Genomic DNA, 1,153,433 nt, shown 5'->3' on the forward strand with positions numbered 1-1,153,433 from the left:
CAAGGGTTCCAGTGAATGGAAACTACATCCCTCAGTCTTTCAAGCACTGCAGAATCACTGGGGTCAGTGTCATTACAGATCTATTTGCATCCCGTCTGTCAACTCAATTGGAGAGGCTTTTCTCTTGGAGGCAGGATCCGAAGGCCTTAGCCCCCAACAAATTTCTCCAAGCATGAAAGGGCCCTCTTCATTGGTCATTCCCTTCTTTCCTGTTGATCCAGAGAGTGTCAGCATACACCCTATGCCAAAAAAGCAGAACTGATCTTGGGCATTCCTCATTGAGGACCTAGCCTTGGTTTCCGGTCTTGCTGGAGATGTCTTGTGATCTTCCCCTTCAACTTCCCTCATTCCAAAATATTCTTTTGGATCCCTTGGGATTACAACACCCTCTTCTTCTTTTGGGTCTTCTCCATCTCCTGGCATGGTGCCTTTCAGGAAGCATTGGTTCCTGCCAACCCTTTTGCCACAGACTGTCACTTTCATTTCCAGTTCCTGGTCAGAATACGCTCAGAAACCGACATGCCTCCACATGGAGATGGTTGAGTTGGTGTGGTGAATGACATCTGGATCCCTTTGGGGCCCCCATTACCTCTGTGATATTTTTTTAGCAGAAATTGCTTCCTTTGGTCTCACCTATAACTCTGTGAATAATTTTCATTCTGCGATCTCGGCAGGCCACTCCCTCATTGAAGGGAAACCAGTTGGTGAACATCCTTTGGTGGGTAGAGTTATGAAAGGTATTCATCTAGTCAATCCTCCTCATCTAAAGTACTCAGCACTAAGGAATGTCAATGTTGTTCTAAAATTCCTACAAAGATGGCCAGCCAATCCTGATCTGTTCAGGAAACAACTTTCGGCCAAACTAGCTATCCTACTATGTCTGGTTTCCTGCAGGAGAGTGTCGGACGTTAAGGCCCTGGACTTAACAGGTAGAATTATTTTTCCCAGATGGAGTTTTCTTTTACCATTACTCTGAGAACAAAAACTCTTTCCATGCAATTTTCTTATCCCAGTATCCCTGAAGATCCCAAATTGTGTATTGTCCAGTGTTTGAAGGAATACGAGGATCGTACTAGGGAGTTCAGGCAATCCACTGGAGACCAGCTTCTAATTGCCCTTTAGAAACCCTTTCACCCGGTGTCCTCAGCGACCATAGCACGTTGGGTGAAATGGATTCTCTCTGAAGCAGGCAATGTCAAAATGTGGTGCTAATTCCACCAGAGGAGCCCTGCATTGAAATTTAATGACTTGGGTTCTCACCTCCAGGATATAGTGAGGGCAGCAGACTGCTCCTCAGATTCAACTTTCAAATCTTTTTACTATAAGCCAATTCTGGATGTTGCCTCTGTTGTGTTGCAGTAGCTTTGAACAAGCTTAATATGAAGCCTCCGGTCCTGACATAGAATAAAAATGTTTCTAGCTTACATGTCAATAGTTTTCAATTCTAATAAGGACACAGAGGTGAGGTTTATCCAACCCTTTTCTGTTAATATCATAATTATAATAATTGTATCATGTTTTGATTCAGTCATTTTCCCATCCTAATTGTTCAATGCATGATTGTATATTTTTTAATTTTCAGACAATAGGTGTTACAATAGTATTTACTCCTGTTTTCCATAGATGGAGATCAGTTCTAGTTATAGCACAGCATGTGTTTCAGTTGAAGATGACCAGTTTATGCAGTTATTTGGCCAATGAGGCAAAGAATGAGGACGTTGAGATGGCACCAACACCCCTTATAAGGCAATGTTTATGAATGGTGCATTTGTTGTGATGTAATTTAAGGGGATGATGGGAAAAGTAGTTTATGTTAGAAGTTTATTTTAAATGGCTGCTGGTGAATTCCTGATATTAAACAGCAAACAAGGAGAAGCATATTCCTCACTTCCATGTCCTTAATAGAATTGAAAATTCTTGACGCATAAGCTAGAATTTTGTTATCCTCAGTAGAAAATGCTTTCAGTTTTCCACTTCAGTTCCATCAGCATATAGGTCAGATGTGCCACACTTTTAGCATAAATTCATAATGATAGCACTCTAGTTGCTCATTCAAATCCTGTAGTAAACTGCTGATGACCAGAGCGTTAACTGTCAGTCTACTGCCGGTGTTGAAAGTGCATGTTTCAGTCTACTTGTCAGAATATTTTAATGAAATAAAAGAGGAAGATATTTGAGAACTCACTTAGAATGTGTCCTAATTTTTCTTTCTACAACACTAACCATAATTTCTATGACAAAATGAAACCACTAATTTTATTCCTTTCTAAATTAGATGTTTTAAGTTTTACCAGTTTGATTCAATCAAGATGGCTTCAGCTATGCTGCACCCTTACCATAAATAAGACTGTTAGCACTCTAGTTGTTCTTTAGAACACTCTGGGAGGCTGAAGTAGAATGAAAAGGAGTCTACTGACAGGCTGCTCCTGTTGAAAGTATATGTTATACTGACAATGTCAGACTTCATTCTCATATGGTTGCAAAGATAGTGTGAATTTATAAAAAATCTGCTATCATTTTAGCTTCCAGAAGACGTTTCATAACCTCTGTGGGAAAATCATAAAAAAACTGTTTTCTCTCCAACATTCACAAAATCCCAGCAGAAGTCTTTTTCACTGAGTAAAATCACCTTAACAACAAATGATTTATATTGTAACTAAAATATTTTATCCCCCTTTATATGTTCTCCTTTTTGGGACCCTGAAAACCTGCTATTCACTACAATGCATTTCAATCGGGTGCTATCAATCATATTGATCCCAAGATGGCTGTCATCACTTTCTGGTTGAAGTGCTGACAACCAGTCAGATCTCACCATGACATCTGTGCTTAGACTCCACCCAGATAGACACATTTCTTTTTGCTTTAATATCTCAAAAACTACTGAACAAATTTACACCAAATCACAAAAAGCACTTTTTCTGGACCAAGAACTAGTTTGCCATCAAATTTGATGTAATTTTGTCCTGTGGTTCAGAGTGTAGTGAAAACACTATGGAAAAATGCATGGGGAAAACATCTTTTGGGACCCCCCCTTTAAATCAGCCCCCCACTTGATGGATCACCCTGAAACTTTCCAGACAGCAGTTGGATCAACGATCATATTAGTTCTGATAATTTCATGAAGATTCTTCAAACTGCACCAAAGTTATTGGCAAAACAAAAACACTTTTTCTATGGAAACCAAGTCCTAAGTAGAACTACCTATACATATATATATATGTATATATATATATATATATATATATATATATATATATATATATATATATATAGAATAGTATGTTACTTTACAACTAAAAAAACCTTAGAAATTCACTTATAAAGCAAAGGTTATAGGGATGTTGACATTTACTGTTTTAAATTAACAAAACCACTGAAATTCAACAGGTAAAGTTAACTCACCACTCTATCATGCACTGCAATGACACAAATGATGCAAAACTTATAGTAATTTGAAGGTGGTGCAATAATTTAAGTCACAACAATAACTGTAGAATTTCCAGTGTTTGTCTAGTTTAAGTTTGGTTTGTATAGAAAGAATAAATAAAGGGTTCCTAACTGTAACTTAGACCTTACCTTTGTTGTTTTATTCAATTTCAAAGGTTATTTTTAAATAAAAATGTGTTTCAAATCCAGTGTCATTTACTACTATGTCGTTAATTGGAGTGGCATACAGTAGAATGGAGGAAAGTGTTATAGAGTGCAGTCTGGTAGAGTCAAGTATTGTAGAGTAGAATACAGTGCAGAGTAGTAGACTGAAGTGGGGTACTGTACAGTGGTGTAAAATCTTTTACAGAGGAGTGGAAGGTGTTTCATATAGTAGAGTTGAGTGTTGTATTGTGGAGTGACATGTTCTAAAGTGGAGTGGCATTTCAGTGGAGCACCATCAAGAGGATTGTCAGAGCACACTGGAGGAGAGTGTTGTACATTTGAGTGGCATATTATATAGTGGAGTGGGATAGAGAGAAGGGGAGTGGCATCTTGTCACTTGTCATACAGTGTACTACAATGGTGTACAGTTGATTGGCATAGATGGGAGTATAGAGTTATAGGCTGGGTTAGACCTGACAGCCCTTGGCACGTTTTCCCCTGTCTTGTTGCTTTTGACCTCCTGGCTTTGATCATATGCTGAATTTAGTTTTTGCTGGCTTTAGGACTCTGGGCACTCTACCACTGCTGACCAGTGCTAGAGTGCAAGTGCCCCTTGTGTAAATGGTATTGTTGATTGTTTACTCCAGGATTGACATATCTGATTTATTAGTAAGTCCCTAGTAAAGTGTACTTTGTGTGCCCCGGGCCGGTAAACTAAGTGCTACGTGTGGGCCTGCAGAACTGATTGTGCCACCCACATGAGTAGCCCTGCAAACATGTCTCAGGCCTGCCATGGCAGTGCCTGTGTCTTCAGTTTTAAACTACCATTCCTACCTGGCAAGTGCACCCACTTGCCAGGCCCAAACCTTCTCTTTTACTACATACACGTAACATCTAAAGTAGACTCAAGGCAGCCACATGGGCAGGGTGCTGTGTACTTAAAAATGTACTGGTGTGTTTTACATGTCCTAATAGGGAAATACCGCTAAATTTGGTTTCCACTATTGCAAGGTCTATCTCTCCCATTGAGTATCATGGGTATTGCCTTGAATTATCTTTTAAGTGTAATTTACCATTAGATATGGAGTTAAGTGTCCCAGAACTCACAAGTTAAAAATAAATATTTTGGTTAAGTTGGTTTTTGAGTTGTAGTTTTGAAAATGCCACTTTTAGAAAGTGGGCATTTGCGTGCTGAACCATTTTGTGCCTCTGCCTGCCTGTGGAATAAACATCTTGGTCAGGAGACAATTGGGCTATTTGTGCATTCACTCTAGACAGTCACACAAAGGAAGGTGAGGTATGCCCTGCACATCCTGAGGGCTCATTACCAGGCCGATGGGTCTTGCTGAGCTGAAGTGGTGGGAGGAGCTTACAATTGAACCTGAATAGGGCTGTTCCTGTCCTTACACAAAGTAGTCTCCAAACCCCTTGAGTGTGTCTGGGGCTAGGGCAGGGAAGGAAGGGTCTTGTGCACTACAAAGACTTCTCTATCAGGTTTGCCTACTTCAAGGACAGAAATGGGTATAAGTACTGGACCTCTGACACCACACAGTTAGAACTCTTTTGGATTGAGGACATTCTGCCAGGAAGAAGAGCTGGATGCTAAAGGAGGGACTGCCACTCTGTGTGTTGCTTTGTTGTGTTGGCCTGCTGCTTGCTGCTTTTGTCCTGGGAGTGAAAGGACTGGACTTGGCTTTCTACATCCTGCTTCCATAGGTTCTGCAAGGGCTTGGACTAGGCTTGCCCCCTGTTAAGAAGTCTCAGGGACATCAAACTATTCATCTGCCAATGTCTGGGCTCTTCTGCTGACCGTCCTAACTTGCCAAGTGGTCCCTGGGCCATTGGAAGTGCAAGCTGGTGATCTGAAGGAGAAAGAATCGATGCAGCACCTGTCCCGTGGCTGATGCAGCATCTGTATCACCGTAATTCTATCATCACATTCCATTTTCCATGCATTGTCCCTGGGCATCAATTTGTCATCAACCCTTGCGAGGAAAGAATCAACACATCATCTCCCCTACCAGTAAGGAACTGATGCATTGTCTCACTTGTGAGGAAAGAATTGATGCATCACTTCCCTACGCAGTAAGGAACAGATGCCTTGCTTTGCTTTTCCGGTGCCTCACCTCTCCTGTTGCCTGCATTGTCTTTGTTTTCGACGCATCCCAGGTTCTTTGTGCTAAAGAGATAGAACCATTAATTCCTATGGCTTAAGACTTGCTTAAACATTTAAAAATAGATATTTTGACTTGTGTATGTTGGAGTTTTGTCATTTTCATTTTGTTTTCCTCAGATAAATATTGGCTATTTTTTCTAAACTGATGTGTAGTTTTTTTGTAGTGTTTTTCTGCGTTACTGTGTGTGTGGGTACAAATACTTTACACATTGCCTCTGAGGTAAGCCAGTCTGCTTGTACCAACCTACCAAGGGGTTAGCAGGGGTTATCTTAGCTGTGTTACTCTCTTACCTTGACTAGAATGAGGGCCCCTACTTGGACAGGGAGCAAACCACGGCCAGCTAGAGACCCCATTTCTTACAGGGTGGCATAGAGTATAGTATAGACTTGTAGACTGGAGTTTCATACTGTCAGTGTAGTGTCGGACAGCGCAGCAGCGTAGAGTGCAGCATGGCACAGTGGCATACAATGGGATGACATGTAGTAGAGTGAAGTATAGTGGAGTGGAGATCACTGCAGTGGAGTAGTGTAGAGCAAACTGTCAGAGTGAAGTGGTGTGCCGTAGAGCATATTGGCATGGATGGCAGTATACAGGAGTAACGTAGCATACAATTGAGTAAAAATGAATTTAATGTGATTATAAATTGGAGTACCATATTGTACAATACAGTGGTGTGTCGTACAGTAATGGAAAGTGTTGTAGACTACTACAGGAGAGTAAAGTTGCATACAGTGTAGTACAGTTTTCTAAAGTGGAGTGCCATCGAGTACACTACAGTGTTGTAGAGTGTGCTAGAGTGGATTGGTATACAGCATTATAGAGTAGAATGGGCATAGAGTGGATTGGCGTACAGTAGAGTAATGGAGTAGAGTAGACTAGAGTGGAGTAATGTGTCATAGAGTTCAATGGAGTAAAGTATGGTGCAGTGGGATAGAAAGAGTTGCATACAGTGTTGTATCATGGACTAGAGTACTGTAAAGCAGTACAGAGTAGAGTAGAGTGTTGTACAGTTACATACCGTGATGTACAATGAAGTGTAGGGGTATAGAGTGTAGTAAAGTGTTGGAGAATGGCAAACACTGTAGTACAGTGTTGTAGAGTGGAGTTGCAAACAGGACAGTCGAGTGTCATACAGTGTATCTGTGTAGAGCAGATTGTTGTACAGCGGCCTACAGTTTAGGTAAACTTTCATACAGTAAAGTAGAGTGTAGTACAGTCAATTGGAGTGGCCATCATAGCGTGGAGTAAATTATAATAGAGTGCACAGGTGTGTCATAGAATAGAGTCAAGCACACTCTTAAAAACTGGAGTGGTGTCTCGTACAGTAGAATGGATTGCTGTGTCATAAAGTTTTCAAAAGTGTGGTAGAGTGGAATAGAGTGTTGTACAATTGAGTGTACAGGCAAAGAGTAGAGTCTAGAGTCGGACAGTGGATTGTATAGGAATAGACTGGAGTAGAATGTCGTAGAGTGCCATAAAGTGTAATAGAGTTTTATAAAGTATAGATATAAGGAATGGAGCATAGTGTTACACAGTAAAGTGGTGTACAGTGGAGTGGTGTGCAGTGGAGTACAGTACACTTGAGTAATATACAATGGAACAGCATACAGTGTAAAAGTGTTCAGTGCACTAGCATCAAGTGAAGTTTAAATGGGTGGAGTGGCATAGAGTGGAATAGCGTACACTGCAGTGTCGTACAGTTGAGAATACAGTGGAATAGTGCAGATTGGAGTGGCATACAGTGCAGTGGCATACAGTGAAATAGCAGACTGTGGAATACCATACAATGGAGTGAATGACTGAATAAAAACTTTAATTGCAAAACATGATTACCATAAGAACATAAAACACCTCTAAAACTTATACAGCTATTAAATCACTGTTTGCCCTACAATACATATTATGAGACACTGTAAAATATATGCCATTAAAACTAACGTATATATAATTTTGAACAAATAATTGTATATTATATATAATTCAAAGCTTCCACTAAACTTAGAAAAAAGCCTTAGTGATCATTTGTATGAGAAAAAACTATGCAAATATATTCCATTAAACTAACGTAAACCAAAATTTGTCTATTAAGAACTTAAGGCAATTGTACATTATAAATAGCTAGAGACTTTCCCCTAACTTAGAGTCTTACCACTCTAATGTTGAAGTGGGTTTTCACAGTAGTCGCAGTTCCTCTTTATCATTACATTAAATAAAGTGGAGTGGAATACATTGGAGCTATGTCCAATGGAATGGCATAGAATAGAGTGGCATAGTGAGGAGTGGTATACAGTGGAGTAGCATCAAGTGTAGTGGCATAGACTGCAGTGGCATACAGCAAAGTGGGGTAGAATGGTATAGCATACAGCGGAGTGACGTCCAGTGGCATGGCATACAATGGAATACCATATAATGCAGTGGTGTAGAGGAGAGTGGCGTACAGCATATTGGTGAACAGTAGAGTAGCATACAGTGGAGTGACATACTGTAGAACAGCATACAGTTGACTGTTCTAGCACGCATGGGCATGCAGTCCAATAGTATAGAATAGAGTATCGTACAGTGGAATGGCATATAGTGCCGTAGTGTATGGTGAATTGCTTACACCGGAGTGAGGTAGAGTGGAATACAAAACAGTGAAGTGGCATAGAGTGGAGTGTTGTCCAATGGAATGGTGTTCAGTACAGTGGTGTGTAGTGGAGTGGGGTGTAGAGTATAATACTTTACAGTGGACTGGAGTTGCATACCGTGTAATGGCGTAGAGTGGAGTGGTGTAGAGAGGAGCTAGGTACAGTGTAAAATCATACACTAGAGTGGCATAGACTACATTGATGTACAGTACAGTGGGGTAGAGCGGAGTACCATAAAGTTGAGGGATGTTGGACCTGGCCCTTTTTGCGGAGTTATCCCTAAACCTTTTGCCTCCTTCCTCCTAATTTTTCTGACCAGTTTGTGTTGGCTTTAGGACTCTGGGCACTTTACTACTGCTAACCAGTGCTAAAGTACATATGCTCTCTCTGTAAATTGTGTTGGTGATTAGTTTATCCCTGATTGGCATATTTGATTTACTAGTAAGTCCCTAGTAGAGTGCACGAGAGGTGCCCAGGAGCTGTAAATCAAATGCTACTAGTGGGCCTGCAGCACTGGTTGTGCCATCCACATGAATAGCTCTGTAACACGTCTCAGACCTGTCACTGCAGTGTCTGTTTGCAGTCTTGCACTTCCAATTCAACCTAGCAAGTGTACCCACTTGCCAGACCCAAACCGTCCCTTTTTATACATGTAAGGCACCTCTAAGATAGGCCCTAGGTAGTCCCATGGGCAGGGTGCAGTGTATGTTAAAAATGGGATATGTACTGGTGTGTTTTACAGGTCCTAACAGCGAAATCCTGCCAAATTCAGATTTCACTGTTGCAAGGCCTATCTTTCTCATAGGTTGACACGAGGGCTGCCTTTAAAAATCGTTTAAGTGCAGTTTCCCTTTTGGGAGCAGAGAGATATTGAAGTTTGGTGTCTCTGAACTAACAATTTAATTAGATATTTTTTAGTGAGGTTGGTTTTTAGATTGCTAGTTTGAAAATGCCACTTTCAGAAAGTGGGCATTTTCTTCCTTAAATCGTTCTGTGACTCTGCTGGTTGTGGATTCCCTGTCTGGGTCAGACTGACACTTGGGCTGTTTGTGAATCCCCTCTAGACAGTGACACAAATGGAGCTGGGGTGTAGCCTGCATATCCTGGTGAACCATCTGGTCTAGAGTGGGGGGAGGAGTGGTCACTTACACCTGAATGGGCTGTGCCTAACCTCAAACAATGCAGCCTCCAACCCTCTGGTGTGTGTCTAGGGCCTGGCCTGGGGAAGGCAGGATCCTGTAAACAACATAGACTTTCCTTTGAAATTTGCCTACTTCAAAGGCAGAAAGGGGTATAAGTAGTGGACCCAAAACCCCAAACCTCACATTTTTTCAAGACCAGTTCTGGAACCAAGAGGAATCTCTGCCAAGGAGAAAAGCTGAAGAGCTGAGGCCTGTGACTGTGCTTTGTTGGGCTATCCTGAAGTTACTGCTTCTGCCTGTGAAAGGGGACACAGATTGGACTTTGTTGTGCATTCCTGCTTGAGAAGAATCTCCAAGGGCTTGAACTGAGCTTGCCTCCTGTTTTGAAGTCTCAGGGCCATCAAAGGCTTCCTCTGCCAGCAGCTGGACTCTCTGCTGAGACTCCTGCCTTTCCGTGTAAGAGACAAGGGTAGAAAGTTGACTATATCAGACAGACAGGAGGGACAGTTGCAGCATAAAAGAACATGAGGGGCAGAACAGAGGGGGCAAGGACATGACAGTGGACCAGACAAGGCAGGAGGAAGGGGATAGGTGTCTGTACATGGAAAAAGGAGGGCAGGGGGACAAGGGGGCAGGACTGGAGAAGCAAGCTGACCTTGGAGGGCAGACAGGATGGGCACTGGCCACACTACACACCATGGAGGACAACATTGAGACTATATTGGCATTCACACAGACAGCAGAGGGAAGGTGGGAGGGGGTCAGAGGGAGCAAACTGACCACACATGACAGGTGGAGGGGGGATGTGGCAGCACAAAAGGCCAGGCATGGCAAGCAGGAGTGTTAATGGCAGCAGAACAGCCATGATGGGGGCTGGGGCATGCACAAAGGACCCTGGAGGACAGAAGGGCTGGGTATGGGCTGGACACACACAAGGGAGGGCAGGGGAGGGGGTTCACAATAGACCATGGGGTGTAGGCAGGAGGAGCAGTTGCAAAACAACAGAACATGGAGGACAGAAAGGAGTGATAGCAAAATGAACCATGAATGACAGGGGGGAGCGGATAGGGGCATGGAACTCAGGTAGGGAGGGTGGAGGTGACAGGAACAGGCAGCAGTCATCTGGCCATGCTGTGCAGGTGGAAGGGGCAGTGGCAGCTCAACAGAACACTCAGAGTAGATAGGAGGGGCAGTGGCAGGTCCATGGAACATGGTGAGCAAAAAGGAGGGAGCGGGGGCAAGGACATAGAAATTGAAGGACAGGGGAAGAAAGGGTAGGTGAAGTAAGCTAAGCAGAATCTAAGCAGGAGGGGAATGATGGGGCATAGAATTGGGCAACTAATGGCAAGAGGAGTGGGCAGGGACGGCAAACTAAATTGAGGGCAGTGGCAGCAGATCAGACCATGCAGGGGAGGAAGAAGCAATACCCTGTTGCATGATACTTTGCAGACACCCTTTTCAGCAATACATATTACTGAGCTTCTTTGTGATTGACGGTATCTTACCCCACAGTAGGGGTGGTGACAGAGAGAAAGTATTAATTAAATTAGAGTCCAGATACATTTTGGATTTTGACACCTGAGCTCCCCAGGATTTGAATCATGATGAAGAGCTGTCCATACTTTTTTATTGATGTGGGGCTAAATATTTTGATGTCCTTCTGTAATCCACATGTGTGTTCAGCTACTACAACCCATTTTTAAATATTTGTTTTGTGTTTTTGTGTATTTACTTAGGTTTCTGCACTGGATATGGATGTATGATGTGGTTGTGGGAATGGATATCTTTGATGATTCATCACACTTATAGAGTGTCAGATACACCCACTTGGGTGAGATGTACGCAATTATGCCATTACTGCTTTGTTTAAAAAATGCCTGCTTGACTATTTGTTTTATTTGTAATTCATTGGACAATGGGAACTGCATCATTTATACAATTAATTTTTTAGGACTCTAGTTTACTTGGTGTAAAGGTTTGTTCTTGTTGACAAGTCCATTTGTGGTACTCTTTTGCAGCCCACATGGGCGAGACACATGCAATTAAGCCACTACTATTCTTAAGATGTGCCTGCTTGCATAACCCAGAACTGAAATGATTTACACTGAGGGGATTGTATAATTTATATATTAATCCTTCTAGGGAATTTTATTTTAACTTGTTGATAAGGTATGCCTTTGTATAAGCTCTGACCTGATATTCTCATACAGCAGCACAGCTATATGTTAGCATTGTGCTTTTATAAGAGTGTTGGTGGTACAGATGACATTTGCTTTCCCTTGCAACACATATGTATCACTTAGAACGTTATGGTGCATGAAGCTATTTCTAAACTGGTTTCTGTATTGTACATGAGTTTATGAGTTGGGTGCGGCATATCTCGATGTGAGAATCAATGGTACTGTAATAGAAGTCGCATGTGGCATGCTAAAGAGGCACTCCATTATATGATATTGATTCACAAGATACACTGTTGTTCTTTTCACTTTTATGTTTTGTTGCTGTACTTGATTATGGCATAGCTATGTTGTAAACAATGCTCTAATATAGCTCCTACTGATTCCATCATTTTCTGATATGTGACATCATTAACCCTTTGTTTACGTCTAACACTTAGCTATTTCACACTGGGTGAGCTGAACTCCCTAACCCATGAGAAAGGCCCATCCAGGGCTGAAACACGTCAGGAGAAGTCAGCCATAATAAACAGTCATCTGCAAACCTACAGCACTGTCTGAGCATATTCTTGATTGGTGTAATACTGCATGTTGGCTTATAAGGGTTGCCGTAACCCAGGTTAGACTGCCACGCACAGCCTTAGAACACCGAAATCCTGATGGTGTGTTGGATTATGAACTTGAAGTTCTGAAGCCAGTTGTTTAATTCAGAGCATAGTTGTTTGGGAATCACATCATTTGTATCCTGTTTGGCAACACAGAGGTGAAGAGTGTGAGGAAGGATGAACTATATTCACGCCCACTTTGTCAAGCCCCACCAGAATCCAGTTCGAGCCATGACGAATCGATGGTGACCGTGCCGAGTAGAAGGACCCGCACTATGGCCACACAGAGCATGTAGTAAGTTCTGGCTGGGAACTCAGGCCATGGTGGTTTTGCATTGTAATAATTACCTGGAAATTAGTTTTGTGGGGGAACTACGTGCATAAAACATTTGTGTTGATTTGAGAGCAGAGGCTCTAGGTTTGCTAAACTTTTGCAATTCTGTGCCCATTTGGGCTGGGTTTAAGTTTATGAGCTTGGCTTCTAGTATTGATGCTAAAAGGAAGGAAACATCAAGTAAACTGTTTTTTCCCACTTCCCCAAAGACTGGAAACAGTAGGTGTAAGGGTGATGGGGGCATGTCACCACAAATGAAACTTGATAGATTGGAGAAGCTGTGTAGAAGGAACTGGCCAAGTGGTGGGAGATGGAATCACTTGAAAAATACATAGAAGTGGAGCGGGTTCCTATAAGCCTGTGTATATTTACGATTTCAATTTACGATAACCCTGACCCGGGTACTCTGAAAGAGTGGGAAGACAATTAAAAAAACTGTTCCTTGAATATGATGCATATTCTGGTTAAGTATGCGGCTCAGGAGAGGGTTAAATTACTTGATGAAATTCAGAGACTTAAGAATGAATTGTTCAGTGAGGTGTCTAAAGAACGTTTAGAGGACTTTCTGAAGAAGCTACAAACTAAACTAGATCAATTGTAGACAGAGATTGTTAAGAAAATACAACACATATTTACTAAGGATTCTAGATATTGTCAAGCTAGACACATCTTAGCTTTTCAAAAGTATATATAACCATCTTTACAATGATTAACATTACCGAGAGGTCTCAGCATCATACACAATAACAATTATTTCAGATTGGGATGTGAGCCACTTCACAGTTTTTCAGTGGACGAGTTTTGATCATCCTTCATCTGATGTATGGGAAGGAATGGGTTAGGATGGAAAAGTCCTCTACATGGTTGAAAATGTCTATCCCTGCCCTGAGTGCTCAACTGAACTGTTGTCTGGATCCCTAATGCAGATTTTTTTGTCATAGGTAAACACAGATCATGCATGTGCACTATGACATAGTCCTGTCTCACATATTGTGGTCTTGTTGGACCCGGGTGCAGCATGTATCAGGCGAGTGTGCTAGCTGTGTATGTTTTCGCAATTAGCACACACTGCTACAATATAGATATGCTTCAGTCCTGAACAATGCACACAGACTTAATGAGAGTGTTGAATGTATGTGTACATGTATTGCTACAATATTTGGAGGGAACAGTGCTGGATAATGAGTGTGCTGCAAATGTACACTGAGTGAAACAAGTGTGCCTGCAATGGTACATTACATGGAGGACCTTGGGATCCATTATGGGAAGCCAAGTCCTCTTTGGTGAAGACATGAGGAGTGGAGGAATCAACAGACAGATTTGTCTTTTGCTGCATTCCTGTGAGCAGGGTGGGACACACTGGATGAAAGGAGAGGCTGTTACTTCCCCTTAAAGTTCAAAAAGTTGCTCTTTGGTTCAGTGATAGATCATAAAGAAGGGGCCTGGACATATCTCTGGAAGGAGGTGTGTCTGATAAGGAAATCATAAGCAGTAGAGACGAGAACCCTGGATTAAACATTTGATGCATATCTCACTATGGCTGACATCCAGGTGTGAACGTTGGTCACTCCCATGAATTGTGTTGTGGGTCAATCAGCTTCGGAGTCTTGCCTGCTGTGACAGACATTCTTCAACGGGAAAGAAGAAAAAGAGACATGTACACTTCAAAAGAAGCAGAACCTCAACATAAAACTTCAAAGACTCAGGCGGTCATTATGAACCTGGCGGTTCGGCCCGCCATGCCGGCAGTGGCGGCTGAAGCCACCAGCCGGCATGGCGGCCCACCCACCGCCATGCTCCCACCACCAGGCAGCCTGGCGGTGGGATGAAACACCATCCGCCAGGGTAGCTGCGCTACCCTGCGGATAATGTTTCATATGCCGCCAGCCTGGTGGAGGGGGTGCCCTGGGGCACCCTTGGGGGCCCCTGCACTGCCCATGCACTTTGCATGGGCAGCGCAGGTGCCCCCGTGCAGGCCCCCATCGCGCATGTCACTGCCCAATTTACGGGCAGTGACATGCGCGATGGGTGCTGCTGCACCCGCCGCACACCAACCTTGGCGCTGTTGGAGCCACCCTCAACGTTACGCCGTGTTCCCCGCCAGGCCAGCGGGCGGAAACACTGTCTCCGCCCGCCGGCCTGGCGGGGAAAACATAATACTGCCGGCGGGTTTTCCAGGGGGCTGGCAGTCGATGAAAAGACCGCCAACCTGAACACTGCGGGATTTAAGGAGGGCCTCAGTCCCTAAATGATATTTTGGTGGCTGGAAATGGACTAGAAGAAGTTCAAACCCCTAACTCTGTGATCTGTCAAGCAGCCAGACAGGCTGCGTGAGGAGGGAAAGCTCTGCAAGACTTCTGCCTGGGGTCAGAACTGGGGGGAAATACCTGCTAGTATCACTGCTCTAGAGCCTGTAGTGCCAATGCTCGCCTGCTTTTCAAGGCCAGTGTTCCCTATGAGGAAGAAGAAAGCATAGGAGGGAGCAAGGTTCAGGTCGGATTCCTGCTGAGAGACCTCCCTGAGCAAGGTGTGAAGGAATGGCTGTATACCAATCGTGTCATTGCCTGTGTGCAATGTTAGTTCAGCAACCCTCTTGTGCCAGGAGAGGGTGTGTGTGAGTTGAGCCATATGTTACGTGCTGTACAGGCCTTGCCAAGCCCATATTGGTACTTTGTGGTGACCTTGTATGCCAGGGGGGTCCTCCTGTAAAGTTGTTGCTGAAGGAGTGCTGAAACTTGTAACTGCAGTGGTGGAGGCAATTATAGCGGCGCAGCTTCCCCATAGACCATAGGGGGGATGCCAGTACCTATGTTAGTGAGAAGTTTGGGTTGTCACCCAAGAAAAAGACTGAGGTTGCATTTGGTGAGTCTAGCCCATACAGCAAAATAACTGCCCCTGATTGACCCCCGAAGATGCTAAAGGATGCACCAGATGATCCTGTGCAATTGTTGTTCTCCAGTGAGGAGCTGAAGAAAGGATTCTCCCTTCTCCAGGGGAGAAGGCTGACTTACTGCATCTTGGCAAGTCAGGGAATGCTCCGATAACTGGAGAAACCAGCAGTGCCACTCTGGAAGGAGAAACTGTGCCACTGGGCGCTGCCTCATGGGCCACATGCAGCCCGATTTCTCTGAGAAGGATCATAACTTAGTTGGTGTCCGCACTGACAAGACCTGCTGCAAAGCTGAATGTTCCCGCGCTGCAGGAGTGGGTAAGACCAAGGGCCAGATGTATCAAAAAACCCTTTTGCGATTCGGTAATAGCGATTTTTAAGAAATCGCTATTTCTGAGTTGCAAAATGGTATGTATCATATTTGCGATTCGGTAATAGCGGTTTCTTAAAAATCGCAAATGCTATTACTGAATTGCAAATTGCGATACCGGCCCCATTCGCACCTATGGGCAGTAGACCCATATTTGCGAATTTTTTGTATTTCCCAATTTGTGACTTCCTAAATGGAATTCGCAATTTTGGGAAATGCAAACCCCAGAGTGCTGGGGGCCTAAGGCCCCCTCTGCTGCACCCCAAGAATTTTTTAAAAGACATGTAAGGCACACACATGCCAAAGGGGCATGTGTGCGTTACATGTAAATTTTAAAAATGCATTTTTAATGCATTTTTTTAATTTGCACATGGTTACCACCAAGTTCAACTTGGTGGTAATAGCGATTCCTTAATGCCCAATTCGCATTAAGGAATTGCTTGTTACATGTGGTTTAGAAAACGCAAATAAGGATTCCTTATTTGCAATTTCTTATTTAGAGAATCGCAATTTGTGATTCTCTAAATGGGGTCGCAATTTTAAGGAATAGCTATTTTAGCGATTCCTTAAAATTGCATTGCGAATGCCTTTCATACATACTGAACGGCATTTTTGCATTCGCAAATGGCCATTCGCACCGTTTGCAAATGCAAAAATAGTTGATACATCTGGCCCCAAGTTTTGCATGTTTTGCATTTCCTCTTGGTAGGTTTGACATGCCAAATGTGTCTGGAAAAACAGCAGGGTTGTAATAATTACCACCAATCTCAGAATACCAATCCCTAGCAAAACAATTGTTTGCACAGGACTTTGACTTTAACCCCCAGGACGTAATCAGGGATCAAGTATTTTATGGCCTTCACTACAAGTGCCCAGATGAGATAATTATGACAACTGTTGAAATCTGGGGGTATATTTACAAGGAACTAGTGCATCAGCTCCAATGCACCAGTTTCCTTGTGCTGCCCTGTGCCCCCCTTACGACATCATGGCAGCACTGTATTTACAATACAGTGCACCATGGGGCTCATTAGCACAACTGCGCCAACATTTTTGGTGCAGTTGTGGCACTTTGCTGGACTAGTGCCAAAGATTTTTGCACTAGTCCAGCAAAGCGTAGGGAGGCTCATAGGATACAGCACTAGTGTCAGTTTAATAACACAAGGCCATTTTTTGGGCCTCCCTATGGGGGAACACGTCCCTTGCATACATTATACCTTGCGCAAATATAATGTGGCACAAGGGTTTACAGAGTAGTACAATGATACCATTGTGCCACTTTGCACATATGGCGCAAGGCGAGGGCACCGTCGCAGCATAAAAAAAAAAGACGCTACAGCGGCGCTAAGGGTTGCAAAGTGCTTGTACATATGCCCCCTGGTATTCTAGGGTTTGTTATTTAACAAGTGCAATTTTCTCATCTATTGTAAGTTAAGCCCGTCAAAAAGGTGCATAGCATGCATAACAAGCAGATGCTGGTGCTTTCCACACCAGTATCCTCATGACTAAATATTTCTCAGTCAGTTGACCAAGAAAATGTTGCTTGGTTTGCCCTCTTAATATCAATATCTACCTGGGGAAAATAGTGGGTGTGTGGGCTTTTGGCACATAGTAGTTACTGTTTGAGGTAAACGTTGCACTAGTCATAATTCTAACCCCAGAACAAAAGTATGGTTGTGCAGTGTTAGACCTGACAGCCTTAGGGTGGTTACCCCTAACTTTTTGCCTGCCTCCCTCCACTTTTGAGATACTGTTTTTGCTGGTTTTTCGACTCTGCACACTTTACCACTGCTAACCAGTGCTAAAGTGCATATGCTCTCTCACTTTAAACATGGTAACATTGGATCACACCCAATTGGGCTGTTTAATTTACTTATAAGTCCCTAGTAGAGTGCACTATATGTGCCCATGGCCTGTAGATTAAAAGCTACTAGTGGGCCTGCAGTACTGATTGTGCCACCCACTTGAGTAGCCCCTTAACCTTGTCTCAGGCCTGCCACTGCAAGGCCTGTGTGTGCAGTTTCACTGCCAATCCAACTTGGCATTTAAAAGTACTTGCCAAGCCTAAAACTCCCCTTTTTCTACATATAAGTCATCCCTAAGGTGTGCCCTAGGTAACCCCTTAAGTAGGATGCTGTGTAGGTAAAAGGCAGGACATGTACCTGTGTAGTTTACATGTCCTGGTAGTGTAAAACTCCTAAATTAGTTTTTGCACTACTGTGAGGCCTGCTCCCTTCATAGGCTAACATTGGGGCTGCCCTCATACATGGTTTGAGTGGTAGCTGCTGATCTGAAAGGAGTAGGAAGGTCATGTTTAGTGTGACCAGAATGGTAATAGAAAATCCTGCTGACTGGTGAAGTTAGATTTAGTATTACTATTTTAGAAATGCCTCTTTTAGAAAGTGAGCATTTCTCTGCACTTAAATCTTTCTGTGTCTTACAATCCACGTCTGGCTGGGTTTAGTTGACAGCTCCTTTTGCATTCACTAAGACACACCCCAACCACAGGATACTCAGCCTTATTGGCATACATCTGCATTTTGAATGGGTCTTCCTGGGCTGGGAGGGTGGAGGGCCTGATCTCACACAAAGGACTGGCACACCCCCTATTGGGACCCTGGCAGACAGGATTGAACTGAAAGGGGGCCTGGTGCACTTCTAAGCCACTCTTTGAAGTCTCCCCCACTTCAAAAGCACATTTGGGTATAAAAACAGGGCCTCTGCCCTACCACCTCAGACGCTTCCTGGAGAAGAAACCTGAACCGGAACCTGCACCCTGACAAGAAGAACTGCCTGGCTGCCTAAATGACTCACCTGACTGCTTTCTGAAGAGGACTGCTTCCTTGCTGTTGCCCTGCTGTCTTGCTGCTCTCTTGCTTTGTTGCAGAAGTGCTCTCCAAGGGCTTGCATAGAGCTTGCCTCCTGTTCCCTGAAGTCTCAGGACCAAAAATACTTCTCTCCTGCAGCTGAAATCCCCGTGCAGTGAAAATTCGATGCACCGCCTGCCAAGAACGACACACAGCCTGTTCGCGGTGAAAAATTCACTGCACGCCAAATCCGGAACGACGCAGCCCGACTTCGCGACAGAAGATCGACGCAGCACCAACGACGCGACTGGAACTTCAATGCACAGCCCTACTGGATCGACACACGCCGACTTAGAGCGGTGACGCCCAAATTCCTGAGAAGAATCGACGCCGCGCTGTGACTTCGCTCCGCAAGCCCAGGATTCCACACATCGCCCCCGGGGCGTATGAAAACCCCGCAACCTGAAGAGGATCCAAGTCCGCGCACCAGAAATCGATGCAACATTTTCTCCGTGTGAAAAATATTGACGAAGTCCGGGTGTGAAGGGGCAAAACCAACGCACATTCACCATTTTCTATGCGTCTCCTCCTCTGCGGTCCCTTGCAAGGATTTTTCAATGCAAACCAGGTACTTTGCACTGCAAGAGACACTTTTCATTTCTAGGAGAACTAAACACTTTTTATTGCTTTTACAGTAATATTTTAACTCTAATACACTTGATATCACTTTCAGTGTTGTCCCTACATTTTCTTATTTCCTCTTTAATCGTTTTGACCTGCATTTATCCAGATAAATATTATATATTTTTCTAAGCACTGTGTGATGTATTTTTGTGGTGTTATATTGTGGCATTGTATGGTTTGTTGCACAAATACTTTACACATTGCCTTCTAAGTTAAGCCTGACTGCTCAGTGCCAAGGTACCAGGGGGTGAGCACAGGATAATTTGGATTGTGTGTGACTTACCCTGACTAGAGTGAGGGTCCATGATTGGACAGGTGGTAACCTGACTGCCAACCAATGCCCCCATTTCTAACATGCAGGGAACACTTAGGGCCTGAGTTAGAGTTTGGCGGATGGGTTACTACATTGCAAATGTGATAGATATCCCGTCCACCCTGTTATGATCTCCGGAGGCTATAATCGGATTATAATACGGTGGGCAGGATATCCGTCAAACTCTAAATCATGCCCTTAATAATTTCTCCTGATATCCTTTCATTTTAGGAAATACTACGGAATAAACTTGTTTTACAGCTTTGAGACTTAGGGGGTGATTCCAAGCTTGGCGGGCGGTGGGAGCCGCCCGCCAAGCGGGAACCGCCAGAAGACCGTACCGCGGTCAAAAGACCGCGGCGGTCATTCTGGGTTTCCCACTGGGCTGGCGGGCGACCGCCAAAAGGCCGCCCGCCAGCCCAGCGGGAAACACCCTTCCACGAGGAAGCCGGCTCCGAATGGAGCCGGCGGAGTGGAAGGGGTGCGACGGGTGCAGTAGCACCCGTCGCGAATTTCAGTGTCTGCTAAGCAGACACTGAAATTCTAAGTGGGGCCCTCTTATGGGGGCCCCTGCAGTGCCCGTGCCATTGCCATTGAGGATTCCCCTGGGCAGCGGAAAGCTGGCGGTACACCGCCGACTTTCCGTTTCTGGCCGCGGCTGTACCGCCGCGGTCAGAATGCCCAAAGGAGCACCGCCAGCCTGTTGGCGGTGCTCCTGCGGACCACGGCCCTGGCGGTTTTTACCGCCAGAGTCAGAATGACCGCCTTAATCCCTACTAATATATTGCTCATTTTAATCTCTTTGAATATTAATGTTAAGAACTTCTAATTCATTTTAAAAATCCTTATTCATCTTTAAGCTAGTATGAATTGCCACCTTCCCCTTCTGCAATCTTTTAACTTAGTCACCATACCAAAGCAGTGGAAAAACAGCACCTTTTACCTCTGTCACTGAAAACCAGTGTGTGTATCACTACCTAGCGACAGTGTTAGAAATGGGGTCTTTGGTTGACAGTCAGGTTACCCCCTGTTCAAGCAAGGACCCTCACTCTAGTCAGGGTAAAAGAGAATCACCCTCAGCTAACCCCTGCTTACCCCCTTGGTAGCTTGGGGTCAGAGAACTCACACTCCACCGGGTGTCGGCGTAGCTCTGGAAAAAAAGGACTAGACTTATGCTCTCCAGCAATTACATCACTCAGCCCCTCACATGAATTAACCAAAGTACCCTTCACCCAACCATCCAGTGACTCAGCCTTGAAAAAGCACCCCACATCACCCTCCTGAGACTGGTGAGACAGTACCTGACTGTCCCTGACACTCAACCCATACTCTTCTGGGATGTATTCACACTCCATAACCAGGACATCTACCTGGGGGGAACCCTTCTCCATGTCACTCTCACCTAGAGTCAGTAGAGTGTCCCTCCCACCAATAGGAATATGACTCCCCATGCCAGTTCCCCAATCCACCTCAGGGACCCTGTGCATAACTGGAGCTACCTCATACCACTGAGCCTCCTGGTGTGTGTCAACTCCCTCCTTCAAGTAGGACACCACATCTCTGGGCATGTGCACTTCTTCAGCAGCACTGGATATAAAATTGTTGCTGCCACCATTCCAGATGGACTCAGCCCTCTTGACTGCCAGCTCTTCCAGTTTTAGCTCATAAGCCCAAATCTTAGTTTCTATCTCTAAGTCCCTTTTCCACTCGTGGAACTCCCTTTGCATCCTCAACTTTTCTGCCTCCAACCGTCAAGCCCTTTCTGCCTGTCTGTGCTGCACATCTTTAGAAGTCAGACCCGTAGAGGACCTACTGCTACCACTCCTGGAGACCCTCCCCCCAGGTGTAATAGGCACCTATACTACACCACGGTGTAGACTCTTCACTTTCCCATCAATATCTTCTGTGTGCCCCCAAGCTTCCTTGGCTTTCACCCAGGCCCTCAATGCCTCTTGCAGCTCCCCTTTCCTGGCGGAGCTCTTAACGGGACAGGCAAGATCTTCACAGAACAGTTTCAATTGAGCAACTGAGTACCTCTTCAGTTTCCCTAATTCAAACACAGCTCCAGCTGTTGTATCTCCAGATTGAGACATGATGGCAACAAGTGCAAAGTTCCAATGGCAGAAAACAAGTTCCCAATGAAGTAAAAAGAATCAGTCAAGGGATCAGCAAAATCATGTAAGTAGAACAAAAAGGAGTCCTTAAGAGAAAAATAGAAGATCACCAAACAAGTATTATGTGGTCACGTAGTGGTCTGAGATCAAAACAGTAGTGTACACTTAATCACTGTATGTCAAGTACAAATACAAGTCCAAATCCCTTCCGCTGATCACCAATGTTAGAAATGGGGTCTTTGGTTGACAGTCAGGTTACCCCCTGTTCAAGCAAGGACCCTCACTCTAGTCAGGGTAATAGAGAATCACCCTCAGCTAACCCCTGCTTATCCCCCTGGTAGCTTGGCTGAGCAGTAGGCTTAACTTCAGAGTGCTAGGTGTAAAGTATTTGTACCAACACACACAGTAACTTAATGAAAACATTACAAAATGACACAACACCAGTTTAGAAAAATAGGAAATATTTATCTAAACAAAACAAGACCAAAACGACAAAAATCCGACATACACAAGTCAGGTTATGAATTTTTAAAGATTAAACTCAAAAATAGTGCTTAGAAACACAAAATGCTTCGATGAGGTGTTAACATGGCGTGGTGACGGAGTCGTTCCCAAAAATCCGACTCCAGCGGCTCCGGACACAGAGTCGCGTAGACTCCCAAGTACAGTACCTTTGGTGACAAGTGAAAACAAGTCGATGCGCAAACTCGGGGTTCGCGGCGTCTGTGTGAAACGTTGAATCCTTGCACTTCGAGCGGTGTCGGTCACGACATGGTCTGGCGACTTTCACTGAGTCGCGGACTTCAGCGGGGCTGCAGCGGCGTCAGGCCTACAAAGGTTGTCGAGTTCCATCGAAGATCACGGAGTCGGTTGCAGTCACCGGATTCAGCAGCGGCGTTGGCCCGAAGTCGTCCAAAGTCGATTTCCTTGGATTTCCACCAGCTTTCCTTTCAAGGGTCCAGGGACTGGATAGGGCACCACTTGTCAGAGCAAGAGTCTCTACAGAGACTCCAGGTGCTGGCAGAGAGAAGTCTTTGCTGTTCCTGAGACGTCAAACAACAGGAGGCAAGATCTTAATCAAGCCCTTGGAGATTTCTTCACAAGATGGAAGGCACACAAAGTCCAGTCTTTGCCCTCTTACTCTGGCAGAAGCAGCAACTGCAGGATAGCTCCACAAAGCACAGTCACAGGCAGGGCAGCACTTCTCCTCAGCTCTTCAGCTCTTCTCCAGAAGTGTTCTAAAGTCTGTGGTTTTGGGTGCCCTTCTTATATCCAATTTCCCCTTTGAAGTAGGCCTACTTCAAAGTAAAGTCTCTTTTGAATGTGGAATCCTGCCTTGCCCAGGCCAGGCCCAGACACCCACCAGGGGGTCGGAGACTGCATTGTGTGAGGACAGGCACAGCCCTTTCAGGTGTAAGTGACCACTCCTCCCCTCCCTCCTAGCACAGATGGCTCATCAGGAAATGCAGACTACACCCAGCTCCTTTTGTGTCAATGTCTAGTGTGAGGTGCAACCAGCCCAACTATCAAACTGACCCAGACAGGGAATCCACAAACAGGCAGAGTCACAGAAATGGTATAAGCAAGAAAATGCTCACTTTCTAAAAGTGGAATTTTCAAACACACAATCTTAAAATCAACTTTACTAAAAGATGTATTTTTAAATTGTGAGCTCAGAGACCACAAACTCCACATGTGCATCCACTCCCAAATGGAATCTACACTTTAATCAGATTTAAAGGTAGCCCCCATGTTAACCTATGAGAGGGACAGGCCTTGCAACAGTGAAAAACGAATTTAGCAATATTTCACTGTCAGGACATACAAAACACATTACTATATGTCCGACCTTAGCCATAAACTGCACCCTGCCTTTGGGGATACCTAGGGCCTACCTTAGGGGTGCCTTACATGTAATAAAAGGGAAGGTTTAGGCCTGGCAAGTGGGTACACTTGCCAAGTCGAATTTACAGTTAAAACTGTACACACAGACACTGCAGTGGCAGGTCTGAGACATGAATACAGAGCTACTCATGTGAGTGGCACAACCAGTGCTGCAGGCCCACTAGTAGCATTTGATTCACAGGTCCTGGCACCTTTAGTGCACTTTACTAGGGACTTACTAGTAAATCAAATATGCCAATCATGGATAAACCAATCAACAATACAATTTACACAGAAAGCATATGCACTTTAGCACTGGTTAGCAGTGGTAAAGTGCTCAGAGTTCAAAAGCCAACAGCAACAGGTCAGAAAAAATAGGAGGCAGGAGGCACAAAGATTGGAGATGACCCTGCATAAGCAAAAAAGTCCAACAGAGAGCAAGATTTTTAAAGAGGCTACTCTCCAGTGCCACCCCCCAATGATGCATCAATCAAGAAAACAAGACTGGAGGGCTCTCTGTTAAGTAAGCTGGTAGAATTATCCCCAGCTTGCACAAGTCTCTAAACATATGTGGCCAGTTTTTTCAGCTATGTGGTATAATTAGAATTCCTAACTATAATGTCACTTTACCCTTTGTTTTTTTAGTGAAGTGCTAGTTTGTTTAACATAAAGTAATATTTTAGTACCATCCATAATGCCAACCCCATGCTGTGCATGGCCATCCCACCCATCATGGGCAGGCACCCACTAAAGGCCATTCGAGGCGTGGGGTTGGCTGAAGGGCTGATAAGTGCTGATTCAGATAAATAACCTCTTGTACAGAGATAGACCAGAAAGCCAGAACATGGAAAGGCAGGTTATACCATGTTGCCTCCATTGCCAGCCCAGCAAAGCACTTAATATGTCATGGACAATCACACACTGGTCACATCACAAGAGAGAGCTAACTGCCAGGGAAAGTAGACAGCAGGGAAAGAGTAAAAGCAGCCATGCAGGGAAAGGACGAAATGGTGCCTTGCAGATTAAAGGTATGAGCAGCATGTGTACCGTGCGGATGAGTGTATAATGCAGTAGAGAGTCAGTTACATAGCCAAAGCAGACAAGTGTCAGAATTTGGAAAAAAACATCAGTGTTATGAAGCACTATATAATGGTACAATAAGGGCTTCGAACATCCAGCCGACCTTCATATATCAACTCTGCAGAACCGTAGGTGGGAGACAGTTTACAGAGGCCAATATTCACCTCTTTGTGGCGGTATTTTGTTTTTAAGCAGGTAATGGTATTCCTTTTGACCTTACCTTGTCAAATCCTATCTGGTATACTCCACGTTCCTAATCGATATTAACAAAAGGATGCTTACTAATTCAGTTAATTTGCCTTATTCATCAAGTCTTTGAATTAATGAAAGCACCTCAGCTTTGCGAATAAGCTGTCCTGAGTTCACTTGTTGGGTGTTTTGAGGTGTTTTTACAAATACTCACCTAGATTAAAGCAGAAACACAACACCATTCCCGCAAAGAATGCTTGTACAAATGTTGTGCTTAGAACTCACACTTACCCATGTAATGGTTATTATTTTAAAATATTTCTGCTCTTTTAGCAAATAATACACGAGATCATCGGAAATGTCATTTGTTTTCTTCAAAGATGTAATCTGAAGGCAGGTCGATAAGAGACAAAACAGGATTTTTGGTTTTGGACTGAACTCCTCAATAAATTAAAATATTTCCATGTGTTTGCTCGATCCCCTAGAGAGAGGTAACTGTATAAATGCTTCCATAACTGACTAGATCTGAGACAAAAAAAATTTTCTTGACAGCCAACATTTCCTCAGACAGAGCTAAGAATGTGAGCAGAGATTGACAACTGCTGTTTTCTTTCACTGTTCTTTTTTTAATTTTTGGGCACCATGTGGAAATATTTGAAATATGAAAATCCAGGAAGAGCAACATTAGTTCATTCTAAAAATCAGCCAGTTGTGAAAAACATTGTTAAGCAAAGTACTTTACCACAGCTTGCCAAGACTATAAATTTCACTAGTGGGCAGGACCGAAACACTGAAAGAAAATGAAATTGAGGCCCATATTTATACTTTTTGACGCTAAACTGCGCTAACGCAGTTTAGCGTCAAAAAGTTTTGCGCCGTCTAACGCCATTCTGAAGCGCCATGCGGGCGCCGTATTTATGGAATGGCGTTAGACGGCGCAATCAGACCGGCGCTGCCTGGTTTGCGTGGGAAAAAACCACGTAGACCAGACAGCGCCGGCGTAGGGGGAAAATGGCGCATGGGCGTCTTAAAATGGGGCAAGTCAGGTTACGTCGAAAAAATCGTCTTAACCCGACTTGCGCCATTTTTTAACGACGCCCATCCCCCATCAACATGACTCCTATCATTGTAAAGATAGGAGTCATGCCCCCTTGCCCAATGGCCATGCCCAGGGGACTTATGTCCCCTGGGCATGGTCATTGGGCATAGTGGCATGTAGGGGGGCACAAATAAGGCCCCCCTATGCCACCAAAACAAAATATAAAAAAATAAAAACTTATACTTACCTGAACTTACCTGAATGTCCCTCGGGTGGGTCCCTCCATCCTTGGGGGTCCTCCTGGGGTGGGCAAGGGTGGCAGGGGGGGTCCCTGGGGGCATGGGAGGGCACCTGTGGGCTCATTTTGAGCCCACAGGCCCCTTAACGCCTGCCCTGAGCAGGCGTTAAAAAGTGGCGCAAATGCGCCGTTTTTAGCCACGCCAACTCCCGGGCGTCTCTTTTGCCCGGGAGTATAAATACCACGTAAAGGCCTGGGAGTCATTTTTTAGACGGGAACGCCTCCCTTGCATATCATTAACGCAAGGAAGGGGTTCACGCTAAAAAATGACGCACATTCCGGGAACTTTGGCGCTATTCGCCTCTAACGCCATAGTATAAATATGGCGTTAGTTGGCGTTAGTTTTGCGTCGAAATTGCGTCAAAAAAAACGACGCAATTTCGGCGCAAACGGAGTATAAATATGGCCCTGAATGCCGATTAAATAATAGCGCAGCTTTCCAACACTTAAACGCGTTGTCACTCAAAAATAGCTCACTCGAATTTGAAATGTTCCATTTTCGAATAGATATTTGAGTAGAAGTGAGATCAAGTGGTCAGACTTTTCCGACTCCTTCTCATTTACTGTCGTGCACCCATGTGTAACCGAGGTGTGCAAAAAAAGGTTTCTGGATAAACATGACACGCGATAAGTGAAATTTGAGAACCATACGTTACATTTGTGATAGTTGAGTATCTGCACGCATGGCAGATTTTCCACTGCCAGGGGTTTACAGGTAGTGGTGATAATATGCTTGTTTCCATGAGAGGGATAGGAGCTTGACACAAAAAAATGTTGTAAGCATTCAGAAAGTCATCTCTTTGTGGGCACTGTCATTTTTTCCATGGCGTTTCCGCCGCATTCCCACATTGTAAAACTACTCCAGCACAAGGGTGTTGAAGTCTGAAACAGCACAGGTTTTTGTAGAGTATGGGAGAATAATACATATGTATATATATATTATACCTTCTGGAGGAAATAAAATAGATTTATTTGCATATGAGGGATTTACCTTCCTCCCATATTTCACCCCACTGAGTATTGCCAATTTCTTGTTGGCGTGCATTTACAGTTACTTGCAAAGTCGGAAACAACATAAAAACTGGTGTGGTAATTTGCTTCCCAAATAATTTAGCGTGGTCCACTTTCTGCCCCACCTCTCCCCTATCCTGCATATACTCTAACAAAAACGTTTTCCAGGTGCGTTGTATATTTCCACGCGAGTTACGTTTTTATAAACCCAGAAGTTCAGAGTTCATATACTGGTATTTTCATGTTAGGTGTGGCTATCCCCTTTTTGCAGGTCGAAATACGTTATTTGCTTAATAAAACCATAATAGCATGCACGACAAATACTGTTAATAAAATCACATATTAAGATACAACAAGAAATAATTTAAAATAGTACATTCCATATCAAATAAGTTTTCATCGAGCTGATAGCTCACGGCATTTAAATGTGAAAAAAAACACAATACAAGATGCATACCATTGTTTGCGAGTACAGGGGGAAAGTATTATTGCCACAGTAGGGTTAAACACTGCCACAGAATTTATCATAAGCACAAGGATAGCAAATCTGGTCCGTCAGAGTACATAGATAATTTTGTCAGAGCACCACGTGTTACAGTAGCATCTCCTCGTAGGCATCTGTTTCAATAATTCCTAATAAAGCAACAAAAAGGACTAGGCATAACATATTTTAAAAGTTAAGTCTTGATTTCGAGAAACGTCTAGGGCAAAACACTGCATGGATGGTATTGGTAGAGCCCTACAAAGTTGGAAAATAGTTCTTTCAGAGGCATTCAGTATTTGGCAATTAAAAGGGCGAGTCTCAATGAATAAAACACTGTGCAAACAAGCAAATGTACAACGGAGCGAAAATGGCTCTATCAAAGCCCAATACGAATAGCACTAACCCAATACCTTAGCCCTAATAATCCAGCTCCGTTGGAGAAATTTAGTTTTGCAGCAGATAATGAAATCTTTCGTGTCTGCTCGCAGTAGCCTCAATGCCTGGAGGCATTATCTGCAGCCTGTCTACAAATGGGCACGACTGCTGAAGCAAACGTCTTAATTAGAAATTATTAATGAGTGTTTATGTATTTTGAATAATGACTTATATATAGAAAATGAATAACGTAGAGAAAATAATGTACACGTTTGAAATTGTGACCTCAAAGAATGGCCACCAGTGTTCACGAATTGTACTAATTTATGATTAATACTTATGAAATATTGAAAATGTATTAGATTTATGTAGGAATATGTCATATTTAGGTTTGAGAAGTATGTTCCTGCTTATTAATTGTAGGTCTTAACTTAGCGAGTGCCTTGGCCTAGTTTTGCCAGGCCTCATGCAGAAGCTGTATTTCTTAGTGTTTAATAGAAAATGCTGACAGAGTGAACTAACTGTGATGTGTTCATTGTTTTAATAAAATGCTTAGCATAAGCTTTTCCATGAGAAACAACTAACAGGAGACAGTGTCCTAAATTTGTAACGAATTGTGTGTAATGTGTGTGAAAAGTACTTTCCTAGGACGCAAACAATGAAGACATTGACTGGAGAGGAAGATGCAACAATTTCAATACCTGACGAGCCGGATGATGAGAACATCGCAAAGCAGACCAATCAACTTCGTGTGTAGGGCGAAATACTAGAATTCATAGATTTGGTATAGAAATATTATTGGGTAGAGTAATAATGTACGATTAATTGACCAATTGGGAAGTAGGGGATAGTTTGGGTGACTTTGATATAACAACTTGACAGAGGAAAAAGACTTCAGACCGTATCCTGATTTTGTGATGCAATATTTAGAGAAGAAGGGACTCGAGATTCTGTCATTGGGCACATACTCTCTGACTGAGAGCCTGATGTTTGCTGATTGATTGATGACCTGAGGACGAAGACTGATTCTGCTTGCTGACCCATACCGTGGATAGGTAGATATGACATAATGACTGACAGTTATGGTAGCAGACTGATGGTTTGTCTCTTTAAGAGCTTGCCATAAGTGTCCGGTATAGGATGTTAATAGTTTGAATGATAGATGTTGACAGTCTTTGAAATTTCAGTATTTTTGAGTGTTGGATTTTGTTTTTTCAAAATGAGACATGTAGAGAAAATGATGTTCCCTTAAGCCCAGAAATGAGTTTCCCAGATCCCAGATCCTGGATCCTGATAGTAGTGTTGGGTATGTTCTTGGCGTTCTAGTGATAGAGTGAGAGAGATAGGTTGCGCTTGCAGAGCATTTGCAAATTGCAGGTGAATTGTGACGTAAATAAGGATTTAGGGAGTTTGCGTGCTCCAAATTAAGTTTTAGTTGGAGTGTGCGTACTCCGCAGTATAAGAGTAGGGAAGTCGTCGAACTTCACATGTGTGTGGCGCTTTGTGCTCCAAAATTGTCCACGTGGTTGTTGATGTACGGACCCTGCGTGGTCTAAGGCTCCAGAGACAATCTGTTTGGTTTAGTAGGTTGATCGGGTGTGGAAAAACAAGGCAGTGAGTGAGTAAAGTGGGTGAGAGAAAATTTAGACTGAGATTTGGCAAGTCCTATGTGCACCAGGACAGACCCATTGATCAGTTGAGAGGAAAATTTGCGGGTCGGATTTTGCTTGCAAATCTGGGAGACCGAGAAAGAGGAATAGTTGCATGAGCGAAAGGACAATCAGTGAAAATCCATAAGGTTTCTGAAGCGATTGTGTTACCCTCCTGTAGTAAACCAGCAGATTTGTTTTTAGATTTTGTTTTTTGATTAGTGCTCGCAATATTTTGCATTAGTTTTGTGAGAATTTGACTTTAGGAGGACGAGCCGCAAGACTTTGTCAGCCGCAGTACATGTGTGTGACGTCATTGGAGCTGCGCTGGGATAGGTTCGTTAGTTAGAACGGTCGTGCATGGATTGGCAGCCATCCACGAGATGCTATAGGTTGAGAACATGAGTGAAAGGAGTAAAAGTAATTTCCTGATTTGATTTTGAATAACCAAAAAGTAGAAAAGATGAAGTTTTTCAAGGCATTGAAGAGTCTCCTAAGGGAAGATACATACATTAGAGTGAGTGTAGGAGAGCCTTTCCCGCCAGAGAATACAACAGCTTACATTGTAATGGAGTAGAGAGGTGTCGCGCCATGTCTTTGGTTAAACCAATGGTGCAAGTTGACAGAGAAAAATGGGAGCTTAGCGTTTCCCGAGAATGGGGCGTTCAATTTGAGGATTTTGGAGCAATTGCAGATGGCCCTAAATGAATTGAAGCCCCTTCCAAGACCAGCACAGTTTGAGGCATTAGCAGTTTGGGAGCTCGTAGCTAGGCAGCAACAGCAAATAAAATTCGAGAGGAGAATGAAAAAGGTCGAAAATACTTTAGCGGAGGCTAAATGGGATTGGAAGCAGAAAAGGTGGCGATCAGAGACTTTGCAGGGAGTTAAGTTGTTTCCTGCTATTACAAAGGAGGATGGGACAGAAGGAAAGAAAGCGATTAGAAAAACTAAAAGGAGTCTGTCCGAGAGTAAAAAAGTTAAAAGGTCTTCCATAGTAGAGGAGGAATCAGATGCTAAGGATCTTTTTACGCAGATATTGAGAGACAGACCACCACCTTATGCAGTGCATTAAAGTGGTCCGAGTACTAGTGCTGATCCAACAGCCCCAGCACAGGCAGGGGGTCGGTGAGCCCATTGCAGGTTAATGCTAACCTGACACAGGGTGTGGTGCAATGTAGTCCTAATGTGCTGATACTCCACTAGTTCAGGTACCGATGCAGCCGTCACAGATACAGAGAATTTATCCTGATGTGCCTATTTTGGAGACGACTTTGAACTTAGTGGTACCTACGGAGCAAGTGGTTCCAAGACCTATGCTGATACAGACTGAGCCGACTCTGATCTTGTTGCCCCAAGTGTAGCCGCAGGTAATGCCGAGATTTACGCCAATGACAGGGACGCAGTCAGACCTGACTCCAGTTGTGAATCAGAGTATGGGAGTTACTCTCCCACAGAGTACAGGTGCCAGGGCTGCCCCAGATGCAATATTGCTGCCGATTACTGTTGGTCTAGAGGTACCATTATTTGCGCAGAAGAACCAAATTATGAGTGAACAGGGAGCGATGTCTCAGGGTCTAATGAGGAGGGGACCAACTGAACAAGTTCAGGTAGTCTCTTATGTGGGTCAGACTTTTGATGGCTCGAGATCATTGTTAGATCTCAGTCCACTCGTTACACTTCCCGATGCTGTGAATGGACCTAGTGCAGGTCAGATCGTGAAGCTATTGACACCACAGACACCGAATGCAGTGGTACAACAGGTGCCACCGGTGCATGGGAGTAACATTTCGCTACAGGGACTGGCAGCTCAGCATTTGACTGAATGGTTACACAAGTTGAATACCCCACAGAATGCTTCTAAGGGTGAGGAGCAGATAAATTGTGTCAGACTAAGCATGGAAGCAGGTGAATTAGTTGAGGGAACAATGGAGGTGAATAAATTAGAATCCTACACAGAAGCAGAGCTGAGATACAAATGCCCAAGGATTACAAGAGAAGTGGACAAGGTGCATCAGAGATTGACAGATTTGGCAGAGAAGCATGTCATTGAAATCGAGAAAATGAAGCATTTGAAGAGAAGTTACAGATTAGACCCAGGAATGAAGGCACACCTTAAAGAGTTATTGCAGAGTACTCAGGTTTGGGGAGAAGTGGGAAGGCAGATGGGTGAAGAAAAGAGACAAGAAAACATTAAGGCCCTCATTATGACCCTGGCGGTGTTGCACCGCCAGGGCCAACGGGGGCGGGAGCACCGCCGACAGGCCGGCGGTGCTCCCTTGGGCATTCTGACCGCGGCGCTTTGGCCGCTGTCAGAAATGGAAAACCGGCGGTCTCCCGCCGGTTTTCCGTTGCCCATTTGAATCCCCCATGGCGGCGCAGCTCGCTGCGCTGCCATGGGGGATTCTGACACCCCCTACCGCCATCCTGTTCCTGGCGGTTCGCCCGCCAGGAACAGGATGGCGGTAGGGGGTGTCGCGGGGCCCCCGTAAGAGGGCCCCGCTAGTATTTCACTGTCTGCATAGCAGACAGTGAAATACGCGACGGGTGCAGTAGCACCCGTCGCACCTTCCCACTCCGCCGGCTCGATTACGAGCCGGCTTCATGGTGGGAAGGTCGTTTTCCCCTGGGCTGGCGGGCGGCCTTTCGGCGGCCGCCCGCCAGCCCAGGGGAAAAGTCAAAATACCCGCCGCGGTCTTGCGACCGCGTTACGGTATTTTGACGGCGGGACTTTGGCGGGCGGCCTCCGCCGCCCGCCAAGGTCCGAATGAGGGCCTAAATTCTCTAGAAGTGACCGAGAATGTGCAACAGGACAAGGATCCTGTGAAGATTTTACCAATGACGGAAATCCCAGGGGGACATCTTGTTCATGTCCCTTGGAGTAGGAGTGATATTCTATCACTTATAAATGATTATCCGAAATTGAGAGAAAAGCCAGTAGAGTGGTATCAGCAGACAGACAGGTTTGTGAAGCTCGCAAAATGTTTGTGGGAAGACTTGGACACCTTATTGGAGATAGTGATTCCAGCTGATTTGTGGGTTGAGTGTAAAAGAGATGCAGATTGGCCAACAAGTGAACCATACAGAAATAAGAGTACAGGTGCACCATCTCCTGAGGTAATTAAATATTACTGTAAGGTGATCGAGTTTCTGATGACAAGGATTTCGCCCAAAATATCTATTGGCAGTGGATTGATAGGATAGTGCAGGAAGTAAAGGAGTCAATACATGTGTATTATGAGAGATTATTGAAGGCGTTCAAGGAGTACAGTGGCAAAGAGGCCATTGAGCCAAAGGACATGCTGCACTTTGTGTTTAGATTTGTGGAAGGATTGAGACCTGAGATAGGTCAGATGATTAAGAGTCATTTGATTTGCTGGCAAGCAAAGCAGATTGATGAGGTGTTGCAGTATGTGAAATATTGTAGTGACTAGATTGAGTTAAAGCAGAAAAAGTTGAAAGAGAAGGTGATGGTGATGCAGATTAAGGCAGCTCAAACAGGAGTGCAGGGATGTTTTGTGCAGCAGATGCCGCAGCAGCAGGGAAATGTCAGATGAGAGGTAGAGGTAGTGGAGGCAATATGAATCGTGGTCCGGATTTGAATACTGTAGTGGTTCAAAATGATGTGCAGGGGATGAAGAAGCTATTACTGTGTCACTTTTGTGGATCCGAGGGATACGGGAAGCGGGAGTGTCCGATGATGGTGCAAGAGGGTGTTCAGCAAGGTAACGATGTCAATACATTTCAGAATGTGAGAGGACCGAGATTAAGGGGTCCTAATCCAAATTTTCAGAATAATGTGAATCAGAGGCAAAATGTCCAGCCCATGCCACAGGTGCAAATGCCCTGTGCACAAGTGTCACAGTTGCAGCCAATGCAGCAGCAAGTTCCCATGGTACCTAAACAGCAAATGCTGATACCTCAGGCCCTGATGGAGCAGCAACAGATGATGCTTTCTCAACAGGTCACAGATAAGAGACAAGACAGAAGTAGCAACACAGTATACCAATTCCTGTTACACAGTGAGAATGAAATAAATGGTGGGTGGACGAGTGACAGTTCAGATGAGGAGCCATGTGTGCTTGCAACTTCCTTGGAGTTAGATCAGAGGGGACCCTATGTGAGGGAAAAGGTAGTGGGTCACAGAGTCTCATTTCTGGTGGACACAGGAGCTACATGCTCTACTGTAAGAAGTGCAGAGGTCCTGAATCTGCCCTTTTTAGGAAGAACGGTTCAGGTTGTAGGGGTAGCGAATCAGTATTTGACAAACCCGATTACAGATCCAGTGCAAGTAGAGATTGTCTATTTTCATGGACTGCATAAGTTTGTAGTCTGTGATTCCGGTATCCCCACTGAGAGTGGGACTTGTTGTGTAAGACAAAGGGGGTAATTCCGACCCTGGTGGGCGGCGGGCGCCGCCCGCCGGGCGGAGACCGCCAAAAGACCGCACAGCGGTCAAATGACCGCGGCGGTCATTCTGACTTTCCCGCTGGGCCGGCGGGCGATCTCCAAAAGATCGCCCGCCGGCCCAGCGGGAAAGCCCCTGCAAAGAGGAAGCCGGCTCTGAATGGAGCCGGCGGATTTGCAGGGGTGCGACGGGTGCAGTGGCACCCGTCGCGATTTTCAGTGTCTGCAAAGCAGACACTGAAAATCTTTGTGGGGCCCTGTTAGGGGGCCCCTGCACTGCCCATGCCAGTGGCATGGGCAGTGCAGGGGCCCCCAGGGGCCCCACGACACCCGTTCCCGCCATCCTGTTCCTGGCGGTAAATACCGCCAGGAACAGGATGGCGGGAAGGGTGTCGGAATCCCCATGGCGGCGCTGCAAGCAGCTCCGCCATGGAGGATTCCCTGGGCCAGGGGTAAACCAGCAGGAAACCGCCGGTTCCCCTTTTCTGACCGCGGCTTTACCGCCGCGGTCAGAATAGCCCAGGAAGCACCGCCAGCCTGTTGGCAGTGCTTCCGCGGTCGTTGGCCCTGGCGGTCGGTGACCGCCAGGGTCAGAATGACCCCCAAAGTGTTTGATTACTTACTCAAATGATGGAATTGAGATTCAGACCAATAGTGATGATGAGGAAGACCCTGCCCCAGAAACTGAGTGTGAAGCTACAAATGAGGTGTACCCCTTGATTGATTTTTTTCCGATGTTCACAGTAAGAGAGCTTCATTCTGATTTGCAGGGAAACAGTGCAAGAGAACATGTGGGATTTGACAGGAAAAGAAGTGGGTTTGATTAAGGGAGTGGAGCCGATTAAGGTTACCTTGAAGTCAAATGTAGTTTTCACGCAGCTTCCACAGTGCAACATAACACAAGATGTCGTGATGAAAGTGGCTCAGATATTTGCAGACTTTGTGAAGCAAGGAGTCCTAAAAGAGGTGTTGATCAGCCCATTTAATTCACCAATTATGGGTTTGAAGAAGCCATGTGGGAAAGTTTGAATATTTCAGGATTTGAGAAAAATAAATGACATTGTGGACAAATGTTGTCCTGTAGTGCCCAATCCAGCTGTAATTATATTCCAGATTCCATGTGATGCAAAATGGTTCACAGTGGTTGATTTGTTACAAGCATTCTTTTCTGTGCTCCTTCATGAGGGTAGTCAATTTCTCTTTAGTTTCAAATTCCTGGATCAAGTCTACTGCTGGTGTCGACTTCCTCAGGGGTACACAGAGTCACATTTCTTGTTCAACCAGATCTTGAAAAATAATTTAGAGTCATTAGAGTTACCTTTTCAAATGATTTTGGTACATTGATGACTTATTGATTGCTTCCAAGACAAGGGACGAGTGTAAGTATGACTTGATTGCCCTGTTGAACCATTTGGGAAAGTATGGTCATAAAGTATCACCACTGAAATTGCAGTACTGTTAGAAGGTAGTGAAGTATTTGGGTCAGGTCGAGGAAAATATCCAGAGAAAGGGCTACGATGATACTGCAGATAAGTCCTCTGATCACAGTGATGTCAGGATGTTTCTGGGTATCGTGGGCTATTGTCGCCAATGGATCCCAAACTTTTCAGAGATTTTGAAACCTTTGCAGAAGCTGACTCAAAAGGATGTGACGAATCCCATAGTGTTAGACCAAGATGAGATGAAAGCGTTCACTGAGTTGAGAGAGAGTTTGTGCAGAGCTCCAGTGCTGGGTATGCCTGACAAGACTAAACCTTTCCCATTGTTTTGCCATGAGCGTGATGCATGTTCATTGTCTGTCCTGACGCAGGTCCACGGAGGTGCTCATTGCTCAGTAGCATATTTTTCATCTACCTTGGACCCAGTTGCAGCAGCCTTACCAGGTTGTTTGCGTGCAGATGCTGCAGTTGGTCAGAGCCTTTCAAAGTGTGAAGGCGTGGTGATGGGATATCCCATGACTGTAATGGTCCCTCCTCAATTGAGATTTTATAGACAAGAATGAAAACTTAATACTTGACTGGTGCTAGGTTCACTACATATTAGACGAGTATTTTGGGTGCACCAAACGTGACACTGAAAAGATGTATAGTCTTGAACCCGGCAACTTTACTTCCAAGTGATACTACTGAAATTGAAAAAGATGATGTCGCACATGATTGTCTCGAAGTAACTGAGTTGGGCACAAAACCGAGACCTGACATTAGAGATACTCGATTGGAAGAAAATTACCAAATTGTTTTTGTTGATGGTTCTTGTCTGAGAGACAGCACAGGGACACTGAGAGCAGGACAAGCTGTGTGCACACTTACAGGTACCTTGGAAACTTCCTGGCTTCGAGGAGTGTATTCTGCCCAAGTAGTGGAGTTGCAGCCAGATGTAGCAAAGGTTTTTACCCATTCTGTGTCTATGGGAAAAGGTGATCGTACATATGGCCCTTGGACACTCTTACTGGAGCATGCCATGTTTCTGCTCAATTGAGAGTCACTATCTATACAGATAGACAATATGGATTTGGAATAGTTCATGATTTTGGTCAATTGTGGTCACGGAGAGGTTTTCTGACTTCTACTGGATCACCAGTGAGAAATGGTGAAAGAATAAAGGAGTTGTTATATGCAATTCAACTGCCTGAAGAATTTGCCGTGTTGAAATGCAGTGCACATTTAAAGTTGCAGGACTACGTGTCACTGGGGAATGGATATGCGGATCAAGTCGCAAGATTTTGTGCATTGACCTGTATATCGTTCAAGGGCAAGTGGGAATTGGTACCTGAAGAAGACACAACATGTACGAGTTTTGCATTAAAAGTAATTGACACCCTAGAAGAGTTAAAATCGTTGTAGAGTAGCATTGACAAAGAGGTGAAACATTCATGGAGTAAAATGAAATGTGTTCAAAGACAAGATGAATTGTGGGTATCTGAGGAAGGTCAACTGGTTTTGTCAAATAGCCTATTGTCTCAGATGGCGAGGTAATATCATGGTCAGGTACACATTGGGAGGGATACTATGGTTTGTCTGTTCAAAATTGATTGGTTGAACCCCAAGTTTAGACAAGCAGCTGAATAAGTTTGCCATCGCTGTGTCATTTGTCAGCAGTTAAATGGGGGGGAAGGGACAGTGGTTAATTTGAGCCACATTGGAAGAGCAGGACATCCATTCAGCAGAATGCAATTAGATTTCATTGAGATGACTGTGTGTGGAGGTTTGAGATATGTGTTGGTGATTGTGTGCATCTTTCGTCACTGGATTGAAGCGTACTCTACACGAAAAAATTATAACCTCACTGTAGCAAAATTGCTGCTTAGGGAACTGATACCCTGCTTCAGATTTCCAATCTCTTTAGAAACAGGTAGTGGAACACACTTTAATAATGAGGTCATTAAACTTTTGTGTGCAGCATTGAACATTGAGCAGAAGTTGCATTATAGTTACCGCCCTAAAGCATCAGGACTAATGGAGCAGATGAATGATACTTTGAAGTCAAGGATTGCAAAAATGTGTGCAGTTACAAATCTGAAATGGCCTGATGCATTGCCTTTGGTGTTGATGTCAATGAGGAATACACCTGACAGGAAGACAGGATTGTCGCCCCATGAGATCCTCATGGGCAGAGCAATGAGGTTGCCAACAGTTCCAGCCAGTGCATTTGTCAACATTACAGATGATATGGTGTTGGATTACAGCAAAGGTCTGGCTGATGTAGTCCACTCTTTCTCTCAGCAGGTGAAGGCCACCACACTGCCACCAATCCACGATCCAGGGCACAACCTGAGAGCTGGTGACTGGGTTGTTGTCCGAAAGCATGAGCGCAAGATGTGTATGGAGCCTCGTTGGAAGAGACCGTACCAGGTGGACCTAATGACTACGACAGCTGTGAAGTGTGCTGGGATCCCAAATTGGATTCATGAGAGTCACACGAAGAAAGTGGCATGTCCACTGGATCATGAAAAAGCATTGTTGAGAGTACCAACAACTGTGAAACAAATTACAGCACCAGAAAGGGAGCCAGGGAGATCTGAGGCTGAACCCAAGATCGTTGAAGATGGTTCCATCACTCCTGTGAGAGACGCTGGAAAAGTGCTGGAGAACCTATCTCAACTGAACCAGCAGGAGGGCTTAATGTAGAGGGGGCTCTCCCAGAAGCAGACGATTCCGAGAGGCAAACAGAGCAAGTGTCAGACACAGAAGGGGAAGGAGTTGAGCTGGATCAAAGTCAAGGTGGTCCGACTCCCCCTGAGCCAGTTGCAGGTCCGTCAAGAGAAAACACCACAGAGAAAGAAAAGGATTCAAGTTCAGTCCTGAAGAGAATATTGACAGAAGGTTCACAAAAAGGAAATAAATGGCCGCAGTCACAAGTGGGAAAAAAGAAAGAGGTGGTAGTTGAACCCACGATAGAGGAAGAAGTAGATGCTATGAGAAAAGAAGAACTAAGTGAAGGAAAGCTGACTGTTGATCAAAAGTTGAAAAGAAAGAGAATATTAAGTCGAAGATACAAAGGTCCTGAATGGGCATATGCAACCACAAACAAATTACAGCAAGAGTGTATGTCTTTTTGTTTTGATAGGGTTGTTCCAAGTCAATATTTTGAAGTAAAGTGAAAAAGATAGATGAACTGAACTGTTGAACCAATCTGAGAAATATTTTTGGGAAAGAGACTGTTAAAAGTAACTGGGAAGGACATTGATAACCTGATTTGACTTCTGAAACCTGATTTTGACAAGCTGCTAACTGATTTTGACAAGGAAGAAGAGTTCCTGGAAGTGAAACTGAACTGCTGAAAGAAGAATTGTCTATTTTTGATTTTTGATTTTTGCTGCAAGTTTTTGAAGTTACTTCTGCCTCCTGATTCTTTACAGATCATTGCTGACTTAGATAAGCAGGTTAGAGATGCTAGGCACTGTAAATATATGAGCATTGGTTTGGCAATTATGTGTGGGATTTTGTTTGTAGTATTGATTGTGGGAATGTCTGTTCTTGATGCGAAAGGAACCAACCATAGTTCTGCTTTTGAGACTACCACACTAACGGCCTTAGAGAGATGTAAGTTGGAAGAGACGCATTTGCATGATTATACTAATATGCAAGGAGAACTTTCTTCTAACGTTTTCTATTGATTGTTGAGTGAGTATGTTGAGATAATGAATGTAAAGGATTGTCTTGTGTGTCTGCAGATTCCTTCATCCGTCGAGGAAGGAGTCACCTATCATAGTCTTCCAGTAACGCACAGGATAAGTTGTAGTCTGTTACTAACAAGGTTCTATAACCAGGAGTATATTCAGTATTTTTACTCTAATCATGATGTAGTGTTTTCATTTATTCCTATAATTAGGTATTTGAGTAGAGTAGCTATAGATAATGACATAGTATTAATTAGAGGATTCTTTTAACCTATGCTAACGTTTGGCACAGCTTATACGCACAAAAATAACTTGACATTCTTTCTTACACCTTTAGAGAAGAGCTTCTTAGATCATACTGATGACAGGAGAAAGGCGCTGAAAGAGAAATTAGAAAAAAGCTTAGAGAAAAGGACTTACAAGAATGATTATGGTTATAGTGCAATTAAAACGCAAGGGAAATTAGCTTTAGATGCCTTACATGTAGGGAAGCTTTGTATATATAGGCCAAAGTCATACACTGACACTTTATTTGTGAGTACGAGTGAATGTAGGCATGTGTTTTTGTTTCAGAGTAAATGGACATTAATGTTGAATGGGAAAGACCCTGTGATTCCAGGGATCTATTACATTTGTGGACTTAATGCATAGTATCGTTTTCCAAGAGGATGGTATGGGACATGTTATTTGGGGATAATTTTCCCAAAGATTTACCAGATGGAGGATTTGAAAAAGTTTCCAAAAGTGACTGAATTACATCATAAGAGACAGAGGAGTGAGTCTTCTTGTGTGATCGTGGGATATATATATTTGGTGCAGTGATTCCTTCAGTGGGAGTCATCCTGAATTCGATCAAGATTCGAAAGTTGTTTACTATTGTGGATAACATGCTGACAAATTTTTCAGGGGCTATACTCCTGATAGATACTGAATTGGCTGCTGATAGAGCTATGACTCTTCAAAATCGTCTTGCTTTAGACATTATTTCAGTGAAGGATGGCAGAGTCTGTAAAAATGATTAACTCTAGGCATTGTTGCTCGTACATTCATAACAATAGTAAAGAGATAAGAGACTTAGGGGGTGATTCCTACTTTGGCTGGCGGCGGAAGCCGCCAGCCAAACGGGAACCGCCAGAATACCGCTGCGCGGTCAGAAGACCGCCGCGGTTATTCTGAGTTTCCCGCTGGGCGGGCGGGTGACCGCCAGAAGGCCGCCCGCCCGCCCAGCGGGAAACCCCTTCCCACGAGGATGCCGGCTCCGAATGGAGCCGGCGGAGTGGGAAGGGTGCGACGGGTGCAGCTGCACCCGTCGCGATTTTTAGTGTCTGCTATGCAGACACTGAAAATCTTTGTGGGGCCCTGTTAGGGGGCCCCTGCAGTGCTCATGCCATTGGCATGGGCACTGCAGGGGCCCCCAGGGGCCCCACGACACCCGTTACCGTCAGCCAGGTTCTGGCGGTCAAAACCGCCAGAACCAGGCTGGCGGTAAGGGGGTCGGAATCCCCATGGCGGCGCTGCCTGCAGCGCCGCCATGGAGGATTCCGCAGGGCAGCGGGAAACCGGCGGGACACCGCTGGTTTTCCGTTTCTGACCGCGGCTGGACCGCCGCGGTCAGAATGCCCATGGATGCACCGCCAGCCTGTTGGCGGGGCATCCGCGGTCCCCAACCCTGGCGGTCTCGGACCGCCAGGGTTGGAATCACCCCCTTACTTACTAATCTGACTAACACACGTAGTGATTTGAAGGAGTTTCAAGAACCAGGTGTTTGGGAAAAGGTTGGTAAGAGGTTTGCTTCAGTGGGAAATTGGCTTAGTAGTATTTGGAATGGGGTGCTGTTGAAATTTATACAGGGAATATTAATCATTGTCGGTTGTCTATTAGGAATATGGGGATTATGCAAATTATGCAAAATAATTAAATTGAAAAGGTATAAGAAGAATCATAGGAAGGAATAAAAGAAGAGGAAAAACATCTATAGGGAAAATTCAAACAAGAGACAACATTTTGAAGAAATAGAGCTATAAAATTTGGGTGGTAAATTTGGTGTGATTACACATTGAGTCATTAGAGGAAGGATTGCTGAAGCAGATGTCTTAATTAGAAATTATTAATGAGTGTTTATGTATTTTGAATAATGACTTATGTAGAAAATGAATAACGTAGAGAAAATAATGTACACGTTTGAAATTGTGACCTCGAAGAATGGCTACCAGTGTTCACGAATTGTACTAATTAATGATTAATAGTTATGAAATATTGAAAATTTATTAGATTAATGTAGTAATGTGTCATATTTAGGGTTGTTAAGTATGTTCCTGCTTATTAATTGTAGGCCTTAACTTAGCGAGTGTCTTGGCCTAGTTTTGCCAGGCCTCATGCAGAAGTTGTATTTCTTAGTGTTTAATAGAAAATGCTGACGGAGTGAACTAACTGTGAAATGTTAATTGTTTCAATAAAATGCTTAGCACAAGCTTTTCCATGAGAACCAAATAACAGTAAACAGTATCCTTAGTTTGTAACAAAATGTGTGTAATGTGTGTGAAAAATACTTTCCTAGGATGCGAACAATGAAGACACTGACTGGAGAGGAAGATGCAACAATTTCGATACCTGACGATCCAGATGATGAGAACATCATAAAGCGGACCAATCAACGACCTGTGAAGGACGAAATACTAGAATTCATAGATTTGGTATAGAAATATTATTGGGTAGAGTAATAACGTACGATTAATTGACCAATTTGGAATTAGGGGATAGTTTGCGTTACTTTGATATAACAAAATGACAGAGGAAAAAGACTTCAGACCTTATCCTGATTTTGTGATGCGATATTTAGAGAAGAAGAGACTTGAGATTCTTTCATTAGGCTCATACTCTCTGACTGAGAGCCTGCTGTTTGCTGATCGATTGATGACATGAGGACGAAGACTGATTCTGTTTGCTGATCCATACAATGGATAGGTAGATATGATAATATGACTGAAGTGTATTTTTATGCCTTTTCTTTCTAGGTACCAACTGCATTGTCTTGATAGTTTGTCTAGCTAGACGTTTTCTAAATTTGGGTTCTAAATTGTTTTGCATGAAGCCCCACATGCTGATGGTAATCTGGGTTAGTTGTGGCTATCTACATGACGACTGACAGTTTGCAGGGAAAGATGTTTATTGAGCTATCTTCCTGAATTCTATATATCAAATAACACTATTGAACTGACTTTGCTATTGATTTGCACATTTGCCTTAGAATGTATTGTGATTCAAGCTTTGGTTAGATTGTGTTTCTTTCATCACTTTGGTCAACCATTACTGTTCTCATATGCTCAATAATCTTTATTGTTTAGTTAATAAAAACCATAACAATCATCTCATAATACAACATATTTAAAGCTAAAAAAAATCTCTAAAATTCTATAAAATTCTGTAAATTCCTTGGCCATGAAACCATGCGAGGATCTAAAATCAGTTTCTTAACTCTAAGGTGCAAAACGTGCGTGATTAAGCATGCATCCCAGATAGCAGGTTTACGTCTTTGGTGTGTGCAGTCAAGAATTTGGTAAATTTGCATATTGATTGTGCATCATTAGGATCAAACATTGACATCACCGCTGAACGACAGGAACGAGTTCCATTTCTCACAAAAAGCGGTTTTAATAGTTGTCTGCGGACTTCCTTTAAGGCTGGACAAATACAAATCAGGTGAACCATATCTTCTTTCGGGCCTTTACATAGCCTGCAGGATGTCTCTCCTCTATTCTTCCACGATGGTTGATCTGCTCTAGCAGGAGATGCTTCCAAACGCCGAGTCAAAAAGCGATGCTTGATGTGAAGTGCGAAGGTTACGGCCAGGTATTGTGATGGGGCCATGGTGGTATAAGTATGCATTACCAGCCAGGCGTGTGAGCGTTGCGCAAGTTTAGCTTTATCATCTAGAAAAGATTGGATACTTATTTCCTTTTTTTTATCGCTCGACACAAAAGGGAATACGACATGTTGGAATCCCATAGGTACTTTGTTTTCGTCTCTTGCAAGGAGTTGTTCAGGTACCTGTTGTATACTGAATTAGGATTGCCGTTTACTGAATTCCATAGTGCCACTACTAGCGGGCTGACAGTGTTTTTACTTATTTTGTACCAGATCTTTATTGTGTGGGCCTTCCTGTCGAGCTGCTGTTGTATTAGACCAAATTCCAGCCTTATCTGTGCAGGTGAAGCAGAGCGAGGAAGATTGAAGCCTTTCTTATAGATTTTTATTTGTTGCCTTTCCAGAAGGCTAGCATCTTTCCCGTATTGGGCTGCGCTTCCGTATGTAATTGCTGGAAGGAATTTAGCCGACATAACCGACATTAGTGGTTTATATGATAGGCCCTTTAATCTTTTAGCAATATTGCAGAAAGCGAACGCCAAGGCTTTGCACTTCTGTAGAATATACTGGTTTTGCGGCACAAAATTTATCTTATTGTCTACAGTAATTCCAAGATATTTGTAGCTGCAGATCGTATCAAGAGTGATACCGTTCAATTTTATTTTTATTTGCAGGATTCAAAGAGCAGCCTATTGACATTGTTTTTGTCTTTGAAGTGTTAACCTCTAGTTTGTTTGTCTTTACAAATTCGCCCAAGGCACTAACCAGCCATTGCAACCCTATTTTTGTGTGGCTTAACAGAACAATGTCATCAGCATATGATAGATGTGTTATAGCCAGACTTCCCATCCTTGGAGAATGCGAGTTGGTTGCGTCTAGTTTTGCAGAGAGATCTGCCATGAAGAGGTTAAAGAGGTGCGGGGCCAACACGCAGCCTTGCTTTAATCCTATATTTTTCTCCTGGAAACTTTTGAGCCGTCTGCTACCTTGATTCGTACCCAAGTTTTATCATACAGCAATTCTATGCACCTCAAAATTCGTTATTGCAAACCCCAACTCCGTAGTTTGTTCCAGAGAATTGCTCTGTCCACACAATCAAAAGCACTTTTGAAATCCACAAAACATATGTGTAAAGTTTTCTTTAAGCACTTTGCTCGGTTGGCTATATCTCCTAGAGCAAGAATGTTAGTCACTTTGCCGTAGCCCTTCCGGAAATCAGTTTGATTCATAGGAACCAGGTTATTTAGATTAGACCAGGTGAGCAGGTCTGCTAGGATTAAAGAGGCAAAGTATTTGGCCTTACTGTCAATTAGAGCTATCACCCTCTAACTAGCTGGGTTTGCCCTGCTGCCTCCTTTGTATATAGGATTAATGATGGATCCTTTCCAACTATCAGGAATGGTACTGTTACGTTCGACTTCAGCATATAATATTGACAGAGTGGCTGACCAATAATTGAGATCCGCCTTAAATATGGCTTGGGGGAGACCGTTAGGGCCGGGAGCCCCATCCCTACGGCTCTTTCTGATCACCTGGGCTACTTTATTGGCACTGAATCTCATATCACTCTGACGAATGTCTGTAGGTTTTAGTGAAGCCTTCAGTTGCTGATTTTCTACAGGAGGGGTTGGCTTGAAAAATATGTCTAACAGGTAATCCACCCATTTTTCTTCTGAAATTGAAGTTTATTATTCTTGCCTTTTGGTCTATTTCATTCAATGACATCCAGAATTCTCTAGTATTAGCCTTTCTTAAGTTGAAAAGTAATTTGGTCCAGAAATCATCCTTCTTTTGGGTTCGTATTTGCCATACCGGTTTCTTATAATTTTTCCGAACGGTTTTTATTTGGGCACATAAAGATTCTGTAGGAGGTCTATCTTTTGTGTTTCTGAGTTCGCATCTCAGATCCTTTCTTAATTCTAAGATATTTGGTGGCATAGTTAGTGGCCTCCGGTTATGATTTGGAGCTTGACGCCTGGCCGAGCCAAGCAATGGTACTAACTGTAGAAAGCTGGCCCACACCTCCCCAGCTGAGAGATCTTGGCGTGCTGTTGATTGAAGCAGGGTTTTTATATTTTTGCACAGCTGTGGTAGAGAGGACTCCGTCCAAAACAAGCGGTTTGGATTGACAGAGGTTACTCTTCCTAATTCATTTATGGCTGGAAGAAAACACGGAACGTTCCAAGCCAATTCTATATGCTGGAGCGAATGGTCACTGTGGAGAGTAGGTATGATTTTGAATTTTTTAACATGTGCCAGCAGGGGAAGAGAGACGGCAGTATAGTCAATTGTAGTTGCAGATTTTGCACTATGATGAGTAAAGCTGGGCGGGTCATCACCTTCCACCCTGCCGTTTAGCACCCTCATATTCAGATGTTCTAAGGCCTCTACCAATTGCTTGCCCCTTATATCTAGTTTCGTCTGTATTGATGGTAACTGTGGTAACACTGACCAAATTGCGTTTTCTGCTGCCAATTGCTCGTCCGGTTCTGGAGTATATATCAGGTTGCTGTTAAAGTCGCCTGTTACTAAAATGTCCCATGCTGGATTAGCACACTGTGGCCCTCATTATGACCCTGGCGGTGTTGCACCGCCAGGGCCAACGGGGGCGGGAGCACCGCTGACAGGCCGGCGGTGCTCCCTTGGGCATTCTGACCGCGGCGCTTTGGCCGCGGTCAGAAATGGAAAACCGGCGGTCTCCCGCCGGTTTTCCGTTGCCCATTTGAATCCCCCATGGCGGCGCAGCTCGCTGCACCGCCATGGGGGATTCTGACACCCCCTACCGCCATCCTGTTCCTGGCGGTTCGCCTGCCAGGAACAGGATGGCGGTAGGGGGTGTCGCGGGGCCCCTGGGGGCCCCTGCAGTGCCCATGCCAATGGCATGGGCACTGCAGGGGCCCCCGTAAGAGGGCCCGCTAGTATTTCACTGTCTGCATAGCAGACAGTGAAATACGCGACGGGTGCAGTAGCACCCGTCGCACCTTCCCACTCCGCCGGCTCGATTACGAGCCGGCTTCATGGTGGGAAGGTCGTTTTCCCCTGGGCTGGCGGGCGGCCTTTCGGCGGCCGCCCGTCAGCCCAGGGGAAAAGTCAAAATACCCGCCGCGGTCTTGCGACCGCGGTACGGTATTTTGACGGAGGGACTTTGGCGGGCGGCCTCCGCCGCCCGCCAAGGTCCGAATGAGGGCTTGTATCTCTTCTACCTTTTGCAGTAACTTCTCGAAGAGAAGTACTTAGACATTAAAGATAATTAGTGGAGCGTGACAATTGAAACTAAAATAGATTTTTATTGCCTGTAAGTCCGTCGATGAGAAGGCCAGCTGTTCTGTTGTGACCTGAAGTGCCGTAGAGATGAATGTGGCTAGACCCCCGCTTGCCCTGCCTGATTTGTTTGATTTTTCAGCTCCAATGTGGTGTAGAGAATAGCCTCCTAGTTCTATCGGGTCTACCAGCCATGTTTCTTGCAGCACAATTATCGAGTAGTTGCAACTTGACATTACTGTAAAACCTTCTGTAATAATTGCTTTTGCTCTCGCGATGTTCCAGGACATAATAGTAACGGTCAGCCTTTGATCTGAATCTAGTGCATTGCGTATGGTGGGTCAATTACTTCTCCTTGTATTTAGGATACGTGCCATCCATCTCCATTCATCTTGTACTCCATTCCCTACAATTAGGGGATCAATAGAGGTATTTGAATCTTTTTCCCCCATTTGGATTGACGCTGTTCTGCTTCCCCGACGTCCGGGCCCCATCCGCGCTTGCGGGCCTGGGACTCTGTTTTTTTAATTAGTTCACTTTTCAGATTTAACAATAGGGGAAAAGGATAACGTGGGCTGGTTGGTTATAATAGCCGTATACCCCAGTTTTCAAACTGTTGCTTAACTGCCATGATTAATGGAGCAATTTCTCTTGTTCTCCACATAGTCAGAGTTTGTTGCCGGTCATTCTGAGTGCTGTTGGAGAGGAATTTCAGTGATATTAAATCTGGGGACATCATTTTCGTAGTTGAAGGAAGCTCTGCCAAAAGCCTCAGAATGTTGCCCCTGTTCAGGCTATCTTGTTGGCCGCGTGAGTCATAATCTGGGGTTAGAATGACCTGCCTTGATTCCCTACCATTTTCAATAACATGACTAGATTGTGATTGATGGGAATGCTCTATAATTCTGTGTGGCATAAGCCTGTTCCATTGACCATCCTCCAACTTGTTTCTGTTTGGGGCCCTTTTGAGCGTGGATGATTGTTTGCTTAAAAGGGCTTTATTTTCAAGGTCTGTTGCAGCTATTTGAGTATTTTGAATCGTTACTTTTGTCTTTATTCGTCCATCACGATGAGTAGTTGAGACCTCCCTAGAAGGATATTTGAGATTTAGGGTCGGTGACAAGTGTGTTTCTTTGGTGAGAGGATTGAGTCCGGACTGCGAGTCGTCTGCTAAAGGAGTAAATTTATTGTTCTTTGTGCCTGCGGGGATTACTATAACCTGCCCCGCATTGACCTGGGTGGACGATCTTTGCCTGGAAGATGTTTTGAGACTCGGCAAGATGCCCTGGGTATTGTCCGGAAGGGTTATTGTAGATAGAGAGGAAGTGGCTTGTGCGACAGCTGCATAGGAGGGTGGCACTGGTGGAATCTTCACTGGTAATTGGGCATCTAAATGGATCTCAGATTTTTCCTTGTTGATGCAATTTCCTGCCCTTAGGTCTCCCTGACGGGGAGCCGCCAACCTCATGACCGATGTGTGCCCATTCAATTGGTCTTGAGATGTTGGGTGTGGCATGTTATATTTGACTGAGTCAGTAGGTAGATGTTCTCCAGTGAATTGTTGTTCTGGACTGGTGACTACCCCCTCCCTTATGGCTTTGGAGCTATTTGAAATTTGCATACTTCTTGCGGTTCCTGAAACCCGATTTTGCGGTTGCCAAAGCATTGAAAATATGGAATACAGATTGTCATTAATAGCTTTGGCACGTGTTTGTTTCCTTGCCCTTCTTGCTCGCTTTTTTTTTCTCTTTGTTAGGGGTTTCAGTGCTGGAGCTGGCTGCTCAATTATACTCTCCAAATTGGTAGGTGCTGTTTGTTTCCGACTGTGAAGATCCATCTGATCCGTCTGTGACCACTGAATGTTTGCATCTTTTTTTGCTGGGCTGCTTACCCCAAAGGCTGGAGTCTTTTGAAATGTATTGTGGTTCCTGGGGATGCCCTCATTGGTTTTTCTTGTTTTAATTTCCTGCAGAATCTCTACTAAGACTTGTGATAACATACACAATGTATCTATTATTGGGCCACAATTACAAGGAATTTGCTGGTGGTTGCAATTTTGTTCGATTGGGCGGATGGCCAGCGAGTCCAATTTGTGACTGATGTCAGCTGTGTATGTGGCCATTACCTTCATTAGAGCCATTTGCAAGTCTAATTTATCTGATTGCATGTTAAGAACCGCCGTTGAAGTATGTAGAGCATTCAGCAATGAGGTGTGTAGTTGCGTTAGATCTCCCATCTCACAAGTAAGGTGGCCTGCGTGAGCGGGGTTTTTGAATATAATTTTTTGTCCCCTGTTAATGGACTCTGAGGGGGTATCATTGTAAGGCAAAGCAGTCGAGTTGCTTTTTACCTTTAATTCCTCAAGTGATTGTATTTTGGACATCTCACTAGAAATTTCAATAATCGAGTTAAAAGTTCTTTCTTGTTGGTGCGTAGTGATGCTGTTTTTAATGCTTCCTACCACCAGAGGATAGCTTGACTGCTGATCCTTAGGATTCACTAGATCAAAAGTTTTTAAGTCCAGCGCTTCTCCCAGGTCTTTGTTATTTGTTATCGAGAGCGACTGTAACCATGAATCTTCCAACCCTGTAGTTACTTCGGAACCAATGTCCAGTCTCTCATTGTTCCCCTGGGTGTTGAAATTTGACCATGGGATTGGGGTTGATTGTTGGTGGGTTTTCACATACCCAGTGTCATTATGTACCTCTGTCGCATTACCCATAGAGATTGGAAGCTTGGAGTTACTTGGGTTGCCCGTTAAAACCTGTTGATGAGCACCTGGAGAAGTCTCCCACTCCTGAGCATGTACCTGAGCCATAGTCACGATTCTACCTGCTTGCAAATTTTTGTGCGCTATTGGGCTACTTAAGTAACTGAAGTTGATTTGTTGCCCTTGGACCAGGGGATCACTAAGCTCTTCAGGAGCTTGGTCCTTTGATGTTTCCTGACAGGGGGAGGGCCACCCCTAATTGTTGTGTCGGGTTTGTTAACAGCCTGAGCCCCAGCTGCCCCTTGACCAGAGGTTGTGGAATCAGTGGGGTTGGAAGGCCCACGTCGGTATCGGGATTTGAGAAGAAAGCCGCAGCTGGGTCTTTCAAAAAGTCAGCCTTGTTAGTGAGTCCTGTTTGATTGAAGTAGAGCTGAAAAGGAGTGAGGGGCGCTAACAGCTGATCCGGTCACCTACTTTGCGAACTTTGCGCTGAGTGCTTCGCTGAACACTTTCCCTTCCCTTGCGGCCTCCTTTGGGATTTTAAAGGTTTGACTTTGCCCACTGCTAGAATCCTGAGTCGCCCCGATCTCATGGTGGCTATCTCTTAACCCGGATTGGTGAAAAGAGAAGCACAATTAGCTTTTTCCTGATGTTCAGGATTGCAGAATTACAGTGGCTTACAGTGGCTGGTGAGCGGGGCACCCGGGGGATTCACAAGCCGCGCCCAACCTAGCGGGCCGCCTTTGTGTAATCCCGGTGCACTCTCTCTGCAGCATTTTACTAAAACTGCTGCGCTCACTGCGACCTGTGGAGAATGGTGGGCCCTGGTAGGCCCTGAGCACTACACCTTCTGCTGAGGTAATAGTAGGTAAAGTTGTACACGCGTCGATGTACAGCAATGGACTGGGAGTTCGTAGGTTTCGTAAGTGAGGAGGTAGGTGAGGAGCGAGGTGCAGTTGCGAGGTGCGGTGGGTAAGCAGTGGGTAAGCGGGGCACACAGGGCCCACAAGCTGCACCCAGACCTGGCTGGGCCACTTCCGTGTGGCCCTGGTTTACTCACTCCGCTGCTGTGAGTAACACAGCTGCGCTCACCCTGCCTGGGGGAACTCACAGGAGGGCTTGCTAGAATACGTTCTAGATTTGGCGGGGCTTCAACAAAGGCAGACTAGCTTCCAATAACATTAGGCTCTTTGCACACGTACTAGGAAAAAAGCTCCTCCTGGTTGAGGTGGGGGGTGCAGGTCGTCATGGCTTCCTGCAATATCGTCACTTGTTCATCGCATCAGCACTGCAGTGTTTCCACCAGGGAGGTTAGTTTGGTTTGCGTTTGTGCCAGGGGGATACTTAGGGGCAGGGATAAGGAAAGGGAGCAGGATAGGGATGAAGGGAATAAAGAGTAGGAGAAGCTTTCAAGTGCGCTCTGGTTTTCCCATCAACAGTTTAGTGGTCTTTTCATCTGAATTTTAAATCCGCAGCTGGCAGGACGCTCTGTCCCAGCTGACAGCTCTGGTTATGGCTGCACCACCCTTCCTACCCCCTTCCTGCACCCAACACAAAAAGAGAGGAGAGGGGGGCCTGCCTCCTGTCTCTGATAGGAGGGGACACATTCCTCTTATGTGCTCAACCAGCCCCACCACCACCACACTTCCTCCAGCAGACGTCCTGATATCCTGGCGTCCTGTGTGGTCTGATGTTGAATCCCAGGGGGCCTTCAGACTGCCGTTGACCGCTCCTCTTCTGCCTGCCAGAGAGCTGCGGTAACGCGACTGCTGGAGCGGAGCGTTTGTTCTCCGTTAGGCCTCTCCCCCATGCTCGCCTCTCTCAGTAGCCTTCACAGCAACGGCAGCGGCTGCGGCGATGCCCTCGCTTGCGTCGGCAGCGGCACCCTCGTCAGTGAGTCAGCTCCGTCTCACTCAGCGCGTCTAGTCAGTGTGTCAGCTCCGTCATGGGAAATCTTTGCAAGATAATTCTTCAGAATTGCTTCTGTGTGTCAGCAGAAAGCAATATTCCTGCTTCTCCCCCGGGATCGCTTCCAGCATCCGGTGCTAAGCAGCTCGTGACCACGGACAAAGGAAGGGAGTCTTGCGCTGTTCACGGAACACATGAACTGATCGTCATTCAGCTTTTCAAATGGATTCATGCAGCAGTATTGATTATTGCAAGTTCCACAACAGAAAGATAAGGTACAGTACTTCTTGGTGTGTCAATGACCGTTAGAATCCACGTACGCGTCACAGTCATCGCCAGCAACACACAAGTTCACTGCAGAAACACGGCTGCCTGTGTGCCTCTGGCCAGCTTCTCTCGTATGTGTTTCATTTGATTTTGAGATTAATCTACAGACTTTAGCATTGTTAATATAAGGGAAATAAAATTACTAAACTTTACCAAAGGTGTAGTTATTCATGGCTGAAAAGTCATGGTGTATGATAATTACTGATTCCATTGATTATTGATTTGATTGATGATTATTGATCATTGTGTATTGATTAATATTTCTGTTCTGGAGCTATGGTAAGAACATCTTAAACAAGTCAAAAGGTTCATCGACCTATACGTGTCCCCTTATAAGTTTACTTATTAAGGACTGACGCGCTCACACAACTAAGCACCTCCTCAGACGTTCATAGCCTAGGCAGAAGAATAAAAGATGTAATATAGTTTCTTCTGCCGATAGCCAGACAGGGCAAGAATTACTCTGAGTTCCGGGTTTCTCTCATTTTAAATGAAAAGAGTTAACTGGGAGCGTTCCATACCGGAACTTCAAGTATAGTTGCACAGCACTCTGGATCTGGATACAACCAAGGCAATCTTCAAGCTTGCTGTAATTTTTAACATTCGAAAACTGGAAGTAAGAGATTCTTACCATTTATTGGAGACTTCCAATCCCTGTTTATGTGCCCAGAAAACCTCCTGGACAGATTCCTTGGTGACAGTTGTCTGGAGCCCCAGAGATTCCTGTATATCAGCCAATCCTATTTGGGCTAAGGTGTCTTTGATACAGTGAATTAACTTTCTTTTCTTGATTTTATCAAGGGCAACTAGGTCAAGAAAGATGTCATAGTAATTTTCAAGGGCTGGGGTGAACTTCAACCTCTGCCAATAAAGTATTGTCCTTAAATTGGCCTTAAGATCATTGATTTAATACCCACGTCCAATCACAATGAAAGCAAGGGGTACTTTTGGGCAAACCTATGTGTTGGACCTGGCCCTTTCTGCAGGGTCATCACAAGACGTTTTGCCTTTTCCTTCCACTTTTTGCTGAATGAGTTTTTGTTGGTTTTAGGTAGGACTCTGGGCACTTTACCACTGCTGACCAGTGCTAAAGTGCAGGTGCTCTGTATCCAAACGTGGAAAAGTTGGATTATTCACAATTGGCATATTTAATTTACTTGTAAGCACCTAGTAAGGTGCACTTTATGAGCCCAGGGCCTGTAAGGTAAATGTTGCTAGTGGGCCTGCAGCACTGATTGTACCATCCACTGCATTAGCCTTTCAAACATGCTTCAGTCCTCCCACGCAGAGACTGTCCCCCATATTTATAGTTGCTTTGAGCCGAATTTGCATCATTTTTTTAATGCAAATTCAACGCAAACCTAACTCCAAATGTATACTTTGAAGATAGACCCGTCTAGCGCCAAAGTTTTGGAGTGAAAGTCATTTTTTGCTAGCGGGAAACTACCTTGTGTGAATGAGATGCACGGTAGACGTTCCTGGGCAGGAAATGGAGATATGGCTTTAGCGCCATATTTATTCCCCCGTGCTAAAATCAAGCACAGGGGGAAGAGGGCCTTAAATAATGGCACTAAGCTTCCTTAGTGCCATTATTTAAAGCCTGGGTCAGGGCAGGTGTTAGGGGACCTGTGGGCCTATTTCCATGGTCAGAGACCATGGAATGGGCCCACAGGTGCTGTAGTATTGGTTTCCAAAGTAGTTATGTGTTTCTATTTATTTTATTATTGCAGTTGTAATCGTATGTTCCATTCTCCCCTGTCCTGACACAATGTGATCTCTTGGAATGCTTGATGATTCTAAAGAGATCAGTTGGAGGAGAGAGATTGCTGTGCCAGGTGTGGGTGGAGTTTCTTAGTGTGATACTTATAAATAACTCTACAGAAATATTTCAACTAGATTTCAGATCTTCTTCATTTCATCGTGCAGCGTTTACTACAATTTTGGCGACGAGCTGTGGAACTTTGGACCTTTCTGAAACTTCAACACATTGTTTCTGTTTTATTGCTACATCATTTTAATATGGAGGTACTGTAACTTTCTCTCTCTTAACCCTTTTCAACTTTAACACGGATTTAAAGACTTTGAATTTAATTATATTCATCCGTGAAACATCATTCCTGACACGGACTTCGATCAGCTGTTTAGTTGCCAAGCAACGCGCTTTTGATTTCCTCGCGCTTCCTGCTTGGAAACCAAAGCGCATTTCAAGTTCTTCACACTTTGCTCAGCTGTTCCGTTGCCAAGCAACAGAACTTGTGTTTCAAACACCGCGCTGTTGATTTCACACGTTTCCTGCTCGGAAACCATAGCGTACTCCATAAATCTCGCTCCAGGGACTTTAAAGGACCAATATCTAGCAATCATTAAGATTTCAGTTCAAAACATCGCACTTTTTATTTCCTTGCGCATATTGCTAGGAAACTCGAGCGCATTTCAAGAATCTCACACAATGGACTTTCTCGCTTGTGTTGTGCAGTTCAGTAACACACACAGCTGCTTCAAAATTTTGATGTTTGGCAATTAGAAATACCTTCTTTAATCTATACGAAGGATTTTATATATATTGCTTGAGAGTTTTTAATGGGAAAAAATGGACAATACGGAAAGTTAAAATTTAAAATGGAATTTAAAAAAAAATAACATATTTTTTTTTTTACATGATTAAACAAAATAATTTTTAAATAAATATTTGAGGACAAGTTTTTTTCGTCGTTATGCAAAATATTTCACCACCTCCATTTTTTCTATCAGTTCCCGGAGAACCACCTATTCCATGGAACAAATGGAAAAAAGTGTTTTTCACTTACCTCCGTGTATGCAGCAGCAATTTATCGGCGGATAGGAAAGCATCTCTTCTTCAACACTGTCTTGGAGCTGAAGGGCAAGAGATTTTAGAGACTTTACCATCAATCACCTCATCAGATGGTGCAGAAGTAGATTCTTCTGTTAATGAATTGGAGATTTGTTTGCTCAAATTGGATAAACACTATTTACCAAAAATTTCTATCGTTTTACAGAGATATCATTTTGGAAAATGTAAACAGAATGATGATGAAACCGTGGAAGAATTTGTGACAAATTTACGAAAATTAGCAGCTCAGTGCACTTTTGGTGGAACTCTTGAGGAACGTATTTGAGACCAACTCATGCTTGAATGTAGGAGTGACAAGATTAGGGAAGCATTATGGTAAAAAAATTATCCAACTTTAGAGGAAGTATTAGCAATTGCAAAACAGGTTGAACACTCAGAAATGTGCATGGATAATCTAAAGAAATCTAAGGAGAAACTAACTACTGTTTAATCTCTGAATTTTAAGACTAAGGACAAGACTTTTGCTGATAAAAAGTTCAAGTTCAATTGTTTTAGATGTGGATCTGTTTCTCATTTAGCTAACAGTAAAGAATGTCCAGCTGTGGGTGTCATTTGCAACAAGTGCAAGAAGAAAGGACATTTTGCTAAATATTGTAGGTCTGGAACTAAACTAAAAATGCAAGTTAATGAAGTTGAGTGTGATGATGATAACCATGACTTTATTCTACAGGTGATCAATGATGTCAAGTGTGTTTCTAAGGTGGGGTGTTGCGATTATCCATCCGATTTTGTGCAAGTGAATGGTGTGAGAGTAGGAATGATGATGGATTCGGGTGCAAAACTAACCTTGGTATCTGTTACAGATTTTGAAAAATTATTTCAAGGAAATGTGGCTCTGGAAAAACCTGATGTCAAGCCTTATGGTTAATGTGGCAAACCTATAGATCTAAAGGGATATTTTAATGCTTCGATAATGTTTAAAGGCAACAAAATTTATGGGAAAGTTTATGTTCCATTTGTAGGAGACACCATCTTAAGTTGGCCGCATCAGAAATTATTAGGTATTATTCTTAATCCAAATTCTGTACCTCAAGTTCAAGTACAAAATATATGTGACTTTGGTGAAGAGTTGTTGAGTGAATTTCCCAATGTTTTTAGTTCTAAAGTGGGATGTATTAAAGGTTACAAGCATCGCATAGTGTTAAAAAATGGTCCTTTACCTGTTGCATGTAAGGCAAGAAACATTCCCTTTAGTTTGAGGGAAAAAGTTAAGCTTGAAATTCAGAATCTGAAATCTCAAGAAATAATTGAGAATGTAGAAGCTGCTCAATGGATTGCGCCCATAGTTGTAGCTTTAAAAAAAAATGGGGATATCAGGTAGTGTGTAGACTTGCGCAACCTGAACAAAGACGTTATTGAGAACAGATTTCCATTACCCAATATCACTGAAATGGTGGGGTCATTAGGCAAAGCTAAATACTTCACTACTTTACATTTGAGTTCTGCCTATCATCAGGTGCAATTCTGTGAGCAATCTAAATTTTTAACATCTTTCATAACGCCGTTTGGGGTTTACAAGTTTAACCGGATGCCTTTTGGTCTTTGTTCGGCAGCATCTGTTTTTCAAAGGCTCATGTCATATATATTGGGAAATACAGCTAATGTGAAGTTTTTTCAAGATGATGTGCTCATATATACAGATACGTTGGAGCAACACAAAGAGAGAGTGAGAACAGTTTTGAAATTTTTTTAAACAAAAGGAATAACACTTAAAAGTGATAAATGCAAGTTTTTTAGATCTGATATTACATATCTGGGTCATGTAATTTCTGGTAGTGGTGTCAAACCCAAGGATTATTTGGTCAAGACCATAATCAATTTGTCTACACCTCAGAAGAGAGAAGATGTTCAAGTTTTTCTTGGAATGGCTGAGTATTATGCGAGATTTATTCCTAACTTTGCTAGGAGATCTGACTCCATTAGAAAGTTACTTAGGAAAAGTGTGATGTTTGATTGGTCTGAGGATTGTCAAAAGGAATTTATAGATCTCAAACAAGATTTATCATCTGCTCAATCTTTAAGTAGCTTTCTTCCAGGTTTGCCCTGTAGTATTATAACGGATGCAACGGATAAAGGCTTAGGTTCTGTTCTTAAACAAGTAATTGATGGAAAAGAAAGTATAATTGCTTTTGCTTCTCGTGGATTGCGGGATACTGAACGTAGGTACTCTACTATAGAGAAGGAAGCATTGGCCATATAGTGGGCCATTAAGAAATGTAAACTGTTTCTTTGGGGAAGAAAGTTTTCATGTCAGACTGATCACAAACCTCTGCGTGAGATTTTTGAAAAAAAAGGATTAGACAATGTTTCATCTAGGATTTGTAAGTGGGTTGTGGGACTACAAGACTTTCATTTCTCTATTAATTATGTTCCAGGATGTGAAAACAAAACTGCGGATTGTTTTTCCAGGTTGGGAGTTGAGAATTTGGAGGTGAGAGAAAAAGATGATTCTTGGTGGGTTGATGACGAAGTCAAAGTATGCAGTGTGACGGATGGGTGCATATCTGAAGATGAATGGTTGCATGAATTGGGTGAGGATAAGGAATTGTTAGAGATCAGAGATTTATTGTTGTCCGGGAAAAGTTGGAATGATTCTGAAAGTAAACATTTGTCTTTTAAAAAAGTATGGGACGAACTCTCTGTTCAGAATGGAGTAGTTTTGAGAGGTTGCAAGTTGATACCTCCACTTAAACTTCGTGAACGTCTAGTTGATCTGGCTCATTCTGGCCATCATGGAATATGTAAGACAAAAGAAAGAATGCGAGGTGTATATTGGTGGCCCGGTATGGATTTAGTGTTGGAGAGAAAAGTCAGAGACTGTGTTGAGTGCAAACTTACTGACAAGTCCTTGAAGGTCAGGACACAACCCATGGAGTTAAAAGAGATTCCCAAGGAAGTTTGGGAAGAATTATTTTTTTTTTTTTTTTAAATGTGTTTTTATTATTTATTATCACACAACAAAGTTACACAAATGAAAACTGTCAATGAGGATAACATTTGCAACAGGTGCGTTCATCACGTCGCCCTAGACGGCTATTGTACCGTGCCTGGGCTAAGGTGCACTCCGCCCGCTACCCCCCGCCACTGCCAGGGGGTCCGTGTAGCCACGAGCCGGGGTAGGGGGGGATAGTCCGGGCTAAACATCATATTAAAGCATCCTGTTGCACTAAAAAAAAAAAAGAAAAGGGGTTTCTGTGAGGGGGGATGAGGGCGGGCGGGGGCCTGCGGGGCGGGGGAAGCGGGGGCAGAAAAGGAGGGGAAGAAAGGCACGCGGGCAATTGGTCGTGAGCCCCTTTGTGTGCTGGTGTTATTACTGGTTGGTAACCATCTGTTAGGTTATACCAGCTTCATGCAGTCGCCCCCTGCTCCTGTCCGCTTTTATATACATATTTTTGTTCCTTATCGTTTTTATTTATTTGTTTATACTTCTACGCCGTTTTGTCGCACTAGGTCTCCTGCCTGTTTACTTTTTTGTTATTTATACTTGGGTTAGCTTTGCGGTTAGGTTCAGCTATGTGATATTTTGCTTCGAGCCTGATGTGGGGTGGTTGCGCGCTATCCCTGGGGGGTTGCAGCTATTTGGGACTGTAAGGTGCGGATTTTAATGTTTGTTGGGGGAGTGTTCAGGGCGGGCGTTCGTCATCTTTTCTTTCTATTATTGCAACAAAACAGTTCCAGGTGTCAAGACCTTTGACCCGAACGCCCCTTGTTGATAGGAGCTGCAGCGTGCCGGCCTCGTCCCTGGCCCAGCGCTGCAGCTCCGATCGCCATTGTTCGATGCCCGGCGCAACTGGGGCCTTCCAGTGCATGGCTATAAGGCGTCTGTACATCACCAGCGCCAGCGCTATGCATCTTAGAGTTTGTTTCCGTTTTTTGAGGCTTGGACCTATACCCAGCAAACACAGCTCCGGGGTGGGGGACAGTTCAACAGCTGTCCAATCGACAAGCAGTTCTATTATGTCTCCCCATACTTTCCGGATTGGGGGGCATTCCCAGGTCATGTGGTAAAAGGTGGCTTCGGGAGTGGCACATCTGGGGCATGTTTCCTTTGATTGGGGGAACATACGGGTTATTCGGTGAGGTGATAAGTATGTTTGATGTAAATAATTAAACTGGGTATAGCGAAAACGCGGGTTGCGTGATACTTCTTTTGTCATTGTCAGCGCCTGATTCCAAGCGGGTTGTGACAGGGGTTCTGCTAGCACTGCATCCCATTTGTTCTTTGATTGTACTTGTTTATTTTCAACGCAGGAAGTTAAGATTATGTATGCTCTTGATACATTTATTGGGTCTTCTATGCTACCTAGCAACTCATGCAGTCTGGGGGAGACATTTGGTTCTGAGTTTTCATTGTTCCAGCAAGACCGTAGTGTCTGGCGTACTGCTCCGTATGCTATAAAGCTTCCGCGCCCCAGTTCATATTTATCAGTTAGTGTATTGAAAGTTAGGAGGCGTCCTTCATTATAGATGTCCCCAATGGTGCGTATTCCCTTTTCTGGCCATCTGCTCAGGCCAACTCTAGCTGCTATGTTGGCAAGTTTCGGGATGGCCAAAAATGGTAGCCTGGGGGAATATTGTGGTGTTTTATTGTTCATGAGCACATGGTGGCCCCATATCCAGTGCGCAGTTTTCAGTAGTATGTTGCGTGGGTGTTTGGGGGATTCACGATTCATCAGGTATTGTATTAAGCCCATGTTCCCTAGAGACGAGATGATCATCTGTGATTCAGCTCCGTCTGGACGGCCTAGCCAGGATGAAGTCCATTGCAACTGGGAAGCTGCATAGTACATTTCGAATCTAGGCGCTCCTAGTCCACCCATTGTTAGTGGTTGGTGTATTTTTGATAATGCCACTCGTCGTCTTCCGTTGCCCCATACGAGATTTATTAATAGGCTATTCAGAGGTTTAAAGAAGGAGGCTGGGAGAGCCAGTGGAAGGGCCATGAAGAAGTACAACAATCGGGGCAGGATCACCATCTTCGCTATGGCTACTCTGCCCATCGGTGACAGTGGGAGTGAGCACCAGAAGGGCAGGGAGCCTCTGATGGATCGGACCGCCTGCCCCAAGATGCCATCCCTGAGGTCTTGTGCGTCGTGGTATATGTTTACACCCAAGTATTTGAAGGTGGTGTAACACCATTTCAGTTCGCCAGGGTTGGAGGGTAATCTGTGTGCTTCAGGGACAGGGCACATAGGGAAAATGCACGACTTAGACCAATTTACCTTGAGCCCGGCTAATGTGCCAAACCTGCGCAGTAACTTCAGCACTTCAGGTAGGGATTCTTGGTAATCTCGTAAGAAAATAAGTGCATCGTCTGCGTATAGTTCCACTATGCGGTATGTGTGGTCGTCTCGGATGCCCCATGCAGGGGCTACCACACGTAGGTGAGCTGCTAAGGGTTCAATTGCGAGGGCGAATAAAAGCGGAGATAATGGACAGCCCTGTCTGGTTCCTCTCTCTATTTTAAACGGTTGCGAAATCGTGTCGCCCGTTTTAACTCTTGCAGATGGGTTAGTGTAGAGTACCCCTATCCATCTGATGAATGTTTGGCCGAAACCCATACGGCGCAATGTTTCCATCAGAAAGGGCCAACCCAGCGTATCGAATGCTTTTTCTATGTCCAGTGAGACTGCCACTTGAGCATAGTCGTCCGTTTGTGATTTCGCCATTAGGCGCAATAAGTTTTGGATATTACTAAATGTGCTCCGGCCAGGTATGAATCCAGCCTGATCACGATGTATCAGGTCCGGCATACATGGGAGCAAGCGGTTGGCTAGCAGTTTGCCGAGTAGCTTGCAGTCTGTGTTCAGTAGTGATAGGGGTCTGTATGAACGTACATCTAGAGGGTCTCTCCCCGGTTTAGGTAGCACTGCTATCAGTGCTTCACGGCATGTGTCCCGTAGTTGTCCACACTCTAGCGCCTCAGTCAGCATCTCTAGGTATGGGGTTAGTGTTTGAGTCGGGAACATGCTATAGTATTCAATAGGCAGTCCATTGTTGCCTGGTGCTTTGCCATGTGGCAGTTGTTTTAGGGCCTGCTGTATCTCACTAATATCGATCGGTCTTTCCAGGTCTGCAACCTGATCGACCGTTAGATGATTCAGCTCGATATCAGTAAAAAACTCATTCAGTGGTGTTTCGGGTGGGGGAAGGGGAGCTTTGTATAGTGTGCTGTAATACTCCTTGAAGGCTAGGTTGATATCGGCCTGGGCATTTACTATTAGTCCTGTTTCTAAACGGATGGCTCCTATGGGGGATTTCCGGCCTCCGTTGTATATGAGCCATGACAGTAATTTACCCGATCTGTCACCTTCAGCGTGGTTGCGAGCTATGTAGTGGCGATAATCGAACAGACCTAGGGGTCATTCTGACCCCGGCGGGCGGCGGGAGCCGCCCGTCTGGAGGGAACCGCCAGAATACCGCTGCGCGGTCAAAAGACCGCGGCGGGTATTCTGGGTTTCCCACTGGACTGGCGGGCGACCGCCAACAGGCCGCCCGCCAGCCCAGTGGGAAACACCCCTCCATGAGGATGCCGGCTCCGAATGGAGCCGGCGGAGTGGAGGATGTGCGACGGGTGCAGTGGCACCCGTCGCGAATTTCAGTGTCTGCTAAGCAGACACTGAAATTCAGGGTGGGGCCCTCTTACGGGGGCCCCTGCAGTGCCCATGCCAATGGCATGGGCACTGCAGGGGCCCCCAGGGGCCCCACGACTCCCCATACCGCCATCCTGTTCCTGGCGGCCGAAGCCGCCAGGAACAGGATGGCGGTATGGGGGTCAGAATCCCCATGGCGGCGCAGCAAGCTGCGCCGCCATGGAGGATTCAACAGGGCAGCGGAAAACCGGCAGGAGACCGCCGGTTTTTCCTTTCTGGCCGCGGCTGAACCGCTGCGGTCAGAATACCCTGTGGAACACCGCCAGCCTGTTGGCGGTGCTCCCGCCGACCCCGGCGGTCCTTGAACGCCGGGGTCGGAATGACCCCCCTAGTCTTCTGTCAGCATCGTGCCATTGTGAGCGCTTTCCAGCTAGTTCTGTTTGTGTAATCTCGCCCCTGGCGAAGTCATTCTCGAAAGAATGTACTTCCTTTTCTAAGTTACTAAGCTCGCGTACTAGTGTTTGACGTGCACCGACTGTTGCTGAGATGCATGTTCCTCGAATGACTGCCTTGTGTGCGTCCCATTCTGTTGATCTAGAGCACGTTGTCCCCTTGTTTTGGGTGAAGTAAGAGGATATGTGTGTGGCTAATTCTTCTCGAAATGGGGGGTCTTGTAGCAATCGGGCCTGGAGGCGCCAAGTTGGGATGCATGCGCGCGGACTGCCCCATCTGATATGAGCGATGAGAGGGGAGTGATCTGAGATTACCCTGGCGGTGTAATCGGCGCTTGTGATCCTGTTGGTAATGTCTTGGGAAGTGAGGATAAGGTCTATGCGGGTGTGGAGGAGGTGTACTGGGGAGTAGTATGAGTATTCGTGATCGTGGGGGTGTATGTGCCTCCAGGTGTCTGTGAGACGGCGATCTGCCATCCATTGACGCAGCATCTGCGAATTTTTAATTGTTGGGGAGGCTGCTATGGGGGGTGTGATCTATCCGTGTCTATATGTGGAACGCAGTTCATATCCCCGCCCCAGATGCATGTAGAGGGGAGGTCGTTTGAGAAGTGTGAGATCGTTTTGTGTAGGAATTCACTTTGTCCAACGTTCGGGACGTAAAGTCCGTTCAGTGTTACTGGTTCCCCGTCTAAGCGGCCTGTTAAATGTATGTACCTGCCCTCTATGTCAGTGACGCTGCGCTGTATGGTGTACGGGACCCCCGGGGCTATCCATATCAAAACCCCTCTTGCAAATGTTGAATTTCCTGATCCGTAGACCTGTCCGCCCCACTTCCTTTCCAACCAGGGGATATCAACGGGGGTAATGTGCGTTTCTTGGAGAATGGCTATATGGATATGGTGACGTTTTAGGTGTGCGTGTATCCTATTGCGCTTTCTTATGCCCGCCATTCCCTTAATATTCCACGTCATTATGTTATACGTTGGTTCCTTATTTGTCATGTTGAGTTAGGTTGTTGCACACCTATTTTTGTGTACAGTGGGGCCAATCCCGCGACGCATCCAGAGCCTGCCGCTAGTCTAGTATGCGCATCCCGCCCACAAATTCCCCCTGCCACCCGCCCCCGCCCATTAGCCCCCCCGGGCCTACAAAATAACATTATCAAAAGAGAATAATAAAAGTGAGAGAGAAAGAAATAACAGGCAAAAGGATATTTTGGGTAAAGCCCGGAGATAAACATAGTGGCACAACTGGTGCCTAAACTGCAAACTGCAAAATTAAGTTCCATTCGGGAGTGACTGGGGTGTCGGAGAGCGTGGTTTTGGTATAGCCGGGCGGGTAACGACCCGTCTCCAGGATAGTTTTGTCCCTGCGCGGTCCAAGTTGTAAGTTCGTCCGCTTTGATTACCCTGTTAGTCCCGGTCAAGGAAGCAGGCGGCCAGGTCCCATCCCAAGGAAACCACCAAGCCCCGCACTAGGCCGCAGGAGGGCGGGAGGTCGCGTGTCCCACTGCCAGACTCGCGTTGATAGCACAGTTCGTGTTCACTCCTTAGGCCTAGAAATCATCCGCAACGCGCGGAGTAAGGTCAGGGCCGGCCAGAAGGAAGGAGGAGGATGCACTGGATTCCCCACCTTGGGATCCGCTGTCTGTAGCATCTGTGTCGCTTCGGGTTTTGGATTGTGGTCGGGTGAAGGAGCTAGTCTCCCTTAATATTTGAGCTTGCTTTGATTCCATTTGCGATTTCGTTGGGCGCAATGTGGTCTTGTTTTGTTTTTTTTTCCTCCTGGAGCTGGGAGTTATCCAGTCCTCGGTTGTTGTCTTTTCCGTTGGTGGGCTGATCAAACCTTTAGCGTGAATCCATGTCCATGCATCCTCTGGGGTAGGGAACATGAGCGTTTTCTCGCATATGGTGATACGCAGGCGGGCTGGAAACATAAGAGAATAAGTAATGTTATTTTGTCGCAAGATTTGTTTGATCTTTACAAAAGTTGCTCTTCTACGTTGTACTTCCAGTGTGTAGTCCGGGTATGCAGATATGTTATTATTTTCCAAGCTGATTTGACTGGAAGATCTAAAGTGTTGAAGAACAGAATCTCTATCTCTGTGGTTAAGAAATCTGGCTATCATGGGTCGGGGTGGTGCTCCAGGCCGCGGAGGTCTGCCCGGCATTCTGTGGGCTCTCTCTATCATTGGTAATTTTGTGGCATCCTGTATTTTCAATATTTCTTTCAGCCAGTTTTCTAGGAAATCCTCGGCTTTGGGTAGTTCCAATCGTTCTGGGATGCCAGTGAATCTGATATTGTTGCGTCTTGAGCGCCCCTCTGCCTCTTCAGCTCGGCGTTGTAGATGCGCCAGCTCAGTTTCCATTTGTTTGAATTTGCTTTTCATGTCTGTCATCTCTGGTTGAACAGTTTTTAGCGACAGTTCAGCATTATGCACTCTGTCATATAGTTTACGGTGGTCAGCTCGGAGTAGGGAGACCTCCAGCACTGCGGCATCAATTTTCCCTTCTAGCGAGGTTTTGGTTTCCATGATTGCCTGCATAATTTTATCAAATTGCTGAGAGTGTGTGCATAGCGTCTCGTTCAGTTGAAGCAGCGTTGCATTTTGCATGTCCGGATGGCCCACGGAGGAGGGGATTTCTCCCTCCGCAGAGGTCCCTGTTTTGGAGTGCTTAGGTTTAACCATTGTGCCCACTATGCATCCAGGAGGAGTTAGGCCGTAAGAAATCAGCTATGTGTCCTGGAGGGGCGAAGCGGGGGCCCCACACGCCAAAGTGGGTGATTTTAGCGTATCCAGTAGTCCAGGCGTGGATGTGTATTTTTAGGGATATTAGGAGTTAGTATGTGTACTTGTTGTCTGAAGCCCGCTTGTTGCTATATCTTCATCCCACTCCACGTTGCCAGGTAGAGAGCTGACTGCCTCTTGCCTGGATCAGGTGCGATGGGTTTTTCACTTGTATGCTTGTGGCTTGATATTTTGGTGGCCCAGCGTGGTTGTTTTATGTGCTTTTAATTTATTATGTACCTGCGCTCACAAACTACTTGCTTCGATTTCTTTATTTTCTTCCTATTTTTTTTCCCTTTTTATTGTTTTATTGGCTCCCTTTTTTTTTTTTTTCCTTCTTTTCCACTCCTCCGCCTCTTCTTTTTTATCCTTTGTGTTGGATCAGGGCTGGTGCTTGAAAGCCGTTGTCGCTGGCCCAGCGCGCTGTTACTTCTTTTTCCTGTGCGGGAGGGGAGGCGGCCGCCCGCTGGCCGCGAGTCCTCTCCGCCGGTCCGGTCCACACCACCGGAGGGGGGCCCAGAAGGCACGCCGGGGCCCTGTGTCCACCCGGGCACGCGCTCGCCGGCCGCTACCCCAGATCAAGGGCGGAGCATCACAGCAAGCCAAACGCCCGGTCCTGGCGCCGGCACGTCCGAGGCACGGCCCCGCGGGGAGACATGGCCCAAAGCGCCCACCGCAGCATCACCGCGCGATGCGGTTACCAGTCCTTGGCAGGGGGGTCACGGAGAATTGTCCGGGGTGCTAGACTATAGCAGGGGGGACTCGCTCAAAGCCGCGCGCCCCCGAGCTTCTTGTTGCTCCAGCAGAATGCGGCCAAGCCGGAAGCCGCGGCGTCCCCGGGGCCGTGCCCCAGCCGACAGGCCCACCTCCAGGGCCCACCGCAGTCCGGGCCCACTAGCCCCCGACCCCCCCGGCGATCCCACGGGGAAGCCGAGCGGGGCAACCTCGCCGTCGCGCACACGCCTCGCCGACCGCGAGCTGGCACCTCCCGATCCAAAGCTCCAGGCGCGCCTCGCTCCTTCGGATCCTGCAGTCGATTACGGGGCCATCGGCAGCTATTTCTGTTTTCTTGGGGGCTGCCCCCGGCACGAGGGGGGAAGCCTCACCATTTTAGTGCCGACCGGGGAACAGGATACTCGGCAAGAAGGAGGGCCGCGAGCGGAGCTCTTTGCTCAAGCGTCTGCTCCGGCCGCCATCTTGGCCACCCCCCGGGAAGAATTTGTATTGATATAATGGGGCCCATTTGTTGCGGAGGTGTTGCCAAATATGTTGTTGTACTGATGGATGGTTTATCACGGTGGCCAGAAGTGTTAATAACTTCAGAAATAACGTCTATGGTTATTATTAAATTTCTTGCTAGTGTGTTCGCAAAAGAAGGAAATCCAAAATTTATTTTGTCAGACAATGGGGTCCAGTTCACCTCTAAAGTGATGAAAGAATTTTTAAGATCAAGAGGGATTGTTCATAAAAAAACAGCGTTGTGTCATCCAGAGTCGAATGGAATGGTTGAACGCTTCAACAGAACTCTAAAGGAAACTATTCAGTTAGCAAAACACTTGGGTGTAAATTGGGAGAAATCAGTATTGTCTAAAGTAGAAGATTATAGGTTTACACCTCATTCTAGTATGGGTTTATCACCGTTTGTACTGTTCAAAAAACGTATACCCCACACCATGTTTACCCTCCTTGGGTGAAGGAGTATGTTTCAGAACAGTTCAATTATGATGAGCAGAAAGATTTTGCGCTGAAGAAAAATGCGTTTCTTCAAAAGAGAAATAAAAGTGTGTATGATGCTCGTAAGTCTGTCAAATATATTGATGTGAAGGTGGGGGATTCTGTCAAATTAAAATTGCCTGGTAAATTTCATAGTGGACAATCTCATTACAGTGATGTATTCAATGTGATAAAGGTTTTTAAAAAAGCTGTAAAGCTTGACGATGGTCGTATTTGGAATGTAAACAGAATTGTAAAGGTATCATAAATGTATTTTTTGTTGTTGTTGTTGTTTTTCCTTGTTTTCCTATTTCTTCTCAACATAAAATATATATTTTTTTTATTTGTATTGGTTAAAGGGAAACAGAGTGTAATATTTACTTTTGTTTGTTAGAAGGGAGATAGTGTAGTATTGGTTTCCAAAGTAGTTATGTGTTTCTATTTATTTTATTATTGCAGTTGTAATGGTATGTTCCATTCTCCCCTGTACTGGCACAATGTGATCTCTTGGAATGCTTGATGATTCTAAAGAGATCAGTTGGAGGAGAAAGATTGCTGTGCCAGGTGTGGGTGGAGTTTCTTAGTGTGATACTTATAAATAAATCTACAGAAATATTTCAACTAGATTTCAGATCTTCTTCATTTCATCGCGCAGCGTTTACTACAGGTGCCCTTCCCAAGCCCCAGGGACAACCCCACCCACACCAGAGGGACGCTGGAGGATGGGGGGACTGTATTCCAGGTAAGTACAGGTGAGTATATATTTTTTTATTTTAAAGTGCCATGGGTGACCTAACTTGAGCCCGCCTACATGGGCTACTCCTTGCTTTGTGACGTACTTTAGGAGGGAACCCCACTTTGTTACATGCTATGCTGTGTTGGTCTGCTGCCTGCTGCTTCTTTCCTGCAGTGAGAAGGATTGGACTTGTTCTCTATATTCTTGAACCCAAGATTCTCCAAGGGCTTGTTGGCTTGCCCCCTGTTATCCTGAAGTCTCAGGGACATCAAAGAATGCCTCCTGGCATGCAACTCTCCTGGTGTTGCTGGACTCTGCCATCTCTGAGTCATACCCTTGTCTGAGATGTCCCTCTCCAATCCTGGGCCTCAGAAGTGGGATCTGAAGCTGATTCCTGCAAAAACCGATGCATCGCTTCAAGTGCATGAGAAATTGTGCTGCATCGCTTCTTCATCACCGATATAGAGGCTGTTCAACTACAGTAGATTCACAGCCTGCGGGGCCTGACAACTTCACTCCAGGTGGCTCAGCAACAATGCATCACAATCACTTCAGTGGAGCCCGATGAGGAAGCAGTGACCAAGCTGCATGGGAAATCCTGACACATTGTGCCCTCAACGTCGAGCTTTGATCCATCAAATGTACTGTTTCAGTGGACCTTGTGTGGTTTCTGCAGCCAGACTACCCTCCATCATGGTCAGTCTGGATTTTAGATTTACACCAGTCCTCGCGACCTCAAGTAACCTTTTGACCCCCAATGACTTTTAAACACTGTTTTCACATTTAATCTTTAGAACTTCATATCTCGACTTCTACTTATTGGATTTTTGTTGTGTTGTTCTTGCTTCCCTTGGATAAATATTCTCTGTTTTTCTAAACTGGTGTGGAGTATATTTGTAGTGTCTTTTGCTGTGTTACTGTACTGTGCCTACTTGGACAGGGTGCATACCTCTACCAACTAGAAACCCAATTTCTAACAGTAGTAAAGATCTTAATAAATTATTCCCATCAGTTGTCAAGTTGGACGATCCTATGTGACCCCATATCGCAGACCCATACAGAGCACATCATACAGCCTTTACATTATAAATGTTGATGGCTAAGGAGACTTGCCTTGCGGAATTATAGAGCTTAAGTATCCCTGCCATGTGCTGACAGACTACTTTTTTTTAGCCAGGTCAGTCCAAGTCATGTTTGATGTTAGTCTAATTCCCAAGTAGTCAAAGCTGGAGATCCTATCCCAGAGGGGTGCCACCTTACTTTGCGCCATTGATTTGGCCCCACCTAACGGGCGAACGCCCCCTTTGCATACATCATACCTGCGACTTCTGATTACTCTGTGTCAAATGTTCTTCATTTCAGTTCTCTAACTGCCCCCATCCTTCTCTTCTCCTCAGGGCACATTTTTGTCTTGAAGGGTTTTTTTGTATTTTTGTATCCAGTGTCTATCGAGCTGAGGGAATAAAGATAGGGAGGGAGGAGCAAACAGAACTAAGGGCCATATGTACGAACACATTTTCCCATAGACACAGAATGGGTAAAACCCTTTGCTACATCTGGCTTGGTTCTGTTTGCAATTACGTAATTGAAAGGGAAGAAAAAAGATATTATGTGAGAGAAGACATTTTTCCAGATATTTGTATTACGGTAAGGTGGTGTCTCTGGGGGCTGAACACTTCAAGTAAGGGCTGGGATGAGATGTGATGCCACTTGTATCTGCATGACAGCAGCTTACTCAGCCAGCACTCAGTATGAACATATGTCCTTGTGCTACTAAGAACAAGAGTCACACTAAATCGCAGCCAGCACACAAGGTTGTGCTGTGACTCTCATAGCAAGTAAATCTGCCCCCACATCTCAACCAGATCTCTTCTCCATTCCTTAACCGTATACATCTGTTTCCTCCTTTTCCACCCACAAGAAAACTGTCTGGATGACCCCGCTGTGGAAAGCAACACAGACCATCCCCATAAAATGGAAACACAACGAGACAGCTCCCAAAGGTACTCACAGCCCATCCTGCCAGAAATATGGACTTGGATAATTTGAAGAGGGAAAGAAGACGCGATTAAGAGGACACAAGTTACCTTGACTCGCATCAGAAGTACAAAGTCCTCTTGGAACTTCACTCAAGAACGCTTGCATTTTAGTTAAGGACAAGACTCTTCGTCCCCAATCCCTGTTGTTCATTGGACCGTCCCAGGTAGTAATGAGTCAAACAAGTTCTTAATTTGAAAGCGACACTCTTCATCCTCGTGGTTCCAGAAAACTTAAGGCAATTACATTGACTACTTCATGAGACATAATATATGTCATGACAGTGATTCATTATTCTTATGCAACAAAAAATGCATTAAAAAAAAGAAAAGTCGTGGAAACACTAAATCAATTAAGGTGGTTAATTGTTCCTTTAACTCCAGAAATAAAAGTTGCATCACATTTGAAACTCGGGGTGAGAGGTCAAACATAAAATAAAAATCTAAATCAGGACAGATAGATCCATGCCACATTGTCAAGGGACACTATTCGTTGCCATTCAAACATTTTTCCCACTTGCAAAGTGTGATTACATCCTTGGTTCATCCATCAGACTTCGCATGCAGATTTAAATATGAGGTTGTACTTCTTGAGGGCAAAGGAACAAGGAATTCATCCACGTTCCTGACCTAAATATGAGGTTGTACTTCTTGTGGGCAAAGGAACAAGGAATTCATCCAAGTTCCTGGCCTAAATTCTTGTCTGCAGCTGATTGTACTTGACCTGTCCCTAAATATGTCCTCACTCTCGTTATTTTTATTAGATTCATTATAGAAATGTTGGCACACGTGCTACAATATTTGCACATCACTTTCAAGCTCAGTGCGGATCTCTATGTCAATTGAAGGGTACCCACATAACCTTAAGGGTCCATTGCAAAGCTTGCATGTAATTGCTTGATTGACTGTGACGTTCATTATGCCTTTTATTTAAATATTGTTGCTCGGTAAATGGATAGTCTAGTCTCTCGTTGCGTTTTGGCAGTGACGTTTATTGAAGCAAATGTTTGCATCTCTCAAAATCAGAGGTAGGTCACAAATATTTAGTGCACAATTAGCGACTGCTGTTTATCTCTTTTCACATCTGGCCTTTTAATCCTCTAACAATAAAGGCTATTTGTAGAGTTATCCTGTGGTTGCGAGATAAGCGTTTTTCGCTTATGTGCCTCCCACATCGGGGTCACTAGTGGAAAACTTTATATGATAGCTATAGCTGGATGGGGAATCTATCTGAAAAGCCCCTCAGCATTTCCATATTATATCATATTTCGATTCACTCTAAGGAATTGGGGCACCGGGATTCCATTTGCTGTGGGCAATAGTTGGGAGCTGCTGATGGCCCAGTCCTTAAGTCACTGTCTTCTGTCAATAGAGCTAGGACAACTAGAATCAGTAGAGAAGCAGTGATAGAACCGTGGCATAAACCATCTGATTCACCAGAGGTGTTCATTGGGCCACAGTCCAGCTAGACCCTCCCAACTACTCAGGACTGCAACTCACATTCCTGTAAAAGCACCACAAGAGATAAAGGATGTGCTAACGCTTCCCTTTAGAATAAATTATTACACATTGGGACTGGTTTTAGGCCAATTAATCTTTTGACCCAGTTGAGAGACACCTTAGGACGAGATAACTAATCAACATGCCAATCAATACGTCAATAATATCATCAATATTTATTACTACAATGCATTTCACTTTAGTCAAAGACATTAGTCAACTCAAGACACCACCATGACCTTGCAGTCATGAATAGCCACACCAGTTTAGTATGAATTTTAGGGATAGTTATTCCCTTTTTGGTACAATGCTACTAGCAAGTTTATTAATCTCAAAACCAATAAGCACAGTAACATATTTACAATATGGCAACTCTGGTAAGATTTCATCAGAGCAAGAATCACAAACATCAGGATATAACAAGGCGTGAACATAGGTCATCCTTGGCAAAGTATCATTAGTGCATTATTCAACAAAGCATAGATTCAGTCATTTGTCTTATTTGCGTCAGTTTGTAAACCCCTCTCAACTAACCTCTAATTAGCATTAGCATGTTGGGCTTCATGCAAAACAATTTAGTAACACAAATTTGGAACACAATCTAGCTATGGTCTCTGTCAAAAGAAAAGCAGTTGGTACATAGAAAGGAAAAGCAAACAGACAATCACAATTCATTGTCATATAGTTTCCCTCCAAGTTTGGGTCAGCACTCAGGTTCAGTCTTCGTCTTCAGGACATCAGTTGATTCGCCATCAGTCAGGAACTCAGCCCAGGCAGGAAGGGCAAAGGGGTACTTCCCTCATAAGGAGGTAAAATATAAACGGGTAATCTAAGGGCAAGGTTGGTTCTAAATAAATCAGCAAGTCACTAATAAAAGTGACAAAGTCTCTGGATCATAATAAATCGCATCAGCATCTCCCCCTCTCCTAGTCTCCTACTCCCTAATTCTTCTGTTCTACTTCCTGGTGACAGGCGTTTTTATCCCCTTTTCTTTGTACATTCCCCTAAAATCTGGTTGGACAAGGGGTTGCACCCTACTATCTTTAACCAATTAAATTTACATTATGTCATTGAATTTTTCACCCTGCATCAGTTCTCAGGCATTTTATTGGTCCATGTGATTGACGTCTTTAGAGGTAAAATGTCCGGTATGATTTCATTCTTTTGTAATTCTTTGCACATCTTCGGTCAGTAGCTCCATTGTCTTTACCGGTTTGGGCGACCTTGTATTTAACATTAATCTACACTGTTGCATTTAGTTGATACATTTCTACAAGTGCGATGAACTTCATGAGAACGGATCTACTATAGTTACATTCAGCTTCTAGTTTGAAGAGTTCATGTCCTTGAGCAAGTCAGCACACTACACGTTTAGAAAAAAACGCATTTAATATGAAAGGCAGGCAGCTACGCCTCGACTCATGCTAACTAAGGCCTAAAAATGTATTTAAAAAACTTTAATAACACAACCAGTAATAATTAGTATAAAACTTCTAATATAATATTCCATCAACATTAGTCATTTTCATTAGTCCCCGTATACATTGGCGGCCACTCCCTGTGGGCACATTTCAAACACACGTTTTAGCAAAACATTTTAATACAGTTTCTATGCACCATTGTTGTACATTAGTTCATAAATATTTCATGTTAATATAGATTATAAAAGCTAAGCTCTCTCAGTCCCTCCTCTGATGACCTTTGTCATCATACAAACCTTTCCTTTTCAACCCTTCACTTTCAATTTTTCACCTTGCGCATGATGCGCATTTCAACATCTTGCCCCTTGTGTGAACTTGCCCAAATTTCATTAAACATTTTCTCCCTTTCATTTTCTTCATTTCTTTTACCTCGTTTTGTCAAATTTCTCTTAATTCTTTCATTAATTTTGCATGCTCCCCATAAACCTAAAAAGAAAATAAGAACAATTAATAGACCTCCTAATATTTTTGCAAGGACCCCATTCCAAATATTACTAAACCAATTCCCTACTCTGGCAATTCCTTTCCCAACTTTCTCCCAAACTCCTGGGTCCTTCAAATCCTTCAGATCTGCACTATCTCTTGTCAGGTTAGTAAGCATACTTCTAATCTCTTTGCTATTATCAGGAATGAACGAGCAGCAATGGCGCTCATTAAGCATCTTACAGACTCTGCCGCTCTTCGCTAAAAGAATGTCTAAATCAAGCCGGTTTTGAAGAGTCATAGCTCTCTCCGCAGCAAGTTCAGTATCCATCAGGAGTATAGCCCCTGTGAAGTTTGACAACATGTTATCCACAATAGTAGACAACTTTCGAATCTTTATGGAGTTTAAAATAACTCCTACTGAAGGAATTATGGCTCCAAATATGTCACCAACGACAGCAGCCGCTGCCTCTCTCTTTTGTCTAGCATGTTGCAATTCAGCCATTTTAGGTATTTGCTTTAAGTCATCAATCTGGTAGATCTTTGGGAAAACTATTCCCAAATAACATGTCCCATACCATCCCTTAGGGAGACGGTAATAAGCATTAAGCCCACAAATATAATAGATCCCAGGGATCGCTGGATCCTGTCCATTTAACATGAATGTCCATTTACTCTGAAACAAAAACACATGCCTGCATCCACTTGTTCCCACAAATAAAGTGTCATGCTCAGATTTTGGCCTATATATACAAAGCCTACCTACATGTTTTGCGTCCATAGCTAATTTGCTTGTGTCTTTATTGCGGTGTAAGCATAATCATTTGCAATTGTGCGGTTTTCTAACCCTTTTTCTAGCCTTTCTTTCAATGCTTTGCGTCTATCATCAGTGTGATCTAAGAAGCTCTTTTCAACAGGTGTTAGTAAGCACGTTAGATTGTTGCGGTGCGCATAAGCTGTCCCAAATGTCAGTGGTGGCTCAAAGAAACCCCTAGCTAATTTTATACTATGCTCCTTAGCTAACTTGTTCAGAAACTCAATCACAGGCACAAAGGAAAACACTACATCTAAATTAGAGTAAAAATATTGCACATGTTCCTGGTCATAGAATATTTTTAGCAGCAAGCTACAGCTTATCCCGTATGTTAGTGGCAGACTATGGTAGGTGACCCCTTCTTGTACTGATGAAGGAATCTTTGTGCACACATAACAGTTTATTGCATCCATGGTATCAACATACTCATAAAGCAAGCGATAGAAGACATTAGTAGAGAGTTCCCCCTTTGGATTAGTTCCCTCATGCAAATATTTTGTATCCTGCTCAAACTTTTCCCATGGTGTTAGTGTAGCAGTCTCAGGTTTTGAAACATTGTTAGTCACCTTCTTATCCAACCATGGCATTCCCACAATCACACCTACGATTATTATTGCACACACAATACCTAAGATAACACTTAACCAACCACACACTCTACCCTTTTTGCTACTACCTCTAGTGTAAGCCATGATCTGTAAAAAATAAGATAGCAGAATAACTCAAAACAAACAATCAACTTGAGGATGATTTAAAAAGCTCTCTTTTTTTATTTTTCTCTCTCTAAAGCAAAGTCTCTCTTTCTCTCTGCGTGTATTTACAGAGTTTCACTCACCCCAGGACCCCTTTGGTCAAATGAGGTTAGCAGCTTGTGATAATCGTTTTTTCAAAGTCAAAATAGGTTTTAAGTGTCACATCGGGTAATTTGTCTCTTTTCTCAGCTTTTCAGCTTTCAATTTCAATTTCACTATCTAACACAGTCTCTTTCTCTGTTTGAATTCAGGTGCCATAGTGTTGGCCTGGTACCTCTCGATCAAAACAGAAGGCTAAGAATTCTTGTTGCCATTCAGATGTTGTTGCATGTGCCCATTCAGGACCTGCGTACCTTTTGTTTGCAACTCTTTTTCTTTTCAATCTGCGTTCACTCTGCAACTCTCCTTCACTAAGATCCTCCCTTCTAGTTGTATCAACTTCTTCCTCTATTGTGTCACAAGGGACAACTTTCTCTCTTCCAGCTTCTTTCTTTGGCCAGTTATCACCTTTATGCGTTTTCTCCCTGCTTGGCCTTTCAGTACTGAACAGCACCCTCCTCCTGGGCTATGGTGTTTTCTCTTGACGGACCTGCAAGTGGCTCAGGAGGAGTCAGTGTGCTTTGAATTCCCTGTGCTCCTTCCCCCTGGTCCTCAGGGTCTGTAACAGGCTCAACTTCAAGCCTGTATCCATCTATTTCTGGGAGAACCTCTCCTTGTCTTGGTTCTCCTGCTGCCGCCACTGAGATAGGCTCACTGTCACCTCTCTCAAACTCGTTTACTGATTGAGGAACTAAGCCGTCCTCAGTAGGCTCTCCTTCAGTCTCAGTTCCCCTTTGAATATTCTCCGGCCCTGAGACTTCCTTCTCTGGAGTTGTTGTTTCGGAAACTTCAAATTCTTCATCAGTCGGACAAGTCACCTTCTTTGTGTGACTGGCATGTATCCAGTTTGGAACTCCTGCACACTTCACAGCAGTGGTTGTTGTCAGTATTACTTGATATGGCCCTGTGAACGGGCGGCCCCGAACACATCCCCGGCGCTAGCTGATATCGACGTGTCGGATACTTCCGACACGTCACTTCCGCGTTCCCACGTTGCCGTGGGAACGCTCCCAGACAGAGGCTGGCGTCCCAGTGTTACCGGGGAAACCCAGGAGGGTTTCCGGGCCGCGGCAATGAAGAGGCAGGGAGATTCCGGTGTCGGGGAGAGAGAAGACGGAAGAGCACACAGAGAGGCGGAGAACGGAGGAGCCAATACGGGAGACCAAGGAAGGACCGTGCAAACGCGGAGTAACGACGAGGTGCTGGAGCAGGAGAGCGTTGCCAGTGAGCATCCACTGACGGAAAACCCCAGCGCCAGCCACGACCCAGGAGGGTCGTGGCTTGCTAAGGTACGGTCTTTGTGGGATACCAGAGGGAATACCACGGTTAAGAGGGCACTGGGGAAGGGGGCTGAGAAGGAGTGAGGGGAGGACTGGGAGGGAACTTGGAGGACACAGATGTAGACACGAGTAAGCCACATAATAGCGCACTGTAAGGAGTTTATTCACTTTTGCCCTAAAGTCACCACCGGCACAACCCCACCCTTTTTACCTCTTCCCCTTTAGGTAAAACAATCATAAGACATACGTAATACCCCACTTACCGTAGCGTTTTCCTTTTTCCCGGTACCGCACCGCTGGAACCCACTGAGAGACAGACGGAACACCAACCTAACGAGAGAACGAAGAAAAGAAGAAGAAAAACCCTATGAGAGGAAGAGAAGACAACGACTTGAGACCTTAAAACCCAGTAAAAACCTAAGGATAAAATATAAACAATCCCTTAACTCTGAAATAAACCACTTACCTGAGCACTGCAATTTCTCTCCGTTGTCTTTATACTGTTCGATCTGCCACAGGCCCCTTCCAACGCGGCTCCAAACACGACTTCCTCACGTGTTTCTTGACAACCACCCAGTCACCGGCTTTCATGGTGTGACCTGGATCACTGATCGGTAGCAACGTGTTAGCCTCCACCTGGTGGGAAAAAGAGCAGACCACATCAGCCAGACCCTTGCAGTAGTCCAACACCATATCATCTGTGATATTCACAAGAGCATTTGCAGGTACTGCGGGCAACCTCATAGTTCTACCCATGAAAATCTCATGGGGGGATAGTCCTGTCTTCTTATCAGGGGTGTTCCTCATTGACATCAGCACTAAGGGCAATGCATCTGGCCACTTCATATTGGTAGCTGCGCACATTTTTGCCATTCTCAACTTCAAGGTCCCATTCTTCTGTTCCACTAATCCTGGTGCTTCAGGGCGGTAGCTACAATGCAGCTTCTGCTCAATGTCCAAAGCAGCACACAAGAGCTTAATCACCTCATTGTCGAAGTGTCTGCCCCTATCTGATTCTAAAGAGACCGGGAATCCAAACCATGGTATTAACTCTCTAAGCAACAGCTTTGCTACTGTGAGACTATCATTCCTACGCATAGGGTATGCTTCAATCCAGTGACTGAAAACACACACAATCACCAACACGTACCGCAAGCCTCCACATACGGGCATCTCAATTAAATCCATTTGCATCTTGCTAAATGGACCTCCAGCTCTCCCTATGTGGCTCAAAGTCACCACAGTCCCTTTTCCTGCATTCATCTGTTGGCAGATGATGCACCTGTGACAGGTAACCTCTGTGGCTTGTCTGAATTTCGGATTGAACCAATCAATTTTGAATAATCTGATCATTGCGTCTCTCCCAAGATATGCCTGACCATGGTAAAGCCTTGCAAACTGGGACAAAAGACTGTTGGGCAAAACCAATTTCCCCTCCTCTGAGACCCACAAATCGTCAGCTCCTAGTACACATTGCATTCTCTGCCAGGAGTGTTTTTCCTCTCTGCTGGCACGACCCTGCAGTGACTTTAGCTCATCTAATGTATCAACCACTCTTAATGCAAAGTTCAAGCATGTTTCATTTTCAGTTTCCGGTAACAATTCCCACTGATCCTTGAACGTAATACAGTTCAATGCGCAAAACCTTGCGACTTGAACTGCATAGCCGTTTCCCATTGACACAAAGTCTTGCGACTTAACATGAGCATTGCATTTCACCATGGCAATTTCAAGAGGTAACTGAATCGCATGCAACAAATCCTTAATCTGTTCACCATTTTTCACTGGTGAACCAGAAGAGGTCATGAAACCCCTCTGTGACCACAATTGGCCAAAATCATGCACAATTCCAAATCCGTATCTACTGTCAGTATAGATAGTGGTTTCAGATTTCCAGCTGCGTGGCATGCCTTAGTAAGGGCAATTAATTCAGCCACTTGTGCAGAGTGCACTCTTTCGAGCCAGGAAGCTTCTAGAATACCGGTGATTGTACACACAGCATAACCAGCTCTTAGTATTCCGACTGAGTCTCTCAAGCATGATCCATTAACGAACATAATGTAGTCATTTTCTTCCAACTGTGTATCTTTGATGTCAGGTCTGGGTTTGGTGCATAGTTCTGTTACCTCAAGACAATCATGTTCCACTTACTCTGTATTACTAATCTCAGCATTTTCAACAGGAAGTAGAGTTGCCAGGTTCAATACAGTACACCTCTTCAAAGAAACATTCGGAGACCCCAGTATAATGGTCTCATATCTCGTTAGCCTAGCATTTGTCATTTGCTGAGTCTTAGTTCGAGTTAACAGAATTTCAACTGAATGTGGAACCATTACTGTTGGGGGGTATCCCATCACTCTGCCTTCACACTGTGTGAGGCTCTGACCAACTGCTGCAACTGCACGCAAACAACCCGGTAAGGCTGCTGCGACTGGGTCCAAAGTAGCTGAAAAATATGCTACTTGGCAGTTTGCACCTCCATGGACCTGTGTTTAGACAGACAAAGAACAAGTATCACGTTCATGACAAAACAGTAGAAAAGGCTTTGTGTAGTCAGGCATACCTAAAACTGGCATCCTGCACATGCACTCTCTCAATTCCATGAATGCCTCAAGCTCTTCCTCAGACAGGATTATGGTATTCCGGTCATCCTTAACTTCCTTGCCTGTCAGTTTTATCAATGGTTTAGAGATAATCGAAAAGTTGGGAATCCACTGACGACAGTAGCCCACCATTCCTAGAAACATCCTGATGCCTCTCTTTGTTGTCGGGGATTCATCTGCAGTATGGCTGTCAACCTTTCTTTTGATATTCTCCTGGACCCTTTCACAATCAAGTGCCCTAAGTACTTCACCTCTTTCTGACAGTACTGCAGTTTCTTTGGGGACACTTTGGCGGTCATTCTAACCGCGGCGGGCGGCGGTCGCCGCCCGCCATGCGGTTACCGCCGAATGACCGCTCCGCGGTCAAAAGACCGCAGCGGCCATTCCGGCTTTCCCGCTGGGCCGGCGGGCGACCGCCAAAAGGCCGCCAGCCGGCCCAGCGGGAAAATCCCTGCAACAATGAAGCCGGCTCCGAATGGAGCCGGCGGAGTTGTAGGGGTGCGACGGGTGCAGTGGCACCCGTCGCGATTTTCACTGTCTGCATAGCAGACAGTGAAAATCTTTGTGGGGCCCTGTTAGGGGGCCCCTGCACTGCCCATGCCAGCGGCATGGGCAGTGCAGGGGCCCCCAGGGGCCCCACGACAACCATTCCCGCCATCCTGTTCCTGGCGGTACAAACCGCCAGAAACAGGGTGGCGGGAAGGGGGTCGGAATCCCCATGGCGGCGCTGCAAGCAGCGCCGCCATGGAGGATTCCCTGGGCCAGGGGAAAACCGGCGGGAAACCGCCGGTTCCCCTTTTCTGACCGCGGCTTTACCGCCGCGGTCAGAATCGCCCAGGAAGCACCGCCAGCCTGTTGGCGGTGCTTCCGCTGCTCTCCGCCCTGGCGGTCATGGACCGCCAGGGTCGGAATGACCCCCTTTGTGTCTGTTTTTTCCCAAATGGTTCAGTAAGGCAATTGTGTCATACCTACAGTCGTCTTTCGTTCTGGATGCAATCAACAAATCATCAATGTACTGCACCAGAGTCGAACTGAAAGGCAGTTCTAACGACTCTAACTCCTTCTTCAATATCTGATTGAAGATGGAAGGTGACTCAGAAAACCCTTGAGTTATTCTGCACCAACTGTACACCTTATCCAGGAATTTGAAACTGAAGAGAAATTGGTTGTCCTCGTGAAGACGCACCAAAAAGAACGCTTGTGACAGGTCCACAACTGTGAACCGCTCTGCATCACAGGGAACCTGAAACATGATTACTGCTGAAATTGGCACTATGGGGCAACATTTGACCACAATCTTGTTTATTTTCCTCAAGTCTTTCACAATTCGAACCTTCCCACAAGGCTTTTTCAGACCCATTATTGGTGAATTACACGGGCTGCTTAATACCTCTTTCAGAACCCCTTGCTTCACAAAGTCCGCAATTATCTGTGATACCCGAATAAGGACATCTTGTGCCATGTGGTACAGTGGTATTTGGGGAAACACTGCATTCGGTTGTACCTGTACTTTAACTGATTCTACTCATTTTATCAGTCCCACTTCCTTTCCTGTCAGGTCCCACACTTTCTCTGTCACTGTTCCTGCAACTCAGCTGGTAAGTCTGACACTGTAAGCATTGGGAATAGGGTTATTAGAGGGTATTCTTAATTTACAGTCTCCGTCTCTAACTCTGAAAACTGCCCATCATCCCCCTCATCATCACTGTTTTTCTGCACCTCAATCCCTTCATTAGAACAGGTGTTGGAAAATGGGTTATTGGTAGGGCAGGTAGGTACCTACACCTAGCAACAAGCCACAAACCTCCACATAAGTACAGTTAGGTCTCAGTAAATTAATCCCAGCTCTACCCTTGGTAGCTTGGCATCGAGCGTCAAGGCTTAACTTAGGAGACAAAGTGTAAAGCATTCAAATATCACAAAACAGTAATTAAATAAAACACAGGAAACAGTTTAAAAATCCAAAACCAATTTATAAAAATAGCTTATATTTTTATCTTTAAAATGACACAAAAACGATTAAAATCGGTTCAGGGGAACCGGAGATATGAATTTTTAAAGTATTATTATTTTCTAGCGCTTAGAAACAAAAAGCGCCAATCGGGTCATCTGGTTGCACCAGGACCGGGGCAAAGTCAAACTTTCAGGCCGACCGCGATGGATCCCTGCTCGGCTACAAGTCACGGGAGGCCTCGGTTAAAAAGTTACCTTCTGACTTAGTCTCTTTTTTTATGTTTTTCTTCCCCGGGACGAACCTGCCAGTTGGATCCGACCTCCTGGAGCCCTTGTCCGGATACGCGAAGTCGGTTTCCTCGGTGGTGATTTTTACCTTCGGACTTAGTCGTTTTTTCGAGATGAAAATCCTTCGACCGGGGTAAACCTGGATCTTGATCCGACGTCCATGGAACCCTTCTCGGATACGATGGCTGGAAGGTCCCGGTCAACTTTTTACGTTCGGACTTAGTCTCTTTTTTGGATGTTTTTCTTTACCGGGACGAACCACGAAGTCAGGCCGGGTCGCGGTTGAGGCAAGCCGGCTAGAATTTCTGCGTCGGGTCGGTCACTTTATGGAGCTTTTTTTCAAAAATTCTCCAATCTTTTCCAAACTTCTGGGGCTTCACCCAGATGTTCTTTTAAGGTTCTTTTGGGGTCCACAGCTCACCCCAAGGGTCCAGAAGTTCTGTGATGGTCCTTGGGAAGTGCGGACTTCAACTCCCAGAATACACCTGGCGCAAACTCCTTTTTGGCCACTGGACAGTGGTCAGCTGGTCACTTTTTCAGGAGTTGGTGCAGGGGACTCTGGATAGCAATTTTTCACCTGTAGCAAACAGGGAGTCCCTCCTTGAACCAGTGGAAGCCAGGCAAAGTCCTTCTTGTGGTGAAGCCCAAGTGTGCAGCTGGTGCAGTCTTTCTGAGTGCAGGGTCCAGGTGCAGGCCAGGGGTCCAGCAGGGCAGTCCTTCTTCTCCTTGTAGTTCCTTCTTCTTGAAATTTGGTGGGGATCTGAGGCGTGGGTGCAGGTCTGCCAGTTTTATCCTTGCTCCTGGGTGAAAAGCAGGGGGGCCCTGGTTCTCCAATCAGGGACAGGGTCGTCCCCCTGTGATGACCACTTCCTGGGAAGTGTGGCAAAAATCCATCCCAGAAGGCAACAGTCTCTAAAAATCCAAAATGGATGAATCTGATTTTTGGAGGAGAGATCTGGCTGAGCCCACCCACTGGTGTGGCTAAAAATCATAAACACACCCCTCTCCTGCCCTCTCCTAATCTAATCAAGGGGGCACCTAGCTGTCTGGGGTTGCAGGATGTGGGGGTGTTGCTGGGTGCTCCAGATGTCCTTCTCTGCCTTTGAAGACCAGTTTGGCAGCCCTCCCCCTTCCTGCCTCACCATCTGCTGAGGGGAGATTCTCTCCCCCAAGCACATTCCTTTGTGTGAAGCCAGGCCACTTCACACCTCATTAAAGTAGCCTGGCAGAAGCTGCTGCAGGCTGGCCAATCAGAGCACAGCAGCAAAAACAATGCAGAGCTGAAATTGGCAACTTTTTAGGTAAAGTCTAAACTTTTTACCTGCACTAGTTATATTAAATCCAACAACTGGAAGTTGTGGGATTTATTATAACAATCAATTTGATACCAAATTCTTGGTATGTAACATTTAAGGAGACTTTAAAATTTAAAATAAAGTCTGCCCATTCTAGCCTATGAAGGCCATTTACTTCAATGAGGGAAAAACGAATTTGGCTGTTTTTACCTCACCAGGGCTTATAAATCTATTTTTATAAAGTCCCTGCTTATAGTTACATGGCACCCAGCCCTAGGGGCACATAGGGCACACCTTAGGGGTGACTTATATGTAAAAATAAGGTAGTTTAAGACTTTGGAAGTACCTTTAATTCCAAAGTCGAATTTGCATATAACTTTAATTTAAAAGCAGCCAGCAAGGCAGGCTTGCTTTTAAAATGACACTGGGCACCTCAGCAATGCACCTAGGTGTGCACCACCTATGCTGTGGTCCCTAAACCTACATGCCCTACCATATACTAGGGACTTATAGGTAGGTTAACTTAGCCAATTATAATTAGCCTAATTTGCATATCCATTTTACACAGAGCACTGGCCCTGGGACTGGTAAGCAGTACCCAGGGCACAGCCAAGAGTCAGTAACCACCAGTACCTATCCAGAAAGAGTGGGGGTGATCAGGCAAAAAAAAAGGACTTTCCTACAACAGGTAACTGAACATTTCGTCTTCCACAGTAAGGGCCTGATTACAACTTTGAAGGAGGGTGTTAATCCGTCCCAAATGTGTCGGATATCCTGCCCACCGTATTACGAGTTCCATAGGATATAATGGACTCGGGTGGGTGGTATATCCGTCACATTTGGGACGGATTAACACCCTCCTCCAAAGTTCTAATCAGGCCCTAAGTCTCTTCCCAGTAGGGACACAGGATTAGAATTGCAGACTACAAATTTATGCAGTCCCTGAAAGTTTCCAATCTCAACCTGGACCGGGTTTGTCAAATACTGATTTGCTACTCCTACCACTCTTATGGTACGCCCTGAAAGTGGCAATTTCGGGACTTCTGCACTTCTGACTGTAGAGCGTGTAGCTCCTGTGTCAACCAAGAATGAAACCTTATGTCCCATCACCTTCCCCTCTACATAGGGTCCCCTCTGATCTACTTCTAGGGACGCTGCAAGCCTGCACTCCTCACTGTCTGAACTATCATCCGACCATTCATTGTTTATTCTATCCTCACCACGCAATGGGAACTGCTGCACTGTGTTATTTTGACTCATCATTTGGCCTGTGACCTGCTGAGGAAGCATCACCTGTTGCTGTCCCATTGGAGCTAATGTTAATTGCATTTGCTGTCTAGGTACCATGGGAAACTGCTGTTGTACCTGCTGCATTTGTGCTTGTTGAACACGCGGCATTTGTATTTGTTGCATGGGTTGTAACCCCTGCATCTGTACCATGTTATTCTGAAAGTTTTGATTTTGGCCCCTCATCTTTGGACCCCTCACATTTTGGAATGTACTGACATCATTGCTTCTTTGATGGACACCATCATGCACAACATTTGGGCATTCCCGCTTCTAATGCCCCACGCCCCCGCACGTGTCAAATGGTGATATCTTTTTCATCCCCTGTGCATCATTTTGAATCACAACAGTATTCAAATCTGGACCGCGATTCACAAAACACCAACCTCAGGCCTCTCGGCTGTGCCTGAAACATGCCGTTCCCTTGCGGTTGTTGCTGTACCATCTGCTGGATTCCATTCCCCTGAATACCTGCCTGCTCTGCCTTTATCTGCATCACCATCACGTTCTCCTTCAACTTTCTCTGCTTCAACTCAATCTCATCACTGCAGTATTTCGCATACTGCAACAACTCATCAATCGGCTTTGCCTGCCAACAGATCAAATGATTCTTAATCATCTGGCTAACTTCTAGTCTCAGTCCTTCAACAAATCTGAACACAAGATGGTTCATGTCTTTCGGCTCAATAGTCTCAGTGCCACTGTAATGCTTGAACGCTTTCAACAGCCTCTCATAATAAGCATGGATTGACTCTTTGACCTCCTGTGAGGTCCGGTCGATTTTCTGCCAATCAGTCACTTTCGCCGACACTTTCTGCTTCAAAAACTCAATCAGTTTATGATAGTACTTCATCACCTCCTCAGATGGTGCTCCAGTTACCTTATCCCTTGCTGGTTCCTGCGTCGGCCAGTCCACACCTCTCTTGCACTCAAGCCATAAGTCAGGTGGAACAATGATCTCAAACAAGGTATTCAAGTCCTCCCAGAGACACTTCGAAAGCTTCACAAACCTATCTGTCTGCTGGTACCACTCTATTGGTTTCTCCCTCAACCTGGGATAAGCATTTGTGAATGACAGAATGTCTCCTCTAGACCACGGCACATGGACTAAGACCCCTCCAGCTGTTTTTCTCATTGGTAACATCTTTACTGTTCCCATGTCTGGTGAAGCCTTGGCCTGATTTGATTCTGGACTGTCACTTTTCTCCTTGTCTCTTTTTTTTGCCCATCTGCCTTCCCACTTTTCTAGGGCTCCCCAGATTTGCGCGCTTTGCAGTATCTCTTTAAGATGCGCCCTCATTCCGGTATACCTCATGTGCTCAAAATCTTTAGAATCAAAGTCTAATCTGTAGCTTCTTTTCAAATGTTTAGTATTCTCAATGTCTATATTGTATTTATCTGCCCGGTTTGCGAACCTCTGATGCACCTGGCCCACTTCTTTAGTGATTTTGGGGCACAGATACCTTAACTCTGCTTCTGTGTAAGACTCTAATCGGTTTACCCCCATTGTCCCTTCCACTAGTTCCGCAGCTTCTACTCCCAGTCTCACAAAATTAAGGTATTCTTCCCTATCTGGCTTATCTGCGGTTACCGCAGTATTTTGTGAAGCATAAGTCTTTTCTAACCACTCATTAAACTGTTGCACAGAAAAACCTTGGAGTGAAATATTCCCTATATGTATCATTGGCGACTGTGAGGTATTTGTACTTATTGTCTGTGGGGTTAGCACACCTAACCCTGCTTGCCTCGTTGCCTCCAAAGGTGCTTCAATCGGACTAAGGTCTATCAAGGACCTGGGTCCTTCAGCTGATTGCTCTCTTGGTGCCATTAATTGGGAAGTTCCTATGGACCCTCCTCTTATTGCCTTTTGGGTCATCACTCCCTGATCACACACACCAGGCTTACCCTGCACATACAGTGGTACTGGGGGACCAACCGTAATTGGTAATGATATGGCAGCTGGTGTCTGACCTGGTCCCAAACCCCGTGGAGCAGTAACTCCCAAAGCTTGACTCACTGTGGCTGGTGCAGGTACTAACGGAGGTCCTGCCGCTGGACTATAACCTGGAATCAGCTATTGCTGCAGCTGGGGCAGCAATTGCGGAGTTGGCTCAATCTGCACTAACCTCAAATTTGTATATATCGGATCGGGTGGCACCATCAGACTCGTAGTAGTCTCTAGTACTGGATAAATCCTCTGTATCTGCGGTGGAGGTTGCAACTGTATCTGCATGTCTGGCGCAGTGGGTACACTGACACCATTCTGTATAAAAACCGTATCACTAGTCTGCACTGTATTTGTAACTTCCTTATCCTGCGTCGGGTTCCCAGGACCTGCACTAGTGCTGGGGGCATTGTCATTTATTGCATAAGGTGGTGGGCGATCATGCAACAACTGGTTAAGAAACTCTGCATCGTCTCAGTCACCTTTATCTATCCAAGACCTATTAGTCTCCTTTGGCTTGCTAGAGCCCTTATCTGTCTTACAAGTGGCTTTCTTTCCCTGTGCCTCGTCTTCTTGTGTTATTGCTGGAAACAATTTGAGTCCGTCACCTATTCCCCTTCTCCACATTTTGCTCTGGTTGTCCCATCTAGCCTCGGCTAAAGTCTTCTCTGCCCTTTTCATTCTCCTCTCAAGTTTTTGCTGTCTTTGTCGTATGGCCATTAAATCCCAGACTGCTAATGCCTCATGCTGAGCTGGCCTCGGAGGCGGCTTTTGTACACTTAACCTCAAGTTCTCTAAAATTCTTGTATTGAACGTTCCGTGCTCCGGAAATGCCAAACATCCCTCCTTCTCTGTTAATTTGCGCCACTGCTTCATCCATAGGCAAGGCGCGACTCCCTTTTCCTCCATTACTATATAAGCCGGAGTACCTTCAGGCGGTGTAGGCTCCCCCTCACTCGCCATAATATATATGTCTCCTTTCAGAAAGCTCTTTAAAGCTTTGAAAAAATTCATCTTTGCTTCTTTTATTTTGTTTTAAACTAATCAGGAAGTGACTCTAATTCCCAGGACACTCTTCACCCACCTTTCTCAACCTATTGCCTCTCACGGACAGCTGCCAATCCGTGCACGACCTCTCTCGGTAACTGACCTATCCCAGCGTGGCACCACTGACGTCACACTCACACTGCAGCTGACAAAGTCTTGCGGCTTGTCCTCCTCACACTAGATTCACACCAGACTAATGCAATATATTGCGAGCATCTTTAACAATGACAACAACTCAAATTTTCCGGTTTACTACAGGAAGGATACACAATTGCTTCAGAACTTTACAGAGATTTCACTTGAAGCCTCGGCCGCTACTCTCTCCTTCTCAGCTCCCGCATATGCAAGCAGAATTTGACCCGCAAATCCTACTCTCGACTCGTCAATGGTTTATTCTAGTGCACTTTAGAACTTGCCAAATCTCCATTGAAGGTTTCACTCATACACTTTGACTCAAACTCGAATTGTCAACCACGCCCTATTGACCTATTAAACCGCACAAATTACAACACAATCCCAAGTGTCTCCTACACTTGTCAATATACACAGGAGTCTTAGACAGCAACGGGTCCGTACATTACCAACCAACCACATGGATACTTTTTTAGCATAAAGCGCCACACTCACATGAAGTACGCCGACTTCCCTACTCTCATACTGCGGAGTACGCCTACTCCTACTAAAAGAACATTACCTGACCTAAAACCACACGAACTTCACAAATCACCTGCAATATGCATAAGCTGAGCAAGTGCAAATTCTAAACCATACATACTAAAACGCCAAGAACATTCCCAACTCACTTAGGCAGGCTCCGAGATCCCAGGAAAGTCATGGGGAATTTAGAAACACACCATATCTCCAATTTGCATTATCTCAGAAAAACAATCTAAATAGTAATTCTCCGTCCTGGGGCTCCAAAGGGCCAAACCGTCGCTCTGCTACCAGAACTGCTAACACGTCCCTTTATAATAAATTATTACACATTGGGACTCGTTTTAGGCCAATGAATCTTTTGACCCAGTTGAGAGACACCTTAGGATGAGATAACTAATCAACATGTCAATCAATATCTCAATAATATCATCAATATTTATTACTACAATGCATTTCACTTCAGTCAAAGAAATTGATCAACTCAAGACACCACCATGACCTTGCAGTCATGAATAACCACACCAGTTTAGTATGAATTTTTGTGATATTTATTCCCTATCTATTACAATGCTACTAGCAAGTTTATTAATCTCAAAACCAATAAGCACAATAACATATTTACAGTATGGCAACTCTGGTAAGATTTCATCAAAGCAAGAATCACAAACATCAGGATATAACAAAGCGTGAACATAGGTCATCCTTGGCAGAGTATCATTAGTGCATTATTCAACAAAGCATAGATTCAGTCATTTGTCTTATTTGCATCAGTTTGTGAACCCCTCTCAACTAACCTCTAATTAGCATTAGCATGTTGGGCTTCATGCAAAACAATTTAGTAACACAAAATTGGAAAACAATCTAGCTATGGTCTCTGTGAAAAGAAAAGCAGTTGGTACCTAGAAAGGAAAAGCAAACAGACAGTCACAATTCATTGTCATATAGTTACCCTCTAAGTTTGGGTCTGCACTCAGGTTCGGTCTTCGTCTTCAGGACATCAGTTGATTCGCCATCAGTCAGGAACTCAGCCCAGGCAGGAAGGGCAAAGGGGTACTTCCCTCATAAGGAGGTAAAGTATAAACGGGTAATCTAATGGCAAGGTTGGTTCTAAATAAATCAGCAAGTCACTAATAAAAGTGACAAAGTCTCTGGATCATAATAAATCGCATCAGCATCTCCCCCTCTCCTAGTCTCCTCCTCCCTAATTCTTCTGTTCTACTTCCTGGTGACAGGGGTTTTTATCTCCTTTTCGTTGTACATTCCCCTAAAATCTGGTTGGACAAGGGGTTGCACCCTACTATCTTTAACCAATTAAATTTACATTATGTCATTGAATTTTTCACCCTGCATCAGTTCTCAGGCATTTTATTGGTCCATGTGATTGATGTCTTTAGAGTTAGAATGTCCGGTATGATTTCATCCTTTCTTTGCACATCTTCGGTCAGTAGCTCCATTGTCTGTACCGGTTTGGGCGACCTTGTATTTAACATTAATCTACACTGTTGCATTTAGTTAATACATTTCCACAAGTGCGATGAACTTTATGAGAACTGATCTACTATAGTTACATTGAGCTTCTAGTTTGAAGAAAAAACAAGAGTGCAGGTCTTTTAGCAAGTCAGCACACTGCACGTTTAGAAAAAACACATTTAATATGAAAGACAGGCAGCTAGGCCTTGACTCATGCTAACTAAGGCCTAAAAATTTATTACCAAATCTTTAATAACATAACCAGTAATAATTAGTATAAAACTATCTTCTAATATAATATTCCATCAACATTAGTCATTTTCATTAGTCCCCGTATACATTAGCGGACACTCCCGGTGGGCACATTTCAAACACACGTTTTAGTAAAACATTTTAATACAGTTTCTATGCAGCATTGTTGTACATTAGTTCATAAACATTTCATGTTAATATAGATTATATAAGATACGCTCTCTCAGATGTACAATACCCACTAAAACAGAACACAGAGTTAGAGGCTTCAATCTTTCAGGCTGGTCCTTTCAACTCCCCAAAAGCAGCCAGCTAGGTTCTCACGAACTCTCTAAGCAATCCACTGCTAGATTGGCTACCAAGGCCTTTGGAATGAGGTTCCTGGAGCCTCTCTACACCCACGAGATGCAAGTAAGTTGTTTCAACACTGGAAATTTCATTCTGTCTAATGTTTTCTCAGTCAGGGTCATTCCTTGATGGAGCTCATACTGCTATTATTGTACAGAAGAGAATAGGGAATCTGTCTTGCCATACCCTTGTAATGCATCAAACGTAAATCCTCATTCTTCCCCTTCCCCACTTTCCTTGGAAATGGCAGTAGCTAGAAAAATATTTTCAGGGCTTTGCTGTCCTCCCTAAGCCTTAAAACTAATATCCACCATGTACCTAGCAGAGTGCCGAACTGACTTTACAGTGAGACAAAAAAAACATATTTTTCCGAGTGTCCTTTGAACAGTACAAACTTCATGGAATGCCTTTTCTCTCCACTGATGGATAAAAAGGAAGTTCCTCTATCCAAGGGTCAAGGGGCAAGGCTCTAAGTACAGCTAGAAAATCGATTTTTTCCACCCAGGGCACCTGTCGAGGATGAATTCTATCCCAAGGTTGACAACCTCTGGGGGCTCCTGAGATTCTATAGCTGTCTAAGCGGTCTCCTGTGCTGGCCCTGCACAGTATGCTCCAGACATCTAAAATTCCCCAATACCATTCATAGTTCTCCCCAAAATAACCGACCATTGTCTAGAACCATCAATTGTAGATCAACCTTTGAAGGCCTCCATAATGAATGCTTCAACATTTTCAGATTTCTTTTCATCCTTTGAAGGGCACGGTCTTTCGTTCACAATCCTTTAAGGAGTGCACGTTAGCATTCCTTGGCTGACACTTCCAGGACTGAGTTCTCGACCCAAGGGGCTTCTGTACTGAGGAGGAAAGCCATCGACCTTTCTCACTTATGTCCTCATCATGTCTCCTTATAGGACTCTATCCATGCTACATAGGGACTCCCACACACAGAAGGCGTCATGTGAGGGAACCCAGGTTATGTGGCACTGCACAGACTTTATCCGCCCGATAGGAACAGCTACCAAAGGTATTTATCAAATTACTATATACGAGCTGCCTGCAACTGCTACTAGTAAGCAACAGCCTCCTCACAACCTGATGAAGCGGCAGTACTCACCGCCCGCCATGGGTGCGGATGCATTTTGAGTGCTCCTGGAATCAAGCACAATGTAATATTCCGCCAGGTGAGAACACGCACAGCACCACTGGTAGACCCTAGATTTGAGGGACACGTAGGAAAAATAGACAGTTTAAGATGGAAAAAATATGAAAGCAAGCATGCTAGCCCGGCTTGCTGTTGAGGCCTACATTGCGCCAAAACTACAGTATTATTTGTTGATGATAAACAGAGGATAACAACGTCTGTCCAAGTGGCCCGATAAATCATACCAGACAGCACACCGCCTGACTTTTTCCGCACTTTCAAAACCATCGCAGAGAATCATAGGGCTACAGGAACACTGCTTGATAACTCTCTTGAGAACACACAAACATTGTGTGCCCCCTATGGAACGATTTCTGCATGCTCCTTTCGTACAGGAAGTACTTCAAAGAGTGAGATAGCTCATCAACTAAAGGGAAGGCGTACTCTTCTCAGTAGCACAGTCCTGTAAAATGTGCACCCAAGTCTGAGGTGAGCTGAGCTGTAAACAAAAAAAACCTCCTCAGGTGGTAGAGATTGCAGAAAAGAAGGGATTGCATGCCCGGGGCACAACGAGGAAACGTTTATTTGCACAGTAATTGTGTAAATGTTCCACAAAGGATGCCTTGCATATTTTCTGCTCCATTTTGAAGTGACCAAACCACTGATCTGCGGGGACTTAATCACTGCAGCATTCTTAATGAAAACACGAAGACATCGAGCCATTGGAAGATCTGCAATAAGTGCAAGCGCAAACCCTGTTTATAGCTTACATTATCTTAAAATAATAAGTCGAGGTCAGTACTACGAGGACACTGCGTTATTGCTAAGTTCTACCACTTACCTGCACATTTGACCTTGTGCGCGGTAGCCTTGTGTTTTCATTTAACTTGGACAGACGCCTGGCGTTAAATGGAAACAGCAGGTGAACGCTTTCAGGCGCCCTGAGTCTCGATCCTGCTACCCCCACATTTCACTGTGTGCTTTTCAGAGCTGCCTTAACCAAGAAATGCGCCTTACTCAACGTGCAGCCTCATGCGCCCTGATATTAAATGTGCTTGCCAGGATGGGTGGTTTACGGCATGTTTCACAATCCTGCGCTTGATTCTGGGGAGAGGCCAGAAAAAGCAAGAAGTATTCTAAACTAACATAAGGCTAAATATCTGTTGTCGTTGGATTCGTTCTGTCTTGTTTGACATTAAGGTTGGTGGGAAATCATATGAATATGCTCTTATAATGTATCTCCAAGACTCATTGCAAGGGACAGGTAAAGAGGGGTAGATCTTTTAATACTGAAATATTAAATAGCAGAGACAGGCCTTCCATAAGTGATAACCTAATGTTGTGCTGTAATGTGTGAGAGAGGGGCCAAAGTGCGAAGTGAGCTGCTCTGGTGTGTAAAGTGATGCTGTGGGACGAAGGTGAAGTGTTTTCATACCCAGCTTTGATAGTAAGAAATACCCACTAATTAGGGTGCAGAGAGGCCCTTATTCCCCTGGGCCAGGGGCCAATGCACCTGCTGCACTGTTCACAGCCGAGCCATTTGCGAATACAGCAAATGCATGAGTAAAGTAGGGATTCATTTTATGGAACAAATGCCAACTAGTCTCATGCCTCTATTTTAGACAAGGGTTGCGTAATTACCCAGCACATCGTTGAACATAAAGTTGTACTACACCTCCTGCTACTAACGTTTTACGCAATTTAATTTAAAGATGCTGATAATGACCCGTAGATCAGCTTCAGTCAAGCCAGCATGGTGGAAAGCATCAGAATATATATTTTTAGCAAATGGCATATTATTAGCAAAACTGAAGTCTAAAGGCAATTATATGCATTAATAATTGCCTGAGTAGATTGTTGGTAAAAGGACTCAGAGATATGTCTGTAAAAATACAACAGGGCAGGACACTTGGGAAGACTGGAAGGAATTCAAGTAGAGAAATGGATTCGCAAAAATGAAAATAAGCTGTTCCCTGATCTGCTAACCTTTTGGAACAGGTTGGACCCGCTAATCGAATAAAATAGAATAGCTGATGTTCTAAATTACTGATAACAAATTCCATAGATTCAGCTCATCCACATCTCTAAAATCGGCCATTTGACCCAAGCCACAGCCTTTGTTACAATTATTATTTCACTGTCTCTGTTTGGTCAATACACAGTTTTATTAGGAGCCTGCATTAGGCAGGAATTTATGAAATATGGGATCTGTACCAACTAATTTTAAATAGTGTGTTACCATACATTGGAAACTGGACGGAAATCCAACCGATATGTTAAAACAAAGGAGGGTTGTAAATTGGGTTTACTATGGCATGCTAAGCTTGTGTAGAACTGGCCTGATTCAATGAACGCTCTAATCACGGTTTAGACTAACGACCCACCACTTTATTTGTGCATCCTTTAGGAATTTACATAGAAAAAAGCCAATGACAGAACAAAAACATTAACTGAATTGTTGATAACAAACTTTGTCTTTGTGTGGAGGGGAGGAAAGTCAATATAAAAACGGTTGCAAGGTTGGTTCCATCCACATAATCCTCCTGGATTTTCAGTTTTTGACTACCTCCCTTGTTGATGATCTTCTACCATGAGTTTCACTACCCAAGTCTCACTCACAGTAAATTCATAGTGAATGGACTGAGTGTGCTAACCGTCAATGTCTGCTTAAGATAAAGGAACTGCTGCACAGCTGGGTAAGAGGCTGTGTGCTGGTTACATATGAAGTGTGCAGGTTGCACATGTGAAACTAACAGTATTGGTATAAGCCTTTTATATGCCTTATAACGTGAGTAGGTATCCATAGTGTAGGTCTGTAGTGCTTACCATAGGTCTGTGGTGCTTAAACTGTACTGCACATTATAGCCAAAATATGCACTAAAGTAGTTTTGCTCAATTTAGGCATACAGTGTCCATGGAGGAATTATTGTAGGGGTACAAATGCACCCTGACTGTGATTTGCCGTCCCTGATGTCACACCTATACTCCTATAACACCTTAGGAATTGTTATATTTCCCTGGCTCAGCCACTAAGTAAATTCCAAGCTTTTGCCCCACCCTTAATGGACCAAGTTAATTACTCTGCTCACTGGCAAGAGTGTCAAAGGCCTCCCAACACACAGAAATAGTGCCACCAACAGTGCTTGACTCAGTTCCTGGGAAAGGAAGGGGTGGGGACAAAATCTGTAACTGTTAATTAGCTTATTACACTGCATCTGGGCAAAGATCTGGGCTGGGATAACCCAGGACAAAAGAAACAAAGGAGAGGGACCAGACCTCTGGAGCCCAACATAAGAGGGGCTCACCTTTGAAGTTTTGCTGGGAAGGGCTCCGGCAACTCTGTCAAATCGCGGTGCAGCTGTGGCTCTTAGTGAAGCTCTTTCAAATGACAACTTGAAGTCTATTGGAGTACTTAAACTCCCCTGAACAAGGGAGAGGCAGATCAAAAGACACTGGACCAGGGAGCAACAATGGCAAAAGAATGCCCAGCCTGAAGGAGAAGCAACCTTATGCTTCATCCAAGGATGGATTTTGAGACCTTGACTCCACTTGAACCACAGGACTAGGATGGGTCTCCCTGGGGTCAGTGATGCTGGTCCCCATATACCCACTGAGAAACAGTTGGGGGAATGGACCTGCTGAGGGACCCCCAAATGGATCCCTGGGACCTCAGTGGACTGGCATTCAGCTTCAATTGCTCACAGGCCATGCAAGAACACAGGAAGCTGAGGGACCTAGGAAGAACAGAAGGGAGAGTGGTTTGTCAAAGGCTACAGAGGGGCTGTTGAAAATGCCCCTCAAGCAGGAGAGTGCCCAAGGACCCCAGGCTGAGATCAGGTCTGGCGCAAGGAGCCTGAAAACCCAGCTCGCATTGAAAAGCACTCTTCAGAGGCTAGCGGGCCTGAAGAAACTGTGCCTGGTGGGTGGCTAGGGGTGGCCACCACAAGAAAAATAAGGCCAAGGACGACAAAATCAGCCCTATGGGGCCGAAGACACTGCCTGGGTCCCCCTAGAGCACCAGAAAGAGCCTTACGTGAGTAGTGCTCTGCTCCTAGAAAACCAAGAATTCTCCCAGAGATGTCCAAATCCCGGAAAGATGACACAATACTCCATTCTTTCTTAACTATTTCTTCTTTTAGGGGAGAGGACATGCACAGGTCCCCCCTCGATTCACTGCGCATCCAAGGACTCCCACCTTCCCCGAGGCTTGCACATGCATTTAAGGACCTGGGGACCCCATCCCCCGGGACCAGAAAAGTTACAAGTAGGGCACATTGCCTTGTCATATGCCCATGACTGGGAGCGCAGAGTGCCCTGGCCTTTTATCTCCCTAGCCTATCTCCTCGTGGACAGGGGAAATCACTGCTCCTGCTGATTCGCAACCAGGACGAACGTCTTGAATTATTTTAGACACGCCTATCCTTTTCTTTAGACTTCCTGCCACTTTTTGGACACGCCATGTGCTGCTACAGTCTGAACAGATGCGCTCTATCCCACCAATTGAAGCTTTGGCAGCTGCTCATAATGGAGTTTTTAATCATGAAAAGAAGACCCTTGTGCCAAGCCCTCGCAAAATGAAGCATTCTTTCTGGGGGCAGCAAAAATGCATAAGAAACCAGGGAAACTCTTATTCTTTTCATTTAAAGCATCAGTCTCCTTTAAAATGGAATTTTATGGCGGTGCTGACGGGGGATCTGAGGGAACGACCATAATGGTATGAAAACAAGTGGGAGGAGACGCGACAAAGTGAAGTAGCGGAAGCTTTATTTGAGCTCCAGACAGCGAGAATGTTAAGCATGAAAAACAGATGTTTTATTTACCTTTATTACGAACAAAACAGACTAAGAACCCGCTAGTATAATGTAAAAGTTCACCATAGTCTGTGGCCTTCCACACGCGTGTCCTGAACCCTTGGTGTTCCTAAATTGATGGAATCGCTGGCTGATATTTTACAGCCTTATCGTACACAATTAGAAATATGTAATTGTACATGTGACAAAATGTGAAGTACTTGGATGTCAGTCGCAAATATTTCATAAATTCATAATCTTGCAGCAGGTATAAATTAAAACAAAACAGCAGGTGATGAGGCCTGGTAGGTCTCTACACCATAAAGTGGGACAGTGGAAATAGCTCAACAATTCTTCCAAACGTGTTTAAGAATCACTCCTTTACGGTTACCTCTTTGGGGCCCGATTCTCAAAAGTGTTTGTGTGCCTGCACTTCGCTTAGTATCTCCGAGTGTTGAGTCAATTTATGCATTCATAAACCGCAAATATACACCTGTAAAACAATCTGCCAATCAATATTACTCCTGTGTGGAGCAACATTTCGTGTTATCGTATTTTCTCTAAGGGATGGTATTCTAAGGGGTGACTGTTCCAAGGAAGAAATGATTGCGTGTGCGGATGAGAAAACTTGCAAACTACCAAGTTTCGGGCAGCGCATTTGCAGCCTACATATGGTTTGAGATCTAGGGGGCATATTTATACTCCGTTTGCGCCGAATTTGCGTCGTTTTTTTCGACGCAAATTCAACGCAAAACTAACTCCATATTTATACTTTGGCGTTAGACGCGTCTAGCGCCAAAGTTCATGGAGTTAGCGTCATTTTTTTGCGTGAACACCTTCCTTGCGTTAATGATATGCAAGGTAGGCGTTCCTGTCTTAAAAAATGACTCCGATGCATATGCGTCGTATTTATACTCCCGGGCAAAAATGATGCCCGGGAGTGGGCGGGTCTAAAAAACCTGCATTAGCGCCAGATTTTAGCTCCTGGGTCAGGGCAGGCGTTAAGGGACCTGTGGGCTCAGAATGAGCCCAGAGGTGCCCTCCCCTGCCCCCAGGGACACCCCCTGCCACCCTTGCCCACCCCAGGAGGACACCCAAAGATGGAGGGACCCACCCCAGGGACATTAAGGTAAGTTCAGGTAAGTATTTTAAAAAAAAAAATTTGTGGCATAGGGGGGCCTGATTTGTGCCCCCCTACATGCCACTATGCCCAATGACCATGCCCAGGGGACAGAAGTCCCCTGGGCATGGCCATTGGGCAAGGGGGCATGACTCCTGTCTTTGCTAAGACAGGAGTCATTTCAATGGGGGTTGGGCGTCGTAAAAAAATGGCGCAAATCGGGTTGAGGCGATTTTTTTTCCCTCAGCCTGACTTGCACCATTTGTGGACGCCCATACGCCATTTTCCCCCTACACCGGCGCTGCCTGGTGTACGTCGTTTTTTTTAACGCACACCAGACAGCGCCGGCGGCTAACGCCGGCTAACGTCATTGAATAAATACGGCGCCCGCATGGCGCTTCAGAATGGCGTTAGCCGGCGCTAATTTTTTTGGCGCAAAACTGCGTGAGCGCAGTTTTGCATCAAAAAGTATAAATATGGCCCTAGATTTTTTAGGATGGCAGTAACCCTACAACTACGAAGAAAACGTGGAAGGATTGCACCAAAATTGGTGAGGACATATTTGAAGTGGGTTCTCCTCTGGGAATATATATTCCTTATAGATGAAGGAATTACATTTTTTTCTAGTACAAATGATATTGGATGGCACATTTTTGTATGGTAAAATGTACACCTCTTAAATGTAGGCTTGCAAACATATTTTCATTGAATTCCTAAATTAATTTTAGAAACACTCCTGAGACGCTTCAATTTTAAGGCCTTCTTAGGGCGAGTCCTCGAATTATCTGAAAATTCTGAATGCGCCAAATTCATCCTCAAGGGTGTCAAGTCCTTTATGTATATACAGAACTGGCCAGCAGTGTTTCACCTTAATATAGTCTCTGGAATCTCGACTCTGAACTCCATTTACGGGACTTGGCTGTTTCTAGATTTGACTCCGGATTACAAAGCATTTCCTGCTGACTGCATGTGTCAGGCAGAAAGGAGTGAGAACGAGTATACCAGTCTCATGTACTCATTGTAGGAGTCTTTCAAAACATGGTTAAGCAGTGTCCTAAAGAAATGCTCTGCTTAATTTTCCCCTCAAAAAGTATCGTATAATTCCGTAAATAAAATGCTGCATAGGAAATTAAATAGAGATGGCAGGAGAGGTAGAGTGTGTTACACCAACCTACATTTACTTATCTTCTTACCTTCTAACCTCCATATCGTCCCTTGAGAATCGATCGCTTTTCATGGAGTTTGTACGGCTGGACTGATGATTCAGGTATTAAAATGGGAAAACCTTCTGGTCGGGGGCGTGTGTTTTTTTAATCGGAACCTAGCTCCTAGAAGCAGACTATGGTGCTTTCATAAGATTTAGAAGACGTGATTCATAACAATTTGCCCATGAGTCAGAGATACTTAATGAAAAAGTTGTAACTTTCACCACCAGCAGATTGGCCATTGACCTAAGTGGACTAACTCCCAATTATGCATCGAATTAAACGCTTCATGATCGGTCACTGCTGGTGTTCACATTCCTCCATGTTGCCATCACTAAAAGGTAAAATAGTTTCACAAACATATGAACAAAATGCTGTGTGTTCGCTGGCCATTTAAGCATCTCATTTTGAAAGAGTGCTGGGAGGCTGTCCCTCCCCGGCCAGGAGCTACATGTTCGTCCTCTGCTGGCTTCTGGCGGTGTAAATTAAGTGCAATTAGCAACCAAAAACATGTAAGTTGTTTATTTAGGTATGTCCTCTAAATGTATGGAAGTTACAGAAACGGTGGGAAGGTGATGACCCCCTATGTTTTGAACAGGCGCAGCCCCGAGGCTGGGATTCTGGAGAGACGGTTACATGTACACTCAAAACCTTTTTGAGGAGAATGGCACCAGTGTGTCTGTTTAGAGCACTGTCATTTAGACTGTGGGTAGGCGTCTCCAATAATAATGACCTACTAGGTAATGTCTACTACACAATACATGAAATAAACACACACTGCAGAAGTTTCTATTGTGGCACCTAAGCCTCATTTTAATGTATTTCCCAAATAAATATCCGTGCTTCATTTTTGATCATAGTTGCACTGATTTACGTCTACAGTCCTCATGAGGGTTTTTCTCTTCACATCTTATCAGGAGGTCCTCTAAGGCAATACTGCCAAATTGTGGAACACAGCCCTGAAGAGCGTTTGTAAATGTGTTTCTATGAGGAAGTGTGTGAAAGATGTTCTCAGCTGTGCAGGTATTAACCGCACCAAAAGAAAAGGCAGTGCTTACATATTTTGTGTGTTTGGGATGGACAAGTGGAGGTCAAAAGAAGTATATGCAAAAAGGGAGAGTGTGAACAGACAGTCCTAAAACAGGGAAGAGATGACATGAGAGATACAGATGGAGTATATTCAGAAAGAAGGAAGACAACAAGGGCATGTGTGTCTAGCAGAGTTATAGACTGCAAAGCAAGTCGGTGTAAATGGGAGAACAGAAATGATTGAGACACTCCAAGGACCACTACCCATTCCACAGACTTTAGCAATGTTTATTTCATACTCATAATAATCTCAGAACTAAAACATGAACCGTTTTAATTATCACAACAAAATAATCGTTATTTAGTTGATACTGCTAGTTTACATGTTTCAAGGCAAGCTCCTAACTACATAGACTAAGCCTCTTGGAAAGGATTTCTAATTACACACCTCCTCGATCCTTTTCAACCCACCTAAGCACTAGTGAACATCCACACAATCGTAGCTTTGTTGGCATTCACAAACACTTTGCAAATAAATTCCCGCGCCTAACTTATAGAGCACTGATTGAACTGAAGGACAATATTATCTGGTGCCTTCAGAGGTGACCGGCAGCTTTAGGAGGGAGGGGGGCGGGCGGGAAGCACACACACACACACTCATTCTTTCACACTCACACGCACGCACGCACCCATGCACGCACATCCATTAATACTTATAACATTCAAACATGCACGCACGCACCAAACATTCATTTTAAAAGATCACACACACTCGTTCTTTCACACACACACACACATCCATTACCAACACTCATAACATTCAAACATGCACGCACGCACGCACAAAACATTCATTTTAAAAGATCACAAACACACACTCATTCTTTCACACACACGCACGCACGCACATACATTAAGAACACTCATAACATTCAAACATGCACGCACGCACCAAATATTCATTTTAAAAGATCACACACACACACTTAACTTCAGCCTCGGAGATCCAAGGAGGGTTGGGCAATGAGGGAAGGCAGCAGTACCAGCCTCGTCACAGAGTGGGATGGGGTCAGTGAGAGTCCTGACCCTACCCAACTCTGTGACGAAGTGTCACTGATTGACACTCGCCCTGGGCACTTCAGGGCTTAAGCCTGAAGTGCCCAGGTCGAAGTCATTGGGTGACACTTTCCTCATCACCCAGGGGAGGGCCTTGAGGCACCTTTGCTGAGCCGAGGAGGTCACGCCCATAGGAGCTGTGACCTCCTCAGCCCAGCAAAGTTCAGCTCAGGCAGCCAGGAATCTGCACAATTCGCGCATGTCTACTCCTGGCTGCCTGACCTGAACATGAAGAGCGTCTGTCAGGCTGACCTTTCTTCAGCCTGCCAGACACTCTTCCTGAGGGGCAAAAGGTGGGGGGCGTGGCCCCTCCGTCCTAAAGGACGGGCGTGCCTGGTATCGTTATTCTCCAGGTGCGATAAATAGCACCTAAACTAGTAATGAGGGCCTAAGTGTCTTCAGGGTCATGGTTCTTGCCTGTATGATGCTGCCCCTTCGAGGGATCATGGCCCCCGCATGACCCAAGGAAGAGCCATCAGGGGTCACAGTGCAAGCATGTGCTAAGGTTGAGCTCATGAGAGTGACAATCCTAAGCAGGGCCAACAGGTGTGATAATCCACTAAATACACACATGTACTGAAGGCTGTCAGGTTTCACAGTTCGTACATGCAGGCTTGACCTTAGTGGGGTCACAGTCAGGGGTGTATTTTAGTCAGTGAGAATGGATAGTGCAAGCAGTGGCGGCTGGCAGCTTTAGGAGGGAGGGAGGGCGGGCGGGAAGCTCACACAGACACACACACACTCATTCTTTCACACACACACGAACGCACATCCATTAAAACCCATAACATTCAAACAAGCATGCACGCACCAAATATTCATTTGAAAAGATCACACACACTCATTCTTTTACACACATGCACATCCATTAACAACGCTCATAACATTCAAACATGCACGCACGCACCAAACATTCATTTTAAAAGATCACACACACACACTTACCTTCAGCCTCGGAGGTCCAAGGAAGGTTGGGATAGCTGCCTTCCCTCATTGGCTGACCCTAGGTCAGCCATAGAGGGAAGGCAGCAGTCCCAGCCTCATCACAGAGTGAGATGGAGTCAGTGAGAGTCCTGACCCTACCCAACTCTGTGACGAAGTGTCACTGATTGCCACTCGCCCTGGGCGCTTCAGGGCTTAAACCTAAAGTGCCCAGGTCGAAGTCAATGGGTGACGATATCCTCATCACCAAGGGGAGGGCCTCGAGGCACCTTTGCTGAGCCCAGGAGGTCACGCCCAAAGGAGCTGTGACCTCCTCAGCCCAGCAAAGTTCAGCTCAGGCAGCCAGGAGTCTGCGCAAATCACGCATGTCTGCTCCTGGCTGCCTGACCTGAACATGAAGAGTGTCTTTCAGGCTGGCCTTTGTTCAGCTTGTCAGACACTCTTCATAAGGGGCAATAAGTTGGGGGGCGTGGCCCCTCCGCCCTGAAGGACGGGCCACGCCTGCGTGCCTTACACCAGGTGTAAATGGCACAAAAAGTGCTTTAAGTGTAGGAAAAGTCATCATTTTCCTATACAATTGTTAAGGAAAGGAATTGCATCGTAAAATATTTAAATTAAGAAATACGAAATATGTACATTTGCAAATGTATGGCAGGCAGACGCTACACTGTAAATACATTTCAGACAACATTAAAGACTTATGTTTGGGTTGTAAATTTTTAAATCCGACAAACAGTCATATACTCCCACTCTGCGTAAGTGTGGCTACCGATTGTAAATTGATGACTATCTATACGATATGTATCTACAACAGTAAGTCTTGCTCAAGCTCAATAAAATACTGTCTCTGGGGTGTAGGTGTAAGTAGCACAGCAGGTGCAGAGGCACCAGGGCCTATGAGTGTGAGGAGGCAATTTCAACCCAAATATTGACCTATTTTTTACTATAAAACAAGGAGAATGGTAGCCCAATTTTCGTTCTCCCATCAGGGCTTTTGGTGTCTTGTCTACACTGCTGTGTGGATTGCCCCTTATTAACTGCATATGGTTCTCCCTATGCCTAGCCTTGTTTTGAGAGACCATAAGAGAGGACAGTGCCTGGGTAGGGCTGGACGCAACTGCTCAATTGACCTCTTCAACTTAAAGAAAGCAGTCAAATTCAAATGGTTGCACTCACTTATGAGAAAATGGGTTGTCTTCATAGCATCATAAATATGTATGAAATCTATGCTGCTGGACTGTGTGCTTCTGTGGTCGAATGGTGATTTGGACTATTGCTTCTCCTGCATATGGCTTCTTGACTTTGACAATTCAAACCAGAAAAAAATACCTATAATTTGATAGATTGGCAAGCTCGGCGAAACACATTCTGCAAATGTCATTAGCACAAACTTTATATTTTGAAATATTTCTCCCAAAAACGTCACTTGCAAATAGCTCAATTGGCTTAGATATAGCAATTTCAACATCCTCAATTTATAATATCTGTTATACACTGGGATCACAATTACTGCTGCTGCAATGGGTAAAAACAGCACAGCAGCACCCTGGGTATATAAAATACCTGAAGGTAGGCTAGTTGCATGTTAAACACACAAAGAGGCAATCAGTGCTAGACATACCCAGACACTGTTGCACCATCCCATCTTTTGCAAGGCTAACATGCCTGTGTGTTGCAATTCAGCACTGAGGGGCACATGTACTAATACCGTGGTCGCAATGTGCAGCCAGTATTTCCGAGACCATTGTAGAATTTTGAAAAGCAACCTGTGTACCAATAGCCTGGTCCCTACAAGTCCATATCAGAGTTCTTTGTAATCTGATTTATCTCATTGATTTTCACCAGGAAGGTCTCAAATCGCAGTTCGCTCCAGCTGTGGCTATGACAGGGATGATGGCCTGCAAGATTCAGAAGACCAACATGTCCATGGTTGCCTTGTAATAGAGATTGTTTTTAAAGCAGCCACATTTCTTTACCCTTCCAAAAGTATATGTGAGGCTTTGACCACTGCCTAATATCCATGAAACGTTTTTCAAAACTCAGGAAGGGATGCCAAGAAGACTTCCACTCTTTTCCTAATGGTTTATCACTGGAAGACATTGATACATTGCATACCGATTTGGTATTTGGAAGGGACACCCACAACAAGCCCCTTCCAAGTAGCAAATCGATGTGCAGGTAAAATCCCAGTTTAAGAGTCGATAAAACTTTCCAACTCCTTAAATGGGATTCATGTAGTGCAAAAACCAATGTTTCTAATCGCACACCTGTAAGCACCTTGTTATTCCCCATTGTCCACACAGTCCTGTACTGCACTGTTTGAGCTGAAACAATAGCAACAATACATTCCGTTCCAAAACCTCTACAGTGCAGATAGAGAACTCTCCCCAGCCTCCTACCACCATGGCAAGCTCCATACCAGAACGGAAGCCCAGATAATTGTAAACAAGTTTGTCTCACGAAGACTGTTTTCTAAAATGTGGTTGTAACTTTGTTCTCCACCGAGATTAAAAAAAGATTCACATTGTAATACAAACCAATGATGAACAATTTTGTCACCTACTCTTTCAACAAGTTTCCTCACTTTATCGTTAAATACCTCTCTTAATAATGTATTAATGTATCTTGGACAGTGTGCACTAGGGCGACAAGTAGCTACTTTGTGAAGCATGCGAACAGCAAGTATTTTTAACTCGGGTAGACTTGTTTTTGCTCAATCTTTTATAATATGTGCAACAAAACTTCATTCCTGTTTACACGTTGGAGTGTGGGAAAAGATTCATGCAGAATCATCGAGGTAAATCCATAGAAACATTCCCTTGGCACCTCTGTTTGCCCTACAGGCATTCTATCCTACAAGGCAGTTCTCATAATGAATCATGGAATTCGTCTAGAAATGTGCTTTCTGCTATATAAGATTGGAGTCATTTCCTGAATGCTGTGTCAGCCTCTGTGTGGGAAAAGACAAATGAGGCAGAGATCAGAGGCATAGATCTTAGATAATACTAACTAGCCTCTAGACCAGTTACCCTGACTATACCATGAACTGGGAAAGCATCGTTAAAATAGCATTCAGGCCCGTCACATATTCTCCTGCCTCAGTTTAACAGACAGTGTGATAGTTTGCAGCAATGCACGTTCCTATGGTCATTAAGCATGCACTTTGTAATAAAACGAGTGTTAACAGTTAGAACCGGTGTAAAGCATCCTATACGAATAACAATACCTGCTAGGAGGCGGTTAGAATGACAGCATGCATTTAGGTACAACATATATTCCTATAGCCATGATACATGCTTGATATACCATGCTATTTTTAAATAATACACATTTCTATCCCCTTATAGGATGCACTTTGTAATACGATGGTTGTAAAGTGGTGTAAAACATCCTATAAGCATTACAATAACTGTCTGAACGCAGTAGCAAGTGGCAGACTCTACAAAATGACAGAAAGAGTCCAAATCACTTTCATCATGTCCTCAACAGCAATATGACTGCAACTGTTGATGTACATATCTTATGTGGATTAGCAAAACTTTCTGCGATGTTGCACACTCATGCACTGTGCTCTTTTTGTAATAATATTGTATGTCATCATCACCACTTGGAGAGCTTGGATTGGTGCAGATAATGGTTCAGATAATGAGGAGGAGCTGTGGTATTAAAGCAAATGATATCCTTCACTCCACACAAATAGGTTTTAGACCCCAGCAAAGTACAGAAACAGCCTTGTTGGCAGCAATTTCAAGAACTCAGATATTTGTTGGATACAGGAGGATCAGTGGCTGTTATCCTCCTAGATCTTAGTGCGGCCTTTGGCACTGTAGACCATGCCATGCTTATTTGTAGAATTTCAAAAGCAGGCAACATAGGCCTTGTCCAGAAATCGATTTCTTCCTTTCTTGAGAATAGAACATTTCGGGTCCTAGACTGTTTGTGTAATTCTGATAGTGGATCTTAGGGTTCCGAGTCCCACTCTTGTCATTCTATATATGTACCCCCTGGCCAAAATTATACACTCCTTCGGGTTCTCTTTGGTCTCCCATGACGATGAAACCCAGTTAGTGATGCCCATTTCTCCAGGTCTCAACTTTAGAGATTTTAATGTGTCCCTCTGTCTTCAGGAAGTAGTCAGATGGATGGCTAATGTCAAACTTAAACTTAATGAGAAAAAGAAGGAGGTCATGCTATTGAACAATAGTTTTGCTCAGTAAGTTCATTCACCTGTGCCTGACTGACTTCAGAAGCTTCCTATTCCCACACAAGTGATAAAGAGTCTTGGAATGTGGATTGATTAGAGTCTCACCATGGAGTACCAAGCCAAAACACTTGCTACCTCCTGTTTCAGTGTCTTGTCACTACTAAGAAAGGCTCTTAAGCGTCTTCCCTTCTTAGCCAGGAAACAAATTGTCCAGGCTCTTGTCATCTCTCAAATTGATTATGGTATACCCTCTATCTTGGTTCACTTCAATACGTGATCAACAGCTTCAGGTGACACAAAATACAGCAGTACGGCTTCTTATGGACCTTCCAAGATATCAGTCGGAGAAAAAAGCCCTGAAAGATCTTCACTGGCTTCCAGAGGAGCAGCAAATTCATATCAAGGCATTATGTATACTGCACAGATCCCTTCATAGTAGAGGTCCTATTCCTTTGAGGTCACTAGGTACCCCGTACATCTCGTACATCTCCAGCAGGCCCCTAAGATCCTCTTCTGTGCATTTATTAAAGGTCCCCAAAATCCACAGAATGCGCTGCGGCAGCCACTCCTTCTCGTATTGAGCTGCCAAACTCTGGAATACCCTTCCTTGGGACCTGTGGCAGCTGTCTAACTCGCTCTTGTTTTGTAAAGCCTTGAAAACCTGGCTTTTCAGTAATCAATCTTCCGGTTAATGGATGACTATGATGACTGTTTCAGTGCTGGGAAAGGGAAGCTCCTGGTAGCTATGCTCTCTACAAGACTCAAAATAGAACAGATTGGAATTATTGTCTTTTTTACTGTCATACTATTAAGGCATAGATGTGCACTACAGATCTGACAGGACTGATATATTAGTATATATATCAGCTGAGGTTTTAGCTACTCCACTTTAGCAGATTTATCACAGCCACAGGATAATGCATAAATACAGTAATAGTAGCACACTCCCTGAATGTGGTAATGGTAGTATCTATCAGGCTGTGAGTCATGCTCTTAGCATTATGGCTGAAATAATGATTGTACATTAATTGGTCAACCGGAGGTTTCAGGTGGTTCCAGGACTTGGAATGCAGGTGAAACATCTGCGGGCAACACATCCGGCAGTGTTTGACGAGGCGGCGTCATCATCAGGGAGCTACTGGAATAAGTCACTATGAAGATTTCAACATTCAGAGTGTCATTTTTTTGGAAGTTGAAAATCTAAAGCAGGAAAAAGTTGCAGACTATAGCAGGTGAGGGTTCCACTAGACCAGGTACCCCGTCTGTGAGGAGCCACTGAACAGAAATTTCTGCTGCAGAGAAGAATGTAGTGGGAGCTTCAACAAAGTCAGACTAACTGGTTTTGCTCCTTGGATGGATCAGCACATAGGTAATTCTTGGTCTTCTGTTAGTTCTCAGACCACATTTTGGCTGAAAATGTTCTGAGCCCAAGTTTTTGGTTTTGGACATTTAGCACCACTTCCAAAGGTTCAGAACTGGGGGAGCACCACTTGGAAGGCAGGACTTACTTCAGGCAGGGTCCAGGTACAGGTTTCAAGTTGTTGGAGCTTTTTATGTCCATGTAGCTCAGAACAGGAGGCCAGAAAACTAGTCCTTTGAGTCACTTTGGCATTCCTCTGTTGAAGCAGCATGTTGGTCCTCCAGCAGCAGGGCAGTTCTCTGAGGGATCAATACAGACTTTAACCCGCAGGGCAGTCCTCTGGGAGCTGCAGGCAGTCCTCTAAAGTACAAGTCATGCTTTCTGAGTGTCCTCTGCAGGTCAAGGAGTAAACTGAAGAGTGAGTCTGAAGGTCTATTTTTATACCTCATGACAGCTTTGAAGCAGATGAAACGCCTGGAGTTTCTCCTACCCACACACAGTTGTTTCAGGAACTTCATTCCTCCCTGCCCAAGCACAAAGGCCTCTGGGGTGACAAAAGACTGGTGTGACGTTATTTGTGAGTGTGCTGAACTCCTTTGCAATGTGAGTGGGTCAGGGAACAGCTCTGCCCATCCCACACTGGATGACCTATCCTGCCAACACCTACCCCCCTCTGTCTTATTGTCTTGGAGGAATACCCAAAGTAAAATTGCAACTGTTGACAGTCATGTGACACAGGACACATGCTGAAGGCACCAACTGGTTAGGACAAGAACATGGTAACTTTCTAAAAGTTGCATTTTGAGACTTGTGACTTAAGATCTGACTTTACTAATAAAGATAAATTTAAACTACAATTATTTTGAATCCAAACATGACATTCCCACACAAATGTTATCACTCAATAAAGATGATAAGTTAACCCCCTGTTGCCACATGGGCGGGATAAGCCTTGCAAAAGGGAAAAAAAAAATTAAGAGGTTTTCTCTACAAACTCATGTAAAACTTAAAAGTGCATGTTCAACTTTTAAATACACTGCACCCTTGTCCTAGGGGATGACTACCTTAGCAGAGACATATCTTTCAAAAAGGAAGTTTTAGTTATGGCGAAGGAGATATATTGCCAAGTTGAGCTGGCAGTTTAAAACAGAACAGAGGCTGCAGTGGAAGGCCAGATACATGCATACATACATGGACTACTTAAGTAGGCAGCACAATAAGTGCTACAGGACTGTTAATAGCATTTAATTTACAGACCCTAAGTACGTGTAGTAACGCTTTACTAGGAACGTATAAGTCAAATGAAATGTGCCAATTAGGTGCAAGCCAATTTTACAATTTTTAAGGGAAGGAGCACAAGCAGGGTATCACTAGTTAGCTGTTCTAAAGTGCACGGAGTCCAAAGGCCAACTAACTTATTTCAGAAAACAGGGGGAGTTGGAAAATAGTTTGTGTCACTCCTTCGTAAATAGATTATTGGGCATGGATCCCAAACATGAAGTCACTTTATCCGTGTATCTGGTTTATCCATTAATCTTCAGAACCACCTGACTGAATAAGTTAAATTTCAGAACTGACAGCTTTGCAATAATTTAAATTGTACGGATAAGCATGAGGCAATGGAAAGGGGTTGGGGGTTTGGGTGCCAGACAGTCATAACTACCCTATTCCTTACAGGACCCTACCCTCAAAACAAAGTCCTCTGGGCTTCCCTTTTCCTAGGCTACTGTAAATGCCTAAATGGACTATTTTCTGCAGCACATAGGCTCCATGTAGGAGCTGAAATCCTACTGTATGCAATACATTCCATCTCACCGTAGGTTCCCCATGTGATAGTCATTCTTTACCAGGTGGTTGGGCGACGGGCGCTGCTACCATGTGACACACGGCAGCACTGTGATAGTTGGGGGACTGTGATTAGTCTGCCACACAAGTTGGCAGAGCAAAGGACACAGAAGACAATAGGCCCATTCCAAAATGATTAGGCATCTCCTGCAGGCAGAAATGGGCAAGGTTAGAATCTCCATGACCAACATCCTGCAACTGCTTCCTAATGAAGCAGAGTGATGACACCATGGGTTCCTAATAACGGAACCCAAATGCATGTCTCTGGGTCTCAGCAGAAGATTACTTTAAAGTGGCTTGAAGGGAACAAGCAGGCCTAGATGGGCAGAGAAAGGCTCAAAGGGAGATGGGCCTCAAATTTGGTGGACGTATCATTTGCAATTCTACCTAGAATGCATCGCTGTTGTCACACATGTAAGAAGATGGTGCCAGTTAGTGACAGTAAGGCATGAGGGGATGGTGTGGCATAAGTAGGTTGAGTGGGTGACTCACCAACCACAACAAACACTGACAAAACCTTGTGTCGGAGCCCTGTAGAACAGTGGCACGACCATTATTGCTGATCACCCTATGTATGAATCTTGTGATGTGCACCCACTTCAGATTTGTGCTCTGGAAGTTGGGGGACTCTCTCCAGGGCTTGTTGTAGGAACATGGTTTAATAAGAGCTAGTAATAATACCACAATCACTAATAAGGTCCAGTCAAGTTTCAAGAAACTAATCCATGCTCAACCCTTGGTAGATTGGCAATGAGCAGTCCAACTTAACTTAGGAGACAGGTAGTGTTAAGCATTTGATACCATTAAAACAGCAAATAAGTAAAAGACAACACAATAAAAATCCAATTAAAATTTAGCAACACGGAGAATATTTTTGTCTTTAAAATGACATCAAAATGACAGAATTCCAATGTAGGGAACCAGAGATGTGAATTTTTAAAGAATGTAGAGTGGTATATCACTTAAGAGCATAAAGTGTCAACTGAGCGATCTGGTTGCGCTGGACCGGATCAAATCTAAAAGTTCAAGGCGACTGCAATGGAACTCGGGCTGGATACAGTCCCAGGTAAGCCCCACTGAAATGTTACCTTCTCAGAGTTGTGCCAAGAGTCCCATTTGCAGGGAAGACAGTCACTGGGAGCAAGGAGAGTGTTGCTGGCAGTGGACCACGGGGTGCAAAGAGCCACTGGGCATTGTAGATGGATGGGCTGGAGCCTCGGGGTCATGAGCGGAAATACTTGCTGTGCGAAGAAACAGCCTTGTGCTGGCTTGTGCTGATCCTTTGTGCGAGTGACGCTGTTCTGAAGTGAACAGGAGTGTTTGGAAAGAGCCCAAACCTTGACTTTGAGAGCCCTGAAAGCACTTTGAGGGCCCATAACCTAAAAGAGCCTCTTGGAGGTCAGGACCTCATTGCAGGCGGGTTTAGGATCTATAGTCAGTTGTTTCTTGATTCTTTTGTGGAGATAGGTGTCTTCAAGTGCTGGCCAAGGGTTCAGAAGCTCTTGATTGCCATTTGGGATCTAGGACTCCATCTCCCACAGTGCGCCAGCACAGTCCAGGAAAATCGAGGGGTAACTTGCCAGCTTGAGTGATCTTTTCTTTAGGCCTGCAGGTGAATTCTTCCAGCACTATCCTTCCTGTTGCTGATCAGGTATCCCACTTCTTTTCATTTTGCAAATCTCCCATATTTATTCCACATTCTGACAAGGAGGGGGGCACCTCAACCATTGGGATGCAAGTTGCCACCCTCTGGTATGACCCCTTCCTGGGAAGTGTGGCATATTGTTGACCCAGAATGCACAGTTCCATCAAAAATCAACATGGAGAAATTATCTCCTTGGAGTGCATGTCTGCCTAACCCAACCTGCAAGTGTGGCTAACTTTTCTCTACACTTCCCCTGCAGCCCCTCTCCTAATCTAATTAGGGTGGTTGTCCCATCTGGCTGGTGAGTAAAGTAAAGGGGGCTGGCCTGGGTGCTGTGGCATCAGTGCTTCTACCTTTGAAGTCCAACCCTGCCAGCCCAGCCCCTTCCTATCCTGGCTTCTCCAAGAAACAGATCAACTCCCACCTAATGGCTGTTTTGTTTCAGCTTGAGGCATCTTCACACCTACTCAGAGAGAAAGCCTGGGACAGACTGTAAAAGGATGAATAGTTGGAAGAGGCTGCAACAGGGCTGCTTTAGGTAACTTCAGGATAGGAAGTTTTAAAATTGCTTTCATTAAATAGTAATAATAAATCCAGCCTTAAGGGTGACTTATATGTAATAAGAAAGTAGTTTTGCACATTGGAAGTACTTTTAATTCCAAAGTCGAATTTGGACATAGTTTATTTTAAAACCAGCCTGCAGGGCTGACTTAAAAATTACACTAGACAGCAGTGCACACGTAAGTGCGTTAAGTCAACTGGAGTCCCTAAACTAACCTGTCCAATTATACACTAGGGACTTACAGTATGGTGTCTTGGCCAGTCATAATTATTCCAAACACCATATACGTTTAAGGACAGAGCACTGACCCTGAGCTTGGTTTACAGAGCACAGGGTACCTTCTGAGTCAGTAACCACCCATTTTAGCCCAAAGAAATGGGGTTGACCAGGGCAAAAAGGATGACTTTACTACACTCGTCACAGCAGTGCCTTGAATTTCTCAGAGGCCAAGTGGTGGGTGGACTTGCTGAGCAACACGAAGAAGGGATCTCCTGGAAGTTTTGTTTGGCTTATCCTCTTGAAGCGCCCCAGACTGCTGCAGGCAACTGGACTTGCAGAAAATCTCAGTTTGAAAACTGTATTAAATTCTACCCTACAAGCTTATCGTTCAACACCTCACTTCACTACAGGTGAAAGTCCTGAGACTCTGATGTTAGGGAGAGCGATGACAACAAACTTACTTCAATGGACCTACAAGAGAGAAAGAAGTGAAAAAACAATTCGTACAAAGGACTTGGTTAACAAACAGAAAATGAAAGCCTATGCAGACAAAATGTGACATGCACAGAATAACAATGTTTGAGGGAGGAGATTTAGTGATTGCCCGACAGATGCAGAGAAGGAAATCTGATGCTCCATATGGTGCTGAGCCTTTCCACATGGTGTCTACTAAATGACACATGGTGGCTGCCCAGAGCCTTAGGAAGTCCGTTCCCAGGGACTCTTCTCTGTGATTCATCGGTCTTCAAATCAAGGTGGTAAAGGAAAAACTGTACCTGAGAACTCAGTGACTGCTGTTATCTTTTAATCATCTTCAGAAATCTCTGAAACAGAAGATAATAGCTCCCAGCTTCCAGATACCAGATCAGGTCGACTGATCAAAGAAGGTTAATTGAAGAGATGTAGTTATACATGCATATATATATGTGTATAGAGATTTTGTAAAAAACTGAAATTTTCATTTAACAGAGGGGGAGATGTAGTGCCTTGTGAGCTTTCTGATGGAAACCTTTTGGCTCAGATCAGACTCTGTAGAAGTGTAACATAGTTGTTAGAGCAGGAATGCGATGAAATCTTGGCCTAGAATGTTGGGTTTGCAGTTACACGCAGAAGAATAAAGACGTGTAATATTCAGCTCCTTGTGTGGCATAGCCATTGGCAGGTACCCAGGCTGGGGAGGAAGCTCAACTGTAGTCCAGCTTGACTTCTACCAATGATGGAGTCACCTCTGCCCATAATACTCCCTTCCCTACAAGGGCAACATTTTCTGCCATCCCATCAACAAGAGCTTGGTGCTTTCCTGCATGGATGTGGCTCAATATTCTGCATACATGAGGACTGCTCCAGGTAGTGTGCTAACAAAAAATATTAGATTTTTATTAGAAGGTAGCACAGATGTGTGGCAGTACATCTTCTACCTCCTCCGTCTTCTTCCCCCGAGCCTGCCCTCCTGCTCCTTCCTCATCCCCCTCCCTCACTCGCCTCCCCCTCTCTCACCCCTAGCTAACCCGTTCGCTATCTACCTCCCTCACTCCTCCTATCTTCCTATCTCTCTAGCTCCCTATCTCACTATCTAACTCCCCCACTCTCCACCTCCTCCTACCTACCTATCTGTCTATCTATCTATTTCCCTATCTATCGACTTCTCTATCTATTTTCTCTATCTATTTCTCTATCTCTCCCCCCCTCCCGCCACCCCCTCTACTACCTATCTCCCTATCCTCTCACTCTACCTCTCTCCCTCACCCACCTCTACAACCCCCCCTCCCCTATCTTCACAACCCTACTCCTATCTCTCTCCCTAATCTCCAAACCTCCTAACACTCACCCTCCTCCACCCTAAACCCCCTCCCCCAGCTCCTCTCACTCTACCTGTCCCCCCCCCCCCTCGCGCTTTCCCGCCGCGACCTCCTGCACGCCCCCGCCCCCCAGCTCCCATTCGCCCCCAGCTGACCCCTCCCCCCCTCCTACCTCTTATGGCGGCCGCTGCGCGACAGTGGTAGCGACCCTTGACCCAAGGGTAGGTCGCTCCCCCTGCCGCTGCAGCTCCTCCAAGTTCCCGAGTTCCTGTGTTCCTGAGACCCACCTAACTGTAAGTACCCCCCTCCTCCCAGCCCCTCGCCCTGCCCCGCGCCACTCACCTTCTCTCCTGCTCCTGCTTCTTTTCCTCCTCTCTGTCTCTTCCTCCTCGCCCCCCCTCTGCAATCTTCTTCTGTGTTCTTCTGTTCTTCTCTTCTGTTCTTCTGTTCTTCCCTTCTGTTCTTCTGTGTTCTTCCGGTCTTCTGTGTTCTTCTTCTCTGTTCTTCTCGGTGCTTCTGTGTTCTTCTTCTCGGTTCTTCTCTGTTCTTCTCTGTTCTTCTCTGTTCTTCTGTTCTTCTGTTCTTCTGTCTTCTGCTCTTCCGGTCTTCTGTTCTTCTGTTCTTCTGTCTTCTGTTCTCCTGTCTTCGGCTCTTCTACCTCCTCCGTCTTCTTCCCCCGAGCCTGCCCTCCTGCTCCTTCCTCATCCCCCTCCCTCACTCGCCTCCCCCTCTCTCACCCCTAGCTAACCCGTTCGCTATCTACCTCCCTCACTCCTCCTATCTTCCTATCTCTCTAGCTCCCTATCTCACTATCTAACTCCCCCACTCTCCACCTCCTCCTACCTACCTATCTGTCTATCTATCTATTTCCCTATCTATCTATTTTCTCTATCTATTTCTCTATCTCTCCCCCCCTCCCGCCACCCCCTCTACTACCTATCTCCCTATCCTCTCACTCTACCTCTCTCCCTCACCCACCTCTACAACCCCCCCTCCCCTATCTTCACAACCCTACTCCTATCTCTCTCCCTAATCTCCAAACCTCCTAACACTCACCCTCCTCCACCCTAAACCCCCTCCCCCAGCTCCTCTCACTCTACCTGTCCCCCCCCCTCCCTCGCGCTTTCCCGCCGCGACCTCCTGCACGCCCCCGCCCCCCAGCTCCCATTCGCCCCCAGCTGACCCCTCCCCCCCCTCCTACCTCTTATGGCGGCCGCTGCGCGACAGTGGTAGCGACCCTTGACCCAAGGGTAGGTCGCTCCCCCTGCCGCTGCAGCTCCTCCAAGTTCCCGAGTTCCTGTGTTCCTGAGACCCACCTAACTGTAAGTACCCCCCTCCTCCCAGCCCCTCGCCCTGCCCCGCGCCACTCACCTTCTCTCCTGCTCCTGCTTCTTTTCCTCCTCTCTGTCTCTTCCTCCTCGCCCCCCCTCTGCAATCTTCTTCTGTGTTCTTCTGTTCTTCTCTTCTGTTCTTCTGTTCTTCCCTTCTGTTCTTCTGTGTTCTTCCGGTCTTCTGTGTTCTTCTTCTCTGTTCTTCTCGGTGCTTCTGTGTTCTTCTTCTCGGTTCTTCTCGGTTCTTCTCTGTTCTTCTCTCTTCTTCTGTTCTTCTGTTCTTCTGTCTTCTGCTCTTCCGGTCTTCTGTTCTTCTGTCTTCTGTTCTTCTGTCTTCTGTTCTCCTGTCTTCGGCTCTTCTACCTCCTCCGTCTTCTTCCCCCGAGCCTGCCCTCCTGCTCCTTCCTCATCCCCCTCCCTCACTCGCCTCCCCCTCTCTCACCCCTAGCTAACCCGTTCGCTATCTACCTCCCTCACTCCTCCTATCTTCCTATCTCTCTAGCTCCCTATCTCACTATCTAACTCCCCCACTCTCCACCTCCTCCTACCTACCTATCTGTCTATCTATCTATTTCCCTATCTATCGACTTCTCTATCTATTTTCTCTATCTATTTCTCTATCTCTCCCCCCCTCCCGCCACCCCCTCTACTACCTATCTCCCTATCCTCTCACTCTACCTCTCTCCCTCACCCACCTCTACAACCCCCCCTCCCCTATCTTCACAACCCTACTCCTATCTCTCTCCCTAATCTCCAAACCTCCTAACACTCACCCTCCTCCACCCTAAACCCCCTCCCCCAGCTCCTCTCACTCTACCTGTCCCCCCCCTCCCTCGCGCTTTCCCGCCGCGACCTCCTGCACGCCCCCGCCCCCCAGCTCCCATTCGCCCCCAGCTGACCCCTCCCCCCCCTCCTACCTCTTATGGCGGCCGCTGCGCGACTGCGCAGCGGGCGCGCGCAGCCGGCACGCCGCTGGCGCGCCGGAGGCGCGCCAGAGGCAAGCCCGTCTGCGCCCGTCCGCGCCTGGCCCGCGCCCAGCGCCACGACCCCTGGTCCCCAGCTCCCCCAAGCCCCGCTGATCCGCTACGACCCCACCACCCTCCACGCCCTCAACCCAGGGCGCTCCAAAACCTGCTTCCTAGCTCACCCCAAACGCACCCATGGACCCTTCGCCTGCAACTCCTGCAAACGCATCTTCCACCACGCAACTACCACGACCACAAGCCCACGCGCCATCAACCACCTCAAGTGCATCCTGATCAACGCTCGTTCCGTCCACAAGCACGCCGTTGAACTTTGGGACCTCCTGGACTCCACAGCCCCGGACGTCGCCTTCATCACGGAGACATGGATGAACGCCTCCTCTGCTCCAGACATCGCTACCGCCATCCCCGAAGGCTACAAGATCTCCAGAAAAGACCGCACCAACCAAGTAGGAGGAGGTGTCGCCATCATCTTCAAAGACTCCATCAGCGTCACCACCTCCACCGAAGACCCCCCCCTCGCCGCTGAACACCTGCATTTTCAGATTCGCACCGACCCAAGGACCACCCTCAGAGGATCCCTCGTCTACCGTCCTCCCGGACCTCGCGCCTCTTTCAGCGACGCCATCGCCGACTTCATCTCCCCGCACGCCCTCGCCTCACCTGACTACATCCTCCTAGGCGACCTCAACTTCCATCTGGAACAAAACAACGACCCCAACACCACCACCCTGCTCGACAACCTCGCCAACCTCGGCCTCAAACAACTGGTGAACACCGCCACCCACATCGCCGGACACACGCTCGACCCTATCTTCTCCGCCAGCAAACACGTCTTCTTCAGCCACACCTCTGCCCTACACTGGACCGACCACAGCTGCGTCCACTTCACATTCTGACGCGAGACCTCCCACCTCCGCACTCAACCCATCCCTCATCGACAGTGGAACAAGATCCCTGAAGAGCAACTCTTCTCCGCTCTCGCCGCCAACCAACCCACCCTCACCACCGACCCCAACGACGCAGCTCTCAACCTCACAAACTGGATCTCCAACTGCGCTGACAACCTTGCTCCCCTCAAACGCACGCATCGACAGACCAACACCAAAAAACCTCTCTGGTTCTCTGACACCCTCAAAGAATCAAAGAAAACTTGTCGTGCCCTTGAGAAGGCCTGGCGCAAGGACCACACCGCTGACAACATGACCGCCCTCAAGAACGCTACACGCGAACACCACCACCTGATCCGCACTGCCAAAAGGAACTTTTTCACCGACAGACTAGACAAAAACAGCCACAACAGCAGAGAACTCTTCAGCATCGTCAAAGAGTTCTCCAACCCCAGCGCCAACGCCAACGCCGTCACGCCCTCACAGGATTTGTGCGAATCCCTCGCCACTTTCTTCCATCGCAAGATCAGCGACCTCCACGACAGCTTCGGACACCAGACCCAACCATACACCACTGAACCCGCTTCCCCGGACATCACCCTCAACAACTGGACCCACATCAACACGGAAGAAACCAAATCCATCATGAACTCTATCCACTCCGGCGCCCCTTCGGACCCCTGCCCGCACTTCATCTTTAACAAAGCCGACGACATCATCGCCCCGCACCTCCAGACCGTCATCAACTCTTCTTTTTCTTCTGCTACCTTCCCCGAATGCTGGAAGCACGCTGAAGTCAACGCCCTACTAAAGAAACCTACGGCTGACCCAAGCGACCTGAAAAACTTCCGCCCCATCTCTCTTCTACCTTTCCCAGCCAAGGTAATAGAAAAGACCGTCAACAAACAGCTGACCACCTTCCTGGAAGACAACAACCTGCTCGACCCTTCACAAACCGGATTCCGAACCAACCACAGCACGGAAACCGCCCTCATCTCAGTCACAGACGACATCAGAACCCTGATGGACAACGGTGAAACAGTCGCCCTCATTCTCCTCGACCTCTCGGCTGCCTTTGACACCGTCTGTCACCGCACCCTAATCACCCGCCTACGCTCCACCGGGATCCAAGGCCAGGCCCTGGACTGGATCGCCTCCTTCCTCGCTAACCGCTCCCAAAGAGTTTACCTCCCTCCGTTTCACTCAGAACCCACCAAGATCATCTGCGGCGTACCTCAAGGCTCATCGCTCAGCCCGACACTCTTCAATGTCTACATGAGCCCCCTCGCCGACATCGTACGCAAGCACGACATCATCATCACCTCCTACGCCGACGACACCCAACTTGTACTCTCCCTCACCAAGGACCCCGCCAGCGCCAAGACCAACCTACAAGAGGGTATGAAGGACGTCGCAGATTGGATGAGGCTCAGCCGCCTAAAGCTGAACTCTGAAAAAACGGAAGTCCTCATCCTCGGCAACACCCCGTCCGCCTGGGACGACTCCTGGTGGCCCACGGCCCTCGGCACCGCACCGACCCCCGCAGACCACGCCCGCAACCTCGGCTTCATCTTGGACCCTCTTCTCACCATGACCAAGCAAGTCAACGCCGTGTCCTCCGCCTGCTTCCTCACTCTCCGCATGCTCCGTAAGATCTTCCGCTGGATCCCCGCCGACACCAGAAAAACCGTGACCCACGCCCTCGTCACGAGCCGCCTGGACTACGGCAACACCCTCTACGCCGGGACCACAGCCAAACTCCAAAACCGCCTGCAACGCATCCAAAACGCCTCGGCCCGCCTCATCCTCGACGTACCCCGCAACAGCCACATCTCCGCACACCTGAGACACCTGCATTGGCTCCCAGTCAGCAAAAGGATCACCTTCCGTCTTCTCACCCACGCACACAAAGCCCTCCACAACAAGGGACCGGAATACCTCAACAGACGCCTCAGCTTCTACGTCCCCACCCGCCCCCTCCGCTCCGCTGGCCTCGCACTTGCTGCCGTCCCTCGCACCCGCCGCTCCACGGCGGGTGGGAGATCTTTCTCCTTCCTGGCGGCCAAGACCTGGAACTCCCTCCCCACCAGCCTCAGGACCACCCAGGACCACTCCGCTTTCCGGAGACTCCTAAAGACTTGGCTGTTCGAGCAGCGATAACCCCCCCTTTCCCCCCTAGCGCCTTGAGACCCGCACGGGTGAGTAGCGCGCTTTATAAATGTTAATGATTTGATTTGATTTGATTCGAAGGCAGCAATATTACTAGCTCATTGGAACACCTTTAGCTCACAAAGGAGGAATGGTGTTTTGGGAATTGAACCTGTGACTTACCAGTCCCAACACCAACTTAACATGCAGTATCCAACTAAGCAGCCTTTAGTTTATAAAATAAAAAAATGCCAAGGCCCAAAGGTTTGCTCATGAGCTCATGCCCAGCAATTTTAAATGTTGGGAGAGCTGACTACAACGATTGTCTACACATAATTCTGCAGAGCGCAACTTTCATCCACCACCAGGCAGTCCCTGTCCCGTTATCTCACTCTTGCAGGATTTTTCACCTTTCCTGTCTCCCTTTATCACAATGTTTTCATCTTTATCCTTTCCCCCTTTGTGTTTCCCTCTCTCTCATTCTGGGCTGATGAGGAAAAATAAGTGCTGGACCCCAACATTGAGTGCAAATGAGCTCCACTACAAACCACCAGCTTAGATTATGCACTGCCACTGAGTCTAATATTTTGAGACGTACATAAGGGCAGCCTCACCCATGAATATTTTGTCAGATCCCATTGGGTAACCTAAAATTGTACCTTCAGTCAACAATTCATCAGGGCCATTTTTCTACATGTGCAATTATAAGAATTTCACAAGTAAATATCCTGCCACAGAAGGAATCAGAGAATTGGCAAAAGGGGTGTTGTCTTGAAATACGTTTTCAAAGACGTGTCTTATATGCTTTGGATTAAAATATGTAAGAGCTGTTATTTAGACAGCAGTGCACTCCATCTGCTTTTCAAAGATCACTGTAAGCAGCCTTGAACAGTGCCACTTCTTTTTTTCCTGTTGGTTATGAGGATAGCTCTGACCCCATTTCTGGAAAAGCTTGTGCCCAATTGCTAGTAGTGTTAACACAAACCCCTTGGGTCTGGTTACACGCCTGGCATGACATTTTGCAATACCAACAAATATGTCAAGGCCACAGTTCTCAGACAGTGTTGTTTATAATATAATGTGAAAATAATGTGAATATAATGTTTTGTGAAGTGACATCTACTGTAACTTTTAATGTTTACTATTGGGCCCACTGTATGCTACCATTAAAGAGGCAAGTTTTGCTGTATGATAGTCAGCTTACATGGGCCAGCAGCCAGGTATCTCTATGTTTTGTTGCCTGTTTTGACATTGCTATTTTTATGGAGTGCCAGTTTGTTGAAGCTTCTGAAAGTACACTGAAGTGTTCACATTAGACAAAGCAGAAGATGATTTAGTGGAACATGGTTCATCAGTAGAATAGGAGGCATGTCTCACCAAAGATTTAACAGGAGATTGAGATGGAAGGGTGGGAGCACCAGTCATGGCACATCAAGTAACTACTATAAGAAGTTCTCTCAGCACTAAATTAGGGAGGAGATATGAAGAACTTAATGAGCTTGTGTTTTTATGTTATGCTTATTGTTTGCCATTCTTTAGCGCTATAAGTAACAACTGTTACTGCATTTATTGTGACTCATTTTATTAACTCCAGATTTATGGAAGGTTGATTTATCCTTGCCTAGATCACAATAAATGACTCGCAGATCACTCAAACGTCAGCAGCGAGCATGTAAGTTGCTTGAACATCTTCCCAACATTAAGGGAGGGAAATTGGAGCCTTGGTGAAATTAACGGCTGGTTCTCTGGTGTAATAATACCAGTGACTCATTCATCAAACCCATCCAGCATATTTAAAGTTCTGTCAGAAAGAGAGAGTTGCATGCCAGGCATCTAATCCTTGGCATCATCCAAAGTTTACATTCCCTCCTCTGTTCATTTTTAGGTTGACCTTAAGCATATGGCCTCTTGTATGCTTTTAGTATACTTGCTTCTGTGAGCTTAAAGCCATTTCATTTGTTTGTTTCAGTGTCATTTAAAAATCCTTGCTTGCTAGTGGTCAGTCATGTCTCTTTGTCCCTCCTTTTTTTCTTTGGAAGCAGGGACTAACTACTGTGTAATTACACTTTGTCGTGTTTATCTGTTCTTTGTGGGACATTCTGTTTCTTGGTTTCCTGCTACTGTGAGTCAGTGTGCGTAAAAAATGCTGAGCTCAGGGGCACTGCACATGTACCCTACTGCTTCATACATAATGCTTAAATTGCACTCCCCCATGCTGTATTCTTGTTTGTTCCACCACACAATTGCCCTCCTCTCGCTGTCACTTGTTAACTCCTGTGCCACCAAGGCCACTTACCCCGTAGCCCCTTTTTTTCTTTTGTCACGCCCCTTTGTGCTCATGGAAACCAGGAAACAAAAAGTCCCACAAAGAAGAGATAAACATGACAAAGTGTAAATACACAGTAGTTAGTCCCTGCTTCCAAAGAGAAAAAGGAGGGACAAAGAGACATGACTGACCACTAGCTGTTTCTTCCTCCTCCTTGTTTTTGGGCATCTTGCTTCTTCTTTGCGATGTTTGCGGGTTCTTTTTTATTTATTTATTTTTGCATTTTTGCATTTTTTTGTAGTGTGATCTTGATAACCTCTGGTGGGTCACCAACCAAGCACATAGGTTAGTTCTAGGCAAGAAGATGGCAAAAGCTGTTGTCTCTAAAATGGTGGAAAAGGAGGCATGACCCAAGCGCTTCATGGCCTCAAGCTTGATAGCAAAAAACATCTAGTCTTCGTATGTAAATTGGGCCTCTTCAAACAGAATTCAGTTAGTAACAGCAGCCATTTACCTAGCCCTGTAGTGCAAAGAAGCTAACACAAGGTAGCCACAGTGAGAGGAGCAGTGTATCATAAGGCATAAAGGTAGAGCAAAGTCCATCACTTCCTCCTTTCAGAATTCACTGGTGTCATGGCTTTGATGACAGTCCTTTCACAACTATTGCAACCTTGCAGATGTCACTTCTGGAAGCGCTGCCTAAAACAGTGCTAGAATAGCACTGCCTCCTGTTTGAAGAGGCACCACCTCGAATACCCCCCACAGTCGCTGTTACAGGTGCAGAGTGTTTCCTCATCACCCTCTGGAATTCTGTGTATAATGATCCATGCATCGTCTGTCACAGTTCAGTAATGTTTAACCTGCTTTCCTCTCTTCCAACCCCAGGCTTCATGTAACCACTCTACTAAGTTCCTCATGTATCATTTGATGTCAATCCTATGCATTAATTCTGATTGCCGTGGTTACCAAGTTCATGGAAAATCAATGTCAAGAAAATATCTTTCTAACCCTATCAAGTGGCCCTTTTGTCACTCCTGTTTCTACTAGTGCTCCTCTCAGTGCTTCACCACGCCTCCCTGTGTCTACAGGAATATACTTGTGTTTCTTTATATGGGTACACAACCCAAGAACTATATCTCAAAGTCAATCCTGGACAGTAACAGTGAAGACTCCATGGGCAGGAGATGTTTTAAACAGGAGAACTGTTGTTTCACGAACTGTGGCCACCAAGACTAGCCACTGCTTGTACTTATGTAACCCAAATGTGTTGTTGCGACTGAATTTTTTTTTGTATAAGACAACAAACAGTCAGGATCCATGCCAGGCTTGCAGGGTAACTGCTGTGTAAATAAGTTCCATGTCAATTATTTTCAGATAATTTATCTTATGTGGGTATCAAAAAACTCTGTCATGGTTCTGCCTTGGATTCCAAAACAAAATATACATTTGAATCCCTTTCATAGCCTGAAAAAATGTCAATAACCAGCCTTGTAGAAGTCTCACTGTGCACTACTGGTCTAGGGGAAAAAGCAATCTATTGTCCAAACCCAAGCTTGCCGGTCTACTCTACTTTGAGTGGTCCAGATGGCAAGGTCAAGACTTCAAATTATGAGTAGCCACCCCAACAGAGATAATTCTGACTTCAAAACCATCAGCCAGTGCACAAGGGTATGCACCAAAAAGGCACCGGCAAGGCCCAGGAGATTCAGGTACACATATCTGTTCTACAGAGTCCTGTCCTGAGCCGAGGACTGTCATAAGACTGTTAACCCACAGCAGTGCTTTAAATAAATACAGAGTTCCAGCCCTTCTGTATTTCCAGTAAAAAAAATGACCCAAGGTCACAGTTGTTGCACCCATGAAACCTATCTTGTTCACCCATCTATCACTGAAGCTCTGTTTCACCAGTCTGCACCCATTTGAAGTCAATCGGTTCAGTTAAGCAGCGTCTCAAGCTATTCTCTTGTATACACTCAATAATTTTAAAAGTTAGGCTGGTATTGCCAATGTAGAGAAATAATTCTTTCAAATGTTTAACACCAAGAAATATATAGGCCTGCCCATTTTTCTTTGCTTCTAACTCTGTTGACCTCCTCATTCTCTGGCTTAAATGCCACCAAGGTGCCTCTTTGTGGCTTGTTTGATGCTATAAAAGTTTAGGTAAACACACTAGAAAGGGTTGCATCTCCAGGGTATCACAGCCAGTCTGTAGGAATGAGGCAAAATCACTCTCAAGGTGGCGGCCTTGTTGTGTCCTCTCTACTGCAGCAACAAGCCTGGTAGGGTTGCTGTGGCATACATCCACTACACTCCAAACCAAAATACACAGGTAGAGGACATTGTCATTTGCAAAGCAATAACTATAACTCTCACAAATGCAAGACCTATTGCATTGCAAATGCTTTTTGTCATTACAGTCACTGTGATACCATATGGTGAGATCTTCACTCCACATGGATTCACCATTCACCATTCATGTTACTTTTGCACTTTGGTCTTTGGAAGCAGGGTCACAGGCCCTTCCCCCAAATAGCAATCCTAATAGGATCATCTCTTACCACTACTTTACATAGCTTGGTCCAGGCAGCATCCCAGACAACAACAGCATCTATGAAGCTCCTCCCCTCTATATACCCATCTATGGGACACCATCATGATAGGAGTGCAATCTTTTGTCCTGACACTCATTCTGATTACCTCTACCACTTTATTCAAATGCCCAGATCTTCCCATTCCCTTGTCCTCTGTGAACATACAGAGCAATGCCTGGGAACACCTTCCTTATTTAACACTGAATTTAACTCAGTCCCGCAATACTATTCTGACCAAGTGCTGTGCCTGGGCACACAATATTGCTAAGTGCAAATCTGAGCATAAAAGGTAAATGAGTAATAGTACAAAACCTAAACATGCAGTTTTGTCCGAGTGAACTGTATACTTAAACGTGAAGTAAATGTAACTAGAGACTACTGGGTAATTGGGCAACTAGGTACATGATTAATGAGGATCATTCATGACAGATTGTGTGGAAACTTGGGACAATAATGCCTAGTCACATGTGATGCATATTCTGGCATCATATTGGAAATAACCCACAAACTGTAGACTCCTGTGACCCCTTGTGTTGCAGGCTTCACTTTCGATCTATGTTTTATGAACTGTTTCACTTGTTCTTCAGCAGGTTATTTTCGCCAGTCATGCCATTGTTTGTTTATTCAGTGAAAGCTTGTGGTTCAAGATGTGTTTTATAAAATGATATATAATTTAAACAAAATATTGACCTAGTGATTTTAAAATAGGTAATTTGGGGCCTCCTACCCAGTGAGTTCTGAAATTTTCACCCCAAATATGTGTCCCAGATCAATGAAATTGATTAATTTGAATGATAAATGGCTCATTTAATTAACCTCTTTTAGTCCTACTGTCGTTCACGGGTTTATCTCCAAAGTGTTCTTTGTCATTGCAGGCACAAATATCAATCACGGATAGTTCTTCCTCTCAGGAATAATTCTCATACGGACCATCACTTGCCACCAAACCTATCAATAAAAGAATAACACATTTATGTGTGAGTAATTCGGCTTGGGAAGGTTAATGAGGTAGAGATGCCCAGGGCTGGTGCAGAGAGGTGCTGCAAATTTACAACCATTCACAACACACAATACCATTAAGGAAACCATTGGACAGTCACTTGATTCTTTAGGAAAAATTCTTCAGTCCACACATAACTAAACACCACACATCGTATTACAAATACTTACAAATTCTCACAGAGAATTCCAAACTGGTTCTTTCCTAAAAGGGGCATTACAGAATAATCAGGGATTAAATTATGTATCTTAAAGAAATGTCATAGTGGGAAACTATGCCATAATTCTAGTTATTTCTTTATTAATTGTGAGATACCGAATGGCAATTTGTGCACCAGTAGGCACTACTCATAAAAACAGAAATTCCAGTTCACCTCCTAATTGCAAAAGCATATATGGCTTTCATTATTTAAAGGTCATGCCTACTGAGTTTGTAAAGATAGAAAGCGTTAAGAAATCCCTCTTCCATAGGTCTTTTGATGCTTTATATTCAGATGCGCCAGTAGTTCTTTTAATACTCAACTGTAAAAAGGCAAGCCATTATCGGGTTTCAAAATGGTTAGAATGCCCCATGTCAAAAAGATGCTATCTAGTATCTCAATGACTCTCTCGAAAGTTGTGGATGTGAGATCTTCAATTGATGGAAAATTTGAGTATTTGTCAACAATCACCATCAGGTGATGTCAATTCTATATTTTTGATATTCCCCATCATTGCTGAGGGGTCAAGTGTGTCAGTTCCATGACTGATGTGTAACTATGTCTTTTAAATTCAGCAGGTAACTATCATGGCTCATGGCACTGATAATCTGGGCTTATGAGGTAGCAGCTAGCATATTTGATTTTACAATGAAATAAATGTAGGCTTCAGCCGTCTTGGATGGAGTACCATAACCTTCTATAGTCACCCTATAAAATTTGTCAGCAGGGTTTTGCACCTTCCCTGGACAATGCACAATGGTATAATTGCACTTATAGACTCCATCATTTAATTGGAGTAGGCATCTTGGCTTTTAGATTCCCAAAAATGGTCAGGAAGGCTTGATGATCAGTTACCAGCATAAAAGGATTTCCCTACAGAAATGCATGGAAATGTTCACAAGCCCAAACAATGGCTAAAGCATTTTTCTCAGGTTGTGAGTAAGCACTTCTACTATCATATGCCACAATATGCCTTTGAGCATTTGGTTGTCCACCGTGCTGTGCAAGGTTAGTGCCTAACCTGACTGGGCTAACATCAACATCAACTTCAGTATGAAGTATGTCATTTCATCAGCATTTTCAAAGGTTTGTTTAATTCTCTTTAAACTTTTCTCACATCCTTGTGACCAATACAATGAAACGTTTTTCTTCGTCATCTCTCATATTGGAGTATTTATGGTGGAAAAGTCTTGTATGTATCTTGAACATGCCAAGAAACGAGCGTACCATAGAAACGTCTTGTAGAGATCAGCAATTGACAGTGCTTGTACTTTCAAAGGATAGGGTGTCCTACCCCCATCGGAAAAGATATGGTTAAAGAATTTGAGCTTTGTCTTGTGGAACTCACACTTGTCTGCATTCAAGGTCCATCCTGCATCAGTAAGTAAACAACATATTTTTGTGAGAGCTCTATTGTGCTCCTTCTGTGTAGCTCCAAAAATGAATATGTCATTGCTATAATTGAATGCATTCACAACAGTTGGTAGGATACGTGGAATAACATCTTGGAAAAGTTCTGCAGCAGATGACACACCAAAACTACGTCAAAACAGACCAACATGTACAGTAAAGATTGTAATGAAACTGCAACTTTCTTCGAGTTCCAACTTGTGACAGAAGACCTGTGCACCCTTTAATTGAGTTATCATGTCAGCAATATGTGAACCTGGAGATCGTTCCAATTCAATTCCTTTTTTTGCCTACGCATGTCACAGCTTCTTTACCGTCCTTTTTGGACACTACCACTATGAAAGAAACCCACGGAGAAGGACCAGTAGAATGCTCAATAATGTCATGCTTGAATAACAATTCAAGTTCTTTTTCATACAGCTTCTTGTAAATGAAAAGTAATTCATCTATGTCTCAGAGCAGGACAGACATCCTCATTAATATGCAACTTTACTTTCATAGCCTTAAGTTTTCCTAAACCATGAAACAATGAAGGGAATTGACTTACTATGTCATCCTGAGTATTAATGTTGTAATTCACAGAAATCAGTCCCATATCATTGACTGTGCTGAAACTGAGTAGATAGACATTTGACACTGTACCTTGAAGCAAATTGATGGGTGCTTGCATTTTTGTTTTCTTGTGTTTTATTGTCGCTACAAATGAACCTTGACTTTATATGGTTGCAAATTGCAGTCAATGTGTACACATTGGTTTTCAATGGTGAAAGCCGCAGTCGTGGAGATTTCATTGTGTTTTACTTCAGACATGTTTATCAATGATGTTGAAAATGAAAGGTATTGAACAACAATTTAGTATTAATGTCATCTTGGACATGCTTTTATGATTTCAATGCTCTGTCATGTTCACATGTCTTTGACTGACATTTTTCTTTGCTTGCAGCGAGTCTAACATGCGCATGTTTCTCTCAGGTAAACATCGAAATGGCACAACCATCTTCCTTACTTTCACTTGATATTGAGGTGGAAGAACTGTTTGATGATGATTTAGATGACAATCAACTTCATTCAGTGTTAATTTGCCTTAACTGATGTTGTCGCATAGCCTCGTGGTCGTGTGTTGAGGGTTACTTCAGGAACGTTCTTGCAGCCATTTTTGTCTTCACATCCTGATGCACTTACTTTTTCCTTCACTTTACAAACTCTCACAAAATGGGTCTCTTTCTCACATACTTTATATATCTGTTCAATTGTGGGACACTTACCTTCATGTGGAAACAAAAATCTACAACTGAAACATAACTTCTTTTTACATGCAGACATCACTTTGTGTCCTTCAGTCTTTTACTTTGCCTTACTTTTCACTTTGATGACTGATTCACTCTAGGACCTCTGGTCTCCATGTCAGCAGCTTGTCTTAGGCACACTCTTCAGCTCTGACAGCCACTAACACTTGCTCCAGACTAAGAGATTATCTACACATTTGTCATCTGAACGAATCTGACAAGCATCTATCAATAACTCTAAGACGCATAGCTTCTTCATCATTAAATTCATTGAACTTACAGTGTTTGATGAGTGTATCGAGTCTCTCCACAAATTCATTGATGGTTTCACCAACTTTTTGGCATTCTTGATTAAAAATGTATATTTCATTATCAACTTTTGGTACTGGACTGAATTTGAGATTCAACACTACTTTAATCTGAGGGTATGTGACTAGTTCTGATAATCTTTCTGTTATCAGTATCCTCAAGTGCATCAATGACACCATCAACTGTCTCTATCCAAACAATCAATCTATTAACAATATTTTACTTTCTGGCAGTATCAAAAGGTGGTGGTGGGTTGAGGAAGGCAGTAGAACTAACTGATGTTGAGGGTAGCTTGCTCTCTGACACAGTTTGGTTATCATGTTTATGCAAACCTTCTCTGAGGTCCTTTGATGTGCTGGCCTCAGGATTGTTGTTAACATTACTTGCATCTGTGTCTTCTTTCATAATTACCATCTGAAAATGTTACTATTCTGGATGTTTCTTTCGGCTCTTTATTCTTTGAAGACCTTTGAAGTTATTGTGATCCCCACTCTGCAACTATGTGGGCAAACTGCTTCAGGTATGGACCGCACTGTAAGCACAACCCTGGGTGCTTCTCTTGAACCACTTCAATGAGTGCTGTGGTATGATGACTCTCTTTAGTGGATTTGGTAAGTCATTTATTTCTATCTATTTTCTAAATTTTATTTTACACTTCCTGACACCTGATTGATCTCTGCCTTGCAGCTCTTCTGTTCCCAGTGTTATTTGGCAAGTTACGATTATCTTTGGCTGTTCTTTGTAAACCTGGTTGTGTCCGTCTTCAGCATTAATGCTTCACATAACATACAATTTTACTCTGCTTGGCAGCATGGTACCTTTATGTATGGCCTGACCTGCAGGTTATCTGCCAACAATGTGTAGATTCATTACAATGCTTTAGTTGTCTTCAACAGCTTCACAGAATCTGAAGATGTGCTTTGACTCCACATGTACAAATCATTGATTCCATACTTTGACAGCAACACACATGACATGTACAAGCAGTTTGCTTGGATCATGGCAAAATCTTTGGAAGATCATGATCATTACTTATCCCCTATCTTGTGGCCAGTTGTAGTGGCCTCTCCAGGCTGGATACCTACCAATGACTACGCCACACATGGAACTGAATATTACCCTACTTTATTCTTCTGCATGTAACTGTGAACCCAACATTCTAAACCGAACTTTCATTGCATTCCACTCTAACAACTACGCCACACTTCTACAGAGTCCATTTGGAACCAAAGAGTTCTGTCATAAAACTTGCAAGACACTACATACAGATCCAAAGTTATTGTTTTTTAGGAAGACTATGCTAATTGCAAGTCACCGTGGAGGTAAACAGAATCAAAGGCAAAGGAAAGGCCAGGCAATAGGCATGCTGGTACACCATGTGAATCCATGGCAATATTTAAATCATCCAATGTGGAAATCAGTGCTGCCTATGTGCCACAGTCATACCAGGTGAAAAACAGATGTCAGGGCACTCATGAATCAAAGCTCAATCTTTCATATATGTATATAGTCCAAGCTTATCGTTTAGTGCAAATAGTATCAAATTTTCAGTCGGACCGGGATTTGTGAGAAAAATCACTCAATTTAAACTTGAGATAAGTAGTCCATCAGAGCTAAAATAGCCGTCCTTGGAACCAAAATCTTTATTACAACAATCAGCCAACACCTGTTTGTCCTAAGAGATAATCACTCTCAAAGACTTCATCAGGGCTTTCATAGAGTTTCCAAAAAAGCTAGTAGATCCAACTCATCAAAATTAATCGGGGTATCCTTATTACTCCATAACAGAAGTATGTTGAATACTGAAACACCGTAGCGTGTAAAGCAATTATCAATGAATAAATCACATAATCAGAGGGCCGCGTTCATATCATCACGCAGCGCCTCTGTATCCCTTTAATTAAATCGAAAACGGCAGCCCGGGGCGAACTCTATAGTTCCCCCCAGGCTGCCATTTTCGATTTAATTAACGGGATACAGAGGCGCCGCGTGATGATATGAATGCGGCCCTCTGATCGAAAATTTAGTGATTTTTCTCACAAATCTCAGTCCGACTGAAAATTTGATACTATTTGCACTAAACGATAAGCTTGGACTTTAAACATATATGAAAGATTGAGTTTTGATTCATGAGTGCCCTGACATCTGTTTTTCACTATTTGGTTTCCGTTTGGAAACACTAGAGGAGAGAGGAAGATCCTCTTGCCAGGAGCACCGTGCTAGAATTTTGTGTTCACTTTTGATGTGATGACTAACTGTGAGCGCTGTTTCCTATGATTGTCTTCCCAATTGCTTTTGCTTTGTCTTTCCACAGTCATACCAAGATCTGTTTTGATAATCTGAAGAAAAGTTACTTTTCTCAATAAATGTAGATATTCGTTGTGAAGCTGATCTTTCAATCTTTTTTCCTAGAAACAGATGGTTATTAGACGGAAGTTAAATGCAGCCCTTGTTTGAAGGTTTCTTTTTTTCAGGGAATTCTTTTGGAAAGAAACCTTTATTCAAGGAGTTAATGATAGTTCTGACTGGATTAGCTGCAGAGCTATTAATGGGGATATTCTTGTGTATATGAGCAGAATATGGGTGTTCCAGTGATCATGCTGGCCAACAGGTTTTGCAGCTTTGATGAAGGCCTGTGCGGTCAGGCAGTTAAAAGTGTTGTTGTTTTCATGATTTATTTTGTAGTGAACTGAACAGCACTGCTGGATTTGTGAGAGAAATGAGTGAGCACTGGAGAGGGAAGCAGGGGTCAAAAATCGTTTGGAGGGTTGGAATGAATGCAGGTGTTCCAGGCACACAGTGAGGGCAAGTGGTGAGGCCTTCAACTGTGTTGTAAGGTACATGGGCCCATATTTAGACTTTTTGATGCAAACCAGCGCCAGTGCTGGTTTGCGTCAAAACTTTTACCGCCGGCTAATACCATTCCTACGCGCCATGTGGGCACTTTATTTCAAGAATGATGTTAGCCAGTGCTGTGGACTGGTCAGAGTAAAAACAAATTACTCAAACCAGGCAGCGCCGGTGTAGGGCAAAATGGGGGTTGTGCGTCAAAAAATGGTGCAAGTCAGGCTTGAGGCAAAAATCATGCCTCAAACCGGACTTGCGCCATTTTTTGACGCACAACCCCCATTGAAATGACTCCTGTCTTAGCAAAGACAGGAGTCATGTCCCCATGCCCAATGACCATGCCCAGGGGACTTCTGTCCCCTGGGCATGGTCATTGGGCACAGTGGCATGTAGGGGGGCCCAAATTAGGCCCCCCTATGCCTCTTTAAAAAAATTAAAAAAATACTTACCTCAACTTACCTGTACTTACCTGAGATGGGTCCCCCCATCCATGGGTGTCCTCCAGGGTTGGGTGAGGGTGGCAGGGGGTGTCCCTGGGGGCAGGGAAGGGCACCTCTGGACTCCTTCCATGGTCAGAGACCATGGAAGTGAGCCCAGAGGTCCCTTAACGCCTGCCCTGACCCAGGCGTTAAAAAGCAGCGCACATCAGGCTGTGCGCAATTTTTTTAAGGCCCGCCCCCTCCTATGCGTCAAAATGACGCTGGAGTATAAATAAGGCGCACAGGTCTTAAAGTCATTTTTTTGGGCAGGAACGCCTACCTTGCATGTCATTAATGCAAGGCAGTTTCCTGCATCCAAAAAATGACGCACACAGAGGAATTTTGACGTCCGCAGGCTCGGGCATCAAAGTTTAAATATGGTGCATGGTTTGCGCCGAATGTGCGTCAAAATTTTTGACGCACATTCAGCGTAAACAGAGTATAAATATGCTCCATGGTGTGCAAGGAAAACCTGAGCTTTCTTGGGTGTTACAAGTAGATCTCATTTTTTCAAATCCCATAAGTCAGTAATTACTTTTTCTATGCCAAGGTCTGCATTTTATTAGTGGGTGAGCCCCCTATGCAAGGATATACTTGTGCCAGATTTTTACCATGGATGTGCGATACATACCTCCACAACTTACCTCTGGTATACAAGGGTCAGCATTTTGCTATTGGCAACACCCTATAAAAATTACCTAAAAACAAAACTATTCTAATTAAATGTCAGTTCTAGCATTTTGCCATTGATTCACCTCTCAAGTTAAGAATTATTCGCAGCATGCCATGACCTGCATTTTGCCATGGGTAACACCTCCCATCTATATGCCATTAAGAACTTGTCATTAGACAAGAATAACCTCCTGTATGCCAGACCAGCAGCACACATGCAAGCATAACACACATATACTCACACACAAACATACACTTATACATATACAGATTCTCTCAGACACTCATTCTTTCACACTCAGTTTGACACTTTCACACTCATTCTCAGTATATTTCTTGCATCCTTTCATACATTTGTGCTCTGTAATACTCACTCACTCTGCCACCCACACTTTCATTAGCCAAATCTGCTTGTATTGTGTTACTAAAGCTTGCAGTACTGCTACCCTTGCCATACCTGGTGTTGCTTTTTAGTGAAGCTTAGTAAAACATTTTTGTTATACGCTATTCAAAAATCAAAGTAAATCGCAATGCCAATGACTGCTATAACTATAGTGTGAATGAAAAAGGGGACTTCCTTAAAATAGCTGTATGGGTCTTATATTTGGTTACACATGTGGACAGAACAGTTATGGTACTGGAAATGAATTAATATACTTTCTAAAATGTAATATCACACCATCCAATTGATCTTATGAAATGTTTTACTTCTTTTGAGATTATTGCTTTTTTACGAAGGAATACTTTGGATATTGGGAAGTTCAGGCACAATTTACAATGTAAGAAAACCTACATGACCCAGAACGAAGCATTGTGATGTATGGAAAGCCAGACATAGCTGAAGGCATCACAAAGGACAATGGGCAACTAGGTAAAACATTTAAAAACAAGTTCGCTTTTGATTTTCAGGATATATTTCTGGAAACAATCAAGATTAATCAGTAAAGAGGTGAAAGGGCGAATATTGCATTTTGGCGGCAGATGTTACAGTTCAGGAGATAACTGGCAAACATTTACACCCTTTTAAAACATTGGAGATTGCTAAAAATGTGACTGTCTACAGTAGCACCACCTGCAACCACCACCCCTCCTTTAGTCATGCTGTGTAACATAAGCAAATAAAAGTGTGTTAATTGAGGAGATGAAACGAAAGCCTCAATGCTGGTGCCAGTGTCCTCATGCAGAGCCCGGGCTTTGTGTGCTTTTAAGAGCCACAGCATCTGAGTTGAAATATTGTTAGAGCTTGGGCCTCAGTGTTCTAAAGAAGCTGGTGCCCGTGCCCACAACCTCACACAGCGCCCCGCTGTTGTACCTACCTCTGCAGAGCCAACCGGGCCTAAATGCTGATCACGTTATGGTTTCAGCAGGACCAAAAACAGCAGGACACTATGCAGGCCAATGTGGCCTAGGTGTGGGATTAAATGGTATCTCCAGAGCCAGAGATTTTGACCCCAATCACAATGCATCATTGGCCAGAAGTCCTTACTTGATTCCATCACCAGCCCACAATCTGTCACATTGTTTCATTGTTAGCCTCTTGAGCCTGCTTCCCCCTTCTGCAGCTTTTGCCTGCTTTCTCCTCCTGTTACACATTACCTCTCACTCCTAGCTCTTCCCCACAAGCTCAAACCAATCCTCAAAATGCCACCATCCCCCCAACCTCAGACCTGATCTCCCTACTTGCGCCATCCCAAATCCTCAGTCCTCTCTTCCCTCTTGCACTGGCCCCGTAGTTACAGATGAGACTATCTAAGCACCCAGTACTCTGGAAAGGGCAGATATTTCTGTGGTTGCCTTTGTAGAAACGTGTATATTTATGACAGTTCGGTAATTGTTATGAATGCAGCAAAAGAGGTGTGCTGATGTAAGTACTGGGAGATGATGAATAGTGTCAGTGCAGGGTGAGTGGTGCAATTATAGGGTGAAAGGTTTGTTGATGTGAGTGCAGGGTGAGCTTCATGGGTGCAATGTGAGCAGTGAGCCCATGTGAGTCCCGGATATTCAACAAAAACGTCTCAAGGGCCTCATCTGACACAAGAACTAGTGCAGCCCCTGCTCATGGTGACAACATCTCACTGACTCCTGTTAGCTAGCGGCTATCACATACTATCATGATTGTTCCAAGCATTTCCTGCTCAAACAGATTCCCTCCCTTGGCAGGTGAGGAAAGTGCAGCAGCAGAATGTTCTGTAGCTAACGAAGTCCTTCCCTTGGCTCTACTTGTACTGGAGCCTGCAGTTTCCTCCCCTGATGCACTCTCTATGAATAATCTTTGCTATTTTCCAGCTGCCAATGATACTAATGATATTTTGTCTGTTTTTCACTCCAAACTGGATAGCAACTGTCTTTGATTACTGTCTTAGTGGAGAGGAGCACCAGGAACCTCAATAGTCCTGCAAACATAAGGTGCTGCAGCCAGCCTAAAAGCAAATCTAAGTGATACCTCGAGCAGAAACCACCATAGGAGGGGCTGAGAAGGACTGCTGTCCACTGCTAAAAATGTTCTGGATTACAGACTGTCATCACTACTACCAGTGGTAGGACCATTAAGGATCGCAGCGATGGGAACAGAGGAACTAAACCCTAGTACTCGTCCACTGGCAATCTTAAGACCGCAGCAATGATTAGCTATCGCAAATGGTCAAGAAACCACAAAATGGGACCTATTCATCAGTTTAGGTATGACATCAATATATTTTCCTCAGTATGTCCACCCTAACATCAAAACAACCAATCTGGCCACCTTCCCACTTAGAAAAAAAGCATCTCTTGGAATTCAGCTAATTTAACATCAGTTCTAAAGTTGGGTAGGAATGCTTTTGAGGACGTTGAGTTTTTAACCAAAAAAGTCATTCATTGGCTCAGGGTCACGCATGGGTGTACATCTGTGTGGTGTTCTGATATTGTATATGTTAAGAGGTGAAACAATGGATCAACTAACTCCATTTATATAATGGTGTCTCTAAACAATTCATCGATGATTGATGGCCTATTTCACTTTTAGCTTCACACAAGTCACCTGGGTGCCCCTTCTCCCTCTACAATTCAGATTAAACTTTTCTCCCATTACCATCCCCTGACCACTCTGTCCACCAGTGGTCCAGGAATGAGATTGCTCATCAACATAGACCTAACTTACAACCCCTGCGACAGTACCATGCCATCTGGAGTCTGATTTGAACCTGGTTAACTGACTATCCCATGAGCAAAGAGTATGGACCATCACCACTTCCTATACTTTAGAACTTACCCTCTTTCCCTCGGTGCACTGGGAGAGGCTTTGCACTTGGAACCTGAGCTGAGAATGGATACTCCCAATGTAGGGGATACTTGCCAGACAGAGGTTGGGTCTGTAGGGCATACACATGAGGTGGGTGCTGATGTGAGAGAGGGGTTAATTGTGATCCTATGGAATGTGGCAGTAATTCACTTTAAATTATCCGACCCAGGTTGGTTTGCATTTGTTGGCGAATATGATGTCTCTATTTTCCAGGTGACATGGGCTGTGGATGAAGTGTATCTAAGTGGCCATTGCACTTATAGTGTTGAAGCTACTGCCCTGAAGTAAGCAGGATGAGTGATTTGGAGCCTAGCCATTTTTGTAAAAAAAAATACCATTGCCTGTACCCACAAGTAGTTAAACACTGACTTCCTTGATTTAATGGGGATTCAGCTTAATTTTCCTTCATTATTAACGTTGACAGTCCTCAATGTTTATGCTAGGTCTATATCTTCAAGTACTGACTCTTCGTTATTCTGTCTATGTTAGATAAATTGACTGGTGTTCACCATCAACAGACAAAAATTGTGGTAGCCGGGGACTTCAATGTCTCATTTGAGTCATCCCCTCTAATTAACGCTTTTATAGAGGAGGGGGATGAGCTCTGTTATGTGAGACCCAGCACTATTTTCCTAATGCAGCCTTTCAGCTCGTTTCCCTGGTGGTTGAGAGGAGCCTAAGGGCATGCAATGGTTGGACTTATTCTCATCCACACAGACAACCCACATTTAACAGGGGTGTTAGCAGAAATTATATTGATTATATTCTGATTTATGTTAGAATCTGGCCACTACTTAAAGATGTGGAAATTGTTCCTCAGTCAGATAATTATCTCAACCCCATGCTTCCCTATCTGGAAGGCGACTCTCTCATAAGAGGCTCGCCTAAAGTCCGAACCATACCGAAGAACCCCCTCTTAACACTTAATTTTAGAAGAATCACCTGGTCTAGGGTATTAGGTGACAATTAGCCGTACTCAAAGATCTACGAACTATTTGTTCACTTTCTTACTGATTTTGAAAATGTCCTTCCATCTTCAGAATCTGTGCTAGCTGTCCACAGAGAGGTTTGTAGCTCTGAAGGACGTATTTGCAAAGAAAACAGCCCAATGGAAATTTATTGTGGGGATGGGTCCTAAATGGTATGCCGGTGAGTGTAAATTGGCAAAACGCAAGTTGAGGAAGGCTATAAGACAGAGCAGTTGTTTGGATGTGAAAGTAGTGCAAGATAGATATAATGCAGTGCTTTTTAAAGCTAAAACTGAATGGGCCTTCAAGAATTGGCAGGATCTGCTGGAAGTTGCTAGGAGTAATGACACCCGTTCTTTCAGCCACATTGTTGCACATAGAAGATTGGACATTACTACTCCTTGTTGCCATATACAGCCAGAGAAATGGGTCCACCACTTTTCTATGCTATACGGCTAAAAGTGCAAACACCCCTGCTTTTTTTTTGTGTCAAGCTATCAAGATCTAACGCTTGACACACTCCCAGAAGACAATAATATTTAATTACATTTTAGCTCAGATGATACTTACAAGGCTAAAAAATAAGTTAAAAGCAGCAAAGGCTCCTGGCCCAGACTGAGTGCCTAGTGACTTGTATAAGTCAGAGCCCACAATTTGGGCCCCATACATCAATCTTTCATCCAATGCCATCGCTGCTGGGGGTGAAATTCCTGAAACTTGAGGGTGCAGAGATAGTTGTAGTATATAAGAAACATTTCTCCTATCCATGAACTTATAGGCCGATTAGTTTAATCTACAATCTTCGGAAAATCTTTACCAGTTAAGTCCTGGATAAACTGCAAACTTACAAGGATAGCAGTGATATCCTGTCATCTTATCAAGTGGGTTTCTGCGCCAAAAATAGTAAATGTGACCAAGTTTTTAGATTTATGCTACTCAGTTTGAAATATGTGCTGCTGAAACATCTGAAATTGTATGCAGCATTTGTAAATCTAAGATCAGCATTCGATCTAGTGCCCTGTGGGGAAAGCAGGGAGAATTACCAATAAAATTCCCATTCAATGTGGGGTAACCCAGAGGTGCGTTTTAGCACCCACCCTGTTTACTTTGTATATTAATGAGGTGGTTAATTAAATTTTGGTTTGTAATGGTGATATCCCTGTTTTGAATGGTAAGAAAGTATCCATTCTGCTGTTTGCAGATGACTCATTAATCATTTCCATATCCCCTACATGCCTTCAAAATCTCTCAGATACATTTTTAGCTTTCTCTGTCTCCAGGGGCCTGGAACTTAAGGTGGATAAAATAAACTTTCTGAAATGTGGGAAAGGCAAGTTTAGAACACATGCAATTAAAATTGCTCATAAACCACTTGGGAGGGTGAAATGTTTTGATTACCTTAGGGTTAGGCTTACCAATAAGTCAAGCTCGGTGTCACAACTCAATAAAAGCTAACTAATTTTATGTCAAAGGTTTAAAATCATATTGTGATTCCATCAGCAGATAAAGTCACACTTAATAACACCTGCAGTTGAAGTCTATCGTGCAAAAGCTCAAAGCGCCACACTTTTTGGAGTTGAGATTTGGGGCTACGCTGACACTAATAAATTGCCACTGAGCAAGAATACTTACTTTAGATCGTTCATCTCAGTCCAAAGCAGAAGACCCCTTACGCACTTTTTTTGACTTGGGAACCAAAAGAATTAGTGATGTGGCTGCATTAAAAGCTTTAATGTACTGGCTAAGATTATGGCCCACTCCAGAGCTTAGTGATTATCGGTGGGGGGGGAGTGTTGAGGGGATTGTTAATGTTGTGTGGAGCAAAAAACATTCCCTGGCTGCAGCATGTTGCATCCTGGTGTAGGCTGCTGGGATTAGCTACAATCTGGGAAAGCCCAGAAGGGCTAAACAATGAAGTAACACCCAGCATTAAAGCTAAGTACTTGGCATTTGTGTTTGACCGGTACTCTAGTAGTAGTTCAACCTCTGAACGTTTAAGTAGCAAGTTTTAATGCATTGAACCTATCCCCAAGTTTGATCCTTATCTAGACATGATCTTGCCACCATTAGCAAAAACTTTGTATGTGAGATTTCGTCTCAACTGTTTGTTTGCCTTGCAGGTCTTCTAGCTGCTTTATGAGAAATCAGGATACAGACAATTGCCCTGCATGTGGCCTTGTCCCGGAGACCGGGTAACATGTTTTGTTTTTCTGTACCAAATATCATTATCTTCGTAGGAAGTGGATCTGACTAGCATTACTGAATTTAGGAGTCAGCAGTGCTTAATGTGAGCCGGTGGTTCCCGGTGTGGGGCGCCAGCACTTATTTTTGAGGGCTGACACGTATTCTTCTGCCTCAAGCATTTCCTGCAAGCAAAAGACACATATGAGAAAGATGGAGGAAGAGAGAAACGAAAAGGTGTCACAAAGGGAGGAAGCTGAAAGCTGAATGAGTGAGCTGAAGGGGCAGGAAGTGGCTGTAAATGGATTAAAGAGACCCGAGGTGGCTTCAGGATAACGCAGCCTCAGTATTCCATGCTCGCACATTTAATTGCAGCACCCCGAGTTTCAGAGGTGGGCTTTGGGCACCGCCCAATATTAGTTACAAATTAAGCACTGGGAGTCAGAGATATCTGGTCGCTCATAGGATTTTAAAAAACAATACATCTAGCCCAATCGTCTTTTCTGTAAGTAATTTTTTATTAAGCGTCTGGTATAACTGTTCTAAGTTTATAACTCAGCTTGACAGAGGCACCAGTGTCATTGCTTTACCAGGATGCAATTGATGACTTGGTTTGTCACTCCACAGTTACTTAGAAAAAGATATGCAATCTGAACAAGTGATTAGAACTTTTAAAGCATGATTCACTTTGTTAGACCTGACAGCCTTAGGGTGGTCGCCCCTATCTTTGCCTGCCTCCCTCCACTTTTTAGACACTGTTTTTGCTGGTTTTAAGACTCTGCGCACTTTACCACGGCTAACCAGTGCTAAAGGGCATATGCTCTCTCCCTTTAAACATGGTAACATTGGGTCATGCCCAATTGGACTATTTAATTTACTTGTAAGCCCCTAGTAGAGTGTACTATATGTGCCCAGGGCCTGTAGATTAAATGCTACCAGTGGGCCTGCAGCACTGATTGTGCCACCCACTTAAGTAGCCCCTTAAACTTGTCTCAGAACTGCCTTTGCAAGGCTGTGTGTGCAGTTTCACTTTCAACTCGACTTGGCATTTAAAATACTTGCCAAGTCTAAAACACCTTTTTTCCTACATATAAGACACCCCTAAGGTCTGCCCTAGGTAACCCATAGGGCAGGGTGCTGTGTAGGCAAAAGGCAAGACATGTACAGATACTTGCGGCATTATACGAATATAAATTGTATCCCGACAACATTGGTCAGGTTCGCCTATTCTTGATTTACATCGGATCACTTCTATCTCTATATTTATTAGAGATGACAAGCTTGAACACCTTATATATATGAGCCCTGAAGAAGTCCTATGTTTAGGACGAAACGCGTTGGCTGTTGCTTTTATGATCTATTCCTTGTGTGAAGTTGAATAAAATGAAGACAACAAAATGAACAAAAGTGACGCTACATGATGTCTGGACGTTTTTGATATATTAATACTATTGGTGCACTATCAAAATATTTGACATGTACATGTGTAGTTTACATGTCCTGGTAGTGTAAAACTCCTAAATTCGTTTTTACACTGCTGTGAGGCCTGCTCCCTTCATAGGCTAACATTGGGGTTGCCCTCATACATTGTTTGAGTGGTAGCTGCTGATCTGAAAGGAGTAGGAAGGTCATATTTAGTATGGCCAGAATGGTGATACAAAATCTTCTAGAAATGCCACTTTTAGAAAGTGAGCATTTCTCTGCACTTAAATCTTTCTGTGCCTTACAATCCACGTCTGGCTGGGTTTAGTTGACAGCTCCTTGTGCATTTACTCAGACACACCCTGCACACAGGATACTCAGCCTCACTTGCATACATCTGCATTTTGAATGGGTCTTCCTGGGCTGGGAGGGTGGAGGGCCTGACTTCACACAAAGGACTGCCACACCCCCTACTGTAACCCTGGCAGACAGGATTGAACTGAAAGGGGACCTGGTTCACTTCTAAGCCACTCTTTGAAGTTTCCCCCACTTCAAAGGCACATATGGGTATATAAACAGGGCCTCTGCCCCTACTAACTCAGACACTTCCTGGGGAAGAAACTTGAACCAGAACCTGCATCCTGCAAAGAAGAACTGCCTGGCTGCCCAAAGGACTCACCTGTTTGCTTTCTGTGAAGGACTGCTACCTTGCTGTTACCCTGCTGCCTTGCTGCTCTCTGGCTGTGGTGAAGAAGTGCTCTCCAAGGGCTTGGATAGAGCTTGCCTCCTGTTCCCTGAAGTCTCAGGACCAAAAAGACTTAGGGGGTCATTACGACCCTGGTGGCCGGCGGTATGTTGGCGGTAACACCGCCAACAGGCTGGCGGTGTTCCGCCAGCAATTATGACCGTGGCGGAATTGCACGGCCATCCCACCGGCCTCTCCATTTTCCTGCCAGGATTCCGCCTGGCGGTCCTAATATGAGTCCCGGACCGCCGGCCTGTCCATGGTGGTACACACCGCCATGGAAAGGCCGGCGGTAAGGGGACTTGGGGTGCCCCTGGGGGCCCCTGCACTGCCCATGCACTTGGCATGTGCAGTGCAGGGGCCCCCATGCCTAGCCCCGTCGCGCATTTCACTGCCCGAATTTCGGGCAGTGAAATGCGCGACGGGTGCTACTGCACCCACTGCACATCAGCATTGCCGCCTGATCTATTACGAGCCGGCTGCAATGTTGATGTGACATTTCCGCTGGGCCAGCGGACGGTAACTCTGTTACTGTCCGCTGGCCCAGCGGAAATGTCATAATAGGGAGACAGAAATACCTCCGGCAATGGCGGTATTCTGTCTCCCGCGGCGGTCTCTTGAAAAGACCGCCGAGGTCGTAATGACCCCCTTAATCTCTACAAGAAGGACTCCTTGTGCGGCAAAATTTGACACACAGCTGAGCCAGAAACGATGTACAGCATGCACTGCAGTGAAAATTTCACGGTACGCTGAACCGGAACGATGTAGCCCGACTTTGCATTGAGAAGATCCACGCAGTGCCAGCTCAGCAACCGGAAATTCTATGCACAGCCCACTGGATCGACGCACAGCTGAGCCGGAACGACGTAGCCCGACTTCCAGAGAGGAATCGACGCAGTGCCTGCCATGCGGTAGAAAATTTGACGCAACGCCCACCGGCTCGACGCAGCTCCTGTGACTTCGTCCTGCCAGGGCAGGAAATCCACACATTGTCCCTGGGGTGTCTGAAAACCCCACAACCCAAAGAGGATCCATGACTGAGCACCAGAAATCAACGCACAGACGTCCAGCGTGAAAACTAAATGATGCATCGCTGTGTGTGGCCCGAGAAATCGATGCACACCCCTATGTTTAAACGCATCTCCTCCTCTGCGGTTCTTTGCAGAGATTTTTCATGCGAAACAAGTACTTTGTGACAGAGGATAACCTGACTGCCAACCAAAGACCCAGTTTCTATCACACTATAATTTGTGTGACTGGGTAATTGTCCCTGTGAGCCATTTGAATCCAATTTCATGTTTTGTTTTTTTTATAAAAAAAAATTCACTGGCCACAATTGTAAATTTGTCTTTTGGATTTTATAATTTTACACCCTTGAATGTAACTGGATTTAGCAATAGTTTGCTTTAATTCTAATGTGCTGTTTGCTTTCTGTAAACTTTGATAGTTTTAAAAAACGAAGGTGAATAAAGTTATTTGAGTTGAACTGAACTGAGAGAAGTGCATGAAGAGTGAGAGGAGCGAGTACAGGGTGAGTGGTGAAAGTGGTGTAAATGCAGGGTCAGTAATATGCTGGTGTGAGTGATGGGTGACCAGTGTGCCTATGTGACTACAGTTTGAGCAGTGAGATTGAAGGGTCAATTGCAAGAGTGATTGGTGAGTGTATGGTAAGAGGACTTAGGGCAGTGTCAGAGGTGTGTCCCTCTGAGTTCTGACAGACTATTGTGCCTGTGTGCAGACATGGTTAGCTGCATGAGTGTTGAGTGAACAAAGAACCTGCATGTAGGTTGAGTGGTGTGTCCGATCGAGTGCAGGGTGAGAGGAGGGAATGCAGGATAACTTGTGTGAATCCAAGGTGAGTGATGTGCCAATGTGAGTGCAAGGTGAGCTGTGTGGGTCATGGAAGTGCCTATGCGAGTGCATGGTGAGCAATGCTGTACAAGTGTATGCGGAGAGGAGTGAATGTAGGGTGAGTGATTTGAGAGCAGGGTGAGTGATGGGCCTATCTGAGTTTAGATGTAGGTGAATGTGAACAGTGTAAGGAATGAATGGATGGTGAGGGTTGTGCTTGTTTGAGACTGAGTGTGAGTGAGGGTAAGTCATGAGAGTGGCAGGTGTGAGAAGTGTCATGTGGGTGCACAGTGAGCAGTGTACTCGCCTGAGTGCAGGGTAAGAGGAGGGTGAATGGCATGAGTGTATGGTTGGGGAGCAGGTTGAGATTGAAAGTAAATGGTGAGCGGTGATAATAAGGGGTGAGTTGTCTAATTGCAGAATGTACTCCCAAACAATCCAATTAACTCAGCATGTTATTTAAAATGTTGCTATTATGGTATCTCTCAAGAATGGAGGGGGGCAAAATACATGATTTCTTGCTCCTGCAGCAAATTTCAGCCTCTGGACATGTCTAACGATATTCTCCACAAAATGCATTCATGCATCCCCCCTCTGTGGCAGCAAATTTAAATATGTAAGAGATATGCAGAGTGGGGACTCATGGGGCATGGGAACAGGTGGAAAAAAACCTGAGTCATGGTAATGGCAAATAAGCAGACTGCAGATATAAGGTTGGCCCAAGGAGAGGTGTCTACCACCCGAACTACAATCATATTGGAAAGTATATGATGAGCTGTCTATTGAAGGGGATAAATTGGTCAGAGGCAAAAGGTTGGTTCCACCAGAAAGTGTAAGGAGAAGGCTGATTGCGGCTTCCCATGTGGGATTTGGGGTCTACAATCACCAAAAGAAAATTAAGATCCGAATTTTGGTGGCCCAAAATGGATACTGAAATTGAAGACTATGTAAAGAGTTGCACAAGATGTTGTACCAGTGACAAGGTGTTGATCACGGAAGGATCTTCTGAGACTTTCGTTCCTTCTCCTGCAAGGGCCTGGCAAAAACTCGGTCTTGACTTTTTGGGTCCCTTTTATATTGTGCCCTCAGACATGAGGTACTTTGTTGTTATTATCGATCATTTATCCAGGTGGGTGGAAGTTGAGCCTGTTAGATTTCCCACTACTCGTCTAGTAATAGAATGTCTTAAAAGATATTTAGTCGTGAGGGCTTTCCTGAACAAATTCTAACGGACAATGGTGTTCAATTTGTCTCAGCCGAGATGCTTCAGTTTCTGAAAAAGTGTGGTGTGAAACATATCAGGACACCTCTTTACCATCCACAAAGTAACGGCATGGTCGAACGATTCAATCGAGTGTTAGTAGACTGTATTCAAGCCGCATATAGAAATCATCTGTCCATTGTTCAAGCTATTAAGGATTTGGTTTGGTCTTATCGCACCACACCTCACTCTGCCACGGGGAAAACTCCTTTTGAACTCATGAGAGGGAGGGTGGCATCTACGGAGTTGTGCCCTTTTTGGATGGTAAAGTTATTCCATGCAGGTTGTGATCTTAAGGAACTTTGGCAGGTTGCTGAGTGTAATTCCAATGTCAGTGATTTAAAAAGGGGAAGTGGTGAAGGCATCAAGGGAAGTAAACTAAAGGTTGGTGATTTGGTGAGGGTGAAAAATCCGGTGCTAGTTAAGAAGGGATTTTCTAAGTTTAAGGATGCTCAGCAAATACGTGAAGTGCGAAAGAATGCCGTCAGGCTGGCTGATGGAAGCTGGTGGAACAATTCTCGCATAGCTTTGGATCTTGTTGCACAAGATTATTCTGATGTCTCTATCAGTGGCAGTGAATTTACACCAGGCATCAATGGAGAACACAAATGTAGGAAAAGCACCAGAACTTATCAAACACCAAAGAAGTTTCGAGACTTTGTTATGTCATAATTTATTTTTTGTTGTGTAATTTATCTCTTGCGTGGTCTCATAATTTATGTCATTTGAATTAATTTAAAAAAAAGGGAAGATAGATGTGGTGACTGCTTTGTATTATGTCCTCGCGGAGGCATAGAACAGTGTGGCATCATTGATATGTCATGCTGTTCTGTGTTCCTCGGTGCGGCAGTTGCTTCTCTCTGTGCCCCTTTTCGGAGACGTTTCCTCTCTGCCTTTCCGATGCCATTAAATTAAGAAGAAAGAGTACGTGTCTTCGTGAATTCATTTCCCCTTCACTTCACAATGTTACCATGTTTCAGAGAGTGAGCACAAGTTCATTAGCACTGGTTAGCAGTGGTAAAGTGCACAACACCCTAATGCCAACGAAAACAATTTCAGCAAAACAGAAGTCAAAAGGTTTTGGGGAAGACCACTCTAAGGCTGACGGGTTCTAACTTCAGAAGTGTTGCTACTACACACCAGAGCATGTACAAAAGGGCACCAACAGCTGCAAAATGGGTTCGGAAGTACCATTATCATAAACCAGAAGTTTTGTCTTAGCATAATTATCTGACGATGAGCTTGGCAAATATTGCAATCAAGCCCCTTTTATGATTAACAAAAAAAAATCCAACAAACGGATTCATCGAAAGACCCAACATCTGGAAATGTCAACAAGACTCTGCAGAGGCAGCTCTTCAAAGACATCAGCAACCATTCAGTAAGGGAAAGCAGAGGGAAGAAAGGGCTTCAACATGTCTTCTCAGGAGCCCGGGTTTGCAGTCAATTTTATGCACATCATCATTTGTTATCTATTATTTTGGAGAAATTAGGAGTGAATTAGTCTAATAATGTCTCTACCGTACTATTCAGCTAATTTTGATTTACATGGAACTTTTTACAGCCCCGTGAACGAGACTAATTTTGATAAACACATGTTGGCTCTTGATGTTAGGAACACCACAAAAGTCAAATAAAATAAGATTGGTGGGTTAGTTGAAGATATATGAATTACTGGATGTAAATATAGAAAATAAAAATGGCTGTACATTATTCGTAAATAATAGACACTGAAACCCCAAGAGTGCCTCCCTAACCTTTTGAAGGGAGTATGCTGTGCACGTTGTTTTCCTGTATGAGTTATTTTAGGATTTCACCAGCACTGTCCTTAACCTCTACAACAACTTAGACATCAACGTGATAGGTGGTTGTTCATACTAATCACACCTCTGGAAAACGAGTGGAAGATGATTTTTGTTATCAATAACAGAGCCTTCCCCAAATTTCTTATCATGACATTTTGCCATAAAGACAATGTTTGTGTATTTGCATATAATTGTTAACTTCAAAGTTGTGCAGGTCTTGAATGGAAAACCATGGGCGACAGGCGACTCCAAACGTTTTGTAATACAAAGAGGCTTGTATTCTCCAAGAGAAATCTGACACACAGCACGTCCCGAAAAAACTACAGATTGGTTGATTTGTGTCACAAAATAACCAGATCTCCAAATGCACTAAGAAGAATAGCCATTTGCTAGCCAGGGGCAATTGAACCCCACAGAAAATAGTTTGGCCCCATAATTAAGTCCTTTCTGAGAACGACGATCTATTACAACCATGCAAAAAAACAAATACTTTCAAACTCTTTGCCAGTAGTGGTTGTCTACGCTGGTCACAGAGTTTTATAATTGTGAAAGATAAGAAATTTGAACTTTTGCATAGGACACCAGAACTTTTAAACAGCATAACACACTGAAGCATCAGTCTTACTGTGGCACTAGTTTCCGAATTTAGCATACTTCGTATCCATCCGAGATGGGATAGATAGATCTAACAACTCAGAAGGCAAGGGACAGAAAAAATTAATGGAAAAGCCACAATAAATCTGAACCTCAAATGTTCTCCTTTCTGGACATTATTTAGAAAACGGACACACCAAATCCGAATACTGCGGAATGTTTGTTTACGCTATCCAGTTCATCACATGGCCATTGATGGGATATTCTAAAAAGCCTTTAATTTATTTAAGTGAATCCAGTGCCTCAATTCCACAGCAGAAGGCCTAAACCCGTCAAAGGAATGGAACTCTACTGTACCAGTTTAAGTATAACTTAGTTGGGGATGCATCTATGTAGCCTTATGTTCTTTGCATTTTCATAATATTTGCCCTCTTCATTTTATGTAACATTAAATGTTCGTGTAAGTCTACCTTTTAATTTAAAACAAATTAGACTACTTATTGTTAAAACAAACTTTGATTCCTATCAATATTATTTTATGTGACAGTAGTTTATTTAAATTTGTCCTCTAATTTTCCCAAATGTACTAGTCTATGTTTTATGTCTACACTGGAAAGAAAGTTTCCATGAGGAACATTTTTATGCTTCTTTCAATAATTAATCGAATCCACCTGATGAGACTGGAATCTTACCCCAGCTAGAACCATCCATGCAGCTCCAAAGTAGCTGCCCATTTAATACCCTTTCCCGAGGGTCGTGCCTGCTGCATCCAGCATTACCCTTAAAATAGTAATAGCTGGTTCTTTTCTTGTGCACATCCATTGTGCTCAGCAGCAATACTTCTGTGCAGTTATTTGCCCCGTTACTAGCTAAATCCTATGAAAGAATACCTTTTTTATTATTAGAAAACTTTTGGAGAATCCAAAGGTACTTTTTTCTGCACAAGTGTTGTTGCTGATTTGTTGTTTTTGTACATACTGCTCATTTTCTTTATCTTTAGGTTCCCTGCACTTTTTCATCATCCATCATCTTTTTTCTTGATTAGGCGAGAAGTGCAATATCTTTAATCTCACTCCTCAAATCTACTACAACATAGGAGCTGGTATGAATGAATTGTCGATTTTCTCAGCATGTACACGCATGCAACGAACTGCAATTTTTGATGCACATTTTAATACACATTCTCACCATTGTTTTTGCATGCCCTTTGTTAGATAACCGCATAGGTGGTGAGTGTTTCTGTCCCATGTTGTTTCTATTGTCTGGTTCTCATGACTGAATAGGCCCGATGGCTATCTGACCACTGATTGCGGGTTCTGATAATATTCTTTGACAGTCACTGTGACTCATTTGGTTGTGTCCTTGTTTATGTTTGTCACTCAGATATTTTTGTTGCTAAGTCGTAAAAGTAAAAGTAAATGCACAGTGGAATCAGAGAAACATTTCTCTCTCACCACGTTATTGGCTGTTTATTATGTCATTCTGGCCCCAACCACTTAGTTACATCTGAAAAATGCTGTCAATCATCTCAAATTGAATTATGTATCTCATACATGCACAGAATTAAGAAAGCAGTGTTTTGTACTTTATTTTACTGCAGTAGGTTCATTATATTATTTTTGTCACATCTCGGGTCTGAGTCTCACTATAAGAAGGCTGCCTCATTAGTTCTTATTCTTTACATATTAGAACAACCTGACCCTAAAATCGCCAACCCAGGTAATGATATGCCAGCTCTCAGTGAACAACAAGCTCCTTGCTACTGTGGCTTTTATACTGCTATGCACATATTAAGTGTTTCTCCCACCTTCTCTGATGCTGCTGAATTGCGCCTGCAGAAGGTTGTGCATACATCACAGTTGCCAGCACCTCTTCTCCCTCTCACACCTCTGAGCTACTGCCAGGCCAATGCATACGATTTCTTATGTCCAGCAGCTCTTCTGATGCTGCTGCATCGTGCTCCTACCTGGCACTTGTCCGCAAATCAAAGTTCCTGGCACAGTGGTTGTTCTCCACAGTCATCCATATTTCCCTGCCAACTCTCACTTATGGGTCTTTTGTCACCGACTAGACTCCCTCTCTTTAGTCACCGCTACCACCACCACTACAGTTACCATCACCACTTTTACCATTACCGTTGTCACCACTACCACCATCAGAAACGCCGCTTCCACCATAATCGTTGCCACATCTGTACTCCTTTATTGCCGTCACCATTACCACAGCATCCTTTATTCATGCCTGTGCTTACCTCTGCTGTTCTCTCTGCCAGGGCTTATTCAAGTGTATAAGTGCATTTAGAACAAGGCTGCCCTTGCGTTCAAATCATATTGTTAACATGTCGATGCCTACAATCCAGTGCCTTTCAATGGAGAGGTCAAGAAAGCCAACATTTTAATGATGGAGTGGAAAGCGTTCATTACTTGAAAGGTTTACAGACTGCGGACCGGATAACTTATGAGGATGGAGCTTATTTGTTCTCCCAGTGCAGATGGGGTTTCCGAATATGAGCTAGAGGTGTTTGTTCTCCTGTTTCTTGTACACATCAAACTATTCAGTGAGGGGCATTGTTTTGAACCATAGTACTTAACATTGCTGTTATTTTTTCTGGCACAATGGTTAGAGCAGCAGACCCTGATGCAGGCATCTGGCCTGGGACCAGAGTTCAGTTCCTGCTTCGGTGGGTCTTGGGCTCAATTCCCTTGGACCAAACAATTCTTACCTTGGTGCCTAATCTAATTAATGGGCCCCACTCTGGGCAATAGCTTGCTTAATCTCCACAAGGGCCCAGACAGCACTTGGATGCCTGGCTTCACTCTAGGGGTTGCACAGGAGTGGGTGCACACAGGGAAAAGCCAGGAGGGATTCCACAGCAGTATGAGTACAGCACCTTGCGACCCTAACAGGTGATTAGTATGCTGTACAAGTGTGAAGTTTATTGACAGTCCTTCCAGTGTGACACAGTGTATTGTATGTGCATTGCTGCAATATATCCAGATTTATGTATCTGATGCACATCTTTTTCATAGTAACTTGTATGATTTGCTTTGATGGAGAAATATGCAATATGGGGCTGGTATGAGCAATTTCTTCAGGACTACTTGTGGTTTCCAGTCTGCCCTGATGTCGTAGGGATATACTTTCCGGGCTTTCACTCATATCCTCAGTTTTTATGTTTGTTTTCATTTAGAGGCACCAAGAAATGTTATGTCCATACTCATAGACCAGTGTATCGACTTTTAAAATTAAGTTCATGCATTTGCCAGTTCAAATCCACAGTCATACGCTTCTGTCAAACGATTCTTCTCTTAGTGTTCAAAAAGAGCTCACAGGAATGGAGGACGTTAGACAGCTGGATGAAATAAAGCATAAAGCACTAAAATTAAACATTTGATTAAGTATTCGTATTCCAGGCATGAATTGCTGTACTGCCACTTTCATGTTTATCATAAAATTACAGCAAAACCATATTTGGAATAAATATTACAAATTTTTAATCCAACATGTATCTGGAATTCATATGTTGTTATATTTTGAATAAATATCCAGGAGATTGAATATTTCAGACCTTATCATATTACTGCCTTTGGTTTCTGACAACAAAGGCTTTTGGAAATGAAGATTGCGTATTTTTGTCTTTTTCCTGTGGTATAGAAATTTAGACTTGAACAGTTGCTATCAACAAGGCCTAAATAAAGCAGGTTATCTAAATAATGGTTCATATGCTCCAAGGGCGCTCACTGTCATCCAAGAGGGTTAAATCCAAAGCATAATTTAGATGTAATCCTTTACTAGGTAAATAGTTTCCTTTCATATTAAATGCATTTTATACCTTATCTTCTGTGTAGGTCCTAAAATGCTGGCATTGGCCCCTCCTGCATGTAGACTGAACACCAAAGCAATTATTCTCCTGTTATACTGCACCTTTCACTCAATACAGTAATTATCTCTCCCCACTGACTTCACCTTGTAGACACGGTTGCTTCGTTCCTCTAGCACATTACATTTCCCGTCCTCTTTTCTTTTTGTCTCTCAGACTCGTCAAGCGTCCTTCTCCAGATTTCTCCCCTACTGGGATATTTTCATGTGCTTGGACAAACCAGTTTCCGTGTACGAGGGTGCCATTAAATTTAGTCAAACTGGTCTCAGCCATCGAAATGTAGCATCCATGTCATTGTGGCTCTATGGATGGACCCGAAAAACACTGGTGAGCAAGCTACAGGTCATTAAGTGTGACGGGCTCTTTTGAAATTCGTACATTCATATGTGGCAAATTGTAGAGAACATTGTGGACGAAGGACACTTTGCAGCCGCCAGAGATTAGTTGAAGTGACTGATCACATCCAAAGTGCATGTGCAGTCACTTGAATGCCAGTGCTCTGATTGGTTGTCTGAGAGTGATAGCAGAGTAGAATGTTGAGGGTGAGTGAAAGAATATGTGGTTGGTGAACTCTAATTGAAGAGACAGTTGCTTAGAGAGGCTTGGTCAAATTGCCTGAGCACCATTTTTCCAGGACGGAGCTCATTCAATTTAGGATTGCCATACAGTCCTCACCTTGCTACACAAGGGCAAAAGTTGCAAGATTATGAAACTGGAAGCTAATAGGTTGATGCCGAAAAATAGGATTTAAAGAGGACTTCAAGAGTAAATATCAGTAAAGCAAAATCTCTGGATGTAACATTTCAAGTATCTGCATATCAGAACAATGGATTTAATGCTGGAGTGCCATGGCTCTAATGTATGTTCATACTTTTAAATATATTGCACTGAGTGCTCACATTCACTTTGTATACGCGAAACTTTACATCCACGGATTTTGCTTTACTGTTTTTTTAATTTAAATTTTTGGTAGTAGAACACACTATTTGGTGCCAATAACCGTGATCTAATAGAGTAGCACCTGCTTGCCCTTTATTTTGGGACTTAGATAACAGGTCCAGCGATCCAGCCATGCTCGCTATAACAGCATTACGTTCCAGTCTGTTTTCTATGTCTCGGATTTGAGAGAAGAGTGTTCATGACAATAAACTATGATGTTTTAGTTCATATTCTATGATTTTGTTTGGAGATTCGGGACATTTTACGATTTTTTTATGATGTATTCTATTATTTGAAAAAATGTAATAATTGAAAACCGATTGTTAAAAATGAGTTCTCTAGTCAGCAGTGGTTTGCACCCTGTCGAAGTAGGGATACCCATTCTAGTCAGGGAAAAGGAACCACATAGATAAGATAACCCCTACTCAACCCCTTGGTAGCTTGGCACGAGAGGCAATGTGTAAAGTATTTGTACGCACACACAGTAACACAGTGAAAACACTTCAAAAGGAGTCCACACCAGTTTAGAAAGATAGCCAATATTTATCTGAGTAAAACAAGACCAAAATGACAAAATTCAACATGCACAAGTCAAGATATCACTTTGTAAAGTTCAAGCAAGTTTAGTCCATAGAAATCAATGCATGTGTTTGTTTTAGGGCAAAGTACCTTAGATGCATCAAAACTCAAAGACTACAGCAGGTGCAGCGGAGACGAGGCACCAGAAAAGCAAGCAATACATCCGTTCCTTAGTGCCAGGGGAGGTAATGCGTTGTTTGCTTACTGTCGCAAGGAGATGATGCATTGGTTCCTTACTGTCAGGGTAGGTGATGTGTCAGTTTCTGGACCTGCAGCCTCGGTTCCTTACTTCTGTGCGAAGTCAATGCAGAAATTGGCTTTCTGTTTAGGATCACCAGAACTCACTTACAAGGGCCCAGGGACTAGATTTGGCAAGTCAGAACTCTCAGCAAAAGAGCCCAGGTGCTGGCAAGTGAATCCTTTGATGGCCCTGACAATTCCGAACGAGAGGCTAGTTCAGTTAAAGCCCTTGGAGAACCTTGGAGTGTAGGATGTAAAAGCAAAGTCCACTCCTTTCACTACCAGGACAGATAAAACAGGCCAGCACATCAAAGCAAAAGGCAGAGTGGCAGTCCCTTCTACAGCATCCAGCTCTTCCTCCTGGCTGAATGTCCTGTGTCCAGAAGTGTTCTAACTATGTGGTGACAGACATCCAGTACTTATACTCATTTCTGTCTTTGAAGTAGGCAAACTTCAAAGAGAAGTATTTGCATTGCATAAGACCCTGCCTTTCCGTGCCCTGGCCCCAGACACACTGCAGGGGATTGCAGACTGCTTTGTCTGAGGACCGGCACAGCCCTATTCAGGTGCAAATGTCAGCTCCTCCCTCCACTCTAGCTCTGGAAGACCCATCAGCCTAGTGATGGGCCATAAGGACATGAAGGGCACACCTCAGCTCCCTCTGTGTGACTGTCTATAGTGAATGCACAAACAGCCCAACTGTCAGCCTGAGCCAGATGTGTATTTAGCAGACAGGCAGGTGCACAGAATGGTTAACCAAGAAAATTGCCACTTTCTAAATGGGAAACTACACTTAAAATACATTTCAAGGCAATCTCCATCTTACCCTATGGTAGAGATAGGCCTTGCAATAGTGAAAAACGAAATTAGCAGTATTTCAGTATCATGACATGTAAATCACACCAGTTCATGTCCTACCTTTGAAATACACTGCACCCTGCCCACGGGCTGCCTTAGGGCTACCTTAGGGATAACTAACAGGTATTAAAAGGGAAGGTTCGGGCCTGAAAAGTGAATGCAATTGCCGGGTCGAAATGGCAGTTTAACACTGCACTCACAGATGCTGCAATGGCAGTCCTGAGCCATATTTACAGAGCTACTCGTGTATGGCACAACCATTGCTGCAGACCCACTAGTAGCAATTGATTTACAGGCCCTGGACACACACTGTGCACTGTACTAGGGACTTACTAGTAAATCAGATATGCCAAGCAAGAAGAAACCAATCACCAATACATTTTAAACAGAGAGTGTGTGCGCTATAGCACTGGCTAGCAGTGATAAGTGCCCAGAGCCCTAAGGTCAACAAAGTGAGGCCAGACAAAATAGGAGGAAGAAGGCAACAATTGAGGGAGATAACCCTGCAAAAATGGCCAGTCTAACACCGATATAGTGATTAATTAGGATGTTACAAGATATTGTGTTCACCATATACCATTATACACAATTATGTCTATTTTGTAGTATTACAGTGTGTTTATTATGTCTATGAATGATATCTCTTATATGGATGGTTGGTGGATGCCTCATTTCAACTTGACAAAGGCTACTTGTTAGCTGCAATGCGTAGTTGTTTAAAATGGATTTTGGTGTGCCCCCTCATTGTTTTAGGGCGGATCCGAATTTTCTCGCACAAAACCATAGAAATCCAGCAGTTATAGATATGCTTCGCTCAAGTAACTATAACTCGTGCACTAAGGTAACTATAGCTCATGCCCCCACCATGCACAGTTGTCTCCTAAATAATTTGACTGCAAATGTCACATTGATATTATCAATAAAGTTATCAAAGATGTCATGAGTGTTGTAACATGCAGGGTAATTAGTGCATGGCGAATGTGTGAGTTATATATCTTAGGGCACAAGTTATCGTTACTTGAGCTAACCATAACTATAGCTGCTTTGGTTTTGAGTGAGTAAATTCAGATTGTAACTATAACGCCCCTGTAACCTTTGGTTTTTTAAGTGAATTTCAATGTTTTTTTAATTCTATTTCCTAACTATAACATCCCTGTAACCTTTGTTTTTTTCAGTGAATTTCCATGTTTTTTTTAATGTGAAGTAATTTTAATTACTATACGTTAATCCAACCACCGCCGTGTGCGTTGGAGGTTGACCAGGCCTGCACTGGGTTTCTCTTTCTTTTTACAGACAATAATTCATCGCTATTTTTCAACTGTACCTCCTGCTTGGAGTATCTCAATACCCTAACTGTCGGGCTCTGAACCTCTGACACATACTAGTCCTTTCCTGCTGATGAAGGGAAAGGGTGCTGTACTGCTTTATCTTCAAAGCAAGAAGTTCCCCATAGGGGATACTATATTTCAATTTCATGGGAAGGTGACTCTTTGTGTGCAATGTACTATTGCCTGTATTGCCTTTACAAAATAGGCTAGTACCTAAATTGCTGCCTGCAACCTGTAATTTTATATTCAGAAAATCTATGTTTTTCCACTGATGCTGGATGCGAATGACATATTCAAATAATTTTTTGGTAAGGAATCAATTAACGTCTACGCCATTCTTATGTTCCCATTCCATATATTAAACACATCATTGATCCATCATGTCAAAAACCTATTGCCAGTCATTATGAAACTGGCATTCCTCAGACCGCCAGGGCTGCGGTGGCGGCTGAACTGTGGCAATGCTGGCTGTCCCAATTCGCCAAGGCAGCACTGCAAGCAACACTGCCTGGGGATTACGACAACCCTCTCAGCCTCCGTTTACCTGGCGGTTGCCCCGCCATATAAAGGCTGGCGGAGACGGGAGCACTTGGCATGGGCAGTGCAGGGGCCCCATGGCAAGCCCTGTCACGCTTTCCAGACAGTGAAAAGCACAACGGGTGTTGGTGTACCCTACGCACTGCAACAGTGCTGCCAGCTCACTTAAGAGCCGCTGTCAATGCTGTGGGCTGTTTCCCACTGGGCCAGTGAGCGTAAACTCCATTTATGCCCAATGACCCAGCTGGAAACTTGTAATGGGGCCCGCAGAAAGCGGACCGCACTGGCAGTGACCTGACAGCACAAGTTTGGCGGATGGCCTTTTCCGTCTGCCAAACTCTTAATGACCCCCATTGTGATTTGTCCCATCTCCATTTTCTATCGTCCATAAAACATACCCCTTCTACCATACTGTTGGACTTTTGGCCATACGCATGGTCATCCCTAGTCTTTTTGCCTCCTGGTTTTTCTGACCTCTCGCTGTTGGCTCTAGGACTCTGAGCACTTTTTCACTGCTGACCAGTGCTAAAGTGCAGGTGCTCTCCCATCTAAAGTTGGTATGATTGGCTTATACCTAATTGGCATATTTAATTTACCTATAAGTCCCTTGTACAGTGGTATCTCTATACCCAGGGCCTGTAAATTAAATACTACTAGTGGGCCTGCAGCGCTGCTTGCACCACCCACTGAAGTAGACTTTCAAACCTGCCTCAGGCCTGCTAGCGCAGGGCTTGTGTGCGCAGTTTTCTGCCACAGGGACCTGGCATCTAAATTTACTTGCCAGGCCCAGAACTCCCCTTTTACTACATGTAAGTCACCCCTAAAGTACGCCCTAGCTAGCCCTATGGGCAGGGTGCCATGTATGTAGAAAGGCAGGACATGTGCCATATTGCATGGCCTGTCCTGGTAGTGACAAACAGCCTAACTTGGTGTCTCACTGCTGTGAGTGCTGCCTTCTCATAGGATTGCATTAGAAATGCCCTGCCTTATGTGTAAGGGGTATTGTCTGATTTATGAGGGGTAGCGTAGGCGTGTTTGGTATGGTTGTGATGGTGATAATAAATACTGCTTACTGGTGTGGGTGTATTTTTTATTACTGTCACAGAAATGGCACTTCTAGAAAGTGCGCATTTATCTGTGCTTATGACTCTGGTGTTTTGCAGCTTGACTCCAATCCACGTCTGGGCAGAGTGACAGTTGGGGCTTTGTGCATACTTTTCAGACAGCCTGTACACAGGGAGGGTGGAGGTGTCACCGAGGTGCATCTGCATACTGAATAGTCTTCCTGGGCTGAGAGAAGGGAGAGGCGGGGCACACCTGCATTTGTAAAGACTGTGCCCTGGCCTCACACAATAGGGTCGTTAACCCCCCACTGATGTTTGGAGCCTGTGCTGAAAGGAGAGAGGGGGCACTCCCAGAACCAGTTGTAACTGGCTGGAACCTCCTCTCCCTACCATTGTAAAACACTGTAAGAACTGACTATAAGTACAGGGGAATTTTCCCCACAATTTGAACATTCTTGGAACTGGAAACTGGACACAGAACGCTGATGAATGGACTCACCAGGAAACCGCCATGGACTGCTGCTGCTGTGCTGACCTGTGACCTGCCTGGTCACTAGGAGGAACTGCCACCAACTGCACCCCTTGTGCTGGCCTGTAGCTGGACCCACCAGCCCTGTACCATCCCCTTGATTATTGTTCCCAGGGGCAGGGTGCTGTGGCCCCTGACCCCAGCAACTAACTTTTCTTTTGCCCAAAGAAATCACCGCCGCAGCCCGGGCTTTAGATGGTTCCTAGCGCTTTGAAAAGCGCTTTTCTTTTGCCAAAGGAAAAATCACCGCCGCAGCCCAGGCTGCAGGTTTTACTTTAGCGCTGTGAAAAGCGCTGTGTTTTGGGTCCCCGGATCACCGCCGCAGCCGGGTTAATTGTTTGGTTCCAAGCGCGAGGATCGCGCTCAACTCGGTGCCTCCAGGGCACGAAAAAAACCCCACCTTTAACGAATCCGGAGCAAGCCTGCTCCTAGCGGTGCCCCCGGGGTAGGGATCGCTCCGAGGAGCACCCAGGGGCACCGGGAGGCCCTGCCTGGGGCCGGAGAGCCATAGAGACGGCGAGGGGAGAGGAGGACGCCTCTCCCTTGCCTGGAGGAGCCTCGGGCGGCTTCGGTAGCCGTCCGTGGGGCGGGAGGAGAGGAGGACGCCTCTCTCCCGCCGGGAGAAGCCTCAGAAGGCTTCTGTTGTCAGGGAGAACGGGCGGCAGCCTCATCGGAGGCTCGCTGCCCCCCCCAGACCCCTCAGGGCCCCTGCGTGGGCCAGCCTGGTACTAAAGGGGTCTCCCCCTCGGAAAGGGCCGACGGGGGCCCCGGGAGACCCCAGGAGGTTGCGGGCCCCCAGAGGGGCCCGCTCGCAGATCGGAGGGGGTGCGTGGCGCCCCCCTCCTTAACCCGAGGATTTCCCTGACTTGGGCCCCCCTTGGAGAGGGCCGGTGGAGGCCCGGGGGGCCCTCCAATGAGCACGGGTCCCAGAAGGGGCCCGCCAAGGAAACAGAGAGGGTGCGTGCCGCCCCTCTATATTTGCCAAGTTTAGGGAGGCCCCCGTTTTGCGCAGAAGAGGGCCGGGGGCCCCATGATTCGTTTTAGGCACTGGAAGTGCCTCTTCATCATTCCCAGGTACTTTTAAATGGACAAATATAATTATGATTTAAAGTTCTTTCTACAGACTTTATTAATTGTGTTATGTTACCTACCTGTACTATGATGCTTTTACATATGTGTGCACATGTTCCTTTTATGGGCATGACTTGCTAATATGTTTGCTTAACTTGCCATAGATTTTCTAATGTTCCTACTATGGGCGTTTTATGATATTCTTATGACAAGTGTTTTGATGTGATAACGTGTTTCCTGACTACTGCTTATGTTGCAGAATACTGAGTAACCTGTGTGTTATGTGTGACTACTGCTAGTTTTCAGAGTAACTAATGTGTAACGTTCTGACAACTGCTAAGGTAGCAGGATAGTACTATTATGTGATGTTGGTCTGATAATTACGTTGTGTACAATACAGTATATTTTCATATAATCTGGTGTTGTGTTTCTTTTGTGGTGGGGATATTGCATCACATGTATGTGTGTGTTGTGCAAACGCTTTACACATTGCCTCCGGGTTAAGCCTGACTGCTCGTGCCAAGCTACCAAGGGGGTGAGCAGGGGTTATCTTGGACGTGTAACTCCCTTGCCCTGACTAGAGTGGGTAAGTTCTGCCTGGCTGAGGTGCATACCCTAGCCAACCAGAAACCCCATTTCTAACATTGGTGGCAACGGTGGGATAGGATTTGCACTTGCACAATACCATTGTGACTCATTATTTCACTACAAGGATTGCATTTAGACCATCACATGTTTGGCTTCTCTTAACTTTCTCTCTTTGGTCATTTTTCCTGTTTTCAGTTCTCACGCTTGGGTATTGTGATTGTCACAGTTGAGTTATTTGTACCTTTTCAAGATGGGGCTTACCTTTGATTTAGAGGACCTGCCGTTTTACACGCAGGGGGAATTAGAGGGGTTCTGTAGAGAGAGAGGGCTGCCTGTAGAAGGGGACCTCAGGAGATCTCTGAATTTCTTTGAAAGGTTTGTGACATTTACCCAGGGAGGGAGTGTGCGTAGGGGGTACCCAGAGGATCCTGAGTGTAGCGAGTGTTCCCAATGGGAGGGCTCCCAGACCTCATCCCTAGAGAGTGGTAGAGAGACTGATCAGGAGGGTGAGAATGACCGGTTGGGGACGCCAGTTGACAGGGAAGGCCCCAGTGATAGGGAGTCCCTTGCTGGGTCCAGTGTAAGAAGCAGGGCTGCCTCTCATTCCTTGACGCCTGATGAGCTAAGAGATAGGCGGGAAGAGAGGGACCTGAAGTTGCAGTTAGCGCGCCTAGCTGTTGAGGAGAGAAGGGCTGAGGTAGAGAAGGCCTTAGTACAGGAGAGAATGGCAGAGGCAGAGAGGGCCTTCGCCAGAGAAAGACTCGCTCTAGAGCGCAGTCTGAAGGTTCGGGACTCACCAGCGCTGCAGGTGGAGTCCAGTGGTGGCAGCAATGTACAGTGCTGTAGCAAAGATGTTCCTCACATACCCATAGATCTGGTACCTAGGTTTCAAGAGGGGGGTGACATACGTCAGTGGTTAAAGGAATATGAGAGGGCTCTGGTAGAGCGCAGGATCCCTGAGAAGGATTGGGGAACTGGCCTAGGGAGTTTTATTCCTGAGGAGGGGAGGGATGCCCTACTGACTCTAGAAGAGAGTGACAGGGAGGGGTACTCCGCTGTGAAGAACGCACTGATTGTGAAGTATGGTTTTTCCCCTGAGGAATACAGAAAAAGGTTTAGGGGTGGTAAGAAACTGTCCCACCAGTCTTGGGAGGAGTTTGTGGAGGATTACTGCATTGCACTAGATGGATGGGTGAAGGGTAGCACAGTAAACAATTTTGAAGGGCTGTTTAATCTGATTCTCAGAGAGCACCTGTTTCGTTGTTGTTCTTTAGAGTTACGCCAACACTTGTCAGTGTGTGAGCTCTCTGACCCCAGGGAGCTCGCAAAGGAGGCAGACTTCTGGTTGCGTACCAGAGGGTCTGGTGTGGCATTAGGGGGTGTTCCTAATGAAAGTGGTCTAGGTGTTTCCCAACAAGGTGTGGTGGGAAAGGAATGGAGTGTCCCAGGTAGGTCCCAGTGGACTGGGATGGGTGAGGGACCCCATGTCCCGTCTCCGAGGAGAGGGAATGGGGCTGGGCTGAGGCCCAAGGTGCCCAAGATACCGCCCCAGGCCCCTGAAGGTTCCATGAGTGAACGCCAGGAGGTGAGCCTAACCTGTGCCGTAAGGCCAGCTGTTCAGAAGGATCCCATTTTGTCATTAGGACTTAGGCGGGTGGCTGGTGATAGCGTTCCGCCGGTCCTGGTGTCTGGTAGTCTCTCTCTACAGTGGAGGAGGCGGAAATCCAGGCATAGGGTTGAGAGGGGGCTGCGGGCCCCAGTGGAGAACCTGGAGGGTCAGGGGTCAGCTCTGAGTGCAGAGCCCCCCAGGAATGACCTTGGTGAGACCATTTCTGGGCTGGGAGGAATCCAGACTCTGTCAGAAGGGCAGAGGTCAGGAGACCTGCGCCAGCCAGACTCTTGTGTGGCCCTTGGGGAAGGTGTTTCCCTGGTGGGGGGTAGGTGTGCCCCCCAGGAAGTCCTGGTGCGCCAGGCAATGATCCAACCGCAGGGTGGTGACTCTGGGTTGGATGATCAGGTTCAGGGGGTAAACTCTGACCTGATGGGGAGTACGTGTGCTCCCAAGGAAGTCCTGGTACGCCAGGCAGTGGTTCAACCGCAGGGTAGTGACTCTGGGTTGGATTGCCAGATTCAGGGGGTAAGCTCTGATCTGGTAGGGGGTAGGTGTGCTCCCAAGGAAGTCCTGGTTCGCTGGGCAATGGTCCAGTCTAAGGGTGTCGTCCCTGGACTAGATAGACAGGTTCAGGGGGTAAACTCTGATCTGGTTGTGGGGGCGGTTAGTGTGCTCACCCCCCGTGTGAAACTTCTGGTGGCTTCTCCCGAGGTGGGGAGACGCAGGACTCTGGAAGTGGGGTTCAGAGAGGGGGAAGCCCGCCCCGGACCCCGGTGCAATCCAAGGGTGTCGTCCCTAGGTTGGGTGGTCAGTCGCCAGGTAGTGATCCTGGGCTGGCGAGAAAGTTGTGCAGGGCTGCTGTAGCCAGCACCCTGGCAAGTGTGGATTCTGGTGATACCCCTCCTAGGAGAGGAGGGCGGGATCCTAGAAGGAGGGGTAGAGGGAGGAGAGCCTCGCCTCTAGCCCCTGTAGAACCTATGGGTGCGGACCCTAGGTTGGTGGATCAGTGGCAGGGTAGAGCCCCTGAACTGATCGGAAATGGAGTGGAGACAGGTTGCTTTGCACCTGGGGCTACCGCCCCCCACTCATTATGGTTTCAGAGTTCAGAGGCTCCTAGATGGCCTGGGGCCTGGTTCTGGCCATTGGCAGCTAGAGAATCCCCGTGGGTTGGTCTAGGCTGCCTGGGACGCATTGACAGAGAGATCCCAATGGAGTCAGGAAGGCGTAGAACTGGAACATGCCCCTGTTGTTGTGGGCCTGGGTCCTTGTTCTATCGCCCCAATCAGGAAAGTACATCAAGGTATTGATTGTTCTCCCCTGGATTTTGGCTGATAGGGGGTTGTGTTGGACTTTTGGCCATACGCATGGTCATCCCTAGTCTTTTTGCCTCCTTCCTCCTGGTTTTTCTGACCTCTCGCTGTTGGCTCTAGGACTCTGAGCACTTTTTCACTGCTGACCAGTGCTAAAGTGCAGGTGCTCTCCCATCTAAAGTTGGTATGATTGGCTTATACCTAATTGGCATATTTAATTTACCTATAAGTCCCTTGTACAGTGGTATCTCTATACCCAGGGCCTGTAAATTAAATACTACTAGTGGGCCTGCAGCGCTGCTTGCGCCACCCACTGAAGTAGACTTTCAAACCTGCCTCAGGCCTGCTAGCGCAGGGCCTGTGTGCGCAGTTTTCTGCCACAGGGACCTGGCATCTAAATTTACTTGCCAGGCCCAGAACTCCCCTTTTACTACATGTAAGTCACCCCTAAAGTACGCCCTAGCTAGCCCTATGGGCAGGGTGCCATGTATGTAGAAAGACAGGACATGTGCCATATTGCATGGCCTGTCCTGGTAGTGACAAACAGCCTAACTTGGTGTCTCACTGCTGTGAGTGCTGCCTTCTCATAGGATTGCATTAGAAATGCCCTGCCTTATGTGTAAGGGGTATTGTCTGATTTATGAGGGGTAGCGTAGGCGTGTTTGGTATGGTTGTGATGGTGATAATAAATACTGCTTACTGGTGTGGGTGTAATTTTTATTACTGTCACAGAAATGGCACTTCTAGAAAGTGCGCATTTATCTGTGCTTATGACTCTGGTGTTTTGCAGCTTGACTCCAATCCACGTCTGGGCAGAGTGACAGTTGGGGCTTTGTGCATACTTTTCAGACAGCCTGTACACAGGGAGGGTGGAGGTGTCACCGAGGTGCATCTGCATACTGAATAGTCTTCCTGGGCTGAGAGAAGGGAGAGGCGGGGCACACCTGCATTTGTAAAGACTGTGCCCTGGCCTCACACAATAGGGTCGTTAACCCCCCACTGATGTTTGGAGCCTGTGCTGAAAGGAGAGAGGGGGCACTCCCAGAACCAGTTGTAACTGGCTGGAACCTCCTCTCCCTACCATTGTAAAACACTGTAAGAACTGACTATAAGTACAGGGGAATTTTCCCCACAATTTGAACATTCTTGGAACTGGAAACTGGACACAGAACGCTGATGAATGGACTCACCAGGAAACCACCATGGACTGCTGCTGCTGTGCTGACCTGTGACCTGCCTGGTCACTAGGAGGAACTGCCACCAACTGCACCCCTTGTGCTGGCCTGTAGCTGGACCCACCAGCCCTGTACCATCCCCTTGATTATTGTTCCCAGGGGCAGGGTGCTGTGGCCCCTGACCCCTGCAACTAACTTTTCTTTTGCCCAAAGAAATCACCGCCGCAGCCCGGGCTTTAGATGGTTCCTAGCGCTTTGAAAAGCGCTTTTTTTTTGCCAAAGGAAAAATCACCGCCGCAGCCCAGGCTGCAGGTTTTACTTTAGCGCTGTGAAAAGCGCTGTGTTTTGGGTCCCCGGATCACCGCCGCAGCTGGGTTAATTGTTTGGTTCCAAGCGCGAGGATCGCGCTCAACTCGGTGCCTCCAGGGCACGAAAAAAAACCCACCTTTAACGAATCCGGAGCAAGCCTGCTCCTAGCGGTGCCCCCGGGGTAGGGATCGCTCCGAGGAGCGCCCCAGGGGCACCGGGAGGCCCTGCCTTGGGCCGGAGAGCCATAGAGACGGCGAGGGGAGAGGAGGACGCCTCTCCCTCACCTGGGGGAGCCTCGGGCGGCTTCGGTAGCCGTCCGTGGGGCGGGAGGAGAGGAGGACGCCTCTCTCCCGCCGGGAGAAGCCTCGGAAGGCTTCTGTTGTCAGGGAGAACGGGCGGCAGCCTCATCGGAGGCTCGCTGCCCCCCCAGGCCACTCAGGGCCCCTGCGTGGGCCAGCCTGGTACTAAAGGGGTCTCCCCCTCGGAAAGGGCCGACGGAGGCCCCGGGAGACCCCAGGAGGTTGCGAGCCCCCAGAGGGGCCCGCTCGCGGATCGGAGGGGGTGCGTGGCGCCCCCCTCCTTAACCCGAGGATTTCCCTGACTTGGGCCCCCCTTGGAGAGGGCCGGTGGAGGCCCGGGGGGCCCTCCAATGAGCACGGGTCCCAGAAGGGGCCCGCCAAGGAAATAGAGAGGGTGTGTGCCGCCCCTCTCTATTTGCCAAGTTTAGGGAGGCCCCCGTTTTGCGCAGAAGAGGGCCGGGGGCCCCATGATTCGTTTTAGGCACTGGAAGTGCCTCTTCATCATTCCCAGGTACTTTTAAATGGACAAATATAATTATGATTTAAAGTTCTTTCTACAGACTTTATTAATTGTGTTATGTTACCTACCTGTACTATGATGCTTTTACATATGTGTGCACATGTTCCTTTTATGGGCATGACTTGCTAATATGTTTGCTTAACTTGCCATAGATTTTCTAATGTTCCTACTATGGGCGTTTTATGATATTCTTATGACAAGTGTTTTAATGTGATAATGTGTTTCCTGACTACTGCTTATGTTGCAGAATACTGAGTAACCTGTGTGTTATGTGTGACTACTGCTAGTTTGCAGAGTAACTAATGTGTAACGTTCTGACAACTGCTAAGGTAGCAGGATAGTACTATTATGTGATGTTGGTCTGATAATTACATTGTGTACAATACAGTATATTTTCATATAATCTGGTGTTGTGTTTCCTTTGTGGTGGGGATATTGCGTCACATGTATGTGTGTGTTGTGCAAACGCTTTACACATTGCCTCTGGGTTAAGCCTGACTGCTCGTGCCAAGCTACCAAGGGGGTGAGCAGGGGTTATCTTGGACGTGTAACTCCCTTGCCCTGACTAGAGTGGGTAAGTTCTGCCTGGCTGAGGTGCATACCCTAGCCAACCAGAAACCCCATTTCTAACACATACCATAAAGATGCCAGTATAACTCGAGAAGAAACAAGTATCTTGTGCTGGAAGTATGTCTAAAACATTCATCCTCAATCAGAAATATCTTGTTTCTTTAGCAGCATTTCTATATCTTCAAAATGATTAATGTGTTTTTTTTTCTCAGAGAAAATGCCTGCAGGCTCACAGACCTGCATCATTGTCTAGCCATATGTGAAGAGATTACACCCATTTTATTTAGTAAAGAAAGTATGGTCCCAATTAATGTGACTTATTCTCAACAGGAAATCTGCGCAGCATGACAGAAGGCTCAGTGAAAAAGGAAACACAAAGCTGTCAGAATATATTGCAGTATTGAATTATTGTGGATCTTGGGAAGTAGATAACTAAAATGAAGATAGGAGTATCTGCTTATCTTTCCTAAAAAAGTTATTCTCGTCCGTACTGAGCAATCCCTGGTCTTTTGAATCTCACGTGAGATGAAGATGAAAGTTCCTTCTTTCTGTGTTTTGCTGGGAACATAACTTCAAAGCAATTGCATGTGACTAGCCAGGCTGGATATGGACCCACAAATGCTGAGTTTGAAACTGGCAAGGCTGGGCTGCTGGCAGCAAGTGCAAAAGAATCCTAACGTACTCTACTGATGTAATGTGTTCTTCCTTGGGCAAACGATAGGTATGAAGTGATCTTGTGTTTTGTAAGCAGCTTGTCCAGCATGTGCCACAAACCTATCATTTTCACTTAATGCACCAATAGAGCAGACAAATTCTTGAGCTGTGCAAGAATGTTGTTATGGTCTCAAGAGCATTTAATAATTTCTTATAAAACTACAGTGTATCAATAGAAACTGAAAAATAAAGATATTTGCAAGTTTAATTGCCAAATGCATGTATCTTGCAATCTATATGCAAATCAGTACCGCCATCTAAAAGGTATGTAAAAGTTCACAGTAGATTTGTTGGTCCGAAGACATCCATTACTTAATGGTGTTTTCCTAAAGTCGAAAGAGGAGCAGAAAGATGGCAGCTCGAGTGAAATCACATCTATTTCACATGGACTAATAAAGTAACACATTAATGTAGAGAAGTGGGTAGCTCGTGTACGAGACATGCTACTTCTTTTATTTTGAAAAAACAATAGTGTGCAGATTCGGGCCTGAACTACAGTGAGTCTTATTTATTTTTACAAGTAAGCTGTTAATTGGATTGAAAATGTAAAAGATTTGAGGATTTACAGTAGATCTGGCTCTCTTCTGGCAGGTTTAATAATTACTGTGTGTCCATCTTGAACTAGGTCATTAGGTTGTCAAGTAGCTACCTTGGCAAGCGAAAGCACAAACATATAACAAGCAAATATGGTAGATTACAAGCTGTCTCAGATCAACATCTCTGCAATCGATTTATAGATTTCCTTCAGAAAATATATACCAATGAATGCACAGCACCACAATAGTTTTCATCATTGTAAACCATGCTAAGTGAGAAGAATCAAACGCACATATATGTTAAGAGGCTATTTTCAGTCTCAAAGTAAATTAAGTTATTTATATATGAAGAATACCAGGGCACAGCCTTATCCCGGCCCCAATATCCTGCAATAGACTTTATACATTTTCAGAAATTAACCAATAGCCAATATCTGTCTGCAAGATAGAGGAAATCTCTAATGACTGAAGATGGAAAAAATAATCTTTCTGCTAAGGAGTAAGAAAATACAATAACAGTACAATCAAATCACACAAGGAAATAACGTTCCTTGTGTGGCCAATTTGGCACCACAAGGATAACCCAAGTTGGGAACAAAGTTGAAGGGTTTTATTCAAAACTCAGAATCAGGTTAATGTAAACAATTTGCAAGACAAGACTCTAAAGTACAGAATAACCATTGTGTCTCCAATACGTTGGAGCTGACGAAGCTTGATAGAACATAAGCACCAGAATCTGATGTTCTGAAATTAATGTGGACCAGTTCTTCTAAACATGAATACAATCTAAAGCAGTCCAATTTGATTAAGCAAAGAATTCCATAAAAGTGGCAAGTCACTAGCTTTCATGTGCTATAAAAAGTGGGGACAAAAAGTAAAAAGGAAATAAAGGACAAAAAGAATTTGCAAAATTGACATCTTGGTCAAGAGTCTTTTCATAGGTCATGGAAAATTCTAAGTCTCCTCTCAGCATGCATTAGGAAGGTCAAGGTCAAGGGGAAAGGGCAAAGAGGTCTGTAGAGCTTGAAGCCCAAGGAAAGAGTTCTCTCAAAGTCCACTCATGTCTGACTAAAATTCAACTAGGGAATGGTAAATTAAAGACCAAAGTGAGAGATGATTTGTCCATCAATCACACCATATGAATCAGAAGGTTTAATTGTCGATTCATAGCCCATTATATGACAGGCAACTGCAACATCAGGAAAGATTCCCATTACTATCACGGGAAGGCATCCGTTTTTGCTCTCCTGTATAACTTTGAAACAATTTTGAAATATTCCTGTTCTCAGTTTCTTAGTGTTCCAATTTCAAGGTTACTTTCTCAGGCTCTCTATGAATAAAACAATAGGACATCTATTTGTGAACAATGACACATTAGAAAGAACAATAAATAGTTTCTCACACAATTCATGAAACAGGGCCTAGCAGGCCCCACATAGGCTAACTAAAGCAAAGTCAAAACAACACATTTATTCAGACTAAATAAAGCACATATAACATTTTAATTACAGAGTTGTCATTAATAAATCTTTGTTTAGCTTCATGTTACAGTAAATATAAAATGAGATAACTTTGTTAATACATGTCATTAAGTATAATGGGGAAGTCCAATTCTCAACATTAGCCTATTACATTTTAGTCATATTAATTAAGACATTCATTTTCGTTTCAATGAAAACTATTTCTTAACAGCATTAGGAACAGCATTAGGAAACACACAAAAATAAAACAAATAATTACACTTAGATTAAAATAGCTATACCACTTCTCATAAGATCACTAGTCTACAGTGAATGCACTTCAACATGGGTTTTCAGTGTGCCACTTTACAGTTAGCTTGTTAGAACTTCACAAATTGTAATGCAAAACGTGTCAAGTATAAATCATCATTGTGACGCTAAAGCTAGCAATAACACTTCATCTACATCAATGGTAAAAACTTAATAACAGTTGGACATTTATGCTCTGTATCCCAAATGCAGGCTTCAACTTGTTCATTAAGTACAAGCTTAATTATGGCTGTCAATATTGTGACAAATGAACAGCTGAGATTCATCACACTATTCAATGCTTTCATAAATTTGAGTCGTTGTGACAGTTGGTTGACCAAACATTTTGAGATAAGGTATCACTTGTTGCTGCTAGATTTGATGTTAAGAATGGGTTTGACAAAGTCAAGTGGGCCTTCCTCTAGGAAGTAATGAGGAAGATGTGTATGAAGCAAATTTGAATTTCATGAGTAAAAAATATTTTACATGTACCTAGAAGCTTTGTTTGGAGCAAACCAGACCATTTCAGAAACACTGGCAATCTCTAGGGGAGCAAGGCTTGACTGCTACCTTTCCCAACCTTAAATATTTATAGAGCTTTTGATCTACAACATAGCCTAAGGAATTCCAATAATTTTAATGCATTGGCTTTCCTGTCAATGTGATTTTATGTAGGGACGACATGATGATATACTTTTACAACAACCCTTTTGAATTGCCCATGGCACACAGGATTATCAACGTACTGCCAGAAGATCTGCAAGTCCTGGATTGCTTCAAATACAAAAACATGTTGAAGAATTACAGCAGTAAAGGTTATTCCTTAATCCTATGCAGAAATCGTGTAATGGTTTGGCAATAGTTTAGCGCCGTATAGTGATTACATGCAGAGTCTACATATTTGGAGATTTTCCCATTCTTTTTTTTTTTTTTTTTTTTTTTTAATATATATTTTTAGAAAGATTGTATAGGTTTATACTTCTCAAGACTTCAATTGGATATTTACAATGTTATGCTCCTATTTCAGTTTCATAAATATATTCCAGGTTGGGATAGTCCAAATCTCTGTGCTAACTTTATAAAGGTAAGCTCCAATTGTTAAATTATGGTATATGTATTTGCAGAGAGTACTAACACCTGTAAGAGTATAACACAGCCAAGCAGGTGTGTGTGTATCAAGCTAAGACTAGGACCAGGGGGCTAATCAAAAAGCCAGGTTTTCCATTTTTTGCAGAATTTAGGAAGAGAGGAGGAGGTTCCGATGTATAGTATGAGATCTTCGTATCCCAATTAAACACATAAGGAAAACTAATGCCTTTCAGCAACTCATGAATATTTAAAACTTTGAAAGTGGTACTGTTAGCGCGTCTAACCTTAATAAGTTAACTTATAAGGGGACCCGAATAGGTCGATGAACCTATTGACTCGCAATTAAGATGATCCCACCATAATTCCACAACCTGCAGATCAATAATCAATAACCAATACACAATATCAATAATCAACAATAATCAATGACATTAATAATCAATAGTCAGTAATTGTCACACACCATGACCTTTCAGTCATGAATAACCACACCTTTAGTAAAATTTTGAATATTTATTTCCCTATATTAACAATGCTTAAGTCATGTAAATTAACCTCAAAATCAAATGTTACACACATAGAAACAACACTGGCTGTCCAAAGTGACGGAAAAACGTAATCTAATCAAAGCTTGAACTATTACACATTCTAGGCTTACAGTGGAAATTAATTACAAGAACAATTTCATTATGAGATCAGATACAGATAGCTTCAGCAAAGAAACGTATCAAGCATCATTCTTTATTAGCAGATTTTCATTAGTGAGGACCCTTAAACCACCAGATTAGCATCAGCATGTTGGGCTTCATGCAAAACAATTTAGTAACACAAATTTGGAAAAACATCTAACTATGGCTCTCACAAAACAGTGCGGTTGGTACCTAGAAAGAAAAAGCAAATGTGCATAACAGACACATAGGAACAATTAATACCGCTCCTCAATTGGATCGGCAAGACAAGATAGTCTTCGTCATCAGGACATCAGTCGATCAGCAAGGCATCAGGATTCAGCATCAAAGTTCAAACAACGCAAAGTCTTTAGGCAACTTGAAAGAATAGAGGTAAACGCTCAAGAAGAATAGAAAGAATGGTGTCCCATCTCTTGGTGCAGTCCTGTTAAATTAAATTCCTTAAAACTACTTTCCAAATCCCTATTGGTCAAGGGATCACATGTTCACACTTTGTCCAATAAAACTAAAACTCAAAATCTACAAATTCTACCATTACTCTGTTCACATGTCGCTGATTGTTTTTTCCTGCAATGTCCTCATCATCCGGCTCATCAGGTAACAATATTGTTGCAGATTCTACTCCAGTCAGCGTCTCCACTGTTCTCCTCCTGAGAAAGTCAGTCTTACACACATTAAATACATATTGTTACATTTAGCAAGAACAGTATCTTCTAGCAGTCGGTTCTCATGAGGAAAGATTCTCAGCTGTGAGCACATTTACACAATACAGTGGAAAATCACAGTTTAACTCTCTAGGACAGCCATTTATTAAACATTAAGAAATACATCTTGATATGAGGCCTGGCAAGTAGGCAAAGACCTTTGCTAAGTTAATGCCTAGAACTAATAAAGCTAATACCTAATGCATAACTCTTAATATGACATATTACTACATTAGTCAAACATATGGTCAACATTTCATAGTATTAGACTATTAATAAGTACACTTTGTGAGCATTGACTGCCACTCATCATAATCCCATTTTCAAATGTGTGCATTATTTTTCTATGTTATTATATTTTCTACATAAATCCATTACTCAGACTACATGAACACTCATTAATCATTTTTATTTAAAAAAACACCTGCGCTAGCAGTACTATCTTTACACAAACCTGCCACAAATATGTTGGATCTTTTCTGATGTAGGAAACTCATTAACCAATCATCACTAGCAGGTACTTATCTTATTTTTATCAGGTACTAAGCAAGCCCTGATTTCAAACATAGCTACCTCCTACAATCTGATCAAACAGAACCTTGTCAAGCAAAGCGAGTGTAGTCTCCTATACGATTGTTTTTTTCTTTTTATCTGACGTTTCGTATTATACTGGAAGATGGTCCATTGTGTGGGCTGGCTTGTTTCTGTGAGCTTGTCTGTAAAACATTTTGCTCAAAGTTTCAGGGAGACCATAAGGGACATTGGCCCTCATTACAACCCATGCTGTAAATGTCGCTTACTGCCGTTTAGAAGACCGCCAACATACAGCTGTGGCTGCGGAATTCCGCTACAGCTATTACGACCCACAGCTCGGAATCCGCCATAATACAGACACCCACACAAGTCCGCCACACCAAAGGTCAGTGATAAACTGGCGATAACAAAACCTCCACTGTCACCCCAACAGGAATACGCCCACACTATCACGACCCACAAATCAACGCAGCGGTCTTTCAACCGCGGTAATCCATTGTCAGTACACACCGCCGCGCTCCAAATACACACACATATACAAAACACAACCACATTGGACAATTCAAAATACACACACCTGATACACATACACACACCACACCCACACACTCACAACACTATAAAACACACACCCACATTACCCACAAACCCTTACTACCAGACATTTGAAAGCAGGGCAGAAAGAGACACTACCTAAAACAACACCAGCATTCACAGACACACAACACCATCACTTACACAACATCCACGCACCTCAAACAACACACACCAACACATCCCCTCACACATCACAACACACACCACCTCACATATCACCCACACCACATCATGGCACCTCAACAACACCCCAGGTTCTCTGAGGAGGAGCTCAGGGTCATGGTGGAGGAAATCGTCCGGGTAGAGCCACAGCTATTGGGATCACAGGTGCTGCAGACCTCCATTGCAAGGAAGATGGAGCTATGGCGCAGAATTGTCGACAGGGTCAGCGCAGTGGGACAGCATCCAAGAAGATGGGATGACATCAGGAAGAGGTGGAACGACCTACGGGGGAAGGTGCATTCCGTGGTCTCCAGACACCAGATTGTTGTACTGAGGACTGGCGGTGGACCCCCACCTCCTCCCACACGACTAACAACATGGGAGGAGCAAGTCTTGGCAATACTGCATCCTGAGGGCCTTGCAGGAGTAGCAGGAGGACTGGACTCTGGTAAGGCAAATCTTCATTACCATATCGCCCACCCCACCTGCATGCCATCACATACCCACACCCTTACCCTCACCCCCATCACTCCAACACCTCACATATGCCCCACTATCACAACCCAGCCATCCCAATACCAAGCCCTGCATGCAAAATCAAAGCATGGACACCCATCACCAAAGCATGTCCACTACAGATACACACACAGACCCCAAAGCAACTATCACACAAGGACCAAGCCAAGAATGCAAGCACTGGAGTACAGGGTCACTCACCCATTGCTCACGATGGCACACACAGATGCAATAATCATGCCTTTACACCCATAGAGGACCCCCACCCAACGTCACCGGACAGGAGGTGCCAGACATATCCAGTCCCCCCACAGAAGAGACCCACAGTGATGACAGCAGCTCTGCACAACTGGATCAAGATGACTAGCCAGGCCCATCAGGGACCCTGGAACAGTCGGTTCCCCTGACACTGGCACAAGCCACCACAGAGCCTCCCCCCGCAGGAAACACCAGCACAGCACCCACCCAGCGGGCCCATCCCTCTGTCCCCAGGACACGTCAATCAGCAGTGTGTCCACCACTACAGGGAACCCAGGCAACCCCACTAACACAGGACGATCATGGACCCAGGGGCAGTGGCAGTGGGCACACGGGTCAGGGGACAGAGGCACAGGAAAACAGGGAAGCTGGGAGGACTGCTGTGTGACAGGGGGAGGACAGTCCCAGGGAAACAACTCTCCACGAGGCACTCTCCAACATCATGGGAGCTTACTATCATTCCCAGGAGACGATGGCAACTGTACTGGCCAAGTTTCAGGAGACCCAGCGACTGCAGGAGGAACACTACCTTGGGATCAGGGAGGACTTGAAGTCCATTAACAACACCCTGGTCCCCATTGCAGGGGTGCTGAAAGACCTTGTCAACACCAGGAGGGACACAGTGGCACAACAAGGGGCCCCTGACACTAGCCTGGATGATGAACAGCCCTCCGCCTCCGTCGTCGCTAGTGGACAGGAGGCACCGTCACAGGAACACGACACCAGCACCCCACCCCCTGCAGATGGAGAACCACCCCGCAAACGTCCCTGAGATCCAGGAACAAGATAGAGAACATTGCCAAGACCCCCGCCAGGAAATAATACTCTCCTTAATGTCACCCTTCTGTCCCACAATATCACCCTGTCCATCCTTCAACTGCCATTGCTCCACTTCCTATGTCCCTTTGGACAATGCACCTGTGAAACAAATAGACTGGACTATGCCATGGACATTCCTTCACCATCCCCCAGACCATTTTACAACCCCCTCCACTTATTAGCACAGAAATAAACACACTTCACAAAACAATCTGGAGTCAGTCTGTGCTTTCATAAACGTGAAATTGCAATAACCATGGAATATAGCAATGTCAATTTACTTGTGCACATACCAATGTAACACAGCTGTAGGCCTGGAGGAACTATAGCAGAGGGCACAAAGTGGGACCCACATATTTGAAATGGAAAGGCAAAGTGACAAGTCAGGGTCCATACACTGAGTGAAAATGACAGACTTCTGCTAGCTCCAGAAATTGTATGAGATGTGGGAGGCAGTGACATCTTCTTACCTGTGTCTCAGTGGAAGTATTTCATGATGATGTTGTTTCGGTTGTCGATATCCTCTTCTTCTGCCTTCTCTTCTTCAGTGTCCACAGGCTCCACAGCTGCCACAAGACCACCAGCTGGCCCATCCTCCTGCAGAAAAGGCCCCTGCCGTCGCAAAGCCAGTTTGTGCAGCATACAGCAGGCCACGATTATCTGGCGCACCTTCTTTGGTGAGTAGAAGAGAGAACCACCTGTCATATGGAGGCACGTGAATCTGGCCTTCAGGAGGCCGAAGGTTCGTTCGATCACCCTCCTAGTTCGCCCATGTGCCTCATAGTAGCGTTCCTCTGCCCTTGTCCTGGGATTCCTCACTGGGGTCAGTAGCCATGACAGGTTGGGGTAACCAGAGTCACCTGCAAATATCGAGGGACAACTGTTAGACACACAATAACCCTTAGGGACAACCCCATACCCGTACATCTATTCACACTGTATTGGGTCCTTGCCTCACCTATTAGCCACACACAGTGCCTCCGGAGTTGCCCCATCACATAAGGGATGCTGCTAATCCTCAGAATGTAAGCATCATGCACTGAGCCAGGAAACTTGGCATTCACATGGGAGATCTACTGGTCTGCAAAACACACCATCTGCACATTCATAGAATGGTAGCTCTTCCGGTTTCTGTACACCTGTTCACTCCTGCGGGGGGTACCAATGCCACATGTGTCCTATCAATGGCACCAATGATGATGGGGATATGTCCCAGGGCATAGAAGTCACCTTTGACTTTAGGCAAATCCTCCATGTGAGAGAACAAGATGTATCTGCGCATGTGTTTCAGCAGGGCAGACAACACTCTGGACAACAAGTTGGAGAACATTGGCTGGGACATCCCTTATTCAATGGCCACTGTTATTTGAAAGGAACCACTTGCCAGGAAATGGAGTACTGACAGGAACTGCACTAGAGAGGGTATCCCTGTGGGATGGCCGATAGCTGACATCAGGCCTGGCTCCAACTGGGCACACAGTTCCTGGATTGTTGCCCGATCAAGTCTGTATGTGACTATTATCTGTCTCTCTTCCATTGTTGACAGGTCCACCAGTGGTCTGTACACCGGAGGATGCCGCCATCTCATCACCTGCCCCAGCAGACGTGCCCTATGGAGGAGAACAGCGAGCAGAGATTGAGCCAACACTGAGGTATCCCAAAATGTGACTTGCACAAATTTATTAATCCGCAATGTGCCTGTAATTGTGAGTATTCCAGGCCTACATAGGTGTGGCACAGCTATTACTAATGCCTTGTGGCCCCCTGAAATGACGGCTGCCTGACCTGTAAGGTGGGACAAGGGAATGTGAGGTAACTTCGCTGGCGTTGTACATCGTCACACAATTCTGCTATGGTTAACATTGGGCCCTATGGGTCCGAGGAGCCAATGACGATGTACGCCGGCGGTGACGATACGCACCGCCGCGGACGTGACCGCCATTTTCTGTCTGTTCACTCAATTGATACCTGACCTTCAACAGGAGAGGACCTACACTGCAAGTGCTGCTGTGACCTCAGTCTGGATCGACGATGGCTCATGTGTCTGGGGAAAGGGCCTCTGCCTTCACTTCGGAGGAGTTGGAGAAACTAGTGGATGTGGTCCTCCCCCAGTACACGCAACTGTACAGTCCTCCAGACAAACAGGTGAGTACACTGTGAGCATGCTGCATGGGTAATGCCTGTTTTGAGTGGTGTGGATGGAAAATACATGGGGGGGGCTGAGGCCTGCATGTGCGGATGGTGAGTGTATGTGCGTCACGGCAAGTGTGGGAATGGTGGGCAATGAGTATGACGGTCCGAACGGGTAAGTAATGTCCTTTCCCCCTGTACCATTCCTCTAGGTCAGCACCCACCAGAAGAAGGGTAATTCGCGTGCCATCGCCAAGGACGTCCGGACCCTTGGGGTCCACCACAGACGGAGCACCCACTGCCGTAAAAGATGGGAGGACCTGCGCTGCTGGTGCAAGAAGACGGCAGAGGCCCAGCTGGGGATGGCCTCCCAATGTGGGAGGGGTGCCCGTCGCACCACGACCCCCCTGATGTTCCGGATCCTGGCGGTGGGGTATCTGGAGTTGGATGGGCACTTGAGGGCATCACCGCAGCCACAAGGGGGTGAGTACACTCTAATTCAGCTGACTTTGCACGCATTACGAGGTGTCTGGGCGGGGAGGTGGGCAGTGGGTTCCCCTAGGCCAGGGCGATCTTGGTAGGCAAGGTCCCTTGTGAGGCAGGCTATGTGGCACCCTAACCCTACTAGTGGTTAGAGCCATCTACACCTAGTCAGACTCCTGTGACTTCCAGGTGTGCAGCAATTGGGCTTAGGCCTCGTACCCCATGGGCATGTGATTAATCTAGCAACTATAAGTGCATGGCGTAGTGCAGAGGGATGCTCACTGTCTGTTGTGTCCGCTAACGGTAGTGGTGTTGCATGCACTAAACATGTCTTTCTTCTGTCCCCCCCCCTTTTTGTGGTCTCCCTGTTCTTGTGTGCAATAACATCATCAGGCAGAGGGGCACTGGCACCGGAGTAGGAGGGAGCTGCATCCCACTTGGCCCTGGAGGGTGAAGCAATGGAGTCTGAAGCCACCAGTGGGACGGAGGGCAAGGGGAGCTCCACGGCGGGGACAGGAGCAGAGACCAGCAACAGCGACTCCACCTCTGATGGGAGCTCCCTTGCGGTGGCGGGCCCCACTGCATCAACAGGTACAGCCGCCACCCCCCTACCAGCACCGCCCTCCCAGCAGCCCCTCAGCGTGTGTCCCGTGCCCGCCCCAGGAGGGTGGGTATCTCCTTCACCCCAGGCACTTCAGGCCCTGCCCCAGTCAGCCCTGCTGCCCTCATTGAGGAGGCTATTGACCTCACTGATATCCCTCACTGTTGGGCAGTCTACCATTCCGAATGCCATCCAGGGTGTTGAGAGGCATTTGCAACAAACAAATGCATACCTGGTGGGCATTCATTCTGGCCAGGCAGCCCAACTGAGAGCATTCCAGGCTCTGGCCTCAGCACTGATGGCAGCCATTGTCCCTGTGTCCAGCCTCCCCCCTCCAATCTCCTCCACCCACACCCAATCCCCTGTACCTCAGCCTTTCCCAAGCACACCATAAGACCAGCATGCATACACATCAACACACAAGAGTGGCTCAGGCCTACATAAGCACCTCACATCACCTACACAAGCATCACACCCATGCACACATACCAACATCCACTTCCTCCACTGTGTCCCCCTCCTCCACGTCTCCCTCCTCCCTCCCAGTCTCGTCTCCACTCACACCTGCATGCACTGCATCCTCAGCTACTACCTCCATCACCAACACGCCCATCGCCACACACCGCTCACGTGCACTCACCACCCCCACTACCATTCACACATCCCCAGTGTCCTCTCCCAGTGTGTTAGTGAGCCCTCCTCCCAAAGTACACAAACGCAGGCACACACACACCCAACAGCCATCCACCTCACAACAGCCTCCAGCCCATGCACCTTCACCCAAATTCAGCAGACGTACACCTCCTACAACCACTACCTCTTCCTCCACTCCCAAACCCCCTCCCTCTTCCCATCCCAGTGTGTTTAAAACACTTTTCCTGGCTAACATTGACCACTCCCTACACCTCCCCCCTACGTCCTTCCCCTAGGGCCAGGCTTTCCAGGTCCCAGCCCAGCACCTCAGCCACCACATCCCCAGGCACAGTGGTGGCAGCAACTGCGGGGTCATGGAGTGTGCCAACCATCAGGGCTGCCAGTGTGCCACGGAGCGAGGGCAAGGACATTCCGCTACCTGCCAAGGTTAAAAAGGTGCCCACATCCCAGAGGGAGAAGCCGAAAACACCTGCCATCAAGGGTTCAGCGAAAACGAAAGGGGATACTGGCAACACATTTTACCACCATCAAAGGTTAGGAAGGGCCAAAAACTGAAGTTCAGGTCAGGAGAGGGGTGGCACTGACTGAGGGACCAGTGTCACACCTTTTCTCCACGTCCACCCCAACCTGTATGGCAGCGAACACCGCCACCTGCACCGCCTCCGGCAGCTCTACAACTGCTGCAACAGCCCCCAGCCTTTTCCCCGGTGGGCAGCCGTCCGAGGCTGCAGGAGACATCCAGCTTTCTCCCTCAGCAGGTGCTGACACATGCCTGCCACCACAGACCCCGCCGTCAGCACCGCCGCCACAGACCCCGCAGCCAGCACTACCGCCACCAACCCCGCAGCCAGCACCTCCGCCACAGACCCCACAGCCAGCACCGCCACGACGGACCCCGCAGCCAGCGCCACCACGACTGACACTGCCGCAAGCACCACCACGACTGACACCGCCGCAAGCACCACCAGCGGCCCCGCAACGTCCTCGGACAGTGACACCACTGCAGACATGCCTACCATCCCCAGTGGTCAGTCGTCCGAGGCTGGTGGTGAGTTCCAGGACCATGGGCAGCTTCCATGAAACATTACTGTCATCACAGTTGTCACCTGCAGGTGGAATGCGAAGCCGCAGCAGTGTGGGGTATGTCGCAGCCTCCATGGCGTATCATTCTACCTGTACCTCGGCAATCTCGTGGCACACACACCCAGGTGAGGGAATTGTACCGGCCACACTGCACGTGGAGCACTCTGGGCACCAAGCCCCCTCCAGAACCAGTAGAGAAATACATACACTACCTCAGTCCTTGGCAGGGTGAAGCACTCTGGGCACAAAGCCCCCTCCAGAACCAGTGGAGTATCACATCCACTACCACAGTCCATGGCAGGATGAAGCACTCTGGGCATAAAGCCCCCTCCAGAACCAGTCGAGAAAGGCATCCACTTGAGAGACTGTGGCATTGCACTCCCCAGGATACAGCGGTGGTCAAACCACCCACTGGAGAGACTTGAGAGACTATGGCTTTGCACTCCCCAGGATAAAGCAGTGGGCAAACCACCCACTGGGGAGACTTGAGAGACTGTGGCTTTGCATTCCCCAGGATAAAGCAGTGGGCAAACCACCCACTGGAGTGACTTGAGAGACTGTGGCTTTGCACTCCCCAGGATACATCAATGGGCATGGAGCCCCCTCGTGCAGCAGTGGCGTCGTGCGTTCATCTGGCTGAGGTGCTCCCCCTCCCCCTGAGGTGCCTGTTTCATTTCGATCTGATGCCCCTGCAGTGTTCTCTCCGTTTCCAGTCAGGTATCATGTGTGGGCTTCACCCATGCATTTTGGGCCCAGTGGTCCACGGACAATGATTGGTGCACTATTCGGACTTGTGTAGTTGGTGTACATAATTGCATTTAGTGGATTTTGAACTTTGATAATGAGATTTCACATGATTACATTCGTTCAAATCAATTCCTTTTGTCCTTGCATTCTTCAAGGGGGTGGGGGGCGTATGCGTACTGTTGCTGCATGTATTTGTGTGAATGGTATTGTGGTTGAGGGTGGGGGTGTTGTGTTGCGTGTGTGTGTCACTCTCTTTTCCCTCTCCCCTCCCCTGTGTTGTAGGTGCAGTACTCATCGTGGTCGTCGCCGCCGTCATTGGTGCTCCTGATAGAAGAGAAGAAAGACCAGCATCGGCAGTATCTGCAATTCGGGCTCCATGGCGTCCTGGTTCCTCGTGGGGTGTGGAGAGGCGAGTGTTTTCACTTCTGTGTACTGTTACCGCCGTGTTTTTGTCCGCATTGGTTCCGCCCCGGAAAAGGTGGCAGATAGGCATCTTGTGATAGGGTGGGCGGTACATTGTCTTCGGACTGTCTGTTGGCGGTGTCTGCCGCGCTGTTTGTTTGTACCGCCGTGGCAGTTGGAGTGTTAAAGTGGCTGTCTATGTTGGCGGTTTCTGCCACAGTCGTAATCCCATTTTTTTTCCGCCGGCCTGTTTGCGGTATTACCTCCGCTTTAACACCGACCGCCAGGGTTGTAATGAGGGCCATTATGTCCCTCTTACACAGTTCATTGTTGCCTATTTAGCACTTGTCCCTTTTACCAGGTGTTCTTTCCTATTGTAATTCATTAAAGTCATACTTATAATATTGATTGATTTATACAGTTACCATCTCATTACATATAAATCCTTTCACAAACTATTGATGCTCCGTGAAAGGTGAGACCAACTGGCACTTGAATATTTTCAGCTAGCAGTCATTATCAATTTACCTTGAAGACCAACCTTCTCTTCTGCTTTACATGTGACTCGATTTTTAAAGTTATTTTCAGTTTAGATTTGGGTTTACTCTTGCTAGGAATTCACTAAAGAATACCCAGTGCAACTGTAGACCACGAATGCATGCAGGGGTGGTTAGTCTTTTGAGTTTGTGAACTCCAACAAGAACCTCGGTTTGCAGTCATTTCCCAAACGTCTCTCCCCTAAATAACTGATAATGGGCGCACTTCTTTAGCTCACTTCATCTTAAATATTGTTTACCTGTCAAAATCGTGAGTTCTTGAAAATATGCCGACCACTCTGCAATCCATCATATAAGAGAGAGCATTTTAAGTTCTGTTATGATAGGAGGTGAGCGCAGCTGGCTTACCTGATTGCTATATAAATTTAAAGGAGTTCAGAATCAGAAAGGCAGACAGATTAAGAAAAGTTAACAAAGGAATACATACTTCCAATCTATGGATCCCTTTTTTGGTTACCACTCAAATAAATGACGTGAAGGTGCTGTGGACAGTCCTTAGTGGCTACAGAAAACATAACCCAAGCTACAGAATCATGAGGTGCAAGCATTGTTAAATGGCTAACATGCTCTCACCATACTTATAGTTCCTCATTGTGCTGGCCTGGCAGAGCTATTAGCCCTTTTCCCATAAGACCAACCCAACACTAAGCAGCCTCAATTCATGAAAAACATGAATGTTTCTAATGCACTACAACTTTGTCCTAGTATATGAAGAAATCCATAAATCGTATCAAGTTTAGACTACCATAATGGTCGTCATAGCATCAAACTGGAAAAGTGTGTGAGAATAGTGTAAAGGGGTCTACCTAACTAGAGCTCTACCGCTGATGCCATTTCTACCAACAGCTATCTGAAGTGATAGTTTTATTGACTGCAGAATGTCTTCGGGAAAACCACCATCCTCTTCAGTCATCTTGTCACAAGGACTGCAAGGACAGAAGGGCTAGTATTTGATGAGTATCAGACTTTACAATGCAGAGCTTTACCCCATAGGCATTACAACGCATTGCTGCTTATGGCATGTAATACCATGTGGCTTAATAATGCATGGCTTTACCAAGCAATGCGGTCATATTGTCTGATACACGGAGAGGCAGAAGAGTATTAGGGAGCCATACATAACATAGGCTCTCCTCCCTGATGCAAATGTGAAAAAATACCTTAGCTGCCATATTTCAGCCCCCACCACCTTCCCTGCCTTCCATACCCCTCCTGAAATTATGCTTTCTGCTTTCAGTCAAAGCAGACAAGTAGCACTGTGATAACAGGCTCTCAGAGAACCCTGTCAGCCTGGCTTGGAAGACCTTTACGAGGTAGCAACAGTGGGCAACACATTTTATTGTCAACTGTTGCTAAGTACGCCATAGTAGGGAATAACCAGGTTTAGAATATAGTATATAAGCTAGAAGTTCCCTATGGATCAGGCATAGTTGCTGAGAATTTCTAGTTTATTTTGGAATTCATTCCATCAACTCAGCAAGAAACTCAGGCCCTTGACTTCTATCTTTTAGGATTAAATTGTTGGATGTGCATCAACCATGTAATTATAGACCCTACCAAGACTAAAATTGGACTGGCTGGAGCCATCCCCGCCACCTGCCAAAGGAGATCTGATTTCTTCCTTCTGCATCTTTCCACATCCATAGAGAAATATAGAAAGTCTGTGAGTAATACTTTATCTGTAGATTCTCTTAAATGAATTTTATTAATAGCGTGTACCTGTGAATCTGTGATTATTTAGTACATAAAATGTTGGTGGCAAAATGCAGAGATGGAATCCCTCTGCAGTTTCCACTGGCATGACCGTGTGACACCCTCCTTTAAAAGCTTCCTTGCCTCCAGGAAAGGCTGTATTAAGTTTAAATCATTATGCCTGGTACACAACGCTTTGTGGTCTAGGGCTCCTGCTTTACTTCCCCTAGGTGGGGCGGCCATGCATTTTCCATAAGTATGTCTAAGCTGTGGAATACCAGCGCACACTAGAGAAGAAACAGACAGTCCGAGTTTGTTCAAATGCAGCTTTAAGACATTTGTTTTGCATTTCTGTAACTCTGAAACTCTTGCTTGTCAGCTTGGGAAGAATGAACTTTACGAGTCTCTCTAAATCAACACCAAGAGAGTGATCCGTGGTATTATTTTGCTCAATGAATCTCATTAAACACACCACGGCGCTACTATTGCCCGATGAGGTTGTTCCCTTCTGGTTTAATACCGCCCTATGCTGAAATTTGTAGGCTAAAACGGGAGATAGCATGGGATTACCTTACGCCATCCCTCGATTGCCACATGCAAAACTCAGTTTATTGACGTTTCTCCAAAGCACAATTTCATGAGCTTTTAGTGTGGCCATGGCTATTGCAACACTTGCGTATAAGTTCCAACTTTGATTTGGGTGCAAATTTCCCTTTGCACCTTACATTGAATGACTGAGGCCTTACGAATGACCTCCACAGTTGCAATACTTTAGGAAATCTTTCTAGACAAAAATAAAAGCTGCAAGTGAACTCTGTGGGTTATCACTCCTCTGTGCCAGCAGTTAAAGTGAACCATTAGCAATCAGTTGCTGGTTAAATTATTTATTTGACTAGCAATTGATTTTGTGTTAGTCATTTAAGATAAAGATTTTTTTAAAGTATTGCTAAGCCGTCTGATAGCTTAATTTAAGTACAAATATTTTCTCTTTTGGCAAACGAGATGGAAGTTGCAAGCCTACTATATTTCATATTGTCTCCTTCGATACCCCAAAACGATATATCTTGTTAAACTTGTTTTCAACATGCAGCGATGGTTCCACTTTTCTGTGAAATGCTGGATCTGCTGATGTACCTGTGTTTTGTTAGATTTCAAAAGTGTTATCCAAAATAATTTTCTGGAATTTAGTTTTTGACACAACATTGATCTTCCAATGCAACTTCTATTAAAAGACAAGGCTCTGCATATTTGCAGAAATCATCTGCAAGCTGTATGTCCCTATTAAGTAGTTCGATTTGTACTATGCACTCATGCTATAACAAAAAGTGCTAACCCTCAGCTTTAAATGTATTCACTCCATAGGTTGTTCTACAATAACAGACATATAATAAATTGTGTGGTAGAACTGCACTGGTAATCCTGCACAAATAATTACTGATAGCATGTGGTACTGTAATCACAAGATACAAAAGTACTAACTGTTTTTCGAGTTCCACACTGGATTTTGGGAAGTTTTTGCCCAACTTAAGGCCCTTTTCCCACCAAGGGGAAAATCTCACCTGTATTTTCCTAATAAAATTGTACAACACAATAAATTGAGAATGTGTTTCCGCGCACAACTTGAAACCCGTTTTGGACACAAACACATGGTCAGGGCAGAATCAGGAGTCCAGAAAATTGGTGCTTAATTTGTGCTTGTGAGAGACAGTTGCAGTTAGTACCCTAAGTGTGAAGAGTATGCCCAGATGAGGGTCCCATGATCACTGTACCTCATGACTCAATTTACATCTTACTGATGAGCCCCAAGCAGCGCAAAACCTGTGTGGAGTTGTGGTCCCTTCCATATGGGGCCTTGCCTGGCAGTTTGAAACACAATGTTCTCAAGAAGAGCAGGGTTGGTACTGAATTACATAAGTGGGGCAGTTGTCAAGAAAGGAACATTGAATGAAAAATGATGAACTGGAATGTGGCCCTGTACGTTTCTCAGAAACTGAGATTCATTTAAGCATTCATCCATCACCTTCTTTTTGTTGCAGCTGATGCCCAGACATAAATGCCATGCTCACTGTTCCATAGGACACAAGCTACATCCTACTGATGTGCCCCAACTATGGTGAAAATGGTGTAAGGAGTTTTTCCTGGCCCTTCTGGAGGGGTCCTTGCTTGGCATTTTGAGATGAACCATTTCCAGAAGGAGCAGGGTTGGCACTGACTCCCTTAAGGCAGGCTTTTGTTTATAGTAACATGGTAAGCAAAAATTGGCAGACTGGAATGCGGCCCAATCGATTACCGGCAACTGAGATTAATTAAAGCATTCCACCAAACAACTTATTGTTGTAATTTGTGCTTGTGGCTGTAGGTGGTGGGTGCCAGCACTTATTTTTGGGGACAAGCATTGGCAACACTAATAGGTCTCACCTTTGAAACCTACAGGCTTTGCCAATTGTGTTACCTTTGTGGCACACCATTATTGATGTATGTGGCATGACTAAATAATAAAAAATGCTTTTGATGCAGCTAGTCATGTCATTTTGTAGGTGCATGCCTACAAAAGAGCTCTTTTTTAGGGTTGAGCCTGGGATAGCATGTGCCTGTCAACGTCACGTCAGTGTTTTTTTTTTGGTTTGTGGGCTTGCCTAATAAAATCTGCTTGCTTTCATTAGTCGAAGGCATGCATACGTCATGCCTTTTCCGGTGGCTAGCCCTCCTCGAGCGCATTGACCAAGTACAAAAAACATGCGAGGCTCGCTGTTTTCTGTCCGGCTTGTGGAATACTTTTTCTCTAATTTACTAGCGCGATTTCGCTTGGCAGAAGTCGAGCGCTTTGCATAGTTAATTGCACTTTTTCGGGTTACGTACATAAATGCACCTTTGCTGATAGGTGAAAAGTCGGGTAATGAGTTTACAACGCTATCAGCTCTAACATGAGCAAACGCGAGACCCGTTGCATTGCAAATGCTTGTTTAATGTTCTAGTCACTTTATATTCCCAAAGTCGTGGAGCATCGTGCAGGAGGATGGGGAGTGGTCGTGAAGACTTGCCAGATATATTCCCGATAACCCTTTGGCCTCTTTCACAGCACATCTGGCACAGAGGGCATTCTAAAGGCGATAGAGGGCAGAACGAAGACGTACGCCAGGGTGACATGGGCTCCAGTGGAGGCGATTACATTGGCTCAGCCCTTGAAAGTAAAACAGTGTATGGATGTATTTGAAAGAATACTTTCTTGCCTTTCGACATGTATCACGGTGTGGTCTGATGGTGATAAATTCTAATAAGAAAGGAAAGACGGTGTATCCAAATCCTGGCTATTGAGTGATGAAATGTGTGGTCTTTGGCAAATGTCGACCTACGAAGTCTGAGCAGGAAATGTGCGTACAGTCATCATCGGACAAGCTGAACACAATCATGTTATTTTAAGTACTTCCCTCCAGTGAATACGTTTCTCTCTGTGAAGACCCAAACAAACAACGAAATTAAGGAATACACGTGCAGTTCTGGTGACACAATGGCAAAACTGAAAATTATTTCTTAAAGGATCAGCAGTGCTGAGTCAAGTAGAAGCATGAATTACTCAAGAGCAGGCTTCCCTGCCCTTGCTAGGCACCAACCTGCCATGAAATCTCACAGTTTCTCCTTAGATAGGTCTGCCTCAAGCCAGGAGTAGATAGCTCTCTGACCACCATGTTATCAAACAGTCAAGCAAATATGTCTATAGAGCCTGTCGCTGACATTTGTTTTATGATCACAGGGTCAGGCTACCTTCGAACAAACAAAGCTCGCCCTGAGACCTCTAGACACTACCTTCATAAGGTCATGCCCTGTTAAACGAACCTTTACAAATCGATACTGTCAGCATCTCTCCCGCTAGTGTGGAATAAAAGAAAAGGAGTAGAAAGGGGTAGTAAGGAAAGAAAAAAAAACCAATTGGATACGCTGAATTTCATTCATCGTCTGTGTGGCCCCTGTATTCTCCCTTTACCACTTTTTAAGTCAAGAGTATCAATGCAGCACATAAAGGCAGCCCACTGGTTTTCTTGACATCTTGCCATAATGCTACAAGAGAACCTCATTTGCAGGTTGGGGCGTAGACATATGGCACAGTATCCTGAAACATTGCTAGAAACTCGGAATCGCTCACACCTTTTGTTCCAGTAGCTTAAAACAAGCCTTCACTTTACATGTGATGAGACTCACCACGCCGGATCGCACTATATGCTTTGACTCCAGTAGAGCTTGAAAAGGGCATGGAAGTTTGCTTTCTATAATCGCAGACTGCAAGTACATAATAATACTCTGCGTTCAACAAAATATCCGGCGAGAGCAGCTCTGTGCTGCACAGGGGACCTCTCTAGGGGTTTACACCAGTTTCTGATGTGACATCTTCTGACAGATTATTCAGACAGCCAGAGGACAGTCATAGGTGGAGTTTTAGAGGTCAGGATTGCAAGAAAGGTTCCCCTCGCCCCTGCACATGGCATGCATTCCTTTGTGACATGGAAAACAGACTATGTGATGTTGTGTGACGTGAGAGGGTAAAGAGGCAGTTTTTTTTAAGAAGGACCCAATGTACTAAACATGTTTGTTTTCACAAACCCTGCAATTTACACAATCACAGGGTGTGCAAATGCAAAAGTGGTATGTGCAATGTACTAAACCAGCTTTGCGAGTACGACTTGCAAAAAAAGGGTAAGGAACTAGGGCTGCTTAAAAGCAGGTGTCCTTTTTGAGATTGTAAACAAAAGTTACATTCCTTTTTCTGATCAACAAATGACTGTTTACTTTTCATGCCAGTGATGTGGCTACAAAGAAAGCATACACAGGGCAGATACATGGTTTAACAGTAGGCCCAAGGCACGTTTTTTAGGTCGAGCGCGCAAGCACTTTGACCTGTTGCAATCTATCTATGGGCTTTTAACCATGCACACCCATCATTGTTGTTCCGTTTGTAGGCTTACCTTTCAAAAATCCTTTGTAATCATTGGTAAGTGCTTTAAGTTTGTTTCTCCTTGGGGCGGTTTTGTTACCTCCTTGGCCATCAACCCTGTTACATGGATAATTTCACTTTTGCCATACGTTTGACTGCGAGCAAACTTCTTTTTTCCTTGTGTGTCTCTCCTCCGTGCTTATGCTCATGGCGGCTGTGGCGCTTTGAATCGACTTGCTTATCTCAACTGTTTTAAATTTCATTTTCAATTTATGTGGCAAGAAAAGTCGAGTTAGGAATTTACAAAGTTAATAGCTCTAATGCGTGTAAAACGCGAGACCCATTGCATTACAAATGCTTGTTCTTTTTAGCTACCGATCAGAGTTGAATAAGGTAACTAAAAACTAAGAACAGCCTGAATGCATTTTTAAAGCGGGTGGAGGAGAAGCAAAAGCGGGGCAGAAGCAACTTGAGTTGGGATTTTAAAGCCCCTATAGGAAGCAACATGCAGGACGAGGGGCAGAAGTAACACAGAGGCGTGGGTGGGGGAAGCAACACAGGAGCATGGGTAGGGGGGAGCAACAGGTGAAAGACAACAATGTGGCACTAGCAGGGACAAAGCACAGAAATTAAAAGACAGCACTGGTGCAGTGGGGGAAAGCAAATGGAAGAGAGAAAGTAATACAGATCGCAACACGGAAGGGAGAGAAGCACAGGTGGGAGATAGTGGGAAAATGCATGCACTCTTGTGACTAAGAAGCAAACAAACAAGAGTGACTATAAAGCCAACCAATAGTAACTAATGAGCGGGATTTAATCTCACTGTATGAAAACAATATGTCTTGCACACGATATCGCAAGCACTGTCTTAGAAAATACCTAAAAAGACATTTTGGTGGAAAGGAGGAAGAGAAAGGTAGGAAAACAGCAACAAGGGTGAAACCAAGGATAAAAATAAACCTGCATGAGAAAGATGCAAGTAGTGTAGGGTGGTGGAAGAAAGAGGAGTGTGGTGGAATCAGTAGTTGCTAGATTTTGCAACAGCAACACTGGCATTCGGTAGCAAAGGTGGAGATCTCCTGAGGCTTGTTTTCGGCACCTACATTTGTTTTTTGTATTTTGTGTTTTTTGGTCACTAATCTAAATAGGTCAGGTCTGCCGGTTTAGTAGATTGTATTTCACCTGAAGGTTGCAGATTGTAATCCAGGCAGCTCAAGTATCATTGAGGTGGGTAACAGTAAAGTAACATCTGTAATTCGGCACCAGCATAGCCTTCAGCTTAAACATGTGCCTTAGAAATACAAGTTATGTTATGTTACTTTGAATCACAAAATGAGGACTTAGATGTTCTTCTAAAATCGTAACGAATATGAACTTTACCAAATGTTTATCAAATTAATGGACTGTGAAAATAGACTTTAAAGTTCTTGCTCGCAATGTCACCTTAAGGACTTTGGGGGGCCCCGGTAAGGCATATTTATGGCCCCTGTATGAAATGTATTCTGGTTTCATTACCCTTTTCCTGCTAATTCAAACCTACACTATGCTAAAAATACTAAATGATGCACTAAACTATACAGGGTCACACAAAACAGTTGAAATACGTCCTGCCTTGAATACTGGGTAAGAAAACAGAGTGAGAGGTGGAGGTAGGTAATGATGGAGAGATCTTTAGATAGAGAAATAGACTAGACAGAGGTCGAATAGAGAGAAAGTTCAGTTTCCCAGGTTGGCCCTTGGAAGGTCGGGGGTCCTAGATAATTTTTCACTTTGCTCATGCTTTTAATCGTCTCTACTTGCACATATATGAAAATAAATGAACATGGGTTCAGTTGAGACAGTGCATCAGCACAACCACAAACTCAATGGCAATTTAAATTCATTAGAATACATTGCAAAATAATATGCCCACACACTGCTGCCTACATATATACTTACACACCTTATGAGCCTGGATCAAAGAAACTACAGTGAACAAACTCCTATAATAAAGACATTAAATGGACACACATAAAAATCTGAGTGCTACAACATCCAAAAGAAATATAAAAATTGAAGCCAGCAAAACCATGATGACGTGTACATGTTAGTTCTCATTGTGCCAATGAGACTGCTGGATTTGGACGGCAGCACCACCATGCTGTGGGGAACCTAGTCCAATTCCACACCTTATGACAACTGCAGGCTAACTCTTTCAGCCAGCTAGCCGTACCTTACCAGCACCTAAAGAGGTTGTGATTTGCAGCAGTATGCATGACATTCTAACTTCTCAGGGAAATCATGGTGCAACAGATCTCATCCTCTTTTCTTAGTTATATTTGCCTCACGCAAAGACAAAAAGAAGCAAAAATTGCCTGAATAGAATTTATTGAATCAATTGTGTTCTAGATAAAATGCCATGTACTGCAATGATTAGGATGATAAAACACAATAATAATAATAATGCGACAAAGAGAGTGAAACATAAGAAAAGTCCCACCAAAGTGTCAGAATGCTAGGTGCTGGAATTCCAACCTATGTCACTAAAGTACTATGTTAGGGCACAGCAGTGTTAGCCCTAATCCACCCTTCAGAATCCCTAGGTAGACATAATTCCCCATACCTGGATTTGATAGTAGCAAAGATGACTGTTAGTCTACCAAGAGTCTTTCTCATGTAGGTAGAGAAAGACATCAAGTCTCAGCAGACAGCTGCAATGAAGCGACAGCATGTGGTGGCAAACGCGTGGCTGGAACTCTCCCTATAACATATAGGGGGCACAGAGATGTTTAATAATAAAACAGCTAATGTTCTAGGGAAACTGTCCTAACATAAAACATGCGTGTTTCGGTGAAGTGGCAGAGATTGTGGTGTTTCCCTTTGTGCCAACAATATCAATAAATGCTTTATTTCGGCATCCAGTGCCATAAAATTCACACAACACGACAATAGATAATAAACTTCATAAAAATATTTCCATAAAATAGATAAAAACATATTGAAGGCATCAGTACAGGGCAGTAGACAGTTCATGAGTTACAGAGTCAAATTTAGTAAGAGAAAGTGCAACTGCAGGGGAAAATTGATGGGCTATGGATTCTTGACCAGCTTCCTTCTAATGAGCCAAATGCCTCCAAGGAACTTAGCAATGGCAATAGCAATAGGGAAGCTAGAATCCGATTTTAGAATCCTCATAGCTATGGCATGATCTCGAGTTCCCAACCATTTGCGAGTTGGAGCAAGCCATTTCCTATGTGGGGAAACATAGGAAGGGCATGCAAAAAAAACGTGAGAAGTGCACTCCTGACATAAATTACAGCTGAGGCAATGCGAGTTGGAGAAAGCTCTGTTCTGCCATCTGGTTGTGAATGTATTAAGGGGAAGACAGCCCAATCAAAATTACATGAAGAGCTTCCTATCACTCGGGTGTAGGATACCATCAAGATGGGACTCCAACAGCCAGGTGGATTTGAAATCCCAAAACTCACTCGTTAGTCACCCTACAGCGGAGGGGAGAGACATGGACTGTGCTACCCATTTCCAATAACAGGACTTTACCCTTTCTTTATTGGGTAGAGGCCCCGAAGGGGGGTGGTAGTTCCATAAATCTCCCAACCCAATGGGGATCAAGGATTATTTGACTGAATTGGTCTATTTGATCTATTTGGAGGTGTCCAACAAACAGACATACCTAAAGGCCGTGGCATAGGAGGAGTAGCCATAATTCTCCTCCAAAACAGCAATGGTCTAAGTCTAGCTGTTGCTGCTAGTGGTTGGCGAGGCATATACAAATGCAGGAGAAGGAGCGGGGTACTTGGGGGCAGAAAAACAAGCTTTCTCAAGAACATATGTTCTGTACAAGTGAGGTCATTTACGTCCTCAGAACCCGAAAGTTCCACCACATAGAGTGCTGCACTGACAGACTTCATTTCATAGATCTGGAGGGCTGCAGCTATAGGTCTAGTAATGAACGAGTGGTGCTCCCTTAAAAGAGCCCCTACCAGTTGGCTAAACTTCAGGGATGTGGAATTAATATGGCCCTCATTACAACCTTGGCAGTCGGATGAGGCCGACCGCCAAGGTTGTACCGCCAGACGGCCGCCCATCCGGCCCGAAATCTGCCAGCTGCATTTGGACATCCCCTCTGGGCCGGCGGGAATGTCGGCCATAACATTGCAGCTGGCTCCTAATGGAGCCGGCAGCAATGTGGCGGTTCGGCGGGTGCAGCAGCACCCACCGCGCTCTTCATTGTCTGCCAGGCAGACAGTGAAAATTGCAACAGGGCTGTGCCTTGGGGCCCCTGCACTGCCCATGCTAAGTGCATGGGCAGTGCACGGCCCCCCAGGGGCCCACGACTCCCCTTCCCACCAGCCTTTCCATGGCAGTCTCTACCGCCATGGACAGGCTGGTGGGAAGGGGAGTCATGATCCCAAGGCTGCGCTACAAGCAGCGCTGCCCTGGCCGATTATAACCGCCGGGACAATCATGGCGGAAAACCGCTGGGCCCGGCGGTGTGACCACAGTGCTACCGCTGCGGTAAAAAAATGGAGAATTGTACCGCCAGCCTGTTGACGGTTCGATCGCCACTTCAACCCTGGCGGTCTTTGACCGCCAGGGTTGTAATGAGGGCCTATGTGCTTTCCAGGACATTTTGCCTGATAGATTAATCCCCGGGTATTCAAAGGTACTAACTTGTTCTAGGTTCGAACAAACCAGAGAGGAGCTCCCCCTATAAGATCTATACGGGTTGATCACCATAAACTTGGCTTTGGATGTGTTTATTTCTAACCCTCTCAGGGCGCACAGATTTTCAAATCAGTTGAACAGCAGTTGAAGTCCCCTCGGAGTGTTGGACACTATCAAGGTGTCATCAGCCAACAATTTTATCCATACCTACGGCTGGTGCATTTGAGGGCTGGGAAATGAGGTGCTGAACATCCTGATTCAGAAAGAAGGAAAAAAGGAAAAAAGGGTTGGAGCCACTACACATCCCTGCCGTACGCCCTTAACTACCCTTATTGGATCGGTGAGCTCGCCTTGCTTTCCCCAACATACTCATGCAAAATTGGCTTCATGGAGATGAACAATTATGGCTAGATTCACAAGTGGCATTCCCATGTCACTAAGCACCTCACAGAGTTTGCCTCTAGGAATCAAGTTGAATGCAGATTTCAGGTCTATGACAGTTACATGAAGACTCCCCCTCCCTATCACTACAACTTTCCAGTACAGAAGTATGAAACAAAACACCTGATTGATGGTTCTCATTTTGAACCTGAAGCCAGCCTGGAATGGTGACAAGATGTTATTATCAGTAATCCAGTCGTGGATTTTTAATAATAGAGCACAACAAAATACCTTTTGTATTGTATCTATTAGACTTATGGGCCCTTCAGTCTCCAGGTGAGGACCTATCACCTTTCTCATAGATAAGTACTACCTCGTGCCCGTACACGACTCGGGAATCGGTGCTCCCCTAGCAATTGCATTGAATAGCAATAACATGTACTCAGCCCAGTTATCTTTGTTATGCAGGGAAAGATCACCAGGAATGCCATCAGGGCCGGCGGCTTTAAAACATACTGGGGGTCATTACGACCTCGGCGCTCTTTTCAAAAGACCGCCAAGGCCGCAGGAGACAGAATACCGCCATTGCCGGCGGTATTTCTGGCTCCCTATTATGACATTTCCGCTGGGCCAGTGGACGGTAACAGTGTTACCGTCCGCTGGCCCAGCGGAAATGTCACATCAACATTGCAGCCGGCTCGTAATAGAGCCGGCGGCAATGCTGATGTGCAGCGGGTGCAGTAGCACCCGTCGCGCATTTCACTGCCCGAAATTCGGGCAGTGAAATGCGCGACGGGGCCATGCCTGGGGGCCCCTGCACTGCCCATGCCAATTGCATGGGCAGTGCAGGGGCCCCCAGGGGCACCCCAAGTCCCGTTACCGCCAGCCTTTCCATGGCGGTGTGTACCGCCATGGACAGGCCGGCGGTCGGGGACTCATAATCCCCAGGGCAGCGGTGCTGGCACCGCTGCCCTGGGGATTATGACCGCCAGGCGGAATCCTGGCGGGAAAGTGGAGGGGCCGGCGGTATGGCCGTGGCAATTCCGCCACGGTCATAATTGCTGGCGGAACACCGCCAGCCTGTTGGCGGTGTTACCACCAACATACCGCAGGCCGCCAGGGTCGTAATGACCCCCACTATGTTGTTAATGGCATAACATATATCACCCAGATTGAACAGACCATCACAGTGGCTAGCGCCCAACTGTATAGGGATTGAAGGGGCGGGGCTGGTCATGAATTGACTCTCTACATCACTAAGAGAATTTAAATGTTGGAACCAGTCTGTGGGCTGGATACTATTGCCAGAGGGGGGATCTCCCCTATAGTTGCCATCGCTTACCAAAGACAAGAAAGATTTGGAGTCCCTGTGTTCACAGGCATCCTTAATACACCTCCATTTCTCCTCATCCCAATCCCACCTGGCCTTGCTCTGTGGCAGCTTGTACTTTTTCCGCAGGGTCCTAACTCGGTAAACATCTTTATGCTTGATTGCACTGATTAAGATTTCCCAGGCCAGCCAACAATCTTGATTTAACCTCTGGTCTCTGTCACAAGGTGATGATCTAAGGGAGAATTGGAGGGTTGACATGGTAAATAACTGTTTCAATCTTTTACAAAACCCAGTGTGAATATCTAGAAGGGAAGAACAATTCCCCACTTCCTCATCCAGCTTGGTTATCAATGCCACACAGTATATCAGGACTTGGCCAATGGTAGTGAGGATATCATCAAGAAGGGCAACCTTATACCATTTTACACGGCGTCTATTGCTCGAAGACTGTACCTCCCTAGTTACTTGGCTGGGAGTGGGCGCAATTTCACCCTTTCCCATGGGGACTGCAGGCTGAGACAGAGAGGGTTATGATCGCTATCTGTTAGATTCCAGACAACCATATCATCCACTAAGTGCCAATGTCTAAGATCAATCAGAATATAATAAATACGGCTCTTCCCCTGTGGACCATTAAACGTATAGGCAGCATGCATGTCAGATTTTCTCCTTCCAGTGACTGCCCTAAGACCTCAGCCAAGAGTAAAAGCCTTCAGCTACAAAGTGGCCTGGTGCCACTTCTTCACAGGGGGGAGGTCAAGCCTAGGTATATGCAAGATATCGTCTTCTTCCAGGTAATCACCTATATCACTCAAACCAAGGGGTTTGACCATCACACTGAAGTCCCCCGCTACGAAAAGGGCATGGTTGGAGGGTCTCTCACCCAACAAGTTCTCAAGAGACTGTAAGGTGGTGGAATAATTGGGCCCCCTTGATCCTCTGGCATAGATGTTGAATATGTCAGTGACAGTTATCCCGGGTCCCTCAAGGCTGATGCCTAGGATATCAGGGCAGTCTGTAGGCAACCATTTCACTAAACACTGTAGTGCAATTTTTACCCACATTAAAAGGCCCCCTGATGGACGGCCCGCTTTACTAAGAATAGCGGGAAGATGATAAATTGCAAAGCCCGATTTATAGGCTGATTCGACGAGCCAGGTTTCCTGCAAGATGCATACGTCAAAAGAGTCCATAAGGGTGTTCCAGTGGCACAGCAAAAGTTTGGATTTAAGCTCTTCCACATTCCAGGAGACAATGTTTACTTTCAGACAAGTACTCGTGGCATTAAGCAGAGAGAAATAATTAGCCAGGGAGTCTAAATGGACTGCAGATGGGCCGCAAGCATTATTAGCAGCAGATATGGCTTCCTGGGATGGAATGATAGAAACCTTCTTGCCTCTAAAATGGCCCAGACCCACTGAATGGCCTATGTCGCAGCGACAGCTGTTAGAACTCGCAGGGCCATTGGAGCTACCCAAGGAGGCCTGCGCCTCAGCGCCGGGGCTCAATCTAACTTGGAACAGACAGAACCGTCATCGAGAGCACCTCGAGGGGGTGGCACATGGAATGGAATCAAATTTAAACAATATAGTGGACCCATCTGAGGGATTGGTACTTTGGTCAAGGGGCACTAAATCTTAGACTATCTGCCCATTCGCTAGAAGAAGTTCGATGCAATCAAATGGGGAGCTCAGAAGACTATACTGTCTGGTCCTCAGAATGAAATTTCTGACATCCTCTGCTATGACGGTTCCAGAGAATAACCTTATTTATCAATGAGACTTCCCCTTCCACCACACCCGAATTGAGTTTGGGTACATTTGTCATAAAGATTTTACGAGGAGGAGTGGTAATTCTAGCATCATATGTTCTACAAGGCTGTTGGCCATCCCATGGTACAGAAGGTAGAATGCTAAGGCCTTTGGTCCGCGAGTAGCTAGAGGCAGTTCCAGCTAGCACACCAGCGGATGTATGACAACCTTTGGGACAAGCTCGGACGGGGATCCTGAGAATTGTGTTCTTATGTAGCAAACCTGGGTAACTCACAGGATGCCTTGCAGGAGGGGACAAAGAAGGATCAATAGATGTAGGAGCCAGAGTGTTAGTCATAACAAGGTGAGCTGCACCCTCCCAGCATTTTCTCCCCCTCTCTTCCACAGTAACCACAAGATCCCCAATCATAGACTTTAGGGCTGCTATTTCTCACCTAGGTGCTTGGATGCAGCCCGATAGACCATCAGTTAAAGGAGAGGGATGTGCCTGGTGATTGAATGAGCAGCCTACCCCAACTAGTGCAGGAGCAACTGCGGGATATTGAGATGTGGATAAATCTATAGGGCTTGTAAGTGGTGAAAAGTGATTGGTGCAAAGGATGGGAGAAGCAGGGGGGTCACTGGTGCCAAGCCATATGGGGGTTGGGCTGGGGGATGAATCTGTGGGATTTTGAGATATTGCATTGATTTTACTCTGCGTCTGATCCCTAGCTTTGTTAAACATGTTAGATATGTTTTCCCGTTTATTAGGCACCACTTGAGGTGCTAGGCACTGTGTGGGAACCTTAGGTTGCGCTCTAACAGACGATGGGACTAGTATTTCTTCGCATTCTGCCAAGAGATTATCAATGCGATCAAGCACATTGTTGCCACCCGGCTTTATAATATTTTCCCTGTACTTCTTCCCGCTGGCCCCCAGGCCTCCCTCAGTTGCCTTTCAGTATATTAGATACAGCCTTGAGCACAGCACAGAATGAGAATATCAGAGTACAAAGTATGAAAACAGTTTCGGTGCACGGAGTATACAAGATAAGGAAAATAAAACATCACCGCAGAAGAGAGCTTCTGCTCAGAAAATAAAAATTAATAAAATGAATTACAACTAGGCTAAAGGGCACAGGCTGCAGGCCTCTGGCTAAAGTAACATGCCCATAAAAAGCTGTTAAGGTACCCTCATGACACCCGCCCCTTGTCGGTTGAAAGTGTAGCGGTAAACCCAATCAACTGCATTAAAATGAATTAAAAATGTTGTTTAAATGTCCAACTTGACAAGCAAGCATAAAGGAATCAGGCCAAATTAAAATTGTCAATTAACATTTTTGGAGATAAAAAGCCAAATGTCAAATTTAAAAGTCAGTGTGATTTTGAAAACTGCCAATTATATCCAGGACAATTGAATCGAGGATAGGTCCCACCTCGGCAGGTGTTAAAGTAACCACATAGGTGCCAAGCAAAACCAAAGAGCACTGGTGTTCCAAAGACCTCAGCTCCAGCCGAGGCAGCAGTATTCTATGTAGTGCCCAGAGCCACTTGATCCACAAAGAGCAGCTCATAGGAGGCTTTCTGTAGCAAACGCACCCTCAACAGATCAGTGTCCAGTAAAAGTAAGTGCTGCATAGAAAGACAAAGTTGCAGTGCACATTCAAATAGATACCATAGGCAACAAAACAAACCCTGCACACAGTTCAGTGCCGCTCTGAATGATAGAGACCAGTTACACTCCAGTTCCTTAAGGAGTTGTGCTCCAAATACTGCATCATGCATTCACAACACAGTTGCACTAGTGGAAGCCCCATCAGTCCTTCTTTTTGAGATGGGGCAGCCATTGCGAATGAAAAATAGCAACAGCAGAATGCCACCAATTAAGGCCAAAGTAATTGGGAATCTCCCTAATACACCCAAAAGTATTGAATGTATGGCTGACGGTATTATACCAAATATAGATGAAAAAGTGATGACAAATCCAGGACCAACAGCCTTAAAGAAGTGTACAATCCCGGCAGTATTAGACACATTAAATATTTGTCCAACGAGTTCACCAAAGTGTCTCAGAAAGTTTGTGTTTAAATCGGACTGTTTTTCTGCAGATGACCTTGCTACTTGAAGTGCGTAGGTCTCTTGTACAGATCTCACCACTATGTTTTTCCTGAAGCAATAAAGCCTTTAGTCTGTTCAGCTTGTCAAAATTTACATTAGAAGTAGCAACCTGAGATCAGATATCTGCTACTTTCGACTGTTATGCGGGGGGTAGGGCATTACCACAACAAGTTACAATTTTGGAAAACAAAACTATGTAGGCAATTCCGGCTCACATTCCACATCAGCTCTCACTGTTTAAAAGTACATAGCTTCCATTTGAGAGCACTTGGAACGCTGGTTGAATTAAGGGGACAGGAACTCCCTTCAGAAAACAGGCTAAATTTGCAGATGAAGCATTACTTGCTCTGTCCAATGAAAGCTGTTTGCAAACCATCGAATGGCTCATAGAAGTCTCGCATTTGCTGCCGTTAAGAAAGACCTCTTTCATACCATTGAAACATTTGTACGAAAAGATTACCATCCACACCTCATGGATGTAACTATTTCCCAGCCTTTCATATTTGGCCAGCCCATGGGAATGTGCTTCAAACCGGATGTAAATTGAAGCGTTGAAATAGGCAAATTAATAACCCCATGGATTAGCCAGACAGCTGATGGCATTTCTGCAACAGCAAAACACAATGGGGGTCATTCCAACCCTGGCGGTCGGTGTTAAAGCGGCGGCCAACCCGCCAACAGGCTGGCGGTAAAAAAAATGGAATTCTGACCCTGGCGGGAACCGCCAACACAGCCCGCCACTTTAACACTCCGACCGCCAAGGCGGGACAAACAAACAGCGCGGCGGTCACCACCAACAAACAGGCGGCAGACAATGTACCGCCCACACTATCACGACCCACCAATCCGCCACCTTTTCCGGGGCGGGAGCCCCGCCGATAAAAACACGGCAGAAACAGACTACAAACGGGAAAACGCTCACCTCTATACACTCCACGAGGAATCTGGACAGCATGGAACCCGAATTAAACATCCTACCAGCCATTGTCTACCTGCTCCTCTACCAGGAGAACGAACGCCGGCGCAGACGACAACGGTGAGTACTGCACCTACGACACAGGGGAGGGGGGAGGAGAAAAGGTTACGTGCACAACCATACGCGACACACCCACCCCCCCACCCACCACCAAATCCCTACACACCAATGCAGAGCAACAAGTCAGAGTGACACCCCCCAAACCCCCCAGAATAATGCAAAGACAAAATAAATTGATCATTAAAATTTAAGTATATTATAGCATATTTGAAGTTAAGTGAAATATGAAATATCTAAATAAAATATATTACCACATGAACAATATATACATAGCCCAAAAGTCCGGCACATATTGGCTACCTTCCATTGTTCGTGGGCCAATGTGCATAAACACATGGGCAAAGCCCACACACGAGACCCGATTCCATTGGAGAGAACACTGCTGGGGCATCAGATAATAAAACTACAGGCACCTCAGGGGGAAGGGGAGGGAGGGCACCTCAGCCACATGAGTCTACGACGCCAGATCCACAAGGGGCCTCCATGCCCACTGTACCATCCTGGGGAGTGCAAAGCCACAGTCTCTCAAGTCTCTACAGTGGGTGGATTGCACACTGTACCATCCTGGGGAGTGCAAAGCCACAGTCTCTCAAGTCTCTACAGTGGGTGGATTGCCCACTGTACCATCCTGGGGAGTGCAAAGCCACAGTCTCTCAAGTCTCTACAGTGGGTGGGTTGACCACTGTCACATCCTGGGAAGTGCAAAGCCACAGTCCATCAGGTGGATTACAGACTCCACTGGTTATGGAGGAGGCATGTTGGCCAGAGTGCTTCGTGAAGCCCTGCCCGCCACAGATCCGGCCCTGCCAATGGGCCAGCAGTGCTTGAGATGAAGGGCCCAGCGGAGCGGTGCTTGACAGGAAGGGCCCAGCGGAGCGGTGCTTGACAGGAAGGGCCCAGCGGAGCGGTGCTTGAGATGAAGGGCCCAGCGGAGCGGTGCTTGACAGGAAGGGCCCAGCGGAGCGGTGCTTGACAGGAAGGGCCCAGCGGAGCAGTTCAGAGACGGCGGCGCCCAGCGGAGCGGTGCTTGAGATGAAGGGCCCAGCGGAGCGGTGCTTGAGAGGAAGGGCCCAGCGGAGCGGTGCTTGACAGGAAGGGCCCAGCGGAGCGGTGCTTGAGATAAAGGGCCCAGCGGAGCAGTTCAGAGACGGCGGTGCCCAGCGGAGCGGTGCTTGACAGGAAGGGCCCAGCGGAGCGGTGCTTGACAGGAAGGGCCCAGTGGAGCAGTTCAGAGACGGCGGTGCCCAGCGGAGCGGTGCTTGAGATGAAGGGCCCAGCGGAGCGGTGCTTGAGAGGAAGGGCCCAGCGGAGCGGTGCTTGACAGGAAGGGCCCAGCGGAGCGGTGCTTGACAGGAAGGGCCCAGCGGAGCAGTTCAGAGACGGCGGTGCCCAGCGGAGCGGTGCTTGAGATGAAGGGCCCAGTGGAGCGGTGCTTGAGAGGAAGGGCCCAGCGGAGCGGTGCTTGACAGGAAGGGCCCAGCGGAGCGGTGCTTGAGATGAAGGGCCCAGCGGAGCAGTTCAGAGATGGCGGTGCCCAGCGGAGCAGTGCTTGAGATGAAGGGCCCAGCGGAGCGGTGCTTGAGAGGAAGGGCCCAGCGGAGCGGTGCTTGACAGGAAGGGCCCAGCGGAGCGGTGCTTGAGAGGAAGGGCCCAGCGGAGCAGTTCAGAGACGGCGGTGCCCAGCGGAGCGGTGCTTGAGATGAAGGGCCCAGCGGAGCGGTGCTTGAGAGGAAGGGCCCAGCGGAGCGGTGCTTGACAGGAAGGGCCCAGCGGAGCAGTGCTTGAGAGGAAGGGCCCAGCGGAGCGGTGCTTGACAGGAAGGGCCCAGCGGAGCTGTGCTTGACAGGAAGGGCCCAGCGGAGCGGTGTTTGAAATGAAGGGCCCTGTTCAGCGGTGCTTGTCACGGCGGGGCCCTGTTCAGCGGTGCTTGTCTTGGCGGGGCCCTGTTCAGCGGTGCTTGTCTTGTGTTCCTAGGGAACCAGATCTGGCCAATAATTCCCGCTCAGTCGCCATCCGACCTTTCGCTAGCGGGGCCCTCCTGTGCTGGAGTCCTGGGCCCGTGGGTGTCCTCCGTCACACCCAAAATGGGGCTGGTGGGGCCCTCCTGGGCAGCTCGCCTGCTGCCGGACTTGTCCGCCCTGCTGCCCTTGCCCTCCTTCGCCGAATCTCTGGGGCCCTTGCCTCCCTTTGTGGATGTGCCAGGTGACGGTGCAAGGGTAGTGTCCTTGGGGGCAGCCGTCTCAGGCCTGTCGCGCCGGCCCTTCCTTTTTTTGGTTCTTTTCCCAGGGGGTGGGCTGGCTGTCCCCTTGCTGCTGGCCGATGTTCCGGCCCTAGGAGCTGGTGGACTCCAATAGCCCTGAACTATGGTCCTAGTAGGTGCAGGGCTTGTGGAGGCTGAGGTGCTGTTTGGACTCTTACGAGATGGAGGGGGTGGGTCAGGTGATGCAAAGAGGTTATTTTTGGAGAGGAAAAACTTTTTAGGAGCAATGCGAAGGGTAGGTGCAGTGGGTATGGGAGTGGAGGAAGAGGATGTGGTTGTAGGAGAGTCAAGTGTGCTGTCTTTGGGTGCAGGTGCTTGTGACGGAGGCTGTCGTGAGGTGGATGGCTGTTGGGTGGGTGGCTGCCTGCGTTTGTGTGGTTTGGAAGAGGAGGTGACAGACACACTGGGAGAGGACACAGGGGACGTGTAAATGGCAGTGGGGGTGGTGACTGCACGTGTGCGGAGTGCTCTGGTGGGTGTGCTGGTGATGGACGTACTGGCTGATGGTGGTGTGCATGCAGGTGTGAGTGGAGATGTCACAGGGAGGGAGGAGGGAGACGAGGAGGAGGGGGACACAGAGGAGGCAGTGGCTGCTGCCTCTCTACTGTCTGAGTTCCCCCCAGTTACTGTTAACTGAGTTGTGACTTTCCCTTCCGTTTTCAGAGCTGTGGGCCCCACTGCGTGACCTCTGCTTTGTTTGCCCATGGACTACAGCTGTGTGACAGTGGTATGTTGTCATCACAATGTAACTGAACATTTTTGCACCGTTATGTCTAATACATTTGTTCAAAATACAAGCAGACTCCAGATTTTTTAAGTGCAATAAGTGATTTTATTAAAGTGCTACATTTAGGAATATGATTGTAAAACGGTGATGGGTGATGGTGGAGTAATGTCCATGGCAGAGTCCAGTTTTCAGTCTCACAGGTGCATTGTCCATATGCCTGTGGAAGGATGGAGCAGGGGCAGTTCAAGGTTGGACAGGATGACAATGTGGGACAGTGGGATGACATTAGGGGGTATCCTTTGCTGGCGGGGGTCTTGGCATCCTACTCTGTCTTCTTGTGAGATCTCAGGGACCGCTTGCGGGGTGGTTCTTCTTCTGCAGGAGGTGGGGTTCTGGTGGCCTGTCGTTGTGTGGGGGCCTCCTGTCCACTAGCGCCGGCGGAGGTGGTAGGCTGTTCCTGGTCCATGCTAGTGACAGGGGCACTTTGTGGTGCCACATGGTCCCGCAATGTGGTGACTATCTGGTTAAGGGCCACGACGATGGTCCCCATTTTGGAACTAATGTTTCTCAGTTCCTCTCTGAACCCCATGTACTGTTCCTCCTGCAGTACCTGGATCTCCTAGAACCTGGCCAGTACCGTAGCCATCGTCTCCAGGGAGCGGTGGTATGCTCCCATGATGGAGGAGAGGGCCTCTTGGAGAGTCGGTTCCCTGGGCCTGTTGCCCACCTGTCGCACAGCAGCCCTCCCAGTTCCCCTGTTTCCCTGGGCCTCTGTCCCCTGGACCGTGTGCCCACTACCACTGCCCCCAGGTCCCTGGTGTTGTTGGGGTGGTGGGTCAACCTGGATGCCCTGTAGTGGTGGACACACCGCTGATTGACGTGTCCTGGAGACAGAGGCATGGGCCCGCTGGGTGGGAGCTGTGCTGCTGTTCCCAGAGGGGGTTAGGTCTGGTGTAGCCTGTGGCTGTCTGTGGGGAACTGACTGTCCTGAGGTCCCCGATGGGCCGGGCTGGTCATCTGGGTCCAGGGAGACAGAGCTGCTGTCATCACTGGGGGCCTCTTCTGGGGGTGGGATTGACATCTCTGGACCCTCCGTGGCGGGGTGGTGGCGTTCGGGTCCTGCAGGGGTATAAGAGTATGGTTATTGCTTCTGTGTGTGGCATTTCGTGTAATGGGTGGGTGGCCGTGTACCCCAGTGCTGGCATTCCCTTGTGGGGGCTTTTGTGACGGTGGCTTGTGGGGGTGATGGGTGTGTGCAGTGGGCATGCTTTGGTGGTGGGTGTCCATGCTTTGGGGACGCATGCAGGGCTAGGTTTTGGGATGGGTGGGTTGTGATGGTGAGCCATTTGCAAGGAGTTGGTGTGATGGGGGTGAGGGTGGGGGTATGATTTGGCATGCAGGTGGGGTGGGGGGAATGAAGTAGTGGAGATTTGACTTACCAGAGTCCATTCCTCCGCCTACTCCTGCGAGGCCCTCAGGATGCAGGATGTGAAAGACTTCCTCCTCCCATGCTGTGAATTCTGGGGGAGTAGGTGGGGGTCCGCCGCCAGTCCGCTGTACCGCGATATTGTGCCTTGATACCATGGAATGCACCTGCCCCCGTAGGTCGTTCCACCGCTTCCTGATGTCGTCCCGATTGCGTGGATGCTGTCCCACAGCGTTGACCCTGTCCACTATTCTTTGCCATTGCTCCATCTTCCTGGCAATGGTGGTGTGCTGCTCCTGTGCCCCGAAGAGCTGGGGCTCTACACGAACTGTTTCCTCCACCATGACCCTGAGTTCTGCGTCAGAGAACCTGGGGTGTCTTTGGGGTGCCATGGGGTGGTGTGGATGAGGTGAGGGGTGGTGTATGTGTTGTAGAGTGTGGTGAGTGTGGTGGTGTATGGTGTTTTGTGCGTGGAAATTGTGTGGGTGATGTTGTGATTTGCTTCTGTGTGATGGTCTACTCTATGCTGTGCTGTCTCTTTCTGTCCTTCAGTCACAATTGTGGTCGTAAGGGTTTGTGGGTGATGTGGGTGTGTGTTTTATATTTAATTGGGTGTGTGGGAGTGGTGTGTGTATGTGTCTCAGGTGTGTGTATTTTGATTTGTCCAATGCAGCTGTGTTTTGTAAAGGTGTGTGTATTTTGACCGCGGCGGTGTGTACCGCCAAGGGAATACCGCGGTTGAAAGACCGCTGCGGAGATTTGTGGGTCGGAATGGCATGGGCGTATTTCTGTTGGCGTGACGGTGGAGGTTTGGTCATCGCCAGTTTTGCGCTGGCCGTTGCTGTGGCGGACTTTTGTTGATGTCGGGTTTTTGGCGGTTTGCCAGTTGCGGGTCAGAATTACCGTGGCGGTTTACCGCGACCACGGCGGTGTTATGGCGGTTTTACCACCGAGGTCAGAATGACCCCCAATGTTTCTAATTTTTCAATGTCCACCATAATATAAGTAACTTCTTTCTTAGACATTATTTTTTGTTCCCCCGTCAAATAAAATCCACTAGATAGGTCTCTGGCCTTCACATAATGCCAAAATGAGACCAACCGCATAATGAACCTAAGTTGACTCTGTCCATAGTGTAAAGATGACATGTCAGTTTACATAATGTCAATTGCAGAGGAAATTATGTTGTTAATAGTGTAAATGTGGTCAAACAAGGTGTTAATCCTATTATCTACAAAGGTTAAAGTTTTCTGTAAGTTTTCCTGATCTATTTGCCTGAACCGGGATTTAGCTCTTGTTATCAATTGCATATAAGAAGCGGTTTTTATGTTGTCTTCTGGGGCCTAACAGCAAATCTTGCAAGTCTGTGGTATTAGACAGGAGATTGAGGTGTTCTTTTACAGCATCTAGTGAGGAACTTTTAACCATTGCTGGCATAATTTTCCTACACTGTATGCTGTCACAATATCCAAATGTTCTGATGACACATAGCGAGGGTCGGGTCTGTTCGCTTTAAAACCCCGTGGAGTTTACAAAACATGCATGACGACCATTTGTGTTCACTGGCCACCCACCAGGACTTGAAAGTGATGTGTTAAATGTTCCATTTTGGACCCATCCATCGAGCTGATATTAATAATATTAATATATTTTTGCCATTTGTAAGATTTTGCAGGAGTAGTGATACTGGGTGCATTTAATTCTTTAACTTTTGCCAAGCCTAAACAACTTGTCTGCTACACTGTGTCATTTAGAAATATTACTTGTAAAGGTATCAGGCATGCTCTAAACAAAGCTTTCATTCCCTGTATTTACAAATGTTTAGTGCCCTAAACACTCTTTAAGTCAATCAACTTCATCCAATATTCATAGCCTTCTATAGCCTTCATAGCCTTCTATAACCAACTGGAAAACAAAAGAATCAGCATAAATCACTTTTGTATCAGTAAACAATACATTGTGCATTTCCATGATGGGAAATCTAAAATAGTAACACAGCATCTTTAACATTGTGCCCAGAAAAATTAGCAAACGTATCCATATGTGGGGTAGGACAATGTTCCCATTGTGTGTGGCTGAAAATAGTCTTTTGGGTACTTGCTCTATGAATGAAGTGATTTCCATAATATTTATAACAGAACATATCATTTCAAATACAGTAAAGTACTCTCCTTCAGATAGCATAGAATCAACTGTTTTTACATCCCAGTCATCAGAAACAACCACAGGTATTATTACATAATTTAAAGATAGTTTGAAAACATGGAATTTGAAGAACCTTTGTCGGACCAAATATATCAAAGGAAACATTATCTCAAACAATCCCATCAGGAACTGGTATGGCTGCAATGTTCAATGGGGACAAGTCTTGATGGACTTTGTGTGAAGAAAAATGTGGTTTTAGGACCTCATCTACGACTTCAACTGCAGAGCATTCAGGAAGTTACAACCATGTATCAGTAAGAACAAAACAATGACAAAACCAATCTAAAGAAGAAAGGTAAGTACAGTTAGGAAAAACCACATGGATAAATGAAATAGTTATCTTTAAGCCAACCCATCAGCTAACGTGCTCTTGACGGTGGTGTTGAAGAAGAAGTGGATGAGTCAAAAGAGGATCTTAATCAACAAGGTATCCAGAAGCAGTTAGTGCAAAATTTGGAGCCATGTTAGAAGTAGGAGAACTGACAGAAGTCTCCCTTGGTGGTTCATTGTAGACAATTACATCCATTTGAGTTGTGTTTGTGTAATAGTCTTCATTATTTCTCTTGCTTGTTGTTTTAGATGAAGATAATGGTATTAATGAAAGATCATTTTCCACCCTCCCCAAGCTTGAGGAAGTGTCAGCATTGCTGCTAAAAACCTGTAGAGGAACATCCTGATCTGTAGTTAGAGGGCTTCAGAGACCACCCAGGGATTCAATAGGTCTGCTGTGGAGGATCAGTCATATGGTGTAGCTTGACATTATCAATTGAGATAAAGCAATTTTCTTTTTTATCCTACCAGCAGTGGTAGAATAACAGTTGTGGTACCATGTATTCCCAGGACTGGAAACGGTGCACAATATGATGGCCAAAACTCATTTTTCACAGCAATCTTTTCTTCTTCTAGATCACCAATCTTCAAAATCCAGTCAGTTGATATTATTGGTGCATCCCTGAGCCCCAGCAAGGTGGCAATGACAGACGAGTTTTTGTCTCTGAACTCTTGTCATTCCTGAAAAACAGTGACACATTCATTTATGTCAAAGGTTCTGTCTTCAGCCTCTGCGCCAGAGCCATCAAGCTCTGGAAAATACATTTGTGTCACAAACAGCACCTCATATGGGATTCACCTTCGCAAGGGCCTTCTGGGCAGATTATTAACTGCTATCTGGACGCCATACAGGTTACTAAGCCAGCGACGACCCATGCCTAATACTCTCTGTTAAGCTATTGCTTTAAGTCTCAATTCTTCCACTCCACTTTACTGTTACCCTCTGGATGGTAGAGAGATGAGAAATGTAGTTAAACTCCTAAGGAAGCCATGGTGTCCTCAAATGCCCTCGAGGCAAATGCAGGGCCCTCATCCGAGTGGAAAGTCGCAACTGCATATGTACCGATAAAGACATGCAAATCTTTAATAACAGTTTGAGTGTCAGGTGATCATTGGGGCCATACCCACAGAAATCTGGAGCATGAGTCATGAGCGACTAAGATGTATGTGAATGCACCATCAGGTGTCAGGGGACCACAATGGCCCAGGTACACATACTGTAGTGGTTTGTTTGAAATTAAAAGGAGTGTCTGCAGTGGGCGTTTAACGGTGGACCCTTTTATTTGCTGACAGATGTCCCAGCAAAGGACATATTGTTTTGTCTGGTTGTATAGACATGGCCACCAATAGCTTTCCTGGAGTAAGGAAATAGTAGCCGCCGCACCGGCATGGGCAGCAGCAACTCCCTCATGTGCTGCTTTTATCAACTCAGATCTTTGGTCTTGGTTGGGGATCACACGATCACCCATCCCTGGTATTGTTGCTAATGGAGTACTTCGGCTAGTTATGCAGTAGGAATATTTGGCAGGATATGCCTCTGGTATTGGATTGCCGTCAGCCAAAGGTTTCACAGCAGCAAATGTTTCATCATTCAACATTGTTTGTGAACAAGTTGTTGCAGCAACAGAAGCAGTAGCTACTGCTGACTTGGCTGCTTCACCAGCCAAGGTATTGCGCACAATGTATACTCCTACAGATTGATGTCCCCATGTTTGCACTACATGGGCATTGCGCATCATTTCCTTAAGGTCTGCTACTTTCCCCCACAGTAACTCATGCTTGATGGTGTTGCCTTTTGAATCTCTGAAACCATTTTGACGTCAGTAATGCAGATATTCATTGAAGGACTGGACACAGTAGTATGAATCACAGACTTTCAACATTAGTTATTCTGAATCCGTGTGTTCCAGCGCCATCACCAGAGCCTTGAGCTCTGCTCGTTGCACAGTGCAGTTCCTAAGGTATGCTTGTAAGTATTTTGTAGCTGGAATTCACCATATTTCATATAGCCACTCCCAGCTGCGTGATCGGCAGAGTATTGATGTTTTGGACCTATGGCTGGTTGAGATGAACCATCAGTGTAAATGAATGTTTGATATTGATCAATTGGCAAAGTATTTGATGGAATTGGATATTCTATTTCATATTGAAGGAATTCTTGAGTTTGTAATTTTGGATCGAAAATGTAGTCTACATCAGTGGCTGTCAGAGATGTTGCCCATTGAATCCAACATGGATGTAATGCTTTGGTGCTGGGAACGTTGGCCTTTGTGACAGCCTCGAGAGCTGGGATCAGAGAGACAACCATAATGTGTTTCCCCTGAGCCAGGGGTCTCTGTTTAATTTCTTCTGTGGGAGCAATGCATTGTTCAGCAATGGAATACAAATGTGATTTGTATGCAATAGGAATGGATTCACCCTCATTAAATGTTATATTTGGTGAAACCAATGGCACCAGCAATTACTCTGGTGACCAAATGTGTTTTGTTGTCCCTTATGTGTAAATGCTTTGCTGCAAGCGTGACTTGTTGTAATGCTCTGTGAATGTGTTTATGTTTGTTTGACTGTCCAATATATACTTGCCTATTAAATCACATAAGGGTTTAAGGTGTTCTGCATAATCTGGAATGTAAGTTCTGCCAAAGTTTTAAAAGCCCAATAAAGGCCGGAGCTTTTTTATGGTATTTGGTGATTGCAATTGTGCGCACTTTTCTAGAAAGTGGGGTGGTAGAATTTTGCCGTCATCTGATAACTCATGTCCTAAAAATAGGACACTGAGAAAGGCAATTGTTTTCTGCTTAAAACTGAGTTTGCAGCTGAATTCGGCAAATCCCACAGTAATGCAGACCAGCGATTTCAGGTGGTGAATGAGATCATCATCCGTTAGCTAGATGTCACCAACATAGGACAACGCTTTAGGGTCAACGTTGTGTAAAGTGGATGTTACACGTGCTGAAAACAGTCCAGGACTGTTCTTATACCCCTGTGGAAGCCTTGATTTTTTTTCAGTGAGTCTGAAGTGCTAAATGCTGTTAGATCCCTGCTTTCAGGCACTATACTTTTGCAGAAGAAGCCATTGGAAATATCCAACATTGTTTTGTACTTTTTTGCGCACTGTATTGTTAATGAGTGCAGTGCATTGAGAGTTTTGAATAGAAAATGTGCATGTATGACTGCTTAAATGTCTATGATCTAAGACTATTCTAGATGAATGGTCTGGTTTGGCAACAGAAAATAGGCGATTGTTCATTGGTGAGAGACAGGGCTCAAGTATACCCTGGTACTGTAGCTGTGCGAGAATCTCTCTCACAGGAGCTGTAGCCTCATGCTTTTAATAAGATATTGAGGTTGAGGCTGTGGCTGTGGTTGAGACCTAATTGGTATCATATGGTAGGGAGAATCCTTATCCCACCCAACATGGTTGAGATACAGCGCAGAAGCCTGTGCTAATGTCTAGTGAAATGAGTATGACTCAAATAATTCTGTAGGAACTAGGGACAAGAAGGAAGGTTTAATGAGCTGGTCACCCCCCCAGGACTTCACAGACAAATTCTGGCAGCCAATCCTTTTCGGCCAACAAAATGTCATAAATGCCAGTTAATTGTTTCTAAAATGTTATGTCAATTATGCGCTCAATGTCTCCCTCTAATTGTATTTTCATCTTATACACCCTATTGGAGAGGGAGACATTCATGTCCACAGTCTCGACTTCTATGAAGTCATCAGTTGCTTTCATCTCCAGATGCATTTGAAGATTTCAGTGAATTATTGTGACCTCTACTGCGCTGTCTAGCAGGGCCAGTGCCCAGTTTCTATTCTTCAATAAAATTGTCATTTTGGGTGGTATTTCGTGCAGTAATAGCTGCCACCTTTTACTTTTTGAATTAGGGTTTTTGTTGTGAAAGTTTCTCTTCTTTTGTAATTGAAACTTCAGCTGACCGTTGTGAATCTTTTTTTTGTTTCACGTACTCTCTGCGTTGCTCTGATCACCCACATCTCTCACTTTGTTAATATAGTGAGTCCTGAAAGGAACAAGATTGGCACATATCAGTATATTGCTATTTATCAGGAGTTTTATATCATTCCTATTTCCTAAATTGTAACATTTGTCAGAGATCTCCGATTGAGGAGATTCTCCTGTGTCCTTTTTAAATGTTTGCTTATGTTTATACCAGGATTTCTTAGAACCTTTAGTCGCCTGTATGCTGGAATCCTTATTGGATTTACCGGGTTACTGTGGTTTACTTGGTCTGGCTCCCAAACTATCCTGACCTACACTTGAACAGGTTTTGGTAATAATTTTTTGCAGCTCACATTCTTGATCCTGTACTGGAACATCCCAGAGCTCCATGCGTACTGCTAGTGCTACTGCTTCCCCTTTAAGGTTACTTAATATTTTTGAGGATACTGTGGCAAAGTTGGCCATTAATTGTACCCCCAAATCCAGAGCCGAGGCAGCCCTGTATTCATCTTGAATTTGTTTTAACACCTCCAGAAGATTGGCAAGTGTTGGTGTACCATAGGCGGTGGTGTAGAGCGTGGCAAATACTGTTCCCCAAGTGTCGCAGTTACCCACTGCGGGAACCATCCCAAAAGGCAAGCACATAAATTATGTGTTTTTCTTGAGGACCCGGATGGGAAAACTCAGAATGCAGGCTGTTTATCTTTTGAGCTAACCAAAACAGAATTTCATAATGTTTCGAGGGTACTTTACATGATCGAATGCACTGTCGCAGGGTTAACTCCTGGTGTGACTGAGTGAGGTTGTGCTGGAAGAGCGCGTACTGGGTTAGTATTTATGGTCAGGTTTATACTTTTTGACGCAGTTTTGCATCAAAAAGGTTAGCGTTGACTAGCGCCATTTTTTAATGTCACCCAGGCATTATATCTATGCTATGAGGCTGGGTGGGACTAAAAATATGTTAGAGTCATTTTTTATGGCGTTACCCATTGCGCCTTGTCATAAGGCAAAATGACGTTAACAGAGGAAAAATTACTCTAATTTGGTTTACGACATGTAAACATGTTGCAAATCAGAAATGCACCATTTTTGCACGCAATAGCGTAAAAAAAAAGAGGCAAATGGAGAAAACAGTTCAAAGGAGGGGCAAAATGGAGCCAGGAAGCCAGAAGAGAACCCAGGGACACCCCATTCAACCAGGAACCAGCCAGGAGGACACAGATAAGACCCAGGGGTGGGAGAAGAAAAAGAGAAAGTGTTGTTTCAGTGCAGAGGAGTATGAAATACTGGTGAGAGAGGTGACGGAGCATCAAAATCAACTCTTCGTCATCTCAACATAGCTAATTAGAAGTAGAGAGGCAATCTGACAGCAGGTAGTGGATAAGATTAACAGTGTGGCAGAGGTCAGGAGAACCGTAACAGAGTGCAAGAAATGCTGGCATGACTACAAGTGGAGGACAAAGGAAAAAATGGCAATGGACAGGAAAGCAGCACTGCAAACTAGAGGTGTGAGTCCAGCACCACAAGAGGACTTGGCCGAGATGGAGGAGATGGTTGCAGTGGTCATCCTGGAGAAAATCATCACAGGAATCACAGGACAGGACAGCGCAGACTACCAGGAAACACCACAAATGCAGGGTAAGTTGCACGGGGAAATTTATGCTAAAATGTGAAGTACAAGAAGGGAGAGGCACATAGCACTCACACAATGCATGTCAAAGGAGCGCAGAGGGACACACTACAAATTAAGCAAGTTGCACCATGCCTACATAAGCTACACATGTACCTATGCCTTGGTAGTGCCATGCACCATGACACATACACAACCTGGACATACAATGAACACCAGGCATAAATACCTACATGTACATATGCAGCACATGGGATGGAAGACATGTATAATCACTGTGCCACTGGTTATGTCATCACAATATCCCTTGCATGTAGTCATATCAACACCTCCAACACAACCAAGACCTCAGAGACCAGGTAGTCAGTCAATACCATTCCTGGGGTTACATCATAGTGGTGTCCCTTGCAGTAACACCTTGCAACTGCCTTGCCTCATAGCCCAAACGCATGTGTGCTGCATCACACAGCACACAAGTCATTGCAACTATCCCAACAGTACCCAGGCATGTGCCGGTAGCACCACCACACCGCACATAGAAAACACATCCACATCAGGCATCCATCCCTCCATCATGCAGTCAGGGTGTTCCCTGGGTGTGTGGAACAATGAACTGAACAGGTGCTGAAGGAAAAGCAGGCTGGACCTGTATCATTGGTAACATGCCACTACCCAGACCAACCAAACTGAAGTAGTGTTGAACCACACATCTTGATGCTGAACTGAAATGTTTCACTACAGAAAATATGTACCACCGATAGCAATCAGTAGGTCACAACAGTCACAGGCTGAGCCAACAACTACTCTGACACAACCATGTCAGACACATGGGAATCGGGAAATAAACGCACACATACAACACATGCGGAAACAGACCTGGAGGGTAGTGTTGAACGTAATACTGGCCTGGTGTCACAGGAGAGATGGCATAGCCAGTCCGTAAGCTGCGGGAAACCTGCCAAGCCAAGCTATTGGCCCATGAGGAATAATACATTGAGAACAGTTGCCACTACCACCTGTGATGTTGCGGGCGGTCAAATACACAACGGCAGTCAGGTGCCCCTAAGAATGATGCACTTGAATTGTCCCCCCCTTCCAAGAACTGACGCACTTCAAATGAGGGACCAGTATGACTACCTGCATAATCACTTCTAACTTGCTTCAGGGCCTGACCTAAGTACAACTCCTGTTAAGTGGCTATGTCCATAGACTCATTTACCATCAGGCACTGTCACATAATGATGTACACAGAGAAATGTCATACCCATGCTGCCCATCCCTGCGTCTAACCTTGTGCTTGTGTCAAATGAGCTGTACTGTCACCATGCTGCACTCATGTATCACAGTGCAAGGAGGGCTGCATTGAGGGAGAGGACATAGATGTTTAGTAAGGCTAACACACACACACAGACAGAAGATGACACTGAACTCTGCCAGGTCCAGAAGTGCCGTGCAATGTAGCACACAAACACAAACAACAACATGGGGAGCCAACAATGGTAACAAAAGCACAGTGTCCTGGCAGTGCCATTCCTGGGGTGGTGCAAGGTCTTAGCACAGCATGTGTGTATGTGAAACATGTAAGCCTGTGACAGGTGAAAATTGCCATGTGTGGTGCTGTGGCATGAGCACAGCAACACCCATTGCAAGGCCTCACCATGCAAATGGATGCATAGAGAAGGTAGATAATGAAAAGATGGTGTCAAGCCACAAAAAGAATAGACATCACACTTAGAAGATATAACACAGCCAATTGTGCCAACTGGGCTTCCCTTCATGTGACATGCAGGTGGGACATAGGGCTGAAGACTGCAGCCATGATGTACAGGAGCAATCCTTTGGAACTAAGGGGCACATCATAGGACCCTAGCGCCAGAGGAGCATCACTTTTAGTGATGCTATTGTGGCGTTAGGCACTGCGCCATATTGACAAGGTGGCGTTAAGCCATTTTTTGTGGCTTAACGTCACCTTGTAAATACGCCCCTTCCCATGCATCACTGTGCATGGAAGGGGTGTGCATTGGGTGTTGCTGTGGGCATGCCACAGCAACACCCATTGCATTTTTATGCTGGCATCACCTGTAGGAAAGTAGCCTTTCTAGCATGGTTACCCCCACTTTTGGCCTGTTTGTGAGTGTGTGTCAGTGTGTTTGTACTGTGTCACTGGGATCCTGCTAGCCAGGAAACCAGTGTTCATAGATAAAAACCTACATGTCAGTGTGTATTGCCTGTCTCACTGGGATCCTGCTAACCAGAACCCCAAAGCTCATAGTCTGTGGCCTGATGTGTATGCCTGTGTAGTGCCTAACTGTGTCACTGAGGCTCTGCTAATCACAACCTAAGTGCTCATGCTCTCTCTGCTTTTACATTTTCCACTGTAGGCCAGTGACTTCATTTACCAATTTCGATTGGTATACTGGACCCCCCTTCTAAGTCCCTAGTATACGGTACCTAGGTACCCAGGGCACTGGGGTTCCAGGAGATCCATTGGGCTGCAGCATTTCTTTTGCCACCCATAGGGAGCTCAGACATACCCTTACACAGGACTGCTCTTTCAGCCTGGGTAAAATAGTGCACACACTATTTCACAGCCATTTTCACTGCACTTAAGTAACTTATAAGTCACCAATATGTCTAACCTTCCCTTGCTGAAAGTTAGGTGCAAAGTTACTCAGTGTGAGGGCACCCTTGCACTAGCAAAGGTGCCCCCACATAGTCCAGGGACATTTCCCCAGACTTTGTGAGTGCTGGGACGTCATTACCCGCGTGCACTACATATAGGTCAATACCTCTATGTAGCTTCATAATGGTAACTCCGAATATGGCCATGTAACCTGCCTAAGATAATGGAATTGTCCCCCCATTCCAAAGCTGGTATTGGGGAGCCAATTCCATGCATCCTGGGGGCTCCACCATGGACCCCCAGTACTGCAAACCAGCTCTCTGAAGCTTGCACTGCAGCTACAGCTGCTGCCACCTCACAGACTGGGTTCTTCCCCGCCTGGGGTCTGGGCAGCCCAGTCCCAGGAAGGCAGAACAAAGCATTTCCTCTGAGAGCTGGGTGTTACACCCTCTTCCTTTGGAAATAGGTGTTACAGGCTGGGGAGGGGTAGCCTCCCCCAGCCTCTGGAAATGCTTTGAAGGGTACAGATGGTGCCCTCCTTGCATAAACTAGTCTACACTGGTTCAGGGACCCGCTCTCCCCTGCTCTGGTGCAAAACTGGACAAAGGAAAGGGGAGTGACCACTCCCCTGTCCATCACCACCCCAGCAGGGGTGCCCAGAGCTCGAGAACAACGGTACCCCTGTGTATTGTGTCTTCTTCACCTCCTGAGGCCTCTGTGCACTCTTTGCAAAATTCCTTCATGCACAGCCTGGCCCAGGTCCTCAGCACTCCATCCTGCGATGCTCAACTCACTGAGTTGTTCTCCGGAGGTGTGGGACCTTCTTTTGTTGCACTTGCACCTCCTTTAAACCTGATCCTGTGGCTGCTGAGGGTGCTGTCTGGCATCCGGAGGGCTCTCTAAAGTGCTGCGCCCCCTCTTCCTCCTCACACAGAGTTGAGGCCCCCAGGTCCCTCCTGGGTCCATCCAGTGCCATTTTTATACAAAAAGCACTTTTGTCGTAGCAAAGGCTTGTTGGTGCCTTCTAACACGAAATCTTATCTGCAACGATCTTCACGCCGTGGAACATCTTTTGCATCATGCAGGAACCTGCTGGTATCTTCCTAGGGTGCATTTCTGAGGTCTTCGACTAACCTGGGACTCTTCTTTTGCACCCTCTTCTGCGTTGGCAGGGGCTCCTGTCCTTCCTGGAACTTATTTCGACTTCTGGACTTGGTCCCCTACCTTTACAGATCTTCAGGTCCAATAATCCAGCACTTGTTCTTTGCAGGCTTGGTTGGCTGCTGAAATATCCCAAAAACGAGGTGTAGTGTTGCCTAAGGAAACTTGCAGTACTTTACTCCTGCTTTTCTGGGCTCTGGGGTGGGGTAATTTACTTCCCTTTACCGTATTCTTACTCTCCCAGCAATTCTGCACACACTACACTTGTCTAGGGTGGAATTTGTGATTCATATTCCACTTTCTTAATATATGGTTTTTGTTGCCCCTAGACCTATTTTCTCCCTTTGCATTCTATAGGATGTCCTACTGTTTGCATTGTTCTATGACTATTTTCTTGTCTAATTTTGGTGTCTAGTGTATATATTGTGTATAATACTTACCTCCAGAAGGAGTATTGTGTCTAAGATATTTTTGGTAATGTATCACCCAAATAAATATCTTTATTTTTGGTAACACTGAGTATTGTCTTTAATTGTGTATAAGTACTGTGTAACTATAAGTGGTATTGCATGAGCTTTGCATGCCTTCTAGTTCAGCCTAAGCTGCTCTGCTATAGCTACCCCTATCAGCTTAAGCTGCTAGAACACTGTTACTTCACTAAAAAGGGATAACAGGACCTGGTATAAGGTGTAAGTACCGAATGTACCCACTACAAACCAGGCCAGCCTCCTACATTGGTGGTGCAGCGGTGTGATAAGTACTTGCAATTGCTTTACTACGTTAATACCTGTGCTTTTCACAAGAAAAACTTACTAAAATACTTAGAGCATATATAATATATACCTAGAAACAATTTTCTAACTTTCTTAAAAGTTCTTTAAACTTTGCAAATGTTTTTACAAAGTTCTGAAAAGTTTTCTTCTTTTTTCTAAAACGTTAGCTCTGTTATTCTACAAATTTTTTACTCACTTTCCTAAACTTTTTTCTTTCAATATGTCTTCTGTAGAAGCCCCCCCCTAGAGCTGTCCAGACTACCTTAGGCAATTTAAACTATAAAAGCTTAAAGGGGCTCTGCATTGAAAGAAATTTAGGAATTGGGAAGAACCCCAATAAAGAATACCTCTTAAATCTCCTCCTACAGGATGATCAGGGAATCAGCAGGTATTGGATAACTCCAACCAGGACAGCTCAGAGAAGCAGAATGACAATCCTGTCGAGGGTCTTTCCACAGACGTAGCTATCAACAAGCCCCCTAGTATAACAGGTAGTGGGAAGGGTTCACACACAAGTAGGGCTCCCTTCACCCCTAGAGGCCAGGTAACTAGAGTGGCCCCTGTTAGAGATAGGTCTGCCTCTGCAAACTCTCATGTTACCTCTGTTTCAGAGACTTCACATAATTCTAAACCTGAGGACCAGTCCCTAGATAGGGAACTGAGGAAGCTGAGGTTAGAGGAGGCCAGACTGAAGCTAATGCAGCAGCAGTTGGCCTTAGACAGGGAATCCTTGGCTGTGGAGAAAGAGAGGCAGGGTTTGGGGTTAGTTCCGCATGGTGGCAGCAGCAGTTGTAGAAATACAAATGGTAGGGAACCTTCATTTGATTCTAGAAATCTGCACAAAGTTGTCCCTCCTTATAAGGATAGAGATGACATCAACAAGTGGTTTGCTGCAAACGAGGTGTAGTGTGTCCTAAGGAAACTTGCATTACTTTAATCCTGCTTTTCTGGGCTTTGGGGTGGGGTAATTTACTTAACTTTACTGTATTCTTACTGTCCCAGCGATTTTGCACACACTACACTTGTCTAGGGGGGAATTTGTGATTCACATTCCACTTTCTTAGTATACGGTTTGTGTTGCCCCTAGACCTATTTTCTCCCATTGCATTCTATAGGATGTCCTACTGTTTGCATTGTTATATGACTATTTACTTGTCTAATTTTGGTGTCTAGTGTATATATTGTGTATAATACGTACCTCCAGAAGGAGTATTGTCTCTAAGATATTTTTGTTACCTTGTCACCCAAATAAATACCTTTCATTTTTGGTATAAGTGGTATTGCATGAGCTTTGCATGTCTCCTAGTTCAGCCTAAGCTCCTCTGCTATAGCTACCTCTATCAGCCTAAGCTGCTAGAACACTAATACTTCACCAATAAGGGATAACTGGACCTGGTATAAGGTGTAATTACCCAAGGTACCCACAACAAACCAGGCCAACCTCCTTCAACCCCCAGGGGTGGCGTTGGCAGGGTCCAACGAGTAGAATACATTTATACCTCCTCGTTTTTTGCTTTTCCAATGTGCGCTGCATTCTGCAGCATGCATATGAAGAGCAAGGTGTCCCTTCCTGCACATAAACAATCATTTGAAAATGGCACTTCAGCACTTCTGTGTGTGCTGCACTCTACAGCTCACACAGAAGTGCCAAAGCGCCATTAGTGATTGTTAATGTGTCGAGGAAGGTGCACCTTCACGCACATAAACAATCACACCCCTCAATGCATACATCCTTGCATGATGGTGCAAGGATGCCTGCGTTGGCGCTGGCAGCTGGATTTTGCACCAGCGCAGGAGACAACACAGGGGTGCGCCGTATTTACTTCCATATGGCGCATCCTTGTGTTACCAAAGTGACGCAGCGAGGTGCTGCCAATTTTAGAGTAGCACCATGCTGCACCACTTTTCCATAAATCTGGCCCTAAGCTGACAATGAGCCTCAAATATCAAGCCAGTGACGTGGCATATCAACTGCCACAACACAGATAGAGTGATTTTACACCATCTCATTGCAGAGGATGTGGATCTGCCTGTCCTGGAGTGCCCTGATAACCTGGATGACCAGCCGGCAACCATCAGCCAAGAGACCCTCCAAGAAGTCTTTGTAAACCTCCAGACACCACCTCCAGTGTGAAGGAGGATTATTGATGTAGCAGACATCCCACAGGCCCCATTTAGCACCCCAATAGTATGACCTGTCAGCACCGACACAGCTGAGGACTGCAAGGACCAGCTTTGAGAGGACAGTGGTAGGAGTCCAGAGGGAGCTGGCCAAGGAGGTGCACTGGGGATGCAAACTGTGGCAGCCAGCCTGGAGAGGATGCAGACATGCATGGTTACGGCTACTGAACAGACTGTAGTCAACCGACACACACACTACCCAATACGTTGAGTCCAGGAGTGTCTGAGGGACATAGCTGCTGCCATGAGGGAGAGGCCACAACAACTGCCCTCCCAAACTGGCATCAGCGTGCTTGAGGACAAGATGGACTCTATGCATCTGGAAATGGTTTCCCTTAGGACAGACATGGCTGCCTACCACAGGGATGTTGCTACTATACTAAAAAATCAGCAGCTCTTTCTTGCTGCAATGACGGCATATGTAGTACCACAGATGGCAGCTGCCTGGAATTGGGAGTCCACATCTCCACTCACTGAAGCATGTGTGGCCCCCTCTACCTCCCCACTACTACCATCAAGGGTAGAGGAGACACCACATACATCAGAGGATGAAGATGTGGAACAGATCATCTTTACCGGTAGGAGTTCCCTGTAGCCCATGCCACATGGGCAGTGTTTTACTTAGTCCTGCGCTTTACATCCTGCCAGTGTTAGCACGGTTGCAGATATACACTCTTCACCAACACACTGTTGGCCTTTCTGCTATGGACTGCAATTGTCTGTAACTTTTCAATTGGCAATTTATGTTCCCCTGCACTGAAAGACACTTTACCCAAGCTTGTCCCATGACATGTCCCTCAAACCTCTACTTGGTGTTGTGTCACAATTGGATGGATTCCACTAATGGAGTCACAGACCTGGACATTGTAAATACTGCACTAAGACACTTGTTATTAAACACCACATACACAACCAGCATGTCTTTGAGTGTTGTGACACATCTACTACACTTAGGAATTGTGATGTGTGGAGCATGTCTTTAGTCACAGAGTGTCAGTACAAGAGTGCATGACTATGCAGGCAAACATTTACGCACATGGGGCCAGATGTAGCAAGCAGTTTTGCCCATTCTGTGCCTATGGGAAAATGTGTTCGTACATATGGCCCATGGTACCTACATGATGATGTCAATGCTGGTCTCATCCCTTACAAGCAATTCACTGAGAATGTAAAAAATGTTGAACACATGCACGCTACACCCACTACATATGGCAGGAATGGCTGTTAAACAGTTCTCGGGCAATATCATCAGCTGGGAGTACCAGTAGAACACATTGGTGTGAAACAGAGGGACTCAACCTCGTCTGTAATTGCCACTGGTCAGTTCAGCAGGATAGAAATGAAATGTAGGCTGTTGTCAGATGTCCCATGTGACAGTGCACAACATTCCGACACAGGACCCATACAATGACAGCTGAATTACCACACCTACCTGTCTTATACATGGTCAACATAGTCACCTTGAGTGGTGGGTAAGCTGGATGGAAGATGCACAGACAAGTAGATGTTTTGTAGCTGCCAATGTGACAGCTCAGTTGTAAGAAGGTGATGAACATGTCAAGAGAGGGATCCGGAGGCAGGAAGGAATCCCTAGGACAACACACAATTTTCACTGTACACCCACGGGAAGATCCTTAGACCCAAGCTTAAGACTCATGAAGTAAGGGGGTACCAAAACAATTTTAATTAGAATTTCAATAAACTGAAAAGAATGAAGAACACCTATCCTAACCTAACCTATCCTAACTATACAAAACCAACAACAGACCCTAACTACTATGTGCTATACTTACCTAACACATTAAACAACACACTCTAAACATTGCCACCCTCACCCTCTGTATCACAAGACACATGCAGGACAACATATACTAAAATACACATATACTACCTGTTAGACTTTTCATCCTTGGCGTGGTCTCCCTTAACTTTTTGCCTCTGTTCCCCAGGTTGTTGATGTGTGCTGGACTCTGATTTTGCTGTTTTTGTTACTCTGGTTACACTGCTAACCAGTGCTAAAGTGCAAGTGCTCCTTTACAAAATGTGTATGTGATTGGTTTATCCATGATTGGCATATTTGATTTACTAGTAAGTCCCTAGTAAAGTGCACTAGAGGTGCCAGGGCCTGTAAATCAAATGCTACTAGTGGGCCTGCAGCACTGGTTGTGCCACCCACATAAGTAGCTCTGTAATCATGACTCAGACCTGCCATTGCAGTGTCTGTGTATGCAGTTTTACCTGTAAATTCGACTTGGCAAGTGCACCCACTTGCCAGGCCTAAACCTTCCCTTTTCTTACATGTCAGACACCCCTAAGGTAGGCCCTATGTAGCCCCAATGGCAGGGTGCAGTGTACGGTTAAGGTAGGACATATAGGGCCTGATTCTGACCCTGGCGGCCGGTGACCGCCAGGGTCACCGGCCACGGGACACCGCCGACAGACCGGCGGTGCTCCGAAGGGCATTCTGACCGTGGCGGTTCAGCCGCGGTCAGAAAGGGTAAACCGGCGGTCACCCGCCGGTTTACCGCTGCCCTTCTGAATCCTCCATGGCGGCGGAGCGCGCTCCGCCGCCATGGGGATTCAGACACCCCCTACTGCCATCCTGTTCATGGCGGGAAACCCGCCATGAACAGGATGGCGGTAGGGGGTGCCGCGGGGCCCCTGGGGGCCCCTGCAGTGCCCATGCCAATGGCATGGGCACTGCAGGGGCCCCCGTAAGAGGGCCCCGCAAAGTATCTCAGTGTCTGCTATGCAGACACTGAAATACGCGACGGGTGCCACTGCACCCGTCGCACCTTCCCACTACGCCGGCTCAATTCTGAGCCGGCGTCCTCGTGGGAAGGTTGATTTGCCCTGGGCTGGCGGGCGGCCTTTTGGCGGCCGCCTGCCAGCCCAGGGCAAATCTCAGAATCACGGCAGCGGTCTTTCGACCGCAGTGCGGTGTTCTGACGGGGTTACTTTGGCGGGCGGCCTCCGCCGCCCGCCAAAGTAAGAATGACCCCCATAGTAATGTGTTTTATATGTCCTGACACTGAAATATTGCCAAATTAGTTTTCTCTGTTGCAAGGCCTGTCCCTCTCATAGGTTAACATGGGGGCTACCTTTAAATCTGATTAAAGTGTAGATTCCCTTTGGGAGCGGATGGACATGTGGAGTTTGGGGTCTCTGAGCTCACAATTTAAAAATACATCTTTTAGTAAAGTTGATTTTAAGATTGTGCGCTTGAAAATGACACTTTTAGAAAGTGAGCATTTTCTTGCTTATACCATTTCTGTGACTCTGCCTGTTTGTGGATTCCCTGTCTGGGTCAGTTTGACAGCTGGGCTGGTTGCACCTCACACTAGACAGTGACACAAAGGGAGCTGGGATGTAGCCTGCATATCCTGATGAGCCATCTGTGCTAGGAGGGAGGGGAAGAGTGGTCACTCACACCTGAAAGGGCTGTGCCTGCCCTCACACAATGCAGTCTCCAACTCCCTGGTTAGTGTCTGGGGCCTGGCCTGGGAAAGGGAGGATTTCACATTCACTAGAGACTTTGCTTTGAAGTAGGCCTACTTCAAAGGAGAAATTGGGTATAAGAAGGGCACCCAAAACCACAGACTTTAGAAACACTTCTGGAACCAAGAGGAACCTCTGCCTGGAGAAGAGCTGAATAGCTGAGGAAGAAGTGCTGCCCTGCCTGTGACTGTGCTTTGTGGAGCTATCTTGCAGTTGCTGCTTCTGCCAGAGTAAGAGGGCAAAGACTGGACTTTGTGTGCCTTCCACCTTGTGAAGAAATCTCCAAGGGCTTGATTTAGAGCTTGCCTCCTGTTGCTTGAAGTCTCAGGGACAGCAAAGACGTCTCACTGCCAGTATCTGGAATCTCTGGAGAGACTCCTGCTCTGACAAGTCGTGCCCTATCCAGTCCCTGGGCCCTTGAAAGGAAAGCTGGTAGAAATCCAAGGAAATCGACTTCGGACGACTCCGGACGACGCGCTACTGAATCCGGGACACCGCCTGCACCCGACACCGTGACTTTCGCTGGAACGCGGCGCTCTTCGCAGGCCTGATGCCGCTGTAGCCCCGCTGAAGTCCGCGACTCCGTGGAAGTCGCCGCACCACGTCGTGACCGACGCCGCTCGAAGTGCACGGATTCAATGTTTCGCACAGACGCCGCGATCCCCCGCGCATCGGCTTGTTTTCACTCTTCACCAAAGGTACTGTACTTGGGGGTCTACGCGACTCTGTGTATGTTGCTTTTTTATCGTTTTGGTCTTGTTTTGTTTAGATAAATATTTCCTATTTTTCTACACTGGTGTTGTGTCATTTTGTAGTGTTTTCATTAAGTTACTGTGTGTGTTGGTACAAATACTTTACACCTAGCACTCTGAAGTTAGGCCTACTGCTCTGCCAAGCTACCAAGGGGGTAAGCAGGGGTTAGCTGAGGGTGATTCTCTTTTACCCTGACTAGAGTGAGGGTCCTTGCTTGAACAGGGGGTAACCTGACTGTCAACGAAAGACCCCATTTCTAACACTACCTATTACTGAACAAATATATACTTTTTTGTTATATTTTGTTATTTTAGTGTTTTTAATATAACACATAAAAGCCCTAACATCACCCAATATAGTAAAAAGTAAAAAGTAGAAAACCCACCTCCCAAACCTACTTATCCTAACTAAACTACTAACCTAATCTAACCTGACATTAACCCCCTAAAACCCACTAAAAAACATTAAAACAAATGAGGAGCAAGGGGACTGAACTGGGGAATGAGACTTATTATGCCATTCACAGATTAGCCCTCTTCAGTTTACTCTTGATGAACTTGAGTCTTTTTGTGTTTTCTCCACCTCCCTCTCAAGAGTGTCCAACATTTGGAGAACCAGTGTGACATCCCTTTGTCAAACCCTAACAGCACTCATGCCCATGGCAGCAGGTGTGGTCGGCTGTGGCACAGATGTTGAGGGTGCAGCAGCTTGGGGCTTTTGTGATGGTAGCAGCTATGGCCCCCTGCACAGCTGTGGTGCTTGGTCCTCCCTGTGTGGGTCGCCCTTGGGTGAATGCCCGCCCCTCACTGGTGAATCGTTCCGTGCGATACCGGCGTGCCATCCTCCGGAACCCAGATTCCACTGCCAGTATGTGCCAGTAGTGGACTGCCCTCTTTTTAAGAGCACGCAGTTCCTCGTTGTTCATGTTAGCAGCTATTAAAATGAGACAGGCAACTATCAGTGTCAGCAATGTGTGGAGTATGTACAGATTATTAGCTTACACTCTACACTGAATTGCACATGCACACCAACTCACATCCCGGATAATACAATGGCCCTAATGAAACAACAATGCTGCCTTAGCATCATTTCATCGACACCATAGCCACTCACAACAAGATTAGGAAACAAACAAAATTAGATGTGCATTGATCTTGTGCCATGTGTAACAATGCAAAGGCAGTGTCAACTTCACATAGATCAGGGCCACTATTCCTTATCATCTGGATAAATTTTTGACCATACACCACTAGTAACTTGAATCTGTTATTGGGAGTATGGGACGCAGTTGGTAACCGTAAGGGGTCAGTGTTGATATATACACATTCAAGCCTGATCAAAATGACTGTCACCTACACTGTGAGAATCACATCTACCTACGAATCTGTTGTTCCTCACCCCCTGTGCCTCAGGGGGGGTGGCCATGCAATTCATCATCTCAACTGTACAGGTCATCCACCAAGGCATGCCTACTCACACATGGAGTCAGGGAGTGGACCAAATGTTAGGAGGGCTGACAACTAGGAAGCTGCTATCCATAGGTCTTTCACATCTACATTCAAGTGTCCAGGTATAGACACCTATCAATACCTGATCAGCCAATACCATTCCTTACACACCCATATCCATGCCAGCACACATCTGGACTTGACCTCCATGCATGCCTATTACATTCCATATAAGTGTCACGAAAGTGGAGTACAATATATGTGGCACCGTGCTGGGGGACAATTGCCCAACCAGTCCTACATATACATTACAATACAAGGATGCACTAATTTGTGTACAAATGGTTCATCACTGCTTTGTGAGAATGATGGTGTGTCCCAATGCCAATATTTTCACAACGGTGCACATCTCAGTCACATATGGGACTACATGTGGCTTGTCATCACCTGGTTTACACGATGCTGCCCAATGAGCGCCACAAGCCTCACAAGATATGACTCTCTGTACGAGCATGGGGAACCCTTAAATGAGACACAGTATCACCATTCAGCCTACTTTGATATGTGATCATTTGATAGGTGAGTGAGAGCCACACATCTGCACACTTACACTGGGCCTGAGACTCACGTAGTGCTACACCGCCCAACAACCATATGTGGGCGATCGATAGAAGATGGAACTCCATGGTATGAGGGGGAGTTGGGTGACAGATACATGACACTACCCTGGTGCTCTGCAAGACAACTGACTCAGTTATTCTGACTTGTCCTGCAAGGCACACAGAGTTACTTTGTGAAGGACAAGGGGCTCATTTTTTTAGTCTGCAATGTTCATGCATTAAGTAATCCATGACTGATGAGTCAAAGTTGTCTGATGGTATCAAATCCCCCATTGCCAGTGCCCCCTAAGGTGGGTATGCCTCCTTTGCTAACATAATGGCAGGGGTGATGTATGTGAAATTATGACAATGTAGTACCATACATGGATTGCCCTACTTTGTTATCACAATCCAGTTACAAATGGTATGCTGGCTTATCATACATGACACAATGCTGGGGCACAGATGTTGACATGGCCACTGAAATGTGTGACTTAGTGATGGTTGTGCATGACTCTCCGAACATTTGACTTACATTGGTAAAATAGTAGGATATGTGAACTCCATGTCTATACTGGTCCTTTTACACTTCATTCTGGTTGCATGCAACCTGTCCACAAACATTGCATGCAGAATGCCAACACATCTGCTACTGTAATTCAAGTGCGGTGAACAGTAAATAGTTTACCAATGGAAGACTCACCAACAGATCCACCAATCACCACATCAAGATGATGTAGCAGATCCTGCTCCCTGGCTATCAGATATGCCCAGCAATGCTTCAGCTGGTGCTCGTTGCGGCTGCTGGGGTACACCTTCTTCAGGTGGTGGAGCTCCTTGCCCCACCGCAGCTGCCTCACCTCCATCCGGTAGCTCTGTGTCACATGGCCCCCTATCTCCAACATTAATGGGATGTAGTGGGCTACGAACCGCACAAAGCCTCCCAGCTCCTCCTCCCCCATCCCAGTTAGCCTCCCCCTACCAGACATATCTCTGGGGAACAGGTTGACAAAAAATATGATTGTAAACAAAAATTAAGTAAAGGAAACATAATGCCCAAAAATAGCAATCCCAACTACCTGAACAACTATCCCAACAGACACCTCACAGTACAACTACAATGAAAAATACAAAAACACACAAATTCACTAACACTGGCACAAAGTAAGTCAAATACTACAGAAAACACAACAGGAGGGACACCACAAGATACAATACAGAGCAATAACACACCACCAACTCCATGACACCACCACACAGTCAACAGAGGCACAGACTATAAAGAGAAAATGAAAGTATACCTACTGTACCATGCCTCTAAACAGGATTTCCTATTCTATCACTTCCTGTCCCTGTGTGTCACATTTTCTGTAATGCGTATATTTATTTGACGCAGCTGATATTTGCATGAGTATTTCTGTTGCATGACATTCATGCATCTTTTTTTATTGACCCATTACCTTTATGCGTTGATTTAACAATAAATCAGCATTGAGATGAGTGTGAAGGTGGAAAGCACGTTAATGGTCCATGGGCCATATACTTTGCGTATGCTGATGTTTTTGAGTCATTTGCGTCATTTTTTTACTCTATTCCTGATTGCGTGATTTTGTCTATTGTCAATGGATGCACCCTGTATCAACATACAAATTGAATGGCTGGGCTGCAATGTGACATTTTGTGTATGGCCACATGTGGTAGTCCATACAACAATGTGATTTGGGTGTGATTGGTCGGTTACACCAATGTGTGTGTTACAGAATCGACAGCATGCAAATTTATTCATGTCATGCATATGTGTGCATGTGTGACAACAGTGTATGCAACATGAATGGAATGTGATTGTGAATTGTGTTTACTTATGTGATGTGTGTAGTTGTCTTACAGAGTATTATTTTTCAAATGACATACACAGCTCAGGCATTGTTGATGATGGCTGATAAATGCTATCTCGAAAATATTACCAGACAACTGTCTCCATATGTTGATCTTGAGTATATGGTGACTTGTGTGTGGACTACACATATGTCTGACATGTGTTCATATTTGGTACATACTGTGATTGACACACTTTGCCTACATTCGAAACATTTCATGTTTTGAACATAATAGTCAGATCAAAGTCATTACATTTAGCTGTGTTATATTATTTTTTGTGTGGTGGACCTGCATCCCTAGCTTCATATGTTCTCATCCATTCTGATCTGCATTCCACAGACGTGTCAGTCCAAAGTGTGAAGTCATGTGTATCCTATGACAGGATTGGGCCCCATGGCACTGGCAGGTCTGATTTCCATTGATGTACTGCATAGGCTCAATTTCTCCCATTGCTTGTCATACATTGGCTAATCATGATGACCATTGTCACCAGTGATGGCCGCCTGGTCACACATGCTCCATGCAGCATTGCGACTCTTACAATGAGATGTGTCAGTGGTCTGTTCAAGTATTACAGTCTCACCATGATTTGACATCCACTGTCTCATGTGTGGGCCCCTTGTTTACCTTCTATTTGGACATGTTGTGTGTGATGAGCATTTGTTGTACACATTGTCAACATGGATGTAAATAATATGTTGTGGTCCATAAATTGTGACCTTCAGTTGTCACATTCAAGTGATGAGGCTATTTGTGAAATGTGTGATGGCAGCAGTTCAAACTTATGCATCACATGTGATGTTGCTACTGTACCCATCAGATTTATGTTTGTGACATGCTCTCTGAGGTTAGACTCACAATCATGTGGTATATGTTGTGTAGATTGACGTGACCAAAGCCGGAGTTTTTAAATAAGTGAGGTGTCTATTGACAAAATGTACAAGGTGAATTACGTGAATATTAAGTAGAGGTTTTCAACGATGTGCAGTTTGCGGTGTATCCGAGCAGCTGTATTGTGCTGTTCCCCCCTCATTTTCTTCTCCACCATCCTCCTCCTCTTCCATAGGCAGGTCATCAACCTGCTCATATAAGGGGATGTTCATCCGCGCACACAAGTTGTGCAGGATGGCACATGTCATGATTATCTTGCAGACCATGTGCGGGGCGTATAGGAGGCTGCTCCTGTGATGTGCAGGCACCTAAATCTAGACTTCAGGATGCCAAATGTCCTCTCCACAATAGTCCATGTCCTCCAATGTCCCTCATTATATGCATGCTCTGCTGTTGTTCTTAGGTTGGGAAATGGGGTCATTATCCATGGCTGTATGTCATAACCCTGATCTGCTGCAAAAGATTAAAGGAGTATGTTGTTGTTAGGGCTTGCAACAATTGTGTCATGTTGCAGAGCAGTTGATATTTTGAGCTGGTTGTGACTCATATGTATTTGTGGTATGGTGTGAGTTGCTATCCTTGAGTAATGTCTCCTCAGCACTAGGTTGTTGGACATGACAATGTGTTTGGCTCAAGGACCTGGGACATATGGATTCCAAACTGATGGTCATTGTGTATGTACCATGCGTTCTGTAGTGCACCTGTGTTTCAGTGTGCTATCACTAGTAGGGACATGACACATCCTCACAGCACAATGGGGTCAGATGTGGTGACAACATGGCAACACTGCAGAGCCTGGACATCCTATCCCTTTTCACATGTGTCATTGCAGATTATGTGTGACACTTAGGGCCTTTGAAATTGGTAAGTGAAAATGCACAACACGTCTCCAAAATTGGCTGCACTGTCCTGAAACATTTTGACAATGCAAGAATACCCCATCTGTGACATGTTACTTGGGAACCCTTTGTTGTCCCCTATGCCAGTTGCTCATTTTCAGCCGTTCACTGATCCTACCTACCCTGCACCAGGGTACTTGGCTAGCTGCCTTGTGGAGGTTGATGTATCTGTGCAGGAAGGTACACCACCCTATATATATGCTGTTTGATGGCCAATTGGCTCTTTCTGTGTGTGCAGCAGTATGCAGCATGCACTGGTGGCACAATCATCTGAGTTCAAAGCACAGTCTACTTCCTTGTTGCAACCTGCAACCTGCATACAGCACCCCTGGGGTGTCACTTCCTTAGGTTTTAGGTGACAGCTACATGTGAGTCAGCATCATCATGCTATGTATCTTGTGGTGACAGACCTGCAGCGACACACATTGCATACCCCTTCAACACTACATACAGCATGGGAGGGTGGCTGATTTACAATGTGTAATGTCATTATGAAATGGTCATCTGCCAAGTTGCACATATTGTGCAGGACATGACAGTGGAACTGTGGGCTATTATATATGTCCTTTGGTGATCCAGAGTGGCAGCTAATGTTTGTGACAGCCATGAGGTATCCAAGGGTGTGTATCCCATTGTCACTGGATGATCAACATAACTACCAGTGTCTCACCTATCTTCCAAAATATTAAAGTGCTTTTTTACAGTCAACACATGCACAGTGCATACAATGTAATGGAGCTCAGCTACTTAGCAAATGTGTCCCTTGGCACAGTGCATGTGAGGTCAGTGATGTCCTGTTTTCTCCTACTGGGTCCCACTATGACATCCATGATCTGCACTGTCTGACAGTAACTCGGCCCCATGTTTGGCCATTTCATGTATCTCTTACAGACATGATGGTGTTTTGAGTCAGTGAGTGTTGCATGTAAGGTGGCACTACAGTAGGTGTGGTACCACTTGTCACACATCTGACACATGGTATGTGATGTGATGGTATGTGATCTTGTATTCCTATGTGTGTGAGCCAATGCGTCGGGCAGAAGTCTCTGCACCTTACAGGTAAGTCAGGTATGTGTTGATGAGATGCAGTTGATATAGGTGCAAGTTGTCTGGTATTTGATATTTTTTTTCTGGTAGTGATTTGCACGGCATAACTTGAGCGATCTGTGCCTATATGGAACTTTCATGACATGGGCATGATGTATGCCATTGACATGTCTGTGCTATTCTTTGTTTGGTGTACTGTGTCTGAAGTGTACGTAGTAGGCAACCTGTGGACACTTGTAGGGGTCTGTTTAGTTCTACTGTTAGCAAAGGGTACATGTCTGCACCTGTCTTTCACATGGTGTGCTTGTCTAGTTGTGGGTGTGTTACATACATGTGGGTGTACTTATTTGTGCTGTGCACTGATTGTTCTGTACTGCAGCATGGTGCATATGTGTTGTTACCTGCACATGTGTGTTACACTGGCCATTTGTTACTATAGTGGTGTATGTCTTGTGTGTCTGACAGGGTTGGTGTGTTATGTGTGTGTTGCTAGATTTGTTGACTTACCCACAAGTAGGCCATTTCCAAATTGTCCATCCTGGAATCGTTTATTGATCCTGCTGTGCTGGAATTTGTTGACATCATGGACACTCCCAGGATACTTGGTCAAAATGTTTATGAATGATCCCCGGTGGTCCACTATGCCCTGCACATTAATGGAATGCGTGTGCTTGCAGGTGGTACGAGCCAGACATGGGTGCAGTCAGATGCACCGAGCACATGCTGGAAACCATGAATTTGATAGAACCCCTGTTTGTTCTGCTGCTGCTTTTGCTGGGTGTTGGGGAAACTGATGTGGTGGGGTGTCAGGGAGATGATAGCATCTAAAGCAGAGAACAAAGGCTTTGAGACACCAGCAACCAGTGCACCCATTGTTTGGAAGGAACCACTTGCCAGCATGTGCAGGACAGCTAGCAACTTTGTCACAGGTGGTATGTTGTGTGGGGTCTGCAGGCTGACTGTAATTTATGGCTCAATGTGGTACAGCAGGTGTACTAAGGCTTGGCAGTTTAGTCTGTAGGTCCTAATAATGTCCAGGTCCCTCGGGGCAAAGATGTTGTTCTGGTTCTGAAGACCCTCTCCTGCCTTTTGCGTTGCCTTTGTGGGCCACGTTGTCGTGCTGGTGATTGCTGGAGTTGTTGCTGTTCTCTGCGCCGTATTGCAAGCTGGATCATTATCACTTCCATCTTCTCCTGTGGGTTGGTAATGTTGCTTCTGTGTGCTCTCCTTAAGTAGTGGTGTGTTTGTCTCATTTTAATACCTGCCCTGACCCAGGCATTACATTTTTACTAAAATCGGTGTTAACGTCATTTTTTGGGTCCACCTCCCACCCATGTGTCTTTTTTGCCTGGGTAAATAAATACGGTGATAGGGTGTTTGAGTCATTTTTTGGACTGAAACGCCTACCTTGCATCTCATTGATGCAAGGAGGTTTCATGCATCCGAAAATTGATGTTAACACCAATATTTTGACGCTAGACTGGCCTAAAGTCAAAATATAAATGTGGCATTGAGTTTGTGCTAAATTTGCGTAAAAGATGACGCTAATTCAGCGCAAACAGAGTATAAACCTGGACCTTAATGTTTGTATTACAAGCTGTACTAAGAGTCTATATAGTGCTACAAGCTAAGTGTATAAGCAGCGAACCCCAGCTACTGCCAAGGTGCCTGCATCAGGATGTGTTGTATATGTGGCTAATAAAGGCCAGGTAGGGCCATCATTGCTCAGAGGACCTAGTCTAACAAGAAGTATTGTGTGGGGTAGTGTGCCTTCAAGCCAGTTTTGGGGGTCTTGGAAAGATAGGGGGTATCTCTCTGTATGCATGTGCTCTGTATTCTGAAGGTACATTAGCATTAGTATTGCGATGAGATGTATTAGTGTTCCCATCAACTGATGGAAAATTGACCAAAGAGTAGAATTTTTCTGTTCTATATGCTGGATTAGCCTCAACCACAAATGTTACAATATCACCCAGGGCTGTAAGGCCATTAGCTAATGAATGATTAGTCAGGGAAGGTTGCATGTTTACTGCAATTAACACCCATTGTGGGTTTGCCATAGTAAATGTGCTTGTTCAGAAATAAGGACACCAATTGGGGATTAAACCTTTTAAACTGAAGCTTGAACAACCTTCAGTTTAAAATAGGTACTACCTATCTAGCTGAAGAGGAAATCCTCAATACCACGGATGTCTCCATGTATAGCATTGGGGTGCCTTTAGCTCGCAGTGAGACAGAGGTACTCAGAGAGATCCGTAAATCATGCCTGACCAAACATTGGTGGTGCCATGACGTGTTGGCTCTCATTGTATCAATAAGACTGCTGGATTTGGGCAGCAGCACAACCAGGCTGTGGGAAACTTAGTCCAATTCCACACCTTGTGACAACTGTTAGTCTAACCCTTTTGGCCATCTAGCAGTACCTCACCAGCACCCAAAGTGGTGGTGATTTGTGACAGCCATGCGCATGACATTCAGGGGGTTATTCTAACTTTGGAGGAGTGGTAATCCGTCCCAAAAGTGACGGTAAAGTGACGGATATACCACCAGCCGTATTACGAGTTCCATAGGATATAATGGACTCGTAATACGGCTGGTGGTAAATCCGTCACTTTTCCGTCACTTTTGGGACGGATTAACACCTCCTCCAAAGTTAGAATAACCCCCTCAGTCTTCTCAGGGAAATCGTGGTGTAACAGATCTCATCCTTTTCTCTCAGTTACATTCATCTCACAAGTGCAAAGACAAATCGGAGCAAAGATTGGTCCAATATACTTTATTGAATCAATTGCAGTCTAGATAAAATAACATGTTCTGCAATGATTAGGATGATAAAACGCAATAATAATAATGTTGTGACAAAGAGAGTGAAACATAAGAAATGTCCTTCCATAGTGTCAGAATACTGGTTGTTGGAATTCCTACCTATGTCACTAAAGTACTATATCAGAGCATAGCAGTGTTAGCCCTGCAGAATCCCTAGGAAGACACCATCCCCCATACTTGGATTTGATAGAAGCGAAGAGGGCTGTTAGTCTACTAAGAGTCCTCTCTCATGTAGGCAGATAAAGACATCAAGGGCCTGATTTATACTTTTTTAGCGCTGCATTTGCACCATTTTTTTATGCAAAAGCGGCGCAAACTTACAAAATTAAATTATATTTTGTAAGTTTGTGTCGCTTTTGCGTAAAAAAATTATGCAAATGCAGCACTAAAAAAGTATAAATCAGGCCCCAAATCTCAGCAGACAGCTGCAATGAAGCAACCATATGCGGTGGCAAACTTCTGTCTGGAACTCTCCCTCTAAGTTATAGGGGGCACAGATATGTTTTATAATAAAACAGCTAATTTTCTAGGAAAACTGCCCTAACGTAAAACACACGTTTCCATGAAGTGGCAGAGATTGCAGTGTTTCACTTTGTGCTGTTAACATATCGGACACAACCTTAAGCAGAGCACAGAACGAGAATGCAGAGTAGAAAGAATGAAAACAGTTTCTGTGCGAGGAGTATACATGATAAAGTAAAATAAAATATCACCACCGAAGAGAGCTTCTGCTCAGAAAATAAAAATTCATGAAATGAATTGCAACTAGGCTAAAGGGCACGCGCTGCAGGCCTATATCTAAAATAACGTGCCCATAAAATGCTGCTGTGGTACCCTCATGGCAATGACACAGTGTCTTTTCAAAATCAAAAGTAATGTACACGCCATATATTTACAATTGTATGTGGGTATGCAGATATAACCACACACCCAAAAAATCATTTAACAGCTGCAGGATAAAGCCCAAACATGTAGTGTCACTGAAGGACAATGTGCAATGTGTATATGAAACTTACTGAAATACCAAGTTCCGGGCAGGCTCAGGACTCGCATAGACTGCATAGACACTAAGCATGGCTGAATTGGGATCATTCTTCGCTTCCATTCCTGCAGCTGCCCTCAACTAGAGTAATATATGAGAGTGACCATGGCCTCCAAGGTCAGGACTGGATCATTTTTGACTGGTAGTATTTTATATATTTGGTAGAGGTGGGTAAAATATTCCTTTCTGCTAGTGGACTTAGGGAAGTTTTGGCAATTATGATTTTTTCGTGTAACACAGAGTTCAAGCCAAATACCACCAATCGATGTGTGGAGGAATTTTTTCTTGCATGTGGCTCTAGAACGGTAAGATGGCAAGCATGTGCAAGGTTTGATGCCCCTTACACAATTCCTGGTCACTAGGAGGACATCTCGTGAGATTTTTTTAATGCAGGCAGTTGGGGGCGGTCATGACAGTTCGCATCAGAAGGCTGGCACTACAGTAGAAAATCTATTTGAGTTGCAGCAAAATTAACCCGATTAGCTGTGCCCTCTTGCCTTCTGTGTGGTGCTGTTCACACTGATTTTTCAGCATGAACACTCTTCCTTTGCTAAATCACAGTGTGAGCAATGCCACATGCCTATTTCTGCCTGTTGGCAGAACTCCGCTGAATCTCACAGAATTTTTATGTAACTCTGCCAAATTTCACAGAGTCAAATTCCACGAGTTTTGCCCACCCCTCCCATTAGGTTGTTATTTAGTGTAGGCTTGCTTCAAACACCTTTGACCACCATGCTATAAAAAATAGATTCCAGAAGTGGTGATGTATGAGAAGAACGTTTGTGCATACTTGTTATGTGGCATTTTGTTCTGGCTTTGATGTGTTCTGTCATGTTTGTGCTACTATGATTTTTTAAACATATTGCTGCAATATGTTTTTGCTGCGTTGTACTGCTGGTATGTTGCATTCTGTTTAGACTGTTTTGTTGTGATATGCCCTTTTATGTCTGCACTGTTTTTTGTTAGTTTGAATATGTTAATATTTTAAGTTGTTTTGTTTCATTTAGATATGTCAACAAATGCTGCTACATTTTCAGACAACAGTGGCACATGCCTTGAAAGTTCTTCAGAGAAGCAACCATTTACCACTGTTTAAGGTAATAAAATAGCATTGCTCTACCTCTTCAACTACTTAAGTTACCAGCAAGCCCAAAACTGTGGCAGTGACTGTCTTAACTTAGTGCTCTTTGTGCTTACATTATGTAATATGGCTGAGGATGTACTCAGGAGCTTTAATCTGCCGTGAGCTGATATTTGGAGGGCTGGTTTGAATAGGCTGTATGGCATGCTAAGAATATCCTCTACTGGGTGTTGATTTTCAATGATGAACTCCAAATGGGATATATTGTTGTGAATGATATTCAGGAAATAACATTAATGTCAAAATATAGTCTGACAATGATATTCTGGTATACACCTGTGAAGAATAGTAGTTGGTCTGTGGAGTTTGCAGTTAGTGAATTTCTACTTTAAAAAAATACCCATTTCCTAAACCCAACAACACTCAGTCTTCAGCCATGCACAGTAGGGGCTGGTACCAGAGTTTGACCAATGGCAGGCTTCATATTCTGCCAGCAGCCTGTGGCCAATCCTCTTCACAAACATCCTTTGTCAATGTGCAGTGAAGGAATTGCAGCAGGTCCTGGTCTTTAGCCAAGCTCTCTGCCAAAAGCATTGTGTCAGTCAACCCCAATGCACACGGCTGTAGGCCATGGACAGCAGTTGTTGGCCAGTGGTTGTCCACGTGACTTTGCTCAACCATCTAAAGGCAACCTTTCATCACTGTGAATGCCCTTTGGCTCTGCACAATGGACTTTCAACCAGGTTTTTCTCTTTGTAGACAGACTTTTTTAAAGGAGTGTACTGATTATGGTGGGGGCATAATTCATGTTATGCATTGTGCACTGCACATCATAACTAATACATTTCTGGGCTTATTTGGTTTTGTATTATCTAAGTCATGAGTGGCTTTTAGCTTTTTTTCAGTAAACATAGGGCCTCATTACAACCCTGGCGGTCAAAGACCGCCAGGGCTGTTTTGGAGGTTGTACCACCAACAGGCTGGCGGTACAAACTCATGGATTACGAGCGCGGCGGAAGCGCCGCGGTCGCACCGTCGGGACAGGCGGTTTCCCGCCATGGTTGTCCCGGCGGTTTTAATCTGCCAGGGCAGCGGTGCTTGCAGCGCTGCCCAGGGGATTACGAGTCCCCTTCCCCCCAGCCTGTCCATGGCGGTAGGAACCGCCATGTAAGGTTGGCGGGAAGGGGAGTCCCGGGGCCCCCTGGCACAGCCCCACACTGCTTTGAAAACCGTAACGGGTGCAGCTGCACCCGTCGCACAGCCGCAACACCGCCGGCTCCATTTGGAGCTGGCTCCCATGTTGCGGCCCACATCCCCGCTGGGCTGGCGGGTGGAAACTGTGTTTCCGCCCTCCAGCCCAGCGGGGATGTCAGAATGGGCACACCAGTTACAACTTGGTGGGCGGTGGTTGCTGCCCGCCAATGTTGTAATGCGGCCAATAATGTTTTCATGAAGTACTACATTCACGTGCCATGCCCCCATTCTACTTTGTGATTGGCCTTTGACCAGGCTCTGTTTCCTACAATGCTTTGGATTTGCACAGCCAGGATTGGTTGTAGGGCCTGCTGTACCTTTCACTGTTCTAATTTGCTAACTGCAAAATGTCATGCCGATACTTCGAATGTGCCAAAGTTATTCATGTATGGACTGATTAATGCTCACATTTATCTTTGACAGATGTTTAGAAGGTTGAATAAGTCCATTAAGGGCAAGGTTGGTGCAGATTCAACAAACTGAGCTATACTTATTAGCAAATGACCACTTCTTTGACCTCTTTCTCTAAAAATCTGCACCTCCCTTGAAGGATTTTCATGAAATTGAGCAAACTATGAGTTGGCTGAACATGCTAAGCCTCTGCCAGATTTCATGCAGATCCAACAAGCTGTGCCAAAGTTATCAGTAGATCAAAAATGTTTTGAACTCAACTTTTTCTCCACATTCCCATTGGATCTGCACAAAACCTGATATACCTGCACTGGATATAACTTGCTAATTGCTTGCCACATGGCATGGAGATTCATCAAGCAGCATCTGAAAAAGTTACTGCCCTCTTGATGGACTGGCACAAAACAAGACGTAACAAAGGAAAACCAGTCCTTGACAGTTTCTGCTAGAATTTGTGCAGGCTCATACCACAATGCCAATGTTATCAGCAAAGAGCACTTTCAAGACCTCTTCTCCTTTTTAACTATGGCCAGTTAATGGAATTCCATGATCCCACCGCTGCCACCAATGTAGGAGGCTGGCCTGGCATGTAGTGTAGTGCCAGGTCCAGTTATTCCTTATTAGTGTAGAAGAGGTGTTTCTAGCAGCTTAGGCTGATAGAAGGTAGCTATGGCAAAGTAGCTTAGGCTGAACTAGGAGACATGTAAAGCTCCTACTATACCACTGGTGTCATATGCACAATATCATAAGAAAACACAATACACAGAATTACTAAAAATTAAGGTACTTTATTTTTATGACAATATGCCAAAAGTATCTCAGTGAGTACCCTCAGTATGAGGATAAGATAAATACACAAGATACATGTACACAAACCAAAATTATGCAGGTAATAGCAAGAAAAGTAATGCAAGCAATGTAAAGTTACAGTAGATTGAAATAGGAGCACATAGGTATAGGGGCAACACAAACCATATACTCCAAAAGTGGAATGCGAACCACAAATGGACCCCAAACCTATGTGAGCTTGTAGAGGGTCGCTGGGACTGTAAGAAACCAGTGAGGGTTAGAAAAATAGCCCACCCCAAGACCCTGAAATTTAGGCGTAAAGCGCACCTAGTACCCCCAGAGAGCACAGAAGGCGTGATAGGGGGATTCTGCAGGAAGAACAAACACCAGCAATGCAACAACAGTGGATTTCCCGACCTGAGTACCTGTAAGACGAGGGGACCAAGTCCAATAGTCACGACAGTGTCGAGAGTGGGCAGGAGCCCAGGAAATGCCAGCTGAGGGTGCAAGGAAGCTGCCACCTGTTGGAAGAAGCTTGGAGTTCTGCAAGAAAGAAGAGGACTAGTAACTTCTCCTTTGGATGATGAATGTCCCATGTCGCGATGAAGCTTGCAGAGGTGTTCCCACGCAGAAAGATTGCAAACAAGCCTTGCTAGCTCAAGGGTCGCATTAGAGGTTTTTGGGCGCTGCTGTGGCCCAGGAGGGGCCAGGATGTCGCCACTTGGAAGAGGAGACAGAGGGGGCGCCCAGCAAGTCAGCGAGCCCTCACAGAAGCAGGCAGCACCTGCAGAAGTACCTGAACAGGCACTTGGAAGAAGAGTGAACCGGAGTCCACGTGAAGTCACAAAAGGGAGTGCCACGATGCCGGAGGACAACTCAGAAGGTTGTGCACTGCAGGTTAGAGTGTCGGGGACCTAGGCTTGGCTGTGCATGAAGGAAATCCTGGAAGAGTGCACAGGAGCCGGAGCAGCTGCAAATCACGTGGTACCCAGCAATGCAGTCTAGCGTGGGGAGGCAAGGACTTACCTCCACCAAATTTGGACTGAAGAGTCAATGGACTATGGGAGTCACTTGGACAGAGTTGCTGAGTTCCAGGGACCATGCTCGTCGTCCTGAGAGGGGACCCAGAGGACCAGTGATGCAGTCTTTTGGTGCCTGCGGTTGCAGGGGGAAGATTCCGTTGACCCACTGGAGATTTCTTCAGAGCTCCTGGTGCAGAGAGGAGGCAGGCTACCCCCAGAGCATGCACCACCTGGAAACAGTTGTTAAAGCCGGCAGGATGAAGCGATACAAGGTTGCTAGTAGTCGTCTTGCTACTTTGTTGTGGTTTTGCAGGCGTCCTGAGCAGTCAGCGGTCGATCCTTTGGCAGAAGCTGAAGAGGGAGATGCAGAGGAACTCTAATGAGCTCTTGCATTCGTTATCTGGTGAGATCCCCAAAGCAGAGACCCTAAATAGCCAGAAAAGGAGGTTTGGCTACCTAGGAAGGAGGATTGGCTACCAAGAGAGGTAAGAGCCTATCAGAAGGAGCCTCTGATGTCACCTGCTGGCACTGGCCACTCAGAGCAGTCCAGTGTGCCACAAACACCTATGTTTCCAAGATGGCAGAGGTCTGGGACACACTGGCGGAGCTCTGGGCAACTCCCCTGGGAGTTGCAGGTCAGGGGAGTGGTCACTCCCCTTTCCTTTGTCCTGTTTCGCGCCAGAGCAGGGCTGGGAGATCCCTGAACCGGTGTAGACTGGCTTATGCAGAGATGGGCACCATCTGTGCCCATCAAAGCATTTCCAGAGGCTGGGGGAGGCTACTCCTCCCCAGCCCTCCCACCTATTTCCAAAGGGAGAGGGTGTTACACCCTCTCTCAGAGGAAGTCCTTTGTTCTGCCTTCCTGGGCCAGGGCTGTCTGGACCCCAGGGGGGCAGAAACCTGTCTGAGGGGTTGGCAGCAGCAACAGCTGCAGTGCAAATCCTGAAAAGGCTGTTTGGCAGTACCCTGGTTCTGTGCTAGAGACCCGGGGGACCATGGAATTGTCCCCCCAATGCCAGAATGGCATTGGGGTGACAATTCCATGATCTTAGACGTGTTACATGGCCATGTTCGGAGTTACCATTGTGACGCTGTACATAGGTAGTGACCTATGTACAGTACACGCGTGTAATGGTGTCCCCGCACTCACAAAGTCCGGGGAATTTGCCCTGAACGATGTGGGGGCACCTTGGCTAGTGCCAGGGTGCCCACACACTAAGTAAGTTTGCACCCAACCTTCACCAGGTGAAGGTTAGACATATAGGTGACTTATAAGTTACTTAAGTGCAGTGGTAAATGGCTGTGAAATAACGTGGATGTTATTTCACTCAGGCTGCACTGGCAGGCCTGTGTAAGAATTGTCAGAGCTCCCTATGGGTGGCAAAATAAATGCTGCAGCCCATAGGGATCTCCTGAAACCCCAATACCCTGGGTACCTCAGTACCATATACTAGGGAATTATATGGGTGTACCAGTATGCCAATGTGAATTGGTAAATTTAGTTACTAGCCTGTTAGTGACAACTTTTGAAAGCAGAGAGAGCATAACCACTGTGGTTCTGGTTAGCAGAGCCTCAGTGAGACAGTTAGGCATCACACAGGGAACACATACATCTAGGCCACAAACTTATGAGCACTGTGGTCCTGGCTAGCAGGGTCCCAGTGACACATAACAAACATACTGACAACATAGGGTTTTCACTATGAGCACTGGGCCCTGGCTAGCAGGATCCCAGTGAGACAGTGAAAACACCCTGACATATACTCACAAACAGGCCAAAAGTGGGGGTAACAAGGCTAGAAAGAGGCTACTTTCTCACATCTAGCCAACCTTAAAAATGTCAAGAGAAAGCTAAATGGGCCAAGTTCTGACAAATAGCATACATATCCATCAAACAGTACAATTTTATTAGAAAATTATAAACATTTTCAAACCCACCACCCCACATTAACTTTGTCTCTCCATTTGATCGTCACAACATCTGAAATACCACCACTGGATGTAACTTCCTAACTGCCTGCCGCATGTGATGCAGATATATCAAACACCATCACTGTTAAATACAAATGAACATTTTATTGAATCTCTTCTTAACTATTACCGCCCCCCAATAGATTGCCATAAAATATGACAAATCCATCCAAGCTTATTTAAATTTGTAGGCAGATTCATCACCTGGGGCCTCATTACGAGTCTGTCAGTCCTGGGACTGCCAAACTCACAATGGTGGTTGGACCTCCACCAAAGCAGCGGTCCAGGCTCCATATTATGACCCTGGCGGAGCTGCCATGGTCCAACCACTGACACCACCAGGTTGCCGCCAGTGGACAACCTGGTGCTGCCGGCTGGCTTAAACTCCCAGAGCAGCACTGCTTGCAGATTAAGAGTCCCCTCTACGCTGGCTTTTGGATAGAGGTTCTATTACGGGCAGTGAAAAGCGTGACAGGTACTATCACATCCAACGCACCATAACATTGGCCTGTTTCCCATTTTCCCAGGGGAAAACTCATAATAGGGCCAATGGGCAGAAAAACGGAGTGGCGGTTTTCCGTCCGCAAGAGCCAATCTCAAAATGAAGCCCTGAGTTCCAAACTTACTATCAACTGAACACTTGTTCACTCCCCTTTTTAACTGGATGTCCCTTTCATTGAGCTGCACAGATTTGAAAATACCAATAGTAATCTTATCATACTAAGGCCCTCATTACAACCCTGGCGATCGGTGTTAAAGCAGTCGTAATGCCGCCAACAGGCCGGCAGTAAAAAAAATGGAATCACGACAATGGCAGAAACTGCCAACATAGACAGCCACTTTAACCCTCCGACAGCCACGGCGGTAGAAACAAACACCGCGGCGGTAACCGCCAACAGACAGGCAGAGGACAAAGTACCACCTACCGTATAACAACAGGCCTATCCGCCACCTTTTCTGGGGCGGAACCAACGCTATCAAAAGCACGGGGGAAACAGCACACAGAAGGGAAACCACTCACCTCTTGACACTCAAGGAAGAACCAGGATGCCATGGAGCCCGAGCTGCACAACCTGCGCATGCTGGTGTATCTTCTCATATATCAGGAGCACCAAAGGCCATGACGATGACCACGGTGAGTACTGCACCTACAACACAGGGGAGGGGGGAGGAAAAAGAGAGTGACACACACACATGCAACTCGCAATACCCCCACCCACACCCACAACACCATTCACACAAATACATGCAGCAACATTACATATACACCCCCTCACCCCCTGGAAGAACGCAAGGACAATATCAAATGACTGTAACGATTGTAATCATGAAAAATCAGATAGTGAAAGTTCAAAAATCAGTATATATGTACACCAACTACACAAGTCCGGATAGTACACCAATCATTGTCCATGGAACAGTGGTCCCAAAATGCATGGGCAAAGCCCACACAAGATACCTGACTCGAAACGGAGAGAACACTGCTGGGGCATCAGATCGAAATTAAACAAGCACCTCAGGGGGAAGGGGAGGGGGGCACCTCAGCCAGATGAACGCATGACACCACTGCTCCACGAGGGGGCTCCATGCCCATTGCTGTATCCTGGGGCGTGCAAAGCCACAGTCTCTCAAGTCTTTCCAGTGGGTGGTTTGCCCACTGCTCTATCCTGGAAAGTGCAAAGCCACAGTCTCTCAAGTCTTTCCAGTGGGTGGTTTGCCCACTGCTCTATCCTGGGGAGTGCAAAGCCACAGTCTCTCAAGTGGATAACATTCTCCACTGGTTCTGGAGGGGGCATTGTGCCCAGAGTGTTTCATCCTGCCAAGGACTGAAGTAGTAGATGTCATTCTCCACTGGTTCTGGAGGGAGCATTGTGCCCCGAGTACTTCATCCTGCCAAGGACTGAGGTAGTGGATGTGATTCTCCACTGGTTCAGGAGGGGGCATGGTGCCCAGAGTGCTCCACATGCAGTGTGGTCGGTCCCATTCCCTCACCTGGGTCTGTGTGCCAAGAGATTGCCTAGGAACAGGTAGCATGATATGCCATGGAGGCAGAGACATACCCCACCCTGCTGCAGCTTCGCCTTGCAGCTGCAGGTGCAAACAGTGATGAGAGTCATGCCTCATGGAAGCTGGGCAGGGTCCAGGAAGTCTCCTCCAGCCACGGACGGCTGACCACTGGGGATGGTAGCCATGTCAGCAGTGGTGCCACTGTCCGAGCACGTCACGGGGCTGGTGGCAGTGCTTTCGGCGGTGTCTGTGGCGGCGGTGCTGGCAGTGGTACATGTGTCAGCACCTGTTGAGGAACACAGCAGGACGTCTGCTGCAGCCTCCGATGGCAGCCCACTGGGGAAGATGCTGGGGACTGTTGCTAAGGCTGCAGACGTGCAGGTAGCGGTGCAGGTGGCGGTGCAGGTGGCGGTGCTGGTGGCGGAGCTGGTGGCAGTGCTGGTGGCGGTGCAGGTGGCGGTGCTAGTGGCGGGGCAGGTTGCGGTGTTCGCCTCCGTACAGGTTGGTGTAGTCGTTGACAGAAGGGGTGCCACTAGTCCCGCAGTCGGTGCCACTGTGCCCTGTCCTCACCTGCTCTTCTGCTTTTGTCCCTTCCCTACCTTTGATGGTGCCGCACGTGTCTTGCCACTGTCCCCTTTTGTTTTGGTGGAGCCCTTGGTGGCTGGTAGGTGCAGCTTCTCCCTCAGGGATGTGGGCACCTTCTTCACCTTGGCAGGTGGCAGAATGTCTTTGGCCTCGCAAAGTGGCACACTGGCAGCCCTGATGGGTGGCGCACTCGATGACCCTGCAGTTGCTGGCACCAGTGTGCTAGGGGATTTGGTGGCTGAGGTGCTGGGCTGGGTCCTGGAAAGCCTGGCCCTAGGGGAAGGATGGGGGGGAGGTGAAGGGAAGAGGTCAAAGTTTGCCAGGAAAAGTTTTTTAGACACACTGGGATGGGAAGATGGAGGGGGTTTGGGAGTGGAGGAAGAGGTAGTGGTTGTAGGAGGTGTACGTTTGCTGAATTTGGTTGAAGGTGCATGGGCCAGAGGCTGTTGTGAGGTGGTTGGCTGTTGGGTGGGTGTTGGCCTGCGTTTGTGTACTTTGGGAGGAGGGCTCACAGACACACTGGGAGAGGACACTGGGGATGTGTGCATGGTAGTGGGGGTGGTGATTGCTCATGATCGGTGTGTGGTGATGGGCGTGTTGGTGATGGAGGTAGTGGCTGAGGATGTAGTGCATGCAGGTGTGAGCGGAGACGAGACATGGAGGGAGGAGGATGACGTGGAGGAGGAGGGGACACAGTGGAGGCTGTGGATGTTTCTGTGTCTGCATGGGGATGGTGCTTGTGTGAGTGCTTGTGGGATGTGTGGTGCTTATGTTTGCCATGTCCACTCTTGTGTGTTGATGAGTGTGCATGCTGGTCTGATGGTGTGCTTGGGATAGGCTGAGGTACAGGGGACTGGGTCTGGGTGGAGGAAGTTGGAGGGGGGAGGCTGGACACAGGGACAGTGGCTACCATCAGTGCTGAGGCCAGGGCCTGAAATGCTCCCTTTTGGGCCGCCTGCCCAGAATGAATGCCCTCCAGGTATGCATTTGTTTGTTGCAAATGTCTCTCAACACACTGGATGGCATTCAAAATGGTAGATTGCCCAACAGTGAGGAATCTCAGGAGGTCAATAGCCTCCTCACTGAGGGCTGCAGGGCTGAGTGGGGCAGGGCCTGAGGTGCCTGGGGCGAAGGACATGCCCACCCTCCTGGGTGAGCGGGCACGGGACACATGCTGAGGGGTTGCTGGGAGGGCAGTGCTGGTAGGGGGGTGGCTGCTGTACCTGTTGATGCGGTGGGCACAGAGGTGCTCGCCACAGCAAGGGAGCTCCCATCACAGGAGGAATCGCTGTCGCTGGTGTATGCTCCTGTCCCCGTTGTGGAGCTCCCCTCGCCCTCCGTCCCATTGGTTACTTCAGACTCCGTTGCTTCACCCTCCAGGGCCAAGTGGGTTGCAGCTCCCTCATGCTCCGGTGCCACTGCTCCTCCTCCAGATGATGCTATTGCACGCAAGAACATGTGACAAAACAAAAAGGGGGGGAAGACAGAAGAAACACATGTTCCGTGCATGCAACACCACTACCGTTGGCGGACACAACACACAGGGAGCAGCCTTCTGCACTAAGCCATGCACTAACAGTTCCTAGCAAATTCACATGGCCATGGGGGACGAGGCCTAAGCCCAATTGCTGCACACCTGGAAGTCACAGGAGCCTGACTAGGTGTGGATGGCTATTACCAGTAGTGGGGTTGGGGTGCCACAGAGCCTGCCTAACAAGGGACTTTGCCTACCAAGCTCGCCCTGGCCTAGGGGAACCCACAGCCCACCTCCCCCACCCAGACACCTCGTAATGTGTGCAGAGTCAGCTGAATTAGTGTGTACTCACCCCCTTGTGGCTGCTGTGATGCCCTCAAGGGCCCATCCAACTCCAGATAGGCCACCGCCAGGATCCGGTACATCAGGGGGGTCATGGTGCGATTGGCACCCCTTCCACATTGGGAGTCCATCCCCAGCTGGGCCTCCCCGTCTTCTTGCTCCAGCAGCGCAGGTCCTCCCATCTTTTACTGCAGTGGGTGCTCCATCTATGGTAGACCCCCAGGGTCCGGACGTCCTTGGCGATGGCACACCAAATACCCGTCTTCTGGTGGACGCTGACCTAGAGGACAAGTGAAGTAAAAATTGATGTCTGTATCCCGTACATTTCATCTCACGCATTGCTAAACACCTCCCACCGTGGCACTGCACACACACACAATCCTGACATGCTGGCCTGTCCCCATCCCCACCCTCTTCCATCCACGACACTCCATACGCTCATGTGCCATTCACCATGCTCACAGTGTACTCACCTGTTTGTCTGGAGGATTGAACAGTAGCATGTACTGGGCGAGGACCCCATCCACCAGTTTCTCCAACTCCTTCGAAGTGAAGGCAGGGGCCATTTCCCCACAGACTGTAGCCATCGTCGCTTCCAGACACAGGTCACAGCAGCAGCTTGCAGTGTAGGTCCTCTACTGTTGAAGGTCAGGTTTTGTCAACACCAGGGCAGTGCGTGCTCTATAGAATGCAAAAACCCAGCACTCTCAAAACAATGTAATTTATGCATTGTGCTGATATGTTGTTGTTTAACCTTTTGCATTGCAGAGTTTAATCCTGTAGACTTATTTTTTATGTGTTTACAAATACTGTTCATTTGCAATGTATTGCTGAAGGCTTTCAGAGTGTGTTAGGGTGTGGTCCCTTTCCAGGGCCTTCCAGGACTTTCCCTGCAGCATGCCTGGGTGTGGTTGTGGGCTGGGCTAAGACTCTATAAAAGGGAGCCAGCCCAGCTCCAAGTGCTCACTATTTAGAGGACCCGGTGCAGAGCAGCAGCTACTTCCTGAGCTCCTGTCCCGGTGGCCTATTTGATCTTCAAGGCCTCTGCCCTTCATTCTTCTTTGGTGATACTTGTTCTGGGCAGTAAGACGGTGGTTGGGCTGACCTCCCGACGCTGTTATCGAGAACTTTCATATTCTTGGCCTAATTCTTTAAAGATTAACAGATTACTTTGCGCGCTACCATTTCTTGACATTTGCATGGTGGCTTGCGAATCGGCAAGACACGCGATTCGTTTCATGCTGATTTGATCCTGTTATTCATTGCGCGCTACCATTTCTTGACATTTGCATGGTGGCTTGCGAATCGGCAAGACGCGCGATTCGTTTCATGCTGATTTGATCTTGTTATTCATTGCGCGCTACCATTTCTTGACATTTGTATGGTGGCTTGCGAATCGGCAAGACGCGCAATTCGTTTCATGATGATTTGACTTTGTTATTCATTGCGCGCTACCATTTCTTGACATTTACATGATGGCTTAAGAATCGGCAAAAGACGAGCGATTCGTTTCATGGTGCTTTAATCTTGTTATTCATTGCGCGCTGTTATTTTTTGGCATTTACATCGTGGCTTACGAATCGACAAGACAAGACTCGCGATTCGTTTAATGGTGATTTAACCTTGATATTCATTGTGTGCTACCATTTGTTGACATTTTACATGGTGGCACTCGAATCGGCAAGACGCACGAGTCTCTGTACGAGCTTAATTCATGTTGTTCATTGTATGCCATTTATTCTAAAACATTTATTAGGTAATATTCGAGTTAACAAGTTGTGTGATTTGTTTACTGAATCCATATTTTGTTATTCATGATGCACAATCCTTTTAAGTGTTTACTATATATATGAAAATCTGCAATGTGTGCAATTCGTGTTGAAACATTTCAAGAGAACACAAAAGACCAGAGTTTCTAGATGCAATATTGCATGGTCCTAGTAAGCATTCTCAAAAAAGGATTCATATGACTGGTTTAGAACTTATTCAGAATGTTTTTTTCCTGATTCTCATGTAAAGGAAAGTACTTGAATTTGAAAGTTTCATTTAATCCATCTTGATTCCCTTACAGGTATCCGGCCATCTTGAAACTTTGTTATTTTAAGCCTAATTCTTAGGTTGTTCATGTTTTCAGAATGACTAGGCTTAGAGTCATAGTCTAGTATTGATGTCATGAGATGTAATTTTCATATTGTGTGTTTTAACCTTTTTCTTACTACAGGTCTCCTTCCCAGCTGTTCCCTTCCTAATCCCCTCTTCCCCTCTTGAACTCTCAACCTCTGTGATTTATCTATCAGAGTCTTGGAGCTGTTCAGTGGTGGACTGGTTGGGAACGTGCGCAGACGCCGAGGATCTGGTGACTCTGACAGGTATCAAGTCAGTGAACAGTAAGAAAATGGCGGTCACGTCCGTGGCGGTGAGTACCGTCACCGGCGGCGTACATCATCATTGGCTCCTGGGACAAATAGGGCCCAATGTTAACCAATGCTGAATTGCCCCGCGGTCTTCGACCACTCACCGCAACGGTGTACAACGCCAGTGCAGTTACCTCATTTCCCCTTGTCCACCTTACAGGTCAGGCAGCCGCCATTTCAGGGGGCCATATGGGATGGGAAAAACTGTGTCACACTTATCTAGGCCTGGAAGACAGACAGATACCGGCACATTGTGATTTACCTACGTTTTAGCAAATAACACATTGTGATACCTAAGTGTTGGTTAACCCTCTGCTCGCTGTTCTCCTCCCTAGGGCATGTCTGCTGGGGCAGGTGATGAGATAGCGGCATCCTCCGGTGTACAGACCCCTGGTGGACCTGTCGACCATGGAAGAGAGACACATCATTATTACATACAGACTTGATCGTGCAACAATCATGGAACTGTGTGCCCAGTTGGAGGCAGACCTGATTTCAGCTATCCACCATCCCACAGGAATCCCCCCTCTAGTGCAGGTTCTGTCTGTACTCCATTTCCTGGCCAGTGGGTCTTTCAAACAACAGTGGCCATGGCATCAGGGATGTACTAGCCAATGTTTTCTAACATGTTGTCCAGAGTGTTATCTGCCCTGCTGAAACACATGCGCAGCTACATAGTTTTCCCTCAAGTGGAGGATTTGCCCACAGTGAACGGTGACTTCTGTGCTCTGGGACATATCCCCAACATCATTGGTGCCACTGATGGTACATATGTGGCATTTGTCCCCCTGCAGGAATGAACAGGTGCACAGAAACCGGAAAAGCTACCATTCGATGAATGTGCAGATGGTGTGTTTGGCAGACCAGTACATCTCCCATATGAATGCCAATTATCCTGGCTCTGTGCATGACACTTACATTTTGAGGAATAGCAGCATCCCTTATGTGATGGAGCAACTCCAGAGGCACTGTGTGTGGCTAATTGTTGAGCCTAAAGTCCTGACACAGTTTCTTTTGGGGTCTGGGTATGGGAGATTCCCTAATGTTTGGAGGATGTCTAACAGGTGTCCCTCGATATTTGCAGGTGACTATGGTTACCCCAACCTGTCATGGCTACTGACCCCAGTGAGGAATCCCAGGACAAGGGCAGAGGAACGCTACAATGAGGCACATGGGCGAACTAGGAGGATTATAGAACGCACCTTCGGCCTCCTGAAGGCCAGATTCCGGTGCCTGCATCTGACAGGTGGCTCCTTATACTACTCACCGAAGAAGGTGGGCCAGATAATCGTGGCCTGCTGTATGCTGCACAAACTGGCTTTGCGATGCCAGGTTCCTTTTCAGCAGGAGGGTGGCCCAGATGGTGGTGTTGTGGCAGCTGTGGAGCCTGTGGACAGTGAAGAAGAGGAGGCAGAAAAAGAAGATTTCGACAACTGAAACAACATCATCATGCAATACTTCCAGTGAGACACAGGTAAGAAGATGTAACTGCTTCCCACATCTCATACTATTGTTGGTGCTAGCATACGTCTGTCAGTTTCACTCAGTGTAACGACCCTGACTTGTTACTTTGCCTTTCCATTTCACAGATCTGGGTCTCACTTTGTGCCCTCTGCTATGTTTACTGCTGGCCTACAGCTGTGTTATATTGGTATGTGAACAAGTACATTGACATTGCTATATTCCAGAGGTTTTGCAATTACACATTAGTGAAAGCACAGACAGACTCCAGATTGTTTTGTGATTCAAGTGTGTTTATTTCTGTGCAAATAAGTGGAGGAGTGTGTGAAATGGGCTGGGGAGATGGTGGAGGAATGTCCATAGCAGGGCAGTCTATTTGTTTCACAGGTGCATTGTCCAATGGGGCATTGGAAGTGGAGCAATGGCAGTTTAAGGTGGACAGGGTGACAAAATGGGGCAGAAGGGTGACATTCAGGAGGGTCTTATTTCCTGGCGGGGGTGTTGGCAATGTTCTCTGTCTTGTTCCTGGATCTCAGGGACCGTTGCGGGGTGGTTCTCCATCTGCAGGGGGTGGGGTGCTGGTGGCCTGCTGTTCCTGTGGCGGTGCCTCCTGTCCACTAGCACCGGTGGAGTTGGAGGGCTGGTCATCCTCCAGGCTAGTGTCAGGGGCCCGTTGGTGTGCCACTGTGTCCCTCCTGGTGTTGAGAAGGTCTGCCAGCACCCCTGCAATGGTGACCTGGGTAGTGTCAATGGACTTCAAGTCCTCCCTGATCCCCAGGTAGTGTTCCTCCTGCAGCCACTGGGTCTCCTGAAACTTGGCCAGTACCGTGCCGATGGTCTCCTGTGAATGGTGGTACGCTCCCATGATGATGGAGAGTACCTCATGGAGAGTTGGTTCCCTGGGCCTGTCCACCCCCTGTCGCACAGCAGTCCTCCCAGCTTCCCTGTTATCCTGTGCCTCTGTCCCCTGAACCGTGTGCCCAATGTCACTGACCCCAGGTTCCTGATTGTCTTGGGTTGGTGGGCTTGCCTGGGTTCCCTGTAGTGGTGGACACACTGCTGATTGACGTGTCCTGGGGTCAGAGGGATGGGCCCGCTGGGTGGGCGCTGTGGTGGTGTTTCCTGAGGGGGGAGGTTCAGTGGCGGTTTGTGACTGTGTCAGGGGAACCGACTGTCCAGAGGTCCCTGATGGGCCGGGCTGGTCATCTTGATCCAAGCATGCAGAGATGCTGTCGTCACTGTGGGCCTCTTCTGTGGGGGGGACTGGATATGTATGGCACCTCCTGTCTGGTGACGTTGGGTATGGGTCCTGTTGGGGCGTAAATGCATAGTTATTGTATCTGTGTGTGCCATCTAGTGCAATGGAAAGTTACCCTCTACTCCTGTGCTTGCATTATTGCTGTGGCCTTTGTGTGATTGGTGATTTTGGGGCATGAGTGTCTCTCTACTGGACATGCTTTGGTGATGGGTGTCCATGCATTGGTGTTACATGCAGGGCTTGATTTTGAGATGTGTGGGTTGTGTTAGTGGGGTATCTGTGGGTTGTTGGGGTGATGAGTGTGAGGGTGGGAGTATGTGATGGCATGCAGGTGGGGTGGGTGGGATGAAGTAGTAAAGATTTGCCTTACCAGAGTCCAGTCCTCCTGCTACTCCTGTGAGGCCCTCAGGATGCATGATCGCCAAGACTTGCTCCTCCCATGTTGTTAGTTGTGGTAGAGGAGGTGGGGGTCCATCGCCAGTCCTCTGTACAGCAATCTGGTGTCTGGATACCACGGAACGTACCTTCCCCCGTAGGTCATTCCACCTCTTCCTGATGTCATCCCGTGTTCTTGGATGCTGTCCCACTGCGTTGACCCTGTCGACAATTCTTTGCCATAGCTCCATCTTCCTTGCAATGGAGGTCTGCTGCACCTGTGATCCGAATAGCCGTGGCTCTACCCGGACAATATACTCCACCATGACCCTGAGCTCCTTCTCAGAGAACCTGGGGTGTCTTTGAGGTGCCATGATGTGGTACGGGTGATGTGTGAGGTGGTGTCTGTTGTGAAGTGTGAGGGGATGTGGTGGGTGGATGTTGTATGAGTGATGGTTTTGTGTGTCTGTGGATGCTGGTGTTATGTTAGGTAGTCTCTCTCTCTGGCCTTCTTTCAGAATTTTGGTTGTAAGGGTTTGTGGGTGATGTGGGTGTGCGCTTTATATTGGATTGAGTGTGTGGGTGTGGTGCGTGTATGTGTGTCAAATGTGTGTATTTTGAATTGTCCAATGTGATTGTGTTTTGTAAATGCGTGTGTATTTTGAGCGCGGCGGTGTGTACCGCCAATGGAATACCCCAGTTGAAAGACCGCCCCTTGATTCGTGGGTCATGATAGTGTGGGCATATTCCTGTTGGAGGTTTTGGTATCACCAGTTTATCACCAGTTTATCACTGACCTTTGGTGTGGCAGACTTGTGTGGGTGACTGTATTGTGGCGGATTCCAAGCTGTGAGTCGTAATACCTATAGCGGCAGCCGTTGCCACAACAGTATGTTGGCGGTCTTCTGCAAGGCGGAAAGCAGTATTTACCCCCAGGGTTGTAATGAGGGCCAAAGTGGCAAACGTATAAGCAAATCACCTGACAAGATACATAAAAGGGTTGACTTGTTCTCGCCCAAAGTGTTAACGTTTTCTTTCTCAAATGTTAATATTCCAAAAACTAATGAGAGAATTTAGACAAAATCAACCAACAAAAACAAACTTTTTTGAATAATGTTACACTTTCATGCCGAGTTTGGTGTAAATTGTTTAGAGGCTCAGGACGCAGGTCTGAGCAAAGTTTCCAGTGGGCAGGGTGCATTGTATTTAAAAGGTAATGCATTACTGGTGTGTTTTACATGTCCTGCTGGTGAAATACTGCTTATTTTTTTATTTTATTTTACCATTGCAAGGACTATCTCTCCCGTAGGATAACATGGGGATTGCCATGAAATATCTTTTAAGTGGAATTTCCCTGTGGGGGAAGATAGAGAGGTAGAGTTTGGGGTCTCTGAACTCACAAGTTGGCTTTTAAATTGTAAGTTTGATAATGCAATTTTAGAAAGTGGGCATTTTCTTGCTTAACCATTCTTTGCCTCTGCCTCTGCCTGTTTGTGGAACACACATCAAGGTCAGGATGACAGTTGAGCTGTTTGTGAATTCACGCTGCACAATCACAGAAAGGGAGCTGAGGTGTGCCCTTTATATCTTGAAAGTCTTTCTAAGCAAGAGGAGGATAGGGCTGTGCCTATTTTTACACAAAGCCAACCCCCTGGCATGTGTCTGGGGCCAGAGCAGGAATGGCCGGTCTTGTGCACTACAAAGAATTTTCTTTGAAGTTTGCCTACTTCAAAGGCAGGAATGGGTATAAGTACTGAACCTCTGATGACAAAAAGTTAGAATCCTTCTTGACTGAGGACATTGGAAGAGGAGCTGGATGCTGTAGAAGGGCCTGCTGCTTTCTGCTTCTGTCCTGGGAGTAAAATAATGGACTTTGCTTTTTGCATCCTGCTTCCAAAGGTTCTCCAACGGCTTGGACTGAGCTTGTGTCCTGTTCAGAAGTCTCAGGGACATCAAAGACTTCATCTGCAACCACCTGGGTTCTCTTGCTGAGGGTCTTGACTTGCCAGGTGGTGCCAAATCCAGTTCCAGAGTGCTTGGGAGTGAGTTCTGGTGTAACCAAGAAAAAAGAAGCACATGGACTCCAGAGCGACTTCGGAACCTGTGTCGCTGTCTGACTCCATGCCATTTCTGCACCAGAGCTGCGGTCCCCGCTGAGTGCAACAACTGTGACCAACGCCACTGGCCTGAGGCCATCACCTCACCGCAGAAGTCCTGCCACAGTGTGTGTCCAGAGTGCCCTGTCACCAACACCTGACTCAGACTCCACCGCAGCACCTGTGGCCCCCTGATGTGAACGCAACACCGCACCTGCTGGATTAATCAACCCTGCCTTGTCGAAGGAATGGCAATTCTCCACGAATGTCATATCACCTCTCCTGCAACCGTAAGGAACCAACTGCTCATCTCTTCTGCCTAGCAGTAAGAAACTGACACTTTACCTCCCCAGTAGCAGTAAGAAACCAATGCCCCACTGGCTCCAGTGATGCCTCACCTCCCTGACCCTGTGCAACATCTTTGTTTCCTTATTTTTCAAGGTACTGTACCTGAGATCTGTGCAACTCCATGACTGACCTGCACTCCCTTGTGAGTGGCTACAGCCCGTTGGGAACAACTCCGTGAAGATGTAGTGATAGCCCCAGTTGGAGCTATTATGTTTCTGAGTGCTATACTAAGATTTAATCTTTGAAAAATTGTATCTTGGCTTGTGCATTTTAGATTTTTGTCATTTTGGTCTTGATTTACTCAGTTAAGTATTGGCTATTTTTCTAAACTAGTGTGGACTACTTTTGTGGTGTTTTCACTGTGTTACTGTGTATGTGTGTGTACAATTACCTTACACATTGCCCTTGAGATATGCCTAACAGCTTGAGCCAAGCTACCAAGGGGATGAGCAGGGGTCATCTTAGCTGTGTGACTCCCTTACTCTGACTAGAGTGAGGGTTCCTACTTATAAAGGGTGCCTACCACTGCCAATTAGAGACACCATTTGTAACATACCTTTTGAAAGGAGATTGCACTCCAGGCAGTAATATAGTAAATAAAAGTGCTAGAAATCTTCATTAGTTTATGGTGGTGAAGGAAATAACCAATGTGTTTTGGCAAGGAATGCCTTACACACATTCAGAAATATACCTGTGGTTCAAAGAGAGCGCTGCCACATTTATTACATTGCCTAGTTAATACTACTAACATGGTGAGTCTATGCATTTGAGCCCTGAGGCAAGCCTTTCTCAAGTCCACAAAGTTAGTAAGAAGTACATCATTAATTCTTCCTGCTTACATCGTATGTTATTTCATAATAACAGAATAAGCACTAAATACATATAAATCATTATTTCATAATTAAATAATTATATAAATATGTATATGCCTAGTATGAAAAGTACAAATAAATTGGCTTATTAATGAACCAAATTTTACCATAAGCAATATTTCTGTTTTTGATTCCTGCTACATCATACAAAGTGGGTCTTCATTGTGCATTCTTTTTCATTTCATGGAAATGCATAGATACTTATCATTAGTCACAAATTTGTATATATAATTACAAATTATAAAAACCCTATGCACAACCATAGCAACTCGATTCAATAAAATCATGCTCATAAATCAAACTATAGAAATAATTAATCAGCTTATACCCAGTATCGTACAATGGGTGATTTAAAAGCAGAAGGAAAAACAAATTTTTACGTCTACTATGAAGAAAATTGCACTGCATTATCAGGCTGGATATCTCCCTATATAGGTATATATAGAAGATGTAAAGTTTATTAAACTTGAAAAAAATGAGTAATGATATTTTTATGTTCAATATTGTAAATGAATGTTATATATTTATCTTTTTATATTTACCCACATCTACACTTCTACTGCCGTCCACACCCTCAACCTTTCACCTGCACCCTCTGACATTTCATCTGGCACAACATGCATGCCCCCACCCCTTTCAGCAGCACACTCGACGCACAGCACCAGTTACTCACCACTAGATCAAATGCACCCTCCTCAACACTCGCTCACTCAACAAACACGCTACCCAAGTCTGGGACCTTATCAACACTCTGGTGTTTGACATTGTCTTCCTCACTGAGACATGGCTCAACCCTGCGTAAGCCCCCGGCATCGCCTCCGCCATACCAGAAGGATACAGAATCAACCACCATGACCGCATCAACAAGCCATGTGGATTAATTGCCATCATCCACAGAGACTCCATAAAATGCTCCACCGCCAAGAACGACACCATCCCAGCAATGGAACACCTCAGCTTCACTATCCAAATGGGTGTGAAATCCACCAGTAGGGGAACCCTTGCATACCATCCAATGGACCTTGAGCCATCTTTTTTTAACCTTGTCAATGACTTAGGGGCTGATTCCTAGTTTGGCGGGTGGCGGTCACCGCCCTCCAAGCGGGAACCACCAGAAGACCGTACCGCGGTCAAAAGACCGCGGCGGTCATTCTGGCTTTCCCGCTGGGCGGGCGGGCGACCGCCAAAAGGCCACCCGCCCGCCCAGCGGGAAAGCCACAGCAACGATGAAGCTGGCTCCGAATGGAGCCGGCGGAGTTGCTTTTGTGCGACGGGTGCAGTTGCACCCGTCGCGATTTCCAGTGTCTGCTATGCAGACACTGGAAATCAATGTGGGGCCCTGTTAGGGGGCCCCTGCAGTGCCCATGCCATTGGCATGGGCACTGCAGGGGCCCCCAGGGGCCCCACAACACCCGTTCCCGACAGCCTGGTTCTGCAGCGCCGCCATGGAGGATTCTGCAGCCCAGGGGAAAACCGGCGGGAAACCGCCAGTTTCCCTTTTCTGACCGCGGCTTTACCGCCACGGTCAGAATGGGCCTGGATGCACCGCCAGCCTGTTGCCGGTGCATCCGCGGTCCCCTAACCTGGCGGTCTCGGACCACCAGGGTAGGAATGACCCCCTTAATCACCCCTCCTCACAATCATCTCAAAGTACTACATGTTCCTTGGCAACCTTGTCTTCCACTTCGATGACATAAGTGGCCCTAACTCCACCAACCTCTTTAACAGCCTCAAAAACATCAGCCTCACCCAACACATACATTACCCCACACATTGCAGGACACAAGCTCAACCCCATATTCACCTCCATAGGTTGCATCAAATGCAGCCACACGACTGAATTCACATTGACCGGCTACTCAATCATCCCCTTCATCACCACAACCCCCATACCCTTCGTCTCAATGCAGCCCAACGCCACCTGTCACAAATGCCTCAGAAATCTAATCAACACCCTTGCCCTCAACCCAGACAACCACCACAACAACATGAACCAGGTTGTCAGAAGCCTCAGCAACTGGATCACTGACTGCGCTGACATTGATGTCCCCATCAAGAACAAGAAACACAGAAGATCCACCAAGCAAGCCAGCTGGTACACTGAGGACACTTGAGAGAAAGTAGTGCACCAACAAAGACCTAGCTGACAGAACCACTTACAAATCAGCACTCAATGTATACCACCACCGACTATGTGAGCTGAAATAATCCCTGGCATCGTGCATCAAAACTAACCCAAGCAACAGTAAGGAACTCTTCTGCATTCTCAAGAAAATTCACCAACCCTGCAATAGCGACAAGCAACATCTCTCCCTCTCAGGACCTATGTGACAGCCTCACAGATGTCTTCCATAACAAACTAGTGAAAATCTACAGAAACTTCAGTGCCCAACTCAAATCAGAAAACATTTTCAATGGCCATTCCTCCACACTCACGGCCATCCCAATGCTAACCATGTGGAACCACCTAAACACTCAGGGCACCATCATGGTCATAAGATTATTCACTCTGGGGCCCCATCTGACCAATGCCCTCACCACATTTTCAACCAAGGAGCATCCAGGATCTTCCTCGAACTTTCCACCCTAGTCAGCACCTCACTGGATTCTGTCACCTTCCCAGAAGACTGGAAGTACACAGAAATCAAAGCCCTGCTGAAGAACATTTCAGTGGACCCCAACAAACTCAGAAAATACAGACCCATCTCCCTGCTCCCTTTCTCAGCAAAAGTCAGCAAAAAAGCCATTAGTCAACAACTCACCATCTACCTGGAACATAGACTCCTCCTGGATGACTCCCAATCCAGATTCCACCGCGCCCACAGCACCAAAACAGCAGCTGAGACAGCAGCCACAGGCGACATCTCGGCCCTCCTTGACAAAGGAGAGACAGCCGCCCTTATCCTCCTATATCTCTTAGTGGCCTTCAACATTGTCTCCCATCAGATGCTTACTGCCAGACTTGGACATCCAGGGAGCCTCCTTCCTCACTGACAGAACACAATTCTGTCCTCCACTCTACATCTCTGAACCCATACTAATCATCTGCAGAGTCCCTCAAGGCTCATCACTCAACCCCATCCTCTTCAACATCTACATGTCCCGCCTTGCCAACATAGTCAGAGCCCATAGACTGAACATTGTATCCTATGCTGATGACACACAACTCGTCCTCTCCCTCTCCGTAAACTTCACCGTCACCAGAATCATCTTCCACAAATGCATCATCGGACTCGCCAATTGGATGCCTCAACATCAACACAGACAAAACTGAAGCCTTGATCTTCATCAGTGACAACTCCCACTGGGATGCCTCCTGGAGGCCCTCAGAACTGAGGCCCATTCCGAACCCATCTGAGCACGCCAGGGATCTTGGTAACATCCAGGACATTAAACAGGCTGGTATCAAGTCAAAGCAGTGTCATCCACCTCCTTCTTCATCCTGTGCATGCTACATGAGATTTTCAAGTTGCTTTCACAAAACATGAGATGCACCATCACCCAACCCCTCATCACACATTGACTGGACTAAGGCAACACCCTCTACGTGGGAATCGAGGCCCACCTAATTCAAAGGCTACAGACCATTCAGAACGGCGCAGCAAGACTCATCCTGCATCTCCCTCATCACACTCACATTACCCCCCACCTCAAATAACTCTACTGGCTCCCAGTCAGAAGTTATGCCAGTTCTAGATCGGCCCTGCATGACTCTGGAACCGCCTACGTCAACTACCACCTGAGATTCCACAAACCCTCCAGACACTTTTGTTCTGCCTTCCTCGTGCTGGCCCGTTCTCCAGCATACAGCGCAGCAAAGCAGAAGGGCTCTTCTCCTATCTCATAGCCAAAGCCTGGAACAACCTCCCCCTGCACCTCACCTGCCCTTTTCTGCAGGAGTTCCATAGAATGTTGAAAACCTTCGTCTTCGATTGAGACCCTGCAAGGTCCTGGATACCCTCATGTGTACAAGTCATGCTCTACAAGTAAACTGTTTGATTGATCTTAAATATAGACCAAAATAAAAACAAATGTTTCAGTAACATAACATTAAGGTGAATTAAACATTTGATTAATGTATTAAATGAAATTAACATTTTTAAAAGAATTATGAACAGAAACTCCCATCTAAAGTAACATTTTATATTTTTTACTTAAAATGTAGAACTATTTTAAATCAATTGAACTATTTTTAACAAATTAACATATATATATTTTTTTTAAATAAGACATGTTAGTTACATATTTTATAATAAAATAATATTTATTCTTCAATATATTTAAATGTTTTAACATTTAACATTAAATTTATTTTAAATATATGTTTAAAAAGTCAAAATAATTTTATATAACATTATTTCCTGCAGGTACCTGCTACCATTACTTTCTACAAAAGGCAATATCACTGTGTTAGAAATGGAGTCTTTGGTTGGCAGTCAGGATACCCCCTGTCCAAGCAACGACCCTCATTCTAGTCAGGGCTAAATTGCAAGGTCGATGCAAACGCGCACACATCCAACAAAGCAAGCAAATATCTAACAACCTCAAATAGCGCACCACACACAAGACTCCTCCCTGGGCTTCCGGGCGTAGTTCTTGGGCAAAATTCCTGTGCAAAGTTGGTTTATGCCTCCCCCGGAGCAGAAGCTGACACTGAGCGTAACAACGACGATACTTCAATCATCAACATTAAGGGGGTTATTACAACTTTGGAGGAGGTGTTAATCCATCCCAAAAGTGACGGTAAAGTGACAGATATACCACCAGCCGTATTACGAGTCGATTATATCCTATGGAACTCGTAATACGGCTGGTGGTATATCCGTCACTTTACCGTCACTTTTGGGACGGATTAACACCTCCTCCAAAGTTGTAATAACCTCCAATGTCCACTTTGAGTCTTGAATTCCCTGAGGCTGGTATCTGAGACACAAAGGGCACAGAAATAAACAAAAAAATTGGAAAGAACAAAGGGCTCTCAAAATATTCGGGGCAACTGGAAACCGGCTCATAGAATTTTCTCTATACGTAGGGTTCGCAGTAAGTTGAAGCGACAACTTGCAGCAAAACAACAGCCTCAGCTTGGGGACCGAGGCCATTTGACTGGTCTAACGTGCTCAGTATGGGACCTGGAAAGGAAGACGAAGGTGGCCCCCAAGATAGTAGATGCCCCAAAAGCCCCAAAAGCGCCACGAGGGCCTCGGCTCATGCCACAGAACTCACAGAACTTAATAGTCACAGCGGGGATATGGGATCAAGGTCCAGAGGGATCACAAGTCGGGTCCTAAGTGAAAGGCTCCAAATACTAGCAAAGTATATATACATAGCTACTTTACAAGAGTAAGGAGTGGGGAAGGGGAATCCACCAAACTCTGGGGCAATCAAGTCACATGGACAGCTCCTACCACTTCGATCTTGGAACTCGATCCATTAACTATGCCAAGACAAACTGAGCAAGCACAAGGTGTTGGTAAATGAGCTATAGGCTCCAGCCTGCATGCTTCAACAATTGGGGAATTGATGGAGCTAGCAGATACTGCATTAGGAGAAAGCAGGAGCAGTCACCACAACAATTCTAACAGATCTAGTATCAACACCCGCCCAACAGAAATAGATGGTGGAACCAATGCAACCAGAATTGCTCCCATGGTGGTGACATCTCAGCAGTTGAATGGGGGGCAGGCTACATCCTCAAGTAACAAATAGTGACAGAGATCCATCAGACAGCTCAATACCAACCAGTGGAATCCTTTGCACAAGATACCTTTGGCAACAGTCAGTCTTGCTCTACCCCCTACAAGGTGTAAAGGAAGGTCCCCAGGCCCTGCTCACTGCATTAGAACATGGAGGCTGGACATTGCAGGAAACAAGCTTGGTAGAGCAAGGCCGAGAAGTAGAGTCTAGGGGGGCCTCCAGGGGGGATATAGGAGAGGAAAATTCACCCAGTGAGGTGTTGGGGGAAGTGGACCGTCCAGACTGCATTATAAATACCAATAATGCCACTCTCCTAGCTGCAGTTAAACACTTACTTTGCAATCACACAAAATGGGGATGTCACAAAACACCTGGGCTAACCTTTCTCATGTTAGTCTTCTTGCTTTAAAAGTAAAACCAAGGAGATACTGGGATTCCCTATGGAGAGGCATGGAAAATAAAGCATTGCTGAGGCCTAAGACAGTGAAATGGGTGGCTGTTGGAAAGGATGGTGGTTGGATTTGGAACCACTGGGAATGATGGTATAGCTGACTTATTGAGTTCTCGCATATCTTGAACAAATAGGTACACTGGTGCCCCATCGGGCCCCTTGATGGCCTTCTTTACCGGGAGAATCGGAGTATTGCAGGGTCTGCTTCGTATCTCATTCAATGTCCCTTTCTTCAGGAGGTCCTCTATTATCAGGGCTATGCCCTCCTTCCACTCTTTAGCTATTTTGTAGTGAGGTACCTGTGGCGTGATGCTCCGGGATGCAGTGTCATCTGCATTGGGGGGTAGTCCAACATCTTCCCCACATCATTCGGTCCCTGTGCCCAGACCTTGCTAGGGACCGAGTCCTATAACTCTTGTGGGAGGCCCTGCACTTGCACTTTTTTCTTTGTGACTGCATCTCATAAATGCCTGTAACATTATCCCGGTCTCTTTGCTTTCTAGAAATACTCCTTCAGGATAGCAACTGATAGCGCACTGTAACTTCCACAGGCGGTCCCTTCCCAGCAAGTTGAATGGACAAATCCTGTCAGCCCTGCTGCTTGCCATATACCTCCACAACCGAGACCGCCGACAAAAATGATGATGGTAAGTACCGCAACCTAGAAAACAAGGGAGGAAAGGGCACAGTTACATACCCATCCACTCCACCCACCCTGAAACTCTCCCACAACCCCTCAAAACAGCACAACCCATAAATCCTACAGCAAGAGGTACTTTACCGACACAAGGTAAATCCAACCTGACCATAGTACCTACAAATGCCCCACAGACAATGAAACGAGAGACTAGGGATCAAGATTGTGCCACCAAAACACAGGCCACACATAAACGTGTAATGCAGCTCTCTGAGCAAACGATTCACATTAAGGCCAATGGCCAGTCCATAGTGCTAGACTTTTTTTGGCTACAATGGCCCCAACCTGACTCCCAAAAGTGCTACGGTACTCCACCTTATAGGGGCAATAATGGGTCATCTAGGCATCCCAGGGAACAGGGGCAGGGGGTGGTGGGGTGGGAATTTACGACAACGGTGGTCCTTGGATTTGCGTTCGGAAGGTGGAGGGGATTTGGGTTTGGCCTTGGAAGGTGGGAGAGTGTGCTTTGACCGGGTGGAGCCAGATGGCATTGGCTCTGCACGGGTCTTCTTTCTCTCTGGGGAAGGGGCATGAGAATGTGAAGGGCGAACAACGGCGGGCAAGAAGAAGTGGAAAGGGCAAGGAGGTGCGCACGTTTAGGGACAAGACGGGGTAGGCCAGTGGGTTGGAAGAGGTCATCATGGGAGAGGAAAAGTTTTTTAGGAGCAATTGGTTTGGACCTGGAGGAGGGCGTGGAAGTGAAGACAGAGAGTGTGGACGTAAGTGGTATAGGGGCGCGTGTTGTGGGTGCAGGTGACTGGACAGTATGCTGGTGTGGTGGATGGGTGATGGGTGGGTGTTCTGGTGCATTGGTGTGTTTTTGGAGGAGGGGGGTGGACACAGTGGGAGAAGACAGGCTGCCAGTGTTAATGTATGTTGTGTGGGTGTCTGCAGGTCTGGTGAGTGTGCTGCATGTGTCAACTACAGTAGTTGTCGTGAGTGCAGGTGTGGTGTTTGGGGGGCATGTATGGATGTGTGCTATTTTGGTGAGTGCAGGAATAGGCTCAGCAACAGTGATTGAAGGTGCAGTGCCTGGGGGTGTGCATGTAGAGGGGACAGACAGGGAGGCGGAAGAGGTGGTCACACTAGGGGAAGTGGATGTGGTGCTTGTGTTTAGAAGTGTGCTTCTTGTGTGTTGAGATACTTGACTGCGTGTCAGATTATGCGCTTTGGACGGGTGAAGGGAGTGGGGTGCTGCAAGGGGTACAGGATGTTGGAGGGGGGACAGAATGACCAGGGAAACTGGCTGCCGTCAAAGAGGAGGCCAGAGCCTGAAAAGATTCTGTAGGCCAGACACTGCACCATGAATGCCATCCAGATAGGCATTGGTCTGCTGCATCTCTGATGCTAGCCCCTGGATGGCATTGATGATGGTTGTCCGGCCTACAGAGATGGTTCTCAGGAGGTCCATAGCCTCCTCCGTGAGGGCAGCAGGGCTGACTGGGGCAGGGGAAGAGGTGCCTGGGGCAAAGGAGACACCCACCCTTCTGGGTGAGCAGGCACAGGCAACTCGTTGGGGAGCAAATGGGAGAGCGGTGATGGCATGGGGGGTGGTGGAAGATGATATAGTAGGGGTGTGCCCACTAGGGTCCGCCACCGCCAGGGATCCCCCATCGGAGGAGGTATCGGATTCACTACCTCCAGTGGTGGTTGCCTCCCCCGTGGTATTCCCCTCACCCTCCAACCCACTGGCACCTTGGCGTCAGATGACTCTGCCTCGAGGATCCATGGGCCGCTGCATCCCCACTCGCTGGTGCCTCAGCTCCCTCACCAGATGATGCTGATGTACACAAACAACACAAGAGAACAGGGATGGGGAAACAAAACAGGAGAGACACGTGTAAATAGCTGAAAGGAGTGAACATAGTGGTCATACATACACCCACCCAGAAGACCATCCAACAGGCAGCACCTTCAACTATACCCATGGCCATGCCCCTGACAAGTGACCAGGACCCTGCTCCACACCCATTCCCTAAACACCCTAAGGACCTGACGTGTAAGAAACCTGACCTAAACAACCCTACTCCCTATGGGGGCCATCATGTAGATGGACATCAGTCAGAGTCCCTGCAACTAAGCAGCATAAACCCGAATGCACACACACACACACATCCATCAGAGGTTAAAAATGTGGTATGTGTACTTACCCCCTTGTGACTGCTGTGCAGCCTTCAAGCACCCATCCAGGTCTGGGTAAGCCACTGCCAGGATGCACAGTATGAGGGGGGTCAGTGCTCTACGGGCACCTCTTCCCCATTGGGAGGACTTCCCCAGCTGGGCCTCACAGATTTTTCATGCCCAGCGCTGCATGTCCTCCCACCTCTTCCTGCAGTGGGTGCTCTGCCGGTTGTAGACCCCAAGGTCCGCACCTTATTGGCGATGGCATGCCAAAGTGCCCTCTTCTGGTGGGCGCTTACCTAAAAGGGAGACACAGAAATGTGACAAGGAGGTCAGGCACTTGGTAAATATATACACCGGCTAGACGTCGACTATGGTACAGACAGTACAAACAGAATAACTGGATATACGCACGCAGCATGTCATGAACCATGGCCCATTGAGGGTCAGAAGTGCACACATATGTACTGCAGTACCATCCATTACACACAACAATTGCCCCCAATCCCACAACTCACCTGTACCTCTGGCCGTCCGTAGAGAATGCTGTACAGGAGCAAGACCCCGTCCACTAGCCTCTCCAATTCCTCCTGGGAGAAGGCCGGGGCCCTTTCCCCTGCAACACAAGCCACTTCCATGACCAGAGGCAGGACACAGCAGTACACTCAGTGGAGTACCTGCTTGCACAAGATCAGGGAGTCAAGTGAAGTTGGGGTGACGAAATCGCGTATGTACCGCAGCGATGTGCACCGTCACCCCCGGCGGCAATCACGATACCCCAGGATTCCCCATTGGCATCCATGTTAACCAATGACTGTGCCCATGGTGGTAAACACCGCCTTATGCTGTTACGTCAACCGCTAGCGGTATGAGGTCACTTCCACCACTTCCATAACTAGGCATTTATAATACTGCTATCTGCACAATGCAGGCCCTAATGTTCAGCTAACACACCTATACATGTGACCATTAACAATACCACACATTACAAACCCTGATCAATAATTATGGTCTAGTTGATGTTATGTCAAAAACATTTAGCATTTGAGTCCCTACAATCAAGTCAGCAGTGCTCAATGACTGACAATGTGTGCCAATGTATGTGTGCTCCTCACACGTGTTTCAATATCCTCCTCGGTACAGACCCTTGTAACAAGGAAGGGCCCATCGGTGTACAGACCACTTGTGGATATGTGGACCATGGTGGAGCATCACATCATAATCAATTACAGACTCACCCGTGCAACTATTCTCGAACTTTGTGCATTACTGGATTCTGCACTGACTCTGGCAAATAGTAATCAGCATGCCATCCCTACTGAAGTGCAGGTGCTCTCTGCACTCCATTTCCTGGCCACGGGCTCTTTTCAAGTGACAGTGGGCATAGGTGCTGGATTTTCACAGCAAATGTTCAGCATGATACTAACAAGATTTCTGAATGCATTTGTACGACACCTGCAGTCCTGTGTGAGGTTTCCCCAAAGTGTTGACCTCCCTGCCATCAAGTCTGACTTCTATACCTTTGCTAACATACCCCATGTGATAGGTGCCATCAATAGCACCCACATACCTATAATACCCCCCAGAGTCAGTGAACAGGTGTATAGAAACAGGAAGAACTTTCACTTCATGAACATTCAATTAGTATGTACTGCAGACCAGTACATCTAACATGGGAATGCCATGTTCCCCGGTTCAGTCCATGATTTCTTTGTGCTGAGGAACAGTAATGTGCCACACACGATGGAACAACTACAAGAGGGTGGATCATAGGTAGGTGTTTCTGTCACTAACTGCCACCTAGTAGACAGCCAGGCTGTCTGACTCTAAGGTTTGACAATGACTCCTCTGTTTTGCACCTTTTTCTAGGTGATTCTGGCTATCCCAACTTGTGTTGGCTCCTCACAACAGTGAGGAATCCGGGGACAGGTGAAGAGAGGAATTACAATGAGTCCCATGGACGTACTAGGAGGGTGATAGAGCACACAATAGGTCTACTGAAGGTTAGATTTTGTTGTCTACATATCTCTGGGGGTTCCCTGGCCTATGGGCCTGAAAAGGTGTGTAGAAAAGTGGTGGCCTGCTGCATGCTGCACAAGGTGGCAGTGAGAAATTCTATCCCCCTCTTGGAGGTGGATGGTGCTGTATATCCAAACCAGCTACCTCAGAGGGGGACGAGAGTGATGGTGATGATGAGGAAGGGGAAGATGTTCCAGTAACTATGTGGGACTAAGGGCTGACATTTGTGTTTGTGAAACATACTGTCAATGTGCCTTGTCATCATGGGGGGATTTGAATGTACGACATGCAACTGTGTCCAGGTCTGCATAGGACATAATGAAATGTTGTGGTTCTTTTTGTTAACATATTTAGGCACAACAATATGTAAGGTGAGTGTGTACTTTCATGCTACACAGGTACAAATAAAGTAGTTATCAGCCAGTTGAATCCATACTTCACTTTATTCACACATTATGACAGGGGACAGTGTTACAGGTGTGATATGTGTTTTATTTGGTGCAAGGATTGAATAGTGCAAATTACAGTGATGACAGTTGGTCATGGGTGGTTATCCTAAACGCCAACATGGTGGCAGCCTTGTTGTAAGTATTGGTAGGTCCATCAATGCTTACATGAGTTCTTATTGATTGTTAGCAATGTTTGGTCATTGATTGTGTGGGATAGTTTGTGGACAGATTGCTGCAGAGTCACTTCTTTGAGGGGGCCTTGTTTTTGGCAGGGGTTCCAGTCCCATATCTTGGCCTGAGGGTCAGTTTGTGCACCGGCTGTTGACCTATTGGGGATGACATGGTTATTCCTTGTGTTTCCTCTGAGGGTAGTTTGTGGAATGTTGCTGCGGATGCTGTCATTGTCCGGTCTGTCTCCTGTGCTGTAGTGGGGGCCTCCTGTACTGTGTAGGTCTCAGACTGGGTTTGTACAAGCTGAGGCAGCTCTGGCCATTGTTGCGTTGTGCATTTTCTACTCCTGCATGGCCTCTTGGTGGTGTTCTTGCTGATTCCTCTGACTATGCTCCAGGGTGGATACTATCTGGGCCAATCTGTCATGTGTATGGTGGTAGGCCCCCAGGACCTCAGAGATCCCATCCTGGGCTGCAGCATCCATCCTGTGGCCTCCCCCCTGGGCCACTGATGCCCTCCCACTGGGCTTAGCCCCCTGTGCCTGTGTCCCCTGCACAAGCACAAGTGGCACAAGTGCCACTTGTACTGTGGCCATCATCTTCCTGCCTGTTGGTACGGGGTGAATGTGGCCTCTGTACTTAGGGTTCCACCAGCCTGTGGCCTGGATACACAGGTGTGTAGACGGTTGCCCTGGGCTGATGTTCTTGCCTGGGTGGTAGGGGTGTCCGTGATATCCAGGGTGGGGAAGCTGGATGGGGACAGTCCAGGACTGTGTGAGGGGCCACCCTGCTCATCAGTGTCCAGGGTTCCATCCCCAGTGTCCTGTGAGGTGCCTCTGTCTCCCTGGGGGGCATGGGCACTCCTTATCCTGTCCGTCAGGGTGGCATGGGTGGTGGTGCCTGTTGGGGGAAATGGACATGTCTGTTACAAATGCATTATCGGATGGGGTGCACAGGGCTGGGCTGTTTTGTGCAGGTTTTACACTTTGGGGCCAAGTAGGGTGCCTTTGTGAGATTTGCACTGCATTTTGCTTAGGATGTGCAGGCGCATTGTGGGTGGTGTAGTGCCTTTGTGATTCCTTGCAGAGGTAGGTGGCTGTGCACAGGGGGAGGGATGTGGGCCTATTAGTGGGTTTGTGGTCATGCAGGGTGAATGGATGTTGTCAATGTGGGCTGGGTGGGGTAGTGGTACTGGTGGATGCTGGAGGGGTGGGGTGGTGCATGCATTACAAGTGTGATGGATATGGAGTAATTGTAGATGACTTACCCAAGTCCATTCCTCCAGTGAGTCCAGTGAGGCCCTCAGGGTGCAGGATGGCCAGTACCTTCTCCTCCCAGTCGGTGTAGTTGGGTGGTGTTGGTGGAGGTCCACCCCCAGACTTCTGGACTGCAATGTGGTGCCTGGATGCCATGGCCCTGACCTTCCCCCTCAGGTCGTTCCATCTCTTGCTGATTTCATGCTGATTTCATCCCTGGTGTGTTGATGGCGTCCCACTGCATTGACCCTGCTGACAACGGTCTGCCATAGCTCCATCTTCCTGGCGATGGGTGTGTGCTGCACCTGAGTCCCGAATAGTTGTGGCTCCACCTTCAGGATCTCCTCCACCATGGTCCTTAGCTCCCTTTCTGTGAAGCGTGGATGTTTGGGGGTGACATGGTGAGTGTGGTGAATGGTGTCGGGAGTGGAATGGCAGTGAGGGTGCTCCTCTGTGGTTCGGTGTGAGTCTTGTATATTGTGGCGAGCGGTGTCTGCTCATGGTGTTCTCTGTCTTCGTTGGCCTACTTTCGTTGCAAAGGATTGTGGGGTGTGTCTGTGAGTGTTTTATGGTGTTGCGTATGTGTGTAAGGTGTATGGGCTTCTAACTTATCCAATGTGTGCACTTCTTACTGTTGGGTCCACTTGCCGCCCGTGGCGGTCTGCACCGCCAATGGTCGTTCAGCTTCCACTGACCACCATGGTAATTTGTGCATCATTATTTGGAGGGCAGGATGCGGGTGTGCTCCGCGGTGGCGGGGAGGGAGGTCCAGCATTTCCTCTGACAGGGTCCTGGCGGTGCCTGGTGTATTGGTGATTTTGGTGGATTCTGGTTTTCAGTTCATTATATGGTGGTGCCTGGTGTATTGGTGATTTTTGGCGGACTCTGGTTTTCAGTTCATTATATGGTGGGTTTCTGTTCACCGCCAATGGCGGTCTTCTGTTCACCGTCGCCACGGACGTCAGCGTTGTTTACCGACATGTTCATAATGACCGCCAAAGTAACTTTATTACTTGTACACGGAGACTAAACAGCCTGGGAGATCAAGCCAGAACAGTCTCCATAAGGAAGTAATACATGATCTTTTATGCAATCAAACCACAAAGAAGTTTGTACATTTCAATTGCTCTTGACATTGACGTATGATCTTTTTTTGGGGGATTGCAAAAGGTGTTACCATTAATTCTTCCTAACGCACCATATACAGCGTGCGCCTGACGTTGGGAATAATCAACAGTTCCAATTAACAGGACGACAGAAAAAAAAGTTGAAAAAAATCACTGAAAGCTACAAAAAAAAGCAATAGACTGAGTAGCAATGGGAAAGTCGCAAATGCATCTGGTAATATGCCAGTACAGTTTGAGACCTCCCCAGTTTTCCACCAGAGATCGTCTTCTGTTTTTGTACCCACTATCTGCTCAAATGCACACATTGCCCGTCAATCTGGGAAGATCTGGCAGGCAAAGGAGATTACAAATCTCCAACTGTCAATAATGTGGAAAGTGGCCATAAAAATCAGTTGGCAGGGCCTACAGCAAGCATCGGCCAGGTGCCTTTGTTCACGTCAACGACCCGAACCAAGGTCAAGGGCTACGATAATGAAATTGATGATTTAATTCTAATGACAAAACAAACACCCTCACAGACCTGTGAGACAGAGTCTATGCATGGCCAAGAACCACCCCCTGAGGCCGAGGGGGGTGATGAGTTTATGGGAGGTGCTACCCTCAAGAGGAAATCCTCAATACACCAGCTCGGTCTGGAGGGAATGAGGAGCTCCATAGGAGGCAACTCAGTAGGGGCACCCCAAAACAACATCCATACAAACAACGGAGGTCTAAAATTAAATTAAAAAAATGCAATGGAGAGAGTATGACGATCCCCCCTAATCAGCGACCAACCCAGGAAGAAACCATACTCAGATCCAATAAGCACTCACTGGGGCCACAATTTAAACAGAGGCAACTACTGCAGGTCCCGCTATATCAAGACAGCCCAAGCAAAAATGTGACTATCAGGAACATAAACCCATGCAAGAAGTAATTCCACCCATAGAGGTAACATCGATAAGCCAGGAGCATGCCCTGAGTAGAGAACAAAGCTACCATTCGCCTGTTAATATAACTACTCAAGAATATCCTGTCACACACGGATCAGAGCATGAGCAGGAGTACAATGGGAAACTAAACATAAGTATTGTAAACCTTCAAGAAAACACTGAACAGCAGGCAATCATATTCACCCCCCTATATGCACCACAGAGGCCCTGGGATATACTTAACAGGTTAAATATTCTGCGGTTGCTGCACCATATACCATCACTTGCAAATCTCACAATAGGGGACCTCTCAACAGTAAATTTCAACACTTATGCATGGATCATCCAGAGAGAATCTGCATTGACAACATGGACTGATCAATGCACTTTCAATAGAATATCCGAATATGACGGGCTGCTGGAAAGTTGGGGCATAAGATCAGCAAACCAGAGATAGAACAATATCCTTGAGTTCTGTCTGTGGGAAATCAATTACTATGCCTAGTCAAGAAACCATTCAGTGCCTTGCGAGGAGCCCCAGTGATAAAACCGTTGATGGTAGAGAAAACAATTACTATTCAGTTGACAAGGAACACAGGAACCATTCATCTGGCTGACACAAGAAACTATTACAGCGAGTCGAGCGGGTGGGACTGGGATTGGCTTCCCACAGCTTTGACCACCAAAGGGAAAATGCATTTTTAACCGCAAAGGTCTTTCACCTAACAATCAAAAAAATGTGACCAAGATAATCAGTTGGAATGTGGCTGGCCTGGCTTCCCTCATCACTAGTTTCAGCATTGAGGGCTTTGTAAATAATGCAAATATTATGTGCTTTCGGGAAACCTGGTCAGTGGAGCCATTAACCATACTGGGCTTAATAATCACTCAGTCCCCTGCACAGAAGAAAAACCTGTTTATAAGAAACACGGGAGGACTTGCAGCCTATGTCAAATTAGATTTAGTTGTCAAAGTGGTGCATTGGGAGAAATCAACAAGTGATATTCATGTGATAACCATATACGGCCTAACTATTACCAAGAAAACAATGCCGGTATCAGTTATAAACTTGTACATAAATCCCACTTGAAAAAAACAGGCGAAGGTTAAATCAATCTTGTCCCTATTGAAGGAATTTTTATGCAATCACCTCGATCACGATTATATGATTGCAGGAGATTTTAACATTTGTTACCTCGGCCAGGAGGATGGGGGGGTCCAAGGAGACTCAGTAAGATTAGTCCTAGAAACTTTTTTTAAGAAATTAGACCTGAGAATGACCAATTGTAGTGACACAGTAGTGGGCACACTCATTCCAACGTTCAGAAATATCTTTACATCAGATTACATCTTTCTAAGTTCAGTATTGATGAGTAGATGTTTAAGTCACAAGGTGATCAACAGATCTGAAAGTGATCATAATCCCATAGCAATACAAATCGATCTTGGTGCAGTGAGACATCATTCCTGCAAGGCTAGCAGACAGCAATTATCATCTAGCTTATGCCCCTTAACAAAACGGATCAAATGGAGCAAGGCTTGCACTGAAAAACATGCTCTATGGATGCAGGCCAATGGCCCATTCCATTTAAAATCTGGGGCAAGTTGGATTACTGACCAGTGGGAAAACATGATCAAGAACCTACACATCTCTCTTTGCAGTCCAGTACAGCATGGGTATAAAGGGAGCAAAAGGTGAAAAGTTGACAAGATTTTAGCATCCAGGGAATATTTATAGAGCAAAAGGAAATGCAGGCAAGTAAAATTGCGATACATGAGGAATACAACCCCTGCAGGGGAAGCTGTTAGAAGGCAGGTAAGGAAAGAGTATAAGGGAATAATACAGAAATTGAAACTAAAGGACACCAAAGAATGCTGAAACCAATTAAATGCATTGTTGCCACCAAGCAAAAGCAGATAATTTTAGGACTATGTCAACTCTTTGCTACATGCATCTGTAAATATCTGTAGATAAGGTCAGCCTGATTTCTGTCTGTGATTGGAAAAGCCAAGTGGGAAATCTTTATATGGATCCAGAGTACATTGATACCCACAGCACCACTGGGTTGCAACATGATTTGGACGGCCTAGATAATACGGCGCAGACGACAACGGTGAGTACTGCACCTACGACACAGGGGAGGGGGGAGGAGAAAAGGTCACGGGCACACACATACGCGATACACCCACCCCCCACCCCAAATACCTACACACCAATGCAGAGCAACAAGTCAGAGTGACGCCCCCAAAACCCCCGGAATAATGCAAAGACAAAATAAAATGATCAGTCAAATAGAAGTATATTATAGCTCAAATGAAGTAATGTGAATGATGAAAGATGAAATATACATATGAAATAAAGTACATAGTCAAAACTATATACATAGGCTATAAGTCCTGCACATTTTGCCAAAGTTCCATCTTTCGTGGGCCAATGTGCACAAACACATGGGCAAAGCCCACACACCAGACCAGATACCATTGGAGAGAACACTGCTGGGGCATCAGATGATAAAACTACAAGCACCTCAGGGGGAAGGGAAGGGGGGGGCACCTCAGCCACATGAGTCCACGACGCCAGATCCACGAGGGGCCTCCATGCCCACTGTACCATCCTGGGGAGTGCCAAGCCACAGTCTCTCAAGTCTCTACAGTGGGTGGGTTGCCCACTGTTCAATCCTGGGGAGTGCAAATCCACAGTCTCTCAAGTCTCTACAGTGGGTGGGTTGCCCACTGTTCAATCCTGGGGAGTGCAAAGCCACTGTCTCTCAAATCTCTACAGTGGGTGGGTTGCCCACTGTTCAATCCTGGGGAGTGCAAAGCCACAGTCTCTCAAGTCTCACAAGTGGGTGGGTTGCCCACTGTTCAATCCTGGGGAGTGCAAAGCCACAGTCTCTCAAGTCATTACAGTGGGTGGCCTGCCCACTGCTGTATCTTGGGAAGTGCAAAGCCACAGTCCATCAGGTGGATTACAGACTCCACTGGTCATGGAGGAGGCATGGTGGCCCGAGTGCTTCGTGAAGCCCTGCTCGACACAGAACCGGCACTGCCAATGGGCCAGCGGTGCCTGACAGGAAGGGCCCAGCGGAGCGGTGCTTGAGATGAAGGGCCCAGCGGAGCGGTGCTTGAGATGAAGGGCCCAGCGGAGCGGTGCTTGAGATGAAGGGCCCAGCGGAGCGATGCTTGAGATGAAGGGCCCAGCGGAGCGGTGCTTGACAGGAAGTGCCCAGCGGAGCGGTGCTTGAGATGAAGGGCCCAGTGGAGCGGTGCTTGAGATGAAAGGCCCAGCGGAGCGGTGCTTGACAGGAAGGGCCCCGCGGAGCGGTGCTTGACAGGAAGGGCCCAGCGGAGCGGTGCTTGAGATGAAGGGCCCAGCGGAGCGGTGCTTGACATGAAGGGCCCAGCGGAGCGGTGCTTGACAGGAAGGGCCCAGCGGAGCGGTGCTTGACAGGAAGGGCCCAGCAGAGCAGTTCAGAGACGGCGGTGCCCAGCGGAGCGGTGCTTGAGATGAAGGGCCCAGCGGAGCGGTGCTTGAGATGAAGGGCCCAGCGGAGCGGTGCTTGAGATGAAGGGCCCAGCGGAGAGGTGCTTGACAGGAAGGGCCCAGCGGAGCGGTGCTTGAGATGAACGGCCCAGCGGAGCGGTGCTTGACAGGAAGGGCCCAGCGGAGCGGGGCTTGACAGGAAGGGCCCACAGGAGCGGTGCTTGAGATGAAGGGCCCAGCGGAGCGGGGCTTGAGATGAAGGGCCCAGCGGAGCGGTGCTTGAGATGAAGGGCCCAGCGGAGCGGTGCTTGAGATGAAGGGCCCAGCGGAGCGGTGCTTGACAGGAAGGGCCCAGCGGAGCGGTGCTTGAGATGAAGGGCCCAGTGGAGCTGTGCTTGAGATGAAGGGCCCAGCGGAGCGGTGCTTGACAGGAAGGGCCCAGCGGAGCGGTGCTTGAGATGAAGGGCCCAGCGGAGCGGGCTTGACAGGAAGGGCCCTGTTCAGCGGTGCTTATCACGGCGGCCCCTGTTCAGCGGTGCTTGTCTTGGCGGGGCCCTGTTCAGCGGTGCTTATCACGGCGGCCCCTATTCAGCGGTGCTTCTCACGGCGGCCCCTGTTCAGCGGTGCTTGTCTTGTGTTTCGAGGGAACCAGACCTGGCCAATACTTCCCGCTCAGTCGCCATCCGACCTTTCGGTTGCGGGGCCCTCCTGTGATGGAGTCCTGGGCCCGTGGATGTCCTCCGTCACACCCGGAATGGGGCTGGTGGGGCCCTCCTGGCCAGCTTGCCTGCTGCCTGACTTGTCCGCCCCGCTGCCCTTGCCCTCCTTCACTGAATCTCTGGGGCCCTTGCCTCCCTTTGTTGATGTGCCAGGTGACGGGGTAAGGCTACTGTCCTTGGTGGCAGCCGTCTCTGGCTTGTCGCGCCGGCCCTTTGCTTTTTTGGTCCTCTTCCCAGGGGGTGGGCTGGCTGTCCCCTTGCTGCTGCCCGATGTTCCTGCCCTAGGAGCTGGTGGACTCCAATAGCCCTGAACTATGGTCCTAGTAGGTGCAGGTCTTGTGGTGGCTGAGGTGCTGTTTGGACTCTTACGAGATGGTGGGGGTGGGTCAGGTGATGCAATAGGTTAATTTTGGAGAGGAACAACTTTTTAGGAGCAAAGGGAAGGGTAGGTGCAGTGGGTATGGGAGTGGAGGAAGAGGATGTGGTTGTAGGAGAGTCAAGTGTGCTGTCTTTGGGTGCAGGTGCTTGTGACGGAGGCTGTCATGAGGTGGATGGCTGTTGGGTGGGTGGCTGCCTGCGTTTGTGTGTTTTGGAAGAGGGGGTGACAGACACACTGGGAGAGGACACAGGGGACGTGTAAATGGCAGTGGGGGTGGTGACTGCACGTGTGCGGACTGGTGTGGAGGGTGTGCTGGTGATGGACGTACTGGCTGATGGGGGTGTGCATGCAGGTGTGAGTGGAGACGTCACAGGGAGGGAGGAGGGAGACGAGGAGGTGGGGGATACAGAGGAGGTAGTGACTGTTGGCATGTCTGCATCTGGATGTTGCTTGGGTGAATGCTTGTGTGATCTGTGGTGCTTATGTCTGGATGAGCTGCCCTTGGGTGTTGAGGTGTGTGCAGGCTGGTCTGATGGTGTGGATGGGATAGGCAGAGGAACAGGGGACTGGGACTGGGTGGAGGGAGTTTGAAGAGGGAGGCTGGAGACAGGGACAATGGCTGCCGTCAGTGCTGAGGCCAGAGCGTTGAATGATCGCTGATGGGCAGCCTGACCCGAATGAATGCCCTCCAGGTATGCATTGCTCCGATGCACCTCCTTTCTACACCCTGGATGGCATTCAAAAGGGTAGACTGCCCAACAATGATGGTCCTCAGGAGGTCAATGACCTCCTCACTGAGGGCAGCAGGGGTGACAGGGGCAGGGCCTGAGGTGCCTGGGGCGAAGGAGATGGCCGGCTTCCTGGCCGAGCGGGCACGGGGCGAACGCTGAGGGGCTGCTGGGAGGGCGGGGCTGGTGCGCTGGGTGGCGGCTTTACCTGTTGTAGCGGTGGGCACGGATGTTGCCGCCACCGCAAGGGAGCTCCCTTCCGAGGATGTGTCGGTGTCGCTGACGTCTCCACGGGTCCCCGTTGTGGAGCCCCCCTCGCCCTCCGTCTCACTGGTGTACTCGGAGTCGGTTGTATGGCCCTCCGGGCCCATGTGAGATGCAGCTCCCTCGTGCGCCGATGCCACTTCTCCTCCGCCTGATGATGCTAATGCACACATGAACAGGAAAACCAAGAACAAGGGGTGGGAGAAGAAAGAAAGACATGTTGAGTGCATGCATTGGCGGCACCGTTGGCGGAGAGGACAGACACAGAAGCCCCCTGCACTACGCCACGCACTCGGGGTACATTACTCAATTATTGTGACTTGGCGTACAAGTCTATGGACGACAAATGCACACATAGGTGAGGCCGGACCATGGATAGCTGTACATAGCACCCTACAGAGGTGGGGGGCAGGGGCACAGGGCCATGCCTAACGGAGGGGCCTAGCCTACAGAAAGCGCCCTGGCCTAGAGATAGCCACAGCCCTCCTCCCCCACCCAGACACCTCCACTGCGCGCAAAGATAGCAGAATGTGCTGATACTCACCCCCTTGTGTCTGCTGTGATGTCCTCACGCGCCCATCCAAATCGGGGTAGGACACCGCCAGGATCCGGGACATCAGGGGGGTCAATTGGCGGCTGGCACCCCTCCTACGTTGGGAGGCCATCCCCAGCAGAGCCTCGGCGGTCTTTCTGCTCCCGCGGCGGATGTCCTCCCACCTCTTGCGGCAGTGGGTGCCCCGTCTGTTGTGGACCCCCAGGGCCCGGACGTCGTTGGCGATGGCACTCCAAATGTCCATCTTCTGATGGGCGCTGACCTATGTGACATGGACAGGGTGGGAAAGGAAATATCATCACTTTTCTGCATGGTCGATGTGAGTGGCCCTCCCTCCCCAACCTTGCCATGTGGCACATGCTCTCATCTGTCGTGCGTTGCACTCCTCATTCGCTCCCCTCCCCACCATCTTACTTCCACCCCACTCAACACAGGCATAGCCCATACTACGTGCTCCCTGTGTACTTACCTGTTGGTCTGGTGGACCGTAGAGTAGCGCATACTGGGGGAGGACCCCATCAACAAGTTTCTCCAATTCCTCAGATCTGAAGGCAGGGGCCCTTTCCCCAGTCGCAGCAGCCATTGTCTCTCCCAGACCGAGGTCACAGCAGCACTTGCAGTATAGGTCCTCTCCTGTGGATGATCAGGTCTCGAGTGATTAAGCAGTTAGAAAATGCCGGTCACGCCCGCGGCGGTAGGTACCGCGACCGCCGGCGCACATCGTCATTGGCTCCTGAAACCCATAGGATTCAATGTTAACCAATGCGGCTTTGCACCGCGGTCTTCGACCGCCTACCGCCACGGTGTGCCATGCCAGCGCATTGACCTCACATCCCATTGTCACACTTCACAGGTCAGGCAGCCGCCATTTCAAGGGCCCACATGGCTTAATTTCTACTGCATCACACAGGCCTAGGCCTTGCATTGCCACTCATACAAGCCATTCAATGCATAGCGAATCGTGTACTGTGCAAGCTGTGGGAACGTACCTGTGGGTTGCTTGACTCTGTGCTCCATGTTGTCCTTCCTAGGCACCGTCCGCTGGGACTTGCGAGGAGAAGGACGAATCCTCCCGTGTACAGACCGCTGGTGGACCTGTCGACAATGGAAGAACGACATATCATGCTGACATACAGGCTTGACAGAGCCACTATACATGAACTGTGTGCCCAGCTGGAGCCACACCTGATGTCCCCCATCCGCCAACCCACAGGGATTCCCCCTCTGGTGCAGGTTCTGTCAGTACTCCATTTTTTGGCAAGTGGATCATTCCAAACAACAGTGGCCATATCATCAGGGATGTCTCAGCCTATGTTTTCTAAGGTTTTGTCCAGAGTGTTGTCTGCCCAGATGAAATACATGCGGAGCTACATTGTTTTCCCTGAGGTGGGGGATTTGGCTACAGTGAAGGGTGATTTCTATGCCCTTGCACATATCCCCAACATCATTGGTGCCATTGATGGGACCCATGTGGCTTTGGTTCCCCCCAGAGAAAGTGAACAGGTGTACAGGAACAGAAAAAGTTATCATTCGATGAATGTCCAGGTGGTCTGTTTGGCAGACCAGTACATCTCCCATGTAAATGCCAAGTTCCCTGGGTCAGTGCATGAAGCGTATCCCGTATGTGATGGAACAGCTACAGAGACATCGTGTGTGGCTATTGGGGGACTCTGGTTACCCCAACCTCTCCTGGCTATTGACCCCAGTGAGGAATCCCCGGACCAGGGCAGAGGAACGGTACAATGAGGCCCATGGGCGTACTAGGAGGATCATAGAAAGAACCTTCGGCCTCCTGAAGGCCAGGTTCAGGTGCCTGCATATGACAGGTGGATCCCTAATGTACTCACCAAAGAAGGTGTGCCAGATCATCGTGGCCTGCTGTATGCTTCACAATCTGGCTTTGCGACGCCAGGTGCCTTTTCTGCAGGAGGATGGTCCAGATGGTGGTGTTGTAGCAGCTGTGGAGCCTGTGGAGAGTGAAGAGGAGGAAGACGACGGGGACGACACAGACAACAGGGACACAGTGATAGAACAGTATTTTCAGTAGCACACAGGTAAGAATCAACCACCCCATTTTACATTTACCTACAGCCTCCTGCCTCTCTACTGTCGGTGTTTCCACCCAGTTCCTGTTCACTGATTTGTGACTTTACCTTCCCTTTTCAGAGCTGTATGCGCCACTGCGTGACTTCTGCTTTGTTTGCCCATGGACTACAGCTGTGTGACAGTGGTATGTTGTCATCACAATGTAACAGAACATTTTTGCACCGTTATGTGTAATACATTTGTTAAGAATACAAGCAGACTCCAGATTCTTTGAGTGAAATAAGTGATTTAATTAAAGTGCTACATTTAGGTACATGATTGTAGAACGGTGATGGGTGGGGGTGGAGTAATGTCCATGGCAGAGTCCAGTTCTCAGTGTCACAGGTGCATTGTCCATATGCCTGTGGAAGGATGGAGCAGGGGCAGTTTGAGGTTGGACAGGGTGACAATGTGGGACAGTGGGATGACATCAGGGGGTATCTTATGCTGGCGGGGGTCTTGGCATCCTACTCTGTCTTCTTGTGAGATCTCAGATTCCGCTTGCGGGGTGGTTCTTCTTCTGCAGGAGGTGGGGTTCTGGTGGCCTGTCGTTGTGTGGGGGCCTCCTGTCCACTAGCGCCGGCGGAGGTGGTAGGCTGTTCCTGGTCCAGGCTAGTGACAGGGGCCCTTTGTGGTGCCACATGGTCCCGCAATGTGGTGACTATCTGGTTTAGGGCCACGACGATGGTCCCCATTGCAGAACTAATGCTCCTCAGTTCCTCTCTGAACCCCATGTACTGTTGCTCCTGCATGACCTGGATCTCCTGGAACCTGCCCAGTACCGTAGCCATCGTCTCCTATGAGTGGTGGTATGCTCCCATGATGGAGGAGAGGGCCTCTTGGAGAGTCGGTTCCCTGGGCCTGTCCCCCCCCTGGTCGCACAGCAGCCCTCCCAGTTCCCCTGTTTCCCTGGGCCTCTGTCCCCTGGACGGTGTGCCCACTACCACTGCCCCCAGGTCCCTGTTGTTGTTGGGGTGGTGGGTCAACCTGGGTGCCCTGTAGTGGTGGACACACCGCTGATTGACGTGTCCTGGGGACAGCGGCATGGGCCCGCTGGGTGGGAGCTGTGCTGGTGTTCCCAGAGGGGGTTAGGTCTGGTGTAGCCTGTGGCTGTCTGTGGGGAACCGACTGTCCCGAGGTCCCCGATGGGCCGGGCTGGTCATCAGGGTCCAGGGAGACAGAGCTGCTGTCATCACTGGGGGCCTCTTCTGGGGGTGGGATGGACATCTCTGGACCCTCTGTGGCGGTGTGGTGGCGTTCGGGTCCTGCAGAGGTATAAGAGTATGGTTATTGCTTCTGTGTGTGGCATTTCGTGTAATGGGTGGGTGGCCGTGTCCCCCAGTGCTGGCATTCCCTTGTGGGGGCTTTTGTGATGGTGGCTTGTGGGGGTGATGGGTTTGTGCAGTGGGCATGCTTTGGGGATGGGTGTCCATGCTTTGGGGACGCACGCAGGGCTAGGTTTTGGGATGGGTGGGATGTGATGGTGAGCCATTTGCAAGGAGTTGGTGGGATGGGGGTGGGGGTATGATTTGGCATGCGGGGGGGGGGAGAAGTAGTTAAGATTAGACTTACCATTATCCATTCCTCCAGATACTCCTGCGAGGCCCTCAGGATGTGCAAGACTTCCTCCTCCCATGCTGTAAATTCTGGGGGAGTAGGTTGGGGTCCGCCGCCAGTCTTCTGCACCGCTATGTTGAGCCTTGATACCATGGAACGCACCTTCCCCCGTAGGTCGTTCCAGCGCTTCCTTATGTCATCCCCATTGCGTGGATGCTGTCCCACAGCGTTGACCCTGTCGACTATCCTTTGCCATAGCTCCATCTTGCTAGCAATTGTGGTGTGCTGCACCTGTGCACCGAAGAGCTGGGGCTCTACACAAACTATTTCCTCCACCATGACCCTGAGTTCTGCGTCAGAGAACCTGGGGTGTCTTTGGGGTGTCATGGGGTGGTGTGGATGAGGTGAGGGATGTTGTATGTGTTATAGAGTGTGGTGTGTGTGGTGGTGTATGGTGGTTTGTGCGTGGGAATTGTGTGGGTGATGTTTTGATTTGCCTCTGTGTGTTGGTCTACTCTAAGCAGTGCTGTCTCTCTCTGTCCTTCAGTCGCTATTGTGTTCGTAAGGGTTTGTGGGTGATGTGGGTGTGTGTTTTATATTGTATTGGGTGTGTGGGAGTGGTGTGTGTATGTGTATCAGGTGTGTGTATTTCAAATTGTCCAATGTGGTTGTGTTTTGTAAGGGTGTGTGTATTTTGACCGCAGCGGTGTGTACCGCCAATGGAATACCGCGGTTGAAAGACCGCCGCGTGGATTCGTGGGTCGTAATGGCATGGGCGTATTTCTGTTGGCGTGACGGTGGAGGTTTGGTCATCGCCAGTTTATCACTGACCTTTGGTGTGGCGGACTTTTGTGGATGTCGGGATTTTGGCGGTTTGCCAGTTGCGGGTCAGAATGACCGTGGCGGGTTACCGCGGCCGCAGCGGTGTTATGGCGGTCTTCTGTCTGGCGGTAAGCGCCTTTTACCGCTGAGGTGAGAATGACCCCCACAGTGTTTAGTAAAATATATAATATTTATCTGGTTAAATGCAAGTCAAAACGATCAAGGTTCAATAAGTACACGTTAAAAAATCACTTAGAAAATAATAAAAATAATTTTTAGTTCTTAAAAAGAAACAAGTGCCTCTTGCAAGCACAAAGTACCTGGTTTGCGTTCGAATTGTCTGCAAGGGACCGTAGGGGAGGAGATGTGTGGAAAACGGGAAGGTGTGCGTCGGTTTCTCCGGGCGCACACAGACGATGCAGCAATAATATTCCACACAGGGAAGGCTTTAAGTTGATTTCTAGACTTGGATCCTCTTTGGGTTGTGGGGTTTTCCGATGCTCCGGGGACGATGTGGAGAAATCCTGGGTGTGCAGGACGAAGTCACAGGACCTACGTTGATCCGGTTGGCGATGCATAGAAGTTTCTGTTGCATGGCTGGCGCTGCGTCGATTCTTCTCGCAGGAAGTCAGGCTGCGTCATTCGGCTCAGCTTTGCGTCGAGCCAGTGGGCTGTGCATCGAAGTTCCGGTCGCAATGCTGGTGCTGCGTCGATCTCCTCTCGGGGAGCTGGGCTGCGTCATTCTGGTTCGGCATGCTTTGATTTTCTCACCGCAATGCAGGCTGTGTGTTTTTTTTGGAAGGCTGTGCGTGGAATTTTCACTGCACAAGGAGTTCTTTGCAGGAGGAAGTCTTTTTGGTCCTGAGACTTCAAGATACAGAAGGCAAGCTCTAACCAAGCCCTTGGAGAGCATTTCTCAGCAGAGCCAGAGGGCAACAAGGCAGCAGGGCAACAGCATGGCAGCAGTCCTTTGCAGAAAAGCAGTCAGGTGAGTCCTTTGGGCAACCGTGCAGTTCCTCTTGGCAGGTTGCAGGGTCTGGTTCAGAGTTTCTTCACCAGTGGTATCTTAACCAGAAGTGTCTGATTTGGGAGGGTCAGAGGCCCTGTTTAAATACCCAAATGTACCTTTGAAGTGGGGAGACTTCAAAGAGTGGCTTAGAAGTGCACCAGGTCCCCTTTCAGATCCATCTTGTCTGCCAGGGTCCCAGTAGGGGGTGTGGCAGTCCATTGTGTGAGGGCAGGCCACAGTCCTTTCAAATGTAAGTGTCAGGCCCTCCACCCTCCCACCTCAGGAAGACCCATTCAGTATGCAGATGTGTGCAGGTAGGACTGAGCATCCTGTGTTTGGGGCTGTGAAGGATAGTACCATCTTGCCTGGCATTTTACCCCCATTTTTTACTTGTATGTCTGTTTGTTTTTGCTTGTGTCACTTGGCTCATGCTAGCCAGGACCCCAGTGCTCATAAAGTGTGCCCTGTATGTGTTCCCTGTGTGGTGCCTAACTGTATCATTGAGGCTCTGCTAACCAGAACCTCAGTGTGTATGCTCTCTCTGCTTTTAAAATTGCCACTGCAGGCTAGTGGCTAATTTTACCAATTCTGATTTGCACACTGGAACACCCTTATAATTCCCTAGTATATGGTACCTAGGTACCCAGGGTATTGGGGTTCCAGGAGATCCCTATGGGCTGCAGCATTTCTTTTGCTACCCATAGGGAGCTCAGAAAATCCTTGCACAGGACTTGCACAGGACTGCCACTGCAGCCTGAGTGAAATAACGTCCACGTTATTTCACAGCCATTTTACACTGCACTTAAGTAACTTATAAGTCACCTATATGTCTAACCCTCACTTAGTGAAGGTTAGGTGCAAAGTTACTTAGTGTGAGGGCACCCTGGCACTAGCCAAGGTGCCCCCACATTGTTCAGGGCAATTTCCCCAGACTTTGTGAGTACGGGGACACCATTACACGCGTCAATACCTATATGTAGCGTCACAATGGTAACTCCGAACATGGCCATGTAACATGTCTAGGATTGTGGAATTGTCACCCCAATACCATTCTGGTATTGGGTGGACAAATCCATGCATCCCCGGGGCTCCAGCATAGAGCCTGGGTACTGCCAAACTAACTCTCTGGGGTTTTCTCTGCAGCTACAGCTGCTGCCAACCCTCAAACAGGTTTCTGGCCCCCTGGGGCCTGGGCAGCCCAGTCCCAGGAAGGCAGAACAAAGGATTTCCTCTGAGAGAGGGTGTTACACCCAATCCCTTTGGAAATAGGTGTGAAGGGCCTGGGAGGAGTAGCCTCTCCTGGCCTCTGGAAATTCTTTGAAGGGCACAGATGGTGCCCTCCTTGCATACGCCAGTCTACACCAGTTCAGGGATCCCCCCAGCCCTGCTCTGGCATGAAACAGGACAAAGGAAAGTGGAGTGACCACTCCCCTGACCAGCACCTCCCAAGGGGAGGTGCCCGAAGACCTCCAGTGTGTCCCAGACCTCTGCCATCTTGGATGCAGAGGTGTGAGGGCACAATGGAGACCTCTGAGTGGCAACTGCCAGCAGGTGATGTCAGAGACCCCTCCTGATACGTGCTTACCTCTCCCTGTAGCCAATCCTCCTCTAAGGGCAATTTAGGGTCTCTCCTGTGGGTTTCTCACCAGATAATGAACGCAAGAGCTCACCAGAGTTCCTCTGCACTTCTCTCTTCAACTTCTGCCAAGGATCGACCGCTGACTGGTCCAGGACGCCTGCAAAACTGCAACAAAGTAGCAAGAAGACAACCAGCAACAATGTAGCGCCTCATCCTGCCGGCTTTCTCGACTGTTTCCTTGTGGTGCATGCTCTGAGAGCTGTCTGCCTTCACCCTGGGCTGGAAGCCACGAAGAAATATCCCATGGGTTGACGGAATCTTCCCCCTGCCAAAGCAGGCACCAAACTTCTGCATCACCGGTCCTCTGGATCTCCTCTCATTTTGACGAGCATGGTCCCTGAAACACAGGAGCTGGATCCAAGTGTCCCCGAAGGTCCAGTGGCCCTTCTGTCCAAATATGGTGGAGGTAAGTCCTTGCCTCCCCATGCCAGACAGTAATCCTGTGTACTGCGTGAACTGCAGCAACTAGGTCTTCTGTGCACTTTTGCAAGACTTCCTTCATGCACAGCATAGCCCAGGTCCCCAGCACTCCGTCCTGCATTGCCCAACTCGCTGAGTTGGCCTCCGAGTTCGTGGGACTCCCTTTTGTTGTGCTGAGATGACCGCCATGCTCAGATCTTCTGAACACCCATTCAGGTGCTTCTGCGGATGCTGCCTGCTTCTGCAAGGGCTCTCTGTGTTGCTGAGCGCTCCCTCTGTCTCCTCCTCCAAGGGGCGACCTCCTGGTCTTTCCTGGGCCCTGGCAGCACCCAAAACCTTCAACCGCAACTCTTGCAGCTAGCAAGGCTTGTTTGTAGTCTTTCTGCATGGAAACAACTTTGCATCCTCCAGCACACTGTGGGACATCTTCTGGCAAAGTTCCTGGCACCTTTAGTTGTTGCAGAATCTTTGGTTTCTTTCACCCAAAGGCAGCCCTTTTGCACCTTCCTGTGGGGTTTAGTGGGCTCCTGCCAATCCAGACACTTGCATGACTCTTGGACTTGGTCCCCTTCCAACCAGGAGACAACACACATGCAGGGTAAGTTGCATGGGGAATTATAATGAAATAATGTCAACTGTGAGCGGGGGGGATTCCGACCACAAAATGCATGGAAGTCATCTAATACATGGAGTGGCATGGGTAAAGGGGCACGGCATGGGGCCATGGCCCGTTCTGAGAAGACCTGGGGCACACCATTACCCAACACCAACAACAGTCCCATGGGGGCATGCTGTCATGCCAACGATGGAGCAAAGGGAAAGCCACACCAGGAGGGAATGCCACAACGTCAAACTGACATCCCGGCAACGTCAGCCACCATACCCCCTACATTAACTAGGGCTCTCTTAACAACCTCTAGCCATACCGACAACTGGAATGTAACTGCGACAACAGTTGCCACTACCACCTCCGCTCTGTGTGCAGCTCAAGTAGCCAATGGCAGTAACCTCCCCATGGATCATACACACCTAAATTAGGTGGTGAGGATGACAACTACAACAATCCCCAGAAACCAGACAGAGGCCCCAGTACTCTCAAATGTCAATGCCTATAATTGTCGCAAACATCAGCCAATGTAAACAACAATAGGAGCTACACAGCACTAAGCACACACCCATGCTGCATATGTCTGGGTCCATCCTGTGCCTGGGTAACAATGCAACATTCCAAATGTCATACTGCTCAGACAACAGCATTGAGGGGGGGACACATGTAACTGGTCACTGAAATACACCTGCACAGTCAGAGGAGGAAATAGGACACTGATACGATTTTCAGGGCAATCCAATGTAACACACATTCCCCAACATCAGCAGGACACATTACCAATGTCAACATCCATATCAGATCATAACATTGCCATGCATGTCAATTACATTTAAGTGGTTGTGAAAGATCAGAGATTGGGGCAGGTCCAGATTGTTAAGTGTGCTGCCAGGGCCATCAGTACACCCACAGCCAGTGAAAGGTCTCACCAGGAGAATGGATGTAGACAGAGGGTTGAGTAGGAAAAGAAGGTGGCAATTCTCTATTTGGCATAAACCAACATCTAGAGGCGATGAGACTGACAAGTCTGATAACTCAATCACATACATGTGACATACAGGTGGGCCATAGGCCTGGAAGAATGTCCATCTGAAGGACTGGAGAAATTAACACAAAACAAGATCACAAAGTGAATTCATCAAAAGGTAGACACGTCACATCAAAATTGCCACAACACAGACACACTAATTGTACCCTGTTTCATTGCAGAGGAAGATGGATCTCCTGCGGATATGCCTGTCCCAGATTTCCCTGGTGACATGGATGACGAGCCGATAAACATTCCACAGGAAACTATCCAAAAGGTCCTTGACACCCTCCAGACCCCACCTTCAGTCACAAGGAGGAGCACAGAACAAGCAGCCATCGCAGAGGATCCACCCACCACCCCAATTGTAAAACCTGCCAGCTCCAATATAGCTGAGGACTCAGACAACATTGGCACCAGCTTTGAGAGAACTGTAGTTGGAGTACAGCGGGAGCTGGCCAAGGAGGTGCGGGTTGGGATGCAAACTATGGCAGCCAGCCTTGAGGGGGTGCGTTCGTGCATGATGTCATCTGCAGATCAGGCAGCAGCTATGCAAGCCCTAACATCCATCCTGCAAGGACACAAGAAACTGTCAAGGAATTCACCACTGCAGTAAGGGAGTTGCCACAACACCTCGCACCCCAAACCTTCCACTGCATGCACAAATGCAATCATGACCCCCTCAGGTCCGACCTGGCTGCCTACCATCGTGATGTGGCTGCTATTCTCAAGAAGCAGCAGACCCTCCTTGCTGCAGTACTGCCCTTAAGACCTTCACAGGGAGCAGCGACCGGGATGTCTGACTCCACGTCTTCTAACACTGAGGTGTGTGTTGCCCCTTCACAACCAACAACAACAAGGACAGAGGAGGCAACACACACATCAGAAGAAGAAGACATGGAACAGATCACATTCACAAGGAAAATGACCCGGAAGCACTAGTCCCTGCCACAGGGCCCACATTTACCAAGGTCCTGCGCTTTGTAACATGCCAGTCTTTCAACAACTTTACTCAAGCACTGTTCTGCAAACCACTGTATATCTTGTCACCCAGCCCAGTGATTGTCTCTCTCCTACTCATTGGCAAATCCTGTCCCTCTGCACTGTCTGAAACATCAACCCCAGCATGTCAAAAGAATTTCCGTAACCCCTTGTGTAGGATCACAATGTAAGATGTCACTATAATGGACTCACAATCATGGACAATGTACAGATAGCACTTTCAATAAATAGCACTTACACAACAAATATGTCTCTGGGTAATGTGACATATCAACTGTGCAGTAGATAACTGAAATGTGCCTACTGTCAAATTACGTAGCTTGTCAATACAACTGTCCTGATAATATGTAGTCAGAGAAATCTGCACAGTGCCCATGATTGCATCATACTCTGCCCATCCTGAGGGACAAATCTGATGAAGTGAGAAACCATACACCATCATGCTGTGTTGGACAGAAGAATGCTTCCTCAGGGGATAACTAAGTCATCAAATAGTGGCCGCAAAATGTTGTCAACATGCAAAAATAACACAAATAACATTGCACACTAATCTAAGTAAACACTACAAAAACTGCATATATGAAGGTGTCTGAGTTAACATACAAATAGGTAATCATGCTGAACTGTGTCACAAATGATGTATGAGGGTCATGAAGACAAGAATACAAGATTGGCAATGAGAACTCATCTTATAAGGGTGTCCATGATCATCACACTGCAGTCAGACCTAAAACTGTTTCCCCAATACCAAGTCTGGAAGCACTGTTTGTGACTTTGAAAACACTCTTATCAACAAAAACACATTGTCATCCATATTAACTGTGATTGGTGGTTGCAACGAAGGGTCGACACTTTGCAAGGTAGCTCTGGGCTAGCTGCCAATCGTACAGCTCAGTTGGGATTTGTTTGTAGCATAGGACACAGTTTTATAGTACAAAATTGATGTACACTGAATCCAAACCCACGATCAAGTACCATTCAACACATACTATTAAGGGTTAACCAAATATTTATTAAATGCTAATCACAGATGACGAAAATGAGGGAAAAATCTTACCTACCCTAATCTACCCTGACTACTCATTACCCACAACTGTCCCTAACTAACCTAAGCTACACTTACTTATCACATGTAACGAAACGTTCTAGATATCTACCCCTCACCCCCCTTATGAGACGGGACACATGGAGGACAACACATACTAACATAAACACATACTATACTACCCTATACAAATATATATATATATTTTTTTTTTTGTTTTTTTTTATTATTTTTTTTAAAACACAAGAACCCCAACATAGCCCCCCACCCACCCACACACACGTAAGAAGTAAATATATCAAGACTGTGGACCCCCCACCCACTAACAGTAACTAAACTAACAGCCTATACTAACCTAACCCTAAGCCCCCTAAGGCCACGAACTATAAGAACAAGGAAAGAGGAGGGAGGGGAGGGAATCATGGCCAACTATAAATGTCTGGAGGTTGGCCCTCCGGAGGGTCCTCTTAATAGACTTAACACACTGGTTAATGTGGCGCACATCCCGGCTCAGGTGGCTCAACTTGCGCAGCACTTTGTCCATCTTACGTTCCATTTGGTTGAAGGCTGCAGGGTCAACAGATGGAGCTGTGGCAGTCTGGGTACCGGTGGAGGAGGTCTGTGTGGGTGTGGTGCCAGGCCTAGTGGGCTGTCCTGCACCGGTGGCAATGTTGGGGCCTGGAAGTCCAGCAGATGTAGGACCAACAGTGCTAGCTGTGGGTGGGGCCACCTGGCTCGGATTGGTGGTTGTGCTGGTGGTGGCTGTGGTGGGAAAAGTAGGCCCACCCTGTGGGAAGGCTCTTCATGCCCCAGAGGCCCGTTCATGGCGATATCGCCGGGCCATCCTCCGGAACCCCTACTCCACCTGCAGGATGTGCTGATATCGCATGGCCCGGCGCTGAAATTCACGGACCTAGTCTGGAGTCATGTTGGCAGCTGTGAAGACAAATGCAGATATTCTACATTAGTAACTGCATTGTGTGAAATGGCCCAAGAAGTTAATCAGACAATGCATCTACTGTACTTGTAACAGCTCATATCACAATACAGATCATTGAATGTCCCTGAGGAAGTACATGCCAGGCCAGACTACAAAGGTCACATCACATAGCACATCCATAACCTACAAGATGGGTAACAACTGGCTTTGACTTGCAATCTGAGTTCTGCCAGTTATCAGCTAAGAATCATGCTGCATATCCTCCGCCAAGACCTGGGCTACAAATGTCAATGTACGGAAAGCAAAACTAAAGCCACATGGTCTGCAAGTTGTAACTGGACTTGCCAGTATAGTACCAAGTGCCAAACCTGAGTGTGTATACTAGTTTGCAACCAAACCGTCACTTATTCACATGTATGTGTAACATAATGGTAGCATCAATACAAGGTACCCCATTCACAAACCCATGCCCATGTTTGAGGGTGGGGGGTGGATAAACAACTATAATTTGCCAAAAACATGTACACCGAGGAGTGTATAGAAAACTGGTCTATCAACAATTATATGTCAGCAAACCCCAGAGCACTCATAGGGCCACACATGTCAGGAAATGCAGAACTTGGTACACAACATATACTTCCAGTGAGGCCTGACTTACATCACACATATAGTTGCTAGAACACCCATGATCATGAATTGCATGCACATCTAGGCCATTGCACTCAAGTTCCACATACTTGTAGCACTACATGTGGAAGTACATGCTGCTAGGAGGATCTACCTTCTGTTTCATGATTAAGTAGGTAAATAGGGAAGCAGATGTCTATTGGAAAGCAATTTGCTGTACCAATCTTGGAGAATGTGGGTCTGACAGGCTGACTAAATCGGTGCTGACTTCCAGTGCGACTCTTGGTGACACAAGTGTCATCCACATGACTAACCCCTGTACTCACAGTGGGGCCTACAAGAATGGCCTACTATCCCTACATGATACCATTGGATACGCATTGGCCAACTCAAAACATGTGAGAAACTGAATTCCCACTCATGGAACAAGAGAAAAGCTTGCCCAACGCATCACCCCTTGCTATGCGTCCAACTCACACGAGTCCATAACCAGCAAACACAACACATAACAGACATATCAACACTTACTGGAGTGGTCGGGGTCCTCAAATGTCACCACCACTCCCACAGTGTAGGGTGCCTGTCCACCTGTAAGCTATGGAAGGAAGAAATGTGCTCAAAATCTGTGCACAGCGCAACAATTTCATAAACATATACAATGTGTAGGCTGAATAAGGAAATGGCAGCCATTCAGACATGATGGTACTGCATCTGATATATCACGGCCAACTTGTACATAGCATGGGTCTCCTGTGACAGTTACACACATATTTGCACACATACATTGGCCCTAACTATCATGTGGTTGCAAACATGCCCCGTAATTGGTGACCAGAAAAAAATTATGAAGTGTAATCGTCTCATCATGTGCATCCAAGAGAGACATCCATAGCATGGTTACTTGAGGACTGCATTACCAGTCAAACATGTCTTGTGGCCATAACACATTAATGACACATAGGTACAATGTACAGAGGGAGGGGCAGGGACTTTTGTAAGACATCCTGTTGTTACAGTTTATTCAATTGATGTGGCCCAGCTATGGGGATTTGCACCAACCATGGAGATGTGAAGCCATGTGCATACACTTGGACTGCCATCCATATTTGGAATGTGGCACAACTAACTCCAACAAACAATCTAAGATGTTAGCTGAGGGCACCTTACACCTTTTCACAATGTTTTCAAATCCAGATCTGACATGTATCCAAAATGATCAAGGAACACAATAATCCCACACATTCATAGTACTTCCGTGAACGCTTTCCTTCCACACTCACCAGACTCACATGAGACATATGTCTGAGCCACTTTGCTATTATCAATTGACGTGAAGGCAGCACTCATTTTCTGCATCATGTAGTGATTCTAAAGTCAGTCTAGCAATTGCATCAACAAGTTTGGCCTAAATGTTGGTACATCTGTACTTCTCTGTCAATAGTACCCTATATAGACATGATTGGCTCCTATTTTGTTTGCTTTTCTGACAAAAAGGCAGCACCAATTTCTTTCATGGAAAAGTAACCTGTAAGTTTGCTGAGCACGTGCTACCTGACAGCTAGCAATTGTGATCCTTGCCACAGTGCATCAATTATCCCTTTATGTTTCCCCAGCATTACACACAGTCAGCAAGTTAGCTGGCAGACATTGTACTAATCCCCATATGTCACTACAGAGCATTTAATCGTGCACATTAACATGATTCGTACTCACAACAGTGCCAGCAATCATGATTCCCAGGTGGTCCAAGAAATCCTGCTCCCTGGTGATGAGGTCAGCCCACCGGTGCTTCAGCTGGTGGTCACTCCTCTGTCTGGCATACACACGCTGCAGGTGATGCAGCACCTTTCCCCACCGGATTCTGCGCGCCTCTGTTGGATACCCCTGTATCACCCTGCCTGGATCATGAGCGGCAAGAAATGGCACAGAAGCCAGATGAACCCCCCAACTCCTCTTACCCCATCCTGCCAAGACGTGGCCTACCAGACATACTTGTGAAGTGAAAGGGAATAGGGATAAAAGAAATAGAAAGGGCAAAAGGGGGAAAGTAGGGGTGCAAATACAGATAAAAAGTAAACTTAACCACTAAAAGAGCCCAACTATCCCCAAACTAACACTACCCACAACAGACTCCCACAAACAACAAAAACACAAGATAAATGGACAAATGTAGACAAAACACAGTAGTACAGTATACAGCAACAATATTTATTTCACAAATGGACTTTACAGCTAGCACACAGGACAAAAAAGCACAAAATCTCAGGACAACACTCTCTACACAGCCACACAGTCTAGAAGGATCATAGACTGCAAAGTGAAAGTGAAAGTACACCCACTGTACATGATCTGTAAACAGGATATCCTATTACATCACTTCCTGTATGAAAAGTCCCGCCTTTTTCGCGTTATGCGTCATTTTTTGTTTACCAAAACTGTATTTGCGTCATTTTTTTTGACGCACAGAAGTGAAAATTAGCCCGCATCCACATAATAGTAAATGGCCTGTACAAATATCTGGATGCAGGATAAATTTCACTCCTGTGCGTCCAAAAAAATGACGCAAATACAGTTGTGGTAGACAAAAAATGACGCATAACGCTAGGAACGTAAAAATTACAGTGCATTAACTGGTTTTGGGCAATTTTTCTTGTTTTTTGGTTATGTTACATTTGGGACACATCAGCGATAGGCTGATTGAAGACACTATGGTGTTGATGGTGTATGTTCACATGTGTGACATCATACTGCAGCGGACCATGATCCACTACTCCCTTCACAGTATTTTTACGGTTGGTTGACGCAATAGTTGGTCATAAGTGTGGCCTACATATATGTGTTGCAAAAATTGTGCATGTTTGGCATAAGGAGAGGATAGCAATGTGACGCACATATGTACAATACCTAAATGCCTTGGGCTCAAAGTGTGTGCTTTAGAAACTAATGTATTTGTTGACCAAGTGTGTGTGTGTCAAATGAAGCATTTTTGTACATATGCTTGTATGAATGTGACGCCCATGTGTCCAATCCTTAGATGTGTGGAAGTGAGAGAGGGCGTGTGTTAGTCATACATGTAACAACACCCGTAAAGTGGACTTCCAAGATTTAGGGTCACGTAGACACCACATGTGACATAGCATGCACCAGATGGATGGCAGACGCTTGTTTATGTCAATGGTCCACATTTTCAACATCCTATGTCCTAGAGTATTGGTAACAGCTTCCTAGACACTAGTTGGTGAATCCCACAGTGAGTCATACACATGCATTGAGGAAGTGGGTACCATGTTGTTTGCACAGACAAACAAGGGTGAATCTCAAATGTATGATGACACCACAGTTGAGGCCATAGAAGTGAGCCCCAACTATCAAGTGGCTGTGGTGGACCAGCATACGAGGCAGCACGTGTCCACATATTTCCAGTGATCAATTGCACATAGGTGTCTTGTTCATGTGTGTGGTCCAATGATGATCCTGTATATTGTTTGGGGTGTAATTTGTCACAGTTCGGTCCAGGACTCATCATGAGTCATTGGCAGCTATTCCTGTATCTACTGAGTATCCTTGGTTGATCAATGTGAGTAAAGTGGATGTGGACATGTGAACCAAAATGTGGATGGTCCCACCCTGTCACTAAAGACGTGTAAAGAGACAGTCAACTGGGCAACCTTGTTGTGCTGAGTGAGATAATGTCTCAGGCGTCATGTTCCGGCAGGTGTCATTACAACATTTGTACACAGGTTAGCCTCTGCAATTCCCACTGCATCTGGGAACATCATAGCCTCTGTGCTGATTATTCTCGCAGCTATTAACCACACACAGCCCTTCACTATGTTGTGAGCACTGTGATTCTGTGTGTGAACTGTTATGGTCCTGACATTTGTGTATTATTCATGGACATTATCAGAGGTTGCTGGTTGTGCTGAAAGCCCCGTACCCAATCCCTGCCTACGGCCCTGGGACATTGTCACACTTTGTCATTCATGCATAAATGCAACCCAGACAAGGGATGGGCCATGAATTTTGCTTTTCCAAGAGGATGTAACTCAAATGGTACAGTTAAAAGGCAGATGATGCTATACAGTGTATTTGTGTATGCATTGAAGAAGCCCATGCCCAATACCCCCTGATGAATGAGAGGTTTGCTAACGCAAGTGTGGTACATATGTAGACACAAGGATACTTTAGTGTGACGCATAGACAGTTGCAGGCAGGCTGACAGAATGCAAGGTGATTCAGGATCCAGCAATTTCACAAGTTAGATAATCAGTGGTCTGACTAAGACTGTTTGGAGGACAAACTAGAGAGCTGACATGTCAAACTGTGTATGTCCTGTGTTTTTGAAGGTGAAAAATGAACCCAGTGGCTGTGTTACACGGCTTAATTAGTATCAATGCTTAATGGTGTATTTGACATAATGGCAACTCCTATGCTGTTCCAGGCATCAGCAGGGGCAGTGCTTTTTGAAATGGGTGGTGTGCATGGAGGTGATCACAGGTGTGGGCTGCATCTGTTTCTCACCAGTCCTGTAGGTGGGACTTGCATTCTAAGGGCCAACAGGCATTTTCACACGGGAAGCAATCTACATGTGCTAACAGGGCTTTCAAACTAGAAGACAGTGTATAAATTAACCTGACGTCCATGCAGTCAGATGTTCTATGACAATGGCATACCATAGGAAAGGGTGTAGCACACTGGTTTGCTAATGTTGGTCTGTGTGTGTAGAAGAGGGAATATCAGGGTACACATCTTAGTATTCCAGGGACCTCTTCAGACAGGTGAGTTGTGACCAGGTGCATGGGTGTGTCAGGAGTTAGGAAATGGGCTGAGATGTACATGGAATGTCATGTGTGCAATGCTGCTCATATGTGTGGCACTTGTGCTGTCTATGTTCTGCTTCTATGGGACTCTGGTCACAGATAGTCCTTGCAAATATTGGATGAAGTTGGACTTACTGCTGTCAAGGGTCTGGGCAGGCATTCCTGTTACTGATGCCAAAGCACATTGACTGCCTCATGTATGAGGCTTGTTTTCCCCTTATTGAGTGACGGTGTCTTAGTTGTGTGCCATATGCTGCGTTGGACCTTGATTTCAACATGTATGTGTGAAATAGTTGTGGTCCTCTGCTATTGGCCTTCAAAGGAGAAATGTACGTGATATATGTCATTAAGAGTGTGTGTGTATGTGACCATTGTATGTTAGGCATCACATTAGCTCTGGGGTGTTCAGTGTCCTACTCAGTATATCAGCAATGCTCCATGAGGCAACACTCTTATTCTGATAAGTAGAGATGAAGGTGTGCAAAAATGAATAGCCAGACCATTATATGGTGATTATAATAGGTGTTTATTTAAATTAGTTAACTAAAGTGGTGAAGGTGATCATATTCAAAAGAAATTGTTGACGATCTGTTGCTGCCTGCGTATACCAGCGGGCGTGTTCTATAGTTCCCCCTCATGTTGCAGGCCAGCATCCTCCTCTTCCTCCACTTCAGGCATGTGTGGCTCTGGTTTAAGGAGGGGAATGTTCCTTTTGATGCAAATGTTATGCAATATTGCACATGTTAGGATGATCCTACAGACCATCTCCGGGGAATATAGGAGGCTACCACCAGTGTTGTCGAGGCACCGGAACCTTGACTTGAGGATGCCAAAGGTCCTCTCGACAATGCTGCGTGTCCTCCTATGTGCGTCGTTGTAGGCCTGCTCTGCACCAGTACTTGGGTTGCCAAATGGTGTCATAATCCATGGCTGGATGCCACACCCCGATCAGCTGCAAGAGAAAATGATTGGGATCATATTGATATATCTGGCACTATTGAAATGACCTTTCATGGCAGTAGTTGTCTTGTGTTGTCTGTGACTCTTTTGTGTAATAATGTAGCACCCTAGGCTTGTAGGATGTACCATCTGCATTGTGTTGTTTCCTTGGTTGAACAAGTGTTTGTCTGCTAACCGTTTGTCAGCAGTATGTTTTGGGATTTGCAGTACAGTGTGCCCTCCCTAGCATTGTGACTTGTGATACAGGTGTCCGTGTGTCTTCACTGGGGGTGAGATGATGGTTCCATACACAGTTAAAATTGACAGTGTTGTTAACACGTTCATATCAATGTACCCTGGACATCCCATACCTTTAGACTTAGACAAAGGATTAATGTAAAGGTCATTGGGACACTTACATTTTGCGAGGTGACATTTGGGCAACCCACTCCACACGTTGTGATCTTTGACGTCTTAACATTAGACTGTATACTCATTTCCGATGTGTGACAGGTTCAATGGTGACCTAAGAAACATGGCTAGCGATGTCACGACCTCAGTATGTTCCTGTTCACATGTTGCTGTTGTGGTGTATGTGTGGTGTGTCCTAGAGGGTTGCTGTGCAGTGTGTATATAAGTAGGTTTTTGTACTTACTAACAAGTAGTCCAATGCCATACCGTCCATCCTGGAAGTGTTCATTGATGGTGCAGTGACGGAAGATGTATGAGTCATGGACACTCCCAGGATATTTAGCCACGATGTTGGTGATCAATCCCTGGTGATCGACTATGGCCTGCACGTTGATGGAATGTGTGTGCTTCCTGTTGCGGTAGAGGTGTTCAGTTGCAGCAGGTGGCACAAGGTGTACATGTGTGCAGTCGATTGCACCAAGGACGTGTGGGAAGCCACTGATGAGGTAGAACCCCTGTTTTGTTTCCTGCTGCTTCTGCAGTGTGTTAGGGAAGCAGATGTGGCGGGGTGTCAGTCCAATGATGGCATCCAGTACTTTGGGCAAAAAGGTGGAGAATGATGGTTGGGATATTCCGCCAACCAGGGCACCAGTTGTTTGGAAAGAGCCACTTGCCAGCATATGAAGTACGGCAAGCAGCTTGGTTTCTGTTGGGATGGTGCGGGGTGTCACCAAAGTGGGGGCCAACTGCGGTTCAATGTTGCGCAGCAGCTGCTGAATGGCCTGCCAGTTCAACCGGTACCTCTGGATGATGTTGTGTTCCCTGAGGCCCTGAAGGGTGGTTCTGGGGCAGAATATCCTCTCCTGCCTTCTGCGCTGCCTTTGGTGTCCCTGCTGGTGTTGTTGTAGCTGCTGTTGTTGCTGCTGGGCTCTGCGTCTGCGAGCTCCCTTCCGAGGATGTGTTGGTGTCGCTGACGTCTCCACGGGTCCCCGTTGTGGAGCCCCCCTCGCCCCCGTCTCACTGGTGTACTCGGAGTCGGTTGTATGGCCCTCCGGGCCCATGTGAGATGCAGCTCCCTCGTGCGCCGATGCCACTTCTCCTCTGCCTGATGATGCTAATGCACACATGAACAGGAAAACCAAGAACAAGGGGTGGGAGAAGAAAGAAAGACATGTTGAGTGCATGCATTGGCGACACTGTTGGCGGAGAGGACAGACACAGAAGCCCCCTGCACTACGCCACGCACTCGGGGTACACTACTCAATTATTGTGACTTGGCCTACAAGTCTATGGACGACAAATGCACACATAGGTGAGGCCGGACCATGGATAGCTGTACATAGCACCCTACAGAGGTGGGGGGCAGGGGCACAGGGCCATGCCTAACGGAGGTGCCTAGCCTACAGAAAGCGCCCTGGCCTAGAGATAGCCACAGCCCTCCTCCCCCACCCAGACACCTCCACTGCGCGCAAAGATAGCAGAATGTGCTGATACTCACCCCCTTGTGTCTGCTGTGATGTCCTCACGCGCCCATCCAAATCGGGGTAGGCCACCGCCAGGATCCGGGACATCAGGGGGGTCAATTGGCGGCTGGCACCCCCCTTACGTTGGGAGGCCATCCCCAGCAGAGCCTCGGCAGTCTTTCTGCTCCCGCGGCGGATGTCCTCCCACCTCTTGCGGCAGTGGGTGCCCCGTCTGTTGTGGACCCCCAGGGCCCGGACGTCGTTGGCGATGGCACTCTAAATGTCGATCTTCTGATGGGCGCTGACCTATGTGACATGGACAGGGTGGGAAAGGAAATATCATCACTTTTCTGCATGGTCGATGTGAGTGGCCCTCCCTCCCCAACCTTGCCATGTGGCACATGCTCTCATCTGTCGTGCGTTGCACTCCTCATTCGCTCCCCTCCCCACCATCTTACTTCCACCCCACTCAACACAGGCATAGCCCATACTACGTGCTCCCTGTGTACTTACCTGTTGGTCTGGTGGACCGTAGAGTAGCGCATACTGGGGGAGGACCCCATCAACAAGTTTCTCCAATTCCTCAGATCTGAAGGCAGGGGCCCTTTCCCCAGTCGCAGCAGCCATTGTCTCTCCCAGACCGAGGTCACAGCAGCACTTGCAGTATAGGTCCTCTCCTGTGGATGATCAAGTCTCGAGTGATTAAGCAGTTAGAAAATGCCGGTCACGCCCGCGGCGGTGCGTACCGCGACCGCCGGCGCACATCGTCATTGGCTCCTGAAACCCATAGGATTCAATGTTAACCAATGCGGCTTTGCACCGCGGTCTTCGACCGCCTACCGCCACGGTGTGCCACGCCAGCGCATTGACCTCACATCCCATTGTCACACTTCACAGGTCAGGCAGCCGCCATTTCAAGGGCCCACATGGCTTAATTTCTACTGCGTCACACAGGCCTAGGCCTTGCATTGCCACTCATACAAGCCATTCAATGCATAGCGAATCGTGTACTGTGCAAGCTGTGGGAACGTACCTGTGGGTTGCTTGACTCTGTGCTCCATGTTGTCCTTCCTAGGCACCGTCCGCTGGGACTTGCGAGGAGAAGGACGAATCCTCCCGTGTACAGACCGCTGGTGGACCTGTCGACAATGGAAGAACGACATATCATACTGACATACAGGCTTGACAGAGCCACTATACATGAACTGTGTGCCCAGCTGGAGCCACACCTGATGTCCCCCATCCGCCAACCCACAGGGATTCCCCCTCTGGTGCAGGTTCTGTCAGTACTCCATTTTTTGGCAAGTGGATCATTCCAAACAACAGTGGCCATATCATCAGGGATGTCTCAGCCTATGTTTTCTAAGGTTTTGTCCAGAGTGTTGTCTGCCCTGATGAAATACATGCGGAGATACATTGTTTTCCCTGAGGGGGAGGATTTGGCTACAGTGAAGGGTGATTTCTATGCCCTTGCACATATCCCCAACATCATTGGTGCCATTGATGGGACCCATGTGGCTTTGGTTCCCCCCAGAGAAAGTGAACAGGTGTACAGGAACAGAAAAAGTTATCATTCGATGAATGTCCAGGTGGTCTGTTTGGCAGACCAGTACATCTCCCATGTAAATGCCAAGTTCACTGGGTCAGTGCATGAAGCGTATCCCGTATGTGATGGAACAGCTACAGAGACATCGTGTGTGGCTATTGGGGGACTCTGGTTACCCCAACCTCTCCTGGCTATTGACCCCAGTGAGGAATCCCCGGACCAGGGCAGAGGAACGGTACAATGAGGCCCATGGGCGTACTAGGAGGATCATAGAAAGAACCTTCGGCCTCCTGAAGGCCAGGTTCAGGTGCCTGCATATAACAGGTGGATCCCTAATGTACTCACCAAAGAAGGTGTGCCAGATCATCGTGGCCTGCTGTATGCTTCACAATCTGGCTTTGCAACGCCAGGTGCCTTTTCTGCAGGAGGATGGTCCAGATGGTGGTGTTGTAGCAGCTGTGGATCCTGTGGAGAGTGAAGAGGAGGAAGACGACGGGGACGACACAGACAACAGGGACACAGTGATAGAACAGTATTTTCAGTAGCACACAGGTAAGAATCAACCACCCCATTTTACATTTACCTACAGCCTCCTGCCTCTCTACTGTCGGTGTTTCCACCCAGTTCCTGTTCACTGATTTGTGACTTTACCTTCCCCTGTATGCGCCACTGCGTGACTTCTGCTTTGTTTGCCCATGGACTACAGCTGTGTGACAGTGGTATGTTGTCATCACAATGTAACAGAACATTTTTGCACCGTTATGTGTAATACATTTGTTAAGAATACAAGCAGACTCCAGATTCTTTGAGTGAAATAAGTGATTTAATTAAAGTGCTAAATTTAGGTACATGATTGTAGAACGGTGATGGGTGGGGGTGGAGTAATGTCCATGGCAGAGTCCAGTTCTCAGTGTCACAGGTGCATTGTCCATATGCCTGTGGAAGGATGGAGCAGGGGCAGTTTGAGGTTGGACAGGGTGACAATGTGGGACAGTGGGATGACATCAGGGGGTATCTTATGCTGGCGGGGGTCTTGGCATCCTACTCTGTCTTCTTGTGAGATCTCAGATTCCGCTTGCGGGGTGGTTCTTCTTCTGCAGGAGGTGGGGTTCTGGTGGCCTGTTGTTGTTTCGGGGCCTCCTGTCCACTAGCGCCGGCGGAGGTGGTAGGCTGTTCCTGGTCCAGGCTAGTGACAGGGGCCCTTTGTGGTGCCACATGGTCCCGCAATGTGGTGACTATCTGGTTTAGGGCCACGACGATGGTCCCCATTGCAGAACTAATGCTCCTCAGTTCCTCTCTGAACCCCATGTACTGTTGCTCCTGCATGACCTGGATCTCCTGGAACCTGCCCAGTACCGTAGCCATCATCTCCTATGAGTGGTGGTATGCTCCCATGATGGAGGAGAGGGCCTCTTGGAGAGTCGGTTCCCTGGGCCTGTCCCCCCCCTGGTCGCACAGCAGCCCTCCCAGTTCCCCTGTTTCCCTGGGCCTCTGTCCCCTGGACGGTGTGCCCACTACCACTGCCCCCAGGTCCCTGTTATTGTTGGGGTAGTGGGTCAACCTGGGTGCCCTGTAGTGGTGGACACACCGCTGATTGACGTGTCCTGGGGACAGCGGCATGGGCCCGCTGGGTGGGAGCTGTGCTGGTGTTCCCAGAGGGGGTTAGGTCTGGTGTAGCCTGTGGCTGTCTGTGGGGAACCGACTGTCCCGAGGTCCCCGATGGGCCGGGCTGGTCATCAGGGTCCAGGGAGACAGAGCTGCTGTCATCACTGGGGGCCTCTTCTGGGGGTGGGATGGACATCTCTGGACCCTCCGTGGCGGTGTGGTGGCGTTCAGGTCCTGCAGAGGTATAAGAGTATGGTTATTGCTTCTGTGTGTGGCATTTCGTGTAATGGGTGGGTGGCCGTGTCCCCCAGTGCTGGCATTCCCTTGTGGGGGCTTTTGTGACGGTGGCTTGTGGGGGTGATGGGTGTGTGCAGTGGGCATGCTTTGGGGATGGGTGTCCATGCTTTGGGGACGCACGCAGGGCTAGGTTTTGGGATGGGTGGGATGTGATGGTGAGCCATTTGCAAGGAGTTGGTGTGATGGGGGTGGGGGTATGATTTGGCATGCAGGGGGGGAGGGGGGGGCAAAGTAGTTAAGATTAGACTTACCATTGTCCATTCCTCCAGATACTCCTGCGAGGCCCTCAGGATGCAGGATGTGCAAGACTTCCTCCTCCCATGCTGTGAATTCTGGGGGAGTAGGTGGGGGTCCGCCGCCAGTCTTCTGCACCGCTATGTTGTGCCTTGATACCATGGAACGCACCTTCCCCCGTAGGTCGTTCCAGCGCTTCCTTATGTCATCCCCATTGCGTGGATGCTGTCCCACAGCGTTGACCCTGTCGACTATCCTTTGCCATAGCTCCATCTTCCTAGCAATTGTGGTGTGCTGCACCTGTGCACCGAAGAGCTGGGGCTCTACACAAACTATTTCCTCCACCATGACCCTGAGTTCTGCGTCAGAGAACCTGGGGTGTCTTTGGGGTGTCATGGGGTGGTGTGGATGAGGTGAGGGATGTTGTATGTGTTATAGAGTGTGGTGTGTGTGGTGGTGTATGGTGTTTTGTGCGTGGGAATTGTGTGGGTGATGTTTTGATTTGCCTCTGTGTGTTGGTCTACTCTAAGCAGTGCTGTCTCTCTCTGTCCTTCAGTCGCTATTGTGTTCGTAAGGGTTTGTGGGTGATGTGGGTGTGTGTTTTATATTGTATTGGGTGTGTGGGAGTGGTGTGTGTATATGTATCAGGTGTGTGTATTTCAAATTGTCCAATGTGGTTGTGTTTTGTAAGGGTGTGTGTATTTTGACGGCAGCGGTGTGTACCGCAAATGGAATACCGCGGTTGAAAGACCGCCGCGTGGATTCGTGGTTCGTAATGGCATGGGCGTATTTCTGTTGGCGTGATGGTGGAGGTTTGGTCATCGCCAGTTTATCGCTGACCTTTGGTGTGGCGGACTTTTGTGGATGTCGGGATTTTGGCGGTTTGCCAGTTGCGGGTCAGAATGAACGTGGCGGGTTACTGCTGCCGCGGCGGTGTTATGGCGGTCTTCTGTCTGGCGGTAAGCGCCTTTTACCGCCGAGGTCAGAATGACCCCCACAGTGTTTAGTAAAATATATAATATTTATCTGGTTAAATGCAAGTCAAAACGATCAAGGTTCAATAAGTACACGTTAAAAAATCACTTAGAAAATAATAAAAATAATTTTTAGTTCTTAAAAAGAAACAAGTGCCTCTTGCAAGCACAAAGTACCTGGTTTGCGTTCGAATTGTCTGCAAGGGACCGTAGGGGAGGAGATGTGTGGAAAACGGGAAGGTGTGCGTCGGTTTCTCTGGGCGCACACAGACGATGCAGCAATAATATTCCACACAGGGAAGGCTTTAAGTTGATTTCTAGACTTGGATCCTCTTTGGGTTGTGGGGTTTTCCGATGCTCCGGGGACGATGTGGAGAAATCCTGGGTGTGCAGGACGAAGTCACAGGACCTACGTTGATCCGGTTGGCGATGCATAGAAGTTTCTGTTGCATGGCTGGCGCTGCGTCGATTCTTCTCGCAGGAAGTCAGGCTGCGTCATTCGGCTCAGCTTTGCGTCGAGCCAGTGGGCTGTGCATCGAAGTTCCGGTCGCAATGCTGGTGCTGCGTCGATCTCCTCTCGGGGAGCTGGGCTGCGTCATTCTGGTTCGGCATGCTTTGATTTTCTCACCGCAATGCAGGCTGTGTGTTTTTTTTGGAAGGCTGTGCGTGGAATTTTCACTGCACAAGGAGTTCTTTGCAGGAGGAAGTCTTTTTGGTCCTGAGACTTCAAGATACAGAAGGCAAGCTCTAACCAAGCCCTTGGAGAGCATTTCTCAGCAGAGCCAGAGGGCAACAAGGCAGCAGGGCAACAGCATGGCAGCAGTCCTTGGCAGAAAAGCAGTCAGGTGAGTCCTTTGGGCAACCGTGCAGTTCCTCTTGGCAGGTTGCAGGGTCTGGTTCAGAGTTTCTTCACCAGTGGTATCTTAACCAGAAGTGTCTGATTTGGGAGGGTCAGAGGCCCTGTTTAAATACCCAAATGTACCTTTGAAGTGGGGAGACTTCAAAGAGTGGCTTAGAAGTGCACCAGGTCCCCTTTCAGTTCCATCTTGTCTGCCAGGGTCCCAGTAGGGGGTGTGGCAGTCCATTGTGTGAGGGCAGGCCACAGTCCTTTCAAATGTAAGTGTCAGGCCCTCCACCCTCCCACCTCAGGAAGACCCATTCAGTATGCAGATGTGTGCAGGTAGGACTGAGCATCCTGTGTTTGGGGCTGTGAAGGATAGTACCATCTTGCCTGGCATTTTACCCCCATTTTTTACTTGTATGTCTGTTTGTTTTTGCTTGTGTCACTGGGATCATGCTAGCCAGGACCCCAGTGCTCATAAAGTGTGCCCTGTATGTGTTCCCTGTGTGGTGCCTAACTGTATCATTGAGGCTCTGCTAACCAGAACCTCAGTGTGTATGCTCTCTCTGCTTTTAAAATTGCCACTGCAGGCTAGTGGCTAATTTTACCAATTCTGATTGGCACACTGGAACACCCTTATAATTCCCTAGTATATGGTACCTAGGTACCCAGGGTATTGGGGTTCCAGGAGATCCATATGGGCTGCAGCATTTCTTTTGCTACCCATAGGGAGCTCAGAAAATCCTTGCACAGGACTGCCACTGCAGCCTGAGTGAAATAATGTCCACGTTATTTCACAGCCATTTTACACTGCACTTAAGTAACTTATAAGTCACCTATATGTCTAACCCTCACTTAGTGAAGGTTAGGTGCAAAGTTACTTAGTGTAAGGGCACCCTGGCACTAGCCAAGGTGCCCCCACATTGTTCAGGGCAATTTCCCCAGACTTTGTGAGTACGGGGACACCATTACACGCGTGCACTACATATAGGTCAATACCTATATGTAGCGTCACAATGGTAACTCCGAACATGGCCATGTAACATGTCTAGGATTGTGGAATTGTTACCCCAATACTGGTATTGGGGGGACAAATCCATGCATCCCCGGGGCTCCAGCATAGAGCCTGGGTACTGCCAAACTAACTCTCTGGGGTTTTCTCTGCAGCTACAGCTGCTGCCAACCCTCAAACAGGTTTCTGGCCCCCTGGGGCCTGAGCAGCCCAGTCCCAGGAAGGCAGAACAAAGGATTTCCTCTGAGAGAGGGTGTTACACCCAATCCCTTTGGAAATAGGTGTGAAGGGCCTGGGAGGAGTAGCCTCTCCTGGCCTCTGGAAATTCTTTGAAGGGCACAGATGGTGCCCTCCTTGCATACGCCAGTCTACACCAGTTCAGGGATCCCCCCAGCCCTGCTCTGGCATGAAACAGGACAAAGGAAAGTGGAGTGACCACTCCCCTGACCAGCACCTCCCAAGGGGAGTCGCCCGAAGACCTCCAGTGTGTCCCAGACCTCTGCAATCTTGGATGCAGAGGTGTGAGGGCACAATGGAGACCTCTGAGTGGCAACTGCCAGCAGGTGATGTCAGAGACCCCTCCTGATACGTGCTTACCTCTCCCTGTAGCCAATCCTCCTCTAAGGGCAATTTAGGGTCTCTCCTGTGGGTTTCTCACCAGATAATGAACGCAAGAGCTCACCAGAGTTCCTCTGCACTTCTCTCTTCAACTTCTGCCAAGGATCGACCGCTGACTGGTCCAGGACGCCTGCAAAACTGCAACAAAGTAGCAAGAAGACAACCAGCAACAATGTAGCGCCTCATACTGCCGGCTTTCTCGACTGTTTCCTTGTGGTGCATGCTCTGAGAGCTGTCTGCCTTCACCCTGGGCTGGAAGCCAAGAAGAAATATCCCATGGGTTGACGGAATCTTCCCCCTGCCAAAGCAGGCACCAAACTTCTGCATCACCGGTCCTCTGGGTCTCCTCTCATTTTGACGAGCATGGTCCCTGGAACACAGGAGCTGGATCCAAGTGTCCCCGAAGGTCCAGTGGCCCTTCTGTCCAAATATGGTGGAGGTAAGTCCTTGCCTCCCCACGCCAGACAGTAATCCTGTGTACTGCGTGAACTGCAGTAACTAGGTCTTCTGTGCACTTTTTCAAGACTTCCTTCATGCACAGCATAGCCCAGGTCCCCAGCACTCCGTCCTGCGTTGCCCAACTCGCTGAGTTGGCCTCCGAGTTCGTGGGACTCCCTTTTGTTGTGCTGAGATGACCGCCATGCTCAGATCTTCTGAACACCCATTCAGGTGCTTCTGCGGATGCTGCCTGCTTCTGCAAGGGCTCTCTGTTTTGCTGAGCGCTCCCTCTGTCTCCTCCTCCAAGGGGCGACCTCCTGGTCTTTCCTGGGCCCTGGCAGCACCCAAAACCTGCAACCGCAACTCTTGCAGCTAGCAAGGCTTGTTTGTAGTCTTTCTGCATGGAAACAACTTTGCATCCTCCAGCACACTGTGGGACATCTTCTGACCAATGGCAAAGTTCCTGGCACCTTTAGTTGTTGCAGAATCTTTGGTTTCTTTCACCCAAAGGCAGCCCTTTTGCACCTTCCTGTGGGGTTTAGTGGGCTCCTGCCAATCCAGACACTTGCATGACTCTTGGACTTGGTCCCCTTCCAACCAGGAGACAACACACATGCAGGGTAAGTTGCATGGGGAATTATAATGAAATAATGTCGACTGTGAGCGGGGGGGATTCCGACCACAAAATGCATGGAAGTCATCTAATACATGGAGTGGCATGGGTAAAGGGGCACGACATGGGGGCATGGCCCGTTCTGAGAAGACCTGGGGCACACCATTACCCAACAACAACAACAGTCCCATGGGGGCATGCTGTCATGCCAACGATGGAGCAAAGGGAAAGCCACACCAGGAGGGAATGCCACAACGTCAAACTGACATCCCGGCAACGTCAGCCACCATACCCCCTACATTAACTAGGGCCCTCTTAACAACCTCTAGCCATACCGACAACTGGAATGTAACTGCGACAACAGTTGCCACTACCACCTCCGCTCTGTGTGCAGCTCAAGTAGCCAATGGCAGTAACCTCCCCATGGATCATACACACCTAAATTAGGTGGTGAGGATGACAACTACAACAATCCCCAGAAACCAGACAGAGGCCCCAGTACTCTCAAATGTCAATGCCTATAATTGTCGCAAACATCAGCCAATGTAAACAACAATAGGAGCTACACAGCACTAAGCACACACCCATGCTGCATATGTCTGGGTCCATCCTGTGCCTGGGTAACAATGCAACATTCCAAATGTCATACTGCTCAGACAACAGCATTGAGGGGGGGACACATGTAACTGGTCACTGAAATACACCTGCACAGTCAGAGGAGGAAATAGGACACTGATACGATTTTCAGGGCAATCCAATGTAACACACATTCCCCAACATCAGCAGGACACATTACCAATGTCAACATCCATATCAGATCATAACATTGCCATGCATGTCAATTACATTTAAGTGGATGTGAAAGATCAGAGATTGGGGCAGGTCCAGATTGTTAAGTGTGCTGCCAGGGCCATCAGTACACCCACAGCCAGTGAAAGGTCTCACCAGGAGAATGGATGTAGACAGAGGGTTGAGTAGGAAAAGAAGGTGGCAATTCTCTATTTGGCATAAACCAACACCTAGAGGCGATGAGGCTGACAAGTCTGATAACTCAATCACATACATGTGACATACAGGTGGGCCATAGGCCTGGAAGAATGTCCATCTGAAGGACTGGAGAAATTAACACAAAACAAGATCACAAAGTGAATTCATCAAAAGGCAGACACGTCACATCAAAATTGCCACAACACAGACACACTAATTGTACCCTGTTTCATTGCAGAGGAAGATGGATCTCCTGCGGATATGCCTGTCCCAGATTTCCCTGGTGACATGGATGACGAGCCGATAAACATTCCCCTAGAAACTATCCAAAAGGTCCTTGACACCCTCCAGACCCCACCTTCAGTCACAAAGAGGAGCACAGAACAAGCAGTCATCGCAGAGGATCCACCCACCACCCCAATTGTAAAACCTGCCAGCTCCAATATAGCTGAGGACTCAGACAACATTGGCACCAGCTTTGAGAGAACTGTAGTTGGAGTACAGCGGGAGCTGGCCAAGGAGGTGCGGGTTGGGATGCAAACTATGGCAGCCAGCCTTGAGGGGGTGCGTTCGTGCATGATGTCATCTGCAGATCAGGCAGCAGCTATGCAAGCCCTAACGTCCATCCTGCAAGGACTACAAGAAACTGTCAAGGAATTCACCACTGCAGTAAGGGAGTTGCCACAACACCTCGCACCCCAAACCTTCCACTGCATGCACAAATGCAATCATGACCCCCTCAGGTCCGACCTGGCTGCCTACCATCGTGATGTGGCTGCTATTCTCAAGAAGCAGCAGACCCTCCTTGCTGCAGTACTGCCCTTAAGACCTTCACAGGGAGCAGCGACCGGGATGTCTGACTCCACGTCTTCTAACACTGAGGTGTGTGTTGCCCCTTCACAACCAACAACAACAAGGACAGAGGAGGCAACACACACATCAGAAGAAGAAGACATGGAACAGATCACATTCACAAGGAAAATGACCCGGAAGCACTAGTCCCTGCCACAGGGCCCACATTTACCAAGGTCCTGCGCTTTGTAACTTGCCAGTCTTTCAACAACTTTACTCAAGCACTGTTCTGCAAACCACTGTATATCTTGTCACCCAGCCCAGTGATTGTCTCTCTCCTACTCATTGGCAAATCCTGTCCCTCTGCACTGTCTGAAACATCAACCCCAGCATGTCAAAAGAATTTCCGTAACCCCTTGTGTAGGATCACAATGTAAGATGTCACTATAATGGACTCACAATCATGGACAATGTACAGATAGCACTTTCAATAAATAGCACTTACACAACAAATATGTCTCTGGGTAATGTGACATATCAACTGTGCAGTAGATAACTGAAATGTGCCTACTGTCAAATTACGTAGCTTGTCAATACAACTGTCCTGATAATATGTAGTCAGAGAAATCTGCACAGTGCCCATGATTGCATCATACTCTGCCCATCCTGAGGGACAAATCTGATGAAGTGAGAAACCATACACCATCATGCTGTGTTGGACAGAAGAATGCTTCCTCAGGGGATAACTAAGTCATCAAATAGTGGCCGCAAAATGTTGTCAACATGCAAAAATAACACAAATAACATTGCACACTAATCTAAGTAAACACTACAAAAACTGCATATATGAAGGTGTCTGAGTTAACATACAAATAGGTAATCATGCTGAACTGTGTCACAAATGATGTATGAGGGTCATGAAGACAAGAATACAAGATTGGCAATGAGAACTCATCTTATAAGGGTGTCCATGATCATCACACTGCAGTCAGACCTAAAACTGTTTCCCCAATACCAAGTCTGGAAGCACTGTTTGTGACTTTGAAAACACTCTTATCAACAAAAACACATTGTCATCCATATTAACTGTGATTGGTGGTTGCAACGAAGGGTCGACACTTTGCAAGGTAGCTCTGGGCTAGCTGCCAATCGTACAGCTCAGTTGGGATTTGTTTGTAGCATAGGACACAGTTGTTATAGTACAAAATTGATGTACACTGAATCCAAACCCACGATCAAGTACCATTCAACAAATACTATTAAGGGTTAACCAAATATTTATTAAATGCTAATCACAGATGACGAAACTGAGGGAAAAATCTTACCTACCCTAATCTACCCTGACTACTCATTACCCACAACTGTCCCTAACTAACCTAAGCTACACTTACTTATCACATGTAACGAAACGTTCTAGATATCTACCCCTCACCCCCCTTATGAGACGGGACACATGGAGGACAACACATACTAACATAAACACATACTATACTACCCTATACAAATATATATTTTTTTGTTTATTTTTGTTTTTTTTTATTTGTTTTTTTAAAACACAAGAACCCCAACATAGCCCCCCACCCACCCACACACACGTAAGAAGTAAATATATCAAGACTGTGGACCCCCCACCCACTAACAGTAACTAAACTAACAGCCTATACTAACCTAACCCTAAGCCCCCTAAGGCCACGAACTATAAGAACAAGGAAAGAGGAGGGAGGGGAGGGAATCATGTCCAACTATAAATGTCTGGAGGTGGGCCCTCCGGAGGGTCCTCTTAATAGACTTAACACACCGGTTAATGTGGCGCACATCCCGGCTCAGGTGGCTCAACTTGCGCAGCACTTTGTCCATCTTACGTTCCATTTGGTTGAAGGCTGCAGGGTCAACAGATGGAGCTGTGGCAGTCTGGGTACCGGTGGAGGAGGTCTGTGTGGGTGTGGTGCCAGGCCTAGTGGGCTGTCCTGCACCGGTGGCAATGTTGGGGCCTGGAAGTCCAGCAGATGTCGGACCAACAGTGCTAGCTGTGGGTGGGGCCACCTGGCTCGGATTGTTGGTTGTGCTGGTGGTGGCTGTGGTGGGCAAAGTAGGCCCACCCTGTGGGAAGGCTCTTCATGCCCCAGAGGCCCGTTCATGGCGATATCGCCGGGCCATCCTCCGGAACCCCTACTCCACCTGCAGGATGTGCTGATATCGCATGGCCCGGCGCTGAAATTCACGGACCTAGTCTGGAGTCATGTTGGCAGCTGTGAAGACAAATGCAGATATTCTACATTAGTAACTGCATTGTGTGAAATGGCCCAAGAAGTTAATCAGACAATGCATCTACTGTACTTGTAACAGCTCATATCACAATACAGATCATTGAATGTCCCTGAGGAAGTACATGCCAGGCCAGACTACAAAGGTCACATCACATAGCACATCCATAACCTACAAGATGGGTAACAACTGGCTTTGACTTGCAATCTGAGTTCTGCCAGTTATCAGCTAAGAATCATGCTGCATATCCTCCGCCAAGACCTGGGCTACAAATGTCAATGTACGGAAAGCAAAACTAAAGCCACATGGTCTGCAAGTTGTAACTGGACTTGCCAGTATAGTACCAAGTGCCAAACCTGAGTGTGTATACTAGTTTGCAACCAAACCGTCACTTATTCACATGTATGTGTAACATACTGGTAGCATCAATACAAGGTACCCCATTCACAAACCCATGCCCATGTTTGAGGGTGGGGGGTGGATAAACAACTATAATTTGCCAACAACATGTACACCGAGGAGTGTATAGAAAACTCCACACGTGTTTGTCTCTACAGACACACCACAGGTAAGGTCTATCAACAATTATATGTCAGCAAACCCCAGAGCACTCATAGGGCCACACATGTCAGGAAATGCAGAACTTGGTACACAACATATACTTCCAGTGAGGCCTGACTTACATCACACATATAGTTGCTAGAACACCCATGATCATGAATTGCATGCACATCTAGGCCATTGCACTCAAGTTCCACATACTTGTAGCACTACATGTGGAAGTACATGCTGCTAGGAGGATCTACCTTCTGTTTCATGATTAAGTAGGTAAATAGGGAAGCAGATGTCTATTGGAAAGCAATTTGCTGTACCAATCTTGGAGAATGTGGGTCTGACAGGCTGACTAAATCGGTGCTGACTTCCAGTGCGACTCTTGGTGACACAAGTGTCATCCACATGACTAACCCCTGTACTCACAGTGGGGCCTACAAGAATGGCCTACTATCCCTACATGATACCATTGGATACGCATTGGCCAACTCAAAACATGTGAGAAACTGAATTCCCACTCATGGAACAAGAGAAAAGCTTGCCCAACGCATCACCCCTTGCTATGCGTCCAACTCACACGAGTCCATAACCAGCAAACACAACACATAACAGACATATCAACACTTACTGGAGTGGTCGGGGTCCTCAAATGTCACCACCTCTCCCACAGTGTAGGGTGCCGGTCCACCTGTAAGCTATGGAAGGAAGAAATGTGCTCAAAATCTGTGCACAGCGCAACAATTTCATAAACATATACAATGTGTGGGCTGAATAAGGAAATGGCAGCCATTCAGACATGATGGTACTGCATCTGATATATCACGGCCAACTTGTACATAGCATGGGTCTCCTGTGACAGTTACACACATATTTGCACACATACATTGGCCCTATCATGTGGTTGCAAACATGCCCCGTAATTGGTGACCAGAAAAAAATTATGAAGTGTAATCGTCTCATCATGTGCATCCAAGAGAGACATCCATAGCCTGGTTACTTGAGGACTGCATTACCAGTCAAACATGTCTTGTGGCCATAACACATTAATGACACATAGGTACAATGTACAGAGGGAGGGGCTGGGACTTTTGTAAGACATCCTGTTGTTACAGTTTATTCAATTGATGTGGCCCAGCTATGGGGATTTGCACCAACCATGGAGATGTGAAGCCATGTGCATACACTTGGACTGCCATCCATATTTGGAATGTGGCACAACTAACTCCAACAAACAATCTAAGATGTTAGCTGAGGACACCTTACACCTTTTCACAATGTTTTCAAATCCAGATCTGACATGTATCCAAAATGATCAAGGAACACAATAATCTCACACATTCATAGTACTTCCGTGAACGCTTTCCTTCCACACTCACCAGACTCACATGAGACATATGTCTGAGCCACTTTGCTATTATCAATTGACGTGAAGGCAGCACTCATTTTCTGCATCATGTAGTGATTCTTAAGTCAGTCTAGCAATTGCATCAACAAGTTTGGCCTAAATGTTGGTACATCTGTACTTCTCTGTCAACAGTACCCTATATAGACATGATTGGCTCCTATTTTGTTTGCTTTTCTGACAAAAAGGCAGCACCAATTTCCTTCATGGAAAAGTAACCTGTAAGTTTGCTGAGCACGTGCTACCTGACAGCTAGCAATTGTGATCCTTGCCACAGTGCATCAATTATCCCTTTATGTTTCCCCAGCATTACACACAGTCAGCAAGTTAGCTGGCAGACATTGTACTAATCCCCATATGTCACTACAGAGCATTTAATCGTGCACATTAACATGATTCGTACTCACCAACAGTGCCAGCAATCATGATTCCCAGGTGGTCCAAGAAATCCTGCTCCCTGGTGATGAGGTCAGCCCACCGGTGCTTCAGCTGGTGGTCACTCCTCTGTCTGGCATACACACGCTGCAGGTGATGCAGCACCTTTCCCCACCGGATTCTGCGTGCCTCTGTTGGATACCCCTGTATCACCCTGCCTGGATCGTGAGCGGCAAGAAATGGCACATAAGCCAGATGAACCCCCCAACTCCTCTTACCCCATCCTGCCAAGACGTGGCCTACCAGACATACTTGTGAAGTGAAAGGGAATAGGGATAAAAGAAATAGAAAGGGGAAAAGGGGGAAAGTAGGGGTGCAAATACAGATGAAAAGTAAACTTAACCACTAAAAGAGCCCAACTATCCCCAAACTAACACTACCCACAACAGACTCCCACAAACAACAAAAACACAAGATAAATGGACAAATGTAGACAAAACACAGTAGTACAGTATACAGCAACAATATTTATTTCACAAATGGACTTTACAGCTAGCACACAGGACAAAAAAGCACAAAATCTCAGGACAACACTCTCTACACAGCCACACAGTCTAGAAGGATCATAGACTGCAAAGTGAAAGTGAAAGTACACCCACTGTACATGATCTGTAAACAGGATATCCTATTACATCACTTCCTGTATGAAAAGTCCCGCCTTTTTCGCGTTATGCGTCATTTTTTGTTTACCAAAACTGTATTTGCGTCATTTTTTTTGACGCACAGAAGTGAAAATTAGCCCGCATCCACATAATAGTAAATGGCCTGTACAAATATCTGGATGCAGGATAAATTTCACTCCTGTGCGTCCAAAAAAATGACGCAAATACAGTTGTGGTAGACAAAAAATGACGCATAACGCTAGGAACGTCAAAATTACAGTCCATTAACTGGTTTTGGGCAATTTTTCTTGTTTTTTGGTTATGTTACATTTGGGACACATCAGCGATAGGCTGATTGAAGACACTATGGTGTTGATGGTGTATGTTCACATGTGTGACATAATACTGCAGCGGACCATGATCCACTACTCCCTTCACAGTATTTTTACGGTTGGTTGACGCAATAGTTGGTCATAAGTGTGGCCTACATATATGTGTTGCAAAAATTGTGCATGTTTGGCATAAGGAGAGGATAGCAATGTGACGCACATATGTACAATACCTAAATGCCTTGGGCTCAAAGTGTGTGCTTTAGAAACTAATGTATTTGTTGACCAAGTGTGTGTGTGTCAAATGAAGCATTTTTGTACATATGCTTGTATGAATGTGACGCCCATGTGTCCAATCCTTAGATGTGTGGAAATGAGAGAGGGCGTGTGTTAGTCATACATGTAACAACACCCGTAAAGTGGACTTCCAAGATTTAGGGTCACGTAGACACCACATGTGACATAGCATGCACCAGATGGATGGCAGACGCTTGTTTATGTCAATGGTCCACATTTTCTACATCCTATGTCCTAGAGTATTGGTAACAGCTTCCTAGACACTAGTTGGTGAATCCCACAGTGAGTCATACACATGCATTGAGGAAGTGGGTACCATGTTGTTTGCACAGACAAACAAGGGTGAATCTCAAATGTATGATGACACCACAGTTGAGGCCATAGAAGTGAGCCCCAACTATCAAGTGGCTGTGGTGGACCAGCCTACGAGGCAGCACGTGTCCACATATTTCCAGTGATCAATTGCACATAGGTGTCTTGTTCATGTGTGTGGTCCAATGATGATCCTGTATATTGTTTGGGGTGTAATTTGTCACAGTTCGGTCCAGGACTCATCATGAGTCATTGGCAGCTATTCCTGTATCTACTGAGTATCCTTGGTTGATCAATGTGAGTAAAGTGGATGTGGACATGTGAACCAAAATGTGGATGGTCCCACCCTGTCACTAAAGACGTGTAAAGAGACAGTCAACTGGGCAACCTTGTTGTGCTGAGTGAGATAATGTCTCAGGCGTCATGTTCCGGCAGGTGTCATTACAACATTTGTACACAGGTTAGCCTCTGCAATTCCCACTGCATCTGTGAACATCATAGCCTCTGTGCTGATTATTCTCGCAGCTATTAACCACACACAGCCCTTCACTATGTTGTGAGCACTGTGATTCTGTGTGTGAACTGTCATGGTCCTGACATTTGTGTATTATTCATGGACATTATCAGAGGTTGCTGGTTGTGCTGAAAGCCCCGTACCCAACCCCTGCCTACGGCCCTGGGACATTGTCACACTTTGTCATTCATGCATAAATGCAACCCAGACAAGGGATGGGCCATGAATTTTGCTTTTCCAAGAGGATGTAACTCAAATGGTACAGTTAAAAGGCAGATGATGCTATACAGTGTATTTGTGTATGCATTGAAGAAGCCCATGCCCAATACCCCCTGATGAATGAGAGGTTTGCTAACGCAAGTGTGGTACATATGTAGACACAAGGATACTTTAGTGTGACGCATAGACAGTTGCAGGCAGGCTGACAGAATGCAAGGTGATTCAGGATCCAGCAATTTCACAAGTTAGATAATCAGTGGTCTGACTAAGACTGTTTGGAGGACAAACTAGAGAGCTGACATGTCAAACTGTGTATGTCCTGTGTTTTTGAAGGTGAAAAATGAACCCAGTGGCTGTGTTACACGGCTTAATTAGTATCAATGCTTAATGGTGTATTTGACATAATGGCAACTCCTATGCTGTTCCAGGCATCAGCAGGGGCAGTGCTTTTTGAAATGGGTGGTGTGCATGGAGGTGATCACAGGTGTGGGCTGCATCTGTTTCTCACCAGTCCTGTAGGTGAGACTTGCATTCTAAGGGCCAACAGGCATTTTCACATGGGAAGCAATCTACGGTGGTCATTCTGACCTCGGCGGTAAAAGGCGCCTTCCGCCGGTCAGAAATCCTCCATAATTCCGCCGCGGTCGCGGTAACCCGCCACGGTCATTCTGACCAGCAGCAGCCAAACCTCCGAAAATCCGACAGCCACAACAGACCACCAGACCAGCGGTCGGCGGAAAAGTGGAGGTGACCAAACCTCCACCGTCACGCCAACAGAAATACGCCCATGCCATTACGACCCACGAATCCACGCGGCGGTCTTTCAAACGCGGTTTTCCATTGGCGGTACACACCGCCGCGGTCAGAATACACACAAACGAACAAAACTCAGCCACATTGGCCGATTTGAATTCCACACACCTGATACACATACACACACCACTCCCACACACACAATACAATATAAAACACACACCCACATCACCCACAAACCCCTACGACCAAAAATTCAGAAAGAAGCACTGAGAGACACATCAGCGATCACAGAATACCATCACACAGAGGCACACTACACCATCACCCACACAATATCCACACACAAAACAACACACACCACCACACTCAACACACTTAACTACACATACTCCACCCCACACATCATACACACCACTCCATGGCACCCCAAAGACACCCCCGCTTCTCAGACGAAGAACTCAGGGTCATGGTGGAGGAAATCGTTCGGGTAGAGCCCCAGCTCTTCGGCACACAGGTCCAATACACCAGCATTGCCCGGAGGACGGAGCTATGGCAGAGGATTGTCGACAGGGTCAACGCTGTGGGACAGCACCCCAGAAATCGGGAAGACATCAGGAAGCGATGGAACGACCTACGGGGGAAGGTGCGTTCCATGGTATCCAGGCACAACATCGCCGTGCAGAAGACTGGCGGAGGACCCCCACCTCAACCCCCACAATTTACAACATGGGAGGAGGAAGTCTTGAACATCCTGCATCCTGACGGCCTCGCAGGAGTCGGCGGAGGAATGGATACTGGTAAGTTGAAGCTTCACTACTGCTTCCCCCCCACCTGCATGCCAAATCATACCCCAACCCTCACCCCCATCCTCGAACCCCACCCTCACCCCCACCCCCATCCTCACCCCCACCCTCACCCCCACCACCATCCTCACCCCCACCACCATCCTCACCCCCACCCCCAGCACACCTATTCCCTGCCAATGTCTCACCATCACAACCCACACATCCCAAAACCTAGGCCTGCATGCGTCCACTAAGCATGGACACCCATCACCAAAGCATGCCCAATGCATATACACATCCCCCCCACAAGCCACCCTCACCAAAGCCCCCACACACGAATGCCAGCACTTGGGGACACGGGAATCCACAGATACACCCATATGCCACACATTGAAACTATAACCATACCTCTATACCCCTGCAGGACCCGACCGTCAACACACCGCCACGGAGGGCCCAGAATTCTCCACACCCCCCACCCAAGAGGCCATCAGCGATGACAGCAGCTCTGTCGACCTGGACACTGATGACCAGCCCGGACCATCGGGGACCTCTGGACAGTCGGTTCCCCTCACACAGGCACAGGCCACTACAGACCCAAACCCCTCTGGGAACACCAGCACAGCTCCCACCCAGCGGGCCCATGCCTCTGTCTCCAGGGCGCGTCAATCTGCGGTGTGTCTACCACTACAGGGCACCCAGGATAACCCACCACCCCAACAACAACAGGGACCTGGGGGCAGTGGTAGTGGGCACACCGGCCAGGGGGCAGAGGCCCAGGGAAATAGGGCAACTCGGAGGGCAGCTGTGCAACAGGGGGGGGACGGGCCCAGGGAACCCACTCTCCACGAGGCCCTCACCACCATCATGGGAGCATACAACTGCTCCCAGGAGACGATGGCGAGGAGATCCAGGTACTGCAGGAGGAACACTATCGGGGGTACAGGGAGGACATCAGAGCCCTCACCTCCACCCTGGTTACCATGGTAGGGCTGCTGTAGGACCTCATCAACACCAGGACGGACACTCAACAACAACAAAGGGCCCCTGCCACTAGCCTGGACCAAGAACAGCCAACCACCTCCGCCGGCGCTAGTGGACAGGAGGCCCCCGCACAACAGCAGCCCACCAGACCCCCACATCCTGCAGGAGAAGAACCACCCCGCAAGAGGGCCCTGAGATCTCGCAAGAAGACAGAGTAGGATGTCAAGACCCCCGCCAGCAAAGGATACCACCTGATGTCATCCCACTGTCCCACATTGTCACCCTGTCCATCCTTGAACTGCCCATGCTCCATCTCTCCACAGGCCTATGGACAATGCACCTGTGTGACTGTTACTCTGGACTCTGCCATGGACATTCCTTCACCATAGCCCCCACCCACTTGAAACCACCCATCCCATTTTGAGCACTGAAATAAACACCTATTTTGCACAAAACTATCTGGAGTCTGGCTGTGATTTCAAAATATTGTAATTGACAGTGCAAATATGTCCTTGTACATAGTGAAGTCAACAAACAGCTGCCACAAAGCTGTAGTCCATGGGGAAACGAAGCACAGGACTCGTAGTGGGGACCCCAGATCTGAAATAGGGAGGGAAAAGCCACAACTCAGTCATCATACACTGGGGCAAATAGACAGGCAGCAGAGATGCAGGAGAGTAGTTCACATTTACTAAATTATGTTTGAATTGTTACCTGTGTCCTATTGGAAGTACTGTTCAATGATTCTGTCCCTGTTGTCTGTTTCAGCCCCGTCGTCTTCCTCCTCGTCACTCTCCACAGGTTCCACAGCTGCCACAACACCACCGTCTCGACCATCCTCCTGCAGGAAAGGCACCTGGCGGCGCAAAGCCAGGTTGTGAAGCATGCAGCAGGCCACGATGATGTGACACACCTTCTTAGGTGAGTACATTAGGGATCCACCTGTCATATGCAGGCACCTAAACCTGGCCTTTAGGAGGCCAAAGGTGCGTTCGATCACCCTCCTAGTACGCCCATGGGCCTCATTGTACCGTTCCTCTGCCCTGGTCCGGGGATTCCTTACTGGGGTCAGTAGCCACGACAGGTTGGGGTACCCAGAGTCCCCCAATAGCCATACAGGGTGTCTCTCTAGCTGTTCCATCATGTAAGGGATGCTGCTATTCCTCAGGATGTAGGCGTCATGCACTGACCCTGGGAATTTGGCATTTACATGCGAGATGTACTGGTCAGCCAAACACACCACCTGGATGTTCATGGAATGGTAACTTTTTCTGTTCCTGTACACCTGCTCCCTGTCTCTTGGGGGAACCAAAGCCACATGGGTCCCATCAATGGCACCAATGACGTTGGGAATATGTCCAAGGGCGTAGAAATCACCCTTCACTGTAGCCAATTCGCCCACCTCAGGGAAAATGATGTAGCTCCTCACGTATTTCATCAGGGCAGACAACACTCTGGATAACACCTTCGAAAACATGGGCTGAGACATCCCAGAAGCAATTCCCACTGTTGTCTGAAATGACCCACTTGCCAAGAAATGGAGTACTGACAGGACCTGCACCAGAGGGGGAATCCCTGTGGGTTGGCGGATGGGGGACATCAGGTCGGGCAGCAGCTGGGCACACAGTTCATGTATAGTGGCACGGTCAAGCCGGTAGGTCAGGATAATGTGGCGTTCTTCCATTGTCGACAGGTCCACCAGCGGTAGGTACACGCGTGGATTCATCCGTCTCCTCGCCAAACCCAGCGGACGGTGCCTAGGAAGGACAACATGGAGCACACAGTCAAGCAACCCACAGGTACGTACTCACAGCTTGCACAGTAAACGATTCTCTATGCAGTGAATGGCGTGTCTGAGTGGCTATGCAAGGCCTAGGCCTGTGTGACGCAGTTGAAATTGAGCCATGTGGACCCTCGAAATGGCGGCTGCCTGACCTGTGAAGTGTGACAATGGGATGTGAGGTCAATGCGCTGGCGTGGCACACCGCGGTGGTCGGCGGTCGAAGACCGCGGCGCGAAGCCGCATTGGTTAACATTGAAGCCTATGGGTTTCAGGAGCCAATGGCGAAGGGCGCCGGCGGTAGCGGTACGCACCGCCGCGGTACGCACCGCCGCGGACGTGACCGCCATTTTCTATCTACTTATCCACTTGCGACTTGAACTTTCACAGGAGAGGACCTATACTGCAAGTGTTGCTGTGACCTCGGTCTGGAAGGGACAATGGCTGCTGCGACTGGGGAAAGGGCCCCTGCCTTCACTGGAGAGGAGTTGGAGAAACTTGTGGATGGGGTCCTCCCCCAGTATGCGCTACTCTACGGTCCTCCAGACCAACAAGTGAGTTTAATTCAATATGGATTTGGGGCCACTGGCTGGCTTGGGGGCCTGGCGGGGGGCCTGGCGGGGATGGGGGGCATGTTGGGGCTGGCGGGGGGCCTGGAGGGGGGCCTGGCGGAGATGGGGGGCATGTTGGGGCTGGCGTGGGGCCTCGAGGGGGGCCTGGCGGGGATGGGGGGCATGTTGGGGCTGGCGGGGGGCCTGGTGGGGGGCCTGGCGGGGATGGGGGGCATGTTGGGGCTGGCGGGGGGCCTGGCGGGGATGGGGGGCATGTTGGGCCTGGCGGGGGGCCTGGAGGGGGGCCTGGCGGGGATGGGGGGCATGTTGGGGCTGGCGGGGGGCCTGGCGGGGGGGCTGGCAGGGATGGGGGGCGTTGGGCCACTGGCAACGAAAATGCAGACAAACTTGAACGTGGTATTTCTCCCTCCCTGTACGTGTCACATAGGTCCGCGCCCATGAGAAGATCGGGATTTGGCGTGCCATCGCCAAGGAAGTCCGGACCCTGGGGGTCCACCATCGACGGGGCACCCACTGCCGCAAGAGGTGGGAGGACATCCGCCGCGGGACCAAGAAGACCGCTGAGTCTCTGCTGGGGATGGCCTCCCAACGTAGGCGGGGTGCCTGCCGTCAACTGACCCCCCTGATGTTCCGGATCCTGGCGGTGGCCTACCCTGATTTGGATGGGCGCGTGAGGGCAGCACAGCAGACACAAGGGGGTGAGTACAAGCATTATCTACTCTGTTGTCGCGCAGTGGAGGTGTCTGGGTGGGGGAGGAGGGCTGGGGGTCCCCCTAGGCCAGGGCGACATCTGTAGGCTGGGCACCCCCGTAAGCCCCTGTGTCCCCAGCCACCACCCTCAGTAGTGTGTCAGTACAGCCATCCCTGGGCCGTGTCATCCATGGGTGCAGTTGTCAACTCTAGGCGTGTAGGGCATGTTCCACGGAATGCGTAGCGGACCCCAAGTGCGCAACTTAGTGCAGGGGGCATCTGTGTCTGTCATGTCCGCTAACTGTACCGGTGATCCATGTACTCAAAATCTCTTTATTTCTCTCTCCCCCCCCCTTTTTGTTTGTCTTTCTGTGCTTGTGTGCATCAGCATCATCAGGCGGAGGAGAAGTGGCATCGGGGCAGGAGGGAGCTGCATCTCACATGGCCCAGGAGGGCCATGCCACAGAGTCTGACTGGACCAGTGAGACGGAGGGCGAGGGGAGCTCCACAACGGGGACGACTGGACCCTGCAGCGACACGGACACGTCCTCGGAAGGGAGCTCCCTTGCGGGGGTGGCACCATTTGTGCCCCCCGCCATTACAGGTACAGCCGCCACCCAGCGCACCATCTCCGCCCTCCCAGCAGCCCCTCAGCGTTCGCCCCGTGCCCGCTCTGCCAGGAAGCCGGGCATCTCCTTCGCCCCAGGCACCTCAGGCCCTGCCCCTGTTACCCCCGCTGCCCTCAGTGAGGAGGTCATTGACCTCCTCCGAATGCTCATTGTTGGGCAGACTACCCTTTTGAATGCCATCCAGGGGGTGGAGAGGGAGGTTCATCGCAGCAATGCGTACCTGGAGGGCATTCATTCGGGTCAGGCTGCCCATCAGCGATCGTTCCAGGCTCTGGCCTCAGCACTGACGGCAGCCATTGTCCCTGTCTCCTGCCTCCCTCTACTAACTCCCTCCTCCCAGTCTCCTGTTCCTCTGCCTGTCCCACCCACACCATCAGACCAGCCTGCACACACCTCAACACCCAAGAGCAGCTCATCCAAACATAAGCACCACAGATCACGCAGACATTCACACAAGCAACATTCCGATGCAGACATGCCAACAGTCACTACCACCTCTGTGACCCCCACCTCCTCGTCTCCCTCCTCCCTCCCTGTAACGTCTACACTCACACCTTCATTCACCTCACCATCAGCCAGTGTTTCCATCACCAGCACACCCTCCAGTACAGTCCGCACACGTGCAGTCACCACCCCCACTGCCATTTACACGTCCCCTGTGTCCTCTCCCACTGTGTCTGTCACCCCCTCTTCCACACCACACAAACGCAGCCACCCACCCACCCAACAGCCATCCACCTCTCGACAGCCTCCCGCTCCTGCACCTGCACCCAAAGACAGCAAACTTGTCTCGCCTACAACCACATCCTCTCCCTCCACTCCCATACCCACTGTACCTACCACTATCCATTGTCCCAAGAAAATCTATCTCTCTACTGCTACCTTCTTTCCTGACCCTGAGCCCCCCCCTCCTTCTCGTCGGGGTAAAAAGAGCACCTCAGCCACCACCAGCCCTGCAGCCCCCTTGACAAGGGTGCAGGGGTATTGGAGTCCACCAGCCCGCAGGTCTGGATCTTCGCCCAGCAGCAAGGGGACAGCCAGCCCACCCCCTGGGAAAAGGAGCAGAAGGCGGAAGGGCCGCCGCCGGAGCCCGGATTCGATATCCCCCCAGGACACTAGCCAGCCACCGTCAACAGCCACAGCTCCAAAGGGAGGAAAGGGCCACAGACTCCCGACTAAGGAGGGCAAGGGCAGCAAGGCGGAGAAGTCAGGCAGCAGGCCTGCTGCCCATGGAGGACCCGTCACAGCTGCCCAGGAGGAGCCCGCAACCCCCATAGCCGCTGCCCCGGGAGGAACCGGCACAGCTGCCCCAGGAGAGCCCACCACCCCCATAGCCGCTGCCCAGGGAGGACCCAGCCCAGCTGGCCAGGAGGGCCCCACCACCCACAGCCCAGGTGGGCATTGAAGGAGCACCATCCCCGCTGCCCAGGAGGGCACCACCAGGCAATGAGCAGTTGGCCATAGAATGTCCGCCGTCTCCAGCACCGCTCCGCTGGGGACCGCCGTCTCAAGAACCGTTGAACTGGGCCCTTCAAGGCAAGAACCGCTGAACTGGGCCCCGCCGTCTCCAGCACCGCTCCGCTGGGGACCGCCGTCTCAAGAACCGCTGAACTGGGCCCTTCAAGGCAAGAACCGCTGAACTGGGCCCTTCAAGGCAAGAAACACTGAACTGGGCCCCGCCGTCTCCAGCACCGCTCCGCTGGGGACCGCCGTCTCAAGAACCGCTGAACTGGGCCCTTCAAGGCAAGAACCGCTGAGCTGGGCCCTTCAAGGCAAGAACCGCTGAACTGGGCCCTTCAAGGCAAGAACCGCTGAACTGGGCCCCGCCGTCTCCAGCACCGCTCCGCTGGGGACCGCCGTCTCAAGAACCGCTGAACTGGGCCCTTCAAGGCAAGAACCGCTGAACTGGGCCCTTCAAGGCAAGAACCGCTGAACTGGGCCCCGCCGTCTCCTGCACCGCTCCGCTGGGGACCGCCGTCTCAAGAAGCGCTGAACTGGGCCCTTCAAGGCAAGAACCGCTGAACTGGGCCCTTCAAGGCAAGAACCTCTGAACTGGGCCCTTCAAGGCAAGAACCGCTGAACTGGGCCCTTCCAGGCAGGAACCGCTGGCCCTTTGGCAGACGTGGCAGGGCAGGATCTGCCTCCTCCAGTGGCAGTGGAGTCTGTTATGGACTGTTTGGACTGTGGCTTTGCACTCCCCAGGATGGCCCAGTGGGCAGGCCACCCACTGTATGGACTGGCAGGCCACCCACTGTATGGACTGTATGGACTGTGGCTTTGCTCTCCCCAGGATGGCCCAGTGGGCAGGCCACCCACTGTATGGACTGTATGGACTGTGGCTTTGCACTCCCCAGGATGGCCCAGTGGGCAGGCCACCCGCTGTATGGACTGTTTGGACTGTGGCTTTGCTCTCCCCAGGATGGCCCAGTGGGCAGGCCACCCGCTGTATGGACTGTTTGGACTGTGGCTTTGCTCTCCCCAGGATGGCCCAGTGGGCAGGCCACCCGCTGTATGGACTGTATGGACTGTGGCTTTGCTCTCCCCAGGATGGCCCAGTGGGCAGGCCACCCACTGTATGGACTGTATGGACTGTGGCTTTGCACTCCCCAGGATGGCCCAGTGGGCAGGCCATCCACTGTATGGACTGTTTGGACTGTGGCTTTGCTCTCCCCAGGATGGCCCAGTGGGCAGGCCACCCACTGTATGGACTGTTTGGACTGTGGCTTTGCTCTCCCCAGGATGGCCCAGTGGCCAGGCCACCCACTGTATGGACTGTATGGACTGTGGCTTTGCTCTCCCCAGGATGGGCCAGTGGTCATGGAGTCCCCTCGTGGATCTGGCGTCGTGTACTCAAGTGGCTGAGGTGCCCCCCCTTCCCTTCCCCCTGAGGTGCCTGTCCTTTTTTCTTTCTGATGCCCCTGCAGTGTTCTCTCCGTGGAGTTCTTGTCGTGGGACTGGGCCTTGCCCCTTTGCTCAGGACCCCTGTGGTCCACGGACAGTGGTTGGACTACATTTAGTAGCTGTATATATTTTGTACATAGTTTATTTATTTATTGGGATTACTGCTGTCCATTTTTCAATATATCTGCCCGTTTAAGATCTCTTCTTTTGGTCTTTGCATTATTTCGGAGGGGGGGGGTTGTGGGTTGTGACAGTGATCTGTGGGAATGCATTGATGTGTGTGTTGTAGTGGGTGTGGGTGGGATGGTGTGTGCCGGTAATCTTTTCCCTCCCCTGTGTCTGTCGTAGGTGCAGTACTCACCGATGTCTTCCGCGCCGCCGGGCGTGCTCCTGGTACAGGAGCAGGTATAGGAGTGCGGGGATGACCTGCAACTCGGGTTCCATACTGCCGGAATCTCGCGTGGAGTATGTGGAGGTGAGCGTTTTCCCGTTTGTAGTCTGTTTCTGCCGTGTTTTTATCGGCGGTGCTCCCGCCCCGGAAAAGGTGGCGGATTGGTGGGTCGTGATAGGGTGGGCGGTACATTGTCTGCCGCCTGGCTGTTGGCGGGGACCGCCGCGCTGTTTGTTTGTTCCGCCGTGGCGGGCGGAGTGTTAATGCGGCGGGCTGTGTTGGCGGTTCACGCCAGGGTCAGAATTGCATATTTTGGACCGCCGGCCTGTTGGCGGGTTGGCCGCCGCTTTATCACCGACCGCCAGGGTCAGAATGAGGGCCTACATGTGCTAACAGGGCTTTCAAACTAGAAGACAGTGTATAAATTAACCTGACGTCCATGCAGTCAGATGTTCTATGACAATGGCATACCATAGGAAAGGGTGTAGCACACTGGTTTGCTAATGTTGGTCTGTGTGTGTAGAAGAGGGAATATCAGGGTACACATCTTAGTATTCCAGGGACCTCTTCAGACAGGTGAGTTGGGACCAGGTGCATGGGTGTGTCAGGAGTTAGGAAATGGGCTGAGATGTACATGGAATGTCATGTGTGCAATGCTGCTCATATGTGTGGCACTTGTGCTGTCTATGTTCTGCTTCTATGGGACTCTGGTCACAGATAGTCCTTGCAAATATTGGATGAAGTTGGACTTACTGCTGTCAAGGGTCTGGGCAGGCATTCCTGTTACTGATGCCAAAGCACATTGACTGCCTCATGTATGAGGCTTGTTTTCCCCTTATTGAGTGATGGTGTCTTAGTTGTGTGCCATATGCTGCGTTGGACCTTGATTTCAACATGTATGTGTGAAATAGTTGTGGTCCTCTGCTATTGGCCTTCAAAGGAGAAATGTACGTGATATATGTCATTAAGAGTGTGTGTGTATATGACCATTGTATGTTAGGCATCACATTAGCTCTGGGGTGTTCAGTGTCCTAATCAGTATATCAGCAATGCTCCATGAGGCAACACTCTTATTCTGATAAGTAGAGATGAAGGTGCGCAAAAATGAATAGCCTGACCATTATATGGTGATAATAATAGGTGTTTATTTAAATTAGTTAACTAAAGTGGTGAAGGTGATCATATTCAAAAGAAATTGTTGACGATCTGTTGCTGCCTGCGTATACCAGCGGGCGTGTTCTATAGTTCCCCCTCATGTTGCAGGCCAGCATCCTCCTCTTCCTCCACTTCAGGCATGTGTGGCTCTGGTTCCAGGAGGGGAATGTTCCTTTTGATGCAAATGTTATGCAATATTGCACATGTTAGGATGATCCTACAGACCATCTCCGGGGAATATAGGAGGCTACCACCAGTGATGTCGAGGCACCGAAACCTTGACTTGAGGATGCCAAAGGTCCTCTCGACAATGCTGCGTGTCCTCCTATGTGCGTCATTGTAGGCCTGCTCTGCACCAGTACTTGGGTTGCCAAATGGTGTCATAATCCATGGCTGGATGCCACACCCCGATCAGCTGCAAGAGAAAATGATTGGGATCATATTGATGTATCTGGCACTATTGAAATGACCTTTCATGGCAGTAGTTGTCTTGTGTTGTCTGTGACTCTTTTGTGTAATAATGTAGCACCCTAGGCTTGTAGGATGTACCATCTGCATTGTGTTGTTTCCTTGGTTGAACAAGTGTTTGTCTGCTAACCGTTTGTCAGCAGTATGTTTTGGGATTTGCAGTACAGTGTGCCCTCCCTAGCATTGTGACTTGTGATACAGGTGTCCGTGTGTCTTCACTGGGGGTGAGATGATGGTTCCATACACAGTTAAAATTGACAGTGTTGTTAACACGTTCATATCAATGTACCCTGGACATCCCATACCTTTAGACTTAGACAAAGGATTAATGTAAAGGTCATTGGGACACTTACATTTTGCGAGGTGACATTTGGGCAACCCACTCCACACGTTGTGATCTTTGACGTCTTAACATTAGACTGTACACTAATTTCCGATGTGTGACAGGTTCAATGGTGACCTAAGAAACATGGCTAGCGATGTCACGACCTCAGTATGTTCCTGTTCACATGTTGCTGTTGTGGTGTATGTGTGGTGTGTCCTAGAGGGTTGCTGTGCAGTGTGTATATAAGTAGGTTTTTGTACTTACTAACAAGTAGTCCATTGCCATACCGTCCATCCTGGAAGTGTTCATTGATGGTGCAGTGACGGAAGATGTATGAGTCATGGACACTCCCAGGATATTTAGCCACGATGTTGGTGATCAATCCCTGGTGATCGACTATGGCCTGCACGTTGATGGAATGTGTGTGCTTCCTGTTGCGGTAGAGGTGTTCAGTTGCAGCAGGTGGCACAAGGTGTACATGTGTGCAGTCGATTGCACCAAGGACGTGTGGGAAGCCACTGATGAGGTAGAACCCCTGTTTTGTTTCCTGCTGCTTCTGCAGTGTGTTAGGGAAGCAGATGTGGCGGGGTGTCAGTCCAATGATGGCATCCAGTACTTTGGGCAAAAAGGTGGAGAATGATGGTTGTGATATTCCGCCAACCAGGGCACCAGTTGTTTGGAAAGAGCCACTTGCCAGCATATGAAGTACGGCAAGCAGCTTGGTTTCTGTTGGGATGGTGCGGGGTGTCACCAAAGTGGGGGCCAACTGCGGTTCAATGTTGCGCAGCAGCTGCTGAATGGCCTGCCAGCTCAACCGGTACCTCTGGATGATGTTGTGTTCCCTGAGGCCCTGAAGGGTGGTTCTGGGGCAGAATATCCTCTCCTGCCTTCTGCGCTGCCTTTGGGGTCCCTGCTGGTGTTGATGTAGCTGCTGTTGTTGCTGCTGGGCTCTGCGTCTGCATGCACGCTGGATTAGAATCACCTCCATGTCTCCCTGTTGCTGCTCTGCTGCTCTGCTGTTTGTTCTGTGTGTTCTGATTAAATACAAGTGTGTTTTCCCCATTTTAACGCCTGCCCTGACCCAGGCGTTACATTTTGACACAAATCGGGTTGAGCATAATTTTCTGGCTCCGCCTCCCGGCCTGTGAGTCATTTTTGCCCGAAAGCATAAATACGACGCACGGCTGTTTAAGCCATTTTTTGGACGGGAACGCCTACCTTGCATATGATTAACGCAAGGCGGGTTGCCGCATCCAAAAAATGATGCACACAGCGGAATTCTGTCAGCCGCGGGCGTCAAAGATTAAATACGGGGCAACGTTTACGCTGAATGTGCGTCAAAATGTTTGACGCACAATCGGCACAGACGGAGTATAAATATGCCCCTTAGTGTCAGGGGATTTGGTCTTTATAGAGATATTGTTGCTGAAAACAGGCGTCTGCATTCAACACTTGTGTTTGAATCAGGTGAGAGAGTTATGTGGGATTCTTGCTCGTTGAAGTTATTTAGGGTTGAAGTGATGATAGGAAGAAAGGGAGTTGAGGAGATTGGGGGTAGCTGGGTGCTATAGCTTGCACCTTTGTTGCAAAGCAATGTTAGCTTGGGAGGGAGTGGGTATGAATCTTATAGGATGAGATGACTTCTCCCAGGTATTGAGTGCTGAGGATAGTGTGTCTTCAATTGATGGGAATCCTCTAAGAGAGATGAGAGTCTGAAGTTAAGCCGGAATGCAGTCTGAAGAACCAGAACCTTTTGGGCCTGGCGGCGCAGGGTACGCCTAAAATCTCCTTGGATTCACCTGCCTCAACTAACAGAGACACGGGACACTCTGTCAGGCGTAAAAGATCGGATTTTATTAGCTGCAGCTAGTACAGTTGTCCAAGAAGTACACAAGGTATGTTCTCAGGAGACTGCCACTTTACTTTGTGGCGCACAATCTTATATACCGTATAAAAACATTTATTAACTATATACACTCCCAGAACACATAGAAAGGAGCCAGTAAGAATGATGTAAAGATAGAACAGAGTCAATAGAAATGTCGGAAAACAAGACAGAACAAAGTATCAAGTGACTTAAGGTTGCCTCCCCTCCAGCTGTGTTTGTCACCCCTCCCTTGAACTAATTCATTAACTGATCCACAACGAAGTTGCATGTGGTGCGATAAGTTTGTGTGCGTTTGGAGGACAGTTGTGAAATGAGAGAATACTAGCAAAGGACAGCGAAGGCCAGACGATAAGATAAGATCGGCGGAGAATAGTGTGAGCCTACAGATAGTTGAAACAAGGATTAGAAAACCAGACAGGGATTAGTGTACTCGGTCAGACCTTAATACCAGTCTTGTAAAGATAGAGGCAGAAGACTGTTTTGAACACCATGTTGCAGAATAAGCAGAAAAGGCAGAATGGACTTCGTTCGCTGTGCTGCCTGAGTGAAGGCAACATCAAATGGCGGCGGGCCACAAAATGGCGGGTCGATACGATCGTATTAAAAATCGAATATCCTCAGACCCTCCTTTTGCCAGAACTCAGGCAAGATACACAAACTCATGTTAATCTGAGTCGATGTCTATGGCCATGAGGTCATCAAGCTGTTGCTGTACCATCATTTTGATATTCTCTGCTCTTTGTGACTTGGGTTTGGGAATACATGCAGTAGCACATAGGTTGCAGACGGCAGGACCGCAGTGCATACAAAGACAACAAGAGAATATAAAAGCTAAAATTACTCCAAAGAATGTCAATACCTTCCAACCCCATTTGGACACCAATCCCCAAAACCACTCTGAAAAGGACCAATCTCCTTCGTCCTGATGAATCGACTCGGAGATTATGTGTAACTTAGAGATAGCTTGGTATACTGTTGGAGCGTCATTAGGTATGAAAATACAGCAACTTGATCCGATCAATTTGCATACTCCACCACGGTCCGCAAGAACAAAGTCTAAGGCAACACGGTTCTGCAAGGTCATAAGACGATCAGCCTGTAGTTCAGCTGTAATGTTACTTAAAGCTCCTACAGTGATGTCTATGGTGGTTTCTACGACACAAACCAATTGCCTTATATTTCTGCTGTTGGCCATTGGACCCCAGAAGGGAAGAAATCCTTTGAGGAAATCTCCTCCCTCTTGTCCTGCTGTGTCTTTCGAATCCACAATCCCTCTGCCATATCTATTTTTATGATGGTTCGCAGGAGCGGTGTATGTAGGGGGAAGAAGAAAGGCTATATAACAAGTACCAGAAAAATCAGCTGGCAACCATGTATAAGCCCTATCGTGGCAAACGAAGTATGTACCTTGAGATGGTACTAACGGCGGTGAATTCAGGGCTGAATAAACATATGTATGGGAACATAAACTTTCTCTTTGTTCGGTGTTTGGAGTTCTATCATTTATTTGCAGACAGAAATTTCCTTGTTGGGGTATGACCCGTATCGGAGGAGATTTTCCTTGCTCAACCTTATCATTGAGGCTGGAAATGTAATTAGCTATGTTCCAATTGGTATATGCTTTTCTTTCATCTATGGAAGCTTCACTTTTTTCCATGATTTTAGCCATAGCTACCATTCCCTTTATCAATAAACTATGACTGAAATCTGAACCAACACTATGTGAACTGACAGGTTGTTTAATTTTACTTTGATATGCATTATTGAAAATGACAAAATAAGCCCAAGCGGAACCTTCATAGGAAAATGGAAGAACTAAATATGGCATTCCTTTTTCTACCGTATGTGGTATGAGTCCACACACCCAACAGTCAGTTGTATTGATCACTAACTGATGTTGATGTAACAACTGGACGAAGGAATTGTTAAAGTATTCAGTTCTTCTGATGAGTTCATGCTGGGGAAGAGTGTGAAATAGGTGCGGAGAGATAGTAGAAGAAGATGTAGAGGTAGGAGAAGAGACAACTTTTTGCTGCAGAGTAATAATGATCCAGTTTACAGATGCCAAAAGAATACACGACAATATAATGACGCATAGAGCAATACTACAACGACTACATATTTTTTTACAATTATTCTTTACATTTTTACTTTCTCTTTTATCTAATGTAGCCTCCATCTTTCTAAGTGGATGCTCACGGCAATCTTCCTCAATCACTGTAGTCACGATTATCTACCGTCCTATGACACTGTGAGGTCCTGCAGGCCTATTGCCACTTACTCAGGTCGTAACTAAGACTCCTACCGTGACCCTGCAACCGGGATAGAGTACTACATAGGAGAGAAATTTACAAGTTCTTTGGACTTGGTCTCAAATTATAGCGTTCCTGTCCAGAGGCAGTCTGGTTTTGAAACAATGTTCCTGGATTTGTCGTGTTCAAGCGACGATGCGATGGTATTGCTTCTTGAAGGATGTCGTCGTCCTCTTTCTCAGAAAGTGTTCCAATTAGACGCGCATCACTGAATGGTACAAATTGCGGAACTTTCTCACTTTCAGAGTCACTGATGCCTCTACGGACCCACTGATCGAAAGGCAAGGGCAAAGGCACTTTCTTGCAGTGCACGGCATGCACCCAGTTTTTCTTTCCTTCGACTTTAACTGCTGTTCTTGTGGTCAAAAGAACCAGGCGTGGCTCTCTCCATCTGGGCTCCAAATTTCTCTGTCGTTGGAAATTTTTCGTGCAGACCCAGTCACCTGGTCGGATGGAATGACCTGGGTCTGTGGAAGCCTCTGGTAGAGCACTCTGAACCTGTTGATGAAGAACACGCAATTTAGTTGTAAGGTCATGCAAGTAGTCAATCAACATCGGGTATGGCAAGTCTGAGTATTTCTTAGGGCGAGGAACTCCCCATACATTAGCTGGGCGACCAAATATCACTTCGTAAGGGCTAAGCCCCAAACGAGAGTGTACTGCTGTTCTGGTGGACAGAAGAGCCAATGGTAAAGCATCAGGCCAATTAAGTCCTGTGCTAGCATGCACCTTAGCAATTTTAAGCTTCAAGGTTCCATTGTAGCATTCTACTAAACCAGCCGACTGTGGGTGATTCGCCGCGTGGAACTTCTGTTTTATGCCAAGACCTGCACAAACTTTTTGCATGACTTGACCCACAAATTCGCTCCCATTGTCACTCCAGACAATGCGCGGCAAACCAAACCTAGGGAAGAATTCTTTCAAAAGTATTTTGGCAGTTGATAAAGCAGTATTGTCCTTCAGAGGGTAGGCTTCTACCCATCTAGAAAAAGCACATACTACCACCAGAACATATTTGAGGTTGTTGCATCGTTCCATGTGAATATAATCGATCTGCAACACCTCAAATGGATATGTTGGAGGAGCAAAATGACCTGCTGGAGTTGGGGTTCCCTTTCCCGGATTGTACATCAAGCAAACAATACAATGTTTTACTACATTATTTGCACACTTTGGGATCCCCTCATTTTGCCACACTGGAGCCAGAAGTTTACATATTCCTTTTGCACTTAGGTGAGCTGGACCATGTGCCATAGTAACTACAGGTAGTACATAAGCATCTGGTAACAGCCAACGTTGATGTTCTGATAATTCAACCCAACATCCCATCTCATCTAACATTCCTGTACTTTCCTTCCACTTTTTCAACTCATTCTCCGTAGCCTCTCCTTGAATTGATTTCACACTCTCTACTGTATCTTCACACATTCCCTTTTCTCTTACGCAGTTTGCGGGACCTGCAACATACATTCGACTTGTGTTGTCTCTGGCTGTCTTTTTCGCTACCTCATCTGCAAATGCATTTCCTCGACCAACATCGTCCACAATCTTTTTGTGTGCACTACACTTCACGATCGCTATCTGAGTAGGCATTGTAAGTGACTCAAGAAGTTCAGTCACTAATTGACCATGTTGTATCTTAGTACCATGGGAAGTAAAGAATCCTCTTTCCTTCCATAAGCGCCCAAAGTTAAACGCTACACCAAAAGCGTATTGGCTATCAGTGTACACGTTTACTCTTTTTCCTTCGGATAACACACACGCTCTAGTTAAGGCTATCAATTCAGCTGCCTGAGCTGAATTATGTCTAATGCGTGCTGTCTCCACAATCGTATGCAAAGTAGTAATAGCGTAGGCTGAAACTGTATCTCCATTCGGGAGCTTGAAACAAGAACCATCTACCCATAGTGTTCCATCTGGATTCACTAATGGCGTGTCTTTTAGGTCAATTCTACCCTTAGTCTCTTCTTCAGTACGGAGAAAACAATCATGCTGTTCAGAGACATCTCTCTCTTCTGGAAGAGGCAACAAAGTAGCTGGATTCAGGGTATTACATCGTTTGATGTGTATGTGACTAGCCAAAAGCGTCAGCTCATATCCGGACAACCGAGCACTCGTAAGATGCTGCGTTTTTGTCCTATTTAGTAAAATATCCACTGCATGTGGCACCATAACAATGAGAGTATTATCTAGCACTACTCCAGCAGACTGTCGAATAGAAATTGCTGCTGCCGCTGTCGCCTTAAGACAACTAGGCAATGCTTTAGCTACTGGATCTAACGTAGCTGAGAAATATGCGCATGGTCGCTGTTGATCTCCAAAACGCTGCGTTAAGACTGACAATGCACAACCCTCTCTTTCGTGGACATAGAGCGTAAAGGGCTTACTGTAATCAGGAGTACCCAATACAGGAGCAGAACACAAAGCAATAAGCAAATCAGTAAAACTCTTCTGACATTCGTCAGTCCACGGAAGAGGCTGAGGCGTATCTTTTAAAGTTAGCGCCAACAGCGGTTTAGCCAATAAAGAGAAACTCGGAATCCACTGTCTACAATAAGAAGTAATGCCCAAAAAGGCACGTACCTCTCTTTGTGTGGATGGCACTGACATTTGTGCAATTGCCTGAATTCGTTCGGGGGTCAATCGTCGTCCCTCCTTTGACAAGAGATGACCCAAATAAGTCACCTCGCGACAGACATATTGTAATTTAGAAGGAGAAACCTTGTGATTTAGATCAAACAAATGACGCAACAGTGCAACGGTCACGTTTTTGCAAATCTCCTCTGAATCAGCGGCAACTAATAAGTCATCCATGTACTGAATGAGAGCGGCACCGGACGGTAAGGAAAAGGCATCAAGATGACATTTTAGAGCTTGACTGTAAACAGAGGGACTTTCACAATAACCTTGAGGTGCGCGTTTAAACCGGAAGCTTCGGCCTCCGAGGGAAAAACCAAAAATATCTCTACTCTCTTCGGCGATGGGAATACTAAAGAAAGCATTCTTTAAATCGATAACTGAAAACCAAGTCGCTGTAGAAGGTATCATCGTCAACAGAGCAGTGATATCTGGGACTACAGGAAACTGCGGTACGACAATCTTGTTTACCTCCCGAAGGTCAATTACAAAACGATAAACAGGAGGCTGAGAAGGATCAGTGCGTTTAAGAACCGGAAGAACAGGACTGTTACATATATTTCCTCTCGTTTCCTCAACCACACCCTTCTGAATCAAATCATGGACAATTTCCAGAAGTGCTTTCTCACCTTCAGTAGAGATTCTGTATTGCGGAATACGTGGCATTTCAGCATTGGGCTTAAGAGTAACAACATAAGGTGGGATCTCAAGACAACCAACGTCATTCGGACCCGTAGCCCAAAGCGTTTCGGGAAGAGAAAGCAATTCAGGTGGGAATTGATCTTTTGATAAGTACATTGGACTAGTCATTTTCTGTCCTAGAGTGAGGTATACACCAGAAGGTGAACAATATATCGTAGCATGCATTCTTTTTAATAGATCTAAACCCAACAGATTTTCACCACAACCATTCGTCAGAAGAAGCGGAGCTTCTAAATCATAAGGGCCTATTGAAACAGGCAAAGGGCAAGAAACTGGATTGCGAACAGGGGCGCCAGAAAATCCTACAGATACATTCGTTAAGCCAGACAAAGGTGCGCCAGGGAGTTTAGAATGAATGATAGAGCTTCTCATGGCACCAGTATCTAAAAGAAATGGCTCTGAAACACCCATTGTAGTGACATTAACATAAGGTCCATTCTCATCCACTGGAATTGACGTAACCCCCTTACTTTGTCCATGGCTGTCCTATTCAAAATGAAGACTTTCATTCCCTCCTTCAATATACTGATCCTCACTGTAATACTGTGTAGACCTAACATTTTGCTGGTCAAAGTAATTTCCGGAATTTGGAGGAACAAAAGAACGCTGCCCTTGGGTTAACACACCTCGACCTCTACCTCTATTTGCTGACTGAAGACCACCACGACCTCGTGAAGCAGATGTTGCTCCATTACGCTGCAACAATGCCGGACAACTGTTCTTAAAATGTCCTTCCTCCCTACAATAAGCACATTGATTGGGACCTAGCAAAGGTCTTGGAATGAATGGTTCAGGCTTTTGATACAACCTCTGAAACTGCGGAGGCTGTTGAAACTGAGGCTGAACATAACGAGGAGGATAAGCCTGTTGCAAGAGAACTTTAGTTTTTAATTCTTTCGTCTTTTTCTCTTGTTTTTCCCTTTCTTCTTTGTCTCTATTTTCATAATATTGTGCAGTAGCCAATATCTGGGCGGAAGAAGAAACTGCCCATGAACTCTCGGAGTCTTTTAGCTTGTGTGATAGTTCAGGAAGCAAGTTATATACGAACTTATCCACAAATAATCGCTGTCCCCCTTCTGTAGCCATATCTTGACCACTGTGATCAATGAATGTCTCCTCGAATCGGGTAAAGAAATCGGAAACACTTTCATCTTTCTTTTGTTTACATGCTGCTAGCTTATCCCAATTAACTCTCAAAGCAGGCATCATTGTTTTCATTAGTGTAATAATCCTACCAGGGAGTTCTGAGATCAAAGCATCGGGCTTTGCACCACCTACTTGACCTCTATCTGCGGCAATAATAGCGTTCCAATCGCCGCCTAATTCTTGAGCGTGATCCTCTCTACGAATTTTAGCCCATATTGTCTGTGGAACTACATTTCCCATCAACATGTCAATATCTGCTAGATTCATAGTACATGCATCAACTGTTTGCGACAACTCTTTATAGTAACCAGCAGGATTTTTGCGTGGATCTGGTAGTGACTGTTTAAGTGCTAAAACTTCAGACCTTTTCCAGGGGACATGTATCCATATGCGCTGAAAATGCGCAGGAATAGCTGGATTAGCACCTGCTGCTGCAACTTCTTCCTTCCATATTGGAGAAACCTCTCTCATGGGATAGTTTTTCAGTGCTGTCCTAACTGAAGGATCAGAATCAGGAAAAGTCTGTGAGAACAATAGGGATCTGAAAGAAATAAGTGTTCTGACAGCGTTTTCAACCTTAGGACCCACAATAAGTCCTTTGTCAAAGTCAGCCTGAACATCTAACAGATCCTGTGGGACCGAACCCAAATTCATATCCTCCCATTCTTTAGCGAGAGTATCGCACATAACTTTAAAAACATATCTCTGCGTAGGTGCATTCCATTGCAGAAAGGTGGACATAATATCAGACGTACTATATTGGGGACCCTTCTTGATCCATCTACAAGCAAGTGAGTCCAATTTTTCTCGCTCTTCGGAGTCTGGGAATTGACTACGAGACTGTCTTCGAGAAAAAGCTGGAGACACGTTTAAAGCTTCAAAGAAAGGTGATAAGAGACCAGAGACAGTATCGGTAAATCGCTTACGCGTAGATGGAGAATTTGACATAAGGATAGGGGACAAGGTATTAGGTGAATTAACTAAAGGAGCATTAGGAATTGCCAAAGGAGCAGAAGGCAAAGGAGTTAAAGGCAAAGCTGGCATAGGCAATACTTGAGGAGGCAAATGTGGAAAAGCTGGAGCAGGCGGAAGCACAACTGGCGGCTGAACAGGCTGTAACATCGGGGGTGCATTAGCACCTTGTACATAGGGCGGAGGCAATTTCAATAAGTGGGACATTAAGGAATCTTCCTCAAAATCTTTTCTCTTATCAAGGGAAGAGATAGGCAACGTCGGATAGCATTTATCTATTGCCATTCGATGCTGTCTGTCTGAAATTTCCATTGCATTATCTATTTCATCATCTTTGAATTGCTGAGCAGCCTGTATAATCGTCATTCCCTGTGTTTTCCTATCTCGTTTCGCTTGTTTAATTTCTCTCTGTTTGGCTTCCTTACGCCAAAGGCGAAAAGAGTCAAACATTGCCGGCCGGGCTTTTCTTTTAAATAACGTTGCTTCTAAATTATCTAGCACATCAGTTTCGAAACTACCATTTTCTGGCCATTTTAAAACACCATCTTTCTTTGTATATCGGGTCCATGTCTTATTAAAGGCAATAGGACCAACACCATGTTTAGAATAGAGCTCATATGTGGGAGTTCCAACCGAAGGAATCGGACAGGAGTCCTCAAGCTGGGAGTCCCTATTACAACCAAAGCAACAAAGTTTTCCAAACTTAGTCAGACCAGACATCTCACGATTTTTACTGGCTGTTCACAAACATCAAGGGGGTAAAACTTTCAGTTTACACAGCACAAATGCACTTACCCCTCGGCTTTGGCCACTGCAATGGCCAAATCTAAGAACCTAAGGACAAAACAAAGACCAAAATTTGTGGGCGCGACCCACCAAATACTTAACTAAGGATGTCTTCTTACACCAACAGAGGCCCGTCTATCGTCTCGCTTTACCATACATCATCAAAGAAAGGGCCAAGGCAGGGCGGCAGTCAGGGCAGCAGTCGTCAGTAGCCGTCAGGAAAGAGTAACCGCGCTGAAAAAGACCTTCGGACCACTTCGACATACAGGGGTCGCTTGACGTGGCTCGCGATTCCTCCAGAATTTTCTTGCGGGGTTCCTCACGACCTTCAGGCAGAACCGGTACCGCTGAAGCCGCCCCACGTTGGGCGCCAGTTGAAGAACCAGAACCTTTTGGGCCTGGCGGCGCAGGGTACGCCTAAAATCTCCTTGGATTCACCTGCCTCAACTAACAGAGACACGGGACACTCTGTCAGGCGTAAAAGATCGGATTTTATTAGCTGCAGCTAGTACAGTTGTCCAAGAAGTACACAAGGTATGTTCTCAGGAGACTGCCACTTTACTTTGTGGCGCACAATCTTATATACCGTATAAAAACATTTATTAACTATACACTCCCAGAACACATAGAAAGGAGCCAGTAAGAATGATGTAAAGATAGAACAGAGTCAATAGAAATGTCGGAAAACAAGACAGAACAAAGTATCAAGTGACTTAAGGTTGCCTCCCCTCCAGCTGTGTTTGTCACCCCTCCCTTGAACTAATTCATTAACTGATCCACAACGAAGTTGCATGTGGTGCGATAAGTTTGTGTGCGTTTGGAGGACAGTTGTGAAATGAGAGAATACTAGCAAAGGACAGCGAAGGCCAGACGATAAGATAAGATCGGCGGAGAATAGTGTGAGCCTACAGATAGTTGAAACAAGGATTAGAAAACCAGACAGGGATTAGTGTACTCGGTCAGACCTTAATACCAGTCTTGTAAAGATAGAGGCAGAAGACTGTTTTGAACACCATGTTGCAGAATAAGCAGAAAAGGCAGAATGGACTTCGTTCGCTGTGCTGCCTGAGTGAAGGCAACATCAAATGGCGGCGGGCCACAAAATGGCGGGTCGATACGATCGTATTAAAAATCGAATTTCCTCAAGTCTCATCGAGCTGAGGAGATCTAGCTAGTGCTTTAGGTGGTGGACTTCAGGAGAAATGTGATGGAGCAAGAGGAGTTTGACTGGAGGGTGGGATGGAGTGTGGTGTGTTGTGGTGGTGTGTGAGAGGAGAATACATTGTGTGGGTGAGCAAGGCTGAGAAAAATGTAAGGTACAAAGAGGTGGAGGACCATTTTGTGAGTATGTCATATATTCTGAGCAGGGTTGTGAAAGGTGGTCTTAGTGAGGAGGGGCTGGTTGACAGTTACTGTATGCTGGTGCCATGTTAGAGGAAGGAGTAAAGTGAGTGATTAGTACAGATGTGTAGCCAAAGTGAATGAAGGAAACATACATATTCGAACATGAGGGTGGGGCAGGTAAGGTGTTAATATCAGGGGTCATCAGATTAGGTGACACAAAAGAGGGATTGTAGCTATTGTGAATGAGAGGTGAGATTATGTTGATGTGGGGAGGACTAGACTGTGGTGGGTCAGTGATGAATGTGGGAGGTGAGCAGGGTGTAGCTTAAGGGTTGTTCTTGTGGACGAGGGGTGTTCTGTGTGTTTGAACGCAAGGTGAGGAAGACAGTGGATTGGCATGAGAGGGTGAGGTATGGTAGGATGGGCTAGTGTGTGATCTGGCAGGATGGGTTATGCCAGTTTAGTCTGATTGGGGGGGATTGCTAGTTGTGACAAGCTAAGGGGAAATAAATGATTGGGGAAAGAGGAGGGAGTAGGGGATGGGGGAAATTTTGGGAGGTATGATGAATGTTTTGAGGTGTGATTGGGCAGGTAAGGGTATCCTGTAGGAGGTAGGTGTCAAGACCACTGGTGGTGGATTGGTGGAGAGTTGGGGTAGGGGTTGGGTTGGTTGTGTTAGGTAAGATGACATGTTGAATGGTGTGCTGGAGGAGGCTTAGAGTAGAGCATTGGGGAGGACTGGGAAGATGTGATCAAATAGTGAAACGTGCAAATCTGTGGACTGAATCAGGATCTTAACATTATTGTCGATGGAGATAGTTGTGATTCCATTCAATAATGTTGAGGAGGAAATGTGCAGCTTGCAGTCATGAGGAATGGTAGTAGATGGTATAACATTGAGTTTGTCGTGGAAGATGTTGGATTATGATGTAGTGCTACATGTGAAGAAGATGAGGTCTGTTTTAAGTTTTTCCGTATGAGCCGCTGTGATACTGATCAGAAAATAGTGTGTCTGGAAAATATTCCAGGATTGCCTGTTTAAACCATTTTGCTGAGGATTTGGATAGTTTAGTATGGTATATTATCTTTGAAGGGTTAGTTCAAGCTTTTTCCATCTTGATAGACATTGTGAGGCCAGGGAGTTCCATCATATTTTACACCTTATGGAACCAGATTTTTTAATGTGATGCTGTGGGGCAGTAGTACTGAAGGTGCACGTTCTTACAAGTACACAAACATACCAGTTCGACAGTGAGCAAAGGGTTCTGAGCCTTTTAGGAGTTTATCAGCTTTACCAGAGAAATGTCAGTAGAGAGAGAATTCTTCCCTTTGGTTTCATTTCTGTGAGTACAAAATTGTTTATTTGGCCTATGGATGCTCAACCTGTCCTTTTTTGTTTTAGAGAGTTGTTGCATCAGCTAAAGGGGACTGATGGTTGAAACATTATGATATGAGGGATGATTGAGCTATATTTGCATTTATTTGATGTCCCTCTTAGTGTTGTCATATGCACAAAGCTCATTATGAAACATGTGGCATTAAACACTAATAGTTTGCTGAATGTAATTTTTGGGACTTGAAGGAATCATGTATATTACACATGATCATGCTTTGGGTAACGTTTGAAGCAATTGAAGGTGACATCAGAATGCCTTTGGATTTTTATATATTTTATTGTGATAAGCTGAACACTACATTGTTGTTCTGCCGGCCAATTTGATGCAAATCGATATGGTGTAAATTAGTAGTGGAGTGTTGGAGCCTGATACTATGCGATTTGATTATATTATCGGAAATTCTCTAGCTTGTACTCCCCATTTTTCTTTGCCTGCCAAGTTTATTGAGATCAATGGAGTATTTATGATTAGTGGGAGAGTGTTGGAATCTGTCATAATGGGAGGATTATTTTATCTAACAACCACTTAGAACACCTTGTGGTCTTGGATTAGTTGCATTTTTTTACAATTTCCATATATGATTCCCCTCAGCTACTGATATTTCTGGAACAGATTGGATCCTTTTCTGTAAGGTTAGCAATTGTGTTCAATAGGGCCCTATACATAGCTTTCCAGAAAACATGTAACATACAGAGACGTTACCCCCCTTTTGTGTAGTATTAGTCTCCAGTGTCGCCCTCCCTCTCAGCCATGCTGTTCGTGTCATTCCATCAGGGATCGAGTTTTGCACTTTCCTTGGGCCCCATATTTTCTCAAAAGTCCGTGGGCAGCCACATGCCTCATATGTAATTTTCTAGGCCCTCATGCACCAGTTTAAATTAGACTCCCAAGCTGGTAGCGTTGAGATCTTATCTTTCCCCCATAGTCTAATAACGTTGAGTTGTGCCGTCAATAGGGCCATGATGAAGAGGAGAGTACAGCAGTCCAGGGCTTGTTCTCCCCATATGCTGAGGTTGAGAAACTGCGGTGTGAGTTCCAGAGTGAGCCCTGAGACTCCCAACATTCAGCAGCTTACCTTCCCCCAGAATGTCTGGATCCTGGGGAACCTCCAAATTGTGTTTAACAGTCTGCTTTTTTTACTTCAATCCCTTGATCAGAGATCCATTTCCATCCACCCATATGAAACATCCTCATCCTCATAAAGTAGGCCCTGTGAAGCAGCTTCCACTGAATCAGCTGAAACCCGGCCCCCATGGCCACCTCTTGGGAAAACTTTCGGCACGCTGCCCTCCAGTCTATCCAAGCCATTTTCCCCAGGCTGTCTAACGGGTGTAGGCTATGGTGTAGGAGGATGGAAAGTATGAGGGACACTGTGTGCCTAGCCGGGGGAGTTCCCACAATTCTATACTTGAGAGAAACTCCTCCAGGACATTCTGTGTTGTCTCCATGTGTTCTCTCAGGAAGTGGTAAAACTGCTGGTATCAGAGGCACTGGCCCTCAGATATTTCATACTCCCCCTGCAAATCCACAAATGGTATCATCGCGTCTCCTTTGCGTCTCCATTCTCCACCTTGGAGATTCCAACCAAATCCCATTTTCTTTGACCTTTTATCCTCCACAGTCTCCTTTGGACTTCAGAGTCCCAGAGCAAACATTTCTGAGTCAGCTTGCCCTTTCAGCCAACGGCTTTGGTTGCCTTATGCCAGGCCTTTATGGCTACTGCTGTGGGGGCTGAAAGGGATGTCAACCTCTTTTCCCCATTTAAGCAGCTGCCTGCCTTTTTGCCATCATGGAGGGCTTCATTTGAGAAGCGAAGGCCCAATCACTAATCACTTGTAGTTAAGTTGCCCATTAGTATAGGTATAAATCAGGGAGGGCAATTTGCCTTTCAAGAGGTTCCTAGTGACAGTCTTCCATGCAATCCTCAGCCCCCCCCACAACAGACCCTGTGTGACATCAGTGATCGCTCAAAATAATTTGTCCGGGACCTGGAACGGGGAGTTCTGCAGGATGTAAAGGAATTCCGTCATGTATATCATTTTGTACAGAGTCGCCTTACCAATCATGGATCATGCAGTTACTTCTGGTGCTCTGCAGCAGTTTTATAGGCATCAAGGGTCTTGCCCAGATATTTTTTGATGAAGAATAATCAGGCCTTCATGACGAAGATCCCTAGATACTTAAAACCTTGGGGAGGGGTAGCATAGGTAGTTGTCTTCTCTTTGACAATAGGAATGTAATCCATTTATGCCAATTAATCTGGAGCCATGAATAGGAGCCAAACATCAACCAGATTTTGGCCACCCTGGGAATCTACCATTGTGGGGCTGCAACGTATAGCGGTATATCACTAGCATACAGGGAGACCACATCCTCCCAATCAGGATCCCACCTCACTCCCTTATCAACGCATCTCTCCACAGCCAGGAGCCTAGAGGTTCAATTGCTAGTGTTAAAAGCAAAGGAGACAGTTGATACCACTGGTGAGTGCCCTTCCTTAGGCTAAACTCCTTGGAGAAAACCCCATTTGCTCTAACCATGGGGAATGGATCTTGTATAACAGTGCTACCTAGAAGGAGAAGCTTGAGCCCATTTCCATTTTCCACAGTGCGGCCATTAAGTTGAGCCTTTCCAGTGAGTCAAATAAATGCCTTTTCGGCATCCAGGGCGACGAGGATGACTGGTCACATTGTGCCTGACAACCAGCAGTCTGTGTCTCTGTGTCCCTATAGGGCATAAAGCAGGATTGATTGGGGACAACCAGCTTGTCCATCACCTGGAGTCAGCAGGTGGCCACTGTTAGACTTTTCATCCTTTGCGTGGTCTCCCATAACTTTTTGCCTCTGTTTCCAAGGTTGTTGATCTGTGCAGGACTCTGTTTTTGCAGTTTTTGTTACTCTGGGCACTTTACCACTGCTAACTAGTGCTAAAGTGAAAGTGCTGCTATACAAAATGTGTATGTAATTGGTTCATCCATGACTGGCATATTTGATTCACTGGTAAGTCCCCAGTGCAGTGCACTAGAGGTGCCAGGTCCTGTAAATAAAATGCTACTAGTGGGCCTGCAGCACTGGTTGTGCCACCCACATCAGTAGCTCTGTAAACATGGCTCAGACCTGCCACTGCAGTGCCTGTATGTGCAGTTTTAAACTGTAAATTCGACTTGGCAAGTGTACCCACTTGCCATGCCTAAACTTTCCTTTTTATTACTTGTAAGGCACACATGAGGCAGGCCCTAGGTAGCCCCAAGGGCAGGGTGAAGTGTATGGTTAAGGTAGGACATATAGGCCCTCATTTCGACCTCCCGAGGTACTGCTGTGCTGAAGACCGCAAGTGCAGCCGGTTTTCCATGCAGCGTATTATGACTGCTAGCAGCCCTCTGTCCTTTTTCGGATGGAGAGCCGCCAGCAGCCATGCATGCGGTCGGCGGGGAAGTGGAGGCTGCTCCACCTCCACCGCCCGTCATCAGAACACCGTCCACCGAATCACGTCCCATGATTTGGTGTGGGGGTGTTCTGGTGACGGCAAGCTTGCGGCAGAGCAGCCCCCATGGATCCCGTCCCCTCCCGGAGGATAAACGGACAAGGTAAGTTGATCCTCCGTTAGGGGAGGGGGGTAGAGGAGTGTTGTGTTTTGTGTGCGTGCATGGGGGTGTGCGTGTGAGTATGTAGAGGAGGTGTGTGAGTGCTTGTATGCATACAGGTGTGTTATGTGTATGGGAAATGTGTGCGGGTCGGTTTGTGTGCATATCTGTTTGTATGTGTGCGGGTATGTGTTGTTATAGTGAATGTGTGTGTCTAGGGGTGTGTGTATGTGCATGTTAGGGGTAGGGGTGGGGATGGGGTGTGTGTATGTGAATGTTGGGGATGGGGGTTGGGAGGGGGGGTCCTGCCACCTTTGGGGAGTGGCGGGGTGTCTGGGGGAAGGACTCAGGGGTGGGGTGTGGGGGAGACCCCTATCAGTGCCAGGGAAGGAATTCCCTGGCACTGACAGTGCCTACCGCTATGGATTTCGTGGCTGTTCCAAACCACCGAAATCCATAGCGGTGTGCAGGGTCCTGATACCGCCGGCAGTCTGGTGACGGCCGCCGGGCTGAAGACCAAAGTCTCCAGCGGTTGTCACCGCCCTGGCGGTCGGAGTGGAGAAGTGGCTGATGACCATGGCGATAACCGCCATGGTCATAATTCCATTTTTTCCCCACCGGCCTGTTGCCGTTCTTACCTCCGCTTCTCCCCCGTCCGCCAAGGTTGTAATGAGGGCCACAGTAATGTGTTTTACATGTCCTGACCGTGAAATACTGCTAAATTTGTTTGTCACTGTTGCAAGGCCTGTCTCTCTCATAGGTTAACATGGGGGCTACCTTTAAATATGCTTAAAGTTTAGATTCTGTTTGGGAGCGGATAGACATTTGGAGTTTGGGGTCTCTGAGCTCACAATTTAAAAATACATTTTTTAGTAAAGTTGATTTTAAGATTGTGTGTTTGAAAATGACACTTTTAGAAAGTGAACATTTTCTTGCTTTAACCACATTTGTGACTCTGCCTGTGTGTGGAATCCCTGTCTGGTTCAGTTTGACAGTTGGGCTGGTTGCACCTCTCACTAGACAGTGACACAAAGGGAGCTGTGGTGTAGTCTGCATTTCCTGATGGGCCATCTGTGCTAAGAGGGAGGGGAGGAGTGGTCACTCACACCTGAAAGGGCTGTGCCTGCTCTCACACAATGCAGTCTCCAACCCTCTGGTGTGTGTCTGGGGCCTGGCCTGGGCAAGGCAGGATTTCACAAACAAGAGAGACCTTGCTCTGAAGTAACCCTACTTCAAAGGACAAAATGGGTAGAAGAACGGCACCCAAAACCACAGACTTTAGAACACTTCTGGAAACCAAGAGGAACCTCTGTCTGGAGAAGAGCTGAAGAGCTGAGGGAGAAGAGCTGCCCTGCCTGTAACTGTGCTTTGTGGAGCTCTCCTGCATTTGTTGCTTCTGTCTGTGCTAAAGGACAAATACTGGACTTGCCTTCCAGTATATTCTTGTGAAGAAGTCTCCAAGGGCTTGATTTAGAGCTTGCCTCCTGTTGTTTGAAGTCTCAGGGACAGCAAAGACTTCTCTCTGCCAGAACCTGGAGCCTCTGCTGAGACTCCTACTCTGCCAAGTGGTGCCCATCAAGTTCCTGGGACCCTGAAAGGAGAAGCTGGCAGGCCAAGAGTGAGAAATCCACCCACCGACCGCCAGGCGGGGAAAAGATCGAAGGGACTCTGATCTGCAGCTGAAAATCGACGCACCGCCAGCTTTGCGGCTGAATATCGACGCTTGTCTGCAATGCGACTGGAAGAACGACGTCCGCAGCTGGAGAAACGAAGCACAGCACCACTGATGGAGGCTGGTGAGATCCCAACTCACGCTGCGTGGTTTTCGGATCATTGTGCGGCTGAATTTCTGACGCAACCATCACTGGGCATGCAAAAACTACATAAGGCCTGCCAGGACCCGAGAGTGCAGACCAAATTGATGCATCGCTCTCCTGCGGAGAGAAGAAACGACGCACGCTAACTTGACTGAAGGAGAAATAACACAAGGTCTCACTCGTGAGTAAAATCGACGCATCGCAAGCCCTTTTTGATCCACAGTCGCCCGCGCGGGGTTATTTTTGATGCACCCAGGTACTCTTTCACACTAACAGCGTTAGCATTTTGTTTAGACTACATGAAGACTCTTTGCTTTTTAATTGATAACTTGACTTGTGTATTGTGGATTTTTGTCATTTTGGTCTTGTTTTGTTTATTTTCAAATTTTCTAAACCTCTGTTGCGTAATTTTGTAGTGTTTTCAATGAATTACTGTCTGTGTTGGTACAAATACTTTACACCTAGCACTCTGAAGTTAAGCCTGCTGCTCATGCCAAGCTACCAAGGGGGTGAGCGAGGGTTAGCTGAGGGTGATTCTCTTTTACCCTGACTAGAGTGTGGGTCCTCGCTTGGACAGGGGGTAACCTGACTGCCAACCAAAGACCTCATTTCTAACAGCCACTACCCTAGGCAGAATTTTAATTTAAAAATTGAAAAGGGATATTGGGTAGTATGAGGCACACTCCTTTCACAGCCTTTGGGGGTTCCGCAACCTCACCATCACCCATTGAGATAGCGAGAATCCATCTTTGCCCTTCATCTTTCTTGGCATACCACACCAGAAGTTTACCCACTTTATTACCAACTTTGTAGAGTTATGCCTCTTTTGCCCTGTATTCCGCACTTGTTTTCCTAGTGTACCAGGGCTTCCAGCTCATCCCTTTCCCCCTGTATCTTATTTGGCAGGAGACGGGTAGAGTTATTCACGTATTCATCCTCCCAAGTCTCTAATATTGTTCTGAGAGCTTTCACCTCTTTGTCTTGTTCCTTCAATTTACCAGAAATATGCACGATGAGTCACTTCCCCAGGACCATCTTATACACCTCCCACAGGTGAATCTAGGAGTCTACTGAACCTGGGTTTTCTGCAAAGTAGAGCTCTGCGGTCTCAACAACCAGTTTTCTGGTATCCCAATCAGTCAGGTCCCAAGGATCTAGCTTCTATTCCCCCTGGTCCCCTGGTTATTGGGTATCTGTGTGCAGGTGTGCAAATAAGGGAGAGTGGTTGGAGATGCCTTGCAATCGAGTCCTGACATAAAGTTCATTTTATTTTAGTTGTACGTGTATTGTCCTATCTCTGGGTGCTCCTCCCTCCATATGTCAGCAAGCCCCATTGTGTCCTGAAAGGAGACCAGGTGGGGTACAGCCTGGGCACAGCCCCTATCCTCATCAGCCTGTCAAAGTCACTCTGGTGGGTTAAGTTGATGTTGCGCCTCTCCCACGAGTAGTAGGGCACCTGGTTTTGCTGCCATCCATGTCCACATTTTTTCCAGTCCTTCTGATTGCAAAACAGGGGAGGGAGGGGAATACCAGGATGCAAGTACAAGGTTTACTCCATTGCACCACTCACCTACTGCTGCCTGACAACCTCACAACCTATGTTGTCTATATATATATATGTGAGACACCAAGAGAGTGATGGGATCATAATTTTTTGAATGAATGAGATACCTTTCTATGAAGAACAAAAACAGATATTATTATGTGATCCTTGAGAAAAGTAATCTGAGTAACGGGTAATCTGTCCTGAGTAAGATATAATAATATGTCTTTTAGAAATTGGTGTTGGTCATTTCAAGTGTATATTAAGGGCACCTTAATACACTGGTTAACTGTGCTCTGCTAATATCATGGAGTAGGTATGGTATCAAAATTGGGTGCCAAAATTGAAATTGGTTGTTAACATTGAAATGGATGATTTACATTGAAATTAAAAGTCTGTATCATGAGATATCCAACATAGATGTCATAGATTGGTGGATGATATAGATTGTTTGCTTTATCTGTAGAAATATCTTGTTAGAATAGGTATATGGCTTGTGTTCCTTAATGGTTGATTGGCATTGCCTGTAAGATTAAGCATATGGAATTATTCATTTATTTTCTATGGTATTCATCTGAAATTACAGATTGTTTTGACATTCACCTATCCCAAACACACAGGCAGACGAGCATGCACACAGGATAACACACAAGAGTATACATGGCAAACACAAGCACCACACTTCATTCCACAGGCACTCATACAAACACCATCCAGATGCAGACATACCAACATCCACTGCCTCTACTGTGACCCCCTCCTCCTCGTCCTCCACCTCCCACCCAGTTGTGTCTCTACTAACACCTGCATGCAATACATCCTCAACCACTACCACCAGCACACCTATCACACCACACACCTCACTGGCAGTCACCCCTCCCACATCCATGCACATGTCCCCTGTGTCCTCTTCCACTGTGTCTGTGCACAGACACAACACTACACCACTCAGACACCCAAAAGCCATCCACCTCACAACAGCATCCAGCCCATTCACCTGCACCAAAACACAGCAGACTGACACCTCCTACAACCACTCCCTCTTCCTCCACTCCCAGACCTTCTCCCTCTTCATAAGAAGCTTTTCCTCTCCACATTTGACCTCTTCCCTACCCCTCCTCCCCCGTCTTTCACGTCAGGCCATGGTGGTCATAACCCAGGCAAGCACGTCAGCCACTCGGTCCACGGGCACAGTAGTGTCCCCAGTAACTCCAGGTGGGAAAGGATCCCGGCCACCAGCCAGACAGACAGAAACTGCTTCAAGGAAGGGCAAGGAGCCACACCAGCTGGAGGTCAGAGGGTAAAGAAGCCAGTTCCAGCTTCTGGCAGGAAAGGCAAGGGACCAGCACCACCAGGCAGTCAGGACAAGGGGCCTGCTGCTCAGACTCTGTCCGAGCCCACACCACCAACGATGGTGGCCACCAGCACCACCACCAGCAGCAGCACCACCAGTGAGCAGCCGTCTGAGGCTGCAGGGGATGGGCTGGAGCCTCCCCCCACCACCACCACCAGCTCCGCCAGCAGCACTGCCACCAGCACCACCACCAGCAGCAGCAGCACCAGTGGGCAGCTGTCTGAGGCTGCAGGGGATGGGTTGGAGCCTCCCCCCACAACCACCACCAGCCACACCAGTGGGCAGCCATCCGAGGCTGCAGGGGATGGGCTGGAGCCTCCCCCACCACCAGCTCCGCCAGCAGCACTATCACCACCACCAGCAGCACCAGTGGGCAGCCGTCCGAGGCTGCACGGGATAAACTGGAGCCTCCCCCCACTACTACCAGCAGCAGCACCACTGCCACCACTGAACAGCCGTCACCGCTGACGGACATTCTGTAAACCTGCCTCCATGGGCTGCTGTGCAGCCTGCTCCTTTCAAATCCTGTGGGTATGACACCCAGCTGAGAGACTGTGACCTTGCACTCCCAAGATCTGCATCACAGGGCACAATGCCCCCTCCAGAACCAGTGGAGGTGCCATCCACTCACCCCATCCTCCCCAGGATGAAGCTCACTGGGCACAATGCCCCCTCCAGAACAAGTGGAGATGCCATCCACTCACCCCATCCTCCCCAGGATGAACCTCATTGGGCACAATGACCTCTCCAGAACCAGAAGAGAAGCCATCCACTTGAGAGACTGTGGCCTTGCACTCCTCAGGACAAAGCACAGGGCATGTTGTCCCCTTCAGAGCCAGTGGGCAAGTCACCCACTTGAGAGACTGTGGCCTTGCTCTCCCCAGGACAAAGCACAGGGCATGTTGCCCTCTCCAGGACCAATGGTGTTGTACCATCTGCTGGCTGAGGTGTTCACTCGTTTCCCATCCCCCTGTGGTGCCTGCCTATTTTCGACCTGATGCCCCTGCAGTGTTCTCTCCGTGTTGTTGCAGGAGTGAAGTGGGGCCTTGGACTTTGTAATGTGGCCCTGTGGCCCACGAACATTGAGGACTGGGCAGTGCCCCTTCATTTGTAAATATGTATATACCTTTTGATTTAGATGCACGTATTGCTACTATTTTATCTTATTACACTCACTTTTCTCTATTATAGTTGTCCTTGCATTATTCCTGAGGGGTTTGGGGCAAATATGTTATGTTACTGCATCTGCTTGTGTGTATTTTGTTGGGAGGGGTGTTGTGTGTTGCTTGTGTGTGTCACTCTCTTTTTCCTCCCCCCTCCGCTGTGTGCTAGGCAGCTGTACTCACCGTGGTCATCTTTGCCAACGTTGGTGTTCATAGTGGAGCAGGACGTAAATCAACATTTGGAATATGCGCAGCTCAGACTCCACGGTGTTGTGGTTCTTCCTTGAGTCTCCACAGGTGAGTACTTTGACTTCTAAGATCTGTTTTCGCCAGGCTTTTGGTGTCCTTGCTACTGCCCAGGAAAAGGTGGTGGTTTCCTGTGTCTTAATACAGTGGGCGAAACTTTGGCTTCCGCCTGGCTGTAGGCGGTTAGCACCGTGGTGCCTGTTGATTACGCCCTGGCGGTCGGTGTGTTAAATTTGCTGTCTTTCTGAGCTGTTTCTGCCATGGTCATAATTTGGCAGTATTTACCTCCAGCCTGTTGGCGGTATTACAGCCACTATATCACCAACCACCAGGGTTGTAATGAGGGCCATAATGTGCATAGAACACACAACACACCAATCAGTAGTTACAGTTGTTCGTGGTTGACTATGATGGATTGGAGGTTGTGTAGGCCAAGCAAGTTGCACTGGTTCAATTTTTAGGGTTGAGCCTGCGTTGCATGCGCTCGCGCATGCCTATTGCAGCGAGACACTTTAGTATTTAGAAAAGGGCTCAGAGCCCTGTCAACCTCACGTCAGTGTTTTTTATTGGTTTGTGGGCTTGCCTAATAAAATCTGCTTGCTTTCATTAGTCGAAGGCAAACATACATCATGCCTTTTCCGGTAGCTAGCCCTCCTCCAGCGCAGTGACCAAGTACAGAAAACATGCGAGGCTCGCTGTTTTCCATCGGGCTCGTGGACTTCTTTTTCTCTCATTTACAAGCCGGATCTCGCTTGGCAGAAGTCGAGCGATTTACATAGTTCATTTAACTTTTTCGTGTTTCGTACATAAATGCACTTTTGCCCGATACGTGAAAAGTCGGGTTAGGAGTTTACAACGCGATCAGCTCTAACATGAGCAAACGCGACACCCGTTGCATTGCAAATGCTTGTAATAAACGCCCGCTGCCTTAATGGAGGATCAAACAGAGCTGTGGAGGTGATATAATCTATTGTCTTTTGGGCCCTTTTATGGCGGCCACTTTATATATGCAGCGGCAGCAGAATGTATCACAGTGGTTGACATTTTAGAACAGCAGTTTATAAATTTTACTAGCAAGTATTGCCTGAAAATCACCGGGCTCATTCCACCGCTGCTTTTATTACTCTAAATCTGACCACCGATAAACTGCGCGGCCGCTTTACTCGAAATGCATTTAAAAAAATGTGATTCTGCAGAGTTGGGCAGAGCAAATACAAGGTAAAGGTTTGCGCCCTTATTTGCTTCTCAGGTTTTTCATAAACAGAATTGGACGTGTTAATGTGAAACTGACTGGTGGCTGCTCTTCCTGCTAAATGGTTTACCACGGACATGCCCCGTAAATTGTGCAGTTGTCTTCCTATTTCCGTAACTCAGTGCACATTCTGTTGCCTATAACAACTTAGTTTTGGCGGGTCGTTGTTTTTGCTTCTCTGTGTTGACAGGTAAAGGCAGGGCTCTCACAGCGCCATCCTACAATACATTCAAATGGATTCTCGGGGCTGCTCAACATTTAGCACCTACATTTATGCATGAGTCTGTGATTAAAACAGGGACTGCAGTGTAACTGCAAAACAATAAATCACATTGTGGTGGATTTACCAACCTCTCCCCCAAACCTCACAGTCGTGTTTCCTTTTCTTAACACAAAACAGTCTTTTTAAAATCGTTCAAGAGCCCAGTAGAATCTCTATAAATTGTATTAAAGAAAAAAGTGAAGCCATATGCGAGTAGATGCATTGCCACGTCACTTATAACGAGAGAGGTGTTTTTATTTGCGATATTTGTTATCGGACCTGCAATCAAAGGCAATTCTTTATTTATTGAAGCCAGTGGCAACGCAAAATGATGACGCACCCTTGACCCGGTAGATGTGAAAATATTCATTGGTCTCTGGCTGAATGAGGGGCCGTAGAAAAATTAGGGGACCCTGAAGGGTTGGGGGGCTTCGTGCACTGAGGAGCTGCACGTGTCTGAGTTACGCCCCTAACTGAAACTCGGAAAGCACTACATGAGTTAACATCAGGGTTGGATTGGGGCCACAAATATGCCCGGGTAGTCAAAAAAAAAGTGGCCCACATTTGCAGATCCCAACCTTTCGCAAAACACTGTTTAGTTAGGGGCATGGACCTAATGTTCGTAAACATTTGCAGCACTAAAAGTATTTTAAACCTTATAGGGCCTGTAACGTTTGTCAAGACTGGAAACAAAATTATTCCACATTATTCTCTTGGGTGTTCTTGGAATATTTCTCACCCTGAGATTCCCTGAGAGTCCTCTTCATCCTCAGGCCTTTTACACTCATGGCTTTTTAGATATGTGCAGTACTTTTATACTACTAAGAGCGGTCCTGTAGTGTAGTGTAGTGTGCAGAAACAGGCAAAAGGCGCATCGTTCCTTTTTTAGGGTCGAGCCTGCGTCGCATGCGCTTGCGCATGTGTTTCGCTGAGCGAGACGCTTTAGTAATTATAAAGGGCTCGGAGCCCTGTCCACATCACGTCAGTGTCTGTCATTGGCTTGTGGACTTGCCTGTTAGAATCTGCTTGATTTCATTAGTGGAAGGCATGCACATGTCATGCCTTTTCCGGTGGATAGCCCTCCTCAAGCGCATCGACCAAGTACAGAAAACATGCGAGGCTCGCTGTTTTCTGTCTGGCTCGTGAACTACTTTTTCTCTATTTTCCCAGTGCGATCTCGCTTGGCAGAAGTTGATCGCTTTACAAAATTCGGCCCTTTAACACAGTTAATTGCACTTTTTCGGGTTAGGTACATAAATGCACTTTTGCCGATAGGTTTCATTACCAGTGAAAAGTCGGGTTAGGAGTTTACAACGCTCTCAGCTCTTAACACGAGCAAACGCGAGACCCGTTGCATTGCAAATGCTTGTTTACCTTCTGACTTAGTCTACTTTTTGGAGCCCCAGCTCCGCCACTTGGATTAAAGCAAGAAACTAAAAACAGCAAGGGTGCCTCAAAGACAAATATATTGTCATTGATCGTCCAATGAAGCCTTCAATTTGGCACCAAATTCTCTGAGTTAGACAAAGCAGAATTCCGTGGATGGTGAGATCACTTTGCTGCTGCAATATATCTGCTGCCTCACACTGTTGAACAAAATACAGTTCTATACAATTGTGAACATAATATGGTTTTGCTAAATCATGATAATATTCTCTTTTAAACTCTACAACTTCTTTTTGCACATCCATACATTCCTTGTGAATTCTTAGTCACTTTGCAAATTGTTGAGAATACAGTATATTGGAGATACAGCAGAGTGAGTAAAAGGAATTTGGCTCAACATTTCACAATCTCTCAAAACAGAATAGTTAGGAACACAACTCAGAACTGATACCCATAGAAAAGATGCTAGCTACTAGATGATTTCAAGTACACCTTAATTGGTTAGTTTGATATACACTCTGTTGGCCCCGTACAAAGATTCGTCACAATCCATGATTTCTTATTTGTAATGTACTAAAATGGATTGGATAAAAGTGATTGCAATTTATGCATGAACTTCTATCAAATGCATTGGACATTTTGCTAACCAACCATTGTACTAATCGGTAATTTCTCAAAATAACGAATCATACTTAGGGCCATATTTATACTTTTCGACGCACAACTGCGTCGTAGGGGAATATGGAGCTTGGGCGTCAAAAAATGGGGCAAGTCAGGCTGAGGCAAAATTTTCGCCTCAACCCGATTTGCGCCATTTTTTTTACTCCCAACCCCCATTGAAATGACTCCTGTCTTAGCAAAGACAGGAGTCATGCCCCCTTGCCCAATGGCCATGCCCAGGGGACTTATGTCCCCTGGGCATGGTCATTGGGCATAGTGGCATGTAGGGGGGCACAAATCAGGCCCCCCTATGCCACCAAAAAAAAAAAAAAAATTACTTACCTGAACTTACCTTAAGTTCCCTGGGATGAGTCCCTCCATCCTTGGTCATCCTCCTGGGGTGGGCAAGGGTGACAGGGGGTGTCCCTGGGGGCATGGGAGGGCACCTCTGGGCTCCTTCCGAGCCCACAGGTCCCTTAACGCCTGCCCTGACCAGGCGCTAAAAAACGACGCAAAAGCGGCTGGACGTCATTTTTTTGGGCCCGGGAGTGTAAATACGGCGCACATGCCTCGGAGTCATTTTTTAGGCGGGAACGCCTACCTTGCATATCATTAACGCAAAGTAGGTGTCCACGCTAAAAAATGACGCAAACTCCATGAACTTTGGCGCTAGACGCGTCTAACGCCAGAGTATAAATATGGAGTTCGTTTTGCGTCGAATTTGCGTAAAAAAAAACGACGCAAATCCGGCGCAAACGGAGTATAAATGTGGCCCTTAGTCTCAATTCAACTTACCTCATCAATATGCATAAGCTAGGTTCCAAATTGAGACCCAACATCATTGGCCACAATCACAGATATGATGCCATGCTGGGATTAGCAGACCACCATGTCTGATTGCTTTTAAACAAAGCATTTTTTTAAACGCATCCAGTTTTCCTTAGTGTAAAACTGGATATGTTGAAAAAAATTATGAAAAGACACACTAACTTTTTGTAGGAGTAGACAGTGGTCCTATGAACCACTAACTACTCCTCAAAAACGTTTTTTGTCAACATTCACAAATGAGAAAGTGGCCCTAAGGTATACCTTCCCGTTTGCCAGTAGCTTACCATCTTTTTTGAGTTGTTGGTAAAATATTAATGTTTTGTGACAAGATTTCAGAAGCAAAATATTAATACATACCACATGGAAGGATTATTTGAAGGGCACGCACTTAAAATGCTCCTTCCAACTTCCGATTTCATATGCCTTACTAAACCTATTTAAAGATTTGGAAAACCTTTACCAAATAGTTAAATGGGTTTCGGACATTCCAGAATGTGTTTTAGCTGTCACAAACCCTCTGATTAATGGAATATGAGGGTTTGCGACCTTCAAAGTACTCTGTACATGAGATCCTATATTCTGTAATCGGTAAAACGACAGGCTACTATTCCAGCTGCGTAGGTCTGTGTGGAGTTGTTCCATTCTTGATTATCAGTTCCACTGTGTCCACAAGCATTTACATAGCTACATCTCTCATTGCCAAATCAGGCACGTGCCTCCTTTGTTTACAGTCCAGTTAGAGTATAGTTTGCCTCAAAAGGGCCCATTAAAATTGTAAAACCCAATAAAGATGCAGATGATCAAAACACTGAAGCAAATTCTCTCAGTTATTTATTTGCACTTGTTTTTCCAGCTTTATTTGTATTACCGGCAACACTCAAATTCAGATCAATGACAACAGTAACACTCTTGCAGAGCAAATTCTAGGATTAAGAGCAGGGTTTATGGATATTTAGTTCTATTTTACACGCTCTTACATTTATCTTTTAGAGATATGGCACCCATGGATTATAAACCTGATGTACAGTTAAATACCAATAGTTATAAATGCCAATAATTATGTAGCTTCTACTTGCTATTTATTCTAGAAAATATATACTATTTAACAGAATGCATATACATGTAGCACACAAATCCCCTGAGCCTTTGGCCTCCAGTTTCTGGGAAGTGCATTTTATGTTCTTCATTCAAACTAAGAGGAGGAGTTTACATGTAGTGTGAAGACAGTTTAGGGTATTAAATGCCACAGTTTAGATGACAGATGAGATGAATCTCCCTCTGTCTAATATTAGAGATGCCTCTGTGTTGTTGTGGGCTGAATTTTTCCAATAGGTTCCCTGTAGTGCTCTCTCTCTTGCTTTGCTTTTCAGTATTAATATAGATTGTGTTAGATAACAACAGCACAGTTCACTGTGCATTAACCCCCTTCACTGCCAGGCCTTTTCCCCCTCCTGTGCCAAGCTTTTTTTTGGCTATTTGGGGAAGTTCTCGCTTAGGGCCAGATGTAGGAAAAAACAAAATTGCGACTTGCCATTTGCGAGTCCGTGCGACTCGCAAATTGCAACTCTCAATTTGCTATGCAGAAAGGTGTCTCAGACACCTTCTGCAACTCGCAATGGGGTCGCAATGACCCACCTCATTAATATTAATGAGGTGGGTCGCATTTTGCGACCCCATTGCGAGTATGGGCACTCACGGGGATGGTGGCCTGCTGGAGTCAGCACATACATGAGTGCATGTATGTGCGCGTGTATGCGTGTGAGTGGTGTGAGCCTAAGTGTAGGGGGTGTGAGGAGTATTTGTGATGGTTTCAACGGGGGTGGGGGGTTCTACTACCTTTTGGGTGTGGTGGGGGGTCGTGGGTGTTGGGGAGGACTCAGGGGAGGGGGGGGAAGACCCCAATCAGTGCCAGGGAACGAATTCCCTGGCACTGATGGTGCATACCACCATGGATTCCGTGACGGTTGAAAACCCCATGAAATCCATGGCGGCATGCGGGGTCCTAATACCGTTGTCTCCAGCCTGGCGGTTGTAACCACCATGGCAGACGGTGCGGGACATTGGCAGTTTGGCATATGCCAAACCGCCAATGTCATAATGGGGCGGTAATGACCGTCGGCCTGTTTGTGGTCTTACCGCCCTTTTTGCACCGTCCGCCATGGTTGTAATGAGGGCCTATATCTTCAATTGACCTTTGTTCTCAGGGGAAGGGGGGAAGTTACGTTGCTCCAATAATATCTTTACTTTTGAGATGAAACATGCATCCAACATTTGTAAAGACATTTCATTAACATTTCTGGGTTGCCCATCTCCCTTGCCTAGAGACATCTCTGGCAGGTCCTCACTTAACCGATGCACTTCAACACGAATACAAGAGAAAACTGATGGTGATACTCAAAAGTTCGCACATCCCAACACTCATAAAAGTTAGGAGTAAAAGCAATCCAATCGTGTAGTTAATAAGTCCAATAAGCAGCCTAATAGTGGTGCTCACACAGTCACAGCACCCAACCACCTAGGGTACGAGATTCCATTCTGTGAGAACAGACCAGACAGCTTGTGAGGACAGTACTGAAGCAGACACTGCAACAGGTTTTGGTAAATTCCTTGATAAGTGAGCACATGTCAGTCACAGGATCAAGTTGTTAATTTTAATCTGTTCATTCATCAAAATCTTCAGAGCTTGAAATATAAAACTTTCTCTTAGAAGCAGCTGACACATGTTTTGTCCACAGGACTTTTTCAAGGCTAATGATGTTGAAAGTAAAAAATGAAAGTATTGGAAAATAAGACACATCCTGGCACCGCTCACAAGTCTACCAAATCATGGACCGGGGAACGCCAAGGATGAGGCAAGTAAATCATAAACTTGGTGACTTATCACTCACTGAAGTGTCCCCAGACCTCAAATTGCATCACTTTATAGCACCGATCATTGTTTTACCCTCTGTGACCTGCCTTTAACATTGACCACTGTCAGCAGGCATTATAACATCACAACCCAACATTAATAACTTATTACAGTTGAGCAGCTACATCATTTTAGAGTCCCACAACTTGACTGTAATAAGGAATTTAGTGATAGGCATTTATACAGGGACTTACAGAACACATGGATCCAAGGTCCGTTGGCGCAAGGGCATAGATCACATTGAGGCCTTATTGACACAATATTATACAGTTTAATCCCTTCTGCGCCAAGGACATAGCCATTACGTCCTGTTTTTTTTTTTTTTTTTTTTTTTTTTTTTTTACAGATGGAGAGCTACCCCTTAGGCAAGGGTCTCTCCCCTGGGGGGGCAATTTTATTTTAGTCCATTTCTGCCCCCTTGGGGGCAGATCGGCCTATTTCTATTAGGCCAGTCTGCCCCCAATGGGCGAAGAAACCACTTAGGCACCATGGATTGGTGTTTGTGTGTGTGTCTTGTTTGGGAGGGCAGCCCCTTGGGCAAGGGTCGCACTCTATGGGGGGCACATTACTGTTGGCCATTTCTGCCTCCTTTGGAGGCAGATTAGAAGTGTTTTGGCAAGGCTCATCTGCCCCCAAGGGGGGCAGAAAGCCCACTAGACACCAGGGAAGTATTTGTTTTTAAAAAAGAGGATGGGGACATGGCCATACCCCCACCCCAAATGAATGGGGACAAAGTTGTTCTGCCCACCAGTGGGCAGATGGGGCAATTACCCCGATCCACTCCCCGGTGGGGCAGAAAGCCTACTGGATGCCGGGGTATTAAGATAAAAAAGTATTGGGGTAGTGGCTACCAACCTGTATGCGCATGGTTATACCCCAACCCCAACTGAAAGGGGTAACAGCCTTTCAGCTCTCCCCAGCACACTAAAAGATCGTATTCCAATGGAAAGCAAGAGGACATTTGATTATTTTGGGTTTTGGATTTACATTTGGGCCATGAGAGCTTGGCTAACTCTCAAAATCATCCCACTTGGAATGGCAAGGGCTGCACTTTTTGGACTTTGGTACGCTGCTGTCTAGAAAAAAACTACGAGACCTAGACACATCTGAAAACTAAACATCTGGGTAAGTCCAGGGTGGTGTGCTTCACATGCACCTGCACCATTTTCTTACCCACAATGCCCAGCAAACCTTCAACTTTGCTTGAAATCACACATTTTCCCCACATTTTTGTAATGGAACTTTCTGGAATCTGCAGGAATCCACAAAATTCCTACCACCCAGCGTTGTTGCATTTATACCGATAAATATTCTTCCCCACTTGTCAGCCTAAAAATGTTTTTTTCTTCAAACTGCCCTTTTGGACCTGCTTTGGTTCCCCCTCAATTTCAACATGTTTTTTGCTCTTTCCTATTACAGGCTTGTTGCTCACCTACACAAGTATGGTATCATTGTTATCAGGAGTCTGAGGGGAACATTGGGTGGTAGGAAATTCGTGCCGGTGATCCCACACAGAAATGTTGGGTAAATTTGATTTTTTTAACTAAATTTGAGGTTTGCTGAGGATTCTGGGTAAGAAAACACTGTGGGATCTACACAAGTCACACCTCCTTGGACTCCCTCGGGTGTCTAGTTTTAAAAAATGTCTGGGTTTGGTAGGTTCCCTAGATGACTGCTGAGCAGAGGACCAAAAACGCGGGTGCCCCCCTGCAAAAATAGGCTGTTTTGTTATTGATAATTTTGATGTGTCCATGTAGTGTTTTGGGGCGTTTCCTGTTGCAGGCACTAGGCCTACCCACACAAATGAGGTACCATTTGTATTGGGACATGTGGATAAATGCTGGGTAGGTGGAAATTTGTGGCTCCCTTCAGACTCCAGAACTTTGCAGCACAAAAATATAAGGAAAAAGTTTTTTTTTTCTCCAAATTTTGAGGTTTGCTAAGGATTCTGGATAACAGAACTTGGTGAGAGCGCCACAAGTTACCTCATCCTGGGTTCCCCTAGGTGACTAGTTTTCACAAATGTCCAGGTTTGCTAGGTTTTCCTGGGTGTTGGATGAGCTAGAGGCCAAAATCCACAGCTAGCCACTTCGCAAAAAATAGGTAATCTTTCTTTGGGACAATGTGATGTGTCCACTTTGTGTTTTGGGGCACTTCCTGCCATGGGTACTAGGCCTACCCACACAAGTGAGGTACCATTTTTATCAGGAGAGTTGGGGAAATGCTGGTTGGAAGGAAGTTTGTGGCTCCTCTCAGATTCCAGAACTTTGCAGCACTGAAATGTGAGAGAAAAGTGTTTCTTTTGCCAAATTTTGAGGTTTGCAACGGATTCTGGGTAACAAAACCTGGTGAGATCCCCACAAGTCACCCCATCCAGGATTCCCTTAGGTGTCTAGTTTTCAAAAATGCACAGGTTTGGTAGGTTTTCCTAGGTGCCGGCTGAGCTAGAGGCCAAAATTCACAGCCTGACACTTTCCAAAATACAAGCCAGATTTCAATGTACAAATGTGATGTGTCCATGTTGCGTTTCCTGTTGAGGGCACAAAAAGTTATAGAGGAAAACGAGGGCAGAAATGGCACTTTTGCCATCTCAATTTCAATATTGTTTTTTTTATTTTAGCTGTTTCTTTCTGTAGGAAAACCTTGAGGGATCTATACAAATGACCCCTTGCTGAAATCAGAGTTTTGTCTACTTTTCTGAAACGTTTAGCTGTCTGGGATCCACCATTGGTTTCACACCCATTTCTGTCACTTACCGAAAGGAGGCTGAAAGCAATTTAAAAAAAAAAAATTAGGTATAACCCAGTAAAATGCCAACATTGTGTTGAAAAATGTGTTTTTCTGATTCAAGTCTGCCTGTTCCTGAAAGTTGAGAAGGTGGTGATTTTATCACTGCAAACCTTTTGTTGATGCCATTTTCAGGGAATAAAACCACCTGCTTTCTTCTGCAGCCCTTTGTTTCCAATTTATCTGAAAAAAATGAAAATGTAGCTGTATTTTGGCTAATTTCTCAGTCTCCTCTAGGGGAACCCATAAACACTGGATACCTTTAGAATACCAAGGATTTTGGAATAAAAGGATGCAGATTTGGCATGGATAGCTTATGTGAACAAAAAGTTCTGAGGGTCTAAGGGCCAGATGTAGCAAAGTGTTTGCGCCTCGCAAACAGCAAAAAACGCAGTTTGCTGACTCATACATACACGTTACATCTCCCCTACACAATTTACACCACCTGCATCCATACACGTACTCACACAACTCCTCTACACACTCACACGCACACCCCCATGCATGCACACACCACACAACACCTCCCTCCCCTAATGGACGATCACCTTACCTGTTCCGGTGATCCTCCGGGAGGGAACGGGATCCATGGGGGCTGCTCTGCCGCCAGCACCTCGTCACTAGAACACCGCCACGCCGATACTGAGTCGTATTATGGTGGGCTGTGTTCTGATGACGTGGCGGTGACAGTGGTTCAGCCTCCACTACACCGCCGACCACCAGTGTGGCTTTTGGTGGCTCTCCATCCAAAAAAGGGCGAAGGATTGCCAGCAGTCATAATATGGTTGGCGGAAGAGCGCAAACACTGGTGGTCTTTGGCCCGGCGGATCCTCAGCGGTCTCTGCAGGAGACCGCCGAGGTTGAAATGAGGGACATAATCTTATGTGGAAGCATTAAGGGGTTTGTCTTTAATGTGCCAGTTTGAAAACTTGAGGGATTCTCTTATAATGCTCCAAATTGTGAGGTGCACAAATAATAAAAGGGTGAAAGAGAAGTTGCTGATTAAAGATCCTATGCTTGAGGAAGCTATACAAATTCCCAAAGGATTAGAATAGACCCAAATTTGGATAAAGGAAATGGACAAAAACAGTGCTAGCAAGTTGGTAAAAGAATATCAAGCCACAGTATCAGAAGTGAGTATGCCGGAAGATGAGATTAAGAAAATTAAACCTAGTGAAAAGCTCAACACCAAGGCAAGTCTAATGAAGGGGTTCAAAATCCATCAACATTTCCAGGACCAAATTCCAGAGCAGTGAAGAGCTGCTGCTATGGTGCACCAGGACATATTGGATCTAGCACCATTTGTGTGGTGAAGAATGCCATATGGTGTAATTGTGGATAAAGGGGAAACTTCACCAAAGTCTGTAGAACAAAGAGCTGAATAGTGAAGGTGAAGGAAACTGGTGCTCACTGTAGAAGAACTAGTTGAACATGAGCAAACTGTGAACAAGATCTCTCAAGGTAAGAAAATAGAAAAAAAGCAAGGACAAATTAGAGAAACCATTTTGTAACTTGAATCTTGATAACCAAGCGGTGAGAATGTTAGCAGATTTGGGAAGTGTGTACACATAGTTGTCTAAAGACACTTTTTGCAAAAATTGGAAGGATGTTGATACTGAGTGAAAGAAATCTGGCATCAAAGTTGTGGGGTATGGAGGAACACCCAAGGAGATATTGGAACAAAATGGATGGCAACTGAATTTGGAGGGAAATCAGTTTTAGACCACATATATACAACCAAGCAAGGTACAGACGTATTAGGTTGGCACCATCAAAAGGATTGCAATATAGTTCTAAACCACAATGTCGAAAAATCTGCCATGACTGTTGACGTGCAGTGTGTTGTGGCAGATATGGAGGAACATGCGTTGTGTAGTGAAGGTTTGATGGAAAAATATTCTGAAATATTTACAGAGAAATTGGGTAAACTGAAAGGCTTCTCACACAGAATTATACTGAATTAAAATGCTATTTCAGTTTTCCACAGAGTAAGGAATTTCCTGCACTTGATGAGAGAGCCTTTACCGAAAGAACTGAACAAGTTACTGGAACAAGAAATAATGGAGCAAATGTAATCCTCAGAGTGGTTATTGCCCATAGTGTGGTGCCAAAGGAGGGCGGAAAGATTCAGCTGTACATTGACTTGCGCAACCTTAATAGGAGCATATGGGTGGACAGGCAAACTCTGCCGCATATCTCTGAAATGTTCACAGCAATGTGAGGAGGAGAGGTTTTTTGTGTAATTGACATGTCTGCCACATACCATCAGATCAATCTTCACTAGGATTCAAAACACATTACGTCATTTGTTACACCACTGGGACCTACTGCTGTCACCGGATGCCTTTTGGTCTTGCTTCAACATCAGCTGTGTTCCAAAGGATGATGCAACAAACATTTGATGGCTTGAAAGACATCCTATGCTTCCAGGATGATGATTTGATTGTGGGGAAAAGTGAAATGGAATACAATCAATCAATGGACAATGTAATGGAACAATTGATAAAGTATGGATTGACAATCAAAAAGGAGAAATTCCAATTGAAAAAGACTAAAGTTACATACTTAGGGCACAAGATTTCCAAGGATGATATCAGACCAAAAAATAGTATAGTATAGGCTATGAGAGAAATGCCAAAGCCAAGCAGCAAAGATCAACTGAAGTCCTTTCTAGGGCTGGCAGAAAACTGCTCCAAGTTCATAGCCACTTTCACTGAGATAGTTGAACCCCTGAGACTGCAGATGAAAAATGTAACTTTTGAGTGAGACAGAGACTGCAACAAAGTCTTCAACAATATAAGATGGAATATTAAAAGCTCCAACATTGGGGCATTTTGACGACAGTGCCAAAACGTATATGACAACTGCTGCAAGCAAAGTGGGGCTAGGAGCTGTGTTGACACAGGTCAAAGATTGACAAAATCGTAGGATTTGAATCACGTTGACTGCAAAAGGCGAATACCTCATACTCTGTAATTGAAATAGAAGCCATAGACATGCTGCAGGGGGATCAAACATTTCAAGTGCTTTGTGTGGGGGCTACCATTTAAAGTCAAGACAGATCACAATTTAGAAGATGTGATGGAGAGGAGAGAAGAAGAAGCTCATGATAAGGAAGAATGGAATGAAGCAATGAAGGAGGAGGATTTATTGTGAGAACTGCAAAGATGTGTGACTGCAGGTTAGGAATATGAAGGAACTTCTAGAAAAGTGAGAAATGCTTACCACAATGTGAGAAATGAATTGAGTGTGCATGAAGCAAAACTGAATTGAAGAAATCAAATCATCCCACCAGGAAACTCAGAAAGAAGATAATCCAGATTGCACATGAAGGGCATCCGGGCTGCAACCTGACTAAGAGACACTTTTGTCAATATTTTGGGTGATCCAGGATGGATGAGGCCATTGAAAGTGTAGTCAAAGAATGCTATGTATGCACGAAGATTATGAGGCAGCCTCTTTGGGTTGTGTGGATTTTCCCAATATACCTGGGAAATGAGTGGCCATTGACTTTTTGGGTCCCGTAGCCCAACTGGGTATGTGAGATAAGTACATGATTGTCCTAATTGATTATCACACCAAATGGTTTGTCACAAAGGACACTTTTCGTATTAATACAGAGAATGAGACTAGGTTTTTGGAAATTGTGCTCATGGATCAGGGAATACCCCAAGACCTTGGTTTCAGTCAATGGGTGCATAGTTTTCACCAAAACTCTGACTGAATTCATGAGAAAAATGGGAGTCAAGCAGGAAAGATTAGGATTGTTCAGGCCTCAGGTCAATGAATTACTTGAACAGGTTAACCGTCTAATTATGGAGAAGATTTAACTATCCTTGGCCAATGGTTTACCATGGAGAGATGAACTGGGGAAATTAACCTGGGCATACAGGATAACACTGCACTCAGATCTCTCATATCCCTTATGGGAAGGAACCAGGAAGGAAGGAAATTCCAGCAAAGTTAAAGAGTAGAGAATGTGCGTGGGTGGATCATAATCCTGTCAAATACAGTGATGAAGAAAGACAACAGAAAGTTAAGGAATATTATGATGCCAAGAAAGGTTCCAAGAGAATGGATTTGAGAAAGTGTGATTGGGTGGCAGTAAAAAAAAGACAGGACAGTCAGGAAAGGGGACAGCAAGTTTTCTCAACCTGTCAAGGTGAAAGAAGTAAAATTGAGTGTAGTGATCCTGGAGGATAGATCTGTGTGGAGTTGCGGAATATGTGCAAATGTCCAACTGAAGATGTGGATAACTTTTAATACATGAAAAGATGTCTTTTTGACAAGTGTTCTGTGCATATCTCTTAGGAATCTTTATGCAACTATTTAAGCTATTGAGTTGTTTGTGTTGATGTATGCAATTATATGTGTTCCTTTATTTTCTTCTAAATTATATTGTAATATGTAAAGTGGGGAGATGTGTAGGGTTGGTAGAATAGTTCCCAAGTAAGAGAGAACTTGGAATGCATTCTTATGAAAGAAAAAGGGGTTACAGGAGCACTGGAGGAGAGAAACTGGAGGTGACATATTGGACAGAATAAACATGGATGTTTAAACTACTATATTCCTTTGTATCTTTACAGTCTGGTGCGGGACTTCATGATGGGAGATGACATCAATGGATGGTTTGAGGAGTATGAGATTGCCCCAGGGAGATGGGAAGCTAGTCTATGGAAACATAACCCGACTGTGGGAGAGACATCCTACTGGCCCTAGATGAAAGTGACAGGATGAAGTATACCCCCATGAAGGAAGCCCTGACTGGAAAATTTGCTTTAGCCCCAGAGAAGTATAGGCAGAAGTTCAGGTCAGTCAGCCGCTATCCTGAAAGACCTGGGTGGGTTGTGTGGACTCCTTTTGCAAGGCACTAGATGGTTGGATGAAGGGCAGTGAAATTAAAGATTATCTAGGGCTGTATAGCTTGATTTAAAGGGAGCGTGCTAATGAGGCAGCCACTGGGTCAGCACCAGGGTCCACAAAAACGTATCTGGGAGGGATCACCACAGGGGTTGGCAGGGTCCTCACCAGGACAGGGTTTGAGGGAGGCAACAAAAAAAAACAAGGAGTTCTCTAAAGGGCCCTAACATAGTTTTTCAGGTGAGGACTCCTATCCCTCTGCTGAGAAAAAGAAAAAATGGTTCCCCGAAAGTACATCTTCAGGAGAGGCACCCCCTAAGTGCTATTAGTATCAACAGGAAGGACAGGGTGCCAGCCTCCCAAGCAGGCAGAGCCCCTCCACCAGTGGGCAGTCACTGGGGCTGGCTAGTGTAGTGCTTGAGGAGAAGTTTGTCCCAGCTAGTGGTAGGGAGAGTTGAGGTTACCCTAGTGTCCCTGGGTCACAGAGAGATGGTACAGAGAACGCACAAGCCTAGGAAGTACAGGTAATGAGTCACCATTAACGGCCAGAGGGTGGAGGCTCTGAGAGACACTGGAGCCAGTATGACAACCATCCGGTTCTATCTGGTTACCTTAGAGCAGGTTGTCCCTAATGTGTTCCTAAGGTTGCTGCTGCTGACAACTGTCCAGGGGCTCTGGTTCAATTTGAATGGGGGTAGTCTCAGGCTCCTTGAAGGTAGCTGTGTCTGCCGATCCCTGTGGATTGTCTGCTTGGCAATGACCTGGAGCATACTGCTTGGAATGAGGTGGAGTTCAGGTCACACTTGGAAATGTTTGTGCTTGCGGTTGACTGAGAGAGTGTGCCTGGCCACCGAGTCCATGACAGTCAGAGAGGGTGATCAGAAGAACCTACAGCATGAAAGAATGACCCAGTGTCCTACCACAAAGAGAAAGGACAAGGGAAGTGCAAAATCAGTTCCTGAAACTCCCACTGTCCAGCAGGATGCTGACCCTGAGTGGGATGCCCAGGAACCTACAGAGAAGGGTGTGGCCAAACTAGGAGACCAGCCTGAGCTGTCCAACAGGCAGCAGGAAGTGTGTCCCACCAGGGAAGAGTTCTACAAGGAACAGAGGGAATGCTCTATTCTGGTGCAGGCTTCAGCAACAGGCCAAGATCCAGACAGCTGGTGGCTTCTCTGGCAAACACCTGATATAATGGGAGAATGGTTTCCTGGATAGTGACCCTAAGACTCCTGAGCCTGGTGCAACACGTTTGTTAGTGATCCCTCAGTGCTACAGGGCCTTCCTACTGGGGCTGGCTCATGATCTTCCCTGGATAAGTCACTTGGTTCAGGACAAGAACTTTGATAGGCTTGTCACCCACTTTTTCTGGCCTCAAATGAGGAGGGCTTCAGATGCGTTCTATAGGTCCTGTACTACCTGCCAGGTGAGTGCAAGACAGGGGAGAAGTGCAAGGTACCCCTACAACCTTTTCTCATTGCTGGCACCTCATTTTAGAGGGTGGGAATCAACATCATTGGGCCCTTGGACCTAAGACAGCCATGGGCAATAGATATGTTCTGGTCTTGGTGGACCATGCCACTCGGTACCCGGAGGCTATCCCTTTAAGGACTGTGACGGCTCCCACAGTGGCAAGGGCACTGATGGGGATCTTCACCCATGTGGGTTTCCCCAAGGTGGTGATATTTGACCGGGGTACCAACTTCATGTCAGTGCACATGATGGCCATGTGGAAAGAGTTTGGTGTAACCTACAAGTTCTCCATTTATTACCACCCCCAAACCAATGGGCTTTTTGAAAGGTTTAACAGTACTCTTAAAGGCATGATTATGGGTTTGTCAGAACCCATGAGGCGTATGTGGGACATCCTCCTGCCATATCTTTTGTTTGCATACAGGGAGGTACCACAGAATCGGGTAGGCTACAGCCTCTTTGAACGTCTGTATAGGCACCCTGTGACCTCTTAATCTGTTGGAGGGCTGGGAGCAAGTTCCGCCGAAGGCACCTCAAGACGTGGTCAGCAAAATGCTGGCACTCTGTAGCCATACAGCACACTTCCAGAAGCTCGCCTAGGAGAATCTGGAAGCCAGTCAGAAGGACATGAAATGCTGGCATGACCAGAGTGCCACTCTGGTTGGGTTTCAGCCTGGCCACAAAATGAGGGTGACAGAGCCAGCCCATGGTTTCTAGGCCCTGCAATAACACTGGTCTGGGCATTATGAGGTTAAGGAGCACAAGAGTGATGTCACCTCCCTGGTGGACTCCCAGGAACCCTTTGAGGGTCCTGCATGTCAATTGCCTCAAGCCCCACTTTAAGAGGTCTGAGCTTACCATGCTCTCGGTTGCTGATGATGGGGTGGAAGAGGAGAGTGAACCTCTGCCCAACCTCCTATCTCCATGAAGCAGGATGAGTCAAAGAAGGGTGACAGTCTCTCACCCACACTGACCTAAGACCAACAGATAGACAGCTGTCAGTTGCTGGAGCAGTTTGCCTCTTTAGTCTCACTTACCCCAGGATTCACACTATGGCGTACCCATGATATTAATACTGGGGACAGCACACCTATGAATAACAACATTTAGAGGTTGTCTCACAAAGACAGGACCACTATTAAGGAGTAGCTCTCAGTGATGCTGGTGTTAGGGGTTATAGAGCCCACAAACATTCCCTGGTTCAGCCCAGTGGTATTGGTCCCCAAGGATGCCTCTCCAGATGTCACACCTCAGCTTAGGCTCTGTGTGACTGATGCGGCCCTCGCTCACCCCCTGGAGGATGATCTCATAGACCAGCTTGGAGCTGCCAAGTTCTCTGCATGTTTGACTTAACATCTTATTACTGGCAGATTGCCTTGACCGTGGAGGCAAAAGAGAGGTCTGCATTCTCTACCTCCAAAGGGCACTTCCAGTTCTGGGTGATGCCCTTTGGGTAAAAGAACACCCCTGCCACCTTCCAGAGGTTGGTCAACCAGGGCCTGGCTGGATTGGATACCGTCGATGCCACCTGCTAGACAAAATTTCAGCTTTCAGTTCAAGATGGAAGGTCCACCTGTGCCATCTCAAGGATGTGCTTCAGGCTCTGCAGAGTGCAAACCTGAATATCAAGGCCAGCAAGTGCCAGGGAGGGCAGGTTTAAGTGGGCTACTTGGGTCATCAAGTGGGAGGTGGAAAGATACAGCCCCTTCATGCCGAAATTGAAACTATTCTGGCTTGGGTACCCCCCTCAAGACACAGACAGAGGTAAAAGCCTTACTAGGCCTCACTGGTTAATACATGAGATGTATCAAGCTGTATGCACCAGTGTGTTACCTTAACACACCTGTCTTCCAGGAAGCAGCAACATCAGGTGATCGAGACAGAGGCATATCAGAAGCATTTGGCACCCTGAAGGTGGTCATGTGCACAGCACCTGTGCTCAAAGCCCCTGATTTCTCCCAATAATTCATTGTGTAGACAGAGGCCTCAAAGCATGCCATAGGGGCCGTGCTCTTATTGATAAACCAAGAGGGCCTGGGTCAGCCTGTACCCTTCATCAGTAGGAGGCTACTTCCCAGGGAACAGAGGTGGAGTACAAAAGAAAGGGAAGCCTTTGTTGTCGTCTGGACCCTGGAGAAGCTGAGGCCATACCTGTTTGGTACTCCCTTCTGGGTTCAGAGAGACTACAGGCCCCTCAGATGGTTAATGCAGATGAGGGGTGAGAATCCCAAACTGTTGAGGTGGTTCATCTCCTTACAGGGAATGGACTTTGTGGTGTTACACCATCCTGGAACAGACCAAGCCAATGCTGATGGTCCCTGCAGGTTCTTCTTCCTTAGGAGTTGGGTAGCTGTCTCAACATGTGTTAGACGTGGCATCCTTGGTGTGATTGTCCCTGACATTTTGCCTTCAGACCTCCTGTCACTTTACCACTGCTAACCACTGCTAAAGTGCATATGCTCTATGCTTAAAACATGCTAATATTGGCTTATCCACAGTTGGCATATTTAGTTTACATATAATTCCATAGTAAATTGCACTACATGTGCCTAGGGCCTGTAAATAAAATGCTAGTAGTGGACCTGCAGTACTGATTGTGCCACCCACTTAAGTAGCCCTTTACACATGTCATGTCGGCCTGGAAAGTTAACCTACTTGCCAGGTGCAAACCTTCCTTTTCATTACATATAGGTCACCCCTAAGCTAGGCCCTGGACAACCTAAGGGTTGGGTGCAGTGTATTTAAAAAGTAGTCCTTGTACTTTTGAGTTTTACATGGCCTGGTAGTGAAATACTCTGAAATGTGTTTTCCACTACTGCAAGGCCTTTCTCTCCCATAGGATAACATTGGGAGTGCCTTATTACGTTTTAGAAGTGTAATTTCCAAGTTGGCAAGGATGGGACCCCCAAGTTTGGTGTCTCTGGAATCACAATTTAAAATCACAACTGATGGTAAAGTTGAACTTTAAATTGTAATTATTTTAGAAAGATGACATTTTCTTACTTTAACTATCTAGTGCCTTCTGCCTGTCTCCAATACACATCTTGGGTGGGTGACAGCTGGCTTTCTGCATTCCCTCTAGACAGCCCCACACAAAGGAAGAGTAGGTGTGACTGAGGGGCTATCTTTATGGTGATGGGTCATTCTGAGTAGGATGGGAGGGAGACGCTGACACTTGCACCTGAATAGGATATGTCCTGTTCCCACACAAAGGGATGTATATCCCCCTGTAGTGAGTCTTAAGCCATGGCAGGAAAAAAAAAATTGTGCACTTTAAAGGCATCTCTTTGAAGTATTCCACACTTCAAAGGCCTGAAAGGGGTATAAGTACTGGACCTCAAACACACAGAAATCAGAGCACTTGTGGAACCAAGGACACTCAGCGAGCCTGGCATGAGTCCTGTAGCCAGGTTGTGCTCTATCGCAAGTTACCGGAACTCTTGACTTGCCCCGGTCCAGCACGACCAGATGTGATAATAGGCGCTTACTGCTTCTGATCTCTATTTTCACATTTATTCTTTAAAATTTACTTATTGGATTTTTGTTGTTTTGATCTTGTATTTATGAAAAATGTTATCTATTTTTATAACGGTGTGGAGTCATTTTGTGGTGTTTTCACTGCATTACTGTTTGAAGTATTGCACAAATACGTTGGCCCTCATTATGACATTGGCGGTAAATCCCACTCACCACCATGCCGACTGCTGCCAACATAATGCTGCTGTGGCGGATAAGCGCCAAGTATATCATGACACATACATACCAATCCGTCACTATACAGCCACACACACAAGTCCGCCAGGCCAAAGGTCAGTGATAAACTGGCGGTAGCAAACCTACACCGTTACGCCAACAGAACTACGCCCACAGCATTATGACCCACGAATCACTGCGGCAGACATTGAATGGTGGTAAACCATTGGCGGTACATATCACCACGCTCAAAATAAACACGCTCAAACAAAACTACACCACATTGGACAATTCAAAATAAACACACCTGACACACATACACACACCACACCCAAACACTATAAAACCCACAACCCTTTACGACTAGAAAGAATTGCCACCAGAGAGAGACAGCAAGAGCACCCACACAACCAGAGCCACATAACATAATCACCTATACACCATCCACACACCTTACATCACACACCCCAACACATCACCCCACACACCCTCACCCACACCACTCATACTACACCCATGGCACCACAACGCCACCCAAGATTCTCTGAGGAGGAGCTAAGGCTCATGGTGGAGGAAATCATCTGGGTAGAGCCACAGCTATTTGGAGCACATGTGCAGCAGACATCCATTGCTAGAAAGATGGAGCTGTGGCGGAGAATTGTGGACAGGGTCAACGCTGTGGAACAGCACCCCAGAACAAGGGACAACATCAGGAAGAGGTGGAACGACCTTTGGGGGAAGGTACGTTCCACAGCAGCAAGACACCAACTAGCTGTAAAGAGGACTGGTGGTGGACCCTAACTTGCTCCCCCACAACTAACAACATGGGAGGAGCAAGTCTTGGCATTTGTGCATCCTGAGGGCCTGGCAGGAGTAGGAGGAGGACTGGACTCTGGTAAGTCAAATCTCTATTACTATCAACCCACCTACCTGCATGCCATCACAAACCCCCACCGGTACCCTCACTCCCATCTCTTCACCACCTCCCACATACCTACCATCACAATCCAGCCATCCCAATACCAAGCCCTGCATGTAACACTAATCCATGGACACCCCTCACAGACCTGCATGGACACCTATCACCACGCATGCACACTGGAGAGAATCACCTAGCCCACCAAATAGCTACTCACTCAAAGGCAAATCTGCCGGGGCAACACACCCATGCACATGATGTCAAAAGGAGAAACAATAACCCTGCATTTACATCCCCACAGGTCCCCCAGCCATTGTTACAGGAGAAGAGGTGCCAGCAATATCTAGTCCCCCCCCCAGAAGAGGCCCACAGTGATGACAACAGCTCTGCTCGCCTGGATCTGGATGACCAAACTGGCCCATTAGGCATCTCCAGACAGTCGGTTACCCAGGCACACACTCACACGACCACAGAGCTTATCCCTTCAGGAAACACCACCACAGCACCCATCCAGCAGGCCCATACCTCTGTCTCCAGGACAAGTCAATCAGCAGTGTGGCCACCACTACAGGGACCCCAGGTCACCCCACAAACACAGGATGATCAGGGACCTGGGGTCAGTGGCAGTGGGCACACGGTTCAGGGGACAGAGGCACAGGACAACAGGGAAGCTGGGAGGACTGCTCTTCGACAGGGGGAGGACAGGCCCAAGGGAACCGACTCTCCAGGAGGCACTCACCCCGATCCTGGGAGCATACCAACATTCCCAGGATATGCTGGGACAGATTCTGGACAAGTTGCAGGAGAACATGCGGCTGCAGGAGGGACAGTACCTGGGGATCAGGCATGACATGAAGGACATCAACACCACCCTGGTCTCCATTGCAGGGGTGCTGGCAGACATGGCCAACACGATGAGGAATCAGTGGCACCTGACAGGGCCTCTGCCACTAGCTAAACCGATGAACAGCCCTCCACTTCTGCTGCCGCTAGTGGACAGGAGGCCCTGAAACAGGAACAACAGAACCCCTCCCCCTGCAGAAGGTGAACTGCCCCGCAAATGTTCCCTGCAATCCAGGCAGAAGCCAGAGACTATTGCCAAGACCCCCACCAGGAAATAAGGCTCTCCTGGTTGTCACCCTTGTGTCCCACTCTGTCACCCTGTCCACCTTAAACTGCCATTGCTCCCCTTCCTATGCCCCCTTGGACAATGCACCTGTGATACAAATAGACTGGACTCTAACCTCGACTTTCCTCCATCATCCCCCAGCCTATTGCACACACCCCCTACCTCTTAGCACTTAAATAAACACCCTTTGAAAAAATACAAATATGGATTATGTCAAATGATTTAAGTATCTATTAGTTTAACAAGGTTTAAATATTGAAAATCAACTGTACAGAAATGTATACATAGGAATCACCTGTAGTCGGCTGTAGTCAACAGACCAGGAGCGATAGTGGGGCACAAATATCTGCAAATAGAGATGCCAAGAGCTAAAGTGAGCGGCCATTGAAGTGGGAAAATCAGCCTGCCAGTGACAATGTCAAACACAAAACTGTCAATTAAATGTGAAGTTACACTGTCTTACCTGTGTGTCATTGGAAGTACTGATGAATTATTGCATCCTCTGCCTCCTCATCTTCACTGTCCACAGTGTCCACTGCTTCCACATGCCCATCTCCAGCCTCATCCTCCTGCAGAAAAGGCACCTGGTGGCATAAGGCAAGGTTGTGCAACATACAGCATGCCACGATGATCTGGCAGACCTTCTTGGGTGAGTAGCACAGGGATCCAACTGCTAGATGGAGGCAACAAAACCTGGTCTTCAGGAGACTAAAGGCCCTCTCTATAATTCTTCTTGTTCGCCCATGTGCCTCATTGTAACATTCCTCTGACCTTGCCCTGGGATTCCTCACAGGGGTCTGTAGCCATGAGAGGTTAGGGTAACCAGAGTCACATGCAAATATCGAGGGACAACTGTTAGCCACACACCAACCCTTAGGGCCCACACCATACCCATACACCAACATATACTAGGTGGGAACCAGGGCTCACCTATTAGCCACACCCTGTGCCTCTGGAGTTGAGCCATCACATATGGGATGCTACTATTCCTCAGGATAAAGGCATCATCCACAGACCCAGGATATTTTGCATTGACGTGGGAGATGTACTGGTCCGCCAGGCACACCATCTGCACATTCATGGAGTGAAATCTCTTTCCATTTCTGAACACCTGTTCATTTCGCTGGGGTGAGGGGACAAATGCAATATGTGTACCATCAATTGCCCCAATAATGTTGGGGATATGTCCCATTTCATACAATTCAGCTTTCACTGTGGCCAAATCCTCCACCTGGGGGAAAACGATGTATCTGTGCATGTGTTTAATCAGGGCAGACAACATTCTGGTCAGCACTATTGAGTTGCTAGGAAATGGAGCACTGATAGCACTTGCACAAGAGGGGGGATCCCGGTGAGGTGACGGATAGCAGAGATTAGGTCAGGCTCCAATTCGGCACACAGCTCTGTGATTGTGGCCCTGTCCAGTCTATAGGTGAGGATAATGTGCCTGTCCTCCATTGTTGCCAAGTCAACCAGGGTCTGTACACGGGGTATGTCTCCATCTCCTATTCATCCGTAGCGGTTGCAATCCATGGGGTAAAATGGTGAACAGCTGGTTAGTATCTCTTATTTCCAACCACTACACTTCAATACCTGTCATGATTGAAACAGTATTCTGTTGGAGAGGTCCAAATGGTGCATATGTGTATTGTGACACAGTTAGGAGCCATGGCCTGCCCCCCCCTGAAATGGTGTCCGCCTGTCCTGTTTGAAGGGACAGGTGGAAATGAGGTAATTCCACTGACATTGTGCGCCGTTGCAGGATGCGGTCGAAAACCGCCATGCAACTCCTCATTGGTTAACATTGGGCCCTATGGGGTACAGTGGCCAATGGTGAAGTACACCGGCGGTGATGGTATGCACTGCCGTGGACGTCACTGTCATTTTCTATCTGTTCACTCACTTGCTACCTGACCTTCAACAGGAGAAGGCCTACACTGCAAGTGCTGCTGTGACCTGTGTCTGGAACTGACCATGGCTCATGTCACTGGAGAAAGGGCCCCTGCCTTCTCCTCAGCAGAGTTGGAGTGACTGGTGGATGGGGTCCTACCCCAGTACTGAATGCTGTATGGGCCCCCAGACCAATAGGTGAGTACACCGTGAGTACGATGCATGGGGCGTGAATGCATTGAGTGCTATGTGTGAAGGTCTCATGTAGGGGGGGTGTGGTGGATGGGCCATGGGCAGTGTTCTGCATGTATGGTGGGCCATGCCTGTGCTAATGGGGATGGGAAGCGGCATGGTGGGCCATGAGGGTAACAGGCAGGACAGTCTGGCTAATATCTTTCCCTGTGTCCATTTCCCTGCAGGTCAGCGCACATCAGAAAAAGGGAATATGGCGTGCCATTGCCAAGGAGGTGCGGACACTGGGGTCTACGGCAGGTGAAGCACCCACTGTCACAAAGGATGGGAGGACCTGAGACGCTGGGTACGGAAGACAGCAGAAACCCAGCTGGGGATGCCCTCCCAATGGGGAAGGGGTGCCCGTCGAACCTTGACCCCCCCTGATGGCCCGCATACTGGCAGTGGCCTATCCGGAGCTGGATAGGCACTTGGGGCATCACAGCAGCCACAAGCGGGTGAGTACAGTGCCCCAATATACAACTTGCACCTGGTGGGGTGGTATCCGGTTGGGGGATGTGGGCCTGTGGGTGCCCCTATGCCAGGCCTGACATTGCAGAGTAGGTCCTGTGTTGGGCAGGGTTCTGATGTAAAATACCTCCAACCAAGCTAGTAGGCATCCACTACTGGGCAGGGGTCTGTGGGTCTCAGATATGCTGCAATTGGCGTTTGGTGTCCCTATCCATGGGCTGGTCACAAGCATTGTGACTGGTAGTGCATTGCCTAATGTGTAGGGCTGTTCCCTGTGTGTGTTTGTCGTGTACGCCAACGGTGGTGATGTTGCAGCCATTGACCAAGTGTATCCTGTGTCTCTTCCCCCCAATTTTTGTTTTGTCACCCTGTCCTTATGTGCATTAGCATCATTTGGTGGAGAAGCTGAGGCACCGGCGACGGAGGAAGCTGCATCCCACAGGGCCCAGGAGGCCGAATCCACAGACGATGAAGGCACCAGTGGGACGGAGGGTGAGGGGAGCACCACGGTGGAGACAGGAGGGGACAGTTCGGACATGGATTCCTCCTACGATGGAAGCTCCCTGGTGGTGGCGGACACCTCTGTGCCCACCCCAGCTACAGGTACAGCCACCACCCCCTTACCCGCACTGTCCTCCCAGCAGCCCCTCAGCGAGTTTCCCGTGCCCGCTCACCCAGGAGGGTGGTCATATCCTTCGCCCCTGGCACCTTAGGCTCTGCCCCAGTTAGCCCTGCTGCCCTGAGTGAGGAGGCTATTGACCTCCTACGATCCATCTCTGTTGGGCAGTCAACCATTGTGAATGTCATCCAGGGGCTGGAAGCCCAAATGCAACAGACAAATGCATTCCTGGAGGGTATTCACACTGGCATGGTGGCCCAAAAGAGATCAATCATGGCTCTGGCCTCCTCTCTGATGTCAGTCATTGTCCTTGTTTCTAGCCTCCCCCCTCTAACTTCCTCTACCCAATCCCATTCCCCTCAACCACAACCTATCCCAAGTACACAGGCAGACGAGCATGCACCCAGGACAACACACAAGAGTGGACATGGCAAACACAAGCACCACACTTCATCCCACAGGCACTTACACAAATACCATTGAGATGCAAATACCCCAACATCCACTGCCTCCACTGTGGCCCACTCCTCCCCGTCCTCCACCTCTCTACCAGTTGCATCTACACTTCCACCTGCATGCACTACATCCTCATCCACTACCCCCATCACCAGCACACCTATCAGCACACGCCCCTCACTGGCAGTCACCACCCCCACTTCCATGCACACGTCCCCTGTGTCCCCTCCCACTGTGTCTGTGCCTCCTCTTCCCAAAGTACACAAACGCAACCACTCAGACACCCAACAGCCATCCACCTCACAACAGAATCCAGCACATGCACCTGCACCCAAACACAGCAAACAGACACCTCCTACAATCATTCCCTCTTCCTCCACTCCCAAATCATCTCTCTCTTCCCGCCCTTTTATCCCTAAGAAGCTATTCCTCACCAACATTGACCTCTTCCCTAACCCTCCCCCCGTCCCTCACGTCAGGCCAGGGTGGTCAAAACCCAGCCAAGCACCTCAGCCACCCAGTCCAGGGGCACAGTAGTGTCCACAGCTACACCAGGTGGGAGACGATCCTGGGCACCAGGCAGCCACACTGACAGGATGCCTGCACCAAGTGCTGCAAGGAAGGGCAATGAGGCATCCCCAGCTGCTGCAAGGAAGGGCAAGGAGCAATCCCCAGCTGCTGAGATGAAGGGCAAGGAGCAGTCCCCAGCTGCTGCCAAAAGGAGCAAGGAGCCATAGCCAGCTGCTGGCAGTAAGGGTAAAGGGCCTGCACCAGCAGGCAAAAAGGACAAGAGGCCTGGTGCTGGGACTCAGTCGGGGCCCCCACCACCAACCATGGTGGTTCAGCCGTCTGAGGCTGCAGGGGATGGGCTGGTGCCTCCCCCCCCACTGCCAGCACCGCCACCAGCACCAATGCCAGCAGCAGCAGCCCCAGTGGGCAGCCGTTTGAGGCTGCAGGGGAAGGGCTGGAGCCTCCCCCCACCACTGCCAGCACAGCCACCAGCACCACTGCCAGCAGCACTGCCGGCAGAAGCAGCCCGGGGGCAGTCATCCGAGGCTGCAGGAGAAGGGCTGGAGCCTCCCCCCACCACTGCCAGCATTGCCACCATCACCACTGCCAGCAGCAGCAGCCCCAGTGGGCAGCCATCTGGGGCTGCAGGGGAAGGGCTGGAGCCTCCCCCACCACTGCCAGCACCGACACCTGCACCGCCACTGCCACCACTGAGCAGCCGTCACCGCCGGTGGACAGTGTGTAGTCCTGCGCCCATGGGCTATTGTGTGGCCTGGCCCCAGCAAGTCCTGTGTGTCTGACATCCAGGTAAGAGAATGTGACCTTGCATTCCCCAAGATCTGCATCACAGGGCATGTTGCCCCCTCCAGAACCAGTGGAGAAGCCATCCACTCACCCCATCCTTCCCAGGATGAAGCTCAGTGGGCACAATCTCCCCTCCAGAACCAGTGGAAGTAGTCACCCACTTGAGAGACTGTGGCCTTGCACTCCCCAGGGCCAGGCAGTGGCCAGGCAGTGGGCAAATCACCCACTTGAGAGACTGTGGCCTTGGACTCCCCAGGACCAACCAGTGGGCAAATCACCCACTTGAGAGACTGTGGCCTTGCACTCCCCAGGACCAGGCATTGGGTCAATCACCCACTTGAGAGACTGTGGCCTTGCACTCCCCAGGACCAAGCAGTGGGCAAATCAACCACTTGAGAGACTGCGGCCTTGCACTCCCCAGGACCAGGCAGTGGGCAATTCACCCACTTGAAAGACTGTGGCCTTGCACTCCCCAGGAACAAGCACAGGGCATCTTGCCACCTCCAGATCATGAGGACTAGTCACCCACTTGAGAGACTGTGGCCTTGCACTCGCCAGGACCACGCACAGGGCATGTTGCCCCCTCCAGAGCATGTGGGCAAGTCACCCACTTGAGAGACTGTGGCCTTGAATTCCCCAGGACAGAATAATGGTGTCCCCCAGGACCAGTGGCGTTGTACCATCTTCCGGCTGAGGTGCCCCATATTCCCCGTCCCCCTGAGGGCCCTGTCTATTTGTGACCTGATGCCCCTGCAGTGTTCTCTCCGTGTTGTTGCAGGAGTGAGGATGGGCCTTTGACTCTGTGATTTGGCCCTGTGGCCCACGGACATTGAGGACTGGGCAGTGTCCCTTGCATTGTAAATATGTATATACATTTTGATTTGGATGCACACATTTCACCTATATTTATCTGATTACAGCATTTTTACACTATAGTAGTTGTTGCATTATTCCTGAGGGGTACGGGGTGTATATGTTATGCTACTGCACCTGGTTGTGTGTGTGTGATGTTGGGGGTGGGGGTGTTGCGTGTGTGTGTTTCACTCCCTTTTTCCTCCCCCCTCCCTTGTGTGCTAGGCGGCTGTACTCAACGTGGTTGCCTTCGCCAGCATTGGTGTTCGTAATGGAGCAGAAGGTAGAAGAGCATGGGGAAGACATGCAACTCGAGTCTCCAGAGGTGACAGTGTAGTGTTTCCGTCAAGCTTTTGATGTCGTTGGTACCGCCCCAGAAAAGAGGGCGGATAGGTGTGCCATATTACTGTGGGTGGTACATTGTCATCCGCCTGGCTATTGGTGGTTACCGCGTGGTGCCTGTGGGTTTCGCTCTGGCGGTCGGTGTGTTAAAGTGGCTGTCTGTCTGAGCGGTTTCCGCTGTGTTTATAATTTTCGTATTTATTACCGCCGGCCTGTTGGCGGTATTACCGCCACTTTAACACCGACTGCCAGGGTTGTAATGAAGGCCTTTGTCTCTTAAATTTAGCCTGTCAACTCTGTGCTAAACTACCAGAGGGTGAGTACAGGTCAATTTATGGTGTGTATCTGATTTCTGCTGACTAGGATTGTAGTTCCCCCTTGACAGGGAGCATATCTCTGCCAACCAGAAACCCAATTTTTAGCACCCCTAAACTGTAATAAGGTATTACATTTAAGTTTTGATGTCACAATACCTGCTACCAGAGCAACCAGTCAAGGTGAAAGGCAAGAAATGGAGGATCCTTACATCTGTAATTTAAACAACGAAAACGGGAACTAGTTTTTCATTTTTATTGACTGTTTTACTAAGGAGGAAACGTGATCAGTGAAAAAAAGGTATTTACGGCAACATGTTTATTTTTTATCAGTCATTACCTGAAAAAGACAGCTGCATGTTTTACATATTCTGTGCCACACCATTTTTTTAAATTTGATTGGAATTAAAGGGATTCTGATATCTTTTGCAAAAATTACTAACTGCTTTTTGGTGTGTTTCATTTTACAGTAGTGTTAGCAATGGGGTCTTTGGTTGGCAGTCAGGTTACCCCCTGTCCAAGCAAGGACCCTCACTCTAGTCAGGGTAAGTCACACACAATCCAAATTATCCTGTGCCCACCCTCTGGTAGCTTGGCACTGACCAGTCAGGCTTAACTGAGAAGGCAATGTGTAAAGTATTTGTGCAATAAATCATACAATAACACCATCTAGCACCACAAAAATACACCACACATTGTTCCCGGGGTCTATGCGTGGAATCCTGGGCTTGTTATATGGCTACGCGTCGTTCTGGTGGGTTGTGCGTGGAATTTTCTCCCTCACGGCAGGCGTCGCGTTGATTTCCTCTCTGGAAGTCCGGCGGCGTTGTCCAGGCAGGTGGTGCGTCAAAGTTCCAGTCAGACCGCGGGCGTCGCGTCGATCTTTTCCTTGAGGGGTTGAGCGGCGTCTTTCCAGAGCGGCGTGCGGTGAATTTTTCACCGCGGAGCAAGCTGTGCGTCGAATTTTTCAGCGCACAAGGCATCCAGTTGAAAGAAATAAGTCTTTTTGGTCCTGCGACTTCAGGAAACAGGAGGCAACCTCTATCCAAGCCCTTGGAGAGCACTTCTGCAGCAAGACAAGAGTTCAGCAAGGCAGCAGGCCAACAGCAAGGCAGCGGTCCTTTGTAGAAAGCAGTCAGGTGAGTCCTTTGAGCAGCCAGGCAGTTCTTGGCAGGATGCAGGTTCTGGTTCAGGTTTCTTCTCCAGCAAGTGTCTGAGGTGGTAGGGCAGAGGCCCTGTTTTATACCCAAATGTGCCTTTGAAGTGGGGGGAGACTTCAAAGAGTGGCTTAGAAGCGCCCCAGGACCCCTCTCAGTTCAATCCTGTCTGCCAGGGTCCCAGTAGGGGGTGTGGCAGTCCTTTGTGTCAGAGTAGGCCCTCCACCCTCCCAACTCAGGAAGACCCATTCAAAATGCAGATATATGCAAGTGAGGCTGAGTACTCTGTGTTTGGGGTGTGTCTGAGTGAATGCGCAAGGAGCTGTCAACTAAACCCAGCCAGACGTGGATTGTAAGGAACAGAAAGATTTAAGTGCAAAGAAATGCTTACTTTCTAAAAGTGGCATTTCTAGAATAGTAATATTAAATCCAACTTCACCAGTCAGCAGGATTTTGTATTACCATTCTGGCCATACTAAATATGACTGTCCTGCTCCTTTCAGATCAGCAGCTACCACTTCAATAATGTATGAGGGCAGCCCCAATGTTAGCCTATGAAAGGAGCAGGACTCACAGTAGTGTAAAAACGAATTTAGGAGTTTTACACTACCAGGACATGTAAACTACACAGGTACATGTACTGCCTTTTACCCACACAGCACCCTGCTCTAGGGGATACCTAGGGCACACATTAGAGGTGACTTATGTGAAGAAAAAGGGGAGTTTTAGGCTTGGCAAGTACTTTTAAATGGCAAGTCGAATTGGCAGTGAAACTGCACACACAGGCCTTGCAATGGCAGGCCTGGGACAAGGAAAAGGGGCTGCTTGAGTGGGTGGCACAACCCGTGCTGCAGGCCCACTAGTAGCATTTAATCTACAGGCCCTAGGCACATACAGTGCACATTACTAGGGACTTATAAGTAGATTAAATAGTCCAATTGGGTATGATCCAAAGTTACCATGTTTAAAGGGAGAGAGCATACGCACTTTAACACTGGTTAGCAGTGGTAAAGTGCGCAGAGTCTAAAAGCCATCAAAAACAAAAGAGTGGAGGGAGGCTGGCAAAAAGTTAGGGGTGACCATCCTAAGGCATGTCAGGTCTAACATGTGTCCCCCCCAGCTGAAAGTGGGGAGAGCTACCCGACCTCCTGGGAGTTCTCATCGCTAAGGCGGAAGTATATGGAGAGACCATCAGCATTGGCGTGGTCATCCCCTGGGCGATGCTCCACCATAAAGTCCATCCCCCGTAGGGAAATGGACCACCTCAAGAGTTTTGGATTCTCACCCCTCATCTGCATGAGCCATCTGAGGGGCCTGTGGTCTGTCTGAACTCAGAAGTAAGTCCCAAATAGGTAGGGTCTTAGCTTCTTCAGTGCCCAGACCACAGCAAATGCTTCTCTCTCAATAGCACTCCAACTCTGTTCCCGTGGTAATAGTCTTCTGCTAATAAAGACTACTGGTTGGTCTGAGCCCTCCTCATTTAGCTGTGCTAGAACAGCCCCTATGCCATGCTCTGAAGCGTCTGTCTACACAATAAATTCCTGGGAGTAGTCAGAGGCCTTGAGCACGGGGGCCCTGCACATGGCTTCCTTCGGAGAATCAAAGGGTTTCTGACAAGCCTCGGTCCAATTCACCAACCTAGGTTGTTTCTTGGAAGTGAGTTCTGTCAAGGGTGACACAATGGTACCATAGCCCTTGACGAATCTGCTGTAGTATCCAGTGAGGCCTAAAAAGGCTCTCACCTCAGTCTGTGTTCTAGGTGGTTGCCAGGCCTTGATAGTTTCAATCTTGGCCTGGAGTGGCTGCACCTTGCCACTACCTACAAGGTGTCCCAAGTACACCACGGAACCCTGCCCAATCTGGCACTTACTAGCCTTGATAGTCAGGCCTGCCTGTTACAGAGCCTTAAGTACCTCATTGAGGTGGAGCAGGTGTTCCTCCCAGCTGGAACTGTAGACAACTATGTCGTCCAGGTAAGCTGCACAGTAGGCATCTTTATCAGCTAGGACCCCGTTAACCAACTGTTGGAAGGTAGCGGGGGCATTTTTCAATCCAAATGGCATCACCCGGAATTGGTAATGGCCGTCAGGGGTGGAAAATGCTGATCTTTCTTTAGCCTCCTCAGTCAGGCCGATCTGCCAGTACCCTGAAGTAAGATGAAACGTGCTCAGGAACTTGGCAGAGCCTAGTCTGTCAATGAGCTCATCAGCTCGGGGGATGGGGTGAGCATCAGTCCGGGTGACCCGAGTTGAGACCCCGGTAGTCCACACAGAACCTGAGTTCTGGCTTCGCACCTGGAGCAGTAGCCTTAGGAACCAATACCACAGGGCTGGCCCAGGGCCTACCGGATTTCTCAATAACCCCTAAAGTCAACATCTTGGAGACCTCCTCTTTGATGCTGGCCTTCACCTTATCCGATAACCTGTAAATTTTGTTCTTCACAGGGGGACTGTCACCTGTGTCAATGTCATGAACACAGAGGTGGGTCAGTCCAGGAGTAAGGTAGAACAGGGGGTAGAACTGCTCTAACAGCTCATAGCAGTCTCCTCCCTGGGTTAGGCAGTCAGAGAGAATGACGCCCTCCACTGACCCATCCCCTTCTTTGACAGAGAGGAGGTCGGGGAGAGGTTCACTCTCCTCTTCCATGCCCTCATCTGTGACCAGGCGTATACTGACCTCAGACCTCCCAAATCTGAGGTTTGAGCCGGTTGTGATGGAGGACCCTTAGGGGGTGCCTAGGAGTCTTGAGGTCCACTAGGTAAATGGCCTCCCCTTTATGCTCCTTGATCTCAAAGGGGCCAGTCCAGCGGTCCTGGAGAGCCCTGGGCTCTACTGGCTCCATCACCCAAACTTTGTCTCCAGGTGAGAACTCAACCAGAGTGGTCTTCCGGTCATACCACTCCTACATCACCTCTTGACTGGCCTCAAGGTTACTCTTGGCCCCCTTCCAGAAGTGTTGGGTTTGGTTGCAGAGGGCCAGCATGTAGCTGACCACATCCTGGGGAGGTGACTTGGGAGCTTTGCCCCAGCCCTCCTTAACAATGCTTAGGGGTCCCCTGACAGGGTGACCATAGAGAAGCTCAAAGGGGCTGAACCCCACACCTTTCTGGGGCACCTCTCTGTAAGCAAACAACAGGCAGGTAAGAGGACGTCTCACTTACGCCTCATGGCATCAGTCAGGCCACTAATCATGCCCTTCAGGGTCTTGTTGAATCTCTCAACAAGTCCATTGGATTGAGGATGATAAGGGGTGGTAAACCGGTAGGTCAACCCACACTCATCCCACATGGACTTCATGTATGCAAACATGAAGTTTGTGCCCCTGTCAGACACAACCTCCTTAGGGAATCCCACACGGGTAAATATTCCCAACAGGGCTCTGGTCACCACCGGTGCAGTCACTGTTCTCAGAGGGATTGCCTCTGGATAGCGGGTGGCATGGTCCACCAAAACCAGGATAAATCTGTTGCCCAAGGCAGTTTTGGGGTCCAAGGGACCAACAATGTCGATGCCCACCCTTTCAAAGGGGGTGCCAATGACTGGGAGTGGGAGCAGGGAAGCCTTAAGCTGTTTCCCTGTTTTCCCACTAGCCTGGCAGGTGGGGCAAGCTCTGCAGAAGTTATCTGAGGCTGTCCTTATTCTGGGCCAATGGAAGTTGGTGACAAGACTGTTAAAGGTCTTGTCTTGGCCCAGGTGTCCTGCCAGGGGGATGTCGTGAGCCAGACCCAGTAGGAAGGTCCGGTAACACTGGAGGACTACCAGCACACAGGCTGCCCCAGGACCTGGAACCTTAGGCTCACTGTAAAGGAGATCATTCTCCCAGTAAATATGGTGATTGCCAGAGGCGTCACCTGCTGCTTGGGCTGTGGCCTGTTGCCTCAGACCCTCAAGGGCGGGGCATTCCTTCTGCGCCTCGCATAATTCTGCCCTGGTTGCCCCCCCCTCTACTTGCCAGCAAGTTCAGGTAGGTTACCCAGGTCAGCTATGTCCTCCCCAGTTGCCTCAGGGGCCTCCTCCTCCTCAGGGGCCCGTCCACCACCGTGGGAACATTTGAGGCGGGTTTCCAGCGCCTCTTGCCCTTCCTCTTTGCAGCTGTCTGGGCCATTTTTCCAGGCTCCAGACGCCCTTGACTCCCTTCCCGGGCAGCCATGGACTGTGTGGTCATGCAGACCCACTCAGGCAACCCTAACATCTCCAGGTGGGATCTGAGCTCTACCTCTTTCCAAGCAGTATGCTCAAGATCAATGCCTAATAGACAATCTACAGGCATGGCAGGACTCACAGCTACTTTCAGAGTACCAGAGACCCCCCCCACTCAAAGGAAACCAGAGCCACCGGTAGGTGACTCTCACGATTGTCAGCGACTATGACCTGGTGGAATGTATTAGGGACTATCTGCTCTGTTGACACCAGCTGACTCTTGACAGTAGTCATACTGGCTCCTGTGCCATACAGACCCTCCACCTTTTGCCCATCAATGGTGACCCACTGCCCATACTTGGAAGTATTTTGGGGCATGTGGGCTTTGGGCACCATTTCTCTTTCTCCCAGGGACACTAGGGAAACCTCTGCCTGCTCCCCAAAGCTATATGGGTCTATCTCCCCCTATCTCCTACACTAGTCAACCCAGGTGTCTGTCCGGTAGTGGATGGTGCTCTCTTGGAACATTGGGAGTCGCCCTTATAGTGACCATACTGGTAGCACTCTAAGCATTTGGGGGTGAATTTCCATGATTTATCATAAGTCCCTGGCTTTTTCCCAAACCTGGAAGAGGAATGGTTGCCACCCCCTCCCTGGGAATTCTTTTGGGGGTCTTTTCAGAGTTCCTTATCTGTAAGTTTATCTCCCCCCTCTTTCTTCTGTTGGGAACCCTGACCACCTTTTTGGGTGTCCCCCCAGATACCTTTTTGGACACTCTGGTGCTAACCCAGAGGTCCGCCTCCTCAGCAAGCTTCCTGGGATCAGTCAGCTTACTATCTACTAAGTGCTGGCGCAACTCTGTAAAAGTAGTACTGAGCATATGCTCTCTCAGAATCAAGTCATATAACCCTTTGTAATCATCTAATTTGTTGCCCCGCACTCATCCATTCAGTGCCTTACTGGAAAAGTCAAAGAAATCTACCCATGTTTGTGTGGTTTGTTTGGTGCTGTCTCTGAACCTCTGATGGTATCCCTCAGGGGTCAGCCTAAACTTGGCAAGTAAAATGGCTTTCTGAAGTGGGTATGTGTTTCTATCCTTAGGATACAGTGTGAGAAGTGTGTCCCTCCCCAGTACTGGTACATAACTCCACATAGCTGTACCCCATTGCCCTTCAGGAACCTCATAGGCCTCTAGTGCAACTTCATAAGCAGCTAGCCACTTATCTATGTCATCTCCCACCACAAAACTGGGCACCACATTTTTGGGTATACGAACCTTCTTCTCTCCAGCAGGTCCTGCTTGTATGCTGCCACCATTACTGCTGGATTCAGACTGTCTTGCCTTGATCTCCAGCTCCTTGAGACTCAGTTCATGAGCCAACAATAGTTTATTTTCAGCCAAAGCTCTCTCAGCTGCAGCTTCAGCTCTTTCAGCTTCCATCTGTTTGGCTGCTCTTCCAGACTCCTTGGCTTCTCTCTCTGCCCTTCTTTCCTCCTGTTGAGCCTCAACTTTCAGTTTTGCCATTTGCAATGGAACTCCCTTTCTTCTCTCCTTTCCTCTGCGGTCAGGCTTTGCTCAGAGACACTGCTCCCTGGTCTGGAAGGGGACACAATTGCAGTGGTAACATCACCCACTGAAGGCAACAAATCCTCTGAGGGGCCATTTTCTGGCTCCTCTTCCTCATCATCTTCTTCTAAATAGGCTTCTGCCCAGGTCCTCAGCGCCACTTGAAAGTCCTCCTTTCTGGAGGACCCTTGGGTGGGTACTCTCATCACCTTGCAGAACCCTTTTAGCTGTTTGACAGTATACGTCTCCAACAGGGCTAGGTCCAGCCAGAGGCATGTTGAGTGAGGATTTAGTTTTTGAAAATTGTCAAGAAGAACAAATTTGCAAAAAGAGATAAAAATCAAGTTGACCTTCAACTGTGTGTAGGTAGTGAAATACTTAGCTACTGTACGTCACTGCACAAATATAAGTCCTATCCTCACCGCTGATCAACAATGTTAGAAATGGGGTCTTTGGTTGGCAGTCAGGTTACCCCATGTCCAAGCAAGGACCCTCACTCTAGTCAGGGTAAGTCACACGCAATCCAAATTATCCTGTGCCCACCCTCTGGTAGCTTGGCACTGAGCAGTCAGGCTTAACTTAGAAGACAATGTGTAAAGTATTTGTGCAATAAATCATACAATAACACTATATAGCACCACAAAAATACACCACACAGTGTTTAGAAAAATAGATCAAAATGATAAAAGATGCAATAAGAAATTGTAAAGATATCACTGAAAAGTGATATGAAGTGTCTTAAGTTTTAAAAAAGCAAACAAAGTCTCTTTCAAGCACAAAGTACCTGGTTTGGAGTGGAAAATCTCCGCAAAGGGCAGCAGAGGAGGAGATGCGTGGAAAAATGGTGTGTGCGTCGGTTTTGCCCCTTCACACATGGGGAAGACGTGCGTCGTTTTCCGGCGCGGGGACAGTCTCCTTCTGTGGTTCGCTGGATTACCAGATGTCCCGGGGTCTGTGTGTGGAATCCTGGGCTTGTTATCCGGCTGCACGTTGTTCCGGAGGGCTGTGCGTGGAATTTTCTCCCTCACAGCAGGCGTCGTGTCGATTTCCTCTCTGGAAGTCGGGCGGTGTTGTCCAGGCGGGCCGTGCGTCAAAGTTCCGGTCACACCGCAGGCGTTGTGTCAATCTTTTCCTTGCGGGGTCGAGCGGCGTCTTTCCAGAGCGGCGTGCGGTGAATTTTTCACTGCAGAGCAAGCTGTACGTCAAATTTTTCAGCGCACAAGGCATCCAGTTGAAAGAAAGAAGTCTTTTTGGTCCTGATACTTCAGGAAACAGGAGGCAAGCTCTATCCGAGCCCTTGGAGAGCACTTCTGCAGCAAGACAAGAGTTCAGCAAGGCAGCAGGACAACAGCAAGGCAGCAGTCCTTTGTAGAAAGCAGTCAGGTGAGTCCTTTGAGCAGCCAGGCAGTTCTTCTTGGCAGGATTCAGGTTCTGGTTCAGGTTTCTTCTCCAGCAAGTGTCTGAGGTGGTAGGGCAGAGGCCCTGTTTTATACCGAAATGTGCCTTTGAAGTGGGGGAGACTTCAAAGAGTGGCTTAGAAGTGCACCAGGTCCCCTTTCAGTTCAATCCTGTCTGCCAGGGTCCCAGTAGGGGGTGTGGCAGTCCTTTGTGTCAGAGCAGGCCCTCCACCCTCCCAGCCCAAGAAGACTCATTCAAAATGCATATGTATGCAAGTGAGGCGGAGTACCCTGTGTTTGGGGTGTGTCTGAGTGAATGCACAAGGAGCTGTCAACTAAACCCAGCCAGACGTGGATTGTAAGGAACAGAAAGATTTAAGTGCAAAGAAATGCTCACTTTCTAAAAGTGGCATTTCTAGAATAGTAATATTAATCCATCTTCACCAGTCAGCAGGATTTTGTATTACCATTCTGGCCATACTAAATATTACCTTCCTGCTCCTTTCAGATCAGCAGCTACCACTTCAATAATGTATGAGGGCAGCCCCAATGTTAGCCTATGAAGGGAGCAGGCCTCACAGTAGTGTAAAAACGAATTTAGGAGTTTTACACTACCAGGACATGTAAACTACACAGGTACATGTACTGCCTTTTACCCACACAGCACCCTGCTCTAGGGGTTACCTAGGGCACACATTAGAGGTGCCATTTGTAGAAAAAGGGGAGTTTTAGGCTTGGCAAGTACTTTTAAATGCCAAGTCGAATTGGCAGTGAAACTGCACACACAGGCCTTGCAATAGCAGGCCTGGGACAAGGTAAAGAGGCTACTTGAGTGGGTGGCACAACCAGTGCTGCAGGCCCACTAGTAGCATTTAATCTACAGGCCCTAGGCACATACAGTGCACATTAGTAGGGACTTATAAGTAGATTAAATAGTCCAATTGGGTATGATCCAAAGTTACCATGTTTAAAGGGAGAGAGCATATGCACTTTAACACTGGTTAGCAGTGGTAAAGTGTGCAGAGTTTAAAAGCCAGCAAAAACAGAGTCCAAAAAGTGGTGGGAGGCAGGCAAAAAGTTATGGGTGACCACCGTAAGGCATGTCAGGTCTAACAAGTAGAGATACTGATTTTATTCTTCATGTCTTGAACGAATGTGAAAGAGTAAGACAACAAGGAACTATATGGCTTGTGGACGGAGTAATAGCGTGATTATGTATTACAATGAATAAAATACCCTGTGTCAAACATTAAAAGGAGATTGCAAATCACCTTGAAGTGTCATGACCTTATAAAGGAATTGCTCTGTGATTTGCAATATCCTGATAATGTATGACAGGAGAAACTTTACCCCATATATAATAAAGCTGATGTCACTCCGGAGAGGTGAAAACATGGAAGAGGTCCATCAGCTTGTGTTCTCTTAAAGACACAAGCATGTTTTGAAAAATCGAAAATTCACAGTCCCTGAATGTAGGGGTGGATGTTGGTTGGCCTTGTCACACAAATTTAGGCTGGTGACTAGGTTCGATATTTAAGTCAATCTACCACCTAGAGGCTCACTCAGTGCTGGATAGCATCAGACAAACACCAACCTATCCTCCCTTCTTTACATTTGAGTTAGAGAAGGTTACCACTGCGACCCTAAAGAGCCCCTCAGACAAGGACCTTTACATGCTTAGGTCGGACTTGCCTGTGACCCGAAAATTCAGTCCTCATCGCACACAGATGTATTTATGCCAGTGTTTAAGAAAGGTAATAAGCAAGAGGCACTTTTTTACAGACCTGTCTCTGTCGGATTTGATGGTTAAAGTGCTCACCACACCATCTCCCAAATGATTTATTGCTGGTAGAGGACAACAATTTCATATCTGGGGCTCAGTACGGATTCAGAACCGGCCTGTGCCTATTTGTACAGTGCCTCAAACGTTATCTAGTTGTAAGCAAATACATGGCTGTAATGTGTGGACAGTTTATGTTTTGTCTGATTGAGTTAATTGCTCAAAGATCTTTTATTCATTTTACACAATGAAACAGTTTCAGTGAGATACGGTCCAGAGAGTGAATGTTCAGATTCATTTCCATTGGGGGTGGGGTCAAAGGGGTGTGTTCTCTCCCCAAAACTATTCTTATTGTATATTAATGAGTTGAATGCTTGTTTAATTACACATTTCAAGGATACACCTTTAGTAAAATCTAGACTAGTATGCCAACAGAGGATGTTTTAATGCACGGAATACTGAAAGGCCTTAAGGCATTGATTGCCTTTTTTGTGCCTTTATGGATGATTTTGACTCGGAAATTAACTTTGGGAAAACTTACTATATGATCTGTAGCAGAACCAACAGCAGGGTTAGAACTATATGCATCAAGGGCAAGATCATGTGCAAGGTGGAGCATTTTGCGAATCTGAGTATTTCCTTTGACCCTTCAAACTCCTGGGCATGAAGCCTTCGTCAGGAGTGTGAAAAGCAATCGGGTTGTATGTGCTCTATTTAGCCTTTCGCAGATCCTGGGGCTTCCACCCAACAGCCTAAGTATCTTCCTGCATGAAGAATTAGGTTTGGGTTACACCGAGGACATTCTTAAATTAGCATCTTATGTATTAAGTCTACCTGTTTGGACTAATCCTCATGCTTCACTGGACCCCTCTGTCATTGAAGATTGCTTAGCCTCTGACTATGGGCTTTCATTTCATTACCTACAGCACATTAAAGAATGATGCATCTTACTTGGAAAGCCAACATTATTTACTAGCCCACAAAGCAATACACCTGCATTGCATAACACGAGGAGATAATCCATTGGCTAGAGAGAGCTTGATAGCCCATTCCAAACTATCCAGGGGGGCAGGGGGAGCTGGTTCAGTCATCTACACCGGTGTAAGCAATAATTCAAACAACTCATGGCCGGCAGTCGTATTCCATTGGAAAGATCTCTGCTTACCATATTTCGTTTAGGCCACATCCTAAGTCTTTTATGCTTTCCTTTAGACCAATTGAACCTGCCAACGATTTTATCTTGTCCATGTGACGAATCCTTGCCCCAAATACTTTCAGCACTGTCTTCCTTTGCATATATTATAATAATTTTAGCAGACTATAATTGATACATGTAATTAAAGGCAATGGCTTTTTTTGGAAGTAAACCTGCTTTGCAATTTAGGTTCGTGAAACATATGTAAAGCTGTGGGGAGTTTCTTAATGCCAACTATAAGACATCGTAGATCCTTGCTTTTTCAATCTGTCTTTGTCGCTTTTTAAAACACCTTTAGATCATGTTTTATCGACCCATTCTTATGTATTTTTATTTATCTGTTTTTTTACATTTCAGAAGTGTTGCCGTTTTTTAACTTTTATGATTATTTTTTAAATAATTGAATAAGACTTGTCTCTTTGTCTGTTTCACCGGAGGGTCAAATCTACGAATGTTTCTTTCCTTCAATGGGATCTATCAGAATTTATCCTCTGGAAATATAGCAAATTGTCCCCGTATGTGCCCAACCTAATTTTCTTGATGGTTTTTCCTGTATGTAAAATGCTCATAAAGTACCATTCTGACCATTTTTCTTGCAACTTTTGCAAGTCTTGCACACCCTTTCGTGCTTGAGTTAAGCCAGTTCAATTGTAGCTTATATTTTAATGTTCTTTTGTTTTTTTGTTTTTTAGTTAATGTCAGGCTACTTAGAATTCAAATACTTTCTAAGGTATTGTTTTAACATGTCCATATTTTTGGTAATTTCAATTGAACCGACACATTATTGTAGTTGTGTACCCTGTACTGCAGGCATTTTTCGTCCTGCCCTAGTCCAGTATTGCACATTGTTGGCAGCATTAAATGGAAGTAATGCAGTGTTTAAAATGAGCTAATTCAAAATATGCCTCTTCGAGCTTGTGTTTTGAACAGTAATAAGCGTGTTATATTTCTGAGCTTTAACTTTCAGTTCTAGATGATTTTCTAAATTCAACCTCAGCTACTAGGGACAATCTTTGCATATTTTAGCTCAATGTAGTGGATACACAAGGACCCTGTAATTCCTCCATATGTCGCAATAAATCCCTCACCAATATGAAACTGGGTAATTATTGGGAGTGGTTGGATGCTTTTGAGAGTATCTAATCCGTCTCCGCATCTAAAGAGACATTTATCTATTGGTATTCTTCATTACTCACCTGCCACAAGTCGGTGGACATTTCCAGGTTATTCATAGGAGTCCCGCCAGAGACAAAAACTGACTCGCAGAGATGAACGCTAATTACCTCCTATAGCATGTTCACTAGGAGATAGAATCATTATAGCTGTCACACGGGTAACCTTAGTCTGCAAATCACGCATTTTCCAGGCACGTGACTGCCTTCTCTATTGCTGAAATAAATAAGTCTTATGGAAGTCCTTTCTTATGTTATTCCTTCATTTCACCTCCATGAAAACCTATATAGAGTGATCTACCTGCATTATGAGAATATCATGTAAAATTTCAATGGGGATCCCTATAAGTTATGTCAAAATTTAACTTAGCTACATGATTGAGATCAGTTGTAAACCGGATTCCCAAGTATTTGATCTCTTGTTTAACTAAGGGAGAAACATAAGCCAAGTTCCAACACATAATTTCCGTCTTTTCTGTATTTTGCTATAACCTGAAAATCTGCCGAATTGCTCCATCAATGTATTGACCATAGGTAAAGTAGTCATCACATCACTAGTATATAGCATAAGATCATCCGCGTATAACGCTACTTTCTTTTCCCAGCCTCCATTCCGAAATGGGGGAATGTCCTTACAAGCCCGTAATAAAATTGCCAAAGGTTCAATATATAAATTAAAAAGCAAGGGAGATAAAGGACACCCCTGTCGCGTGCCCCGACAAATCCTGAATTCCTGTGATAGTTGACCATTAACCAAGACTCTCGCAGAAGGGCATCTATACAGTTCCCTAACTGCCCTAATAAAAGGAATTCCCAAGCCCCCTATTTCCAACACAACCCCTAAGAAAGACCAATTAACACGATCAAAAGCTTTTGCTGCATCAAAAGTCAGAATCGCTAATGGAGCCTTTTCTTGTTCCGCCAGGTCTACTGCAGCGAATAACTCATGAGTTACCTCATGGAGTTGTCTTCCCTTCATAAATCCCTTTTGATCCACATGAATCAAGTTGCCTATAGCTTTCCCCAGTCTCCTAGATAATATCCATGTATACAATTTGTAATCTGAATTCAACAAGGAAATGGGTCTATACGATGAACAAGACATTGAGTCCTTACCTGGCTTTAACAATAAACAAATGATAGCCTCTCTCCAGGAATTAGGTACCTGTGCCCCTTCTACCAGCATAGAATTGAATAATTCCAATAAAATTGGAATAAGTTCTTCCCCCAAAACCTTATATAACTCATTAGGAAAATTGTCTGGGCCAACTGCCTTCCCTTTTTTCAAAGCTTTTATACCTTCATCAAGCTCAGCCCCACTTATTTTACAATTCAATGACAGCTTTGCTGATTCATCCAAGACTGGAAGATGCGCTTTTTCCAAGAATGCTCTGATCGACTCCTCTGAATTTACCAAGCTTTCTGAATATATTTCTTGAAAAAAAGATACAAATGCCCCTTCAATCTCATCTTGCTCCACACAAATCTGATTCGTAAGATCTGATTTAACCGATAAAATTGTTAAAACTGTTAAAAGCGTGGGCTGCTCTTCCACTTTCTATAATCGGAAGATCTAATATCTTGAAGATGTGTATTCTTCCAAAATGTACCTTCTTATTTAACACAATCCCATTAGAGTTTAAGGGGAGCTGGTTTAAAAAATTACAGGGAGATTTATCCTCGTTTGTTTGGGCTTCCAAGGGAGTAAGGATTTCTTGGAAAAAGATGAGTAGAAAGAAAGAGTGGGGGGTCTTGCATCTCCAGATTTTTTTAGGTACTATCTGGCTTTTCAACTAAAAAATATCAGAATGTTATTGAATGATAAGTCAGAGTCTGAATTGGCCTGGAGAGCTCTGACGGCACATCTTGAGGAAGGAGCTGATCATTTCTTATATAAATTTGGATACCCAAAGTACTTCAAGAAAGTGCGATTGAAGCTCCCCAGACAGGCATGTAATGTTTGGATTTATTTTCGGAAGGTGTTAGGGATACCTTACTATTGTAGTTCCGCTCCTATCTGGGATTCACCCGGTACTCCCGAATGTCTTATCGACAAACTATCAATTCCTTTGAGAACAAGTGGGATGGTAAGATGGGGTCAGATTATAGAAGGTTCTGAATTGTTAAGCTGGTCTGCATTTCAGGAGCGTACTAGAGGGACAGTTTCTAAATTCAAGTATCTTCAGTTATCTAGTTGGGTGAAATCTAGACGAGCAGGAGAAATAGGGAGGAGCTCATGGGAAGGGAAATTAAACCAGATAGCCATTAAAAAAGAAGTTGCTTTGTGGTATCACGCCCTGTTGGAAACAGTAGATGATGGTGCATCCCTCCCCTTGTTGAAGTGGGGGAGGATCTTTCCAACCCTAGAAGTTACAGCATTGTGACAAAAGTCTTGTTCAGAACTGTGGTTTACTACTAAACCTGCAGGGTTGAAGAAAAACCATTTGTTTACACTACATAGGGTTTACTGGACACCTGCTAGATTAACAGCTATTGGGAAATTTAAGAAAAACTGTCCGCGGTGTGGGGAAGACAATGCAGATGATGTTCACATGTTTTGGCAATGTTCAATGTTGATTAATTATTGGAAGGAGATAGGAAGTATCCTGAAGGTAATTCTTAATGTAAACCTAAGAATAAACCTTCTTATGGTGGTGTTTGGGGTTTGTGAGCCGGGTATAAATTATCAGAAAATGTCAGTACAACAGGAGCACTTGTTGTTTGTATTGATGCTTTTGGCCAGACGGGAAATATGTCGTAAATGGGTGGATCCTCTGCCCCCCCTTGTTCAGGATTGGCAAACATCTGTAAATCGACTGTGCAAAATGGAACAACGAGGTCCTCTTACTAGAAGAGGCAATTTTTGGGTGGATTGGGAAAATGTTTATCAGTAGCTTATAAGTGTGGAGTAGTGTTAGTTATATAATTTGTGTTTTGTAGTTCTGTGTTTGGTCTCCTCCTCCTGAAATTTAAATCCAATGATTAGATCTCCCCTCACCTTATAGGGTGCTGCTTTGGTTATGATCAGGTCTTGACGAAAACAGTAAGACTTGGTCGATGGCAGGCGATTGGGAAAAGTGCAATCAGTAGAACAGGTGGGGCGGGCCAACAATGTGGCGGACCACACACCTGGAGCCATACCATTATTTGCCTCGGCCATTGCCTTTTTCCTCTTAACCAAAGCGTGGGTGGCGAAATGAGGACCAAAACAAATAAAAAATTTCAATGGGGATCGGTAAAAAAAAGACAACTTTATTGTTGTGCTCCTCCTACTTTTTTGTATTTTTGGGGGTTTTAAGACTCCGAGTACTATAACAGTGCCAACCAGTGTCACAACACTCTTTCCTCTAAAAAGAAACGTGTTGTACATTGGTTTCCTCCAAAAGGATCTTTTAACTTTCCAGTTGGGCCATGGTAGTTGGCACAGAAAACCATTGGTGTGGAAGTCAATTGTCATATGAGGTTTTGCAGTATGTACTTACACCACCCAAATATATGAAAAAATATATGTCTCACAAAGCAACATACAGTGCTCGTGTTGGGCTGCAGAAAAATACACAGTTATTTATTAACTGAATCACCCCCAAAGTACGCATTGGAAGCTTTGATTTCCACTGCATAGTTAAAGCCATAGTTCCTTGAACAGACATAGTTATGAATAAAATTACTTTTCCTGTCTTGGCTTAGGAAAATCATATGGAGGGAAAAGTTATTTTCCACTTTGTTTTAAAAATCAAATTCAGTGCTGAAAGTGAATTTTTGATAACTCTAGTGGAAAATAATGTACGTTAAGTTGCCTGAGAATCAACTTATTTTCCTCAAAGCCCGGCTTCAACATTTGAAACCACATCTCTGACTGACTGTTAGCAACCCTCCTTCTGAAAGAGAATGGCTTGACCTTTGCCAGAAGGAAAGCAGGCGTGGTGCTAGCAGAAGTCACTTAGCAGAAATTAGACAGTTGGGAGAAGAACATGAATGAGCATCTGGAATGTCAAATGCTAGCTTTCAAAGACCTTCATTTAAAGTGGTTTGGAAATCCTTGAGCCACCCTAGACTGTCTGTCTGTGTCCCAAGTATGGGCAAACAGTTCTATAATCCCTATAGCAGAGTGACTAGAGGGAGGGACAAGGCTCCTACAGTTAGGAGAAGGGTGGGGCATTTTGTTTGGAGGTTTGTGTGAAGTGGTGCAGGAAACAGGGAAAATAAATGCGAAGAAACACACAAGAAATGCCCCATTTTCTTTCTAGTGTACCAGAAGAAAACGCCAGCACACCACCATCTCCTCAGAACACTCATGGACCTCAGTATGAAATATCTTGAACGTAGAAGGCACTGTATGAAAGCTGGAATGAAAAATACCCTAGTGCTCCTGAATCCTGCTAACACTCAAGGACCGGAAATAGTCTCTGTTAGTGGGATGATAAATTTGTATAGTTTGTTTTCATGTAATTATTGAAAATAATGGTAAATTTACGTGAAATTATAAACATTTTCAAGAAATGAAAACTAGTCATTTTGCTGTATTTTGTAGCATGAACTGAGCCCTCATATCAGCTTTTGGTGTGGGGATACATCTAAACAAAGGCAATCCATAGATCCTGTCACTTTCCAGTAAATGTGTACCACAAATTGCATGCTCATTGTACATTTTTACTGTGAATGGTGCATAATTACACAAGGTAGCATAATTCCATCATTTTAGAATTTCATGTAACAATCATTAAGCGAAATTCCGCAAATTACAGAAATTATGTAGCAGAATTAAATTTTCACCTAGGCCTAATTTCCAAGTGAATTCAAGTAGATGACCTCCTTTTACCTGATACAGGGAGACAAAAAGCAGAAGCACTCCACGTTCCAAGAAAGTCCATATGTCTACAGTAGACCAGATCCTCTAGAAGCTCTAGGTGAAGAGATACCTGTTGCCTAGAAGCTTGTCCTAAATAGATGGATTTTTCAAGAGTGACCAAAAGGAACCTTCCCAGCAACTGGTGAAAAGTAGGACCTAATCATTGTTGGTACCCTCGGAGCATGGGTCAAGATGCTGAGATTTCCCATTGGAGGATGCCCTTTTAGCAGGCAAAATATCCAAGATTGTATTGGTAAAGTTTTCCACCTCAAAGAAAAAGGTTTCCTGTGCATCCTCCTACTGAAGCTTTCCATCCTTGTGGGGCCCTACCTGCTACATGTTCCAGCCTTGTCCCATTGGATGTTTTTCAAGAACTAACAAAAGTGATGAGGTCCAAAAGACAACATTATTTTGATATTCGTTAGTTAGGCTAAAACCCTGAAGTCTGCTCAGATCCATAACTTAGAAGTCCTATGTTAAAGAAAGGCATATCTAGAGAAGGTTTCAGGGCCATTTAGTATTTGACCAGCTTTATCTTGAGATTGGAAAACATTTACGTCAAATAAAGTTTTAACTAGGCAGTGAGGAAGCAGGAGCTTAAATAATTTACATAATTTACCCTGATTACTATCTACTAACAAAGAAAATCATCAAATACGGGTTATTCTCTGTATGATTATAATTTCTCTTATAAATGTTCTCAGGATAATTGGTGTGATGCCTCCATCCCATCCATTCATGTCATATTAACAGGGCACCTCAGTTCTAGGGATCCACAGAAATGACTATTCGTCCACTTCAACGCAGTTTTTCACAACTCCTTATGCCCGTCCCTCAGGATGCCAAAAATATCTTTATGATGGTTTAAACAGATAACCGTTTGGAATGAAAGACTACCTCTAACACAATGCCACATATTCTCATTGAATCAGCTGATCACAGACTAGGATGATATCATTGTGCAACCACATTGAGAATTTAGGAGAATCAATCGCTTTGGCACATAAATCTGAGTATTTGCAGGATCATTTAGATATACAGATTTACTAAGGAGGCGCAAATTTACTAAAGTTTTGTGCAGGTGCTCACATGACACAGAGAAGGAAGCAGCTGGGCCAAGGGCAGGTGAAAATCATGAAACCAGCCAGAAACACCAACCAAGCTTTTAAAGGCCAGTAAGCTCTGACACAACACTACTGGTTATGGAGCATGCCACCAGGAGTAATAATTTCTTTCTGATTCATCATTGCTGGAGATGTTTAAATACAATCAGCTGCCCATGAGCTGGATTCTTGTGTCCCTGAGCAGTAGGACACTGGGGTTTGGGAGCACCACTGTGCATCATCCCATCCTACGTGGTATCTTCTTATCATTCCCTAGGAGCCAGTATTCAAGTGGATCCCCCCGGCCAACCAGCACACACAGAGCACTTTTACCTTACGCTTTACTCTTCCCTTTGAGAGTGGGAGTCTATATGTTCTACCCAGGGAGACCCTAGGTATATGGATGCATTCCTTGAGCTGAGCATTCATCCCCATGCTACTTTCGCTCAAGGGTACAGATTGTGGGGTATAAGAGAGATGGTTCCTGCTGCGCTTGGATGTAGATGGACAGATACCAGAAAGCTAGAAGCCCACTCCTCTGTTATTATGAAAAGGAGTATTCCCACCAGGAAAGGAGCTAGTCAGAGAGCGCAGACTTTGGACTGCTTGTGTTTCAGCCATAATAAGACAACATTACAAGCAGCACCACAATATTTTTCTATTAATGGAGGTAGAATTCTTTGACATCAGTTTACATTCACAGTCCCTGGAACAGTTTTTTAGCTGAAGAATTGATAGAGAAGTGGTCTCCTTGGGCACCTTGCTTTTAGACAGGGTTCTCCTATGAGTAGCACAGGAGCTACTGATAACTCTCCAGGTACCTGTGAGTAGCTTTGCTATGTGTAGCCAAACCTACTAAATGAAAAGCCTTTTTTTGATTTAATTAGGTACATTTCCAAATTTGAAAAGAATATATTTGATAGTATAATGTGTGTATTTTCAGAACTGATGAGTTGATGTTTTCAGAAAAATATAATTAAGTCTTCTATTTAAATAATTCATGCTGCATTGGGGAGTCTTATTACGGATGTTTTCCCATTGGTGCCAGGGGGAATTGTGTATTTGACTACTATGACTTATAAAGGCAATCACAATTACAAATGATAAAACGTTTAAATAATATTCCTGGTGTTTTTGCCTGGTGTGCTGAGGTGGTCATTGTTAGCAATTCTGCAAGCGATGATCACTTATGGAATCTTGTTTGAAGTGGTCACTATTGTAACATATAACATTTGTTAGTAGCCCAGGATCATTTTATTGAACATAAGTAGCCCTTATTATACAAAAGACTGGCAACCCCTGATTTAATATTTGGCCTATATAATGAGATAAACCTGTTTGTCCAGCTGTTCAAATATCTTAGGCTGAAGCAGTCATGCATGCTGCTAATAACACCATACTGGTCTACCAAAGTGTGCTGTCCTCCTCTTTTGTCATCAAGTACAGACATCAACCGATCATTCAACATGTATCTTCTGAGTAAGATATCTATCCAGGAAGGAGAACTGTCTCATGGGCTTATGACACACTCATTGCTGCTGCTGGGGAGTGCCGGGACAGCAGTGGAGAGACACCACTGGTGGAACCACAATCCCCGTCATCCCTTACTTCCTGATTAGTGTTGCCTCATGCATAAAAGCATGCTGTAGTCCCGCAGTGTGGGACACACCTAGGCAAAGCCTGGGCCAAGGGCAGGCCATTCTGTGCCCGTCAATGGGTGGAAGAGGCCGTGCCGGGCCCCTCCTTTTGGCCCCTAAGTTAACTGAGTTTGTCATTTTTCATATAACATAATTCAATGGGGAAAAGAAAGTTGGGGCTGGCCTCCCCTGGTGGAGATACTTTTACTTCCATTGATTCCTTCCTGGTGTGGATGGCTGGGGGAATTTCCAAGGGGGAAAGAACTGACTCAAAGGAGATTTTCAATGCAAACTGCTAGGAGTGATCGTGGCTTGACCCCCACCCCAAGATGACATTGCAGAGAAAGAAACTCATCTGAGAAGGTCAATACATTTGTCAGCCGCTCCACAGGCCACTGCAACTAAGGATCTTTTAGACATGAATAACTCCCCCCCCCCCAAAGCCGCCAGTTAAAAAAGAGAGGTGGGGGAGAAGGCAATGTCAAGATGAAAAGGGGTGGTTGTGAAGTTGGATATGGGTGATGTCCCCAAAGTTAAACTAGTCCTGTATATACTCTTACCAAAGTTTGAAGCTTTGCTTAAAGGTCTGTGGACACTGTTATTATTGTGCCTTGATGGGGCTCAGGCAAAGTTATCTAGTAATCTAAGCCATTGTGTTTCAACAGGGGCCAATCTCATTGAGGTTTCGTCCAATGAGTCTGCAGGGCTTGGCAGATCTGAATAGAGTGCATGTCATGTGTGTATGAGTGCAAGGAGGTATCTGTCTACAGGCCCTCAGGTGGTGATGGAAGGGTCTAGCGACACTATGTCGGTGGTGCAGAGTGCACTGCTATCTGTGCAGGGGAGTCGGGAAGGGGCACATTGTGTACCTAATGATAAAATAGCTAATAGCCATTGGTTGCTCAGCAGAGTAGGGCCAAGGAGCAGGATATAACTGACCATAATAGGCTGCCATCAACCCCAGGGATGCCACTCTATTACATCTTCCCCCGGAATCTGCACTGCTAATAAAGGTTCTATTTGGGGTACCCCTTACTAAAATGGGAGCAAAGGAAACTACAGACGATCTCATACGCAGGGTGAAACATTGGTGTGATCATACTCTAATGAATGGGCCTTTTTTATCACCACACTTTATTATGGCAAGAAAAGCTGGAAATACTGAATGGGACTGAATTGTAGTTAATCTAAGCCACCCCAGATTTGAAAGCGATTTTATTCAGGGCAGATTTATTACCCATGATAAGGCCACAGCGATTAGGTTCCAACCCTTGGAGTACTTTTACCTTTCTTTCTGTTCCCATTCAGATGGTAAACGACGGCCCCTATCTAATTCACATGAAATCTCAGGGGGCACAGAACTATGTAGGGGAATATCACTTGAGAACAGATTTGCGCCTCTGTGTTGGCTGGATGAAATTGACTGACTGAGGCTGCCATCAGTAAGCGTCACCCTCTCCTGTGTGTATTATCCCAACTGAAGCCCGAAGCCCCTGATAAATGTTATGATTTAGAATACTGCTGGGTTGAAAGCCAAAAGGGATGATGCAAGGTGGTTGGAAGCTCTTTGTGGGAACCATACTGTGCCATGCAGAAAATGTCGGATGTAGACAATTTTTTTGAATTTAGGATTTAGATTTTTTTTCGCCTTTTTTAAAACTGCACCTCCGTCTGGGAGTGGAAAGGGCTGTCTTCTTACCGTAGTCTCCCTTAAAATCCCCTGTATCTCCTCCCTGGTGGAAACAGGCTCTTTTAACCTGCTGGCAGTTGGGTTAGTATTCAAGAACAGTCCATCATTGTCATTGGTAAATTTGTATAAGTCCTTTGTCAGGGGTGTACCGTTAAAACACATCCTCCATCTAAAAACGTTTCTGGAAGGCTATCAGAAGAAAAGTACCTCTCTGTACCATGTTTAATCTTAAGTGACTTTAATGTTCACTTGTGCCATTGAGGATGTATTTTAGATAAAGGGTTGTTCAATGTTAGCCCCCATGTAATACACTTTGAATACACAGGCCAGGGTGATTTGCTGGAGGATATCATGGTGAACAGAGGTTTGTACTGTTTTCAGCAGACAGGGAAGGATGAAGCTACACCTTCATTCACAGTTAGGGGGTGTTATTCCATCATTGATTATATTATTGTGTCAGCACCCTTGGCATCTCTAGTTAAGTCCCTGAGGGTAAAATGGGGCAATTTCAGTGATCATAACCTGGTAGTGTTGGAATAGGCTTGGGGGCTAGATTTGGAAGGAAGGTCAAGGGAAGGACTTCCTAACAGTGTTATCAGCACCAAGGATCAGGCACAGAGACTTTAGTGGGATAGACGTATTTTTAGAGAATCTTCACCTGCTGAATGCCATGGATATTGCCCTGTGTTTGGAGAATAATTTGCAGGAAGATGAGGTTTTCAATGCCTTTAATAGGTTATGTGGGCAAATCTCTTACAATCTTACGATCCAATGAAGCTATGATAACAAGAAGTAGGATAGATGGTTTGATAGTAACTGCTTCACGGCATATAGAAACCTCCTATCTGCCCTGAAGCAAATACCAAGCGATGAGGACATGATGACATGATACGAGTCTGCAGGTAAGTATATGAATCAGTGACCTTTTCACACAAAAAATAAATTATGGCTCAAGCTTGGCAGGAGTTAATGTCTTATGTAACAGTGCCACATTTTGGGACATTTTAAATAGACAGTTTTTTCCAGCTCAGGGAATTCCAAGGTGGATTGTAACATCACCCCTGATAGATGGGTCTTACACTTTCGGGGGATGTACAACAGGGGCCGTGATAAGGGGTGTGATAGTTCCTGGGAGCCTGGTAGTGATATTCCCCCTTTGAACTTAAGTGAAGAAGAGGTGTGTAAGGTCATTCTTGCTACAGCTGGGGGGAAAGTGCCGGGCTTGGATGGGGTTCCCCAAGACCTTTAAAAGGCTGGTCCCCAAATTTGATCAAGGATTTTGGCCCATGTATTTAATGCAGCGCGTAGGAAGAGTCTTCCCTTATCTTGGTCTAAATTAATTATTGTACCCATATTCAAAAAAGGATCCAGGTATGACCCACAATGCTACCCTCCCATCTCTCTTATAGATTCTGCTGCAAAAATCATGGGGAATGTAGTGCTGGATAGAGGAATACCCTTGCTTGACAACTATCATGTAATTTCAGATCTCCAACATGGCTTTAGGCAGGGAAGAGGGACTTTGGACCATTGCATCAATTTGCAGATCATTGATGGTAAATATATTATTGCCAAGGGGGGTGTCTATATATGGCAATTGTGGATCTCACCTCAGCCTTCAACTGCGTCAACAGATCCATGGGGTAGAGGTTGAGCTAGTGGTCTTTTTACACAGTCTTCATACCAACCTCTCGACTTTGGTGAGGTGAAATGAGGATGATAGCCTGTCCACCTCTTGGGTAGTCCAAAGGGGGGTAAGGCAGGAGTGCATTCTGGCACCTCTGTTATTTACCCATTACATAAATCATTTTGGTGATGTATTATCTGCTGCCTGTAGGGATGGTCCAAGGGCTGGATCTAAGTTAATTCCCACATTATTGTATGCTGATGATGCAGTTTTGATTGCAAGGACCCCGGTGGATCTTCAACGTCTTTTGGATGCTTTTATTGATTTTATGGACTCACTGGTCCTTTCAACAATACACTAACTCACATACAATGATGATTGGCTGTCTGAAAAGTGGCAGGAAAAACATTTTTGGCAATGGGGTAGAACTAACCAAAGTAGCTTCCTTTCCATATTTGGGTGTACTTTTCGATGACCGGGGGACCTGGATTCCAAAAAAGACCTTACACAAGAACATTTTATTGAGAGCAGTGGCTACAACAGCAGACTTTGTTAAGAGACTAGGTGCCAAACCAGTGTAGGGCCTGGTTTAGATTTACCTAGAGAAATGTATCTCAATGGCAACTTATGGGTGTGATGTGTGGGGGTATATAGATGCCACAGAGCTCCAAGTAATAAAAAATTACTTTCTCCGTAGACTCCTGGCAGTTCCAGCAAGTACACCTTCTTCATTGGTGCATGAGGAATTAGGACTAGGTTACCTTTAAGATCTGATTGCACTTGCTCTTGTTATGCGCTGGCTCAGAATGTGGACCAATCGTGACTTTCACTTAATCAGCTAGTGATTGATGACTGCAGATCATTAAATAGAGTACTACGTATCCCTTGCCTCAGATATGTTAAAAATATGTTGGAGAGAATGGGTTTAGTTATTAACCCTAAAACTCTGAGGAAAAAGGATTTGCCAGAACTAAAACAAATATGCTGCTCTCACGCAGGAGGGTGGATAGAGAGGAGGGGGAGCATTCTAAAACTATGGTGAAACAATTTAGTTTATCAACAACAAACTCCCCAGAGGAACCATATTTGGAGACTGTTAATAACCTATAAACCAGTGAAAGAGGGAGAAAGAAGCTGTCTCTGAGGTTCACTCAACTTCCTTTGTCCAAACACTAATAACCAAAAGATGTGAACCCTCATACCATATCATTCCCGGCCCACTGAGATCTTTCGCAACAGACCCTCAACCACGTATTCCACCCTCAATGGTGAATGTTATCAACGTGGGGTGATTAAGCAGGTAGCTTCATCACTGAGTCTCAATTGACCTCAGTATCAAAATGAACTGAAGTATATCTCAGTGAGAAGGTGAGTGAAAGAATGTGAGTTAAAATTACCTCATGCCCTACATTTCTATTTATTAGTGTACATAAAAAAAGGACAAGGGTAAGATTAAAAACAGGTGATGATGTGAGGATCAGCAGTGATTCCTATACAAATAAAATCAAGGTCGACATGTTTCAGCCTGACACGGTCACTCAGGGTCCATAGCTGGTTACAGACACATCATTGTGTGGAAGCCTTAGAAAATAATGAGCCTTAGTGTGTATCAGGATGCCTTAACCTGCTGGAAGTGCTTTTGAGAACCATGTGTAGGTGTAGCAAATATTCCAATTGTATGATTTAAGCTAAAGCAGAGTAAAAAATAGTTTAGACACATTGCAGAAATGTTTTTGTTTATGTTGAAACCACTTAGAGCAGAATACTGTGCACTCTCTATGGGAGAACTGAGTAATTAAATATTTCCTTTTCAGACAACTCTATATTAATTTGCTTGCGTGCACTGTGGTGGACCGGCGCAGAGAGTGGAGCTGAGTCGTGGCTGGGATGTGGCAAGCTGCGTTGCGGTGGCCCCAGGCCGAAGTAGAGAGTGGCCAGGAAAAACAGCCACTTCTATCCTGCCATTTCTAATTTTGCCAAGCCTATTTTCAGCCAAGTTTTCTCAGCCAAGTAGACCCCAAGCCCGCTATCAAGGAGGCAGCCCAGCTGTAGTCCAGCAGCAGCTGCGGCGAGAGGTGAAAAAAGGGTGCCCCAGTCTAGCTAGAGTGAAGTTGGGGTGCTGATAAGGATGACTGCCAAACACCTCCGAAGGCCGCATAATGAACATTCAGCTTGGTCGGCGGGCGGAAACAGTGTTTCCGCCAGCCGGCCCAGCTGAATGCAGAGCCTGAACATTGACGCTGGCTCCAAATGGAGCCGGCGGCAATGTAGCAGCAGCACCTGTTGCGCATTTCACTGCTCGTAAATCGGGCATTGAAATGCGTGATGGGCTGTGCATGGGGCTCCTGCACTGCCTATGCCAAGTGCATGGGCAGCGCAGGGGCCTCCAGGGGGACCCCAAGGCACCCATTCCTCCAGCCTTTCCCTGGCAGGGTAAATTTCCAGGGAATGGCTTGTGGAACCTGAAACATTATCCGGTGGGCAGGGCTGCTTGCAGCGCTGCCCTGTCAGATATGTAACTCTGCCATCACCAGGCTGCCTGGTGGCAGAAGCCTGGCGGTGGCGGAGTTACAAAAGTGGTGTTTGTGCCACATATATTATACGGCAGTCTGGACCGCCATGCCGGTGGCGGTAATTACCGCCAACACCAGCATTGCAGTCCAGACCGCCATGTTCGTAATGAGGGCCTAAGTCTAATCTAATAAAAAACACGGGCATCCCTCACCTGAACATAAAAAGTATAAATTCCATTCTTCCTTTCGTTCAAAAGCAGCCACCTGAAGAACTAGTTCCCAATGACACCAGTGATGTAGTAGCTTGCTTTGTTATTGAGGGGGTGAGTAAGGCTGATTTAACCCCAGCGAGGGGGGACCTGGTGAACCAAATGCCTCCCCTGGTGAATGAAGAAGGTATCTTGGGAACTAGGGTTGGAGTAGAGGATTTTACTCTTCCCGATATTGACTTAAACTGCGCATGTGGATCAGGGAATTTTTCTGAAAGTCATCCAATGACCCCTTTGGACAGCATTCTTAAACTTAGCACCCCCCCTTCCGGTCTAAGGTTGTTTAGTAGTATACCTTCAGACCACTCTCTTTCCCCCTCAATATCCTCCTTGACGCCAGAATTTATGTGCTCTCTGAATCTTCTGAGTGGCCCTCCAGATCAAAATCTAGTATTCTTTGAGTCTTTTAAATGTCTTGAGAAAATGTTATCTTCGATCCTGGTTCTTCTAGAAAAATCAATTAACAATTCTGATCATACTCAAGACTTATTATCCATATTGAACCTTTTAGATCAAAAAGACGTTAAACTAGACTGTGATGGGAAAACTTCTAGGGCCACAAAAGTAGCTTCCTTAAAGTTGGGGTGTCAAGATTCCTGCCAGTTCTTGCTCTCATCAGACACCTGTGTGCCGATTATCCCATCTTCTCTGCCTCCTCATTCTGATCAGGGTTCTCAGGTGGGAAAGCCACAGGTCTATTGGATTCCATCAAATACACAGAATTCTTTTATGCAAGAGAGTGCTCCCTATTCCTTGGAAAATCTTTTCTCCAGCCCACCCTCTACGAGTAATGTGGCCCCTATTGTACTTGAACCTGTTCCGCCAAAAAATGAGTTAAACCATCCAGTGGCTCCCTTTCACATTTTTCCTGCCCAAAGTACACCCTGACTCATCAATACCAGAGCATAAGAGGATTTTGGCTGGAAAAAAAAAAAAGAGCAGAAAATAGGGAAAAGAAGGAAAAAAAGGGATTAACAGAGAAAACTGAGAATCTCTAAAAAGAACCCAAGAAGGGTCAAGTTCAAGGTGCCAGTGGAACCCCCTCTCAGCAGGAAGAACATGAACTGGTGCCGAGGAAGAAGAGACCCAGGGTTGTGAGATCAGTCGGATCTCCTATCCCAAGGGGAGAACAGGACTCGATACCTCCTTGAGTTGTGCAACAGACTTTTTCGCCAGTCTCTCTGAGCATGCTAACTATTTCAAATCCTCATGCTATTTATACTTGTAATGTGAATGCTAATGCAGTGGCATCGAACTATACTTCAGCTCTTTATAAAGGTGGGGAAGTACATAGGAAGGAGGAAGTCTCTCAAGGTTATCTAGAGACTCCTGAATCTTTAGAGTTTTCTGCTTTATTTGACTTGAATTTAATTTTAAACCATTCTCTATTAATCTCTTGCTTTTCAGGTATTGATGATTTAAAATTTATTGACAGTTACAATATTTCTCAGGTTTATCTCAGACAGAGTAAAGACAAAAGTTTGGTTCTCTTCTAAAACTGTTTTAAACCTGATTCTAGTCAATAGTGAGCAGTTACAGTGTAGAGGCATAGATGTGGTCCCTTAAAGGGATAAGAAAGTTCCTTTTAATTGGCAGCAGCCCCCCCGCTCTAGGTGTAAATGGGATCAACTCTTATCATATGCACAAATATATTGCTTCCCCCTTGGAAAAGGTAAAAGTTTCACTTTCCCATGGTGAAAGATTGGTGAAGCTCATGGAGGTTGTCCCCACATATCTCTCAGATCCCAATGAGGAGAATTGGGGCTAGTTGGCGGGGGCCCTAAACAGCACTCGGGTGAATGGAACGTCCTCACAACCCAGCCACTAACCTGAGTCTCCAGGAATGCTGCAGGAATGGGGAACCATTCTGAAAAATTAGATCTTATTTGTTCTCTACAGGCAGATATAATTTGCATCCAGAAGACCTGGAGCGTATTGGATTTCACCTGTCCTGGGTATTTGGTCTTAAGTACAAAGGCACAGCCCTCCAAGAAAGGGCATGCAAAAGGAAATATTACTACGCTATTAAGCAACAAATATGAATGGGAATATGTTAGTCTGCCTGTCTCCTCAAATCTTTTTCAAATAGTGAGAGTGTACCCAATATTGGCGATTGGCAGAAAACCCCCCATGCTAATAGTAAATGTGTATATTCCTCCAGATAAGGAATATGATAGAGTTCTATTGCATATGTTTAATCAAATGTCTACTATCTGCTTTAATCCACATGAAAATGTAGACGAGTTACTGATAATGGAGATTTAAACTGTAAAATCTCTAATTTATCCCTCGCCATCTTTTGTGATTTGGGGAGGGAAACCGTTTTAAATATTCTTCCCAATCTATTCCCTCCTAGAATCAGGTCGGACAAAAGGGGCCATATCCTATTGAAAGGGCTGAGGGACCTTTGCTACATTATCCTAAATGGCCACTTTCACTCAGACTCTCCTGAAGCCTTTACACACAATTCTCCACATTAGTTCCATTATTGATTACATGTTGGTTTTGTTATTGCCCAATCAGTGGAGTATTTGACAGTCAAGGATACATCTTTTAGTGACCATAAGAACCTGATCCTTTCATTAAAAATGTAGCTCTCCTCCATAGAATCTTGGAATCTTTTTGGCAAGGTCATTAGTTTCTGTGGGAAAACAGGTAGAATTATTTTGACCCTGCCAAACTGCCTTCTGTTAAAAAAAGTACTTGAATGCTCAGTGAGAGATATTGATGAATGGAATGCAGATCCATTACATTACTTTACTAAATTTATTGAATACATAACCCAAAGTGATCCGTTTCAATGCTGCAAGCCTCCTCAAAAGAAGGTAAGGAAATCCATTCTACTGTTAAATAGAGAAATTAATAAATTGGTAAGGAGACAGTATGAATGGGAGACCAAGGATAGGATAGAATATCATTATTAAAAAGAACAAGAGCGTGTGTGAAGTTGGGTATAAGGAGGTAAGAGGCTGAAGAGATGTGGGTTGCGCAGAGGGATGCTGTGGTGATAAAAAATTCCCGTAAATTCTGGGCTATTATCTCTAAAGGCTGTGGAAAGCATAAATCGTCCCGTGCTCCTCCAATAGCGTAGGCTGACTGGAGCAAAGTACATATTTACCCTTTATGCAGAAAACGGGGAGAAAAAGCCATGGGAAATGGATTTGAGCATAAGCAACAGAACTGAAGTGGATTGCTGGGGTCCACCTTCTGTGACTGAGATCGAGGTTTTTTTTAGGTCGATGGGTCCTGATGAGGTCCAGATGTCTTTAACTAAACAGGAACCGTTGGTCTGGGCTAGAATTTTTCATCCGGTCTTTTGCGCCTTCTATTCAAAAAGTATAGTTCGTGACTCCTGGACTGGGAGTGTCATCGTCCCACTATATAAAAAGGGAGATAAATGCCCATAAATTATCACCAAATTGCCCTGTTGGACGCAACTGGCAAGATATTTGCGAAAAGTGTATCAACCATTTAATTTCCTCGGTTGAGGAAAATGAGATACTCCCTCTGGAACAAGCAGGTTTCAGAAAGGAACATAGTACATTGGATAATATCTTATTGATGCACATTATAAATGAAAAGTATGTTCAGATCAGGATTGGAATAATATATGCCGCATTTATAGACTTCTCTCTGGCATTTGATAGGGTGGATAGGAAAACTTTGTGGAAAAAATTATATGAGCTAGGTGTATCTCCAAACTTGTTACGTTTAGTAATAGCTTTGCACTCTTTAAGCCGGTGCAAAATTTTGTTAGGGGGAAAACAGGGCTTGTCATCCAAATTCCCCACAAAAAATGGTTTGAAGCAAGGTTGCTTATTGGCACCACTGTTATTTTCTTTATACATCTCTGACCTGCCCTGTTCTCTGCAGAATGCTGTTGGCTTTGCACCCAAAATAGGGGGATATTCACTCTCCTGCCTCTTATACGCAGATGATTTAGGCCCTCATTTCGACCTTTTTCAAAGACCTCAGAGGTACCGCCGTGCTGAAGACCGCCAGTGCAGGCGGTTTTCAGTGTGGCGTATTATGACTGCTGGCAGCCCTCTGTCCTTTTTCAGATGGAGAGCCGCCAGCAGCCATACTGGCGGTGGGTGGGGAAGTGGAGGCTGCTCCACCTCCACCGCCCCATCATCAGAACACCGCCCACCGAATCACATTCCATGATTCGGTGTGGCAGTGTTCTGGTGATGGGGAGCTGGTGGCGGAGCAGCCCCATGGATCCCGTCCCCTCCCGGAGGATCAACGGACAAGGTAAGTTGATCATCTGTTTGGGGGGGGTGAGGGTGTTGTGTGTTTTGTGCGTGCATGGGGGTGTGCGTGTGAGTATGTAGAGGAGGTGTGTGAGTGCGTGTATGCATGCGGGGGTGTATTATGTGTATTGGAAATGTGTGTGGGTTGGTCTGTGTGCATGTCTGTTTGTAAGTGTGCGGGTGTGATGTGTTGTTGTAGTGTATGTGTGCGTGTAGGGGTTTGTGTCTGTGCATGTTGAGGGTGGGGATGGGGAGGGGGTGTGTGTCTGTGCATGTTAGGGGTAGGGGTGGGGAGGGGGTCCTGCCACCTTTGGGGGTGGCAGGGGGATGTGGGTGGAGGACTCGAGGGTGGGGGAAAGGGGTGGGGGAGACCCCTATCAGTGACCGGGAAGAAATTCCCTGCCACTGATAGTGCCTACCGCCATGGATTTCGTGGTGGTTCCAAACCACCCGAAATCCATGGCAGTATGCAGGGTCCTGATACCGCCGGCGGTCCGGTGACGGCCGCTGGGCAGCGGTCGTCACCGCCCTGGCGCTCGGAGTGGAGAAGTGGCAGATTACCATGGCAGTAACCGCCATGGTCATAATTCCATTTTTTTCTGCCGGCCTGTTGACGGTTTTACCGCCACTTCTCCCCCGTCCACCAGGATCATAATGAGGGCCATAGTTGTGATTGACCTTACTCCGAAAGGTCTAGATCAGGGTTTGGCGGCGTTAAATGTAAATCTCTACTCCATACAGCACCATTTGCAGATTCATTTATCGGAGTCGCAAGTAGTATGTTTTCTTGGGAAATAATTGGGCAAGAAAATTTACTTTTCTTGGTCCCTGGGTCAACACAAGTTAGAGTAGGTAAATTCTTATTGCTTCCTGGGGAAAATGTTACCTTCTTCACTCAATGACCAAGGTTACATGCGTAATAATGCTACTAAGGCTCTGTCTCAAACACAAGGTTTAATGGCATTTTTTAAAGCAGTTGGCCGGTGCCATTTCCATCATTTACTAACTGCTTATCAAACAAAGATCCTGGCCACCCTCTTGTAAGCTTTGGAGTGTATAGCGATCTCCAAATGGAATTTTCTTGACAGAATGGAAGGGCAAATCCTAAGATGCCTAGACTGTTGTAACAACTCGGGCTCAGGGGCAGATTTAAGGCTGGAATTTGGTAGTAAGAACACTTTTGTATAGGTTCTAGCGGCGGTGGTCCAGAGGGCTTATAGTTTAGCTCATAGTAGGTCATCCAAGATACTTAGCTTATTCAGACATTTTCAGCACATTAAAAGAAAAATCTAAGATTTTTTAGAAACTAAAATCTAGCTAAGCAATTGCTTGAACTAAATCAAGATTTGATTCAATCATTTCCGCCTACTACTTTTGAAACAATCTTGAAAGAAGTGACTTGGTCCAAAAGCTTCTCTTCAGACTTAGAGTCTTGTAGTCTGAAGAGATTGGCCTCACTAACTAAATCAGTAATTTTTAAACAGACTCAGCCGTACCTTGCCTGGAATCTCCTGCATGGGGTGAGGCATCTGTTCATTTTGTTGAGATTACATGGACTGCCACTTAGAGAACTAACCTCCAAATGGGATGGATGTGATAACAATTGTGATTTTTGTCAATTGGGTGTACAGGGCTTTAAGCATCTATTATTTGTCTGTCCGGCTCTAGCCACGGTTAGGAAAAAATGGTTGGAACCCCTCTGTTTGTATTTTAATATTCGTTCTGCCGGAAAGGCATTGGAAGTTGTTTATAATCCTCCCAATTAATTATTCTGTTTTAGGATTTTTAAAAGTTTTTTAGTCATTTTTAAATCTTCTAGTATTGGTGGTAATCAAGATAATTGTAATTGAATTATTCAAGGCAGCATTGAGGATTATTATTAGATTTTTTGTCTATGTGTATCGAGGGAGAGGGCTTTCTCTTTTCCTATTACTGTATGGGCAGTGTCTGTTAATTTCTGTAATGCTTCCCTGGTGTGCCTGTGGGCTGACTGTTTTGGATTTTAATGATCACTTTTTATTTCGGACTGGAAGTTTACACTGCACAACCATCCTTATCGAAGAAAAGTTTACGGCATGCTAGGGATTTTCAACATGAGTGGTTTCCTTTTGGGTACCGATTTGCTCTGTTTGATGCGCTTTATGGTCTTACTTGAGCCTTAAAGTTTTACGCATAAGAAGCTAATGTTCTCTTTTTAACCTGCTATACTTGAACAATTTTAGATTGTTTTTGTGCTACATCTTGATATGTAATGTTTGAGGGGTATTATTGTGATTGTATAATTGATATTATTTTAATTCTATTTAGGAACTTTACTGTTAATGTTTTAAGTTATTTTATGTATCAGCTATGCATGTGGACCTCTTAGGAGTTCCAGTTCATGAAATAAGTAATCTTGGAAAGTTGAAAACTATATTTATTTGTACTTTCATTTATATGGCTTTGATTGATGTGAACTTCTTAATTACTAAATTGATTCATTTATTGAATACCTATTGATACTAATTTGTTGAATTTGAACTAGTAAACCCTTTTAACCTTAAAGAAACTTTCCTTGTTTGAAAATTAACTACTCTGTTTTACTTGATGAGCCTAAAGTATTTAACATGACTTAACTGTATTGATTTAATGACTGCCCTCCATTGTGGATTACCATTCATGGGATGGTGCTTTATGGACCCCGAGTTTCCACAAAAGAAAGCGCTACAAAAATTTCAGACTAAAGACAATGACATTTAGTGATAACCCCACATTGAAAGTATCTCCCTAATGGGCTTCTCTGCCTACAGTGGGTGCTCCCATTGTAACTGCATGCTTACAGTGCCCATGAAGCTCTCTCTGACCTTATTATATGGATCCTCTGAACAGACATGATCTGATATATGACTGGTAAATAAATATTCCATACCTATGTCTCATATACATCACATACTAGAGAAACACCGTCACACAGTATTCAAAATCTAACTGACAGGAAACCATCTGATCATTAACTGACAAAAATTATGGATGAAGTTAATTAATGCACATTACACAGGCTCTCTCTTGATGTTACATTTCATAGAGATGGTGAGTACCAAATCTTTGGCTTTCTAAGCCATCCAATAGTCAAAGCAATAGGTTGACAGGATCTTACACCTGTCAATAATTGCACACTGATTTGGGTCTTAGTCTCCTCTTTGCAGAAAAATCAGGGCTACAAAGTGTACAAACAATTAAGATGTACCATCTCTCACTCTACAGATTCGATCACTCAGACTCACTCTGTACATATGAGAGAGAGGGAGCTTCATGTTCAGAACTACCCAAGTTTCTTTCAAAGGAAATCTTTTTTGATTTCAGATCAACTTTTATTCACTATGCTTAGACAATAAATGCCACAATCAGTGTGTGTTCAGTTATAAGTACAATAACAAAGCTTACAACCTTAAAAACAATTTAATTTACATTATTCATCGTTACCATTTAATTAGGACAATTATAATACTGGATAATGAGGTTTACATCTGGACAACGCATTTCAGACTGTTATCCTGATTTTTTAGCCTTTTGAATCTTCTTTATTCCAGAAATGTAATTATTTACAGTTTTGTTGGGTCATAGCTCTAAAGCTTAGTTCTATTTGGACTGTTGAAGCTTTGGGTTTAACTGGGTTGCTCCACTACTGTGGCTCCCCAAGCCACCTGAAAAATCTTGACAATTTCTTGCATTTTTGGTAAAATGGTATCCTGGACAACTTGGCAATGTGTCCTGACCTCTTGCCACATCGGGCCTCTTTCTGAAAACTGCTAGACCAGGTGGGTGCTTAACTGATTTCAACTACTGAAGAGTGTCTAGGCTGGACGGCAACTAATGGATCCCTGGGATCCAGTTTGAAATGGGCTCAAAGAAACTCAGCAGCCAAAAATGTTCTACTTAGTTACCTTCAATGGGGTCCTTGATATTTGGGTGGTGTATGGGTATATGGGAGAGTGGAATTTCAGATGATTGTACTGAAAACTCAGCCTCTGGGGCTTCAGCCCAATGAATTACCCAGTTTCTAGTGACAGACTATTTAATCGAATGCAAACGGCTTTCACAGGGCATCTGCAACACTAAGGTTCTTTTTGTCACCTCAACCAATTGATTGAGACTTTGTTTATAAACACAAGAGTAAGCACAAGTCCCAGAGATAGCTAGAAGCTCTTGAATAATGCCACATTGAACACATTTGCCCAGAGGGTTCCATGTTTTAGAAAAAGCAAGTGCCAAGCTCATGAGCAAATGTCAAAATGTTGTTTGTATTTAGACACAGAATGTATTGGCATATTCTGTTTTCATTCCTGTATCATACTTTTAATTGTCTTTTTCTCCTACCTATTAACAGCCCAATTCTTTAAAGTGCTACCACTGGCTGGTCTTTGAGTTTGTGTAATTTAGGATTTCATATTGTGTTGGAGATTATCAACAGCTCCTAAAGTAATAATTGTACGCTTAAATGTACAACCCAATAGGAGTACCTTAGTGGCACTGTTGGACCTGGCCCTTTTTACAGGGTCATCCCAAACGTTTTTGCCTCCTTCCTCCTATTTCTCCTGACCTGCTTTTGTTGGCTTTTGAACTCTGAGAACCTTACTACTGCTAACCAGTGATAAAGTGCATATGCTCTCTGTGTAAATTGTACAGTTAAATGGTTTATCCATGATTGGCATATTTGATTTACTAGTAAGTACCTAGTAAAGTGCACTAGAGGTGCCCAGGGCCTGTAAATCAAATGCTACTAGTGGGCCTGCAGCACTGGTTGTGCCACCCACATAAGTAGCCCTGGAATCATGTCTCAGGCCTGAAACTGCAGTGCCTGTGTGTGCAGTTTTAAACTGTTAATTCGACTTGGCAAGTGCCCCCTCTTGCCAGGCATAACCCTTCCCTTTTCCTACATATAAGACACCCCTAAAGTAGGCCCTAGATAGCCCCATGGGTAGGGTGCAGTGTGTGGTTAAGGTAGGACATATACTGATGTGTTTTATATGTCCTGACAGTGAAATACTGCCAAATTCGTTTTTCACTGTTGCAAGTCCTATCTCTCTCATAGGTTAACCTGGGGGCTGCTTTTAAACACGATTAAAGCGTAGCTTCCTTTCTGGGGTGGCGTGGTGAGCAAAAACAATGATGGATTAAACCCAAATGTTTGTGACTGGGGGTGAATGTTTGATTTGCTCTGCATTCCATCCATCATCTGTTCTTTTTGCATTTGTCGCCCCAAGTGGGAAGGGTATGCCCAGACGTGGGTCCCGTGCTCACTGAACCACTGGATTCAAGCTAGCCTAGCTGATGAAGGGTGATACCCTGAAACCGGTCATAGGATGCTTGTTTCTGGTCCAGGGAGGACCTGGGTTGGCAGTTCGAGCTGGACTGTTCCCATGAGGAACAGTGTCAAGACTGATCTGCTTATGGCTGGGTCCAAATTGGGGTGGCATGGTGAGCAAAAAAACGATGGATTAAACCCATATTTTTGTGTACTGGGGGCGAATGTTTGATTTGCTCTGCATTCCGTCCATCATCTGTTCTTTTTGCATTTGTCGCCCCAGGTGGGAAGGGTATGCCCAGACGTGGGTCCCGTGCTCACTGTGCCACTGGATTCAAGCTAACCTAGCTGATGAAGGGTGATACCCTGAAACCGGTCCTAGGATGCTTGTTTCCGGTCCAGGGAGGACCTGGCTTGGCAGTTAGGCTGGACTGTTCCCATGAGGATCAGAGTCAAGACTGATTTGCATATGGCTGGGTCCAAACGGGGGTAGCGTGGTGAGCAAAAAAAGTATGGATTAAACCCAGATCTTTGTGACTGGGGGTGAATGTTTGATTTGCTCTGCATTCCGTCCATCATCTGTTCTTTTTGCATTTGTTGCCCCAAGTGGGGAGGGTATGCCCAGACGTGGGTCCTGTGTCACGCAGCAACACGCGGCACGAGCCAAACACTTGACTTGAGATGAGGCGCGCGGCAGCAAGACGTGACGCGCCCCCAGCTTCTCCTGTTTAACTCGAGGCCCCAAATTAGGCATGGGGCCTCGCTTCTATTCTGGCGAGGCGCGCCCCCATTAATTCATATAGTTTCCCCCCACTCACCTTCTATTGTGTTTCTTTTCTCTTGCTGTCGCCCTCGTTTTTTCTCCCTTTTTATGTTTTTCCTTTTCCCATGATTCCCCTCTTTTTCCCAGCCTACCTTGGTTCCCTACTCACTATGGTGCCTTGTCTATTGCCTTCTTTGTATTGTTCCCTATCCAATATGGTTTCCTTTTACTTCCTGCCGGTCGTTTCCTGTTCTGTGGGTATTTAAGGCCTGTGATTCCTTTTCTTCTTGCGCTGCAACACTTCCTTTTGGATGGTGGTCTTCGCTCCTTCTCCTTTGCATCAGATATTGATTACGCTTTTGTTCCAGTTTTTTTCTGTTCATTTTGTCTCGTGTTCTGAAATTATTGATCTTTCTGCTCTTATTTCAGGAGGTCCTTTTAGAGGTTTTTTCCACTTTTTTAAGGGGTTTGTTACCTTTGTCATTCCTTCTGAAGGACACGGACTGCCTTTGGCGTTCCCATCGCCTGCAGCACTGTGGCTACCAGAAAGAGTCGCCCCTATCTGGGCCAAGGCAGAACCTACAAGAACAAGAACCTCGTCACACGTTCAGCAGACTCCAGGGACCAGCAACGGGTAAGTCATCCCGTTCTCACTGCACCACTGGATTCAAGCTAGCCTAGCTGATGAAGGGTGATACCCTGAAACCGGTCCTAGGATGCTTGTTTCCGGTCCAGGGAGGACCTGGCTTGGCAGTTCGGGCTGGACTGTTCCCATGAGGAACAGGGTCAAGACCAATTTGCATATGGCAGGGTCCAAACTGGGGTGGCGTGGTGAGCAAAAAAATGATGGATTAAACCCAGAACTTTGTGCTTGGGGTTGAATGTTTGATTTGCTCTGCATTCTGTCCATCATCTGTTCTTTTTACTTTTAGAAAGTGGGCATTTTCTTGCGTGAACCATTTTTGTGACTCGGCCTGTTTGTGGATTCCCTGTCTTGGTTAGTTTGACAGTTGGGCTGTTTGCACCTCTCTCCAGACAGTGACACAAAGGGGGCTGGGGTGTAGCCTGCATATTCTGATGAGCCATCTGTGCTAGGAGGGAGGGGATGAGTGGTCACTCACACCTGAACGGGCTGCCCTCACACAATGCAGACTCCAACCCCCTGGTGTGTGTCTGAGTCCTTGCCTGGGCAAGGCAGGATTTCACAATCAAGTGAGACTTTCCTTTGAAGCTAGCCTACTTCAAAGGCCAAAATGGGTATAAGAAGAGGACCCAAAACCACAGATTTTGGACACTTTTTGGGGTAGACACTCTACCTCACAGACACTTCCTGGAGAAGAAACTTGTAACCGGAACCTGCATCCTGGCTGCCCAAAGGACTCACCTGACTGCTTTCTGTGAATGACTGCTGCCTTGCTGTTGTCCTGCTGCCTTGCTGCTTTCTGGCTGAGGTGAAGAAGTGCTCCCCAAGGGCTCAGATAGAGTTGGCCTCCTGTTCCCTGAAGGCTGAGGACCAAAAAGACTTCAACACTTCAAGAAGGACTCCTTGTGTGGTGAAATTCGACGCACAGCCTGCCAGAAACAATGCACAGCCTGCCCGCGGTGAAAATTTCACCTCACGCCGAACCGGAACGACGCAGCCCGACTTCGCAATGAGAAGATCGATGCAGCGCTAGCATAGCGACCGGAAATTCGACGCACGGCCCACCGGATTGACGCACAGCCGACCCGGAACGACGGAGCCCAACTTCCAGAGAGGAATCAACGCAGCGCCTGCCGTGCAGGAGAAAATTCAACGCAACGCCCACCGGATCAACACAACTCCTGTGACTTCATCCTGCCAGCACCGAAAATCTACGCACCATCGCCGGGGAGTCTGAATACCCTGCAACCCTAAGAGGATCCAAGACCTAGCGCCGGAAATCGACGCACATCCATCCCTGCATGAAAACAAAATCACCATGTGCGGCGCGATAAATCGAAGCACACCCCTTTGTTTCCACACTTCTCCTCCTCTGCGGTTCCTTGCAGAGATTTTTCATGTGAACCAGGTACTTTGTGTTTGAAAGAGACATTGTTTGCTTTAAAACGACTTAAGACACTTTACATCACTTTTCAGTGATAACCCTACATTTACTTACTGAATCTTTGATCGTTTTAACCTGCATTTATCCAGATAAATATCACATATGTTTCTAAACACTGTGTGGTGTATTTTTGTGGTGCTATATTGTGTTATTGTATGATTTATTGCATAAATACTTTACACATTGCCTTCTAAGTTAATCCTGACTGCTCAGTGCCAAGCTACCAGAGTGTGGGCACAGGATAATTTGGATTGTGTGTGACTTACCCTGACTAGAGTGAGGGTCCTTGCTTGGACAGGGGGTAACCTAACTGCCAACCAAAGACCCCATTTCTAAAAGGCACAATTAAACAGATACTGACGTATGTATGTATTTATGTATTTATGTACTAAGCTAGGCACAGTAGACCAATCTACATAAGGTTATGTGATTAGAGAGTTGTTTAGGTTATGCAAGAGTGATGAGGAAAGTAGTAGTCTGAAGAATTATAGAGTTTTTGGCTCCTTTTTTAATTAAAAAAAGAAGTTTGGACTGGTTCTGATGTTGGTGGAGATGTTCTTCCAAACCATGTGAGCATAAATGGAGAAGTTCTGTTTTTTGGCTTTATTTTTTCACAGTCTCTCTTCTCTTATGTGGCAATACCCCGGCTCCTTGTGAAGTGTAGTTCAGCAGAGTGAAAGAGAGACGTTTGAAGGGTGACTTTTGGACCTGACATCCTTGGTGTGGGCCATCTCTGACTTGACAGGAGGGCAGCACTGTTGCCTACCAAACATGCATGTCACAAAGGTTCTGCCTGCATGAACAAAAGGTTTGACATAAGTCTTTTGTGACATTAGGCAAGCTGGGGCCAGGACACGGGGAAAGGACATTCTAAGCTTCTCTTGGAGTGAAAGACTCTAGAAATGTCTCTCACTTCAAAGTGGGCAAAAGAAATAGATAATAGACCCTCAGACCAAACTTTTCAGTACACCTCTGGACCTGTGAAATACTCAAAAGGATTGTTGTGCTGCTCTGCAAGAAGGACTGCTACTCTGCTGCCTGAGTGAGGACTGGACCTGCATTTGAACCCAGGACCACCAGAGTAACTGCAAGGACTAGTTGCCTGGACTCCTGATCAGAGCCTCAGGAACAGGTAAAGCTCCAATCACATTGAACCCAGCACTTGGACTCTGCCTGCAGTGAGTCTTACCCCCAAATGGTGCCAACCCAGTACTGGACCCTGGAAGTGGGCCTGAACTGGCTCTGTATTGTCCAGTTATAGTCCACTTAGAACCAATGTAGTACGAGGCGTGGCTTCTCGGAACTGCCACTACTCGATGCATCTCAAAGCAAGGACATATGTTACAGTCCCTCAAACTGCTGTGTGCTGCATCTTAATGCAAGATCTTGCATCGCAGCCCCATAGCTCATCAGACGCATTCTCTGCAGGGGATCTTGCAAAGCTCTGCAGCTAGGATTTTAGGTACTTTGTTTAGCAGACCTAACTTGGTCCCTGTACCTGGCTGCTGCGTGACACATCTTAATGCAGGACTTCATACTGCAGCCATAACATCACTTGGTCCCTGTACCCGGCCTGTGCTCCATCATAATTGGGTGAACTTGTGTCTTTGCCCTGGTCTGGAGCCCCAGTTGGCTCTTTGTGCTTCTATGCACTGTTTTCACTTAAAATCTTTAAAATTGCATATCTCTGGATCTACCACTCCAATTTTTGTCGTTTTGGTCTAACAAAATATGGATTGATTTAATTTATTAAATGTTGCTCAATTTTACTAAATTGGTGTGGGATTGTTCTTCTGTTGTGTTTTCAATGTATTACTGTCTGAAATGCTGCATAAATACTTTATACATTGCCTCTAAGTTAAGCCTAACTGCTTTTCTGCCAAGCTACCTGAGGGTTTCACACAGGTCAATTTGGAATTTGCTGGCTTTTCACCCTGAGAGGAACTATGGTTGCTCTTTGAGCAGGGTTTCACCACCTCAACCAGTAACCCAGTTTACTACAATGACCATAAGGGAATCTTGTGTTGAGGGATAACATGTGAGATAAATATAGGACTGGTACTACCAATATGCAACATTGGGATTTTCTTTTTCTGCATGTTCATATTTGTCTATATATGGTGCGTTTCCTGTTGATGAGTTCTTGGGCGTACCAGGGTGAAGTTGCTTTCTGGCAGCTTATACATATTGTAATGCCAACCAGGTTGTTCATGGCTACATTGAGGTTGTCAAAGTGTAAGTACGCACTGGATGCTTGGGGCAGTGTTTATGAGGGTTCTAAGCTTATGTTACCGGGTGTCAATGGGAAACATTCTTTAAAAAGTATAAGGTCAGTTTTCAGTTTGCTTGTCCTCCATGCATTGGCTGACCACATAAGAGGGTCATTGGGATCTTCATGTGGTCACTCTAGTAGAGGAACACAGGCCGTTTCCAGTGAAAGATTAGTGAGGTGATGAGAATGAAGAATAAGGAAGTGTTCTTTGATGTGGGTTGCTTCAGTAAGAGGCTGTTGAGTGTGTTGATGAGGTTAAAGATGATACCTCCTATTTTTCTAGGATGAAGTCTTTGAAGAGGGTGATGTGTGTTTGTTGGATTGATTGCATGGTGATTAAGCCAGCAATAGAAAGGTGCCCCATATGTATAGATAGGCTGCTGAACATGTTAGTCTTTTGGCAGGTCACAGCACGTCAACCAATACTCGGGTGAGCAGCCGCCTGGAAGTAATCTGGGGACAGATACAGCTGCTCGAGGTGGAGCTGGTTTGGAAGGGCTTTGTGTGCACTGACTGATAACAGAGCAGTGATGCTCTTGTGTCTTGTGTGCTACTTGTTTCATATGGGCTGAATGATGTCCAGGAAGAGAGAAGATGTGGGTGTAAGCCATGCTTTAGTAATGAAGAGTGCATCAAGGATGTGTTGTCAGGCGCATTAAGCCACAGTGAATGGTGAATTAATGAGTATGTGGTGGAGAGTACATTTTCTTGTAGGTAAATTTAGCTGTCAGTGCATTTCTAATAGGTTTGTGATCAGTCTGGGTACAACTGCTGTCTTACCTAGGAAGTGGCTATTGTTGGTGCTGCAGATTAAGGGATTCTGAGGCAAAACCCTTTTAAAACCAGAACAGGCCCAAACAGGCTGCAACCATGTCCATTCCTTGTTATGGACACCTAACCATGTTGAGTTTCTCAGACGAGAGTCTTTAATGTGCTTGTAAAGTACCATTCTCCTGAGATCAGCTGATTGCCAGGTTGTGATTGTTTGTGGACAATAAAGGGGTAAAAGCTCTTGTGATAGGTGGATTTCAATGTTCCTGGAGGAGTGAAAAAACCTTGTGGAAGCTGATTGAAAAGTGACATGTCAAAGCTCCTAACAGCCAATAGCCAGGCTCTCTGTGTTTTTGTGGGAAGGTGGGAGCAGATGTAACCACTATTGGCAGATTTGTGGGAAGGTGGGAGCAGATGTAACCACTATTGGCAGAGTTGGCAGTTCCTGCAAGTGGGAAAAGGCCAGGCATCCACTTATTGTCTGCTAGGTCGGTGATGCACTGGAAGTGCCAACATATAGCCTTTGGCTGGGCACTGACCCTAATAAATTGCCACAGAAACACTAACATTGTCCAATAGTATCTGTATTTATAAATTAGATGATTTAGATCAGGAATTTGAGTTTCAGTGTGTCTTAAAATAGTCAGTGGGTGTTTTACTTTAATTCACATTGCTGTAAGTGTACATGTTACAATGCACACTCTGAGGACATAAGTAATATGGCTGTGGCATTGCAGCCATAATGCCTTTTAAGAAGAGTGCATACTCCTTGAACAGTCCTGGGCCTGGTTTTCCTTCTCGGTCCTATCTTGCATGATTCCCACTGTGTGATTATCTGCAGCTAGTCCTTGACTGTGCACAGCTGTTGTGCTCCTTGATTGAAAATGGAAGCACAAGTACTTTGCAGTAAATTCACTAACTGCAGGTAACGCTAGCTATCTACTGTTTTTTTTAAAAATCCATTTCTTTCTACTGTTGGACCTGGCCCTTTTACAGGGTCATTCCCCAGACTTTTTGCCTTTTTTCTCCTTGTTTTTCTGACCTTTGGTGGCTGACGTTCTGACTCTGAGCACTTTTTCACTGCTAATCAGTGCTAAAGTGCATGTGCTCTCCCTTGTAAACTTGGTATGATTGGCTTCTACCTAATTGGCATATTTAATTTTCCTATAAGTCCCTTGTAAGGTGGTATCGCTATACCCAGGGCCTGTAAATTAAATGCTACTAGTGGGCTTGCAGCGCTACTTGCGCCACCCACTGAAGTAGCCTTTCAAACCTGTCTCAGGTCTGCTAGCCTGCGCAGTTTTCTGCCACAGGGACCTGGCATCTAAATTTACTTGCCAGGCCTAGGACCTCCCTTTTACTACATGTAACTCACTCCTAAGGTATGCCCTAGCTAGCCCTATGGGCAGGGTGCCATGGTTGTAGAAGGCAGGACATGTGCCTAATAGCGTAGCCTGTCCTGGTAGTGACAAACAGCCTAACTTGGTGTCTCACTGATGTGAGTGCTGCCTTCTCATAGGATTGCATTAGAAATGCCCTGCCTTATGTGTAAGGGGTATTGTATGATTTATAAGGGGTAGCGTAGGCATGTTTGGTATGGTTATAATGGTGGTAAAAAAATTTGCTTACTGGTGTAGGTGTATATTTTATTACTAATACAGAAATGCCACTTCTAGGAAGTGAGCATTTATCTGTGCTTGTTACTCTGGTGTTTTGCAGCTTGACTCCAAACAATGTCTGGGCAGACTGACAGTTGGGCTTTGTGCATACTTTTCAGACAGCCTGTACACAGGGAGGGTGGAGGTGTCACAGAGATGCATCTACATATTGTATGCTCTTCCTGGTCTGAGAGAAGGGAGAGGCAGGGCACACCTGCATTTGTAAAGGCTGTGCCCGTGCCTCGCACGATAGGGTCGTTTTCCCCCCACTGATGTTTGAAGCCTGTGCTGGAGGAGAGAAGGGGCACTCCCAGAAGCAATTGTAACTGGCTGAAACCCCTTCTCCTCCTCATTGTAAAACACACAGAAAACTGAGTATAAATACAGGGGAATTTTCCCCACTATTTAGACATTCTTGGGACTTAAATAGACGTACTGGAATCCGGACACAGGACACTACTGCAAAGACCCACCAGGACCCACCTTGGACTGCTGCTGCTGTGCTGACCTGTGACCTGTCTGGTCACTAGGAGGAATTGCCACGATCTGCATCCCTTGTGCTGGCCTGTTGTTGGGGCCTGCTAGCCAGGTGACTCTCTCCCCACTGTTCTGTCTCCAGGGGCAGGTTGCCGTTGCCCCTGACCCGAGGAGTGCTCCAGCTTCCTGGTCTTTGGTCCATGCGCTGGGGAGCAGTGCTTTGAGGGCCTCCCTAGCGCCTCTTGAGCACTGTACTGGGCCTCTAGCACTCTTAGCGCTTTATGGTAGGAGTGCCAGGTTTCACCGCCGCAGCCCGGGTGTTCTTTACATTCCGAGCGCGTCGCAGTTTTAGGAAGCGCTCTCTTGCTGCCCGACTTCACCGCCGCAGCCTGGGTGCTGTTTCAGTTTGAGCGTGTCATGCTCCACCAAGTGCTGCCAAGGCACCAACTAAAGAAGGAAAGGAGCGAGTGCGCTCCAACCGTGCCCACCGGGCAAAGCGCGCTCTAAGACGCACCCCTGGGGCACCAGCAGGCACCTTCCTTGGTGCCTGCACACCACAGTGGACCTGGAAGGGCAGGAGAGTGGCTTGCGCACCGTGTCGGGTGCGGCAGCTTTAGAGCAGGAGGGAAGTCTCATCGGAGGCCCCTGCTCCACTCTTCATTTAAGCAGCCGCACCAAGGACGAGGGCGGCTGCCTACAATGATGCAGGGCATGGGGGCAGAAAGGGAGTTCCTTTCACCCCAGCCACTGCCTTAGGGGCGCGTATGCCCCAGTAACTTGACTTGTTGTGCATCTGTTGTTTGTGTGTCTCCCCCCCCCTCCAAGAGGGTCAGTTGCGACCCGTGTGGGGCCCACCGAACATGTCACGCCAGATTCAGGTGCGGGCCCCAGAGGGCCCCTCTAGTGACCTTCGTGGAACAGAAAGTGCCATTCATCATAAAAGAAACAGGTACTTTCCTTGGACATACTTAAAAGTTCCTAATATGGGCTTTGGGGGTTTATAGGCTAACCTGTTTGTTTATTGATGTACCATATATGTTTTGCTGATGTTCCTTTTTAAGGACCTGCTCTGCAGATATGTTTCCATGACTTGCCATAGGTTGGTATCATGCTCTTTGGATAGGCATTTTATGTTCCAAGACAAGTGCATTTATTTAGTTATTGTGGTTCCTGACTACTGCTTATGTTGCAGAATCCTGAGTACTTACGTGTTCTAATGTGACTACTGCTTATTCTTGCAGAATATTAGTAACTTGTGTAACATTCTGACAACTGCTAAGGTACCAGGGTATTACTGACATGTAATGTTTGGTCTAATTATGTTTTGTGCAATACAGTTTATTTTTACATAGCTCAGTGTTGTGTTTACTTTGTAGTGTGCATCTTGCATCACAGGTGTGTGTGTTGTGCAAACGCTTTACACATTGGCTCCGGGTTAGGCCTGACTGCTCGTGCCAAGCTACCAAGGAGGTGAGCAGGGGTTATCTTGGACGTTTAACTCCCTTGCCCTGACTAGAGTGGGTGTGTTCTGCCTGGCTTAGGTGCATACCCTAGCCAACCAGAAACCCCATTTCTGACATCTACCAATTGCGTTGTGTATTTATGTAAACGTTGTATACATTTCTTTCTTTAAATAATATATGATGTTTCATTAGACCATCAGGACAAAATATTTAAGACGCCATAAAATGTCCTCATTAACAATGGCTGATGGTTACGATGAATGTTGGCTTGACGATTAAATTATTTTTTTGTAGGTTCTAGAGCAAACATTACACTCTTCATTTCTTTAGGGAAGTACACCTGCTGTCTCCCGATTTAGTTTTAATCAATTGTCACACACAGGTATTAGTAAGGAGGTGACATAGCGCTTTGCAATCTTTTTTAAGAAAGCAGTAGGAAGAGAGGAAGGATAAATTACAAAACATGTTCAGCACAGCGTGACAGCACAGAGTGGCATTCCTGAGGTAATAAAAGACATCTTGTGGAGACAAGAAAAGGAGAGTACATTGATGTGGAGCGTGGAGAACTTAAAGTGGTATATATAAGGTAAGGGATTTGAGTAGAAAAGAGAAGGGATAGGAGATCCTTAGGGAAATGGTTTCCTCACGGTGAAGCTATTAGGAAGGCCATCATTGGAACATCGCCTTCCCCAGCACTACTATTGAGACAGTGCATGACAGAAGCAGAAAGATATTGCATGTGCCATTATTTGGGTGGCTATTCCGTTTATGCTCAACTCTAAACCAGCTGTGACTTGTGCTTCCAACAGTTTGGCAGAACTGAAATAGTGGCATACACACAGTGTATCAGATGTACAAAGAGGTATGCCTGGTATCATACACAATCCAAAATGAAGAACACATATTTGAGATAGTAGGGTCGAAATGCACTGGGTAATTGGCTGACAAAAGGGAAGCACTTTCAGCAGCTCAGCCATCCAGAAATCCCTAACGTGAAACTCCCTTTCCTCTGACCCTACACGCAGACTCCTAAACCTCCAATACTTATGTGACAGCACCGGAGGACTAGAGCTGGAACCTATGTGACCCACATAACTGCAGGAGAGGGCCAAGCCAGAAGACGAGTCTGTGAAGGTGAAGGATGGCGATACTGCAGAGGCGCATATGGGCCATCCAATACACAAAGCCCAGCTTAGCACACCAGAGCATAGTACTGAGCTCCTGAGACTACTCTACGAATGGTGGTGGTGGCACCATTGTTTGTTAAGGTATACTGGACGTTGCAGAAATGGATTGGAAATGATCTCTTGGCACAGGTGAGTAGAGTCGAGTTGTGTGCGAGATACGGCAAAAAGCACAATATAAAGAGTACCTAAATGCTCCTCTTCCCACCCACCCACCATAGCAAACAAGTATGATAATATTTTTAAAAACGTAATAGATTCTACAACGCATCCTTTCACAATAGTGCTGAGAGGCCATGAATCAGTGTCTAAAAGCACCAACTTGAAAAAACAAAAAAACAATCAACCAGTGAAACAAATTATTGGAACAAAGGAACGCCTACTGTAAACAAATTCCAAAAGGAGCCAGAAAAAGGACCGTCCACCAACTCTAGAAGGAAGGCATTGGTACATACAACAGACTAGAGGACATGAGCCCTTAAAGGAACAGAGAAACAAATAATTTGAACAGAAGAAAGACAATTGCACATGAACTCGCCATGGAATAGTGAATCAGAAGAAAGTCCACTGCACGCATTTTGAGATGGAAAAGTTAGGATCCACCTCACTCACTCTCTAACTTTCTGACCATGTTTAATTTATCATTCCCTTCCTTACATGTAGAAACCATCAATCTTACAGCCCTCCTCCACGTCTCTAAGACGGAGTCTGCCCTAAATGGCCTGACAGCGTACAAATAACAACTAGCACTACTGAGCAGAACATAATTAGCAGTACTATTTGAAATTCTCGCATTATTGTTTATGGAAACTTGCTCACTGCTCTCTCTCTATAAATTGTGTTGCCAATAAAACCAGCTGAAAAAACAGATGGAGTGTGGTTTGACATGTCTGATTTATCACTATGAAAAATGTCTATCTCTGTTGGTTCTTGGATATTCATAACAAAGCCATCTACAGTGACTGCCAGGCCTACATATTAATGTTGATAGAACTACTCAGGTGATTCCTGAATAATACTACCTACTCCTTGGATATGAAGGTAGAAGGTTGAAGAAGCAGTAACAAAGCAGTGAGAAACAGGCCAAACAAAGGAGTGTCCACATTATAGCCTGTGCTGACTCCATTAATAATTTTCTCAAGATGACCCACTCTGCTCTCTCCTTACTCCCACACCACTTAATTAAATCAGGAGCAAACTCATTTCAAAATCACCTGTTCTCCTAATGTATCCAACATGCTGCTAAACGTTTCAAATACTAGCTTCTCTGAGAATTCTAGTAAACACTGAGGGGGTCATTCTAACTCTGGCGGTCCGAAGACCACCGCGGTGATTCTGTGTTTCCCGCTGGGCTGGCGGGCGACCGCCAGAAGGCCGCCCGCCAGCCCAGCGGGAAACCCCTTCCCACGAGGAAGCCGGCTCCGAATGGAGCCGGCGGAGTGGGAAGGGTGCGACGGGTGCAGTTGCACCCGTCGCGAATTTCAGTGTCTGCTAAGCAGACACTGAAATTCTTTGTGGGGCCCTCTTACGGGGGCCCCTGCAGTGCCCATGCCGAACCGCCAGGAACAGGATGGCGGTATGGGGTGTCGGAATCCCCATGGCGGCGCAGCAAGCTGCGCCACCATGGAGGATTCCTTAGGGCAGCGGAAAACCGGCGGGAGCCCGCCGGTTTTCCCTTTCTGACCGCGGCCAAACCGCCGCGGTCAGAATGCCCTTGAGAGCACCGCCAGCCTGTTGCCGGTGCTCTCGTGGTCGTTGACCCTGGCGGTCAATGACCGCCAGGGTCAGAATGACCCCCTGAGTGCTGATCAATATCACTGTGCTCTGAAAAAGACTCTCAAAACTGCCCTACTAATTTTCACTGCAATACTGTCTTTTGGGTGGGTGCACTGCAGAAGGTCCGTATAACGCCCAAATGACGAAAGCCAAAAGTTGGTCCCTTGTCACACTTTAATAGCAACATTTCTATATTTAACAATAGCAAGATCGTGTCTGTACTCGGACTAATGTATTTTACAAGCCCTTCTTCCCTGATGAAAATAGCACAACCAAAATGATAACACCTGAGGCATGCATCTCCCTTGGCAATTTCAATCTGTATTGGGTTATCTGTTAAGGTGTTCTCTTCGTTCCACTGCGACAACAATCTCGACCAACATTGCCAAAATCTCAAGAGACTTTCAAGGATTCATTCTTGATCTCCTCAAAGCATATCCGAATGATTGCTGATTTACCCATCCCAGTTGAGTAGTCAATCCTCTTCTGAATTTTTTCACACTTCCCTTTGACCCACAAAAAGTCTTAGGTCAACAGAAAAATATGCAATATTGTTTTGGACACAATAAATCTTTGACATTGCCACTTTTACTAACGTATTTATTGAACCTCTTCATATCTGGTTCTGAACAAGACATTAATGCTACAAAGATTGAATAAGACAAGTGCATGAATGAGCTGATGAAGGAATATGCTTCCTGAAAAGCAAGAGGAAAAGAATAAATACCTTTTTTACCTCTTTCTCGAAAAAACTGCATTATGAGGTAAAATGCCTGAGAAAGCTTGAGAAGACGTGGAGATAATCCCCTCTTCTTTTATTTTGACTCAGGGCTACCAGAAAAAACTACCAATATCACACAGTCATCGTTATGTCCACAAACATTAAAAATCACTTCTCAGTCCCTCTAGAAATTGTCCAAAACTTCTTTTTGACCAAATAGGCCAATAGCTAGAGCTCCAACAGCACGGCTAGGTGTGTGCAAAATTCATGTGATTTGCTTACATATAATTTTGCAAAATTTCAGCAAAATTACGTGTAGTTACCCAAAATGCAAATCCGTTATTTCATGCAACATTTTAAGCCAAATGCGTCTTCACTTCAGTTTTTGATGCAAAGACACATTTCGTGCTAAGAAATGGTGCCAGAAAAGCACTGCAAACAGCCACTTGCTTTGCGTTCTCTTGCTCCTACGTGTTTGCAGTAGATTTCTACTGTAAAATGCAAGTTTGTGGGGATTTTTTTACTATGATCAGTGTTTAGTAATGCAAAGTGTCATAATCGCGTCATTTTGTGTAAAAAGTGGGCGGTCCATCACTGAAACATGGTGAAAAGGAAAGTATGGAGGGCTCACTGGAGGACTTACAGCTGACTAATGTGCGCCGACCATATTCATTCAGTCAATCGATTCGTCATATGCAGCTTTATTGGAAAAGATGTTAAAACTATGAAGAAAAATTGAAAGTGGCTGTCGGTCCTTACAGCTGAGTAAAAAAATGAAGGATACTGATGCCAAAGTTCAGAAATAGAAAGCATGCTGGAAGGGATTTTCTTCCTTTCTGACAGAGTTTCCGTCCATTAATGCAAATTCAGTGGAGGCCATGATCAAGCTCGATGAATTTTCAGATATGTTTGACAATCTAAAGGAGGGGGTTAAAGCTACCAGTGCTCGGGGTGCTGATGGAAATTTTTATAAAGAACAAAATGTTCAGGCTGAAAAAGTAGACAAAGCGTTCAGACTCATCATCAAGAAACACAGAGCACAGAGATGCAGAGAATTTAGTCACGGTCGTTGTGACCATGGCAGAATGGAGAGAAGGAGTGCTCCCAGAGGCCATTCACTAAAAGGAGGTACTACTGGGGGGGAGGGGGTAGAAAGCAATCAGAAGATATTGCCAAATGATTTCCTGTTTACATAGGCTTCCTCACAACTATGAAGGAGCATGGTAGCAAAACGTTTGTGTTGTTCCAGGTCAAAGCTGCGAAGACATTCTTGGATAACCTGAGCCCATTCTTAAGGTTGCCTAACGAGACAGAGTTTTGGGTTCGTTTCACAATGGGATCTGGTTATTTTCAATAGATTTCCTTTTCTGGGTACAGGACAAATTATGTTTTGCAGTCAGGAAGAGTTATGTTGTTGCCATGTGTCGTGCTGGCCAGTTCACAGGTAGCATGCCTCTGCTTTTTGCTATAACTACTGTATTGATTTCTGGAATTGGTATGAATATGTGCTGTGTTGGAAATGACCAGCTTTTGATGGCATTGAGACAGTTTTTTTACATTCTTTTATTGAATCCTTTTTTGTTGGCAAATAGGTCTCTGCACACTTTATTCCACCAGTGGTAGAGTGTGCCCTCCCATTTAAACATGGTGAAAAATTGGTATATACCTAGATGGTACATTTCATTTACATATAACTATGTAGTGCATAGTACTACATGTATCCAGGATCTGTGAATTAAATGCTACTCCTCGTGCCACCCACTAAGGTTGCACTATAAAATATGTCTGCAATTCGGCCATTAAAGCCTGGGTGTCAAGTTTCAAAACTGCCACTTTGACCTGGCAAATAAACCTTTTGCAAGGTCTAAACCTTCCCTTTTAAAGCTTACGTAAGTGCGTAGGTGGGTCCTGATTGCCCATAAGGAAGCATGCATGGCATTCAAAAAGTAGGGCACTTAATGATTCACATCAACTCACAGTGAAAAACCTCCAAAGTCGTTTTTCATTGTGGCAAGGCTCCGACACTAAAATAACAGGCTTATACTATAACAGCTGCGTATAATGCTTAGTTTCAGTTTGGGAGCAACTAGGAAAATGGGCCAAGGGCTCATGTTAAAACTAATTTAAAATCCAACTTAATGGTCAAGTTGGATTTTACATTATTATTTTGACAATAACGCTTTTCGAAATTTGTCATTTCATTGCCTTAGTCAGAGGGTGCCTTTCTGCCAGTGTCCAGCATTACGTGACTGCTGATGGTGCCCTCTACTTTTTGTTGAAGATGTATTGGCTTTAGGACTAACCAGTGGTAATGTTATTGTGCTCTCTGCCTAAAACATGGTAACACTGGCTTGTACCCAAGTGACATTTTAATTTACTTCTAAGACCCTAGGAAAGTGCATTACATGTGCCCAGGGCCGGTAAATTAGTGGGCCTGCAGCACTGATTGTGCCACCAAATTAAGTATGCCTTTAAACATGTGCCAGGCCTGCCATTGCAGAGCCTGTATGTGCAGGTTAAGCTACCTTTTTGACATGGCAAAATAAACCTTCTGCCAGGCCCAAACCTGCCTTTTTAATACATACAAGTTACCCCTAGGGTAGGCCCTAGACACCCCCAAAGGCAGGGTTCAGTGTATTTAAAAAGTTGGACATGTAATTTTGCATTTTACATGTCCTGGAAGTTAAAAACTCTTAAATATGTTTTTCACTACTGCAAGGTCTATCTCTCTCATAGGATAATATTGGAGTTTCTATGTTATATTTTATAAGTGTAATTTCCATAGAAATAACTGCTTCATGTTTGGTTTCTCTGGAATACTAATTTAAAATCCTAGCATACGATGAAGTCAGATTTTAAATGACATCTCTGAAAATGTCACTTTAAGAAAGTTGGCATGTTCCTGCCTTGGCCATTCAGGCCCTCATTACAAACTTGAGCGGCCGCCTATGCGGCCGCAAACCCGCTGGCCGCATTTCAACATTCCCACTGGGCCGGGGGGCAGAAACAGAGTTTCTGCCCAGTGGGGATGTCGGCCGTAACACTGCAGCCGGCTCCTGATGGAGCAGGCGGTGTTTCGGCCGTGCGACGGGTGCAGCTGTACCCGTCGCGCTTTTCACTGTCTGCTGTGCAGACAGTGAAAAGGAGGGTGGGGCTGTGCCTGGGGGCTCCTGCACTGCCCATGCCGAGTTCATGGGCAGTGCAGGGGCCCCCAGGGGCCCCGCGACTCCCCTTCCCGCCAGCCTTTCCATGGCGGTCTCTACCGCCATGGACAGGCTGGCGGGAAGGGGAGCCATAATCCCCAGGGCAGCGCTGCAAACAGTGCTGCCGTGGCAGATTATAACTGCCGGGATAACGATGGCGGAAAACCGCTGGTCCTGGCGGTGTGACTGCAGCGCTACCACCGCGGTCAAAATATGGCAAATAGTACCGCCAGCCTGTTGGCGGTACGATTGTCAATTCAACCCTGGTGGTCTTTGACCGCCAGGGTTGTAATGAGGGCCTTAGTGCCCATATCTTGTCTCTTGTCACATCTTCCATGACCAGAGACAGGCTACGGGCACAGGGTCACATGACTGGTTGTAGCTGACAGTTGAGCATTGTGTCTGCCACACACAATGGGAGCTTTAGTGTGTTTGGGTGGGTCATCACTGCCAGAATAGGTGGGAGGAGCTGGGGCCAGCCCACTTACTCCTGAATAGGCTGTGCCCTGCCTCCACACAAAAGGCTGCATACCCCTGTAGTTAGTCTGGAGTGAGGGCAGGAAAGGCAGGGCTTCTGTTCACTTCAACGGCATACCTCTAGAGGCTTCTCCCCACTTCAAAGGTTCAACTGTGTATAAAACAAGGACCTCAGACACCACCACTTCGATATACTTCTTGACCTGTGGTAACTCTGCCAGGAAGAAAGACTGATGTGCTACAAGGACTACCACTCTGCTGGACTGCTGCTCTGAAGGAACTGCTGCCCTGCTGTGCCAACCTGTTGCCTCCTGCCCTCTTGCCTGTGTGAGAAGGGCTGGACCTGCATCTCTTGAACCCAGAGCATAACAATTTTCCAGCAACCTTGTGTGTGTACCAGGACTCTGCCATCTATGAGTCTACCCTGCCAAGTGGTGCCACGCCAGTCTTGGACCCTTGGAAGTGGGCTGAAGAGGCTTTTCCAGCCCCTGTGGTACCAGCGGAGTTGATACATCTCCTATGCTGCATGGCACAACCTCAAACAGACCTGATGCATCTCTGCTACTGCATGGATTGGACTGCACATAGATTTGCATCACCACCACAGCTTGAATCACCTTTGGAACCACCATTGCACGATGCATCCTCAACACAGGCCCTGGCATCTCTCATCGATAGCAGCCTCAATGAGGAAGACGGACTCTGTATCTCAGCCTTTCAGCTATTCAGAACCAATGCACCGCCACAAAAGCATGCCACATCCTTGACACCAGACTTCACATTGCACGCCCTGTCGATGGGATCCTCAATGATGACGTAATTGGACTTCACACTGCACCCTTGCTGAATCTCAAAACTGATGCATCGCCTCAGCTAACTGCATCTTCAACACAAATCCACTCAAGCTCCACTAACCAGGATTTAAAGTACTATGTTCAGTGGATAAAACCTGTCCCTGTGGCCAGCCCACACTCAATTGCAGAAAGCTTGAGCTTGTGACTTTGTCCCGGTCCAGCATATACAGAATTCCACATTTGGCACTTTACACCACTGTTTTCTCTAAAAACTTTAAAATTCAATATTTCTGTTTCTCATGATTGGATTTTTGTCAGTTTGGTCTTGTTTTATTTATTAAAGTAAGCTATATTTTCCCAAACATGTGTGGGATCTGTTTGTTTGGTGTCTTCACTGTTTTACTGTTTGAAGTGTTGCACAGATACTTTACACATTGCCTCTAAGTTAAGCCTGACTGCTCTGTGTCAAGCTATTAGGGGTAGAAGCACAGGTTAATTTGGGGTTTGCTTGTGCCTTACTCAGACTAGAATTGTGATTGCTGCTTGACCAGGGCTCACACCCCACTCAACCAACAACCCAATTTCTATCAATTCCCCTGTGGTGAGATGTGCATTGTTCCCAGGCAGTGGACAAGGGGCTTAGGTGTGGAGAGGTCTTTCTTCCTTGAGCCGGATTGCCTTGGGACTGTGCTCAGCCCCTTTCTGAGCTTGAATGTGTGCCTACTCAGTCACTGGCATATGTAACTCACACCTATATCTGCCTCCCTTTTGTCTTCTTAATTAGCTTTGCTCCAAACCCAGTGGAAGAAGGGAACTGCCCAGAATTAGATTGGGGTTGCCCATTATCATATCTACACCTCTAGGTGGCACAGGCAGCTCTGACCACAGGAAGAAAGGTTCTGTCATGTTGGGTTTAGGTAGAGAAGGGCACTGTGGGATTGGTTATACCCACACATGAAATGTCACCCCTTTGAACCTTTACCTCATTGGTTAGGGAGTGACTAGGAGTTTACCCTACACACAGGCTGACACTGGGCATAAATGTGGCATCCCTAGAATCCTCATCAGAACACTCCTGGGCCTATGCAGAATGAGAAGCCTGGCCAAATGTCTGAAGAATGGGAAAGAAGACTGGACCTGCTGCCCATGAATCTAGGACCCAAGAAGTGACGCCAAGGGTCAGTTGGATGGAGGGACATATGTTTCCAGAGTCCTTCTCCATGCAAGAGTCTAGCTGACCAGTACCATTTGGACATGCCCTTAACCCTGCTGCTGGCCTCTGCTGGAGTGAGTTCTAGCCCCCAAGTTGTGCCCCCCACAGGTTCTGCACCCTTGGATGTGTTAGAGTGTACTCCTCCTTTCTCCCAAACTGCAAGAAGTGGGGCCTGAATGCTTTTGCCAACTTTATGCCTGGAAAACCATCTGAGACCAGACTGGCTGCCAAAGCTGACTGTGTTGCATCACCAGTTGGCGTCAACTTGTTGGTTTGCCTTCCTAAAGGATATCTGACTTTCAGAAATGTTATAAATTCCTAACGTAGTAGTCTTCTTCTGTACTGACGCCAAGTAGCAACCTATTGAGACCCTCCTGGGTATAGACTTATGTCTTTACCCATTCTGAGCATTCTCACCATATTCAATGATTGTACAGGAACCACGCACTTCAGCAACTTGCCATCGCTGAGCTCCACTGCGAATCCAGTTTGCAGCTTGCCCTACCGATGACTAATTGACAACCACTTTTACCTCCATACAAGTTTGTAAGTCAAAAGGTAAACTTTCCACTGGGTCAAACCAGGTCAGTGTATCCAACCTGCACTCCATTGCAGTTGACCTTAAATTTTGACTTGACCATTGCCATTTAACCATTGCTGGTGTGTTATGCTTTTTAGCACTAGTTTTAATCCAAACCTTAAAAATTCGTATGTGATTTTTGTAATTTTAGTGTCATTATTTATTAAAATTTAGAAGAATAAAGTCTTTTTTATTTGTGTTTTCACTTTATTACGTACTGTTCAACCACTGCAAAAATACTTGATACCTTGTCACGGAGTTAAGCCTGACTGCTTTGTGCCAAGCTACCAGAGGGTTAAGCACACATTTATTTACACATTTATTTTGTGACTTTAGTGGTTCACCCTGGCAAGGACTGTGATTATTATTTGAGGTGGATTCACATCCCCCTGCACTAATACTCCAATTTCTTACCTGCTACTTTGGTAACCCTCACAAATTGAGGAACTGGGATTAAAAAGAGGGCATGTAAGTAATGCTAATGCTGATCACCTTCATTACCCTTCCTACATTTGACTCACATACTGGAACTACTTATTTTTCATCATCCAGGTGTAGCTTGGGAAGTTGTTTAGCTTGATCAGTGGGTTGGGCCCCTCATACGTCTCTCCTGTGTGTAGAAAAGAGGCCTCATTTAGGGGATAGTCTTTTTTTTGTTCTTCAGCAATAAAGTTATTTTTGTGAAAGGTGGACACAACTCATGGAGTGAATTAAGTAATGGGACAAAGAAAAGAGAATAGGCGTATTGCAGATGGCTGGTAAATAATCCGAATATTTTATGAAAACAGTGCACGATTTCAGGACATTGTGGTCATGGTATACTATTCTGTTGTTATGGTTTGTGGTATATTAATGATTTCTATTTTGTGTTCAGTATGATGCATTATAGAAAAAGACATGATCGCTTTAACTGACGGAAATAAATTGAAGTTCTCTTTTGTCCTGTTCAGATGCCTAAAAGGATTATGCTTGTTTGCCGGAACGGCATGTTGTACATCAGTTAACTGCTTAAAAAGACTTAGGGAAAATTATAATTCAGCAGTCAGTGATATTTTGATATTTGAATTCTGAACATACCCGATCCAGTGCTGCTATCTGCAGTGTTGCATAATGCCCATGGTTAGATGGAGATATTTACAGGCTAGACTTGTTGGCTAAACCGCATTCCATAGCTATTATAAATGTGCCCTGCTTTGAAACATTCTAAAAGAAATATCAATGCGAGTTTCAGTGTGTAAAGAACCATCACATTTAAGCCGGGGATTCTCTCCCTTCATTGTCTGATCAACTTTGAAAAGCAATAGTTACTCGTCTTTTCTTAGGGATGATCTTTTTATATTGTGTTATGGCCTATTTAAAAGCGCAATACACCCATGTATTTCGTAGTGCTACATGTTAAAGACAGCAAGGAGAATGCAACACCTTATATGCCTGCTCGAAGAGCCAAAATGTTAACACTTTTTAAAAACACAAATAGTCTGTCTCTGCTCTAAAAAAACAGGCAAAACATTCCACAGTTTAGGAGTGTAGAAGGAAAAGCTTCAGCCACCCCCTTCGGATTTCCAAATCCTAGGAACTTTCAGCAGATTTTGGCTAATGATCGGAATATATGGCTGGGTCAATATTTATCAAACCTTCTTGCAAAAACATTTTGCACCCAATTATATGAAGGGCTTTACAAATAGGGCACCGAAGTTTGAATTGTGTCACATCAGTATTAGGTAGCTAGTGCAAGTGAGCCAACCCTGCTTGAGAGTTAGAAAGCATATGCATGGCCAGAACCATTCTTCATCACTTGCAGCTTTCTGATCAAGTACTGAGGTAAGTTAAGGTACTACCATTAGCCTAGTTCTATCTGGACGTTGTTGTAAACAATAACCTTTCTACTGATTTAGTTAAAAATGGGAACACTTTCTGCAATCCAGGTTCAACACATATACTCCACTAGAGGTGATGTTTCTGGACATTGGCTCAACTGGGAAGGCCAATAAATTGGCTGCCATAAATGATGACTAGAATTCATTCAGCTTTACGCAGTTGGGGCCCATTCACTCCCAAATAAACTTAATACTCTGTACTAAAGCCTCATGTTGGGCAAGCTTAACAGTAACTCGGAGTCATCCAAATACATATGCAGTTTGAGGTCAGTGACTGTGAGAGCCTTAGCCAGCAGTGACATGTATATATTGAAATGGTGGGCCTATAAGGAAGAACAATGCGGTACTCCATAAGTAACCGAAGTTGGTGGTATATAGTGATCGGCTAATTTTACTGTCTGTCTACGTTCAGACAGAAAGGACCACAGCCAGGTCAGAGTAGTGTCAGCCAGACCAGCCACTGCCATTTGATTAAGGAGGATACCAAGATCCCACTGTACGAAAGAGTCAACAGGTCCAGGAGGATTTGAACGTTAATGAAGCCACAATCACTCTACATACATAGTGTATCCATCACTGCAAGCACAGCTGGTTTGGTATTGTAAGCACGACAAAACCAAGCTTGGACAACATACCCGAAGGCTGAAGGTGATTGGAAAAATGGTGTGCACATGGAGTTTCCAAACTGTACCATCAAATGGGAGCAAAGAGGCAGGGTGAAAAATTGTTGGATCATACAGGTCCACTCCTGCCTTCATTGAGGTGGGTCACAATAGAATATTTGAAAGACAAGTTACGAACCCTTGTTCTAGAGACAGCTTAATCAGGGACAGCAAAGGTTCTGCTACAATACTGGCCAGTTGCAAGACGGGTTTGATGGGTAAGAGTCATGTGGGGAGCAGATTGTACACATGACAATTTCAGAACGAAGGCTTCCTTGGATAATTGATCTACAGATGGCAACTAGCAAAATACAACTACTTCCCACTCAATATAAGGTGAAAAGTAAGTTAAACTTGGATAACTCTGCATTCATATTTGCAATTTCCTAAGGAAAATAATCACTAAGACTATCACGGAGTAGCTGCTGTGTAGGTGGCATTTTAAGAGTGACCTGAGAATCAGCAGATTTTGTTTGTTCATCGAAATTTTTTCTCTATTATTGTATGCATGACTGATTTGTGCCTCATAGCAGGCCTGTCTTGAAAAGTTAATTAGCTTTTTGTAATCCGTCAGTCCCCTTTCAGAACCTAAGGTTACTTTGTAGAGTGTAAGCTCTCCCCCACACCTATTCAAGCCTCCTGCGATTGGTCATAACCTGAGCGAGGTCCAATGAGGGATTCATGGTGTTAAATTGACAATTAGCTTGAAGAGATATCCATGATGAACTGCAGATGCGATGCAACCATGAAAGGCTTTCTATTGTGAAACCAAAATATCTCCTTGATTAAACCTTGTCATCTGTAAATACATTGCTAAATCACAAAGAATAGCTTTAATACAGACACAATAATGAGCACAAGAAGACATAGCTTAGCTGCCAGAACTCGGTGCAAATTAGATTGAAAATGTCATCAAATACTGCCCTGATCAAATGAAGGAGCAACTAAAAGTATATCACAGTCGGGTTTAATGAGCCAAATATGGTGAAGAGTACTACCCTTATTACATGAGGGAAAGCTGAGAAAAATTACATGGGTTTATGAATTCAAAATATTCATGAGTCATACTACCTGTCTGATCTTTCCAGTTTACTGGATAATTAATGTCCCCAATCACAATATAGGGCCTGATTTAGATTTAAGCGGATGGGCAACTCCGTCCACTGAAATATAAATCCCATTATTTCTATGGGATTTATATTTTGGCCGATGGGATATCCATCAATGTTGTGACGGAGTAACATCTCTACTGAAATCTAAACCAGGCCCCAACTTAAATTATTTCAATAGTAGTCAGTTAATTTGAAAAGTTCTAATGGCAAATGCGGCATATGTTTAAGAGGATGGTAAATAAATAATATGGAACACAATGTGTATTTAACATTTAGCTGCGCAAAAAGACTCGGGTGCACATTCTGAGTTTGGCAGTCATACCCAAAGACCGCCGTGCAAAAAGCAGCCAAAACACAGCCAGCGATGACAGTGTGAAGCCCGACGTATTACTAGTGACCAACACAACACTGCCAAGTTTTGATTGGAAAAACAACACCGTAGGCGTAAGCGACAGAAAGAAGGAGGCGGTTGCACCACCACCACTGCCACGCCGAGAAAATGCCGCCCGCCAAATTCCGATACACAAATCACCAACGCGGAAACCAACATGGCGGTAATCCATAGGCGGTCCAAACCACAGCGGGAAAATAAGTAGCCACCACTGCAGCAACACTGGACGAGATAGGAGAACACCAATAGCAACACCTGAAACAGGAACACACCTGTCCACAGGACTACAAAACACACCCCCACACATCCCCAGAACCCTTTGCAAATTAAAACCCAGACAGTGTGAGAGAAGGACACACTGAAAGGAGGCACTGCACCTAGATACCACAGGCAAAATCATACTAAGCATGCAGCACACAACACACCACTGCACAGAAACACCACAGAGCACATGCACATATCATTACAAATATTCACACCTACAAACAGCACACCCACAATCCCTGCACAACATACACCCCCACCCACTACACAACCACCATGGCACCACAAAAAAAAAAGACTCAATGAAGAGGAGCTCAGGGTAATGGTCAAAGAAATTGTCAAAGTGGAGCCAAGATTATTTGGAGCACTGGTCCAGCAGACATCCATAGCCCGGAAGAACGACTTATGGCAGAGGATAGTCAACTGGGTGAATGCAGTGGGGAATCATCCATGCACAAGGGAGGACATTATGAAGAGTTGGAATGACCTGAGGGGGAAGGTACGGGCCATGGCTTCCAGGCACCAAGTGGCCATCACGAGGACTGGAGGCAGACCACCACCACCTCCCCCAGAAATGGCACAGTGGGAGGAGATGGTCCTGGCCATACTACATCCGGAAGGCCTGACTAGAGTTGCCACTGGAATGGACACTGGTAAGTCCACTGTACTCACTGGCCACCACTTCTCTGTGCACAGCATGTATCCATACCATGGTGTCACCCCCTCAAACCACACAAATGTTCACAATCCCATCATTGGCCCCATACCCACACTTGCATGTCACATCTCCCCACTGACGCCATTCCCTCAGAGCCCAACCTAGTGCATGTATGCCTCACACAGCAGAAAGTACCACAACTACCACAATGCAACACTCCCTACCCTTGCCTGACTGCTACATCCATATCACACCTCTGCGATTGCACGTTAAACCATGTCACTCCCCATCACCAATATGTGGCAGGAATGCACATCAGTACATGGCAATGACAGTAGCAAGACAAATGTAACCTTTACTCCAAATTAGGACCATTGCAACCTTCCACTGATAGGACCAGTTGGGCCAGACACTCACCACCTTGCAGGACACACAGATGCTGCAGGAGGAATACCACCAAGAGGCCAGGCATCAGTGGCAGGCACACAATGCCACCATGCTCTCCATATTAGGGGAGTTCAAGGAACTCAACTGCATCCTGTAGACATTCTCCACCCAACAGCAGGCCACATCCAGTAGTCAGTCAACACCAGTGCCCTCAACATCAGCACCTGCTTCTGGAATGAATGCACAGCAGGAGGACCCACAGGACAACAGCACCCCTACCCCTACCCCTGCAGCTGAGGAACACCCCCCTAAAAGAGGTCCCCCGTCCAGACATCCTGCAGGACCCCAGGCCAAGACCAATCCCCCCACCAGGAAGTAATCCCTGTTCTGATTTGTCACCCTTGTGTGCCACTGTAAAACCCTGTTGGCTGTCCAACACCAAGGTCACGTCATTCCGAGGCTAACAGCTGGATCACTCTCTCTGATCATCACCTAGACCACTACCCCACTCCTCTGGACTATGAAATGCTACACTAAATAAACACCTATAACCACAAGTCATGGTGCATGTCTCTTTATTGTTAGTATTGCCAAAAATGTTGAAGAACAACATAATACACAGGTCTACAAAACAAAGATGTCCAAGTTACATATGTATTATGATACTCCAACAGGTATGTAAGTAATTCCATTTTGTTTAACATCCACTGACAACTACACCAACAGGCAAATCTGCAAGCAGACTGCAAACAGACATGTCACCTGAAGAGGGATAAATAAATGGAATGAGGTACAAGGTGGTAGGAATGTAAACTACAGCCATACATCAATAGCAGTTGAGCACAAACACAGGATGAGTGTCCCAGCAACTATGTTGCACAATAAATGAGGGACTGCATTGGCATTCACACGTGTGGTACAGGAAAGAGTGTGACATAGGTCACATCCTCAATTGCACATCTCCCTGAGTAGTCATGAACAGGTACCTGACACCCAGCAGATGTCAAAGCACCGACCCAGGATACTTAGCATTGACATGGGCGATGTACTGGTCCGTGAAAAACACCAACTGCACATTCATCGAGTGATGACTTTTTCAATTTCTGAAGCCCTGTTCATTTCGCCGGGGGAGGGACAAATGCAATATGTGTCCTGTCAATCACACCAATGATGTTGGAGATATGTCCCTTTGCATAGATATCAGCCTTCATTGCCACCAAATCCTCCACCTGGGGAAAAACGATGTAGCTGCACATGTGTTTAATCAGGGCAGACAACACTCTGGTCAGCACTGTTGAGAACATTGGTTGTGACATTCCTGCTGCCAAGCCCACTGTCACTTGGAAAGAACCTGTTGCCAAAAAATAGAGCACTGATAGCACTCACACAAGAGGGGGGATCCCAGTGGGGTTACAGGTAGCAGATATCAGGTCAGGCTCCAATTGGGCATACAGCTCTGTGATTGTGGCTCTGTTAAGTCTGTAGGTTAGGATGATGTGCCTGTCCCCCATTGTTGTTGTTAGACCTGACAGCCTCCTTAGGATGGTGACCCCTAAATTTTTGCCTGCCTCCCTCCAATTTTTAGATACTGTTTTTGCTGGTTTTTAGACTCTGCTCACTTTACCACTTCTAACCAGTGCTAAAGTGCATATGTTCTCTCCCTTTAAACATGGTAACATTGGATCATACCCAATTGGACTATTTAATTTATAAGTCCCTAGTAGAGTGCACTATGGGTGCCCATGGCATATAGACTAAATGCTACTAGTGGGCCTGCAGCACTGATTGTGCCACCCACTTAAGTAGCCCCTTAACCTTGTCTCAGGCCTGCCATTGCAAGGCCGGTGTGTGCAGGTCCTGAAGAACCAGAACCTTTTGGGCCTGGCGGCGCAGGGTACGCCTTAAATCTCCTTGGATTCACCTGCCTCAACTAACAGAGACACGGGACACTCTGTCAGGCGTAAAAGATCAGATTTTATTAGCTGCAGCTAGTACAGTTGTCCAAGAAGTACACAAGGTATGTTCTCAGGAGACTGCCACTTTACTTTGTGGCGCACAATCTTATATACCGTATAAAAACATTTATTAACTACATACACTCCCAGAACACATAGAAAGGAGCCAGTAAGAATGATGTAAAGATAGAACAGAGTCAATAGAAATGTCGGAAAACAAGACAGAACAAAGTATCAAGTGACTTAAGGTTGCCTCCCCTCCAGCTGTGTTTGTCACCCCTCCCTTGAACTAATTCATTAACCGATCCACAACGAAGTTGCATATGGTGCGATAAGTTTGTGTGCGTTTGGAAGACAGTTGTGAAATGAGAGAATACTAGCAAAGGACAGCGAAGGCCAGACGATAAGATAAGATCGGCGGAGAATAGTGTGAGCCTACAGATAGTTGAAACAAGGATTAGAAAACCAGACAGGGATTAGTGTACTCGGTCAGACCTTAATACCAGCCTTGTAAAGATAGAGGCAGAAGACTGTTTTGAACATCATGTTGCAGAATAAGCAGAAAAGGCAGAATGGACTTCGTTCGCTGTGCTGCCTGAGTGAAGGCAACATAAAATGGCGGCGGGCCACAAAATGGCGGGTCGATACGATCGTATTAAAAATCGAATTTCCTCAGACCCTCCTTTTGCCAGAACTCAGGCAAGATACACAAACTCATGTTAATCTGAGTCGATGTCTATGGCCATGAGGTCATCAAGCTGTTGCTGTACCATCATTTTGATATTCTCTGCTCTATGTGACTTGGGTTTGGGAATACATGCAGTAGCACATAGGTTGCAGACGGCAGGACCGCAGTGCATACAAAGACAACAAGAGAATATAAAAGCTAAAATTACTCCAAAGAATGTCAATACCTTCCAACCCCATTTGGACAGTAATCCCCAAAACCACTCTGAAAAGGACCAATCTCCTTCGTCCTGATGAATCGACTCGGAGATTATGTGTAACTTAGAGATAGCTTGGTATACTGTCGGAGCGTCATTAGGTATGAAAATACAGCAACTTGATCCGATCAATTTGCATACTCCACCACGGTCCGCAAGAACAAAGTCTAAGGCAACACGGTTCTGCAAGGTCATAAGACGATCAGCCTGTAGTTCAGCTGTAATGTTACTTAAAGCTCCTACAGTGATGTCTATGGTGGTTTCTACGACACGAACCAATTGCCTTATATTTCTGCTGTTGGCCATTGGACCCCAGAAGGGAAGAAATCCTTTGAGGAAATCTCCTCCCTCTTGTCCTGCTGTGTCTTTCGAATCCACAATCCCTCTGCCATATCTATTTTTATGATGGTTCGCAGGAGCGGTGTATGTAGGGGGAAGAAGAAAGGCTATATAACAAGTACCAGAAAAATCAGCTGGCAACCATGTATAAGCCCTATCGTGGCAAACGAAGTATGTACCTTGAGATGGTACTAACGGCAGTGAATTCAGGGCTGAATAAACATATGTATGGGAACATAAACTTTCTCTTTGTCCGGTGTTTGGAGTTCTACCATTTATTTGCAGACAGAAATTTCCTTGTTGGGGTATGACCCGTATCGGAGGAGATTTTCCTTGCTCAATCTTATCATTGAGGCTGGAAATGTAATTAGTTATGTTCCAATTGGTATATGCTTTTCTTTCATCTATGGAAGCTTCACTTTTTTCCATGATTTTAGCCATAGCTACCATTCCCTTTATCAATAAACTATGACTGAAATCTGAACCAACACTATGTGAACTGACAGGTTGTTTAATTTTACTTTGATATGCATTATTGAAAATGACAAAATAAGCCCAAGCGGAACCTTCATAGGAGAATGGAAGAACTAAATATGGCATTCCATTTTCTACTGTATGTGGTATGAGTCCACACACCCAACAGTCAGTTGTATTGATCACTAACTGATGTTGATGTAATAACTGGACGAAGGAATTGTTAAAGTATTCAGTTCTTCTGATGAGTTCATGCTGGGGAAGAGTGTGAAATAGGTGCGGAGAGATAGTAGAAGAAGATGTAGAGGTAGGAGAAGAGACAACTTTTTACTGCAGAGTAATAATGATCCAGTTTACAGATGCCAAAAGAATACACAACAATATAATGACGCATAGAGCAATACTACAACGACTATATATTTCTTTACAATTATTCTTTACATTTTTACTTTCTCTTTTATCTAATGTAGCCTCCATCTTTCTAAGTGGATGCTCACGGCAATCTTCCTCAATCACTGTAGTCACGATTATCTACCGTCCTATGACACTGTGAGGTCCTGCAGGCCTATTGCCACTTACTCAGGTCGTGACTAAGACTCCTACCGTGACCCTGCAACCGGGATAGAGTACTACATAGGAGAGAAATTTACAAGTTCTTTGGTCTTGGTCTCAAATTATAGCGTTCCTGTCCAGAGGCAGTCTGGTTTTGAAACAATGTTCCTGGATTTGTCGTGTTTAAGCGACGATGCGATGGTATTGCTTCCTGAAGGATGTCGTCGTCCTCTTTCTCAGAAAGTGTTCCAATTAGACGCGCATCACTGAATGGTACAAATTGCGGAACTTTCTCACTTTCAGAGTCACTGATGCCTCTACGGACCCATTGATCGAAAGGCAAAGGCAAAGGCACTTTCTTGCAGTGCACGGCATGCACCCAGTTTTTCTTTCCTTCGACTTTAACTGCTGTTCTTGTGGTCAAAAGAACCAGGCGTGGCTCTCTCCATCTGGGCTCCAAATTTCTCTGTCGTTGGAAATTTTTCGTGCAGACCCAGTCACCTGGTCGGATGGAATGACCTGGGTCTGTGGAAGCCTCTGGTAGAGCACTCTGAACCTGTTGATGAAGAACACACAATTTAGTTGTAAGGTCATGCAAGTAGTCAATCAACATCGGGTATGGCAAGTCTGAATATTTCTTAGGGCGAGGAACTCCCCATACATTAGCTGGGCGACCAAATATCACTTCGTAAGGGCTAAGCCCCAAACGAGAGTGTACTGCTGTTCTGGTGGACAGAAGAGCCAATGGTAAAGCATCAGGCCAATTAAGTCCTGTGCTAGCTTGCACCTTAGCAATTTTAAGCTTCAAGGTTCCATTGTAGCATTCTACTAAACCAGCCGACTGTGGGTGATTCGCCGCGTGGAACTTCTGTTTTATGCCAAGACCTGCACAAACTTTTTGCATGACTTGACCCACAAATTCGCTCCCATTGTCACTCCAGACAATGCGCGGCAAACCAAACCTAGGGAAGAATTCTTTCAAAAGTATTTTGGCAGTTGATAAAGCAGTATTGTCCTTCAGAGGGTAGGCTTCTACCCATCTAGAAAAAGCACATACTACCACCAGAACATATTTGAGGTTGTTGCATCGTTCCATGTGAATATAATCGATCTGCAACACCTCAAATGGATATGTTGGAGGAGCAAAATGACCTGCTGGAGTTGGGGTTCCCTTTCCCGGATTGTACATCAAGCAAACAATACAATGTTTTACCACATTATTTGCACACTTTGGGATCCCCTCATTTTGCCACACTGGAGCCAGAAGTTTACATATTCCTTTTGCACTTAGGTGAGCTGGACCATGTGCCATAGTAACTACAGGTAGTACATAAGCATCTGGTAACAGCCAACGTTGATGTTCTGATAATTCAACCCAACATCCCATCTCATCTAACATTCCTGTACTTTCCTTCCACTTTCTCAACTCATTCTCCGTAGCCTCTCCTTGAATTGATTTCACACTCTCTACTGTATCTTCACACATTCCCTTTTCTCTTACGCAGTTTGCGGGACCTGCAACATACATTCGACTTGTGTTGTCTCTGGCTGTCTTTTTCGCTACCTCATCTGCAAATGCATTTCCTCGACCAATATCGTCCACAATCTTTTTGTGTGCACTACACTTCACGATCGCTATCTGAGTAGGCATTGTAAGTGACTCAAGAAGTTCAGTCACTAATTGACCATGTTGTATCTTAGTACCATGGGAAGTAAAGAATCCTCTTTCCTTCCATAAGCGCCCAAAGTTAAACGCTACACCAAAAGCGTATTGGCTATCAGTGTACACGTTTACTCTTTTTCCTTCGGATAACACACACGCTCTAGTTAAGGCTATCAATTCAGCTGCCTGAGCTGAATTATGTCTAATGCGTGCTGTCTCCACAATCGTATGCAAAGTAGTAATAGCGTAGGCTGAAACTGTATCTCCATTCGGGAGCTTGAAACAAGAACCATCTACCCATAGTGTTCCATCTGGATTCACTAATGGCGTGTCTTTTAGGTCAATTCTACCCTTAGTCTCTTCTTCAGTACGGAGAAAACAATCATGCTGTTCAGAGACATCTCTCTCTTCTGGAAGAGGCAACAAAGTAGCTGGATTCAGGGTATTACATCGTTTGATGTGTATGTGACTAGCCAAAAGCGTCAGCTCATATCCGGACAACCGAGCACTCGTAAGATGCTGCGTTTTTGTCCTATTTAGTAAAATATCCACTGCATGTGGCACCATAACAATGAGAGTATTATCTAGCACTACTCCAGCAGACTGTCGAATAGAAATTGCTGCTGCCGCTGTCGCCTTAAGACAACTAGGCAATGCTTTAGCTACTGGATCTAACGTAGCTGAGAAATATGCGCATGGTCGCTGTTGATCTCCAAAACGCTGCGTTAAGACTGACAATGCACAACCCTCTCTTTCGTGGACATAGAGCGTAAAGGGCTTACTGTAATCAGGAGTACCCAATACAGGAGCAGAACACAAAGCAATACGCAAATCAGTAAAACTCTTCTGACACTCGTCAGTCCACGGAAGAGGCTGAGGCGTATCTTTTAAAGTTAGCGCCAACAGCGGTTTAGCCAATAAAGAGAAACTCGGAATCCACTGTCTACAATAAGAAGTAATGCCCAAAAAAAGCACGTACCTCTCTTTGTGTGGATGGCACTGACATTTGTGCAATTGCCTGAATTCGTTCGGGGGTCAATCGTCGTCCCTCCTTTGACAAGAGATGACCCAAATAAGTCACCTCGCGACAGACATATTGTAATTTAGAAGGAGAAACCTTGTGATTCAGATCAAACAAATGACGCAACAGTGCAACGGTCACGTTTTTGCAAATCTCCTCTGAATCAGCTGCAACTAATAAGTCATCCATGTACTGAATGAGAGCGGCACCGGACGGTAAGGAAAAGGCATCAAGATGACATTTTAGAGCTTGACTGTAAACAGAGGGACTTTCACAATAACCTTGAGGTGCGCGTTTAAACCGGAAGCTTCGGCCTCCGAGGGAAAAACCAAAAATATCTCTACTCTCTTCAGCGATGGGAATACTAAAGAAAGCATTCTTTAAATCGATAACTGAAAACCAAGTCGCTGTAGAAGGTATCATCGTCAACAGAGCAGTGATATCTGGGACTACAGGAAACTGCGGTACGACAATCTTGTTTACCTCCCGAAGATCAATTACAAAACGATAAACAGGAGGCTGAGAAGGATCAGTGCGTTTAAGAACCGGAAGAACAGGACTGTTACATATATTTCCTCTCGTTTCCTCAACCACACCCTTCTGAATCAAATCATGGACAATTTCCAGAAGTGCTTTCTCACCTTCAGTAGAGATTCTGTATTGCGGAATACGTGGCATTTCAGCATTGGGCTTAAGAGTAACAACATAAGGTGGGATCTCAAGACAACCAACGTCATTCGGACCCGTAGCCCAAAGCGTTTCGGGAAGAGAAAGCAATTCAGGTGGGAATTGATCTTTTGATAAGTACATTGGACTAGTCATTTTCTGTCCTAGAGTGAGGTATACACCAGAAGGTGAACAATATATCGTAGCATGCATTCTTTTTAATAGATCTAAACCCAACAGATTTTCACCACAACCATTCGTCAGAAGAAGCGGAGCTTCTAAATCATAAGGGCCTATTGAAACAGGCAAAGGGCAAGAAACTGGATTGCGAACAGGGGCGCCAGAAAATCCTACAGATACATTCGTTAAGCCAGACAAAGGTGCGCCAGGGAGTTTAGAATGAATGATAGAGCTTCTCATGGCACCAGTATCTAAAAGAAATGGCTCTGAAACACCCATTGTAGTGACATTAACATAAGGTCCATTCTGATCCACTGGAATTGACGTAACCCCCTTACTTTGTCCATGGCTGTCCTATTCAAAATGAAGACTTTCATTCCCTCCTTCAATATACTGATCCTCACTGTAATACTGTGTAGACCTAACATTTTGCTGGTCAAAGTAATTTCCGGAATTTGGAGGAGCAAAAGAACGCTGCCCTTGGGTTAACACACCTCGACCTCTACCTCTATTTGCTGACTGAAGACCACCACGACCTCGTGAAGCAGATGTTGCTCCATTACGCTGCAACAATGCCGGACAATTGTTCTTAAAATGACCTTCCTCCCTACAATAAGCACATTGATTGGGACCTAGCAAAGGTCTTGGAATGAATGGTTCAGGCTTTTGATACAACCTCTGAAACTGCGGAGGCTGTTGAAACTGAGGCTGAACATAACGAGGAGGATAAGCCTGTTGCAAGAGAACTTTAGTTTTTAATTCTTTCTTCTTTTTCTCTTGTTTTTCCCTTTCTTCTTTGTCTCTATTTTCATAATATTGTGCAGTAGCCAATATCTGGGCGGAAGAAGAAACTGCCCATGAACTCTCGGAGTCTTTTAGCTTGTGTGATAGTTCAGGAAGCAAGTTATATACGAACTTATCCACAAATAATCGCTGTCCCCCTTCTGTAGCCATATCTTGACCACTGTGATCAATGAATGTCTCCTCGAATCGGGTAAAGAAATCGGAAACACTTTCATCTTTCTTTTGTTTACATGCTGCTAGCTTATCCCAATTAACTCTCAAAGCAGGCATCATTGTTTTCATTAATGTAATAATCCTACCAGGGAGTTCTGAGATCAAAGCGTCGGGTTTTGCACCACCTACTTGACCTCTATCTGCGGCAATAATAGCGTTCCAATCGCCGCCTAATTCTTGAGCGTGATCCTCTCTACGAATTTTAGCCCATATTGTCTGTGGAACTACATTTCCCATCAACATGTCAATATCTGCTAGATTCATAGTACATGCATCAACTGTTTGCGACAACTCTTTATAGTAACCAGCAGGATTTTTGCGTGGATCTGGTAGTGACTGTTTAAGTGCTAAAACTTCAGACCTTTTCCAGGGGACATGTATCCATATGCGCTGAAAATGCGCAGGAATAGCTGGATTAGCACCTGCTGCTGCAACTTCTTCCTTCCATATTGGAGAAACCTCTCTCATGGGATAGTTTTTCAGTGCTGTCCTAACTGAAGGATCAGAATCAGGAAAAGTCTGTGAGAACAATAGGGATCTGAAAGAAATAAGTGTTCTGACAGCGTTTTCAACCTTAGGACCCACAATAAGTCCTTTGTCAAAGTCAGCCTGAACATCTAACAGATCCTGTGGGACCGAACCCAAATTCATATCCTCCCATTCTTTAGCGAGAGTATCGCACATAACTTTAAAAACATATCTCTGCGTAGGTGCATTCCATTGCAGAAAGGTGGACATAATATCAGACGTACTATATTGGGGACCCTTCTTGATCCATCTACAAGCAAGTGAGTCCAATTTTTCTCGCTCTTCGGAGTCTGGGAATTGACTACGAGACTGTCTTCGAGAAAAAGCTGGAGACACATTTAAAGCTTCAAAGAAAGGTGATAAGAGACCAGAGACAGTATCTGCAAATCGCTTACGCATAGATGGAGAATTTGACATAAGGATAGGGGACAAGGTATTAGGTGAATTAACTAAAGGAGCATTAGGAATTGCCAAAGGAGCAGAAGGCAAAGGAGTTAAAGGCAAAGCTGGCATAGGCAATACTTGAGGAGGCAAATGTGGAAAAGCTGGAGCAGGCGGAAGCACAACTGGCGGCTGAACAGGCTGTAACATCGGGGGTGCATTAGCACCTTGTACATAGGGCGGAGGCAATTTCAATAAGTGGGACATTAAGGAATCTTCCTCAAAATCTTTTCTCTTATCAAGGGAAGAGATAGGCAACGTCGGATAGCATTTATCTATTGCCATTCGATGCTGTCTGTCTGAAATTTCCATTGCATTATCTATTTCATCATCTTTGAATTGCTGAGCAGCCTGTATAATCGTCATTCCCTGTGTTTTCCTATCTCGTTTCGCTTGTTTAATTTCTCTCTGTTTGGCTTCCTTACGCCAAAGGCGAAAAGAGTCAAACATTGCCGGCCGGGCTTTTCTTTTAAATAACGTTGCTTCTAAATTATCTAGCACATCAGTTTCGAAACTACCATTTTCTGGCCATTTTAAAACACCATCTTTCTTTGTATATCGGGTCCATGTCTTATTAAAGGCAATAGGACCAACACCATGTTTAGAATAGAGCTCATATGTGGGAGTTCCAACCGAAGGAATCGGACAGGAGTCCTCAAGCTGGGAGTCCCTATTACAACCAAAGCAACAACGTTTTCCAAACTTAGTCAGACCAGACATCTCACGATTTTTACTGGCTGTACACAAACATCAAGGGGGTAAAACTTTCAGTTTACACAGCACAGATGCACTTACCCCTCGGCTTTGGCCACTGCAATGGCCAAATCTAAGGACCTAAGGACAAAACAAAGACCAAAATTTGTGGGCGCGACCCACCAAATACTTAACTAAGGATGTCTTCTTACACCAACAGAGGCCCGTCTATCGTCTCGCTTTACCATACATCATCAAAGAAAGGGCCAAGGCAGGGTGGCAGTCAGGGCAGCAGTCGTCAGTAGCCGTCAGGAAGGAGTAACCGCGCTGAAAAAGACCTTCGGACCACTTCGACATACAGGGGTCGCTTGACGTGGCTCGCGATTCCTCCAGAATTTTCTTGCGGGGTTCCTCACGACCTTCAGGCAGAACCGGTACCGCTGAAGCCGCCCCACGTTGGGCGCCAGTTGAAGAACCAGAACCTTTTGGGCCTGGCGGCGCAGGGTACGCCTTAAATCTCCTTGGATTCACCTGCCTCAACTAACAGAGACACGGGACACTCTGTCAGGTGTAAAAGATCAGATTTTATTAGCTGCAGCTAGTACAGTTGTCCAAGAAGTACACAAGGTATGTTCTCAGGAGACTGCCACTTTACTTTGTGGCGCACAATCTTATATACCGTATAAAAACATTTATTAACTACATACACTCCCAGAACACATAGAAAGGAGCCAGTAAGAATGATGTAAAGATAGAACAGAGTCAATAGAAATGTCGGAAAACAAGACAGAACAAAGTATCAAGTGACTTAAGGTTGCCTCCCCTCCAGCTGTGTTTGTCACCCCTCCCTTGAACTAATTCATTAACCGATCCACAACGAAGTTGCATATGGTGCGATAAGTTTGTGTGCGTTTGGAAGACAGTTGTGAAATGAGAGAATACTAGCAAAGGACAGCGAAGGCCAGACGATAAGATAAGATCGGCGGAGAATAGTGTGAGCCTACAGATAGTTGAAACAAGGATTAGAAAACCAGACAGGGATTAGTGTACTCGGTCAGACCTTAATACCAGCCTTGTAAAGATAGAGGCAGAAGACTGTTTTGAACATCATGTTGCAGAATAAGCAGAAAAGGCAGAATGGACTTCGTTCGCTGTGCTGCCTGAGTGAAGGCAACATAAAATGGCGGCGGGCCACAAAATGGCGGGTCGATACGATCGTATTAAAAATCGAATTTCCTCAGTCCACTGCCAATTCGACTTGGCACTTAAAAGTACTTGCCAAGCCTAAAACACCCCTTTTTCTACATATAAGGCACCCCTAAGGTATGCCCTAGGTAAGCCATAGGGCAGTGTGCTGTGTAGGCAAAAGGCAGGACATGTACCTGAGTAGTTTACATGTCCTGGTAGTGTAAAACACCTGAATTTGCTTTTACACTGCTGTGAGACCTGCTCCCTTCATAGGCTCACATTGGGCTGGGCAGGTCATACATTGTTTGAGTGGTAGCTGCTGATCTGAAAGGAGTAGGAAGGTCATATTTAGTATGGCCAGAATGGTGATATACAATCCTGCTGACTGGTGAAGTTGGATTTAATAATACTTTTTTAGAAATGCCACTTTTAGAAAGTGAGCATTTCTCTGCACTTAAATCTTTCTGTGCCTTACAATCCATGTCTGGCTGGGTTTAGTTTACAGCTCCTTGTGCATTCACTCAGACACACCCCAAACACAGGATACTCAGACTCATTTGCATACATCAGCATTTTGAATGGGTCTTCCTGTGCTGGGAGTGTGGAGGGCCTGCTCTCACACAAAGGAGTGCCACATCCCCTACTGGAACCCTGGCAGACAGGACTTGACTGAAAGGGGACCTGGTGAACTTCTAAGCCACTCTTTGAAGTCCCCCCCCCACTTCAAAGGCACATTTGGGTATATAAACAGGGCCTCTGCCCCTACCAACTCAGACACTTCCTGGAGAAGAAACTTGTAACCAGAACCTGCATCCTGCCAAAAAGAACTGCCTGGCTGCCCAAAGGACTCACCTGACTGCTTTCTGTGAAGGACTGCTGCCTTGTTGTTGCCCTGCTGCCTTGCTGCTCTCTGGCTCTGGTGAATAAGTGCTCTCCGAGGGCTTGGATAGAGCTTGCCTCCTGTTCCCTGAAGTCTCAGGACCAAAAAAACGTCATCCCTTCAAGAAAGACTCCTTGTGTGGTGAAATTCGACGCACAGCCTGCCAGAAATGACGCACAACCTGCACCGCAGTGAATATTTCACCGCATGCAAAACTAGAACGATGCAGCCCGACTTCGCAAGGAGAAGATTGACGCAGCACCTGCATTGCGACCAGAACTTCAATGCACTGGCCACCGGATCGACGCACAGCCGACCTGGGATGACGCAGCCTGACATCCAGAGAGGAATCGACACATTGTCTGCCGTACGGTAGAAAATTTGACGCAACGCCCACAGATCGACTCAGCTTCTGGGACTTCGTCCTGCCAGCACAGGAAATCCACGCACCGTTCCTGAGGCATCTGAAAACTCCACAACCCGAAGAGGATCCACGACCGAGCACCGGAAATCAACGTACAGCTGTCCCTGCATGAAAACTAAACAACACATCGCCGTGTGTGGCCCGAGAAATTGACGCGCACCCCCTTTGTTTACACGCATCTCCTCATCTGCGGTTCTTTGCGGAGATCTTTCACGCAAACCAGGTATTTGTGCTTGAAAGAGACTTTGGGGGTCATTCTAACCTTGGCGGTCCATGACCGCCATGGCGGAGGGCGGCGGAAGCACCGCCAACAGGCTGGCGGTGCTTCCTGGATGATTCTGACCGCGGCGGTAAAGCTGCGGTCAGAAAAGGGGAGCCGGCGGTTTCCCGCCGGTTTCCCGCTGGCCCAGGGAATCCGCCATGGCGGCGCTGCTTGCAGCACCGCCATGGGGATTCCGAGTGCCTTCCTGCCAGCCTGTTTCTGGCGGTTTCCACCGCCAGAACCAGGATGGCGGGAACGGGTGCCGTGGGCCCCCTAACAGGGCCCCACAAAGGTTTTCACTGTCTGCTGTGCAGACAGTGAAAATTGCGACGGGTGCCACTGCACCCGTCGCTCCCCTTCAACTCCGCCGGCTCCATTCCGAGCCGGCTTCATTGTTGAAGGGGCTGTCCCGCTGGGCCGGCGGTCTTCTGGCGGTCGCCCGCCGGCCCAGCGGGAAAGCCGGAATGGCCGCCGCGGTCTTTTGACCGCGGAGCGGTCTTTCGGCGGGAACCGCTTGGCCGGCGGCGACCTTCGACCCCTGCGGTCAGAATGACCACCTTTGTCTGCTTTTAAAAGACTTAAGACACTTTGTATCACTTTTCAGTGATGTCTCAGCATATACTTATTGCATTTTAATCGTTTTGACCTGCATTTAACCAGATAAATATTATGGTCCTCATTATGACATTGGCGGTAAGTGCTGCTTACCGCCGCTGTGACGGCCGCCAACATACCATGACAGCGGCGGTATACCGTTACGCATATTATGACACACACATAGAAATCCGCCACTATACAGACACACACACACAAGTCGCCAGATCAAAGGTCAGTGATAAAATGGCAGTACCAAAACCCACACCGTTAAGCCAACAGAACAACACCCATAACATTAAGACCCACGAATCACCACGGCGGACATTCAACTGCGGTAAAAAATTGGTGGTACTTACCGCCGCACTCAAAATACACACCACATTGGACAATTCAAACTACACACACCTGACACCCATACACACACCATACCCACACCACTATAAAACACACACCCACATTACCCACAACCCTTTACGAATACCAATAATTGCCAGCAGAGAGAGAGACAGCAAGAGCACCCACACAACCAGAGCCACATACCACTATCACCTATACACCACCCATGCACCTCACATCACACACCCCAACACATCACCTTACACATCCTAACCCACACCACTCACACTGCACCCATGGCATGACAACGACACCCCAGATTCTCTGAGGAGGAGCTAAGTGTCATGGTGAAGGAAATCATCCGGGTAGAGCAACAGCTATTTGGATCACAGGTGCAACAGATATTCATTGCTAGGAAGACAGAGCTATGGCGGAGAATCTTGGAGAGGGTCAAGGCCATGGGACAGCACCCCTAGGGGGGAAGGTGCGTTCCATTGCAGCAAGACACCAACTCGCAGGACAGATGACTGGCGGTGGACCGCCACCTCCTCCTCTCAACTAACAACATGGGAGGAGCAAGTCTTGGCAATCATGCATCCTGGGGGCCTGGCAGGAGTAGGAGGAGGACTGGACTCTGGTAAGTCAACTCACTATTACTATCACCCCCCCACCTGCATGCCATCACATACCCCCACCCTTACCCTCACTCCCATCACTCCACCACTTCCCACACACCCCACGATCACAACCCACTTATCCCAATGCCAAGCCCTGTGTGCCATACTAGTGCATAGGCACCACTCACAGCCCTACATGGACACCTATCACTACAGCATGCACACTAGAGACAATCAGCTAGCCCACCAAATAACAACTCACACAAGGCAAAGCTGCCAGGGCAAAAACAACCAGAAGGGGCAAACCGCCAATGCACAATATGTCACACACAGAAACAATTACACTGTATTTACATCCCCAAAGGTATCCCAGCCAATGTCGACGGAGAAGAGGTGCCAGCAACATCCAGTCCCCCCACAGAAGAGGCCCCCAGTGATGACAGCAGCTCTGGTCACCTGAATCTGGATGACCAACCTGGCCCATCAGGGACCTCCAGACAGTCGGTTAGCCAGGCAGTCTCACACCACCACAGAGCCTCCCCCTCAGGAAACACCACCACACCACCCACCCAGCGGGCCCATACCTCTGTTCCCAGGACACTTCAATCAGCAGTGTGTCCACCACTACAGGGACCCCAGGCAAACCCTCAAACCCAGGACAATCAGGGACCTGGGGTCAGTGGCAGTGGGCACATGGTTCAGGGGAAAGGGGCACAGGACAACAGGGAAGCTGGGTGGACTGCTGTGTGCCGGGGGAGGACAGGCCCAGGGAACCAACTCTCCAAGAGGCACTCACCACAATCCTGGGAGCATATCAACATTCCCAGGATACTCTGGGCCAGATCCTGGACAAGATGCAGGAGAACATGCGGCTGCAGGAGGGACAGTACCTGGGGATCAGGGAGGACTTGAAGTCCATTAACACCACCCTAGTCTCCATTGCAGGGGTGCTGGCAGACATGGCCAACAGTATGAGGGAGGCAGTGGCAAACCAGCAGGCCCCTGACACTAGCCACACTACTGAACAGCCCTCCACCTCTGCTGCCGCTAGTGGACAGGAGGCCCCGCCACAGGACCAACAAGCCACCAGCACCCCTCCCACTGCAGAAGAAGAACCACCACGCAAACGTTCCCTGCGATCCAGGCAGAAGCCAGAGACTATTGCCAAGACCTCCACCAGGAAATAAGACTCTCCTGATTATCACCCTTGTGTCCCACTCTGTCACCCAGTCCTCCTTGAACTGCCCTTGCTCCCCTTCCTATGCTCCTTTGGACGATGCACCTGTGCTACCAATAGACTGGACTCCACCGTTGACTTTCCTCCATCAGCAACCCAGCCCATTGCAGTACCCCCTCCACTTATTAGCACCTAAATAAACACCCTTGGAACGAATACAAGCATGGAGTTTGTCAATTGATTGACATATGTATTCATTTAACAAGATGTAAACATTGCAATTCAACTGTACAGTCATATTTACATAGGTATGACCTGTAGTGGGCAGCAGTAAACACACCAGGAGCCAGAGTAGGGCACCTGAAAATAGAGATGTCAAAGGGTACAGTAAGTGGTCATAGAAATAGGGAAATCAGGCTGCCATGTACAATGTCCACCACAAAACTGCAATGGAAGGTGAAGTTACAGTGTCTTACCTGTGTGTCACTGGAAGTACTGTTGAATTATAGTAGTTCTGTTGTCCACATCCTCTTACTCTGCCTCCTCGTCGTCACTGTCCACAGTCTCCACCGCTGCAACACGACCATCACCAGGCTCATCCTCCTGCAGAAAAGGCACCTGGCGTCTCAAGGCCAGGTTGTGCAACTTGCAACATGTAACGATGATCTGGCACACCTTCTTGGGTGAGTAGTACAGGGATCCACCTGTCAGATGGAGTTACTGGAATCTGTCCTTCAGGAGGCCAACGCTTCACTCAATGATTCTTCTTGTACGCCCATGTGCCTCATTGTAACGTTCCTCTGCCCTTGTCCTGGCATTCCTCACTGGGGTCAGTAGCCATGAGAGGTTGGGGTAATTAGAGTCATCTGCAAATATCGAGGGTTACCTATTAGCCACACACTCACCTTTAGGGCCACACCTATATACTTACATCAACTGGGAGGGGACCACGGGCTCACCTAATAGCCACACCATGTGCCTCTGGAGTTGGGACATCACATATGGGATGCTGCTATTCCTCAAGATAAAGGCACCATGCACAGAGTGCAGGATACTTTGCATTGACATGGGAGATGTACTGGTCCGCCAAACACACCATCTGCAGATTCAGAGAGTGAATCTTTCGATCTCTGAACACCTGTTCATTTCAGTGGCAATAAGTGTACCATCAATAGCACCAATGATGGTGGGGATATGTCCCAGTGCATAGAAGTCAGCCTTCACTGTGGCCAAATCCTCCACCTGGGGGAATACGATGTAGCTGCACATGTGTTTCATCAGTGCAGACAACACTCTGGTCAGCACATTTGAGAACATTCATGATGCCATGGCCACTGTCACTTGGAAGGCACCACTTGCCAAGAAATGGAGCACTGACAGGACCTGCACTAGAGGCGGGATACCTGTCGGGTGACGGATAGCAGAAATCAGGTCTGTCTCCAATTGGGCAAACAGCTCTGTGATTGTGGCTCTATCAAGTCTGTAGGTTAGGATAATGTGCCTGTCCTCCATTGTCGCCTTGGTCCACCAGGGGTCTGTACACAGGGGTATGTCTCCATCTCCTATTCATCCTCAGCAGTTGAGCTATAGGGGGAAAAACTGTGAGCAGATGGTCATATGCAAACATATACTCAGAATAATATGCTATGTTTTTTTTTTACAGAAACAGTATGTGAACTTGTAAGTCAGTTGATGTGCCTATGTCTGCTGTGACGCAGTTAGGTGCCATGGCCTGTGCCCTCCTGAAATGGCGGTCGCCTGACCTGTGAGGAGGGACAAGTGGAAATGAGGTAATTCCGCTCGCGTTGTGCGCTTTGCGTGCGGCGGTCGACGACTGCCGTGCAACACCTCATTGGTTTTCATTGGGGCCTACGAGTTCCAGGAGCCAATGGTGACGTACGCCAGTGGGGGCAGTACGCATCGCCACGGACGTGACCACCATTTTCTATCTTTTCACTCACTTGCTACTTGGCCTTCAACAGGAGAGGACCTACACTGCAAGTGCTGCTGTTACCTGTGTCTGGAAGCGACCATGGTTCGAGTGTCTAGGAAAAGGTCTCCTGCCTTCCCTTCCGAGGAGTTGGAGAGACTGGTGGATGGGGTCCTACCCCAGTACCGTTTATTTATGGTCCTCCAGACCAACAGGTGAGTACACTGTGAGCACGATGGATGGGGCATGAATGCATGACGTACTGTGTGTGTAAGCCTCGTGTGGGGGGGGATGAGGGGTCCTGGGCAGAGTGCTGCATGTATGGTGGTCAATGTATGTGCATAAGGGGATGGGAGGGATATGTTGGGCCATGAGTATGGCAGTCCAGACAGTATGAATAATACCTTTTCTGCTGTATTTTCTTCTGCAGGTCAGCGCCCATCAGAAAAAGGGTATTTGGCGTGCCATCGCCAAGGAGGTGCGGAACCTGGGGGTCTTTGAAAGGCAGAGCACCCACTGACGCAAACAGTGGTAGGACCTGCGCCGCTGGGCAAGGAAGACGGTGGAGGCCCAGCTGGGGCTGGCTTCCCAACGGGGAAGGGGTGCCTGTCGTACCCTGACCCCACTGATGTTCTGCCTCCTGGCGGTGGTCTATCTGGAGTTGGATGGGCATTTGAAGGCATCACAGCAGCCACAAGGGGGTGAGTACAGATTCAGATTCATGACTTTGTGTGCGTTAAGGTGTTACCTGGGTGGGGGATGTGGGCTGTGGGTGCCCCTAGGCCAGGGCGAACATGGCAGGGTAGGTTCCATGATGGGCAAGCTCAGATGCACTCCAACCCCAACAATGTTAGTGGACATCTACTACTGGGCAGGGTCCTGTGGGTTTCAGGTGTGCAGCTAATGGCGTTAGGCATTGTACCTCATGGGCTGGTGACTAGCATTGTAACCGGTAGTGCATGGTCTAGTGCATAGGGCTGTTCCCTGTGAGTTGTGTACGCCAACAGTAATGTTGTTGCTGGCATTGACCAAAGTGTATCCTCTGTCTCTTCACACCCCTTTTTGTTTTGTCTCCCTGTCCTTGTGTGCATCAGCATCATCTGGCGAAGGAGCAGAGGCACCGGTGACGGAGGGAGCGGCATCCCACATGGGCCCGGAGGCCGAATCCACCAACGGTGAGGGAACCAGTGGGATGGAGGGCGATGGGAGCAACACGACGGAGGCAGGATGGGACAGTACCGTCAGCGACTCCTCCTCCGATGGAAGCTCCCAGACGGTGGCGGACACCTCTGTGCTCACCCCAACTACAGGTACAGCCACCACCCTCCATGCTAGCACTGCCCTCCCAGCAGCCCCTAAGCGTGTTTCCCATTCCCGCTCACCCAGAAGGGAGGGCATCTCCTTCGCCCCAGACATCTCAGGCCCTGCCCCAGTCAGCCCTGCTGCCCTCAGTGAGGAGGCTATTGACCTCCTGAGATCCTTCTCTGTTAAGCAGTCAACCATACTGAATGCCATCCAGGGTCTAGCAGGGCATTTGCAACAAATGCATACATGGAGGGCATTCACTCTGACGTGGCGGCCCAACAAAGAGCAATTGAGGCTCTGGCCAACTCAATGATGGCAGCCATGGTCCCTGTCTACAGCCTCCCGCCTCCAACTTCCTCTACCCAGTCCCAATCCCCTCAACCCCAGCCTATCCCAAGCACACCTTCAGACCAGCATGCACCCAAATCAACACGCAGAAGTCGCTCAGGCAAACACAAGCACTACACTTCATCACACAGCCACTCACACAAGCACCATCCAGATGCAGACACACCGACATCCACCGCCTCCACTGTGTCCCCCTCCTCCTCTTTGTCCACCTCCCTCTCAGTAGCATCTCCACTCACACCTGCATGCACTACATCCTCATCCACTATCTCCATCACCAGCACACCTATCACAACACGCCCCTCACTGGCAGTCACCACCCCCACATCCATACGCACGTCCCCTGTGTCCTCTACCACTGTGTCTGTGACCCCTCCTCTGTGATCCCCACCTGCACCCAAACACAGCAGACACCTCCTACAACCACTCACTCTTCCTCCACTCCCAAACCTTCACCCTCTTTCCGCCCCAATGTCCCTAAGAAGCTTTTCCTGGCCACCATTGACCTATTCCCTGCCCCTCCCCTATCCTTCACTTTGGGCTAGGGTGGTCAGAACCCAGCCCAGCACCTCAGCCACCCAGTCCACAGCCACTGTAGTTTCTGCAGCTACTGCAGATGTGAGAGGCTCCAATGAGGCACCCGTCAGAACAGCCAGTGTGCCTGCACCACCTGCCAAGGGCAAGAAGAGGCCGCCACCTAGCAAGGGCAAGAAGGGGATACCAGCCAGCAAGGGGAAGGAGGCATCACCAGCCAGCAAGGGGAAGGAGGCACCACCAGCGAGCAAGGGGAAGGAGGCACCACCAGCCAGCAAAGGGAAGGAGGCACCAGCAGCCAGCAAGGGCAGGAAGGGAACACCAGCTGGCAGAAGCAAGGAGGCACCACCATCTGCCAAGGGCAGGCAGGGGCACTCAACACCATCCATGGCACTGCAACCGTCCGAGGCTGCAGGGGAAGGGCTGGAGCCTACCCCCACCACTGACAGCACCACCACCTGCACTGCCACCAGCACCGCCACCTGCACCGCAAGCAGCACCACTGCCAGCAGCAGCAGCCCCAGTGGGCAGCCGTCCGAGGCTGCAGGGGAAGAGCTGGAGCCTAGCCCCACCACTGACAGCAACGCCACCTGCACCGCCGCCAGAACTACCATCTGCACCACCAGCAGCACAGCCACATGCACCTCCAGATGCACCGCCAGCAGCACCACTGCCAGCAGCCCCAGTGGGCAGCCGTCCGAGGCTGCAGGGGAAGGGCTGGAGCCTACCCCCACCACTGACAGCACCGCCACCTGCACCGCCACCTGCACCGCCATCTGCACCGCCGTCAGCACTACCGTCAGCACTGCCATCTGCACTGCCAGCAGCACCACTGCCAGCAGCAGCAGCCCCAGTGGGCAGCCGTCCGAGGCTGCAGGAGAAGGGCTGGAGCCTACCCCCAACACTGACAGCACCGCCACCTGCACCACCGCCAGCATCGCAATCTGCACTGCCAGCAGCACCGCCATCTTCACTGCCAGCAGCACCACTGCCAGCAGCAGCAGCCCCAGTGGGCAGCCGTCCGAGGCTGCAGGGGAAGGGTTGGAGCCCACCCCCACCACTGACAGCACCGCCACCTGCACCTCCGCCAGCACCACCACCTGCACCACCTGCATCACCAGCAGCACCACTGCCAGCAGCAGCAGCCCCAGTGAGCAGCCGTCCGAGGCTGCAGGGGAAGGGCTGGAGCCTACCCACACCAATGACAGCACCACCACCTGCACCTCAACTGACATTCACTGAGCAGCCGTCACTGCCGGCGTGCTGTGTGTATTCATGACTACATGGGCTGTAGTGTGTCCTGGCCCCTGCAACACCTGTAGGTGTGACACCCAGGTGAGAGACTGTGATCTTGCACAATCCAGGATGAAGCACACTGGGCACAAAGCCCCCTCCATAACCAGTGGAAGAAGGCATCCACTCACCCCCTCCTTGACAGGATGAAGCACAATGGGCGCAAAGCCCCCTCCAGAGCCAGTGGAGAAGCCATCCACTCCAGAGACTGTGACTTTGCACTCCCGAGGAACAAGCAGTGGGCAAACCACCCACTTGAGAGACTGTGGCTTTGCACACCCAAGGACCAAGCAGTGGGCAAACCACCCACTTGAGAGACTGTGGCTTTGCACTCCCCAGGACCAAGCAGTGGTCAAACCACCCACTTGAGAGTCTGTGGCTTTGCACTCCCCAGGACCAAGCAGTGGGCAAACCACCAACTTGAGAGACTGTGGCTTTGCACTCCCCAGGAGCAAGCAGTGGGCAAACCACCCACTAGAGAGACTGTGGCCTTGCACTCTCCAGGACATCGCAGAGGGCATATAGCCCCCTCCAGGAGCAGTGGCGTCGTACCATCTTCAGGCTGAGGTTCCCCCTATTTCCCGTCCCCCTAAGGTGCCTGTGTGTTTTTGACCTGATGCCCCTGCACTGTTCTCTCCGTATGGAGGCAGAAGTCAAGTGTGGCCTTTGCCTAGGTGTTATGGCCCGGTGGGCCACAGACATTTTGGAGTGGGCATTGTCCCTCCTTTTGTATATATTGTACGTACTGTTTATTGATTTAAGGACGTATTTATCTAAAATTGTACTATTACACTCATTTTACTCCATTTCTTTTGTCCTTGTGTTATTCCTGAGGGTTACGGGGTGTATATGTGATGTTGGTGAATCTGTTTGTGTGTATGGTGTTGGGGTGGGGGTGGGGATGTTGCGTGTTGCATGTGTGTGTCACTCTCTTTTTCCTCCCACCCTCCTTTGTGTGCTAGGTGCAGTACTCACTGTGGTCGTCTTCACCGGCGTTCGTGTTCCTGGTGTATGAGGAGGTTCACCAGCATTGGAAAAATGTGCAGTTCGGGCTCCATGGCGTTGTGGTTCTTCCTTGAGTGTCGAGAGGTGAGTTGTTTCCCTTCAGTGTACTGTTTCCGCCGTGCTTTTGATCACGTTGGTACCGCCCTGGAAAAGGTGGCGGAATGGCCTCCTGTAATAGTGTGGGTGGTACATTGTCTTCCACCTGGCTGTTGGGCGTTACCGCCGCGGTGCTTGTTGCTACCGCCATGGCAGTCAGAGTGTTAAAGAGGCTGTCTTTGTTGGCGGTTTCCGCAGTGGTCATATTTCCTTTTTTTTTACCGCCAGCCTGTTGGCGGTATTGCCGCCGCTTTATCACCGACCGCAAGGGTTGTAATGAGGTCCTATATATTTTTCTAAACACTGTGTGGTGTATTTTTGTGGTGCTATATTGTGTTATTGTATGAGTTATTGCACAAATACTTCACACATTGCCTTCTACGTTAAGCCTGACTGCTCAGTGCCAAGCTATCAGGGAGTGGGCACAGGATAATTTGGATTGTGTGTGACTTACCCTGACTAGAGGGAGGGTCCTTACTTGGACGGGGAATAACCTGACTGCCAACCAAAGACCCCATTTCTAACAGTTGCCAAGTCCACAAGGGGTCTGTACACGGTTGGATATCTCCAACTCCTATTCATCCGCAGCGGTTGCAATCTATGGGGCAAAAGTGTGACCAGCTGGTCATTATCTGTACATTGTAACCACTACAGTACAATGCATATTGTGACTGTGACAATATTTTGGTGGCATATGTCCAGAATGTGAAATTGTGAACTGTGACGTAGTTAGGATCAATGGCCTGCACCCGCCTGAAATGGCGTCCACCTGTCCCGTATGAAGGGACAGGTGGAAATGAGGTAATTCCACTGACGTTGTGCGCCGTAGCGGAAGGCGGTCGGGAACCGCCATGCAACTCCTCATTGGTTATCATTGTGCCCTATGGGGTACAGTGGCCAATGGGGATGTACGCCGGCGGTGACGGTATGCACTGTTGCGGACGTTACCGCCATTTGGGATCTGTTCACTCACTTGCTACCTGACCTTCAACAGGAGAGGACCTACACTGCATGTGCTGCTGTGACCTGTGTCTGGAACCTACCATGGCTCGTGCGACTGGGGAAAGGGCCCCTGTCTTCATCTCGGCGGAGTTGGAGAGACTAGTGGATGGGGTCCTACCCCAGTACAGACTTCTGCATGGGCCTCCAGGCCAACAGGTGAGTACACTTGGAGTACGATGCATGGGGCATGAATGGATGGAGTGCTGTGTGTGAAGGCCTTGTGTGGGGGGGGTTGGTGGATGGGCCCTGGGTAGCGTGCACAATGTATGCTGGGGCATGCATGTGCTAATGGGGATGTTAAGGGGCATGGTGGGCCATGAGTGTAACAGGAAGGACGGTCTGACTAATACCTTTCCCTGTGTCTATTTCCTCTGCAGGTCAGCGCCCATCAAAAGAAGGGTATATGGCGTGCCATCACCAAGGACGTGCAGACCCACTGTAACAAATGGTGGGAGGACCTGAGACGCTGGGTACGGAAGACGGTGGAGGCCCAGCTGGGGATGCCCTCCCAATGACGAAGGGGTGCCTGTCAAACCCTGACCCCCCTTGATGGCCTGCATACGGGCAGCGGCCTATCCGGAGCTGGATGGGCACGTGGGGGCATAACAGCAGCAACAAGGGGGCGAGTACAGTTCCCTTCATTACTACTTATGCCTGGTGGGGTGGTATCCAGGTGGGGGATGTGGGCTGTTGGTGCCCCAAGGCCAGGTCTGACATTGCAGAGTAGGTCCCATGTTGGGCAGGGTTCTGATGTGAAATTCCTCCAACCTAGGTAGTAGGCATCCGCTACTGGGTGGAGTGTGTGGGTCCCAGGTATGCTACAGTTGGTGGTATCTGTCCCTGGCCCATGGCCTGGTGATTAGCATTGTAACTGGTAGTGCATTGCCTAGTGCAAAGGGCCGTTCCCTGTGTGTGAGTGTGTTGTGTATGCCAACGGTGGTGTTGGTGCCGCCATTGACCCAGTGTATCCTTTGTCTCTCCCCCCCAACTTTTTGTTTTGTCATCCTGTCCTTATGTGCATGAGATCTTACAGAGGAGCAGAGGCACTGGCGACGGAGAGAGCTGCATCCCACAGGACCCAGGAGGCAGAGTCCACCGACGAAGAGGGCACTAGTTGGATGGAGGGGGACACCACGGCAGAGACTGGAGGGGACAGTTCGGACACGGGTACCTCCTCCGATGGAAGCTCCCTGGTGGTGGCAAACACCTCTGTGCCCACCCCAGCTACAGGTACAGCCGCCACCCCCGGTATCAGCACCGCCCTCCCAGCAGCCCCTCAGCGAGTTGCCCGTGCCCCCTCACCCAGAAGGGTGGGCATCTCCTTCGCCCCAGGCACCTCAGGCCCTGCCCCAGTCAGCCCTGCTGCCCTCAGTGAGGAGGCTATTGACCTCCTGAGATCCCTCTCTGTTAGGCAGCCCAAATGCAACAGTCCAATGCATTTCTGGAGGGCATTCACACTGGCTTGGCGGCCCAACAGAGATCAATCCAGGCTCTGGCCTCCTCTCTGATGGCAGCCATTGTCCCTGTTTCCACCCTCCCCCTCCAACTTCTTCTTCCCAGTCCCATTACCCTCAAGCCCAACCTATCCCAAGCACACAGGCAGATGAGCATGCACACAGGATAACACACGAGTGGACATGACAAACACAAGCACCACAATTCATCACACAGGCACTCATACAAACACCATCCAGATGCAGACATACCAGCATCCACTGCCTCCACTGTGGCCCCCTCCTCCTCGTCCTCTGCCTCTCTCCCAGTTGCATCTCTACTCACACCTGCATGCACTACATCCTCATCCACTACCATCATCAGCAGCACACCTATCAGAACATATACCTCACTGGCAGTCACCACCCCCACATCCCTGCACACATCCCCTAGTCCTCTCCCACTGTGTCTGCGCTCCCTCCTCCCAAAGTACACAAACGCAAGCACTCAGACACCCAACAGCCATCCACCTCACAACAGCATCCATCCCAGGCACCTGCACCCAAACACAGCAGACTGAAACCTCCTACAACCACTCCCTCTTCCTCCCCTCCCAGACCTTCTTCCTTTTTGCAGCCCCAATGTCCCTAAGAAGCTTTTCCTCTCCACCGTTGGCCTCTTCCCTATCCCTCCTACCCCCCATCCTTCACTTCAAAACCCAGGCAAGCACGTCAGCCACTCAGTTCATGGGCACAGTAGTGTCCCTAGCAACTCCAGGTGGGAAAGGATCCCGGCCACCAGCCAGCCAGATGGAAAGGGTGCCTGCTCCAAGTGCTTCAAGAAGGGCAAGGAGCCACCCCAGCTGCAGGAAGGAAGGGCAAGGAGCCACCCCCAGCTGCAGCAAGGAAGGGCAAGGAGCCACCCCCCGCTGCTGCAAGGAAGGGCAAGGAGTAACCCCCGCTGCTGCCTAAAGGAGCAAGGAGCCATCCCTAGTTGATGGCATGAAGGCCAAGGATCCTGCACCAGCAGGCAGTAAGGACAAGGGGCCTGATGCTGGGACTCTGTCGGAGCCCACACCACCAACCATGGTGGTGCAGCTGTCCGAGGCTGCAGGGGATGGGCTTGGGCCTCCCCCCACAACTAGCACCAGCAGCACTTGTGGGCAGCCATCCAAGGCTGCAGGGGATGGGCTGGAGCCTCCCCCCACCACCACCAGCTCCGCCAGCACCACCACCACCAGCAGCATCAGCACCAGTGGGCAGCCGTCCAAGACGGCAAGGGATGGGCTGGAGCCTCCACCCCATCAGTAGCACCAGTGGGCAGCCATCCGAGGCCGCAGGGGATAGGCTGGAGCCTCCCCCACCACTACCAGCAGCAGCAGCAGCACCAGTGGGCAGCCGTCCGAGGCTGCAGGGGATGGACTGGAGAATCCCCCCAACACCACCACCAGCTCCGCCAGCAGCACTGCCACCAGCAGCAGCAGCACCAATGGGCAGCCGTCCGAGGCCATTCTGTAAACCTGCCTCCATGGGATGCTGTGCGGCCTGCCCTTTGCAAATCAAGTGGGTATGACACCCAGCTGAGAGACTGTGACCTTGCACACCCCAAGATCTGCATAACAGGCCACGATGCCCCCTCCAGAACCAGTGGAGATGCCATCCACTCACCCCATCCTCCCCATGATGAAGCTCACTGTGCACAATGCCCCCTCCAGAACCAGTGGAGATGCCATCCACTCACCCCATCCTACCCAGGATGAAGCTCAGTGGGCACGATGCGCACTCTAGAACCAGTGGAGAAGCCATCCACTTGAGAGACTGTGGCCTTGCATTCCCCAGGACAAAGCACAGTGCATGTTGCCCCCTCCAGAACCAGTGGGCAAGTCACCCACTTGAAAGACCGTGTCCTTGCACTCCCCAGGACAAAGCACAGGGCATGTTGCCCCCTCCAGGACCAATGGCATTGTACCATCTGCCGGCTGAGGTGCCCCCCCGTTCCCTGTCCCCCCTGAGGTGCCTGCCTATTTTCAACCTGATGCTCCTGCAGTGTTCTCTCTGTGTTGTTGCAGGAGTGAAGTGGGGCCTTGGACTTTGTAGTGTGGCCCTGTGGCCCACTAACATTGAGGACTGGGCAGTGTCCCTTCATTTGTAAATATGTATATATTTTTTTATTTGGATGCATGTATTGCTACTATTTTATCTTATTACACTCACTTTTATCTATTGGAGTTGTCCTTGCATTATTCCTGAGGGGTACGGGATAAATATATTATGCTAGTGCATCTGCTTGTGTGTATGGTGTTGGAGTGTGGGTGTTGCATGTGTGTGTCACTCTCTTTTTCCTCCCCCCTCCCGTGTATGCTAGGCAGTTGTACTCACCGTGGTTGTCTTCCCCGTCGTTGATGTTCGTATTGGAGCAGCATGTAAATCAACATTGGGAATATGTGCGGCTGGGGCTCCATGGCATTGTGGTTCTTCCCTGAGTCTCCACAGTTGAGTCCTTTGACTTCTGAGATCTGTTTCCGACAGGTTTTTGATGTTGTTGTTACCGCCCCGGAAAAGGTAGCGGTTTCCTGTGTCTTAATACAGTGGGCGGAACTATGGCTTCCGTCTGGCAGTAGGCGGTTACCGCTGTGATGCCTGTCGGTCAGTGTGTTAAAGTGGCTGTCTTTCTGAGCTGTTTCTGCCATGGTCATAATTTGGCAGTATTTACTGCCAGCCTGTCGGTGGTATTACAGCCACTTTATCACCAACCGCCAGGGTTGTAATGAGGGCCTATATGCCTACGCAGCAGGACAAGAGTGAGAAGTCCCCCAAACATAACCCCAAATAGGCAGTCTGAGGACCCTAAACCTTCATAACAACTTTAAGGCTGTACCGCAATAGCACCAGCATACCACAAATGTAGTTAGCAGTTTTGCATTTGTACTACGCCTCATGGTGAGTCACCTACCCTTCAAGGTCGTCAACCAATATGTAAGGCTCCAGTCCCCAAACATACTTTGAGGCCTGCAAATACTACCTACAGACTGCCTTCTACAATACATCTACCATGCGCAGACGATATGTAATGCAAACATGCCTGTACATCAAGGAAAGTAGTGACGAATCATCTCAGTCCTGTTGTCATCCTCGTCTACCTCCCTCTCAGCATCAGAGTCACCGGCCACAAACACAGCTCAAGCATTAACGTCCCACTCCTCCAACAGTGGGATGTGCCTTCTGAGAGGCAGATTATGGAGCATGCAGCATGCAACAATGACCTTGCAGACTTTCCCTGGATTGTACTGTAGTGCACCACCAGACACATGGAGACAACGAAATCTGGCTTTCAAGAGACCGAAAGTAAGTTCAATCACATGCCTCATCCAGCCATGCGCCTCATTGTACCTGTTCTCCCCTAATGTAGTTGGATGTCTCACGGGTGTCAGGAGCAGGGCAGGTTGGGGTATCCAGAGTCACCTGTGTGGGAAAGGAAACATGGCCATGGGTAACATTGCTAGGTGGAGTGCTGACTGGGTCATGAGGGGTATAGACGTCTGACATTGAGAGAATTACACATATCTATAAGCCAGGTCCTTTTACCATGTATTATTGCAGGGACACTGCTGTTCCTCAGGATGTAGGGATCCAGGGAATTTAGTGTTATGTATTGGTCTTCAAGACACACCACTTGTACATTGAGTGAATATGTACTCTTCATGTTCCTATAAACATGTTCATTGTTCCTTGGAGGTACCAGGGCAATGTGAGTCCCATCAATGGCCCCAATTACATGTGGGACATTTGAGATGTTGTCGAAGGCTGCTTTCACAGTGGGAAAATCTAGAGGTAGGGGGAACCTAATGTACCTGTGCACATGCTTGAGTAGGGAATCCAGCACATCCTGCAACACCTTACAGAACTGGGGCTGCGAAAAGCTTGCAGCCAGTCCCAGTGTGCTCTGAAATGAGCCACTTGCCAAGAAATGCAGGACTGACAACACCTGGACTGTTGGAGAGATGGCATGGGAATTCCTCAACCCCGCAGGAGGTCTGCCTTCAACTGGGCGACCAGTTCCCTGATGCACAAACGGTTCAGTTGATAGGTCAGGATGATGTGGCGCTCTTCCATCATTCCGGATCAACAAGTTGCCGAAAAATTGGTGCATTCCTCCTCATTCAATTCTGGCCAAATCTGTGTGGGGAGACAAACAACAATCAGGATGTCTGTCACAATGTAGAATATACAGTATGACACACAACAGTCATTATGCAATAGTCATGCAAGTTGCCTGTAATGTGTCAGTATACATTACTCTACCATCCATACCTAACCAGAGGATGACACATGATTACTGTGTAGATGGACGTATACAGGACATGTACACCTACAACTTTCCTGTGTTTTACCTTACTGGTCAAATGTGCTGACAAGTGTTGTGACAAGACTGTACATTTCACTAGACATGCACTACATGTGTCCATATTCACCATGTCAGACCTGCAGTATGTTTTTGTGTTGACAGGCAGGTAGTGAAGTTGTGTAATCTCAGGACAGTAACGTAACAAACTAAAATGGCACAATCCGCGTGTCCAGCATGCATTGGACTGCTGGAAGTGACCTTGTTCCGCGGGCGGAAGTCATCATGGTAGGGTGCGGTCAGAGCCGCCATGCAACTCCTCATTGGTTAACATTGATATCAATGGAAGACTGGAACCAATGACGATCACCGCAGGCGGTGACGGTCATGACCGCGGCAGGCGATACAGACCTCCACTTTGTGTGCAGCTGTGTCCTGTCTCTTAGAGCAATGATGACATGCACTGTAGGGGAAAGGGCCCCAGCCTTCTCAACAGAGGAGCTGGAAAAACTGTTGGAAGGGGTCCTACCCCTGTATGGGTTGTTGTATGGAGCTCCAGGACAACAGGTCAGTACAACGTCCATGGTTCCACAAGTTGTGTGTTGGTTGACGATGTATGTGTGTGCTCATTCACATGTCATGAATGACCAGGTGTGTAGCATGCACATGATATGTGTGGGACATTGCCAGTGTGCATGAGCAGTGTTTGTTGTGTGTCACCTGTGCTCACTGCTGGATTGTTATCATTTACATCATGTCCCTCCTTTTCTCATTGTTTCCCAATCAGGTCAGTGAAGAATGGGTTGTGGCGAGCCATCCCCAAGGAAGTGCGGACCCTGGGAGTCCATTGCCGGTGGAGCACCCATTGCAGGAAGCAGTAGGAGGAACTGCAATGCCGGACCCGGAAGACTGCAGGAGGCCCAGCTGGGGATGGCCTCCCAACGTGGGAGGGGTGCACGCCGGACCCTGACCCCCCCTAATGGCCCACATACTGGCAGTGGTATACCCTGATTTGGGTGGGTGCTTGAAGGCAGCACGGCAGCTACATGAGGGTAAGTGTTGACTGTCAGGTACTACTGCATGGTTGTGCACTGTCACCCTCCATGAACTTGGAATGAATGTAGTCAGATGTGATATAGGGAATATACAGTCCTGGTTGCCACACTCATCTGGTAGGAGTGTGTGATGGATGCTATGTTGAGCCATGTAGGATGAGTAGTGGTACAGTGACACATGTTCTGCTGTAAGTATGGGTCTCTGTAGTCTGCTATCATGTCAATGGCTGCATCCTCCATCTCTGCTTGTACTGTAGTAGTTTGAGTTGGTCATGATGGCACTGTATATGGGTAATGACAGGCATGTTACGCGAGGGATGCAGTTGCATCACTTCCTACATCAATGGATCCCCTGTAGCACATGTACTCCTCACATTCATGTCAGTTAGTTAGTGTCTGAGTCCCTCTCTAATTAGATTAATATCATCCTGAAGTGGATGACATGTGATTGGTTATAGTCCAGGGCTTGATTCTAGGAGTAGTCATTTTGGCAATGATGGACATGTAGGTGTTTCCATGCAGGGGTTTGGTCTGCAGGGTTGTAATGGGTTTGGACAGAGCTTGCATGACTCTTTTTGGTAAAGACTGCTATATTGTCCAATTTTTGGCAAGCAGGGACTGTTGTGCATTGTTTGTTTGTGAAGTGGATGTGTGGGTTCTAATATTTTCCTCCCTTTATGTTTCTGCCACCCTCCTTTTCTCTCTCCTCCTGTGTCTATGTGTGCATTAGCATCATCTGGTGAGGGAGGAAGGGCACCGGGGAGTGGGGATCCTGCAGCCCACCGGACCCAGGAGGTGACCAGTAGTGAAGCCAAGGGGAGCAGTGGGACTGAGGGCGAGGGGTGCACCACGGTGGAGAATGGAGCTACCACAACATCTGACTCTGAATCCTCCTTCTATGGTGGCTCCCTGTCAGTGGAGGACCCTTCTGGTACCACACCAACACCATCGCTATGCCCCACACCCCCTTCCAGCACCACCCTCCCTTTAGCACCAGACCCAGTTGCCTGTGCCAGCTCACCCAGGAGGGGGGGCATCTCCTTTAACGCAGGCACCTCTGCCCCTGCCCCAGTCAGCCCTGCTGCCCTCAATGAGGAAGCTATCGACCTCCTGAGGTCTATCTCTGTGGGGCAGACAACAATCATGAATGCCATGCAGCAGACCAATGCGTTCCTGGAAAGCATTTGCAGTGCCTTGTCAGGCCTCCAGAGACCGTTTAACGCTCTGGCCTCCTCGTTGACGGCAGCCAGTGTCCCTTCATCTTCCGCCCCCCTTCCTGCTACCTGTTCCCAATCCACAAGCCCTCTCCCTACACCCGGCCATGGCACACTAACACAGACGCATAGAGCCACTACAACAGACAAGGTGCGCAAAGACAGACATGGGCATCACAAACGTTCACACAGGCATGCACACACACAACACACATCTACAGACACAACAACAGACACCTCTCCCACCACCTCCTCCCGTACAGTCACATATCCACTCATACCTGCCAGCACAGTATCATCACACACTGGTCCTGCTGTCATTCCTATCATCCCCACAATCACCACAACAGCAGACTCACATTCACACACCCCACACACCACATCCGCACTCACCACGACTACCGTATCTTCCGCCTGCAGCACATCCACCTCACTTGCACACATCACCTCAACATTTACTCACACACCACCCGTTCCCTCTCCCTGCTTCTCTGCCCCCCCTCCCAAGAAATGCTTACGTATCAACTCACTCACCCAACATTCAGCCACCACACACATCCGGACACTGCAAACACCAGCATCCACGTACAGCACACAGACACGTCAGATGACCACTCCCTCTACCTCCACTCCTCTCCTTTAATCATGTGAATGTCCGTGTGTACCTAAGAGAGTTTTTCTTGCCACCCTTGACCTCTTCCCTACTCTTCTCCTACCCTGTCTTCCAGGTAAACAGTGTGTCCCCCTGCCCCTCTCAGGCCCTTCTACCTCCCATTCCTTGGGTCCCCCTTCTGATGTTTTCCCTGCTCCTCCACCCAGCAAAAAATCCACCCCTCCCAGTGCCAAGGTCACCCCTCCCAAGCCCAAGCCAAAACGTGCCCCTTCCACTTCCAAGCCTCCCCCACCACCACCACGCCCCTGAGGTGCCTGCCTGTCCCATTGATGCCCCTATGAAGTGGAGGCATAGCTTCAGGAGTCAGGTTGGGCCATTCTTGACCATGTTCCCTGCTAAATCAGACATTTGAAATTGGCATTGGCACCTTTGTATATAGTTTTTTGTTCAAATATAACTGCAGACATTGCTGTGGTTGGCAAGATAAGATACTTGTCCTGGTTTCCTTCGACATTGTGGCGTGACATCTGTATACAAAAGTGTGTGGTGTCTGTGTGTGGATTGTGTCTGTGTTGTTGCATGCGCTTGGTAGATGGTTTGAGCCATGGGGTTGATGTGTGTTTCTGCTTGCTTGTGTGTTTGTATGGGGTGTTGTGTGCATCCGTGTGTCTAGTGCTGCAAGTGTGTATTTCCTTGATTGATGGTTGTACGTGTTGTGTCACATGTATGATTATTTGGATGTTTTTTCACAGCTATTTATTGTGTGTCATTGCTCATTGAGTTCATGGTGTGTGTATGTGTGGTGTCGCACAACATGACCGTCAATGCCATTGCTGAGGTGTTTTGTGGGGTAGTTGTCATTGTGTGGTTATGGGGTGTGTTAGTGGTGTTGTTGTGCGTTGTGCTGTATGATTTGCACGTATCTGCATGGCTTTGAGTGTGTATTGTGTATTTGGCATTGAGCTATGTAGTGTGTGCATGTGTGTGGCCTTCATTGTGTGTGTGAGGTATGTGTGTTCTGTGTGGGAGTGTATCACTGCCATTTCCCTCCCTTCTGTGCTAGGTATACTTATGGTTGTCGTCTTTGTTGTCATCGGTGGTCCTGAAGGAGTATGGCGAGATACAACGCTGATAAGACCAGCAGTTCATTTGCCATGGCGGCTGTGGCGGCGTCTCTGTGCCTGGGTGTTTCCATTTATACTTTCTGTTTCTGCCAGGTTTTTCATGGTGGGATGGCCCCACCGGATATCCTGGCAGAGTGGTTACTCGGAATATGGAGGGCGGGACCTTGGCTGCCTCCTGCCTGAAGTTGTCTTCCGCCGGCAGAAACGGCTCATCAGCCATGGAGGGGCTGGCGATGAGTTGTCTGTATTGCATTGGATTCACAACGTTACTCGTTATTTGACAGTCTGCACTGCCTCCCTGCCGGAGGTCACAAGACCGCCATCGGCGTGGTAGTTCGGTTACCGCCAAACTCGAAAAGAGCACCTCAGATGGAAGAGACAACATTGTCCGATCATGGATCCTGTTTTATTCTCCATCTGTTTTTGATAGTGAATGTGAAAACCAGTGGGTAATGCCAAGAGTATAACCATGGCTGAAACATCTGTGAGCTAAGTCTCTGTTAGTGTAAGGACATTCAATGCATCCTTAGCTAAGAGATCAAACAATTTGTCTGTGTCTACTAAGGGATCTTGGGCTAGACTTACTAATCTCTGGTCACAAAATATGGGTCCCATTTTGAGGCCAGTATTTTTGCAACCAGAGTGTTACTTTACAATCTGACCTATGTATTAGTAGGTTGGATCACAGCTTCGTAGTGGATTGCAAATCAACCTACCTCATAAATATTAATGAAGTAGTTCAAAATTTGTGACCCACTAGGAACAGCAGCCATCACAGGGATGGTGGCCTGCTGTAGTCAGCAGACTACCATGTTTATGGCTACTTTTAAAAATGAAACTTTTAACTTAAGATCAGGAAGTATTAATGTTTAGTGATCACATTATAGTCGCAAAACAATAATAAATGCCATACAAATTTGTTATTTGCGAGAGACACCCAAACACGCCGCTTCCAAATAATCAGAATTGGGCTGCATACCAAAATTGCTCATTGGTAACTTGTTGCTAAATTGCAATTTTGTGTTTGTACATCAGAAAAAGGAGTTTTGTAATAAAAAATGGCCTAATACTGAGAATCTACCCTTTGTGACTATAAAAATGATTCGTACATCTGACCCCTTGTGTTGAGATACTTAAATTGTAAGTTAGTTGTCAACTGGTTATGAGCCTGAGGGGAAAGGGGCAGCAGTAATTTCATAATCATATTGCTGCTTCAAGGCATCCAGCTCTAGGATAAGTCATGACTGTTTTTAAATCAGAAGCCATCTCCCGAAGGTCCCTAAGCTGGTGTAAGAAATACGCGTGAAAACTAGCATATTGGCTGGCCACTGGTCCCGTCTGGGCACAGACGGGCTTGCCTTTAGTCTGCCACAATACATGAATGAGTCTGGGATTATGTTTGTGGCTACTTTAAAGCCTTCAAACTAGAACATTAACTGTCTCAAAAAAAAAATGGCCATCTGTTGCACATAGGAATGGTCAGTCCACTAACTTTCCTCTTCTTCTAGCCCTCATACAAGTAAAAACATTAAAATCCACAAAGAAAATTACAAATTTAAAAATTAGCATAGATATTACAGTTTATCATTAGGTCTCCTGCTTCCTTACCAAGAGTTCTTGAGAACATATGCTCTTTGAAAAGTTTATTTGCTGATCATTTATGAAAAAGTATATATATATATATATATATATATATATATATATATATATATATAAATAATTGATCTACATTACGCATCATTTCACTCTTAAAGAGTAAAACCTTTTTCGATTTTTTTATAGAGATCCAACTGTCTCCACCACCGTTAGCTTTAGTGATCATTGCGACAATGATTATAGATGCCACCTAATCACCACCTCCTCTATGGATTAATTCACTGCCACCCTTTAAAAAAGCCACTCAAATCTCCATAACCACACTCTCTCATATGCACTTAATTAGTAGTATAGCAACGATAATACCAATGTAGAGAAGGGTGCCAGAGCATAGAGATAAGCAATCCTGGGTGTGTAAATCAATGTATAGGAAATGTTATGTTGAACAGAGGACTACAAGGTGTAGGACTCACAGGTCATCCATACTAGTAGGGCAGTATAGTTTAAGAGTGCTTGTTCTGGAGAAGCACAAACTCAGACTTTAAAATGTAACACTATGGTTGGGGGTTCTCTATAATATTAATAATTGATTTCTACCCTAATGAGACCTTTTAGTAATATTAGGATAATGCAAGACTGAGGAAAACATCTTAATAATCTATGCCTTGCTGTTTGAATGCAGCTCTTTGATGAAAGTTTATCATTTTCTGTTCTATATTAGGATTTTAATTTATAAACTGCAAGTAACAAAGGCATCTCTCTGACAAAAGCAGTAACACTCTGACCTGTTTAAGTGATATACACTTTGTGATCTGCATGGTACACGTTTACCTTATTACAGAGTCAAAAGTTCCTCTAGACAGAACTCCGATCGCTCTCTAGAAAGAACATTAATCACGTAGGTATCTTTGCATTTTTATTGTTGCCTGAAAATAGCTGGAGGCAAGGAATGCCAGCAGCATGTGCTTTTAAAATCAAAATCCACTTGCAAATACCGCGCCCCCACCTGAAGTCGGCGCTCGGTGCGCCACTGGTAGAACCGTCCCTGTCTAGTTGAAATATGTCGAAAGGCATTTTACTTGAAAGTATGTTTTATCTAGTACAGTCCTACAATCACAATCGTTTGCATAATTTTTAGGTTGAGACCGCAAGCGCTCTGGCCTGTTGTAATCTATCTGTGGGCTTTTAACCACGCCAACTGCACGCCCATCACTATCACTCATTCGTGGGATTTCCTTTAAAAAATCCTTTGTTATCATTGGTAAATGCTTTACGTTTGTCCCTCCTTGGGGCCAGTATTGTAACAGCCTTGGCCATTGACCCTGTTACATGGATAATTGCACGTTTGCCGATACGTTTGACTGCAAACTTCTTTTTCCTTTTGTGTCTCTCCTTCGCGCTCGTGCTGACGCTCACAGTGACCGTAGCGTTTTGAATCGGCTCACTTATGTCAACTGTTTTGCATTACATTTTCAATTAATGTGGCAAGAAAAGTCCAGTTAGGAATTTACAACGCTAATAGCTCGAACTCAAGCAAACACGAGACCCACTGCATTGCAAATGCTTGTTTCTCTAGCCACCAAAATTGAGTATGGCCTATATGGCATGGCTATAAAGCATTTCAAAATGCTTCTACTGCTGAACATTAATAAATACTAGATTCGATTTAATTTTATACAATTTTGCTGTTCCTAAACCAGAGTTTATTGTTTCCCAAATACATGTTGTTGGCTACAACACATTCAGGGCCACTTAACATTAATTAATTTGTCATTTTCGGTATGTTGTTGATAAGGACGCCATCACCAGATATCAGCATTTATGCAAACTCTGGTTCGGACACCCGCGTTACACAGTTGGAATTATTTTTTGTGATGCTTTTCAGTTTTCAGACAAGGGGCTGCATAATGAACAGTTGTACTGGCTCAGACCCAGTTTTATGCGTTTTCACTGGGTCGAGAGCATACTTATAACTCGGAATTGTTCTTTGTTCTCGCGTGAACTGCAGGTAGCACAGCTCGGTAAGAGAAAGGCAGTCAGTGCTCATTGTTACCACTAAACGTAAGCTAATATTGGCATCTTAGTGCATAGTTAAGGTCAGCTGCCTCCAAACAATATCTCACTTCAGGTTGTGAAGGAAGTTGGACTTAGCAGGAGTCAAATTTTTATCAGGGAAAGTAATGGACATTTCGGAAAACAATATTCCAAGAATCATAGGCCAAAATACACAGGCAATGCAGGAAAAACTGGGGAAGAATGCGGGAGCAATCAGGAAACCAGGAGCAGTACCTGGGTCCAGCAAGGGAACAGAGACCTAAGAAGCAAAGTTGTAGTGAATGCCCATTTGAAACCTCCTTTTATTGCAACAAACGTGAAAACAATTCTGAAACAAAAACGGTAGGAAAAGCCCTCCCGTTTTGTTTGGAAACCAGCTTAGGTAAAGATCAGCTCTCAGTAAAGGAACCAACATCAAATTCCAGGGCTGGAGCCTCACAGCAAAGCTGCATCAACTGGAAAATTAATTTACCCTCTGCAAGCTCCAGCACTTCTAAATATTACTCACTGCTTAAGATTGGCTTTAATGTAATGAGAAAAGAAGGGAAAGCTAACTGTTTCAATGAGCTGGCCGCAGCGTGCCAGCATTTGGTCTGCAATGACCACGCAAGAACAAGCGAGCATACAAGTGATCGCGAAGATCTGAACACCAAACGCGAAGACCCTGAGCACAATAGTCTCAAATAAATTAGCAACAGACACAGTTGCAAGGTTGGAAACAATTGTGTCTATGATGTCAATTCCATATATCATGTATTTAACCTGAAAAATTCAGAGGTATATTTATAGACGTCAATACAACAAAATCCCAGGGTTAACAGAAGTGACATCACGTGCCTTTTGACCTCCGTTTGCACTTACACACACATACTTACACTTACACATATTTACACTGACACATACACACACACTCACACTTACTCTCTCACATAAACACACTCTCACCCGCAAGTACGCACACAACATACATTTAAAAGCATTTTTTACTTACTTCAGCTGCCACGGAGGTGCCTATTCCCAGCTAATTGTACCCCATTTTTAGTACCCTAATAGTGAACAAAATATTACTATTCACTATTATTTAAAATTAGCAGAAAACAAACAGGAGTGGAGCCCCAACTGACGTCCATAAGGATGAGCTGGCACTGTGTTCCTGGAACTGAATTTGCTATCTCTGAAGCCAGGGATCGCAAAGGCAGTGCCAGGGGTTGTGTTGCAAAGGGCAAGCCAGGGGTCCCAGCTGCGACCCCTGGCAACCCCTAAATGACGTCCATGGTTATATGTAGAAATTTTAAAAAACGTCAAGCACATAAAACAGGTGCAGGTTGTGCCCATATTTATATAAATGCCCTTGGTCTGTGTATAAGCTGTGGAAGGAACATTTTGTGAACCACAGAATAAACCAGTGGGGGGATTTTCTAAATTAGGGGTTTTATTACAACAAATTTCAGGTTTTTCTAAGGTTACATCTTACTCACCCGATGCTTAACTGTAACAGAAGAGAACAACCTAGTGTTATCCTGGGGTTGAGGCCAACTATAAAAATAATTCAACCACTATTTTTAATACTTATTAAATGTCCAATGCAAGGGTGAGGTTGGATTTTTAATAAATAATAGGAGTGTTAACTTTTAGAAAGTCACCATTTTCATGCCTGAAGCTTCTGGAGGCGCTTTGGATTAGTTCTCTAGAAGCTGCACATCCAGTGCTTGACTTTGAGGAGGTGTGAAAACTGCACCCAGAGCAAGAACTATGGCCTTGGTGTGGTAGGGTGCTTTTAGACCCCTTGCCAGAAAACCAGTGAGAGTAGGCCTAAGAACAACTTTATAATGTAAGAGGCCTGCCTTTTTGCAAGTAAGTATAAATTGAGACCTGAAGAAGGGAAACCCTTTCTTTCCCTTGCCGGGCTGGCACCAAACCCATTAGAAGGGGAGCTACCCCCTGACTAATTTTGGGTGACCACAGAGGAGGGGTTCTTCACTTCTCTGGTCACACCTCTGGGTGGGCACACAGACTCTGCACAAGTGAGTAAAGGCTTCTCTGTTTTGAATTTTAAGAGTAAGGTGCACAGTGGGATTGCTTGCGGTAGGGCACACAGGAACAGCTAAAACAGTGTCTGGGTCTGCCCCGGGGAACCTATACCCAATTGCTTAGGGAGGAACCAGGAACCAGCTTCACCGAGTAGCTAGGACCATCCATAAATGTGGCAGAGTAAAGCTTCCTCTTCAGAACATTCTCTAAACCCAAATAAGAAAAGAAGGACTGCAACTGCTCTTTGTGACCTGTGAGGAGACCTGAAGGGCTCGACTGTCTCCTACTTGGGTCAATTAGCTCACCCCCTGTGTGGCTACAGCATGCACTGAGCTGCAATACGTCTTTTCCTTGAAGTGCCTAGCTCACCAGTAGTAGCTGTATCTAGATTGGACCCTGTTGGTAGCCTCTGCTGGAATGAGTCTTGACCTCCAAGTGCTGTCATGAGCTTTCAGATCACCCGTCTGTGTCAAACTGGACTTCCCCTAACAACTCTGAAAATGTGTTCTTAAAAATATGTGGGCTTCCAGACCTCCAGAGGACCTGGACCCACTGCCCATTTCTGCCCAAGATGAGACTTTGCTGAGCTGAAGAAGTAGGATTCTATCACTCAGAGCTTCTCCACAGCACCAAATCAGTTTCAGCGAGCCCTCAGTGAGAATATATCCAGCCTAATGGAACTTATCCTCCCACACAGCCTACAACCGATCCTTCTGAAAGTTTCTGAGCTCCAAAAACTGCTGAATCTTGTCTAGAAAATGCTTTGAGTTTTACAGCTTTGAATTTGTCAAGATGGCTTTAGGTATGCCACAATTCACAAAGAATGTTAGTACACTATATGTTCACAGGAGCACCATGGGAAATTGCAGTAGGACACCAGCAGGTTAAATGGCAGAATGCTGCAGGTGTTGAAAGTAGCTCTTTCAGTCTGCATTTCAGAATGTTGTGCTGACACTGATGTAAAAGACATTTTGGAACTAATGGAAAATATATCCTCATTTAAGCTTTCTAGAGCACTAACCACAATTTCTATGACAAAAAGAACACACTCATTTTATTTATTACTAAAAGGAATGCTTTAACTTTTACAGCTTTGGTTAGATAAAAATGGCTTTAGATGTTCCACACTTTTATCATAAATACAGAATTTTAGCCCTCTACTTGCTTATTAGAACACTGTGGGACGCATCAGTGGAACACTGAGGAATCACCTGACAGGCTGCTGCCATTGGAAGTACATAATTTACTGAGAATATCAAACATCTTTCTCTCATGGCTGGGGAAGATAGTGTGAACTTAGAAATTACTCAAGGCAACCCAGCTTTTACACACCATTATATGGATCCGTATAAAACTGGGGAACATGGCAATGATCTCAAAGAAAATTCCAACCAATAGGGACCTGGGACAAGGTTGTGTGTTGGTGCAAGTACTTTCCAATTTCTATACCACTCACCTATTACTATCACTGGCTAATCTGAAAATGTTTCCTCAAAAATTAGAAGAATAAGTATCTCTATTACAGTGTGCTGATGACAGAGCAATGCTGAACTTGCAATTAGCATGGGCATTAAAAGATCTATAGCAGTACATTCAAATGCATTAACTAAAATTAAATTTGTCAGAAACAAAATTTTTGAATTTGGGCAGTTCCAAGACGAAGCACAAATGGCAGATAAGAGATCAAAGTATATACGTTACAGAAACATATCTTTATTTAGGGATATATTTAGATGCAAAATGTCTGTGTAAAAAACAGTTAAAGGCAATATCCTCTTGTATCAGATACTTGCAGAATCAACTGCAGAAAATTATCAAACGTTCAAACAGTTCTAAAGGTACTTATATCCAAGAGTAATTTAAAGCAAAATTGTCACTACCCATATGGGTCTCTGATCTGGGCTCTAAGCTTCATGAAGTCATAGATAAGATATACTCCAGTGCAATCAGGGAGGTAATTGGTCTACCAAACAGCACTACAGTTTGTCAACTTCATCTGGTGTTTGGAATGGTTAATCTAACAATTGTTGCTGATATGCAGTTTATCAATTATTGCTCTAGATTGAGGAATGTAGCTGAGGCATCATTAAAAAACCTGGTTAGGAAAGCACTAGACGGTTTTCCAATTCACAGTGGGAATGGTAAAATATATTTGGATATGATCATAAATGAGCTATGATAAGGGAGTCCTGGTAAAACAAGATCAGCTCCAGTCATTTTAAAGTGTTTGTCAAGAAAGCTGCAAAGTTGTGTTTATTTAAGAAAAATCAAGCGACCTCTACCAAGTTGTCAAGAGCTCAGCTCCTTCTAACATCCTACCCTTCATTAACCGTGCCACCATATTTGTTCCAAAACATGAAACAATCTATAAGAAACAAATTTATCAGAATGAGATTTATTTTGGTACCCCTTAAGACATTACAATCATGGTGGAACAGTGTTGCATGTGCCTGCTGCAGAGGGTGTAGATATTGCTCATAACCAATACAAGATGTAATCTACTTCTTTCCACTTTTACTGTCCCTTAGAAGGATCTCCCTACAGGCCTGTTTCAGCAGGCTGGGTTCAAGATCGATCAAAACAGCTGTTACTGACTGCCTGTGTGGTGTGGATCTACAGCTTGTGAGCTGTTTATTGACATTTGTGGATCTAGCTATACACGAGCTGGAGGAACATAAAGTGGCCCTTCATGAACAGTTGTGCTCTAAACCTTAACAGAACTGTCCACCAGTGCATGTATTCATTATTTACAGTTGGCAACATATTGGAGACAAGATCAGAGCAATATACCCATGTTTGTACTTCAATGCATTGCACAAGGCACTATTTTTTAATCCATTTTTAGGTGGACTTACTTATGTAACTGGCACTTAAATATTGGATACAGGTTCCCATCTTGAATCTTTGATACTAGATCAGAGATATGCAAGAGGGATCAGTATAGCCCAGGGTTCTGCAAAGCCTGTCCTGGAGAGCCGGGTCCATGCCAGAATTTTAGCATATCCATATTTAGAAACAAGATGTTTCAGAAATCTACATTTTTCTAAATGTGGAGATGCTAAAAATCTGGCATGGACCCGGCTCTCCAGGACCAACTTTGCAGAACCCTGGTATAGCCTACTAAAGGATGTATTAAAAAAGCATAGCACTTGGCACTTTATTGCAACTTTAAATATTAGGACGCCATTTGACAGGTTCAAGACAGCTATGCATTAAGGACTTTAACCAAGATTTGAATGATCTTGGAGCTAACCCTCTGTACATGACCAATATGAGAATATTATAAATCCAGTAATTTGCAGGGGGTCAAGCTAGGGGCTTTTGTCAAGTATATTTCCTAAACAATGCCTCTTGACTGATTTGATGATGTTAATAGCTGTTACTTTTACCCATTATATTCGCATGTGCTGTTATTGTAGTGGTTTTATTAACCCAATAATAAATTTTGATTTGAATAATGGCCTCATTACGAGTTTGGTGCCCCATGGACTGCCATGGCAGCAGTGGCAGTCTGATTGCAGTGCACTTGGCGGTCAGACTATCATATTACGATGCATTCAGTTCCAGAGAAGAAAGACCAACGTAGTCTCACCGGTGCCACCAGGCAGTGCAGACTAATGTGGTTGCGAGAGAGACCAATGAGGCTGTTGGAGCAAGGATTTCCACTGAACACATTATGATATCCAACCACCACATCCCAGCTGGCAGAAACGGAGGCATGAAAGGAAGGAACTCACCTGCAGACAGCGTCACACGTCCTGTGCCGCCATAGAGCTGATCACACATGTTCTGCTACTGCTGCTACCCATAGATGTAGCCTAACACCCACACCACCATGAATGCAACAGATGGTAAGTCAAAACACCTACCTGTGTCCCAAAACTCACCAATCGATCAAAGTGCCTCCGTCTACCTGGTATGTAGGTTACTCTACGTGGAGCAAGTAAACCTGTCCATGTGTCCAGGGTCGGAGTCAGACACAACGAATGACCCATACCCAGCCACATGATGCCCCCTTTGGGCAGGTCACTGACACTGCACCACCAACCTCTGCAAAACACAAGTATGCTCCTCAGAGTTTCAGGGACAGAGAAGTGTACAGAACATTGTGTCACACAACAGCCACAACAATTCTGCATCACACATAATTCAACTGACACCTTCACATTGATCACAAGCCATGGACTGTTATGAGATTGAAGACACATGTTTGGATGTATCATTCAACACAATACCCTTCCCATATAACATCCCTGTCATGGACTCACATATCACCCACATTGCAACACAATGGAAGGTCAATGGCATGCACTATATTTTGTGAGACATATTCCAAACTCACAATGGAAACAATCCCTATATAATAGGGATGGGGCCATCAGGAGAACTCCTGGAAAGACACTGACCTGGGACATAAATCACTTTACATATGTCCCAAAACACCATTTGCACAGGAACAAACCCTTCATGTATCTCTGGGACAAAAGATAGTCCAATAATATGCCTATCTGACAAAAGTGTAAGTGCAAGTAAAGAAAGCAAAATCAACAACAACAACAGTATGGGCCATACATGTAGATAAAGTAGCTGGAAGGCACACACATCAAATGGACACATCGTCAGTCAAATGTAAATGAAGGTAGCACAATTGAACACCCTCCATGTGTGGACAAAAAGACTCTAGCTTCTACACATGAGACAAATGTACAATCCATATCAGGGGGGGGGCAAGTCTAACACAATACTGACACTGGCCAACCCAAGATGTTAATCTTACCATATCCAACAAAACATAATGCAATGATGTAGGAAGGTAGCCTCTTTCTAGCCTTGTTACCCCCACTTTTGGCCCGTTTGTGAGAATATGTCGGGGTGTTTTTACTGTCTCACTGGGATCATGCTAGCCAGGACCCCAGTGCTCATGGTGGAAACCCTATTTGTCAGTGTATTTTATATGTCTCACTGGGACCCTGCTAGCCAGGGCCCCAGTGCTCATAGGTTGTGTCCTGAATGTTTTCCCTGTGTGGTGCCTAACTGTGTCACTGAGACTCTGCTAACCAGAACCTCAGTGCTTATGTTCTCTCTGTTTTTAAAATTGTCACTGCAGGCTAGTGACCATTTTTACCAATTCTGATTGGCACACTGGAACACCCTTATAATTCCATAGTATATGGTACCTAGGTACCCAGGGTATTGGGGTTCTGGAAGATCCCTTTGGGCTGCCTCATTTCTTTTGCCACCCATGGGGATCCCAGACAATTCTTACACAGGACTGCCACTGCAGGGTGGTGCCCAGAGCTCCTCCAGTGTGTCCCAGACCTCTGCCATCTTGGATGCAGAGGTGTGAGGGCACAATGAAGGCCTCTGAGTGGCCAGTGCCAGCAGGTGACGTCAGAGACCCTCCTGATAGGTGCTTACCTGGTTAGGTGGCCAATCCTCCTCTGAGGGCTATTTAGGTTCTCTCCTGTGGGTTTCTCTTCAGATAACGAATGCAAGAGCTCACCAGAGTTCCTCTGCATCTCCGTCTTCTACTTCTGCCAAGGATCGACCGCTGACTGCTCTAGGACGCCTGCAAAACCGCAACAAAGTAGCAAGATGACTACCAGCAACATTGTAATGTTGTAATGTTGTAATTCTGCCAGCTTTCTCAACTGTTTCCTGGTGGTGCATGCTCTGAGGGCTGTCTGCCTTCACCCAGCACTGGAAGCCAAGAAGAAATCTCCTGTGGGTCGATGCAATCTTCCCTCTGCTAACACAAGTACCAAACCTCTGCATCACTGGTCCTCTGGGTCCCCTCTCATCTTGACGAGTGTGGTCCCTGGAACACAGGTGCTGGATCCAAGTGATCCCAACAGTCCAGTAGTCCTTCTGTCCAAATTTGCTGGAGGTAAGTCCTTGCCTCCCCACGTCAGACAGTAATACTGTGTACTATGTGAACTGGAGCTGCTAGGGCTTCTGTGCACTTTTGCAATGATTCCTTTGTGCACAGCATAGCCCAGGTCACTAGCACTCCGTCATGCATTGCTCAACTCGCTGAGTTGACCACTGGCTTCGTGGGACCCTTTTTTGTAGTGTTGAGATGACCGCTGTGCTCAGATTGCTTGAACGCCTGTTCAAGTGCTTCTGCGGGTGCTGCCTGCTTCTGCGTGGGCTCTCTGTGTTGCTGAGCACCCACTCTGTCTCCTCCTCCACGGGGCCACCTCCTGGTCCTTCCTGGGCCTGGGCAGCACCCACTTTCTTCAACTGTGACCTTTGCAGCTAGCAAGGCTTGTCTGCATTCTCCAGCATGCTGTGGGACATCTTTTATGCAAAGGAGAAGTTCCTGGCATCTTCCGTTGTTGCATAATCTTCAGCTTCTTCCACCCGGAGGCAGCCCTTTTGCACCTTCATCCTGGGTTTAGTGGGCTCCTGCCCCCCTGGACACTTGTGTGATTCTTGGACTTGGTCCCCTTCCTTTACAAGTCCTCAGGTCCAGGAATCTGTCTTCAGTGCTTTGCAGTCAGTTGTTGTCTTTGCAGAATCTCCTATCATGACTTTAGTGTGTTTCTAGGGCAGTAGGGTAAATTACTCCTACTTTTCAGGGTCTTGGGGTGGGGTATCTTGGACACCCTTAGTGTTTTCTTATACTCCCAGCAACCCTCTACACACTACATTAGGCATGGGGGTCCATTCGTGGTTCGCATTCCACTTTCTTAGTATATGGTTTGTGTTGCCCCTAGGCCTATTGCATTCTATTGTATTCTACAGTGTTTGCACTACTTTTCTAACTGTTTCCTTACCTGATTTTTGGTTTGTGTGTATATTTTGTATATTTTACTTGCCTCCTAAGGGAGTATATCCCCTGAGATATTTTTGGCACATTGTCACTAAAATAAAGTACCTTTATTTTTAGTAACTCTGAGTATTGTGATTCTTATGATATAGTGCTATATGATATAATTGGTATAGTAGGAGCTTTGCATGTCTCCTGGTTCAGCCTAAGCTGCTCTGCTATAGCTACCTCTATCAGCCTAAGTTGCTAGAACACTACTAATCTACTAATAAGGGATAATTGGACCTGGCACAAGGTGTAAGTACCATCAGGTACCCACTATAAGCCAGGCCAGCACCAGCACTGCCGCAAAGCCATATATTGCCAACCAGAGCAAATGGTCAGCAATCAGGATGAAACACACACACCTGTGTGTTTACAACACAAATTACTCAGGAACAGGTAGAAAAGTAATGGCAGGACAAATGTGTACCCCAAAACAACTTGGGTTTATTCATAGGAAATGCTGAAGAGCAAAATCCATTGGCCAGTCCAAATTATAGTCCATCCACATGATATTGCCCAAGCTTGACTCCAATCACTGCCAGGGAGCCTCCACAGGAAGGGGCATCGAGTGGACATGCAGGCATCTCAGGGATAATGCTTGAGGGGGGTGTGGTTGGATTTGGGTAGGTGGGTCTTGGTTTTGGAGAGGTGGGGTGTTTCTTCAGAGGGGTGGATTTCTTCTTTGGGGGAGGGGTATGGGTTCTTGCTGGGGGCAGGTGTGATGGGGAGGACTTCGATGTGGAAGGGATGGGTTGGGATGTGGGTGGTGGCCTCTTGGGTTTAGGAGGTGGTAGAGGTCACAGGAGAATGGGCTAGGTCAAAAAGGGACCTTTCCTTGGGAAAACAGGTAGGGTCATCAGAAGGGATTGGGGTTTTGGAGTTTGAGGGAATGGTGGTCTTACCTATGGGTTTTGATGTTTTTGGTGTGTGTGTGTGTGTGTGTGTGCACGTTTGAGGTACACTTTGGTTCGGGTGGTGTCTGTTGCATGTGTGAGTGTGGGTATCTGAGTGTCTTGGGGGCTTTGTGGTGGAGGTGCTGGGTGATATGGGAGTGGTAGATGTGGTTGTTGTGGTGGTGTCTGGTGGATGTGGTAGATGTGTCACTAGGTGCTGTGCTGGTGTCTGTGGGTATGGTGGTTGTAGTGTGTGGGGCAGTGGGTGTGGTGGGGTGTGTGTGTGGGAATGGTGGTCATTGTGGAGTGTGTGTGTGGCTGTTGAGTGCTTGTGTGCTGTGTGTCTTGTGGTGCTTGTGTTTATGTATGCTGCTTGTGTGTGTTAGGTGGGTGTGCGAGAATGTGTCTGTGTGTTTGGGACAGGTAGGGGAATAGGGAATTTGGATTGGGAAGAGAGAGGTGGTGGGGAGGTTACGGGGGTTAGAAGGCTGCCATCAGAGAGGAGGCCAGAGCCTGCAAAGATTTCTGTAGGCCAGACATGTCACTATAAATGCCTTCTAGGTACGCATTTGTCTGCTGGAGTTGGCAGGCCAAACCCTACTCATCTTGTGTGTCACACATGATCCATCCCCAATCTTCAGGGGGAGATGGTAGAACTAAACACATCAACTTGGCAATGGCACAGGCAGGAATATGCACTAGACTCACCTCTTTAAGGCAGCTGTACTCCCCTCAAATGCCCATCAAGGTCAGGGTAGGTCACCACCAGAATGCAGGCCATTAAGGGGGTTAGGCTCCAATATGAGCCCCACCCACGTTGGGAGGACAGCCCCAGCTGGACCTCTGCGATCTTCCGGGCCCCGCGTCTCAGGTCATTCCACCTCTTCTGAGAGTGGACTCTCTGCCAGCTATGGACCCCTGGGCGATGGCTCTCCAAATCCCCTTTTTCTGATGGGTGTTGACCTGTATGAATGCAAGACACAAATCAATATGTTACAAACACAAGTTTTTGCCCAAATGGTAGTGTCAAGCACATCTCAGAAACACCAAGCACAAAATCTGGAACTTGTCAACACACCACAACTGTAAAGCACACACGCTCATGAGCACAGGGACATGACTACATACGTTTGGAGCTATCTGCACACCAACCCACTACCCTGTTTAAGGCCTACATTGACTAAGCAAGTCTATAGACATCAGGTATCCCAGGACAAGCAAAATGTACTGTGATGTGAGCCACAATGAAAGGCTAAACATAATTGTGGCTTTGAAGGGTAAACTCCTTGGACCTGACTGGAGCTACAGATTTACACTCTGCAAGATTGACTCACTTGATACAGTGCCTACAGGCATCTACCATAGTACAGAGTTCACCATTACACTTGAGTGACAATGAAAGGGCTGGCATGGTAGGCACATAAAGCCTCTTCCCAGTGCACCTGTGCATATGTGGCCTACCAAATGCAGACATGCCATTTCAGGGTGGGATTCTGTGGTATGTACATGAACCACAAAACACACCTTTCACCATATGTGGCTAACCATACAAAGGTATGTTTGGTCTAATTCCTACTATGTAAAGAAGCTACTGAAACACATGCCATTATCTCCCAGGAATCTACACACTATCTGCACTGTGAGTTTGTCAATTTAGCAGTACGCCTGTACTGGACAAACATGACATGTGAAGGTGACAACAGAGCTGTGGAAGTAAGTGACTTGTCATACGTCAAAGACACATATTGAAAATGATGCAAAATGCACACAAGAGCTAGTTCAGGGATTTACCTCAGTGTTTATTCCTAATCTAGTCAATGGACTGAGGCATTCAGGGCAATTCTTGCCAGTAAAGCCACATAGTGGACACATGACAGGATCTGCAGGTCTACTAGGAGTGGGAACAGTGCCACAGTTGCATAGTCACAGTGACTCGCCCACAGCTTGGACTAGGTCCCATCCTAGGAGATATATTTGACAGGCCCAGTTTTCTGCAGGCTGAGCATACAGAACCTACATGACACTCACATTCCCATCACTTCCATGCATGACAGTACATCATGTGGCCATCATCAATGAGGCTTGTGGCTTGTGTGGCAACTTGAAAGGCACAGTGAGTCATGATATGCCTTCTAAACAACAGCTTGGCAAGGCCAGATGTGGAGTGAAAGATCTGTGGTACAATACACGTTTCTTACAAGATCCTCACATTACTAAAACAAGATGCATACACCGTTCATGCTGTCATGCACGTACATGTTGTCTGACATTTACAACCATTATATCTAAAGAAATGTCATTGTATGGCAGTAAAGACTCCTTGCCTAGATATATAAATCCAACACAAGGAGGATCTAGGGCCTCAAAACACATCACACAACACAGTGTGAATGTCCAACACATATAGTACTCCTCTCAAATACCTGCACCATGTACATCCCATTGCGACACACAGGGGCACATTGTAGCCTGTGAAGAGGGAAAGGATGGTGTTGCGCAGAGCCAATTATGCCTATGAGATTCTTACCTGCTCCTCTGGTGAGCCAAAGAGTTGATCATACAGGGAAAGGACCTTGTCCACAAGTTTCTCCAGCTCCTCTGTAGAGAAGGCAGGGGCCCTTTCACCTACTGGCTGTGGCATAGTTGCTCCCAGAGGCAGCACACAACAGCTGAAGTGGTGGAGATATGATGGCAGCAGTGTCAGGTGTCAAGTCACTGATTTTGCAAAATGCAGCATAGAAGTATGCCACATATGCGGTCATCACCACCGGCGGCCACAGCCATTGGCCCAGGACCGCCACAGGCAACAATGTTAGCCTATGGCTGTGTCCACTGTGGTTGGTACCGCCCTCCATGCAGATGACTCTTGCCAGCAGCGGCAGGTGGTCCCTATTGTCCTGTTCAGTAGGGCAGGCATCCACGATTTTGGAGGTTGGAAATTCAGTAAATGGCCCTGTGAAATGTGTCACAACAACATATGTGTAGGATCATCACAGACATCTCAAAGCAGTCTTGTTGTGTAGGTTCTAGTACACAATCACCAGTGTAGTGTATTGCTGGTATAGATGGCCTATGACGGTGGTGCACTGTCCACCGCCACTGACAGTATTTTTGGCGGTCAGAAAAGTCTGTTAAATATCGAGGGGCAATCAAGTAGCAGATAGTAGGGTGTTGTATGAAGCCATGTAGTGGACACATGTCTTGTCAACCGTGGGGGCACATTTGACCCTGGTGTAGTTGACAGCTGTGATGTATACTGGGTGTAATGTATTTCAAGTTTGAATTGCTTTGTCAAATGAGTTTGTTGGTATACATCATGTATGTTGGTGTAGAGACAGTGTTAAAGCTCCCACTCATGTATTTCCACACATATGTACCCTGGGCGAGGGAGGATGCCACAAGCTCCAGTGTACTGTCCATTGCCAGACCTTCAAACCATGGAGGAACGCATATAACAATAGTGGATTTATGCTGTCAGTTGGAGCCAGATTTGATGCCTGAAAAAACAATTCCAATATGTATACCATCAATTGTGAGACTCACTGCAGTATTGCACTTCCTGGGTATAGGGTCCTTCCAACATACAGTGGCCATATCTGGTGGTGTGTCCCAATCAGTCTTGTGTTGACAGATTTCCTATCAGCAACAATATGAGGATTAAGCCAATGTGAAGGCTGACTTCTATGGTTTGGCCAGCCTCCCACATCTGGCACACATGTTGTCCCGTTGCCACCACAGGCCACTGGACACGTCTATTGCAGCAAGAAAAAAATCAATTCTATCAGAGTGCAAGTTGTCTGTTTATCTAATCTCTACATCTCAAACGTCTGTGCCCTTTTACTTGGATCAGCCGATGATTCCTTCATAATGCTGAACAGCCCCATACCCAGTTAATGTCACAAATGTAACCAAAGAGGGCCTGGCTGGTTGGTAAGTTCCATCTGTCCTGATTGTGTGTGAGCAATGTCAGGTGCTACAATCATGACGTGAGTGACTCATTGTTACAATTATGTCTCGTTCCTGAATAGGAGACTCAGCATATTAAAACAGTCCTTGGTTATTGACATCACTGAGGAATCCAGCTAGGACCATAAAAGAACACAGCAGGCAATGGAGCAGACGTTTGGGCTCCAGACGGCCAGATTTTGCTGCCTGGACAGGACTGGTGGAGCCCTCCTCTACTCACCCAGGAAAGTGTGTCAAATCACTGTGGCATGCTCCACAATATCACCCTGTGGAGAAATATGCCTTACATCCCAGAGGAGGGGGAGCCTGCAGCGCCACCGGGTAAAAATCCTGAAATGCCAAATGAAGATGACAGTAATGAAGATGAAGGAGCTGACTTGCGACAAGATCTCATCAACAGCTTCCTCTCAGGAGTGTGTGTTGTGATGTAATTAGTTTAACTGTACAACGTACTATAGTTGTGAGAATGTGGAGTTGATTCTTTGAAATTGTTAGGGGGCTGATACTCAGCCAAAATTCAGCCAGCGGTTGTGTGATAAGATAGCTGTTGACATATCCCCACCTTCCTAATGCTGCTTTTTTTGTGTCAGATTTATTACAATGTACTTTGTTTTTCAGATGCTTGCTATTTGACTTGTGTCATATGTATGGTTTCATGCCTATACTCCTTGTTTTGTGCTTTGTTCAGGTACCTTTACCATGACATCTTCATGTGGGCATTTCAGAGTTGTGACATTGTCAGTTATGTGATACTGTTCTGATATATGAAGTGGACATGGATTGTTCCAGGGAATGTACGTCACAGAGTTTGGGTGTAGGGGACCTGTGCCAAGACAGCTTGCACAGGGGTAGGGTGGAAGTTTATAAGACTCCATTGGATTTATTTGTTGCCCTGGGTTGCCCTAGATGCATCATGTGTGTCATCATGTGGTCAGAAAATATGTAGTCGTAAGTCACAATCATGTCAGTTACCATTCACCTTGGCTAAACACTCATTTAGTAGGACCTGTATATAGGTGTTTATGTGTTTCTTCATTGTAGACCAAAGTGCCTGTGCCAAATCACTGACATATGTTTGTATCATTCCACCAGATGCATGAGCAATGAGCCTGTAATCAGAAACTGGTGTACTGTCATTTGAGTCTTGAATTATATGATGGTTGGTGTAGTAGATGATGTGGCTCAAGCTGATGACATCAGCCACTTTCATGTTTGATATTCTACAGGACAATGTCTGAAAAATCTATTCCTTCCAGGGTCTGGAGCTCTGTACCTGCAAATATGTTTATTTACTCAGTATGACTCTGTACATGCAACATATCCCAAGCTGAACATGTACCTTGGATCATCATCATATGCTTCACATGGTCTGACATATCTACATGACTAAATGTGAAATTAAAAACAGCAGATAATGAGTTAGTGACAGGTGATTTTATTGGGAAGCTACAAATAACAGAAAAGTTATGTGACATGATGCAACAGAAATTCATACATGAAGGGTCAGTCCTGTTGAATTAAATCATTGTAGTAGATGCCACACCACTGGTAGTCCAATGTCCAGAGTATTCCTCCCATTGGAAATGGAAATGGTTCAAGATCAGTCCACAGAGTGGATGTGTGACACACAAAGGAGGACATTAAGGAAGGGGGTTTCTGCTGGAAGTGGTGGGTGTCTTGCCATCCGCACCCCCTGGATTCTTGCATGGATGTCCCCACTTGTGAGGGGGGGGGGTCAGCTGCTGCCGAGGCAGGGGTGTCTGTGGGTGTACCTCTTTCAGGGCCATCCTTCCTGTGTCTGCCACAGATGTATTTTGTCATGATGTACTTGCCACATACGATGGGGTAGATGTTGGAAGTAAAGCCGTGATCAGTGTTGTTTTATTTTCTGCAGCACCCCTGTTAGGGTGCCCACTACGGTATTATGGGCATCCAGCTTTTTTCAATCATGATCTTCTGCAGCTGCTTAATGTCCCAGAGTTCAGTCAACACCTGGCCCATCACGCCTTGGGACTCCTGATAGACCCCCAAGATGTGGCTGATGATGTCCTGGTAGACAGAAGCCCTAGTGTCCTCCCTCTGCTGGCCCACAGCATCTGTCCCATGCACCCTTTCCCCACGAGTCTGTGACCTTGGCACAGGGAAGCCTCTCCAACTGGGTCCTGGACACTTAGGGTCGATTACAAGTTTGGTGGACGGGATGACCTGTTTGCTGAACTTTCGACTGTGAGGTTGCTGCTATACTGGCAACCCCCCCTACTGGCCCCATTACAATTTTCCCACTGCGATGAGTGGCGGAAATCAAGGTTTCAATAGTTTCATCTTAGGTTACTAGGTCAAGAAGGAGCTAGGTAGACATACATGCCTCTGAGTTGAGCATGATCTGTATCATACTCACTACCAGGTGAGTATACTTCAATTGAAAGTGACAAAATTGGGGTATTTGGACAGGTGACCACTGGACTGGTTTTTAGAGTTACTGACACAAGGCATCCTGGGAGTTGCATTCAGGTCACTCTGTCTACTACACACCATACAAATGGTATCCTCCCAGGTAAGTACACTTCAATTGAGAGTTACCAAACAAGGGTTTTTGGGCAAGTGCATGCTGGGCTGGTGTTTGAAGTTACTGACACAAGGTCTTCTGGGAGTTACAGTCAGGTCACCCCCTCTACTCCCCAACACTTGACAAATGTTGAGTATTACATATCTGAATGCAGGCTGCACATAGGTTTGAGCATACATTTACATTTTGGGATATACCATGAATCCTTGATTTTTTTTTTATATTGTGGGAATTACAGCTACCATTTGGGCATACGGCATGCAGTGGGCCTTGGTAGCTTTGATGTTGGGTCCAATAATACACATTGACAGTGGTAAAACTCAGATACTCTGGGTATTGAATGTTGGTAAAGTACATGAACAAGACAGTGGCTAAAGTTGAGCTGTGAGTATGCATGACATTGCAGTTTTGTGACGGTTTTTGTTTTGTAACTTACTAGACTTCACTTCCCCAGGTATTCCTGTCACGCCCTCAGGATGCAAGCTGGCCAACACCTTATCCTCCCAAGGAAAGAGTCTTAATAGGTCTCTGGGAGGGCCGCTACCAGTCTTCTTGGCCTCCAGCTTCTGCTGGAAGATCAGGGACCAGACCTTGTCCTTGAGATCTTTCCACCTCTTCGTAATGCCCTCCTGTGGTGCCTACAACATTCTCTCTGTTGACTATCCCTTCCCACATTTCCTTTTTCCTATTGAGAGGAGTGTGTTAGACGTGTGCTCCAAACAGTTGTGGCTCTACTCTTATGATTTCATCCACCATGACTCTCAACTCATCTTCTGAAAAACAGGGATGTTTGGAATGTGGCAGGGTGGACAACTACAGTAGGTGACAGGGATTTACTTAACAGGGGAAGTGCAATAGGGAGCGAATGGACAAAAGTGTATGAAGGGTGTTTAATGGGATATTGAAAAAAGGGGGGCCTAATCTATGAACATTTTAAAAAATGGTGGTTGGGGTTCTTTGGCTTCCTATGGAAATGCAAAGGATTGTGCTCTGTGAAGGGGTGTGTTTTATAGTGTGATTTGCAGGTGTGCCCACTGGGCCAATGTGTGTCAGCTGTGTTGTGCACTTGTCTGTTACTTTGCTAGTCGCATACTGCAGCGGTCGACTGCCATTGGCTAAGCCCTACAAGGAGACCACAACAGCGACTGTGTGTCTGTGATAAGATCGGTGGTTGGTCGCAATTCTGACAGGGCTGGAGGTGGGACCACCTAGATACAAGCCATGAGCTGCTAGCAGTCTTCCTTTTTTGCTTAGCAGGCAGCTGTTCTGCCTCTTTGCATTGTAATACGGCAATCCAGGGACCACAGGCACAGCAGGCTTTTTAGGATCCCCGACCGCCAACTCATTATCAGGCCCTTAGTGTGATCTGTGCTCTAATTTTAGCTTCTGGAGTATCTTGCATAACGTTTTTAGGAAATTACTATCTTTTGCTTTTGCATGATGTATCGCCAGATTTTTGCCATATCAGTTGTTGCTGGTTGTAGAACTCTGTGTACTTTACCCCACTAACCAATGGTAAAATGCCTATGCTCTTTCAATATTTAATAATGTTATCTCTGGCTAGCAAACAAGCACAAAAGCCATTCTTGGACTCTCTGAAATATTTATTTAAAAAAGTCACTGATTAATTCAGACTTTTAATAAAACAGTTTGAAAAGGTACTTTCAGAAAGATACCTTTTCCCTCCTGAAAGTTTCTGGAGGCCCAGTTACATGAGCTCCAACTGTCACATGGCAGCTGAATAGCCACTTGATGAAGTGTGAAAAACTACTCCCAGAGACGGACAAGGGCTTGAGTGTTGAGAGGTGTCTCTGTTCCTCCTGCAGAATGACCCTCTGAGCTGTGCCCAGGAACTTGAATAATTTCAAAGAGGCCTACCTGTCGTAGGCTAATGTTATCTGATACCTTGATGGGCCCTTCTTTATTCCTCTAGGCAGGCTGCAAGAACAGTGGGAGAGGAGTTATCCCCCAAACTGGTTTAGAGTGATCACAGAGGAGGGATTGCTTATTTCCCTGGCCAAACCTCTGGGTGGGCACACAGGCACTTCATGAGGGGAGAAGGGTTTCACAATCTTGTTTTTTTGGCAGAGAGGGGCACTGTGGGATTGTTTGCAGTAGGGCACCCAGCAAGTGTGGCAACAGCAGGTAGGGTAACACTAGGAACGTTTACCCCCTGGTTAAAGCGGAGCTAGGAGTCACCCCCATCCACAGGCTGATGCCAGGGATACATATGGCACCAAGAATACCCTCCTCAATACTAGATCTGTTGAAGGTTAGAAGAAAGACTGGACCTGCTGTCTGAGAATACCCTACACAACTGGATCTGTTCCCCTTCATGCACTCAGTAGAAGTGGGCTTCAAGTGTCATAAGACTGCCCTCCACCTCAAGCTACAGGGACACAACAAGCAACATTCCCTGCAACTGCCCAGCTGACCAGTTACAACAGGACCTGCCTTGGATCCTGCTGCTGGCCTCTGCTAGAGTGAGTTTTCAGCCCTCCCCTTCCAGGTTCTGTCCTTAAGGTCCTGGGACTCTTGGCTGTGTCACAGTGTATGCTTCATAACATAACCTGGAACTTAGAAACCTTTTTGTCTCCAAAGAACTTCAAATAACCAGTCACAACCTGTCAAGCCAATCGGCTGTTGCTATGTTGAAGATTTAAGTTGCTCCCACTCAGAGCTTTTCCACAACAGCAAGTCTGATTCAGCAGGACGTCATTAAGAAGATATCCGGCCTCCTGTGGCCCTGTTCAGCTACAGCTATTAGCCCTGCCCAGCTGGAAGACTCCAAGCTCCCAAAGGTTGACGAATTCTGAATATAGAAATCTTCACCCACCAAGATTATCCAGCTAGCCAGGGACTATCTAAGGACATAAAATTAAAGTTGCTTCCTTCTTAGAGCTCTCTCATCAAAAGTCAACAGCTTCACTAAGACCTCCTTCGGCAGTTATCTGAGAATATGGAGCCCTCATCTGCTACAGTCAACTGCATTATCCCTCTGAGAATGTTTGACTTCCATTTCAGAGACTGGATTGAACCTGTTTTCTGTATCCGACCCGCAAGCCTTTGCGACTAAATTGCACCTAGGTATATGTCAAGCACAACCAGAAGATGGCACCTGGTGCTTAAACTTTTTGCACCTTAAAATGTAAACATTCATAACTCTGATTTCCTTTGATAAACTGTGGGTTTGGATTAATTTTATTCATTAAAATGTAATCTATTTTTTTAATTGATTTGGATTTTGTTTTGTCTTTATTACTATTATGGTACTACATATATACTTTACACATTTACAACTGAGAAAGATTCTGGTTGGTGCTTCAGGTGCATCACCTCCCCCTTGACTAAAAAAACCCAACATTTTTACAACCTCTTTGAGAAACTCATGAAGAAAACAGTTTTCTCTCAAGCATAGTCCATCAAATCCCAGCAGAGTATTAACATTTTTTCACAAGGTAAAATCACTATGGAACACACCATGAATTCCAAAAATGTGTATGGTACAATCAATCAATCATTTATTTAGTGACAAAAATCTGTCACCACCCTTTATATGGTAACGCTTTTGTGATCCTCATAAAATAGGTTTTACCTACCTGAGACCATGTTTCAGAGTCCTGCAATGGCTGCTGCAACATGTCTCCTATGTTGTGGCCAAAACAAAATCACCCCCCTCTCATGCTTCTTGGGGACAGAGTGACCACTTTAATTGTGTTAAATTAATTTTCAAGCTGTAGGCACCATGTCTGAGACCAGTTGTGGCCACCACAACATATCATTAATGTTGTGGCTAGATAATCAGAATTGACTGGTCCCCTTTGAAAGGGCCAATCTGAGCATATGTGGACACCAGCAGTTCAGACAAAACCTCATTTGTAACCTGTTTATGACCACCCTGAGCACACATTTCTAAAAACAACTGACTAACTCCAAATGACAACATGTACATTGAGTAAAGTTATTTTTGCCAAATTTGGTAAAATTATGTTCAGTCATTTTTTCTAGAGCTGCAACAGATGTTTCCTAGGGGAAATAACAAGAAAAATAAAAATTTCAGGACCATTTCCTCCTTCTTGGCCCCCACTTAATGAATCATAGCGAAACATTCCAGACAGGTACTGAGGAACTTTTTTTCAAAAGATTTGTGAAGATTTGTCCAAATGGTGTCAAAGGTATAAGTAAAACAAAAAATATGCTTCCGATGAAAATTCAGACCTAACTATAACTACACAGTGGATACCATCACTCTGTACGTATCTATCTATCTATCTATCTATCTATCTATCTATCTATCTATCTATCTATCTATCTATCTATCTATCTATCTATCTATCTATCTATCGATCTACCTACCTATTTATCTATACACACACACACACACACACACACACATAGAAAGCAAAGGTTAAAGTGATGTTACAATTAGGTGCTGGAATTTTAACATTATCAAACATTAATAAAATCTTTCCATAATTCTTCGAGTGCACTATAGCCTTTATATAGGAAGGAGTAATACAACACCCTAAATTGATGGTTGGACCCAGGTCATGCACCTAATGCTCGACACGCACCAAAACCCTGCTACAGGATTCTTAGGGAGAGGATTACACTCCTTCAGCAGACAAAGGAGATGTTTGAGAAATACAGACTTAAGTGCTCATTACTAGTATGACGTTTGGAGGACCGCTGTACCCGCAGTGGTGGTCTGACCGCTGCAATCTTGGCGGTTGGACTGCCAGATTATGAAGCTGGTGGTCAGACTGCCAGAAGACTGCCACCACCGCCAGGATCATGGATCCCGATGGGTTGACAGTGGTGCAAATCGTGGTCAAACATGGTGGTGCTGATTTCTGCACCACCATGCTGATCTTTGCCTTTCCACCAGCCTTTTAATGGCCGGGTCAGCGCCATGAAAAGGCTTGCAGAAAGGCAGAGATTGGGTCACGGGGGGCCTGCACTGCCCATATGTATGTTGTGGGCAGTGCAGGGCCCCCTCTTTGTATACTTGGAATGCGCACTGTCTTCCATGGCAGACAGTGCGCATTCCAAGTGTGATGAAGGGACCAACAGTGTGGCAGCATTGGCCTTGGCTCTTTCTGAGAACTGAAGCCAATGCCACTGTACTGTTGGTGCCGGTCAGCTCAGCGGGGAACTCATAATGCGGCGGTGGGGAGGCCACTGGCTTGGCGACTGCCTCCCCACTATTGTATTGGTGATCCAAGGGTTGGACCGCCAAAGTCTTAATGAGAACCTTAGTAGTGAGGTTATTTTAGACCTAATTGATTAACTTAACCACAGCTAGTAAGAAGCACTTCAGTTAGAACAAAATATCGAGAGACAAAAATGTGATACAAAAATAATGTGCCAAGAATATCAGGAAGCCAAAAATATTGCTAACAGGAATATCAACATTTTTTGTTTTAAGTGCTGTTTTTAATATTGTTTTAAAAATATTGATTTAGAAAACAATGTTGTATGTAACATCCTTTGTGTTATTTTGTATGTAATTTATTGTGGTGTGTTTTATTCTAATACATTTTTTAATTTTATTAATTTTAGTTTTTAGTAAGAATTTACTAATTTTGAAATTTGCTTTTTTTTATGAATGTTTAAAATAATGGATTTTTTTTTTAACAGCAGACTTTTGGGTTTTTAGAGGATAAGGTTCGGGAGATATTTAGAAAAGTGGATATTTTGAAGTATGCATGTTAATATTGTATAAATGTATTTTGTTTCAACAATACATTTATAATTAATAATGTATAATTAAAACATATATGAATTATAATTGAGGGAAAACATAATTTACTTCTACAATTGTATAAATAAATAAAAATAAAAAAATGTTGTTTCACAAATATAATTAAAATCGTTTTTATTTTTTGTCACAAATTATGTAATTGTAAAAATATATATTTTAACTGTTTACATTTGTATTTTGAAAATTGGTGTTCTTATGATTTTTAATTTTTAATTATGATTTTAGTTTAATTTTATGCTTGTAAGTTTAGGAATGGAAGTATATAATTAAAATTAATTAACAGTGTTAAAAATATTTTACAATTTAATGTTTATATATGAAAATATAGGTTTGTAGTTTTGTGTAGTGTATTATTAAGTGAATTTTACTTTATTTTATATATTCTAAATTGTGTATGAGTATGGAGTAATGAGTGTGTATATAAATGTTTTAGTATGTACCATCTTGCATAAAATGTTTTCATTGTAGTGGAAATAACCATTTACACACCTTAAATGTCCAATATCTTCCCCAAATTGGCTTACATTGGATTGGTAATATTACAGGTCGCTCTTTAATGTCCAACAGTTTTTTAGATTGAAGTGGGGATAGTGAATTTCACCTTTTTATTTTCTATTACCTTTCTCAAATTGATATTGATTGGTGTTGGAATGGTATATGATAACATTTTAATGTCTACTGCTTCCCCAAATTGTTTTACATTAGAGTGGGAATTGTAAATGTCACCCATTTAGGCCCTCATTATGAGTCTGGCAGTTTTTTGGCAAGAGCACTGTGGTGACGACCGTCAGGTTGGTGGTCACACAGACTGCCGTATTACGAATTACACAGGCAGGACCGCCTAAACCCTGACAAATTTCCGACACAGCCAGGAGTCTGGAGGGTGAGAAAGAGGCAGTTCCACCACCAGCACCACCATCCCATCAAAAGTCCTTCTAACCAATTACGACCGACAAATCACATTAGCCGTTCTTCCGTGGTGGAAAACCAATGGCGGTGTGAACAGCGGCGGTCGGAGGTCTACACAGTAATACACTACACCACATTGGATAGTTTGAATTCCACACACCTGACACACCTACAAGCTGCACTATTAAACACACCTCCTTCACACCCCACAATCCTTTGCATAAAAAATGCCATACAAAGCAAGATAGAGGCCGCACACAGAAATTAGTAACCATAGAGTAGGCACCTCTCACCACTCCAAATAAATGCTCATCCCACGTATCAGACACCACTCGTCACCCACTCACAACACAGCACCCACACATTATCACCCCTTTTTTTTTTGTTAGACGTTTTTGTGTTGTCCACCACTACCATGTCCCCACAAAAATATCCCCACTTCACAGACAATGAGTTGAGGGTCATGGTGGATGAAATTATCAGAGTAGAGCCACACCTATTTGGATCCCAAGTCCAACAAACATCTATAGCTAGGAAAATGGAGATGTGGCAAAAAATAGTTGACAGGGTGAATTCTGTAGGCAGCTATTCCCGCCCAAAGGAGGACATCAGGAAGAGGTGGAGGTGGAGCAACCACAGGGGCAGTCCTCTGGTGGAGTCTGGTAAGAAAATGTCACCCAAAAGTTCTGTCTTGCATGCTCACTGATCACCTTTTGACATCTTAACAGCCAACACACTCATCACCCCTGTGTCAAACTGTCCAAATACCCCTCTCTGGCATACCACATGTCAACATAACTCCCCTCGGGGCACAGTGTGTTTTGTATGGTGTGGGTGGTACAGGGACTGCAGCACTACAACTCCCAGCAGGCACTGTTCTACAATTAGGAAAAACAGAACAGTCTACCATAATGAAATAGCCTTGCATGTCAACTACACAATCAACTAAACCCACCTGAATTACCCACATTTGTATAGTCTAGGGCAATGACAGCATTGCTGTGGGAATCTGCCAGTGCAATCCCACCAACACACAGCTACAGATGTGCACTGCTAAAATAGCTCTTTTACCTTCCATCACCCATTGATAGATACTCACCTGGGGGAACACACATATCTGCATTGGGCTGTACTAGGTGCTACCTGATATATGTGGCCAGGTAGAATGGTTACTCCTCAGCTGATGAACAGGTCAGTTTCCACTTTACATTTGTCAGCTGTTTTTTGATTCAATACTGAACTACTACTAAATGGGAGGTAACATGAACAATATAAAGTTACACAGCAGACAAGATATGAGGCTATCAACAGGCATCCAACTGCTAAGCTAATCTGATATCCTGTAGCAAGGTGTATGATATAGGAATTCTCTGTATAGATGTACCCCAGATTTGAAAGCAGGTGTCACTGTCATATCAGGGGTTAAAGCAAAGACTTTCTGTATATGGTTCAAAGCATATCTACCTGTCAAAGTTTGATACCACATGTTGTATTACAATCTGGAACAGTCTGTTCCACGTCTTCAACAGGTCAACTACCCATTCTGACCATGGAGAAGACACTTGAGACAGATGCTCCCCCTGGATGAAGGCCTCAGTGATGAGAACACCCCTAGATGTGAGGACATTGAGGACGACTCTGGCCCATCTGGGAAACCTGCTCAGTCTACAACTGTCAGCCTCACCCTCTCCTCTCAGCCCTGTTGCATCTAAATCCCAAGCAACCATTCGCCCACAAACCTGTGTTCTAAGGACAGTTACAACCATCATGTGCCCCCCGAGTACAGGTATCGGAGTCACCACTAGAAAACCCTGACAATGAAGGACATGGAACCATTGGGAGAGGGCACACTGCTGAGGGAATAGGCACGTGGGGGTAGATTGCGTGGGAAGGATGTTGTGGACCAGCGGACTGAGGCTCCTAGGGATACAACTGCCCAGGACCTCATCTCCTGAGTCTTGGGAGCCTACCAACAGTCCCAAGGCGTGATAGGCCAGGTACTTGCTATGATGGGGAGATTAAGTAGCTGCAGAGGGACAACCACCAGGAAGTCATGCAAAAGTGGAGGTCCAAAATGTCAACATGGCCTCCCTAACAGAGGTGCTGAGAGACATTAATAACACCAGTAGGATATGTCCACAACAGCAGAACCCTTCCATTGCCCATTTAATATCAGCCCCTTCTACATATGTAGCAGCCAGTGGAATGGAGGCTCTCCAGGGGGAAGGACATGCCTCAGACCCCCCAGCCTCTGCGGCTGGCGAACCTCCTCACACATGTGGATGTCCACCAAGACATCCAGGAGGAGCAGATGCCAAGACATCAACCACTGCCAGGAAGCGAACCTCTACTCATTGGTTACCATGTGTGTCACAGATACACCCTGTTGACTGTTTTACAACCATTCTCCTTTTCCCAATAGCATAAGGATACTAGACTTGAGACTCCAAATGCTGTAGCAGCTACCCTGATGATTACATCCATCATGACCGAACCCTTCGCTATTTACACTTTATGATTTGATCACATTTCTTTAATGTTACTGTGCACTTGTAAATAAGCACAGCTAAATCACATATTATGTTGGAGAGTCATTTTGTTGCTTACACAAGGTATTCACTTATGTACCAAATCTGTTAAGTCCCATCTCACATGTACTGTTGAATCTGGGTCAGGTGGACACACTCCTATTCCCATTTATTGCACTTTCCTGCACATAGGTTGACAACGTGCCAAATATCACACAGTGCAGTACAGCTTCACAATTTAATGATTCAGCATAGATGTGAATAACAAGCACCCCACAAACTAATGAAGTTAGGGATGTCAGTCTTAGTCTATCCAAATAGGCAAACATGTTGGTTCAATGTGTCATCAGCTAAAGTCTTATCATATATCCATACCATACCTCCCAAATGACCATACCCCATAATACAGACAGAGGTCAGTACAACAGGTACCCAGTCATGGAACCTTGTACTTACCATGGTTAGATATCTGTAGGCATGCTACTCACTCTTGACACACATGCACAGTGTCCTTCACTGAGGAAACACAGTGACAGCTACGTACAAGTTGTTGGAAAATGGGTTATTGGTAGGGCAGGTAGGTACCTACACCTAGCAACAAGCCACTAACCTCCACATAGGTACAGTTAGGTCTCAGTAAATTAATCCCAGCTCAACCCTTGGTAGCTTGGCAACGAGCGTCAAGGCTTAACTTAGGAGACAAAGTGTAAAGCATTCAAATATCACAAAACAGTAATTAAATAAAACACAGGAAACAGTTTAAAAATCCAAAACCAATTTATAAAAATAGTTTATATTTTTATCTTTAAAATGACACAAAAACGATAAAAATCGGTTCAGGGGAACCGGAGATATGAATTTTTAAAGAATTATTACTTTTCTAGCGCATAGAAACAAAAAGCGCCAATCGGGTCATCTGGTTGCACCTCGACCGGGGCAAAGTCAAACTTTCAGGCCGACCGCGATGGAGCCCTGCTCGGCTACAGGTCGCGGGAGGCCTCGGTTAAAAAGTTACCTTCTGACTTAGTCTTTATTTTGAAGTTTTTCTTCACCGGGACGAACCTGCCAGTTGAATCCGACCTCCTGGAGCCCTTGTCCGGATACGCGATGTGGGTTTCCTCGGTGGAGACTTTTACCTTCGGACTTAGTCGTTTTTTCGAGATGAAAATCCTTCGACCGGGGTAAGCCTGGATCTTGATCCGACGTCCATGGAGCCCTTCTCGGATACGATGGCTGGGAGGTCCCGGTCAACTTTTTACGTTCTGACTTAGTCTCTTTTTTGGATGTTTTTCTTTACCGGGACGAACCACGAAGTCAGGCCGGGTCGCGGTTGAGGCAAGCCGGCTAGAATTTCCGCAGCGGGTCGGTCCCTCTCTGGAGCTTTTTTCCCAAAATTCTCAAATCTTTTCCAAACTTCTGGGGCTTCACCCAGATGTTCTTTTAAGGTTCTTTTGGGGTCCACAGCTCACCCCAAGGGTCCAGAAGTTCTGTGATGGTCCTTGGGGGTGCGGACTTCAACTCCCAGAATGCACCTGGCGCAAACTCCTTTTTGGCCACTGGACAGTGGTCAGCTGGTCGCTTTCTTCAGGAGTTGGTGCAGGGGACTCTGGTTTAGCAATTTTTCACCTGTAGCAAACAGGGAGTCCCTCCTTGAACCAGTTGAAGCCAGGCAAAGTCCTTCTTGTGGTGAAGCCCAAGTGTGCAGCTGGTGCAGTCCTTCTGAGTGCAGGGTCCAGGTGCAGGCCAGGTGTCCAGCAGGGCAATCCTTCTTCTTCTTTAGTTCCTTTCTTGTTGAATTCTGGAGGGGATCTGAGGTGTGGGGGCAGGTCTGCCAGTTTTATTCTTGCTCCTGGGTGAAAAGCAGGGGGGCCCTGGTTTTCCAATCAGGTACAGGGTCGTCCCCCTGTGATGACCACTTCCTGGGAAGTGTGGCAAAAATCCATCCCAAAAGGCAACAGTCTCTAAAAATCCAACATGGCTGAATCTGATTTTTGGAGGTTACATCTGGCTGAGCCCACCCACTGGTGTGGCTAAAAATCATAAACACACCCCTCTCCTGCCCTCTCCTAATCTAATCAAGGGGGCACCTAGCTGTCTGGGGTTGCAGGATGTGGGGGTGTTGCTGGGTGCTCCAGATGTCCTTCTCTGCCTTTGAAGACCAGTTTGGCAGCCCTCCCCCTTCCTGCCTCACCATCTGCTGAGGGGAGATTCTCTCCCCCAAGCACATTCCTTTGTGTGAAGCCAGGCCACTTCACACCTCATCAAAGTAGCCTGGCAGAAGCTGCTGCAGGCTGGCCAATCAGAGCAAAGCAGCAAAAACAATGCAGAGCTGAAATTGGCAACTTTTTAGGTAAAGTCTAAACTTTTTACCTGAACAAGTTATATTAAATCCAACAACTGGAAGTTGTGGGATTTATTACAACAATTAATTTGATACCAAATTCTTGGTATGTAACTTTTAAGGAGACTTTAAAATTTAAAATAAAGTCTGCCCATTCTAGCCTATGAAGCCCATTTACTTCAATGAGGGAAAAACGAATTTGGCTGTTTTTACCTCACCAGGGCTTATAAATCTATTTTTATAAAGTCCCTGCTTATAGTTACATGGCACCCAGCCCTAGGGGCACATAGGGCATACCTTAGGGGTGACTTATATGTAAAAATAAGGTAGTTTAAGACTTTGGAAGTACCTTTAATTCCAAAGTCGAATTTGCATATAAATTTAATTTAAAAGCAGCCAGCAAGGCAGGCTTGCTTTTAAAATGACACTGGGCACCTCAGCAATGCACCTAGGTGTGCACCACCTATGCTGTGGTCCCTAAACCTACATGCCCTACCATATACTAGGGACTTATAGGTAGGTTAACTTAGCCAATTATAATTAGCCTAATTTGCATATCCATTTTACACAGAGCACAGGCACTGGGACTAGTTAGCAGTACCCAGGGCACCATCAGAGTCAGGACAACACCAGCAAAAAGTGGAAAATGGGGGCAAAAAGTTATGGGGCCTCTGCAATTAGCCCTGTTTTCACACACAAGTTAAATAGTATTATTATCAAACCAATGAGAAGGTTGAGGTTATGGATTTCACAGGATGACATGTGTCGGAGACACAAGATCACACATATGACACCATTGTACCCAGATAACATAGCACACAGGTCTATTGTGTGGAACAAAACACTACCATCCCACTGTCCTGACAGTCTGGCCATAGACCTCAGACGCCACTAATATGATGCTATAAAATAACTGGATCTAGCCAAGTTTACTTAACATGTCAGACCTGCAAATCCCACCTGCCTGTGACACAATTCAGAATTGACCACATGAGGATGATCTTCTGAAGAAATCTTCAAAGTAAAAATGTAATGCAAAAGGTATAGCCAGGTAATGGTAATGAAGACCTATAAAGACTTGCCCTAAATACAATAGTAACACTGATTATGCAGTGTGACAAAAATTAACAAAGGAGATCATCACGATAGTCACAACTCCATGCACAATTTTGCATGCACACCAGAAGTCTGTACTGCTAAGCGATTGATGAGCTGTCTGATGGTCATAGAAGGATATTCTCAAACATCTATAAGCCCCCCAATAACCTACTGAATCAAGTATTTTACAGACATACACATACCTACAGGCAGTTTAACTACTGATTTATGAGATCAGCCTGGATGTCTCCACCTTCATGCTCATCACAGCCATCCTCACTTAGCATTTCTGCATTCTCACCCACTGGAACTGCTCCTCCTCATCTGGTATGTATGGGACCTGACGTCTCAGGGCAAGATTGTGGAGCATGCAGCAGGCAATATTGATTTGACAGACTTTGGCGGGTGAGTAGAGGAGGGATCCACCAGACTTATTAATGCAACAAATTCTAGCCTTTAGGAGCCCGAAAGTCTGCTCAACTTCATGCCTTGTCCTTCCATGGGAATCATTAAAGTGAAGTTCTCCGGGCATGTTTGAGTACCTCGCTGGTGTCAACAACCAGGGACGGTTTGGGAAGAGAGAATCCCCTGAATTGTTACAGGTGTGCAAACATTAATCTTGGACATCCTTATATTTGGCAGCAGACATAAGATACTTACACACATCACATACATAACTTACCAACCAACCAGGTCCTCTCTGCGTACTTTCATGTCATCAGCAGTGGGGTATTGTGGTTCTGCATGATGAAGGCATCATGAACTGAGCCCAGGTACTTTGCACATACTTGGGAAATGTAGAGGTCCATCAAACAGACTACTTGGACATTTATGGAGTGGAGGTTCTTACTGTGCCAATACACCTGTTCATTGCCATTTGGGGGAACCAATGCTACATGGGTACCATCAATGGCTCCCACCACATGTGGGATGTTACCAAAGCATAAAAATCAGCTTTCACATGGGCCAAATCTTCATATTCTGGAAATCGGGTGTAGCTGTCCAGGTGCTTCAACTGTGCTGAGAGGACATCCTTCAAGAGCAAACTGAACATAGGTTGTGACATCCCTGCAGTTAGGGCCACGGTATTTTGAAAGGAGTCTGTGGCCAGGAAGTGCAGGACTGACATGACTTGTACAATGGGTGGAATGCTATTGGGATGCTATTGGGATGACAAATGTCAGGCATCAGATCTGGCTCCAACTGATGACAGAGATACATGATTGTCTGCCTATCCAGGTGGTAGATCTGGATGACATGTCGATCCTCCATGTTCTGCAGGTCTGCTAGTGGACAGTTCACTGGAAATTGTCTGACCCTTCTCATTCCAGGGTAACTTGATGAATGAATATAAGTATGTCTATCAGTCACTGTGTCAATTGTAAGTGTCAAAATACATATGTCTCCCATGATGCTTGGACATGCCATATGAACTAGGGATATGCCATATGAAATAGTAAAAACATGGTACACAGGACATACCTAGGGAAATAATTGCTTATTGTTGCACTGTCATTCCCTTACCTCAATTATGACTTGGAAATGGATACACGTCACTGAAAGTCTTAGTGATAATGACATTCTTTCCATGTTTCACATATAATAAATACCATCCATCCAATTGCCATGAGGATACAGCCTATGCCACTAATGATACATTATTCACATATCATGAATATTTCAACATGTCTATTAATTCAGATTTTTAATACGTGGATGCTAAAAGCCAGCACTGAAAACTATGGCATAGATATGTTTCTGACTTTGTGACACATCTTTAATTTAACTTTTCCGTCCATCTAAGGACCTTAAAAAGGCAGCCCCCTGACCTACGATACTGGACATTAGAAAATGGCCTATGTCTGCCGGTGGAAGTTGTCATGGCAGTAGGCGGATAATACCGCAGTGGATATTGCCATTGGAACACATTTCAGCATTTGGCGGTCTTGAGCCAATGGTGATGTCCGCCAGCGGTGACGGTCACTTGTGTGGCGGACGTGACCATCATTCCATATTTCATCTCTCACTTGATTCCTGAAACTGCTGCCGGCAAGACCTCTGTGAATTGAGCTGCTATGTACTGCCTTTGGGAACAATGATGCTACATTCTACAGGTAATAGGGCACCTGCCTTCTCATCTGAGTGCCTGGAGAAGCTAGTGGAGGAGGTCCTACCCCTGTATAGACAGCTCTATGGTGCACCAGAAGAGCAGGTAAGTGCAACATGTGCACAAATATTTCATTAGCTCTACTATACTTTCTTCTACTAAGCAAAGGCTGATGGGTAATGTTTCTGATTGTGTCCTTAAGGTCTGTAGGGTGCCAAAGATGTGATAGAATGGGATGAGTTTCTGGTCATGTGTTTATGTTTGGTGACAGGTTTTGAGTAATGAGACATTGTTGATAGTGTCTGATGTATGTTCCCTGGCCCACCTTGTGACTGTTTCACAAGGTTATTGGAGTTGGCATACCAGACTCTTCCTGAAATACCATATTTGCAAATGTGTTAGCTGTCTGGTCCTATGTGATAACATAAAATCTGGTGCTGGAGATGCATGTTGTCTGCCTGTTTCCACCTCACATCTGGCCTGACTTCATATGCTTATCTATCAGTGGACGGTATGTTAAAGACAGTCTGTGTTTGGCTTGTTGCACTAACTAATTAGTAACCCTGCCTGTTTTAGTATGGTACTTTTTTTTATCTATGTCATCCATGCAGGTCAACGCCCATCAGAAGAAAGGGATTTGATGTGCCATCACCAGGAAAGCGCAGACCCTGGGGGTTCACAGCCGGCGGAGCACCCAATGTAGGAAGAGGTGGGAGGACCTGAGACACTGGGCCCTGAAGAGTGCATAGGCCCAGCTGGGGATGTCCTCCAAGTGAGGACGGGGTGTCTGTCAGACCATGACCCCCCTAATGGCCCGCATTTTGGCAGTGGCCTAACCTGAGTTGGATGGGCATTTGAAGGCATCACAGCAGCCACAATGGGGTAAAGACAGACTTAAATTATGTTTGTCTCTTTACCAGGTGATTGAGTGAGGGAATAGAATGTTAGCTCTGACAATGTGGTAAGTGCAAAGTGTCACAGCTCTCCTGGTGGTACAGGTGTGCACACAGAAATGTATTTAGAGGCATGTTACTCAACTATGCTGTCCCCTCATTACAATATCATGTTATGGTGCACATATGACTGTGTCATATGTGTACCACTATACAGCATTTTCTACTCTGGTGATTGTTAATATCCGCCAACAGGTCAATCCTCCCAATGTCATGGTGGTACGGTGTGTAGGTCCTTGTTCTCTGTCCTCTGCAATGTCTCAAGATTCCAATCTATGTGCAACATAGAGTCAGGCATACTCAAGTCATCTCTAGTTTTGTAATGCTTTCTAATGAGTGACAGTAGCATGTGAGGCTGTGATGTCCAACTGAGATATCACATGACATACAAGGTTAACATCTTCACACCTGTTACAGGGTAATCCCCCTTTGGTAAGTGAGGGGTGTACATAGACATTTGTGAAGTCTTACCAGAGTAGACAACATGCATGTTGGATACCATTGAGGTGGTGCAACATTTATATAGACCACATACATTGGTATCAGAGGCTAGGATTGTTACTACATAAACTAATGTTCTGTTAGTGGAAAGTGGCCACACAGCATTGGGCTTGGGCATACTGTTGTAGGCATGACACATAGGCAATGGTAGCCTATTCACATGTACATTCTTGACAGATATGTATCAACATCATGAAGAAGGATGTGGCAAATGACCCCTGGCTGTTTAGGAACCTAATGTTGGCAATAACACCTATGTGGTACAGGTGTAGAAGTTCACATGCACATGTGAGTAATATTGTAAGTATATCTAGGCTTGTGGCTTGCATCAGGGTAGATGTACCTGTCATGTTAGCAACACATGTGCTTTGGCCATGAGAATGCTCCACAGACAGATGGAAGACTTGTCATGTCTGATGTGTATGTAGTGATGTACCCACTTAGTCAGTGGCCTATTGATGGGCTAATTGCATGAATAGGTAGGTCTGATTGTCATCTTTCTGTACAGTATAGTAGTCCATATGTAAGGTACACTTTTTTTTACAGCTTGTGTTTGTGTGTGGGAGATAGGTCTGAGCTTACTTGGCCCTTACTTGATTGATAACGTTTGTTTTCAGAAGGCCAATGACCTAGATGCCTTGGTCCACATTGTATTTTTTATCCTTGATACATCACTATTGGTGCATGTGTGTGTGTAACATGTTCTGACTCCTTAACCTAAAATTGAAATGTATGACAATTTCTGTTGTTACAGGTTTACATACGTACATTGTGTATGGTTGTAAGTTTGTGAAATGAAAAAAGTATTGCTTGTCTACAATAGGCTTGCTTGCCTCTACTTTACAACGTGTGTCACAGCTTGGTACATGACATCAGAGTAAAATATTTGTATGTGTTTACTATGTGTTTTTGATTAGTAATAAACAATTTCACATGCCTAAACTATTGCTTGATTGGTGCTTGACTATGTTGTTATGGATAGGGAACCTGTATCTTGTGGCAAAGTCACCATGCCATGGTATGGTCAGTGTGATTGATCAACTTCATTCATGGTATTAAAGGTGTCAGTTAGATAGCCTAGCTGGTGTTTCACAATGTTTATATTAAGGGACATACCTCATATTTTGTTGTGACACGATGTTGGCACTTTACTCGCACTACCTGGGGTGTTGGTGAACAGGATGTAATGAGACATGTGTTAATATATGATGTAAGTGTTATCTTGTAAATGTGATGACTACACCTGGCTTTCTGTTTTTCAGCATCAGCCCCAGCAGGCAAAGGAGACAGGGTCCCGCTGAGTGGGGAAGCTTCTGGCCAGACCTCCAGTCACAAGAACACCAACAGCGAGGGACCCAGTGGCCCAGAAGGCAAGGAGAGTGCCCAGGAAGACCGGATCCACTACATCTTCTTCGGAATCCTCCTCCACTCCTTAGTGGAGGCAGACCCATCTGGGACCACCCCAGTACCATCTCTGTCCACCACTATCACCTCCCTCCCTGTAGCTCCCCACCCAGTTGGCCGCACCTACCCATCCAAGAGGGTGGGTGTCTCCTTCGCCTCAGGATCCTCTGTCCCAGCCCCTGTTAGCCCTGCTGCCTTCAGTGAAGGGGCGATTGATCTCCCAAGGTTGATCTCTGTGGGTCAGTCAACCATTGTGAATGCCATCCAGGGACTGGCAACTCCAATCCAACTGAGCAATGTGTTCCTGGAGCACACTGGCTGGCCTACAGAGATAATTTCAGGTTCTGTCACCCACACTGATGGCAGCCAGTCACTCTTTGTCTACCGTTCCCTTTCCACCTTCCTCTTCCGTTCCAAATCCCCCCTCCCAAACCCAGTCAAGGCACACAAACAGGCATACATCATTCTCAACATCCAAAGGTAGCGCAGACAAACATAAACACCACAAGACACACCACCGGCATGCACACAGACAACTTCCACCTGCAGACACAGCAACAGTCACGACCTGCCCTGACACCATCGCCACCTCCAACATCACAGACACAACACCTGCCGACACCACACGAACATTCAGTGATCCAGCCACCACACCTATCCTATCCGCAGACAGCATCCCAGCCAAACCCTCAGACATCCATCCCAATCACCACACCCGCAGAAACCACAACCACTGACACACCTACATGCAGCACATACACCATACCTGCAGTCACCACTGCAACAGACAGCCACCCACTGACTACGACATCCCCAGCATCTCCACCACCTTAGACCAAGACACATAAACACCCTCATTAACCCACCCCACAGACACCCACCACCCACAAGCATACTTCCCACAAACACGTACCCAACCCATCAACACATAAATGTCAGACAACCACTCCCTCACCTTCCACACCCAATCCCCCTTCTGATGACCATCCCATGTGTCAAAAAAGCTTTACTTTCCAACTTTGACATTTTTCCAACTCCTCCCCCCGTGACAATGCTAAAAGGACTGTTTCCCTCTCCAAGGCCACGCCTTCCACCTCTAAGGCTTCCCCCAGTCCTCTGCCAGCACCTATGCCTCTCCCCTGCCAAAAAGAAGTCCACCCCTCCCAAAAAGATCTGAACCCCTCCCAAGCCAAAGCCTAAAACCCATCTCCCAAATCTAAGCCCAAACCCCCCTCCGCATTCACCCCTAAGGATTCCTGAGGTGCCTGCCTACCCCCTTGATGCCCCTACCTGTGGAGGTTAGATGGCAGTCAGGAGTCATGTAGCGGCATCATTTAGTGCCTTTGATTCTGTTTTTAAGCACAATGGACTGGCCTATGGCCTTGGACAATCTTATTCAATTCCATTATTTTCAAAAATTAAACCCACCAGTTGTTAGTTTTCTGGTTACATCTGTGACCTGCACTTCCTTTCCTAGGTTTGAGTTGTTCCTGACTGACACTGGTTGTGTGGCAGTATTTGTATATACGTGCTGCTTGATGCTTCTGGTATTGTCTGAGCAGTCTGTGGGGTTGCATGCAGTGCTATTATCCCCCAGGGATATGGTGTTTCCGTCCGCCAAACTCCTAATGGCCCCCTTAGTTTTATTAATAATAGTTTTTTTTTTACTAGTGCGTAATTTGGGGTTTTCATACACTGTTTTACTAATGTTTCATTATGTTATGTTATGTTATATTATGTTATGTTACATATTTTTTATTATTCAATGTAATGTAAATGTATTTATGGGAATGTTATGTGCTTTGCGGGTGGGTTTTCTTGTTTGCAGGTTTTTGACAACGAACATGTGCTATGTGCATTTGAAGTTACTAGGTTTGTTCTGAGTAATCACTTTTGGTTTATATTAGGTCAATATTTTTAGCTTTATACTCCTTTTTGTAGGGTTTCTATGACCATTTCTTTTTTTAAACACTTTTTGGAGTTTTTAATGGTCCCCACATACTTAGGGATTCATTATGAGGTTGGTAGTCCCAATGCAGGACCACCAAACTCACAGGAAGGATGCCACTGACATGGTGGTGGCGTGACCCCCCCACCCTATTACAAGGTTTCCACCGGCCTGACCTGGCTGACTGTCAAAAACCTTGGAAAAGAACATTTGCGCCAGTCAGATTGGTGGGATCAGTGCTACGACATAGCACTTGGCTCCCTTAAAGGAGCCGAGTGCTATCTCGTAGCACAGAAGAGGCCAACTAGCACCCTCGGAATGCGCACTGTCTGCCAAGCAGACAGTGTGCATACTGATGGTGATGTGCAGGGGGGCCCCCGGCACTTGTTCTCTGAAAGGATTCAAGGTTCTCGATTCCAAGTATGTAACACAATTTTTATTGAGTAAAGGAAATCCAGACAGCTCCTAACTCCCGTCTTCCTTCCGCCGATCCCGGTTCCACAACTCTCGTCCGTTACCCCAACCACCTCCCACATTCTACATTCTTAGAATCTTCACATCGGTTCCACGGAACGAGGAACGATGGAAGGAGCCATACACAACACATCTCCTCCCTTTACAATGTTAACAATAGGTGAAACAAATAAAAATTAATAGAACCATTCACAAATATAATGACATTGCAAAACAAGATCACATCCATGCATTCACATTTACATATCATAGTGAAAACATCAGTACAAGTAGTCAAGCAATTTCTTAGGAGGTCTAACAGTTCTGGACGAACGTCTGTTAATACGTACTGGAGTATTATTTACCTTGGTAGGACGATGACTAGATGGCACAACATAATCATCGAATTTCTTAGGTGGTCCGACAACCCTCTTAGGATATTTGACGGCACTAGATGTAAAGGGGAGCTGAGATTATTAAACAAGAGATTTCCCAAGCCATTCCCTTGAAACCATTTGATACTAGGGATTACACAATCATCATGACTGATGCCAGCCAAAAGGGGTTAGGAGCAGTGTTATTGCAAAAGAGGGATGGAAGGGAGGAAGTCGTAGCGTTTGCTTCTAGAAGTCTAAAAGGTGCTGAAGCAACCTATTCTGTGATAGAACGTGAGGCTTTAGCGTGCTGGTGGGGAATTAACCATTTCAAACAATTTGTGTGGGGCACAAGGTTCACAGTCAGAACTGATCACAAACCTTTAGTCCAACTGTTTACGGCCAAAGGTGCGGAGAGATCTACTCCACGTATAGCTAAATGGCAGTACAGATTATATGAACACAATTTCAAGTTAGAGTACGTGCCAGGCAAGAAAAATATTTTGGCCGATTGCTTGTCCAGATAGGGAAACAATGATCGGTCAGGAGAAACTGATGGGCACCTCGATTCCAAGGATGAGGATGAGGATGTTGTAGTTTGTTCCATAAGTGAGCAACTCAATGGTGCGTTAAATGAACATGAATGGAAGATGGCTAGTGAAGAAGATCAAGATATGAAGTCTATAATGCATGGAGTCGTGGTGGGGTGGTCACATTGGTTTCCTGATGGCGATCTTAAGGACAAATTTAAACACGTTTTTAACGAGTTGTCAGTAATCAATGGACTTCTATTCAGGTCGGATTTATTGTTTGTGCCTAGTGGGATGAGGAAAAGGGTACTCAACCTCGCGCATGAGGGTCATATTGGTATGCGCGCTATGAAAAGGAGAGTCAGAGATGGATTCTGGTGGCCAGGAATGGATAAGTCAGTTGAGCATTTTGTAAGAGAGTGTGTTTATTGTGCTGCCAGTGACAAGTCGCAAATCACTGTTCCTAGTCCTGTTGAAGCCATTAGTGTTCCTGATAAACCCTGGAGCAAGATAGCTATTGATATAATTGGACCTATGAATTTATCTTATGGGGTCCAGGAATATGGGTTGGTATTGATACATTTCTATAGTAGGTGGCCTGAGGTGAAATTTGTTAAAGTTCCTGACTCTTATAATGTGATTCAGTGGTTAGAAGGGATCTTTGCTAGAGAAGGTATTCCTGATGAAATTCTAACCGACAATGGTTCGCAATTTACTTCGGGACAGTTTACTAAATTTGTGAATTTCTTGGGTATCAAACATACTAAATCCTCTGTGTACCATCCCAGGAGTAATGGTTTAGTGGAAAGGTTTAACAGAGTCCTCAAAGACAACATTCAATTGTCTAAAGCGAGTGGTTTGCATTGCAAAAACGAACTGGGTAAATTGTTGTGGGCTGTGCGCACTACTGATAATTCAGACACGCAGGTTTCTCCGTTTGTTTTATTACGTGGACGTGTTCCGTCCTCTAAGATGACCAGGGATTGGATGGGTCGTTTTTGTGTGCCTTGGTATAAAGTTGAGGGTGTGACAGAGAAAGGTAGGGTCGCACAGCAAAAGTATGTGCAAAGGGATTCACTAGTCCACAACCGTCGCAGGTTGGACTGGAAGGTCGGTGATTCAGTGAGGGTAAAGTCCCCGAGGTTCTCTGGTCTATCCAAGTTCTCTAGTGGTAAGACAATTGTCCAAGTTGGTGACAGCGCTGTAAAACTTGATGATGGCAAGTGGTGGAACAAAGACAAGATATCCCTCACTAAGTCTGTTGCTATGGAGAAGGTTAAGGATGGTGGAAGTGGTGAGTTTGTTGTGCGTCAGGAATCTCAGCTCCCCTTTACATCTAGTGCCGTCAAATATCCTAAGAGGGTTGTTGGACCACCTAAGAAATTCGATGATTATGTTGTGCCATCTAGTCATCGTCCTACCAAGGTAAATAATACTCCAGTACGTATTAACAGACGTTCGTCCAGAACTGTTAGACCTCCTAAGAAATTGCTTGACTACTTGTACTGATGTTTTCACTATGATATGTAAATGTGAATGCATGGATGTGATCTTGTTTTGCAATGTCATTATATTTGTGAATGGTTCTTTTAATTTTTATTTGTTTCACCTATTGTTGTTAACATTGTAAAGGGAGGAGATGTGTTGTGTATGGCTCCTTCCATCGTTCCTCGTTCCGTGGAACCGATGTGAAGATTCTAAGAATGTAGAATGTGGGAGGTGGTTGGGGTAATGGACGAGAGTTGTGGAACCGGGATCGGCGGAAGGAAGACGGGAGTTAGGAGCTGTCCTGGTAAATTGGAAATGGTCTTGGATCCGAATAACCCTGCACAAGTCATAACCAGAAGTGAATTCACGTTTGTATCGTCTGTAATGTGTGAAGAGTGGGAGTCACGCTACCCAAAGATTTTCAATAATAAGGTGGGGCTGTTTAAGGGTTTCTCGCACAAAATTAAAGTCAATGAGTGTGCCCAGCCAAAAGTGCATAAAGTACGAAAAGTCCCTCTCGCTTTGAGAGAGGATTTCAAGAAGGAATTAGACAAACTGTGTGAGCTAGATATTATAGAACCTATTGAATCCTCAGATTGGGTTGCACCTGTGGTTTTAGCTCGCAAGGCCAATGGCATGTTGAGAATGTGTGTAGACTTACGTGAGCTTAACGATCAAATTTGGGTTGATCAATATCCTTTACCCAACATTTCTGAGATGTTATCTTCCATCAAGGGTGGAAAAATGTTTTCCTTGCTTGATATGATTTCAGCTTATCACCAAATTAGTCTCCATCCTAGTTCCAGACATTATACTGCTTTCATCACTCCGTTTGGGTTATTCCAATTCAAACGCATGCCGTTTGGATTAGCTTCCGCTTCCGCTGTCTTCCAGAGGACAGTGGAAAGCATGTTCAGAGGCATGCGTGGTGTGATGGCTTTCCAGGATGACATTCTAGTTTATGGGAAAGATTCCGGTGAGCATTATGAAAGATTAAGTGGGGTATTAGATGTGTTGGAACAGAAAGGTGTAACTCTCAGTTCGAGTAAGTGCCGTTTCGGAGTATCCAAAGTGAATTACCTTGGGTTTGAATTGTCAGCTGAGGGTGTCAAACCTAAGGTAACTTTGGTGAAAGCTATTCAGGACTTCGCTTTTCCGGATAATAAAGACCAGTTGAGGTCCTTCATGGGTTTAATAGAGTTTTATGCTAGATTCATACCCAACTGCTCAGAGAAGACGTACAATTTGAGGAAGCTGCTTAGAAAGAATGCTAAATTTGAATGGGACGTTGAGTGCGATCGTGAGTTCGACAATATTAAACAAGAAATTTCCCAAGCCATTCCCTTGAAACCATTTGATACTAGGGATTACACAATCATCATGACTGATGCCAGCCAAAAGGGGTTAGGAGCAGTGTTATTGCAAAAGAGGGATGGAAGGGAGGAAGTCGTAGCGTTTGCTTCTAGAAGTCTAAAAGGTGCTGAAGCAACCTATTCTGTGATAGAACGTGAGGCTTTAGCGTGCTGGTGGGGAATTAACCATTTCAAACAATTTGTGTGGGGCACAAGGTTCACAGTCAGAACTGATCACAAACCTTTAGTCCAACTGTTTACGGCCAAAGGTGCGGAGAGATCTACTCCACGTATAGCTAAATGGCAGTACAGATTATATGAACACAATTTCAAGTTAGAGTACGTGCCAGGCAAGAAAAATATTTTGGCCGATTGCTTGTCCAGATTGGGAAACAATGATCGGTCAGGAGAAACTGATGGGCACCTCGATTCCAAGGATGAGGATGAGGATGTTGTAGTTTGTTCCATAAGTGAGCAACTCAATGGTGCATTAAATGAACATGAATGGAAGATGGCTAGTGAAGAAGATCAAGATATGAAGTCTATAATGCATGGAGTCGTGGTGGGGTGGTCACATTGGTTTCCTGATGGCGATCTTAAGGACAAATTTAAACACGTTTTTAACGAGTTGTCAGTAATCAATGGACTTCTATTCAGGTCGGATTTATTGTTTGTGCTTAGTGGGATGAGGAAAAGGGTACTCAACCTCGCGCATGAGGGTCATATTGGTATGCGCGCTATGAAAAGGAGAGTCAGAGATGGATTCTGGTGGCCAGGAATGGATAAGTCAGTTGAGCATTTTGTAAGAGAGTGTGTTTATTGTGCTGCCAGTGACAAGTCGCAAATCACTGTTCCTAGTCCTGTTGAAGCCATTAGTGTTCCTGATAAACCCTGGAGCAAGATAGCTATTGATATAATTGGACCTATGAATTTATCTTATGGGGTCCAGGAATATGGGTTGGTATTGATAGATTTCTATAGTAGGTGGCCTGAGGTGAAATTTTGTTAAAGTTCCTGACTCTTATAATGTGATTCAGTGGTTAGAAGGGATCTTTGCTAGAGAAGGTATTCCTGATGAAATTCTAACCGACAATGGTTCGCAATTTACTTCGGGACAGTTTACTAAATTTGTGAATTTATTGGGTATCAAACATACTAAATCCTCTGTGTACCATCCCAGGAGTAATGGTTTAGTGGAAAGGTTTAACAGAGTCCTCAAAGACAACATTCAATTGTCTAAAGCGAGTGGTTTGCATTGCAAAAACGAACTGGGTAAATTGTTGTGGGCTGTGCGCACTACTGATAATTCAGACACGCAGGTTTCTCCATTTGTTTTATTACGTGGACGTGTTCCGTCCTCTAAGATGACCAGGGATTGGATGGGTCGTTTTTGTGTGCCTTGGTATAAAGTTGAGGGTGTGACAGAGAAAGGTAGGGTCGCACAGCAAAAGTATGTGCAAAGGGATTCACTAGTCCACAACCGTCGCAGGTTTGACTGGAAGGTCGGTGATTCAGTGAGGGTAAAGTCCCCGAGGTTCTCTGGTCTATCCAAGTTCTCTAGTGGTAAGACAATTGTCCAAGTTGGTGACAGCGCTGTAAAACTTGATGATGGCAAGTGGTGGAACAAAGACAAGATATCCCTCACTAAGTCTGTTGCTATGGATAAGGTTAAGGATGGTGGAAGTGGTGAGTTTGTTGTGCGTCAGGAATCTCAGCTCCCCTTTACATCTAGTGCCGTCAAATATCCTAAGAGGGTTGTTGGACCACCTAAGAAATTCGATGATTATGTTGTGCGATCTAGTCATCGTCCTACCAAGGTAAATAATACTCCAGTACGTATTAACAGACGTTCGTCCAGAACTGTTAGACCTCCTAAGAAATTGCTTGACTACTTGTACTGATGTTTTCACTATGATATGTAAATGTGAATGCATGGATGTGATCTTGTTTTGCAATGTCATTATATTTGTGAATGGTTCTTTTAATTTTTATTTGTTTCACCTATTGTTGTTAACATTGTAAAGGGAGGAGATGTGTTGTGTATGGCTCCTTCCATCGTTCCTCGTTCCGTGGAACCGATGTGAAGATTCTAAGAATGTAGAATGTGGGAGGTGGTTGGGGTAATGGACGAGAGTTGTGGAACCGGGATCGGCGGAAGGAAGACGGGAGTTAGGAGCTGTCCTGGTAAATTGGAAATGGTCTTGGATCCGAATAACCCTGCACAAGTCATAACCAGAAGTGAATTCACGTTTGTATCGTCTGTATTGTGTGAAGAGTGGGAGTCACGCTACCCAAAGATTTTCAATAATAAGGTGGGGCTGTTTAAGGGTTTCTCGCACAAAATTAAAGTCAATGAGTGTGCCCAGCCAAAAGTGCATAAAGTACGAAAAGTCCCTCTCGCTTTGAGAGAGGATTTCAAGAAGGAATTAGACAAACTGTGTGAGCTAGATATTATAGAACCTATTGAATCCTCAGATTGGGTGGCACCTGTGGTTTTAGCTCGCAAGGCCAATGGCATGTTGAGAATGTGTGTAGACTTACGTGAGCTTACCAATCAAATTTGGGTTGATCAATATCCTTTACCCAACATTTCTGAGATGTTATCTTCCATCAAGGGTGGAAAAATGTTTTCCTTGCTTGATATGACTTCAGCTTATCACCAAATTAGTCTCCATCCTAGTTCCAGACATTATACTGCTTTCATCACTCCGTTTGGGTTATTCCAATTCAAACGCATGCCGTTTGGATTAGCTTCCGCTTCCGCTGTCTTCCAGAGGACAGTGGAAAGCATGTTCAGAGGCATGCGTGGTGTGATGGCTTTCCAGGATGACATTCTAGTTTATGGGAAAGATTCCGGTGAGCATTATGAAAGATTAAGTGGGGTATTAGATGTGTTGGAACAGAAAGGTGTAACTCTCAGTTCGAGTAAGTGCCGTTTCGGAGTATCCAAAGTGAATTACCTTGGGTTTGAATTGTCAGCTGAGGGTGTCAAACCTAAGGTAACTTTGGTGAAAGCTATTCAGGACTTCGCTTTTCCGGATAATAAAGACCAGTTGAGGTCCTTCATGGGTTTAATAGAGTTTTATGCTAGATTCATACCCAACTGCTCAGAGAAGACATACAATTTGAGGAAGTTGCTTAGAAAGAATGCTAAATTTGAATGGGACGTTGAGTGCGATCGTGAGTTCGATAATATTAAACAAGAAATTTCCCAAGCCATTCCCTTGAAACCATTTGATACTAGGGATTACACAATCATCATGACTGATGCCAGCCAAAAGGGGTTAGGAGCAGTGTTATTGCAAAAGAGGGATGGAAGGGAGGAAGTCGTAGCGTTTGCTTCTAGAAGTCTAAAAGGTGCTGAAGCAACCTATTCTGTGATAGAACGTGAGGCTTTAGCGTGCTTGTGGGGAATTAACCATTTCAAACAATTTGTGTGGGGCACAAGGTTCACAGTCAGAACTGATCACAAACCTTTAGTCCAACTGTTTACGGCCAAAGGTGCGGAGAGATCTACTCCACGTATAGCTAAATGGCAGTACAGATTATATGAACACAATTTCAAGTTAGAGTACGTGCCAGGCAAGAAAAATATTTTGGCCGATTGCTTGTCCAGATTGGGAAACAATGATCGGTCAGGAGAAATTGATGGGCACCTCGATTCCAAGGATGAGGATGAGGATGTTGTAGTTTGTTCCATAAGTGAGCAACTCAATGGTGCGTTAAATGAACATGAATGGAAGATGGCTAGTGAAGAAGATCAAGATATGAAGTCTATAATGCATGGAGTTGTGGTGGGGTGGTCACATTGGTTTCCTGATGGCGATCTTAAGGACAAATTTAAACACGTTTTTAACGAGTTGTCAGTAATCAATGGACTTCTATTCAGGTCGGATTTATTGTTTGTGCCTAGTGGGATGAGGAAAAGGGTACTCAACCTCGCGCATGAGGGTCATATTGGTATGCGCGCTATGAAAAGGAGAGTCAAAGATGGATTCTGGTGGCCAGGAATGGATAAGTCAGTTGAGCATTTTGTAAGAGAGTGTGTTTATTGTCCTGCCAGTGACAAGTCGCAAATCACTGTTCCTAGTCCTGTTGAAGCCATTAGTGTTCCTGATAAACCCTGGAGCAAGATAGCTATTGATATAATTGGACCTATGAATTTATCTTATGGGGTCCAGGAATATGGGTTGGTATTGATAGATTTCTATAGTAGGTGGCCTGAGGTGAAATTTGTTAAAGTTCCTGACTCTCATAATGTGATTCAGTGGTTAGAAGGGATCCTTGCTAGAGAAGGTATTCCTGATGAAATTCTAACCGACAATGGTTCGCAATTTACTTCGGGACAGTTTACTAAATTTGTGAATTTCTTGGGTATCAAACATACTAAATCCTCTGTGTACCATCCCAGGAGTAATGGTTTAGTGGAAAGGTTTAACAGAGTCCTCAAAGACAACATTCAATTGTCTAAAGCGAGTGGTTTGCATTGCAAAAACGAACTGGGTAAATTGTTGTGGGCTGTGCGCACTACTGATAATTCAGACACGCAGGTTTCTCCGTTTGTTTTATTACGTGGACGTGTTCCGTCCTCTAAGATGACCAGGGATTGGATGGGTCGTTTTTGTGTGCCTTGGTATAAAGTTGAGGGTGTGACAGAGAAACGTAGGGTCGCACAGCAAAAAGTATGTGCAAAGGGATTCACTAGTCCACAACCGTCGCAGGTTTGACTGGAAGGTCGGTGATTCAGTGAGGGTAAAGTCCCCGAGGTTCTCTGGTCTATCCAAGTTCTCTAGTGGTAAGACAATTGTCCAAGTTGGTGACAGCGCTGTAAAACTTGATGATGGCAAGTGGTTGAACAAAGACAAGATATCCCTCACTAAGTCTGTTGCTATGGAGAAGGTTAAGGATGGTGGAAGTGGTGAGTTTGTTGTGCGTCAGGAATCTCAGCTCCCCTTTACATCTAGTGCCGTAAAATATCCTAAGAGGGTTGTCGGACCACCTAAGAAATTCGATGATTATGTTGTGCGATCTAGTCATCGTCTTACCAAGGTAAATAATACTCCAGTACGTATTAACAGACGTTCGTCCAGAACTGTTAGACCTCCTAAGAAATTGCTTGACTACTTGTACTGATGTTTTCACTATGATATGTAAATGTGAATGCATGGATGTGATCTTGTTTTGCAATGTCATTATATTTGTGAATGGTTCTTTTAATTTTTATTTGTTTCACCTATTGTTGTTAACATTGTAAAGGGAGGAGATGTGTTGTGTATGGCTCCTTCCATCGTTCCTCGTTCCGTGGAACCGATGTGAAGATTCTAAGAATGTAGAATGTGGGAGGTGGTTGGGGTAACGGACGAGAGTTGTGGAACCGGGATCGGCGGAAGGAAGACGGGAGTTAGGAGCTGTCTGGATTTCCTTTACTCAATAAAAATTGTGTTACATACTTGGAATCGATTTTATTTTCAAATTAACTTTTTATAACCTTGTGTTATCATCAATTATCATTATTTTTGCATGCTGCATATTACTTGTACGTATTTAATTCTTGTTTTTACATCATGCAACAATCTATTGCTCCTCCTCCTCCTTTTGTTCCAAATCCTGCTTCTCCTGATGCTGATTGGGAACAGTGGAAGGAGGCGTTTGAAGCATATTTGGAGGCTTTGGAGGGTGAATCTTTCACCCACAAAAGGAAGTTCGCAATATTGAGGCATTGTTTAGGTAATGAGGGGCGGAAAATTTTAAAATATGTTCCTAAGGTGTCTGTTACAACGGATGCAGGCGATGGTGATGGTATTGAAGATGCATACGAGACAGCCATTAAATCCTTGGACACAAGATTCAAGAAGTGTAGAATTGTTACATTGGAGAGACACCAATTCTACAAAAGGGTCCAAGTCGAGGGCGAATCTGCAGCTAGCTATGTTGGAACTTTGAGACTACTGGCAGTCTCATGTGACTATAAAGAATTTGAGGAGGAAATGATCAAGGATCAACTTGTAGAAAAGACTAACAATAAGAAAGTACAGGAAGCGTTGTTATCCACACCTAATTTAACTCTTCAGAAGGCGTTGGAAATTGCTACCAGAATTGAAAGTACAGCTTCATTCATGGAACAAATGTCAATTTCAGAAAATAAATCTCATTCGTCTAAATCTGATGTATATGCAGTCAAGACAAAATTTAAGAAAAGGAATAAGGGACTTCCTCCACAATCCACTGTTGAGAAACCTGAATTCAATTCTTCTAAGTCTTTACAATGTTATAGATGTGGCAGCTCTACACATTTAGGTAATGCTAAGTGTTGTCCAGCCTTTGATAAAACTTGTGCCAAATGCTACAGGAAAGGCCATTTTGCAAGGGTGTGTAAAGCAAATAGGTTTTACAAATCGGAAAAACATTTGTCCAACAAGGTAAACAATGTTGATACGAATGATTCTCCTTCTTCTAGCAGTAATGAGGAGGAGGTATTCGTTGTGAATAATGATTGTACTATCAACTGTAAGAAAAGACCCTTTTGTTTGGTAGAGGTAAACGGAATTCAGATTCAGATGATGGCTGACTCTGGATCCCCCTTTACTTTGTTAAGTGATTCCAAGTGGCATGAATTGTTTGAAGGTCGTGGGATCACTTTAAATCATTCCTGCATTCAACCTGTTGGGTATGGTGGGAAATCCATTGAAGTTATGGGAGAGTTCCAAGCCGATCTCAGGTTTAAGAACAATACAACTCTTGCTACAATATATGTAGCTAGGGATAATGCGTGTCTTTAAGGGTGGTTTGATCAAGGTAAATTGGAAATGGTCTTGGATCCGAATAACCCTGCACAAGTCATAACCAGAAGTGAATTCACGTTTGTATCGTCTGTAATGTATGAAGAGTGGGAGTCACGCTACCCAAAGATTTTCAAGAATAAAGTGGGGCTGTTTAAGGGTTTCTCGCACAAAATTAAAGTCAATGAGTGTGCCCAGCCAAAAGTGCATAAAGTACGAAAAGTCCCTCTCGCTTTGAGAGAGGATTTCAAGAAGGAATTAGAGAAACTGTGTGAGCTAGATATTATAGAACCTATTGAATCCTCAGATTGGGTGGCACTTGTGGTTTTAGCTCGCAAGGCCAATGGCATGTTGAGAATGTGTGTAGACTTACGTGAGCTTAACGATCAAATTTGGGTTGATCAATATCCTTTACCCAACATTTCTGAGATGTTATCTTCCATCAAGGGTGGGAAAATGTTTTCCTTGCTTGATATGACTTCAGCTTATCACCAAATTAGTCTCCATCCTAGTTCCAGACATTATACTGCTTTCATCACTCCGTTTGGGTTATTCCAATTCAAACACATGCCGTTTGGATTAGCTTCCGCTTCCGCTGTCTTCCAGAGGACAGTGGAAAGCATGTTCAGAGGCATGCGTGGTGTGATGGCTTTCCAGGATGACATTCTAGTTTATGGGAAAGATTCCGGTGAGCATTATGAAAGATTAAGTGGGGTATTAGATGTGTTGGAACAGAAAGGTGTAACTCTCAGTTCGAGTAAGTGCCGTTTCGGAGTATCCAAAGTGAATTACCTTGGGTTTGAATTGTCAGCTGAGGGTGTCAAACCTAAGGTAACTTTGGTGAAAGCTATTCAGGACTTCGCTTTTCCGGATAATAAAGACCAGTTGAGGTCCTTCATGGGTTTAATAGAGTTTTATGCTAGATTCATACCCAACTGCTCAGAGAAGACGTACAATTTGAGGAAGCTGCTTAGAAAGAATGCTAAATTTGAATGGGACGTTGAGTGCGATCGTGAGTTCGACAATATTAAACAAGAAATTTCCGAAGCCATTCCCTTAAAACCATTTGATACTAGGGATTACACAATCATCATGACTGATGCCAGCCAAAAGGGGTTAGGAGCAGTGTTATTGCAAAAGAGGGATGGAAGGGAGGAAGTCGTAGCGTTTGCTTCTAGAAGTCTAAAAGGTGCTGAAGCAACCTATTCTGTGATAGAACGTGAGGCTTTAGCATGCTGGTGGGGAATTAACCATTTCAAACAATTTGTGTGGGGCACAAGGTTCACAGTCAGAACTGATCACAAACCTTTAGTCCAACTGTTTACGGCCAAAGGTGCGGAGAGATCTACTCCACGTATAGCTAAATGGCAGTACAGATTATATGAACACAATTTCAAGTTAGAGTACGTGCCAGGCAAGAAAAATATTTTGGCCGATTGCTTGTCCAGATTGGGAAACAATGATCGGTCATAAGAAACTGATGGGCACCTCGATTCCAAGGATGAGGATGAGGATGTTGTAGTTTGTTCCATAAGTGAGCAACTCAATGGTGCGTTAAATGAACATGAATGGAAGATGGCTAGTGAAGAAGATCAAGATATGAAGTCTATAATGCATGGAGTCGTGGTGGGGTGGTCACATTGGTTTCCTGATGGCGATCTTAAGGACAAATTTAAACACGTTTTTAACGAGTTGTCAGTAATCAATGGACTTCTATTCAGGTCGGATTTATTGTTTGTGCCTAGTGGGATGAGGAAAAGGGTACTCAACCTCGCGCATGAGGGTCATATTGGTATGCGCGCTATGAAAAGGAGAGTCAGAGATGGATTCTGGTGGCCAGGAATGGATAAGTCAGTTGAGCATTTTGTAAGAGAGTGTGTTTATTGTGCTGCCAGTGACAAGTCGCAAATCACTGTTCCTAGTCCTGTTGAAGCCATTAGTGTTCCTGATAAACCCTGGAGCAAGATAGCTATTGATATAATTGGACCTATGAATTTATCTTATGGGGTCCAGGAATATGGGTTGGTATTGATACATTTCTATAGTAGGTGGCCTGAGGTGAAATTTGTTAAAGTTCCTGACTCTTATAATGTGATTCAGTGGTTAGAAGGGATCTTTGCTAGAGAAGGTATCCCAGATGAAATTCTAACCGACAATGGTTCGCAATTTACTTTGGGACAGTTTATTAAATTTGTGAATTTCTTGGGTATCAAACATACTAAATCCTCTGTGTACCATCCCAGGAGTAATGGTTTAGTGGAAAGGTTTAACAGAGTCCTCAAAGACAACATTCAATTGTCTAAAGCGAGTGGTTTGCATTGCAAAAACGAACTGGGTAAATTGTTGTGGGCTGTGCGCACTACTGATAATTCAGACACGCAGGTTTCTCCGTTTGTTTTATTACGTGGACGTGTTCCGTCCTCTAAGATGACCAGGGATTGGATGGGTCGTTTTTGTGTGCCTTGGTATAAAGTTGAGGGTGTGACAGAAAAACGTAGGGTCGCGCAGCAAAAGTATGTGCAAAGGGATTCACTAGTCCACAACCGTCGCAGGTTTGACTGGAAGGTCGGTGATTCAGTGAGGGTAAAGTCCCCGAGGTTCTCTGGTCTATCCAAGTTCTCTAGTGGTAAGACAATTGTCCAAGTTGGTGACAGCGCTGTAAAACTTGATTATGGCAAGTGGTGGAACAAAGACAAGATATCCCTCACTAAGTCTGTTCCTATGGAGAAGGTTAAGGATGGTGGAAGTGGTGAGTTTGTTGTGCGTCAGGAATCTCAGCTCCCCTTTACATCTAGTGCCATCAAATATCCTAAGAGGGTTGTCGGACCACCTAAGAAATTCGATGATTATGTTGTGCCATCTAGTCATCGTCCTAACAAGGTAAATAATACTCCAGTACGTATTAACAGACGTTCTTCCAGAACTGTTAGACCTCCTAAGAAATTGCTTGACTACTTGTACTGATGTTTTCACTATGATATGTAAATGTGAATGCATGGATGTGATCTTGTTTTGCAATGTCATTATATTTGTGAATGGTTCTTTTAATTTTTATTTGTTTCACCTATTGTTGTTAACATTGTAAAGGGAGGAGATGTGTTGTGTATGGCTCCTTCCATCGTTCCTCGTTCCGTGGAACCGATGTGAAGATTCTAAGAATGTAGAATGTGGGAGGTGGTTGGGGTAACGGACGAGAGTTGTGGAACCGGGATCGGCGGAAGGAGGACGGGAGTTAGGAGCTGTCTGGATTTCCTTTACTCAATAAAAATTGTGTTACATACTTGGAATTAAATTTTGTCTTGACTGCATATACATCAGATTTAGACGAATGAGATTTATTTTCTGAAATTGACATTTGTTCCATGAATGAAGCTGTACTTTCAATTCTGGTAGCAATTTCCAACGCCTTCTGAAGAGTTAAATTAGGTGTGGATAACAACGCTTCCTGTACTTTCTTATTGTTAGTCTTTTCTACAAGTTGATCCTTGATCATTTCCTCCTCAAATTCTTTATAATCACATGAGACTGCCAGTAGTCTCAAAGTTCCAACATAGCTAGCTGCAGATTCGCCCTCGACTTGGACCCTTTTGTAGAATTGGTGTCTCTCCAATGTAACATTTCTACACTTCTTGAATCTTGTGTCCAAGGATTTAATGGCTGTCTCGTATGCATCTTCAATACCATCACCATCGCCTGCATCCGTTGTAACAGACACCTTAGGAACATATTTTAAAATTTTCCGCCCCTCATTACCTAAACAAGGCCTCAATATTGCGAATTCCCTTTTGTGGGTGAAAGATTCACCCTCCAAAGCCTCCAAATATGCTTCAAACGCCTCCTTCCACTGTTCCCAATCATCATCAGGAGAAGCAGGATTTGGAACAAAAGGAGGAGGAGGAGCAATAGATTGTTGCATGATGTAAAAACAAGAATTAAATACGTACAAGTAATATGCAGCATGCAAAAATAATGATAATTGATGATAACACAAGGTTATAAAAAGTTAATTTGAAAATAAACTATAACATGCACAACACCCAGTATAACGTAAAATTTTAAAGAAAGAGCCTTCAATCCTTTGTACCAATCCGGGCAATGGAATCCATAACCAGTGAAAACTGTTAGATCAAAGTACCACTGTACGAGATGTAACACAGTACTCACTTTAAGGTACATTCAAGATGCAAAACCAATAAAAAACTGTGACGGAAGAAGAAGCTGTCAAATACCTTCGCATGTAAAGCGTGCCTCAGCTGGTGCAAAGAGATCGGGGAGCCGAGAAAGAAGACGTGTTTAAGTTAAACGCGCAACATTGAAGGAGCGGCAGACGTAGGCTTGAAGTAAACTAGCGTCTCCGTTTCCTAGGAAACACTAATGTGGCGTGCCGTTGCTAGAGAAGCGTGCGCACGCGACGTAGGCTAGAAGTAAACTAGCGTCTCCGTATCCTAGGAACACTAATATGGCGTGCCGTTGCTAGAGAAATGTGCGCACGCACGAGTGCGCACAGCTGTAATAATTAAGTCCGAAAAATGGCCCGATCAAGAAATGCTGCACTGAGACGGAAGGAAAATCAACACTGACGCCGAAACCAGGTCAACCGTTCCAAGGAAAACGAATCCTCACCTCCAATCGCCCCATACGATGAGAAGAAAAATAATTAAATCTTCGTAGCTGGGAATCCTCGTCGCCACTGAAAGGATTCAAGGTTCTCGATTCCAAGTATGTAACACAATTTTTATTGAGTAAAGGAAATCCAGACAGCTCCTAACTCCCGTCTTCCTTCCGCCGATCCCGGTTCCACAACTCTCGTCCGTTACCCCAACCACCTCCCACATTCTACATTCTTAGAATCTTCACATCGGTTCCACGGAACGAGGAACGATGGAAGGAGCCATACACAACATTCTCCACCAGACTTTACATGGGAAACTTCCATGAAAAGGGTGGCCAAGAACAACAACCATCAGCATAGCGGTGCTGAGTTCATCTTCACCTTGGCTCAATACAACTAGGACTGCTTTCAGCCCATCGGGATCTTAGATCCTGGCAGAGACGGCGGTCTGTTGGCGGGTCCAACTACCAATCTCATAATTTAGCGGTCAGACTGCCACCTCAAGGCTGGCGTTCTTGTGACTGCCAGCCTTGTTATGAGGCCCTTAGGATTGCTTAGAGGGATGTCTATTGAATTTGTTTCATTTTTGCATTTTTTCAGACTTTTTTAAAAATGTTTTTCCCATTTTTGGTGGATTATTACTTCTGGCTAAATGGATACAGAAGGAGAGCTGCAGCTACTGAAGAGGAAGTTATATTTATTTTATTGGGTGGGAAACGTTGCATTTTATTATTTGTGTAAATACTATGTGATTTTTATTTGGAAATGTACAGCTTATGTGATGTATTTATGTGACGGATTGGGTTTGTTCTTTGAGCTTTTTAGTTGGTCAGCTTTCCATTTTTAATGTAAATAATGTATATATTATTTTATTATTTCAGCCATCTTTAATATTGGAGCTTTATTTAGTCTTTAGACTGAGGTCATAAAATATGTTGTTTATTTTTATATTACAAATTATTTGTCATCTTAGTTTAGATTTTATGACAGGTTTTGGGGACTTTCCAATCAAATCAGACTTGGAACAGCTACTAGGTGTGTCAGTCAAAGAGCTAGGTCTTGGGTCCTCTTGTGAATTTCTGGGGAGAGAGGGAAGTTCCGACGTGCATTGGGAGGTTGTTCAATGCTTTAGCGGTGTGGTAGGAGAAGGATTGGGCTCAACTGTTGCAATGACAGATGCTGGGGTGTCAGCAAGGGAAAGAGAGGCAGAGCACAGAGGTCTGGATGGAAGGGGGAATCTCAGGTTGTTTGACGTACACTGGTTGTTGGTTGTGAAGGGCCTTGTAGGAATGTGTCAGCATTTAGAAATAGCATCTTTTGTGTCGGAGGATCCAGTGGAGTTTCCTCAGTTGAGGGGTGATGCGGGTTTGTCTGGGGAGGTACAGGATGATTCTGGCCACTGAGTTTTATATGACTTGAAGTCTCTTCGTAAGGTGCAATGTAATTCCTATGTAGAGTACATTGACATAGTCCAGGCGGCTGGTCATGAGGGCTTGTGTGATGGTGCGTCTGGTGGAGATTGGGAGCCACTTGAAGATTTTACAGAGCATGTGGAGGGTGAGGAAGTAGGTAGAGGAGACTGCATTTATCTAGTTCCTCATGGTGGGTTTGTTGTCAAAGATGATGCCAAGGTTTTGGGCTTCATCTGTAGGGATGGGAGGGGAGACCCAGGTTGGTAGGCCACCAGGAGTCACCCTGAGGTGAGGTAGTGTTCCAGAAGATCATGACTTCTGTTTTGTCTTTGTTGAGTCTTAGGCAGTTGTCTTGCATCCAGGTGGTGATGCTAGTCATGCAGAGGTGGAAGTTGGCCTTCCTGGGCGAGAGGTCTCTAAAAAGTAAGAGGATGAGTTGGGTGTCGTCAGCATAGGTGATGATGTTGAGTCTGTGGTTTTTGACGATGTTGGCCATGGGTGTCATGTAGGTGTTGAACAGGGTGGGGCTGAGTGATGAACCTGGAGGAATGGCGCAGATGACGTTCTTGGGCTTAAATGAGAATGGCAGGAGGAGTACTCCCTGACTTCTACCCGGAGAGGAAGGAGGCGATCCATTTGAGACTGTCATCTTGGATGCCTCTTGATTAGGGTGTGGTGGAAGACTGTGTCAAAGGCCACTGAGAGCAATTGATTCTAATTGGTCCAGGAGGGTTCTAGTGTCATCCCTGGTGGTGATAAGGATGGTGTTGTTTATGTGGTTGGAGCGGAATCCTGATTGGTATGAGTCCAGGAGATTGTTGATTTCTACGTAGGAGTTGCTGGTTGATAGCATTCTCAAGGACTTTGGCAGGAAAGGGGAGGAGGGAGATCGGTCAGTAGTTATCGAGTTTGCTGGGATCGGCAGAGGGTTTCTTAAGGGGAGTTTACATTCTGGCATGTTTGCAGTCATCAGGGTAGGTGGCTGTGGTAATGGATGTGTGTAAGATGTCCGTGAGTTTGATGCTGATGTTATTGCTACCAAGTTTGAACATGTGGTGAGGACAAGGGTCCAATGGGGATCCTGAATAGATGAGCGCACAAAGTCTGTAGTGCTTTGTGTGGTACATTGGTTCCATCTGGTGATCTTGCAGTTGGTAGGGGGTTCTGTGAGGTCTAGGAGTTTGAGGTGTTGGCAATGGTGAGTTGAGGTGTGAACATTCTGTAGATGGTGAAAATCTTGTCATGGAAGTAGCCGGTAAGGGAGATCCAGAGGTCTTGGGAGGGGGCGATGCTGTTTTAGGGACCAGAGAGGCTGGAGAACTCTCTGACAATGCTGAAGAGTTGTTTTCTGTCGTTTGAGCTGAATTGGATGTGGTTAATTAAGGTGTTTCCTCTGGTGTATCTTAGGAGTCTGTGGTATTGGTTGAGAGCATTCATGAAGGTAGACCTGTCATTGGGCTCCTTGGTGGTGTGCCATCTTCTTTCCAATTGTTTGCAGTGATGCTTTGAGGTTTTTAGTTCTTTGGTGTACAAGCTGCCTTGTTTGGTGGGTCTGATGTATTTGGAGGATTTGCTAGTGGGATATTGGCGGTGGTGTAAGAGACCCAAGTGATGACGTTTTTGAAGGCTTGTTTGGTAGAGGAAGTGTTGCGGGTGAGGAGCTGAAGGCTCCTGTTCCTTGGTTCTCTGATATTCTCTTCCAGCTGAGGTGAGCAGTGATGGTTGTTTTAGCTGTGATGCTGGGGGCTGTAGTGAGGTTGAAATGGACGATGGTGTGGTCTGACCAAGTGCCCTTGGTGGTTTATTTGACTCAATGCTGGCTGTGAAAATGGGATCTAGTGTGTGCCTTTTAATGCATGTTGGGTCAGTGAGTATCTGAGTGAGGCAAATGTTGTGCATGCAGTCCAGAAGGTTGGATCTTTGGCATTGTTGGGGTCATCAAAGTGAAAATTGAGGTATTTTGTAGGTTCTTATTCGTTACATAGTATTCTTTTTATTATTGTATAATATTCATATACTATTGACTTTGTAATTTTTTTTTGCTATTGTTTCTACGTAATCTACTGTTGTTGATTATGAAGATTTGGACTTTACATTGTGCAACATTTGTACATTTGTTTGATTTGTTTGCTAAGTTTACGTGCAATTTGGCTAACACATTGCTTCATTCGTAGTTGTTGATAGCTTTGGTCTTCTTGTAATGCTTCTATAAATGTATAGACTGTAGGCTGTTGTCTCACTAGTATGGATTTAAAGACACTGTGCCATCATTCCACTGCATTGTTTGTTTTGCCTTGCTTTGGCAAGGTGTTCTCATATCATTCTACCATAGTACTTGGGTTGGCGTCTATGTCCAGAGCAATGTAGTCTGCCAACCCAAATAGCTTCAAAACAGTCTATTAGGATGTTCAGTTTGTGTTTGATTTGTTGGTAGAAAGAGCTTTCTATTGATAAATAGGTGTGGGCGGTAAACTTTGCTCCTCCGGCGTAGTTCACTTGAGTTTGCCACTCAGCACTCTGTTTGCAGCGTGGAGTGTCTCAAAGACTCCTCCAACTGGTACATGCAGAGTTATCCCAATTGCACGCACATGTTACTGTAAAGCGCATATTCTCAATAAACCTTTGTCTAACATTGTTTAGACCGATTGTGTCAACTGAAGAGCTTTGCATCTTTTCGGTGTCTTTTCATAAGTGGTAGCTCCTGCTTTAGCACCCGTACTTGGATAGAGAAACCCCCAGTGCATACCGTAATCACTAGGCTCCTAATGTAATTTCAGTTTGGTGAACAAAAAAGGTTAAAAGGACAAACCTGAGCAGGTGTTTGGGGAAATGTAAAGAAATGAAGTGAGCAGAAGGACGGAAACTGTGCTTCCCCTCTTTTTCTTGGTATTTTGCTTTGTATCCTCTGCTCGGCCTCTGGCATCTTTCCCTGCTCACTACTCTCCCGCCCCAGGGGACGAGGGGTGCCAGTAAAGGACCACCGGAATAACACCATCAGACGGGGGAGCAGCCACTTTCCAGGGGTAAGTCCGTACCCTGTTCCCATTTCCAGATGATGTGTCATGCTAGCATTCTGTCATGTGTTATAAAACATTTACCCCTAACCTACCATGTGACCTTAGGCAGGTTGCTTTTACCACCATTGAATTTCGGTGAGATCATAAAAGTAAAGAGTGGGATGCCTAATTTGTAGGGACGTATCCATCAATAGTGCAACAGGTGCAGTGGCACAAGGGTCCAAGGTCTAAAAGGCATGTCGAACCCTGATTTCTTTTCTTGTATTTTACTTGCTTGATAAACCCATGCTAATTTGCAAATTTTAGTCTTCACAGAACGGACCTTTTACAAATTGTAAGTGTGATTTTTGGTTATATACATGTGTGTTTTTTTCACTTCATGCGCTCAATTTGCCTCTAGTCCGCAGATCCAAAAATAACATGAGAAATTTGGAGTTGCCCTATCGTTATTCAGCACAAATAGTGCACTACTGCCCATTTGCGTGGCATTGTACCACATTTGAGGATGACATTCCAAATAGTTGAGAGGTTTCCGTGACACATGATGGTTCCTACTGCCATCAGTGCAGTGCTGTGCTCAGTCATGTAATGTAAAATTACCCCAGCCCCCTGCGGAATGTGATGAGCGGCACCAGAGTCTCCCATAAGTAGCAGCACTGTGCTGTGGTGTATCTAACTACAAGGGGAATGTAGAGTAGTACAGTTGGCGACTGATGTTTTGTTCTGGAGTGAGTCAATACAGTTTTGTGTTGTGGGCTGAAAAGAGAGATTGTTGGATTAGATTTGATCGATGGGGGGGGTACTAGTGTACCGAGTACAGTATGTAAAGTCATGGGGAAAATGCCATATAACTAACATGTCATCTTTGAGAAACAAACTAAGCCTTTTTTTCATATTAGCCCTGCATTCTTTCCTGCTCCTCCACTGTGTTCCCCATGACTGACTGTGCACAAGCCAAGTTAAACCTTGGTTGTTCATGCTGCAGCCGGTGAGCGTGCAACACTGCCTCGTAACTATTGCATCAGGAATGGGTGCACTGTTAGGCTGCACATTTAAGCTTCGCGCTCAATAGAAATGTGAATTGTGAATAACACTGGTGTGCACGCTGCAGTTAATCTCATCATCATCATGACAAGGGGTGGGAGGAACTCAGTGGAATTCTGCGGAGCAGAACTCTGCGAGTTCCACCCACTCCTTTTAATAAATTGCAGTGGTTAGGTATCTCTATGATAGGAACATAGGCTAGTGCTATCATGCTTTTATTTCAAAGGCAAATTGGTTGTTTGTAGCATATTCTACACATAGGGCCAGATGTAGCAAAGGATTTGCGCGTCGCAAACGGCGAAAATCGCCGTTTGCGAGGCGCAAATGCCTCTTTGCTATGCAGAAATGCATATTGCGAGTCGGGACCGACTCGCAATATGCATTTCAGAATCGCAAATAGGAAGGGGTGTTCCCTTTCTATTTGCGATTCGGAGTGGCATGCAATACCATTTGCGACCGTATATGCAGTCGCAAATGGTATAGCATTTACCATCCACTTCAAGTGGATGGTAACCCACTCGCAAATTGGAAGGGGTCCCCAGGGGACCCCTTCCTCTTTGCGAATGGACCCAAAACAATTTTTTCAGGGCAGGTAGTGGTCCAAAGGACCACTACCTGCCCTGAAAAAATACCGTAACTAAAGGTTTCGTTTTTTTTTTAAGTGCAGCTCGTTTTCCTTTAAAAAAAAAAACTGCTTTATTGATAAAGCAGTCACGAACATGGAGGTCTGCTGACGACAGCAGGCCTCCATGTTTGCGAGTGCCTACACTCGCTATGGGGCCGCAATTTGCGACCCACCTCATGAATATTAATGAGGTGGGTCATTGCGACCCCATAGCGAGTCGCAGACGGTGTCTGAGACACCGTTCTGCATTGGAAATTGCGACTTGCAATTTGCGAGTCGCTCCGACTTGCAAATTGCAAGTCGCAATTTCCAACTTTGCTACATCTGGCCCTTAGGGCCTTATTACGAGTTTGCGGGTGGAAAAGTCCATCTGCCAAACTCCTAAATTAAGGAGACCGCCAGTGCGATCACCTTCCCGCCGGCCCTATTATGAGTTTCCTGCTGGGTCAGTGGGTGGAAGCACAGTTTCCGCCCTCTGGGCCAGCAGGAAACAAATAACAACAACAACATTGAGCACCAGCACCTGTCGTGCAAATCACTATCACTACAAAGCAGACAGTGATTTGTGCTGCAGGTCAGGCCAGTGCATGGGCAGTGCGGAGGCCTCCCTGGGGCCACCGGCACACCATCTCCATCAGCCTTTACATAGCAGTGAAACCACCATGTAAACGCTGGCAGAGAGAGGGGTCGCAATCCCCAGGGCAGCGCTGCATGCAGTGTTGCCCTGGCAGATTGGGGCCAGTCCACCAGGGTGGCCGAAAAGTGGATGTTGGCTGGTTGACCGCGGCCAGCCACGGTCAAAATGTGGCGGTCTGACCATCGCTATGGCGGTTGAGCAATACCAGACTCGTAATTAGGGACTTAGTGCAGATTGATGGAGGTGTCTCCATAAGCTTTGATTGAAATGATAGTAACTGCCATGTATGGCTGTGTGGGGGTACATATTTATTAAAATTGTCTGAATCAAGGCTTGTTTAAAGACTGATTACTGTTTTGTGGATAGAAATTATTGGTTTTATGTTTTATATAATTTAAGAGTTCGTAGTAAATGCTCTTTTGATTATTTAGTAGTAGGACATACATAAAAGGGATATTTGTGTTTTGATATTCACCATATATGGTGTATATCTGAGAGAATGGTTTGGGACACATTTTAAAGGTCCCATCCATCATCCAGGTTCAATAATAGCTTAGTTCTAGTATATTATTTGCTGTGGAGACTATTAGGATTAATTTCTCATTGTTTGAATTGCCATACAAGAGGAAAAGTTCCTAATCCTTCAGCAGTATATCTTTTAGAATTTTGGTTGTAGATGTAACCCATGTCAATTATGAATTACTTTCTTTTCTGGGATGTTAGCTATTTAGTTTGCTGTGTCACTGTATCTGAAAGTAGTATAATAGTATAAATAACTACCTTTTTGTGTTTATACATTGTTATTTAGGGTTAGATTTTATGACTACTTCTATTTTTTATACTGTTTTGTTAAATATTTGCTATTTAGATTTTTTTTAGATTATTTACTGGTTTTAGTTTAAATATAAGTGTTACTTACTTGGTTACGTAGTTGCCAAGATGTGTATATTTCTTGTTTAAGGGTCCGGTTAGAGAATCCATCAGAATTTCCTTGTTTTGCAGTGTTTGTCACTTTAGAAGTATTTAGTTGGTAAAATTAGTGTGCCTCTTATACTGTTCATTTCATTGGCTGTCTAATTTTATTGGTTAGGGTTGTTTATAGTTTAATATTATTGGTTAGTTATGAACCGTTAGTTTTTAAATATATATATATATATGTATATGTATATATATATATATATTAGCTATTTTCTGGCGGTCACCAGTAGGTAGCTATAGTTAGGACCTAGTTTCCATAGAAAAAGTATTTTTTTGACTTGCCTTTATCTTTCGCACCGTATGAAGAATCTTCACAAAAAATTCCCAAAAAGTGCCCTAGTGATTCTTGTTGGCCATGGAAAGTTGGGGAATGATCTGCCAAGCAGGGGCTGAGAAAAACGGTTCCCAAAGAAGCATTAGATACAACTACAGCCTGAACCACTGGACGGAATTATACCAAATTTGGCAGAAAGCTTTCAGTATATAGATTATGCTTCCACTTATTTAGTGTAAATCCATTCAGTAGTTTTTTAGATATTAAAGAAAATCCAAATTTGTAGATCTGGGCTCGTAAATAAATCACAAATATTCACAAAGTTTTCACTTATGCGCATGCAAGAAGAAGCTCGGAAACTGGCTGAACGTGACATGACTAGAAAGTTGTAGCCACCATTTTATTTCATGGGACACGGTCCCTAGGCATGACAATCCTGATTGAAAGTAGCATAAGGGGTTAGGGTGGAAGTACCCTGACCCCAGGGGTGTGATATAGGCATGTTTTAGGCAAATTATGGGTTTGAAATAATTTTGCATCACCATGCACAATACTTCGAAAATTCATGAATCTTCACAAATGATTTGCGAATGATAAAAAATTTGAAAGCGAAACCACAGACTCATTCAAACACTCATTCATTCACTTATACATGCACTGAGAGACTTATGTGCCCACTCAGACACTTATGCATCCACCAGACCCTCATGCACCCACTCTCAGACTCACTCAGACACTGATGCACCCACTCAGACACTGATGCACCCACTCACAAACCCAGTGAGACACTGATGTACCCACTCACAGACCCATTGAGACACTCATACACCCACACACAGACCACCCAGAGCCTCACACATCCACTCACTGACCCACTGAAACCCTCACACATCCACTTCCAGACTGACTCAGACACTGATACACCCACTCAAAGACCTACTCAGGCCCTCATGCACCCACTCACAGACCAAGTGAGACATTGATGCACCCACACACAGACCCACTGAGACACTCATACACCCACTCACAGACCACTCAGAGCCTCATGTACCCACTCACAGATGCCCTCAGACACTGACGCACCCACTCACTGACCCACTAAGATCCTCACACACCCATTCACAGACCCACTCCGTCCCTCACTCACCCAGTCATAGTCTCACTCAGACACTCATGCTCCCACTCACAGACCTACTAAGACACTGACACACCCACTCACTGAGCCACTCAGATGGTGATACATCCACTCACAGACCCACTCAGACACTGAGACACCTACTCGCTGACCAACTCAGACCCTCATGCACCCACTCATAGACCCACACACACACTGATACAACCACTCACAGACCCACCCAGCCACTGATGCACTCACTCAGAGACCCACTCAGACACTGACACACTCACTCACAGTCCCATTGAGACCATCATGCACCCACTCACACATCCATTCACAATCTCATGCTCCCAGTCACAGACCCACAACAGCACTGACACATCCACTCACAGACCTGCTCAGACCCTCATGCACCCACTCACAGATGCATTCAGACCCTCACACACTACTCACAAATCCACTCAGACCCTCATGCACCCACTCACAGACCCACTGAGACTCTCATGCACCCACTCATAGACCCACTCAGGCACTGATGCACCCACTCAGAGACCCAGTGAGGCACTGATGCCCCTAGTCACAGACCCACTGAGACACTCACACACCCACTCACAGACCACTCAGAGCCTCATGCACCCACTCACAAACCCACTCAGACACTGATGTACCCACTAAGACACTGATGCACAGACTCTCACACCCAGACAGAGACTCTCACAGCCACTCTCACCCCAGGTACACCCTCTTACACGTATTCTCACACCCAGAGTCATAGGCTGCGGCCATCTCCAATTGACTGTGCATGGCGGTGATTGGATTAATCTATAGTAAGGAAAATTACTATACATTAAAAAAGCATAGAAATTCACTGAAAAAAACAAAGGTTACAGGGACCTTATAGTTAGCAAATATAATTTAAAAAACTATAGACGTTCACTGACAAAACCAAAGGCTAGAGGGGCGTTATAGTTAGGAAATTTTAACAAATCTTAGAATTTCACTGAAAAAATTAAAAGATTACAGGGACATTATAGTTAGGTCCTGAATTTACTTCCACAAAACCAGAGAATGTCAGCAGTTGTAGTTACCTGGGCTAACTATAACTTGTGCCCCTGTAACGCACTGCTTATGACATAACATATTACATCACTCATGACATAGTGAAATATGAATGAATTCCGCCCGCTGGCCCAGCGGAAAACTACACACACCATTGACGCCGGCTCGTAACCAAGCCGGCGGCAATGTTGCGGTGCATCACACCCGTCGCACTTTTCACTGCCTGTAATTTAAGCAGTGAAATGTGCAACGGGGCTGCCCATGGGAGCCCCTGCACTGTCCATGCCATGGGCACCCCTGCAAAACCTGGCGGACACGGGAGTTGTAATCCCCAGGGCAGCACTGCTTGCAGCGGTGTCCTGGCGGATTAATACCGCCTTCATAGCCAGGCCGTTGGCTGGCAAAAAAGTGGTGGTGGTAGCAGTCTGAATGCCACTGTGAGTCTGGTGGTTCTAGGACCGCCAGACTCGTAATGAGAGCCTAAATACCTAAGCTCCTTCAAGTGCTCTGAGAACTTTCTGATTCATTTCTTTTCTTTCTAAAGTGCACTAGAATCACGATCAATGGCTAAGCAAGGCCATCAACTTCCTCAAACTTAACGCCTATTCCTAGAGAGCTGAAAGTGACTTTGCTCTCGGATAACTTGCATCATCTCTTGGAGACTATGGCCCTCATTACAACCCTGGCGGTATATCCCGCTTTCCGCCGTGCTGAAGACCACCAACATACTGTAGCGGCGTCTGAATTCCGCTACAGGTATTACGACCCACATCTCGGAATCCACCACAATACAGACACCCACACAAGGCCGCTACACCAAAGGTCAGTGATAAACTGGCGATACCAAAACCTACACCATCACGCCAACAAGAATACACCCACACTATCATGACCCATGAATCAACGTGGCGGTCTTTCAACCGTGGTAATCCATTGGCAGTACACATCGCCGCGCTCAAAATACACACACATTTACAAAACACAACCACATTGGACAAATCGAAATACACAAACCTGATACACATACACAAACCACACCCACACACCCACAACACTATAAAACACACACCAAAATTATCCACAAACCCTTACAATGAACACATATGGAAGAAGCCCAGAGAGAGAGATTATCAAACACAACACCAGCATCCACAGACACACAACACCATCACTCATTCAACATCCACACACTACAAACAACACACACTAACACATCCCCGCACACATCACAACAGACAGCACCTCACACATCACCCACACCACATCATGGCACCTCATAGACACTCCAGGTTTTCTGAGGAGGAGCTCAGGGTCATGGTGGAGGAAATCATCCGGGTAGAGCCACAGCTTTTCGGATCACAGGTGCAGCACACCTCCATTGCAAGGAAGATGGAGCTATGGCGGAGAATCGTCGTCAGGGTCAACGCAGTGGGACAGCATCCAAGAACACGAGATGCAATCAGGAAGAGGTGGAATGACCTATGGGGGAAGGTGCGTTCCGTGGTATCAAGACACCGGAATGCTGTACAGAGGACTGGCGGTGGACCCCTACCTCTTTTCCCACAACTAACAACATGGGAGGAGCAAGTCTTGATAATACTGCATCCTGAGGGCCTCACAGGAGTAGCAGGAGGACTATCTTTACTATGATATCCCCCACCCCACCTGCATGCCATCACATACCCCCAACCTTACCCTCACTCCTATCTCTCCATCATCTCACATATGTCCCACTATCACAACCCACACATCCCAATACCAAGGCCCTGCATGCAACACCTATGCATGGACCACCGTCACCAAAGCATGTCCACACAGACCCCAAAACACTAATCACACAAGGGCAAACACAATAATGCAAGCACAGTAGAGGGTAACTCACCAAATGCACAAGATGGCACACACAGATACTAAAACTATGCATTTACACCCCAACAGGACCCATACCCAACAACACCAGACAGGGGGTGCCAGACATATACAGTCCTCCCACAGAAGAGGCCCACAGTGATGACAGCAGCTCTGCATGCCTGGATCAAGATGACCAGCCCGGCCCATCAGGGACCTCTGGACAGTTGGTTCCCCTGCCACAGTCCCAAGCCACCACAGACCTTCCCCCTCAGGAAACACCACCACAGCACCCAACAAGTGGGCCCATGCCACTGTCCCCAGGACATGTGAATCAGCAGTGTGTCCACCACTACAGGGACCCCAGGCAAACCCACTAACCCAAGACAATCAGGGACCAGGGGTCAGTGGCAGTGGGCACACTGTTCAGGGGACAGAGGCACAGAACAACAGGGAAGTTGGTAGGACTGCTGTGCAACAGAGGGAGGACAGGCCCAGGGAACCGACCCTCCACGAGGCACTCTCCAACATCATGGGAGCATGCCACCATTCCCAGGAGACCATGGGCACAGTACTGGCCAAGTTTCAGGAGACCCAGCGGCTGCAGGAGGAATTCTACCTTGGGATCAGGGAGGACTTGAAGTCCATTAGCACCACCCTGGTCACCATTGCAGGGGTGCTGGCAGACCTTGAGGGACACAGTGAGACACAAACGGGACCCTGACACAAGCCTGGACGATGAACAGCCCTCCACCTCTGCCGGCGCTAGTAGACAGGAGGCACCACCACAGGACCAACAGGCCACCAGCACCCCACCCCCTGCAGAAGGAGACCACCCCACAAACAGTCCCTGAAATCCAGGAACAAGACAGAGAACATTGCCAAGACCCCGCCAGGAAATAAAACCCTCCTGAATGTCACCCTTCTATCCCACTTTGTCACCCTGTCCAATTTAAACTGCCATTGCTCCCCTTCCTATTCCCCATTGGACAATGCACCTGTAAGAGCAAGAGACTGGACTCTGCCATGGGCATTCCTCCACCGTCACCCCAGCCCATTGCACACCCCCCTCCACTTATTAGCACAGAAATAAACACCCTTGAATCATAAAACAATCTGGAGTCAGTCTATACTTTCACAAATGTGTAATTGCACATCTCTGAAATATAGCAATGTCAATGTACTTGTTCGCATACCAATGTTACACAGCTGTAGGCCAGCAGTAAACATAGCAGAGGGCACACATTGGGACCCAGATCTGTGAAATGGAAAGCCAAAGTGAACTGTCAGGGTCCATACACAGAGGTAAAAAGGCAGATGTATGCTAGGTCCTACAATAGTATGAGATGTGGGAAGCAGTTCCATACTCTTACATGTGTCTCACTGGAAGTATTGCATGATGATGTTGTTTCGGCTGTCTGCATCTTCTTCTTCTGCCTCCTCTTCCTCACTGTCCACAGGCACGAAAGCTGCCACAAGAACACCATCAGGCCCATCCTTCTGCAGAAAAGGCACCTGGCATCGCAAAGCCAGGTTGTGCAACATACAGAAGGCCACGATGATCTGGCACACCTTCTTCGGTGAGCAGTATAGGGAGCCACCTGTCAGATGTAGGCACGGAATCTGGCCTTCAGGAGGCCGAAGGTGGGCTCTATTATCCTCCTAGTTCGCCCTTGTGCCTCATTGTAGCGTTCCCCTGCCCTTGTCCTGGGATTCCTCACTGGGGTCAGTAGCCATGACAGGTTGGGGTAAGCAGAGTCACCTGCAAATATCGAGGGACAACTGTTAGACATACTCCAAACATTAGGGAATCTCTCATACCCAGACACCAAATGAAACTCTGTGGGGACTTTAGGCTCACCTATTAGCCACACACAGTGCCTCTGGAGTTGCCCCATGACATAAGGGGTGATGCTATTCCTCAAAATGTAAGCGTCATGGACTGAGCCAGGATACTTGGCATTCACATGGGAGATGTACTGGTCTGCCAAACACATCATATGCACAGTCATAGAAAACAAATGCCACATGTGTACCATCAGTGGCACCAATGATGTTGGGGATATGTCCCAGGGCATAAAAGTCACCTTTCACTGTGGGCAAATCCTCCACCTGAGGGAAAACGATGTAGCTGCGCATGTGTTTCAGCATGGCAGATAACACTCTGGACAACACGTTAGAAAACATTGGCTGGGACATCCCTGATGCCATGGCTACTGTTGTTTGAAAAGACCCACTGGCCAGGAAATGGAGTACTGACAGGACCTACACTACAGGGGGTATTCCTGTGGGATGGTGGATAGCTGATATCAGGTCAGGCTCCAACTGGGCACAGAGTTCCTGGATTGTTGCACAATCAAGTCTGTAAGTGATAATTATGTGTCTGTCTTCCATTGTCTGTACACCGGAGGATGCTGCCATCTCATCACCTGCCCCAGCGGACGTGCCCTATAGAGGAGAACAGTGAGCAGAGGGGCATACAACACATAGGTTTCACAAGGCTGTTGTGCACAAACGTTAAAATTTCTCTATGTGCCTTTGTCTGTCAATATTCCTGGCCTAAATAGGTGTGACGCAGTTATTTGGCCTGCCATGTGGCCCCCTGAAATGGCGGCTTCCTGACCTGTAAGGTGAGACAAGGGGAAATTAGGTAACTGCGCTGGCGGTGTGCACCGTCGCGGTAGGCGATCAAAGACCGCAGTGCAATTCAGCATTGGTTAGCATTGGGCCCTATGGGTTCCAGGAGCCAATGACGATATACGCCAACAGTGAAAGTACGCACCGCCGCGGACATGACCGCCATTTTCTATCAGTTCCCTCACTTAATACCTGACCTTCAACAGGAGAGGACCTACACTGCAAGTGCTGTTGTAATCTGTGTCTGGAAGAGACAATGGCTACATGGTCAGGGGAAAGGGCCCCTGCCTTCACTGCGGAGGCGTTGGAGAAACTGGTGGATGGGGTCCTCCCCCAGTACACACAACTGGTGTGTCGTGACTCGAAGAGATGGGGGGGGAGACAGGCCAGCATGTGAGTATGGTGTGTGTATGTATTTCTGGGCCACAGTGGGAGGTTTGTGGCCAATGTGTGAGAAGAAGTGTACGGGAGAGTAACATCCATTTTAACTTCACTTTTCCTCTAGGTCAGCGCCCGCCAGAAGAAGGGGATTTAGCGTGCCACCGCCAAGGATGTGCGGGACCCTGGGGGTCTACCATAGACAGAGCACCCACTGCCGGAAAAGATGGGAGGACCTGCGCCGCTGGACCAAGAAGACGGCAGAGGCCCAGCTGGGGATGGCCTCCCAATGCGGAAGGGGTGCCCGTCGCACCATGACCCCCTTGATGTACCGGATACTGGCGGTGGCATATCCGGAGTTGGATGGGCACTTGAGGGCATCACAGCGCCACAAGGGGGTGAGTACACTCTCATTCTGCTGACTCTGCGTGCATTACGAGGTGTCTGCGTGGGGGAGGTGGGCTGTGGGTTCCCCTAGGCGAGGGCAGACGCGCAAAGGTAGATCCATTAATTTTCAGCCTCATTTTCTGTCCAACCCCAAAGGTGGTATTTGCCCTCTACACCTAGTCAGGCTCCTATGGCTTCCAGCTGTGCATAATATGGTTCTCGACAGAGTCCCCTATGGGAATGTGCCTTTCCTCTGCCCTGTCAGTGCATGGCTTAGTGCATAGGGTTGCTCCCTGTGTGTTGTGTCTGCCAACGGTAGTTGTGTTGCAGGCATTGACCATGTGTCTCTTCTGTCTTTCCCCCCCCTTTTTGTTTTGTCACCCTGTCCTTGTGTGCATTAGCATCATCTGGCGGAGGAGCAGTGGCACCGGAGCAGGAGGGAGCTGCATCCCACATGGCCTTGGAGGGTGAAGTAACGGAGTCCGAAGGCACCAGTGGGACGGAGGGTGAGGGGAGCTCCACGTCGGGGACAGGAGCAGACACCAGCGACCGTGACTCCTCCTCTGATGGGAGCTCCCTTGCGGTGGTGGGCACCTCTGTGCCTACCGCATCAACAGGTACAGCCACTACCCCTCCCTACCAGCACCGCCCTCCCAGCAGCCCCTCATTGAGTTTCCCATGCCTGATCACCCAGGAGGGTGGGCATCTCCTTTGCCCCAGGCACCTCAGCCCCTGCCCCAGTCAGCCCGCTGCCCTCAGTGAGGAGGATATTGACCTCCTGAGATCCCTCACTGTTGGGCAATCAACCATTCTGAATGCCATCCAGGGGGTTGAGAGGCATTTGCAGCAAACAAATGCATACCTGGAGGGCATGCATTCTGGGCAGGCGGCCCAACAGAGAGCATTTCTGGCCTCAGCACTGATGGCAGCCATTGTCCCTGTGTCCAACCTCCCCCCTCCAACTTCCTCTACCCAGACCCAATTCCCTGTACCTCAGCCTATCCCAAGAACACCATCAGACCAGCATGCACACTCATCAACACAAAAGAGTGGACACAGCAAACATAAGCACCACACATCCCACAGTCACTCACACAAGCACCATCCCCATGCAGACACACCATCATCCACTGCCTCCACTGTGTTCCCCTCCTCCACGTCCTCCTCCTCCCTCCCTGTCTCGTCTCCACTCAAACCTGCATGCACTACATCTTCATCCACTACCTCCATCACCAACGCGCCCATCACCACACACCGCTCACATGCACTCATCACCCCACTACCATTCACACATCCCCTGTGTCCACTCCCAGTGTGGCTGTGAGCCCTCCTCCCAAAGTACACAAACGCAAGCACACACCCACCCAACAGCCATCCACCTCAAAACAGCCTCCGGCCCATGCACCTTCACATAAATTAAGCAGACGTACACCTCCTACAAGCACTACCTCTTCCTCCACTCCCAAACCCCCTCCATCTTCCCGTCCCAGTGTGTCTAAGAAACTCTTCCTCGCAAACTTTGACCTCTTCCCTACACCTCCCCCCCGTCCTTCTCCTAGGGCCAGGCTGTGCAGGTCCCAGCCCAGCACCTCAGCCACCAAATCCTCCAGCACAGTGGTCTCAGCAAGTCCGGTCACATCGCAGGCGCCACCCATCAAGGCTGCCAGTGTGCCACCTAGCGAGGCCAAGGAGCAGGCCATTCCGCCACCTGCCAAGGTGAAGAAGGTGCCCACATGCTGGGGGGAGAAGCCGCACCTACCAGAAAGCAAGGGCTCCTCCAAGCCAAAAGGGGACAGTGGAAAGGCCCCAGCAGCGACATCAAAAGTGGGGAAGGGACACAAGCCGAAAGGCAGGTCAGGACAGGGCACGGATGATCCGGCTGAGGGACCTGAGTCACCCCATCTGTCAACCACAACATCAACCAGTACGGCGGTGGACACCGTCACCTGCACCGCCACCAGCACCACCACCAGCACTGCCACCTGCACGTCTGCTGCCTCACCAACAGTCCCCAGCATCATCCCCAGTGGGCAGCCATCCGAGACTGCAGGAGACGTCCTGCTGTGTACCTCAACAGGTGCAGACACATGCACCACCGCCAGCACCTCCGCCATGGACACCGCCGCAACCACCGCCACCAGCCCCGCGACGTGCTCAGACAGTGCCACCACAGCTGACATGGCAATCATCCCCAGTGGCCTGCCGCCCGAGGCTGCAGGAGACGTCCTGGACCCTGCCCAGCATACATGAGGCATGACTCCCAGCACTGTTTGTACCAGCAGGTGGCAGGCGAAGTCGCAGCAGGGTGGAGTGTGTCTTTGCCTCCATGGAGTATCATGCTACCTGTTCCCAGGCAATCTCGTGGCACACACACCCAGGTGAGGGAATGGGACTTGCCACACTGCATGTGAAGCACTCTGGGCACAAAGCCTCCTCCAGAACCAGTGGAGAAAGCCATCCACTACCTCAGTCCTTGGCAGGACGAAGCACTCTGGGCACAAAGCCCCCTCCTGAACCAGTGGAGATTCACATCCACTACCTCAGTCCTTGGCGGGCGGAAGCACTCTGGGCACAAAGCCCCCTCCAGAACCAGTGGAGATTCACATCCACTACCTCTGTCCTTTGCACGATGAAGCGCTCTGGGCACAAGGCCCTCTCCAGAACCAGTGGAGATTGGCATCCACTACCTCTGTCCTTGGCAGGATGAAGCACTCTGGGCACAAAGCCACCTTCAGAACCAGTTGAGACTGTTATCCATTTGTGAGACTATGGCTTAGCACTCCCCAGGATAAAGCAGTGGGCACACCACCCATTGGAGACACTTGAGAGATTGTGACTTTGCACTCCCCAGGATAAAGCAGTGGGCAAACCACCCACTGGAGAGACTTGAGAGACTGTGGCTTTGCACTCCCCAGGATAAAGCAGTGGGAAAACTGCCCACTGGAAATACTTGAGAGACTGTGGCTTTGCACTCCCCAGGATAAAGCAGTGGGCAAACCACCCACTGGAGAGACTTGAGAGACTGTGCCTTGGCACTCCCCAGGATAAAGCAGTGGACAAACCACCCACTGGAAAGACTTGAGAGACTGTGTCTTTGCACTCCGCAGGTCCAATCAGTGGGCATGGAGCCCCCTCGTGGAGCAGTGGTGTTGTCCGTTCATCCGGCTGAGGTGCCCCCCCCACACTCTCCCTGAGGTGCCTGTTTATTTTCCATCTGATGCCCCTGCAGTGTTCTCTCCGTTTCAAGTCAGGTATCTTGTGTGGGCTTCGCCCATGCATTTTGGGACACTGATTCATGGACAGTGATTTCATTAATATCCGGACTTGTGTAGTTGGTGTACATATTTGTATATACTGATTTTTTTATTTGGCCTATCTGATATTTAATTGATTACACTTGTTACAATCATTTCCTTTTGTCCTTGCGTTCTTCCATGGGGTGACGGGGTCTATATGTAATGTTGCTGCATGTATTTGTGTGTATGGTGTTGTGGGTGAGAGTGGGGGTGTTGCGTGTTGCATGTGTGTGTCACTCGATTTTCCCTCCCTCCTCCCCTGTTTGCTAGATGCAGTACTCACGTGGTCGTCGCCGGCGTCTTTGCTGCTCCTGATACAAGAGGAGGTAGACCAGCATGGGCAGGACCTTAGTTTGGGCTCCATGGCGTCCTGGTTGTTCGTAAAGTGCCGAAAGGTGAGTGGTTTCCCTTCAAAGTCCTTTTCCGCCGTGCTTTTGATGGCATTGGTACCACCCCAGAAAAGGTGGCGGATAGGCATGTTGTAATACAGTGGGCGGAAACTTGTGTTTCGCCTGTCTGTTGGCGGTTACAGCCGCGGTGTTTGTTTCTACCGTCGTGGCAGTCGGAGTGTTAAAGTGGATGTCTATGCTGGCGGTTTGCATGGTCGCGATTCCATTTTTATTTCTGCCGGCCTGTTGGTGGTATTACTGCTGCTTTAACACCGACCGCCAGGGTTGTAATGAGGGCCTATGACTGTGTTAGTGTCATGCAAACTGAGAAACACTAAAATCTAAGAACTGAATGAACGAAGAACTGAAAGAAGAGAAAGAATCTCTCAAAGTGTTAGAACACCTCTCATGTGAAATCCGAACCTTGCTAAATAACATAAAACTTCACAATGAGTACAAACATATAAAACAGGCACGGCCCGTCCTTTAGGGCGGAGGGGCCAAGCCCCCCACCTTTTGCCCCTCATGAAGAGTGTCTGTCAGGCTGAACAAAGGTTAGCCTAACAGACACTCTTCATGTTCAGGTCAGGCATCCAGGAGCAGACATGCACAATTTGCGCAGACTCCTGGCTGCCTGATCTGAACTTTGCTGGGCTGAGGAGGTCACAGCTCCTATGGGCGTGACCTCCTTGGCTCAGCAAAGGTGCCTCGAGGCCCTTCCCTGCATGATGAGGAAAGCGTCACCCATTGACTTTGACCTGGGCACTTCAGGTTTAAGCCCTGAAGTGCCCAGGATGAGGGTCAATCAGTGACACTTTGTCACAGAGTGGGGTGGGGTCAGCAGTCTCACTGACCCCATCCCACTCTGTTACAAGGCTGGGACTGCTGCCTTCCTATGGGCGTGACCTCCTTGGCTCAGCAAAGGTGCCTCAAGGCCCTTCCCTGCATGATGAGGAAAGCGTCACCCATTGACTTTGACCTGGGCACTTCAGGTTTAAGCCCTGAAGTGCCCAGGATGAGTGTCAATCAGTGACACTTCGTCACAAAGTGGGGTGGGGTCAGCAGTCTCACTGACCCCATCCCACTCTGTTACAAGGCTGGGACTGCTGCCTTCCTTCATTGGCTGAATTAGGGAAGGCAGCAGTCCCAACCCTCCTGGGACCTCGGAGGCTGAAGGTAAGTATGTGTGATAGCTTTTAAAATGAATGTTTGGTGTGTGCGTGCATGTTTGAATGGTATGAGTGTTGTTGATGGATGTCCGTGCGTGAGTGCGTGTGTGTGTGAAAGAATGTGTGTATGTGATCTTTTAAAATGAATGTTTGGTGCGTGCGTGCATGTTTAAATGTTATGAGTGTTGTTAATGGATGTGCATGCATGCGAGTGTGTGTGAAAGAATGAGTGTGTGATCTTTTAAAATGAATGTTTGGTGCGTGCGTGCATGTTTGAATGTTATGAGTATTGTTAATGTACGTGCGTGCGTGTGTCTGTTTGTGGAAGAATCAGTGTGTGTGTATATGTGATCTTTTAAAATGAATGTTTGGTGCGTGCGTGCATGTTTGAATGTTATGAGTGTTGCTAATGGATGTGCGTGCATGCGTGTGTGTGTGAATGAATGAGTGTGTGTGTGTATGATCTTTTAAAATGAATGTTTGGTGTGTGTGCATGTTTGAATGTTATGAGTGCTCTAAATGGATGTGCGTTCATGCATGCATGTGTGTGTGAAAGAATGAGTGTGTGTGCTTCCCGCCCATCCCTCTCCCTCCTAAAGCTGCCAGCCGCCACTGATATAAAAACATCTTTGAGTCCAACACTGCGTTCTTAAGACAGAGATTTGCCAAGCTGAATGTTGATAAGACCTGAGCATGCTATTAGTTCCTGTTATATAACACAATATTTCCAATATGTTTTGAAGTGAAATGAAAATTAAAACTCAGTCTTGGTCACCTGAACAAATATCAAACATATTGTGCCCCAAGCAGAAAATTACCAATTTCCTATTGCAACATTCAGACCATAGTCCTAACTTCCATTTTCATTTTTCCAATTCAGATCAGCGCATCTATTACTGGAAAAAGTTATCTAACTCCTATTTGTTACTAGGAGTACTCACAGACTTTCTGAAAATAGGTGAAGCTACTCCACATCTTAAATAACAATAATAAAGATGCAAATCCAGAGAACTATAAAATAAAAAACAGATGCAAATCCAGAGAACTTCAATAGCTTGTTTGTGACAATTATGCCATTCCAAGCTAAAGTCCTGGAAAGCTGAGTAGCAACTAACCTCAAACAGTTTGTAGTAGTAAATGGTTTACTTCCAACCTGGCTTAAGTTCATGCAACAATACTGAAACTGCAGTGTTATAAACATGACTACACTTCATATTCTAAGCAAAGGTGATTCATGCGTTCTTATGCTCCTCGACTTTGCAGAACCATTTAATATGGTATGTAAGGGCATCCTTTTAAAATCCTTGCACAAATAATGGAAATAAAAGGTGTGGTCCCCAAATGACTGACTGGCTAATTGAACTGCAATATAGATCAAAAAGCTTCCTGGCTAGCACTGTAGCTAGATAATCACCAATAACAAATAAAAATGTCCAGTCCTTCCTCCAACCTCTCTGATTTTAGGCAAGGAGTTCCAGATGTCCTAATCCTCTGCCCTACTCTTTTCAACCTTTATACAAAACTCCATAGCTCTTTTTTACGAAATCCACTTGTCTGCAAAACCACTTAAATTGATAAAACTCCTCTGTATATGAAACTCTCCTTCCCAGAAGACACCATCTTCCTCATTGTATTCTCAAGTGTGTTAAGTCTTGAATGCCCCATCACCATTTTAAGCTTAAACCACTTAAAATGTACACTTTGAAAAACAAAGAGTTTGAAACGTTTAGTTTGCATTTTAATACAGTATATGTATTTTGAGTTAAATTTGTACACAAAAAATGCTGAAATAGTTTTATTCGTATTTAACATTTATTTTTTACAGAGTTCTAAGATAAGAACCATGACATTGACACTGTTACCCTAACTTTATGTTTAACTCTAAAGCTAATACACATCCTCATCCTAAACCAAACTCTATCTGTGGCTACCATGAACACTAACTTTGGACGCAATGCTTAATATTAGAGCTAGGCGAACAACTCAGCAAATGCAGAGTTCTCGATAGACTCTGCACTCCGCAACGGGTCAGAGTTTTTACTGTTTTCCTCCGTTGGTGCGCAATCAGAAATAAGATTTCTGTCCGCTACCGAGCGTTAGTGCCATGCCTGGAACTTATGGCACATCATTTTGAGGTAGGTGTGAGAAGCTGGCCTGGTTTGTAGTGGGTACCAGAGGTACTTACACCTTATACCAGGTCTAGTGATCTACCTTAGTGAAATGTAGGCAGTGTCTAGCAGCTTAGGCTGTCTAGGGGTAGCTGTAGCAGAGCAGCTAAGGCTGAACTACGAGACATGCAAAGCTCTTGTAATACCACTATAGTCACACAGTACTTATACACAATAGAAAACAATACTCAGGTACTTTATTTTAGTGACACAAGGCCAAAAATATCTTAGAGGTAATACTCCTTCTGTAAATCAGGTAAGTAAACAGTCATAGAATAGTGCAAACAATGAAAAACACAATAGATTGCAATGGGCCTGGGGCAACGCAAACAATATACTAAAATAGTGGAATGCAAATGTCTGTTTCCCCCCTAGGCAAGTGCAGTGTGTAGAGAGGTTCTGGAAGTGTAAGAAAACACCAAAGGTAAGTCAAATATCCCACCCCAGAGCCCAGGAAAACAGGAGTAAAGTACAGCAAGTTTCCTCAGAACACACTAGAAGTTGTGGTAAAGGATTATGCAAAAACCAAGCAAGACTGCAAGAAACCAACAATGGATTCCTGGACCTGAAGACCTGTGGAGAGAGGAGACCAAGACCAGAAGACGATGAAGAGTCCAGGAAGAACGGGAGCCCCTGCCAACCTGGATGAAGGTGCAAAAGTGGATTCTCCGGTTAGAAGAAAACTACAGAAATGCACCAAAGAAGACAGCTGCGGGTTCCTGCTTGGTGCAAGAGATGTCCCATGTTGAGTCGTTGGATGCTGGCTGTTTTCTTTGCTGGATTCCGCAACAAGACTTGGTTCATGCAAGGATGCGTTTTGCATCATAGAGGTGCTGCCTGGGCCCCGGAGGGATGTTGGGGTCTTGACTTGGACCGAGGAGACAGAGGGGGCTCTCAGCACTTCAGAGAGCCCTCAGAAGACCAGGCGGCACCCACAGGAGTCCCAGGACACAGGATAAAGGAGTTGCAAAGTGCAGCCATCGCAGCACTACACAAAGGGATCCCACGTTGCTGGAGAATAACTCAGGGAGCTTAGCGTTGCAATATAGAGTGCTGGGGACCTGAGCTACACTGTGCATGAAGAACTTTTGGAAGTGCACAGAAGCCCAAGGAGCTGCAGAAGACGCAGTGCACTGGGGTACTGTCTTGCACGGGGAGGCAAGCTCTTACTTCCACCAAATTTGGACAGCTGGACCTTTGGATAGGCAGGATCACTTAGGACCACCAGCTGTGTTCCAGGGATCATGCTCGTCGAAAGGAGAGGAGTCCCAGAGTACCGGTTGTCATTGCAGAGAGGTGCCTGCTGAAGCAGAGAGTGGACTCCGTCACTCCACGGGAGATTCCTTCAGTCCTTCTGGTGCAGAATGAAGACAGGCAGTCCTCAGAGTGTGCAGAACCTGGAAACTGTTGAAGTTGCTGGCTGGATCTGAAGTTGCAGGGTCACAGTAGCCTTCCTGTATACTTTATTGAAGTTACAGCGGTTCCTGGAGCAGTCTGCAGTTGATCCGACGGTCAGAAGCTGAAGTAGAGGATGCAGAAGAGTCCTGGTGGAGTCTTGCAAACTGAATCCGAGGAAACACCGAGAGGAGAGACCCTAAATAACCCTGAGAGGGGGACTGGCTACCTACCCAGGTATGCACCTATCAGGAGGGGTCTCTAACATCACCTGCTGGCACTGCCACTCAGATGCTCCCAGAGGGTCCCCACACCTTGGAATCCAAGATGGCTAACACCAGGGACACTCTGGAGGAGCTCTGGGCACCACCCCTGCGGTGGTGATGGACAAGGGAGTGGTGACTCCCCCTTTCCTTTGTCCAGGTTCGTGCCAGAGCAGGGCCTGGGGGACCCTGAACCGGTAAGACTGGATTATGCAAGGAGGGCACCGTTTGTGCCCTTCAAAGCATTTCCAGAGGCCATGGGAGGCTACCCCATCATACCTGTAACACCTATTTCCAATGGGAGAGGGTTTAACACCCCTCTACTAAAGCAAATGCATGGTTTTGCCTACCTGGGATTGAGCTGCTCAATCCACAGGAGAGCATAAACCTGTCTGTGAGGTGGCAGCAGCTGGGGCTGCAGTGGAAACCTCAGAGAGCTGGTTTGGCAGTACTGGAGGCTTATGATGGAGGCCCCAGGGTGTATGGAATTGCCCCCCCAATACCAGATTTGGATTGGGGGTTCAATTTCATAATCTTGGACACCTCACATGGCCATATTTGGAGTAAGCATTGTGAAGCTACAAATATGTATTGACATATATGTAGTGCACGCTTATAATGGTGTCCCGAAGTCTGGGAAATTGGTCCTGGACAACGTGGGGGCACCTTTGCTAGGGTGCCCTCACACACAGTAACTTTGCACTTAGCCTTCAGTAACTGAAGGTTAGACATATAGGTGACTTATAAGTTACCTGGTGCAGGAAAAATGGCTGTGAAATAGTGTGCACTATTTCACTCAAGCTTCAGAGGCAGTTCTGAAGGAGTGTTTGTATGAGCTCCTTATGTGTGGCAAAAGAAATGCTGCAGCCCATAAGTTTCTCCTGGAACCCCAATGCCCTGGGTACTTAGGTACCATGTACTAGGGACTTATAAGGAGGGTCCAGTGTGCCAATCTGAATTGGTATATGGAGTCACTAAACTAGAGTGACAGATTTGGTAAACAGAGAGAGCATAAGCACCTGAGTTCTCCAGTGACACAGTCAAGCATATTGACAACACATGTATGCCACAAACAATGAGCACTGGTGTCCGGACAAGCAGGACTAGCAGGATCCCAGTGAGACAGTAAAAGCACACTGACAAACAGGCAGAAATTAGGGGTAACATCCCAAGAAAGATGGTACTTTCCTACAGCAGGCGAGCGTGAGTGTGCGTAATCGACTGCTGCTGCAACCTAGCGAAGCAGAAGCAGCTAAAATATATTTGAGTTTTCCCAAGTAAGTTAAAAAGACACTTATATAAGGGTGTTGTACAACTTGTTTGTTTGATATGGGGCATGCGCCAGGATTTATCTGTACTTTTATTCCTTTTTTTTAAATGTATTTTGGTGGGTGACAAGCATTTGTGGCTTAGGTATATTTTTATATTTTTTACTTGTCATTTTTGTTCTACAAAGGAAAAATGTATAACAGTGCACTACATTTGCTCCATGTTCTGTTTTGTAACTTTGCAATATTCATTAAATTGAATGTTAATGTAAAGTGGCTTAGCCTGCTAATGTAATAGGCCTTCCGGTTGTAGGCCCAGTACTAGTCATGGGTGCATTATGAAAAACAACCGTTTGTGGTGTCTGTGGAACTGTAACACCATGGATGGCATTGGATTAAAGATAACAAAAGGTTGTTTGGCGGTATTTCGCATTTGTTTCTGCAAACAGTATATGGGGGGGTTTACAGTGCTTGATGCCTTTGTATGATGTGTGTTATTGTAAACTTTTGTAGCCCCCTTTACGTTCTTAGAATTACTAATACTGACTTAATGCTGTTTTTTTCTCCTGTACCAATGCCTTCTTTGTCCGGCCAGTGTGTGAGATTATTTGTCATTGGCCACCATTTGTGTTTGTTCCCCATGCCATTTGGCAAGGGACCCTTTTTGTATAGTCCAAATTATAGCCCTATACCTAAATGTGTTTTTTTGTTTTCTATTCATCCTGCTTGTTGTTTGATGTGGCTGGTGGCCATTTTGTTTATGCAGCCAGCAGTCCCACATGTTTTCCTCTTTGTTGTGGTGGCCATGCCTCCTTGCTGGTTGTTGTTTGACCATGTGGCAAGCGCCAAAAAGAAATACAGTTAGGTAGCATTGAGCAACTGTCTAGATGATGACAACACAATATTACATTTGTAACTGTTAGAAATGGGGTCTTTGGTTGGCAGTCAGGTTACCCCCTGTCCAAGCAAGGACCCTCACTCTAGTCAGGGTAAGTCACACACAATCCAAATTATCCTGTGCCCACCCTCTGGTAGCTTGGCACTGGACAGTCAGATTTAACTTAGAAGGCAATGTACAAAGTATTTGTGCAATAAATCATGCAATAACACACTACAACACCTCAAAAATACACCACACAGTGTTTAGAAAAATATTTATCTGATAAGATGCAGGTCAAAACGATTAGGATGCAATTAGTATACGTTGAAATTTCACTGTAAAAATGATATAAAGTGTCTTTAGACTCTTAAAAGCAACAAATGTCTCTTGCAAGCACAAAGTACCTGGTTTGCGTTCAAATTCTCCACATGGAACCGCAGAGGAGGAGATGCGTGGAAAACGGGGAGGTGTGCGTTGATTTTTCCGGCGCACACAGGCGATGAGTTGTTGAGTTTTCACGCAGGCTTTGCATCGATTTCCGGCGCGTAGACTAGGATCCTCTTCTGGTTGTGGGGTTTTTGAACGCTTCTGGGACGACGCGTTGAAATACAGTGCTGACAGGACGAGGTCACAGGGCCTGCGTCGATCCAGTGGTCGCTGCGTGGAAATTTCTACGGCAGTTGCTGCATCGATTCCTCTCAGGAAGTCGGGCTGCATTGGTCCGGCTCGGCTTCGCGTTGATCCAGTGGGCTGTGTGTCGCATTTCTGGTCGCTACTCTGGCGCTGCGTCCATTTTCTCCTTGCAAAGTTGGGCTGCATCCTTCCAGTTCAGCGTGTGGTGATTTTCTTACCGTGATCCAGGCTGTGCATTGTTTCTGGCAGGCTGTGCGTCGATTTTCACCGGAACCTAACCAGACGTGGATTGTAAGGCACAGAAGGATTTAAGTGCAGAGAAATGCTCACTTTCTAAAAGTGGCATTTCTAAAACAGTAATATTAAATCCAACTTCACCAGTCATCAGGATTTTGTATTTACATTCTGGCCATACTAAATATTACCTTGTTACTCCTTTCAGCTCAGGAGCTACCACTCAAACAGTATATGTTTAACCTAATGTTATCCTATGAAAGGAGCAGGCCTCTCAGCAGTGCAAAAACGAAGTTAGGAGTACACTACCAGGGCATGTAAACTACGCAGGTATATGTCCTGCCTTTTACCTACACAGCACCCTGCCCTAGGGGTTACTTAGGGCACACCTAAGGGGTGACTTGTACGTAGAAAAAGGGGAGTTTTAGGCTAGGCAAGTACTTTTAAATGCCAAGTCGAATTGGCAGTGAAACTGCACACACAGGCCTTGCAATGGCAGGACTGAGACATGGTTAAGGGGCGGCCTAAGTGGGTGGCACAATCAGTGGTGCAGGCCCACTAGTACCATTTAATCTATAGGCCCTGGGCACATATAGTGCACTCTACTAGGGACTCATAAGTAAATAAATAAGCCAATTGGGTAGGATCCAATGTCATCATGTTTTAAGGGAGAGAGCATATGCACTTTATCACTGGTTAGCAATGGTAAAGTACACAGAGTCCTAAAACCAGCAAAAACAGTGTCCAAAAAGTGTGAGGGAGGCAGGCAAAAAGTTAGGGATGACCACCCTAAGGCTGTCAGGTCTAACAGTAACATAAAGTTAACTTATCTGCGTGTGACTGAACAGCATGCTTGCTATTTGGGAAGAAACTATTAGCATAGAGCACAACTAATAATAATTGATTTTTACTCACTGAGCCCCGCAACTTCAATGCCTAGCAGGTCCAGCAGGTCCATCTCCCGTTAGAGGATGTCAGCCCACCAGTGCATCAGCTGTTGCTGGGTGCTGCAGAGCCCAGAGCTGCGACACACAGCATGGCGCACCCTCTCCCAATATTTCTGGTGCTCCTGGCCTGACGCTTGCTGCCAAGGTGGAGGGGAGGTGGTGCTGCACATTAAACAAACAGGGCAGTCACCTCCACCGCAGAAAAGAACCCCTTGACGTTGTTGCCTTTTGCAAAGAAGGCGGCTAGCAGATAGGTCCCTGGTGCCCCCCTCCCGTGCCATGGCACTGGGGACTTGGGGCATGGGGAAGAGATAAGGAAGGAAGGATTAGGAAAAAAAAAGTCAGGCAAATTAGGAGAAAAGTTAAAATATAAGAAGAGAAAGAGAAAAGGTAATATAATCAAAAGAAACTAGGCAAAAAAGGTTTTAAAAGTGGGGATAGGAGAGATATAGAGAGGATAGAACTAGGCCCCAGCACCATAACAAGCAAAAAAAAAACAAGATGGTCCCACCCATGTGAACTGTGTGGTGCTGTTCGTGCAAGAATTACAATTGGAGGTACAACTTTTTATTGCCAGTGACGTTAAACGTCACGCGAATGGGTGCAGCAAGAAACTCCGCCCGCTACAGAACTCTGCATAGCGCAATGGAGTTTTTTCAGACTCCAAGTAGCTCTGCGTAGCACTGTTACACGAACTCCACCCAGGCCTACTTAATATAGAATGCTGAAAAGTATTCTAACTGTAAATCCAAACCACTAACACCAACAGTAAACTTACTACTTTTCCCGAGTTGTTAGGACCCAAAAACTAAACCTGCAACTCCTAACACTATACCCAACCCTGTTATTTTTTTCTTTTCTTTTCAACAGTTGTATATAGGTCAAAATCAATCCTAAAGTATTTGAGTGCTTTATGTGAGCACCAATTACATTACACAAGGACACATTCATGTTTTAAGAAACAGCAAGATTAAGTGATTTTCCCAGGCGGAGTGAATTACTGATCTCCAAGAGTTAACCCTCAGGTCCAAGATCCTTATTTCGGCATTGGTTCAGCTCCCTTTTCAGAAAAGGAAAAATCCTAAAATTATGGGCTCTTTACAACAAAATCTTGCTGCCCGTACCTCCTACCACCATAAAGCTCTGGTGAAACTGACTCTTCATATTACAGCAACCGCCAACGACAACAAGCATCGCAAGAGCTGCACTTCATGCTACAGCTTCAACAGCCTGCTGTGACCGCCAACGCGGGTCTCTAGCATCAACCAACCACAACACCAGCCAGGATCTTTGTGCTACAGCAATTCCCGGCCTGCTCTTCATGTTACATCAATGGCCCTCCATAACGCTCTCCTGCCCCCTCTACTGAGAACAAAACATTGCGCTGGATATTTGAAGGTAACTCTTTCAGTGGGACTAACCTGTTCTGTTTAACTGACCCCTATCCATCATGGTTGGCCTGAGCTTGTGACTTTCACCCTGTCTTGCACGGCCAGATAACCACAAGTGGAACTATGTGCTTTTAGGCCCTATACTTATCTTAAATCGTTAAAGTTGCATATCTCTGGTTCTATTGATTGGATTTTTGTTCTTTTGGTCTCAAATAATGTATTAAAATTTACTCTATTTTGTAAATTGGCCAGGGATTTTTCTTGTGTTGTGTTTTCACTTTATTACTGTTTGGAGTGCAGCATAAATATTTTACCCATTGCCTCTAAGTAATACCTGACTGCTTTTGTGCCAAGCTATCAGACGGTTAAGCATAAATTAATTTGGGGTTTGTTTGTGAATTCACCCTCCATAATGTGGCAGGCCTACCCTTATTACAGTTTGATGAAAGTGCTTCCACATGGTCTGCAAGGGAACATTTGTCAGACGTCTCTGCAGAGCAGTGAAGAACCCAAAGTACAATGTGTGGGCTGTCATGGGTTGGGTGGAGGTGGAGCTTCCTCCAACCCAATAACTTGGAAGCCAGCCATAGTTTAAATGACATCCATAGTAAGTTGAAAATAATGTGAATTAATACAATATTTAAATATAATGAAAAATGTCATTTTAAATATCATTGTGTATAATTGATCAAAAATATAGACATGTTAATTTCATCCAACTTTGGTGCACCACTAGGAATAAAGAGGGAGATACATTGGCTTTTACTGAATACCTCTTTAAAAATGCAAAACAACTACTGAATAAGCTAATATATTCACCCAAACATTTTAATTCACTCTACTGGAAATTGGAAAGACCAATGTATGCAGAAGGGTATGATTTAAAATATGTTTCCAGACCTCTTAAGATAAGCATATATTCAGATAGTAAAGTGAAACACATAGTTGGAGTCTGTAGCCATGAACAGATGTATAATGGATACAGTCAAGAGTGTGTGTTTATTCAAACGTGTATAGGCAGGAGTGTGTTTATATTTGTGACTGTGTAATGTGTAGTCACAAGTCAGCAGTGTTTGTACTCCAAATTGTATCTGTTGTTTGTGATATTTCATGCAGTTTGTATTTTTTCTACAGGATTGGGATTTCACAGTGACAATGTGCAAAATAATTCTGCGGAGGCATGGTCCACAGTTTGCTAGCTTTGGCAGCATATACAAACACTCACATGCACAGTGGACATTTGTATTTTGTCCTATGTCTCCAAAACCAATGAATGAATTTTGACCAAATCAAGAAAAGACCTGAAAGATTTACCATGCCAGAAAATGTTGATGACCCACTGTTCAACTGTTTAGGCGTGATCAGCAGAGAAAATATTACTATAGGAAATTTAATTTTAAGGGCAAATGGGAAAAAATGTTTACTCTCCTTATGCATGCTGAACCATTTTACTGATCTGCAACCAATGTAAAACTCTCTTAGAAGTCCATCAAATTCCTTTTTTATCTGATGTTGAATGGTGGTGAACATTCCTTAATGCAAATTTTAACAATACAAGAAATGTTCACCACATATAGTTCATGGTCCAGCTTAACATAATGGTGAATATCTATATGGATTATAATTCTGTAACATATTTCAAGTAAATAATGTTCATATGAATATAGATGATATTTCATTAAAATGAGAGTGACATTGCCAGTTTTTATGTCATCATTGTTGCTCCTCATACCCATGGCTGCTGTAATTATGCTTTCATGGAGGTCTAAATTATGCAGGATGGTTCAGAAAATTGTGCAGTAATAAAAGACACATTGTGCAGCACAATGTAGCACATTCTTTGGCAATATTTCACTATTTCTTCATTTGAACACACGCTAATACCTTCGGGCTAAATGTTTTACCATAGCATCACATGTGGTATTTATTGTTGAGAACTGCAAATTAAGCAGCAGATGTTTGATTATGTGGTATGTGTAGTAAATTCATAATTATGAAGAAAAGTAGACACTTCCAGTTGCCCTGCATATAAAGCTTGCTAATTTAAAACATGCTTAAACAGAATAAGATTTTGAAGTTGAGAATTAACTTCATGTATCAGATGTTGTTGATGATGTTGGAAGAAACATAAGACTGCTGTAAACAAATATCTATTTGAATCTCTGCTAATAAAAGTTTACAATCTAGTAGAAACCTTGAAGATGTGTAAGGCACGTCCATGTTAAGTGAGCATCAAAAATGCTCATCATCAAACAAGGAGGAACAGCAATAAAGGAGCATTCTCTAATAAACCCATGAGGTGAATGCTAGTGATTTTATTCAAAGAGTTGTACAACAATTTACGATATGCAGGCTCTGCTATCCATATTTCTACTGCTAAGAATAAATATATTTTCACTATTTCCAGTATTGGCTTGCAACATTTTTGTAAGGTCCCCAACCAAATTAAAACACACTGCACTGCACATTCAATAGACCCCGTGATGCAGTAGTTCAAACATATCCCTCCTGTTAATAGAAAACAAACAAAACAAAATTCATACAATGAATAATTCAAGGAATACATCAAGCAATATTAGGAAACAAAGAAACCAAAATATAACTTGATAGTTTGTGACAACATAAGATTCGAATCTGTGAGGCAAACTCCTTGACACTAAATAATGCTTTGGATAAGGAGCTTTCTTTTGACAAGAAACTGCACTATTCATCCACAGAATCAGTGGTTCTCATCTGCATTTTCACCATGTCAACTTTGTCAGAAAGAACCAGTACAATCCTGTCTTAGTTCCTGGCATGTCTGTCACTTGTACGTACCATATAAGACATCACTTGCACAACCTGCACACAGATGGAATACCTAGATTTTCTCCAGGTGTCCAAGAGGTTGGTACAATGAAGTGAGGACATGAATAATGTCATACTCAGAAAAAACTTTAGCCATTTCATTAAAAAAACTAATGTCATACCATTGTCAGTCGCAAATTAACTCACTGGGATAACTCCCTAGCGAACAGACTCTGAATAAATCAATTACAATGCGAGTCTCAGTATTGTTCACAAAGACCACTTCAGGCCACTCTGACACGTAGTCCATTATTAGCAATGCATATTTAGGAAGCCCACCAGGGGTCTTGAGTGGACCAGTAATATCCATTGCCAGCTTGAACCACGGAGACATATTTATCTCAGTCGCAATCACCGGAGATGGTTTAATAACTTGACTTTTATCACTAGCATTGTTTGACATCTCCAGTACTTGCTGAGCAGCACACACACATACTCATCTTCTTCATCTGAGCCACCTTCTACTAACAACAGCATCCTGGACAAATAATCTGCAACTACATTTTTCTGACTTCTGATTTACACACGATAATGAAACTATTGCAACCAGTACTGTCACTTGACAACTCTGTGTGTAGCTTTTCCTCCAACATCACCTCTGAGCAAAACCACAAGTAGTTTGGGATCAGTACATAACACCACTGGGATACCCACACAAACATCCTAAAATGCTGAGTGACTCACCACAGTGCCATGACTTCCTTCTCATTGGTAGAGTAGAACTATTCAGCTCCCCACAGTGCACTAGAAGCAAAAGAAATTACATCTTCCCTGCGCATTTTCTTCTTTGTAGCAACATGGTAACAAGGCCATCATTCCCTGCACCAGTAATGATAATGTTAGAATACGATGGGTCAAATGGTTTCAAAAGTAAGGCTCCAACAATATCACATTTGACCTTCTCCACAGCATTTTACCATTCTTCATCCCATACATTTAGGTCACCCTTTAATAATATGTTTCCCAATGGAGCTGTTTTTTGGCCAAAGTGGGAAACATATTTGGAACAATATTCCACTAGGTCTAAATAAAATTTCAATTGATCTTTGTTTTTTATCTACGGAGCTGCCTCAATAGCTTTTAAGATCTTCAGTTTAGGTTCAATTCCTTTTGCACTAATGTGGTAACTGAGATAATCTACACCACTCGCCTCAAATCTGTACTTATCAGAATGCAGAGTCAAGCCTCTTTCATTTAGCACTGCCAATATTATAGATGGCCTCAAGTGGTGCTCACTTACAATGTTTTCAAACATTAGAATGTAGTCTTGAAAATAAAGCACACCTTTATAGTCCTGAAACATCTACTTCATGAGTCTTTGAAAAACAGACGCTGCAGACACCAGCCCAAAATACATGAATTTATAGCAGTGTACTCCTAACAGGGTAAAAAATTAGATGAGATGTCTGAATTTTTCAATCACCATTATCTGATGGTAAGTCACATACATGTCTAAAGTAGTGAACACAATGCCCACTTTCAAAGTGCATAACATTTAATTGATATTGGGTAACAATCTGATGTTTTGTCCTGCATGTAATCACTTTTCATGTCACATTTAAGTTCACTTCTCAATACTACCACGTTATTCTGGGCTTTGATCACATCCTTCTGTTGATTCCTCAAAGTGTCACCACATAGAGTTGCATCACTAGGAGTAGACAGTTCTTTAAAAAAGTGGCATAATTTTCTATTGCCTTTGCAATGGTGATAGCTGTTTTAAGATCAGGATTGCTCTTCTTACTTCATGTTCTCTCAATCAATTGGTCTTGAGTGATCTATCATGCATATCACAATACTTGCATGTTATGGCTAACGTTCTCAAGGCTGAGAAAAACTCAGCAACTGGCTCTCCATGCTGTTGTGATATTTGCTAAACTTGTCTCTTTCTAAGAGTACATTTCTGCAAGGTGAGGAATGTTTGCCAAATACGTGGCTAATAGCAGCATATTCATCCACCACATATATAGGTTCTCCAGGTTCCTCTTGTTGAGATTATGTGTGAATGTCTACTAATGGCAAAGCTTTTTTAATGGATCTGCCTTAAGGCCCCAAATTATATATAAGTAAGGCTTTTTTTGTCTTGTTAATGAATGTTTCACCATGCAATGAATCCAGATAGACCTCGTAAATGTAATTCCATCTTGACCACTCTAATGGCGACTTCCCTGGAATTGCCAAATACGGTTGAGAAGGTGATATGCCTTCCATGTACAAGAATAAGGTGTAAGGCCTGATACTGTGTTTTAGCTGTTATGCAAACCTCATAATGAGTGACAAAGCATGTAAATTGTGCACAAACATTAGCATTGGAAAACTATTGAAAGTGATAATAGGTGCCACACCTTTTGATTTGAGGTGACCTGGGAGAAAAAGAAGAAAAACAATGTCTAATATGCCAAATGTAGCTGACAAGTAATTTCACTACACAGATGGCCCCAAAATGGTAGCCACAATGAAATGTTCTGAGAACTGCCAGATTCAAAATAGCAGCTGCAATGTGACGAATGAGCTCTCATTTTACCTGCACAATGTCACAAAAAATGCCTGGCCTTAAGATGGCAGCCGCAGCGTGGCATGACGCATTTATATGTCAAGTGACAAGAGTTGATGGGTCGCCACATGTCAGGTAATAATGATTCTCCAATTAACATGCAGTGAGAATCTTGATTTCATTAAAGACATCAGAGGCTATCATTATGCAATAATCCTTTATTGCTGCCCCCAAATGCAGTCCTTTAAAACCCAACATACATCATTCAGAAAAAGTTCCTTTGTGGAACCCTGACAGTATATATTATCATAGCAACAAGCATCTTCCTCTTTTAGGGTGCAATATGAAGAAAACATGTGAACTTGAAACAACTGCAATCTTCCAAAGTATGGTCAACAAGATACATCAAGATGACCTTCTGCAGATCGTTGTGGTCATGAGTTATTTCCTATAACAGAAAATAGATTAAGAAAAACCTTGTTTCTGGAAAAAGAGGAAATAACAGAATATAAAAAGCATCCATCATTTAACCATCTAATCTTACTTTCATAGTTTTTTTTTTTTTTTGTAAGTTAACCACACCTCGGGATGAGGTGGGTGGGATAATGATAGCCTCTGTTGTCTTTAATGAAATCAAGATTCTTATTGCATGTTAATTGGAGAATCGCCATTTCATCACATGACCGGAGGCTATCATTATGCATACACTTTTAAGCTACTTACATGCTTCACTTGTCTCAAATAGAAGTTTGCAAATGTGCTAGTTTTAGACCAATCTGTCGCATTAAGGATTTCAGAGAGGGTCCCCCGACCCCAGAAAACCTTACTGACCGCAGCACCTCTTGCTGAGTGAGCACCAAAATGACACAGATCTACTCCAGCCTCACTCATTTATACCTTAATCCATCTAGCTATAGTAAAGGTACAAACTACCCTGTGTGCTTTCACGTAAGAAGTTAAAAGTTGTTCTTTGCCATGATGTTTAAACTGCAGCATTTTCTTTTCATAACCTTTCATACAATTCACTGCACATAACTTTGGACAATCCTGGAATGAAGGATAAATATGTTGTAGACATATTCTTTTCTCTTTTCCAAATGCCAAAATGAACACCATCTACTTGAAAACCCAGAAATTCTAGGGACTGACCTGGGATCAGACCGGACTTCTCTATGTAGATAATGAAACTCAAACTCTTCAAGCGATTCCTTGTCAAACTTAAATGGTCCAAAAGATCTTCCTTCACCTGGCTCATCCACAGTATGTTGTCCAAATAAATGATCAATTGGATACCTCTCTCCCTTAGAAAAACCACCACAGCTCTTAACACCTTTGTAAAATACCATGGACCAGAGGAAAGACCAAAGGGAAGGCAACAGAACTGGTACAACACTCCTCCCCTCCAACTCCAGCAATGGTATTTTTGGAAACTTTCTGCTATAAGGATCGTAAAATATGCGTCTTTTAGGGCTCATTTTACTAACAAATCTTTTTCCTGCAAAACATCTCATAATAGATGGATTCATTCCATTTTTAAATGGCGATACGCCAACTTGTTTAGCTCCCTTAAGTTTATAACTAGGCACCATCCTTTGTCGTTCTTTTTTACTAAAAATATAGTGCTCAGAAACCCGTCCTGAGAGTTCACTACCTTCACAATAGCACCCTTTTCTAACATCTGAGAAACGTCTATATCCATCAGATCCATCTTTTCTCTGTTGAAGATAATTTTCTGGGGCTGAAGTGCCTGCATGAGAACTGTCCACAATTCTATTGTGAAGCCTGAAATGATTTCTAAAACCCAAGGGTCGTCTGTTACAGACTTCCACGTGTGAAGAAACTTTTAAAGTCTTCCTGCCATCTTTACTGGGGAAGAACCAGTGTGAAGACTTCCACCTACCTTCGGGGATTGATTCTTGGGAACGCGACCTTCCTCCTCTGGACCTTGATCTTCCCCTTTGTGGGTAGAACCCTGGAGAGGTGTGGAAGTCTCTGTTGATGGCTCTGGAACCTTGGCTGTATTGGTTCCGGGTATACAATTGGGACCTATTGGGACCTCGGCTGACAGCCAGTCCCCACCTGTCAGCCCTTCCAAAAACACATAAGCCAAAAACACTTTTATAATTATATTGGGCTTTGCTCAAGGTTGTAAAAGGGGATACATATTTACTCAGGAGTTTAATAAACTCCTGTCCAAACAGAAGTCCTCCATGATTAGCCTTAACTTCTTTGTTGGCTAATTTAACACATTTGGGGCTCATCCTCATAAGGATGGCCTTCTTAGGCTCAGTTATGAGAGTTGCATTGGCATTCCCCAACATACAGACTGCCCTCTGGCTCTAACCTCCGAGGAAGGCCATGTCCAAATCAGAATCGTTCACATAAGCCCATATCCAGAATATGGGCCAAGGGCCCCATAACATCTAGGAGGTGACCCTGACATGCCTTAAGGTAGTATTCCAGTCCTTTCCTGAAATCCTTTCCAGATTTTAAAAGGAAGGCGATTAACTCAGGATCCAGGTTAGGGGTTTGGCAGGCTTTGCCCTCTATGGCTGGTCGTGGGCACTCAACCTTCATCAGATTCCTTTGCTGCCTTTCCAGTGGTGTTCTAGACCACTGCTTAATTAATTGTGCCACACGTGCCGGTGCCCACCATTCGGAGCTGTGATGGTGTTCCATAGAGTCAGGGGTAAACATATCATTGCCCAAGGGATCTTTTATGGGATTTGTAGAGAAGGTGCCCTGGAAATCGTCAATTCATTGTAACTTCTGTCATTGGTATCGACATATTCAGGCTCACAGAATCCTGGTAATTTTTGTGCCGTGAAGGACACCATAGTTTCTTGTGCCGTGACGGACACCAGCATCTCTGGTAGCACTGCGGCTACCATGGTCTTGTGTAGAGCTCAGGATACCATGTCATCCCATCTCAACCTTTTGGGTTTCTCCAGACGCCTTGTTCTGTATTGAGCTTTACTCCCCTTTTTGACCCTGGGAATAAAGGGGCCTTCATCATCGGAGAAAGAAAAAAAATCCTACTCTGAAGGAGCACTCCTCTCCCTCTTGGTCATTGCAGCCTCAGCTTCCTCTTTAATACAGTCTTTCAGACCCTGCTCAAAATATTTTTTGAACATCTCCTCCCCAATTTCAGTTTGAGGTAGGAAATTCTCCTCAGACATATTAACAAATCTCTATTACATTTCTAAATAATATAGAATAATATTAAATATTCACCTAAAACCTATTCTTACAGCTATAAACCAGATCAACGAAAATTAAATATGTACTCAAATCAGTAGAAAATTAACCTCAGCTTTGATAGCTGGTTAAAAAAAAGTGTGTTGAAATCAACACAAACCCTCGAGCATAGCTTAGATAAAGATACTCTTTTTGGATCTCTGAACACACATGATGAGACATAGCTGCAGCAACTGTAACCAATGAGGTTTTGAAAAAGAACGGGGCTAAACCAGGTGACCAACTGTGGAAAATACTTATGTGTTAATGGTCCTTTGACGCTTTCAATGATGAGTACTCCTGATGTTAGATCACTGCCACACCCTGGCCTGGCAATGAGGGGAAATCACCGACGCTGCCTGGTTTCTCTGAGCTGTTTTAAGCAAAGGCCATCCCTGAAAGGGGCATAACGGGCCGGCACCATAACGGCCGCCTTGGACCCGGAAGGGACCAGTTTTAGAAGAAAGGTTGCGCCTATGCAAAGGTGACGCTCCCCCTCCACTCCCACACAATAAAACTCAGATTGGGGAAGGGGGTGTGAAAACAAAGGAACACCAATGGGGGGGTGTTGAATCATTCAAACCGCCCAGTGGGGAAATATGTATTCACCTGCAATGGGCCAGAGGGGACATTTAAGGGAGCGCGCTGTCCCATCGCTTTTAAACGGACAGATGATGACCCAGGACAGCGCGCCAGCCAGAAGGAAAAAGGAGACCAACAGGTGATCGGGGGGGTGTAATCGTCGATTGCTCACATCGGATTTCTAGCACCAAATCTGGCAGCAAGTTTCCCTCCCAGGCGCATCGCTGCTGCGTGGCGCTGCTCACCCTAATCTCTGAGCGTTGCTGGCATTCACCCTGGGCGCCGCGGCAGAGTGCATTTCTTTCATCAAAGGCCAGGACCCCAACCCGGTGGCCAACTTTCCCCCAGCTGCATCGCTACTGTGAAGCCGCTCACCTTTTTCGTAAAGGAGCTCGGCTGGCCCCTGTCCTGGGTGCCACGACCACGTGCTTCCACCACCGTGACCAAGTGCGGGTAAGACTCCGGCTATGGGACCGCCCACGTGCGGCGACGCAACCGTGCTGCCAGGAGTTTCCTCCACTACCAGGGTGACGGTGAGCTTCCCTTCAGGCGCGTGCCGCTTTGTGGAACCACGCACCTTGTTGTGTGGGCGCGGCTGATTACAGGGATTTTTCCCCCCGTATAGCAAGCCTTCAGGCGCACCTGCTGTAGAGTGGCAGTGCGGACAGCATCGCAAGAGGAGGCATAAACATAGCGAACGCGCCCTCACCATCGCATGCGACTGCTGGCATGTCAAGGAAATGCCGGAACGCGCGCGGGACCGCCCATCTGGGCGACGCGACCACACGTGCTTCTTAATAGTACAGAGCAGTATTCCCCCAGGAGGACCACCTATTTGGCGACGTGACTTTGAGGGGCTGGATTGCTTTCATCATTATCAAAGGGAGGCATTTTGAACTCACGGCCACAGGTATGGACAACAAATTATAGTTGAATGTTCTTGCAGAGGACCGCCTATCTGGCGACGTGACTCTCAAGGGCAAACATTATTTGTCAATATCATTTTTTATAACAAAAATTTAACACCACGCTTATTGACTCCAAGAGGCTGATCTGAAATCAAGCATCTGCAATGAGTGGGGGATAGCTGCTGGTTGAAACCTTAATTTCACTTTCTGTTTAAGTTGACCCAAAGGCATTTTATAAACAAAAATTAAAAAGGGATATATAAGCAAATAGACATATATAGAGTGAAATATTACTGCTAAATGAGAAACACCATGGAAGAGGTGGAGGTAACTGAGCACCAGGATAATCTGGAAAAATGCTGGCACACATGACAGCGGAGGCCCTGAAGCATGGATCGGACTGGCTACGCGCCAAGATGGAAGAGAAAGTCACCGAGAGGGATGTCCAACTGGTCGTGGAACATAATCCTATCATGAAGGAAGATGCCAGGGAAGCAGGGCCTGACAAGCCTCCCACACACAAAGCAGCCAAGTGACAGAGGGCGGAAGGGAGACAATCCAAGAAATTGGCAAAAAGACCAAAGGCAGCGAACCCGCCTGACCCAGCACCAGCAGTGGTAGAAGCACCCGAAAACAGCAACTCGTTTAAATCAGCAGAGGGTGAGCATATAAGTGCAATAATTAAAGAATGCTTGAAGTCTTTTGCACCATTGTATTGAAAAGCAGCAGCGCAGGGCATAGTATGGGGCGGACAAAAAAAGGGGGGAACCAAGAATCTCTCAGTAAGGGGGATGGCACGGGAACACATGAGGCTAGGAGCGAACCGGCGGCTACAAGGGATCCAACACTAGCTTGGGGTACAAGCGGCAAGGAGCAAGAAAATGTTCGGGCTGTGGGGTTATCACCTGAGGCGTACCTCAGACACTCATTAGGTCGCCCAGCAATGACAACAAGATCTGCCGGTCTTACAAATGTAATCCCACTAACGGTAAATGAAAGAATATGGCGAAAGAAATTTATAGAAATGTTTTCCCTACTAGAAATTCAATTAGAAGGTTTGGATCTCACAGTGTGTGACAAGAAGGATGAGAATAGGTGGGGAAGAAGGATGGTCAGGAAAGAAAGGACCTTCGGGAACTGGTTAGACACTTTTAGGATAATGGCATACGTAATAGTAGAAAAATTCCCACGCTGCGCAGCAGATTTGTGGCTATATGAGTCAAAAATACATGAGGCACACCACCAATTCCCTGGGGAGGCATGGCTAGAATACGACAAGAGTTTCAGGTTAAAAATGCCTGCCCACCCAGAGATGGAATGGAATGAGGAGGACGTGTCTAGCTACATATACAAGATGATGGTGGCCAGAAAAGTCAGATCCTGGTCAGGGCGGGGGATCACCCTTTTTGGAGCTCATATCACAAAGGAAAACACAAAAAGACTAAGGCTCTCATTACAACGTTGATGGTCTTTGCAAATGACTGCCGAGGCTGCGGGAGCCAGAATACCGCCAGCTGGCGGTATTTCTGGCTCCCTATTATGACTTTTACGCTGGCCCAGCGGAAAAGTCACATCAACATTGCTGCCGGCTCTTAATAGAGCCGATGCCAATGCTGATGTGCAGCGGGCAGGGAAATGCGCTACGAGGCTATGCCTGGGGGGCCCCTGCACTGCCCATGCCAAGTGCATGGGCAGTGCAGGGGCCCCCAGGGGCACCCCGAGTCCCCTTACCCCCAGCCTTTCCATGGTGGTGTCTACCGCCATGGACAGGCTGGTGGTAAGGGGAGTCAAAATCCCCAGGGTAGCGCTGCTTGCAGCGCTGCCCTTTCGGATTACGAACGCCGGGTCATAATATGGTGACTAGTACCGCCAGCCTGTTGGCCGACCACCAGGGCAATAATGAGGGCCTAAGTCATTTCATAGATTTAAGCCATGGCATAGCGGCAAAAGTCAAGGCGATAAGGGGGGGCAGGCAATTTGCTGGAAATTTGAAACTGACGAGTGCACATGGGGACAAAGCTGCAAATTCAGGCACACCTGTTCATCCTGGAACACCCAGCATCTATGTGCAGAAAAAACAAACACCGATCAGACAAGAAAGAAAAGAAGAAGAAGCATTAAGGTTAGCATGCCAACACGGGCCCTGCCTGGGACCTGGAAAAATGTTACGTTTTCCAGATCCCCCATTAATACACAGTTTCTGAGGAAGCTAGCCAATGAATATTACAACAAAAAAGAGGCAGAGATATTGGTAAAAGGTTTTGAGGAAGGTTTTCGTATCCTAGTAACAGAAACAATAGTTGGGGGTATGGAAAAATCCTAAAATCAGCTACAGAACATCCAGAACTGGTACAACAAAAAATTGAGAAGGAACTGAGGCTGGGTCGCATAGAGGGCCCTTTACCCTTCCCACCACCCACAGACTTAATAATATCACCCTTAGGTGTGGTACCAAAGAAAGAAGCAGGCCAATACAGGCTAATATACCACCTATCATTACCAGAAGGTACATCAGTGAAAGACGGTATCCCTTCCGAAGCTTGTTCTGTGGGTTACGCCAACGTAGAGGACGCCATTGATATGATAAAGTCAGCAGACAGAGGGGCACTCTTAGCAAAGGCAGACATTGAGTCAGCTTTCTGCCTACTACTGGTACATCCTGACAGTTTCCATTTATTAGGTTTTCAACACAGGGGATGTTTATGTTGATAAGGCCATGCCCATCGACTGCTCCATCTTGTGCGCTTACTTTGAACAGTTTAGTAAATTTTTGGAATGGGAACTGCATAAGAAACATCCGGCCAGTGGTAAGATGCATTACTTGGACGACTTTCTATTTGTAGGAAAAGTGGGCACAGGTGAATGTGCAAAATTACTGATTTCTTTTAAAAAACTAGCTAATAAATTAGGCGTCTCCTTGGCAGTGGAAAAAACAGTAGGTCCTACAACAACCCCAGTTTTCTTGGGTATTGAGTTAGATTCAATCACTGGGACAGCAAGGATCCCTGGGAAAAAGGTAATGGAGCTAAGGGAAGAAATCAAGTACATGCGTGGTAGACAGAAAGCAACATTGGAAGAGTTACAGAGAATGGTGGGAAAACTCAATTTCGCGAGCAGGGTTATCCCAGCAGGACGAGTTTTTGCAAGACGATTATGTAAATTGACAGCAGGTTTGCATGGAAAACACTACCATGTCAGGCTGGGCTCAGGAGTAAAGAGCGACCTGGCCATGTGGGACTCCTTCCTCGATCAGTTCAACAGGGTACTCATTGGGAGAGAGGGCTGGATAACTGCCAACAAGCTAGCGCTGTTCATAGACGCCGCAGGCGCCTGTGGCTTTGGGGCACTGTTGGGCAAGGAATGGTGCGCAAGAAAATGACCAAACAGGTGGCACGAACTCGGGGTCACCAGAAACATTACATTTCAAGAACTATTTCCCATAGTAGTAGCCATGAGAGTCTGGAAAAACAAGCTGCGAAACATGAAGCTAACAATTTGGTCAGATAACCTAGGCATGGTGATGGCAATAAACAAAGGTTCGGCATCCTGCCCTGACTCACTGAGACTATTGAGGCGATTGGTCAGCATCCAGCTCAGAGGGAATCTGGACATCAGGGCTAGACACGTACAGGGTATAATAAAATTCACGAGCGGATGCTCTCTCTCGTTCCCAGATGGGCAAATTCAGGAAACTAGCTCCGGAGGCGAGGCACGAGATGACAGCTTTTCCAAAAAGTCTATGGGAGCTGGCGGAGCAGACTTGTCAACATTAGTTCACAATGCACTCAAGCCGGAGACACAGAGGAGGTACTCCAAATACACCAAGGTATCAATGGAAATAGGGGGTCTTAAAACACTGGGGGATCCCGGGGCAACAAGGCCGACAGTGGAAAGTTTCATCAAAAGGGCCTACCAGCAGGGAAAAACAAAGTCTTGGGCACAGGCTGACCTGGCAGCGGTGGCACATTTTTCAAGACCGGTTTGGATCCCACAGCCTCACACTATATTAGAGCAGCTATGAAAGGCGGGAAAAGGCTTGAGGAGCAAAGATGGGACAACAGGCACCCCATAGATTTCAACAAACTGACAAGGCTGATAGACGCACTGAAGACAGTGGCTGACGGCAAATACGAGTTAAGGCTCTTCAGGGCAGTTTTTACCGCAGCTTTCTTCGGGGCTTTTCGAGTAAGCGAGATAGTAGCCACAGCGAAGAGAGTGGGCGGCAACAGCTGCATCCAGTCTGAGGATTGCAGAGCAGAATCAGACAGGGTCCGCTTTCTTTTAAGGAAGTCAAAAACAGACCAGCAAGGCAGAGACACTTGGATCCAGCTCAGCTGCATAAAACAAACAAAGTATTGCCCGGTCTGCAATTTAAATAATTATCTGACAACACGTCCCGTTACGCCAGGCCCGCTATTTATGCACAGCAGTGGTGATTGGGTGAGCAGATAACAATTTTCGTCAGTCATGCGCAAGGCATTAAGGAAGGTGTTGTATTCTAAGGATTCTGTTCCTCGCGCCGTGCGATGGAGATTGGTGCGTGTCGGCGCGAGGAATAGAATTAAGGGGAAAAGAGAGAGCGGAGCGCGGAGGAGGCAGCGGCGGTTGCGGTGTCTCCGTGTCTTCCTCCCGGTTATGTTTGGATCTAACTTCTGTTATTAAACAGACGTATACAAGAGCCCACAGCCTCCGTTTGGATCATTTCAGAAGGGCGGTCTAGCGCCAGAAGTCTTTGGTTCCCATTCTTTTTGCATAGGGGCACCCACAACAGCAGCAGAGTTTGGTTTAGAGGAAGACGCTATCAAGGCCGTGGGTAGGTAGTGTTCAAAAGCATGCAAAAGTTATATACGGCCACATTTATTATAATTACAACTTGTATCGGATTCCATTGACAGGTGCCCCACCCAAGACAATATGGGTGGTCGGGCACGCCTTCATTACTAGATTACAAACATGGTGGAATCAGAACATCAACAGCAGGAGAAGAGACCTTGCGGCAAGAAAAATCAAATGGTGGGGTTTCCTCGGCATGAGGTGGGAGCAGCTCTCACAAACAGTGAAGGGTTTGTTAGACATAACCCAGAAACACCCGGATGTTCTAATCATACACTTGGGGGGGGAATGATCTAGCCACATTGGGGAGGAAGATCCTGCTAAATGAGATCAGACAAGATTTGTCAGAAATAACAAAGTTATGCGGCAACATGGCCATTGTATGGTCTGAAATAATCCCCAGGATTAACAGGAGTGGGGCTGGTTCAAACAAGGCGGTGCACAACTCCAGAAGGAAACTAAATATTGCAGTCTGGAAATACTGGAAAGCAAACGGACTTGAGAGCATACAACATGGTTTGATCCATCCCAGGCGACCGGAGCTGTAGGCACCGGACGGCGTGCACCTATCAGCATTGGGAATGGAATTATTCTGTGCAAACCTGGCCGCAGGAATGGCATAGTCAGGTTGCAAAAAATCAACAACAAAAAATAAATAATTATTGAAACAGTGAATGGGGGAGCTGCCTGGAGATGTAAGCCTCTCGGCAGCGGGGCGGAAATTAAAGGAAGTTTTTATCAAAATTATCACTAGGCACACTTAGTAAGGCAATGTGCAGATGGAATGCCACACACCTGGGGATGCCTCACGGCAGGGTGAAAAGAAGCCAGCTAAGGGGAGTAAGCGAAACACGGCACTCGCAGCCCAAACCCGCCAAGATGGATGGCAGGGCACAGACATACGCCAGGTAGTGAGTTGGCCTAATCTAAATAATTTGAACCTACCCCCTCGGAGAAATATGGTAAAATGAACACCATGGAGTAAGCCCCCTCAGAAACTAAATGTGAAATTGCCTTCAGACAAAAATGGGTCAAGGAGACAGGACAAACAGAGGCCAGGACTCAAAGGCCGATCAGTCACTGCATTTACTAATTTTTGTAATTTTGATTTTAGTGAAATTGATTGTTCTTGATTTATGAGACAGACAAATAAGTTTGATTATTGTGTCAATGTAATTATGAGAAAAATACTTTGTTTGCTTTTTAAAGACTTAAGACACTTTATATCACTTTCCAGTGATATCTCAACAATTTCACATTGCATCTTTATTCGTTTTGACCTACAATTATCCAGATAAATATTATATATTTTTCTAAACACTGTGTGGTGTATTTTTGTGGTGCTATATTGTGTTATTGTATGATTTATTGCACAAATACTTTACACATTGCCTTCTAAGTTAAGCCTGACTGCTCGTGCCAAGCTACCAGAGGGTGGGCACAGGCTGATTTTGGATTGTGTGTGACTTACCCTGACTAGAGTGAGAGTTCTTGCTTGGACATTTAATTAGCAGTGAAATTAAGGCCTTGCCACAGGAACTGAATGTTAATACTAATAGGCAATTACACGTGTCTATAACAATAAAATCGGCCAAGATGTACCCAGGACTTAGTGTGGACAGACTTGTTTGTTGAAATGTTTTTGAAATTATAAATAACTGGAGTGAGACAAGTGCTACCTCCACGACAGGGTGAACAGCTGCGAGTGTTCACACTAAGGTAGGAATTCACAGTGTTGGGTGCAACCTAGCTCAGTGTGGTGGAGCCTCCCGGTTGGGTTCCTTAGCTGAGGGAGCCCGCTGAGAGCTTTGCCAGAGGCCAGGGGACACGATTCACGTGTTTTTCAACACTGTGGTCAAACTCTCAAGCCCCTTCACGGCAAATTGCTGAAACCCAGGGAACACGGTTAAGATATACTGCAGTCGCGCCCTCAGGGGGGACCTTCAAATGCTGCCAATTAGCTCAAACAACCGAGGAACACGGCTCAAAAAGTACAGTAGTCTGGCCCTCAAAATCCCCTCTCGCCGGGCGGTAACTCAAAAACGAGTTACTGTCCCAGCAAGAAACAATGTTTCCAACAAACTATAATAATTCCTACTACACACAAATAATGTAAAAATAAGTGTTGAAGCTTATTCCAAAAATTGCGATAGCACCAAAACGAGCTATAAATATTTTCTATAGTGTACAAACACAAACAGACAAGATATTAATACATTTAACAGATATAAGAAATGCATTACTTATCTGTATAGGAGCAGCTAATAAAAAAGGAAGATGTCTGTTGCTATGATAGTATATACGTGTCAGGGTTCCACAAAGGAACTTTTTCTTTATGAGGTATGTTGTTCTTCAAAGGGCTGCATGTGGGGGCAACAATAAAGGATTATTGCATAATGATAGCCCCTGGTCTTGTAATGAAATCAATGTCTTGCAATCAATATTTAAGGTTGCTTTAGGAGTGCCTTTGGACCACGGGTAAGAGTGAAGAACGCATTTGTCAAGAGGCAGGTCCTCTTGTATAGGTGGCAGGCTAGTGGTCACTTTGATTGCAGCAGAGGATGGCAGAAGTCTCTGGAGGCAGAGCAGGTATCGGATGACCTCTATCATCACCACTGAAATGAAGAGCGGACTCCAGAGTTGTGGCAAATAGTTTATTTCATGTAGAAGCAGGGACAACTACCAGCACACTTACCCTGAATCCACTAACAGTTCCCAACCAAATTAGAACACACTACATTGCATGCTGTGTAGAGAGCAAGATGCAGTACTCCCAACATATGCAGATTTGCTTACTACATCAAAATGTGCATATTACTGTAATAAGTTACCATATTAATAACCAGGTATGGTAAATATAAAAAAAACTCATAATTTCAACTCTTGTCAGAAAACACTGACTCACTCATATTCAGGGCCTAGACTATGTGCTTTTACTCCACAACTTATAAATCTGTCATGTATTAAGTACTACCAGGGCAGGTTGTTTTTTCTCTGAGATGTTCTTTGTAAACTGTGGCATGAAAGTGCTAACATGAAATGAATTTAAACTCCTCGCACACACAGTTCATATTTTGAAATATGAGGATAGTAAAAACATTCAATGTTAGGAAAATACTTTTATTATGACTGCACTATTTTCAATGAGACATTTGACTTCAGGTGACACTATGTTCAGTGTTCTGCTCCTCCCAAATAGTTTGCAGAACATTCTTGCGCAGGTCGCAATACCCAGGTTCAAACTGTCCATAAAAGTCAAGGAAATCTGGAACTCTGCAGCAGCCCACAATACGCCAGGATGAGCACTTCTAAACAGAGGATCATGTTTTTCTCAGTTTAAATAAAGTCAAGTATATTGAACAACAAATAATCAAATGTGGCAAGCAAAATTTGGAAAACTAAGCTACATTTGTGAGTGCGCAACATTTTGATGAAGGACGACTACTATTTGCTTAAGAACCATTGTTCGGCAGTTGCTTTTCTTTGTTTGTGTCAGAACTTTGCTGCTGCACCGACATCGCTTTTACTCTACTCACACCAGAGGGTGAACTCAATCCGGTAGAGGGGAGCAGGGGGTTGCTTTCAATTAGTATTCAACAAGGCCCCCTGAGTAAGGTCTGGAAGGCTCCAGCCAGACTCACCTTGGCACTACAGAGGTCAAGCATAGCAGGAACATCCGGGTCACATCACCTCCTGGCTTGGGTGTCAATTCCGGCCTGGATGGGTGATGTTACCCAAGTAGAGGACGAGACCCATAATGCCAGGTCCAGGGTGTGATTGAAGGAGCATTCGACATCACCCACATCTGACAGCAACATCTGGGCATGTGTATTTCTGTTTGGCTTGTTCCGGCCAGCAGTATGGTTTGCGCTGTTCTGGATAAGTGGCTTGCTGTGCTAAGCGCACAGTTCAGAGGGGCATTAAAGGGCTTCCCCACTTTGTCATAGTCTGTATGCCCTGCTGGGATGCTGAGGGGTTGTAACTGCATTTGTGAATGGAGGCACGAGTAAGGAGTTAAGCAATGGGCGTCCCACAGCAGATGGCAACTGAGTGCCATATTACAAGATTATTTTATGGGGCAATAGTATGCTCTTAAGAAGGATTGTCAAAATACTGATAATTGAAAAAAGGTAGTAATACTAATGAAAGGGGGCACTGTTTTGTCCTCTCTCAACACAATCTGTCTCTGGGGGCACTGTGAAGAATATATTCAGTTCCTGGGAGTATATCTAGAGTTATAGAGCTGGTAGTTTTTTTTTTTTTTTTTTATAATGGTTGGGAGCTGTACTATGAAGTGTTTTTGTTAAAGTCTTTTCTTATTGGGACTTCTAAAAGAATGGTAGGCAGAGTCAGTAAAAGTAACTCTAAGTACCCACAGCGCATTCAATTATTGATGTTAGTTCTGGCAAAATCAGGGAGAAGCAGTGATGATCATTCTCCTGCAGACGTGGTATCTGGTAGAGTTCCCACAAAGTTCAGGAGTTATTCCTAGAGCAACATTTATCCTACTTAAAAATTTACCTAAAATTCAGTTTGAGACTGATATTGACAGAGTGACTGGGGCTGCAAAAGGACTGGTCAATTTTCTTTGTCATATCAAGGAAAGCAGGTGTAGCATTCGAGATCAGTCAAAAAGATGTGAGGTGGGGCCTTTTCAGCAACTGATGAGGAGCATGCAGGAAATCTGGGCAATGCTAATGACCCGGTGTGCCCGAAGGCATATATTACACTTCCTAATAATGATGATGCAGTCTTTGTGTGAATTTAGGGAGAGATTGCAAAGAATCTTAAAGAATGGTCTTCTCAAGTGAATATGGGTAGCAAGGCAGGTACATATAACAGTGCGTTATAGGTGAGGCAGGTAAACACATCTTCCCTAATGGGCAAGTTTTCATAATAGGTGAGAGGGAAATATTGGTTTATTTCTGTTGAAGGAGCTCCCTAATACTTTTTGTAAATCAATTGGGTTTGTATAGGATTTTGTTAAAAAGGGATGCTTAGACAAAATGCAGAAATGCAACTATGTTATTGAGAGAGGAAATTTCCAATGATTCAGACAAATTGTTTCTGATATTATCAAGTAAATAGATGCATCATATTGGGTATGTCCTCCTGGACACAGTTAGCTGTAGTACTGGAAAAATTAGATTATGTACTGATTTAAACCACCTAAACAAGAATATTATTGTGGATACCTCGTATTAATGATATGTTTTCCAAAATCAAAGAGCAAAAAATGCCTTTTGATGGTAGCTCTATCTTCTGCTTATCATCAGGTACAGTGTGAACCTCTAAGGGAAAACTACACACAATTTATTACCCACAAAGGAATATTTCAATTTGAAATAATGCCTTTTGATGTGGCTTTGGCTGCAGTCATGCTCCAAAGGGTCATGCCCCATCTATTTGGTGAAATTAGGGACATGAAATCTTTTCAGGATGACATTTTAATTTTTGGTAAGATGAAAGAAGAACATGATTTAGGGTTAAGGAAGGGTGTGAGTACCGTTCAGCAAAAAGATCTTAGTGTGGAAATTTTCAAAATGTAATTTTGCAGAAACAAGTGTCACCTAACTTGGGCATATGCTGTATGAGTGTGGTGTTACACCTAAATAGAGTTGAGTAGAAGCTATACAAAGAGCACCAGCATTAGAGTGTAAGGATAAAGTTGGAGCTTTCTTAGGACTGGCTGAAATTAATTTTGAGATATGTTCCAAACTTTTCTGACAAAACATACCACAGGATACAGTTATTCAAACATAGAGTATTAGTTGAGTGGTCTGAAGAGCTTTGTTCAAGCTACTGCCCTTAAATAGTTTGACCCTAGATTGGAGAGTGCGGTTACCACAAATGTAAGTAATGCCAGTTAGAAACTAGAGGAGGATGTATAATTGCATTTGCATCTAGGTCATTATTGCTTTCATAGGAAAAGTATTCACCAATAGATGAGAAACTCTACCATATATTTTGAGGTGAGAACAATTCAGAGGTTTTTCTTTTTGGGGGGGGGGGATCATTCTCACTTAGATGTCATCTAAAGCCCAAGTGAACATTTTAACTACAGAGGGATCTTTAAGGACATCCTCAAGAATACTAATATTTTCAATGGGCATGAAAGATTTTGATTACACATTTGTATATGTACTGCGTGAGGAGAACATAACTACTGATTTTATTTCTCATTTTCCCTGACAGTTGAAGGAATGTGAAGATGGAGTGGCATGAATATTACGTTTCCCTGTACATGATGCTGCTGAGTGGGATGATAATCTAATGAGGGATATAATTCTGGTAAAATTTAAAGTATTCATTGAAAAGGTTTGTCTAACAAAACATTGATAGAAGCTTGTAAACTGTTTCTTTTAGGCATGAGAGCCTTTTTGGCTTTGTGCATACACTGTAGGTTGCTAAACAACAATATTAGTGGCTAGGCATTTATTCAATGGTGGAAAGAGCAGCAATTGCTTGGATTGTGCTATGGTGGATGAATCTCTGAAAACTTTATGTCCTCCCATGTCAGATTATAATGCTCCTAGAAAACCATGGGAATCCATTCCCATTTATATGTTACAACCACTGGACGTTCACAAAAGTGTATACCTTTTGGCATGGGCAAGTTTTGGAAATGCAAGGTAGAAGAGAAAGTTGATCGTGATGTGGTCTCAGACTTTTTGGATGAAATATTTGCAGAATGCATTCCATTAACCTTAATAAGTGATTATGGGATGAATTTCTTTCAAAGAAAGACATGCATATTTTGTGAGATTAGGATTCAAACATAAAATGACTTCTTTGTACAATCCCAAAAGGAATGGAATAATTGAGAGGTTTAATCAAGCGTTGAATGGTGCTATTTAAATTTGATATGGGTACCAATATAGGTTGGAAAGTGACTACAAATATTCATGCCTGGTTGTTTGAATCAGGAGTGGTTCCGTCAATGATTAAAAGAATGAGAAATACAATTTTAAAAAATGGCATGACAAGCATAAGATATACTACAATGCTAAAAATAAACATAAATCTGTGAGTTTTAGAATGGGGCAATGGGTTGCTGTGAAAAAACTGGGTGAGGGTTTAAAAGGGAGAATATGTTCTATGAACCTGTTGAAATGGTTAAAGTCTTTTTGAACTTGGTTTAATTAAGTTATGGAATGGTTTGAAACCTAAATTCTGTCGCTGTAGTCAATGATAATTGTTGGAACATATACAGGCGACAAAGGATTTACAGTAGATGATGAGAAGCAAGTTACTGAATCAGCGAGTGAGTTACAAAATTAAAGGTTGATTTGGAGATCACTCGTAGAAGAGGTTGTGCGGGTTGTACCACGCTTGAGTCAGGCATCTTACGATCGGGAAACTCAGACTCGTTGCCACAGTAATTATTGTATTTCTAAGAAGAGATGAGCGGTTCCGGCCATCACAGATAGTTAAAAAAAAACACAAAAAAAACAATTGCAGCAGCCTCAGGTGAATTACTTCCAGATGCAAGAACGTCTTCTGACAACCTGAATGTGAAGTCAGAATCTAGTCATTCTGTGGCTGATAATATGAGTTGTATTGACCCAATCTGTCTAAAGAGGTGGTTAAAAGATCACATACATAAAGAGAAGAATGATAGAACTTAATTTTGTTATGTAAAGAGAATGGTATAACTAAAAAGTTTATTGTAAAGAATGGTTTGGCTTGTAAACTATGTTTCAGCCCCACATGCTGTAATTATTTTATTTTATTGGTTTGTGTGTGGAAAGGGACTGTGCTGGGATGTGAGGCGCTTGGAATGTGATAGTGGTGAGTGAGACGTAGAGCGTGGAAGGTTGAACGCTGTGACAGCAGTACTTGAGAGTGTGGAGTGTTCTATCTAACTGAGGTCGCAGGTAAGCAGTGTGGACTGCTCGTCCATACATTTCTTCTACTCCTCTGGTTGAAATAAACCTACCTTCGATTTTTAACATTGTCTCCTGTATCACTGGAGGAACTGACACAACAGAGTGAGCACAATAACAATCCCAATGAACGGCATACGAATAAAGAATCAGACAGTGGGTAAAAGGAGATTTTGTGGCAGGGAAATGATACAGGGTCAGAGGTCATGCGATCAAACCGGAGATGTTAGTCTCGCATGTGCCCCAGAGATAAAAAAAAAAAGAACTTCTGGAAAGGTGACTTTGTGAATATGTTTCCACTGAGCGTGGCCAAGCAAAGGCAGTCAGGCCACAAAAGGCTAAGGGAGAAAGATGGTATTAAAAATAAAAAACAAGAGTACAAAAGTTGAGAAGACCATAACTAAGTGACTTTTTTTTAGTTTTGATGTTCTCTTAGCAAAAGACAAAATGTCCGGCCTTGTGATTTGCATTATCTATTATGGATAGAGATTGAGAGCTTATGTTCCAGTTCTACAGAATGTTAATGCATATTGAGGATTCCTCACGTCATACGAAAGTCACCAATTTAAGATTTTAAATGGCCAATTGAATTTTGCTTTGATCATGGTGGTTAACTCGGATGGCCAGACCCTTTGCCAGGTCTATAGGTAGGATAATGTTTGGCTTAAATTTGAAACATCATCATATCAGGCTATAGGCTGAGTTGATGTGGCAATCCTTTTTTACTAGTTCCGGCACAGTGGTGTGGCTGGCTCTCCTTTGCCCAATAAATCCCTAGGTTTGCATACATTGTGCAGTATTAAAGGTTGAGGAATGCAGGAGAGAATGTCCAGTGAATGCTTGGCCTAGTGAGAATGTGGCTTTCTTTGAGTTTTTGCCATTGTGGTGCACTGACAATCGGTCTTCTCAATTCAGAATCAGAAAAGGCTACTTCTGTTCAGAAACTATGAGGGATGTTGAAATTATAACTGGGCTCTTGCAAATATGTATTGAAAATAAAGTAGTGATGAATTTACATATGCATGCAGCATAGTACCTGTTTTTCAGTGAAACACGCCCCATGAGTTTTTAATAATACGGCCGATGCCTTGTCTTAACTTAAGCAGTGGGATTTCAGAAGAAGCCATCAGCGAGCAGCAGACGTAGTGAGCAGGTTCAAGAGTGAACTATGGACACTTGATGCCCCTATCTTACTGTAGCATATTTAGCAAAGAAAACATGCAACGTTCATGAAATGACCTTTTAATCAGACAGATGCTGCAGAAAGTGGGAGACGCCACATTTTCGGTAGAATGCATTCTTTTGTTTTTCAGGAAAGTGAAGATCTTTATGCGACACAGTGCCCTCTGCAAAGATTCACATCACTGTGCTGCGTTTTTTCACTAAATTGGTGGTTGCAAAGGATTATGGGGGTCATTACAACATTGGCGGTAAAAGCCGCTTACCGCCGTGCAGAAGACTGGCAACACACGCCGCGGCCGTGGAATTCTGCCACGGTAATTATGACCCACAGCCCGGAATCCGCCAAAATCCAGACACCCACACAAGTCCGCCACACCAAAGGTCAGTGATAAACTGGCGATAACAAAACCTCCACTGTCACGCCAACAGGAATACACCCACACTATCACGACCCACAAATCCACCAGGCGGTCTTTCAACCGCGGTATTCCATTGGCGGTACACACCGCTGCGCTCAAAATACACACACATTTACAAAACACATCCACATTGGACAATTCCAAATACACACACCTGATACACATACACACACCACTCCCACACATCCAATACAATATAAAACCCACACCCACATCACCCACAAATCCTTACAACCAGAATTACGACTGAAGGCCAGAGAGAGACACTACCAGAAACAACAGTAGCATTCACAGGCACTCAACACCATCACACACACAACATCCTAGCACCTCACACAACACACCTCTAAATATCATCCCACACATCACAACACACACCACCCCACACATCACCCACACCACCCCATAGCCCTGCAAAGACACCCCAGGTTCTCTGAGGAGGAGCTCAGGGTCATGGTGGAGGAAATCATCTGGGTAGAGCCACAGCTATTCGGATCACAGGTGCAGCACACCACCATAGCTAGGAAGATGGATCTATGGCGAAGAATCGTGGACAGGGTCAACGCAGAGGGACAGCACCCAAGAACACAGGATGACATCCGGAAGAGGTGGAATGACCTACGTGGGAAGGTGAGTTCCGTGGTCTCAAGAAACCACATTTCGTTTCAGAGGACTGGCGGCGGACCCCCACCTCCTACCCCACAACTAACAACATGGGAGGAGCAGGTCTTGGCTATACTGCATCCTGAGGGCCTTGCAGGAGTAGCTGGAGGAATGGACTCTGGTAAGTCACTCTTCACTACTTTCACCCCCCTACCTGCATGCCATCACATACCCCCACCCTCGCCCTCACCCCCATCACTCCAACTCCTCAGAGATGTCCCAATAGCCCAAACCACACATCCCAAACCCAATCCCTGCATGCCACAACAAAGCATGGACACCCATCACCAAAGCTTGGCCACTGCACATACCCATACACCCCCTAAACCATAATCACACAAGGTCCTACACAGGCATGCAAGCAGTGGGGTACAGGGTCACCGACCCATTGCACACCATGGCACACACAGATGCAATAATCATGCCTTTACACCCCTGCAGGACCCCCACCCAACGTCACCGGAGTGTAGGGTCCAGATATGTCCACTCCACCCACAGAAGAGGCCCACAGTGATGACAGCAGCTCTGTCCAACTGGATCAAGATGACCAGCCCGGCCCATCTGGGACCTCGGGACAGTCGGTTCCCCTCACACTGGCACAGGCCACTACAGAGCTTCCCCACTCTGGAAACAAAAGCACAACACCCACCCAGCGGGCCCATACCTCTGTCCCCAGGACACGTCAATCAGCAGTGTGTCCACCACTACAGGGAACCCAGGCTAACCCACCACCCCAACAACACCAGGGACCTGGGGGCAGTGGCAGTCGGCACACGGTTCAGGGGACAGAGGCACAGGAACACAGGGGAACTGGGAGGGCTGCTGTGCGACAGGTGGAGGACAGGCACAGGGAACCCACTCTCCACAAGGCACTCTCCAACATCACGGGAGCCTACCACCATTCCCAGGAGACGATGGCAACGGTACTGGCCAAGTTTCAGGAGACCCAGCTGCTGCAGGAGGAACAGTATTTTGGCTTCAAGGAGGAACTCAAATCCATCAATTCCACCCTGGGCTCCATTGTAGGGGTGCTGAAGGAAATCGTGAACACCAGGGGGGACACTGTGGCACAACAAAGGGCCCCTGCCACTAGCCTGGACGATGAAATGCCCACCACCTCCGCCGGCGCTAGTGGACAGGAGGCACCGCCACAGGATCACCACACCAGCACCCCACCCCCTGCAGACTGAGAACCACCCCACAAACTGTCCCTGAGATCCAGGACAAAGACAGAGAACAATGCCAAGACCACCGCCAAGAAATTAGACCACCCTGAATGTCATCCTTCTGTCCCACTTTGTCACCCTGTCCATCCATAATCTGCCCCAGCTCCACTTCCTATGCCCCTTTGGACAATGCACCTGTGAGACTGATAGACTGGACTCTGGCATGGACATTCCTCCACCATCACCCCTCACCATTTTCCAACACCCTCCAATATTGAGCACTTAAATAAACACCTTTAAATCACAAAACAATCAGGAGTCTGTCTGTGGCAAAATGCTATATCAAATGTAATGTCAACATACCTATGTCACACAACTCTAGTCCATGCGGAAACAAAGCAGATGTCACACAGTGGGACCCACATCTGTGAAATCGTAAAGGAAAGTGACAACTCAGTGACCATACACTGGGTGAAAATGACAGACAGATGAGAGGTAGTAGAATTAAATCAGATGCTGCTATTCCACAGAATGTAAGCGTCATGCACTGAGCCAGGGAATTTGGCATTCACATGGGAGATGTACTGGTCAGCCAAACACACTATCTGCACATTCATCAAATGGTAACTCTTCCGGTCTCTGTACACCTGTTCACTCCTGCGGGGGGGACCAAGGCGAAGTGTGTCCCATCAATGGCACCTATGATGTTGGGGATATGTCCCAAGGCATAGAAATCACCTTTCACTGTAGGCAAATCCTCCACCTGAGGGAAAACGATGTAGCTCCCCATGTGTTTCAGCAGGGCAGACAACAGGTTGGAAAACAGGCTGGGACATCCCTGATTGCCAATGTAGTTTGAAATGACCCCCTTGCTAGGAAATGGAGTACTGACAGTACCTGCACTTGAGGGGGATTCCTGTGGGATGGCGGATAGCTGACATCAGGTCTAGCTCCAACTGGGCACACAGTTCCTGGATTGTGGCACAATCAAGTCTGTAGGTGATGATCACATGTCGCTCCTCCATTGTCGACAGGTCCACCAGCGGTCTGTACACCGGAAGTTGCCGCCATCTCCTCACATGCCCCAGCGGACGGTGCCTATGGAGGAGAACAGCGAGCAGAGAGTCAACCAACCCTGAGGTACGTAAACACAGCTTACTCTGAAAATATTAGCAAATCGACACATGCCTGTATGAGTGTTTAGGCAAGCAATAGATACGTGTGACGAAGTCCAAAATAATGCCATGTGGGCCCATGAAATGGCGGCTGCCTGACCTGTAAAGTGGGACAAGGGGATATGAGGTAACTGCGCTGGCGTTGTACACCGCCACGGTAGGCGGTCGAAGACCGCGGTGCAATCCTGCATTGGTTAACATTGGACCCTATGAGTCCCAGGAGCCAATGACGATGTACGCCGGTGCTGACGGTACGCACCGCCGTGGACGTGACCGCCATTTTCTCTCTGTTCAATCACTTAATACCTGATCTTCGACAGGAGAGGACCTACACTGCAAGTGCTGCTGTGACCTCAGTCTGGAAGATACAATGGCTCATGTGTCTGGGGAAAGGGCCCCTGCCTTCAGCACAGAGGAGTTGGAGAAACTTGTGGATGGGGTCCGCTACTCGCTACTCTACGGTCCTCCAGACAAACAGGTAAGTACACTGTGAGCATCCTGTATGGGCAATGCCTGTGTGGAGTGGTGTGGATGAAAGATGGGGGGGTGAGAATGAGGCATGCATGAAACGACGGTGAGTGCATGTACATCATGGCAAGGGTAGGGATGGGGGCCAATGACTGTGGCGGTGCGGACGGTAATAACTTCTATTTTTCCCCTGTACTATTCCTGTAGGTCAGTGCCAACCAGAAGAGGGACATTTGGCATGCCATTGCCAAGGAAGTCCGAACCCTGGGGGTCTACCACTGACGGAGCACCCACTGCTGGAAAAAATGGGAGGACATTCGGCGCTGGAGCAAGTAGACAGCGGCGGTCCAGCTGGGGATGGCCTCCCAACGTGGGAGGGGTGCCCGTCGCACCATGGCCCCCCTGATGTTCAGGATCCTGGCGGTGGCGTACCCGGAGTTGAATGGGCGCTTGAGGGCATCACAGCAGCCACAAGGGGGTGAGTACACTCTCATTCTCCTGATTCAGCGTGCATTGTAGGTGTCTGGGTGGGGGAGGTTGGCTGTGGGTTCCCCTAGGCCAGGACGAGTTTAGTAGGCAAGGACCCATCTTAAGGCAGGCCCTCTGGCACCCCACCCCACCTGTGTACAGTGCCTAGTCAGGCTCCTGTGACATCCATGTATGCAGCAATCGGGCATAGCCTTGTAACCCATGTCCCTGGGATTGAATAGGGAACTCCAAGTGCGCGGCGTAGTGCAGGGGGTTTCTGTGTCTGTAGTGTCCGCCAACGGTAGCGGTATTGCATGCACTCAACATGTCTCTCTTCTGTCTCCCCCCCCCCTTTTTGTGGTCTCCCTGTTCTTGTGTGCATTAGCATCATCGGGCAGAGGAGCAGTGGCACCGGAGCAGGAGGCAGCTGCATCCCACATGGCCTTGGAGGGCGACACTACGGAGTCTGAATTCACCAGTGGGATGGAGGGCGAGGGGAGCTCCACGGCGGGGACAGGAGCTGACACCAGCGATACTGACTCCTCCTCTGATGAGAGCTCCCTTGCGGTGGCTGGCCCATCTGTGCCCCCCGCATCTACAGGTACAGCCTCCACCCCCCCTACCAGCACCGCCCTCCCAGTACCTCCTCAGCGTGTGTCCCGTGCCCGCTTACCCACGAGGGTGGGCATCTCCTTCGCCCCAGGCACCACAGCCCCTGCCCCAGGCACCCCTGCTGCCCTCAGTGAGGAGGCCATTGACCTCACTGTTGGGCAGTCTACCATTTTGAATGCCATCCAGGGTGTAGAGAGGCAGTTGCAACAAACCAATGCATACCTGGAGGGCATTCACTCTGGTCAGACAGCCCATCAGCGAGCTTTTCAGACTCTGGCCTCAGCACTGATGGCAGCCATTGTCCCTGTCTCTAGCCTCCCCCCTCCAACTTCCTCCACCCAGACCCAAACCCCTGTACCTCAGCCTATCTCAAGCACACCATCAGACAAGCATGCACACACCTCAACACACAAGGGAAGCTCTGGCAAACATAAGCACCACACATCCCACAGGCACTCACACAAGCATCATACCCATGCACACATGCCAAAAACCACTGCCTCCACTGTGTCCCCCTCCTCCTCGTCTCCCTCCTACCTCCCTGTTTCGTCTTCGCTCACACCTGCATGCATTACATCCTCAGCTACTACGTCCATCACCAGCACACCCACCACCACACCCCACTTATGTGCAGTCACCATCCCTACTACCATTCACACGTCCCCTGTGTCCTCTCCCAGTTTGTCTGTGATGCCACCTCCCAAGGTACACAAACGCAGCCACACACCCACCCAACAGCCACCCACCTCACAACAGCCTCCAGCCCATGCACCTTCACTCAAAGTCACCAAACGTACACCTCCTGCAACCACTACCTCTTCCTCCACTCCCAAACCCCCTCCACCCACCCGTCCCAGTGTTCCTAAGAGACTTTTCCTGTCCAACCTTGACCTCTTTCCCTCACCTCACCCACCCCTTCAGTCTCCTAGGGCCCGACTCTCCAGGTCCCAACCAAGCACCTCAGCCACAACATCGGCGGAAGCAGTGGTGCCAGTAGTAACCGGCTTCTGGAGTGCGCCAGGCAGCAGGGCAGCCAGTGTGGCAAGGAGCCAGAGCACAGAAAGTCCCCCACCTGTAAAGCACAAAAGGTTGGCCAGTGCCCGGTGGGAGAGGGGAAAGAAATCAGCCACCAAAGCTGCTCCCAAGGGTACAGTTGGGAGTGTGGAGACAGCTGCGCCACCATCCAAGGTGGGGAAGGGGCACAGTAAAACCGGCAAGTCTGGGAAGATCTGCACGGCGGACAAGAACGCCACCAGCCCGCTGCCCAGGACACCGCCGCCACCTGCCCCGCTGCCCAGGACACCGCTGCCAGCAGAACCTCTGCCCAGGACACCGCCGCCACCAGCCCCGCTGCCCAGGACACCGCCTCCACCAGCCCCGCTGCTCAGGTCACCGCCGCCAGCAGCCACGCTGCCCAGGACACCGCCACCAGCAGAACCGCTGCCCAGGACACCGCCGCCACTAGCACCGCTGCCCAGGACTCCGGCGCCAGCAGAACCGCTGCCCAGGACACCGCCGCCAGCAGCACCGCAGGCGAGTGAGCGCCAATGATTCAGACGCTACTGAGGCCGCCACGGGCAGGATGAAGCACTCTGGGCACAGAGCCCCCTCCAGAACCAGTGGAGAAAGACATCCACTACCTCAGTCCTTGGCAGGATGAAGCACTCTGGGCACAAAGCCCCCTCCATAACCAGTGGAGAAAGACATCCACTACCTCAGTCCCTGGCAGGATGAAGCACTCTGGGCACAAAGCCCCCTCCAGAACCAGTGGAGTATCCCATCCACTCACACAGTCCTTGGCAGGATGAAGCACTCAGGGCACAAAGCCCCCTCCATAACCAGTGGAGTATCACATCCACTCACACAGTCCTTGGCAGGATGAAGCACTCTGGGCACAAATCCCCCTCCAGAAACCAGTGGAGAATGTTATCCACTTGAAAGACTGTGGCTTTGCACTCCCCAGGATGCAGCAGTGGGCAACCCACCCACTGTAGAGACTTGAGAGACTGTGGCTTTGCACTCCCCAGGATTGAACATTGGGCCACCCACCCACTGTAGAGACTTCAGAGACTGTGGCTTTCTTTGCACTCCCCAGGATTGAACAGTGGGCAAACCACCCACTGGAGAGACTTGAGAGAATTGAACAATGGGCAAACCACCCACTGGAGAGACTTGAGAGACTGGGGCTTTGCACTCCCCAGGATTGAACAGTGGGCAAACCACCCACTGTAGAGACTTGAGAGACTGTGGCTTTGCACTCACCAGGATTGAACAGTGGGCAAACCACCCACTGTAGAGACTTGAGAGACTGTGGCTTTGCACTCCCCAGGATTGAACAGTGGGCAAACCACCCACTGGAGAGACTTGAGAGACTGTGGCTTTGCACTCCCCAGGATTGAACAGTGCGCATGGAGGCCCCTCGTGGATCTGGCGTCGTACACTCATCTGGCTGAGGTGCCCCCCCTTCCCTTCCCCCTGAGGTGCCTGTTTTATTTCTATCTGATGCTCCAGCAGTGTTCTCTCCCTCTTGTTCGGGTATTGAGTGTGGGCCTCGCCCATGCCTTTTGGGCCCTGTGGTCCACGGACTATGATAGTGGAATACCTTTGACTTGTATTCTTGGTGTATATATTTGTTTATAGTGTTGGGGGTTTAGGGGGGTGTAACTGTAATGTATCATGATGTATTAGTGTGTGTGTTGTCGTGGGTGAGGGTGGGGTTGGGAGTGTTGCGTGTTGCGTGTGTGTGTCACTGTTTTTCCCTCCCTCTCCCCTGTATCATAGGTGCAGTACTCACCGTGGTCTTTGCCGCCGGCGTTCGTGCTCCTGGTAGAGGAGCAGGAAGATTAAGGTTGGAAGAATCTGAAGTTCCGGTTCCATGGTGTCCTGGTTCCTCGTGGGATGTGTAGAGGTGAGCGTTTCCCCTTCCAAGTCCTGTTTTCGCCGTGTTTTTGTTTGCAGTGAATCTGCCCCAGAAAAGGTGGCGGATTGGCCTGTTGTAATTCTGTGGGCAGTACATTGTCCTCTGCCTGTCTGTTGGCGGTTACCGCTGCGGTGTTTGTTTGTACCGCCTTGGCAGTTGCAGTGTTAAAGTGGCTGTCTATGTTGGCGGTTTCCGCCACTATCGTAATTCCATTTTTTTTACAGCTGGCATGTTGCCAGTTTTACTGTTGCTTTAACAACGACCGCCAGGGTTGTAATGACCACCTATGTGTCACAGGTATTGATAAGACGTCACTACTGGGCTGAGTGCGCTCATCACAACAGAAGCAGGTCAAGTTACATGGGATTTTAGAGCAGCCGAGCAATATTTGCTCAACTTATTTTGAGTATTGGTTATGTGTGACAGCCTTTCCGTTGTCATTCAATGGCTCTTTCTGGGACAGTGAACTATCAGTCAGATCAAAATCTGAACACGAGAGTGGGCTACATATGGAGGGGTTTAGCCTATAGACAGTGTGTCCACCCCTACAGGGAACCCAGGCTAACCCACCACCCCAACAACACCAGGGCCCTGGGGGCAGTGGCAGTCGGCACACGGTTCAGGGGACAGAGGCACAGGAACACAGGGGAACTGGGAGGGCTGCTGTGCGACAGGGGGAGGACAGGCACAGGGAACCCACTCTCCACGAGGCACTCTCCAACATCACGGGAGCCTACCACCATTCCCAGGAGACGATGGCAACGGTACTGGCCAAGTTTCAGGAGACCCAGCGGCTGCAGGAGGAACGGTATTTTGGCTTCAAGGAGGAACTCAAATCCATCAATTCCACCCTGGGCTCCATTTTAGGGGTGCTGAAGGAACTCGTGAACACCAGGGGGGACACTGTGGCACAACAAAGGGCCCCTGACACTAGCCTGGACGATGAAATGCCCACCACCTCCGCTGGCGCTAGTGGACAGGAGGCACCGCCACAGGATCACCACACCAGCACCCCACCCCCTGCAGACTGAGAACCACCCGACAAACTGTCCCTGACATCCAGGACAAAGACAGAGAACAATGCCAAGACCACCGCCAAGAAATTAGACCACCCTGAATGTCATCCTTCTGTCCCACTTTGTCACCCTGTCCATCCATAATCTGCCCCAGCTCCACTTCCTATGCCCCTTTGGACAATGCACCTGTGAGACTGATAGACTGGACTCTGCCATGGACATTTCTCCACCATCACCCCTCACCATTTTCCAACACCCTCCAATATTGAGCACTTAAATAAACACCTTTAAATCACAAAACAATCAGGAGTCTGTCTGTGATTTCGAAATTATGTATTAGCAATTACAGTGGCAAAATGCTATATCAAATGTAATGTCAACATACCTATGTCACACAACTCTAGTCCATGCGGAAACAAAGCAGATGTCACACAGTGGGACCCACATCTGTGAAATCGTAAAGGAAATTGACAACTCAGTGACCATACACTGGGTGAAAATGACAGACAGATGAGAGGTAGTAGAATTAAATCAGATGTAGTTGGCAGTGTTGTCTTCTTATCTGTGTCTCACTGGAAGTATTGCAGGATCACTGTGTTCCTGTTGTCTATGTCCTCTTCTTCTGCTTCCTCGTCGTCACTGTCCACAGGCTCCACAGCTGCCACAACACCTCCATCTGGACCATCCTCCTGCAGAAAAGGCACCTGTCGTCGCAAAGCCAATTTGTGAAGCATACAGCAGGCCACGATGATCTGGCATACCTTCTTTAGTGAGTACAATAGGAAACCATCTGTCATATGGAGGCACCGGAACCTGGCCTTCAGGAGACGGAAGGTCCACTCTGTAATCCTCATAGTTCACCCATGGGCCTCATTGTAGAGTTCCTCTGCCCTTGTCCTGGGATTCCTCACTGGGGTCAGTAGCCATGACAGGTTGGGGTAACCAGAGTCACCTGCAAATGTCGAGGGACAACTGTTAGACATACACTAACTCATAGGGACATCCCCAGACCCAGTCCATGTCCTCACCTAATAGCCACACACGGTGCCTCTGGAGTTGCCCCATCACATAAGGGATGCTGCTATTCCACAGAATGTAAGCGTCATGCACTGAGCCAGGGAATTTGGCATTCACATGGAAGATGTACTGGTCAGCCAAACACACCATCTGCACATTCATCAAATGGTAACTCTTCCGGTTTCTATACACCTGTTCACTCCTGAGGGGGGGACCAAGGCCACATGTGTCCCATCAATGGCACCTATGATGTTGGGGATATGTCCCAAGGCATAGAAATCACCTTTCACTGTAGGCAAATCCTCCACCTGAGGGAAAACGATGTAGCTCCGCATGTGTTTCAGCAGGGCAGACAACAGGTTGGAAAACATAGGCTGGGACATCCCTGATTGCCACTGTAGTTTGAAATGACTCACTTGCTAGGAAATGGAGTACTGACAGTACCTGCACTTGAGGGGGATTCCTGTGGGATGGCGGATAGCTGACATCAGGTCTAGCTCCAACTGGGCACACAGTTCCTGGATTGTGGCACAATCAAGTCTGTAGGTGATGATCACATGTCGCTCCTCCATTGTCGACAGGTCCACCAGTGGTCTGTACACCGGAAGTTGCCGCCATCTCCTCACATGCCCCAGGGGACGGTGCCTATGGAGGAGAACAGCGAGCAGAGAGTCAACCAACCCTGAGGTACGTAAACACAGCTTACTCTGAAAATATTAGCAAATCGACACATGCCTGTATGAGTGTTTAGGCAAGCAATAGATACGTGTGACGAAGTCCAAAATAATGCCATGTGGGCCCATGAAATGGCGGCTGCCTGACCTGTAAAGTGGGACAAGGGGATATGAGGTAACTGCGCTGGCGTTGTACACCGTCGCGGTAGGCGGTCGAAGACCTCGGTGCAATCCTGCATTGGTTAACATTGGACCCTATGAGTCCCAGGAGCCAATGACGATGTACGCCGGTGCTGACGGTACGCACCGCCGTGGACGTGACCGCCATTTTCTCTCTGTTCAATCACTTAATACCTGATCTTCGACAGGAGAGGACCTACACTGCAAGTGCTGCTGTGACCTCAGTCTGGAAGATACAATGGCTCATGTGTCTGGGGAAAGGGCCCCTGCCTTCAGCACGGAGGAGTTGGAGAAACTTGTGGATGGGGTCCTCCCCCAGTACACGCTACTCTACGGTCCTCCAAACAAACAGGTAAGTACACTGTGAGCATCCTGTATGGGCAATGCCTGTGTGGAGTGGTGTGGATGAAAGATGGGGGGGTGAGAATGAGGCATGCATGAAACGACGGTGAGTGCATGTACATCATGGCAAGGGTAGGGATGCGGGCCAATGACTGTGGCGGTGCGGACGGTAATAACTTCTATTTTTCCCCTGTACTATTCCTGTAGGTCAGTGCCCACCAGAAGAGGGACATTTGGCATGCCATTGCCAAGGAAGTCCGAACCCTGGGGGTCTACCACTGACGGAGCACCCACTGCTGGAAAAAATGGGAGGACATTCGGAGCTGGAGCAGGTAGACGGTGGAGGTCCAGCTGGGGATGGCCTCCCAACGTGGGAGGGGTGCCCGTCGCACCATGGCCCCCCTGATGTTCAGGATCCTGGCGGTGGTGTACCCGGAGTTGAATGGGCGCTTGAGGGCATCACAGCAGCCACAAGGGGGTGAGTACACTTTCATTCTCCTGATTGTTTTCAGTGAATCTGCCCCAGAAAAGATAAGAGGTCACTACTGGGCTGAGTGCGCTCATCACAACAGAAGCAGGTCAAGTTACATGGGATTTTAGAGCAGCCGAGCAATATTTGCTCAACTTATTTTGAGTATTGGTTATGTGTGACAGCCTTTCCGTTGTCATTCAATGGCTCTTTCTGGGACAGTGAACTATCAGTCAGATCAAAATCTGAACACGAGAGTGGGCTACATATGGTGGGGTTTAGCCTTTAGACAGACTAGGCAGTTAAACGCTCCTGCCCTCAACATTGACCAGATGAGGAAGTGCTCACCGGTGTTGTTCCAAAAACAACTGGGTTGCACTGTACAGGTTGTTAGGTCTTACTCGAGCACCTTACACAAGAATGGTGTTTTCTTATCAAGATACCAGTATGCTAAAATATATTTGATAACTCGGAGGGTGGCTAGAATGTATTCAAAATGTGTTTTTTTCACATTCCTTCAGTATTGGGGCGGCCACTATGGCTGCACAGGCCGGTTTCAGCAGGGCCTATTTTAGAAACATAGGACGATGGTCATCAACATGTTATAAGCATTATGTCCGTCCGATTTACTGTGATTCTCACATTGCAATTTAATCCTTTTTTGTAGCAAGCCATGTCTTCCAAATCTATTTGAGAAGTAAATTACTCCTTCACTGGATGTGCAGCAATGAGTCTACATAAAACCAGGATAGAAAAACCCAAGAAGCTACTGAAAGTTCTGTTAAGGTGGCTAGGCACTGGTGGCTTGCATTTGGCCGAGTGACATGAGATGTGAAACTGTTGTGTAGCCATTTTAGTTATAGCTCCATGCATGTTATCTTAGCCTACTAGGCCTGCTGCTGTGCACTTTAAACTAGATATATCTTATTCAGCTTTGTTTCTTATTTTAACAATAGCCACATTTGCAGTCTTGTTTTACTTCTCTCTATCTAGCTCTTCTTTGCTTAGGCCAGCACTGTGTTCTCAAACAAGCACTCTGTGCTTCTCTCAAGGCTGCAGGGAGATAGGTTGCTGGTAAAACATGGTAACGCTTTGTCTCTAGTATTCATAAAAACATACTCATCCTTATGAAGGGACATTTTCTCAGAACATCAGCTGTTTTATTGTAAAAACACTTCCCTGTCCCGTACACATTAGAGGGAGATTCCAGCCAGATGACCACAACTGTATGCTGATTGCTGAACGCTTTGTTACAGCTGCTTAAGCAGACTTCAGGCCATTGCTCAGGTATGGGGGATGATGTCTTCCCAGGGGAACCTGAAGGGCAAAACTAGAGCTTAACATGCTGTGCTCTAATATAGCCTAGGTAGGAATTAGTCTATTGACTCCAGTGACAATATGGTAGTGTTATTTCTATGCTTTACTCTCCTTGTCACAATTTTAATCTTGTCATGCTTTATTGTCCTGGTTATTGCAGTACATGTTTAATTATCTAAGATGCAGTTTATTGAAACATATACTGCCTCTGTTTGTCATTGTATATGTGAGACAAATGTAACTGAGAGAAACGGATGACATCTGAGTGACCGCAATTTCCTTGATGAGTCAATTGTGTCATGCGCTCGGCTTCCCAATCATCCCTGCTCTTGGGTAGAAATGAAGCACCGCTAGTTAGCCGGAGCACAACCCGGATTGAGGCAACAGGTGTCACCTGTAGTGGGTTAAGACTCAGTCTCCCACACCGCAGGTGATTCTGCCGCTGAAATCCAGTAGTCTCATTAGAATAATGAGAGCCTATGTGACAAAACAAGCAAAAAATGGGGGCTTCAGACTCCAGACCTGATAATCATCCATCATGGAGGCGTACATTGATTTAACTATTATTTGGCATTTTCTGGAAGCAATCATCGCTTTGTTACCAGAAAAGATTTGGAGTGCACTGCGGATTAGGGTAGCCAATGTTTGTCATGTGCTTGAATGCAGTTATGACAAAAATGTGAGGGTGTCGGAATATCCCAGACAAATCTGTTGCAAAAGGCTGAAATGTTTCATGGTGTTCATTTGTCCCCTAAAACAACATACTTATTCATTAATATCCTAGGGATACGTTGCAACTTCCTACCTGGTTGTGGCAGTGAGGGATAACTGTTTCCCAAGTCACTAATTGCAATTAGTCAAGAGCCAGAGTTTGAATATCTGTGCACTTTTCATTTTGTGAAAAAAAAATCATTCTCAGTGGGAAAAAACAGGTTTGAGTTGCTATGCTGTGGTGGGAACATAGGGTTCCTGACCCAGTCCTCAGTACCAGGGTAAGTTCCCCTATAATTTCAGAGTAGGGGAGTGGGCAGGTTCAGGACAGGCTGCCTATTGGGTGGAGGCCTAGGATCACCTCCAGTGCATGAGAGTAGTTTATTCCACATGTTATACAGATGGAGTAGGAATCTTGAGATTGTTTCTAAGGCTGTGAAATCTACTTCTCAAATATGTAAATAGTTTAATGTGATCTGAATGAGACCAGGCTAGATGTTTTTGTTAGGTTAAGTTGAGATATAGTTTGCAGTATTTGTTGCTTACCTCTGCTGATTTTAATTACCTTCATGCATTAGGAAAGCATAATTTATGATGCTAGTTGAGATATTACAAAGTTTCTTTCTGTTGCATTTTAATCATTTGACCAGTGTGTCAAACAAAAGAAGACTCTGAAGATTTTCTGTCATTGCTTCATTGTTAGTGAAATGTAGCCTCTCTGTGCATCTTTTGAGCACATGACCAAGGATCCTCCAAATTAGGGGCATCCTAGGACACTCAGTTTTAAGACGCTGCTGATTTGGGGTGTAGGACCTGTGCCGTGTCCCACCTTGCCGATGTGGTGGGCGAGCAATGCATGCCACTTCTGGGTCATTTTGTCTCTGGGGTTGGGTGTCACTTCTGATGCTGACCTGTGGATGATGTCACAAGAAGAGGAGTGAGCGATCGGGTAATGCTAGGTTGAGCAATCAAGTTTAAAAGTTAGGGGTTGAACTGCCTCAGCCTTTCTTTCGTGTGACACAGCCCAGGTCCAACAGCAGCACTTAAAAAAAAGCCCACTCTTCTGATCCCAGTCTTACAGGAAAGTTGGTCAACGGTGCAGTAGCAGCTGGTTGTACAACGATAAACAACTACTCTACAAGTCCCTATTTCTATTCAGTAGAGAATATAGGGCACATATAGGTTTCGCCGCAACACAATGAAGTAACCAAAGTTGCTGTGCTGCATCAAAAGGTGAGAGAAAAACAGCACTATATCATATGCCTATAGTGCCTTTAGGCTGCTATGCACCAATACACACCCTCTTCCACCATAGTGTAAGGATGTTTGCGTTCTGTTAAGCACATGTTTGTACTGGAAGGGGACTCCTTCAGTACAATCTCTATGCCTTAATGCATTTCCCACTTAGAATGTGTGTTGTGCAGTGCAGCACACATGCAAAGTTGAAAAAATCTGGAAACTTTTTAAAGCTCCTCCATTTGAATGTCTTACCTTGTTGGCACAATTCCTGGTCTACAAATGTTAATGGATAGGGATTTGCATCAAAGCCCTTGGTAGTTGCTTGGAATCACCAATGTACCACTCATGGTGGACATAGTGCTGCTTTGCTTTGCATTATGATACATTCAACCACAATTCATGACTTATGTTGGAAAGTAAATCCAGCCACAACACTTTGCACTGGGTTTGCCTTTCTTTTGTGACACAAAACCAGGGCAAAGTGCTAGTAAATGTGGGCCAAAGAGCATTGGTTGGCATTGGAATGTCTCTGGCATTAGACCACCACATGAAGAACCAGACAGCTATCGATCAGCTGCAGCAGACATATTGGAAGCACAGGTGTCTGGCTGCCCATTTACTAAAATCAATAATTGCCTTACTTCAACATGGTTGGCAAGACCCTAAATTTGAAGACATCATTATTCAATTTGTTGGCCTAGATCTGCTAAGACGGATGATGAGACTGCTTGATGGAGGAGGAGACTGCTTGATGTTTGTTGTTATTAGCTTATTCTTTATGCCTTGGGGGTAGAGAAAAGCTAGTAAATACTATCAGTGGCCCCACAATAACAGGCAAGTATGACTAGCATTGGGCCTAGCTATATATGTAGACATCCTCACCATACAGATTTAACTCACCACATGAACTGCCATTCTTACTTCAATGTAAGTTTTCTTTCTGAAACATATTCAAAATAAATGTAATGTAAGATTCTGGATGTAACATAACTATCCATAATAACATATTGTAGGATATATCTATCCTACCATAATAAATTGCTCTGTAAAGTACTCATTCACCCATTTGGTGAAATGCTCATGCTATATAAAACTTCAAAAATGAAAATAAAAGATAATGTGAAATTGATTTGAGATTTCCTCAAGCTTGGCCAAGTGAAAGTATCTGCAGCAGATCCAGACAAGGTTAGTGATCACAAATATAGCATTCATTTTGTTTTTACGAACCCTCCTATAGAATGAAAATTCTCAAAAGGAAAACTTTGTTTCAGAATGGGTCTCAAGTAAACTCCTTGGCTCTAAGCTGGGGTGATGCTATTCTAAACTCTGAAGCATAAACCTAGATTACAGTCCTTAAAGCAATACAAAGTGTGGGATGAAAGAATCGAAAACTGTTTTTCATAAACTAGATATTTTGTCAAGCAGCACATGCAGTTTTTAGAATGATGCTATCTTAGATGCCTGCTCTTCTACATATGTTTAAAGCCTTCTGGATGATTGCCTCACTCTCCAGAATTCCCACGCTGATTAGATGCACTTTTAGTTTTGCCAGTACCTTGACATCTACAGCACTTTAGTTTGCCAAAACCCGGGTTTGAGGACCACTTCTCAAGCAGGAATTACTGGGACATAATCATGGTGGTTGAGGCCTATTTTCTCAGATATCCCATGACCTGTCCTGTTATGGGGTCCGCGCAACTGGGCCAAGCACCCCTTCTGTATTTGACCCTCAGTGTTGGTGCAGGTTGAGCAAACCAAGTCTTCTAAGGGAGGAGGTGTAAGGAGAGCACAGACTCAATTCAAAACACATGCAGTAATCCCAATAAATGCCCAGTCAAATGCTTACTTTTATGTATAAATGAATATTTATCTGCTAACACAAAAGCACAGTACAACGCACTGCAAACAGTTTACACAGCCTTGTTGAGGCAAACCCACTAGCATGACCTGGGTCAGCTTTCCCATCTCACTTCCCCATTTATGGCTGATGGTTATTCCCCATTCATGTGTGGTGACATCAAAGCTAGCCACACCTCTGTTTTCAAAGCTCAGAAAGTTTATGGGTCTCTTCGGCAAGATCCTAGATTCCACATGGTAATTCAGAGGAGGTACTCCCAGAGCCCAGAGGTCCACTTGTCAGTCTTCCTCGCTCTCTTAGATTGGTGGTTCAGAGTACCCAGGCAGATTTTGGCCTCCTGGTGGTGTCCGGAGGGCAGGAGCTGTGGTCATGGTGGCTGCCATCTTTGCTGCTCCTTCAATGTTGTAAGTCTCTCTGGAGGTACAACGGCAGGTCTCTGATGCTGGTGGATGGAGGAGGTTAAGACGTTGCTCTCACTCTTCATGGGTCACGTCCCATGGTGTCTTCTCATCTGCCACAAGTGGCTGGAAAAGGGCCGGCACCCTGTGCAAGGGGGCAGGGCAACTGCCCTCTTCCTCCTTGATGACCCTTTCCTCCTGACACACAATTAGGGTTGCTGCAGCACATACAGGACGACGGTCCTATCTCTTCACTATGGCCCTCAAATGGCATAAAGGGATCATGGGCAGCATGGGAGGTGAAGGCCTCCTGCGGGTCATGGTGCCGTATAGGGCAATGGTCCTCTGTCCTTAACAGCACAGCACAGCACAGCACAGCACAAAGGGTCGTAACCCTTATTCTTCACCATAGGCCCCCCACATGGCAGATGGGTCACATACTTTGGCATATTTTGTCCGATCTGTGCTGTGGTCACAATGGATCAGGAGCTGACACTTCACTCTCTGGATCCATGCAACAGAATCCCCAGTGGTCCTCATTTCCTCAAAGTGATCTCCTTCACCTTACAGTGTCTACTGGTCTTGGTTCGAGCAGAAGTTGCTACTACAGGTGCCAAGTGAGTGTTCTTGATCCTTTTGCTTGATGTCCCCTCACACAGCGTGGGAGACTGACAAACCCATAGTCCCCAGTCCTTGTTACAACAGGCAGAGCTCATGCTGAGCTTCTCCATGCTGATGCAAAGTTTGACTACTTGGGAGCCTCAAGTTCCCATTTTTATAATCAAGTTCCAGACACACTTGTGATTAAGTATCTCTGCATTTCAAGTTAGTGTTCTGTGGGTTGCTCACTATGAAGTGCCTACCCCTTTGCACTTATCTTCCTCTAGAGAACTGATTATTACAGTCTCAATCTGGATAGCCCCAAAGAAAGGACAAGAGAGTGACTAGAAATTCACACCTAGATGTCGGACTCTATGATATGTGCTTCAAAAGGTTACCAAAGGGCCCCTGTTATGATTCTTGTATCAGTCCCATCTCCTTCTTCAGATGTGCCAAGGGCCCTTTCACCAGTGACTTCCTTTCAGAATCAAAGAGCACCTACTGAAGTGCACCCACAAACCTGACTCTTCTTTCCTCCCCTTGGGCAAAACATCTATATATATTAACCCCTCCCTAACCCCTAATTAGCCTCGGGGACCCCCCATCCCCTGGGCTAGTATAAATAAAAAGGGGAGAAGGACGTGCAGCCCCCATCCCTAGTAGAGCTCAGCAACCCCATCACCTGGAGCAGTTCATTTTTTTTAATGGGAGGGGGACACGTGGCCCTCCTCCCCAAACCTCCTCAAATCCAGGGACCCCAGCCTCTGGGGCCATCCATTTTTAAAAGGGCCCTCCTCCTCGAGCCTTTTTAAGTCCAGAGGACCCTTTCCCTTGGTCCGTATTCTATTATAAAGGGGCAGGGTCATGCACCCCCTCCCCCAAGTCTTTTTAGGTTCAAGAGACCTCATCCCCAAGGCCAAGTAATTAATAAAGGGGGGGCACATGGCCCCCTCCTTGACCCCATCCACCAGTGCCAAAAGTTTAAAAAAGTGCAGAGGAACCCCTCCCCAAGCCATTTTTGGCCCTTGGTAACCCATCCTCCAGGGCTCAATTTAACTATTTAGGGAAGGGGACACACAGCTCCCCTCCCAAGCCACATTCAGCCCTGGGGACCTCATCTCCCAGGAACCAATTTAATTATTTAAGGAAGGGGATGCACGGGCCCCCTTCCCCAAGCTATAGGTGGCCCACAGGCACCCCGTCCCATGGGGCCCAATGCAATTATAAAAGAGAAAGGGGCCATGAGCCTTCCCCCTTCCAGAGCTGTTTTCAGCCCCATGGATCCCATCCCCCTGGGTGCAATTAAATAATTATGTGGGTAGGAGGCATGTCACCCCCTGAGCTGTTTTCAGCCCCAGCAATTAAAAAGGGTTGGGGGGCATTCATCCCCCTGTCCCTGAGCCCAGAAAAGGCCTTGCACACCCCAATCCCCAGGGTCACTACTTAAATTAAAACGGAGGGGGACCATACAGCTCTCCCTTCCTGAGCCGTCATAGGTTCTGGGGAGCCCACCCACAAAGGGAGCATTTGGTAAGGGGAGGGGTGGGCAACACACAGGGTGGGACAGCGCAAGCTTCATAAATAATTTATATGCAGGGAAGGATTGTGCATTGGCCCCCATTTCCCTATTCCCAGGCTGGTGCATGTATGAAGGACCCTGAACCGCATCCTCCAGGCACAGGACAACAAGAAGACACCCTGCCTGGGCTAAAGCCAGAACAGCAGGCTTAGGGGCCCCATCAAAGGGATCCAGAACAAAGGCCAACAAAGGCCCAGCACCTACCTGCTGCTCCCGCTGCCGTGGGAGCATTACACTAAATCGCTCCCACTTGAGGGGCATAAGAAGAGTCTCTCCAGTGCGGTGGAGGTACAACACTAGAGACTGGTTCCAGTAACTGAAGTAGGTCCCCTGGCGGCCTTGGGGCCCCCCATGGGCCCTGATAAATCCCAGATTGGCTGGATCCAGGTGCCCAGCAGGCACTCAGGAGAAAAAAGAAGAGAGAAAAAATACGCAGTGGACACGAAGCATAATGAAAGCCTGGGAGTGAAAGGACCTCTAGTGGTTGGCTCTAAGGCTGCATTTTAAGTGGGCTAAATATGTAAAATAAAGACTATGGGCCTGATTTAGATCTTGGTGGTAACAGTAAAACCATTAACTTTTCAACTGGAAACCAGTCCACTGCCGTGACTGTCCACCTGCCAGATTTAGATGTTGGGGTTCCTATAGATGAAAGCCTGCATCCGAACCAGCACCTCTACCAAGAAATAGGCCAGAGGCAATGGCGGGAGAGGGAAAAGAGGATGCCGGCAGGAACCCAGACACCCTTCCTGCCATGCAGATTTGGATGTGCCGTACCCACAAAAAAGGGGCAGCCCAACCTCGATGTCTGAGTTGGCAGATTGGGGGGAAAGGGGTGAAAACTCAACTTTTTTTCCTGATTTCAACACTGTCTGCAACTTCACATGACTGGACATCACCTGCCATCCTTGCTGCCACTGACATATGGAGAAAACACAACCCCCATCGCCAGAATCACAGCTAGGGACGCTGCATTATCAGGGTATGTTGGGTGAGTGCTGCAAGGGAAGTCGGGACAACTGCAGGCATCTACATGTCACAGTAATTTTTTTAAATCACTGTGACATACATATGTGGGGGCCACAAATGAGTCAGACACAGATCGGGACACACTGGTGCACAACACATATAACACACATACACAACTGTCATTATGGTTCCAGTGTTCATGGGCAAATGAATGCTGGCACCACAATGATGGTACATTCACACCTGCCAACTGTGTCCATGTGTGCACATTGCCAGCGGACCTGTACCTGTCTTGTTGTGCTACAAGTTGTGTGTGTGAGTCAGTTTGTGTATGTGTGTATGTGATTGGCTAGGTGAGGAAGCTGGAGTGGGTGATGTGGTTGTGTCTGTATGTGTGTCACTTGCATGAGAGACCGATGTTGTTGTGTATATTGTGTTGCCGTGTGACACATTCAGGTGAGTGTGATCATTGTGTGGCGGACACTGTCATGATGTGTGTAGTTGTGCTTGTGTGTGAGTGTGCTTGTGCAGCTGAGTGTGTAGCTCTGTTGTTTGATGTGGTTATGTTGTGTGTGGGTTACTGTGTCAATGGTGTGTTTATGTTGTGGCATGGATGTATGTCAATGTGTGTTTTTGGTTTCCACATGTGTTGTGTTGGAATGGCAATAGGTTGCTGTGTAAATGTGGTGTGGTGTGTGTAGGGTGGGGGTACACCTATGGCTAAAGGACAGAGTGTGTTTGTCACTTACCTCTCTTACGTAGTCCCTGCCATTGTACAAAGTCCTTTAGGTCTTCCTGGCCATCTTCCGCTGTCAGCAATCTGTCACCAGCCAATCTGCTTGCAGAGCTGTAACATCTAAATACGGCAGATGGAAGACCGTCGACTTGACAGTCTTCTCGGGTCCACAGCCAACACGGCTGGGCGGTGCAACCACCAAGATCTAAATCAGGCCCTAAGACATGTTATGTGGATTTTCAATCTTTAAAATATATTGATAACTGATTTTGGACAATCACTGAAATGCTTTATTGACATTAATGAACAGGGTTACTAATTATTGTCATTCAATGGTGATCCTTGTTTTTTTTACATGGCAAAGCGCTTGAGAAAGCCAAAGGGCTTGCTATATACTGATGTAGTGCCCCCTAGATATAGCCAATGGACTTGTCTCACATTATAATATTGTAACTACTTGACAAAGATAGTAGGCGTGATTTAAAGTGATACCTACTATATTGTGATATGCTATCTGGTATGGGTGGGGATGATTCTGGAGGTCATAACCCAGAAGGGGTCAAATGTGATTTCAGAATTTTACCAAGGGTAATTACATCTGGATGATGTATATACTTGTGAATGAATAAATAGTATTTAGTAGATTGTGAAATAAATGTACGTTTTCTTTTCCAAAGAGAAAATACTCACTGGACAATCATTTATTGAGTGTTATTATTGTGTGCCAGTGAAGGGTGATTACTAACCCACACCTCCTCCCCCAAGCAGGCCTTGACTGCTGTGCTTCACTACCCTGAGAGAGTCAAGTGCTACAATGGGATACTTGGTTCCCAGAAAGGAGACAATTGTGGACCTATTACTTATGCAAGCCTCACAACTAATAACACTTTTTTTTACAATGACAGTGTCATTCCCAAGTTTTCATTTAAACAAATCCCTTCAACAGTTTGGTGACAATGGAGGAACATAACTAGAGCTCTCCGTGTAGCTGCGTATGTACACCTTGGTTCAGCACATATATGAAGTTACACATCTACCCATTTGCAGGTGCCATAGTGAATCTTCCACTCTAGAAAGGTTATCACATGACCAAAACCCATGAAATATTGACAAACCACTGTATTTCCCTATGTCAACCTGTAAATGTATATTATGTAATATCAGTATGCTGTACAGTTATATCCTAACAACTTGTCAGTAGCCCTCATATTATTTTCCTAATGTATTGCTCACTCTATTTGTCAATCATTCAAGAGGAGAGGAATACAATAGGTCTTAGTTAAAGCCATTTCTGGCCATAAACTTATTTTCGCAGCCAAAAGTGGCTACTTTGTACCAGGTGTGAACTGATAAAAGTAAACATGACAGGTATAAATGGTTTTACTACTGTAAATTTTGCAGCCGCTAGTGCAGAGCAATTTACAGTAGTAACTCCTTGCAAGGGATGGGAAGTATGTGTTAGGACTCATGGTTAGTGCTGAGAGTTTGTGAAGGCCTCAAAACCTTACGTTTATGGACATTCACAAACGAAACTTTGATCCTTTTCCATCCTGGAAATAGTTTGCTATTTATAACCAGAATATGGGACCCAGTATGGGAAGAGAAAAGCATCACCTCCAGATTTGGTGGGGGAGCGGCGGCTTACTTTTCAGTGAAATATGTTTCAACTGTAGATCAAAACCAGAAAGGAAAACAACTGCGGTGCCCGATTCACAAAGAGCCTCCGCAGATTTGGCGGAGGCGCCGCCCTCGTGGTAGAATCTGTGCACTGCAGTGTCTGATTGCGGAGATTATGCTACAAGTGCGGAGCCCTGTGTGTTTTTGCACCCTCGGCTGCCCTTCCCACTGTGCAGAGTTGTGCTTTGTACAATTTTGCACAGGCACATGACATGAACATATGTGTGGAAACACGTGCCTGTTATGGCATTTCATCATCCTAGTACAACTGTTTTGAAAATTGTAAAAAAAAAAGTACAAAAGTAAGTTCTGACAGAGTAGTTGAACTCCTCCTAGTATTTTCACTCTTTTCTTTGAGAGCAGGGTCCTGGGTTTTAGTTTTAGGAGCAATGGGCTCTGTTGCTTTCCTATGTGAACTTGAATAAGTTCTTAACTTCGTAGTCACAAAGGTGGGTATCGTTTTAACTAATACATATAATTATCTGCTAGCTATACTTGTGGCCATAGCCTTTTTAATTAAATTTATATCTGATAGCAATATGCTTTCAACCATCCTGCATGAGTTCCTACCAATAAAACTATATCTTATATGATAATTAGCCAGAAGTACCTTCCTTTTGCATCGTTGTAAATTATACGATATAGAAAAGTACAGATATAGATCACTTTTGATATGCATATCGTCTGGTATTAGCTAAAATGTTGAGGTCGTAGCAAGGGGAGATAGAAAGTACTGGGAAGATTTAATAAATGCTGGATACTGATAGTCAGTGCTACTGTAAAAACATTAAACTGTGGAACACTTAATCTCCTTCTTTAATGGAACTGACATTTTCATGTGTCCAAACATAAGGATTTTAAAGAGGTTGGGTTTCCACTGTAAACCTTTTCAACGTCACTGATAGTAATTCAAACTAAAATGAACGTACTTAAACCTTAATTAATGTACATTACAGTAACGAGTTTTCTCAGACGTCTCGCATTACTTCCCATTTGTTGATATCACTTACCCCAACACTGCAGTTTAAAACAGTACTTTGGTGCAAGACAACCATAACCACGTGTGCCGTAGTAACGCTATAATTCACCCTGTGCCCCTTGCTCAGAACACCATGAATTTTTAGACGGCTACACAATGGGTGGTAGTGGCAGGCCGTAAACGCAAATTCAAGTATTGTGTGTTAGCAAAAAGTCCGAAATATGTTCAATCTGATTTATCTTTATATTATTCACGTTACAATTGTAGACTATGGGGAAATTAGATGAAAACAACAAATACTTGAATTATTGAAATGTGTCTATAATATATGTTAAATTATTTATCTCTGTTAACATTAGACATTGCCAAAAATACAAACTAGGCAGTTTCTTACTATAAAAAAGTGGATTATTATTTGGGCCTGTCATGCGCCCACCTCAAGAAGTAATAACACTACACCTGGTGATCTTCAAAAGTCAGTTAATTAACCTGAACTCAACCCCTTGGTAGTTATAGCACATAGCAGACAGGCTTAACTTAGGCCAACATGTAAAGTATTTTTGCAGTACCAAAACAGTAATAAAATCAAAACATCAAACAATAAAAATCCCAAAACCAATTAGAAAAAGAGTGAGCTTCAATAAACAAAATTACACCAAAATGACATAAATACAGTAAGGGGAACCACAGATATGGCTTTTAAAGTTTTAAATAGAGCACGGATTTTCCCAGCAGTGCAAGGTGCTAGACTGTGTCTGATAAGTGCTCAATCGGACTCCACACCTCCTTGCCGAATACCTACTGAAACAGATTACCTTCTGTGGAGAGGCACCAACAAAATGAATCAGTTATGCTCTTCATCCTGGCAAAGTCACAAATCCCCTGGATTGTCTTTCCAGATTGGTCCTTCAATGGCTGGAAATCTGATTTTTGTTCTAATTCCTAAAGATTTGCTGAGATAAGCTCCTTTTTCCTCTCCTCTTCGCCTAAAACTCCTGGACTTAAAGGAGTCCTTATGACTTTAGGGCTTGATCCAGCAGAGGCCTTGCACAGGATCCAGGGCAGGTCCAGTAGTGAATTTGTAGCTAGGTATCTAGGACATTTAGGACAAAGTAATTATTCAGCTTGTTGTGTCACCCTAGCCACAAAGGAGATCAGCCCACTGACCCTTTTAGTTCACTTCTTTGTCCTGGGTACAGAAGAGAGCAGGTCCGATCCCTCAAAGTTCTTCTCAAGTTACAGCAAGCAGGGTCCAATCCTCTTCTGATCTTCCACAGGTCCAGAAAAGTGTCTGCAGAGGGTTCTTTGTGGTGTTACATTTATGGCTTCCAATAACCTGTGGGTGAAGGTGACCCTGACTCCTCCCTAACAAGTGGTGTAAAAATCCATAGCAGTTACCCTACCTGTTTTTTTCAGCAGTTCTTGCATGCTCTGCTCCAAACAATCCCACAGCGCACCTCACTCCTAAAATCCAAGATGGTGTAACCCTTCCTCTTTGTGCACAGCCTTCTTGCCCACCCAGCGGAGTGTCCAGGGAATTTAGCAATCCCCTTGCTGTGCCCACTCTAAACTAATTCCATGGACAGCTTTCCTCCCACTGGGTTTGGAATCAATCTATCTGTTGCAAACCTAAAGGGCCAAGGCGTGCCTTCCACATTTTCAGTTTGCATTAACTAGCAGGCCTCACATTGCTCCTTCATGAGTACATGAAGTTCCTCGATACACCCCAACTGCCCTCCCTGCAAAGAAAGAAAAACACTTCCCCACACCCTAGCTATTGTCTGTGCTCTGGGATAAATTTTACACCTCATTAACGTCAAACACTAGCAGATCAGCTGTCAGTAGGCTAATGCTAATTAGCCTAGTGGAAGTTCAGGAAGGTAAAAAGGTAGCTTTCTAAATGTTACTTTAGCTAAATATGTGATAAATATTCAGCTTTACCATTTAATTGTTTTTAAATAGCCTTTGAATGATGTTTGTAGCCAGTTCCTGTCAAAAGTTACAGATTGAAAATTATACATTGGTACTTTGACATTTCCTAAGATCCAGCCACAGTCTTGCTAGTGCAGGAAGTTCAGTTAGGATAGACTCAGAAACATCAATAACTTCTATTTGGCCTGCCCTATCACAAGCAAATAGTAGGAGACACCTGGAAAGGCCCAGTCTTTGTCCGCATAGTCAGGCTAGCAGCAAACTCAATGAGTGGAATGCTCCCCCTAGGACCAGTTTTGAGTGCCCACAGAGGAGGGGACTGGTCATTGCCCTGGCCACGCCTCAGGGTGTTCACACAGGCTCGACACAGATGTGTTTTAAACGCAAAAATGAACTTCTGGAAATTCGGGTAATATTGCCCCCAGGAGTTTTTACCCCATTGGTTAGGGAGTGCCCAGAAGCCATCCCACCAACTAGCTTTTGCTAGACATAATTGTTGCATCCCTAGGAACCCTCCCCAGAGCATTTACTGGACCTGCGGAAGTTCAGAAGAGGAAAAGACTTGCTTCCGCCTGTATCCAGGACAGAGAAGAGATCTCCATGGGTCAGTTGGGTGACCACACATGTGCTACAGGACACAACAAGCTGGATGAGGTATTTTCTGTGAAATGCCCAGCTGACCAGTAGAAAATGAATGTGGATGGAAACTTGCTGTTGGCCTCTACCTGACATGCAGAGAGTCTTTAATGCCCTCTCATGAGGTCGAAGGGGCCTTAAATGTGCACTTCTGTGGTTGTTTGTGCATCTGAAGAAAGTTTGGAAACTATTGAGCACATTTCATCCAGAGCTTCAGCAAGATACACCAGGAAAAGTATCCTACCGGCAGTTCTGCAGTGTCAGATTTTATTTCACCTTCGTCCTACTAGAAAGGTCCCAGCATCCCACAAGAGATGAAGAAATTGCAACGCTTTTCTTCAAAATAGTAATAAAAGTATTTTTCTGAAGTGGGGCTTAGAAACCTTTTCACTTTTTTTTAACTTCCAGACTTTCACATGGACCTATTCACTTAGTGTATCTGATCAGGTATCCATTAGGGCCTGCATCAAAGCATGCCTAGGTCCCAGTCTACTGCAACCATTGACTACTATTTGCAATGTGTGCTTTTATGCTACATTTCTACTTTGAAAAATCATACCTGTGGATTTTGACATTTTGTTTAATGGTTTTTACTATATTTTTTTTATTTGGTTTGGAATTTGTATTGCTTGGTGTTTTGATAATTACTATTTTGGGATGGTATTAGTACTTTACATAATGCCCGAAGTTGACCCCACCTGCTCTGTGCCATAGTGTGAGACCTGACAGCATTAGGGTGGTCATCTTCCAACTTTTTGCCTGCCCCCCTCCATTTTTCTGACCCTGTTTTGGTGGCTTTAGGACTCTGCGCACTTTACCACTGCTGACCAGTGCTAAAGTGCATATGCTCCCTCCCCTAAACATGGTAATAATTGTTCCTACCCAATTGGCATATTTAATTTATCCCTAAGTCCTTAGTAAAGTGTACTACATGTGCCCAGGGCCTGTAAATTAAATGCTACTAGTGGGCCTGCAGCACAGATTGTGCCACCCACATAAGCAGCCCCTTAACCATGTCTCAGGCCTGCCACTGCAAGGCCTGTGCATGCAGTTACACTGCCACCTCGACTTGGCATTTAAAACTACTTGCCAAACCTTATACACCCCTTTTTCTACATATACGTCACCCCTAAGGTAGGCCCTAGGTAACCCACAGGGCACGGTGCTATGTAACCATAGGGCATGGTGCTATGTAGGTAAAAGGCAGGACATATCCTTATGTAGTTTACATATTCTTGTCATGAACAACTCATGAAGTCATTTTCCCCTACTGTGAGGCAGGCTACTCTCATAGACTAGCATTAGAACTACCCTCATACACTTTTGAGTGGTAGATTCTGATCTGGAAGGAGTGGCCCTGTGATGTTTCGTATTGCCAGAATGGTAATAGAAAATACTGCTTACTGGTGAAGTTGGATTTAATATTACTATTTTAGGAATGCCACTGTTAGAAAGTAGGCATTTCTCTGCACTTACTGCCATCTGTGCCTGACAGCCTGTCTCCAATCCACGTCTGGTCTGTGCTGGTTGATAGCTCCCCTTGTGCATTCCACAAAGACAGCCATAAACACAGGACACTCAGTCACATTTGCATTCATCTGCACACTGAATGGGTCCCTCTGGGCAGGAAGGGTGGAGGGTCTATCTTTTACATTTCAAAGGCCAGTGGTCTTCCCTCACACAAAGGACTGAGAACCCCCCACAGAGATTCTAGTAGACAGGACCGGGCTGAAAGGGGAACTTGTACACTTTAAATCCAATCTTTGAAGTCTCACCAACTTCAAAGGCATTTTTGAGTATATAAACTGGGTCTCCGACTCCACCACCTCAGACACTTCTGGACCTGAACCTGCAACCTGTAAAGAGGAGCTGCCTGGCTGCCCAAAGGACTCATCTACACTGCTTTGCAGAGAAGGACTGCTGCCCGGCTGTTGCCCTGCTGCCCTTTGACTTTGCTGAGACATGCTCTCCAAGGGCTTGGATTGAGCTTGCCTCCTGTTTTCTGAAGTCTCAGGGCCAAAAAGCCTTCATCTCTTCAAGGACCTTCTTTTGTGGTGAAAATAGATGCACAGCCGAACTGGAACGGTGCAGCCCGACTTCCCGAGTGAACATTTGACGCAGCGCCTGCTTTGCAACTGTAATTTCGATGCACAGCCCTACCGGGTCGACACACAGCTGAACTGGAATGACACAGCCCGACTTTCAGAGAGAAGAATCAACACAGCGCCTGCTGTGTGACAGAAAATTCAACACTTCGCAAGACCGGATTGATGCAACACCTGTGACTTTGTCCTATACACCCAGGACTTCCACTCATCGTCCCTGGGCATCAAAAAGATCCACGCATCGCAGTAAGGGAACAAGACTGTGTGCTGGAAATCGACACAGCGTGGAAAGAAACGATGCAAAGTCTGTGCTGCGCCGTAAATTCCAACGCACATCCTATTTTTCCATGTATCTCCTCCTCTGTGGTCTCCATGCGTGTTATTTTTTATGCAAAGCAGGTATTTTGTGAAACCAAGAGACAACTGTTGATTTCTAAGATTATAGACTTTTTTTAATCTCGCAAAAGTGATATCTCAACTTGTGCTTACAGAATCGTTATCGTTTTGACCTTAATTTAACCAAATAAATATCTTATATTTTTCTAGACCTGTGTTGTGTATTTTTGTGGTGTTTTCACTGTGTTCCTGTATGATTTGTTTCACAAATACTTACACATTGCCTTCTAAGTTAAGCCTGACTGCTCAGTGCTAAGCTATCAGAGGGTGGGCACAGGATTATTTGGATTGTGTGTGACTTACCCTGACTAGGATTGTGGTCCCTATTTGGACAAAGGTGAATACCTCTGCCAACTAGAGACCCCATTTCTAACACCCTGCTACATAAGCAGTTGTCAGAACATTACAAAGTGCTGTTTCTCTGCAGAAATCAGCAATAGTCACATAAAACAGACAAGTTACTCATTATTCTGCAACATAAGCAGTAGTCAGGTGAGCATTGCTATCACCAAAGTTGTACATGTCATAATTAATATGTTGCCCATATTGTCCATGCCCTAGGAAGCATATGTTATCCCAAAATGCCGGGAGATGGTCATTAATGCACAACCATGATTGCACATAACATAGAAGAACACATTAGCAAGAATGCCAGAATTGTATTGCCAAACGTGAAAACATCCCCTGAATGGTAGGCCCTCGTTATCACCCACCTAAATGCACATATCATGTGAGCACCAGATCAGAGCTACCAAAACCATCACAAGTGTACAGAGGATGAAAGATTTCTTTCGGGCACATGTCAATGTTCTCTAAGTCACATATAGGAGCTCCAGCGTGCCTTCTAATTTGAAGGCAGATGTTTATGTGAAGAAAAGCACTTCTCCAGGTGCTATGTCCATAAAAAGAAAGCGCTCTCATGGCGCTAGGGATACATCAGGCAAAAGCGCTCCTCATGTGCTGCCAGCAAGCACTTTCAGGGGGCAGGGGCCACAGCACCCAGCCCCTGGGGACACAAGTTGGAGCACAGGGTGGCATGGCCCAACAACAGGCCAGCACAAGGGGGATGCAGTCAGTGGCAGTTCCTCCTAGTGACCCAGCAGGTTGCAGGTCAGCACAACAGGAGCAGTCCAAGGCGGTTCCTGGTGAGTCCCTCCAGCAGCATTCTGTGTCCAGTTCCAAGTATGTTTCTTGTGTGTAGATGTCTCTTTTTCTTGGGTAAAATCCCCTGTACTTATACTCAGTTTTGCAAAGCACTAACAAAAGGGGGGAAGACGGCGTTCCAACCAGTTATAACTGGTTCCAGGAGTGTCCCCTGTCTCCTCCAGCACAGGCGCCAGGCATCAGTTGGAGGTAAACAAGCCCTTTCTGCGAGGCCAGTACACAGCCTTTACAAATGCCTTCCCCTCTCTCAGTCCAGGAAGACAGATACATGTATATACACTTCTGTGACACCTCCAACCTCCCTGTGCACAGGCTGTCTGAAAAGTATGCACAAAGCCCAACTGTCACTCTGTCCCAGACGTGGATTGGAGTCAAGCTGTAAAACACCAGAGTTATTAGCACAGAGAAATGCTCACTTTCTAGAAGTGGCATTTCTATAATGGTAATAAAAACCCACCAACACCAGTAAGAAGCATTTCTCACTACCATTACAACCATACCAAACATGCCTATGCTACCCCTCATAGATAAGACAATACCCCCTAGAGATATGGCAAGGCATTTCCAATGCAATCCTATGAGTAAGGCAGCACTCACAGCAGTGAGAAACTAAATAGGCTGTTTGTCACTACCAGGACAGGCCACACAACCAGGCATGTGTCCTGCCTTCTACATACATAGCACCCTGCCCATAGGGCTAGCTAGGGCCTACCCTAGGGGTAACTTACATGTAGTAAAAGGGGTGTTCTGGGCCTGGCAAGTAAATTTAGATGCCAGGTCCCTGTGATAGAAACTGCACATGCAGGCCCTGCGCTAGCAGGCCCGGGACAGGTTTGAAAGACTACTTCTGTGGGTGGCTCAAGCAGCGCAGCAGGCCCACTAGTAGCATTCAATTTAGAGGCCCTGGGTATAGAGATACCACTGTACAAGGGACTTACAGGTAAACGAAATGTGCCAATGAAGCGTAAGCCAATCATACCAACTGTAGAAGGGAGAGCACCTGCACTTTAGCACTGATCAGCAGTGATAAAGTGCTCAGGGTCCTAGAGTCAACAGCAAGAGGTCACAAAAAATAGGAGGAAGGGGGCAAACAGTTTAAGGACGACCCTGCAAAAAGGGCCAGGTCAAACAATTCCCGTTTAAAAGAATGCCCTCTTTTACAAATGTTGGTTCTAGTTGGTAAATTGTTGTTTTGTGTTTCCGTTCAAGTGTGTTGCTTAACTTAAAAAGTGTAAATTGTTTTTGAGTTTTTCGGTTCAAATGTGTCAGTTAATTTAAGAATTGTATTGGTATCGGAAATATGATGGGATGTGAGATAATATTATTATCCTCTTTATTGTTTGAGACATTTTACCATAGGCAATGCATCATCTTTTGTTACAACCTGAATTGCTACAAGCTCACAAGGAGTATCATTAAAAGAGAACAGTCTATGTTCCTAGATCTTACAGGGCGGGAGCAGTTAAGGAGCAGGGCTTCCTAATTGATTAGGACTGGGATGAAGGTGGTTATGGTGACATACATTGCCTTTCAAGCCCCTTAGAAGCAGCAGGAATGTTTTATTGCTCTGCCTCTTGCAAAGTTATATAAAAGATGACAGATGGGAAGAATAAAGTAATCTAGGTGCATCGGGCAGTTTTAGAACGCTGGGTCATCTGTTGAATATGAGTATTTTTGGTAGAATGCAATTGGAAGGGTATAATAAGGGGCACAGATGTCCTAGCCACAGTGGTATAGTCAACACGCCAGTGTCTGAAACTGAGATTCTCTCCAGTCACAACACATTTCTTCATCTCAGAGCAATAATCCTCTGGAGGCAGCATCGAAGTCTTGTTGTATGTATCATGAAATGAAGTCTTAAATCTATGTGATTATGATTCTAGGAAAGCTGCCATTTTGACCAATGCTTGTATAATTCCACTGTTCTATGAAATGTTAATTTTCATCAACAGTTTAAACAATGATCATTCATTTTAAACAAGCTTGGCTAACATATCATGCTCAGTAAACACTATCTGAGACAAAACCCTAAAACATTTTATGACGAACAAAGCGGAAAGGGCTGATTCGGTAGCATAGAAGAGATGTGGCGAGCGCTTACATTTCCAGTGGAAACCAATACCTGATTTATGGCGGACGCATTCATTTTCAGCTCTGCTATTCCCTGCCAGAATCTGCCAATCACTTTACGAGTGCTTTTATTTCATTTTTTTTTTCGTACAGTGTGCAGCATCCAAGCATTTCTTCACGATCACAACAAATCTAGTCACAGATTCGTCGGAAGCATTAACGAGATGGGCATTGCTAAACTGTTGCATTAATTACAGTGGTGAATAAACAAAGGTCTAAATCCTTATTGGCGTCAAACAGGGGTTGGCTCCAAATGAGGCTGCAGTGATACGCAAAAGATGCAGACGGCAAACGGAGCATGCGTCCTATTTGTCAGAATGGACAGACAGTGCATTTTATCGGTACTAGCACGTTTACTCTGCTTTGAACAAGCATAGTCTCTTAGGGACCAAACCCGGACCTGTCTTACTGGCTTGAGGTCATTCTATGTGCTGTTCTGTTGCCCATTGGACAGACAGGACTTGCTAAAGACAATGTTGGACTGGCCTCGTGGACAATCTGGCACTGGCTAGAGGGATGTGTTGAAGGGCCCTGTATGTGCCACCTGTGAGCCTCTTGTAAAGAAAGACATATATATATATATAAATATATATATATATATATAAAAACCTTGACGTTACTCTATTTCCGTGTTTCTCATTGGTCAATGGCTCCAGCTTTTCTGTTCTCTTTCTGGGTAACGGTTCGGCTTGCAAAGATACTTTTTTTTAACTCTAGCACTCCAAACGTCTGCATGGGTTTGCAGGCCCTCTCTACCCTGCCCTTCCATCCCACTTCTGTGTTGCTTGCTCTCATCCCTCCCAACCCCTTCTGCATCCATAGTGCTTGCCTCCATGTTTCCCACCCCCCCTCCCGCTTCACTGTTACTTGGCCTGTCTCTCCCACCCCGTCCGTCATAGCGATTTTTATTTCTTTGCGTTCAGCCATGTTGCACTGTGGCTGCACTGCTGTTTAACATGGCTGAAATACACATTGACAAGGCCAATGAATCTTGTATAGGCGAGTCATATTGTCTTTACAAATGCTTGTCTTTGGTCTTGTCACCGCCCATGGGTCTGCTAGCGCAGGTGTCCTAATAAAGTTTATTAATGAGTGTTTATGTGTTTTGAAAAATTAGTTTATGTAGTAAATGAAATAACGTAGAAAATAATGCACGTATTTTAAAATGTGACCTCGAAGAATGGCCACCATATTCACAAAATGTACTAATTAATGATAAATACATATGAAATGTTGAAAGAGTATTAGATTAACGCAGTAATATGTCATATGAAGAGTTATGAAGTATGCCTTAGCTTTATTAATTGCAGGCCTTAACTTAGCGAGTGTCTTGGCCTATTTTGCCAGGCCTCCTGCAGAAGCTGTATTTCTTAGCGTTTAATAAAAAGGCTGACCGAGTGATTTAAACTGTGAAATGTCCATTGTATTGTTTAAATGTGCTTAACAGAAGTTTTTCGTGAGAACCGACTGCTAGGAGATAATGTTCCTGCTAGTGTAACATTTTATGCGTAATGTGTGTGAGACTGACTTTCCCAGGACAAGAACCATGGAGATACTGACTGGAGTTGAAGCTGCAACAGTAGTGGACCAATCAACTGTATGAGAAAATAGAAATATTAGAATTCATAGATTTGGTATAAAAATATTATTGGATAAAGCGTGGACATACGATTAACTGACCAATAGGGAATTAGGGGATAGTTTAGGTGACTTTGATATAACAATCGCCACAAAGGGAAGAGACAACAGACAATGAGCCAGACTCTTAAGTAGAGGGAGAGAATTTACAGATTGGAGGAGAGAGACATTCATTCCGACATTGGATTTATATTCCCTGACTGAGAGCCTGATGCCTCGCTGATCGACTGATGACCTGAGGACGAAGACTGATTCTGCTTTGCTGACCCTTACCGAGGATAGGTATAAATTGTAAGGTGATCATTGTGCACATTTTGCTTTTTCTTTCTAGGTACCAACTGCAAAGTTTTGATAGATCCATAGATAGATGTTTTCCAAACTTGGGTTACTAAATTGTTTTGCATGAAGCCCAACATGCTGATGCTAATCTGATGTTAGTTGAGGATTCTGACTGATGACGGAAAAGACAGATGTTTGATGAATTTCTCTGCTTAACTACATGTATATCGTTTCATTAACGCAGCTGACTCTGCTATTGATTTGCACTGTAACTTTAGAATGTGTCATAATCCAACCCTTGATTAGATTGCGTTTCTTCCGCTGCTTTGGACAACCAGTGCTGTTTCTGTATGTGTTTCATTTGATAGTGAGATTAATCTACATGACCTTAGCATTGTTAATATAGGGAACTAAAATCACTTAACTTTACTAAAGGTGTGGTTATTCATGGCTGAAAGGTCATGGTGCGTGACAATTACTGACTCTATTGATTATTGATTTTATTGATTATTGTGTATTGATTATCGATTGTGTACTGGAGCTTTAGTAAGAACTTCTTGGTTGCGAGTCAAAAGATTCATCGACCTGTTTGCGCCTCCTTGTAAAGATAATTATTAAGGTCTGATGCGCTAACAGGTCCAAAAAAACAAAACATGGCACCCACACTGGCTTTTTCAATGTGGCTAAATCTAGCAGGGGCACACTGCGCGAACAGCCTGTCCAACTGGCTCAGATTCAAACTTTGCGATATTTATGCACAGTCTCAGTTAAACATTGAAACTAGGGGAGTGTCATGTTGGGTAGCTTTTAACCATAGCTCTCAGATAAACTACGGAAATTGTGCATGGGACGTGAGATCATGAGAAAAAAGGTATGCTTAGAATGTAACTGCGCACAAAGCACTTGTGAGTTACTTGAAGAGTTATGCGGTGAGAAAAAAAGATGCAGCACTGTAGTGTTTGCTTATTTTTAATTAACTTATTCTTGTGTTCACATCATACTTACCTTTTATTCCTTTGTATGTTCCTCACGTTCTGGTATGGAGTGGTGGCATTTGTTTCTCACAAAGACTGATTGTCAAATGATGTTGGGGACCTGAGGCTGGCTGGTCAATTCTCATCATGGGCAATTCTGTCTGGATAAACCTCACTGAAACTACGCTTTACTGAAGAGATTTATTCACTACATATATTGGTGATGAGCGAACCTCTCTACCACACATTGCCCACCGATCAGCAGCATTTGTTTAAGTCCTTTTTAAAGCTACATGCCGAATTGCTTAAAACACATTTAACAAGAGTGCTGACTGGTAAATATTTTGGCTGGAACCTTTCTTGTGATATCTGCCCGTGTGAGCATATGGCATGAGCGGTGCTCGGGACATACTGCTTTATTTGCACAGCCAGCTACTTTCGGCAGGGGCACTTACTGCACAGCGTGCAGGCCCCCATTCGAAGAATGCCACGTTGTGTAGGCTAAACCACAAAGCACGTCAAGCAAAGGAGTTTCTACTGACTTTTTTTGGGTGACGCACTTACGTTGCTGATGATCATGTCATTACATCACAACTTGGAGGCCATTTGGACCCATAATGAAGTAGACGGTTGTGTGATCCTTAATGACAAGTTGCATTTCTACGAACAGATCATTAATACACTGGATTCAGCAAGGATTTTCAAATTACAAGACATTTATATTGAAACTCTTGCCCCGCATGCTGTTGGTTTTATTTATTTCAGCATTATTGTTTGATTTTAGTGATGATATGGAATGTGTTGTGGCTGTAGTCGATGCTGGGAGTGAGTGTGCGATTAAGGTGACAGAAAAGAAAATGGATGGAGGCATATTTGTGCGATGATAATTTGCAAAACGTCAAACAATTCAAATCCAATGGGTGGCCGGAAATAGGTGTTTGTCGGGTGATTTAAAAAAGTCTTTCAAGTTTCTGGTGATTTGTTGATTGTCGGTGATAGGATCATGAGAGATGAACTATTTGTACCACCTGTGAGTTTAAGAAAGAACATTTCGCTATTTCACCACGGCCATTTGGGTATCAACAAGACATGTAAAAGATTGAAACAATTTTATTGATTGCCTTCTCTATGAATAATCAAATCAAGTTTTTCATTGATAAATGTGCCAAATGTCTTCTTTCTGATAATCATTGGAAAAAGAACAAAATGCCACTGCATCCACTCACAGTTCCTGATGCTGCGTGGGATAAAGTGGGACTTGATTTTTCAAATTCAGATTTGATTTAACCAAGCAACATGAGGTGTTCAATTTTAATAATTTATTATTACTCAAAATGGATCTATTATTCCTTTGTTGCTTCTCCTAGCACTGATGTTGCTGATAACGCGTCCTTCTATGATAATTTATTACACATCAGGACTCCTTTTAGGCCAATGAATCTTTTGACCCAGTTGAGAGACACCTTAGGACGAGATAGCTAATCAATATGTCAATCAATATGTCAATAATGTCATCAATATTTATTACCACAATGCATTTTACTTTAGTCAAAGACATTAATCAATTCAGGACACCACTATGACCTTGCAGTCATGAATAACCACACGAGTTTAGTAGAATTGTATGAGGTTTATTTCCTATTAATTACAATTCTAAAAGCAGGTGTGTTAATCTCAAAAGCATAGCACTCAATAACATTGTCATGATTTGGCAACTAGAATAAGACTTAACCAAAGCAAGGAATGCAATTATTAGAACATAACACAGCGTCAACATAGATCAACTTTAGCAGAGTCTCATTACCACGTCAGTTCAACAAAGCATAGATTCAGTCGTTTGTCTATTTGCGTCAGTTTAGTGAACCCCTGTCCTAACCACTGATTAGCATTGGCATGTTGGACTTCATGCAAAACAATTTAGAGCACCAATTTGGAAAACATCTAGCTATGGTCTCTGTCAAAAATAAGCAGATGGTACCTAGAAAGGAAAAGCAAACAGACAAATCACAATTTCATTGTCATAGCTACCCTCCAAAGTTTGGGTCAGCGCTCAGGTTCAGCCTTCGTCTTCAGGACATCAGTTGATTCGCCATCAGTCAGAGACTCAGCTCACGGGGAAAACAGGGCACTTCCCTCATAAGGGGGTAAAGTGTAAAATGGGCACTCTAAGGACAAGGATGGTTTAAGTAAAACCATATAAGTCACCAAAAAGAGTGACAAAGTTTCTAGATCAAATCAATAGCATTTCCCTAACCAATCTCTCCTGGTCTCCTACTCCGTAATTCTCTAATTCACTTCCTGGTGACAGGGGTTTTTATCCCCTTTTCATTATACATTCCCCTAAAACGTAATTGGACAATTATTGCACCCCACTATCTTTAGCCAAATAAAAAACAGATCATGTCATTAATCTTTCACCCCACATTAGTTCTCAGAAAGTCTATTGGTCCATATGATTGACGTCTTCAGAGGTAACATGTCCGGAATGATTTCCTCCTTCTGTAATTTCCTTGCACATCTTCGGTCAGTAGCTCCATTGTCTGTACCAGTTTGAACGACCTTGTACATTATACTAATCTACACTGTTGCATTTTAACTATTACATTTCTACAAGCAATATGAATTTCATGAGAACGGATCTACTATAGTTACATTCAGCTTCTAGTTTGAAGGAAAAAAACAAGAGTTCATGTCCTTTTGCGAGTCAGCACACTGCACGTTTAGAAAACACATTTAAAATGAGAGCCAGGCAGCTAGGCCTCGACTCATGCTAACTAAGGCCTACAAGATTTATTTAGCAAAACTTTAATAACATAATCATTAATTATTAGTACAAAACCATTCTTTAACAGAACATTAGTCATTTTTATTAGTCCCCGTATACAATGGCGGCCATTCCCCGTGGTCATATTTCAAGTACACGTTTAGCAAAACAGGTTAATACCGTTTCTAAGCGGCATTATTATACATTAGTTCATAAACATTTCATGTTAATATGGATTTTATAAGCTACGCTCTCTCACTGCCATAACCTTCTTGGAGAATGTCTTCGTGTTGGAAGGATCACCAAAGGAAATAGTAACATATAATGGGACATATTTTCTTTCAGATTGTTTGTGCACACTTTTCAAATATCAGGGTATAAAACACTGATGGAAAGGGAAAATAATTTGTAAAAGACGGAATTCAGACAGCCGTGATGCCGGGTAAGATGTTTGTAAGTTTAACAAAAATCAAAAATTTAAGTTACAATGTGGCACATCATTGTACCACTGTGGTGTCCCCTTTCCACATTACTTAGGGAAAGAAAGGCACATACTGATTTATTTCCAGATTGGTTAGAAAGCAAAGGTTGTAAAAATGTTTCACATAAGGTTAGTAACAAATGTGAGATTGCATCTAATGTCGTCATGAAACAAATTTTTATGAAGAATTAATTTGATGAGAAACACAACTCTAAAAATAGAAGTTTCTGTGTAGATGATTGGGCTTTGATCAAGAGACCCACCAGAGTAAAAAAAAGGGGAGTCAAAATGTTCTTTCTTATACAAGTTGTAAAAGCTAAAAAAGGGGCTGTTTTACTGGAAGGCAAAGGTTAGTGGGATGGAATAAATTTGGTTACGATTACCGATCAATTTCCATAAGGTTTATTTGACGATTTGTCATGAAATCACATAAAAACTCATTCATCAATAGACAGGTAAAAACAAACACATTCAAAGATGAGAGCCAAAGCATCACAGCATACAAGGGTAAGAATTCTATAAACCTATGAAACAACAAATTAGGGCCTCCCATAAAATAATATGAACAGGGAATAAGTATATTCAAGGGGAACAATAGAAGTCAACAAAACGTATTCGCCAGAATACATCTAAAAAAAATTCAAAAACTGGAAAAGGCTATAAAGCTAACATTCCTTAAAGCATCGTAGCAAGATTTTGCTTTAATAGTCCAAGTTCACCTTAGAAATTTTGCAATAGTGCATGCATATGAGGGATTTGGATCAGATCTAAGAATTCTGAGCACAATGTCACTGCTATATGTCCCCAAAGATTTACATATTGGTTTAATTCACTTTTGTCAGGGGACAACATAACCTGGACAGACAAAAAGGACATGAGCGATATTCAGTAGATAACTTGCAGGTTGGACACAGCAAGTTGTCATTTGGGGTCTAGTCCCATGTGAATGATTTCACAGAAAGGGTACCAACCCTGAACTGAAACTATAGTTTCCTATCTGGGAGGGCAGTAATAATATCCCATTAGGGCTCCAGAAAACTGCTCACTGTGAAATCTAGAAATTTCCCTGTCAGGGATGATCCACCACCTGGTGTGCCTCAGAATGCCTGACCCACACCCAATACAATTCTTGTAGCTTCGGTGGCGATAGAGATATAGCAGAGGTGGGAATGCCCCACAGGGAGCAAAGGTTGATGCTGGCTCGTAGTTTTTAAATTTTTTGTAATTATGTAGGCCCTCATTACAACCCTGGCAGTAAATCCCGCTTTCTGCCATGCTGAAGACCGCCAACATACTGTAGCGGTGGCGGAATTCCGCTACAGGCATTATGACTCACAGCTCGGAATCCGCCACAATACAGACACCCACACAAGTCTGCCACACCAAAGGTCAGTGATAAACTGGCGATACCAAAACCCACACCATCACACCAACAAGAATACGCGCACACTATCATGACCCACGAATCAAAATACACACACACATTTACAAAACATAACCAGATTGGACAATTCAAAATACACACACCTGACACACATACACACACCACACCCACACACTCAATCCAATATAAAGCACACACCCACATCACCCACAAACCCTTACAATCAAAATTTTGAAAGAAGGCCAGAGAGAGAGATTACCTAACTCAACACCAGCATCTACAGACACACAACAACATCACTTATACAACATCCATGCACCTCAAACAACACACACCAACACATCCCCTCACACATCACAACAGACAGCCCCTCACACATCACCCACACCACATCATGGCACCTCAAAGACACCCCAGGTTTTCTGAGGAGGAGCTCAGGGTCACGGTGGAGGAAATCATCCGGGTAGAGCCACAGATATTCGGATCACAGGTTCAGCAGACATCCATTGCTAGGAAGATGGAGCTATGGCGGAGAATCGTCGACAGGGTCAACGCAGTGGGACAGCATCCAAGAATACGGGATGACATCAGAAAGAGATGGAACGACCTATGGGGGAAGGTGCGTTCCGTGGTATCCAGACACCAGATTGCTGTACAGAGGACTGGCGGTGGACCCCACAACTAACAACATGGGAGGACCAAGTCTTGGCAATACTGCATCCTGAGGGCCTCACAGGAGTAGCAGGAGGACTAGACTCTGGTAAGTCATATCTTAACTACTTTATCCCCCCACCCCACCTACATGCCATCACATACTCCCACCCTCACACCCATCAACCCAACACCCCACAGATACCCCACTACCACAACCCACACATCCCAAAACCAAGCCCTGCATGTAACACCAATGCATGGACACCCATCACCAAAGCATGTCCAGTAGAGAGACTCATTCATGCCCCAAAATCACCAACCACACAAGTGCCACAGCAATAATGCAAGCACAGGAGTAGAGGTTAACTCACCCATTGCGCAAAATGGCACACACAGATACTAAGATTATTTATTCACACTCCAACAGGACCCCTACCCAACGTCACCCAACAGGACCTCTACCCAACATCACCGGACAGGAGGTGCCAGACATATCCAGTCCCCCCACAGAAGAGGCCCACAGTTATGACAGCAGCTCTTCACACCTGGATCAAGATGACCAGCCCGGCCCATCAGGGACCTCAGGACAGTTGGTTCCCTGACACAGTCACAAACCACCACTGAACCTCCCCCCTCAGGAAACACCGCCACAGCACCCACCCAGCGGGCCCATCCCTCTGTCCCCAGGACACGTCAATCAGCATTGTGTCCACCACTACAGGGAACCCAGGCAACCCCACTAACACAGGACGATCATGGACCCGGGGGCAGTGGCAGTGGGCACACGATTCAGGGGACAGATGCACAGGATAACAGGGAAGCTGGGAGGACTGCTGTGTGACTGGGGGAGGACAGCCCAGGGAACCCACTCTCCACGAGGTACTCTCCAACATCATGGGAGCTTACCACCATTCCCAGGAGACCATGGGCACTTGAGACCAAGTTTCAGGAGACCAAGCAGCTGCAGGAGGAGCACTACCTGGGGATCAGGGAGGACTTGAAGCCCATCAACACTACCCTGGTCACCATTGCAGGGGTGCTGGCAGACCTTGTCAACACCAGGAGGGACACAGTGGCACACCAACGAGCCTCTGACACTAGTCTGGACGATGAACAGCCCTCCACCGGCGCTAGTCGATAGGAGGCACCGTCACATGAACAACAGTACACCAGCACCCCACCCCCTGCAGAAGGAGAACCACCCCGCAAACGGTCCTTGAGATCCAGGAACAAGAGACCCCCCTGAATGTCACCCTTCTGTCCCACTTTCACACCCTGTCCACCTTAAACTGCCATTGCTCCACTTCCCATGCCCCATTGGACAATGCACCTGTGAAACAAATACACTGTACTCTGCCATGGACATTCCTCCACCATCACCCCAGCCCATTTCACCCCCCCCATCCACTTATTTCCACAGAAATAAACACCCTTAAATCACAAAACAATCTAGAATCAGCCTGTGCTTTCACAAATGTGGAATTGCAAAACCTCTGGAATATAGCAATGTCAATGTACTTGTTCACATACCAATATAACACAGCTGTAGGCCAGCAGTAAACATAGCAGAGGGCACAAAGTGGGACCCAGATCTGTGAAATGGAAATGCAAAGTAACAAGTCAGGGTCCATACTCTGAGTGAAAATGACAGACTTATGCTAGCTCCAACAATAGTATGAGATGTGGGAAGCAGTTACATCTTCTTACCTGTGTCTCACTGGAAGTATTGCATGATGATGTTTTTCGGTTGTGTACATCTTCTTCTTCTGCCTCCTCTTCTTCACTGTCCACAGGCTCCACAGCTGCCACAAGACCACCATCTGGCCCATCCTCCTGCAGAAAAGGCCCCTGGCGTCGCAAAGCCAGGTTGTGCAACATACAGCGGGCCACGATTATCTGGCACACCTTCTTCGGTGAGTAGTATAGGGAGCCACATGTAAGATGGAGGCACCAGAATCTGGCCTTCAGGAGGCCGAAGGTGCGTTCTATAATCCTCCTAGTTCGCCCATGTGCCTCATTGTAGCGTTCCTCTTCCCTTGTCCTGGGATTCCTCACTGGGGCCAGTAGCCATGACAGGTTGGGGTAACCAGAGTCACCTGCAAATGTCGAGGGACTGCTGTTAGACAGACACTAACCCTTAGGGACAACCCCTTAGCCATTCACCTATGTCAACTATGTTGTGACCTTGCGCTCACCTATTATCCACACACGGTGCCTCTGGAGTTGCCCCATCACATAAGGGATGCTGCTAGTCCTCAAAATGTAAGGGTCATGCACAGAGCCAGGATACTTGGCATTCACATGGGAGATGTGCTGGTCTGCCAAACACACCATATGCACATTCATTTAATGGTAGCTTTTCAGGTTTCTGTACACCTGTTGATTCCTGCAGGGGGAACAAATGCCACATGTGTACCATCAATGGCACCAATGATGTTGGGGATATGTCCCAGGGCATAGAAGTCACCTTTCACTGTGGGCAAATCCTCCACCTGAGGGAAAACGATGTAGCTGCGCGTGTGTTTCAGCAGGGCAGACAACACTCTGGACAACCTATTAGAGAACATTGGTTGGGACATCCCTGATGCCATGGCCACTGTTGTTTGAAAAGACCCACTAGCCAGGAAATGGAGCACAGACAGAACCTGCACAAGAGCGGGGACTCCTGTGGGGTGGCGGATAGCTGACATCAGGTCTGGCTCCAACTGGGCCCACAGTTCCCGGATTGTTGCACAATCAAGTCTGTAAGTGATAATGATGTGTCTCTCTTCCATTGGCGAAAGGTCCACCAGGGGTCTGTACACCGGAGGATGCTGCCATCTCATCACCTGCCCCAGCAGATGTGCCCTATGGAGGACAACAGCGAGCAGAGAGTCATCCAACACTTAGGTATCACAATGTGTTATTTGGTAAAACATTGGAAATTTGCAATGTGCCTTTATCTGTCTATATTCCAGGCCTAAATAGGTGTGACACAGTTTTCCCCTGCCATGTGGCCTCCTGAAATGGCGGCTGCCTGACCTGTAAGGTTGGACAAGGGGAAATGAGGTAACTGTGCTGGCGTTGTACACCATCGCGGTAGGCAGTGGAAGAACGTGGAGCAATTCAGCATTGGTTAACATTGGGCTCTATGGGTCCCAGGAGGCAATGACGATGTACGCCGGTGGTGGTGGTACACACCGCCACGGACGTGGCCACCATTTTCTTACTGTTCCCTCACTTGATACCTAAACTTCAACAGGAGAGGAACTACACTGCAAGTGCTGCTGTGACCTGTGTCTGGAAGCGACGAGGGCTACCGTGTCTGGGGAAAGGGCCCCTGCCTTCACTTCAGAGGAGTTGGAGAAACTAGTGGATGGGGTCCTCCCCAGTACACTCAACTGTACGGTCCTCCAGACAAAAAGGGGAGTACACTGTGAGAATGGTGGATGGCACATGATTGTATGGAGTGTCATTGATGGAGGAGGGTGGAGAGGGGGACAGGCCAGCATGTCAGGATTGTGTGTGTATGTATGTCTGGGCCAGGGTGGGAGGTGTTTGGCAATGCGTGAGATGAAATGTACGGGATAGAAACATACATTTTTACTTCACTTTTCCTCTAGGTCAGCGCCCACCAGAAGAAGGGTATTTGGCGTGCCATCGCCAAGGATGTCTGGACCCTGGTGGTCTACCATAGACAGAGCACCCACTGCCGTAAAAGATAGGAGGACCTACGCTGCTGGAGCAAGAAGACGGCAGAGGCCCAGCTGGGGATGGCATCCCAACGTGGAAGGGCTGCCTGTAGCACCATGACCCCCATGATGTACGGGATCCTGACGGTGACCTATCCGGAGTTGGATGGTCACTTTAGGGCATCACAGCGGCCACAAGGGGGTGAGTACACTCTAATTCAGCTGACTCTGCACGCTTTACGAGGTGTCTGGGTGGGCGAAGTGGGCTGTGGGTTCCCCTAGGCCAGGGCGAACTTGGTAGGCTAGGTCCCTTGTTAGGCAGGCTCTGTGGCACCCCAAACCCACTATTGGTAAGAGCCATCTACAGCATCTACAGCTAGTGAGGCTCCTGTGGCTCCCAGGTGTGCAGCAATTGGGCTTACGGCTCATCCCCAATGGGCATGTGAATTTGCTAAGAACTATTAGTGCATGGCTTAATGCATAGGGCTGCTCCCTGTGTGTTGTGTCCGCCAACGGTAGTGGTGTTGCATGTGTTTCTTCTGTCTTGCCCCCCCCCCCCTTTTTGGTTTGTCTCCCAGTTCTTGCGTGCATTAGTATCATCTGGTGGAGTAGCAGTGGCACTAGAGCAGGAGGGAGCTGAAACCCACATGGCTCTGGAGGGTGAAGCAACTAAGTCTGAAGCCACCAGTGGGACGGAGGGCGAGGGGAGCTCCACGACAGGAACAGGAGCATACACCAGCGACAGCGACTCGTCCTCTGATGGAAGCTCCCTTGCGGTGGCGGGCACCTCAGTGCCCACCGCATCAACAGGTATAGCTGCCACCCCCCTACCAGCACTGCCCTCCCAGCAGCCTCTCAGCATGTGTCCCGTGCCCGCTCACCCAGGAGGGTGGGCATCTCCTTCGCCCCAGGCAACTCAGGCCCTGTCCCAGTCATCCCTGCTGCCCTCAGTGAGGAGACTATTGGCCGCCTGAGATCCCTCACTGTTGGGTAATCTACCATTTTGAATGCCATCCAGGGTGTTGAGAGGCATTTGCAACAAACAAATGCATAGCTGGAGGGCATTCATTCTGGGCAGGCGGCCCAACACAGAGCATTTCAGGTTCTGGCCTCAGCACTGATGGCAGCCATTGTCCCTGTGTCCAGCCTCCCCCTCCAACTTCCTCTCCCCAGACCCAATCCCCTGTACCTCAGCCTATCCCAAGCACACCATCAGACCAGCATGCACACTCATCGACACACAAGAGTGGACATGGCAAACATAAGCACCACACATCCCACAAGCACTCACACAAGCACCATCCCCATGCAGACACATCAACATCCACTGCCTCCACTGTGTCCCCCTCCTCCACGTTCTCCTCCTCCCTCCCTGTTTCGTCTCCACTCACACCTGCATGCACTACATCCTCAGCCACTACCTCCATCACCAGCACACCCATCACCACACACCGCTCACATGCAATCACCACCCCCACTGCCATTTACACATTCCCAATGTCCTCTCCCAGTGTGTCTGTGAGCCCTCCTCCCAAAGTACACAAACGCAGGCACACACCCACCCAACAGCCATCCACCTCACAACAGCCTCTGGCCCATGCACCTTCACCCAAATTCAGCAAACGTACACCTCCTACAACCACTACCTCTTCCTCCACTCCCAAACCCCCTCCATCTTCCCATCCCAGTGTGTCTAAGAAGCTTTTCCTGGCTGACATTGACCTCTTCCCTGCACCTCCCCACCCGTCCTTCCCCTAAGGCCAGGCTTTCCAGGTCCCAGCCCAGCACCTCAGCCACCAAATCCCCAGACACAGTGGTGCCAGCAACTGCGGTGTTATCGAGTGCGCCACCCATCAGGGCTACCAGTGTGCCACCGAGTGAGGCCAAGGACATTCCGCCACCTGCCAAGGTGAAGAAGGTGCCCACATCCCGGAGGGAGAAGCCGCACATACCAGCCACCAAGGGCTCCTCCAAACCAAAAGGGGACAGTGGCAAGACAGTAAATCAAAAAAGATTACACACGGTTCCACCTAGTACTGTGGGTTTCTTTCAAGTAAATAGTTCGGTCAGTAGCTGAGAACAGAAGCTTTTCGAAGCAAGAGCCCTCACTCACCATCCGGTGACATGCTTCATCATAGGGCCAGCTCCTCGTCAGGCCGGCGCTGCAATGCCTGACGGGCCCCGCAGGGGGGCTCTTTGCCGGAGATCTTTTGAGAATTGAGAAAGCCGGTCGAAAACAATGAAGTGAAGGATTGGTATATAGAAAAAATAAAAATGCCTAGAGGTAACAACTAATAATTTTAATTCTCGTGCTTATGCCTCTGGCAAGATTAAAAACCAAAACACGGAGAGTTAGTGGGATAATGTCCACAAACCCCATAGAGATATAGGTAGGTATAATAGTAGTTGTAATGTCTCTTAGAGGAAAATAGTATACAAGAGACAGAGCACACAGGGTCCCCTGTGTCACTCTATGTAGTTGGTCAACATGTTTCTCGCTTGTTACAGAAGAATTACCTTATGCGATTCGTCAGGACCTAATAACATACCTAATCCTTTAAATCGTGGACATTTCCACAAATATGAAAGTCAAAAACCTAAGGGAATATAGAAAGAAAGAAACCACGATTAGCATAACATAGTTCATATAGGAGACATATTCACAGTAAATTACGTTGTGCAACCCCAAATCGAAGTGCAAAATCACTCAGGTGCCAAGTGGTATATGAACGTTTCTAGAGAAAGGAAATGTGCGGAGGCCAATTAGGCAGATAAACATCCACATTGCTTACCCTCCAAAAATTCATGGTAGGGCCACATCGGGGGAGTCCAGGCTAAAAAAATCAACTCTGATCTATATATATACAAAAGAGGGAACATAAGAAAAACTTTCATTGAGAAGATTGGTACTTCACTGATCTAGTTATACAGCATATTAAATATAATAGTGATAAGGAAGTAGATAATTCACTAAGAAGCTCCTATATCTCACCGGGACGTCATCCCGAAGAAGCGGAGAGCCAGCTGTTAAAATTGTTTTGATCCATTACACAAATGTAAGTAACGTTCAACTCATAGATCCGTGCTGCTATCTAATAGTACACGATCATAGAAAAAACATCATTCAAAAAGAGGCGGAGACGGAAGAACTGCGTAGTAAAGCCCACGTTTTAACATGGGAAGACAAGAAGGGCGCGTGTAACTATCAGCGCGTATAGAGTCCTCTCTTTATTTTTGACTTCACTCCTTTTAAACCCCTCGGTATCAGTGTCTCCATGGATACCGGGGTGTTGGAACCGGCGTAGGTTAACCGGCAGTGACCGTCTCTAACGAAAGTAAGTGCCTTTGTTGCCATGCGCTGTCTTTATACCACTAATCGGCACCCCTGTGACTCCGTCATCTTTTGGACGAGTCTGGAGGCTCGGCGTCCTTTCCGTGGTGCCCCCATCTTTGTAATTCTTAAATAATTTGTATTCCTCTACCACGAATACCGTGCGCTATTATTGCGGCGCCGAGCATTGAGGCGACACGCTTCTTTTGGTTATGCGCTGCTACATGAGGGAGTGACGCGGGTATAACCACGCGTTCTCCACTCACTGTTTAATATTATTATACGCGCTGATAGTTACATGCGCCCTTCTTGTCTTCCCATGTTAAAACATGGGCTTTACTACGCGGTTCTTCCGTCTCCGCCTCTTTTTGAATGATGTTTTTTCTATGATCGTGTACTAATAGATAGCAGCACGGATCTATGAGTTGAACGTTACTTACATTTGTGTAATGGATCAAAAAAATTTAACAGCTGGCTTCTTCGGGATGACGTCCCGGTGAGATATAGGAGCTTCTTAGTGAATGATCTACTTCCTTATCACTATTATATTTAATATGCTGTATAACTAGATCAGTGAAGTACCAATCTTCTCAATGAAAGTTTTTCTTATGTTCCCTCTTTTGTATATATATAGATCAGAGTTGATTTTTTTAGCCTGGACTCCCCCGATGTGGCCCTACCATGAATTTTTGGAGGGTAAGCAATGTGGATGTTTATCTGCCTAATTGGCCTCCGCACATTTCCTTTCTCTAGAAACGTTCATATACCACTTGGCACCTGAGTGATTTTGCACTTCGATTTGGGGTTGCACAACGTAATTTACTGTGAATATGTCTCCTATATGAACTATGTTATGCTAATCGTGGTTTCTTTCTTTCTATATTCCCTTAGGTTTTTGACTTTCATATTTGTGGAAATGTCCACGATTTAAAGGATTAGGTATGTTATTAGGTCCTGACGAATCGCATAAGGTAATTCTTATGTAACAAGCGAGAAACATGTTGACCAACTACATAGAGTGACACAGGGGACCCTGTGTGCTCTGTCTCTTGTATACTATTTTCCTCTAAGAGACATTACAACTACTATTATACCTACCTATATCTCTATGGGGTTTGTGGACATTATCCCACTAACTCCCCGTGTTTTGGTTTTTAATCTTGCCAGAGGCATAAGCACGAGAATTAAAATTATTAGTTGTTACCTCTAGGCATTTTTAATTTTTCTATATACCAATCCTTCACTTCATTGTTTTCGACCGGCTTTCTCGATTCTCAAAAGATCTCCGGCAAAGAGCCCCCATGCGGGGCCCGTCAGGCATTGCAGCGCCGGCCTGACGAGGAGCTGGCCCTATGATGAAGCATATCACCGGATGGTGAGTGAGGGCTCTTGCTTCGAAAAGCTTCGGTTCTCAGCTACTGACCGAACTATTTACTTGAAAGAAACCCACAGTACTAGGTGGAACCGTGTGTAATCTTTTTTGATTTACTGTCTATTGGGAACCTTACACACGGGACCAGGAGTTACTCTCCGAATATCCCATTTTTTTGCCCCTCCTTTGTTGTTTCTCCGACAGTGGCAATACACCTGTGGCACCATCAAATGTGGGAAGGGACACAAGCCGAAGAGCAGGTCACGACAGGGCATGGTGGCTCTGACTGAGGGACTAGAGTCACCCCTTCTGTCAACCACTATACCAACCTGTATGGCGGCAGACACCGCCACCTGCACCGCCACCTGCACCGCCACCTGCACTGCCACCTGCACCACCACCTGCACCGCCACCTGCATATCTGCAGCCTCAGCAACAGTCCCCAGCATCTTCCCCAGTGGGCAGCTGTCCGAGGCTGTAGGGGACGTCCTGCTGTGTCCCTCAACAGATACTGACACATGCACCACTGCCAGCACCTCCACCAAAGACAGCGCCGCAAGCACCGCCACCAGCCCCGCAATGTGCTCAGACAGTGCCACCACAGCTGACATGGCTACCATCCCAGTGGGCAGCCGTCCGAGGCTGGGGATGACTTCCTGGACCCTGCCCAGCTTCCATGAGGCAAGACTCTCATCACTATTTGCACCTGCAGGTGGCAGGTGAAGCCGAGGCAGGGTGGGGTATGTCTCTGCCTCCATGGTGTATCATGCTACCTGTTCCTAGGCAATGTCGTGGCACACACACCCATGTGAGGTAATGGGACCAGCCACACTGCATGTGGAGCACTCTGGGCACCAAGCCCCCTCGAGAACCAGTGGAGAATCACATCCACTACCTCAGTCCTTGGCAGGATGAAGCACTCTGGGCACCAAGCCCCCTCGAGAACCAGTGGAGAATCACATCCACTACCTCAGTCCTTGGCAGGATGAAGCACTCTGGGCACCAAGCCCCCTCCAGAACCAGAGGAGAATCACATCCACTACCTCAGTCCTTGGCAGGATGAAGCACTCTGGGCAAAAAGCCCCCTCCAGAACCAGTGCAGACTGTTTTCCACTTGAGAGACTGTGGCTTTGCACTCCACAGGATAAAGCAGTGGGCAAACCACCCATTGGAAAGACTTGAGAGACTGTGGCTTTGCACTCCCCAGGATACAGCAATGGGCATGGAGCCCCCTCATGCAGCAGTGGTGTCATGAATTCATCCGGCTGAGGTGCCCCCCCTCTTTTACTCCTGAGGTGCCTGTTTAATTTCGATCTGATGCCCCTGCAGTGTTCTCTCCGTTTCGAGTCAGGTATCTTGTGTGGGCTTTGCCCATGCATTTTGGGACCACTGGTCCATGGACAATGATTGGAACACTATCCGGACTTGTGTAGTTGGTGTACATATTTGTATATACTGATTTTTGAACTTGCACTATCTGATTTTTCTTGATTACAATTGTTACAATCAATTCCTTTTGGCCTTGCGTTCTTCAAGGGGGTGGGGAGGTGTATATGTAATGTTGCTGCATGTATTTGTGTGTGTGGTGTTGTGGGTGAGGGTGGGGGTGGGGGTATTGCGTGTTGCATGTGTGTGTCACTCTCTTTTCCCTTCCCCCTCCCCTGTGTTGTAGGTACAGTACTCACCGCGATCGTTGACGGCGTCTGTCCTGATACAGAAGGAGGAAGACCAGCATGGGCAGGATGTGTAACTCGGGCTCCATGGCGTCCTGGTTCCTCATTTGGTTTCGAGAGGTGAGTGGTTTCCCTTCTGTGTACTGTTTCTGCCGTGCTTTAGATAGCGTTGGTTCCACCCCGGAAAAGGTGGCGAATAGGAGTGTTGGAATACAGTGGGCGGTACTTTGTCCTCCGCCTGTCTGTTGGCGTTGACCGCCGTGCTGTTTGTTTCTACCGCTGTGGCGGTTCGAGTGTTAAAGTGGCTGTCCATGTTGGCGGTTTCCGCCATGGTCGTGATTCCATTTTTTTTTCCGTCTACCTGTTGGCGGTATTACCACTGCTTTAACACCGACCGCCAGGGTTGAAATGAGGACAACAATCTGTTTCAAACAGCCTTGATTACCTTCTCCAACGCCAATCTATAGTGGACCAATTCTGGGCTCGACCATAACCTTCTCCAAAATAAAAGGGGGTGAAGTCGAACTTCCCATTTCATACATTAATGGTATCATTGGGGTGCTTACAGGGAGACATGCTATAGTTCTCAGAACTTGTAAGAGGGGATATATTTGTAAAGCCCTACATCTCAGAGCCATACAGTGCAGAAGAGACAGCCTTAGTGTTAGAAATGGGGTATTTGGTTGGCAACCAGGTTTCCCCCTATCCAAACAAGGACCCTCACTCTAGTCAGAGTAAAGGAGAGTCACCCTTAGTTAACCCATGCTCGCCCCCTTGGTAGCTTGGCACAAGCAGGCAGGCTTAACTTCAGAGTCTAGGTGTATTTGTAGCAACACACACAGTAACTTAGTCAGAACACTCCAAAATGGCACAACACAGGTTTAGAAAAATAGGAAATATTTATCTAAACAAAACAAGACCAAAATGACAAAAATCCAACATACACAAGTCAAGTTATTAATTTTAAAAGCAAAAGAGCCTTAAATCCTTTAGTAACCAGTAAAAACACTGTTAGCGGTGAAAAGTACCTGGGTAGCGTCACAATAACACGCGAGTGTGTATCGAAAAAGCCTAGTGATGCGTTGATTTTCTCACCCGCAAGCGAGACAGTGCGTTGTTTCCCCTTCTCTGGTCGAGTCAGAGTGCGCCGTTTTTCCTCTTCACAGGAGAGCGATGCGCCGATCCGGGCAAGCACTCGGGTCCAGCCAGGCTTTGCGTCATCTTTCCACGCCCGCAAGGTTTGCGAAAATCCTGCTGCACGGTATCAGCAAAACTGCACTATTTGGGTTGCGACGCTATCAGCCTCTGTCATCGGGTGTTGAGCGTAATTTCTTCAGCTGCGTGCATCGATTTTCCAGCTGCGATGTCGTTTCACCGCAAAGCCAGCGGCGCATTGTTTTTCAGCCACGTCTCAGAAGGTGCATCAAAAGTTTCCCAGCACGGCGGTCTGTGCATGGATTTTCAGTCTTGATCTGCCAGATTCACCATGCAAGGCCCCAGGAACTGGATAGTTCAGCACTTGGCAGGGCAGGAGTCTCAGCAGAGAGTCCAGGTGCTGGCAGGAGAAGTCTTTGATGGCCCTTAGACTTCAACAACAGGAGGTAAGCTCAGGACAAGCCCTTGGAGATTTGTTCACAAGCAGGAATGCACAACAAAGCCCAGTGTTTGTCCCCTTGCACAGGCAGAAGCAGCAACTACAGGATAGCTCCACAAAGCACAGTCACAGGCAGGGCAGCACTTCTCAGCTCTTCAGCTCTTCTACAGACAGAGGTCACTCTTGATGTCCAGAAGTGATCTAAAGTATGTGGTTTTGGGTGCTCTTCTTATACCCATTTTGGCCTTTGAAGTAGGCCTACTTCAAAGGAAAGTCTCTCCTGTTTGTGTAATTCTGCCTTGCCCAGGCCAGGCCCCAGACACATACAAGGGGGTTGGAGACTGCATTGTGTGAGGGCAAGCACAGCCCTTTCAGGTCTCCTCTCCCTCCTAGCACAGATGGCTCATCAGGATACGCAGGCTACACCAAAGCTCCCTTTGTGTCACTGTCTAGAAAGAAGTGCAAACAGCCCAACTGTCAAACTGACCCAGATAGGGAATCCACAAACAGGCAGAATCACAGAATGGTTTAAGCAAAAACTGCCCCCTTTCGAGAAGTGGCATTTTCAAACACACAATCTCAAAACCATCTTTACTAAAAGATGTATTTTTAACTTGTGAGCTCAGAGACCCCTAAGTGTACATGTCTTTCTGCTCCGAAAGGGAATCTACACTTTAATCATATTTAAAGGTAGCCCCCATGTTAACCTATGAGAGAGATAGGCCTTGTAACAGTGAAAACCGTATTCAGCAGTGTTTTACAGCCAGGGCATATAAAACACATTAGTATATGTCCTACCTTAAACATACACTGCACCCTGCCAATTGGGCTATCTAGGGACTACCTTAGGGGTGTCTTACATGTAAGAAAAGGTAAGGTTTAGGCCTGGCAAGTGGGTAAATTGAATTGGCTGTTAAAATCTGCACACACAGACACTGCAGCAGCAGGTCTCAGCCATGTTTACAGGGCTACTAATGTGGGTGGCACAATCAGTGCTGCAGGCCCACTAGTAGCATTTGATTTACAGGCCCTGGGCACCTCTAGTGCACCGTACTAGGGATTTACCAGTAAATCAAATATGCCAATCATGGAAATCCAATTACATATACATTTTACATAGGAGCACTTGCACTTTAGCACTGGATAGCAGTGGTAAAGTGCCAAGAGTAACAAAAACAGCAAAAAGGGAATCCAGCACACATCAACAACCTGGGAAACAGAGGCAGAAAGTTAGGGGAGTCCACGCCAGGGATGCCATTTCTAACACTTATCATCATAGATTTGCAGAACGGAAGCAATAGGTTTAGAGTGGGAAGAAGCATGTTCCTTAGCTATAGCACCCTCAATTTGCCTATGTTAAAGAGCAGAACACTCCACTTGAGACATCTAGGGGAAAGCTGATGAAAGTATAACACCTAGGTAAGTAAACCTCCACCCTTTCTGGAGCTTCTCCTTCCAGTTCCACCCAGCCCTTGAGGAATTCTGTTTGTTGAACATCATGAGCTTTTTCTTTGAAGAGTTGATCACAAGACCACGAGAATTACAAAATTCTTCACAGTGATGAAGGGCACGCTGTCAACCACTGGGTATTTTAAAAATCAGTAAGGTGTCATCCGCAAACAATAAAATAGGTGTTTTAACACCTGAAAAAATTGGAGCATCCACAGAAAGGCCAGCAAGGGTGTGAACTATAAAATTTAAAAACGGGGAAAAAAAGTAAGAGCCAATATGCAACCATGGCGAACCCCCTGACAAATGGGAAACCATTAAGTCACCTCTCCCTGGTTTCCCCAATGTACCTGTGCATAATTGTCATCATGCAAGCGTGATAGCCCAGTAAGGAGGCCCAAAAGCAAATCCATCTCCTTTAGTACCTGCAATGGTTTCTTGCATGGAACTAAATCAAAAGCAGATTTGAGGTCAACAAAGGCAACATACATGCTGCCTCCACCCATGACAACAGTCTTCCAGTATAATAAAATTAACCAAAGTACCTGGTCCAAGGTGCCTAATTACTTGCCAAAGCCCATTTAACAAGGTCAGAAGACATTATAATCAATGATCACATCCTTATCCTGGCCAAAAATATGCAGGAAAATATTTTTTGGATGGAAGCAATGAAACTGATTGCCCTGAAATTAGATGACAAAGGTTTGTCTCCTTTCTTGTAAATAGGGATTACTTCCCCCCCACCCCCTTCCAGGAATCTTGTATGGGAAGCTCTCTTGAAATGGCATTAGCAATCAAAAAGATGTATCTCAACCAATTGTACCTATCATGCAAAAAGAGATCTGCCGGAATTACATCAGGTTGTGAAACCCTAGATCTTGGTGAGGACTCCTGTTATAGTAACAAGAATCCTGGATTTTGGACTGCAGTACCACCAAGTACGAGGGACTGAGTCTGATCCCACAATGTGTGGCAGCTGTCAGCCTAACCTCATCAATACCAAAGGCAAGAGTGTTTTGTTCCAGCATATCACATGACACTCACACTCCTCGGGGAAGTTGTTGTGGAACAGATCATACCCCTTTCTCTCAGTTACACAAGTCTCATACATGCAAGGACAAGCAGAAGCAGGATATTTGTTCAATAAATATATTTTATTGAAGCAACTGTGTTGTACATAAAATGGCATGAATTGTGAATATTAGGATAATGAAACACAACGCTATTGAAGCACTGACCAGGAAATTGACACATAAGAAGAGTCCTGCCATCTTGCCACAATAGTGTCCCTGATATCCCTACCTTCACTACTAAGCTTCCATGTCAACAAGCAAAACAGACCAAATGTGAGCCAAATGAAAGCAGTCAATTTAGAACACCAGTTAAGGCTAAATGTCAGCAAATCAACAATAATCATGTCCTTTTAAAAAATAGCCAATATCCTCAATTGTTATTGACTCCAGGAAAGACCCCACTTCAGCAGATGGTAAAATAACCAGTTCCTTGACAAGGAAAGTGAGGGAGCACTCATGTTCCATTGCCTCAGCCATAGCTCCAGCCGAGAAGGCAGTTTCCTGTGCAATGCCTTTTGTTGTAGCACCAAGAGCCACTTGATCCACAAAGGGCAGCTCATAGGAAGCTTCCTGTGGCAATCGCAATCTCAATGTGCATGTCTGGTAATAAACCCTCATTGAGAACACCAACAGACCAGCATCAAAAAGAAGGTATGTGCTGCCTGGTAAGACACACTTCCAGTGCATGCTCGAATGGGAACCACAAACATACACAGACAGGCTGCACGCTAATCAGAACCGGTCTGAATGACAAAGACCAGCTGGATTCCAGTTCTTCCAGGAATGGTGCTCCAAAATACTGCATCATGCGGTCACAACACATCAGTCCTCCTTTCTGAAATGGGGCAGCCATTGTAAATGAAAAGTAGCAACAGCAAAATGTTGCCAATTAGCACCAAAGTCACAGGGAATCCCCCAAAGATTCTCCAAAAAATAGAGTATATGACTGAAGGTATTATGCTAAGTATATAGAAGTTTCTGAAAAAAACATAACCAGCATCCTTAAAGAAGTGTACAATCCCAGCAGTGTTAGACACATAAATATGCAACCTATGAGTACACCAAAATGTTTCGGAAAGTTTGTATTTAGGGACTGTATCTCTGCGGATGGCCTTGCCACTTGGAGAGCATATGTCTTGTGGGTGGATGTAAGCAGCTCATGTTTTTGAAACAAAATTGCTTTTAGTCTGTTCAGATTCTCAAAATTTACATTTGAAGTAGCAATATGCGGCCAAATTTCTGCTACTTTTATCTCTCGCGTGGGGGAACAAAGCACATTTCCGCAACATGTAACTATTTGGGAGACCGAAACTACATAGGCAATTCTGACTCACATACCACAGCAGCTGATTTTGTTAAGTATCACATAACTCCCATTTTAGAGCACCTGGAATGCTGGATGAATCAAATGGACAGGGACCCCCTTCAGATAACAGGCTAAATTTGCAGCTGAAGCATTACATGCTCCATGCAAGGACAGCTGTTTAAAAATCATTGAATGACTTACAAAAGTCTCACATTTGCTTCCTCTAAGAAAGACCTCCTTCATGCCACTGAAACATTTGTACATGAAGGGTAGCTCCCACACCTCCTGGATGTAACTATCTCCTAGCTTTTCAAATCTTCTAACAGGAAATTGCTTCAAACGTGAAGTGAATTGAAGTGTTGAAATGGGCAGATTAATAAGACTGTGTATTAACCAAACTGCAAATGGTATTTCTGCCACAGTGCAAGGCAAGGCACTTGTACTGTCCAATCTAACTGCATAATGGACCTAAGCTGACTCTCTAAAAATGACATGTCATTGTGTATGATGTCAATTGCAGATGAAACAATGTTATTTACAGAGAGTGTAAATGCAGTTGGATAAAGTGTTCATACCATTATGTACTATGGCTAGAGCTTTCTGTAAACTTTCCTGATCTATTTGCCTTAACTGGGCAGCGGTTTCTTTTCATATTCCATTACATATTGCATATAAGAAGCGTTTTGAGCGTGGTTTTCTTTGACCTAACAAGAAATCTTGTAAGTCTGTGTTTTCCGACTAGGAGATTGAGGTGCACTGTTAATGTGGAAGATTTCAACCACTGTTGACATAATTTGCCCACGTTCTATGTGGTGATGATATCAGAGTGTTGTAATTATATGTAAAGAGGGTCTTGTTCTAAAATTCCCTGTGGAGTTTATAAAATGTGCATGACAACCATTTGTGTCTACTGACCACAACAACCACCCATTTGGACCTGAAAGTGTCAAGTTAAATGTTCCATTTCGGACCTACATGTCTTCAGTAACATTTAAAATCTTTCACCATTTGTCAAATTTAACTGGTGACGGATTACTGAGCACATTCAATTCCTTCATTTTTGCTATGCCGAAACAACTTGTTTGTTGTACAGTTTCAAGAATATAATTTGCAACGGAATAAGGCATGCTCTAAACAAAGATTCCTGTCCCTGTATTTACCAATTTTTAGCTCCCCACACACTCTTTAAGTCTATTGACTTCAACCACTATTCATAGCCTTCTATTGCCAACTGGGAAATAAAGGAAGCAGAATAGATTAATTTGGTTTCTGTTAACAGGATATTCTTACATTTCATAGGAGACAGTTTAAAATAATAAGACTCAGCATTTGTGATGACATGTCCAGGAAAATATGCGAACATTTGTACATGCGTTTTAGAACTCCCCACTGGTGGATTTGGACAATATTCCCATTGTGTGTGATTGTAGACATTTCTCGGGTTGCTGGCTTTATGTATAAAATGGTGTCCATATTGATGATAACAGAACCTTTCTCCATAATTTTCTGTTGTTTGGTAAACATCTTCACTTTCAAATACAGTATAATATTCAAGCTCAGAAAGCATAGAATCAACTGTTTTCACATCCCAATCATCAGAATCCACCCCAGGTGATATTACATCATTCATATAAACTTTGAATACATATGGAATTTGAATCATTTCCGTCAGTCCGAATATATCAAATTATACTTTATCCTAAACAATCCCATCAGGAAAGGGTATAAATGAACTACCTACCAAAGACAAGTCTCTGCAAACGTTATGTGAGGACAGGTGAGGCTTCAAAACGTAATCAACCAGTTCAACAGCAGAGGGTTCAGGAAGATAATGACCATGTATCAGCAGAAAGAAAACAATGACAAAACCAATCCAAAGAAGGAAGGCAAGCACAGTTAACAGTACCCACAGATAATTCCATGGATGAATACGATAGTTATTTTTAAGCCAATTGAATAGCCCACGTTCTCTTGATACAGGTGCAGTTGAAGATGTTGAATTGTTTTAAAAAGAATTACTGCAGTCAGCAAAATATCCAGAAGCAGTTTGTGTAAACGCTGGAGCCAGTGTTGGAGAAGGAGAACTGGCAGATTTATCCCTTGGTGGTTCGAAGTAAACAATTCCATTTGTTTGCTCTGAATTTGAATTACATTGCTCTTAACTTTGGACATTTCTTGTTGTAGATGTAGACAGGTACTAATGAGAGTTCATTTTCTACCCACCCTAAAGTCGGGGAAGTCTTGTCACTAGGTTAAATTTTTGGGAGGCACATCCTGATTAGCAGTGAGAGGGGTTTGTTAACTGCTCAGGGGTCCTTAGGGTCTACTGTATAGGACAGGTCATGTGTTGTAACTTCACACTGTCAATTGAAACAAAGCAGTTTTAATTTGGAACCAGGCAGCGGTGGTAGAATGACAGTTCTCTGTGTATTCCCAGGCCTGGAACCGGTGCTCGATAAGATGGGCCAAAGTCCTTCTTTACAGCAATTTTTTCATGCACTAGATTCCAACCTTTTGGAATCCAGCCAGTACACGCTGTTGGTGAATCCCTCATACCCAAGGTGGTGGCACATGCAGATGAGTTTGAATCATGGAAATGTTGTAGTTCCTGCAACACAATGGCACGTTCATGTATTTCAAAAGGTGTCTGTCGCCACTGCGGCAGGGCCGTCAAGATCTGGAACATACATAGGTATGCCACACAGAACCTCATATGGAGTGCGCCCTCTCAAGGACCTTATGGGCAGATTATTAAGTGCTCTCTGGATCCATACAGGTGATTAAGCCAACTATGACCTGAACCTAGTACTCTAGCTGTGAATGATTGCTTTAAGTCTTGATTTTTCTGCTCCACAACACCATTTCCCTTAGGATGACACGGAGATGAGAAATACAGTTGGACCCCCATGGTCGCCATGGTGTCCCTGAATGCCTTGGAAGCAAAGGCATGTTACGAACTGCGCTTGACTTCTCACCTCTGGATACAGGGTTGGCGAATACACCCAGTCTTCAACAGGTTCTGGATAATCACAGATAAGGGCGACCCTTTCTAGTGGCCACGGTGCCGCTTGTCAGGAAATGCCAAAGCAGACCGTACCCTCCAGAAGGAGTCCCAGAGGGAACAAAAACCGAAACACTGGGGAAAAACCTGAAACAGGAACTCCTGAAGAGAAGAAGAAAAAACAGGACTTGACAACAGGAACAAAAATAGGCAAAAATATTCCAAGGCAAAAAAGCAGGAATGAAGAACAGGAGTGAAGAGCACAACCAAAAGGAAGTGTTTGCAACGCAAGGCAGAGCAAGACTGACTGACTTATATACTGAAAAAGGGGAAGTGACATCACAGGAAAGGGAAAGAACACCATCTTGAATTGGGAAAAGCCCATAGACAATAATAGGAAAAAGAAAGCAGAATATAAGAAAAGAGAGCATGCTGGGACACAAACAGGAAGAAGACATGATGGACACAAGCATTGACAGGAAGAAGACAAAGGCAAGAAGGAAAAAGACCAGAGAAAAACCACCACCAACAGAAAAGAAGAAAAAATGTCTACAGGTAAGGGTAACGCGACCGGGAGCGTAATACATGCTTCCCAGGGCGCGCTACCAAAAAACACGGGGAATGGCGCTCCAAGTGTCGGCAGCGTGTTCCTGCCGCGAAGGCAGAGAGAGATGCTGCATCAAGGCGCGGCGTTACAAGGCAGGGCCCTGGTCCGAATATAAAGTCGCAACTGCATTTGTCCCAATAAACGTGTGCAAATCTCTAATAACAGTTTAAGTGTTAGCAGATCATTGTGGCCACAGCCATAGAAATCTGGAGCAAGAATCAGCAGCAACCAAGATGTTTTTGTATGCAAATTAGGGGACCACAATGGTCCAGGTACACACATTATAGTGGTTTGTTGGAAATTAGTTAGGAGGGTTGTCTGCAATGGGCATTTAACAGCGGACTCTACTATTTGTTGACAGATGTCACTGCAAGGTACATACTGTTTGGTCCGTTTGTATAGACCTAGCCACCAATAGCATTTTCCAGAATCTTCCAGAAGTGTTAAAACAAATTCAGGATGAATATGAGGCTGCCCCGGCCCTGGATCTGGGGATGCAATTAATGGGCAATTTTGTATCTAGCAGAGCATAATATTCCCTAATACCAAAGATGTTTCAGTATAAGGTAGTTAGGGTGACTTTGTATGATTTGAGACAGAGATACTTGGGAGATCCTTAAAATCAGTGCGTAACCGATGCTGGCGGCTCCACGCCATAGACTCCCGTTATAGTAATGAGACTGCTGGATTTTGGGTGGCAGCACCACCGAGTATGGGGACTGAGTCTAATCCGACACTGTGACAGCTGTTGGCCTTAATCTTATGGCTAGCTAGCAGCACCTCACCAATACCAAAGGCAAGAGTGGTCGGTGGCAGCCTATTGCATGAGACTCCTCAGGGAAGTCAAGGTGGAACAGAACGCAACACTTTCTCTCAGTTATACAAGTCTCATTCATGTAACCGTGTCTGAAGGTTTGAAGATGGAATAGTGAAATAGGACAAAATATCTTTGAAAAGGTTGGCATGCATCTCTATGATGATATCATCCCCCCTTACACCACCAGCACTCTCTGTCATCATCATTAAATGTTCTTGCTGGTCAGTTCTGATCGCAGATAGATTATCAGGATGCTCAGCCAGCTGGCACCAGTTTAAGCAGTGCGTGTCATTAGATCACCTGAGTTCCTTTGTAAGAAGGGGAGCAACTTGGAAATTCCTGAACATGGACTAAAATGCAGACATTGTAAGATACAGTGGGTTATGATCGCTTTCAACCCTCGGCCTAACATTATATCCCTAAGATAAGGCCAGAGAAGGATATCTACCAAGATATAATTGATACAACTAGAATGAGCAAGATTGGTAAAGGTATAACCACCATTCCAGTCCAAATGGGATCTTACGTTTCAGATCTCACTCCAAATTCTAGGCAAAGAGTTTTCATTGTAGAGCTGTCTCAGACCATTTTTGGATTGGGGGTATATCAAGCTGAGGAACCCTCAAATCTCATCCTGTTCCCTCCCTCAGTGAATATCATTGTAGTCTAAGGGCTCAAATGTAGTATTAAAGTTGCATCCTAAAATCAGAGAGGATTCACCATAATGTTTCCCCAAGGACTCCTCCAAGATTGACACAGTTGCTGATCTCAGACCTCCCTTTACCCGTCTGGCATAGATGCTATAGATGTCAATATTTCTGGAATTGCCCAAATCTATACGAACAGCGATGATATCGGGAGAGTCGATTTGTAGTTGTTTCATTTTAACAACCAACCCTTGTCCAATCCATATAGTAAGTCCCCCGGCTGGGTGCCCTAAAGGATCACAGATAGTTGGGGTGGAAAAGTTAATGCAGCCTAGCTTATGAATGGGTTCCAAGGACCATCTTTCCTGGAATAAGTAGATATCATCCCTAGATACAAACCTATTCCAATCTGGGGAAGATGTTTTTGATCTTAGACTGATCACATTCCATGAAATAATAGAAACCATGTCATTGGTCTCAAGACCTCAGAAAGACAAGGGGGGTGTTGCCCAATGCCCCACACTCAAGGTTAGAGCTGGCACCAGTGGTTGAAGAAGAAACTGAAAGTGAGTGAAGTTCACAAGATACTTTGAGGTGACCCAAAGTGTGATGATTTATTGGAATAGAAAAAGGATCCAAGGACAAATGAACAATACAATCTGAGGAGGAAAACCCAGAAGGGAGACAGGGAGATTCAAATACCATTGGTTGTCAGTCGATAGGCCTATAGGGGAGCCTGCTACACCATACTTGGGAAAGGAGTGCCGATCTTTGTGATACACATAATCCTGGTGCCTATATTTAGACCAAAGAGGAAGCACACATATCAAAAGCCACTAAGTCATCCACAAGGTTCCTACTATGAAGGATCAATTCAACACTATAAAAGTTAGAGCCAATTTGTGGCTGCCTTGAGGCTCCCAAAATGTCCTCTCGTATGAGCGAGCAACAAGCTCTAACCTTCCATATCCAATTAATGGATTTAATAATAAGCACATCTTACCCTTCTGCGGCTGAGGTATGCCTAAGTTTGGAAACATTCATCGTGAAAATTGAGCAATTGTGATTATGGGGGGGGCTGTAAGACCCATTTTTTAAGTTTTGTTTGCTTGTAGGGCAAAAGGCATCCGGATAGTACCCTTATCCTCACTGGGTTTCAACAGGGGTCAATCGAGAATTTGGGAAGCATTGACTGGATAACTCTACTAGGAGCCCATGCCCCAAGTTTCCCAACTGTTTCAGGCAGATTGGAAGCAGGACCATGCTTTATTTAAGTGTGCAATTATCAGGTTTGGAGGTGCCTGATCCGAGGCCTTACGTTTCCCCATAATTAACTAACCACTACCAATATGCAAAAACTGCAAAATAATATCTTAACTATGCAGTAAAATAAAATGTCTGCCAGTAACGATATACATATAAAAAAACAACAAACATCAAAACACACAAACATCTTCAATAAAACCAAATTAGCAGGAAACACTCCATAGAAATCCACCTGAACTAAGATGTCAGCTGGCTGCAAAAAGGAAACCCTTGATAGCAAAATGTGTAAAACTGCCAGGCCAAGTGAGTGGGCCCAGCCCAGCCTCCTCTGGGCTCTAATGGGCGCAGATTGGCCCGCCCTTGGCTCGAGCCTTCTTTAGGGGCGGCCCACACATCTCCAGTGCAGTGGGACTTCAAGGCAGTTCAGTAAAAGATGGTGGCCACAGCTGCTGTTGACCAGGAGAGTTCTGGGGACTTATAGTCCCCAGAGGCAGTGTAATGCGACAGCTCCCCCCCCTGATAGTCAGGCGTTATCCTGGGCAAAGAGGTGGAACAGTTCCCCAGCTACCCAACACAATGTTTCTGGCAAGTTAGCTTCAAACGCCTCCAGGCAGTTAAGTAGAAGATGTTGGTCGCAGATGCAGATGACTAGATGAGTTCTGGGAGTTGAAGTCCCCAGTGGCAGTGTAATGCAGCAGCTCACTCTTGATAGTCATGTGTTATCCTGGGCAAAGAGGTGGAACAGGTCCCCAGCTATATCCGGAGCAGGGTGATGACAAATGCTACCCAACACCATGTTCCTAGCAATATTAGCTTCAAGCACTTCCCCCCATCAACAAGCGGACACTATTAGGAAAAATAGAAACAGAGAAGGTAAATGTGTTGGTGTGAGTTCTGACTGGGTAAATTGGTTACCATTTGATGTAAATAATCAAGAACAATTGAATAATGCAGATCTCAAGCATACAGAGAGGTCTGTAAAGAATGAATTTCCTACTGGTAATTTTGATTTTACGATATAGGATACTTGGGTCTCTGAATAAAGCGTGTCACAGAATTGTCTGATTAAAACCCCCAGCACTGTGAGCCGGATCTCTGGGAGTGGAAAAATTACTGTTCTCACTTTTCTCCTGTTGCTGGGAAAGTTCCTTCTGATTGATGTTGGAGCATCTAGCTCCTCGTGGCAGACTTTCAGGCATTAAGGCCCAGCTTTATAAAACAAATTGGCAGCGACGTGCTCTGTCCTTTTCAAAACACAGGCATGCATTATATTCACGAGAATACGGCGCATCACTATGTTTCCCCTTGCATCAGTTCAAAATTTGCAGCTGGGCGGCAACTCAGCCTCCCTTGCGCCATAGTGCAAGGATGGCTGTGTTGAGGGGGAGATTGTTTTTGTGCAGGAAGGGACACCTTCCTGCACAAAGACAATCTTCAATGTCAAGCTGCTCTTTCTATGTGTGCTGCAGAATGCAGCACACTTAGAAAGAGCAAAAAACGAGGAGAATGAAAAATTTCTCCTTGTTGCGCCATGCTGACACCACCCCTGGGTTGGCGTTAGATTTTTGCACTGCCACAGATTTACGAAAACTCACAAATCGGGGACAGCATCAAAATGCACACCCACAGTATCACCCATTGCAAGCCCCTTCCTAGCAAAGTGCTGCGTGTGAGGGGGCCACATTTATAGGGTGGCAATAAGCCACAAAAAGTTGATAAATGCCACCTTGTAAATACGGCGCAGTGCATAGTGCCACCGGAGCGTCACTAACAGTGACGGTCCAGTGGCGAAAGATCTCTCTGCAGTCATTCTTGGAAATAAGTTCCCATCCCTGACTGCCAGCGTGAGCCAGGAGTCTTCTTCCAGTAGGGGCTTCTTCAAATGGAGTTTTCCTTGGCCCACAAAATGTTCTGAGGACGGGATATGTGTTGAGGAGGGCATAGTTGAGGTGCAAGATTTATGCTTAGCCAGTGATTGGAGATATTCCACCAATCTTAACTGTTTTCTCATAATTATCAGCTTTCTTTTGCAGCCCTTCCTCTTTACCTTAGTAAACTTACCCAGGATACCCTGTTTCAGTATGCCGGGACCCCTTCTGCCACCAGACGAGGGTCTGCCACCAGTCTTGTGTGTAGCTCCTTGGCCACTCCATTATTTAGATGTGGTCTTCTCCAGGGTCCAAAGTGGCTCTCTGCCCTACGGTGACAGGAGCCTGGGTGTCTAGTTAGGCCCTGAGAACGAATAGTAGAAGCCCTCCCAGGCATGTCCAAGTCAAAAAGGCAGTTTGTTCAGCCACTTGTTCCAGTCTACTCCCAGTTAGCTAATTCTTGTTAAGTGGTCAACAGTTGTCACCCACCTACTCTTCCTGGGTTCAAAGGCAGGCTACTGTCCTCAGAGTCACTGACTTTCCTAGCCAAGGGTGCATTTTCAAAGGCTGGTGGTACTAAGTGGTAAAACTGGTATTAGGCCTCTTGTGGCTTCTTGTGGCTCAGGCAACATAAAGCACATATCTACAAAGTTACACTTCCCCTTAAATTAACAAAGATCTGATTTCACAATAAAAAAAGATTTTGAAAATTAAGTAGGAAATAGGTTGAATCACTTTTCTAGCATTTGCCCATACAGAAAGAGATACTATTATAGATCTCAATCCCATGTAGGCCTATTCAGGGCAAAGCCTACACACTGAAATAGTTTTGGGATTTTGTTTCACTGTGAGAGCATATTAACATCAAAATCAAATGTGTTTTTTTCTTCATATATTGACACTCTACCAGGTAGTATTGCCAGGTTCACTTTACGGTGAAGTAGGCTAGGTTAGGGTTTTATAAAGAGCTAAGAGCCAAATAGAGTATCTTGATGCAAAAAATGAAAAGAAAACTATGAGCCACATAAACTGACGGAATAATCCAAAATTTGCAATTTCCTTCATACATCTCAGCTGGGCTGCCACCACTGTCTCAGCAAAAAATCTGCCTTGGGTCATAGAGAATCTTAGGATGACTATGAAAATGGGAGTGGCTACGGCCCTTATTGTCTTGGATTGCAGCCTTCGATGCTGTCTCTCACTCTGTACTTCTCAGGAGACTTGCAGAAAGTATGGTCTGTTGCACTCTTGATTTTTTCTATGAGTATTTTTTTCAGGTCACCTCAAAACCATATGCTTCTACTGTACAGCAGATGCCTTTTGGGGTCCCACAAGAATCCTACGCTTTTAAACATATATGTCTGTGCTCTGGCCGACATGTTGGAGCGTTTGGTCTTACCTTATTTTCCTATGCTGATAACATGCAGGTGGGCATTGTTTTATTGGCAGATGATGACAACAGATTGCCTAGTCTTAGTCCATGCCTTGTTGCAGTGGCTCAATGGATAGGTAAAAACAGTCTGGAGGCTTCCAAATCATCCTTGAAGAAGCTACAAACTATGCAGAACACATCTGCTCACCCTCCTCAGTTATGTTCCTAAGCATGCTTCAGTTTGCGCACAGCTTTGCAATATTTATTGGCTGACTATTCATAAGCATATTAGGTTTAAAGCTCACTGTGCTATATACATAAAGCCATGACTCAGGCAAGACCTCAGATCTAAGGAAATTATTTCATCCTTGCCTCCCTACTTGACCTTTATGCTTAGGTAACCAGAATTTAGCAGTGATCCAACAAGTAAATCTAGTAAGACAGAGAGGTCATTCTTTTAAATATCTTGGGTCTAAACATTGGTGGGCTCCCCTTCCTAAGGCTGAGAGTTTCCACAAGTAGCTGAAGACTGGGCTATTTTAATTCTTCCGGGCATGTCTTGGTCCATTTCTTTTAGAGCTGGGAAGCCCTTTGGGGCAACCATGCACTTTACAAATCACCAATAAAGTCAAAAGTGAAAGTAAAAAGCCCACAAACCATAGATCAGAAAACAGCAACAAGAACAAAGAAAATATACTGTTGGAAGAGCCACATATTAAGAACCTTTCTGAGGGGGGTATGGCAAAGCCACATGAGAACATGGTTGCCTTTTGGTGAGCTCTTGTTGCCTGCAGCTCATTCATTGAAATCATGATGCTGGTGGGGACTGCAGAGTACCACCCACCCAAGCCCTGGGGCCCTGAGGTTGTGCACTAGATGCCTCAATAGGCAACCAGGAGGAGATTTCTGGAGATAGCGCCGGCAGGACCACGACAACACTCAGATGGTGGCTGGGCTTGTGCGGGCAGTGCACTGACCCTGCAACAATGAGCAGCACTTTCCTGATATCAAGACTGAGAGACTGACGATGCTGCAGCACTCCTGCCCCACTGATTGAAGATCTTGATGGCCTTCCTGGATCGAGGGGCAGAGAGGTACCATCAGGCCTTGCTACTGTCCGTGACCTATCTGAGTCATGGGTGATGAGGGCATGCGGAGAGGCCAACCTTGCTCCCGGTGCCTTAGGAGGTGCTTAGGAGATGACCGTACCTGCTTGATAGCAGAGGCTCCCAGGGGATACATGGGACCTGTGCCAGTAGCGGAGGCCTTTTTGACTGCACAAGACAGCTCTGTGGAGCCACCAAATCTATATCAAGACCTGAGACAGAAGTGTCCAGCTCCCCTACTTGGCAGTCCCCCACAGAAGAGAAGATCCTACTGAGCATTGCTCTTTGCTGTAGCCTTGTGGGGCCTGTAGTGAAAGGGACCAGAGACACAAGGTAAGCACTGCAGAGCCACTGGGAGACACTTAGCACCCCGAAGATGGCCGCCCATGTCAAGCTGACTGCACACACCTCTACTCTCATCTATGCCCTGACACATTGCCCATATGAACCATACACTGGACTGACCCTCTGCAGGGATTTGAGTGTCGGGGGAGCACTTAGCAGCCCTTTGAACACCCCTGTGTGAGAAAAGGACCCTGTGCCTACTCACTAATTGAACATGAAGATGCGCTGCATCAGACAGGTCCAAGACCCCCCGGGGTGACCATCAGATGGGCCTTGGTAGCACCTTGCCCCACTCCGAAGGGGCGGGAGGAAAGCGGAGACACCCTGACTCATTCTGCTACATCCACTGACAACCTTGATAGCATTTAAGAAGCTATCAAAGCCACAAGTGAGGTGCTCAAAGAGAAAATTGACCAAGTCATAATTGAAGTGAATATTCTGAGAGATGACCACCGCAACTTATCAGAAAGGGTGAAAAAAACTGAGGCCACACTGGATCATATGAACCTTTTGATGGAAGCCCTCAGGGTCCAGGTGGCCACTATCTCGGACAAGGTTTCTCACATGGAAAAATGGGCTGAAGATACAGAAGGCTGCAGTAGACATAGTAACATCAGAATATTGAGGGAGTGGAAAGAGGAGATATGGTGCAGTTCCCGGAGCAGTGATTACATGAAAAAGTAGCTCCTGAGGAACACTTTAAATTTTTTGTATTGGAAAAGGCAGATAGAATACTGGCGAGGCCCCCCATTGCTGAGTGCACTGCTGAGGTCTGTACTGGCCTGAATACTAAATTATAGAGACAGATGCCCAACAGAGAGAGTCATGCACCCTTGACCCATTACAGGTGGAGAACAGCCCAGATTCACTTTTTCAGTAGTATACAATGAATGAACAACTCAAGAGCGTAGTTCATGAAAGTCAAATTATCTCTCTAGGACCTAAGTATACAATACATTTCCTGTTCCCAGCATGCCTGAAAATTATAGTGGACAATTGCTAGTATTTCTTTGAAGACCCCGCGGGGTTCTGGGAGTGTTTGGAATGATACACACTGGCATGGGTGGAATGGCTCGGCTCCATTTACAATGGCCACAGAGACAGATATGGAGAGAGTCGCCCCTCCCAGCAGCAGGTGGACCAAAGCAAAGAGGTGGCCATAGAGGCAGCAAGCTAGCTTAGTGGAGAGAGGCAATAGAACATTAGTGGCAACATGACAGACTTAACGAAGGAGGAGTCAGACTACGACTTGGTCTCATTGAACTTGGGCCACAGCCTGACTTTAACACTGTGCACAGCAGATGATCTTTGATAGCCCTGCACTTGAGGTGCTCCTGGACATGTCCAGAAACTCTGCCGTGGCTTGGGGTGCTCAAGACTGCTGCCATGGAGTCTCCTCACTCCTATGTCAGAGTGGTTGGGACTTGGACATCAGGAAGACTTTGAGGATGGAATATGTGTAGATAATTCTCCTTTGCTCATTGGTGGCACACAAACCCCCACCTTTGAGCTCTATGACTTTGGTGAGATGATGGAGAACGTTCAACATTATGATTATAGCTTTTCAAGTTGTGGGCATCTGACTGTTGTTGGAATGTCCAAGAACAGGTGAGTTGGAAAATATTGGGCATTATGTATCTTCACTGCACAGGGACATAGGCGCAAAAGCACTCTGTGGTTCAATGAAGAGCAAAGATGAGGGATGAAGGCTGTTTGGGAGCGGTGAGCTGAGAACACCTTACCTACACCATGACCAACCCAGTTCCTAACTACACTTTTCTCAAATGGAATGTGTGAGGCATGAACTCAGCTGCATATACGGAAAAGACACTGGGAATATGCACACTCACGTCAACAAAAAAGTGATTTTTCACTCCTCTAAGAAATACATTTGTTTTGGAGTGAGGTCAATACACTACAGTCGTGATGGGGAGGCAGATCTATGCCACAAATTACTCAACTTATTCCCAGGAAACATTGATCTGGGTTTGCACAGGAGTACCATTTGAGTATTCCACACATATGGGGGACGCTGACAGGAGATATACTATAGTGAAAGGATCACTTGATGGGGTGCTGCTAGTACTTGGCAGCATTTATGTCCCCAATGTGGGTCAGAAACAGTTTCTGGATTCTCGGACACACTCACTTAGGTGATAGTGTCCCGGGGGCCCCGTTTTTGGGTGTGGAGGGGACTTTAACTGTGTAGCAAATGTTCTCCTTGACCAGTCAACAGCCCTCTGAGGGACTCCGCAGCCCACAGATTGGCTCACCACTTTGGGGATTGGGCTAAAAACTGGGGCCTTCAGAATGTGTGTGGGCATAGAAATGGCAGACAGAGAATATTCTTACTACTCCTCGTTTATGATCTACATTGCCAATTAGACAAGATCATGATCTCCCTGATAATATTAAGCTGGCACATTGTCAGATCCTAACTCATTGTTTGTCATACTAGGATGGGGAAAGAAAGTAGCCCTCATACTGACCTAGAGGCTTTGTCCTGATCTGCGCAACAACCTTGTCTTTAGGGACTAACTGGCTAAAACGATTAGGGAATATTTCCATTTCAACAAAGACACTGCATTACATGCACAGACTGAAATATCCTTGGAGGGCCCTGCTCTTACTGATCTAGCATGCATACCAGAACTGCTTGAGACTCAGAATAACCACGCAGACATGGTGAAGACACTGGGCTTGTTCTCAGATGAAGAATGCATTGCCTCATTACACACAGAAGGTAGTCGAGCAGGTAGACTGCTGGTGTGGCTGATTATCCTGGACTGTTGTGCCATAAGTATCCCACATTATTAGAGACCCAGAGGGCACCTTATTACACTCCTAAACTGATATGATGAAGGGCCGCCCGCCAAGGTTGGACCACCAAGCAGCCGCCTATGCGGCCGCAAACCCGCCGGCTGCATTTCAACATCCCCGCTGGGCCTGCGGGTGGGGATGTTGCCCGTAACATTGCAGCCGGCTCCTAATGGAGCCGGCAGTGTTGCGGCCATGCTACGGGTGCAGCTGCACCTGTCACGCTTTTCACTGTCTGCTGTGTCTGAGGGACATGGGCAGTGCAGGGGCCCCCAGGGGCTCCGCGACTCCCCTTCCCACCAGCCTTTCTATGGCAGTCCCTACAGGCTGGCGGGAAGGGGAGTCATAATCCCCAGGGCAGCGCTGCAAGCGTTATATAACCGGCGGGACACCGATGGCGGTGTGACCACGGCGCTATTGCCACAGTCAAAATATTGGCGAATTGTACCGCCAGCCTGTTGGCGGTACGATCGCCAATTCAACCCTGGCGGTCTTTTACTGCCAGGGTTGTAATGAGGGCCTTAGTATCTTGCTTTATGCAGATGAGCTGTGTTAGACCTGGCAGCCTTAGGGTGGTCTTCCCCCAAATTTTTGCCTACCTCCCTCCATTTTTCTAATTTAGTTTTTGCTGCTTTTGGGACTATGCACACTTTACCACTGCTGACCAGTGCAAAAGTGATTGTGCTCTCTCCCCTAAACATAGTAACATCGGCTCCTACCCAATTGACATATTTAATTTACCTATATGTCCCTCATAAAGTGCATTATATGTGCCTGGGGCATGTAAATTAAATGCTACTAGTAGATCTGAAGCACTGATTGTGTCATTTAACAGTTGGATTTAACATTACTGTTTTAGAAATGAAATTCTACTTTTTCGAAAGTAGGCATCTCTCTGCTCCTACTGCTCTCTGTGCCCCATAGCCTGTCACCAATCCATGTTTGGTCTGTGCTGGGTGACAGCTCCCCTTGTGCATTCCATCAAGAAAGCCATAAACCCAAGACCCTCAGCTGCACCTGCATTCATCTGCACACTGGTGGGTCTTCCTGAGCAGGAAGGGTGGAGGCACTCACACACTTCAAAGGACTGATAATCCCCCACAGATCTCCTGGCAGACAGGACTAGGCTGAAAGGCAAACTGGCACACTTCAAAACCATGTTTGAAGTCTCCCCCACTTCAAAAGCACATTTAGGTATAGGTATTAGGGCTCTGTGGACCAGAAACTAAGACTTGGTCTGAAAAACAGCTGAGCTGCCCAAAGGACTCAATTGGATTGCTTTCATCTAAAGACTGGTCTCTTACCCCTCAAGAAGGACTCGCCCTCATTACAACCCTGGCGGTTAGTGATAAAGTGGTGGTAAATACCACCAAATTATGACCATGGTGGAAAGAGCTCAGATAGACAGCCATTTTACCACACCAACCACCAGGGCGGAAACAACAGCCACCACAGCGGTAGCCATTTACAGCCAGGTGGAAGACAATGTTCCAATGATCTTCTACGTCCTGCTCCACCACAAACACCAACGATGGCGAAGCCGACCATGGTGAGTACAGCTGCCTAGCACACAGGGGAGGGGGGAGGAAAAAGAGAGTGACACACACATGCACAACACACACACTCCCAGCACCATACACACAATCAGATGCAGTAATAAAACATATTTATCCCGTACCCCTCAAGAATAATGCAGGAACAACACCAATAGAAGTGAGTGTAATAATATAAATACATCAAAAATACGTACATCCAATCTAAAAGTATATACATATGTACAAATCAAGGGACATGGCCCAGTCCTCAATGTGCGTGGGCCACAGGGCCACATGACAAAGTCCAAGGCCCCACTTGTCTCCTGCAACAACACGGAAAGAACACTGCAGGGGCATCAGTTCCAAAACAGGCAGGCACCTCAGGGGGATGGGGAAACGGGGGCACCTCAGAGGGCAGATGGAACAATACCACTGGCCCTGGAGGGGGCAACATGCCCTGTGCTTGGTCCTGGGGAGTGCAAGGCCACAGTCTCTCAAGTGGGTGACTTGTCCACATGCTCTGGAGGGGGGAACATGCCCTGTACTTGGTCCTGGGGAGTGCAAGGCCACAGTCTCTCAAGTGGGTGACTTGCCCACATGCTCTGGAGGGGGCAACATGCCCTGTGCCTGGTCCTGGGGAGTGCAAAGCCACAGTTTCTCAAGTGGTTGACTTGCCCACATGCTCTAGAGGGGGTATTGTGCCCCGCGATCTTCATCATGGGGGGGCTGGGGTGAGTGGGTGGCATACCCACTGGTTCTGGAGGGGGCAACGTGCCCAGTGCTTCTGATCGTGGGGAGTGCAAGGTCACAGGCTCTCAGCTGGGTGTCATACCCAAAGAATTTGCAGGAGGCAGGCCGCACAACAGCCAATGGAGGCAGGTCTACAGAATGTCAGCCGGCAGTGACGGCTGCTCAGTGGTAGCAGTGGTGGTGCTGCTGGTGATGGTGGTAGTGGTGGGGTGAAGCTCCCGCCCATCCCCTGCAGCCTAGCCTCGGATGGCTGCCCATTGGTGCTGCTGCTGGGTGTAGTGGTAGGGGGAAGCTCTAGCCCATCCCCTGCAGCCTCAGATGACTGCCCACTGCTGGTGGCGGTGCTGCTGGTGCTGGTGATGGGGGAAGCTCCAGCCTATCCCCTGCAGCCTCGGACAGCTGAACAACCATGATTGGTGGTGGGGGCTCCGACTGAGTCCCTGCACCAGGCCCCTTGTCCTTCCTGCCTGCTGGTGCAGGCCCCTTGCCTTTCCTGGCTGCAGCAGGGGATGGCTCCTTGTTCTTCAGGCCAGCAGCTGCTGCAGGCCCCTTGGCCTTCCTGGCAGCAGCTGGGGATGGCCCCTTGCTCTTCAGGACAGCAGCTGGTGCAGGCCTCTTGCCCTTCCTGGCAGCAGCTGGGGGTGGCTCCTTGTCCTTCTGGGCAGCACTTGGGGCAGGCACCCTTTCCGTGAGGCTGCCTGGTGCCCTGGATCCTTTGCCACCACGAATTGCTGTGGACACTACCGGACCTGTGGACTGGGTGGCTGAGATGCTTGCCTGGGTTTTACCTACCCAGGCCAGATGTGAAGGATATGGGGGTAGGGGTAGAGAAGAGGTCAACGGCGGAGAGGAATAACTTCTTAGGGACATTGGGGTGGGAAGAGGGAGAAGGTTTGGGAGTGGAGGAAGAGGGAGTGGTTGTAGGAGGTGTCTGTCTGCTGTGTTTGGGTGCAGGTGCATGGGCTGGATGCTGTTGTGAGGGGGATGGCTGTTGGGTGTCTGAGTGCTTGTGTTTGTGTACCTTGGGGGGCACAGACACAGTGGGAGAGGACACAGGGGACGTGTGCATAGCTGTTGGGGTGGTGTCTGCCAGTGAGGTGTGTGCTCTGATAGGTGTGCTGGTGATGGCGGTAGTCGGTGAGGATGTGGTGCATACAGGTGTGAGTGTAGACGCAACTGGGAGGGAGGTGATGGAGGAGGAGGATACAGTGGAGGTAGTGGATGTTGGTATGTCTGCTTCTGGATGGTGTTTATGTGAGTTCTTGTGGGATGAAGTGTGGTGCTTGTGTTTCCCTGAACCACTCTTGTGTGTTGCATTGTGTGCATGGTGGTCTGCCTTTGTGCTTGGGATAGGTTGGAGTTGAGGGGAATGGGACTGGGTAGAGGAAGTTGGAGGGTGGAAATAGGGACAATGGCTGCCATCAGAGAGGAGGCTAGAGCCTGGATTGATCTCTGCTGGGCCGCCAAGCCAGTGTTAATGCCCTCCAGAAATGCATTGGTTTGCTGCATTTGGGCTGCCAGCCCCTGTATGGCATTCACAATGGTTGACTGCCCAACATAGATGGGTCTCAGAAGGTCAATAGCCTCCTCACTCAGGGCAGCAGGGCTCACTGGGGCATGGCCTGATGTGCCTGGGGCAAAGGAGATGCCCACCTTCCTGGGTGAGCGTGCATGGGCAACTCGCTGAGGGGCTGCTGGGAGGGCAGTGCTGGTACAGTGGTTGCGGCTGTACCTGTAGTTGGGGTAGGCACAGAGGTGTCCGCCACCACCAGGGAGCTTCCATCGGAGGAGGTATATGTGACCAAACTGTCCCCTCCAGTCTCTGCAATGGTGCTCCCATCACCCTCCATCCCAGTGGTGCCCTCAACGTCGGTGAACTCTGACTCCTGGGTCCCATGGGATGCAGCTCCCTCCATCGCCCATGCCTCTGTTCCTCTGCCAGATTATGCTAATGCACATAAGGACAGGAGGACAAAACAAAAAGGGGGGGAGAGACAAAGGAAAACTTGGTCAATAGCTGCACCAACACCACCGTTGGCGTACACAGCACCCTCACACACAGTGAACAGCCCTACACACTATGCAGTGCACTACCATTAACAATGCTAGTCACCAGGGCATGGGGAGGGACACATACCACCAACTGCAGCATACCTGGGACCCACACAGCCCTGCCCAGTAGTGGAGGCCTACTAGCTAGGTAGGAGGAATATCACATCAGAACCCTGCCAAATATGGGACCTACTCTGCAATGTCAGGCCTGGCCTAGGGGCACCCACAGACACACATCCTCCACCCGGATACCATCCTACCATGCGTAAGCTGTAATGATGGGAACTGTACTCACCCCCTTGTGGCTGCTGTGATGCCTTCAAGCGCCCATCCAGCTCAGGATAGGCCACCGCCAGTATGCGGGCCATCAGGGGTCAGGGTTCGACTGGGCACCCCTTCCTCATTGGGAGGCCATCCCCAGCTGGGCCTCTGTCATCTTCCATGTCCAGCGTCTCAGGTCCTCCCACCGTTTCCAACAGTGAATGCTCCGCCTGCCGTAGACCCCCAGGGACCGCACGTCCTTGGTGATGGCACAACATATACCCTGCTTTTGATGGGCGCTGACCTGCAGAGAAAATACAAACAGGGAAAGGTATTAGTCAGACCTTCCTGCCTGTTACACTCATGGTCCACCATACCCCTTCCCATCCCCATTTGCACAGACATGGCCTAGCACACAAGCTGCACGTTGCCCAGGGGACATCTACCAACACCCCCTACACGAGGCCTTCACACACAACACTCCATGCATTCATGCCCCATGCATCGTGCTCACAGTGTACTCACCTGTTGGTCTGGAGGCCCATACAGAAGTCCGTACTGGGGTAGGAACCCATCCACCAGTCGCTCCAACTCCGCCGAGGTGAAGGTAGGGACCCGTTCCCCAGCCACACAAGTCTTGGTAGGTCCCAGACACAGGTCACAGCAGCACATGCAGTGTAGGTCCTCTCCTGTTGAAGGTCGGGTAGCAAGTGAGTAAACAGATAGAAAATGGCAGTGACGTCTGCGGCGGTGCATACCATCATCACCGGCATGCATCACCATTGGCCACTGTACTCTGTAGAGCACAATATTATCCAATGAGGTGTTGCACAGTGGTTCATGACCGCCTCCTGCAATGGCGCACAACATCAGCGGAATTACCTCACTTCCACCTGTCCATCCACACAGGACAGGTGGACGCCATTTCATGGGGGGGGCAGGCCATGGATTATAACTGACACATTTCACAATTGTACACACAGGACAAATGCCACATATACATTTCAAAATAACATCATGTATTGTACTGTTGTGGCTACAATGTACAGTTTATGAACAGCTCCTCACTCTTTTGCCCCATAGATTGCAACCGCTGCGGATGAATAGGAGAGGAGACATACCCTCATTTACAGACCCCTGGTAGAATTGGCAACAATGGAGGACAGGCACATTATCCTCACCTACAGACTTGACATGGCCACAATCATTGAGCTGTGAGCCCAACTGGAGCCTGACCTGATATCTGCTATCCGTCACCCCACTGGGATCCCCCCTCTTGTGCAAGTGCTATCTGTGCTCCATTTCTTGGCAACTGGTTCTTTCCAAATGAGTGGGCTTGGCAACAGGAATGTCACAGCTTAAGTTCTCAATAGTGCTGACCAGAGTGTTGTCTACCCTGATTAAACACATGTGCAGCTACATTGTTTTCCCCCAGGTGGAGGATTTGGCCACAGTGAAGGCTGACTTCTATGCAATGGGACATATCCCCAACATAATTGGGGAAATTGATGGAAAACATATTGCATTTGCCCCCCCCCCTGCAAAATCAACAGGTCTTCAGAAATCAAAAGAGTTTTCCTTCCATGAAAGTCCAGATGGTGTGCCTGGCGGACCAGTACATCTCCCACATCATTGTGAAGTATCCTGCGTCTGTGCATGATGCCTTTATCCTGAGGAATAGCAGTATCCCAAATGTGATGGGCCAACTACAGAGGCACAGGGTGTGTCTAATAGGTGAGCCCAGGTGCCCACCCAGTGGATGTTGGTGTATGGGTATGGTGTGGGCCATAAGGGATAGTCTGTGGCTAAATATTGTCCCTCTATATTTGCAGGTCACTCTGGTTACCCCAACCTATCATGGCTACTGACCCCTGTGAGGAATCCCAGGACAAGGGAAGAGGAAAGTTATAATGAGGCACATGGGCGAACAAGAAGGATCATCGAATATACCTTTGGCCTCCTGAAGGCTAGGTTTTGGTGCCTCCATCTCACAGGTGGATCCCTGTGCTACTCACCCAAGAAGGTCTGCCAGATAATTGTGGCATGCTGCATGTTGCATAACCTTGCCTTGAGATGCCATGTGCCTTTTCTGCAGGAGGAGGAGGCTGGAGATGGCAGTGTGGCAGCAGTGGGCCCTGTAGACAGTGCAGATGTGGAGGCGGAAGATGAGGATGAGGACAACAGAACTCCAGTGATTCGACAATATTTCCAATGACACACAGGTAAGACAGTGGTACTTCACATTTCATTGTCATTTTTTGTTTAAAATTGTTACTGTCAGCCTGTTATCTGCCCACTCACTGTACCCTTTGGAAAATCTTTTTACAGATGTTGGTGCCCCACTATAGCTCCTGGTGTTCACTGCAGCCAACTACAGGTCTATCCTATGTGCACATCACTGTACAGTTGATTTGCAATGTTTGAACCTTGTTAAACTAATACACACTCAATTCATTTGACATACTCCATAATTGTATTTTTTCAAAGTGCGTTTATTACAGTGCTAAGAAGAAAAGGGGGAAGTGCAATGGGTTGGGGTGATGATGGAAGAAAGTCTGTGGTATTGTTCCAGTCTATTTGTAGCACAGGTGCATTGTCCAAGGGGGCATAGGAAGAGGAGCAATGGCAGTGGACAGGGTGACATAGTGGGATACAATGGTGACAATCAGGAGAGTCTTATTTCCTAGTGGGGGTCTTGGCAATAGTCTCTGGCTTCTGCCTGGATCGCAGGGAACGTTTGCAGGGTGGTTCTCCTTCTGCAGGGTGAGGGGTTCTAGTAGGCTGTTGGTCCTGTGGTGGGGCCTCCTGTCCACTAGCGACAGTAGTCTGGCTAATGGTAGGGGCCCGCTGTTGTAAGACTGCCTCCCTCATAATGTTGGACATGTCTGCCAGCACCCCTGCAATGGAGACCAGGGTGTTGTTAATGGCCTTCAAGTCCTCCCTGATCCCCTAGTATATGTCCCTCCTGCAGCCTCCTGTTCTCCTGCACATTGTCCAGGATCTGGCCCAGCGTATCCTGAGAATGTTGGTATGCTCCCAGGATCTCAGTGAGTGCCTCCTGGAAAGTGTTTTCCCTGGGCCTGTCCTCCCCCTGGCGCACAGCAGTCCTCCCAGCTTCCCTGTTGTCCTGTGCCTCTGTCCCCTGAACTGTGTGCCCACTGCCCCTGACCCAAGGTCCCTGATTGTCTTGGGGGTGAGGTGTGCTCTGGGGTGTCTGTAGTTATGGACACACTGCTGATTGACGTGTCCTGGGGACAGAGGTATGGGTACGCTAGGTGGGTGCTGTGGTGGTGTTTCCTGATGGGGGAGGCTCTGTGACTGTGCCTGGGTAGCAGACTGTCTGGAGGTCCCTGATGGGTCAGATTGGTAATCCAGATCCAGGTGAGCTGAGTCACTGTCATCACTGTGGGCCTCTTCTGTGGGGGGACTGGCTAGTGCTGGCGCCTCTTCTCCAGTGAAATTGGCTGGTATACCTGTGGGGATGTAAATGCAGTGTTACTGTTTCTGTTTGTGACATTTTGTGCATGGTGTATGGGTGGGTTGCCCTCTTTGGTTATATTTGCCCTGGCAGCTTTAACTTACGTGAGTTGGTATGTAGTGGGCTAGCTGATTCTCTCCAGTGTGCATGCATTAGTGATAGGTGTCCATGCAGGGCTGTGAATGGTGTCCATGCATTGGTGGTGCATGCAGGGATTGGCATTGGGATGAGTGCGTTGTGATGGGGTGTGTGGGATGGAGTGGAGTGATGGGAGTGAGGGTGGGGGTATGTGATGGCATGCAGGTAGGGAGGTAATAGTAGTAAAGATTTGACTTACCAGAGTCCAGTCGTCCTGCTACTCCTGCCAGGCCCTCAGGATGCATCATTGCCAAGACTTGCTCCTCCCATGTTGTTAGTTGTGGGGGAGGAGGTAGGGGTCCACCGCAGTCCTCTGTACAACTGGTTGGTGTCTTGCTGCAATGGAACGCACCTTCCCCGTAGGTCGTTCCACCTCTTCCTGATGTCATCCCTTGTTCTGGGGTGCTGTCCCACGGCATTGACCCTGTCCACGATCCTCCACCATAGCTCCATCTTCCTAGCAATGGATATCTGCTGCACCTGTACTCCAAGTAGCTGTGGCTCTACCCAGATGATTTCCTTCACCATGACCCTTAGCTCCTCCACAGAGAATCTGGGGTGTTGTGTGAGTAGTGTGGGTGAGAGTGTGTTGGGTAATATGTTGGGGTGTGTGTTGTGAGGTGCGTGGGTGGTGTATAGGTGATGTGGTGTGTGGTTCTGGTCTTGTCTGTGGTCGTAGTGTCTGTCTTGTACCAATAGTTTGTATTTGTAAAGGGTTGTGGGTAATGTGGGTGTGTGTTTTATAGTGGTGTGAGTGTGGTGTGTGTATGGGTGTCAGGTGTGTGTAGTTTGAATTGTCCAATGTGGTATTGTTTTGTATGTGTGTGTATATTTTGAGCACAGCAGTATGTACCGCCAATGGTTTACTGCCATTGAAAGTCCGCCATGGTGATTCGTGGGTCATAATGTGATGGGCGTAATTTTGTTGGCGAAACGGTCTGGGTTTTGATACCACCAGTTTATTACTGACCTTTGGTGTGGCGGAGTTGTGTCTGTGGCTGTATAGTGATGGATGGTGTGTGTGTGTCATAATATGGTGAACAGATATCTGCTGCGGTGGCGGTATGTTGGCGGCAGTCAGCATGGCAGTAAGTGGGATTTACTGCCAATGTCCTAATGATGGCCTCTGTCTTTTTCTTACCAGAAGCGATTTCAAGGGTTTGGTAGCTTGCGCACACTTTTTCCCTGAGGTGTCAGGAACATCAAAGACCTCTGGAATTGCGCTTCATCAGCCCCAGAGTCACTGTGATCAGGTGCAACTTTGTCATGAATTTTTGGTAGCGAGTGCAGAGCCTCTCTGTCGCCCGTGAGCCGCTCGCCCAAGAGTTGTGTCTACTACGGTGGATTCCTGCTAGTGAATGCAGTACCTCATCGCCGCCCCATGCCACTCTACAGCTGTGGTGCCTACTGACTCCAAGTCCCATCTTGTGAGTGTGCTGGTGCTGCATCCTCTGAACCAGTCTACAGCTGGGACCCCACCTGGTGGACTGTGACAAGCATCTCAGGAGGAGTGTGTTTGCTCACTGATCATGTCCGGGACTGAGTGCAGAGTACAACGGCAATTCCTGCACAGGCACTGATTTACTCGAGGCCCGAATGCTCTGTCACCAGCCCTTGCCCTAGCACCCGTTTAAAGCCTCTGAACCCATACTCTGACTTACCATAACACTCCTAAAAGGAGTGCATGGACTTGCAAAGCACTGCGGGGATACTTTTTCCAAAGGTTGTCTCATTTCATGCTAAGAGGATCTGTATCGTTTTGGTCTTGATTTATCCAGATAAATCACTTCTATTTTTCTAACTTGGTGTTAAGTCATTTTTGAAGTGTGTCACTGTATGAATATTGCATAAATATTTAACACATTGCCTTCTAAGTTAAGCCTGCCTGCTGTGCGCCAATCTACCTGAGGGTGAGCACAGGTTAATTTAGTTTGTGTTGTGACCTGCCCTAATTGGAACTGTGGTCCCTACTTGGACAGTGTGAATACCTCTGCCAACTAGAGACCATGGTTTCTAACAACCTGCATCTGTTGCTTTGCAATGTAGATCTAGGAGTGATGTGAAGTACTGACCTGCTGCGGCAGTGGGTAGGTAATAGGCCTCCGCACTAACTGGGAAAGATATGTCTTCCCGATCTCTGCAGAGCCTCAGAATGCCCCTTTGTCGGTGACACTGCAACGCATGCATTGGGAATCCCATATGTTAAAATACTTGGGGAAAAAAATTCACCATAAGGGCGTGATATCAGGAGGGAAATTTTGATGGAATGCTCCTGCATAACAGGTTGTTGTTCTCTCAAATTACTCCTGATGGTGGGGACTTCACTCAACAATGGTCATGTTCCCAATGGTCCACTATTTATTTATAAATCTCCAGGTCTGGATCTCCCATGTGTGGTTCAGAAAATTATGCACACTGTTATAGATTTCATTTGGGACAGTAATCAGCAGCGGGTTTCCTTGTTCATCTTGCAATGCACCAATGGAGAAGGGGGACTGGGATATCAGATAGCAGCCCAAATCCAGTGGCTGCCCTAATGAGTAGCAATGCTGCAAACATAAGAACTAGCCTGCTTGGGGACAGCCAGGCAGGAAGTGTTGTGAGGTTATTTTAGTCAGCTTTTATGGGTACATTATTTTAGCCTTAGGCCTGCAGTTTGTTCCCTTTAGTCTAATAACATTTTATTCTATTCATTTTATTTTCTGAGAAGAAGCTTCAGTGTGTAGTGATGTTTTATTTTCTTTCTATCTCATACACTTTTAGACCAGAAACTGTTTTCATTCTTTTGAGTCTGACATTCTCTTTCTGTGCTCTTCTCAACGCTGTATCCGATATTGTTGTCAGTACAAAGTTGAACATTACAATATTTGCCACTTCATGAGAAACATACTTGTTCTTACGTTAGGGTTGTTTTCCCAGAACACCAGCTGTTTTATTATAAAACATCTCTCTGCCCCCTATATGTTAGTGGGAGAGTTCCAGCCAGAAAATTGCCACTGCATGCTGTTGCTTCACTGTAGCTGTCTGCTGAGACTTGACATATTTTCGTCCTACATGGGAGAGGACTCTCAGTAGACCAATAGCCATCTTCGCTGCTACCATATCCAGGTATGGGGGATGGTGTCTTCCTAGGGATCACTGCTGTGCTCTAGTAATGCCTTAGTGGCAAAAGTAGGAATTTTAACACATAGCATTCTGAGACTAAGGTAGGACTTTTCTTATGTTTCACTTTCCTTGTTATTGCATTGCTATTATTATGTTGTTTCATCCTAATCTTTGCAGTATATGCCATTTTATCTAGCACGCAGGTGAATCAATAAAATATATTGAACCAATTTCGGCTTTTGTTTGTCTTTGCATGTAACTGAGAGAAAAGGATGAGATCTGTTACACCATGATTTCCCCAGCGAAATCAGAATCTAATGTGTACAGCACAAATCCCTGCCACTTTCAGGTGCAAATGAAGTACTGCTATCTGGGTGAAAAGGTTAGGCTGACAGTTGTCACACTATGTGGACTGGACTCAGTTCCGCACAACCTGGTGGTGCTGCTGCCTGAATCCAGCAGTCACACTGGTACAAAGGGAGCCAACACAAAAGAAGGTTTTCTTACAGTGCTTCTTTTGGAAACAAGACTGCCTGCAATAACATTGACCAGGTTGGTCACATGGGCTGTATGCTGCTTGCCGAAATGTGTGGAAAAAAAACACCAGACCACTTTATTTGTATGCCCCAATAATGCCATTGGTGAACCTCACCACTCCCTATAGGGGGTGGTTTCTCACCCTGCACCGCTTAGTGGGTGGATTACGGCTGAGATACAAATGGTGAGAGACTTTTGAGGAGGGGAAAGTGAGAAGTCTAGAGGCATTACATAGTGAGATGGGCCTCACAGTTTCAAAATTTCTGGAATATGCTGCTGTGACCGACATTATACACACGCTTTGGGGGGAGAGATACTATGAACCACATCCACACGAAATGCTGCAAATTCTCTTCACCGATGGGGGAGGTGGTAAAGTGGTCTCCTAGTTTTACAAGTCCGCTCTGTATATAACAAAAGCAGACGACGCAAGTGAATCAGTAACGGGAAAATTATTTGGGGCATGAATTCCATGAGAAGGACTAAAACAGGACTCAAGAACACACGCACACTGTCTCGAAAAACACTAGATTCAGATAAACCCAGTTTGATTGTCTCCACTTGACATCCCTCATGTCCCACAAACCTAATAAGGTGTATGGCACTACCAACAAAATCTGCACATTTTGCAGTAATATAAATGCAGATTTCTTGCATATCACGTGGTCATGCCCAGGAATTGTGCTGTTTTGGCAATCAGTGACGCAGAACTTAACACACACACCTGGACAGACAGAACTGATGAAGGCTGATATATGCCCCTTGGCCATGTACCCCAAACCCATACTCACAAGCACAGCAGCAAAATTCTTAGACCTTGCTCTGGTACCCAGAGATGGAAATGCGAAATGGAAAGTTTGGCGATCGTTGAGGAGGCAGCGCTGAGAGATGGCGAGAAGGGGGTACGAGAGAGACCAGTAGGAGCAGACTGAATGACAGTCATTGCCTCCTTTGTGGACATAGAGGGCTGATGGGTATGAGACGTTTTTCCGAACTGAGATGGCGTAAATCTCATAGAGAGGACATCAGCATCTGCCAGTACACTGTAAACACCCATCTACCAGCCATGATTCTAAAACATGTGCCAGTTAGTGAGCACTCATATGTAACCTCTTTCAGAAATAAACAGGACACATGCCCGGCACGGTTTTTGGTTTACAATTTAAACAAAACTGCATTGGTCCTTTTAAAGTTTGTTACATACTGTATGTTGTGAATTTTGTGTATTAAGCACCTTTCTAAGCTTTTGTAGGCCCCATTCTTGACAAAAAACAAGTAGCAATGAATTTCACTTATCAGGCACCACGACAGAAAAAGCACAGCCTCCAAAGGGTTTATTCTGGTGCCTCAGAATCTTGAGAAAGAAACGGCTCTAGATTTTCAGTGGGCGTACAGGGTATTACCATCTCAAATGCTAATAGAGAGGTATGAATCTAGAAACAAAGGTCACTTTATGAACTAGACCCAAAGTTCCTCTGCCACACCGGCAACCAGTGCAGAGTGGCCACTACATTGGATAGATAATCCTTAAATTTCGATCCAAGTGGAGTAGTTTTGGATCAAGTGTAGTTTCTGAATCATCCAAGAAGGTATGTCCAAGTACACCGAAATGCAGAATTGGCACATTGTGGGAAAAGAAATACAGAAGCAGTACGTGTTGTAAAGTACACCTCTGGAAAAATGCAACAGCGGACTATTTTAATACAGCCCTACCTTGGTTGGCTATAGAAAATAAATAAATCAGTTTTAACACCAAGATGTCTTGCACACTAGACAGGTATGGGTTTACAACATAAAAATTAAGGTCAAAATGGTAATTTCTACAGCGTGGAAGGTTTCACAGAGCAAAGAATCTCTGCCTTGTCTCCATTCATTGTTAAATGGTTAATACACATCCAACTCTCGATCTTGAAGAGGTAATCAGACAGCTGGTCAACAACACATCACTTAAAATGTTCAAAATAATTTGGGCATCATCAGCATACATAAAAAGCCTAAAGTCAAAAGAATGGATGAGATGAGCCAAAAGTATCATATAAGCTTTATAGAGAAGAGGCAACATCATGATGCCGGAGGGACAACATAGGAGAGCAATCTGACTAAAGAGGTAAAAGAGATGGGTGTCACATGCTGAGTTCTCTCCACTAAACAAATAGAACAAAAACAAAAATCTGAGAACCCACATAACGATGGTTTTTAGCACCAAATTCTGTAAGTCTGCCAAGCAGGATTTCATGGTTCACTGTATCAAATGCAGCTGAGAGATCTAGTAATATCAAGGACAGCGGACACCACTAATAGCTTAGTGCTATAAAAATTAGTTTGACAAGGAATAGAAATAGTTTGTCATTGCTAATCTAACCTACCCCATTTTTATTATATATTAGCACCCTGCCCTTTTGTGTGAATATATGAAAATAGGCTTTTCCTAAGTAGCAAAGACAACTTTCCTGTCACATGTTCAACTAAAAATTGCAATCAAATTTCTCTCATTGCCAGTTTTGCAAACTTCAGGATCCATGAGATAATCCTGATTGAAGCCTTATGCCACAAAAACTTTAACACTAAATATGAATTTGATTTCAAGCTTTTTTCTGAATTGACATGATTTTGTTCAGAGACGCAAAGGGTTAAGACAAATCATGCCTCAATTTCAAGAACTGATACTTCAGCTATTTAGTAGAAGCAATCCACATTGAAAGTGATATGAGAGGGCAAATAGCAAAATGTTTAGCAATTTGAAATAAGCTCAAGCATTTTTACACACTTTGGGCTCGTGAAAATGGTTTGGAAAGGCTTGAAAGGTTCTAAGCCCTCAGATATCATGGTGGGGAAGGTTAGTGGAGGGTACCACACAATTTAGAAGGAAAGCTGTAGGGAAAAGTAGTGCAAGGAATTGCTGATCAACTATATTCAGTTCTGATAATTGCACTGACAACTGCTATCAGAGGATATGATCATGAGCTTGAGTATGAATGTATTTGACTGTAGTAGAAGAGTGGTGGTATTTGTACTGATATTTGGCAATTAAGGTACGGGTTAAGAGGAGGAGCTCAGGCTTGCACTTTATGGTTAGTTGCAGTATGAAAGGTACAATGCTATTGGTAAGTTCTGCACTGATAATGCTCATTTGGTATGTGCTGGGAGGAGGAGTTTTGCTCACAATTTATAGTTTATGTTTTATATGCTTGTCATAATGAAATTTACGAGATCTACACTGATAAAGTGCACTCTAGGTAATTTGGGTTTAAACACTCCACAGCTTTGCTTGGAGTTAACATTCTGCCCTTTGCACCTTGAGTCATGTTGCATTTTATTAGGTTATCTCTCATTTCAGGGGCAGGATGGTTAGGTATTAGAGGTCAACATGAGATTCAAAGCTGCATAGTATTTTGTATTTAGGTATGTCCACTTTCAAAGTTTTTCTCTTTTAATGACAAAAGGCTCAACATCAAGCAAACATGGTACACTACTGAGGCCTGGATTTTAACTCATAACCCCCAAATATTTGTATTGAAGACATCCTAATCGAGTTAAGATGCAAAACTGTGATATTTTTAAATGGTTGTCTAATGCAAGAGTGTTTCATTCCAGCAATGCAGGACATCCTAGAGTTACCATCCTCTTTGCTAAACCTCTGTCTTTAGAAATCCAAATTGTCAGACGCATAAGAAGGTCAGGTGGATCTCGGTTCAATATGGTGTTTTTTCTAAACAGTTTATTGTGGTCAATTTCTATGCCCCATCTGATGATAATTGTAGTCCAGTAATTGATCCCTTCTGGTTTATTATACCAGTAAGAAGACAAATCATTTGTGAGGGAGATTTTGTTTTTTGTACAGAACCTTTCTTCAGATTCAACGAACTTCAGGATTTAACAAAACAAAGTGAAATTTGATAAGGTATTGTCCAGCCCCCTCCATTATCTCCATTTATTAACTAGAGCCATGGGTAAGAAAGTTCCCAAATAAATCAAAATGTACATGCATTTCTTCTTGATGCAATTCTGCTCCCTGCATAGACTTTTTCTGATCTCATCATCCCTAGAAATCACATGTTTTTATCCCAAATAATTCTTTCACTCTACACCTATATTACAGGTTATGAGTTTACCAAGGGCTCAAAAGAGGAATATAAGGATCTTTAACAAAGTAATGAATTTATTATATTTGTTTTTGAGAAATTATGAAAGGGGAACATTTTCCCTGGTTTGGAATGCATTATATGTAGCTAGTGAAAGAAACATTGGACAGAATAAAGCTAATTCAGAATCTCAGTCATGGACATGACAAACTAATCTTCTTGCACAGAACACTTAACAAAGTAAACTAAATTGGGAGGCCGCAAAACAACCTTTAAAGGTATTTTTAGAACGAAATATATCTTAGACTTAAGACGTACCTACAACAAACCTATAATGTCAGGAAGAAGCCTATACAGAATGAAATTAAAGTTTTAAAGGCTCCATCTACAACACCCAGGGAATAGATGTGAATGCTGTGGAGGGTTTTCTAATTGTGTCCCCTATTCCAACTTGGCCTCTGGAGAAACCAACTCCGTTTTTACCCTCTATTACTCTGGAGGAAGTTAGTGAGGCAATCTAGACAAGGACATAAAAAATCTTAATTGGATCCTCAGAATATATTTGAATAAACTGGCAAATCATATTCTTGCAGGCAATACAATCACAGAGTTTTTTAATATTAGCACTATTATTACATTTTTAAAATATGTAAAGAATCCTGAGGATCCCAACGTTTACCACCTGCTTACTTTACTGAACATGTATGCGGGCCATCAAGTGTATTTTATTGGTAATTATCTAATACATTTACTCAAGTAAGAATATTTCCACTACTGCAGTAATCCTTGTGGGAAATTGGATTACTGGTTGAGGGAAGTGTAACTCTACTCAAGCAGCAACCACAATTCCTATCAGGGCGAACCACAAAATACACTAAATTAACCTGTGCGTAAACCTCTGGTAGCTTGGTACAAACGCAGCCAGGCTTAACTAAGAGGCAATATGTAAAGTAAATGCAGCATACAAATATTAAGAAAGTGAACACACTACAAAAAAAATCACACCAATTTAGAATCACCAAAAAGCCAGAAATACATCCAGGAGAACCGGAGCTATGATTTTTTCAAATTTTAAGGTATAAACTAGCACCTAAAGGTTCAAAGCACCAACTGCAGACATTTTGTCAATCAAGACCAGGTCAAAGTAAAAAAAATATGTCCAACCATGATACAGCGTGAGTCGGATACAAGAAGTGGATTGGGCTTGGTCAGCGCTTGCACGCGGACTTTAAAAGAAATTTGAAGAACTTTTTTCTCAGAAGGTAAACATTTAGCGGAGAGAGGCTTCAAGCAGTACCCAAAAAGTTGTTGTCGTCATCAGGGACCTGTTGGGCAAAGTTTCTGTGAAGATTTCCTCATTCAGACTTAGGGCCTCATTACAATCTTGGTGGTTTAGAGACTGCCATAGCAGCGGTGGTGGTCCAGCCAATGTCGGGTTGGCGGTCGTACCGCCGTATTACGAGTCATGTGGGCTTATGGAGCAAGGATCACTGTGGTTCCACCAGCACCACAGGCAGGGCAGACCACTGAGGTCACAAGGGAGCTCAAACCGGCCAGCGGAGACAGTGTTTTCACCAAAGACATTATGAGTTTGCACACCGACAATGTGACTGTGGTGATCCAACCATCATGTCTCAGCAGGAGGAAATGGGGAGTGTAAAGGGAGACATTCACCTGCAGGCAGCCTTATGCGTCCGATGTTGCCATGGAGCCCATCACACACACGTCCTGCAGCTGATCATCGAAGGTGTACAAAACCCACGCAGCTGTGGATGCAACTGCCCGTAAGTACACACACACCTACCTGTGTACAGATGCCATGGACTGTAATCACATTCAACACACATATGTATGGATGTAGCATAGAACACAAACACCACTCCCATTAAATAGACCTGCAGTGGACACACACATCACCCACATTGCAACACAATGGAAGGACAAAGAGATGCACAATAGACAGAGAGACAAATATAAAAAGCTTGCTATGCAAACCAAACCTGTATTATAGAGACGGAGGCATCAGGTGCACTCAGGAATGGAGGCTTCACTAGGACACATATCACTTTGCACTGTAAATGGCCCTAAATGTATCTCAGGGACAAATATTACTAGAGTCAAGTGACATGCCTATGTGCACACTGTGGAAGTGCAAGTCAACAAGGCAAAGACAACTCCAACTGTATGGGACATACATCTACATCTGAAGTAGCTTCAAGGTACACACATCAAAATGGACACATGCACAGTTAAGTGCAAAAAAGGTAGCACAATTAAACACACGTGTCTTCACAAACAAAACTCAAGCTGCCACATATTAGATGTATCTAAAATCCGTATCAGGAGGACAAGTCTAACACCATACAAGCTCACATTGGACAACACAAGATGAAATATGCATACCAAACTAAAAATAAAGCTATGACACCAGATTTGCATTATCACCCACATAATCATACAGTCAACATGTACCTTTGTCTTGGGTAAAACCAGCACTGCCCACAAAGTCAGATAATGCAAACAACAGCAAATGGATCAGCAAGCAGACTGAAACACACACAACTGCAGGCAGACAACACAAGTTACTCAGGAACAACATAAAGGTAGGAAAGGAACTGCAGGACAAATGTGTACCCAACAAAACAACTGTTTTATTCATAAACAAATGTAAATTGTCCAATGCCATTGACCAGTTCATATACAAATGCCCATGCACATCACTGTGCTTTTTCACTTGACTCCTTTACTGCCAGGCACCTCCACTGGAAAGGGCATCACGTGGGCAGGCAGGCACCCCAGGAATCATCCTTTGGGGGAGTGGATTTGGAATGGGTGGGTTTGGGTTTGGGAGGGATAGACTGCTTCTTTGGTGGGGTGGGCTTCTTCTTGAGGGGAGGGGAGGGGTATGGGTGCTTGCAGGGGGGCAAGTGTGACAGCGGAAGACTTGGAGGTGAAAGGGTTGGATTGGGATGTGGGTGGGTGCCTCTTGGGCTTGGGACAGGGTGCAGAGAACAGAGGAAAGGGCAAGCTGAAACAAAAAATCTTTCCTAGGTTGTCTGCTGTGTCAGTGTGGATGTCTTGGCTGTGATTGGGTAGTGTTTGTTACATGTGTGAGTGTGGGTGTTTGCATGTCTTGGGAGTTGGGAGGTAGAGTTGTTGCGGGATGGAGTGGTGGATGTGTGGTTGTCTGTTGGAGTGGTGTCTGTTGGTATGCTTGTAGTAGTGGATGTGTGTGTGTGTTTGTTGGAGTGGTATCTGCAGGTATGGTGGATGTCTGTGTGTCTGTTTGGGTGGTGTCTGCAGGTATGGTGGATGTGGTGGATGTCTGTGTGTCTGTTGGGGTGGTATCCACAGGTACTGTGGATGTGGTGGGTATGTCACTGACTGTTTTGCTGCCTGTGGATATGCTTGATGTGGCATGCGGTGTGGTGGGGGTTGTAGGGTTGCCTGGGAAAGTGGTGGCTGATTTGTGTATGGGGATTTGTCAAGTGCTTGTGTGCCAGTGTGTCTTCTTGTATTTGTGTTTATGTGTGCTGCTCTTGTATGTAGAGGTGGATGTTTGCTGATCGGTCTGTGTACTTGGGATAGGTATGGAAATGGGGGATTTGGATTGGAAAAGGGAGGTGGAGGGAGGATAGAAGGTGGGGGGTGATTGGCTGCAATCAGTGGGGAGGCCAGAGCATGAAAAGATCTCTGTAGGCTATACATTGCACTATGAATGCCTTCCAGGAATGCCTTCATCTGCTGCACCTGGGTGGACAACCCCTGGATGGCATTCACAATAGCTGTCTCACCCACAGAGATACTCCTCAGGATGCCAGTAGCCTTTGCACTGAGGGCAGAAGGGATAACAGGGGCTCTTGGGTGAGCGGGCATGACCAACTGGGTGGGGAGCAACATGGAGGGTGGTAATAGAACACCTGGGTCTGCCACCACTAGGGAGTGGCCATTGGAGGAAGAATCTGATGATGATGAGGATGTAGATCCCATTCCCCCCATGAACCTCCCTCACCATCTCAGCCACGTGGTCACTCTCTGTCGGTGGAGTCTTGACCCGAGGCCCTGTGGCCAGATGCTTCCCTACTCTGCTGTGCCCTGTCTCCTTCACTTCCCTGGCCAGATGCTGCAAATACAAAGAGAAATAGGGTCATCACATGGCCATGATCACACTTGAACAACAGTTGTGATTAGTAAACGTTATCATGGTGTCAAGTAGGCTCCAGCAACAATCTCTACCTAAGTGGCCTCTACATGTACCATACTATATGCATGCATGCCATATGAACTGTAAACAGTTGCCCACAGGAAAATCAAGATCTCAGAACACTACAATTGCATGGTTTAAGTTGTGCAATCACAGTAACCATTGAACAAGTAGGGGGCCACATCACCTTCAATGCTTTTCCTCATGGAGCATATTTCACTTTCCTGTTGTCATACAATAGTTGCCCACTGCCAACTGCATTCCCACACATCTCCCACAAGGGAATGCAGACTTCAATTTGTCATGTACACAATAACACAACAACAAGAAATGATGATCCCAGGACACGCCATGTTGCTGGCAACAGTGCACTAGCCTGGAGAAGGTGACATGGAAATACTCATGTCACATTATGAAACAGATCCATAATGCACACTTCACCAAGTGAAATTTTCTCCAGTGGAGTCATGGAGGTAATAATAATGTTGCTCAGATATGCTACACATTTGGCATGGAAATGTACACTGTAGACAAAATGTGCAAAATGTCAGGGAGATATGTCCCTAAAATCCACAACACAATGAATTAGCACGTACAATGGAAAATCACCACTAATGTCTGGCACCACTTACAATGACATACTCTGAGTGCATCGGTAGACATCAATAGTCTTTGGATGATGGACAGGCCAAGAGATTTGCAAGTTCTTGTAGAAGGCCCTCAACATGTTGCCCAGTTGGAAGCTATATCCATGTCTCCATTTTGGTCCCGCAAACCCAGATGTGGATAAATGCTTGTACCCAAACATGTGATTTCAATAACTGCAAGTCACTCCATGATGCATGCCAGCAGTCAGTTTACAAACCTTCCCCATTTCACAAGTGCAAAGCACTTTTCTACATGATTCTACATTAATGACATGAAAATGCACATTGTAGGTTAAAACTCTAGGCCTACCCGTCATGTCCCTCATTGATACTGAGCAGTGCCAAATGACATGCATGACGGGTGAGGGTATGTGTGAGCCAGTAATCAATTGTGACATTCTCCTGTCTGTGGAACAACATGAAGTGTACCCCCATTGTAAATGTCCTATTCCACACACAGGTTGGCATGCACATATATGTATAATATAGGAATTATCCCCTCAACACAGGTAGACCATGCATGAAATATCTGCTTACAAATGTTTTTCTAAAGAGAAAGGGACACATGCTGACATGTAGGCACAACAAATGCTGGCAACAGTGATGGTGCAGAAATCATGTCAATGTATATTCCTCACTTACCAAGGGACAGTATTGATCTATTGCTTCACCCTAAAAAAGGTATAAACTGTCACATGTATGATGGCCATCTTCACAGTACAGACAGTAGTAAGGCACAAGCACCCATCATATGCTGAAGTCAAGTAGCCTCTGGATGGCAGAGGGCAATATACTCCTTTCACCAGACACATGGCTGAGGACAGAGATCCAGCCCTAACTTGTTTGGCATGTAACACTAAGGAGTAGTGGTCTGATGCATAGATTTTACACCTAGTTCAACAACAAAAAGTACTTGATTGATCAAGGTACACAGCCATTTGTTCTCCCTGGAGAGCAAATTGTTTGTGGATTGTACACAATTGTGTGCTAGGTCCCTGGACCAATAGGCAGGGCACATTAGTATGCAACACGACATGCCTAAACAAACAATCACTCATCTACTGTGTTACACAGGAATCATTCCTAATTGTCAGGCGGAGTTGTCAGAACCTAACATATTCACTTGGCAATGTGACATGCAGGTATTTACCCTGTACCCACCCCCTTGTGGCTGCTGCACTGTCCACAAACACCCATCAAGATCTGGGCTGGCCACCACCAAAATGCAGGCCATTAGGGTTGTCATGGCCCAACAGACACCCCACCCACATTGGAAGGAAATCCCCAGCTGGACCTCAGCGATTTTCCAGCATCTCAGGTCTTCCCACCTCTTGCTCACATGATTCTCAAATGACTCATACTAGATGCATACACAGCCCATGCTGTCATGCAATACATGTTGCCCAACTTTTACATCAATCATGGAGAAAGAGATGTCAATGGATGGCAGTAATGTCACCTTAACTATATTTATGCATCCAACACAAGGATGATCTAGGACCCTCACAAAACACAATGTGACTGAAATTAACACGTGGTACTGGCCACCAGTACCTGCACCTTGTACATCCAATTGATGCCACACAGACTGCAACAACAGGAACATAAAAAGTATAACTGGCACACAGGGGCACATAGTAGCCTGTGAGGAGGAAAAGGATGGTTGTGAGAAAGTAGCCTCTTTCTAGCCTTGTTGTGAGTATATGTCAGGGTGTTTTCACTGTATCACTGGGATCCTGCTAACCAGGGCCCAGTGCTCATAGTGAAGACCCTATATTGTCAGTATGTTTGTTATGTGTCACTGAGACCCTGCTAGCCAGGACCCCAGTGCTCATACGTTTGTGGCCTATATGTGTTCCCTGTGTGGTGCCTAACTGTCTCACTGAAGCTCTGCTAACCAGAACCTCAGTGGTTATGCTCTCTCTTTACTTCAAAATTTGTCACTAACAGGCTAGTGACTGAATGTACCAATTCACATTGGCATACTGGTACACCCATATAATTCCCTAGTATATGGTACTGAGGTACCCAGGGTATTGGGGTTCCAGGAGATCCCTATGGGCTGCAGCATTTCTTTTGCCACCCATAGGGAGCTCTGACAATTCTTACACCGGCCTGCCAGTGCAGCCTGACTGAAATAACGTCCACGTTATTTCACAGCCATTTACCATTGCACTTAAGTAACTTATAAGTCACCTATATGTCTAACCTTCACCTGGTGAAGGTTAGGTGCAAAGTTAGTTAGCGTGTGGGCACCCTGGCACTAGCCAAGGTGCCCCCACATCATTCAGGGCAAATTCCCCGGACTTTGTGAGTGGGGGGACACCATTACACGCATGCACTGTACATAGGTCACTACCTATGTACAGCGTCACAATGGTAACTCCGAACATGGAAATGTAACATGTCTAAGATCATGGAATTGTCATCCCAATGCCAATGGTCTCTAGCACAGAACCCGGGTACTGCCAATCTGCCTGCTGCCGACCCCTCAGACAGGTTTCTGCCCTCCTTGGGTCCAGGCAGGCCTGGCTCAGGAAGGCAGAACAAAGGATTTCCTCTGAGAGAGGGTGTAACACTCTCTCCCTTTGGAAATAGGTGTCAGGGCTGGGGAGGAGCAGCCTCCCCCAGCCTCTGGAAATGCTTTGATGGGCACAGATGGTGCCCATCTCTGCATAAGCCAGTCTACACCAGTTTAGGAATCCCCCAGCCCTGCTCTGGTGCGAAACTGGACAAAGGAAAGGGGAGTGACCACTCCCCTGACCTGCACCTCCCAGGGGAGGTGCCCAGAGCTCCTCCAGTGTGTCCCAGACCTCTGCCATCTTGGAAACAGAGGTGTTTGTGGAACACTAGACTGCTCTGAGTGGCCAGTGCCAGCAGGTGACATCAGAAGCTCCTTCTGATAGGCTCTTACCTCTCTTGGTAGCCAATCCTCCTTCCTTGGTAGCCAAACCTCCTTTTCTGGCTATTTAGGGTCTCTGCTTTGGGTAATTCTTCAGATAATGAATGCAAGAGCTCATCAGAGTTCCTCTGCATCTCCCTTTTCACCCTCTGCCATAGGATCGACCGCTGACTGCTCAGGATGCCTGCAAAACCGCAACAAAGTAGCAAGACGACTACTAGCAACCTTGTATCGCTTCATCCTGCCGGCTTTCTCAACTGTTTCCAGGTTGTGCATGCTCTGGGGGTAGCCTGCCTCCTCTCTGCACCAGGAGCTCTGAAGAAATCTCCTGTGGGTCGACGGAATCTTCCCCCTGCATCCACAGGCACCAAAAGACTGCATCACTGGTCCTCTGGGTCCCCTCTCAGCACGACGAGCGTGGTCCCTGGAACTCAGGAACTCTTTCCAAGTGACTCCCACAGTCCAGTGACTCCTCAGTCCAAGTTTGGTGGAGGTAAGTCCTTTCCTCCCCACACTAGACTGCATTGCTGGGTACAGCGTGATTTGCAGCTGCTCCTGTGCACTCTTCCAGGATTTCCTTCTTGCACAGCCAAGCCTGGGTCCCCGACACTCTAACCTGCAGTGCACAACCATCTGAGTTGTTCTCCGGCGTCGTGGGACTCCCTTTTGTGACTTCGGGTGGACTCCAGTTCACTTTTCTTCCAAGTGCCTGTTTAGGTACTTCTGCGGGTGCTGCCTGCTTCTGTGAGGGCTCCCTGACTTGTTGGTTGCTCCCTCTGTCTCCTCCTCCACGTGGCGACATCCTGGTCCCTCCTGGGCTACAGCAGCACCCAAAAATCTCTACTGCGACCCTTGCAGCTAGCAAGGCTTGTTTGCGGTCTTTCTGCATGGGAACACCTCTTCAAGCTTCATCGCGACGTGGGACATCCGTCTTCCAAAGAAAAAGTTCCTAGTCCTCTTCTTTCTTGCAGAACTCCAAGTTTCTTCCAACAGGTGGCAGCTTCCTTGCACCCTCAGCTGGCATTTCTTGGGCTACTGCCCACTCTCGACACTGTCGCGACTATTGGACTTGGTCCCCTTGTCTTACAGGTACTCAGGTCCGTAAATCCACTGTTGTTGCATTACTGGTGTTTGTTCCTCCTACAGAAACCCCCTATCACGACTTCTGTGCTCTCTGGGGGTAGTAGGTGCACTTTACTCCTACCTTTCAGGGTCTTGGGGTGGGCTATTTTTCTAACCCTCACTGTTTTCTTACAGTCCCAGTGACCCTCTACAAGCTCACATAGGTTTGGGGTCCATTCGTGGTTCGCATTCCACTTTTGAAGTATATGGTTTGTGTTGCCCCTATACCTATGTGCTCCTATTGCAATCTACTGTAACTTTACACTGCTTGCATTACCTTTCTTGCTATTACCTGCATAATTTTGGTTTGTGTACATATATCTTGTGTATATAACTTATCCTCATACTGAGGGTACTCACTGAGATACTTTTGGCATATTGTCATAAAAATAAAGTACCTTTATTTTTAGTACTTCTGTATATTGTGTTTTCTTATGATATTGTGCATATGACACCAGTGGTATAGTAGGAGCTTTACATGTCTCCTAGTTCAGCCTAAGCTGCTTTGCCATAACTACCTTCTATCAGCCTAAGCTGCTAGAAACACCTCTTCTACACTAATAAGGGATAACTGGACCTGGCACAAGGTGTAAGTGCCTCTGGTACCCACTACAAGCCAGGCCAGCCTCCTACATTGGTTGTGCAGCGGTGGGATAAGTACTTGTAACTACTTACCACTTAGTCATTGTGTAATTTTCATAAGAGAATAATATACAAAACAGTTCAGTGTATGTACACTTAACCAAAAACAATTTTGCTTTTCTTCTCTCAAACTTGTTACAAAGTTCTGAAAAGTTTTCTAAAACTTCTAAAAGTTTTCTAAAAGTTAGAAAAAGTTTTTTTCTCTGTTCTTTAAAAAGTTCTGAAACTTTTTCTTCCTTCTCACTGTCTCTAAACCTTTTACTATCATGTCTGTAGAAGACTCTACTCTTAAAATGGTCAATACTACTTATGACAATTTGAATTACAAGAGCCTAAGGAGTCTCTGCTTAGATAGAGTTTTAGTGATAGGAAATAACCCTACAAAAGAGTTTCTATTGAACATGCTTATTGTGAATGATGAGTCCCAAGCAGGCACTTCAAAAGAGAGGTTAATAGAAGGCTCCCATTCTGACTCAGGGGATCTCCTTTAGGGAGGTGGGGAGGGTTCTGTACCAGATCTGCCCCTTAGCAGGACACCTAGTAATATTGGTAGTAATGGAGGTTCCCATCATAGTAGGGGAGTCTTTATACCTGGAGGCCAAGTTGTTAGGGTTCAGTCAGTTAGGGACAGATCCCCCTCTGTTGTTTCCAATGTATCTTCTGTGTCCAAGCATTCCCAACCCACCCACCCTGAAGACAACATGTTAGAAAGGGAACTCAAAAAGTTGAGGGTTGAAGAGACCAGACTGAAGCTTAAACAGCAACATCTGGCCTTAGATAGGGAATCCCTAGACCTGGAGAAGGAGAGATAGAGATTGGGGTTAGGGCCCCATGGTGGCAGCAGCAGTATTCCTGATAGTAATCCTGTTAGAGAGCATGATTCCAGGAATCTGCACAAGATAGTCCCCCCTTACAAGGAGGGGGATGGCATCAACAAGTGGTTTTCTGCACTTGAGAGGGCCTGTATGGTACATGGGGTCCCTCAAAGGCAGTGGGCTGCTATATTGTGGCTATCTTTCAATGGAAAGGGTAGGGATAGGCTCCTTACTATTAGAGAAAGTGATGCTAACAATTTTGCAGTTTTGAAGGATGCACTCTTGTATGGATTTGGCTTAACCACTGAACAATACAGGATTAACTTCAGAGACACCAGAAAAGAGTCCTCACAAGACTGGACAGACTTTGTTGACTGTTCAGTGAAGGCCTTAGAGGGGTGGTTACATGGCAGTAAAGTATCTGACTATGAAAGCCTGTATAATCTTATTCTGAGAGAGCATATTCTGAATAACTGTGTGTCTGACTTGTTACAGCAATATCTAGTGGACTCAGATCTGACCTCTCCTCAAGAATTGGGAAAGAAGGCAGATAAATGGGTCAGAACAAGGGTGAACAGAAAAGTTCATACAGGGGGTGACAAGGATGGCAAGAAGAAAGATGGTGAGAAATTTCAAGATAAGCATGGGGATAAAGGTAAAACCAAAGATCCTTCTTCAAATCCTAAACACTCTTCAGGGGGTGGGGATAAATCAAATTCTTCCTCTTCTTCACAGCATACACACATTAAAAAGCCTTGGTGCTATGTGTGTAAAAATAAAGGCCATTGGCAAGGGGATAAGTCCTGTCCAGGTAAACCCCCTGAGCCAACCACCACTAATACATCAAACTCTAGTGCCCCTAGCAGTAGTGGTAATAGTGGTGGGACTGCTGGCAACAGTCAAAGTAAGGGTGTAGTTGGGTTCACTTATGGGTCCATCATAGAAACTGGGGTAATCAGTCCCAAGACAGTTTCTGTCACACTTAGTGGCATTGGCCTTGCCACACTGGCTGCTTGTCCCCTTACAATGGCTAAGTACAGGCAGACAGTTTCCATAAATGGTGTTGAGGCCCAGGCCTACAGGGACACAGGTGCCAGTATCACTTTGGTGACTGAAAACCTAGTGCCTCCTGAACAACACATCATTGGACAACAGTACAAGATTATTGATGTCCATAACTCCACTAAGTTTCTTCCCTCAGCTATAGTTCAGCTTAGTTGGGGTGGAGTTACTGCCCTAAGCAGGTGGTAGTGTCACCTAGCTTACCTGTAGACTGTCTCTTAGGTAATGACCTAGAGACCTCAGGTTGGGCTGAGGTATTGTTTTATACCCATGCAGCCATGCTGGGTATCCCTGATGAATTGCTTCCTCTCATTTCTACTGAAATGAAAAAGCAAAGGAGAGAAATAGGCCTGAAAACTCAGGATCCCTTTCCAACAACAGGTAAAAAGGGTATCAAAGTATCCCCTACCCACCCAGCCATTCAGGATAGCATTCCTGTGGCGGACGAAACCTCTCCTGGGGTGGCACCTGTACCAAGGGAACCATCAGCTGGCACAGCTGTACTCCCTGAGGTAGAAGTACCTCTCTGTGGGATAACTAATATTGGTGAGAAAAAGTCCACCATTGTAGTTAACATGGAGCATCCCTCCAACCCTCCCAGAGAAACTTTAGTGCAGCAACCCTGCACTGCCTCAAAACACTTAGGACAGCAGCCCTGGCCTAGTGTGGAGCTCACAGGACAGCATCCCTGCCCTGCTCCAAAACAAAAGAAACAGCATCCCTGTTCTCTCTTTCAGCCATATGGACAAAGTTTTTGCCCAGCTATGGCTTTACTGAAACACCATCCCTGTCTGGCATTCTCATCACTAGAAATAGGTCTAGTGGACAATTTTCACTGTTCTAAACTAAAACCTACCGATAGGAACTCTGAGAATATATCTTGACATTGTTGGTTAGCTAAAAAACTTCAAACAGGGTGGATTACATCCCCACAGGGAAGTAACCATATAGTGGTTGATAAAGGGAGTAATCAGTATATTGCAGAGCTACTCTCCACTTATCACCACTTAGACAATAAAGACTCAACTGGCTAAGGTTAGCCTTATTGTCCTTTGTTTGGGTGGGGGGGGTTGTGTGAGAAAGTAGCCTCTTTCTAGCCTTGTTACCCCCACTTTTGGCCTGTTTGTGAGTATATGTCAGGGTGATTTCACTGTATCACTGGGATCCTGCTAGCCAGGGCCCAGTGCTCATAGTGAAGACCCTATGTTGTCAGTATGTTTGTTATGTGTCACTGGGACCCTGCTAGTCAGGACCCCAGTGCTCATAAGTTTGTGGCCTATATGTGTTCCCTGTGTGGTGCCTAACTGTCTCACTGAGGCTCTGCTAACCAGAACCTCAGTGGTTATGCTCTCTCTTTACTTCCAAATTTGTCACTAACAGGCTAGTGACTAAGGGCCAGATGTAGGAAGAAAACATTTTGCGAGGTGCAAATTGCGAGTACTAGCGACTCGCAATTTGCACCTCGCAAAATGTTATGCAGAAAGGTGTCTCAGACACCTTCTGCGACTCGCTATGGGGTCGCAAAGACCATATTCATGAGGTGGGTCGCAGTTTGCGATCCCTTAGCGAGTCTAGGCACTCACGGGGATGGTGGCCTGCTGGAGACAGCAGACTACCATGTCCGTGACTGCTTTTGAATAAAGCAGTTTTTTTTTCTTTTTGCAGCCCGTTTTCCTTAAAGGAAAACGAGCTGCAAATAGAAAAAATACCGAAACCTTTTTGTTTCGTTTTTTTTCAGAGTAGGCAGTGGTCCATAGGACCACTGCCTGCTCTGAAAAAATATTTTTGTTTGCATTCACAAAGGGGAAGGGGTCCCATGGGGACCCCTTCCCGTTTGCGAATGAGTTACCATCCACTTCAAGTGGATGGTAACTGCGAGTTGATTTGTGACCGCTTTCGCGGTCACAAATCAACTCTACATCGCGATGTGGTCGGAAATAGGAAGGGCACACCCCTTCCTATTTGTGGGTCGGAAACACATTTTGCGAGTCGGTTCTGACTCGCAAAATGTGTTTCAACATCGCGTGAGGCCTTTTGCGCCTCGCAAACGGCATTTTTCGCTGTTTGCGAGGCGCAAAAGGCTACCTACATCTGGCCCTAAATGTACCAATTCACATTGGCATACTGGTACACCCATATAATTCCATAGTATATGGTACTGAGGTACCCAGGGTATTGGGGTTCCAGGAGATCCCTATGGGCTGCAGCATTTCTTTTGCCACCCATGGGGAGCTCTGACAATTCTTACACAGGCCTGCCAGTGCAGCCTGAGTGAATAACGTCCACGTTATTTCACAGCCATTTAACACTGCACTTAAGTAACTTATAAGTCACCTATATGTCTAACCTTCACCCGGTGAAGGTTAGGTGCAAAGTTACTTAGTGTCTGGGCACCCTGACACTATTCCCCGGACTTTGTGAGTGCGGGGACACCATTACACGCGTGCACTACATATACCTATATGTAGTGTCACAATGATAACTCCGAACATGGCCATCTAACATGTCTAGGGTCATGGAATTGGCACCCCAATGCCATTCTGGTATTGGGGGACAATTCCATGCATCCCCGGGGCTCCAGCATAGAGCCTGGGTACTGCCAAACTAACTTTCCGGGGTTTTCTCTGCAGCTACTGCTGCTACCAACCCTCAGACAGGTTTCTGCCCCCTGGGGCCTCGGCAGCCCAGTCCCAGAAAGGCAGAATGAAGGATTTCCTCTGAGAGAGGGTGTTACACCCTCTCCCTTTGGAAATAGGTGTTAAGGGCCTGAGAGGAGTAGCCTCTCCTGGCCTCTGGAAATGCTTTGCAGGGCACAGATGGTGCCCTCCGTGAATAAGCCAGTCTACACCAGTTCAGGGACCCCCCCCAGCCCTGCTCTGGCACTAAATTGGACAAAGGGAAAGGGAGTGACCACTTCCCTGACCAGCAGGGGAGGTGCCCAGAGCTCCTCCAGTGTGTCCCAGACCTCTGCCATCTTGGATAAAGAGGTGTGAGGGCACAATGGACACCTCTGAGTGGCCAGTGCCAGTAGGTGACACCAGAGACCCCTCCTGATAGGTGCTTACCTTGCTCTGTAGCCAATCCTCCTCTGAGGGCTATTTAGGGTCTCTCCTGTGGGTATCTCACCAGATAACGAATGCAAGAGCTCACCAGAGTTCCTCTGCACTTCCCTCTTTGACTTCTGCCTAGGATCGACCGCTGACTGCTCCAGGACGCCTGCAAAACCGCAACAAAGTAGCAAGAAGGCTACCAGCAACATTGTAGCGCCTCATCCTGCCGGCTTTCTCGACTGTTTCCTGGTGGTGCATGCTCTGAGGGCTGACTGCCTTCACCCTGCACTGGAGCCAAGAAGAAATCTCCAGTGGGTCGACTGAATCTTCCCCCTGCCAACGCAGGCACCAAACTTCTGCATCACCGGTCCTCTGGGTCCCCTCTCATCCTGAGCGTTGTCCCTGGAACACAGGACTGTGTCCCCGACAGTCCAGTGGCCCTTCTGTCCAAATCTGGTGGAGGTAAGTCCTTGCCTCCCCACGCCAGACAGTAATCCTGTGTACTGCGTGAACTGCAGCTGCTTCTGTGCACTTTTGCAAGACTTCCTCTGTGCACAGCCTAGCCCAGGTCCCCAGCACTCCGTCCTGCATTGCCCAACTCGCCGAGTTGGACTCCGACTTCGTGGGACTCCCCTTTGTTGTGCTGAGATGACTGGCGTGCTCAGATCTTCTGAACGCCTGTTCAGGTACTTCTGCGGGTGCTGCCTGCTTCTGCATAGGCTCTCTGTAGTGCTGAGTGCCCCCTCTGTCTCTTCCTCGAAGGAGCGACCTCCTGGTCCTTCCTGGGCCCTGGCAGCACCCAAAACCTTCAACTGTGACACTTGCAGCTAGCAAGGCTTGTTTGTGATCTTTCTGCATGGAAACAACTCTGCATCCTCCAGCACGACTTGAGACATCTTCTGACCAAAGGAGAAGTTCCTGGAACCTTCCGCTGTTACAGAATCTTCCGCTTCTTCCATCCGGAGGCAGCCCTTTTGTACCTTCATCCGGGGTTTAGTGGGCTCCTGCCCCCACTGGACACTTGCGTGACTCTTGGACTTGGTCCCCTTACTTTGCAGGTCCCCAGGTCCAGGAATCGGTCTTCAGTGCTTTGCAGTCAGTTGCTGTCTTTGCAGAATTCCCTATTTCGACTTTACTGTCTTTTTGGGGTAATAGGGTAACTGTACTCCTACTTTTCAGGGTCTTGGGGTGGAGTATCTTGGACACCCTTAGTGTTTTCTTACACTCCCAGCGACCCTCTACACACTACACTAGGCCTGGGGTCCATTTGTAGTTCGCATTCCACTTTTGGAGTAAATGGTTTGTGTTGCCCCTAGGCCTATTGTCTCCTATTGCATTCTTTTGTGTTCTACAGTGTTTGCACTACTTTTCTAACTGTTTACTTACCTGATTTTGGTTTGTGTGTATATTTTGTGTATTTTACTTACCTCCTAAGGGAGTATATCCTCTGAGATACTTTTGGCATATTGTCACTAAAATAAAGTACCTTTATTTTGAGTAACTCTGAGTATTGTTTTTCTTATGATATAGTCCTAAGTGATATAAGTGGTATAGTAGGAGCTTTGCATGTCTCCTAGTTCAGCTAAAGCTGCTCTGCTATAGCTACCTTTATCAGCCTAAGCTGCTAAAACACTTCTAATCTACCAATAAGGGATAACTGGACCTGGCACAAGGTGTAAGTACCACAAGGTAACCACTATAAGACAGGCCAGCCTCCTACACCAGCATTTCCTGATGAGCCATCTGTGCAAGGAGAGAGGGGAGGAGTGGTCACTCACACCTGAAAGGGCTGTGCCTGCCCTCACACAATGCAGTCTCCAACCCCCTGGTGAGTGTCTGGGGCCTGGCCTGGGCAAGGCAGGATTTCACAATCAAAAGAGACTTTGCTTTGAAGTAGGCCTACTTCAAAGGAGAAAATGGGTATAAGAAGGGCACCCAAAACCATAGACTTTAGAAAACTTCTGGACACCAAGAGGAACCTTTGCCTGGAGAAGAGCTGAAGAGCTGAGGAAGAAGAGCTGCCCTGCCTGTGCCTGTGGTTTGTGGCTCTATCCTACAGTTGGTTCTTCTGCCTGTGCTAGAGCACAAAGACTGGACTTGGTACTGCCTTCCTTCTTGTGAAAAACTCTCCAAGGGCTTGATTTAGAGCTTACCTCCTGTTGTTTGAAGTCTCAGGGACATTAAAGACTTCTCTGTGCCAGCACCTGGAGTCTCTGGAGAGACTCCTACTCTGCCAAGTGGTGCCCATCCAGTTCCTGGGTCCCTGAGAAGAGAAGCTGGCAGCCCAAGAGTGTGAAATCCACGCACAGACCGCTCTGCTGGGAAAAGATCGGCGCAACTTCAATCTGCGGCTGAATAATTGACGCACTGCCGGCTTTGCGGCTGAAAATCGATGCTCGCCTGCAAGGCGACCCGAAGATGCACGACTGTGGATTGAGAAACGACGCGCAGCATCGCTGGCGGAGGCGGGTGAGATCGCAACCCGTGCTGCATGGTTTTCGGATCATTGTGCGGCTGAATTTCTGATGCAAACACGGCTGGGCGTTTAAAAACAACGCAAGGCCTGCCCGGACCCGAGAGTGCTGACCAGATCGACGTATTGTTCTCCTGCGGAGAGAAGAAACGATGCACGCTGACCCGACTAAAGGAAAAACGACACAAGGTCTAGCTCGTGAGTGAAATCGACGCATCGCAAGCCCTTTTTGACGCACTCACCCGTGCAGTGTTATTTGTGACGCACCCAAGGTACATTTTCACGCTAACATCGTTAGCGTTGTGTTTAAAATTATATGAAGACTTTTTTTTTGCATTTTTAATGATAACTTCACTTGTGTATTGTGGATTGTTGTTGTTTTGGTCTTGTTTTGTTCAGATAAATATTTTCTATTTTTCTAAACCTGTGTTGTGTCATTTTGCAGTGTTTTCATTAAGTTACTGTGTGTGTTGGTACAAATACTTTACACCTAGCACTCTGAAGTTAAGCCTACTGCTCGTGCCAAGCTACCAAGGGGGTAAGCAGGGGTTATTTGAGTGTGATTCTCTTTTACCCTGACTAGAGTGAGGGTCCTTGCTTGGACAGTGGGTAACCTGACTGCCAACCAAAGACCCCATTTCTAACACAGTCCATGGAGTAATGACATATTATCATGTGCTATCGCCTGGAAAGGCAAACAATAGTGGACTTACATCATCAGTTGGAGGCAGACCTGATGCCAGCTATCAGTTATCCAACCAGCATACCAAAAGTTTTGCAAGTCATTTCAGTATTGCACTTCCTAGCCACAGGATCCTTCAAACATACATTGGCCCTATCTGCTGGTATGTCCCAACCTCTGTTCAGCCTGGTGTTGAAGTATGTCCTCTCAGCAATGTTGAAACATCTTGACAGCTATATCAGGTTTCCCCGATGTGAGGGTTTAGCCCATGTGAAAGCTGACCTTTATGATTTTGGCCGCCTCCAACGGGTGGTAGGGGCCATTGATAGCACACATGTTGGTTTGGTGGCACCGCAGGCCACTGAACAAGTTTATCATAATAGAAAGAAGTTCCATTCCATCAACGTCCAAGTTGTCTGTTTGGTGGATCTCTACATTTCACATGTCTTTTATCCTGGTTCAGCCCATGATTTCTTCTTAATACAGAACAGCACCATACCCCAGATGATATCACAACTGTACCCAGAGAGGGCCTGGCTCGTTGGTAAGCCACATCTGTCCTGATTGTCTCTGTACAATGCCAGGTGCTACAATCATGAATGGTGTGATTCATTGTAGTCCATATGTCCCATCCCTTAGCAGGAAGCTCTGCATATTCAAATCGTTCATGGTTGTTGATGCCACTAAGGAATCCAACTACGCCAGGGGAAGTCCACTTCAGTGAGGCCCATTGAAGAACACAGTGGGTAGTGGAGCAGGCTTTTGGGCTCCTGAAGGCCAGACGTAGGTGTCTGGACAGGACTGATGGAGCCCTCCTCTACTCAAAAGCATGTCAGATCATGGTGGCATGCTGCATGCTCCACACCATCACCCTGTGTAAGAAAATCCTGTACATCCCAGAGGAGGGGGAGCCTGCACGGCCACCGGGTGAGACTCCTGAAATGCCAAGTGAGGATGACAGTGGTGAAAAGGAAGCAGCTGACTTGTGGGAAGATCTTATCAACAGCTACTTTTCATGAGTGTAAGTATGTCATGGGATGTAATGACTGTGACTGTACAATGAACTGTAGTTGTGAGAAGGTGTGGGGTTAATTGTTTTGGAAACACCCAGGGAGCTGATACTCTGCAATATTCAGCCAAAGGCTGTTTGATGAGTTAGCTTTTGACACATCCCCACCTTGATGATGTTGCTTTGTTTGTGTCAGTTTCCTTGCAATGTTATTTAATTTCAAGATGCTTGCTATGTGATCTGTGTAATAGGTATGTTTTCAAGCCTATACTCCTTGTTTTGTCTTTGTACAGGTACCTTCACCATGACATCCTCATGTGGGCATTTCACAGGTGTGACTGTTCTGACATATAAAATGGACATGGATTTCTTTAGGTAATGTAGATAAAAGATGTTGGGTGTATATGAACGGTACCAAGACAGCTTACACAGTGTTCGGGTGGACGGTCAAAAGTGAACATTGGACTTGTTTTGTGTGCTATGGTGGGCCGATTGCATCATGTGTGTCATCATGTGGGCATGAACTATGTAGTCATAGATTGTGACCAAGTCATTTTACCTTCACATTGGCTAAACACTTTTTGTATGACAGGCATGTAGCTGTAGATGTGTTTCATCATTGCAGGCCACAGTGCATCTGCCACAACTCTGAAATATGTTTGTGTCATACCACCAGATGCATGGCAACTGGATGATGATGGGCTTGTGATCAAGGACAATTGTACTGCCATCTGTCTGTATATTGGATTATGTGATGTTGGGTTACTTTGGTGTGGTATGTGATAAGGCTCAAGCTCGAGATATCATCCATTTTAATGTTTGCCTTTTCTACAGGACAATGTCTGGCAAATCCCTTGTTTGCGCAGTCTGGAGGGCTGTACCTTGGAATTTGTACTTTGACCCAGTATGAGTCACATTCTTGTTTCTAAAAGTCCAAACATAACAACAGCCTATGTGTTGTACACTGGAATACAATGTTTGGTGTTCCTAGACACTTGTACTAATGTGTTTGTTGTGTGTAATGGTTGTAATCCTGAGCAGAACACTGTGTACCTCTAACATATCCCTCCTTGCACAACCAGCCTGTGTCTTCATCATATGGTTTACATGGTATTACATCTCCACATAGTAAAATGTGGAAATTACATAAGCACACAATGAGATTGTGATGGGTGAATTTACTACAATGTTATTGCAGAAAACAAATTGTGGACAGAAAGGAACAAAAAAATAAAGTGAGTCAGTCATGGTGAATGAAATCATTGGAGTAGATGCCACACCATTGGGAGTCTAAAGTCCAGAGTAATCCTCCCATTGGAACTGGTAGGTGGTGGAGGATCAGTCAACAGAGTGAATGTGTTATACAAAAGGAGGTTCTTTGGGAGGAGGTCACTTGATGGCAGTAGTGGGTGTCTTGCCATCTGCACCTCCTGCATTCTTTGCTGGATGTCCATGCTTGCATGGGGGGCAGGATCTGCTGCTACATAGCCAGGAGTGGCTGGGCCTGGTTTTTCCTCTCGCAAGGCCTCCCTTCCAGTGACTGGAATCAATGTTTATGAGGAAAAGGAAGGGGAAGATTAGTTTTGAAAAGCCCTTCTCAGGGCTGTGTGAATGTCCCTCAGCACCCTTGTTAGGGATTCCATGTTATTATTGTGGGCCTCCATCTCTTCTCATATGTCCCTAGGCATGTCCCTCTGTAGCTGCTTGATTTCCTGGAGTATGGTGAAGACCTGGCACATCACACCTTGATACTCCTGATAGACCCCCCAAGACCTGGCTGATGGTGCACTGGCCAAGATCGGGCCCACTAGCCTTACTCAGCTGGCCCACAGCATCACCCCCCACGCACCCTACCCCCACAGGCTTGTGCCCTTGCCACAGGGTACCCTCTCCAACTGGGTCCTGGAACCTCATTGTGCAAAATGTTGCACTGCAACTCAGGATCCAGGACTTAGGAGCACAAGATGGTAGACACTGTGTTCGGTACACAGGTTGGTGGGGTGAATGGCTGCCTGTGATGTTGAGGCAACTGGGCTGGGAGGTGAGACTCACTGTTGGTGTCTAACCAGGTTGCCCAGATGGGTCAGAACTGTCTTCCACATTGAGGAGTGTCTTTTTCACTGTGGTTTTTCATCTAGGGGGATAGTGGCAGTCTTTTCTGTGGCCTTTGTGTGCCCAGTGGTAACTCGACCTGTTGATGTGAAACGTACAATGTTACTGGTTGGATTGTGACATCTACCTCCAACAGTTTATTGTTACATTAAGCAATTAAGCAGAGACCTTGTACTAAGTTAAGTTGCATTTGATCCTATTGTTGCAAGTGCCCATAGTATTGGTTGTATCGACATGACATTTGAGGAGCATGCCAGATCTTTTTGACTGAAGCAGGTACCAAAATTTGCACTTGGGAGATGGCCTGAGAATGCCATCTTGCCAGCAGTGCAGGCAAAACAGTGGCTAGGCAAGATATGGTTTTGCCATTTTGAGGCCTAGTTGATTGTGATATAGGCAGACTCAGACGTTTGTTGTATATATGACTGTAGTCATCATGTGGTCAGTGCAGTGTGAATGTGTCTGCTGCCAATACCATTCTGGTTATGCATCTTGAGGCCTTATGAATCATTGTTTAGAACACTGGGTAAGGTGTCCTTGCTGTCCTCAATAGTTTCATATTGGGTTAGCAGGTCAAGATAGAGCTAAGTAGCCCTGCACATGTGTGAGTTGAGCATGTCCTGTATCTTGAGTCAACATCAATTGAGAGTTAGCAAGCAAGGGTATTTAGACACGTGGCCACTGGTCTGGTGTTTGGAGATAGAAAAACAATGCCTCCTTCGAGTTGCAGTCATGCCACTCTCTATTCTACACACACTATAAAAATACTATCCCCCCAGGTGAGTACACTTCATGTGGAGTGACCAAACAGGGGTCTTTGAAGAAGAGAACATTGGGCTGGTGGTTGGAGTAACAGTGGCCGTCCCTCCTGACCTTAGCATTCATGTCATTCTCTCTACTATACACACTATAGAAATGTCATCCTCCCATGTGAGTACACTTCCATTGAGAGTCACCAAACAATGGTATTTGGACAAGAGAACACTGGGCTGGTGGTTAGTTTTATAGACACAGGGACTTCCTGGCCTTATCAGTCATGTCACTCCCTCTACTTCCCACATTTGACAAATCATATCCTCCCAGCTGAGTAAACTTACATTGATAGTTGCCAAACCATGGTATTTTGACAAGAGAACACTGGGCTAGTTGTTGGTTTTACAGACACAGGGCCTTCCTGGCCTTAGTAGTTATGTCACTCCCTCTACTTCCCACAGTTGACAAATGGTATCCTCGCAGCTAAGTAAACTTACATTGAGAGTTGCCAAACAGGGGTCTTTCGATGATCGAACACTGGTCTGGTCTTTGGAGTTACTAAAATAGTGCCTCCTGTGAATTTCAATCAGGTTATTCCATCTACTTCTCACACATGGCCAATGTTATCTTCCCAGGTGAGTAGACTTCATTTGGGAGTTGACAAACAGGGGCCTTTGGACAAGGGAACACTGTGCTGGTGGTCGGAGTTATATAAACAATGCCTCCTGGGAGTTACAGTCATGTCACTCTCTCTACTACATATTCTATACAAATGTTATCCCTCTAGGTGAATACACTGCAATTGATGGTTGTGAAACAGAGGTATTGAAGCATGTGACCACTGTGCTGGTGTTTGGAGTTACTGAAAAAGGGCCTCCCATAATTTGCAGTCAGGTCACTTTCTGTACTACACACACCTGACCAATGTTAGCCCCCCCCAGGTGAGTACACTGCAACTGAGAGTTCACTAACCAATGTACTCTAGCATGTGACCGTTGTGCTAGTGTTTATGGTTACAAGAACAGTGTATGCTGGGGGTTGGAGTCTTCTCTGTCCCTGTATTACACACACTTGACAAATGCTATCTCCCCAGGTGTGTACCCTTAAATTGATAGGTAACAAATAGGACTCTTTGGACAAGTGAACACTGGTCTGGTGTTTGGAGTTATAGAAACAGTGCCTGCTGGGAGTTGTAATCATGTCAGTCTCTGTACCACACACAATTGGCAAATGTTATCTCCCCAGTTGAGTACATTTCAACTGTGAGTTGCCAAATGGAGGTATTTGGGCAACTGAACACTGATCTGATGTTTGGAGTTATAGAGACAGTGCCTATTGGGAGTTGGAATCAAGTCAGTCTCTGTACTACACACACTTGACAAATGTTATCTTCCCAGGTGAGTACACTTCAATTGTGAGCTGCCAAATAGAGGTCTTTGTAAAGGTGAACACTGGGCTAGTGAGTGGAGTAATAGTAAGTAAGGCAAAAGGTGAGCTATGAACATGCATGGCATTGCATTTTTATGAAATTCTTTGTTTTGGAACTTACCAGACTCCACTCCCCTAGGTATTCCTTTCAACCCCTAAAAATGCAAGATGGCCAAGACCTTCTCCTCCCAGGGAAAGAGATGTAATAGGGCACTGGGAGGGCAACCACCAGTCTTCTTGGCCTGCAGCTGGTGTCTGGAGACCAGGGAACGGACGTTGCCCCGGAGGTCGTTCCACCTCTTCCTGATGTCCTCCATTGTGTGCAGGGTGGTGCCTACAGCATTCACTCTTTCAACAATCCTGTCCCACATTTCCATTTTCCCACTGAGAGGAGTATGTTGGACTTGTGCTCCAAACAATTGTGGCTCTTCTCTTATGATTTCATTCACCATGAAGCTTAATTAATCTTGTGAAAAACTGTTTTGTTTAGAACGTTACATGGTGGGGAACAAATGGGTGACAGTGACTTGATAAACAGGAGAAGTGCAAAAGGGTGTGAATGGACAAAAGTGTGTGCTGGGTGTTCAATGGGATGGTGCAAAAAAGGGGTGCCTCATATATGGACTCTGTGGACCAAAAGCGTTCCGGCTTCTCTGGTTGGCATTGATTATGCAAAGGATTGTGGATTGTGAAGGGGTGGGTTCCATAGTGTCCTTTGCAAGTGAGTCCAGTGTGGCAATGTGTGTCAGCTGTGTCGTTTTCAAATTCATCCAATGTGCAGTTGTGTATTACTTTTCTGACAGCGAACAGCCGTGGCTCAGCCCACCATTGGCTGACCACCATGGGGAACCGCCACAGCGACTGTGTGCTTGTAGCAAGGTCAGTGGTTGGTCATGGTGTTGTCGGCGCTGGAGGTCGGACCACCTATTTCCAGGTTGGCGGTCAGTGGTCCTGCCTGTATGACTCATAATAGGGCAGTGTGAAAGACCACCAACATGGTGTCTCATCAGGACCGCGAACATAGCGGTCTGGCGGTCTGACCGCCAAACTTGTAATGAGGCCCTTATTACCTTTTATGAAGGCTCCAACAGGACGAAGCAGGTTAGCTGAAGCTGACGACTTTCATGAGGCCGAATACCCCTTTGGTGAAGGACTGCTGAACAGAATTTTCTGCTGTGGAAATGAATGTAGCCAGAGCTGCTGTGAAGTCAGGCCGACCAATGATGCACTTTGGGTGGATAGATGAGCAATTTGATCCAGGTAGCCTCTTATTCTCTTAACAGTTTTCAACCAAAAGTTTCGGAATGTTGCTATCTGGGATATCTAACACAGCCACCAAGGGTCCAGGACTGGAAGGGCACCACTTGGGGGGTTAAGACTCAGGAGGGGTCCAGGTGATGGCTCAAGATGGTTGGAGCCTTGTCTGTCCCTGAATACTCTGATCAGGAGGCCCGCTGACTAACCTCTGGAGTTGCTCTTGCAGTCCTGGGTTCACGATGTGGAACAGGGCTCAAGCAGCAGGACAGGCCTCTGAGAGTTCTGTAGTGTGGTTAGTTTTACGTATACTTTGCGCATTAGCTTCAGGCTTTAGGCCTTTGTGCACTTTGCCCTGAATGTATTTTATTCATTTGCTGACAGCTTAGAGCCTCTGTGCACTTTGCTCTAAATGCTTTTTATTAGGCTTCGTACTGTTATTTTTCAAATAGCCAGTTCTACGGTGTTGTTTTTTATTCATATCACACTGTTTTGCCTGCTTCAGCACTGGAGTTCTTCATAACATATTCACTCGGTGCTTCAGTCAAGAATACAGTCTGGTACATTGCCGATAGACGTGGTAGGAGTTTAGATTTGGCATTCCTGCGTAGGGACATTTTGTGATCACGATGACATGTTAGTTATAAAATCACTTCCTTGTCCCAATACATGCAAGAGGGAGATTCCGACCAGAGACCCACAACTAGACGCTGACTGCCTCGTTGCAGATGCTGAACCAGATCACAGGCCTTTGCTCAGGTATGAGGGCTTATGTCTCCCCGGTGATTCAGAAAGGCAAGCTAGAAGCTTAACATGCTGTGCTCTAAATAGAACAAGCAGAGGGAGAGTAGAAACTGTTAGGCAATATGATAGCTTTGTTCTTATGTTTTACTCTCCTGGTGACTATTTCAATCCTACTATGTTGTATTGTTCTGGTTATTGCGGCTCACGCCTTATTATCTAAAATACAGTCATTTTATTAAAACATTATATAAAACTTATACTGTCTTTGTCATTTGTATATGAGACCATATTGTAAATGAGGGAGTTGGTTTGGATCTGAGTGACCACGACTTCCCTGAGAAGTTCCAAAGATGTCATGCGCTCGGCTGCCTAATCATTTCTTCCCCATGGGAGAAATGAGGCACTGCTAGTTAGCCGGAGCAGAAGCCGGATTTAGGGTGACAGGGTTCTTTACAAGTGGGTCAGACTCAGTCCCCCACACCGTTATCGATCCTGCTGCCTAGAAATCCAGTAGTCTCATTTAGGATAATGAGAGCCCACGCGACATGGCGCCGCCAACGATTGGTCTGGCTCTAATGTTTGGGTCCGACTGACTCTCTCTGTCTCATATATATTTTGACTCCTCGGTTCCGTACGCGGAGACGTCCGTGGGGCTGAGGGTTTCCGCCACCACGGGATAGGTACGTCTTATTGCTTAGTGGTTGGTTGTTCAAGCTTGAACTTTGAAAGGAAAAACCCCGATATTGGTGTGCCTTCTCTGACCTAGAGCTATTTTTTACAAATGGCGAATCCTAATGTAGTAAATATAGCAATCAATATGCGTCACCCGCTCACAGGTCATCTGATAGCACATGGACTGACAGTCCAGGGGGGTCCAGTCACTTTTGTGGTGGATGCCCATGCAGCCTATAGGACAGAACTTTTTTATTCTTGGGTCGTATTTCCAGCAGCTGATGGGGGTACGAATACTTTTCACGAATACACTGTTGCGAATGTCCCTGGACAATACAGGGCTTACGCTTACTTAGAGATACCTCTATCTTATCAAGAACACCATAATTGGCTTGATGGCGCCCTCCCACACACAGTAGCACAGGTAAGGTTAGGTCCACTGAGTAATGATGGTACGACCTGGCCTTTATTGGCTACTTACACACCATATCCTGCGGTTGCAAATTTGGCAGTGGCTGATGTGCGTCGTTTATATATAGACTTAGCAACAACATACAGAAGACTGGTTCAGTTTGTAATGCAGACGTTAAATACTAATGCAGCGCGTGCTGCTCCGGCGCACCCACAAGCAGTGGTTCTGGGAATCAATCCGGCCACTGTACACTCAGTTATGGGTAAGGTACCGGCTAAACGTGAGGAGACTCCATTTTGGCTGGCGCAAAAAATTAATACGCTGGAAGCAGTATTTCCCCATACGGGACCTCAGGATAAACATAGAATTTTGACGATGTGTTTGCCGTATGGGATGGTTCCTCCGGTGGACCTTTGTAATACCTGGGGCACGGTGTTTGCCGCGCTCTACACTACAGCACACGGTACACTGACTTTAGCTAATTTATCGGAAGTGCTTAAACAAATTCAAGATGAATATGGGGCTGCCCCTGCCTTAGATTTGGGCATGCAGTTAATGGGCAATTTTGCCACGGTTTCTTCTATTATTTTGAGTAATCTCAAGGGAGAGGCAGTAGCACTAGCAGTGCGAATGCGTCTTCGGGATGTTCCGCAGATTGATCAAGAGCGGGAACTTCTGAGAATAATAGCTGAGACATATTCAAGTATTGGTCGCGATAGCCTAGGGGCTAGACCACAGAAACCCCAATTGCAGGGTAAAAATAATAAAGATAATGCTAAGCAACAGCAACCTGAGGGTACAAAAAAGCGCTGGGAAAAGAAACAGCAAACACCTAAAAAAGATGGGGGACAGTCTCCGCAAGTCTCCTTTGAAATCTCCCCCACATCAAAGGCCTTCTTGGGTATAAGTACTGGACCTAAACCCCCCCCAAAAATGGATTTCTACTGGAACCAAGGTTACTCTGCCATTAAGAAGGACTGCTCTACTGCCAGGTGGGACCGCCACTCTACAACTACATTGCTGTGTTGGCCTTCTGATGCTGCCGTAGGAGGAACTGTCACTTAGCTGCTTGCTCTGCTGTGTTGGCCTGCTGCTATTGTCCTGCAGTAAGAAGGACTGGATTTGTCTCTACATCCTTGCAACCAAGAATCTCAAAGTGCCTGCTAGCTTGTCCCCTGTTCTTCTGCAGTCTCAGGTACATAAAAGACTGCTTGCAACTCTCCTGCTCGACTCTGGTAACTGTAAGTCCTACCCTTGCCGGAGGCCCCCCCTCCAGTCCTGGGCCTCAGAAGTGAGTTTTTGCAACTGAAAACTTTTAAAAAGTGATGCATAGCCCCAAGTGTTGCAGAAAAATCAACTAGCCGTCTCACAGAAATGATGCGTCGCCCTACAACTACAAGGATTGACGCATCAACTGGGCGGGCAGAAAAACTTGCACACCCATCGACGATAAAGCAACATCGGCTTCCCGCTGCATAACCCCACGACGGCTCTCTGTGCGGCCTGTTGACTACACATCGCATTCACTTCCATAGCATCGTCAGAGTGTGGTAGAAATATCAATGCATTGTCTTCCTGCCATCGACACATTGCTTCAAACCATGGTACTGTTCAGCAGACCCTGTATGGGTTCTGTAGCCGGCCTCCCCTCCATCACGGTTGGCCCAGATTTTGATTTTGCACCTGTTCCCTGACCTAAAATCACCTCTAGTCATATAGATTTCTAAGCACTGTTTTCACATTTAATCTTGAACACTTCATGTCTCGACTTCTACTGATTGGATTTTTGCCATTTTGGTCTTGTTTTACTCAGATAAATATTCACTAGTTTTTAACATGGCGTTGAGTCTTTTAGTGGTGTCTTTCACAGTGTTACTGTAATTTAAATGTTGTACAACTACATTATACATTGCCTTCTAAGTTAAGTCTGCACTAAGCTACCAGAGTGCGAGCACTAGTTAATTTAGGTGGTTTATCTGACTTACCGTGACTAGGACTGCAATCCCTGCTTGGACAAGGTGCATACATCAGCCACCTAGAGACCCAATTTCTAACAACATGAACTGAGGAATTATTTTGGTCCTGATCTCCCTGGATAACTGAGTTTTCTTTCTTCTTTTTTTCTTCCCTCATAGGTCTTCCCTCTGGATAGCTGCCACCAGTGCCCTTAGGAAAACGGAAAGGAATGCAGTATGTAAATGCGCCCACTAGGCGTTTGTTATTGCCTTCACCAGTACACCTGTGAACAAAAGACTTGGTCCCACGTGGTAGGAATGTCACTTCTCCAACACCAGTACCTTAGAAAAACACCCACTGGCCTTGGCTCTGATTGTGGGGCCACCAACATACCACCACTATCTCCATGCCATTTACTTCAATGAATACAGAGGTATAATGTGCTCTGAGGGGAGTTTTATGAGTATTTTGACCCCTTTTGCACTTGGGTAACATACCCACTCACTTAAAAATACATTAAGATATCCATAGAAAACTGGCAACATGCCTCACTCTAATGAATAGAGAAAGAAAAATGCCTATTCTTAGCTGGTCTTCCTATGTGCATCACCTGTCTAAATTAAATTATAAATCATCTAACACAAATCACTTAAATAAACCTGGCCTACCCACCCCTCAACGTTCACGCACTGCACTGCCACAACTCTCCTGAGCTGTGGCCAGCATGCAAGTCTCCTCTGGCGGCATCCACCAAGCCTCCATCCATGTCTCTGGAGAGATCATCAATTTTGTCGGGCACTGTGATACCGGATCCCAGCTCTCCTTCCGTGCATTCTCTTCCTCCGTCTGCGACCTCTTGCTTGTTCCCTTCAGTCTCCCACTGTTGTCTTCCTGCGGTGCCCTGCTTTATCCCAAAATCCTTCTTGGGATCTTGTTGAGACCCGGGTTCCAGCTCCATTGGTCCCTTTGATCACCCCACCCCTGGGGTTCTGCAAGGCAAAGTCCTTCCTCGGTGTTGGTGATCATTTTTCCTGGGTCCAGCCCCTTCTCTAACTGATTGCCCTTTTTTTGTTTCCCATCTAGGCTCCAACAGTTTCTCAGGAGCAGTGAGTAGGGATCTATGATGCTGTCATCCATAAGTGTGGGAATCGGGTATGGGGTTCCCCACAGGGCCTTATTTAAAGGATAAGGTAATACGTCTTTAATGGGCTGAAAGCTGGAACACAAAAAATCTAACATTCAGAAATATGCTTCTATTCAGTGACAAAGAGCAATAAAGCAGAATAGTATTTTTTTTTTTTTTAGAGAAACAGAGCTTATGCCTGAATTCAATGTTCCATATTTAATTACTTTTAGTCAATGAAGTTGTCTGAATGTTTATTTGTAGAGGAATCGCAGTATTCATAACAGTGCTGTTTACAAATCAACTTCTTTATAGAGACCGGTTAGAAATTGAGATGTTGCTCGAGGAGGGAGAAACCATAGTCAAGCAACAGCCACAATACTTTTCAGGGTGAACCTTGTCCCTGCTTACCTTCAGACTTAAAAGAATGTTTGAAGAAAATGCCTAAGAAGGTAAAGTTCCGCAGGGTAAGGCGGTGTCTGATGGAGAAGAAGTCATCATCGTCTCCTGCTGGATGAAGTTGCGGAGAAGATTTCTACGTTCAGACTTAGCCCCATATTTAACAAATTGTCACGCAGGGCAGTGCAGCAGCAAAATATGCTACGCTGTTGAGTGCAAGACAATGTCATATTTACAAACAATGGCACTCTCTTATCCCTAGCACCGGCGCAGAAATCTGATGCCATGCACTTCTCATACACCTATGTACCATAGTGCAAGGATGTCTGCGTGAGTCTAGCATATGTTTTGCACTGGAAGGATAGCCTTCCAGTACAAAATACTATGTTTAGAGACACTTTTCCCACTTTGAACGTGTGCTGTACAGTGTAGCATGCATACAAAGTTGGAAAAGACAGACACAGATGTGTCTGGAATTGCCTGCCTTCCTGCCCTGGTCCCAGTCTGTTTTCAGTCACAATAGGCTAGTGACTGCTAGTCCATCTTGCTAGCATCCAGTCACTCCACTTTGTGGCTTTCTGGGAGGAATACACAAAGGCCAACTGCCAACACACCTGGTCATGTAAACCAATAAACTGACTGCAGGAACCAAATGGTTAGGAAAATAAAATGCCTACTTTCAGAATTGTGAAATGGCGACTTTACCATTAAGGAGGATTTTAAATTGTAATTCCCTAGACACCAAACATGCATTTCTATCTGCTTTCAAACAAAGGTTATCGCTTTATTAACTGTAATAGGGTGATCCAACTTTAAAGAGGTAAGCCTCACAGTAGTGAAAAACTAAATTTGTAGGTTTTTCACTACCACAACATGGTAAACATGCCCAACATTTTTTAATACAATGCACCCTGCCCTATGGGCTCTTTAGGGCCTGCCTTAAGGGTGGCTTATATGAAAATAAAAGGGAGGTTTAGGTCTGGCAAGTGGTTTGTTTGGCCAAGTTGAATTGGCAGTTCACAAATGCTTACAGGCTGCAATGGCACACCTGAGACATGTTTTAAGAAGCTAAATGAGTGGCAAAATTAGTGCAGCAGCCCCATTTATAGCATTTACTTGACCAGTCCTGGGTATATGATATACCCATTTACTAGGAACTTATAAGTAAATTCAATACTCCAATCAAATGCAAGCACATTTTACCATATTTTACTGAGTGACCACAAGCAATATACCATTAGTTAACTGCAGAAAAGTGCACAGAGTGCTAAGGCCAACAAAAACAAATTAGGCAAAACAAAGTTCATGATGAAACTTTTGGGGTTACTCTGCAGAGAGGGTGAAGTCCAACAAGACCAATATCAACTGTTGTCTTTTTCATGATACTATTAAGTCTCAATTTATTTGCATAAATGCAATTCTCTGTTCCCTCCCCAAGCTGCTCTACTTTTTCAGTAGTTAGAAATCAGAAATGCTAATTCTGCAATTATTTCTTGATATGTAGTATTATAAAGTATATATTAATGGAATGTTCTTCAGATTATTTATGGCTCTTCCGCATTCTTGCATTGTCTGATTGTAATGCCCATTGCAATGTACACAAGTGTGGAAATCTTTTGATTTGGCTGTGGGCAAAGCTGTGATCTACTGCAATTCTCATTTGAGATACTACTCCAGATACAAGTAGTTTGAACAGATTTTGCATTAAATAATTACCCTAGGGATCAACTTTTGTAGGCATAGAGGACGTTACCTAAGTTTCCAAGGGGATTTTAGAAGTATTTGAGTTCTAAACCACTCATGATGAATAACCAAGACAGCAAAAGATAAACAAACATCAATCTTATTTAAAAGGGACAGCAGATGACACCATAAAATGACACATGGGAAGAAAACACATGTGCATCAGCGTTATTGATTTTATTTTTTCAAGAGGAAACTCACTTTTTTTCTAAGTTTGGTTTTCAAAAACTAAAAAGTTTCCCATGTGGGCGTAGCACATAGTTTACCTGCTTAGATAACTCATCAGCCTTCAGTGCAAGCAGCACCGTTATCGTTGCTCTGGAAGCTAAGAGAGCCCCTACAGACAGATGGTAATTATTACTTACAGCTATTGCTGCTCCAGTATGGGAGCAGATGCCAAAGCCTCATAAGACTTGGCAGGACTGCAAGCTTTCCACCAGCTGCAAGTTGTCCACTCAATGAAGACCTAATTAATCATTTAAACTTCTCTTCAGTGGGAAATATTAAGAGGAATCACACGTATTATGTGATTAAAATGTAGATTTATTCACCTTCATGCCTCACGTCTACCAACCTCTGGCAGATGAGTTCCGTTAACCATGTCCCAGTGTTCTGGAATCCCAACACAATTCCAGAACATCATGAGACAGCCTGTTCAGGACAATACATAAAACAAATACATAACACATCCTCTTTCCACAAAAAATAAAACATAATAAACAATTATTTACCGAACTGGTAAAATATAAACATGTTATTATGGTTTAAACTAACCCTATGTCACTTACAAATATGCAATAAATAACTGAGAATAGCTGGAAAACATATGAAAACACATGCTAAGGTTTGCCCTTATGGACAAATGATATACAAGATTACATCACATAATCAATAACATATATTAATCATCCAACTTTGCAGGCTTTTTCATTTCTCAGATTGCCATGCTGTTCTTGCCTTCCTGTGCACCTTCAGCTGCACATCCTCCACCACCAGATGTACAAGAATGTGAATGTTCAAATTTATTGCACCTCATGACCTTTCTGGCATTCTATTTTTTTCGTCCTCCAACCAAACAGTTCTCCCTTTTCCACTACCCATTTTCTGCTGACGTGAGCACCTAGAACCCTTTCCCTCACCACTCATTCTCAGCCGATTTCCTTCATAACAACAGGGATCTTTCTTCAACCTGTTGCTGTGTCTATTCACATACTCATTCCGATATGCCTCCACTTTTTCCTTAAGTTTTTCATTATCCACCTAAGAAATATTCATCTTATCCATCCAAGCAGGAGTTACCTTGGTACACACAACTCTTCCTCTCAACAGGCAGAACAGCATTTTGCTTGTAATGGAGTGTGGAGTGTTCCAATAGCTCCAGAGCATACTCTTGATTTAAGTTTGACAATCAAACCTAGACTCCACAGCCAACTGCACACATTTTTTCAGTACTCAATTAAAGCGCCCCACATGGTAATTTTCTCATGGATGGTATACTGCCGTTCTGTGATGATTAATTCCATGACTGTAGGAATTCTTGAAATTCTTTTGTCACAAACTGGGGACCATTGTCTGACACTAACTACTATGGACATCCTTCTATCCTAAACACTTAATCACAGACCATTACCATGTCAGAAGCTCTTATCTATTTCATGAAAGCTACCTCTGGCCATTTTGAATAGTAATCTACTAGTACCAAAGCATACTTACCATCCAAACCTCTACAATGGAAAGGACCACATATGTCTATAGCCACCCTTTACCATGCTTAGGTTGGAAACTCTCCAGGTTTGATGGGAGTGTCAACCATGGGATGTGTCTTCTCACTGCATGCACACACAAAACAATCTCTCACAAATCTCTGTTTCCCCAACCCATCCTGGCTACAAAAAAATCTATTTCTGCTCTCTGCTTCATAGCAGACATATCATCATGCCCCTCATGCATCAACTCCATCAATCTTGGATGCATCATTCTTGGAAACACCAGCCTCCCACATTTCCTGACAACATCATCCACTACCGACAACTAAGTCAAAACTTTGTTGTCATCACATAACTCTGGCCAATCTAAATTATTGATACACTTAGCCTAAGATAAATTGGAAATAACTAGTTGCAGAATTTTGCCCATTTGCACTGCTTGCATCCATTCTTGCTCCGAAACCTTTGCACAACTCTTCCACACTGGTCACCACCCAATCCTCAACCTTTGGTTTCACCATGAATTGGCAAATGAGACAACCAGTCTGTGTTAACATTTATTGTGCTTGGAACATATTTGACCATAAAGTTATTATCCTGCAGGTGGAATAGCCATTTGGCAAATCTGTGAGTTGCCCTTTCAGCCCCACTTGTGAAGAACAGCTCTACCAATGGATTGTGGGCAGTACATGGCTCAAATTCAACATCCCCAGACATAAGTTTTAAAATGCTACACACCCCACCAGCAAGCCTAAGCCTCCTTCTCCACAATCTTGGAATAATATTCCTCCAAACCCAGAAAAGACAAAACCTTTCTTTGTCAGGTGGCAAAGGCATTTATTTAATAGCCTCCAACAACTTGAGCTTTGGCCGAATACCATGACAAGACAATGTTTGTCGCAAATACTCCAGCACCTGTCTTCAAATCTTTTTCTTTGCTCGCTGTTAATCCTGCTCTTTGTAGTCTTTCCAGAACAGTATTTAACACATAATCTAGTCTAAATTTATCAGGACCCCATACCAGGATGTTGTCTGGGAAGAACAATATGATAGCCACACCATTCAGGATGCTCTACATTAAACACTGAAACACCACGAATACCAACCCAAAGGGTATGCGTACAAACTGGAAAGCTCACTGGGGTGAAATGAAGGGCTCAAGATGTCTCGAGTTAGGGTGCAGTCACACCTGATGGTACATACTAGCAAGTCTAAAGATTAGAAGTACTTGTCTTTCCTAAAGCTCATGAGCATCTGATTAATTCACAGAAGAGGATGGCGGTCAACCCAAATGCACTATTTAAATTCTTTATGGCCAATACAAATTCTCAATTTCCCATTGGATTTAGTCGCCAACACAACTGGGTTAAGCCACTCAGATGACTCTATAGGTTTAATAACCCCTGCAGAACACAACTGATCCAACTCTTCCTTCAACTGATTTCTTAAAGATAATTGCACATTCCTCATTTTATGCACCTTGGGCTGACATCCCCTTTTCAGGACAATACGATGATCAAATATTTTCAAACACCCCAAATGATTGCCAAATAAACTGGGATAATTGTTGCTCTAGAACTCACTCCTAGAGCTGTTACTGCTTTCAGTGATGAGTACTTGTTTGAGGTGATTGTGATTTAAAATCATAACAAGAGCTTTCTGCTCCCTTCATCCTAGCAGCATTTTTCAATTCTCAACCACATACACTTTCAAAGAAGCAACTCGTCCCTTGTACTGCAACAAAGCCATGAAATACCCCGACAAAGGTATTTACACCTCACAGAAACCTTCTGGCTCACCATCTGCAGGAAGCAAGCCAGACCAGGACATTCCTCTCCACGTGATTTGATCAATAAGGGTATATTGAGAGCATGAATCAGCCCACAAACTTTTTCTGACCACTGACCTTTACCTCACACCTCAGAAGGTGATATCTCCCATTAATATCAACAATGGGACATTCCTGCTGTCTGCTGTCGTTCACCATCAGTATCTCCTGGTTTTTCCCATCAGATGAGTTTTCCTTTAAACCTGAACCACATGACACATCCTGCACTACATTGACATTTTCAGTACCAACATGCACTTCCAACTTGCACGTTTTGGAAATGTGACCAATTTTCTTGCACTTGAAACCCTTATCTTTAGCGTAAGGACAAGAGTCAGACTCCAAGTGTCTCAGACTCCCACAACAATAACAAGTGCATTTAAAACATTGCCCCCAAGCTGGTAATTTAGCTTGGCTATTATCTTTCTCCAAGCTTAATGTTTTTGAAGGTTTTTGCAACACGTGGACATTATCAGCACTGCAATTTTCATTTCCTTGGCAATCATTCAGCTCCTTCACATATCTCAATGTATTCTCCATTCATCATGCTATTGAGATAGTTTTATCAAGTGACGAACTCTTTAATCCGAACAACTTTTCTTGAATATTTGTGCATGTCGCCAAATTTTTCAACTAGTCTCTTATAACTGCTTTGTGCAAATCTTTGAACTTACAAGTTTCAGCTAATGTTCTCAAGGCTGAAATGTATTGCTCTACACTTTAATCTGGCAGTTGAGCACCTGAGAAAAACGTATGCCTCTCCACTACGAGGCTTACGTTATTCCCATAATTTTCCTCTAAAGCTCTCATGGCATCACTATACTCATCATCAAGTATTTTATCTGACCTGGATGCCTCATCATTATTCTCATTATTCAAAGGAATAGGTAAAGTTTTCAGTATCTTCCTTCCTTCCACCCCAAGGCTGTGTTTCAAATTAGACAACTTTTGCTTAGGAATAAATACATCACCTCCCACCCTCTCTAAGTAAGTCTTAAATGACTCTCTCCAGTGTTTTCATGATACCACTGGATGACCCATGATTTGCAAAAACTTTGGAGGAGTCATAAATTATTGTATTTCCATTTTGAAAGTTCAAGTTTTCTGTGTATCTATATATATATATGGAATTAAATGTACATAAGCAATCTTGTTAAGATATGAATAACAAGTATGGCATTGTGTTGGTTCCATGCATTTACACATGAAATTGACTGGTGTTACAATGAAATGGTATATATTGTGGTAGACTTGCACTATTTGAATTTTTGTACCGGTCCATATCATTATGTAAACTTTGGGATTAAAAAAAAGCAATATGTAAATGTATATGCAAATGTTTTGAGATTTGGTTCATACAGTTTGACGTACATCATATGATGGAACAATCCCCAGCCAGAAAAGCAATTTTTTTTTTCTAAATTGGGTGTTGTGTAATTGTAGAAGGAGTCATGTGTCGGGTTAAAGGTCATGGCAATATGGTGACAAACAGGTTGAGAAAGGCAGTGAGTGCTGAAACGCGTTCCTGTTCCCTTTTGTTTAGCCGAGCAGATTAAAGTTTATTTACACGTGCTGCACGGGGTGCCTGTCTTCTTTTAAATTGGAAGAAGGAGTAAGGAGTGTTAGACCTGGTGGTGTACATCCGCACAGGCACCGCTGGCATTCTGGTGTGGGGAGGCATCACAGATAGAAAAAGTGGTATATATATAGATTCACTTACAAAACCAATGGTTACAGGGACGTTATTGTTAGACTCACATTTTAAATGCACAAAACCATAGAAGTTCACCTTTGAAAGTCAGAGTTATCTCAAATAACTATAACTCTTGCTCTAAGATAACTGTAACTCATGCTCCCGCCATGCACAATTTTTCGTCAAAATATTTTACTGCATATATTACATTTAAGTTATCTGTTATGTTATCAAAGATGTTATGAGTGCCGTAACTTGTGAGTAAGTAGCGGTGCATGGCGAGGCCAGCCCCTTATAACCACTCAACCTTGTGCCGCCCATGGCCAAAGGCCATGTGCTGTGTGGTTGGCCGCAGGGCCTGGCCTGCAGCCAGTCCTGCGGCCAACTCCCCTCACCACTCAACCCTGAGAGAGAGAGAAAGTGGGAGATTAAGGGAGAGAGAGAGAGAGATTTAGGCTTTGATGATTGATATACTTAGAATTAGATATTTCTAGACAAACTGAAAAGAAAAATGTTTTTGTCAAAAAGAAAATAAACAGACACTGCCAAGCTGTACTAGGATTTGAACCTTCAGCCTTCTGAGTAACAGCACAAGACCTTGACCATTAGGCCAGAAGAGACTTTGTTCTGCTCTGCATCCAAAAGTAACATTCGTACCAAACATCTTTCTAGTCTGACTCTTGGAAGTCATTGTATGGGAGACCACTGCAATGAAAATCTCTCTGTGTCTCTCTCTTCCATCCCTTTATGGGATGGAAGAGAAAGAGAAAGTGACAGAACCACGGGGGAAGCCTCAAGATGCGGTCCTAGTTGGCATCCCACATCCTGCGGGAGCTGGAATTGCTCCCACAAGCAGGAAACTCCTTGAAGTAGAAACTCCCTGCTTGTGGGAGCAATGTTTTCACCTGTTTCCCTGCACGCATATTTGTCAGCTGTCACAGCTACTGCCAATTCAGAGCAAACTGCTATGCACTGGCATGGGCACCCTGGGACACAGTAGGAGCCTGCCCTGGGAGTGGCAGTCCCCAGGGACATCAATGGCTCCAAGAGGGAGACCGTGTGATCCCCTTCAAATTAAATAGCCCAGGGGAGGTGGTGGTCCCTGGGGATGGGGGTCCATAATGGACCCCCTTCATTATTTAAATTGTGCCCCAGGGAGGTGGTGGTCCCCAGGGCTGTGGAGGGACGGGGTGTCACTCCACATTTGTTAACAATTTGTACCCCAGCCACAACACTCATTTACTTTGAAGCCCCTATGAGGTGGCAGTCCATGAGACTATGAGGGGGCCAGGTGCCCCCCGCATTCATTTACTTTGAACCCCCCGGAAGGCTGGGGACTCCGAGGCTGTGCAGGGGTCATCCCACCCACACTCATTACTTTGAAGCACTGGGGAGGTGGTGGTCCCCAGGGCAGCAGGGGGCCTGGGCATCCTCCCCGCACACATAATGAGTTTAGCCTCAAGAAGGTGGCGGTCCCCAAGGGCTGTGGGGGGCAGGCAGCCCCCCTGCGTTCAAAAGGCCAATTTCCCCTGGACCTGGACCACCCAGGGGCTTCTTAAAAACAAGTTCTGCAGCCTGCACTTGTTTCCTTTCTTTCAATTTTCCAGGCAAATTCACAAAGTTGTTGCAAAATCATAGCACTTTTTTTAAAGCGTCTTTTAGCCCTTACCTGGCCCCTTGTCTTATTTACTATTACATTTTTCATGGGACTTGGCTGAAGCCAAGTCCAAAGATGGCTGCCAACACTCCCTGGTTGCAGTGCTGGGAGCCAATCAGAGCTTTGCACAAGCTCATCATTGTTCGTGAAGTCGTCGCAACCTCAGATATACAAATTTCAATTTCCTTTAATTTCTCAACAATTGCTGAAGGAATTTACACATAATAACAAAAAGCATGACCTGTGTACCGAAAGCTACCTTGCTGCCAAATTTGGTGTAATTTGGTCTAGTGGTTGCCAATATTAAGAGGAATCACATGGATTATGTGATTAAAATGTAGATTTATTTATTTATACATAACAGGAAACACCCTCATGGAGGCAGACACGTAGGTTGGTCAGTAAGGGGGAGGTGAGCTTCAAATTTCCTAACAATCTCACTGGCCTGTCAGGGTAAAATACATTATATGCAAGCAGGGCATGAAGAGGCTAAATGGGCAGTGGAAAGGGAGACCAATATGGAATAACGTTACTTACAAGACAAACTGTTATAAAGTAACCAACAGTTTTAAGAACTTCAAAACAGAAAACAGAGAGAGTGTGCATTTATGTTTGCTTGTGTGCAGGTATAAAAATCCTAGGTGAAACCGACAGATACTTCACCAAACCTGACTGAAAGCACCTGTACCCAGCTATTTACTAGTGAATCCTTTAATTTGTGGTATTGCACCCCAAACAACCCACTGAAGCTACGCCCCTGCATGGAGGCTTAGCCTGGATTAAATTGACTATGGGCCACTCAAGCATATCCAGCAATGGCGTTATTTCCCATGGCAATGTTCTAGGAACAAATTAAATATTTTTTGCTTGAAGACCACATTAACAAACCCATATTGGCAGAATTTACATGATGCGTGGGCAACATTAACACAAATCTACATCTGCAGTGATTTGCGAGAAAACTCCTGCTTTTAAAGCTACTTGGAGGTTCTAAAATGCAATATAGGTCGGATTTTCAAGCTGTTTTTTAATATGCAGTGGAATAATTTAGGGTTATCCAGAAAGAGAACAAGTCATGAGTACACAATAGACCCGTGAAAGCTTTTTAACTCATGGCACATATCAAGAGTCACATAAGAGCTGTTTGTGAGTACACTGCGCTCTACTAAAGCCACAAATAAAAATGAAAATAGCAGCTGGGAGTTGACTAGTACGGTATGCTGCTATTCTTTGCAATGCATGTGAATTTGTTACACATCTAAGCTTATCATTTTCCGTTTCTCTAGAATAGCTTCTGCTGTAAAAATAAATATAGCTGTATTTAGCAACTCTCATTCTGTTGCCTCACTGAATAATGTTCTATTCCCGTTTTTTTGCGTTTTAAGTTTTTGTTCTATTGCATGTTGCATTTTTGTGGGCCTGGTTACACCTTTCAGCACACAAACTAAACTGGGGAAAACCTAAAGAGCTGGGGAAACTATTTCTTCTAAGACCACAACATTCCCATCTATAAATATCCTAACGCTGTTTTCTCATCCTTGAGCCGTGGGTGACAGGGTGAAAGCCAGTGTGAAATATAATCATATTTACTAGTGTGGCAAATGGGAACATTCTGCTAAGAACTAGAATAGAACTATGTTTGGTCTCTATAAAGTACAAGGTGTGACATGGATATCTTTTTCCTCGGAGTCGAAAACTGTCACTTTGAATTGTATTGCTTTCAAAAATATAGTAAACACCTATAATAAGGCAACATTTTAAATTAAACATGCGTCATAGCATGCAGCTGCCATGCTGTTCGCCTGGCTTGTGTTTTTTCCAGGTGAGGAGGGTCCTGCCTATGATCTGGACGGTGCTTACGGCTCTTGGTTCCAGGACACTGGCAACCGCAGTGTTACCATCATTTTCTCAATTTCTAAATATAGATTTTAGCGAAACATTTCCAAATTACTTTCAGTTTGCTGTTTTCATCTGTTTTAATTAATTAGATTGGATATTGGCTAGATCTTATTATTGATAAGTATATAACACAAGTGTGTACAACATTTTTGTCTACATTCTGCTCTTGTGTATGAAGGTCCATCGCTCGGCTGGGGTGGCTGCTCAGTTTAGCTGATTATGTTGCTGTGATACAATGCAGTGTTCATGTGTATTACGCATTGCAAATGCCTGGTGTATAGTTATGGTTAGGATTCAATTTCTGCACTAAGCTTCCAATGATAAAGCGTAAATCCCAAAGTTCGAGCATGTCAAGTTTCATAGTGATGCATCTGTAACTGGAATAATAAGAGGGTGTGAGGTCAACAAGTTGTGATCTTAATGGTAATTCACTTTGGGAAATGTGCTTTCCACTACCGCAAGAAATGCTGTTCCAAATTACACCAAACATGTCATGAAAGTAGACCTTTACTTAGAAGAGTACATTTACTTGACTTGGTGTCAGTCGAGCCAATCATTTTTTAAATATTTGCCTTATAAAAACGTATTGGTTGAGAAGGCTTTAAAGGAGAAATGATAGATGGCTTTTTGTACATCTGGACACAAATGTGTCCTGGGTTTGAAAAATAAATGACTTGACTGGATAGCAACAACTCCATTTATTCTCATAATGGAAGTTATTACAGCCTGGCAGGCACTGAAGACTCGCCACAAAGCAAAAGATAAGCCCCCGTTTTTTGCACGAGATTTCACAGATACAATTTCAGATCAGTGGATCTGAGAATTTAGAGGCAGTTCTGCACCAATTTTTTTAATACTTTTTTTTTTCCAATCATAAACAAATGAGAACCACAAAACAAAAATCATAGACCAATTATGCATGCCAAGATAATGCCCAATAAGCACTGTGGATTCCAGGAATAGTTCCAACCCTGTGCCTAAATCCTGCAGTGAATGGCCAAAAATGTGTGGAGATGAATCAGTGACAAGCTCCTAGAATCCACTACTCCTGCCCAAAGCAGTGCATAGTTGTTTCAGTAAAATAGGATGGATGACACAAGCCTTGCCATAATGCACGGCATGCGGTCAAAGCTTGTTGTGAACTGCCTAACGCCATATGCAGCAGGTTCAGTAGCATGGGGGTTGGTGCAGGGTCTGCTCTGCAAGCTTGCTACGAATGTCTAAAAGCATGCATGTCCATTACAAAGCACATCAGGGACTGGGAGTGCAGGAGGGGCCCAGCCCTGATGTCCATGGCCTAAGGCAGTGCATAGCAAAGTTGGGTGCACAAGATGTTGCGCAAATGTCCTTGTTAAAGGCTGGCCCTGAAGTCAACCCCACCTATTCAAAGTCAAAGTCCATGCACAGAAAGGGCTAAATCTATGGGAGTTAGGGCACAGTACATGGCCATAGGCCAGGCTCTGAAGCCAGCTCCTGCTTAACATTGGGGTGTCCTTTTAACATTTGACAAGTGTAATTTCAAATTGGGAAGAGATGGGACACCCACGTTTGGTGTCTCTGGAATCACAATTTAAACCACAACTGATGGTAAAGCTAGATTTTAAATTCTAATTCTGAAAATGCCACTTTTAGAAAGTTGGTATTTTCTTATCTTAAATCATCTAGTGCCTCGTGCATGTCTCTGAAAACACATCTGGGTGGGTGACAGCTGAGCTCTTGTGCATTCCCTCCAGACATCCCCACACAAACGGAGATCAGGTCTGATTGATTGAGTGGCCATCTGCATGTTGTTGGCCCATCCTGGGCAGGACGGAAGACAGGAGCTGACACTTAAACCTGAATGGGCTGTGTCCTGATCCCACACAAAGGGCTACATAACCTCCTGTAGTGAGTCTGGAGCCAGCACAGGAAAGGCAGGGACTCCATGAACATCAAAGACCTCTCTTTGAAGTATCTGCCCCCTTCAAAGGCACCCCTGAGAATAAGAACTTTACTTCTGACCCCACCAGATCAGTACACCTCTAGACCTGAGGACATTCTGCCAGGAAGAAGGGCTGCTGTACTGAAGAAAGGACAGTCACCCCATTGGACTCTACTGGACTCCTGCTCTGCTGTGCCTGCCCTGCTGCCCTCCTTGCCTGGGACTGAGAATAACTGGCCCTGCATTTCTACATCCCCAGAGCTTCCTTGCTTGCCTCCTGTTCTGAAGTCTCATGGACATCAATGACTTCACTTCAGCCTGCAACAACTCCATGACTTTGCTTGCTGCAAATCTTGCCCTGCCAAGTGCTGCCAATCTAGCTGTGGGCCCTTAGAAGTAGGTATAAAGTGCTGCAACTGTAAAATCCATGTATTGCTGTTGTTCCGCTGGTCAGAACCGACGCATTTCCCTCCAGCGCTGATGCATCGCTGCTCGATGACTTCACATCACTGGCTGCGTGTCTCAACGATGATGCACTGCTTTAATTGCACAGGGCTTACCGGTGATGCATCTCCGACTGTGCAGGTGAAAATTGAAGCATCACCTGCATCCAAAGGGGTCAACGTAGATGCATCGCCTCCTCTGCTCCTCGCATCGGGTCTTTGATGTTGACGCATCCTCCATCCAAAAGGTACTCTTGCAGCGGGTAAAGGCTGGTCCCTATATCTGACCCATGTTCCATAATGGTTCGCCTAGACCTAGTTGGTGCTTTATGTTTCCAAGCACTATATTTTCAGATATTGTTTAAAAATTCATATCTCAACTTTTACTTATTGGATTTTTTCCGGTTTGGTCTTGTTTTGTTCATTAAAGTAAGCTCTATTTTTTTACCTGGTATGGTATATTTTTCTGTTGTGTTTTCACAGTTTTACTGTTTTAAGTCTTCCACAAATACTTTACACATTGCCTCCAAAGTTAACTCTGTCAGCTCTGTACCAAGCTACCAGAGGATGAGCAGAGGTTAATTTATGGTGTGTAACTAACTTACCCAGTCTAGGATTAAGGGTCCCTATTTGGACAGGGTGCATACTTCTACCAACTAGAGACCCAATTTCTAACTCATTGCCTCTAAGTTAAGCCTGGCTGCATTCTGTACCAAGCTACCCAGGATTAATCACAGGTTAACTTAGTGACTTTTTGTGGTTTATCGTGCAAGGGTCTGTGAATGATACTTGATTATGGCCAATTTCTCACAGCCCTCGCTTCTCCTGGACCTGGACTTGGACACAGAGGTTAATGATTGTGTCTACAAGTTGCTTAAACATAAATTACATTTTAAACTAAAGCTATGCTTGGTCTGTGACTCCATGTCATCAAGGACACAGTGTTCCACCACTGGATTTTTATTTCAGAATCTAGGAGTTGTAGACGTACCTCACTTCAGTTGAATCAATTAGAAGTACATACTGCATTTCACTGATTTGTATGTAGCCATGAAGACCCATGGCTGGAGCGTTTTCTTCCCCTGCATATCATCTAGTGGCTCTAGTTCATAAAAGTCAATAAATCCGATTCAGGTGGGAGACTCACGATTTTTTAAGAAAAAATTGCTTTATTTTAGCTGCCTTTGGCCTAAAATATCCTCTCCTTCAATAGAACTCAGTGGAGGAAATATATTCGCCTGATTATTTGTTTTAGAAAATCCCACTTTCCTCTTCTAAAATGTTGGCGTGGATGCTAGTTACTTTTGGGTGTAATGTAGGACCTGTCTCTGTGGTATAATGAGTGGGCGGGAAGAGGGGTGGATCTGCCCCTTAGAGGGTACCTGTTTGGACTGAGGTCTTTGTATATCTGTGATGCCACTATTTTAATTGCAAGTTTAGGGCCACTTCCCGTCATTTAACATCTCACCACTGATTAAGATGATTACTTGGGGATACTTAACTATAATGTAATTACTAATTGAGGTTAAATCTGGCATTACTTGTTGCAGTTAAACTGAAAACAGATTCCTTTACAAAATCTTTTGCTTAAATCCCACCCGACCCTCTGTTCATCTCGGAAGGTTTAACTTTATTTAGTACTGGTGTTGTTTAAATTATAGTTTTTTTTACTGGGCTGCAAATTAAGTTTTGCGATGTCCAGGAATCAGCAGGGTCGAGACATTGAGTAAAACAGTACTGGGTAAAGAAGACAAATATAGATATTCAGGAAAAGTAACTGTAATCCCTAACTATGGTTACGTTTTCTTTATTTTCTTTTACTTATGTTTTTTTTTGTTACAGTGCTGCAAAATCTCAGAAGTGAGGGAGCGCTATACTAAAAAGTTAATTCGATACAAAATTGTTATAAATAGTAGGACGAAGAGGTGGACGTCAATCATATTTCAAGCAGCTCATACAAGTGAAATAGAGTACTTGAGTGTAATCCATTGTAAATAGTATGAGGAGACACCTGCTAAAAGATGAGTGATTTTGATACTGAGATGTCAAATTATTTTTTAGTAATTTTGTGTTTTTTAATATTCCCTGAAATTAACCTTAAACGATATTTTTTGAGGCTGACAGTTGCAATTATAATAAATAGCTGAAAGTATGTGGCACTTTTCGCAGATCTATGTCTGTGAACAATGGGCCTCAAATATTTCGCGCAGGATTTGCAGTTAATGTAATGTAGTTGTCCGCGTGCACATATTCCAGATGTTATTTACATTGCCACCTAATGCAGAATATGCACTATATGCTTTCTATTACAATAACCACTTCTAGTCATTACAGTGAAGGATGATTCAACAGATTAACTGCAGTCATCGGGAGTGATATGAAAATCACGAGTAAGAATCTCAGCTTTCGATCTTCCCGAGCGCGTAGGCATGTCCAGGTAAACTTGCAAATAATGTATTTCCTCAATATTCACAGTGCTTCTAAACTGCAGGTGTGACCTATGTAGAGCTAAGCAAGGAAAAAACTAGTTATCAACATTGGTTCTGTTTGGTTTCGCACTGTGTAGTGTTTCCTAGGACCATGCATGAGTAGTTGATCCATTCGGGGTTTATTCTTTGCATTCTGGAACATGTAAGGCTGATTTTATACTAGGACTACAAATTCCAAAGGGCAAGGGAAAAAAACCCGAACAGGATGGACAACTCACACACGGAGTTGCGAAACTTGAACCGTACTCTGTTGTTTGCTATTACACAACGGCTATCCATTTTGGAGCGTCGTTTTGGCTTCATGAACGTAGAGCTACATCTCCCAGAATGTAAACGTATTTCGAAGATGGGTGAGCTTTTCACGCTGAAGAAGGGACAAACAACCTAGAGCCCTTGTTTCTGAAACATCGCAGATACAGTGGAAAATAAAAGGAACACTGGGTTAACCAATTTATGTCAGCTAAAAACAAGCAACGAGATTAGAAACACAAAGAGACAGACAGTAAATTGCTACCGATTAGGATCCAGTGATAATCAGGACGTTCACTTTAAAACCCGAAGGATTGCTTTCCCGGCTGCAATAACTGACACGTCTTTGTTTAACTGACCACGTGTGAAATTATCCCCCTCTGAGACAGACATACAGACAGAACAGGCCTAAAAAACAGTCTCCACCTTTGCTCCTGGCACCTCTCTGGACAGCCATCACCGGTCACGTTGATACCGCTGGGAAGTCAAGGAGAGGTGTCTGCTCGGAGCAGTCACGTGGAAGACGTCAGCTGCTATCGCCCTGGGAGAGAGGGCGAAAGTTATGGAACCGTCTTTATCTAATGCAGTGCTTAAGGTCCGCTTATCGAGGCACTCACTAAAAGACGCTACAACCCATTCCGAAGAATTTAGGTCTGTTTCGGTAAAACGCATGCTTGATGTAGGGAGGGCAGTTCTTATTAAAACCTTGATGAAAACAGTTTTGAACGGATTCAGGATCGAAGACTAGCTTCTAAAGCCAGGAAGTGACCAGAAACATTCCACTTGCGCACATACCGTCCTATGACTGAGTGAAAAATGAAAGAGCGAAACGTGGTATTTTGGCCCTAATAGTCCCTCAGCTTCTGGGCCTTTCCCCCCATCCCCCAGTGCTGAGCCCTTTTTCGGCTATTTGGGGGTAGTTCGCACTTAAGCATTCATAACTTTTTGTCCACATAAGTTATCTTCGCCAAATTTGCCTCATTTTTTCCAACATCCTAGAGGTTCTAAAGGTACTCAGAGTTTGTGTGTTCCCCTGGAGGAGGCCAAGAAATTAGCCAAAATACAGCTAAAATCTCTTTTTTTTTTTTTTGGAAAATAGGGCCGCTAAAGAAAGCATGTGGTTTTTCCCCTGAAAATGGCATCAACAAAGGGTTTGCAGTGCTAAAATCACAATCTTCCCAGCTTTCAGGAACAGGCAGACTTGAATCAGAAAAACACATTTTTCAACACAATTTTTGGATTTTACTGGGACATACCCCATTTTTACTATTTTCTGTGCTTTCAGCCTCCTTCCAGTTAGTGACAGAAATGGGTGTGAAATCAAGGCTGGATCCGGACAGCTAAACGCTTCTGAAAAGTAGACAAAATTCTGAATTCAGCAAGGGGTCATTTGTGTAAATCCTTCAAGGTTTTCCTAAAGAAAGTAAGAGATAAATTAAAATATATTGAAATTGAGGTGAAAAAAGACCAATTTCCAGCCATTTTTCTTCTATAACTTTTTCCAGCTATGGCAGATTTTTGAAAGCAATATTTTATTACGTCTACTGGACTCTTCCGGTTGCAGGGATTTATAGGGCTTCTAGGTTCATCAAGAACCCTAGGTACCTAGAGCCAATGCACCTTGAAATGGGTTTTCATTGTATACCGGGTTTTCAACAATTCATTTGGTGAAATATAAAGACTGAAAAATAGGTATCAAGGAAAACTTTGTATTTCTGAAATGGGCACAGGATAAGGTATTGAGAAGCAGTGGTTATTTTCACATCTCTGAATCCCGGGGTGCCCATACTAGCATGTGAATTACAGGGCATTTCTCAAATAGACTTCTTTTTTACACATTGTCTTACATTTGAAAGGAAAAAAATGTAGAGAAAGACAAGTGCCAATAACACTTGTTCTGCTATTCTGTGTTCCCCCAAGTCTCATGGTACCTCACTTGTGTGGGTAGGCCTACTGCCCATGACAGGAAACGCAAGGTGGACACATAACATTTTTACATTGAAATCTGACGGGTTTTTTGGAAAGTGCCTAGTTGTGGATTTCGGCCTCTAGAACAGCCGTCACTGAGGGAAACCCACCAAACCTGTGCATTTTTAAAAACTACACACCTAGGGTAATCCAAGATGGGATGACTTGTGGGGCTCTCACCAGGTTCTGTTACCCAGAATCCTTTGAAAACCTAAAAAATTGGCAAATAAAACACTTTTCCCTCACGTTTCGGTGCTGCAAAGTTCTGGAATCTGAGAGGAGCCACAAACTTCCTTTCACCAGCATTCCCCCAAGTCTCCCGATAAAAATGGTACCTCACTTGTGTGGGGAAATCTAATGCCCATGACAGGAAATGCCCCAAAACACAACGTGGACACATCACATTTTCCCAAAGAAAACTAACCTGTTTTTTGCAAAGTGCCTACCTATGGTCTTTGGCCTATAACTTAGCTGGCACCTAGGGAAACCTTGAAAACCTATACATTTTTTAAAACTAGACATCTAGAGGAATTCAGAATGGGGTGACTTGTGGGGCTCTCACCAGGTTCTAATACACGCAATCCTTTGCAAACCTCAAAATTTGGCAAAAAAACACTTTTTCCTCAAATTTCGATGATGGAAAGTTCTAGAATCGGAGAGGAGCCACAAATTTCTTTCCACCCAGCATTCCCTCAAGTCTCCCAATAGAAATTGTACCTCACTTGTGTTGATAGGCCTAGTGTCCGCGATAGGAACCGCCCCAACACGCACCGTGGACACATCAAATTTTTACATTGAAAACGAATGTGTTTTTGGGAAAGTGCCTAGCTGTGGATTTCGGTCTCTAGCTCAGCCGGTACGTAGGAAAACCTACCAAACCTGTGCATTTTTTAAACTAGACACCTAAGGGAACCCAGGATGGGGTAACTTGTGGTACTCTCACTGGCTTCTGTTACCCAGAATCCTTTGCAAACCTCAATATTTGGAAAAAAAAACCACTTTTTTCTCACATTTCGGTGTTGGAAAGTTCTGGAATCTGACAGGAGCCCCACATTTCCTTCCACCCAGCATTCCCCCAAGTCTCCCAATAAAAATGGTACTTCAGTTGTGTGGGTAGGCCTAGTGCCCGTGTCAGGAATAGATCACCCAACGGTCAATGTTGGTCCTTGCATGAGGGCAAATGTTGACCCTGGGTTGATCCATTCCTGACATAGGCACTAGGTACAGGCACTCAAGTGGGGTAGCGTTTTTATCAGTATAGGTGGGGAAACGCTGGGTGGTAGAAATTTTGTGGATCCCAGCATATTCCTGTAGTTTTTGTGACAGAAATGCAAGAAAACATAGAGTTTTTATTCAACATTTTAGCTCTGCAGGGTATTCTGGGTAAGACGACTTTGGGGAAGCCACACAAGTCACACCTCTGTGGACTCCCCGGATGTCTAGTTTCCAGAAAGGTGTGGGTTTGGTAGGTTTCCCTATATGGCCGCCGAGCCCAGGACCAAAAACGCAGGTGCCTGCCTTACAAAACTAGGTTGTTTTGTCATAGATAATTTTGATGTCTCTACTATACAATTTGGGCTGTGGAATTTGGGGATGAACTAAATTGGGGAGCTCCCAAGAGAGCACTCTCTCTGTGCTTGCCGCCACATGTTCCTGCTCTCTGGGTTGGGCTAACCCACTATTGTCCCGCTGCACAGACTGTGCTTGGGAAGGGACAGCAGGACTGTACTCATCACGTCCCTCATAATCACTGGAAGAGGAGTTATCGAATGGGACTCCTCCGAATGAAAAATCACTCCCAAAGTCTGCGTCATTGTCCTATCCCTCAGATGCTGATTCAGTATCTGCTGTCTCAGTCTCTGATCCTACATCAGAGCTGTCCTCTATAATCCGAGCTAGGGCTTGAGCAGCAGTCATCCAACAAGAAGCCATCTCTGCTACTAGCTAAATTCACTCTAAAACACTAGCCTACGTAGACAGTCACAAAATTGCTTGTGGGTGTGTGTGTGAAACCTGCCACAGTAGAGGTCACCCTACCTTTGCTTCTTCCCGCAATCAGCATGTTCTCTCAAGACACTCAAAAAAACAAAAAAGTAACACTATTACTTCACCTTGTCACATACCAATCATTACAGTCATTAGCGCCTCTAGTGCCCAGTCCAGCAATCATTATTGGTTCTCCCTTTACCTCCTCCTCGGGTTCCCTCGCTACCACCCAGCAAAATTACATTTCATCTCTCCATAGCCCCCTCACACATATATTTCATTTGTATTATATTGCAGGTAATGGCTGGCTTTGCTAATCTACTCAGCTAGTCACATATAATACAGTTTGATGCTTGCAGTAGGCATATAAACCTTCTGCGCTACTTTATGACATCAAAATTGCCACTAGACAAAAGACAGATCCTTTTCTAGCAGAAACATAATCACAAGAGTTACTTGACTTTTTATTGCTGCATAAAAGCTACAGTGGAAACGTGTCATTTGAAGTATATGCATTGCTTTGAAGATGCAAGCTGCAACTGCAAGAGAACTGGTGGCAAATATATATATATATATGTGTGTGTGTGTGTGTAAAGAAATCACTTTTATATGTTGGTGTGGTTTTCTGGGGGGGCGATCGCAGCCCCCAGGGAAACCACACACATTGACAAAAATGATTTCCCTCTCTCTCTATCTCTCCCTCTGTCTCTCTCTCTCTATATATATATATATATATATATATATATATATATATATATATATCTCCATAGATATGTGTATATATATATATATATATATATATATATGTAGATCTATATATATTTTTTTAACAGCTGTATGCTTTCCTTGGGGGACATAGTGGGGCTTTCCGAGGGGGCCGACCACCCAAGTGAAATCCCTGGTGTCTAGTGCAGGTTTCCTGGACCTCGATCCCAGCTGCGCTGCGTTCGAGGGACAAGGAACCTGGTTCCAAAAGGCCTTGTTTGAAAGGGGAAAATCTCCCTTTTACATGAGGCCTTCCCGAACACCGGGAAGGCCCGTTTGGGCCTGTTTTCCCCACCGGAGCAGGAAGCAGCCTTGGGGCCCCTTCCTGCTCCACTGGGGAAAATAGATAGTGACTTCAGCATGCTTAGTGGGGTGCTGACGTCACAAAGGGGTGCTGGGGAGGTGGGCAATAAACACAGAAGATCCTCTGTGTGTCCCATTTTTTTTTTAAAGTAAAAAACAAATCCTCCAGTGCGACACATCGGAGGTTTTTGTAACCCTCTCCCTGGTGTCGGCCACTGGTCGTGACCCGCACTAGGGAGGTAATGCGGGTGTCGGCCAGTTGCCGACGCCCAAACTGAAAAGGTTAAGGATGTCCACTGAAACTCAGTGTTTCCTTTCTTCTCTTTTATTCTTTCTTTTCATCTTTGCCTTCTTCTTTATTACATTTTCGGCCTCAGTTCATTATCCTCTTTCTTATGTTTTACCTTTGCGCTTTTAATCTTTTCTCTTAGTTTAGGACCATGTTTGGTTCCATTGCCACCCTTTAGCCCCCACCCCACATGTGAAGTGTCAGTGATTAGTTTCTGGCTTGTTACAAGTCTCTGATCAAAGGTAGGTAGGGTTATTACAAGGTAATGCGGCCTATTCATAAAACACTCAGGGCCTGATTCAAGTCCGCCAAGGTCCCGCCGACAAATGACCGAGGCGGCCATTCAAACATTTCCGCTGGGCCGTCAGGCGCTCTCCAAAAGAGCACCCGCCGGCCCAGCGGAAATGCCCCTGCAACGTGGACGCCGGCTCAGAATTGAGCCGGCGTAGTTGCAGGGGTGCGACGGGTGCAGTTGCACCCGTCGCATATTTCAGTGTCTGCAAAGCAGACACTGAAATACTTTGCGGGGCCCTCTTACGGGGGCCCCTGCAGTGCCCATGCCATTGGCATGGGCACTGCAGGGGCCCCCAGGGGCCCCGCGGCACCCCCTACCGCCATACTGTTCATGGCGGGTTTCCCGCCATGAACAGGATGGCGGTAGGGGGTGTCTGAATCCCCATGCCCGCCGCCATGGAGGATTCAATCGGGCAGCAGTAAACCGGCGGGAGACCGCCGGTTTGCCCTTTCTGACCGCGGCTGAACCGCCGCGGTCAGAATGCCCTTGGGAGCACCGCCAGCCTGTTGGCGGTGCTCCCGTGGTCGGTGACCCTGGCGGTCACCGGCCGCCAGGGTCAGAATGACCCCCTCAGATGCTATAATTAAGTAATAGCATAGATTTACTACTTTTACAATTCACAATCTCCTAGAGGAGTTCACGTGGAAAGCTACACCTGGTACAAGTTTCCATGCAGATTTGTTAGTAAATCAAGTGATTCCTTTGGTGGGAATACCTTCCTACTGTAGTTCTTTGTGGTAGAGAACTCCGCACTGGAGGAATGGATTGACCCATGCAGATGCACATTTTCATCTCTACTAACAAAAAATATATATATATATATATATATATTCCCTGTGAAGAAACCCCTCCTCCCACACCCCGCTAAATCTGGAGGTGATCCATATCCCATCTTACCCTGGAAAGGATATTTGGTAGCTCTGACTAAAGTAAAAATGCTACTGGAAAGAGCAAAAATAGTAGTTTGGGAATATCTAAGAGTACTTGTTTGTGAGCATTCACAAGTTTTCATAGCGAACCATGCGTTGGAACACCCAGAAACGCCCTAATTCCAACCACTTGAGTGGAGTTTACAGTTACGGAGCTCTCCGCACACATGAAAGGGACTATGCCTACTAGTAATCCTTTTGTGGATTCATAGCAGACATAACTGAGAGAAACTTGGTTGTAAACTTATGTTTACGGCCGTTTACCTTTGTGAATAGTCCCCCCACTATCAGTGGAACTAGGTGCAATCATTTGAGGTGCCTATGCATAATTTACTCACAATTAAAAGTGGGAGAGAAGTGGGAAAACCCTTGAGAGGCACTAGAGTGCACTGTCACGCAATGTATTAGATGGGCTACACTCACAAACGCAGTTATTGGAAAGTGCCTTTGGTGAGTCACACTACAGAAGTATAAGAGTGTCTCTTGTTTTGATAGTAAAGTATTTACCTTTGACCCTAGAGTTCATTAGAAATTTGTGCAGGACAAATGTGAGAAAACAATTGTGTATTTCATTGTACAGTCACAGCTACTTCACCGATCCTACATTTCACACCTCAAATATAACAGCTGCTCCATAACTCCTGTAATTCACTCTGCCATTGTCACCCCTGCTTCGTCACTCCTGTAGTTTACTAATCCACAGTTACTACTTTGCTGTCACTCCTGCACTGTCACTTCACCATCATTCTGGCTCTGACGCTCCTGCAGTTCACTCCTACAGTGTCACTGCTGCTCTGTCACTTATGTGCCATCACTTATGCAGTTCACTTCTGCTCCATCACTACTTCAGTTCACTTCTCTGCTGTCACTCATCCGCTATCATTCCTGCAGTGCAGAAAGAGCTAAAGACCTAGCTCTTCCAGAAGCACATCATTGATCATCGTTAAAGACCCTACTAGCTCCTCCAGCACAATAGCAGAAATCCCTCATGCCCCCATTGTCCATATTGAACACAGATGACGCAGTGTTATCATCATTTATATGTGCTTAATTATTATGTTATTAATAATCAATGTTATTATGCAACCCCATATCTTTAGCCTACATGATTTGCACATATGTTCATTATTTCCACATATGACTTTAACATATACTTTTCCATATTGTTTTATATCTTGGTTTAGTAGAATGAACCATATTTTGATTAACTTTAGTTGGCTAAAGTGCACTTAAAGCTGACATGAGTGAGCCACGGTGCCTCACTCAATTTTGAAATGAACTATGTATTTCTGTTTGCTGTGCATAACACTTTTCTGTTTCAGATATCAGAGTCTCTTTGTTCTCATTTAATATGTTATTATTTGTTGGCTTACATTTTGAAGGTCATAGAGTAGCAATTAGTTTGTTTGGGCACTGATTCGAGCACCTGCAGTGGGTGAGAAACTAAGGCAGTGAATACCCCTTTGCGAGATATTGTGACGGTCCCAATGGAAGAAGAAGTTGGCATTGTATTATCTGTGAGAATGAGGCCAACACCAAGCAATGAGAGAACATGGGGGTTTTGATTGGTTTCTGCTCGGTGTGAACCAGAGGACTGTATCATTTGGATTAAATGTTATATTTTACCTGTGTGAAGCTTGTTAGTTAATTAGATCACTTGTCTCTGTACACCTTTGCAGGCGGGCATCCCTTCTCTTCTCTTGAGACCCATGCTTCTTATTCTTGTGCTTATAGAGACACTCTCAACAGTAAGTACTTTCCTTTTTGTTAGAAATTGGGTTTACTAGTTGACTGGGGTGCAGCTGTGGTCAAGCAGCAACCACAATCTTAAGGCAATGCACAAGCAAACACCAAATTAACCTGTGGTCGGCCTGTGGTAGCTTGGCACAGAGCAGTCAGGCTTAACTTAGAGGCAATGTGTAAAGTATTTGTGCAACACTTCAAACAGTAAAACAGTGAGAACACCACACAAAAATATCCCAAACCAGGTTAGAAATATGGATCTGAATATAACAAATAAAACAAGACCAAAACAACAAAAATCCAATCAGTAGACCCAGATTATGAATTCCTAAATAATAAACTGAATTATACAGCCTAAAAGCACAAAGTGCCAACTGTGGGTATCTGGTCATGCTGGACAGGGTTAAAGTAAAAAGATCAGGCAGCCCATGCTGGAGCTCTGGTTGGATACAGTCCTAGATTTGTCCTGCTGAAGGTTTAACTTGACAAGTTTTGTGCCAGAAGTCCTTTTCGCATTGGAGAGGTGCACGGGGAGCAAAAAGAGCATCACAGATGGTTGTTGGTGTGGCATGAAGAGCAGGTAAGGCGTTGTGGATGGGCAGGCTGTTGTTTTGCATTGGCCGTCCCCCGCAGGGTGCGAACAGGTCCATTAGCGGTCACAAAGAATGCAAAAGCTTGATTTTCAAGTGCGCTGAGCCACACCAATGGTCCGCCACTTGGGGGTCAGGGACTCACTTCAGTTGGGTCCCAGGAGTCTGGTGTATGTCCCTGAAGTTCATATCAAGAGGTGAGAAGACTAGCACTTGAAGTCACTCTGAGGTCCTGGGTTCAAGATTAAGTTGCAGGTCCAGTTCTTCTTCCTGAGGCAAGAGGTCAGCAGGTCAGCACAGCAGGGCTGCAGCTAATTTACAGCAACAGTCCAGCAGAGGTGGCATTCCGTTTAGTAGCATAGCAGCCCTTCTTCTTGGCAGAGTATCCACAGGTCCAGAAGAGTTGGTGACTGATGTCCCCTTTTTATAGCCTGGTTCTGGAATGTGGGAGAACCTTCTAGGTAGCGTCTTTGAAGTATAATATACTTCCCTGGCTCCCTTGCCTTGGCTCCAAGTTGGCTTTAATGGCAATGTGGGGTCCTTAGGCCCTTTGTCTGAAGGCAGAGCACTGGCGTTTTAGTTGCAAGTGAGGCTGTGCTAAGCTTTTCCCCTCACTCCCATCCTGCCAGAAGATTGCCCATTCAGGCACACCTGATCTCTCTGTTATGTGACTGTCTTGGAGTACTTCACAATGTCTGTCAGCTACATCAAGTCATAAGACCCAAGACTGGCCACAGACATGAAAGGGCTGAGGACAAGAAAATCTCAACTTTCTAAAAGTGGCATTTTCAAAATTGTAATAAAAAATCAGACTTTACCATTAAGGAGGATTTAACATTACAGTTTCATAGGCACCAAACATGACATAGCCACCAGCTCGCTCCCATTCAGAAATTACACCTTATTAACTTTAATACGGAATCCCCAATGTTATACTATGGGAGAGGTAGGCCTCACAATAGTGAAAAATGAATTTAGTAGTTTTTCACTACCAGGGCATATAAAATGTAAAAGTACATTCCATCCTTTTACCTACACAGCACCCTCCCCTATGGGCTACCTAGGGGATACCTTAGGGGTGACTTACACGCAATAAAAGTGAGGTTTTGCAAGGTGGGTTTAAATGCTAAGTCGATATGGCAGTTTAAAACTGCATTCAGACTGCATTGGCAGGCCTGGAGCGTGCTTTAAAGTGCTAATTAAGTGGGTGGCACAATATGTCCTTCATACCTACTAGTAGCATTAAATTTACAAGGGCAGGGTATATGTATACCACTCTACAAGGGGCTTACAAGTAGATTAAATATGCCTATTGGGTATAAGCCAATCAAACCACGTTTAGGGGAGAAAGAGCTCAAGCACTTCAGCACTGGTTAGCAGTAGTAATGTAAACAGATTCCTAAGGCCAACAAAAACAAATTCAGTCAAAAGTGGAGGGAAAAATGCAAACATTTGGGGGTGACTCTGCAGAGAGGTCCAGGTCCAATACTTATCATTCTAATTGGAACCTTTATCTAGTTTTTCTTTCGATGCTAAAATTGCTGGCACTATTCGCTTCTGAATTTCTATGACCTATCCACAATTCCAGCTTAGAGTTAGGGGGTTTCCTTTATGGAAACAAATCTGTCTTGATCTTTCATATACTATCTTTCATAATGCAACATTCACATTACTAACTGAACTGGTGGAATTATATTCATGAATAATATATTCAGGTGAATATTGATTTTAACGAACTGATTTGATTGGAAGATTGTTACTTTACTCAACTGTTAATAAACTTGTGGTTTTGCAATCTATGCCTCTCTGTCATTACTGTGGGGAAAAATCTGCTTGTCAATGAAATGTTAATGAATTTATGATGTCAGCCTCAGTTCAAGACAGAAATCACTCCGTGTGGACTGAGCATAATTTTGCATTTGCGCCAAGCTAAAGTGGTGCAAATACCATCCTTATCGTATCCACTATAAACACCATCCCAAACCTTCTTACCGTTCACTAACATTTAGCTTTGCAATCAAGAGCACTTCTATATAACCTACATTTATACGATAAAATACCAATATATTTCCTTATCACCTTTAGTAAATGAGCAATGCTTTCCTCTTTCAAAATTCTTCTTTTGAAACTGCTGGGAAAACATAATGTTTTCACATTGCATTTAAAAACAAGTCTATCTATGTGCTTAATCAAATACATTTTTTAAATAAAACCTAATAAAAGAATAATCATTATTGTTCCTAAGAAAAGGCATATTCTCTGCTCAGAACCTATATCATTGCCTGTTGCACATATCCTCTGTTCCTCTGAGTTACATATGTGAACATTTTATGCAGTGAGTAATTTAGCATAAAGTAGTAAAATATGACAGGAGAGAACATAAATATAGTATGGATTCAGTTAATATATTTTCCTGAACCTTTGTGAATAAGCTATGTTAAAAGTAAGCACATTATTTCACATAATGCTATTGAGTAATAAGCAAGCACTTCGAGTGTCATTCTCCAAAATACAAATCCACATCATCATACAGAGGATTAAAAGATAAGAAATATTTTTAGAGAGTGGGAAGTCGTAAATGTGCTCATGCTATCAGTATTTGGCAATGCATTTAAAAATAATCTCAGCATAAATTGTGCTTCCCAACATGCTGTCTCTGGCGTTTGGCAGCTGCCTTCCAGTTGTTGAACAGGACACTGCAACTATTACCATTCCCTAAAAGATAAAGGTTGTTTGGGTTTGCTGAGAGTGATCAGATCACATAGAGTATTGAGAAGCACAAAAAGAGAAATCAAACATTAGCAAAGTCAGCAGGTATCAGTTGTAAAAGGCGAATGCATTTGCCAGTGCTTTTTGATTGCCATTCACATATATTAAAGGCACCCAATTCCAACATGGCTGCCGATATGTACCCAAGTATCATAACTGTTAGAAATTGGGTTTCTAGTCGGCAGAGGTATACACCCTTGTCCAAGTAGGGACCACAATCCTAGTCAGGGTAAGTCACAACACAATCCAAATTATCCTGTGGTCACCCTTTCGTAGTTTGGCACAGTGCAGGCAGGCTTAATTTAGAAGGCAATGTGTAAAGTATTTGTGCAATAACTCATACAGTAACACAGTGAAAACACCACACAAAATGATGCACACCAGTTTAGGAAAATAGATAATATTTAGCTGAATAAAATAAGATAAAAATAACAAAAATCCAAAATCCACAAGTCAAGATCATCACTTTTTAAAGTTTTAAATGAGTCTCAATCCTTCATAATCAATGGTTATATCCTTGTAACACACAGTACCTGGGATGTGTCAAAAATAATGACACACTGGGGCTGCAGAGGTGGAGATGCATTAAAAATAAGGTGCTGTGTTGGATTTTCCGCACAGACAATGCATAGTTTCTTTCCACGCTGCAAGCTGTTGTGTCGATTTACAGGAGGGCAGCCTTGGTTCCTCACTGTGATGTGTGGATATTTTGACTCCCAGGGACGATGCATTGAAAATCCTTGACGCGCTGGTAGAAGGAGCAGGCGCTGCGTCAATCTGGTAGGCAATGCAGTAATTTTCCCCCGCGAGGCAGGCGCTGTGTCGAATTCTGCAGGTGTTGCATCAATTTTCCGACACTCAAGGATATTCTTCTCTGGGGTGAAGTCTTTGTGGCCCTGAGACTTCAGAACAGGAGGCAGAGGCCAGCAGGCAGCAGTGCAGCAAGCAGGGCAGCAGTCTTCTCAGCAAAGCAGCCCAGATGAGTCCTTTGGACAGCCAGGCAGTCCCTCTGACAGAGGCCAGGTTCATATCCAGAAGTGTTTGATTTGGTGGGGTAAGAGACCCAGTATATTTACCCAAAAATGCATTTTGAAGTTGGGGAGACTTTAGAGGGTGGTTTTGAAGTGCACAAGTTCCCCTTTCAGCCCAGTCCTGTCTGCCAGGATCCCTGTGGGGGTTATCAGTTCTTTGTGTGAGGGCAGGCCACTGGCCTTTGAAGTTTAAGAGAGAGCCCTCCACTCTTCCTGCCCAGGGAGACCATTTAGTGAGCAGATGAATGCAGATGTGACTAAGTGTCCTGTGTTTATGGCTATCTGGGTCGAATGCACAAGGGGAGCTGGACAGGACTGTAAGTCAGAGATGGCTGTAAGTGCAGATAAATGCCCACTTTCTAAAAGTGACATTTCTAAAATAGTAATATGAAAACTAACTTCACCAGTAAGCAGGATTTTCTATAACCATTCTGGCCACACTAAACATGACAGGCATACTCTTTCCAGATCAGAATCTACCGCTTAAAAGTATATGAGGGCGGTTCTAATGCTAGTCTATGAGATGACCAGGCCTCACAGTAGGGAAAAACAAATTTGTGAGTTTTCACTACCAGGACATTTACAACACATAAGTACATGTCGTGCCTTTTAATTACATAACACCCTATCAATCAATCAATCAATCGCATTTATAAAGCGTGCTACTCACCCATAAAGGGTCTCAAGGCGCTGGAGGGGGGGGGGGTCAGTGCTCGAAGAGCCAGGTCTTGAGCTGCCTTCTGAAGGAGAGGTGGTCAGGTATGGCGCGAAGGTGGCTGGGCAGAGAGTTCCAGGTTTTCGCTGCTAGGAAAGAGAAGGATCTTCCTCCGGCGGTGGCTTTGCGGATGCGGGGTACGGCTGCCAGGGCCTGTCCGGTAGAGCGTAGAGTGCGCGGAGGGGTGTAGAAGGAGACGCGGTTGTTGATGATTTTGGGTCCGAGGTCGTGGAGGGCTTTGTGTGCGTGGGTGAGGAGTCGGAAGGTGATCCTCTTGTTGACTGGGAGCCAATGAAGTCTCTTCAGGTGTCCGGAAATGTGGTGGTGGCGGGGTATGTCCAGGATGAGTCGTGCGGCAGCGTTCTGGATCCGTTGTAGTTTCCTCTGCAGCTTGGTGGTGATGCCGGCGTATAGGGTGTTCCCGTAGTCCAGGCGGCTGGTGACGAGGGCGTGGGTGACGGTCTTCCTGGTGTCGGTGGGGATCCAGCGGAAGATCTTGCGGAGCATGCGGAGGGTGTTGAAGCATGCCGAGGTCACCGAGTTGACCTGTCTGGTCATGGAGAGGGATGAGTCCAGGATGAAGCCGAGGTTGCGTGCGTGGTCGGTGGGTTGGGGAGTGCTGCCTAGGGCGGGGGGCCACCAGGAGTCGTCCCATGCAGCGGGAGTAGGGCCGAGGATGAGGACCTCCGTCTTATCTGTGTTCAGTTTCAGCCGGCTGTCTGTCATCCAGTTCGCTACTTTCTTCATTCCTTCGTGTAGTCTGGTCCTAGCTGAGGTGGGGTTGTTTGTGAGGGATAAGATGAGCTGGGTGTCGTCGGCGTAGGATATGAGGTCGAGTCCGTGTTTGCGTGCGATGTTCGCCAGGGGGGTCATGTAGACGTTGAAGAGAGTGGGGCTGAGGGAGGATCCTTGGGGTACGCCGCAGATGATCTCCGTGGCTGTGGATATGAAGGGGGGCAGGCGGACTCTCTGAGTCCTTCCGGAGAGGAAGGAGACGATCCATTCCAGGGCCTTGCCTCTGATGCCGGCGTTGCTGAGGCAGGGTATCAGGGTGCGGTGGCAGACCGTGTCGAAGGCTGCAGAGAGGTCCAGGAGTATGAGGGCCACGGTTTCTCCCTTGTCGGTCAGGGCTCGGATGTCGTCCGTGGCTGCGATGAGGGCAGTTTCGGTGCTGTGGTTGGCCCTGAAACCGAACTGTGTGGGGTCGAGGGAGTCGTTGGTTTCCAGGGCGGTGGTGAGTTGAGCGTTGATGATTTTCTCAATCACTTTGGCGGGGAACAGTAGGAGAGAGATGGGCCGGAAGTTTTTGAGGTCGGTGGGGTCTGCTGTAGGTTTCTTTAGGAGGGCGTTGAGCTCTGCGTGTTTCCAGCTCTCCGGGAAGGTGGCGGCGGTGAGGGAGGCGTTGATGACGTCTCGGAGGTGTGGTGCGATGATGTTGTCGGCCTTGTTGTAGATGTGGTGCGGGCAGGGGTCTGATGGGGATCCGGAGTGGATCGAGTTCATGACGCGGGTGGTCTCCTTGGTGGTGGTAGGGCTCCAGGTGAAGATGGTGGTGATGTCGGTGGCGGGTTCCGGGTGGGGGTTTGCGTTGGCGGTCGGGAAGCTGTTGTATATGTCGATGATCTTGTGGTGGAAGAAGGTTGCGAGGGAGTCGCAGAGGTCCTGTGAGGGGGGAATGGGGTTGTTTTCTGCGTCCGGGTTGGAGAGCTCTTTGACGATGCCAAATAGTTCCTTGCTGTTGTGGGCGTTGTTGTCAAGTCTGTTCCGGTAGGCTGTTTTTCGTGCGGCGCGGAGGTGTTGGCGGGTGGCGTCCTTGAGAGCTGACATGTTCTCTTCGGTCTGGTTGAGGCGCCACGCCTTCTCGTGGGCGCGGCATTCTTTCTTGGAGTTCTTGAGGTCGGGGGTGAACCAGGAGTTTTTCTTGTGGTTGTTGGTGTTAGCTTGAGTCTTCAGGGGGGCCAGGAGGTTGGCGCAGTCGGAGATCCAGCTTGTGAGGTTGTTGGCGGCTTCGTTTGGGTCGGTGGTGCTGGTGGGTTGGTTCTGGGAGAGGGTTGATGCGAGCTGTTCAGTGGTGATACGATTCCAGTGTCTTCTTGGTGGTTGCTGGGTGTGGTGAAGCACAGTGGTTTTCTTGAAGCTGAAGTGGACACAGCTGTGGTCTGACCAGGTGAGTTCGGTGGCGTGGCTGATGGTGATGTGTTTGCTGGAGGAGAAGATGGGGTTGAGCGTGTGTCCGGCGTGGTGGGTGGGTGTGTTGACTAGCTGTTTCAGTCCCAGGTTGGCGAGGTTGTCCAGTAGGGCGGTGGTGTTTTTGTCAGTGAGGTTCTCCAGGTGAAAGTTGAGGTCTCCTAGGAGGATGTAGTCGGTGGACGAGAGTGCGTGAGGGTTGACAAAGTCTGCGATGTCTTCGCTGAACTTGGCGCGAGGTCCTGGTGGTCTGTACATGAGGGTGCCTCTGAGGGTGGTCTTGGGGTCGGTGTGGATCGTGAAGTGGAGATGTTCGGCGTTGGGGAGTGAGTCGTCGGTGTGGGTCGAGATGCGGATGGAGTTTTTGTGTGCGATGGCGATGCCTCCTCCGATGCGGTTGGTGTGGTCTTTCCGGATGATTTTGAAGCCGTCGGGGATGGCTATGGCGATGTCGGGTGCCGAGGAGGGGTTCATGCAGGTCTCGGTGAGGAAGGCGATGTCCGGGTTTGTTGAGTTGATGAGGTTCCACAGTTCGATGGCGTGCCTGTGGATGGATCGGGTGTTGACCAGGATGCAGTGGAGATTGCTTCCGGGGGAGTTGTCCTTGGCGGGAGCGGAGTGGGCCCGAAGGCAGGTGAAGCGGCAGTTGTTGCAGGTGAAGGATCCGTGGGTCCGTTTCGGGGTGGCGCGGTAGCAGCCCGGCGTGCGGCCGGGGTTGAGTTTGGTGAGCGTGGCGGAGTCGTAGGTCAGGCGGGAGGCGCGGGGACCAGGGGGTCGGGCGCTGGGCGCGGTCCAGGCGCAGACGGGTGCAGACGGGCTTGCCTTAGGCGCGCCTTCGGCACGCCAGCGGCGCGGCCTCGCAGCGGCCGCCATTTAAGGGGTAGCCGGGGAGGCGGGGTTAGCTGGGAGGCAGGAGGTGGGCGGGTAGGTGAAAAAGCGGGAAAAGCAACGGCGGGAAAGCCTCGAGAATGGCGAGGAGGCCTATAAACGAAAAAGTACAGAAAAAGGTACGAAAAACGGGGAAAAAAACGCGGAAAACGAGGAGAAAAAGCGGCGGAAGGACCGGGGGACGGCGGGGACACTCGGCGAAGGCAGGCACTCGGGGTACACGGAGAGAAGGGGAGCGCAATCACAACAAGCAGGCAGCGAGGGGCACACACAGGCAAAACCAAGCAGGCAGACAGCAAAGGGCACACACTCGGGGTACACGGAGAGAGGGGAGCGCAATCACAACAAGCAGACAGCAAAGGGCACACACAGGCAAAACCAAGCGGGCAGACAGCAAAAGGGAGAAGGCACACAGGTCTGGTGGCGCTGTGAGGACGGGGGAGCGACCTACCCTACCCTATGGGTTACCTAGAGCCTACCTTAGGGGTGACTTATATGTAAAAAAAAAAAGGGGGGAGTTTAAGGCTTGGCAAGTAGTTTTAAATGCCACGTTGAGGTGGGCATCACCTTCGCTCCAGGCACCTCAGGCCCTGCTCCAGTCACCCCTGCTGCCCTCAGTGAGGAGGCCATTGACCTCCTTGGGTCCCTCACTGGTGGGCAGTCTACCATTTTGAATGCCATCCAGGGTGTAGAGAGGCAGTTGCAACAAACCAATGCATACCTGGAGGGCATTCACTCTGGTCAGGCAGCCCTCAGTGAGCTTTTCAGACTCTGGCCTCAGCACTGATGGCAGCCATTGTCCCTGTCTCTAGCCTCCCCCTCCAACTTCCTCCACCCAGACCCACACCCCTGTACCTCAGCCTATCCCAAGCACACCATCATACCAGCATGCACACACCTCAACACACAAGGGAAGCTCTGGCAAACATAAGCACCACACATCCCACAGGCACTCACGCAAGCATCAGACACATGCAGACACACCAACATACACTGCCTCCACTGTGTCCCCCCTCCTCCTCATCTCCCTCCTCCCTCCCTTTCTCGTCTCTACTCACACCTGCATGGACTACATCCTCAGCCACTACGTCCATCACCAGCACACCCACCACCACACCCCGCTTAAGTGCAGTCACCACCCCCAGTACCATTTACACATCCCCTGTGTCCTCTCCCAGTGTGTCTGTGAGCCCTCCTCCCAAAGTACACAAACGCAGGCACACACCCACCCAACAGCTATCCACCTCACGACAGCCTCCAGCCCATGCACCTTCACCAAAAGTCACCAAACGTACACCTCCTACAACCACTACCTCTTCCTCCACTCCCAAACCCCCTCCAGCTATCCGTCCCAGTGTTCCTAAGAAACTTCTCCTGGCCAGCCTTGACCTCTTTCCCTCACCTCCCCCACCCCTTCAGTCTCCTAGGGCCCGACTCTCCAGGTCCCAACCTAGCACCTCAGCCACAACATCGGCGGGACCAGTGGTGCCAGTAGTCACCGGATTATGGAGTGCACCAGTCAGCAGGGCAGCCAGTGTGGCAAGGAGCCAGAGCACGGACAGTCCCCCATCTTTCAAGCATAAAAAGTTGTCCAGTGCCCGGCGGGAGAGGGGAAAGAAATCAGCCACCAAAGCCGCTCCCAGGGGTACAGTTGGGAGTGTGGAGACACCATCCAAGGTGCGGAAGGGGCACATTAAAACCGGCAAGTCTGGGAAGATCAGCACAGCGGACAAGACCACCAGCAGCCCCGCTGCCCAGGAAAAGACCGCCAGCAGCATCGCTGCCCAGGAGAAGACCGCCAGCAGCACCGCTGCCCAAGAGAGAAGACCACCAGCAGCAGCCCCGCTGCCCATGACAGGACCGCCAGCAGCAGCCCCGCTGCCCAGGAGAAGACCACCAGCAGCCCCGCTGTCCAAGACAGGACCACCAGCAGCAGCCCCGCTGCCCAGGAGAAGACCACCAGCAGCCCCGCTGCCCAAGACAGGACCGCCAGCAGCAGCCCCGCTGCCCAGGAGAAGACCGCCAGCAGCCCCGCTGCCCAAGACAGGACCGCCAGCAGCAGCCCCGCTCCCCAAGACAGGACCGCCAGCAGCAGCCCCGCTGCCCAAGACAGGACCACCAGCAGCAGCCCCGCTGCCCAGGAGAAGACCGCCAGCAGCCCCACTGCCCAAGACAGGACCGCCAGCAGCAGCCCCGCTGCCCAGGAGAAGACCGCCAGCAGCCCTGCTGCCCAAGACAGGACCGCCAGCAGCAGCCCCGCTGCCCAGGACACCGCCGCCAGCAGCACCGCAGGCCAGGACAAGACCGCCACCAGCTGAACCGCTGCCAGGACACCGCCGCCAGCAGCACCGCAGGCCAGGACAAGACCGCCACAAGCTGAACCTCTACCCAGGACACCGCCACCAGCAGCACTGCAGGCCAGTGAGCGCCAATGATTCCGACGCTACTGAGGCCGCCACAGGCAGGATGAAGCACTCTGGGCACAAAGCCCCCTCCAGAACCAGTGGAGAGTTACATCCACTACCTCAGTCCTTAGCAGGATGAAGCACTCTGGGCACAAAACCCCCTCCAGAACCAGTGGAGTATCACATCCACTACCTCAGTCCTTGGCAGGATGAAGCACCCTGGGCACAAAGCCCCCTCCAGAACCAGTAGAGTATCACATCCGCTACCTCAGTCCTTGGCAGGATGAAGCACTCTGGGCACAAAGCCCCCTCCAGAACCAGTGGAGAGTTACATCCACTACCTCAGTCCTTGGCAGGATGAAGCACTTTGGGCACAAAGCTGGATAAAGGCATCCACTTGAGAGACTGTGGCTTTGCACTCCCCAGGATTGAACAGTGGGCAAATCACCCACTGTAGAGACTTGAGAGACTGTGGCTTTGCACTCCCTAGGATTGAACAATGGGCAAACCACCCACTGTAGAGACTTGAGAGACTGTGGCTTTGCACTCCCCAGGATTGAACAGTGGGCATGGAGCCCCCTTGTGGATCTGGCATCGTGCACTCAACTGGCTGAGGTGCCCCCACCTTCCCTTCCCCCTGAGGTGCCTGTTTTATTTCTATCTGATGCCCTTGCAGTGTTCTCTCCGTCTTGTTCGGGTATTGAGTGTGGGCCTCGCCCATGCATTTTGACCCCAGTGATCCACGGACTATGATGGTGGAATACCTTGGACTTGTGTTCTTGGTGTATATAATATAATTGTATATAATTGTGAATATTTTTGATTTATGTAATTGAATATATCACAATTATTCGACTCATTTCCTTTTGTCCTTGAATTCTTCCAGAGGGGATTAGAGGGTGTAACTGTAATGTATCATGCTGTATTAGTGTGTGTGTTGTAGTGGGTGAGGGTGGGGGTGGAGGTGTTGCGTGTTGTATGTGTGTGTCACTGTTTTTTTCCCTCCCCCTTCCCTGTATCGTAGGTGCAGTACTCACGGTGGTCTTCGCTGCCGGCGTTCGTGCTCCTCGTAGAGGAGCAGGAAGATAAAGGCTGGGAGTATCTGAAGTTCCGGTTCCATGGCGTCCTGGTTCCTCGAGGGGTGTGTAGAGGTGAGCGTTTTCCCTTCGAAGTCCTGTTTCCGCCATGTTTTTGTTCGTGGTGAATCCGCCCCCGGAAAAGGTGGCGGATTGGTGGGTTGTAATAGTGTGGTCAGTACATTGTCCTCCGCCTGTCTATTGGTGGTTACCGCCGCAGTGTTTGTACCGCTGTATCGGTCGGAGTGTTTAAGTGGCTGTCTATGTTGGCGGTTTCCGCCACAGTCGTGATTCCATTTTTTTTACCGCTGGCCTGTTGGCGGTTTTACCGCCGCTTTAACACCGACAGCCAGGGTTGTAATGACCACCATAGTCAAGGAGGCAAAAAAAGTATTGAATTAAGATACATTGTAAAAAGCAATATCTTTAAAAGACTTTGGGACTCATTACAAATTTGGATGTCTGACGACTGTCACGTTGGTGGTCTGACTGCCAACAGGCTGGTGGAGTGGATTGCCAAATTATGAGCTTGGTGGTGTTCACAGTAGACTGCCTGAGGTCCACCAGCACTGCCAGCCAGGACAGACCGCAGCGGGCGTCAAGAGGCACAAACAGTCTGGCGGTGACCATGTTTCTGCTGGACCTATTGGGAGGTTGCACCCCCCCAATGTGACCGGCATGGTCCAACCACCACGCATCAGTAGGCAGAAACAGACAAAACAAAAGAAGACACTCACCTTCAGGAAACCATACATGTCCGGAGCTGCCATGGGACCACAACTAGATGTCATCCTGCACTCCTGCTCGCCAAAAGACAACAAAATCCTCACCGACAAGGACAACAACAACTGTAAGTACACACACTCACCTGTTTTTTTGGTAAAATTTAGTTTTATATTGTTACAAAACATAGCATAGGGAGGGGGTTGCGAAGGGCGCACTTACACATAACAGCATAGTGATACACACACTCACAAACTTCATTAAGGACACCCATACATACACATCACGCACTCTTCAGCCAGCACCCACACAAACCACATGTCAATACCATACCATACATATACATACGGCAACACAGCACAGGCCCAGGATCATAGAACCCCACACAACAGACAAACTTGTAACAAAAACACAACTGCACACATACAAATACATTTCACATACTCACACCCAACATTAGGCCAGGGACTAGACACACATACATCAAACATGTACATCCATGTGTAAGGGAACACACCAGACACCACCATCAAACAACCCAGCATTTGACACGCACATCACATATATACAGACACACAAACACACCACACACACACATCACATCAGGCCTATTATGCCATGCACATACACACAGACACAAGCAGTCTAAACACGAAGCAACACATCACAACACCTACACAGCAGCAATGGGAGAAGCAAAACCATACATTGAAAGATGCTGTACTGGGTCACATCTCATGTTGAACAAGGCCCCAAAAACATGCCCACACGAACAGGCCCCATTTAGATCTCTTGGACAAGCAATACCAACAACAAATGTAATGCACAGTCACACATATGGGTGAAGGGCAAGGCTACAAAGCATACACTACTCCAGACACCATACAAGACAACCTCAAGCTCTGAGGAACACACACAATAGTCACATGCATACCACATGCACACCAAAGCAAAGCAAACTTGCACACTCCAACACACTCCATGGCTGCACTTACAAAACTCCATAACACACACCACATGTACACAATAGCCACATTAGGGGACAAGGCATACACCATACAGGACCAAATCGCACATCACTACAACAAACACATATCACTACAAACACAACACAATATTATGACACTAACATTTCAGCTACATACACATACCTATCATATAGCACACCCTACCCTTGGTAGACAACAGCACTGCACACAAAACACATACTGCTAACACAAAACATGAAACAGCAAGTTGCACACACACCACGAGGGCCTAGTAGGAATACTTTTTTTGACACATGGGAACGGTCATCAGAAGGGCATTTGGGTGTGGAGGTTGAGGGAGCGGTGCTTTGATGTTTAGCTGTGGATGTCTTTGGTGCATGCTTCTGGGGGGTGTGCTCGTGTGTTGTGGGTGTCTGTTAGGTGGGTGAGTGAGGGTGTTTGTGTCTTGGGCTGAGGGGGTGGAGGTGCTGGGGGATGCCGTGGTGGGTGGGTGGGTGTCTGTCTGTTGGGGTTGTGACTGCAGGTATGGTGGATGTGCTGCATATATGAGTGTCAGTGGTTGTGGTGTCTGCAGGTGTGGTGACTGGGGTGGGTATCCGAGGGTCTGCTGGGGTGGTGTCTGCGGGTAGGATAGGTGTGGTGGCTGGATCAGTGTATGTTGGTATGGTGTCTGTAGGTGTGATAGGTGTAGTGTCTGATGCTGGGGGGTAGGGGTATAGGGGCAAGTCATGACTGTTGCTGTGTCTCCAGGTGGATGTTGATTGTGGTTGTGCCAGTGTTGTGTCTTGTGGTGCTTATGTTTGTGTGCTCTTCACTTGTCTGTTGAGGTGGATGCATGCCAGTTTGTGAACTTCGGCTGGGTCGGAGAATGGGGGATTTGGACTGAGAAGAGGAAGGTGAAGGGGGGACGCTAGACATGGATTTACTGTCTGCCGTCAGTGTGGAGGCCAGCGCCTGAAAATATCTCTGTAGGGCAGCCATTGCACTGTGAATGCACTCCAGGAATGCATTGCTTTGTTAGACCTGCCTTGCCAGTACCTGGATGGCATTTACAAGGGTGAACTGACCCACAGAGATGCTTCTCAGGAGGTCAATAGACTCCTCACTGAGGACAGCAGGGCTAACAGGGCTGGGGAAGAGGTGCCTGTGGCAAAGGAGACGCCCACCCTCTTGGGTGAGTGGGCACGGGCAACTCATTGGGGAGCTACAGGGAGGGTAGTGATAGATTGGGGTGGCGGACAGGGATAATACTGGAGGGGTCGCCAATGGGTCTGCCACCACTAGGGAGTGGCCACTGGAGGACGACTCCAAGATGATATTGCAGATATGGTCTCCCCCGTGGCACTCCCCTCGCCCTCTGGACCACTGGATCCCTCAGTGTCTGTGGTCTCGTGACCGGAGGTCCATTGGCCAGAAGCTTCCCCACTGTGCTGCACCCCGTCTCCGCCTGCCGGTGCTGATGCTGAAAATACATAGTGAAGTTGAGCTATAATATACACATGATAACACTTCCATCACAAATCAGAAAGAAATTGCATACCATCATGTCAACTGACCCCCTGCAGGAAGTGCCAGCGAAGTGCCAACATCATGTAACAACACAATACAATGCATGTTTCCCAAAGTTACAAATGTAATACACCAGCAAAACAAGCTATCTGAAAACTACAATAGCAGGACTGAAGTTGAGCAACCACACTAACCATACCATGACTATGTGACTGTTCCACCCAATACAGGTGTCACAATTTGGACAACATAGCCAGCAGTAGGCAAGCAATGGATTCCCATTGTAAGGTACCTTAGCAAATACACACACCCAATCCATACCTCACAGACTCCTTACCCTGATGTCATGTATCAGGCAATAACATATGTTGCCAAGTAAAGGAGGCAACCCTGTTACAAACAAGCCATACCTTTATCAAGTGACATTGATTCAACCATATCACTATGAACACATACCATCATATGACATATCAACATGTAACACCTGCAAATGTTAGTCAAGGAGGTAGTACACATTTTACACAAACACGCCCCAGTTGTGATTTAGCAAGGAGTAACAATAGACTCTGGTCCAAAATGTCTAGGATAAATGTCTCCGGTATACAAACAATAATAGTCATGTAAGGAGTAAGTAAGCTCACACCAATGTCCCACACACATTTAAATGTAAATTGTTTATGTATGAATCAAATGGACTACTTTACTGTGCTATAAGGAGGGAGTCAGACTTTGCAACCACTAACATGAGTGAACCAATTTGTTGCAGAATGAGAAGCAACATCACTACCCACATATCAGACATGGCAAGCAAGACCCCTGTAGGGGTCAGGATTGGTTGAGAAGGGTTTCTGTGTGACCATTAAACAGTACATTTGATGCTATGTAGTATAGAGCTCAGGTTTTCTGGCAAGTTTAGACTTGGAGTTGTGACTCAATCAAAGACAACATTATTTGGAACAAATTGTCAATCTCATGTAAGCCTTTAGCTGCCTAAACCCGTTGCTTATCAATATTTACTTCCAGGTCTCTTCACAATGACATCCCCATGTGGACATTTCTGAGTTGTTATTGGCAGGTGGCTTTAGCTGGTCTGACATATGAAGTGGACTTGGATTGATCCAGGTACTGCTACATTTTTGGGGGTGTATGAGTCCCATGCTCAGGGTGGCAGGACAGTGGGATGGCAGAGATCTGTGCAACACAATGGATCTGCCATGGTATGTAGGTCATGTTTGTTATCATGTGCCTTTGACACATGTCATCCTGTGCAATCCATTCCCTCAACCTTCACATTGTGTTGAAAATTATCCTGTTTGATTTGTATGTAGCTGGCATTGTGTCCCCTCATTGCAGGCCACAGAGCATGTGAGTTATCACTGACATGGTTGAGTAACATGCCTGACCATTGTAAGAGAAGGTTCTCTGACTAGGGACCGTTGTACTGTCCTCTGTCTGTACTATGGGATATGTTGAATTGTTAGGCATGGTATTGGTATATGATAAGGGTCAAGCTAGTGACAATTTCCATGAATCTGTTGGGCTAATCAGAGGGACGCAGTCTGACATGTCCCCTACTTGGAGTCAGTAGGATGTTACTGATACCTAGGCAGAAGCAAAAAATGTTTAGACATACTTGACTATGACAGTCCTGATATTTGGGCAGCCTGTGTAATAAAAATGAGTTCCCTGACTGTCCACTTGTGTCATTGTGTTGGTAGTGATCCACAGCATGAGACTACCTGTGACACGTACCTCCTCACATTTCCTTCTTAAGAGTTAATCATGAGTATGAAATAAATTTCACATTCAACAACCCACATTAATAAATAACTGGCTATAATACATAGATAGTGTATTAGTTGTGTTTATTTTTATGTGCACAGGAGATTAGGATGAATGTAATGAATAAAATGATGTTCAAACAGTGAAGGGCTCAGTCATGGTGAGTGTTATCATGAGGGTAGCTGCCAAAACATTTTAAAGTCCCAAAGCCAGTGTTCTACTATCCTGTAAAATTGGAAAGGTTTGAAAAAAAGTCAAACGGATGCATCTGAAGCACACAAAGGAAATCTATCAGGTAGAGGTTAAAGGTCATGGTAAAGGTTTGGAACCACTGCTATAGTGGGCCCTGCTTTTGCCAGCCCAGCACCAACCCGTCAAGTGGATGACATCGGGATCAGCAGGACTTGGACTTTCTATATATGGCCAGTAGAAGGCTCAGGCTGAAACCCATCACCATTTGTCTTGGATTTGAACTCAGCACTTTATACTTTATGCATTGAATTAAATTAAACTTTTTGCTTCCGAATTAGTGGTGCCGTCGTCATTTTTACGAGTGAACCCAGGGAAGACTGGAATGTGACTATGGAATGACATTGTAGTAATATATATATATATATATATATACTTTTGTGGAGTAAAAGGAGCGTGTGTGTGTGTATATACATATTCATGTTCATTTTTATTTTAAGAAATACATTTTTATTTTACATTTTGGGTTACACTTATGTAATGTGTTTGAAGAGAAGTACGTTCCCTACTCTTGCTTAGACTGCAGTGGGAATAGTAAAATCAACATTTCCACTTTCCATTCAGTTGCACTATTTGGAGTGGGAATAGTAAATTTCACCCCTCTGAAATCCAAATCTCTCCCTACTGTTGCATGGACTGGAGTGAGAATACTAAATTATACTGTGCCCCTCCAATGTCCAATGCTTCACCTGCTGTTGCACTAACTGGAGTAGGAATAGTAAATCCAACCCTTCTGGAGTCCAACGAGTTCCCTACTGATGCATAAACTAAACGGAGAATAGTATTTTTAATATTCTTTGATTTCAAGAGTTTTCATAATTCTTGGTGAAGGTGATTTTATAGCGTTGATTGTTTTTTTTAATTTACATTTTATATTTGTTTCCATTTTAAAATGTCTTATAATATTCATTGCATTTAGCAAATGTGTTTTTGGTGTTTTAAATATGTAATATTTTATTTATGGTCTACATTAATATTTGTTTTCCTATTTTCATGGTTTTGCTGTGTGTGTGTGTGTGTATATATACATATATATATAATGTTTTATATATAATTATTAAAAACATTATTGTACATTATATCATTTTTGTGTTATTTAAAATGTATTACTACAAATATATATATATGTAAAATATAAAATATGATGTAAAATGAATATATTTAATAATTGTTACACTATATATATTTATATAAATATATATACAAAGAAACACAGATATTTGTGTGCAGTGGGATAGTAGTGGGATTTTAACAATTTATTTTACACCCCTGTTGGAAAGTGGATTATTGATAAGGACAGGTAGCTATCTAGGTAATAGGCCACGAACCCCCACTAGGAACAGTCAAGGTCTCAATAAATTAATCCTTGCTCAACCCTTGGTAGCTTGGCCCAAAAGCAGTTAGGCTTAACTTAGAAGACAGGTGTGTAAAGCATTTAATATCAACAAAACAGTAAATAGGTAAAACACAGCACACAATAAAAATCCAACACCAATTTATAAAAATAGAAAATAGTTGTATCTTTAAAATGATGCCAAAATGACAAAAATCCAATGTAGGGAGCAGGAGATATGAATTCCTAAAGATTAAATTAAATAAAATGTTTTCTAGCACCTTAAAATCAAAAGCGCCACCGGGGACATCCGGTCACATTTGGCCGGGTCAAAGTAAAAATTTAAGGCCTATTGCAATGGAGCCCTGCTCAGATACACTGAGCAGGAGGCCTCTGTTCAAGTTTTACCTTCACACTTAGAAAATGTCCTCGAGATTTCTTTCGATCTGGGGGAAAGTCAAAATTTGGGGATGACTGTGATTGAGCCCTTCTCGGAAACATTGCGTGGCAGGTCTCAGTCAAACGTTTATCTTCTCACTTAGAAACCTTTCTGGAGCTTTTCTTCACTGATGTCGGACGATCGTCCTCAGCAAGCTGATTTTGAAGCGACGTCATCGGATTGCCTTTCCGCCACCGCTCAAATCCTGGGAGTCTGGGGCTCTGGAGCTTTTCTGCTGTATGAACCTGAAATTCTGGCTGTGTCATAATTGATAGTTTTGATGTCGGGTCGGTCCACTTAGGTAGCTTCTTTTCAAAGCAGCTCCAAACTTCTGGATCTTTTTCCAGAAATACTTTTTGGGTCCTCAAAGTGTCCACAAAGTGTCCACAAACTTGCTCCAAGGTTCCAGAAGCTCTGAGTTGCTCCTTGAAAGTTGGGACTGTTCCCAGAATGCACCGGATCAGAATCCTTAAATGGCCCCTGGACACTGGTCAGCTGTGCTATTCTTGCAAGACTTGATGCAGGGGACTCTGCCAAAGCAAGGGAAAGTCCTTTTCTGGATGAAGCCCAAAGTGTGCAGCTATTGCAGTCCTTCAGAGTGGAGAGTCCAGGTGCAGGCCAGAGATCCATCAGGGCAGTCCTTCTTCCAGTACCTTCTTCTAGCAGGGATATAAACTGTGGGGCAGCTCTTCCAATTTTATCCTAGATCCTGGGGGTAAAAAGCAGGAGGTGCTCCTGTCCAGTGGGGTGCAGGCCAACACCCTCTGGGGTGACCACTTTCTGGAAGTGTGACGAAAATCAATCCCAGAAAGCAACATTCTTCAAAAATCCAACATGGAGGAATTCTCTCCTGGAAGGTTACATCTGACTGAGCCCACTCACTGGTGTGGTCAAATTCCCCTACCACACCTCCTCCAGCCCCTCTCTTAACCTAATCGATGGGGCTCCTAGCTGTCGGGGGGTGCAGGAAATGGGGGAGGTCCAGTTTCTGCCCCTCTTTCGAATAACAGTTTGAAACTCTTCTCCCACCCTGCTTTGCCATCTGCTGTAGCAGTTCTTTGCCCCCTGATGCTTCAGTTGTGTAAGCGCAGGCCACTTCACACCCCATTAAGGCAGCCTGGTTCAGGCTGCCAGAGGCTGACCAATCAAGAAAGGGTACTGCAGGGCTGAATTTGGTAAGTTTCAGAAAGTGTTCTAAAACTATTTCCCTGTGCGGTTATATTAAATTCAGCATTGGCAAGTTGTTGGATGTATTATAACATTTAACTTGGTGCCAAAGTTGCTACATTTAGCTCATCTCTATTGAAAATAATACTGTATTATTTTTTTAAAAAAAAGTCTCCAATGTTAGTCCATGTGGCCCATTAACTACAATATGTGAAAAAAACAAATGTGGCTGTTTTTCCCTCACCAGGGCTTATAAAACATATTTTATAAAGTCCCTGCTTATATTTACACTACACCGAACCCTAGGGGAACTTAGGGCAGACCTTAGGGGTGACTTACATGTAAAAATAATGTAGTTTAGTACTTTGGAAGTACTTTTAATTTGAAAGTCAAATTTGGGGTTAATGTTACCTTAAAAGCAGCCAGCAATGCAGTCCTGCCTTTAAAACGACACCAGGGACCACAGCACTGCACCCAGGGGTGCCCAATCTACCATGGGGTTCCATGAACCAACATGCCCTACCATACTCTAGGGACTTATAGGTAGGTTGTCAGAGCCAATTATAATTATGCCTAATTTGCATAAACCAATTTACACTGCACACTGGCCCTGGGAATAGTTAGCAGTGCCCAGGGCACAGTCAGAAAACACCAGTATCTGCTAAAAAGGGGGGTAAAAAGTGAGGGGCTTCTGCAATCAGCCCAATTTTCCCACAACCACGGTTATATATTAAAATATTTAACATTTACTACTTTCAACTCTTTTTATATTTAAAAATTGATATTCTTGAATATCTTCGGACAATATTAGTGTCACAGCATCGGGGAAAAATATTTTAGTATTTACCATTATAAGTAGAAGAGCCCAATATTGTGGGAAATTATATTTTTTATTTTGTCAGTGGTCCGATCTCCACCTAGGTGTTAAAAATTACACATAGTAACCTTACTCTCATAGATTTGGCTCCCCCCCCACAAACTGTGGAGTTAATTTACACACAGTAATGGTGAATAGATAAACATAGTTGTTAGATCTGACAGCCTTACAATGGTCATCCCCCAACTTTTTGCCTACCTCCCTTCATTTTTCTGACCCTGTTTTGCTGGTTCTAGTACTCTGCGCACTTTACCACTGCTGACCAGTGCTAAAGTGCATGTGTTCTCTCCCCTAAACATGGTAACATTGCTTGCTACCCAATTTACATATTTAATTTACTTGTAAGACCCTAGTAAAGTGCACTAGAGGTGCCCAGGGCCTGTAAATTAAGGGCTACTAGTGGGCCTGCAGTACTGGTTATGCCACCCACATAGGTTGCCTCTTAACCATTTCTCAGGCCTGCCATTGCAAGGCTTGTGTGTGCAGTTTCACTGCCACTTCAATTTGGCATTTAAAACTACTTGCCAAACCATAAACTCCCTATTATAACATATAAGTCACCCCTAAGGTAGGCCCTAGGTGACCCATAGAGCAGGGTGCTGTGTAGGTAAAAGGCAGGACATGTACTTATGTGTTTTACATGTCCTGGTAGTGAAAAACACACAAATTTGTTTTACACTACTGTGAGGCCTGCTCCTCTCATCGGCTAGCATTAGATCTGCCCTTGTATACTTTTATGTGGAAGATTCTGATCAGGAAGGAGTAGCACTGTCATGTTTAGTATGGCCAGAATGGTAATAGAAAATCCTGCTTACTGGTGACGTGGGATTTAATATTATTATTTTAGAAATGCCACTTTTAGAAAGTGAGCATTTCCCTGCACTTACTGCCATGTGTGCCTTACAACCCTTTCTCCAAATCACGTCTGGTCTGTGCTGGTTGGTAGCTCCCCTTGTGCATTCCACTCGGACAGCCAGAAACACTGGACACTCATTCATATCTGCATTCATCTGCATACTGAATGGCTCTTCCTAGACAGGAAGGGTGGAGGAGCTCTCTCTTACACTTCAAAGGCCAGTGGCCTGCCCTCACACAAACAACTGGTAACTCCCCACAGGGATCCTGGCAGACAGGACTGGGCTGAAAGGGGAACTTGTGTACTTCAAAACCACCCTTTGAAGTCTCCCCAACTTCAAAAGGCACTTTTGGGTATATATACTGGGTTCTACACCGGGACTCTGACAGAGGAACTGCCTGGCTGCCCAACTGACTCATTGGGACTGCTTTGCTGAGGACTGCTGCCCTGCTTGTTTTCCTGTTGCCTGCTGGCCTCTGACTCTGCTGAAAGGGCTTTGCCTTCCCCACAAGTGCCCTCCATGGGCTTGGATTGAGTTTGCCTACTGTCCTGAAGGGCCAGGGCCACAAAGACTTCACCAGAAAGGAGAAAATCCATGTGGGTCAGAAAATCGATGCAACAGCAGCAGAAATAGACTCAGCGCCTGCCTCGCGGCTGAAAATTTGCTGCATTGCCTATCGGATCGATGCAGCACATGCTCTTTCTTACCAGCACATCAAGGATTTTCAACGCATTATCCTTGGGTGTCAAAATATCCCTGCGTCGCAGTGAGGAACCATGACAGCTCTCCTAGAAATCGACAGATCACCTTGCAGGGTTTAAAGAAACAACGCATTGTGTGCCATGCTGGAAAATCCGAGGAAACAACTTATTTTTCAACGCATCTCCTCACCTGCGGCCCCCTTGCAGCGTTATTTTTGATGCATCTCAGGTACTATGTGTTACAAGGATACAACTACTGATTCTTAAGTATTGAGACTTTTTTAAACCTTTAAAAAGTAATATCTCACTTTCAGCATTTTAGATTTTTGTCGTTTAGATCTTATTTTATTCAGATCAATGATCCCTTAGCTAGTATGGAGTACTTTTTGTGGTGTTTTCAATGTTACTGTATGAGTTATTGCACAAATACTTTACACATTGCCTTTGAAGTAAAGCCTGCTTGCTCTGTTCCAAGCAGGGTGAGCACAGGATAATTTTGATTGTGTTGTGACTTACCCTGAATAGGATTGTTGTCCCTAATTGGACTAGGGTGTATACCTCTGCCAACTAGAGACCCGATTTCTAATAATAGCTAATTTAATCCAGGGTGTAAAAGTAAATTTACATATATTTATAGATTTACTTGTGTACATTTACATTTGTGAATAGGCTCCAATGTGTGCAGCCTTTAAAATTCATAGCTCCAAATAGCCCATCAGGACTCATTTTCTTCACTGGGTGAGAAGGTGTCGCTCTTCAGTTTTAACCCCTTGGGTGCTGAGGATGTAATGATCACGTCCTCGCCTGTGGCGCTGCTGGGCCTAGGACATTACAATTAGATCCTGGCACCAACCCATGGGGAAAGCGCTAGCGCTCCCACATAGGCTCCCCTCCTCCCTGGCCGGGATGGCCATGGAAGCGCTTCTGCTGCCACCCCGACCCACCCCCACGTCATCTAATGACTTTAGAGCACACCACGCATCAACATTATTAGAAGTTGCCAAACCACTCTAGAAGCCATTTGCCTCTAGCGCAGGATAGAGAAAAAGGTGAGTTTCTGTCTGGGGTGGAGGTAGGAGGGGATTAAGAAAAAAGAGGCGTCAGAGAAAAGGAAAGGATTTTCTCTACGATCGTGCAGCAAGAATGCCCACTAGACACTAGACAGGGATTTTTGTTTTTTATGTGTTTGCTGACTGTTGGGGACCAGCCCCTTTGGAAAAGGTTGCTCCTGTTTAGGAAGCATTATGTTAGCTGTTTTTGCACCCCTTGGGGGCAGATCTGCCATTTTCTACACTGATCAGCCCCCAGAGGGTTGTAGAAACAACTAGACACCAGGCCTTTTTTTATAAATGTAATTTTATTGGTGTTTGAGGAGTGGACCCTTGGGCAACGGGAGCTCCATTTGGGTGCAATATATGTAGGCCATTTCTTCCCCCCTAGGGGGCAGATGGACCTCTTTACACTAGGCCCATCTGCCCCCAAAAGGGGGCAGAAACCACAAGGCACCAGGGATTATGTAATCTTAAATGTACCTTTTGTTGGGGATGCTGAGAGATTGGTCTTCTTATGTGATACCCATCTGCTCCCAAGGGGGAAGAAACCACTAGGTTCAAGGGATTCTTTTTTGTACATTTATTTTTTGTTTTGGGGGTGCCCTTATGAGAGGGTCACTCCCCTTTGGAGGGGCATTCAGTTTGGCCATTTCTGCCCCTCTTGGGGGCAGATTGTCCTCTTTGTTAGGCCCATCTGCCTTCAAGGGGTGCAGAAACCACTAGGTAGCAGGGATTATTCATTGCATGTTTATTTTTTGGGGGGTGGCCCCTTGGGCAAGGGTCTCTCCCCTTTGAGGGAACAATAATTATGGCTGTTTCTGCCCCCTTTGGGCAGATGAGCCTCTTTATGTTAGGCCCATCTGTCCCCAATGGGGGCAGAAAACACTAGGCACCAGGAATGATTTGTGGAAAGTATATTTTTTTATTTGGGACCAGGCCCTTGGGCACGGTTGCTCCCCTTTTGGGGGAGCATTCATTTTAGCTATTTCTGCCCCCTTGGGGCAGATCAGACAAATTTCTAGGCCCATCTGGCCGCAAGGGGTGCAGAAAACCACTAGACACCAGGGAAAGTTTCTGAAGTTTTGGTGGCGGGGTGTTTTTGGACTGGCACATTATTTGCATTTGTAATCATAATGTATTATTTCTTCTTTTTATTCTTGTTCAAAGCTTTTCATTCCTTTGCTGTTGGTACTGATTGCGGTTTTTGAAATGGTAGAAATGCAGTTTGTCTAGTTGCATGTATTTGGTAAGGAAAACATTTTTGTACTTATTGGCTCCAAATGAGTATCGTTGCCATGCTTCAATGAGTGTTTTGTAAATGGTGTTCATAATAGCAGAATATTTAGCTTTATTTAGTGTGTGTAAAATTCTCCTTGGATTTGAGCATGATGTGAATTGTGTTGTCTTATGTGTAATTATATTTTGTTTTTCCTTTTTAGTGGGATATCATTGGTGCTTCATGTGTATATACAGAGTAGGTGCTGTTGAGTCTAGCTGTCTCTGGCAAGTGAGTGGTATTTACATTGTATAGGTCTTTGTGTGCTTTAATTTGAGTGACTTTATATTTCAAATGTCATATGCCAGTAGTTTTACTTTTTGTTTGATCAAGACACACTTTATTGCTCATTTTACTCAGTTTTGGGTATTGTTGACTTGTTTGTCAAGTTACCTGTTCTAGTAAGTATTATGGCTAGCCGCAGGATGACAGCTTGTTGCTTTTCGAGTCTTCCTCTGACCATAATTATGAGACTGACCTTGCATCTGAGGCAGCGGAGGAAGTCCAGGATTCTGGCAGTGAATTTTCTGTCTGAAAGGAATCATCTGATGATGAAGCCACTCTCAGTGAGATGAAATGCCACTTTTAGAGGAAGACACCGGTGTGCCAATAGGTATCTCGATTGCAGCTGAAAGGCTCTCCATTGGAAGACCTGAACTTTGGGTTGCCCCAAATATGGTGCAGCCAGAATTGACTGCCTTTACTGCTCTCCCAGAGTGTAGAGTGAATACTGAAAACTTTTTGCCTATACATTTCTTTGAGTTGTTTTTGAGTAGACTAATTTGTAATTTGAGGGACAACAGTACCAGACTTGGGCCCCACTGTAGAATTAATCGGTGGACTCCCCCAAATCTGGAAGAGATGAAGTTCTTGGGTGTGACCTTTCTGATGGGCCTGATAGGTAAGCTGTCACTTTCTTCATATTGGTCTATTAGTCCCTTAATGGCAACAGCAATATTTACTGCAACCATGAGTCATAATCAGTATTTGCTTCTGCTTCAGATGCTGCACTTTGCTGATAATGCTTTAGTATTGCCATGAGATCATTCTGATTGTGACCACGTTTTTGATATTCAGCCTGCCCTTGATCACTTTGTAGACCGGTTTTCAAAGATCAATTTTCCAGGGAAAGAAGTAGCAATGGACGAGTCTTTGGTGCTTGTAAAGGGCCGTTTGGTTTTTAGGCAGTACGTTCGTAACAAGTGAGCACATTATAAAATTAAGATGTATATTCTGTCTGAGAGTAGTACAGGATATGCCTATAATTTCCAGGTCTACGCTGTTAGGGATTCCACTATTAACCCCCCTGGTTGTCCGTCCACTTTTGGAGTTAGTGAGAAAATTGTGTGGTAACTTGGTAAATGACTATTTAACAAAGGTCACCATTGTACCTAGATAACTTCTACACTGGTGTGCAATTGTTCAGGAAAGTTTTCATAGTGGACACTGTTGCTTGTGGCATAGTCTGCTCTAACCATAAAGGTTAGCCAAGGGAGCTTGTATGTAAAACAACTTGAGAGGGGACAGTGCAGTGCTTTGCGTAGTGATGAGCAGCTAGCTGTGAAATTTGCAGACAGGAGGGATGTCTATGTGCTGACTTCCATCCATGATTAAAGTACTTCACCTGTGACTGTTTGGGGTCAGGTTGCTGAAGTGCACAAACCTGTGTGCATTTTAGACTACAATAAGCACTTTAGATAGAGTACATCAGAGGTTGGAACTGCTGTTCGTAATACCACACGCAAATGAGTTTTTGGTTGCAACCGTGAGCATAAACGTTAACTGACTGGTCTGTCATTTAATAGTGTTTGTTTTGATTCTCATGGTTGGCATTAGTGTGATCTATTTAGTTAGAGCTGTTGTATTTGTAGTTATAGTTTTGTATCTACTTCCAAATGGTGTTTTCTTTTTTGTATTAAAAAAATGTGATGGCGGTGTGCGTGGACTGGTGCTTGGCTGGCGGTGTGCATGGGCTGGAGCTTGGCTGATGGTGTGTGTGGACTGGTGCATGGCTGGCGGTGTGTGTGGACTGATGCTTGGCTGGCGGTCTGCTTGGAGTGGCGCTTGGCTGGTGGTGTGTGTGGATTGGCCATTGGCTGGCGGTGTGTGTGAGCTGGCACTTGGCTACCGGTGTAAGTAGTGACTTGCTGACGGTCCCTACAACCCACTGCTAGCCAAACACCAGTCCAAACACTCCTTCATCTGGTGTGATTGTTGTGTCAGGCATGTGGGCATATGAAAGTGATTGGCCCTTGAATGGTGCTGTATGTTGATGTGAGTGTTGCGGTGTGCTGGGCCCGCAGCTGGTGGTGTGCCTGGTCATGTGTGTCTCACATATGAATAGTGTGTGAATGGACTGTAAAGTGGTTGGTGCCTTGATGCAGCTTTACAGCTTACGAGCTGAGAGTCATTGGTTCTGTTTTTTTTACCTTTATTAACAGTGCATTTATTTTTTGTGAAATCTCTTATCAGTAAAATTTGATCTATTGACCCATCCCTCACCCTTGTGCCAAATCCAACCAGTGTGTGTATGTAATCGATGTGTATATGGTTGTGCAGTAATAATTGTCTTTTCTGTCTTTCTCTGCCAGGGTGTACATTGTCTCTTAATTGTCTCTTGTCATGAAAGTTATAATGTGCTGGGCCCTCAGCTAGTGGTGTGAATGATCTTGTGTGTGTCATGTATGAAAGCATTGTGAATTGCCTGTCAAGTGGTTGGTGCCTTGTCATGGCTTTACAGCTCACGAGTCGTAAGTCATTGATTCAGTTTTTTGACCTTTCCGTTATTAACAGTGCACTTCCTTTTTGTGAAACCTCTTGTTAAAAATTTGAGCTATTAAACCATCACTCACCACTGTGACAAATCCAACCAGTGTGTATGTTTTCAAGAAGAAAAAAAATGCTCCACTGTAATCTGGCATCAAAGCACACCTCTGTTGTGCTAGGCGTCTCGGGTGGGGGCCCCAATGATGAAGCATGCCACCAACTAGGTTGGTTTTGAGGGGTCTTTTTAACAAAAGCTAAGGGTGTTTTTTTCACAAATTGAGTGTTTAGGGCATCACAGAAGTAAGTTGGTAGCGTGCTCACTGCTAGTCTAGGGAAAATCTACCAACTCTTGATATGTTCCAAAACTAGACACCAAGGGGTATACAGGGGGATGTGCCCCTTGTGGATCCCAACATGTTTCTTACCCACAATGTCCTGCAAACTTTTTCCTTGCATTTCTGTACCATATACTTACAGAAACAGAAATAAACCAGAAACTTCCTACCGCCCAGCATTCTTCCTGGTCTCCCGATAAAAATGCTACCTCGCTTGTGTGGGATGGCCAAGTACCCGTGTCAGGGAAAGGCCCAAAACACAACGTGGAAACATCAAATTATTTATCATAAAACAACCTGTTTTTGGGCAGGGGGCATTTGGGTTTTCGGTCCTGGGCTCAGCGATCACCTATCCAAACCTACCAAACCCAGACATATTTGAAAACTAGACACCCAGGGGAGTCCAGGGAGGTGTGGCTTGTGTAGATCCCCCAACATTCCCTTACCCACAATCCCCTACACAGGCACTTGGCCCACCAACACAAGTGAGGTACCATTTTTATCGGCAGACTTGGGGGAATGCTTGGTGAATGGAAGATTGTGGCTCCCCTCAGATTCCAGAACTTTCCATCACCGTAATGTGTGGAAAAAGGGTTTTTTTTTGCCATATTTCGAGATTTGCAAAGGAGTCTGGATGATAGAACCTGGTGAGAGCCCAACAAGTCACCCCATTCTGACTTCCCCTAGGTGTCTAGTTTTTAGAAATGTACAGGTTTTCTAGGTTTCCCTAAGTGCTGGCTGAGCTAGAGGCCAAAATCCACAGCACTTTGCTGAAAATTTGTTAGTTCTCACTGTAAAAATGTGATGTGTCCACGTTGCATTTTGGGGGGGGGTTGCGGGCACTAGACCTATCCACACAAGTGAGGTACCATTTTAATCAAAACACTTGGGGGAATGCTGGGTGGAATGAAGTTTGTGGCTTCCCTCAGATTCCACTTTTGATCAACGAAATCTGAGGAAGAAGTGTTTCTTAGCCAAATTTTAGTTTGCAAAGGATTCTGTGTGACAGAACGTGGTGAAAACCCCATAAGTCACCCTATCCTGAATTCCCGTAGGTGTCTAGTTTTGAAAAATGTAGAGGCTTGCTAGGTTTCCCAAGTGCCGACCAAGCTAGAGGCCAAAATCCACAGCTAGACACTTTGCAAAAAACTTGTCAGTTTTCAATGTAAAAATGTGATGTGTTCACGTTACGTTTTGGGGCATTTCCTGTTGCATGCACTAGGCCTACCCACACAAGTGAGATACTATTTTTATCGGGAGACTTGGGGAAACACAGAATAAAAGAACATGTGTTATTGCCAAGTGTCCTCCTCCTCCTCTACATGTGTGCCTTCCAAATGTAAAACAGTGTGTAAGAAAGTCATTTTGAGAAATGCCCTGTATTTTACTTGCTAGTATGGGCAATTCAGAGATGTGCAACTAACCGCTGCTTCTAAACCCCATTTTGGAAATAAACAGGTTTCCTTGATACCTATTTTTCACTCTTTATATTTTACCAAATGAAGTTGTAATGATATCTGTATGTTCATCTACATCTTGACCACTGCTCCATCTTGACCACTGACTCCATTTTGTGCTTAACTTAGCTTCAAACACCATCACATTGGTGGTGCAGATATTTTTTTGCACACAACTTATGCAACATGTTTTTCGCTCATGTTTTCACTCTTTGTGCGCTTTCTCACCAAAGGCCAGGACATAACATCGAGGAGTAAGGGTAAGATAAGGATGTACCAGAAGAATATTTATGGTACGGTAGGGAACAGCTCAGTCTTGGGAGCGCACCTTGGGATGTGGCCAAATCTCTAATGTGCTCTTTCAACATGGACTGGTTCAGTCAGCGTTTGAGCAACAACTCACAATATGGGAGGGGTGAGTTTCTAGGATTCTCCTGTCTAGCTTGTTTAAGGTATTTCAGAGGGAAATCTAATGGCTGGGGTTAGATACAGAACTCATTCTGGGAAAAGGACGCCTTTGCCCGCTTCCAATTGAGGGTCATTTTCTCTTTTTCAGCAGTCGTCTGGGTTCTCGACTTGAAGTTTGCAAAGAGATGATGTTCTTACCTCGCCCCCTGGTGATGCATTTTTAATTCTTATTTCTAGCTTTGCATTGTGAATGAATATATGATCGCTGTATATGTAGGTATATTGTCCATGATTGAAGTATTGTATTTTCATTGTTTCCATGATCATTATTATTCTACTGCTGTGATTATTTTTGGAAGTGCACTTGTGTGCTGCATTTGACATTTGATGTATATGCCTTCCCTGTACGAACCTTAAGAAGTACCTTAATAAATTAATTACTCAGACTAAGAGCTCAACAATGTTGGAATTACTTTTATCTGTGTTTCCTCTCAGTCTGAAGTAAAGCAAAACAGAATTGCTGTATACCCGGTATACAATGAACGCCCATTGCAATCGAGCAGATGTAACAGTATATTGCTTTAAAAAATCTGCCATAGTTGGAAAAATTTACATAAGAAAATGTAGACAGAATAGGCTGTTTTTTTCAACTCAATTTCAATATTTTTTCTATAAGAAGAGTCCTTGCTGAATTCAGAATTTCACCTACTTTTCAGAAATGTTTAGCAGTTTGTGATCCACCACTGGTTTTACACTTATTTCTGTCACTAACTGGAGGGAGGCTGAAAGCACAAAAAATAGTCAAAATGGGATATGACCCAGTAAAATGACAAAACTGTGTTGAAATATTTGGTTTTCTGATTCAAGTCTCCCTGTTCTTGAACGCTGATTAGACCTTTTGTTGATGCCATTTGTAGGGAAAAAAACAGATGCTTCCTTCTGGAGCAATTCTTTCCTCTTTTTCCCCAAAAATCCAAATTTGAACAGTATTTTGGCTAACTTTTCGGTTTCCTCCAGGGGAGCACACACACTCAGGGTACCTTTAAAATCCCCAGGATGTTGGAAAAAAGGGCGCAAATTTGGCATGCAAGGCTTATGTAGAGGAAAATGTATGGGGGCCTAAGCTCAAACTACCTCAAACAGGCAAAATAAGGCTTAGCAAAGGCGGGGGGAAAGGCCTGGCAGCACAGGAGTTAAAGATTATATATATTGTAGATCCTGAGTGGGTTTCTTTGGTTTTCAAGCTGATGCTCAAAAGGCTGATGCCACACACAATTAGTTAGATGTATAGTAAGGTTAGCCAAATGTCATTAGCAGGGGCAATCTGTCACTGAGTACATGTAGGGACATGAAAGCTCTGGCAGCCAAACCTGCTTTGTTCAATCCGTGATCTCCAGTAAAGCATTGGGCTAGAAGTAAGTGAATGTTGTTTATCATGCCTCCCAAAAGGACATTAGTTTCTGCAAATGGGATGTCAAGACCACAGGACAACCTGATATGCAACCTCCATCTTACGGTGCAAGTATTCTGTCCTTACTTGGGATACTATCTGCACAGCACACAGACACAAAAACATAATTCAGAAAACATGTTCTATATGCACCAGCCTACAAACACACTCAAGGGTTGTGAAGGATTCTGGTTAAAATAGATGGCAGAGATCGTATACTGAGAAACACAATAGTCCCCTCTACCAGGAGTTCAGGTAAAAAGGCCTGTGCCTCTAAGTATAAGTTCAACTACAGTGAACCCTCAGCCTCGAGAAGATCACAATCAATCAGTAGTGGTACACTTTGAGTGATACCCTAGTCCTGAAGAGCCTAATACTCTTTTCTAGCAGCATTCTAAAACACGTGGCAAATCTCATAGTGGCCGTGATGTGTACGGTCACTGGACAGAAATAAATGTAGTGTAAGCACAAATGTACAAATTAGGGTCAAAATGTCACAGATGGGTATAAATAAGGGGCTTTAAAGAGAGGGTTATCCGTCTTTAATTTTGATGGCCCTGAGAAATTTCAGAGTAGACCAGGCATTCAGCCCTGTTGAGGAATAGTTGTGAGCTGTTAATGTTCAGGCTATTCAACCAGGTCAAAGTTTTGCAGTCCAACTTGACCCAATGCAAGGGATACTTCTGTCCAGCTCAGTACAGTAGTCCTAGACTATCCACATATCTTGGTGGGTAGTCAGGCATACAACAATAACCCACTCCCTGGCAGCTCAAGGATCTTATAGGTATATCCTCCAGATGTCTGGATAGATATGAGGGCAGCATACATGATTTCAGTTAATCTCCAATGAGTCTCACATCTTGTACACAAAAGGCACAGAAGGAAACATTTGATCTTTCCAGGTCAGCGTCTATCTAAGTGGTGGTTTCATCTTCATACGATGAAAATGGACAGCTAAGCCCCTGCCATGCACCCAAGCAACTCACTCCTAAAGAGGAAGCCAGAGCTTTAGTTTTGATTCCTGGGACATCTAAAAAGTTAGAAAACACCAGGTATCTCCCTCTGGGATATCAACTTCTCTCATCCCAATGAACCTGTGCCTTTTTCAACACTATGGTCAAGCTTGAGGAAAGACCTTGATCTAAAATCTTTATTTTCCGATTCACTAGAAATCAGGAACATGCATTGAAAGTGTGTACTTTACTAAAGACCAGGGGGTGAGTTTTATTGGTGTCAAGGTGCTTATTACTGATGAGGGGATACAGTTAGCCTTATCCCTTATGGTTTACTCTTCAAAATGAGTCACATTTGAGGGAATACATTTCCTCTTCACTGAAAGAATAAGAGGTAGCTTTTTCATTTTTCATCATGGATATTGCAGTTTTATCCATTATGTATCTCTATGTGTTTTGCATTGAATGTTATTTGTTTACTCTAACGATTAAACAGCATGGCACAAACCAAGCTTGCAGATCTGCTTAGTGAAATATGAAAGAGGGGAGTGGCAACCTGACCTAATCAATGATTCACCTCTTGTGAATCATGGCCACACCTTTCTGCACTCCTCACTTATGAGACCATTGACCTGGTGTGACGGTGTCCTGATGGTGGGTGCTGCCAGCGGTGAGAGGGCCCGGACCTGTCCCCTCCCGGACGACCTCCTCACAGTTGAGGTAAGTGGATCGTATGACAGGTGTGCGTGTGTGTGAGTGTGTGAGTACATATGTGAATGTCGTGAATGCTGGGGGGGTCGTTTGTGGGTGCATGTCTGCGTGTTGAGTGATTGTGGATGGGGTGAGGGGTGTATGTGAATGTGGATTTAGGGTGGGGGTGCGTGTGTGTAAGTGGATAGGGGTGAGTTCATGTGTGAACGATTGAGTGCGTGAGTGCGTTTGAGCGGATGGAAGGAGTGAGTGCATGTATGCGGTGTAGTGGGGAGAGGGAAAGTGGGAGTGAATGTATGTATGCGCTGGAGGGGGGAAGGGGAGTGAATGCATGCATGAGTGCAGTGTTTTTGTATGAATTAGGGTTTATGACACAAATGCTTGGGTGAGTGGGGGTGTGTTTGTGTGTGGGAGTATGTGGGTGCATGCGTCTGGGTATGTGGACGTGTGTGCGGGAGTATCCCGGTGACAGGAATGCAGATTCCTGGCACTTGGATTCAAGACTGCCAGCTTTTTATGGCAGTGTGACTGCCAGAAAAATGCTGGTGGTCTCTCGCATCATAATACCACTAGCGGTATTACGGGATCCGCCATGCTGGAGGTTCTCACCTCCAGCCCGGCGGACCATGGAAAAGCAGCGGGACGGGCAGAGTATCAGCGGTTTGGCATAGGCCAAACTGCCAAACTCATAATTTGGCAATTTTCACCGCTGGCCCGTCAGCAGTGAGTCCGCCACTGTGGCCCTGGCGGTCTTTGAACTGTCAGGGTCATAATGAGGGCCATAGTCTGGGATCTCTCTACCTCAACCAAAGATTGAGAGGGGCCAAACACTGGTCTACAAGTTTCATAGTGTGCATTCTCATTATTTAGACTGCCTGCTCGTCATTGCTAAAATAACACCCATTGCCCAAGGCCTCAATAGCAAGACACTGGACTATGTAATTCTTGGGCCTCTATTGCGCCCCCTTCAATAGCCAGCAGCATTGTTACTGAGACCTCTGATTATGGTAAGCAATAGCCAGGAGGCTGCAGAACCCACATCAAAAACTATATTTTTGTCCCCTTATGTGGCCTTTGAAATTTATTCTCATGACACGAGGACCATGCCTTACAAACTATATTGTCAGCTGCAAGTGAAAATTTTCACTTGAGGTCAGTGAATCAAACCCTTCTGATCTTCAAACCTAGCTTTGGGTTTGCAGACCTAAAATGGATGGTGGGAGGAAAAGCTCCGCAAGCCAGGGTTTGCCATGGTTTGCGGACCATCTGTGAACTAACAGTACACATATGTTCTTAAACTTTTAAGATCACTAAAACAGCTTTATAAACTAATTTCCTGAACACTATTAAACAGATATACACCAACGCAAGCAAAGGCACTTCCTTTAGTAAAGTTATATTTTTATGCTGAGCTTGGTGTGATTCCATTCAGCCATTTTTTCTGCATCAGAGTGCAAATATTCGTTTGACTACTACAAAGGGATTTTTTTTTTAACACCCCCTCTTTTTGCTTTTCCCCTTAACGGATCTGCATGAAAATTGACATGCCAAACTCAAATTGGACAAACTTTTTTATTTGAAAGTTTTGTGCATATTCGTTGAATAATTAATCATAACTACACACTTGCTATCACCAACAATGGCCCCCATTAACACTGGAGCAATACCACTGACCTGGTTAGTGCACTGCTCTGCCTCCCTGTCGAAGTAAGCCTCAGCAAGGCCTACTAGTGCAAGGGGTTCGCCCTCCTCTGCACAAAGTCCTCAGACCATATAGGAAGAAGTTGGCACAGAAACTGAAATAAAAGACAAAGTTTATTAAACCTCATGAGGTGGTACTACAGTTCAAACAGCACCCTTCAGTAATGTTTGAAGTAGCACACTGAACTAAGAGAGCATGGTACTTTTATACCCACGCAGGGGCTAAAAGAAGGTTGTACAATTATAGAACAAGACCTACATACATATAAGGTCATATGGAAATATACAGTCGACAGGTAGGAAGGGCTAACAGTTTTCAAGGACTAGTTGACACATTACTCTCTGTTACTGATTACTAACAGCTGCAGATCTTACTGGGCATGTGGGAAAGTGGGAGATGCTAAATATAACTTGTCACTAGACAGATTTTCAAGAGTAGTTAACAGAAAGGTAGGCCAGAGCACATGGCGAGCACATGGCAGAGAAAATGGCTGCCATGAATACAAAATGGATTCCGCGAAATGTTCACAATAGTTGCTAAATACAAGATGTTTTCTGCTAATGCTTAATCTAATCGCTACTGACTTACAACAGATGACCCTTTCAGCATTAGCTGAAGACATTCGTCTTTCTGGGATAATCTAAATATTCATTTTGTATATTTATGCTCATCATTTCAGCTATTTCCTTATCTAACATGTGTTGTGTTTTCATTTCTGTAATATTTCTTTTGATAGGCATACACGCAGTAATACACATGGAGCAGAACATTGGACCACACTGAATACAGATACAGCATGTGAAAAATATTGCAATTATTACCCACAGGATAGTCAATAGTTTCCAGCCTCAAGCAGAAACAAGAGCCCAAAACCATCCAGAAAAAGTCCAAGTACCAGTCTCTGTGTGGATTTCTGCAGCAATTTTATGCAATTTAGATAGGTGAGTGATCTGGAATGAAAACGCAGCAACTACTACAGATGATGCGACATGCACCACCTCGATCAGCTAATATCACATCTAGTACCATATGATTTTGGAGCGCTACAATCCTCGCAATTTGGAGCTCCTCTGTAATATTCCCAAGTGCCAGAGCTGCCTGATTGGTAACAGCTTCCACAACCCTAGTCAATCATCTCACTTTCCTACTGTTTAACGCAGCACCCACAAAGGAGAACAACCCTAAATTAAAATCAACATATTGTTGCAGGCTAGTGTCCATTTGGTCTACCTCATTTGTACTTATTGTCCTTTTATATCTATTTTTAATGATGTCATTGAACAGTTTAAAATCTCGGTGATATGATGCACAGGCCAAAAACACAGGGGGTAATAGAAAAGATACATAACACACACCTGACCACCCAACAGGTAGTTGGTAATATCCATAGTTACCACAAACAAAATATGTATTATGTGAACCTGTAAAACTACAATTATTTACACCCTCAATAGTTAAAATCAAGGTACAATCGCTTATCCCCACTGGAATTCGCCCAATGCTACGTATACATAAATCTGCTTTAGTTTTTGTAACAGAAATCACAAATTGTTCTTTCTTGTCAGAGTCTCTTCTATATGTGAAGACATATGATATTGAAACATTGTCCGGTTGATACTCTTCCCATTCCCATTTAGTTCCTTTGGCTTGGGGATACCCATCTTTGTCTTGGTAGCATACTTTATTAAGGCGAAAAAGAAGTCCGCCCTCTGTACGTTTTCCAGATGCAAACAAAAGCGTATACCAAGCTTGACAAGAACCATTGTGTGAAAAAGGAAGAGGAATGAAAGGTGTTCCCCCCTTCTTTTGATGCGCAGGTATCATTCCACATACCCAACAGTTAGTAGTATTTTAGCATTATGAGTATGATGCAACATCTGAATGAAAGTATTATTGAAGTACGATTGACGGTGCTTCTGCTCCTGATAGGGAAGCGTAAAGTAATAGTGATCCTCTGGTACTGGAGTAGTGGCAACAAAAAACTCACAAGCAGGAGCCATCTTTTCAACAAACCAGGTGATTATTGCTATAACCACCAAAAAAAAAAAAAAAACCCTAGTACTAATGATCAGTTTCTTATTCATTTTAGCAACAGTGATAATTGACCCTTTCAGAAATTAATTAAAAACATTTGTTGGAGCTCTTATCCCTGGGCAGCCGCTGATTTCTTCAACACGGGCCAAGACGGGTGTCACTACTCTAATGCATGACCCCCCCCTTGCCACATTGGCTCTCCGTTTCAATAACCCAGGGCGGTAGCTCAACCAGTTTTCTCCAGCACTACGGGGTCTTTCCTCGGTCTCAAATTATATCGCGACACTCCAGAAATCGTATGGTCCGGGAAGAGCTCCGCAGATTCGTCAGGTAATATAGCACGGCCTTTCTCCGTAGTCAAAATCTCTCGATGATCGGTCAGCACAGCAGGTTCCACCAAGGTAGGTAGCACTCTCTTGCAGTGAGTACTATGGACCCAATTCTTTTGGTTCGTCACTCGAACTGCTGTCCTTGTCGCAAGGAGCACCTGCTCTGGGCCTCGCCACCTTAGTTCCAAGCTGCTTGATTTTTCAAAGGACTTAATCATCACCTGGTCACCAGGTCGGAGTTCATGGCCTTCACCTGTAGATCTGTCAGGAAGTGCTTCTGGAACCTGTTGATGAATATAAACCAAATTGTTGGCTAACTGTGCCAAATAATCATTCATCAGGACACAAGGTACATCATATACTGAATTTGGCTTAGGAACTCCCCAAATGTTCATTGGCCTTCCAAATACTATTTCATAGGGGTTAAGGCCTATTCGAGAGCACTGACCTAATAGACAATAATGCCAACAGTAATGCATCCGGCCAAGTTAAGGATGTGGAAGCCTGTATCTTCGCTAACTTAAGCTTCAAAGTAGCATTATACCTTTCCACCAACCCTGCTGATTGTGGGTGGAAAACCACATGGAACTTCTGTTTGATCCCTAATCCTTTCAGGACATAATAACTTCCCCAACAAAATGAGGTCCGTTATCATTCCACAAAAGTCTGCAAACACCAAACCTAGGGAAAAATTATTTAAAAGCACCTTCGCTGTGGTAATGGCAGTATTATCCTTTGTGGGGTATGCCTCTATCCATTTACTGAAGGCACATACCACCACCAAGACATACTTTAAATTTTTGTAGCGTTCAAGCTGAATATAATCCATTTGTAGAACTTCGAAAGGTGCAATTGGTGTAGCAAACCCTCCCGCAGGAGTTTGTGTCCCTTTTCCAGGATTGTATTGTAAACAGATCAAACAAGACAGTACTACTCTCTTAGCTGTACTGGAAATTTCTGAATGCTCCCAAACTTGCGTAAGCAACTTCGTTATTGTTGAAGCTCCAACATGTGCCAGCCCATGTGCCATCTGAACCATAGGTTGTACAAAAGCTATAGGCAATTTCCATTTATCCATCTGCTTATTCCACCAACAGCCCTCATCATCCAATTCTCCTTCTTCAGACCATTGCTCACGTTCTTTCACAGAAGCAGATTTCTGTATATCTAATACATCTTGTCTAGCATGCCAACGTTCAGCTTGTGACTTCACTACATACATAGAAGTAGTACTTCGCTGAATCGCAGTCTCACCTGCTACACGCTCCGCAAGGGCATTACCTTGCCCTATCTTATCGGTCACTTTCTTGTGTGCACTACATTTCACAATAGCTAGTTTCTTTGGATATGTCAATGCAGTCAAGAGGTTATACACTAATTCTCCGTGCATTATCTGCATCCCGTGGGATGTGAGAAATCGCCTCTCCCTCCAAAGCAAACCAAAATCATGAGCCACTCCAAAAGCATAGCGCCTGTCTGTATAAATGTTCACACATAAGTCGGTACTAAGCTCACATTCTCGTGTCAAAACTATTAGTTCAGCTGCTTGAACTGACTTCTGTGGTATACGAGCTGTCTCCACTACTGTGTGTTTTGTGGTGATTGCATATGCAGCTGAGGTCGTACCGTCTGGCAACTTCAAACAAGACCCATCAACCCACAATTCCCCGTCTACATCTGGAATGGGCGTATCATGTAAATCAATGCGACTGTAGTGAATCCTAGTTTGTTTTTATGGGTTAACAGGAGTTAGCTTAGCCGTAGGCTTGTAGACTCGTGCCCCCGTCACCCAGTGACTTTTAACCTACTTAGCTTGCTCTGGCTTAGTCCATTTAATTATTTATTTCCTTTAAAATGGCGGCCTTGTTTATAGTTAGGCCACTTGTTATGGGTTCTATTATCAGTGTCACTGCGCCAAGGTGTCAAGATCAAACACGAAAGACAAACATACAGTAGGCATTCGCACTTAGGGATTTTCCCTCTCTATACTTTCGAGGGATTGTTGATATTAATTGCCGTCCCCAGCATGCCTGTTATCTATTGTTATGAATAACACTTATGTCAGGGGACCTTGTAGATCTGTATAAATACAACACACTTTTAGACAGATAATCAGAGGGATTCCGACCAGAGGGCATCGCCACCATCGCTGATACCGATGCTGCAGTCATCTTGACACTGACCCAGTCTTCGTGTCCCTGCAGAGTCTGAGATAGAGACCTCATTCCAAGGTAACGAGGGTTGGGGGCTCCTCTCATGGACACGGCTTTGGCAGATTAGGTTTAACGAACCCAGCTCTTCCTTTTTTAGGTAGGAGGTTAGACCTACTCTCCTTAGGGTATTAGGGCTTATTCCATCTTTTACATATACATATATTTCTTTCATATATTGCATAATGGTGGGGGTCTTTATAACAATGACTCTCCTCTTTACAATACTGTTGCTTGGTATATTCATTATCCTAATCATTGCAGTTCATGCAACTTATCACAAATTGCAGTTATGTTGAATAAAAACTATTATAACTTTACTGCATCTGTGTTATTGCCTTTGTTTGTATGAGACATAATAAATCTGTGAGAAAAGGGTAATTTCCGTTTAACCACGACAACCCTGAGATATTGTACTTTGAGTCCATGCGTAAGCGACTGCTACAAATCACCTTTTACTATTGTGTTTCTGGTGAGGTACTGCTAGTAAGCCGGTAAGGTTTGGACAACAGTTACAAATAGTTGTAGGAAGAGACTTAGGGGGTTATTCTAACTTTGGAGGAGGTGTTAATCCGTCCCAAAAGTGACGGAAAAGTGACGGATTTACCACCAGCCTTATTACGAGTCCATTATATCCTATGGAACTCGTAATACGGCTGGTGGTATATCCGTCACTTTACCGTCACTTTTGGGATGGATTAACACTCCTCCAAAGTTAGAATAACCCCCTTAGTCACCTACAAACGAAAGTACTGTCATCCTGAGACCAGCAGTCTTGCTCAGAGCAAGAGTCCAAACTACGACATGGCGCCACCAACGATGGTGTTTAGGCACTAATTTACGGATACCCTGACTATCACTGTCTCACAGACAACAGGTACCCTCAGTGCCATTATACGGAGACGTCCGTGGTCTTTGGGAGAATCCTCCTCAGCCAAACAGGTAACACCTGCTTAGGCTGTAGGTTGTTCGAGCTCGAACTCACAAAAGGAAAAACTTCCCCTATTTTGGTGTTCCGTTTCTCTAAAACAAATATGGCCAATACCATAGACATTCCTGCAAATGCTAGAAATGCACTTACACAACATTTAATAGCGCATGGCCTTACGGAAGAGGTCGGGGATGTTACTCTGATTGTAGAAGCGAGTGAAGCCTACCAAACAGAAACATTTGACTGTTGGGTTGCCTTTCCTGAGGCTGACCAACGGTCGCACACATTTCACACATATGACATTGCGGACGTGCCCGTAAGATACGAAGCATACTAGTATCATGAAATATCGCTCACATATCAAGAACACCAGAACTGGTTTGAAGGCGCCCTACCACATGTACTAAGACGGGTGAGGCTAGGTCCTTTAAGTAATGAGGGACCTACATGGCCTATGTTTGCCACATATACACCTCACCCAGGCATCCAGAGTATACCGATCACAGATTTGCGAATATTATATAATGAATTAGTGGCATTTTATAGACGATTGGTTCAGTTCGTGATGCGAACATTGAATACTACCCCGGCGCGTCCAGCACCGCCAGTAGCTGGTGGATATCAATTAGCTACCGGGATTAATCCACAAACGGTGCATACCATTATGGGTAAAGTGCCCACGGAACGGGAAAAAATACCGTTCTGGATTGCCCAGAAAACGAATCAGCTGGAAGCTGTGTTCCCCCATACGGGGCCGCAGGACAAACATAGATTGCTCACTATGTGCTTGTCGTTTGGGATGGTTCCCTCGGTGGATGAATGTGCCACATGGGGTACAGTCTTCGCTGCCGTTTATACTACCACACATGGTACCCCTACACTTGCCAATTTACCGGAAGTGTTAAAACAAATACAAAATGAACATGGGGCCGCACCGGCCCTGGACCTGGGGATGAAATTGATGCGTAACTTTGATGCCGTCTCTTCGATAATACTAAGTAATATTAAAGGGGAAGCGGTGGCACTGGCAATACACCAGCGTCTCCAGGAGACTCCAAATATGGAACAAGAGAGACAGCTGCCGAGAATAATATCCAATACCTATACTAGTATAGGACGGGATGGTTTGGGAGCCAAACCTAAAAAATTGGAATTACCAAATACCACCCATAAGGAAGGTACGAAACAGGCACAAGAGGGCTCTAAGAAGCGCTGGGAAAAACAAAAAGATTTCAAGGATAGGAGAAACAAAAGAGCTGATTCTCCTCATCCGGAGTACTCCGAAAGGAGGTATAATCTCAGAAATAGGGATAACATTAGAACTCCAGACAGATATACTGATTCACGTCCTTCTCGTTCCTTTCAGGACGCACCGGATAGACGTAGCGAGAGAGGGGGCCGTCAAGATCGACGTCCGGAATACGTGAAAGAAAAGAAAGACTCGCCACAGTCTACTGTTAAAAAAGAAGAAAAGACTCCTCAACAAAAGCCACAATTTAAAAAGAAGAAAGTGGCTGCACTGACCATTAAAAATGCCGGTAGTATTGAGAACACTGTTGAGGAACAAGAGGTGGGCAGTGACTCTATTGGATAGCGCGGCAGAGGTCACGCATCCAGAGTCTGAGAGATCATCTGGATGCGACAGCAACTAGCGATTACATCGCAGTTGAAACGGCGGATGGCCGCGTACTCCCACCCGATCGGGTTTTTGATTTAACAATTCAGATAGAGGGAGACGTGGAACGCATTATTAGTGTGATATTTTGGGATGAACTTACTAGTGATATCCTGTTGGCCGAGAGAGACTGGCCACCTGAACATGTCCGCAAGCTCCCACATGGGGAAGATGTCATTTTGCCTTCTTTCTCCGATCTTGTTCCGGAGGCAGACAAACAAGCCTATGCTGCTGAATGGGCTTTAGCGCAGGCACCTGCATTATACCGTAATCATGTAGGATGGGACAAGGACTCTCCTTGTCATGTTATTCCCGTTCGGTCTACACCACACCCGCAGCCACAATACCCTGTTAAACATGAAGCAAGAGCTCCAGTGACGGAGATACTGTCACAACTTGAATACCAGGGAGTAATTGAGCCCTGTACATCGGCAATGAATAATCCGCTATTTCCCGTTGCGAAACCTGATCATTCATATAGAATAGTGGTTGATTATAGGCACTTGAATAGTCATGCACGCACTTATGCTATACAAAATTCACACAGCACAGCGCTAATTAATAATATAGTGCGTAAAAAATACAAAACTACATTGGATATATCTAATGGTTTTTTCTGCCAGAATTTAGCACATGAAAGTAGAGACCTAAGTGCATTTTCCTTTGGTTCTCAGAAACGCTTTTGTCGTTTACCCCAAGGTTATAAGAACAGGCCAGGACTGTTTTCGGCCCGTGTCACATCAATCTTGCACGAGCTTGATTCCAAGGCATTATCATATGTGGATGATATCTATCTCACTGATGACACCCTTGACATTCATCTTGCAAGGGTCAATCGGATAATTCTGGGATTTGCTGCCTACGTATATAAATTTAATTTTATGAAAAGCAAGATTGCCTTTCTTAGTGTATTGTTCCTGGGATATGAGCTATCAAACGAGGGGAAGAGCCTGGCCCCGCACTTCCTAGAGAAGTGTGCTCAGCTACAGCCTCCGAACACGCTTAAGAAATTGCAGTCATTACTGGGTTTCTTTAATTTTGGCAGAACATATATTCCAGATTATGCTGAACACGTAAAGCCATTATATGACTTAATTCAGCCCAATTATTCTAGCAGGCGATGGACAATTGAACACACACACATCCTAAGGGACATACAACGAGACATGCTGGAAGCTAGACACTTGTACACACGGGACAATAAAACAAATTTGGTCATCAGAATAATAGCTGGTGCCCTAGGATTTACCTATGTCACCTTTAATGAGGGTGACACGGTGCCAATAGCATACAAATCACATTTGTACTCCAATGCAGAGAAACGTTTTGCTCCTACTGAAAACATTCTGACGGCAGTTCAGATTGCCTTCATAAAGGAGAGACCGCTTGCCCAGGGGAAACGCATTGTTGTTGTCTCCCCGGTTCCGGCCTTAGAGGCTGTCACTAAAGCGAGCGTTCCTAACGCTAAGGCATTGCATCCACGCTGGATTCAGTGGGCAACGTCTCTGACCGCCACTGATGTTGATTATGTGTTTGACCCAAGACTTCAGACACAGGAGTTTCTCCAGTATGAACAGGAGTACCCCGCTCCCTTACACATATTGCCAATAGACAGTTATGATACAATCATTTATACTGACGGATCGGCACAACCGGCTGTGGGTACTAAACATCAATACTCGGCAGCTTGCGCAGCCGTGTGCGGGGTAATGGAAGACGGAGTTTTCCATCCTCATAAAACATACACACAGACCTTAGGGGACTGCACAGCCCAGTTGGCCGAGCTTAAGGCTCTTCTTCTAGCGCTCGAAAATACAGAGCCAGGAACACAGACTTTGATTGTCTGTGATTCGTATTACTGCGTCCAGTCATACAATGAATACCTCGCTCATTGGAAACTGAACGAGTTTAGAGACTCTAAAGGGAACACCATTAAACACAAAATGTTGTGGGGAAGGGTGGCTGATCTTAAAGATAAGCTGCCATGTGTCCATGTAGAACATACATTAGGGCACCAATGTGTAGGAATACATGTTTCCGGTAATACATTGGCTGACGAAGCAGCCAAAGCATCAGTAGCTACGGCTTCTGTGGCTGCAGTGACTCGTTCTAGGACGAGGTTGGATAATGAAATACTGATTGCCGTTAAAGCCTCGGCTGCAGGCAAGACCCTTCCGAAAGGATACCCTACGAACTATACCTATCATATCAGTGCACAGAATGTTGCTTTTGCAACAATTCCTGATGTTGGTGATCGAGTGATCCCAAATGAAGACCAAAGATTGGAACTGATTACAGCTGCACATGAGGGTGTCGCTTCTGCACATGCTGGTATACAGACCACTATCACCATTCTACAACAACGGTACTGGTGGCCTGGTCTATGCAGACGGACTAAACAGTATGTCCTTTGCTGTGACCTTTGTCAGCAGATTAAGGGCTCGAATATCAAACGCCCTCCGCAGACATCTCTCTTAGTGTCAGATAAACCGCTCCATTGTTTGTACCTGGACCATTGTGGTCCGTTGCAACCTGATCGTGCATACAAATATATTTTAGTGGCTGTAGATTCCTGTTTTAGATTCCTGTGGGTATGGCCACAGCGGTCGGCTGACGCCCGGACTGTTATAAAAGATTTGCTGATCTTTATCGGTACATATGCGGTTGCAGCATTCCATTCGGACCAGGGCCCTGCATTTGCCTCTAAGGCTTTCAGGGACACCATGAGGACGATGGGTGTTGAACTCCATTACTCCACACCATACCATCCCGAGGGAAATTTGGTCGTGGAGAGGCGGAATCGTGATCTAAAGCAGTCCTTAACAGCTCGAGTATTAGGTTCAGGCCGCAGTTGGTTACATCACCTATATGGGGTCCTGAGAGCACTGAATAATCTGCCAAGACGGTCCTTGGGGGGAAAGTCTCCATATGAGGTTCTCTTTGGGACAACTATGTATGTTCCCGAACTTGATGCCCCTGGTATGGTGGCAGCAGAAACACCATTTGACATAAAAGAACGTCCCGCTGTTTTACAGGAGCTTCAACAATTCCGTGATGATAAATCATCTGCAAGCGCTGCCACCTTGGGTATAAGGGATTTGGCGAAAACTTCGACTGGCTGGATTCCTAACGTTGGGGATCTGGTTCGTGAGAAGATCGCTGTGAAAAAAAGAGTTTGGCCCAACATACAGAGCACCTGTACCGGTCTTGGGGATAAAAGGCACCAGGACTGTCATTCTTCCGCCATTGTCTGGTTCCAAATCAAACAGATTCATCTCCATTGATGACATCAAATTACACCATGTGGCCGATTCTTCACAGTAGACCAGGAGGTCCCTTGGGTGGTTCCCGATCCCCTTTCACTACCCAACAGGACATCCCTCTACATAGTAGGATGACCATCGCTACTACTGTCTATGCCACTATGTCAGCTGCTGTTCCAGACACTTCCTCGACCATGGGGAGGGCGAAAAATGAACTTTTGTTGGTTCCTGTAACAACTTCGGAGAACACACCGCTACAGGATTTGGCTGTATTTTACACGAACACTTCCACGACTGGTAACGTCATCTATCATGAACGTCCACGAACAGTGGATGGGAATTCGATGAGTCCTGTGTTTGCGGAGACTTCCTCTGGCTATTTTGTGGACATTGATGATTTTTCTTCAGATTCATCCTCAACTGAGACTGACAAACTTTCCAGAGGTAGCAAGTTCTATCAATGGCTTAAAAAGAACTATTTGATATATCCATGGAACTATCTCTGGTTCTGTTTGACATTTATTGCATTGTTTTTATGGATTGGTTTTGTGACTGTTTTCTTTTTACTAATTAATGGTCACTATATTGCTGATCGCTCTTCAGTGGAGCCTGTTGATGTAATTTTAACACCACATCATTCATCACATAAGGTCCGACGTGATTTGTCCCCTGTCAATATTACAGCTATTCCAATTTCTGATGGGATTGTTTGGGACAAAGTTCCGTTCGATATATACGGGCCTACAGAGATAATTCAAATACCATATGTGTTCAAAATTTCTATGTCTGATGTTATTACACCTAATGTTGTCTCCGATGATTGGGATGTCCAAACAGTGGATTCCATGCTAACTGAAATGAAGGACTACTCCGCTTTTGGAAGTGATGATGTAATAGGATTTTACAATGAATTATGGTGACATGTTCTGCTATAATAATTGGGGACATCACTACCTGCACCGTGCAACTAGATATAGGCCTCTTTTTAACTACACACAATGGGAACATTGTTCAACACCACAGGTGGGGAGTCCAAAGTATTACAGTGACAAATTCACATACTTTTCTGGGCATGATACAACGAAAGCTGAATATTATTATTTTAAATTACCTACGACACACATTAGAAAACTGTTGCTAACAGATACAAAACTGATTTATTCAGATCCCTTTGTTTCCCGACTTTCGATTGAGGGTTATGAATATTGGAAGAACACTATCGATTTGAAGAGTGTATGGGGGACGCAAGATTGGCAGATACAGGGTAGGGAGGCTTTGTTTCGAGCTTGCTTAATTCCTGTGCAAATGATTTTTTTAAATGACACTGTTGAGCAGACATCATATCTGGGATTAGCTAAAATAAAGGATCTAAACACGCCCAGTATCCCTACACCGACAAAATTTAAAGATTAGCAACACTTTCTAAATGTTTCTGAGGAAAGACTAGATGCATTGGTTAAGGCTGGTGACTATAATTCTTCACTTTCCTGTCCCGGGGATGGTTGGTATGGGCCACCGATACTGATGAGTGTCAAAGGCGTTTTTTGAACTCTTCAGGTGGTTTTTCCATTCATAGACCAGACCCTCGCTTTTTGTCAGGTCAGCATGCTGGTATAATTACAACATACAGTGTGGGCAAGCTGTGCCAACAATGGGTACAAACGAACACCTTAACAGCGGTGAAACAACACCTGAATACTCTTTCTGACAGTATAGACCTACAAGATTTCCTATTAGGTCCTAGAAAACAACGCTCGAAACGGTTTTTATATGCCATGTATAATGAAATTTGGAAACTTTCTCAAATTGAGGCTGCTGCACGTTTATGGCAACTTGATAAAGAGAATTTGGAAAACACATTGGCTGTTGTCGACAATGGCATGAACACGCTATCCAACAGGATTTATTCCCTGTCGAATATAGTGTCATCTGCTATTGATATCACTCAGACTGATTTGTCTCGGTTATATCATGGGCAAACACAGCTGCGTTCCATCATGCAGCTGAGTTGGGCATTGCAGACGCTGAAAAGTGGCCACATTCCATGGAAATACCTTAATGGGAGTGAACTATTGTAAAGAAATGGCTCCCTGTTGCAGTTATCCCCCACTTTTTGCCTGATAATAATGCTGACTTGACTGAGAAGTGTGCTGGGACCCCGCTAACCAGGCCCCAGCACCAGTGTTCTTTCACCTAAAATGTACTTTTGATTCCACAATTGGCACACCTTGGCATCCAGGTAAGTCCCTTGTAACTGGTACCCCTGGTACCAAGGGCCCTGATGCCAGGGAAGGTCTCTAAGGGCTGCAGCATATCTTATGCCACCCTGGGGATCCCTCACTCAGCACAGACACACTGATTGCCAGCTTGTGTGTGCTGATGAGAACAAAACGAGTAAGTCGACATGGCACTCCCCTCAGGGTGCCATGCCAACCTCATACTGCCTATGCAGTATAGATAAGTCACCCCTCTAGTAGGTCTTACAGCCCTAAGGCAGGGTGCACTATACCATAGGTGAGGGCACCAGTGCATGAGCACTATGCCCCTACAGTGTCTAAGCAAAACCTTAGACATTGTAAGTGCAGGGTAGCCATAAGAGTATATGGTCTGGGAGTCTGTCAAAAACGAACTCCACAGCTCCATAATGGCTACACTGAATATTGGGAAGTTTAGTATCAAACTTCTCAGAATAATAAACCCACACTGATGCCAGTGTTGGATTTATTAAAAAATGCACACAGAGTGCATCTTAGAGATGCCCCCTGTATTTTACCCAATTGTTCAGTGCAGGACTGACTGGTCTGTGCCAGCCTGCTGCTGAGAGACGAGTTTCTGACCTCATGCGGTGAGAGCCTTTGTGCTCTCTGAGGACAGAAACAAAGCCTGCTCTGGGTGGAGGTGCTTCACACCTCCCCCCTGCAGGAACTGTAACACCTAGCAGTGAGCTTCAAAGGCTCAAGCTTCGTGTTACAATGCCCCAGGGCACTCCAGCTAGTGGAGATGCCCGCCCCCTGGACACAGCCCCCACTTTTGGCGGCAAGTCCAGGAGAGATAATGAGAAAAACAAGGAGGAGTCACTGACCAGTCAGGACAGCCCCTAAGGTGTCCTGAGCTGAGGTGACTCTGACTTTTAGAAATCCTCCATCTTGCAGATGGAGGATTCCCCCAATAGGGATAGGAATGTGACCCCCTCCCCTTGGGAGGAGGCACAAAGAGGGTGTACACACCCTCAGGGCTAGTAGCCATTGGCTACTAACCCCCCAGACCTAAACACGCCCTTAAATTTAGTATTTAAGGGCTTCCCTGAACCTAAGAATTTAGATTCCTGAAACTACAAGAAGAAGAGGACTGCTGAGCTGAAAAACCCCTGCAGAGGAAGAACAGAAGACACCAACTGCTTTGGCTCCAGACTTACCGGCCTGTCTCCTGCCTTCCAAAGAAACCTGCTCCAGCGACGCTTTCCAAGGGACCAGCGACCTCTGAATCCTCTGAGGACTGCCCTGCTTCAAGAAAGACAAGAAACTCCCGAGGACAGCGGCCCTGCTCCAAAAGAACTGCAACTTTGTTACAGAGGAGCAGATTTAAAGACCCCTGCAAATCCCCGCAAGAAGCGTGAGACTTGCAACACTGCACCCGGCGACCCCGACTCGACTGGTGGAGAACCAACACCTCAGGGAGGACCCTCCGGCGACTTCAAGACCGTGAGTAACCAAAGTTGTCCCCCCTGAGCCCCCACAGCGACGCCTGCAGAGGGAATCCCGAGGCTCCCCCTGACCGCGACTGCCTGATTCTAAGATCCCGACGGCTGGAAAAGACCCTGCACCTGCAGCCCCCAGCACCTGAAGGAACGGAACTTCTGTGCAGGAGTGACCCCCAGGAGGCCCTCTCCCTTGCCCAGGTGGTGGCTACCCCGAGGAGCCCCCCCCTTGCCTGCTTGCACCGCTTAAGAGACCCCTTGGTCTCTCATTGGAAACCAATGAAAACCCGACGCATGTTTGCACACTGCACCCGGCCGCCCCCGCGCTGCTGAGGGTGTACTTTTTGCGCTGACTTGTGTCCCCCCCCGGTGCCCTACAAAACCCCCCTGGTCTGCCCTCCGAAGACGCGGGTACTTACCTGCTGGCAGACTGGAACCGGGGCACCCCCCTTCTCTCCATTGAAGCCTATGTGTTTTGGGCACCTCTTTGACCTCTGCACCTGACCGGCCCTGAGCTGCTGGTGTGGTAACTTTGGGGTTGCTCTGAACCCCCAACGGTGGGCTACCTTGGACCAAAAACTGAAACCTGTAAGTGACTTACTTACCTGTGAAACCTAACAATACTTTACCTCCCCCAGGAACTGTGAAAATTGCACTGTGTCCACTTTTAAAACTGCTTATTGTGTTTTATGTAAAAAGTATATATGCTACTGTAATTATTCAAAGTTCCAAAAGTACTTACCTGCAATACCTTTCAAATAAGATATTACATGTAGAATTTGAACCTGTGGTTCTTAAAATACACTAAGAAAATATATTTTTCTATAACAAAACCTATTGGCTGGATTTGTCTCTGAGTGTGTGTTCCTCATTTATTGCCTGTGTGTATGTACACCAAATGCTTAACACTACTCCTTGGATAAGCCTACTGCTTGACCACACTACCACAAAATAGAGCATTAGTATTATCTCTTTTTGCCACTATCTTACCTCTAAGGGGAACCCTTGGACTCTGTGCATACTATTCCTTACTTTGAAATAGTGCATACAGAGCCAACTTCCTACAACTTTTCGCTGCTTTTAATTTTTCCAGGGAACAAGTGACAATGGCTAAAAGAGAGGCTTGTTTCACCTTGCTTCAAGTAGAAAAGATAAGTTGCCCTTCACGGTAGCAGAGAGTCATTCAACTATCTGGCTCTGACACGGCATTATTAATTTACCGTTTTCAACGTTTCGTTTCTCAAGCTGCCTGAAACATCTTGCAGTGGGACGATATGAACGGCTAGGAGATAGCTTTATTAAGGAAGAGTGGGAGTTGTCCTTTGAGTATCGTTGTCTGAACGGCGAGCAAGAGGTCTTTCTTAGCGGAAGTGAATGTGGGACTACTGTTCATCATTCCATGATATGCAAACAGATGTCTCTTCACGGTCTTTGCAGTGCGGGGGTCACGAATTTGGCCTGTTTTCTGAAGGGTACTCCCGTCCCCTTGATTCGTTTAGTGTTTCATGTTCTTTCTAATGGGAGTTATGTTCTTCTGAGCGATGACAGCTGTTGCGGCTTGCGACCTGGAATTGCCTACGCAATCTCAGTCACGAAGGACGTTACTTGTTGTGGCCATGTTTTGTTTCCCCCCACACGAGAGATACAAGTATCTGAAATGTGGCCCCACATTGATACTATTAATGTGAACTATGACAAGTTGAGTAGACTGAAGGCGCTATTGTTTCAAAAACAGGTCGCCTTGACATCCGCAAAAGAGACGTATGCTCTCCAGGTTGCGAGATCATCAGCCGAGATACAATCCCTTTTAAATACCAATTTCCCCAAACACTTTGGAGAGTTGGCGTCCAGAATATTCAATGCTTCAAGCACAACTGGGATTGTTCATTTCTTTAGGGCTGTCGGGTCTGGTTTCGTGTCCATCTTCCAGACTGTCTTCGGAGTTATCCCATCAGCCATCCATTCTCTCTTTTCCAGTGTGTTTGGTGGCTTTCCAATTATTTTGGCTTTAATTGGCGGACTACTACTGCTATTTTTTCTGATTCGCGTGGTTGTTTTTTTCCAGCAACACAGAGCAATGGAGCCGCTCCCGTCAACCCCGCTGTGCCGTGAACGCATGGTTTGGATCTTCGGTACACCTTTGCTGGTGGAACTGGAATTTGACTGGTCATTGTCATTCCGGCCTCTACTCTGGTGCGTACAACCGGTGTTCCGCTGCATATGGTGTCTCTTTGAACATCTGCCTATGGTCTGTCTTGCTGTTGCACCGACATCTCCTGTGGACCACGAACTGCTGATGTCCCCGATGAGGGTTCATACACGGTCATGCCCCTTGAGACTGAGGTTGCTCCGCGAGGCCACCTATGAGCCTTCTGTTATACGATCTAACATGGATGAGGACACTGCAGCGAGTGTCGATACACCGATGACTATGGCTCACTTCTGCTCTGTGGATCCGTTTGTCCGTCCAGCTCTCGATTTCACTTCAGACAATGTTGACTCATTTTTTAGATCCTTGAATGGTGACTTCGATTACATTCTTCAAGATCCTGCATATAGCACATAATTTGATGGATTCGCTTGCCAGTTCCCGATTCTAATAAAGTAGCAATTACACTAAAAGTTTGCTATACTTGTCATGGTTGATATTAAAGTCTCTGAAATGTTTTTTAAACGAATTTTATAACACAAGCATTTATTTTATCATTACGTTTTTTGGCTTTTTAGTTCAGTAGTGGCTTTTTAGCGATTGGGTTTCTTTACCTTCATCATACCTGTTACGGCAATGTGGAGGGTGTAGTGAATCCTAGTTTGTTTTTACGGGTTAACAGGAGTTAGCTTAGCCGTAGGCTTGTAGACTCGTGCCCCCGTCACCCAGTGACTTTTAACCTACTTAGCTTGCTCTGGCTTAGTCCATTTAATTATTTATTTCCTTTAAAATGGCGGCCTTGTTTATAGTTAGGCCACTTGTTATGGGTTCTATTATCAGTGTCACTGCGCCAAGGCGTCAAGATCAAGCACGAAAGACAAACATACAGTAGGCATTCACACTTATGGATTTTCCCTCTCTATACTTTCGAGGGATTGTTGATATTAATTGCCGTCCCAAGCATGCCTGTTATCTATTGTTATGAATAACACTTATGTCAGGGGACCTTGTAGATCTGTATAAATACAACACACTTTTAGACAGATAATCAGAGGGATTCCGACCAGAGGGCATCGCCACCATCGCTGATACTGATGCTGCAGTCATCTTGACACTGACCCAGTCTTCGTGTCCCTGCGGAGTCTGAGATAGAGACCTCATTCCAAGGTAACGAGGGTTGGGTGCTCCTCTCATGGACACGGCTTTGGCAGATTAGGTTTAACGAACCCAGCTCTTCCTTTTTTAGGTAGGAGGTTAGACCTACTCTCCTTAGGGTATTAGGGCTTACTCCATCTTTTACATATACATATATTTCTTTCATATATTGCATAATGGTGGGGGTCTTTATAACAATGACTCTCCTCTTTACAATACTGTTGCTTGGTATATTCATTATCCTAATCATTGCAGTTCATGCAACTTATCACAAATTGCAGTTATGTTGAATAAAAACTATTATAACTTTACTGCATCTGTGTTATTGCCTTTGTTTGTATGAGACATAATAAATCTGTGAGAAAAGGGTAATTTCCGTTTAACCACGACAACCCTGAGATATTGTACTTTGAGTCCATGCGTAAGCGACTGCTACAAATCACCTTTTACTATTGTGTTTCTGGTGAGGTACTGCTAGTAAGCCGGTAAGGTTTGGACAACAGTTACACATAGTTGTAGGAAGAGACTTAGGGCCTCATTCTCACCCTGGCGGTAATTACCGCCAGGGCGGAGGTCGGCGGTAGCACCGCCAACAGGCTGGCGGTGCTCCGCCGGGCATTCTGTACCGCCGCGGCCAGAAGCGGAAAGCCGGCGGGCTACCGCCGACTTTCCGCTGCCCGTCTGAATCCTCCATGGCGGCGGAGCGCGCTCCGCCGCCATGGGGATTCAGACACCCCCTACCGCCATCCTGTTCATGGCGGCTCTCCCGCCATGAACAGGATGGCGGTAGGGGGTGCCGAGGGGCCCCCGTAAGAGGGCCCCAAAAAGTATTTCAGTGTCTGCCCAGCAGAAACTGAAACTGCACCCGTCGCACCTTCCCACTCCGCCGGCTCAATTCTGAGCCGGCATCCTAGTGGGAAGGTTGATTTGCCCTGGGCTGGCGGGCGGCCTTTTGGCGGCCGCCCGCCAGCCCAGGGCAAATGTCAGAATCACCGCCGCGGTCTTTCGACCGCGGTGCGGTGTTCTGTCGGCGGTACCTTGGCGGACGGCCTCCGCCGTCCGCCAAGGTCAGAATGACCGCCTTAGTCACCTACAAACGAAAGTACTGTCATCCTGAGACCAGCAGTCTTGCTCAGAGCAAGAGTCCAAACTACGACACAACCCTTTGTCTGTTCTTCGGTAAGGAATATACAATCATGTATTTTTTGTGACTGAGGCTGAGTCACCGGATATGGCAACAAAGTGGCTGGATTTAGTGTTGCACATCTCTTCAATGTAATGTGAGGAGCCAGCAATGTCAATTCATATCCTATCAGGGGAGCGCTAGTTAAATGTTGCGTCTTTGTTTGATTTAAAAGAGCATCAACCGCATGGGGTTCTAACACCAACAGCTTATGTGACAAAACTATCCCTTCACTCTGACGTATTGATACAGCTGTTGCAGCAACTGAACGAAAACACCCAGGCAACGCTCGAGCGACAGGATCAAGTACTACTGAAAAATATGCACAGGGACGCTGCTTATCGCCATGTGTCTGTACTAAAACTGACAATGCACATCCATATTTCTCATGTACGTAAAGTGCAAAAGGCTTCGTGTAATCTGGAGTACCTAACACTGGTGCTGAACAAAGGGCTTGTCGTAGCTGCCGGAAAGCAGTCTCACATTCATCTGTCCATGGGAGGGGCATTGGAGTATCTTTAGTCAAAAGTGCTAGCAAAGGTTTGACAATGTGTGAAAACCCTAATATCCATTGCCTACAAAAAGAAGTAAGACCATGGAATGCACGAACATCTTTCTGAGTAGAGGGTACTGGTGTGTCTAAAATTGCTTGAATACGATCTGATGTAAATTCACTGCCCTCCTTAGACAAAAGGTGACCTAAATAGGTTACCTTTGGTCTACAATAATGCAATTTCTTTCGTGACACTTTATGATGGTGTGAAGCAAGAAAAGAAAGTAAGGACAAAGTGCACTTTTCACATTGCTCAGGGGTATCAGCTGCCAACAAAATATCATCAACATATTGTATGAGAGCCACACCTTCAGGCAAAACAAAAGAATCAAGTTGTCGTCTTAACGCTTGACTATAAATACTAGGACTCTCAGCATAGCCTTGAGGAACTCTGCAAAATCTAACTGATCGTTTATTCAAAGTAAAACCAAACAAATATCGGCTGTCAGGATGAATAGGGATCGAAAAGAAAGCATTCTTCAAGTCTATCACAGAGAACGTAGTTGCTGTCAGGGGAACCAAAGTAAGAAGTGTCTTGATGTCAGATACCACAGGATGTTGTGGTACAACAAGCTTATTGATTTCTGGTAAATCAATAATGAATCGGTAAATCCTAGTATCAGTATCCTTTTTCAGAATAGGAAGAATCGGACTGTTACAAACATTATACGGAACTTCCTCAACAACTCCAACTGCAATAAGATCATGCACAATTCGTGTGAGTGCTTCTTCGCCCTCCTGTGAAATTTTGTATTGAGGGAAACGTTGCAATACAGCTCCCTCCTTGACACTAATATGTACCGGTGGAATAATCATTTGTTCCACATCAGTATCTGAAGTACCCCACAAAGTACTAGGGAGTGAAGCTAATGCAATATCCTCTGTAACAAGACAAACTCTTTCCATCACAGGATGATTATCATTCAAAATAACACGCACCCCTTCAGGAAAGCATCGTATTGTAGCCCCGAAATCCTTGAGCATATCAAGACCCACAATATTGTCTGGTGCATTTGGAGAAAGCAAAAATGGACATGGAGCAGTAAATCTATCAACATGGATTGCAAGTGGTTGTGACAATGGACTAGGGGAAGGTGTTCCATCGAAACCTATCGATGTAATGGTTAAGCCAGACAGGGGAGCCCTTGGAATCAATTATTTAGACAAGGCGCTACGAGTAGCTCCTGTATCAACCAGAAACTGATCAGTAGAACCCAAAACATGTGCTGTAACATAGGGACCCCTCTGATCTACTAGAACTTCAACTGATTCATTACCCCATCCTAGGCAATCCTATGCATAAGCAGAATCTTGGAAATCAGGCTGCACATAGTTAGACATCTGGTATTGGTTCCGTCTATCAAAAGTGTTAAACCCATCCTGCCCTCGTACATTAGCATCAACCCTAGCATTATCATTCGTGCTTCTTCTAGGTTCTGAATATCCTGAGCGATTTCTCATTTGTCCCTGACCACGTGAACACTGCTGAACACGTAGTGCTGGACAATCGGCAGCCCAATGCTCAAATTTCTTACAATACGCACATTCGAACGAGTGTAAGAAGAACCATAAGATCCACGTCCACCTCTATCAGTACCTCTAAAAGGCGGACCATAAGCTTGAGCCAACATAACCTTATTCTTTAATTCTTTCATCTTTTTATCCTCACTACCTTTTGCTTCTAATTCCTGATGTTCATAATACTGAGCCATAGTCAAAAGAGAAACCGGAGTAGAGGTAGTCCATGAACTTTCACTAGCTTTTAGACGACTAGCTATTCCTGGTAACAGATTTGCCCGTATCATCTGACAATAACCGGCCGCTAAAATCATGAAATGCTTCTTCAAAGCGTGTAAAGAAATCAGAGACCGATTCATCTGCCTTTTACTTACAAGACGCTAAAACAGTCCAATCTATCTTTTTAGGGGGAATAATAATTTTTAACTTAACTAATATGGCTGCGGAAAGATCTAGAATCAACTGATATCGCTTTTTTGCAGGTTCCCTATCCCCGTCCATCTGTTCTAATTCTTTCCATGACACCCCAAAAACTACACGATCATCAACTATACGAACAGTTCTCCACATATCTGGCGGTAATATCAATCCGAAAAATAAATCAATGTCAGCCAAAGTCATAGTACAAGAACTAATTGCTCCCTCAACTTCCTCATAAAAGGCGGCTGGATTTTTCCACGGGTCAGGTAATACTGTTTTAAGTGCCACTACATCTGCCCTATTCCAAGGAGTATACACCCAATTATAAATAAAATAACCCTTAGCATCAACAGAAGTTTTATCATCACTTGTACCCAATCCTTTAGGAGGACCATACAAAGATGCGGCCTCCCGCATTGGTTTCGCGTGAACTATCATAATCTTATCTGTTCCGAAGATGGAAGCTTGCACCCCGCCGGTCTGAGATGTCCGTGCAACTACGTCCAAGGCCCTTTTCTCCTCTTGCAAACGGACTGCCACAACACATAATTTGACCAAACGCCTGATTGCATCAGCCACCTGGGAGAAAACAAAAAGACCATCACGCATTTGCTTATGATCAGCTGCTACATCATCGGGCTCTAACTCATCAGAATATTTCCAAAATAGTTCAATAACTTCTGTACCAAATGCCTCAGTAAAATATAGCTGCTCCTTTTCCGTCCACCCTTTCATGTTGTCTAAAAGTTCAGAAGCAGAGACAACGCTACGAATTGTGTTACGAGAAATAGATCTAAGCTCAGACGCACGGTCAGCAGGCAACATAGAGTGACTGTCTCGTATCTTCTGTTGCTCCGAACCGGAGACCCCAGCTAACTCATGAGGGGCAGAAGGAACAATATACGGAGGTAGAGGGCGATCTAGTAACAAAAAATCATCATGTGGTTTATTAAGGATAGGATATAGAGGTTGCCTAAAAGTGTATTGGCCAGTTACCTGTAATTTACGTTCTTTCTCTTCTAGCTCCTTTAAGTCATTTATTTCTTTCTTTCTCATTTCCAGTGCTTTCATATACATTCTTCAGCTGCTCTTTCTCAAGCAAGACTTGCTCACGCTTCACTCGTCCATGCACTTCTTTCTCCCACATTCATACACAGTTAAACATATCTTGCCTAGACCTTCCCTTACATATACATTGTTCCACATACTCAATCTTTTGCAAATCAAATGACCCATGCATAGGCCAACGTAACTCAGGATCTGCACCAGTGTATTTATTCCATAATGTGCTGTACATCATAGAAGAAAGACCATGTTTAACATACATATCTCTATTGGGAGTCCCCTCTGGGGGTGTCGGTTGCGATTCTTCCAGTCTCAAATTGGTACCATTACAAAAGCAACACATCCTACGAAGTGCGCTAAAAACAGGCATGCCAAAAATAGTGCAGAATATGCAATATTATAATCAAAGTAGCACTTAAGGTGCCGTTCAAATCAAAATTAAATTGGAGAAAATTCTCCTCATTACCTGCCTAAATAAATTGCAATTTATATATCAATTCAAAGGGCACAAATTGACTAGTCACCCAAAACACGAGAGCCACAGTAAGTGGTGCTAAACTTCATTACCAAACAAAGGCATCAAAACCCACAGCAAGTGCCATAAAACAGCTCTTACCAATCACAGGGCGTCCAGGTTCCAACTGCAAGTTCTAAAATCTAGCAAATGGTCACTGCATGGCGAATGAACAAAAAGGATCTCAGTCGAGGACCGGCGCCACCTGGATGGTCAAATCAGAAAGAAGGGAAAAACGCTGTGGTTGCCAAGACTCGGGTCTCCTCAGGCATTGATCGTCCGCAGCGAGATCCCAATCCTTCGTCGCGACCAATCCGTCGGGCATCCGAGTCGCCGATGAGTCCCTGTTCTGGCGCCAATTTGTCGAAGTAAGCCTCAGCAAGGCCTACTAGTGTGAGGGGTTCGCCTTTCTCTGCACAAAGTCCTCAGACCATATAGGAAGAAGTTGGCACAGAAACTGAAATAAAAGACAAAGTTTATTAAACCTCATGAGGTGGTACTACAGTTCAAACAGCACCCTTCGGTAATGTTTGAAGTAGCACACTGAACTAAGAGACCATGGTCCTTTTATACCCACGTAGGGGCTAAAAGAAGGTGGTACAATTATAGAAGCAAGACTTACATACATGTAAGCTCATATGGAAATGCACAGTCGACAGGTAGGAGGGGCTAACAGTTTTTAAGGACTAGTTGACACATTACTGTCTGTTACTGATTACTAACAGCTGCAGATCTTACTGGGCATGTGCGAAAGTGGGAGATGTAAAATATAAATTGTCACTAGACAGATTTTCAAGAGTAGTTAACAGAAAGGTAGGACAGAGCAAATGACGAGCACATGGCAGAGAAAATGGCTGCCATGAATACAAAATGGATTCCGCGAAATGTTCACAATAGTTGCTAAATACAAGATGTATTCTGCTAATGCTTAATCTAATTGCTACTGACTTACAACATCCCAAGGCTGCACCTTGCAAGTAGAGCCCTTTCCCTGGCTCCTCTGAACTCCTGACCCCTGTCAGGTGTTCGAGGCCCTCCTCCACCCTAAGGCTTCTGCCTGCGCCTTATACCTGGTGTCTAGTGGGAGAGCTCTGCTTTCCTACTATGCTACCTTCTGCCTCTCTCCTACTTATCTCCTTCTTTGCTCTCTGCTCTGCTTCACTTCTGTCCATTTGTGCTCCTTTTGCTTCGTGCTACTCACTTCCTCGTTTTTCTCTCACTCCGCTCTCTATCTCTCACTTTTGCTCTCCCCCTCCTTCTCTTCCCTGTCGCTGCTGCCCCGCAGCCCCACCCCCTTTTTGTGGCCCGCCCCCTTTTTTGCACCGTTTTTTGCCACCGCTCCCGCCTCCCAGCTGTCCTCTCCTCACCACACCTCTCTACTTAATGGCGGGTGTGCCAAAGACAAGCCCGTCTGCGCCCCTGGACCTCGCCCGGTGCCACAACCTCTGGCTCCCATCCCCCCCACCGCCGCCACGCACGTCTTCACTACGACAACGCCACCCTCGTCGCCCTCAACACCAGCCGCTCTCCCGCCTGCCTCCAAGCCTCCCCGCAGATCACCTGTGGACCCTTCTCCTGCCAAAACTGCACCTTCACCAGCCTCCACGCCAATGACTCACCCACCAAGGCATGGTGCAATAATCTCAGATGTATGCTCCTCAACACCCGCTCCGTCCACAAGCACGTAGTAGAGCTATGGAATCTACTCGACTCAGCCTCCCCAGGCTTCGCCTTCCTGACCGAAACCTGGATGAACCCCTCCTCAGCACCTGACATCGCCATAGCCATCCCGGACTGCTACAAGATCACCCGCAGGGACCGCTCCAACAAACCAGGAGGAGGCTTCGCCATCATCCACAAGAACACCCTCAGGATCACGACCAGCACCGAAGACACCCTCAGCACCGCCGAACACCTGCACTTCCCGATCCACACTGATCCAAACAACACCCTTCAAAGGACCCTCATCTACAGGCCCCCCAGCCCAGACAGCAGTTCAGTGACTCCATCATCGACGTCATCAGCGTGCACGCTCTGCATCCACTGACTACATACTCCTCGGGACTTAAACTTCCACCTCGAGAACACCAACGACAGCAACACCGCCACCCTACTCAACAACCTCTCCAACCTCGGCCTCAAACAGCTCATCACGACACCGACCTACTATGCAGGACACACACACAACGCTATTTTCTCCGCCAGCAATCACGTCTCCTTTAGCCACACCACCAAACTCCACTGGTCAGATCACTGATGCATCCACTTCTTCAAGAAACCCACAACACACTACCACCCACAACAGATCCCCCACCTCAGTTGGAACAAGATCACCGAAGACCAACTTATTGCGTCCCTCTCCTGGAACCCACCGATCGACACCACCAACACTGATGCAGCTGCCCGCAACTTCAGACAATGGATTGACACCTGAACCAATACTTTCGCCCCAATCAAGAATCCCTCCAACAGACGCACCAAAAGAAAGGCCTTCTGGTTTACCACCACCCTCCGCAAATCTAAGCAAACCTGCTAAAGACTTGAAAGAAAGTTATGCCAAGATTAGACACTGTACAGCCACACAGCCTTCAAAAACACCATCCTCAGACACCACCAACTCAACTGAGCCAAGAGAACCGCCTTCAAAGGTTGAATCAACAACAATGCACACAGCCACAAGGAGCTCTTCAATGTCATGAAGCAACTCTCCAACCCCAGCTCCAACGACATCCTGCCATCCCAAGACCTCTGCGACTCCACAGCCTCCTACTTCCACCGCAAGATTGCAGACATCCATGACATCTTCAGCACCCAGACCCCCCGGCAACCACCAACACCACAGATTAACCTCCGACCAACCTCCTGCTCTCCTGGACCCCCGTCAACGACAACAACACCATCGGAATCACAAACACCATCCACTCCAGCTCTCAATCTGACCCCTGCTCTCACCACCTCCTCAACAAAGCAATCTCCGTCATCGCACCCCAACTACAGAAGATCATCAACAGCTCCTCCGAGTCCGCCACCTTCCCAGAGATCTGGAAGATCAACGCCCTTCTCAAAAAACCAAAGGTGGACCCAAAGGACCTCAAGAGCTTCCGGCCTATCTCCCTGCTCCCCTTCCCGGCAAAAGTCATTGAGAAGGCTGTCCACTGACAAATAACCCACTTCCTTGAGGAGAACTGCACCCTTGGCCCTTCCCATTCTGGATTCCGCAGTAACCACAGTACCGAAACCTCCCTCATCACCGCCACCGATGACATCAGAACCATACTGGACAATGGCGAAACCGCAGCCCTCATCCTCCTCGACCTCTCAGCCACGTTCGACACCATTTGCCAGCACACCCTATGCTCACGCCTATGCAATGCAGGAACCAGCAAAGAGCCCTGGACTGGGTCACTTCATATCTCACTGGCAGAACCCAGAGAGTCCGCCTCCTCTCCTTCCGCTCGGAGGCCACCAAAATCATCTGTGGCGTACGCCAGGGTTCGTCCCTCAGCCCGACCTTCTTCAACATCTACATGGCCCCGCTCGCTACCATCGCCTGTTCGCACAACCTCAACATCATCTCATATGCCGACGATGCCCAGCTGATCCTCTCACTCACCAAGGACTCCACCAAGACCAACCTCCATGAAGGAATGAAGGCCATCGCCGAATGGATGAAGAGCAGCTGCCTAAAATTCAATTCCAACAAGACGGAAGTCCTTATCTTCAGCTCCACCCCATCCGCATGGGATGACTCCTGGTGGCCTACCACTCTCGGAGCCGCTCCGACTCCCACCGACCATGCACGCAACCTAGGATTCATCTTGGACTCCTCATTATCCATGACTCAGCAGGTTAATGAAATTTCCTCATCCTGCTTCAACACCCTCTGCATCCTCCGAAAGATCTACAAATGGATCCCCACCGAAACCAGAAGAACAATCACCCAAGCCCTCGTAAGCAGCAAACTGGACTACAGCAATGCTCTCTCTGCAGGTACCACAACCAAACTCCAGAAGAGGCCACAACACATCCAGAACGCCTCTGCACGCCTCATCCTGGACATTCCCCGCCACCGCCACATCACAGACCACCTGAGAAACCTGCACTCTCTCCCAGTCAACAAGAGAATCACCTTCAAGCTCCTCACCCATGCTCACAAAGCACTGCACAAGACCGGACCAGAATACCTCAACAGACGGCTCTCCTTCTACACCCCGACCCGGCATCTCCCCTCCGCCGACATCGCCCGCAACCGTCCCACGAGTCCACAGAACTACAACCGGCGATAGATCATTCTCACACCTCATGCCAAAACATGGAACACTCTTCCCACCCACCTGCACCAGACCAAAGACCTCCTTACGTTCAGGAAACTTCTCAAGACCTGGCTGTTAGAGCAGTAGCAGCACCACCCCCCCTTCTGCCTCCCCACAGCACCTTGAGTCCCTCCGGGTGAGTAGTGTGCTTTACAAATTCCTAATTGAATGATTATTAGTCTGGCGGTCTTAAGATTGCCAGACTTGCGGTGGCAGTCAGACCGCCGCGGTCGTGGCTGTCCGACTGCCACATTATGACTGTGGCAGAGCCGCCACGGTCTGAGTGCCGGTATCACCAGTTTGCCTCCAGTCGACAGCCTGGCACTCTCAGCGGTTGTAATCTGCCAGGGTGGCGCTGCATGCAGCGCTGCCCTGGGGCTTAAGACTCCCCAGTCGGCCAGCCTTTTCATAGCGGTTGGACCGCCATAGAAAGGCTGGCAGAATGAGGGCGTCGGAGGCATGGGCAGGGGCCCCCTTGGACAGACCCGTCGTGCTTTCCACTGCCCGAATTACTGCCTGGGGAAAGCCCAGCGGGTCCAGCTGCACCCACCGTACCACCACATTGCTGCCAGCTCAATTACAAGCCAGTGTCAATGTCAAGACCCTGTTTCCCTCTGGGCTGGTGGGTGAAAATGCTGTTTCCACCCGCCGGCCCAGCGGGAAACTTGTAATAGGGCGGACGGTATTCTGGCCGCATTGGCGGTCAGATGGCGGTATGAGTTTGGCAGACGGCCTCTGCCGCCCGCCAAACTCATAATGAGGACTGATGTATTTACAGATATCGTAGAGTACATAATGTGTAATATATTCATATGTGTGTGTGTGTGTGTGCGTATAATACCCAAACATATGTATATGTGTGTGTATGGGAGACTGGCCCTCACAGTGTTTGTAACCCTAACAAAATCAGGCATCGCCATCTCTGTGGGAACCAGTGCAATATGAGAATCAGTACCCCTACTAAAAGTGTAGTTATTTTTGTCTCAGTCCACTTTATAACCTACCCCAATATCTAAGTGTCTATTTAGTTAGAAGAGTAAAAAACGCTCTGTTACAGTGGACGGTGCCACAATCACTTCCCTCTTTGTAAGATTGACGTAAGGTCTATCCATAACACAAATGATAGCACAACTTTATGAATCTATAAAGCCCATTTAACTGCTTGGGAAGGCCAGATTTTTGCACTTTTTTTCCACTATGCCCCTTAATGATATGCTCGTTCATAACGCATGCCTGAACATGCCCTTGGAAATGTGTGAACGTGAAGATAGATACTTTGGAACACAATAAGCATTTTCCGAACTGTCTTTATCGCCTTTGGCTTTTTAAATATTTTTGGGGATAGTGTGTTCACATCTGCAACACTTTGCCACTATTTTCCCAAAGTTATTTTAGGGCAGGTGAAAGCCTAGACTTTCTGGCAAGGGTTAGGCCCTCTTTGCCTGCCATGAAACATCGGGAATATTGTATTGTTCCTCTTTTAGAACCTATTTTTCTAGCAAATGTATATTAAAACAGTGCTGCAAGTGCTACGATTTATGGTGGGTATTTACCCCCCCCCCCCCCCCCATTTTAAAGCTCGCCATTCACCAGTACCATTTTACACAGTGGTGCATTTAATGTTAATGTGCAATGGATCCATGTTTTAGAGGCACATTCATTGCTCATGTTTTCAACCTGTACTTGAGCATTTTTCGTTCAAACAAATGGTGCTAAATTGTTTTATTGACATCCCACTTTACATTTACCCATAGGCTATAGACATTGTAATGTTTGTCCCTCTTGCTTTCTATCGCTCCTTACATTTTGTTCCCCCAACAGAGTTACATTTACACAAAACATGAGCAACCATTCAAGAAATAACTAAGGATGTCACATCATGCACACCTTTCCCTAATGATATCATAAAGTTATCCTCGTGTCCCATGATTAGCCCCACAATAGCCACTTTTTTTTTTTACAGGTGAGGGGTTGCAGGACAGACCGGAGCTGAAACTGCTTAAAGTAATATTACTTTTAGGTCTCAACTACAGAAAGCTTTGGTCTTCTGTTGCTAAAATATTTTTTCCAACATATTTACACACTTAGAGCGGCTTTGGGTCAGTATTTTGCTCATGACTGGATAGCTTTCCTATATATTTCACTTCCAGTTTCCTGATTCAGTGGTTTTTGAACCTATTTTCTCTTCCTCTCTGCAATTCATCACACATACACTCACTTTCCCTCAACCCAGCAGTCTCCTGCCACAGTCCTTTTGTTTATTTTTATTTTCTGTCATCCACAGTTGGCGGGCGGCCAGCTTAAAATGGTTTACTGACCAATCCAAGACGTCCACCTGCACATGCATGGGCAGTGGCCATCTTTGAAGATATATATTTTTTTAAATGAAACAAAATGCATTTAAAGATAGCTACTGTTAACGTGTGTGCAGATATGAAAACCGTCTATTCATGCATTCTGTACTATTTAACAAACTGTGATTCCTACATGGCCAGCTCAGGTGCGTGGACAGTTGCCGCAGCTATTGAGGATTGACAAAAAACATATTGGCAAGCCGACAGGTTTTATAGCCAATTCTTTTTAGCTTTGCCAATGCTCGTTATCTTCTGTTCCTGCTTTTATAGCATCTGTGGCCTGGGGATGCCTGGGCCGTCAATGGATAAGCCAGGCAAAGCAACTGCTAACCCTAATTGATGTCTATACACAAAACAAATCGTATCCAAAATCTGTATTGGAGTTGCCTACCTGCTATTTTACAACTGCGAAGGCTGCAGCCAACAGACTGCGGACAAAGACCACTGTACAGTGTGCTGTCTGTCTTGGCTATCCTTCCGGGAATTGTTTTTTATGATTAGCGGAAATGTTTATAAGGTAATGATTTCAGTTTTACGTTGTAATACGTTGAGTAAGAAAAAATTACAAATGACGTTCCACCTATGGCACAAGACGCTGTTCCTGGAACTGATGTGGAAACTCACAGAGATGTCAAAATTTGTTAATGTAAAATCCGTTTGTGCTTCGTTTTTTCTCTCTTTCTTTAAGCTTCCTTCATGTCAGACACACGAGTTGCAGTCCTCCGGTGATATTAAGCAATAAGGGCAACCTTTTCTTCTGTAACTGTCACATCATTACAGCACAAGAAATAAGTTCCATTACTTTTTCGTTAGTGTCTTCACTTCTAGAAATGTGAGATATGCAAGGAAGTTTTGCACAGTCTACTGTTTTAACAAGTGAATTAAAAAAAACTCTAAAAATAAAATGTTGCTTTCCTAAGGGGTGAGCGGAATTACTATGAAGGAGCGGGGTTTTCTACATCTCAGATTTCAGGTGTAATAATTAAATACCTCCTGACACTGGTCGCAACAACCTTTGTCAGCTAGGAGAAGTAAGTAACAAACATCAACATAGCAATAAATAATTAATGACTTTTAGGGCCAGATGTGCAAAGATTAAGAATAACAATTTCCAAGTAGTACTTTTATCCGAATTTCTATTTGGAAATCGCTGTCCCTTATGGATGAAACTTTTTGTTTCGTACTCACGATTCCTAGTGGGTCACAAAGAAACTTACCTGAGGTAGGTCACTGTTTGCGACCTATTAAAAAGGCCTGCCATCATAGGGATTGTGACCTGCTGAGGTCAGAAGACCAGCAAGTCTGTGATTGCTTTTGAATAAAGGTTTTTTTTTTTTTTTTTTTTAATGAAATGCAACCTGTTTTCCTTAAAGAAAAACGGGATGCAGTTCAACAAAAAAATTAAATGTTTTGTTTGTTCAGGGGACCTGTTGTAATATTGCTGTATTGATGATATACCTATTTTAATATAGCATGTTAACTTATTATATAAACACTGTTTTACTTAGTTACTTAACTTTAATGCTACATGACTAAATCCTTACATTTATGTTTATATTCCACTTGTACTAGTAAAATGGTGCGCTCCCATGCTCTCCTTTAGAATGTTAGCTAATGGTACGACCAGGAGTGCACCTTAGAATGTTGGCGAGGAGAGTGCAGTAGGAGAAAAGAAGCTGCGAGTTGAGGAGGTGTTTTGCAAGGAGTCTGTACAATAAACTAGTCAACTACATCTACTGTTGTGAGTTATTACAGGACCCCTTCCCATTTGTGAATGCTTTAGCACCAACTTTGAGTTGGTGGTAAAATATGAATGTTTTTCGACCGCATTTTGTTTCACTAAATGTTGATACATAACACTAGAAATCACTAGTTGGGAGGAACGCCATAAAAAACACGCCCCTTCGAAAGAGTGACCTCTACACCAAAACTGCTATTCTGGTTAGTTACAGTTTGAATGTTTCTACATCAGGAAAAGCATTTTTGCCATGGCAAACAGCCAGAGTTTTTTTCGAATCTGGCCATTTGCAGGAGCAAAAATGCTTCGTACATATGGCCCTTAGTTCAGTCAATAAAGAGAATTAGTTAAAGTTAAAGGTTTTTTTTCCAATTCTTTTAGTTTTTTATCTTTTTATTCAATATGAATTAATCTTTAGATTTTAGCATCAAAGGTTAATATAATCCATCAAGTTATATTTGATTATACAAGAGAACAAAATGTTTGTTAGAATCACAGTCAACATAGTAATAATACAGCAAGTGTGTTCCATATAGGAAAATTCCGTAAAATTAAGTTGGAATAATGAGAGAAAAAGGCATCAGTTCAGAAACCCAGTGAAGAGCTCTTCTGAGAGAACCAATGCGGAAGCATGAAGCCTCTGCATCTCAGACTGGAAAATATTCACAGTACTGAATCAACAGACATAACGAAATAGGCCCAAAAACTTCTCATGTAAAAATTCCTAGAATCTCAGCAATGAGTCTCCAGCCAGAGTGTTGGCGAAAGGAATCCTACTCTAAGAACAAGCACTAAACACACAACTTCTATCTTGCAAAATGTTTTTCTTTATTCTTCTTCATCCTCCAATAGAATTTGAGTACGTTCCTGGGAATAGGCAAACTCCCCATTTTCTCATACAGGCACAATAGACTTTCTGATATTAGACCTTGAAAGATTACTTTGCTGAAATTTTATTGTCAAGACATTTCATCTTATGAATCATCACTCCGGTCACCTCTTCTCCTCCCAGTGAAAATTCACTATCAGTTGTCTAATACAAAACAAGTATCTATTCACTAACTGCCAGAAAGCGTCTGGAAAAAATACAGTATCTATAACAAAAAAAAAGCTTCATGCACAAACAACTATTCAACAGGCCTTTCAGTGTTACTGTGTTATTTTTCAGTAACATGGCATCAACAGGCTAACTTAAATCACTTATATATACTAAGTGCACTGTTCCAGGGCGACTGATTGACCTACTGACTCTGACAAATTTTGTCTTCTATTTGTAAGTGACATTACAGCACTTAAAAATTTCTTTTTGAATAGGAGAAGTAGTTTTCTGGGTCCTGAAGAAGCGTCACGGGATCATTTATTGACCAAGTAAGGACGCGAAACATGTTGACCATTTAGACAGGATTAGGCATACTATCCTTCCTCCTTCATAGAGTATAGCGGGACATTATTCCCACTAAAACTCTTTATATACATTTTTAATCTTGGCCTGTACCTTGTTTCTGATTCATTAAAGTGATGCTTTAAGGTTCAGAGCCAATTTTATTTTATTTTCACTCTCCTTCACTCCTTTTTCCTTTTTCAGTCAGTTCTCGTTTCAGACCTCCATTTGGCGATTGGCCAACGGTTAAGTACCACCCATACTTCTGGGTGGTCCGCCAGATATTGCAGCACCGGTCTGACGAGGAGATAGCCCAGTGATGAAACTTGTCACCCTATTGGGTTCTTGAGGTCTCTCCTGGAATCAATCATACCTTTGCCTCTTTTTTCCTATACAATCTATAGGTTTTTTGTCCCTTTGGAACAGTGCACTTCGTATATATAACAGGTTAATTTGGGAGACCATGCACTGGACCAATAATCTCCCTGTCCCTCGTTTGTATGTAGTAACTTAAATCAGTACCTTCATGTATTTGCAGGCCTAAAACAGTAAAGTATGATTACCTACTAATAATGTTTAATTTAGTATATGTGTTACTTAAAGGAATGCTTTACACATTATTGATGTAAGCATTTTGCTAGCAAATAAAATTAATGTCAACAACTACAAAATTGAAAACACTCTTAAGGCATTCCAGCAGACTATCACACTTGGCAACATATGTAAAATTCACTTTTGTGTTTTTTTTGTGTGACAGAAATACAGAAGTGAAAGGCAAAATCTATGAAAACCCTATTTCATTGCATAGTCAGTGACATTTTTAGAAGAGACTAGGAAAAACTATGATAGCTATTTATCTTCATTTAAATGATCTTATAATTCTGTATGTTTCTTTGAACTGCATTCTCATGTTTTCATCTAGTCAGTGAGTCTGATTTTGCATACGTATGTCCAGAGGTTTTTAAGACAGCACCCGGCGTGCCCCTGATGTGCCAAAAGAAAAACTGCAAGGGCCTGAGTGAAAATATGTTATAATAGCAGTTTAAATTTACCACACCTCGTAAGCACCATTAAAATGGGGCAGTGTGTATAAAGAGTGAGATAAATACTTTATTTTACAAGTTTAGCATGCAGCCATAACATGAGTGACTGGTATTTATTTACCGCATCATATATACCACATTGCACATTTTCATCAGGTGTTTTACCAAGACCTGATTTGCCTGGTATTTCTTTTTAAAACCTATTGAGGGATAATTGTGGAAGTCTGCTAATTACTGCCTTCTGTATGTATCCCACTACAGGCCAAATACCTCACGTAGTAATTAATGCACCATTCAGAATTCTGATTCTTCTGTAAACTCTTGTTTGCACAGGGTTCCACTTTTACCCAACAATTTGTAATCAGGACTTTTGTGTGAAAAGCATCTTAGACTCTCATTATGATTTTGCTTGAAAGTGTTATAATAGTTGCTGCACTATGCATACTAGATTTCAGCTTTGCCAGGTCCGATAAATAAAATCTCTTGTCGGTTTCGCCCAAAAATTGCTCTGAAAATAGGGATTTTGCTGCTTTCATTAACAAAGTATGCTGTCCTGGTATTTTGCAGGTGTTTTTTCTTTAGTATATTTTGGTAACTTTTACAGACCTTAATGTGTCTGTGGAAAATTGCAGGTGTTGAGGTTGTATTACACCAACAACATACCTTGTAATTCTTATCCCTTAGCATGCTATAAAAGTAACAATTTTCTCTTCACACTTAGGACCTACAATAAACCTCTAACTGTGTTACTGAAAAAGGGGGGATTTGGCATAGATGTATGTCTAGCAACCATCCTACCACAAGAGGGACCATGGGCTTTTCTGGCACAGAGCAGAATGCCTGTTTTCTACACATGGTGGCATAAAGTGAATTCATTTAACCTGCTATTTTTTTGAGTTATTGCTTTATTTTCAGACAGTACATCTCTTAAACAGTGGGCAAGGGTTACCACTTTCAGATATGAAGCATAAAAGCGGCATACAGTCCTGCACAGGAAAAGCCCATCACAATACTGCTCCTGAGACTTCAGTCAACACAAGCAGCAGTCATATGTGGCACATAAATATCTGTTTTCTGTCTGTGATTGAAAGGATTTGAAGTAATGCAGCCAGAGCAGCGTTGGTTTTAAGACGAATTTATTAAGGAAAATGAAGAGAGCATCGAACAGGCGTGTATCCAGAGAAAAGGGGCACAGAGCTCTCTAGCCCCAACTGTCACAATAGAACATGGAACATCACAACATCATAGTAATGATGTCATGATGTTCCATGCTTACACAGATCACCACATTATTCCCCCTTTTTTTTTTGAAGACTGAAATAAAGCAACATCATAACCAAAAAAAACTTACTACAACATTACTGTAACTTGCTGTAGCCCACATACCACATATGTTGAGTGACACAAAATATGCATATACATTTCATATTCATATTGCTAATATATAGCAAAATCTTGAAATTTCTTCGGTTTGTGACAAATTCTGGTACTTGTTCTATTTTTATAGCAACCACTACCTGGACTACTTATTTTGCTGAGATGAGTATTCTCAAGCTGTTTTGTATTCTCAACCTGTTTTCGAGCAGCCGGATCCAATGCAATACGTGAAGTACTCCACCAACTTCCATCAGATAGCCTTACCGCATTCTTACGTATTTCACAAATTGTTTGCGAGTCTTTAAATTTGGATAGACCCTTTTTAACTAATACTGGATTCTTTACTCTTACCCAGTCACCCACTTGCAACTCCTTAATCTGAATTCTGTTTTTCTCATCTAACCTCTGTAAACCACTCAAATTGGCATTGTGTTCTGCAGCTTCCCAGGCCTCTTTCAGATCACTACCTTCATGGAATAACTTTACCATCCAAAAAGGACATATTTCTGTAGAAGCTAATCTCCCTCTCATCAGTTCAAAAGGAGTTTTCCTGTGGCAACGTGAGGTGTGGTTCGATAAGACCATACTAGCTCCTTTAGAGCTTGATCTACTGATGAGTGATTCCTATAAGAAGCTTGAATACAGTCTACTAAAACGCATTTAAATTGCTCTACCATGCCATTACTTTGTGGATGATAAAGCGGAGTTCTTATGTGCTTGATACCACATCTACTCAAGAATTGGAGCATCTCTGATGATACAAATTGAACCCCATTGTCAGTTAAAATTTGCTCCTGGAAACCTTCACGACTAATGATTTTCTTAAGAGAGTTGATCACAACTTGAGTAGTGGGAAACCTTACCAGTTCAACTTCTACCCATCTGGATAGATGGTCAATTATGACCACAAAATATCTCATATCAGAAGGCAGAATGTGATAAGGGCCAAGACAATCTAGCCCCAGCTTTTGCCAAGCTCTCAAGGGAGATGGAACAAATGCACTAGTCACACCTGTCGTAGTTCGGACTCCTGCTCTGAGCAAGACTGCTGGTCTCAGGATGACAGTACTTTCGTTTGTAGGTGACCAAGTCTCTTCCTACAACTAGTTGTAACTGTTGTCCAAACCTTACCAGCTTACTAGCAGTACCTCACCAGAAACACAATAGTAAAAGGTGATTTGTAGCAGTCGCTTACGCATGGACTCAAAGTACAATATCTCAGGGCTGTCGTGGTTAAACGGAAATTACCCTTTTCTCACAGATTTATTATGTCTCATACAAACAGAGGCAATAATACAGATGCAGTGAAGTTATAATAGTTTTTATTCAACATAACTGCAATTTGTGATAAGTTGCATGAACTGCAACGATTAGGATAATGAATATACCAAGCAACAGTATTGTGAAGAAGAGAGTCATTGTTATAAAGACCCCCACCATGGGGCAATATATGAAATAAATATATGTATATGTATAAGATGGAATGAGCCCTAATACCCTAAGGAGAATAGGTCTAACCTCCTACCTAAAAGGAGAGCTGGGTTTGTTAAACCTAATCTGCCAAAGCCGTGTCCATGAGAGGAGCCCCCAACCCTTGTTACCTTGGAATGAGGTCTCTATCTCAGACTCCGCAGGGACACGAAGACTGGGTCAGCGTCAAGATGACTGCAGTATCGGTATCAGCGATGGTGGCGATGCCGTCTGGTCGGAATCCCTCTGATTATCTATCTAAAGTGTGTTGTATTTATACAGATCTACAAGGTCCCCTGACATAAGTGTTATTCATAACAATAGATAACAGGCATGCTTGGGACGGCAATTAATATCAACAATCCCTCGAAAGTATAGAGAGGGAAAATCCCTAAGTGTGAATACCTACTGTATGTTTGTCTTTCGTGCTTGATCTTGACGCCTTGGCGCAGTGACACTGATAATAGAACCCATAACAAGTGGCCTAACTATAAACAAGGCCGCCATCTTAAAGGAAATAAATAATTAAATGGACTAAGACAGAGCAAGCTAAGTAGGTTAAAAGTCACTGGGTGACGGGGGCACGAGTTTACAAGTCTACGGCTAAGCTAACTCCTGTTATCCCGTTAAAACAAACTAGGATTCACTACAGACCTTCAGTAATTAACACCTTATCACGGGTGTAACATCTCGTACAGTTTCTCACAAAATCATCAATTTCCCTGTCCATCCCTGGCCACCAAAAATAAGACCTTAACCTTCTTTTAGTAATCATGGCCCCCAGATGACCAGCATGTGATGCGGGAATCGAATTCCCCCTCAAACATAAAGGTGGAACAAGTTTCTTCCCTCTAACTAATTTATCACCTTCGATGGACAATTCATCAGAGATCTTCCAAAATGGTTGTAGCTCTGAAGGTAAACACTTTTCCTTAGGCCTCCCTACTCTGACCATGCGTATTACCTCACACAACATTTTGTCATTCAACACTGCCTTTGTCCATTCCTTGTCGTCTAAAGGCATGTCACTTTCAGTTACACAAGCAACAAAACATTCTTCTATTTCTGTTTCCCATTCCTGTTCCTCACTATCTTCTACAGGTAATCTAGATAAACAGTCTGCCCTCCTATTTTTCCCACCAGGAATATATTCAACTGTGAAGGTAAACTCTAGTAACTTGGCAGACAGTCTAGCAATTCACGCCGTTGAACGTTTTATTTTCCTGCCAGATAGTATTTCCACCAGAGCTCTGTGATCCGTTTTCAACGTGAAGGGTCTACCCCACAGATACTGCTTAAATTTCTCAAAGCTCCACACGCAAGCTAGAAGTTCTTTTCGATAACAGAATACTTGCGTTCAACCTGTCTTAGTGTTCTCGACGCAAAACCCACTGTACTTTCTCTCCCGTCATCGAATAATTGAGAAAGGACAGCCCGAAGACCATACTCACATGCATCAACTGTTACCACAGTACTTCTTTTTTCCGAAAACGGTTGTAGAGCAGGAACATCAACAATTTCACGTTTGATCTGTTCAAACATTCTGTTACATTCATCAGACCACGTGAATACAGAGCTCTTCAAAGCCACTCTAAAGCATTCTGTGTTTTTTGCAAAGTTTTTTTGAAATTTAGCATAAAATTTGCATAAACCAAGAAGAGATAGAAGTTGTCTCTAGATTTTGGAGCTGGTGCTTCTAAAATGCTTTTGACCAAACTTGGTTTAGGCTTAACACTACCCTCTGAGAAGACATGGCCAAGATATTCAATCTCCCTGGCTTTGAATACACATTTGTCTCCTCTTAATGTCACGCCTCTATTTTCTAAACCTCTTCTAGAGCCTTATCATGTGTCAATTCATCAAATGAAAACACCAAAATGTAATCTTGAAAGATTACAACATTAGGATTATTAGGAAACATATCTGACAATAATCTTTGAAACACTGCGGCCGCCAAGGCTAAGCCAAAGGTAATCTGCAGAATTGAAAAGTTCCATCGGGAGTAATGAAAGCTGTTTGATGTCTAGAATCCGTATCTAAATCTACTTAGTGGTAGGCCGACTTTACGTCCAGTTTTGTTAACCACCTGGCCAAACAAATTTTTGTAATTAAATCATCAATTATGGGCAGAGGATAAGTGTCCACCCATATTGCCTCATTTACACTCCTCAAGTCCACGCACATTCTTAAATCACCAGTTTTTGTCTTGGCTAAAACTATAGGAGATAACCATAACGTTGCTTCAACTTTTTCGATCACCCCTTGTTGACACATTTCTTTTAACAGATCGGACAATTCAGATCTGACACTCAGAGGAACATTTCTTAGTTTATGTTTGACAGGAACAGCATCATGCTTGAGTTTTATCCTATGTGCATAATTGGTGATTTTACCTAACCGTTCACATAATAACTTTTTAAATTTTTGTTTCTAATCATGTACCTGACTAGAAGCAACTTTGATAGAACTCAAATTTTTAGGCTTGATGGTAAGATTGAATTCTGCTTGATGAAGCAGCCCTAAAACATTGATACCTTTCTTGACAACATAAATCTTACCTCGCAATGTCTTATCCAAGATAGTCAATGATGCCCAAAAGTAGCCTAATAAGTCAATCTTGCTGCCTTCAAATGCAACTGTGGCCGCATCTGGAGGATAAAGAATCTTGGAGGCCCAACTTTCCTTGTACTTGTCTTGTGCTATTATGGTTAAACGGGCCCCTGTATCTACTAATAATTTAATTTTAGTCCCTTCAATAATTACATCAACATCCAGATCAATGATAACCTTGTTGATACCAGTAACATCCTTGACAACTAAAACATACTCGTTCATTCGTTATCCCATAACACTCTCAGCTTCAGCACTCAATACACAGCGAATGTTGTTCTTTCTGGCACTCCTGCACACTCTCGCAAAATGACCAGTTTTGTTGTAACTTCTGCACTGTCGATGAATCGCTGGGCAGTTCTTAAAAGATGACACATGCATGGAAGAACCACATCTATAACAAATTGGTCTCTTATTAAACTTATTCTTGACTGAGGTATTGTCCGTTTTTTTCTCAAAATGATCTTGTTTTTTGTTGTTGCTGTTCTGCGCATTAACAGTTGTTGCTGAGATAGTTGTCTTGGACATAGATGCTTCCAGTTGTTTGGCGTCTTCCATCGAACACTCAATGCTTTTAGAAATGTCAATAGCTTTGTCTAACGAAGGATCCTTGCAAGTTAATAATTTCTCTTGGATCCTTTTAGAATGACATCTGGCAATTAACTGATCTCTGATGAGTTGCGATGTGAAGTTCTCGAATTCACATTTAGCTGCTAATACCTTCAATGCAGTAATGAAAGAGTCAATGCTTTCACTGGTGCTCTGTGATCTCGTAAAAAACTTGTAACGGTGTACTACAATGTTCTTTGTTTTGATAAAATATTTATCTAGCTGTGCAATGGCCATTTCTAACTCATCCAGCTCTTCCTCTTCAGCCAATTCATAAGCTGGCAGGTGATCAAAAATGTTCTGACCTTCAACCCAGAAATGATAATATAATTAAAAAAAATGTCTTTCCGGTCTAAATTTGGTGCCATCTATAGCACCAAGATATGCCTTAAACGAGCGTTGCCACAATTTCCATTCAAGGGGTGGATCACCAGGATCTTGTAGAAAAGGTGCTGGTGGTAAAACGTTTTACCTCAGTATGTTTGTATTGCTTCTTATATTGCTTCTTATTATTATTTATCTCTTTTTAAACGTTTAAAAAAAATGAATCATGTATAGTATTGTTTCTTATTTATTTCTTCTGGATGTACAAGCAAAATCACCAACTAAAAGATGGCTGAAAAGTAAATATTGAACAACATGTAAGAGTCCTTCTTCTATTGCAATGGTAGGGTTAAAAACTGAGACCCTTTTCTATGTTTATTACACAAACTTTTTTTTTTTTTAAATACAGGGTTCAATGAACAGTGACGATCTGTCTGAGTGATCGCCGATATTAGGTACGTTTTTGCCTTCTTCTTTCTTCTTTTTATTTTTTTAAAAAACAGAATAAACACACACGCTCGTATAGAGACGTGCGTACAATGAAAAAATGTAGGCTACGCGTGCTCATGCAGACGCACGAGTAACAGTCACAGTCTCTGACACCGCATAAATCCGGTTGTGCTCGTGCCGTCACACAACGCCGTGTGAAGCCGGTAGCGCTCGTGCCATCACACGAGCGAATATGCGCAACGTAGCACTAAAGTTAAAATCTTTGCACAAACAGTGCACCACGCCACCTACACGCTCTGTGCCCCTTGTAAATTGAAATTGTAATTGAAATAGCTCAGGTAAACATCGATGAAAGGTTTGTGGAGGACGAACTTCTGAGGCCGAACTTCTGTGTGCCAGTAAGAAACTTCAAGCGATCCGTCTTCAGAGGTTATTGATCCATTTTGATCCTCGTCGCCATTGAAGTAATGCAGCCAGAGCAGCGTTGGTTTTAAGACGAATTTATTCAGGAAAATGAAGAGAGCATCGAACAGGCGTGTATCCAGAGAAAAGGAGCACAGAGCTCTCTAGCCCCAACTGTCACATTAGAACATGGAACATCACAACATCATAGTAATGATGTCATGATGTTCCATGCTTACACAGATCACCACAGGATTCCATCCCTGACTTTACCGCACAGGCCTCAACACCTTCAGACTTTTCTCCCACATGGCTGCTCCAGGGTTCTTTCCTGCATGACCCACAGTGGCTCCAGGCTGGTGTGCCTTGAGGGGCTTGGAGCAGTTTCCCTGTGCAGTATCAGGAACACAGCACCGACCTGAACTGCTGCCATCATGCTTGGGTGCCACATTACCTGCATGCGAGCTTCTAACTGCATGCAGGTGTAATAAAAGGTAATGGGCATTCAGATTACTTTCATATTTTTTCTTCTTTTTTAATTTATACGGAGGTAATACATGTTGTTTTCTCATACCTTATCCCAACCTAAGTTGTCTTAACCTTTTTTCACCCAGGTCACTTCCTTTTTTTCACTATAAAAGCGGGCCAGTTGTGTCACAAATGTTTCTTTGTTGGTTGCTCCTGGTTTCCTTGATTCGCCGCAGTCTCCAGTTTCTTCTCGACATCCTGCTCTTCAGTTGTTTTCCGAATCCTGATTCAGTCTGGACCAGCATGAAGGTCTTTCTTAACTCCAGTTTTTTCCTTCAAGCTGAATTATTCCCTGGAGCAGTTCCAGACTTGTGGTTGTCATTCTGGCATCCGCTCCTGCCTCTGGTGATAATCAGCATTAGCTTCACTCTAAATCCTCTCCAGAATCTCCCAGAGGACCAGTTCCTGACAGGACAGGTTGTGTGACACCGCCATATTATGAACATGGATCAAAAACAAGAACCATTCAGGTACAAGACCTATTAGCGGCAGTCAATAATCTCATGCTGCTGAATATGATCACTGAAAATGTGTCTCTCCAACCGTCATTAGTTGCTTTACAGCAAGGTTCCAGGGATCCTTCTCTGGGTGGGAAGGCAGAAATTAAGCTTGATGGGAATTCTGAAAAAATTAAAAACCTTCCTAGACATGTATCAAGACCATTTCAAGTTTAAGCCTCACATTTACACTTTAGACCGAGCTAAAGTGAGCCAGAAATGCTCTAGCATGGGCAACAACTATAGTGTCAGAATCCAGCTCTCTTCTGGATAACATTCCTGCCTTCTTGGTAGATTTTGACAAATGTTTGACAATCAACATCATAAGTTTGCCACTCAGGTAGAAATCCTGGAGCTCTCACACAGTTACATGGACCCACAATCCTAAATAGCACAGTTTAAAGGACTGCCCAGAAGAATTGATTGGACCTTCTAAACCTTATTCACACTCTTCCAGAAGGGACTAAGAGAAGAGTTAAAAGGATGAGCTTGCAAGAGTGGTCAGACTTCCAACCCTTCAGCATCTTATCCGGTCTGCTCTCCAGATTGACAATTGGCTTCAGAGACATCAAGAAAAAGAAAGCAATCAACAACAATTTCTTTAAGAATTCCCTTAAAACCCTCAACCAAGATCCCTGAAGCAGATGAGGAACCCATGAAGGAGGGGGTTACTAACGGCCCTTAAATGGAAGAGGAAAAGGCAAGAAGACAAAAACTTAGTCTGTGCGTGTATTGTGGTCAGGAAGGACACCTTCTTAGCTCCTGTCCTGTAAGACTGGCCCTTCCGTCACCGAAGTCGGAAAGCTAGAGAGCCCATCCCGAGTTCAGGGAATAGATGCAAGTGAGGAACAGTAAATCATGTCTTCATCGATACTGTCTTCCAGCTTTGTACGTTTCCAAGGTAAATTTATCATCCAGCCTGGCTCAATTACAGCTCTGATGCTTACTGATTGTGTGGCCTTGAACATGAATATGGACAGTTAGTGGGCTTCTCATAGTCAGATTCCTGTCCTTAGACTTGGTTGGCTATTTGGACAATATTTTTGTTTTCTCCTAAACCCAACTAAACAAATAAAACATGTACATAAAACAGTGTTGCAGAGACTGCAAGAAAACAAACTGATAGCCAAGCCTGAGAAGCGCTCCTCCCACTAGAAATCTGTAGGGTATTTAGGTTACGTTTAGCATTTAATGAGATAGCTATGGATACTCAAAAGGTACAAGCAATCACTTATTGGCTTATCCCTACATCATTCATAGAAAGTCAGAGGGCCTAATTTAGAGTTTGGCGGAGGGGGTTACTCCTTCACAAACATGACGGATATCCCATTTACCATATTACAATTCCATTATAGCCTTTGGAAATTGTGACATGGCATATGGGCTATCCTTCATGTTTGTGGGGGCGTACCCCTTCCGCCAAACTCTAAATCAGGTCCAAAGTTTTCTAGGGATAGCAAAATATAAATAAATCATAAAACGTTTCTGTCAGCTAGTCATAAGTATTATTGATCTATTAAAGAAGAATAAACATTTCATCAGTCACCAGAAGCCTTGCCTGCTTTTAAAAGGCTAAAATCTGAGTTTGTTAATGCCCCAATTTGACGATAACCAGATATCACTCAACCCGTCATAGTGGAAACTAACTCTTCAAACCGGACCATGGGAGCTGTCCTGATTCAACCCATTCATCTTGCTAAAGAACACCCTATGGCCTTCTTTTCAAATACATTTTCTCCAGCATAAAAATAGGAATCGGTACTTAAAAAAGAACCTCTTACTATCAAGGGAGCTTTTTTGGAGTGGAGTAATTTCTTAACTGGGGCTCCAAACAGAGGCCCTCATTACAACCCTGGTGGTCGGTGATAAAGTGGCGGTAATAACGCCAACAGGCCGGCAAGAAAAAAAAAGGAATTATGGCCCTCATTACAACCCTGGTGGTTGGTGTTAAAGCGGCAGTAATACCGCCAACAGGCTGGCGGTAAAAGAAATGGGATCACGACCCTGGCGGAAACCACCAACACAGACAGCCACTTTAACACTCCAACCGCCACGGCGGTAGAAACAAACACTGCGGCGGTAACCGCCAACAGACAGGAGGAACACAATGTACTGCCCACTGTATTACAACAGGCCTATCCGCTACCTTTTCCGGTGTGGTACCAATGCCATCAAAAGCACGGCGGAAACAGGACTTGGAACGGAAACCACTCACCTCTCGACACCCAACGAGGAACCAGAACGCCATGGAGCCCGAGTTACAGGTCCTGCCCATGTTGGTTTACCTCCTCTTCTACCAGGAGCAGCAAAGACTCCGGAGACGACCACGGTGAGTACTGCACCTAGCACACAGGGGAGGGGGTAGGAAAGAGAGAGTGACACACACACACGCAAGACCCCCACCTCCACCCTCACCCACAACAACATACACAAAAATACATGCAGCAACATTACATTTACACCCCGTCACCCCCTAGAAGAACGCAAGGACTAATTGAAATGATTGTAACAAGTGTAATCATCGAAAAATCAGATAGGCCAAGATAACTTTAAATCATGAGTATATACAAATATGTACAGCAACTATACAAGTCCGGATAGTGTTCCAATCATTGTCCGTGGACCAGTGATCTCAGAATGCATGGGCGAAGCCCACACATGATACCTGACTCAAAACGGAAAGAACACTGCTGGGGCATCAGATTGGAAAAAAACAGGCACCTCAACCGGATGAACGGACGACACCACTGCTCCACAAGGGGGCTTCATGCCCACTGATTGGTCCTGGGGAGTGCAAAGCCACAGTCTCTCAAGTCTCTCAAGTGGGTGGTTTGCCCACTGATTGGTCCTGGGGAGTGCAAAGCCACAGTCTCTCAAGTGGGTGGTTTGCCCACTGTTTATCCTGGGGAGTGCAAAGCCACAGTCTCTCAAGTCTCTCAAGTGGGTGGTTTGCCCACTGCTTTATCCTGGGGAGTGCAAAGCCACGGTCTCTCAAGTCTCTCAAGTGGGTGGTTTGCCCACTGATTGGTCCTGGGGAGTGCAAAGCCACAGTCTCTCAAGTCTCTCAAGTGGGTGGTTTGCCCACTGATTGGTCCTGGGGAGTGCAAATCCATGGTCTCTCAAGTCTCTCAAGTGGGTGGTTTGCCCACTGATTGGTCCTGGGGAGTGCAAAGCCACAGTCTCTCAAGTCTCTCAAGTGGGTGATTTGCCCACTGATTGGTCCTGGGGAGTGCAAAGCCACAGTCTCTCAAGTTGTTCCACTGATTCTGGAGGGGGCTTGGTGCCTAGAGTGCTTCATCCTGCCAAGGACTGTGTTAGTGGATGCTTTTCTCCACTGGTTCTGGAGGGGGCTTGGTGCCAGAGTGCTTCATCCTGCTAAGGACTGGGATAGTGGATGCTTTTCTCCACTGATTCTGGAGGGTGCTTGGTGCTCAGTGATGCTGCACCTGGGGTGTGGCAGTTCCCATTCCCTCACCTGAGTGTCTGAGCCACAAGATTGTCAGTGAACAGGTAGCATGATACTCCATGGAGGCAGGGCCATACTCCACCTTGCGCCGACCTAGGCTTTAAACTGCTGGTGGTGGTGCCTCATGTAGTGTGTGCAGGGTCCAGGACGTCTCCTGCGCCTCGGACGCCTGCCCACTGGGGATGCTGCTGATGTCCGCAGTAGTGGCACTGGCTTGGCACGTCGCTGGGCAGGTGGCGGTGGCTGCGGTGGTGTCTGCGGCGGAGATGCTGGCGGTGCTGCCTATGGTGCAGGTGTCTGCAGTATTGGAGGGAGACACCAGGCCGTCTCCTGCAGCCTCTAACGGCTGCCCACTGGGAATGCTGCTGATGTCCGCGGTAGTGGCACTGGCTGGGCACGTCACTGGGCAGTGGCCGCGGTGGTGTCAGCGGCAGAGGTCAATGTTAGCCCGGAAAAGTTTTTTAGACACACTGGGATGGGAAGATGGAGGGGGTTTGGGAGTGGAGGAAGAGGTAGTGGGTGTAGAAGGTGTACGTCTGCTGAGTTTGGGTGAAGGTGCATGGGTTGGAGGCTGTTGTGAGGTGGATGGCTATTGAGTGGGTGTGTGCCTGTGTTTTTGTACATTGGGAGGAGGGCTCACAGACACACTGGGAGAGGACACAGGGGACGTGTGAATAGTAGTGGGGGTGGTGATTGCACATGAGCGGTGTATGGTGATGGCCATCCTGGGGATGGAGGTAGTGGTTGAGGACGTAGTGCATGCAGGTGGACGAGACAGGCAGGGAGCTGGGGGACGTGGAGGAGGTGGACACAGTGTAGGCAGTGGATGTTGGTGTGTCTGCATGGGTATGGTGCTTGTGTGAGTGCCTGTGGGATGTGTGGTGCTTATGTTTGCCTGAGCCACTTTTGTGTGTTGATGTGTGTGTATGCTGGTCTGATGGTGTGCTTGGGATAGGCTGAGGTAGAGGGGATTGGGTCTGGGTAGTGGAAGTTGGAGGGGGGAGGCTGGACACAGGGACAATGGCTGCCATCAGTGCTGAGGCCAGAGCCTGAAATGCTCTCTGTTGGGCCGCCATGCCAGAATGAATGCCCTCCAGGTATGCATTTGTTTGCTGCAAATGCCTCTTTACACCATGGATGGCATTCAGAATGGTTGACTGCCCAACAGTGAGCAATCTCAGGAGGTCAATAGCCTCCTCACTGAGGGCAGCAGAGCTGACTGGGGCAGGTTCGGAGGTGCCTGGGCGAAGGAGATGCCCACCCTCCTGGGTGAGCGGGCACGGGAAACACGCTGAGAGGCTGCTGGGAGGGCGGTGCTGGTGGAGGGGGTAGGTGCTGAACCTGTTGTTGCGGTGGGCACAGAGGTGCCCGCCACCACAAGGGAGCTCCCATCAGAGGACGAGTCGCTGTCGCTGGTGTCTCCTCCTGTCCCCTTCGTGGAGCTCCCCTTGCCCTCCGTCCCACTGGTGCCTTCATACTGCGTACATTCACCCTCCTGGGCCATGTGGGATGCAGCTCCCTCCGTCTCAGTTGCCTCTGCTCCTCCACCAGATGATGCTAATGGACACAAGGACAGGGTGACAAAACAAAAAGGGGAGAAATGACAGAGGAGACACATGGTCAGTGCCAGCAACACCACTACCGTTGGTGGACACAACACACAGGGAGCTGCCCTATTCACTAGGCCATGCACTAGCAGTTTGTGGGAAAAACACCTGCCCATGGGGGACTATGCCTAACCCCATTTGCTGCACACCTGGAACCCACAGGAGGATGACTAGTAGATGGCCTCTACCACTATTGGGTCGGAGTGCCACAAAGCCTGCCTAACAAGGGACCTACCCTACCAAGTTCGCCCTGGCCTAGGGGAACCCACAGCCAACATCCCCCACCCAGACTCCCCGTAAAGCATGCAGAGTCAGCTGAATGAGACTGTACTCACCCCCTTATGGCTGCTGTGATGCCCTCAAGTGCCCATCCAAATCCGGAAATGCCACCGTCAGGATCACAAGCATCAGGGGGGTCATGGTGTGATGGGCACCACTTCCACGTTGGGAGGCCATCCCCAGCTGTGCCTCCACCGTCTTCTTGCTCCAGCGGCGCAGGTCCTCCCATCTTTTGCGGCAGTGGGTGCTCCGTCTATGAGAGACCCCCAGGGTCCGCACTTCCTTGGCGATGGCACGCCAAATACCCTTCTTCTGGTGGGCGCTGACCTAGAGGAAAGGTAAGGGATGAAAGGAAATTATTCTCCCGTCCGGTTCATCATACTCATTGCCCACCACTTCCCACCCATGCCCTGACACACATACACTCACCATCCTCTTAAGCAGGCCTCAGCCCCCCCATGTATTTTCCATCCACACCACTCCATACATTCATGTCCCACGCATCATGCTCACCCTGTACTCACCTGTTTGTCTGGAGGACTGTAGAGGATCGTGTACTGGGGGAGGACCCCATCCACTAGTCTCTCCAACTCCTCCGAAGTGAAGGCAGGGGCCCTTTCCCCAGACACTCAAGCCATTTTTGCTTCCAGACTGAGGTCCCAGCAGCACTTGCAGTGTAGGTCCTCTCCTGTTGAAGGTCCGGTATCGAGTGAGTGAACAGATAGAAAATGGCTGTCACGTCCGCGGTGGTGCGTACCGTCACCGCCGGCGTACATCGTCATTGGCTCCTGGAACCCATAGGGCCCTATGATAACCAATGCTGAATTGCACGGCGGTCTTCGACCGCCTATCACAATGCTGCACAACACCAGCGCAGTTACCTCATTTCCCCTTGTCCCTCCTTACAGGTCAGGCAGCCGCCATTTCAGGGTGGCACATGGCATGGCACCTAACTGCGTCACAGCACATTTGGGCAGAAATACGGACAGACAACGCCACACATGAATTTACTCACATTACTGCAAAAACACTTGTGCAACCTATGTAGTACATGACCCTCTGCTCACCATTCTCCTCCATAGGGCACATCCGCTGGAGCAGATGATGAGATGCCGTCATCCTCCGGTGTACAGACCCCTGGTGGACCTGTCGAAAATGGAAGAAATACACATCATTATCACCTACAGACTTGATCGTGCCACAATCCAAGAACTGTGTGCCCACTTGGAGCCAGACCTGATGTCAGCTATCCGCAATCCCACATGTATCCCCCCTCTAGTGCAGGTCCTGTCAGTGCTCCATTTCCTGGCAAGTGGTTCCTTTCAAACAGCAGCCATGGCATCAGGGATGTCTCAGCCAATGTTCTCTAACGTGTTGACCAGAGTGTTATCTGCCCTGCTGAAACGCATGCGCAGCTACATCGTTTTCCCCCAGGTGGAGGATTTGGCCACAGTGAAAGCTGACTTCTATGCCCTGGGACATATCCCCAACATCATTGGTGCCATTGATGGTACACATGTGGCATTTCTCCCCCCCGCAGGAATGAACAGGTTATAGAAATCGGAAAAGCTACCATTCAATGAATGTGCAGATGGTGTGTTTGGCAGACCAGTACATCTCTCATGTCAATGCCAAGTATCCTGGCTCTGTGCATGACACTTACAGTTTGAGGAATATCAGCATCCCTTATGTGATGGGTCAACTCCAGAGGCACTGGGTGTGGCTAATAGGTGATCCCAAGATCACCACACAGTATGAATGGATGTCTGGGTATGGAGTAGTCCCTAAGGGTTGGTGTATGTCTAACAGGTTTCCCTCGACATTTGCAGGTGACTCTGGTTACCCCAGCCTCTAATGGCTACTGACCCCAGTGAGGAATGCCAGGACAAGGGCAGAGGAACGCTACAATGAGGCACATGGGTGAACTAGGCGTATTATTGAGCGGATTTTCAGCCTCCTGAAGGCCAGATTCCGGTGCCTCCATCTAACAGGTGGTTCCCTATACTACTCACTGAAGAAGGTGTGCCAGATAATCGTGGCATGCTGCATGTTGCACAACCTGGCTTTGCGATGGCAGGTGCCTTTTCTGCAGGAGGATGGGCCTGATGATGGTCTTGTGGCAGCTGTGGAGCCTGTGGACAGTGAAGAAGAGGAGGCAGAGGAAGAAGACATTGACAACCGAAACAACATCATCATGCAGTACTTCCAGTGAGACACAGGTAAAAGACTGGCACAGCTCATATCATATCTGACTACTGTAGGACATTGCATAAGTCAGCCTTTTAACCTCTGTGTATGGACCCAGACAGTTCACTTTGGCTTTCCTTTTCACAGATCTGGGTACCTCATTCTGCCTTCTGCTATGTTTACTGCTGCCCAACAACTGTCATACATTGGTATGTGCAAATGAACATTTACATTGATATTTGTCAAAGAAATTATAATAATACATTTGTGAAAGTACAGACTGACTCCAGATTGTTTTGTGATTTAAGTGCTAATACGTAGAGGGGGATGTGCAATAGGCTGGGGTGATGGTGGAGGAATGTCCAGGATAGAGTCCAGTCTATTTGTATCACAGGTGCATTGTCGAAGGGGGCATGGGAAGGGGAGTAATGGCAGTTCAAGATGGACATGGTGACATAGTGGGACAGAAGGGTGACAATCAGGAGAGTCCTATTTCCTGGCAGGGGTCTTGGCAATGTTCTCTGTCTTGTGCCTGGATCGCACGGACCGTTGGCGGGGTGGTTCTCCTTCTGCAGGGGGTGTGGTGCTGGTGGCCTGTTGGTCCTGTGGCGGGACCTCCTGTCCACTAGCACCCGCGGATGTAGAAGGCTGTTCATAATTCGGGCTGGTGTCAGTGGCCCGGTGGTATGCCACTGTCTCCCTCATGGTGTTGGCCATGTCTGCAACCACCCCTGCAATGGTGACCAGGGTGGTGTCAATGGACTTCAAGTCCTCCCTGATCCCCAGGTACTGTTCCTCCTGCAGCCGCTGGGTCTCCTGAAACTTGGCCAGTACCATGCCCATGGTCTCCTGGGAATGGTGGTATGCTCCCATGATGTTTGACAGTGCCTCGTGGAGGGTCGGTTCCCTGGGCCTGTCCTCCCCCTGTCGCACAGCAGTCCTCCCAGCTTTCCTGTTATCCTGTGCCTCTGTCCCCTGAACCGTGTGCCCACTGCCATTGACCCCAGGTCCCTGATCGTCCTGTGTTAGTGGGTTTGCCTGGGGTCCCTGTAGTAGTGGACACACTGCTGATTGATGTGTCCTGGGGACATTGGCATGGGCCCGCTGGGTGGGTGCTGTGGTGGTGTTTCCTGAGGGGGGAGGTTTTGTGGTGGTTTGGGACTGTGGCAGGGGAACCGACTGTCCAGAGGTCCCTGATAGGCTGGGCTGGTCATTTTGATCCAGGCGTGCAGAGCTGCTGTCATCACTGTGGGCCTCTTCTGTGGAGGGACTGGATATGGCTGGCACCTCCTGTCCGGTGACGTTGTGTAGGGGTCCTTTTGGGGTGTAAATGGATTGTTATTGTATCTTTGTGTGCCATCTTGTGCAGTGGGTGTGTTTCCCTCTACTACTGTGTTTACAATATCGCCTTGGCCCTTGTGTGAGTGGTGATTGTGTGCCCTGTGTGAGTCTCTCCCTTGGACATGCTTTGGTGATAGGTGTCCTTGCAGGTCTGTGATGGGGTTCCATGCATTGTTGTCACATGCAGGGTCTTGGTATTGGGATGTGTGGGTTGTGATAGTGGGGTATATGTGAGGTGTTGGGGTGATGGGTATGAGGGTAGGGGTTGGGGTTTGTGATGGCATGCAGGTAGGGTGGGGGGATATCATAGTAGAGATATGACTTACCAGAGTCCAGTCCTCCTGCTACTCCTGCGAGGCCCTCAGGATGCATAATCGCCAAGACTTGCTCCTCCCATGTTAGTTTTGGGGGAGGAGGAGGGGGTCCACCGCCAGTCCTCTGTACGGCTACCTGGTGTCTCGATACCACGGAACGTACCTTCCCCCGTAGGTCGTTCCACCTCTTCCAGGTGTCATCCCGAGTTCTTGGATGCTGTCCGACTGCGTTGACCCTGTCGACAATTCTCTGCCATAACTCTGTCTTCCTTGCAATGGATGTCTGCTGCACCTATGATCCGAATAGCTGTGGCTCTACCCGGATGATTTCCTCCACCATGACCCTGAGCTCCTCCTCAGAAAACCTGGGGTGTCTTTGAGGTGCCATGATGTGGTGTGAGTGATGTGTGACGTGATGTTAGATGTGATGTGTGGGGTGATGTTTTGGGGTGTGTGGTGTTTTGTGCGTGGATGGTGTATAAGTGATGGTGTTGTGTGCCTCTGGATGCTGGTGTTGTCTTAGCTTTTCTGTCTCTCTGCTTCTTCCAAAAATGTCGATGTAAGGGGTTGTGGATAATGTGGGTGTGTGTTTTATATTGGATTAAGTGTGTGGGTGTGGTGTGTGTATGTGTGTCAGGTGTGTGTATTTTGAATTGTCCAATGTGGTAGTGTTTTGTAAATGTGTGTGTATTTTGAGTGCGGCGGTGTGTACCGCCAATGGTTTACCACGGTTGAATGACCGCCGCGTTGATTCGTGGGTCGTGATAGTGTGGGCGTATTCCTGTTGGCGTGACGGTGTGGGTTTTGGTACCGCCAGTTTATCACTGACCTTTGGTGTGGCGGACTTGTGTGGGTGCCTGTATTGTGGAGGATTTCTAAGTGTGGGTCATAATACCCGTAGCGGATTTCCGCCACGGACACAGTATGTTGGCGGCAGTCAGCACAGCGTTTAGCAGACTTTACCGCCAGGGTTGTAATGAGGGCCATAATCCTTGTAATCGTTTATTTAACCAGGTTCATGCGTCATGACTGATTAAGCAAGTTTGTTTTAAAAAAATCCCCTTTAAACCTGGAGCTCCTTAGGGGTCAGGCCTTAACTTTACCGCATGACCAGCAGCAGCTCTATGCTCTGCTCCTCGGGCCTTGGAGCAGTTTCCCTGTGTGGAGGCAGGAATGAAGCAGTGTCCTTAACCCCAACCCTCTTGGTTTGGGTGCCACATAAGAGCTGCTGTACATTCCCTGCATGTGAGCTTCTGACATTCCGAATGCTAGTGTAAGGAAAGATAAAGAGCATTCAGATTACTTTCATGTTTATTCTCCTTTTAGTTATTCAGAACTTATGCATATTGTTTTCTCATACCTTATCCCAACCTAAAAGGGCTTAACCTTGTTTCTCCTAGGCCACTTCCTGTTTCCCACTGTTAAAGTGGACTGTTCAGAGGCCGGTTGCATCACAATTGTTTCTGCATCACACTTGTTTCATATTTGCTTGCTCATAATTTCTGTAGGTCTCCACAGTCTCCAGTTTCTTCTCAACATACTTTTTAGTATTTTATGTTTCATGTTGTACATCTGTATTGATTACAATGTGTTTTAAGAGTTTATACACGTGTAGTCACCTGCCTGGCCTGCTGTGTGTATGAGCACTAATCACTTGACAGTGACTCTGGTATTTTCAGCATGTTTTGTCTAGTGTGAGGACACTTGAGAATCACATGAAATACAAGGAAGTGTCAACCTATATGTTTTCTAAGGTGACACTTAAATGACACCATTCATTTGTTTTATTTATCTCTTCTAGGTTGGATAGTATTACATAGAGTTATTTATTTATTAGGGAAATACCTCTTACCACATATCCCATATAGGTGTAGGGCAGGGATTCTCCTGAAGAACCACCAGGATCTGGCTAGATCGAAAGGAATAAAACATGTTGATCTTACAGAAATCACATTACAGCTACCTTGGTTCATCGAGCCCTCATGGTAGCACTTGTACTACTGTTTTTATCTCTGCTAAGTAGACCACCATATTAAAACCAATTAGGCACCCCTTAGGCCATTTAAACTCAGTTGGTACCTTTTTGCACTCACTCCAGCCTACACATATTATACCCTCATACACACATCTATCATTCCTGCTGAGAAACAAAAAGATCTCCTAAAAAGAGCCCTCTCATGAGGTATGTTGGGAATTCCAGCAACGGCCTGATGAGGAGCTGGCCCTATGATGATCATGACGCCCAATTGGGTGTGTGAGTGCATCAAAGTGTTCATGCTGTCGGTCAAAGCACTGACCGCCAGCGACGGAACCCCGCCAGCCAAATTATAGTATTTCCGCCTGCTGGCTCACAGAAAAGCCTGGCCGAGACATTTATGGCAGCTCCACATGGAGCCACTGTCAATGCCTCTGTGCGGCAGGTGCAGTTGCACCCGTCGCTCAGAACACTGCCCGAAAATCAGGCAGTGACCTGCGTGACAGGCACTGCACCAGGGCCCCTGCACTGCCCATGCACAGAGCATGGGCAGTGCAGGGGCCCCCAGGGGTGGCCCGGGGCACCCCGTCCACCAGCCTTTAAAAGGCTGGTGGAAATGGGAACATTATCCGCAGGGTAGTGCAGCTACCCTGGCGGTTACTGTTTCCACTCACCGCCAGGCTGCCTGACGGCAGAAGACTGGCAGTGTTTGCGGCGGCCCTCACCCTGTTCAGAATATGGTGGGTTGACCCACCATGCCGGCTGGCGGTTTCAGCTGCCAATGCCGGCATGGCGGGCCAACCTGCCATGTTTGTAATGAGGGCCCAAGTCTTGATAATAAGGATTCCCTTTTGACCATTAGATCCCAACATCTTTCTTTTCCTTTATTTCTATAGGAACAGCATCTTTCTGACTAATTGATAATGATTTAGGAGTGCAGGTGGTCCACACATAAGAGCATATATATCAAAACATCCTATGATACTCCAGCCACTTCCCCCATACCTTTGCATGTTTTTCTGGGGCATTCCTTAGCCATATGCACAGCTTTCTCTTGCATGCAGAGCAATCCATTGCCTGCTTCCAGGGAGCTAACGGAGGAGAAGATGACAACTTCCACCATTTGGAAATATCTCTCTTTGCTAATTCCATCCCAATCCCCACCAAATTCTTTCCCCAATGGCATCACACCCCTCCAGGACTCCAAACACAATGGGCACTGGGGAACTATCAGTAGGTCTTTCATGTACCCTGAAGTTGAGCAGGATAAGCCGGAGCTGTGAACAGACTACCTGCACACTAGATGCCAAGCAAGCATTCCTTCAATCAGAATTATGCAGGAGCCCCATTCACTGTTCCCATCAGGCCTTGAGGGGCATAAATAAATCCGGGGAATGAACTATGAGGAATTCGTAAATCTGTGAAATCCCCTTCTCCCCAATGTGTCCCATAGGATCTGCTACTCGGGGCTTGGCTTGGGGAATGAAAATAGTGGATGCATGACGTGCTAACTCCTCTCCAACCCCCCATGGCACTTTGATGCCACCCGCCAAGATCTGACCGCCATGCGGCCGCACGCCGCGGCCATTTGGAGATCCCCGCTGGGCTGGCGGGCGGAAACCTGCTTTCCGCCCGCCAGCCCAGCGGGGATCACGGCCGCAACTTAGGAGCCGGCTCCAAATGGAGGCGGCGGTGTTGTGGCCGTGCGACTGGCAGACAGTGAAAAGCTGCATGGGGCCCTATCAGGGGGCCCCTGCACTGCCCATGCCAACGGCATGGGCAGTGCTGGGGCCCCCAGGAGCCCCACGACTCCCCGTTCTGCCAGCCTTTTCCTTGCGGTGCAAACCACCAGAAAAAGGCTGGCAGTCGGGGACTCGTAATCCCCTGGGCAGCGCTGCAAGCAGCGCTGCCCAGGCGGATTATCACCGCCGGGGCAAAAGTGGCAGAATACCGCCGGCCCCGGCGGTGCGATCGCGGCGCTTCCGCCGCAGTCATAATACGCCTGGAAGCACCGCCAGCCTGTTGGCGGTGCTTCCGTCGTTTTAGCCCTGGCAGTCCCGTACCGCCAGGGTCAAAATGGCCCCCTTAGTGTTGACAGCAAATCCCCCCAGTTGCAGAATGCGTGGTGGTGGAGGAAGTGGAATTTGGGGGTGAATGTCCTGTGATACAACACAGTCTTCCCTTTAATGAGGTGGCTGGGGCCTAGTGGGAAGAGTGATGCCACCTGGAGTAGAGGCCTGAACGCGAGGCGGTGACCTGAAGGAGACCCCTGGAGGTGGTGAGAGGGAACTCTCTCCAATGATTCCTGCAGATGGCACCTTGATATCACTCTTGCAATAAGTGACAAGGAAGGCTGCCCAAATTGAGGTACATTTGCTTCACCCACTGGCACTGATTGATCCTTGCAGCTCTGGAGATTATCTGGGACTGTTGGACTGGCATTGCAGGGATGACCAGTGAGGGGAGCTCAAGATAGAGCTCTGCCTCTGTGGTGGGAATCCTTTGTGCTCTGATCGAATTGTTCTCAGGGTGTGGGTCAAAGCCCGCTGTGGACCTATGAGAAGGAGGTGGGCTTGGTACTTGAGGTGAGTAGCTGGGCACCCCAGTGGACTGATCTGGTGCATGGGGCCTTCTTAGGGCAGATCATCACAAACTGGCTGATAAAGTTAAAGCCATTGACGTAATTAGAGAGGAACTGTGTGAAAAGCACAACAATTGCATGATCTGACTGAGCGGGTGCAGGTCTTAGAGTACAGGGCTGAGGATGTGAAAGGGCACAACAGACACAATAACATCCAAATTGTGGGGCTGCCTGAAAGCTTAGAGCAATCATATGGTCTCCTTTTTGCAGCAGTGGAAGAAGACCAGCGTGTTACCCACATACCTTTCTCCTTTTTTTGCACTTGAAACGGTATACAGGATTCCAGCTATGCCTCTGGCCCTGGAACAGCCACCGCAGCCAGCCAGTAGTGGCCAAGGTACTCCATTATAGGGACCGTTGTTATGTGGTTCCTACTTTGGTAATAGGACTGCATGGTTAGGACGGATGAATGGCAAAGTGTGGGAGACTGAGTCTATTCATGTACTTAGTGACTGCCAGCCCTACTCCTGGCTGGCTCACAGTGCCTCATCCAACCCAACAAACCCATTGGGGTAAAATATGATTATGGCAACCTGAACTTGACATTCTGAATCCCCAGGGAAGCCATGGAAACACATTGTACCCCTTTTGTACTATCACTAATGCATGCCAAGGATAAATAAAATGATATGGAATGAGTCCTCAATACATTTATTGAAACAGTCGCAATCTAGCATATAAAGAGTGAGCTACAATAATTAGGGAGATGAAACAAAATGAGGTTATCAGCATTACGAACTTGATAAAGATGAACAATCAAACCATGATGTGTGTGGTTGTAGATGTACTAGAAGCTTCTACCTAACCCTATATCTACTCTCAGAGCATAGTGGTTGTAAGCCTCTGCCTGGCCCATTCTAAGGGATTAGCCTCATACCTGGAAAGTGTGTCAAGAATCAGCCTGTGTTGTAGATGGCAGTTCTCTCAGGGATTTGGCAGATCAGTGCTAGTCAAGCTGCATGTCACATAGCGTGTGTCCCAGGATAGTTGCAGCTGGAATGCCCTCCTTGGGTCAGTGCACTGTTTATATAATAAACCATATCACATTGGAAATACTATTCCGATGCAGTGCTGTGTCTAGGTGATCAAAGCTGTCTCCTGAACAGGCAACACAAGCTAGCATATCGTTTACTGCGTTCCATAGCCTTGGACAGAAAGTACTGATTCTATGTTGTGCAAAGGCTAACTAAACAAGAAGTGTGTTCCTTGCTTTCCTGGAACAAAAGCGAACTGATAAAATGTGTAAAAGCCATCACCAAAAAGTAGCCTTACCAAAATGAATGAAATATTAATAAAGCATAAAACTAAGCTAAAACAGGGCTGACCAACCCAGGTCCTAGAGATTCCCACAACACCATGGCACTGCTTCAGAGGGCACGCATGAATGGTCCCTTTCATATTGAGAACACAGCTCTGACCATGTGTCCTGAGTTCACTGTGGCTGTGCAGTCTAAGAGGACCTCCTTTACAGAAGTTAACAAAGGACTCTGCAATGCAGGGCTGAGGTCTTCCCTTTTATTCCCTGCAAAGTTGCGAGTGCTTCTCGATGGTGTGTTGCACATCTTCCTGACTCCTTCCAATGTGTGGGACTGGTTTGAGAAGTACCAGGCAGAAGGCAGGGCAACAAGATGGCAAGGGACGGGCAATGCCACATCATTAAGCTCTGAAAACCTGCTGGGAAACAATGAATGCTCCACATGTGAGGAAGCCAATGAGGGAGCAGGTAGCTGAGGGCAGGGAAGTGGCTCTTCTGGCTGAAACTTGGCTCATTGGAGGGGGCTCCGTGGACTCTGATGATTATACATAGTCTGATAACTGATTGGAAGGGTCTACCTCGGATGTCATCTCTACTAGCAGAGAGAGGATGTGCTTGGGACATTACGGACAATGATGGTTGAGCCAGTTCCATTTGAGGTGAAGTGCAGTGGTCAGTGCTTTACATTGCTGGCCACCGTTGGGCAGTGTACAGCAGCGGCCAATGGCAAAGGACTTACATTGCTTGGCTGTTGAAGGGGAACAATCATATATTGGTTTGCTGTGTGGTGTTGACAAGCTGCAGTGGCCTGCTGGTTGCCAGGTGAGACTGACTTTTGAAGGTTTTCAGGAATGAGAAGTGGGTGTCTGAGGATGCTTGTGTGTTGCTTGGATTCATCCTTTGGAGTGAATGTAGGTGGGTGATAGGGTGGGTTGAGGTCAGATTATACCCTTCTCCACTTTGTGTGGATAGTGGTACAACAGTAAACTAGAGATTCACCATGGCTTTGTTTGGGTGACTGACTGTTGCCAGTCCGCTCTGAGGTCAGGATGTTGGGATCTGTTTGTTTGTTTTCTCAGTTCAGGGCTCTAGGCATCCTTTTGAGTTGAGACATGCTGCACGATGAGAAGGGGCCTACCCGGCAGCAGGATGGGAAATTTGGATGCAATGGCATTACCTGAAGGGATCCAACTGTTGACCAGGGGTGGGCACCAAACTTCGCTCTGGCAGGGGACTTTGCAGAGTTTTTGTCACTCCACCCTCCATTTGGAGCATGGAGTTTGGATTAAAAAACTCCTCAACCACCGGCTTAGCGGAGTTTACCAGCTCACTTGCCATCGGTGCTCACTCATCGTGATGCACTGTGTTACTATTGGCACTGAGTCTATGATGCTAAGTGGCTCGTTCTTCTGTTGCAAAAGACATCACTTCTGGTAATAAATTAATCTTTGGAGGCCTGCAAAAACAGTCGAGCCGGGAATTGGGCCGAATCCATAGCAGGTAATCACTGCAGTGCAGGAAGAGGTGAGAGCTGTGCGGCAGGTACTGCAACTCTGAATTATTGTGCAGGAGTTAATATCATCAAGTTGCTGTCATGCCCTTATTCTCCAGTGACTTCTGACCTCCACATATGACCCACACCACCACCAGTACTGTTAGCACCCTGCCTTGGTATGATTCTTCATGCAGCACATTTCTTTCTAAGAGCAGCACGCTGCCCTGGTTCACTGGTTTATAAAGGTGCCTCAGTATGGTACACTGCAGCTCCTTGATGGAGCAGAAAGGGCAACAGATTTGCGGACAGTTGGCATGCAGAAGAAACAAATGTACGTTTATCTTTTTTCCATTCTTGCAGTAGGGTGTGTGTTCTTAGGGAGGTGCTGACTGTGTGGAACAGAAAGGAGAGTAAACCTCTCCAGGCCTTTTTTTAAGTTGTAAGCGCTCATCGATTGGTTCATGTTTTGCAGCTCCTCATGCAGTGTTTGGTGGTGGATCCAAATGAGTGGAGCAGGGAGTCTGTGAGGGGAGCAGATCAGCCGCAGCACCACTCTAGTGCCAAGGCCAGAATGAACCCACACTAAACATTGCAAAATAAAGAGGTGCAACTGTGGGCCTCTCGCTGCCCCACACAGATACGGTGTGATAGCATGTACTAGCCCAACAGGCCACTGCATTATTACCGGAATCAGATATGTGTGAAAACAGCAATGTGCTCTCGTACAGTGAACTTAAGTGGGAAAATTAGTATTAAAATTAGGTTTCTACTTCCCGGGGCATATTGAAAAATAAACTGTGACATTACCATTATGTACATTTTTCAAAACTAGTGAATCATTTTGCTTGTTCCATTTATTGCTACCTTTCCATTGCCCCACCACTGCAGGTGTGCATGGACAGTTAGAGTGAGGCTGTTACTAATGCTATCCAAGCTATCTGCAGTTCCAAAGGCAATGCATTCTGCAGTTCCAAAGGCAATGCATTCTGCATGGACTGTGTTGCAATCCGCTTCACCCATTTAAGGCTGGATAATATTCTCTTTCTGAGGAGATGTGTGTCACGTCCTTTTTCAATGTTTCTCCCATTCACTGATATTTGGCATTTTTTTTCCCTAATTAAAATGTTCCTTAATATGAAATATCAGTGCACACAAGTGGTAGATTTGATTCACTGCATGCATGTTTCCACTCAAGCTATTACCTTATGTGTCGATTTACGTTTTCAGAAAGCTAATCAGTCCAGAGTCGCAACTCCACCCACTCGCGGAACTCCATGGAATCGCTTCGAGTTTCTCAGTAACTCAGCAGAATTCCGCAGAGTGAAACTTAGTGAGCTCCGCCCAGGCCTACTGTTGACGTGAAACATCTGGGGGGTGGGATCTGCCACAACGCGCCACAATGTCCATCAGTTCTCAAAATGTAGGGCCGTTCACAATGCACTTCTTCAGGAAACGCACCTCACTAACATTAAGCTGCACCATATCCAGCCAAGGGGGCAGCTGTATGCCACAGAATACTCTGCATTTGCAATGGTGAACCTGGTGTGGATTAGGGCGGGAGTCCCTTTTAAGACATTGCAGGTCAGCATAGATAAGGAAGGATAATCTGTGTTAGTATAAGGAAGACTAGATGGGAAGCTACTGTCTGTTGGGTCCGTGTATGTTCCAAATCAGGATCAACTGGCTTTCCTTTCCATTTTCTCTGCACAAGTGGGTATGAATGCTGATGGGAATTTACTCCTTGGGGGAGACTCCAATTGCGTGGCCGACACTGACCTGGACCGCTCTTCTCTGTCTTTGCTGGGAGGTTCTACACACAGGGTAGCGACGGGGCTCCAGGACTGGATAGGGAGTTGGAGGCTGGAAGATTACTTGAGGACTTCAGCATGGTTTGGAGAAGTAATACACCAATTATTCCAGCTTGTATGTGCTGCATGTTCAACTGGATACATTTCTCTACTTGGGGAGACTATGCCAACTTGTTTAGCATACCAAAACCCTCGGTCACACTATCTCCGATCATAGCCCACTGTTGATGTGCCTCCATCTGGAGGAAGAACACCCCGTGGCCCGATTGTGGTGCCTAAGCCCCAGTGCACTGGAAGACCCCATGTTCCGGGATGGCCTCCGGGAAGCAATTTTGCATTATTTTGAGCACAATCAGGGCTTTGCTTCAGACTGCCTGATGGCATGGGAGGGGTTCAAAGTGTTGGTATGGAGACACTGCCTGGGGGTGTCAATGGGGATCAGGAGAGACCTGGAGCAAGACCTGATAATTGGACGGCAACATTCGTCACTTCAACAACTGTCTGGGCCAGGCTGTTGAGGTGGGGACAAGACTGATGGAGACCAAAGAACATTATAGTGTCCTTCTGGAGAAACTTTGGTATCATCATTATGGGAATATATTGCCTATTGAGGGCAGAGTTGGGGACTTGTTGGCATGACTGTCTTGGCTGGAGTGCAAGGGATCTCTGATAACCCAATTGCAGGAGCTGAACGGGGGACTGGTGCACTCACAAGCAGCTATAAATTGCTGCTTTCTAGGATTACCATATGACCCCCTAGGATGCACAGGCTGCTAGCAGATGTGTAGACTAGGCACAGAGGCAGCGGAGGTGCTGGGGAGACCTATCACACCACAGGAAATTAAAAGTGCCATATGAGACATGGCATGAGGGAAGTCCTTTGGGCCAGATGGAATTTTACTCTGCCTCTAAGCTGCAGCCTCTATGCTACAGCCTTGGAAAAGTGGGCACTTCCTGCTTCCACCAGGGATGAGATGGTGGCACTGTTTCCAAAGACCCGGGCATGAGGAGCACCTGTCATGGAGAACAGCCTTCTATCCATGCTGAATAGGACGTCAAGATCTCCAGCAAATTTCTGGCTATATGATAACTCCCGCACATTTATCCCCAGCGCAACACCTCCCTGAATCTGCTTTGCTTGTGTATGCTCCTGCATTCACCATTGTTGCAGGGAGAGGGGCAAGCAGGGTTAGTGTCAATTGACCTGGAGAAAGTATCCAACACAGTCAGTTGTTAGTTTCTGGAAAGGGTCATGCTTGACATGGGTTTGGGTGTTTTCTGGTTGCAATGGGTACACCTGCTATATACTATCACAGGTGTGCCAGCCATCCCTACTTTTGTTTGTGCTGGCGATTGAGTTACTACCAGAGCTGTGTAGGGATCGAGGTAGGGGCAGAGACATGGTGCTAGACAGGAGGACTGAGCACCTCATTTCCTTATGTGCAAATGATTTACCATTATATGTGTCCAGTATGGAGACAGATGGGATGGGGTTACCAGCTGGAGGCCCTGGAGGCCCTCTAGTGGCCTATCCTGGAGGCGAGTCTTGGAGTCTTGGATTTTGAGTCCTATTCCGTGGCAGCCCGAATGCAGTGGATTACTAGGTGGCTGGACAGGACCAATCTGAGGGAGCTAGGGAGGTTGGGAACATCACCAAATCGGGGTGCATTGCTAGTGCTGCTTCTGTGGCAAGTGCCCAGAAGAAAGGGGGATGGCTTTCTTTCCACAGCCCTTAAGTGCTGGAGGAAATGTGTTTGCCGCATGCTGCATTGTCCTTTGTATGCTCCAGCCCTGACACTGGTGGGATTGCCCCATGGTGACCTCCCCCTTCCTTTTTTACAGCAATACAACTGGCAATGTTGACAAAGGTGGGATTGATCACAGTGGGAGACTGCTATGAGGCTTTGGTGCTGGTACTCCTAGCTGTCCTAATAGACTCCCACGGCCTACCCATGGACAGTTCCTTCTAAATGAGGTGCTTGTTTGGACATTTATGGCTCTCTATGATAAGGGGAGGAAAGAACCGGAGTAACATGCCATTCTCCAACTGTTCTTATCCATGTGCGAAATCTGATTCAATGATTTTATTTGGCCCTCAACTGGATGATTAGGAAACCTTTATTGGCACTGCAAATGAAATCGGAAGGGGCACTAGGCAAAGACGTGTCTGAACAAGAATGGGTGAAAATGTTGACCTACCCACGGAAGGTCTTGTGCAATATGTGTCTTTAATATATTCAATTCAACTATCGTCATCAAACATACTTGACACCCAAGAAACTCACTGCAATCTATTGGGTGGGAGCCCAAAGGCTGCCCTTGTTGTGCACCAGAAGACGCAGATTTCTGCAAGATGACTGGTCTTGTGCATATGTCCAGGAGTTCTGGGGAACTGTGGTTTGGAGGTTGAATGGGATGCTCCACTGACCCCTGCCTTGTACTCTGGAGATGTGTCTGTTTGGGTCCTTTGTCAGGCTGAAATTGAGGAAAGTGGGGAACAGGTTCGTAGATTTGTCCCATACATTGGCAAAAAGGCAACTTGCCATGACATGGAAGTTGGCAGGGGGCCCCATAGTATCTAAGTGGGAAGCCACATTTAAGGAATGGGCTAGAGCAGAAGAATTAGGGGGTCATTTCAAGCTTGGCGGGCGGCGGGAGCTGCCCGCCAAACGGGAACCGCCAGAAGACCGTACCGCGGTCAAAAGACCGCGGCGGTCATTCTGGGTTTCCCACTGGGCTGGAGGGCGACCGCCAAAAGGCCGCCCGCCAGCCCAGTGGGAAACACCCTTCTACGAGGAAGCCGGCTCCGAATGGAGCCGGCGGAGTGGAAGGTGTGCGACGGGTGCAGTAGCACCCGTCGCGAATTTCAGTGTCTGCTAAGCAGACACTGAAATTCAAAGTGGGGCCCTCTTACGGGGGCCCCTGCAGTGCCCATGCCATTGGCCATTGGCATGGGCACTGCAGGGGCCCCCAGGGGCCCCACGACACCCCTCACCGCCATCCTGTTCCTGGCGGTCGAAACCGCCAGGAACAGGATGGCGGTGAGGGGGTCAGAATCCCCCATGGCAGTGCAGCAAGCTGCGCCGCCATGGGGGATTCCTCAGGGCAGTGGAAAACCGGCGGGACACCGCCGGTTTTCTGTTTCTGACCGCGGCCATACCGCCGCGGTCATAATGCCCTTAGGAGCACCGCCAGCCTGTTGGCGGTGCTCCCGCCGACCCCGGCCCTGGCGGTCAAGGACCGCCGGGGTCGGAATCACCCCCTTAGTGCCTCAGAAAGAGTAAGCCAGGAGATTGAGGAGGCAACGCATAGCCCCTCTTTGGTCTTAGGTGCTGGAAACCTTGGAGATTCCGGAGGGAGGTACCGCATCCGTGGCCAATGACTCTGGGTCAGAGAAGGAGTAAGGAACGCTGTAGTCTAGAGCCCACCACACTATCTACATTTATATCAGGTCCTCGAGGCTGAGATGTGAGACCTCTGTGGGGACGAATGGATGGGTTATGGAGGGACAGGAGCATTGCATGCTATGTCCCTGATGCTTCTCACCTGATAATGCCTACCTGATATGGGGTGCAACGTCATGCTCTGATCCCCAAGACACATGCATGCCGACATGGACCGATGATGATGAGCCTAGACCCAATTTTTTGTTTTGTTTTGTTATTGTTAATGCTTGCAGGTCTATTAGGTACGTCATCCCCAGTGCACACTGGGCATGACTGTCCTGACATCATTTGAAATGGGTGAAGGGATACCTCCCTGTGCTATGGTATCAGCACTCAATTGATACAGGAGTTCTTCCTTTTCTGTAGTTTGATGTGCATATGTACCCCCTTTATAGGCATGTTGGAATGGGATTAAATAAGTGCTACTACAGTGTGTGTATCATTGAACTCATGTAAAACCTAATAAATATATTTAAAAAAAAAAGGATCTGCAACTCCAGAGGGTTACATTGAGGATCATTCCCCAAGGAACTGAGGTGTAGCTCCAGGTCATGGTGCAAATCTAGGTATCTAAAAAACTGAGACCTGTGCAGGCCAAACTCTTCCTGCAACATCTGTTAGGACTTAAGGTGTGTTCCTTGCCAGATGTTCTCACCTTGGAGAACCCAATCCTATCACAACTGCTAAACCCCACTAGAGAGGAGGCCTGATGCAACCACTTCTGACTCAGGGGATGGAGAGTGCACATGTGTAACCTGCCAATTTAATCCAGTCCACTGCAGTGCCATGCAACCGCATTTCAGTCTTGTCTTGGCCCATGCCTGCTGCTTCCAGCTGAAATGCCCAATCCCCCACTCATCTGCTCATTGACCACCAGCAGCTAAGCTGCCCGGTAGTAAAGGCACTCATCCACCATCCTTAGTCCTCCGTCCACCATCCCAGGTGGACTGTGTGCATTTCCCGTATGCTATTTGGGGAGGTGGTTTTAGCCACAAGAAGGCTCTGATTTTGGCCAGCAGTTGGCGCCACCAAAGCTGAGGTAAAAACAGGGGATAATTTTGTCAAGTGTATAGCAAGCAAGGGAGAGCTATCATCTTAAACAGTGTGGCCCGGGATATTAAGAGGTTACTTAGCCCACTGGGTGAGAGCCGTCATTAGGCAGGACAACAAGGGTTCAATATTTAGGCTCCAGGTTAAACCTAGTTCCAGAGTTAAAAACATTCCCAAGTCTGATTTAGGCCATATTATGGTAAGCCCCAAGGCGTCCCAGTGGAGACCAAGGGGCATATTTATACTCCGTTTGCGCCGAAATTTTGTAGTTTTTTTTGACGCAATTTCGACGCAAAACTAACTCCATATTTATACTTTGGCTTTAGACGCGTCTAGCGCCAAAGTTCATGGAGTTAGCGTCATTTTTTTGCGTGAACACCTTCCTTGCGTTAATGATATGCAAGGTAGGCGTTCCCGTCTTAAAAAATGACTGCGATGCATATGCGTCGTATTTATACTCCCGGGCAAAAATGACGCCCGGGAGTGGGCGGGTCAAAAAAACCCGCATTTGCGCCGGATTTTAGCGCCTGGGTCAGGGCAGGCGTTAAGGGACCTGTGGGCTCAGAATGAGCCCAGAGGTGCCCTCCCAAGCCCCCAGGGACACCCCCTGCCACCCTTGCCCACCCCAGGAGGACACCCAAGGATGGAGGGACCCACCCCAGGGACATTAAGGTAAGTCCAGGTAAGTATTTTTTTTTATTTTTTTTTGTAGCATAGGGGGGCCTGATTTGTGCCCCCCTACATGCCACTATGCCCAATGACCATGCCCAGGAGACAGAAGTCCCCTGGGCATGGCCATTGGGCAAGGGGGCATGACTCCTGTCTTTGCTAAGACAGGAGTCATTTCAATGGGGGATGGGCGCCGTAAAAAAATGGCGCAAATCGGGTTGTGGCAAATTTTTTGCCTCAGCCTGACTTGCACCATTTCTGGACGCCCATACGCCATTTTCCCCCTACGCCGGCGCTGTCTGGTGTACGTCGTTTTTTTTAACGCACACCAGACCGCGCTGGCGGCTAACGCCGGCTAACGTCATTCAATAAATACGGCGCCCGCATGGCGCTTCAGAATGGCGTTAGCCGGCGCTAATTTTTGTGACGCAAAACTGCGTTGGCGCAGTTTTGCGTCAAAAAGTATAAATATGGGCCCAAGTATCTGCATCACCCAATGAATCATGAGTGATGGGCACAAAACATATAGAGGCCGTCAAACCCCCAGACCTCAGCATTGCAGTGAATCCATACTACAAAGGGCTTGATCACAAGGGTAAACAAAAGGGGTGACAAAGGGCATCACTGGCGGGTTCCCCGGCGGATCATGAAGGGGGTGAATAGGGTACTTTTAACCCACACTGGGGCCTTAGGGTTAGAATAGAGCTCCTGAGTAAAAGCCCAGAATAGAGGCCCCAAATCCTCCCTGCCACTCAAAGACACCATAGGCATTGGGATGTCAGACACTAATGTACAGGCTGCCTTCCTCCGAGGCAGCTCCCTGTGGGAGTAGGGATCCCTAAAGCATGCTACAAACCCAACTGCTTTGTCCTCGGCTGATTCCGACACCACCCTCACCCCATTGAATAGAGGGGACGATCTGGGAGGCTAGCTCTCACATTGCCAAACATTAACAGGAGCTTGCCAGACTTCTCCTCCCCCCATTTATAGACCTGATGTGTTGAGGCCATCTAGCATTGGCAAGCTTCTTCAAGCAACAACTTCTGAATTGACTTCTGTTTCAAAGCTAGTCAGTGTAGATCTGCGCCATCCATAATACCATAGATCTTGCTCTTCAACCCATTGATACTGGACTCAAGTTCAGTGATCTAGTGCCACTGAGCCCGCTTCTGCCCCATCAAGTATAACCTAGATGGGCAGTACGAGAAGCCAGAGCCCACCCGTCCCATCCCACACCTTCACAGAACACTCCAGGTCTGTACTCACCCTTAATTGGGGAGACCCCGCTGGCCAGCTGATCTTGTGTCCCCTCAAAGCCCTAAAGGCCCCCTCAATTCGCCTGGTGGTGGGTGGAGTGGAAAAAAATAAAATCACACCCACACCACCATGGGCCGCTACCAAACACTCCAGGTGTCCTTAGAAGTCTGGAACCATCAGGCCCGGAAAGCGTGGCTAAGGCTCCAATGCCACTGGGGCTCTTTGCTGCTCTGCAGTGGAGCCGACTGCTCCGGTCCTAGGGCCCTCAAGGCCATTGTCCCCCCCCCATTGCGAGTGGAGAAGGATGGGGAGAAAGAGGAGCCTCACCTACGTGCACCAGGCGCTCAAACCTGCCCGCACTCCACGTCCCCGGGCGCCATGCAGTTCATGGCTTCAATCTGCCACTATCTTTGGCTTGGGCTCCACTGCTGTGAGAACAACAGTCTCTCTCCTGGCTTGCATGTGGTCCCCAAGCAGCAGCCACACCCTGGGCAGCTACTTCTGGCAGGCTCTGGTCACACCATCAAGTCTGTCGGTACCAGGATATGAAGGGATTCTGCACAGCCGGTAGGAGCTCTAGCAGAGAGTGACCACAATCTTGGCTGATCAGACCATGCCCCTCATGATTTACGATTTTTTACGGAGGATGGATGAAGAGGGTAACTTTCACCCTTGATGCAGATAATCTCTAAACATACCTGTCTAGTATGCAGAATGGGAGAAATTTAGTAATTCTGCACTACTCTTGTAATGTGGAATTAATGATAATTTCCACTGCTCCACTGACGGAATTAATCTGCAGTTGTTGTTGTTTTTAAAACAGGGCTGGAAGAATGAGCTGTCCCTCTAGGTTTAAAAATGACTGCAGATTCAAGTGTAATTAAAGTTTCAGCTGCAGTGGTTTTTGAACATAGAGGGACTGCTTTCTCTTCCAGCCTTGTTTAGAAACCAAACCACTGCAGTACAAGTGCATCCCCCTCAGCGTTTTTACATACTCTGCAGTAAAATCTGCAGAGTACTCTGCAGTATAATCACTGGAGAGTATCTAAGGGGGCAGAGTGGTGTTTAGCTGCACAATGTTTCTAGCTCATAATGCATCCTCACAACCACCTTTAGACACAAGGGTGCTTTTGGAGTTAAGAAAATAACACCAAAACCCACTTTGTTGTGGAATCTTTCAGAATTTTAATGAAATTCCACAGAATTCCACAGAATCAAACTCCACCAGTTCTGTCCACCCCTATTGTCTTGCAGATTTCAAAGCTGAGAAAAATGAATATGTAAATTCCCCAAACAGAACAGCACTGTACACTTTTTGTGTGGTAATTCCAGTTATATTGCCATTCTCTGGGCTGGCATTGGTGGGCCCAGATCCCAACCCACGTACTCCTAATAGGTGACAGCATTATGAATTTATTTTAGATAGGAATTTACACCAGTACACTGACCCTGAGTTTGAGAAAGGATATATGTTGCACTGCATGTGAAAACTATAGGTGGAAAAGGAAGTATGGAATTTTGTTCTCCACTCACTGGGCTACAAGTTCCAGTGAACACTTCCAGAAATGATTTATAAGGCACCTCACATACAAACCTTCTAAGCTAGATGTCTATGAGTGAGCCTTAGACGTTTAGAAAGCTATCCCGCACCACAATAATACAGTAATAAAGTCATAAACTGTAATCTACCTCGCCACTGATCCTTTTAACATAAACTCTGATGCATCTAGGGAAAACTGTGCATTCAGAAATTAAGGCCTGAATAGCATTCTCCTTAACACTAATAGAGGAACAATGAGGTTACCCCCAGAAGGTAGGGAAAACTACGTCTGCCTCTACCGTCATCCAAACACAAACTGACGTTGTGCTCTAATTAAAGGCATTCCAACCCTTATTTTGAAATGCTCCTATAGAGAGATTGTCTCTTTTCATGAAACTATCGTACTCATGCTCTTGGCTCATGCTCCATGACCACCTCGTCCCACTCTGGTAAGATGATACTACCAGGGCGGAATACCTTTAAATAGGGTACCACGTTAAGTTGTGTTTGAATTGCCCGAATACCATTGCCTACCGTGCAGAGCCCTTTTATTTCTGCTCACAGCAGCAGAGACTGAAACAAGACTGAGGAAATATGATCATCCTTCGTTCTAGAATAATCTGATACATGCAGCCTACTGAATAGGCTAAAGGTATTTCAGTAGGTGCTGGCACGCCCCATGTTAAGTTGAAACTAATTACAAGAGAACATTTGACGATCTCATGCATTACTGCAAGTGGTGGTGGAAATAAATGTTCCACTTTTTTCATTGGCGAGTGTGTCCACATTACAGAGGAGCACATGATTGGAATCTAAAGTATGTGTTGGAGGAACAATGGACGGGTACCAGTCACCTACATTTCTTAGCCTATACAATATGGCCTATGCATTTTATATGGGTGATAGCCCTATGGTGAAACATACGCACTGCACTGTAAAAGGTAACCATTAACGCCAGCTGAGTGAATAGCTCTGTTTGGATAGATATATGTGTACAAAGTACCTATTTTCAAATGTCTATAATACAGAATCACATCTGAATCCAACACTGTAGTCTGTTATTGAAAACAAAGAGGGGGGCCTTGTACCAGGGAATGGACAGCAGAAGACGTTGATTACTACCTTTGTTCTCTCCCCCCAGGCTATATGCACAGTTCAGAAGACATGTATTCTGGAGTCAGTTCAGGCCCCACACCCACATTCCCTACCACCACTACAAAGGTATAATTTCAAACCCCCTCCTTGATCAGATATTCATACTTCAGGGAGGACACTCAAGCTCCAAGCAAATTTCTTTGAAATGAAAATCACTCAAATTGATATCTCCCATCATGAAATAGATATCAAGCCAGAGAAATGTCCTAGCACAGTTATCGGAGAACTAGATCAGTACATGTTCCCGCACTTTAAGACTCATATGTTTGGGGATAGTAAACCAGTATTTCATAGTCTGAATAACCTGTATGCAGCCATGCTACTTCCAATTGGAAGAGACAAACAAGCGAAGATGGAAGTCATATTGCCAGGAGAAGAGAAAGGCAGGATTTTTAAAATTTCTTTAAAGTGGATGGTCTGTATGATTCTGCAGGCTTTACACATTACTCTCTCTGGTTGGTTGCCTGATGTCCCTCTTGAAACAATCTAGGCATTTGATGTAGTGATGAGACATTTGCCATATAAGGAGGTATGCTCCTCTTGGGTGGTCATTCTTCAGTGCCTCAAAAGTACCTGATTGTCAAGAAGAGATTAGTAAGTTGGTGGAAAGTACAAATTTCAATACTGATCAACCAGAGAATTTGGAATATTGGTCACACGTAATATGAAAGAAAATTACTGTCCATGTCCTTCAGCCTCCTTCAGTCATTTATGGAAGAAGTATCTTTTTCAGAACAATTGAGAATGGTACAGGACTAATTGACAGGATGATGAAGGAAAAACAATGTGGGAGGTGCCTTACCTCAGGGATACATTGCCTCATGAAATTGAGGTTTAACACTGTCTCTGATTAATCAGAGTTCCAATTGTTCTGTTGATTTAAATTTTGGAGTGTAAAACATTGGAAGGTTCCTCAAGCCCACGGATTTTGGAAGCAGATGGTTGTGAATTAAGAGCACCTTCTTTCTGCTCTAGACATTTTCCTTTCTTGTCTCATCCCTAGCGATAATGGATTTTCCACTGTGGATCTTTCTGGTGGATTTTGCATAGTTCCTGGCATGCAGTGCTGTTCCTGAAAGACTTGAACTGTAAGTATGAATAGGGTGGAATGATTCTTGAGACTGAGACTATTCTAGTGTGTTATTGAAGTGACAATGTTGGTATTGTATGATGGAATGTTATGCTGTGTGTGGTGTTTTTGGATATGTAATGTTGAGGTTGGGTTCAATTGGTGGTTTGACTACTATAATTTTGATGTATTATACTTATTCAGACTTGCACCAAAAAGGTTTTAGGTTTATTATTGTTTAGTTTGGTTATCATATTTGTTGAAATCCAAAATCTTGAGATATTGCTCTCAAACTTGTGATCCCAAGAGTTAGTGTGATTCGCAAGGGTTTCCCTGCAATATTCAAAGAGGCAACAGACAAACAGAACTGTGATGAAGGAGACAGAGAAAAACAGAGCCGAGAGAGAGATGCAGATAAGGATGATAACTTTTTAGATTATTTTTTTAATTACAGCCCTCCTCCATATACTGATGGAATCCAGAGAAAGGGACAGAGTTCTGTAGCACCTGACACAGGTGCAGTGGGAGATGGTATGGGTATGCAATCAGAGGGATTAACCATTTCTACAGCTCTGAGTGCATCAACATGTACCCTACCTGAGAGTGCATTGACCGCTTTACAGAGTACTTGCAAATATACAGCAGGTGCCTCTTCAGTTAAATCTTCAAATGAGAGGTATGTTAATGGCTTTTAAAAGTTTCATTTAGGGAAATTGTACAGGTAACAATTGACAGAAACACATTATTGTCATACAATGTGAATGAAATGATATACTTGATAAAAGAAGCAGCAAAACGTGCAAATGAAACACATGAAAGCCTTATGGAATTGGCTGTTGAATGTGAGGTTGGCATCAGTAGAATAGAAATGTGCAGAGAAATTACAAAAAGGATGTGACTGATAATGAAATAAAAGAAATAACCCTACAAGCTTGCATTAAGGATCTGGTTGAGAAAACAAAGGACTGGGGTGTTTGGAGAAATACAGAGAAAGGAGGGTTACTTCAGAAGCATGGAAGAAAGTGAAGGCGTTTGTTAATGATTCTGAGTTAGAGGCAGTTTCTCAATTTCTTTTGAGAGAAGTATATGGAGGAAACTGGGTGTGTCTCTTAGACGGAGTGCGGTCTTTATGCTTCCATCAATATTTTTCCAGAATTGCTAGAAGAACCGGAGAAATGGTACAAAGAATGTTTATAGATTGACAATGATTTTGAAAATCCTTTGGACTGATTTGAATGCACTGATTGAAATTGTTGTTCCTAGTGATCTGTGGTCTGAGTGTAAGGTTGCTGTTACTTGGCCTATTCAGGAAACAGTTTTAGTTACGCCTAATAGTACTCCGTCAGAGATGGTTGCTGACAAGTACAAAGCAGTGATAGAACATTTGTAGAAGAAAGTGTAAGAAATTAACTGATCAAAGATCGTGAGATCCACACAAGAGCTGAAAGAGTGAGCACATGCCTATTATTGAGAGGTTCATGCAGATTTTTAAGAAACATAGTGAAGCTGAAGATCCTGAGAAAGATGGTGCTAGTGGTTTCATATCTGCTTTTGTTATGGGTTTGCGTCCTGAGTTCAGTTCACATATACAACATAGTGTGATCTGCTGGTATACTAATGATATTTGTTAGAAATGGGGTCTTTGGTTGGCAATCAAGTTACCCCCTGTCCAAACAAGGACCCTCTAGTTAGGGTAAAAGAGAATCACCCTCAGCTAACCCCTGCTTACCCCCTTGGTAGCTTGGCACGAGCAGTAGGCTTAACTTCAGAGTGCTAGGTGTAGAGTATTTGTACCAACACACACAGTAACTTAATGAAAACACTACAAAATGACACAACACAGCTTTAGAAAAATAGGAAATATTTATCTAAAGAAAACAATACCAAAATGACAAAAAACCACAATACACAAGTCAAGTTATAAAATAAAAAGCAAAAAGAGTCTTCATGTAGTTTTAAACACACACTAACACTGTTAGCATTAAAATGTACCTTGGATGCATCAAAAATAACCCCGCATGGGCAAGTGTGCATCAAAAAGGGGCTTGCGATGCGTCGATTTCATTCACGAGCGAGACCTTGAGATGTTTCTCCTTTCGTCGGGTGGGGGCACATCGTTTCTTCTTTCCGCAGGAGAGCGATGTGTCGATCCGGTCAGCACTCTCGGGTCCGGGCAGGCCTTATGTTGTTTTTACACGCCCAGAGGAGCTTGCATCAGAAATCCAGCCACACGATGATTTAAAAACCACGCAGAGGGGGTTGTGATCTTACCAGACTCTGTCAGCGATGCTGCGCGTCATTTGTCCAGCTCCGTGCATCGATTCTTCGGCCGCGTTGCAGGCGAGCATCGATTTTCAGCCATGAAGCCGGTGGTGCGTCGATTTTTCAGCCTCAGATCGGAGTTGCATCAATCTTTTCCCTGCACGGCGTTCTGTGCGTGAATTTCTTCCTTTTAGGCTGCCAGCTTCTCTTCTAAGGGTCCCAGGAACTAGATGGGCACCACTTGGTAAAGTAGGAGTCTCTCCAGAGATTCCAGGTGCTGACAGAGAGAAGTCTTTGCGGTCCCTGAGACTTCGAACAACAGGAGGCAAGCTCTAAATCAAGCCCTTAGAGATATTCACAAGATGGAAGGCACACAAAGTTCAGTCTTTGCCCTCTTACTCTGGCAGAAGCAGCAACTGTAGGATAGCTCCACAAAGCACAGTCACAAGCAGGGCAGCTCTTCTTCCTCTGCTCTTCAGCTTTTCTCCAGGCCGAGGTTCCTCTTGGTTTCCAGAAGTATTCTAAAGTCTGTGGATTTGGGTGCCCTTCTTATACCCATTTTCTCCTTTGAAGTAGGCCTACTTCAAAGTAAAGTCTCTCTTGAATGTGAAATCCTGCCTTGCCCAGGACAGGCCCCAGACACTCACCAGGGGGTTGGAGAGTGCATTGTGTGAGGGCAGGCACAGCCCTTTCATGTGTGAGTGACCACTCCTCCCCTCCATCATAGCACAGATGGTTCATCAGGAAATGCAGACTACACCCCAGCTCCCTTTGTGTCACTGTCTAGTGTGAGGTGCAACCAGCCCATCTGTCAAACTGACCCAGACAGGGAATCCAGGCAGAGTCAAGGAATGGGATAAGCAAGAAAATGCTCACTTTCTAAAAGTAGCAGTTTCAAACACTCAATCTTAAAATCAACTTTACTAAAAGATTTATTTTTAAATTGTGAGCCCAGAGACCCCAAACTCCGCATGTCCATCCGCTCCCAAAGGGAATCTACGCTTTAATCATATTTAAAAGTAGCCCCCATGTTAACCTATGAGAGGGTCAAGCCTTGCAACAGTGAAAACAAATTTAGCAATATTTCACTGTCAGGACATATAAAACACATTACTATGGCCCTCATTATGACATTGACGGTAAGTGCAGCTTACCGCCATATTGACTGCCACCAACATACCGTGGCTGTATACTGCTACCTGTATTATGACCCACACATAGAATTCTGTCACTATACAGACACACACACAAGTCCGCCAGCCCAAAAGTCAGTGATAAACTGGTAGTACCAAAACCCACACCGTTACGCCAACAGAACTACGCCCACAGCATTATGACCCACGAATCACCGCAGCAGACATTCAATGGCGCTAAACCATTGGCGGTACATACCGCTGCTCTCAAAATACATACAACCTAACAAAACAACACCACATTGGACAACTCAAACTACACACACCAGACACACAACACTATAAAACACACTCACATGATACCCACAACCCTTTACAACTTAAACATTTGTTACTGCTGAGAGAGAGACACCAAGATCACCCACAGAACCAGAGCCACAGAATACCATCACCCATACACCATTCACGCACCTCACAGCACACACCCGAACACATCCCCCCACACACACCACTCACACTACACCCATGGCACCACAACTACACCCCAGGTTCTCAGAGGAGGAGCTAAGGGACATGGTGGAGGAAATCATCAGGGAAGAGCCACAGCTATTTGGATCACAGGTGCAGCAGACATCGTGGACAGGGTCAACGCCGTGGGACAGCACCCCAGAACAAGGGATGACATCAGGAAGAGGTGGAATGACCTACCGGGGAAGGTGCGTTCCACGGCAGCAAGACAACAGATATCTGTACAGAGGACTGGCGGTGGACCCCCACCTCCTCCCCCACAACTAACAACATGGGAGGAGCAAGTCTTGGCAATACTGCATCCTTTGGGCCTGGCAGGAGTAGCAGGAGGACTGGACTCTGGTAAGTTAAATCTATATTACTATCACCCCCGTACCTGCATGCCATCACAAACCCCCACCCCTTCCCTCACCCCCATAGCTCCACCACCTCACATACACCCCACCATCACAACCCACTGTTCCCAATGCCAATCCCTGAATGCACCACAAATGCATGGACACCAATCACAGACCTGCATGGACAACCATCACCACTGCATGCACACTTGAGACAATCACCTAGCCCACCAAATAACAACTCAGACTAAGGCTAAACTGCCATGGCAATATCAACTATAGAGGGCAACATACCCATGCACAAGATGACACACGCAGAAACTATAACACTGCATTTACATCCCCACAGGTCCCCTACACAACGTCACCAGAGAGGAGGTGCCAGCAACATCCAGTCCTCCCCCAGAAGAAACCCACAGTGCTTACAGCAGCTCTGCACGCCTGGATCAGGATAACCAACCTGGCCCATCAGGGACCTCCGGACAGTTGGTTACCCAGGCAAAGTCCCATACCACCACCGACCCTCCCCCCTCAGGAAACACCACCATAGCAGCCACCCAGCGGGCCCATATCATTGTCCCCAGGACACGTCAATCAGCAGTGTGTCCCCCACTACAGGGACCCCAGTTCTGAAGATGAGTCCTCCTATTACCCAGAGGGTATGAGGATGTTCCTGGGGTTTCTTGGCTACAGTTGTCAGTGGATTCAAAACTTTTTCTTGATTGCAAAGCTTTAGTAAGGCCTACCCACAGTGATATAAATGATCCAATATTGTTTGATGATTTTTAGAGGCATTCTGGGTGTTCAGAGAAAATGTGTGTAAAGCATTCATCCTTGGAATGCCTGAATATAATACAGAGTTTTGTCTTCATTGTCATGAGGGATGTTGATGTGCTCTTTCTGTATCTACACAAAGACATAGAGGAGTTACGAGGCCAGTAGCCTATCTGTCAGCTGTGTTAGACCCAGTAGCTGTAACTATTCCTGATTGTCTGAAAGCAGTTGCAGCTGTTTGCATTGCAATAAAATAAAGTGAAGGAATTGTGATGGGACATACTTTAATTGTGTTTGTTCCACATTCTGTCAAGATTTTGCTGACCCATACACGGACTCAGCACAGTACAAACAGTCATCTGACCATATATGAATGTCATACTGGCAGCTGAAAATACCTCAATCAAAAGATGTAATATCCTAAATCCTGCAACACTGTTTTCCGCTCCAAACAATAATGACATCAAAAACAGGAGTGATGATGATAAGTCAGAACATGATTATATCAGTGTCACAGAGTTATGTCCCAAGCCGAGAAAAGATATTAAGAAACGTCCCCTTGAAATGGCTGATCTGATTCAGTTTGTTGATGGTTCTAGTTCAAGAAACCATGGTAGAGCACTAAAGGCTGTCTAAACAGTACATTTCATTTCTGAAATTCTTGAAGCATCATACTTCCCGAGCCTAACTTCAGCACAAGCGGCAGAACTTATTGCATTGACCAGAGCTTGTTGCCTGTCAGGAGATTTTAATGTGATAATCTATGCTGACAGACAATATTGGTTTTGAGTGGTCCGTGACTTTGAACAACTGTGGTCACCAAGGAGTTTTATGATATCCTCTGGAACTCCTATCAAGAACAATTCCTACATAGATTTATTTGTTGGAAGCAATACAGCAACCATTAGAGCTGGCAGTGGTAAAGTACGGAAAGAAATATGCAGACCAGGTGGACAGATTTTGTGTAATTGAGATTAAAATGGCAAGATCATATGATCAGAACACAATTCAAGGGACCAAACAGAATGAATCAAATTAAAAGCATGGGGTAACTGCAGTAAATAAAAATTGTTTCTTATGGAATCAAATTTGTACTTCCTGAGTGAATTAAGGGACCCAGAGGAAGAGAAAAGGATACGGGAAATGTTGGGCTGAAAAACGAACTATCAAGCTATTTACATTACTCCTGATAATAAATAAATCTTACCTGACACAATGTTGAATTGCATGGATAGGTATTTACATAATCTGTTGCATGCAGGGAGAGACTCTCGTGACATGCACATTCAATAAATGTTAATCAAACTCCAAATTCAGAAGCATTACAGATGGTTTATGCCAACAATGCTGAATTTGTCAGAGAAATAATTAAAATAAGAGGACTACTGTTTTCATGAATCATCTTGGCAAATCAGAGGGCCCATTTATAAGGCTTCAAACATATTTCCTTGAGATGTCAGTTTACAATGACCTTAAGTACATTTTCGTGATTTTCTGCATATTCTCTTACTGGGTTGAGGCCTACCCCTCCCAGAGATCAGATAGTATGACAGTTGACAATTTCTTGCAAGGGCATTAATAAGCCGTTTTGGCTTGCTGACTTCTAACAAAATGGATTGGTACTCGCATCTTAGAAATGAAATTTATTCACACATCTCTTCAAATTGGTCAACGTTTCATTGTAACTATTGCCCTCAATCTTCTGGCGCTATAGAGAAGATGAATGAAACCATGAAAAGCAATCTGGCCAAAGTAAATGCATCCAGCACAAGTGGCCTGAAGCTCTGTCTATTGTTCTACTGAGTATTAGACGTTCCCAAGACAGAATGACTTGTCTCTCTCCCCATGAAGTGTTAATTTGAAGTGGTGATGACAACCACTGATTCACAGAGTCTATCTCAAGTTTGCAGTGTGAATCCAGAGGTGACTGAAACATTTGATGAAGCTGGTGAAGATAATGAGGTTATCAAAGTTGCTGCTAACGAGAGTGAAGATCCTGGTGAAGGTACTAGCAGCACTAGCCAGTTTCAAGTCCAGGGTGTAACAAAGCCATCAGTGGCAGCAGGAAGAAATAGTCCCTGATACGACCAGTGAAAAACTGCAGTTAAAGATTCGAGTCACAAGAACATTCAGAGGAAGGAAACAGTTCACAGTGAATCGAGTTGCTGATGGTGACCAAAGTTCTAGTCGATCGGTGAGCGGGGAAGATTCAGCAGTAGTTACATGTGATGATGCAAGAGTCGATGCAACAAAGACACAAAAGAAAACCTGTGAAGGAAAGTGTCAGTAGAATGAAAGACTAAAGCAAATTAATGAAGAGCTGGAAGTAAATTAAATCAACTCGGAAATCAGTGAGAGTGAGTCTTCAGTTGCTAAAAGACCAGCAAGAAAAATGAATCCTTGCCTGGATAGATAAATTTAACATTAGTATCTGAAGAGGAAGAAGAAGAGTCAAACACAGAAATCTACAGTCCAGTAAACTATTGCCAGCACATCTCTGAAAGCGAACTTTAAGGAGATCCACCTTGAGTTTTTAAAGAAGACTGTCAGAAATTAGTTTATGGAAAAGATCTCTTTTATTGAATGTAAAAAACAAACAGCGCAAGCAGTCACTGGAGTGTGCTGTTTTACAACTCAGCAGTGGAAAAAAGGTACACAGCCCATTCAGTAGCATCCAACCCCTCACCCCCATAGCTAGCCTTGTTTTACTCACAGTTTCTCAGTTATCTACCCATTGCTGACTTGCACCAGTCTTTGCAGGTGAGTGGCCTGGATCATCTCTTCTGAGTCCCCTCTAGGTCCTGCATTGCTTCCTATACATGTGGATTCCTTGTTCGGGGGCAGCATGTGTAGACGTTTGAGATGATCAGGGGCCAGTCAACTCATTGAATTTGAATGAAAGGAGGGTGATATATGGGACCCACAGCTCCCAGTATGTCTTTGGTTTCTGTACCATAGAAAGTGTTACTTTCTCCATCCCTAAGAGATGCTAGATCTTGTGTAGCCATGTGGTATGTATTAGGACTCTGTCCGTACCCCAGACGAAGAGAGTGGTCTGTTGTGCTGCCGCCTGAGCTAAAGCAATTTGTCAGCCTTTCAGGGATTTTAATGGACTTGTCAATGGGTTGTGCAACCCAGGTAAGAAGTATGCTGAGAAGCAAGGGATGTGGGTTTCAAAAAACTTTAGCAGTGTTGTCTAGTGTCATCTCCCAGTATCAAGCCAGCTCTGGACAGTTCCATAGTTGATGGAGCAATGTTTTTGTTGCTTCCACAACCACACCAGCACTGCTCGCTGTGGTCTTGGCACAATTTGTGACTACAAGCTGGGTTTTCGATGTGTAAACGTGATTGCTAACTTTACCTCCCATCTTTTCTGCACTGCATTTTTCTCCATTGGAGTGGCTTGTGCTAGAGATCACAGAGTTCACTTGTTATGCACCTATCCTCTTCTATTAGAAAGATAAATTTCCCGAAGAGAGCCATCGCTTCCTGTACATATGGTCTGATGGAGGGGTGAGTGTCCCAGGGCCTGATTTAGAGCGTGGCAGAGGGTTTACTTTGTCACAATGGTGACAGATATCCCGTCTGCCAAAATATAAATACCGTAGGATATAAAGGGATTTATACTTTGGCAGACAGGAAATCTGTCACCGTTGTGACAGAGTAACCTCTCCTCCAAACTCTAATTCAGGCGCCCTGTGTCTAATTTGGAGATAGTGGAGGTGTTCAATTTCTAGGAGTCCATAAACAGTATTCAGTTTTTCAAATGGGATGATGGAACTGTTGTGTAGCCATTTTAGCTATAGCTCCATGCACGTTAGTTTAATACACTAGGCCGCTGTGCACTTTGACCTAGATATATTTTATTCGGCTATTTTTACAATAACCAGTTTTACGGTCTTGTTTTAATTTCATCTATCTTTTGCTTAGCCCAGCACTGTGTTCTCAAACAAGACATTCTTGATCATTTTGTGCTTCAGTCAAGGCTACAGTTTGGTACATTGCTGCTGAACATGGTAGAAGTTTTGTCTCCAACATTCGTAGAAAATACACATCCTTACATAGGGACATTTTCTTAGAACATTAGCTGTGTTATTATAAAAACACTTCCTAGTCCCATTACACGTTAAGAGGGAGATTCCAGCCATGGAACCACGACTGTATGCCGATTGCTGAATGCTTTGCTACAGATGCTAACGCAGACTACAGGCCTTTGCTCAGGTATGAGGATCGATGTCCTCCCAGGGGAACCTGAAAGGCAGAATTAGAGCTTAACATGCTGTGCTTAGATTATGACTCAGATAGAAAATAGTCTATCGATTCTAGTGGCAATATGATAGCGTTATTCTTATGCTTCACTCTCATCGTCACCATTTTAATAGTGTCATGTTGTGTCATCCTGGTTATTGCAGCTCACACTTTGCTATCTAAAATGCAGTTGTTTTATTAAACCAGCCTTTAAAACTCATACTGCTTTTTTATTGTCATTTATATATGAGACTGAATTGCGAATGAGAGAACCGGATGTGACCTGAGTGACCACAACTTCCCTGAGAAGTATGATATGTCATGCGCTCGGTGCCCAATCATCTCTACCTTTTGGGAGAGATGAGGCACTGCTAGTTAGCCGGAGCAAAACCCGGATTTGGAGCGACAGGTGTCACCCACTGTGGGTCAGACTCAGTCTCCCATACCGTGGACGATCTTGCTGCTCAAAATCCAGTAGTCTCATTAGAATAATGAGAGCCTACGCGACAGAACAAGTGCCTAGTTTGTTTGCAGTCTGGCTGTTGCCAGTGAAGAACACTATTTAGATGAAGTCCTAGGGTGAACTCAGGGTTATCTAGAATTGGTATCCTCAGGAAGAGGTATGACATCAGTCCCCTAGGAAGCTCCTGTTTGTCCCATACTGCTAGTGTGGCTTGTGTGACAGGAGATGAATAAAGGCCCCAAGTTCTGATCTCCCACAAGTATGTGCTCGCTATCACCTGGCCTATGAAGCACCAGTGTTTCTCAGTTTTGGTGTGCCCCTGTTCCTCCACAGAGTTCAGATTAGGTAAAATTAGGCATCCCATTGCCTCCTCATTCACAGGTCTTTAGAGAAGGTTATGATGCATGCAAGTTTGTTGCTCAACCCACACAAAATGGTTAATTTCAGTCTGTAACATTTTCAGGTTATTGGGAGGAGATGTCACTGTAAGAGCTTGCAAAAGGAATAACACCTTAGGCACGATGGACATTTTCAGGGTTGCAATGCAGTCTTGCCATGAGAGACAATATTTTTGCCAATGATTTAGATAGGAATTTATGTGTCATCGGAGGAGGGGATAGTTGGTTAGTACTGTTTCGGTATTGGTTGAAGCAATTCGTATACCCAAATATGGGATAGATGTGGTGACCCAGGCTATTGGTTATGGAGCAGTAAGATGGGCTTGGTGAGTCGAAGAAACAGTGATGTTTGTGAGTTACTTTTAAAGCCAGAAACACCCCTGAAGCTCAAGAGCTCATCCAGGTGGCAGTCATGGATTTAAGAGGGTCTCTGAGTGCCCCAATCACACTGTCATGTAAAGTGTGAATAACCGCGGGGATAACAGGCACCCCTGTCATGTCCCTCTTTGTATCAGGAAAGAGCCGAGTGCAACCCCATTCACCCACACCACTGCACTGGAAGAGCTACACCCATTTAGAGCCATCAGCAAAACCTGTCCCCAAAGCCAAAATGTTTGTGTGGCAATCAGGTATAGCCAGTGAGCCCTATCAAAAGCTTTTTTGGCATTGATAGCAAATAGCACTGCCTTCCACTGAGACCGCTTAACCTAATCAGTTTGGTGCTGTCCGCTCATCTTTTATGTCTGGACCCACCAGTGTGGGGATGAGAAGGTTCAGTCTAATGACAAGAATGCTGGTGAAGCTCTTCAATGTTGATTAACAAAATAAGATTGTAAGAGCTGCATTGTTGGTTTTACTTCCCTGGTTTGGAAGCCTCTAAGTTAGAGTGTAGCAGGATTCCTGTGTCTGTGAGGGAGTTGAAGAGTCTAGTGAGGATCAGCACCAAGGGTTTACAGAAGATTTTATAGTACAACACAGTAAAGTCATCTGGGCCAGTAGCCTTAAAAGCTTTCAACCATGCTATATGACCTCCTCAACTCTAAAGGCTTTCTGTCTGTTATGGGGTAAGTCAAGTTACCTGAGCCTCACAGTTATGTGTTCTTCTGTGGTACCCTCTGTGACACCTGGGTTGCAAATGTTACCTATTCTTGCACTCTGCTGTTTAGCACTCACCTTGTAATGGTTTGCAACATTTGTCTCCTCCCATGTAAAATTTTTGTTAGTAAAATAGAATCACATATTCTGCCCTATCTAGTTAGGTGTCTGTGTATTTGTGGATGTCCTCAAGTTTCTTCACCTCTCCCACCAGCTCTGTCCTTTTTCCCCATTAACAGCCTGTTTTCACTGCAGAGGTGGCTATGTTAGCACACCTCAACAAACCCAGTCTTTAGTCCTCCCATAATGTGTCCATCGGGACTTCCCAAGTGTTGTTGCCCTCCATGAAGTTAACAATCATTTGCATGATCGCCACGATATTCTCTGTTTTTTCTAATAAATCAGTCAAGAGGCCTCCATGGTCTCAGGACTCATTGGTCTCTCCCCACCCAGAGGGGATTAACAGCGGAGAGTGGTCCAACAAGAAAATGGGCACTATACATACCTCTTGGACCAATGCTTGGAGTGCTGAATTCCCCAAGAGATAAGCAATGCATGCATATGTTTTGTGGGCTGTGGAATAGTAGGTGTAATCTTTAAGCTCCGGGTATGCCAACCTCCACAGGTCTTTGAGTCCAGCCCCTGGCCACCCCGCCCCCACCACCATGCCCCACCTGTCCAAAACACTGCCCTAATCTATCAAGGTCATTGTTCAGGACTATTTTGAGGTCACCTGCAATTAGGACTGCAGGGTCTGTAGAGAAAAGAATCTCAATGGTAGTATCGAGGAGACCTTTGAAGTCACAGTTGTGTCCCAGGTAGGAAGGTCAGGGGCAATTTTGTTGTCCATACATATGAGCAGTGGCTCAGAGGAGATGGCATGCCATGAAAATGTAGGGTGCAGTCTGTCTTTCCATTATAGAGTGAGTGTATCCCTAAAACTGTAGACCAAGGGCAAGGCTCATTCAACTTTGTTAAACAACAGATATGGCACAGCCTGTCACCAACTGTCTCCAGGTCTTGTTTCACTTTGCTCAGTTTTGCTGAGAGATTGTGTTTCACCTTCTTAAGGTGGAAAGAATCAAAAAGGGACTTCATGAATGCCCTACTGAGATGTGCAGCCTCATTCCTTCGGTCTTCAGTGGTGGAGCCCCTCCCTGTGGTTAGGCCCTCCTTGCGGGCCACAGTTGCAGATCATGTAAGTATGTCTCTCAGGTTAGGATCCTTTTTTCACCTAGATGCAGCCATTTTTGCCATGAGACTCTACGGCTAGGGAGGCACCTCCTGCAATGCCCTGGGTCACCCAGTCTGGCAGAGAGAAATAAGTTGCTGCTCTCCAACATAGCCATAAAACAGGCACCTAGCTGAGTGTGTTTTGAAGTTATTGCTACAGTGGTTCCTTGGGGCCTTCCCAGTGAGCCTTGAAGGCTCTAGTGCCTCTATGTAACAGCACTTCATAGCAGTGGTTAGCCTTGGATCTTGGCCTGCAGGCCACGCGCATGGGGACACTACACCCCTCACTCCTGTGCTGTTGTGCCACCCACACCAATGACACTCCGGATAGTGCAGTTAGAGCAGTCGCTGGTTTTCCTCCAACAGTTGCTAAAGTCGGGGACAGGCACTCCCTGCCTGTGAACAGTACACTACTTACTACTCACTCACACCCGTGGGGTTTGTAGCATGAGCAGATAGGCTTCCACAAAACCCAGCATGAATTGAGAATGAACTAGAATTTCCGAATAACATCCAGGAGCCTGGAAATCAGTATGTGGGTATAGTAGAAGGTTCAAAATTGTATTTCAACACTTGAAAGTCCCCACGGTAGGCCCCCTAGTGGTCGGCACGAGAGTAAAGGGATCAACCTGGGACAGTCTGTTCCATCATCTCCTGATGATAGCCTAGATGAAGCAGAATAATTATTTATATATTGGGATAGTGCTTAGATTATAACACAATATGACATTCTAGGAGACTGTACTCTGATTTGTTATGAATGTAACTTTTTTGATTATTCCACAATCATTTTGCTGTTCTGTTAATTTTCTATGCAAAAATCATGTGTAAAAACCCTCGATTTTTGGGGGTGAGCCAGAGAGTTCCCTGTTCTTCCAGGGGTGCTGTTTGTTTCCCTCCTGATTTTGCTACCCATTTGGAACATAGAAAAAAAATGATTTTGCTGAGATCCTTCATGGCAGTTAACCTGTACTGTACTTTTGAATTTTTTAAATACATTTTTAAACTACTACTCTGATCTAGAGCTAGAACACTGTACTGTGAAGTGAGAGAAGGGGCAAACAGCTAAAGAAAAACAAGACTTCTCTACATGGTGCCCTGCTACCTTAAAGAAACGTAAATGTGTGAAAGAGAGCAATGGCAAATCTAAAGCCTGCCTAGAAGCAAGTGTACGCTATAATTGATAGAAATATTTGAACTTTCATGGTCACAAAGAGTTATTCATTTTTAAGGCACTGTCTGTTTACCACCAGTTTTGGAATCCCTCCTTTTTATGGACCTATAAAAGAGGTTTGAAGTAGGTCCAGTCTGCTGCCCCTATGCCATGGTCTGAAGCATACATCTGCACAATGAATTCCTGGGGAATAACCAGGAGCCCCGAACACAGGTGCTGTGCTCATGGCTTCCTTGAGGGAATCAAAGACTTTCTGAAAAGCCTCTTTCCGGATCACCAATCTTGGCTGCTTCATAGAAGTCAGCTCAGTTAAGGGGGCAACAATGGTGCCATAGCCCATAACAAATCTTCTGTAGTAGCCATTGAGGCCTAGGAAGACTCTCACTTTGTTTTGGGTTTTAGGTGGTTGCCAGGCCATGATGGTTTCAATCTTGGTCTGGAGGTGCTAAACCTCACCACCACCTACCAAGTGTTCCAAATACACCACGTAACCCTGCCCAATCCGGCAATGTTGCTCTTGATTGGCAGGCCTGCCTGTTGCAGGACCTGAAGTACTTCTTGGAGGTGATGCAGGTGTTACTCCAAGTTGGAACTGTTGACATCAATATCGTCTAAGTAGGTGGCACAGAAAGCCTCCTTACCAGCCAGGACCCTGTTAACCAACTGTTGAAACGCAGCAGGGGCATTCTTCAAGCCAAAGAGCATCACCCAGAATTGGTAATGGCCCTCAGGAGTTGAGAATGCTGACCTCTTATTTGCTCCCTCAGTTGAGGCAATCTTCCAGTACCTTGATGTCAAAATAAAAGTACTGAGGAAATTGGCAGTGCCTATCCTGACAGTGAGCTTATCAGCTCCGGGAGGTGGTGTGTGTGTCAGTCTTGGTGACACAATTGAGGCCTCTGTAGTCCATGCAAAACCGAAGTTCTGGTTTGGCGCCTAGCGGGACAGCCTTTGATACCAACATCACGGGGCTGTACCATGGACTGTTAAAGGGCTATGGGCTACATGTACCTAGCATTTTGCACAACGCAAACAGCAAATCGGGCTGTTTGCGACATGCAAAATGCACTTTGGCATGTTCAAACCCATTTTTGTGATTCAGTAAACTATTTACCGAATCACAAAAGGGATTGCAAGTCGCAGTCCCATGTATAATTGTTTTGTGACCGCGAATGCGGTCGCAAAACAATCGCAGTTAGCACCAGTGTCACACTGGTGCTAACCAATTCACAAACGGGAAGGGGTCCCATTCCCGTTTGTGAATGGCAGTAAAAACATGGCAGTAAAAAAAAAAATTCAGAGCAGTTAGTGGTCCTGCTCTAAAAAAATGAATATTCATGAGGTAGGGCATTTGAGACCCCCTTGCGAATCGCAAACAGTGTCATTGACTCACAATTTGTGAGTCGCAAATCCAATCTTTCATACATGTAGCCCTTAGTCACTTTCAAAGCTGACATCTTGGAGACTTCCTCCTGGATGCTGCCTCTCACCCTATCTAACAACCTGTAAATGTTGTTCTTTACAGGGGGTCTGTCTCCGTGTCAATATCATGGACACACAGATATGTGAGTCCAAGGGAGAGTTAGAACAGTGAGGCAAACTGTCCCGGCAACTGGTAACACTCACCTTGTTGCTCTGGGGTCATGGTGGCAGAAAGGTTGACACACTCCACTGACCCATCATGTTCCTTTGTTCCTTTGTAGAGAGGAGGTCAGGGAGAGGTTCACTCTCCTCCTCCATACTGTCATCTGTCAATAAGAGCATGCTCACTTTGGACCCCTCAAAGTGAGACTTGAGCCTGTTGACATGGAGTACCCTTAGGGGCTCCTAGGGTTCTGGGGGTCCACTAAGTAAGTGGTCTTTCCGTTACTCTCCTTGACTTCATATGAGCCAGTCCAGCAGTCCTGGATAGCTTTGGGGTCTACTGACTCCATGACCCATACTTTCTAGCCAGGTGGAAATTTCACCAGAGTGATCTTCTGGTCATACCAGCATTTCATTATTTCCTAGCTGGCCTAGAGGCTCCTTGTGGCCTTTTTCAAGAAGCAGTGCATCTGGTTCCAGATGGCCAACATGTAGCTGACACATCCTGGGATGGGGTTCCTGGGAGCTTTCTCCCAGCTCTCCTTGGCAGTGCCCAGAGGTTCTCTTACCGGGTGACCATCGAAGAGTTCAAAAGGACTGAACTCTGCACCTTTCTGTTGCACCTCCCTTTAGGCAAAGATGAAGCATGGCATGAGGTCGGCCCACTTACACCTCATTCCTCAGGAAGGCCTACAATCATGCCTTTCAAGGTCTTGTGGAACTTCTCAACTAAACCATTGGTTTGTGGGTGATGGGCATGGTGAACTTGTAGGTTACACCACACGCTTCCCAGATGGACTTTATATACCCAGACATGAAGTTAGTGCCTCGTCAGACACTATCTTTTTGGGGAACCCCACATGGGAAAAGATCCCCATTGGAGTGCTGGTCACCAGAGGTGCAGTCATCATGTTCAGAGGGATTGCCTCTGGGTAGCTTGTGGCATGGCCCACCAAGACCCCTATGAACCTGTTGCCTAGGGCTGTCTTTGGGTCCACTGGACCAATTAAATCTATGCCCACCATTTTAAAGGGGGTACCAATGATGGTTAGGGGGGTCAGGGGGCCTTTCAACTCCTCCCTGACTTCCAACCACCCTGGCATGTGAGACAGGACCTGCAGAATGTATCTAATGCTGTCCTAATTCTGGGTCAATCAAAGTGGGCGGCAAGCCTGGCAAAGGTCTTGTCTTCTCCTAAGTGTCCTTCCAGGGGTATGTCTTGAGCCAAACGCAGTAGAACGGCCCCGTAAAACTGAGGGACCACCAGCACATGACCTGCTTCAGTACCCAGAGCCTAACGCTCGCTGTAGAGGAGATCATTCTCTCAGTAGAGTAGGTGATCCCCAGAAGTTTCACCCACTGCATGGGCTGAGGACTGTCGCCTCAAGCCCTCAAGATTGGGACAGTCTCTCTGTGTTTTACAGAATTCCTCCCTGGTGGGCCCACCCTCAACTTGCCAGCAAGCAAGCTCAGGTAGGTCGCCTAAGGTGGCAATGCTCTCCCCGGTTTGCTCAGGGGACTCTTCCTCAGGTATCCTGTTAACCTTCACTTGTGGAACTTCATGGACTGGTTTCCTGCACCCCTTTCCTTTCTCCTTGGCAGCTGTTTAGGCCATTGTTCAAGGCTCCTGACACCCTTGACTCCCTTCCCAGGAAGCTGTGTGTCATACAGACCCACTCAGGCAATCCTGTCATCTCAAGTGAGACCTGAGCTCTATTTCCCTCCAGGTAGTGTACTCCAGGTCACTGACTAACAGACAATCTACCAGCATGGCAGGTCTCACAGCTGTTTTCAGAGTACCTGACTCCCTGAAAGGGAACCAGAGCCACTGGTAGATGGCTCTCATGATTATCGGGGAGTCTGACTTGGTGGAATATGTTTGGTAGGACCTGCTTTGCTGACACTTAACAGTTTTCATGCTGGCTCCTGTGTCACGCAGAGCCTCTACCTGTTGCTCATTAATGCTGACCCACTGCCTATACTTGGAAGTATTGGAAGGCATGTGGATGTTTGCACCATATCTTTATCCCCCAGGGACTCTAGGGTTACCTCTGTCTGTTCCCCAAAAATAGTTGGAACTACCTCCTCCCCGAGCGCTACACTGGCCAACCCAGGTGTATGCCCAGTAGTGGTGGGCTGTGCCCTCCTGGGACATTTGGTGTCACCCTTACAGTGGTCACACATGGAGCTCTTTGCAAATTGGGATACATTCCTTCCTGTCTTATGGTCAAAGAACCATTGCTTTTTAAAATCAGACTGGGACTGGTTACTACTACTCCCTTGGGAATTACTTTGGGGGGCTTATATTTAAGTTTTTCTCTCCCCCTTTCTTCTGGTGGGAAGCCAGAACACCTTTGTGGGTGTACTCTCCTCAGATACACTTCAGTGCAAGACCAGAGGTCCGCCTCCTCAGCAAGCTTTCTGGGATCAGTCAGTATACTGTCAACCTGTGCTAGTGCAACTCTGTAAAACGAATACCAAGTATATACTCTCTCAAGGTTAAATTGTACAAACCAATGTAATCATTTACTTTACTGCCCCGCACCCAGCCATTCAGTGCCCTACTGGGGTGATCAATAAAATCTACCCAGAATTAGTTGGAGAGCTTCTGACTGTCTCTGAATCTCTGGCAATACTTCTCAGGGGTCAATCCTAATTTGGCAATCAAAATGGAAGTATACTTCATCTACTCCCCAACCTCTAATGTTATTAGTGTGTCCCTCAAAAGTGTTGGCATGTGTTTCCAGAGACTCGCCTCCCAGTGGTCCTCAGCAACCCTGTATACCTTCAGTGCAACTTCACAAGCAGAAAACCACTTATCAGTGTCATCTCCCACCACATAACTGGGCACCAAATCCTTGGGTATGCAAACGTTCTCCAAGAGGTACTGTATGTATGATACCACCATCACTGTTGGAATCCACCTTCCTGGCCTTGCGTCCCAGCCCTTTTAGACTCAGTTTGTGAGCCAACAAAAGTTTTTCCTCGTGTAAGGCTCTTTCAGCCTCAGCGCGCTTGGCTTCCCCCTCTGCCTCCATTTTTAATTTTGCCAACTGCAGCTGGAATTCTGTCTCCTCTCTCCTTTCCTCAGGGGTCAGTCCATGTCTAGAGACCTGCCCTCACAGGTAGCACAAAGTAAGTGGTGTCCCCCTCAACTGCTCTGGTAGCTCCTTGGTAGAGCTATTCACATGCTCTCCCAACTCATCACCCTCTTGTGAACAAGACTCTGCCAAGGCCCTCAGCACCATTTGAAACTCCATCTTCACGGTGGCTCCTTTGGCAGGTACCTCCACCCTTTGCAAAAGATTTTCAACTGGTTGACTGTGTACTCCTCCAGTATAGCCAGCTCAAACACCATGGATCCACTTGTAGAACCAACTAGATACATGATGTATAGGGTCTATTAAATAGGAAAAGGAGGGAAAATTGCAGAAGAAGAAAAAACATCTAAATGTATTTAAATGTAGAGGGGTAGTGTATGGCATTGCACAAACATAAGTTTTATCCTTACCCCTGATGACCACGTTAGAAATTGGTTCTCTTGTTGGCAGGGGTACCTACCCTGTCCAAGTAGGGACCACAATTTTAGTCTGGGTACGTCACCACACAACGTAAATTATCATGAGCTCATCCTCCGGTATCTTGGCACACACAAAGCAGGCTTAACTGAGAAGGCAATGTGTAAAGTATGTGTGTAATAACTGATACAGTAACACAGTGACAACACCACAAAAGACTCCACACCAGGTTAGAAGAATAGATTATGATTTTATAATTCCAATAAGACCAAGATGACAAAAATCCAATATGTAGATCCTGAGATATATAATTTTAAAGATTTAGGTGAAAATAGTGCATAGAAGCACAAAGTGCCAATTGTAGTTATCTGGTCGTGCAGGACCGGGACAAAGTAACAAGTTCAGGCTGACCGTGATGGAATGTGATCCATCTACAGGAACCCACTTGGGCCCGCTGAACACAGTACCTTAAATCCTGGTGTGCTGTCTGCGAGGTAACACTTTGTGAGGATTTGCAACATCCGGTGTCAGTTCCGAGAAGCTGTGCAGTGAGGCTTTGCTGGGCTTTGCGTTGCTATGTGTTGATCTCGGGAAGCTGTGTGGTGAAGCTTTGCAGGGCTTGGTGTCACTTTGTGGCTATCCTGGGAGCTGTGCAGTGAGGCATTCCAGGCTTGGAGATGCTGTGCGTCGGTTTCGATGGGCTGGCAGTTGTATGGCGAGGCTTTGCTGGACTTCTGTGTTGAGTCCCGTGAAGCTGGCAACTGAGCGGCGAGGCTTTGCAAGGCTTTGGGTTCCTTCACGGCAGTTCCGATGAACACCACAGAAGGTAGAGCACCGTAGGCCCACTTCCAAGAGAAGGCAGACTCACTGCTAGTAGAGTCCAGGTGCAGACGGTTTAATTCTTTGATGTCCCTTTGACTTGGGAACAGGATGCAAGCTAACAAGCCTTCGGAGATAACTTTGTGTCCTTCCAGCAGAGTCGGGGAGCAGCAGGCACCAGGGCAACAAGCAGAAAAGCAGTCCTTCCAGAAAGGCCTGCCTTTTAGATACACTGCACCCTGCCCTATGAGTCACATAGGGCCTACCTTAGGGGTGACTTATATTAAATAAAAGGGGTGCTTAAGGCTTGGCAAAGGGTTTCAAATGCCAAGTCAAGGAGGCAATTAAACTGCACACACAGGCCTTGCAATGGCAGGCCGGAGACGTGGTTAAGGGGCTACTTCTGTGGGTGTCACAATCAGTGCTACTAGTATCATTTAAATTATGGGCCCTGGGCACACATAGTGCACTTTGCTAGGGACTTACAAGTAAATTAAATATGCCAATTAGGTAGGAACCAATGTTACCATGTTTAGGGGAGAGCGCACAAGCTCTTTAGCACCGGCCAGCAGTGGTAAAATGTTCAGAGTCCTAAATCAAACAAATCTAGATCGCAGAAAGGGAGGAAGGCAGGCAACAATTTGGAGGAAATCCACCCTAAGGCTGTCAGCTCTAACAATATATGTACAAATATATATTCAAGGCAGCTCCTTTAGTTCAATAACAACAGACCCAGTACTCCAGTTATGGGAAAATTAAGTTCATTTATTGTTTTGTCATGAGGACAAGGCAACGCATTTCGGTTGCCCTGCAACCTTCTTCATGACATAACGTTAAAATTCAAAAGTTCATTTAAATACTGTGGCATCACTAAACATACAAATTTAAAAAAGGACTACATCGTCTTTGGCTCCGTGGCCATCATCTTTTAGTAGAATAAAGTTCATACTAAAGCAGTGCAATATTCCCAAACAAAATAATTATTCATATACAAACAGTGCTGGGTTTCAAATAAACATGATTCAAAAAATCTCCTTTACCATCAGTATTGCTTTCTCTGATAGTTGTGCCCATAATTGATAGCACCACTCTCTAACTTAAACACACCAAAGCGAAACCCACACGTTTATGCTGGTATACAATACTACATACTACTCTCTTAGTTCATTGCATATCTTTGTACTCATATAAGTCATGTTAATATGATTCAAAGCAAAACTACTTCATTTACAAATGCATTACATTCATTCCAGTATTTTCTCTAAATTCATTGGCAGAAATATACCCATTTCTAATCGTATTCTAATCGTCACTGTTATATCGTTATTAAAATACTCTAGATCAAATCAACCTGTTGTTTCTCGGTATCCTGCATACTAGCTTCCGGCAAAGATGGAAACAAGGAGAAAATAGAAAAAAATATATGCAAAAGACTTTTATTGCCCTCAAAGGGGCAAGTATTTCACCTAACTGTTAGGGTGAGTCCTCACCCCTAGCATTACCATTTACGAAGCCCTGATCACCTCGTCTTATCTCAAATGTAATCAAAACATGCAAAGTGTATTGGACCAAATTAACAAAAGAATCCTTATGAAAAACGCCTTTAAAAAACATGTAAATCACATATTTTCATCCACTGGCGTGGTCTCATTCTTAAGAAACATATAGTGGGACTACTAACCCGTCACAATGTCTAGCACTGGTATAAGGCACTGTGAAATCCGATGTCATAATATACATATTTTCTTCCTCTATCACATCAAAGATTTCACCTGAATTTTTGTATTGGTATACTCTTCTGTGCTGGAGAGGGCAAGCGCTTTACTAAATAAATACGTATGAGTGGGGAGAGAATCAAGAGGTTTGCCTATAAGGTTTGCATTTAATGATCACGCCTTCTTATGAAACCCCCCACTTAGACTTATTAAAAGAATGAGCAGAACACACTGCACAGTGTTCTCTTGGCATGCTAAACATATTGGTCTTATAGGCCGATATTGCAAGACAAGAGTTAGGTCCTCATTAGGACCTTGGTGGCAAATGCCGCCTACCACCATGGTGACAGCCGCCAACATACTGTCGCCATGGCTACCGACCATCCATGCCCTTATGACCGTAGCTGGAATTCTGCCAGAATGCTGGCGGAATTCTGGCTACGGTCATGGTGGCAGACGGCGGTAAAGTGGCGCTGCTGGCAGTCTGCACCGTGACGCATGAGCACTGCATGGACCCTGCCCCGTGCCATACAACCACCTGGGGCCTACTGAAGATAGCACTTCAGCAATGATGACATCACCACCTGCACCATGACCTGGAGACCCCACACTTATCACCCCCCCGCTTCACACCACAGCCCTAGTCTCATTGATGCTGCAGCACGCTGTCACAGTGCTGCTGCCTGCCCTGTGACCTGCGGGCACCGCACGTCACACCATCCTGCATCGCACCGCAGCCCCGACACCATCAATGCCAGCGCTTCTCACTTCGTCATCAGCCTCGAGTTCGATATACAACAAATGTGTCTTCAAGGGCCCGACTACCCCCTTACCGACGCCACACTCCGGATCTCATCACAAGGATCACAACACCCTGCATTTCCAAGGTACTGTTTGCAGTTCTTCCTGACACAGTAGCTGGACCACAACACTGCGGGCAGCCTGAACTTTTGGATTTGTTGTTCACGACCCTGAGATAGCCCCAGATGGCACTACAGACTTCAAGGAACTGTATTTTTGGGTTAATTCTTACAAAATTCATATCTTTATTATTGTATGTTGGATTTTTCTCGTTTTGGTCTTGTTTTACACAGATAAATATTGGCTATTTTTCTAAAACTGGTGTGGTGTCCTTTTATAGTGTCTTCTCTTTATTACTGTGTGTTATGTGCAAGTGCTTTACACATTGCTTCTTAGCCTGACTGTTCGTGCCAAGCTACCAAGGGGGTGAGCAGGGGTTATCTGAGCTGCATGATTCCCTTATCCTGACTAGAGTGAGGGTCCCTACTTGCCAGGATGCAAACCGACTGCCAACTACAGACCCCATTTCTAATAATACCTAAGATTCACAAAGACAAATAGGTTCTGCCAGGACACCCTATAATATCGGCTCAAGACAGTTTGGTCAAACATTTATCCAAGTATATTAACTTTTTTCTTAGTCCCCTGGCCTTCACAGACCATTATACATAAGAGGTACAGCAGATTTAATGCTACTAGTGGGCCTGCAGCGCCACCCACAGAAGTAGCATTTCAAAGCTGTCTCAGGTAGGACATGCACCTGGTTGTTTGGACTGTCCTGGTAGTGACAAACAGCAAATTTGGTTCCTCGCTACTATGACTGCTGCCTTTCACATAGGACTGCATTGGGAATGCCTTAACGTATGTTTAAGTGGTATTGTCTGTTCAATGAGGGGTAGCGTAGGCATGTTTTGTATGGTTGTAATGGTAGTGAGAAATGCTGCTTACTGGTGTGGGTGGATTCTTTTAATTACCATTTTAGAAAGTGGGCATTTCTCTTTGCTTATGCCTCTTGTGTTTTGCAGCTTGACTCCAATTCACGTCTGGGGAAGAGTGACAGCTGGGCTTTGTACATAGCTTTCAGACAGTCTGTACACATGGAGGGTGGAAGTGTCAAAGAGGTGTGTCTGCATTTTGCATGGTTTTCCTGGGCTGGGAGAGGGAGAGGTGGTGCACTCCTGCATTTGTATAGGCTGTGCCCTAGCCTCACCCAACGGGCTTTTTTACCCCCCACTAATGTCAGGAGCCTGTGGTGTAGGAGAAAGGGGACACTCCTGGAACTGGTTGGAATCCCTTCTCCCCCTTTTGTGGAGATTGTGCAAAATGAGTATAAGTACAGGAAGTCTTCCCCTACATTTGGAGGGCACCTGTGTTACTGGGACTGGACCTCTGCCAGAAAGGCTACTGGACTGCACAAAGGACTTCTCCCCTCACCTATTGCTGGGGAGGTAGTGAGGAGTCCCACGCAGCAGCGCAAATGAACGCTTTGTGTAGTGCTCCCCGGGGCACCGGGACACGTTGTGTAGTGCCCCGGGGGCCCAGGCAGGCACCTACTTTTGGGTGCATTTCCCAGCCCTGGCTGAAGCCAAACTAAAATGACGGCCCTCGCTGCAGCCTGCAGTCGTCCACCTCCTGGAAGAGCTGAGGACACGGGGGTAAGGCCGCTGCTGCATTAGCGTGGGGACAGCTGCCCCAAAGAAGGAAGCAGCCCCATGTGAGCCGCGCTTCTTGCCTAATTTTCCTGTCATGCAGGAGGCCCATACTGCGGCACCCCCAGACTGCCGGGAAAGAGAAGCCTCACCTGTCGGAGACTTCCCTTGTGGAGGCCCCATTACTGTTCATCCTTCCAGCTCATTAGGACTGAGCACAGCAGAACCAACTGTTCCTTTTTGACAGGCGTGAACCCGCTGGAGGGGAGCCCTTGTCGCCGTGACAGTAGGGGGAGACTGCACTAGGTATCCCTGCAGGAGTCTGCCTTTCTGGGCATTGCCTGGAGTTGGGGAATCCTTTGGCCCCACTGGGGTGAGTAAGAGTCGGCGGGAGCCACCCCTCCCCCCAGCCACCACACCATGTTCCTGGTGGCCCCGGCCAGGATCACTCTACGAGGAAGGCCCTGGAGGGTTTCCCCCGTTTTTATGATATGGTCTTGGCATTCATGACAATGTGGTGATCATGGCATGTGTCCGGTAGGAATGGTTCATCTTAGGTACATTGATGATGGTGTCGCTGATATCATGGTTACTATGACCTGTGCATTCTTGGTGATAATGACCACCTGACTACTGCTTGTGTTGTAGAATACCAGTAACCTATATGTTTGCCTGACTACTGCTTATTTTTGCGGAGTAATAGTATCCTGTGTTTTAGTCTGACAACTGCTTGGGTAGCCGGGTATTACTTATACATGTCGTTTTTTGGTCTAATGATGTTTTATGCAATACACTTATTTTTATATATCTTGTTATGTTTTCTTTATGGTGTATTTATTGCTTCACATGTGTTGTGTGTGATGTGCAATCACTTTACACATTGCCTCTGGTATAAGCCTGATTGCTCATGCCAAGCTACCAAGGGGGTAAGCCGAGGTTATCTTGGGTGTGTAACTCCCTCGCCCTGACTAGAGTGTGTGGGTTCTGTCTGGCTTAGGTGCATACCCTAGCCAACCAGAAACCCAATTTCTAACAGTAACAAAATTCTACTCACTGTGATGGAATGGTCTTTGTCTAGGAATATATTCTTGTTTAAGGCAAAATCTTTCAGCAACTAAGGGGAACTGAGATGGCACCTGCTTAGCCCACAGCTATTCTACTTTGCATGTGTGCTGGTGGAAGGAGCAGGTGCGCAGAGGCAGTGATATGTCACAATGGACTGACCACATTATATTATCAATCAGGTTAATAGATGATCTGTTTGTGCTGTGGAAAGGCACAGAATTACAAGCTAGAAGATTTGCAGGAAATCTTAATGCCAAAGATTTAATTTTGAGATGTACTCTTAAGATCAGCCAAACTGAAATCTAGTACTTAGATGTATTGGTAAAAGTTGGCATTTATTTACAGAGCTTGCCTTGTAACGACATTTGTTGTTTATCCTTCATTATAAAGACTGTTTCCCATTTTGATGAGGGACCACCTGAAATATAGTCGCAGCTCATGACTAAACTTTCAGTGCCTTCAGAGGAGCTGCCATCACTGCACAGAGCACTGAGCACAGAGAATGCTCCTTGGCATACAGAGAGTTGGGTGATAGTCCAGATTAATGGTGGCAGTAATGTTTCTCTTGGTGCTGTAATACCTTAATACAAAAAGTACTAGAACATCAAACAATGGTGCTCTTCACTCCTTCTTAACAGTAGTCTATTTAAACAGATTCATTTTGATTCCCACCTGAATTATATGCTAGGCCGTGTGCTATTGTGTATATTTGTGCTTCCTGTGTATTGTTCATAGTACCAAAAATTGGTTAGAAACTTACACGCTTATTTCAGTGTGTTTATATTATTTTTAAATGCCCTTATTGGTTATTTCCATTCATTCCATTTTCTGTTATATGATGAAATCTAGCTAATGTGACGTGAAATGTGTTTTTATAGTTTAAGTATATTTTACATGAGATTAATATAGTGCGTTTATTCTATGAATTAGGAATAATACAAACCTTAGAATACACAATGAGCTGCAGTCTCCTTTACCATTGTTTATCTGTATATGTAAAAGGCGCTACCAAAGTAGGGCACACAAGAAATTTAAATCTGGGAAAGTAATTGTTTGCCAAATGACTGATTCCTGTCAAGCACTGGTACTTTTGCGTTTTAAACTATTAAAATTGTCCAGTCTTGCTAACTTCATTACCAATGTGATCAAAGCAAAGCTCTAATTTGAGCAAGGAGTGACAGCAACATTATTCTGAACACCTTTAGATGGGGATTGCAGGATTATTTTACTGATATTACAGTGACAATGGTAGACGGACATTCTTCGATGTTAATACTAGATCTTTAACTATTTGTCTGATTTCAATAGGCTTTCTTTCCTAGAACTGTTATGACCAAAGTTCCAGTACCCCCATATTTAAAATAATCTTATTGATATCATACATTCACTCCTAGAGGGCATGAGCACAGATAGCCTATTGCTTGACCACATTAACCATCTAGTGTCAGCTTTAGTGTAATTCCTAAATTCAAAGGACTTTTTAATTACCCTTGTCATTATGCATATACATTTAAACATTGACCTATTTAAATACATACATCATCTTAAACTAAGAAAATTCTTTATGGACAAACCTGGTTCTAACACAAGTTCTGGCATAACATTACCCACATGTAATAGAACTATCAGAGACATACAGGACATCCATACAGTTTTATCTCTTGATACTCTTACTTCTTTTACTCCTAGTTTTGAGGAACTCCTAGAACACCTTGACATCCAGCCTAATCTAGAACTAAACAGTGGACTTAGACCCAAATCCACGTTCATGCCTACCTTACCATTAGACAACCATAGTGATATCTTCTACAAAGCAGTAAGTGCGGATCTATTCACTTTGGAAGACAAACATAGAATAAGTGGTTTTAGTTACAAATGCAACTTGACTCCAGCTGAGCTCAAAACACTCACTAGACTAGCCACTAATGTGGAGATTATAATAAGGGAGGCAGACAAGGGTGGTAAGGTGCTAGTGATGGATAGGAGGGATTATATGTTGGAAATTGACAGACAACTAGGGGACCCACATGCATACACACGCCTTCCTGACAATCCCTAACTAAAATTACAAGCCGGATTGAAACTAGACTTTCATACTGGAAAAATTTGCATCTGATCTCGAACTATCAATACAAATCTATGCATATTGCCAGACCCAGTGCACCATGTATATACATACTACCGAAAGTCCACAAACTGGGAGCTTTCCCTCCAGGTAGACCCATCATATCAGGTATTGGGTCACCCACAGAACACATTTCAGAATACATTGACTCCTTTCTCCAACCTTTGGTACGCAACTTACTGTCATTTATCGAGGACTCAAGAGACTTACTATGCCAACTAGAGGACATTGATTGGACTGCTGACTGTTGCTTTGTGACCCTTGATGTAAACTCACTCTACACCTTGATCCCCCTTGAACAGGGCTTAGAGACACTATTAGTTGCACTCTGAAATAGAGATGCCACACTTTATGAACACACCAATATGTTACTAGATTTTACACGTTTAATTCTGGAAACCAATGTGTTTTTACATGATGGTATCTGGTATAAACAAGTCCAGGGAGTGGCAATGGGATCAAAATTGTCGCCTTCTTATGCAAATCTTTACATGGGTCAGTTTGAGAAACAACATCTTTGGGCAGACTGCCCCACTACCATTACACAATATATCCTGTTCTGGGGTAGGTACATTGATGACATACTTGTTATCTGGACTGGCAACAGATCTGACCTAGATACCCTCATCAATCACCTCAACACTAATAACTACAACCTGGTTTTCACACATAAGGATGAGTCTGACCAAATAGAGTTTCTAGATGTTCTTCTACATACAACTAACAATAAGATTTCTTCAAAACTATACAGAAAACCCACGGCATGCAATTCTATTTTACATGCGCACAGCGCCCATCCAAGTGCTCAGATCAAGGCCATCCCATATGGCGAAATGATAAGAACTAGATGCAACTGCAGTGACAATGAAATCTTTTCCCAAGAAATGAAACTACTGACACTTTTCCGGAACAGAGGATACTCAGAGAAAACGGTCTCCTTGGCCAGTAAACGTGTAACATCCAAACAACATCATACCCTGCTCATTAGGGGACACAACAAAAAATCTCAGAGTAACAAGAGAAGTGACAGTTCCTTCATTACTCGATTTAGTCCGGCTAGCAAACTATTTTTTCGCATACTCAAAAAACACTGGCATTTACTGCTTCTGAACACGGGTCTTGGCACTAATATAGGTAAAACGCCATCTATTACCTGTAGCAGAGGACGGACTTTGAGGAATATTCTATGTCCTAGCTACATTGTGCCTCTTACACAAACCACTCCCCAAATGTGGCTAGCCAATAAACCTGTAGGGTTTTTTAAATGTGGTTGCTGCATCACTTGTCAAATCGCACTCAATAGAACCCAGAACTTCAGACCCCATAAAGGCGCAACCTATCACATCAAACAATTCATAACTGCAATACAAAATATACAGTTTATTGTATATTATGTGTATGTGGATTGATATATGTAGGGAGTACCATTCACCCACTAAAGGAACGCATACAAGAACACATTAGATCCATCAGGAACTACAACTCCAGTTATCCTCTTGCAGTACACTTTAACACACAACATGATGAATCAGATATTTTAAACATCAGATTCTATGGGATGTGCCATGTAACTAGCTCTCCTAGTCTGGGCGACAGAACCAAAGAATTGCGGAAGTGTGAAGCAAAATGGATACTGAAACTACGGGCCGTAGAAAAAGGCTTAAATGTTGATAGGGAATTACATTTTTTCTTTACATAGAAATATTCCTCATTATTATCTTTGTTTACTCATGTGTCTTAACTATTGTGGATCTCAATTTATTGATTTTTCTGATGTATTACTTACCCAATTTAACTTGCAACTACAACTTTAGTTATTTTGCTGCAAATGCATTGTAGATGTTGTACTTTTTGCCAACTACATGTTTCATGATCACTACTGATTATACAACGTAAATCAGGAATCGTAGTTATGCTCAATACAAATTTTATGTTTAAACTGCATATTATCCTTAATTGTTGCATTTATGACATACAACTTTCACTATTGTTGAATATCTACTTACTTGGTTTGCATGATCTTTATCCACATTTGCTGTACATCTTCCTATCACTAGCTGCTAGCCACTGCCACCATCCCCTGCAATGTTTAACTTACTATTTCATACATTATTATGAGTAGTCTGTTTGCTCAAAATAACTAATTTGCTCGATTCACTTCAGTTACTACTGATCGCCACTCTTAGGCGACTTATTACATTCATCCTTATCATTATCAGGACATGCTGTGTCTACTCTTTACTTTCTATTTACTATATATTTTATTCTCATTTATTCAATCTCAACGTGTTCTCTTTTAGAGATTTCTACATGTGACTAACTAATAAGAGTGTTCATTTCCGTATGTTTGTCACCTCTTACATTTCTTTGGCTTTATACTTCAGTTTTCAGACTAAGGGGGTTATTCTAACTTTGGAGGAGGTGTTAATCCGTCCCAAAAGTGACGGAAAAGTGACGGATTTACCACCAGCCGTATTACGAGTCCATTATATCCTATGGAACTCGTAATACGGCTGGTGGTATATCCGTCACTTTACCGTCACTTTTGGGACGGATTAACACTCCTCCAAAGTTAGAATAACCCCCTAAGTGTCAAAGCCCAGCTCACCTGAGTTCTTGTTCAGTTCTGATGGAGGTTGAAGACAATCCGACCCCACCCTGAAACTGCTTGTTCCAGCACACTAGTTTTTAAAACAGTGCACTAAGAACAGAAGCTCAAGGGAAGGGGGGAAATGGATAAAATAAAAAAGAGAGACAACACCGTTCTTGCGTTTCCACTGTTGAAGTGCTGCACAAATCTGCGGCCCTTTCTGACTTCTGTAGAAACTGGTGCCTAATGAAACATAAACAAAGAACAGATAAGTGCAACCTATTCCTAAATGGGTTCCTGACTATCCCTTTATTTATTAGAAATTCTCTTCTAAAAGTACCTCTTGGATCCTGGTCTCTAGTTTCCAGGTTTGGAATGTGTTACTGCTCTGGGATGTGTTTTCTATTACTGTAAAGCTTCTAAAACATTAAACAAATACCGTTATCAGAATTACCAATATCAAACATTCATCATAATATAACTAAAGCCTAAATTCCCAATAGCAGACTCACTTTTCCCATATTTCCAGAATCTTTTATAAAACAAATACTGTACTTTTACATCAAAATACAGCATGTAATTTGTAAAAGTCCTTGATTTACTGTTTGCCTTGCTGTTAATGGTTTCCACTGTTCGATTCTTAAAAGTTCCATGAGAAAAAACAATGTTTGCTTCACAAAGTTCTGCAAAATATTCTTGTAACAAAGAGTTTGAATCACAATGTTCGTGGAAGGTATTTCGTTTCAAATTGTCTATACACGAATCCAGAAATTGTTGTCAAAGTTCTTTCAGGTAATAAAAGGTTTTGCACTTACTTGTTGCTGGCAAGAGATACTGATCAGTCTAACCTTGTCTTCTTTCTCTTTTGCAGGTTACTCATAGGAGAGAGGCTGAAGCAAGGAGGAACCGGAAACCGGAAGAAGGAAGAGCCAGAAGCTGCGCCCATTGAAGTCAATGAAAGTCTGTAAAGAGCAGGAGTGCCAGCGCCGAGGGATCTGTTCTCAGGTAAGCGGGAGGTAGACGAGCACAAGCACTGGGTGAGGCTCGGGGGATGCCTTTTATAGACAGGGCTGGGTGTGGTTTGAAGAGCTGGGTGTGGTCCTCACATGCTGCACATGTTCTTGGAAGGTGTGCAGAGCTGGGTGTGGTTTGAAGAGCTGGGTGTGGTCCTCACATGCTGCACATGTTCTTGAAAGGTGTGCAGAGTTTCAGTTATTATACAAATGAGTTGGATTAACACATGGCCTAGGGAGGAGTATTTTAAAGAAGCCTTGGTAAAAGCAAGGCCCAATGTGTAAACAAAACAGCACATTAAACAACATACACAGAAGCCTAGGGGGGGGGAAGGTGAGATAACAAGAAAGGCTTTCAATAGTAAGTTTAAAAGGGAGCTATTACAGAACCCACTAGTGCAGTGAGAGGGGACATGCTCTTTGCTGTGTACAAACCCTAACACTAAGCTCTAAAAAATCGAAATATGACTTAGCCGTCAGTTTAGTATTTATCACTTTCTCTTTCAATTACACAAACACCTCTCCTCTTCACGTTTACGTTCTTGGAAAAAGGACCTCCATTCCTTTTATACATGGCCGCCGGCCCGGCCCATACTTTTCAAATGCACTCAAGTTTCAATTTCATAGACTCGTCTAACTTTCTTATGGAGTTAGTCCTTATTTTATTTTTGAGGCTCCAGTTACGTTTTAAATAGCACGAAGTCCGGGCGTTACCAGAACTGCTTGAACTTCTCGCACTCTGAACAAGTGCGCTCGGCACGGTTCCATCATGTAAGGTACTACTCACTTTCACTACGATTCAACTGCCATATCACATTTGAACACGTTTGCATTAACTATTAATGCAACAGATTTGCTCAATTACCTTATGGAGTGAGTCCAACCTTTCACTCTGTGGCCCCATGTACTATTGAGTATCACGAAGTTCGGGCAGGACCATCACTACCTCGAACTTCGCGGATTCTGAACAAGTGCATTCAGCACTGTTTCAATAGATGAGAAACTCCTTCGCCCCTATTGCGGTCAAACTGTTCTATTGCTTCTGGGCACGATTGTTTTAAATATTTACCGATTATCGATGTACACGTTCAGTTACTTTGTTATTTTGATTCTGAACGCCCACTTCGTATGGTGTACGAGCGTATGAGCGTATCCACAACATGTTTTACAGTTCTTCTTCCTCGTCTATTTGGCACACTACGGCATCGCCACTTTACTAATCCCTTTCAGTGTACTTCCCATCAAGTTACATTACCCTAATTACTGCCTACCTTTTTCTTTTTTTCAGGCCGGATTTAATTTACTGTGTATTGACACGTTATATGCACTTCTTGCCGTGTAACACTGATACTCAAGATACTACGGTATCCTTTCTTTATCTCCTCCCATTACAGTTCTGGTTAATTACTAGCTACCTTCTTTGCCTATCTGACTGGATGTAACTCACTCCTTACGCACGCATGCTCGTTAATGACCAAACTAAATATATATCTGCTCACCTTTGGTTTCCTCTTAAGCGATCTGGAACTACCTAAATTAGGTATGACTTTGGGCTATAGTTAGTTCATGTGCCATGACTTAACTGCTGCATACCTTCATTTTTCCTTTTATATACAGTTCTTTGGTTACTGAATTTTCCCAAACCCGATCTCTTATAGGAATTACCATGGTCCCCCCTTACCTCAATCTTTGACAGACTCTCTTCTTCTAATTGGTCTATTCACAGACCCGCAGTTACTTTCGCTCTGTGCCACCTGACTGACATAGTTCCTCGCAGGCTCAACTTTGATACAGGTACTTATCCTAGTAACTTTCGACCTTTCGGTACCCTATTGCATGTGTGACCCATCAACACTTTTTCGTCTTACCTTGTCTTTCTCCTTGTCTTTGATACAGCTCTTTCATATTGTTATTTCTCTTCATTGGACATTTTTGCTATTTCGTCTCCGATTTAGGTAGGTTACTTATACTGGATGTCTCTCACTTTTCCACGCGTGATATGTTTTCACATATTTGTGTTTCTCTGTCTTTCCATATACAACTTACACCTTCTCGGGTTTGTTAATCTTGGGTGTCTCTAACTATATAACACAGATACTTGTGAAAATTGGTACTCTTTTACTGTCTTAAATGCACTACAATTCACTTTTAGTCACCTCTGTTATGTATGGGCTCTCTTATATCCAATAAGGATCCCATGCGTTCTTATACTGTTTCTTCTTTGTCATCTTTACTCTTTGTGCACTGACATTAAGGCATAAACTTATGTATACTATGTTTTTACAGCCTTGAAAAAGTCACTGTGTGACGAAACATGTGTTGGCTTTGCTTGAAACATGTACAAATTCTAAAGGCTATCACTGTACTTAGCCTAATTTTACAACTATTAAAACTCTTTCTGGAACACCGAGAAGAGTATTGTACTATTCAACAACGGACCTCTCACATTGGATTTTGTAACTGTATCTCTAACCAAATATATTGCGAGTGCTGGTGTCTTACCAGTTTTTTCCGTACATTTAAACTTGTAGTTTATGGGCATAGACTTTGCAGAATGACATAGTTTGTGTACATATTGTAAGAAGCTGGCTTGGTGTCCGGTGGGTACCTAAGGAACTTACACCTTACCAGGTCCAGGTATCCCCTATTAGTGTAGTTTAGGCAGTGTCTAGAAGCCAGGATCTCTAGACATAACTGTAGTGGATGAGCAGCCAAGGCTTATCTAGGAGACATGCAAAGCTCATGCAATACCACTGTAATCACACAGCACTTACACACATGAAAGAAAACATTCAGGCCCTCATTATGACTTTGGTGGTAAATCCCACTTCCCGCCACGCTGACTGCCGCCAACTTACCAACGCCGCAGCGAATATCTGTCCACCATATTATTACACACACACACCAATCCATTACTATTCAGCCGCAGACAAAATTCCGCCACACCAAAGGTCAGTGATAAAGTGGCGGTATCAAAATCCACACCGTTATGCCAACAGAATAACGTCCATCACATTATGACCCACAAATCACCAGGGCGGACATTCAATGGAGGTAAACCATTGGCGGGACATACTGCTACGCTCAAAACACACACACTCAAACAAAATAATACCACATTGAGCAATTCAAACAAAACACACCTGACACCCATACACACACCACACCCATACACACACCACACCCACACCACTATAAAACACACACCCATATTATCCACAGCACTTTACGACTACAAACCATTGGCATGAGACAGACACCAAGACCACAGACAAAACAAGAGCCACACACTACCTACACCTATACACCACCCACACACCCACCCCAACAAATCACCCTACACACCCTCACCTACACACCTACACACCTCACACAACACCCATGGCATTCTCAGAGGAGGAGCTAAGGGTCATGGTGGAGGAAATCATCAGGGTAGAGCCACAGCTATTTGGAGCAGAGGTGCAGCAGATATTGAGAGCAAGGAAGATGGAGCGATGGCGGAGAATCGTGGACAGGGTCAATGCCATGGGACAGCACCCAAGAATTAGGGATGACATCAGGAAGAGGTGGAACGACCTATGGGGCAAGGTACGTTCCATTGCAGCAAGACACCAACTTGCTGTACAGAGGACTGGTGGTGGACCCCCACCTCCTTCCCCACAAGTAACAAGATGGGAGGAGCAAGTCTTGGCAATCATGCATCCTGAGGGCCTAAACGGAGTAGGAAGAGGACTGGACTCTGGTAAGTCAACTCTCTATACAGTAACTATCACCCCCCTACCTGCATGCCATCACATACCCTCACTCCCATCACATCACACGTCCCATAACCCCCACCATTACATTTCACTCATCCCAATGCCAAGCCCTGCATGCCATACCAATTCATGGACACCACTCACATCCCTGCATGGACACCTATCACTAAAGCATGCACACTAGAGAGAATCAGCTATCCCACCACATACCAACGTACACAAGTAAAAGCTGCCAGGGCAAATACAACAAAAGAGGGCAAGCCACAGATGCACAATATGTCAGACACATAAACCATAACACATCATTTACATCCCCACAGGTACCCCAGCCAATGTCAGCGGAGAGGAGGTGCCAGCAATATCCAGTCCCCGCACAGAAGAGGCCCACAGTGATGACGCAACTCTGGTCTTCAAGATCTGGATGACCAACCTGGCCCATCAGGGACCTCTGGACAGCCGGTTAGCCAGGCCCAGTCACACACCACCACAGAGCCTCCCCTACGTGGAAATACCACCACAGCATCCAACCAGCGTACCCATACCTCTGTCCACAGGACACGTCAATCAGCAGTGTGTCCACTTCTACAGGGACTCCAGGGCACACCTCATACCAAAGACAATTAGGGACCTAGGGTCAGTGGCAGTGGGCACACAGTTCAGGGGACAGAGGCACAGGACAACAGGGGAACTGGGAGGAGTGCTGTGCGCCATGGGGAGGACAGGCCCAGGGAACCGACTCTTCAGGAGGCACTTGCAGGGATCCTGGGAGCATATTAACATTCCCAGGACACGATGGGCCAGTTCCTGTACAATGTGCAGGAGAACTGGTGGCTGCAGGAGGGACAGTACCAGGGGATTAGGGAGAACTTGCAAGCCATCAACAACACCCTGGTCTCCATGGCAGGGGTGCTGGCAGACATGGCCAATATTATGAGGGAGGCAGTCTCACAACAGCGGGCCCCTGCAATTAGCCAGACATCTGAACTGCCTTCCAACTCCGCTGCCGCTAGTGGACAGGAGGCCACGCCACAGGACCAACAGGCCACCAGCACCCCTTCCCCTGCAGAAGGAGAACCACCACAAAAACGTTCCCTGCAATCCAGACAGAAGCCAGAGACACTTGCCAAGATCCCCGCCAGGAAATGAGACTTTCCTGATTGTCCCCGTTGTGTCCCATACAGTCACCCTGTCCACCTTGAACTGCCATTGCTCCCCTTTCTATGTCCCCTTGGACAATGCATCTGTGCTCCAAATAGACTGGAACAATACCCTGGACTTTCCTCCATCATCACCCCATCCCATTGCACTTGCCCCTCTTTTTCTTAGCACTTCAATAAATACCATTGGAAAAAATAGACGTATGGAGTATGTCAAGTTTTGCAAATATGTATTCATTTAACCAGGTTCAAACATTGCAATTCAGTTGTACAGTAAATGAGCATATGTTAATGACCTGTAGCTGGCTACAGTGATCACACCAGGAACTACTGTGAGGGACCAACATCTGTAAAATGAATTGCCAAAGGGCACAGTAAGTGGGCAAAGAAATGGGAAATAACAGCATGCCAGTGCCACAGAAATTAAAAATAATTACAATGAAATGTGAAGTAACACTGTCTTACCTGTGTGTCATTGGAAGTATTGTCTGATGACTGCTGTTCTGTTGTCCTCATCCTCATCCTCTGCCTCCTCATCCTCACTATCCACAGGGTCCACTGCTGTCACAAGGGCATCTCTAGCCTCCTCCTTCTGCAGAAAAGGCACATGGCGTCTCAGGGCAAGGTTGTGCAACATGCAGCATGCCACTATTATCTGGCAGACCTTCTTGGGTGAGTAGCACAGGGATCCACCCGTTAGATGGAGGCGCCCATGTCCCTTATTGTAACATTCTTCTGCCCTTGCCCTGGGATTCCTCACAGGGGTCCTCAGCCAAGATAGATTGGGGTAACCAGAGTCACCTGCAAATATTGAGGGATAACATTTAGCCACACACTATCCCGTATGGGCAACACCATATCCATACATTAACATATACTGGGTGGGGACCAGGGCTCATCTATTAGCCACACCCTGTGTCTCTGTAGATGGCCCATCACATTTGGAATGCTGCTATTCCTCAGGACAAAGGCATCATGCACCGACCCAGGATACTTAGCATTGACGTGGGAGATGTACTGGTCCGCCAAGCACACCATCTGTACATTCATAGAGTGGAAACTCTTGCGATTTCTGAACACTTGTTCATTTTGATGGAAGGGGACAAATGTAATATGTGTTCCATCAATCGCCCCTATTATGTTGGGGATATGTCCCACTGCATAGAACTAGACCTTCACAAATCTTCCACCTGGAGAAATACAATGTAGCTGCACATGTGTTTAATCAGGGCAGACAACACTCTTGTCAGCACATTTGAGAACATTGGCTGTGACATTCCTGCTGCCAAGCCCACTGTCACTTGGCAAGAACCAGTTGCCAGGAAATGGAGCACAGATAGAACTTGCACAAGAGGGGGGGATCCCAGTGTCGTGACGAATAGCAGATATCAGGTCAGGATCCAATAGGGCACGCAGCTCTGTGATTGTGGCCCTATCAAATCTATAGGTGAGTATTATGTGCCTGTCGTCCATTGTTCCCATGTCCACCAGGGGTCTGTACAAGGGGGTATGTCTCCATCTTCTATTCATCCGTAGCAATCTGTGGGGCAAAAGAGTGAGGAGCCGGTCACAAACTGAACAATGGTGCTACAACCGAACATTCCATGCTATTAACTTGTAATGGGTCAGTGTGAATTGTGTGGTATGTCCAAATTTAAACAGTGATGCAGCACTTATCCAGGGCTGGCCCCCACCCCTGAAATGGCGTCCACCTGTCCTGTGTGGAGGGACGGATGGAAGTGAGGTAATTCCGCTGACGTTGTGCGCCGTTGTGGGAGGCGGTCAGGAACCGCCGTGCAACTCCTCATTGGTTAACATTGGGCCCTGTGGGGTACAGTGGCCAGTGGTGATCTACGCCGGTGGTGACGGTATGCACCGCCGCAAACGTGACCGCCATTTCATATTAGATTCCTCACTTGCTACCTGACCTTCAACAGCAGAGGACCTACACTGCATGTGCAACTGTCACCTGTGTCTGGAACCTACCATGGCCCGTGTAACTGGGGAAAGAACCCCTGCCTTCACTTCGGCGGAGTTGGAGAGACTGGTGGACGTTGTCCTACCCCAGTATGGACTGCTGTATGGGCCTCCAGACCAACAGGTGAGTACACTGTGGGCACAATGCATGTGACATAAATGCATGGCGTGGTGTGTGTAAAGGCCTCGTGTAAGGGGGGGTGGGTGGATGTCCTCTGGGCGGCGTATTGTCTGTGTCCTGGGCTATGTGTGTGTGAATGATGATGTGAAGGGATAAGTGTAATAGGCAGGACTGTGTGACTAATACTATTTTCCTGTGTGTATTTCCTCTGCAGGTCAGCACCCATCAAAAGAAGGGTATATGGCGTGGCATCGCCAAGGACGTGCGGACCTTGGGGGTCTACGGCAGGCAGAGCACCCACTGTCTGAAACGGTGGGAGGACCTGAGACGCTGGGTACTGAAGACGGCAGAGGCCCAGCTGGGGATGGCCTCCCAACGAGGAAGGGGTGCCCGTCGAACCCTGATGGCCCGCATACTGGTGGTGGCCTATCCAGAACTGGATGGGCGCTTGAGAGCATCACAGCAGCCACAAGGGGGTGAGTACAGTACCATTATTACTATTAACACCTGGTGGAATGGTATCTGGGTGGTGGATGTGTGTCAGTGGGTGCCCCTCAGCCAGGCCTGACATTGCAGCATAGGTCCCCTGGTGGCTAGGGTTCTGAAGGGATAATCCTGCTACCTAGTTCTTAGGCATCCACTACTGGTCAGGGCTACGTGGGTCCCAGGTGTGCTGCATTTGCCGGTGTGTGCCCCTCCCCATGGCTTGGTGGCTAGCAATGTCACTGGTAGTGCAATGCATAGTGCGTAGGGCTGTTCCCTGTGTGTGACGGTGCTGTGTACCCCAACGGTGGTGGTGGTGCAGCCATTGACCCCGTGTATCCTTTGTCTCTTCCCCCCCTTCTTGTTGTGCCACTCTGTCCTTATGTGCATTACCATCATCTGCTGAAGGAGCAGAGGCACCTGCGACGGAGGGAGCTGCATCCCACAGGATCCAGGAGGCAGAGTCCACAGACGGTGAGGGCACCAGGGGACAGAGAGGTGCGAGGTTGAGGGGAGCACCACGGTGGAGACTGGAGGGGACAGTTCTGACACAGATTCCTCCTCTGTTGGGAGCTCCCTGGTGGTGGCGGACACCTCTGTGACCACCCTATCTTCAGGTACAGCCGCCACCCCATACCAGCACCGCCCTCCCAGCCACCCCTCAGCGAGTTGACGTGCCCGCTCACCCAGGAGGGTGGGCATCTCCTTCGCCCCAGGCACCTCAGGCCTTGCCCCAGTGAGCCCTGTTTCCCTGAGTGAGGAGGCTATTGACCTCCTGAGATCTATCTCTGTAGGGCAGTCAAACATTGTGAATGCAACCCAGGGGGTGGAAGCCCAGATGCAACAGACTTATGCATTCCTGGAGGGCATTCACACTGGCGTGACAGCCCAACAGAGATCGATCCAAGCTCTGGCTTCCTCTATGATGGAAGCCATTGTCCCTGTTTCCACCCTCCCCACTCCAACTTCCTCTTCCCAGTCCCATTCTCCTCAACACCAACCTATCTCTATCACACAGGCAGATGAGCATGCACACAAGACAACACACAAGAGTGGCACAGGCAAACACAAGCACCTCACTTCATCCCACAGGCACTCACACAAACACCATTCAGATGCAGACACACCAACATCCAAAATTCCCATGTCTCCCCCTCCTCCTCCTCCTCCTCCTCCTCCACCTCCGTCCCAGTTCCTGCTACACTTACACCTGCATGCACTATACCATCATCCACTACCAGCATCACCAACACACCTAGCAGAACACACACCTCACTAGCAGACACCTGCACAAGAGCCATGCACATCCCCTGTGTCCTTTCCCACTGTGTCTGTCCCCCCTCCTAAGGTACACAAACACAAGCACTCAGACACCCAACAGTGATCCACCTCACAACAGCATCCAGCCCATGCACCTGCACCCAAAATCAGCAGACAGACACCAACAACAACCACTCCCTCTTTCTCCACTCCCAAACCTTCTCCCTCTTCCCACCCCAGTGTCCCTAAACAACTGTTCCTATCCACCATTGACCTCTTTCCTATCCCTCCCCTCCGCCCTGCACGTCTGGCCAGGGTGGGAAGAACCCAGCCAAACACCTCAGCCACCCAGTCCACGGGCCCAGTCGTCACCACACGCACTCGTGGTGGAAAAGGATTCAGGTCACATGTCCTGAGGGTGAAGGAGCCTGCCCAGCTGCTGCCAAGAAGAGAAAGGATCCTGCCCAAGCTGCTAGTAAGAATATAAAGGAGTGTGCCCCAGCTGCAGCCAGGAAGACTAAGAAGCCTGCCTCAGCTGCCAAGGAAGATTAAGGAGCCACCACCAGCAGGCAGGAAGGGCAAGGGTCCTGGGACAGAAACTGTGATGGAGCCCACACCACCAACCATGGTTGTGCAGCTGTCCATTGCTGAAGGGGATGGGCAGGAGCCCCCCACCCCCAGCAGCACCACCACCACCACCATTGAGAAGCTGTCTGCGGCTGCAGGGTAAGGCAGGAGCCCCCCCCAGCAGCACCACCATTGAGCATTCGTCAAATGCTGCAGGGGATGGACAGGAGCCCCCCCCTCCGCAGCACCACCACCACCATTAAGCAGCCATCCGAGGCTGCAGAGGAAGGGCAGGAGCCTTCCCCCCCCCCAGCACCACCACCATTGAGCAGCTGCCCGAGGCTGCAGGGGATTAGCAGGAGCCTCCCCCCCCCCCAGCAGCACCACCACCACCATTGAGCATCCATCCGAGGCTGCAGGGGATGGGCAGGAGCCACCCCCCTAGCACCACCACCATTGAGCAGCCATCCGAGGCTGCAGGGGATGGGCAGGAGCCCCCCCCCCCAGCATCAGCAGTAGCGGCAGCAGCACCACCACTGAGCAGCCGTCTCTGCCGGCGGACGGTATGTAATCCTGCCTCCATGGGCTGCTGTGCAGCCTGCCCTCTGCAAATCCAGTGGGTATGACACCCAAGTGAGAGACTGTGACCTTGCACTCCCCAGGATCAGGAGCACAGGGCACCATGCCCCCTCCAGAGCCAGTGGGTGAGACACCCACCTACCCCAGCCTCCCCAGGATCAAGAGCACAGGGCACGATTCCCCCTTCCAGAACCAGTGGGTAAGACACCCACCTTCCCCAGCCTCCCCAGGATCAAGAGCACAGGGCACGATTCCCCCTCCAGAACCAGTGGATAAGACACCCACCTTCCCCAGCCTCCCCAGGATCAAGAGCACAGGGCACGATGCCCCCTCCAGAACCAGTGGGTAAGACACCCACTTGAGAGACTGTGGCTTTGTGAACCCCAAGACCAAGCACAGGGCATGTTGCCCCCTCCAGAGCATGTGGGGAAGTCACCCACTTGAGAGACTGTGGCCTTGCACTCCATAGGACAAAGCACAGGGCATGTTGCCCCCTCCAGAACCAGTGTGGGAGACTCCCACTTGAGAGACTGTGGCCTTGCACTCCCCAGGACCAAGCACAGGGCATGTTACCCCCTCCAGAGCATTTGTGCAAGTCACCCACTTGAGAGACTGTGGCCTTGCACTCCCCAGGACCAAGCACAGGGCATGTTGCCCCCTCCAGAGCCAGTGGTCTTGTTCCATTTGCCGGCTGAGGTGCCCCCCCAGTATCCCATCCCCCTGAGGTGCCTACCTTTTTCCAAACTGATGCCCCTGCAGTATTCTCTCCGTGTTGAGGCAGATGCCATGTGTTGCCTTGGAATTTGGCCTGTGGCCATGTGGACAACGTACATTGTGGACTGGGCTGTGTCCCTTTTTATGCACATATGTATATATCTATTATCTTGCCTCACTTATTTATCTTGATGTGTTGCTCTCATTACATTCACTTTTGCTAAAACATTTAGTCCTTGCATTATTAATCCGAGGTACAGGGTAAAAATGTTTTATTAATGCAGCTGTTTGTGTGTATGTTGTTGGGGGGGTGTTGTGCGTGTGTCACTTTCTTTCTCCTCCCCCCTCCCGTGTTTGCTCAGTGGCTGTACTCACCATTGTCGTCTTCGCCATCGTTGGTGTTTGTGGTGGAGGAGCACGTAGAAGACCATGGAAAAGAGCATGGGAAAGACATGCAGCTTTGGCCCTATGGCGGCGTGGTTGTTCCCTGTGTCTCCAATGGTGAGTCCTTTCACTTCTGTGCTCTGTGTCCACCAGGCTTTTGATGTTGTTGGTTTTCCTAGGTCATAATATGGTGGGCGGAACATTGACTTCTGCCTGGCTGTAGGTGGCTACCGCCGTGATGACTGTTGTTTCCGCTCTGGCGGTCAGTGTGGTACATTGGCTGTCTATCAGAAATAACACCGCCATGGTCATAATTTGGCGGTAATTACCGATAGCCTGCGGGCGGTATTACCACCAATTTTACACCAACTGTCAGGGTTGTAATGAGGGCCTTAGTGTTACACAAATAAAGGTACTTTATTTTAGTGACACAATTACCAAAAACACTAGATAGGCAACTCTCCAATAGGAGGCAAGGAAGTACACTAACGCCCTGATTTACACTTTTTGACGCAAACCTGCGCTAGAGCAGGTTTGCTTCAAAAGGTTTACCGCCGGCTACTGACATTCCTAGATGCCAGCCGGGCATCATATTTAAGGAACTACGGTAGCCGGCGCTAAGGCCCAGTTAGCATCAAAATAAATGACGCTAACAGGGTAGGGAAGGCCTAGGGGAGACTGGAGGTTGTGCGTCAAAGGATGCCGCTAGTCAGGTTAGTGTCATAAATATTGACTCTAACCTGACTAGCGTCATTTTTTGACATACAAGCCCCATGGACATGACTCCTGTCTTAGCAAAGACAGGAATCATGCCCCCCTACCCAATGGCCATGCCCGGGGACTTCTGTCCCCTGAGTATGGCCATTGGGCACAGTGCCATGTTGGGGGGGCCCAAGCTAGGCCCCCCTTTGCCACTTAAAATAAAATACTTACCTTGGATGGGTTCCCCCATCCTTGGGTGTCCTCCAGGTGTGGGTGGGGGTGTCCCTGGGTGCGGGAAGGGCACCTGTGGACTGCTTCCATGGTCTCTGACCATGGGAATGAGTCCACAGGTCCCCTAACCCTTGCCCTGACCCAGGCTTAGCGCAATTATTTAAGGCCCTCCTCCTCCCGTGCGTCATTTTTGCATGGGAGGATAAATAAGGCGCAAAGGCCTTAGAGTCATATTTTGCCCTGGAACACCTATCTTACATCTAATTGACGCAAGGTAGTTTTCCACAGGCAAAAAATGACCCTAACTCCATAACTTTGACACTAGATGGGTCTAGCGCCAAAGTATAAATATGGAGTTAGGGTTGCGCCGGATTTGCGTAAAAAAAATGACGCACATCCGGCGCAAACAGAGTATAAATATGCCCCTAAATATGTACACTAGCAATCAGAAATAGGCATATATTGCAATAGAAAACAGTGCAATAGTGATAGGCGTAGTGACCCGAGGGGGAGCCCAAACCATACACTAAAACAAGCATTTTAAATGCAATGGGTCTCACGTTTGCATGACTTAGATCTATTAGCGTTGTAAAGTCTTAACCAGACTTTTATTGCCACATAAAATGAAAATGAAAATGAATACAGTTTTACATAAGCAACCCGGTTTAAAAGCAGAATGCCATGAGCATGAAGGAGCACTTAAAATTAAACAGAAGTTCGCCCGCACTCAAACGAATCAGCAAAATGTGCAGGGAGATCGCGCTGTGTAGGAAATAAAAATAAAAAGAATCCAGAAACCATGCTCAAAACATGGTGCCTCATATGTTTTCAGTAGTTGGTCGATGTGCTAGAGGAGTGCTAATCACTGGAAAAGGCGTGACGTATGCATGCCTTTTACAAACAAAATCAAGTAATTTTTAAAAGGCAAGCACACAAACTCAATGGCGTGCAGTGGGCATGGTTAAAAGCCCACAGAGACATTACAGCAGGATAGAGCGCTGGCGCACTCGACTCCTAAAAATTGAATGCAAATGCAGGACCCCTATCCAGTTAAGTGGAATCTGTAGAGGGGAGCTGGAGAAAAAAGGAACCCCAAAAGGTAAGTACCACAGTGCCCCCCAGCAGCCAGGCAGAAAGGAGTAAGTTACAGTTTTTTCCCCAAACCACCAAAAGGACTGAAAAGAATAATGCACCACCCAGACAAGACTGTAAGAAACCAGTGGTGGATTCCTGAAGAGAAAGACCTGAAAAAGAAGGGGACCAAGTCCAGAACTGGTAGGAGTGTCCGGTGGTGGAAGGAGCCCCTACCCACCTGTCTGTGGTTGCAGGAGTTGGTCGGCAGTAAGATGAAGACGGTCAGCAATGCAGCCCTGGAGTCTCTGAGGAATTCCTGGAGAATGCAGTCAATGTCCCATTCCAGATGGAAGATTGCAGTCTCTCTGTGGCATAGAAAAGCCACCAACAAGCTTTGGCAAAGGCAAGAGTCATGGAAGATGAAAAGTGTAGCTGCCGGGGACCAGCAAGGTGCAGGGGGACTCAACCCATGGAAGGGAGTCCCAGGGGACCCTCAGCAGTGCAGAGAGTCCACAGAAGAAGAGGCAGCCCTCCGCAGAGGACCCACTGGAAGAGTACCCAGGAGTTACAGAGAAGCCCACGCAGCACAATTGAAGAAGGGCCCACGCCGCAGGAGAGACACGCAGAGGACTGTGCATCGCAGGGAAGTGTGCTGGGGTCTGGGGCTACACGAAGCCTGAAGATCCCTTGGAGATGTCGACAAGCCTTGTTAGCTGCAAGAGACGCAGTGCATGGGTGTACTGTCCTGCGTGGGAAGTCAATGGTTAACCTTGATCAAACTTGGACAGGTGGCAGTGAGGACCCAGGGGACCATTCCAGACCATCACCCATGATGCAGGATCACTGCAGCTCAGGATGAGAGGAGATCCATGCAGCCAGTCATCATTGCAGTTGGTGCCTGCAGATACAGGGGAGTGACTCCTTCCCTCCAAGGGAGATTCCTTCTTCCTTGTCATGCAGACTGGAGACTTACCACCCTCAGAGGATGCACAGCCAGGAAAATGTTACAGAATTTGGAAGGAGCCAGAGAAACATTGTTTCAGGGCGAAGTCATCACTGGAGCTGCAGATTGTAGGTTTCTGTGAAGTCCAGACATGGCTCCAGTGGCCAGAAGTCAAAGTAGACATTGCAGAGGAGTCCTGCTGGAATCTTGCAGACAATCTAAGAACCCACCCAAGAGGGAGACCCTAAATAGGCCTGGAAGGAGGATTGATCACCTGGCTAGGTAAACGCCTATCAGGAGGGGGCTCTGAGGTCAACTGCCTGACCTGGCCACTCAGATGCTCCCAGAGGCCTCTGCCCACCTTGAATTCAATATGGCAGAATAGAGGAACCCTCTGGAAGAGCTCTGGACACCACCCCTGGTGTGGTGATGGACAGGGGAGTGGTCACTCTCCTTTCCTTTGTCCAGTTTCGCGGTCCCGGTTTGGAGGTTCCTGAACTGGTGCAGACTGGTTTATACAAGGAAGGCACCAAATGTGCCCTTTAAAGGATAAAAATAGCTTAGGGAGGCTACCCCCCCAAGCCATGTAACACCTACTTCCAAAGGGAGAGGGTATTGCTTCCCTCTCCTAAAAGAAATCCTTTGTTCTTCCCTCCTGGTCTTGAGCTGTACAAGTGACAGGAGGGCAGAAACCCATCTGACAAGTGGCAGCAGCTTGGGCTGCCCGGAACACCCCAGAAAGCTGGTAGGAGCAATGCTGGGAGTCCTCTAAGGAGCCACCAGAGTGCATGGAAACATACTTCCAATACTGGTAACAGTATTGGGGTATGATTCTGACATGGTTCATACCAAACATGCCTAGGTTCGGAGTCACCATTATGTAGCTGGACATAGGTAGTGACCTATGTCCAGTAAACGTGTAAAATGGCATCCCCGCACTCACGAAGTCTATGAAAATGGAGCTGGAGTTCATGGGGGCACCTCTGCTCCTGCAGGGGTGCCCTCTCACACAAGTACCTGCACCCTACCCTCTTGGCTAGGAAGGCCTTCCATAGGTGTGACTTACAGTGACCTGGTGCAGTGACCTGTAGTGAAAAGGTTGCATGAGTTCAAAAATGGATTTATTTTTTGTGAACATATGAATAGCCTTGAGAACACACCAGGTATATATACCGCTAGGGGGCGAAACACGTGTCGGCTGTTGTTCTTTTCTAAGCGTTTCACAATACATTTCTACTGGACTTATTGACTTGGCTCAATGTGTTATTTAAAACACCCCTGTGACGTGAAGAATTGGACCTTTAATTTGGTGGGCCTACCAATATTTTGTTGCAGCTTTATGTACCTTATTTGAGGGAAAGGGGTCAACACCTCTTTTGCTAGCCCACAACTCTCTGAATAGGACATTGTGAAATTAGAAGAGAGTGCTGGACCTTTGGAGTGAAGTTTTCTGCCAAATGTGGGGTGTTTGTGGTCCAAGCAACCAAGTTTAAAAGGAGAGAGCATAGTCACTGGGGTCCTGGTTAGCAGGATCCCAGTGAACACAGTCAAAACATAGTTGAGCAAAGTTCAAAAAGCTCCTTTACCCCCTACTGTCTGGAGCCAGGGGTGGGGTTGAAAGGCGGTGTTGTGCACTTCTAAGGTCCTTTTGAAGTTCCCTGCACTCAGTGTGATGTTTGACAATTGCTTCGTTAGCAAGGTAATCACTGTTTTATGAGGTTTTGTTTTATTGTATGTATGTAGTGGTGTATTTATTGTGCCACTGGAAGTGTGTGTGTTGTGCAAACGCTTTGCACATTGCCTCTTAGGTAAGCCTGCCTGCTCTGGTCAAGCTACCAAAGAGGTGAGCAGGGGTTATCTTGGGTGTGTAGCCCCCTTTCTCTGACTTGAGTAGTGGGTTATGCCTGGCTTAGGTTCATAACCTAGCCAACCAGAAACCTCATTTCTAACAACTATGCACTTCAGAAATGCATTTGAGGAGAATATTCAGAGTGACACATTTTAATCTCCCACTGGGACACAGGAGTTAGCTTAGCCTTTGGCATGCAGGCCTTCTGCCCCGTCACCTAGTGACCCTTTACCCACTTAGTATGCTCTGTTTTATTCCATTTCTTTTATTATTTGTTTAAGCTTGCTGCCATTGCTTACATTTTATGAGAAATGTTTTGATTTTCATTATGAGTACCATTCTGAGAAGGCGTCACTATCAGTGATACACGTAGGTATTGTTTTTATGTCCCATTCTCACTTGTGTGACAGGAGCATCATGTTCACTGGTTAGGGATTGTTTTGCACTTACCAACAAAAGTACACCACATTATCAGTTGTTTAGGTACATACCTGTGTCAGGGATCCTACATAAACAGTATAAATATACAACACATGGACAAGGTCATTAGAGGGGTTCCTTCGAGAAGCCATCTATGCTGCACGTCACCTTGCCGCAGAACTCAGCCTTTGTATCACCACTAAATCTAACCTATAGACATCATTCCGAGATAACGAGGGCTGGGGAGTGCTTCTCATGGACATTGTACTGACAGATTAGGTTTATCACACCTAGCTCTTGTTAGGGTAGAGGTTAGGCTTTCTTGGTTCGGAACTTCATATCTTATGTTTATTCTAAGATTGTGGGGGGTTTTATATTCACCACTTTCATCTTCACAATTATGCTTTTATTACTGTTCATTACCTTAATCATTGCAGGATATGCATTTTATCGTAGATTGCAGTCTTTTCAATAAATATATTGAAAACTCTCCTGCATCTCCTTCATTGCATTTGCGTGTGTGAGACTTATTGCTAACGAGAGAAAAGGGTAACTTCCGTTCCACCATGACTTCTCTGAGAGGTCTCATCTAGAGTCCATGCATAAGGCTGACCAAAAACACCTTTACTGTTTGAGTTTTGTTAAGGTACTGCTTGTGAGCCAGGAGTGTTGGGCCGACAGTTGCGACTTGTTGTATGAGTGACTCAGTCGCCTACAAACAGAAGTGCTGTCACCCCTAAACCAGCAGTATCCCTAGGGAATGAGAGTCCAACCACGACACTTCCAGAGGAATTTAAGAAACTCTCTGAAATAGTCGACAGTTGCCTCACAACTGCTTAGCTGTAAGGCTCTCCGTCTCTCCAGGTTGCCAGACATTTACCATTAGCCTTGGCCCATTAGACCTACACTCTTTTACTGAGTGGTTGGTGAGTTCTGGGTTGAAGTGAGATGGTGGCTGGAAGTTATTCTGCCTTGTATTAACTACCTCCTATGTTCTTCATCTAGACCATGCTAAGAAGACATGTGTAAGTACATATGTGTCTGATACATGCAAGGCTGGCATTGAACCACTGATGATGCCTCCAGCATTTCTCTAATCCTTCTTCCCATTTTCTTCAAATTGAGAGCACATGCACTGAGTTTCTGTCCCTCAGAACTGCATCACTCTCTAAGGACCAAGGCCCTCATTACAACCCTGGTGGTTGGTGATAAAGTGGCGGTAATACTGCCAACAGGCCGGCGGTAATAAATATGAATCATGACCACGGCGGAAACCTCTCACACAGACAGCCAATTTAACACACCGACCGCCAGGGCGAAATCAACAGGCACCACGGCGGTAACCGCCTACACCCAGGCGGAAGACAATGTTCCACCCACTGTATTATGATACACCAATCCGCCACCTTTTCTGGGGCGGAACCAACGACATCTAAAGCCTGGCGGAAACACTGCACAGAAGGGAAACAACTCACTTCTGGAGACTCCAGGAAGAACCACGCCACCATGGAGCCCGAGTTGCATGTGTTCCCTATGCTCTTCTACGTTCTGCTCCACTACGAACATCAGCGCCGGCGAAGATAAACACGGTGAGTACTGCCGCCTAGCAAACACAGGGGAGGGGGGAGGAAAAAGAGAGTGACACACACACACAACATGCAACTCCACCACCCCAAACACCATACACACAAGCAGATGCAGTAATATTACATATTCACCCGTACCCCTCAGGAATAATGCAAGGATAAAGTGTATTGATTAAAGTGAGTGTAATAAGGTAAAATACTGTAACTACGTGCATCCAAATCAACAAGTTTATACATATTTACTAATGTAGGGACACTGCCCAGTCCTCAATGTCCGTGGGCCACAGGGCCACATCATATAGTCCAAGGCCCCACCTCACTGCTGCAACAACACAGACGGAACACTGCAGGGGCATCAGGTTGAAAATAGCCAGGCACCTCAGGGAGACAGGGAATGGGGAGACACCTCAGCCGGAAGATGGCACAATGCCACTGGTCCTGGAGGGGGCAACATGCCCATTACTCTGTCCTGGGGAGTGCAAGGCCACAGTCTCTCAAGTGGATGACTTGCCCACTGGCTCTGGAGGGGGCAACATGCTCATTACTCTGTCCTGGGGAGTGCAAGGCCATAGTCTCTCCTGTGGAGGATGAGTGAGTGGATGGCTTCTTCCACTGATTCTGGAGGGAGCATTATGCCCAGTAAGCTTCATCCTGTGGAGGATGGGGTGAGTGGCTGGCTTCTCCACTGGTTCTGGAGGAGGCATTGTGCCTAGGGAGCTTCATCCTGTGGAGGATGGGGTAAGTGGATGGCTTCTTTCACTGGTTCTGGAGGAGGCATTGTACCCAGTGAGCTTCATCCTGTGGAGGATGGGGTGAGTGGATGGCTTCTCCACTGGTTCTGGAGGGGGCATTGAGCCATGTGATGCATATCTTGGGGAGTGCAAGGTCACAGTCTCTCACCTGGATGTCAGACCCACAGGGTTTGCAGGGGCCAGGCTGCACAACAGCCCACGGATGCAGGACTCTACACTATCTGCCGGAGGTGACGGCTGCTCAGTGGTGGCAGTGGTGCTGCTAATTGTGGAGTTGGTAGTGGTGGGGGGAGGCTTCAGCCCATCCCCTGCAGCCCCAGACGGCTGCCCACTGGGGCTGCTGATGCTGGCAGTGGCGCTGGTGGCAGTGCAGGTGGCTGTGCAGATGGCGGTGCTGGCAGTGGTGAGGGGATGCTCCAGCCCATCCCCTGCAGCCTCAGACGGCTGCCCACTGGGGCTGCTGCTACTGGTAGTGGTGCTGGTGGCGGTGCTGGCAGTGGTGGGGGGAGGCTGCAGCCTCGGATGGCTGCAACACCATGGTTGGTGGTGGGGACTCCGACAGAGTCTCTGCACCAGGCCACTTGTCTCTACTGCCTGCTGTTGCAGGTCCCTTGCCCCTCCGTCCTGCAGCTGGTGCTGCCTCCTTACCCTTCTGTCCTGCAGCTGGTGCTGCCTCCCTGCCCTTCCGTCCTGCAGCTGGGGCAGACTCCTTGCCCTTCCTCAATGCACTTTGGGCTGGCACCCTTTTCATCGGCCTGGCTAGTGGCCGGGATCCTTTCCCACCTGGAGTAGTTGGGGACACTACTGTGCCCATGGACTGGGTGGCTGAGGTGCTTGCCTGGGTTTTGACTGCCCTGGCTTGGCGTGAGGGACTGGAGGGTAAGGAAGAGGTCAATGGTGGAGAGGAAAAGCTTCTTAGGAACATTGGGGCGGGAAGAGGGAGATGGTTTGGGAGTGGAGGAAGAGGGAGTGTTGGTAGGAGGTGTCTGCTGTGTTTGGGTGCTGGTGCATGGGCTGGATGCTGTTGTGAGGTGGATGGCTGTTGGGTGTGTGAGTGCTTGCATTTGTGTACTTTGGGAAAGGGGGGGACAGACACAGGGGACATGTGCATGGATGTGGGGTGGTAACTGCCAGTGAGGGGCGTGTACTGTTAGGTGTGCTGGTGATGGTGGTAGTGGATGAGGATGTAGTGCATGCAGGTGTGAGTGGAGACGCAACTGGGAGGGAGATGGACGATGAGGAGGAGGGGGCCACAGTGGAGGCGGTGGATGTTGGTATGTCTGCTTCTGGATGGTGTTTGAGTGAGTGCCTGTGGGAGGAAGAGTGGTGCTTAGGTTTGCCACTTCCACTCTTGTGTGTTGTCTTGTGTGCATGCTGGTCTGACTGTGTGCTTGGGATAGGTTGGGGTTGAGGGGAATGGTATTGGGAAGAGGAAGTTGGAGGGGGGAGGCTGGAAACAGGGACAATGGCTGCCATCAGAGAGGAGGCCAGAGCCTGGATTGATCTATGTTGGGCCGCCAAGCCAGTGTGAATTCCCTACAGGAATGCATTTGTCTGTTGCATTTAGGCTGCCAGCCCCAGGATGGCATTCACAATGGTTGACTGCCCAACATCCGGCAGTGGGTGCTCTGCAGGCCGTTGACCCCCAGGGTCCTCACATCCTTGGCGATGGCACGCCATATACCCTTCTTTTGATGGGCGCTGACCTGCAGGGAAATAGACACAGTGAAAGGTATTAGCCCGACTGTCCTGCCTGTTACAATCATGGCCCACCATGCCCCTTCCTATCCCTATTAGCACAGACATGGCCGACCATACATGCTGCACGCTGCCCAGGGCCCATCCACCACCCACCCCCTACATGAGTCCTTCACACAAAGCACTCCATGCATTCACGCACCATGCACCGTACTCACAGTGTACTCACCTGTTAGTCTGGATGTCCATACAGCATTTGGTACTGGGGTAGGACCCCATCCACCAGTCGCTCCAACTCCACCGAGGTGAAGGCAGGGGCTCTTTCCCCAGTCACACGAGCCATGGTCAGTTCCAGACACAGGTCACAGCAGCACATGCAGTGTAGGTCCTCTCCTGTTCAAGGTCAGGTAGCAAGTGACTAATTAGATAGAAAATGGCAGTGACGTCCACGGCGATGCATACCGTCACCGCCGGCGTACATCACCATTGGCCACTGTACCCCATAGGGCCCGATGTTAATCAATGAGGAGTTGCACGGCGGTTTTCGACCGCCTCCCGCAGCAGCGCACAACGTCAGCGGAATTACCTCATTTCCACCTGTCCCTCCATACAGGACATTTCAGGGGGGCAGGCCGTGGGTCCTAACTGAATCACAGTATACAAATGCACTATTTGGAAATCCCCAACAAACTACTGTTACAATCACAATATGCATTGAACTGTAGTGGTTGGAATTAAGAGATAAATGACCAGCTGCTCACTATTTTACCCCATAGTTTGCAACCGCTGCAGATGAATAGGAGATGGATAAATCCCCCTGTGTACAGACCCCTGGTGGACTTGGCAACACTGGAGGACAGACACATTATCCTCACCTTTAGACTTGACAGGGCCACAACCACAGAGCAGTATGCACAATTGGAACCTGACCTGATCTTTGCAATCTGTCACCCCACCGGGATCCCCACTCTTGTGCAAGTGCTATCACTGCTCCATTTCCTAGCAACTGGCTCCTTCCAAGTGACAGTAGACTTGGCAGCAGGACTGTCACAGCCAATGTTCTCAATAGTGCTGACCAGAGTGTTGTCTGCCCTGATTAAACACATGTGCAGCTACATCGTTTTCCCCCAGGTGGAGGATTTGGCCACAGAGAAAGCTGATTTCTATGCAATGGGACATATCCCCAAAATTATTGGGGCTATTGATGGAACACATATTGCATTTGTCCCCCCGCCCCCCGGCGAAATGAACAGGTGTTCAGAAATCGAAAGAGCTTTCACTCTATGAATGTGCAGATGGTGTGTTTGGCGGACCAGTACATCTCCCACGTCAATGCAAAGTATCCTGGGTCTGTGAATGATGCCTTTATCCTGAGGAATAGCAGCATCCCAAATGTGATGGCTCAACTCCAGAGGCTCAGGGCGTAGCTAATAGGTGAGCCCTTGTTCCCACCCAGTATATGTTGGTGAATGGGTATGGTTTGGGCCCTAAGGGTTAGTGTGTGGCTAACGGTTGTTCCTCAATATTTGCAGGTGACTCTGGTTACCCCAGCCTCTAATGGCTACTGACCCCTGTGAGGAATCCCAGGACAAGGGCAGAGGAACGTTACAATGAGGCACATGGGTGAACAAGAAGAATTATAGAAAGGACCTTTGGCCTCCTAAAGGCCAGGTTTTGTTGCCTCCATCTAACAAGTGGATCCCTGTGCTACTCACCCAAGAAGGTCTGCCAGATCATCGTGGCTTGCTGTATGTTGCACAACCTTGCCTTGCTTCGCCAGGTGCCTTTTCTGCAGGAAGAGGAGGCTGGAGATGGCTGTGTAGCAGCAGTGGACCCTGTGGACAGTGAAGATGAGGACAACAGAATTGCAATAATTAGTCAATACTTCCAATGACACACAGGTAAGACTGTAGCTTCACATTCAATTGACAGTTTTGTGTTTGACTTTGTCACTGGAAGGCTGTTTTTCCTACTTCTTTGGCCACTCACTGTAACCTTTGGCATCTCTAATTGCAGATATTGGTGCCCCACTATCTCTCCTGGTGTGTTCACTGCAGCACACTACAGGTCTTTCCTATGTATATATTACTGTACAGTTGAATTGCAATGTTTAAACCTTGATAAACGAATACATACTTAAATCATTTGACTTACTCCATACTTGTATTTTTTCAAAGGGTGTTTATTTAAGTGCTAAGAAGTAGAGGGGGAAGTGCAGTGGGCTGGGGTGATGATGGAGGAAAGTCCAGGATAGAGTCCAGTCTATTTGTATCACAGGTGCATTGTCCAAGGGGGCATTGGAAGGGGAGCAATGGCAGTTCAAGGTGGACAGGGTGACAGAGTGGGACACAAGGGTAACAATCAGGAGAGTCTTATTTCCAGGTGGGGGTCTTGGCAATAGTCTATGGCTTATGCCTGGATCGCAGGGAACGTTTGCGGGGTGGTTCTCCTTCTGCAGGGGGAGGGGTGTTGGTGGCCTGTTGGTCCTGTGGCGGGGTCTCCTGTCCACTAGTGGCAGCGGAGGTGGAGAGCTGTTCATCGGTTTGACTAGTGTCAGGGGCCTGGTGGTGTGCACTGCCTCCCTCACAGTGTTGACCATGTCTGCCAGCACCCCTGCAATGGAGACCTGGGTGGTGTTGATGTCCTTCAAGTCCTCCCTGATCCCCAGGTACTGTCCCTCCTGCAGCCGCATGTTCTCCTGCAACTTGTCCAGAATCTGGCCCTGCGTATCCTGGGAATGTTGGTATGCTCCCAGTATCGCGGTGAGTGCCTCCTGGAGAGTTGGTTCCCTGGGCCTGTCCTCCCCCTGTTGCACAGCAGTCCTCCCAGCTTTCCTGTTGTCCTGTGCCTCTGTCCTCTGAACCGTGTGCCGACTGCCACTGACCCCAGGTCCCTGATTGTCCTCTGTTTGTGGGGTGGCCTGGGGTCCCTGTAGTGGTGGACACACTGCTGATTGACATGTCCTGGGTACAGAGGTATGGGCCCGCTAGGTGGGTTCTGTGGTGGTGGTTCCTGAGGGGGAAGGCTCTGTGGTGGTGTAAGACTTTGCCTGGGTAACCAACTGTCCGAGATCCCTGATGGGCCAGGTTGGTCATCTAGATCTAGGCGACCAGAGGTGCTGCCATCACTGTGGGCCTCTTCTGTGGGGGGACTGGATGTTGCTGGTACCTCTTCTCCGGTGACATTGGCTGGGATACCTGTGGGGATGTAATTACAGTGTTCTTGTTTCTGCGTGTGACATATTGTGCATGGGTGTATTGCCCTCTATTGTTGTTATTGCCCTGCCAGATTTGCCTTGTGTGAGTTGTTATTTGGTAGGTTAGGTGATTCTCTCCAGTGTGCATGCAGTGGTGATAGGTGTCCATGCAGGTTTGTGAGGGGTCTCCATGCATTGGTGTTGCATGCAGGGCTTGGTATTGGGATGAATGGGTTGTGATGGTGGGATATATGGGAGGTGGTGGAGTGATGGGAGTGAGGGTAAGAGTGGGGGTCTGTGATGGCATGCAGGTAGGGGGGTGATAGTATAGAGATTTGACTTACCAGAGTCCAATCCTCATCCTACTCCTGCCAGGCCCTCAGGATGCATGATTGCCAAGACTTGCTACTACCATGTTGGTTGTGGGGGAGGAGGTGGGGGTCCACCGCCAGTCCTCTGTACTGTGAGCTGGTGTCTTGCTGCGATGGAACGCACCTTCCCCCGTAGGTTGGTCCACCTCTTCCTGATGTCATCCCTTGTTCTGGGATGCTGTCCCAGGGTGCTGACTCTGTCCACGATTCTTCGCCATAGCTCCATTTTCCTAGCAATGGATGTCTGCTGCACCTGTGATCCAAATAGCTGTGGCTCTACCCGGATGATTTATTCCACCATGACCCTTAGCTCCTCCTCTGAGAACCTGGGGTGTCGTTGTGGTGCCATGGGTGTGGTGTGAGTGGTGTGGGTGAGGGTGTGTGGGGTGATGTGTTGGGGTGTGTGGTGTAAGGTGCGTGGGTGGTGTATAGGTGATGGTGTTATGTGGCTTTGGTTGTGTGGGTGCTCTTGCTGTATCTTTCTCTGGTGGCAATGCTTTGTAGTCGTAAAGGGTTGTGGGTAGTGTGGGTGTGTGTTTTATAGTGGTGTGAGTGTGTGGGTGTGGTGTGTGTTTGGGTGCCAGGTGTGTGTAGTTTGAATTGACCAATGTGGTGTTGTTTTGTTAGGTTGTGTGTATTTTGAGCGCAGCAGTATGTCTTGCCAATAGTTTACCCCCATTGAATGTCAGCCGTGGTGATTTGTGGGTCATAATGTGAGGGGCGTTGTTCTGTTGGTGCAACAGTGTGGGTTTTGCTATCGCCAGTTTATCACTGACCTTTGGGCTGGCAGAGTTGTGTGTGTGGCTGTATAGTGACGGATTGGTATGTGTGTGTCAATATGGTTGGCGGTTATCTGCCGCTGCAGTGTTATATTGGCGGCAGTCGGCATGGCGGTAAGTGGGATTTACCGCAAATGTCATAATGAGGGCCCAAGTCTTGGGTATTAGAATCCACTAAATGTCTCATTTGAGCCTTTGAGTCTTGGACATCACTCCCACCAACAGATTTGCAGGAGAGCAGACAGTTATTCAGGACACTTCAGGGGCAAGTATCTGAAGGTTACATTTGTAGTATGAAGTCCATCTTGCCCTAGTGATAACCAACAGAGCTCTCTTATTACTTGGCACAATGTGGTTACATTTCTTTGACCCAGTTCTTAGTTTGGCTCTTGAATACATATGACCTTCATTGCAGCCAAAGATAATTGAGGTATACCCATAACAACTGTGTTCCCATCATTAATCTGATATTCCCAGTTTTCATCTGTGAGACCTTTTTCAGGAGATTCAGGTCAAACAGGGGTTACTGTGCTCTAATTGTAACAGTGAGGGTCATTTACCACTGGTGCCAAGAGGCTTTAGCTTACCATTAGACCAAAAACTTAGTACCAAGTACATTCTTGGTGACCTTTGGGGCAGCAAAGTTGAACAATCTAAGCTTTATTCAGGGAAGTGGTTGAGGCTCAGAACTAAATGAAGCATATAAAAATCAATAATTCTTTACTGCTAGCGCACAAAGCAGTGCTGTACATTAATTTCAGATGGCATCCACATTATAGACAGTAATACATTTATTACTGTAAACAGAAAGTAGCTGATTTGGTTTAAGTTGATAACTCCAGTAAGGTACTGATATATTTAGTACAAGTCAAGACACATTGTACTACTGGGCGTATAGTGGTAAGTAATAATCTGGTGACCTTTCTTGCTTCCGCGTTTATACCTCCCAAATGCTAGTGATTAGAGAGAATTAAATGTTTGCCCCACAGTGGCTTGTCATTGTCCTTTCCTCTGACCTTGATTGAGTTATTCTTCAATGGGATAATTTTCCTCATTCACAATTCAAGCCTGCCACTCAAACAAGGTGAAGTGCCCATCCCCGGTTGCAGTGGAAATCCAAACAAAAGTGCCTCTGTTTGAGGTGAGCAATCTGGGTCGAGCATCAAGCCTTTCAAAGTGCTTTGGTGTCTTCTGATAACACTGCAGAATGTAGTTGCACGTTCTAGGTGCCAAACAATTGCAGACATCATGTCTTCTTTGCAACAAAACCACAGTAAGTATTTGTGGTTTTCGTTAGCTCTCAAGCAGCGTAAGCAATTCTGTTTATGGGCATTCCACAAGGGCACCAGTCACAACAGATCAACACATGGCCTGATGTTGCAGATCCCTCCCTGGGCTACAGCAGGCTGCTTCCAGTTCTCAATGCCTCATTCCCTGCTGTCCTCTTTTGTCTAAGTAGACTCGCCTTCATGCATGCCAGCACCCTCCTTCACCAGTCTGTCAGCTCTTTTCCTCAAGGTAACTCTTTTATTAGCAGATTTATTCTGCCAAACCTGACCAGGGTAAGGTGACAGTCCTCAACCAAAACCCTGGAGCACATAAGAGTTTCTCTGTCTCCTCTGCTGTGAGACCACTGGGTTCTGGTTGTACGGAAATCTTCACACACTGTCTTGTGTGTCTGCCTCATAGTTTCATACCGTCTGACGTCAAAGTTTGTTATTCCACAAGTCTGTCTCTGGAACCAGTTTTAAGACATTCCTGATATTTGTATATCCCTTCAAGACTGGTCCAGCCATAGGGGGTCATTCTGACCCTGGCGGCCGGTGACCGCCAGGGTCACCGACCACGGGAGCACCGCCAACAGGCTGGCGGTGCTCCCGAGGGCATTCTGACCGCGGCAGTTCAGCCGCGGTCAGGTAAGGTAAACCGGCGGTCTCCCGCCGGTTTACCACTGCCCAACAGAATCCTCCATGGCTGCGGAGCGCGCTCCGCAGCCATGGGGATTCTGACACCCCCTACCGCCATCCTGTTCCTGGCGGGTCTCCCGCCAGGAACAGGATGGCGGTAGGGGGTGCCGCGGGGCCCCTGGGGGCCCCTGCAGTGCCCATGCCCATGGCATGGGCACTGCAGGGGCCCCTGTAAGAGGGCCCCGCAAAGTATTTCAGTGTCTGCAAAGCAGACAGTGAAATACGCGACGGGTGCAACTGCACCCGTCGCACCCCTGCAACTACGCCGGCTCAATTCTGAGCCGGCGTCCTCGTTGCAGGGGCATTTCCTCTGGGCCGGCGGGCGCTCTTTTGGAGAGCGCCCCCTGCCGGCCCAGAGGAAATGTCTGAATGGCCGCCGCGGTCTTCTGACCGCGGTGCAGTCATTTGGCGGCGGTACCTTGGCGGACGGCCTCCGCCGTCCGCCAAGGTCATAATCAGGGCCATAGTCTTTATCTCACGCTGTCACCAGAAAGGTGGGATTGAAGTTGGAGTTCCTTCTCGAGAAACAGCCCCAAAAAATGAATACCAGAGGGAGTGACTTCCCCACTTGACTACATCACAGCTTGTTGTGGGTAACCCTTTTGATGTCAAACGGAGCAGGTAAGAAAAATGATTTGTCCTACACTAGAAACAGGCTCTTGCTTCTACCTGCCAGACCCTCATGTCTGATCCACTACAGAGGACCACAGGAATGGTTTGGAGAAGCCCTTTGTTGTTGTTATGGCTCTCCTCATCCTCCAAGTTCTGTATCATTACTGGAGCAATTTAAACATTCACAGGATCAGTGCTCAATGAGGTCAGCGGATCTTTGTACCCTGCATAGAATGTGGTATAACCATACAACACAATTTCAATACAAACCAAATAAGTTAAACAGTATGACCAATGTGGCCATATAAGAAAAGCTTCAGTCAGGAATATAGTTGAGTGATGTATTACAAACCTAAGCTTAGTGTCATGTAGACAATTCGTAAGACAAAATTATAAAGATAAAAAATCACCAAGGGTTGCCAAAGGCACCGAAATAGGTTCAAGTGAACTAGCATTAATAAACTAATCATTCAACAAGGACAATACAAACCTTCAACCAGATAATCTGAGATACAGAAAATAAATGTTGCTCTGTTTTGATATGCATTAATGTAATTCAGATCATCAAAGTTCAATTTAGCTGGGTACAAGGAAGCCCTACAGTTGACCAAATCAGGGGCAAACATGTGTGGGGCAGAACAAATGCAGGCAAAAGACGAAAAGGGCAAAAAGAATTTGAAAAAACTGTAATCTTGGACAACAGGTTACTAAGATGGGCAGAAGATAGGTAAAAAGGGATAGCGTCAGCTTGTCAGAAGCTTGGTCAAAATCTTCTGTAAGCATTAGGAATTAAAATCTCTAAGTCTCAACAAGGCATTTAAACAGCGTAAAGGCAGAGAGGAAGATACTTCTCCAAGGGGCTCAGCAGTTAGGATATGGGGAAAGGGCGTCAGCTTCTCATCTTCAGGAATCTTGAATTCTCTTCTCAGACCAAAGGAAAAATCTGACCAAAGTCCAACTGGTCACCGATATATCAAAGTTCATACGACAATCTAATTTGTTCAGGACAACAGTTTATTTTACATTGAAGGGGCATCATCCAATAAAAATCGATCAAACAAATCTAAGTTAAAACCATCTCATTTCTCCCCAGGTCTGTCATGAGAACTTCATCCATTCATGTAGCTTCACACAAGATTGTAACAAATGTTTAAATTGCTAGTCCACAGTTCAGGATGTTCCGCATCCAAGGTTGAATACCTACAACGCTCTATGTGTAAAACAATAGAAGTCTATTACTAAACTAGTCTTCTCATGGGATCGAAGTCTGGAAGGAAAATTCATGTTAACAATAATTTAGCATTTTCTGAACAGTCACGAAATACAGGGTCTAGTAGGCCTCACTTAGGTCAATGCAAGTGAATTTAAACAGCATATTCATTTAATACGTTCTAATAAACACATTTTAATATGGAAAATTATAAATTAGGCGTTAATAATTCTTCCTTAATATTCATGCTACAGTAACTTTAAATGAATTAACTCTGTTAATACTGTTCAACCAATATAACGTGGAGCAGCATTTCTCTATTTCTGCACACATATTTAAAACATTAATCATTAGAAATTCAATATAGTGTCAATGCACACTATTTTTTTAGAATCTAAATTATAACATAATATCAACTACATCCTTTAAACATTTAGTTAAGCCTTGATACCACTAGGGTTTCTACATTAGTTTAAACAAATGCATATTTAAAATGACCTCTTGGTGCATCACTTTACAACCAAACTATTAGTACTTTAACATAATGCATAAACTGCCACATATAGATGATTTCTGTGACATGAGGGACAACACCAAAGTTTCTGATACATCAAGATCATAATGGAATTCTAGTGCTGTAGCCCTACACAGCACATAAACTTTACACATACTCTGCTACACACATAAAGGGTAAAGATACATGCATCAAACATGTTCCCAATGGATGGAATAAAGGAGCTGGTTGCAAGAAAATTGAGGAACAGTTTAAAACTAAAAAACCACTAGGCAACTTTTTCTGGCAAGTGACAGCTAAAAGGGCTTGTCCGGCCACTACAGTCTGTTGCTGTCATCCCTTTCACTTTTCCACAGCCTGATTAGCTAACAGTAATCGCACTCAATAAAGTAGGCAGTACGTGATGTGTGCCTCAATACCACAAAGCCCAGCTCTGGAACACATTCCGTTTCGCAGTGGACCTTAATGTTACAAGCAAGATCATTATGTGTGCTGAGTCCAACAATCCGAAAGCGATCATAGACCTGCTATGGGGAATTCAAGGCAAGGTTGCATGCTTCCTAGAGATATGCAGGGGACGACTTTGATCCCAGCATGCCCCTCTTTCCCACATCTGAATGCTACAGAAGTTAAACCTCCAGTGGAGAATCCGGATCATCATATTGTGAAAACTGTAAGGCAATTCTATGTGAATTCCCATCCTGCAACTCAGGCTCATGTTCACAGTAAAGTACCATCCCTGCAAAAAGATTGATCACGGTACCAAATGGGGATTTTCTCATTTTATAGCCATTAGCCACTTGAGGGGCATATAATCCACACACAAAATAAATTTTGACAGCATCCCAGTTCTACTCCCAAAGCAGCAATCTGCACTTGAGGAAGGCAATCTGAGGAATCTCCTTGTCCTTCTCATTAAACTGTGCGAGGACCACCCCAACTCCCTAGTCTGAAGCATACATCTGCACAATAAACAATTAATTGAAGACAGGGCCATCAGGGCATTTGCAAGGTTATGGTGTGAGCGAAGGCCAAACACTCAAAGATCATTAGATACTTGCTATTGGAGTCTCGAGCTAGGAGTGCACACTCCTCAGTGGCATGTATTGCCATTCCTTCCCAGTATAATGCAAAAGCCTGTCGCTTGAAGAAATGGTTTGAAATATTTGAATGACTGGAAGAAAAGTCGACGAATTTTCCTACACACTGCGCATGATAGACATGTGGAGATACAAGTGTAACGTGAAATTAAATCTTTCGACCTGTGAAGATCTAAGGTATGGTGTCATAACTCTGTAGCTCTTTTACTCATGTAGGTCAAACTTACTTGCATTTGAAGGATAAAAAGATAAGGTTCATGTACCCAAGCATGAATGCAGAAGTCGAAAATTGGTCATGGATGATTTTCTGTTACATAATGGAGTGCTATCGACATCTTGGTAAATTTCAATTTCTTATGTCTGTATTAAGAGTCTTCGTGTTGCCATGTATAAATTGATCAGCCTCGTAAGACGGGATTGCTGCAGGTGAACTAGAATCTACCTCAACTGGCACTTTGCGTACTGACCAACTGTTATCTCTTACTTGTGAAAGCAGCAAAATACTCAACTACCCCTCATGAAAACCCATGCATTTCAATGATGTTGAATGCCTCAGTACATCAAGAATGACAGGCAGTATTAAGATAGAGAACTATTGATCCAGGAGGGGGCAGTTCAAGATCATATCTTGTGTGTTCAAAAACATAGCATTGCACATATTGACGCTGAAATAAAAACAGTAGATCTTATGCCTATAAGCGTAGAAGGTACATCGTGCAGGAACTAAAACGGATGATTCTGATTAGGTTTGTAATGAGTGTAATTCGTCATTGATACCAACCTAGTCAATTTAATGTTATATGCTTTTATTTTCATTGTGTTTTCGTCTATTTTCGTCAATTCAGTCAGATTTCAACAATTGTTATACCATATTTTCTTCTGTTAATATTTTGCCATGTTTTTGTCTGATACGCCTTTCTTTGGGTTTTCTTCCATAGATACAACTCTGCTCCAAAAGAAAGAGCTGCTCCGAGGGGTGACGTCACAGTAATGTAAGGATTAGGTCAGTGGGTTGTTGCATCTCCGGTTTGCCTTGCATCTTTTGCCTTGTCTGTATGGGAAGCCGTTCATGTCAAAATTACAGCTCCCCATATTGGACACCTCCTGAAATGCATAGCGTGCTGCAAAATGAATATGACACACACTAGAATGAATGTACTATGTGTCAAAATAATTATGATACCTGGCAGAGTGAATCTGAATTGAACCAAAACAAATATGAAACCTGGCAGAATGAATATGCTACTTAGTGATTAATATGAATAACACACACACCAAATTGAATAAGAAATATATTGAAATACATATACATCATACTGAAATTAATATGTCCCTCACTGTAAACAATAAAGCAATCACTGAAACAAATACAATATTCACCAAAAAGAATGGGGCATTTCTTGAACAGATTCACTTATGCCAAGAGAAATATGATATACAGTGAAATTAATATGGCAGATTGAAAATAATATGAAGTATTGAAATTAATATATTGTATTCTGAAAAGAAAAAAATGCACATTGAAATGAAAATTAAACATATTGCAATGAATTTGAATTGTGTTGAAATCAATATTACTGAGATGGCAATGAATATGAGACACACAGAAATAAATAGGAGATGATTGAAAATGAATATGGCTTGTGTTGAAATTAATGCAATCCCATTGAATTGAAGTTGACATGCCTTCAAATGAGTATGACCAGAGCTGAAATTCACATGAGATTTGTTAAAATAAATATGACACACCTTGAAATTAATATCACACATATTCAAATTAATATGATACATATTCAAATTAATATGATATATGTTAAGATTGATAAATTGCATCTTAAAATTATTTTGACAAGTGTTAATATGATTATGATATCCATTGAAATAAACTTAACATTGATTGAAAAGAATATAACACATGTTAAAATGAATATGACATGAGTTGAAATGAATATGACCTTCATTGAAATGAATTTGACATGTTTTAAAATTAATACGAGGAACGTTAAAATGATCATGACATTTAGCACAATGAATATGGCTTTCATTGAAAGTGATATGATATACATTGACATGATTATGATTATGATATATGTTGCAATGGATATGATTCATGTTAAAATTAAGACGTGTTAATATGAATGAAGCATCCATTGAAAGAAATATGACACATGCTAAGATGAATATGGCATGCATTGAAACAAATATGAATTCCACCGAAATGAATTAAACATGTCTTAAACTGAATATGACCAATGCTGACATTAAAATGAAACTTGTCAAAATGAATATGCTGTGCTTTGAAATTGATATGATACACAGCAAAATAAATACTGCATATATTGAAATTAATACGACCTGGACATGACCCGTGTTAAAATTATTATGACAGGTGTTAAGGTGATTATGACATCCATTGAAATTAATGACAGTCATAGAAAGGAATATGACACATGTTAAGATCAATATGAGCCACTTTGAAATGAATATGACATCTGGTGAAATTAATATGGCCCACATCAAAAGTAATATGACATTCTGTAACATGAATATCACACTTTTTTAAATGAAAATAAAACTGTGAGATAAATGTAACATGCTTTGAAATGAATTAGGCAAATATTGAAATGAACACAAGCCATGTTTAAATGAATATGACTGCTCTTTAAATGAATATGGCTTGCTCTGAACGTATGTTCACTTGCTTTAAAATTAATATTACATATTGAAATCAATGTTACATATTCTCAAAGGGTCGCATTACGAGTTTGGCGGTTTGTGCACCACCATTGCGGCGCTGTGACCGCCATCTGCTTGGCAGTCAGACCACAGTATTAGGATGCTGGCAGTCCCCTAGGGAAAGACTGCCGCAGTCCCGCCAGCACCACCAGGCAGCGCAGACCACCGCTGCGGCGAGGCAGGCCAAAAAGGCCGACGGAGACAGTTTTTCGGATGGAAACATTATGATGTTGCCTACCGCAAGCATGACCGTGGCAGTCCAATCACCACACTCCAGCAGGTGGAAACAGAAAGCATAAAGGAAGCAACTCACCTGCAGGCAGTGTTACATGACCTGTGCCGCCATGGAGCCCATCGCACACACGTCCTGCCGCAGGTGCTGCTCATCAATGGACCCACACAGCACCCACATTGCAACACAATGGAAGGTCAATGGAATGCATACTAGGTTGTGAAACAAATATCCAAAGCTCACAATGCAAACAATACCTGCATAATAGTGATGGCAACATCAGGAGCATTCATGGACATATTTTACTTTGCACATGCGCCTAAAACAGCATTTGCATAGGAACTGACCCTTCATGTATCTCAGGGACAAACAATATTTGAGTCAAGTGATATGCCTAGCTGCCAGAAGTGTAAAGGCAAGGCCAGAAAGCACATACAATGGCAACAGCATTGTCCAGACATCTAGATGATGTAGCTGTAAGGTACACACATCAAAGTGGACACATGGTCAGTCAAATCCAAAGGACGCTACCACAATTTAACACCCTCCATGTGTGGACAAACAAACTCTAGCTCCCGCACATGTCTACACCATACATGCTGACATTGGCCAACACAAGATGAAATACTTACCCTAGCAAGCATAACACAATACAATGACACCCCAATTGGATCAACACCCATATATCCATACAGTGAACATCTATCCTTGCTTTGGGTGACCAACACTTCCCACAAAGTCAGATAGTGAAAAACAACAGCAAATGTGGTGGATGTGTCTGTGGGTGTTGTGGTGGTGTCTGGGGGTATGGTGACTGAGGTATGTGGGGCTGTGGTTTGTGAGCTGTTGTAGGAGGCTGACCTGGCTTGTAGTGGGTACCTTAGGTAGTTACACCTTATACCAGGCCCAGTTATCCCATAATAACTGAAATGCAGTAGTGTTCTAGCAGCTTAGGCTGATAGAGGTAGCTGTAGCAGAGCAGCTTAGGCTGAACTAGGAGACATGCAAAGCTCCTGCAATACCACTTATAGTTACACAGTACATATACACAATAAACGACGATACTCAGTGTTACCAAAAATAAAGGTACTTTATTTTAGTGACACAAGGCCAAAATTATCTTAGAGGCAATACTCCTTCTGGAGGTAAGTATTATACACAATATATACACTAGACACCAAAATCAGGTAAGTAAATAGTCATAGGATAGTGCAAACAATAGAAAATACCATAGAATGCAAAAGGAAGAAATAGGCCTTGGGGCAACACAAACCATATACAAAGTACGTGGAATGCGAATCACGAATCCCCCCCTAGGCAAGTGTAGTGTGTAGAGGGCTGCTGGGAGTGTAAGAAAACCACAAAGGTTGGTAAAATACCCCACCCCAGATCCCAGGAAAGTAGGAGTAAAGTACTGCAAGTTTCCTCAGGACACACTAAAAGTCGTTAATAGAGTTATTGCAAGAACTAAGCAAGACTGTAAGCAACAAATGGTGGATTCCTGGACTTGAAGACCTGTACAGAGAGGAGACCACGTCCAGAAGTCACAGAAGATTCCAGGAAGGACAGGAGCCCCTGCCAACCTAGAAGATGGTGCAAAAGAGGATTCTCCGGTTGAAAGAAGTCTGCAGAAGAGCACCAAAGAAGATGGCCATGGGTTCCTGCGTGATGCAAAGGATGTCCCACGTGGAGATGTTGGATGCAGGTGAGTTGTTGCGCTGGATTAGTCCAACAAGCCTTGGTTCAAGCAATGTTACGGATTGTGTCAATATTGGCGCTGCCTGGACCCAGGAGGGACCTGGGGGCCTCAACTCAGACTGAGGAGGCAGAGGGGGCTCCCAACACTGGAGGGAACCGACAGATGACCAGGTAGCACCCGCAGAGGTCCCAGGACACGGGGACAAAGAAGGTGCAAATTCTGGTTGCTGCAGCACTACAAAAGAAGGTCTCACGCCACCGGAAAACAACTCAGCGAGTTGAGCGTCGCAGGATAGAGTGCTGGGGACCTGGGCCAGGCTGTGCACCAAGGAATTTTGCAAACAGTGCACAGAGGCCTCAGGAGGTGAAGAAGATGCAGTACACAGGGATACCATCGCTCTCAGCGAAGGTAAGGTCCTACCTCCTCCAAATTGCGTCAGCAGGACCTCAGGACAGCCTATGTCAATGAGGTCCACCCTCTGTGTCCTTAGGAGCACACTCGTCGCTGTGAGAGGAGTCCAAGGGTACCGGTCGTCGTTTTGGAAGGTGCCTGCGTGAGCAGGGGAGTGACTCTGTCATCCCGCTTGAGATTTATTCAGTCCTTCTGGTGCAGGATGAAGACAGGAAGTCCCCAGAGCGTGCACAGCGTGGAAACTGCTGCAGTTGCTGTCTGGAGCTGAAGTTGCAGAAGAAAAGTATCCCTTGTGGATACTTTGTTGCTGTTACAGCGGTTCCTGGAGCAGGCTGCAGTTGATCCGAGGTCAGAGGGTGAAGTAGTAGTTGCAGAGGATTGATGAAGAAAACTTGCGAGCAGAATCTGAAGAGAACCCACAGGAAAGACCATAAATAGCCCTGAGAGGGGGATTGGCTACCTCATCAGGTAAGGACCTATCAGGTGGTGTCTCTGACGTCACCTGCTGCCACTGGCTACTCAGAGCCCTCCAGAGTGCCCCCACACCTTGCAAAGCAAGATGGCTGAAGTCTGGGACACACTGGAGGAGCTCTAGGCACCACCCCTGGGGTGGTGATGGACAGGGGAGTGGTCACCCCCTTTTCCTTTGTCCAGTTTCATGCCAGAGCAGGGGACAAGGGGTCCCTGAACCGGTGTAGACTGGTTTATGCAAGGAGGGCACCACCTGTGCCCTTCAAAGCATTTCCAGAGGCTGGGGGAGGCTACCCCTCCCTAGCCTCTAACATCTATTTCCAAAGGGAGAGGGTGTAACACCCTGCTCTCAGAGGAAATGCTTTGTTTTGTCTTCCTGGGACTGAACTGCTCAGACCCCAGGGGGGCAGAGCCCTGTCTCTGAGGTGGCAGCAGCTGTAGCTGTAGTGCAAGCCTCAGAGAGCTGGTTTGGCAGTACTGGGGGTCCATGCTGGAGCCCCCAAGATGCAAGGAATTGGCTACCCAATACCAGATTTGGAATGGGGGGACAATTCCATGATCTTAGACATGTTACATGGCCTTATTTGGAGTTACCATTGTGAAGCTACATATAGTTATTGACCTACATGTAGTGCATGTGTGTAATGGCGTCCCCGCACTCACAAAGTCCCAGAAAATGGCCCTGAATGATGTGGGGGCACCTTTGCTAGTGCAAGGGTGTCCTCACACTTAGTAACTTTGCACCTAACCTTCAGCAAGTGAAGGTTAGACATATAGGTGACTTATAACTTACTTAAGTGCAGTGAAAATGGCTGTCAAATAGTGTGCACTATTTCACGTAGGCTGCAATGGCAGGCCTGTGCAAGGGTTTGTCTGAGCTCCCTATGGGTGGCAAAAGAAATGCTGCAGCCCATATGGATCTCCTGGAACCCCAATGCCCTGGGTACCTAGGTACCATATACTAGGGACTTATAAGGGGGTTCCAGTGTGCCAATTGAAATTGGTAAATGAAGTCACTAGCCTACAGTGACAAATTTAAAAGCAGAGAGAGCATAAGCACTGAGGTTCTGATTAGCAGAGCCTCAGTGACACAGTCAAATACTATACAGACACACACATTAGGCCATAAACTATGAGCACTGGGGTCCTGACGAGCAGGATCCCAGTGAGACAGGCAAAAACATTCTGACATACAGGTAAAAAGGGGGGTAACATGCCAAGGAAGATGCTACTTTCCTACAGCAGTATTTCATTATCAGGACATATAAAATACCCCTGTATATGTCCTACCTATTAAATAGACTGCACAGTGCCTATGGGGCTGCCTTGGGCCTACCTTAGGGGGTACCTTACATGTAGTAAAAGGGAAAGTTTGGGCCTGACAAGTGGGTGCACTTGCAGGTTGAAATGGCAGTTTAAAACTGCAAACAGACACTGCAGTAGCAGGTCTGAAACATGTTTACAGGGCTACTCATGTGGGTGGCACAATCAGTGCTGCAGGCCCAATGGTAGCATTTGATTTACAGGTCCTGGGCACACATGTTGCACTATACTATGGCCTTACTGGTAAAACAAATATGACAATCATGGATAAACCAATCATCAGGTCAATTTAGAGAGAGAGCACTTGCCCCTTAGCACTGGTCAGCAGTAGTAAAGTGCTCAGGGTCCGAAAGCCAGCAAAAACTAAATGTAGCACATAGTCGAAAACATATATTTATTTTAGTTAATTAATTTGTGTTCATATCATATCCTTTCAGAATATGCAATATTCATTTCAATATGTATTGTTAATTTTAAAGCAAATCAACATCGATTCAAGGCAAGCCATATTTAAACAGTGAGCATTTTAATTTACACATGGCTTGTGTTCATTTCGATATGTCCTTTATTCATTTCAAAGCATGCTATATTTATCTCATATAGTTTCATATCCATTTTAATACGTATCATATTAATTTTAATGAATGTCATGTTATTTTGATATGGGTCATACCAGCTTCATAGGATGTCATATTCATTTGAAAATGGTTCATATAAATCTTTACATGTGTCATATTGCTTTAAATGAATGGTATATTTGTGTCAGTGGATGTCATATTCATCGTAACACCTGACATTATAATTTTAACATGGGTCGTATCCATTTCAACATAGGTCAAATTCATTTCAATATATGTAATATTCATGTCAATGTGCATGATATTGATTTCAAAGCATAACATTCATTTTGAGAAGTTTCATTTTAAAGTCAGCATTGGTCATATTCAGTCTAAGGCATGTTGAATTAATTTCAAAAGGGCTCATATTCATTTCATGTCATATTCATCTTAGCATGTGTCATATTCCTTTCAATAGATGTCTCATTCATGTTAACGTATGATATTTATTTTAACATGACTCATACCAATTGCAGCACATATCATAATCATGTCAATGTGTGTCATATTACTTTCAATGCAAACCATATTATTTTTTTTATAAATCTAATGTTCATTGCACATTATATTCCTTTCAGAATACTACATTTTCATTTCGGTACCTTATATTCATTTCAAGCTGTCATATTCATTCCAATGTGTGTCATATTACTCTTGGCATATGTCAGTCATTTCAAGAAATGTTGCATTCTTTTTGACAAATATTGTATGTGTTTCAGCGATTGCTTTATTATTTACAGTGAATGCCATATTTATTTCAGTATATCTCTTATTCAATTCTGGGTGTGAGTTATTCATAATAATCACTAAGTAGCATATTCACTTTGCCTGGTTTCATATTTGTTTTGGTTCAAGTCAGATTCACTCTGCCAGGTATCATAATTATTTTGACACATAGTACATTCATTCTGGTGTATGTCATATTCATTTTGCAACACGCAGTGCATTCCATGAGGTGTCCTATATAGGGAGCTGTAATTTTGACACAAACAGCTTCCCATATTTCTGTGCCTCTTAATTCAGCCAACCTTGCATTTCTGTATGAGTGAGGTTCCACTAGGTCAGGCGAAACTATAGTGAAACCAAAGGTTGTAGCATGACTCACGCTGGCAGGTCTAGTTTCATTACAGCACGGACACAATAATGTTACACGTGCATTTAAAAGAAAAGGACGGTTATAAAAAACATTACAAACATCCAAGAGCACACATACTCAACACAAACATTAAATAACATACAGAATTGTAAAAAGAGCGAGACTGAACAGAAACGTTTACAGCCTCATTCTGAGGGCCTCTGTATTTGGAAAAGTAATACTCTAGAAAGTACCAATGCCATAGGTTGTTGTATTTCTCAGAGTATTGCCTCTTTGTTAGAAATGGGGCTCTAGTTGGCAGTGGTTTGCGCCCAGTCCAAGTAGGGACCCTCACCCTCACTCTAGTCAGGGTAAGGGTGTCACACAGCTTAAATAACCCCTGCTCACCCCCTTGGTAGCTTGGAACGAGCAGTCTGGCTTATCGCAGAAGCAATGTGTAAAGTATTTGTACACACAAACACTACACACTGAAAACACCACAAAAGTATTCCACACCAGTTTAGAAAAATAGCAAATAGTAAAATAAGACCAAAACAACAAAAATCCAAAATACACAAGTAAAGATACAAATGCAAACAGCTTGACAGAGTCGCTTTCAACAGTCCGGTGTCACTTCCGAGGGAGCGTGGATGGCCATGAAGTTATATAGACCTCGGTTACAGTATCTTGGAAAACAATGAGGAAACAGACGTTGCACAGACTCGGAGAGATGAGGCATCACTGGAGCTGGTGCAGCATTGGTTCCTTACTGCCACCGGCTGGAGTTAGGCGTCAGTTCCTTACTGCTAGGCAGGGGAGGTGAGGCATCAGTTCCTTACAGTTTTAAATGAGGTGTTGCAGCATTGGCAGCAAGGCTGCGGTTCGTTACAACAAGGTGGGGCCATTGAAGTCTGCAGTTCAAGATGCTTGGTGTTGACTTTGCGGTGTCGCAATCACACCACGTCCACAGGTGCTGCCGCAGAATCAGAGTCTGGTGCCATGAAGGTCTATGACACAGTACTCTGGACTCACGCTCTGGCGGGACTTTGGAGGTGCTGTGGCAACGTCAGACCTGTGTTATAGGTCACAGTTGTTTCACTCAGCGAGAACCACGGCTCCGGTGCAGGTGGGGAGTCAGAGATTTTGCGTGGAGTGCAGGCCCTTGGGCAAGGGTCACACCCCAAGGGGGGCATACAACTGTTGGCCATTTAATCCCCCCTTGGGGGCAGATCGGCCTATTTTTTTAGGTCCATTTGTCCCAAGGGGGGCAGAAGCCACATAGACACCCGGGATTTTTTCATTTTTTCATTTTTTTGTTTTTTTATGTGTGGGGGCGTCCCCTTGAGCATGGGTCGCTCCCCAAAGGGGGCAAACAACTGTAGGCCATTTCTGCCTCCCTTGGGGGCAGATCAACCTATTTTTTGTTTTTAGGCCCATCTGCCTCAAAGTGAGGTAGAAGCCACTAAGGTGCCAGGGATTATTTTAGTTCTTTTTTTTTGTGTGGGGGGGGGGGGCTTGGGCAAGGGTCACCCCCCTCAAAGGAGGCACACAGCTGCTGGCAATTTCGGCTACCTTTGGGGCAGATCGACCTATTTATTTAGGCCCATCTGCCTCCCAGGAAGGCAGAATCCACTAACCCTCCAGGGATAGTTTTTATTTATGTTTTATTTTGTGTGGGGGGGAGCCCCTTGGGCAGGGGTTTCCCCCCCAAAGGAGGCACATAATTGTTGGCCAATTCACCCCTCCTTGGAAGCCAATCAGACTTGTTTGTTTAGGCCCATCTGCCCCCGAGGGGGGCGGAAGCCACTAGACACCAGGGAAAATTTATAAATGTTTGGTGGCGGGGTGTTTGTCAACTGGCAATGTATTTGCATTTGTGACTATAACAGTTTATTTCTCCTTTTTGTTCTAGTTTAAATCTTTTGCTTCCTTTGCTGTGACTCCTTGTGGTTTTGGCAGTAGTTGACCTGCAGTTTGCGTAGTTGAATGTATTAGGTAAGATAAAACAATTTATTCCACATGAGTATTGTTGCCATGCATGAATGACATTTTTGTAAGTGGTGTACCAAATGCAGGATTGTGTGTCAAACATGGAGCAGCCAGAGTTGTCTGCCTTTACTGGTCTCCCAGGGTGTAGAGTTAATATGTAAAAACGCCTATCAATTTCTTTCAGTTGTTTATGGACAATGTATTTTTGGAAGAGATTGTTGAGCTGACTAATTTGTATGCTGAGTGTTAGAAATTAGGTCTTTGGTTGGCAGTCAGGTTACCACCTGTCCAAGCAAGGACCCTCACTCTAATCAGGGTAAGTCACACACAATCCAAATTATCCTGTGCCCACACTCTGGTAGCTTGGCACTGAGCAGTCAGGCTTAACTTAAAAGGCAATGTGCAAAGTATTTGTGCAATAAATCATGCAATAACACAGTATAGCACCACATAAAATACACCACACAGTGTTTAGACAAATATATAATATTTATCAGATAAGATGCAGGCCAAAACGATTAAAATGCAATAAGTATATGTTGAGATGTCACTGTAAAACTGACATAAAGTGTCTTTAGTCTTTTAAAAGCAATAAATGTCTCTTTCAAGCACAAAGTACCTGGTTCAAAATCCCCGCAAAGAACCGAGGAGGAGGAGATGCGTGGAAAACAAGGGGGTGTGCGTTGATTTCTCAGGCCGCACACGGCGATGAGTCATTTAGTTTTCACGGAGGGACGGCTGTGCGTTGCTTTCTGGCGCTCGGTCATGGATCCTCTTCAGGTTGCAGGGATTTTCAGATGCCCCAGGTACGATGAGTGGATTTCCGGCACTGACAGGACGAAGTCACAGGGGCTGCGTCGATCCAGTGGGCGTTGCATGGAAAATGTCTAACGCAAAGCAGGCGCTGCGTCGATTCCTCTCTGGAAGTTGGGCTGTGTCGTTCCAGCTGAGCTGTGTGTCGATCCAGTGGGCCGTGCGTCGAATTTCCAGTCGCTACACTGGCGCTGCATCGTACTTCTCATTGCGAAGTCGGGCTGCGTCGTTCCGGTTCGGCGTGCAGTGAATTTTTCACTGCGGTGCAGGCTGTATGTCATTCTGGCAGACTGTGCGTCGATTTTCACCGCACAAGGAGTCCTTCTTGTAGAGATGAAGTCTTTTTGGTCCTGAGATTTCAGGGGACAGGAGGCAAGCTCTATCCAAGTCCTTGGAGGGCACTTATCACCACAGCCAGGGAGCAGCAAGGCAGCAGGGCAACAGCAAGGCAGCAGTCCTTCACAGAAAGCAGACAGGAGAGTTCTTTTGGCAGCCAGGCCAGGCCTTCTTGGCAGGATGCAAGTTCTTGTTCAAGTTCTCTTCTCCAGGAAGTGTTTGAGTTGGTAGAGGCAGAGGCCCTGTTTAAATGTCCAAATGTGCCTTTGAAGTGGGGGAGACTTCAAAGAGTGGCTTAGAAGAGAGCAAGGTCCCCTTTCAGTTCAAGCCTGTCTGCCAGGGTCCCAGGGGGGGGGTGGCAGTCCTTTGTGTGAGGGCAGACTCCTGTCCTTTAACATGCAACTGTCAGGCCCTCCACCCTCCCAGCTCAGGAAGACCCATTCAAAATGTAGATTCATGCAAGTGAGGCTGAGTATCCTGTGTTTGGGGTGTGTCTGAGTGAATGCACAAGGGAGCTGTCAACTAAGCCCAACCAGACGTGGATTGTAAGGCACAGAAGGATTTAAGTGCAGAGAAATACTCACTTTATAAAAGTGGCATTTCTAAAATAGTAATATTAAATCCACCTCCTCCAGTCAGCAGGATTTTGTATCACCATTCTGGCTATACTAAATATAACTTTACTACTCCTTTCAGATAAGCAGCTACCACTCAAACATATATGAGGGTAGTCCCAATGTTAGCCTATGAAGGGAACAGGCCTCACAGCGGTGTAAAAATGAATTTAGGCGTTTTACACTACCAGGACATGTAAACTACACAGGTACATGTCCTGCCTTTTGCCTACACAGCACCCTGCCCTATGGGTTACCTAGGGCATGCCTTGGGGTGACTTATATGTAGATAAAGGGGAGTTTTAGGCTCGGCAAGTAGTTTTAAATGCCAAGTCGAATTGGCAGTGAAACTGCACACACAGGCCTTGCAATGGCAGGCCTGAGACAAGGTTAAGGAGCTACTTAAGTGGGTGGGACAATCAGTGCTGCAGGCCCACTAGTAGCATTTAATCTGCAGGCCCTGGGCACACATAGGCCCTCATTCCGAGCCTGGCGGGCGGCGGAGGCCGCCCGCCAGGCTTCCCCCCTCCGAAATACCGCTCCGCGGTCGTAAGACCGCGGAGGGTATTCCGAGTTTTCCCCTGGGCTGGCGGGCGGTCTTCACAAGACCGCCCGCCAGCCCAGGGGAAAACTCCCTTCCCACGATGACGCCGGCTCGTAATAGAGCCGGCGGAGTGGGAAGGTGCGACGGGTGCAGTTGCACCCGTCGCGTATTTCAGTGTCTGCTATGCAGACACTGAAATACTTTTAGGGGCCCTCTTACGGGGGCCCCGCGACTCCCCCTCCCGCCATCCGGTTCCCGGCGGGAGAACCGCCAGGAACTGGATGGCGGGAGGGGGAGTCGGAATCCCCATGCCGGCGCAGCATGCTGCGCCGGCTTGGAGGATTCCTTTGGGGCAGCGGGAAACCGGCGGGAGACCGCCGGTTTCCCTTCTCTGACCGCGGCTGAGCCGCCGCGGTCAGAATGCCCCGCGGGGCACCGCCGGCCTGTCGGCGGTGCCACCGCGTCCCACGGCCCTGGCGGACTTGTTCCGCCAGGGTCGTAATGACCCCCATAGTGCACTCTACTAGAGACTTATAGTAAATTAAATAGTCCAATTGGGTATGATCCAATGTTAGCATGTTTAAAAGGGAGAAAGCATATGCACTTTAGCACTGGTTAGCAGTGGTAAAGTGTGCAGAGTCTTAAAACCAGCAAAAACAGAATCTGAAAAGTGGAGGGCGGCAGGCAAAAGTTAGGGATGACCACCCTTTGGCTGTCAGGTCTAACACTGAGCAGTATTTGAGGGACAACAGTGCCACACATAGGCCACAGTCTAGAGCCACCCAGTGGAATCCTCGCAAATTTAGAGGAGTTGAAAAAGTTATTGGGTTTGACTTTTTTGATGGGGCTGATAAGGAAGCCGTCACTGTCTTCTTATTGGTCTAATAGTCCCTTGATGGCAACAGCTATATTTCCTGCAACCATGACTCGTGATCAGTATTTGCTTCTTCTTCAGATGCTGCATTTTGTTGACAATACTTTACCCTTGCCATGAGATCAACCTGATTCTGACCGTCTTTTTAAGATTAGGCCTGTCCCTGGTCACTTTGTAGATCAGCTTTCAGAGGTCTGTGCTCCAGGGAAAGGAATATCTGTGGATGAGTCTTTGGTCCTGTTCAATGGCTGTTTGGGTTTTAGACAGTACATTCCTAGTTAGAGGGCATGGTATTGAATTCAGATGCATAGGCTGTCTGAAAGCAGTACAGGACATGTTTATAATTTCTGGGTCTACACTGGTAGGGATACCAGTATTGATCCTCCTGGTTGCCCGCCCACTTTTGGAGTTAGTGAGAAAATTGTGTGGGAACTTGGTAGACGACTGCTTAACAAAGGTCACCATTTGTACCTGGATAACTTCTACACTGGAGTGCAATTCTTCAAGGAATTGCTCAGTGGACACTGTTGCTTGTGGCACAATCCGTTCTGACCGTAAAGGCTATCCAAGGGAGCTTGTGTATAAAAAACTTGAGAGGTGACAGTGCAGTGCCTTGTGTAATGATGAGCTACTAGCTGTGAAATTTGCAGACAGGAGAGATGTCTACATGCTGACTACCATCCATGGTGAGTGTACTTTCCCTGTGACTGGGGTCAGGTTGCCGAAGTGAGCAAACCTTCCTGCATTTTGGACTACAATAAGCACATGAGTGGTGCCGACAGAGTAGATCAGAGGTTGGAACCTTACACTGCTGTTCGTTAGTCTTAAGTTTGGTATAAAAAGTTGGCTATACATTTGTTCCATTTAGCAACTTTTAATGCTTTCATTGTGTTCAAGGATTGTTCCCCTGAGTCAAGGATGAAATTTGGTAAATTTCAGGAGTCTGTAATAGAGAGCGTTGTTGTGGTGGAACAGGCAAGATTTCCTAGAGAAGCAGTGGTGGAGGATGTGGCTAGATTGAAAGATCGCCACTTTCCTGATCACATTCCTCCCACTCCCAAAAAAGACTTTCCCACTAAGAAATGAGTCTGTGCCTGAAGAGGTATCGGGAGGGAGACTAGAATGTACTACCCCGATTGTACTTCTAACCCTGGGCTATGTGTGGCTGGCTGTTTCAGAAGTTACCACACCCAAAAGAATTATTGGGAAGTACCATGAGTGTAAACTGCCTATTCTATATTGTTTTATATTTTTTGTTCAGTTTCACAGTCAACATTACTTCCACGTATTTAGTTAGCGCTTTTGTGTTTGTAGTTTTGTAATTACTTATAATTAGTTAGTGTTATCTTTTTTGTTAAAAAAAAATGATGGTGGTGTGCGTGGAGTGGCGCTTGGCTAGCAGTCTAAATAGTGACACTGCCAGCCAAATGCCAGTCCACAGACTCTGTCAGGTGGTGTGATTGCTGTGTCGGGGATGTGGGCGTATGAAAGTGATGGGCCCTTGAATGGCGCCGTCTGTTGATGTGAGTGTTGTAATGTACTGGGCCCGCGCCTCGCGACGTGCATGGTCTTGTGCATGTCAAGTATGAAAGGTGTGTGAATAGACTGTAAAATAGTTAGGGCCTAGTGGCTCACAAGCTGTGAGTCATTGGTGAAGTTGCTTGGCCTTTCAGTTATTAACAGTGCATTTCATTTTTGTGAAATCTCTTGTTAATAAAATGTTATCTTTTGAACCATCACTCACCCCCATGCCAAATCCAACCAGTATGTGTGGTAAAATTAAAAATTAAAAACCGGCTCTGCTGTAATCAGGTGTCGAAGCACACCCGTGACATGCTAAGTGTCTCGGGTGGGACCCTGATAATGAAGCATACCACCAACTAGGTTGGTGGGTGAGGGGTCTTTTTAGTTTTAGCATAACCTAAGGGCATTTGTTATCACAATTTAAATGTTTGGAACATCACAGAAGGACAGGGACACATTAAAATGATCTATTACAGAACTACCTGTTTATGTGGGGGGGGGCACCTGTATTTTTGGTCCCGGGTGCGGCAGTCTTCTAGGGAAACCTACAAAACCCAGACATTTTTTATAACTAAACACCAGGTGGAGTCAAGGGAAGTGTGGCTTGCATGGATCCCCCAAACATTTTCTTACCCAGACTCCTCTGCAAACCTCACATATGCTTAAAAAAAAAATGTTTTACTCATTTTACTTTGTAGTATCACTGTGCCGGCACAAATATCCTACCACCCATCATTCCCCTCAGCCTCCCAAGTAAAATGATACCTCACTTGTGTGGGTCCCCAAGCAGAGTCAATCTAAAAATGCATAAAAACAAAATTGTGCTTATCAACTCGCTGTGCTACCCCCTCAATCGATATGTGTTTTTGGCCCTTTCCTGTTGCAGGCACCTGGGCCACCCACACAAGTGAGGTATAATTTTTATCGGCAGACCAAGGGGAACATTGGGTTGTAGGAAATTTGTACTGGCGCGGTGGCACCTCAATTCAATATTTTTTTATTTTAGCTGTTATTTTCTGTAGGAAAACCTTGAAGGAATTACACAAATGACCCATTGCTGAATTCAGAATTTTGGTCTACTTTTCAAAAATGTTTAGCTGTCTGGGATCCAGCATTGGTTTCACACCCATTTCTGTCACTAACTGGAAGGAGGCTGAAACCACAAAAATAGTGAAAATTGGGTATGTCCCAGTAAAATGCCAAAACTGTGTTGAAAAATGTAGTTTTCTAATTCAAGTCTGCCTGTTCCTAAAAGCTGGGAAGACGGTGATTTTAGCACCACAAACCCTTCGTTGATGCCATTTTCAGGGAAAAAAACACAGCCCATTTTTTTCTGAAACAAAAGTGACATTTTAGCTGTATTTTGGCTAATGTCTTGGTCTCCTCCAAGGGAACCCACAAACGCTGGGTACCTTTAGAATCCCTAGGACGCTGGAAAAAAAGGATGCAAATTTGGCATGGATAGCTTATGTGGACAAAAGGATATGAGGGCCTACGCGCAAACTACTGCAAATAGCAAAAAAAGGCTCAGCACCTGAGTGGGAAAGGGCCTGACAGCAAAAGCAAAATCAGTGTTTGTAAATCAAAGTTACTTGCTAACAGAATCCAGTACCCTGTGACATAGCTTGAATCTCAAAACTGATAGACAGTAGAGCCCCCTCTGCCATTCTCACAGGCGAAGCTATCAAGTGCCACTGTGGCAGTCGCACCAGGACCAAGGGGTGTGAGAGGCCCACTTCAAACCAATTAGTGGCCGTTTTTTCTACTACCAAACCAGGAGCCTCATTTTCCTGCTTGCATTAGGGTCCTTCGGTATACCCTCGCTATGTCACTGATCCTGCTGTTAAGCCCCGATCAGAATCAAGCCCGTCCTCTAAACATCTTAATTGTGCATGTCTTTAGACACATGCTTTAATATGACAAGATGGTCAGTTTGGTTCACGACTACCCATGTCACTGAGAGGCGGCCTCCTGTTTTCCTCTGAAAGTTGGATTGCCAGACCTCTGTTTGTGGCTGCCATCGATCACAGGTCCCAGACGGACTCTTTGGCTAATACTGCCTCAGATTTCTCGTTAATTGGTGTAAAGCATTCAAGCTGGTCGATTGCAAGTCTTTTATTAGTAACACCCTAAAGTGTCTACCTAATCTCGCTTTATCTCCTGTTGAGCAGTTTGTCCTGGGAGGACAAAAAACAGCATTATCTTGAATGATGAGGGAGCAGTGAGACAGCTGGACTCCGGGAGCCTGTGCACTGGAAGCAGAAACCAGGCACTGTTGTTCGGTCACCTTTTCACAATGGTGACTAAAATGAACTACAAATACTGAAATTGTCGATTTATGCAAATACTTCATTAATTCATAATCTGTTTGCGTGTACTTTCCTGTGTGTTGTTTCAATATATGTGTCAATAGCCTTCCATACCTGCAGTAGCCTGCAGTGCTGCACCATCAGTATGCATGCATTGCCGTCTTTTCCAGTGAAGTGGAAAATAGAATTGTGGTTGAGCAGCTCGCCCAAACATCCAGAGAACACTGATCTTCGGGCCAAAGGTACGAAGCCATTTTTCAGTTGCAGACCCTGCAGTTTGTACACTTAGAGGGTTTGCAACCTCAAAATGACTTTTTGGGTTTCACTAAAGCTGGTTTGCAATTCGGCAGCGGCTTACCGAATTGCAAAATGGATTTAGAAATAGACACTAAATAGCAATATGGAAGGAGTGTATTTAGAGCATCCCTTTCAATTTGTGATTCGGTGTCAATTGTTTGCTACTCCAGTACCGATTGCAAACCATTCAAAAGTTACCTCAAAGAAGGTGTAACTTATTCCCAAAAGGTAATGGGTCCCCTAGGAACCGTTTACCTTTTGTGAACATTAATAAATGTCTAGTGATGAGTAGGCAGTGGTCCATGTTTTGTTATATTATATTGATTTGTGTAGCACACTAATCACCCATGACAGTATCCAGCTCTAACTTTCAATCACAACTTAAACTCTCAATCACAATTTTTTTTTTTTTTAAAGTTTTCTTTTTAAAAACAGCACTGTTCCCTTTAAGGGAAATAGGCTGTATTAATTTTTTTTACTTTATTTACAGGTGACCACAGCCAAGATGGTCTGCTGATCCTAGCATGCCACCATCTCAATGATATCGTCCAATTGGGGTGAGTCACAATTTGTCACCTACCTCATTTATATTTTTGATGTAGGTTAGATTGCAACGCACCTATTAGTACATTGGCCATTTGGAAAATCAGAATTTACAATTTACAACCACTTTTTATGAATTCATGTTTAGTACATTCAGTCTCTCAATCATACAATGAATGTCAGCTTAAGCACTGTGGGGCTAACAGAATACATTAATTGCAAGTGAGGTACTCTGACACGATGTCTAAACCAGCAGTGTTTTAATGACATTAGAAATGAAATTTAGCAACATTTTGAAACAGCTTCTAGTTATGTATCCACTTATGAGTTTAATTATCAAATATAGAAAAGAAAAAGCACCCAATGTGGTGCGAAATAATGCAACTGTTACATTGAGTTACATTATCTCCTCAAAGGTGTCCAGAAGATGAGCAGGAATGCAGCAAAATAGCCTCAGTGAGTACTGGTATTGAGTTGCTGCTCAGGGCATTAATGTAAAGACAGGACTATGGAGATAAAAGTGCACTTAATGATAAGTGCGCTGCTAATGACTGAAATAATTGCACCTTGTACTTGCTAGAACTGCCAACTTCTTCCACACTATGCTTTTGAGCCGACCTACCATTTAAAAACGTATGGTTTTTAACTACTTAATCAGTTCAGATGTCTTTGCTGATATATTTACTTGGTGCAAATTGCAAATGAACAAGTGCAATTTAAGTAATCTGTAAATGTCGAACCAAAATTGTACCAGCCACCACTGGTGCAATGTACATTATCTAACCATTGACCTTTGAATACTGATTTAATAGATTTGTGATGATCCACAACTTTGACGTTTTTGACATTAATTTGGCAAAAGCTGATAAATATTATCCTCATGAAACCCCCTAATTATGTGTAAAACAGCAATGGTTCTTAGACTGTGCTGTTTCTTTTTTTCTTTTTTCAATTTTCTCCAAATTTTAGAAAACATTGGGAGGATAATGCTTGTGAGTTTCTAGATTGCAAACACAAAATGAATACATGCACAAATTTAGCCTTTTCTTTGTTTTTGATCAATTTTTTCAATTGATCACAGTCGTTTATGAAATATATGACATCTAGCACTAAAGAAGGCTCAGTGAATGCTTTCATTTTGACTCAAAGTTCCATAACAGATGCACAACAATCTACAGAACCAAGAAACGTTGCAGAATGGTTTGATTAACTTTATTTCAGCTGTTTCAGAGTTACTTGTTCACAAAAATCTCTTAAAGTAAAATCCATGAATTTTACAAAAGTGATGTTTATGACCTGCTTAATATGAACTTTTTGATCAACCCACGTCAGATTTGGCACTCTCAATGCTAACTATTGTTTGCCCAACGGTTTACTGCCCATTGTCATCGGTCTTAATAAAGGGGTATTGTTGGGCTTTACTTAGCCATTGGGTGAGGTGTCAAACATAAATACAGATGTGTCAGTTTACCTCTATACCACACACACAGACATGCATGGCAATATATGACTGTATTACACAAAATGTACATCATCTAAGATGACAACAGCAGGTACAGCTTGTCTGCGGCAGAGACCTTGGAAGGTCTTATGGTCAGGCTACTCCTTCTGACTCCTGGCTTTGACCTACTTACCCGAAGAAGCAGAAAAGGCTCCAAGACTCCCTTTGGTATTCCTGTGTGTAGCCCTCTGTGTCCATCGGGTATCAACTGGAGTCAAGCTGGATGCAGCGCCTACATGCAGTGACCTTCTGAAAAGAAGTCAGCACCTCCCTGCGGTCGGTAGATTCATCTTCCATCCTTCACTCCTTGCCAGCCATGCTCATGATCTTGTTGGCCTCTTTTGCCATATGGAGTTGTCATTGCTTCTAAGGTATCTGGATGCCTCCATTTCATACTTGGGTGGCTTATGGCTACTAGACTGCTAACTCAAACCATCCTGACCTAACATTGGGTGGTCAGGTTGGAAGTAAAAATGTGCTCTCGCTATAGTATTTCACCAGGAATCAAAACCTTAAATTGAATTCAAGGTCTTATACTCTAGGTAGTAAACCACTGTCCATGGACAAAATGCATGCCTACGAGTCAGCAAAAACTGCTGGATAATAGGATACACCTCCACTGGAACTTGAGTTATGGCTCACTCGTTCCTGACAGCACAGGAAGAAGGTTAGGCTGCAGTACTGATGATGGCTCCATGACAAGGGGCAAGCACAAGACTAGTGAAGGGGCAAACTATCTAAGTGCTTCTGTGTTGAACTGATCATATGTAAAGCTCCCTGATGCACACTTGGTTCTAGATTGTTCCATAGAAAACTGTAAATAAATAAAAAGATAGAGAAATAAATAAATTATATTGTTAGAAATTCAGACATTTGGGGAGGGCAGATGTAGAGTGCCTGTGGTGTCGTAGATGTGCTTTATATCAAGCAGCACCTCTCCATTTAAAAACTGGGAACTACCCAGAGTTCCCTAATAATGTGTTTTTGCATGATTTATGCAGAACTCTAAACTTACAAGGGCTCTGTTTGAATTTATACACAGTGTCTGACAAACCTTTTTTTCTGAAGAACAAAAGATATTTTAGGAGATGATTTTTCTTTCTTGCAGCTTGGCTTTGGTGATATATAACCAATCATAAGATGTACCATAAATGGTAAAATGCCTCTGTCATGTTTCACCTTAGCATGGGTAACACTTGACAATCCTAAACTCAAGAACATTGCTGAAAAACGTCCTGTGCTTATGAATTCTGCTAGAAATACAGACATTAGAAGAGATCATAATTACTTATTTCACCTCTCTTCCTCACCCATGCCTTATTCTTGGCTGTCTTCCTACATACAAAGATTCTCCTAGCAATAAAAGCTGCTTTTTTCACTTAGTCTTTCTATTTTGATTATATTACTGGCCCTCCCTTTCTACTCATTTATTTCAGTATAGATCCACATTTTGAAATACATAAGCATGAGCAACATCATTATCCATGTGAGTGCATCCTTTGCTGTGGAGTTCCAAGTGGTGATATGTGTTACAGATTTTTCAGTCCATCTCTGCACTCTGCCTGTTAAGTGCTCTGGGCAGATGGAATTCAGGAGTGCTTTCCTATATTTGCTATATGTGTGTATAGATATATATAAAAATATGAATAGCTATATCTAAAGATAAATATATGTGTGTGCCATTAGAGTGAAAATAAAGTGGCCCAATATGTTATTTGGAACAGCTGAATTAATATTCACTTTTATTATTACAGTGCATGCAGGGCCATACTGGGAACCCAAAGCAGCCCTGGGAAATGTTGTCAGATGAGCCCCCATAGGGTATATAGCAAGCAAGTCTGACCACTACAGTGGGGCTTGGTTGTACCTCCCCCACTCCTTCACCTTTCACCAAATATAAAAAACAATGGGGGTAAATGGCAAAGACAGTGCATTCTACAACACTTTTCATTATATATTCAATTGTATGAGCTTTAAAGCATAGTAAATGACCTTAGAGAGCACCAAGATAGAGCAATCTTTACTGGGGTCTTCAGTGATTCCCACACCATTTAGCAGTGCCTCTCATCTCTCCATAGCCTCCCTCCCCCACGTATTTCATTTGTTTATTAACACCCCTCATACCAGTTTAGGGTATTGGAGCACTTTACATCACACACATACATACAGAGACAATGAATCATGTGTGTGTAAATCAGTGTACAGAAAATGTTTCCGAAGACAGAGGGGGCTACAAGGTGTACGATTCACATGTCATCTATAACGGTAGGCATTTTTTTGGGAAGTATAAACTCAGAATTCAGAAAGTAACACAGAGGTTAGGGTTGACTCTACTAATAACAGTTTACTTCTACCCAAACAAACCATTTTAGCCAAATTAGGATAATCAAAAACTGGGGAAAAAACAAAAAGTTCTAACCTGTACTATGCAGTTTGCATGCAGGTCTTTGATGGTTGTTTCTAGTTCACTGTGGTAGATTATGATTGTGATTTATGGATTGCACAGTAACAAAATTATCTCTATGGCAAAAGCAGTATTCCACTGAGCTATGCACATAAAATACTGTTCTGTAATCAGCATGGTACACGGTTAGGGTTGACTTTTTTAATAACAGTTTACTTCTACCCAAACAAACCATTTTTAGCCAAATTAGGATAATCAAAAACTGGGAAAAAAACAAAACGTTCTAACCTGTACTATGCAGTTTGCATGCAGGTCTTTGATGGCTGTTTCTAGTTCACTGTGGTAGATTATGATTGTGATTTATGTATTGCACAGTAACAAAATTATCTCTATGGCAAAAGCAATATTCCACTGAGCTATGCACATAAAATACTGTTCTTTAATCAGCATGGTACACGGTTAGGGTTGACTTTTTTAATAACAGTTTACTTCTACCCAAACAAACCATTTTTAGCCAAATTAGGATAATCAAAAACTGGGAAAAAAACAAAAAGTTCTAACCTGTACTATGCAGTTTGCATGCAGGTCTTTGATGGTTGTTTCTAGTTCACTGTGGTAGATTATGATTGTGATTTATGGATTGCACAGTAACAAAATTATCTCTATGGCAAAAGCAGTATTCCACTGAGCTATGCACATAAAATACTGTTCTGTAATCAGCATGGTACACGGTTAGGGTTGACTTTTTTAATAACAGTTTACTTCTACCCAAACAAACCATTTTTAGCCAAATTAGGATAATCAAAAACTGGGAAAAAAACAAAAAGTTCTAACCTGTACTATGCAGTTTGCATGCAGGTCTTTGATGGTTGTTTCTAGTTCACTGTGGTAGATTATGATTGTGATTTATGGATTGCACAGTAACAAAATTATCTCTATGGCAAAAGCAGTAATCCACTGAGCTATGCACATAAAATAATTTTCTGTAATCAGCATGGTACACTGTCTTTGAAGCAGGGATATTAATCCTCTGCACAATTTAGACAATTTAATCAAACTGCCACTAAATAGAACTCCGATCTCTCGCAAGCAGGTACATTACTTACTACCTCATAGATTGCATATAACAATTACTTTACACAGTTAAACAACACTACTAACAGTCAAGAAGCCTCTTCATACGATTTTATCTTGCTTCACAAACTCAACCGTGTTTCACTTAATTATCTTTTTTTAAAACAAACATGACAAAATGGAATAGCGTAAACCATATATGCACATATATTTATGCATATTTAGAACATTGCATCTTAGCTTGAAAAACATGCAGAAACGATTAAACTTTCAGTTTGTAATTAAAATTTGAAATGCACGAACTTTGAGCGTGACAAAGCCAGCTAACCACATAGCATTAACGTGGCGCTGTTTCTGTAACGGAACTTTCCTATAGTCGCGAGTTGGCAAATCAATGTCAAGCACCTAGTGGTTTGGCAGGAGTCAAAGAAACTGACGTGGAATCAGTCCCGCTCTATGGCAGTCCTGAGCTGAGCCAGCGGGCACGCAGTGTGCCGTCTAGCAGCCGACGTCTGCCACAGCAGCAGGGGTTAACAAGAAACATCACTTCCTCATATAATGCGTCTGGCAAAAGTAACTTCCACCCACCCGCTTCCTAAGCCAAACAGAAATAAATAAAGTTGCAGTCTTTGGTGATAAGACAATTCGCTGTCATTTAACAGAGCCTGTGAGTTATCACAAACTAAGGAAAACCAGACCCATCTTGTAGGTAAGGCGGCATGTAGCTGGAACTGGAAGGCATCACAAATAAAGCTAATAAAACAGCCTGGAATATACAAAAGCAAAACAGTTAGTGCTGTACCCAAAAATCACATGTGATTAAAAGAAAGAATGCTCTGCTTCACGAACTATGCAAGTTAATGGAAAAATGATATTGCATTCATGTTTTGCTGAAAACAGACGACTTTATTATTGCAATTTAAATGATTGTTTCATTATGTTATTGGAAGTTTACACGTTTTTTACATGTTTACCGTGTTGTACATGTCAAGCAGTTTTGACGCAGTTTTGACCATTCGTCAACATTAGGTGATTGATGATAACTGAATTTACATCCGCCTGAGATCATTGGCTGAAACCAAGACCACCGTGGATTCTGCTCATTTTACTCACACTGCTTTCATGAAAGGGTCAAAAGACACATATGGTCTTATGGTGCCATCGTGTTCTGAACCATGAAGTAACCAATAATTCATCAGATCGGCATCAGTTATATTAGGAACAGGGCCTCTCCAGTGTACGAACCTATGAACACTCTTTTAGTGCGCCAAACACACACTAAAGCATTTTCTTCAGTCCGAGTATTCATTCTCTATTTTTCCAGAATGAATCATTTTCATGAATCATTTTCTTCCTCTCTTTCCATTCTTTAACCTGGGCAATGCCCTTCGATGGCTATGTGGTGTAGAAGACAACAACATAGAAGCAGGACTACACTTGTGATGCCACCTCCTTATGAGGATGCTAATTGACAGTGCTATGTAAAACAGAAACACTCTCAACAATAAGGCACTAAGGGGACATTATATGCAACTCAAATACAACATAATTTGTGTTCATTCAATTACTTTCCACTAAGATGCTTGAATACTGGCCTCCCTCCGTGTGGACCCTTTTTGAAAGTCGGGATGTCTACAGAAACTTGCAAAGGCAGATGTTGAAAGCAAGGACTGTCCCAGCATCCGAGAGGTTCGATCAGCCAGGCTTCAAGGGGCTCTGTGGCTTAGTTCAGTGACCAAAATTCATGCATTTTTAAGTAGTGGACACAAGATCCGTATTGATAGCAGAAAATGGCAGGCCGTCCCTGCATATGGTTCTACCATGTTTTTAAGAGATACATTAGCCTTCTACAATGCTCGTTTCATAGAAAAAGCTTGTATCTTGCCTCTGGCCTATGATTTCCCACCACTATGGGGCCAGCCCCAACCCCAGTTTGCTGTTGCCTCCACATTTATAAATTAGAAAGCTCATCATGGGATATTTTACTAGGACTTTGCAGGTTATGTTATAGGCTCTAAAAGCCACCAAGTAAATTGCATGAGTGATTTGCATATAGACTGATTTAGAAAGATAGAAATATAATTGTAGTTCAGGTTTGTAGTGGAAGTCATTGACCAGCAAAATATGACCTATCTACCCTAGTACTAACCACAGCAAGGCCAGGTCCACGGACAAGGAGCCAAGACTGCAGAGTCTCTCAGGCCAGTCTTTGGAGTAGAACCAAGATGCCTACTCATCAATTACTTCTGAACACTGAACTATTCAAGTAATTCTTTGCAAAGCATGGACACAAGAAGACAGACTAAGAAAGGAAAACAACAGCTGCACTCGATCAAAAAATTCAGCTGGTCTCCTTCTCTCTGGTCAACCTGGGAACTCCAGAATATGAATGAATGTAACTACCCTAAAATCACTGACACCGCCTGTCATCGCAGAAAACAGAAACAATGGGTCTGATCAAGCTGTGGATAGAAAATACAAAACAAAATTGTGTTTGCTTCAAAATCATAAAATAAAAGACTTCTTTGTGAAAGCTGATAAATAATATCAACAGAAGAACAATACAAGTGATGCGTCCATGTGCCCTAACACAACAAAAATGGCATTGACAGCGCAAATTTAACTTAACAACGCCCTGTTCATGCCTCTGCGCATGGCAGACCCTATACAAACATTACCAGGGCTTATTTTAGTTACTGATAATTATAACTCAAGTGTTAAACTGGAATTAATAAAACTAGACATTTTCCCAGAAAGTATGAATGTGTATTAAACTGAAGAAATAATACAACTACAGATCGTGCAGCGTTCTGCTTCTTAAGTTATTCATTTATTGCTGCATAATTTAGTCAAACCTTCCACATAACAAGGTCCTCTATTACCACATAATATCAGAGGCCCTGGGTACTGAACATTTGCTTCCTCTTATGACCATCACATTAGTTGGATGAAGTCAAAGGAATCATCACAAGCAATGTTTGCCCGATCCAGATACCAACTTACAACAGCCAAGATTTGTACTCTATCCAATGAAAACCGGGATACATTTGCACAGGGTCAACTGGTCAGAAAGAGGAAAAATGTGCAGAGATCATTAGCAAAATCTCACATTCTGTGTACCTTCCCTCATTCTGAAGAAAAAAACATGTGGTAATCTATCCTCAAGAACCTCGAGAAATTGTAAAAAAAACTTTTTGTGTTGCAATAATACCACACAATAATTCCAAAGGACTCAAAATGATGGACTGTCCTTTAACAAGACTAATAAATCCATTACTTTTATTCACAGTCATGAACTGGATGTACATCATCACACAACCTGCTAAAAACATATGGCCAGAACAAGCCAGAGAATGAATGGCTGGTCCCTTTAGCACTGAAGCAATCTACTAAACACTCTGCAATACACACTGGGGGCAGATTTATTCATGTTTCAAGCAATGAAGTTCAGCAACTAAATTTGTTGCCCTGCGTTGTGAAGGGAAGATTTAGTCCAACGCTATATTTATCAAGGTTGGCCTGCTGCTTTTTTTTCCCATGAGCTGGCACTTTTAAAGGCTACTTTGCATGACTCATAGCCTCGTAGAGGTCAATGTGCTATGAATAGCATGGGATGTGTACTGAAAGCATATGCTTCCAGTACAAATTCCTATGTCTAGATAAACATACAAGGATCCCATATACTGGATGAGTGCTGTGTGCTTGAGTGCACATGTAATGTGTGAGTTTTTTGAAAAATTAGAACATTTCTCCTTGTTTTCACTTGCTTCAAGGAGGTGTTAGTTCATGCTGCAAAGCCCGTTTGGGCTATTTTAGTAGATTGTGCTGTGTATCTGTCCAAGTAACACCCCTAAGGTGGATAGTTGCTGAAAGCATTCATATTTTTTGCCGGGTACATCTAAGTTCTGGATAGTGTGGGTTCTCAGTCGTTATTCTGTAGAAAGTTCATGAAAAGGTGCATTTTGACGTACTTTCTGAATTAAAAAATGGGTGGCAAGACATTGAATACTCTGGGGGCAGAGATTAAGAGTTCTCATTTCCATGTCTCCTCTTTTTTGCAGGTATGGAAACCAGCTGGGCGATAGATTTGCTTTCAGTTTTGCAGTTTTGACTGGAAATGATGAGGTACCATGCTAAGGATAGTCCTTGCTCACTGTGTACTGTGATTAGAGTTTGGAGAGATGGTGATATTGTTTGTTCACTTTTTGGGTGTTCGGTTGAGTGACGTACAACTCTAAGGGGGGTCAGAGATTACCTGGGTAGGCTTGTTAACATGGCGCTGCCTCTGCAAGCAATCATTCTCTTGCAACTGGTTAAAGCCTCCTATTCACCTGCGTTGATAGATTCAAATCTGCATGTCTTCTTTTAGCCGTTGTTTATTGGAAGTCGAATGGGACATGACACTGTCACATCATGAGACTATTGGAAATATTGGGCTTAAGGGTACCCCCAGAATGACGAAGCCTTACTACGGATATTGATATATTGAAGAAGAGAATATCAATACTAGGAAGCAAGAACAGCAAAAAGATGTCACTTGTAGAATGTTCTGGAGAGCTATAGAAGGTAAGGCTAGCAGAGGGAAGAGCTGAAATCATTTAAATATACGCCCAGGGCCCAAAACAAGCAATATGATCCAAAAATATAGATCCCAATTCCAAAATAGTAGAGACAAACAACAGGTGAGAGGAATTATGGAACCATCATATGAATCTCATTAGCAGTTCTACCATCACACATTTTTATGACACTATTCATGAAAGATAAGTCTTGCAAATGTGCCTTTGTTTCTGATAGAATAAAATACATATTTCCAGAAATTCATTTACCTTGAATCAACAAATTTGAGCTGTAAGATATACTGCGGTGATATTATAACAAAGACCAGAAGGCTTTGAAAAAATAAGTGACTGACCACGTGTAAATAAATATAGTTCTTCTTCAGCCTCATAATGCAGCACAGCTTCAAGTTAGGATTTAGTTAAAGCCTGTCAAATACTTCCCCAAGCATAACCGAATCATTAGAACTAAACCACAAAACAATTGAAAATGACAACATGGTTTATTGTACAGGGTAGGAAAACGTGAAGGGAAATATTTAAGCATTCTCCTCAAATCTTGTTTCCAGTTTTGTTTTCTTCTGTTTCTAATTAGAGTTAGCTCTGCGTTGTATTTTGTTGGGATAGACATGTACAGTAGGTTCTGATTTAATTTTGACACGCGTGGCTCTGATCTGAAGAAAAATTGGCTTACATCCAAGCTCATGGAAATCAGTCAATTCAGGTCAGGCTCCATTCCCTTTGCTGTATATTTTTTTTTATAAAGCATTGAAAAAAATGTCAGACACCATAAATGTTTGGGACTGCTCCCTTAAGAGGTTTCTAAAATTGCAGACAAATAATGTAGTGAATCTGGTGTACAGAATTGGGCATCCAATGTACATAAATGAGTAATAGTGCTATGGTTGCCACTTTAAAGATCCAAGTGTGGTCTCTGCCTAAAATTCATCACTTTGCAGGTGATAATACCACCCCCGACCTCATATGCCCTCCTACAATATTCTTTTGACATTTATTTGTGTTACGAGTTTCTGTGTGCAAAGGCTTTTTCATCCTCTTCGTTCTGCGATCATTGGAAGACACGAAATCTTAGTCCATGTTCATGTCTTGTCTTCCAAATTTCAACAATTTAGCTCATGAAATATAATAAAACATTTTACTTCATAGGTTGTTTTCTACCTCTTTTTTCTTTTGATACTGTTCGCCCTGACTAAGGTGCATATTCCATTTGATCCCTCAGTTCTTTTCATTTAATTTCTGCGGAAAAATCAGATCAGCCAGGCTGAAGATTATTTCGTAACTTTTTTTTCTAGATTTGTTATGTAAAGTTTTTGAATATTGGCTACTGTGGATGGTATTTGATATCGTGCAGATGTTCAAATAAATCTATTCAAACAATCCTGTGTCTAACACCCACCGCTGCCAATGGCTGCTCCCAGCCCTTATTGGTTAGATGCCTAAAAAAGCATTTGCAGCAATTGTTTTAGTTAGAGCTATTGGCGTTGTAAATGTATAACTGGACTTTTCTTGCCACATAAATTGGTCAACCCTGCCGCATAATTTTGTCCTCTCTGCAATGTAATAAAGGTGGCCCTGCATATAACTAAAGCACTTCTATTTACCTTCTTCCTTTATCTTCATCAAAAAATGAAAATATTGACATTATTTATTATATTATTATTTTGGGGTCCCCCCAATCTAATATGGGCTCCCAGAGATGACCCAGGCAGAAAGAGCACATAGTGTGGTGAGTTATGGGCAAAACTGTTTTGTAAAAGGAATGCCCCACAAAGCATTATGGGGCAAGTTTCCAAGTGCAGTTGATATTGTAGTATCTTGACTGTAATGCTCAGAACAGCCGCTAGAGGGCACCACTATAAAAATAACATTTGTAACAAACATGGTCATGTAACCATATAGTCAGACCCTAAAGGGCATAACCATACGAAAACAGAATGGCAGAACATAATGCAGTGTAACCATATATTTAGCTCCTAGAAGGCATAGTGTATTACACATTTTCACACCAAGCAGGCCTACTAGTCTAATATTACAAATAAAACACAAACTATGTCCAGCTGTACAACAAAAGTTCCAGCCATGAGAGAACTTAAAAAGACACTGACTGGTGGGGGGGTTAAAAGTTCCAGCCTTGAGAGAACTTAAAAAGACACTGATTAATATTTTGCGGTCCTCCAACCTAGTGTGGGGACCCTGAGATGCCCTAGACAGAGTGTGTCATGCTGAAAATTTGATGGTGGTCGCTTTGTCCGAGGACCACCGCAGGGTGGGTTATGGATGAAAATGTTTTGTAAAAAGAATGCCCGACAAAGCATTGTGGGGCAAGTTTCTGAGTGCAGCAAATATTGTAGTATCTTGACTGTAGTGCTCATAACAGCCCCTAGAGGGCACCATATTGAAAATAGCATTCGGAAGCAACATGGTCATGTAATCATATAATCAGCCCCTCGAGTGCATAACAACATAAAAACACAATGGCAGAAAGTAATGCAGTGTAACTATATATGTAACTCCTAGAGGGGGTAGTGCCTTACACATTTTCAAGTCTAGCAGGCCTACAGCAATACTATTACAAACAAGGCCCTTAAAACACAAACTACTCTCAGCTGTAAAACAGCCATGAGAGAGCTTAAAAAGACATTGAATGGTGGGATATGCATACACACATACATACATACACACACTAAACAACTCATTTGAATGAGACCTTAAGACACTGGAGATGCACAGATCTGGTGATCGAGGGGCAGCACCCAATGCTTAACTTGATCTGGTGGTTGCCAGTGGGCAGACATTTTCTGCAAGCAAGAGAGGCAAAAACAAACAAAGGGGAAAGATGAAGGAAGTGAAAGATGGAAAACTGACAAAGGAAGAAAGCAGGAACCCACAAAAGAGAGCTAAAGGGGCACATAGTGCCTGGCAGTGGATTAAAGAGGCCAGGTGTGGATTCAAGAGTATATAAACCTTGCTATTCGGAGCGTTGACATTTAATAGCACTGGAGTGTAATTATGTCATATGGTAAGGATTTATGTGTAGAAGCTTGGATTGGAACAATGTGTAAGGATGTTGAATTATATTGTGTGGATTGCAATTATGTGGTGTGGAGTGGAATTATGTGGGTTTGAGTGAAATTGTGTGGTGTGGAATTGTTTGGCTTTGAATTGTGTGGTATTGAGTGGAGCTATATGTATTGGAATTATGTGGAAAGGAATTATGTGGCATTGTGGGTAGTGGAATTATGTTGAGTGGGATTATGTGTCATGGAGTGTAATTATGTGGAGTGTTATGTGTTGTGGAGTGGCGTGAAGGGGATTTATGTGGTGTGGCATTGAGTTATATAGCATGATGTGGAATTGTGTGTCATGCAGTGGAATTATGTGGTTTGGTGTAGAATTATGTGGTGTGGAGTGGAATTGTGTTGACTGGAATTATGTTAAGTGTTGTGGAATTGTGGGGTGTTGCGTTTGACAAGGGCCAGTAAAGCAAAAATGTACACGGTGCTAGAACTTCTGCCAATTATATATAAGAATCTGCAATTACTGAACGGCCAGTAAGGTACATACATTTTATAGCACATAATTCATATAAATCCCATGTAAAAACAATGCCGTAGGTGCAATTATGTGTTTTGAATACTAAAATAAATTTGGACTTAGGAATCAAAAACAGAGCACGACATGTGCACAGAGTGCCAGCTAGCAACAGGGTACATTAAATATAATTTCGAACATACTGATGCAGAATCAACCTTATGAAATGGATGTAGCATTTTGCTAACTTTGCAAAAAAACAGTGCTGTAAAAGGCAGATAGAGCATCAGAAATCACAAGTCCTTGAGAAGAGACAAGATGACCGCACTACCTTGCGTTGTGTAAACGTCTGAACAGAAATTGGAAAATAAGCCTGGAAAGATATTTTCTTTTTATTGTAACAGAATGAAAAGCCTTACAAGCATTTATGCCTGGCATTTCAATGAGCAGAGCAGCCTGAGAAGATTTGTGGCCCCAATAAAGGAAATAAGCAATGCCCTGTGCCATGCAAGTGCTGGCAGGGAGGGGCCTGGAGAGAGAGACTCCAGATGCGAGTTTCACATCATTGCTCATAAGTTTAGCTACATCCTACCAGAAAGGGCATAGTTGTGGCTCTCTTGAGAAGTGAGCTAAACGACCGGGTGTTTCTTTTGTAAAATAAGCTTATTTTAGGAGCCAGAGGTAAACGAGGACAGCACTGGAATAAAGCCAAAACAAATGTCAGTGACTTGGGAGAAGGTGGGAGGAACGGAATGCTGCAATAAAACGCAGACAGCTACCAGACTAAAACACCCACAGTGAAAGGGGAGCACCAAAGAAATAACAAAAATAGTCCATATCAGCAACAGATAAAGAAACCAAAGTGGAAAAAAACTGTAGTTGGTCACTGCTCTGAAACAGAAAAAGGAGGGAGAAAAAGGCAGAACTGACCACTAGTGAGCAAGAATTTTTAAAGGACACTGCAACCAACAAATTAAATTACTTTAAGCTGTAAGAAGTATACTAAAAGTATACATGAGGCCGAATGCTTACGCTCAACCTAACCAGTCCATCTTCTTCATTGGGCCATCCATTCCATTACTTTTTCATCTGCTTATCAGTCTTTCAGCACTCTCAAGCTAACTTGATTTATCGTTTTGCTGATTACATTTCGTAAATAATAAACAAAGTTTGTCCATTTAATTTCTCGCTGCATTTGTATGTTTCAATGAAAATTGACATTTTATTCTACAATGCATGCTTAAAATGTTCACAATGGAATTCATTTAAACAGTTATCCTCCACCTTATCGTACCTTGAAAAAGATGTTGTCACTGCTAACCATATGATTGGTATTTTTGCCCTGTCCTGGATAGGCTCTCCACACACATCTTCATCTTCTTCCAGGAGCATTCTAGTATAGCATAGGGGAACAGCAGTATCCGTGTCACTAAAAACTCCTTGTTGTGGATTTAGCTAATCTGTGCACTTGTGCAATCTACATATTTTTTATTTATTGGAGAATGATGTTGATTGTATTGTAAATATTCTCCTGGTGGGTATACCCCAAACAAAGATGTTTGTAAATATTATTTCACTGCATGTGCTTTTGTTTCCAGTTCAAACGTATGCAATTGTTGCCCCTACATAACTGAACATTTAGATTCATTTTACGGTAGCCACCTTGATTGTGGTGCCCCAGAAAATAAACGTTTTGGGCTTTTTAGGATTGTATTTTTTTTCATTGACGTCCCTCTATACTGTTTTGACCCTAAATGTTTGGCCATCTTCTCCAGTAAGATAGTCTATGTCCATTATCAAGATGCCTCCTTTCAGTTTGCCACTGTAATGTTTTTTATCTTACTAGTAGTCAGTCCACTTGTTGGAACAGGAATGTCTCCTGCAGGGTGTACAGTTTATTCCCCAGCCCTATGTTCCCTACTACATATACTTGGTATCCTGGGTATTGATTTTGGTCCTTGATGCCACTGTAATCTACCATGTACCCAGAATCCTGTGCTTATACATTGACATGAGTAAGGTCCTGACCCTGTGCTGTGGAATAGAGCAGTGCACCAGGCATCCCTTTATTGGGAGAAAATGGACTACTGCCTCTGTCATGGGTTTAGCACATAGAGGAGTAGAGGCAGTGTGCCATGTATTGCAAGTTGATATATGTGGCCAGACCTTTTTATCTGTGTCACTGGAGTAAAGTCTGTCTGTCCCACTTGTGTAGAGGTCAGCTTTTGTGTGCTTACACAACTGTTAGCACTAACGTCCTAAGTGTATCCTGGATGTGCTTGTGTGTTGCTTGTTGTTGCCTGTGTTGCACATGTATGGTGTATGTGAGTGTACCAGAGTAACAGAAGCCTGTGTGATCCAGTTTGGATAGCCCTTGCCTGGCCTTTGCTTAAAATGGAGGTAAGGTTCCTTTCCCAGACAGCGGAAGTGTAGTGCTGACATTTCTGAAGCTGGATGAAGGACACCTACACAATGAAGTGAGGGAAGAGAAGTCAGAGCTCCTCAAATTCATTTAGGCCCTTATATGAGCCAAGGCGTACTGACTAGTCTTGCTGCAGCACTGCCATTTGGTGGATGGTAGGCTGAAGGGTGAAACTGCAGACTCTGTTGTGCAAGGTGAAGGGAACTCTTAGAGTGAGGCCTAGCCTTTTATCTTTCCCTGATCATTCTTTCAGTTTGGTTGGTGACAGTCAGGTGCGGAAAGCTCATGCTTCTGTGTGCCTTTGTTTTGGACGCTCTAGGCTAAAGACAACCTCGCTGTGAGAAGCATCACTGTACACAATGGCTATGTCTGAAAAGCAGTCTAGAAAGGATATTTAAAAATAGAACTACCCCAAACCAGTTCTGAAATTGTAGATAGTAGTGACACACCTCCTGTCTGTTGTTACTATATAAATGTGGGACCCACAGTACTTTACTTGTTCCAGTTCAAAATTTGCTACAACCAAGGAAGGGATGCTCCATAGAGTAAAAAGAGGCTGTGTCTGTCTGACATCTAGCTTCCCATAGGTGGCGTGGCATCACCAGAGTCAACCTCTTGCTGGAAGTGGTGTATACCTGACCTGAAGCATTCTGCAGGTAACCTGCCTCCTGAGAGTGGGAGAAGGAGGCTTTCAATCCAGCAGTAGTGTCTGTCCAGAGAAGAGAGCTCCAACATGGTGCATAGGCTTCCTGAGGAAGAGGACTGTAGAGAATGAGCTGTGTACTCTGGTGTTGGTGAGTCTCTCCAACAGTGGTTCCTAGCGGGAACCATGACAACTCGACCTGAAGATTGCAAACCCCAGTCAGGGCTGTGCGCCTAGTCACTCATGGCTGGTAATAAGCTGTAATGCTAAAAAAGTGTAGCTTGTACTAAGCTATTGTGCCCATAAGTATGGTGTACTGGGGGGCGTGCCTTGGCCAGCGGGCAAGATGGACACTTTCGGGTGAGGCTTTGCTGAGCAGGGAGAATAATCCTACATTAATCCTGCCATAGTGGAGACATCTTTGCTAATCCGGACTGCATCCAGTCACCCCGTACCTGAACCCAACCAGTTAAAGGCGATGGGGAGCTGACCTGTGGCTTGGGTGGTGAAGAGGTGGCTGATTGGGGACTGAGCACAGGGTGCTGCTGCTTTGAGCACAGGTGGGCTGGATCTGGGCCAGTGTTGGTGACCGGATGGCCCTCGACGGATGTGTACTCACCCGCTTACACATGGGGGTGAGCAGAGTGAACAGGGTTTGGGGTGGCCTTGGGCCAGGTGGCATGGCTGCCTTGGGCCACTGGGCCTGCCCCTCACCACCCTGGCTGTGTCTTTGAGGTGGCTTGGGTGACTGCATACCTGTGGAGCTGGAGTTTCTCCTGTTGAGGTGGACAGGCCTTGGGGAGCTTTGTAGTTGGACAATCTCGGGCATGCTGCACGCCCCCCGATAGAGGAATTGTAATTGACCTGGAGGACAATGCACTGACCTGGTGGGGACGTGGAGAAGGCCTCATGGGGACGATGGCTTGGTCCCACGGGGTCCAGCCCGATGATAGACACTAGAGGGAGTGTGAACCACTGTTTGAGGGGTTATTGTGACTCTTCTCCATTGACCGTGAGTGCTCCTGACTGCCACTGAGGACCCACATGGAGGCACAGCAGGGCTGCACCTCTGGCTCTGTGATGCTGGCCTTGGGGGTGGGAGACCACTCCCTGTGATTGGGATTCCCGCCACCCTGCTCGTGCCACCCAGAGGTGGTACTGGCGTGTGTTGGGGCCCGACGGACCGTGCAGTGATTACCATCCCCTTGATGTGACCTCTTTAAATCTGACTGCACAGCCTGTCCAGTTCTAATACCGTTTGCCTTGTTGCAGTGGGTAGACGTGCGCACCACTGAGGTTGTACTCATCATGGGAAAGGTTGATCACAAGCAGCCAAAACTGTCCTTTGATGCACAAAAGAAATCTGGGGCCTCCAGCAGACAAAATGGAGGTGACAACACTGTGGAACACGGTTAGGAGGAGGTGGCTCAATCCAAGTTGATAAAAGCTATGTTTATTTGCCTGAACCAAAGCCTTTCTGGAATAGATTCTCAGATTAATCAGCTCACTGACTGGATGGATAGCCTTAAATACAAGGATGATGACCACGACTTGAGGCTTAATTAATTGTAACATTAAGCCTCGGCCTTGGACGATGGTCCTCGCACCTCGGATGAACATCTATTTCAGATGGAAAAGGTTCTCAAAGTTATCCGGAACAAGAATAAAGACCTAGAGGCCTGCTCCAGGAGGAATAACCTCCGTATTGTGGGGGTGCCTGAGTTGACCTCCAGGAAGTGAATGGAGGATTATCTGGAGGACATGTTGAAATTCTTGTTTCCCGATGCATTGTTTATGATGCTTGTGGTGGAGCGTGCACATCGCTCTCTGGGTCCACGCCCTCCACCTGGCGCCCCCCACCAATTATTGCCAAACTGCTCAACTATAAGAATAGGGACACATTCTCCACCTGATGCAAGAGCGACACCCAGTTGTGTACCAAAACAACACGCTCACCATTTTTCCTGATTACACCCCTGTGGGTCAGGCTGCACGCAGGGATTTCCTGCCGGTAAAATGAACTTTACTTCAAACTGCTGCTACATATTCTCTAATCTACCCGGCGAAGTTGCGAGCTAAATTTGTCAGAAAACGACACTTCTTCACAGATCCTAAGGCAGCAGCTAAATTTGCAAGCTTCCCAAAAAATCTGTCGCTGCTTCACCACTGGGGGAAACTGAGGACCTCGACTACCTCAGTGACAATGACTGAGTGGGAGTTAGTAGGCAGATGCTACTGGAACATCTTGCAGTGGTTAGTGGACCTAGTCGCCCCGACCCCATAGTTTTTCTAACCCCTCTTCCTGTCCCACCTTCAGAAGAGGTTGGGTATCTATGGTCATATGCCTGTCCCCTGGGATGAGTCCACAAGTGGTTACCTTTTCTCTCTCTAACAGAACTGTTTTTGGATGTTGTACGGGTGGGATTTCTGAGTCTGACCCGATTGGGGATCCAGAGTGGGTGGTGGGGGGTAGGACGTGTTTTTGGTTCATTTTTAGTGTCTATATGGTTACGGTCATGTTTCTTTCCCTTTTTCTTCAGAGCACTCACACACTCTATATGCACCGGTCACCACAACTAAACTTGCACATGCTCAATAGGTGTCTACATGCCACTACACAACACTCTTAATCAGATTAAGGGGGTGATTCTGACCCCGGCGGTCTTAGACCGCCGGGGCCAGGGTCGGCGGGAGCACCGCCGACAGGCCGGCGGTGCCCCGCAGGGCATTCTGACCGCGGCGCTTTGGCCGCGGTCAGTGCAGGAAAACCGGCGGTCTCCCGCCGGTTTTCCGCTGCCCGTCAGAATCCTCCAAGGCGGCGCAGCATGCTGCGCCGCCTTGGGGATTCTGACACCCCCTACCGCCATCCTGTTCCTGGCGGTTCGCCCGCCAGGAACAGGATGGCGGTAGGGGGTGTCGCGGGGCCCCCGTAAGAGGGCCCCGCAAAGTATTTCAGTGTCTGCAACGCAGACACTGAAATACGCGACGGGTGCAACTGCACCCGTTGCACCTTCCCACTACGCCGGCTCCATTCGGAGCCGGCGTCCTCGTGGGAAGGTCGATTTGCCCTGGGCTGGCGGGCGGCCTTTTGGCGGCCGCCCGCCAGCCCAGGGCAAATCCCAAAATACCCTCAGCGGTCTTTTGACCGCGGAGCGGTATTTTGGAGGGGGAACATTGGCGGGCGGCCTCCGCCGCATGCCAATGTTAGAATCACCCCCTAAATGTCTAACGTGGAACATTTGCTGGCTTAATGATGCACGAAGGATGAGTCAGGTTTCGGCATATTTGCAACAACATGGGGTGGACATATGCATGCTGCAGAAGATACACATCAAAGCTGATACCAGGTCGCACCTGCGGACTAAGTGGATTGGCAAATGTCACATGGCCCCCTACTCCGATTATGCCCAGGGTTTTGCAATGTTTATCGTAAAGGGCTCTTGTGGGGGTCCAGGACAGTGATTTCTGATCCAATGGGCCGCTATGTGATGGTGACGGGGATGCTGTTTGATCGCCCGTTCTGCTTGCTGTCAATATATGGCCCTAATGTGGATAACCCAGAATTTTTTGCAGAGGCATGGCGCCTCACTGAGATATTGGGTCCTGGTACCTTCCGATGGGTATGGAATTTCAACACTCTGACTTTAGAGGATAGCTGGGAGGCCTGCAGAGATGTTACTATGGCTCTGGTGACATTACACTCCTGGCCACGGCTAGAGAGTATCTCTACAAGTATGATGAAGCGGCGCAAGACAATGCTGTTTGGAGAAATATGCGTGGGCCCGAAGAAATGGGGAAGGTGAAAGAGCTGGAAAAACGCTTGCTAATCTCCTGCAAGACTGTGCTCCAGTGATTACGTAGTGGAATTGGAGGATGAGCAGGAGGGACTGCAGCTCGGGACGGAGGTGGTGCAGCAGACGATGAGGTCCTTTTTCACCACCCTGTATTCAGTTAATGTGATGAAATGTGTACTGACTATTTTAACATGGTCTAATTGTTGTGGCTGGATGACGGTCACAGAAAATTCTTGGATGCCTCTTTTACTGAGGAAAACATAGTCCAGGTAATTTGGGAATTGCCTTGAGAGAAAGCGTTGGGTTTGGATTGTCTAACAGCTGTGTTTTAGAAGGAATATGCAGATCTGCTGGTGCCACACCTCTACGAAATCTACGCCAGATTGCTAGGGCGGGGCCTTCTCCTGGCTCTCACTTTGTGAGGCCTTACTAGTAATCATTCTCAAGCTGGATAAGGACCCTGCTAAATGTGACTCATACTGCCCATTGTTTTCAATAAATGTGGACAATAAACTCCTGGCTAACCTGATAGCATCAAATTTACTTCCCCTGCTGTCGACCATTGTCAGGCCGGACCAATCTGGGTTTGTTCCTCGTAGGTCCACTGCTCATAATCTGTGGATTTATTTTGCAGTTGCACAGTCAGTTGGGCCTGGGGACCACTCAGCTGCAATATTCCTAGACGCCACCAAGGCGTTTGACTCGTTGGACTGGTCATGTCTTTTTGCGCTCCTGACCTGGTTAGGATTAAGCCCCAGGTTCATCAGTCTGGTCCGCCTGCTTTACGCTGAACCTTATGCTAGAGTGGGCATTAATAGCTCAGTTAGTGATACTTCTCAGGTCTCAGAGGCACCTGTCAAAGGTGCCCACTTTCGCCGCTGCTGTTTGCGGTGGCAATGGAGCCATTGGCAGCGCGCCTTAGATAACACTACACGGATAAAGGATTAGCCTGTACACCCCAGTCTATGCTAGTGTCAATGTATGTGGATAATATGGCACTCTACCTTCGCGACCCAGAGACCAACCTAGACCCAATTATATGCAAATGTATTTGCTTGGGGGATCTCTCTGGCTTTAAAATTAATTGGGCAAAATCTGTGGTGTCACCACTGATGGAAGATACCGCACTGCAAGCCTCAGAGTTCCCCCTATGCTGGGTGTCGGAACCCGTGAGATACTTGGGAATCTGGCTGGCCAGAGGGCTAGATGAATTGTGGGGAGCCAATTACGGACATGCTATATCATGGCCCTAGGACATCGTGAACTACTGGAAATCCTTGCGGCTGTCGCTCACTGGTCGGATTTCCGTCACCAAGATGGTGGTCTGCCAAAATTTCTCTGTTTATTCCGATACCGCTCACCTAGTGATTTCAGAGAGGATTGCGCATACTTTTATGGGTGGGTGGGCGGCCACGGGTGTCATGGGAATTGCTTACATTGCCCTTTGAGCAGGGGTGACTCACGGCTCCATGCAAGGATCTGTATTACGACTGTGCCCAGGCACAGTTTGTACACTCCTGCATCCACCCAGGACAGTTTTTGCCTTGTACCGACCCAGGGCATGATCTGGTGCGGCCCTGCTAAGTGTGAGGAGCCCTCTGTTTGCCTCAGCGGAGGCCAAGGACTAGGCTTGATACAGTTGCCTGCACTGTGATGGCATAGCACGGTCTACATCGCAGGGCCTAACCAGCGGTTCTCTATGCACCTTCCATGCCCCTTCTGGATCAACCCATGATCCCTATCACTGGCGATGCTGGCACTCAATTGAGGCTATAGGGAATGTATTTGACCTCCATGGGAGCCCTGTCACTGGATGGGCAATTTATTACTCCTGACCAAGTGCTGCAGGGAGCTTCAAACACCCGCTCTGTAAGCTCACTTTTTTCGGCTTCAGGCTGCGATTAGAGCTCAGCATGCTGACTTCCTGATGGCACCGCTGGTGCTCCAGGCACTGGGAATGCTTTACACATACCTGACACCTCGTTGATTGGTCACTAAGCTATACAGAATTACACAGTCACTGGCACCGATAGCTCACCCTAACTACAGAGGCTGTGGGAGACAAATCTGGAGATGCCTATCTCAGATGCTGATTGGAAGTATTGTTGCGAGCATATTAGTGCCATTTTCTAAAACTACCAACTGCAGGTGATTCATTTTAAATTTCTACATTGGGTTTATTACATGCCGATTCAGTTATACTGCATGGGACTACGTAGTGACTCCTGTTTTCGGAGATATTCGGCCAGGAACATGGACTTCTTCCATGCTGCTTGGGGATGTCCTGTGGTGAATAACTTCTGGCAGGAGGTGTTTCAGGTATGGACGCGGTCACTGGCACAGTGATTCCTTGCACACCTTTGGTGGCCCTTTTAGGGTTTGTGAAGAATTTTCCATCAGGAGTTCAAAAACTGGTTGGCATAATGCTTCTTATGGCCATGTGCAGGATAGCCATGAGATGGGGCCACAGTGGTGTCCCTTGCAAAGCAGACTGGCTGAGGGACACTGCATATTGCCAGGAACAGTTCCATTTGTATTAGGATATAATGCCACTAATGTCACAACCCCCAGACATGTGGACCCCCAATTAACTATTTACAGATGCAGGGGACTACTACAGCTGCAAAGGGGATGGTGCTCATGGATGGACTCACCATGGAGATAGAGGATAATGGGCAAGCTGTATAATGGTGACATAACTAGATAAAAGCTATTTACGCTTCTCAATGTGGTTGTCCTTTTTCTTGCTTGTTACATATTTCATTCACTAGATATGGTCATTCCTTGCATGATGTAATGTACTGCTATCAGATTTTAGGTAAAGAAGCCAAAATATAGGATAATGAGGAAAAATAGCTTGTTATGATATGATGAGCCTAGCGGAAATGACTTTGAGATGTCTCTCAGTGTCAGTACATTCTGACATTCTGGAGAATATCTTTGGTTCTGTATCATGTATGTTTTCTGGGTTACTGAAAATTTAATAAATAGATATAAAAAAGTATGGTTTGTACTGAGCCATGTACCCAAAAGAAGCTAGGCCAGTGCGTGGCCTTGTTTCCCAGAGGAGATCGGCCTCTGCATCGCCACACTGCCAGGTGGAGAATATTTTGTACAAAGTTGCACTGATCCTGGAGCACCTGTTCTGCGTGTGAAACAGGCTTCTAAGGAGACCACCATGCCTGTCCCTACTAGAACACTGTCTGCCTACATCAGCAATGTGAGGTAATATCTTCACCGAGGACACGTCTGCCTGGTGGGTATTCACATCACATGAGTATCCATCGAAGAAGCTGCCGGTTTCTGCACCCCCCCCCCCAAAAGCAAACAAAGGCGAGCGCTCAGAGGTGAACCCGGGTGGCTGCCCAAAAGGACTGATCTACCAAGGCTGACAAGAACCGAGCAACTGAAATAAGTAAGAACTGAGCAATTGATGAGAGACTCAGTACACTTTCAAAAGAGGGTGTGTGCTATCACTTTAATGCCACAATATAACTGTCTAGACCAGAATTGTGGCAGGGGGACCGGCAAGAGATAGCAATTAGAAGTTTAGGCCAGCTTCAGCTCCTAGAACCCTACATTTTAATTACATATAATGTATGTGTAGTACTAAAGAGCATTAAAGTGGTTTTCTTTCTTGAAAGTGAAGCACTTGGTTGGACAATCAGATTTTGCACTGTTGTGTGACTGTCGAGTCGTGCTCTCGAAAACCCCATGCTGCCTCACTTAATATAAGGCTGTGACTGCTTGCCATCATGACCACTAAGAGCAAAGAGCTGATGGGACTGTACTTAGCCCATTTGCAGGGCATAGCGTGACAGATCTCTGGACATCATAGGCAAATTACCTCCACCCCCTTGGTTGAGGCCCAGTATTCACTGCTTACCCTGGGGATCCCTGAACAGGGTCTGACCCCAATCCTTTGTTCCTACTATAATAAGGGCAGCAGAGCAAGCTTGCTCCTACTTGTAATTTTGTCCCAGTTTTGGGTTCTCTCTATAGCACTATTTGAGATTTTACTAAATTTAGCTGAAATTTCCCAAAGTTTCAAGAACATCACTGCTATGGCAAATGGTTTCCAATATAATGCTCAGTGAGATTTACAATATTGTATTGTAATCGTATTTATATAGCGCTTACTACCCCTGACGAGGCGTCGAAGCGCTTTTCGATGAGTAGCAAGCTACTCCGGAACCCAACAAGAATTAATGATGGATTAGTATCGTTAAATAATGAGTAGTTTTAGTATTATTATGAGTTAATTTGAGCCACGGATATGAGAGTTTGTTAGTTAGACTGGAGTAATGGAGGGGTGGAGGAGGAAATAAATCCAGAGGTGTTAATTGGGAGTATATCCTTCATTTACTCAACCCAAAGGCTTGGGATGAGTAAAGGGGGGTGGAGGGGGAAGATAATGTGGAAGGGTTAGGGAGAGCATAGTAGCAGGGTGAGATGAATGCAGGAGAATTTAGTAGGGTTGTGTGGGAGGTCACAGAGGTAGAGTGACGTTTGGTGAGTTAGATGTGGAGGGAAGAGCTTAGGCAGAGATATTTAGGAGATGAAAGTGGTAGAAGGGATTTGGGATGAGTCAGAGTGAGAATGGAGGATAGTTTGATAGAGACATGACATAAGAGTGATGAGTAGATAAGTGTGATAAGAAGAGAGCAGGAATTCATAGATATCTAGTATAACAACCCAAAAAAACCAGGAGCCATGCAATGATCCACGAACATGCCAAGCACAGAAACAACATATACACATACACATACACATATATATACATATACACACACACACATATATATATATATATATATATATATATATATATATATATATATATATATATATATATATATATATATACACATATATATATATATACACACACACACGTATGCACATACAATACATAATTAGAATCATGGGTAAAAAAATACTTAGTCAGACAGGTTTAAAGAGTGTGTGTGTATTTTATTGTTATGACATAGTAGCAATACATATTTTCCAAATAAACTATAAATAAATAGAAATATACATATAATCTGAAAAAAATATTTATCCACATAGGCATATGCAGTTCATAGTTGTTTGAAAAAGGTGGTTATGAAGGAAAGAGCCAACTCTTGAGTAGTTTTCTGAAGACCAGAAAGTTATCTGTGGCTCTTATAGTTGGGGGTAATGAATTCCATAGTTTGGCTGCTTGGACGGAGAAGGATGTACCACCTATAGTCTTTTTCTTGTATGATGGTGTTCTAAGGCGGGGTGCCAGTCTTGAGCGGAGGGTTCTTTGTTGGATGTATTTGGTCATTTTCTTTCTGATAAAAATCGGTCCTGTTCCATGTATAGCTTTGTGGGTGAGCTTGAAAGTGCATCTTCTGGCAACGGATAACCAGTGTAGTGCTCTCAAGGCAGGGGAGATGTGTGCTTGCGGCTTTATATGTAGTAGTAGCCTGGCTGCGGAATTCTTGATTCGTGATGGGTCATGGGGGAAACGTCTCCAACAACCTTGTGTGCCTTTGGCAATGTGATTGTTACTAGTGCGTCTTTGTGGAGATGTCCTCATGCTTCTGCGCATCAACAACGCAGCACCTGAATCGGAGGTAAACGCAGTGGGGTCGTTTTGGAAAGCTGTCCATCATCCTGGTAAAAGGCGGGAATTCCTTTGCCTACTACGAGGGTTAACGGGGCGTGGCTCACCGGACGGAGCTTACAGGTGACTTATAAAGGGAGAACCTTCTACTCTGTTTCTCCAGGAGAGGAAGATAGAACCTGTTATTCAAGTCAGATACAGATTATGCTCCAGTACATCATCAATTCACCTCCAGGAAGGATTCTAGATCTTTTCCTGCTATGGAATCTCTGAGCGCACAGCCTTTCTTTATCTTTGCCAAGCCCAAGAGTTAGGGTGGCTTGTCCTTTCTAGAAGCTGAGCTTCAACTGGGGCACCTGCTACGTTTATATTTGTAAGTGCTTCCTGTTGAGGTTTAGTTTCTGTAAAATGAGCATCATGGCATACCCAACCGGAGTATTTCTACCAGTAAGTCAGTAAGCGTTACCTAGCATGTTTTATATGCACCGTTTATATTGTACACTAAAGCTACGTGATGGACCACGGTGAAAACGTCTCCAGCAACCCTGTGTGTCCTTGGCAATGTGATTGTTACTAGTGCGTCTTTGTGGAGATGTCCTCGTGCTTCTGCGCATCAACAACACACCACCTGAATCAGCGGTAAAACGCAGTGGGGTCGTTTTGGAAAGCTGTCCATCATCCTGGTAAAAGCGGGAATTCCTTTGCCTACTTCGAGGGTGGACGGGGCGTGGCTCAGTGGGCGGAGCTTACAGGTGACTTATAAAGGGAGAAACCTTCTACTCTGTGTCTCCAGGTGAGGAAGATAGAAACCGCGCGTCACAGTCAGATACAGATTACGCTCCAGTACATCATCAATTCACCTCCAGAAAGGATTCTAGATCTTTTCTGCTATGGAATCTCTGAGCGCACAGCCTTGCTTTATCTTTGCCAAGCCCAAGAGTTAGGGTGGCTTGTCCTTTCCAGAAGCTGAGCTTCAACTGGGGCATCTGCTACGTTTATATTTGTAAGTGCTTCCTTTGAGGTTTAGTTTCTGTAAAATGAGCATCATGGCCTACCCAACCGGAGTATTTTTTACGAGTAAGTCAGTAAGCGTTACCTAGCATGTTTTATACGCCCTGTTTATATTGTACACTAAGGCTACGTGATGGGTTATGGGGGAAACGTCTCCAACAACCTTGTGTACCTTTGGCAATGTGATTGTTAATAGTGCGTCTTTGTGGAGATGTCCTCATGCTTCTGCGCATCAACAACGCACCACCTGAATCGGCGGTAAACGCAGTGGGGTCGTTTTGGAAAGCTGTCCATCATCCTGGTAAAAGGCAGGAATTCCTTTGCCTACTACGAGGGTGGACAGGGCGTGGCTCAGCGGGTGGAGCTTACAGGTGATTTATAAAGGGAGAACCTTCTACTCTGTGTCTCCAGGAGAGGAAGATAGAACCCGCTATTCAAGTCAGATACAGATTACGCTCCAGTACATCATCAATTCACCTCCAGGAAGGATTCTAAATCTTTTTCTGCTATGGGATCTCTGAGCGCGCAGACTTGCTTTATCTTTGATTGACATTCCGAAGGACAACACATTTAGAAAATGTGTAAATATGAGCTTACATATCTTAAAAGTATCTTACTTTGGGTTACTCTTGTTCTTAGTGCTAAAGTGCACTCCCAGGGCCGTGACTCCAAAATGAAGCAATTACTTCCTTTTGAATCTGAAACATTTCAAGCCTGCAAAGCGTGTAAAGTAGAGTTTTCTAAATTTTTATCTCTACCGTCACTTTTTCTAGCTTCTTGTAAGTATTTTTTAATACATTTGTACTTTCTTTTTAAAAGTTTTACTTGGATCCTTCTGCTGTTTATCTAACACTTTCAAATGTTTTCATCCCCAAATAGTAGTCTTTGTGTTCAACCCGGCTACGAACCAGTGAGCCTGAGCACGTCCTTAGAGCAAAGTTTGGTTTACCCTTGAGGATAAATTGATCAACTTGTGTAAGTGCTCAGTGACATCAGACGGTATGTTTCTGTACTTTATTTTCGTCATCCTAATATTGAAAATATAAGAAGTTCAAATTATTCCTTGTCAAACTAAATATCTGGGCTCATTTTTCTGGGGGTGGATGCCAATTGTCATTCTTTTTAGCTCTTTTTTGAAATAGTATTTATCACTGATTAAATTAGCAACATGTGAGAATTTCAGAGCTCTTTCAAGTATTGGCACATTGAGTATTAACCTATTAATCAAGTTTTGTACTACTCTAGCTTATAATTAAATAGTGCCTTTTAAAACTGAATTTAGTGACACTCGTTTTAAAGTTGTTTTGTGTAATGTTACTGATCCAGCACTTGGCCCTATTTCTAAAGCCGGGGCCCAATTAATTATTTTTTATTTATTTTTTTTATTGGTAATTATACAATATGGTACAAGGTCAGTTGGGATCAAGGTCCCGGCATTTAGAAATAATTGCACATCAAAAATATTAGAAAATTAGAGAAATTTAAAAACGTATAAGACACTAACAAATTGTCATTCGTACTTCGAAAAACCTGAGGTACTGTTCAATGCCAACATATATTAAGCAAAGTGGGGGTTAAAGGAGACGGAGATAAGGGTAGAGGATGGATTGTACCTGTTCAAACGAGGGGACGGGGGGGTTTCACCTTGGAAAGAGCGTAGCGTCGTGATAGTGATGTGTCCCAGGGTTTCAGATTACCAAGGGAGGGGGTGTTGCAGCGCGGATAGTGGGGCTTGCAGCTCTTGTCAACCCTGTGGCCAATTCCGGCTGAGACAAGGTGTCTTTCTAACGACGCGGAAGTAAGGGTCTGCAGCGAAGGTCTGTTTGGGGTATTGCTGAAGGGCGGTATGTAATATCTAGTGAATTTTAGAAGGGGATATAGAAGAAAAGAAAGAAAGAGGGAGAGGAAGAGAGAAAAAGAGAGAAAAGGACAGTGGAAAAAAGGGAAAAAAGGAGGAAAGGAAGAGAGGAAAGAAGGAAGAGAGAAAAAACGAGGGTAAGGAGGGGGAAAGAACGCAAGGGGAAAGAAAAATACAAGAGCAAGGGTAGGGAAGGGGGGAGAGGGCGAGGGTGAGTGAGGGGGAGGGGAGGCGGGGAGAGGGAGGGAGCGGTGGTGGTTCCGGGTGGGGCACCATTGTCCCCTTGTAAGGAAGGGGGCCCATACCTGCATGAATATTTGAGCTTGATCTTACAGGTTATAGATGATTCTTTTGTGTGTGGCAGTGCAGATCATGGCTATGATCCACTCCTCCGGAGTTGGAGGGGTCTCTGACCACCAGAGACGGAGTATACATATTTTTGCAGTGGCTAGTGCTGTATGCAACAGTCTCTTATGTGGTCTAGAGCGATCTGGTAGAAAGGTCGTATCTTGCAGAAGTATAAGGGCATGGGTGAGTGGTGACGGAAGTGGCATTGATTCAGCCAGAGTGGAGCTCACAGCATCCCAGAGTGGTCGAACTGTTTGGCAGTTTACCAGAATATGTGTCAAGTCACAAGATGTCTCTGGGCATCGCCAGCAGTTCGCGTGTGGGAGGAGTCCAGTCCTATGTAATTTCGCTGGGGACCAATGCCAGTTGTGTAAAACTTTAAAGAGGCAACATTTCTAGCGTGCCTCCCGGGTGCTTCTGTCTAGTGCCTCTAGGATAGCTTCCCAGTCGTCTAAGTCTAGGTCCTGTTGCAGTCCGGCTTGCCACTGTAAGCGCAGTTTGTCCGAGAGAGGCTGGGAGTAGAGTCGTTGAATACTTAGATCGTAGAGACCTGACACTACTCCCTTATGTTGCCCCCATTGCTGCAAGTAAGCCACTATAGGTGAAGGCAGGGACCCCGGGGGGAAGATATATTCCCCCGGGAAATGCAATGCTTAAGTTGCAGGTATCTCCATTCCTGATTCGGGTGGAGGTTGAACTCCTCCCATAGCTTGGGGAAGGGTTTGAGCACGTCATTTTCCAGGACCTGAGAGAGGGTGAGGATACCTGCCTGCCTCTACTGCGGCCAATTGAGTACCTCGCCACCTATACGGAGTCCACCGTTGTGCCATAAGGGCGCTTGGGCGTGTATAAGAGGGTGGACCCCAAACAGTCGGTGGGCTCTTCGCCAGGCTGCCCTGGTCGCCTTCAAAATAGGGTTAACCGCATTGGTGGATGGGAAGTCTTCATGGTAGGGTCCTCCGAGATCTTTGTTTGCAGCTAGGAGTCGTCTTTCCACTGCTATCCACAAGGGAGGGTCTGGTATGTTCGATAGTGTATTGTATAGTTGGGACATTTGGAGGGCTAGAGAGTAGTGCTCCACCAATGGGAGTCCGATACCCCCATATGAGCGTCGGGTCAAGAGTTTAGCTGGTGATAGCCGTGGTCGCATTGTGCCCCATGCAAATGATCTGATTAGTTCATTGATGCCTCATAGTGTGGAAAGGGGCACTTGTAAGGGAAGAAGACCCAGGATATAGGTGAAGCGGGGCACCGTCACCATTCTAACCGCTTGTACTCGGCCCCACATGGAGAGGCTCAATAGGGTCCATTTTGCAAAGTCCAGTTTCACCCTTGCAATGAGAGGGTCAATGTTGTCCGCCACCATGTGTGTCAGGCCTGGATTGACAAGCACTCCCAGGTATTTAAGGCGTTTCGGCGTCCAGCGGAATGGGTAGCCTAGGAGTGCTGCTTTTGTGGTTACTCACGATAGCGGAAGTGCCTCGCTTTTGTCCCAATTAATGAGGTATCCTGAAAGGGCTGCAAAGTCCTTGATTACCTCTAGTAAGGCCGGTATAGATCGTTCTAAGTCCGTGAGTGTTAAGAGAATGTCATCAGCATATAGGTATATCTTGGAGGTACCTTCGGGTAATGGAAGGCCGGTTATGGAGAGGGAGGACCGAATGGCTGCGGCCAAGGGCTTCATTGCCAGCAGGAACAGGAGAGGCAAGAGGGGGCATCCCTGCCGTGTGCCCCTCCGGATAGGGAAAGGATCCAAGAGGAAACCCCCACAGTTGACTCTGGCCGCGGGCTGGTTGTAGAGCAGTCGTACCATAGAGATAAATTTGCCCTCCATAATACGAGCGGTGATAAGGCTTGGCGATGTCCTGCTAGTGTGGTGGTGGCGGAGAGGGAAGACCGCCAGGACCCACCCCTCCCAGACGTCCTCCTCGACAGAAGAGGTAAGTGGGCATCTGAAAGAGGGGGAGGGGGTTTGTGGTGTTTTTGGGTTTGTGTGTCTGTGTGCGGAGAGGAAGGGGGTGCTGAATGCATAAGTTTCTGCAAGTCTATGTGTATGTGTGTGTGCGTGTATGTGCGCATGTATGGGGTTGTCTGTATGGATGAATGCGAGTGAGTGGGTGTGTCTGAGTGCATGTATACGTATGCTGAATGGGTGTGTATGTGAATGCATGCGTGCCTGAGGAGGTTGAGGAGTGCCTGAGAGTATATGGACGGGTGGGGGGATGTGTGCATGTGTGGGGATGTGTGTCTGTGTGTGTTTTGGTAACAGGAATGAAGATTCCTGTCACCAGGTGCGTGACTGCCAGGTTTTTCATGGCGGGTGACTTCCACGGAAAGCCTGGCAGTGTGTAACCTCATAATCCAGCCTGAGGCCTGCTGCCAGATTGGAGGAGGTCACTGCCAGCAGGCCAGGCAGAGTTGTAGAGGTTTGCCTTCCACCAAACCCTACAACTCGTAATACAGCGGTGTCAAGACCACCAGACTCGTAGTGAGAGCCAAAATATGTGTCTGGCAGCCATATTGTCCATCCAGCCAGTGTCTCTTTGCCATAGGCATGCATGTGTTCTTTGTTTGCCATGCCTCCTTGCTCCTTTGTGTTTTTAGTTAATTGTAATTTTTAATATAATTTTTTTATTTTAGTTTTTGATTAGCATTTTTAGTTAAAGAAATAGGCCCTTATTTTAACATTGGCGGTAAAAGCCGCCTACTGCAATGGTGACGGCCACTAAAAGACTGTCTCCGCGGCTACCATCCATCCGCTAGATTATGACCACAGCCGGACTTCCGCCACAAGAAGGGTAGAAATCCGTCTGTAGCCATACTGGTGGATGGTGGTAAGGTGGTGCTGCTACCACCAACAGTGCCACGCCAGTAGACCGTTGCCAGCCATATCATGACACATGATACGGCCTGGCAGTATTCTGCTGGCGGGTGCTGCTCGAGACTGGGGTGGGGTTTTTTGTGTGTGTGTGTGGTGGGGGATTTGTATGCATGAATGTGTGAGTGTGTGTGTGTGTAGTGTTGTTTGCGTGGGTGTATGCATGTGTGAGAATGCATGTACAAATGGAAATGTGAATGTGTGTCTGCATGTCAGTGTGAATGTGTATACGGATGTGTGCAAGAATGAATGGATGTATGTGTGAATGAATGCATGTATGCCAGAGTGAGTGAATGTGGGTATGCATGGTGCGTGTTTGTGAGTGTGAATGATTGGGGGGCTAGGTGTGCCTGGGGAGTGTTTGGGGGGGGTGGGTGAGCCTCCTACCAGTGACAGGGAAGGAATTCCCTGTCACTGGTAGGGCCTGCCGCCATGGCTTTCATGGCATTGCGAGCGCCACAAAAACCATGGCGGTAGGCACGCTCAAAATGCCACCGTTGGTATAATGGCAGCCGCCGGGCTGGAGATTGTTATCTCTGGCCCAGCGTTTGCTACCACCATGGCGATAGAAATGGTAAATTGGCGGGTTGGCTGCAGCCAACGTGCCAATGTCATAATGTGGCAGTATGTACAGCCAGCCTGTTGGCAGTAGTACCACCACATTATCACCTACCGCCAGGGTCATAATGACCACCATAATGTTATTTATTTTCATCTAATTTAATTCTGCATTTTGCTAGATCCATCCATTCACATCCATTCCTCCATCAATCCACCAAAATCTGCACAGCCGCACTACAGCATTCGATTTCTTTAGGTGTATAATAATTCCATTGCCTCCTGGACATCCTGGCTGCAGAGCACTGCAGATACATCAGCAGCATAATTCATTTTTTTAATGATAATTCCATTTCTACTGAACCATCTTGCCACCGTAGGTTTTTTAAGGATTGTTCCATTTACCCTTGCACCTCTATCTGACTACCACAGGTGTCTCAGGAATAAGGCAAAGAGCTATATCTGCATGTTGTGCTGCCTGATTTGAAAAGAAATGTTATGATTTGGAGGTGTGGTTTGACTTTAAAATGTTTGATTAAATTGGTATTTATTACAGAAGTAACCAACTGCACTAAGATTGCATTTGTCTGTACTATTTCAGCCTGCAACAATGCCATGTTTCACCAGCTACTTGTTTTTCTTTCTTGGTTGGTTTTAGGTACAAAACAGAAGAGATCTCACATCACCACAGAACTGCTAAAGAGAAGTCCTTGCACATACTTTGGTCCTCCAAACTCTTCCGCTTGTGCATCTTAGTGCCACTGCCAGCTTAATGCTTAACATGGCCCCAAAGAAAGCTGCTCCCAAGAAGGTGGCCAGTGAGAAGAAGCAGCTTTCCACCAGTGGTGTGCCAGCCACACCCTTTTTTGGGAGACATGTGCCTGCCACACCCACCTCCGGGGAGGAACTTGTGAGCAGCACTCCCGCATCGACAACACCACCCCAATCCACGCCCAAGACCATGTCTGTCAGTAAGGCAGCCACTGGCATCATGGTGATGCTGATGAGCAGTGACATTTAATTGAATTTGTCTATTTCACAAAGTAGTACCCATTTGTTTCAGGAAACAGACAGAAAGTGGACAGCAGTTACAGCCAGCAATAGTAGATCTTCCTGAAATTGGAGCAGAACAGGCAGTCAAGCTTCCTGCTGACAAGAACCTCCACTTTTAGAGGGAGGCAATCGACACACCCATCTACCTCAAGTTCTTTTTCAGGCATTGACAGTGACCCAGTAAGAAAGTGCTTCTCCCCAGTTTGGCACTTTTTTATGATTAGCAAACCAGAGGAGAACATTGTGATATGCTCCATTTGACATGGCTGAACGTGGTTGCAGTGGTGAAGGTGAGGTGAGCCGAGAAACATCAGCTACAACTGGGCAAATCCTGGTGGAAGGTGAAGAGCATTAAATTCTCACGCAAAGCAGCCCTGTCCCCAGCAGAGTGCCAGAATCACCAACCTCAGAGACCTCACAATGGCACAGGAAGACTTAGAGTCACCATCTACATCTCAAAAGTCACTTGCATCACTGACCCCACCAAGGAAGAAAATCTAGGCTACAATTAAAGGCATGTTTAGACTAGAGGGGCCCTATGACCGCAACCACACAATGGCTCATTTGTACAATGAGAGTCTGGCAAAAATGTTAGCGCTGGACCTCCTCTCTTTTTCTTTTGTAGCAAGGGTGGGATTATTCTAGTTTGTGGCGGCCATCTGCCTGAAATGGAAGATTCCAAGTCGGACCTATTTCGCCAGAGTTGCTATTCCAATGCTGCATCACTATGTGCTGCAATTGGTTGGGCAATCTTTGCAGAAAAGTGTTGTTTCCACTATTCACCTGATAACAGACATGTGGACCACTTGTCAGGCGACAGATTTCATGTGGAGCACTGCACACTGAATCTCTTTTGTGAGGATAAAGCAAAAGCTATCTACAGGTCTTGACTCTGAATACAGTTTTTTAAGAGTGTTCGGCAGCATGCATCAGTAGCCATGTTCACCATAGAGAGATCACAAACAGCTGCAAACATCTTGGAGGAATTTGATAGCAAGGTTTCTGAATGGCTGCGACCCAGAGGTTTCCGAATTGGATTTGTTGCCACACACAATGGCAGTAACATATTCAAGGCCATGGCAGATGGTGTTAGTACTCGCACTCACACACGCACTCTTCTTGCTGCAGCCTTACAAAATAAATCAGCATGCATGGAGAAAGATGAAACATGTCATTATTGTGTTTACAGCACAGCACTTCCCTGTAACTTTTGAGGAAAACGATCTTCCATCTGAAGACCGAATATTACTTTGCATGTTCGTTTACATTGACTAAAGCAAATGTTTTCCCATTTGTGAACTGTGTGCCACGCGGTTTATGGAGACATTGAATTCCTTCATATAAATCATCAAAAGTGTTTGATGACTCATCACCAGCACGTTTCCAGTATCCACGCCCCTCACATTGCACACAAATAGAACTGCCAAGGTGTTTACTGTGCTTGGCTTCCAGTCTCCCTTCACTCGCAGGTGCTCCCAGTTCAGCTTGAGCTCTGTGATTCTTTCAGGAGTTGTCTTTTCAGTGCAAGGTTTAATCGGAGCTTCCCTCTCTGGAGTGGATTACTTTCGGAGCGGCTGGAGAATTTACGAGCAGTATTCCACCTTCCTCAAATAATTGAACATTCCAGAAGAAGTCAGTTCGTGAGTAATTCCCCTCTCATCTCCCTGTTTTCAGCCTTCTTGAGGTTAGTGCCCTTTTGGTGCATTATGAAAGACACTCGTTGATGCTGAGAAACCTGTGATACTGAAATATTTTCCAAAGCCAGCTTGAAAAGTAGCATTGAAGTTAAGTGTTGTGAATTCCTGAAAGCATCACTCAATATCCATGTGAAATTAGATGCTTATTCTGATTGTTTTGCAGTGAGTCTATTATGTGAAAATGAATAACAAAAGACAAATTCATAAGATTGATTTATAACAATTTTGTTGTGAGTTACAAAAGCGTGCTTAATAGTTGATCAATCGAGCGCCAATAATTATTGTGATTTTGCTGAAAGACTTGGTGATTGCCCAATTGAATTATCATAATTATTGTTATTTTGCTGAAAGACTCTGTGATATTTGTAGTTCTTTTGTTTTTGATTTGTTTTTGGTCTTAGAAATTCCTTCACTAAGCCCTGAGGCAACTTTCTTAGAACAACAGTGACGCTCCTTCGCAAACCAGTGTTTTGTTTCTATTCCCTTCCCAAATTCCTGTCTCCTATCCCATTCCCCTGGAGGCTATCCGCTCATTCCCTGTTCATTTCAGATACAAGAGAAGAGTGTTTAGGGGTGAGGTTTTTATTCTCTTTGCTCCCATGGAACCTGGATTTCAGGTGAGTGGACATGGTCTTGTCAGATGGTGGCTTTTTCAGGGTCCTGTGTTTGGTGCACTGCATCAACTGGTTGTGCAAGACTTTCTCAAAAAAGAAGACATAGGGGGTGATTCCAACTCTGGCGGGCGGCTACCGCCACGCGGCCAAAATTCCGCGGCCCCCATTCTGACATTCCCGCTGGGCCGGCGGGCGCTAACCAAGTTAGCGCCCGCCGGGCCAGCGGGAATGAGGCCGCAACACAGGAGCCGGCTCCGAATGGAGCCGGCGGTGTTGCGGCGGTGCGGCGGGTGCAGTTGCACCCGTCGCGCTTTTCACTGTCTGCCATGCAGACAGTGAAAAGCAGGCCGGGGCCCAGTTAGGGGGGTCCTGCACTGCCCATGCCAGTGGCATGGGCAGTGCAGAGGACCCCAGGGGCCCCAGGACACCCGTTACCGCCAGCCTCTTCCTGGCGGTGAAAACCGCCAGAAACAGGCTGGCGGTACGGGGGTCAGAATCCCCAGGGCAGCGCTGCTTGCAGCGCTGCCCTGGCGGATTCCCCCAGCCGGGGCAAAAATGGCAGATGACCGCCGGCCCCGGCAATCCGACCGCGGCTTTACCGCCGTGGTCGGAATGGGGATTGAAGCACCGCCAGCCTGTTGGCGGTGCTTCCGTCATTCATGGCCCTGGCGGTCCAAGACCGCCAGGGTCAGAATGACCCCCATAGTCAGCAACATACTGATCACCTGCATACAAATCTGCACTCATTTCAGCCATTCTATTCATTATCAAAATTGCTTTATTGCTGCTCAAAGCCATAAAAGCACATCCTGAAAAAGAGAGATAAATAAATACATAATATATGAATATAGAAACATACTTTGTTAAAAAATAATCCAAAACAGTACATGTGTATCAGATAAAAAAATAAAACACTGTACAAATTTCAAGGCACTAGTCTGGCTTGATCAATTACGCATACCTTTTACGAATACACCATAACATTTTAAAAAATCGCAATACCGAAAAGACAATTGGTTGCCAAGAATTAGTTTTTTAGGATTCTAAAGACCTCCATATGCTGCCTTGTGCCCAATTGGTTGCATATCAGAAGCAGCCAGTTTCTTCTCGGGAGGGCAGAGATTTTACATAGGAAAAAATATGGGCCTCAAATTCCACACCTGCCCCGCAATCATTGCAAGTCTTATTCAGGGAGTTATTGCCACTCCTCCACTTGCTTGTCAGTACACGGAGGGGGAATGAACTATGCCTAAACTGTACAAATAGTTTGTGTGCCAGCAACCGCTATATCTCATCTCATCTGAAGAAGGGTTCAAGTCCATAACGGTCCTTGAACTCAAAGAATCTTTGAGGCATTGAGCCTAAAGAGCCAGTCTCTAAAATCATTGACAATTTAAAATGCTTCTATAAAGCTACAAGATCATTCTTGGACAGAAACTGGCAGACCACCTCAGGTTCCACCCACAAATTGGGTTGGCCATTGTATCCCTGATGAAATGAAACCAAGGCAAATTTCCAGCCCGGAGGGCCAATCATTTCTTCTAATCCTCTCCTATATGGTTCTAATTCCAGAGTGCCCATAATTTCCTCCAAAAAAGTAGCGGTCTGAGCCACAGGTCTTCAGTATTTGGTCTCATTCCCATATCAAACCTCAACGGGATTAAAGGTGTGCTTGATGGGAGGTCTAATAGCTGCCTCAGAAAAGTATTCTCGAGCTTTTGTATCTCAATCTCTGCTTTGTGCCCCCAAAGCTCTGCCCCATACAGAACCGCCCCCAATGCTTGTTATCTGTAAATTTCAATCACAGGGCTGATTGGTTTGAAAAAAGAACCCTCTGGGGCTCTTACCAGACCACCAGTGAACTAGGCCAGTCTAAGCTTTTGCCTGTCTATGCGTAGGGACCAATCCATACCGTCCTCAAATAGAATCGTCAGATAGTCAAATGTCTTCACTCTCTCAAAAAAAACATTCAATTTTGGGCCTGGACGAGTAGTTGGTGCTGGATTGAAAACCATGTTCTTGGTTTTACTCACATTGAGTTCCATTACCCTAAGCCTACACAAATCATGAAAGCAATCAAGAGTCCTTTGGAGACCCATTGCTGTTTTGGACAGAAGAAGGGTGTCACCCAGAAACATCAAGGCGGGAATCTTAGCCAAAGCTATTCTCAGGGCATCATTACCAACATTATTTAGTGAGTCAATAAGGCCGTTAATATGTAATAGAAATAATGAGGGGGCCAAGACACAGCCCTGTCTCACACCCTTTCTTACAGGAAAAGGGTCTGAGCTACCCTAATTTGCCATAACAAACTTGTGCAAAGTTCCCCTCATGCAATCTCTGAATTATATTATAGAGATAAGAGGGGACCCCCCATATCGGCCAAAACCTGAACAGGGTGTCTTTAGGGACGAAATCAAAAGCTGCGTTTACATCAACAAATATTAGATAAAGGCTAGCGCCCTCCAGATCAACTGTCTTCCAATGCAGAAGCTGGATGTGAAATACCTGATCTATAGTAGAGTTGGATTGGCTGAAGCCCGTCTGAAGGGTGCTAAGGACACTACTATCTTCCATCCATCCCTGCAGTTTCCCTAGAATCACACGTGCAAACAATTTTTGCATTGTGTCGATCAAACCAATTGGTCTGTAATTTCCAGGAAGTAGGGGGTGCACCTTTCTTGCAGATTGGAATTATTTTAGCACCCTTCCAAGACACAGGAAAGGGCATACCCTCCATAATGGCATTAAAAAAGATTGCAAGGCAAGGGGTCCAGATTTTTGGCACTGAACAATAGAAGTCTACTGGGATTCTGTCTAGTCCTGGCACCCTTCTGGGAGCTATCCGTTTAATGGCACTAGTCACTTCATCATGGGATCATGGGTTATTCTACAGTGTCATGAGGACTAGGTGGCGCACTGGGACTAAGACCCAGTGAATCCCCATTCCCTACCTGTAAATCACATAGGGAACTAAAGTGGGTGATCCATTGTTCAGCCAAGATGTTGTTCTCTATCGCTCCACTAGACCCTGGACACTCCAAGGCAACAGTTTGCCAAAATAACCTACAATCCTTGTGCTTTAGTGCTCTGTGCATGGCCTCCCAATTTTGTGTTTCCTACTCTTTCTTGGTGGAATTTAGGCACTTTTTATAAGCACTTCTAGCATATTGGACCCCTCTACATTCATGGCTTTGATGGCCTTTATAAGTTCAGCTTTGGCCAGCGGCACTGCTTATTATACCCAATAGGAATTTTTCTTGAACTCCCCTGATCAGCCTCACTTTGGAATCAATTCTTTAGTTCCTCCACCAATTCTTGATGCGTGTCCATAATCGCATACCATCAGTTCAATTTCTCTGCCAGGTCTAAACCCTGCACCATACCTTCTAAAGCCAGGCCTGTGACTTTATAGAGCTGCTGTACAGATTTAGGAGACCGAATAACCTCCTCCCACTAACTCTACGCCTATTTGGTGTTAAGATTAGCCTTTGGTCCAGTCCAGTTTGGCCTCCCCTTCAACCCTAAAGCACCATCAGTGAAGGCACTTAGAGGTTCAAAATGCCAATTAAAATCTCCACCAAGCAATTTATATCTCCCCCAAAGTGTAGAAAGAAAGTCAGCTAGATAATCTATCACCAGGGACTCATGGCCAGTGCTATCTGGTCCAGAGTACATGTTGATAAAATATAACTTACTATCATCTGGAAATAAAAAGGGAGAGGCATAAATCATCATTACTTGTTTTCTCTACCTTCTTGGCCAAACAGCTCAGGTGTGAAGTTACCCATGTTGACAGGCCACAAGAACATCTGCCCTTTCCACAAAAAACACTCTTTGCAACTTGAGAATAAGTAGCACACGCTTGAAACTCAATTTCTTTAGGTAGCCACGTCTCTTGGAATAAGCAAACCTGGGTTGTGAATGCAGCCCACTCAAGATTTAACAGTCTTCCCCCTTAGACCAGCTACTACTAGTTGGTTGTTCCATAGCAACTCCTGCCTTCAAATGTACAACGCGTCCCCTTCACCTTGTCAACTAAAATCACCCATCTTGGTGATAATATTACTACTATCACCAGCCTCCAAGCCTGATAGAATGCAATCAGACCCCACTGCCTCACCACACATGCAGCCATTAGAGTCATGGTGCCCTAGAGTTGGCAGTCAATCAACACCATCTAAGCTGTCAAATCGATGCTGTGTTGGAACTGAATATGAGGCACCCCATAGCCTAAATGACAGACTGGGCACATGGGAAATTGACTCTCTACTCTCTGCAGAATTCAAATGGGGAGGAACAGAATTCTGGTAGCCAAGGGTCAGTAGAAGTGACCTAGGGGAAGGGTCTCTATACAAGGCCTATCTAAGTGCTCACCAAATAGAGCATGTTTTGCCAGGGATGTAGATCTAAATTTGATGATGACACAGTCACAATCTTGATCCAACCTACCTGGTCCAATCCAAGCCAATCTCCTCATGTGCAGCAGCTCTCTTATGAGGGCAAGAAAAAACCTCTGAACCTAAACCTCTGAATCGTTCTGACTGCCCCTTGATTTTATTAAACAAGACATCATATGTTTCAACACCATCGCCTGTCAGGGGCAGATGCCTACAAGAACCAATAAGTAGGGACATGACGCTGGTGAAAGATTAATTACACGCAACCTTACTCTCCTCTGATTTTTACTAGAGATAGAAGGAGGCAGCCAGTGCTGCCAGAATCATCCTGGGTGACAGATCTGTTTAGAGCCAGAACATTCCTACATGAACCACCTACAGGTAACCTCGCTGGTGTACCCCTTCCTGGGTGAGATGGTTTAGGGGATGACCTTTGAACACAAATGGACAGTTTTCCTCCCCCCTGAGATGCAGCATCTCTGTTTCCATTGCATGCTGTGGGTTTGGCAGTTACTGACTGTGACTGGATCTGAAACCCAGTGTCTTCCGTCAGCTTATTCTCTATGGTCGCTAGGTGAGCACAAATTGAAGATAGGTGCTCCATAAATAGGTCCTTAACCCTGGAGATACGTTTGCCCAAGATAGACTCATATAAATCAGGTATGGCCCCCTCTGCAGGCATGGACTGCACTGGGGCACTTGGCTCCTCCCTTTCAGACTGAGGTGGGGCAGTGGCTGGAGAGGACAGTCCAGCTTTTCTCTTGCCCGCAGTATGCTGCCTTCTCCTCCTTGCTCTCTTTTTAGATTGTACAAAGCTTGCTGGGCAAGAATCGCTGACACAGATGATCGTTGAGGTGCTGAAGCCCATTTGATGTTGAGGCATCGGCACTGCATTAGTTGTAGAAAGGATGCCATGCTTAATTCCATCCTCCAAGATGTCCTCAGAGTGCAATGACAAACATTTCTCTGTGTGAGTTGTTTTGGTGCTAATAACTCCAATTGCTCTATGAAGCATTCTAGTAATAGAGGGAGGTTTGACAGGGGGTGTGTGCACTAACTGCCCATCCAGTACTTTTCTTTTACCCATCCTAGCCTCTACTTGAGCATTTCATACAACTCCACCAATTCAAATAATAATGACAATAAAAGTACAAAAAGAGACACGCCGATTGATCCCACCAAGTCAGAGCCCCGAAAAACCCAAGCCCCACAACCCACTAAACCGTGGGAGAACTCAATAAATAACTAAGTTAAACAAGTAGACACCAGCAGTGCCGCTTCATCCAAAAGGCCTTCTAGAAAATAGAAATATCTGTTGGAGACTGGGTCAAAATTAATTTGAGCCCCCAGTGTTGCTGGTAGTGGGGGACTGGGCCAAGAATTTAGGGGGTCATTCCGACCCTGGCGGGCGGCGGGTGCCGCCCGCCGGGCGGAGACCGCCAGAAAACCACACCGCGGTCAAATGACCGCGGCGGTCATTCTGACTTTCCCGCTGGGCGGGCGGGCGACCGCCAAAAGGCCGCCCGCCCACCCAGCGGGAAAGCCCCAGCAACGATGAAGCCGGCTCCGAATGGAGCAGGCGGAGTTGCTGGTGTGCGACGGGTGCAGTGGCACCCGTCGTGATTTTCAGTGTCTGCTAGGCAGACACTGAAAATCATTATGGGGCCCTGTTAGGGGGCCCCTGCACTGCCCATGCCTGTGGCATGGGCAGTGCAGGGGCCCCCAGGGGCCCCATGACACCCGTTCCCGCCATCCTGTTCCTGGCGGTTTTATTCCTGGTCGGAATCCCCATGGCGGTGCTGCGAGCAGCGCCGCCATGGAGGATTCTTTCGGGCAGGGGTAAACCGGCGGTGCTTCCGCGGCACTCTGCCCTGGCGGTTTTCAACCGCCAGGGTCAGAATGACCGCCTTATTATGTTACATCATCCAAGAAAAAGCACTAAACAGCTGTATAAGTACCTTCCCAATAATGTCCGACAGAGTCCTGCCACAGGGCTAAGGTGGGTGGCCCTGCCCTGCCTTTTCTGGTGATGATGGGTCCACCCTTGGCTCGGGCTTCACCCGAGTGTGGCCTCCGCACGTCCCACACAGCAGGAGACTGGCTGCAGTTTATGCACTCAATGGCACCAAAAAGAGATGAGAGTGGCTCCTGCCGTAAAGCTCTGTCGGCACTGTGGTCTGTCAGGGACCCCCCGCACACTCTAGGTGTCCCGCGCAGTGGGAGACTGCAGTTTATGCACCGGATGGTGCCAAAATGAGATGAGAGCAGCTCCTGTTGCATACCACTGTGGGTTCTGTGGTCCTTCACGGGCCCTCTTGCACACTTTGGGTATCCTTCTTTTAAAGCCTGGAAACATTTGCTAATTATTCAGCATAGTAACAGAGTAATAGTTAAACCCCTGATACAGGAGATGCCAATACATTGGTACTCAACCGATTAGATGTTGTAACACTACAGACAGATGAAAGACTATTGGGGCCATTTTGACCCCTGAGGTCGGCGATAATGTGGTGGTAGTACCGCCAACAGGCTGGCAGTACTTACTGCCACATTATGACATTGGCGGGTTGGCTTATACCACTCCGACCGCCATGGAAACGCCATGAAAACCATGGCGGTAGGCCATATCAGTGACAGGAAATTCCTTCCCTGTCACTGATAGTGGGCCCCCACCCCCTACCTCTCCAAAGACCCCCACCCCCCTACATCCATGCCGCCTTCACACACACACACGCATACACACTCATTCACACATACATACACGCATGCATACATCCAATCACACACACATCCGCACACACTTCCAAACATACACACAGACATGCATTACGATTTCTCACCGTACACGCACTCACACTTCCATACATTCACGCACGCAATCAACACACAATACACACCCGCAATCACGCACACACATACATGCACACACACACCCCCACACACAATACCCCCACTCCCTTCCCCTGTCAGAGACCCGACTTACCTAGATCCAAGGGTCTTCCAGCAGAAGACGGGACGAGGTGCTGCTACCGATAGCAGCGCCCGCCAACAGAACACCGCCAGGCCGTAATATTTATCATAATATGGCTGGGGGTGGTCTACTGGCATGACGCTGCTGGTGGTAGCAGCACCACCTTACCGCCATCCGCCAGTATGGCCACAGCCGGATTTCCGCCCTGCTTGTGCCGGAAATCTGGCTGTGGTCATAATATGGCGGACAGCTGGTAGCCACGGCGACAGTCTTTTGACGGACGTCACCGCGGCGGTAGGTGTTTTTTTCCCACCATTATTGTGAGGAAGGCCTATGTCATTCAAAAAGGAGCTGATGCTATTGTGAAAGCTATAACCATGGATGCAGACAAATGGGTCTTAGTCAAATGTCTGACACAGATACTGCTTCCTCTTGAGGTTTTTCGTACAGGAAGTTAGCAAGGAGGACAGTACAATGGGCCAAGCTATCCTGTTGTTGCATCTGCTACAGGACCAGCTAAAGAAGGTGACTGAAAGGTTTGCACTCTGTGGTGTGAACGAAAACCCAGAAATGCATGCCTTGGTTGGGAACCAAAGCTATCACCTGACTTGTAAAGCAGGGCTGCACAATTATATTATCTCATCCAAAGAGTACATCTTAGCTACCCTACTTGATCCATGCTACAAAAAATATTTCTTCTTTCATTCCTTGTTCTGAAGGGGATGTTTCAAAATACAAAAGGTAGATTGTTGAGCAAGCCGGAGAACTGGAAGAAGAATGGCTGGAACTTAGAGTCCCACTCTGCTGTTCTTCAACTTCCAGAGAGGGCAGTCTTGTCTCACAGCAACCAAATCCAACAACGAGAACACCGGCAACAATAGCATCAGAAGAATCAGACCCAACCTCTACATTGGCTTCATTTCAAGTGGCAGGTCTTAAGTTCAGTGCAGTGGCAAAAGCAAAAGAAGTTGAGCAAGTGGCAGCACCAATGACACTTCATAGGATGTTCCAGGAGTATTTGGATGACCCAAAAGAGGTGTATGTGGTTCAAAACCCATTGGTGTATTGGTATGGGAAGATGCATCAATGGCCAGAGCTCAGCAGGCTGGTAATAAAGTTTCTGACTTGTCCTGTAGCCAGTGTCTCTGCTGAATGTGTGTTAAGTGCAGCTGGTGCAGTTGTTACAATGAGAAGGACCAGTCTCTTTCCTCAAAATGTGGAAAGGTTAAACATTTTATACCACCTGATTACACTATTGCCAAAACACCACAGGAGGAAGAGGAGGATGATTGGCCAGAATCAAGTGTGTTTGCTGAACAACTTCTTGGTGAACCACCTGAGTTGGAGGACAAACTCTACTTCCTGGACTGAGTATGCTAGTGCCACCATAGAACCTTTTAATTATTTTCCATTAAACTTCTTTCTTTCATAGCAAAAAATAAAAATGCTAGTTTAACATTGTTTGTGTCGGATTTACACTGCCCCACCATTTTTAGTCACCTATTATTATATGGCTGGATTGGAGCTGGACCTGTGTGCAGTGAAGAAGCCCCCTCATTCCCTTCTGGACATTGGAGACGATGCCTACCTCCTTTACATACCATTGCCTATCCTTTTTTTACATCACCTAGCAGGGCTGCCCTAGAAGATCATTGATTAAAAGATTGCCATTGCCAATGCCAATTTCTAATGTGTTGCTACTTGCTACCAATGGAGGAGATAATATTTTGTTCAACCACATGCTTGGATTGGAAGAGGTAACTACTAACTATTGCACCAATGAGTGGTGATTTATTGAGTGATTGTGGGTGATGATTGATAATGTATATGGTGCTTGACAGTGAGGGAGGGAGTTTAACAAATTTGTAACCCTGATTCCGATGATTTGCAATGAGTGAGGGCTGATGGGTAAGTGATTGGTCTTTCAAACTTAGTGAAGTTTACCTACAGGGTCCACTTCTTTTTTTCTGGTTCCTCAGACCAGACCAGTCACTTTATCTACCAAACACAAACCTACACAAAATACTCCAGTTTTCTTTCTCTATTTGTTCTTCAACAGCAGTGCACTTGACTACACAGGTCTCACTTGCTCAGTTTGAGACAGGGGCAGAGATTCTCAGATTCAGGAGGAAGAGGATGGAAGGACTCAGGGTGGGGGTAACTCAACAGCTAGGATAGTATTGAGTTCAAAGAGAAACCATGATGATGGTGAGGACTCTGAGGCCTAGTACTCACTCAGCTCTGTGGACTGGAGAGAGGTACATTGTTGGGAAATGCTGTTGAGTATGTGTTTGCTGCAATGCTGGCTCTAACGTCAAACTCATCTTATGCTCTTGCTCTGCCTCTGAGTCTTCTTGATAAACTCCTGACTCCTCGTGAAGCTGATCCAAGCGGTCCTGAATGAGAGGTCGGTATAGGCGCACAGAGAGCGCCCACCTTTGATGCAAGTCTTACTATAAGGGGACGCTCCCTCTCCAGGATACCAGAGGCCAGTAGCCTCAAGTGTGAGGGTCCTCCCCAGATATTTTCTTGGTTAAGGTAGGCCCTCCCTTCCATATGTGATTATTTTCGCAGTGTTTAAGTAGGAATCACTACAGGGATCCAATGCCCTGATGAATGCCCAGAGACTCTCCATAGCTCCACCATAAGGGCAGAAACATGTCGGCTACCCCATTTTAGACAGGTGACCTTGTGAGTCATTGCTCTCACACTGGTTCCCCATCCTTTTTAACCACACCACACAGGACCCCCATTAAAGTTACCCGGGTACCTGAGTAGGTGTTTTTATTTCCCTAGTATAGCTGGATCCCTATTTCCAGGAATAAGATTAATTTACGCACTCCCTCCTGTTCTTTTAACAGTGAGGTTGAGTCCGCCCAGGTGGCACTGTCCTACCTGGGTGGGGCTAGGTGGTCATATGATGAAGCATGACACTATATAGTGTGTGAGACCACCTAGTCCGTAAAGTAAACTTTCCTTTCGTTGGTTATTTCCCCAACTCCTCACCTTCCCCCCTGACCGAACATCACTACACAGCCCACCCAATTTTCACCTCTAGTTGAGGACTACGAGTGGTCTAGCGTCACAATTAGTACACTACTGACCCCCCCACTTCATATACAACCCCGTACTCCCCTTTTTTGTGATTGTGTCCTCGTGAAGCTTACCTTGCTTACTTTTGTCCTTCTCCTTTACTCTATGATACAGTTACTGTTTTTGTTTCAATACGCAGGCCTTCTCCTAGTCCTCTCCTGCACAAGCAAAACTTGGTGAAAGCTCAAGACTCCTAATTACCTACCAGACAAGTTCAGCCAGGCACCCAAGAGTGACGTACATTCCAAGAGGCATGGAGATGTACCGCCTAATTTGGCAATAAAGTATAATTTTCCTCTGAACAATTATATTTTTTTAGAACTGGGTGGGTTAACTTCACTCCTCCATAATTTGTATTTTTCAAACCTAGAAGCCATAATATTTAGAGATATACTATCTTGTGTCTCTCTGGGGTAGAAGAAGGATGGTTTGCAATGCATTTAACTGATCAGTGTCATACTTAGCCCTTCATCATTTCCTTCGATGAGGGTGTGCTGCTCGGCACCCCAATGAATACTGACAAATTCCCTTTCCCATTCATTCATCGAGCCCCCTTACCCGGACTGTGTGATTTATTGAGTATTTGTTATGTATTTTTACACCATAAATTGATCACACATTTTGGAGCAGATGTGGTTAAAGCGACACCAACTCACAGCATGATTTTCTATTACCTGAGCAATATTCAACACCAGCCCCATCAACATCATCAGTAAGGCCTGTTGTGTTGTGTGTTTTGTAAACGCTTAACCTTGTCCAACCATTCTTGACTCTGAGCTAACTTCTCCTGACTCCATGATTACATTTCCTTTTTTTAGTTTTTAAATACTAGTTCCCCACCATTGCTCAGAAGAAGTTGATGTTGCTAGTTTTTATTTTCATATCAGATCTTCTTTGTCTGGTCACAGTCTTCTTAAAGTTGTGATATAATATGGCCCCATGGGGAGTATTAAATAAAATCGGTATCCCAGGAAATCTAGTGCATTTGATCCAAAGATTACATGAAAAAACATTTGCACAAGTCAGATGGGGTAAGCAGGGGGAACTCACCGACAAAATAGATATTAAGAGAGGAGTACGCCAGGGCTGTGTTCTTGCCCCAACGCTATTTACATTGTTTATCAACGAGGTGGTGCAAGTCGTTACCAACTGCCAAAATGATGCTCCATCCTTGAACAACCATAAAATTCCAATTTTGCTATTTGCTGATGATTCCCTCCTGATCTCCAGAACCCCTATGGGTCTCCAGGTACTTGTGGATAAGTTTAGTTTGTTTTGTGGCGACTATGGCCTTGAACTCAACCATAGCAAAACTAAATTTATGACCCTGGGTTGTGGCCCCACTAAGAGATATTCAATTTTCCATAATGGTACCCCCCTAGGTATGGTAAGCTCCATAGATTATTTGGGGGTGAGAATTAGCAACAATCTGCATTGGGGGGCCCAAATTGAAAACAGTTCAGCTATTCTGGCGCAGAGATCTGGGGCCATTTCACGCTTTCACAAATCTACTTCTGAGAGAGTGATTACTCCAACTATTAAAATTTACCAAGCAAAGGCACAGAGCGCTGCGGTCTACGGGTCTGAAATTTGGGGGTCCTCGAACACTGGCAAGCTTGCAGTGGGGGAAAACAACTTTGTAAGGTCGACTCTGGCCTGTCCTCGCAATACCCCACTGCTGCCTATGTTCTGGGACCTTGGCCTTTCACGCATCTCTGATGTAATTGCCCTACGACCATTGCTATTCTGGGTCCGTGTATGGACCACCCCAGAGCTATCCACATACAAGGAGTCTATTCAAGACATTCTAGACAGACCAAATGTACTTACCATTCCCTGGTTTAGCCACATCTCAAAATGGTTCCACAGATTGGGTCTTAGTGAGTTTTGGAGTCATCCAGAAAGTATAAGGAAGGATCAGAAGAATCATTTAAAAATTGTTTACTGGATATATGTCAGGGAAAACTACTTGCTGTGTTCAACACACGGCAGATTGACTTCACAATTTTTTGATTTTAAATGGTACCCGTATCTGGAACCATTTATGGATACAATTCTTGACCCATTAAGTAAGAGTCTATATATTCAGTTCAGATATGGCTGTCTGCCTCTTAAATCCTATGGCAGCACATGGAGTGCGACCGCAAGTCCTGATACTTGTCCGAGTTGTAATCAAATTTCTGAATCTATTGTACATTTTATGTTTATATGCCCTGTTTATTTGATTGCGCGACGGAAGTGGTTACGACCTGTGTGCAGTAATATGGGGGTAAGACATTGTATTGTTGCCTTAAGGATCATGATGAGGGAAACTTTTCTCCCTCTATCCTGTGCGGTTAGTAAGTATATTGTAGCTGCTTGGCATATACGTACTACATTTCTGGGGAAATAATGATGATGAGGACCAAAAAAAAAAAAAAAAAAAAAAAAAAAAAAGTGTTTTAGTTGCCAAATTTTAACTATACACATAGACTGAAATAAAACCCTTTGTCTATTTAAATGTTAGGTATTAGGGGGTTAGGTGCTTTTTTTTAAGGAAAATAATTTTATGTGTTTTAAGGCTGAAATATATGTTTTTATCTTATTCTTATTCTTTTTAACCTAATTTATATTTCCTTTTTCATTCAATTGTTGGTTGTTTTGCTTTTATGGTTGAAAGTAACCGAATAAAGCTATGTGTTGGAAAAAATATGGCCCACTAACTCTCTGTTTTCTTTCAATCTAGTTGACAGTGAGGGATAACCCTTTTATTCATCCTGAAGTTGGAGTTCGCCCAGGTGGGAGTGGCACCTTCTTTCTTCCCTGTCAGTACACTGACCTGCTATTCCCACTACCTACCACTCCCTTAAGATGCCACCTTGGAAAATACCCCTGAGTAAGTAGACTCCCTTGCTTCATCTATTCAGGTAAGAGAAGAAATATGTTATGAATTTAACCTGTTTAATTAGTAATTAACTCCTACTGAAGAAGATGACTGTGTGTATCTAGGTTTTTGTAGGCAAAATAGGCAATGGTAATCATCCCCTAGTGGTCAATATTGTTGCAGAGAGCAGTAGTGCAGGGGTATAAGTAAATGACATACACTTTTTTGGAAGATTTAGAAAACAGTCTACATAAAAGACAGCAATCAAAGTAAAACACCAAAGTAAACATTTGAGGCATAAATCAAGTAAATTAAATTATCCCCTTTTTATTTGTGACAAATAAACAAACCGCCCTTTCTACCCACAACACACCCACCTCTCTTCCCAAACAAATAGCCCCATCCCCGAAAAAGTCAAACTAAAGTCCAAGATGAAGCCTGCTCCCAACTCCCTCCCCTCCTTCGCTACCCACAACAAGCTGGTCCAGGCTCTGCTGTATGCTCCCTAGCCAGTTTTCAATTCAGTTGAGCTGCTGCAGGACACAAACCTGGAATAGCCTGTCCGAGTTGGAGGGGGTGGCAGCAGTGACCGCCAGGGACCCTGACAGCTGGTGACAGAGCTGGCAATGTAGTGGCTGGGAAGCTGTCACTGGCATGCTGCTGGGCTGGGCCCTGGATCTGAGGCAGCTATTTCAGCCTTTTCCTCTTCAAAGACTACCAGCCCCCGGTATTCATCCTGAATATTCTAAAGCCTCGGCTGCCACAGATGGGCTGCTATCTCCTGCCTGGTTGGTGGTCATCCAGCAGGAGTAGCTATATTGAGAACAAAAATAAAAGAGACAAATTGTAAATAATGCTCTGAACAAACACTTCTTCAAAGGGTGACAGTGGGTGGCACAGTAGCACTACATTGCTGGTGCCCTAGTGACTTTGGAATTTGATGTGATTATGATTAAGAGAGTCACAGGGCCAGTTTTATTTGTTTACCCACACATGCCTCAGATAAAAAAAGACTGACTGCCTTTATAGAAAAGAATTAAGGCAGTATAACACCAAATTAAAGTAACACGCTTTTCTAGTAACTAAATAAACACTTTTATTGGAAAAATAAAAATAAAATGAATTACCTCGCTTTTATGAGTAAGACATTATGCACTATGGAGTACAGGTTTTTGTGCCAAATTAATGGAAGCATGTTAGCCAGCACTTTGAGTAATTTGCTACTGTCTGCAGCTAGGGCAGCTGTAGGTGAAAATTGTGTATCTTTAATTCCAATGGCCCTGCTCTTACCCAAATGCCTTTTACCTAGTTTCTCCAAAGAGGAAGATGAATAACTAAGATATGTCACATATGACATGTTTAAAATGCGGATATATTATTCATCCTATCTGTCCTAAGTAGAAGGTGGGGAAAACAATGCACTGCACTACAGGGAAAGGAACGGGCTATATAGATTGTATTTGGCACCTTTGTGACAGAGTAACCCTTATGCCAAACTTGAAATCAAATGAAGCACTTAGTCCCACTTTGCTCACTGACCTCACCCACCACCACAAATTATTTCCAACTGCTTCATTTGTTGGGCAGTAAGGAAAAAAAAACGTATTCTACTGCAGGGTGAGGCAGAGGGATTAGGTGGGTAGGTAGAGCTTTTGCTTTAGAATAGAGGGGTTTCACTGATCATTGATTCATCATGTGCCTAAGCTTTGGCTTATTCAGTCACTGTATAGATGAAAGTCTATAGGGAAAAATCTGAACAGGTGTAAAATAAATCTGTTATGGCAAACCATAAAATATATTTTGGAAACACTTCACATAGCCATAAAAATGTTGCACATGCCAAGAATGGATTTTTCAATTTGTTTTATTGGCTGGGATGGAATAACATAGGAAAGAATAAAGGAGTGAAGTAATGAGAGCTGACTGAGTGGGCGAAGAGAAAACAACACACCTTGTGCGTTTGGTTGGCAATGTATGGAAATCTTTGTAAATGATGCATTAACTGAAGTAGACGCATATTGCACAACCAACACTGCAGACATGAATTGAACCATACTACACTTCTTCAGACATGGGTGCCTAAATGCCATGGGCATGGAGTGGGTTGATAAATGATGATGATAGGTCGGACACATCTGCCTCATCTAACAAATACAGTGAGTCAAAGGATAGAACACAAATTCAAATAACCCTGCACTTTAAAACCATAGGTTTGATAACCATAAAACATAAAGTAAACAAAGTAGGTGAGCAGCAGGCCCTTCTAAGGAGGGGTCTCTTGTTTATTCATTCAAGCAATTACTCAATCATCCTTTCATTCTTCCTACTATATTCATCCATAGGATCCATGATTTAAGCTTTACTTTCTCTCATCCAGCCTTTCACCAAAATTCACAATCCATTATCCATCTATTCAGTATCCTCTATCCACCCTTTCTTTGAGTCATCCCTTCACCCATCCATCCATTTGCCCAATAATCACCCAGGCATCCTTTCATGTTCCCAAATATCCTTTCCTTTCGCTCATTTCACCCATCCTTTCTTTTAACCTTCTGTTATTTCCATATTCCATCAAGCCATCATTTTTAGCATACATCATGTTTGCTTTTGCTGAGTTGCAGAGAGAAGAGTAATAGTAATTGTAAATAAGCAAGACTTAAAGCCACCTGTCCCTACTGCTGCTTCTCCCCCTGCTCCATCTGGTGCTGCAGCTGAACTTGAACTGGCTCCATTAGTGTTTGGTGTGGCTTGAAAAAAACATTATACAGATTTTAGATGTGAGGTACACCCCCCTTAATTATTTTAATGAAAAAAATGCAACCACATATTAGAAAAGCCAGGTAGTCAAGGCAACCAAAAACTTTGCACAATGGAGGAGCAGAGCAAAAGCCTATATATGATGATGACCTGGAATCATTGATGCACAAAGGGGTGACATAAAAAATGTCAATGAATGACAGAAAGAAACATAATGCAAGGATACCAGGAACTAAACACAAATTGGAGAGAGGAATTGGGAAAAAGGAGACAGTATAAAAAAGTAAATGAAGCAAAATTAAAAGTAGTATAATAGGTGACATAAGTAAATGTCAGGGAAATAATAATACTATTAAATAATAGGACTTACTGGAATGAGCAGAGCTGCACCATTGGCTCTGGTGGTCGCCCCCCCCCCAGCTCCTGCCGGATCCTCCTCTGTGGTGCCCCTCTTCTTGCCCTTGGGTGCTGATGTAAGAAATAAGGACGATAGAAAAATGGATTAGTGGTAAAGTTAACCTGCACAAAATTATTATAACAGGCAACTGCAGTAATATTGTATCTAGATCTTATGGTAATATTGTATCTAGATACCTATGGTACTAGTATGATCGACTATCATTGAGTTGGCTATACTCCTAAAATCCCTATTCCAAATTTCCTAAAAAAATATATATATTTGGAACTAATGCATTGCAATGAATCATCTTTGATTCTATTTTCATTTCTCAACTCCCTTGATTGGCCAGCTCATTCGCTTTTTTGCAATGCATAGATGTATACTGTTACTACACATCACTGTGAAATTGCTTGGGACTGTGCGAGCTAGATATATAAAGTCACATTGAATGCTAACTTACTGATTTCACTAATTCATTATGGTGACTTATGGTGACAAGAGGGCAGAGGAGTATGCATTGCAACAGCTTCTTAAATAATCAGCCAAAGAGAGCCCCGGTGAGTATGATTAAGTAGCACTGAGCTCCTGCCTAGCTCAAACTGGACCACATAATAATATTCTTAATGTAAACTAAATGTATCTCTGAGTGTGAGCAACAGAAGATAGCAACACAAACACAACCAATAATATAAATAATCCTCACCAAGCCCCAGATTCTCAATGCCTAGCAGATCGAGCACGTCCTGCTTGTGGTCGATGATATCCACCCAGCGTCAGCAGCTGGGTGGTGCGCTGGACCTGGGTGGTGCATCAGACACACCATGCACCCTAGCCCAATGCAGCCAATGCTCCTGCTAAGGGTTAACTGCTCCCAGGCTTGTCGCCTGCTGCCAGCATGGAAGGGATGTGGTACTGCACATAAAAACAAGAAGAAAAGAAACAGGAAGAGAAGGATGGAAGAAAATAAATAAGGGGAAAATAAACAAAAACACAAAGAGTCACAAAAATCTGGAAAAAAAATGAGAAAATTTAAAAATAGTCAGCTACAAAAAGACACAGTAATACAATAAATAAAAATGAGGGGTAGATTAATTTGAAAGGTGGAGATTTGAAAAATGTAATGAAGGATGAAGAAACAGGCCCAGCACCATAAAGAGTGAAAAACAAGTTGGATGTGCCTATGCACACCACGTGGTGCCGTTTGTGTGTGATTTTGAACGTAAGAACATACTTCACATTGTGTTTGATGTAAAACGCAATGCGAACAGGCACGGCAGTGAACTACCCATGCTCGCAGAACTCTGCGTAGCACAGCAGATATTGTTTTGCTACCTCACAGGGTTCCGTGTGGCACTACTCCTCCCACTTCACCAAAGCCTACTAACTTGCTCATATTTGTGCAGCTGATCATGATGAAGAGCATGGCAGAGCTAATCTTGAAAATCTATGAACATCCTACTACCTCTACCATATACAAGCAGCTTTCCAACTTACCATTGATGATTTGGTTATTACTGGACTAAACATCTGCTCTGTATGAAGAACACAGTGTATTTTGGTGGCCTATTTTGTTGTGTTGTCTCTTACTGGAATCCTCCTGCTTCTTCGGAATTGGAACAAAATCCACAATTTTTTTTAACAAAAAATAAGTCTTATGAAGCAGCCACAGCAACCAGTGCTTGATCGACATATAGAAAGAAGATGAGGGCATACTTATACCCAAATGTCCGTTACGTAAATGTTGTTTTATGCAAATTTTTGAAATTCTTGTGAAATTCACTGCCTCAAAAGCTTAATTCCATGGAAAGCTGGTTTTAGCAGAAACTATCTTGTGGGAAATATTGCTTCTCACAGGTATATCATGTACACATGAGGTATGCCCTTGCATTAAATGTTCACATTACATTTTGATTAATATTTATGAAATTTCACTAAACTAAATGTTGCAGTTTTGCATGTCACTACAAAAATGCATGTCATGTTCTCAGGTCCAGCTTGATGGCCACTGGAGGAACCAGAACTTCACATTTCATAGATTAAGAAATTGTGTGCCATTGGTGCTGTTAGAGAGCCCAAGTTTGTACTTGACATCCAGCAGGACAAATGCTCTGTCTTTCACCTACTCTACCAAGAATATGAGGGACAGTGGTAGAAGTTATGAAAGGGGATGAGAGGAGAGAGAACACAGAAAACACCAGACTTTACCACTGTAAGCCATCACTTCTGCTCTGCACTGGGGTCTGCAAGATGTAATGGATTGTCTAAAGGGAATAAGACATCACTGCTTTCAATAGTCAAGAGGGATTGATTAAGGATATTTATGTAAGAATTGACCAATCCTTAAATCAGTTCCTGCTATTTGGTCAGAAATCTTCAATTTTCCAAAGATTTCCTTTAGGAAAAATGAACAAATTCAGAGACAGATTGAGATTAGCCACTGAGTTTGATCATACAGGTATAGAAAGCTTCTACACATATCAAATGTGTAAGGTGAGCAAATTCAGTAACAATGTTTTCCAGTACCCAATTCCTACAAGAGAGATTAAGAAGATTTCAAAAACATATTACATGCAACATGATCATCTGACCTAAACTCCTAGGGTTTTTCTCCTTGCCATCAATGTTTTTTTTATGCTAACTGAGCCTTAGTGCCGGCTAGCATCATAGCTTAAATGTGATGCCCAGCTGGTGTCCAGGAATGGCGCTATGCAGGTTTGCGTCAGAAAGTAAAAATATGGCCCTTACTATATACTAAGGCTTGCACTAGTATTGGACTACAAGTTCTGGTGTATACCAGGGCTAGCACTACATATTATCCAGAAGAGACTCTGGTAGTGGACCTATGACACAGAGACATCATCTTATTGCAGCATTGGGATCCATCCCCTAGCAGTAGCCACAGACATTTGATTGCCCTGAGCTGTGACAGTGTGTGCATTGTATGGCGTTATTATTTGAATAAAATAATTCCTTAGAACTTTATATGTTGCTGGCTAATAAAGCTATAATGAGTTTTGAGTTTCAAACTCTACACCTCCTTCATGAATTAACATTCAATCTCCCCGTTTTCTTCAAACTGAATGGAAACTACATATAAGACTCTCTGCATTCTTGACCTTGTGAAGGGTGGGATTGGCTGTTGGACTGGTTGCCATGTCTCTTCAGAACCCTATTCAAGCTGTGCCCAAGTAGACTAAGCTTGTTAGATACACTCCTGCCAAGGCCTTGTTTCCAGTGCTCTCAATGCTAATGCTTTAAATTTTTTGTTATGTTCTTGTTTTGTGGTTTTTGCTAAATATGTTTGTACTTTTTATGTGAAAATTGTATTTGGATCTTTGAGTTATTCTCTTACTTGCTTTCCTTATTCGGATTGTTGTCACCCTCACACTTCCCACACGCACTGCTGGTGAGTAGCTACTTTGCTCTGTAAGCCAGCTGAAATTTACCTGGTAGATACCTGCAGAAAGATTTGTTTTACTCTTGAGGAGGAACAATCAGTTTGTGTCAGAGCTCATTTGCAGACACATTATGTTCCTAAATCATATCTTTAACTATTTTAAATATTTTAATTTAATCTAACCTTATTTCATATGTTTTTGTTATTTTAATTCTATCCCTCCATTATTTTCTGTGGGGGGGTTTGCACTGCCAGTGGTTAGACATGAGTGGTGCTTGAATTACTATCTTTTTTTAGTGGTAACTTACAACTCACATTTTGTGAATAGCCCAAAGTAGTAAACTTACTCAAAAGTGTAAATTACTCAAGGGTGGAAGTTACCTTTGTGAATCAGGCCTTGTGTGCTTGTTTTTGTTTCTCTCCTTCAGCCTACCAGAGGACTACTTTACAGGACACTGGAAGTCTGTACGAATCCTTCTGAATGTTAGGGTCTGGTACATTTGGTTGCATAGTCTGATACCATAGTCATTATGTGTAGTCCGCAGTTTTATTAATTCATATTTAGCACTGATTGAGTAGGCAAGATATGAGGAATACATAGCTACAGAGAGATGTGGAGTCAGGTACAGAGGGCTTCTGCTCAGAGCTTCCTAAGAAAGAGAGGTCTGAGTGGAGAATCACAAATTGTCCACTCATATAACCAACAAGTGTTACAAACATGCCCTAGGTTCTGTTGCTTTAGGAACATTGGTAAGGTTATACTTAATTAACTGAAATCTATTATGTATGGTAATGCAGCTGAAGTTGTTTCCTGTGTACTCCTTAAGCCAGCATGATATTTTAGTTGTTGCTGTATTTAAATGGTGATCTTTGCCTCGTACTTTGAGAGTGAATACCTTTTACATCGACTGCATTAGCCCCCGTCAGTGTACCACACATTACCCCCTAACTTCCTACTATGCAACGTTTAATCAAACGCGGTTTAATATAAAAATAATGACACATGCACAGTACTTCGTGTTTAACTTAATGTTAAATTAGCATCGTGCAACTCTTTTCCAAGCGTGACAACAGGCAGGCAGCACTAATGTGATTTTGAGGGACAATAAGAAAGCTGGTACATAATTAGTGGCGACCAGTAAAAATAGATTCACCAATTAAAAGGTGGATGTTTCATCACTCTTCTGCCTCATTTGGAGAGTGGGGAAAGGTGGTGGTCACCAAAGAAGAATACTCATTGGTGATGATGAAGTTGCATGATCGTGTGTATGACAATACATTAAATTTCCACTGGTATGCCTTCAGTGTGAACCTATAATGAAATCGATGGCAGACTTGCACCAGAAATCGGTAGTGTCTATGATGCGCTGGAAGAAAATTCATGCCACTTTAGCTAATTTTCTGATGCGCTTCCTTGCAATGTATCTGATTTGTGGGGAATACGTATCCGAGAGCAATATGATTTGGTGAAAGGGACGGTGGATGAGGAGCAGTGTTATGGGACCACAGGTAATTGGGCCAGAGAGGCAATGGGGGCGGAGTCAGGAGGAGGCTGCTTTTTTCGTGCACTAGGAAGTGTTTCAGCTACACAGGTAGTTTGGAAGAAGGTCTGCCACAGGCTAAATGGGACTCCACTGGTGTGTCAAAGCAGAACATTTCAAAAGTCAAAAGAATCACATCCTGTGGGCTGAGAGAGACAAAAACAATTCTTAATGACTGTACAGAAGAGACCACGGGAATCCCTCTCTGCACATCATGGTTACGTGTCTGTACATTTAGTAGATGTTAAAACTGTCCAGCGCTGTACATGGCATAGACATATAAATTCAAAGTCTCATTTTAGTTGTGGATTCATAATGTGTATCAGGAATCTATGACCTGCTTTCGCAATATTGTTTTAACTTTAGACTTAAGAAGAGCGCGTGCTGAAAGGATTTACACGTTGGCACGTGTACATACATGTCAGTAATGTAGATGCGATGCCATTGAGCTTCAATAGGAAGGATCCTTTGGTTCACTTGCCAGTCTGAAAAAATAACTGTTTTATCTAAATCCAAACAAAGCGCCGGGGAATGTGCTGTTTCTGAAGCAACAAAATGAGTCGAGGCTGCGAAGCCCTCGCCTGCCAGGCCGTTCAAATATGGACCATCAGAAGTCAATACAGAACACTTCACAAAGGCAATTAATAGTTCCTTTCACTCACAAGGAAGCCCAGCATATATGAAAATAGTCCATAACACAAGGGGATTTTGGAAGTCCTGGGCATTTTAGCAGTAACTTATGTCTGTATTCTCTGAGGCCGGCACAGATGTTGTTTGGACACGGAGACATGAGTAACTGTTCCCCCTTTGTTCTTTTTACATAATCTGGCTCTCTACTACTACTGATTCTTTTTCTTTTTATTTCTAACTATTTCTGACTCTGACGTGTAATTTTATCATTTAACATGTCTCTCTCTCTACGTCTTGGTCTCTCATTTTAACTTCCTCTCTCTCGCTTTCTTTAGCGCTCTCACATCTTTAGTTCTCTCGCACTAGCTTGGTCTTCCATTTCTCTATCTTTCGCTTCTGGCGTAGACTCAGTAATTTAGAGAAAGCTGCTGACATCTGATTGGTGTGATACGAAGATGAAGTCCTTGAAAATGCAGCTGAGCCTTCTGGCCTTCTGAGGGTGGCGAACTAATTATCTCACATAGGCAAACACACAGTGGCTATCCCTTTTCACCCAGTTCCATATTGTGGGTCTTATTTACTCTGCTTTGAGGGTCTTTTTTCCACTGTTTGTCTCCTAAAATCATCAATTTCCACTACTTGGTGCAGCTGCACTTGGTTGTCTCTTAATGGTTTATTTTTTTAGTCTCTCTTTCTGGATCTTTTTTTATCACTGTTTCGTCCTCTATGTCGGACTTTCCAATTTCACCTTCTCTTCGCTTCTCTGTCCTTGTGTGCTTGAAGCTGCATGACAAATCAAATAAATAAATAAACAAATGCATTGTTGGTATCTTTCAACTTTGTCTAGAAGAGGAAGGACTAAGGCCATCTCCTCCACCGTGATTTCCCCCCTGAGTATCTGGTTACCACAATTTCTCCCTAGAAGGGTCACGGAAATCTAGAGATTCGCAACTAATATTATTCCATATTATTCCATGTACGTTTAGATGTGCTGAATCAACTGTCTTCTTGAACTAAAGGTAGACTTTATCTTCTAACTCTTTAAAGAATGTCTTTCAGTACAATTTTTGACTGCCAAGTTAAGCAGGTTATCATGTATGAAGGTACTTTTTAAGTCTGGCCTAGAACCACCTTTAGCTGTTTTGCAAGGCTCAATGTAATTAGATACATATATACATTAATTGAGGAGTTTTGGGTCAGCAATCTTCATCACTTGGTCTGTTCACCTGTTCACCTTTTGTCATCTTGCCCACCACAGCATACATCAATGGGAAATGCATGAGCTCACCTCAGGCATTGGTTGTCTTGCACTGTGAGTGTTGGCCTTTTTCCACACTACATCTGCACATCTCCTAAAATAAGTGCAGTTCAGTGCCAGGGCACGTGGGTGATAGAGATCACATTTTATTAATACATTAGTTGCAAATAAGTTCTCATATGAAGACTTTCAAACCTTGATTTAAAAGCCTAACAGAAAAATGAACATGGAAATGTAAAATGTGCACTTCAAAATATGGTGACCAATGTGGCCTCCATGAATATTTGACATCACGTTTTAACATGAAAGATATTGTGAATTAATTATTAATTAGAATCATCTTTGAAAGTATTATCTTTAAGAGAAATAGTAGAAATTAAGTATATTAAAGGTATTAACTAAACATGAATTAATCATATGTATATTGTTTTAAATTGATTTTGATAACGTGAGTTATATGTATGCAGACCAAAATAAATGTACATTTAAAAGTGTTCTAAAATGTTGTAAATAATGTTTGCAATAAAATAATTTGCTTTGCATATTTGATTCAAATTGTAAGATGTGTAGTAGGATTTATGAGTATTAACTGCATTAATGTGTATTTAAGCTTTCTTGGCAGGTCTAGGCCTGAAAATTCATTTTTGCAGCAGTGGAGGAAAATTACTTGCTTATTTTGTTCGCTCTGACCTAAATTTATTCATAGGGTGCTGACATGATGTTGAATGTCCTATTGTATTGAAGACAAAGAACATGTTTCAATGAAAGCTAAGTAACAATATTTGTTCTGGCTATCGAACAAGTCAGGAAGCTTTAATACATTTCATGTGAGATTTGTTTAGCTCATTCTTTTTCACCTTGAGAAAGAATTCTGAAGTAACAATCAACTAGAAAATGTAATATCTTGGGGGAACTGTAGGAAATCATTGAAATGACTAAGGCCCTCATTTCAACATTGGCGGTATTGACTGCCTATCGCCACGGCAACGGCCACCAACATACCGCCACCGTGGCTACCAGCCGTCTACCAGTATCATGACCGCCTGCAGTATTCTGCCAGAATGCTGGCGGAACACCGCCGACGATCATGGCAGGGGATGGCGGTAAGGTGGCGCTGCTGACAGCAGCACCGCCACACCAGCAAAACACCGCCGACCGTATCATGACCAATGATACGGCCTGGTTGTGTTTTGCTGGTGGCTGCTGACAGCAGCGCCGCAGACCGTCTCCAGCTGGAGGACCCCCTGCAAACAGGTAAGTTGGGTTCTCCAACCGGAGAGGGGGTGGGGGTATTGTGTGTATGTGGGGGTGTTGTGTGTATGTTTTGGAATGCCTGCATGCGGGTGTGAGTCGAGATGAATGAATGCGTGAATGAGTGATTGTGAGTGTTGTGAATGCATGTGTGTGACAAGGTATGTTGGTGTGTGTCTCAGTGTGTGGGTATGTATGTGTGCATGCATGGGTGGTGGTGGGTATGCGTGTGTGCATGTGTGTATATATGTGTGCATGTGGGTGTGTATATGTGTGGGGGCAGGAGAGGGAGGGGAAGAATTCTGGGGGGGAGGGGGCAGGGAGACCCCTACCAGTGCCAGGGAAGGGATTCCCTGGCACTGATAGTGCCTACCGCCATGGTTTTCATGGCAGTATATTTGGCACGAAAACCATGGCGGTAGGCTGGGTCGTAATTCTGAGGGTGGGATTGTGGTGGCTGCCGGGCTGGAGACCGAAGTCTCCAGCCCAGCGGCCTTTACCACTCTGGCAGTCAGTGTGTTAAAGTGGTGGATTTGGATGCCGGTAACTGCCATGGTCCAAATCCCATTTTTTTTATCGCCGGCCTGTTGGCGGTATTACCATTGCTTTAATGAGGGCCTAAATGTTTTCTCTGAGAAAATCTGGAATAGTTGCAGATTTGATGGTGTCAACTGCGACAATTAGATGCTGAAAGTTGTGCGTAAGATGAGCCTACCTGAAGGACCAATCAAGAGCCCCATAGATTTTTCTAATTAGTGAGAAACTTTGAAACTTTTAGTCACTCTACTAGAGTCAGTCTTGACATGCTGATGATCCTGATGTGCTGCTGCTCTATGCTTCTTCTGAATCCCTCTAACCCTTACCTTTCTTCTGGAGAATAAAGTCATTCTTTCTAATAGCCCCACTTGCTTATGGTATTCTGTACTAATATGCCCAACTAATTCTGAAGTGCTGACCAGTCCTATGTGCAGCCTGTGTTCTACACTGTCCTGATGCTGCTGTCTACTGATGTCGTGAAGAGATGAACGCTCTGTCTGATGAAATGTTCCTGTCTGCTGTCCCATGAGAAGAGTCCTAACTAAATGTGGTTTCTTGTTTCCTTTTCATTTTCGATCATTATACCAGCATATTTTTAAAGAGTAACCCTAGTTAGATGATTTTTCCAAATTATGGCGGTCATTATGAACATGGCGGGAAAGACCGCCGACCTCTGTGGCGGCACTGAACAGAATTCCGCCGCCGCCGGCGAATCGAAACCCGCCATATAATGAACAAAAAACGCAACCCCGCCAAACATTCCCACACCACTACTCCCCGCCAGGACCCTGTTGGCGGGAATCCCGGCCCACCCCACCCTGCCACTGCCAAGCACACCCACATCCTGCCCTCCAAATAAAGATGCAAAAATCACCTCGGCGGACAGTGGAGGCCGGATGACCATTGGCAGCTGCGACCGCCACGGGCGCAAGTGGGCTCAACAGCAACCACTGCACACATTGGCTAGGCTTAGCACCCACGCACCTGACACACATCCGCAACACCATAAAACACCCACAGACACACCCCACAATCCCTTGCAACGAAATCAGGACCAAAAGACGGAGAGCACCAGAGCCAGACAGAGAACACCAGCAGACAGGACACGCACATCAACCCTCACAGGAGCACCCAAATACTGCCCCCAGTCCCGACGCCATCCACTACCCTCACCATGTCCCCCTAAAAAAATCCACGCTTCACCGAAAGGGAGCTAAGGACCCTGGTGGATGAGATCCTAAAAGTGGAGCCACAAATATTCGGCCCTGAGGTGCAGCACACACCCATTGCCCGGAAAATGGAGCTGTGGCAGACCATCGTCAACAGGGTGAATGCAGTGGGACACCATCCACGCACCAGGGATGACATCCGCAAGAGATGGAACGACCTGCGGGGGAAGGTCCAGGCCATGGCATCCAGGCACCACATCGCAGTGCAGAAGACTTAGGGGAGGGCCGCCACCAACACCACCCGACTACACCGACTGGGAGGAGAAGTTACTCGCCATTCTGCACCCACCGGGGCTCACTGGACTCACTGGAGGAATAGACTTGGGTAAGTCGTCTACATTTACCCCACATACACCATACCTGTAATGCATGCACCACCCCACCCACACCCACCTAGACCCACACCCCTCCCAGCCATTACCCACCACATCCACCACCCTGCATCACCCACAACTCACTACCAGGCCCACATCACTCCCGCTGTGCACAGCCACCCACCCCTACACATTCCCACAATGGAATAATAAACTCTACCACAATGTAACACCACCACTGCCACTAGATGCCATGTCCACCTCACAAAGGCACCCCTGAAGGCCACTGAAAGGCACACCAGCACTAAAGTGTACAGTACTGCCCACCTCAGACCCTCCTGCATATGTACCAAACAATTCTATGTCCCCCAACAGGCACCACCACCCATGCAACCCTAATGGAGGAGACAAGGAGTGCCACAGCATTCCAGGGAGACAGAGGCACATCACAGGACACTGGTGAAGGAACCCTGGACAAAGCTGAGCAGGCAGGCCCTTCACACAGCCCTGCATGCTCACCATGCAGCAGCCCCACCCAGGAAAACACTTTCACCCCTAACACCCACTCAAGACCAGCAGGCCAGGGGAGGCATGCACACACCAGTGGACCCAGGGCACAAACAGGTGGAACACAGCAACAGAGGCCACAGTCTCCCACCCCCAACATGCAGGAAGATGAGGGCCCCAGTACTAGTGGCACGTCCAGACCTGTGCAGGGGACACAGGCACAGGGGCCAGGGCAAGGTCAAGTGCCCCAGTGGGTCAGGGGGTAGGGCACCGGATAGACGCAGCAGCCCAGGACGTCATTGCAGAGGTATTGGGGCATACCGACATACCCAAGACAGGTTGGCACAGATTATAACCATCCTGGAGCAAAGTCAGAGGATGCAGCTGCAACACCACCAACAGGCCATGGAGCAGTGGAAAGAACACAATGCCACAATGGCCACCATTGCTGGAGCACTGCTGCAGTTGGTCAACAAACCCTCAGATACCCACACAGTACAAAAGGCCCCCACAACAGCTCTGGACAACCACCAACAGTTGTCCCAAGCAGCTGAAACTGCACAGGAAAAACCCTCCCAGGAATCACAAGGGCCAACCATGTCACCCCAAGTAGCTCCACAGCAGGCGCCCAAACGTAGCCTCAGGCCAAGATATAGCACTGGAAACCCAACCAAGAACAAGTCCCCTACCAACAATTGACACTGCTGCTACTGCCAAGCAACCAACACACCCATTCACAAACTGCACTTAGTGGAGGGCTAAATGATGAACAGAACTACAAATAGAACCCATCTATGAAATCAAACAGGCCTGCCACCAAGTCGGTTTTGAGGACAACAAACCATAACAACTTCCATCACTGTACATAGGACATTTCACTGTATTCCACCAATAAACAACATATCTCACCTGTAACACTGTCCTCTGTCTTCAATGTTGAACAAAGTGAAGTAATGATGCAACAGGCAGGGATAAACTTACGTGTTTCTAAAAAGTCAAGAAGGGAATGCTTATGTTGTCTGACTGTACCATGCTGAAGAGGTCCATGAATCGCATATCATGACCAATTCCCCCTAGTTGACATGGCACACTTACAGTATCAGTCACTAACCACATATAGAGGCTAAAGTCCCAGACAGTTATTGGAAGTAGAGTTGTATCAGTTGATTTCTGGAATTTATATCTTCCCCTTCCTCATCCTCACCATCACTCTCCTCACCTCTCTAAGGGAACAGAAATCCACCTCCAAAAGGGGGATTGAATGTCTCACTGTCACGTTGTGCAGCATGCAGCAGGCCACCACTATCCTACACACTTGATCAGGCCCATAGGCCAGGGAACCCCCAGACATATGTAGGCACCAAAATCTAGCCTTCAGGAGACCTATAGTACGCTCTATCACCCTCCTAGTACATCCATGGGCCTCATTGTATTTCCTCTCTGCATCTGTCCTGGGATTCCTCACTGGTGTCAGGAGCCAGCGCAAGTTTGGATAGCCAGAATCACCTAGAAAAATGGTCAATACAGAGTCGTCATTTGAATGTCCTTAGTCTGACAGGCTGTTTTTCAGCAATGCGTCAGTTAGTGACTGGCACACTTACCTATGATCCACCCTCTGTCCTCTTGGAGTTGTTCCATCTTTTGTGGCACACTACTGTTCCTCAAAACAAATGAATCATGGACTGAACCAGGAAACATGCCATTCCAATTGGATATGTACTGGTCTGCTGTACATACCAATTGGATGTTGATGGAGTGAAAGTTCTTCCTATTTCTGTACACCTGTTCACTCACTCTTGGGGGGATGATGGGTATGTGGGTTGCATCGATGGCACCAATAACATGGGGCATGTTTGCAAAGGCATAGAAGTCTGACTTGATGGCAGGGAGATCAGCACTTTGGGGGAATCACACATAGGATTGCAGATGTTGTACAAATGCATTTAGAAATCTTGTAAGTACCTGGCTGAACATTGGCTGTGAGAAACCAGCACCCATGCCCACTGTCACTTGAAAGGTGCCTGGGGCCAGGAAATGGAGAGCGGAGAGCACCTGCTCCTCAGTTGGAATGGCATGCTGATTATGATTTCCGGGAGTCAGTGCCGGATCCAGTAATGCACATAGGTCCTGAATAGTTGCATGTGTGAGTCTGTAAGTGATAATGATCTGACGCTCTACCATGGTCCCCAGATCCACAAGTGGTCTGCACACAGAAGGTACTCTTACTCGCCACAAGGGTCTGTACCTTTGAGTGGTAAGAACAAGGAGTCATGTGCACACATACACGGGCATATTTGCTAAACACATTCACTGCATTCTTCATAGTAGTGTCTGTACAATAACTGCAACCTGACAGATGTACATTGTCACCACTGAGAGGGAACGGAGTAAATCATGTGTGATGATATACTTTATGGATAGAGACATATGTGAATCATATGGCTAGTAGGCCCGGCATTGTGACTAAATTGAATTTCAAGATGCGTAGGTGATGGCAAAAAGTCTGCCCCCTGTAGTTCCGCCCCTTCATTGTGGAAGTGACCGAAGACCGCTAGCGGTTGACGCCACAGCGTTCGGCGGTGTTTACCGCTGTTCGCACCCTCATTGGTTAACATGGATGCCAATGGGGAATCTTGGCGTATCATGATCGCCGCCGGTGGTGACGGTGCATTCTGCCGCAGAACGTACGCACGTTCGTCATCGTGTGCTCACTTGACTCCCTGATCTTGTGCGGAGAAGTACTCCACTCCGTGTACTGCTGTGGCCTGTCTCTGGCTATGGATGTTCCACGTGGTGCAGGGGAAACGGCCCCGGCCTTCACCCAGGAGGAACTGGAGAGTGGAAGGAGTCCTACCCCTGTACGGCAGACTCTACAGCCAGCCAGAGGTACAGGTGAGTCCGGGTTTGGGGGGCACTGTGTGTGTAATGGATGGAGTGGATTGCTCTGATGTGCGTTCCTGTGAGCCAGGATGGGGCTTGGTGCATGGAATGCTGCGTGCCACTGTCCTGCATTTCTGGGAGTACTGTCTGTCCTATGTCTAACAATCAGCCAGCTATTGCCATCGTGCAGGTGCCTGACCTCTGTGTTTCTTCTCTGTGTCTCCCTACTAGGTCAGCGCCCACCAGAAGAGGGCACATTGGCATGCCATTGCCAAGGAGGTACGGACCCTGGGGGTCTACAACCGGTGGAGCACCCACTGTCGGAAGAGGTGGGAGGACCTGCGGCGCTGGGCGCGGAAGATCAGTGAGGCCCAGCTGGGGAAGTCCTCCCAATGTGGTAGGGGTGCCCGTCGGACACTGACCTCCTTAATGCGAAGGATCCTGGCGGTGGCATACACAGACCTGGGGTCCTCCGGTGGTGGCGGACACTAGTGGACTAATCACGACCGTGGCATCTTCCGCCACTACCCATACCTTCAGTGCCCTCCCTTCTGCTCCGCACTGAGTTGGCTGTGCAGGCCCACCCAGAAAGGTGGGCGTCTCCTTTGCCCCAGGCACCTCCTCCCCTGCCCCAGCCAGCCCTGCTGCCCTCACAGAGGAGGCTTTTGACCTCCTGAGAACCATCTCTGTAGGGCAGACTACCATCGTCAATGCCATCCAGGGTCTAGCATCAGAGGTGCAGCAGACTAATGCCTATCTAGATGGCATTGACGGTGCTGTGTCTGCCCTACAGAGATCTTTTCAGGCTCTGGCCTCCTCTTGGACCGCAGCCAGTATCCCTGGCCTTTCCATCCCCCATCCAACCTCCTCTACCCCTTCCAGCACCCCACTCCCTTCACCCGTCCAAGGCACACATTCAGACACGCAGTCAAGCACTTCCATAGGACCACTGCCTGCTCTGAAAAAATATTATTGGGAGCATTCACAAAGGGGAATGAGTTACCATCCACTTCAAGTGGATGGTAACTGCGGGTTGATTTGCGACCGCTTTCGCGGTCACAAATCAACCCTACATCGCGGTGCGACTCACAAATAGGTAGGGAACGCCCCTTCCTATTTGCGAGTCTGAAACACATTTTGTGAGTCGGTACCGACTCGCAATATGTGTTTCAGCATCGCGTGAGGGCATTAGCGCCTTGCAAATGGTGTTTTTTGCTGTTTGCGAGGCGCTAATGCCTTCCTACATCTGGCCCTAAATTGTTAATGAAGTCTAGAATTGTTTATGGGTTTGTGGTATTGATTTGTGATTCAGTAAATCTGACTACCACACTCCTCACTTAGTCCAAAGATCCTGTCGATTTCTAGTGGTGGGATAAGGTATGGTGTCTCACTTGCACTTGCAATGCTTTAGCTAAACTGTGGTAAAGTGTAGTGTGTGAAGTGAGTAGGGAGTTTGCATACGCCCAAGTAAATGAGTAGGAGTTTGTGTACTCCAAGTAAGAGAGTGGGGGGTTGGCGTACTCCAAGTGAATGTTGTGCTTTGTGCTAAAAATTGCCCACATGGCTGTTGTTGTTTACTGGTCCTGTGAGGCCTAAGATTCAGAAGAATTGTACAAGTGTATGGAGAAACTTGATTACTTGTCGGCAGTGAGGTGTTTGTCGATTGAGCGCTGTCGACAATGGCAGTAGATTTCCCTTGAGTGTGTGAGTTGTTGGTTTGTATTAGGTGAATTCTGAGTATACAAGGAGAATCTGTATCAACCGGAGTGAGATTTTCAGGTGAAATCTTACTTGCATTTGAGAGAAAGCCATTCTTGGAAGAGTAGCTGTTTGTGCAAAAGGCCAAAGTCGAAAGTTCAGTACAGCTTTCAAAGTGTTTGAGTCCTACCCGTAGTGAGTAGACAGCTTTGTTTTTTTGTGCTCGCAATATTTGCATTTAGATGTTTATGTGAGAGGTGTATGAAGTGGCTCTGAAATGAGCCACAGTTGCTGAGTGAAGAGAGTGTAACGTCATTTGGACCGCACTTGGAAAGGCTAGTTGGTCAGAAAAGCCACGCACAGATTGGTGGACAAGACTGCGCTGCTATAGGGTGAGAACAGCTAGTGAAAAGGATTGTGTGATTGAAAATTACTTCTTGGTTTCATAGAATTTGTGTTTGTGAAGTAAATTTGTGTGAAAATTAAGTTTTTCAATGCTTTAAGGAATGCGCTGAGAGGAGATTTTTTTTTCCAGTCAGAGAGGGTGAGTCTACTCCACCTGAGGGTACACCAGCGTTTGAGGTAATGGAGAAATGAGGAGCTTCAGCATGTCTTTGGGCAAATCAATGGTGCCAAATAACCGAGAAGGAAGGTAACTTAGCTTTTCCTTGTTAATTTAAGAGTATTAGAGAATCTGAGAAGGGTGTTGTATGAGTCAAAACCCCTTCCTAGACCTGTACAATTTGAAGCACTTGCCATTTACGAATAAGTCACGAGGCAGAAAGAGGCGCAGAAATTCAAAAGAGAATGAGGAAATCAGAAAAGACATTGGCAGAAGCTAGGTGGGATGATGGCATGAGAAGCATAGAATGTGGAGAGCATATACATTATATGTAATGAAGTTATTCCCAGCAGTTACACAGGAATGTGATGGAAGTGTTAAATCTAAAGCCAAAAAGATGTCTGAAGAAGATATAGAACAGAAGTTAGATGAAAATAAAAAAGTAGCTGATACGAAAGTGATTCAGAGGATGAATTTATAATTCACTTGTTGAAGAATCATCCCCACTGTATAATGCAGTTGAATCAGTAAATCAGAATGTAGTCCACAATATTACCACAGCTCCAGTCGCACAAAGCCAGGTTCAGATGGCTCCAAATGTACAGAAAGTCATTGTTGCACAGGTATCAGTGACTTACCTGACAGTTCCAATTGTTAACACAGCACAGAATGTCACAGTTACAGTTATGCCACAGCCAATTGAAAATTCAGGGATGACTCAATTTGAATCAACGCCTAATGTACAGACACCTGCACAAGTTGTGAACCAGAGATAGACAATGCCTTTGTATTCCCCAGTAACAACACCACAGAATGTTACCCTGAATCAGTCAAATCAGACTCTTGATACAGTATTAACTGGTCAAGGTAAATGATTAATGTTCCAGCCGAGTCAAACTAATTTTTCAGGACCAGATGCATTGACAGTTCCTGTAACGATAGGTCTGGTACACAATAGGTCTGGTAGTCGCGTTGTATATCTAGGGTAATAATGAGAGTGGTCCCCAGATTCCAAATCCGGTATCAGTCAGGAATTCACCTTTTGGAACTAATGCAGAAATGGGGAAACTGAACAGTACGGTGACAGCCATGACCTGTATGCATTCCTTTGGTCTTAACCAGACACATGATAGAGTAGGCCCACTGATTGATTTGTCATGTCCCCAGAGCTCTACAGGATCATCTATGTTAGCTCAGGAGCAGGCTATGACAGCATCCTGTATTCATCCACAGTCCCTGTCTCGAGGTAATAATATTAGTTTACAAGGGTTATCAGCACAACCAAATGGTTAAATGGTTTAACTGAAGGGTCAGACTTGAAAAACACCCCAGAGGGAGAAAGGACATTGAACGTGGCTAGACTGAAATTGGAATTAAATGAAAAGATTGAGGGAACACTTGAATTGGACGGATTAGATTCTTACAATGAAAACCAATTGTGCTTTTTGTGCAAGGATGTTACTCTTCGAGCAGGACAGAGTTATGAGAACTTAACTAATTTAGCAGAGAAATATGAAATTGAGATGAATAAATCCAAACATCTAAAGAGAAGTTGCAGATTAGAATTCGATTTGAGGGATATTGCAAACATGAGATCACCTGGAATGAAAATTCACATTAAAGAACTGATCCAAAGCATTCAAACATGGAGAGCATTAGATAAATGGGCAGGCATATGGGCAAAGAAAAGAGAACAGAGGGAAAAGCCAACTGCATCTTCAAATGGAGTACAGCAGGCTAAAGGAGCTGTTAAAATGATGCCAATGAGGAAAATTCCAGGAGGGGATTTTGTTCATATCCCATGGAGCAGAAGTGATATATTGTCATTTAAAAATGATTAACCAAAGTTGAGGAAGAAGCTAGTGGATTGGTACCAGCAAACGTAGAGGTTTGTCAAGCTTGCAAAGGGACTGTAGGAAGATTTTAACAGTTTATTTTAAATTGTGGTTCCAGCGGATTTGTAAGTTGAGTGTAAGCAGAGAGTTGATTTCCCAACAAGTGAGCCACAAAGGGATGCAGTAACAGGTGCGCCATCTGAAGAAGTGTTTGATTTTTGGAAACTAGAGTTTCCCACAATAAATGTTGATAGGCAAAGAATTGACAGGACAGCTCAGGAGACAAAGGAGTCTGTTCAAGCTTATTATGAGAGATTGTTTCAGGCATTCAAACAATACAGCGATACAGAGATTATTGAACCAAGAGACATGATTCATTTTGTGTTCAGATTTGTTCAAGGATTAAAGCCTGAAATTAGCAACATGATTCAGGATCACTTGATTGCTGGCAGGGAAAACCTATTGATAAAGTATTGCATTGTGCAAAATACTGTAGTGATGAGATTGAGCTCAATCAATCAATCAATCATTGAATTTATAAAGCGCTCTACGTACCCCTTGAGGGTTTCAAGGTGCTGGGGGGGAGGAGGAGAAGCTGCTGTTACATATCGAAGAGCCAGGACTTGAGGAGTCTTCTGCAGGTGAGTAGGTCTTGGGTCTGTCGCAGGTTGGTAGGGAGGGTGTTCCAGGTCTTGGCAGTGAGGTATGAGAAGGATCTGCCGCCAGAGGTCTTTATTTGGATGCGGGGAACGACGGTGAGGGCGAGGTTTGCGGAGCTGACGGGTGGGGGTGTAGAAGCTGAGTCTGTTGTTCAGGTAGGCTGGTCCGGTGTCGTGGAGAGCTTTATGAGCGTGGGTAAGAAGCTTGAAAGAAGATCCTTTTGTCCATGGGGAGCCAGTGAAGGTTTCTCAGGTGGTGGGAGATGTGGCTGCGGCGGGGTACGTCGAGGATCAGCCGGGCTGAGGCGTTTTGGATGCGTTGGAGGCGTTGTAGGTCTTTTGCTGGGATGCCTGTGTAGAGTGCGTTGCCGTAGTCTAGCCTGCTGCTGACGAGGGCCTGTGTCACTGTTCTTCTTGTTTCTGTTGGGATCCACTTGTAGATCCTACGGAGCATGCAGAGTGTGTTGTAGCAGGAGGAGGAAACTGCGTTGACCTGTTTAGACATGGTGAGGGAGGAGTCGAGGATGAAGCCCAGGTTGCGTGCGTGGTCAGTCGGGGTCGGTGGGGTTCCTAGTGAGGTAGGCCACCAGGAGTCGTCCCAGGCGGAGGGGGTGGGTCCGAGGATGAGGACCTCCGTCTTGTCCGAATTCAGTTTCAGACGGCTGCTTCTCATCGATTCGGCGATGGATTTCATTCCCTCGTGGAGGTTGGTTTTGGCGGTGCGCGGGTCCTTGGTGAGGGAGAGGGTGAGCTGGGTGTCGTCGGCATAGGGGAGAATGTTGAGGTTGTGTTGTCAGGCCACTTGTGCGAGGGGGGCCATGTAGATGTTGAACAGCGTCGGGCTGAGGGATGAGCCTTGGGGGACGCCGCAGATGAAGTTGGAGTCTTCGGAGCGGAAGGGGGGGAGGGTACTCTCTGGGTTCTGTCGGAGAGGAATGAGATGATCCAGTCGAGGGCTTTTCCTTGAATTCCGGTTTCGTGGAGGCGTGTTTTCAGGGTGCGGTGGCAGACTGTGTCGAAGGCGGCAGATAGGTCCATGAGGATGAGGGCTGATGTTTCGCCGTTGTCCATTTGGTGACTGATGTCGTCTGTGGCGGCGAGAAGGGCAGTCTCAGTGCTGTGGTTTCGTCTGAAGCCGGACTGGGTGGGGTACAGGATGTCGTTGTCTTCGAGGTGGCTGGTTAGTTGTGTGTTGACGATTTTTTCAATGACCTTCGCTGGGAAAGGGAGTAGGAAGATCGGTCGGAAATTCTTGAGGTCGTTGGGGTCTGCTTTGGGCTTCTTGAGGAGGGCGCAGATTTCGGCGTGCTTCCAACTTTCTGGGAATGTCTCTGTTTCGAAGGAGATGTTGATGATCTTCCGTAGTTGGGGGGCGATGATAGAGTCGGCTTTGTTGTATACGTGGTGGGGACAAGGGTCTGACGGAGATCCTGAGTGGATGGAGTTCATGATCTTGCGTGTCTCTGTGTCGTTGACGTTGGTCAAGGAGGTCAGGCGGTTTGCACAGGTGAAGCTTTCTGGGGTGGGGTCTGGCGTGGGTGTGGCGTTGAAGCTGTCGTGGATGTCGGTGATCTTCCGGTGGAAAAAGGTGGACAGCGCGTCACAGAGTTCTTGGGATGGTGGGATGTAGTTGACGTTGGCGCTGGGGTTGGAGAGTTCTTTCACAATGCTGAAGCTCAGCTCAAGCTCAAGCAGAAAAGACTAAAGGGGATGTCAATATTGATGCAAATCAAATATGCTCAAGCAGCAGGTATGCAGGGATCACAAGGAATGATGAATGCAGGAGGAATGCAGGGACACAACAGGGAAATATGGTGCCTCAGTTCAGAGATAGAGGTTGTGGAATCCGAGTAGACCCGAATGTTAATGTGACTGATGCTCAAAACATGAAGAGAATGCTTCCTTCTCATGCATGCGGCAACGTCAGACATTGGAAATGGGAGTGTCCTGATAGTAAAGTAAATAATTTGATGCAAGGTGATAGTGTTGCGCAGATGGTTGACAGCAGTCAATTTCAAAATAAAAGAGTTAAAAGACCCTGAAATCAAAATATGAATGTTCCTTCTGGAGCAGTTCAACTTCAAATTCTCAAACAACAAGTACAATTTCTCCAACAGCAAATTCAAGCCCTACAACAATTGCAGATTCCACAAGCTCAGATGGCACAGCAACAGGTAGTGGTTCCTCAGAAGAACGCAAAGCAGAGAACAAATGCAAATGTAAATCAATTAATCACACAACACCCATTGATAGATTTCAGTGATGATGAAATGACTGAAGAATATATTAGTGAAAGTTCAGAAGAGAAAGAATGTGTGTTGGCTGTCTCATTGGTGGTAGATCAATGTGGTCCATATGTGAATGCAAGTGTCCTGGGTCATGAAGTTTCATTTCTGGTTGACACTGAAGCAACTTGTTCCACTGTCAGATCCGTCGAAGTCCCTAATGTGCCCCTTTCAGGAAGGACAGTTCAGGTTGTAGGAGTAGCAAATCAGCATTTGGTGAAACCCATTACTGAACTCATTCTAGTCAAAATAGGAACATTTGAGGATCTGCAGCAATTTGTAGTCTGTGATTCAAGTTCTGTGAGTCTGTTAGGAAGAGACCTACTATGCAAATAAAATGCTCCATCATGTGTACTCATGAAGGGATAGCAATTCAAACAAATAGTGATGATGAATCTTCCAGTCAAATTGATGAGATGTATCCTGTCATTACGGTGGTTCCTGTCATGACAGTCAAAGTCCTGCCTGATGAATTACAAGACACTGTAAAGTTGAAAGTTTGGGACCTTTCCGGAGAGGACATTGGTCTTACATGAGGTGTTGAACCAGTCAAAGTGATTGTAAAACCAAATGCAGTTTTTCCCAGTAGGCCACTATATAACATGACCCCAGAAGTGATTGAAGGAATTACCCCGATAATTACAGACTTTGTCGAGCAGGAAGTTCTGAAAGAAGTGATGGGTAACCCATGTAATTCTCCTATTATGGGATTGCGAAAGCCAAGTGGGAAATACCGAAAAAGTTCAGGATTTCAGAAAGGTGAATAAAATTGTAGTATCTTTTTGTCCCATGGTGCTAAATCGGCAGTGATGTTATTTCAGATTCCATGTGAAGCAGAATGCTTTTCTGTTACTGATTTGTTACAGGCATTCTTTTCGGTGCCCTTACATGAAGTTAGTCAATTCCTTTTCTCACTCAGATTCAGCAACCGTGTATATTCATGGTGCTGTACTCCACGGGGATTTTCACAATCTCTGTCCATTTTTAATCAGATTTTGAAGAAGAACATGTAGGGCATCATTACAACCCTGGAGGTCTTGAGACCGCCAGGGTCGTGGTGGTGGTCAGACTGCCGCCAATGTTGCGGTCTGGCAGCCATATTAAGACCGTGACGATAGCACCATGGTGGGACTGCCAGAACCGCCAGATTATGACTAAACATCGGTCTGGCGGTGCTTCCAGTCTTTATCCGCCAGGACAGCACTTCCCTGGGGATTACGAGTCTCTTCTCCACCGGCGACTACATGGCGGTAGCCCTCCCATGTAAATGCTGGCAGAGCCGGGATGCAGGGGGCTTTAAAGACAATGAAAAGTGTGACGGGTGCTGGTGCACCCTACGCACCACAGCATTGCCATCAATGTTGTGGGCTGTTTCTCGCTGGGCCAGCAGGAAACCCGTAGTTAGGCCCGTAGGAAAGGGACCGCACTGGCAGTAACCTGACTGCGAGAGTTTGGGAGATGGATTTTTCCATCCGCCAAATTCATAATGATCCCCATGGTCTTTAAGCATGCCATTCCAGTCTGCTCTAGTGCAGTATATTGATGATCTGATGGTTTCATCTAATACACAGGAAGCTTGCAGACAAGATACCATAGCATTGTTGAATCATTTGGGCGGGTACAGATATAAGGTTTCCACAATCAAGTTACAGCATTGCCAGAAGGAAGTTAAGTATTTGGGTCACTAAACTGAGAAAGGTCCCAAGAGAGAATTGCAGCTATCATGCAGATGAACCCCCAGTTGCGTAGAGAGATGTTACAATGTTTTTGGGCATGGTGAGCTATTGTTGCCAATGGATCCCAAACCTTTCAGTAATTTCAAACCACTGTAGAAGCTGACGGACAAAAAAGTTACAAACCCAGTGCTCTTTAGTGAAGAATACATGAAAGTTTTCACTGAGTTGAGAGTGAGTTTGTGCAGAGCTCCAGCCTTGGGAATGCCTGATTACATAAAAAGCTTTTCTCTGGTTTGTCATGAATGTGATGATTGTGCTCTTTTTGTTTTGGCACAGTTTCATGGAGGAACGAACAGGCCTGTGACATATTTTTCCGCCACATTGGATCCTGTCGCTGCTACTTTTCCTAGCTGTTTAAAAGCAGTGGCATCTCCTGGAGTAAGCACAGCTCAATGAAAAGGCATTGTGATGGGACACCCCTTAAATGATAATGTCTCACATTCAGTTTAAGTTCTTTTAACAAGAACTAAGACCCAATATTTTTCTACTGCCTGTGTCACCTTTTATAAGTTATTGATCCTTGGCTCTCCTAATGTGATAATCAGGAGGTGTTCTGTGTTAAACCCAGCTACAGTGTTACCTATTAATGTTAATGGTTCAAATTATGTTAAAGAAATGGGACAAGACTGCTTCAAAGTCACTGAACTGTGCACCAAACCCAGACCTGATATTAAGGACACTCCTTTTGTGTTCCTGTTTAAGAGACAACAAAGGTGGTCTGAAAGCTGGTTATGCATTTTGCGCCATCTCAGGAGTATTCAATGTTTCATGGCTTCAAAGAGTTGTTTCTGCCCAAGTAGCTGAATTGGTTGAACTTACTAGAGCATGCTATGTATCTGAGCAGCTCAAAGTGACAATATTCACAGATAGTCAATATGGATTTGGTGTGGTGCATGACTTCGGGCAGTTATGGCACCTGAGACGTTTTATGACATCATCAGGATCACCCATTCAAAACAGTGAAAGAATTCATAGTTTGCTGAATGCTTTGCAGTTATCTGAGAAGATTGCAGTTGTGAAGTGCACAGCCCATTAAAGACCAAATGATTATCTATCGTTAGGCAATGCGTATGCTGACCAAATTGCCAGAAATTGTGCACTCTATTGTGTCACCTTCAATGAAGAATGGGGCAGTGGAAGTGACACTAGTGAGACAAATCAAAGTTTCCTAATGTCAGTTGTAGATACCTGAGATGAAATCAAAAGGTTGCATGAAGAGACAACAGAGGAAGAACACAGAGGTTGTACTAAAGCAGGTTAAAGAGAGGAAGATGATGCCTGGATTTCAAATGAAGGGAAGGTTGTGTTGTCAGATTGTTTGCTGAACTCGATAGCTAGATATTACCATGGTCAAGTTCATCTCGGCAGGGATACAATGATTCGTACTTTCAAACAAACATGGTACAACCCCAGATTTAGATTGATTTCAGAAACAGTTTGTCACAGATGTGTTACCTGTCAACAAGTGAATGTAGGGAAACACACAGTGGTTAGTTTAAGCCACATAGCCACACCAGGAGGTCCATTTAACATAATTCAACTTGATTTAATTGAGATGCCTGTTTGCAATTGATTGAAGCATGTGTTGGTTATTGTGTGCATGTTTTTCCACTTAATAGAGACCTATCTAACAGGTAGGAATTACAGTCGTATTGTAGGTAAGCTGCTGCTCAGGGAACTAATACTAAGATTTGGCTACTGGACTTTTTTGGAATCAGATCGAGGAACTCATTGTAATAATGAGATCATAAAGTTGTGTGCAGCAATGAACATTGAGCAGAAATTGCATTGCAGTTACAGACTAGAGACATCTGGATTGGTGGTATAGATCCATGGAACACTGAACGCTCGATTGTCAAAGGTTTGTGCCTCTACAACGTTGAAATGGCCTGATGCATTGACTCTTGTCCTGAGGAGCATGCGTAGCACCCCTGACAGGAAGACAGGACTGTCTCCGCACAAGATCCTTATGGTGCATGCAATGAGGTTACCAACAGTACCTGCAGATGCACTTGTGAACATAACAGATGACTTAGGGGGTCATTCCGCCCCCGGCGGGCGGCGGGCACCGCCCGCCGGGCGGAGACCGCCAGAAGACCGCACCGCGGTCAAATGACCGCGGCGGTCATTCTGACTTTCCCGCTGGGCCGGCGGGCCACCGCCAAAAGGCCGCCCGCCGGCCCAGCAGTAAAGACCCAGCAACGATGAAGCCGGATCCGAATGGAGCCGCGGAGTTGCTGGGGTGCGACGGGTGCAGTGGCACCCGTCGCGATTTTCAGTGTCTGCCAAGCAGACACTGAAAATCTTGCTGGGGCCCTGTTAGGGGGCCCCTGCACTGCCCATGCCAGTGGCATGGGCAGTGCAGGGGCCCCCAGGGGCCCCACGACACCCGTTCCCGCCAGCCTTACACCGCCAGGAACAGGCTGGCGGGAAGGGGGTCGGAATCCGAAAACCGGCGGGAAACCGCCGGTTTCCCTTTTCTGACCGCGGCTTTACCGCCGCGGTCAAAATTGACCAGGAAGCACCGCCAGCCTGTTGGCGGTGCTTCCGTGGTCGTTGGCCCTGGCGGTCAATGACCACCAGTGTCAGAATGACCCCCTTAGTGCTGAATTGTTGTAAAGGTCTGGCTGACGTGGTTCACTCTTTGTCTCATCGGGTTGAAGCAGCAACAGTTCAAATGGCTCAAGAACAGTGCCACAGCTTGAAATCTGGAATTGGAATCTTAAGAAACATGTAAGGAAGGCTTGCCTAGAGCCAAGGTGGAAACCACTGTATCAAGTTATCTTGGTAATGAAAACAGTTGAGAAGTGTGCTGGTCTTCTGAACTGGATTCATGCATGCCACACATGCAAAACTCTGTGTCCTCTTGAAAACACAGTCGGATTCTATAAGCATAAATGCAGTAGAAAAAAGGGTTCAGATTAATCAAGCTGTGAGGACTGAACAAGTGGCTGAAACAGAACTTGTGGTGAAAACGCAAGCAATCCAAATTCAGACAGATGCAGGAGAGCAAAGTCAAAGACAATTGACTCCTGTCAACACAGCAAATGCTGTGAACCCAGCTGTACCCAAAAAGTGAACTGTGAAAGGAGATAAATTGCCTGCAACTGCACATGAACTGGTTGCTGATAAACTCCCATCTATCACAGAAGCAGTTGAAGAGTCAAATCAAAGTGAAGAAGAAAATAGTGCTGTAAGGAGAACGAAAAGGAAAGGAGGGCCACTTTTGTTTGAATTTTTATTTTTCTGCTCTGATTCTACAGAAGCCATGACCCCAGGACAGGATAACTGCAGTAAATGTAAAAATATTACCATTGGTTTGGATATAATAAATATGATTGTGTGCTTTTTATTGATTGCAGGGATGAGTGTTTCAGTAAAAGGAGAGGTGCAAAGCACAGGATGTCCAGTACAGAGGATGACAACATCTAAGTAGGATATGTTTTATAATGATGAGGGATTGCTTCGTTTAGATGACACAAAGGGAGATTTGTCTTCCAATTTTTATTAGGGTTCATTGTATGAATATGTGGATACAATGAGTGTGCGTGATTGTTAGCTGTGTATACAAATTTGTTCTTCGGTACAAGAAGGAATCACCTATCACAGCTTACCACTGACTTATGGCATTAGTTGTAGTTCATTATTAACACACTTCTACAGTCAAGAATACATTCAGTATTTCTTTTCTAACTTTGATTTCATGTTCTCTTGAGCTCCTATTAGTCAGCATTTGAGCAGCATTGCAAAGGCTAATAATGTAGATATAGTAGGTGGTTTATTTTTACCTATATTAACTTTTGGCACAGCATATGCTCACTGGAATAACTTAACATGACTTCTTACACAGGTAGAACAGGAATTTATCAATCAAGTTGATGACAGAAGAAAAGCAATGAAAGACAAGATAGATAAAGGTATTGTTTCCAAGAAGAAAACACTTCACAACACACCAGATACACAAAGACCCTTAGCTTTAGATTGGCAATATGTAGGGAAGCTTTGATTATGCAGGCTGCAATCGAAAACTGACAAGTTTGTAGGAACGGATGAATGCAGGCATGTGTTTTTGTTTAAGTGTGTATAGGATTTTATGCTAAATGGACAAATTCCTGCTGTGCCTGGGGAATACTACAGCTGTGAAAAGAATGGTTATTGCAAGTTACCGAAAGGTTGGTATGGCACATGCTATCTAGGAGTGTTTTTTCCAAAAATCTACCACGCAGACAACATTGACAATCCAGCAAGGATTGAGAGAATTAAAATGAGATTTAAAAGAGGAGCGAGTAGTTCAGAGAATACTGGAGATATTTTTGAAGCTTTTACTCCATCAGTGAGTGTGATCTTGAATGACATAAAGATATGGAAGTTATCAATGATTTTAGATAAAATGTCGACTGATTTTTCAAGTGCAATTCTCCTAATGGACACGGAAATGGTTGTGGTCCTTGGTTTTGAAGAATCTCCTTGCGTTAGACATCCTTTTAGCAAAAGAAGGCAAAGTCTCATGAATTTTAAAGGTGCAGCACTGCAGCACATATATACCAGATAACAGTAAGGAGATAAGAAAGTACCTATCTAATCTGACGAGTCTGAAAAATGACTTGAATGACCTGAAACAGACAAATGTTTGGGAAACAATAGGTGAAAGATTCTCAAAGATAGGATCCTGGGTTGGAAACCTTGGAAATGGATTTGTGAGAATTATCCTGAAACCTTCATTGATTGTGACAGTGTGCATAATTTGTGCACTAGGATTTTTCAAGGCTTACCACTTCTGGAAAAGACAAAGAGTACATAATAAACAGAGGAGGGAAGACATGGAAATAGTGAATATGAGAAACATATTACCAGACAATGAAAAGAATTGGAAGTTATCACAGACCTGGATCTATGTGTTATCAGAGTACACGTTTTTGATTTGTCTCATTGTAAATGAGGAGGTTCTTTTGTGACAGCATAAATTGCTATCATAGGAGGGACTGATGGAGGTCAAATTATTTTAATTCAGTAGTAGCATAGAAGGTTGCATATGGTGATTACAAACCTTCATTTAAAAGCCTAACAGAGAAATTAACTTGGCACTGTAAAATGTGCATGTAAAAATTATGGTGGGCAGTGTGGCCTCAATGCATATTTGACATCAATTTTTAACATGAAAGATATTGTGGGTGCATTATTAATTAGAATTCACTTTGAAAGTATTATCTTTAAGAGAAATAGTAGAAATAAAGTATATTAAAAGTATTAAATGAACATGAATTAATCATACTTATATTGTTTTAAATGGATTTTAATCATGTGAGTTACATGTGTGCAGAAAAATAAATGTACGTTTGAAAGTGTTCTAAAATGTTGTAAATTATGTTTGCAATAAAATAATTTGCTTTACATATTTGATTCAATTGTAATGTGCACAATATGATTTATATGTACTAACTGTATTAATGTGTATTTAGGTTTTCTTATCTGGATTAGGCCTGAAAATTCATTTTTGCAGCAGTAGAGGCAAATGACTTGCTTATTCTGTTCCCTTTGACCTGATTTTTTCCCTAGGGTGCTGATGTGATGTTAAATGTCCTATTGTATTGAAGATGAAGAACATGTGTCAATGACAACTAAGTAACTCTAGCTGTTCTAGCTGTCAAACAAGACAAGAAACTTTAATACATTTCATGTGAGAATTGTTTAGCTCATTCTATGTATCTTGAGAAAGTATTCTGAAGTAACAATCAACTAGAAAATGTAATATTCTGGAAGAACTGTGTGAAATCATTGCATGAGTAAGGGCCTCATTATGAGTTCAGGATATGGTTTTGCCTATCTGCCGAACTTCTGACAGGGAGGTTGCTGCCATTGTGGCTACCTCCCCGCCAGGCCCATTACGAGTTTCTCACTAGGTCAGGGGGTGGAAAACCTGAGTTTCCATCTGCTGACCCAGTGGGAAACAGACTACAGCATTGTCTCTGGCTCGTAATCAAGCCAGCAGTGATGCTGTAGGTTGCAGGGCACACCAGCACCCTCACAATGTTCACTGTCTGCAGAGCAATGGTGCTGGCCAGGGGGACCTCTGCACTTCCCATGCCAAGTGCAGTGGCAGTGCAGGGGCCTCTCTGAGTCCCTCTGCACCCGTTCTCTGCCACCCTTTTCATGGTGGTGCTACCCCCATGAATCTGCTGGCAGAGAACATGATCGTAATCCCCAGGGCACCACAAACAATTCTACATCCCAAAAATCTATGCAGGTCTTGCTGTATTTATATGTGAATTTGATGTTGACATCATTCTGATTAAGGTGTTCACAAAATCTCATTAGTTCTCCTTCCTCCCCTATCCATAACATGAAACAGTCGTCAATGTACCGTCCCCAGTAAAGAATATCCGACTGCCAATTGTTTGTGGTGGATGATAAGATCGAAAGTAGATTATACCGTAAACCGACATCGTGTAACACTATATTACATGCAGACTATGCACATCCGAAACAACAAATAGAAGCCATCCCTTTCGGGGAGATGGTACGAGCTAGGCGTAATTGCAGCCTGAACAGTGACTTCCAAAAATGTATCAAGGATATGGGTAAAAGATTCATTAATAGAGGATATTCGGAGGATGTAGTAAGAAGATCACAACGTAAAGCATCTAAAGTATCTAGATCTAGGACATTATTGCAGCATAGTTCCATAGATGAGGAGAATAAAAGTATGGATTCCCGGAAGGTTAGGATTATGTTAGACTATACTGATAACTCACGGAAACTATTGAAGATTATGAAGAAACATTGGACCATACTTACACAAGATCGTACTCTTCGAAAATACATTGGGAATAAGCCAGAGGTAGTGTATAGAAAGGGTTGTACACTTAGTAAGAGTTCTCAGCCCAAGCTATTTGTCTGACACAATGAAACCTAGTTGGTTGGATCTTCATAATTCAGGTTTTTATAAATGTGGCTGTTGTGCCATGTGTAAATGGGCCTGGCACGCAAAAAAGACCTTTCAGGATGCTAATGGCAAGGAGTATAACATTAGATCATATCTGAATTGTAACTCTAAATTTGCAGTATATATGTTGTCCTGCAAATGTGGAAGAATATATGTGGGCAGTAGCATTCGTCCCCTGAAAGTGAGAATTTCGGAACACTGAAGAGCAATAAAACAGGAGGATGAACGATATCCAATTGCCATCCATATGAAAACATGTGAGGAACAATGCACCCATAAGGAATTTAAGTTTTTCGGTTTTGACATATGTGTACAGAACCCCCGAGGTGGGAATAGAGAATTGGCTTTACGTAGGAAGGAATCGATCTGGATCATGCGATTAGGGGCTGTGGAATTAGGTCTGAACTCAGATTATGAAATGGAGTACTTTCTTGGTGAAGGATAGATTATTACAGATTTACTATACTCAGGGATATTGTACGAAGCAGTATACAACAATTTATCATAATAGATATAATGGAATGTGCCCGGTTTGGGAATAATACTCATGGCTTTTTTGAAAATAAGAAGCGATATAACTACTAATTAGATGAGAATTTAGAGTAGTGTAGTTTGGAGTTATCTGGGAGGTCTCTTACTTAATTTATTAGCATTAAGAAGTCGATCAGGACTGTAGTATTTAATTCAAGTTTGTAATATATAATCACATTAGCAGTGCATACCAAGAGCTTGTTTGGAAGAATTAATAGTTCAGGTGTTTGCCGGTTAGGGGAGTAAGTTTACAGGGAGTGCAGAATTATTAGGCAAATGAGTATTTTGACCACATCATCCTCTTTATGCATGTTGTCTTACTCCAAGCTGTATAGGCTCGAAAGCCTACTACCAATTAAGCATATTAGGTGATGTGCATCTCTGTAATGAGAAGGGGTGTGGTCTAATGACATCAACACCCTATATCAGGTGTGCATAATTATAAGGCAACTTAACAAAAAACAAATATATACCCATTTCAATTATTTATTATTACCAGTGAAACCAATATAACATCTCAACATTCACAAATATACATTTCTGACATTCAAAAACAAAACAAAAACAAATCAGTGACCAATATAGCCACCTTTCTTTGCAAGGACACTCAAAAGCCTGCCATCCATGGATTCTGTCAGTGTTTTGATCTGTTCACCATCAACATTGCGTGCAGCAGCAACCACAGCCTCCCAGACACTGTTCAGAGAGGTGTACTGTTTTCCCTCCTTGTAAATCTCACATTTGATGATGGACCACAGGTTCTCAATGGGGTTCAGATCAGGTGAACAAGGAGGCCATGTCATTAGATTTCCTTCTTTTATACCCTTTCTTGCCAGCCACGCTGTGGAGTACTTGGACGCGTGTGATGGAGCATTGTCCTGCATGAAAATCATGTTTTTCTTGAAGGATGCAGACTTCTTCCTGTACCACTGCTTGAAGAAGGTGTCTTCCAGGAACTGGCAGTAGGACTGGGAGTTGAGCTTGACTCCATCCTCAACCCGAAAAGGCCCCACAAGCTCATCTTTGATGATACCAGCCCAAACCAGTACTCCACCTCCACCTTGCTGGCGTCTGAGTCGGACTGGAGCTCTCTGCCCTTTACCAATCCAGCCACGGGCCCATCCATCTGGCCCATCAAGACTCACTCTCATTTCATCAGTCCATAAAACCTTAGAAAAATCAGTCTTGAGATATTTCTTGGCCCAGTCTTGACGTTTCAGCTTGTGTGTCTTGTTCAGTGGTGGTCGTCTTTCAGCCTTTCTTACCTTGGCCATGTCTCTGAGTATTGCACACCTTGTGCTTTTGGGCACTCCAGTGATGTTGCAGCTCTGAAATATGGCCAAACTGGTGGCAAGTGGCATTGTGGCAGCTGCACGCTTGACTTTTCTCAGTTCATGGGCAGTTATTTTGCACCTTGGTTTTTCCACACGCTTCTTGCGACCCTGTTGACTATTTTGAATGAAACGCTTGATTGTTCGATGATCACGCTTCAGAAGCTTTGCAATTTTAAGAGTGCTGCATCCCTCTGCAAGATATCTCACTATTTTTGACTTTTCTGAGCCTGTCAAGTCCTTCTTTTGACCCATTTTGCCAAAGGAAAGGAAGTTGCCTAATAATTATGCACACCTGATATAGGGTGTTGATGTCATTAGACCACACCCCTTCTCATTACAGAGATGCACATCACCTAATATGCTTAATTGGTAGTAGGCTTTCGAGCCTATACAGCTTGGAGTAAGACAACATGCATAAAGAGGATGATGTGGTCCAAATACTCATTTGCCTAATAATTCTGCACTCCCTGTAGATCTTTTGAAGTCAGCAGAATAAAGAGAGTTGTTGTAATTGATTATAGCTTTATTAGCTTGTTTTAATTTTTGAATATAGTTTGTAGTTGCAGATATTTACACAACTTTTGGGTGAAACCCGAGTGAATAGTCCCAGAACAGGGATTAAAAATTGAGTAGTCCGTTTTTTATTTTTTGAGTTGAAAGCATGGAACACGCTGTAAGAAGTTACAGCGTGTTCACTCTGGAGACAGCGTACGCGCGCTAGTCCATCTTTAGTGTTAATGGGTCGGATAGTCCGTCACCCATTTCCATGCCTCAAACTATTTCAATGCCGATTAGAACCATGGTGGGTTTCTTCGGCAGAGCGTACTCGCAATGGCGTGTAGAAATTTTGCATGACCCTCAGTGTTAAGGTGAGAAGGATAGCAACGGGCTGATACTCAACGTTTATTTAGGCACTGCAATGGCTATATTTAAAATATATTATTAACAATTATTTAATTTGGTAACATATTCTTATAGACAACATGAAATCACTGACTAGATAAATAAAGGGGCGGCACATCAAAATTGCAGATAGTATTCAGGTATGTTATTGAACTTGACAACTTGAACACAGGTCTTTAATACACTGAATGGAGGTGTTAATATGATGTAGACTTAACATAGCAGTTTTGAATATCACAATTTTGGCACTATGCACAAAGGGCTAATATCAAAACATTATAAAATGAGTGTGTGCACAAAGATTTTTTTAAAGCATATTGTGGTAACGAAAACCTTTTTGGGCACATTCACAGAGTAATGGTGTTTGAATAATTGGATAATTGTTACGGTTTCCACATGGAGTGCATTAATTAATAATGTGTTAATGAGAATTGGTACTATGAATAATATTAATTTATATTTTATATGAATGCCATCTAGGAAGTCCTGAGGAAGTCTAAAGGTACTCGTAAGATGAAACACGTTTTGGCTTGGCATAAAGGATGATATAACTGATTTAATATCAGATAATGGACTTGACCAATGAAATTTGGAAAGGATAACATGATGATTGTTTGATGTGAATTGGAACATCACTCGAATTTCTTATGGACTGATATCTCACTGATAGGATGTGGGACTACGGATTCACTAATGGAGTAGTAAAACAAACTTTTGGAATGCCTTTCATGTGAATTGGAACGTTATATAAATGTGTGATAAGTAGGAGGGTTATGATAAGAGGAATACATTTTTTTTGTTATTTGTTTGCTTGATTGTATGTCTTCAGGTTACAGTAATTCAATGCTCAAAGTACTTTTCTTTTCACCAATAACAATCGTATTTTCCCCGAGATGTACAATAAAACTAAAAAGGTTTTCTATACCTGTTCTAAATACACCTTGTTGCTTGGAAGTATATGTGCTATGCTATTCAAATTATATCAGAAAGCCTTTCTTTCTTAAATGTGTTTTCTTTATGGCAAACATATAGCTACTTTATTTAGGTGGCATGTTTTTTTTCCTTCATACTCTCTGACCCATTCCCAATAATGCAAAGTAGTAAACATGGATGCCTACTGCTAATAGAACCTTTGGCAGTGTGGATAAGGATGGATGGTCTAGACCAGTAGTTCCAATAGGAGGGAGATAGTGAGGTTACAGTAGTTCAATGCCAACAGTAATTTTCTTTTCATAAATAACAATCCTATTTTCCCGAGATGTACCTTAAAACGACCCTTGACCCTGCTCTCAGGCAGGTCACTCTCCTGCGTCTTGTGCCGGTCTGCCGCTGCTCTGGTTTTTCGTTTGCTCCATTTCTCCCCGCTGCTGCATCCCTGCGGCCACGCCCCAATCGCTCTGCTTGAATCTCTTGTTTCCCGCCTCTGCTTCCCCAGCCTCCAAATCGACAAACCACCCACAGAGTCAGACCGTGAATACCTCTGAGGCATCCTACTAAATACCCGCTCCGCACGCAAAAATGCCGTTGAACTCCGGAATCTGCTCAACACCTCCAACCCGGACGTCGCCTTCCTGACAGAGACCTGGATAAATGCCTCCTCGGCCCTGGACATCGCCATAGCCATTCCTGATGGCTACAGGATCACCCGCAGGGATTGTACCAACAAAGTTGGAGGCAGAATCGCCATAATCCACAAGAACATCATCAGGGTCACGACCTATACCTTACAACACCCTCAGCACCGCTGAACACCTGCACTTCCAGATCCACACCAATCCCAACACCACCCTCAGAGGAACTCTCATCTACAGACCCCCCTGACCATGGCCTCAGTTTTGCGACTCCATCGCCGACCTCGTCAGCAGGCATGCCCTAGCCTCCGCCGACTACATCCTCCTCAGCAACCTGAACTTTCACCTGGAGGACAACAACGACTCCAACTCCACCACCCTAATAAACATTGTCACCACCCTTGGACTCAGACAACTCATCACTACACCAACACATTCCGCCGGCCACACGATGGTCCCCATCTTCTCCGCTAGCCCCCACTTCACCTTCAGCCACACCATCGAACTCCCAAGGACGGACCACCGCTGCATCCACTTCACCATCCAGAAACTCACTGTGCACCACCACACCCAACAGATCCCCTGCCGCAACTGGAGCAAAGTCAGCCAAGACCAGCTGAACACCAGCCTTGCCTTAAAACCACCCACTGAACCCACCAATCCTGACCTCGCAGCCTGCAACCTCTGGTGCTGGATCGACGACTGCGTCAACACTCTCGCCCTGCTCAATAAACCCTCCAACAGAGGTGCCAGCAAGAGAGCCTGCTGGTTCACCTCTGACCTTCGAGCCTCCAAGCAAACCTGCCGGAAACTGGAGAGAACATGACGCCGGACAACCATGCTGCCTTCAAGAACGCCATCCACAAGCACCATCACCTCATCAGATCTGCCAAGAAAACCTCCTTCAAAGACTGTCTTGACAACAGCGCACACAACAGCAAGGAGCTCCTCAACATCGTGAAGGATCTCTCCAACCCCAGCTCCAGCACAAACAACATCCCACCATCACAAGACCTGTGCAACTCCCTTGCCACCTTCTTCCACCACAGGATCACTGACATCCATGACAGCTTCAACAGCCAGACCACCCCGTCAACCACTGACTCCTCAGACTCTCCACCCACCTTCAACTACGACCCCCTGCTCGTCTGGGCCAACATGAACGGAGACGACACAATCAAAACCATGAGCACTATCCACTCTGGATCACCGTCAGACCCATGCCCGCACCACATCTTTAACAAAGCAAGCGCCACCATCGTACCCCACCTCCGCAAAGTCATCAACCGTGACCTACCCCAAGAGCTGGAAGCATGCTGAGATCAATCCCCTACTCAAGAAACCCATGGCGGACCTGAGAGACCTCAAGAATTTCCGTCCCATCTCCCTGATCCCATTCCCGGCCAAGGTCATCGAGAAGCTTGTCAACAGACAACTGACCCACTACCTCGAAGAAAACAAGATCCTGGACCCATCCCAGTCAGGGTTCCGCAGCAACCACAGTACCGAAACTGCACTCATCGCCGCCACCGATGACACCAGGGCCCTGCTTGACAACTGCGTAACCGCAGCCCTCATCCTCCTGGACCTCTCTGCTGCCTTCGACAGTCTGCCACCACACCCTATGCACAAGCCTCCACAAGGCAGGGATCCAGGACAAAGATCTGGAGTGGACCACCTCCTTCCTCTCCGGCAGAACCCAGAGCGGCCACCTCCCCCCTTTCCGATCCGAAGCCTCCAAGATCATCTGCGGCGTCCCCCAAGGATCATCCCTCAGCCCTACACTATTCAACATCTACATGGCCCTGCTCGTCCGGCTACACAATCTCAACATCATCTCCTACGCCGACGACATCCAACTGATCCTCTCCCTCACCAAGGACCCCCTCATCGCCAAATCCACCCTCCACGAAGGAATGAAGGCCGTCACCGAATGGATGAGGAACAGCAAACTGAAGTTGAACTCAGATAAAACAGAGGTCCTCATCCTCTGCGCCAACCCCTCAGCCTGGGACGATTCCTGGTGGCCGACCGCTCTGGGAGCAGCCCCGACACCCACCGACCTTGCACACAACCTGGGCGTCATCCTCGACTCAACACTCTCCATGACCAAGCAGGTCAGCGCCGTCTCCTTATCCTGCTTCAACACCCTCCACATGCTCCGCAAGATATACAGATGGATCCTCACAGATACAAGAAGACCAGTCACCCATGCCCTTGTCAGCAGTAAACTTGACTACCGAAACGCCCTCTACGCAGGAGCCCCGGCCAAACTACTCAAATGACTGCAACGCATACAAAACGCCTCCGCACGGCTGATCCTGGACACACCCCACCACAGCCACATCACTCCTCACCTGAGAGACCTACACTGGATCCCCATCAACAAAAGGATAACCTTCAAGCTCCTCACCCACACACACAAGGCGCTCTACAACACCGGTCCAGCCTACCTCAACAGACGACTCACATTCTACACCCTGTCCCGTCAACTCCGCTCAGCCGACCTCGCTCTAGCCACCGTCCCCTGCATCCGAAGAGCGACCACCTGAAGCAGATCCTTCTCCCACCTCACAGCCAAGACCTGGAACACCCTTCCTTTGCTCCTAAGACAGACCGAAGACCTGCTGACTTTCAGGAAGCTCCTCAAAACATGGGTATTCGAGCAGTAGCAGCACCCCCCCCTCTCAGGGCCTTGAGACCCTTTAGGGTGGGTAGTGCGCTCTACAAATGTTTTGATTGATTGATTGATTAAAACCAAAAATGCTTTCCATACCTGTTCTTAGAAGCATATGTGCTATGCTATTCAAACTATATCAGAAGGCCATCGTTTTTTTAATTTACTTTTTTATGGCAAACATATAGTCACTCTGTTTTGGCAGCATGTTTTTTTCTTCATACTGTCCGACCCATTCCCACTAATGCAAAGTAGTAGACAGGGATGCCTACTGTTAATAGAATCTTTGGCAGCTTGGATAAGGATGGATGGCCTGGATCAGTAGTTCCAATTGGAGGGAGATAGTGAGGACTGACTGTCACTTTATGCTTCTGGCAGGTGCAATTTCTTCATTATCCACAATGGCCTGACTACAGGCTGAAAAATACAGTGGTTTTATATCATAAAGCATCTGATCTGTTCAGTAATTGGGACAAGTCAGTCATTGTTACAAAAGAGGGTGAAGAACAGGTGACTCGTCTGTGCTCATAACTCTGTCTCCAGATGCAATTTTAAATTCTTGGTACACTTCACGGTTGGTTTATGCGGACAACTCAATGTGATCCCTTCTTGGAGACCCTAGAGAAAGATCTCACTCAGGGGATGAGTAACCTCTCCCTATCTATTGTAGACAGGGTTGCTTTGTTCAAAATAGTTGTGCTGCCATTGCTTTTTATTACTCTCCAAAACCACCCTCATGATATCACCACTTATGTTTTGACACAGTGCGATCTGTTTCACTTATCTTTACATCAGTGTGTCAGCAGCCTTAAATTTCCCTTTATAAGTTTCCCAGTCTGTTTATGATGGAGTATTAGTTTTGGCTGATGTGTGCCTCCATTTCTCGGGAGTACAACCAACTGTCATGAACATCTGTTTTTTTGGCTCGACCTATTTTAAGACACTCACTTTTTTTAGCCTAATGTATACTCATCTCAGACCCTAACTCAGGTGACTCTTGTTGGCAGAGGGTGAGGGCTCTTTGCTGGATAGGATGGAAGGGTAAACCAACACGAGACACCCCTGTGGCAGGGAGCTTGGGCAAGGCACTTGGGTAGCACACTTAGAAAGTCTACAGGGTTTTAAAGCATAGGAAGTTATTCTAATCTCAAAAATAGGGGATGTTTGGGAAGGAGGTCCAGTAAAATTCTGTGAGTACATATTAATGGAATTTCAATTTGCACAAATCAGTTTTACAGATATCTTTAACTGAGACATGCCCTGGGCCACTTCGACGACCACCTTTTGTGAAGATAACCTACTTGAAGCCAAAACATCACTCCCTATTTTCAGACTCCCTTCAGGGGGCCATGGAGGAGATAGGGACTACTGGGTCCCATACATGGTAATTGAAGCTAGTTGCCACTGGTAGCCTGGGGTATGTCCTACTATGGCTTAGCAAACTGGGATGAGTACAACACTTTCCGTGCTTGACTCTTGGGGTAGCAGTCACATGCTTCTCAGGGAGTTAGTGAGGATTGCAAGGGTTAAGAACTCAGAAGCCAATCAACAGACATAGTTACTTAATGTCCGGCCAAGTGTTTGTCTGTTTGTACAAGAAAAATACTTTTAATCATACATCAAAACAAAATACTACACAATGCAGTTCAACTAGTGGCTACATGGTGGTGCACCTGGTAATGATCTCCTGTGGGTGCTTCACTTTACTCTCCAGTATGCTCTCCTGCCTGAGCTACCCTATCAATATTAGTCCCCATGTGTTCTTTGACAGTGGCTTGAATTATGGAAAGGTACACAGAAATGTTTTAAGTCATCATGCTTTAGACTTCAGCATGTGTTACAGTCTCTCTATTCTGACCACAGGGAGAGGTACACATACCGGCTTGTTGATTCTGTATCGGTTTTATTATGGAGGCTGGGTGCAGCCTGTATCTTTAATGTGGGCAGTGGCCTTTCTCAGAATCATCAGACAAAAGCCACATGGTGGGTCCTATCTTAGTCCTCACAGCATCTGTCACAGTGGTCACTCCATCTTCAGGAGATATGGCCCTTAATTGACCTAATATAGGGGAGTCCTACAGTAAGGAAGTAGAAATTCCGACCAGTCTGATTGGTAAGCAAGGAGGAGCAATGGAGGGGATCATTAATAGGTCCAATCTTCAATGGAGGTGAAAAATGCAATCCATGTAATTACTGATTGAAGGCCTCCTGGATATCGAGGCCAAGTACTTTGGCCAGTCTGCTCCTTCAACATATTAAAAAATCATCTTATGGAATCAGTCAGGGTTCGGCTCAAATTCAGGAACCCTTTCAAACCTAGTGCCACTACCTATCTGCCTGCAAAACACCTGTGCGACCAGATCAATATTCTATTCATGTTTGTAGACTTTAAGGTGGCTTTTGATTCTGTTCCGAGATACTTCTTGTGGTAGAAACTAGCCAACTGGGGTGTACCCCTAAAACTACTCTGACCAATACAGTTTGTTATTTGAACACCTGGTTGCGGGTAAAGCTAGGTGATGGCAGCAAGCTGTCAAGAAAAGGTGTCATGTCTCCAGGTTTAAAGCAGGAGTGCATTTTCATCCCTTCTGTTAATCTCAGAACTCTCAAATGATTTGAACATGATCAACTCGCACCCACCAAAATTAGGGGGGGGGAAACCAATTTCAAATGTCTTCTATGCCAACGATCTATTATAACTAAGTGAGATCAGAATAGTCATTCAGAGACTCTAGGACATGTTGCATGTTTTTTTGGTGGAAAATACACCGGACATCAACTTCAGTAGAACTAAGATGCATATTTATACATATTGCGCTGAATTTGCGTCATTTTTTCTACGCAAATTTGGAGAAATCTTTACTCCATGTTTATATTTGGTGTTAGATCCGTCTAGTGTGAAAATATAGGAGTTAACATCATTTTTTGGATGCATGAACCTACCTTGCGTCAATTAGATGCAAAGCAGGCGTTCCCATCCCAAAAATGACTCATAGCACCTTATTTATCCTCCCATGCAAAAATGGTGCACAGTTGGGAGGCGGCCCTAAATAATGGCACTAAGCCTGCTTATCGCCATTATTTAATGGCCGGCTCAGACCAGGCGTTAGGGGACCTGTGGACCTGTTTCCATGGTGAGACACCATGGAATGGGCCCACAGGTGCCCACCCCAAGCCCCAGTAGCATCCCCACCCGCACCAGAGGAACACCAGAGGATGGGGGACCCCATCCCAGGTAAGTAGGGTAAGTATAGGTAAGTATTTTATTTAAAATTTACAAGTGCCATTGGAGGCTCTGAAATGGAGTCCCCTGCATGTCACTGGGTGCAATAGCCATACTCCTGTGCTGGCCATTCGGGTAGTGGGCGTGACTCCTGCTTTTTATAAGACATGAGTCATGTGGTGTGGATGGTTTTGTGTCAGGAAATGACAGTAGGCTGGTTAACAGCATTTTTTTGCCTCTAACCAGCCTAGCTTCAACTTTTAAGGCAAAACCCCCTTCCCTCATTCCGCCACCCCACCCAGCTAACAATTTTTCCTGACGCTAGCCCAAACTTACTGCAGGCTTGCAGGATTCCATAAATTTGGCGCCTGGCTAGCACTTTGGAATAACGCAAGCTGGCACTATACTTTTTGCTGCAAAACTGTGTTTGTGCAGTTTTGTGGAAAAAAGTATAAATATGGGCCCTAGGCCCTTAAGATTGGAACAAAGATTTTGAAAAAAGCAGGCTCTTGGACCATAAATGGTCAAATCATCTCAAATGAAAATGAGTGTAAATACATGGGCGTCATCGTCCACACCAGGGGCACGTTTTTCCAGCAAAAGCTTCTAATTAAGGCAAAAGCAGGCACTTTAACCTCTGCATTCATCGCACTTTCAAAATTCTTGTAGTACCTCAGACTTGCCCCCCTGAACAAGATTATGAATAAGAAACTGATTTTCACCGTTACCTATGGTAATGCAATAATGGGAGCCAAAGACACAGAGCTCCTTGATTGGCTCATAGCCACGACATACAGAACAATCTTCAGACTCCCAAAAACCTCATTACCAGCAACCGACCTTTGGCCACCTCCAACTACGAGCAATGAATAAAAAAAAAAACTTAAACAAGCTGATATGAGGGATTTCCTTGCTGAGGGACAAAATCGCTTTGGCGAAACGTTCTCACTCCTAGCAAACCAAAAACTATTATGCCACTTCCAGATTGCAACTTTTTAAAAATATTATGCGCATCATTTAAAAAGCTAATTTCTGTGGTTCCGCTTTGGCTCCCTGCCAAAACTGGACAGAGTACCTCAGTGAATTGGATTTACAACTGGTACTTCATGTAGATTATGAGGCTCTTAGAAAGAAACAGTAGAGACCCACTCATAGCACATGTCACTACTGGCTTTGCATTCTCAAGTAGTACACTTTCTCTCTGTATTTCTTAAGAAGGGCACACTCTAGGCTTCTCCTCCTTGACAGTCTCTCCTCCTGAAGGGCTAGTCACAGTCCTTATCTGAAAGTGCAGACTTCAGGTGATGTTCTCTCACCTCTTGGAGGCCTGCTGTCAGGCAGACACAATTTCATGTCACATAGCACTTCTTTGAGAAATCTCTAAGCACTTCTTTCCTTAGTCATGAATAGTTTGGAACTGGAACAAAGGGGGTCATTACGACCCTGGCGGTCATGGACCGCCAGGGCCGGGAACCGCGGATGCACCGCCATCAGGCTGGCGGTGCATCCAGGCCTATTCTGACCGTGGCGGTAAAGCCGCGGTCAGAAAAGGGAAACCGGCGGGAAACCCCTGGCCTGAGGAATCCTCCATGGCGGCGCTGCAGGCAGCGCCGCCATGGGGATTCCGACCCCCTTACCGCCAGCCTGGTTCTGGCGGTTTTGACCGCCAGAACCTGGTTGGCGGTAACGGGTGTCGTGGGGCCCCTGGGGGCCCCTGCAGTGCCCATGCCAATGGCATGGGCACTGCAGGGGCCCCCTAACAGGGCCCTGCAGACACTGAAAATCGCGACGGGTGCAACTGCACCCGTCGCACCCTTTCCACTCCGCCCGCTCCATTCGGAGCCGGCATCCTCGTGGAAGGGGGTTTCCCGCTAGGCTGGCGGGCGGCCTTCTGGCGGTCGCCCGCCAGCCCAGCGGGAAACTCAGAATTACCGCGGCGGTCTTTTGACCGCGCAGCGGTATTCTGACGGCGGTACTTTGGCGGGCGGCCTCCGCCGCCCGCCAAAGTCGTAATGACCCCCAAAGTGTTGTGGTTTGGATCCCACATTTATACACATTGTCCAGTCAGGTTATGTGGATCCCTTGTCTCATGTACAAGTTTGAATTGGCTCCTTTTTAAATTTCATACACAGGCTGCTCTCCTGACACAGCCCTTTTTCAAAGTACTGCTTCTCAAAGTAGGTAGCAATAGATCTGACTCCAAGTTAGGGGGACCCAAAATATAGGCATAATGAAGCTTGAGCTCGCTACACATCGCTGTCATAACCCTTCTTGAAGCAGTAATCAAGAAGAGACAAAAGGACAGGCCTGACATAGAAACCTCCTCACCTTGAACAGAACATAAATGTAGTTCTACAGCCCTTATTCCTCACTCCTACCATCAACCAAACATCCTAATCCGCAACCCCTTGCTAACAATGGCTTCATTGAGTGTTTAGCAGTAGCCCTGCCATCTTCCTCACTTCAGTGTCTGGAACTCCACACACCAGCCACAGAATACTTCAATATACATCCACTGTATGGGGAAGCTATCCTCATCCTTCATTTTGTATCATGCCAAACAAGGCACTTCAAAGATAGAGGCCACTGGCTTGAGTATTCAAACACAAACACAGAGTTCGACTGCTACACAGGCATTACATGCTTACTATAATTACGCACATATACCTCCCTCCGCATGGACACAGAATTTTTGCAGAAGGTTCTGAGTTTCAAATAATAGCGCAACTGTACAGAAGAGAGATCAGTACAGCATGCTCTCACTGACACTGAGAACATGTTCTGGTCAAACCATAACTCACAAAACTGTCTTGCATGATACACCTAGGGGACAGTAGTATAATGTTTCTATGATGGAACACCTGGTGCACCTTTGAAGTCACATGACAGGTCCTGAACTTCGATTAGTCACTGACAGGCCTAGGCCTCTGCAGATATACTGGACTAACATGATGCCAGGTCCAAAATAACAGTCTGCATTCTAGTTTCACATGTTGTTGAACATTCAGGAGAGGAGTATACATGTGTTTGCCATGCAGTGGACATTCCCATCCCCAGTTTGACCTTCTGCCCTCCAGGGCCAATCTCTTTTCTTCTAGGGTCGGCTTCCTTTCCTGTAGCTCCAAAAGGCTAAACTGGGCCTCTATCTCCTTAGGCCTCCTCACAAATGTGAAGCTCCTTTCACTCCTAGACAGGGAGTCATACCTTTAATAAATTGTGAGGACCACACTCTATTGGTCCCCTTCAGTGAATGGATCCACATTGTCATCTTTATCCTCACTCTCCAGGGTAATCTCATCCCCCAGCAGGGCCTGTGCTTTCCTTGCCTCTTCCCAGGCTTTGAGGGCTTTTTTCCAGGTCATCCTTCTTAGCTGAGACTCCTGGGAGGATTTCTCTTTCTTTGCACAAATCCCTCAGCTCATTTATTTTCAAAGGAGACAAGGCGGCCAAGTCAATTCCTTTGCCCTCCATCCTTGAAGAATTTTTGTAGTAGCAAGAAACAATGTTTTGCACTTCTTGGACTTTTCTTTTTGTAAACAGGTGCCTTTACAATGTTAGAACTTGGCCAAACCTTTACTTCTTGACTGTTTTGGTCAGTTACTAACTTTTTAGTTGTTTGCTATAGCTAAGCGCAGGTTCTGAATTCCACCTTTAGCCACAAGTTTGAGCATTTGGGCATACTACATAGTATGGGTGGGATGCCCTACAATGCAGTACACTCACAAATACCATCTTAGGTCCAGCCAGGTACATTTAATTAACTTTAAGCTCAATCCTGGATAGCTGTGGCTGTGAACAGTACGGCTTAGCAAAGAAACAAGTGCAACGTACTTAACAGAACCAAACAACAGAATAAGAAGCTCACACAATGTGAAAGAAACAAGATGCCAATTTAAAAGAATAATTAGATATTTGTAAATTTTTAGAGGCCTTAAGTATCAAAATCCACTAGAGGTTTCCGGAAATAGAGATTTTAGAAGTAATAAATAACTTTTATATAAACCACAAACAAGCATTGGCCAACAAAAAGTTTGGAAACTTTTGAAAAGTTTGTAAAAGTTAGTATGACATCAGCTCAGGTTGGATGACCAATTCTGGAAGGATAGAGGTCAGGGGTGGTAGAAAGGTTTCTTTGGATAGTCATCTGGCCACCAGATTGTTTTAAAGCAAGATCCAAACTTTACAGGATGACTGCCATAGACGACAACGGAGTGGTCCTGATGCTGAGGGATTCAGGCTAAAGATGCTCAAGGATGCTGCTGATGCTGTGTGGTCAACTGGGTGAAGTTTGGTTGAGTCTTCTGTCCACAGGTGAGTGGAGTTGTAGGTTTGCCATCCCGATAGAAATGGTGAGGGCTGGAGGGAGTCTAATGTCACCTTATGCACTGGTAATTTCGGCCCACCTCCATCTGATCCATTTTAAGTACCTATTTAGGGGATAATACAAACCAAAACAGATTTATTCGGTCGGTAGGACCAGCACCATGGCTTTCATAGGATGATAAAAGTGACATTTTACTCATGGTGTGGGGTTGTCCTTTTTAGGAAATTCCACTTTTTGCATGTTCACCCCCACATTTATGGATTGCAGGTTTTTCAACTCTAAGAGTGCAGTGAGGCATGCTAAGCATACCTCAGTGCCAGTACTTAACCTCACATAAAGTACACATAGAATTGGACACATGCAATTGGCAAGGCCTAACCTATGTTTAAGTCCCTAGAATATGGTACCCAAGGTACCCAGGGCATGTAAGACAGACGCCCTCATTATGAATCTGGTGGTGATTACCGCTGACGGTGAACAACAGACACCAAGTGGCAGTGGACTGCACGCCGCTGAATAATGATGCCAAAAACACAGCCCGCCCAAAAATTTGCAACCTCCACTCACCACCAGGGCCAACGACGGCGGAAAGGCAGGACACAGCACCCCGCCACCGCCATCTCTACAAATCCCCCGCCCACCAAATAATGATGCACAAATTAGCAGCGGTCATTACTGCCAATGGCAGTTCGACATCCACTGTCTGCCACGCTCAGAAATGGGAACCGCCAACAACAGAAGCACACATTGGCAAATTTGAAAACCACACAGCTGACACACATCCATATCACTTTAAAACAAACACACACAACCCATAATCCTTTGCAACACCAACAGCGCCACAGAAAACCACAACACACATACAAACAACCACCACACAAGTCACACCCACAACACACCACCCACAACATACACCATGGCAACCCTGCTTCACCGGCAGGGAGCTGAGGACCATTATGGACAAAATACTCAGGGTCAAGCCGCAGCTATTTGGGGCACAGGTGCAGCAGACGCCCATGGTCAAGAAGATGGAGCTATGGCAGAGGATAGTCAACAAGGTCAACGCAGTAGGAATCCATCCACGCACAAGGGATGACATCAGGAAGAGATGGAACGACCTGCGGGGGAATGTGCGTTCCATGGCATCACAACACAACATTGCCATACAGAAGACTGGCAGTGGTCCCCCAATTGCCCCCCCCGAATACACCGACTGGGAGGAGAGGGTCATAGCCATCCTGCACCTGGAAGGCCTCACTGGACTCCCTGGAGGACTCAGGTAAGTCAAGTACACATACAATGTATGTATCACCCCATCCCTCTGACTACCACCATGCCCCCATACCTTGCCCATCCCACAACACCCTCACACACCTACCCATGTCCCCTGCATGCCCACAATCCCCCATACAAACCACTATCCAGCCCCCTGTGCACAGTCACCAACCCATTTGTGAAATGGCAGGAGCACCACAACACCCAGAATGCTCCACTCCCTCCTCACCAAATGCATCCAAAAGAACACCAAGGGACCCTGCATGCCACCACAAGGGAATGGAACCACCAATAACACCTAAGAGAGGGCAGAGGGATGTCTGGACGACACAGAGGAGAACCCTGGCCCATCCCACAGCCCTGGACACTCACCCCTCAGTAGCCCCACCCAGGACACCACTGACACCCTCACCACTCAGCCACCACCATCAGCTCTGGCGCAACGCCCCCACACCAGTGTCTCCGGACCACAGACTGGCTGCTCACAACTACAGAGTCCCAAGTCTTCCCCCACAACCAGGCAGCATGATGATGGGCCCAGTGCAAGTGGGACTGCCAGACCTGTGCAGGGGACACAGGTACAGGGGGCGAGGGCCATTGGGACGGGAGCAGTGGGTCAGGGGGTGGCCCAAGGATGGATGCTGCTGCCCAGGAGGCCATTGCTGAGATCCTGGGAGCATACCACCATTCCCATGACAGGATCGGCCATATCCTGGCCACACTGGAGGAGAATCAGAGACTGCAGGTAGCACACCAACACAAGGCCATGGAGCAATGGAAACACCTCAATGCTACCATGGCCACCATTGCAGGGGTGCTGCAGAGCCAGTACAACAGCCAGCCTGAGTCCCTTCCACCCACCAGCAGGCCCCTTACACTAGCCAGGACAATGCCCTGCCATCCACATCTGCAGCTGCTAGTGGACTGGTAGCACTGCCAGAGGACTCACAGGACACCAGCACCCCTTCCACTGCAGCCCAGCTTCCCCCTCTCAAACATTCCCTTAGACCTGGACATCCCTGTGAAACACCAGCCAAGACCAAGCCCACCGCTAGGAAGTGACTCTGCCCTGAACTGTCTCCATTGTGTACCACTGAGCTACCTTGTCGACATGCCCCTGCCCTTGCACCATCTTCCAATGGCGCCATTGACTATGCCCCTGTGCAAACAACAGCTGTGGAAAAATGTACCTGAGTATTTTGTACATCATGTGCCCACTCCCTTCCACCGTTCCATCAGTCATGGATGTGTTTTGTTTCAATAAGAAAAATACCTGTGCACTCAAATTATCTGTCCTTCATTTGTATGTGCTAACAAATGTAAATGTGAATATAGTGAGCAGTTTACATCATAATGCTGTTTTATTGCAGGAGGGGGTCTAACAGACTGCAGTGTTCCAAGTATGTCACACTGTAAATTCCATTGTTGTGATACACATCTCCTTCTTCAAACATGAAATCTACACATCACTGGTAAGGGTCACCACAGCACTTTGCACATAAGTCACCCTAAAACAATGCAGTAAACCTATTAGTAACATAGAACACTACCTGAGAGTCACTGGAAGTATAGCTGGATTAGCTGGGTCCTGGAGTTGACGTCTTCCCCCTCCTCTTCCCCATCACTCTCATCCATCCTGTGAGCTGGCAGGGGTGGTTGGACAGTATCCACCTCATCCAGTAGTGGGATGGCTTTCCTCAGAGCCAAGTTGTGCAGCAGGCAGCAGGCCACCACTATCTGACACACCTTGTCAGGGACATAGCACAGGGATCACCCAGAGGGATGAAGGCAGCATCACATTGCCTTAAGGAGTCCTATGGTTCTCTCAATAACCCTCCAAGTGCGACTGTGTGCCTCATTATTATTGATTTCAGCATCTGTTCCGGGATTCCTCACAGGTGTCAGGAGCCATTGCATGTTTCGGTATCCAGAATCCCCTGCAAAAGTGGGTGAAAGAGGGTTGAAACACACAATATCTACTTGCATGCAGCCTGCTTGTCAGCTATGTAAGAGATCCAGTTCATACATACTCACCTATGAGCCAAGCTCTGTCCCCCTGTAGTTGTCCCATCATGTGTGGCACACTGCTGTTTCTCAGGACAAAGGAGTCATGGACTGATCCTGGGAACCTTGCATTGACATGAGTAATGGACTGATCAGCGGTAAACACCAATTGGAAATTAATGGAGTGGAAGCTTTTACGATTGCTGAACACCTGTTCATTTACTCTTGGGTCTATGAGGGCTATGTGGGTACCATCAGTGGCACCTATCACATGGGCAATATTTGCAAAAACATAAAATCCAGATTTGATTGATGTGAGATCAGCCATTTGGGGAAACTATAACTATGAAGTTGTTGTACGAAGGAATCCAGAAATTTGGAGAGGATGTGGCTGAACATGTTGCTTGGAATGAGCCAGCGGCCAGAAAATGTAGCACAGATAGTACCTACACAGTTGTAGGGATGGCATGGGGATTCCTATTAGCTGGCATCAGCATGGGCCTCATTTGTGCACAGAGTTCCAGGATAGTGGCACGATTCAGGCGGTAAGTGATGATGATGTGATATTCCTCCATGGTGGCCAGATCAACCAGGGGTCTGTAAACAGATGATGCCCTCCCATCCACATGGGTCTGTGTCTCTGGGGGGGGGGAGAGAAACACATTGATTTGCCATATACACTTCAATCACAACATTCCAACAATTCAACTTGTACATGCAACACTATTGCCCCTCACACAGATGTAGAAAACATGGTAATCCTGTCTGGATATTGCCTGGTGTGGTGTGTATTTTGCATTGCGTCACAGTATAGGCACTCTTCCCCCTATGATTCCATGAAGAGGATCACTCATCACACCATTACTTGACGAAGGGTAGAGGAAATTGAGCCATGGATTAGGACCCCGGACAGACTATGAAGGCGTGATGTATGCAAAATGGCAGCCCCCTGCCCTACAGGTAGTGTAGTGTAGGAAGTGACCACATTCCGCTGGCGTTATTCGTCATGACGGTAGGTGGTGTTCACCGCCGTGCACCTCTTTGTTGGATAGCATTGGCGTCCATGGGGAAGCAGGGCCAATCACGATCACTGCCGGCGGTGATGGTGCACACCGCCACAGTAAATACCGCCATTTTGTCATGCCCTTGCCACTTGACTCCTACACCTTGAGAGAAACGGAACTCCACTGCCTGAGCTGCTGTGTCCTGACTCTGGGCCTAGTAATGGCACGTGTCACAGGGGAATGGGCCCGGCCTTCACCGCGGAGGAGTTTGAGAAGCTGGTGGACGGGGTCTTACCCCTGTACGCAAAGCTGTATGGGCATCCAGAAGCTCAGGTAAGTTGCTATTAGTCCTCCTTGAATGTGTGTGAATGTGGCAGATGCCTGTAGGCGTTGTTGGTGGCTGTGTGGATGCTTACCAGTGATGTGACTGGCAGTTGTCATCTTGGCTATTGTCAATATGTGTGTCTCCATGGGCCATGTGAGGTCGAACTTTGCATGGCATATGTGTATGGGGCACCCACACTGACGTCTGTTTCTTTACTCTGTGTGTCCCATGCAGGTCAGCGCCCATCAGAAGAAAGGAATGTGGCAAGCCATCGCCAAGGAAGTGCAGACCCTGGAGTTCTATAACCAGCAGAGCACACACTGCAGGAAGCAGGGGGAGGACCTGCGGCGCTGGGCCAGGAAGACCAGAGAGGCCCATCTAGGCACGGCTTTCCAATAAGGGAGAGGTGCCTGTCAGACCCTGATCCCCCTAATGGCCCGCATACTGGTGGTGACCTACCCCGATTTGGATGGGCGCTTGAAGGCAGCACAGCAGCTACAAGGGGGTGAGTACCTACACTAAGGTGATGCTACCATGCTGAGTGTAGTTAGGTGCCATGGGGTGCATGCAGTGTAGTGGCAGGCCCATAGACAGGTGTGTCCCTGCTGGCCTGCCACCCTCTACATCCGTGGGATAGTGTCCTTAGCGAGATATGGCTGGGAATGTAGGCCTGTGAGGGGTCTCCTATTTGGGCTATTGGTTCAGATGTGGCCTCATGGATTGTCAGATTAGTTGTCTTGCCAGCATCTCTCATTGAGTCCCATTGCGAAGTGTTATATAGTAGAAGGCCAGGATGGTCACGTGTTGTACTGTGGAATGTTGCCTAGCAGTCAGGGACACATTCAGGTGAATAATTGTGTCTGCTGGGGGATTATGCATTAGATGGGAGGGGGGTTTATGTGTGCCAACAGGTATTTTTGATCTGGATTTGACCTACTTCTTTCTTGTTTTGTCCCCCCGTGCTCTTGTGTCTTTGTGTGCTTTAGCATCATCTGACGAGGCAGCTGAGGCACCGGTGAGTGGGGATGCTGCAGCCCATGGTTCCCAGGAGGCAGAGTCCACTGACGCCAAGGGGACTAGTGGGTTGGAGGGCAAGGGGAGTACCACGGGAGAGGCAACTACCACTGGGGGTAGTGACTCAGACACCTCTTCCAATGGCAGCTCCCTGGTGGTGGCAGAGCCTACTGGGCCCAGCCATTCCTTGACATCTTCTGCCATCCCATACCATCACCGCCCTCCCAGTAGCTCCCCAGCATGAGGCCTATTCCCACTCACCCAGGAGGGTGGGAGTCTCCTTCGTCCCAGGCACCTCATCACCTGCCCCTGTTAGCCTTGCTGCCCTCACGAAGGAGGCTATTTACCTCCTTAAAAGCATCTCGGTTGGTCAGACAACCATTGTGAATGCCATCCAGGGGCTGGAATCCCAGATGCAGCAAAGCAATTAGTTCCTGGAATGCATTCACTGTGCTGTGTCTGGCTTCCAGAGATCTTTTCAGGCTCTGGCCTCCTCTTTGACGGCAGCCAGTGTCCCTTGTCTTTCCGTCCCACCTCCCACAACCTCTACCCCTTCCAGTACCCCACTCCCTTCTCCTATCCCAAGCACACATCCAGACAGCCATGCACCCAAACCAACACCCAAGAAGCATGCAGACAAACACAAGCACCACACGTCCCACCACATGCAGGCACACACCCAACATTCAAAGGCAGACACAGCAACATCCACCTCCCCCACTGTGCTCACCCCACCTCCTCCGAGGACACAGAAATGCTCCCGGATATCCACTTTACACAACCACCAAACATGGGCATACTGTACAGGCCCCTGCATCTAAGCACAGCAGACTTACACCTCATACCTCCACTTCCTCATCCTCCACTCCCAAACCTGTCTCCAAAACCTCTCCAGCTGCACCTTGTAAGTTTTCCCTTTCCCATGTTGATCTGTTCAGACCCACTGGCCCACCCCGTCTTGTCCCTAAACGTTCCCTCGGCCTCCTGAAACCCACTCCTTCCTCATCCAAGTCCTCCGCAATCCACCCTATCCATTCCCGTGCCCGTTCCCCAGAGAAGAAGAAGGCTCGCGTTGCCCCTGGTCCCTCTGCCACCCCCAGTCCAGGCCCACTCCTCCTCCTTCCAAGGGCATGCCCAAACCCTTTCCACCTCCAGAACCTACGCCTAAGACCCCCCCTTCCAAACCTGAGTCCCCACCCCGCTACCCCCTGGTCCTGAACCCTGAGGTGCCTGGCTGCCCCATTAATGCCCCTTCTCAGTGGAGTGTTTCTTTACACCGTAGGAGTCAAGTATGGGCTATCTTCACCCTGCTGAGACTTTTTACTGGCCACTGTAAATAGTTTTTTTTTACATTACATTTTCTGCCCAGCAGACCTGGTTGGTGCTAAATTGAGCCGTTGTGCAACATTTCACTATGGGGGTGTGGTGTGCACAGGTGTGTGCATTGGTGCAGGTATTTGTTGGCCTGTGTCTGGTAAGTACATTTTGTTAGGGGGTGTATGGCCTGGGGTGGTGGGAGGGGTTGGGTGTGCATTGCGGTTTGGGTTCGGTGGGTTGGTGTGTAATTGTGCCCTTTCTTTCCTTGTGTGCTAGGCTGGGGGACTCAACGTCGTCGTCTTCATCATCGATCACGGTCCTGGAGGAATATGGCAAGGAGGTGCACTGGCATTATTTCCAACTCTCGCTCCATGTTGGCATTGATGTGTTCTGTGGGCCTCTGGTGAGTGTTTCCCTTTCATAAGGGTCATTTCTGCCAGGCTTTGAGTGGCGGTGGTTCCCGCCCCGGAACTGATTGCGGTGTGGTGTTCATAATATGATGGTTTGGGTTAGGCCCTTCCGCCAGCCTGGAAGTGGTCTCTGCCATCGTCGGTGGTGCTTCCAAGATGGCGGTGGGTGGATAGGCTGCTGGCTGTTTCTCCTATGCTACATTATTTGGTTGTCTGCACCACCAGCCTGTTGGTGGTAGTTACCGCCACCGCCGGCAGTGTGGTCATTACTGTCATGTTCAAAATGACTGCCAGAGTGTCCACTCAGGGTTGCAGCACTGCTTGTGCCACCGTTCATGTGACAAGGTACAAAATGGCTCCTAGCCTGCCACTGCAGACTGAAAGAACAGTGTTTTCTCTGTCAGTGTGACTTTGTCAATCAAACCAATGGCAAAGCCACCTTATCCCGTAACATTATACAAATAGTGTCCCCTAACAAAGGCCTATAGAGTCTTAGCAGCAGCACTCCCAAACTGTTGTTCTGCTGTGGGTAAAGTTGGTGTCCCCATTGGCTAACATAGGTTACTGGTTGGCATCTCAACCCGGCTATCTTTTGAATAGGACTACCAAACTAGGTCATGTAAGGTATCAAATTAATTGTGGCATTAAGTGCGACCTGATGGCCATGTTCAAATCAATGTCACTATTAAAGATAGGCAACTTTTAGAAAGTTGCCACTCTGCGCTCTCACAAAGGCACACTCACACAGACAGCTATCTGACCACGTGTGGAGACCTGTGAACAACTCCCAGGCTCAGGAACGAAAGCAGTGCTGCAGCAGCGAGGTGTCACCTTCTCTGACAGTATGGCCACTCAGGGGGTTAGCTTAGAGGTATACTTCAAAGGGGACGCCACCTCTGATGGGCTGCCCGTCCCAACACATCTCAGCAGGATGTCTTTTGTTCCTGTAGACAGCATGGAGACAGGGCCAGAGAGAAAAACTCACCCCAAAGCAGTTTTACTGTGGGTGTGTTGCCCTCACGTAGCCATACATCTAGGGTGGGCAACCGTTCTCCTGATGACAGAGGAAAGATCTTGCCATCTTGAAGTGGACAAGAATGTGACATTCTGAGATAGTCATTTGCACACATAACAGGAACTTTGTCACTTGGTAGGAGGATACCCAGTAGCCCATTGGCTAGTGACCACGTGGTCCCCACAGGGCACTTTCCTTGGATAGATATGGCACCCTTGGCACGTTGACCCTCAGTACTCACTGGACAAGAAGGGGACCACTTTGCCCCCGTTGGAAGCATGCAAAGAGACTATGATGTTGGAGCGACTTCTCCTGCTGCACTTTGGGCTAACAGAGTTTGAACCCCTTTCTGTGCGTCTGGCTCTTGGAAAAGTTAGTTCCTGGCTCCAGTCCAAAGTAGTGACTCCAAGGATTTATTGAGCTGACCTCTCACAGTTGCACTCGGGATATTAAAGCTGAAATAGCCCAAATACCATCTCTGGTAGCCACCCCAGACATTTTCCTGCTACCGAATGCCAGGCCCCCCCAGACGACAATTCAGAGATATACAAAAGGTTCACCTGTGTCTACTTGACCCATAGGTGTTGGTTGTGACCAGGTTCATCGACCAAGAGGGACTCGAACCCCAACCAAAGGCTTGCACTGTGACCGCTGTGTTGCCAGATTGAAATGTCTGCATCTGCAGCCCTTGGACCCCTGCCTACAGGACTTCGAAATCCCTGAAATCTGTGAACAGAATCGCCCCCACTCACCTGTGGACCGAACACTCAACTGGACTTCCCCCCTATCGACCAAACAGCATAAATAACACCCTTTAGCATATTTACCTGCATCCCTCAGCATAAGGACCACTCCAGTATTGTCTATGGTAGTCATCCTGTAAAGTTTTGATCTTGTTTTAAAAATGCTCTTGTGACCAGGTAACTGTCCAAAGTATCCTTACTCATTCCCTAGACCTCTGTCCTGCCAGACTTGGTCACCCAACTTAGGCCGGAGTTGTCGACCTAACTTTTACAAACATCTCAAAAGTTTCCAAACTTTTTGTTGGTTGATGCTTGTTTGCAGTTGATATAGAAGGTATTGATTACATCTAAAATATGAATCTCTCGGGAATCCTCTGGTACATTTTGATGCTTAAGGTCTCTAAAAAAGTATGAAAATCAAAACCATTTTTATTCCTTTGAAATGGAGATTGTGTGTAATTTACTGTAAAATTAAGCATGATATGTGCCTCACTTGAATTCTGAATTAGTTAATGAGATTAACTGATTTAGTTGTAGAGCATTATCACATCTACTTTACCAGTGCATTTCTTTTTGGTGTCAGGAGCGTTATGGACTTGCTTGTCATTTGGCGAGAAGCTGTTGTTCTGATCTTGACTCTTTAAGAATTATGTCAGATGGCTGGGCCAAATCTACGTTAAAAATAGCACACTCCAGGGGATGACATGAAATTCATTTTTTAATACTCTTCGCATTGTTCGTGGTATTTCTCTATCATTCGTTTTTACAATCATGTTTCAATGGGATACGAACCAGACGTTCTTTTGCCATGATCAGTACCTTACCTTTACTATATCGTACATTCATTTCAGTATTATCTGGCATTTTCTACTGCAACTCTCTTTTATAGTCAGGACATTTATTGTAAGATTTCATGTGATAGCTAAGTTCCAAACACTATTAAATTGTACTTCAATGACTGAAGGTTGATCCCATAAATTTAGGAGAATGATTGCACAATTTTCTGTTTTTCGTGTGTTTTTTCTCATTGATTTGTGCTGTTAATTCTTACCGCTGAATATTTTTCTGTTATACCGTTTTCTTAGTTATGCAGTGCCTGTGTGAGAGAGCAGGGCTGATTGCAGAGGCCCCCTAACTTTTTGCCCCCATTTCCCCCTTTTTGCTGGTGTTTTCCTGACTCTGATGGTGCCCTGTGTACAGCTAACCAGTCCCAGGGCCAGTGCTCTGTGTAAAGTACATATGTAAATTAGGCTAATTATAATTGCCAAAGTTAACCTACCTATCAGTCCCTAGTATGTGGTAGGGCATGGAGGTTTAGGGACCCCAGCATAGGTAGTGCACCAATAGGTGCATTGCTGAGGTGCCCAGTGTCGTTTTAAAGGCAGGCCTGCCTTGCTGGCTACTTTTAAATTAAAGTTATATGCAACTTCGACTTTGGAATTAAAAGTAGTTCCAAAGTCTTAAACTACCTTATTTTTACATATAAGTCACCCCTAAGGTGTGCAGTATGTGCCCCTAGGACTGGGTGCCATGTACATATAAGCAGGGACCTTACAAAAATAGTTTTATAAGCCCTGGTGAGGTAAAACAGCCAAATTTGTTTTTCCCTCATTGTAGTGAACGGCCTTCATAGGCAAGAATGGGGAGACTTTATTTTAATTTTTAAAAACCCTTTAAGTAACCGATACCAAGAGATTGGTATAAAATTAATTGTTATAATAAATCCCACAACTTCCAGTTGTTGGATTTAATATAACTTGTTCAGGTAAAGAGTTTTAAACTTTACCTGAAAAGTTGCCAACTTCAGCCCTGCAGTGTATTTGCTGCTGTGCTCTGATTGGCCAGCCTCTGGCAGCCTGGGCAGGCTGCCTTGATGAGATGTGAAGTGTCCTGGCTTCACACAAAGGGATGTGCCTGGGGGAGGAGATCTCACCTCAGCAGATGGTGAGGCAGGATGGGGGGGGGGCTGCCAAACTGGTCTGCAAAGACAGCGAAGGACATTTGGAGCAACCCAACAACACCCCCACATCCTGCAAACCCAGACAATTAGGTGCCCCCTTGATTAGACTAGGAGAGGGCAGGAGAGGGGTGTGTTTAGGATTTTTAGCCACACCAGTGGGTGGGCTCAGCCAGATGTAACCTCCAACAATCACTTTCAGCCATCATGGATTTTTGAGGAATGTTGCCTCCTTGGATTGATTTTTACCACACTTCCCAGGAAGTGGTTATGACAGGGGGAAGGACCCTGTCCCTGATTGGAGAAGCAGGACCCCCCTGTTTTTCACCCAGGAGCCAGGATAAAACTGGCAGACCTGCATCCATATCTTAGTTAGGTAACCAGATCCCCACCAGAAAGAACTACAGAAGAAGAAGGACTGCCCTGCTGGACCCCTGGCCTGCACCTGGACCCTGCACTCTGAAGGACTGCACTAGCTGCACACTTGGGCTTCACAACAAGACTATGCCTGGCTTCAACTGGTTCAAGGTGAAAAATTGCTAACCAGAGTCCCCTGCACCAACTCCTGAAGAAATCAACCAGCTGACCAACGTCCAGTGGCCAAAAAGGAGTTTGCGCCAGGTGCATTCTGGGAGTTGTAGTCCACACCCCCAAGGATCATCCCAGAGCTTCTGGAACCTTGGGGTGAGCTGTTGACCCCAAAAGAAACTTAAAAGAACATCTGGAAGAAGATCCAGAAGTTTGGAGAACTTTTGAAAAAAGCTCCATAGAGGGACTGACCCACCGCGGCCACTCTAGCCGGCTTGCCTCAAACGCGACCCGGCCTGACTTGCAGGTTCGTCCCGGTGAAGAAAATCTCCAAAAAAGAGACTAAGGGGCATATTTATACTCCGTCTGCGCCGATTGTGCGTCAAAATTTTTTATGCACAATCAGCGCAAACGTTGCCCCGTATTTAAACTTTGACGCCCGAGCCCGCAGACGACAAAATTCCACCATGTGCGTCATTTTTTGGATGCGGCAACCCGCCTTGTGTTAATTATATGCAAGGTAGGCGTTCCCGTCCAAAAAATGGCTTAAACGGCCGTGCGTTGTATTTATGCTTTCGGGCAAAAATGAAGCACGGCCGGGAGGTGGAGCCAGAAAATGACGCACAGCCCGATTTGCATAAAACATTAACGCCTGGGTCAGGGCAGGTGTTAAAATGGGGCAAACACACCTGTATTTAATCAGAACACACAGAACAAACAGCAGAGCAGCAGAGCAGCAACAGGGAGACATGGAGGTGATTCTAATCCAGCGTGCACGCAGACGCAGAGCCCAGCAGCAACAACAGCAGCTACAACAAAACCAGCAGGGACCCCAAAGGCAGCGCAGAAGGCAGGAGAGGATATTCCGCCCAAGAACAACCCTTCAGGGCCTCAGAGAACACAACATCATACAGAGGTACCGATTGAACTGCCAGGCCATTCAGCAGCTGCTGCGAAACATTGAACAGCAGTTGGCCCCCACTTTGGTGACACCCGCACCATCCCAACAGAAACAAAGCTGCTTGCCGTACTTCATATGCTGGCAAGTGGCTCTTTTCAAACAACTGGTGCCCTGGTTGGCAGAATATCACAACCATCATTCTCCACTTTTTTGCCCAAAGTACTGGACGCCATCATTCGACTGACACCCCGCCACATCTGCTTCCCTAACACACTGCAGAAGCAGCAGGAAACTAAACAGGGGTTCTACGCAATCAGTGGCTTCCCACACGTCCTTGGTGCAATCGACTGCACACATGTACGCCTTGTGCCACCTGCTGCAACTGAACACCTCTACCGCAACAGGAAGCACACACATTCCATCAACGTGCAGGCCATTGTCGATCACCGGGGATTGATCACCAACATCGTGGCTAAATATCCTGGGAGTGTACATGACTCATACATCTTCCATCACTGCACCATCAATTAACACTTCCAGGATGGACGGTATGGCAATGGACTACTTGTTGGTAAGTACAAAAACCTACTTATATATACACTGCACAGCTACCCTCTAGGACACACATACCATACACCACAACAGCAACATGTCGACAGGAACACACCGAGGTCGTGACATCGCTAGCCATGTTTCTTAAGTCACCATTGAACCAGTCACACATCGGAATTTACTGTACAGCCTAATGTGAAGACGTCAATGAGTGTGGTTGCCGAAATGTCACCTTGAAAATTGTAAGTATCCCAATGACCTTTACATTAATATATTGCCTAAGTCTAAAGGTATGGGATGTCCAGGGTACTTTGATATGAACGTGTTAACAACACTTTCAATTTTAACTGTGCATGGAACTATCATCTCACCCCCAGTGAAGACACACGGGCACCTGTATCACAAGTCACAATGCTAGGGATGGCACACTGTACTGCAAATCCCAAAACATACTGCTGACAAACGGTTAGCAGACAAACACTTGTTCAGCCAAGGAAACAACACAATGCAGATGGTATAGCCTACAAGCATAGGATGTCACATTAGTACACAAAAGAGTCACAGACAACACAAGACAACTACTGCCATTAAAGGTCTTTTCAATAGTGCCATCTACATCAACATGATCCCATTAATTTTCTCTTGCAGCCGATCAGGGGTATGGCATCCAGCCATAGATTATGACACCATTTGCCAACCCGAGTACAGCTGCAGAGCGTGCATACAACGAGGCCCATAGGAGGACACGCAGCATTGTCGAGCGGACCTTCGGCATCCTCAAGTCAAGGTTCTGCTGCCTCGACATCATTGGTGGTAGCCTCCTATATTCCCCGAGAGGGTCTGTAGGATCATCCTCACATGTGCAATATTGCACAACATTTGCATCAGAAGAAACATTCCCCTCATGGAACCAGAGCCACACATGCCTGAATGCAACAGGAGGGGGAACTACAGAACACAGATGCTGGTATACGCAGGTGGCAACAGATTGTAAATAATTTCTTCTGAATATGATCACCTTCACCACTTTAGTTAACTAATTTAAATAAACATCTATTCTAATCACCATATCATGGTCTGGATATTCCTTTTTACACACCTTCATCTCTACTTATCAGAATAAGAGTGTTGCCTCATGGAGCATTGCTGAGATACTGAGTAGGACACGGAACATCCCAGAGCTTATGTGATGCCTAACATACAATGGTCACAAACACACACACACTCTTAATGACATATATCATGTACATATCTCCTTTGAAGGCCTATAGCAGAGGACCACAACTATTTCACACATACATGTTGAAAGCAAGGTCCAACGCAGCATATGGCACACAACTATGACCCCATCACTCAATAAGGGGAAAATAAGCCTCATACATGAGGCAGTCAATGTGCTTTGGCATCACTAACAGGAATGTCTGACAAGACCCTTGACAGCAGTTAGTCCAACTGCATCCAATATTTGCAAGGAATATCTGTGACTAGAGTTCCATAGAAGCAGAACATAGACAGCACAAGTGCCACACATATGATATGCATTGCGCACATGATATTCCAAGCACATGTCAGCCCATTTCCTAACTCCTGACACACCCATGCACCTGGTCACAACCCACCTGTCGGAAGAGGTCCCTGGAATACTAAGATGTGTACCCTGATAATACCTCCTCTACACACACAGACCAACATTAGCAAACCAGTGTGCTACACCCTTTCCTAAGGTATGCCATTGTCATAGAACATCTGACTGCATGGACGTCAGGTCAATTTATACACTGACTTCTAGTTTCAAAGCCCTGTTAGCACATGTAGATTGCTTCCCCTTGTGAAAATGTCTGTTGGCCCTTAGAATGCAAGTCTCACCTACAGGACTGGTGAGAAACAGATGCAGCCCACACCTGTGATCACCTCCATGCACACCACCCATTACAAAAAGCACTGCCCCTGATGATGCCTGGAACAGCATAGGAGTCGCCATTATGTCAAATACACCGTCAACCATTGATAGTAATTAAGCCGTGTAACACAGCCTTTGGGTTCATTTGTCACCTTCAAAAACACAGGACGTACACAGATTGACATGTCAACCGTCTAGTTTGTCCTCCAAACAGTCTCAGTCAGACCACTGATTATGTAACTTGTCCAGTAGTTGGCTCCTGAATCATCTTGCATTCTGTCAGCCTGACTGGCAACTGTCTGTGCGTCACACTAAAGTATCCCTGTGTCTACATATGTACCACACTTGCGTTAGCAAACCTGCCATTCATCAGGGGGCATTGGGCATGGGCTTCTTCCATGCATACACAAATACATTGTATAGCATCATCTGCCTTTTAACTGTACCATTTGAGTTAAATCCTCTTGGAAATGCAAAATTCATGGCCCATCCCTTGTCTGGGTTGCATTTATGCATGAATGACAAAGTGTGACAGTGTCCCAGGGTCATAGGCAGGGATTGGGTACGGGGCTTTCAGCACAACCAGCAACCTCTGATAATGTACATGACTAATACACAAATGTCAGAACCATGACAGTTCACACACAGCATCACAGTGCGCACAACATAGTGATGGGCCATGTGAGGTGAATAGCTGCGAGAATAAACAGCACAGAGGCTATGATGTTCCCAGATGCAGTGGGAAGCGCAGAGGCCAACCTGTGTACAAATGTTGTAATGACACCTGCCGGAACATGACAATTGTGACATTATCTCACTCTGCACACCAAGGTTGCCCTGTTGACTGTCTCATTACACGTCTTTAGTGACAGGGTGGGACCATCCACATGTTGGTTCACATGTCCACATCTACTTTACTCACATTGATCAACAAAGGATACTCAGTAGTTTCAGGAATAGCTGCCACTGACTCATGATGAGTCCTGGTCCGAACTGTGACAAATTACACCCCAAACAATCTACAGGATCATCATTGGACCACACACATGAACAAGACACCTATGTGCAATTGATCACTGGAAATATGTGGACACGTGCTGTCTTGTATGCTGGTCCACCACAGCCACTTGATAGTTGGGGCTTACTTCTATGGCCTCAACTGTGGTGTCATCATAGATATGAGATTGACCCTTGTCTGTCTGTGCAAACAACATGGTACCCACTTCCTCAATGCATGTGTATGACTCACTGTGGGATTCATCAACTAGTGCCTAGGAAGCTGTTACCAATACTCTAGGACATAGGATGTAGAAATTGTGGACCTTTGACATGAACATGCGTCTGCCATCCATCTGGTGCATGCTATGTCACATGTGGTGTCTACGTGACCCTAAAACTTGGAAGTATACTTTGCGGGTGTTGTTACATGTATGACTAACACATGCCCTTGCTCATTCCAATTTTTACTTGCGTCTTAGGGTTGGACACATGGACGTCACATTCATACAACCAAATGTACAATAATGCTTCATGTGATGTACACACACACTTGGTGAACCAACAAATTAGTTGTCAAAGCACACACTTTGAGCCAAAGGCAATTAGGTATTGTACATATGTGCGTCACATTGCTATCCTCTCCTTATGGCAAACATGCACAATTTGTCCCACACATATATGTAGGGCACACTTATGACCATCTATGACGTCAGCCCACTGTGAACATACTGTGAAGGGTGTAGAGGATGATGTTCCGCTGCAGTATGATGTCACACATGTGAACATACACCATCAACACCATACTGTCTTCAATTAGTCAATCTCTGATGTGTTCCAAATGTAAAATAACCAAAAAAGAAGTAAAAATGCCCCAAACCAGTTAATGCACTGTAATTTTGACGTCCCTAGCGGTGTGCGTCATTTTTTGTTTACCAAAACTGTATTTGCGTAATTTTTTTTGATGCACAGGAGTGAAATTTAGCCCGCATCCAGATATTTGTACAGTCCATGTATCATTATGTGGATGCGGGTTAATATGCACGTCTGTGCGTCAAAAAAAATGACGCAAATACAGTTTTGTGCAACAAAAAATGACGCATAATGCGAAAAAGGCGGGACTTTTCATACAGGAAGTGATGTAATAGGATATCCTGTTTACAGATCATGTACAGTGGGTGTACTTTCACTTTCACTTTGCAGTCTATGATCCTTCTAGACTGTGTGGCTGTGTAGAGAGTGTTGTCCAGAGATTTTTGGCTGTATTTGTCCTGTGTGCTATCTGTAAAGTCCTTTTGTGAAATATTGTTTGTGTATACTGTAGTACTGTGTTTTTTCTACATTTGTCCATTTATCTTGTGTATTTCTTGTTTGTGGGAGTCTGTTGTGGGTAGTGTTAGTTTGGGGATAGTTGGGCTCTTTTAGTGTTTAGGTTTACTTTTTTTCTGTCTTTTTACCCCTACTTTCACCAATTTCCCCTTTCTATTTCTTTTACCCCTATTCCTTCTCTTCAATTATAAGTATGTCTGGTAGGCCACGTCTTGGCAGGATGGGGGAAGAGGAGTTGGGGGGCTTCCTCTGGCTGGTGACACATTTCTTGCCACTCATGATCCAGGCAGGGGGCAGGGTCATACAGGGGTACCCAACAGAGGCACGCAGAATTCGGTGGGGAAAGGTTCTGCATCACCTGCAGCGTGTGTATGCCAGCCAGAGGAGTGACCACCAGCTGAAGCACCGGTGGGCTGACCTCATCACCAGGGAGCAGGATCTCTTGGACCACCTGGGAATCATGATTGGTGGCACTGTGGGTGAGTACGACTATTGTTATTGTGCACGATTAAATGATCAGTGGATTAGTGCAATGTCTGCCAGCTAACTTGATGACTGTGTGTAATGCTGGGGAAATATAAGGGGATCATTGATGCACTATGGCAAGGATCACAATTGCTAGCTGTCAGGTAGCACATGCTCAGCAAACTTACAGGTAATTTTACCATGAAGGAAATTGGTGCGGCCTTTTTGTCAGCACAGCTAACAAAATAGGAGCCAATCATGTCTATATAGGGTGTTATTGACAGAGAAGTACAGATGTACCAACATTTAGGCCAACAATGTTGACGCAATTGCTAGACTGACTTCAGAATCACTACATGATGCTGAAAATTAGTGTTGCCTTCACGTCAATTGATAATAGCAAAGTGGCTCAAACACTGGTCTCATGTTAGTCTGGTGAGTGTGGAAGGAAAGCGTTCACAGAAGTACTATGAATGTGTGGGATTATTGTGTTTCTTGATCTTTTTGGATACATGTCAGTTAATGATTTGAAAACATCGTGAAAAGGTGTAAGGTGCCCTCAGCTAACATCTTAAGATGTTTGTTGGAATCGGTTGAGCCACAATCCAAATATGGATGGCAGTCCAAGTGTATGCACATGGCTTTACAGCTCCATGGTTGGTGCAAATCACCATAGCTGGGCCACATCAATTGACTATACTGTAACAACAGGATGGCTTACAGGAGTCCCTGCCCCTCCCTCTGTACATTGGGCCTATGTGCACTAAATGTGTCATGGCCACAAGGCATGTTTGACTGGTAATGCAGTCCTCAAGTAACCAGGCGTTGGATGTTTCTCTTGGATGCACATGATGAGACGATTACACTCCATATTTTTGAGTGCTCACCAATTATGGGGCACGTTTGCAACCACATGATAGTTAGGGCCAATGTATGTGTGCAGATATGTGTGTAACTGTCACAGGAGACCCATGCTATGTACAAGTTGGCCGTGAAATATCAGATGCAGTACCATCATGTCTGAATGGCTGCCATGTCCTTATTCAGCCTACACATTGTAAATGATACTGAAAATGTTGCACTGTGCACAGATTTTGAGCACATTTCTTCCTTCCATACCTTACAGGTGGACCGGCGCCCTACACTGTGGGAAAGGTGGCGACATTTGAGGACCCCGATCACTACAGTAAGTGTTGATATGTCTGTTATGTGTTGTGTTTGCTGGTTATGGACTCGTGTGAGTTGGACGCATAGCAAGGTGTGATGCGGTGGGCAAGTTTTTCACTTGTTCCATGAGTGGGAATGCAGTTCTCACATGTTTTGAGCTAGCCAATGCGTATCCAATGGTATCATGTAGGGATTGTAGGACATCCCTGTAGGCCCCACTGTGAGTACAGGGGATAGTCATGTCTCTGACACTTGTATCACCAAGAGTTGCAATGGAAGTCAGCCCCTATTTAGTCAGCCTGTCAGACCCACATTCTCTAAGATTGGTGGAGCTAATAGCTTCCTAATAGACATCTGCTTCACTATTTACCTACGTACGTTTGAAACAGTAGGTAGAACCACATGTACTTCCACATGTAGTGCATCAAGTCTGTGGAACCTGAGTGTAATGGCCTAGGTGTGCATGCAATTCATGATCATGGGTGTTCTAGCAACTCTGTGTCTGATGTAAGTCAGGCCTCACTGGAAGTATATGTTGTGTACTAAGTTCTGATTTTCCTGACATGTCTGACCCTATGAGTGCTCTAGGGTTTGCTGACTCCAAATTGTAGATAGACCTTACCTGTGGTGTGTCTGTAGAGACAAACATGTGTGGATTAGACTGTACATGTTGTTGGCAAATTATAGTTGTGTATCCACCGCCCCCCCCTCAAACACGGCCATGGGTTTGTGAATGGGGTACCTAGTATTGATGCTACCAGTATGTTACACATACCTGTGAATAAGTGACGGTTTGGTTGCATAGTAGTATACACACTGAGGTTTGGCACTTGGTACCATACTGGACAGTCCAGTTACAACTTGCAGACCATGTGGCTTTAGTTTTGCTTTCCGTACACTGACATTTGTAGCCCAGCTCTTGGTGGAGGATATACAGCATGATTCTTAGATGTTAACTGTCAGAACTCAGATTGCAAGTCAAGGCCAGTTGTTACCCATCTTGTGGGTTATGGATGTGCTTTGTGTGATGTGACCTTTGTTGCCTGGCCTGCCATGTACTTCCTCAGGGACATTCGATGCTCTGTATCGTGATATGAGCTGTTAGAAGTACAGTAGATGTAATGTCTGATTAACTTGCTGTGCCGGTTCACACAATGCAGTTACTAATGTGGCATATCTGCATTTGTCTTCACAGCAGCTAACATGACTCCAGACCAGGTCCGGGAATTTCAGCATCGGGCCATGTGATACCAGCACATCCTGCTGGTGGAGTCAGGGTTCCGGAGGATGGCCCTGCGATATCGCCATGAACGTGCCTCCGGGGCATGGCGAGCCTTCCCACAGGGTGGGCCTACTGTGCCCACCACAGCCACCACAGAAACAACCACCAATCAGAGCCAGGTGGCCCCACCCACAGCTGCCTCTGTTGATTCTACATGTGCTGGACTTCCTGGCCCCAGCATTGCCACTGGTGCACGACAGCCCACACAGACCTCCTCCACCGGTACCCAGACTGCCACTGCTCCAGCTGTTGACCCTGCAGCCTTCAATAGACTTGAACACAAGATGGACAAAGTGCTGCACAAGGTGAGCCACCTGAGCCGGGATGTGCGGCACATTAAACGGCGGGTCAAGGATATAAAGAGGACCCTCCGGAAGGCCAACCTCTAGACAGTTGAATAGATGGACATGATACCCTCCCCTCCCTCCTCTTTCCTTGTTCTTATAGTTAGTGGGCTTAGGGGGCTTAGTGTTAGGTTAGTATAGGCTGTTAGTTTAGTCAGTGTTAGTGGGTGGGGGGTAGGGGGTCCTGCTTGTTTCTTTTTTTACTTATTACATGTGTGGGTGGGTGGGTGGGGGGCTATGTTGGGGTTCTTGTGTGTAAAAAAAAAAAAAAAAGAAATACCAAAAAAAGCACACACAAAAAAAAAAAAATATATATATATATATATTTGTTTAGGATAGTATAGTATGTGTTTAGGTTAGTATGTGTTGTCCTCAATGTGTCCCGTCTCATAAGAGGGGGTGGGGGGTAGATGTTTAGAATGTTTCGTTACATGTGATAAGTAAGTGTAGCTTAGGTTAGTTAGGGACAGTTGTGGGTAATGAGTAGTCAGGGTAGATTAGGGTAGGTAAGATTTTTCCTTCAGTTTCCTCATCTATGGTTAGCTTTTAATAAATATTTAGTTACCCCTTAATAGTATGTGTTGAATGGTACTTGATCGTGGGTTTGGATTACGTGTACATCTCTTTTGTACTGTAACATCTGTGTCCAATGCTACAAACAAATCCCAACTGAGCTGTACGATTGGCAGCTAACCCAGAGCTACCTTGCAAAGTGTCTACCCTTTGTTGCAACCACCAATCACAGTTAATATGGTTCCCAATGTGTTTCTGTTGATAAGTGTGTTTTCAAAGTCACTAACAGTGCTTCCAGACTTGAAATTGGGGAAACAGTTTTAGGTCTGACTGCAGTGTGATGATCATGCACACCCTTATAAGATGAGTTCTCATTGGCAATCTTGTATTCTTGTCTTCATGACCCTCATACATCATTTGTGACACAGTTCGGCATGATTACCTATTTGTATGTTAACTCAGACACCTTCATTTGTGCAGTTTTTTTGTTGTATTTACTTAGATTAGTGTGGCATGTTTATTGTGTTATTTTTGCATGTTGACAACATTTAGTGTGCACTATTTGATGACTTAGTTATCCCCTGAGGAAGCATTCTTCTGTCCAACACAGCATGGTGGTGTATGGTTTCTCACTTCATCAGATTATTCCCTCAGGATGGGCAGAGTATGATGCAATCATGGTCACTGTGCAGATTTCTCTAACTCCATAATATCTGGACAGTTGTATTGACAAGCTACGTTATTTGACAGTAGGGAAATTTCAGTTATGTACTGCGATATGTCACATTACCCAGAGACAGAATTGTTGTATAAGTGCTATTTATTAAAAAGTGCTGTAGTGCTATATGTACATTGTCCATGATTGTGAGTCCATTATAGTGATATCTTCCAGTGTGATCTAACACAATGGTTTACCAAAATGCTTTTGTCATGCTGGGGTTGCTGTTTCAGACAGTGCAGAGGGACAGACTTAGCCAATGAGTAGGAGAGAGACAATCACTGGGCTGGGTGACAAGATATACAGTGGTTAGCAGAACAGTGCTTGAGTACAGTTGTTGTAAGACTGTCATGTTTCAAAACGCAGGACTTTGGTAATAATTGGCCATGTGGCAGGGACTAGTGCTTCCGGGTCATTTTCCTTGTGAATGTGATCTGTTCCATGTCTTCTTCTTCTGATGTGTGTGTTGCCTGCTTTGTCCTTGTTGTTGTGGGTTGTGAAGGGGCAACACACACCTCAGTGTTAGAAGACGTGGAGTCAGACATCCCAGTTGCTGCTCCCTGTGAAGGTCTTAAGGGCAGTACTGCAGCAAGGAGGGCCTGCTGGTTCTTAAGAATAGCAGCCACATCACAATGGTAGGCAGCCAGGTCGGCCCTGAGGGGTTCAATGTTGCATTCGTGCACGCGTTGACAGGATTGCTGTTGTAGGTGTTGGGTCAACTTTATTACAGCTGTGCTGATTTCCTTCTGAGTTTTCTGCACTTCCTGCAAGATAGATGTTAGGGCTTGCATAGCTGCTGCCTGATCTGCAGATGACATCATGCACGAACGCATCCCCTCAAGGCTGGCTGCCATATTTTGCATCCCCACCCGCACCTCCTTGGCCAGCTCCCGCTGTACTCCAACTACAGTTCTCTCAAAGCTGGTGCCAGTGTCGTCTGAGTCCTCAGCTGTATTGGAACTGGCAGGTCTTACAATTGGGGTGGTGGGCGGTTCCTCTGCGATGGCTGCTTGTTCTGTGCTCCTCCTCGTGACTGAAGGTGGGATCTGGAGGGTTTCAAGGACCTTTTGGATAGTCTCCTGGGGAATGTTTATCGGCTCGTCATCCATGTCATCAGGGAAATCTGGGACAGGCATATCGGCAGGAGATCCATCTTCCTCTGCAATGAAACAGGGTACAATTAGTGTGTCTGTGTAGTGACAATTTTGACGTGACGTGCCTGCCTTTTGATGAATTCACTTTGTGATCTTGTTTTGTATTAATATCTGCAGTCCTTCGGGTGGGCATTGTTTCAAGCCTATGGCCCACCTGTGTGTCACGTGTATGTTATTGAGTTATCAGACTTGTCAGCCTCATCGCCTCTAGGTGTTGGTTTATGCCAAATAGAGAATTGCCACCTTCTTGTCCTACTCGACCCTCCGTGTATATCCATTCTCATGCTGAGACCTTTCACTGGCTGTGGGTGTTCTGATGGCCCTGGCAGCACACTTAACAAGCTGGACCTGCCCCAATCCCTGATCGTTCACATCGACTTAAATGTAATTGACATGTTGCATATCCTATGCATGGCAATGTTATGATCTGATATGGATGTTGACATTGTTAATGGGTCCTGCTGATGTTGGGTAATGTGTGTTACATTGGATTGCCCTGATAGTCGTATCAGTGTCCTATTTCGTCCTCTGACTGTGCAGGTGTATTTCAGTGACCAGTTACATGTGTCCCCTCCTCAATGCTGTTGTCTGAGCAGTATGACATTTGGGATGTTGCCTTGTTACCCTGGCACAGGATGGACCCTGACATTTGCAGCATGGGTGTGTCCTTAGTGCTGTGTCGCTCCTATTGTTGTTTACTTTGGCTGATGTTTGTGACAACTATGGGCATTGACATTTGAGTGTACTGGGGCCTTTGTCTTGTTTCAGGGGATTGTTGCAGATGTCATCCTCACCCCCTAATTTAGATGTGTATGTTCCATGGGGAGGTTACTGCCATTGGCTACTTGAGCTGCACACAGATCAGAGGTGGTAGTGGCAACTGTTGTCACAGTTACATTGCAGTTGTCAGTTTGGCTATAGGATTGCTAATAGGGCCCTAGTTAATGTAGTAGGTATGTTGGCTGACGAGTGCCAGGATGTAAGTTTGACATAGTGGCCTTCCCTCCTATTGTGGCTTTCCCTTTGCTCCATCGTTGGCATGACAGCATGCCCCCATGGGACTGTTGTTGGTGTTGTGTAATGGTGTGCCCCAGGTCTTCTCAGAACGGGCCATACTCCCATGCCGTGCCCCTTTACCCATGCCACTCCATGTTTTATATGACTTCCATGCATTTAGTGGTCGGTATCCCCCCATGCTCACAGTTAACATTATTGCATTATAATTCCCCATGCGACTTACCCTGCATGTGCGTTGTCTCCTGTTAATCTGCGCTGTACGGTCCTTGAATCCCTGTGACGATCTCCTCAGGGATGAGGCTGCGACCATCTCCTCCATGTGGTCCAGGGCTTCCTGGTGTGCTGGACTCCCCCCTCCAGTCTGCAGTGCTGCCTTCCTGTTCCTGGCCATCTTTTCCTTGGTCCTGCGTTTGCAGTCATGCCAGCGTTTCTTGCACTCGATGACTGTTCTGCGTACTTCAGCCACCCTGTTAATCTTGTCGACAGTTTGTTGCCATATAGCCTCTCTCCTACTGATTGGCAACTTTGATGTGACAAACAGTTGGTGCTGGTGTTCCGTCACCTCTTTAACCAGGATTTCCTGCTCCTCTGCACTGAAGCGACACTTTCTTTTCTTCTTAAAAGTGTCCTGGTTCTTGTGTGGGTCCTCCTGGCTGGTTCCTGGTCTGCTGTCATCTTCCTGGGATCTGTAGTGGCATCTGGGATCCATTTTGGCTCTCCTCTGGTGAAATGGCTGTGTCCGCTGTGTTTTTTGACGCTATTGTGTAAAAAAAAACGGCGCATATCCGGTTTGCGGTGTCATAAATCGACCCACAGTCATTTCCGCTGTGTTAACGTCATTTTCCTTTACGACATGACGCCGCGGTGTGAGTCATAAATAATGACTCCCACCTGCTGTTTGCGCCGCCGTGCGTCGAAGTATAAATCTGACACCCGCACGGCGCACCAAAATGGCATTAGCCGGCACTAATATTTTTGACGCAAAACTGCGCCGGTGCAGTTTTGCGTCAAAAAGTATAAATATGGGCCTAAGTCCGAACATTGGAAGTTGACCGGGACCTCCCAACCAGCGTATCCGAGGAGGGCTCCAAGGACATCGGATCAAGATCGAGGTTTGCCCTGGTCGAAGGATTTTCACCTCGAAAAAAGTCAGAAGGTAAAAATCTCCACCGAGGGCTCCCGCGACGCGTATCCGGAGAAGAGTTCCAGGAGGTCGGATTGGACTGGCAGAAAAACGACTAAGTCCAAAGGTAAACTTTTGACTGAGGCCTCCCGCGGGCTGTAGCCAAGCCGGGCTCCATCGCGGTCGGCCTTAAACTTTGACTTTGCCCCGGTCGAGGTGTGACCAGATGATCAGATTGGTGCTTTTTGTTTCTAGGTGCTAGAAAACACAAATTCTTTAAAAATTCATATCTCCGGTTCCCCTTATCCGATTTTATTTGTTTGTGTGTCATTTTAAAGATACAAATATAATCTATTTTTATAAATTGGTTTTGGATTTTTAAACTGTTTCCTGTGTTTTATTTAATTACTGTTTTGTGATATTTGAATGCTTTACACTCTGTCTCCTAAGTTAAGCCTTGTCGCTCGTTGCCAAGCTACCAAGGGTTGAGCTGGGTTTAATTTACTGAGACCTAACTGGATCTAAGTGGAGGTTAGTGGCCTATTGCTATGTGTAGGTACCTACCTGCCCTTACCAATAACCCATTTTCCAACACCGTAGTTTAAGAGATTATACTACATGAGAAAGAAATGTGCTTCTTTAATAAGTCGATCCTTCTTGGTGTATTTACTACTCTAAAGTGAAAGTGTAATTTTACTATATAATTAGAAATACATTAAGAAGCCTAGTGCTTTGATCACATGCTGGCAATCTTCATTATAAGTCACCCCCTTCCTCAGCAACATCTTTGCAAAATTGATAGTGAATTTCAGTCTGAGAAAAGGACTAGATCAGTGTTTTCTAATTTGTGTTGCATAGACCTCTGGTGTCGACAACACCTCCACAGACTGGCCACCACTGATTAGAAAATTAAATAATCTTAGCAGATTACCAAAGAGTATACACAAAAAAGCAAAATTGCTAATTTTAAAAGTGATCTGTAAATTTCTGGGGTCGAAATTAAGTTAGCATCCTTGATTTAAGATAGAAGATCAGCAAAGAAAACAGTGGTATGGACGACTGGCGGACTTCATTGAAATACTACTATGTGCCGAAAAAAAGAGAGGATGAAGTGGGAGCAAAATAGACAAAGTGATATTGTAGAGTCTAGCATTTCACTTTGAATTTTAGAAATACAATCACATTTCGAAGCATCCTAAATTAACATTAAAAATACATTTTAAATGTTTGCATATTTGCTTGTTAGTGAATAAAACTAAATATTTGTTAGGAGTGTAATTCTTGCAGTAATTTTGTGTAATATTTTGAGTTTCAAATGTTAGAAATTGCTTAGGCTGGAGTTCCCCCAATATTGATTCAGTGAGAGTCTAAAGGCTAAGATCCATTGGACTAAATTTCTGAATCCCGCTTAGAGAAAGTAAATTGCTCATTACTAGACAGACCACTTTAGTTGGATAAAGGTAAGTGTTGTTGGTTATAATGTGCTTCAACCAGTTTAGACAAGTTAGGCACAGTGGGTCTGGAGGACACTGCAGAACAATTGGTTAGTGTGCACTTGCTCTCCTAATGCAGACTTACTAAGGGTGTAGTAGCAGCCCAATGGATTTTCCATGATGTCCATATTGCCCAATAAGAGAATGAGGTGCTAAGACTCTCATCAAGTGTCCCAAGCGATGCTGGATGGCTCTTTGCCAGAACACCTTATGAATTTCATGTAGGAAGGAATTTCCTTGGGTGGTAAAGGCTATGCACTCTTGCAGGAAAACTTAGTTTCAGAGCATGTTCTCCACAGCATATGTGCTATTAGCAGATTACACACAGTACATTTCATATTACAGACGATGGTAAACGCCCCCTACTGTGATTCACGTTTGTTTATCTTATGCAGAAAGTGGCAAAATAGCCCGGATGATCTGTTTGCAACACTTATGCCACAAATGCATATTAGAAAACGGCTACTGGTTGCCTTTTTGCACCAGAATGAGCACCCTAACAACAGAGCAGTAAACTCTGAAGATTGTCCTCACCTCTCTCCAACTCAGTAAATGGAAGGATTCCTTGTACAGATTGATCCCACTGAGAGGCCGCACATTATTCATGCTGGCATTAATTATCACCACGATGGCAGCCTGTGTGAATAGAATTACGACAATAAGATTTTGTTTCCAACTCACCATGTTGGTGCTAACTGATTCTCTCTTGGTTTGTATGAAAAGCTAGACGCTGGAGTTGCACTAGTGCCTGAAATGCTGGGCAAGAGATTTCTGATACGGATGTAGTCACAGGACTAAACATTTCAAGCTATGACATTCAATTAAATATGCATCCAAACACTAACAGTTTCATGCCAGGAATGGTAACCAGAAACCTGAAAGTGAAGGGAAGAAATTCCTAAACCATCCCCTTTCAAGAATGAACGCAAGTCTTCAGCTAGAATTAGATGAAATATTGTGAAACATGGAAAGAAATTTCACATTAGACACATGCTGGATTCCAGGCTGGCCTTTGTGTTAGCCAATCGTACAGAAAGTGACACGCATTTTACAATACTTGTATTGCAGCAGAACAAGCACTGCCCATGGGCTCAATACTCAGGGCCTCATTATGGCCATGGCGGCCGGCGGTACATTAGTGGTAACACCGCCAACAGGCTGGCGGTATATCGGCAGTGTATTATGACGGAGGCGCATTTGCCATGGCCATACCGCCGGCCCCCCCAACTGACCAACAGGCTTCCGCCAGGTGGTCATAATCCCCAACCGCCAGCCTGTCCAGAAAGGCTGGCGGTAAGGGGGACTCGGGCCCCCAGACGCAGTACCATCGTGCATTTCACTGCCCAAATGTTGGTCTATTATGAGTAGGCTGCAATGTTGATGTGACTTTTCCACTGGGCCAGTGGACGGAAACACTGTTTCCATCCGCTGACCCAGCGGAAAAGTCATAATAGGGAGCCACATATACCGGTGCTGGCGGTGTAGTGGCCCCCGCGGCTTCGGCGGTCTTCGTAATGAGGGCCTCAGTGTCAACACAAAGATGAATGGAGAGCTAAAATTAAAAGTATTTGCCACTCATGGAAACTTCTAATGAAAAAGTGTTGTTGGAATTTTGGAGGTATGGTCCCGGACACCCAATGATGTGCATCTTGAAAGGATGCTTTTTGCATAAACATGTTTCTGTATTTTAGAATCAAGACAGGCCAACGCTTTGCATTTTCCCTAGGGCCAGAAACAGAATATAACAGAAACTACTTATTTTGCTGATTCGGAGACAAAGGAGATATTTCCTTCCAAATGAAGATCTGGATACCATTTATTGGTGTGGAATATTACAGCATTCAAGCAGGTAGAGGAGGGTTTCTTACACCAGATTCGGAATAGACATGGAGTGTTCATTTCAACTATTGGTTAATATCTAGAGCCTAACTCTCAGTGATAAGTGCCTCACATGTTAGTACACTGGTGATAGTTATACTCCAAAGAGAGTGCATCACCCAGATCAAGAACACAGGGTAAGTAGGAGCGTGTATGTAAATCAAAGAATTAATTCTTAGTGAAAACAACAACCCTCAATCCTTTGGCCTTCATCAAAAGATTATCTTAGCAGACCCCTAGGCTGGTAGGAATAGGAGTTAGTATTCAGACTAACATTTAAAAAAATCTGTCACAAAAATGGAAAATGGCCAGCTTCACAGTTTCGAAAATTGTAGCCAAATTACTTAAAACACAGAATAGCCGAGATGTAAAGTCTTTGGCTATTGCAGTAAAAATTGACACGCAATTGTAATATGTAACCTTAGTCAAATAAATGTGTCATATGAAATCAACTGTGTTTCAGTAGAAGAGAGGAGCAGTCTTTGCAGTACTGAAAATAAATACATAATATCTGATATTTTTTCAGCAGATACTTTTCTGTAAAACACTAGTATGCTAAGAAAGATAACCTAAAAGAAGAATCGATTTTCCTGACAACTTGATCATATGCAGTTTTTTTTTTTTTATTGCCTCTAATTAGATACCATTTAGAAGCCAGAAATATTGGGTAATCATAAATCAACTTTCACCACTCACGAACATTCAAAACCTTCTAATATCTCAACTCCATGGTCCTAAACTAGACTGCTTAATTAGCACCTGCATAGTCCCTAAAAATAGTTATCTACATCTTATTATAAAGTTAGAGAAGCTAATTGCTAGACCTGACATCCTTAGGATGGTCTTCCCCCAACCTTTTTGACTGTTTGCCTCATATTTTGCTGATTTTTTGTTGTTGTTGGCCTTAGGACTTTGAGCATGTTACAACTGCTGACCAGTGCTAAAGTGTATGTGCTCTGTCCCTAAAACATTGTTTGATTGGTATATACCTAACTGGTAAATTTAATTTACTTATAAGTCCCTAGTAAAGTACAGCACATGTGCCCAGGGCTTGTAAATTAAATGCTACTAGTGGGCCTGCAGCACTGCTTGTGCCACTCACTTAAGTAGCACTTTAAAACATTGCCCAGGCCTGCCATTGCAGCCTGAATGCAGTGTTACACTATCATGTTGACTTGGCATTTAATACCCCTAGCCAAGTTTTTTTAACACCCCCTTTTATTATATATGTCAACCCTATGGTAGACCATATGTGTCAGGAGCACTTTCCTCAGGAGCAGTACCCTCCAATGCCCACCTTCTGGCAGCACAGACTCTGCGACTATATTAGTTATCAGAGGTTCGGAGTGGCCAGATGAGGGGAAGGGATTTTGGGAAGAGTACTGCTGGGAGGGAGACCTGTAACAATAATAAAGACTAAGAAATATGATGTCATATATGAAATGGATTGATATACTTTCAACAGACATGATTGTATGAACCTACTCTCAACAGTTAGATTTATGATGAATGAACCAGATCTGTAGTTTGCTGGATTACTTTCCAATGCGGGGTAATTTAGGATTGTTGAGGGAATTTGGTTTCTATTCTTATCTTCCCAAGAATATACAGTCTTATATTCACGTAACTTAAAAGTTCCGAATCTGTATTAGCCTTTAAACAAATTATGCAGGATTCCTTAAAATAGCACCTAGGGCCAGATGTAGCAAACGTTTGCGACTCGCAAACGGGCCGATTCGCAATTTGCGACAGTGCAAAATCGGAAATGGGATGCAAAAAGCCCATTTCCGACTCGCAAAAAGCGATGGGACCCGTTTGCGAGTCGCATCCGTTGCGACCCCATTTTGCGACCCGCAAATTGCAAGTCGCAATTTGCGAGTCGCAAACCTTATGCAATTGCAACTCGCAAATTGCGACTAGTCGCAAAAAGCCCAGTTTGCAAGTCGCATTTACCACTAACTCAGAGCAGGTGGTAACCATTACCAAAGTATAAAAGGAGACCCAGAAGGCATCTGGGTCACTCAAGATGGCGGACATATACCTGATAGCAGTGAGGAGGAGAGTCTACGCAGCCCAGCAGAGGAGGAGGAGGGGCCACAGACAGGAGAAGATATATAGAACAAGGCAGACCCTTTTCCAGCAAACTGAAGAGGAGATCTATGATAAATACCGCCTTAGCAGCGCTGCCATTCTAGAATTCATAGATTTACTAAAACCACAGCTAGAACACAAGACTCTGCGTGGCTGCGCCATCCCTACGCATGTGCAAGTACTATGCGCACTGCACCTCTTGGCCTCATGGAGCTATCAGGGGGTCATTGCCGTGGCAGGTGGGGTATCCCAAAGTGCAGTGTCAAGGTTCCTCAGGGCATTCCTAGATGCCTTAGTAGCGCACAGGTCTCAGTTCATATACTTACCAAGGAATGAGGCAGAAATTAACAGCACGAAGCTGGACTTTTACCGCATTGCCCACTTCCCCCATGTAATTGGATGTGTAGATGGGACACACATTCAAATATGCCCCCCGCTAATCTGGAACATATTTTCCGCAACAGAAAGTGTACCCACTCACTCAACATACAGGTTGTTTGTGATGCCCATTACGTCATCACGGACATCGTAGTTAAGTTTCCAGGCAGTACCCATGACTCATACATTTTTAGACATAGTGGGATACATCAACGCCTGGAACGTGGGGAGTTTGGAGACGGATACCTCCTAGGTAGAGCTGCATACACCTTGCAGACATACACACAGTTCACTGTGCACGACTATCTGGACTTCCTAACAGTGTCTTCGGACTCCTGAAGGCAAGATTCCGATGCCTCCACCGCAGCGGAGGCGCCCTCCAATACACCCCCATTACCGCTTTCAAAATTGTGGTCGCATGCGCCATCCTCCACAACATAGCCACCCGACGTGGGCTACCTCTCACCCCTGCAGACCCAGATCCTGATGATGAAGAGCAAGAACAACCACATCGCCATCATGGGGATAGGAGTCTAGCTAATCAAGGCAGACTGAGACGGGACCACATTGCAACGCAATATTCTGGACGGTACGTGTCAACTCCCACCATACTCACCTATTAACCATTTGTTAAGTGGAACAAAAATAACTGTTTTATTAATGTCATGAAGAAACTATATACAAGTTGAAATTGTCCATGGGCAGGAAAATGCCAAACAGTCATGTGGCACATTAACGCCATGTGCCACATGAATCTGTCCTGGCTGTTATCTATGATCTCCTGCCCCTCCTGCCAGCCTGGCTGGTCCCTGCTGCGTCCATGGTGCTGTGCCTACCACTCCTCAGCACGCTACTGTGAGTGGCAGAGACACTGCTCACTGTTGAGCCCTCCTCCCAGGTGTATTTGTTAACTTCCTGGCTGTGATGTCATCATCATGTGCCAGGAAGTGTTTCCAGGGTGTTCTGGTATGCTTTCTGGAGTGTTCTGCTGCATCTGCAAGCAATTTTGAAGGTATTCGCAATTTGCGACACCCACTCGCTAATTGCGAGTTCGTTTTTGCACACTCGCAAACAGCGACCTCGCAAACTGCGGACTCGCACACAGCGTTGCGAGTCCGGTTGCGAGTCGCAAAATCAGATCGCTTTTTTTTCTGGCATTCCACTTTGCGACTCGCATTTTGCGAGTCGCATCAACTCGCAAAATGCGAGTCGCAATTTTTATTTTTGCTACATCTGGCCCTTAGTCTTTTAAAATACCAGAAGACAAAAATCACCAAAAGAATATTCACCAAAAATGAAAGCACTGGTTGCTTTCAAGCTTGTCCACACCTTGTAATTTCACTTGTGTTCTCTTTCTTCAAAATACATGAATGTTCTGTGATTCTCTGATTAAAGTCTTTCAAAATGCTGTTTTATCACATCTCAAAAATAGTCTGTTTCTGTAAATTAATTTCCACTTGACATTCTTTAAAAAATGCTCATTTATCACATCTCAGAAATATTCTGTTTCTATAAATTAACTTCGGCTTGATAGTATTTCAAAAAGGCTCTTTTAGCATTAAAATGCTCATTAATAAATTTGGGAGGCAAATTTACTTTAGGCCATTTCTGCCCCGCTTTGGGGCAGATCCGCCTATTTCTATTAGGCCAATCTGCCCCCATTGGGGGCAGAAACCACTTAGGCACCAGGGATTGGTGTGTGTGTGTTTGTTTGGGGAGCCAACCCCTTGGGCAAGGGTCACTCCCCATGGGGGCACATTACTGTTGCCCATTTCTGCCCCCCCCTTAGGGGCAGATCAGACTATTTCTATAAGGCCCATCTGCCCCCAGGAGGGGGCAGAAAGTCCACCAGACACCAGGGAAGATTTGTTTTTAAAAAAAGAGGGTGGGGGTACGGCCATGCCCACACCCAAAATAAATGGGGACAAAGTTATTGTGCCCACCAGTGGGCAGATGGGGCAATTACCCCCGATCCACTCACTGGGGGGGGGGCAGAAAGCCTACGAGATGCCAGGGAATTCAAAAAAAGAAATAGTGGTGTGGGGGCTACCAACCAGTATGGGCATGGTTATGCCCCCACCCCAACTGAAGGGGGTAACAGTTTTTCAGATCTCCGCCTGCACACTAAAAGATCTTATCCCAACGGCAAGCAAGAGGACATTTGATTATTTGGGGTTTTGGTTTTACATTTGGGCCATGAGAGCTTGTCTAACTCTCAAAATCGCCCCAATTGGAATGGTGAGGGCTGCACTTTTTGGACTTTGGGACGCTGCCATGTAGAAAAATCTATGAGACCGAGACAGATCTGAAAACTAAACATCTGGGTGAGTCCAGGATGGTGTGCTTCACATGCACTTGCACCATTTTCTTACCCACAATGCCCTGCAAACCTCAAACTTTGCTTGAAATCACACATTTTCCCCACATTGTTGTGATGGAACCTTCCAGAATCTGCAGGAATCCACAAACTTCCTACCACCCAGCATTGTTGCATCTATACTGATAAGAATTCTGCCCAACTGCCCAACTTGTCAGCCTAAAAACATTTCTTTCCAAACTGGCCTTTTGGACCTGCTTTGGTTCCCCCTCAAATTCAAAAATATTTTGGCTCTTCCTTGTCACAGGCACTTGCCCCATGTTAGAAATTGGGTCTTTGGTTGACAGTCAGGTTGCCCCCTGTTCAAGCAAGGACCCTCACTCTAGTCAGGGTAAAAGAGAATCACCCTCAGCTGACCCCTGCTTACCTCCTTGGTAGCTTGGCAGAGCAGTAGACTTAACTTCAGAGTGCTAGGTGTAAAGTATTTGTACCAACACACACAGTAACTTAATGAAAACACTATAAAATGACACAACACCAGTTTAAAAAAATAGGAAATATTTATCTAAACAAAACAAGACCAAAACGACAAAAATCCGACATACACAAGTCAAGTTATGAATTTTTAAAGATTAAACTAAAAAATAGCGCTTAGAAACACAAAATGTTTCGATGAGGTGTTAACACGGCGTCGTGACAGAGTCGTTCCCAACAAGCCGACACCAGCGGAACCGGACACGGAGTCGCGTACAGTACCTTTGGTGAAGAGTGAAAACGAGTCAATTCGGGAAGTTGGGGATCACGGTGTCGGTGCGAAATGTTGATTCCGCGCACTTTGAGCGGCGTCAGTCACGATGTGGTGCGACGACTTCCACGGAGTCGCAGACTTCAGCGGGGCTGCAGTGGCGTCGGGCCTGCAAAGATCACGGAGTCGGATGCAGGCGGCGTCACCGGATTCAGCAGTGGCATCGGTCCGAAGTCGTCCGAAGTCGATTTCCTTGGATTTCCACCAGCTTTCCTTTCAAGGGCCCATGGGACTGGATAGGGCTGCACTTGCCAGAGCAAGAGTCTCTCCAGAGACTCCGAGTGCTGGCAGAGAGAAGTCTTTGCTGTCCCTGAGATTTCAAACAACAGGAGGCAAGCTCTAAATCAAGTCCTTGGAGATTTCTTCACAAGATGGAAGGCACACAAAGCCCAGTCTTTGCCCTCTTACTCTGCCAGAAGCAGCAACTGCAGGATAGCTCCACAAAGTACAGTCACAGGCAGGGCAGCACATCTCCTCAGCTCTTCAACTCTTCTCCAGGCAGAGGTTCCTCTTGATGTCCAGAAGTGATCTAACGTCTGTGGTTTTGAGTGCCCTTCTTATACCCAATTTCTCCTATGAAGTAGGCCTACTTAAAAAGTAAAGTCTCTTTGGAATGGGAAATCCTGCCCTTCCCAGGCCAGGCCCCAGACACTCACCAGGGGGTCGGAGAAGGTATTGTGTGAGGACAGGCACAGCCCTTTCAGGTGTAAGTGACCACTCCTCTCCTCCCTCCTAGCACAGATGGCTCATCAGGAAAGGCAGACTACACCCCAGCTCCTTTGTGTCACTGTCTAGTGTGAGGTGCAACCAGCCCATCTGTCAAACTGACCCAGACAGGGAATCCACAAACAGGCAGAGTCACAGAAATGGTATAAGCAAGAAAATGCTCACTTTCTAAAAGTGGCCTTTTCAAACGCACAATCTTAAAAACAAATTTACTAAAAGATGTATTTTTAAATTGTGAGCTCAGAGACCCCAAACTCCACATGTCCATCCGGTCCCAAAGGGAGTCTACACTTTAATCAGATTTAAACGTAGCCCCCATGTTAACCTATGAGAGGGACAGGCCTTGCAACAGTGAAAAACTAATTTAGCAATATTTCACTGTCAAGACATATAAAACACATTACGAAATGTCCTACCTTAACCATACACTGCACCCTGCCCTTGGGGCTACCTAGAGCCTACCTTAGGGGTGCCTTACATGTAAGAAAAGGGAAGGTTTAGGCCTGGCAAGTAGGTATTCTTGCCAAGTCAAATTTACACTTAAAACTGCACACACAGACACTGCAGTGGCAGGTCTGAGACATGATTACAGAGCTACTTATGTGGGTGGCACAACCAGTGCTGCAGGCCCACTAGTAGCATTTGATTTACAGGCCCTGACACCTCGAGTGCGCCTTACTAGGGACTTACTAGTAAATCAAATATGCCAATCATGAATACGCAAATCAACATTACAATTTACACAGAGAGCATATGCGCTTTAGCACTGGTTAGCAGTGGCAAAGTGCTCAGAGTTCAAAAGCCAACAGCAGCAGGTCAGTTAAAATAGGAGGCAGGAGGCAAAAAGACTGGGGATGACCCTGCAAAAAGGGCTATTTCCAACACCCCACCTACACAAGTGAGGTATCATTTTTACCGGGAGACTGAGGGGAATGTAGGGTGGTATGAAATTTGTGCTTCTGTGGTAATCCGTCACAGAAATGTGAGGAACATGTGATTCTTTTGCTAAACTTGAGGTTTGCTGAGCATTCTGAGTAAGAAAACACTGGGGGATCCACCCAAGTCACACCTCCCTAGGCTCCCTCAGGTATCTAGTTTTCAGAAATGTCTGGGTTTGGTAGTTTTCCCTAGATGGCTGCTGAGCCCAGGACCAAAAACGCAGGTGCCCCCCTCCCGCAAAACAGGTAGTTTTGTATTTGATCATTTTGATGTGTCAACGTAGTGTTTTGGGGCATTTCCTTCCGTGGGCACTAGGCCTACCCACACAAGTGAGGTGTAATTTTTATCTGGAGATGTGGGGGAATGTTGGGTAGAAGGAAGTTTGTAGCTCCCCTCAGATTCTAGAACTTTGCAGCACCGAAATGCGAGGAACAAGTGTTTTTTGCCACGTTTTGAGATTTGCTAAGGAGTCTGGGTAACAGAACCTGGTGAGCAGAAATGTCCAGGTTTGCTAGGTTTTTCTAGGTGCCCGATGAGCTAGAGGCCAAAATACACAGCTAGGCACTTTGCAAAAAACAGGTCAGCTTTTTGGGGGAAAATGTGATGTATCCATGTTGTGTTTTGGGGCATTTCCTGTTGGGAACTCTAGGCCTACCCACACAAGTGAGGTAACATTTTTATCGGGAGTCTTGGGGGAATGCTGAGTGGAAGGAAATTTGTGGCTTCTCTCAGATTCCAGAACTTTCTATCACCGAAATATAAGGAAAAAGTGTTTTTTTGCCAAATTTTGAGGTTTGCAAATAATTCTGGATGACAGAACCTGGTGAGAGCGCCACATTTATCCCATCCTTGGTTCTCCTAGGTGTCTAGTTTTCAAAAATGTACAGGTTTGGTAGGTTTTCCTAGGTGCTGGCTGAGCTAGAGGCCGAAATCCACAGCTAGGCACTTTGCAAAAAGCAGGTCAGTTTTCTTTGGGAAAATATGATGTGTCCTTGTTGTGTTTTAGGGAATTTCCTGTTGGGGGCACTAGGCCTACCCATACAAGTGATGTACCATTTTTATTGGGAGACTTCAGGGAATGCTGGGTAAAATGAAGTTTGTGGCTCCTCTCAGATGCCAGAACTTTCTATCACCGAAATGTGAAGAAAAAGTGCTTTTTTGCTACATTTTGAGGTTTGCAAAGGATTCTGAGTAACAGAACCTGGTGAGAGCCCCACAAGTCACCCTATCCTGGATTCCCCTAGGTGTCTAGTTTTCAAAAATGCACAGGTTTGGTAGGTTTCCCTCAGTGCTGGCTGAGCTAGAGGCCAAAATCCACAGCTAGGCAGTTTTTTACAAAAAACACATCAGATTTCTATGTAAAAATTTGATGTGTCCATGTTGCGTTTCCTGTCACAGGCACTAGTCCTACCAACACAAGTGAGGCACCATTTTTACTGGGAGACTTGGGGGGACGAACATAGAATAGAAGAACAAGTGTCATTGCCCCTCGTCTTTCTCTATATTTTTTTTCCTTCCAAATGTAAGACAGTGTGTAAAAAAGACATCTATTTGAGAAATGCCCTGTAATTCACATGATAGTATGGGCACTCCGAATTCAGAGATGTGAAAATAACCACTGCTTCTAAACACCTTATCTGGTGCCCATTTTGGAAATTCAAAGGTTTCCTTGATACCTATTTTTCACTCTTTATATTTCACCAAAAGAATTGCTGTATACCTGGCTTATAATGAAAACCCATTACAAGCTGCAGCTCCCTTATTGGCTCTGTGTACCTAGAGTTCTTGATAAACCTACAAGCACTATATATTCCCGCAACCAGGAGAGTCCAGCAGATGTAACAGTATATTGCTTTCAAAAATCTGCCATAGCTGGTAAAAGTTATAGAACAAATAGTGGACAGAAATGGCTCTTTTTTCACCTCAATTTCAATATTTATTTATTTTAGCTGTTACTTTCTGTAGAAAACCTTGCAAGATCTACATAAATGACCCCTTGCTGAATTCAGAATCTTATCTACTTTTCAGAGATGTTTAGCTGTCCAGGTTCCAGCATTGGTTTCACACCCATTAGGCTGAAAGCACAAAAACAGTAAAAATGGGGTATGTCCCAGTAAAATGCCAAAATTGTGTTGGAAAATGTGGGTTTCTGATTCTAGTCTGCCTGTTCCTGAAACCTGGAAGATGGTAATTTTAGCACTGCAAACCCATTGCTGGTGCCATTTTCAGGAGAAAAAACATGCTTTCTTCTGCAGCCCTTTTTTCCCTTTTTTTTTACAGAAAAAAAAAACTACGAAACTTAGCTGTATTTTGGCTAATTGCTTTGTCTACTCCAGGGAAACCCACAAACTATGGATACCTCTAGAACCCCTAGGATGTTGGGAAAAAAGGACGCAAATTTGGTGTGGGTAGCTTACGTGGACAAAAAGTTATGAGGGCCTAAGAGCGAACTGCCACAAATAACCAAAAAAAGGCTTGACAAGGAGGAGGAAAAGGCCTGGCAGCAAAGAGGTTAAGATCTCATAAACAATGATGGGGCTCTGAAGACCACATGAAATTGAGTGAGGTGGAGAGGATAGCAATCAGTCCAAAGGAATAGGATTTTATGAAATAATCAAATAACCGAGTGTTAAACATAACTAATGTGAGGAAAGTATAGGTTCCTTTAGTAAACGGCATCCAAAACCATACATCAAGTCCACTGACACCCACAAATGGAAATGCTAGTCATGAGAGAAAATGTGTACGATGCTGTGTGCTTAGATAATATTTGTACAATGTTGATATATGATATGAAGAATTAAAGTTAGCAAAGTATTACACTAAAACAATGACGACAACCCATTGACTAGGCAAAAAAACCTCAAGAAGATGTAAAAAAAAACTGTAGTTGTTAAGGGAAAATAAGGGGGAAGAAAGTATCTCCTGTTCATAGAACTCTTTGTCCTCCCCTCAGCTGTCATCGTGTTGAGAAACGGGAGAGCAGGGTGTTGAGTATCTTCAATCGCAGAGATGATAAAGGTAGGTAACTTCTTTATTCATAAAATAGGTTAGAGAATATAAATACATTCCATAACATGAAGCCCCGACCGCATACACAGCCGCCGTCCTTCGTCCTGTTTCCTCACCGCTCAACCGTCCTCAATCTCTCACTCAAACACCAACATTCCCCCACAACATTCTACTCTTCCCTGGCTCGCGCTACCAGCGCGAGCCATTACATTCACAATACAACACATCTTCCCCCTTACACAATATTTCCTTTCTATAACAATAACATAAAGAACATACACTACTATATTTCTATCGCTACGTGAAATGATACAAAAACAATATCCTAACGTTATATGAAGCATAAAACTACAATGCAATATCTACTAAATAAATCCTACGAATATTTCATTAGTATCTAAAGTTATTCATTCTCTATAATTTATTACTTTGGTTCCTGAATTCTTACAGTGATTCAGTCGCAAACGTAGTCATTGAGATTTCCTTGTTTTATGATCCTCCTACCACATCTGCTAATATTGTTCTTAACGCTTGTCATGTCACCAATCCGTACATTGTCACCTTCAGCCATCGTTTCGGTTCTGTGTTCCACACTTGCAGGACTAACACTGTTTCTTCCACCCAGCGCAGTCTGTGCAACATTGGCACTTTGCAAACCCCTTTTTTTCCCTGTATCATCATGCATAAGCCAGTCAGTTCCAATCGATTTTTCTCCTCCTGAACCTTTGTATGGGGAAACTCTACTTAAGTGCCATATTTTCCCGTTTTCAAGTTGTACAGCATTACACAAAATTTTTGTGACTTTCAATGGAGGATAGAACCTTCCCTTCTCATATTTTTTAAAACCTGGAACTTTCACCCTAACTAAATCACCCACCTGTATATTTACACTTTTGCATTTATGTTTTGCATCATAAAATTCCTTTGAACGGATTTGCGCCCTCTTAATACTTTTCCTAACACTCTCACTTGTCCAGCAACTTTCCCTACCATCAATCATCCAACCAACATTATCTTTCCTCAGTGGAACCCTCCCTCTCATAATCTCAAATGGACTGTGACCTGTAGAGCTACACGGTGTAGTTCTGTATGACCAAACTGTTTTCCAAATTTCCTTTTCCCAATCTAACTTCGCACATACAGCCAATTGTATACTGTTTTTTAACACTCTGTTGAAGCGTTCCACAGCACCATTCCCAGCTGGATGATAGTTGGAAGTAGTAATGTGTTTAATACCACACCTCATTAAGAAAGCTTTACATTTGTCAGATGTGAATTGTACCCCATTGTCAGTGATAATGGTCTTGGGTAGACCCTCTCTCAAAAAAAACATTATCCAAAAATTCTACAATGGTCCCAGAATCCACCTTAGACACTATTGCAATTTCAGGCCATTTAGAGAAATGATCAAACATTACCACAATATATCTATAACCGTCTTCCACTTGTATAGGTCCAGTAATGTCCAGACCAATCTTCTCCCAGGGCATGTCTGGACATCCTATAGGAACTAACGGTGGTCTGAACGTGGATAAGGTTTTTTCTGACTCATTACATAGGACACAATTCCTTACTGTCCTTTCCACAGCTAAATCAATTCCTGGCCACCAATATAGTTGTTTTACTTTACTTTTCGTTTTAGATATGCCCAAATGTCCATCATGGCATAAACTAAGAATTTTCCATCTGAGTGTTTCTGGAGGAATTACCCTACCACTGCGCAACAATCTATTATGCTCCACAGACAACTCCTCCTTAACTTCCCAAAACCTCTTCACATCTTCTTCTAAATTTTTTTTAAGAGGCCAACCTTCGCTTAACAAAATTTGAACCTTATTCAATGTTTCGTCTTCCACCATGGCTTTATCCCATTCACCTTCTGAGATGCCCTGAAAAGTTGTGGGTATCACTTCAGCTACACAACAATCCTCGAACTCCTTCTTACCCTCCACAGTATTTACCAACGGCATTCTACTTAAGAAATCAGCAACCTTATTCCTAATCCCGGGTACATATTGTATTTCATACTTGTAGTCCAACAGTCTTATGGATAACCGAGCAATACGTGGGGAAGCTTTAAATAATCCTTTTGTCGTAAGCACTTTGGTAAGCAGTTTGTGATCACTACGCAAGATGACATTCATACCCCACACGAATGATCTGAAATGTTCCAAACCCCACACGCATGCAAGGGCCTCCCTTTCAATTACTGAGTATTTTGCTTCAGCGTTGGTAATAGAACGAGAAGCAAATGCAATTACACATTCCTCATTATTCATATCCAATTGTGTAAGAACAGCCCCTAAACCCTTATTACTTGCATCAGTTGTAATTATACATTGTAAATTTGGGTCAAAGCCTTGTAAGGCTGGTGCATTAATAATATCATTCTTAATCAATTTGAATGCTGCTTCACATTCTTCACACCACTTAAAAATGCACTTTCCTTTTAACAATTGTCTAATAGGAAACGTTTTGTGAGAAAAGTTATGCACGAACTTAGCATAATATTCTGCTAGACCAAAAAAAGCTCTGACTTCGTCCTTGTTAGTAGGGGCTGGTGAATTCTTAATAGCTTCAACAAGACTAGCTTTTGGTTCAACACCCTTGCCACTTATTTCGTGTCCCAAATAAGTGACGCTTTTCATGGCTATTTTACACTTGCTATGCTCAGCCGTAAGTCCATTATTTTCTAATATCTGAAGAACATTCTTAACTCTAATGTTATGGTCAAATCTCGTCTCCCTCATAATTAAAATATCATCTTGAAAAAACAACACATCCCGCATTTTACTAAAAAGCTTATACATCAGCCTTTGAAACATAGCCGCTGCAGAGGCTAAACCAAATGGAACCCTAACAAATTGGTAACAACCAAAGGGCGTAATAAATGCGGTTAATCTACGACTATCAGGATGTAACTGAACTTGATGATAAGCAGAAGTAAGGTCTATCGTGGTAAACCATTCCTTGCCTTTAGTTAGTGCTACAACTTCATTGATCTTTGGCAAAGGAAATTGATCCACCAAAATATTCTTATTAAGGTCCCTTAGGTCTACACACAGCCTCAATCTGCCATTAGAACGTCTGGCTACCACCAGGGGAGAAATCCAATCTGATGACTCAACCTGTTCTATGATACCAGTTTCTAATAACTTGTCCAACTCGTTTGATACTTCATTCCTGATGCTAAAAGGAATATTCCTTGCCTTATGAACAACAGGAATGGCGTCCTTTTTAAGTATTATTTTATGCTGGAAACTTTTTAACTTTCCTACAGTTCCTGAAAATACCAAAGGATACATGTCCTTCATAGTAGCATCACACACACAATCTTCCTGAACCACCGACACAGGTTCTGAACCATTGGGATTTAAAACCATTCCTAGTGCACCTTGGTCCCACCAACCTAAAACTGATGGTCCTGATTTTGACACATACATCTTACATTCAGCTTTACGATCCTTAAATGCAAATGACAATTTTTTGTAGCCAAGAAGCTGGATTGTTTCCCCCGTAAAGCTTTTAGGTGAGATATCAGGTGTGTCCAAACTCCCACCAACCGTACGTTTCAATTTCTTTAACCAAACTTGTTCATTAACGATTGTATAAGGTGACCCTGAATCTGCGGTAATCGTAATAGTAACACCTTCTATAGATATGTCACACTTTGGTCTTTTCCGCAGTCCATCTGGCGTTCCCGTTCCAGCATTCCTTATGTTAAGCACCCACATATTCTTATCTTCACTGTCTGAGGATGAAGCAGATTCAGAAGCATCCTCTAACAACTTTATTGCCAAACCTTTCTTTTTCCTGCAAACCTTAATAAAATGGCCAAGAGTACCACAACTGGAACATTTCTGATTGCGTGCTGGACAGCTTTTATCATTTGCGTAATGGCCCAGTAATCCACATCTGAAACAAGTAACTTCCGCCTTAGAAGTATTTCTTTTTGACTTCTTGTCCCTGTAAGAACTGGTCTTCCTCGAAAACTCATTTGGTGGACATTTTTTTGACTCTATAACTCTGTTCACCAACTTATGTGCATCTCCACTCGAATCATCTATTTTAGAATTCCCCAGTAGAACAGCTTTAGCACACCTTCCTGTAAGTTCCGCTTTCTTGACCACTTCAATTACTTCTTGTAAGGGCGATTCTCCTTTAGTCCATAAACAGTCCTGTATATTCTGGTTGGCAGCGTGCATAACTATCTGGTCCCTAATGAACTCGTCATGTAAGGTACCAAATCTACACGTTAAAGCCAAATTTTTTAAAGCTGAAACGTATTCCTCAATCGTTTCCTCTTTGTTTTGTTTCCTGTGAAAAAACTTATAGCGATCAATCCCCACACCCACCGTTGGAGAATAGTATCTGTCTAGATCCTCTAATGCATGAACAAAAATATCTCCCTGGTCTCTTTGTTTCTTTTCAATTCTGTTGTAAATTTTAAGACCGTGCGGCCCTAAACAATGCAATAACATTTTCTTCTTCTTTTCTCCTGAAAAGTCATTGTCTTCATCGCATGCAGAGATGTAGTTCATAAAATACTCTCGCCATTCTTGCCATTTGATAGAAACATCACCGCTACCAGGAATAAAAGGTTGAGGAGGTGGAAGATTCAAGTTATTAGAAGCCATAAATGCGTGCCTCAACTTAAAAAATATATAACATCAATGTCTAAATACTCGTAACGAAGTGAAGATTCACTTAAACCTCCTTAAAACCACAAGAAATTCTATTGCCAGTATATTTCCTTAGTTCCAAAGGTTATTCAGGACGTAAGAAGGTCAGATGTATAGTTATTGGAAAAAAACAATAGAGTGTTGCTAAGAGACGCCCAAAAAAAAAAACACGCAAGTGGCAAAAACAATGTTTCAGCACTTTAGGCTGAAAAAAAACACTCACAAGCGTTCGCAGGTCGAGTTGCGTGGGCACGTAGGAGTGCGATAATGAAGTAGAGGATCACAACCGGATGCAGACGGGGCAAACTTGTCAACTCGTCGCCAATTTTGTTGAGTATCTTCAATCGCAGAGATGATAAAGGTAGGTAACTTCTTTATTCATAAAATAGGTTAGAGAATATAAATACATTCCAGAACATGAAGCCCCGACCGCATACACAGCCGCCGTCCTTCGTCCTGTTTCCTCACCGCTCAACCGTCCTCAATCTCTCACTCAAACACCAACATTCCCCCACAACATTCTACTCTTCCCTGGCTCGCGCTACCAGCGCGAGCCATTACATTCACAATACAACACAGGGCCAGACTGGCCATTTATTGCCTTAGGCAGAGGTGACTGTTTATGGTCTGGCGCAGCTGTCGCCCTACAATTTTCTGAACAACATGAGAGCGGGGCGTTTCCTCCCCCCACATGTTGGGAGTCAGGAGTACATGTTTTGATTGGGCAGAGGTTGTGTGCTTCCACATTGCTGTGATCGTTTTATCTATCCAGCTATCTAGGCTTCAACTTTCTCTGCGCACACACGACTATATACTATTAAAGGGTCTTAGATAATTGTTGCACCCCCTTCCCAAATGAAGCACTGGGGACAGTTAGGTTGCCTAGAATGGTTCTTCTTTTGGGCGCTGGGTGGGATCAGTCCATGTGTGCTGAGGGACCTCTGGTACTCCTCTTGCCACCTTGTCTGTTTACAGGAATGTGTGTGTGGGTGTTATACATCCTGCTCCACCCCTACTGACCATAAGCAGTGTCCGGTGTCCAGTGCATGGAAAAAGAGTGAGGGGAAAAGGGAGAGAGAGAGAGAGAGAGAGAAAGAGAGAGACTGGGTTGACCGCTTTTGAGGGAAAAAGAGGGAGCAGTCTTAGATGCATATATTACATAGAGGTATGGTAGCAAAGTAAACCAAGTAGAGAATAGAAAGAGACCGAAAAATTAATGTATTGTATTGTTCTTACTTATAAAGAGCCCATAGGCAAACACCTCTTGGCATTAACCCAAAAGTGACCACTGATTTTAAAAATGTTAGCCATTGAACAATATGACTTTAAAAGTTTACAGAACTGTAACAAATCTGGAACCCTGCACAGAGATTCAAGGCGACTGTTCCTCTCCTTTAGTGCCAGTGTGGAAAAAAACCTGCTCCCAAACGTACAGGTTTCAGGAGCACACTTACCGTCTGTGATCCTACCGACTTCTGGGTTTGAAAAAGTAGAAAGTTAATTTCCAAAAATGTTGATTACATTTCCCATTTAATCCTGTGGATCGAAGTTACAGACTTGAATGTGATCCATTTTTTTTATAAGAAGCCACGGTAGCCTACGAAGAACTGATGAGTTTCAGCATTCTGGATCAGCTACAGACGACAACATGTGTGCACTGTATTTAAAATACGTCGCACCATGGCACAGGGTCGGGGACAAAAGCGTCATTATTTTTGACACTATTGATGTTCTGTTCAGGGTTAGCACCAAAATTTGGTGCTGATCCTGAACAGTACATAGGGGCCAATTGTAACCAATGGGGTGCCCCCTTTTAACGCCTGCGCAAAGCAGGTGTTAAAAATGCTGAAAAAAATGGTGCAAAGAAATGTTCTAGATTTCTTTGTGCCATTTTTTCAGCTCCCCTAATGGGGGAACGCACCCCTTGCATACATTATGTCTGGCACCGGCATACTGTAGTGCAAGGGGTTATAAAGTGGCGCAATGCATGCATTGCGCCACTTTGTAAATCTGCTGCAGCGATTTTGGTCTCAGGCCACATTAGCGTAAAAAATGACGCTAATGTGGCGCAAGGAGGCACTAGGGACTTTCAAATCCATGTGTACATTTTAAGAATGTTTTCGCTAATCACACCCCAGTTCGTCAAGATGAGACCTCAATAAAGCATGATCGATAGTATTGAATGTTGCTGATAAATCTGTGAGGACTACTGCATCTGCTTCAACCTTTTTCTGCTATTTGGTCTAAGATCATCCAGCACTCATACAACTACCATCTCTGTGCTATGCCTGACACTTAAACCTGCTTGTTAAGGCTGAAGGATGTATTGTGTTTCCTCAAAAGGTTCAAATTAGTTAAAAATATTTTTTTGATGTTATTTTTAAAACCCTGTTTTGATTTGAATGAATTAATGAAAAGGAAATGCGAGAGTGCAGACTAACGTGCCGAAGTCTGAATAAAGATCGAATCAGTAAAGAAAATGAAAGGGAATAATATCTTGAAATAACATGCAATACAAGTAGATTGACATTTGGAAATAAGATCAGCAAGGGGTGATGAGAAGAAACGAACAAGAGAAGAGCAAAAACTGATCTTTTAGGAACACAAACTACAGGAAAGAAGGAGAGTGAGAGTTGAGGTAGTAGAATCATTCCAGGAAAGTTATCGACCCAAGGAAAAAAGATTGGAAATACCAAGTGAAAGAAGAGCGTAATAATAGAAAATCCTAATGTGGACAGTACGAAAACTTGCTACTGTGTGTTCCGAAAGAACTTTACATAGTTATTAGCGACAGGATTTAAAGCAAACATTATGCAATATTTTCATGCATTTTTATAAATGTGTTATACTAGATTTTACTATTCGTGGTTGCACATTGTAGGCCTGGCTTGACAGTATGGCTGTCTGCAAGACCCATTAGTTAAATAAACATGGAGTGGGCTGTGGGTCAGACGCCTTCTGTCATTGGTTGTTTAGGTCTGGCTCCTTCATCCATTGCTTTGCACACATTTCGAATCAGCCAAGAAGAGTATAAATCTCTCACCTCATGCTGCTGACAGTTTCATTTACCATTCTAGTTCCAGTGAACTAGCTGTACTGCAATTGACGAGAGACTATTTGACGTCTAAAAAGTGCACTCAACCATCACACTTTTTGACACATTCAGTAATGTATCCAATACACGCATTCTTTATTAAATACATTGATTGTTTTGTTTTTTATTAATGAAGCAAGCAATTCGTAATGTTTTTTAGACCTTGGAGCGCGCCTGGCCCTCAAGTGTTTCCCTTTCTTGTTTGCATGTCCAATTTCGTGTAAGGCACTCAGATGTTAAAGACAAAACAACTACCTCAACCAATACCCTCACTAAACATGCATTTACTTCATCAATGTTGGTTTGACCCACTGCACCTTCAGATAGTCATAATGTAGCAAAGCAGTTAATCAATGTTGCTATCACCAAGATTGCTAATGACTGCTCAATGTACAGACTAAATGTACCTTCTAAGTACCAATGATTCCTATTACTTATACATTTTGGAATGTATTGAACTGCTTCTTTCCACAGCATACAAGAGATATATATAATAACAGCAATCAATTTGTAATGCTTTTTAGATCTTAGAGCACGCCCGACCCTCGAGAGTTTCTTAACTAGCGAAACAGAATAGGCATATTTGTATGCTGAAGCCACACCCTTTCTATGATCTGTTGTGAAAAAAAAATGAATTTCGTTTTTGTCATTGTTCCATTTCATTTTCAGCAAACAGAGACATTAAAGTTTGTCTGCTCTGTTCATCATTTGTAGGGATATTCATGAGGCAGTTGTGGATGTCTCTGGGACCTATGGTCATGGTCTATGGTACTGCAGCATGGTAGAACAAGGATTGTCTCAAAAGGAACGCCCAGTAATGCCTTGCCCTCCTGTACCTTTGTGAAAGTCTCTTCTATCTGATTGTGCCTGACTCAAATGAAAGGTCAAGCAAGAGTAAGAGGTGTGCACCTTTGTTAAAAAAAAACTCTTCAAGGACTGGCGTTTGACACAAGAGGGCCAGATAGTAATGACTTGCATTAGACTGCAACCATTGGCAAAGCCAACAGATCTGAACATACACAATTGGTAATGTAAGTAAGCAAAGTCATGCACAAAGGTCTGCATTTGTTAGCACCTTAACGCCACTCCTATTGCCTTTGCCAAAGCTTGTTGCTTTTAAGTGAAATTTTCTTGTGCATTACTGCTTTCTTTTTATTTTCTACCAGGATGAATCTAAGTGAGTTATACGTTCTCATTTAAAACTCTCTGGTTTGATGTCCATAACCTCCAGCTTGTCACCAACACAGAAACATATAACTTTCTCCATTGACCCAAAACCTATCCTGAATGTTACGGTTGCTAAAGTGCATAAGTACCTGATACCTTATTAATTCATCATGTAGGTTGCCAGCTTCTGAACCAAAGTCTTTTACCTTCAATCTATCCTGTTGTTTCCTGAGGAAAAATGAAAGTGTTTGATCTCCACACATACAGTTGGTGCGAAATAGATATCCACGGCTAGCAATGCATGTGTGAAAGCATCAAATTGACCAGCTTGTCTGATATGGTTTAAAAGTTTGAGCTCCACAGCCACACAAAAAATGCAAATGTATTTTCTTTTTCCTTTCAGAAAAATCCTGATCCTCAAAAGTTGAGATATATTAATTAAAGTCCTCCTTCCATTCATCCCCATTAATCATGTATTTTTCTTAAGGACGGTCGAGGTAACTTTAGAGTACTCAGTGGTCAGGATCAATAAAAATAAATGAAAACCTTTAACAATCTTGTCAGTGAACAATGTAAAATTCTGTCTCCACATACATCTTGAGTCATTTATGCTTTCACCCCACCTTATATCTGCCACCTGGTGCATTGTTCCTTTGCCCAGGACACTCACACAGCAGACACCTTCCCTAAAATCCTGATGGTGATTCCATGGTGGAGAGGTTACATCCTTAGATGTTGTGCGACTGTATCAAAGTCCAATCCACGTTGCTGCCTATGCCGAAAAATACTGCTTCCAAAATGGCACTACAAAAGGTGACACAAAGCAACCCCATATGACAATGAAAGCCATTGTGCCCCAATGCATGACATGCACAGGACAATGGAACTACACATGAGAGTGTTAAGGACACTCATGTGGCAGCATTCAGTTTGCAGTGGTTACAGCAGCCAAGCAACAATCACAGAAGTAGGCCATCAGTGCTATTGGCACAGAGCACTGCCTTAACTGTACTCTGTCCTCACAATAGTTGCTTGAACTGTTTCTTGTTCTCCAAATAGTAGTTCAAGCATCTCTTTGGTATTGCCATACATGCCATCTGCCATTTGTATTCAGGCCAGTCTAGCAAATCCGCTCATCCTCCTCGGCATACACGAGGGTCTTAGGCCTCTGTAAACTCATCACAAAATATTGGAGTCAAATAAGCCAGGACACTGAAAGTTGTCACCAACTTTGTTATTTCATGAACACCCAGGCCATACAGCACAATGCTGCTGCCTCTGAGCCACCCTAGTATCCTAATCTTTTACCCACCTCAGCAAATGTCTTATTTGTATTCCAAGTGGTACCCCAGCTAAACGTGGAATGCAAATAAAACTAGGAACCAATGCTCACACCACAGATAAAGCCATGCTGCTATGGATTATCTCTTTTGCTGATCCTCTGCCTTAAACATTGAGGCCCCAACTTTTGAGGATGGTCAGCAACTAGGATGTGCTCTTTCACTCCTTAATAGCCATTTAAACCTAAAACAATGCAGTTGACAATAGATGGTCACCTAAACTATGGCTCATCAGGAAGCTCCTACACCTTCAATTCACCTCACAAATGGTGTGTTTGTTTAGAGACAGTCCTGATCTCATTGAACTAATATAACATCACATTTACCAGAAAGACTAGAAACAACTGTGATTAATTTAAACTCATGCAGCTAAACCTTCAATCAAACAGACTGGTATAAGACATCAGAATCTCCTTTCATTCCAAAGGCTTAGTAGATACAGGGTCCGATATTCATACATAACTTGTGCAAATAGTAAGCACATATCAACTCCAGCATCATGGCAATGATTCAAATCTTGTCATAAAGAATCTCTATTATTTGTTGCTATGACCTTTTCTTCATTGTTTAGCTTTCACAAGAAAGGCACTAAACCTGCAAGAGGGAGTAGGTCAGACTTGTGCACAGTGACCCACCACATTTGCTTACATTTAACGCATAAAACACACATGGAACAAATGCCTCGTGACATACATTTTCACTAGTTCCAAGACCCACAGTCACCCATGCACACAGACCAGCAGTCACGCATAAGTATGTGCAAAAAAGCCATATGGTGATGTGCAGCAGAGGCCACACAGTAAGACTCATAATGGGCCACGTGTGATGGACTGCTGGAGACAACATGTTGTACAGGAGTACAGTTAATATGTACCAAGGTGGTCTAGGAATGCTCTTTAGGGGAGCACTGTTGATGCCCTTTAAGGATGTCAAGGGCGTCCCCTCAGAAGAGCACCTTAGGATGTACTGCTCAAGAGGTGCACTGAGCCATGCACCTGAGATGATCACCTTACGATGCACCTCAGGGGAGCACTGTGCGGTGTTTCTCAGGAGAACATAAAGAGATGTGCCTCAGGAGAGCACTGCATTCAGTGCAACACTAGGTGCCCTTCACAAAGTAATCACTAGACCTTTTGCATCAGTGGTGCTGATTTACAATTAAGGGGTAACAGGCTATGTGCCTATTGGAACACTGTTTGGTTTGCCAGTCTCTTTTTTTATCTTTCCTTTCTGGGGTTGGTACATTTTGCTATTATAAGAGCAGGACTAGGAGTACCAAAATGAAAACAAACAATATTGGAACTAGAAAACTACTCACAGATGATAATATGTGGAAGGGAAAGAAAGGACATTTATCAAAATGTTTTTATTATGAATTTTAACGACTTGTTGTTAGGGGTTAGAAGCTTTTACACGTATGTCCCCTATTTTAAAAGGCCATGGTTATAAGCTGTCATGAAATAGATAACACTACTAGGTGCATTTGCAACATTTAATATTTTTTAGGCATGTATTTTTTGTGATACCTACAAGCAGTATTTTTTGGAATGCAATCTATTATCATAAAGTTCACATCGCAAAATTATATGAATGTCAACAAATGGTGCGCAATTTGCACCCATTATTTGCTACCTGCCAGCCGCGGCCTGCCATTTAGGGTGGAGGGGCAATGCCCCTCCACCTTTTGCCCCTCTTGAAGAGTGGCTATTAGGCTGAGCAAAGGTCAGCCTGACCAACACTCTTTGTTTTTAGATCAGGCAGCCAGGAGTGAGACCTGCGATTTGCGTAGACTCCTGGCTGCCTGAGCTGAACTTTGCTGGACTGAAGAGGTCACAGCTCCTATGGGCATGACCTCCTCAGCTCAGCAAAGGTGCCTCGAGGCCCTCCTCCTCAAATGACGAGGGGAAGCATAACCCATTGACTTCGACCTGGACGCTTCATGTTTAAGCACTGAAGCGCCCAGGGCGAGTGTCAATTAGTGACACCTCATCACAGAGTAGGGTGGGGTCAGAAGTCTCACTGACCCCATCCCATTCTGTGACGAAGTTGGGACTGCGGCCTTCCCTCACTGGCTGACCTAAGGTCAGCCAGTGAGGGAAGGCAGCAGTCCCAAACCTCCTTGGACCTCCGAGGCGGAAGGTAAGTGTGTGTGTGTGTTTTTTTAATGAATGTTTGGTATGTGCGTGTATGTTTGAATGTTGATGAGTGTTGTGAATGGATGTGAGTGCGTGTGTAAATGAATGAGTGTGAGTGTGCTGCCCACTCCCCTCCCTCCTAAAATGACTGGCCGCCACTGCTACCTGCCCCTACGTGCATAGTTCCCTTACGTTCTGCATTCGCACTTTTACATCCCCACAAATTGAGGAGCAGGTTCAGTCTGATGCAGCACTCAGCAAATACATAAATGCGAGAGGATACTCACTCTACTGTTGTCTCACTAAAGCCTACCGTGATTTCACTGAAATGTTTGCACAAAGTATTTATAATAGTCAAAACCATTTAAATATTCTTTGTACATTTCGGCCAGTGTTTATTTTTCTTCTCTTTGGTTTCTGTTTTGAATCATGATTTGAGAAATGTGTCCATTTATAAGAAATAAATATTATGATGAAAACATGGGTTAGCTAAGAAGCAGATTTACCAAAATGTAGAAACAAAGTTGCTGTTCGTGTTTTAAGTTGCAAGACAACATCGCCAAATCATAGTTTAATGTCATCAGCTTGTAACACCGCAATAAATACTTCACAGCTAGCATATTCTGTAATAGTAATACAAGGGATTTCAGGGAATTCATGAAACAAAAACGTTTACTTCTCGTAGATTAGTTACAAACAGAATGGCACATCCATTCCTTTGATTCACAGAACATGAATCATTGCAAGAGCGGCCAGATACACTATTCTGAGCACTGTTATCCCTGTGTCAGAGGTCTAGAAGTAGTATTCATGTGTTGGAGTAGTTGTTTTTGACAGTTCCCCCACAGGCGTGGCAGAAATTAAATCACTGGGGTGGCTGAAGTGAAGCACTGGGCTCAGGTAGCTGGACTTATTCAGTGTATTTTAAACTTCAAGTACTTCGAAGCTCCTGGGTGCTAAAGATGTGATTTATTTTTACCTCACCTAATTCCCAGCATCTAAATGGCCCTTCCAAAATGGAGACATCAGGCTACAACACATTTGGCCTGAGGTACGTAGCTTTGTATTTGCAATTCCTAATTGCACATTTTTGCGATTCGCAATTAGGAAATCACAAACAGCGATGTACTAATGTGTCTCAGATATATTTATCGATTTCCAGTGGGTTACAAATGAACCTACCTTAAAAATATTCATGAGGAAGGTCGCAATTTGCGACTATTGTGAATGGCTAAAATCACAAGGATGGTGGCCTGCTGGGGTCAGCAGACGACCATGCCTGTGATTGATTTTTTCATTTTTTTTTGCAGCCAGTTTTCCAAAAGAAAACTAAAAAAAACAAATATTTGCACCCACATTCACAAATGGGGAGAGGTACCTTTGGACCCCTTCCCATTTGTGAATGGGTTACCACCTCCTTCAAGGAGTTGGTAAAATGTGAATGTTTTTGACCACATTTCAGTTGCAAAACATTCACACATAACACTGCAAGTCACCATTAGGGACGCACTTAACATGCCACTCCCTGACACCAAATCATAAACCCATTTTCTGATTTAGTAAAAATAGGATTTCTACATTCAAAAACACTTTTTTGCAGTTGCAAACAACCCGATTCTGAGAATCAGGCCGTTTGCGACCTAAACAGACCTGCATGCATCTGGCCTAAAGTGTTTTGCCACTGACTCCCAGGGTTCTCTTTCCCTGATTGGTAGAAAGGAAGTATCATATGCACCGCACGGCTTGCAGACCATCACTGTTCCACAATACCACACGTGCACCTGAGGGACCATGACAGATAAGGGTACCTGGCCATCCACCATTCCGATAAAGGTATATGGAGAATGTGTGATGCGCTTACAGCCACAAACTGCAGTAAGAATGCTCATGCTGCGTCACCAGGCCCCTTTTTTGCTGCTACCTTTTTTTGTACATTGACAACTTCCTGGATCACTGAGCTGTAAATGTTTTACATAATATATTGACAAAGATGTGCTGTCTAGATCTTTGCAACATCTCCCACCTCTAGATGTCACAAGGCTGTTTAGCCACCACTGACATCACTGTTGTGAGAACACATAGGGCCTCATTACAACTCTGGTGATCCCAGGACTACCATGCTGGTGTTTGTGGTCGTACCACCAACAGCCTGGCAGAGAAAACTGCCAAATTATGACCATGGCGGTATTCCCAGCAAAATAGAGCCAAAGCACCGACGGCACTACCACTGCGGTCAGATCACAACAGAAGACACCTGCAGGGCATTGGAGACCATGTTTTCACTGACAGATTATGAGGCAGCACACCGCCAGGGTTTCTGCCGCAGTCGTACCATCACGGAAACCCAGGCAGAAACAAGCTGCATAAAAGGAGACACCAACCTTCAGGAAGCCATACTTTTCCAGAGCTGCCATGGAGCCAGAACTAGATGTCCTCCTGCTGCTCCTGCTTGCACAAAGGCTTTGGAATTTTTGCTGATGACAGCAACCATAAGTACAAACACTTACCTGTAATTGTTGTATATTGTCAATGTTTGTAAACTCACACAATATATCATCGGGAAAAGGGTGCGGGGGCGACAACCACATGCTACTACACACTGACTTGCACTCTTACATACAGCCAGACACACACCCACACATACACAGTACACACACTACAGCCAACACACATACACACATCAAACACACACGGAAATACAGCACAGGCCCAGTCACAGACAATACCACACAGCACCACAATACGTCACAACAACACAACAACCACACCATTGTCAATATGTTGGCAAGTACTCACAATAGACACAACCCAGGGACACATCACTCATACCACACAACCTACAACCAAAAGGTAAAGAACACACACAATCACACAACCATTCAACTTAGCAGTTGACATACACGTACACACAGCACATCGTATCTGTCATAACATGCACTAAATATGCACACGCACACAGTCAAAGCACACCAGGCCACACAAGACAGCAAAAAACATGTCAACACAAACACCACTCAGTAGGATGACAACAAAATGTTTTGAACAGACACATGTCCATCAGACAAGTAACACCCTATCACTGTGGGACAAAAACACTGCACACAACCTCACATCCTGTCCAAACAATACAGCTAGCACAAGCACCACACACACAAAAACTGACACACAACCAATGTCAGCCAAGATCAACTCTACACAAGGAAAAGAAATGCATGACAAAGATGTAACCTCAAAACCAACAACAGGTTGTTTATTATATAATAATAATTAAGCAATGTTAAAGTCAGAGGACATGGGCCAGTCCATAGCCAAAAGTCTCTGTGCACACAATGCACATATGGGTGCTCCAAACTTCACTGCTGACTGCCATGTAACCTCCACAGGTGGGGCATCAAGGTAGCAGGCAGGCACCTCAGGGATTATCAGGGGCGGAGGAGGGGAGGGGTTAAGCTTAGGTTTGGGAGTGGGGTCTTTGGGATGTGGCTTGGGAGGGGGGGTAGGTTTTGGCTTAGGGGAGGGTTGACTTTTCCCGGGGAGTAGCCTTCTTGGCAGGGGAGGGGCATGGGTACTTGCAGGGGTAGGGAAGGTTTTGGAGGTGGAGGGGACAGACTTAGGGAGGGAAACTGAATGTTTAGGGTTCTCACAGGGGAGAGAAGTAGGGAAAAGGGCAAACTTCAACAAGAAACATTTTTAGACACAAGGGGACAGTCACAGCAAAAGTGTTTGGGTGTGGAGGGAGAATGAGTGGTTGTCTGAGGTGTTGGTGTGGATGTCTTGGGTGCATGTTTGTGGGAGGTTTGCTTCTGGGTGCTGGGTGTCTGCTGGGTGAGTGAGGGTGTTTATGTGTCTTGGGATGAAGGGGGTGGAGGTGCTGGGGATACCATGGTGTTGGGTGACTGTTGGGGTGGTGACTGCAGGTATGATGGATGTGCTGCATTTAGGAGTGTCAGTGGTTGTGGTGTCTGTGGGTGTGGTGACTGAGGTGAATGTCTGAGGATCTGTTGTGGTGTTGTCTGTGGGTAGGAGAGGTGTAATGGCTGGATCTGTGAATGTTGGTGTGGTGTCTGCAGGTGTGTCAGGTGTGTCAGGAGTGCTGTCTGTGATGCTGGGGGTAGTGGGGGTGTCAGGGCAGGCTGTGACTGTTGCTGTGTGTGCCTCTGAATGCTGCTAGTGTGCATGCCGGTAGTGTGTCTTGTTTTGCTTATGTCTGTCTGAGATACCCTTGGATGTTGAGGTGGATGCATCCCTGTCTGTTTATGTGCTTTGGCCGGGTCTGGGAAGAGGGGTTTGAAATTGGGAAGAGGAAGGTGGAGGAGAGTGTTAGACAAAGGTTGACTGGCTGCAATCAGTGTGGAGGCCAAATCCTGAAAGGAACTCTGTAGGCCAACCAGTACTCTGTGAATGCCCTCCAGGAACTCAGTACTCTGTTGGATTTGAGTTGTCAGTCCCTGGATGGCATTCCCGATGGTCAACTGACCAACAGAGATGGACTTCAGGAGGTCAATAGCCTCCTCACTTAGGGCAACAGGGGCTGGAGCAGAGGTGCCTGTGGCAAAGGAGACACCCACCCTCTTGGGTGAGTGGGCACAGCCAACTGGGTGGGGATCTACCGCAAGGGCAGTGGTAAAAAGGGGGCGGCGGACAGAAATGGTGCTGGGGTAGTCTCAGATGGGTCCGCCACCGCCAGGGAGTGTCCGCGGGAGGAGGATTCCAAAGATGATGATGTGGATCCTGTCTTCCTCAGGGCACTACCCTTGTTATCCAGGCCACTTGATCCCTCGGTGTCAGTGGTATCATGACTTGAGGTCCCCGGGACAGCAGCTTTCCTACTCGGATGTGCCCTGTCTCCTTCGTCTGCCAATGCTGATGCTGGAAAACAGAAAGAGAGGTGAGGTCATCATATTATTTTCAAACACTAACATCACACTGTACACATCAATCACATTACAACCACTTGAACTACTGTTAGACTTGGCATCTTTGGCGTGGTTTCCCCTAACTTTTTGCCTCTGTTTCCCAGGTTGTTGATGTGTGCTAACCAGTGCTAAAGTGCAAGTGCTCCTACATAAAATGTGCATGTAATTGGATCTCCATGATTGGCATATTTGATTTACTGGTAAGTCCCTAGTACAGTGCACCTGAGGTGCCCAGGGCCTGTAAATCAAAAGCTACTAGTGGGCCTGCAGCACTGGTTGTGCCACCCACATTAGTAACTCTGTACTCATGTCTCACACCTGCCACTACAGTGTCTGTGTGTGCAGTTTTAAATTGCCAATTTGACTCGGTAAGTGTACCCACTTGCCAGGCCTAAACCTTCCCTTTTCTTACATGTAAGACACCCCTAGGGTAGGCCCTGGGCACCCAATGGGCAGGGTGCAGTGTATGTTTAAGGTAGGACATATATTAATGTGTTTTATATGTCCTAACATTGAAATACTGCTAAATTACTTTTTCACTGTTGCAAGGCCTATCCCTCTCATAGGTTAACATGAGGGCTGCCCTTGAATATGATTAAATCGTAGATTCCCTTTGGGAGCGGATCAACAGGTGGAGTTTGGAGTCTCTGAGCTCACAATTTAAAAATACATCTTTTAGTAAAGCTGATTTTAAGATTGTGTGGTTCAAAATGCCACTTTTAGAAAGTGGGCATTTTCTTCCTTAAACCATTCTGTGACACTGCCTGTTTGTGGATTCCCTGTCTGGGTCAGTTTGACAGTTGGGCTGTTTGCACCTCTCTCTAGACAGTGACACAAAGGGAGCTGGGGTGTAGCCTGCATATCTTGATGAGCCATCTGTGCTAAGAGGGAGGAGTGGTCTCTCACACCTGAAAGGGCTGTGCCGGCCCTCACACAATGCAGTCTCCAACCCCCTGATGTGTGTCTGGGGCCTGGCCTGGGCAAGACAGGATTTCACAAACAAGAGAGAATTTCCTTTAAAGTAAGCTTACTTCAAAGGCCAAAATGGGTATAAGAAAGGCACCCAAACCACAGACTTTAGATCACTTCTGGAAATCAAGAGGAACCTCTGCCTGGAGTAGAGCTGAGGAAAAGTGCTGCCCTGCCTGTATCTGTGCTTTGTGGAGCTATCCTGCATTTGCTGCTTCTGCATGGTGAAAGGGAACAAAGGCTGGACTTTGTTGTGCATTCCTTCTTGTGAAGAAATCTCCAAGGGCTTGTCCTGAGCTTGCCTCCTGTTGTTGAAGTCTCAGGGCCATCAAAGACTTCCCCTGCCAGCACCTGGGCTCTCTGCTGAGACTTCTGCCCTGCCAAATGGTGCCCTATCGAGTTCCCGGGGCCTTGACAGGTGAAGCTGGCAGACCAAGATTGAAAATCCATGCACAAACCTCCGTGCGGGGAAAGTTCCGACGCAACCTCAGAGACGTGGCTGAAGAAACAACGCGCCATTTGCTGTGTGGCTGAAATAGACGAACCACCTGCAGCACAGCTGGAAGATCAACCCATGCAGCTGGAGAAATGACATGGCACACTGCTAACGGAGGCTGGTAGCTTCGCAACCCACACAGGGCAGTTTGGCTGATACTGTGCGACAGAATTTTCAATGCAAACCTTGCTGGGCGTGTAAAAATGACGCAACGCCTGCACGGACCCGAGTGCTGCCCGGATCAAAGAATCACTCACCTGGAGAGAGGAAAAATGACGCACGCCGACCTGACCAGAGAAGGAGAAATGACGCACGGTCTTGCTTGTGGGTGAGAAATCGAAGGCATCCCTAAACTTTTTCAATGCACACTCGCCCGTGCATGTTATTTTGACGCTACCCAGGTACTTTTCAATGCTAACAATGTTTTTACTGTTTACAAAAGGTTTTAAGACTCTTGCTTTTAAAATTAATAACTTGACTTGTGTATGTTGGATTTTTGTCATTTTATTCTTGTTTTGTTTAGATAAATATTTCCTATTTTTCTAAACCTGGGTTGTGTCATTTTGTAGTGTTTTCACTGAGTTACTGTGTGTGCTGGTACAACTACTTTACACCTAGACTCTGAAGTTAAGCCTGCCTGCTTGTGCCTAGCTACCATGGGGGTGACTGGGGGTTAACTGAGGGTGATTCTCCTTTACCCTGACTAGAGTGAAGGTCCTTGCTTGGACAGGGGGTAACCTGACTGCCAACCAAAGACCCAATTTCTAACAACTACACCTCCAAGTGGAACCAGTTTAGTGCAAACATCATGTCACAACTAAATACCATCTACACCACTACATTACAACAATGTCACATACCAGCTATGCCACCTGTCGCACACCTGCTATACCATCATATCAGTAGAGCTCTCACAATAACCATTCCGTGACAACCCGACTTTCCAACATGATTCTGAGTCCCTATACACAGCGACATAGTCAAACAACAACCAGGCAATGGGAAATAGTGGTACCATTCATTTCAACATATCACAGACACAAAATCTACACATACCTACATTATTAGCTGATGTAATGTAGCAGGAAAGGAAGCTTATCATATGCCAAACAGAAGACAGTATGTTGCATACAAGCCAAAACCATTTCATGTCACAGAGTCCACAACCTTCACATTTGACATTTGCAAACATGAAAAAACTATGGGGGTGATTCTAAGTCTGGCGGGCGGCGGAGGCCGCCCGCCAGACTTCCCCCTCCAAAATACCGCTCCGCGGTCGGAAGACCGCTGAGGGTATTCTGGGTTTTGCACTGGGCTGGCGGGCGACCGCCAAAAGGCCGCCCGCCAGCCCAGTGCAAAACTACCTTCCCACGAGGACGCCGGCTCCGAATGGAGCCGGCGGAGTGGGAAGGTGCGACGGGTGCAGTGGCACCCGTCGCGAATTTCACTGTCTGCAATGCAGACAGTGAAATTCTTTGTGGGGCCCTCTTACGGGGGCCCCTGCAGTGCCCATGCCATTGGCATGGGCACTGCAGGGGCCCCCAGGGGCCCCACGACAACCCATACCGCCATCCTGTTCCTGGCGGGCGAACCGCCAGGAACAGGATGGCGGTATGGGCTGTCAGAATCCCCGCCATGGAGGATTCAAATGGGCAGCGGAAAACTGGCGGGAGACCGCCGGTTTTCCACTTCTGACCGCGGTCAAACCGCCGCGGTCAGAATGCCCAGTGGGGCACCGCCAGCCTGTCGGCGGTGCCCCCGTCATTTTAGCCCTGGCGGTCTTGGACCGCCAGGGTTAGAATGACCCCCTATATTTGCCTTTTCATTGATTGGAGTATGAGTCTAAACACATGTCACCAACACATGTCCCAATAGTCATGTAGGAATGGATGATACATACTCAGTTGAGCTACTCATCTTAGTCATTCTCAATCTGTCAACAAAGTCATTTACACTTATAGGGGCTTACTTAGCCCACAGGATTTACCCACAGACAACCCCATGTACCATACCAACACCTTAAATACAATGGACACCTGGCATGTGCATTAACACCACATACAGTACAACTAATCATTATGAGTGCAACATCAATAGCCCATTATTTAAGTGGTAACATCACTATCCACACTTCAGACATTAACAATCCTACATCTGTATAGGAATACTACAATGCCGTAACACACTTCTGAGCTTAACATGATAAAGACATACATCTTGAGGCAAGCCAAATGAATGATGAGACACACCATTTCACCAACATGTGAAACTGAACTATCACATCTGCAACACAATTAAGTCAGTACAAACAGTAGGATTCCATGCAAAAACCTTCAAACATACCCACAATAGCAAAATTAAGTTTGTTTAAGTTGCATCACAATGTTGATATATGTGGCAGAACCTAACAATGTACACAATGATGTTAGCAAAAAACAGTGTAGATTGTACCTATTAATAAAATGCCATGGCCTATTTAGCATGCCCACAACACATTGGAATAGGAATTTGCTGTGTAGCCACTTACCATCCAAAGAACACGTATATGGCACTAATATTCTGACCTCTCACATCAATGATATGGGTTGCACTAGGAGTCTAGTTATACTAGCATGGTTTCCAACATAAAGGATGTCCATTCTGATGAAACATCACAAGTGCCAAAGTATAGTCCTCACTTAACAATGAAGACACTGACTAACAAGTCTGAGTAAGTGTAGCAGGTGTGGCATGTGAAATGTCAGATTGAGATCACACCCTCACAATAAGTTGACACTCATTTGAAACCTCAAAAATAGTAGGACTGTTTACAACTTGTCAGACTCTATGTTGCACATAGAAATGGATCAAGGGGCAGTGGAATGGACAGAGGGCAAAGAGCAGGACAACCTACCCTCACGATATTAGGATTATGGATCTGTAGGAGGCCAGGATCAACCAGCAGGGTTTTAAGAGCAGCTTAGTGGTACCCATATGTTACACAGTCACATGTGCCTCATCATATGCTACTGTACAGAATGGATGATATAGATGAGTAACATGTCCCTATACACAATACTATGTGCACACCTATGTACCAGTGTTAAGGACTGTACATCTAAGTGTTCCTGGGAGACATTTTACCTTTTGCACTTACCACATTGTCACAGCTCAGAGTCTTTCACATCATACACTGACCTGGCAGAGGGATGTAAATGAGTGTAGTCAGCACTCACCCCCTTGTGGCTGCTGTGCTGACCTCAAACGTCCATCCAACTCAGGGTATGCCACCACCAATATGCGCGCCATTAGGGGGGCAAGGTTCAACGGGCACCCCTTCCTCCTTGGGAGGACATCTCCAGCTAGACCTCTGCAGTCTTCAGGGCCCAGCGTCTGAGGTCCTCCAATCGCTTCCTACTTTGAGTGCTCCACCAGCTGTGGACCCCCAGAGTCCACACTTTCTTGGTGATGGCATGCCAGATCCCCTTTTTCTGATGGGGTTTGACCTGCATGGATGACACAGACAGGAGGAGAAAGTCATGTTCACAAGATCCATCCCTAAACAAGTAGGGTGAAAAATCAAGTTAGTGCAAGGAGCCAAACATACCCATCCTCACACTTCAAATTATTTTCCAAGTCACCATATGTAGCCAGGCCATGTGTAAAGTGGAGTCTGGCATACAACTTGCATAGCCAGTACCAGTTTTTTTCTAGAAACATATGCCAGACCACAAGAATGTCCTTAAAATGTTATATCTCAACAACTTTTTGTCACATCACCTTTGATGTTAATGCTCTAGTGAACATTTGTGGATCAGGGTACATACATCAAACACTACCTACTATGTATCAGGGGTAACAGTCTTTCTATGCACATGTGCAATTGTCCGTCTACCCACACATGATAGCTCAATCCTTCATTCCTGCACAATACATCTACATCATCATACACTCAAGCTTTTGCCCACTGGTATTGGATTGGACTCACCTGTTCCTCTGGTGCACCATATAGCTGTTCATACAGTGGTGGGGCCTCTTCCACGAGCTTGTCCAGCTCTTCTGGAGACAAGACAGGGGCCCTATCACCTGCAAGTTGTGGCATGATTGCTCCAAGAGGCAGTACACAGCAGCTCAGGATGTGGAGGTCTTGCTGGCAGTAGTGTCAGGAGTCAAGTGAGTGACTGTGGAGAAGATGTCGGTCACGTCCTCCACATACAGGACCATCACAACGGCAGACGTCGTCATTGGCCCAAGTCCGCCAAAGGCAGCAATGTGTTCCAATGGCAATGTCCACTGTGGTTGTAACCATCTACTGCCATGACAACATCTGCCAGAGGAGTCAGGTCACTTCCTGATGTCCTGTACAGTAGCTCAGGCAGATGCCATTTTAGGGCTCACATATGTACGATGAAGTAAAGAAAGTTGTGTAATTTACTGAAAACTCATATCTATGACAATGTGTTAAGTGCTAGCCTACTGTTCACAAGTATCAATGTGGATGTCATTAGTACATGAAGTGAAATGAGTTATTTTGTGTTATGTACATGAAACAGTGTTGGCACCATACTACTAACTATCTGGAGATAGTATATGTGTAATAAATGTGTTACATGTCAACTAGGTTGATGTAACTTTTACTGTCAGTGACATGTATCTCCATTTAGAGAACATGCTAGTGTTTTGAGGATTTGAATACAGTACACTTTCATATATTGCCTAGCTATTTGGTGAATACCACTTATTCACTGTTTTCTGTTACATGATTTAGATATGTGTGAGACATTGATGTGATCATACTTATGATGCATTGATTGAGTCATTCACATACATTCTGGTGTTGTTCCACATAGTTACCCTGGCCTGAGGAGAGCAAGATATCCTCCAGTGTACTATCCACTAGCGGACCAGCAGACCATAGAGGAGCGACATAATCCAAATATGTCACCTGGATAGGCATACAATTATGGATCTGTGTCATCAGTTGGAGCCAGATCTGATGCCAACCATTCGCAATCCCAATAGCATACCTCCCATTGTTCAAGCCATGTAAGTGCTGCACTTCCTGGCCACGGGGACCTTTCATAATACAGTGGCCCTAAGCGCAGGGACATCTCAGCCCATGTTCAGTCTGGTTTTGAAGGCTGTACTGTCTGCATTGTTAAAACACCTCGACAGCTACATCAGATTTCAACAACGTGAGAATTTGGCCCATGTGAAGTCAGTTTTCTATGCTTTGGGACACATTCCACATGTAGTTGGAGCCTTGGTTCCCTCAAGTGCTAATGAACAGGAAACCTTCCACTCCCTAAAAGTTCAAGTGCTCTGTTTGGCTGACCTATACATTTCACAAGTTTGGGCAAGGTATCCAGGATCAGTCCATGATTCCTTCATCATGCGGAACAGCAATATCCCACTGCTGATAGCACAACTATACACAGAGAGGGCCTGGCTGTTTGGTAAGTCATGTATGTCATGTGGTTGTCTGTACCTTTTTCCTGCTACCATATATGTGGATATCCAAGATTAAAGTTTGGATTAGTGTCACTATACCTTAAAGGGGACTCTAACTACCCAAACCGTCCCTGGTTATTGACACCAGTGAGGTACTCAACCACGCCAGCAGAAGTCTGCTTCAATGAGGTCCACGGAAGGACAAGGCATGTTGTGTTGTGGACATTTGGGCTCCTGAAAAAAAGATTTTGCAGCATAGACAAGTTTGGTGGAGCCCTCCTCTACTAACCCTAAAAGGCATGTCAAATAATTGTTGTCGGCTGCATGCTCCACAAACTTGCCCTGAGACATCAGATACCATTCATACCAGATGAGGGGGAGCCAGCAGATCCTGTGGGTGGACATGCAGATTTACCAAGTGAGGATGAGCATGATAGGGATGACACTGGAAACATCAGGGCAGATGCCAACAATCAGTACTTCAACTGACTCAAGGTGATGTTACAATTGTGATTCCTTGGGTATTGTTTTGGTTATGCATGCCATGTAATGTTTTATCTTCCACCATCAATGAGGTCTTAAGAGGCCCCAAAGTCCATGACTCAGATATGCATGCTGATTGTTTCTTGGAGTTGTGTACAGAACTGTTATGTGTAGAGTCTATTGTTTTGTAAATGCACAATCAAAGTCACATTTATAGTTATGCATTGACAATGTGATGTATGTGTTCCACTCTGGCCTATACCTAATCTTTGTCAATCACAGATTTGCAGATTGGCTCATCCTCATTTGGCAATCTCAGACAGTGTCACAGGCAGATGGGATTTGCAGACTGATATGAGAAGTGGACATGGATTACACCAGGTACTGTTTAGCATGAGATTTGTGGTGTGTGTTCTATGCCCAGACTGTCAGGACAGTGGGTTGGAAGTGTCCATTTCCACAAAAAAGACCTGTTTGGTATTGCAGATGGCTCAAATGGTGTTTTGTGTGTGTCCATTTGTGTCTAAAACATGTCATATCCAGACCCTCAACCATCATTTTGATTTTTGTTGTAAGTGTACTAACTTGTGCAAAGCTGTCAATGTGTTTCCTCATTGCAGACCAATGTGTTTGAAGACTGACACAGGTAAGTGGCAAGCCTACAGATACCTGACCATGGTATTTGGAAGGTTCAACGACTAGGGAGATTAGTACTGACCTCTGTCTGTTTCATGGGGTATGGTCATTTGGAAGGTAAGTTATGGGTATGTGATAAGGCTTTAGATGATGATATCAATCTGTCTGCCTCCTGGGATGGTAAAAGATTGACATGTCCCGAATGTCTGTATTCTGTGGATTGGTAGTGAATGACACATAAGCTGAAACATTGCACAGAAGTACTTCGCTATGTGCTGATTGCCGTTCTCCAACTAAATATTTGGAGATGCACAATACAGGTGATATGTGTCATGTCTATGTTACCATCCCAATGCAATATGTATCCTGGTTATCCAGTACATGTGTGATGACCATGACAAACGTTTAACATTGGAGAGGTACATTTTGCTACAATAGTTGTCATTCATGACAATTGTATATGGTTGATGCATCACACGTACACAGGATCTGTGGTTAAGTTGTATTTATTGGGGAGTGCACAAAAAATGAGTGATTTGAAACAGAAATAACACAAAGATAACAGTGAAGGGTTCAGTTATGGTAGATGAAATCATCAGAGTAGCTGCTAGACCATTTGGAAACACAAGTCCAGTGTCCTTGCACCATAGGAAAATGGAGTTAGGTTTCAGAACAGTCAACAGGGTGTATCAGTGACACACAAGGGGAACAAATCAGGAGAGGTTTACTTCCTGTCTGTGGGTTTGGTCTTGGCATCTGCTCCTCCTGGAATTCTGGGTCGGCATCCATGTTTGTGTGGGGGGGGTTCTTCTGCTACCGAGGGGTGCCTGAGGTATTCCCTTCCCCTGGCAGGACCTCAATTCCACAAGCAGTCACAGATGTAGAAGGGCTTGATGTCATATTGCTAGTGCAAGAGGCCTGATGTTGGGTGCCAAACCTATTCATGGTAGTGTTCATGTTCCTCCGAACCCAAGCAAAGGAAGCCAGTATGGCATTTTGGGCCTGCCACTGCTGTGTGGCTTCCTGATGGTTGCCCCACTGCAGCTGTTGGATCTCCCCCATCATGGTCAGTAGCAGGTCTTATCATGCCGTTGGAATTTTTATAGGGTTCCAAGACTTGGGAGATGGTTTCCTGGTCAGCTGTGTCCCTTGGAGCCCCCATCCTTTGGTCCACATCATCCCTCCCACACACCCTACCCCCACATACCTGTGCCACTGGCACAGTGTGCCCACTCCCAATGGTGGCAGGACCATCATTGTCCGGGGTGACATTAGGAGACTCAGGTACCTCTACTGGGGTGCACACTATGGAAGAGACTATCCTTGGGACATAGGTTTGGGGGTGAATGGTTGCCTGTGATGTAGCTGCAACAGGGCTGGGAGGTGTTGTTGTCGGTAGGGTGAGGCTGACAGTTGTTGGCTGACCAGGTGTCCCTTATGGGCCAGTGTGAGAAGGTAGCCTCTTTCTAGCCTTGTTACCCCCACTTTTGGCCTGTTTGTGAGTGTATGTCAGGGTGTTTGTCACTGTTTTCACTGTCTCACTGGGATCCTGATAGCCAGGCCTCAGTGCTCATAGTGAAAACACTATGTTTTCAGTATGTTTGTTATGTGTCACTGGGATCCTGCTGGTCAGGACCCCAGTGCTCATAGGTTTGTGGCCTATATGTATGTGTCACTGGGACCCTGTCACACAGGGCCCCAGTGCTCATAGGTGTGCATGTATATGTTCCCTGTGTGGTGCCTAACTGTCTCACTGAGGCTCTGCTAACCAGAACCTCAGTGGTTATGCTCTCTCATTACTTTCAAATTGTCACTGACAGGCTAGTGACCATTTTTACCAATTTACATTGGCTTACTGGAACACCCTTATAATTCCCTAGTATATGGTACTGAGGTACCCAGGGTATTGGGGTTCCAGGAGATCCCTATGGGCTGCAGCATTTCTTTTGCCACCCATAGGGAGCTCTGACAATTCTTACACAGGCCTGCCACTGCAGCCTGAGTGAAATAACGTCCACGTTATTTCACAGCCATTTTACACTGCACTTAAGTAACTTATAAGTCACCTATATGTCTAACCTTTACCTGGTAAAGGTTAGGTGCAAAGTTACTTAGTGTGAGGGCACCCTGGCACTAGCCAAGGTGCCCCCACATTGTTCAGAGCCAATTCACTGAACTTTGTGAGTGCGGGGACACCATTACACGCGTGCACTACATATAGGTCACTACCTATATGTAGCTTCACCATGGTAACTCCGAATATGGCCATGTAACATGTCTATGATCATGGAATTGCCCCCTCTATGCCATCCTGGCATTGTTGGTACAATTCCATGATCCCAGTGGTCTGTAGCACAGACCCTGGTACTGCCAAACTGCCCTTCCTGGGGTTTCTCTGCAGCTGCTGCTGCTGCCAACCCCTCAGACAGGCATCTGCCCTCCTGGGGTCCAGCCAGGCCTGGCCCAGGATGGCAGAACAAAGAACTTCCTCTGAGAGAGGGTGTGACACCCTCTCCCTTTGGAAAATGGTGTGAAGGCAGGGGAGGAGTAGCCTCCCCCAGCCTCTGGAAATGCTTTGTTGGGCACAGAGGTGCCCAATTCTGCATAAGCCAGTCTACACCGGTTCAGGGACCCCTTAGCCCCTGCTCTGGCGCGAAACTGGACAAAGGAAAGGGGAGTGACCACTCCCCTGACCTGCACCTCCCCTGGGAGGTGTCCAGAGCTCCTCCAGTGTGCTCCAGACCTCTGCCATCTTGGAAACAGAGGTGCTGCTGGCACACTGGACTGCTCTGAGTGGCCAGTGCCACCAGGTGACGTCAGAGACTCCTTGTGATAGGCTCCTTCAGGTGTTAGTAGCCTTTCCTCTCTCCTAGGTAGCCAAACCCTCTTTTCTGGCTATTTAGGGTCTCTGTCTCTGGGGAAACTTCAGATAACGAATGCATGAGCTCAGCCGAGTTCCTCTGCATCTCCCTCTTCACCTTCTGATAAGGAATCGACCGCTGACCGCGCTGGAAGCCTGCAAACCTGCAACATAGTAGCAAAGACGACTACTGCAACTCTGTAACGCTGATCCTGCCGCCTTCTCGACTGTTTTCCTGCTTGTGCATGCTGTGGGGGTAGTCTGCCTCCTCTCTGCACCAGAAGCTCCGAAGAAATCTCCCGTGGGTCGACGGAATCTTCCCCCTGCAACCGCAGGCACCAAAAAGCTGCATCTCCGGTCCCTTGGGTCTCCTCTCAGCACGACGAGCGAGGTCCCTCGAATCCAGCGACACCGTCCAAGTGACCCCCACAGTCCAGTGACTCTTCAGCCCGAGTTTGGTGGAGGTAAGTCCTTGCCTCACCTCGCTGGGCTGCATTGCTGGGAACCGCGACTTTGCAAGCTACTCCGGCCCCTGTGCACTTCCGGCGGAAATCCTTCGTGCACAGCCAAGCCTGGGTCCACGGCACTCTAACCTGCATTGCACGACTTTCTAAGTTGGTCTCCGGCGACGTGGGACTCCTTTGTGCAACTTCGGCGAGCACCGTTTCACGCATCCTCGTAGTGCCTGTTTCTGGCACTTCTCCGGGTGCTACCTGCTTCAGTGAGGGCTCTTTGTCTTGCTCGACGTCCCCTCTCTCTGCAGGTCCAATTTGCGACCTCCTGGTCCCTCCTGGGCCTCAGCAGCGTCCAAAAACGCCAAACGCACGATTTGCGTGTAGCAAGGCTTGTTGGCGTCCATCCGGCGGGAAAACACTTCTGCACGACTCTCCAAGGCGTGGGGGATCCATCCTCCAAAGGGGAAGTCTCTAGCCCTTGTCGTTCTTGCAGTATTCACAGTTCTTCAGCCTAGTAAGAGCTTCTTTGCACCAACCGCTGGCATTTCTTGGGCATCTGCCCATCTCCGAGCTGCTTGTGACTTTTGGACTTGGTCCCCTTGTTCCACAGGTACCTTCAGACAGGAATCCATCGTTGTTGCATTGCTGATTTGTGTTTTCCCTGCATTCTCCCTCTAACACGACTATTTTGTCCTTAGGGGAACTTTGGTGCACTTTGCACTCACTTTTCAGGGTCTTGGGGTGGGTTATTTTGCTAACTCTCACTATTTTCTAATAGTCCCAGCGACCCTCTACAAGGTCACATAGGTTTGGGGTCCATTCGTGGTTCGCATTCCACTTCTGGAGTATATGGTTTGTGTTGCCCCTATCCCTATGTTTCCCCATTGCATCCTATTGTAACTATACATTGTTTGCACTGTTTTCTAAGACTATACTGCATATTTTTGCTATTGTGTATATATATCTTGTGTATATTTCCTATCCTCTCACTGAGGGTACACTCTGAGATACTTTGGCATATTGTCATAAAAATAAAGTACCTTTATTTTTAGTATAACTGTGTATTGTGTTTTCTTATGATATTGTGCATATGACACTAAGTGGTACTGTAGTAGCTTCACACGTCTCCTAGTTCAGCCTGAGCTGCTTTGCTAAGCTACCATTATCTATCAGCCTAAGCTGCTAGACACCCTATACACTAATAAGGGATAACTGGGCCTGGTGCAAGGTGCAAGTACCCCTTGGTACTCACTACAAGCCAGTCCAGCCTCCTACATTGGTTGTGCAGTGGTGGGATAAGTGCTTGAGACTACTTACCACTCTTGTCATTGTACTTTTCATAAGAGAAAAATATACAAAACAAGGTCAGTGTATATACACATAGCCAAAAAGTTTTGCATTTCCTCTTTTCACTCTTTTCTAAGTGCTGAAAAGTACTTCTAAACTTTCAAAAAGTTCTTAAAAGTTTAAAAAGTTTTTTTTCTGTCTTTCCAAAAAGTTCTGAAAACTTTTTTTTTCTCTTTGTCTATCACTTTAACTCTCTCTAAAAATGTCTGGCACAGGCCAAAAAGTTGAACTGTCCAAACTTGCATATGATCACCTTACCTGGAAAGGAGCAAGGAGTCTCTGCATAGAGAGAGGTTTGAGTGTAGGGAAGAATCCTTCCTTAGAACTGTTAATTAATATGCTTAGAGTACAGGATAAGGCCATAAGTGCCCAATCTGTAGAAAAAGTAGCTAATGGTTCTCAATCTGATCCAGGGACTCCCCCAGGAAAAGGTTCAGGAAAGAAACTTCTCAGCCTGCCCATTACTAGACAGTCTAGCATAGTTGGTACAGAGGTTGAATCACATCATACTGATGATGTGCTCTCACATTATGCTGGTAGCCAAGCTGTTAGGGTGCCCTCTGTAAGGGACAGGTCTCCTTCTGTTCATTCCCATCATACCTCTGTATCTAGAAATGTCCCTCCCACCCACCCTGATGACAGATTGTTAGAAAGGGAGCTCAATAGATTGAGAGTGGAGCAAACCAGACTGAAGCTCAAGAAGCAACAGCTGGATTTGGATAGACAGTCTTTAGAAATAGAGAGGGAAAGACAGAAGTTGGGTTTAGAAACCCATGGTGGCAGCAGCAGTATTCCCCATAGTCATCCTGCAAAAGAGCATGATTCCAGGAATCTGCATAAGATAGTTCCCCCTTATAAGGAGGGGGATGACATTAACAAGTGGTTTGCTGCACTTGAGAGGGCCTGTGTTGTACAGGATGTCCCTCAAAGGCAGTGGGCTGCTATCCTATGGCTATCATTTAGTGGAAAGGGTAGGGATAGACTCCTTACTGTGAAAGAAAATGATGCCAATAATTTTACAGTTCTTAAGAATGCACTCCTGGATGGTTATGGCTTAACCACTGAACAGTACAGGATAAAGTTCAGAGAGACCAAAAAGGAGTCTTCACAAGACTGGGTTGATTTCATTGACCATTCAGTGAAGGCCTTGGAGGGGTGGTTACATGGCAGTAAAGTTACTGATTATGAAAGCCTGTATAACACAATCCTGAGAGAGCATATACTTAATAATTGTGTGTCTGATTTGTTGCACCAGTACCTGGTAGACTCTGATCTGACCTCTCCCCAAGAATTGGGAAAGAAGGCAGACAAATGGGTCAGAACAAGGGTGAACAGAAAAGTTCATACAGGGGGTGACAAAGATGGCAATAAGAAGAAAGATGGTGAAAAATCTCAAGATAAGCATGGGGATAAGGATAAAACCAAAAATCCCACTTCAAATCTTAAACACTCTTCAGAGGGTGGGGATAAAACAAATTCTTCCTCTTCTTCCCAACCTGCACACATTAAAAAGCCTTGGTGCTTTGCGTGTAAAAACAGAGGCCATAGGCCAGGGGATAAGTCCTGTCCAGGTAAACCCCCTGAGCCTACCACCACTAATACATCAAGCTCTAGTGCCCCTAGCAGTAGTGGTACTAGTGGTGGGACTGCTGGCAACAGTCAAGCAAAGGGTGTAGTTGGGTTCACTTATGGGTCCATAGTGGAAACTGATGTAATCAGTCCCAAGACAGTTTCTGTCACACCTAGTGGCATTGGCCTTGCCACACTGGCTGCTTGTCCCCTTACAATGGATAAGTACAGGCAGACAGTTTCAATAAATGGTGTTGAGGCCTTGGCCTACAGGGACACAGGTGCCAGTTTCACTTTGGTGACTGAAAACCTAGTGCCTCCTGAACAACACATCATTGGACAACAGTATAAGATTATTGATGTCCATAACTCCACTAAGTTTCTTCCCTTAGCTATAATTCAGTTTAGTTGGGGTGGAGTTACTGGCCCTAAGCAGGTGGTGGTATCACCTAGCTTACCTGTAGACTGTCTCTTAGGTAATGACCTAGAGGCCTCAGGTTGGGCTGATGTAGAGTTTTATGCCCATGCAGCCATGCTGGGCATCCCTGAGGAATTGTTCCCTCTCATTTCTACTGAAATGAAAAAGCAAAGGAGAGAAGGCCTGAAAACTCAGGATCCCTCTCCATCAACAGGTAAAAAGGGTATCACAGTATCCCCTAACCACCCTACCATTCAGGATACCATTCCTGTGGTGGGAGAAACCTCTCCTCGGGTGGCACCTGTTCCAAGGGAATCATCAGCTGGCAAAGCTGGACTCCATGAGGTGGAAGTACCTCTCTGTGGGATAACTAACATTGGTGAGAAAAACAGCACCATTTTAGTTAACATGGAGCATCCCTCCAACCCTCCCAGAGAAACTTTAGTGCAGAAACCCTGCACTACCTCACAACACTTAGGACAGCATCCCTGCCCTAGTGTGGAGCTCATAGGACAGCATCCCTGCCCTGCTCCAACTCAAGAGAAACAGCATCCCTGTTCTCTCTTCCAGCCAAATGGACAAAGTTTTTGCCCAGCTATGGCTTTACTGAGACAGCATCCCTGTCTGGCATTTCCATCATTACAAATAGGTTCAGTGGATAATTCCCACTGCTCTAAACTAAAACTTACTGATAGAAACTCTGAAAATACATCTTCACATTGTTGGTTAGCTAAAAAACTTCAAACAGGGTGGTTTACATCCCCACAGGGAAGTAACCATATAGTGGATGATAAAGGGAGTAACCAGTCTATTGCAGAGCTACTCTCTACTTATCACCACTTAGACAATAAAATCTCAACTGGCCAAGGTTAGCCTTATTGTCCTTCGTTTGGGGGGGGGTTGTGTGAGAAGGTAGCCTCTTTCTAGCCTTGTTACCCCCACTTTTGGCCTGTTTGTGAGTGTATGTCAGGGTGTTTGTCACTGTTTTCACTGTCTCACTGGGATCCTGATAGCCAGGCCTCAGTGCTCATAGTGAAAACACTATGTTTTCAGTATGTTTGTTATGTGTCACTGGGATCCTGCTGGTCAGGACCCCAGTGCTCATAGGTTTGTGGCCTATATGTATGTGTCACTGGGACCCTGTCACACAGGGCCCCAGTGCTCATAGGTGTGCATGTATATGTTCCCTGTGTGGTGCCTAACTGTCTCACTGAGGCTCTGCTAACCAGAACCTCAGTGGTTATGCTCTCTCATTACTTTCAAATTGTCACTGACAGGCTAGTGACCATTTTTACCAATTTACATTGGCTTACTGGAACACCCTTATAATTCCCTAGTATATGGTACTGAGGTACCCAGGGTATTGGGGTTCCAGGAGATCCCTATGGGCTGCAGCATTTCTTTTGCCACCCATAGGGAGCTCTGACAATTCTTACACAGGCCTGCCACTGCAGCCTGAGTGAAATAACGTCCACGTTATTTCACAGCCATTTTACACTGCACTTAAGTAACTTATAAGTCACCTATATGTCTAACCTTTACCTGGTAAAGGTTAGGTGCAAAGTTACTTAGTGTGAGGGCACCCTGGCACTAGCCAAGGTGCCCCCACATTGTTCAGAGCCAATTCACTGAACTTTGTGAGTGCGGGGACACCATTACACGCGTGCACTACATATAGGTCACTACCTATATGTAGCTTCACCATGGTAACTCCGAATATGGCCATGTAACATGTCTATGATCATGGAATTGCCCCCTCTATGCCATCCTGGCATTGTTGGTACAATTCCATGATCCCAGTGGTCTGTAGCACAGACCCTGGTACTGCCAAACTGCCCTTCCTGGGGTTTCTCTGCAGCTGCTGCTGCTGCCAACCCCTCAGACAGGCATCTGCCCTCCTGGGGTCCAGCCAGGCCTGGCCCAGGATGGCAGAACAAAGAACTTCCTCTGAGAGAGGGTGTGACACCCTCTCCCTTTGGAAAATGGTGTGAAGGCAGGGGAGGAGTAGCCTCCCCCAGCCTCTGGAAATGCTTTGTTGGGCACAGAGGTGCCCAATTCTGCATAAGCCAGTCTACACCGGTTCAGGGACCCCTTAGCCCCTGCTCTGGCGCGAAACTGGACAAAGGAAAGGGGAGTGACCACTCCCCTGACCTGCACCTCCCCTGGGAGGTGTCCAGAGCTCCTCCAGTGTGCTCCAGACCTCTGCCATCTTGGAAACAGAGGTGCTGCTGGCACACTGGACTGCTCTGAGTGGCCAGTGCCACCAGGTGACGTCAGAGACTCCTTGTGATAGGCTCCTTCAGGTGTTAGTAGCCTTTCCTCTCTCCTAGGTAGCCAAACCCTCTTTTCTGGCTATTTAGGGTCTCTGTCTCTGGGGAAACTTCAGATAACGAATGCATGAGCTCAGCCGAGTTCCTCTGCATCTCCCTCTTCACCTTCTGATAAGGAATCGACCGCTGACCGCGCTGGAAGCCTGCAAACCTGCAACATAGTAGCAAAGACGACTACTGCAACTCTGTAACGCTGATCCTGCCGCCTTCTCGACTGTTTTCCTGCTTGTGCATGCTGTGGGGGTAGTCTGCCTCCTCTCTGCACCAGAAGCTCCGAAGAAATCTCCCGTGGGTCGACGGAATCTTCCCCCTGCAACCGCAGGCACCAAAAAGCTGCATCTCCGGTCCCTTGGGTCTCCTCTCAGCACGACGAGCGAGGTCCCTCGAATCCAGCGACACCGTCCAAGTGACCCCCACAGTCCAGTGACTCTTCAGCCCGAGTTTGGTGGAGGTAAGTCCTTGCCTCACCTCGCTGGGCTGCATTGCTGGGAACCGCGACTTTGCAAGCTACTCCGGCCCCTGTGCACTTCCGGCGGAAATCCTTCGTGCACAGCCAAGCCTGGGTCCACGGCACTCTAACCTGCATTGCACGACTTTCTAAGTTGGTCTCCGGCGACGTGGGACTCCTTTGTGCAACTTCGGCGAGCACCGTTTCACGCATCCTCGTAGTGCCTGTTTCTGGCACTTCTCCAGGTGCTACCTGCTTCAGTGAGGGCTCTTTGTCTTGCTCGACGTCCCCTCTCTCTGCAGGTCCAATTTGCGACCTCCTGGTCCCTCCTGGGCCTCAGCAGCGTCCAAAAACGCCAAACGCACGATTTGCGTGTAGCAAGGCTTGTTGGCGTCCATCCGGCGGGAAAACACTTCTGCACGACTCTCCAAGGCGTGGGGGATCCATCCTCCAAAGGGGAAGTCTCTAGCCCTTGTCGTTCTTGCAGTATTCACAGTTCTTCAGCCTAGTAAGAGCTTCTTTGCACCAACCGCTGGCATTTCTTGGGCATCTGCCCATCTCCGAGCTGCTTGTGACTTTTGGACTTGGTCCCCTTGTTCCACAGGTACCTTCAGACAGGAATCCATCGTTGTTGCATTGCTGATTTGTGTTTTCCCTGCATTCTCCCTCTAACACGACTATTTTGTCCTTAGGGGAACTTTGGTGCACTTTGCACTCACTTTTCAGGGTCTTGGGGTGGGTTATTTTGCTAACTCTCACTATTTTCTAATAGTCCCAGCGACCCTCTACAAGGTCACATAGGTTTGGGGTCCATTCGTGGTTCGCATTCCACTTCTGGAGTATATGGTTTGTGTTGCCCCTATCCCTATGTTTCCCCATTGCATCCTATTGTAACTATACATTGTTTGCACTGTTTTCTAAGACTATACTGCATATTTTTGCTATTGTGTATATATATCTTGTGTATATTTCCTATCCTCTCACTGAGGGTACACTCTGAGATACTTTGGCATATTGTCATAAAAATAAAGTACCTTTATTTTTAGTATAACTGTGTATTGTGTTTTCTTATGATATTGTGCATATGACACTAAGTGGTACTGTAGTAGCTTCACACGTCTCCTAGTTCAGCCTGAGCTGCTTTGCTAAGCTACCATTATCTATCAGCCTAAGCTGCTAGACACCCTATACACTAATAAGGGATAACTGGGCCTGGTGCAAGGTGCAAGTACCCCTTGGTACTCACTACAAGCCAGTCCAGCCTCCTACAGCCAGCTTTGTCCTCAGGGTCCAAACATCCAGGGGTGTTTAACTCACTGTGGCCTTCCTCCAGAGTGGCAGTGTCGTTCTCTGGTGTTCTTTCCATGTTGGAGATGGCAAGGTTACTTTTAGCAGAAGTGAAACACACAGTTGCTACAAGTGATGCAACAAGTGATGTACAAATTGGAGAACTAAACATGGCATGTGAGATGCACACACTGCCTTTACATGATCCCCTGAAATGACAATGACACCTGCTATTAAATCTGGGTTAGTGCAATGTGGGGCACAGAGATTTTCAATTGCATACATCATGTTCCAAGCTCTTGGAGTATGTTGGTGTGTAGGTTGCTGCTGATACACTCATATCTCATCTGAGTAAAGACATGGCAATGTACATTTCTGTCTTAGTAAGGTGTATGGCATCATTGGGTCAACTACAAGCTGAACAATGCACAATGGTGTCAAAGCTGGCACACAATTTAGGCGTTACAAATTGACCTGGGCCTCTGTCTGCTGGATATAATGGAAGTGCATCCTGTTTGCCATTTAGGAGTCCCCCTCAGGTGAGTATATGACATTATTAGGGAGCTTTTCTCAAAGGACAGTTTGGTACGGGACACAGCTGGGGCTGTGATTTGCTTGTAATGGTAATGTTTTGTTAATGGTTGAAGAGTGCCTTCTTGGAGTTGTAGTGCTGTCAGTTCCCAGTACTTCACATGCTCTTCCCAAACACTGTGGCCCAAGGTGAGTTTACTTGACATGCGGCTTGGCAGAGCTTGGAGATCTGGACAGAGAGGTGGTGGGTGGTTTGGTCATTGGGGTGGGGAAAGGTGATCAGCGAGCATGCAAGACAAAACTGTTTGGTAAGATGAATCTTGTTGTTACTTACCTGACTCCATTCCCCCAGGTATTCCTGTCAGGCCCTCAGGATGCAAGATGTCCAAGACCTTCTCCTCCCATGATGTGAACTGTGGGGGAGAATCAGGGGGCCCACCGCCAGTCTTGTGGATCAACAGCTGGTGCCTGGATGCCATGGAATGTACTTTACCTCTTAGGTCGTTCCACCTCTTTCTGATGTCCCCCTTTTGTGTGGGTAGTGCCTACAGCATTCACCCTGTCCACTATCCTCTGCCACAAATTCATTTTCCTGGCTATTGATGTTTGCTGGACCTGTGATCCGAATAGATATGGCTCTACGCTGACAATTTCGTCCACCACGGCCCTCAACTCATGATCAGTGAAAGGTGGATGTTTTTGTGGGGACATGGTAGTGACGGTAAAGATGGTGAGGTAGTGACAAAAGGATGACAAAATGTTACTGATGAGGTATGGGTGCTGTGATGTGAGTGGGTGATGCTTGTTGTGTATTGTGTGGGTTGAAAAATTGTGTGTTGTGTATGTTGTGTTAGTGTTCTGAGTGAAATGTTTAGGGATGACTATTGTTTGTTTAGCTAGTTCTTTTTATTTTTGCTAGTCTCTAGCTGTGTGTGGCGTTCTGGTTGCAAAGGATTGTGGGTTGTGTAGGGGTGTGTTTTATAGTGCAGTGACTGATGTGAGTTCAGACTGCCATGGTTCGTACCGCCAATGGCTTTCTGCCATGGAAGAACCACTCTTGTTATTTGTGGATTGTAATTTGATCAGATGATTTTTGACGGGCTGGCAGTGCTGGTGATTGAACCGCCTTTTTTCCGTCAACCCGGGTCCTGGCGGTTTCGGGAGATTGGCTGTTTTTTGGCAATCTGCACTGTGCACCTATTAATATGGCAGTTAGATGACTGCCAACATGGCGGTCTTTTGGCAGTCGCCACGCCGCAGTCATACCGTCAGATCCCCAAAGTCGTAATGAGGCCCATAGTCTGTAGCATTACTGATTAGTTATGTTATTTTTTCCCTAAAAGTGCCTGATAGGTAGTCATAAGCAGTTACCAAAAATAAAAAAAACTTTGATGGCCTGGCCTAGAGAAAATCTCATAGGAAGATCAAAAATCCACTCTTGCAAGGCACCACACTGGCCAGCCTATTTTCTAATAGTTCTTTAGAATGCCATTCATCGGGCTGCAATTCTATAATCATGACTTCTGGATTTTTCTTCTGACTTTCTAAATTGTTAAAAAACGTATAAAAAATATTATATATTTTTAATATGTAATATTGTTTACCATGACTTATTTTTTCTATTTTAAATAATTTAATATCACATTATTTCCTGTGGAGTTTTATTTTAAGTCCCTACCTCCAACATTGTCTATGGAGGGGTGATGGTGTTGCAGATAGTGAAAGTTACTAGAAAAAACGTTACTGCAATGGTGCTGTGTGTGAATACGATAATGTAGTAAACCTACTCAAAAGTATAAACCTACGCAAATGTGCAGTTTGTGAATCTGGCCCCTATTTTTTTTATTTTTATTTTTTTATTTCCTATACAATACATAAAGTATGTAGATATATGTGGAATGCAAACTCTGCTGGGCATTAGTTTTTTGTTTTGTTTTTCTGTCGTTTTTTTTTCTAAATGTACTGGTTCCTGGTAAAATTAATTAACCTTATACGTGCATCTGTGGCTGACTGCGGCACTCCCTCCCCACTGTATCTGTCGGCCATTGGCCAACACACTGCAGGACTTTAAAGTAAAAGGCCCATCTGTGACATCAGTGCACCGTGAGATGCAACGCAAGATTCCCCACCAGAACGGCAAGCAGAAGGAGGTGAGTACTCTATCCTAGTACAGAGGTAAACAATTCTGAAAAAGGCCTTTTCCAGAAAGGCATCATTGGAAAGAGGAGAGTCTCCCCTTTCCAATGAGGCCTCTCTGAAGCAGTTTGCTGGCTGTGGATCGCAGTCACCAGAAAACCCACTAGGACCCCAGGGATGTGTGTTAGTGCATCGCACTCACGGTAATGGGCCAACCAGAACCGAGGGACAATTTGTATTTTTAAGTGTTTTTCCAATAGGCGGTGCATTCATGCCCCTAGGGAAATGTAAAATAAATAAATAAGTTTAAAAAAAATAGAGGTGAAATCCACAGGGGGTCGGCCCCCAGCGAATCACATTTCCCCCAGAAATAAATCAATAAATAAAGGTAAAGATACGATTGTAGGGTGGGTCCACCCTCAGTGCATGGATCGACCTCCTTTGAAGGGGCCATATATATTGTTCTCAAATGTGTGGTTTCCCATGGGGGCAGATTGTACCCCTAGGATCCCCCAGGGGATAAAATTGTATACAGCATATGCTACATAAATCTGTCATTGTAGAAACATATATACAGCTTATGCTACCTAAATCAGGCTATGCAGCAGATGATAGATGTATGTGGCATATGCAGTATACTTCAAAGGGATCACTAAACTGGCACTAATGAGGTCAAATGTTTACCCAGACATTATTATCATGTTTGCAAATCATAATATAATGAAGTCATATTGATAATCTCCAAAACATCTTTGCAAAACAACTTTTGGATAGGTTGTTGGATTGATCATCAAGTGATCTCGCCACTCCAGGTCGGTTTCCGCTCCAAAACTAGTACAGTGGATCAAGTTTTTAGGTTGGCACTCCTATTGGAAATATGTAACCCTTGCTAAACAAAATTTCTACGTTATTTTTGTTGATCTTTGGTCTGCTTTTGGTATGTACCTAGAGAGAAACTGGGGTGTTTTACACAAAATAGGTACTCCAGGGAACATAATTCATCTTTTAAAGGTGACTACACAAGGGTACATATGCTCAGGTTAGATGGGGTAATCAGGGGGAATTAACAGACTGAATTGCCATCCAGCGGGGGGTTCACCAGGGCTGTGTCCTGGCACCAACACTATTTACTTTATATATAAATTAGGTGGTTCAAGCTGTGTCTCACTGGCAGAATGATGCTCCCTCTCTAAATGCTCAAAAATTCCTTATACTACTCTTTGCAGATGACTCCCTCCTCATCTCTAAGACTTCAATGGCGCTCCAGATTCTGGTTAATAAGTTTACAGCATTCTGTGCAGACCGTGGGTTGGAATTGAATGTCACCAAATCCAAACTAATGGTGTTTAGCCCAGAACCAGCCACGAGATGCAGAATTAACATAGCTGGTGTTCCTTTGGATAAAGTCAGCTCGATAGACTACTTGGGGGTGAGGATTTCCAATCATTTAAATTGGGAAGATCAGATCAGTAAAAGTGTGTCTCTCCTCCAACACAGATCAGGTGCCATTTTACGCCTACATAACAGTACTGCCATGAAAGCCGTTTCTCCGGCTATTAAGATCTATTTGGCAAAAGCACAAAATGCTGCTATCTATGATGCTGAGGTGTGGGGATTCTGCAAAGCTCCCAAATTGTGTGTGAGTGAAAATAGCTTTGCCAGAGCACTATTTGCATGCCCAGGCAGCACTCCTTTGATTCCTATCTTTCTGAGTCTTGGCTTTAATCGCATCTCAGATTTGTTAGCATTAAGGCCGCTACTTTTTTGGTTAAGGATTTGGACTACTCCAGAGCTTACTATTAATAGGGACTCACTTCGTGACCTTTTAAAAAGACCTAATGTAGCTTCTATCCCATGGTTTAGGCATGTGTCAAACTGGTTCCGCACTTTGGGTCTTGGGGGTTCCTGGGAGAACCCACAGGACTTAGGGAAGGCCCAGAAACAAACATTGAAAATAGCCTACTGGTCTCACGTTAGTAATAACTATCTCCTTGGCACATCCCATGGGTGGTTGACTAACCAATTCCTCGACTTTAAATGGTACCCCCAGTATGAACCTTTTTTAGATTTTGTCCCCGATCCCCTAGGAAAGAGCCTGTATTCCCTTTTTCGCTTTGGGTGTTTACCGTTAATGTCTTTTACTAGTAGTTGGAGGGCATTGTCAGTACTTAACCTATGTCCAGGCTGTAAAGATGTCCCAGTATCGGTTGAACACTTTTTGTTCTTTTGCACAGCATATGGTTTACCATGACACAAGTGAATCTGCCCAGTCTGTCAGAATTTGGGCATTACACAATATGTTATTGCCCTTAGGATTTTAAAGAGCGACACTTCTATTGTACTTATACATGCAGTTAGCAAGTTCCTTGTGGCTGCATGGCATATTCGCACTCGCCTTTGACAACATCAGTGATATGTAAATATGTATGTTATAGGGCAAGGACTGAGAGATTTAATTACTTTTTATTCTTAATATTCTATGATTTTTTTTAATTGTTCCTGTTTATCTTTTTAATCTAACTTTGTATTTATATGGAGCAATTTGGTTATTTGCTTTGATGGTTTTTATGACCGAATAAAGCTTGTGTTTCAACAATTAAGTCATACTATCACAAAAGTGCAAAGTTATGCTGCATAATTTGCCTTTTCTTGCTGCATAATTTAGTGAACACTATCTCATAATTTGGTGCTAACCTGCTGCATAATTCCATTGACCCTGTTGATAGCAGCGTGGGTTTTCACAAGGAGCATACCTGCATACAGAGTTGAGGGGGGTAATGTGTGAATGTGTGCTTCTTGAGATCAAAGGTGGATTTTTAGCTTAGAGAAATTACTTTTATACTTGCAATGGCTCAGCAGCTCCCCCAACAATAACGTTTTGTGTAAGCCATGACAAACGTATACTGTGGAACAGGGTGTGTAGCAAGGTGAAGTAATACTGTGTCATTTTATGTCTTCTTTATGTCTTTAGAGACTCTCCAGTTTTACCATAAAAGATTTTTTTTTTTTTATTATTTACAGTTGCACACAACTCACAAATGCATACATTCCCCGACTGATTTAGAACAATACTTCTGCCTGTTATGTAGGACAGTGTTTTTGATGGAAGGTTTTAGGCAGTCAGGACAGATGGCATCTCTGTAGATGACTGTTGCCCAGGCCCTAACGGGTTATGGAGGACAGCTATGAGGCAGGATCAGAGACTGGGATAGCAGATACTAAGACCGCACCTGAGGGAGAGGAAAATGGAGCAGAAACTGTAAGTGATTTTTCAGTTGGTGGAGTTCCATCTGACGACTTGTCTTCCAGTGATTCTGAGAAAAACTTTGATTACAGTTGTACTGTCCCTTCGCAAGCACAGTCTGTGCAGTGGAGTGACCGTATCAAGGTAGGCCAATTCAGAGAAGGGGCATTTACAGCGGCAAGCACAGACAAAGACCTCTCTTGGCAGGCTCCCCATTTAGTTCAGCCCCAAATGGATGTAGAGTAAATATGGCCAATGTGTTGCCAATTGACTACATCCATCTCTTTTTGGATGTTGACTCCCTTGAGAAAGTTGTAAAGCAAAGACGTTTGCATGCTGAACAATTTTTGAGGGAGCATGGGGGCACTCTAGGGCCTCAGTCTATGGTACACCAGGGAGGCCTATCACTTGAGGAGTTTAAGATATTTTTAGGCCATATGGTAAAAATGGGGATATTTCACAAACTTACAGTCTTACTAGTTTACTTGCATAGTCTGGTAACACCATCTTCATACCATACATGAACATAGATAGTTTTAGACAATTCTGCTGCATTGTCCAGGGACCATAGAGATCACGGCAGGTTGTTCAAAATCCAGATGTTCATTGAACATTTATCTGCCAGGTTTCCAGAGATTTGTACTACACCATTGGCGGTAAAAGCCGCTTACCGCCATGCAGAAGACCGCCAACACACCGCCGCGGCCACGGAAATCCACCACAGCTATTATGACGCACAGCACGGAATCCGCCAAAATTCAGACACCCACACAAGTCTGCCACACCAAAGGTCAGTGATAAACTGGCGAAAACAAAACCTCCACCGTCACGCCAACAGAAATACGCCCACACTATCACGACACACGAATCCACGTGGCGGTCTTTCAACCGCGGTATTCCATTGGCGTACACACCGCCACGCTCAAAATATACACACACATATAAAACACAGCCACATTGGACAATTCAAAATACACACACCTGATACACATACACACACCACTCCCACACACCCAATACAATATAAAACACACTCACATCACCCACAAACTCCTATGAACACAATTGAGAAAGAAGCACACAGAGAGACACCACCATCAACAATACTAGCATCCACAGGCACACCAGACCATCACCCACATAACTTCCATGCACCTCAGAAAACACCCCACTACATATCAGCACACTTATCACCACACACACCACCCCACACATCACCCACACCACCCTATGGCACGGCAAAGACACCCCTGGTTCTCGGAGGAGGAGCTCAGGGTCATGGTGGAGGAAATCGTCTGGGTAGAGCCACAGCTTTTCGGATCACAGGTACAGCACACCTCCATTGCAAGGAAGATGCAGCTATGGTGAAGAATAGTGGACAGGGTCAATGCAGTGGGACAGCACCCAAGATATCGGGATGACATTAGGAAGAGGTGGAATGACCTACGGGGGAAGGTGCGTTCCGTGGTCTCAAGACACCACCTTGCGGTTCAGCGGACTGGCGGCGGACCCCCACCTCCTCCCCCACAACTAACAACATGGGAGGAGCAGGTCTTGGCGATTCTGCATCCTGAGGGCCTCGCAGGAGTAGATGGCGTAATGGACTCTGGTAAGTCAAATCTTAACTATTACATCCCCCACCATACCTGCATGCCATCACATACCCCCACCCTCACCCTATCACTCCAACTTCTCATAAATGTCCCAACATCACAAACCACACATCCCAACACCAAGCCCTGCATGCAACACCAAAGCATGGACACCCATCACCAAAGCATGCCCACTGCACAAACCCATACGCCCCCCTAAACCATCATCAGACAAGGTCCCACACAGGAATGTAAGCACTGGGGCACACGGTCACCCACCAATTGCACACCATGGCACACACAGATGTAATAAACATCCTTTTATACCGCTGCAGGACCCCTATCCAACGTCACCGGACAGGAGGGTCCACACATGTCCACACCACCAACAGAAGAGGCCCACAGTGATGACAGCAGCTCTGTCCAACTGGATCTAGATGACCAGCCGGGCCCATCGGGGACCTCGGGACAGTCGGTTCCCATCACACAGTCACAGGCCACTACAGAGCTTCCCGCCTCTGGAATCACCAGCACAGCTCCCACCCAGCGGGCCCATACTTCTGTCCCCAGGACACATCAAGCAGCAGTGTGCCCACCACTACAGGGAACCCAGGCTAACCCACCACCCCAACAACAGGGACCTGGGGGCAGTGGCAGTGGGCACACGGTCCAGGGGATGGAGGCCAGGAACACAGGGGAACTGGGAGGGCTGCTGTGCAACAGGGGGAGGACATGCCAAGAGAACCCACTCTCCACGAGGCCCTCTCCTCCATCATGGGAGCCTACCTCCACTCCCAGGAGACGATGGCAACGGTACTGGCCAAGTTTCAGGAGACCCAGCGCCTGCAGGAGGAACGGTATTTGGGCTTCAGGGAGGAACTCAGATCCATCAGTTCCACCCTGGTCACCATCGTAGGGGTGCTGAAGGAAGTACTCAACACTAGGAGGGACACTGTGGCACAACAAGGGCCCCCTGACACTAGCATGGACGATGAAATGCCACCACCTCCGCCGGCACTAGTGGACAGGAGGCACCACCACAGGACCACCACACCAGCACCCCACCCCCTGCAGAGAGAGAACCACCCCGCAAACGGTCCCTGAGATCCAGGACAAAGACAGAGAACGATGCCAAGACCCCCGCCAAGAAATGAGACCACCCTGAATGTCATCCTTTTGTCCCACTTTGTCACCCTGTCCATCCTTAAACTGCCCCAGCTTAACTTCCTATGCCCATTTAGGTAATGCACCTGTGAGACTAATAGACTGGACTCTGCCATGGACATTCCTCCACCATCACCCCTCACCATTTTGCAACCCCCTCCAATATTGTGCACTTAAATAAACACCCTTGAAGCACAAAACAATCTGGAGTCAGTCTGTGATTTCGGAATAGTGTATTAGCAATTACTGTGGCAAAAAGCTATTTCACTTGTAATGACAACATACCTATGTCACACAGCTCTAGTCCATGAGGAATCAAAGCAGATGTCACACAGTGGGACCCACATCTGTGACATCTTAAGGGAAATTGACAACTCAGTGACCATACACTGGGTGAAAACGACAGACAGTAGAGAGGTAGTAGTGTTAAAGTACATGTAGTAGGCAGGTCTGTATTCTTACCTGTGTCTCACTGGAAATATTGCAGGATCACCGAGTCCCTGTTGTCCATGTCCTCTTCTTCTGCTTCCTCGTGTTCACTGTCCACAGGCTCCACAGCTGCAACAACACCGCCATCCGGGCCATCCACCTGCAGAAAAGGCACCTGTCATCGCAAAGCTAAGTTGTGAAGCATACAGCAGGCCACGATGATCTGGCACACCTTCTTTGGTGAGTAGAATAGGGATCCACCTGTCATATGGAGGCACCTGAACCTGGCCTTCAGGAGGCTGAAGGTCCGCTCGATTATCCACTGTGTTCGCACATGGGCCTCATTGTAGCGTTGCTCTGCCCTTGTCCTGGGATTCCTCACTGGGGTCAGTAGCCATGAGAGGTTGGGGTAACCAGAGTCACCTGCAAATGGCGAGGGACAACTTTCAGACACACACTAACCTGTAGGGGTAACCCCAGACCCAGACAACCATTCCCAGTGTCTTGCTTCCAGGTGCTCACCTAATAGCCACACACGGTGCCTCTGGAGTTGACCCATCACATAAGGGATGCTGCTATTCTGCAGGATGTAGGTGCCATGCACTGAGCCAGGGAACTTGGAATTCACATGGGAGATGTACTGGTCTGCCAAACATACCATCTGCACATTCATCGAATGATAACTCTTCCGGTTTCTGTACACCTGTTCACTCCTGCGGGGGGGACCAAAGCCACATGGGTCCCATCAATGGCACCTATGATGTTGGGGATATGTCCCAGGGCATAGAAATCACCTTTCATTGTAGGCAAGTCCTCCACCTGAGGGAAAACGATGTAGCTCCGCATGAGTTTCAGCAGGGCAGACATCACTCTGGACAACACGTTTGAAAACATAGGCTGGGACATCCCTGATGCTATGGCCACTGTTGTTTGAAATGACCCACTTGCAAGGAAATGGAGCACTGACAGCACCTGCACCTGAGGGGGGATTCCTGTGAGATGGGGAATAGCTGACATCAGGTCTGGTTCCAGCTGGGTACACAGTTCCTGGATTGTGGCACGGTCAAGCCTGTATGTGATGATCACATGTCTTTCCTCCATTGTCGACAGGTCCACCAGCGGTCTGTACACCGGAGGATGCGCCATCTCCTCACATGTCCCAGCGGACGGTGGCTATGAAGGACAACAGCGAGCACAGAGTCAAACAACTCAGAGGTACGTACCCACAGTTTACACAGAACATGAATCCTAATCCGAAAAGTGGCCTGTATGTGTGTTGAGTCTAGGCCTAGGTATGTGTAACGCAGTTAAAAATGAAGCCATTTGGGCCCCTGAAATGGCGGCTGCCTGACCTCTAAAGTAGGATAATGGGATGTGAGGTAACTGCGCTGGTGTTGTACACCGTCGCGGTAGGCAGTCGAAGACCGCAGAGCAATGCTGCATTGGTTAACATTGGACCCTATGGGTCCCAGGAGCCAATGACGATGTACGCCGGCGATAACGGTACGCACCGCCGCGGACGTGACCGCCATTTTCTATCTGTTCAATCACTCAATACCTGATCTTCGACAGGAGAGGACCTACACTGCAAGTGCTGCTGTGACCTCGGTCTGGAAGAGACAATGGCTCGAGTGTCTGGGAAAAAGGCCCCTGCCTTCACATCAGAGGAGTTGGAGAAACTCGTGGATGGGGTCCTCCCCCAGTACACGCTACTCTACGGTCCTCTGGGAGCATGCTGTATGGGCTATGCCTGTGTGGAGTGGGGTGGATGAAAGATGGAGGGGGAGATTGAGGCGTGCATGAAACAACGATGAATGCATGTGCCACATGGCAAGGGTAGGGATGGGGGCCAATGACTGTGACGGTGCAGTTGGTAATAAAATTTCTCTTCCGCCTGTACAATTCATGTAGGTCGGCGCCCACCAGAAAAAATATATTTGCTGTGCCATCGCCAAGGACGTCCCGACCCTGGGGGTCTACCACAGACAGAGCACCCACTGCCGGAAAAGATGGGAGGACATTCGCCGCTGGAGCAAGAAGACGGCGGAGGCTCAGCTGGGGATGGCCTCCCAACGTGGGAGGGGTGCCCGTCGCACCATGACCCCCCTGATGTTCAGGATCCCGGCGGTGGCGTACCCGAAGTTGGATGGGCGCTTGAGGGCATCACAGTAACCACAAGGGGGTGAGTACACTCTCATCCTGCTGATTTTGTGCGCAGTGGAGGTGTTTGGGTGGGGGAGGTGGGTGCTGGGTTTCCCTAGGCCAAGGCGAGTTTAGTAGGCAAGGTCACTCCGTAAGGCAGGCCATGTGGCACCCCACCCCACCTCTGTAGAGTGCCAAATACACCTAGTCATGCCCCTGTGTCATCCATCTGTGCAGATGTCGTCCATAGCCTAGTAGGCCATTTCCCAGGGATGGAGCCCAAGAGCGTGGCGTAGTGCAGGTGGCTTCTGTGTCTGTTGTGTCCGCCAACGGTAGCAGTAATGCATGCACTGAACATGTCTTTCTTCTGTCGCCCCCCCCTTTTTGTGGTCTCCCTGTTTTTGTGTGTATTAGCATCATCAGGCGGAGGAGCAGTGGCACCGGAGCACAAGGGAGCTGCATCCCACATGGCCCTGGAGGGCGACACTATGGACTCAGAGTTCACCAGTGGGACAGAGGGTGAGGGGAGCTCCACGACGGGGACAGGAGCTGACACCAGCAACACAGACTCGTCCTCTGATGGGAGCTCCCTTGTGGTGGCGGCAACATCTGTGCCCCCCGCATCTACAGGTACAGCCACCACCCCCCCTACCAGCACCGCCCTCCCAGCAGCCCCTCAGCCTTTGCCCCGTGCCCGCTCACCCAGGAGGGTGGGCATCACCTCCGCCCCAGGCACCTCAGCCCCTGCCCCAGTCACCCCTGCTGCCCTCAATGAGGAGGCCATTGACCTCCTCAGGTCCCTCACTGTTGGGCAGTCTACCATTTTGAATGCCATCCAGGGTGTAGAAAGGCAGTTGCAACAAACCAATGCATTCCTGGAGGGCATTCATTCTGGTCAGGCGGCCCTTCAGCGAGCTTATCAGACTCTGGCCTCAGCACTGATGGCAGCCATTGTCCCTGTCTCTAGCCTCCCCCCTCCAACTTCCTCCACCCAGACCCAATCCCCTGTACCCCAGCCTATCCCAAGCAGACCTTAAGACCAGCATGCACACACGTCAACACACAAGGGAAGCTCAGGCAAACATAAGCACCACACATCCCACAGGCACTCACGCAAGCATCACACACATGCAGACATACCAACGTCCACTGCCTCCACTGTGCCCCCTCCTCCTCGTCTCCCTCCTCCCTCCCAGTCTCGTCTACACTCACACCTGTATGCACTACATCTACAGCCACTACTGCCATCACCAGCACACCCACCACCACACCCCGCTCACGTGCAGTCACCACCCCCACTACTATTCACACGTCCCCTGTGTCCTCTCCCAGTGTGTCTGTGACGCCGCCTCCCAAGATACACAAACGCAGGCACACACCCACCCAACAGCCATCCACCTCACGACAGCCTCCAGCGCATGCACCTTCACCCAAAGTCACCAAACGAACACCTCCTACAACCACAATTTCTTCCTCCACTCCCAAACCCCATCCAGCTACCCGTCCCAGTGTCTCAAAAAAACTTTTCCTGTCCAACCTTGACCTCTTTGCCACACCTCCCCCACCCCGTCCGTCTCCTAGGGCCCGACTCTCCAGGTCCCAACCTAGCACCTCAGCCACAACATCTCCGGGACCAATGGTGCCTGTAGTCACCGGAATCTGGAGTGCACCGGCCACCAGGGCAGCCAGTGTGGCACGCAGCCACAGCACGTCAGTCCCCCACCTTTCAAGCATCAAAAGTTGGCCAGTGCGCTCGGTGGGAGAGGGGGAAGACCCCAGCCACCAAAGCCGCTCCCAGGGGTCCCGGTGGGAGTGTGGAGTCAGCTGCAACATCTTCCAAGGTGGGTAAGGGCCACAAGAAACCTGGAAAGTCTGGGAACAGACCGCCATCATCCCACTGCCCAGGAGGCCACCGTCATCATCTCCGCTGCCCAGGAGGCCACCGCCATCATCCCACTGCCCAGGAGGCCACCGCCATCATCCCCACTGCCCAGGAGGCCACCACCAGCACCTGCCCTGCTGCCCAGGAGGCCACCGCCAGCACCAGCCCTGCTGGGGTAGAGAGGACCGCCAGCAAAAGCCCCGCTGGGCTAGAGAGGACCGCCAGCACAAGTCCCGCGGGGCTAGAGAGGACCACCAGCACAAGCCCCGCTGGGACAGAGAGGACTGCCAGCACAAGCCCCGCTGGGACAGGGAGGACCACTAGCACAAGCCCCGCTGGGACAGAGAGGACCACCAGCAGCTGAGTCACTGCAAAGGAGCACCGCTGAACAGGGCACCGCTGCTACAAGCACCGCTGAACAGGGCACCGCTGCTACAAGCACCGCTGAAGAGGGAACCGCCACCTCATGCACCGCTGAACAAGGCACCGCCGCTACAAGCACCGCTGAACAAGGCACTGCCGCTACAAGCACCGCTGAACAGCCTCATGCACAGCTGAACAGGGCACCGCCACCTCAAGCACCGCTGAACATGCCACCGCTTCCTCAAGCACCGCTGAACAGGGCACTGCCGCCTCAAGCACCGCTGAACAGGGCACCGCAGCTACAAGCACCGCTGAACCGAGCACCGCCGCCACAAGCACCGCTGGCCCATGAGCGCCAAGGGCACTGACGCTACTGAGTCCGTCACGAGCAGGATGAAGCACTCTGGGCACAGAGCCCCCTCCAGAACCAGTGGAGATTGTCATCCACTACCTCTGTCCTTAGCAGGATGAAGCACTCTAGGCACCATGCCCCCTCCAGAACCAGTGGAGACTGTCATCCACTACCTCTGTCCTTAGCAGGATGAAGCACTCTAGGCACCATGCCCCCTCCAGAACCAGTGGAGACTGTCATCCACTTGAGAGACTGTGGCTTTGCACTCCCCAGGATTGAACAGTGGGCAACCCACCCACTGTATAGACTCGAGAGACTGTGGCTTTGCACTCCCCAGGATTGAACAGTGGGCAACCCACCCACTGTATAGACTTGAGAGACTGTGGCTTTGCACTCCCCAGGATTGAACAGTGGGCAACCCACCCACTATATAGACTTGAGAGACTGTGGCTTTGCACTCTCCAGGATTGAACAGTGGGCATGTGGCCCCCTCGTGGGTTTGGTGTTGTGCACTCAACTGGCTGAGGTGCCCCCCCTTTCCCTCCCCCTGAGGTGCCTGTTTTCTTGCTCTCTGATGCCCCTGCAGTGTTCTCTCCATCATGGTCAGGGATCATGTGTTGGCCTCGCCCATACCGTGTGGGCCCAGTGTTCCACGGACTTCATTGGAGCACTACCTGGACTACTAAGCTTGGTGTATATTTTGTTTATGGTATATATATATATTTTTGCGTACTTGATTTTAATATATTACAATGGTTACACTCAATTCATTTTGTCTTTGCATTCTTCCGGGGGGTTGGGGGGTGTAACTATAATGTATAAATATGTATTAGTGTGTGTGTTGTAGTGGGTGAGGGTGGGGGTGGGGGTGTTGCGTGTGTGTGTCTCTGTTTTTTCCCTCCCCCCTCCCCTGTGTCGTAGGTGCAGTACTCACTGTTGTCTTCGCCGCCGGCATTCGTGCTCCTGGTTGAGGAGCAAGAAGATGAGGACTCGCAGGATGTGCAGCTCGGATTTCATGGCGTCCGGATTCCTCGTGGGGTGTGTAGAGGTGAGCGTTTTCCCTTCAAAGTCCTGTTTCCGCCGTGTTTTTGTCCGCGGTGGATCCGCCCCGGAAAAGGTGGCGGATTGGTCGGTTGTGATACTGTGGGCGGTACTTTGTCTTCCGCCTGTCTGTTGGCGGTGACCGCCAAGCTGTTTGTCTGTACCGCCATGGCGGTCGTAGTGTTAAAGTGGCTGTCTTTGTTGGCGGCTCCCGACACGTTGTAATTCCAATTTTTTTACCGCCGGCCTGTTGGTGGTCTTACCGCCGCTTTAACACTGTCCGCCAGGGTTGTAATGACCCCCATAGTGATTGATGAGTCCTTGATCCTGTATGAAGGGCAGCTGCTGTTCAGGCCGTACAATGTAGACATGCTGTGTGAGAGCTGTACCGGCTATGTGTACAGTTTGAGAGTTTATACAGGGAATAACTCCACTCTAAACGCTATAGGCTGTCCTCCCACGCTAGAAGTCACAGGAAAGATTGTATAGGAGCTTGTCCAGCCATTCCTTCACAAAGGTTATAACCTTTATTAGGCAACTTCTATACAAGAGGATCACTGCTCAGTGAGCTGGCACTGTAACATGCAGTACAGTTCATTGTCACCTCAAAGGATTCCCACAGGAACATGCTAATAAGAATCTCCAAAATGCCCAGAGCTTAGTATTGTGGTCCAACAAAATGCTTGCAGTCAAGTTCACTGATAGTCATGAAGTGTACGTGCTCACTACAGTTCATGGTAAGAGCACTTCCCAGGTCACAGTTTGGGGTCAGATGGCCGAAGTTCACAGGCCCAACTGTATACTTGATGACAAGCAAATGGATGAATTGGATGAGAATGATCAGGTTCTTGAGCCATGAGATGCAAGCTGTAAGACTCATACTTGGTATCTGAAGATGTTTACCCACCTTATCCAGATAGCAACATACAATGCATACATTGTTTATTTTCAGACCACCATGGGAAGACTCATGTATTTTACTAACTTTCAGTTGGCTATCACTGAAAGGCTTACTGCTACAGAACCAGCATCTCCACTTCATATTCCCTAGAGGACATGGCAAGGCTGCTGGATTGATACTTTGCCGACCGCACTTCTGAAACAGCTAAAAATACTTGACCATGTTGTTGTTGTAAGGTCTGCTCTAAGCAAGGAAAGCAGCAGGTGAGTCATGTTTATTGTCCTCAGTGCCCATCCCAGCCAGCCCTGTGTTTTATTCTGCAGCACAAAAAAGTGAAGTACTGGGAAATTGGCTGAGGTGGCGCCCCTGTGAGGCAAATCTTTTAATGGTTGTGCATGGATACCTACCTTTCATGAGACACTACTTCACTAGGCAAGCAGCCGTAGAATTTATTTTCCTCTACTTGAGAAAATCATGGACTTGCTAATGGCTTACTTGACACCTTTGTCCCCGACAGAATGTGGTATGTGTTCTGTTCGCCAAATCACAAGTGCATAATAGTCCCCATACTCCACATAATGGTGAGCAGAACATAAGCCACATTGTCACAGAGTACCCTGTGTGGCAAAAACATAAAGTCTTGACTGGCTTTTGAAGTTCATTTTAGAGAACATATGTATGCAACACAAGGACACAAGGACCACCCCAATTGCCTACGAGATTGCCTATGAGAACCAGAGTAAGTGTAATAAGTCTAATAAATGTCCTGTGGGACTCATTCACCAGCACTTCCACTTGTAAACTCAATTAGTAACTTGTATCATAATCAATGTTATTGAAAAAGGATATTAACATTTCTCATATAAGGACAATATACACTTCAGTATGTATCATAATCAGGTGCCTCGAATTATGTAGCAGAAGAGGACCAATGTATGTGGCAGGGTTGACTAAATTCTGCATCAAAGAAAGCCAAAATATGCAGCATAATGGGGCACGTTTTGCATTTTGCATAGTATAGCTACATTATTTCATCATTTTAACACTTGATAACAGTGTCTAAGAAAAGAGTTGACCTTAATTAGTACCAATTTAACACCCAAATACAGCAATAGGCAACTAAACAATGACCAGGAAACCTTTGTGAAAAGCTTTCCAGTGTGCTGTAACCTTTGATGTGTCTGACATAGATTTTTTTTTTTGTTAAAATCTGCAGATTATGTGGCACATGATGGATTATGTGACTAATGCGACAAATCCATAATTATGCAAAAATTGCTGCAGAATCGCATAATTCCAGTTCCACTGATCACAATTAGTGCAAAAGATTCAGGGGGTCATTCCGACCCCGGCGGGCGGCGGGCGGCGGGCGCCGCCCGCCGGGCGGAAACCGCCCAAACACCGCCCCGCGGTCACATGACCGCGGGGGGCATTCCGACTTTCCCGCTGGGCCGGCGGGCGATCTGCAAAAGATCGTCCGCCGGCCCAGGGGGAAAGCCCCAGCAAAGATGAAGCCGGCTCCGAATGGAGCCGGCGGATTTGCTGAGGTGCGACGGGTGCAGTGGCACCCGTCGCGATTTTCAGTGTCTGCTAAGCAGACACTGGAAATCTTGCTGGGGCCCTGTTAGGGGGCCCCATGACACCCGTTCCCGCCAGCCTCTTCCTGGCTTTTTACAGGCTGGCGGGAACGGGGTTGGAATCCCAGCGCCGCCATGGAGGATTCCTTTGGCCAGGGGAAAACCGTCGGGAAACCGCCGGTTTCCCTTTTCTGACCGCGGCTTTACCGCCGCGGTCAGAATTGGCCAGGAAGCACCGCCAGCCGGTTGGCGGTGATTCCGTGGTCGTTGGCCCTGGCGGTCAATGACCGCCAGGGTCAGAATGACCCCCTCAGTGCTCAGACAGTAAAATAATATGTGTACAACAACATATAAGACACTGTATGGATTCCAAGGTTGTATCTGATTTTATGTCAAACCAACTTAAGAGGAGAGCCTGTTTGTTCATATGTGGTATCTCCTAGCAAACAATAACCTGCTTTGAGAGCAACTTAGGGAGGGGATGTCAATGGTCTGACCAAATCTTCAGATCTCATCAGGGCAGAAGCTGGCTGACTAAAATTCTCTAGAAAAAGTTGAATCTTGGGAACATTAATAATGCATTCTGCAAGCAATATGTGCAAATATACTTCAAAAAAGAGTCTACAATGTATATCGGACCTCTTGGTTAGACAGACAGTTCCGGTGGGGTAAACAAATTATTTGGGAGACATACTCCTTTGTATTATGTGGAAAAAGAGGTCACACCTACACACACAAGAGTACTCCTAAACAAAGCCAACAATGCAAAATGGGCCACTTGGTTCCTTATGCAGTCGCGTAGAGGTAAATGGATTACTCCGGAAAAGTACACCTTTGTATTGTGTCACAGCACCAATATGATAGCAATTCATATTTCTTTAATTTAACAGTTAGATGCTCTGGGAAAACCTTGCAGAAAAATCTACAAACTCTGGGTCCCTTTAGAATCCCTAAGATGGTGGGAAAAATGGATGCAAATTTGGTGTGGTTACTTTGGACAAACAGTTATGCAGCCCTAAATGCAAACTACCCCAAAAAACCAAACAAGCACTCGGTACTAAGGGAAAAGTCCTAGCAGTTAAGGGGTTAATGCAAAATAATTTTTAAAATGGAAAAATCCTGTAGGAAGAATAAACCTCCTATCATGAAGTGGGATGAAGGAATGAGCAGTTTTAGTCATGTGAGAATTCTGATGGGGAGACTCAGGCTCTGGCATAAATCTGCTTTCATGCCCTGTCTGTGAAATCACTCTGCATTACTTACACTAGAAGAAAACTGAACTAAAGCAAGTGTAGTTTCCTCAAAAACCTGTAGCAATTGTACAGCCAGTCCTATGACGCCAGCAAAATATGATCCCATAATCTAGTTGAGGGCTGTTATCTTGCAATGAAATGCACAATATGTTTAGCCAAAGCCAATAACTTCATGATTTAGGTCTGTTTTGCAGTAGCAGGACAAGGCCACCTCACAATCATAGAGTCTATCACAGATTCTCCTCTATGGTACCATGGGCCTGATTTAAGAAAAGTGCCACTGTACCCAGTGCAGCGCCACTTTTCTTGCACCGCTAAGTGCCCCCTAACGCTACGATGCGTACACCATATCTAAGATATGGCACACCTTGGTGGTAGTAGGGAAACTAGAGTCAACATTTTTTACACTAGTTCTGAGCTTTGCCGCTAATCCTGGAAAGCCCATTGAAGCCCATTGTAATACCTTCGCTGAGCAGGCGTTAAAAGTGCAGAAAAAAATGACGCAAAGAAATCACTTAGATTTCTTTGCGGCATTTTCCGGTCCTCCTAACGGGGGAATGATCTCTTTGTATACATTATGCCTGGTGCAGGTATAATGTAGCGCAAAGGGTTACAAAGTGGCGCAATGCATGCGTTGCACCATTTTGTAAATTTGGCCTGTTGGCGATTTTGACCTTGTTGTGCCACATTAGTATGAACAATTGACACTAATGTGGCACAAGGAGGCACTAGGGTCTCCTAAATCTGCCCCCATGTTCTATTGAAAAAATATGAGACAGTGCCACATTTTGTGAGCCACTTAGCGCCCAACTAACGCCACCATGTGCGCTCCATATCTACGATACAGTGTACCATGGGAGTAGATAGCGAAACTAGAGTTACATTTTTTAATGTTAGTTCAAAGCATCCCGGTCAAATGCCTGGATCCACCATAATGCAGCGAAAAGGGTTACAAAGTGGTGCAATGCATGCATTGCGCTGCTTTGTTAATTTGGCACCGCGATTTTGGCCGCGTTGAGCCACATTAGTGTAAAAAAAAATGCCGCTAATGTGGTGCAAGGAGGCACTAGGGTGTCCATCAGCTAAAGCTTAGGCTAAAATGGATAGTGTAATAGGACAGTGTTCCAAAAACACCAATAAATTTACAACTGACTAGCTGAAAACATAAGAATTATGATTTTGGAAGGGAAAGTGAAACCCCAGATCTCAATCCTATTAAGTTGTTTTGCAGAACCTAAAGAGTGCATGCAGAACATAAATAAATGCCCTGAACCATCACTGGGCTGAAGTGGACACTTATAAACTCTTACAGGAAACATTTACTTTGACGTATTTTTGCTCAAGGAGAGTCAAAGTGTTACTGCGCTTATTTTTGACACATGGTTTCTGAATGTTGACTGCTTCTTCATTTAAAAAATTATGATAATATGAAATGTGTGTGTCATCACATGACATTACATTTATCTACCATTAGGACTTGGTGAAAAGTAGATGTAGGTCAAAAATGTCTTAATGGGTAAAACGCTGGATTCTTAAGATTGTGTATTTTTCACATCACTTTACATGAACTTGTAGTTGCACACTCTGTGTAAGTATTTAGGCTGATAAAACTAACTATACACTGATTAAATATTTTATTTAGCTATGTATTTATGTATATATTCATTTGTTTATCTTGATGCTAGGAAAAAAAGACAAAGAAAAGAGAATAACAGCAAAGTCAAAAGGTAAATGATTTTTTACTGTGCTCTTTACGAAGAAATTAGGACGACTTGGGATTTAGAAAGAATTTAGGGCCATAAGTACGAACACATTTTCCCATAGACACAGAATGGGTAAAAACCTTTAATACATTTGGCCCTTAGAATGCTTTGCCATCACATTGTGTCTGCTTGAACCAGGAATCTTCCAAAAGGAGAGATCTGCAGAACCACAGAGAACTGGTTGGCTTATATCACTAAACTTCAGGCTTACAAAACACTCTGTGCATCAGGAATCATACTTTCAGACTTCTCTGATCAACAGGGACATCCTTCAGGTTTCATGAAGTCTGAGAGACAAGATCAGTCATTCATCTCACTACCAACTCTGGGAGCCCTAGGTAAAGGTTAGTGCAAATATCCAAATGGGCTGTAACACAGGACCCAGCCACTTAACCATGCTTTCACGGTGAAACCAGAGGCTCTTCTACGTACTTTCTGAGCGCTTAAATTCTTACCTTTAATAACCTGGGTGGGCATTGGGCTAAGCTGAGAAAACCAAAGTTTATCAGCCGTCACCCAGAATCACGTTCTATTATCAGCATCTAGGTTTTATCTTCTTTTGGTTTTGGTTTTGTAAAATTGCCTGACACCTACCTGTAGATGTCCATCAGACACTCTTATAGCCTTGCAATAGAGCAAATAAAAAAAGGTTTCAGCAATTCAGTGTTATCACAATACAATAATATGCTAAATCAAAAAGGTAGAATAATGCCAAAGAGTGGCTAAATGTGCAAGTTGAACAAAAAGAGAGCGAACATGGAGCCCTGTGGGACTCTGCTGGAAGATCTCAGATCTGCAGATGAAAAATGAGGGAGAGATATAGACTGAATCCTAATAGATGGGAAGAAAGCAAATTATGGAGGGGACTGAGTTTCGATCTTGGCGAATCTATGACTGTTTAGCAAGATGCCATAGCTGACTCTGTCTAATGCTGTCAAGTGCTCCAGTATAAATAGCCTCTTCATTGTTCCTCATCCTGCAATGAATGAAGCTCATCCAAAACAGTCACTAACATAGATTTATGCCACGTCGAGGGCAGAAGAACCCTATTTGTCCTTCGTAAAGTAGCTCTCAGAATTCAAAATGGTTCATCAGCCAGCTGGCATGGTGCTTCTCCACAATCTTGGTAGTTGAGTAATTGGGCAAAAATGTTTAACATCAACTGTGACCCGGTCAGGTTTTGTCAATAGTGGATAACAGCACCTTTGTTAAACACTTTGGGACCCATTCATATCTGCAAGGAGGTATTAATAGATTTTTGAAGTATGATATCTATAGAGAAAAGTAGGCCTTGAAAGGTTTCTACCTGTCATAAGCTCTTCAGCAGAAGCCCTGAATTCAACCCTGGGGAGGAAATAGCTGACTAAACTGTGATGCGTTAGTGGTGTTGTTGGACTCAACTGGGTTTCCCCATTTCTTAGCTTCATTATTTGTTTCATATTTTACATGTTTTAGCTGCATCAGAGCAATAAACTTTTATTCACTTTGCTCCATTTCACCTGCATGAAATTATACTAGGAATATATTGTATGAGTTGCATTCTGTCCAAGGCTAGGAACACAGTACTTGATATCCTAGTGCTTGTGTTGTGCATTCAGGAGATAGCTTCTAACATCCAGACCTAGCATTGCATCAGATCTATGCTTCTAACTGTTGTTAAATTGCCTTCTCTGAAGGGTCACTCCAAACATTTTGCCTTCCTCCTTCCCCTTTTTCTGACCTCAATTTTTGTTGGCTTTAGGACTCTGGGCACTTTATCACTACTAGGTAGTGCTAAAGTGCATGTACTCTCTCCCTAAAACATGGTAACATTGGGTCATTTCCAATTGGCATATTTAATTTACTTGTAAGTGCCTAATAAAGTGTACTGCATGCGACCAGGGCCTGTAAATGAAATAATAAAATGCTACTAGTGGGCCTGCAGCACTGATTGTGCCACCCACACAAGTAGCCCCTCAATTATGTCTCAGGCCTGTCATTGAATAGATGCCTTGCACTTTGACTTGGCATTTAAAACTACTTGCCAAGCCTTAAATTCCCCTTTTCTTTCATACACGTTACCCTAAGGTAGGCCCTAGGTAACACAGAGGGCATGGTGCTATGTAAAAAAAAAGGTAGGACATGTACTTATAAGTTTTACCTGTCCTAGTAATGAAAAACTCCCAAAGTCATTTTTCACTACTGTGAAGCTTGCTCCTCTCATAGGCAAGCCTTAGGGATTCCCTTATATGCTTTTAAGTGGTAATTTCTAATATGAGCGGAATAGACTGTTCATATTTGGTATGGTTGGAATGGTAGTGAGAAATCCTACTTACTGGAGAAGTTGGATTCTACCTTACTATTTTAGAAATTCCACTTTTAGAAAGTAGGCATTTCTCTGAACTTACTGTCATATGTCCCTTGCAGCCTGCTTCCAATCCACGTCTGGTCTGTGCTGGTTGATAGTTCTTGTGAATTTCGCCAAGACAGCCATAAAAGCAGGACACTCAGCTGCATCTGCATTCATCTGCATACAGATGGGTTCCCCTGGGCAGGAAGTGTGGAGGGGCTCTCTGTTACACTTCAAAAGCCAGTGGCCTGCCCTCACACAAAGGACTGATAACCCCCCTCAGGGCTGAGTTGACAAGGGAGCATGTGCACTTCAAAACCACTCTTTGAAGTTTCCTACACTTCCAAGGCACTTTTGGGCATATATACTGGGTCTGTGACCCCACCAAGTCAGACTCTTCTGGACCTACAACTAAACTCTGTCAGAGGGACTGCCCGGCTGCTCAAAGGAACTCATCTAGACTGCTTTGCTGGAAGAACAGCTGGCCTACTTGTTGCCCTGCTTCCTGCTGACTCCTGTCTCTCCTAGAAGGACTCTGCCTTTCCCCTGAAGTGCTCTCAAAGGGCTTGTACTGAGCTTGTTTCCTCTTCTGAATTCTCAAGGTTATCAAAGGCTTCAGCAAAGAGAGGAAAATCCAGCTCTTTGGAAAATTGATGCAATGCCTGCAAAATTTGACACAACTCCTGACAGAACGATGCAGCACCTGCTCCGTGGCTCAACAATCACTTCATTGCCTGCCAGATCAAAGCAGTGCCTGTTGACTCTACTCAACACATTCTAGGTTTTTCACGCATCATCCCTGGGTGTCAAAATATCCACACATTGCAGTGAGAAGCCAAGATTGTGCTCCCAGAAACCGATGCATCGCCTTGCAGCATGGAAAGAATCAACACATCACTTTTGCAATACCAGAAAAATTTATGCATCACTTTACTTTTCAACACATCTCCTCCTCTGTAGCCCCTCAGCATCGTTAGTTTTGACGCATCTAATCGATATCTTGACGTGCATATTGGATTCTTGTCATTTTGGTCTTATTTTGTTCAGATAAATATTTTCTATTTCCATAAACTGGTCTGGAGTACTTTTTGTGGTGTTTTCACTGTGTTACTGTATGAGTTATTTCACAAATACGTTACACATTGCCTTCTAAGTTAGGCCTGCCTGCTCTGTGTCAAGCCACCAGAGAGTGAGATCAGGATAATTTAGATTGTGTTGTGACTTTCCCTGACTAGGATTGTGGTCCCTACTTGGACAGGGTGCATATCTCTGCAAAATAGAGACCCAATTTCTAACAGCTATACACTGGTGATGTCACCATTTTCACTTGTATGTATATGACCAATGTTTGTGATCACCACAGACCACAAACCTCTCATTCCACTATTCCAAAGGACAGCTTTAAAACCACCATCCCAGTTTGAAAAGTTGATGCTTAAACTACAGGACTACAATTGTCAGGTAGAATACCACCCTGGCATGAGCAAACCTGCAGCCTACCTGTTTAGACATCCCAGAGCCGCCACCCTTAAGAAGAGAAAGAAGCTAATGAGACAGAAGAATATGTAAGATACATTGGCTACCGCTCCGGTCCGCTACTGAAAAGACATGCCAAGCCCCTCCCAACAGAAGTGTCTGCAAAGGATGCTGGAAACCGTTCACAGTGGCCAGTGGCTTTGATCCAAATCTAATTGGGCCCAGCACATCCAAGAGGCCCAACGCATCTTTGAAAGTCTACACTACTTCCATCAGGAACTGGTTGCAGATCCCGTTCGGCTGTTTGTTGTGTGGACATTGTCTTGTCATCCCCACCAGTCTCACTAATCAGGTAGTGCAACTTTCCAATGACAGATACCAGGGAATAGTCAAAATCAAGAATTGACTGGACACAAAATTATGGTTCAAGCTGATGGATGAGCAAGTTGAGACCATGGTAAGATCCTGCCCGTGATGCCAGGCTACAGGATGACCCACTCCCCTTGTCCCAATTATAATAAAGAGAGGACCACAACAGCTGTGGGTCTGCACTAGCCTAGACTTACGAAGTCTTCTGGATGGGAGATATGCATAGTAATCATTGACGATTACTTCAAGTACTCTGAAGTAGAAATCATTGATTCTCAAGGGGCCTTTGAAGTCCTGCCTCAAACTAAAAAAGGCAATGGTCACCCATAGTCTACTCAGGGAGCTGAGACTGACAATGGCCCACCGTTTCATGGACAAGTAGTGATTGCGTATCTCCAATCAATGAACATTATCCACAAGAAAGTTCCCCATCATTGGCCGTAAGCCACAAGGAGGTAGAACATTTCATGAGGACTTTCAGCAAAGTTATCAGGATTGCGCATTTCAATCAACAGCCTCATGAGTGAGCCATCTACTTTTTCCTCCATAAGTACTGTCAGACACCTCACTCCACTATCGGGCAAGCCCCTGGGCACCTGCTAATGGCGTGGGTAGTGCAAAGCTCAATACCTCACCACTCAGAGTAGACTCTAAGCCCCACTCAGTAAGTCCTGACAAATGTTGGTTCTTCAATACTCATGCCATCTGGAAAGCTCCTTAAGGTAGGAGATATACTGTTGGTAAAAGATCCATTTCCTGGCAGACAAATACAGTCTGCCCTTTAAAGGCTGCCCTTAACCCATCACTCACATTCATGGCACAAAAGTGGCCACCTGCCGTGGGACGGAAGAAGTGTCCCAGAACATTACCCAGTTCAAATGGTTTCATTCTCCAACTCTACCCAACCAAATAGTTGATGCAGATTTAGATGATCTAGAGTAAGCCTCTGTAGCTGAGGGCCTGCCCACGGGCTCTCCTCAGCTTGTGAGTAAAAGCAAAGTTGTGAGTGGCAAAGCTGGTGCCTCTGCAGATGAAGATGAAGCTAGAGTTTTACCCCCTGACTGGTTGGTGAGTCGAGACACACGCACCAGATATGGTTTGCGTAGCAACCCTGTGCCATCCTCCCACCTACGAGATCATGTGGTGTGATGATATGACCTTAAGCTCCAAGTAACCTTAAAGTTTTCTAGAACTGTATATCCCTGAATTTTTGCCGCCCTGGCTGCTGAGTCACAAGGGTGCCAATGCACCAAGACTGCTCTAATGTTAGTATGTATGTTTGCATTTGTTTCAAAATAATGGAGGAATGTAATGTTGCATCAGTGATGTAATTAGTGTGCTTCGTGGTTGACCCCAAATGTAACTGTGGAGGTGTTAATATAATGTTACCCACTCTGGGGGTGTATGTGGTGTGGTACCGGGGTCATGTGGGACCTCTGTGATAAATATGTGGCTGGGTAGGCAGAGCCAAGCGGAGACCACCTGCGCCAGGACCCACAAAACACAGTTCACGTCTTTGTGCGATTTGTAATAAGCCCCCTACCATGTAGGTCAGCAGTATGCCATCCACCACATTTGAGGTCCCGACAAAAAAAAAACAAGGAGCAATTCTGTCAGCTTCTATGAGCACACAGATACTTTTCAAGCACTGCTTTGCAACGATTACACAAAGAGCAACAATCAGCCACTACACACACCTGCGGGATAAAATTGTTGGTCACAACTACCACTAATTCACAGATGATCGGAACAGATACTATTCCACAAGCAGTGACTGTATACATGAACAATGTGTCAGCTGTGAAGGTGCTTGACTTCATCATAGATAAAAAGTTAATCACTGCACAGGGATATGGCCATACATGGAGCTGCTCTATTATATGAGGCAAACGCTAAACTTCTAAAAGGACACATACGATGTCATATCTCAGTAATGCTGCTAGCAAAGGCAACAGAATTGCATCACAACATAGCTAATAATGCACTATTGTTGAGCAAATCAAGCAAAGGAGAGTCAATTTTAGGATACACTTGTCCCAAGATTAGCTAGGAAGATGGCCATCAGCACTTTAGCATAAACACCCATCAACATGATGGAATGGGAAGAAGTCATTGTTTCAATACTCATGACGGAATAAATGGCAGGAATCAGTGCTGCTAAATGTGAAAAGATAATGAGCACTGCCACAATTTGTAGACATTATTTTCTGTACATGCTTGGAGGCTGGATAGAAAAAAACAAAGGATTAGATATTGACAGTCACATTACTACTGGTTTAGGCATCACACCAACCATTGGAAGTATCGATGTAGAAGCACTAATGGCCTGGATCAGCAAAAAGTGTCACCGTATCAAGATGTACACTATTGGAGTTGGAGGTTTCCATCAATGACTGGCAGGAATCTCCCAAGGTCACTGGCCCTATTTAGGCAATAGTGGCCAGTCAGCATTTTGTGTGTGTGGCTGTGTGCGGCAGAATCTACAGTGATACCTAAATTCACGATTAACTTTGCCACTGCAGAATGAGAGGGAACTGTCTGAAAAACTGTTACACACGGCTCTTCTTCGAGAATGTACTTCTTCTAGTAATGTGCACAACTAACCGAGCCTGACACACATGGACACCATGGAGCTGCTTGGGAGAAAGGAATGCCCTGATAAATCATACTCAGCCTCCTTCTAATTCTTATTAGCATTGTAGCCCTATTAACTGAATAATTCAGAATGGAACTATGCTGTGTGTTGTAGCGGTTACGAGTCACACCCAATCCTTTCCTATCATGCTATGGCATTTACCACAATTTTGAAGTAAGCCTAACTGAATAAGTAACTCCATGAGCACTTACGACTATGTCTGTCACATTGTATGGCCAGTAATGTGCATTTCAGGTGAAGTATAAATTAGAAAACATGGAATTTCTATTCATTATGTGAGCCACCTGTCTGACATGTAGGCTATTTCTATCCTTTCTCCCCATACAGGGTCTCCCTAGACCATGGGTGAAGGTTCAATGCCACTGCAAGGTTTCAGTGTCCCATATACTACAATGTCAGAAGATGTAGGCAAAACACACAGTGCTAGTAACATAGGAAGTGGAAGCATATTGTATTTAGGTATGTGTAAACTGAATGTCATGATTGATGTGAACACTGTCCATAGGGCCAAGTGGGGAGAACATACATTCTTAGCTAACAAAGTCCCAGATTTGGGTTAGAGATGGTCATAAAGGCAGATGGTATTGTGCCTATATGCCAAGGCACAGTATGACATGATGGTCCTGCACCTCGTGCGCGTAAGGATAAACTGAGATTAACTGTTGTCATTTACATGTCTTCTATTACCAGCAAGAGTCGACAGGAAGCTAAATTCAACAGAAGTGATGAGCATCTCTTAAGCTTGAGGTCCACAGACAGATGGAGATCAGTATGATCCACACGACCGTGAAGAACAGATTGCAGGCAGTGTAAAGCAATACGCAGTTGATGGAAGTAATGTCTGCGCCGCTATATGGTAGTGTTGTAAGAAATGTAAGATGCTATCCATCAGGGAAATGTTGAGGCCAGGACACAAGGGTAGATGTGAAATCGGGAGGCAGATCCCCAAGACAGTAGTTGCCAGGGTATAAATATTGACGATTTGTATTGTAATTTACTGTCTTGGCATTTGTAGAACACCTTCCTACACTTTGCGATGCCTTAAGTGTTTTAATATTAAAACCTTTTCAAAAATTGAAAGCTGTCATTCAGCTCTGAAAAAAAACAGGTATCTGTAAGTGAAATCAATTGCTTTTCAAGATTTTCCAGTGCTGGGAAGCCCTCTCTGGGGGGGAGCTGTGTTTGAGCTGAAAGTCGCAGGTAACAATGGGCATTGGTTGTGACAGTAATAAAGCTGCCACCTCGAACACCAGCACACTTCTCTGCCAATGCCACACTATAAATCTGTCGCCCCGTGCATCTGATTAGCAGGAAGGACCATGTGGTGAAAAAAGACTTTGGGGGTCATTCCGAGCTTGGCGGGCGGCGGGAGCCGCCCGCCAAGTGGGAACTGCCAGAATACCGCTGCGCGGTCAAAAGACCGCCGCGGTTATTCTGAGTTTCCCGCTGGGCTGGCGGGCGACCGCCAGAAGGCCGCCCGCCAGCCCAACGGGAAACCCCCTTCCATGAGGATGCCGGCTCCGAATGGAGCCGGCGGAGTGGAAGGGGTGCGACGGGTGCAGTTGCACCCGTCGCGATTTTCAGTGTATGCTTGGCAGACACTGAAAATCTTGGTGGGGCCCTGTTAGGGGGCCCCTGCAGTGCCCATGCCAAAGGCATGGGCACTGCAGGGTCCCCCAGGGGCCCCACGACACCCGTTACCGCCAGCCAGGTTCTGGCGGTCAAAACCGCCAGAACCAGGCTGGCGGTAAGGGGGTCGGAATCCCCATGGCGGCGCTGCTTGCCATGGAGGATTCCCTTGGGCAGCGGGAAACCGGCGGGACACCGCCGGTTTCCCATTTCTGACCGCGGCTGTACCGCCGCGGTCAGAATGCCCATGGGAGCACCGCCAGCCTGTTGGCGGTGCTCCCGTGGTCGTTGGCCCTGGCGGTCCATGACCGCCAGGGTCAGAATGACCCCCTTTGTTCTGTTACTTGTGGGTAACTCCATACAGTGGCAGTGCCAGACAGAAATAACAAACTAGGGCTCCTGCTGCATGCTGCACAGGACGGCACTAGAAGTTAAAAAGAACAAAATAGTACCTCTATCTTGTTGAGAGCAGCAGAAGGGCACTGATTAAATTAAATGAATCAGTGCTTGATTCTTGCTCCACAGAGAGGAAGGGAATAATGCCAGACGTGGAGTGACAATTTACAACACTGTAAAGAAGGGTGCCACGCAAGCCAGCAAATGGTGAGCGACAGGTAGGCTCCAAGCCCTTTACTGTACACAACTTAGTCTCACAAGCAAGATGCATGTGCCAGCGCATGCACTGGCAGGCTCAAACCTAAAAATGCTGAGGGAAAAGATGTGGTTCCAAGGTCTTGACTGCCTGGTGGAGGAAATGATCGCAAACTGTCATCTCTGTCAGAACACGGAGAGGCCGTCCAAGCCGGAGCAACTGCACATGTCAGACCTCCCCGATGTTGTGTGATTGACACTGGCTGCGGATTTCTATGGGCCATTGGACACTAGTGGACTGGTCATCATTGATGAGTGCTCTTGTTTCCTTATAGCGCACCAAGTGTTGTCTACCTCAGCAGCCACCACACTACCCGTCTTCGATTAGATTTTTGCGGCCTGGAGCGCGCCCCAGATGTTCAAAATAGACGATTGACCCCCATTCTCAGGAGAAGAATTTCGCAGATTTATGGCTTACTGAGGAATACATCATTGGAAAATAATGCTGCTGTGGCCACAGGCCAATGGCATGGCAGATCGGTTCATGGTCCAAAGAGCCAAGCTGATGCAGATTTCAATTGGCCGAGCCCTGTGCCAATGTACTTCAGGACTATCGCAACACACCACACAGCTCCGAGGGGCGGTGCCCATCGGAGCTAGTACTGGGAAGGAAAAGCAGAACTTGCCTGCCCCAACTGGAGGAAAAGACCCCAACAGACCTAAGCATCATAGTCGTGCATGGCCAGACAGCAATGGAAAAGATGAAAAGGCAGGCAGATGCATGATGTCAGGCGACCACCTCCAGACTCAAGCCTGGTAACCTCATCCTTGTTGGCCAGCACCAAATACAAAAGTTAGATAGTCTTTTCCCAAGCCAGCCACTGACGATAATGGATGTCAAGGGATCTATGATCACAGCAGCGGTAGGGTTCCATTCCATCACCAGGAATAGCTCTCCTTTAAAGAATTTCTGAAGTCGGAAGATGATGAAGAAGAGAGCAAAGACACTCAGATGCAGACTCGGAGTGGCGCCACCCAAGGAGCAGAAGAATTGGCTCTGTCCAACGGTGAGGGACCATTTCATGACCGGCAGCTGGCGATGCCAGATATGAGAGAGCTCACACCCACCACAAGTGATTTGGAACCCTTAAACGTCTAATTGAAGACATATAGCATGCAGCTACAGAGCACAGCCGGTTACACTGTTTGACTAATCTCTCTCTTTTTCTCTCTCTCTCTCTCTTTTCCCCCCCCCCCCTTCCCTCTCATTTTCGTCCAGGAGTATGTATCCATTTGTTGACAAAGGAGGAAGACGTCACAGTGATGGGATGTGGCAGGGCACTAGGACCTTTCACACACCGGTCACTGCACTGGACACCGGACACTGCTTATGGTCAGCAGGGGTGGAGCAGGATGTATAACACACACACACATTCCTGTAAACAGACAAGGTGGCAAGAGGAGTACCAGCGGTCCCTCAGCACACATGGACTGATCCCACCCAGCGCCCAAATAAAGAACCAGTATAGGCAACCTAACTGTCCCCAGTGCTTCATTTGGGGAGGGGATGCAACAATTATCTAAGACCCTTTATTAGTATATAGTTGTGTGTGCGCAGAGAAAGTTGAAGCCTAGACAGCTGGATAGATAAAACGATCCCAGCTAAGTGGAGTGCAAGTACTTTTTTGTGGAAGCACACAACCTCTGCACAATCAAAACATGTACTCCTGAATCCCAACATGTGGGGGGAGGAAACGCTGCTCTCTCATGTTGTTCACAAAATTGTCGGGCGTCAGCTGCGCCAGACCATAAAAAGTCACCTCTGTCTCTTTCACAGTTCACTACAGCTGCTAGTGCTTCCCTAAGCTTTAGAACTTAGTTATCGATAAATATTTTTAAATATGGTATTTTCACAATTAAAGTGTTCGAAAATGAAAGTCAATTACATGTCAAAACCTATTCTATTCTCCTGGATTTCAGGAAAACAAGTCTTTTCTAGCAAGATATTTTCAACAAGGTTTTTTGCAAAATTTTACAGAAGGTCATCTTGAGCAGGACAAAACATGGCTGTCTCTTTTACTGGATACCTAGGTGCAAAATTATAGAATCGCTTTATACATTGTTTTTTTAATCGGGCCTTTGGACGCATATGATAATGAAGTCATATCTCAAGGTAGCCATATCAGCAAATAACGAACAGAGGGGCTCATTTACAAGCCCCTTGCGCCGCCGTAGACTCATTTTTGTTTTTTACGCTATGGTGGTGCAAACAGTCCCCCACCCAGTGCCGTATTACAAACTGGTGCAATGGGGTAAAATGTATGCAAGGTAGGCATTCCCCCCAAAAAGGCCCACAGAAATGGTGCACTGAAGTCTACAAGTTTCCACTGCGCCATTCTGCGCCTTCATATTGTCATTTTTTTAATGCCTGCTCAGGACAGGCATGAAAGTGACTGTGCTTTTAACAATGGGGCCCGCTAGCATTACTGGACTAGCATCAAACTTTTTGACGCTAGTCCAGCAATGCTAAGGTTTAGCGCCACATCTGCGTTCGAATTGCTGATACAGTTATGAACACTGTTCACCACTGGAGCACTCCATTGTAAATATAGCAGTATCATGGTGTTGTTAGGGGGTCGCAGGGCGACGCAAGAAAACTGGTGCATCGATGCACCAGTTTCTTGTGAATGAGTCCCAAAGGCCAGACTTACAAGGCCCTTGCACCTCCTTGCCCCACATTAACCTCATTTTTTTACGTTAATGTGGCACAATGAGGAATAAAATCGCAATGTTATATCTACAAAGTGGCGCAATGCATGCATTGCACCACTATGCGCCTCCTTGTGCTACATTATGCCTGTGCAGGCATAATGTATGCAAGGGGAGCTTTCCAGCATTAGGAGGCCCAGAAAAAAGGCGTAATGAAATCTACAAGATTGCATTGTGCCATTTTTGGTGTCTTTTTTGACGCTTGCTCAAAGCAGGCATGAAAAGGACGCACCCATTGAAATCAATGGGCATTCTTGCATTTTGCTCTTCTAACGTGAACATTTTTGACACTAGTGCAGCAAAGCACCGCAATAGCATCAAAGATGTTGATGTTATTGGCCTAACGTGAGCCATGGTGCACTGTATTGGCGGCGGGGCGCAAGAAATGTGGCGCATCAATACTGATGCGCCCGATTCTTGTAAATCTTGGCCTTAGTTCTCAGTTTAAACTTTGTCATGTTTTGGATTTAATAACAAAACTAAAGAATAGCTGATGGCTTTTGTTTCAGCAACATGAACAAGGCCATATTCTTTAGTAAGAAAACAAAGTGAAGAAATGCACCATCGGCGCGAGATAAAGTAATTCTAGACGATGGTTTGTCAAGCAAACACCTTTACTTAATTTAATATGACTGTCTGGCAGTGCTGACTATAAAGTTGTTATAAGGTATGTCACTGTTATTTTAAGACAGAAGAACAATATTTTATTTTATTTTAATTTCATCAACAGTTTGGAGCCTAATAGCGGACTGTTTAAGTTATTTTTCAGGCTCATATTTGCAACCAGTATGGAATGCGACGCTGCGATACAATGCAAACCAGTGCAAAATAAATTAATGAATACCTACCTGTTCTTAAGCCTGAAATACGTAGAAATATGCAATAAAAGAAAATTCACAACACAAGAGTAGCTTAAAAGATAGATAACATATATATATATATAATTCTCGTATAGCACACTCCATGAAGCACGTTATTAATGAGTGTATGGCTATTTTGAAATATAAAGATCTATATATAAAAATAACGAGTAAATTTGCGCTACCATAAAGTCTGTATAATCCCGAGGTAGTAATAAATGCATTTTAGGTCATTTATACATTGCCTAGAAACTTTGCTTACTGCTTAGTAATTATTTTGTGTACCCGGCACAAAACCAGTCAATTAGAAAAACAAGAAAACAATACGTTAAATATATCAAGGAATTGTAACTTTAAGAAGACTTAGGACTCAGGTTAGGGATACCCTGCGCGCACCGGGTCACTTTGTGTTTGGTCCTAGGCCAATTTGGATTTTATTTCTTTCAGGCATAGATTTTGGAGGAAATATCCGTCCAGTGGGGTGAAGTTGTAGGATGCATCATATGAGTCCATTGATATAGGGGATACTGAGCAGCATCCCAGGACGAGAAAGGAAATCTACAGTCGAAAACTGTAGCCAGCAAACGAGTTCCTCCGAAGGCTGAGATGTAATGCAAGTCGTTAGAGGTACTTTGAATCTTCCCACCTCTGTTCTGATTTTGTACTTTCCCTGGAACTCTCAGAAGGCCAGCATGCTCTACCAATGTCTTGTATATGAAGAGGGCTCCCCAGCTTCGAACTGCAGGTTAGGGAGCTCATGATGAATAAAACATGTGACAATGGACTTTCTCTCTCTGGGTCAAGATATTGTCTGTATCAAGAGAGTTCGCATACTTTTGGGTCTTCTCGTCTGATGAACGATGCCACAAAATGATGAAGTTTTTCCAGAGTGACAAGGTTGGTACCCGGCAGTATAGTAGGGGTAGTTGTAGTATTGCATATATGTTATGTCATCATTCTTCAGGACAGGTTATAGCGTTTTCAGTCAGATTAGGCAGAGCTTCCGATGCACGGTTATTGCAATGGCAATATTTGGAGCCCTGCCTTGGTTCTGTGCTCCAAATTAAACATTTGTGTTTCAAAACCTTGCATTATAACTCTTACATGAAAATTTTTGTATAGGAGTTTGTGCTACCAACACATTTTTCTCCAAAATTCATGAAAGTTTATACATGGGAAATATTTAGGTTGTATGTCAGAATATTGATAGCAGAATTATCCTCTGGGATAAATATCATGACTAAAATAAAATGTAACTATCAATTTTCTATTATTAACCACATTGGGGCGATATTTTTGTAGACATTTAGGATAGTATATTTTTGTCAGTTAATATTTAGGCCACAATAATCTGCTAACTACCAGAATTTGATTGTATGTCAGTTACACTCCATTGTTTGCTGGTTTTGTCCTTCCCTTGTATTGGCATTTAGTATTGCAGTAATATGTGTGACTTAAAGCACAGGCGGAACTTCAAAGGAATTCTATGAGGCCCGCACATTTTCACTTATTCACTGATCCATTTTTCAATTTCACGTCTCCATTTCTAACTTATTGGAATATTATCCTTATTTAAAATAGAGGGAACAGCAATGTTATGACCCTCCCAACCTTGTTCTATGGGCATTCAAGTTTTTGGCCCTCATTACAACCCTGGCGGTCGGTGTTAAAGCGGCGGTAATACCACCAACAGGCCGGCAGAAAAATTAGGGATTACGACCGTGGCAGAAACCGCCAACATAGACAGCCACTTTAACACTCCGACCGCCACGGCGGTAGAAACAAACAGCGGGCGTTCACAGCCAACAGACAGGCGGAAGACAATGTACCGCCCACACTATTATGAGAGGCCAATCCGCCACCTTTTCCGGGGCGGAACCAACAAGAACAAAAACACAGTGGAAACAGGACTTGGAAGGGAAAACACTCACCTCTCCACACCCCACGAGGAACCAGGACGCCATGGAGCCAGAACTCCAGATACTCCCTGCGATGATATTCCTGCTCCTCTATCAGGAGCACCAAAGACGGCGGCGACGAACACGGTGAGTACTGCACCTACAACACAGTGGAGGGGGAGGGAAAAGAGAGTGACACACACACGCAACACGCAAAACCCCCACCCCCACCCTCACCCACAACATACACACAAATACATGCTGCAACATTACATTTACAACCCCCACTCCCCGTGGAAGAACGAAAGGAGAAAAGGAAATGAGTTGAACGATTGTAATCATGAAAAATCCAGTAGTCAAAACTCGAAATACAGTATATACAATTATGTACACCAACTACACGGTCCGGATAGTGCACCAATTCTTGTCCGTGGACCACTAGGCCCAAAATGCATGGGTAAGGCCCACACATGCTACCAGACTTCAAATGGAGAGAACACTGCAGGGGCATCACATAAAAATGAAACAGGCACCTCAGGGGGAAGGGAAGGGAGGTCACCTCAGCGGGATGAGTGCACGACACCACTGCTCCACAAGGGGGCTCCATGCCCACTGCTTTATCCTGGGGAGTGCAAAGCCACAGTCTCTCAAGTCTCTCCAGAGGGTGGGTTGCCCACTGCTTCATCCTGGGGAGTGCAAAGCCACAGTCTCTCAAGTCTCTCCAGTGGGTGGGTTGCCCACTGCATTATCCTGGGGAGTGCAAAGCCACAGTCTCACAAGTCTCTCCAGTGGGCGGGCTGCCCACTGCATTATCCTGGGGAGTGCAAACCCACAGTCTCTTAAGTCTCTCCAGTGGGTGGTTTGCCCACTGCTTTATCCTGGGGAGTGCAAACCCACAGTCTCTCAAGTATCTCCAGTGGGTGGGTTGCCCACTGCTTCATCCTGGGGAGTGCAAAGCCACAGTCTCTCAAGTGGATGCCTTTCTCCACTGGTTCTGGAGGGGGCATTGTGCCCAGTGTGCTTCATCCTGCCAAGGAGTGAGGTAGTGGATGCCTTTCTCCATTGGTCCTGGAGGGGGCTTCTACCCAGAGTGCTTCATCCTGCCAAGGACTGAGGTACTGGATGTGATACTCCACTGGTTCTGGAGGGGGCATCGGTGCCCAGAGTGCTTCATCCTGCCTAGGACTGAGGTAGTGGATGCCTTTCTCCACTGGTTCTTGGAGGGGGCATTGTGCCCAGAGTGCTTCCTCCTGCCAAGGACTGAGGTAGTGGATGCCTTTCTCCACTAGTTCTGGAGGGGGCATTGTGCCCAGAGTGCTTCATCCTGCCAAGGACTGAGGTAGTGGATGTGATACTACACTGGTTCTGGAGGAGGCTTTGTGCCCAGAGTGCTTCATCCTGCCAAGGACTGAGGTAGTGGATGTGATACTCCACTGGATCTGGAGGGGGCTTTGTGTCCAGAGTGCTTCATCCTGCCAAGGACTGAGGTAGTGGATGCCTTTCTCCACTGGTTCTGGAGGGGGCATTGTGCCCAGAGTGCTTCATCCTGCCAAGAACTGAGGTAGTGGATGTGATACTCCACTGGTTCTGGAGGGGGCTTTGTGCCCAGAGTGCTTCATCCTGCAAAGGACTGAGGTAGTGGATGTCTTTCTCCACTGGTTCTGGAGGGGGCATTGTGCCCAGAGTGCTTCATCCTGCCAAGGACTGAGGTAGTGGATGCCTTTCTCCACTGGTTTTGGAGGGGGCATTGTGCCCAGAGTGCTTCATCCTGCCAAGGACTGAGGTAGTGGATGTGATACTCCACTGGTTCTGGAGGGGGCTTTGTGCCCAGAGTGCTTCATCCTGCCACGGACTGAGGTAATGGATGTGATACTCCACTGGTTCTGGAGTGGACTTTGTGCCCAGAGTGCTTCATCCTGCCAAGGACTGAGGTAGTGGATGCCTTTCTCCACTGGTTCTGGAGGGGGCATTGTGCCCAGAGTGCTTTATCGTGCCAAGGACTGAGGTAGTGGATGTGATACTCCACTGGTTCTGGAGGGGGCTTTGTGCCCAGAGTGCTTCATCCTGCCAAGGACGGAGGTGGTGGATGTGATACTAAACTGGTTCTGGAGGGGGCTTTGTGCCCAGAGTGCTTCATCCTGCCAAGGACTGAGGTAGGGGATGCCTTTCTCCACTGGTTCTGGAGGGGGCATTGTGCCCAGAGTGCTTCATCCTGCCAAGGACTGAGGTAGTGGATGCCTTTCTCCACTGGTTCTGGAGGGGGCATTGTGCCCAAAGTGCTTTATCCTGCCAAGGACTGAGGTAGTGGATGCCTTTCTCCACTGGTTCTGAAGGGGGCATTGTGTCCAGAGTCCTTCATCCTGCCAAGGACTGCGGTAGTGGATGCCTTTCTCCACTGAAGGTGGTGCATCATGGAAGCTGCCCAGGCTCCTGGAACTGACCACCAGGCTTGGACGACTGACCACTGGGGATGGCAACCATGTCTGCAGTGGTGCCACTGGCTCAGGATATCGCGGGGCCGCTGGCTGTGCTTGCGGCAGTGTCAGTCTCGCCAGTGCTTGCGGCGGGCTCTGTGGCATTGGTGATGGCGGCGGACTCTGTGGCAGCGGTGCTTGCGGCGGGCTCTGTGGCATTGGTTCTGGCGGCGGACTCTGTGGCAGCGGCACTTGCAGCGGGCTCTGTGACATCGGTGCTGGAGGCGGTCTCAGTGACTGCGGTGCTGGTGGCAGGCTCAGTGACTGCGGTGTTGGTGGCGGGCTCAATGACAGCGGTGCTGGTGGCGGGCTCAATGACAGCGGTGCTGGTGGCGGTGCTGGTGGCGGTGCATGTGGCGGTGCAGGTGGCGGTCTTCTCCGCCGTACAGGTTGGCGTCGACGTGGACAGAAGGTGTGACACTGGTCCCATTGTCGGTGCCACCATGCCCTCTCCTGACTTGACATTTATTTTCTGGCCCTTCCCCACCTTGGATGTTGGCGCAGCTGTCTTGCCACTATCCCCTTTGGTTTTCCCTGAGCCCTTGGTGGCAGGTGTTTTCGGCTTCTCCCTCTGGGATGTGGGCAAATTTTTTACTTTTGCAGGTGGCGGAATGTCCTTGCCCTCGCTCTGTGGCACACTGGCAGCCCTGATGCTTGGTGCACTCCAATAGCCCGCAGTTGCTGGCACCACTGTGCCCGGTGATGTGGTGGCTGAGGTGCTTGGTTGGGACCTGGAAAGCCTGGCCCTAGGGAACGGACAGAGGGGGGAGGTGTAGGGAAGAGGTCGATATTAGCCAGGAAACGTTTTTTAGACACACTGGGACGGGTAGATGGAGTGGGTTTGGGAGTGGAGGAAGAGGTAGTGGTTGTAGGAGGTGTACGTTTGCTGAATTTGGGTGAAGGTGCATGGGCTGGAGGCTGCTGTGAGGTGGATGGCTGTTGGGTGGGTGTGTGCCTGCGCTTGTGTACTTTAGGAGGAGGGCTCACAGACACACTGGGAGAGGACACAGGGGATGTGTGAATGGTAGTGGGGGTGGTGAGTGCATGTGAGCAGTGTGTGGTGATGGGCGTGCTGGTGATGGAGGTAGTGGCTGAAAATGTAGTGCTTGCAGGTGTGAGTGGAGACGAGACAGGGAGGGAGGAGGATGACGTGGAGGAGGGGGACACAGTGAAGGCAGTGGATGTTGGTATGTGTGCATGGGTATGATGCTTGTGTGAGTGCCTGTGGGTTGTGTGAGTGCCTGTGGGATGTGTGGTGCTTATGTTTGCCAGAGCCACCCTTGTGTGTTGAGGTGTGTGCATGCTGGTCTGATGGTCTGCTTGGGATAGGCTGAGGTACAGGGGATTGGGTCAGGGTGGAGGAAGTTGGAGGGGGGAGGCTGGACACAGGGCCAATGGCTGCCATCAGTGCTGAGGCCAGAGCCTGAAATGCTCTCTGTTGGGCTGGCTGGCCAGAATGAATGCCCTCCAGGTATGCATTTGTTTGTTGCAAATGTCTCTTGACACCCTGGATGGCATTCACAATGGTAGATTGCCCAACAGTGAGGGATCTTAGAAGGTCAATGGCCTCCTCACTGAGGGCAGCAGGGCTGACTGGGGCAGGGCCTGAGGTGCCTGGGGCGAAGGAGATGCCCACACTCCTGGGTGAGCGGCCACTGGGCACACGCTGAGGGGCTGCTGGGAGGGCAGTGCTGGTAGGGGGGGTGGGGCTGTACCTGCTGATACGGGGGGCACAGAGGGGCCCGCCACTGCAAGGGAGCTCCCATCAGAGGAGGAGTTTCTGTCGCTGCTGTCACCTCCTGTCCCCGCTGTGGAGCTCCCCTCGCCCTCCATCCCACTGGTGGCTTCAGACTCCATTGTCTTGCCCTCCAGGGCCAAGTGGGATGCAGCTCCCTCCTGCTCCGGTGCCACTGCTCCTCCGCCTGATGATGCTATTGCACACAAGAACAGGGAGACCACAAAAAGGGGGGAAAGACAGAAGAAAGACATGTTCAGTGTATGCAATACCACCACGTTGGGGGACACTACAGACACAGCAGCCCTCTGCACTACGCCATGCACTTATAGTTTCTAGATTAATCACATGCCCATGGGGTACAAGGCCTATGCTCGATTGCTGCACACATGGAAGTCACAGGAGCCTGACTAGGTGTAGATGGCTCTTACCACTGGTGGGGTTGGGGTTCCACATAGCCTGCCTCACAAAGGGTCCTTGCCTACAAAGCTCGCCCTGGCCTAGGGTAACCCATTGCCCACCTCCCCCACCCAGACACCTTGTAATGCGCACAGAGTCAGATGGATGTGGTGGTACTCACCTCCTTGTGGCTGCTGTGATGCCCTCAAGCGCCCATCCAACTCCAGATACTCCACCGCCAGGATCCGGAACATCATGGGGGTCATGGTGCGACAGGCACCCCTCCCACGTTGGGAGGCCATCCCCAGCTGAGCCTCCACCGTCTTCTTGCTCCAGCGACGAATGTCCTCCCATCTTTTCCAGCAGTGGGTTCTCCGTCTGTGGTGTGCGGACGTCCTTGGCGATGGCACACCAAATAGCCTTCTTCTGGTAGGCACTGACCTAGAGGAATAGTACTGGGGAAAAGGAAAAACTTTAACCGTCCGGACCGTCACAGTCATTGGCCCATGTTCCCACCCTTGCCCTGACGCACATACACTCACCGTCCGCTCATGCAGGGCTCAGTCCCCCCCCATGTATCTTCCATCCACACCACTCCAAACAGGCATTGCCCCTGCAGCATGCTCACAGTGTACTCACCTGTTTGTCTGGAGGACCGTAGAGTAGCGTTTACTGGGGGAGGACCCCATCCACTAACTTCTCCAACTCCTCCGAAGTGAAGGCAGGGGCCCTTTCCCAAGACACATGAGCCATTGTTGCTTCCAGACTGAGGTCACAGCAGTACTTGCAGTGCAGGTCCTCTCCTGTCGAAGGTCAGGTATCAAGTGAGTGAACAGACAGAAAATGTCGGTCACGTCCGCAGCGGTGCGTACCGTCCCTGCCGGCATACATCGTCATTGGCTCCTGGGACCCATAGGGTCCAATTGTAACCAATGCAGGATTGTGCTGCGGTCTTCGACCGCCTACCGCAACAGTGTAGAATGCCAGCGCAGTTACCTCATATCCCCTTGTCCCACCTTACAGGTCAGGCAGCCACCATTTCAGGGGGCCACATGGCATTTCTAATAACTGTGTCACACCTATCTAGGCTTTGCATACACACAGTAACAGGCACATTGCGGATTAACAAATGTGTGCTAATGACATTATGTAATACCTCAGTGTTGGCTGACTCTCTGATCGTGGTTCTCGTCCATAAGGCACGTCCGCTGGGGCAGGTGATGAGATGGCGGCATCCTCCTGTGTACAGACCGCTGGTGGACCTGTCGACAATGGAAGAGAGACACGTAATAGTCACCTACAGAATTGATCATGCAGCAATCCATGAACTGTGTGCCCAGTTGGAGCCAGACCTGATGTCAGCAATCCGCTATCCCACAGGGATCCCCCCTCTAGGGCAGGTCCTGTCAGTACTCCATTTCCTGGCAAGTGGGTCTTTTTAAACTACAGTGGCCATTGCATCAGTGATGTCCCAGCCAATGTTCTCAAACGTGTTTTCCAGAGTGTTGTCTGCCCTGCTGAAACACATGTGTAGCTACATCGTGTTCCCTCAGGTGGAGGATTTGCCTACAGGGAAAGGTGACTTCTATGCCCTGGGACATATCCCCAACATCATAGATGCCATTGATAGGACCATGTGGCCTTGGTACCCCCCGCAGGAGTGAACAGGTGTACAGAAACCGGAAGAGCTACCATTCTATGAATGTGCAGATGTTGTGTTTGGCCGACCAGTACATCTCCCATGTGAATGCCAAGTTTCCTGGATCAGTGCATGACCCTTACATTCTGAGGAATAGCAGCATCCCTTATGTGATGGGGCAACTCCAGAGGCACCGTGTGTGGCTAATAGGTGAGGACAAGGACCCTACACCCTGTGAATAGTTGTCTGGGTCTGGGGTTGTCCCTAAGGGTTAGTGTGTGTCTAACAGTTGTCCCTTGACATTTGCAGGTGACTCTGGGTACCCCAACCTGTCATGGCTACTGACCCCAGTGAGAAATCCCAGGACAAGGGCAGAGGAATGCTACAATGAGGCTCATGGGCGAGCTAGGAGGGTGATCGAACGGACCTTCGGCCCATGAAGGCCAGGTTCCGGTGCCTCCATATGACAGGTGGTTCTCTCTACTACTCACCAAATAAGGTGTGCCAGATCATCGTGGCCTGCTGTATGCTGCACAACCTGGCTTCACAATGACAGGTGCCTTTTCTGCTGGAGGATGGTCCAGAAGGAGGTCTTGTGGCAGCTGTGGAGCCTGTGGACAGTGAAGAAGAGGAGGCAGAAGAAGAGGATATCGACAACAGAAACAACGTTATCCAGCAATACTTCCAGTGAGACACAGGTAAGAAGATGTCACTGCCTCACACATCTCATACAATTGTTAGACCTATCATAAGTCTGTCACTTTCACCCAGTGTATGGACCCTGACTTGTCACTTTGCCTTTCCATTTAACAGATGTGGGTCCCACTGTGTGCTATATTGCATCGTGGACTACAGCTGTGTTACATCAGTATGTTGACAATACAATTGACATTGCTATATTCCATAGTTATTGCAAATACACATTTGTGAAAGCACAGACTGACTCCAGATTGTTTTGTGATTCAAGGGTGTTTATTTCTGTGCAAATTGGTGGAGGGGGTTGTAAAATGGGCAGGGGTGATGGTGAGGAATGTCCATGGCAGAGTCCAGTCTATTTGTTTCACAGGTGCATTGTCCAAAGGGGCATAGAAAGTGAAGCTAGTTCAGTTGATGGATCGATAGGGTGACAAAGTGGGACAGAAAGATGACATTCAGGGTGGTCTCGTTTCCTGGCGGGGGTCTTTACATTGTTCTATGTCTTCTTCCTGGATCTCAGGGACCGTTTGCTGGGTGGTTCTCCATCTGCAGGGGGTGGATTGCTGGTGTTGTGGTCCTGTGGCAGTGCCTCCTGTCCACTAGTGCCGGCGGAGGTGGTGGGCTGTTCATTATCCAGGCTAGTGTAAGGGGCACCTTGTTGTGCCACAGTGTCCCTCCTGGTGTTGACAAGGTCCTTCAGCACCCCTACAATGGTGACAAGGGTGGTGTTGATGGACTTGAGTTCCTCCCTGATCCCCAGATACTGTTCCTCCTGCAGCCACTGGGTCTCCTGAAACTTGGCCAGTACCGTTGCCATTGCCTCCTGGGAATGATGGTACGCTCCCATGATGTTGGAGAGGGCCTCGTGGAGAGTGGGTTCCCTGGGCCTGTCCTCCCCTTGTCACACAGCAGTCCTCCCAGTTCCCCTGTTTTCCTGTACCTCTGTCCCCTGAACCGTGTGCCCACTGCCACTGCCCCCAGGTCCCTGATTTTCTTGGGGTGGTGGGTTTGCCTGGGTTCCATGTAGTTGTGGACACACTGCTGCTTGACGTGTCCTGGGGACAGAGGGATGGGCCCGCTCGGTGGGTGCTGTGCTGGGGTTTCCTGAGGGGGGAGGCTCTGTGGTGGCATGTGCCAGTGTCAGAAGAACAGACTGTCCCGAGGTCCCAGATGGGCCGGGATGGTCATCTTGATCCAGTTGGACAGAGCTGCTGTCCTCACTGTGGGCCTCTTCTGTGGGGGGAGTGGACATGTCTGGAACCTCCTGTCCGGTGACGTTGGGTAGGGGTCCTGCAGGGGTGTAAAGGTATGATTATTGCATCTGTGTGTGCCATCGTGTGCAATGGGTGGGTGACCCTGTACTCCAGTGCTTGCATTCTTGCGCAGGACCTTGTTTGATAATTGTTTTGGGGTCTGTGTGGGTATCTGTAGTGGACATGCTTTGGTGATGGGTGTCCATGCTTTGGTGTTGCATGCAGGGCTTGGTGTTGGGATGGGTGGGTTGTGATAGTGGGCCATTTGTGAGGTGCTGGAGTGGTGGGGGTAAGGGTGGGGTATGTGATAGCATGCATCTAGGATGGGGGATGTAATAGTTAAGATTTGACTTACCAGAGTCCATTCCTCCTGCTACTCCTGCGAGGCCCTCAGGATGCAGTATAGCCAAGACTTGCTCCTCCCATGTTGTTAGTTGTGGGGGAGGAGGTGCGGGTCCATCGTGAGTCCTCTGTATTGCAATCTGGTGTCTTGAGACCACGGAATGCACCTTCCCCCGTAGGTCATTCCACCTCTTTCTGATGTCATCCCGTGTTCTTGGATGCTGTCCCACTGCGTTGACCCTGTCAACGATTCGGCACCATAGCTCCATCTTCCTAGCAATGGAGGTGTGCTGCACCTGTGATCGAAATAGCTGTGGCTCTACCCGGACGATTTCCTCCACCATGACCCTGAGCTCCTCCTCAGAGAACCTGGGGTGTCGTTGAGGTGCCATGATGTGGTGTGGGTGATATGTGAGGTGGTGCCGGTTGTGATGTGTGGGGTGATGTGTTTGTGTGTGTTGTCTGAGGTGTGTGGATGTTGTGTGAGTGATGGTGTTGTGTGCCTGTGGATGCTAGTGTTGTTTCTGGTGGTGTCTCTCTCTAGGCTTCTTTCAGAATTTTGGTCGTAAGGGTTTGTGGGTGATGTGGGTGTGTGTTTTATATTGGATTGGGAATGTGGGAGTGGTGTGTGTATGTGTATCAGTTGTGTGCATTTGGAATTGTGCAATGTGGTTGTGTTTTGTAAATGTGTGTGTATTTTGAGTGCGGCGGTGTGTAACGCCAATGGAATACCGCGGTTGAAAGACCGCGCGCGTGCATTCATGGGTATTGATAGTGTGGGCGTATTCCTGCTGGCTTGACGGTGTTGGTTTTGGTATTGCCAGTTTATCACTGACCTTTGGTGTGGCGGACTTGGGGGGGTGTCTGGATTTTGGCGAATTCCGGGCTGGGGGTCGTAATAGCTGTAGTGAAATTCCGCCGCTGCAGCTGTGTGATGGCGGTCTTCTGCATGGCGGTAAGCGGGATTTACCGACAATGTTGTAATAAGGGCCGTTATCTCCTTGGCCCTAAGGGGATAATGTTTTGCACCGTCTTCAGAGAAGAGAGAAAAAGTCGTGTCGCTGACTCTTCTCTATGACGATTTAGGCTCATCCAGACTCGGATTGTTATGAGTCAGACAATTCTGCCAGAGAAAATCTTGCCCGCAGGGGTAATATTTTTAAGCATGAACCTTCAACTTGTCCCCTGGAAACAGAAACACACACAGATGTGGGTATTTCACAGTAGGAGGTTATTTAAATGTTCAGTTATCACATACACCTTAAGTAGCTGAATGATGATAATTATTATAAAACTATCAGCATTTTATGGAAGAACATGGACATTACAAAAACCCAAAGCATTTTACATTCCGCAATATTTGTAATAAAATTTCCATGTATTCGACATTTCACTCTCATTCGAAATGTTTTGAAGCCAATTCACAAAGGTATGCAAGATTATGAAAAGGAAAGCTACTTTCATACTTTTAAAATGCCTTTGTGAATAGGGCCTGTATTTTTTCTTACATACCATTTTCTGATTTAGTGGATTTGCAGTTAATGATTTTCTTATCTTTACGGGCTTACAAGCTCCCACACTTGTCGTCCTTGTCCTAATATCTTTTTTGACCGTAGACAAATTCCAAAACATCAGAGGGTGCCCGGCTATCTCCTTCCAGCTAAATTACATGTCATCAAAATGGCCAAATTCTACAAACTACAAAATAACTCTGGTACACAGACCACAAGAAGTCATACAAATGGCCTTTGGTACACAGACCACAAGAAGTCACTTTATGTTTAATAACAGTACATAATACTGTCAAAAAAGGGCAAATGTTGAAACTACGTGTTCCATACTTGTTACTGCTTACAGCAAAGTGGTCCCACCCATATAATCCACCAGGATGTTTCACTTTTAACTGCCCGGTTTTTGGACTGTTACTGTTGGTGAGTCTCACTATTTGAGTCTCACTCACAGTAAATTCACAGTAATTGGACTGAGTCTGTTTACTGCCAGTGTCTTCTATTATAAGGCTGCTGTTGCACAGCTAGATTATTCGGGACTGGGTGGGTTTCAAGTGAGCAAGAGTGAACACACATGTACACATGTGTGTGGGCTGCCTGTGTGAGGCTGCCAGTGTACACAGCATAGTAATTGCACACAGGTAGCCTGTCGCAGAAGGGACTCTGCAAGGATAAGTGCTGACCTGGAGTAGGCCTTATAATATTCATGGGTATTAATGAACAGGTGAGTAGGATTTACTGGAAAATATGTAGTGCTTTTACTGTACTATACACATAAGCACAAACTGTCCTAAAGTGCCGTTTTGCTTCACCTGGGCCTACACAGCCCACCAAGGTGTCAAACTGCAGTTCCCAATACACTAAATTAACATCTTATGGGACTTCAAGAATTGTCATAGTTTTCTGGCTCAGCTCATAATCAGATGCCAGCCCATTACCACACCTTCCCCATCACCCTTTTTAATTACTCTGCTCCCCAGCAGAGGAAACAAAGGCATTCCCACACAAAAGGAGTGATTTACTCTTCCTGACAGGAGTGGAGGGGAAAATCAGAATCTGATAATTAGCTTGTCACACTACATCTGGGCTGGGATAGCCCAGCCCACTGAATAAAGGAGGAAGCTCAGACCTCTGGAGCAAACACAGGTGGGGATCCCTTTAGAGGTTTTGGTGGGAAGGAATCTGGCAGTGATGTCAGCTAGAGGCAGAGTTGAGACCCTCAGAGGAGCTTTTTCCTGAGTAAACATGATGTCACCAGGATGGATTGTACAATAATGCTGTGCTGGAGGGTTTAAGACAGGGTTGGAAGAATGATGTGCCATTTTAGGATTGGCCTGGCCTGCCATCTAGAACTTTCCACCCATACTTAAGGAAAATCCCTGCACAAGGTAGAGACAGTTGAGGGGACCCTGGACCAGAGTGATGACGACAGTGGAACGATAACCAGCTAGAAAACAAAGCTACCTGATGCTCTGCCAAGATGGTCTAATGTCTTTGTCATCAGCTGACTGCAGGACTAGGATTGGTGTCTCTACGTTCTGTGGCACTGGTCCTTTTATGCCCCTGAGGACCAGTTGGGGAAAAGACTCCTTTGCCCTCCTGGGTGCTCTGAACAAGAGCCAGGAGAGTGTGGTGTCTGGAGAGTGCAGACCAGAGGGTGCTCTGTTATCTGCTAGCAGAGGGGCTGTGCAAGATGCCCCCACCTGCTGGAGAGGAGGACCTGGAGACAGGTACGGTTTGTCGCTTTAGAGGCCTGAGGAGAAAGCTCCTGGTGGCTAGCATACAAAAAAGTGATGGATGGAATCCTTGAATTAATCTCAGGCACTGATAATTACTAGGGCTGCACCCTAGTCCATCCTTATTTTGCTTACCATGCCATCTCAGTTGGAACTCAGCCATACATCGCTTGGTTCACACTGTGCAGGGGACCCACTTATGAGAATACTTGTCCCACTTAGACCGTTACACTGTAATGTGGGTCCCATACACACCGTAGCATTCGAATCAAGCTATGTCTGGCTTATGAGCCCTAATAATGGCAAAACCGGTCCTGGGTTGCCTCCGACTCAGGGAAGACCTTGCCTGGCAGTTAGGGCTGAAGTCTGCCCATTGGAGCAGGGTCAACACTGATTTGCATATGGTCTAAACTGAGATGGCATGGGATGCAAAATAATGATGGATGGTATGTTGCCCCAGTAATTACCAGTAGATGAGTTTAATTCAAGCATTGCATCCATCACTCTCTTTGAACACCTGGTGGCTACAGCTCACCACCAGGAAACAAATGAGCCATAGATAAAGAAAAGCAGCCCACTAGGGCCAGAGCTATGCAGTTTGAATGATTTGACCCTTTGAAAAATAGAAACAGCGAAAGCTTCCATTTCTTTAAAACCACAAGGATGGAGCTGGCCCCAGGAATTGGTGCATGGAACATTTTATGTTTTATTGGAAAGGGGACATGCATGGGACCCGCAAGAGGCTCATTTGACCTTGGGGACCCCATCCCTCTGGCGCCTGGTACAATCTTGATTGCAGCTTGGGTCCATATTTTCAGACCCCGACGTGAGAAGGAAAGAGTGCGAACACTGCCACGCCCTCCTCCTCCAAAGCAGTCTGCTACACAGGCTCTCCATCCTATTGTCAATGGGGAGTGGAGTGCATGCAACAGCAGCAAAACCTGTCTGCATGCAGTGAGCAGGCAGAATGCCCAAGTTGCTTCTTTGTGGTGGAACAACTGGGATTCCCCATTGGAGAGGTAGGGGCAACCAAGCTAAAAAGAAACATCCAAAAAGAAAGCACATGGCCACAAAGTGAAAAGAGAGCATCTGGAAATATCCCTAAGAAAATATTCACTGATCCCAGCCAAGGAGCACCCTATAATGCTCTGTAAGGGCTTTATTTATATATTTTCTCCTACTCTGTGGCAGTGGCATCATCAATGTTTTGCACTGTATTGGGGGTACTGCAGGATGTGAGGAGATGCCCACCCCACACTGCTCCTAAAACTTCCCCAGAGTTTTTGGGCACATTAAAATATGAACCCCTGACAAGGTACTTTGTTTTAAAGCTCCTCAAGAGCTGGAACCTTTCCTCTTGGGCGCTAGAGTGCAGGTACTTCTACTGTTTGCTGCTATGGCTACATTAGTTGGTCTCAACGGTGTAAAAGACAGACTTTGAAACGTGTTTGCCATTGTTTTGAAGATTAATGCTATATTAATAATTCTAATGATGCAGTGATTTTGCCTGTAAAATGCCTTTAAGTGTGCCCATTGTCTCCAGGGGGTTTAATGGTGAGTTATGGCTTCTTTATTAATATGGTGACCCCTTGTAAAAGTAAATAGGCCTGCTTTAAATATACTAAAGTAGTGCCTCCTTATCAAAGTCTAGGCCTGTCTTATGTATATTGAAGTGGTGACCCCTTGACAAAGCCAATAGGCTTCCTTATGTATAACCCCCCCATAGATTGATGGTACATCTGCTATAGATGCGAGGCTTATTGTGAGTATGGGGGTTCAGCACCCATTAAGGGTGAAATTAGATAAGCGGGGGACAACTTACGTATTTCCATACACCTGACATATATATTTGAAATTTAATTTATATATTTTAGTAGTGTATGTGTAATACAAACACTTTTCCTCTTTAAAATAAAAAAGCACTGACTGGACAATTATTTATTGAGTGTTGTTATGTGCCAGCTATTTGAGAGTGCTAGTCCTCACCACCTCCTCTGGGTAGGCCCTGGACTGCTCGACTTCTCTACTCTGAGAGAGGCAAGTGCTTCAATGTGGTTATTTGTTCCCAATAATAAGACAATTGTGCACCTATTACTACTGAATGTCTCCCATCCTTCCCAACTGATAACCTAATTTCTTACATTACTTATATACAGTATACAAAAAATACACACACATTTATGAATGTGTGTAGAAACATAGCAACAAGAAATACACATACCATTCATGAATGTGTGTAGAAACATAGCAAGATGGAGAGCTGCAAAGAGGATAAAATTAGAAAATAGGAGAGCCTGTACTATGCTCACCTAATATTTCAGAGGTGTGCTCTAGAGTGTCACTCAAGGTCATGTACAAACAGAAAGTGTGGGCCATTGTAGAGCTGCATTGTTACACCACTTCACACTCCACAAAAGTTTCACAAAATGTTCCCCATACATACACACTGGTATTGCTGCCCTCAATCTACAGTCAGGGTAGTACATAATATTGAGATTTTAATATGAACCTACAATAGTATAGACTATAACTAGATAATGTAAGCATATCATAGTAAATAGCAATTTACTATGAACTCCCCATGTACTTACCTTGATGGTATAGCGTCCATGATATTCTAACATACAACCGTACAGTGGGACTGGCTACAAAATGATGTGGTTGCCATCAAACACCGGTGCTACCAAACAAATGACAATATATATGATGTGCACCTATTAACTATGTTACTGACTCTTCACCACAAAACTAAAACAAGTCATGTTAAGGGTCAAAATACACTTCTCATAGGCATCTATGAGGTTTCATTATGTGACGACATTCCTCAGACCAAATATCAAGTCTTGCACCTATCCATAATGTTACTTCAAATGTGAACCAAATGTTAACAATCTTGCTAAAAGTGCCTGTAATTTCTGGACTATTTACCAGTAATCTTCATGACACCGATTTCTACTTCCTATCCCAGCACTTACTCAGAGAGGATTTATTCTCCGCCACCTACACTGTTACCACTTCCAAAGCTTGTTTTTTTCATTTCTATTGATAATGTCAATCCTCCTCCCATAAACTCCACTGGCTCCAAGGGTGTATCCTGATTTTCAAAGAACCTGATCAGATTGTTTTTAAGGCTCTTCAGCAGGGAGGGAGAGAGGGTCCTAAGTCCTGGGACGAGGAAGGAAGAATCTTGATAGTAAAGATTACTGTTTGGTAATTGAGACATTATCTCTTCATCTCCTTCCTAGTCCCATCCTTTACTCAGTAAGGATATACTCAAGAAACATGCCTTCATCACAGTTTGATAAAAACAACCCTCAGGTCATACTATTAAGACAACCACATATTTGGGTGCAGAGAAATATCAATTCTATAATTACGACATCCTGGTGAACTAAATCATCCTATAATAAAGTCAATAATGACTTAAAATGGTTTCATAAAAAATAGATCAGAATTTAAAAACATAAATGAAATCCCTGAGATCCGTTCCAAGAAACAAAGAAAGAAGAGAAGCACATGTGGCAGCCTACACATGTCTACAAAAACAAACTCTCCTATGAGCTGAACATATCCCCTCTAGAAAACACCTGCCCAGAACTTAGAGAGTCGATATCCTAATGCCAAGTAAGTAGAAAGGGTAAAACCTCAAGTCCACTCACTCAAAATAGGCACAAAAGGGATGCAGACTATTTCTCCTGCTTATAGTCTCTAAAAGGTGAATCCCAGACCTTGACTCTGAGGCGAGATGGTATTCAGACTTGATAGGTGATTCTTTCATCTATAGCAACAGCTGAAAGAACTCCTTGGAAAGAGTTATCATCCACATAAAAACGAATCTGCACCAATATAAACATAAATGTTGATGACAGATGTCTGTCTCCAAAATCCTTGAGGTGGAGAATGCTACTAAAAAGAAATCCATTATAGATTCAAATCTCTGTGATTCTCTGTTGGACCTTGCCCTTTCCGAAGGGTCATCCTAAACCTTTTGCCTTCCTCCTTCCCTTTTTGCTGAATTAGTTTTTGTTGGCTTTTGGACTCTGGGCATGTTACCACTGCTAACTGGTGCTAAAGTGCATGTGCTCTCTCCCTAAAATATGTTTTTGATTTATCCAGAATTGGCACATTTATTTACTTATAAGTCCCTAGTAAAGTGCACTATCTGTGCCCAGATCCTCTAAATTAAATGCTACTAGTGGGACTGTAGCACTGACTGTGCCACAGACTGAAGTAGACCTTAAACATGCCTCTGGATGCCAATGTAGAGTCTTTGTGGGCAGTTTACACTGCCATGTCAACTTGGCATTTAAAACCTCTTGCCAAGCCGTAAACTCCCCTATGATTACACGAGTCACCCCAGGGTAGGCCCTAGGTAGCCCATTGGGCAGGGTGCTTTGTAATTAAAAGGCAGGACGTATACTTTTATTTTTTATATGTCCTGGTAATGAAAAACTTCAAATTTCGTGATGCCTTCCCTCACATAGATTAATAAATTATTAGGGATTCCTTATTACATTTAATATGCTGTGAATCGTAACTGAGAAGAAGTAGCTATGTCAGCTATTCTATAGAACTGTAATGCCCATCCTCCTGAATGGTAAAGTCAGATTTATTATTACAATTTTGAAAATGCCACTATTAGAAAGTTGGCAGTTTCTTGTGCTCACATCCTGTTTCCAATACACGTCTGGGGTGGGTAAGTGTGACTGAGTAGCCATCTGCATGTTCAGGGGCCATCCTGAGCATGATGGGAGGGAGGAGCTGACACACACCTGAATAGCCAGTGTCCTGCTCTCACATAAAGGAATGCTTATCCCCCTGTAGTGAGTATGGAGCCAGTGCAAGAACAAAGGACCCGTGTGCACTTCAAAGACCCTTCTTTGAAGTCACCCACAGTTCAAAGACACAACTGGGTATAAGTACTGGATTTCTGACGTGATCAAATAAGTACACCTCTGGACCTGAGGACATTCTGCCAGGATGGAGGACTACTGTGCTGCTGAAAGCACTGTCACTCTGCTGAACCTCTGCTGGAATTTTCTGGACTCCTGTTTTGCTGTGCCTGCCCTGTTCCCTGCTGTCCTCCTTGCCTGGAAGTTAGAAGGACTGGACCTGTATCTCTCCATCCCCAGAACCAAAGTGACTCCAAGGGCTCCTGCTTGCCTCTTGTTCTGAAGTCTCAGGGACATTAAACACTTCAGTCCTCTCTGCTACAGCTTCTGGACTCTGCCATCTGTGAGCCCTAGCCTGTCAAGTTGTGCCAATCCAGCCCTGGAACCTTCGAAATTAATTCTGCAGTTGTTTGTTACTGAAATCCACTTATTGCCATCAGTGCACCAATTTGAAAGCTGCATCTCTCATCAAATCCGGCGCATGTCTTCTGCCACTGAGGACAAAGACAACGCAGCACCAACTGCGGGGCTTGGAACTGGTGCATCGCCCTCAGTCCTGATACATCACCTTCACATTCATGGCTATGCAGCTCACCAACGGTGTATTACTTTCATCACAAAGACTTCGACAATGCAATGTCACTCGAGGACATCGCATCAACAACTGAACGGCTTGACGACACAAACCTGACTGCGCGGATCAGAACTGGCGCATTGCCTTTGCATCGTACCCTGTGCTCCTCACATCGGATCTTCGACGTTGACACAACCCTCCATAGAAGGTACTTATTCAGCGCAAGACAACATTGGTCCCTGTAGCCGGCCAACGCTCCATCGCAGTCGGACTGAATGTTCAGATTTACCCTGGTCTAGTGTGACCAAAAGGCCCTCGTTAGTGCTTTAAGTTTCAAAGGGCCAGATGTAACAATGTTAAATTTTGCGAGTTGCAAATTGCGAGTCAGACCGACTCGCAATTTGCAACTCGCAAAATTGTATGCAGAAAGGTGTCTCAGACACCTTCTGCAATTCGCTACGGGGTCGCAAAGACCCACCTCATGAATAGTAATGAGGTGGGTCGCATTTTGCGACCCCATAGTGAGTCCCTGGACTCACAGGGATGGTGGCCTGCTGGAGACAGCAGACCTCCATGTCTGTGACTGCTTTTTTTATTAAAGCAGGTTTTTATTTTTTGAATTACAGCCCGTTTTTCTTAAAGGAAAACGAGTTGCAATACAAAAAAATAATAAAACCATTTGGTTTAATTTTTTCAGAGTAGGCAGTGGTCCATTGGACCACTGCCTGCTCTGAAAAAATAATTTTAGCGACATTCACAAAGGGGAAGGGGTCCCATGGGGACCCCTTCCCGTTTGCGAATGAGTTACCACCCACTTCAAGTGGGTGTTAACTGCGAATTGCGGTGTGAGTCGCAAATAGGAAGGGAACACCCCTTCCTATTTGCGAGTCGGATTCACATTTTGGAGTCGGTAACGACTCGCAAAATATGAATCAGCATCACGATGGCCGTTTTGCATGGCGCAAACTGCGATTTTCGCAGTTTGCGACATGCAAAACGGTTCCTACATCTGGCCCTAAGTGCTATATTTGCGAATAATCCATAAACAATTATACCTCAACTTTTATTGATTGGATTTCTGTCGTTTTGGTCTTGTTTTGTGCATAAAACTATAATCTATTTTTCTAACTTAGTGTAGAGTCTTTTTGTGGTGTTTTCACTGTGTTACTGTCCTAAGTTTTGCACACATGCTTTACACCCTCCTTAGTTAGGCCTGCTTGCTCTGTGCCAAGCTGCCAAAGGGAGAGCACAGGTTAATTTATTGTGTGTATCTGATTTAATCTGACTAGATTTGTGGTTCCTGCTTGGGCATGGTGTATATCTCTGCCAACCAGAAACCCAATTTTTAACATTCTCCTTAAGGAAGGTAAGACTAAGATGAGAAAATGCCAGTTCCAGATTCCAAGACAAGTATAAAACTACATACATTTTCTTTCAAATGACTAAGAAATGTGAAGGCACAGGGAGTGTACTGCAGACCAATGAAAGTTTAAGGTGGTGAGCTTAATGAAATCTTGTCATAAGATTCTCCTGCAGGAGTCATAGAATATATTTCAGAATACCATAATCTAAAAGAAGATTCTTCTGTAGTAGTAGTATAACAGTCCAAAAGAAGTAATCAATCCAACTTGGAGAAATCTGTAGGCTAAACCTCCTGGATGTCAGATTGTAAACACAAACCTAGATGTCAAGCGGTGAACTACTAGGGTAACCTTCCTGAATACTATCAGTGAATGAAATGGCGATCTCATTGAATTATGATGAGGGTTAACAAGTATCGTTATCCAAGGAATAGGAAAAAATGTGCTTCTTGACCACAGTAATATAATTGACTTCAAGATCATGCACTCTATATTGCTTCTTTACTTGTCGCTTAATGTCTGTAATGAGGTCCCTTAGAAGGCAACAACTTTCCTTCAACCAACCAGTGGAAAAATACTAGAAATGAAGAGATCACCCTTGTACTATCCCTGTACTCCTTATTTACCAAGCTAGTTTGGAGAGGAGCATTTCCCCAACAAGCAGAGGGCCACCTGATTGTATTGGAGCCCACTTATCACACCATTGACTCTGGTGCTTTAGAGAGATGACGCTAGTGGGTGTAGCACTGCTTCCAACCCAGGGACAAAGTTCACCTACAGTAGCAGATGCAGGACTCAGGCATTAAGGGTATCTGGGGGTGCAGGCATCTTGACCAAGCAGAGCAGGGATGAACCGCACAACCACTCAGTCCTGCAATATAGCTGTACACCGTCTCCCTCGGAGAGTCCAAATTAGAAGAATTACCATGTAAGTAATCAATTAAGAAATTAAACTGTTGAAGAAAACATTGCAGGCCCCCGCCATTTTGTGACCCTCTCATCAGTGTAGATTTACTTTCTCCTCCTAAAAGAGAACAATGCAAGCCAATGCACCACCATTCATGAATTCAGGGGATTGGAACCCATTACAACACAAGAACTATGTGGGGCCCATGCACTGGTAACATGAAGATACCGATTTGCCTTTATCTTCACCCACATGAGAACACGAAGCATGAGGTGTTCCAAAAAATACTAATTTAGTGGGCTGTAAAAGCATAATCTGATAATCAGACCCCTACACTGCCATAATCCATATAGGTAAAGGGCACTCGCCTCTTCTCGCTTGAAGACTGCCCAGGCCCCTGCACTGGATCGTGCTCCTAAAGCAAACGAGCTCACTTCACACTTATGACCTTCACGGGGCCGCTTCAAATAACAGGAAGCCTCTGAAGTGCTCCCAGCTGGGGTTGCACTGACAGGGATTCCCAACAGCTGTTGAGATGGAAAGGATTTGCTCTTTACATATTTATTAGTTCTTAGGGCACATGAAGAGATGTTGCTGAGCCACGGGCCCCAGCATGGTTTCGGCTGGAGATAAGAAAGTTGAAAGAGGCCAATACACTCCTTTAAATATGAAACACAGAAACACAATAGTAAGTGATCGAAAGCGCCACTACATTTTTCAAACGCCCAAAAGTACAAGTTGAAAAAGGGCACGGTGGTGTGGAGTTTATTGGAGGTGAGTGTCATTATCCACGAAAATAAAAAAGAGATTGAGAAGTGGGGATTGTTTATGGTGTGGAGGATACATCCTCGCTCGTTAAGAAATGGACGGAGGAAGGAGATGAGGAGGTAATGAACTTTTTAAAAGATTCTACTTGTAGTGAAAGAATCAGTTTAATAGTATGGGGCATTTAGCCCCATTCTACAGGTGCAGCAGGAACATTCGATGCATCTACTATATAGATTTACAGGGTTGTAAGAAAGAAAAAAAAAAATCCAGACAATTACCAGCATGCCAAGGAGTTGTTACTCTACTCTTGACAGAGCCTCAAGTGTCAAACCAAAAGTCTCCATTTTAGCAGTAGGTGCTATTTTCTGCACGTGCTGCATCCAAGAGATGAAGCAATGTTGAAAGTCTGGTCTAGACTCCCATTCATTGCATGTTGCGTGCACTGTATCCAAGAGCTGGGTAACGTCTGGCAAACCAGACTGTACTTTCAGTGGAGCCACCTAAAGGGCTAAAGTCAGGCATATTATTCCAAACTAGATTGAAAGAAAGAATTTCTGGCCACAACTACATTATTATTCTATTGTGGTCATAATACAAGTTGTTACTAGGTGAAAGACAACTTGAGCAGAAGAGTTCTTTTGTGTGTGATGTACATGATTTCCTATGTCGTGGTAGACTTTAGGCAATGTGTTACATTCAATTATGCAAGTAGAATTAGTTGAAATTGCTGTGGGTCTGTGGCTGTGATTATGTAATTACCATCACATAGGATCGAGGGCTAGTAATTACTACTGTGTATTTTGACATTTGTGATCAATTGACCCTATTGTTAATGCCAAGGTGGCGAGTGAAAAATGTATATATGCAGTACAGTGCAATTCATAGCTGAGGATTTTGTCAGTCTTTGGTCAACAATCCACGTTAGGCTATGGGCCTCACAGATCGGATCTTTAAGGTGTTTTCTCAATTCTGTTGAATATTCGGCAGATCTTATGTTGTTGTACATTCCAAAATCTACTTTTCTGTAGGCCATGTGGTCATGCCCACTTAGGGTAAGATTTAGTGACATACAGTAAATTACATGTTGCGATTTATAAGTCTTTCTGCTGTCAAAGGTTACAGAACATTACATTGACAACAGTACTCTGATTGTATTATGGAGGAAGATCCTAAAATATACCTACAGTACTGGGATACATCAATTGATCCTTCAGAATTGCTCTTTATTAAATTGGAACGAGAGGTAGTTGGGAGATGTTTCTTCATTATCAATTAGATACATTGGGGGTCATTACGACCTCGGTGGTCTTTTCAAAAGACCGCCGAGGCCGCGGGAGACAGAATACCGCCATTGCCGGCGGTATTTCTGTCTCCCTATTATGACATTTCTGCTGTGCCAGCGGAAATGTCACATCCACATTGCAGCCAGCTCGTAATAGAGCCGGCGGCAATGCTGATGTGCAGCGGGTGCAGTAGCACCCGTGGCGCATTTCACTGCCCGAAATTCGGGAAGTGAAATGCACGACGGGGCTATGTCTGAGGGCCCCTGCACTGCCCATGCCAAGTGCATGGGCAGTGCAGGGGCCCCCAGGGGCACCCCAAGCCCCCTTACCGCCGGCCTGTACCGCCATGGACAGGCCGGCGGTCGGGAACTTGCTGCCCTGGGGACTATGACCGCCAGGTGGAATCCTGGCGGGAAAGTGGAGGGGCCGGCGGTATGACCGTGGCAATTCCGTCACGGTCATAATTGCTGGCGGAACACCGCCAGCCTGTTGGCGGTGTTACCGCCAACATACCGCCGGCCGCCAGGGTCGTAATGACCCCCATTGTCCCATAAGTGTTATTTTTTTCAAATTTGATGATGGGGCTTGGAAAAACTTTTTTGTGCATAAGCAACATGACCTGTAGTTTGTAATTCAAAGTCATCGTACGTTTTTTGGATTATTTACTTTACTGATATGATGACATTTTAATTGCTGGCTTATGACATTTTTGTTTAGCAGGTGAATGTTTGTCTTCAGTAAATGCTGAAGCTATTTACCAATCTCCCTTGCATGTTTATTTGTTTTACTTTGTGGTCCTAATATGCTGTTGGATTTACAGATTTTTTTAAAGTCACAAAATAAAGACATGCGCGCAAATAGGTTTTCTCACTGATGCATCCAAAATACTAGCCTGTTCTCAAAAGTATCTACCATGCAATATTTTGCTGTTTATGCATTTTTGCACACTTACAACGCAATCAGCACCTTCTCATTTCTTTTCATATTGCTGTTTTTCAAGGAGCAGCTTAATTCTGCCAATGAAGTCTCTTAAATGTGGGGGTGATGCTTTCAGCTTCCATATTGTTGTTGCCCAGGAGGTTGAGCCATAACTGTATTGTCTTTCAAGGACAGCTGGGAGAAACACACATAAAGTCACCCAGCTACTAACAAATGCTTCCTCTAAAAAGAAATGCCATAGCTATTGGTTTTGCTATTAAATGTTTGAAAAAACAAGGTTTATTGCAATTGGGGGATGCCTGTTTCAAATGTTAAGTGATCACAAATATCATTCGGTCCTGATCGTTCCTATGTTTAGGTTCCAAAAGTGCTTCTTCCTTGTTTCATGCTCCTGTATGAGTTCTCTCGAGGATCTGAGGGAGGTAAATCCATTGTTTCATATTTTCAAAATGTCTGATTGTTCATTGTTGTTGTATATATTTGAGCAATTTCTACTAATGGCAGGGTACTGGCCAAGGGGGAGATTGTACTCCAGTGATTTAAGGTGGAAGCTCTTGTATCTCAGCATATAGACATTGTCTGTGGGTGTCTGAAACATGGGTTTTTTACAGTGCTTTTACTTGCAAATATCACCTGGTCAATAGAAGAAGCCTCTTTGTTGCCAGCAGTTTTGGTCATCTTTAGCTACAGGTCTTTTACGTTCAACCATTAAAAGAATCTCCAGTTCAGCCATATTGGCTTCCAAATTGAGACGTATATCATCAATCCTCATCCTCCAACACCCTACTTCTTTCCTTTAGGAGTTAGAAATAGCAGGTATGTTGCCTACGATAAGTAAAATCAACTTACCTCCTTCTTTATGTATTAAATAATATGTTAGTACTGCAATAGTGATTGCTATTAGTACTACACAATCACTCCCTGGTCTCTTTTTCCCTATTCACTTCTCCAAGACTTATCTATGCTTCTTTAGGAGTTCAAGAGAACTCCAAGGTCCTGTGTAAAAATATATTCTGCATTACTATGGACATCTCACTGGCAATTCGTCACACTTTACTGAAAACTTTTGTCAGTCTGAATCTTCCTATGACAAATCTTGGGAGAAAGAGAAGGGATTCCATTTACCTATAAATTTATTAGTCATTATTGGTTACTTGTACATGAACTTTATCTCAAACCATCAGAAATATAATTAGAATCCTTCTCAGAATAGCATTTCTGTTTTTCTTTTTACTGTTTTTCATTCTGTCTTTTTATATTTGGGCTTTTGTGTCAAGAAAATCCTTAATAATCTTTATGAGTAAATCCTCTGTAATGGAGCATATTTATAAAATAGGCTCATCTTCTCCTTCACTATGTTTTTGACTCCTTTGACTGTTAACGCCCTTATGTTGAGAATCTCATAATTATCAGTTATGATATAAACTGGAGTTTCTCCCCTGAATCAGTACTTTATGATATGTGGTATTAGCACATGCAGAAGCACCCTCGTTCCTCCAGGTAAAACTGTGTGGAATTTGAAACCTGGCAGAATTTGTCCACGAAGTTCAGCCCAGAATCCTTGAATATTCTGTTCAAATCATTGTTGAAACACCATTTCACCTGAAATTCCCCAGTCGCCTACCCAAAGCAGTAAACATGTGATGGTCCTGTAATACTGCACCTATAAATTAACAAACCACATTCTATTGAGATTTTGGAGTTCTGTATTAACGCATTAGGAGTCCTATGTTTTCCAAACTGCAGTTTATTATTTACTCAGAGCAGTATTTTCAAAAGAGAAGGAGTTCAACAGTTAAGCTGTTGTGGAATTTGCCCTTTTGCAGGGTCCTCCCGAATCTTTTTACCTCCTGCCTCCTACTTTTTATGACCTGTTTCTGTTGGCTTTTGAACTCTGAGCACTTTACCTCTGCTAACCAGTGCTAAAGTGCATATGCTCTCTGTGTAAATTGTATGGTTGATTGCTTTATTCATGATTGGCATATATGATTTACTAGTAAGTCCCTAGTAAAGTGCACTAGAGGTGCCCAGGGCCTGTAGATCAAATGCTACTAGTGGGCCTGCAGCACTGGTTGTGCCACCCACATTAGTAGCTCTGTAATCATGTCTCAGACCTGCCACTGCAGTGTCTTTGTGTGCAGTTCTAACCTGCCAATTCGACTTGGCAAATGTACCCACTTGCCATGCCTAAACCTTCCCTTTTCTTACATGTAAGACACCCTTAAGGTAGGCCGTAGGTAACCCCATGGGCAGGGTGCAGCGTATGTTCAAGGTAGAACATATGTAGTAATGTGTTTTATATGTCCTGACAGTGAAATACTTCTAAATTCATTTTTCACAGTTGCAAGGCCTGTCCCTCTCGTATGTTAACATGGGGGCTACCTTTAAATATGATTAAAGTGCAGATTCCCTTTGGGAGCAAATATACATTTGGAGTTTGGGGTCTCTGAACTCACAATTTAAAAATACATCTTTTAGTAAAGTTGATTTTAAGATTGTTTGTTGGAAAATGTCACTTTTAGAAAGTGAGCATTTTCTTGCTGAAACCATTTCTGTGACTCTACCTGTTTGTGGATTCCCTGTCTGGGTCAGTTTGACAGTTGGGCGGGTTGCACCTCTCACTAGACAGTGACACAAAGGGAGCTGGGGTTTAGTCTGCATTTCCTGATGAGCCATCTTTGCTAAGAGGGAGAGGAGGAGTGGTGATTCACACCTGAAAGGGCTGTGCCTGCCCTCACACAATGCAGTCTCCAACCCCCTGGTGTGCGTCTGGGGCCTGGCCTGGGCAAGGCAGGATTTCACAAACAAGAGAGACTTTGCTCTGAAGTAAGCCTACTTCAAAGGGCAAAATGGGTATAAGAAGGGCACACAAAACCACAGACTTTAGAACACTTCTGGAAACCAAGAGGAACCTCTGCCTGGAGAAGAGCTGAGGAAGAAGAGCTGCCCTGCCTGTGACTGTGCTTTGTGGAGCTATCCTGCAGTTGCTGCGTCTGCCTGTGCTAGAGGACAAAGACTGGTCTTTGTGTGCCTTCCATCTTGAGAAGAACTCTCCAAGGGCTTGATTTAGAGCTTGCCTCCTGTTATTTGAAGTCTCAGGGACAGCAAAGACTTCTCTTTGCCAGCACCTGGAGCCTCTGCTGAGACTCCTACTCTGTCAAGTGGGACCCATCCAGTTCCTGCGGCCCTGAAAGGAGAAGCTGGCAGGACAAGAGTGAGAAATCCAGACACAGTCCGCCGTGCTGGGAAAAGATCTAGGCAACTCCGATCTGTGGCTGAAAAATCGACGTGCTGCCGGCTTTGCGGCTGAGAGTCGATGCTCATCTGCAGGGCGACTGAAAGATCGATGCACGCGGCTGGAGAAACAACGTTTCAGATCATTGTGCAGTAGGATTTCCGACGCAAACATCGCTGGGTGTGAAAAAATGATGCAAGGCCTGCCCGGAACTGAGAGTGCGGTTTGAATCGACGCATCGCTCTCCTGCGGAGAGAAGAAACAACGCACGCCGACTCGACTGAAGAAGAAACGACGCACGGGCTCACTTGTGAGTGATATCGACACATTGCAAGCCCTTTTTGAAGCACACTCACGTGCAGGGTTAATTTTGACGCACCCAGGTAAATTTTCACGCTAACAGTGTTAGCGCTGTGTTTAAATTTACATGAAGACTCTTATTGGTTTTTAATTGATAACTTGACTTGTGTATTGTGGATTTTTGTCATTTTGGTCTTGTTTTGTTTAGATAAATATTTTCTAGTTTTCTAAACCTGTGTTGTGTAATTTTGTAGTGTTTTCCTTAAGTTACTGTGTGTTTTGGTACAATTACACCTAGCACTCTGAAGTTAAGCCTGCCTGCTCGTGCCAGGCTACCAAGGGGGTAAGCAGGGGTTAGCTGAGGGTGATTCTCTTTTACCCGGACTAGAGTGAGGGTCCTTGTTTGGACATGGGGTAACCTGACTGCCAACCAAAGACCTAATTTCTAAGATTGGAGATCAGCAGATGGGATTGGACTTGTATTTGTACTTGGCATACAGTGATTAAGTGTACACTACTGTTTTGAGTTCAGACCACTACGTGACCATATACTACTTGTCTTGTGCTTCTTGCTTTTTCTCTTTGGGACTCCTTTTTGTTGTACTTCCATGTTTTGCTGATCCCTTGAGTGACTCTTCTTTGAACTTCATTGGTAACTTATTTTCTGCCTTTGGAACTTTGCACTTGTGACCATCATGTCTTAATCTGGCGATGCAACAGCTGGAGCTATGTTTGATGTAGAGAAACTGAAAGAGTACTCAGTTGCTCAATTGAAACAGTTCCTTAAAGATCTGCCTGTCCTATTAAGAGCTCCACCAGGAAGAGGGAGCTGCAAAACGGACAGAGGGCCTGGGTGACAGTCAAGGAGGCTGGGGGGCACACAGAGGAGGAGGGTGTGGATGGGGAAGTGCAAAGGATATACAATGGTGTAGTGAAGGTACCTGTTATGCCTGGGGGGAGGGTTCCCAAGAGGGCTAGCAGGGTGTCATCCAAGGGTCTGACTCCTGAAGAGTTACAGAACAGACAGGCAGAGAGAGCTCATCGATTGGAGTTAGAAAATTGGAGGAAGAAAATGGAAGAGAGGAGGAGGAACTTAGAGATAAAGAAGATGATTTTGGCTTATGACCTAAAACTGAAAGAGCTGGAAGTCATGAGGGCTGGGTCCAGCTGTAATGGTGGCAGCAACAATTCTATGTCCAGTGCTGCTGAGGGAGTGCTCATGCCCAGAGATGTGGTGACCTACTTGAAGGAGGGAGTTAACACACATCAGGAGGTTCAGGGGTATGAGGTAGCTCCAGTGATGCACAGGATCCCTGAGATGGATTTGGGGACTGGCATAGGGAGTCATATTCCTACCGGTGGGAGGGACACTCTACTGACTCTAGGTGAGAGTGACAGGGAGAGGGGTTCCCCCCAGGTAGAAGTCATGGTTATGGAGTGTGGAGACATCCCAGAAGAGTGTGGGTTGAGTGTCAGGGACAGTCAGGTTCTGTCTCACCAGTCTCAGTAGGGTGATGTGGGGTACTTTTTCAAGGCTGAGTCACTGGATGGTTGGGTGAAGGGTAGTTTGGTTAATTCATGTGAGGGGCTGGGTGATGTAGTTGCTGGTGAGCATATGTCTAGTCCTTATTTTCCAGAGCTACGCCAACACCAGGTGGAGTGTGAGTTCTCTAACCCCAGGGGACTTACACTGCAGGCAGACCTCTGGGTGGGTAGTAGACAGTCTGAAGAGGCATTTGGAGGTGATCCTGAGAGAAGTGGTCTAGGTATTTCCCAACCAGGTGAGGAAGGGAAGGATTGTAGTGTCCCAGATAGGTCCAGTGTAGTGGGATGGGTGAGGGACCCCATATCCAGTCTCAGAGGAGAGGGAATGGGGATGGGCTGAGGCCCAAGGTGCCCGAGATCCAATCCCAGGTCCTGGAAGGTTCCATGCGGGAACACCAGGAGGGGAGCCTAGCCTGTACCGTAGTGCCATCTGCTGAGGGAGACCCCACAGTGTCACAAGAACTTGGGGGTTGCCTGTAGCCAGCGTCCCACCAGTTCTGGTGTCTGGCAGTACCACTCCTAGTGAGGGAGTGCAGAAGTCCAGGCAGAGGGTTGAGAGGGGGTTGTGGACCCCAGTGGAGAACCTGGAGGGTCAGGGGTTAGCTCTGAGGTCAGAGCCCCCCAGGAATGACCTTGGTGAGACCATTTCTGGGTTGGGGGAATTCAGACTCTGCCAGATGGGCAGGGGTCAGGAGACCTGCGCCAGCCAGACTCTTGTGTGGCCCTTGGGGATGGTGTGTCCCTTTAGGGGGGGTAAGTGTGTCCCCCTGGAAGTCCTGGCCAGGCAATGGTTCAACCACTGGGGAGTGACTGTGGGTTGAATGATCAGGTCCAGGGGGTAAACTCTGACCTGGTGAGGGTAGGTGTGCACCCCAAGAAGTCCTGGGTTGCCAGGCAATGGTCCAGTCTGAGGTTAGAGACCCTGGACTAGAGGATCAGGTTCAGGGGTTAAACCCTGACCTGAAAGGGGGGGAGGTTTGCCCAATCACCCCCCCGGTGTGATTTCTAGGGGTACTCTCCCTGAGGGGGGTACAGAACCCTGAGAGTTGGGGCAGGGGAGGGAGAGACTCACCCCTGAACCCAGTTCAATCTAAGGGTACAGACCCTGGATTGGAAGGCCAGGTTCAGGGTGTTCCCCCTGACCTGAAGGGAGGGGCTACTGCTAACAGTGCCCCTATCATGTTGTCTTCTAGGGGGGGCACTCCTACATGGGGGGGTGCAGGGCCCCAGAAGGGAGGGCAGGGAGAGGGATGCCTCACCTTTGACCCTGGTCCAACCTGAAGGTACAGACCCCAGGTTAGAAGACCAGTTCCAGGTTAACATCCCCGTGATGGTGGAAGAATTGTGCAGGGCTGCTTTTACAAGCACCCTGACAATTTTGAACTCTGGGGGTGTCGCTCCAGAAGGGAGGGTACAGAGCCCCAGAGGGGAGGACCAGGGTCAGGCTGTCATCCCTGACCTGGTGGACGTGAGAGTGGTCAATGGGTGCCAGGCACCTGGCGCTACCGCACCCCACTCTCCACAGTCACAGTGGTTGGAGAGGCCTGAGGTCGGGCTCTCATCCCTGACAGTTGTCAGGGGTCACTGTGACTTACTGTCCTGGTGGATAGAGTTGACCCTAGGGGGTGGCGAGAGTCACACCCCGGGAGCCGAGTAGGCAACACCACTGTATTGGCCTTGGTGGTACTATCTACCCACTGGGATACATCTGTGAGCAAAGTAAAGTTAGGTGCTGCCCAGATGGTATCTACAGATGTGGAGAGGGGTTCCCCAAGGGTTACCTTAGTGGGGCCTGAGAGTATGGACAGAGGGATTCAACTGGAGTCAGGAAGGCGTAGAACTGGAACATGCCCCTGCTGTTGTGGGCCTTGGTCCCTGTTCTATCACCCCAATCAGGGAAGTACACCAAGGTATTGATTATTCTCCCCGGCTTTAGGCTGGTAGGGGGTCGTGTTGGAATTTGCCCTTTTCCGGGGTCATCCCAAGTCTTTTTGCCTCCTGCCTCCTACATTTTCTGACCTGTTTCTATTGGCTTTTGAACTCTGAGCACTTTACCACTGCTAACTAGTGCTAAAGTGCATATGCTCTCTGTGTAAATTGTATGGTTGTTTGGTTTATCCATGATTGGCATATTTGGTTGCTAGTAAGTCCCTATTAAAGTGCACTAGAGGTGCCCAGGGCCTGTAGATCAAATGCTACTAGTGGGCCTGCAGCACTGGATGTGCCACCCACATTAGTAGCTCTGTAATCATGTCTCAGACCTGCCACTGCAGTGTCTTTGTGTGCAGTTCTAACCTGCCAATTCGACTTGGCAAATGCACCCACTTGCCATGCCTAAACCTTCCCTTTTCTTACATGTAAGACACCCTTAAGGTAGGCCGTAGGTAACCCCATGGGCAGGGTGCAGCGTATGTTCAAGGTAGAACATATGTAGTAATGTGTTTTATATGTCCTGACAGTGAAATACTTCTAAATTCATTTTTCACAGTTGCATGGCCTGTCCCTCTCGTATGTTAACATGGGGGCTACCTTTAAATATGATTAAAGTGCAGATTCCCTTTGGGAGCAGATATACATTTGGAGTTTGGGGTCTCTGAACTCACAATTTAAAAATACATCTTTTAGTAAAGTTGATTTTAAGATTGTTTGTTGGAAAATGTCACTTTTAGAAAGTGAGCATTTTCTTGCTGAAACCATTTCTGTGACTCTACCTGTTTGTGGATTCCCTGTCTGGGTCAGTTTGACAGTTGGGCGGGTTGCACCTCTCACTAGACAGTGACACAAAGGGAGCTGGGGTTTAGTCTGCATTTCCTGATGAGCCATCTTTGCTAAGAGGGAGAGGAGGAGTGGTGATTCACACCTGAAAGGGCTGTGCCTGCCCTCACACAATGCAGTCTCCAACCCCCTGGTGTGCGTCTGGGGCCTGGCCTGGGCAAGGCAGGATTTCACAAACAAGAGAGACTTTGCTCTGAAGTAAGCCTACTTCAAAGGGCAAAATGGGTATAAGAAGGGCACACAAAACCACAGACTTTAGAACACTTCTGGAAACCAAGAGGAACCTCTGCCTGGAGAAGAGCTGAGGAAGAAGAGCTGCCCTGCCTGTGACTGTGCTTTGTGGAGCTATCCTGCAGTTGCTGCGTCTGCCTGTGCTAGAGGACAAAGACTGGTCTTTGTGTGCCTTCCATCTTGAGAAGAACTCTCCAAGGGCTTGATTTAGAGCTTGCCTCCTGTTATTTGAAGTCTCAGGGACAGCAAAGACTTCTCTTTGCCAGCACCTGGAGCCTCTGCTGAGACTCCTACTCTGTCAAGTGGGACCCATCCAGTTCCTGCGGCCCTGAAAGGAGAAGCTGGCAGGACAAGAGTGAGAAATCCAGACACAGTCCGCCGTGCTGGGAAAAGATCTAGGCAACTCCGATCTGTGGCTGAAAAATCGACGTGCTGCCGGCTTTGCGGCTGAGAGTCGATGCTCATCTGCAGGGCGACTGAAAGATCGATGCACGCGGCTGGAGAAACAACGTTTCAGATCATTGTGCAGTAGGATTTCCGACGCAAACATCGCTGGGTGTGAAAAAATGATGCAAGGCCTGCCCGGAACTGAGAGTGCGGTTTGAATCGACGCATCGCTCTCCTGCGGAGAGAAGAAACAACGCACGCCGACTCGACTGAAGAAGAAACGACGCACGGGCTCACTTGTGAGTGATATCGACACATTGCAAGCCCTTTTTGAAGCACACTCACGTGCAGGGTTAATTTTGACGCACCCAGGTAAATTTTCACGCTAACAGTGTTAGCGCTGTGTTTAAATTTACATGAAGACTCTTATTGGTTTTTAATTGATAACTTGACTTGTGTATTGTGGATTTTTGTCATTTTGGTCTTGTTTTGTTTAGATAAATATTTTCTAGTTTTCTAAACCTGTGTTGTGTAATTTTGTAGTGTTTTCCTTAAGTTACTGTGTGTTTTGGTACAATTACACCTAGCACTCTGAAGTTAAGCCTGCCTGCTCGTGCCAGGCTACCAAGGGGGTAAGCAGGGGTTAGCTGAGGGTGATTCTCTTTTACCCGGACTAGAGTGAGGGTCCTTGTTTGGACATGGGGTAACCTGACTGCCAACCAAAGACCTAATTTCTAACATTGGAGATCAGCAGATGGGATTGGACTTGTATTTGTACTTGGCATACAGTGATTAAGTGTACACTACTGTTTTGAGTTCAGACCACTACGTGACCATATACTACTTGTCTTGTGCTTCTTGCTTTTTCTCTTTGGGACTCCTTTTTGTTGTACTTCCATGTTTTGCTGATCCCTTGAGTGACTCTTCTTTGAACTTCATTGGTAACTTATTTTCTGCCTTTGGAACTTTGCACTTGTGACCATCATGTCTTAATCTGGCGATGCAACAGCTGGAGCTATGTTTGATGTAGAGAAACTGAAAGAGTACTCAGTTGCTCAATTGAAACAATTCCTTAAAGATCTGCCTGTCCTATTAAGAGCTCCACCAGGAAGAGGGAGCTGCAAAACGGACAGAGGGCCTGGGTGACAGTCAAGGAGGCTGGGGGGCACACAGAGGAGGAGGGTGTGGATGGGGAAGTGCAAAGGATATACAATGGTGTAGTGAAGGTACCTGTTATGCCTGGGGGGAGGGTTCCCAAGAGGGCTAGCAGGGTGTCATCCAAGGGTCTGACTCCTGAAGAGTTACAGAACAGACAGGCAGAGAGAGCTCATCGATTGGAGTTAGAAAATTGGAGGAAGAAAATGGAAGAGAGGAGGAGGAACTTAGAGATAAAGAAGATGATTTTGGCTTATGACCTAAAACTGAAAGAGCTGGAAGTCATGAGGGCTGGGTCCAGCTGTAATGGTGGCAGCAACAATTCTATGTCCAGTGCTGCTGAGGGAGTGCTCATGCCCAGAGATGTGGTGACCTACTTGAAGGAGGGAGTTAACACACATCAGGAGGTTCAGGGGTATGAGGTAGCTCCAGTGATGCACAGGATCCCTGAGATGGATTTGGGGACTGGCATAGGGAGTCATATTCCTACTGGTGGGAGGGACACTCTACTGACTCTAGGTGAGAGTGACAGGGAGAGGGGTTCCCCCCAGGTAGAAGTCATGGTTATGGAGTGTGGAGACATCCCAGAAGAGTGTGGGTTGAGTGTCAGGGACAGTCAGGTTCTGTCTCACCAGTCTCAGTAGGGTGATGTGGGGTACTTTTTCAAGGCTGAGTCACTGGATGGTTGGGTGAAGGGTAGTTTGGTTAATTCATGTGAGGGGCTGGGTGATGTAGTTGCTGGTGAGCATATGTCTAGTCCTTATTTTCCAGAGCTACGCCAACACCAGGTGGAGTGTGAGTTCTCTAACCCCAGGGGACTTACACTGCAGGCAGACCTCTGGGTGGGTAGTAGACAGTCTGAAGAGGCATTTGGAGGTGATCCTGAGAGAAGTGGTCTAGGTATTTCCCAACCAGGTGAGGAAGGGAAGGATTGTAGTGTCCCAGATAGGTCCAGTGTAGTGGGATGGGTGAGGGACCCCATATCCAGTCTCAGAGGAGAGGGAATGGGGATGGGCTGAGGCCCAAGGTGCCCGAGATCCAATCCCAGGTCCTGGAAGGTTCCATGCGGGAACACCAGGAGGGGAGCCTAGCCTGTACCGTAGTGCCATCTGCTGAGGGAGACCCCACAGTGTCACAAGAACTTGGGGGTTGCCTGTAGCCAGCGTCCCACCAGTTCTGGTGTCTGGCAGTACCACTCCTAGTGAGGGAGTGCAGAAGTCCAGGCAGAGGGTTGAGAGGGGGTTGTGGACCCCAGTGGAGAACCTGGAGGGTCAGGGGTTAGCTCTGAGGTCAGAGCCCCCCAGGAATGACCTTGGTGAGACCATTTCTGGGTTGGGGGAATTCAGACTCTGCCAGATGGGCAGGGGTCAGGAGACCTGCGCCAGCCAGACTCTTGTGTGGCCCTTGGGGATGGTGTGTCCCTTTAGGGGGGGTAAGTGTGTCCCCCTGGAAGTCCTGGCCAGGCAATGGTTCAACCACTGGGGAGTGACTGTGGGTTGAATGATCAGGTCCAGGGGGTAAACTCTGACCTGGTGAGGGTAGGTGTGCACCCCAAGAAGTCCTGGGTTGCCAGGCAATGGTCCAGTCTGAGGTTAGAGACCCTGGACTAGAGGATCAGGTGCAGGGGTTAAACCCTGACCTGAAAGGGGGGGAGGTTTGCCCAATCACCCCCCCGGTGTGATTTCTAGGGGTACTCTCCCTGAGGGGGGTACAGAACCCTGAGAGTTGGGGCAGGGGAGGGAGAGACTCACCCCTGAACCCAGTTCAATCTAAGGGTACAGACCCTGGATTGGAAGGCCAGGTTCAGGGTGTTCCCCCTGACCTGAAGGGAGGGGCTACTGCTAACAGTGCCCCTATCATGTTGTCTTCTAGGGGGGGCACTCCTACATGGGGGGGTGCAGGGCCCCAGAAGGGAGGGCAGGGAGAGGGATGCCTCACCTTTGACCCTGGTCCAACCTGAAGGTACAGACCCCAGGTTAGAAGACCAGTTCCAGGTTAACATCCCCGTGATGGTGGAAGAATTGTGCAGGGCTGCTTTTACAAGCACCCTGACAATTTTGAACTCTGGGGGTGTCGCTCCAGAAGGGAGGGTACAGAGCCCCAGAGGGGAGGACCAGGGTCAGGCTGTCATCCCTGACCTGGTGGACGTGAGAGTGGTCAATGGGTGCCAGGCACCTGGCGCTACCGCACCCCACTCTCCACAGTCACAGTGGTTGGAGAGGCCTGAGGTCGGGCTCTCATCCCTGACAGTTGTCAGGGGTCACTGTGACTTACTGTCCTGGTGGATAGAGTTGACCCTAGGGGGTGGCGAGAGTCACACCCCGGGAGCCGAGTAGGCAACACCACTGTATTGGCCTTGGTGGTACTATCTACCCACTGGGATACATCTGTGAGCAAAGTAAAGTTAGGTGCTGCCCAGATGGTATCTACAGATGTGGAGAGGGGTTCCCCAAGGGTTACCTTAGTGGGGCCTGAGAGTATGGACAGAGGGATTCAACTGGAGTCAGGAAGGCGTAGAACTGGAACATGCCCCTGCTGTTGTGGGCCTTGGTCCCTGTTCTATCACCCCAATCAGGGAAGTACACCAAGGTATTGATTATTCTCCCCGGCTTTAGGCTGGTAGGGGGTCGTGTTGGAATTTGCCCTTTTCCGGGGTCATCCCAAGTCTTTTTGCCTCCTGCCTCCTACATTTTCTGACCTGTTTCTATTGGCTTTTGAACTCTGAGCACTTTACCACTGCTAACTAGTGCTAAAGTGCATATGCTCTCTGTGTAAATTGTATGGTTGTTTGGTTTATCCATGATTGGCATATTTGGTTGCTAGTAAGTCCCTATTAAAGTGCACTAGAGGTGCCCAGGGCCTGTAGATCAAATGCTACTAGTGGGCCTGCAGCACTGGATGTGCCACCCACATTAGTAGCTCTGTAATCATGTCTCAGACCTGCCACTGCAGTGTCTTTGTGTGCAGTTCTAACCTGCCAATTCGACTTGGCAAGTGTACCTACTTGCCAGGCCTAAACCTTCCCTTTTCTTACATGTAAGACACCCCTAAGGTAGGCCCTAGGTGGCCCATGGGCAGGGTGCAGTGTATGTTTAAGGTAGGACATAAACTAATGTGTTTTATATGTCCTGACAGTGAAATACTTCTAAATTTGTTTTTCACTGTTGCAAGGCCTGTCCCTCTCATAGGTTAACATAGGGGCTATCTTTAAATATGATTAAACTGTAGATTCCCTTTCTGAGCGGATAGACAGGTGGAGTTTGGGGTCTCTGAGCTCACAATTTAAAAATACATATTTTATTAAAGTTGATTTTAAGATTGTGTGTTGGAAAATGCCACTTTTAGAAAGTGAGCATTTTCTTGCTAAAACCATTTCTGTGACTCTGCCTGTTTGTGGATTCCCTGTCTGGGTCAGTTTGACAGTTGGGATGGTTGCAGCTCTCACTAGACAGTGACACAAAGGGAACTGGGGTGTAGTCTGAATTTCCTGATGAGCCATCTGTGCTCGGAGGGAGGGGGGGAGTGGTCACTCACACCTGAAAGGGCTGTGCCTACCCTCACACAATGCAGTCTACAACCCCCTGGTGTGCGTGCACGGCCTGGTCTGGGCAGATATTCACAAACAAGAGAGACTGTGCTCTGGAGTAAGCCTTCTTCAAAGGGCAAAATGGGTATGAGAAGGGCACCCAAAACCACAGACTTTAGAACACTTCTGAAAACCAAGAGGAACCTCTGCCTGGGGAAGAGCTGAAGAGCTGAGGAAGAAGAGCTGCCCTGCCTGTGACTCTGCTCTGTGGAGCTATCCTGCAGATGCTGCTTCTGCCTGTGCTAGAGGACAAAGACTTGACTTTGTGTGCCTTCCATCTTGAGAAGAACTCTCCAAGGGCTTGATTCAGAGCTTGCTTCCTGTTATTTGAAGTCTCAGGGATAGCAAATACTTCTCTCTGCCAGCACCTGGAGCCTCTGCTGAGACTCCTACTCTGCCATGTGGTGCCCATCCAGTTCCTGGGGCACTGAAAGAAGAAGCTGGCAGGACAAGAGTTAGAAATCCATGCACAGACTGCCTTGCGGAGAAAAGACCGACGCAACTGCGATCCGCGGCTGAAAAATCAATGCACTGCTGGCTTTGCAGCTGAAAATCGATGCTCGCCTGCAGCGCGACTGAAAGATCGACGCACACGGCTGGAGAAAGGACGCGCAACATCGCTGACGGAGGCTGATGAGATCGCAACTCGCACTAAGTGGTTTTCGGATCATCGTGCAGCAGGATTTCCAACGCAAACATCGCTGGGCATGTAAAAATGATGCAAGGCCTGTCCGGACCCGAGTGTGCGGTTCGAATCAACCCATCGTTCTCCTGCGGAGAGAAGAAATGATGCACGCCGACTCGACTGAAGGACAAATGACGCACGGTCTCGCTCGTGAGTGATGTTGACGCATCGCAAGCCCTTTTTGACACACACTCGCCCATGCAGGGTTATTTTTGATGCACCCAGGTACATTTTCACGCTAACAGTGTTAGCATTGTGTTTAAAATTGCATGAAGACTCTTTTTGGTTTTTAATTGATAACTTGACTTGTGTATTGTGGATTTTTGTCATTTTTGTTTTGTTTAGATAAATATTCTCTATTTTTCTAAACCTGTGTTTTGTCATTTTGTAGTGTTTTCTTTAAGTTACTGTGTGTGTTGGTACAAATACTTTACACCTAGCACTCTGAAGTGAAGCCTACCTGCTCGTGCCAAGCTACCAAGAGGGTAAGCAGGGGTTAGCTGAGGGTGATTCTCTTTTACCCTGAATAGAGTGAGGGTCCTTGCTTGGACAGGGGTAACCTGACTGCCAACCAAAGACCCCATTTCTAACAGCTGTCATTTTCAATGAATATGTATCTTCCTTTTCCAGAGCATGATATACATAAGACCACAACAAAAAAGTGTTTTTGTTTTATCCTTTCCCTCTTGTTTCCACAGTTTGTTCCGATTAAATTCTCTTCTTGGATTGGCGTTAGTCATCTACTGTTATGTTGTTACTAATCTTATTTTTTGCTTTGAGTGTTTACGGGCACAAATTAATTCTGAATACTGCATAATTACATTTACTTGATGTGCCAATTAAAATTGTTATTCTCCTTGCTATTATGCATCATGATAAATTGTAAGTAATGTTGTCTTAAGTGATACAACTATGCATTTATTCTATACTTGAATGGTTTTGTAATTTAAGGTTTTACTAATTTGTTTTGTCAGGCTTGGTACTACAATGCAAATTGTTACCTTGATTTTAGGTGAAAATATCTCAAGACACCTTTAGAAGTAATGATGTTAAAATCGTTTTTCCTACTATAAGATGTATTCTCTTGTTCTGACGATGGATGAAGTGCCCACTATTCAACCCCTAAAAAGGTTTCAAATCGTAGAAGTAGGTCCATTTTGGTACAGTATCAACTACTTAACCTGAAACTAGATTTGTGTTCGCTCTTGAAGGCTTGTGCATATTATGTTTGTTGCAGAATGTTGTTTGTTTTGTTTTGAATATATAAATCAATAAAAGTATGTTCACAATGAGTGTCTCCATCATTCCCTGTCCATCTGTTTTTCTCACCCTTCTCATAATCCTTCCCACACCCTAATCCTCTATAATTCAATGTTTGGTTGGTAACGTGCACGTTACATCCCTTGGGTAGATCGGCTGTATGTGAGTCTGGTAGCCAATAGCTATGCAGAATTTGCTGCACAGCCTGGTTCATATATTGGCATAGTGTGTGGCTATGCATCTTAACTAAATCTAATGAAACATTATTCATCCTGTACATATAAATCAAGGACCTTTGTTCCTCAAGCAGACTGGTAGGTGAAAAATATGTGTTTATTTTATTTTTAAGCACAGAGGCCCTCTGAAAACAATATGCCCACTACCCAGGAGTTCATAGGATGACATGTAATCACTGGAAGATGGAATCACCTTACAGGGACTCTAGTGTTCCTAAGTTAAACTTCACGTGCCTGGGTATTCAGTTGTGAATGTTAGATATCATTTGGGTAGCTCTGTAGAAAACTCTGAAACCCCACATACACCATTAAGAAACAGTGTTCTGTATTCCTTTTATAATACTTAAGCTAAATAAGAAATATTGCAGTTTAAAGAGCTAGTTCTCGAATTTCCACTTTTAACTGACTAACTTGCCACCATAATGCTGTTTTATGTCATTATTTCCCTAATTAGAGATTTAACTCTCTTCCTCGGTCTACCATGGGGCTTTACCGAGTAAGCTGTATCATCATGATTGCATGAAAGCAACTAATATTAGTCAATCATAAAGATAACTCTGTTCCAAAAATAATCAAAGCAGAGCCTATCTTTATTTGCCATCTACCTGTTTGTGGTAAAAAATTACTAGCATTACTCAAAAAACGATGCAGATATACAAGCTTCAATTATGTATGTTCCTAGGTTGTATTAGGACCAGAACATCAATAACACATCTCATTATTTTGATGACCTTGTTTAGTTTAGTCAGTATTTAATAAAGCTTAAACATCTTCAAAAAATTGGATGTTATAGTTTAACAAGAATTACTAATAAGAAGCAATTTGACTGAGGTACTTTAATCGCTTACATCTACTGCCATTTTTAATTCTAGCCTTTTATTTCTCCTTCATTGAAATGTGATTCTACATTGGGACATTGAACAATAGTTGATAATCCCCAAACGTCTTTAGTTTGTAATATGCCCTCTTTTCATTACTTGTACTTGTAAAATGAACCAGTTATATCTATTTGTGTGTTTTCACATTTTCTGCTGATCGTTCCTATAAAGATTCACAGTTTTTTAACATATTGCATTATACAAGTTGTCAAACTTTATATTGAAAGCCTACAGGAAAATATATGTGATAAAACTGTTGAGTTCCATGATGAAAATGGGTTAAATAGAAAATAAGGTGGGGCCTATTTCATATTTTCTTCCATATCCTCCAGTACATTTCATGATTGTACATGAAACCTACCCATCAAGATTATTTCTCAAACAGAAACAGACACTGGAGTTGTCAACTACGCACGTGAACTGGGACATAGAGTCGCCCATAAGTATGTTTGCCATCAAATAAATACCATTAACTGCCTTCCTGGTTGCTTATTACACAAACGTCTGAAATGATACACATGAATTTACCCTGTTTTCCTGTCATCTGTTTATGTGATGTGGCCATCCTTGACATATGACTAATAAATCACGTGACTCTCAAAGAAAGTGAAGAGCAACAATTTGTTTTTGTTACAGATGTTCCCCCTACTGCATTTCCAGATATGCTTCTTATACAATAAATACGTTCTCTGTACGGTGCACCCCCAGTACCTTGAAGCAAGATCCAATCACTATCAAATGCCTCAAAGAAATATGCACAGTTGTGTCCCATGACACAACCTCTCACTTCTGAACATCTCAACCTGTGGTGTTCAATAAAATGTATGTTGATCGCAAATTTCCGATTTTCCATTTTCTTTTTGTTCATGACTGCTATGTAATATTCTGTGCAATTTCTGTACGTCTCAAGTTTGTAAAGTCCCATACAATTTCTATGCATCTCATGTTTGGATGTTCTACGCAATTTTTGTGCATCATTCTCAGTTTGTGACTGTGCACATTAAGTCTAGGATAAACTATATCATTTCTGTACTGTCCATTTGTGATATTCTGCACAGTAGTCCAAGATTAGCAGGTATTGGTCACATCTGGGGCAGTAATCGTTGAAGCCAATTTCTCTTGTCCAATGCCCCCTGGAAGCTATACAGTTCATGCGTTATCTGGCTCATACAATTAACACGTTTCAAACTTTTTTTGTGTTTTCAGGTGGCCTTTTCAAAAAATCTAATTTACAACATGACGCCAGATTCCTTCCTCAGAAATACATGTGTACGAACAGCCTTGTTAAACTGTTTCACTGTAACATTAGAGCACTCAATCCTCCACAAACACAGACCCAAGTGTATAAACTAGCCAGCAGCGGATGTCTGGTCAGTGTGCCGAGAGACAGGCTAACAAGCACTATAAACGTGACTGATAGGTTGTGTCTGTCTGTTTTTAGTGGAAGTATTTAAACATCTGTAATATCGATGGAGTTTTTACTCTTCACTTTCGACATGTGTAGTAATATTGTCCCTCGATTACTTCAGACAAACATAAATGTTGATAGCACAGCAAGAAACTAGCCAACCCCTAGTTACATTGGTTAAATCAAAGGAGTTGCAAAGCTCACGATTAACACCCTAGTAGCTTTAGGCATTAGTAACATAGCACACACGTATAGGTCAAGAGCACATTCACTCCTTGAGGAATCTTGGAACTGAATAACAAGTGTTTTGTTCCCCATTAGGTTCGGTGAACCTGCAGGGATTTGAAGCACTAATGCTTCCATTCCAGAAACATGGATTTCTGGAGCAGAAGCATTAATTCACTGAAGCAACAGACCCAGAAGAACTAATAAAAAGACAAATGATGATATAAAAGGTACTGTTCCACTGGGTCCCTGGATGAAGAGGCGTGTTACAGAGATGTCAAATCACGTATTATATTCATAGTGCAACAGCCAGAATTTTACACAAATGCAGACTGTCACCCTGTGCAAAGACAGACTGTCACACGGTAAATATTTGCGTTCAAATATTTACATTGAAGCGTAAGTGATTATTTTACATTCACATAATAACCACAAATGCGTAGTTTACTGTCAAGAAAAGTTGACATCTTTCATGTTCAGGCTTAAAAAGGTACAATAAGTCTTGTGGTACAAATTCAGTTGTAGTGATACGTATAGACCCTCCACCCACTAATGACTTCTATCTCCTAGTCACACCAAGGGAAACACAGTTTCGGAATCCGCAGTCATGCTAATGGCTCTCACAGCAATGATATTTAACAAGAAAATTAGATAGAACTTTTAATTTGGGGATGTCATCTTTTCATCATATAGCACTCCATATATCTTAGTCACATAACATAAGCTTCGGTTTTATCTCTCATACCCTTGGGGGTGGTGTGCTATGTATCACACGAGTTAAAATCGATAGCTGGGGTTCAGAATGTGTGATAAATAGCATCTATCACACGTTTTGCCTTTCCAAATGGGGCATAACTTCTGGATTTCATCTCTTTCTATTTACTGGGAGTTGCCCCACGTCCACGTACTATTGGACAGGTCGGACCAGCAGAAACGTACTTATTCAAAATTGCGAGGGTGAGTACTTAATTCAACCTGTTGATTGATAGGTGAACACCACACATCTTGATGGTGTAACAAAGGAGAAGCAGAAAGGTTCCTTAACTGACTGAGAAGCATCAAGAAAGATATATTACTCGCCGTAAAGATAACCCATTCTTTACGGAAGAATAACCCATTCTTTATGTAAGAATTATGATTCTTTGCGTTTTTTCGTTCAACAGTTAGTTCAAAGGCGTTTGCTAGCGGCTAAGAGCAGAAATTAAAGCGATATGCGCAGATCGCGAAGTTCCATTCTTGTCATAAAACTGAATAAAGCAAAAAAACACTTTAACACTTTTACCTAATGGTGATATGTCTAAGTTATCCGAAGAGGAAGTGACCGGCACTCTCCCAGACAGGTATTTTGACTAGATAGATGGAGTATCTGCCCATTGTAAACAGACTGGCTGCAGGCAGCGAAGGTCAAAGGGAAAGCAAGAGAGCGGAAGCTCATGACTTTTCAAGAAATTAAATTTGAAATAAAGAAAGTTAGTTTTGCTTAACGTGCTTGTTTGTGAACTACATGTCAGCGTTTAAAATTAAATTATATATTTACATTATGCACGTGCGTACACATTCGTGTAACTAGCATTTAATCCCCCTGCTTCTTAGAGCGTTAACAATGTCTAACTTTAGAATCACTATCAGAAATAACAGAGATCAGGCAAAGATATCAAGGAAAGTTTTGCTCAATGGAATACCCACAGCTGAAAGGCCTTTGCAGTAGACAGATGTGTTGTTGATAAACAGTTAAACAGGAACAACAGGAACGGAAGGTTTTGTTTTTATATAACAGCTGTTAAGTTTAAGATTAAAGCGAAGATTTTCGCCGGATGAAAAGGCTTGACCCCTTGTACCTCTCCCCTATTCCATAGCACAACAGCCCATATGGAGCTTCCCATTTCCTCTGCGCCAAGTTCAGGAGTGGGGGGCGGGGGGGGGGGGTCGATCAGCGAACTGCTGCAAAACGAATGGCACCTACACAAAAAATCAAACTACTTCCAAATTATCTGCACGGAAAACTGTAAAGGCCGATTTTAAAAGGCCGCTCTCTAAACTAGTTCAGATTGTCCCGTAAACATATTTTATTAGTCGTAAGGTACAGAACTGTTTCATTCATTCTTCTATGCCATATAGCGATGCTCCCATGTCCTGAAAGTGCATCCGTCCAAATTCATACCTGGAGCAATTTCAGCAAACATCTGAACTAACCCACTGACCTCACTGCTGGGTCTACGTCTATAAGGTGTCCTCTCCGAGATACGCCCCTCTTGCACTCACCATTTGGCAGACAAGGCTGGCACAGCTAGGACATTGTGATCTGTGACCCAAGCTCCTGTACCATTGCGAGTGGTCTTAGATTCTATCATCCGCTGCCTAGTAGACTCTCTCCTGTGCCACCCACGTCATAACGACTTCTTACCTGCCCCCGTCAGTTTATGTATCCTTGTGGTCCTGGAGAACACCAGTTGGAATATGCAGTCCGCAAGATCCAATTCAAATCAGTCTAAAACACAAGTACAGACAGGAATTGGGCTTCATTGCCGTTCAGATATGCTGAAGAGTTCTCTTCGCACTGCTGGAAACAACAATTTAATTTTTACAGGTAGACTATAAGCAGTGGCATAACGAAACTTGAGGTAACCTGCCTGCAAAGTACCTGGAGGAGGACCCTTCCCCACTGGACCCAGTCTGGGCCTGACGCACAAGCACAGTGTACTGTGCTGAGCCGGGGCCCCTGGAGCTCGGCCCACCCATCGCAAAGGGGGAGGGGGGCTGCAGGGGGTCAATGTTATGCAACTGACGATAAGGCAACCGCTCTTCACATCTGACTTCTTGAAAATACTTACTGTAACTACCCTGACTATGCCACATGATTTGATCATGTCCTCATGCCATGCTCATTACATGTAGGCAATTTGTGTCCTCTGACAGTAACTGTGAAATTCCTCAACATTGTTTCGTATACTCATTTGTTGCTAACTCCTCCTAATTTCAGCAATGGGAGTGGCTTAAGTATTATCCTATTTAGTCACAAATCAGCTACACTATGGCAAGTTGACATCAATTTAAGGCAAATAATCCTCTAAATCACGACTGGTTGGTCATCCGCTGTGAGTAACACAGTAGGTAAATCCCTCACCCACATATTATGGCATGATTTATTGTTGAGGTCTTCTTCTATCAGTGGGAAGGAAGCCCCTGAAGCTTCATTCTATTGTATTCAGACTCCTGTCTGGTGCAGTCTCCTCTCAGTCCAAGTCACTGGCTTCATAACTAATGTCCTCGTGCCTTTATGTATCTACATGACGTTTTAAAGAAAATCTACTTAACTGTTATGACTACTCCACATCGGACTAAAATTATTCAGAGTGAAACATTCATTTCCTCATTCCATGTCAGTCTACATGATTCTGTGTCAAAAGTGGCCATGCATATTCATCAGGAGACAGTTGTGTTTCGGTCTCAAACACCACACTACAGTTGGAAATCTGTCCCTGGCTAAAGGTACAATTGGTTTCTATTCCATGGTGATTTTATGTTAAGAAGTTTATGTGTTCAAAGTTATCCTGCAAAGCCATTCATAAACAAATCATAAACAATTATTTCAGTTCACTTTCTCCCCAGTTTAGTGTTTTCATGTTGCAGATACATACTATAGTAAACCCAGAGGGTAAAAAACATAAAGTTTTTACAAAAAGCAGAAACAGACACCATGCCCTAGTTAATAGTTATTATATAGGCAATGCAGTGATAAACTCGACACCGTCCCACAATGATGTATCCCAATCACTTCCACATATAGTGAAATATAGTCAACAAATCCAATTATACGTGTGTAGGTAAAGTATTATAGTGTTATAGTGCTCTCACCACTTAGGAATAGAAACTGGATCACCATGGCAAGTATACAAGGCACATAGGGATAACGATATTAAAAAATATTTCTAGAGAGTGTGGCTGTAGTGACAGCATATTAGGACATGCCCTTCTGGAGCCTCCTCTCTACTAATGCTCCAATGCTTTGACTGAGATTGCCTGATGGATTTTTAAACCATCTCTGGATTCAGATTGGCAGCTTGAAGGTTAAAACCAGGCATGTATCCACAGCTGGGCCATGAGACCATTGTCTTTGCAGGACCACGCAGTGAGGATTCCATAATGGCATCAACAGCCTAGCTCTGGATGCGAGGTGGTACTTCGGGTGGGTGGTGTGACACAGCTGGAGCGTGAATGGCTGATGGAAGGTGGAAGGCCAGGGCTGAGCAGTACACCTTCCAACATGGCAGGCCTGGGGGATCCTTGTGATATCCCTGGAGCTTGGCTGATGAGTTGACAAGAAAGGGATATTTTTCCCATGGAGAGATCCAGATTGTAGAAGGTTACTGCTTACCAACTTCCTTGAAGTAACACGAGGCACACAATCTGTGATACTGCTGGAGGCCATAAGTCACCACAAAAACAAATTACAGATGACACTTGGCGCTGGAGCATCAGGAAGCTATTCCAGTGGATAACTCTCTTCCACTCCACCTTGTTGGACGAGCACTGTCAGAGAGGAGTATGAACGTTGAAAATTCTTCTATGGTGGAGGAAAAAAAAAATCTTGCTCTGGGAAAGAAGGGCTCTTTCTCCCTGGAGGAACGGGTAGAGGCTGCCTTGCCGAAATAGCACATAAACTCTGCGACCCAGTCCTGCTTTCAGCACCTCAGAACTCAATGAGTAAGGCTACCAGATGGGAAAGGCAGTCCCAAAAGGGATGAAGAAAATGCGAGAAGACACAAGTTGACTGCATGTATCCTTTGATATTTGAAGGTGCTGATAGGTTACAAGCAATATTTGTTAAACCTTAATACAATGACCCGTACTTAAACTGTGGCCCCTGGTTGGAAAGTCGTCATGACCATATGCATGATGGTGGTAGACTTACTGAAACACTAGGAGGAAGTTAATGACACCTAAACCCAAGAAACTGGTGAAAAAAGGTTAGATGTGCACAGACTTAGGGCCATATTTATACTCTGTTTGCGCCGGATTTGCGTCGTTTTTTTTTACGCAAATTCGACGCAAAACGAACTCCATATTTATACTCTGGCGTTTGACGCGTCTAGCGCCAAAGTCCATGGAGTTTGCGTCATTTTTTAGCGTGGACACCTACTTCGCGTTAATGATATGCAAGGTAGGCGTTCCCGTCTAAAAAAGTGACTCCGAGGCATGTGCGCCGTATTTACACTCCCGGGCAAAAATGACGCCCTGGAGTGGGCGGGTCAAAAAAAATGACGTCCAGCCGCTTTAGCGTCGTTTTTTAGCGCCTGGTCAGGGAAGGCGTTAAGGGACCTGTGGGCTCGGAAGGAGCCCAGAGGTGCCCTCCCATGCCCCCAGGGACCCCCCCTGTCACCCTTGCCCACCCCAGGAGGACGCCTAAGGATGGAGGGACCCATCCCAGGGAACATAAGGTAAGTTCAGGTAAGTAATTTTTTTTTTTTTTTGTGGCATAGGGGGGCCTGATTTGTGCCCCCCTACATGCCACTATGCCCAATGACCATGCCCAGGGGACAGAAGTCCCCTGGGCATGGCCATTGGGCAAGGGGGCATGACTCCTGTCTTTGCTAAGACAGGAGTCATTTAAATGGGGTTTGGGAGTCAAAACAAAATGGCGCAAATCGGGTTGAGGCGAAAATTTTGCCTCAGCCTGACTTGCCCCATTTTTTGGCGCCCAAGCTCCATATTCCCCTACGCCGGCGCTGCCTGGTGTACGTCATTTTTTTTAATGCACACCAGGCAGCTCCGCCGGCTAACGTCGGCTAACGTCATTGAATAAATACGGCGCCCGCATGGCGCTTCAGAATGGCGTTAGCCGGCGTTAGATTTTTTGACGCACAACTGCGTTGGCGCAGTTGTGCGTCGAAAAGTATGAATATGGCCCTTAATCTCTTTATTGTTGGCATATGTTTGACACTATTAGTAGGCAGCCACTGGAAGGTGAAAATCGACAGAGCACACCTTTTAGAACCTGTGGTGACTGCAGCATTATCAAAGACCTCAAGATGTGGTGGTAAACTTCCACTATTTTTTAGAAAAAGAGGAGATTCCCAGTGATTCGAAAAACGTAAAGGAGATATCTTTTCATGATGCTATCTGCGAGATTATTCAGGATAGTGCACAGGCCGTGCTGTAAAGAAGACGAGAATTCAAACCTATCACTGAAGGATTGAGATGTGATCAAATAAGTTATAGATGGACATTAGCCATGCTATCTGCTATTTGAACTAGATGGCAAATTGCACCAGCGAGTAAATAAAGGGGAGGCAGGGAATATACTGCTCATGCAAATCAAACAGGATGCTACAACTCAGCAGCAGAAGAGACGTGCAACCGGGCAACCAGAAACTTTGTTCAATGAATGACAGATGCCTGGACTGCAGAGAAGATGGATTGGCTGTGGAGGCACATATACAAGCATACCTCAGGAAGACTCCTTTAATGCAGTCCAGATATATCTGAATGAGTCTCCGTTCTCCTCAATCTCTTCTATCGAGTTCATTATGGAACGTATGTCATTGGCAATGACAGAGAACGACGTTCAATACAAAGACCAACTATATTTACAAGTGACAGGAACTTCGATGGGCAGTACCTTTACTCTGAGCAGGGCACATTTTTATGAGAGAACACACCCAGAATGAAACCTGTATCATTCTTTCATTATGATATGGAAATGATACATTGATGGCATTTTCATAACCTAAGAAGACAATGAGCAATGGGCAAAGGTGAATGGATCAATGCATGTAATCCACATCTGAGATTTACCCACACGGTGAATAAGAAGAATTTAGCATGTTTAGGTCCGTGGAGAACAGCAGAGGAGGGCTGCTTGAAGACAGAAGTATTCTGGAAACCAACATGCAGAAATGTCCTTTCACTTTTCAATAGTTTCCATCCTCAAACTCTAAGGGAGGGAAAACCTTCCTGTTGGACAATTCCCAAAATACCTTCAATAAACATGCTGACTTCTTCACCGACCAACTTTCAGCAGGAGTCTATCCGATAAACATTAAGTCACAAAGAGGGCTAAAAACAATAATCAAGACTCACTTCTGGAAACTCATGATCGAAGATTAACGGAGCGCCTAGTTTGTGTGACTGCATATAACTGTTTGTCAAATAAGTTGAAAGATAATCAATAAAAACTGGCATATTTTGAAGACCATAAACACACATTTAGAAAAAAACACTGCGTTCAAGAGCAGTCGGAGTCTCTGGCATTAATTGGTCTGTACTCGACCTGCCACGTCAACCAGGGACACACTTTTTATTTAAATTTCTTGTATTGTTTTTTAAAAAAAGGAAATAACAGCAAGATTCAGCATGCTAGTGTACTTAAGAAATCAGCCACAAGGCATACGTAGGCAATGATACATCAATTAAAAGACAAGGAGTTTGACACAATTAAGTACTTATGACAGCTCAATCAATATCAATAAGTGGGTTTTCTACTACCTCATTTGGGCACCAGCTGACCACGCTCCCTTCTTCTCGCTAAATGTACTAAGGTGTAGTCATCTAATCTTACACCTTGCTAGGACGACCCTGTCAAACATGCAGGGGGAGAGAGAAGAAAACTAAAGGATAATTAACATTTAAATGTGTCTAGGTTGGCAAAAGATGAGAGAGGGGAACCACCAATATGTCACCCGAGTTAGATCGTGCCTGGGGGCATCAACTTCGAGGGGGGGGGGAGCAGTGACGGGTACCTGGAGCACACTCTATCGCCCCGACGGGGAGACAGGGGCCTGCCAATCGCTGCCTCACAATCTCAGTCGTGTAACAGTCAAATGTTATGGGACCCTCTTTTGGAGCAAGAGTGGTTTTCAGAGTGGAGGCTACCTCTCTGCCGCCACAGATGGGTTATAGGGTCCTGCATCACCAGCAGCGTGGGAGGTAGTTTATCGGACAACTTCAGCAAATATGTGCGCAAAAGTTTACCCTGCTCCCACCGTGGAGCATGCTGCCTTGTGCTAACGCACTAGCCTCTGCCACGGCCCAGCAAGTGTCTATTCTTAGCCAGCTATCTGTTGTGGGGGGCTGGGCCGCCTTCCAGGACATGGCAACAAGTTGTTTGAACAATATTAATGCAAGGACCACGAATTTTAAGTAGTGCTTGGTCTGCTTGGATCTCTTTGTAACCCCTAGAAGGCAAAGGAGTGGGTCCGGGACGATTTGCTTGTCTATGATCCCTGAAACAGGTTGTAATACTTGGAACCAAATGGTACTCAGCAATGGGCATTCCCACGTCATGTGTAAAAAAGTAGCATCATTGTGGCCACATCTCGGGCAAAGAGAGGAAGCACCCGGGAATATTCTGTGGAGGCGATGGGGTGTTAAGTATGTTTGGTGAGTGTAGTTGAACTGCTACTATTTCATGCTACCATTGCGTGAAACATATTTCACCCATTCCAAAGCTATCAACCTCTGCTTGTCTGTTAAGTTAACACCCAGACAGTCGTCCGATCTCACTTTACCATGCCGATGTGCAGGACTATGGACCTCCCGCAAAGCCATATACAAGGCTGAGGCCGCCTTCCGACCATGGCCATGAGTCAATATGTGGTGTAGCCCCTGATGGAGCAAAGGCCTGATGGGCGCAATTGTCAGATCTCAAGGATCACTGTTCTCACAGCAGTGTGAGAGAAAAACTGTTGAAGTCCCAGACCATGTTCTTTCACAAGGTCTGGGAAAGTGCGCAGTGAGCCATCTTCATAGAGATTACGCAGACGAGAGAGCCCCTTCTACCTCCACAGGGCAAAGTTGTGAAACCGACAGAGGCACCTTAACCGGGGTACACTCCACACAGGGAGCTGTGGGGAGTGTGGCATAGGAATGCACCTAAGTTGGATATAGCGGTTCCATACCAGCTTTGCGGTCCACATGAGCAGCCCTGGGGTGCAGTGCAAGTCAGAGGCAAGGAGCCACTCGAGCATCCCCCCTCTCACCGCATCTGAAACCATGTCTTCTTTAGTTGTATGATCCCCCGCTATCCAGTGCATCAGCCACTGCAGCTGGGCTGCTGAAAAGTAATGTTCCATTTAGGGTACTGCCATGCCTCCCTCCCCCAGGGGGTACACCCTCTTGTGCCCCGATCCCCTACAAGTGCCGTTAGCAGGCTATGTAGAGTGCAAAAGAAAGTTTTCTCTGGAGACTCTGGCAGCACTGGAAAGAAGTACAGGACCCTATGAAAACCCCAGAATTTAGCTATGGCAGCCCTACCCATAGGCGAGAGGGGCAGGAGTGTCCAAAAGGTCAGGGATTGAGGAATAAAAGTGAGGGCCTTGCCATGGTTACCTTCTATTAAGTCAGCTTCTGTGTGGTGAATATTGACACCCAGATATCGGAGGGCCCACGGGAGGCACCCCCCACCTGGGTTTTGCTGATATGGATTGCTCGTTGTCTGCAATGGGTAGATACAAGATTTCCCCCAATTTACCTTAAGACCAGATGCCTCCCCAAAATGGTCCAACAGGTCAAAGAGGGCTGGGAGGGTGCTTGCCACATCCCGCTTTTAGTGGTGTTATGTGCCAATGCCCTCCCACTCGGACTCCCCAGTCGGGCCCTCTGCCCTGCCGCTACTCTGTCAAGGGCTCCATAGACAGCACAAAAAAACACAGGTGAAAGAGAGCAGCCCTGTAGCATCCCCCTCTGTACAGGAAATGAGTAGGAGACCTGGGTGCCAGTGCGAATCCGCGCCTGCAGAGTGTCAACCAGAGACACATTAGTGAATTATTCACTGAAATGAAGATAAAAGGCCATCATCTCAGTGGAAACTTCAACCCAGGTGGTCTAATAAGTAGATCTCAGCCGTTAGACCTGGACCTACAGATACCATGGGTCTTTCACAAGATTTCACCTATTGCAATATCACAGAAGTTATCTGCACTATTACATGCCCTTACACCTTATATGTGGATAGGACCATACCAAAGACAAAGACGAGGATCCAAGAGCACCGTAGCAACATCCATTATAAGAATATCACTAGCAAGTTGACAAGCCACTTTTTACAGATTGACATCATAACTCTGATAGGCAATAGACTGTCACTGACAAATCTTGAAAAGATTAAACTATCAGCCTATTTCAAAAGGAGCAACAATGGATCTATAGACTCCATATTCGTACAACTGGGCTAAATGATCATATTTGCTGGATGACCTAATAGCTACACCAAAATTAGTATGACAGACTGGAATTTCTGGTGTGTCAGATGTGTGAAGTACTGGTTCTCTGACTCTAGTTCTGCTATTACCTCTGTCTCCACTACATTAGAGTTAGGGCCTGATTCAGAGTATGGAGGAAGTTTACTGCTTTATAAATGTGACGGATATCCCATCCACCGCACTACGATATCCATAGGATATAGTGAACTCGTAATATGATGGATAGGATATCCATCATGTTTGTGATGGAGTAACCTCATCCACCAAATTCTAAATCAGGCCTTTAGTTTCTAATAAACATCACACTGACAACTAGAAGATTATGGTTCTGTGGCAACATGATGTATTGGGTAGATGCACAGTAAGGAGATTCCAATTTACCTTGAAAAGACTGACAGTGACAGCTAAGTTATGTGAAAAACTACACTTCCCATGACACCAAAGTCTTCATACACGAAGCGACGTGGGTAAGCATATAATGGCCACAAGGTTGGAACTGAGTCTCAGAGATGTGGACACTGACTGCAAGTTCAGAAAGTAATAGGAAGAGAGATAGGAGGAAGTGCGCTTCTGTGTTTTACTATCGAGCGGGGGACGAGAAATTCAAACCACTCATAAGGATTCTTAAATAGCGACAAACAAGTCTCCTGTTGTGCATTCAAGTAGATGGCCCAAACTAATTAGAACTAGGATTGTCTGTTTGTATATTCCTGTCATGCAGGAACAATTACACTATCTGATAAGCCACTTTGAGATTGAAGAATGACTTACTAATTATGAATCTAGCATGTCTGCTCATACTGACAAAAGCTGCATCCAGGAGTATAGACACGTATAAGGGCAGACAAAATGAAAACACTTTCTTCTCTAGCTCTTAAGAAACAAAAGATAATACTTCCCTCCTTTATCATTATTAAATATATTTTAATGTGGTTCCAAATGAGAAAATGGTTTATTAGAAGCCTACAATCAGACTTAATAAAGGTAGGTCCAAATCCATAGGGTATCAGTTACATGGAGCAGTAAGCTGACAAAAAAGGATTAGAAGTGTGTATCTCATGTTTTATTTCACCATTGCTAGTGGCATTTATGAGGAGATAACAGAACTGTTTTCGATAACAATCGATATAATAAATACCAACATACAAATGATGTGACTAGGCACACAAACTGTTGGAATGTATGTGTAGTAACAATAATGACAGTTGTCTTCTTTCTTCTACCACATATTAAATTACTGCATGATAACTGTGATGTCTAGCAAACATTGCAGGGTCAAGTACTATGCTTGACTATGTTCTTCATGCTACACTACACAAAATGTGATAGGCAAAACATACAGAGATTCCAAGTCCTGACAAAAGCCCCAAGCATCTCTTAGAAGGGTGTTTCAAGGGCTGAAAAATGTCAACCATTAAAAGGGGTTTGAATTGTTCCCTTTTCATTTTTAATTGTACCACAAAGGGACGTGAATAAAGCTTTTGTCCCATGTGAGGTATTTTAAACAGTAAGGTGGTCACATTACAAATTTTCTGGTCTGAGGACTGCCAAACCCACAGTGACGGTACAACTACCAGATCACAGATCCCTACAGGATGGCGTCACTCAGAGTGTGGTCAGCTACAATGGTGCACATAGAGGCACCGCCGTGCTGGTCACAAGACCACTTTCCAACAGCCCTTCCATGGTGGTAAAACCGCCATGGACATGCAGGAGGAAAGTCAGTGCTGAGGACCCCCGTGTCAGCACCCTCAGAATGCTCACTGTGTGCTCTGCAGACAGTGGGTGTTCTTAGGGTGCTGGTGTGCGACGGCATTGGCCTCGGCCCCTCTAAGGAAGCCGAGTCCAATGTCATTGCAGTGTTTCCCCCGGACAGACCAGCAGAATTGTCATTATAGGATGTTTCTGCCGGTCAGCCCAGTGGAAACATCATAATAAGAATGGGGGTGATGCCGCCGGTATGACAGCAGCCTCACCCTGTGAGTTTGGGGGTCTGATGGTCGAACTGCTAAACTCGTAATGACCCCCTTAGCCATCTCTATATTTCAGGTAGCGCAAAATGCCTTTCTACCTTTCTGCACAAACACTTAAGCTAAGATACCCTCATCATGCCTTTACATTGTGTGTAGATTACCACAAAGAAGATTGTGAAAAGCTCCTCTGCACCGCAAAGTTGTAGCCCATGCTGGTGACAAGAGCTATAAGCATGTGAAAGGATGGCATGATGAAGCATGCTACCCTGTGGTGAGTTAGGGTATCCATCCTTTAAAAAGGAAGACTTTTACATAGTCGATTACACTATTACCATAAACATTCAGTTGGTTAGCTTTTCCATTGGGTATGTTTGGTGTGTAATTTATTTGGGGGTTGCATACTATTTGGTCTCACATTTCCCATTTTCCCCTTTCTTGTGTAAAGGCTAGGTTGGATGCCTTCAAGGGAAGTACTGAGGGGGGAGGGTTATGTTACGTTTTTTAAATTTGTATTTATTTATTTTTATTTTCTATTTTCTTCAAGATTCCAGTAGTATAGCGAGGTAGTTATAGATACATTTGTTATGATCGTATTTACACAGTGTGATAGATTGTGTTAGTGTTATTTTTAGTAACTATAACTCATGTCCCAACGTAACTATAGCTCGCTGCCCCAATGTGTTCGTACTGATAACATGGATCCTTGTGTGGAGAAAACTGCAAGACTACAAAGAGTTAAATCTCCACCAAACAAGGGTGCTTCTGGCTAATGTGATCATTCCTCAAGCTTCTTCTTACATAAATATGTGTTAGCATATTTTTGTGTGGGGACCATGGAGGGGGGAGCTTCAATGTTCCTGCAGGCTCCCCACCTCCAGTGGAAGCTGCCATTGCTCTAGCATACACAGAGAAGCACACAACGCTGCTTCCTGCATGCAAGAGCAATCCTTTCATCTGTTTTCCTGCCACCTGCAAACAGATAAAAAAATACACTCTCAGCGGGTGGGATCAGTTACACTGCTCCTACCCACTGGGAGTGGACTTACAGTTTTCTCTTGCTTGGCGGGAGCTGTGATAGATCCCACCAAGCGACAGCAAACTACTATGTTTGCTGTCCATGGCCATTAATGGCTCCAGGAGGAGAACCTAAGTTTTGCATAGTGCCAGCCTCAGGGAGGTGGTGGTCCCTGTTGCTGAATGTGACCCAGGAGGGGCCCACACACCAGTCATCTTCCAGTTTACTCATATTGTGCCCCAGGGAGGGAGGACACGCACCCCCCCTTATATATTGCCCATGCTTTGGGGAGGTGGCAGTCCCTTGGGTGGTATTTAAAGCAGCAGGAGGTTTGCTCTAATAAATTTTCATGACATTTTTCGAAACTAGTATTCAAGTTAGTTTAGCTGCTCTCTGGAACGTTTTGGGGTGATTCCTCAAATGTATGCCAAGAAAAAGGGG

This window comes from Pleurodeles waltl, chromosome 7 (genome assembly GCF_031143425.1).
Source record: "Pleurodeles waltl isolate 20211129_DDA chromosome 7, aPleWal1.hap1.20221129, whole genome shotgun sequence".
NCBI classification, from domain to species: Eukaryota; Metazoa; Chordata; class Amphibia; order Caudata; family Salamandridae; genus Pleurodeles; species Pleurodeles waltl.